This window comes from Symphalangus syndactylus, chromosome 3, assembly GCF_028878055.3.
Source record: "Symphalangus syndactylus isolate Jambi chromosome 3, NHGRI_mSymSyn1-v2.1_pri, whole genome shotgun sequence".
Lineage (NCBI taxonomy): Eukaryota > Metazoa > Chordata > Mammalia > Primates > Hylobatidae > Symphalangus > Symphalangus syndactylus.
Genome location: NC_072425.2, coordinates 95,956,294 through 97,109,726, shown reverse-complemented (window position 1 = coordinate 97,109,726; position 1,153,433 = coordinate 95,956,294). Strand labels below are relative to the sequence as shown.

The 1,153,433-nt window shown below is 36.0% G+C and overlaps 2 long non-coding RNA genes and 1 pseudogene across 3 annotated transcripts; 2 read left to right on the top strand and 1 right to left on the bottom strand.

The window, feature by feature from the left end:
- Positions 1-455,746: 455,746 nt before the first annotated feature.
- LOC129479444 (uncharacterized) lies at positions 455,747-1,113,897 on the top strand. 2 transcript variants are annotated; one of them, XR_010120265.1, is made up of 5 exons: positions 455,799-455,894; positions 502,088-502,211; positions 591,544-591,658; positions 646,751-646,771; positions 684,263-684,354. It is a non-coding gene; the product is annotated as an uncharacterized lncRNA (long non-coding RNA). The 2 variants fall into 2 exon arrangements; XR_010120264.1 differs by lacking the exons at positions 646,751-646,771; positions 684,263-684,354 and adding an exon at positions 1,113,724-1,113,897 and having other exon boundaries at positions 455,747-455,894.
- LOC134736315 (uncharacterized) lies at positions 979,134-1,050,407 on the bottom strand. The gene is made up of 4 exons (XR_010120266.1): positions 1,050,157-1,050,407; positions 1,008,072-1,008,196; positions 1,007,379-1,007,469; positions 979,134-979,209 (listed from the first exon to the last, which is right to left on the bottom strand). It is a non-coding gene; the product is annotated as an uncharacterized lncRNA (long non-coding RNA).
- Positions 1,113,898-1,147,073: 33,176 nt separating the features above from the next.
- Positions 1,147,074-1,147,735, top strand: LOC129478368 (large ribosomal subunit protein uL24-like; annotated as a pseudogene).
- Positions 1,147,736-1,153,433: the final 5,698 nt, after the last annotated feature.

Below are 1,153,433 nucleotides of genomic sequence, written 5' to 3'. Positions count from 1 at the left end.
AAATTATAGGTCAGTTGTTTTGGAAACTGTCCCTGAATTTGGGTTTATCTAATGTTTCCTCGTAATTATTTTCAGGTAATGCATTTTTTGACAAAATTTCACAGAAGTGATGCTTTGCTACTTTCCTTGCATCCTATCATGTGGCACATGGTGTCAATGTTTCCCATTACTAGTGATGTTATCTTTGATCATTTAAATAAGATGGCTTCTGTGAGGCTTCTCTATTGTAAAGGTACAATGTTTTTACACATTTTGGAATGAGTAATTACTTTGTGGGGAGAAATTTTGAGACTGTAAAATTCTGTTCCTCCACCTACTTTTACCCATTAGTTTTAGCATTCCTTGCTATGTCTTGCCCGATTATTGCTATATTGGTTGAAAAATGTTGATTTTCTAATGCTTTCACTCCTTCTACATTATTTAGTATTAAACTCCCCATTTATTTATCTATATCACTGAGGACTCATGAATTCCTATTTTATTCAATGTACTATAATTCAGTACTATCATCATTTCTTTTGATGCTCAAAAAAAATAAAAATAAAAATAAATAAATAAAAATAGATTTGACTAGTAGGAGTAAGCCCTTTTCCAGATTGGCTTGTGTGTACTTTTGACATGTTCTCATTATTCTTTCAGAACTTCATTACTTCCTGGCACAATCAGATGATTTACATTCATTTGTTCTTTCCTGGTCCCAGTCCTGAGATCAGCCATTCCTCCAAGAAGCCCTGTTTCTTTCAGTAGAGTGGCATTTAGAAATCAAGATCTGGGTACTTGATATGCTACAAGTATACTGCTCCTTCTAGGCCTCCCTCAGTGGAAAAATAATTTATATACATGCATATCGCTATTGCTCTATTTCCTTCTCTCTTTTCTCTCCCTCACATATTTGTATGTGTGCATGTGTGTGTATGTGTATCTACCTACCTATATATTTATATATACACACATATACTTATTTATGAGTACACACCAACACCTCCAATTCCTATTTGCTGTCACCACAGTTTATTATAGTTTTCTTCCTTGTCATATTCATATATTTCTTCTCTGACAGTAAGATGATAATGGCTTCCATTATCTTACTGTATTAATTGCTCAATCCCCCCATATGTAGTTAATCTACCAAGCTTGCTAGACTGACTTTCTACCTAATTGCTTTTTCAATAAATAGTAAGTAAAGGACAAAGTAAAGGGTGGAATGAAAGGAGGAAGAAAGAAAGAGAATAACACATTTTGAAATCTAAATTAAAATTTAAAGATAGATTTTTGCATGTTTTATGTGTATAGAAGTAAGGTTCTGGGAATCGAGTTTACTCTTAATTTTTTTAAGATCATGAAAATAGGCCAGGCATGGTGGCTCACGCCTATAACCCTAGCACTTTGGGAGGCCAAGGCGGGTGGATCACTTGAGGTCAGAAGCTCGAGACCAGCCTGGCCAACATGGTAAAACCCTGTCTCTACTAAAAATACAAAAATTAGCCAGGCATGTTGGCACACAACTGTAATCTCAGCTATTCAGGAGGGTGAGCCACGAGAATTGCTTGAACCCAGGAGGCAGAGGCTGCTGTGAGCCGAAATCGTGCCACTGCACTCCAGCCTTGGCAACACAGCAAGACTCTGTTAAAAAAAAAAAAAATCTTGAAAATACATCCTAATATTTTGTCTTTATATATTCACGCATAATACTTAATGGCATACAAGCATTAGGCATACAAAGATGAATGAGACAAAGTCTGCAGAGTTCAGATATGATAAAACAAGCAGACAGGTTAAAAATATTAATAATTCCTGTAATAGTAGAAGAGTTATCGTAGAGGAATACAAAGAGTTTCAGGAAGAAACTGAGCTACACTATAACACAGAAGAGACCAATAGATACTGCATAAGCAGCAGAATGATTTCTCTTCATTAAGAGTAATGATCCACATGCTAATGGTTAATTTCTAGTTGGTCTTCTGAATTCTGGCTTTTTCTTAACTCTTTTCTTCTGCTCCAGTCATCCTATAGAGGACCAGAGAAAATTAGACACAGTGAAATCTCTCTTCATGGTCAGGACAGTTACTGAGCAACAGGAAACACAACTATTCCTTATAGGCCTGGTGCCCTGTTTTTTCCAGCCCTCAGGTTGTGAGACTTTGGCATATTTTGCATATAACCTCTGACTTTGCAATGGAACGGAATTTTTTTATATTTAATACCATATAATTTTTTTTTAGTTTAGCATATTTCTATTTTTCTTTTTTTATTAATTTTTTTGCACACAAAACAATAAACATTTTCTAAAAATACATGCAAACAAAAAGATGCATATCAAACATATTAGGAAGGTTGCACATGGGAAGACCGGGAATAGAAATGGGGGGTGGGAATGAAACAAAATAAATGAGAGAGGGACTTTGTATGGATCAATGATAATAACTCAATCCTCTATGTCTTTGATGAAGAAGGAGGAGGAAGAGGAAGAAAAAGAAAGTGGGATAAAGGATCAGAAAGGGAGGAAAATAGAAAAAATTAGAGTATGACTCCAGGGTAGACCTGTTTTGTTGTTGCTGGGTTGGTTGGTTGGTTTGTTGTATTTTTCATGTTTCGCCATGTTGGCCAAGCCGGTCTCGAACTCCTAGCCTCAAGTGATCAACCCGCCTCGGCCTCCCAGAGTGCTGGGACTACAGGCGTGAGCCACCACGTCCAGCCCCCACACTGCGTCTGGCTTCCGTGGTAGATCTCCCAGACAGGGCGGCCGGGCAGAGGCACTCCCCACATCCCAGACGGGGCGGCCGAGCAGAGGCGCTCCTCGCTTCCCAGACGGGGTGGCGGCCGGGCAGAGGCGCTCCTCACTTCCCAGACGGGGCGGCCGGGCAGAGACGCTCCTCACTTCCCAGAAGGGGTGGCCGGGCAGAGGCGTGCCTCACTTCCCAGACGGGGCGGCCAGGCAGAGGCTCTCTCACTTCCTAGACAGGGTGGCGGCCAGACAGAGACGCTCCTCACATCCCAGACGATGGGCGGCCGGGCAGAGGCGCTCCTCAGATCCCAGACGGGGAGGCCGGGCAGAGGCGCTCCTCACTTCCCAGATGATGGGCGGCCGGGCAGAGGCGCTCCTCACATCCCAGATGGGGCGGCCGGGCAGAGGCGCCCCTCACTTCCCAGACGGGGTGGCCAGGCAGAGGCGCCCCTCACATCCCAGACAATGGGCGGCCAGGCAGAGACGCTCCCCACCTCCCAGACGGGGCAGCGGTCGGGCAGAGGCTGCAATCCTAGCACCCTGGGAGGCTAAGGCAGGTGGCTGGGACGCGGAGGCTGCAGCGAGCCGAGACCACGCCACCGCACTTCAGCCGGGGCAACACCAAGCACAGAGTGAGCGAGACTCCGTCTGCAGTCCCAGCACCTCGGGAGGCCGAGGCAGGCAGACCACTCGAGGCCAGGAGTTGGAGACCAGCCTGGCCAACATGGCGAAACCCCGCCTCCACCAAAAATACCAAAACCAGCCAGGCGTGGTGGCGCCCGCCCGCAATCCCAGCCACCCGGCAGGCCGAGGCAGGGGAATCCCATTTAATTTTTTTAGTACCGTATTTTTTGGTGGCTTTTAAAGCCACTATTAAAAATCTTTTTATATTACCCAATACTGCCAATATGCTAAAATTTTTGTGCAAATAAATTGTGTCATTATGTACAGTTAATGGACTTAGTAAGCAAATCAATTTTTATTTTTTTGGTTAAAGGGCTCTCCATTGTGTAAGTGCCTTTAAAACATGCTTATTAGTTAAGCATCTCAACAATGTGGAATGTGGGTTGGTTTTATCACTCTCCAATTAAAAGTTATTGCTCCATAACTTCCAAGAAAGGAAGTTAGGCACTTGGAGAAATTGGTCCAATATTACATTGTGCAAATAGAATAAATAAATCCAGATTACTGATTCTCAACCTGTTTTCTGCCCTAAATCATCAGAGAGATAAATAGATTCTCTGTTTTAATAACTGAGTCTCAGGTTGTAGCTCAGGAAGCCATTATGCCTTCTCAGCACTGGCCTTCTAAAACTTGATATGTTCAATTTTCAAAGAAAATCAATTTAGAAAGAAAAAATATGCTTTGAGATGATAAAAAAGGGAATAGTCATGTAATACAAAATCCACTAAAGCTACATTTCTCTATGCCTTATAGAAATGGACAATTATTTAAATATTAAAACATACCACTACCCCAATTATATATTTTATAATATAAAAATACTTCTTAAACTAAGTAGTGGTATTACTACTGAAATCATCTGTGTATATTTGATATGGGACATGAATAATGGGTCACATCTTGACAAGCATTTCAGGCCTATTGAAAGCTGGTTGTAACAGGATGGAGTCTGCATGAAGGGCTCATTATGATTATATCTTGGACTCAGCACAGTGACACTTTTCTTTCTTTCTTTCTTTTTTTGAGACGGAGTTTCGCTCTTGTCGCCCAGGCTGGAGTACCATGGTGTGATCTTGGCTCACTGCAACCTCTGCCTCCCGGGTTCAAGCAATTCTCCTGCCTCAGCCTTCCAAGTAGCTGGGATTACAGCCACCACGCCCAGCTAATTTTTGTATTTTTAGTAGAGATGGGTTTTTTGCCATGTTAGCCAGGCTGGTCTCGAACTCCTGACCTGAGGTGATCCACCTGCCTCGGCCTCCCAAAGTGCTGGGATTACAGATGTGAGCCACCGGGTCTGGCCGACCCTTTTCTTATGGCTTAGAAGTTCACAGAGTTCATAGGCAATTCACGTAAACTCAAAATGTTTGAGTAGTCACATGAACAAATAACAGCTTGGCAGTCCCTTTTCTCTAGGTTTCTGCTCATTTCTATGTATCTAGAAATTCTGCCTCAGTCATCATCTTGGACTCCTATCTTAGTGTAGGTAGAATTACTCATTATTACTTACTTTGAATCTAGATGGTTTCTTCACTGCTACTTTTAAAACCAGAGTCACCAAGTTAAGCACAATCACCTTGTTCATTCTTTTTTCTTTTTCTTTCGAGACAGAGTCTCGCTCTGTCACCCAGGCTGGAGTGCAGTGGCACTATCTCGGCTCACTGCAAGCTCCACCTCCCGGGTTCACGCCATTCTCCTGCTTCAGCCTCCCGAGTAGCTGGGACTACAGGCAACGGTCACCACGCCCGGCTAATTTTTTTTTTTTTTTTTTGGAGACAGAGTCTCACTCTGTGGCCCAGGCTGGAGTGCAGTGGTGCAAACTCGGCTCACTGCAAGCTCCGCCTCACGGGTTCACGCCATTCTCCCGCCTCAGCCTCCCGAGTAGCTGGGACTACAGGCACCCGCCACCACGCCCAGCTAATTTTTTTGTATATTTTTTAGTAGACACGGGGTTTCACCGTGTTAGCCAGGATGGTCTCGATCTCCTGACCTCGTGATCTGCCCGTCTCGGCCTCCCAAAGTGCTAGGATTACAGGCATGAGCCACCGCACCCGGCCTGTTCATTCTTTTAAGGCCTTCATTTTATTCCTGTTGGTTTCACTCATAACTGATAAAAAAGGTAAATGTCGTGTGAGTAGATAAAAATTTTTGAAAATTTGTTTTCAAAGTTGTTAAAGGAAAATACTCTTCTGAGTGTTTCCCTTCTGGATTGTTATTAGTAAGAAAAATATTTTCACAATGATACTATCAAGCATAAAATTCAGCAAATTATAATACTACCCTTATTACACAGAGTCTCAGGAAAAAAGGTAATAAGTATTTTGCGTTTAGTGATAGAAATATTAAGGCTCACAATAACAAGTGATTTTAAAATAATGATTAATTTTCCAGCTAAAGTAGTCATTTGACAAGCATTTACTGAAAGTACTTGAGAAAATGACAGCAGTAATTATAGCAGTAATAAAGCATAGCAGGCTAGACTTGCCTCTGTAATGCTCATGACTCTTGTGTAATGTAGATAATTAGCAAACTATCGAAACCACTGGAGGAACATCCTCTAACATGGTTAGGGAGACCTTTGTCCTCAGATTTATTAGCTAATGACATTGTATAATGATTTGGCAAGTAATTGAATTCTGTTGACTCTTAAATGTTTGGTAATGTATAGTTAAAACTATAAAGTCTGACAGAGGAGAACATGGAGTTGGTACCTTTTCTTTTAAATTTTTCACAGTAATCTTCCAGTATGTTCTTATCTTCCTTGGAAAACCTAGTGTGTCTGTCTCCCAGCAGTGAAATGAAATGACAATAGACTTTCATTTTGAAATTCAGCAATTTCATTAGCTTATTGAAATTATGTTTATCATTTGCTCAACTTTACTGGTATAAATATTACATGGCAGAAATAAAATTATAAGTTGTACATTAGTTTATTCATTTAAACTTTTGTAACACAAAGATCAAGAAACATAACATATTCTGTATTTCTGCCAACAAATATCTAAAATCATATTTTTAAGTTACAATATCTGCAATCATAATAAATGTCTTTTAAAAGCTAAAAATTTGAGGCATAAAAGTAGTATGTTCGAAGTCACAATGGCAGTAAATATGAATGCTAAACTGAAATATGAAAATCTAGTTGAGGATTTGCTTAGAGTAAGTTTGTAAAATTTGTTTTCAAGAAAGAAAAACAGATTGAAAGTATTTCTTTTTAATATGGTTTCAATTTAATTTAAAAACAATGCAACAAAGCCATTCCTATGTACACACATAGCCATTAAAGATGTTCCTAGCACAAAGATTCTCAAATGTTCCTAGTTCATTCCACCCTTAATATCTGGTAATTTTTTCATGGTGACTCTAGGAAAATAGGAATACCTCATTCGTTTATTAAGTAGTTAGGCCCAAATTTAGTAGTAGCAGTTTGTGTAGTGTCTGACTGATGTTTCTGTGTTCCCCTAAAAATTTAAAAACACTCTGTAACACTCCTGTGGGTTCACGGTATCATGATTGGGAACCACGGTCCTAGCAGCATTAAGAGTGTGTGTGTATTGTAGGGGAGAAAAAATAGTTTTACTCTACTTATTTTAGGTTCAGTGCCCGAGACCCCTGTATCAAACGAAAGACTAACAAGCAAAAAGCATACACATTTATTTAATATCAGTTTTATGTGACACGGGAACCTTCAGAAGGAAATGAAAACTCAATAAACAGCTTTAAAATTGAGTGTTTTTCCATAGTAGGTTTGATGAAGAGTGGAAAGTCATGGAGAAATATGATAGGACAAAGGGGATATGAACTACAGGTAATGAGCTGGGAGAAACTTGTCAAGGCTTATTTGTTCAGATTACTCTCTGTGACTCTGTGTCCTTGGAGATAAGGATATTCCTTTCCTCCAGGAATAGGGAAGCACCTCTCACATAAGGATCTTATGCACTGCTTCAAGGGGAGGTCAGAACATGCTTCCTAGGTTTTATGATCTGCTTCAGGGGAGAAGGGAGGGGGAACTTCACAGAGACCTTCCTGCTTATGCTATTTTCTCAAATTCTTTCAGCTTAAAATATTCAATATGCCAAGGTGCCATATTTTGGGGTAGTGTGTCCTGATGTGTCTCTCTCTCTCCTGAACTCTCTATCCATCCATCCATCCTTCCACATCCACACACACACATATAAATCAGTCTCCTGTATTTTTATTTGCTAAGTAAAATTACATTCTGTTGTAATTTTCTCCTTGCACTTACCATGACTTGATATTTTCTTGTTTACTTAGTTGTTTATGTGTTTAATGTTTGTCTTCCTCCACTGGGCTATGGAGTCCAAGAGAGCAGGAAAGTTTTCTGCCTTGTTCCCCACTGTATTCCTAGAACCTAAAACACTGCCTAGTGTATACTACATGTTCAGTACACACTGTTTGGGTGAATACACATCTTCCAAAGACAAATGTTCATTCTCAAGGACAGTACGTTGTAGATTGAAATATTCTCTAACTTCCATATATTTTATAAAAAACTTCACCTTTCTTGGAGTTCTAATATCACATAATTATAGACAGTGCAGTTTATCTTTTACTGCTCCCAATTGTGCCCTTCAGAACATTTAGGAGTCATGTAATCCAGTTACAGAAAGAAAAGCTTTGAAATAAATCGCTGTCCAACAAAAACCACACACACAAACACACATACACAAAACCCACTCTATTACATTTAGTAATCTTGGTGAAGGGAAGGGAAGTCATGTATTTTACCAATTATAGGTATTTTAACCTTTTGTTTTCAAAACTATAATAAAAATATTCAATAATATATTGAATTTTAATTTGCAGGAGACTATCAACATATTAGGTTGCTTTGGGGTTAATTTTTTTGGCAAAAATCTCACAATAAAGCTTCTGCTAACTGTCCATGAATATTTTGAACTTTTTTGGGAAAGTATTATATGTAATTTAATGAATTAAAAAATTTTAAAAATGTGTTCTTAAGTTACTAGACTTTTTAGTAGTTTCAGGAAAGGTAAATCAATATAGTGTTTCTGGTGTATCCTAATGAATGATTTTTTTTTTCTGAATATGTGTTTCCTTGGAATTTAAGTTCCACAGATCATTGATATGTAGTCTTTTTCACAAGAAGTTTACACATCTTTGGGTGATGGTGGCTAAGTGGTCTTTAGGCAAAATGATCTGATGAAATTAAAATTGAACAATTATGAGGGGAATCTATTCAATATGGACTGATTATGAAAAATTCAGACCCCTTTTTCTTAATTTTCAGGGATCAGAGGATTTTAAATTATGTAAGTTTCTAAACATGTATTCTGTTTATTGAGATGAAGCCTAAATTGGTGGTGGCAGTGGGGGCTGTGTATGAATAGAAACAAAAAAAGCCTACCATTGACATCTTTGATAGATTTTAAGTGTCCAATTAATTTGCGTGCATGAAATGTGTAACATACCAATATTTTGCTCCCAGCACACAGATCTCCAGTGGACATCGACAGTCAAAGCTTCTATGATTATTTCACAATATTCAGCAATCCACCCAATGCTAACTGGGGATGTTTGATTTTGCAGCCTCTTTCAGAGCAGTTGCTAAAAGTGGCTCCACATCATAAGAGGGCTTCCCTCCCTCAGTCCATGAGAGCAACTAGGTTTTGCATCAGTGAAAGGAAGAAAAAGCAGGAGTCTGGCAAGAGGCTGCAAAGAGACGGCACTGGGCTCCACTAGAGTTCCTTCCCACCGCGTTTCTCATCCTGTCTTCTGCCTAGTGGATGTGTCTGCGTGGGCGTGCACACACATTGGCTGATGAAACCCCCTTCCTGTTGCACAGGGTCAGAACTAAGCGGGGTGGGTGTAGCTTTGGAGGGTTCTGAAATCTAAGAACCAGCTTCCTTTCCCACCGCTTTCCGCTGAGTCAGTTCACTGCAGAGTGCTCTGCAGGATCTGGAGGCCTTTGTGTTCAGATTATTTTACTAGCTACGAAAGCCACACCCTTGTGCTACACAAACAGAACACTTTGTCCTTCCAGGAGGTCCGTAGTTTGACCACAGCTCTGGGATTTCAAAGCTGCTTCACAGAGGCTTGCCTATTGTAATGTAAAGTGTTGAGCTGAGTGACTGTCCCTGTGTTATAATGCAGCTTCACAACTGCTAGTTTAATGGCTCACCGTGCTAGTGGGGCTTTGAACAACAGACCCTGTCATTTAAAACAGGCTCAGAAATCCATTTATTACCAAAAAAATTTCAATGACAGCGAGAAAAAAATGGAATAATGCTTTTTGATTTAGAAAAAATCTATTCATTTATTTTTTATGTTTCATTTATTTATTTTAGACACAGGGCCTCACTATGTTGCCCAGGCTGTCTCAAACTCCGGGCTTCAAACCATCCCCTTGCCTCAGCCTCCCAAGTAGCTGGGACCACAGGGGCGCATACACCTACCTACTCTTTCTTTTTTTAAAAAACAAAACAAAACAAAACAAAAAAACCCCACACATCCATGTATAGCGCACACACACACACACACACACACATATATATACGGTCAGTAAATGACCATTGGTGCACAGGCAGCTGGAGGAAAGAAGTGGTGTAGTGGAAGGACAGCTGCATTTGGACACTGAGCTTCAGTTGGCAGCCTAAGTCCCCTGCCTTCCAGCCTGGGAGCAATCATCTTCATGAGATTTTAATTGCATTCCTGTTCTCCTCAAACCCTGTTACAGGCTCAAATGCATCTTACATAATATTACATTTTGAATTCAAATAACTGTAAATAACTACCTTTTACTGAATGGTGATTACATGCACTATATTAAATGCTATGCTCATTTTCTCATTTTATTCTCAGCATCACTTTATGAAGTCACTTCTGTAATCCTCTTTTCACTAATGAGGGAAGAGAGGCTTAGAAGTGTTAAATCTCTAGACATGGCTACACTGTTAATAATGGGGAGAACAGAGCTTCTAGCAAGATCTGGTAGTCTCCAGAGCTCAAGATTGCAGCTGCTAAGAAATGTGGCCCATTAATTACAGCAGCCTTAGCATAAAGTAGGGCTTGGAGTCCAGTCTGGTCAAACTAGGGGGCCAGAAGACTTGCTTTGAAGTGCTGACTTAGGAAGCACATTGTTTTTATTTAGATGGCGTAGGGGAAGTGCTGATAAATATTACTGGGCAAGTAAGCACCTCTCTCCACTGGCCCAACAAGCTCTCTCCCACAGCCCAACAAGCTCTCTCCCACATACGCTTGGCACAATCACCATTGCCTCTTTTATTGCTTTGCAACCTTATTTCATAAAATTATTTGGGGATCATTTTTGCTCCAGCTGTGCAGACCTCTTTTAAGTCTTCCTTTTTGCATTCAGACCCCCTCCCTGGAATGGACATTCATTATCATCCACCAAACAATATCATAACTCTTCTTCAAAGTGACTCTCACAAAACATTCATGATGACATTTCTTTTTAGAATCTCACACCTAGACTAATCTACACCTACCAATTTTAGTTATTACAAAAAACTGTTGTAAAACAACCTGCTCCTACCCTTTTGTTTGTTTTCTTCTTTTTCTTTTTGATACAGGGTCTCGCTTTGTCACCCAGGCTGGGGTGCCATGGTACAATCATAGCTCACTGAAAACTCAAACTCTGGGGCTCAAGCGATCCTCCTGCCTCAGCCTCCCAAGTAACTAGATCTATAAGCACACACCACCACACCTGGCTACCCAGCTAATATATGTGTGTGTAGAGATGGATGTGTCTTTTTTGTAAATATATTTTGTCTGTTTGTAGAGACAGCTGTGTAGACAGCTAATATATGTGTGTGTAGAGATGGATGTATCTTTTTTGTAAATATATTTTGTCTGTTTGTAGAGCCTGTTTGTAAAACAGGAAGGGGGTTTCATCAGCCAATGTGTGTGCATGCCCACGCAGGCACATCCACTAGGCAGAAGACAGGATGTTTGTATTGCCCAGGCTGGTCTCAAAGTCCTGGTCTCAAGCAATCCTCCTGCCTTGGCCTCCCAAAATGCTGGGATTACAGGAATGAACCATCTTGCCCAGCCGCTTTTTTCTTTCCCTCCCTCCCTTCCTTCCTTCCTTCCTCCCTCCCTCCGCCCCTCCTTTCCTTTTTTCTTCCTTCCTTCTTCTTTTTTTGAGACAGCATCTCTCTTTGTTGCCTAGGCTGCAGTGTGCAGTTGCACAATCTCGGTTCACTGCAACCTCCACCTCCCAGGCACAACCAATCTTCCTACCTCAGCCTCCCAAGTAGTTGGAACTACAGGTGCAAGTCACCACGTCCAGCTAATTTTTATATTTTTGTAGAAATGGGATTTGGCTATTTTGCCCAAGCTGGTCTCAAACTCTTGGGCTCAAGCGATCCACCTGTCTTGGTCTCTCAAAGTGCTGGGATTACAGGCATGAGCCACTGCACCTGGCTTGAACCAATTTTTTTCTTAACTAAAGCCAATTGGGTCTGTCTGAGGCATTTAAAAAGTTTTTGCTTATATTTTTATATTTTTATTTTAGATATGAAACCTTAATATCAGTCAAAATCAATATAAATAGCATTCATTTGATAAGAAAAACTAAATACAAATAGTTCCAAGAAGTGTTAATATTTTTATCTTAATTGTTTTTGTAAGATTGAGCTGATTTGATCACTCCTTCTAGAAACACTACTCTCTCGGCTTCTGTGATATCACACTCGCCTGATTTCCTTTCTACCTCTCTTGCTGTTCCTGCTTGTTCTCCTTTGCTAATTTTTACTTCTTTACTCAATTGCTAAATGCTACAGCATTTTGGATTTGCTTCGGTCTCTGTTCTCTATCCATTTTCTATTCATTGCTGACCTCATCCAACCCCATGAATTTAAAAACTATCTCTATGCTGATGAGTCTAAAATTTCTGTCTTCCATCCTGACATCTCCCCTGGTTTCAGATGTCAAGTCCACATCTCCCTTTGTATGTTTAATTAAAATGATTGTCACATGTATGGAAAAGGACCTTTAACTATCATAGCCTTGTCCATCTAATTAAACCACCATTTACCCTGTTGTTCAAGCCATTTCATAGTCTTTTGTTTCTGTACCTCTCCATATCTCTTCTCTTCTCTCTCTACAGACTAGCTCTTCTGCTGTGTATTACTTTCCTAGTGCTGGTGGCCAGGGCTGGATCCCAATTCCAGCCCCTGCCCTGGAAAAGTCACTGTGGATCAGGCCGTATCAGCTATAAATCCTGATCCTCCACAGGCAGAGTAGGATAATAATCATGTTCTATGATCAGGTCTCAGGCATGGCTATGGGTGGGGCAATTTTCAGAGAAGGCAGTTGGTGATGCATGGGTTGCGCAGTCTTCCCAGTAATGTTTACTACGTGGCCTTGCCAAATTTTCAGGAGTTTTTATATTCCTGACTCCCTTGACTTGCACATTCATGTAAAGAATCAGAAAGGAAAGATCATGCTTTTATCAGTCATGACTGTAGTCCAAAGACTTCTTTTTCTGCTCTATCATTTGTCTTTTTCTTACTGATTAAGAAATAACTTGGCCTATGTGATTTACCATCCCTCCTTGATATGAGACCTTTCTTTAAGATCAGTCCAGCAGGTTTTATTTTACTTTATTTTTTCCCTGAATGTGCTAGCCGAGTTTAGACAACGTGCACTTGCCAAGTAGGCCTTTTAGGGAGTAATCAAATATACTAGAAGCTATGATGACTAAGTAGCCTCAAATTCAACCCGAGTCTGTTAAAATTGTCTTAACTGTAACCTTTGTAATATGATCCTGAGTCACTGTGGGGGGTGGGGGTGGGGAGAGCACAATTATAGGAATTCCCCAAAATAGAAGAAATCTAGTGAGAGAGAAAAAAAGAGCAAATGCTCCTAATTTTGACAATTCAATGAAAGTTTGAAGGATGATAAAGATTCACCTTTCCTTTGTATCTTCATCCATACTAAGCGCATCACAGAAGGAGAGATGGTTTGTACAATCTATCTTTCTAAAAGAAAGTGGCATTCATGCTAAAAAATGAGGGGGAGAAGCCTCTAGCTGCATGAACTAGAATAATTTTTACTTATCTTATTTTTACTACTTTAGTTTCTCAAGAGTAATTTTCAAACGGAAATCTACTGAGGTTTTTTTTTTTGGCTGGGATAGGCCTTCCTGTCTAGCAATGAAGCCATTTCCACTTAATAATTACAGGGTTGTTATGGAAATTCCCTTTTAAAAGTATTACTTAAAAAAATTGTGCAATGTTACTGCCCCCCCTTCCGCAAGACCCTAAAAAAATACTTACATGACACCAAGAATAAATGATGTGATATTTTTTTCTGTAGGATTGCTGCCGTTAGAGAGAAATGAAAGCAATATTTTAGCAGCCTGTTGCTTCACAGAATAAACATTGCCCTTATCATTCTTTGTGGATTGATTTTTGCCTGTTTGATGACAGAATTCTTCACATGACAGCTAAATTGTTTTGGTTATTCAAAATATCACAATACAAAATATGGTACAATCATAATTTCTTCTCTTTTCTCTCTTTAATCCAAATTATACATCAAAACTGAGAACATGGCCGGGCGTGGTGGCTCACGCCTGTAATCCTAACACTTTGGGAGGCCGAGGTGGGTGGATTGCCTGAGCTCAGGAGTTCAAGACCAGCCTGGGCAACATGGTGGTCCTCAACACCCCTCAACACAGTGAAACCCCATCTCTACTAAACACGGTGAAACCCTATCTCTACTAAAATTAGTACAAAAAATTAGCCTGGGTGTGGCGGCATGCGCCTGTAGTCCCAGCTACTCAGGAGGCTAAGCAGGAGAATGGCTTGAACCCAGGAGGCGGAGGTCCCAGCGAACTGAGATCGCGCCATTGCACTCCAGCCTGGGCAACAGAGCTAGACTCTATCTCAAAAAAAGAAAAAAACAACCTGAGAAAAAACCAAGTCATTGGCAATGAGATTCACAAACATATGAAAAGTAGGGAATAAAAAAACAGGATGAATCATAAAATATTTTTTGTATTAACTGGATAAAATCTATCCTTCTGAATGATATTCCCACCTGTTTTCAAGCAAATGGATAAAAATCTCTGGGAAAATAATAGAGTATGGAGAAGATTCAGGTAGGAGCTCCTGCTCTGCCTTCTTCCTTATTTTTTCCAGTGACTATTGAAAAAAAATGGGGAAGAAAGGAGACACTGATAAAGCTTCCAAATTTTCCCAGTAGGAGAGAATTATAAACTTTTCCTACAACTTTTTCGTTTTAGACAAAGAGTTTAGTGGTCAGATGAGTTTGGGGATCAATGTTGCATACATACTCTGATTTCAGGCCTTAACTTCTTCTTAAGTTCCAGACTCATATACCCAGCCACGTTTACAATGTGTCCTCCTAGAAGTTCTGCAGGCAATTCAAACTCCAAAACTTAACTCTCAGTGTTTGTTTCCATATCTGCTTTCCTCCCATTCATTTCCTACCACCTATCCTGTTGCCCAAGTCAGAAAATTGGTATTCATGTCATATGGCTCTCTCTCTGTCACCACCCTCTCACCCTTGATCCAAGCCACCCAGTTCTTTTGACTTTGTGTCTTTCCCATCTCTCTGACATGCCTCCTTTTTCTCTTTCTCTTTTCTTTTCTTTTTTTTGAGATAGAGTCTTGCTCTGTCATCCAGGCTAGAGTACAGTGGTGTGATCTCTGCTCACTGCAACCTCCACCTACAGGGTACAAGGGATTCTTCTGCCTCAGCCTCTCAAGTAGCTGGAATTACAGGCGCTTACCACCACGCCTGGCTAATTTTTGTATTTTTAGTAGGGACAGGGTTTCGCCATGTTGGCCGGGTTGTTCTCAAACTCCTGACCTCAAGTGATACACCTGCCTTGGCCTCCCAAAGTGCTGGGATTACAGGTGTGAGCCACTGCGCCTGGTCTTTTTCTCTATTTTCAATCACTGACCAGGCTTTCACTTGGTCTGCCTGCAATTACTCTCCTCCTTTTCCTCAAATTCATCCTTCATATTGTTGCCATAAATTTTCTATACAAATCCACCCTAGACAGTCCCATGTTCGAAATACTTAGATGATTCCTCTTTAAGATAAGGTTCCTACCTTCACTCATTCCCCCTCAGATCTCCTACCTCCTTTACATGAAGCCCGTGCTTCAGAAGTTCCCTGAAGTTGATGCTGTCTCTTTCCAGCACTGCCTGCTCATACTGCTTTGCTGGAACCCCTTCCCACTCTTGTATGATTGGCCAATTTCTTCTCATTCAAGGCTCAGTTGATGTGCAACCTTCCCTGACACTTCTGTATCCACCTTTCTGAGTAATGTGTTCCTCCTTTATGTTTCCTCAACAGCTTGTACGTGCTCTGACACAACAGTAAAAGGCAATGTGATAATAGCTAAGAAGAGCATTGCCACTGGAATCAGACAAATCTGGGCTTGCATTATGAGTCTACCATTTACTAATATCAACCCAGAAATATAATCTCAGTAAACCTCATTTTTATCTATAAATAATACAGATAATAACTGCTATATTACAAGTGTAAGTAAACATAAGTCTATATAAGTTTTACGTAAAATAAAATGTTTAAAACATAAAAAAATAGTGCCTAGTATGATGTAGTTGGATCTCCCCCATAACTGTGGGTGTATCATGTTCTTTTTGGGATCCTCAGGGCCAGGAAGAGAGTTGGCTCAGAAATGCTGCTAAGATGTCAGCATTTGACACTATTGCCAACTTCCTCCTATAAATACACTCTCTTGGCTTAAATTTCTTGACACAATTCTCATCTCTGTTCTTCCTATCATTCTGGCTGCTCTTTTTTCTATATATTTTGCTGAGTATTTCTCATATATTTACCTTTTTAGAGTTCATCAGGCCCTGTCCTACCGCCTCTTTTTATCTCGTTCTCTCTTTACCTCATTTGTTCAAAGATTAATTAACCAACTGCATAAGAATTGCTTGCCTTCCTTTTCCTGGAAACATGCAGAGTAAGAATACTTAGTATTTGAGGGAGATGAGATCATGGATGTGCATTTTTAACAAGTTCTTTAAGTGAGTCTTCAACACACTACATTTGAAAATTGTGGCCTTAGAAGTTTCTTCCTCTCCTGTATCTTCAAACACTATGCATTTGCTGAAAATTTTTAAATTTATGTCTGTGTCCCAGACTGCACTGTTGTATTCCCAACCCATATAGCCAACAGCCTCGTTGGCATTTTCCTCTGGAAGTTTCTCAGGCAAAGTGTTCAAACGTAAAATTTGTATACTTCTCTACTAAGTATTTCTTAAATGAAGCAGCTTCTACCCAAATGCTCAAACCTAGGGACAGCCATCTCCTTCCTCTTCCCTCCCTCTGCTCTAGCACCAGAATGCATGTAATATCTCTTGAATCCTTTCACTTCTTTCCAACCCCACTACACACCCCCTAGTGTAAGCCACAGTTCTCTCAGCCAGAATTTCTGTAATAGGCTTCTAATTCATCTTCTCAATTGTAATTAAGTATGGGCTCTGAGTCTGACTTTTAGGTTTTAAAGTATCTGTTTGTCAAAACTTGTTTAGCCTTAGTTTCTTCTTCTATGAGGTTGGGATAAAACAGTATCTACCTCAAAGGATTTTAAGATGAGTTACGTAGGTAATTAATGTAAATCTCTTTGTAATGTATGGGACACACAAGAAGCTTACAATGAATTTTTATGAACCACTGCTACTCCCCTTCTGCCCATCAGCCACCCAATGATAGTGATCTTTAAATATGCAAATCAAATTGTCATATTTTTCTTAAAAACCCTACAATGGCTTTTTTTTTTTTTTTTTTTTTGAGATAGAGTTTTGCTCTTGTTGCCTAGGCTGGAGTGCGATGGCATGATCTCAGCTCACTGCAACCTCCATCTCCCAGGTTTGAGTGATTCTCCTGTCTCAGCCTCCCGAGTAACTGGGATTACAGGCATGCACCTCCATGCCCAGCTAATTTTGTATTTTTAGTAGAAACAGGGTTTCACTATGTTGGTCGGGCTGGTCTTGAACTCCTGACCTCGTGATCCACCTGCCTCGGCCTCCCAAAGTGCTGGAATTACAGCTATGCGCCACCGCGCCCGGCCTTTTTTTTTTTAAAGAGTCTTGATCCATCGCGCAGGCTGGAGTGCAGTGGCGCGATCTCGGCTCACTGCAACCTCTGCCTCCTGGGTTCAAGTCATTCTCCTGCCTCAGCTTCCCGAGTAGCTTAGATTACAGGCATGTGCCACTGCATGTAGCTAATTTTTGTATTTTTAGTAGAGATGGGATTTCGCCATATTGGTCACGTTGGTCTCGAACTCCTGACCTCAGGGAATCCACCTGGTTCGGCCACCCGAAGTGGTGGGATTACAGGCGCGAGCCACCATGCCTGGCCTTCAATGGCTTTTAATGTCTTTAAACTACAGTGGTTCCTTGGTATGCTTTGGGTAGTGGTTATAGTACCTCTCCCCTATTCCTGACACCCATGGATACCAAAATCTGCAGGTGCTTGAGTCCCTTATATAAAATGGTATAGTATTTGCATATAACCTATGCACATCCTCCTGTATAATTTCAATCATTTCTGGATTGCTAATACAAGGTAAATGCTATATAAATAGTCGTCATACTGTATTTTAAATTTTATTATTTTTATTGTATTTTTGTTTTTAAAATTTTCTATCCTCATTGGTGGAATTCATGGATACAGAACCTTCAGATAAAAAGAGCCCAGTGGATTGACCTTTATATGGCTTTTGCGATCCTGTATGATTGTTTAGCCACAGTTTAAAGTCCCACTACCATTTTTCACTACTCTTTCTTTTGATTTTTTTCCCTCCAGCAATTCTGGATTTCTTTTGTTACTTGAGTGCACCATTCTCTCCTTTGCATCTAGGCCTGCATAGTATTTCATAGGTTTTAGGGAAATAACACTTTGTTATGGTAGGCTACTTCCTTTGAATTCAGTTTCTCCTTCTTACCTTTTTATACCAATTATTACAATTGTAATTTTGTTCTTTCGCCATTATTCCTATATTCCACTTTGATGGTGAGGAACATACCTGTTTTCTTCATGGTTATTTTCCCCTGGTGCCTGGCACATAGAAGACATCTGATAATATTCATTGACTGAATGAATATGATGTTCAGTATATTAATCCTTTCCCATCCCATTTCTCCTTTGCATATTCTCTTTTTTTTTTTTTTTTTTTTTTGAGATGGAGTCTCGCTCCGTCGCCCAGGCTGGAGTGCAGTGGCGCGACCTCGGCTCACTGCAAGTTCCGCCTCCTGGGTTCACGCCATTCTCCTGCCTCAGCCTCCCGAGTAGCTGGGACTACAGGCGCCTGCCACTGTGCCCGGCTAATTTTTTGTATTTTTAGCAAAGACGGGGTTTCACAGTGTTAGCCAGGATGGTCTCGATCTTCTGACCTCGTGATCGGCCCGTCTCGGCCTCCCAAAGTGCTGGGATTACAGGCGTGAGCCACCGCGCCCGGCCTTCTCTCTTAAATAATGATTGTATTTTCTCTAGAATCTCACTTTGGATATTAGATGTGTATTAGGATTAAGTAAAAATAACTAAACAATGTCCTAAAAATTCTGAGATTTCTATTGGAGACATATTTACATCTGCAAAATTTTTCCTAGAAAATAAGTTCCCAGAAGTGATACATTTTTGATGTCCAATAAATAAATTATTCATTCAATAAAATTGAGTGTTCTTAATTATAAAAACATTTCTTAATCCTGTATGGTATGTTACTTCTACTTAATATGACAAAACTGTTTTCAGACATATTATTAAACTTGAAAAGAGATATTAGGTTTTATTTGGATAGAAGGACTAAATATTTTATGAAATGTATTTAATCATTGTCTGCCCTTTGTTACTTTTCAATATGATAGCCTATAAATAAGTAATTGATCAACTCTGTAAACTAATAGAAAATTTGAGGTCTATGATACCGATTTTGTCAAGACTCCTTAGATCATTTTAAGTTTTCTTTCTTTTTTTTTTTTTTTTTTTAAGAGATGGGGTCTCCCTTTGTTGTCCAGGCAGGAGTGCAGTGATGCAATCATTACTCTCTGTAGCCTTGAACTCCTGGGCTCAACAATTCTCCTGCGTCAGGCTCCTGAGTAGCTTGGACTACCGGCATATGTCACCACGCCCAGCAATTTCTTGTTTTTTAATTGCAAAGAGAATCTTTACCTTTTTCTTTCTGGCTTGAAGCAGGTCATCAGATTGTCAACAGCTGCACCTTTCCTCATTTTGGTGCTTATTCACCCTTTATTTACCCCAGAGCTACTCCCACACAGCTGAGATAAATGGGTAATTTATGAGAACCCAGCCTCTTAATTAGTTATACGTGTACCTTTAACATTGGCTTGAATGTTGGAGGCCCATCCCAGCACCCACATTGGTTACAAGATTTTCAGCCTAATGTAGTGGCTATAAATAGCTCATTTCTATCTACACTTAAGTTTCGAAAGAAAGAAAGCAGGAGAGAGAGAGAGACAGAGAGACAGAGAGACAGACAGACAGACAGACAGACAGACAGAAAAAAGAAAGAAAGAAAGAAAGAAAGAAAGAAAGAAAGAAAGAAAGAAAGAAAGAAAGAAAGAAAGAAAGAAAGGTTGCTGTAGTTAGAGTCAGAAGAAGAGTTTGTTGAAGAAGTAGAGTTTGTTGAAGTTGTTAATTCTGGTAATAACTGCTAACCAGCCGCTAGATAGAAAATATGGGCCGGGCGCGGTGGCTCACGCTTGTAATCCCAGCACTTTGGGAGGCCGAGGCAGGCGGATCACGAGGTCAGGAGATCGAGACCACGGTGAAACCCCGTTTCTACTAAAAAGTACAAAAAATTAGCCGGGTGTGGTGGCGGGGGCCTGTAGTCCCAGCTACTCGGAGAGGCTGAGGCAGGAGAATGGCGTGAACCCTGGAGGCAGAGCTTGCAGTGAGCCGAGACTGCGCCACTGCACTCCAGCCCGGGCGACAGAGCAAGACTCCGTCTCAAAAAAAAAGAAAATATGAAGAGAGAAAAATTGAGCCCTAGGTCACCATTACTTCACACTCTGTGCCTCTGACATTAGCTCTTCCCCCAGGATATACATAGTAAGTAATGATTTTATATATTGCAATTTATTGAGTGTCTAATATATGCAGCAAGCTATCTCAGATCTTCTAATTTTGTATTTTTGAAATGAAGAAACTGCTTATCAGATTAGGTTTGGTTAAATAATGTGTCCAGAGTCCCTCGTACAGTAAATTGTGGGGTCTGGTGTCTCTTCCTAACTGTAGGGACTGTTCTTTTTCCAGGGTGCCTCACTGCTTTTATCCTCAAGTGATTTACTTTAAATCATTTGAAGCAGATCAGCTTTGTATCTAAGTGGCTGATTTTAAAAATGACTCATCACTTACCGTATCTGCTGTAGCTCCCCTAACCCCTCCTCATGCCTAGGTAGCATCAGTGGACTCCTCTTTGGTCGGCTTTCTCCACTACTCCACACCTCCCTCCACCTATTGGGAAGGTGGCCCTCCTTGAAGGTATCATGTCATCAAAGTACTGCTTCCATTAAGTCATAAGTCTACTTAGAGTTGCCTTTGTTCAGAACAAAATAGTCAATTTTTGTACATAGTATAAAACGAGAGAAGGTCTCGACCAAAACTATCTCCATAGAAATGTCATCAATAGAAATTTGCTCCTTTGGCTTTACAAGCCACTTAAAGCTGTTTAATTTGCCTGAAAGGGTTAACACTTGTTGCCACTATTTAGCTTAAACTGAACATTTTTGTCAATAGTTTTCCTTCTACCAATAAGCTGAAATCAGCTTCTTCAGTAAATGTAAGTTTTAACGCAGGGTGGGGTAGGATGGAGTGAATGAGAAAGGGAAGATGGGTGGATGTGGGCTTTAAGGTATTAATGAAGTTCAGTTTTGGAGTAGAGCCCAAAGGCAGAGCAGTTCTAGAACTCATGCTAGTCTCTTGTAATAATTGGAACTGCCAGAGATAGGCAAAATCTGCAGGCTCCTCCAGAGGAGGTAACACAAAACGCAAGGAATGTGGCTATGGCTCAGTCTTGGAGATAAGATGCGTCCCAGTTTTGTTAAGGGGAACTAACTACTGAACTCTGGAAAAGTGATATTGCATCCTTGTCTTCAGCCACAAGTTTTTCCCTAGTGAAAACACTTTCAAGTATATTTTGTCTCATTCATTCTAAGTCCTATCTATGTTTTGGTGAGAAATTATTAGGTTGCATGCTACAAACTCCCACACAACCTGCTTTGGGAATTTTCTTGTAAGCACCCTGGGGACTCTCATGAAAGAAAAGTGCAGCACATACAGCTGGCCTCACGCGAACTGGACATTTGTCAGGAAGTCACTCTGTTTTTCTCCCTCCCTAGGGCTACATGATTTTTTTTGTTCCAGCTTCTCTACGTGTGTCTGCTATATTCTTCGGTCTCTGGAGACTGATTTCCTATAAACATTTCCATATAGGAAGCGTAAAAGAACAAAAATTTGTGGTAGTTGTAGTTGGAGTGTTATAGGACTTGTACAGAAGCTGCGAGCAGACTGTTTTAAATTAGACTGTGTATTAATTTGGGATGGATTGTAGGGGGTTTCATCTACCACTGACACACAATCACACGTCCCCATGAATTTGGCCTGTCTGTGAAAATCCTGGCAGATGATTCAATGTGGCCTTTCAGTGTCTCAATTCCAAATTCCCAGACCAGAGAATAGTTGCCCAGCTTCAATCTTTCATCAGTGCTCAACCCATTATTAATATTCCCCTCCTCTTCCAGCATAGTGTTTCAGCCCAAATCAAGAAAGATGCAAGTGAACAGCTTTCTATATGTAATAGAGAAACTTGGAGCCCTGTACTGTCCCAGATGTTATCTTATCACCTTGGTATTTCTTTTTCGTAATGGGAACAACAAAGCATGTATCCTGACTTAGCGTGGAAAGCAAAATAAAAGCACCCATTGGTAATAGCCTTCCTCAAATCCCCTGAACCAGACATCTCCCATTTCCTTTGCCTAAGCTCATTTCCTGACAGCCAGCCGTCTGCCTTTCAGGACTCTTTAATTGTAGTTTACTAAAAAACAAGCAGCCATGTACACTCCCTCTTCGCTTGCTGACATCATCTTTGGAAGGTAATTTCTTAGAGTTTTCATCTATGTGAATTCTTTGATGTGATTAAATTGTATACACACACACACAAACACCATGAATGTAGTTTAAAGAATAACTTCATAAAACTTTAAAAAGTCTAGAAATTGTAAGCAAAATTAAAACCCTTTTTATTTTCAGGTCTTACTTTTTATTATTTTATTTTGAGACAGTTTCGCTCTTGTCGCCCAGGCTGGAGTGCAATGGTGCAATCTTGGCTCACTGCAGCCTCCGCCTCCCAGGTTCAAGTGATTCTCCTGCCTCGGCCTCCAGATTAGCTGGAATTACAAGCACACGCCACCATGCCCGGCTAATTTTTGTATTTTTAGTAGAGATGGGGTTTCACCACGTTGGCCAGGCTGGTCTCGAGCTCCTGACCTCGTGATCTGCCCACCTCGGCCTCCCAAAGTGCTGGGATTACAGGCATGAGCCCCCGTACCCCGCCAAGGCTGACTTTTTTATTTTTGGTAATTTTAAAATTTGAGTCTACTCATAAGATTGTGTATTTATTGGTGATATTTCTGACAGTTTGTTACGATACAATTTGAGATGCTGAGCTTCTTCCATTTTTTCTTTCTTTGCCATGTTTTCGATTTCAATCATTTACCTAAACTTATTTCTTACAACATAAAAAACTATATCCAGAGCTCACTTTTTTGGATTTCCTCTTCTAAATAAAATAAGACTACACTCCTGCCCCTCCTCCCCACCACCGCCCCACTCCCGCCACACTATCTTCTGTTTGCAGTTTAGGCCAAAATGTGTGTGATCATTAAAAACAAAAACAAAACTAAACTGTGCAAGCAGGCTGCAGCTCTGGCTGGGTTCCAGGATTCCATTAGCCAGACAATAGGTGGCCCCAGCTGAGCCAACAGGCAGCCTGAGTGTTGTGGGAGGAAGCCTATCTTGCCCTCTTTGGGTGTCGGGCTGTCTGAGCAGGGTCTAAGGCAGGTTGAAGCTCGGAATGGGGTAAACAGATTGTTTTCCAAGTAGTTGGTAATAAACGTTTAGCATGGCCTGTACTACTTATATTTGCATTAAAAATCAATTAAATTTGGTAGTGTGCATTTAATATTCTATTTTATAAGTTTATTTTTTTCCTCTTAGAATAGTTTAAATAAAACTGCAACCAGTTTTGGAATAACTACAGGAGAGCAAGAAATAGCTTAGCAGAAAGCTAAAAATAGATATATTCTTTTAGTTTCTTTCTTATTTCCAAAAGACTTAGTATACTTGAGATTATAGTCTAAAGACTAAAACAAATAAAACAATAAAAAATGCAAGGATTAGCATTTCATTGCATTAAATATGCAACTGCTGCCTTCTATATTTGGATTTTGTATCTCTCAGCAATTTTGTTATTACTCTATATGAAATTACCGAAAGTGAAAAGGACTGACGTCCGATAAATGTGCAAGCCTGAAGTCATATTTTTGAGGGGACACTTTAATTTAAAAAACAACACATGTAAAACTCTTTAGTTTACTAAGCACTTTGATGTATGTTAATTCTGTTACTCCTCCAAATAACCAACATAGTCTCTAGAAGGTACAATCCACAAAGAGAGGGATCTTGGCTAACTAATCATGGCATTCATAGACCCCCCTGGAGAAAGCCTCTGAGTTCCACTGAACTGTAATGTGCCAAGGTTGTGCTGGTACTTCACGTATAGAATTTCATCTCATAACAGCACCTCCCAACTACTCTCTCTTCACCCTAAATTGGGAATTTTAAAAATCACATTTTATAGAAGAGTAAACTGAAGTTCCTATAAGACCTACCCATTCTTAGCAAACTTTTTTTTTCTTTTTTACTCAAAGCCACCATAGCACAAAAAAGTATATGCTTAAAGTTGTGCAGCTTCTAATTGACAGATCTAGGACATCCATCCATATGTTATGTCTCTAGCTACAGTCCTCTTTCCACCAAATGTCACCTGTTATTGTAATTTTTTTAATCCATCATTATGCAAACACTGAAGAACAGGGAGACATCATAAGCCTGGGCTGGAATAGACAGTTAGCTAAGTTGTGGAATGAACCTAAGTGTCCATCAACAAATAAATAGATAAAGAAAATGTAGTATGTATGCACAATGGAAAACAACTATTCACCTTAATAAGAGAGAAATTCTGTCATTTGCAACAACAGGGATGTACGTGAAGGACATTATGCCAAGTGAAGTAAGCCAGGCACAGGAAGAGAAATACATACGTTCTCACTCTATGTATAATCTAAAACGATGAAACTCATAGAACCAGAGAGTGGAGTGGTAGTTAACAGAAGCTGGGGGCTGGTGGGAATGGGGAAATATTGGTCAAAGAACACAGTGTTTCAGTTAGGAGGAATAAATGTTTGATATGATGGATATGTTAATTAGCTTGATTCAATCATTCCACATGGTATCATAGCATCACTTTGTAGCTCATAAATATACACAGTTATAGCTCATCAACATTCAATCAAATAAAATAAAGTAAAAAGAATTTAGGGTTTGCTTCAGGAGGTTGACAAGGATCTTGAAGGAAGACTCACAATCCCTCCCAGTCAGATTAAAGAGGGTAGAAAGTAGCATACAGCCCCCAAATTGTCATGGCTAGCAGCAAAGTGGAAAAACAGGTCCAGATTTTCAGGATCCCTGTGTTTTTTCTTCATGCCTGCCCCACAGTTCTTTCCCTCTTGCGGAAATACCTATTTTTTAAGGTCCACTCGTTTGTCACCCTCCTTATTCCTCGTCTCCTCACCCTTTAAAGGGTTACTTTTGATCTCAACCTTTAGAGAAAGGTAGAGCATGCTGGCTTCTTGAGCTTAGAACAAAAGGTTAGCATCTAGGCAGACTGATTCAGAGTTCACATGTACCAACAACATATGCTGACTTGGATATTTTGGGTTTCAGTTTAAGGAGATGTCCTGCAAACTTTACACAAACACCCATTCTATCAGATAGGTTTCTATCAAGTGAACTTGAGTCAGGCAGGGGAGGGCAGTGCTGATACACCAGGAGGAAAACAGCATGCATGGGGCAAGGCAGACTCTATTGGAAGTAAACAAGATATGGGTGACCTGGGAAAAATCCCCGAAACAGCATGTTTAGGCACATCTCTCACTAAGCTTTGAACTTACAAAGACAAAAGCTGGGTTGCCCTTTAAGAAGAAAAAAAAAGGAATACTCTTGTTTTCTTCTCCGTACTTGTTTCTAAGGGAAATATATTGATTGAAAAATCTCAAAATCCTTCCTGTGTGATAATTTTTCTTCTTTTTTCTATTTCATATTTTCTATTTGTTTATAGTTTAACATGTTGCATTCTGCATACAAATTTGATCTAAAATCCTGATTTTATATTTTTGATTTGAAAAACTATCTAATCTTAGTTGAATTCACAAAGATTTTTAAAATAAAACAAAGTAGTGAATGAAAAAGAAGAAGAATTTCTTTTGGCTTTCACTTAGAACATGTAGTTTCTTTATCAAAGGATGACAGGTTCTCCAGCCACACCCAGGAAGTCTCTTAAAAATATTGATAAAGCTGTCGCTGCAGACATATTCTTGGGTAAAAGAAAACAAACATATTACTAATGTTCAAAACTTATATTTTGTGGAAAAAAATGATTTCTCTAAGTATGCGGTGAAGCAAAATGTTAGAAAATGTGTATACATTAATGCATGGATATAAACTTTAAAAAATCACCATAACACTTTAGCTTCTGATTTTATTCAACTTCACTAAATGAACTTCTGTGAGATATTTGAATTCCCACAAGTAGATTAATTGGGTGGAGAAGTTTATAGACCCCAATTTAGTGAAATGAAAAAGTTATTAAAATATATATAATTATTCAAAAAAGTATTTTGAAGCATCTACTATGACTAGATTATAAAGCATGTACAGATTAAAAATAAATTCATCTCTAAATTCACCTACAGCTGAATTCAAATTCAAGGCTAATTTTGAAGAAAAGGTTTGAATTCAGTGGAAAAGCTGATTAGAAGCAGGTTATTAACTATTATTTTCTTATTTTAAGACAAAAAGAGTACATGAATCCAGCTCGCATAGTTCATATTTTCCAATTGATTCGTAGTTCTATTTATACTCTTCTTCTTCTTTTTATTTATTTATTTTTTTGAGACAGGGTCTTGCTCTATTGCCCAGGCCAGTGTGCAGTAGTGCAGTCATAGCTCACTGTAACCTTCCGGGCTCAAGAGATTCTCCGGCTTCAGCCTCTTGAGTAGCTGGGACTACAGGCGTGCACCACCATGCCCAGCTAATTTTTTAAAAAAATATTTAGTAGAGATGAGGTCTCACTATATTGGTCAGGCTGATCTCAAACTCCTGGACTCAAGTTATCCTTCTGACTCAGCCTCCCAAAGCGCTGGTATTACAGATGTGAGCCATCATGCCTTGCTGCCTACCTAGAATCTTAAATTTCTTCAATTAAATATTTTCCCTAACTTTTTTTTTTTTTTTTTTTGAGATGGAGTTTTGCTCTTGTTGCCCAGGCTGGAGTGCAATGGCACGATCTCGGCTCATGCAACCTCCGCCTCTCAGGTTCAAGCAATTCTCCTGCCTCAGCCTCCCGAGTAGCTGAGATTATAGGCCTGCACCACTACGCCCGGCTAATTTTGTATTTTTAGTAGAGACGGGGTTTCTCCATGTTGAGGCTGGTCTCGAACTCCTGACCTCAGGTGATCTGCCTGCCTCAGCCTCCCAAAGTGCTGGGATTACAGGCGTGAGCCACCACGCCCGGCCTATTTTCTCTAACTTTTTGACTCAGATGCTGTATTAGTCTGGGTCCTTCAGAGAAACAGAAACAATAGCACATGTGTGTATGTGTGTGTGTATTTATTCTAACTAACTAGAAATTTATTTATATTTAATTCGTATTTATTTATTTGGCTGATAAGACTGTAGAGGCTGATAAATCCAAAATTTGCAGGGCAGGCCAGCCATCTGGAAACTCAGGGAAGGGTTATTATAGTACAAGTCCAAAGACAGTGTTGAGGCAGTTGCTTCTTTCTTGTGGGAGTCCAGTTTGTTTTCCCTTAAAGCCTTCAACTTAGATGATACCCACTACATTATGGAGCGTAATCGGCTTTGCTCAAAATCTACTGGTTTAAATGTTCATCTCATTTAAAAAAAAAAAAAAAATTCACAGAAACATCTATACTGGTATTTGACCAAATATCTGAGTACTGTGGCCTAGCCAAGTTAACCATCAGAGTTGGCAATTATAAAACTACTCCTTTAGTCTCTGAAGTTAGATAATCAAGTTAGATTCTATGAAGAAATAATACATCAACACTATAAAGGGAATGGAGAAATTTTCCATGGGTTCTGCGGCAGATAACATTAGTTGCCTGCTTAACAGAGTTGCTAGATTTAGCAAATAAAAATACAAGATGCGCCGGGTGCGGTAGCTCATGCCTGTAGACCCAGCACTTTGGGAGGCCAAGGCGGGCCGATCACCTGAGGTTGGGAGTTCGCGACCAGCCTGACCAACATGGAGAAACCTCGTCTCTACTAAAAATACAAAATTAGCTGGGTGTGGTGGCGCATGCCTGTGATCCCAGCTACTCAGGAGGCTGAGGCAGGAGAATCACTTGAACCCGGGAAGTGGAGGTTGTGGTTAGCCGAGATCGTGCCATTGCACTCCAGCCTGGGCAACAAGAGCGAAACTCTGTCTCAAAAAAGCAAAAACAAAAACAAAAACAAACAAGATGCTTAGCTAAATTTGAATTTCAGATAAGCAATAAATGTTTTGGTATAACTATGTCTCACATATTGTATGGGGCTTACTTACATTAAAAATTTTACCTGTTTATGTGAAATTCAAATTTAGCTGCATGTCCTATATTATATCTGGCAAACTTACCCCTTTGTATTGAGTACCAAATTATTTTTGGAGATGAGTGCATCTTGCCCAATCTAAATTAGTGTCCCAGTGCCCAGTTAGGCTGGTGGTTGGACACATAGTTGTGGCCAATGAAATATAATTAGAAGTCAAATGATTGACTTCCATTTTCGCTTTTGGATCTTTGCACTTTCTTAGTTCTTTATGTCCAAAAGCAAATATGGTATGTGGAGGAGATAAAGTCATTTTGTGACCTGGAAGATGAGGGGCACATATTAAAAATGGCAGAATAAAAGAGACAGAGCCTGGCTTCATGATGAGATCTTGAATTGATTCACCAGTCCTGGATTGCCTGCTTTAGAATTTCCTGTTATGTGAAACATAAACCTTTATTTGCTTAGGCCACTGTAGTTATGTTTCTTTTACATGAAACTGCACAGAAAACTAAAAATTGTGTATTTCCATGAGTCTTTTGCAATCAAATTCAGAAAAAACCTTAGTTTACTTCTGGAAGATATAGCTTCTTTTCCAGTCTTCTAGTCTATGAAAATAACCTTTTCTACTTTCTCATTCCTGAGTGAACTGGGGTGTAGAATTGTCTCTATAGTCAGTCTGAGGAAATGATAGTTTTTCCCCTTCTGTCTTTTGTGTACTTCTGCACATAAATATGTGCTGCAGCAAGAGTTAATTTTGTCAACTACCAAAACAAGAGACTGGTTTGCATTTTATAATAACCTTGGAAGCAAAAAAGGGGTTCCCTTTGGATAGTCCCTAAACAATGTCTTTACATTCTGTTCCAAATTGTGTTGCTCTTTATCAGAACAAGTTAATAATTTAAGAAACAAGAAAATAATCAACTACTTTTCTAAGAGATATAGTGTAAAAGTAGACACGGTCTAATTCAGTGGGATTTAGCAGTCCATGAGGATGTACTTGGAATATAAGGGGAAAAAAGGCATTTTTAATTAGTTCTAGTAAATCAAGTAGTAGCTGCAAGTAAATTAAGTACTCGAGTAATACAAGTAAATGTGGAAAAAACAAATACAGGACTATTTGTATCTGAAAAAATAATGCAGCTCTCTCATGAGAGCCGATGCAGTTTAGATTTATCAGGCACAAAATAAATTTAGTATACTTTCAAAGGTACATTAAGAATCATAATATCTTTTGAAGTCTTTACTGTTCACACATCCCTGGCCCTTCTGTTCACTTCAAAGGAATTTGTGAATTGCAAGAGCTTTTGTGTAATAAAGGATTATATCTGGTCCATTGAGAACACTGTACAGGTAGAGGACATAGTGCTTGATTTTTATATTACTGAATAAAGAAAACTGGAAATTACTTATGTCTTCTGGTTATAACCAAGCCATTCAACCTTTCTGAACCCTAATTTATCAGCACAAAAAATAACAATGATTATAAACATCCATTCCTAAGGAGTGTTGAAATGAATAACATGAAAGAATTAATACTTTGAGAAAACAGATCTTCTATCATTTGTTTCATGATTGCTTTTCAGGATACAAAAACATTTCTTTAGTGAATAAACCCATATTTGACAATAGTAAGTATATGAGTTCCATCAGTGAAAGGAAATGTATGAAAAGAAGAATGTTTTAAAAGTAATTTTTTTAGATAGTGTATACTGTCCATTATTTTACTTATAAATTACCCCATTATTATGTACAGCTTATAAAATTTTAGAAAACCCAAACTCAAAGGATATGAAAAGAATTCACGTGCTGGTAAAATATTTTATACTTTAATATTAGGTTAATATTTTAGATTATCATCGTATTTATTAATATTAGGTTAATATTAGGCATGTATTAATATTAGGTTAACATTTTAGGTTATCATTGTATTTATGACACAATTTTAAACTATATGGAAGATAATTTTTTTTACTTTAACACAATATGTTAATACTATACATTACTGATGTCATTTTAAATAATACCTGATCATGTATAAATTGCTTTTATACAAAAAAGATATTCTTATTTTTAGAGTTTAATTGATCAATAGCTGAGATACAGCTGTACTATATGCATAACTAGAATATATACATATATGTGTATATATATACACATACATATATATGTATATATATATGTGTATATATATATATATTTTTTTTTTTTTTTTTTGAGATGGAGTCTTGCTCTGTCACCCAGGCTGGAGTGCAGTAGCGCGATCTCGGCTCACTGCAAGCTCCGCCTCCCGGGTTCACGCCATTCTCCTGCCTCAGCCTCTCCGAGTAGCTGGGACTACAGGCGCCCGCCACCACGCCCGGCTAATTTTTTTGTATTTTTAGTAGAGACGGGGTTTCACCGTGGTCTCGATCTCCTGACCTCGTGATCCGCCCGCCTCGGCCTCCCAAAGTGCTGGGATTACAAGCGTGAGCCACTGCGCCCGGCCGATATATATATATATATATATATTTTAATGGAGTCTCGCTCTGTTGCCCAGGCTGGAGTACAGTGGTGTAATCTCAGCTCACTGCAATCTCCACCTCCCAGGTAGGTTCAAGCAATTCTCCTGCCTCAGCCTCCCCAGTAGCTGAGACTACAGGCGTGTGCCACCACACTCGGCTAATTTTTTGCATTTTTAGTAGAGACTTGGTTTCACCATGTTAGCCAGGATGGTCTCAATCTCCTGCTCTCGTGATCTGCCCGCCTCGGCCTCCAAAAGTGCCATGATTACAGGCATGAGCCACCACTCCCAGACAACTAGAATATATTTTTATACTATTTATACTATAAATATATTTTAGTATATAGCAAAAAATGTATTTTTAGTATATTTACTAAATGTATATTTAGTATAAATGAAATAAATTTAGTACATTTAATTTATACTAAATTTAATTTATTACTAAATTTATTTCATTTATACTAAAAAATTTCATATAAATTAAATATATATTTATATATGTTATATATAAATATATAGATATTTTATATCTATATATTTATATATGTTATATATAAATATATAGATATTTTATATCTATAGTATAAAATTTTAGTGTAAATTAAATTTAGTATACTATTTATACTAAAAGTATTTTTATACTATTTTATAGTATGAAAATATAACAATATAAAGCAGAGCTTGATGTTCCTATACTCTTTTTTTTTTTTTTTTTTGAGACAGAGTCTCGTTCTGTCACCAGGCTGGAGGGCAGTGGCGGGATCTTGACTCACTGTAACCTCTGCCTCCCGGGTTCAAGCCATTCTCCTGCCTCAGCCTCCCGAGTAGCTGGGACTACAGGTGTGCAGAACCATGCCCAGCTAATTTTTGTATTTTTATTAGAGACAGGGTTTCCCCATGTTAGCCAGGATGGTCTCAATCTCTTGACCTCGTGATCTGTATGCCTCAGCCTCCCAAAGTGCTGGGATTACAGCCACGAGTCACTGCGCCTGGCCAGTGTTCCCTATATTCTTTTAAAATTGTATGTATATACTTATATACTCACTTACTTATGTATAAATAAAAATAGAGAAAAATAACAAAATAAGAAGCTCCTAATAAGAAACTTCTAAAAGGAGGAGTGGGGAGATGGAAAAACCTCCCTCGCACTTCATTTTGTCACGTCACATTTAGTCTAGTTTCTGATCCTCAGGAACATGCCTTAGGGTTACTGTGGTAATTGGCACCTGTGCCTTTACCAACCATCTGATCAGAGTAAGCACTTCCAACTAGTGCATGAAGCAGTTTGCCAGCTACCTCCTATCACCAAGGCAAAGGGTTCATGTTGGAATTTTCTTTCTTTTTATGAGCACCAGAATTTATTCCGATTTATGCTTGTTTGAACTGTGTACTCCTGTCTAAATGCTGTCTTAGACATTAATTTTAATCCAATTTTCCCTGTATCTAAATGTGAGGGCTGGCCAACAATGTAATTACTGCCTATAGTTATTCAAACTGAGAAATGATGTTTGGAAAAAGTATTAGTCCATTTTCACTTTTATACAATGAAGTACACTGAATACCAAAGCGTAGATGTATTTGAGAATAGTTTGAAAGTTGAAACCCTGATTGGCATCTACCCAGAAAATTCAGCTAATCAGAAAATTACAATTCCTAAGCATTCCACAAATTGGAATTTTTATGATAAAAAATCAATATAATTATACTCAGCATAATTTAATTTTATTTACAAATAGAGCATTATCTTTCCATGCTTTTAAGTAATCATGATAGACATGCAACTAAAAACCGATCTGGATTCCCTCAGTTACAATCAGAAGTTCATGCCACCCAGCGTCCATGTCACACCACCCTCAACATGATCTAGTCTCCCACCCCCCACCTCCCATAATCTTTCCACTGTGCTCACCACTGTGCCTTTCCACAAAAGGAAAATCTCCATTATGCTTATTTGTATTTTCTTTCCCTGCCTTATGGGACATCAGATTCCCACCATTTTCCTTCTAATCCACTGGTTGCCCCTTCATGATTTTTTTTACTGGCCCTCTTGCTTTTCCCAGCTTCTAAATACTGGAGTGTTTTTCACTTTGCTAACTATACTTTACTTTCTAGGTGAGCTCATCCAATCTCATGGCTTTAAATAATCTCCTTCTCTGACTTTCCCTTTGACTCCTACACTTCCACATATGTTTGTTTATTCCTTATTTCTATTTTGGCATCTAATTGGCATCTTGAAATTGATGTGTGAAATAGGACTATTGTTCACCTTCTTACCTCAAAATTTGCTCTTGCCTTCCTCTTCCTCACTTCAGTATACAGTATTTATATACATCCGTGCTCTTAGGCAAAAAGGCTAGATATTGTCTTTAACTTCTTTCTCTCAGAGTCCAATCCAATAGTCCTTTGGCCCTACCTTAAACTATGTTCTGAATTGAACTACTGTTTACATCTTCCACAATTACCAACTCATCCCAGCCACTGCTATTTCTGGCCTGGTCTACTGCAAAAGCTACCTAACTGGTCATCCTACTTCTGTATTTGCTCACCTACAATCTATTTTTTTTGTTTTGTTTTGTTTTGTTTTTGAGATGGAGTCTTGCTGTGTTACCCAGTCTAGAGTGCAGTGGCACGATCACGGATCACTGCAACCTCTGCCTCCCAGGTTCAAGCAATTCTGCCTCAGCCTCCCAAGTAGCTGGAATTTCAGGCATGAGCCACTACACCCAGCTAATTTTTGTATTTTTAGTAGAGATGGGGTTTCACCATGTTGGCCAGGGGTGGTCTTGAACTCCTGACCTCAGGTGATCCACCCACCTTGGCCTCCCAAAGTGCTGGGATTACAGACGAGAGCCACTGTACCTGGCCAATCTATTTTTTATATAGCAGATTTCAATCCTTTAAAAATGTAAATTTAGCTTTTTAATCTCCTTGTCAATGTTTTCCAAAGACTTTTCATCATATTCAGGGTAAAAGCCAAATAATTTTCAATTAGCTACAATACACTACATGGACAAGCCTTTGCCTAATGTCCTACTATTTACCCTGACCCAGTTGGCTTCAGCTCACAATGCATTTCTTGCCGCCTTAAGCAGGTCAAGATTTACCTGCATCCGAATCCGTACACTACTTTTCCCACTGCTTCGGCACTCTTTACCAAAGCCTCTTCTCATCTATCTCATTCACATCATTCAGATTACTTCTCAAATAGACAGATAAAGACCTTATTGAGAGGTCTTTTATTTACAGCTTTTTGTTCCCTTCCTACCTTGCTGAAATTATATGATTTTTAAAAATACATATCACTACTTGAAATTTTGTGATTTATTTATTAAATAAGAATGGGACCTAATTTATCTTCTTCACAGCTTGTATAGACACCCCCGGTCCATAATTAACAATTAGTATTTATTGAATGAATAAATGAATCTATTAACATTGTGGTTTTATTATTTTTAATGTATGAAATTGGTAAGAATCTCTTCTCAAAATATGTTATATCACAGACATTTTAAAATTGCTTATTCAATGTACATATTTTTAAATTTTTTTTTTTCTAAAATATAGTGAGAATTTTTTTCTTGAGTTTTGTTGTTAAAAAGAGAGACTTGGGCCTCATCTTGGCCTTCTTACTTTGATGATGTTTACTTTTCTAAAAATTTGTGATCTCAACGATCAGTTCAGAAGCAAAGATAATACCTCTTACTTTGTTTTGTTTTGTTTTTTTTTGAGACGGAGTCTCATACTGTCGCAGGGGCTGGTGTACAGTGGCACAATCTCGGCTCACTGCAACCTCTGCCTCCCGGGTTCAAGCGATTATCCTGCCTCAGCCTCCTGAGTAGCTAGGATTACAGGCACCAGCCACCACAACCGGCCCAGCTAATTTTTTTGTATTTTTAGGAGAGATGGGGTTTCACTATGTTGGCCAGGCTGGCCTTGAACTCCTGACCTTGTGATCCTCCCACCTCGGCCTCCCAAAGTGCTGGGATTACAGGCGTGAGCCACAGCGCCCAGCCCTTACTGTTGAAGTAAAATATATAGAGGGGATAAAGGTGCTTCTCACAGAAGCCGGCACATGTTAAGTCCTCTATGCATGTCAGTTATTCCTACCATTGCCCCATGCTATCAATAACCTTTACACACATTGCATTTTTAAAAAAACAAGGAATAGATCTGGGCATGTGATAAAATACAATGAATCAGGAGTCTGGAGAACTATCCAGTAGGCCAGGCTCTGCCACTTACTAGCTTTACTAAGAGGTTAAAACCATAGTAACCTCTCTGATCCTTAGAATCTTCATAGATAAAATAGGGAGAATGAGGTGGATAGGAAGGGTGGAAAATAACTGTATCATTTTAAAATTTCCTAGGTCCCACCATATTCTATAAGCTCTGTGATTCTATGTGTATGGAAAGCTGTTTTCCAGTTTCAAAGAAATTGGGGTTTTTTTTTGGCAGACTTCATGTATTTCAAAATGAACATTTCTCAAAGCAGTTTGTATTTCCTTATCATTTGTGAGGTGGCTGAGATAAGAGTGTGGGATTGGAGCCACTGGGGAAAGAAACTAATGTGTTTTTTTTTTTTTTTAGACAGAGTCTTGCTCTGTCACCCAGGCTGGAGTGCAGTGGCTCAATCTCGGCTCACTGCAACCTCTGCCTCCCAGGTTCAAGCAATTCTCCTGCCTCAGCCTACAGAGTAGCTGGGATTACAGGCGCCCGCCACCACGCCCGGCTAATTTTTGTATTTTTAGTAGAGACGCTGTTTCACCATATTGGCCAGGCTGGTCTTGAACTCCTGACCTCGTGATCTGCCTGTCTCGGCCTCTCAAAGTGCTGGGATTACAGGTGTGAGCCACCACGCTCGGCTGAAACTGATGTTTTGAGTGAATTAGCTGCATATATTTCAGGCTTCAATCCTAGTTTATCTAATAAATCAATTGTAAACAAGTATTGAAGGCAAGTGTGATTTATCGGCCTCATGGGGATTAATTTGGGAAAAGATGGCCAAATGTGATCCCAGTATATGAAACTAATCATTTTGATAATTGGTTATGTGTTAACATCAGTAAAATTCATGTTAGTCTTGTTTACATGATGTTAACTAGGTCTGTCAGGGTATTTTCCACAATTGAATTCACTCTGAGATTCTCTTAAAACTAATTGTGGTACACAGAATAGTGCTTCTTCCCCTCAAAAGGTGTTCATGTCCTAATTCAAGACATCTGTGAATATATTACCTTGCAAGACAAAAGGAACATTGCAGATGTTACTACAGTAAGGATTCTAAAATAGAAGGATTTTCTGGGTGGACCTGATGCAATCACAGTGTCCTTATAAAAGGGAGGTGGGAGGTGAGACAGGACAGAAAATGCTTTACATATGGAGGAAGGGGTCACAAGCAAAATAATGTAGGTGCCCTCTGGAAGGTGGAAACGACAACGAAACAGATTTCTCTCCAAGAGCCGCCAGAAGGAACACAGACCTATGGACCTATTTTATACTTCTGGCTTCTCAGAATGTAAAATGATAGATCTTTGTTTTTTTAAGCCACTAAGTTTGTGGTAATTCCTTATACCAGCTATAGGAAACTCATACATTTGCCTTGTAAAAATGACTATATGATAGAATTTTCATGAGAAAATATTTATATTAAGTTCATAATTGTTAGGTCCAGTTAATAATTTTAATTAAAAATTTTCGGCTGGGCACGGTGGCTCACGCCTGTAATCCCAACACTTTGGGAGGCCGAGGTGGGTGGATCATGAGGTCAGGAGATCGAGACCATCCTGGCTAACAGGGTGAAACCCCCTCTCTACTAAAAATACAAAAAAATTAGCTGGGCGTGGTGGCGGGCGCCTGTAGTCCCAGCTACTCGGGAGGCGGAGGCAGGAGAATGGCTTTAACCTGGGAGGCAGAGCTTGCAGTGAGCCGAGATCGCGCCACTGCACTCCAGCCTGGGCAACAGAGTGGGACTCCGTCTCAAAAAAAAAGTTTTCAAAAATGTTAATCATCTGAAGTTCTAACACATGGGACAAGTTACTTGTAGCTCTATTAACTATAGGAAAATCACCTAGAGTAACTTCTTATTGTGAATCATCCTATTAGGTAATGTTTTGTGTTGGGAGGAGCACATAACCTGAGATCTACTCTCTTAACATTTTTTTAAGTGCACAGTAGTACAGTATTGTTAACTGTGAGCACAATGTTGTACAAATGATCTGTAGAATTTATTCATCCTGCATAACTGAAACTTTATACCCATTGAATTAGCAACTTCCCATTTTACCGTCCTCCCAGCCTCTGGTAACCACCATTTTATCTTCTGTGTCTATGAGTCTGTTTACTTTCAATACCTCATTTAGATGGAATCCTGCAGTAGCTCTCCTTCTGTGATTGGCTTATTGCACTTAGTATAAAGGCATCAAGGTTTATCCATGTCGTCACATTTGGCAGGATTTCCTTCTTCTTTTATAGCGGTATAACTCATTTGCTCTTTTGAGAGGTGATTTTTATTGGATAGAGATTCCAGATATTGTGTATGAAATTACTGAAATAGCTGAGCTACACATAGGATTCCTCTCTGTATGGTTTTAACATATGACCACAAATTCAAAAGGCAGAACCTAATAGTTCTGCTGAGTATGGGTTGGACTAACTTGCTTCTCACGAAGAGAATAAGACAGAAATGATGGTATATGGTGTTCAGAGCTAGAGTCATAACATATTACCTACTCTTTTTATAATCTCACTCTGGGAGAAATTAGCTTCTATGTCTTGAGGACAATTAAGCAGCCCTATGGAAAGGTTCATATGGTGAGGAGCTGAGGTCTTCTGCCAATAGCCTTATGAGTGACCCATCTTGGAAATAGATCCTTCAGCCTCGTTGGCGCCTTGAGATGAAGCCTTGGGCCATTGCTTGGGTCATTGAGACCCTGAGCCAGAACCATTCAGAACTAGGCATGCCTCTCTTTTTTTTGTGTGAGATGGAGTTTCACTCTTGTTGCCCAGGCTGGAGTGCGATGGCAGGATCTTGGCTCACCGCAACCTCTGCCTCCCGGGTTCAAGTGATTCTCCTGCCTTAGCCTCCTGAGTAGCTGGGATTACAGGCATGCACCACCATGCCCAGCTACTTTTGTATTTTTAGTAGAGATGGGGTTTCTCCATGTTGGTCAGGCTCTTCTCAAACTCCCGATCTCAGGTGATCCACCCACCTTGGCCTCCCAAAGTGCTGGGATTACAGGCGTGAGCCACGGTGCCCAGCCAGGCATGCCTCATTTTATTGTGCTTTGCTTTGTTGGGCTTTGCAGATCTTGTGTTTTATGTAAGTTAAAAGGTTCGTGGCAATTCCGTTGCAAGCAAATTGATCAGTGTCATTTTTCCAATAGCATGTGCTTATTTCAGGTCTCTGTCACATTTTGGTAATGTTCCTAATATCTCAAACATTTTCATCATTATTATATATGTTATGGTGATCTGTTTTCAGTGATCTTTGATGTTACTATTGTAATTGTTTTGGGGTGCCACACACCATGGTCATATAAGATAGCAAACTTAATCAGTAGGTGTTGTGTGTGTTCTGATTGCTCCACCAACCAGCCATTCCCCCATGTTTTCCTCTCCTCTCTATCCCGGAGATACAATATTGAAATTAGGCGAATTAATAACACTACAATGGCCTCCCAGTGTTCAAGTGAAAGGAAGAGTTGCATGTCTTTCACCTTAAATCAGAAGCTAGAAATGATTAAGCTAATGATTGAGAAAGTATGTTGAAAGCCAAGATAGACCAAAAGCGACGTCTTTTACTCCAAACAGCCGAGTTGTGAATGCAAAGGAAAAGTTCTTGAAGGAAATTAAAAGTGCTACTCCAGTGAACACACAAACGATAAGAAAGTGAAATAGCCTTTTTGTACATTTGGAGAAAGTTTTAGTGGTCTACATAGAAGATTAAACCAGCATGGCATTCCCTTAAGCCAAAACCTATTCTGGAACAAGGCCTTAACTCTATTTAATTCTGTAAAGGCTAAGAGAGGTGAGGGAGCCACGGAAGAAAAATTAGAAGCTACCAGGTGTTGGTTCATGTGGTTTAAGGAAAGAAGTCATAACATAAAAGGGCAAGGTGAAACAGCAAGTGTTGATGTAAAAGTTGGAGCAAGATTTCCATATCTAAGATAATTGATGAAGGTGGCTACACTAAACAACAGGTATTCAATGTAGTCCAAACAGCCTTCTGTTGGAAAAAGATGTCATCTAGGCTTTCTGTAGCTAGAGAGAAGTCAACACCTGGCTTTAAAGCTTCACAGGACAGGCTGACTCTCTTGTTGGGGGCTAACATAGCTTGAAACTTTAAGTTGAAGCCAATGCTCATTTGCCATTCTGAAAATCCTAGGGCCCTTAGGATTTATGCTAAATCTACTCTGCTTGTGCTCTAGAAATTGAAGAACAGAGCCTGGACGACAGCACATCTGTTCACGCATGGTTTGAAGAATATTTTAAGCTCATTATTGATATCTACTGCTCAGAAAAAAAATTCCTTTCAAAATATTACTGCTTTTTGACAATAGACCTTGCCATTTAGGAGCTGTGATGGAGTTGTACAAAAAGATTAATGTTTTTATGCCTGCTAACACAACATCCATTCTGCAGCCCATGAATCAAGGAATAATTTCAATTTTCAGGTCTTATTTAAGAAATATATTTTGTAAGGCTATAGCTACATAGATAGTGATTCTTCTGATGGATCTGGGCGAAGTACATTGAAAACCTTCTGGAAAGAATTCACAATTCTGGATGCCATTAAGAACATTCTTGATTCAAGGGGGGAGATCCAAATAGCAATATTAACGAGAGTTTGGGAAGCTGATTCCAACCCTCAAGGATGATTTGGAGGGGCTCATGACCTCAGGGAGGAAGTCATAGCAAATGTGGTGGAAATAGCAAGAGAACTAGAATTAGAAGTGGAGTTTGAAGATGTGACTGAATTGCTGAAATCTCATGATAAAAAATGAACAGATAGCTGGGCACTGTGGCTCACACTTGTAATCCCAGCACTTCAGGAGGCCAAGGCAGGTGGATCACTTGAGGTCAGGAGTTTGAGACCAGCCTGGCCAACATAGTGAAACCCCATCTCTACTAAAAATACAAAAATTAGCCAGGCATGGTAGTGCATGCCTGTAATCCCAGCTACTCAGGAGGCTGAGGAAGGAGAATTGCTTGAACCCAGGAGGCAGAGGTTGCAGTGAGCCAAGATCGCGCCACTGCACTCCAGTCTGGGCAACAGAGCAAGACTTTGTCAGAAAGAAAGAAAAGAAAAGAAAGAAAGAAAGAAAGAAAGAAAGAAAGAAAGAAAGAAAGAAAGAAAGAAAGAAAAAAAGGACAGATAAGGAGTTGCTTCTTCTGCATAAGCAAATAAAACGGTTTTTCTTCAGATAGAATCTACTCCTGGTGACAGTGCTGTGAACATTGTTGAAATGACAATGACAACAAAGGATTTAGAATATTACCAAAACTGAGTTAACAAAGCACTTGCAGAGTTTGAGAGGATTGATTCCAATTTTGAAAGAAGTTCCATTGTGAATAAAATGCTATCCAAAAGTATCACGTGCTGTAGAGAAATCTTTCATGAAAGGAAGGGTCAATTGATGGGACAAACTTCATTGTTGCCTTATTTTCAGAATTGGCCACAGCCACCCCAGCCTTCAGCAACCACCACCCTGATCAGTCAGCAGCCACCAACATCAAAGCAGGATCCTCCACCAACAAAAAGATTATGACTTGCCTAAGGATTTAAATGACTGTTAGCATTTTTATGCAATAAAGTATTTATAAATTAAGGTAGTACATTTTTTAGACGTAATACTACTGCACACTTAGACTACAGTATAGTGTAAATGTAACATTTATATACACTGGGTAACAAAAAAATTGTGTGTCTTGCCTTATTGTGATATTTGCTTTATTGTGGTGGTCTGGAACTGAACCCTCAATATCTTGGAGGTATGTCTCTATGACACTTCTGAATTTCTGACCTGGAGAAAACGGGTGAAGTAATAGGAGTTTATTGTTTTAAGCTGTTAGGATTTGGCATAATTTGTTACGCACTAATAGAAAATGAAGACACCCTTTCATGATATCTTTCCTAAACTAAATAATGTTGTAACACTATGTAAATAAAGAAGCTGCCATAATGTTATTGAGAACGTCTACTTTTTTATTCTTTAGCAATAGGGAGAATCAAAATGATGTAGACTGGATTATGCTTACTATTTAAAGAAGTGGAAAAGTGAGAAATCCACATACTTTGAAAATTCCTTTTCAGAGACAAATTAAATTATTCACAGGAAAGTGACTAATAGGGGATGAAAGGCTTAATAACAAAGCCTTTTCTTCTGCCCTTTTATTCCCAGACTGTCCTACTAATTAATATCATTTAGCTTTCACAGTTCACAATCAGGTCATATAATTAGAGAAGGATTAAACTCTTCTGTCTTGGAGAGATGGTTAATTTAAACTGTTTAGAAATCATTTAAAGAAACCCACTGAAAGACTTTGAGGAATGGCATCTAGAAATCATGTAGAAAAACCGTAAATGGTACCAAAAGCTAGAATAATAACTCTACACAAGTACCAGTGCCAAAATGTCTCAAAATTAAAGTATGACAGAAAATACATATATTTTTTTTCTTTGACATGTAGTCTTGCTCTGTCGCCCAGGCTGGAGTGCAGTGGCGTAATCTCAGCTCACTGCAACCTCCGCCTCCCAAGTTCAAATGATTCTCCTGCCTCAGCCTCCTGAGTAGCTGGGATTACAGGCATGTGCCACCACGCCCGGCTAATTTTTGTATTTTTAGTAAAGACGGGGTTTCCTCATGTTGGTCTGGCTGGTCTTGAACTGACCTCATGATCCACCCACCTCGGCCTCCCAAAGTGCTGGGATTACGGGCGTGAGCCACCACACCCAATCAGAAAATATTTTTTTTCATGAGTTTATCTGAGTCTATAATGCTTCCTTTCATAGATGCCAATGTGTGAATGTCTTATCATTTATTGACATGACATCATTATTTCACATAGTGTAATTACAATTAACATGGCTGAATTATTTGATTTTAGCTTAGATTGTCACATTCTTTTTGTGTTAATTTTTGAGACTCTAGAGGTATACCATTTTAAATGAATCCTTCAACACTTCCCTCTTGGCAAGTTAGAGTGTCCTGAAACTTGTACTTTGAAAGAAACATTCCCAGCATAGAAAAAGCAGGAGAAACAAAGAAATCAATGGAGACACTTTGAATGCCAGGTCACACAGAATCCCTGTATCCCTTTATTAAGAAACCCTAGACTGCAGCTCTTTTCTCTAATTCATTCATATTGTAGCTAGGGCCTTGGGTCAAAGCTTATTAACCTGTTCGCCTTATTCAAACCCACCTGATGTTCCGTCTTCTCTCTCAGTGTATTCCAAGAATGGAAGAAAATAAACCTAATTTTGTAAACAGATTGGCTGCTACTTATCAATCTTTTTTTATATTTAACTTTGTTTAATGAAAGAAAAAAACAGCTACAGTAAATGTCCATTATTTTTCCTTGGAAATAAAATGGAAAGAAACACAAGCATACTAATCTTTGCTGGGATTTATACAATGATCATATTCAACTGAAGAGCTAAATGCATCTTCTCATTACCGGAAATGGGTCCTGATCCAGACCCCAAGGGAGGGTCCTTGGGTATTGCGCAAGAAAGAATTTGAGGCGAATCCATAAAGTGAAAGCAAGTTTATTAGGAAAGGAAAGAAATAAAGAATGGCTACTCCATAGGCAGAGCAGCCCCAAGGGTTGCTGGTTGGCTATTTTTATGGTTATTTCTTGTTAATATGCTAAACAAGGGGTGCATTATTCATGAGTTTTCCTGGAAAGGCGTGGGCAATTCCTAGAACTAAGAGTTCCTCCCCTTTTCAGACCATATAGGGTAACTTCCTGACGTTGCCGTGGGATTTGTAAACTGTCATGGCGCTGGTGGGAGTGTCTTTTAGCATGAAAATGCATTATATTTAGTGTATAATGGAGCAGTGAGGATGACCAGCGATCACTTTCATCCCCATCTTGGTTTTGGTGGGTTTTGGCTCCCTTCTTTACAGCATCCTTTCATCAGCAAGGTCTTTTTGACCTGTACCTTGTGCCAACCTCTTATTTCATCCTGTGACTAAGAATGACAAACCTCCTAGGGATGCAGTGCAGTAGGTCTCAGCCTTATTTTACGCAGCTCCTATTCAGGATGGAGTCACTCTGGTTCGAACTCCTTCAACATTCTCACCAAGTTTACGTGTACTTACTTGAGAACTTTACTACTTATTCTTTGACTTTCTATGTTTTTTGTTAAAAAAAAAGTTTCCCCTTACATTTGATCCACCTACCACCATTGCTTCCTATCTAGAGAACACATACCCAAAATACATTTGAGGAAAAAAATAAATGGGCAAGGTGAGGTGGGGTCTCAGAGTTTCAAGATGTTAGAAATATCTGATGGAGGCCGGGCATTGTGGCTCACGCCTGTAATCCCAGCACTTTGGGAGGCTGAGGTGGGTGGATCAACCGAGGCCGGAAGTTTGAGACCAGCCTGACCAACATGGAGAAAGCCCGTCTCCACTAAAACTACAAAATTAGCCAGGCATGGTGGCACATGCCTGTAATCCCAGCTACTCGGCAGGCTGAGGCAAGAGAATCGGTTGAACCTGGGAGGCAGAGGTTGCAGTAAGCCAAGATTGTGCCGTTGCACTCCAGCCTGGGCAACAAGAGCAAAATTCTGTCTCAAAAAAAAAAAAAAAAGAAGATAAAAAGAAATATCCTATGGAATAGCAGGATAAGAAACATTTTAATTAAAAGAAATAAAAGAACCAAAATCAATCAATGGATTCTTTTCTTTTTTTACTGATCTGACCAAATTAGTCAATCAGAATGATTGAATCAGGCTCTGTTGCCAATATTTATATTCTAGAAAAAAAGCCAATATTTCATTTTATATGCTATTAGAATTTGACATGATTGTTCCAGAAAACACAGCCTTAGTGTTAAACAGTTTGTATTAAACAAATAATTTGAATAATTTGAACAAGGTTCACTACTAATATCCTTTACCTACCCCCAAGCTCTCACCCCTCACCTCGTATGGATGGCATTAATGGTTTTTTCATTGTTTCTTTGAGGCTTTGAAGTAAGCATATTTGTAAGACAAAGGTTAGCAAGACTAGCCCAATAGCTGCTAGGGTGGGATGAATGCAAAAAGAGCTGACAGAAGAAATGAAGGACCATTCTGAGCTATTTTGGCAAACTTCACTGGAGATGGGACACCTATGCAAGTTAAAGGGAAAAATGATAACCAACTAACCGTTGTTAAGGAGAAAATATGCTCATTTTGATCAAACGTATCAATAGCCAATAGGATAAACAGAGTATTGTCCTAATATTAGCCTTTTAATTTGCAGTTCCATTGAAAATCGAGCACTGTATTTTATTTATTTATTTATTTTTGTTTTTCAACACACTGTTGCTAGCTTGAAGGGCACTTTATTTTAGGTAAAGATGTTTGCTTATTGTATAGTTGGCCTTTTCAGCTGACTTAGCCAATAAAACTTGTTACTCCTTCAACTACATAGCACAAGTGAGTTCTCTGGGAAGCAGATGTTTATTACGAAGTGTCTTGGGATCTAAATCTGTGAGAGAAGAGAACAGGACTGGGGTAGAGGGAGAACTGCTATGCAGACCTGAACAAATGCCTTGATTGACCCCAAAGGAGCTATGAAATGAGCAGAGTCTTTCAGTGTTGCTGTGGCTTGGAGTGAAATAGTCTAGTCTCTTTCCTCCCATGTCAGTGGTTAGTCTGGGACAGCATAGGAAAGGCAAGACCTTAAGCAAGGTGCATGGTGACTCTCTGCAACAGAGGCAATCCCCCCGCAAAGGGGCTGATAGTTAATGGTATCTGATGACAGCATTTTCAGCAACTGGACAACAAGCCTTTCCTTGAAGTAACACCTGAGTGGCCAATGTATATCACATATCTATGTGCCCACTATACCAGTTTAATAACTTTCAAAGATTTTTCACTATGGTTCATGTGTTAGTCTGTTTGTGCTGCTGTAACAAAATACCTGAAACTGAATAATTTATAAAGAACAGAATTTATTCCCATAGTTCTGGAGGCTGGAAAGTTCAAGATCAAGGTGGTGGTAGTTTTGGTGTCTTATGAGGGCCTGTTCCATTGATGGCAGCTTCTCTCATCTGCATCCTCACATGACAGAATTCAGAAGAGTGAAAAGGGGCAAGCGCTGTGTGAATCCTCCTTTATAATGCATTCATTCAATTCCCAAGGGTGGAGCCCTCATGACCTAATCGTCTCCTGCAGGCGCCACCTTCTAATACTGTTGCCTTGGTGATTATATTTTAATGTGGATTTTGGAAGGGATACAAACATTCAAATCATAATTGTCCACAATAAGAAATACCTCTTGTATCACCACATGGGAGTGTATGCTTGCTCTCTCTCTCACATACACACTCACACACATACATTCTTTCTCTCTCTCTTACATAAATAAAACAAAAGTTTAACTATATATATATGTATTTGTATATATATATGTATGTGTATATATATGTATGTGTATATATATATGTATGTGTATATATATATGTATGTATATATATATATATGTATGTGTATATATATATATATATATATATTTTTTTTTTTTTTTTTTTTGAGACAGAGTCTTGCTCTGTCGCCCAGGCTGGAGTGCAGTGGCGCAATCTTGGCTCACTGCAAGCTCCGCCTCCCGGGTTCAGGCCGTTCTCCTGCCTCAGCCTCCCGAGTAGCTGGCACTACAGGCGCGTGCCACCACACCCGGCTAATTTTTTGTATTTTTAGTAGAGATGGGGTTTCACCATATTAGCCAGGATGGTCTGGATCTCCTGACCTCAAGATCCACCCGCCTCGGCCTCCCAAAGTTCTGGGATTACAGGCGTGAGCCACCGAACCCGGCCAATAATATTTTTATATTTGTTCCTTTTGCATGTGATGTATTGTGATATTTTCAATTTCATTTAGTTTTATTCCATTTCATTCCATATCATTCTGTTTTTCTTTACTTTTAAAAATGCTGTTTATAACACACTAATCTGATTTCTAAGATACCACTATTAGACTGCAACTTGCAAATCTGAAAAATATGATACTAGATAGACTGTGGATAGACAAGTACTCCCATATGCATGGAATAGGCTACTGTTTCATTATATGGTTGGATTACTTTCATTTCCAGGAAACCAGAAAATAGCCACAGTAGGGTTTTACAGATCTGTGTAACAAATTTCTAATCTTGAATGTCTTGTTCCGGGTGGGATGTCATTTGTGATTACTTGTTCTGACAACATGAGCTCCAGGCATGATTTTCAAAGAAGAAAGATGTAAATAGTAACATCAGCGAGAATCATGATTTCCAATTACTTATAGAGTTTTAAGAGGAGGTCAGGTAAAGACATACTAGTTTTTTCAGACAGAGGATTCCTGTGATCTGTTGTTTATTGTAGCTTTCACATGAGAGGAATTACTGGAAGAAACATTTGGTGTCATGCTTCAGAATGTGAGTTTTGAAATGCCTGAAATAAAATATAGGGTTAAATGCCTGAATGGGATAATATAGTCATAAATTATTTAAGAAAAAAGAGTTAATTTTAAGGCAAAGATATGAAAAACATCATGAACATAGCAATATGGAATTTAAGAAGATGATAAATAAATAATGTCTTTCTACTGTGCCCAAAACAACACCACCACCACCACCAACAAACTAAAAATGCATTTTTATGCTTGAAACTAGAGAATTGAGTTCAGGATCCTTATTTGTACAAGATTTACACTCAAACAAAATAGCAGTTTAGTCACAGGTATATAAGCAGAATAAATATGGTAGTATGGGAGAAGTATAAACACACAGACATAATGAGAAAGAAAACAACATATATCTACTATTTTCCATGTTCTATGCTAGAAAATCTACCATTTTTTTCTCATATTTAATCCTTGCAGCAACCTTCCAGGTGGACTTGATAATTACCATTTTTATAGATAAAGAACTTGAGGCTAAGATGTAAGTAACTTAGCAAGATTAGTGGAATCAGGATCAGAATTCAGATCTCTGACTCTACCCCTTTACCCCTTTCCACTACTTTGAAGTCATATGTATGTTTAAATTTCTTTTTTTTTTTTTTTGAGACGGAGTCTCGCTCTGTCGCCCAGGCTGGAGTGCAGTGGCGCAATCTCGGCTCACTGCAAGCTCTGCCTCCCGGGTTCACGCCATTCTCCTGCCTCAGCCTCTTCGAGTAGCTGGGACTACAGGCGCCCGCCACCATGCCCGGCTAATTTTTTTGTATTTTTAGTAGAGACGGGGTTTCACCGTGGTCTCGATCTCCTGACCTCGTGATCCGCCCGCCTCGGCCTCCCAAAGTGCTGGGATTACAAGCGTGAGCCACCGCGCCCGGCCTGTATGTTTAAATTTCTATCTTTTGAAAATCTGCAGAATAAATACACATTAAAACTACACATGTATTTACTGATATGTCAAGATAGAAGTTGAAAGCCGGTTAATCAATTTACTACCACATTTCTATATTTTGTATTTTTGCTGTTTGTGAGATGGGAGTATTATATGTTTTTTAAAAACCATTTATTTCTGTTATAGGAATTTGATAATTTCTTCTCACGTTATTGTATCTATATTATATTTCAGTCAGTCGTTAAGAAATTCAGGGCTGCTCTGCCTATAGAATAGCCATTCTTTATTCCTTTACTTTCTTAATAAACTTGCTTTCACTTAAAAAAAAAAAAGAAATTTAGAAGTCAGATTTTATCAATTCAAACAAAGTAATAAGTATGCATATATACTGAAGAAAAGTTGAAATGAAAGTCAACCAAGATCTGGAGACTGGTGGAAATAGTCATTTATAGATATATTTCGTATCAATTATAAATAACTATTACAATGATTATAGTGTAATATCACTATTACAATGTGATTTTTAAGCATTATCATATATAAGAGGTGTAGTCTTATTTTTGAAGGGAATAGCAGACTCTCTTTGATTTGTCAGGATTTATCCACACATGAGCATATGTTCACTTCAGGTGTCACTGCTGTATTAACAACAATAGTTCTACAAAAAGGGGTAAGAAGCTTATAAAGGACAGACTTTAAAAAGTCATTATTAGCCCAGTTACCTCAAAATAGTACAAGAAATTAAGTGATTGACCTCATTAAATAGCTCACCTCACATCATTTTATTCTGCAGAAATTAGCTCTGAGAAGTGTTATAGGACACATTTGACTTTGACATTAGAGATTAAAAATGAACTAGAAAATGTTTCCAGAAGCTGATGAAGACATTAGGAAGAGTAAAATATAATCACGTTCTCTTTGTTGACAGTATTGGTACAAACGAAATGTCAGAGTTTAAATTTTTTGTGCTACGGCTTTTACTTCTCTCTGATCTTGCTTATGTAATGGTTTTTAGCACTCTCTGAACTTGGTCAAGTCATAAAATTTCTGGATCTCACTTTTCCTTACCTATAAAATAGGGCAGCATTTGAAATGTACATTCTATTGTATATTATTGTTTTTCTGAGATATTTTGATTATTCATCATAAGCGTAATTACAAGAGACTATAAGATAATTTTTAGAGATTTGTACTGAAGGAACAGGAGAAGGCAGTTTTATAGTTTAGGTTCTGATGGGGTTTTTCTATGTGATATTGAACAAGTCACTGAACCCCTTCGTGACCCAATATCTAAACAATACAATGGAGATTCTAATTTGTACTCCTGTTTTCTTACTGATGTCTATTGAGGATAAAGAGCCTGGAAGTACTTGAGGGATGGAACAAACCACAAAGTTAAGGTATTATTATCTTAAGAATCTGCTACTTCAACTGAAAAGGAGAGTAAGTTGTTCTAGCGGTGAGTCAATGAATTATTAACATCACATGTGAACACAATTTTAACTCCTGATTTACCTAAAACATTTGTTAAACGATACTTGGAGTATTTCTTTTACTGTCTTTTGAGACGAGTGTTCAATGATGCTTGATGGCGTGGAAATAAAATCATCTTACATCTTTTGGAGGAAATATATATTAGGTGTTTTGGGATATATGTATTCCAAAATAATTATGGAAAATAAAGACTACTTTTACTTTTGATATCAACTTAAAATGGCATTTATGATGATCATCTTCTATTTTCTAGGTACATATTATTATATAGAAGTTGTTGAAGTGTCTAACATGCTCTTTATGAAAACATACTCAGAATATTCACATGTGGTCTTCACACATTTGTAAGTTTCAGCAAAGATGAAATATGTCAAATTTTAAATTTGATTATATTTTCTATTGTAGTTGAAGTGTTGAGAGTAACTGAGCTGCCAGTGATAACGTACAGAGAAAGAAAAGCCCGGGGGGCATGAGCATAGATTTAAGCAACTATAGCTAAGAATAAAGTTCATAAAGGAAGTGGAAGAGAGTATTCAGAGAGGAAGGAGGAAATACAAAACAAGGCTGCACAGTTCTGGAAGCTAAGGGAAGGGAGACTTTCTACAACTAGGGCTTGGTTGACGTAGGACAGAGGAAATTTGAAATGGCTGAGACCCAGGATCTACACATAGAGAGTCACATGATGAATCACCGAAGTTCTGAAGGAAAATTAATGTCATTTAGCATGGAGGCCTGGTGACAGGGGCTGGCAGTAGGGATCAGAGACCCAGCTGTGAGCAGTGCTCCTCAAACACCTGGTTGCACATACCTGGAGGTCTTGGTGAAGATTAATAGGATTCAGTACAGGAGAACTGGATAGGAAGCCAAAGGACATACTGAGATGTTTTTGGGACAACACAGAAACCCAAAAACTTGGTGAAGAGCATGAGACTGACGTTCAGTGAAAGAAATACAACTGGTTTGTTTCTAGAAAGAGTGAATATTATCATAATAGTGGTGATAGCAAAAGAGATTTTAGGTACACCTGCGGAGCTCTGTGGAGATTTTTTATCTCACCTTTAGAGGCTTAACTGATCCCTGAGGCTTGGATGACATTTAAACTAACAAATAGGAGTTAAGTGCTTAGCACATAGTAGATGCTCAATAAATATTTGTTGAATGAATTATATGATCTTATTTCTGGAGAATGGAAGTCTTCTGCTGTTATCCAAATAATTCCAAAGGTATTAATTTACAACAGTGTTTTCTAAATGTTTCTATGAAAACTAATTTATCAAGGTATTAATAAGTTTTAACATCAAATAATATTTTGACCAAGTGAGTCAAGGAACTGCTGGGTTAAATAAAGTTAATTACATTTCTATACTGCAAGACTTCACAGCAACTTTATATTAAAATGTATATGGCTCTCTTAAAGATAGGTAGTATGTGCGCTTTTCCAAATATATTTGGTCACAGAACTCTCTTTTCAACTACCACCTTTCTTTCCTGAAGTGTCCTTTGAATTAGTGTTATAAAGAACATGCATTAGGACGTATTAGAATACAGAGTCGCATAATCACAAAATTAATAGAAGGACAAAATAAGAGATGGGCTTTGAAAGTATTGGGAAAAAAGGTGTCAAAGTACCTCTTGTGGAATTTCTAGGATTTCAAAAAGCAAAATTTAAAAGAACTGGAGAATCTTCACTGTATTCCTAATGTTCATCCCTAGGGATAAGAGGCCAAGAATCAAGGGTCCTTGTTCACTTCTGGTCCACAGTTGGATGTTGGGCTGGATAAATTTGAGGAATATGGGACATTTTCAGAAAATATGTATGGGATGAAGAAGATTATGAGTCAAAGGCAGTCAGTCATTGCAGTGTCTGTACATTATTAAAATTCTATGTAATTTATTCTACTTGAATTGCTTTGGGGAAAAAGAGCTCTTGTCTGTGCTTATGGGAAGTGGGTGGGCGGGAAGTATGGGAGGAGAGATCTCGTTCCTCTGAAACTATAAGATGTTATCCATTACTGTGTCTGGCTCCCTCCCACTTAAGGACAGAGTATGTGCCTCTATTCACTTTTATATAGACAGCATCTCTTACCACACGTGGCATATACTAGGTGCTTAGTAAATGTTTGAACTGAATTGAACTAAGAGGATCTGAAGAAAAGAGGCAGAGCTTGGGCCGGGCGCAGTGGCTCACGCCTGTAATCCCAGCACTTTGGGAGGCCGAGGCGGGCGGATTACCTGAGGTCAGGAGTTTGAGATCAGCCTGGGCAACACGGTGAAACCCCGTCTCTACTAAAAATACAAAATTAGCCGGGAGTGGTGACACATGCCTGTCATCCCAGCTACTAGGGAGACTGAGGCAGGAGAATCGCTTGAACCTGGGAGGCGGAGGATGCGGTGAGCCGAGATCGTGCCATTGCACTCCAGCCTGAACAACAAGAGTAAATCTCCGTCTCACCAAAAAAAAAAAGAGGCAGAGCTTGTATTCTTACAGTGCCCATTTTTCCTCAAATGGCAAGGTCATGGCACCCCTCCATTCCCATTGTTTGGGTAATCTGGTTATTGGGAGCACTCTTTCTTTAGGAAGATGTTTTGTGGACATTGCCACATGGTGTTTTCAAGGTATTTTGCACCATATTTCACTGGAGTGGATTCCAAAATATATTCTAAAGACAAAGCCCATAAGCTGTTCTTTATTGTTTACAGTGGCACATAACAGAGGCCCCTCTAAGGTTACAAAGCCTATAGTTCTGGGAAAGGAGAAGGAAACTGGCCAAACAACTAAGCTAGAAGTTACGACAGCCTTTATTTCCAAAGAACTAGGTGGGGTAGGGATAGTATCAGAGTGATTGATATTTCATCCCTTTCTCCATCTTTTCGTGAAGAAGGAAGTTTGACTCATTTTAAACCAGACCTCAGAATAATGTCATCTTAACAGTCACTAACAAACTTCTTAAAAAATGAGATTCCTGGGCTGGGCGTGGTGGCTCAATGCATGTAACCTTAGCATTTTAGGAGCCTGAGGTGGGAGGACTGCTCGACCCCAGGAGTTAAAGACCAGTCTGGGTGACATAGCAAGACCCATCTCTATTATTAAAGTAAATTTTAAAAATAAGACTCCTGGAAAAATATGTTCAACATTATTTGATAATACAAATCTTTTAATGGACTTCAAATCAAGTTAAAATAATATTTAATAAAATTATAATCAAATATTAGAAGGAGAGTTTTTTAGTTTAGCAATTAAACATCTACAGTAACAGAGAACTATGACTGTCACTATGGCACAAAAATAAATACCTTATATCTTCAAAGTTGTTTATAGTTGAGTTAGAGAGACAGACATGTACCGAGATAATAAAGTGAATGAGAGGAGGCAGCGGTAAGTTCGGTAGAAGATTTGAATTCAGGCTGGGTGTGCAGCACCCTTAGCCTCTAGATGTACACACTAGTTTAGTGACATCAATGTGCTGAGATCCCAGCCCAGACATTTGGTTGGCTTTGAGAGTCCTTACCAGGAATGTATCTATGTTTCAGACGGGCAAATTCACAAATATTTGAATGAGTCATTATGATAGAAAAGCCAATTCCAAAGGATTTCTTAAGAGAGAATCCCTCAGTGCTTATGAAAAAAATAATTCAGAGCAATCTAGACACCACAAAAACTCTAGTATCTCCTGACAAATATATTCCAGCTCTCTCAGATTCTTAAATTCAGAATTTAGAATAAAATTGAGATAGCTACTTCACAAATCATATTGCATAGGAAAGAGACCATAAACACTGACACTGGACCAACACTTAGGTCTAATATTTAGTTCCTGATTGACTTTGGGAGAAATGTCTTATTTCTTCTATGCCTCTGTCATCTGAAAACTAGGAGTACAGCATCTAATGCAAGGGCTCATGTGAGAACAAAAGATATAATGTATGTAAGGTTAGATTCCTTCCTTACATTCTCTCAAGGAATCATTTGCCTCTTTTTATAGCACATTTTACAGTTTGAAATTCAATAATTATAAAATTAACCCTTTACTGTTTGTCTCCTCTGCCCTCTGCAGGGAGATACGCTTCCTGAGAGAAAGGACCACGCTTCTCCTGTTTACCATGCTGTCTCGCGCTCTAGCACATCCTAAGCGATGCTGACCGGCGGAAACGAGAGCAGTACATGGTGTATGCTACGCTATCGTAAGCTATTATAAGCATTACTTCTTTTTCTTCTCCCATCCAGAAACCTGAAAGTTTTCTTTTCCTTACTCTGTTCCTCTGTGAGTTTTGAGAATTTCCGTACCTCTCTTATAATACACGATATTACTGACATAGTACACTTATAACACTTCCTAGATGCTACTTATATGTGGCATCAGCCTTCTTAATCAACACTGAACTCCTTCTAAACTAAAAAGCATAATCCCTATTACTTATATCTGTATTTAAAGTGGAGTTTTCCCTGAGTTGTTTTTTTTTTTTTTTGAAATGGAGTCTCGCTCTTTGCCCAGGCTGGAGTGCAGTGACGTGATTTCGGCTCACTGCAAGCCTAGCAGGTTCATGCCATTCTCCTGCCTCAGCCTCCCGAGTAGCTGGGACTACAGGCGTGTGCCACCATGCCTGGCTAATTTTTTTGTATCTTTAGTAGAGACCGGGTCTCACCATGTTAGCCAGGATGGTCTCGATCCCCTGACCTTGTGATCCACTCACCTTGGCCTCCCAAAGTGCTGGGATTACAGGCGTGAGCCACTGCGCCCGGCTCCTGAGTTGTTTCTTGTAGATGAAAAAGTAATTTCTTGGTCTGCTTATATTATTTTGCAAACTTTTCTTTTACTTTCACCTAAATTGTTAGGATAAAGTAAAAATTTAGACTGAGTATCGGGACCTTTGCATCTCACTACTATTGTACTGTTCACTATTTCACATATACAATAAGAAACCATATATCCCTATATTATATTTGCCTAAAGGCAGAAGGAAGATTAAAGATATCATCTAACTCAGTATTTGCTCATTATGCTCATTTTCATGTTGACAAACTTCTTTATGAATATAACAATTATTCCTTGATTTCTGCAACTCATGGCAGCACTAAAATAGATTACAGCTCCAGGTTTATGTTCTGCTTACATTCAGGACAAGGGCTCTGAAGAACTGCACATTTCCAGGAGAGGAGTTTCCATGGAAACTTGGACAAAGGCAAAGCAAAATAATTCTTCAAGGCCTATGAGAAAAAAATTTCACCTTGCTTTTTATTTGCAGTTCTGTGTCCCCTGAGCAGTTCGGCCAGCTTGCCACTGCCCTTGCTCTCTAGGAATCCCCGTTTGAAAATTATATATAGCATTATGCATCTCTGAAATCTGCAAAATAGGATTTGATGAGTGTAACTGAAGAGTTATTTCTCCGGAAGGCTCAAACCCAGAGGTTTATTACAATACAATTTTTTAAAGTTAAAGCATACATTTAAGTAGCCACTGAATTTATGAATATGGAGGTGCTTTTCAAATTATAAAATCCTTAAAATAGGCAAGAAGAGAGTTTTAGGATAAATAAATGGAATCAGTGATAAGAGACAATTTGGCATATCAAGGCAATTTGCTAGCTGAAAATAAAGACCAGGTCAAATGATTTTCGGTAAATGTATGGGTCATATATCTTGGGTAAAAGGAAGTCAGGGGGTTCATATAAAGTCCTTTGGAGAATGATGTCTCTCCTGCTGGTTTGCAAAATTCTATACAGCAGGCTGTCTTATTTACTCTTGTATCTTCTATGGCACTAAGCACAGTATTTTTAAGGCACTTTGGGGGCTGGATGGGTATAGTGAAGAGCATTCACCATCTCCCTCAAGAATCCAGCATCACAGTCAGAAACAGAGTGCTCTCTGCTTCCTAGGCAAAACTATTGATACTATTTAATAACTTCATCATATAGTTCATATTTTATTGAGGAATCTACCCTGATAGTCATGTAGGTTCTTTTCTATTTTCCCTAAGCATCGGCCAGTTTGAGAAATAAAGGGACAGAGTACAAAAGAGAGAAATTTTAAGGCTGGGCATCCGGGGGAGACATCACATGTTGGTAGGTTCCGTGATGCCCCACAAGCCTCAAAACTAGCAAGTTTTTATTAGGGACTTTCAAAAGGGGAGGGAGTGTACAAATAGGGTGTGAGTCACAAAGATCACGTACTTCACAAGGTAATAGAATATCGCAAGGCAAATGGAGGCAGGGCGAGATCACAGGACCACAGGACCGGGGTGAAATTAAAATTGCTAATGAAGTTTTGGGCACCATTGTCATTGATAACATCTTATCAGGAGACAGGGTTTTGAGAGCAACCGGTTTGACCAAAATTTATTAGGCAGGAATTTCCTCTTCCTAACAAGCCTGGGAGCACTATGGGAGACTGGGGTTTATTTCACCCCTACAGTCTTGACCATAGAAGATGGCCATACCCAAGGGGGCCATTTATAGACCCACCCTCAGAGGCATATTCTCTTTCTCAGGGATGTTCCTTGCTGAGAAAAAGAATTCAGCGATATTTCTCCCATTTGCCTTTGAAAGAAGAGAAATATGGCTCTGTTCCGCCCAGCTCACCAGTGGACAAAGTTTAAGGTTATCTCCCTTGTTCCCTGAACAATTGCTGTTATCCTGTTCTTTTTTCAAGGTGCCCAGATTTCATATTGTTCAAACACACATGCTCTACAATTTGTGCAGTTAACACAATTATCCAGGGTCCTGAGGTGACATACATCCTCCTCAGCTGACAGGATTAAGAGATTAAAGTAAAGACAGGCATAGGAAATCACAAGGGTATTGATTGGGGAAGCGATAAGTGTCCATGAAATCTTCACAATTTATGTTTAGAGACTGCAGTAAAGACAGGCATAAGAAATTATAAAAATATTAATCTGGGGAACTAATAAATGTCCATGAAATCTTCATAATCCACGTTCTTCTGCCATGGCTTCAGCCGGTCCCTCCTTTTGGGGTCCCCGACTTCCCGCAATAATATTTCACTTTCTTTTCGTTATTGAACTTAATTGTAATCATGTTCAGAAACATATCCACTCATCGATGCATTCTTTCAACAATAACTTCTGAATAATATACCAAGTACTATGCCAGGAACACACCCTCAAGGAGTCCATAAAGGGCTGCCGACTTTAAAAAAAGATGATACAAAACTAAAGAAAAACACAGACAACAAAATGTGAGTTACTGTACTCTGTAATATCTCATAATGCTGAGGACTGTCATGGGTTTTATGGGTGTCCAGAACAGGGGCATGTGACTCAGCTCAGTGGTGCCTGTCATATGGGGGTTAGATCAGGTAAGGCCTCCACAGAGAAATGTTTGTTCTCAGTGTTTTTTTTTGGTTGTTGTTGTTTGTTTGTTTTCGAGATGGAGTCTCGCTCTGTCGCCCAGGCTGGAGTACAGTGGCGTGATCTCGGTTCACTGTAACCTCTGCCTCCCAGGTTCAAGTGATTCTCCTGCCTCAGCCACCTGAGTAGCTGAGACTACAGGCACATGCCACCACACCCAGCTAATTTTTTGTATTTTTTTTAGAGACAGGGTTTCACCTTGTTAACCAGGATGGTCTCGACCTCCTGACCTCATGATTCACCTGGCTCGGCCTCCCAAAGTGCTAGGATTACAGGTGTGAGCCACCGCGCCTGGCCTGTTCTCAGTCTTGAAGGATGATTAGATGTGAATAAGGCAATCAAGCAGGGAAACACATTCAGAGAGAGGGAACATATGTAAAAACACAGGAACATGGAAGAATGCCAATGTTTCAGGGGCTGAACATTGGGCTTAACGTAAGGAGTAATAGGCATGAGCTTGAAGAAGGCAGAAGCCAGGTCCTCAAATGCCTTTACGCGAAGTTAACAAGTGGGAATTTTATCCTAAAGATAGGGAACCCACTCAGTTATCTCAGTGAAAGAAGGGTTAAATCTGTACCGTTGTCCTAATTTAAGTGTTAGGGGCAGACGAAGTCTGTAATAGAAGGGAGACCAGTTAGGGGGCAAAGAAGCAATATTGACTCACGATGGTGAGGGTCAAAACTAGGGTGGTATAGACAGCATGGAAGGGATAAGGAGATCTGGAAGATAGATGAGCTTGGTAACCAATTGTTTTGGCAGGGTATAAAAAAAAAAAAGAAGGACAGGAGTGGATTTCAAATTTCTAATGCAAGTGCTGGGAAAGTGATGATATTGTTAAGTGAAATTAGTACAAGAAGCAAAAACAAAAAGCAAACAAAAAACCCCATAAAGATTATAAAGATTTAGGGTATGGCTTTAGCCTGACTGCTCACCTGACCTCAGACAAGATTCTTAATCCCTTTGAGCCTCATTCCTTTGAGATGATCACGTGGGATTGTTTGGAGGATTAAATGAGATAATGTTTATAAAACGTTCACACATTTGCTCAATCTATATTTTGTGAGCATTTATTATGTACCAAGGTAAGGGGTTCAGAGTTCAGAAGTGTCTAAGACAAAGTTTCTGCTCTTATATCTATTATATGTATGGGAAGATAGACATAAATAAGTTAACAAATAAATGAGTAAACTTCAAAACCCCCTCTCTACTAAAAATACAAAAATTATCCTAGTGCAGTGGCGGACACCTGTAATCCCAGCTACTCCGGAGGCTGAGGCAAAAGAATCGCTTGAGCCCAGGAGGCGGAGGTTGCAGTGAGCCGAGATCATGCCACTGCACTCCAGCCTGGATGACAGAGCCAGACTCCTTCTAAAAATAAATAAATAAATAGGTAAACTAATTATAGATTTGGAAGAGTGCTTTGAAAGAAATAAAAATGTTGATGTGACAGTTACAGAGAGGGTTGAGAGTTCTACTTTTTGATATGTTGTTAAGAAAGGCTAAAACTTGCAAGGGAGTTATTCAGTCAGAGACAGCTAATCATAGTTGAGGAAGAGCATCCCAGGCTGAGAAAACCACAAAGACTCTGAATTGGGAAAGAATTTGGAAGGACAGTACACACCTAGCAAATCCCTAAATATAATAAACACAATAAATAATAGATATTATGTTTAGAAACAAGAAGACATGTATTGATTATATGCCATGGAAAACTAGCTTAACAAAATACCTAATTCATTTATTGCATACATTATATAGTCAGAACAATATTTAGAATTGACACATTTGCAAATGTATCTTTATATTTAAGAACGTGAATACAATTGTAAATGGAGTGAAGGGTTGGGAAGGAGTTCTCTAAAGTAATATTGAGGCTTATGGACCAGGAATTCTTATAGGGAATTGCGTGATTAATATGCTTCCCCATGGTATTGGAAATATATTTTTCTTTATTTTCCAATTAGTTTTTTATTTGTTTGAGTCGGACTCAACCTTAACATCAGTGGATCCTCCAAAGATGGGAGACTACCTTTCTGAAGTCTGCAATCCACACAACTCTATATAGAAAACTCTATGTTAACTTTCATGCTTTTAGTAGAAATCTCTATTATTAGTCACTTCTGCATTTTTTTCTGTGCAGTGATAGAAGATATATCATCTATTTTTTTTTTTTTGAGATGGAGTCTCGCTCTGTTGCCCAGGCTGGAGTGCAATGGTGCGATCTTGGCTCACTGCAACCTCTGCCTCCTGGGTTCAAGTGATTCTCCTGCCTCAGCCTCCTGAGTAGCTGAGATTACAGGCATGCACCACCACGCCCAGCTAATTTTTTTTGTATTTTTAGTAGAGACAGGGTTTCACCATGTTGTTCAAGCTGGTTTCGAACTCCTGACCTTGTGATCCTCCTGCCTCAGCCTCCCGAAGTGCAGGGATTACAAGCGTGAGCCACTGTGTCCGGCCAATATATCATCTAAATGATAAAAAATCACTCAATATAAATTGTGTTACATTTTTTAAAAATTGCAAATCTCATATGTTATACAGGGAAATTATTAAGTAACTATCCCATCCTAGTGTTCAAGTGTTATGTCTGAGAGTTTGCTGTTTTACATGCAAAGGAAAGATTATAAACAACTTCTGTACCACATCAACAAAGTCATTCAAATTTGATATTAATCCTAGTTAAGCAATTTGCCTGCCATTCATTTGATTTGTCTTCTTAAACTAGAATCATAGTAAAAATAGGTTGCAAATATTTGGTAGTTATAAATTTAGGATTGAAAATGTAGAAACATTAAACTTAGACTGATGTGTTAAAGCATGTTGATAATATCAATTAAAAATTTAAATGTCAAAGGAATTAACCAAAAAAGAAATAGCTTAGCAGACATTAAAACCACAAAACAGGAATAGGACTATTCTAGAATTCAATGAATGACAGCCTCCACGTCTGTTCAGAGTGAATTCTAACAAATAGCTAATGAATATAAACAGTCTATTTAAGTGCTGCTGGAAAATTCCCCTTCAACCAGCAGCTGACATGACTGTTGTCATTCAAAGGGCATAAGTAAATGTCAAATAATTGAATCATTGAGAAACTGAGATGACAATGACCTACATTCTCCTTAAGGCTTTTTGAAAATTCTTCCCTGGGCTATTCAATAGATGATGTTTAATAACGGTATTAAACTAAAGAAAAACCACGGGAAGTCAAAGTTTAAATAGTGCTCAACTCTTTAACTGGAGATTCCTCAGGGAAATTGGCTGTGGCTCTTGCATACCAGGTTGAGTGTGTTTCTGTAAAATTGCACTCATAGGATCCTGAATCACCACGTTTTATAGATAAGGGAAATACAAACTTCACATGAAACAATGTGGTGCTCCAATCAAGTACGAAGATTGTCATATCCTAGCACAGGCAGCGCCTTCCAATTCTTTTCCTGCCTTCCTATAACTGAATATGTGTGTCCTTAATATTTTTAAACAAACCATAGGTCAGCAAGGTGCTCTTTGCTAGAATTAAGGTCCATGTTCTCCTTGTACCCCCATTTCCTGTTTCTTCATTTGCCGCTGGCTTTTATCTGGTTTTCATTAACTCGGGGACTTACATATCCATTCATTAGTTGGCATCTTCTAGTCTGACACCGTGACTGATCTTGGATTTGCTTCTTGATTCTTCCTTTGTCTCTTGGATCCAATATAACTATGTGTTTTTGGAACTAACTACACACATTTTTCTGTTTTTAGTCTTGCTACATCCTGCTCTGAGGCAAGTGTGTTATAGGCATATCCAGCAATACCATTCTAGAAAAGACAATCTTTAATAATAGAGGTTCTAATGCCAAATCCCATGCATCTTTTAGTAATGAACAGAAATAATTTCTACATCCTTCAAGTTTAAAAATATTCATAGCAGATTCTCAGAATTTTAATGGTTACTCAGATTTGAGCTCTGTGGCATAAATGTCCAGCTAGTCTGTAGGAGCAAGGCAGATTATTGCATCTGGAACTATAGCAAGACAACAAAATCGATTATTCTAGATGTAATCCGAAGGCTTCTATAATGTTAATTAAAGATGTACATTAATTATGAATACAAAAGGTAACATTAATTTGCAGACATTGCAATAAGTTACATACAGTTGATGTGTTAATACAAACTACTAAAACAAGTTATTGAAAAATTCTCTGGGAATTCATGAAATGATCTTTGTTCTAGATCAAAATATACTTGCTTATCCTAGATGCATGAAATGTGGTGATGATGGGATAAATCTGATTCCAAAGCCCACACATTAAAACTAGCCTCTCTGTTTTAGTCATATATCAAATATGTCCAGTAGTGGATACTTTTGAGGCTCTCCCCAGAGGCTCTGGATCTCCTTTACTGGGTATAAACACCCGTTGCTCAGCTCCTTTACTCATAGTTTTGCCACTAACAGCTGTTACCAGCAGCCCTCTTCCAAGACTATCTTTGGGCTACAAATTGCTTTACCCAGCAGCTGGGAGGCAGGGTTGCTGGAAGTGCCTGGGAGGCTACCCTTCTCAGGTCCAAGGAGAGATTAATTCTGCAGATGAGTACCATAGACACAATATTAACATGAGTCTAAGAAGCACATCTCTCACATTTTTACATGTTTTAACTGGGATGCAACTTATAATTGATTTGTTCTACTTTAAGTGGTAGTTTTCTTTGTACACACAATAAGGATATGTCTGATGGTTGATGGTGAATTAGAGTCAGTGAAATTAGGGACTAGAAAAGAGTGAACAAAAACTGTTTGAAAATAATCATGAAGAGGTTTAGGAAAAAACTAACATTTAAACTGGTAATATGTGGAAGTGTCAGGCAACCCATCCTATTGTTTTGTAAGTATACTATCTGGAAGTTAAGGCCAATCGTAGTTTAGGTAGAAAGTTAAAGGAAGAGAGCAACATTTAATAGGGATCCTACTATGTGTCCAGCACTGAAGTAGGTTCTCTGCCTCCAGTAACTTTTTCATTTCATAATAACTTTTTGGGCCAGGAGGTGACATAATCACAAGGAAATTTTTTGAAGAAGATCCAGGCCCAAATCAGATGCTTGAGAATCACTGCACTGATTGGCATCAAGATGGTTTTACAACCATCTGCTTTTGATGACTTCTATTTTCCCGGCAGCCAAACCCCCATGCTAGGCAGGAAAACCATTAGCTATAGAGGAGGCAGATTTGGGTTCTCATCCTCATTCAGTCATTGGGAAACCAGTAGTCACCAAGAATTGGACTCTACAAATTTGGCTTCCTATATACATCCTTTCCAGGGCCAGGAATGGCCTGAAGTGGGAGAGAACCTGCAGTTTGGAAGTAGAGAGATGCAATAACAGGTAGTCAGGCAGTACATCTTTGGGGTCTTTAATCTGTTCATCACAATATAAAGTGCTCTCTTCATTAAATCTAGTATTTGAAAGATTTTTTCTATCAGATAATGTTTAATCATAACTTAGTCCATTTTCATTCATCTATAACTGTCAAATGGAGCTACTGGGCAGCAAAAAATAGCTAAGAGTAACACTTTGAGTTGACATAATTCATCCATCCTGTCTTACATCCATTCTTTCCTTAAATATCTTTTGTTCCCTTCCTGTGTACCAGTAGCACATGGGTAGAGGAAATACAGTGTGGATATTGCTGCTTCCCTGCCTTGATGTATTTACACTTTGGAGGCAGAAAACAACAGCAGAATGTTTTGATCTAAGAATGAGACCAGGGTATGACAGGACCTTGAAGGAGGAACTCCCTTAATCTCTTTTATAACATGAGCCCCTTCTGAGAAAAAATATTAAATACATGAAATAAAATGCGGCCGGGCGCGGTGGCTCACGCCTGTAATCCCAGCACTTTGGGAGGCTGAGGTGGGCGAATCAAGAGGTCAGGAGATTGAGACCATCCTAGTTAACACGGTGAAACCCCATCTCTACTAAAAATACAAAAAAATTAGCCGGGCGTGGTGGTGGGCGACTGTAGTCCCAGCAACTCGGGCGGCTGAGGCAGGAGAATGGCATGAACCCGGGAGGCGGAGCTTGCAGTGAGCCGAGATCGCGCCACTGTACTCCAGCCTGGGCGACAGAGCGAGACTCCGTCTCAAAAAAAAAAAGAAAAGAAAAGAAATAAAATGCATAGCAGTATAAAAAGAAAAAGGAACCAAAATTCTATCTGTAGATCCCAAGTTAAGAACCCCTGCGAAGAAGCTTGCTTTAAGTTGAGTGAAAAAGCCAGGAAAAAGTAGCCAGATGATGATGGTAAGAAGGTAGAAAAGAGTATTCCAGGAAAGAGAAACATTACGTGGAAAGAGTAAGAAGTAAGAGTAAGAGGCCAAGGCACAGTCAAAGAGTTTGCTTTTTCAGCTCAAAATTTAAGGCTACTGTAGGTCCAGCTAAAAACAAAGAGACTTGCTCTTTTTAATCATCTGTGCAGCTATAATAAGGGCACATGTATGATGCGCCCTTTAGTCTATTTAGTCTATTATACTTTTTTATATAAACAGAATATATAAAAATCTTTCTATAAATTGTTCTCTATGATTATGTACTAGTGAGAAAATAAACATGTTGTTTTAGTATATCAAGCTGCAAATATTACTATGCTAACTTTCAAAATGAATGATTTAAAATAGACTATACTGATCTGAATCACTTTTTATGTACAATATTAAATCAGGAATCAAATCACAGCTGGGGACCTAAATGTATATTTATAAGAGATATTCTTCTCTGCTCCTGGGATTTTCATTCTGAAATACCTTTAGTAGAAAAGCAAAGCACATAATAGTAGTTCCACTTTTCTGTAATGTGTTTCTGGAGATTAGGTCATTATGCAGGTTTTAAAAGACATGTTACAAGCATCAGATATTGTGTTTCCATTACATGGGGATTCAATAAGTACTTAAATGAAACCAAAAATACTTTTCATCGACTAATGAAAAGAAAAGCAATGTAATAAAAATATGCTAACTAAAGACAGTTTAGTTGTTTGTGAAATCATGGATTCACCCAGTCCTTAAAATCAGAAAAAAAAAACAACGAAATGTTTTAATTGTGAGCCTTCTGCTTAATAGCTTCTGTGGCTGAAAAAAATCCCTGAGACTCACGTTTCCTTATGGGTAAAACAGGGATAATAATACTTACACTTTGGTATTAACTAAAACAATGTATAGAGAGCACTAAAGACACAGCTCTTAGTACAGTATAGCAGTACACTGTAGTTTCCTCTTCTTTCACTTTGACTTTCCTGACCTTCCTCTGATCACCCCACTTACGTATACAGATAGCTCAGGAATTGACAGAAAGGAGTAGAAGTTGGGTAGTACAGAAGGTTTGAGCAGAAAACAGACTAGAGTTTCTATGTAACATTTTTAGGCTATTGATTTGAAAATCATACTTCCCCAGATACTTTCCAGATACTAGAGTTACATATGAATGAATTTTAATCATTTAGAGACCCCGTATGTGATAGCAGTTTTTATAAAACTATACTGAAGGAACAGTAAGGGTAGATAAATTCAAACAGGTTTCGATGGCACATGCCTGTAGTCCCAGCTACTCTAGAGGCTGAGGCAGGATGATCACTTGAGCCCATGAATTAGCGGCTGCAGTGACTGTAATGGAGCCACTGCACTCTAGCCTAGACAACAGAGTGAGACCCCTTCTCTAAAAAAAAAAAAAAAAAAAAAAATCAAAAGAAGAATATGTTCTGAGATATATTTTCTAAGTTGGAACAATGTAATTTAAAAGAGGTTATATATACATAGGAATTTTTCTTCTGATATATTTTAAACTCTTAACATTTGATTGAGTTTGACAAACTATATTGGGAACCTATTAGGTGTCAGGCTCCGCACACAGTACTTCAGATCCCAAGGCAGATAAGATGTGCTTGCTGGTCTCAAATAAGTCTCCGTGGAATTTAGAATTATTTGTGGGTAGGAGGTAGTGGGATGGGTGAAAGCCTAGGGGAGGGGCACCCACTATGCACCAAAATAGCTAAATATTCAATGACATTAATGCAATTATAATATAATTCCAGTATAGGGTCACAAGCCGATAGGTGAGCTATTTAATTCTAGCTGGGGCAGAAGAAGCCTCTAGAGAGGTGACAGGTTCTGGGATTCTAAAAAAAACGTATATATAGACCCAGGTAGGAAACATATAGTGATTGAGGACAAAACCCAATCTGAGGAAAGATGAAGAGATTTTCTGCAAAAAGCAAAACAGACTGCTGAATTATGACAGAAATCGAGAGACCACATTCTAGCATAATAGTTTTATTTTTTTCTCTCATCATATTTTTACACACATACTCACTCATACATATTCTTCAGGAGTTTGAAAATTGTTTCTCAGTCTTGCTTTTTACATTAGGAAAAAATGTAGAGTAACTGGATCCAAATGTTCTGTCATTCTGTTACACAGAAAGAAGGAATTCACTTTGCAAGAAAACAATTTGATGCTTTGTTTACCTTTATGTGAATATTCACCTTCAAGTGGGCCTCACACAGGCAGGGAGTTTCTGCAAGATAATTGCTAATAGGTGCCCTAATATTTATATTTAGTAGGTATTCTGTGGATGGTGCTCCTTCTCATCTATCTCCGAGGCATCTGCTTTCTAGAATTCTTTATGGTGTCCTTGTTAATCTATCCCGAATTCAAATGAACCAAGCAAAACACTACATTTAAAGTGAACAAATGTGTTTAATTGCTTCATTCTGAGAAACAAGGGAACCAAGAAAGGCCAAATCAATTGTGTTACACTAAACCAACAAAGACTTCTTTGCAAGAAACCCTTGTTGTTATACCAATATTTATTGCTTACTTTTCATTAGAAGCTACACGCAAAGTTGCAGCCCTCTCCAGAGTGAGAAATGTTGAGACACCTACAAAGCAAATTGCCTTGCTTTTGGCTTGTCTGTTGGTTGTTATTTTTTTAAACCATCTATCCATGCCCCTTCCCATCACCACGCCTAACGTAGCACTTCTTGTGAAGATCTCTTGGTGGGTTAACAATTCACAATTATTAAATATGACTTTCTAGAAGCTGCAGTCACCTGGATAAACTGGCTTTTGCTGCTGGAGGTTGGTAGGGTAAGGAGGGTGGTGAGTGTTTGAACAGAGTATTGTGGAATAAATAGTTGAGCCTGCTGTGGCATTCTGCCACAGGTGCTCCCAGATCCCGTCTTCTTTTGCTGGAATTCCCTGGCTCCCCTCCAGTTCACCCAACTTATCAAACAGATTGTTTGGCAAAGGATAGAAAGAGGTAGAAAATAAAGTGAAATTGAAGATTTGGGCAGACACACTCCTGTTTCTATGTAGAATCTCCTAGGCTGTTGATTTGAAGATCTTAGTACTCCAGATACTTTACAGATCTTTGGGTTAAATAGGTATACATTGTCATTTTAATTGCCAAAGTTACTTGAACTTCTACATAACACAGCCACATTTTAAGGGACTTTAAAAAAGAACATGTCAGTTTTGCTCCTAACGGATAAGTGCATACCACAAGTGCAACACCAACTGATGGCTTCTCTTTCTTTCTTTTTTTAAGTGAAGTAGGACTTAGCTAGATTGTAACTGATTCTAGTCCATGAGACATGCATCCCCATTAACCTGTAATCTATGATTGCAGTTTCTCTATTTAGTTTGACAAATGAATCTTCCAAATAATGACCAACTCTTTTAGGGAATGTGAAGCTAATGATGCTCCTTCTTTTACAGAACTAGTTTGACATTCCAATTGTGCTTTAAAAGAAACATATGTTTTTAAGCTTTTTACTGCATAGAATTAGCATTCTTTTTAACTTTTTGATTATTCATGGACATAATGAACAAGCTGTTCTATTTGTTGACTGTGGATATCCTGTAGCTTCTAGGCTGCACATTTCAATATGCAATAGAGTTGTAATAAAATATGAGCAAGGCAATAAAGCAGGAAATATTGTAATATATTTTTGCAATGAAGGCTTTGAATGCAGAAAGTTCCCAGATCTCTTCATTACAGTTCCAGTGGATAGTGTATTTCTCAGCTTTCATTAAAAGAAAAAAAAGTTGTGGATGTGTGATTCTGCTGAATAAAGCTGTATATAAATGAAGTATCTGCAACACAATCGTAGGAAACATATTTTTTGTTTTGCCAGTACTTGCTTATGTTACTCATATGAATAATATGATTGATTTTTACTTTATCTCCAACTGGCAGTGTAGTCATAAATCTGTGAGGTACCAAGTGCAGGATAAAATGTTATTTTTCCTCAGTGTGGTCTCATTTGATTACAATTGCAGCCTTGCCTGGCTGCATTCCATCCATAATTAATCGTCTCTTTGGTTTCCAGTTGCAGCGAGGCCAGGGCTGTAACCGTTCACATCTTTAGATGATGGTCTACTACGCCAGCTGGCAAGTGAATGGAGACCTTTCACACTGAGTCTAATGGATGCAGAAGGCTGAGCCTTTGTCAGGGCAGCTCTTTAAATGACATCGTGCCAGTACAGGTCCAACTTGCTGTGGCTGGCAGTCTCTTTGGCACCTCACCCTTCTGAGTAAACACCATATGCAGAGAGGTTTCATTTTGCCAATTTATTTTAGTGCCTTTCATTCCATGATAGAAAGTATTCTCAGTGGTGATAGGAAAATGAATTCCTTTAAGGCTTTACCTCAGGGATCGGATCACTCTCTCTTTCCTGTGTATTGTGTTGTAAAATCCCATTAGCATTAGTGACTGTCATTTTGTCATAATATAGATATTTGTTTCCTATCATATTATTTATTACTTGGGCATATGGTTGCACATTAGTCCCAGGGAAAGAATGTGAAATATAGCAGGCAAAAAAGTTAGATTAAGTATCCACCCACGTCTAACACTGAGATTTATTTTTGAGCAAGACGGCATGTTACTACTCAATTATTGATACAAAGACGTATTAGATGTAATTCTAAATAGGTGTATTTAGTACTTAATTTGCTCTCTGTAGTGCTACTTTAAAAAGAGCAAACTACACGGGTTCATATCATTTGGTATAAATTATGATAGAATCTTATAAAGTGCAGAACTCCAGTCCATTTGTGATTGTTCAAAAACTATTTAAGCCAGATTCTCAAACTCAAATGTCTTTGGGAGCCATGCAGGTTACTCTGAGGGAAGTGGGTCAAGTACAGTGATTTCGAGAGACCAAGGATAACATTAAGGAAGCAGCCACAAAAAGGGCAGTTCTAGCAGATTATTGGCATGTGGGGAAAATGAAGAAGCTAAGGAAAGTGGGTCTGTTACAGGAAAGGGGTCCCCAGTCTAGACCCCAGGAGAGGGTTCTTGGTCATGCACAAGAAAGAATTCAGGGCAAGTCCGTGGAGTAAAGTGAAAGCAAGTTTATTAAGAAAGTAGAGGAATAAAAGAATGGCTACTCCATCGACAGAACAGCCGTGAAAACCGCTGGTTGCCCATTTTTATGGTTATTTTTTGATTATTTGCTAAACAAGGGGTGGATTATTCATGCCTCCCCTTTTTAGACCATATAGGGTAACTTCCTGATGTTGCCACGGCATTGGTAAACTGTCATGGCGCTGGTGGCAGTGTAGCAGTGAGGGCGACCAGAGGTCACTCTTGTCACCATCTTGGTTTTAGTGGGTTTTAGCTAGCTTCTTTGCTGGAACCGGTTTTATCAGCAAGGTCTTTATGACCTGTATCTTGTGCTGACCTCATATCTCATCCTGTGACTTAGAATGCCTTAACTGTCTGCGAATGCAGCCCTGTTGGTCTCAGCCTCATTTTACCCAACTCCTGTTCAGGATGGAGTTGCTCTGGTTTACACACCTCTGACAGGTTTAGCAATGGCACCAGAAATGATCCTTCTTTTGTCAAAATAAGCCACATATCTAGATTTTTATCTGACACCCCTTGTTTTTAAATGTTAAAAGCTGCAAAGTGTTCAATTAAAACACATTTTTAAAAAGATGCTATTTTTAAAGAGGGCTGGACCTGCAAGCTGACTTTGCATTGTACCAAAAGTCTTAGAATAAGACATTAAAAATGAGCTTCTTATTCCCCTTGAGAACTATGACAAGACAAGGATGCCTGCTCTTGTCATTCTCATTCAACATAGTTCTGAAAGTGCTAGACAGAGCAATCAGGCAAGAGAAAGAAAGAAAAGGCATTCAAACAGGAAAATAAGCCAAAATATCTCTCTTCATTGACAATATAATTTTATATATGGAAAACCTTAAAGACTCTACCTAAAAGCTCTTTGAATTGATAAACAACTTCAGTCTAGTTTCAGGATACAAAATAAATCTAGAAAAATCAGTCGCATTTCTATATACCAATAACATTCAAGCTGAGAGCCAAATCAAGAATGTATTCTCATTTAGGATAGATACTCAAATACACACACAGACACACACACACACAAATACCTAAGAATACATCTAACCAAGGAGGTGAAAGATCTCTCCTCAAGGAGAAATACAAAACACTGCTGAAGAAATCAGAGATGACACAAACAAATGGAAAACATCCTATGTTTATGGATTGGAAGAATCAATATTGCTAAAATGGTCACATTGCCCAAAGGAATTTACAGATTCAATGATATTCCTATCAAACTACTAATGTCATTTTTTTTCACAGAATTAGAATAAAACCATTCTAAAACTCATATGGAACCAAAAAAGAACCCAAGTAGCATCCTAAACATAAAGAATAGAGCCAGAGGCATCACATTACCTGACTTCAAACTATACTATAAGGCTACAGTAACCCAAACAGCATGGTACTGATAGAAGAAAAGATACATAGACCAATGGAACAGAATAGAGAACCCAGAAATAAAGCTGCATACCTTCAGCCACCTGATCTTCGACAAAATCAACAAAAATAAGCAATGAGAAAAAGACTTCTTATTCAGTAAGTGGTGCTGGGATAGCTGGCTAGCCATATGCAGAAGAATGAAATTGGATTCCTTCCTTACACCATATACAAAAAGTAACACAAAATGGATTAAATATTTAAATGTAAGACCTCAAACTATAACAATCCTAGAAGAAAACCTAGGAAACACCATTCTGGACATTGGTTTTGGCAATAATTTATGACTAAGTCTTCTAAAGCAACTGCAACAAAAACAAAAATTGACAAGAAGGACCTAATTAAACTCAAGAGCTTCTGCTTAGCAAGAGAAACTATTATATCAACAGGGTAAACAGACAACCTAGAGAATAAGAGAAAGTACTCACAAACTATACATCTGACAAAAGTCTAATATCCAGAATCTTTAAGGAACTTAAGCAACTGAATGAGCAAAAAACAAACGACCCTATTAAAAAGTGTGCAAAAGACATGAACAGATATTTCTCAAAAGGACACACAAGCAGTCAAGAAACATATGAAAAATTGCTCCACATCATTACTCATCAGAGAAATGCAAATCAAAACCATGACGAGATACCATCTCACACTAGTCAGAATGACTATTATTAAAAAGTCAAGGCCGGGCGCGGTGGCTCATGCCTGTAATCCCAGCACTTTGGGAGGCCGAGGCGGGTGGATCATGAGGTCAGGAGATCGAGACCATCCTGGCTAACACAGTGAAACCCTGTCTCTACTACAAATACAAAAAATTAGCCAGGTGAGGTGGCGGGCGCCTGTAGTCCCTGCTACTCGGGAGGCTGAGGCAGGAGAATGGCGTGAACCCCGGGGGGCAGAGCCTGCAGTGAGCCAAGATCACGTCACTGCACTCCAGCCTGGGTGACAGCGAGACTCTGTCTCAAAAAAAAAGTCAAAAAATAACAGATGTTCATGAGGCTATTGAGAGAAGGGAACACTTATGCATATTTGGCGGCAATGTAAATTAATTCAACTACTATGGAAAGCGGTTTGGAGATTTCTCAAAGAATTTAAAGCAGAACTACCATTTGACGCAGTAATCTCATTAATGGGTATATATCCAAAAGAAAAAAAGTTATTCTACCAAAAAAAAAAAAAAAAACCACTTACAGTCATATGTTCATTGCAACACTACTCACAATAGCAAATACACGGGATCAACCTAGGTGCCTATCAGTATAGTGGATCAGATAAAGAAAATGTGACACATATACACCATGCAATATTTTGCAGCCATAAAAAAGAATGAAATCATGTCCTTTGCAGCAAGCGATATGGATGCAGCTGGAGGCCATTATCCTAAGTGAATTAAGGCAGGAATGGAAAACCAAATATTTCATATTCTCACTTATAAGTGAGAGATAACATTGGGTACTCATGGACATAAAAATGACAACTATAGACACTGGACACTAAAAGAGAGGAGGGTGGGACCAGGGTAAGTGTTGAAAAACTAACTGTTGTTTTCTATGCTCACAATCTGGGAGACGGGATCATTCGTATTCCAAACCTCGGCATCACACAATATACTCATTTAATGGACCTGCACATGTACCCCCTTAATCTAAAACAAAAGTTGAAATTACATTAAAAAAGAAAACACATACACAAAAAATAAAATGTACTTCTTCCTTTAATAAATTTATCATCAAGAGTATTTCACCTTGATGTAGAAATGTAAAAATAAAACTGATAAAAATAATACCAATCCAATTAAGCAAATCAATGTGTCTACGTCTATAAAATCCTCCCTACACAACTGTCATCAGAGAGTATATGTTTTATCAGTTACAGCGAAAGTATCATAGGTGAGTCTGGAGGGCAGATCAATTGCATTGCTTTGATAAGCTGTATTGTTTTCTTGAATGTCCTTCCCACCCAATTTGCAGCCACTGCCATCTACCGTAAAATAATCAAAAATGAAATTTTTTTGTTGTATTGTTTAAGTTTATGCTTCCATATACCCTGCTTTTTATTTTATGATACTAAAAATAGTTAGAATTTGAAGATCAGCAGAAAATACGACGTTATTAATTCAACAATGTATTTTGCAGTGTAATCACTGTAAAACTTAGATTTGGAATCTAACATATATACTGGTTTAACCCATGATTATGAGGAAAGTTCTAAGCAGATTTTGAGGGAGAGATAATGTAGAAAGATGGTGTATGAAAATTCAAGGAATATGAGACTTTAGAGCTTTTATTTATTTATTTTTAAAAAGAGATATAGCAAATGAAGACATAAGTTCAGAAGTTAATGTTCTGGACAGAAAAAAGAAGGAAATAAAGAAAATAAATATAGTAAATAACTTGACAATCTTGGGTGAACGCAAAATAAAATATGTCTTTATTTTTTTAAACCAAATTAAATTTGATGCTAAGCTCTTGTTCATCAGGGCTGCAGGGAAGTTACTGGGGCCACTGTTTTCTCTGGGCTTTAGCAAAGGTCCAGGGGTCTAACATACAGTGAGGAACTCATTGATGTTCCTCTGGTTTTCAGCACTACTGCTTTCTCTGAGATACTTTGATTCCAGCCCCTCATGAACCCTTGAAAACAGCCAACTCCATGGCATCCTGTTCATTCCTGTACACAAAAATGTTGCTCCAGGGCTGAGAGGCCTAGAGCTGTGGCCCAGCTTTCCCAGGTTACCATGCAGCCATTGCCTCTGAATTCCTCTCTCCCAGCACAATATCATCAATGAGCCAAGGTTTACTTTAAAAGAAGGAATACTGTCTTCATTCACTGAGATTATATTCTTGCCCAGTTATCTTCTTGGAAGAGGCACAGGAAAAAAATATCCAGAGTGAAATGCAAATCTTACAATAAAAATGAAGCAAAAATAAAAATAAATGTCCTAATAAAGCTTATTGGCTCATAGAATTTTGAAGTATCTCAGTAGAAACAAAACAGAACTATCTAGGAGGAGACAGAAAGGAAGCAATGGTGGGATGGGGAAGAAGCAACAAAGAAGAGAAAGTATATGTCATTATGGAAAATAATGGAGGGAAGGATATAGATAGGGAAAAGATAGATAGGGAAGTTTTAACTGAATTTTACAAAGAAATATAAAGTTTTATCTTATCTACCTTAATGTAATTTGTTTTCCCCAAAACAATTATAGTACAGAAAAATGATAATTCCAAAATATTTAAGTAATTATAAATTTCTAATCTTACAGAGCTCTTTTAAAATTACTTTCATTTGCACATCAAAATACAGTTTAGGGTAGATATATTAGCCAGAAAACAATTTCTCCATTCAAGAATTTGATGCATCTATAGTTTTTTTTATTATTAGAAGTATTACCTTACTATTGCAAATGTTGGTATCATTGTAGACAAGCAAACAAGTGTTCTTAATGCTGGTCTAAAACAGAAACTAAAATATATTTTTAAAAGGTATTAAAAATATCTAAAAGACATTATCATGGAGGTCACATGTATGTATTTAGAGGATGAATATGAGGCGTAATATTTTGGTTTATACTTTGGGTTTTAGTTTCCATTATATAGGGACTAAAGGTACTGTATTATGGAAGATTGGAAAGAAATGAAAAATAGATGCCCTTGAAAACTGTTAGATGACTCAGCAAGATGCCTCAGTGATGATGGAAGATGCACATAAATGATGTAGAAGAGAAACATGAAGAATTGAGCACAATTGCTTCATGAAATTTAAGAGTATGAAAAAGCAATATTTCAAACTCTTTTCTTTTAAAAACCATAGGTTTTCTTTTTTTTTTTTTTTTTTGAGACGGAGTCTTGCTCTGTCGCCCAGGCTGGAGTGCAGTGGCCCAGTCTCGGCTCACTGCAAGCTCCGCCTCCCGGGTTCACGCCATTCTCCTGCCTCAGCCTCCCGAGTAGCTGGGACTACAGGCGCCCGCCACCACGCCCGGCTAATTTTTTGTATTTTTTAGTAGAGACGGGGTTTCACCGTGGTCTCGATCTCCTGACCTCATGACCCGCCCGCCTCAGCCTCCCAAAGTGCTGGGATTACAAGCGTGAGCCAGGGTGCCTGGCCAAAACATAAGTTTTCATTTGTTTGTTTGTTTTGTTTGTTTGTTTGTTTTTGAGACAGAATCTTACTTTGCTGCCCAAGCTGGAGTGCAGTGGCCTGATCTCGGCTCATTGCAACCTCCACTTCCTGGCTTCAAGCAACTCTCCTGCCTCAGCCTTCTGAGTAGCTGGGACTACAGGCATCTACTACCATGCTCTGCTAATTTTTGTATTTTTAGTAGACACGGGGTTTCACCATGTTAGCTAGACTGGTCTAGAACTCCTGACCTCAAGTGATCTGCCTGCCTTGACCTCCCAAAGTGCTGGGATTACAGGTTGTGAGCCACTGTGCCCAGCCTAAAAATGTAATTTTAAATATATGTGTGCAATTAAATTGATATATTAAGTATTATAAGTAGGGTTTTGATTCTTCTAAAATTTTATTTACTTTTTAAGCTTATTTTGGAGCAAAATTAAATAAGATTTTTTGGGTATGGGATTTCTTGCATTCACACATCTAAACTAATTGGAATTAGAAGTTCATGTGCACCTGAAAACCTGAATACAGTGGAACCTCAGAGAATTCAAAATTTAAAGCAGGAGTTCTTAAACGAGAAAATATTAGGGAATCTGTTAATTCCCTGTAACATATGTGAAACAAGCCTCGAATGCCTATGCATATGTGCATGTTTTCTGGGGTGAAGAGACTACATAGCTCTTTCTGAAAAGTATCTCAACCCTTAAGTTAATCAAGAGCCAGTGCTCCAAACATTGTAAGTTGAGGGTTATGGTCGCCAGACTTCCTGCAGGGGGAAGAGAAAAGTGGGGATAGAATGTGCTTGAACGCTAGTGTGGCCACAGATTATATCTCCACCAAAAGCAAAGAGTCTAAAGAAATATTCAAAGAGCTAATCTAGAAAGATATTGAAATACATGTTGGAGAAAGTCACTGAGAACTAGTTACAAAAATTTCTAAGAAATGGTGGCTGTTGCAATGAGGTAAGTAGCAGCATTCCTGGTGTATTGTTCAGAACAGAGCGCTTGCTATAAGAACCATGAAGAACCCTCAAAATAAGAAACAGTAAGCTTTCCTAGGTTGTGTGTAAGGGTGTCAAGCAAGTGACTGGAAGTTCAACCAGGACTGCAGCCCCAAAAGAGGCCTTGCCTTCCACAAGAGATGGATGCCAATTAGGTAGACTAAGTGTAGGTGCCATGGACACATTCCAGGCTCAGATTGGTACATCCAGCTTGTCTGAATTGTAATGAACTCAAGAACTAGGCAAGATAAAGCTTGTAGCTAAACAAGACTGAAGAAAGGCATGGAACTGGTTAATGTATGGTTCTGTAGACCAAAGCCTTGAACTCCAATCAATTAGGTGATGACATGATGACTCTAGGTTATACTTGTTTATAAGAAGCAGAGGTTTTCTTATTGCCCTAATTATACTTCATTTTGCTTGTTGATATCTTGGCCTTGCTGTTTACTTGTGATGAATAGATAAAATAAATAAACCTGGGTATCATTGATATGTACTTTTTTATTACTTAAGAAGATAATTTCAGACCACTAGAATAAATGATGAATCCAAATGCCAGTGCATCTTTAGGCTATCATTATATTCTATATTGTGTAACTATCAACTTTCTTTTACAGGAAAAAGCAAATATTACAAATTAATACATATAACAAGCAACTAATTCCATCACCAAATCCTTATAATCATTGAATATTTGGGTTTGAAAGTAAAGATAAAAAGATAAGCTTTACTGAGATACAATGATGCAAAAGTATTACTATAGTTAATAGGAACAAAATATTGAATTATCTGACTATCCTACTGGAAATTTCCCTAGAGAAATGGCTTAATGGTCATTAAATTAATTCTGTTAGGCCATAAATATTTCATTTTCCTAATTAAAAATGCATGTATGAACTAGAGAGTATCACAATTTATAGCTATATCTGGCCACCAGTTTCTCAGAAATGTATTTAACATAGTCATTTTTCATGCCTCGATTTTTCCCCCTGTGCTTTTAGATTAAATCTCCAAAAATTCTCTGAGAGTCATGTTAATACTGGCTTTCATTTTTGAGTGAAGAAAAGGAGGAAGCCAACATTGTTTCTTATAAATTTGATTTAAATAGTTAAGCAGCCAGTTAAGAGATTCCAGATTCACTGGAATCTCATCTATGATGTGTATTTTATTTACAGGGTAGGAAATTTCATTTTCCTATGCTTAACGTCTGAAATACTATTATTACATGAAGGTATGCTATATTTCATAAATGGTTTCTGTTTTCTAATGCTGCATGACATTTTTATTTATTTTTCTTATCTCTTTTTGAGTTAAGGATACTGAACAAAAAATCTACACTGGGTTCTGTTTAAATTATTAGATCACTGAAATTCTCAGAAACATTAACCTGAAATATAGCAATTCAAATAAACATTAGATACTAAAAGAGAACCTTTCTTTAAAGCATAATGTGGCAAATGGCATCCACAAATGGTTTAGAGTGTAAGCATGCATACTTTTACTGGGATGTGTATGAATTCTGAGCTTGTCTCTAATTTATTAATAAGAAAACACTTTACATGGGTGTGCACAAAGGAAATGATGTAGAAGGAGGAATGACAAGACGTTGGTTCAGGATATCTGCAAGTAATATAATGTCAAGAATGGCTTGATGATAAAAATTAAAATGGCTTGATGAAAACAATCCTTGTTTTCCCTATATCATTAAAATAATGAATCATTGGAATCATTACGGCAAAGAAGCTATTGTAAGAATCTAGAAGGAAAATAGTTGCAGGAGTTTAAAAGAAAAGCAAAAGAAACAAGAGGAAAATAAGGCAATGGAAGGTTTCAGGAGGGAGAAGAGTAGTAAATTGCCGCTAGTTCTGGTTCCTGGAAGAGAAGCAGGACCCATAGTGGCAGGCACTTTTGAAGAGTAGCTCAGACTCTTTAAGAAGTAAATTTCACAATGAACAGTGAGAGGTAGGATAATGTTTTAGGCTGGGGGTATTTGAAGATTCATAATGGCCATTCGCATTGTGTAACATTTGATTAAGATATTTTTGTGATAATTAGGAAAATGTAATAATGGCTTAGAATGTTGTGGATAATGTATTTGGGTTGATGGTGATGTCTTAGGATTGGTGCTGGTGTTGTAGTTATATAGGAAAAAAATCTTCATTTTGGGAGGATTCTTTCTGAAGTATTTAGTGGTGAAATGTCAAGATACATATTGACCACTTTCAAATGCTTTGACAAAAGAGAAGTATGTGCTATGTATAGAGGAGATGGAGCAGTTGTGACAATTTTTACATCTTTGAATGCAGTTGAAAGGTATATTATTGTTATGCTCTTCCTTCTGCTTTTGCTGGTTTGAATATTTTAAAATAAACTAAAAATAAATAAATAACACCATATCCCACGAACAGCAAACAAAATGTGCTGGAGAAGATAGTATAGTGAGATCACATATTTATTGTTGCTTCCTTTTGTGACCGCATTGGAATAAAAATGAAATGAATGTAAGGAAGATGTCTGCATATTACTAACTTCTAGAATCAGAAAGTGCATGGAAAAGGGGTGCTTAATGATGTGTAGAGGAGGAAGTCACACCTACAGTGTGCAGGAAGGGGAGACCTAATGTGTCTGAAGATCCTCTGGACTAAAGTAGTTACCATGGAGGGTAGAAATAGGAGCTGAGACTTTAAATCTTTACACTTTTCATGTAAGAATTACCCCAAACTCAGCACTTACTCACAAGCAGAAATATTAGGGGACTACTCTGAAAAGAAATAAAAATAATAGGTATGATTAGTTAATGCTGGTACTTCAAAATGGAGCCCTAATTATTCTGGCATTTGAGATTCTCTAGCATAAGAGCTCTCTCCCTCCTATCCATAAAGCAAATGCACCAATTAAGTCTTGTTTACATATTCAGAACCCTCCATCAATAATCTAGTGTTGCAGTAACTACAAACAGAAAATCAAGAATCACTATATATTTGATGAGTGCTTGCAAAATGAAAAAGTGCAAAAATAAACAAATTTTAAAAATTACTTTGGAGGACAAAGAAAATTCATTAAACAAAAGAAGATTCAAAACAAATAAGCAAGGAAACAAATAGCAAATCCCAAATATTTAATATATTTTCTTAGAGAGATTCAAGGAGAATTATATTCTTTTTTTTTTTTTTTTTTTTTGAGACGGAGTCTCGCTCTCTCGCCCAGACTGGAGTGCAGTGGCGCAATCTCGGCTCACTGCAAGCTCCGCCTCCCGGGTTCACGCCATTCTCCTGCCTCAGCCTCTTCGAGTAGCTGGGACTACAGGTGCCTGCCATCACGCCCGGCTAATTTTTTGTATTTTTAGTAGAGACGGGGTTTCACCGTGGTCTCGATCTCCTGACCTCGTGATCCGCCCGCCTCGGCCTCCCAAAGTGCTGGGATTACAAGCATGAGCCACCGCGCCCGGCCGAGAATTATATTCTTAAAATAAGAACAAAATGAAATGAAAAGGAAGAGTCAGAAACACAAGAGCCCTTAAACATTAAAACATGAGTATTATATTAATATGTTAACATTAATGTTGAAAGATAAAGTCAATGGAATTATTGAGGAAGTCAACCTAAGAAGTCCAGCATGTTAATGACTGGTATTCTAGAAAGAGAAAACGATGAGAGAATATTATCAAAGAGATATTAATATTACTACTAATGGTAATAATATTACTGATAATACTCACATTACAACTGATAATACTCATATTACAACCAATAATGCAAATTGTGCATCCCAAATACAAAAAATCTGAAATCTGAAATGCTCCCAAATCCAAAACTTTTTGACCACTGACATCATGCTCAAAGAAAATGCTCATTGGCCATTTCAGATTTCGGATTTTTGAATTTGGGATGCTCAACCAGTATAATGCAAATATTCTCAAATTCAAAAAAGATCCCAAATTAAAAACAGTCTGGTCATCAGTATTTTGGATAAGGAATACTCAACCTGTAATAACAATAATAATATGTTGCCCTACTAGTTAATAAATATATTAACTAATTTAATTCTCTCATCAGAAAAGTTTTAAACAATTACCTGTGGCTTGAAGGCAGTACAGTGGTAGTATAATGCCAGAGTATATGCCCTTAACCATTACTGAAAAACATTAGTCATTAAGTTGATAGGACCATTAAGTGCTTAGGCCAGTAATTTTAAGAAGTCCAAGAGGACAAAAAAATGGTAAAATTTTATAGCATCAAGGAAAAATGACAAACCTGTAAGTTTCCAAAGAGGGAAAAGAAAAATCAACAACAGCTAGTCAGCTAAAATGGAAAAAGTAATCAGAAAGGTATTATATTTCTTAGTACTTAACCCTAATGTTGGAAGACAACATTCAAAGTTCTGAGAAAAAAAGTACTTCTGGACTTAGAATTTTATACTTAGTCAAAATTTTACATATGACTAAGAGAAAATAAACATATTTTTAGACATTCAAGGACTGTAGTATTTACCCTTTCTTAGGAAGTTAAATTAGAATGTATTCCAGCAATATAAAAAAAGATATATCTGACAAAGGACAGCAATATGAGGGAATGATATATCTTCAAATATTTGAAAGAATTCTGAAGAATTCTTACAACTCAATAATAAGACAACCCAATTAAAAATGAGCAAAAGAATTTTAAACAGGTATTTCACAAAAGGAGATCTACAAATGACCAATGAGCATATAAAAGCATATAAACATCATTCATTATTAGGGAAATGTAAAATAAAAATGGCTGTGACTTACCATTACATACCCAGTAATTCTATTGGCTGAAATTAAAATAGTGACAATATCAAGTTTTGGCAAGGTGGTAGAGCAATTAGAACTCTCATATTTGCTAGTTGGGTTGTAAAATGGTACAACTACTTTGGAAAACAGTTTGGCAGCTTTGTATTAGAAAAAAATGCAGTCCCACAAGTCTACTTTAGCTTTTTAGCCAAGATAAATGCAAACCTATGTCCTTACAAAGAATTGTACATGAATGTTCATTGAGCATTATTATAACAGTCCTAAAGTAGAAACATTAACAGGTGAAATTGATAAACAAATTGTGATATAGCCATATAACTGGACAAACTACTGATACAGGAACAATACAGTTAGATCTCAAAGATAGTATACTAAGTGGAAAAGGACAGACACACAAGAATATGCATGGTATAATTGCATTTATATGAAATTATAGAAAAGGAAGCTCTAATCTGTAGTAAAAGGAAGTAATTCTACCTTGAAGGAGGTGCAAGGGATGGCATACGAGTGTGCATAAGGGAATTTTTCTGTGTGATGTTGCGGGTGGTGGATATTTGCCAGCTTTATATATTTGCCAAAACTTGTTGAACTGTGCTAAAGCGGATACATTGTTGTATGTAAATTATATTTCAATATAGTTGATTTTAAAAAAGAGGAAAGCATGAGATTCAGGAAGGAATATATTCCTTCAAATATTAGTTAAGGGAAGTCCCAGAATGGCAATTGTATAGACTTGGAAAACAGTTAGTCAAAATTGGAGCAGAGAGATGGAGGGTTCTTCAGGAATTTGTCTAGAAAAAAGTGTAATAACTAGAAAAGAAATATGACTAAGTACTTGAAAAATTTTTTATTTATCTAATTTTTTTGTTTTAAGTTCTGGGGTACATGTGCAGGATGTTCAGGTTTGTGCAAAAATTTAATAATGTGCAGAATGCAATTAGTGGGCTGTAAAAAAAAAAGAGAAAAAACTCATCCAACTGAATTTAATAAGTGCGTTCTCCACCGAATGGCTCAACTATGTAAACATTGTATGATGATGTTAATACTGCATATTCAACTTTAGAGGATCAATTTTAAAAGTCTTGACAATGCCAAAACACATGCAAAGCTGACATAGGTTGAGAGGTAGAAACAGTTGAGCAGAAATGAAACCAAGAGGTACAGACTATTGTTGATAAACAAGAAATGAAGGTTCAAGTATGTTTTTTGAAGCTGTTGAGGTTACCAGTAGAAGGAATTAGAATAATGTTCACTATTTGGGGTGGAAAGAAAAGGGGTAGTGGGAGATATTTAAATAAAATAATCCCTAGCTATTATAACAATCAATAGAAAATGTCTACGTTTTTTAAATCAAGAAATAGCAGAGTAAGTGAACCGGGTTGAATAGTGTCCTCCAAAATTTATGTGTACCCAGAACCTTGGAGTGACCTTATTTGGGTCTTTATCTGCAGTCTTTGCCAATGTAAGTAAGTTAAAATGAGGGCCGGGCACGGTGGCTTACGCCTGTAATCCCAGCATTTTGGGAGGCCGAGGCGGGTGGATCACGAGGTCAGGAGATCGAGACCATCCTGGCTAACACGGTGAAACCCTGTCTCTACTAAAAATACAAAAAAAAAAAAGCTTAGCCGGGTGTGTTGGCGGGCACCTGTAGTCCCAGCTACTCGGGAGGCTGAGGCAGGAGAATGGCGTGAACCCGGGAGGCAGAGCTTGCAGTGAGCTGAGATCACGCCACTGCACTCCAGCCTGGACGACGGTGCGAGATTCCGTCTTAAAAAAAAAAAAAAAAAAAAAGTCATGTTGGACTAGGGTGGGCCCTACATCCAGTGATTGATTTCCCCATAAGAAGACCCTGTGAAAACACAGACACACAGAAGACACACAGAGAGGAAAGTCAGTCTGTAAAGATGGAGGCAGAAATTGGAGTGATGGAATTGGAGGGTAGGGAGAGGCAAACAAGGATATTTTTCCTTAGAGCCTTCAGTGGGGAGCATGACCTTGCCAAAACTTGATTTTTGGATTTACAGCTTCCAAAACTGTGAAAGAATGAATTTCTATTATTTTAAACCTCCTGGTTTATGTAATTTGTCATAGTAGCCCTAGACAACTAATATAGTAATCATAAACATATTTTTTAAATAGATATGAGAGTAACCACGAGAAGAAACAAAACCAGTTAAAAGTCACTGCTACTGGGAAGAGCATTTGTAAGGAGGGAGTGATAGGACAGATTTCTCTTATTTTTCTTCATCAAATTATCTGCACTTGAAATTGAATACTTACAAGTATTACTGAATTAGAAATTCTTTTAAAAGTAGCTAAATTAAAAAGTTTCCAGGTCAAACATAAGTGAGTGGATAATTAGGTAGGGAGTTTAGATGACCGAAAATAGGGCAAATTCAATCTGAACACAAAGATTTGAACTTCATATAGGACTACGTATCCCAAAGGGCACAGTTGTGTGAGGTGATAGGTCTAGTAAAAGACTCAATAACTAAGTTGAATTGCTCTAATTTAAAGACTCGTTTTGTAATAATAAAAAGAACTGACCTTGAATTATGTTACTAAGCGTATGATGTGGTAATGTCTCCTCTCTAAGAAACAAATGAAAGGCCAAAGTTCTGAGAAGATCTCCCTCCCTTATGATTCAGCTCTTTTATAGAGGAAATAAAAAGAATTGGAAGTAGGAGGAGAGTGCCTAGCATTTAAGCACATGGAGGAATTAGCCTAAGTAATGTTCTTTGTGCCTTTGCTGGCTCCAAAAGAGTCTGTAGAGATTGTAGATGTCTCCTCTCTAGGAGTTTCCTCACCTTGATTTTGCTCCACCTCAGAACGTTTCCAATGATCACAAACCCAAGTCAGTTTCAAATGGCTTTACTTGAATCAGAAAGTGAATGACTGATATATACATGTGAGGTAGATACATGTATAAAAATTAGTAGCTGATGGGTGACAGAATCACTGACTAAGCCTGATTACCACCAGAGATTCTGATTCAATAGGTATGAGATGGAGGCAGAGAAGCTGTATTTTTTTTTAATGTCATAAGCCTTATACAAGTAACCAAAGAACAGATTTTGTCTTTTTGTTTTGTTTTGGTTTCTTTGTTTGTTTTTGAGACAGAGTCTCTCTCTATTGCCCGGGCTGGACTACAATGGTGCAATCTCAGCTCACTGCAACCTCCGCCTCCTGCATTCAAGTGATTCTCCTGCCTCAGCCTCCCAAGTAGCTGGGATTACAGGCGCCTGCCACCTGTAATGTCCAGCTAATTTTTTGTATTTTTAGTAGAGACGGGATTTTGCCATGTTGGCCAGGCTGGTATTGAACTCCTGACCTCAGGTGATCTGCTTGCCTTGGCCTCCCAAAGTGCTGGGATTACAGGCATGAGCCACCACGCCCGGACTTTAATTCAGTCTTTATCAGTCCTGCAACTCCAGGCAAGAGCTCTGCTTCAGTTCTCTCACTTTTGGAAAATCAGCCAATCCCTAAACTGTTCGCTTCCCCCAAGTGTGACATATTAATAAATTGGCTTTTGGCTTTGCTCAGAGGGACTGTGTTCTCCAAGCACGGTTTTCCCTTAGCAAGTAAGAAATTCAACTTTGTAATAGATATTATGAGAGATGTAGTCATTTCCCCTGACAATCGTCAAATGATTCTGACCTCTGCCTTCATGTTTTTTGCAGAGTTGAAATGTAGTACAGAATCACCTAGACAAATAGCCTCCAAGCCAAGCCCATCTTCCTTTCCTGATTTTGATTCAATGGACTCACTTTACACTCCCGTGTGGTAGCTCCCCGGGGTTGGTCTCAGCACTTATCTCTTTACATGGCGAACCTTGTGTTGGTACATGGAGAAATGAGAGAAATAAGGACAATATTCATAAATCAGTTCAAGTTTATTGAAGTAAATAAAAATGATCCCCAGAGTGTGTAATATAAGGGATTATTTTCTGGAAAAATTCTATGAAACCATCACATTTACAAGGTATTGAAAGTTAAGCATTGAATACAAAATTCAAGGGATTTGTTGAAAGAAAATGTTTTTTCTTAAAGCATAACTTAAAACTGTGCATTGTTTTGTAAGTAGAAAATGTCCTTAAAAGCATTTAGAGAAATTGGACTTTATCAAAATTAAAAACTTTCATTCAGTGAAAGATCCTGTTAAAAGAATGAAAAGACAAGCAACAGACTGGGAGAAAAAATATATTTGACAAAAGTCTTGTATCTAGAATATGCAATTTTGAAATAACTTTCAAAATTCAACATTAATTCAAAAAAACTCATTTAGAAAATGGGCAAAAGATAGGAATAAATGTTTCACCAAAAAGGATATACAGATGGCAAATAAGCACATGAAAAGATGTTCATCACTAGCCATTAGAAAAATGCATGTTAAAACCATAATGAGGTATCACCACACACCTATTGGAATGGCTAAAATGAAACAGTGAGGCCGGGCGCAGTGGCTCACGCTTGTAATCTCAGCACTTTGGGGGGCCGAGGCGGGCGGATCATGAGGTCAGGCGATCCAGACCACGGTGAAACCCCGTCTCTACTAAAAATACAAAAAATTAGCCGGGCGCGGTGGCAGGCGCCTGTAGTCCCAGCTACTCGGAGAGGCTGAGGCAGGAGAATGGCGTGAACCCAGGAGGCGGAGCTTGCAGTGAGCCGAGATCGCCTCACTGCACTCCAGCCTGGGCGACAGAGCAAGACTCCGTCTCAAAAAAAAAAAAAAAGAAACAGTGGCCCACCAAACGCTGGTGAGATTGCAGAGTACCTGGATCATTCACACATCACTGGCAGGACAGTACCAATGACATAGGCATTCTGGAAAATAGTTTAGTAGTTTCTTTTAAAGCTGAAAGTGGATGTGCCATAGAGCCCAGCCATTGTACTCACGGGTATATATCCTAGAGAAATGAAAACTTATTTTCACACAGAAACTGGTACATGAATGTTCAGCTTTATTTGTAATAGCCTAATACTGGAAACTACCCGAATGTTCTTCAATAGGTTAATGGTTATAGAAACTGTGGTATGTCCGTATTATGGAATACTAATCAGCAATAAAAAGAAATGGTCTGTTGATACATATAATAATCTGTATGAACTTCTAGAAAATTATGCTGAATGAGAAAAGCCAATCTGAAAAAGTTACGTACTACATGGTTTACTCATATAATAATTGCTAAATGACATAATTACAGCTCTGTGCCCCAAAACAATGATTCGGCCAATGATGGACTGCATATATGATGGTGGTCCCATAAGATTATAATGGACTTGAAAAATTCCTGTCACCTACTAGCGTCATAGCCATGGTATTGTCATAGTGCAATGCCTTTACTCACCTGTTTTTTGGTGATGGGGGTGTAAACAAACCTACTGCTCTGCCAATCCTATGAAAGTCTAGCACATGCAATTATGTACAGTATATAATACTTGATAATAAAGAACTATGTTACTGCTTTCTGTATTTGCTACAGTATACTTTTGTGGTTATTTTAGAGTGTACTCCTTGTACCTATAAAAAAAAAGGTAACTGTAAAACTGCCTCAGGCAAGGCCTTCAGAAGTTATTCCGGAAGGTCTTGTTATCATAGGAGATGACAGCTCCATGCACGCTATCGTGTATTGTGTATTGAACAGTATGTTCTAGGCTTTCACATTCACTCACCACTCACTCATGACTTACCTAAGGCAACTTCCAGTCCTGCAGGTTCCATTTATGGTAATTGCCCTCTACAGGTGTACAATTTTTTATCTTTTATATCATATTTTTACTGTACCTTTTCTATGTTTAAATATATTTAGATGCACAAATACTTACCATTGTGTTACAACTGTCTACAGTATTTGGCACAGTAACATACTATACAGGTTTGTATCCTGGAAGTAATAGGCTGTACACATACAGCCTAGATGTGTAGAAAACTATAGCATCTAGGATTGTGTATGCACACTCTATGATGTTCACGCAATGACAAAATCTTCAAATGACACATTTCTCAGGACATATTCTCGTTTTAAGTGACATATGACTGTGTATAAAGAGAGAGAACAGATTAGTAGTTGCCAGGGTTTAAGGATGAGGGTGGTGGGTGTGGCTATAAAGGGTAACACAAGGGCATTTTGTGGTGAAGGAACTGCTTTCTATCTTGACTGTAGTGATGGATGCATGAATCTACACACATGCTAAAATTGCATAGAACTAAATACATACACACACAAGTGCATGTAAAACTGGCAAAATCTGAATAAGCTCTATGGTTTGTACCAATGCGAATTTATAATATTGTACTATAGTTATGTAACATGTTAACAGTGGGGTAAGGTTTATGCACCCAAAGGGCACACGTGATCTTTCTGTCCATTTCTTCACAACTTCCTGTGAATCGATAATTATTTTATTTTATTTTATTTTATTTTATTTAGACGGAGGAGTCTTGCTTTGTCGCCAGGCTGGCGTGCAGTGGCATGATCTGAACTCACTGCAACCTCTGCCTCCCGGGTTCAAGTGATTCTTCTGCCTCAGCCTCCCAAGTAGCTGGGATTACAGATGTGTGCTACCAGGCCCAGCTAAGTTTTTTTGTATTTTTAGTAGAGATGGGGTTTCACCATGTTGGCCAGACTGGTCTTGAACTCCTGACCTCAGGTGATCAGGTGCCCTTCCAAAGTGCTGAGATTACAGGCGTGAGCCACCCCGCCCGGTGTATAATCATTTTAAGATAAGAAGCTAAACATTAATGATGTAGCTTGTTTCAAAGTCTGAGAAGTCATTTATAATTATTGGAAATTAATTAATCCATGTTTAAAATGTGTTTGCTTTGGGCAGGTTATGATTCAGTAGCTTAAAAAAATAATTCATTACCTCTGTCAAAAAATACTACTCCGGCCGGGCGCGGTGGCTCACGCTTGTAATCCCGGCACTTTGGGAGGCCGAGGTGGGCAGATCACGAGGTCAGGAGATCGAGACCACGGTGAAACCCTGTCTCTACTAAAAATACAAAAAATTAGCCTGGCGTGGTGGCGGGCACCTGTAGTCCCAGCTACTCAGGAGGCTGAGGCAGGAGAATGGCGTGAACCCGGGAGGCGGAGCTTGCAGTGAGCTGAGATTGTGCCACTGCACTCCAGGCTGGGCGACAGAGCAAGACTCCGTCTCAAAAAAAAAAAAAAAAAAAATACTACTCCGAAAAACTGAAAGATAGACATCAGCTGGTAGAGATCTTATAACATAGATCAAATATATTAGAAAATCAATTTAAAAAAAATACACAGTTCAAGGTAATAGTATAAAATGAAATATTATTATTTTTGTCTATCCAAAACTTAAAAGAAAATATTTTGATTTAGACATCTTGGTTGCCAAATATCTTCTCAGAAACCACTATCTGTTATTGTAAGATTGTATCTTTGCAAATTCAAAATTTTACTTTAAGGCAGAGTCTCACTCTGTCACCCAGGCTGGTGTGCAGTGGCACAATCTCGGCTCACTGCAACTTCTGCCTCCCAGGTTCAAGCGATTCTCCTGCCTCAACCTCCCGAGTAGTTGGGACTACAGGCACGTGCCACCACGCATGGCTAATTTTTTGTATTTTTAGTAGATACAGAGTTTCACCATGTTAGCCAGGATGGTCTCTATCTCCTGACCTCGTGATCTGCCTGCCTTGGCCTCCCAAAGTGCTGGATTACAGGCGTGAGCCACCGCACCCAGCCCAAAAATTTTAAATATTTTATTTTTTGTTTGATTTTGATTCCAATTTAGTTTTTTAAAAACATAGTTTAAAAAATAGTTTTTATTAAAATTCAAAAATCAGGAAACCGCTGCTCTATCTAGTGTATGTAAAATATAATTTTTTTTTTTTTTTTTTTGAGACCGAGTCTTGTTCTGTCGTCCAGGCTGGAGTGCAGTGGCATGATCTCGGCTCACTGCAAGCTCTGCCTCCTGGGTTCATGCCATTCCCCTGCCTCGGCCTCCCACGTAGCTGGGACTACAGGCGCCTGCCACCATGCTTGGCTAATTTTTTTTTTATATATATTTTTAGTAAAGATGGGGTTTCACCACATTAGCCAGGATGGTCTCAATCTCCTGACCTCGTGATCTGCCCGGATCGGCCTCCCAAAGTGCTGGGATTACAGGCGTGAGCCACCACACCCAGCCAAAATGTAATTTTTTTTTTTTTGAGATGAAGTCTTGCTCTTGTTGCCCAGGCTGGAGTGCAATGGCGTGATCTTAGCTCACTGCAACCTCCGCCTCCTGGGTTCAAGCGATTCTCCTGCCTCAGTCTCCCGAGTAGCTGGGATTACAGATGCCTGCCACTGTGCCTGGCTAATTTTTGTATTTTTAGTAGAGATGGCGTTTCACCATGTTGACCAGGATGGTCTCGAACTCCTGACCTCAGGGCATCTGCTCACCTTGGTTTCCCAAAGTGCTGGGATTACAGGCGTGAGCCACTGTGCCCAGCCTATAATTTTTTATTAAAATACTTGATTAATAATGTGAGAAATACATTTGCTATAATGAACAGGGTACAGCTGGGTTTAAATTTTATTTTTATGTACATGGAATTCTGTTGAAAGGAGAAATAAAAATGTCGGTTCTTATCACACAGACAGCATGATGAAATGATACACATTTTTCTACTTCTCCTTGTGTTTTTGGTTAGAATTTCTAAACACTTGTCTTTTCTTGGGCCAAATCAGAATTGCCTGGAAAAATTCCGTGCTGACAGATTTTCCAGCAGTGGCTTGAGTTTCAGTGTGGCAAGTGGAATTGATTTCTGTTCCACAATTAAAATGTCACAGTTAAGAAAATTGATTAAAAAGGGAACACAAGGCCGGGCGCGGTGGCTCACGCCTGTAATCCCAGCACTTTGGGAGGCCAAGGGGGGTGGATCACGAGGTCAGGAGATCAAGACCATCCCGGCTAACATGGTGAAACCCCATCTCTACTAAAAATACAGAAAATTAATGGGGTATGGTGGCGGGTGCCTGGAGTCCCAGCTACCTGGGAGGCTGAGGCAGGAGAATCGCTTGAACCCAGGAGGCAGAGGTTGCAGTGAGCTGAGATCACGCCACTGAACTCCAGCCTCAGCGACAGAGCAAGACTCTGTCTCAATAACAACAACAAAAAATAGGAACACAAGCATGTCCTAAGGAATTCCTTGAGCCTAGTTGTTGTTTCTTATGTTTTGTTTTTTAAAATGAAACCACATTAATGTATAAATTTGAAATTAGTTTTCCTATCTATGATATATTTTGTAATTATGAAAATTTTAGGGTGCCATACATTTATTTTAAACTGTTTATTTTCCAGCAGAATTTTTGGGTCCTAGTGTTTTGTAGACTTTGTTTATTTAGGATGCTTATCGTCCTCACGTCTCCTACCTGAAAGCACCAGTAATCATCTTAGTGTCAGCTTCTAGTTAAAATTTCCCCATAATCCACTCACCAGAACTTGTTGCATGACTTGTAGTCCTTCTCGGAGAATGCTGAATACCAAAAGCCATAAAGCTCACTGGTAAAACCATGCCTTTTTCTGTTCCTCTTCTTTAAAGAACTTTCTCCTCTGGTTGTTCTGTGTGTGCAAAACTTGTGTATCACGTCTTATTGTCACTCAACCAGTATTTTTAAATATGCCTCAGTCATCTTGGACAGAGTAATATAATGTACTAAAATTACTAAATTTATCACTTAGGTTAATATTCCAGGCAACATGCAAATTGATATATTCACATGTACCTCAGGCCTGGAAAGCAAGTTCCAGCTTAAACCTTAAAAAGAAATCTCATACATTTTACTTGTACTTTCTATTAACATGTAATTAGCTTTCTTGATATTTCTGGAGCTGAAGGGGTATATGATTATGGATTTGCTATAGGGAGACTTGTGTGTTTTCACACAGATAAGCCATATGGCCAAGAAGCCTTCATGTACTGTTTACTGTATGTTAGAATCAGATGAATTTAATTGAAAAGCACAGTTATCTAGGAGCTTTGACAATTACTTGGAATTTATTTAGTGGCTTGACTCTGGCCTTCGTAGATGTTACATAGCCATGGTAAATGTTTGCAATAAACTCAGCAGCATATATTTCTGGGTGATGAGGACAGCCCATTAGTGGAAGACTCAGGATCATTTTCTATGACAACTCTAGAGACTTAATCAATTTCAGCCAATGCTTCCTTAATAATGTGCTTATACCCCCTTGGCGTGGGAGATGCCTTTAGATGTTGCATTCACAAATTCTTTAATAGTTATATATTTATGTTAATGTTTATTACAATTAACATAATTGTAAACCCACGATTTCACATATATTATTTCTTAAGGTAAATAAAGAAAAAACTGTAAATTTACTTAAATAAAATATTACATAAATAAAACTACATAATATGGGCTGGGCGTGGTGGCTCACCCTGTAATCCCAGCACTTTGGGAGGCCGAGATGGGCGGATCATGAGGTCAGGAGATCGAGACCATCCTGGCCAACACAGTGAAACCCCATCTCTACTAAAAAAACAAAAAAATTAGCCAGGCGTGGTGGCGGGTGCCTGTAGTCCCAGCTACATGGGAGGCTGAGGCAGGAGAATGGCGTGAACCCAGGAGGCGGAGCTTGCAGTGAGCCGAGATTGCGCCACTGCACTCGAGCCTGGGTGACTGAGCAAGACTCTGTCTCACAAAAAAAAAAAAACAAAAAAAAAACACTACATAGTACGTTAACATTATGTGAAAATGGCAAAAAATTTTGAAGAACTTTTTTGAGGGAATGATTTTGTGAAATGATGTTTAAGACGTGGAGAAGAGTGTTAACACTAGAAGGAGGCAGAAGGAAACAGGAAATATACTAACGCTTATTACTATACGTACCATTTTATTGATGATTATCTCATTTAAACAACTTCAAATATATGAGGTAGGTATTATTATCTTAATTTGCAGGTGATAAACTCTTAAGTAAGTAGTGGAGTCAGAATTCAAACACAGTTCTCTCTGCTTCCAAAGCCCATACATTTTCCTCCTCAAAGAAAGAGAAAATAGAGAATCAGGCCAAATAGACATTTAGGAAGCTGTGTTTGATTTCTGGGTCTGGCATTGACAGAATCGTTTATTAACAAATTGTTGCCTCCTATTTTTCATCTTTAATGGGCACAAGGACTGACTACTTGTAGTTTGCTTTGCAAATGCCAGAAGCCAATACCTGTAATATATACAGAGGTTTTCAAGTGAAAGATAAAGGCCAATTACTATATTATTATTTAGAATTTTTTAATTTAGCTCAGTAGTTCATCAGATCAAAGTATAGTTATAAAAATATACAGGTGTTTTGGTGAAACCCCGTCTCTACTAAAAATACAAAAAGAATTAGCCAGGTGTGGTGGTGGGCGCCTGTAGTCCCAGCTACTCGGGAGGCTGAGGCAGGAGAATGGCGTGAACCTAGGAGGCAGAGCTTGCAGTGAGCCGAGATCGCGCCACTGCATTCCAGCCTGGGCGACAGAGAGACTTCATCTCAAAAAAAAAAAAAAAAAAAAAAGGTGTTTTATAAAAATAAACAGGTGTTTATGGGCAGTGTCATTCTAACTTTATTTTGTTGGTTTGGTCAACAATACGGTTCTTTGAACTTAATTGTAAGATTTATGTTGGGGAAGACTCAATAGCAACTAATCGGAAAAACCTGGCAATAAATAGAAATGTGGATGAGGAGGAAAAGCAGTATCAATTTTAAAAATAACTCTTAAAAAAGTCTAGTTCAAAACTCCTCTTCATTACTTCTCTCAGAAAAGAGCCATACATTTCCAGTACAAATGAGTCTTGATTTTTCAAGATATTCATATTAGTCTGTTCTCAGTCTGTAATAAAGGCATATTTGAGACTGGGTAACTTAATTGACTCACAGCTCAGCCTGGCTGGGTAGGCCTCAGGAAACTTACAATCATGGCAGAAAGGGGAAGCAAATACGTCCTTCTTCACATGGCGGCAGGAAGGAGAAGCGCAGAGCGAAGAGGAGGAAAGACCCTTATAAAACCATCAGATCTGGTGAGAACTCAGTCACTATCATGAGAACAGCATGAGGATAACTGCCCCTATGATTCAATTACCTCCCACCAGGTCCCTTGCAGGACACATGGGGATTATGGAATTACAATTCAAGATGACATTTGTGTGGGGACACAGGCAAACCATATCACTCATTATAGACGTGCCAGTGAAATTGAGGTGTTCTTCCTCTTCTCCCTCAGGCCCCCAACAAGAACCATTCCACACATCCCGAAACACTTTCACATGCACCACACATACACATACCACAAATGCACAGAGAACATGTGCTCCTCACACACACCACACCTATACAACTCACACACACAAACCCCACACAAACAACTCACACATGCAGCAAACACACACACACACAACACTCTACTGACACCCACACACACCATTTGTGCCACACAAATGTACACACCACTCCGTACATACCACATCACACACCAAAAGCACTATACACATACACACACTACTCCACACACCACACCTTGAACAGGTACCACACATATACCACAGGCACCACACAAATGCACACACCACTCTCAATACACTCCCACACACCCACACCACCACCATCCATATGTACAACCCCACACAGTCACGCCTTAGAAACCAGGAAATGAGAAAAATAAGATTGCCTATTGACATTTAAAATTTTAAACCTATGTTTAATAAATCAAAGTTGAAGTACACTGAATTGCCTTAAAGCTCTGTTTTCAAAATGCAGGAGAGTTTTTTTTTTTTTTTTTTTTTTTTTTTTTTTTTTTTTTTTTTTTGAGACGGAGTCTCGCTCTGTCGCCCAGGCTGGAGTGCAGTGGCGCAATCTCGGCTCACTGCAAGCTCCGCCTCCCGGGTTCACGCCATTCTCCTGCCTCAGCCTCTCCAAGTAGCTGGGACTGCAGGCGCCCGCCACCACGCCCGGCTAATTTTTTTTTTTTTTTTTGTATTTTTAGTAGAGACGGGGTTTCACCGTGGTCTCGATCTCCTGACCTCGTGATCCGCCCATCTCGGCCTCCCAAAGTGCTGGGATTACAAGCGTGAGCCACCGCGCCCGGCCAATGCAGGAGAGTTTATGAGTAACCTGGGATGCTTACTGAAAATACAATAATGGCCCTGCCTCAAATTTGAAGCAGAATCCCCAGGGAAGAACTGTGTGTTTAATGCACCTCTTAGGTAACTCTTTTTGAGAAAGGATGATTCCCTAGTAAGACTTGTTTGTCACTTGAGTGGGGTAGGGATGGATTTTCCTGACACTGATGACACTTCAGGCCCCCCAAGTCCTAGGCCCCTGATATTCAAAACATCTATGAATAATATCTACATCATATGTTTGAAGAAGGAGTTCTCTCGGGTAGTAGGAGAGGACAGCAGCCTCTGTCTCAACCTTGGGTAAGGCATCCCTTCTAAACAGAGTGAGGTCAGTCCTGGGGCTGAGGACAGGGCTCCTGCTACCAGGGCTACCTCTACTTTCACCTCCATCAGCAGAAACCTGACCCTGGTCACGTGGAAATATGCTGGTGCTATTTGACCCCCAGGAAATGATCTGGACCAGAGACTGAAACACAGTTTGGAGGCTGCTAGGACCACTGCCTCCCTGCAGGACTGCTGTTCTTACTGGAGCAACTGCAGTAGCAGAGGGCCTTGCAGGTGACATCAAAGATACGGGCTTCTCCATGGGACCTTTGCCCTGCTATTTGTCCCCTAGTGCCTGAGAAAGAAACAAGGGAGGAAGAAACAGATGTGGCATTACAGAACAACTTGAGAAGCTAAACTTCTCTAAACCTCTATAAAAAAAAAAACAAGACTGAAATATCTTTCTATTCTCTCTAGAAAAAATTGTAATTGTATGAATAAGGGATCAAAAAATGTAGTAAAAATATTACACAGCATATTAAGCAGTTGGTTAATATTAATATTGATGCAAATATATGATTTCTCTAGATTTTGTGATGCTTTTGGTATTTATTAGTCTTCTACATTTGTAAATGTTAGTGATTTGTCATTCTAAATTAATGATCACTTTTATACCAAATTTTGTATTCATGTTTTTCAGAGAGATCCAAGTTATATAAACCTCAGTGCCAACCAAACCTGGATCTATCAATGGAATTATAGAAAATAAACAATCACACAAACATTGCCAAATTTTATTAATGAACTCTTTATCTCAGGGAGATGCTGCTTTGCCCAGCTATGCCAGTTTCCTGCTTACTTCTCAGAGATACCAATTATGTAGATTGAAACCTGTGTCTGTCAGTCAGAATCAGATTCCACTAAATATCTAAGCAGATTCCACGATCATCAGCCACTTCCTGATGACTTGGCTTTCCATATAGATTTTTAAGAAGAGAGGATGTGCTGATCAGTTCTAGTTTCATTGGCTGACGTGTGCCGCACATTAAGAACCTGGTTTATTTATCAGTCCCTTGTGATCTGTTAGTGTGAATCTATGCTTTGGAAAGTAAGTCACTCTGGGACAGAAAATCAAACTTTTAAACTAGAAAAACTACTGACAGGCAGATGCTGGACCTTGGTGTATGCACCAGGGCAAACATTTCCTATGGAGAAGTGTTCATTGTACCAACTGCTAAAGGCTTACATCTGAGTTCCTCTCAGGGCTTTGCTCTCTGCTGATGAAAGCTGCCTCACCCAAGTTTACAAATGCTCACTAGGGGTAGATAAAATCCAATGACTGCTGAATGCAGGAGATTAGCGGAGGTTTGGCCTTTCTTGTCTAATCCAAAATAACTCTGAAGACCCATTCTTGCTCCATAGCTCCCTGTGAGATCTCGTGAGGCTTGTTGCTACTGCATTGAAATTCTATCCAATCCTGCCTCTCTCACTCCCTTATAGCTGTTTGTCCTAAGAGCATTTCCCAATAAGATTACTGCAAGCAAATTTCTGTTTCTTAATCTTTTTCTTGAGAACCTTGACTAAAACTGTAATATACATTCATTATTTTTTACTTTGAAATGTGACTTGTCATTTAAATTAATGTTTGAGCTTCTGATTTCCATCTTGTCTTTATTAGTGATGCCAACAAAATAATATGTCCCATTCATGCAGCCATAAAACTGCTAATCTGAAATCTAGTTACACGATCCTTTAGGTTTAAAGTGTATGGTTAAAGGCACAAATGCATGAATGACTAGTAGAATCATCGATGACTAGTAGAATCATCAATGCCTGTTAACATACTACAAGTGACATATTACCAAGTTTCTTGACAGTCTGGTCTAAATAGTTTATCTTATGGTTTATTTAGAAATTCTAGTTTAGACATTGAGATATTACATAAAATTTAACTCAAGGAAGGCCATTATATGTATATGTATATAAATATATATATATATATTTATTTATTTTTATTTTTTATTTTTTTGAGACGTAGCCTCACTCTGTCACTCAGGCTGGAGTGCAGTAGTGTGATCTTGGCTCCCTGAAACCTCTGCTGCCCGGGTTCAAGCGATTCTCATGCCCCAGCCTCCCAGGTAGCTGGGACTACAGGTGCGCACCGTCATGCTTGGCAAACTTTTTTGTATTTTTAGTAGAGACGGGATTTCACCGTGTTGGCCAGGCTGATCTGGAACTCCTAACCTCAAATGATCCACCATCCTCAGCCTCCGAAAGTGCTAGGATTACGGGCATGAGCCACCGCACCTGGCCAGGCTGTTGTATTTCAGTGATCCTTTCAACCAAAAGCAGCGAGTACCTCTTGTGAAAACAAACATAGTGATGGCTTACAGTGGTGATGGCTTTTGGGGTTGTCAGATGTCCAATATCTTTGGGAGGAGTTACATGACTCAAAAAATCTAAAACTACTTCTACATTTGAATGAAGGAAATCATGAGAGAAATAACATTTCTGTGGTTTTGTAGATTAAAATCCAGGTTGCTTCTGCTTTATAGGCTAAGAAAACCTGTGCAAAGAAAACATTAAGTTATCTTCATCCAGGGCATAGATCACGCAGTTGCTAGCCAATTCCCTTACCTCTCTTATGTCAAAGTGATTTGTGGATTTTTTTCCAAAGACCCTGATGTTAATCAAAGTGAGAATAATGCCATTTCTCCTTAGGCAAATTGTGTGTATTGCCAAACCTACTACTGCTTATTATAATTTGTGGAAATCATAACTGACCCATTGTGTATGTGCCAGTTGAGAAATATGCTACATCTGACCTATTTATGGGACTGATTAGAGGCCAGAAAAAAGGCTCATGAAATTCCATTCTGAGGGCAAAATTTCTCTCAAAAAATTTTTTTGAAACTCATCTCTTCATTTAAATGTGAGGGCCAGTTAGACATTGGCTGGAACAAAATTTTTCTTATCTTGAAAGTATATTTTTAAGGAAGCAGTAGTAGATATTTTCAGTATGCTTTGTTTTGTGAAAAACTGGAATTATCAACTGTATAGAAGTAGAATTACTGTGGAATATTTAAATGGACAAGAAAAAGTTCAAACAATATAAAATATACCAATCTTATTAAAGACAGCATATCCTGATGGGAGATAGAATTATAATTTGACTAAGAGATTACAAGGTAGTTAAACAATTTCAGTTTTCTTTAATTGTGGGAGACATGAAAATATCTTCTGTTATTCAAAGAAATGCTATGACATAATTAAAATACATATTATTATATACATTAATACACCAAAGCATTAAAATGTCAAAGTAATTGTCACACACACATAAGATTGTATATGTCCCATTCTCCACGATGTGTGGTACACTTCAAGGATAGGTTCCAGTCCATCAAAAACAGTGTGGCAAATCTGAAAATTATGTCACCTGAGATAACCTTTCTTGAGGAAATACATTCTTCAATGTCCCTTGATTCTAACTTAATGCTGGCACCTCATGTTATTGTCCTCAGTTTACTCATGGCTCTGCTTCCAATTTGAGGATTAGGTCTCTGGATTCTTTTGGCAGTTCTTCTTGGACTGGTAGCATAACCATGCCTCCTTTGGGCTTCTCCTCAGGGATTTAGGCTTCTATTTCCTCCCTGCTCTATCTCTATACACCTGCACATACATATCTGTGTGCTGGCCTTCACGTTACCTTTAGCCGAGTAATGTCCAGACTTACCCCATTTTTGTTTTAAACTCAGAGGGATGAACCAGAAAAATCATACTCCTTTCTCAATCCTGGGTCTACTTACACTACTCATCTTCATTTCTCTTGTTTGGCTGTCTAAATGCATGTTTTTAAGGAGACATGGGGGAGGTGTGGAGAATATATTTGTGTATTTATGTGTTTTGGAGGACCAATTATATAATTCAGTCATTTCAAAGAGAGATGTTATTCTGCCAGTTACCACTTAGTTCCTACCCAACTTTGAAAACCCACTTAGGTCTCCTTAAACTGTTCAAATGTAAATAGTAGAGCATTAGGATAAGGAAAACTATAGAAATATATCCAAGCAGAGGAGTTTGCTCGTTTTCAGAAGAATAAAATATGATTATCATTATTGTATATGTATATCTTGTTGGACACACTTTTTTAAAATACCTATTTAATATATCAGAGGAAATGATATTTGCTTTGCAAAAAAACACACCCATATGTCAATGAAAATGAAAATTCAGAGTCACAAATTTGGTCAAAGAGATACAGTAGTCAGTGCTTTTAAAGATTTTAAAAGTGGTTTTCAAGCAAAATCTGACACAAAAACTAAAAATGTGGAGCTGCTTTGATGGTGATCATGGTTGTGGGGTGGCAGTGAGATTGAGAGAAGGCCTAATTGCCACCTCCAGTAACAGCAGCTAAGTCATCCCTTCAGAGAGCTGAATCCTCTTCAGATTGTCACTTGAAAACTGTATTAATCCAACCTTTTCATTTCACAGAAAAGGAATCTAAGGCATAGGGTTTAAGTGACGTCACCAGAAATTCCCAGGTAATTTGTGGCAGAGACTTCTTAAATCCTATGTTCCTCATTAACAGACTAGGAGTTCTTGCATCAAGACACATCAATATATGTATATATTGATCATAATATAAATATTGCATATTATTATGTACTATGATTATATATGAATTTTATGGAGAAACAGTGTTTTCAAACTGTCTCTCAGTTTCCAAACAATTTACAAACTCTTGATTTCTGAACCGTTTGAGTAATTTAAAGTAGCCTAGCCCATCCAGATATTTGATCAAAAATACTCCAGGATCTAGAGTCTCATTTACTGTAGTTCTGAATTAAATCATTCCATGGATGGTAAAGAAAATATAAATAGCTCCAAAGAGCTTCTACATTTCTTCAAAGCTTAAGTTGGCTGCTGCTTGGCAATTTTAAGCTGATAAAGAAAAAAGGTCACCCTATTTAAAGCTTTTTATCCAGTTAGCTGTTTGAAATGATTTCACAGTTCAGGAAGGGAGGCGAGCTGGGTAAACATATCGTTCACAAATAAGTTCTGTAGAATCCAGTGTGGAAATGGAAGAAGGTAGGAGAATGTTTGGCCTTATGACAACTGTGGAATTTGAGTCAAAAATAAAAGTATGCTGGTAATTCCCCATTGCTCAGGGAGTGCCTGCCCAACCCTGGACGTTAGTTATTTGTGTTCTGTTTTTAGAGGTTTCTAGCTCTGTTCTAAAAAAGAAAATATTGAATGCCATAGTAGGGCACTGAGTCCATCTTGAAAAAGAAGAAGAGCATAACTCTATAATCTTTCTTGCTAGTCACTTCCAGTTGCCCTTTTTTGCCTCTGGGAAAAAAATGACCGATGCATGGATTTTCTTGCTTGTGGAATGGTTTCTTGCTTGCAGACTCCTTAAAGCAGAGAGGACACATTCATATTTGGGTTCTATGTTGTTGGTTCTCTGTGCAAATTAATTCTCAAGTCTAATAGCATATTCCCTTTATGATTTCTATGAAATCGTTATCCTTGCCTTGATTCACTGATTCATTTTATGCTATCAAGATGTAAACTCTTTGAGAAGAACATCCTCCTGAGTATGCAGGTTTAATTTTACTGTCACAGCACACGTGTACAAAGTCAGATACAACTGGGAGAGTCATTGGCCCTCAAGGTGGTCATTAGTCCATTGCAGGTAAGAGTAGGACAAGATGGGAGGCAGTTGAAATTATTATTAGGGGTGAGATATTGCATCACTGCAGACATTATAAAATGCTTCCTATGTGGAAGGGTGTAAACCTAAGGTGCAAAGTCCATGGACACTGAAAAGTGGCTGGGCTGGTTTAACAAAATGGGGCAGTGGGAAGAATGCACAGATTGTATTTAATCTCTCCTTTTATTTCCATTTCTCCCTAGATATCAACTCTTTCCTAACTACCCCACTCCTTTCACCTTTAGGAATTTCCCTTTTATATTCTACCTGATAGACATTGGACTCCGGGTGACCAATCTTCCCCTTTTATATCTTTAGTTAACTCTTACCTGCCCTGTCCTCTGCCAGGAAAATATTAAACTATTTTGGGTTAAAGTGCTCAAGTGCAGCAGTGCTGAAGTATAAGCTGAATAGGCTTTAGAATCAAACAGGCCTGGGTTCTGTGATTTCCCTTGTATTTCCTATGTGGCTTTAGGCAAGTTATTTGAACGAGTTTCAAATTATCAGTAAAACATGGATAATAATGTATAGCTAATAGAGTCATTTTGAAGATTAAGTGAGATAAATATGTAAAGGAGCTAGTATTCAAAAACTTAGTTTCTTTTTTTTCTTTCCATTTTACTACCAATACTACCCAAAATTTATAGATTATCAGAAGTTTTAATATCTGAAGTATCTGATGGTGGAAATTTTGAACATGAAAGACATCAATGAAGTGATTTCCAAGGAAAATTCCTTTCTGAGAGCTTTTCAATAATGTATTTGAGTCTATTTGTGTGTTAAGGAGTATGTGTAGGCACAGAGAGTATGTTGACTATCTTCTGATTAAGCCTTCATTTTTCCATGCTTGCCTTTGTCCCAGGAAGATGACTCATTTATAATCTTTATCACCTGGCTCCTGCACCCTCTGGCTTTTTATTAGGCTGAGCCTTTAGAGAACCACTGCAAAAGATCTAGAGGTTTTTATTTCCCTTGATAGCTTATGGGAAGTTTGCCTAAGGTGGCACTGCTGCTTGAGGCAATCAAGGCTCCCATGTCCTCCTGCTTCCTGGTGTGCTGGAAAACAGGGGAAGGAAAGAGACTCTGCCAGATCCCCTAGGGCTGCTGTGCTCTCCTTGGAAGGTCGCTTACCCTTTCGAGGTGAACTTCTCCGCATGGCTCTCTCCCAGTTTCAATAACTTCTCCTTCCCTGTGTCCTTTCGGACTTAGGGGTGTTAACTCCTTACCAACTTAGCATTCTTACACTACCCATTGTGATTCTCCTACACCCACACCTCTGTAAATAGTCTTTTTGTAAATACATCCTACTCAAATTATCCTGATTTGAGTGTGCTATCTGTTCTGTATTGGACTCCTGATTATACACAACATAAAGAGAGTGGAATCAAAGAAGAGGACTCATTCCTGTAATGCAAGTTAACAAGGTTAGTAAGTCAGCCTTCCAAAATTTATTGTTATGTTTTCTAGGACATGTTTTGACTTGAGGTGTGTCTGAATAACAATCATCATTGTTTAAACCTCCTGTATGATCTTGCTGAATGCTTAATGAATGTTACTTGGAAGGCAGGATCCAAAATCATGAGAGAAAGATGAGAAAATAGCCACAGGAGGAAAACAGATGTATGGAGTGAACTTTCATGAAGATATTCAAATACGGTTGTTGAAATAAATTTGCATTTTTTTTAAACAATTATGCTCTTAATTATGATTAATTTCTCTTCAGTTTTTCTGACCTCAGTGCTTTATCTGGGTCATAGAGTTTCCTTAAACCCCTTAGTCTGCATACTGGAAAAGTCGCACTTCAAACTACTGGAAACTAAACAAATAGTAGGAAGACATCATCTGCTAATTCTGAGTCCTCTTCTTCCTGTTGCATCTGGCTCTTTTAGATTTGGTTTTGAAGAGATTTGATGAGGCAAGATTAGACAGAAGAAGAAATTTCGTGAACATTTAGGAGCCCAGAATAATGGTGGCACTGATGTAAGGCCATACCAGGTGTAGTCTCTTTTTGGCCCAATCTTAAAAACCCAGCCTTCAAGAGAACTTTTTTTTTTTTAATGTGAAAATAGAATCCAGACAAGAAACTTTTATTAGGCTAAAGAAGAATTCTTATTTTTTAACTCTCTTGGCATTTTTGTTTTCCTTTAACAAAAGACTAAAGAATGTGGCAAGGCAACATTGAAAATACCAATTTTTCCTCTTCCCAAGGCTTGAAAACTTTACTCTAATTTGAACTTTAAATACCTTTTCTACTTCATATTACTCATTTGACAACAATTGTTTTAAGAGACAGATTCCTCTTTCCTGGCCATCTTCTCTTTGGTTAACATAATAATATACTTAAACCATGCATGTTTCACAGGGAATTGGCAACATTTTAGATATTTGCCTTTTGATTGGTGCTGCATTAACCTAGAGTATAACAAGCCTAGTGATGGATGTACAAGTGTCTACACTCATTAAACTTTGTATTTGCAGAGCAAATAAGTGCAGTTATGACACATATGTGAACTCAGAAGGACAGAATTCGCTTTTTTACTGTGTGGCCAGTAATACAAAATAATTCAAAGAGAAAAGATTCATTTCTACATGGCTCCTCAGAAATGTTTGTTTTATAATATAACATAATATGTGTTAAAACAGGATGATCTCAGCCACTGTTTTTTTTTAACTGAATATTTATTTCCCAAAACTATTTGCTTACCTTCCCACAAAATAATTCTCAATCTTACATTTACTGGGGAAGAGCTAATTATTTCCTTTACTTGATTTAAGAAAAATCTTCTATGTAGACATACTATATCCTGATGTTTAAAAAATCCTTTAACAAGGTCTTTAACAAGAACCTATATATTTTGGACTTCAGGTGGACATTTTGTAGTACACAGAAATTTGACTTAAATATTTGGTGTTAATCTGGGTTGTACTAGGAACAAAGTGATCCATGGGAAGAGGTATATCAGTTTTTTTTTTGTTGTTGTTGTTGTTGTTTAAACTTAAGCTCGTACTTTATAACAAGAGGATTTTCTGTTTGTTTAGTTTTGTTTTTTAAGACAGGGTCACTCTGTTACCCGGGAGTGCAGTGGCATGATCATGGCTCATTGCAGTGCCCTAGAAGCGATCCTCCCACCTCAGCCTCCTGAGTAGCTGGGACAACAGGCATGCACCACCACACCTGGCTAATTTTTGTACTTTTTGTAGAGATTGGGTTTTGCCTTGTTGCCTAGGCTGTTCTCAAACTCCTGAGCTCAAGCGATCCTCCCACCTAGGCCTACCGAAGTGCTGATATTGCAGGTGTGAGCCACTGTGCCTGGCCAAGAGTATTTAAAAAATCTTAATAATGATAACAAAGGAGGTGATACATTTTCTTGATAGTAATTCTTTTATGGATAAATGTTAGCTGTAGAGTTCTTTATGGATCAATATTTGGATGACTCAGTTATCAATTTCTTTAACAAAATATGCAAGAGGAACCTATTGTGGGGGCAAGTGAGAGATAAGACAATAAATCAGATAGCATGTGCTGTGTGAGTAGGCACAAAAGAAGGTGGGCTATGAGCATTTCTAAGTTAAACCTGCTGAAGAGCACAATTCTTACAACTTAGTAATTTAGGAACGGAACCATCAGGAAGTGACGAGGCATGTAAAAGGAACAGAAGCACAGGCATCAGTACAGTACTGTTTGACAAAACATATCACAATTAATTGTCATGATGTTTGAAAAGCCTATTATTAATTCTGAAAATTAATAATGTACATATTAAACTATCTGAAGGTTGTAAAAAGGTATACCATGAAAATAAATTCTCTTGCTACCCCAATCCTGTATTCCCGTTTACTTTCTCAAAGATAACCATGGTTACAGTTTTTTTTTTCTTTCTTATGTTAAACATAATTTTTTTTATCAGGATACCTTCCTCTGAGATATTTTTTGGTTTTCTACTGAGCAGGGGGTCTAACTCTTAGGAGATCCCTCCTCATCAAAAGTTAGTGCTTGGTCACTCTAGAAACTCTAGGGAAGCAAGGTCAGATACCTTGTGTGAAAGTCTCTAGAAGATAATGCTTCTGATGGCTCCATTTCAAATCAAATGACCTTGGAAAAAGCTCTGAGGATCTTCTTCTTTCTGGAAAGGGACTAGGCTTTGAACTTGGATTTAGGACCAGTACTAACCTATAATCTTAATTTGGATCTGAAGGATTTATTATGGTTTACATGCATAGTTCTGAATGCAGTTTAACTCTCAAGGCACATATGGTTACAGGATAAGTACAGACAGAAGAGCATTATATCTCTGTCTGGCTTATTTCCCAGCTAAATTTGAATGACAACAGTCAGCACAAGTCTTGACTTGTTCTGCATTAGTTATTCTGTACAATGTATTCTCTTTGAGTAATAACTTTTTAAACAGTCAGAAATCTAGCATGATGTTTTTGATCAGTGTCCTTCAATTAGCTACTGTATGGCATGCTTAGTTGCATCATCCTTTCAGTCTGACCTTTGAGGTGACAGAAACTGGCAGTAAAAGATCAGATCTTTTTCCTGCTCACAAACACCTTTAAATCTCCTTAGGTAAAAGCTGATCAGTGATTAGAAATTATAACAGATAACAAATTGTGAGTTACTAGTAACTGGCTTTCAGTTACAATTCCTGTGATGTGGGGTGAGGAGGAGACTTCGTTTTCACTGTACACATTTCGACAATGAAATTGTGGAATTGCGGAATTGGACTCTGCAAATGTGTACAGTGAGTAGGAGTGAGTGACTTCCTTTTCATTGTACACATTTGCAAATTCCAATTCTGCAATTTCACAGTTTCATCGTGCAAACGTGTACAATGAAAAGGAAGTCTCCTAATCACTCTACACCACTAACCTTCCAGCTCCTCCCAGGCCCAGAAACAACCACTGCTAATGGTTTCTTATGCATTTTCCCAGAATTTTCTGTTTATGTAAAATATGTAGACGACATAATTCTACAAATATATAAGATAATTTCACATAAGCAGAAATGTATGTAACATGTATTATATACAGTGTCCTGTATATTGCCATTTTTACTTCACATTTTATTTTGGGGAATTTTTTTGTCCATGTCACACTTGGATCTATTTCATTCTTTTTAGCAGTGGTATAATACTAATGTATTTACTTAACCAGTTTTTTAGCTATGGACATCCGTATTTTATCTAATATTTGATTTACAGATTCTGAAGAATACCTGCACTTCCATTTTTGCTTACATATTTATTTTCTCTGTGAAATTGCTGAATGAGACATGCCCACTTAGAATTTTGACAGTCAATGTAGATATTGCCAAATTACCCTCCAAAGAAGCTGCACCATTTTAACTCAAACCAGCAGTTATGATAAGGCCTATTTTTCCAGATTTATGCCAATATCACGTATTATCAACATTTTTCATCATTGTCATAGTAAAAGATAAAAAGTATACTTCATTTCTGTTTTACAATCAAATATATACAGTCAATTTGTCTTTTTTCTGTTTGAGTTATTGTTGTTACTTGCCTATTTTTCTAGTGGGTTGATGGACTGTTGTATATTAAGAAAATTGAAACGTATTTAAATGTGTTTTAAATAAACTCTCACAGAGTTTTTTTTTTGCCCTTCTAATTAATTTTTTTGCCATGTAAAAATTTGTAATGTTTACAAAAGCAAGTCACTTAATGATTTCTTTTATAAATTTCTGGACTTTATCCCTTGTTTAGAAAGGTCTTTCCCATTCCAAGATCGTTTCCCCCAATTGCCCCATTGTTTTCATAGCATAGTTTTGGTTCATATTTTATTTTAAAATATTTCATATTTTGGAAATTTATTTTTATGGAAAGGATTCAGTTTTTTTTCACCCACACATGACTCACTATTTTCAGTCTCACTATTGATGTATCTCACCTTTTCCAGCTGATTTGGAAAGTGACATTTATCATAAGCTAAATTTTCATACACATTTCGCTCTATTTGGGGATTGTACCCCGATGATCTCTTTGTTCTTGAAGAACTGCCATATTTTAATGCATGTTTTAACAACCAAAAGAACTAGTTCTCCATCACTACTCTTCTTTCTTTTATGTCTATTCTAGCATGCTTAGTTTTTTTTTTTTTTTTTTTTTTAAGACGAGGTCTCACTATGTTGCCTAGGCTGGAGTGTAGTGGCGCCATCTCAGCTCACTTCAGCCTTGACCTTCCTGCCACCTCCACCTCCCACAGGCTTGCGCCACCTCACCTGGCTAATATTTTTGTATTTTTAGTAGAGATGGGGTTTCACTATGTTCCCCAGGCTAGTCTTGAACTCCTGAGCCCAAGTGATCCACCTGCCTTGCCCTTCCAAAGTGCTGGGATTACAGGTGTGAGCCATCACACCTAGCCAAATTTTTGTCTCTTTATTTTCTATTTTCCCCATATAATTCTAATGAGGTTCCAAAATACAAAATTTCACTTGTACTTTTGTTAGTAATCACATTGAATTTATGAAATAATTCATAAATAATTAATTCAGGGAGATCTATAATCATTACAATATAGTGTCTTTAAATCCAAGAACAAGAAATATTTCTTATTTATTTCTTATTAGGTAGGATTTTCAGGTTTTCTTTACCTAGGTTTTGTTTCAGAACATTTTGTTTATTTCTATTATTTTATACTTGTGTAGCTTTTGCAAAGGGTAACATTTCTTCGTTTGCGTTACATTTTTAAAAAATATGTGTAGGAAAGCTATTGATTTTTCTGAAATAATTTTTGAAGTAGCCCCATTCATAAGTTCTCTTATGGCTTCTAATAATGTTTCCGTTGATTATTTTGTGTTTTTCAGGTAAATAGATTTGTTTTAGTTAATATGCATGATGCAAAAACTTTTGGGAAGTGACTTTGTTCTACAATTAATTGTAGTCATGACCAAGATTCCCATGGTCCCAATCTCTATGTTGTTGTGTTGTTGTTGTTTTTGCGACAGGGTCTTGCTCTGTCACTGAGGCTGGAGTGCAGTGGCATGATCATGGCTCACTGAAGCTTTGAACTCCTGGGCTCAAGTCATCCCCCCACCTCAGCCTGCCTAATAGCTGGGACTATAGGTGTGTATCACCACACCTGGCTATTTTCTTTTTTTTTTGAAGCAGAGTTTTGCTCTTGTTGCCCAGGCTGGAGTGCAATGGCGTGATCTCAGCTCACCACAACCTCCACCTCCTAGGTTCAAGCAATTCTCTTGCCTCAGCCTCCTGAGTAGCTGGGATTACAGGCATGTACCACCACACCCAGCTAATTTTGTATTTTTAGTAGAGACGGCATTTCTTCATGTTGGTCAGGCTGGTCTTGAACTCCTGACCTCAAGTGATCCTCCCACCTCGGCCTCCCAAAGTGCTGGGATTACAGGGTTGAGCCACCGCACCTGGCCCACACCTGGCTATTATTTTTATAATTTTCTAGAAATGAGGTCTCATATGTTGCTCACGCTGGTCTTGAACTCCTGGGCCCAGGTGATCCTCTTGCCTCAACCTCCCAAGGTATTTGTTGCACTGCCTCTATCCAGGGAAAAATTTTTATCAGGCATCTGTATCCCAACCCATTGATGGTGATGGGAATGGAAAGGCTCTGCCTAGAGACAAAGTTAAAATTCTTGTGCTACAGGTACTGTACAATTGGCCTCCAATAGTCAAAACAACCCCATGTGTATGTGCATGCACATACATATAGATGGATACATGTGTCTGTATACCTATGCATATACACATGTATAAACTTATACATGTGTATACATAGCACTTTTAAATTTAAATTTTAATTTTGAACAGATAATATATCCATATGGTTCAAAAATTTAAAAGTACAAAAGATATACAAAATAAAAGTACAAAAGTCTCCTTCCATCCCTGTTCCCAGATCCCAAATTTCTCTCATGGGAGTCAACCTATTTTATCAGTTGTTATTTACCCTTAATTCTATGCATATACAGGCCAATACACACATTTTTTATTTTTCGCACAAATGATGGTTTTCTCTACACACTATTTGTATACTTTATTTAGGGATAGAGGTCCATGAATAGGAAAGATAAAGATATAACACCAGAAACGTTTGTGATTCTTTTCTTGATGAACAAATCTGTTTTCTTCAGGTTTTATTCACTGTTACCCTCTGACCAGAGATGTCAGACACAAATCCTAGGAGCCGGGACTGAAAGGCAAAGCAAAGAGATAGAGTAGCTTTGCTCCACCTGCCTGACTGACTTGGTTATCTGGCTAATCTGGTCTCTGTTGCCCTCTTCCCTTTGAATTTCTTCTATGGGGCTCCTCACTTCCCCATCGAGTCAAAACAATGATCCATCAGTCATGCACAGACATGTCTGGATCCAGCTGTGGGCTTTGCCATGTCTCTGTGCCAACTGGCATAAACAAGATGACCAGGACATGTTTATGAATGAATGTATGCATGCATTTTAAAAGAGCTCCCTGCTGATTCAGTCCCAAATCACTGCAGGATGCAACTACAGGAATTCAAAAAGACCACCCCACTATCTTAAACCAGAATACCTCTGTCATATGGAGCATTAGTTTTCTTTTAATTCCCTCCAACAATATTCTTGGTACATAATTTAGAAATAAACAGTCTTGTTTTACAGTTTTATTTTATCTTTCATTGACGCATAATAATTATACACATTTGTGGGGCACAGTGTGATGTTTCAATACATGCATACAATGTATGATGATCAAATTAGGGTAATCAGCATATCCATCACCTCAAGCATGTATCATTCCCTTATAGTAAAAACATTCAAACTCCTCTCTTCTAGCTATTTTGAAATATAAAATATATTATTGTTAACTATAGTCACCCTATTGTGTAATGGAACATTAGAATTTTTGTCTTTTTTTTTTAATCACATAGCAAAGGAGTTTAGTTCTACTTCATAGTTGAAAAACAGAATAATTTGTGTATGATGGAGTAACAACGTTTTAAGGACACATAAATAATTTAATTGAATTCCATGCGTGCAACATTATATGATTGAGAATACAGCATTAGAATGCAACCTTTAAAGGCAAGGCATGATGGTGTACTTTTTTCTGCGTTAAAAAAAGCATGCCTTTAAAAAAATAGCAGTTTATTAGGACATAATTTACATGCATATATTTTACAATTTAAAACATGCAATTCAGTGGTTTTTAGTATGCATATAGAATTGTGCAAACATCACCATAATCAAATCTTAGAACATTTTCATTGTCTTAAAAGAAAGTTTGTACATTTTAGTAGTCACTTCTTACCAGATCCCCTACCACCCTCTCTACCCTGCTGCCTAGCCCTAGACAACCACTAATTTACTTTCTGTCTTTGTAGGACTGTCAGTTCTGGACATTCATATACATGGAATCATGTGACAACATATGGTCATTTGTAACTTTTATTTAGCATCTTTTTGAGATTGGCATATATTGTAGCATATATTAATACTCTATTCTTTTTTGTTAAATAATATTTTATTGTCAAATATTGTTAAATAATATTTTTATTTATTTTTTATTAAATAATATTTTATTTTGTGGATATGGATATACAATGCCACATTTGGCCATTCACCAGTTTTTGGACACTTGGACTGTTTCAACTTTTGGCTATTAAGAATAATATTGCAGTAAACTCTGGTGTATAAGTCTTTGTGTAAACGTGTTTTCAAATTTTTTTTTTTTTTTTTTGAGACAGAGTCTTGCTCTGTTGCCCAGGCTGGGGTGCAGTGGCATAATCTTGGCTCACTGCAGCCTCAACCTCCAGGGTTAAACCAATCCTCCCACCTCAGCCTCCCAAGTAGCTGGGATTACAGATGTGCACCACCACACCTGGCTAATTTTTGTATTTTTAATAGAGACAGGGTTTCTCCATGTTGGCCAGGCTGGTCTCAAACTCCCCACCTCAAGCAATCTGCCCACCTTGGCCTCCCAAAGTGCTGGGATTACAGGCATGAGCCATCGTGCCCGCTCTTCAAAATTTTATTGAGCATGCTATCTAGGAGTTAAATTGTTGGGTCATGTAGTAACTCCATTTTTTTTTTTTTTTAACATTTTTAGGAACTGACATACCGTTTTCCAAAGTGACTATCATTTTACAATCCCACCAGCAGTGTATGGGAGTTCCAACTTCTCCACATCTTCATGAAAAATTTACTGACTGTTTTTAAAATTATGAGCATTCTATTGGTTGTGGAGTAGTATCTTGTTTTGACTCACATTTCCCTAGAGATAATTCATGTTGAACATCTTTTTGTGTCCTTAGCCTTTTGAATATGTTTTTAAGAAATGCCTACTAAAATTATTTGTGAATTTTAATTGGGATGTTTGTCTTTTTATTACTAAGTTGTAAAAGGTCTTTATTTTTCTGGATACTAGGCCCTTATCAGATACATGATTTACAAATGTTTTCTCCCTTCTTTCCCTTTCTTCAGATATCATATGTAGCAAAAACATTTTTAAATTTGATGATGTCCAGTTTATCTATTTTTTTCCTTCTGTCACTTGTGCTTTTGATGTTGTTTGTAGTTTTATCTCTATGATTCCTTTTGAATTATTTTTTTCTGAATGATGTGAAGTGTCCAATTTTTTTCTTTTGCATATATGTGTCTACACAATTTTAACACATGCAAATGAATATTCAACAAGTAAGTAATTGCCTTCTTTTTTTTCCCTATAGCTTATTGGGGTACAGGTGGTGTTTGATTCCATGAGTAAGTTCTTTAGTGGTGATTTGTGAGATTTTGGTGCACCCATCAACTGAGCAGTATACACTGCACCCTATTTGTAGTCTTTTATCCCTCGCCTCCCTCAACCTTCCCCCCAAGTCCCCAAAGTCCATTGTACCATTCTTATGCCTTTGTGTCCTCACAGCTTAGCTCCCACATATCAGTGAGAACATACGATGTTTGGTTTTCCATTCCTGAGTTACTTCACTTAGAATAATAGTCTCCAATTTCACCCAGGTCAATGAGAATGCCGTTAATTTATTCCTTTTTATGACTGAGTAGTATTCCATCATATATATACCACAGTTTCTTTATCCACCCATTGATTGATGGACATTTGGGTTGGTTCCATGATTTTGCAAGTAATTTTCTTATCTTGAGATCATTTGAGGCTTTTAATTATCTCTATAGGACTGTAGTTAGTTTGACATGGGATGATGGGTCAATAAAAGCTCTAAAGAAATTAATATTTAGGCTTTATTGCCATTTTACATAATGTATTAAATTCATTCATTTAAAAAATCATTCTGAGAACAAGTCATGGCATGTTTATTATGTAACGTTGTAAAAAATGTAATGTCACAAAGGGACTGAGAGTGCAGCAGACATAAAAGCCTTTTCTTTCTCAGTCATTTCTTTGCTTTAACACATAAAATAACTCATTTGGCTATTCCTATATAGAGCTCAGAATTCAAAAAAGTTTATCTGCCTAAATGGCAATAAGAAACTTTTACGATGAACACTAGTAAGAGAGAAAATAAGTGTTATTATAACTTCATTGAGAATATATGTTTGCTTAGTTCTCATTTTTGTTTTTCTTCTGGTGTTATGACTTAAAGTCTTAAATTCAGGTAAAAAGTAAGCCTTCTTAATATGGAGTTTGAAAATGGCTCAGTTTTGTGCTCGCAGAAAGGACAATGAACCTTCTTATGGGACATACATATGTATTAAATGAATTTTAATATTTTTTCTTTCCATATTGAACAAAATTGATAGTGGAAATGGATTAAACTTAAGGTCCCAAATTTTGGCAAAGGAAGATAGTGACATTTACATGGTGCAAAATTGACTATTGAATGAAACATTAAACACAGCTTAATATATACAAGTTAAAGGTGGTTAATACAAATCGTCAATGGCCAAACCATTGAAAATCACTTCAACAAACCATTTTTGGTAAAGCAATTCCATGTAAGTGACTTTACATTTCAATACATTACATTTTGCTCTCACAGTCAATAGAATTTCTTTGAGTATTATGTATTCAAGTCCAATTATCTGCATGGAGTCCAGATGGCTATCCAGAGAACACAAAAAACACTGGGCCAACTGCAATGATCCATCATGGATCAACTTAGGCTTCCCTTTTCTACCATCCAGTCTTAAATAGATATTCTCTCAGTTATTGATGGCAACTACCCCAAAAGGTTTTGGTCCAGTACTTCAATAAACGTGAACAAAACACATCTATCTACCTATCAAACTTCTAAACATGAAGTTTTCATCCTGCATTTACATCCATTATAACTATTGGGAGTGATTTTGCTATGATTTGCTTTCCTCAGCTGTCATGGAGGCAGGGCAAGGTGGAGTTGGCAATTATGCTCAAAATACTAAGGGATAGGATGAAATTATGGCAGTGAGTGTGGACTTCAGCATGCTTGCTCTACTTTCTTTCAACATGGGGATTACTTTTAGATATTAAGCACCCTTTTGCATGATGTTAACTTGTTCATTTAGGAGAAAAAGTATCAGGAAACTCCAGGGGTGGAATTAATCTTGATGAATCAGCACTACTTATGAGAAGTAGAGAAGCTAAAAACCAGCAAAAAAATAATTTAGCAAAATGACTTTTGAAATGATTAAAATTAATTATTATAGCCTCTGGCAAGAGTTTAGCTCGAAACCAAGGAGGCTTGCATGTTCCGTCCTTCAGTTCAATTCAGCTTACCAAGTATTTAAATGCAAATTCCCCATTCGATCCTACCTTTCCTTCTCTAGTCCTGTCCTATTTTTCCTAGGTTAGCTGTCTGATGCTACCTGGGGACCATTCTCTCCCTGTTCAGCACCCCACGATGTTCTCTAAAAGTTGAAGAACCATTTCAGTGCTACTCCATGTGCTAATTCGTCTTACTTTTGTTGATCTCCAGTTGCTTACACTGATTTTCTTGGTCATGAACTGAATCTCAGAAAAGGTCACTTAGAGCCAGGAAAGAGGGCAGGGTGGTGCCGTGACAAGCCCTTGGAAGAATTATTTTAGGACAGGTAAGCCAACCTCTTTGCCAATGAGTAATGCCTGCTATATTTAGAGTTAAGTAACACACATCCTTCCTCAGAAATGCTTTCTGAGAGCTCCAGTAAAGGGCTTTTAAATAAAATTCCTGAGAAACTTTTACTTTTATTTAAATAAGCCTTTATAAGAGCAGGAGTATTAAGGTTCATGTAAGAACAATACTGCTGCTTCTCGTTGAGAATCTATGACAGACAACGCCTATGCTACCCCTTATTTCCATGCTCTTTTCTAATTCTGGGCAACTTTGCAATAATTGCATTTTATCCTAAAACACACCTATATTTACCAATTATGTTAGGGATTAATGTCTTAGAGGATAGAGTTTTTGAGGGCAGGACAGACTTACCATTGTAGATGTTGGACCAAGATGTTCTAAGAGGTAATGGTATTTCTAGGTATATACTGGACTAGTTAATAATAGAGTCATCAAACTATAGAACTGGAAGGTAACTGATACATTTAGCTTCCTTATTTTCCAGATAAGAAAAATAAGCCCAAGATTTGACCAAGTAACAGAGTAAAGCAAAATGTCAAACTTAGGCTTGTTGACTTGCAGCCCAAGCAAAATGGAAATGTAATGGTAGGTTCTGGGTTTCCCTTTTTCCTCCACATTTTGTGCTGACTCACATACCCACATTTTCTTAGAGAACCCTGTTCCTCCCTCTAGGCTAAGGAGAAGGTGAATGGTGATTGGGAGGGCTCTAAAATTAAGCTCATGGTTTTTCCTTAAGAAGATTTGGGAGAATCTACAGTGGTTGCATGTGAGAAGAGGATTGTTCAGTATAGCAAAATCTAGTATTCATGGCTTAGATTCCTTTTTAAAAAATACAGTACTAGGGAAAACCTTAACCATAATTGATTTCACAAGAGGTTTTTTTTTTTTCCTGTTGCCTTTTTTGTTTTGTTTTAAAGCTAATACTGGTTTCATTTAGTATCTCCTATCACTCTAGTAACTAGCCTTTTGCTATAAGACTAATTCTGGAGTCTTTACAAATCCAATATTTCTCTTAAGAAATTAGGAAGTACTGTTATAGTAGAAACATTCTCTTAAATACTCAAGTAGAAAACAATATTTTATTAATTTGGAAAAATGTACACTACTCAGGTGACGGGTACACCAAAATCCTAGACTTCATCACTATGCAATTCATCCATGAAAACAAAAGCCATATGTACCCCTAAAGCTATTGAAATAATAGCATAAAAAAGAACGTATTTGTGCCTAATTACATATGGAATATATCAACATAGGATCATTTAATCATTGCAAATGAAGCTAAAATTCTCTGTGACCACATCCATAATCACTTCTCAGAAACGACAGCTATTATTAGTTTGGTGAGAATTCTTCCAGCACTTTTTGTAGGGTATATACATGCATATTTATATCTGTAAAATACATTAATTTTTTTTTGCTTATTTTTTACAATTAAGTTGTAGCACACCGTACATAGTTTTAGGCAGTTCGCTTTTTTCTTCCAACATATTTCTTAGAGTTTTTTTTTTTTTTTTTTTTTTGAGACGGAGTCTCGCTCTGTCACCCAGGCTGGAGTGCAGTGGCGCGATCTCGGCTCACTGCAAGCTCCGCCTCCCGGGTTCACGCCATTCTCCTGCCTCAGCCTCTCCGAGTAGCTGGGACTACAGGCGCCCGCCACCACGCCCGGCTAATTTTTTTGTATTTTTAGTAGAGACGGGGTTTCACCGTGGTCTTGATCTCCTGACCTCGTGATCCGCCCGCCTCGGCCTCCCAAAGTGCTGGGATTACAAGCGTGAGCCACCGCGCCCGGCCTAGAGTTATTTTTGTTGTTGTTGTTAGTAATATAGTAGATATACCATGGTTTATTTAGCAATTCCTCTATTTATGAACACTTAGGTTATTTCCAACTCTTAACCATTATTAATATTGTTGCAGTTTACATCCCTGTACAGGCCTCTTTGTTTTTATGTGCCAGTGTTACTCTGGGTGTATACAGGAAGTTGTCAAGTCATAAATTGAGCACACTTTCTTAATTTTACAGATACTAAAGATTTTTCCTCCCAGGTGGTTGTATCACAGAGTATGTGTGTAAGAATGTCAGTTTTCCCTCATTCTGGGCCATTCTTAGTTTTTAAAAAAAATTGTGTTAACAAGTTTGTATTGCTGCTGATATAAACAAAATATTTTTACTATCTTACCAGTATGCATAAAGTTTACTTCAGGTTTTAATACAATAGGATATTCCCTATCACTTTTGGTTTGCTGAGACCTTTTTTATTTGAATGAATAGACTTTGAAACTGACTGAATTGTTTTTTTCTGCATGAACTTTGATGATAAAAATAAATTCTCCTTTAAATTTTTAATGTAACACATTATGGCAATAAATTTCCGTATGTGAAATCATCTTTGCCTTTCTTGAACAAACTATAAAGAGTCATAATATATTAATTTGCTTATATATTGATATATTCAGTTTGCTAACATTTTATTCAAGATTTTTGAATCTGTGCTCATAACGTTCTTTATTTTATTTTACTTTAAGTTCTGGGGTACATGTGCTGAACGTGCAGGTTTGTTGCATAGGTATACATGTGCCACGGTGGTTTGCTGCACTCATCAACCCATCATCTAGGTTTTAAGCCCTGCCTGGATTAGGTATTTGTCCTAATGCTCTCCCTCTCCTTTCCCCCACCCCCTGACAGGCTTCAGTGTGTGATGTCCCCCTCCCTGTGTCCATGTGTTCTTACTGTTCAACTCCCACTTATGAGTGAGAACATACGGTGTTTGGTTTTCCATAACATTCTTTTCTTATGTACTGATTATTCCTTGTCTGATTTTTATTTCAGTGTTAGGAAAGACTTCTGCAATAAAATATTGGGTAGCCTTTTCTTTTTATTCTGTAATTTTTATTCTTTTTATTCTGTAAAACAATTCCATAATTAAGGATTAATTTGTTTCTTGTAAATTTGGTGAAATTTGAGTAAAACTATGTGGGCATGGTGCTTATAAATCAATATTGCCTACTGATTCAATTTCCGAAATAGCATAAGACCAATCCGTTTTTCTATTTTTTAAATCAATTTTGTTAATTTAATATTTTCTTAACTAAATTTTAATTTTATCTTATTTCATTGGCATGAGGTTGTTTATAGTATTCTCGTATGATTTTAAGGTGTTACTGCTTTCTCCGTACCTTCAAACGTTATATTTAATATATTTGTGTCCTGTCTACTAATCTTGTCAGATCTGCCTATTTTGTTCTTCTTTTGAAAATAACAAAATTTATTTCTGTTTATTCTTTTTACTGTTTTTGTTTCTTTTTATGTTTTAATCACTTTTCCAAAATCTATTAGTTGCGTTTTATTAGGCACACATTTTCCACTCTCTCAGTTTGTTGTCTCTCTCATAGTGCTGGCTTTCCCTGCATGATTAGAAATTATTGGTTGGGGAGTTATCTTCTTCCCTATGATTCACTGTTGGACTATCTAGTTGTCCCAGCACTATGTAGAGCATGTACAACTTCCAAGTAGAGGTTGGGATTGAAAACCTGATCTACAATACATAAATTATTACTATTTGTTTTGCAATGCCACCATGGTGACATTTACTTATATGAGTTAGGGAGGTGTGACTCCAATGTAACTTTGTTGCTGTGACATAGAAATTAAATTTACAGAACAGAGACCACTGGTGGTGGAGAGAGTGGGATGGGACAGGGGAAGAGGGAATGGTAGTCTGTAAGAGCCTATAAATTGTTTCTTATAGTCTATCTATATCCAAGGCTGATGTGGTCTGTTGCTTAAGGAATTACCAAATGTCGTTTAGGGGTGAGACTTGAGACTAAGGTGGCTAAATGATCAGGGCAGTAACAATTAAGGAGAAAAAATTTAATTTAGGGAATGATAATAATGTGTTAATTTATGGAGTAAACTCTCAGGCAGTCCTGTATGAATGTAAATTGATAAAATCTTTAGGGACAATTTGGTGATTATATATCAAATCCTTAAATATGTGAAAAGGTCAGGCAATTTATTTTAAGGAAATAACCAGATAAGTGCTCAAAGATGAATGTCTGAAAATGCTTATGAAAGCATTAGAACATTGATACAATTTTACTAAATGAAACATTCAATGGCTTATTTTGGTATATAAATATATCATTAAATGTTCCACCTTTGTAAATTCACAATTTTGAATTACCATATTACACACTCTGAAAAGCCTTGAAATTAAGACATTTTCACAATTATTTTAACTTTTTTTGGTGCAGATCACTTGCCTTCTTCCCTCCCCATAATTTGGAACTCCTTGAAAGAATTTTCAGGAGTTTGAAAACAGTGTCAAATAATTAGTTTTAGATTCATTCAATAAAACAATCAGTAATTAAGACATATTAACATAGAAAGTATTAGTAATATATTATTAACTACATATGTGTGTTATATATTATATATGTATACATATAATATAGTATAAAGCATATGTAGAATGATATAATTTTATAAAATATATCTCCATGTGACAAATTCATAAGAACAATCTGGAAGGATATATATTAAAAGGTTAATATGGTAAGGGAATTGCGGGTGATTTTATTTTCCTTATGTTTACATTTATAATCTTAATATGTCAGTTGTCCAATGTGCATGGGCAAACTAATGCAAAATATTAGTTTGTAGTCAGAAGATAATATTTTCACTGAAAGAACTAGAAATATTGGAAGTATTTTCTTCATGGGCCCCAAATTTCATTATAATGAGAATTTTAAAATATTTTGAATGACAGTAGCATTACTGAAATAAGTATATAACATATTAAAGTAGATATGCTATACTTAAGATAGACTATACTCATTTATGTGTAAAATGTTGATTTAAAAAAAAATCTAAACAAGCACTATATTAATGTTTCGCTCCAAGCATACTTGAATTACTAATTAATCCCACATTCAAAACTAATGGCGAAAAGAAATTTACAGTATTCAAAAATTTACATTACTTTACTTTGGCTATGGATGAAAAGAAAAAAAAAATTTTTCATGCTTAAATAGGTTAAATTGTTCCATTAAAGCAATTAAAATGCCATCATTAGCATTACTTGTTTCTTCGTGTAGTTGACAAACCTGGGTGAATTTGGTTTTGTTCAAATTGCACAGCTACTAGCTCTGAGTGCAATGGAGTATTTTGCAGGCTTCCTCACAATCTTATTCTTTGATTCTATCTTTCTGTTCCAAATTCCTCTCTTCCTTTTGTATTCCACAAAGATTATTCCACAAAGGAGTCCTCTGAAGTCAAAGGCAAAACAAGAATTTGGTAAACTTTATTTCTCCACATCTGAGTCTTGTTTTCAAGACTTTTTTTCTCTGTCTAGATGAGTTTTGCTAGCAACTGAATGTTTTCTCAAGGATCAGGTAGATATATACTCCAGCAAATGGCTATAGGAAAGTAAACTGAAGATGATTCCTAAGCGATTTTCTGTAATGGAAGAATAAGGGGAGGGACAGTCATACATATGGTATGTTCATACACATACGGTAGTTTTCAAATACGTTTTCTGTAAAATTAACAGAGGAAAGTTACTGAAATTATCATAAACATGTTTGCTGAAGAAAACTTATAGGCCAAGAGAAGGAAATATCCCTGAGGCTATTGACTTTTTGGTAAGATTTTCTTTTGTGCTAAAAATAGAAACTCCTCTTTTTCTTAGCAGATATGAGGCTTTAGTAAACTCTTTTACCTTTGTTGATCACTTATCATTTTGTCTTTCTTCCCAGGTAATTTCATTTTAGTCTATAGAAAGTCATCAAGTGCCTATTAAAAACTATTTTATTATTTGTGTATAATGTAAAAAATAGAAGGTTGAGAAATCCTTAATTTTAATATGAAAGACTGTCAGAAATTAATATACACGACAAGTAAAGATATATTGGTTATAATTAAGTGAATTGAAACCCCACTTATTTTGTTCTAAGGGTTCTTTTTTTTTCCATATTTTCCTTCTCTTCCCACATGAGGATAAAAAATGCTTTCTTTCAACATTACTTTGAACATTTTCGTTCATGTCCTTAAAGACATTCCTAATGTCTGATCTAGGTGTTTTGCTCTCCAGAACTCTTTGGCCTATTTGAACACTGTGTGTTGGAATAAAAATGCCATTTTGTGTGAGTTTTTTTTTTTTTAAACAATGATGCAGATGGTTTGAGTAGGCAAACACTCATCCATCAAATACCCGGGATTTTCACAAATTGTGTCAAAGCATCCAGCATTTATTTAATCCCCAAACAATTGTTCATTTGCCCCAAGCAGACTATAGAATAAAAGTATTTATGCAAAATATACAAAACTTGATATTTAAAATGTTTTTTATTTTGCCAAGTATAAGATGGAGAGATTCTCCAGGGGGTAAACAGTAACTTTCTGGAAACTTGTAAGGTTTCCCTTTGAGTAAGTTTAGGTGATTTGTCATAGTCACACCATTCCTACATAAGAATGCACAGATAGCTTATATACATAATACTCAAAAAATCAAAGGATCCTACATGAGTAAGTTATCAATTGGTACATTAATTACATCATATTAATGTGACATAAATGTTGTTATTGTTTCATATTTATAACTTTCCTGGTTATTTTCTAGAGAATAATTATAAGTACTTCACAATTAGCTGTTCTCTACTAGAGGCTACCTTCAAAGTTTATGTAAACTAAAATAAAATTCAAAGCCCCCCCACCGCAATTATCTGAATGGACCTTTCCTCTCAGCCAGAGTTAACTCCAAAGTTATCCTGAAAAACTGGTTCAGGCCGTAGTTGGGAGTGGGGGTCTGAACATGCCTCATTATGCCCTCTTCCCTTTTGGAATTCAGAAAAAGCCAGCCAGCATTTAACATCAACACAGACCTTAAATCTGATAAGAAACTTTCATAAGCTCTTCTCTCTGAAGCCTGCTACCTGGAGGTTTCATCTGCATGATAAAACTGTGGTCTCCACAGCTCCTTATTGTAATTCAGAAATTCCATTCTATTGATAATAACTCTTTCAACCAATTGCCAATCAGAAAAATTTAAATCCCTGGAAGTCCCAGTCACCGCCAACTTCCTGCCGCCCTGCCCCACTTCGAATTGTCCTGCTTTTCTAGACCAAACCAATATATATCTTAAATGCATTTGATTGTTGTCTCATGTCTCCCTAAAGTGTATAAAACTAGGCTGTGCCCTGACCACCTTGGGCACGTGTTCTTAGGGTCTCCTGATGAGGCCTGTCATGGGCCATTGGTCACTCATAGTTGGCTCAGAATAAATCTCTTCAAATATTTTACAGAGTTTGACTTTCTTCAATGACAGTTAACAAAGTCTTGGGTAGACCTAACTGCGGCTCTCTAATAAACAAATTCTTACATCCTAAGATTTTTTTTTCTTTGTACTTCATAACAGCTTTGTCCCAGATCCAAGGATGATTTTAATGTAAATGTAACAGACAGAATATTTCTAATGGTATTTGCATGTAGTGTTTAAATGACCCTATATTGATTAATTCAATGAATAAATAAGTAGACATAAAAGGCAATAGCTAGGGAAGTTTAAAAAAAAAAAACCTAGTTCAAAAAAAATCCCTCCAATATATAAGAAATAATTCCAAGGAAATTTGCCTTCAACCAGACTCTTTAAAATGCACATAAATTTTGCATTTTTATTACAAAGGTATTCCTAAAATTTAATCACTAAATTCAGAAAGCTGCATCCAAGTTCACATTCAATAAAACCTCCACAGCAGAAGATTAAAAGCACTAATAGAGGACACTTTCACTACAGGGCTAGTACAGTCACAAGATAGACTCCAGGACCCAAAGAGTCAGTGGCAGATGTCATGTTAATATTTGACCATCATCAAAGGCTGCATTGTTGTTCTCTCATCTTGGTATTCACATGGCTACATCAGTAGCGCGATGTGTTTTTGAGTACTTTTTTTTTTTTTCAGCAACATCTGTGGTGAAGGAAAATGCTATGTCTCCAAATTTGTCTTTGGGATATTGTTGCAGTATTAAATGCAGCAGGGTGTTGTTTTATAATATCAGGAAATGCACTAAGACCTTTTAAAAGAAAAATCAGCATGCCTCAATCAAGGGATGTGACTCCTTCTGTGAAAGTGTTTTATGTTATGTTTTTCTTTCAATGATGTTATATCTCAGAAGTATTTCCATATTTAAAATCTTATCATGTATCTTTTCTCACTTAAAATATACATGAGAAATAGGTCACATTTTAAAATATGGCAGAAATGCAAAGCCTGTATTTCACAGTTGAATGAAAGAGTAGAAAAAATATACATTTATTTTGGTGCCAATATTAAAAATACGGCTATTCATATGCATGAACATTAGCTTTCTTTACATGGTCTGTACATCAAGTAGTTTCCAAAAATACTAGGTGCAAAGAAGGCTAAAAATGGAAATTATGGGGCCGGGCGCGGTGGCTCACGCTTGTAATCCCAGCACTTTGGGAGGCCGAGGCGGGCGGATCACGAGGTCAGGAGATCGAGACCATGGTGAAACCCCGTCTCTACTAAAAATACAAAAAATTAGCCAGGCACGGTGGCGGGCGCCTGTAGTCCCAGCTACTCGGAGAGGCTGAGGCAGGAGAATGGCGTGAACCCGGGAGGCGGAGCTTGCAGTGAGCCGAGATCGCGCCACTGCACTCCAGTCTGGGCGACAGAGAGAGACTCTGTCTCAAAAAAAAAAAAAAAAAAAATGGAAATTATGAGTTATCTAAGTAGTGAAGGCAAAAGCCTTATAGTCATACTTAAAATGGCTCTGAATTAATATAAACAAAATTTCTTGATGAAGGTAATGTTACTAGTGACCCTGCAGAAATAAAAACAATAATCAGAAACTACTACGAAAACTTCTATGCACACAAATTAAAAAACCTAGAAGAGATGGATAAAATCTTAGACACATACACCATTCCAAGACTAAGCCAGGAACTAAGACTAAGCCTGAACAGACCAATAACAAGTTCCAAAACTGAATCAGTAATAAATAACCTAACAACCAAAAAAAGCTTGGGACCTGATGGATTCACAGCTGAATTCCACCAGATATACAAAGAGGCACTGGTACCATTCCTACAAAAACTAGCCAAAAAATTGAGGAAGGAGTCCTCCCCAACTAATTCTATGAGATCAGCATCATCAAAACCTGCCAGAAACAAAATTTTAAAAAAGGAAATTTCAGGCCAATATCCTTAATGAACATCGAAGCAAAAATCCTCAACAAAATATTGGAAAACCAAATCCAGCAGTACATCAAAAAGCTAATCCATCATGATCAAGTATGCTTCATCCCTGGGATGCAAGGTCAGTTCAACATACGAATGTCAATAAATGTGATTCATCACATAAACAGAACTAAAGACAAAAACCACATGACTATCTCAATGGATGCAGAAAAGGTTTTTGACAAAATTCAACATGCTTCATGTTAAAAATTCTCAGTAAACTAGGTATTGAAGGAACATACCTCAAAATAATGAGCCATCTATGACAAATCCACAGCCTATATTATACAGAATGGGCAAAAGCTGAAAGCATTCTTCTTGAAAACGTACACAAGACAAGGATGCTCCCTCTCACCAACTTCTATTCAACAAAGTATTGGAAGTCCTAGCCAGAGCAATCAGGTAAGATAAAAAATTAAAGGGCATTCAAATAGGAAGAGAGGAAGTCAAATTATCTCTGCCTGCAGATGACGTAATTCTATATCTGGAATACCCCATAGTGTCGGCCCAAAAGCTCCTCCAGCTGATAAATAACTTCAGCCAAGTTGCAGGATACACAATCAATTTACAAAAATTACTAGCATTCCTATACACTACCAACAGCCAAACCAAGAGCCATATCAGAAAGGCAATCTCATTCACGATTGCCACAAAAAGAATAAAATACCTAGGAATACAGCTAACTATGGAAGTGAAATATTTCTGCAATGAGAATTACAAAACATTGCTCAAAAAGAAATCAGAGAAGACACAAACAAATGGAAAAACATCTCATGCTCATGGATAGGAAGAATCAATATCATTAGAAGAGGTATACTGCCCAAAGCAACTTACAGAATCAATGCTATTCTTATCAAACTACCAATGACATTCTTCACAGAACTAGAAGAAAAAAAACTATACTAATATTTATATGGAACTAAGAAAGAGCCTGAATAGCCAAGGCCATCTTAAACAAAAAGAGCAAAAAGGCATCACATTACCTGACTTCAAACTACACTACAAGTCTATAGTAACTAAAACAGCATGGTACTGGTACAAAAACAGGCACATAGACTGATGGAACAGAATAGAGAGCCCAGAAATAAGGCTACATATCTACAACCATCTGATCTTTGACAAAACTGACAAAAACAATCAATAGGGAAAAGATTCTGTATTCAATAAATGGTGCTGGGATAACTGGCTAGCCATATGCAGCAGATTGAAGCTGGACCCCTACCTTACTCCTTACACAAAAGTTGACTCAAGATGGACTAAAGACTTAAATATAAAACCCCAAATTATAAAAATTCTGGAAGACTACCTAGGCAATACCATCCTGGACATAGGAATGGGCAAAGATTTCATGACAATGACACCAAGAGCAATTGCAACAAAAGCAAAAATTGACAAATGTTATCTAATTAAACTTAAGAGCTTCTGCACAGCAAAAGAAACTATCAACAGAGTAAACAAACAACCTACAGAATGGGAGTAAATGTTTGCAAACTATAAATCTGACATAGGTCTAATATCCAGCATCTAAATGGAACTTAAATTTACAAGAGTAAAACAAACAAACAGAAAAACAATTAAAAAGTGAACAAAGGACATGAACAGAAATTTCTCAAAAGAAGACATACATGTGGCAAACAAACAAGAAAAAAAGCTCATTTTTCTCAATGATCATTGATCATTAGAGAAATGCAAATCAAAACCACAATGAGATACTATCTCACACCAGTCAGAATGGATGGCTACTATTAAAAAGTCAAAAACTAGCAGATGCTGGTGAGGTTGCAGAGAAAATGGGACACTTATACACTGCTGTTGGCAGTGTGAATTAGTTCAACCATCATGGAAAGCAGTATGGTGATTCCTCAAAGAGCTAAAAGCAGAACTACCATTCAACCCAGCAATCCCATTACTGGGTATATACCCAGAGGAATATAAATTATTCTGCCATAAAGGCACATGCATGTGAATGTTCATTGCAGCACTATTCTCAATAGTAAAGACATGGAATCAACCTCAATGCCCATCAATGACAGATTAGATGAAGAAAATGTACATATACACCATGGAATACTATGCAGCCATAAAAAAGAACAGATGTATTTTGTGGGAACATGGATGGAGCTGGAGGCTATTATCCTTAGCAAACTAACACAGGAACAGAAAACCAAATGCCTAATGTTCTCACTTATAAGTGGGAGCTAAATGATAAGAACTTACGAACACAAAGAAGGAAACAGCAGACATTGAGTCTACTAGAGGAGGGAGGGTGGGGGGAGGGAGAGGAACAGAAAAGATAACTATTGGGTACTGGACTTAATACCTGTGTGATAAAATAATATGTACAACAAACCCCCATGACACGAGTTTACTTATGTAACAAATCTTCACATGTACTCCCAAATCTAAAATAAAAAAATAACTACAAAATTTCTTAATTGCAGAAAAAGTTCAACCGCAATCTCTGGAGTTATTCTCTTTCCTTCTCAAGGTAGCTACTATCTCAAACTTACTTTGTTTCCTTCTATACCTTTTTAGTCTCTGTGTGGAGCTTATTTATGAAATCTCAAAAGCTCTGCAAAAGAGGTCAGCTTGTGGTAATTTTTCATTAGGTTAGGTTACTTATATCTAAATTTTACCTGAAAAGTAGTCTTCTCTGAAACAATAAAGTAAATCTGTTTCATCATATTAGGCCTTTGACATAAAAAACTATTTTCTTCAGAAGAAAGAAAAGCCTAAAAATTGCAATCACAACAATTTTCTTCTTCCTTAAACAAAACAAAAAAATAGAATGACATTCTATAAATTGTATTGGTTGGTGCAAAAGTAATTGCAGCTTTTGCCATTAAAACTAATGTAAATTACTTAATTTACATTAAATTAAAGTAATAGACTCTATTTCTAGTGTAAAACTTCTATAAACTTACCATTTTAAAAACCTCTTCTCACAAAAGATTTGCAGTACAAAGAGGGAATTTGCCATCAAGTGGATCTTAAAAATGCATGTAAAATTTTAAATTCCTATTATCAAGTTATTCCCAAAGTTTGATCTCCAAATTCAGAAAACTCTCAGTTTTGGTTCCAAGTTCACATTTGATATGGTTTGGATTTGTGTCCCTGCCCAAATCTCATGTCAAATTGTAATCTAATGTTGAGGGTGGGGCCTGGTGGGAGATGATTGCATCATTGGGACAGATTTCCCCCTTTGGGCCTGTTCTGGTGATAGAGTTGTCATGAGATCTGGTTGTTTAAAAGTGTTTGGCACCTTCCCCCTCGTCCTCTTCCTCTTGTTCTGTCCATGTAAGATGTACCTGTTTCCCCTTTGCTTTCCACTATGATTGTCAGTTTCCTGAGGCCTCCCCAGCCATGCTTCCTGTACAGCCTGTGAAACTATAAGCCAATTAAATCTCTTTTCTTTATAAATTGTCCAGTCTCAGGCATTTCTTTATAGTGGTCCAAGAACGGACTAATACAACATTCAATAAAATCTCCATCACTGAAAATTAAAAGCATTAATGAAGGACACTTTCAGTACAGGGCCAGTGCAATCACTAGATGGGGTCCAGGACTCAAAGAGTCACTTTGTTATTTGCTTCTGTAATATTCAATAATTAAGTATAAAATTTTATAAAGTCATTCAGGAAAGAGGCTTTAAAATCACAACTTTTCCTAGAACACATACTAATGCATGAGCACACTTGATCCTCAGTGATAAATGTCTAGAAAAAAAATTGCTTAAACACTTTTGTAGTAAGTCATTTAGGAAGAATTTTGCACCAAAAAAATTCCTTTTTCCCTGTATCCCCTCTTTTCCAGTATCCCCACTTTTTTCACATCTTCCAGAGGGAGATATCATTAGGTAGTGTTGACAATAAGGTCCAGATACTAAGTCTGATGGAGAGATACAGCAGAGAAATCAATCATTCAAATGTGGTATTTTAGAAAGCAAAATAAAAATATATCAATGTTTTATAAGAATATAAAGTGTAGATCTAATATGAATATATAAAGATACAGACACAGTATTGTTCATGAAAATGCCATTGAATAGATACTAATGAAATATCCCTTATTCCACACAAAAAAATGTTTTGACACAATAGTTCAAGCTTGAACGGTGTAGCCAATTGGATAATGTGCATAGCCACTGAGAATAATAAAGTTTGGTTGCTTAGCCATAATGATAATATCTTCTGTTTAAGTAGTGATTTTGTGGTTTTTATGGTTCTTTCATTTATTTTCTCAATAACATTATAAAATAGTTTTTATTTTCCTTTTGTAAATAGGAAAACAGACTCAGGGAGGTTACATGTATTCTGTGAGGTTACTCACCAAATAAATGTCAAGGACGTGCATGAACCCCAGCTTTGTCTATATATGAAACCTTTGCTGTTTCCTCTAACTGATGCTACCTCAATCTTACAAGAAAACATTAACAGTCACAATTTATGTTTTGGTGATTAAATTATTGGCAGGGATTTGGATCCCTGGGAGGTGTATTTTCAGCCTTGTTGTCTTTCTTTTCTCAGCCACAGTCATGTTTAGTTTTGTCTGCTCTTGTAATACTCCATATGTGGCAGTGGTGAATTTTAGTTATGGCTTTACTGCATGCCAGAGTGGAAGGTGGACTAGGAAGTTCATTCAAGGTTTCAGTTCCTGGGTTTAGATAGAGAGGGAAAAATGATCCATGTGACATAGAACTTCAAATCTGTGCTACCATAGCTTATAGTGACTCAGAGTCCTAGCCCACTCCCAACCCTTATTCTATGGCTTGGAGGCATTCTATCAGCATTGTTTTTCAATAGTCACTGGGAAAGAATACCACTGGTTCTGCAAGTGGAAGGCTGAGGGTTGAAAGAGGAAGACCCTTTATGTGAGAGGCAGCCTAATGCAGCAGTTAGGAGCTAACTTTGACTCTGGGTATTAGTTCTGGCTCTGCTGCTTTCTAGCTCTGTGACCTTGAAGTTACTTAATGTCTTAGTTTCTCCATCTATAAAATGGGGACGATAATAATAATACCTCCTCAGGCCATTGTCATGAATAGCTGAGCTATTATCTGTAGAGTGCTTACAGTGGTGCCTAACACAGCAAGTGCTTTGTAAGTGTTGGTTATCATTTGACATGGAAGAACTTTTTCTGCAGTTAACAACAACGTCTGACTCATGCCTGTAATCCTAGAACTTTGGGGAGCCAAGGTGGGTAGATCACTTGAGGCCAGGAGTTCAAGAACAGCCTGGCAAACAGGGTGAAACTCTGTCTATTCTAAAAATACGAAAATTAGCCGGATGTGTTAATGTGCGCCTCTAATCCCAGCTACTTAGGAGGCTGAGGCGGGAGAATCTCAGAGGTTGCAGTGAGCTGAGATTGTGCCACTGCACTCCAGCCTGGGTGACAGAGCAAGCCTCCATCTCAGAAAATAAAAATTAAAATTAAAAAAACCACAGTGTCACAGCATATCTTTATGATGCCTAAAGACACAATGCTCAAAGGTATAGTGAGAGCACACTTATGTTAAATATACTTAGATTATTGCCCAGTGGAATAGGATTGTAATGTGTAAATCAGAGCTAATTATATGCATACAATCAGTGAGTATACCTAAGGAATATAATTTGCAGGGGCTGAAATAGCACAGAGGAAGAGTTAGATGAATAGTATACATAATAAGTAGGTTATTAAAAGAAAACTTTTCAAGTTCAATATATCAATCAGCAGGTATTCATTTGTTTTAAGATTTAAATGAAATAATCTATGTGAAGGGGCTGGATCTGTATATAATATAATTTAGCTCTTTTAAGTGAATTGCTTAATCTCGCATTTGGAGAGTAGGCTCACATAGATTCTCTTAAAAGTTTATATAGTCACAATGAGCTAAATTATATTTTTTAATTTGTCTTTTAAAAATAAAAAATAAAAAAATTATTATAAAAAATGTAGAAATTTGAAAAATAGAAAAGATCAAAAAGAAGTTATCAAAAGCTCTACCTTCTAGAGGCAATCACTGCTAATATTTTGATGCCTTTTCTACTTCCATCAAGAGGCTGAGGAGTCCCAAATCTTTGTCTTAGGCCAATACATCGATACAGAGTTCCTGTGTCATATTTCTTGCATCCTGGAGTTTTCCATCTGCGTATCTCACAAACACCTCAACCCCTGCTTGCCCAGGACTGAAATCCATGCCATTTGCCCCAAATTGTTCTTCCTTCTTCCATGCCTAATGCTATTTTTCTGCTGTTTCCAAGACAGAAACTTTAGCATCATCCTAGATTTCTTTTTCACTCTTAAGCTACCCCATCCCACATTCAATTGTTATAATATATTAGATCTTGCCAATATCTCTCTAATCTATCTCATAGCTAGTCTGTCATTTCTGCTTCCAATATTTCTTGGTGGGGTTTTCCAGTAATCTTTTACCTAATTTCCCTTCCAATTAATGTACACTGTAACTACTTTAACTGTCTCCATGGGGTTAAGGATTGCGTTTACTTTTTTATGTTTGTAACTGTAACACATCCCAGTGCCTAACCCATAGTATTATAGATACTAAATGTGCACACACACGCGCACACACACATACACTTTGTTTTTTAGTTAATAAAATAATGAAATTCCACTCACCATCACCAGCGTTACTCTTCAAAATGTGAAACTGATTACATTGATTCTTGGTTAAAATATTTTGCTGTCTTCCCATTTGCATTACTAAAGATTCTCCAGAAAAAACAGTGACGTATAATTAGCCACCTGTGTTAGGCTGTTCTCGTGTTGCTATAAAGGAATACCTGAAGCTTGGTAACTTACAAAGAAAAGAGGTTTAATTGGCTCATAGCTCTGCAGGCTTTGTAGGAAGCCTGCAGGCTGTGGTGGGACCTGCTTGGCTTCTGGGGAGGCCTCAGGAAACTAACCATGGCAGAAGGTGAAGGAGGAGCTGATGTATCACATGGCGTGAGTGGGATCAAGAGGGGAGAGGGAGGGTGCCACACTTTTAAGCCATCAGATCTCACAAGAAATCACTCACTATTACAAGGCCAACACCAATCCATGAGGGATTCATTCCCACGACCCAAACATCTCCCACCAGGCCCCACCTCCAACATTAGGGATTACATTTCAACATGAGATTTGAGTAGGGAGACATATCTAAACCATATCACCATCATGCCACTGCTCAGAGGATAATTTCAAACTCTTGGCATGCAGTCTAAGGCCCTTCATGATTTGGTCTCTGTCAACTGCATCCCCTGCCATTCTAAACTACTCACAGTTCCACTCGTGAGCCATGCATCAGTACCCCTCTGAGTCACAACACCTGATGTTTCCTCCACAAAACTCCTGTCGCCGTGACATATCTCTTAATCCTTTAAAACTTATTTCTGATATTTCTTAATGTCAATGTTTTAAAATTCTGCCTCCACTTGGAAGATTTTGGCCTCCACTAATTTGTTTCTTTACTTTTCCATGCTCATATACCTAATGGAGAACTCGCAACACTATTGCAATGACAGCTCCATGGCTTTCTCTGAGACTTTCTTGAGAGTAGGTCTGTATCTTAGTCATCTTTTTATTTGCATCTCTAGTAAGAAGATAAGTCTTTAACAGGTACCTAGTTAATATTGTTGAATTTATTTGGGGGGAAATAAATGGATTGGTGATTTTTTTTTTTTTTTTTGAAACGGAGTCTCACTGCTGCCTAGGCTGGAGTGCAGTGGCGTGATCTCGGCTCCCTGCAGGCTCCGCCCCCCGGGGTTCACGCAATTCTCCTGCCTCAGCCTCCCGGGTAGCTGGGACTAAGGCGCCCGCCACCTCGCCCCGGCAAATTTTTTGTATTTTTAGTAGAGACGGGGTTTCACCGTGTTAACCGGGATGGTCTCGAACTCCTGACCTCGTGAGCCACCCACCTCGGCCTCCCAAAGTGCTGGGATTACAGGCGTGAGCCACTGTGCCCGGCCGATTGGTGATTTTTAAAAGTAGCACAGAAAAAATTTCTTAATCTTATTATTCTGCTTTGCTAAATGTATTTTTTTGGGCGGGGGAGTGGGGCGGGGGAGTGGAACCCAGAACAAAATGTGAGTTTTTGACACTACAAAGAACTAACCATCTCTCTCTCTTTTTTTTTTTTTTTTTCCTTTTTTTGAGTCAGAGTCTTGCTCTGTCGCCCAGGCTGGAGTGCAGTGGCGCGAACTCGGCTCACTGCAAGCTCCGCCTCCCGGGTTCACACCATTCTCCTGCCTCAGGCTCCCGAGTAGCTGGGACTACAGGCGCCCACCACCACGCCCGGCTAATTATTTATATTTTTAGTAGAGACAGGGTTTCACTGTTTTAGCCAGGGTGGTCTCGATTTCCTGACCTCGTGATCCACCCACCTCGGCCTCCCAAAGTGCTGAGATTACAGGTGTGAGCCACCATGCCCGACCTAAGAACCAACCATCTATCCCAAACTTCACAGAGTTTGAATTCCCAGTTTTGGAGTCTATCCTTTCAATCTCCAGAAACCTCTATTATTTCACAGAAATCATCTCTAAGGGTTAACATATTAGCATAGGTTAGTCTATTACAAGAATAAAATCTCAAGGCAGTGAGGAGGACCTTAGGAAAAAAGAGTCATGAATAATAATAAAACTGTCAATTTCCCGAGTTGTTTTGGCCCATGCACTAGCAGTGTGATTTTTAAAAGTTTTCAATACACAGATAAAGTAAAGAAAGTATTACTGTATGAAAGAACCATAGACTCAACTACCCAAGATAATGATAAACAACATCTGAATGAGGTGAGGAATGCACAAGATAAATTCTCCAAATATCGAAAGTACACAAATATGCTAGTCAGCATTGATTTATCAAAACACGTATACTGGAAATTGAAGACATCAAGTCAAATGTATTTAAAATATAATGCAAATGGACTTAGTACATTGAATAAATTAATCATTTCACACTTTATTCTTATATTTTTTTGTGCTTTTTCAATTCTTATTGTTTTGTACTTTAGCTAATGTTTAATTGGTGCTAGCTTTCTAGTCTCTCTAAAAATGTATAACTATAAAAATAATATTTAAAGTTCCATCTTATTTAGACATTAAAAACTTATGTAAGTTATTCAGTTTATCCTTAGGTGGATGCTGAAAATATTTCTACGGATATTATGGCTTTCTAAATGAAGATTCTCTACATCCCTCATACTATAAAACAGGCTGCAAAGCCATGATAAGAAATAGGTTTCTTTTGGCAACTGAAGCCAGGAGCTGGAAAATAATTCTTGCATTATGTTCTGGGCTGCTATGTCACAAATTCAGACATCTCTCAGATGTCTACAATGCAAATTAATTAATTTTAAAAGGAGGAGATGACCCTGTTTCTTTTGCAAAGGATAAGCTTTAGGATGCATGAGAAAATTGAAGAGAATTTTTCTCTTTGAAATCACTGACTCCTTTGAAGTTGGTCTTTGGTGAATCATCTTAAGTCATATACTTTCATCCTAAGTCATGTACTTTCCTAAGAGAGTTTTTTGTCGTTATTGCTAAAGTATTCTCATTCCTCACACTTGGGGGGCAGCATAGGTTTGAAGGGGTAGCCAGTGTGATCATAGATAGAGGACCTGGAGTAAGACTACTGTGTTCAGATTCATGGCAAGTTATCTAACCTCTCTGAGATTTTGTTTCCACAACTTTAAAATCCCAGTATTTAATATTACCCGCCTAAATGCATTGTTGTGAAATTTGAATGGCATAATCCATTTAACCTGGCACTGAGAAGGCATTGAACAAATGCTGTCTATTGTTACGATGAATTTATGTCCTGCTTGGTTTTTCAATTTCTTTTGTTGTTATTAACAAGAATTTTGAGAAAAAAACACTACAGCCTGATTTTTAAAATTTGGTAATTTTGGCAGTACTTATGTGTTATGACTTTTATTACAAAGATTAAAATCTTGATAAAGTTTGTTGTATTAGTAACTTTTAGTTTAATTGTATTTTGGCATTTTCCTACTATCTTCCTCTTCTCTCCTTCCTTCATCTTCCATTCATTTTCTTTTTTTGAGAACTATTAATATAAGGAGAAGTTTGAGGATGGGGGTGATTCTCTTCAGTAACTCTCTCTTTAATTCCCAGTGTCTGTCTGTCTTTTCTATTGGTTATATTTTGTGCCAGGTTCACACATGTACAGTAAATTGACAATAAGGCTGTGCCATCTGATGTTGTGCTTTAGATAGTGTGTTGATCAGTAGATGGTCTGCCAGCCATAGCTGTATAAACACATGCTCATCAACAACCAGGGCTGCATGACATGAAACAGCCACTGACTTGTGCAGTGGCATCCACGAGCAGCCCTCTTGTGCCATGCAAGGTGGCAGTGTGAAGCCCAACCTAATTGCTTCTCTTTTTTTCTCCCCCTGGAAATGTTACATCCCATAGCCTTTGTCCTGGGGTGATTACTACTTTGATCAGTCATTTTTTACGTAGTGTGTTACTTTCTCAGAACCAGCTAATTCAGGGATATTTGTAATGCATTAATTAATTAACTATCCTAAAGTATTAAAGTAACAATTTTCAGCAAATTATGGATTTGTGAACAAATAAACCTGAGAGGATTGTATTAGTTCATTCTTATAATGCTATAAAGAATTACCTGACACTGGTAATTTATAAAGAAAAGAGGTTTAATGGGCTTATCGTTCCACAGGCTGTAAAGGAAGCATGGATGGGGAGGCCTCAGGAAACTTACATTATGGTAGAGGGCAAAAGGGAAGCAAGCATATTTTCACATGGTGGTAGGAAAAAGAGAGAGAGCAAAGGGGGAAGGGCTGTACATATTCAAACAATCAGATCTCATGAGAACTCACTATCATGAGAATAGCAAGGGAGACATTTGCCCCCATGATCCAATCACCTCCCACCAGGTCCCTTTCCCAACACTGGGAATTACAATTCAACATGAGATTTTGATGGGGACGCAGAGCCAAACCAAATCATTCTGCCCCTGGCACCTCCAAAACCTCATGTCCTTCTCATATTTTGAAACACAATCATGCCTACCTAACAGTCCCCCAAAGTCTTAACATATTCCAGCATTAACTCAAAGGCCCAAGTCCAAAGTCTCATCAGAGACAAGGCAAGTCCTTTCCACCTATGAACCTGTAAAATCAAGAACAATTTAGTTACTTCAAAGATACAATGTGAGCACAGGCATTGGGTAAATGCTCCTGTTCCAAAAGGGAGAAATTGGCCAAATCATAGGGGCCACAGGCCCCATGCAAGTCCGAAACTCATGGGGGCAGTCATTAAATATCAAAGCTCCAAAATAATCTCCTTTGACTCTGTGTCTCACATCCAGGTCACACTGATGCAATGGGTGGGCTTCCAAGGTCTTAGGCAGCTCTGCCCCTGTGGCTCTGTTGGGTATAGCTCCCATGAATGCTTTCATGGGCTGGCACTGAGTGCCTGTGGATTTTTCAGGCACATGGTGCTAGCTGTCAGTGTATCTAACATCTTGGCATCTGGAGGATGGTGGCCCTCTTCTCACAGCTCCACTAGGCAGTGCCCCAGTGGGGATTCTGTATGGGTGCTTCAAGCCCACATTTCCCCTATGCACTGCCCTAGTAGAGGTTCTCCATGAGGGCTCTGCCCCTGCAGCAGGCTTCTGCCTGGACATCCAAGCATTTCCGTATGTCTTCTGAAATCTAGACAGAGAAACCCGAGCTTAAACTCTTGTCTTCTGCATGCATACCCACAGACCCAACACCACATGGAAGCTGCCAAGGCTTGGGGCTTGCACTGTCTGAAGCAATGGCCTGAGCTTTACTTTGGCCCCTTTTAGCTATGGTTGAAGCTGGAGCAAATGCAGTGCAGGGCACCATGTCCCAAGGTTGCACAGAACAGTAGGGCCCTGGGCCTGATGCACAAAACCATTCCATCCTCCTAGGCTTCTAGGTCTGTGATGGAAGGAGCTGCCATGAAGTTCTCTGAAATGTCTTCAAGGCATTTTTCTCTATTGTCTTGGCTATTAACATTCAGTTCCTCTTGACTTATGCAAATTTCTGCAGCCATGTTGCATTTCTTCTCAGAATTTTTTTTCAACCACATGGGTGGGCTGCAAAGTTTTCAAACTTTTATATGCTTTTTCCCTTTTAAATAAAAGTTCCAATATCAGACTATCTCTTTATCAAACTCATATGAAGTTAGGTTGTTAGAAGTGGCCAGGCTACTTCTTGAATACTTTGCTGCTTAGAAATTTCGTCTGCCAGATACCTTAAATCATTACTTTCAGGTTCAAAGTTTCACCTATCTCTAGCGCAGAAGCAAAATGCCACCAGTCTCTTTGCTAAAGTATAGCAAGAGTGACCTTTACTCCAGTTCCCAATAAGTTCCTCATCTCCATCTGAGACCTCCTCATCCTGGACTTCATTATCCATATCACTATCAGCATTGTGGTTAAAACCATTCAACAAGTCTCTAGGAAGTTCCAAACTTTCCCTCATATTCCTATCTTCTTCTGATCCCAGCAAACTGTTCTAAACTTTGCCCATTAACCAGTTCCAAAGTTACTTCCACATTTCCAGGTATCTTTAAAGCAATACCCCACTCCTGGTACCAATTTTCTGTACTAATCTGTTCTCACACTGCTATAAAGAACTACCTGAGACTGGGTTATTTATTTTAAAAAAAGACATTTAGTTGAGTCACAGTTCTGCAGGCTGTACAGGAAGCATTGCTGGGGAGGTCTCAGGAAACTTACAATCATGGAAAAGGGCAAAAGAGAAGCAAGCATGTCTTCACATGGTGGCAGGAGATACAGCGCGAAGCAGGTAGTGGTACACTTTCAAACAACCAGGTCTCATGAGAACTCACTATCATGAGAACAGCAAGGGGGACATCTGCTCCCATGATCCAATCACCTCCCTTCAGGTCTCTTTCCCAACATTGGGGATTACGATTCAACATGAGATTTGGATGGGGACATGGAGCCAAACCATATGAAGGATTATTCAAAATTATTCACTTTCCAAAGTGTATAATATGGCATACTTAAAATATAATCCTGGTTTCGGTAACAACATACAACAATGATGATAAAGAAGTTAATTTATAAAAGAAATGATCTAGGTCAGAACAGCTGATCTTTTATTCACAGATATGTTTGTAGAGGCAGTAAGAATTTGAAGTCCCATTAAAATATGGGTTAAAAAAAAAGTTTGCTTCTTTGTTTATATATAAACTGGTAATATGAGGTTTGCTTCATATATTGGATTTAGAAATCTCTGAAATCTCTAAGATCAGACATATAAATTTCATTTGTAAGTTGTAGTGTGTTAAATTTTATTTCTAGTAACTAATATCTATTTACTTACTGTAGATATGTTTAATTTAGTCATAATCAAAGAATTAAACAATTTTTGAATTCTCAAATATTTGTTTATTTATTTGCAATTTGCAAATAAATTACCAGTCAAGATTACCTTGACTAATTTTTTTTCTGTGAGCTTTCATTGTGTCTAAGCTTATTTCTTCAGCCAATATTTGGTAAGAACTTCCACTGAGTTAAATTGAGGAACAAAAGTGGACACCAGTTTGTTTTTTCCTGACTACTGTATGACCTATTTTCTTTTAGAAAATGAAAAGTTTGGGAGGGGGGAGGGACAGCATTAGGAGATATACCTAATGCTAAATGACGAGTTAATGGGTGCAGCAAACCAACACGGCACATGGATACATATGTAACAAACCTGCACGTTGTGCACATGTACCCTAAAACCTAAAGTATAATAATAAGAAAAAAAGAAAATGAAAAGTTTGTTTTATATATTTATATATTCATTTAGTCCTCCTGTAACCCATTTTTCAAAGCAACTCTGTGATTCTATATAGAGTTCCCGTCTTAGCATCCTCCTTTTATGACACAGGGGAAGGCATGCAACCAAGCAAAATAATCAAATGACTTTAGTGACTTTTTAAAGTTACAGTTATGGGAGAAAGTCTCCTTTTATCTTGGGTCATGAACCTAAGAGGGGAGAACCTGGAACGTGCTAAGGCAATTATTCTAGCTATATGAAGAAGGTTTCCAGGTTTCCTTGAGAACATAAAAATGTAAGATGTTAATGTGACTTTGGTGTTTCAGATAGGCAATGCAATGTTTTTCTTGTGGTTATTGCTGCCATTTTAATCACCACCCGTGGAAAGGAAAAACTGTGATGTCTCTGAATTCTGCTGCTAAAGAATATCAATGAAGACAGCCATTCTCAAATTTTAAAGTGCCTTGTTCATTTATGAAATTGGAGAAATAGGAGAATTCAATATAGATTTATACTTCTGATGATTACCTGTGTACTTGTGATAGTGTGTATATACAGATAATGCTTATATAATACCTAGTGTGTAATACTTAAGCATATAATATGTAGTCTATATTGACCATATGTTTCATATAAATCTAATATTTAAAATACTTATATGGTGCTTATATGTGACAGTCACTGCTCTAAACACTGTGCACACTTTGCAACATAAACAATCACTCAAAGTGGGTCATACTACTAAGTAAAAACCTAATCTATAAAACTCCCAGATGAAAACAAATGGAAATAACAACTCTGTAAATTTCAGTTAGGCAAATATTTCTCAGATAAAATGCCAAAGTACTCTGCCACATGAAGTAGATTTTTAAAATTAAAAATTTCTGCTCTGTGAAAGACAATGTTGAGAGATTAAAAGCTAAAACCATAGAAATTGGAAAAAAAATTGTAAATCGCACATCTGATAAAGCATTTATTTACAAATAATAAATTAAAAACTCTTGACACTCATAGGAATACAACAAAAAAGTTAAAAGTCGGATGAAAGATTAGAACAAACACTTCAGCAAAGTAGACTTACAGATAACAAAGAAGCATATGGAAATATTCTCAATGTTATTTTGAGTGAAAGTCTTAATCTTGAGTTCAAATTTGATTGCACTGTGGTCTGAGAGACAGTTTGTTGTGATTTCTGTTCTTTTACATTTGCTAGGAGTGTTTTACTTCCAATTATGTGGTCACTTTTAGAATAAGTGCAATGTGATGCTGAGAAGAATGTATATTCTGTTGATTTGGGGTGGAGAATTCTGTAGATGTCTATTAGGTCCGATTGGTCCAGAGCTGAGTTCAAGTCCTGGATAACCTTGTTAATTTTCTATCTCGTTGATCTGTCTAATACTGACAGTGGGGTATTAAAGTCTCCCATTATTATCGTGTGGGAGTATAAGTCTCTTTGTAGGTCTCTAAGAACTTGCTTTATGAATCTGGGTGCTCCTGTATTGGGTGCATATACATTTAGGATACTTAGTTCTTCTTGATGAATTTATCCCTTTACCATTATGTAATGGCTTTCTTTGCCTCTTTTGATCTTTGTTGGTTTAAAGTCTGTTTTATCAGTGACCAGAATTACAAACCCTGCATTTCATTCATTTATTTATTTATTTATTTATTTTTGTTATTCCACATTAGACAAATTCAAACTACATAGATATATTACTATGTATCCATTAGAATGATTTTTAAATGAAGTAGCAACTCTAAGTAAGTACCGGTTAGGTGGCAGAATAACTAGAACTTTCATACATTGATGATAGAAATGCACAATGACACAGCAACTTTGGGGAACAGTTTGGCAGTTTCTTATAAAGATAAAAGAAACATTTACTTTTCCTGTGATCTAGAAATCCAACTTGGCATGACTTAAGTGAAATTAAAACCTGTGTTCACACAAAAACCTTGTAGACATGTTTATAGTAGCTTTATTTGCAATCACCAAGACTAAGAACAATGCTAATGTCCTTTCACTGATGAAGAGAGAAACAAATTATGGTGCCCCCATACAATGGAATACTGCTCAGCAAAAAAAGATGAAATACACATGCAACAAAATAGAAAACTCAAAATGCATTATACTATGTAAAAGAAGTCAGATTAAAAAGACTATATATGGTTTGATTCCATTTATATGATATTCTTGTGGTAGACTTACTACTGGAAAAGAGACCAGAGGTGTGAATGCCAGGGGCTGGAAGTGGGTTGACTTTAAAAGGGAAATAAGCTACTTTGTGTTGGGGAAGAGGTGAAATAACGTCTATACCTTGATCATGACAGTGGGTATGTAACTGTATACTTTTGTTCATACTTACAGAACTGGACACTGAAAGGATATAAATGTTATTGTAAGTAAATTAAAAATTAATTTTTTTAAAAAAAGGTTAGGATGTGGGCCTCACCAAAGATTCATATTCATAAAACAAAAATCTCATGTTGTTAAGCATCTTGACCTTTAAGGAATAAGAGGTGGGTAGCTTTTGGGAGCGCTACTAATATTATTTCTGTTTGCCATAGTACTGTTAGAGAGATCACTTAGTGCCTGTTTAGTGACTACATACTTATGAACTATTAACTTTTGTGTATGCATGCTTTATTTGATATTAACAGTGTATAAAAACAAAAAAATTAAATCCTGAAAGCAATAAAAATTCTAAGCCTCAAAATGTGAAGTATACATCCCAAATTTCATAAAATATAGACTACATTAACAGTCCAAGAGAAAACACATCTGTGATTAGATTTTGAGCAACACACAGAGTTCTGCAAAAATGGCAACAACAGAAGTATGAACTTACTATTACTCACCTGAAATAAACGACAAAATAAAGGAATGTGTTTGCATTTCTGAATTCCCAAGGACTTCACAATATGATAAGGGATAGGAAAAGGAGAAAAGGAGAAAACATGCCATAGTTATAAGAAAGTAATTTTTGTTGTGTGGGTGTGTTAGAGGGGCTTAAGGGGTTTTTCTGACAGGAGTATGTGGGCTCCTGGAGTATCTAAACAGTGCTACACAGTGGAAAACTGTCATAGTGGGGAGTTCTGCTCTTCTGCTTATCTCCTGTGATGAGAAAAGCAGATGTCTTGTTCATCACGTATTGTTGATTCCCTCAGCCTTCTGCTTCAGAAAGTGACTAGTGCTCCAAATAAGGCTGGAAGAGGTATAAATACCAGAAAGTACAGCCCCACCTCTCCTTCTTTTCTCTCTTCAGCTGCTAGTAAAGTTTGAGTAGGGTGTGTGGATGGTTTTGGTGTACGTGTGGTGGCAGGTGAAGGGATGGGAATTCCTATTCTCATTATCTTTCTTACCAAGGGGTTGTCTTTATTTCCCAAATCCTTTCTCTCCTCTAGGGCTTATGATTCCCCAAATAAAAGGCAAGAATATTCTGCACATTTTTGGTTTATCTTCCTGTCATATTACCTTCCTAAGGCATTATACTAAGTGCATAAATAAAGAAAATAGTAGGGAAGATACAGGATGAAGAAAATGAAGATTAATATCTCAAAATATTATATACTCATAATTGTAACCTACAAATAAATGTGCAGAAATGTAGCAAACCTACAAATAAATGTGCAGCACATGGATGGCAAAATTAACTAATATATGAATAAGAAAGTAAATAAATATAATAAATAATAAAATATTAAATAATAATAAGTATAAAAGTATGCTTTTTCTAAGCTATGAAGGCATGCGAAAAATGTCAAAACTTCTAAGTTAATTTAAAAATGTTGTGTTCTCGTAGTGAGGAAGACTTGACCAAATGCTGTCAGATTAACCTGAAAGACTAAATGTCCAAGAAAAATTAGAAAAGAGAAGTTTATATAGGAAGGGGGCACACTCTCTCTGTAATTGTTAAGAATTCTTATGATCACTGTAATAAAGTAGTAAAAATAGAGCTGAATATGTATCAGAACCTAATGACTGTTGAAAGTGACATTGCAAATAATTAGAAAACATGAATTAACTTAAAAATCCTACTAGGAAACTGGCAGGTGATGGAGAAAAAATAATGCAGTATATTAGTCTATTCTCACACTGCTATAAAGAAATACCTGAGGTTGCTTCCAAGATGGTCGAATTGACGCAGAAGACGAGTGATTTCTGCATTTCCAACTGAGGTACCTGGTTCATCTCATTGGGACTGGTTGGACTGTGGGTGTAGCCCACAGAGGGTGAGCCAAGGCAGGGTGGGGCATCGCCTCATAAGGGAAGCACAAGGGTTCAGGGAATTTCCCTTTCCTAGCCAAGGAAAATCATGAGTGACTGTACCTGGAGTAATGGTACACTCCTGCCCAAATACTGTGCTTTTCCCACGGTCTTCACAACTGGCAGACCAGGAGATCCCCTCCTGTGCCTGGCTTAGCAGGTCCTATGCCCACAGAGCCTTGCATGCTGCTAGCCCAGCAGTCTGAGATTGACCTGGGATGTGGGAGTTTGGCAGGGGAAGGGGCATCTGCCATTGCTGAGGCTTGAGTAGGCGGTTCTATGCTCACAGTGTAAACAAAACAGCAGGGAAACTCTAATGGGGCAGAGCCCACCGCAGCTAAGCAAGGCCTACTGCCTCTCTAGATTCCACCTCTGGCGGCAGGGCATATCTGAACAAAAGGCAGCAGACAGCTTCTCGAGACTTCAAAGTCCCTGCCTGACAGCTCTGAAGAGAGCAGTGGTTCTCCCAGCATGGCATTCAAGCTCCTATAATGGACAGACTGGCTCCTCAAGTGGGTCGCTGACCCCCGTGTAGAATGACTGGGAGACACCTCCCAGTAGGGTCCGACATCTGTCTTCATACAGGCAGGTGTCCCTCTGGGACGAAGCTTCCAGAGGAAGGATCAGGCAGCAATATTTGCTGCTCTGCAGCCTCTGCTGGTGATACCCAGGCAAGCAGGGTCTGGAGTGGATCTCCAGCAAACTCCAACAGACCTGCAGCTGAGGGGCCTGTCTGTTAGAAGGAAAACTAACAAAAAGAAAGGAATAGCATCAACATCAACAAAAACGACATCCACACCAAAACCCCATCCTTAGGTCACCAACATCCACACCAAAACCCCATCCTTAGGTCACCAACATCAAAGACCAAAAGTAGATAAAACCACAAAGATGGGGAGAAACCAGAGGAGAAAGGCTGAACATTCTCCTCCAAAGGAACACAACTGCTCGCCAGCAAGGGAACAAAACTGGATGGAGAATGAGTTTGATGAATTGACAGAAGTAGGATTCAGAAGGTTGGTAATAACAAACTTCTCCAAGCTAAAGGAACATGTTCTAACCCATCACAAGGAAGCTAAAAACCTTGCAAAAAGGTTAGGTGAATGGCTAACTAGAATGACCAGTGTAGAGAAGAGCTTAAATGACATGATGGAGCTGAAAAGCACAGTACGAGAACTTCCAGAAGCATACACAAGCTTCAGTAGCCAACTCGATCAAATGGAAGAAAGGATATCAGTGATTGAAGATCAAATTAATGAAATAAAGCAAGAACACAAGATTAAAGGAAAAAGAGTAAAAAGAAATGAACAAAACCTCCAATAAATATGGGACTATGTGAAAAGACCAAATCTACGTTTGATTGGTGTACCTGAAAGTGACAGGGAGAATGGAACCAACTTAGAAAACAGTCCTCAGGATATTATCCAGGAGAACTTCCCCAACCTAACAAGGCAGGGCAACATTCAAATTCAGGAAATGCAGAGAACACCGCAAAGATACTCCTTGAGAAGAGCAACCCCAAGACACATAATTGTCAGATTCACCAAGGTTGAAATAAAGGAAAAAATGTTAAGGACAGCCAGAGACAAAGCTCGGGTTACCCAGAAAGGGAAGCACATCAGACTAACAGTAGATCTCTCTGCAGAAACTCTATAAGCCAGAACAGAGTGGGGGCCCATATTCAACATTCATAAAGAAAAGTATTTTCAACCCAGAATTTCACATCCAGCCAAACTAATCTTCATAAGTGAAGGAGAAATAAAATCACTTACAGACAAGCAAATGCTGAGAGATTTGTCACCAACAAGCCTGCCTTACAAGAGCTCCTGAAGGAAGCACTAAACATGGACAGGAACAACCAGTACCAGCCACTGCAAAAACATGCCAAACTGTAAAGACCATTGACACTATAAAGAAACTGCATCAATTAACGGGTGAAATAACCAACTAGCATCACAATGACAGGGTCAAATTCACACATAACAATATTAGCCTTAAATGTAAATGGGCTAAATGCCCCAATTAAAAGACACAGACTGGCAAATTGGATAAACAGTCAAGACCCATCAGTGTGCTGTATTCAGGAGTCCCATCTCACGTGCAGAGACCCACATGGGCTCAAAATAAAGGGATGGAGGAAGATCTACCAAGCAAATGGAAAGCAAAAATAAATAAATAAATAAATAAATAAAATGCAGGGTTTGTAATTCTGGTCACTGATAAAACAGACTTTAAACCAACAAAGATCAAAAGAGGCAAAGAAAGCCATTACATAATGGTAAAGGGATAAATTCATCAAGAAGAACTAAGTATCCTAAATGTATATGCACCCAATACAGGAGCACCCAGATTCATAAAGCAAGTTCTTAGAGACCTACAAAGAGACTTATACTCCCACACGATAATAATGGGAGACTTTAATACCCCACTGTCAGTATTAGACAGATCAACGAGATAGAAAATTAACAAGGTTATCCAGGACTTGAACTCAGCTCTGGACCAATCGGACCTAATAGACATCTACAGAACTCTCCACCCCAAATCAACAGAATATACATTCTTCTCAGCATCACATTGCACTTATTCTAAAAGTGACCACATAATTGGAAGTAAAACACTCCTAGCAAATGTAAAAGAACAGAAATCACAACAAACTGTCTCTCAGACCACAGTGCAATCAAATTTGAACTCAGGAGTAAGACGTTCACTCAAAATCGCACAACTACATGGAACTGAACAACCTGCTCCTGAATGACTACTGGGTAAATAACAAAATGAAGGCAGAAATAAAGATGTTCTTTGAGACAAATGATAACAACGACACAACATACCAGAATCTCTGGGACACATTTAAAGCAGTGTGTAGAGGGAAATTTATAGCAATAAATGCCCACAAGAGAAAGCAGGAGAGATCTAAAATCGACACCCTAACATCACAATTAAAAGAACTATAGAAGCAAGAGTAAACACATTCAAAAGCTAGCAGAAGACAAGAAATAACTAAGATCAGAGCAGAACTGAAGGAGATAGAGACACAAAAAAACCCTTCAAAAAATCAATGAATCCAGAACCTGGTTTTCTGAAAAGATCAACAAAATAGATTGTCTGCTAGCAAGACTAATAAAGAAGAAAAGAGAGAAGAATCAAATAGATGCAATAAAAAATGATAAAGGGTATATTACCACTGATCCCACAGAAATACAAACTACCATCAGAGAATACTATAAACACCTCTATACAAATAAACTAGAAAATCTAGAAGAAATGGATAAATTCCTCGACACGTACATTCTCCCAAGAGTAAACCAGGAAGAAGTGGAATCTCTGAATAGACCAATAACAGGCTCTGAAATTGAGGCAATAATTAAGAGCCTACCAACCAAAAAAAGTCCAGGACCAGATGAATTCACAGCTGAATTCTACCAGAGGTACAAAGAGGAGCTGGTACCATTCCTTCTAAAACTATTCCAATCAATAGAAAAAGAGGGAATCCTCCCTAACACATTTTATGAGGCCAGAATTATCCTAATACCAATGTCTGGTAGAGACACAACAAAAAAAGAGAATTTTAGACCAATATCCCTGATGAACATTGACAGTGCAAGACTTCATCTCAAAAAAAAAAAAAAAAAAAAGTGGCCTTTGCTTTAGTTTCCAATAAGTTCCTCATTTCCATCTGAGACCTCCTCAACCTGGACTTCATTGTCCATGTTACTATCGGTATTTTGCTCACAGCAATTTAATAAGTGTCTAGGAAATTCCAACTTTTCCCTCATCTTCCTTTCTTTTTCTAAGCCCTCCATACTTTTCTACCGCTGGCTGTTACTCAATTCTAAAGCTGCTTCCACATTTTCAGGTATCTTTATAGCAGTGCCCTATTCCTAGTACCAATTTTCTGTATTAGCCCATTCTTGCACTGCTATAAAGAAATACCTGAGACTGGGCAATTTATAAAGAAAAGAGGTTTAATTGGCTCATGATTCTGCAGGCTGTAGAGTAAACATGGCAGCATCTGCTTCTGAGGAAGCCTCAGGAAGCTTTCATTCATGGTGGAAGTTGAAGTGGGAGCAGGCATCTTACTTGGCAGGAGAAGGACCGAGAGAGAGGGGAGAGGTGCCACACACTTCTAAACAACAAAATCTCATGAGAACTCCCTCATTATACAGTACCAAGGAGGCACAGAGCTAAACCATTCATGAGAACTCTGCCCTCATGATCGAATCACCGGCCACCAGGCCCCACCTCCAATTACAATTCAACATGAGATTTGGGTGGGGACACAGATCCAAACCATATCTTCAGGACTTCCAATTGTTTTCTCATGTAAAACAGAGTGGAACTGAACTTTTAAATAGATGAATTTGAAGCCATAAAAATACCAAAGAAGAGAAGAACATTTTAAAAATTCTTAAATAAAGGAGATGGTTTCCAAGTCAAAAACAAAACCCAGATACTGTACAAGGACTTTTTATTTTGGCTGTATAAAACTGAGAAACATTTAAAGTACTATTACACTGGTAAAAAAGAAAACAAAAAGAATCAAATGCTTGTTAAGTATCAACTCCCTAAAATTAATCTATGAATTTAGGGCTAAACTAATTGAAATACAAATAAGTTAGCAAGAAATGTGATTGTTGTTGATTTGGTTTTTTGTTTGTTTTAAACAAATCAATATTTATTGAAATAAATATTAGATAATTTGTACAGCTTTCTTATCACACCCCATAGCATAGAGAAATTTTTTTTAATGTTTCAAATGTCTCCACCTGATCACGTCAAACTTCAATTATGTTTTAAGTAGCAGCGAACCAATTAATTAAATTAAAATGCAATTCTTATACAATCCAATTCTAGAGGGTCCAATGAACTGGGAACAATATATTCTTAAGAATTATATTAAAGCCATCTATATTCTGGAAACACTATCTTAGAATGTAAAACTTCTATGAGAGTAAACGTAACATCAATTAAGTAACAAGCTAAATTAAAAAGGCATCACTCAGAATTTTAATCTAAAGGGAGAAAACACATCAGTCATCTTTCTCTGCCTGTGGGTGTTCTGAAGTTGGATGCTCTAAATCAGAATTAAACCTGCACGTCTTCATGCATCCTTGAGCCCTCATGGATCACTCCTCTGCTCCACTGGGGATCGGAGGGTGCCGGGGGTACTCTGACCCTCATAGGCTGACACTGTGGGCCCTATGCAGGATAGCAGGCCTCGGAAAAGGCTGGATCTCAAATTCTAATTCAACAAATCTTTGCTTGAACATTTTCTTTCCTTAGATTCTTAAACTTTCTGTTGATCGACAGGCCTGTCAACCAATTTTCTTTAGTTAGTTTCTCATGGGAGCTGACCTGTCTTTTGTTGAATAAAATGGTGCTTTCCATTTTCTTTCTCCTGATCTTTGTTATTTTCCTGTAACAGTCAAGCTTTTGATGTATAAGGCTGATGCATTCATATACAATAGGACATTTCTCTTTTTTCTAAGCAGTCAATTCTCTTCTCCCACTGATTTTTTGCAAAGTTGCATTTCACATTCTGTATGTAGTTTAGGCAGTGTCTGAAGTACCACCTGCAGGTTTTGATTCTAACTTCCGAGCTGCATTTTCACCACTGCTTGGTTAGAGACTTTTGATTTAAACTACAAGTCTTTTGTGCATTTTTTTTTTTGCAAAGCTTGTAAAATACTTTTTTTGTTGTTTTTTTCTCTTTTTATTTCTTTTAAATCAACATTTAAGTTAACATTATCAATGAAGTTTCATCAAGCTGATACCCGACTTATCCTCTTAGGCTCCATTTATCGCTTCATCCTCTTTCTCTAATTCCTTGTGGCTGTCAGCATGTAATCTATACACAAAGCAGATAAATGTATCATCTTCAGCACAGATTCAGTCAGAGATTTTAATTGACTGTCTTTCTCATTTACAACTGGTTTCCTTGTGTGTTGAAGTTTTCAAGCATTTCTTTCTGTTCTTTTAGCACTCATACTCTTTCCGTTTACCAAACGTCTTCTCAGGTGAGCAGTTTTCAGCTTTCTTGAAGGTAAACAATTTCTTCAAAACCATTAACTATTTCCCTATGATGTTGTAGTGTATTCTTCCAAGATGCTTTTGAAATGTTCTTGGCCCCGATCACATGGAACCAGAGAACTTCTGATGCCTATTTGAGTGATTGTGTCTATTCTTTAAGACTGTCCATCACCACCTGATAGAATAAAATTTGAGGGGACTTTTCTGGTTTGGGTCAAGAAGGTCTACTGTATCTCCTTGTGAAAATGTGGACTTACTCATATCTTTACAAAGTTTTCCCAAACACAGATTTTGTGACTTCAGAGGTCTGGCCTCCACTGCAGGTGACTCAAGAACTTGAAAGGCTTTGTAAGGAGTCTGTTCTTCTCACTAATTTTATGACACTTCAACTCAGACAGAAAATCTTTTGGCTAGCTCATTTCCATTATTTTATTGTACAGCCAATCAAAGCAGCATTTTCTTGCAAAGGGACACTGAAACAGACTTGAGCCTTGTGTCCATAATTCAGACAACACCGTTACAGCACTGCATAGCTGCCACAGGACTAGCTGGAAGGACATTTTTTGTGGCCACCAGCAAGCCCTCTGTCTTAGTCAGTTCAGGCCACTGTAACAGAATACCAAAGACTGAGTACCTTAAACAGCAAACATTTATTTCTCACAGTTCTGGAAGCTGGGAAGTCCAAGATCTAAGTGCTGGTCTCGAGGGCTCATTTCCTTGTTTGCAAATGGCTGCCTTCTCGGATGCTATAGAGCAAAGAGAAATAGCTCTCTGGTCTCTTTCTCCCCTTCTAAGGGCACTTATCTCATTCCTGAGGGCTCTACCCTCATGACCTAATTGAACTTCCAAATACCATCACATTGGGGAATTTAGGCTTTAATACACATATGGTTGGGTTTGGGGTGAGGAACAGAAACATTCAGATCATGGCACTCTTTCTGGCTTCAGTGGGCACTGCAGCTCTGCTTCTGGCCAGCTGCCTGTGGGCTACAACTGCCTACCCAGACCTTGTCCTTGACAACTAGGACAGACCCTCAGAGGGGTTTCAGCAGGGTCCACACTTAACAAACAAAAATAAAAAGTGCTCTCTAACTTTGCTCTAAATTTGCACATGCAGAAAGGGTTCTTATTTGCGTAGTACATTGGGGGAAAGGAAAAAAAGCCTATTATACCCAGAACGGACCAGACTGTGAGCTGTAAGCAATTTAGACCCACTCGTCTTCACAGGAAACCTCAGGGATTCAAGCAGTAACATGCCCTCATCAAACCTATAGAACAGAGTGGATAAACCTGGCTTTCTAGTTCTGCTTCTGCCTCTTCAACAGGTTCATGACATGGGTCAAAACAGCTTCAATAGCTTCAAAATAGGTTCAGTAGCTTCAAAAATATAATCAATATTTGAGGAAAGCAATGTACAACATGAATCAACTTCCTATAGAACATCGTATTTAAGCCTTACTATCTTATGAGGTTAACCCTCCTAGGAGGTTGTTAAATCTAACTGATAACCTTTAGGTTAAATGGCTTGTCTAAGGGCACAATTTATTAAGTTTGGAGATTGTATTCTGAATCAAAATCATCTGAGCCCAAGTACAGATTTTCTTGTAAATAATATATGCCTTAATGTGGATACCTCCCTGCTTTCTGCCTCCTGCTTTTAATTGTGATAAAAATATGTAACATTAAATTTACAGTCTTAACCATTTTTAAGTGTACAGTTTATCAATATTATGTTCACATTGTTGTGCAAAAGATGTCTAGAACTTTCTGATATTGCAAAACTAAAACTCTACACCATTATACACCAACTTCACCTCTCCATTCTCCCCCAGCCTTTGGCAATGACTTTTCTATTATGTTTCTATGATTTTGACAACTTTAGATGTTTCATATGAATGGAATCTCATGCACTCAATCATACAGTATTTGTCCCTTTGGGACTGGCATATATTTGCTTATCATAATCTCCTTAAGGTTCATATATGTTGTTATTCATATTACATAACATTTCACTGTATGTATACACCACATTTTCTTTAGCCATTCATCTTTCGGTAGACCTTTGGGTTGCTTCCTTCTCTTGGCTATTATGAATAACGCAGCAATAAAAATGGGTGTGCAAATATTTATTGGATTCTACTTTGAATTCTTTTGGATATACACCCAGTAGTGGGATTGCTGGGTCATATGGTAATTCTATTTTCAATTTTTTGAGGACCGTTCATATTGTTTTCCTCCACCCTTTAAAACAGGATGTAATAAACAATTTATAAGGACCATCCAATCAAAAAATTATCAGTCCCTTTATGATTCCTTTTTGCCTCTTTTTATTATAATGGCAAAGTGATCATTTTAATAACATGTATCATTTATTCTTTTACTTACCTAGGGTTAATGGAAGAACTTAAGTTTTAATGTTTATTATCCATTCCTTTACTGCTTTCAGCTCAACAGGAGTATGGAGAAACATTTATTAAATATTAACTGACAAACTGCTTTTCCTTCTTTTCAAAACTTAGTCCTCAGAATTATGCTGAAAAGATGTTTTGTAGAAGGAATTGGAATAATTTTAATAAATAATTAAATATCTTGAAACAGTTAATTTTTATTTTCCTTGGGTATAAATATTTATTTTGCTTGGTTATAAATAATATCATATTTTAAAGAAAAATATTTTTATTTCATATTTTTATTTCTCTTGTTTGCATTTCTAAATCTGATAGAAGTTATTAAGGCAGATAAATTATTACTGTTGAACATTTTGTTACTATGATTTCAGATCTACCATTTTTTATTAATTGATCCCCAATTTGAGGATAAGCCTATTTTTTTTTTTCAGTTGCAAGGTTTAATAGAGTGAAAACAGTTCCCATACAAGAGGAGGGGACCCAAAGGGGGTTGCCCCTCCCTGCTTGAATGTCTGGGGTTTATATCCCAATCATTGTCCCTCCCCCTGTGCTCTCAGATGATAGATGATTTGACTATTTCCTTACCTCCTGCTTTTAGCCTAATTGGTATTTTAGTGAGCCCTCTTTACTACCTGATTGGTCGGGTGTGAGCTGAGTTACAAGCCTCATGTTTAAAGGTGGGTGCAGTCACCTTCCCCAGCTAGGCTTAGGAATTCTTAGTCGGCCTAGGAAATCCAGCTAGTCCTGTCTCTCAGTACCCCCTCTCAACAGGAAAACCCAAATGCTGTTGGGGAGGTTGGCCGATGACCGCTGTAACTGCTTCCTGCTGAATTGGGGTGTAGTAGGGGTTGTGCGGTTGAGATTTCCTTGGGAGGGGTGCCTTCAATGTCATTAACATCGGAGCATGGGCTAGCAGGCTGGTCCAGGGGTCCGCAGTAGATCTTAGTCATGGACTGCATCTGGGGCTCCATTTGAAGAACCATTTGTAATTTTACAGCTTCGATTCTGGAAGAGACAAATTTAACAAGGAAGTTAAAGATACAGGGATTGAAATGTATGGCCTGAAGTGCAGGGGATTATTTCTTTGGCACACTTCACAGGCCTTGACTATCTGCTTGATAGTTTTGAAAAGGCCTGGTCCAGTAAATAATGATTTGGCAGGATGAGCATATTTTGCTTTAATAATTTGTCTCTATTTAAACTATCAGACATATAAAAAGTCACAGCATGTAAATACAGCCTACTACAGACACCAAAGTCATACATTTTAGCCAAATAATCCTTGATTTTTTTATTCTCTCTTTATTGATCTAAAAAGTGAAATGAGTGATAAACAAGCCCCAAATAACAAAATCGTATAGAAAGTCCTGAGTTTTCATTTGGGATTAGTATCCCCCAACACCTCTGTATTTCTTTTTCTTTTTTTTTTTTTTTTTTAAATCAAGGATGTTTGTTTAAAAAGATAAGAATAAGCACTAAGAAAATAGAAATCTGGCCAGGCGCAGCAGCTCACACCTGTAATCCCAGCACTTTGGGAGGCCAAGGCAGGCAGATCACCTGAGGTCAGGAGTTTGAAACTAGCCTAGCCAACATGGTGAAACCCCTTCTCTGCTAAAAATACCAAAATTAGCCGGGCGTGGTGGCACATGCCTGTAGTCCCAGCTACTCAGGAGGCTGAGGCAATGCAATCACTTGAACCTGGGAGGTGGAGGTTGCAGTGAGCCAAGATCATGCCATTGTACGCCAGCCTGGGTGACAGAGCGAGACTCCGTCTCAAAAAAAAAAAAAAAAAAAAAAGAAGGAAAATAGAAATCTATTGCTTCCACACTGTGAGGTGGGGTGGGTGGGGGGGGGGGGGCAGGGGGAATCTGTTAAGAAGCTAAAGAAGAAAAATATGTGGATTTCCCAGATATTTTCCATAACCCCCATTAAACACATGCAAAATTCTGCGCATGTGTAGGGGAGGGGGCAAATATGTGTATTTTAGGAAGAAGAGGCTCCATAGAATATGTGAAATTCTCAGAGGCTTTTTTACCCCTCAAAAATTTAAGAATCACCAAACTATAGATAGCTGTGCAAATTATTATTTGATTATCAAATGCTAAACAACATTTAATTAGATTAAATTATCCCCTTCAAAATGATTAATTAGGGAATAATGATTTAGTTTTGCTTCATGTTATTTATTATTAGTTTTTACTTGTGCTCAGTTGAGGCACCAAGAGATGCAAGGCAGTGGGAGGTGGGATGGGAAGTTAGAGGGGTATCCATCAGCTTCTCATAAGTCATGCCAAATAAATAAGTGAAATAAAATGTATTTGTTTGATATGAAAATTCAGCTTGAAGACAAGTCTGCTTATCTTTCCTTTCTACTAGAACACTCTCCTATGCCCATCTATCTAGGAATTTCTGGAGCTGCCAAAGTAGTAATTAGTGCTAGCAATATTTAAATATACTTAAATTGCTCCCTAAAACCATAATTGCTTGTTTTTGCCTGTATCTGTCTTTTCACGAACATTTTGAGTTTAGCTCTGTCTTACATTCCCATCCCTAAAGATCATCAGAACTTTTGTCTTCGTCATAATGCTGGGACCAGATTGGCCTTCATCATGTCAAAACACCCTTATTTCCTATGGAAAAGTGAAACTGAATTATTCCAGATATGATGACTTTAGGATATCCTTTTCCCTCTTGTACATCTTTCATTGTATTTGTGTTTTCCCTTTGGTCTCCAACGGCCCCACCACCCCCATTCCCTCCACGACTTTTAAGCCCTTGGAAGCCAACTTGATTAGTCAGTTTCTCTAGGGAAATAGAGCCAATAGGATATGTTTATTTATTGTGTATTATAAGGAATCGGCTCCTGTGATTATGGAGACTGGCAAGTTCAAAGTCTGCAGAGCTGATGTTTCAGTTTGAAGGTCCCCAGGCAGGAGAACTCTTTATTACTCTGGGGGTAGGCCAGCCTTTTGTTCTATTCAGGCCTTCACCTAATTGGTAAAGCAATGTATTCCTAAATGTAGATAACTTCTGGACCACTCACCTTATGGAGAGCAATTTGCTTTACTCTGTCTACCAATTTAAATGTTAATCTCATCAAATAACACCTTCACAGAAACACACAGAGAATGTTTGCACAAATATTTGGGCACCCCATGGCCCAGTCAGGTTGGCAAATAAAATAATTCATCACCCAACACATTCTTTTGGTTTTTTGAGACAGAGTCTTGCTCTGTCACCCAGGCTGGAGTGCAGTGATGTGCTCTTGGTTCACTGGAAACTCCAGCTCCTGGGTTCAAGCGATTCTTGTGCCTCAGCCTCCCAAGTAGCTGAAATCACAGTTGTGCACAACCACACTCAGCTGATTTTTTTGTATTTTTAGTAGGGACAGGGTTGTGCTATGTTGGCCAGGCTGGTCTTGAACTCCTCAAGTGATCTGCCCGCCTCAGCCTCCCAAAGTGTTGGGATTACAGGTGTGAGTCACTACACCTGGCCCACACGACACTTTCTAAAAATCTGTTTTATTTCCCTTTATAGGCTTTCTTGTCCCAGATCTATCATTAGAAGAATACTTATTACTGAATGTTTATTAAATAAACACAAAAGAGTTGGGCTAAACCCTGAAACTAGAGCATTTTCCCTGCATTTTAGAGTATATCTTCTACTTTTTCAGTATAAAAACCAAAAGAAGGAGGGAGTGGAGGGCAGGGGTTTCGGTGCAGGGGAGAGGTAGGCCATGAGCTTTACAGAGTCACACACTGAAAGTGAGCAGCACCTAGTACCAGTGGAGATTCTTTTTATTTTATTTTTATTTTATTTTATAGACAGTCTTGCTCTGTGGCCTAGGCTGGAGTGCAGTGGCCTGATTATATCTCCTTGCAGCCTTGACCTCTTGGGCTCAAGTGATCCTCCTGTCTCAGCCTCCTGAGCAGCTAGGACTATAGGCACATATCACCAAACCTAGTTATTATTATTTTTTTAAATTTTTTGCAGAGATGGGGTCTGCTATATTGCCTAGGCTGATCTCCAACTCCTGACCTCAAGCAATCCTCCCACCTTGACCTCTAAACGTGCTGGGATTACAGGTATAAGCCACTGTATTTGGCCCAGCAGAGTTTCTTAAAGCTTACTCTCTCATGGTGGTTGCACCTCCAAAAAAGACATGACCTAAGTTACCTACTCTCCCATGGAGCGGGGTTTCTGGCTCAGTAATGCTCTCTTTTCTCTTATAAGCTCCCCTCAGGTAATGTCATGTCAGAATAAAAAGTAGATTTTTACATTCAGTTTTGTATGAATCCCTTTTCCTTCCTTTGCCTGATTAATTTCTCTTTTCATTCAATTGAAAAAATTTCTCAAGACAGGATTAGAGTTTTTCTGTCTTTCTTTCCTTCTCCATTCTTTTTTCTTTCTTTCTTTAACCCCTTATTTTTTTTTTTTTAGAGATGGAGTCTCTCTCTTGCCACCCAGGCTGGAGTGCAGTGGTGCAATCTCAATGCAACCTCCATCTCCCGGGTTCGAGTGATTCTCTTCTTCAGCCTCCCGAGTAGCTGGGATTACAGGCGCCTGCCACCATGCCTGGCTAAGTTTTGTATTTTTAGTAGAGATGGGGTTTCACCATGTTGGCCAGGCTGGTCTCGAAATCCTGACCTCGGGTGATCCACCCACCTCGGCCTCCCAAAGTGCTGGGATTACAGGCATGAGCCACCATGCCTGGCCTCCCTTCTCCTTTCTTTAGAGAATTATTTTTACAGTACTAGATGTTCTAGTTAGTCGATCTTCTATGTTTCTTTAATTTTTATTTTATTAATAACAGAAGAGTAGGATTGCTTTTATTTTTAGTACTTCTTTCTAAGGGAGGTAGATGTTTAGAGTAGTCTGGAATAAGTGAAAGTATTGAGTATAGTTGTGGCGGGTGCTAGGGCCTACCCAGTTACAGGGCAGCTTTCAGAGAAGTATTCAGAGAAGAGAGATGGTAGACAGGATGAACATCCTCCCCCTCACGCCAAAGTATCTGCCTAAGGGAATTAGTAAAATTCCCAAGAACATGTCCTTTTTTGCAGTGACTTGAAAATTCAGATCCTTGAGATCATGAAACTCTGGCATACACATTACTATACTTTTCTAAATGACTGCTGTCTTTATAAAACTCCACTTTTCAGGAGAGTTATGGAGTACAAGTCATTTTAACTAGAATTTGCCATAGAATTCCATAATGGCAAGGCCACTCCTCAACTAAATCTATTTGTTGACTCAGGTCATACCTCATTCACCTTAGTAGTAAATAAAGTGAATGCTATTTATTTATTAGAGACATGGTTTTTTTCTGTCACCCAGGCTGGAATGCAGGAGCATGATCATGGCTCACTGTGGCCCTGACCTCCTGGGCTCAACTGATTCTCCCAACCTTGGCTTCTGGAGTAGCTGGGACTACAGGTGCATGCCACCGTGCCTGGCTAATTTTTAAATTTTTTTGAAGAGATGAAGTCTCCCTAATTTGTCCAGGCTGGTCTTGAACTCCTGGATCAAACAATCTTCCCCCACCTTGGCATCCCAAAGTACTGGGATTACATGCATGAGCCAATGCACCCGGCCCCAAATTTATTTATTTACTTATTTAGAGATGGAGTCTCACTCTGTTGCCCAGGCTGGGGTGCAGTGGCGTGATCTTGGCTTACCGCAACCTCTGCCTCCCGGGTTCAAGCAATTCTCCTGCCTCAGCCTCTCAAGTAGCTGGCACCACAGACGTGCTCTACATGCCCGGCTAATTTTTGTATTTTTAGTACAGATGGGGTTTCACTATGTTGGACAGGCTGTTCTCAAACTCCTGACCTCATGATCCACCTGCCTCGGCCTCCCGAAGTGCTGGGGTTACAGGAGTGAGCCACTACGCCTGGCCCCAGATTTATTTTTGAAGAATTCTTTCATCAGTGAGAAACACTGCAACTCATTTTTAAAAGTTATTATATTAAGTAAACAGAAGGACATTCACAAGAGCTAAATATACTGTCTTACTGCCCAAACACAGTTATAGAGTAGCTTCTTTTCTGCAAACACAATAATTAATTCAAACTGAGCTTTTGGCGAGTCTTTCCAACTTGACTCTATCACATGAAATGTTATTTTGGTTTATTCTAAAGAGGCTCAGATAAGAAAAGAAAGATGAATTATATTTTAGAATGTACTATTTTAAAGCTCTAAGCCCCTACTGTTAGTAGTTCTGTGCACAATTCTTAAATATATAAATCAATTAATTTTTATAAATGTAGACTCCCATGTAACCACCATACAGATCTGTATCTGTTGATCAATATCAATATGGAATATCTCCAGCACTTTCGGAGGCTGTATTAATCGTTAGTTACTCCTACTAGCCATATATAAAAGTTCCAGTGGCTCTATATGCTCACAATTGCTTTGTATTGTTATTTTTTATTAAACATTCCATTGTGTATTCATAACTAATTGTAGTTTTAATTTCCATTTCTCTGATGATTAATATGTCAAGCACTTATTATATGGTTATTGGCCATAATACCAGTTATCTTTTATAGGCATCAGTACTCAAACATTTCTTTTGGCCTTTAGTTTCTTACTATCTCTTAAGATTGTTGCCATTTATTTACTACTCTTAGGCTAAACCTAGATTTGCTAAATGTAGAGATCACTTCAAGATTCATCCTCTAATATCCCAGAGTGTAGGAGTTGAAGTTTCAGAATGGAAAATCTTGTCTTTATGCTTGTGGTCTTTTACTAGGTTTTTTCTTTTTTGAGTAGGAGGCTTAGATATAATTAAATTGCCTGTCTTTTGATGCTAATGACAAGCACACACAAAGAAACAATTTACGTTGTTTTGTTTTCTCAATATCAAATTGAGAATTTTGTCAATTAAAAAATTTGCATATATGTATCAATTTTATACATATATATGTCCATTTAAGCTTTATAAATTTGTCAATTTATAAAGCCTGGAATAGGACATAGTTTTCCTTGCAGTGGTCTTGGTTTTCGGTCACCACACCTTGGAGACTGGAATTTAAAATGTCAGAGAACAGGGGTTGGTATTAGAGATGGCACATTACTTTCGCTATCATGGTTAAATGCACATTATTAAGATTAGAATGTGTTGCTTTCTGACATAAAGAGTTCCCATAACTAAATGTATTGAAGCAGAAACTAATGGCCATTTGCCAGATAACAAGAATGAATTTTTGCATTTAGGTGTAAGAGAAGTTTTATTCTAAGTTTCCTTTTAAACTGTAAGGTAATTTAATCTCACTATATGAGAATTCCTCTTTATGACACAAGAATATCAATTACATGCCTCTTAAAGATACCTTCATGACCATTAGCTCACTTGATCTTAACAAGTCTGAAAAATAGGCTGTTAACATTTTTATTCCAATTTTATGGATGAAGAAAATAGAGCCCTAAAATTGTTCCATCTGGCTCGCCTATAAAGTGGCAGAGCCTGGAACGGGACATCGTTTCCCTGGCACTGGTCTTGGTTTTCAGTCACCACATCCTGGGGATGGAATTTAACACCCCAGAGAACAGGGATAGCTTGTTCACAGGTGCAAGAGCTTGCTCACATGCTCTTTGTCATATACGTATATGACACACACATATATATATGCATATATTCATTTGGAGCATTTATATGAGATAAAATATATGGTATGAGACGTGATCATGTGCAGAATATGAGGTAAGGTGGAAATTAAGAGGTGGTAGCTCCAATAAGGTTTGAGTTTACGTGAGTGTCTCGGGGTTTGAGAGATCCAGCTGATAAAGAAATACGTACTGTGGGGAGAGAACCAGTGCAAAAGTTGATATTGTTAGGTGAATGACAAATTGTGAGCATCCCATTTGTCATGTATTGTGGCGGAGAGTGAGACAGAAGGTGAAGTTTGACTATGTACTTGTAAAATTCTCGGTACACACATTCTACGTGCCATTTTCCTAAGTTTAGAGAGAATACAAACATTAGCAACAAGTCTTTAAAAGCGTAAGAAGAAATAAGGGAAAAGGGAAAAGAATGTAACAATTTATTATTTAGCCATAATATTGTATTTATATAGACTTTTGAATTAGTTATTTGGAATAAAAGATTCCCAAATTTTAAGTATCAGCTTGGTAATGTGGGGAAATGTATCGGGCATTATGTTCAATTGTAAATATCAATTTTCTTCAAAATTTGTGCTGTCTATCTGTATTGAAAACCAGATGGAAAATCCTGTCCGTATTTTATTATTTCCAGTGTGGCTGGTGTTTTATCAGTTGCCAAGTCATGGTCACCTGTGGCTCTCTGTCTTGGCAGCTATGTGTTTAACAGGCCAGACATTATGTTCACAGGAAGGGCCTCCTGAAGCATAACTAAAAAGCAAATAACTCACATGGCCCAGGTTCTGATAATAAGGATTTGCTGAATACATAATTTGACGTGTTTTGCTTTGAGCAGACACACTATCCAGTGCTTTTGTTGGCATCACTGCCAAAGACTTTTGCACACAAACAATTAGTTGCAAGTCGTTTGATTTTCCACACAGGAAACCCAGCACAGAACAGCCAGTCCTCTAAAGATATATCTTCTCTTTTCCTATTGTTTTCATTCTGTTAAACTCCAGCCATTAACACATTAATGGACCCATAACTGGGGCAGAGGACTCCTCAGGGTGTAACACTCATGGTCCCAAGGCTCTCTCTAAATTTAGTTGAAAGACTTTTCGTAATCATCAAAGAGTGGAAACAGTAAATAGATAAGGTGCATAATTGGCTTGCTCTTCTAGAAGATTCTAAATGATGGTCCATTTTCATATATTCTTGGTAGTCTGAAATATGTCTTTCTCCTTTACAACGGTTTCTTCCATATTTTGCATTCTTATCCTAAATGTGGACTGACTGCTAACGCAGATTCTAATTAGCCATTTAATTACGGGGGAGACTATTGAGCTGTTGGGCCTCAATCAGCCTCACTTATAAAATGAATGGGTTGGAGAATTGAAATCCTTTTCAGTAGTTCTTAATCTGGTCTTCACATAGATATTGACCTAGAGAACTTAAGAACATGCTGATGCCCATGCCCTACTTCTAGAGATTCTGATTTAACGTTCCAGTTTGGTGTAAAATCTGGGTAGTACACTACAATATAAGACTTCTCTGCACAGTAGAGTCACCCAGGGAGTTTTAAAAAACCAATGCCTAATCTGTAGTTTTCCTTAAAGGTTCTCAGGTGATGGATTACAAAGTGCTACCTAGCTTGAGAGCCACTGCTCCCAAATAACATAACCTGTCATTTTACAAAAAAATATAAAGGAGATATGTATTGGTACTACACAGTATCTGCACATCAGATAGCTCATACCATTTAGGCTGATTACATTTTGCAGCCCTGCATACTCTGAGCAAACATAGTCATTAATCCATTTCCTCAGAAAATATTTATTGACTACTCGCTATATGCTACATTCGTTGCTAAGTATTTGTTACTATTATTTGCAGAGATGGGGTCTTGCTATGTTGTCCAGGCTGGCCTTGAAGTCCTGGCTTCAAGTGATCCTCTTGCTTCCGCTTCTAAAAGTGCTGGGATTATAGGGGTGAACAACCACATCCAGCCTTTACCAAGGACTCATAATCATGTTTACAATGGTGCCATGTTCACTAAAGCTTTCTTGAAATGATAAAATAGAAAAATGGGTGTACTTCATATTATGGTATAAAACTAAAAGTCCATTTCCAGACTAAAAGTTAATGAGTATACCTTATTTAAAAACTAACATGGGGCTGGGTGTGGTGGCTCACACCTGTAATCCCAGCACTTTGGGAAGCCAAGGTGGGTGGATCACCTGAGGTCAGGAGTTCGAGACCAGCCTGGCCAACCTGGTGAAACCCTGTCTCTACTAAAAACACAAAAACTAGCTGGGTGTAGTGGTGGGTGCCTGTAATCCCAGCTACTCAGGTGGCTGAGGCAGGAGAATCACTTGAACCCGGGAGGTGGAGGTTGCAGTAAGCCAAGATTGTGCCACTGCACTCCAGCCTGGGCAACAGAGCAAGACTCTGTCTCAAAAAGAAAATAAATAAAAAAAAATAAAAATTAACATGTAGGATAGGGGCACAGCAAGATGGCTGTATAGAAGTCTCCACTAATTGTCCTGCAGCAGGAACACCAAATTTAGCAACCATCTACACACAAACAAAGCATCTTTATAAGAATCAAAAATCAGGTACCAGCTTGGCCATGGAGGGTAGAATACCAAGTGGGCTCTTGGTGTTACTAGATCCTTGGAATGTTGCTTTTCCAGCCAGAAACTTCTGTGACCAGTGGTTCCTTTGCTCGAATTCTGCCGGGCCCGCTGGGCCCACTCACTCTGGCAGGCTATGCTCAGCTTGCATGACTGGCCACAACTCCGAAGAGACTGGACTGGAGTGATGAGAGGTGTGTAAGCAAGTGAGGGTGAGGGTCCGACCACTGCACACAGTCAGGCATGCTGGCTGCTGTAGTGGGGTGGGCGGTTCCAGGTGCTGGTATAGGTGCTGGCTTACTATGAGGCTGCAGCTGGCACACCGCAAGCAACTTCCATGGCTAGCACCGGATAATGTGGTCGTGCCTGGAAGCTTGGAGACTCCAGGAACTGCAGGGCCCTAAAGGGGGACTCACAGCCTTGGCTTGAGAAGCTCCCAAGTCTGGGATCCCCAAAGGGCCTCAGCTCTATTCTCCTTCTCTCTTCTCTCTTCTCTCCTTCTCTCTTCTCTTCTTTTTGTTGCCCACAATGTGGCAAGCAAGGGGTGTGTTTAGCCTTGTATTATAGCTGTTTTAGCACTGCCATTCAGCAGATCCTGAGTTCTTGTCCTGAGTCCAGGAAGAATGAGGTATGCAGACAAGTGGAGAGTAAGCAAGACAAAGAGGAGCTTTATTGAGTGATAGAACAGTTCAGAGGAGACCTGCAGTGGGCACCTCCTCTCTGTAGGCAGGTCGTCCTGTCGAGTGTTCAGCTCTCAGCAGAGTGGGAGGTTCCTCTATGCAGCTGGTTGTTCCGTCTTCTCCTCAGCTCTCAGCACAGAGGAGACTCTGGGGTGGGCAGCTCCTCTCTGCAGCTGGTTGTCCCATCATCTCCCCATAGTCTCTGTGTCCTGTGCTTGAGTCTGGCGGAGGCTGGGGTTTTTATGGGCCTCAGAGAGGAAGTACATGCTGATTAGTCCATGGGTGGCATGGGCAGACCCAGGGAAAAGCACCACAAGTTTCCACTCCGGTTTGTGGGACTGGTGGCCTGACCCCCAGGCTTCAGGTTCTCCCTGGTTTGAAGGTTGGGCTTCACTGAGGACCAGCCCCCTTCTGCCTAGGAGCCTGTCTGCTTCCTGCTGCTTGTTCATGGCACCCAGACTGTTCATGCCAAGGCATGCCTGCAGGCCAGTGCCAGGCTGTCCTCAGTCCCTCCTCGGCCTCCCTCCCCTGCTTGTTGGCACCCAAAGTCTGTAGGGAGGCTGACATCAGGGAGAAGCCAGGCAGTGGAAACAGGCACTTTTAAGCCTGCAGTGGGGCAGGGGACCGTCCCAGGTCCCTGAGAGTGCAGAAATGCCTGAGTCCACAGCTGCAGCAGGGAGGCTGCAGATACACCTGGAAGCTCCCACCCCACCTGCAGGAGTGGGGCTCCCACTCATCCCTGGCTCCCATTGGCTCTGTACAGCATGCAGCCCTGGCTGAACCTCCTTGCAGCCCAGGGTGGGGGCTCCAGGTCCTAGCTGGGCCCCTCTCTGCCTGCTCCTTTATGCCCAACTGCACTGCTCTTCCTACATTGGGTGGCTTATTTTGGACCCATTGCAGTGGCCCCTAGAGGGTTGGGCTTCCGGGGGGGTTCCCAGGGGCAGCCCTGGGGATTGTCTGCCTCCTCCCTGTGCCCTCCCCTCAGTGGTGGAGGGTGAGAGTGGTGACACAGGTCCAGGGTCTGAAGTGGTGGAGGCTTCACGCTTGGGAGTGAATCCCCACCACGTGAGGGTGGGGGTGGTGCAGTTGGCTGCCTCAGGGATGCTGGGCACAAGGGGCCACAGGGCACAGGGGTCCCACTGCCACTACTGCCGCTCCCCAGCCACTTCTGCCACTGCTCCTGTTGCAATGGCAGCGGCCACTCTGGATAGCTCACTGCTGCCATTATTGGGGTCCTCAATTTCAGGCCTTGGCTCTTGGATGGCATTTCTGGACCTGTGCTGGGCCAGTGGGAAGCCACTGCTCTGAAGGGTGAGTTCCAAGCCTGGCAAGCATCACCACAAGTTGACTGAAGAGCCCTTTAGCCTTAAGTGAGCATCAGCAGTAGCCTGGCAGTACCTGCTGTGAGTCTGTGGTGGGAGATGCTTCTCTGCCTGTGGAAAGGGGAGGGAAGAGTGGGAAGGACTTTGTCTTGTGGTTTGAGTGCCACCTTAGCAGTAGAATACAACATCAGAGAGATTTCCAAGGTTTTTGCCTCCAGTCCCTGGCTCCCAGACAGCACTCTGGACCCACCTGGGGTTTGGAGGAATGCGCTGTCCTGACAGGAAGGACACAAGTCTGTCTGGCTTTGCCTCTTTCTGATTGTAAGAGCCCTAGGGCCTTGAGTTAACGTAGACAGTAGTCAAGTAGCAGTTACAGTGGGCCTTGGGTGAGAACCAGTGCTGTGCTGGCCTCAGGTCTGACACAGCACAGTCCCAGTGGTGGTAGCCACAGGAGTGCTCATAGCACCTTACCCCTAGCTCAGCTGGCTCAGCACAAAGAGAGTGAGACTCCATTTGTTTGGGAGAAAGTAAGAGAAGAGAACAAGAGTCTCTACAGAAGTTGTAGTTGTAATCCAGAAAATTCTTGTCCAAGACTACCAAGGCAGTACCTCCATGGGTTTGCAGGAACCACAGGATTACTGGGCTTAGGATGCCCACGAATGCAGACACAGCTTGTATTACAACATCCAAGTCCTTTCAAATACCTGGAAAGCCTTCCCAAGAAAGGCAGGTACAAAGAAGCCCAGGCTGCAAAGACTGCAATAAATGCCTAATTCTACAATGCCTAGACACCAGCGAATATCTACAAGCATCAAGACCATCCAGGAAAACATGACCTTACCCCTGAACTAAATACACCAGGGATCAATTCTGGAGAAACAAAGATATGTGACTTTTCAGAGAGATAATTAAAAATAGCTGTTTTGAAGAAACTCAAAGAAGTTTGAGTGGGTAAATAGTAACAGAATGAAGACAGAGGAATTTTGACAGGTGATCTTGAATAATAAGATTATCCTTAATAGGTTTCTTCATTAATCACAAGGGAAAAACTCTTAAAATTCATTAGAAACTTCTAAAGGGGGAGGAATTGAACATTGTTTTAGACAGCTTTAATTAGATTAGGTGTCTTTGGAATAGCCCTATTGAAAATAATTATGGATGACTTCCCATCAAAGCTAAGTCTTTAAGAACAAAAGATTTCTGGGAAGCAAAATAGTTTAAGGGATTAGTGATTTGGTTTATAAGAGCTACTTGGACTTAATGAGTTCATATTTTTTTGGTGGTGTTAGTCGGGTCAGTGGGTTTCATTCCTGAGAAAAATCTGCTGTGAGGCAATGGAGCGATGACAATGAGGGCTTAAATAACACATGAGCTTGTAAAGACTTTAAATGTCACCCAGTACAATGTGTTGAAATACGATAACTGGAAGATTCCAAAGGCTAAGACTTTACATAAAGCTTTTAATGTCAGGAAGTAATATATTATAAAATGTCATTATTTCATTTTACAAATGAGACAAATGCAGAGTAATTTTAATAAAATATTCTTCTCTTCAAAATAACATACATTTCAATATTGTTCATATCCATTAAAAGAGGTTCAATTCCACTTAATACCCCAATGGATCTTTAAAAATAATTCTCTCTCTTTATTTTTTTAGTCATTCTCCTAGCTAATAATATTAATAGGAAATAACTTACTCTATAGTAGGAAACTTGTGCCACATGTGAATAAAAGTTTCAGAACTTTAAAAAACTTTTAAAAAATAGAGAATATTCTGTGAATATATAATAATTGAAGGTATTGTAGGGGTAAAGGGATATTTCTGTAGCCAGTATGGGGGTGGAGGGGGGTGTAACATACACAGCTCATTAATAAAAGAATTTTTTCACCGTGTAATAACACATATAGAAAAACTTTTAAAAATTCATTATATTAACTTGTTAAAGTTTCATTTATACATTTGCGATATGAACATAATGCAAAGTAATGAAATATTCTATATAAACACTTCATAGAATTATTGTTTCCTATTGCATAGGTACTGTTCAGAGAGCGTAAGTGTACCATTTTAATCTTTACAGGGCTGTTTATACTATATTAATATACATAGAATTGCCTGGTGACAATAGTAGTGTAGTACTTTTTTTTTTTTGAGATGGAGTCTCGCTCTGTTGCCCAGGCTGGAGTGCAGTGGCGCAGTCTCGGCTCACTGCAAGCTCCGCCTCCCGGGTTCACGCCATTCTCCTGCCTCAGCCTCTCCGAGTAGCTGGGACTACAGGCGCCTGCCACCACGCCCGGCTAATTTTTTTGTATTTTTAGTAGAGATGGGGTTTCACCGTGGTCTCGATCTCCTGACCTCGTGATCCGCCCGCCTCGGCCTCCCAAAGTGCTGGGATTACAAGCGTGAGCCACCACACCTGGTGTATTGTAGTACTTATAGCTTCTTTCAGAAATAATGCTAGCTCCTCAATCCACAGAGCTCTCCTAGGGTTTACTGTTTTGAATTACTTCACAGAAATGTCTTCCAAATTGATAAATATTGTAATATTCACAGAGTCAATTGGTCTTCTGGGCTTTCACTGATACAGATCTCACAACTGGAATTACTCTGGCCCAAACTCACCTTAGTCTAGCTCCGCTGCAGAAACTTCTTATGGAAAACATGAATGAAGACTGTTAGGTAGAAAGTGTAGCAATTAAAATGTGTTTATTTATTTTAAAATGTCTTTTATTAATATCTTTAGAGAGGTAGTTGAGGCATGGGACAATCTCATCTGAAAAATGAAATAATAAGGTGATCTAGCAGGTCTTCCTGGCATGTTAGCCCCAAGTCTGCTGTCAGAGAGTCTCCAGTGCTATGATCTTCTCAACCTCTTTCCCTTCAGATTTGATAGTGACATCCTGGACAAGATATCTCTCCATACATTGCTTCAATTCAGTGGTGATAAAGGGCAGCCATTATCTGAAAGACAAGTGTCTGGAGATATGGACATTCAAATACCTATTACAAAACTTTGTTCCAATAGATGTGTGAGATGAATCAAAGTTCACAGAAGCCATTTTGAGGTGGTCTTATTATGATAAGAACGTTTTTTCCTTAGAGCATTGTACAAAATCAGTATGGGCTTTTGACCAAAATACTCTTGCCCAATGGATGTTATATTCCATTATTATGGCCTTAATAATAATGAGTCATTATATATAGATACTTTCTAATCTCTTTTTGTAAAGAATTGTTTACTATGCTGATTAAAAATGACCAAGAAAATGATACCAGTAACTTCTTATTATAAAAAAGACTTCATCCCTTTTGGATACAGTAACATTTTGTTAATAGACTGACTTCTTAGGTCAAACGTCTCATTGCCTACTCACTCTACAAACATATTAAGACTCTGTCCACATATATCCTACACTTTTACTTATAATACCATCAATTGAAATAAGTGCTTCAATAACCTGTTGAGACAATATTTCCATTGTAATGGCATAGTGAAATCTAGCATCCGCATGGGCAAATTATGACTGAAGCAAAACAACAATATTAACATTCCTAGAGGAGGATTGGAAGGGGGGCTGGAAAGATGAGCTGATTCAATGTCCTCTTTTATGCTCCACAGAAGGTATAAGACTGGGATGGTGATATAGGGTACGTAGTGGAGACCAATAGGAAATGATGCTTTGCCTCCTCACACAACAAAGAAGAAAAGTGAACCCAAATAATAAAAATTCAGAGTTTCAAAACTATGTGCCATTTATTGCTACTAATAGGGTTTTTAGACCATTTATCTTCTTACATTTTGATATTCTTTAGAGCAGACAGAAGTCTTGAAGTCCATAAACTGATATTTGATGAAACCAATTCACTGAACTCGAGAACTAGTAGAAAAACATACAGATAGAAAAATTACTTAAGGTAGCTCAAAAAGTATTATTTTTGAAGCTGATGGTGGAACAAAATAGAATTTCTCCCTAGACTGTTGATTCTGCTTATAGAATTTAACCAGAGAATAGTGTCTAATAGTTCTGGTGCTAACTTTCAGTAATTTGAGAGATTCCTAAGAGGCAACTTTGTAGAGCATCTTTGTACCTAGATTCAGGGTTTTAAACCTCAATTTGCAAGTGATTACTTATGAGATTCAATGCAAAATTCTAATCTCTCAGGAAGTTGTAGCAGTAAATATTATTATGATACATTTGGATTCCAAAAAAATATAAAGACATAATATGTAACTGGTCATGTTTTATCTACATAGAATTTTTTCCATGAAGATCATCTTCTGATATCCAGCTCTTTAACATGCATCCAGTTGTGGAATGGAGGCTATGTCACTTCTGGAGATGAAGCTGTACTCCTCTGTTGCTTACCAGCTCTAGTACTGCAAAAAATTATTTAACTAACATTATGTCCTTTAGTCCAAGTGCTGAACTTCTTTTTGGTGAATATTCCATTCTAGTTACTAGATAATATTGTGTTGATATCTGCAGAGTCCACAAAACACTGGCCAAGAATTTTCCAATGAAACAACAAAATGGGATCATTCCATCTGGGTATCAGGGCCTCTTGAAGGTTGCTAGAGATCTAGGTCTCTTTCACATTCTAAGACTATCAGCTATGACGAAACAAGGTTATAAAAATTGTGAGTTATTTTAAATATTATAAATTTGTCAAGATATAAATGGGTGCAGAAAAATAACTTTAACTTAATTTATATTTTGAGCTCTTGTTTATTTTCAATGGCAGAAAACATGGTCTTAGTCAATTTTTTTATGTTTCAATTATTTCATACGCTTGGATGTGCAAAATACAACTTTTACTTTCCTATAGCTCAAATGAAGTCCTATTGCAAGGCTCTATTCTACATTTTGGCAGAAAATTTAGTCACTTCCCATACATGTTATAGTGGTATCTCACTCCTTGCTTTGGGGAGAGGCATCTGTTCTTTGGTTCCCAGCCTCTGTCAATATGGGCAGAAGAGATATGTTCAGTTTTCTAACTTGTTCTTTGGTGTCAGCCCCCTTCAAGTTGGCATCTGCTCAGATGTACTTATTTTTACCTGGGCTTCAGACTACAATCAGTTCTATTTTTTTAAAACATTTTTTCTGAGTTATGATCATGAGATTTCTTGGAATCCATTGACCTTGTCTTCTCCATGGCAACACATGAAAGGTTCAGCTAATTACCCTTCTGTTTGAGGCCACAGAAGATTCTGGGCTGCCTTGGGCCATCCTTGACCATATTTCTTTTCACCAATTTCTACACTATCACTTTTACTCCATTGTGGTATTTGAAACGTTTCTTAAGGTATCACTTCCCAGGTTTCCAGAAATCAACCTAGATGCTCTGCAACAGTGGATTAAAGAAGATGTGGTACATATACACCATGGAATACTACAGTCATAAAAAGACTGAAGTCATGTTCTTTGCTGCAACATGGATACAATTAACAAAATATTTTCTTCTGATCGCCAATAACTGGACTTATTCTCCATGTTAATTTTATTAACAAACTACCATTAAAACATTAAAATTTTATACTTAATATATAATATATAAATATATAATAATTATATTATTGTAATTAATATTCATATGTTAATAATTAATATGTATCTTTCATATTAATAATATATATTATTTCAAAACTTGTTTCCTGAATTAATTATTTTAGAACAGCACTCCATTGGACAGTAAGCACCTTATGGACAGAGACTATGTTATTTATTTTTATTTCCCCTTCACTTCTTACAGCACCTAACGTGTAATAACAAACAGCACTTAAATGTTTGCTGGAAAAACGAGTAATAGAAATGTAAGGGAAACAGATAGGAAGGCATGTAGTGTATACCTCAAACGGTGTATACTACACTAAGGAAAATGGTTGATGATGTCATAAGCAGACTTGTCTGAAAGTGACCTGGGAGCTCATTCTGTGGTTTGTAAAACCATGTTCTAGTGTTTCATATATTTAGTTGTTTCTAATCTGCTATTATAAATAGTGTGTAAAAAAATCCTGATAATTAAATATTTGTGCATTCTTCTAATTAGTTCTTTGAGATAAATTTCTAGATTTGGAACTACTAGGTCAAAGTATGAGCAACTTTATGCTCTTTGCACATTATGTTGCTCCGGAAATTTTATACATATTTAAACTTCCACAGGTTACAGTTATGTTAACAGTTAAGGTTAAGTGACCCTGTATGTTGGCATTCTGCTTGAAAGAAGAAGAGCTGCTTTCCTTAGAATTCAGTGGAATAATTTGTAAGATAGTCATTCATACAGTATTGATGATTATGATTCTTACATTAACCTAGAACTGGAAGGGCCAGGGGCAGTGGCTCATACCTGTAATCCCAACACTTTGAGAGGCCGAGGTGGGCAGATTACTTGAGGTCATCTAGACCAGCCTGGCCAGCATGGTGAAATCCTGTCTCTACTGAAATACAAAAATTAGCGGGGCGTGGTGGCATATGCCTGTAATCCCAGCTACTTGGGAGGCTGAGGCAAAAGAGTTGCATGAACCTGAGAGGTGCAGGTTGCAGCAAGCTGACATCACACCACTGCACTCCATCCTGGGTGACAGAGTGAGACTCTGTCTCAAAAAATAAATAAGTAAATAAATAAATAACCTAGATCTGGCAAACTGTTTTGGGAAGGCCTATTTACTATGTAAGGAGAGAGAGAGATTTGTTTCTGTCTCTGTATTTCCTAAGAAAATACAAAATATTATTAATGCTATCTAGGTGAAACCTATATGACTCATATATACATATATAACTCACAAACTTATATAACTTCAATCCATACTTTCAGCTTCCTGACATTATCTAGAAACTTACATCTATAATTACAAAGAAGTTCTGACGATTGCAGGAATACTTCTCTTCTGTGCCTCTGCTCAGATCATTTATAACTCCTTGAATGCTCTTACCTGAGTTAATTCAAATCCTTTTCCATGGTAAAGCCTTCCAAGACACTCTCCTCCAACTCTTCAGACTCAGCTATTCCCTGCTCTCTTCTACTTCCCATAGTAACTGTCTTATACCTAATTGAATATTGATTTTCAAAGTGTCTCCACAGCTAGATTGTGATTTACCAAGGAAAATAGATGATAAATTATTAATCTTTATATTCATTAACACTGTCTAGCCCAGAGTTCTGCACATTGTAAATGTTCAATAAATGTTAACTGAATTGAAATGACATATAATGAGGAGATAATAGTATCTGTGAGGCCAAATCCATCCCTTTACGTTTCTATCTGTCATGCCACAGGACTTGGAAAATAATTTCATATTGTAACATGTATGGGCTAAGAAACAGGCTTTACAGGGGACAGGGAAATTTTACACAGAGGAAGGAAAGCGTGAGTTGGTGTGAATTTCCCTGATTTTCCCATCATGCTTTTGGAAGGCATGCAGAGGATGGGGCTGAGCTGTGGCCGCAGCTGTCTGGGTGTCTACACCGGTGGGCAGACCTCGCCCTCACTTCAGTTGCTCTCACTTTTTACAGTGCAGTCCTGAGAACCACCTCATCTCTGGGAGGTACATGGGTGGCTCAGCAGCAGGCAGTCTGGATTTTGGGTACCAGCTGCCAACAAGTTATCTGGGAATGCCAACTGCATAGCACCAGGAGACTTTAGGCCAGTAGGATGTTATGGTTCCCCATGCTGGAAGAAGAAAGACACTGGTCCTTTGGGAAAGTGAGTTTAGTTGCAGTCTTCCACCTGGGTTATGGAGAGAAGTACCTCTTTCCCTTTTCCACCATCCAAAAAGGTTCCTGGTACAGGTCACACAGAACGGGCTCCCAGGTCACTTTCAGACAAGTCTGTTTATTGCACCATCAACCTTTTTCCTTAGTGTGGTATATACCCTTTGAGGTATGCACTAAATTGCCTTCCTATCTGTTTCCCTTACATTTCCATGACTTGTTTCTCCAGCAAACATTTAAGTGCTATTTGCTATTACATGTTAGGTACTGTGAGAAGCGAAGGGGAAATAAAAATAACAGTTACTGTCCATAAAATGCTTACTGTCCAATGGAGCTCTGTTTTAAAATAATTAATTCAGGAAGCAAGTTTTGAAATTACATATATGTACATATATATGTATATATAAGGGACAAACTTTAATTTTAATGGTAGTTTAGTAATAAAATTAACATGGAGAATAAGTCCAGTTATTGGCAATAACATGGAAATACTCTAGGTGTTAATTGTGCAAAACATCAGTCTCTATGAATATAATCCATCTTTATTGGCGTTTTTCTTAAATTCATCTTCCATTTTCACATTGAACTCAGGCCCTCTACTTGGGGAGCATCTATATATAGAGAGAGAGCTTCTATATAGAGAATTATATGGATATATAGTCATTTCTGAAACAAACACTAAAATCTTAAAGCGTATGTTTACTCATAATCATGTAATAGTTTCCCTGGATTACAATAAATAAGATGCATAAAGACAAACTATTTATAGCAATAAAACTTGATACACTAAGATAAATTCCAATCGTGAGCTTTTGCCATAACATTGATGAAATGCATCCATAGTCCTGATGCTGCAGTTCTACTGAGCCCCTCTCTAGTGCCCATCTCAGCTGCTCAGCTCTTTTTCCAAAACTGTGGCAGAGTGAGGTAAAGGGCTCCACATCTTCAACCCTTGGAGCTAACCTTATTCAAGAGGTAAACTTACTCCTGATGTACTCTGGGTAGCACAAATTAACCCTTTCCTCTGGGATACAACAGATCCTTCCTAAGGTGGATTTGCTAAAGAACATGAAAAATTGCTAAGATACAGTTTGAGGACAAACAGCAATAATCAACACGTGAATTCTTATAGTTAGCACACAGAGGGTAGGTTTACAACCACACTCAGCAGATTTAGTACTTTATTATTTGTGTAAAACACTCAGCTTTTATGACCTCGTACTTTCCACCTTCTCTCCCAGGAGTAAAGGGATGTCCTATTTTGAGACCGACCCTAGTACTGCCACCCAACTTCCTTGTATTTTCAGATAACTTTGAAATATGTAGTCTACTGTTCTCATAAAGCTCCATAGTGTGTGTGAAAGAATCTGGCATAATAGGGGATAATACAGAGCTGGTATCTTTGATACATTCGAATTCCTTTTTACCCAGTAGTATTTCTGTAAATGTTAGAGGATGAAGAAAATATTGTTCCGATAGTAGGAAAGTTTGTAGTTGAAGTTTTTATCCAAAGATAGTAAACTTCTTTGTAATATACATCCTCATTAATCTTTATAGAGTTATAAACATTTTAAAGGAGAGATAAATATTAAATTATAAATCAAATTTACATATCTCTTCAGGCAGTTTTTTCAAGATTCACTGGTTTGTAGTTAGAGTAAATCAATATAATAAAAGATAAAGAAAAGTACACTGATTGGCCAGGTGCGGTGGCTCACGCCTGTAATCCCAGCACTTTGGGAGGCCGAGGCAGGCGGATCATGAGGTCAGGAGATCAAGACCAGCCTGGCTAACATGGTGAAACCCTATCTCTACTGAAAATACAAAAAATTAGCTGGCTGTGGTGGCTGGTGCCTATAGTCCCAGCTACTCAGGAGGCTGAGGCAGGAGGATGGCGTGAACCCGGGAGGCAGAGCTTGCAGTGAGCCGAGATTGCGCCACTGCACTCCAGCCTGGGGGACAGAGCAAAACTGCGTCTCAAAAAAAAAAAAAAAGAAAAGAAGAAAAAAAGAAAAGTACACTGATCAATCCAATTCAGTCTCTTTTCACAGACAAAGCATAATTTGGGTAGAGAAGGGACAGTTTGTTTACAGAAGGTTCATTCGTATCTAGCCCTGGCATCAGCTGGGCTCCATCTGCCAGGGGCATTAGGGATTTTGGACGGTAGTGAAAGTCATGCTATGTCACTGGTGGGCACCTGAGCCCACTATTTCTTAGCTACAGTGATCCTCCCAGCTTCTACAAATCTGGGGCTGTAAATGCAAATGTGTTTACTCAGAGCACAGTATTTGGAGCCAGACAAATGTGGGTTGTTAGTTACCTGAGTGACCTTAGACACGTTGTTTACCTATTTGGGCCTCAGTTATTTCAGGTATAAAAGGAGGGTAATGGTAATATCTACACAAGGGAGTCTTCGTTGGGCTAATTCCAATTTAGCACTTAACACAGTTCTTACTTACAGTGTTCAATAAATAGAAGCTTTTATACTATGTTATATTTAACAATTCTAGTAAAGGTATGTAAGGGTGTGAGATGCAAATGAGGGGAATGAAAAACTTCCTGGGAGTTTGGAAAAGATCACAAAGAGTAAGGGCAATTGAGATGATTCATAAATGTTGGTAAAACCCAGAACTCTGCTCTTAAAGAGCAATCCAGTAGACCGATATAAAAATATTAAAATAAAAAGTAGGATACAATGTCATTATCTGAATTCATAGAAGTAAATCACTAAGTTCAGTACAATGACTTCACATATTTCTTATTCGTCAACACATATTGGTTCCATTCTTATTTATTTTTTCTTTCTTCTCCAGCTAGGATGTTTGTGGGAGGTGGGGTTGGGGGCAGGTCAAAGAGAGCAGTCTTTGGAGCAACAGGATTTCAGTATGCAGAGATGGAAGAAGAGCAGTCCAAATGATGGAAAAATACTATTTAAAGGAATAGAGATTAGATACATGTTTCAGATATAAAGTGTTGCAGTTTGACTAGACTGAAAAGTACCCAAGATTTAAAAAATTAGAATGTAAGACAAAAATAGTAGGCTGTAGCCAGATAATGTAGACTTGTAATGCTAATTTAGATAGTGATTATAAAAAAAGAGTGAAAGGATACAGGAAGTCCTATATCACATAAAGAATGTGTCACACATTTATATTGGGCAGTGAAGATGTGGAAATTGATGAACTACGTATAATTTAGTAACCGGAATTATGGTAATATCATCAACTTCAAGAGAAAAATGTGTGCAATTTTAGATAGCATACCATCTATGATAGAATTGCCCCCTTACTAATCATTTTCCCCTTTTAATCACTTTTAGTAATTCTTCACTATTTGGTAGAATATAGGAAATATTGTCCTTTATATAAAATAATCATTTAGAGACAAAAAATGCTTTAAAGAAGCTATAAATTACATAATGCAGATGACTAACTTGAAAAATGAATTTATTACACAAAAATGTATTTAAATAAACATTAATGCTAAAAGGTTCTTTTTTTAAGAAAATTATGCAAGGTGACCCTCAGGGGACAGAAATTGAAATGAGTTTCATTCCACACATATAATTTTAAACAGTAACAACATCAGTAGTCATTTTCTAGTTTTATATTGAAGACAATTTTTTATATTATTAATATTTAATGTATTTTATCAACATTCAAATATACAGTAAAGCCCTTTAACAGACAGACATTGCAGAAACAGGTGTATTTTAATTATAGGGACTATATTTTTATTTAAGGACATGGATCTTTTCTATTTTTCAATATTTATACTTTAAGGTTTACTAATATGTATTTTAATGCCACAGTAACGTTTATGGTATTAATAACCTGAACCTCTTAAAGGGAGGCAAAAAAAAAAACCCTCAACATAATAGACTTGAATTTAGGGTAAACTCTCTATTAGTATGAGTAGTAGCTCTTTGGGCAGCACAGTGGAGTAGAAACACCCTTGGAATTCAATAAGGATTCTATATTCTTTGTTTGAGAATCCCACCTCTTTGTCCAAGTAAGTAGACATGGAGATTGACTAACACCACAATAATGAACAATCCAATGTAGTTTATGACTATACAAGCCTCCAGAATATAATAAGCTTAGGCCCCAGGTACCCAATTTTACACTTAAGAAGAAGTGATTTAGGATGTGAGAGCAATCTGGCTGCGACATCTGTCACCCCACTGATTACCAGGGTTGATTTGGCTGATCTGGCTGGCTAGGCGGGTGTCGTCTTCCTCCCTCAGCCCTCCATGTGTGTACCTCCTGAAGTGGACCGGTCTTCAGTCAAGGGTATACGAGTAGCTGTGCTCCCCTGCTAGAACCTCCAAACAATCTCTCAAGAAGGAGTGATTTAGACTCATCAATTTACAAAATACTTTGCTGTACAAGTTGGGCAAGCTGAGTGAGATCATCTATGAACTATTATTAATCATTGTTAACACCAGTTTTCAAGCTCTCTAGTCAAATTACATTTTGTTTTCATGCTAGGAGTAAATTATTTCACCATTTTTCTAATGTTAAACAATTATCTATTTACATGAGATTTAAAAAATAATCATTTGCATCCTTTTGGTAAATTATAAGCTAAATTAACTATGTCATACATGTAGAAAGAGACAGTATGGCAAGATTCATGAGCAAACAACGTAACTCCTTTGAGAAAATGGAGAATGGCATATTCAGAATCAGTGTTTACCCAGCAATACTGCTTGAATTGTTAAGGATAATCTATCGATATTGCATGACACTTACATGTTGTAATAATTATTAAAATGAGACAATTGTGTTAGGGAAAGTAATGAATGTAAAGTGGAATAACTGCACTCTACAGGAGTTAAATGTATTAAGATTGTGCAAGGAACACTTAAATGACAAATTGACATACAGATGAACAGTATAATTTGAGGATGATCTTTGGGATCTGAATATTGCTATAAAATATACATTTAAAATCCTCAAACTTCTGAAAAGTATAAATCTGAGCATTTTTTATACGAAAATAATGTCATAATGTGGACTGTAATTTTTGTTTGTTGTGAGTGCACAATTTCACCTTTAGCAACTGTCTTTAATATATTTGCTCTGAATTTGATTAAAAACACCTTTGTAAACAAAATCTGTAGATTATTACTAGCATATCAACTCCCCCTCTGGATTCTCTATGTTGGTCAGGCTGGTCTCGAACTCCCAACCTCAGGTGATCTGTCCACCTCAGCCTCCGAAAGCGCTGAGATTACAGGCGTGAGCCGCCGCACCCAGTCTGTCTGCTAATTTAATATCCATTTCATTTGTATTAGTTTCATTGTTTCATCTATCTCCATGTTCCTTCTTTGGAAATCTGGTCAATTTTTAAATTGAATGCCAGACATTATGAATTTTATATTTTGCATGCTCAATTTTTTTATTTCTAGAAATAATTTTGAGCTTTGTTCTGAGATACAAATTATTTAAAAATGAGTTGACGCTTTGGGGTCTAAGCTAAAGATATTTGTTTATTTTAATATCTTGCCACTCTATATTAGCTTATTTTTATATTACACATAAATTTTAAATAATCATAAGACATTTTGGTTTCAAAGTGGACTATTAAGATGTCTAACAGCTACTAAAATTCTTTAATTAGTGTTTAATTGAAGAAAATTGAATAGCTTCCTTATTTATTGTAAACTTATTGTTTGGTAAGAATACTTTTCCAATCTATCTTACAATGTTATGTATATTTTTTAAAATTTCAGATATCTTGGGCCAGGCATGGTGGCTCACGCCTGTAATCCCAGCACTTTGGGAGGCTGAGGCGGGTGGTTCGCCTGGAGTTCCAGAGCAGACTGACCAACATGGAAAAACCCCCTTCTCTACCAAAAATACAAAATTAGCCAGGCGTAGTGGCACATGCGTGTAATCCCAGTACTTGGGAGGCTGAGGCCGGAGAATCGTTTGAACCCGGGAGGCAGAGGTTGCAGTGAGCCGAGATAGTGCCATTACACTCCAGCCTGGGCGACAAGAGTGAAACTCCATCTCAAAAACAAAACATCAACAAAAAACAACAACAACAACAACAAAAAAAAAATTTCAGATATCTCATGGTTTTCCTTTAAGAGACATCCAAAAAGTTTCAAATGAATGAAAATTGTTTGTTTTGCATACCGAGTCCAAAAGTTTGTTTTTAAAATTTCTCATTTTTTAAAGTGAGAGTCAAAATCACTGTAACATTACTTATATAAAGCGAAATTATATATGTGATTAAAATTGCTAACAAGATAAAAAAGATAATACAGCTATATTACTATGAAAGATATTTATCTGATGAACTTATTTATGAGAAAGCAATCGGGATATCTTATTTCATTTGATATCATTGAACTGGCATTTTCCCCCAAATAACCAATGACTTTAGCCTGGTAATATAAATTTTGGAACTCATTATCATTATATACTATAAATAATATATAATTTATACATTTAAATAAGGGTCAATCTTTAAAGACTGTGACCTTTATTTAAATGAATAAATTATATGCTATTACCAACACTTTTGAAAGCATCCTCTAGTGCTTTTCTGTATAACAAAAATTTCCTTTAAACCACAGTAACAAATAAAACAGTAACCCATTTTTAGTTTCAATAAATGTTAATTCATTTTACTGAGGAAAATGTTAAAAATTTAAAAATAAAAAGTCATTTAAGAAATACCTCAGTCTAGGAAGTATGAGAACTATTTATAACCTTATCTCAGAAGAATAAGATATATGGTTATGATTTATGCTGATGGTTATTCCATGAGTTGAATATATGACCAGTTTTACCTGAGTCATGCTTGGCAGTTAATTAAACATTGTTAAAGTTCTGGTGTGTCTGATAAAAAAAATTTTTTTAAGATGAAAGCTTGGTCTTGAATTAAAAAGAAAAAATCTGTTGCAGATAGTCATTACAATACATGATATGTTTATAAGACTTTCATATATAGGTGGAGAAATGAAAAATTATTTACATTGTATTCCAAAATAAGTAGCTTGATAGTACAAATTAATGGATGAGGGCCACCGGTGTGGTAAAGTTTTCTGATATATATTAACTACAAATAACTTTTTTATTACAGTTCAAAAACAAATATAAATATAAATGTTTTTAAAAATAATTCAAATCAAATGTTAGTAGAAACTCTAAGGCACCCTAATGGAACCCTTGGAATCTGAAGAACACAATTTTAAATCTATGGAAATGAGAGATTTCTAAAGCCTGGCATGGGGCTACTTTTCCTAAATCTCTATGTTTTGTTGCAAGTGAGTGGAAGGGGAGGTGTTCTGCTTAGAATTTTAGGTGTTATTTTTCCTTAAGGTACAAAAGCAAACATGGAAAATGTATAGTAGTGTTTAACCATATTCTACATTAATCAGTTAAAGATTATAAATCAAATTTTATTGGACCTGATAATATTTTTTCTGTATCTATATTTTTTCAAGTATAATGTTAAGACTTTCCATGTAGGTCTTCATTATTGGGCCATTAACAGTTAAAGTTTTTAAAAGCCATTATTCTACTGAGAAAGCACCCATACTTTAGTCAAATTTAATTGTTATAACAACCTATGATATCATACCATTGACACATAAAAGCAGGTGTTTGCTGGCATCTGAAATCATGCTCAGGGCAAATTTATTTGAGGGTTAACTATATTTCTTTCTAATGTTGGTATCGAAATTTCCCATGTTTAATGGAAGATTCCATATAGTAAGGGGTTCTTAATTAAACTTGTATTAATAAATGGAGAGCCGTGGAAAGAAAATTAATATATTTATGTATGAACACTCATTTAATGGTATTATTATTATCATTATTATTATTTTTCTGAGACACGGTCTTGCCATCACCCAGGCTGGAGTGCAGTGGCACAATCACCGCTCACTGCAGCCTCATCCTCCTGGGCTGAAGCAATCCTCTCTCCGTAGCTTCCTGAGTAGCTGAGACTATAGGTGTGTGCCACCATGCCAAACTAACTTTTGTACTTTTGTGGAGATGAGGTTTTGCCATCTTGCCCAGGCTGATCTCACACTTCTAGCCTCAAGCAATCCACCTGCCTTGGCCTCCCAAAGTGCTAGCATTACAGGTGTGAACCACTGCACCTGGCCTGGTATTCTTTAAATAGAAAGTATGTGTACTATTTTCAAGAGTCCACCCCATCTATTATATTTGCAGAATGAGAGATTTTTTTTTTTTTAATGTGCTCTCTGGAGGCAGCCCATGTTGTAGTGTGTTTTTCTGCAGCTCCAGTCTCACCGGAGCCTTTATAGCCCACCACCAACCACCTGGGGTTTGGGGTGTGTACTTCATTCTTTCTATGATACCATTACTGAAAGCACCAGTTCTCTTTACTGTCCTATTATTTAATTTCCCATAAAAGAATTAACCCAACACCAAACCACATTGCAGAGTTTTTCTGAAGGCTTAGACTAATGCAAAGAGAGTTTATCATTTTATGGATCACAAACAACTGCTATAAATAGAAATTTGTAGCCATCAAAAACTAAAGGTATTTACACTTCAATCTTACAATTCCACTTTGGTGAGGTTATTCTACAGAAATACTTGCACATATGTAACTTGTACAAAGTTATTCATTACAGCATTACACAGAATTGCCAAAGACTCAGCACAAGCCACATTTTTATCCATTAAAAACTTGTTAAATAAGTCACGTTGCATCTATAAAGTGGAATAGTATGCAGCTATAAAGAGAGATAACTCATTATCTACCCATATGAAAAGTTCCACAAAGCATAGTTGAAGTGAAAAAAATTGATTCAATATAGTTTTATCAACATGCTACTTTTTGTACAAAAAGGGAAAATGACAATGTTTACACTTATTTAAAGTATCTCTAGAAGGAATCATAAAAACTTAGAATATGGGTTACACATAGGGAGGGTGTATTAATAGCTACCAACCAAACAGCTAAGATATTATATAGTTGTTTTAGATTGTTCTGGTTTTCAAATATATAAATGGATTACTTATTTAAAAATTAAAAACTCATGTTAAACATCACTATTAAAAATTCTCTGAGAATTTCTCTCTTCAGCCATGCTTTCCACCATTTCCCCTTCATCTCTCCTGTCCTAATTCTCCAGTTGCTACATCTCTTCACATCTCCTAACATCTTATTTTATAAGTACTTTACTCTTTCTTTTTCAGATTACTTTCATGAATTTAAAATTCCATTTTTGTTATTTTACAACAATATTATCTCCTTTTACCTCATCCTCATATATCTAGAATATTCTAATGGTTAAATCCTTTCTCTTTTCCAAGTTAAAGATCCATGGGAATGCTTGGCAGGTGAAAGAATTCTGTCGAAGTTCTGTCTTTTCTGCAGGTGAAAGAAATGACCTGGTCTTCAGAGGCAGGGAGTTCAAATATTGCTATACTGGCATTATTTTCCTTCTATTTACCATAGAAAGCGAAATTAATTCAAATAAATGCAAAAAAGTTACTTATCGTTTGACTGTGAGATCTAATTTCCATTGCTTTTATTAATCTTTTCAGTAAACATATATTATTCTCTAAGTATATACCAGGTGCCAGTAAAAGACTTTTGGTAAAAAAAATTCATTCCTCCATTGACTTCCTTTTTTAGTTGATTATTAATCATTTATCAACCTGTTGGCTTAGAGCTAACCTTATTATAAAATAGAGAATGTGATTTCCAGTTATTACAGAAAGAAGAGGGAGAAGCAAACATTGTTTGGGAAGGAGGTTGAGGAAGGCTTGCCTCATGCTTGAACATAGATTTAAAAAAAAACATATTAACTTCATGCTTGGTGACGGAAGTGTTGCTGAAACACTAGGGGTTTGGTCTAGATCCTGCTGCTTGCCCCACAGAAAGCCAATCACTGAGACAAGTATTGACAAGAAAGAAGGTTTTAATCAGATGCTGCAGCTGAGGAGATGAGAGCTCAGTCCCAAATCCATCTCCTTGACTGACTACAAGTACAGGTTTATATAGCAGGGAAAAAATGTAACAATATATAAGAAAACAAGAACTAGGGAGGGGCAGCGAAGTACCTGGTGCAGTGATGTAGTGAGTTTCAGTTCTCTGATACCTGTTTGAGAGGGCTGAAGATCCTTTCCTGGGGAAGGAAATCAGATAAAACAAACACAAGTTTCAAGTTTTAACAGCAGAAGGGTCAATATCTATGTTAATCCAAAAACAACTGTCTGTTGGGACTATTGGGCGGTTTCGGAAGGAGTATTAAGTGATTTATACATTGTCTCAATTACTCATATAGCAATTCTAAACCAATTATTATCATCCTTTCACTTTGAAGAAACTGAGGGTCAGAGAGGCTGTGCTTTTTAGCAAGGTCACACAGCTCAGTGGCAGAGGTGAGCTTCAGACCTATCCTCATACCTGAGCACACTCTTGTCCAGAGACACTGAGATGCAAGTGGTACTGCCATAGCTTCAAGAAGACAGAAATACATTTTCAAAAGTAATTTAAGTGAAGAACATGTATTCAAACAAAAAGGGAAAAAATAACATTATCCCTCCGAGAGTGAGACTGTTTCCTGTAACCTCTCTAAAACTGCAATCTTCATAGAACTCACCTACTCCCTCTCAGCATTTTTTTTCTTTCCTGGCTCATATTAAATATTTTCTCCTATCCTTTCTTTCACACAAGGGTGTAAAATAAAAATTATAAACTGCTACCCCTAAAGGGAATTTTGACATTGGTCAATAGGTGAGGAGGGACAATTTTGGACTCTTTGCAGTCCTGGAATATTTTCTGGACCTTTAAATAACTGTACTCTCAAAAGCAACATAAAAGCAAATACAGTTTTTTACATTCATGATTATTAAGCATAATTGATGAATTGGAACCAAGCTTGAATTTCTAAATATCATAACTCAATTCATTGGAAGGTTGTCACAAAACAGCTCGTTCTGTTTTCTTTCTTTTTCTTTCTTTCTTTTCTTTTTTTTTTTTTTTTTTTAATACTAAAGCATCAGTATGTTGCCCAGGCTGGCCTTGAACTGCCGGTCTCAAGTGATCCTCCCACCTCAGCTTTTCAAGTGCTAGGAGCCATGGGAAACTGTAGGAAGCATAGGCAAAATACATGGATGGATAATAGATGGAGAAAGGAGGAAAGAAGGTAGGAAGAAGGGGATGTGAACCTGGAGGAGGGCATTCTATCCAGCTAGCACTACTGAATAAAGGTTACTTTTTTCCCTCTTCTTGGTGAAACAGAGTCAGTGTTTCTGGTTTGGGTTTTTTTTTCCCCTGAGCCACTCTCTGACATTTCCTAAAGGATAATGAAGTGTTAAATATGTTGACTTCAAGTTCTTTTTTCCAGAGTAAAATAAGGCACAGAATCTACAGTCTTTGAAGAAAAAAATTTAGTCATGACCTTAAGTTTAGAAGCCATTAATTTATATGATAAATCTGGCAAGAAACAAGTAGCACCAAGGAAAATTGTTAGAAAAAAAATTGATTTTACCTATTATTTCAAGAAGCACAGGTTTGTATGCATGAATCAAGTGTTACTAAATAAAAAATGTTCTCTAGTACAAGAAGTGCTTTGGCATTAGATGTTTGTCTATTTTTAGTTATTGTATGGCTAATGTCTTACTTTTACATCATAGATACAGAGTCCAAGGAATGTAGTTATTAATATACATGAGTGGGCTAGGATCTTAGATCATGCCAGAATGTGTGCTGGACTAAACTTAAAATTTAGAGTAATGTAAAAGAAGCGAGATTACAATGAGTAGAATTTAAAAATTCCTTGGAAATTTGATATTCATGTGCCACTTCATCTCTTTCTACTCATGTCTGGCATTTTAATATGAGTAATGATTAACAAATCAGTTTTCTGTAAGTAGAACTTTTATGGTTATTTCAGATTAACTGTACTTATTCCATTGCAAAGGTTCAGTTATAGTCTATTCTCTAATACAGATTTTAAAATGTATTTACTGCTTCTTTGTTTCTTCCTCAGTAGCAAGGATGGTATAGTACACAGAAATTACTTAACAAACATTTGTTCAATTAGTTTGTCATTGACACCATAGAATAAGTGAATTGCTTCAGCATTTCTGTAGTGATATATCTTCATTTCCCTCTAATTATATTTTCCTTGTGTATTTTGATCCTGATTTTGGAAGTTAGGTGTCCTTAAGAAAAACAGAACATAGAATTTCTAAATAGGAGCAATTTTGAAGGTGTCTTGATCCTTTCATTTTGCACAATAATTGTATTGTGCACAAAAATGATTTTTAATTTTTTTTGTTTTCTAGTAATGCCCTCAAGTTTATTCTAATGTCTACCAATAATACAAGTATGTGATGATGGCTACATTTCTGCCAATATACATATGCAGAACAAAACGGTTTCTGTAAATTCTTTGACAAAGTTGTGGTCCTAGTATAAGTATGCTTTCCTGGGTGATGAGATCCAAAGCCAACTGACTGCCCCTTGGAGGGCAGCTAAAGATTCCATGCTATGCTTCAAATGAATTTTCTTGTTCCGAGTCATACTATTACTTTTTTCAATCATTTTCTTCCTGTTTCTACTAACTGTATAACTACTGTTATTCCTATCACCACACAACTAAGAATTCACACAAAGAGGATTCTTTTTCCTTTTCTGAGTTTAGTGTTAAGTTGACTCAGTCACTTCAATAATTACTGCTGTTAGAAAGTGATATTTATACTTGGATTTTCCACTTAGCAGTTAAGAGATGATAGCACCTTTATTGAGGAAGAGTAAACTATGGCTGAGAAACTGTGGGCATGGAGAAATCATGAAAGAATTACTTCAGCGTCACCAACTTTTGGCAAATTACCCTGCAGATACGGAGTTAAAATCAGTGGTCTTACTGTTTTGAGGGCAGGGTGGCCTCATAGCAATTGCTGATTAGGAAGCACCTAGGAAGAGTGATTCAGAGAATAGGTTTAGAAACCAATAAGTCTGCATTTGAAGCCAAGCCCCGCAACTTATTAGCTATAAGTAAAAAGGAGTTAACAAAATAAGTACACAAAAAGATGCTGGACATCATTAGTCATCAGGGAAAGGCAAGTCAAAACTACAATGACATACAATTTCATACCCACTAGGATGGCTGGAATAAAAAAGTCATATAACAATAAATGTTAACAAAGATTTGGAGAGATTGGAACACTTGTGTGCTGCTCATGGAAATATAAAATAGTACAATTATTTTGGAAAACAATCTGGAAGTTTCTCAAACGATTTTAAATGCAGAGTTACCACATGACCTAGCAATTCCTCTTCTAGATATATACTCTAGATAAATGACAACATAAGCACACAAAAACTTGTGTGTGAATGTTTATAGCCACATTCTTCATAATAGCCAAAAGGTGGAAACCACTCAAATGTCCATCAGTGGACAAATGCATAAACAAAATATGCTATTTTCATACAATAAAATATTATTTGTCCATAAAAAGGAATGAAGTGCCTGTATATGCCACAGTATGGATGAACCTTGGAAACATTATGCCAAGTGAAAGAAACCAGTCACAAAAGACCATGTTCTATATGATTCCATTCATATGAAAGCCTAGAACAGGGAAATCTATAGGGACTAAAAGTAGATTAGTGGGGAAGGGAGAAAAGAGGATGGGTATAATTGTTAAATGATGCAGGGTTTCCTTCTGAGGTGATGAAAATGTTTTAAAATTGACTGTGATGATGATTGCACATACATTGAATATACTAAAAGTCACTGAATTGTAAACTTTGAGTGAATTGTATATGAATTATCTCACCAAAGCTGCTAAAAAAATGAAATTAACATCTACCTTATACTATACTGCTGTTTGAGAGCTAAAGGAAATACTGCATGGAAATATTTAGCACTATGCCTCATAATGACACATAATAAAAGTTGTCATTGCTATTATGACCTTTTATTCTTCTATGTCTGGATTCTCTTTTCTTCTATCTCTTCTACTCCTATATTTTTCTTCACATTGTCTTATCCTGTGACACTTGTAGTCAGGATTTGCCCCATTGGAACTTGTCAGCAAAAGAAATGATTGTTCATGACCCTTATAATAATACTTTTACCCCAAGCACAAAATATATCTGTTTAAATTTAAATAAGATTAATAATTAGCCATATGTGGCTTCCATTGATTAAAAAGAGAAGGGAAGTTGTTTTCTAGTATATCTGTATTTTGAATGGAATGAAGACAATTTTCTGGATTTGCATTTTATTCCGTTGTAGTACATTTTTCAGTATAATTTTTACTAAGGAAAATCTTCCAAAATTGTATGTGCAATTTTCTAGTCTTTCCACTCTTCCTTTACATAGTATTTATATAGTTAATTTTAATAAAAGCTATGTTGCAATTTTATAATGGCATGGCCACGCATACTCTATCTGAAAATTTTTAAAGGGAAGTAAAAATAAAATCATGACAATAGGTTCAAACATATGTATGCACATGTAGATAGTTATTTGTTATTTAAATTAATTTATGGGTTTACATTATTCCACTGATATGAAGGTTTTAAATATCATTTAAAAAATAAGAATGATCCATAATTGCCAGTTAGTAAAAGTAAATTCCAGAATTAATTTTTTTTTTAATTGACCATCCCCAACTATTTAATCCTTATTAAATAGTTTGGGGAAAAACTCTGTAGTTCTGTATCAATCATTTTGTTTTTTTCATGCTTAAATATCAAATATGAATTATTTACATTTTTTATTTATATACATTTTCTATAGTACAAACTATAACATCAGCACTTTTTTATGTTGTTCAAATAGTAGATTGAAAGTTTGTAGAAGAGTACTTATTTTAGTGGTACTAACTTATTTTAGAAGAAATAACAATATGAAAATAAGGATTGTATATTTTTCAGTAAGTTTATTCAATGCAGGCAATCAATCTACAACATTTTAAAACAGCGTACGCAACATGGAGCCTGCGATTTCCTGCCTTGATAGACAAAATCGCTCAGCCTCCAGGGTACTCTTTATGTCTGAGACTAGTTGCAGCCCCAGGTAATCTTCAACATGGCCTTCTGGACAACCACTACCCATCAGGTAGGGTTGTCAAAGGAGGTGAAACTCATGTGTCATTCTGGATGTTAGATGAGAATGAGTCTTAGGATTTTCATTTTTTTCTTTTCCAACTTGAATGACAGGGATGATTTATCTTACATCAAAACAGGAATGAGGTAACTACTTTTTCATTTCTGATAAACTTGACCTAATAAAACCAAAGAATTCACCCATACTGCAGTGATCTCCAGGAATTTGTCAACTATATTATCAAAGTGGAAGTAATCTTCCAATACATACATTTGGACTGTAAGTTTCAGATGAAGAGAACTAAGTCATTACCCTTCTAGAACTTAAAGCTACTCTATAGTACCTAATTTTCAGACCATTTACTATAAAATAAAATAACATAGTCAATGAAATCTCTGTTCTTTGGAGCACTGTAGACAACCATGAATATAGGAGAGAATTCTCTATTTAGGCATCCTAATACAAGAATATTGACTCACTTTCCTGAGTGATCGGGTACTTTTATACTATTATATTAATGAGTACACAGCCATGCCTCTCCCTCCCCAGTTTGAGTGTCATATAGAACATTAAAAATTTTCAGAAGTTGTTACATTTTTCAGACATCGTGTTATTTTTATTTTTTACTTTTTTTTTTTTAGTCAGGGTCTCACTCGGTCACCCAGGCTGGAGTGCATTGGTGCAATCTCAGCTCACTGCAGCTTCAACCTCCTGGCCCCCAGAGATCCTACCACCTCAGTCTCCCTAGTAGCCAGGACCACAGATGGGCACCACCACGTCCAGCTACCTTTTTCTTTTCTTTCTTTTCTTTTCTTTTTTCCTTTTCTTTTCTCTTTTTTCTTTCTTTCTCTTTTCTTTCTTTCCTCCCTTCCTTTCTTTTTTTTTTTTTTTTTTTTTTTGCAGAGACGGGGTTCTATGCTTTTTTTTGCAGAGACGAGGTTCTATGTTGCTCAGGTGATCTCAAACTCTTGGGTTCAAGCAATCCTCCTGTCTTGGCCTCCAAAATTGCAGGGATTACAGGCGTCAGCCACCTCACCTGGCCAAAAGTTGTGGTTTTCTTTTTAAACCACAATTTAGCTTCTGTTTTTTTTCTGTTGCTGTGGTATTTTGTTTCCATTCCAGTGGAGTCATAATGTTTTGGAATGATGAAGAAAATTCTGTGTTGTCTTTGAATGGAGAGGGACCTTTCTATTTGAAGGGCATGTAGCCATGTACTTCTGAAATAGGAGAACTAGTCACAGCAGTACTTATGTAAAATTGTCAGTGAGGATATGATTTACTTAATACACATTACAGAGGGAATAGTTAATTTACTTTAGGACAGAGTATCTTACTCCTAAAAATTAGCTTACCCCCGGGAATCTTTTGATCAATTAAATTAGGAAACCCAACATAGATTTTAAAAGAAAAATGCTGTAATTTGTCAAAAGTTTGAATTTTATATATTTACTCAAATGGCCTTTGAACAGACTACTGTTCTATTCGTAGAATTTGTGAAGGAGATTACAAGGATTTCTAAATGATATTGTTTGTAGAAATGAAATGTCATGCAGAGCCATTTCCTAGTACATTAAATTGAACAAAAGCACAGTTGCAATTTTCCAAATGATATTACTTAGTGATTTACTAACTCTAGTCTTTGAATCCAATGTGAATGTCCTGTGGCAAATTGCTGGCTGCTAGTCTTTTTGGATAGGACATTTAATTACATGGTTCACAACTTTTAAGGTCTAATCTCCATAACCACCTCAATGAATATTTCCTCCAGTAAGTTTTGCATGTGAAAAATGTGAAGAAATTCTATTTTTATCTTTCATAGTGTTTAGATTCTTTTGACTTAAGAAATGACTATGTCCAAATGGAATTTGAGATATTACTACTTTATTAAAAAGGGGCGGGGTGGGGGGCTGGCACAGTGGCTCATTCCTGTAATCTCAGCACTATGAGAGGCCAAGGCGGGTGGATCACCTGAGGTTGGGAGTTCGAGACCAGCCTGACCAACATGGAGAAACCCAATCTCTATTAAAAATACAAAATTAGCCGGGTGTAGTGGTGCATGCCTATAATCTCTGAACCTGGGAGGCGGAGATTTTGGTGAACCCATATTGTGCCATTGCACTCCAGCCTGGGCATCAAGAGTGAAACTCCATCTCAAAAAAAAAGGATAATTTTTTTTTTAAGTTTTGACAAATTTATTTGGGCCTTTCACATTTGTACCGATTGGTATTTCACTACCCGGGGGCTACATGGATCAGAAGAAAGAATAAAGTGATGTGGAAGTTACTGAGGGTTTATGGAAGGCAAAAATTGCTTATTTATTTATTTGATTTCTACAGAGGGCCCAATGCTGTGAATATAGAAGATTCAGTGATAGTAACTTGAGACTTGCTTTTAACAAGTTGTTACTTTCCTGTCTCTACCACTTACATGTTGCTGATGGGTATTATAAAATATTGTTCTAGCTCCCAAGGCATTTCTAAAGCCCAGGATGACATGATATGTAAAAATCTTTTAGAATATAATAAGCTACTTTCTTATGCTAGACAAGCAAAAGTTAGGTGTCATTTTCATTGCGTGTCTTTTTAGGTAAGAGTCATAATCTGACTGAAAAAGTTTTAATTATTCATCTTATGTCATTATCTCTTTCAAAAGATTCAAAGAGAAATGTATTTTTAAGAACATGGAGACTTAATGAATCATTTTTGTTTGCTTTTCAAAAGTCATTAATGTTGAAGCTTTACTTGGATATTTTGTTAATTTGGTTGTCAATATATTGTTTTTTTTTAAAGCAACACTTTTGAATTGTATTATTTATAATTTTCTGATTTGACATATTCAAAACAAATCCTCAATTTGTGATGGTATGAATCATTAAACCCATTCTTCCTTTTTAAAAAAAAATCAAAAGAACAGTTGCCTCAATTGATATTTGTAAATAAAATCATATGTTGGCTTAAGTTATTAAAGTCATGTAGCATGGGGGCAAATTCCTAGTGAGTCAGTCCTCTTATAAAAATCTTGATAATTTCCTTATCTTAATCACAACCAGGATTGTAGAGTCTTTTCTATCCTTAAAACAGATCCACATTGAGATTCTATTTTCATTACCTAAACCTATTCATTTTGTTTTCCACTGGGCAGTGGAGAGGCAAGAGTTATAGAGACAGTAAAAACATTTCTGTCTTTCACCTCTTTGCTCCATTATTATCCTATTATTGTTATTATTATTCTCTCATGGACTCTGAGAGATTTCTGAAAATTAATAGCTTACCCTGGTATATTTTGAAGAGCAGGGGCGAGCATGAGAGAGTCACTTGGTAAGGAGGAGAGAATAATCTGCTTTGGATTTTCTAATGTTTAAGGTATTAGGACCATCGAAGGGGAACTCAGTGTATAGCCCTAGGTTCTAAATCAAACCGGGGAAGTTTTCATATCTTAAAATTTTAGGAAAGAGAAAAAGTTTAGAAAAATGGGTCAGTTAAGCAGGGAAAATACATAATTTTCATTTCATAGACACAGGAAACACTATAAAATAATGTCTAATATTCCATCTTATAATTCTGAATTAACTTTCTGTTAATTAACTGAACTAACATTCTGTAAGCATAATTGTTTAGCTTTTATTTGCTCATTTGCTTTTTTTAAAAAAACTACTGCTTCTATGGTCTGAATTTATATGTGCCACGAAAATTCATATGTTGAAATCCTAACCCCCAAGATTGATAGCAGGAGAAGGTGGAGTCTCTGGGAGGTAATTAGGTCATGAGGGCAGAGCCCTCATGAATGGGATTAGTGCCCTTATAATGTAGGCCCAAGGGAGAGTTTGTTTTCCCCTACTACCACATGAGAATATAGCTGGAAGGTGCCGTCTGTGAACCAGAGAGCGAGCCCTCATCAGACACCAGATCTCCTAACATCTTGATTGTGGACTTCTCAGTCTCTGGAACTGTGAAAAACAAGTTTCTGTTATTTTTAGGTTATCTAGCTTATCGTATTTTGTTATAGCAGCCCAGACAGACTGAGACAACTACCTAAATGTTATTTTTTTCAATTTGATTTTTAAAAGCTTATTGTATCAGTTGACATTTCTAGGGTATTTACATAACTAATGGCACAGATCATTTATTTTCATCAAGATTTATGAATGATTATAACTGTTTTGCATGGACTAGTAAAAGTATACTTCTGTGGCAAGAAAAAAGAGACTTACAATTCTCCTATGAAGGTTAACTGCAAAAGTGATGGCTTTCATATGCTTATTCCAACATAAGAACCACTTTTTAAAAGTCATTAAATCTAAAATGTATTATCTTTAAAGGTATATGGAGAAAGATGATATGATATAAGTGAAAATCATATTTATAAGTAAAGTTGTACAACTAAGCTTTTAAAGTCATAATGGACACAAATTATTTCTAGTGAAATTCAGTGTAAATGAAATTTATGTTTCCCCAGGATTTAAGCCAGGGAATGAATCTCCACAATCACTAATATCTTACCTGTTTCTGGTCTCTGAGCAGTCTTTTGATTACTGTTTCATATTCAGGTTCTCCCTCATGCAGAAGGAGAATGCGCTACTTCTTCATCAAGTGCACTGTCTGGAAGACCAAATGGTATTCAATGTTTTCTCTGTTGTCTGGGGCTGGGTTTAACTCCACATATATTTCATTAAATATTGTACCTATTACATGTCAGACTCAATGTTAGGTGCTGGGGATAGAATAGTGAATAAGACAGACATAATCACTGCTTTTGTGGTCCTTGCTGGGGTCCTAGTTGGCAGCTGAACTCATCTGTGAGATAACTGGGAGCTCCTGGCAGTTCCACATGGCCCTGTTGCCATTGTGCCTGCCCAAGTATACTCACATTTGCAGTGGGTACACAGCTTAGGTTTTTACTCTGGGCCTCTTATTACGTAATTTGCTGAGCTAGTAAATAATACATTTTCAATAAAGTGTACTTTGGAACTGGCTTCTGATTTAGCACAGTAATATCAAACTCAAGTTTTGCTAACGGGAAATGTAACCTTTATACCTTGCAGAGCAGACAGTAATCTATGTAGTAAACATAAGGTGTGTTTTGCAGTCATTCAGCACTACGTCCACCCTGTGAGTTTGCTGAAAGGCAGATTCTCAGACCCCACTTCAGACATGCTGGGTTAGAATCTCTGATGATAATAACAGAATCTTTTTTTTTTTTTTTTTTTGAGACAGATCTCACTCCATCGCCCAGGCTGGAGTGCAGTGGTGCAATCTAGGCTCACTGCAACCTCTGTCTCTCAGGTTCAAGTGATTCTCGTGCCTCAGCCTCCCAAGTAGCTGGGATTATGGGTACGTATCACCACACCTGCTAATTTTTGTATTTTTAATAGAGACAGGGTTTCACCATGTTGGCCAGGCTAGTCTCAAACTCCTGACCTCAGGTGATCCACCACCTCAGCCTCCAAAAGTGCTGGGATTACAGGCATGAGCCACCATGCCCGGCTCAGAATCTATGTTTTAAAAACAAACTACAAGTAAGCTTTATGCGCGTATGTAAGGTAAAAATATGTTTCACTTAAAGTCTATATTTCTTAAACTTTCAATTAATTTAACCCTCATGAATTTCATGTAATTTTAATATATGGGATACATTACCCTGGAATTTGGCATCAAGGCTGCCAAGACATATCTGAGACTAGCCCTGGGATTCAGCTAATGACTTCACAGGAATGAACTTTCTCAATTTCTCTCATCACCATCTGCTACTCCTCTCCTCATGCTAATGGAAACTATTGTTTCCTGATGACACACTATCCTTTCAGCTTGGTATTTTTATATTTTCTGTTTCTTCTGTTACTCCTCTTTTTGTGTGTGAAATATTTCACCACACTCTGCATAACATTTTTCAAGTGTAAAGTTTTTCTAATATCTGTGGAAAAAATTTTTGTATTATTGCACTTTCCCAATATTGCTATGAATTCATAATGACACTTGTCAAGTTGTACTATAATAATGATAACAGTTTGAATTTCTGTCTCTCCTTGTAAATAAGGAGTTTTCCCAGGACATGATTTGGATTCTGTTCCTCTTTGTATGCCCCATAGTGTCCAGTGCATTGCATGGAATGAATGACTGTCATTCTACATGTGCACCTCAATTCAGCATTGGGGACATTTTCCACAAGAGCACAATTTCAACTTCTCTTGCTTCATTCAGGAAAAAAGATCCCAGACATGTGATGTGTCATTGTGAAATGATTTCTTTACTCTCCCATTGATGGTTTAGTTAATGGTTTTCTTTGACTAATGGAGAATTTTCATTTTTTTTTTTTTTTAGACAGAGTTTTGCTCTGTCGTGCAGGCTGGAGCGCAGTGTCTCGGCTCACTGCAAGCTCCACCTCCCGGGTTCACGCCATTCTCCTGCCTCAGCCTCCCGAGTAGCTGGGACTACAGGCGCCCGCCACCGCGCCCAGCTAATTTTTTGTATTTTTAGTAGAGACGGGGTTTCACCGTGTTAGCCAGGATGGTCTCGATCTCCTGAACTTGTGATCCACCTGTCTCGGCCTCCCAAAGTGCTAGGATTACAGACGTGAGTCACCGTGCCCGGCCCGACTAATGGAGAATTCTTTTGCCCCATCAATAAGCTCTTCAAAGTCAATGTAGAGCACAGGAAGGGGAAGTCACTTCTTACACATTTCTGTGACTCATGCTTTTATTTCAGGCCTCTACTTGTAAGACTGACACTTGTGCCTGTAACATGCTGTCCTCACACTTTAAGGAAAGCTGGAGGAGCAAAACACGTTGGCCATCTTCCGAGACATTATAAAACATACCAAGAAATCCCCAAACTTCCAGTGAATGATACTTTATAGATGCTCAACTTAAAATAAAAGGTTAATGTTGCTGTTTGTGATCAATCAGTTAAATATGTGACAAAAACTAAAAAGAAAAAAATGCAGATGAAACATTGCAATTTATAGCTGGAAAACATGTCTGACCTTGTGAGACATAAAATGTCTCAATAGCATGTAACTTCTATTTTTTACCTGTATGTAGTGAATGATTTCAGAATCTCCCTAATGAGTGATCTCATGGAAAGCCTCTCCAAAGTTCTACCAATTTTATATTATTTCTATGTTAAGGCTATAGGACATTGAGATAAATTCTATGTAATATATTAGAAAGTACATGAGATTTTCAGTTGGATGCCCCTTGCTTATAACTTAAAAAAAATTTTTTTTGGCCAGTTTCATGCTATGTAACTTAAATTATCTTAAGCTCCATTTCCTTGGCTATAAACCTGGGACAAATTATAGAGCTCTTTTTATAAGAATATTGTGTGAATTAAATAATATGATATACATAAAAATGTCAGGGTTACTCAGCTACCTGACATTTGTGAGGAAATCTTAAGGTTGGTTGATCTTCGAGTTGCTGTAGGAAGAAACCATCTTTTGGACTCAGATCTAAGAAAGGGATGGAATCCAATGGCCTTGGGCATTATCTGAAGAGTTCCATTGCTGTGCTGAATTTTCTTACAAATTTGGTTATCATTTAGCATGCCTTTACTTCTCAAGTAGAACAAATTGTTCAAAGTTAAAATGTCAAACTTCTTGCAGTTGATCATTAGCTGCAAATGATTTGCAAGAAAGACTGCATGCTGAACAAATGGGCATTTTCCAGAAAACTGAAATTGGCAATTGGAAGAAGTCTTGCATCTGACTCTAATTAAGGCCTTCTTTGTTTCAAAACTGGCTCTCACAATCACAGGAATGTGAAATGTGTCCCTTAAAATAGTTTACGATTTTAAAAAGCTAGATTCAAATTCAGCTATGTCCTTTTAGTAACTGATAAATGGTTGCACTTCCCCATCAAGTTTATTATTCATTTTTATGGCTTAACTTAACTTAGATCTTGATTAAATACTTTTAGCTTAATATAATTTACAATCCACTTATTCAGAATACAGAATTAGATTAAAAGTGCTATTATGTTTCACTTAAAGCCTGTCTTTCTTAATCCTTCCGTTAATTTAATCTTCATGAATTTCATTTCGTTTGGATATTTGTCCCTACTCAAATCTCATGTTGAATTGTAATCCCCAGTGCTGGAGGTGGGGCCTGATGGGGGATGTTTGGATCATGGGGTGTATCTGTCATGGCTTGGTACTGTCTTTCGTGATAGTGAGTTCTCCTGAGATCTGGTCATTTAAAAGTGTGTGGCACCTCCCTCCCCCACTCTCTCTCTCTGATTCCCACTTTCACCATGTGATGTGCCTGCTCCTCCATTGCTTTTCACCATGATTGGAATCTCCCTAAGGCCTCCCCAGAACCAGATGCCGCGATGCCTCCTGTACAGCCTGCAGAACCATGAGCCAATTAAACCTCTTTTTTATTTTAATAAATTATGCAGTCTTAGGTTTTTTTAATAGCAATGCAAGAATGGCCTAATACATTCATGTATTAAAAAAGATAATAGCATTTCACAGAGGCCTTGTGTTTTCATGCCCCTGACAATCTTATAAATTCCAAAAAAGACAGATTCACCTATTGATAGATTTAAATGACCTTCTTTCCTTTATCAACACTCTCCCTCAAATGGTGGCAACTATATTATGTTTTCTTTCATCTTGTTAGGATCAGCATTTCCTCCTTTTCCATATTTGCATTTCTCTCCATTTTTGAATGATAAAATTAATTACATTTTAAATAGTTAAGCAGTTCTTATGTTAAAAAAGAAAGGCTACTTCCCTTTTTTTAAATCTTCCACAGCTGTCGACATTTCTTCTTTATGATGACTTGTTCAGAAAAGACAAGGGAAGAGGGAAAACCAGGCCCCTAGCAGGAGGAATTAGATACGGAAGAACAGCTCAGTAAGTCCGAGATCATAAATGGATTAGCACCTCTCTTAGGCATACCTAACACTGGGGCAAAAGATTTATTTCAGGGAAAAAATTTATTTCTGATTTATATCAGAAAGAAGTGATTGATTCATTTTATGTTAAAAGAGTTTGAGAAGACCTGAATAATCTACAGTGCATCATGGGTATTATAAATTTATGTACAGGTTATAAAACTATAAATAGGATGAGCAAAACTCTTAAGATGTTACTAAGATATGACTGAGGGTACCCAACTAATATTTGCGGCCTAAATTCAGGTTGGATGTCAGACTGCATTAAAGGTGGTCTACATGATGTTAGAGGTAATTCTCTGACAGTGACTGGTTACATAACATTACTGTTAGCTTTCTGGGCTGCATATCAAACGGCAAACATCTAGCATACCTACTCATAAGCTGTTTATTCTAATTTCTGTTTGACAAATTAAATAAATCACACTCCAAATTTATTGAAGTGTTTGTTGAAACATTTCCTTCTAGAATTGTTCTTGGGGATTTGTGATTGTTAAGAATTATGTCTACAATAGCTTCAAGTGACTAGATTAAAGACAATAGTGCAGTGTAACAGCTTTCTGAGTTAGATTAGATGTGGTAAGCATGTAATATTCTTATATCATTGGTGTGCAGTAAATTCTTTTTAGAAGAACTCATTTATGTAATAGCCATAAATTTTAAGATGCTCTGGAGGTGAATAAAAATGAATAAATTCCTATATTTGGGTAGTTAAAAGTTTTCAAAACACTGTTACAAAAATAGCTTTTCCACTTTAAAAAATTAGGTCTCTTTTAAATAGATCAGAAATGTTACTATGGCCTAATAAAAATGTTAAGCCTTTGACATAATTTTTTATGGATGTACATTGTGTCATGTTTAAGATGTTAAAAAAAATTCTGTAGGAATTACTCATGTGAAGATGCTATGATGTAATTTCTTTTATATTTGTATACTAGCTACTTTCAAAATAGACATGAGTTGATTTACAGTAAAAGACACATGTACAGTAAAAGACACATATACAAGAAAAGGAGACAGCAACTGTATTTTGAGGGTAGAATTAGTGTTTCTGATATTGAGGGGGGGGTTGGGGAATAGGTCTGAGCTTCATGGCAACCAAAGCAAAAAAGATACATGGTAGGTCTTATAATTAATTTCCAAATAACAAGAGAAATAATCTTTGAAATAATTTTTTCCTCATTCTATATCCTAAAATGTATATATCGCATAAGATCTTATACAGGAGACATGCAGCGTACTAGTTACATCTCTAAAAGAAATTCAGTAGCAAATGTACACTTTTTTATGTTATTATAATCAAACTCAGCAGAAATTTTTCTACAAAGGGTTAAACTAATGGCTTTTTAGTGCAACTTAATTCAAGGACAGGACTCAGAAAATGTAGACAAGCACATAGCGAGATGTCCTATCAGACAGTCTCTCCATAAATGTAACTTCTCTCAGCTGGTCTTGTGATGACAGCCAGAGAAGAAAGGGCAAGACCATGCTATTGAGGGGCTTAAGACAGCACCTAAACTGGTGCTGTCTCTGGTGCTGAGAGGAGATCCTCTCCCACACCCACCTCTTTAGGGATCACTGCAATGGCTCCTTAACTGGCCTCCTTATACTCTCACCTGCGTCAGTCCATTTTCCACATGACTATGAGTGCCTCAGATCCAAGTTGGATGGATTTTCATATCCTGCTTAACATTGCTTAATGATCTTCCCTAGACTCCATAGTCAAAGGAGCCCTTTATGTCTCTCCCTTTCTCTCCAGTAGCACATCTCACCACTCCTCCTTACCTATCCCTTGAAGTCAGGGCTCCAGCTACACAAAGTACTTTGTAGTTCCTAGAGAGGTGCATGCTATTCATTGCCTCCACACGTAAACTTCTTCTGCCTGGAAATACCTTATTTTATTGGTTTCCTTGGCAGAGCCCTCCTCTTCTTTATTCCTACAAAGATGCACATGCTTCTGGAAGATGTCTGAAAGCTCTTCCACTTCTTTTCTATACAAGCACATAACCCTCTGTATCTACTTATATCATAATTGTAGCACATTATGTCTAACTGTAGTCAGTTAGACATTATCACACAAATCGGACTACTTGAGTCATTGCTTTGCTAACCAAGCTAGAATATCAACTGTCTGGATATGGACTCTTTATCTTCCCTCTGCACAGCCAGGCCCAATCAACACCCGGCACAGTATGTGCTTAGTATATGTTTGAGAATTTAACTAATCTTTATTGCCTGAATTCCTCCGAGAGTGCTAAGACAGTTTCTGTCACGTAATACATGCTCAAAAACTAAAACACTAGTTGCAAGAATGGAGATTGTTGATTGAATGAGTGAAAGGATGCTACAGAAGTAAGTCTGATATTTTGATGTGAAAGTGGAAGATTCTAACCTAGTTTCATGATAGGAGAGCTAATTAGTGAGCAGGCAAGGCCCCCAGATTCCTTAAAAACCTGAGTGTTCAGTTGAAACGCCAGAGGGAATTACAATCTGCAGAGCAAAACAGTTATTAAGCACCTCACGCACAAAAGATCCCTGTCCTTACCCCTGCAGAACGACTTGTTTTTAGCAGTACTGATACATGTGATATTCATAAACAGATCTCTGAGCCCGATGTTTAAGAACAATAAAATTCAGCATATGTTTGGTTTTGACACAGCACTTCTAAAATCAGGTTTTGCTGTGTTTCTTGTCCATTTAGAAATGAATGACTGACATGTGTTTGACTGCAGAAAAAATGTAGTTTGTCAAGACTAGGACTTCTTACACAAAGGAAGCTGCTTTCTGAGATGTGTCCACAACACCGGAATATCATGTTTCTATTTGGCATTCTTGGGGGAAGCCAGAGCAATCTTGAACTTGTGCTGTACCATTATTTAAATGCCACTTATTAAATTTCACATTGACTCAACTTCCCAGGTCTTAAAAATCAAGTTTATAAAATTTGCAAACAATGAAATTAGATATTATATAAGAAATGACATTTTAAATCGAAAAACCATCTGCCCGGCCCAATGTTATATTAATAATAATGTTATTATTTAACTAATTTTGGAAATACCTAGGATATACATGTAGATGACTATGTGGGTGGGAAATTGAAAAAATTTACTTTTATTTTAATGTTTTTGTGCTTTATGAAAAATACAAAAATACAAGCTGATGTACATGTTACAAATATATGTAAGTATATTAATTGTAAGGTTAAATGTGGTCATTTCTACTCATAAAAATTGTCATCACTTATTAATATAAATTTATTGGAAAATAATATAGAACTAGAAGATAAATCAGTTTAATTGGGAAAATCAGGCATCAAATACTAAAACCAAGATTTACTGAAATACCTTTTTGTTTTAAAAAAAAAAAAAAAAAACTCCATAATTTGCATTCTTTACTTTTACAATTTGACCATATGGAAGAAATTCAGGATTAATTGCTTGTTACAACGATGACATAAAGGACATTTAATAATTTTCTGTGTGAGTGTGCCTTTTTCATAATAACAGTTTCTTTGTTGGAAGCATGACAGATGACTGGCTAATGGCTGGTGGGAGAGAAGAGAATGTTCAAAGTAATGCCACCTAGGGAAAGAAGCATGGCAGACAGAGTTCACCAGAAGAAAGACATGATGTAAGATTTAAATTCCAAAAGATTTTTATTGTTTTTGAATCATTTGTTACTTTCTTGGGTTGCCACACAAAATATCCATGGTTATGTGAAATAGTTTCACAAATGTCTCATTCATATTTAAAGATGAAAATTATTTATTTTTGGAGCCTAGACAGATTATATCCTTTTTCTGTTATTTTTACCATGATTTGTAGGATAATTTTATGAAATTTATTTCATTTTCTTTTTATTAGCCAATTGTAAGGTGGGAGGAAGCTCTTTTTTTTTTTTTTTTTTTTTTTTTTTTTTGATACAGAGTCTCCCTCTGTCGCCCAGGCTGGAGTGCAGTGGTGCGAACTCGGCTCACTGCAAGCTCCGCCTCCCGGGTTCACGCTATTCTCCTGCCTCAGCCTCCCTAGTAGCTGGGACTACAGGCGCCCGCCACTGGGCCCGGCTAATTTTTTGTATTTTTAGTAGAGATGGAGTTTCACCATGTTAGCCAGGATGGTCTCTATCTCCTGACCTCGTGATCCGCCCGCCTCGGCCTCCTAAAGTGCTGGGATTACAGGCCTGAGCCACTGCGCCCAGCCGGTGGGGGAAAGTTCTAATTGTGAGACACTACAGATGATGTATTTAAATGTAGGCATATATTAAAGTGATGTTACAGTGGTATGGCTTTTTTAATTTGGCAAGCTCAGATTTCACTTAAGTTACATTCTTGGTGACATGGTATAGGGCAGGCATCAGTTCAGAGCACACACCAAAGAGTGAAGCTGCCTTGGGTGTATGCCTAGCACTATCTGTTATAGTCTGTAAAATCTTGGACAATTAACTTAGTCTTTCTGGGTCTCAAATTCATTGATAACATTAGGATGATGTCAGTCATTTCTAAACTTACAGGGCTGTTATGAAACTAGATGTATTAATGTATTAAAAGCAGCTAGAATACTGTATGGCTCATAGTAAGTGCTATATTGCTAACTATTTTTATGATTAAATGTTAGAACTGACCTCACCTGTGCAAAGACCATTCTGGTACCTTCAGACAATTTCGGGGTGGGAAAACATCCACAACTCCTCATGCTCCTGCTAAACGATGATTACACAATTTCTAAGGACTGCCATGAAATAATAAGTCACCAGTGTAGATTTAGGTCTAGGGAATAAGAAGAGGTATACTTAACAGGAAAAGAGAGAGAAGGGAAAATGAATAAAGAAAATTCATGTGACTCTTGGAAAGAAATTAAAGGTTCATTCAAGCAACTTAAAAGAGTGACAGAGAATGAAAAAGTAGAAAATAAACTTAATCAGAGCTGAATTATTCATTTCTCCTTTAGTGAGAGGGACTTGTGGGTGAAGAAGGCAGCCATAGACATGGAATGTACCCCTTTTTTCTGTTAGTCAACGGATCTTTTCTAGGAAGGCAGCAGCACATGGAGAAAGACTCTATGGCATTGGGGGGAATGATGGTGAAACTTTGATTTCCTCTGCTGGAGGGTTTCTATAGATCATCAACAGGGTGGAGAGGTAGAGGAATGTCAAAGGACAGTTTCCCAGAATCTTGTATGTCTGTCCTAACTTGCCTTGTAGAAAGCCAAGCCCAAATGCTATAACTCCTTCTAAATAATTGCAGGTTGGCTTCATTTTAGAATAAAAATCTGACATTATAAAAGCAGGGAACCAGGTAAGCACCTAATTTTACAAGGTGAATGAATAATAAACTAGTTGTGCTGTTTTGTTGAAGCTTGGCTGAGCTAGATAATCTTTATTTCTATGGCTACCAGGGAGCATGAACAGATTTATCTCATTGATTTTCTTGTATTGTGTGCATAATTACAAACCATAAATGCAAACACTCTCTGAGTGGGCTCAGCCCCAAGAGCCCTTAACCATGGTGGAGAACAGTACCAAATTATTTCTCTGGGAACATATTAAGGACCTAGTCTTCAAAAATCAGGAACCACTATTGGTGGTTAAAGTCAGGCTCTGATGTGAAAAAACAGCTTAATTAGTAAATCCAAATAGAAGTCACCAGGTTTTTAAAAAGGAAATTTAATTCTATTCCAATTCACTTCAGATTTTTGAAGAAAGGCAGTTGATGAGTTTATCAACTAAACTACAGTGTCTCAGAGGTGGTACTGGTTCTAGAGTTACTTTTTATAAACACTGTAGACATTGACCTCCATTTGTCTACACTCATGTCTTTCTTTTCTCTGTCCCTCCAATTCGTCATGCTTTGTTGCAGAAACTAAGGTTTCCTTTAGGTAACTGCAAACTAACAGGAAGGCCAAGTGAAAAGCCATTTCCTCCCCAAAGTAAATACCCATGTCTCATGCCATTTCAGGCATTAATTCTATCCCTCAGTTTTGATGCAGTTATTTGATATTTGATAAATAATCCACACCAATAGAATAGTGCCTGACAATAGATTATGTTTCATCTTGTTGCCAATACAGGTCATCTGGAGATGCAAGGTCTTAACCCAAAGAAATAATTCTAAACAGTATATTTTTCATCCTATAGTAAGCTAGCAGAAAGAAAAGACTTAACGCAGGCATGCGCTTATGATTCATTGAGTTATTCTTCTAAGTAGTTATCAACTTATCTTGGGAAGAGTCTGTACTTTGCTGGACAGCTAGTACCAGCCAGTATATGAGGTAACCACATAATTATATAATTATATAAAATGGATGTTTTTGAGAGTAAAAGAAAGATATTAATAATTATGTTGGACTGCTGGGTGCGGTGGTTGACACCTGTAATTCCAGCACTTTGCGGGGCCAAGGCGGGTGGATCACAAGGTCAGGAGCTCCATACCACCCTGGCTAACACGGTGAAACCCCGTCTCTACTAAAAATACAACAAATTAGCCAGTCGTGGTGGCACGCGCCTGTAGTCCCAGCTACTCGGGAGGCTGAGGCAGGAGAACTGCTAGAACCCAGGCGGCAGAGGTTGCAGTGAGCCAAGATTGAGCCACTGCATTCCAGCCTGGGCAACAGAGAAAGACTCCGTCTCAACAAAATAAATAAAAATAAAAAATAAATAAAAAATAATAATCATGTTGGACAGCAGATGTAAACCAGGACTGTCCAAGGCAAACAAATGAAATATATGTTCACTTTCTGCCCAGATGGCAGCTAGGTATTCTTATTCTGTCACTATGAATTCCTTTTCTATATTATAATTTATGGCTTAAAGAATAAAAGGTTACTGCTATATTTATTTATTATGTCTCTGGGATAGAAGCTATATTCATAGAGCATATTGTGTCAAATAATTTATGATATTTTTAGAAGACCCTGTACTTCTAAACTGGGCTTACGTTTTTCTGATTCAACACTTTTATAATTTTATTTTACTACAAATATATGTATACACACACACTTGATTTTACGCAGTTCAGCAGCGAGAACTGGGCCTTTGGAGTCTGAAGAATCCTTGTTCAAATCTTTATTATCACTAGCTGGCTATGTAACTTTGGATATATGACAGTGCTGAATATTTTTTAGGCTCTCTTTCTTGTAAAGCAGTGGTAAAATACCTACTGTGTTATGAGGATTAGTTCAGAGCTGAAAACGTATGGTCTTCCATAGTAACTGTTACAGCCGATAGAGAGAGAGATGATAGATAGATAGTAGTTTTAATTAAGATAAAATTGTATTAGATTGAAAAATAAGTTCTATCGAAAAAGCAACCACTGCATGTTCTCACTTGTAAGTGGGAGCTGAATAATGAGAACACATGGACACAGGGAAGGGAACAATACACACTGGGGCCTACTGGGATGGGGGTGCAGGGAAGGAGAGCATCAGGAAAAATAGCTAACGGATGCTGGGCTTAATACCTAGGTGATGGGTTGATTTGTGCAGCAAATCACCATGGCACGTGTTTAACTATGTTAACATCCTGCACATGTACTCCGGAACTAAAATAAAATAAGTTCTAGGTTTCAATTATTTATAGCTTTAATAACTTCACTTTGATAGTGCCAATGTGGAAAGACATGGAGCAAGCTATATTCTTCAGATGTGTAAACCAGGAGAAGCTCCCCAACATGCTAAAAATGGTAGCAAATTTGAAACAGCAGTTTTTAAGTAAGTCACACTTGCTTGACAGTTGGCTTAGGCATTGGCCATGTTTAGGTTTAAACAATCCTATTTCAACCTGGCGGAATTGAAAATATAATAATAGAACTGGCTGAGAAAATACAACATCCTCATTACGTCGTGAAAAACAACCCCTTTAATTATAAAATAGATCCTTACTATTTCCTTTGAAAAAGGACAAAAAGAAGTAGAGTAGAGAACAACTAATTGGATTTTTGCACATGCCTTTGTTTATAATGTGAACAGTCGTCAAGTGGTTTCACAATTTTGCTCATGCAGAGCATTAAACGTGTTTCTTAAGTAAACTGGGGCAGCTGGGAAGGGAACTGCTACGTACATTTATACTTAAAGCTGGAAAACACATGATGTTCAAAATATAGTGAAGTGTAATTTTTCTGCCTAGCTTTGAAAAGTTTTGGGACTAACACATGAAAAATTATGTTGATTCTTTTTCTGCCTATGAATGTAGAGTAATAGTATTGCATTTGACCAATCAATATGATTTTAAAGAGGGAATTGATGATTTTATGTAATAGAGCATCCTATATACTGTGCTTACAAGATTCTCTTAGTGATTACAGATGTTTAGCATACTAGTGCAGTGGTCCTCAAACATTAGCATGCATCAGAATGATCTGTAAGGCAATGTATTGAAACAGTTTTTATTGAAATATATTGCTACAGCCAGTAGATAATCACATACAAAATAATGAAGTTGTAGCCTAACCTCAAATCATATACAAAAATTAACTCAAAATGGATTAGGGATTTAAGTATATGGGCTGAAACTAAAAAGGTATTACATTTAGAATAAACTAGTGACTGTGGTTTAGATAATCGTTTCATGGATATGACACCAAAAGCATAAGCAGCAAAAGGCAGAATAGTTAACTTAAACAACAACAAAATTTAAACATTTGTATTTCAAAGGACACTATAAAGTGAAAAAGACAGCCAACAGAATGAGAAAAGTTTTTGCAAATAATATATCTAAGGAACTTGTGCTAGAATAAATAACAATCATAATTCAATAATAAAAAGACATGTAACTCAATTAAAAATAGGAAAACGACTTGAATAGACATTTATCCAAAGAAGATACACAAATGGCCAGTAATCATATGAATATTTGACATTATTACACATCAGGGAAATGCTCTTCAAAACCACAATGAGATATCGTTTGAAACCCACAAGGATGTTGGGAATCAAAAAGTCAGATAACAACAAGAATTGGCAGAAATATGGAGAAATTAGAACTCCCATACACTGATGGTGGAAAGTTTCTATGGAAACCACAGTGGTGCAGTTTCTATGGAAAACAGTTTCGCATTTCCTCAAAAGGTGAAACACAGAATTACCATATGATTCAGCAATTTCATGTTTAGATATATACCCAGGAGAAATAAAATATATGTCCACACAAAACTTGTACATAAATGCACAGAGCAGCATTGCTCATGATAGCCAAAAAGTTGAAACAACGTAATCATCCCTCAATTGATGAATGGCTAAATAAAATGTGGTATATCCATATGATGGAATATTATTTGACAATTAAAAGAACTGAAGTACTGATTCATGCTGGAACATAGATGATCCTTGAAAATATTATGCTTAATGAAAAAAGTCAGTCACAAAAGACCACATATTGTATGGTTCTATTTATATTAACTGTCTAGAGTAGGCAAATCTGTAGAGTCAGAAAGTAGATTTGTGTTTGCTTAGGTATGGGTGGATCAAGAAATGAAGGCGTGATGGCTTAAGGCATGCAAAGTTCTTTTCAAGTAATAAAAACGTTCTAAAATTAACTGTAGTGGTGGTTGTACAATTTTGTGAATATACTAAAAGTCATTGAATTTTACACTTCAAGTGGAAAAATTGTATGGCATATTAAGTACATCTCAAGAAAGCTGTTAAAAAAATATGCTGAGTGCTTGAGTTCACCTCTGTTGTCTCTGCATTGGTATATGTGAGAGGGAAATTGAGAATTCACATGTCTGGCAAATTCCCAGGTTGTTACCACAGATGCTGATCCAGAAACCATACTTTGAGAACCACTGTAGTGGTGCTTTACAGCCTTGCCTGATTATTAGAATCACTGAGGAGCCTGGAAAAAATCTGGATTCCTAGGACTACGACAGTCTCTCTGGCCCACGTAACTTTCTAAAGCTCTCCAGGTGATTCAGACTAATGTTCAATAAAGTTTGGAACCTCTGACAAATAGGTTAATACTATAATAGCTGTGGGAGGGGACAAGAGCCCTACCTACAAGTAGGTGCTTTATACCTCTCAATATTCTAAGTAAGAGAATTAGCTTTAAGTGGAAGTTAAGAAAATAATTATCAATTCCAATACCATATTGAGAAAAAAGTTGATCTTCCAGTTCTCACGGCCAGCATCAAAATATCTCAAATGCATAAGAAGCAAGATTTCTCTGAAAAAAAAGAGAAAAATACCAAATTCAAATGAAATCCAACACATTCTTTTTTTTTTTTTTTTTTGACAGAGTTTCGCTCTGTCACCCAGCCTGGAGTGCAGTAGTGCGATCTCTGCTCACTACAAGCTCCACCTCCCGGGTTCACGCCATTCTCCTGCCTCAGCCTCCCGAGTAGCTGGGACTACAGGCGCCCGCCATCACGCCTGGCTAATTTTTTTGTATTTTTAGTAGAAATGGGGTTTCACCGTGTTAGCCAGGATGGTCTCGATCTCCTGACCTCGTGATCTGCCTGCCTCAGCCTCCCAAAGTGCTGGGATTACAGGCATAAGCCACCGCGCCTGGCTGAAATCCAACATGTTCTTAAAGGTTCTCCATATTATTTTCATTGTATCTCAGGTATTTTTTCATAAATATCTAAGATCCTACAGAGACTTTTTCCTCCCTATGTAAGTGCTCCTGCACCAGAACATTGTCTAATTCTGCTGATTTTTCCCCTCTTCTCATCATATAAACAAATATACACCTCCTTCATTCTTTAACAATGACAACAAGAAACAAGGCTGTTATTGAAAGTAAAGGGAAAAATCACAATTACTTTTGAACCAATCTAATACCATCATAGCCATTATCATAATTTCCCAGACGTTCAACCCAGGTAAGTAGCACAAACAAAGGTTAGTCACGGTGTACAGGCAGGGACTCACTTGGTCTGGAAGTGGTAAGCTGGAAAGCCAGCTCGAGCAGCAACAAAATTCAAGAACATGGGCATGAGGTAGGGTTTGGCACTCAAAGCTAGCATAAAGGAACGGTCATGAAATGACATTTTGACATGCAGACTTTGAGCAAAACTAGGGCATGAACACTGATCCATGGGAGATTCTGCCAGCCCTCTGCTCTGGTTTAAGAAGTATTTCTCTTGTGGGTTACCAGGAATAAGCAAGACTCAGCTCTGTAGTTGCAGATGAGTGCCGTAGGAGGTCAAGTGCTCTGGAGAGTCCCCTGGTTTCCCAAAGCCCCTCTTAGCCCCACCTGAACCTGAAGTTTGAGGAAAAATGAGCTGGATGATGAGTGAAGATTAGAAAGGAGGGCCAGGGTGAGAGTGTATATAGTGTGGTTTGGCAATAAAGGAAGAGGTATAGGCAGACATGAGTCAAGAGAAAACATAGTAGTTTATACCGGGGTTTCCAGTCTTTTGGCTTCCCTGGGCCACACTGGAAGAAGAATTGCCTTAGGCCACACATAAAATACACGAACACTAATGATAGCTGATGAGCTAAAAAATATATATATATATAAATAATCTCATAGTGTTTTAAGAAAGTTTACGAATTTGTGTTGGGTCGTATGTGGCCTGTGGGCAGTGGTTGGGACAAGCTTGTTTTATGGAGACAAACAGAAGTCCAGTTGTCTTTAAGTTTAGAATTCAGAGGGGCAATGGTCAGATACCCACACATGAACCTCCATTAGATAATGAAACTGAGAATTATCCTCAAGCAGTTTTCTTCTAGTCATTACATTTTATCCTAAGTGATCTATCCTTATGCCAAGTTTATAACACTTACTGTTTATATGCCGTGATTTAATTGCCAATTATACAGTGCTTTTTTCTGATTATTTCACATATTCTCCTTATCTCTTTAATTAATTTATAATCTAGCCAAGGATGGAAAAAATTTTTCATATTTCTGCACAGAACTAATCTCAAGCCTGGCGCGGTGGCTCATGCCTATAATCCCAGCACTTTGGGAGGCCGAGGCGGGCGGATCACGAGGTCAGGAGATCGAGACTATCCTGGCTATCACGGTGAAACCCCGTCTCTACTAAAAATACAAAAAATTAGCCAGGCGTGGCGGTGTGCTCCTGTAGTCCCAGCTACTCGGGAGGCCCAGGCAGAAGAATGATGTGATCCCAGGAGGCGGAGCTTGCAGTGAGCAGAGATTGTGCCACTCTGCATTCCAGTCTGGGCGACAGAGACAGAGCGAGACTCTGTCTCAAACAAACAAACAAACAAAAAAGAACTAATCTCAAAACTGAGCATATGAGAATTAATTAAAATATTTTTTGAGCCTTCTCCTTCAGCCTCATGCAGACTATCCTCTAGTACTTTGCACTGTGACCTCCCTATCCCTCCTCTGGCTATATTTATTAAATAAGAGATGAGCACTTAAGCAGCTTAAGTAGGTGCTCTGTCTGGGGAATTGGAACAAAAACCAAGAGACAGCCAAAATTATGAATATATGTCAGGAATTGTAGCATGTAAAGTTGGGAGTATGGTATAGGCATACCTAGTAGGAAAAGGGAGAAACGACTAAAGCCCATCTATAGAGAAAGAGAAGAGAAGGTGATGAACTTCTAGTTTAATTAGTTTTGTTTACAGATGTCCCGTAAGATTGAGTTAAATTATTGCCTTGGGTCCTTGAACTGCTTCTTTAGCCTTGAAATAGACCCTGCCTCCTCACCCTCTCATATCCCATCTTAAAATTTGTTATTAAAAGCTAAGTTGATTTGGAACTCTTTGGCACTTTTGCCATAGGAAATGAGAAAATGGGACTGGATTACCTGGATGCTGTTTGAGATCCCAGGAAGCCATAGCCCATAATCAGTTAATAGATAGCCAAAGGTGTGGATCTGAGTCACTTCTCAGACAACTCTATGAATATTTTGTCTCCATTCTACAATGAGGCTCATGAAATTTTCTCAAAGTGAATACATTCAAATTCCCTTTTATGGCATCAGTTGTAAGTGGAACATGGTGGGACTAATTGTTAAATCAACTCCCTTGGTGAAGTAAGAGCTGAGTCAGATCTTGGTCATGATTTGCGAACTTCACGTCCTTTGTCTTCCCTCCAACAATTAAAATTTTTCCTTCCATATTTTTTCAAAATTGAAAGTTAATATATTATCTGGAACTTTGTTATTGTATGTGATTTTGACATTTTAACCTTATATTCATTTATTAACTCTCCCAATTTGCCAGGAACTGAGGGGATTCCTGAATGTAGGCCCTCTCAGGGACCTAGGAAAGTCTCTGAGAATTCAGGACAGCTGGTAACCCCAGGACTGGAGTAGCTGTCATCCGGTCCAGCCTTTCCATTTTATAGATAGAGTAACTCATTGGTTCTAGCGCTTAAGCATCCATAGTAGAAAAGCCTGGGCTGATCTCAAGGCTCTCGATCTCTGGCTCACTGCTCCACGAATTCATTACGTTGTACTTCTTGAGGCTAGATATGGACACCTTTGCACCCACTCATCACAGCTCCTCCCTCTACCAAATGCTTCCATAATTATGCTCATTACATTGTTGTGGAATGGATGAAAGAAGAATCTTTAAGTAAATGCATTAAATGCTGTACTGTTAGTATGTATAAGCAGAATTTTCATTATAAAATACCAAATCTGCATATAAATGGTATATGTCCATTTGAAAGTTAAAAACAAAGAGATGTAACCAGTACCAGATCCATCTAGGTTTCTTGGGCCTGGACATCGTGTAGAAGAAATTTGAGGGAAATTCAGGGATTATATCACAAATTTAAATCTAGAATATTAGAAAAGTACAGTTTAGAGTTGTAAGAGTCCCATTAAAGGTGAAGTATATAATACCCCTTTCAAATGGTTATCCAGTTTGTTCTTCAGTATTTCATTGGAAAGCTTACCTCACCAACTTCCAATGTAAAAATTCGATTTTGGGGTAATACATTGGGACATTTATTTTATAAACTGAATTTGTTTCTCTCCCTAAAGTTTCCATCCACTGACCCTTGAAGCAAAAGGTAATACATCTTATTTCTTCTCAATATAAGACTTTAAATAGCTAAAACCACTAATTTTCATATTATTCTCAATGTTTAACTTCATTAGTCTTTAATCCTAATTCAAGGAATATTATTTTATTTTCCTTTCCAATTCTTATTTTCATTTTTGAAACATATTCTAATGTGTACACAATACTTTTGAAATGTGCCCCTCATACCTCATTTCAGATTTACTCTGATCTTTCCCGATACGTTTTTTTTTTTTTGTGAAATCTAACACTAGATAGCTTTGTTTTGTAATCACACACATTGTCGATCTGTTGAGCTTACTATGAGGTGAAAACATTAAGAGTTTATTGGAAGGACAAGAATATTTATATAGACATGTTCCCTGCCTTTCTTTTCCTCCAGTTCTCCAAAGAAGATGATCTTTTCTTCTTATTCTTTTATAAGGAACATCTTGCTTTGTTAGACAGGCTCTTCTCGTTTTGTGATGGTGAATCAGAGAGCAGGCAGTGAGTGCCAGGGCCAGGTGGGAAGTAAGAGGAGGTTACAAAACTTGGGGACAGAAGGTGGCATTTTACAGAATATAGAGGATGAGAAGAATAAGTAGGTATTAATAGTCTTAGCAGTGGGAGTAGAGAAGTGTGTTTCAGGGAGTCAACAGTGGGAGTAGAGGAGCATGCTTTAGGGAGTGAAGGTTTGGTACTGAAGCAATTGTGTGAGTGAGAACAAGTGAGTGGGGGAGAAAAATAAGTGGATCATAAGAAGTATTGCTGGGGAGAATTGTTTATGACATTTAAGAAATACTACTAAAGGACTTTGGTTATGTTGAAATTAATGGGGAATCTATTCTTGTGATTTGGATGTTACTCTAGTACTGACTCAGAACGGTGAAGGCTTAAAAGAATTGCCTATGTATTTGCTGGGCACAGTGGCTCACGCCTGTAATCCCAGCACTTTGGGAGGCCAAGGCAGGTGATCACCTGAGGTCAGGAGTTCAAGACCAGCCTGGCCAACATGGTGAAACCCCATTTCTACTAAAAATACAAAAATTAGCCAGGCGTGGTGGCACATGCCTGTAATCCCAGCTACTCAGGAGACTGAGGCAGGAGAATCGCTTGAACCTGAGAAGCAGAGGTTGCAGTGAGTCAAGATCATGCCACTGCGCTCCAGCCTGGGCAACAGAGCAAGACTCTGTCTCAAAAAAAAAAAAAAAAAAAAAGAATTGCTTCTTATGTATTTAAACAATACATGCTTTACAAAGCTATAAATACATATATTTGTATCTTACACAGAGAGGTTAGGTTACTTGCCCAAGCTTACACTGCCTCACTGTACTTTCAGAGCAACTCAGTGCATGAGAATATGAGACCCTGATAGTAGAGGAACTGTGCCCTGTGAATGATACTGGAGGGGTAAGTCTGGGCCCATTTCTGAGCACAGGAGCTGACCTAGGAGGAAGCTGGGAGACCTCTGATGGGGCCTTCTTCTCTTACATCTTGGCTAGCCTTCTAATATGGGCTTTGTGTTAAGACAAACACGTTCACACATTCACTTTCTCTATCCTGAAAGATTCCTTCCTTCCTTCCTTCCTTCTTCTTTTTTTTTTTTTTGACAGAGTCTCACTCTGTCGCCCAGGCTGGAGTGCAATGGCGTGATCTAGGCTCATTGCAAGCTCTGCCTCCCAGGTTCAAGTGATTCTCCTGCCTCAGCCTCCTGAGTAGCTGAGATTACAGGCACCCACCACCACATCCAGCTAATTTTTGTGTTTTTAATAAAGACGGGGTTTCACCATGTTGGCCAGGCTGGTCTCGAACTCCTGACCTCAGGTGATCCACCTGCCTCAGCCTCCCAAAGTGCTGGGATTACAGGCATGAGCCACCATGCCCAGACTCTCCTGTAGGATTTTGAGACTCTTAGTAAACATATGTTTTAAAAGATATGTAATGGAATAGAAAATATCCTGTCAAATATGATTATTTTAAGAAATTATTGATGTTTGGAATCTTTTATCTGTGAAGACCATCTCTTTTCCTTTCTTCCTTTCACTTTTCAAAGCCTCTTGAAGTTGATGAGAATTCAAAGCTATGGTTTATACATAGAATAAGCATGAAATATGTTATATGTGAACAAGGTATAAAGAATGTGAAATAGGTATAAACATATGTGAAATAGGTATAAAGATGATATATACTACATGACATGTAAATTAGTAAAATGATGAGTACAGTGGTTTTCATCAAGTGCTTGAAGGCATTTCTCTGAAAGGAAGGGGGAAAATTGGCAAGCTGATTTTGTCTTGAAAAAGCTTTCTAAGAAGAAGGTGTACTCACAGAGATGCGAAGAGATTACAGAAGCACGTGAACTATGTCTGACCGCACCTTCCATTACTGCCTAAGTTACTGACTCTTGGTTGACCAGTGGGTCATTATGGGAGAAGAAAAGCACTGACGAAAGGATCAGAGGTCATTCTTCTGTAATTTTGCTTGCATGTTAAATTAATATCCAAACTGACTTTGCACAGGAACACAGTAGGGTCCGCTGAACTCTATGTTTATAAGTTCTTAATTTAGAACCCATATTTTGCAAAAGTCTTGTGGAGTAATTTTTTTTTGCTGTTCCCTATATTTGCTACATTGGTTGTTTGTAAAGAAAAATTATTTTATCTAGTGAAAGTTTTTTTTAAGGCCGGGCGCAGTGGCTCACGCCTATAATCCCAGCACTTTGGGAGGCCGAGGTGGGTGGATCATGAGATCAGGATATCGAGACCATCTTGGTTAACATGGTGAAACTCCGTCTCTACTAAAAATACAAAACATTAGCCACGCGGTGGCAGGCGCCTGTAGTCCCAGCTACTCGGGAGGTTGAGGCAGAAGAATGGCGTGAACCCGGGAGGTGGAGCTTGCAGTGAGCCAAGATTGCACCACTGCAGTCCGGCCTGGGCGAAAGAGCGAGACTCTGTCTCAAAAAAAAAAAAAAAAGTTCTTTTTAAATGAGTATTAGAAGACCTGAAAAAAGTGAGGTGTGGATGTGTGCGGGAAGTTCACTTTTCAAATGAAGAAAACAGAGAAAACAAAAATACTATAATAGGGGCTATATTTATGGTTGGTATTTGTTGTTGCTGTTATTTTTCAGAAGCAGAGGCTCATTCTCAGATTGGGAGAGATGGAAGGATTTTCCTTTTCTGATTTTGAGGTTGAATAAATAACCATGCAAATAAATAATACTGATAATAGCCAGGGATTTTGAGGGAATGAGGCAATTAAGGCTTCAGTAGTAGAGTTTCAAAAGGACTCAAGAAATAGATAATTACAAAGTTTTTCTGACAAAGGAACATCAAATTAGAGATTACTTGTCTGGCAGTCATTCATTCACTCGTTCACTCACCTATTCAGCTCCTTTTAAAAGCCAGTCCTGGTCAAACCTTCCTTATTCTACACAGGAAGAAATCAAGTTACCAAGAAGTCAACTACAAGCATGATATATATATATATATATATACATTTAAAGTTTAAAAAACTGTGTCCATTTTTGACTCTTCTACAATTTTGAATTCAGTTATGTATTATTATCGCCTCAGATTTAAAGATGAAGAAACCAAAGTTCACAAGACTACTGAGTTGACTGAAATAATGCAGCTGCTAAGAAAAAAAGCTGAGATTAAACTAAGGATTGATGACACCATTCACTTCTTCATCATTTATTAACTTTTTATTGCGGGTTTACTACATGTCAAAGCACAGAACGTACAAAGATGAGTAAAATGCATTTCCCACCTTCAAGAAGCTAAAAGGAGTTAAGGACCTGTTAATAGAAAATATCACTTAGTGTGGTAAATTGTTCCACAGAGCTAGGCAGTGCTTTGGAGGACAAAGGATCAAGAGGCCAGGAAAGGATCCTCAGAAATGGAAGTGACAACTGCACCAAGAAGTGAAGGCTGAGCAAGAGATAACTAGTTTGCATGTGAGGGGAGGGATGTGGAGTATCTGTGAGTGGCTGTTGCACAGTGTTCAGGCAGAAGGGCTAGCACATGGAAAGGGCTGGAAGCAAGTGAGAACAAGGCCCAATTTGAGACAATTCAATATGGCTGGAGCATACAGTTGGAGGTGAGAGGAGTTAAAAGATATGGCTTAAGGTAATTAGAGTCCTTGAATTTTATTGAGACCCTTAACCCATGTTAGAAAGTTTTGACATTATTCTATATGCAGATGGTTAAAAATGGAAACATTTTAAACAGGGGGTGATATGATAAGAATATATTACTGAGATCTCTTGTGATGTGGCACTGAAAATTGATCATGTAACTAGTTATCGCAGAACCTAAGCTAGACCACAACATAGTTGTAGGAATCAGAAAATTGGAGAGATATAAAATAAAATTAGATTATCAAAATGGCATGACTGTAAGATTGATCTGATATGGAAAGCATAGGAGAATAATCAAGGATAACAGTTTTCTGACTGGGAGAGCCAAATACGTTCTGAATTTGGCTATCTCTTCATTCCTATGTGTCCTCCTGATCCAAGCTACCTCCACCTATCTCTGGACTCCTGTAGGAATAGCTTCCTGTTTGGTCTCCTTATACCACTTTTCCTTCTGTTTAATCTTTTCACTTTAGCCAGAGTGACCTTTTAAAAACATCTGATCATACCAGTACCTCTTCATAACTCTTCAATGGGTTCCTTTTGTCCTTAATGTAAAGACCAAACTCTTTAAAAGGCTTGCAAGGTTAAGCACAGTATCTCTCCAGATGAAATACCAATTATCTTCTTCTCTCTCTCTCTCACTTAATATGCTTTAGCCAGAAAGACCCTCCTTCAATTGCTAAAATAGGCCAAAGGTTGTCCAGCCTTAATCTAGTTCAACCTTAATCTAGTTCTGACAGTGCAGTTTGGAAGGAAAATATGTCAATAGTGCTTGGCCTTTGAGTCTTCAATTCTTTCTAGTCTTCATTGAAATCTCTACCAAACTGATGTTTTCTTGCTTCGGGCTTTTGTGTAACACTCTTAAATTTTAGATTTTTAAACACTGTTGGCTTCCTGGTAAGAAGTGAGATGGCAGGACCTCAGACAATCTCATGCACTTCAGCAGTAGAGAAACTATTAAATTATATTCATCTAATTTAAAGACAAAGATCTAGGGTCTTTAATTTGCTCATCATATTTGAGAAGTTTCAAGATTCTTCAAATTATAGGGAAACTTCTTGCCACCATTAGTATAATCAAGCCATGAAATTTGTGAAAAACAAAAATTCAGTTTTGGTTATCCTCAAAATAGTTTCTGAAGTAATAAAAACATATTCTTCTCCAATCAATCACCTTTTTTTTCCCTCTTTTTACACTTACAAATGCTTCTTGCTCAGAGGTCTAGTTTTTCTTTTTTTAAGACCGAATCTCACTCTGTCTCCCAGGCTGGAGTGCAATGGTGCAATCTCAGCTCACTGCAAGCTCTGCCTCCATGGTTCACGCCATTCTCCTGCCTCAGCCTCCCGAGTAGCTGGGACTGCAAGTGCCCACCACCTCGCCTGGCTAATTTTTTGTATTTTTAGTACAGATGGGGTTTCACAGTGTTAGCCAGTATGGTCTCGATCTCCTGACCTCGTGATCTGCCCACCTTGGCCTCCCAAAGTGCTGGGATTACAGGCGTGAGCCACCGCGCCCAGCCTCAGAGGTCTAGTTTTCCTATAAGAAGAATCAGTATGTACAACATTGGGTCCCACTAATCAGAAAAAGAATGAAAGTATAAATACATCAGGGTCCATATTTTGGCATTAGGTAAGGAGGTACAGTCATCCCTCTATATACTCGGGGGATTGGTTCCAGGATCGCTGCATGTACCCAAGTTCTCCCATACTCAAGTTGGCTTCCTTATATAATCCTATTTTGACTAAATGGACATATCTGGTCAATTTGCATCCATGGAGTAATAGCCTTAATATTTATGTAAACTTTCACTAAATCCGAAAATAATAAATTGACATGTGAAGAAAAAGTCAAACATCCTTTTGTACCAGCAAAAAAATGTGGCTTGAAGAAAATAAAAATATTTTAGATTTTATGCTGTGTTTAAGATGGCAAATAGAAAATAATATTTTTAGAATAAAAATCCTTAAAAGGGAAAAAATCATAGAAATAATCTTATTTGCCAATATTCCTTGGAAAACGTATTTGATAATCTGAGTTAGTAGTAAGTGTCCAGAAACATTTTATTTTTCATTAAATCTTGTTTTCCTTCATGTGCATTAATACTCCATGTACAGTATTAAATAGCATCTCCAGGCTCTGGTTATATATTTAGTCTGCTGATTTCAGAACCAAAAATTTAAAAAATATCTTCCCTTGGCATATTCTCCCTGAAGTTTATTATTTCTTCTCTCTTCCACTCTCTTCATTTATATGTTTTTCCTTGGCTTGGCTTCCTGGCAAATTCCTTTTCCTTGCTTTTTGCCTCATCTTGCCTTATTTGAGGTAAAATAATTGTCCTCATGGAGCAAATGGTAAAATTGTATTTAGATGTAGGATTTGGACAAAAACCTACAATGAAAAATGACCTACCACATAATAATAGCAAAGGGTCATACAACACATTTATTTTCCATGAGGAGTGCTTTGTTATTCTATTTTTATCAGTTCAGTAATCTGTGATGATAAATAGGGTAATTATATTAAAATTACCACTCATTGGAAGTACTCTCTGCTCAACCTCACCACCTCCCTCCCTCACCCATTGCTTTTTTTCCAAAAGACTTGTGATGGGGTTTAGATTACTTAGAAGCACATTATTTAGCTTCAAGGATATAGATAGAAAATGATCGAGAATCCCTACCCCTCTTGAGTTTTAAAATGTCACACCTTCACTATATGAAGTGATATTGTTTAGACTCCTGTGTTATATTAATGAGGAAAAAAAGAGAGAAACTTTCTGGGTAAACTACTGTGATGTGATAAGCATGAAGTTTCTACCAGTTCATCCTCCAAGGATCACAGGGTGAGGGTGGCATGGAGATATGTGAAGATGCTCATATAGGATTTATTCCCTCTGGACATACTCGTACCTTTGCCTTTGTGGCTATCACCCTTCCCCACACTCTCTTCCTGGGTTTTGGTTGGTAAATTAGTTCTTTTTTAAAAAGTAAATATTATTTAATTTTGAAATATTCTTTTTTTAAAATCTTTTATTTTTGGTTTGGGGTAATATGTGCAGGTTTGTTATATAGGTAAACTTGTGTCACAGGGGTTTGTTGTACAGATTATTTCACCACCCTGCTACTAGGCCTGGTACCCAATAGTTACTTTTTCTGCACTTCTCCCTCCTCCCACCATCCACCCTCAAGTAGGCCACAGTGTCCGTTGTTCTCTTCTTTGTGTTCATGTATTGTCATCATTTGGCTCCCACTTATGAGTGAGAACATGCAGTATTTGGTTTTCTGTTCCTGCATTAGTTTGCTAAGGGTAATGGCCTCCAGCTCCATTCATATTTCTGCAAAGGACATAATCTTTTTCTTTTTTATGGCTGCATAGTATTCCATGGTTTATATGTACCTCATTTTCTTCATCTAGTCTACCATTGATGGGCATTTAGGTTGATTCCATGTCTTTGCTGTTGTGAAGAGTGCTGCAATGAACATACAAGTGCATGTGTCTTTATGATATAACAACTTATATTCTTTTGGGTAGATAGTAAGGGATTGCTGGATCAAATGGTCGTTCTGTTTTCAGCTATTTGAGGAATTGCCACATTGCCTTCCAGAATGGCTGAACTAGGTAAATTCTTTCTTTATCTTCAAGAGTTCTACAGTTTGAATGTTCCCTCCAAAACTCATGTTGAAATTTAATTGCCATTGTAACAGTATTAGGTGATGGGACCTTTAAAAGGTGATTAAGTCATGGGGGAATCTGTCCCCATGAATAGATTAATGCTGTTATCTTGAGAGTGAGTTTGTCATAAAAATGAGCTCTCTCCCATGCGTTCTCTTTCCATGTGATGTCCTCTGCCAGGTCCTAATGCAGCAAGAAGACCCCCACATGATGCTGCCAACTTAATATTGAACTTCCCAAGCTCCAGAAATGTAAAAAATAAATTTATTTTATTCATAAATTACCCCATCTGCTATAGCAGTGGAAAGTGGACTAAGACAGACAACTATATCAAAGACTTCAGAGATGATTTCCCTGACAACTTCCTTTCAATCTAAGTAGGCACCCCTATGGGGTGTATTTTATCGTTACTGTCATACCATGTTGTGCATACTTTATTACTGCTCTTACTCATTGCTTTTCTTGCCTGACTTCCAAGTTATTTGAGGATAGGGAGAATGTATTTCAAGCATTATGTCTTCAGGTACCTCAGACCCAATTTGTGCTTAAAAATTATGTTGACTGAATGATGAAGTATGTACTTATGAGGGAAGGCATAAAGAAAAGAAGCTGCACTTAAAAGCTATTTCTGAATTAGCTGACGAAAGAGTATTATTTGACATAATGGTACTAACAGGTATGTTTTGCATATGTGTTTATTTTTTAAAAAACAGTTGAAAATTGAGATGTTATGTAGATTATATTGCCTTTTTTGGGAAGGAGGTGTTAAGACAATGTAAGTGAAAGGAACAATAACTTTAAATTTTATAAAAACAAAGTCTAGGGATTAGTAACATGCCTCAATGCAGTATTGCTACAGTGCCTTTGGCTTTTGAAACCATCTTTCCAGCCATTTGATTCTAAGATACTTTAAATTCACGATCTCATGTGTAGCAGCGTTCTTTTTCAGAATGCTTTATATACTTCTAATTGACCTCCACTGTCCTCAGTGCAGAAAAACTGAGGTCAGGGATACATAATGGTCCAATTCCAATGAGAGGGGTCATAATTTAGTCTGGAGAGCCTGATCCTGGTGTCTTTTCAGTGTTAGTGGTTGTGGGTATTACTGTGTTATGATAAAACACAGTAGTTGTGGGTGTAACTGTGTTATGATAAAAACAAGACTGTGGCACCACTGAATTAATTAGACAAGAGTATAACTAGAAAGGAAAGCTCTTCAGCTTTGTAACTGCTAATGGTAGAAAATGAAGTACAATAAATACACACCAAGCTTTGATGAGCTTTGCTTTTGATTAATTAGCAGATTTTAAAGTCTTCTATAATGTGACAGCTATTCTATTGATCCCCCTAATTAAGAATCATGAAAGTAAAAGGACTCTTCTTCACTTTGATGACTGATTCCACTTGAATCATCCAAACTGCTCCGATGGCTGTACTGAATAATATTGGCCATGTTACATGTGCTATTCAATATGTGTATATACATTCATGTGAGGTATGCCTATTCAAATTTTTATTTTACTTTTATTTGGATATTAGGTAGAGACAAATAGGGTGAAATTACTGGGAAGGGAAAATTACTTTAAACTTACTTTAAATGCCCCATCAAATTCCATGCAAAGAGTAGATTTTAATTATTTATTACCATTGACAACCCATTTGACTTATCACATTTATTCACTGAATGCTTATTTCAGCATGAGGCACTATGAAAAAGACAGACATGTTGTATTAAAATTTGCAATAGCTGGGTATGTGATATTTCTCAAGCAAATCTATGCTGTAATAAGAGTTCACATAATTGTGTGTACTCTTTTAGCCTCAATACAAGACATAGAGAAATAATAAAAGAAAATATGGGGAGTCACAAATCAACCATGTGTGACAGTCAGGGCCTGTCTTTTCACAAAGGTAGCAACATCAGATGCTAGAAAAAAGTGATGAGAAATTATCTAGCTGGGAGAGTTCTCAACCAAACATGGGATCTGTTCTACATGAAGATAACTCTGGGCCTCAGCCTGCCGTGTGGTGTTGATTATCCTTAGGCAGGGACACCAGAAGTTCTGTAATTACTTCCATTTTGGAAAGTTGGAACTCAAGGTAGAAAAGGGTGTTCAAAGTGATGGGCAGCTACGAATATCTGTGTCTTCCCATAAACCTCTGGATAACTTTCCTTCCTTCCTTCCTTCGTTCCTCCCTCCCTCCCTCCCTCCCTCCCCGCCTCCCTCCATGCCTCCATTGCTCCTTCACTCCCTTTACTCTATCTTTTGTTCTTTCTTTACTTCTCTCTTAATTATTTCTTTCCTTTCTCTGTCTTGTGCTCAGTCATATTAATTGGTGTCCTTGTGAAACCATATGAAAATGTTGCAATACAGAGAATGATAAAATGGCATAAGAGAGTATAATATTAAATTTAAGCATTTTAGAAATTGAGACATCTATGGATTGGTTTAAATTTTATAAAGGAAAAATTAAATGAAGTCTGATTACCCTTCTAGTGGTTAAATGTTTATTTTTCATAAAGTAAGTATTATCTTGGTGAAAGCAAATAAATTATTCATAGTGGTTGTTCTAATTCTTCTGAAAACGTCATGGACAATTCGTGTTTTGTATAACTGCAAATACCCCATTTGTTACTTTAAAGATCTAAGAAAATGTTGGCCTAGCAGTTCTGACAAGGCAGAGACTATTAACTCAATTTCTGTCTTATACCCACTTGAGAGTAAGTAATATTTTACTCTTTTCAGTGAATAATATTTTCTCATATATATATTTAAATGTATAAATGAAATGCCAGGCTGCTTTGAATCAGTGGCAAAGAAATTTTAGATATAGGATTTTTAAAAAGCTCTAACATCTGGTAAGTCGGTTGAAGGAAAACATAAATTCCCTCTTTTTAAATAAAATATCACCAGTTTCTGTTTTTCATGTTTTCATGACAATATGGAATGTAATATAGTTTTCAATATAGTAGATTCTTAAAATTTTAGACAGAGAAAACATGGTAAACTATAAAAATATAAGACTTTTCCTTTCTTCTTTTTTGTTGCTCAAAAGTAAAAATATATCATTATCAAATTGGGGACAGGGCCCTGTTACTTATTAATTTGTATCCTGCTATGGGTAAGCTGTACAATTTTATAAAACTACATATCAGGAATAAAATATTGTATGCTATTCAATATAGTAGTAGGATACACTACTTTCAGTGTACAAAGCTAGAAATTTCTCAAGACTGTATATAATAATGTTTGGTACTGTTTAAATTATGAATAATGAAGAAGGAGTCAAGTTTTGTTAACAAAAAAAGCAACCAAGTCTCCTTTGAGAAATATTTTTTATTTATAAAAATTCACTTTCCTCTCTTCCTTTAACAATTACATCCATGGAAAGACTTCTGAACATTTCAAATATGGTTCTTTTGAATATTTATTTGAAACTACAATCTAAGCGAAGACAATGTACCCTAAATTATTGCTAATGACTTATTTCCCCCAGTTGGAGGGACTTTATTCAGAGAAACAGTAAATGGGTTTTGAAAATCACAGTCTATTTCCAAGTCAAGCAACTAAGCAGAACAAAGCTCAGAGATGAAACCAGCAGTCACCGAAACCCCGGGCGCTGGCTCTGCCCAGGAGTGCCTGTTTCTTTATACTCTAGGATTTCCTCCTTCTGCGGCCACACCCTGAGACCATTTTCCAGGGAGCCAGGATACACGTGTGAGCTCCACCTTTGACCCTATCCTGACTCTTTTCCTCTTCTTTCTCTCTCCTGCAATTGCTAGAGGGATTGTGCTTATGCCCTGATTTTTTCCCTCTCCTCCTCCTCCTTCCTCTTTGCTGGGTCCTCTACTTTATCATGGCAAGCAGCCCAGGTCTTGGGGAGTAGGGAGTTTTGCCTCTCTTTGAGCTTCTGGACTTAGATTTCTGACAGCTGCCCCGCTACCACACCCCAGCACATATAAACTAGAGTTGTCCTTTCTCTTTTTAATCTTACCTCTGTGTGGTGAGGAGAAGGTAGCTGTTCTGCACTGCCTAAGTGTTAATTGACAGAGTAAATAGTTCTTGTTTCTGTTTTTTGTGTTTTCATGAAACACAAAAACTTTTGGAGGAGGGAACTTTATATGGATATGAATTTGGACAGCGTTTCTGAGCACCATCATCTTGTCCCAGAGCACAGTGTTTAATAATCCATAGCCTCTATGATTTTATGGGGCCCATAGTTAGATATGTGGTTGACTCGGATGATTCTTCCTCTGATCTTTAGTCTATTAAACTTGACAACAGCCAGAATCATGTTTCTGAACTTCAAAGCAATGATAAAAGAGAATAATTTGGGTTTACAACTCTTCTTGTTCCATAGGAGATTAATGTTAATATTTTTCCATATTGTGAGAATACGTAATAATATACCTGCTCAGTTAATTTCTAAGCAAGACCCTAAAGAAAGATTTACTGTCTATCCTTGCTAGTGGAGGGCCAAGACATCTGAGGCACCATATTAAGCTGGGCGGCTCCTACTAATTTAGCTCATTGATGAGCTTTACTTTAGTGAAGGGATTCGTCTCTGCCAGCTAGTGCTTTGCACATATGTAACAGGTCTTGGGAGTGGTTTGCGTGGTGTACATGCGGGTCAGTCTCCAAATACCTGAATTTTGTGTTGCAAATACAATTCATGTTGTTTTAGAACTCTGAATGTAGGAAAGATAAGAGTGAAATTTGTCTGAGGCTGATCTCCTGCAAGCTGATCTCTTAGAAAGAACTGCTTCTTGCAAAGTACCATGGAAAGCAGTTATGACTTTACGTTTCTGGTACTAACAAGCCACTGAACTTGGAACCCAGCTTCCCCATTATGCCAAGGCAGGGGCTAGTGCATTCCTGACCAGAATCTTGGTATGATGAATCCTACCATGACCTTCCCATGCCTTGTAGCTGTAATTTTAAGGCTTGGATGCCTGATTATATAAAGGCCTAGTATTCAGCCCCACAGAGCTGGACACAAGATTCTGCCATGTCACATAAGTCTTAAAAATCCCTCAGCACCACACATCTGGGGGGCATCTGGCTTCCAGAGGCAGTTGTCTGATCCTGTGAGATGGCTGTGCATTGCCCCAGAATGTGATGGGGCGACGGTGATAGGGTTACCTGCTACTGATCCTGAATCCATAAGCTTTCTTTGGTGAACACTGCTCCAGAAGTCATATATATGCCCTGTTTGGCTGATTCCCTTCTTTGCACAGTGATATTCAGGTTGCTTTACCTCTTTGTTGTGTAAGATGTTGCTGAGATAAATTCAAATGGTGAATAGTTTCTTGAAAATGAAGCAATTTGTTCAGTTGTTTCTCCAAGTGGTTAAGTGCCATTGAACTCAACCTATATGATACAGAATGTACTGGGTTTGTCTTATGGTAATAACAGATCTTGCTTTTAATCTTGAGGGGAAAATATGACCTATTCCTTAATAATGATAATGAAAGATATATGTAGTAAGGGAAAATCTAAAAGGTATTATGAGAGTCACAGAGGGAAAAGAAATTACTTTTATTAGCAGTTGCTAATGAGGCTTTTTGATGGCTTTAAGGATGAATACAATTTATGTTCTTAAAGACCAACTAAATGTCCTTCTACCTTGGAGTGGGAAAGCAGAGGGAAATAAAGTAGAAAATGAGCTAGGCTGGAGTGGATGCTTATGGGACACATAGTAGAAAATTGATTTTGTAAGACAAGTGGCATCAAGACCATAGATTGCCTTGGATGACCAGCTAAATAATTTAAATTTCATTAGAATTAGTCTCCAGGAAGATTAATCTGGCAGTGATATGTAAAAGATTTTGGCTTAGGAAGATATGTTCCAAGGCTGACGCAATCCAGGTGAAAGGTAGCAACTTGTCAAACCTCTTGGTTTGAACAGAGGAAAGCACTAACAGGGATCTAAAAGAAAAGTACATGGAGGTATATGAAAGGCATTGTTTGACGTAGTGAAGGAAATATATGAGTAGGTTTTAACAGGACAGCATAATAGTGGCCATTATCAGAGTTAATTCTGCAAGGAGTATGAATACACTGCATACTAACAGTGTGCCTTGGTGAGCTGTCCTGACTTTGTGCTTATACAACTTGAATTTATGGTATTGAAAATTTACATAAATAAATGGGTCAACAAACTTAGTTGGACCCTCCGTCCCAGCCCCAGTGCATAGGCACTCATTATAAAATGACATCTGGCTTTGCAATTTTACTTATTATTATGAGTCTAGTTGCTTCCAAAAAGAATTTGATATACTTAACGATTAAAGACAAACACATGATTAAAATCAAGGTAAAGGCTCAAACAAAGTCACTGTGATTCAGAACAAAGTTTCTCTCTGTGTTTTCAGGTATCCAAGACAAACATTGTTATGATAACTTACAGACTTGTTAAGAAATTGTTTGATAAATTTTTTTTCTGGTCCTTAGTGCTATGAGAAATATACTGCCCTTTAAAAAGGCATATTTGAACAAAAATGGACAGTACTGTCAATCTAAGTTTCTCTAGAATGTAAAATGGCTTTTCATGTAGTTACTTCACATAATAACCCTTAATGAAAATCAGGGAAGAAAAGTGAATTATAATTCTGCAAAGCCACTTCTGTGAGAAATTAGAGTAGATAGTTCATATATAAATTTTCTGGTGCTATGATTTGGTAAATGATTGAAGCTTAAGGATACTAGAAATGTTTGTCAAAATGTGATTCTCACTAGCATTGCTGATAATACATGATGAAAATAAGGACTTCAGTCCTATTGAATTTGAATCTCTGAAATCTCACATATACACATTTTCTTTTTCTTTCTTTCTTTTTTTTTTTTTTTTTGTTTTGAGACGGAGTCTTGCTCTGTTGCCCAGGCTGGAGGGCAACAGTGCGATCTTGTCTTACTGCAACCTCCACCTCCCAGATTCAAGTGATTCTCCTGCCTCAGCCTCCCGAGTAGCTGGGATTACAGGGGCCCACCACCATGCCCAGCTAATTTTTTGTATTTTTAGTAGAGACAGGGTTTCACCATCTTGTCCAGGCTGGTCTCAAATTCCTGACCTCGTGATCCACCTGCCTCGGACTCCGAAGGTGCTGGAATTACAGGTGTGAGCCACTGAGTGTGAGTGTGTGTGTGTATTTTGCATATTAACATTTAAGAGCTGCTGATCTTGAGAAATAATTGAACAGCTTGTCTCTTAATCTCTCTTGAATATGTATTCTCTTAACTGAGATTTTGACAGAAGCTATGAAATAGTGGGTCTATCAAAAGCTAACAAGTTTCTAAAATTCAGGTGCTTTCCACTGTTGACCAGAAGGAGATCTGTATACTTTCGGTGTCAGATATATAGCTGGCAAAGCTGGCCTGCTTTGTTTGCTTGCTCAAGTGCATGCCATCTTTCCACTACTGACCATTGACCTCTGGAGTTTCTTACTATAACATTTCAGACTTCTCAGCTAGAGATGCTATGGAAATAAAAGAAATATGTCTTACCTTTAATTACTGTATTATTAAAATTTGGGAGCACATGAGGTTTCAAAGTGAAGAAGAATGGAAACTTAACCTAAATTATTTCAAAGAAAAAGAGAGGCTTTACATTTGAAATGCTTATTTTCTTATGACAAATAATAGCAGTTGGTAACATGAGCAATGTCATGTACATATTACTGATAGATAATTCAGTCCTTTTCAAAAAATCTGTAGATAAGTTTGTTGATAATTATTAAATATTTAAAATATTTTAAGTGAAATTTGCAAAGAAGGCTTTTTTTTTTTTTTTTTCCTGTTAATTTTAGCCTCTTATTAAAGACTACTGCCCTACTTTCCTGCCCTGGGTAGCTCTAGCCAACCTGGCAGTATCTTTGCATGAAACCCAAAGAGAAAGCAGCCTGTGCCAGATTCCCTGCTGCCTGCATTCAAAAGTTATCAGCTTTCCAGAAGAAAGGGCATTGAAGTCCCCTCCTCTGAAAACCATGTTATGGCTGAGGTCAGCTTTAACTTGTTCCTGGCTGAGAGAGAACAAGAGGCTTTCATCACACCATCCTGGATTTTACAGACAGGAAATGTTTAGAACTATTAGAGACTTGTATTTTCTGTTACAATTAGGGACAATATTTAGCTTTGCTTATTTCCTTGCCACTTTGGTTCAACTTGGTTTCTCATATGTCTAGACATTGCTCAAAATCACTATTTATTGTTTGAACAGAAATATCCTAATATGTCTCATAAAATTTAGCTTTGATTTGATCTGTCTAGAGATTCTGAATATAAGGATGCCTTTCCGTTTCTTTGCAAAAATCATTATTTAAATGAGCACAGGGTTTAGGAAATCTGTACATAATTTCTGACTTGGTTAGAATCTCGCATGCGAGAAAACTGTGTTTTGTTTCCCTAGTAACACAAAGACAATATTTTAGTGGTCTAAAATAATTATTGATACTCCAATGAGCAATTAACTCTTTGGCATCAATAGTATCAGGCTCAATAAATGTTATAAAATAGTATTTTTCTTCCATGTATTACAATTCATCAGATACATCAACCTTATTTTTACACATGTTGGTAGCAGTAGCATGTAAGATATTTTTTCTTTTTGTTTTTTTTGGAAGGATATAGTATTTCTTTTTTCTGAGAATGATGGGAGCTGTCATTTATTTTCTTGGATATTCATTCTAAAGCTCTCCCTGGTGCTCACAGCTTTTCATGCTGAATACAGAGGTTTAAAGGCTGCACTGTCTCTGTTTTAAAGTTTAAATTTATGTTGTAGTCATATATAATTGATAATAAGTTTTTTGTAACGTATAAAGAAAATAAACCTTAGATTAAACAGACCAGAAATACATAAATGTTAGAATCATTAAACAATTTTAGAAGCCCAGTTCGACATAGAATATATTGAGTTTAATGCCGTGTAGCCTCCAGCAGGCATTAGGCACTTGGACCAGTGGGACAATACTTTTGCCTATGGCATTTTACAGCAGTCAGAATGATTTTCCTTAGATTATCTCATTTGACCCTCCTGAGATTAAAAACAAAAAGAAGTCCAATAAAATTGACCTTGAGGAACAAAGACTAAGATGGTTAAGGATCCTGGTGGACAAGCAAGCAAGTAAAAGTGCAAGGACAACAAGTTGGACCTGGGCCACAACTTATTAGTTTCATGACCTTGAGGAAAGTTATTTAACTAAACTGTTCTGCTGTTTCTTTGTATAATAAATTGAAGCATAAGATTGTGAGAAGTAAATGTTCCATGCATATTTGTAAATGAAGAAAAGAGTTAGATTGGATTCAAAGGGAGGAAAAGGATGGACTCAATGGCTCACATAAGCAACTGTAGGAAGGAGAGATTTGAGCTAGCTTTAGGGAGCCCTAGAAGTAAGGGCCACTTAAACATACAACCCTGCCAGATTCCTTCTCTATCTCTTTTTCCCTGCTTCTCTCTTTGTGTATGTGTCTCTATGAGATAAAGGTTACAGTCGTTTACATACCAAGCATCACATTTTTACAGTTTTGCTATTAGAGAGGAAAAAGTCTCCTTTCTTCTAGCCAGACTGAAAAACGTGCATGAGAGTGTTCTGAATTAACCTCCTTCCTTCCTTCCTTCCTCCTTCCTTCCCTCTTTTCTTTTTTCTTTCCTTTCCTTTTCTTCTTTCTCTCTTTCTCTCTCTCTCTCTCTCTTTCTTTCCCTTTCTTTATTTCTTTCTTTCTTTCTTTCTTTCTTTCTTTCTTTCTTTCTTTCTTTCTTTCATGGTGAGGGGCATACATTACCAAGGTTCACCTACTGTACAATTTAAATACCTTTCTGCAGGGTTCCAGAGATCCAAGACTGGCACACCCACAGCAAACATACAATTAGAGAAGCGTTTTTCAGAAGGAAGGCTATGAGACAGGGAGAGGTCGGTGTAACATTGTAAAAAAATTAACGAATAAAAACCAGTAGAGAGGGTGAAGAGGTAGTGCCTGGTCTATAGAAAGCCCTTCATAAATGATGGGCTCCTTTTGTTGCTTAGTTGTCATTACTGTCACTAGTAGCATTGTCTCCTGTGTCCTTTCTGAAATGTATTTAGTGTCCTTTCCACTACAGCCCTCTGACACAAGGAAAAGTGGCTGCCAACACCTAGCATAACGGCCAAGTAGATAAAGTTTGTCTTCTCCAATTTCTCTTTGTGATCTATCTGTCAAGGGTCACTCGCCTAGGCCTGCCTTCCTTCAACTATCCAACGGTGCAAAATTACTTCTCCCTCTGTGGTAGCTGATAAAACCAGTAACATTTAAATATGGTTGATCCTACAAGCCGTTGATAAGATTATTTTCTATTCAAAAGAGAAGGCTACAAATCTTGATGAATCTTTGCTGAGGTTATGAGTCTGAATTGGAAATGTCAATCTTGGGCTTGGTGATTCTCCAAGTCTTCGGGGCAACGCTGCCTCCTCCCCACAGCGCTGTCCATTCCTCTCCCCACATTTTGCCTTCCTCGCCCCAGTCCTCCTTCTCCCATACCCTCAAAGCGTCGGTAACTTACAAGTCACTTTCTGAAAGGTAAACATACATCACATACGAAATATATCTTTTCTGGAGCTCTGGAAAGACACTCAAAAGATAAACAAGTCCTATGGAAATAAATAATATATATATTAAGTCCAAACTACCTATGCATCAGGAAGTAATAGAGGCAAAATCTCATGTATCATACTGGGGAAATGAGACTAAGAGAACAAATCATTTCTCTCTCCATAGTTGGTTGTATATTCTGTGGAGCAATATTGTACTTTTGGAGTTACAAAGAATTCACATCTATGGAATCCATCCTCAAAGAGATTATAACTTTAGGAGGGGAGACAAAAATACTGTAGAGATGAAGCTAAGGAACAATTCTGTAGCCTTTCAAAAAGAGAGGAAAGAACACTGGGGGGAGAAAATTACAGCCAGGGAAGGCTTTAAGAAGTATGTCAGTTATGAACCACTGGAGAAAAATTAGGAATTTTGTCACAAAAGAGAAATCTGAAACAAGTTCCTTGCTCTTTTGTGTATTGATAATCCAACAAAGGAACATTAAGTTTCTATTCTCAATGGAATTCTTGCTTATAAAAGTTGGCAGGGAGTGTCTTCCATTATCCAACTTACTTATCAGTATTTCTTCACTGCTTTTTAAAATTTCCCTATACTTTACTAACAGCTCATTAACTTTCAGTGAGTTGAGTCACTGGTCCCCAGAGAGGAGACACCTACTAAAACCTCAGGAGGTTGGCTGAAGTGAGATATTCATTCAAATGCACTATCTCATCAAGTACTATCTCACAGACTTCTAGAGGCTTCTGATAATACTACATATAAATATGTCTGTATGAACAAGCAAAACCTGCTTGTAGGTCAAAAGTTATTTTAAGCTTTTTAAACTTTGAATTAAAGATTAGATTGTTGAAAGACCTGTAACCTATAGGCTCTAACAGCTGGCTTTGGATAGAAACAGGACCTTCAAGAAGATTAGTAAAAGAATTGACTATCTCTGACACCAACAAGAGCCTGTTTTTAAATGCTTTTTTTTTTTTTTTTTAAAGTGAAATCACCACAGTGTCAGGTCTAGAGATATCAGCCCTTATATGGGAAAGTTTGAGGACTCAGAGAACAAAAGCAGCCAAGTCCCATTTTCATGAATTTTTCCAGCTTGAATATCCTTGATCATGCCCTTCGGCTACAAAATTTGATACATCCATTCCCTTCTCACTTTCTTTCTTGTTTTTGAGTTGTAATGTTGTTGTTTTGTTTGACTTGTGTTAATTTTTAGGTCCGCCTAAGTAGATACCATCTAATATTCATTGAGGAATGTATCACAGAAATATCATTTCTTGTCTCAGGAGACTTCATCTTTTGGACAAAATTTAAATTAATTCATTTGTGCTTTTTTTGTGGTGATGGACATGATAGGGAGACTTGTGTGTTGAGGAGTAAAGACATAACTATTTTTCTTCCATATATTGATGATCACCAGGTTTATAAACCCTGATGTTTATATAGAAATCTACGGTTTCCAACCACTTTCATATATATCATATATATTCTTATTTGATCCCCATTCTGGTCTCTCTTTCTGTTTGATGTCTTACTCTTTTTTCTTTCTATGTTAGGAAAGGAGGGAAAAAACGTAGCAGAACATAGATTGAATAACATAAAAATGCTTTGTAGTTTCTTTGACAGAAATTCTCCCAGACATAAGGACAGTGGATTTACTTCACAAGACCCTGTTGCAATACAGCATCAAAGACTATAATAACACACACACACACACACACACACACAAAGAAAAAAAATAATGTGACTCAGCTGCTTGCTGGTTATCAGAGGAATATATCAAGAGTTGATGTGATGAATATACTTTACACTATCTTTCAAGAAGTCTTCAATAAAGTATGTTTATCTCTTATGTGCAAAATTTCCTGTGTATAAGCATGTCTGTAGATAACGTATCCTACTTAGGTCATATGCTTTAAGACAGCAAATGACCCTTAAACTTACACAGTTTAGATAGAAGGGCTTTAGAATTTAGCATATGGCTTTGTTTTTTCTTCATCCTGTTTTTAAAATAGAGTCATGATTATGGTGATGACTTTTGTAGATAATTCTGGTCCCTACAATGAAGAACTGAAATAGGGATCAATATATCACTTTTAGTGATCAGAAAATTAGTTGATGATTTGCTTGTGATTGTATATAGTTTAAGGTAAAAGAACAAAAACAAAGATTTCGAGGGCATACTGATTTGGTGAGCTTTTAATCTTCAGAATGAAGGTGGGGTTGGGAAGACGTGCTATATTTAAAGATCAAGAGCAGGGTATAATGAAACATGGATTCGGTGCACAGAGTGGAAAGGGAGCTCTGGTTGGGTTATTCAGATTAAGTCATTAAAACTTTCTACCTCTTGCTTTCCTTGTATATAAAATGAAGATAATTTTAAATCTAAAATGTCTTAACATTTCTTATTTGTCTTACTGCTAAGAGGCAGGTATACAGAAGACCAATCTAACACTCGAAAGAAAGGATGAGGGCAACTGAAGCCCTAAGCAAAAACCTTCACAAGAAGAGAGCTCAGCAGGTGTATGCTTTAGGTGCCAGATGCGGTTTGGCCGTGTCCCCATTCAAATCTCAGCTTGAATTGTATCTCCCAGAATTCCCACGTGTTGTGTGTGGGACCCAGGAGGAGGTAATTAAATCACAGGGCCGGTCTTTCCCGTGCTATTCTCGTGATAGTGAATAAGTCTCACGAGATCTGTTGGGTTTATCGGGGATTTCCGCATTTGCTTCCTCCCTCATTTTCTCCTGCTGCCGCGATGTACGAAGTGACTTTTGCCTGCCGCCATCATTTTGAGGCCTCCCCAGCCATGGGAAACTGTAAGTCCAATTAAACCCGTTTTTCTTCCCAGTCTCGGGTATGTCTTTATCAGCAGCACGAAAACGGACTAATACAGTAAGTTGGTACCAGTAGAGTGGCGTGTTCCTGAAAAGATACCTGAAAATGTGGAAGCGACTTTGGAACTGGGTAATAGGCAGAGATGGGAACAGTTTGGAGGGGTCAAAAGAAGACAGGAAAATGTGGGAAAGTTTGGAACTTCCTGGAGACTTGTTTAACGGCTTTGCTCAAAACGCTGATATGGACGATAAAGTCCAGGCTGAGGTTGTTTTGAAATGTGAAGACATGAGATCTGGAGGGGTCAGGGCAGTGCCCTTGGAAATAACTTGCTTTGTCGTGCCGTGTTGTATCTCTATAGAAAAATTAAATGAAAATAGATTTATGTCTGCATTATTGTAATTCCAGCACATTTTCTTATGCTATGTTAATATTATCATTAAGAAATGCAAGCTCTTACTTTGATATGGAAAGCTTTAAAAATATTATAGGAAAGTGTCTTAAAAAAGAAACTTCATACGTATACATGACTATATATAATGGTACGTATTACTCTATTGTATTATCACAATGAACCAGATAATTGTATTATCACAATGAGCCTGTTTTTCTACTTGTTATTTTGGATTTTATTTTGGAACAAAACCTCAGGTACTGAAAAAATTAGAACATAAAATATGAAAGTTCATGAAATTTGCACGACGTACTAATCTATAGCAATACTGTTTTTTTTTTTTTTTGCTTTTTTTTTTGAGACGGAGCCTCGCTCTGTCGCCCAGGCTGGAGTGCAGCGGCGCGATCTCGGCTCACTGCAAGCTCCGCCTCCTGGGTTCACGCCATTCTCCTGCCTCAGCCTCTCCGAGTAGCTGGGACTACAGGAGCCCGCCACCACGCCCTGCTAATTTTTTTGGTATTTTTAATAGAGACGGGGTTTCACCGTGGTCTCGATCTCCTGACCTCGTGATCCACCCGCCTCGGCCTCCCAAAGTGCTGGGATTACAAGCGTGAGCCACCGCGCCCGGCCAGCAATACTGTTTTAAAAATATGGAGTGACTTAAAATGTTTTATATTGTTGGCAATGTGAAATAATAAATGTTTTCATTTTTTTTTTCTCCTAAAACACTGTCTGTGGCCAGGGTTTCTACTACAAAGCAATCTGACACATAGATGTGGTTCAATCCTGAGGCTTTTATTCTTAAATTGAGAGATATTGTTACATATGCAGGATTATGGTACCGTGTTCTTCTTCTCTTGTAAAAAATAAATTTGAGGACTGTTTGTGCAATATAGCCAGTAGCCTATTTGCAGAGGTGAGTGGTTGGGCTGCAAACATAAAGATTATATATGCGTGTGTGAGGAATTATTTGGTCAGAACATTGGAAAGATACTTGAAAATGCAAGTGCACATAATAATTTTAAATCAAGATGCATTTAACACAAAGAAAAAATTTTATATATTATATGCAGTTATGCATGAATTTAGTTTTGGGGACAATCTAGGAATAATGGTAGAAATAGCTTGACTCATCAAGATGCTTTCTCAAGTTTAAGTTTTTAAACGTTTAAAAAATATCTCAATAAACAGTCTAGAAATTGTTGTCAAAAACATGAGCGTGTGTGTCTGTGTGTTTGTGTATGCTCACACACATTACTTTGAAGGATAATTTGAACAAGACCTTTTGATTTTAATAGTAAGAAGTTGGGCAGAAATATTTTCAGACATATGGGCCTTGGTTTAGTGGTTAGGTAAGTGGTGTAGTGGCCATGACTGGTGGTTTTACCTTGTTCTCCAAAGCATCTCTTCTCAGTGGTGAGTGTTAATAACTATTTTAATAATTTTTATGTGATTTCTGAGCAAAGTCCCTCCTAGTTTGTGTTATTTTAAATTTTGCATGGAAAAAGTTGATGCAGTTGTCTTCATCAATCTTAAACAATTGAAGAGGTTGTAAACCATTGAAAGAGTTCTAGTTTCTTAAAAGTAAGTATGTGCTCTCAGAATACTTGTCTATCCTATCAATCATAAATATTAAGTTTGTAACAGACTTACAAAGGAACCTCATCTGGCTGATAAAATATTTACAAGGAAGAATGCACATTGTACAATATTTAGTATATATGTAATATAGGAAGAGAGGAGTGCTGGAAAATATATAGACTATAGAAAATAAGATTATGGAAATATATATTATATATTCTTATATATATAAAATATTCAACGTATAATATTTTGTATATAAACATGTATAATATTCTTGTAAAGTAACTATCCAGTATCATGGGAAGGTTGGATGCCTGGGGAGATTTCTTAGTAAGAAAAAATGACCTCAGGAAATAAAAAAATGAGGCAGCCATGGGCTGAAGTTGTATCTGAAGGTGGTATGTATTGAGAGGTATCATTTGGTCTGTCAATATTGTTGTTTCAAAAGCCCTAAAGAACTGAGATTAACAGTGGCACTGTATCTGCACATGAACTAAAAAATATGGCTATTTTTCGAACTAAATAATCTACCTGCAAAAAAAGAGAAAATAGATTTAAATGTAGATCATCATACTTCCTTTTTTCTCCACCAAAGTTAATGTTCACGCAGCAAAAGAAGAGTACAACTTGCAAGAATAATCCAAATGATTCAAGCAAATAAACAAATGGACAAAACTCTTGTTTATTAGATATAGCAATGACAAATAAAGAAGATATTTCTGTGAGCATTGGTTCTAAGATTTGATGTCATATAGATTTCTCTTACTTTGGCTAATTTTGTCCAGGATTTAATCCATACAACATAGTGTGCATATAAATAACATCATTACATTTTAAGTTTCTAACAATTTCTAGTAGAATTCTGATCACAAAAATCTAATCGATAAAGTGGAATCAGTAGTCTCCAAGACTGAAAGTGGTCGCATAAAATGCATCAATTCTTGGTTTTTGTTAACAACTATACAAGCATCTAAATTTTCTGTTAAGCAAAATGGAATCATATTTAATATATGCACTTTTTCTCCTTTTATGCAACATATATTAATAAATTTGTGACCCTTGCATATTTTTGTATCAAAATTTTATCATTGAGAGATATTGCTTTACAGAAATTATCAGAAAAATGTACTTTAAAAGCATTATTTTTTATGAGTCAAATTCGTGAAAAAATTTTTAAGTCAGACAGTTTTTAGGGAGTATATGGAGCAAAGGGAATTCTCATGCACCTTATGTAGAGAGATAAATTGGTAACCTTTGGAGTAAAATTTGACTGTCTTAGGCAAAGCTGAAGACATATGCATCCCATGTCCCAACTTATTCCACTTGTGAGCTCTAAAGAGAAATATTTACACAATAAAGAAGGGTGTATATATGAGCTTTATTTCAATGGTAAATATTGGAAACATCAAGATATATGTATGGATATATACACACATGTGCACGCACACACGTACACAATGGAATACTATTCAGTAGTGAAGATAAGTAAGCTACAACTAAATGGATTAACATTGATGAAACTTGCAAGCATAATTTTGAATGAGAAGGAAAGAAGATAGCTGTAAATGAATATAGGTTTTTAATGCCATTAATATAAGTTAAAATATAAAAAAATACATTTTTAGTGATAACATTGTTAATCTATAAATGTAAATAAATGCACACGAATGAGAAACCATAATTTCATAAGAGCAATTACCTCTGGGATGGAGGAGTTGGGTGGGGAAATGGTATCCACAAACTTTCAAATATTTTGGTTGTGTTTCATGGCTTAAGCAAAGGGGTCAGGACACAAGGACTTGCTACTTTGTAAAAATATGTTTTTATACATTCTAAATATTAATACAATTATTTTAAAATTTCAAAAGAAGTATTGTGTAGAAGCCTGCAGTCAATGTGTGCAGATTCTTTATTATTCCTTGGAGGTTAGTGACTACATTAAATTCCTAGGTATTTAATAGTTCACAAAAACAGGGGAAAGGGGGAACAGTTAGAGGGATACCTGAAATGGTTGATAGTGGTTTTTTTCCAGGAAAGTCAGAGGTTTATAATAATGTAAAGTGATTTTCATGTTTTGTTCTATATAACTGAGTTATGTGATTCTTTTATGATAATACATTTGTGTATTACATAAATAAACAACAAAAAGATAAAAGAGAGGATAAAGTATTCTTACCATGTCTAGAACACATTTGTTTTTCTCAGATATATCAGATATCAGATGAAAACATTAATTATTCCAGGAAAAATTATTTTTTTTAATTTAAAGAGATGTGTGATATATACCTACATACGGTGTGTGTGTGTTGTCTGTGTGTGTGTAATATAATTGTTTTTAAATTAAAAGCTTCATATTGTGGTATGATGAATAAAGCATTTTGGAATAATGAATTAATTTTGAGCCTTTACTACATTTCAAAGAATCTATAGTCTTTGAGTTGTTTTACTCATGAAGGAGGCATTTCATTTGCCTCTGAAAAAGTGCTACTATATTTTCTTATAAAATAAAATGGAAATGATTATTGACATTCTACCTATTAATCTGGCATATTTAAGTCTGAATGGTACATATTGCTGCCAAACAGTGTAACTAGAATCAAGTATATAAATACCAAGAGTGTGTGTCATTTATTTTTGTTAAAATGTTAGGTGCATTTAAAAATATTCATTTTAACATAAGCCATCTTGTTTGTTTTATTTTTATTTTTAATTTTTGTGGGTACATAGTAGGTGTATATATTTATGGAGTACGTGAGATGTTTTGATACAGGCATGCAACATGAAATAAGTACACCATGGAGAAAGGGGTATCCATCCTCTCAAGCATTTATCTTTTGTGTTACAAACAATCTAATTACACTCATTTAGTTATTTTTAAATGTACAATTATTATTGACTATAGTCGCCCTGTTGTGCTATCAAATAGTAGGTCTTATTCATTTTTTTCTAACATTTTTGGTACCCATTAACCATCTCCACCTCTCCACGTACCCTCCACTACCCTTACTTAGTTAGCTTCTGGTAACCATCCTTCTACTGTCGATGTCCATGAGTTCACATTAGCCATCTTGTAAGTAAATAGTTTATGAAGCAAAACACTTAAAAATTTTTACAAGTTAGATTTTCAGATAATCACGTTTTGAGTTCAATAGATATTTTGAAGTAGGTAAAGTGACCAGATTTGAAGTGTTCTTACTATTCATATTTTTTGAAATAAAAATTATGAATCATACTGATACGTCAAAACTAGAGGGATATGACATTATAATATTTCTCACTCTTGGGTTGCAGATCCTCATATGCATATATGCCACTGTGGCTCTGTGAGCAGTATAAAAAATAAGACTGAAAGGTCAATATAATACTTGGAGGCCCGTGGATTGTACAGACATGTACAGACTTGGGAACCAAGCAGAGCAAGGAAAGATTAATCCACAGCTCCTTTCTTTCCATAGGCTGTAGTGGGGTGGAGTGGGGAGAATGGGGAAAGGTGACTAGTGCTGCGCAAGCCATACTCGAATACCCTGCAATCCAGATACAGATTGGAGAGGAGCACCTCACCCATCCATATGAGCTAAAGTGGCATCCATATGAAGCCTAGTTGGGCCCTATTTAGGGCCCTGGATATGCCTCTCTCTAAAGAGGGCTCCTGCTCTTTAGCAAATCAAATAATAGTATGTAAAGAATATCAACTTACTTAGCCAAAATCTGCTTCACTGTGTTAAAGGATAAAGCACAGCTCTTTTTTTTTTTTTTTCAGAAATGCAATGGAATTCAGTATTGGGCTTACCCATATTATTCCTGTTTTTAATAATTATAGCATAACACTGGGCAACTTCATTTGAATGTCTCAAAACACATTTCAAAAATAACATGCCCTCAATTGAATTAATCTTCCTCCTCCCCAAACCAGTTTATCACTTTTGTTTTCTCTTCTAGAATGACCCAGGCATTTGCCCAAGTCATTATCTTTTTTTTTTTTTTTAATTATACTTTAAGTTCTAGGGTACATGTGCACAACGTGCAGGTTTGTTACATATGTATACATGTGCCATGTTGGTGTGCTGCACCCATTAACTCGTCATTTACATTAAGTATTTCTCCTAATGCTATCCCTCTCCCCTCCCCCACCCCATGACAGGCCCCGGTGTGTGATGTTCCCCACCCTGTGTCCAAGTGTTCTCACTGTTCAATTCCCACCTATGAGTGAGAACACGTGGTGTTTGGTTTTCTGTCCTTGCGACAGTTTGCTCAGAATGATGGTTTCCAGCTTCATCCATGTCTCTACAAAGGACATGAACTCATTGTTTTTTATGGCTGCATACTATTCCATGGTGTATATATGCCACATTTTCTTTTCTCTCTTTTTTTTTTAATTATACTTTTAAGTTCTAGGGTACATGTGCACAATGTGCAGGTTTGTTACATATGTATACATGCCCCATGTTGGTGTGCTGCACCCATTAACTCCTCATTTGCATTAGGTATATCTCCTAATGCTATCCCTTCCCCCTTCCCCCACCCCATGACAGGCCCTGGTGTGTGATGTTCCCCTTCCTGTGTCCCAGTGTTCTCATTGTTCAATTCCCACCTATGAGTGAGAACATGTGGTGTTTGGTTTTTTGTCCTTGCGATAGTTTGCTGAGAATGGTGGTTTCCAGCGTCAGCCATGTCCCTACAAAGGATGTGAACTCATCCTTTTTTATGGCTGTATAGTATTCCATGGTGTATATGTGCCACATTTTCTTAATCCAGTCTATCATTGATGGACATTTGGGTTGGTTCCAAGTCTTTGCTATTGTGAATAGTGCCCCAATAAACATATGTATGCCTGTGTCTTTATAGCAGCATGATTTATAATCCTTTGGATATATACCCAGTAATAGGATGGCTGGGTCAAATGGTATTTCTAGTTCTAGATCCCTGAGGAATCGCCACACTGTCTTCCACAATGGTTGAACTAGTTTACAGTCCCACCAACAGTGTAAAAGTGTTCCTATTTCTCCATATCCTCTCCAGCACCTGTTGTTTCCTGAATTTTTAATGTTCACCATTCTAACTGGTGTGAGATGGTATCTCATTGTGGTTTTGATTTGCATTTCTCTGATGGCCAGTGATGATGAGCATTTTTTCATGTGTCTGTTGGCTGCATAAATGTCTTCTTTTGAGAAGTATCTGTTCATATCCTTTGCCCACTTTTTGATGGGGTTGTTTGTTTTTTTCTCGTAAATTTGTTTGAGTTCTTTGTAGATTCTGGATATTAGCCCTTTGTCAGATGAGTAGGTTGCAAAAATTTTCTCCCATTCTGTAGGTTGCCTGTTCACTCTGATGGTAGTTTCTTTTGCTGTGCAGAAGCTCTTGAGTTTAATTAGATCCCATTTGTCAATTTTGGCTTTTGTTGCCATTGCTTTTGGTGTTTTAGACATGAAGTCCTTGCCCATGCCTATGTCCTGAATGGTATTGCCTAGGTTTTCTTCTAGGGTTTTTATGGTTTTAGGTCTAACATTTAAGTCTTTAATCTATCTTGAATTAATTTTTGTATAAGGTGTAAGGAAGGGATCCAGTTTTAGCTTTCTACATATGGCTAGCCAGTTTTCCCAGCACCATTCATACAATAGGGAATCCTTTCCCCATTTCTTGTTTTTGTCAAAGATCAGATGGTTGTAGATGTGTGGTGGTATTTCTGAAGGCTCTGTTCTGTTCCATTGGTCTATATCTCTGTTTTGGTACCAGTACCATGCTGTTTTGGTTACTATAGCCTTCTAGTATAGTTTGAAGTCAGGTAACGTGATGCCTCCAGCTTTTGGCTTAGGATTGTCTTGGCAATGCGGGCCCTTTTCTGGTTCTATATGAACTTTAAAGTAGTTTTTTCCAATTCTGTGAAGAAAGTCATTGGTAGCTTGATGGGGATGGCATCGAATCTATAAATTACCTTGGGCAGTATGGCTATTTTCACGATATTGATTCTTCCTATCCATGAGCATGGAATGCTCTTCCATTTGTTTGTGTCCTCTTTTATTTCATTGAGCAGTGGTTTGTAGTTCTCCTTGAAGAAGTGCTTCACATCCCTTGTAAGCTGGATTCCTAGGTATTTTATTCTCTTTGAAGCAATTGTGAATGAGAGTTCACTCATGATTTGGCTCTCTGTTTGTCTGTTATTGGTGTATAAGAATGCTTGTGACTTTTGCACATTGATTTTGTATCCTGAGACTTTGCTGAAGTTTCTTATCAGCTTAAGGAGATTTTGGGCTGAGACGATGGGGTTTTCTAAATATACTATCACGTCATCTGCAAACAGGGACAATTTGACTTCCTCTTTTCCTAATTGAATACCCTTTATTTCTTTCTCCTGCCTGATTACCTTGGCTAGAACTTCTAACACTGTGTTGAATAGGAGTGGTGAGAGAGGGCATCCCTGTCTTGTGCCAGTTTTCAAAGGGAATGCTTCCAGTTTTTGCCCATTCAGTATGATATTGGCTGTGGGTTTGTCATAAATAGCTCTTATTATTTTGAGATACGTCCCATCAATACCTAATTTATTGAGAGTTTTTATGAAGGGCTGTTGAATTTTGTCAAAGGCCTTTTCTGCATCTATTGAGATAATCATGTGGTTTTTGTCTTTGATTCTGTTTATATGCTGGGTTATGTTTATTGATTTGCGTATGTTGAACCAGCCTTGCATCCCAGGAATGAAGCCCACTTGGTCATGGTGGATAAGTTTTTTGATGTGCTGCTGGATTCGGTTTGCCAGTATTTTATTGAGGATTTTTGCATCGATGTTCATCAGGGATATTGGTCTAAAATTCTCTTTTTTTGTTGTGTCTCTGTCACGCTTTGCTATCAGGATGATGCTGGCCTCATAAAATGAGTTAGGGAGGATTCCCTCTTTTTCCGTTGATTGGAATAGTTTCAGAAGGAATGGTACCAGCTCCTCTTTGTACCTCTGGTAGAATTCGGCTGTGAATCCGTTTGGTCCTGGACTTTTTTTGGTTGGTAGGCTCTTAATGATTGCCTCAATTTCAGAGCCTGTTATTGGTCAATTCAGGGATTCAATGTCTTCCTTATTTAGTCTTGGGAGGGTATGTGTGTCCAGGAATTTATCCATTTCTTTTAGATTTTCTAGTTTATTTGTATAGAGGTGTTTATAGTATTTTCTGATGGTAGTTTGTATTTCTGAGGGATCAGTGGTGATATCCCCTTTATCATTTTTTATTGCATCTATTTGAGTCTTCTCTCTTTTCTTCTTTATGAGTCTTGCTAGCGGTCTATCAATTTTGTTGATCTTTTCCAAAAACCAGCTCCTGGCTTCATTGATTTTTTGAAGTTTTTTTTGTGTCTCTATCTCCTTCAGTTCTGCTCTGATCGTAGTTATTTTTTGCCTTCTGCGAGCTTTTGAATGTGTTTGCTCTTGCTTCTTTAGTTCTTTTAATTGGATGTTAGAGTGTCAATTTTCGATCTTTCCTGCTTTCTCTTGTGGGCATGCATTTAGTGCTATAAATTTCCCTCTACACTCTGCTTTAAATGTGTCCCAGACATTCTGGTATGTTGTGTCTTTGTTCTCATTTGTTTCAAAGAACATCTTTCTTTCTGCCTTCATTTCGTTATGTACCCAGTAGTCATTCATGAGCAGGTTATTCAGTTTCTATGTAGTTGTGTGGTTTTGAGTGAGTTTCTTAATCTTGAATTCTAGTTTGATTGCACTGTGGTTTGACAGACAGTTTGTTATGATTTCTGTTCTTTTGCAATTGCTGAGGAGTGCTTTACCTCCAACTATGTGGTCAGTTTTGGAATAAGTGCGATGCAGTGCTGAGAAGAATGTATAATCTGTTGATTTGGGGTGGAGAGTTCTGTAGATGTCTATTAGGTCTGCTTGGTGCAGAGCTGAGTTCAAGTGCTGCATATCCTTGTTAATATTCTGTCCTGTTGATCTGTCTAGTGTTGACAGTGGGGTGTTAAAGTCTCCCGTTATTATTGTGTAGGAGTCTAAGTCTCCTTGTAGGTCTCTAAGAACTTGCTGTATGAATCTGGGTGCTCCTGTATTGGGTGCATATGTATGTAGGGTAGTTAGCTCTTCTTGTTGAATTGATCCCTTTACCATTATGTAATGGCCTTCTTTGTCTCTTTTGATCTTTGTTGGTTTAAAGTCTGTTTTATCAGAGACTAGGATTGCAACCCCTGCTTTTTTTTATTTTCCGTTTTCTTGGTAGATCTTCCTCCATCCCTTTATTTTGAGCCTATGTGTGTCTCTGCATGTGAGATGGGTCTCCTGAATACAGCACACTGATGGATCTTGATTCTTTATGCAATTTACCAGTCTGTGTCTTTTAATTGGGGCATTTAGCCCGTTTACATTTAAGGTTAATATTGTTATGTGTGAATTTGATCCTATCATTATGATGTTAGCTGGTTATTTTGCTCATTAGTTGATGCAGTTTCTTCCTAGCATTGATGGTCTTTACAATTTGGCATGTTTTTGCAGTGGCTGGTACCGGTTGTTCCTTTCCATATTTAGTGCTTCCTTCAGGAGCTCTTGTAAGGCAGGTCTGGTGATGACAAAATCTCTCAGCATTTGCTTGTCTGTAAAGGATTTTATTTCTTCTTCACTTATGAAGCTTAGTTTGGCTGGATATGAAATTCTGGGTGGAAAATTCTTTTTTTTAAGAATGTTGAATATTGCCCCCCCACTCTCTTCTGGCTTCTAGGGTTTCTGCCAAGAGATCTGCTGTTAGTCTGATGGGCTTCCCTTTGTAAGTAACTGACCTTTCTCTCTGGCTGCCCTTAACATTTTTTCCATCATTTCAACCTTGGTGAATATGACGATTTTGTGTCTTGGGGTTGCTCTTCTCGAGGAGTATCTTTGTGGCATTCTCTGTATTTCCTGAATTTGAATGTTGGCATGCCTTGCTAGGTTGGGGAAGTTCTCCTGGATAATACACTGAAGAGTGTTTTTCCAACTTGGTTCCATTCTCCCCGTCACTTTCAGTTACACCAATCAAACGTAGATTTGGTCTTTTCACATAGTCCCATATTTCTTGGAGGCTTTGTTCGTTTGTTTTTACTCTTTTTTCTCTAAACTTCTCTTCTTACTTCATTTCATTAATTTGATCTTCAGATACTGAAACCCCTTCTTCCACTTGATTGAATCGGCTATTGAAGCTTGTGCTTGCATCACATAGTTCTCGTGCCATGTTTTTCAGTGCTGTCCAGTCATTTAAGGTCTTCTGTATGCTGTTTACTCCAGTTAGCTATTCTTCTAATCTTCTTTCAAGGTTTTTAGCTTCCTTGCAATGGGTTTGAACATCCTCCTTTAGCTTGGAGAAGTTTGTTATTACTGGTCTTCTGAAGCCTACTTCTGTCAACTTGTGAAAGTCATTCTCCATCCAGCTTTGTTCCTTTGCTGGGGAGGAGCTGCGGTCCTCTGGAGGATAAGAGGGGTTCTGGTTTTTAGAATTTTCAGCTTTTCTATTCTGGTTTTTCCCCATCTTTGTGGTTTTATCTACCTTTGGTCTTTGATGATGGTGACCTACAGATGGGGTTTTGGTGTGGATGTCCTTTTTGTTGATGTTGATGCTATTCCTTTCTGTTTGTTAGTTTTCCTTCTAACAGTCAGGACCCTCAGCTGCATGTCTGTTGGAGTTTGCTGGAGGTCCACTCCAGACCCTGTTTGCCTGGGTATCACCAGTGGAGGCTGCAGAACAGCAAATACTGCAGAACAGCAAATGTTGCTGCCTGGTCCTTGCCCTGGAAGCTTTGTCTCAGAGGGGCACCTGGCTGTATGAGGTGTCAGTCAGCCGCTACTGGGAGGTGTTTCCCAGTTAAGCTACTCGTGGGTCAGGGACCCACTTGAGGAGGCAGTTTGTCCTTTCTCAGTTCTCAAATTCTGTGCTGGGAGAACCACTGGTCTCTTCAACACTGTCACACAGGGACATTTAAGTCTGCAAAAGTTTCTGCTGCCTTTTGTTCAGCTATGCCCTGCCCTCAGAGATGGAGTCTACAGAGGCAGGCAGGCCCCATTTAGCTGCGGTGGACTCCACCCAGTTTGACCTTCCCAGCCACTTTGTTTACCTACTCAAGCCTCAGCAATGGCAGACACCCCTCCCTCAGTCCCACTGCCGCCTCACAGTTAGATTTCAGACTGCTGTGCTACCAGTGAGCAAGGCTCCCTGGGCGTGGGACCTGCCGAGCCAGGCACGGGATATAATCTCCTGGTTTGCTGTTTGCTAAGACTGTTGGAAAAGCGCAGTATCAGGGCAGGAGTGTCCCAATTTTCCAGGTACTGTCTGTCACGGCTTCCCTTGGGTAGGAAAGGGCATTCCCCGACTCCCTGTGCATCCCGGGTGAGGCGATGCCCTGCCCTGCCTCAGCTCACACTCCGTGGGCTGCACCCACTGTCCAACCAGTCCAATGAACCCAGTACTTCAGTTGGAAATGCAGAAATCACCTGTCTTCTGTGTTGCTCACGCTGGGAGCTATAGACTGGAGCTGTTCCTATTTGGCCATCTGGGAACGAAAATAGCCATTATCTTCATTTAGGGTGAGTATTACTCATAATTTTTTTCTTTCTGTCTCTATTCTGTTAGTTACAAGTACTATTGAATCTTTATTCTAGGTATCTCTTAAATCTGTCCAACCCAATGCACAGCCCTAGCTGAGTGTCCGTTTTCTTCATCTGGACCAATGCAACCACTCTGTCACTCACAAGCCTGTAGTCTTGCTCCTCTGATCCAATCTCTTCATCACAAATCTTTCTCTAATGAGAATTTGAATATTTAATTTCTTTACTTAAAACCCTAAAACTCTCATGATTGAACCTAACTCTAATATGGTTTAGAAGCCTCTCAACATTTCTTTCTCCTTCTTTATTCCTTATTCCTCAATTATCTGGCTAAGTCTGGCCCGTCACTGAAGGTTTCGGTCATTTGCATTTTTCCGCAAGATCTGTGAGGATAGAAATTGTGCTTGTACTCTGTTCATCAATCTATCCCAGGTGCCTGGCACTAGGTAGATGCTCAGTAAATATTTGCTAAATGAATATAGGAGTGATCTGGCACAGCTACATTTCTAGTCATTTCTGTTGCCTGTATCCCCTCAACTTAAACTTTATGATCCAGTTATATTGAATTTATTTTCAGTTTTCTAAAGTCATGCCCTGTCTTGTCTCTAGTCCTTTACACATGCTTTTCCCCTGCCAGGAAAACCTTGAACTCTGCCTAGGTGCTTTTATAATATAGTTTTTTATTCCAGCACTTATCAAACTGTTTGGAAGGTTCTAATGCACAAGTCTTTATTTTCCCTAGGCATGTTCTCCATGAACATGAGAACTATATTTTTCCTTGTTTAATCTCCAACATCTAGCAGAGTAGTAATCTGTGTTATATGCCTAATATACATTTCTGAGTGCAATAAATGAAAGAGTGAGGAAACAAATTAATATATGGAAGAAATGCATATAAGATTAAAAAATATGTTAAGGTTATCTACAGTATGATGAAAATGATGATATATTTACATAGGAAAAAAGTCTGAAAAGGTTCTAAAATGTCAGCATGACCAGGTGAGTGATTAGACTGGGGTGATTTATTTTCCTACCTGTATTTCTAAGTTTCTTTAATGTACATTATTAATTTTATAATATTTCAAAATATCTGGAAAACTGAAGAAAAGCACAATATGACTGGTGAATGCACCAATATCATTAAATATGTTGATGCTCTTAATGAATAGACATATTTATAATTGCCTTTACAATTTCTGTTAAATGAGAGAACATCTGGGAGTTATCTGAAAAAAAAAAAAAAAAAAACAAGGTAGGAAATCAAAGTCTACATATGTAGATTTCAATTTTATTTTCTTTTTCTGCTAGGTATATGAGTTTGAGATTATATCTGTCCTTCACTTGTGCAAACAGGCAGAGTTAGACAACAAACAACCTCCTTGTCAAACAGAAAGGAATAAACACACTAGATTGCACAAGCAGAACCTGACTTCCCTTCAGGCTGATCCATGTACTTAATGAAGGACACGTGAAAACTCATCCAGGAACTCGACAAGTCTGTACAGTTCATCCTATGTGAACCTGACTTAAATATCTTTGTATGATTTGATGAGTTATTTGCCTGTGGGCTCTTCTAAGAATGATCTGAAAATACGAGTTATCTACTCATGTACAATCCACCAAAATCTTAACATCTTGAGATATCCCCTTTTATTCCTGTAGGGATATTCCAGAAGCCAGAATGACTTTATCTGCTTAAGAACATGGATAATATCAATGAGACAGAAAGAGCCAGATAAAGGTTTTCAGGCTGTTATACAGCATGCCTCCTTCTCAAGATACTTAATTTATTTTAGAAAATATGTTTATAAATATGTCAACTAGGATATGAGTTCTTATCCAATTTGATTCAAAACAGACAGATTTATATGAAATTTTCACTCTCTTGTTCTCTTAGGGTTTTATAATTCAGTGCCAATTATTGGCTGGGATCCAAATCTTTCTCTCTGCCTATGTCATGTACTAGACTAGTTGGTTAAGCATATGCAAACATAAAATACCCCTCTTTTTTAAAAGTGAGCATCCAGCCACACTTTTATAACCGTTACACACATTAATAACCATTTGTTAGTAAACACTAAGTGGTTTTTGACAAAAAAGCTATTTTTAACCACTTTAAATATTTTGAAATGAATTACTGCTCCAATGGAGGAATGTAGAAGTTTAAGTGAACTTAGAAAGGAATGTGGCATTTTAAACGGGTACATTCCTTCTTTCATGATTTAGGTGGCCTTTAGATAGAATGTAGGTCACAATAAGAAAAAACACTGCATTTTTACTTAAACAATAATTAAGTTCTAGCCTTCCTCGTAACTTGACCTTGGACAAGTCACTTAATACAGAGTCTGCTGTGTTCACCTTTAAAATGGGACAGTGACATCTATTTTTCTCACTTTACAGGATGAATGCAAGGATAAGTGAATTATTGTAGGCGAAAGTGCTTGGCAAGTAGTTAAGCCCTATAAAAATTTCAAGGCAGACATGATGTTAGGTATGTCAACAATAGCTTGTTTGGATTTCTTCAGCTGGATTTTTTGCTTTGCCAGCTTATTTTGGCTCAAGCAATAATTAACCTAGACCTTAACAAGAGAGTTGGACTTGGAATAAAGACCACAAAACAGATAAGCAGATACGTATTCCAAGTCTTTAATGGTCAGAAATAGCTGCCACCTGGCTAGTTCCAGGACATTTATTACTCCATCTTGGACATGGCTGGAAATAGGTTACCTTAGATTCCCATCCACCCACTGTCTTTGTGGGGGATAGCATGAAGAATTCTATATGTGCCTATATACTAGATACCAAGCAGCCTTATAAAAATGGCTTGGGGTTTTATATTTGACATATATGCCATATATATGTATGTCATATGTATCATATATATGATATATAGTTTGGCTCTGTGTTCCCACCTAAATATCATTTCAAATTGTAATCTCCACATGTCAAAAGAGGGACCTGTAATACCCACATGTGGAACTGGGGAAGTAATTGGATTATAGGAGTGGTTTTTCCCATGCTGTTCTCGTGATAGTGAGAGAATTCTCATGAGATCTGATGGTCTTATAAGTGACAGTTTTTCCTGCACCCTCACACTCTCTTATCTCTCACCTGCCACCATGTAAGATGTGCTTTTGCTTTTCCTCTCCTTCTACCATGATTGTAAGTTTCCTGAGGCCTCTCCAGCCATGCAGAGCTGTGAGTAAATTAAATCTTCTTCCTTTACAAATTATCTAGTCTTGGGTATTTCTTTATAGTAGTGTGAGAATGGACTAATACAGCATATCTATCTATCTGTCTCCTGAACCTTACATTCCTTTAGATATTGACATTCCACTAGATAAATATGATAGATGTTATACCCGTTTTATCGCTAAGGAAATCCAGACAGTAGAAAAGTGACTGCTCTAAGACACCAAGTCAGTTGTTTATTTTTGTTGTAGATGATCTTGGGTAAAATGGAGGGAGGATTAGACTTCAAACTCCTAAATTAAAATAAATTTTTTTATCTCACACTGTATTACAGCTTTGTGATTTTGCAATATTTTCACACATTTTTTACTGTGGCTGTCCCTTTTACCTGTCTTATCTAACTCCCTTCCTTACCAAATACCTCTTTTCCAGCAGCAGGAACATTACCTTCTCAGAGAAACATTCCTACCTGTGGTTAGGCCTCCTACCTGCACTCATCCTTCGAATGAAAGCCTTGATCATATACTATTGTTTGTTGGTTTGCTTCTGACTCACCCACTGCTCTGTGAAAGCGTTGATCATTCGTAGAACAAAATGCATAGTGCATAAATAAATGAAGTTTCCATGTTACAAGTAACAATGTAGATTTGGTTCTAAAGACCTAGCTATAGTTTCTGCTAAATTACCAACACTGGTTAGCTCTTCTTTTCCCAACATTTGTGGATATTCCCAAATTTTTACATACTCACTGTTGTCTTCAGTAATAATCTTAACATAAGCAGGAGGGGTTTTCAAGGAGTTTTAGCCTGATTATCTATATTTTACCTTCACCTTTGTCATTTAGACTGGCTCCCGAATTATGATTATGATTGGACAGGGTTTTTTTTTTTTTTTTTTTTTTTTTTTCTTGAGACGGAGTCTCGCTCTGTCGCCCAGGCTGGAATGCAGTGGCGCGATCTCGGCTCACTGCAAGCTCCGCCTCCCGGGTTCACGCCATTCTCCTGCCTCAGCCTCTCCGAGTAGCTGGGACTACAGGCGCCCGCCACCACGCCCGGCTAATTTTTTGTATTTTTAGTAGAGACGGGATTTCACCGTGGTCTCAATCTCCTGACCTCATGATCCGCCCGCCTTGGCCTCCCAAAGTGCTGGAATTACAAGCGTGAGCCACCACGCCCGGCCTGGACAGGGTTTTTTTCTGTCTGTTTTCTTGAGGTTCAATCCCCAACTTAAATATTGTACCCAAATTTTTACTTCTGTATGCCTGTGCCAGAATCCTGGTTGGCATGCCAGTTTCCTCTCACTGTATTCTCTCTGATAACTTTTTTTTTTTTTTTTTTTTGAGACGGAATCTCGTTCTGTCGCCCAGGCTGGAGGGCAGTGGCGTGATCTCGGCTCACTGCCAGCTCTGCCTCCTGGGTTCACGCCATTCTCTTGCCTCAGCCTCCTGAGTAGCTGGGACTACAGGCGCCCACCACCACGCCTGGCTAATTTTTTGTATTTTTAGTAGAGATAGGATTTCACCGTGTTAGCCAGGATGGTTTCAATCTCCTGACCTTGTGATCCACCTGCCTCGGCCTCCCAAAGTGCTGAGATTACAGATGTGAGCAACGGCGCCCAGCCAAACATTTTTTTAATATTCTAAAATTCTTCCAGGAATTTCCCCACTTTTGGATAATATTTTTTTCCTCTCACTCAAGCCTAGTGGTCATGGGCTTTGCTTTCTAAGAAAATATTTTCCTAATGCTGATTGTGTCTCTTCCTTTAGGCATTTTAAAATCTAATTTATGCATGGATTCTCTGTCATCAATTTTATATTGACTAATTTGTATTGAACTTCTTGAATGTCTTCCCTTCTATTCCATGCGTTAACTTTTTGCCTAGACTATCTTTGGTCAGTGAATGAAAATAACCACACTGATCTTTAGAGCCAAAACTCAAGATTCATCTTCCCAGGAATGTTTCACAATTCACACACTGACTTTTAACTGTATCCTTTGTCCTCAGGACTTTATTTCTTCCACCTAGATCCTTGGACTTGGCCTGGCAAGTTTAGCTTACTTCTAAATTCTCTTCACCCCAGCCATAACACATTCATATACAGCAGTACATCCACTTATGGAGCATGCATAGAACGAATAGCCTACTTATGACAACGGGAGAGAAATAATATAAAAATGTAGGAAAGTTTCAGAGAATCTCCTTCATTTTTAAGTATGTCTGAGATCAAATAATCCCATCAAATAGTCTCATCAGTGTGATTAGCAAAATTCATAAAAATAATACTTCATTGGACAATTTAGGTCAGTCATGTAAATTGATATCTTTCAATTATTCAAATAGTGTAAATGTACTATGAAATAATTATCAGAGGGCAGTTGAATAGTTTTACTAGATTCAGGAAAATAAATTGTCGATATGACATTAAAATACATATCTAAAATAATTATTTGGTATTAAGTGTATTCTGTACCTACATCAGTGAAGCAAATGAATTCACATAATCTTTTCAATTACAAAGGTACATTTTTACACATGTAAATACCCCTTTTGAGTCATCGTAGAGAAATAAAATGTATTTTTTGTGGTTAACTTAAATTTATATTTCTATTTTAGGAATTTGTTTAATTCTATAAGCTTCTATAATTTTTCTTATCTAAGGCTAAACTGTTTTCTGGGTAGTTCACAATTCTGATGTAAAAACTGGAGATTTAGTCTCAACAACTATCATAATTTATTTTCATTTCCAAGAGCAGAGTGGTAGTTTTCTCCTAGGATAACTATGAGATAATGAAGAAGAACACCACTTTTTTTTTTTATAATCCTGTTTAATGGTATAAGTGTGGAAAGACTTTTTTTTTTTTTTTTTTTTTTTTGAGACAGAGTCTCGCTGTTTCACCCAGGCTGGAGTGCAGTGGCGCAATCTCGGCTCACTGCAGGCTCTGCCCCCCGGGGTTCACGCCGTTCTCCTGCCTCAGCCTCCTGCATAGCTGGGACTACAGGCGCCCGCCACCTCGCCCGGCTAATTTTTTGTATTTTTAGTAGAGATGGGGTTTCACCGTGTTAGCCAGGATGGTCTCGATCTCCTGACCTCGTGATCCGCCCGCCTCGGCCTCCCAAAGTGCTGGGATTACAGGCATGAGCCACCGCGCCTGGCCGGAAAGACGTTTTATATATCATGTACTTCAAATGGTCTTCGTGGTCATCCTCTTTTACAAGAATATTTTCTATTGCCAAGAGAAATGTAATAAAAGTAAACATAATATTATTCAAAATAATGTGCCTGCTTTGCCACTGGATTCATGACAAGAAGTCAGTTAGTATTTACTTTATTTTTCTTCTTAATGGGTAGATAAAATCTGAAGCCACGTAAGATAATGCAAAAATTAACATGTTTATTTACTCCTAGTGTGCTTCTTTAGTTTGTTTTTAAAATTCCTTTGGAAGACCGGTACTTGGGAAAGTTAAAACTCAGGAGTGGTGAATTCTATAAAGAAGCAATTGTGTAGGTATCCCTAAACAATTTCATGTTTCTCACAAAAAAATTAGCCAGGTGTGGTGGGGGGCACCTGTAATCCCAGCTACTCAGGAGGCTGAGGCAGGAAAATCGCTTGAACCAGGGAGGTGGCTGTTGCAGTGAACTGAGATCGTGCCATTGCACTCCAGCCTGGGCAACAAGAATGAGACTCAGTCTCAAAATAGTGATAATAATAATAATAATTTCATGTTTCTGTAAGATTTTCCAATCATTTACCAATTAGAGCATTTAAGGATTATTTTAAATTTAAGAACTCAGCATATTTTAGCTTTATCTTAGTTGAATAGTTTTCATTGCCTTTGTATTTTCTTGCAGGGTACAGGATTTTTTTTTTTTTTTTTTTTTGAGACGGAGTCTTGCTCTGTTGCCCAGCCTGGAGTGCAGTGGCGCGGTCTCCACTCACTGCAACCTCCACCTCCCAGGTTCATGCCATTCTCCTGCCTCAGCTTCCTGAGTAGCTGGGACTACAGGTGCCTGCCACCATGCCTGGCTAATTTTCTTAAATTTTTTTAGTAGACACGGGGTTTCGCTGTGTTAGCCAGGATGGTCTCGATCTCCTGACCTTGTGGTCTGCCTCGGCCTCCCAAATTGCTGGGATTACAGGTGTGAGTCACTGTGCCCAGCCTCTTGCAGGGTACAGATATTTAAAATATTAACTTATTTTAATCTCTCAGTGATGTCTTTATACAGTTTTTTCTTTTGCTGACAAAATAATCATTTGTTTCCAGATATGATAAACAGCCTATAAATTCCTCTGACCTTCAAAATTTTTCTTGAACTTTTGACTCTAGCTGGGGTGTATTTGGTTTGGTTTTCAAGATATGTTTCCAAGTTTTCTTTCCAAATTGCTATTTAGTTATGTTACTCTGTTTCCATTAGTTATTATATTTAAAATAATCCTTTTAATTCTCTTGTTTTACAAACATAGGGATGTTACTAGAGTTTATATTTCTGGAAATTAAACATGACATACATACTCAATAATAAATAATGTACATGTAAGTATGTACCGTACTACTAATCCAAAATCCTGTTTGAGGAAACTTTGAAGTGACAGGTATATTCATCTTTAATCTCTCTACCCTGCCACTATCCTCCAGAAGTTAATTATCCTCTTATTTTTAAAATAATTTTATGTCAATATTTTTCAGTTTTGCAATTTTTTTTTGAAATTTACATAGAGTAGTAATATGTGTTATATTGTCATCCTTTTTTTACACATTATTTTTATAAGAGTCTTCTATGTGATAAGGAAAGTTGTAGTTCACCAATTTTCACTGTTCTTTAAAATTATATTGCATGAATGATACCAAAATATGCTTACTCATTTCCATGTCTATGGTCATTAGCTTTGTTTTCAGGATTTTGCATTCATATAATGCTGCTATGAAAGTTATCTCTCCAATAACGTTTTTAGACATGTGGAACTCTTTCTTGGCTTTTCGTTTGTTCAAATATCCATATTTTTATGTTATGCTTATATTGAATACCAAGAGGCGTTTTGAAGACAACTAGAATAGTTTAAGATACATTCTTATAACCTATGTGATCATTATATTAAATTACATTTGAAACCGTAGCATAAAAAGCATTGTATCTGGCATAAAAATACAAAGGGATTTTGTTTATTGAGAGAAAAGATAAACTATATACTAGAACTAAAAGCTTTATAAAATATTTAATGAAAAATTCTGTAGTAATTTTATGTAAGGTTTTTTAAACAATTTAATTTATCTTTTCTGGCTTTTTTTCTTTTTTCTTTTCCTCCTTCTTTTTAAAAATTCTTAAATTATTTTTTATTTTTATTACGGACAGGGTCTTGCTTTGTTACCTGGGGTAGTCTAGTCTCAAGCTCTTGGCTTCAAGCCATTCTCCTGCCTTGGCTTTCAATGTGTTGGGATTACAGGCATGAGCCACCATGCCAACCTGATTTATCTTTTCTGAATTGATAGCTGGGTGCCAATAATAAACTTTAGAGTACAAATCTCTGATGAAAATCAAGACCTGGTTACTAGTTTTTTATTCCTTGCTTTTTTTTCTTAGAGACTAATATTAGCTTGAGATATCCACCTCCCAAAGTCATCAGCAATGCAATAACGCTTTAAAATCATTTTCCTCTTTGCAATGTCATGTTATTTTCCTAGTACCTTTCATTAGTGAAGTTACATAGCTCACTCCAGAACAAAGGCAAGACTGAGGCAGAGTGATTGTTCCATGGCTAAATAGTAAATCTGCAGTATAGTTTGGAAAAATGTTTGTATTTTTGAAGCTAGATTTTAAGTAATAGATTATTGATATTGGAATGTGAAGGAAAAAGCAGATTGGCATATTTATTGCATACCATTTCCCAATGGAAATAAAGTATAGATTGATAATATGGCATAATCAGTAAATAAGTAGACAAATGTTAGAAGAGACAGTTTATACATAGGAAATGATTGTATGAATCTGTAGGTTAAGAGCATGGATTTTGGCCAGTTTTACCTCAGATGAGCCCTGACTCTTTGCTTACAGACTGTGTAAAGTTGGGCAAATTACAAAGTCACTCTAGACTAAGTTGCTTCAGCTATGAACTGGGAATAAAAATAGAACTCACTTCATATAGTTGCTCCAGGATTAAGTGAGATTATATCCCAAAATCGTCATTGTTATGTCTGAAATCTGTAAGTACTAAACACATGTTAACTTTTATTAAGAGGATTTCTAGGAAAAATGCCATCCCCTTGTGAAGTGTAGTGAAAATGGGACACTCCTATATCACTATATCAGTGAAAATTCATCTGTTCCTTTTGGAAAAATCATGATATTAACTTTCAAAAGACATAAAATTGTTAAGTGGCCTTTTTTTCCTCTAAAACAATACTTGTAGACAATAGCTCTACAGATAACATCAGCTGCATGCAAATTTTCCAGTTTTAAGGTCTGCCAATTTAAGGTTCTCTCCTTATCAGAGTGCTACGTAGAAACTGAAAGAGCCAATAATAAATCTATTTAACTGGATAAAATGATTCGTAACCATTAAACAATGACTATGAAGATGATGAGAAGACATAAAACTGTTTACAGCAGAAGTGAAAAAATCAGGTAAGACATTTGTGTGTGTGTGTGTGTGTGTGTGTGTGTGTGTACTATGTAAAAACATTGCACTAGAAGGGACCGTGGTGTCCTGTTTACACAGTGACTGTAAATAAGCATTGATGGGGTATTACAGTGGCAGCCCACTGACTTAATTCAAAGCATTCTTCGCATCTAACAAAAACAAGTGCAGTACCTCGCATTGCCTCCTGTGAGTTTCTTATTACTTTTAGAAGTAGCAAGTGAAAATTTCCCAAGGGCCTAATTTAGTTCACATTAACTCGGCTTTAACTCTTCTCATAGCTGTCCCAGTCAGCGCTCATTCTTTGTGTATTTATCTACATGTTTCATCAAGCATGTGGCGGTAACAAGTTAAATATAAAGTCCTCCAAAGAAAAAAATAAAGAGATGTCAATGTTTAAGTGTCCTTTCTGAGCAGCACAGCTTCATAATTGTGCATGGAGTACAAAGAGATTCTGTCTTGTCTTTAAATTGTTCAGCAGCCAGACAAACTTGTTTTTATATAACAGGATTAATGGTACGACTACAAGTACAAACCCAGTTTGTGGGTCCAAACAAGATATGAGTTCGCAAAGATGCAAGGACATGAGAATGAGCTTGCTGGTGATATTCAGAGTCCAGCAGTAAAATGACAGATGATATTACACGTAGTTAGAATCCCTACACCCCAAAACTCCAAACTTCTTTTTTCTCCATAGAAAATAAAACTTTATAAGGAATGTAATTTGCGAGAGATATGTATATATGTGTGTATATATACACATATGTACACAAACACATGTAGATACACATATGAGGACTACATATATATATGTATATATATACATGTATATATATAATACAAAGCCTGTATGGACTTGCTTCATTTCATCTTCTAATTCAGACTGTCTTAACTTTTCTCCACCAAAAAGTGTAAGTCACTAATGTGGACTATGTACTGAATGACTTTTCAGTTGGCAGTGTCTAAAGATTTATTATTCAATCACACAAAAAACCTTTACACTTTAATAGTGCTACATTCTGTGATTACACAAAGGTGTGTAGAAGATGGAATGGTACACAGGTAATACCTTCTAACGTAATGCAGAGCTCTACATATTATCAACTAAAGATGTTGATGTACACGTATTAAATGTAAAGATGTGATTGACAGCAAAAGTCAGTTTTTAGTTCACTTAAAAAATAAAATCAAATGTATATCATTGTAGTTAAATGTTTGTTATTTGTATATGATAGTTACTATAATATATAAAATGGTTCATGTTACCAAAGGAAAAAATATTGCACTTTAATTTATTCTTGTCGTTCTTCCTGTCTGCAAATACCGTCCCATTTACTTCACATGCTGTAGACTATGGAGGAATCTGAAATAGATACTAAAAAGAGTCAAATACTGCTAATGAAAAAGTATTGTCACCAAGTGTGTAAGGATGATGCCTGGCAGAGTATTGGACTATATTTATAAAGAAACCATTTGAAGAGTCTGTCAATTCTGCCACAACAGGTCCCCAAAGCAACAGGAAAATTAGTTATCTCCAGCTCCACTTTCCAGTGCTTGTTTTTAAGAAATTTATGGTAGCAGAAAATAATTGGAAATAACTGACCACATATTTTCAGTTCATTCACTTGGCATTTGTACCTATAAAGTAAAAATAATTTAAAATTGCTAAGTCATTATTTTATCTAAAAAGTTTATTAAAGGAAATCTGTTTCAATATACTGTCAAAATATATCAAAAGACTGTCGAATTTATTTGTCCAATATGTATTAAGACCTACCTTGTGCTTGGCACTGGTCTCAGACCTAGGGTTAAATAAAAATAAGAAATTATCTCTTCTTCAGAAACTTACAAGCTACTATGACTTTATGAAATATAATTCTATATTAAAGAATTTATCTGGCCGGAAGACCATCCTGGCTAACATGGTGAAACCTCATCTCTACTAAAAATACAAAAAATTAACCGGGAGTGGTGGTGGGTGCCTGTCATCCCAGCTACTTGGGAGGCAAGGCAGGAGATTCGCTTGAACCCGGGATTGCTCCATTGCACTCCAGCCTGGGTGACAGAGCAAGAATTTATCTTCTAATTAATGTACCAAACATTTTAAAATAATAGTATTTTAGCTTCTTTCTGTTTTTCTCTCCACAAACAACCACATTTCTCTTGGCACTTACTCACACCGCATGTTGAGAAGATGACTGGATAAGAAAGTGAGTCATTTAAACAAACAAAGCTTCAGTTGTAATTCACAGATGTCAAATCAAGAAGATAATTCTGAGAAAAGTTGAAGGCTAAAGAAGAACTAGCAGAAGAATTCAGTTTTCCTGATTTTCCGATTATTTGGGATATGGCCTAGGTCATGAAAACAAATCCAGGGTTGGCAAGGCAACAAATAAAAGCACATTTTTTTGGGTAACATTAGAGTCAAAAGTAAAATAAGAATTTGTAAATAGCAACTTAGATGATCTGAGTTACCCCAGCTGGTATGTGGGAATAACCATATACATGCACAAATGTGGCATTCTCTGAATATTATGAGGGCATGTATATTTTTGAAGACATACCTGTTATCCCTATTACTAAAATTTGCCTATTAGACTCCAAATTACAGTTGTCAGCTGCCGCTTCACCAATAGCTCAAATAGATGAGAGCTACACAAAACATACTACTTACTCAACCACAATTTACCTGTCTTGCCTTCTCTTATTGGTGTTGTCTTTTTAAATAAAAATAGAGCAATACTTACAGGTAACATGCCAACATTTTCACTCGATATAATTCTTCTCTTTTGTGGTGATGAAAATTTAATATAGGTATGATTATTTAAATGCTTCGTTCACGCATATGACGTGGAGTCAATTATTATATAGACGTTTACCTGTGGTTTAGAATAGTTCTATCAGATAAGACCAAATACAGAAGGAACAATTTGGGAATAAATGAGATCATTGTCATGGGACACATTCAATGTTGTGGCCATGTATTCTCTTTCCCCCACTTTTCGTCAGAAGTCTGGATTTATCATGAGGAATCCATATAGTTCTAGAAAAGCTGACTTTAATCCTGTTCTGAGAGTAGGAGCACATGATCAAGGCTACATCAATAGGTGATTCAGCCCCTGGGCCACATTAAGTGGTTCTTGAGTGAGCATGTGATTTAAGGTAGCATATCCTAGCAAAACTGGGCCTTTGCTTGGGTTGTCAGGACAGAGTTCTTCCTGTAGGTGAAGAAGGTGGCATGTGACTCTGGGGGCTGTTGGCTCTCTTCCAACCATGAGAGGGGTTGCCTTTAGGAGGATTTAACATCATGAAGGACCAAATAGAGACATGGATAGAAGGTAGACCATAATGGCCTTTTTTGCCATTCAATTAAGACTTCCTTGAAATTGATTCTACTTCTGAACTTCAGCATCGCGAACCAATAAGTTACTTTTATTATTTAAGTTAATTTTAAGTTGAGTTTCTCTTAGATGCACTTAAAAAGCTCTTTAATGGATACATTAAAACATATGCTGAGTAATATCGTTAAAGACATGATAGCAAAGGGATTCAGACTGTAGACTAGTAGTTGAACTGGATGATCTTTACGAATACTTTCAACTTTGCAATTTTAATATGAGATGAACCCAGGTTTCTGTACTCCATTACCTCCTCATGGGTCTAAAAATATTAAGATCTTCCAAAGCCATATATTTGCTATAAACAATGTGTATTTCAGTACACAAACTTTAGGACTATACAGTTCTCAGCTTAGTTTCATTATTGTGAAATGATTACATTTTATTGTTCCCATTAATCTAAGATGGTCCTTGCATAATTCTAATTAGAACACATTTTTCTGAGCATGATTTTTTTCTAAAACAGTCAGTATCTAGAGCAAAAGAGCAAGATTTGGCAGAGACCTAACATAAGATGTAGGCAACACAGGGTTTAGCCAAGTTTTTGCCTTTATATATTGCTCCTCCTTATTTGTTGAAAAAGAAGGCTGGATATATCATTTTTGATCTAAGTACTAAGTATCTCTGCTAAACAGGAACACATCTTTCTCTCTGGAATGAAATTTTGGATTGAAGTTTATTGTAATCCAACCATCTTCAAATAGTGTCCTACATTGAAATTGATATAAAATATGGGGAGTCTGAATGCACCTGGGAATCTTACAGAATAAAGTGATACATGAAGACTACCTCCAGGATTGACTAAAGTCACATCTCTGTGGTGTCACGAGCCAAATTGACTACTTTCTTTATGAAAAAAAGATTCAGCTAGATCTTGGAGATAACCAGAGTACAGAGCACAGTGGTGCCTTCTTAGTCTGTTGCCATCCAATAGGAGGTTGGATTATTCCTGGCATTTAAGAGAAAAAGTCTAATTCCAGGAGAGGGTCATCACCTGAGCTTGTCTGGATGATTTCCAGAGCAGGATACTTGTCTTAAAAAGAACGTCTGTTATCTTCTTCCTGGAAAAAGTGTTTTGGAGCTTCACATTCTTGGCTAATGCGCCTCCATTCCCTTTGAGCATATGTACTTTTCTTCTGTGGATGGTGGTGGCATTTTTCCCTCATTAATTGTATGTTTGTTTTCAGTCTTCCAGAGCAAAAGGAATTACCTAAAAACATATTCAGTATTTACATGTATTTCAGTAAGTGCTTTTTAAAAGATTTTAAACGTCTTTTAGAAATAGACTATTTTGTCTAGTTTTTGTGCTTGATCAGTATGAGTCAGGAGGAGTAAGGGCTGGATTTGGGGAGATGAGTTAATAAACTTCATAGTGCCACCGATGCGAGGCCTGGATTCTCAAAAGTAGAGTTTTATGTAGTTCTCAAGAGTGTAAGTTTTTCTATCCTGACAACCCCCAAAATCATTTTAAATAGTTTCTCAACACCTCTTTTATTTAGCACTTTATTCATTTTCTATAAATAGTTTAAAGACATTAGTAGCATTTACTGTTGTTATTTTATGTTGTTTTATATACACATTGAGAGAACAGAATGGGACCACATTTTAGGTTAAAATTCAGTCTGCAGGCAAAGGCTTCTACTTCTATATGAAATACACTGGAAAATTTAATCTGAGGAAATTTCTTAATGTCAGCAGCTGTCACAAAATGTGTGGCCTGCTTTGGAATCTGGAACAGCTGACGTACTGAAATACTATTTCTTTTTTTATGAGGAAATAAGACTATCAGTGGAATCTGTTTTCTTTGAAGTGCTTCAGCCATTTTATTTCTAATTTCAGATGTCAGCAGCCTGTTTGGGATGACTAAATGAGACAGAGAATATTCCAATGAGCCCTTAGTATCTGAGGTATTCCCCAGATACTTTTTAAGCATAGCTGGGTGGGGAACATCCAATCATTATGCCAGATGCCATAGTGTTCACAGGGAAAACATGCTCCAGGCTTCTGTGAAGGTTACATAGGTTTTCCACAAAATGATTTATTGATGGTTTCCTGGAAGGAACATGGACTCTTCACTCCATCACCTGACACTTTACACCATTTTCCCCAAGCTACACCCTATGCAAGACTAGCCCTTCTCAGTTTTCCCAATGTGTTATTTTCTCCCATTACTCAAATAGCTTAGGAATCTTCATTTCTGGAAGAAGGCTTTCCTGATTAAAAATTGTTAACTATTCAAGGGATGTTTTCCCACAAATGCAGAGGCCTAGACTTCCAAAGTGTACCTGTAGTTTTGTTTTTACATAATAGATCTGTTTTAATTTATATATCTCTTTAAATTATTGACCATGTATGTACACTTTGCGTAGTTGGTCATCTTGTGTGTCTTCTGAATTAAAAAATAACAGTGCAATGAGATGAACCTTGGGATGGAAATTAGAGGATAACCTAGCTTTTGATCCACTTTATGTCCTAAGCTCACAGCAGTGTGGCCAACAGTAGGCTGTGTTTTGGCAGATCTAGAAGAGTCCGATATTGTAACTGCTAAGAATACAGGTTTATTAATACCATATACAAGAATTTTAGTGACTTCAGGTATGTTTCTTACACATCACGCCACTTTACTGATCTGTAAACTGAGTACGGTATGGTGCCTTCAGAGGATTTTTGTGAGGTTAAATGGAAACAGTGCACATAAAGTACTTAGCATAATGTTGACTATTATTAATACAATTATCCAACCTCAAGTCAGTGAAAAAATCTCCTCAAACTACATCACAGTCATCAGTATAAGAAAGTAAATGTCACGAGGTTGCAGGAAAGATTAAAAAAAGCAATGACAGGCCGGGCGCAGTGGCTTATGCCTACAATCCAGCACTTTGGGAGGCCGAGGCAGGCAGATCACAAGGTCAAGAGATCAAGACCATCCTGGCCAACATGGTGAAACCCCCGTGTCTACTAAAAATACAAAAATTAGCTGGGCGTGGTGGCATGCGCCTGTAGTCCCAGCTACTTCGGAGGCTGAGGCAGGAGAATCGCTTGAACCTGGGAGGCAGAGGTTGCAGTGAGCAGAGATCACGCCACTGCACTCCAGCCTGGCGACAGAGTGAGACTCCATCTCAAAAAAAAAAAAAAAAGAACAAGAGTCACTTTTCTTCGAAAAAACTAAAAAAAAAAAAAAAAAAAAAGTTTGGAATAGCCCGGGCTATTGGTGGTTCATGCCTGTAATTCCAGCACTTTGAGAGGCTGAGGTAGGTAGATCCTTTGGGCCCAGGAGTTCAAGACCAGCCTGGCCAACATGGCAAAACTCCGTCTCTACAAAAAATACAAAAATTAGCTAGGAGTGTTGGCGGGTGCCTGTAGTCCCAGCTACTTGCAGGGGCTGAGGCATGAGAATCACTTGAACCTGGGAGGTTGAAGCTGCAGTGAGCCGAGATCATGCCACTGCACTTCATCCTGGGTGACAGAAGGAGATCATCTGAGAAAAAAAGAAAAAAAAAAGAAAAGAAAATGTGTGGAGTAGACACACATATGTGCACTCATATGATATCTATGATTACTGTGTGAAAAATCAGTATTTTTAAAGCATGATCCTTATGAAAATACTTTGTAAAATATAAAATGATATATAAATAATTATATAAATAATCAATGTTGTTTCTATTATTTTCACATTCACCATTACCATTCCCAACAAAAAGAACCCCATGACATGGGGTAAGAAGATCAGGTACAATAAAAGGCAGAATCCATAGAGGGAGGGTTTCAAAAAATAAAAGCAGTTATTTAATATTATCTGAGACATTAAGTAATCTGAGAACAAAAACATTGATGTCATTATGAAAATATTTGTTCATTTTTATGAGACTTTTGAATACTCTCTATAAGATAAAGTATTCTTAGATATTGTGAGTAAAATGAGACGTGAGAAATTGTTTCAAATGGTAAAATAGTATTGAAAAGTGAGATGGCAAGAAAAACAGAGGGAAAACATAAAAATCTGTGAAAATAATTCCTCTAAGCTTTATTATTTTTGAAAGAATAAAGGGATGTGTTTTTTTGTTCCCCACAAGTATTCCTGATCATGTGTCATCTATATTCTAAAACAGGGCAAGAAAGGTGAGATGGAAATGAGAATAATAAGTGATGTAAAAGAAAGGTACTGTCCTTAGGGTGCCTACACATAAAAATCTGAGAATTAAGAAAAACTTTTTTTTAAAAGGGAAAAAAAAAGTGGGTGTTGGGAAGAAGAAAAAAGGAGGAAAAAAGGTGAGTATGAGGGAGGAAGAAGGAAAGTTAGAAGGAAGAATGGAATCAAACCTTACAGGGTTGAGTAAAAAACAAATTTGATAAAACTAACATAGGAGTTTGAAAGGGAAAAGGATAGGCTCTTTCCTTTATAAAATGAAATAGGAAATGGATGAAGCAAATGTTCATATAAGCAATGTCGGCATTCCATTTGCCTTCTCAGACTCAAAATTCCTGTTGCAGTATAAAAATCTCTAAATATATTTTACTGTCTACATGCAAGAACATTGGTTAGTTTCACACTTTATCTGAGAAAGATGCATATCTTTCATGACATCAGTTAATTTGCAGTTGAACATTTTAACCTGATAATCATTTCTTACAGTTGCTCTGCACCAAGCACTGTTCAAGACAATCATACACTGACTGATAAGAAATAAAACAGAAGATTGACAGAATCTGCCTGGTCTTGTGCAGCCCAAGTGTCTAGAGGGAGGGCCGGGGTGTGGACTACTGATTTCATGATGGGAATGGTGTGATAAATGCCATCACAGCAGCACTAGCTGGAGTAATAAAAGCACAGTGTAGAATGAGAGTAATTCTGCCTGCCCATGAGTTTTTCAGCAAAGGCTCCTTGCAAAACTACACCAAACTCATTTTTCTTCCAGGACAGAATTTCAATCAACTGAAGCTGAGAGTTTAGCTTTGGTTCAGAATGCATTTCTCCCCACCTCTTTTTTTTTTTCCAAAATAGAGGTGCTCTAATGCTAAAGACTATTTTTCATACGGAAGTCCCATATCCCCAACCTTTAGCCTTGAATTAAGAAACACTTACAAAGATGATCAGTTTGAAGCAAAATGAAATCTAAGTATTCAATCACTCATTCTTCAGTTATTTCCACTTGCATTGATTGAACTGATTAAGATTGCCCCAGTCATTGCACATAAGTGAAGGTAGTGCAGAGGTTTCCCAGCATTTTCTTTTTTTCTTTTTAATTGTAATAAATATCACTTACTCTTATTACTGTAGTATTACCATTTTTCACAGTTTATCAACCTAGAGGTCACCCTGACTGTTTAAATCCAGAGTGTCATCAAATTAATGAATTCCATGGTAATTCACAAAATGATAGTGCATCTCACTCCCAAAGATGTCTTGTATTTGATAACATAGGTATTTTTAATCATGTATCCAGAGAAATGGGATCTGAAAAGCCAGGACCCCCCAACTAAAGAATTCTGTGGAAGAGAGGGCTGGGGCCAGAGAAGGGGTCCCTGCAGAGGCTTAGAGAAGTGCCACAGCAGTCTCAGGCCCCACAATGCTGGGAAAGACTCTATAATCTTGTTCTGTGCTGATCTAGCCTGGCCTGGGTTTGATGCTTGCTATGACCCTCAAAGCCTGAGTCACCCCAAAGCAGATGAGCCAGCATCCTTAATGAGATTTGTGGGGACCCCAGGGCACTTGAGGTGTGAGTCTCAGTCCACCTGTAGTGTGGACCTGGGCAGGTAGCTTGATCTCTGCCAGCCTCAGTGGGCTGACCCATAGCTTAGTTCTCATTTATAAGCAAGAATTTGCAGTATTCGATTTTCCATTCCTGAGTTGCTTCACTTAGAATAATGGCCTCCAGATCCATCCAAGTTGCTGAAAATACATTATTTCATTCTCTTTTTTGGCTGAGTAATATTCCATGGTGTATATATACTACATTTTCTTTATTCACTCACTCATTGATCAGTGGGCACTTAGGTAGTTTCTGTATCTTTGCCATTGTGAATTGTGCTGCCATAAACATACACGTGCAGGTGTCTTTTTGATATAATGACTTATTTTCCTTTGGGTAGATAACCAGAAGTGGGATTGCTAGATTGAATGGTAGATTTAGTTCTTTAAGAAATCTTCATACTGTTTTCCATAGAGGTTGTAATAATACACATTCCCACCTGCAGTGTATAAGCATTCCCTTTTCATGACATCCACTCCAACGTTTGTTGTTTTTGACTTTTAAATAATAGCTATTCTGGCTTGGGTAAGGTGGCATCTCACTGTGGTTTTAATTTGCATTTCTCTAATGATTAGTGATGCTGACCATATTTTTTGTATGTTTATTGGCTGTTCATATATCAAAGAAATGTCAATTCATGTCATTTGCCCAGTTTTTGATAAGATTATCTGTTTTTTTCTTGCTGATTTGTTTGAGTTCCTTCTAGATTCTGGATACTAGTTCTTTGTCAGATACATAGTTTGGAAATAATTTTTCCCATTCTGTGAATTGTCTATTTACTCTGCTGATTATTATTTTGCTGTGCAGAAGCTTTTTAGTTTAGTTAGGTCCTATTTATTTATTTATATTTTGGTTGCATTTGCTCTTGGGGTCTTAGTCCTTAATTCATTGCCTAAGCCAATGTCTGGCAGAGTTTTTCCTAAATTTTCTTCTAGAATTTTTATGGCTTCAAGTCATATATTTAAGTCTTAATCCACCTTAAGTTGATTTTTTATATGAGGTTAGAGATAAGGATCCAGTTTTATTCTTCTACACGTAGCTATCCAGTTTCCCCAGAATGATTTATTGAATAAGGTGTCCTTTTTCCAGTTTATATCGTTGTATGCTTTGTGAAAGACCAGTTTGTTTTAAGTATTTGGCTTTATTTCTGTACCATTGGTGTATGTATCTACTTTTGTACCAGTATTCCTTCTGTTTGGTGTATGTACTCAAAGAAAAGCATTTTTTGGTTCATTCAAAAATAGGGCACAATTTATATTTTTTGTATGATATTCTCTGCTTAGAATCCGCAGTGACCAGCAAATAGAGTGTATTTGCCTCAAGCAATATTGTAGACATAGCACTCTTACATATTTATTGTGCTTTGGGTGAATAGTCATTACACAGGGAGAATGTCAAAGAAATCATTATATAAAACATGGGGCTGGGTGCAGTGGCTCATACCTGTAATCTCAGTACTTTGGGAGGTCGAGGTGGGTGGATCACGAAGTCAGGAGTTCGAGACCAGTGTTGCCAGTATGGTAAAACCCTGTCTCTACTAAAAATACAAAAATTAGCTGGGTGTGGTGGTGCGCACCTGTAGTCCCAGCTACTTGGAAGGCTGAGGCAGGAGAATCGCTTGAACCCAGGAGGTGGAGGTGGCAGTGAGCTGAGATTGCGCCACTGCACTCCAGCCTGGGTGACAGAGCAAGACTCCGTCTCAAACAAAAAAACCAACCAACCAACCAGCCAAACAAACAGAAAAACAAGCAAACAAAAAAAATCATAGTGTAACTTTTCAAGGGCCATCATAATGAAAAGTTGAAAACCGACCAGTTATTGTGTGTATGTCTATTTATACATCTATACATGTACCCACATTTATATAAACTGTGGTGCAGAATGTAGAATACGAAATCCATGTTCACATGAAAGCTGTAAAATAACAAATTTCAAGCTTTATAATAGTTCGCTTCAGCATGGACCATTCAATGCCCTGTGGTGTATTTAATCTCCTTTACAGAACTTTAGAGTGCTCCACTGTGATAAAAATTTTTGAGAAAAATTGTACAGCCCAATGCTTGATCCTGCCGCTTTAGAGAGAGTTTTACCTCCACACTTCACATTTTCTCTAACTTTTCTGACATCTTCTGTATTTAGAGAAAGGAGATGACATGTGGAGAGTGAAAACAACAGAGAGAAGTTTAAAGTTGTTTGCTGGGATCCTATCTTATGTTTTGAGAATCTGACACCAAAGAAACCTGAGAACATAGTTAAAAGGAAAAAGAAACAAAATTAATTAGCAAATATTCAACAACCAAAACCTCTGCTATGTTATTATTGATTAAAAATGAGTCCTTTTCCAAGAAAAAAAATCCATTGTCATGGAATTGGCAAGAAATATTTTATATGTAAGAAAGATCGAAAAAGTGATTACTATTCCCTATATTAAGGAATTTCCTTAGGACCAACATCTTCTTCTAAGTGACTTATTAAAAGGGAAAGCTTTTCTAGTTGAAAAAAGTTTCTGGATTTCAAATTCCATGCACTATGCCTTGCAGAATAATAGGGAACCAGACAGGCACTGTAAGCAGAAAACAAACAAAAGAAAGAATCACAGCTAAGGGACAGGAAAGCCCACAGTTCTTGGAGTAAGCAGTTTATATATTTTTACTTCAGTGAAAAGGGCAAGGGAGCCTATTAATAAAATTCTGACATATTGGTAATGTTGTCGGTTACCAGGTAAAATAATGGTTTTATATAATTATGCGGTTTTAGTTATCTATTTTTAAAAAGAAAACTTGCATTCATAACATATATGGTAATGAAGAAATTATGGAGATAAAGCCATTTCCATGTTGCTTACTATATTTAAACCCAGAGAAGCACAGTGGGATAATCAGTTAATTTATCATTTTATTAAACATCTAAAAACTCTATTTGAATTGTTAAAAATTTATTTTGAAACAACACATTTCTCAAGACTTTCTCAAGGTATTTGTTTTGATATTAGCCTTCGTTTGGCTAAACTGAAAAAGCTAAATAAAACACTAAAGGCAAATTAATATGCATTATTGTCACACTGAAATATCATATGTACCAATTAGTTTATATTTTTTCACTACTAGGTAAAAAAGACGAGTGCAGTTAATCTAATAATGACACTATTTTAATTCTATAGGTATAGATAAACACTTCAGGATCTTCTGATCTAAAAGTGTTTTGAAATTATATCAGAGTATGCTTGTTACTTGAGGTTTCTGAAACAATTGAATTGAACGTGGATATTTTAGCTTTTAAAATCACAGATTTGCAAAGCATACTATTTATAGGATTCCTAAATAAATAGGGCAAGATGCAGAGCAAAATGCTTAACCATAGTTTTAGGTGCAGCTAATAAAGGAAAGGAAAAGTACTTAAAGGAGAGAGGAGAGAAAACCTTCCCATTATAGTTCATGGAAAGATTATTTGCTTATCATTGTCCCACATGCCTAGCTTTAGCCATGTGATCTGCCCAAGGCAGCTAATCACTTTCACTCTAGTAAGCTGGCGGCAGGCTGGCCTTAGAGGATTTTGTTCTAAGAGCTTCCCCCTCAGAGAAACCAGAGAGAGAGAAAAAAAGCACATCATTTAATAATTAAGAACCCAGTGAACATGCCAGCCTGAATTTCTAACACATCAGATTGCCTTTTTTCTTTATCTATTGATTCATTCATGCAACATATAATACTAATGGCTACTAATATTAATGTTAGATAATGTCCTTTATTTTTTGGAGGAGAGGAGGATCTGAGGCAGACAGATCATTTAGAAAGCTGTTTTTGTGCTATGTTTGGGTTTGCAGATCTAGGGGCAGTTGTTGAAATACTATTATAAGGCAGAAACTGTAAAAATGTGATGATGAAATTTCTGTTCTGGATTCAATGATGGTAGTCACTGGAATAGCATTCAGGTAGAAACATACCTGATAACAAAGCTCAGGGGAAAGAGTAGGCATGGAGAGAAAGTTTAAAATTGTCTATCTTCTTTAATATTCATATTTATATGAGTAATATTTAATATACTATTTGTATTTAATGTTTATGGAGCTTTTACTATGTTGTAAGCTTATGATAAGCACTTTACATGAATTCTCTCACTTAAACCTTGCAAGAGGTCTATGAGTTACTTACTATTATCATCCTTCTTTTATAAATGTGATCTTCCAGCTAGCGGAGAGATTCTAAACCAGGTCTGACTTTCCAATTTCAACATCTATGTTTGAATCTCAAATGCTATATGGTACCCTGCCTTTGCATTCTCAGTGTCCAACATCCATATCTACTTAGTGAATGACTGATTACATATTAACATTTGTGCAGCAGGACAGCCTGAAAGTGCAAACAGCATGTCTAAAGAAAGAAAAGCATAGGGAGCCAAAGGATTTTAATTGTTGAAAAAAAAATTCAATTAAAAACACTTCAATTAAAAACATTTTAATGGTTGAAAAAAACTCTGAAATTATAAAGATTAATTGAGAAGTTTTAAAAAATGACTAAGCATAGTAATAAAAGATTTAGAATGATTCAGTAATTTCTGGGGCTATAAGGGAGGGCGAGAGAGAGAGAGGCCATAAATTTTAGGAAAGTTTCTATTTCTGGCCTGAACTGTATACATTTTTACAGGTAGGATAATTCAGTAGGTTTGGAATTTATTTCATGTTTCCATGGGTAAATTGTTCTCATTTGAGGAACATCAGGGTATTTGTAGCTAATTTTTTTGTGTGTACAAACGGTAATTTCTACTCACAGTTAATGTTGTTGAACATCCACTCTGCAAGATTGTATAGCACATTCTGTGGAAGGTGTAAAGTACATATATAAGACAGTTCTCTACTCAAGAAACTTTATCTGGGAGTTGGGGAGGCAGGATGGAGACATCAGTACCTCCAAGACCTACCATGATCTTGCCCCACACTGTCCCAGTTCCCTCCCCACTTCCCTCACCTTGCCCCACCCACACTGACATCCATAAGACATTGCGCACACTTGCCTCTGAGGCTTTTTTTCTTGGCGGGGGAGGGGAGGTTGCATTTGCTCTTTCTCCTCTCTGGTTTCTCCTTTCAAGACATCACTCCTTCACTTCCCTCAGGGTTATGCTCAAATATCAAGAAATTAGTAGGGGCTCCTTTGACTCTATAATATAAAATATGCAGATACACCTCATTCCACTTACCCTATTTTTATTTTTCTCTATGGCACTTATCATCAGTTTATACATACTTATACAATTTATGCATCTGATGTACTTATTTATTGTTTACCAGCTGTCTCTGGCCACTAGTCTGTGAGTTGTTTGAGGGAAAGAACATTGTCCATTTTGTTTGTGTCTGTATCCTCAGCAGCTAGAACAATGCCAGACATGTGATAGAGACTTCATAAGTACTTACTAAGTGAACGAAGGAAGGAACTTATTAATGAAGATACATATAACTGCACAAGAGCCAAATTGTTGATAAAGGTAATAATCGCTAGAAAATTCATAGGAAATTCTTGGGTATACACATTTCCCCAAATTTTACAGGGTGAAAACTACTCAAGGAGAGATATTCTGTCCCTTAAATATTATATCTATAAGGAGTGCTATGCCTGGAGGACTACTTAATATATTGCAAGTTTTGATACATATTTTTGGAGAAGTTATATTTCCAAGAGGAGATGTATTTTTATCAGGAGTTTAAAATTAGAATTTATATGAATGGCAAGTAGAAGAGATGAGATCGACCTCCCCCATGCAGTTTTCATGACATGGTGTTGGAGGATGCTGGCAAGAGCTGCAACTTAAGGTAAAAAAGTAGACACTTGGGAATTCGCAAAACATAGTTTATGTGCTAATATTCCCAGAGTTTTGGGGATTTGTGGTTGTCATTAATTCATTTATATCTCAAATATTTATTGGGCACATATTCACATATTGTTTGCCCAGAATTCTTCTAGGGGCAGAGGACACAGCAGTGACTAAACAGAATAAACCTCTGCCCTTATGTAGCTGACATAGTTTGAGGAAGCAAAATATATGGCATATTCTATCTGTGGAAAATAATTGCTATGGAGGAAAGTAAAGCAAGGAAGTCAAGTAGGAATTGTAAATGGGGAAGGCAAGAGGATCATAATTTCAAATAGAGAAGGTGAGCAAAACCTCAAGGACATGTGGATGTCAGGAAAATGAATGCCCTGCTCCTGCTTCCCATGGAGGCCAGCGTGGCAGCAGGGAGGAAAGCGGAGCAGAGCAGGCAATGAAGGCCAGCAGTAAGTGAGGAGCGGAAGATCCTGTAGCACCTGCGGGTTGGGTTCTCTCTGAATAAGGGAAGACAGTGGTTAATTTGGAGTAGAGAAAGTACATGATGTGACTTGTATTTTAAATGGGTCCTCTGGTTGCTCTGTTGATTACAGAGCTGTGAATCCTCTGGAATGGCAATGGGTTTATTGCCTCTAGTTGGAGGCATTTTTGGTTAGACAAAATAACTTCACAATTTGATTTTAGAAAATACTATTTGAATTCCCCAAAAGGGTCTTTTTAGGTTTTAATTAAACATCTTTCATTTCCACATAAGCACATCTTTTAAAGTTTTCAGCATATCTCTCATCCTCACTGCTACCATGAGGAAACTTTCTGGGTTAGATAGAGTATAAGTGGCCAACGAATCATCTTGTTCATTGACTGTTCTCAAGTGCAATTACATTGATCTGCTTGGATTCTAACTCACTTTTCCTTCCTTGATATATGTTCTTTCTATTAAAGACTAAGGGGAAATGTATTTGCGAGAGAAATCTGTCATAGATTTCCTATATTTTCCTTTGCATTCCATTATATTTTGAATTATGTATCTAATTAGGTCTAACACCCATTACATTATGAAAACCTATGCCATATAGTATTGAAAATTGTGTTTTACTGCTGTGTCATTTAAACAACAAATTCTAGAAAACTTCAAGCAGGTCTTTAACCTACCCTGGTAGGTCTGAAACTTTTTGAGATACATTTTATATTTACATTAGTCTCATAAATATCTAGAATTCGGACCTAAATTTAGCTCTGCTATTGCAAGTAATTATGAATAGATAGCTACTTTACAATCCAAGTTGTGGGTTTCCTTGCTTAAAACCTATTTAAGCATGGGGACTTGAAATCGGTATGACATTTATAAACTGACATATCTGTTCATCACTTTTTAATAAGGTTAGTGTTTTTCAGAGCATGTTGCCATGATTGCCATGCCATTTAAGAGAGGCCACTCATTGGTTCAGTATTCATAGATTATTGTACAAAAATTACATAATGCCCCGCTGAAGATGAAGTGAATCCAGCACACCTGGGAATGAGTCACAGTTTTCTTTGATCTCTGATAAACACTTACTTTAAGAATCTGAAAGTTGTTTTCTTTTTAACGTTTGATTCAAGTAGTTTAGTCAACAAACTAAACTTAATAAATAAACCAGATAAAATAAAATTTGCAATGTGTTATGTCAGCTCCTTGGCTCAGGTTATGCCAAATTACCACATAATGGATGATTATTCAGTCATGTGTTGTATGATACAATCAACCAAGATTAATATAATTTAATTAACTAAATTGAAGTGAGGCAACCACTCTGAATATTCTTGAAATTATTAACCTTCAAGAAAATTAAGGGTTTAATTGAAATAATTCAGGGAATGCCTTTTACTATTGTCTTCTATTTCAAAAAAACTCTAAGATCCATTGGGTATTTGACCTGGTATATTGAGGTCTCCTACATAAATTTCTAAAACTATAATCATAATAAATCCCATTTTTGTGGAGTACTTTTCTAAGACCACAACCCTCCTTAAATAAACTAAAACAGACTATAACTTATTAAGGCTGTGAACTGGCTGGAATATATTCTTTTCACTGTTGCCATAATTAGATAATGAAAAATGAAAATGCTTGGATTCTCACAAAACAATGCACACATAAAAGACATACCAATTTGGTTCTGTTTATTCACAATATTACCACCCCCTATGCCCACCATTTAGGACCCCTTTGAATATGTAAAAATTCAAATCCAGTTATGCCCTGCTGCTCTGAGCCAGGGGTATGAGACTCACAACATTCCTGAAATGATAAACACAACTGTCTCAAAGAATATAGCTTAATATAAAAAATGGCTTAGAGAACTGCGGAAAATGCTGAAATTTTAGAGACAGATGTTTTTCTGATGGGATTTTCTATGAAGGCAATGAGGAAATGGTTCATCTTGCTTCCAAGGAAATAGGATGCCAGGTCTATTCTAACACTCTCCCATGATAATACTGCAGAGATAGGAAATAGATTGAAATTTTTTTCTGGTTTGACTGTATCTGTCATTTATAATTGCATAGTTACTCTGATTACCTAAGCCAACTGTCCCTAGTTATCTTTTTCAGTCTTGATGTAATACCTTCCATGTGCATGTCTAGGAAAATATTTGTATAGGTGTGCATGTGTGTTATGTATTGATTTTTAAAAAATCCTTTGTTTAGTAAATAAAAAAACTGGTAGAGAATGTCTTTTAGTCAAGAGGTCATGGATTTGAAAGGTTTGCTTCTGAAAGAATTTGTTGAAATTTTCTGACTGTTATGGGAAAATGGACATTTAGCCCTACACAGATCATTGGGAAAATGAACCAGATTCAAGACCTCAGCTATAAAAGTCACAGAGAGCATGAAATTTTGTCTGGGGTTTTATTGTAGTGTCTCACAGCTGCATAATAATCACCTTTGCAGAAAATAGAGGCATTCAGGTACTCAAAGAATGACTCATTTTGGAGATTCAAAAGGTTTTATTTTTTCATTAGAAAGAGGCACTTTTGTATACCATAGGGTATACAAATATTGCTTCATATCTATCATTCAATAAGCTTTCAATAAATATTTGTTACTTTGTGAATTGATAAAAGAAGTTGATAAATGAAAAAATACAAGTTTTTGATTTGCCTTTTTCGGCAACACAAGGTTATTTGGAAATTAAACATTATTTAACAAGTGAATTACTTGTTTATTTATTCATCAAATACTCCTTGCCTTCGACTTAACCAATGCCAGTTACTTAGGAGAAAACAGTGAATCAGTTGGACATCATCCCTGATCTCATGGTGTTTATAATCTAATGGGTTATGCTATTAGGATTAAACATGTAGGTTACAGATAGATAGTCTGAAGGTTTCTTAAACTAGCATCCGTACTAAATTTGTATTCAATGGATGTTTTCTAGTCAATTAGTGCCTTGCTGAGCATGCTGTCAGTTTTGAAGTTTAGTTATACATTAGTGTTATCCAGGGAATTTGTACATACAGATTTACAGACCCTAAACCAGACCTACTGAATCAGAATCTCTAGAGTTGAGACGTAGAAGTCTGAATATTTAAGGAACTCTGTGGGTTTGTCTGATAAAGCTAAGCTGGCATTCACAAATCAGTATTCAGGGAAAGATTGAAATCAGTATTCATATAAAGTTTTATGTTCATGCCAAAACCAAAGTAAATATCAATGGACTATTGTTCTGTGTCAAATCATTTCATGTGAAGAGGTGATCAAAGTAGGCTCAGTCATTGGCCCTACCTCATTACACCTAATACTACAATCTCTGTCCCTAGGGTTTGCCATTAATGTATGGATTTTACTCCCTTGAGCCTTCAGTTACTGAGTAGCATTCTCTAGACAGTGAATCTTCTCTTCATATTTCCTTGTCATCACTCTTTTTCCTATAGTGAAACCAACTCAGGACATAACTTTCCCAATAGAAACTTGGAGGGTTTTATTTTACTGGCTTCAATAACTTTCACTGTAACCAAAAGAATATTGCCTTCTCTTACCATATCTGTTCTTATTGTTTAATCCTAACCTGTATAACAATGTAATTACTCATGTGTATAGTAAAAAAGATTCAATTTTTGATTTTCCATGCATAAGGGATTTTGGACACAAAATCATATATTCAAAGTTCCTCATAATTCTCAATCATATGGTCTCATTGCTTTCGTTCTCTGATACTTAACTCTCAAAGGACCATCTCTGTGAAGCTTTCAACTTTTCTCCCTGTGGGTCTGTCCACTCCTGGACTAAGCTGGACTAAGTCATCACTTAATGTCATTAATAGCTTATTGAAAATGGCAACTTTAAGCAAAACGATGTATAGGAAAGTCATTTTTTTTCTTCTCATCAACATATAATGAAACAATATTGAACAAAACGACATTATTTGAGGTGTCAGTTTGCTTAAAATTGTGGTTTCCAAGACCCTATCAATGACATTAAATGAGGATTTGTTGTACTAGATTCTGCCAGCCAGCTGGCCAAAGGGTCAGAACTGAGAAATAACTCAACTAGACTTTATCAAATACTTGCATTGTTTTCCAGGAATTAGTTACTTCAGAATTCATGACCTTGGGAAAACTGCAAGCTATTCTAACCAGCAGCAAGTGGCCCTGGCTGTGGTTTCGAAGAGAGAGTAAGACATACTGAGCCAACATGGTTCCCTCTAGAATGGGGTAAGGAGTGCCTTGTATCATCCTTTCTGCAATCAGAGGTCTGCTTCACTGCCTTAGAACTGCAGAGTGCACTTTTGCTTGTGGCACTCAATGCAGAGAATTAAAGACTCTCAATAAAGAGATTAAAGCAGAGAGTCTGTCCAGACAAATAACTTCTCCTGAACAGAGGGAATCTGACTTTGCATACATTCTCCTTGTTGTATAGAGGTGAAGCATCTTTATGCATAAGCATCTTTATGCATCAAGAAAGAACCACTAGTTGTTTCTGTTTTTCAGGTTTTGTTTTTTAAAGGTAATAATCAATTATTAACTTAAAAAAACCTGTGTCTTATTTATTTATCCCCAACCACTGTCCTAATGCAAAAGCATCAGAGACCCCAAATCAGAACCACTGGATTGAACCCATAAACCCCTAAATCCATTATTATTATTATTTTATACCATAAGTTTATGTGATTTGGTATACATCAGAAGATAATCTCTCTCTTACTCTGCTTTGCAATTTTTTAATGATGTTATTGTTGAAGGAAACCAGGTTGCTTTTCCTTTAGCATCTCCTACCATCTAGATACTGAGAATTGTACCCCCCTCCCATATTGTTTAACATGTTCCTCTGTTGTATGGTTCATTTTTGAGAATAAGACACATATGTAGTTGACAATGACAAAAAATATCTAAAATTTGGAAGTGTGAACCCCAAATCATCAACTGTGGTTAATTGCTGCATGGTGAATAATTTAATTGAAGTATTTTTTGTTTGTTTGCTTGCCAGTTTTTGTATAGCTGTTTAGAAAAATTCATAATTAATAGTTACTGTTTTTGCCATTTATATTTAACAGTGAAAACATAATATAATAAGAGTAGTAAAATATTCCTGGAATATTTTAAGACATTTTTAGGCATTATTTTAAGAAAAGCTAAGCATTAAGAAATAGTGAAAGTTTATTAATTTTTCAGTCTTAAAAAGCCCTATTTAGTGAAAACTTATAAAGAATGATACGTATTTTGGTCTCCGTCCACCAAGGAAAAATATAAAACTCTTCTTCTTTCAGGTTAATCTTCACATTGACCTGAATCCAATGAATCTCTTGATATTTATCTCATTTTTAAAAACTGAGGTAATTATGCAGTTGCTTTTTAAAATGCTATGGGTTGTGAATTCTGTTTCTCTTTCACATTTTATAAGGCTTAGTCTGACCTGTATACAAAGAGATGTACTGTAAAAAAATCTAAGCAAGTAGCAAAGGGGCATGCAAGTTTAAATTAATGACTGTGGGAATTAATGAGGATGAGAGATGATTTTTCTTTTATTTGGCTTATTAGCATAATTTGAAATCAACCTAAACAACTGCTTCTGTTTTCAGCATTCTTGAATTTTGCAGTATTTTCAGCATCCTCCTGAAGGCTGACAACCACCAGGCAATTGGTTTTTGATCTTTTGCTTGAATTGCTGTTGTTTTCATAAATGCTTGAACTAAGCAAAAACAGCCTGTATGAGGTTCCTTCTCTAAAACTTTACTTCTTTTATACACATTTTAATTCACATTTATAGGAGAGACTATCAGCATGTCAAGATGGAAGTTTATTAAGACATTAGAATGCTCACATTGGACCAGCAGTGCAGAAAATTGCAGTAGTGTTTCTCAGCCAAACCTTTGGCTGACGCAAATGCTTGGCTTTTATTTAATTGAGGCGAATACAAAGCTGATTTAGAATGCCACCTATTTTTGTTATTTGAGTAGCCTACATTCTTAATAATCTAATTTCCATTGTGTGATGGCCCAGGGCAAAGTGCTTACTTGGAGAGGAGCAATTTGTGAACACAGATGGGCTTGAATTGAAACAGCCAGATCTCCTGTGACCTCCCTGAAGTTCCGCTGTCCACCTGAGACACCCCAGTTGCAGCTTAGCCTAGCTATGTCCTAACCTCTTCTCACTTCCCCTTCTCACAGTCCTAAATTCTTTTCTAAATAAGTCTGAAAGTCTGGTTAAGAGTAAGTGTTGTGTCTTTATTATCCCAAAGTGGGCATTTAAATTATAACTCCAGTATAAGTCATCCCTGAAAGAAAAGCTGGTCTCTAAGGCTTTTATAAAGTCTTTAATTTCAATATTATTACCTGTCTCAGGCTAATTCCCTCATTCCTTCTTCTTTTTTTTGCTTGTTCATTTGTTTATTATCGTTAGTAGCAGTATTGATTGTTGTTTTAAATATCTACCATGTGTCAAATAACATACTGGGTGCATTAAGTCTAATTTCCCACAACCCAACATTCTAGGCATTATTATCTCTGTTTTGCTGATGAGGGAACTCAAATTATGCCCTAAATCCCAAAGCTGGAAAATGGCAGAGTAGGCCAGGCATGGTGGCTCATGCCTGTAATCCCAGCACTTTGGGAGGCCAAGGCGGGTGGATCACCTGAGGTCAGGAGTTCGAGACCAGCCTGACCAACATGGAAAAACCCTGTCTCTACTAAAAATACAAAATTAGCCAGACATGGTGGTGCATGCCTGTAATCCCAGCTACTCAGGAGGTTGAGGCAGGAGAATCGCTTGAACCTGGGAGATGGAGGTTGCGGTGAGCCGAGATCATGCCTTTGCACTCCAGCCTGGGCAACAAGAACAAAACTCCATCTCAAAAAAAAAAAAAAGAAAGTGGCAGAGTCAGATTCAAATTTAATTCATCCTGGGTAGTTTTCACTCTTCTGTGTGGTTGTAGCCAAATTCCTCTTTTATTCCAAAGTAGGTCATAGTCTCAAGGAAAAACTATACTTTCACTGCTTATTAATAGTTGCCATGACTTTGAGCCTCCAGGCCAAATGAGCTATCCCTTCTGTACCACAATTGCATTTTGAACACTGAATAGTACTCCTAACTCATAAATATGTGTGGCTCTCCTATTAGGCTGTGAGCTCTTTAACACAAGAACTACATTAATCTTGGTATCTGTAGTGTCGAACAGACAGTAATTATTCAATTAATGAGATGCCCTTCCCTGAACTAGTAAGTTTACTTTTTGTTCCACCTGCCATCAGTTCCTCATCCTCCTCTATTGAATTTTAGATAAAAGTGGAGGTAATACATAGAAGACTTTATTTATTAGAAACAAGATATAACTAAAAAACTGGCTATTCAATAAAAAGTTGGAGTACATTTACTGTAATGTAACAATAAACAAATAATGTATTTCATATGCTATTCTACTGATCTCTGGTAACGCTTGGTTTCTAAACATTGTCCTAAGTTTATATTCCAAACTTCCAGCATAAAATTTCAAAAAGTACAAAGGTAGGATTTTCCCTGACAACATTATTGATGTATGATTGACTAGATATTGATAAGGAAGAAAACCTTATTTACACAATAAGATGAGATTTACAGGAATAAGTGTAGAAACTTACATTTTAATAATAAAAATCAATCATACATGTCAAGAAAAGAATAATGCAAGCTTGACAGAAGTTCATATGTAACACTTTGGGAGGCTGAGGCAGGCTGATCACTTGAGGTCAGGAGTTAAAGATAGCCTGGCCAACATGGTGAAACCCTGTCTCTACTAAAAATACAAAGATTAGCCGGATGTGGTGGTGTGTGCCTGTAATTCCAGCAATTTGGGTGGCTGAAGCATGAGAATTGCTTGAACCTGGGAGGCGGAGGTTGCATTGAGCCAAGATAGCACCACTGCCCTCCAGCCTAGGGGACAGAGTGAGACTCTGTCTCAAGAAAGAAAAAAGTTCATAGGCAAAATATTCGGAAATTTTAAATTATCTCCAAGACTATCATAATCCAAAGGTGCAGAAAAGTATCCATCAAAAAATGGAGTGTGCAGATCATGATTAATAAAAATATCAGGTTTTGCCACTTTCTATTTTTGTCACATTGGAACTTTGTTTTCCTTTCTGTTGTAAAATGAAAATGATACATATTAGTTGTCATTTTATAACAATATACTCATGAGTGTTTACTTCCTCCTAGATAACATTGCAAGGGTCTACAACATGCTTAGACAATTGGATAGCCACATTTTCCAAAGGATATTGTACATTCACAAAAATACAATGAGATTGTGAAAAGGTCTGAAAATCAGTCCATACAATGAATAACTGAACAACTTAGGATGCCTAGCTTGTGGAATAGAAGACTATTTTGAAATAGAGATGCATACCATGTGGAAAATGCTCAATTTATGCTGTACTTCTATAGAGAAAATTTATAAGAAGAAAGTGCTCAGTTCATTAAATGAAAGGAAGGGTTAGTAATTAGCTGACTTGGAATAAACAATTTGGGAAATATTAAATTTAATGTAACCAGTACTATTCAAATAATAATCTGTTGAGGATGCTATAGAACACTGCTTCTCAAATTTTATTACACATAAGAACCACTTGGGAATCTTTGTTAAACTGCAGATTCTGATTCAGTAGATCTGGGGACTGCGATACCGCATTTCTAACAAGCTCCCATGAAACTGTCCTCATAACTACTACCCAGGTTAAGAAACAGAACATTGCCAAGCTGTTCCAGCATCTCCTACATGTGCCTTATCTCATTTATAGCCCTCTACTTCCCTAAAGTGTCACCACTATCTTGAAGTTTATGGTAACCACTTTTTTTTTTTTTGCATTTCTTTGTGTATTTATTATCCAGATGTGAATTTCTAGAATCTATAGTGTAGTCTTGGCCAACTTTTGAGTTGATACATCTTTCAGTTTTATATATATATATTATATATTAAATTTTATATATTATTTCATATATAAAAATATATATTAATTTATTTCCACAGATTTTTGGGTAACAGGTGGTATTTGGTTACACAAGTAAGTTCTTTAGTGCTGATTTGTGAAATTTTGGTGCACCCATTACCCAAGCAGTATACACTGAACCCAATTTGTAGTTTTCTATCCCTCAACCTCCACCCACCCTTTCTCCCAAGTCCCCAAAGTCCATTGAATCCTTCTTATGCCTTTGCATCCTTATAGCTTAGCTCCTGCTTATGAGTGAGAACATATGATATTTGGCTTTGCATTACTGAGTTACTTCACCTAGAATAAAAGTCTGCAGTTCCATTCAGGTTGCTGTGAATGTCATTAATTCATTCCTTTTTTATGGCTGAGTAGTATTCCATCTATCTGTCTGTCTATCTAGCTAGCTAGCTAGCTATCTATATCACAATGTCTTTTTCCAGTGGTTGATTGATGGTCATTTGAGCTGGTTCCATATTTTTGCAATTGCAAATTGTGCTGCTGTAAACATGCATGTGCAAGTATCTTTCTCATATAATGACTTCTTTTCCTCTGAGTAGATAGCCAGTAGTGGGATTGCTGGATCAAATGGTAGTTCTACTTTTATTTCATATTCTACCACTATTCTTTTCTTTTCCTCACAATTTATCTATTGAAGAACCTGGGACATTTTACCTGTAGTTTCCTGCATCTGGATTTTGTTGTTGACTAATGGTGCAATTTGACAGGTTCTTCTGCCTTTTTTTTTTCTGGAAATTGGCAACCTTATTCAGAAATCTAATCAGACTCAGTTTTGATCCCTTTGCAAAGACTGTATATAGATGGTAGTGTGTTTTTTCATGAGAAAGTCCATAATGAGTGATTGTCCTTCCTTTTTGAGTTACCAGCCATTAATTCTCAATATCTGGTTCATTAATTAATTGGGGAAGACAAAATAGTGATATTCTTATGTTTTATCATTTCATTTACATTTATTAACTTAGATGATTTTTATAAGGATATGCTTCCTTTCATCTTCTATGATAGTGTCATTTTATATAGGAAAGGAAGAATATGTTTTTAATATTTTTATCTTATTTGTCCATTTTCAACATTATAAATTAAGTTCCTGTCATCACCTTGAGAAACTAGCTAGTTTTAAAAAAATTGTATGTCATTATGAACTGATGAACTGAATTTTTTTTTATATTCAATGCATTGTAATTCTTATTGTAACTCAAACTCAAATTGCCCCATTTTTTGGCTAGTGGGAATCTGATTAAGTAGGCTCCTGAGGTTTTTTTTTTAGCACAGTAGTCTATGGAAGCTTGCTAGGTGTCTGGTATGTCAAAATGTTCCAGGCTCATTCAGAGTATTTCCTGACCCAGGCCTGGATTCAGCCATGTATCCAAGAAGCTCTGGTTTCTTTTAATAGGAAATAGTATTTTATGACAACTCTCTGGAATAAGTTGCTACTAATTTGTTAGTGTTTCTAGAATGTCTTGAAGCTAGGATATGATGTATTTAGAGATAAAGGAATTAGAGATAAAGTAATTTATGCATAAGTTTGATATTGTCAATTCAAGTTGAAGATTAAGAAGCTTTTCCCTAAACTCTTCTATATAAATTTTTATTTTTTCTTCCACGCTGAGAATCCTGGTTCTTAAGAACACAGAGATGAAAGTATCCAACAATTGTTCATTTGTTAAAATTCCCACATTACACATATAACTTCATACCAATAATACTACTGTTTTCTAATTTTTTAAATGAAGAAGTGTATATGTTTGTGGTGTACAATATTATGTTTGATATATGTATACATTGCAGAATGGCTAAATCTAGCTTATTTAGCATATGGATTATCTCACTTATTTTTTGTGGTGAGAACACAAAACCTACTCTTAGAAATTTTCAACTATAAAATATATTGTTATTAACCATAGTTGCCATGATAGACAATAAATCTCTTGAACTTATTTCACCTTTCTAGCTGAAATATTGTATCCTTTGATGAATATCTCCCTAATCCCTCCATCCCCCAGCCTTGGCTACCACTAGTTTTGATTATTCCTTATGATGAGGTCCTGTCCTGCAAGAGAGTCCTGACAGAATAGTTTTGAGACACACAGAAATTAGATTACTCTAGACCCTTCAGAACATTTTACCGTGGGTCTCCCACAGTCAGCCTTATTATGAATGGACAATGGTCCTTCCATTTCCTAAAGTTATTTTCAAATTGGGCTGCCTCTTTACAGTGAGTACCTGTTGGCTAATAGCAATTTTTGATTCTAAAATTTGTCAGATTGTCTGTAGCTTCCCATGCTTTCTCCTGCACAGATGCTAAGTTATAGATCTTACTGCTGTTGGTGGCTTGTCTCTCTACCTGTTGTATTTTTAAAATCCACATTATCGAAAAATAATTTACATACAGTGAAATGTGTTAATTTCAAGGGTACAAATTCATGAGTTTTGACAGTCAACATAGAGAAAAATCTCAATTGTCCCCAAAACTTCCCTGTGCCCTTTGATTTTCATACCACATACCTCAGGCCCTAGACAAACTCCAATCTGCTTTCTGTTAATATAATTCGTTTTATTATTTAGAAGTCCATATGAGTGATATCACACCAAATGCATTCTTTCTTGGCTGACCTTTTTAGCATAAAGAAAATATTATGACTTTGAAATATTCCTTTTCATTACTGAGTGATTTTCCATTGTTTAGGTGTACCGTAATTTGTGTATCATTCACTTGTTGGTGCACATTTTAATGATGTCCAGTTTTTGGCTTGCATGGGTGGATTCTGGATGTGAAGTCTATGGTCATTCTTTGTTTCCCTGTACATGTATCTTTTCCTTCTGGCTGCTTTGATCATTTTCTTTTAATCATTTGCTTTACACTGTGTTAACTAAAATCTGTCATGTTGGAATCATGTTCTTACTTTACTTGGTTCACATATATTTCCATTAATGTGGTAGTATGAGAAGGGAGGATTGACTATAGTTTCAAAATATATTTATCAAATCAGTGAGGTGACTTGACTCAACTCTAGGCAAATGAATTTTTTAAAAACCTACAGTAAGTAAATAAATTTACAGAGAATTATAAATTGCTAAAACTTATACAAGAAAATATACACAAATTTAATAGACAATTAACATAGATGGCAAAAAATAAAATGATCGTGGTTACTTTCCTTAAAAATTTCCAGACTCAGATGACTTCTTAGGTGAATTTTATCAAACATTTTTAGGCAGATATCCTTGATGCTTTAAAAATGTTTCAAGCACACAGAATGAAAAATAAAAATGCTTCATTTTTTAAAAATAAGCAGCATAGTATTGATCTGACAAACTAATGCAACAGAGAAAAATTAGAGACTAGGCTTACTTACAAGTGTTATTGAAGAATCCTAAATAAAATGTCAGATAAATAATCACATTAAAGAAATAATGAATCATGACAAGTAAACTTTGTATCAAGAAAATAATGACAGTTCAATATTAATAAATCTATAATTTATCATTTAATAAGTCAATAGGGTAAATCCTATTTGTCTCCAGAGATGCTGAAAAGGCAGTTGATATGATTTATATCCATTTCTTTTTTTTTTTTTTTTTTTTTTTTTTTTTTGAGACGGAGTCTCGCTCTGTCGCCCAGGCTAGAGTGCAGTGGCGCGATCTCGGCTCACTGCAAGCTCCGCCTCCCGGGTTCACGCCATTCTCCTGCCTCAGCCTCTCCGAGTAGCTGGGACTACAGGCGCCCGCCACCGCGCCCGGCTAATTTTTTGTATTTTTAGTAGAGACGGGGTTTCACCGTGGTCTCGATCTCCTGACCTCGTGATCCGCCCGCCTCGGCCTCCCAAAGTGCTGGGATTACAAGCGTGAGCCACCGCGCCCGGCCTCCATTTCTTATTTTTAAAAAACACCCAATCAAAAAGAAAGAGATTAAACCAAAAACCAGGGTCATTCTCAATGATGAAGCAGTGGATTCATTTCTATTAAAGTCTAGCGGAAGAATTGCCATTCATTGTCATTTCTATTTAATATCATTCCACAAATTCTAATCAAAAAGATTAGAGGAAGGTAAAGTGTGAGTAGTGAGAAAGAAGTGACAAATTTATTACTATTTGCAGTTGATATAATATTTACTGGAAAATCCAAAATAATTTTAAATGATACATGATATGAAAGAAAAAATATTTTACTAAAATTTCTGGTTACAAATTTGATGTAAAAATCAACAGCTTAATAATAATATGTTATATACTTGCAAATTGCTAAAAGGGTAGATTGCTAAGTACTCTCGCCACAAAATAATAAGTATGCAAGGTAATGATATGTTAATTAGCTTGATTTAGTCATTCCACAATATATACCAAAAACTGTATACAACTTTTGTCAACTAAAAAATAAGTTTAAAAAATCAATAGCATTCATATACACAAACAAAAAAATGCATTAGAAAATATAAAAAGGTATCTTATTTCAAATAGTAAAAGATAAAATATATTGGAACAAATTTAAGAAGACATCTAAGGGATCTAAACAAAAAACATTTTGACTCTAGTTATGGACATTTATAAAGGAAGGCTCAACTAAGTAGAAATACATTGTTCTTGATTTAAAAAGCGTCCTGAAAATGTGTCAGAAATCTCTAAATTAATTCATAAATTAAAAGTGCTCCCAAACAACAGCCATAAAAAACTAGCATTAAAAAAAAAATTTGACAGTTTGGTTTCAGAGTTCATTTGGAGATGTTATAGTGCTTAAAATAATTTTCCATATCTCTTTCAAGGGTAGAAAAATAGAACAGAATAGTAGTATAAAATAGCTATAATTTCATATGAGAATTCAGCATAAAATTTGATTTCAAATATTTTTATATGTGGTATTGAGGCAAATGTTAGTTCTTTGGGGAAAAATACTGCATTTCTTCTGAACTCTTTTTAAATTTAAAAATAAAATTGAATTCATAATGAACCAGGGGATAATAAACATTGGTGAATAGATTTTACTGAACAGTATATCACAGAAACCTTTGAGATCTGGCACACAAACATCTGCATTACTTTAATAACACATATTTTTAAATTTAGGACCATATTATAACTTATGTAAATATAACCTATCGCTAGGCATTCAGTTACTTCCATATTAGAAGCAATGCTAAAATGAACATCCTTTCACAAATGAATAAGTGATATTTGTGGGAGAAATTAAAGTGCAAAAGAGTATGATGTACTCACATTTTTAGAAAATGATATAGTCACATTTATCTTCTGTAATATTAAATTTCGACTTCACATGTTAAGAAAAAATTTTAATTGTGTTTGTGCCTTGGACAGAAAGTGGATTTGTGAAATCAAAGTGACATACCATTTTATTGTACATTAACCAGTTCCTGTTATTTATTAATGAACTTGTTAGATAGTTAAAGGGAGGATGTCTACAATGGAAGTGAGGAGAGCAAACTGCAGAGTGTTGTGGATCTGTGGTCTTGTTTTTACAGAAAGATAATTTGAACTCAAAGGGATTGGAACAAAACGAGAAGAGTTATAAATAAAAAAGAAAAAGGGAATAAAATAACGCTCTTGGGAAGACATCAAAGATATCTGGATTTGTTTCTAATGATTTTTCTCAATTAGCTAAAATTAGATTCAGTTTCAGGAAATATGTGATTAATATTTCATGACAACCTTATTTAAACTAATAAAAATATATGTATCTTGTCAAAATTTTAATTTTTAAAACCACATTATTTCTTTCCTTCCTGTTAGAATCTCACAACGTTTTTAGTGTACAACATGGTGGCTCACAATCTCTAAAAAGTATCTGGTAAATATATGTGATGGAGAAAAATACAACAGGAAAGCCCAAACAAAATTAAACAAGGAACAAGTGTTTGATTTGTAGTGCATATTTCATATATTCTTTAAAACAAATTACTAAAAATGTTATGAGATTAGCAATTCTGTCATCGGCAAAGAAGAAGTCTGGGTTTTTATTTATATAAAATCCATCTCAGATAATATGGTTTTATTTAAAGTTTACATCAAAAACAATTGAGAATGCTATTTAGCTCGCAAGTTCAAGAATCATTTTCTACTGGACTTCAGTGGAGTAGAAAATGAAAAAAAAAGGATTTGAGTTATTCTGCATCTGAGTTTGTCTGTATAAAGTATTTCTAGCTAATCAAGATAAAAAGATATTTAATCAGCATTCTTTATTTTCATTTGCTGGTTGTATCAAGAAACAAAGTGAAGAATGTAAGAAATAAGAAATAAGTCAAAAAATGAGAATGTTTATGTAGGTAGACGTTATTCCTCAAAACACATTTGACATTGTGAGATGCAAATAGATTTTTGTCCATAAAGTGCAATGCCATCTAATTAAATGGATCTTCTTTGGAATGCTAAAAGACCCCTTCAGGTATCTACTCAAAGGGCATTTTCTCAATGGAACCTACCTGGACCACACCCCGTTTAAAAACTGTATTCGCCCACCTATTCCTTCATCTGGATTTTTTTTTTACTCTGTTCTGTGTGTTTCTTTTTCATAGCACTTACCACCTTCTAAAAGTTCTTAGACTTATTTATTATATTTATAATTGTGTTTATCTCCCCTGCCAGAACCTAACTTCCAAGAGGATAGAGATATGTGTGATTTGTTCTCTGATGTACACATGGCACCTGGAATAATGCTCACACATAATAAGCATTCAATAAATATGTGTGAATAAATGAAAGTATATGGAAGAAATTCCTAGCCATAAAACCAAACATCACAATACATTTTTAGGCAAGGCTAGAGATTTAACTCTTAAGGAAGGATTTAAAAGCATTCTTAATAGACTGAGTAGAGGAATAGATTAATTAAAAATTTAGAATCTATAAAATATGAAGCGCCTCTGTGGTAAAATACATTAACTCAAGGGTATGATTATATTAATAATTAAAATCACAATAAATCTTAGAATTGATATTTTAAGTAGTTTTTTTAAAACATCCAATTTGCTTTCCTAGAAACAATATATTTATCCTCTCTCCTTTGGTCATATGCATTCACATCCCAATAGCCTTCTGACCACAGGATCTTGGGTAGATATTGCATCCAATGCTTTTCTCATCTTCATTTCCAATATCCTTTCTCTTCTCTCCTTCAGCTAACCATTCCCAGGACCACCCCTTGAACCTTGCCAACACTTGCAAAGCTTTCACATTTGATATAATCAGTTTCCACCTGTAGTCTTCTGACCATGATTTCCTATTTTGCACCAAACTCAGTTGTTCAGCCAGTTATTCAAACTAAATCTAATCTTGAATCTAAGGGTTGAACATGTCCACTGAACGTTTTCCTTTGCCTCAAAGCATCAGCCACTTTCTGTAGTAACTTCCCATCTTTGCAAGGTTAGATTTCATGACCTATCACTTCATCCACTCTTCTTCCACACAGATAGTATTAATATTAATACTAATTCCATGTTAAAACTAGTATTAAATTTAATGCCAATACTAATATAGTTAACATTTTTGAGCACCTGCTACATGCCCAACATTATTCTAATCTCTGTGCATGTAGTGTCTAGTTTAATCTTCACCACTCCATAGGTAACTTTTGTGTTATCCTCATTATACATGTGAAAAAAACTAAAGGAAAATATGGTTAAAATTCTTGCTTAAGGTGGCACAACTGAGATTTGGAACTAGGCTACGAAGCCCAAAAATCAAGTTCCAGAGCTTATACTCCTAACCATGGTATCTGCCTTCACACTTTGTTGAAACTGCCTTTGCAAGTTTACATTGACCTGCCTATTGCTAAGTGTAATGAACACTTATTCTCCATGGCAGATGGGTGAAAGTATACATTTGTGATCTCCACTCTCAACTGAGCTCTCAAATTCTTTCCAAAGTCTTCTGGTTGGTTGATTCTCCAGTTCTCTGTAGTGACTCTATCAAATCATCTGTACTTGTTCACACTTTACCTCCCATCTCATTTATTATTAAAATATAAAAATAACCCCTTGTTAAAAAGGTAAACTGAGGCACAGTAAATTTTTTTTAACGAGCTTATTTGAACAAACAATGATTCATGAATCGGGAAGTTCCAGACAAGAAGTGGTTCAGGAGATCCACCAGGAAAATGCAAGAGGGAGGTTTTTATGAAATGAACACAGAAGTAAAGCAAAGAAGATATTTGATTGGTTATAGCTATACAGTTGCCTTATTTGGTATATCCTATTGGATAGTCCTGAATTATATAATTATAAGTTTGTTGGCTGCTTCCAATTGATTGAGCTTAATTTCTGTTTTTCTTTAATGTATGCATTCACAATAAATAGCTCAAGTTAAATTTCACTTATGTTTGCATATTGAGCAAGGTTAAAGTCGCTTAAGAGGCCTGACTAGATTTGATTGCTCAGGAATTTTTCAGTCCTGGTTTCCATTTTTATTTACTTCAATACTTGTTTAAGGGGGAAAGTTGAAAGTATCAGATAAATTTACCCGTAACTCTCTCATACCTCTTACTACCATGGACAATTATTTCTCCTCCTAGTTAGTGCTGTTCCTGTAGCCTTGTCCTAATTCATATCTCCTCCTGCTTCTCAGGGAGCAAGCAGAGCTTACCACTTTTGCTTTCACAGAACACTTTTACCTTTCCTGTCACTGCAGTCTTAACAACTTTGCACTTACTTTTGTGGCTGCTTATTTTTATTCTCTGTTGCCTTCTATTTCTCTGCCTTACTCTTAAGTTCTGGTGTTTATCAGGATTCAACTCTAGGCTTTATTCTTTTAGCATGCTACACATTACCACTAGCCTCTATCATCCATTTTCATTGTTTTAGTTATTACAGATAGCCTAAAATTTGTATCTTTCACTCAGATCTCTCCTGAGATTTAAACCAGTGTATGTAACCATACTCTGGATATTTCTGTTTGAATGCCTCATAAACACCTTAAATTCAGTGTCTAAAAGTGAACTCTCATTCTCCTCAATGAACCTCCTGTTTCACCCATATTTTATAGTGAATTGGGATCACTATCCACTCAGTTGTATAAGATGTAAACTTTAAAGTAGCATTGTTCAAAAATGTTGCCTTTCTCTCAACCCTGACATCCAATCAGTCTTCAAAACTTGCCCATTCTACCTTGTATATATATCTTGAATCTCTCCACTTCTCTCTAGGTCAACTGACATTTTCCTAATGTAGGTAATAATACATACTTTTTACTGGAGTATTGTAATAGTTCCTAATTGCCCTCTCTTCATCCAGTATACTCACCATAATCCACGTTCTTAACAACTGGAGAATATACTTCCACCTTCCCAAGATATCTCTGTGTCTCAGCCCATTCTGGGATTAGGCTCAGGCTTGAGGTCTAGAATCTTGATATTCAAATCAGTTCCAGGTAAGGATGAGAAAAATATGGTTTCTTTCAATTGGAAAATCTGTGAACTAAAGAGATAAGTTAGCTGCCTTCCATACACCCAATAAGAGTCGGGAGACAGGGACAGAATAACCGTAACAGATACTCCTATTCAGTAGGGTACTGGATGGCAGAGACGATGAGAGAGAACAGGAGAAACATAGTGGTCACTAGTCCCAAGCAAATTCTCAGATGTAGATAGGCAAGTATCTCTAGCTCTAGCTAGATTGCCATTTGACTTCCTGGGAGTGGCTTTCTGTGGCTCTTGGCTCCTTCATCTGGGCTTTTAGCTTCATGACTTGAGTCACTTTCTCTTTTTTATTAGAAATGGTCCATGCTTGCTGGAGAGTAGTTTCTCCTTCTGATTCCTTTCCAGGAAGGTTGTGAATACTGTTTGTCTCTGCAGTCAGGCTTTCTGTGTGAAAAGCCCTGGTATCTTCTGCTCGCAACTGGAATCATTCTTTATAGTGTGCCAGAAGTTGTTCCTGGTGTACTGGGACATTCTGGTGGGTGCTTGGAGGAGAGTATGGAGGGATTAGCAACAGACTTGGATGAAGCAATCTGGGTAGTGTCACATGATGTATGTACCTCTTCATCTGTGAATCCTTTCTCCTTTCCTTGGCATTGGCTTCCTGGAAAGGTCTTCCTGGTATTAGTGGAGGAGGTCATTGTTTTTCTCAGGCAGACTACTGAAAGTAATAACATTAAACCAATACAAGGCAAAATAGCAAAAAACTCTCTTTCCCATTCAGTCATTTTAAAAGTTAATTTACCAAAAGGAGTAAAGTTTAGTCAGAGTAATTTCCACCAAGGAAAAAAAAAAGATTGTATTTTTAGCCTACTTTTCACAGTTAATCTAACGAATCATTTCATTAATGTTGACTGTTCTTCCAGCCAAAGAGCAGAATTGAAAGAAGCTTTTTACTGGTTGAAGCCACATGTGAGCTTTTCTAAATCCCCTGACCATTTGAAAGTTTAAAAGGTCCACAACTTTCCAATTGTTAGCCTTAGGGTAAATGGAAACCTAAAATGGTCTGGGATTACCTTGATTATGAGAGTGAAAGTAGCCTTCAGATTATTTCCCTGAAATTGCATTTCTGCAAAAAAATTACTAATAGATAATTACTAACAAGCCTGGTCTTTACTAATGCACTTACCTGGTTCTGAGAAGTATGTGAATTATAGATCAGGTGTCTCTCTGGGTAAGGCTGAACCATTTCTCACATATAATCTTGTTTTTAAATCCTATATTAACATTTTTTTCCTAAATCTACTTCAGCATCTTTATACTACTCAGAAAATAGAAATAATTCATATTTGCCCATATGTGTAGCAATAAATAGGAAGGATTGTGCACCACAGACAATGTTTGCTTCCTTCAATGACAGTGTCCTGAACAAATGGAGTGTTAAATTATTTAGAAATACTTCTTCTCAGATTGGTAGTATTTGTCTTTTTGTCAGAATATTGCCAAAGATGGGCACAATATGACTGAAATTATATATTTACTGAGAAATGCATGATTTGCACTTGTTTTCAAGTGAGGGAATTATAAATTCAATACTTTGCTACCCTTCTATGTAGAATTTCTGTCAGAATTAAGCATTTAATCTATTCACATTATCATAGTTGAAACTGGAATTCTGGTTTTATTTTTCAAACACTGATTTAAAAAAAAATTCATTATCTCTTCTTTTTTGATTTTGAGCACAGTATCTGTGATGGTTTGTATTGTGTCAACTTGGTTACACTGGAATAATGTTTCTCCAAACCCTCACCCTTCTGTGGTCCTGGGTTGTGTGAGACTTGGAAGGTCGAAGTGAAGAAGTAGCTGTTAGTGTCTGAAGGCCAGTGTTGCGAGAGGCAGTCAAAAAACCCAGATGTGAGGGCAGGTTCAAGTGTGTCCTCACTCTCCCCAGGTCATCACTCCTGATTGCTGGCCCTGCTGCCCAGCCATGGCTTTCAGGCCCCATAACTGGACCTTGGGCTGCTGACTAACAGAAGCAGTAGCTATACAAAGGCAACAGCTTTCCATAGACAACTACCCCAGCAACACTACATGGCCCCGTGTCCGCAGCTATATGTGCCTTTCTCCCTAGATTCCTTTGCAGGCTCCAATTTGTCCACCTGCACCAGGTGTTTGGCAGTTGCCAGCTCTGATAACAAAGCTGCTTGTGGGTAGATTAAATCATTGAGAAATAGCATGCAGGGATTACCTGGGAATATTAGGAGTATCTGTTTTAATTAGTAAGATCTGGTAAGTGTTTATCTAAAACTGTAGCAACCACTAAACAGTGTGGCTTAAGAAAAAAATTTTTTAAATTTTATATAATTTTAATTTAAATTACAACACTGAAGTAGTATAAAATATTTTTCTATTAAACCAACTTTATTGTTTTGGTAGAACTTACATTTCACATTGCATAAGATGTTATTGCCTTATTGTTAACATGCAGATTGGCTGCATGCATCTAGTCATTGTCAATAGATTGATTCAGATTGAACGCATTTTACATTTTAAATGAAGGCTTACTACTGATGCAACATTGAGTGAAAATGCTACCACCCAGAATAGTAAACAGAAAACAAGAGATTAGTAGTCATGTTACAAATTTCATGAGGAATGGAATTGCATTTCAGTAGGGCACAGCAGAACAAAAAAGCGTGTTTATTGTTGTGTAAATTTCCTTATAGGTAAAAATAGTGGGCAGCGTTTTTGTTGTGGACAAAGTGTACAACATGAGACATTTTCAACAAATTTATAGTAAATTTGATAAGATATTTTTTCTAACAAAAAGTCATTGAGTTTAGTCACTTGAAATAATACTTTAAAAGAACAGACAAAATGAACTGATGAATGGTTAGAATTGGAATTAGAAAACTAACAAAAAATTTTTAATGATTTTTCAAAAGAACTAAGCTTGTAAATAAGCTAGGTTTTTTTTTAAATAAGAAACCATTTTTACATAGAGAAATGGCAAAAATGATTAATAATTTCACCTTTTAATTTTTACTTTTTAAAAATATGGCTACCAAACAATTAAAAATTATATATGTGACTTGTATTTTATGTCTCTTAGTGCTGATTCAAAGAGTATATGGAGACTTGAGGTAAAGTCTCATTCAAATGAATCTGAGAGGCCAGAAAAGCTTCCACTTCAGCTTTCCAGATCTTTCCATTTCCAGGGCACCTTTGCAAAGTATATTTTAGTTTTTACTACATAATTCATAAAAATTTGATATTTTACTGTTAAAATTACTGGCTACTTGTGCCTGTATGCCTTAGTAAATATCCGTGTATTTAAAAATGTTTCTTCAGAAACGTAGACAATAGAGAGGAAAAAACAACAAGGAAAACACAGCCAGTTAAAATTACTGGCTACTTGTGCCTGTATGAATTAGTAAATATGCATGTATTTAAAAATATTTCTTCAGAAACTTAGAAAATAGAGAGGAAAAAACAATAACATTTTAATATTAGTATTAAAATGCTAATACCATCATTGTTAGCATATCAATAGCTTTCTTTTACAACACAAAAATCTCATTTGAAATAAGTAAAAACATAAGTGAACACGTGAAAAAGACTATTGGAAACAAAACCTTTTTAAGAACAGCAAACATGACATTATGTAATTAAAAATACAGAAAAGTATACAGTTTTGCCAACGAATATTACATTCACAAGTTTTTAGTGGTAAATATTTGGTAGAATAAGGGATGGGACATATCAGCATACCCATATTATTTGGAGGTGGTTCTTGATAACCGTGCTGTTTATAGCTAATTATTTTTGTATAGTCAGAATAATATTTGGTATAATATTAGGTTACATTGCTGCATTTGAACTATCGATTTAGAGTTTAATTATCTTGCCCGTTGAATAACCAATCTTGGATTTTTCTTTTGCTGTGCAATTTCATTTGTGCCATTTCTAACAATATTGTATTGTTTTTAGAATGACTTTCTTCTTCAAATAACAAGTAGCCAAACTCCTTGCAAAATGTATAGTGCTCTATCAGTATAAAGGTTGGGTTACCAGGTTTGGTAGCCAACACAATTTAATGAGTAAACAAACACTCTGCAGAAACTTAGACCTGCTTAACCCCTTCAGGCAATTTTAAGTATTTTAATTCTGCCAGAAATGTAACCTACTGTTTTAATGAATAGTCAGAAAATATCCTTAATACTTGTGGATATTGATTCCAGCTGGAGATGCCTATCACCTGAGTTGACATTTAATATCTTTTCAAGGGATTCTCTTGAATTGGAAATAAAAGAAAAAAAAGAACTAAACTTGCTTTATCATTCTTGAAAGTATTTATCAAATTGAAAGAACCTCAGATTTTAAAAAGTAAACCACCTTAGGGAAAAAGCATAAATGTCATTGCTGCCTAACTAGGTTTTAGGAGTCCAGAAGTCAGAGGGGGCCTTTATAGACAAAGCCTGATTTTGAAATAGTTTTGATTCCTGTATCTGAGAATATATCAGTCCTATTTGTACAGTGTATGTGGTCATGGAAGTTATCAGCATATTAAAATGTATTCCACATGGATACTTTTTCTGCCATTCTTCTTATTTCCTACTCCTAACCTTGTAAAGTAGGAAAAGAAATTTAAAAGGGGGATATCATTCAGAATAATATATTTATGCTACTTGGCTAAATATCAAGCTTTGGAATGTGAAGGACACGGAAATTCCAGGATGGCAGCATAAGGTGCTTGATGAACCCTTCGCCCAGCAAAACAACAGTAATTTAAAGTCCCTGGAAATTGTCCTAAAGCCATAGAGTGAATGAAACAGTGAGAGGCCGTGGCGTTTGAGCCACGAGGTTGTGTCCATTTAACTTCCACCCCCAGCTCCATGTTAAGAGGTGCTACCCCAGGTATTCTTCTCTGGGCAGCTGCAACCAAGAAGAGAGGGGCTCCCTCTCCTCCAGCCTCCCAGTCTCGGGCCATGGTTTCCACATCTCACCGTCATTCTAGTCCACTGTTGCAGAAGTTCTCTTCCAAGCAGATGTGGCTTAGAGAAATAGATCTTCCCTTCCCTACTCAGTACCTACTCATAAAGATGAAGCTCAACCCCAAATGCAACACGCTGAAACTACTGGGACCGCTATCACCCTTGCCCCAACATACTTATAGGGTGAAAGTTCCATGTCACTGGGGCAAGCTAAGAAAATAGTGGCAGCCACCCTGCCCTTCTGCTCGTCACAACTCATAGAGCAGGATGTACTCTTGAAAAAGTATGTCCCTACCCCAGCTCTGGTAAAATAGTACAAGGGTTCCACCCAGGAGGAAAGGCAGGCCATAAAGACAAGGAGCTCTACATCTCTTCCTCAGGAAACTGCCTTTATTTGGAACAGAGCATAGAGAATTCTATGACTTAAGAGCATTTTTAAAAATTATGGAGATCTTGGCGGAAAGCAATTTGAAAAGGCTGGTAGCTCTATGAAATATGCAAAATGGCAGAGCAACCAAAGGTTTAATAGAGAGTGACAGAGAAAAAGATAACAAAAAAGAGCCCTCTTGGGATGATAGTCAATTCTTGGGGGCAGGAAGACTGTGCACATGTGCTTTCAGAAACAATCAAGCGATCCCAGCATTCTGGGAGGCCGAGGCGGGCTGATCACAAGGTCAGGAGATCAAGACCATCCTGGCTAACACAGTGAAACCCTGTCTTTACTAAAAAATACAAAAAATTAGCCGGGTGTAGTGGCGGGCGCCTGTAGTCCCAGCTACTCGGGAGGCTGAGGCAGGAGAATGGCTTGAACCCGGGAGGCGGAGCTCGCAGTGAGTCGAGATCGCGCCACTACACTCCAGCACTCTAGCCTGGGCTGTCGCCCACGTCTCAAAAAGAAACAATCAGAGCAGGATCTGGAAAGACCTGAAGCATCCCCACAAAGTGCACAGGCCCATCAATACAAGGCAGAGCCTGCACTGCCATAGGGGCTTAAGAACAGCCTCTGATCAAACACAAGTCAAACAATAACATGCTCTAATCTGGGAGCTGCTCCTAGGAGGATACATATAAAATAGAATCAAACTAATTCCAGACAGTCTGTGTGACTGTATATGCCCAAAGCTACTTCCTTCTTGAGAAAGTTTGGAAAGATAACTTTCAAGCTATTTGTCTGTGACAAAAACACAGGGCAACAAATATAAACTCCCTGAACTCTGATAGCAGCCTCCAGGCCACGAGCCCTTGATGAGTAAGTGGCTTATGCAAACCCAAGGATGATCCCTAGGGAATGAGGCCAAGAGCTAAAACAAGGGAAAGAAATCTGCAGGGACATCAGAGGCTGCACACTTGGAGGGAATTAGAATTTGCAAAATTAGTTTAAGTAATTAATCAAATAAGCAAAGGACCCAGCAAACAAGAAGAACAAACCCCTCCACAGTATTCAGTACCCAGATTTGCTAAAAATATACCTAAAATATCTAGCTTTCAATAAAAAATTATCAGATATGCAAAGAAACAGGAAAATGTAACCCAAACACAGGAAAAAGTAGCAGGCAATAAAAACTACCTTGGAAGATATCCTGATGGTAGGATGGCGAATTTAGCAGACAAAGACTTCAAAAAAGCTATTATAAAGATATTCAAAGACTCAGGAAAATTTGTATTTCCCATTTCTTTGGCTAGCTACAAACCAGATGTAATAATCTTATTACCTATTCCATAGCTCCCGTAAAATATATGTTTACTCCCTTTTCAGAGGTAGACTCTGCTAGTGTTCAACATTTATGCATCACTTTGCTTTTAAATGGCCTATCTTTAGGGGTCTCCCCTAACAGCCATTATCAGGATCAGTGTTTATGAAATGCCTACTACTGTTCACCTTGCTAGTGATCTTTGAGTCTATTAAGAGGGAGGAACAAATTAGTTTTACAGATATTTTTCTGGCATACCAAGGTCCCAAAGTAATACTGTGGGAGTCCTGGGATTAGCACTCACAGTTCTGTCATCTCAACTGCACCATAGTTTACTCACCTATATCGTTTCCCTGTAGGAAATGATAAGCAGAAATATCTCACTGCACCTCTGGTCTGTAATGTGTTTGTTGAGCTCTGCATATTTTAGCAAACTGTGAGGGTTACAGCTCTATAGGTAAAGTCATGCCACCCCTAGAAATACCATTTGACCCAGCCATCCCATTACTGGGTATATACCCAAAAGACTATAAATCATGCTGCTATAAAGACACATGCACACGTATGTTTATTGCGGCACTATTCACAATAGCAAAGACTTGGAACCAACCCAAATGTCCAACAACGATAGACTGGATTAAGAAAATGTGGCACATATACACCATGGAATACTATGCAGCCATAAAAAATGATGAGTTCGTGTCCTTTGTAGGGACATGGATGAAACTGGAAAACATCATTCTCAGTAAACTATCGCAAGGACAAAAAACCAAACACCGCATGTTCTCACTCATAGGTGGGAATTGAACAATGAGAACTCATGGACACAGGAAGGGGAACATCACACTCCGGGGACTGTTGTGGGGTGGGGGGAGGGGGGAGGGACAGCATTAGGAGATACACCTAATGCTAAATGACGAGTTAATGGGTGCAGGAAATCATCATGGCACATGGATACATATGTAACAAACCTGCACATTGTGCACATGTACCCTAAAACCCTAAAGTATAAAAAAAAAAAAAAAAAAAGTCATGCCACCCCTAGGCCTACATTTCAACTACTTTGCCATCTGGAGCACTCCATCTGGAGTTCCTTTTTACCAGTTTTTTTCATTCCATGCTGTTCTACTAATTCTTCCCTCTTTCGTGTCTTTGCTGTGTGGTGGGCTCTACTGCTTGTAACTTGAGGAAAACAAGCAAACATTATTTTTACTTTCTGCGAGGGTGATGGTGAGGTTAAGTATCAAAGTTTATGTTTTATTTTGCATACCTGAATTTTACAAAGTAATAATAAACCAGTTCCAACCCAGCTGTTGTTAGGACATTTGCCATATCTATAAATCATAAATGTTTCAAAACTGGTGTCATTCTTCTTGTTAGAGACTGAGGATAAGAGTAGGTATGAAATTTTGTGAGCACAGGTGATATTTTCCTCATCCTTATTTTCCACATGATTGGAAGAAAAGAGACTGAAAGAAAATCCTATGTACTAACCAAATTGTTTCCTCAATGTCTCTGAAAATGTACATGCACTTTCAAACATGTTGAAGAAATAAAAGATGACCACATCTCCATAGCAGCCCCTTTATAATATTAATATTCTTTCCTTGTTCCTCTTCCCAACATGTATGTACTGACAGCCTCATATAAGACTCAAAATTGCTTAGGTTTTAAAAAAATTTTTCACATGAAAAAAAATCCAACCTTGCTTTTTGTTAATAGCTGCATAGATGTTAGATTTTCAAAATGACAAGTGGAAAATTTTCCCATTCACTCACATTAGGCCAACCATATTTACTGTATCAACAGTATGAATTTCCAATGTGTCAACAGGTTATTTTAAAGAAGGTCTTTCATGAGATTTCTCTCTCTGCAGACTGTGAATCATGCAAATTAACCCATCACTAGAGATATCTGATTGTGTATGTGTACATATATTTTCTGTATAATAAATTGAGGCTATAAAACTGTTCTGTCCCCAAAAAGGAAACTATAGCATTCTGTGACTGTATGTGTTTGAGTATGTATTGCTTGGAGGAAAAAATAAACACATATCAGCAACCAGAAATAGAAAGCTATATGCTTACATCACGGATAAAATAACCCATAAACCATTCCTGATTCAGCACCCAATATCTTGATAGCTACACACTGTTAAAATGTCTCCATATACCTAAAGTTGTCTATCCTGGAAATATCAAACTTCTGTCTACCATAGATAAAATTATCAGGCAACATTTATTATTTTTTCAGATTTTTTATGACATTTGTTACAATCCAAAACCATTTGTCATCTCTCATTGCCTTCCCAAACCAGAATGTAAATTTCACAGGAAAAGGGACCATATCTGTTTTGCTCATCCCTATGTCCCTAACACCTTGTACCTGTCATACCGCAAGTGCTTAATAAATATGCAAATAAATATGCACTGTAAAAATATTGTATGCATTTGGAGAGAGAGATTGTAGGCTGATTAGTCCATTATATATTAAAAAATAATTATTAATGAAATCCCTTTCCCCCAATTTTTCCTCTCAGAATGTTTTTAATGTTAATTAATTTTAATTTGTAATTCACTAAGTTTTTAAGTTCTTCTCAGATTTAAGACTTTTTGAGACACACACAGACATACACCTTGCAAGTGTAATTTTGGTAAAAGAATCACTGATATTGAAGCAAAGGGTTTCAAACATGTATTTTCAAAACCTCCATCATCTTTCCAGTTTTAAAATTTCCTCCTAAGGTCTTATAATAGTTATTTTATTCAAACTGGCTTAAACTTCTTAATTGTAAAGATATCTACATGTGTTTCTACATAGGCTGTAATCTGATATAAAGTTTCTGATTCTCCCTCCCTATCCATCCCTCTCCAATTCTCTCTTTCTCCTTCTTTCTCCTCCCCATTATGGTTACATTAGAATTAGAATATTGCTCTCTTTTTTGCTTTTTTTAAACTTTTTTCTTCACTGCTTCATAAGAGCAGAGAAAGAAGATAGAATTACAGACCCATTTAATTTGCAGTTTATTAATTAATGGCTTCCCTTACAGATGTAGGTGACAGAAAATTTGGAGGAGTTTGAGAATAACATATATGGATAAAAATGCACTAGTTGACCATCATGCTCATAGATTCTTATGCTTATAGAGAATAGATATTTGGTTTAATTGTTTATACCACTGTCCACTCCAAGGGAGTTCTATTTGGGCAGTGGCTGGGAACTATTCACACCAGTGATTAGTTTACCACTTGTGTTCCTTCAGGTCAGAACCAAATTGCTGTCTACCAACTGTCAGGGGAAAATGTGCCAGAATAGGTAGGTTTTCCATTTCTCCACCTGGCTGGCTTACCAGTTGGATAAGTAAAGGATAAATAGTGAAGACATTCAGAGGGGATTAGAGGATAGAAGAGATGACACTTGTGAAAAGGCATTGCACCTCTTAGCACACAGATGGGGTATATGTATTTAGGTTTTGGCATTATTTGTCCCTATTCAAACCTGCTGTTGTATCTGAGAAGGATTATTTATCCAATGCTTTGTACTTTAAATTTCCACTAGTGTCTCTAAAATTTGTTAATGGTGGATCGCTTCCTTGACTGTGCATTACAATCATTGGGAAGCTTTTACAATATAATGCCTGAGTCCCAGTAAAGATAAATTGTATCTCTGGGGTAAGTATCTAGATATTGGAATATTCTTTGAAAGGCTTCCCGAAATGACTCTAATATAGAATCAATATTGAGTCCTGCAGTTATGATATGGGAATAAACTAAGTTTACTTTTCCTATATGAAGAAAATAATTATCTCTCTGATGATATCCAGTTACTATATGAAGACTAAGAATATACCAAAGGAGAATCAAGATGATTGCCAGTTACAGAGAACTCAAGCAAGTTGGATAGTTTGAAACTGCAATGGCATTAATCAGTTGATTTATCATGCTTGCATGCAAGTAGGCATTGATTCATTCAATACAGATTTATTAATGGTCACAGTTTACAGTACTTGATATGGGTGAATAAGAGAGGAATAGATACAATACACTTGACTTTAATATCACATTCAAGTAATGAACATAGATACGTAAACAATTACAGAATCTACTTAATGATATAATTATGTCTAAAATATATAAGCAGCACAGAAAAGGAGTGATTAATTCTGTCTTCAGGGAAAGGAAGAGGAGAAAAGCTTCTTTTAGGTGGTAGTGGTTATGCTGAGTTTTGAAAATGAATATTAATTTCTAGGCATTCCAGTGAATGTGGTAGGAAAGGTCATTTCAGGAAGAAATGATATCTCATTGTGGTTTTGATTTGCATTTCTCTAATGACCTGTGATGATGAGCTTTTTTTCATATGTTTGTTGGCTGCATAAATGTCTTCTGTTGAGAAATGTCTGTTCATATCCTTTGCCCACCATTTTATGGTTGTTTTTTTTTTTGTAAATTTGTTTAAGTTTCTTGTAGATTCTGGATATTAGCCCTTTGTCAAATGGATAGATTGCACAATTTTTCTCCTATTCTGTAGGTTGCCTGTTCACTCTGATGATAGTTTCTTTTGCTGTGCAGAAGCTCTTTGGTTTGATTAGATCTCATTTGTGAATTTTGGCTTTTGTTGCAAGTATTTTTGATGTTTTAGTCATGAAGTCTGTGCCCATGCCTATGTCCTGAATGGTATTGCCTAGGTTTTCTTCTAGGGTTTTCATAGTTTTAGGTCTTACATTTAAGTCCTTAATCCATCTTGAGTTAATTTTTTTTATAAGGTATAAGGAAGGGGTCCAGTTTCAGTTTAATGCGTATGGCTAGCCAGTTTTCCCAGCACCATTTATTAAATAGGGAATCATTTCCCCATTGCTTGTTTTTCTCAGGTTTGTCAAAGATCAGATGGTTGTAGAGTGTGGTGTTACTTCTGAGGCCTCTGTTCTGTTTCAGTACCAGTACCATGCTGTTTTGGTTACTGTAGCCTTGTAGTATAGTTTGAAGTCCGGTATCATGATGCCTCCAGCTTTGTTCTTTTTGCTTAGGATTGTCTTGGCTATACAGACTCTTTTTTGGTTCCATATGAAATTTTAGGTAGTTTTTTCTAATTATGTGGTGAAAGTCAATGGTTGCTTAATGAGAATAGCATTGGATCTATAAATTACTTTGGGCAGTATGGCCATTTTCATGATAGATTCTTCCTATCCATGAGCATGGAATGTTTTTCCATTTGTTTGTGTCCTCTCTTATTTCCTTGTGTAGTGGTTTGTAGTTTTCCTTTAAGAGGTCCTTCACATCCCATGTAAGTTGTATTCCTAGGTATTTTATTCTCTGCAGCAATTGTGAATGGGAGTTCACTCCTGATTTGGCTCTCTGTTTGTCTGTTATTGGTGTATAGGAATGCTTGTGATTTTTGCACACTGATTTTGTATCCTGAGACTTTGCTGAAGTTGTTTATCAGCTTAAGGAGATTTTGGGCTGAGACGATGGAGTTTTCGAAATGTACAATTATGTCTTCTGCAAACAGGGACAATTTGACTTCCTCTCTTCCTGTTTGAATATCCTTTATTTCCTTCTCTTGCCTGATTGCCCTGGCCAGAACTTGCAATACTATGTTGAATAGGAGTGGTGAGAGAAGGCATCCTTGTGTAGTGCTGGTTTTCAAAGGGAATGCTTCCAGCTTTTGCCCATTCAGTATGATATTGGCTGTGGGTTTGTCATAAACAACTCTTATTATTTTGAGATACATTCCATCAATACCTAGTTTATTGTAACATTTTTAGCATGAAGGGGTGTTGATTTTTATCAAAGGCCTTTTCTGCATCTGTTGAGATAATCATGTGGTTTTTGTCATTGGTTCTGTTTATGTGATGGATTATGTTTATTAATCTGAGTATGTTGAACCAGACTTTCATTCCAGGGATGAAGCCAACTTGATCATGGTGGATAAGCTTTTTGATGTGCTGCTGGATTTGCTTTGCCAGTATTTTATTGAGGATTTTTGCATCGATGTTCATCAGGGATATTGGCCTGAAATTTTCTTTTCTTGTGTCTCTGCCAGGTTTTGGTATGAGGATGATGCTGGTCTCATAAAATGAGTTAGGGAGGAGTTCCTCTTTTTCTACTGTTTGGATTAGTTTCAGAAGGAATGGTACCAGCTCCTCTTTGTACCTCTGGTAGAAGTCGGCTGTGAATCCTTCTGGTCTTGGGCTTTTTCTTGTTGGTAGACTATTAATTACTGCCTCAATTTCAGAACTTGTTATTGGTCTATTTAGAGATTTGACTTCTTCCTGGTTTAGTTTTGGGAGGGTGTATGTATCCAAGAATTTATCCATTTCTTCTAGATTTTCTAGTTTATTTGTGTAGAGGTGTTTATAGTATTCTCTGATAGTAGTTTGTATTTCCATGGGATGGGTGGTGATATCCCCTTTATCATTCTTTTATTGTGTCTATTTGATTCTTTTCTCTTTTCTTCTTTATTAGTATCTTCTTTATTGGTATCTATTTTGTTAATCTTTTCAAAAAACCAGCTCCTGGATTCATTCCTTATTTGAAGGGTTTTTCGTGTCTCTATCTCCTTCATTTCTGCTCTGATCTTAGTTATTTCTTGTCTTCCACTAGCTTTTGAATTTTTTTGTGCTTGCTTCTCTAGTTCTTGTAATTGTGATGTTAGGGTTGATTAGATCTTTCCCGCTTTCTCCTGTGGTCATTTAGTGCTATAAATTTCCCTCTATACACTACTTTAGCTGAGTCCTAGAGATTCTGGTACATTGTGTCTTTGTTCTCATTGGTTTCAAAGAACTTATTTATTTCTGTCTTAATTTTGTTATTTACCCAGTAGTCATTCAGGAGTAGGTTGTTCAGTTTCCATGTAATTGTGTGGTTTTGAGTGAGTTTCTTAATCCTGAGTTCTAATTTGATTGCACTGTGGTCTGAGAGTCTGTTTGTTATTATTTCCATTCTTTTGCATTTGTTGAGGAGTGTTTTACTTCCAATTATATGGTCAATTTTACATTAAAAGTGCTATGTGGTGCTGAGAAGAAAATATATTTTGTTGATTTTGGGCGTAGAGTTCTATAGATGTCTATTAGGTCCGCTTGGTCCAGAGTTTAGTTCAAGTCCTGAATGTCCTTGTTAATTTTCTGTCTCGTTGATGTAATATCGACAGTGGGGTGTTATATTCTCCCACTATTATTTGTGGGAGTGTAAGCCTCTTTGTAGGTCTCTAAGACCTACAAAGTTCTAAGATTTGTAGGTTCATAAAGCAAGTTATAAGACTTGCTTTATGAATCTGGGTGCTCCTATATTGGATGCATATATATTTAGGATAGTTAACTTTTATTGTTGCATTGATCCCTTTACCATTATGTAATGCCCTTCTTTGTCTTTTTTGATCTTTGTTGGTTTAAAGTCTGTTTTATCAGAGACTAGGATTTCAACCCCTGCTTTTTTTTTTTTGCTTTCCATTTGCTTGGTAAATATTCCTCCATCCCTTTATTTTGAGCCTATGTGTGTCTTTACACATAAGATGGGTCTCCTGAATACAGCACACTGATGGGTCTTTACTCTTTATCCAATTTACCAGTCTGTGTCTTTTAATTGGGCATTTAGCCCATTTACATTTAAGGTTAATATTGTTATGTGTGAATCTGATCCTGTCATTATGATGATAGCTGGTTATTTTGCCCGTTAGTTGATGCAGTTTCTTCATCGTGTTGATGGTCTTTACAATTTGGTATGTTTTTGCAGTGGCTGGTACCTGTTGTTCCTTTCCATGTTTAGTGCTTCCTTCAGGAGCTCTTGTAAGGCATACCTGGTGGCAACAAAATCTCTCAGCATTTGCTTGTCTGTAAAGGATTTTATTTCTCCTTTGCTTATGAAACGTAGTTTGGCTAGATATGAAGTTCTGGGTAGAAAATTATTTTCTTTAAGAATGTTGAATATTGGCCCCTATTCTCTTCTGGCTTGTAGGGTTTCTGCAGAGATATCTGCTGTTAGTCTGATAGGCTTCCCTTTGTGGGTAACATGACCTTTCTCTCTGTCTGCTCTTCACATTGTTCCTTCATTTCAGCCTTGGTGAATCTGACGATTATGTGTCTTGGGGATGCTTTTCTTGAGGAGTTTCTTTGTGGTGTTCTCTATTTCCTGAATTTGAATGTTGGCCTGTCTTGCTAGGTTGGGGAAGTTCTTCCTGAAGTGTTTTCCAACTTGGTTTTATTCTCCCCATCACTTTCAGGTACACCAATCAAACGTAGGTTTGGTCTTTTCACATAGTCCCATATTTCTTGGAGGCTTTGTTTGTTCTTTTTCATTGTTTTTTCCTCTAATCTTGTCTTCATGCTTTATTTCATTATGTTGATCTTAAATCTCTGATATCCTTTCTTCCGCTTGATCGATTAGTCTATTGATACTCGTGTATGCCTCACAAAGTTCTCGTGCTGTGTTTTTCAGCTCCATCAGGTCATTTGTGTTCTTCTCTAAACTGGTTATTCAAGTTAGCAGTTCCTGTAACCTTTTATCAAGGTTCTTAGCTTCCCTGCATTGGGTTAGAACATGCTTCTTTAGCTTGGAGAAGTTTGTCATTACCCACCTTCTGAAGCCTACTTCTGTTAGTTCGTCAAACTCATTCTCCATCCTGTTTTGTTCCCTTGCTGGCGAGGAATTGTGACTTTGGAGAAGAAGAGGCATTCTGATCTTTGGAATTTTCAGCATTTTTGCGCTGGTTTTTCCTCATTTTTGTGGATTTATCTACCTTTGGTCTTTGATGTTGGTGACCTTTGGTTGGGGTTTTTGCCTGGGCATCCTTTTTGTTGATGTTGATGTTGTTGCTTTCTGTTTGTTAGTTTTCCTTCTAATATTCAGGCCTCTCTTCTTTTTTTTTTGAGACAGAGTGTCGCTCTGTCGCCCAGATTGGAATGCAGTGGTGTGATCTTGGCTCACTGCAAGCTCTGCCTCCCAGGTTGAGGCCATTCTCCTGCCTCAGCCTCCCAAGTAGCTGGGACTACAGGCACCCACCACCATGCCTGGCTAATTTTTTGTATTTTTAGTAGAGATGAGGTTTCACTGAATTAGTCAGGATGGTCTCAATCTCCAGTCAGGCCTCTCTTCCGCAGGTCTGCTAGAGTTTGCTGGAGGTCCACTCCAGACCCTGTTTGCCCAGGTATCACCAGTGGAGGCTGCACAACAGCAAAGATTGTTGTCTGCTCCTTCCTTTGGAAGCTTCATCCCAGAGGGGCACCCACCAGATGCTGGCCAGAACTCTCCTGTATGAGGTGTCTGTTGACCCCTGCTGGGAGGCGTCTCCCAGTCAGGAGGCATGGGGATCAGGGACCCATTTGAGGAGGCAGTCTGTCCCTTAGGAGAGCTCGAGCGCTGTGCTAGGAGATCCATTGCTCTCTTCAGAGTCGGCCGACAGGAATGTTTAAATCTGCTGAAGCTGCACCCACAGCCACCCTTTCCCCCAGGTGCTCTGTCCCAGATAGATGGCAGTTTTATCAATAAGCCCCATACTGAGACTGCTGCCTTTCTTCCAGAGATGCCTTTGCCCAGAGAGGAGGAATCTAGAGAGGCAGTCTGGCTATAGTGGCTTTGCCGCACTGTAGTGGGTTCAGGCCAATTCGAACTTCCTGGTGGCTTTGTTTACAAGGTGAGGGGAAAACCAGCTACTCAAGCCTCAGTAATGGCGGACGCCCCTCCCTGCACCAAGCTCCAGCCTCCTAGTTTGACTTCAGACTGCTGTACTGGCAGTGAGAATTTCCAGCGGTGCATCTTAGCTTGCTGGGCTCCATGGATTGGGACCTGCTGAGCAAGACCCTTTGGCTCCCTGGCTTGAGCCCCCTTTCCAGGGGAGTGAATGGTTCCGTCTCAGTGGTGTTCCAGGTGGCACTGGGGTATGAAAAAAACTCCTGCAGCTAGATCTGTGTCTTCCCAAATGGTCGCCCAGTTTTGTGTTTGAAACCCAGGGCCATGGTGGTGTAGGCACCCGAGGGAGTCTCCTGGTGTGCATGTTGTGAAGACTGTAGGAAAAGCATAGTATCTGGGCCAGATAGCATCATACCTCATGGCACAGACCCTTACGGCTTCCCTTGGCTAAGGGAAGGTGTTCCCCAACCCATTGCACTTCCTGGGTGGGGCAACACCCCACCCTGCTTCTGCTCACCCTCTGTGGGCTGCACCCACTATCTAACCAGTCCCAGTGAGATAAGCTGGGTACCTCAGTTGGAAATGCAGAAATCACCCACCTTCTGCATTGGTCTTGCTGGGAGCTGCAGAATGGAGCTGTTTCTATTCAGCCATCTTGTCAGCCGCCCCAGAATTTCACTTTTTAAAGGCTGAATAATATTCCATTGCATGCATAAACCACATTTTCTTTATCTATTCATGCATTGATCAACATTTAAGTTGTTTCCATATCTTAGTTATTGTGAACAATGCAATGAACATGGGAGTGTAGCTATCTCTTTGAGATACTGATTTCAATTCTTTTGGATATACACATGGAACTGTGATTGCTGGATTATACAATAGTTCTACTTTTAATTATTTGAGGAACTTCCATACTATTTTTCAGAGTTGCCGAACCATGTTACATCTCCACCAATAGTGTAGAAGAATCTCAATTTCTTCACATCCTCAGCAACACTTGTTGTGTTTTGCTTTTCTAAGTAATAGCAATCCCAATATCCTAATGAGATGATAACTTATTGTGGCTTTGATTTGCATTTACCTGACAATTAGTGATGTCGAGAACCTATTTAGAAAAATGTCTATTTGTGTCATTTACACACTTTTTAATCAGGTTATTTGTTTTTATTTTATATTTGCTATTGAGTTGTAAGAATTTCTTATATTAGCCATTCATCAGATATGGTTTGCAAATACTTTCTCCATTTGGTAGGTTATCTTTTCACTCTGTTGACTGTTTCCTTTGCTGTGCAGAAGCATTTTAGTTTGATGCTGTCTTACTTGTTAATTTTTGCTTTTATATAAAGCTTGTGCTTTTGGTGTCATATCTAAGAAATTATTGCCAACTTCAATGTCAGGAGTTTTTTTCCCTAGGTTTTCTTCTAGGGATTTTACAGTTGCACATCTTACATTTAAATCATTAATTCATTTTGAGTTGATTTGGCGTATGGTGTAACAGAAGCCTTCAATTTCATTCTTTTACATGTGAATATCCAGTTTTCCAACATTTTTAATGGAGGAGACTCTCCTTTCCTCATTGTGTATTGTTAACACCATCATAGATTAGTTGACTATATATGACTGGGTTTGTTTCTGGGCCATTCTGTTCAATTGGTCTATGTGTCTGTTTTTATGTCAGTACCATCTAATTTTGATTAATGCAGACTTGTAGTATTCCAAAATGTGGAAGTGTGACACCTTCAGCTTTGTTCTTGCTCAAATTTACTTTGTTATTTGGGAGTTTTTGTGGTTCCATATTAATTTTAAGATTATTTTTTCTATTTCTGTGAAAACTGCTATTGAGATTTCTGATAGGGATTTCATCAAATCTGGAGACTGCTTTGGGTAATATGGATATTTTAATAATATAAATTCTTCCTATCCATGGATACAGGTTACCTTCTCATTTATTTGTGTCTTATGTTAATTTCTTTTTTCAATGTTTTATAGTTTTCAGTATGTATGTCTTATTACCACCTTGGTTAAGTTTATTGGTTAAGTATTTTATTCTTTAGATGCTGTTGTAAATGGGGCTGTTTTCCTAATTTTCTTTCCAGATAGTTCATTGTTAGTGTCTCGAAATACAACTTGTTTTTATATGTTGGTTTGCATCCTGCAACTCTGCAACTTTAGTGAACATTTTCTAGTCCTAACAGTTTTTTTTTTTTTTTTTTTTTTTTTTTTTTGGTGTGATCTTTAAGGTTTTCTACATATAAAATCATGACATCTGCATACAAAGGTTATTTTACCCCTTCCTTTTCTATTTCTTTCTTTCTTTTTTATTATTATTATTATTGCCTAATTATCCTGGCTAGGACTTTCAGTACTATGTTAACTGGATGTGGCAAGAGTGGACATCCTTTTATTTGTGATCTTAGAGAAAAAGCTTTCAATTTTTCACCATTGAGTAGTGGTGGCCTTTGATTATGTTGAGGTAAATTTTTTCTATACCTAGCTTGTTGAGAGTTTTCATGATGAAAGGATGTCAAATTTTATCAAATGATTTTCTGCATCTATTGAGATAATGATGTGGGTTTTTTGTTTGTTTGTTTTTGTTTTTTTAGATGGAGTTTTGCTCTTGTTGCCCAGGCTGGAGTGCAATGGAGTGGTCTTGGCTCACTGCAACCTCCACCTCCTGGGTTCAAGCGATTCTCCTGCCTCATCTTCCTATATACCTGGGATTACAGGCACCTGCCACCATGCCTGGCTAATTTTTTGTATTTTTAGTAGAGACAGGGGTTCTCCATGTTGGCCAGGCTAGTCTCGAACTCCTGACTTCAGGTGCTCCACCTGCCTCGGCCTCCCAAAGTGCTGGGATTACAGGTGTGAGCCACCATGCCCGGCCAATGATGTGATTTTTGTCCTTCATTCTGTTAATGTACTGCATCACATTAATTGCATTGCTTACGTTGAGCCATCCTTGCATCCCAGGGGTAAATCCCATTTGACCATGGTATATAATCTTTATAATGTGCTGTTGAATTTTATTTGCTTGCATTTTACTGAAGATTTTGCATCTGTGTTCATCATGAACTGTAGTTTCCTTTTCTTGTAGTGTCTTCATCTGGTTTTGGTATCAGTATAATGCTGGCCTCGTAAAATGAGCTCGGAATTGTTTCCTCCTCTTCAGTTTTTAGAAAGAGTTTAAGAAACATTGGTGTTAATTCTTCTTTAAGTGTTTAGTAGAATTCACCAGTACAGCCATCTAGTACTGGGCTTTTCTGTTTGGAGGTTTTGATTACTAATTCAATCTCATTATTTGTTATTGGTTTATTCAGATTTTCTATTTCTTCATGATTCAGTCTTGATAGGTTGCTTATTTCTAGGAATTCATCCATACCACGATATCTGATTTAGAGACATATCATTGTTCATATTAGATTTTATCATCCTGCTTATTTTTGTAGCATAAGTTATGATGTCCGCTCTTTCATTTCTGGTTTTATTTGAGTTTTCTTGTGGTTTTTTGTTTTTGTTTGTTTGTTTGTTTGTTTTTTGTTAGTCTAGCTAAGTATTTGTCAATTTTACCTTAAAAAATCAACTGTGTTTTATTGTTTTTCTATTTTTTAATTCTCTAATTGTGAATTATTGGTATCTGATTTTGGAGCACTGGATGTATATGATGTCAACACTAACCAAAATGCAGTAAGACAAGAAATTAAAAAAAGAAGTTTTTGTGATAGGGGATAAGATGATGAGTATAATTATTGCATATAATGAGTTTGGGATTCCCAGAGAACATCAAGGACAAGATCTTTTATTAAGTATAGTTGGAAGTTCAAGAGACATGTCTGGTGCACAAATATTGGTGTTTTTATCTTGAAGTTTTTCAATCTGCAGAGGTAATTATTGAGGACATTTTAATCAATTTTATTCACAGGATTCTTTGAAACAATTTCATCCTATCCTTAGGAATGTTCAGCCTATCTGTACAATGGGAGAAACACGTTAATGCACTTAGCATGATGATTTTTATCAAGAGGTTCTTCGTATGATTTTGCAAAGCACATATTAAACCTCACAATCTTATAGACCTATTCCAAATGTCTTGGGTGTTGTGGGTCTTAAAGATCCACTTTGAGACTACACCTTGTTTATGTAAAGGAAAAAAATGTTCATTATATCAATTTATAGCTTTCCTTCACTTTTCTTTCTTTCTTTTACTCTTTAAGTATTAAAAATTCCCTGGGGACACATTTTTCTAAATTTAATTTAAAGGATCCAGTTGAGTTTGTCGCTAAAAAGCAAATGGAGAATAAAAGAATTTTATCTTTTCTGCTCCTGTTTTCTTACAGGCTTCTGTGCAAGCCTGACATCCATAACACTAGGCAAGTGTTTCAACAGAGTAAAAGTCTTGATCAACATAAGCCCCTGCCCTCTCCACAAACATATTTTCTTACATATGGACTTATAACTTTAATCAGTTTTTTTTTCTTCTCTGAACATCACTTGGCTGCCCAGGAATTTGATTAGCATAATTCTAATAGCAAAACAATTAAACAATGGCGATTTCACTCAAATCTTAACCTCTACTTGCCATGATGGGATATGGATTATATTTCACTATTTAAGTGATTTTAAAACCACAGCCACTTTTTTGACCAATTATTCAGAAATATTGAGACCCAAATTCCTTCTGTGGTCTCTGCTACCTCTGCCTTCCACTTCATCAGACCATTGGCAGTAGGGTTTATAATCCCATTTGGCATGAGTGTACCACATTGGTGCCAAGAGCAGCCCATTCCTCAAGTCCTTTCACTATTTTCCAACTTTGCCTAGATTCTTTTTACCTTGCCTTCATAGTAGCATAGGTAGTTTTTTCTTTTGCTGCTAACTAACTGCCTGTGCCCCTCATTTGCATCCTGGTAAGATTGGGTTTGCCCATTTTGTGATGTTGATTGAGTAACCTGCCCCTTATCAGACTATAAAACAGGACTTAATCTTGTTTTTTGGAAAAAATTAAGGCTCTCCTAGGATTTCCCCCTGCAGTGTTGGGTATTATCTGTACTAGTTGTTAATACTATATGATATTTTATAGTATCACAAATTGTGATCTGCAAACCAGTAGCATTGGCATCACTCAGGAGATTTTTAGAAACACAGAATCTCAGACCCCACTGAAAAACCACTGAATCAGAATCTATATTTTAATAAGATCATTAGATTATTCATGTGCAAGTAAAATTTGAGAAGCACTGCCGTGGTATGTAAGCACAGCTTTGCTAGTAGCTTTTATTACTTTTCTGCTTTTTTATCCTCTCTTGATGCTCTAAGAAAGTTATTCCTTCTCCTACCCATCTTTCAGTAAATTGAATATGTCAGGCACGGTCTGTGGTTTTGCAGTCAGAGCTTGCATGATTCTATTCAAACTAAGAGGCTTGATCTGTATTTCCAAACACTTCGCTGGTCTGTTATGTGGTCTTTAGCCTTGAATTATGAGCAAACATCTCTTTTCCATCAATCTGCAGTGTGGTCAGGAGGCTTAACAATACAGCCCTCTGCTTCTGAACTTTCCCATATCCTTTCTGGAGCACTTGATGATCATCATCAAACATTATTTACCTTAAGATTATGAAAGGTCTAAATATTAGTTATGGAAGGCTTTCTCAATATTGGCTGTTTGCTTCTTGTTGAATTTATCACTCGTAAATTTCAGTGTAATGTGTACATATTACGTAATTTTTAATATGTAAGTAGTCTTGGCCTAACTGTCTCCTGGAGCCTCAGGTGAAATACTCCTCCTCCAGCAATCACTGTGGATAAGCGACTCCTTACTAGCGGAAGTGGTTTCGCCCATCTTAGATCAATGGTATCTTGAGTCTGTGATACTTCTCATTACTTCTGGATTCTAATAAAATATCACACAGCAAGCCATGGATTTGCCTTTCAAGTAGCTGCCAAAAAGCCCAGATGATTCAGCCTAAAACTGTGATGAAGTTAAATCCAGCTGAAGAAAACTTTGACCAATGAAAGACAGAAGAAGAAAGTAGGTAGATAAATCACCTTTCACTTTCTCCAGTGGATGGAACTTTCCTAGGCACAATTCCACCATTCTTCCTTTCTATAGATTGCTCATGTGGCTAGGCAGGTGTATCCGATGAGGTCTTATGAAGCAGAAGCCAGTGATTCACATGTTATATTTTTTCACTTCCTGTCCTTCTCTGCTTTGCTTTTTTGGGATTTCATCTTTAAATAAATGACTGTCCATTAATCCTTGCCTCAGGCTCTGTTTTCTAGGAAACCAGGATAGTTCTAGGAAGCAAACCCTTAGGAAGAGAATTGGAGATGGACTGCTCATTTCTTTAAAATAAATAAGAACCCTTATACTGGAGATAGTGGTGTGATACTAACTTCGGATATCAAAATTACCTCAAGCTATCACTATAGTTAATAAGGAATAAGTGAAGTTGGAGGGAAGGAATGTAGAAATCAAGTACCTGCAGCATTTGATCATTATAGGAACAATGATAATCTCAAGGATAATAAAGTGGAGTAACTCCTTTTAATGGCGCAGGATATTTTAAAAGGAAAATGATAGGTTTAGGCAGCTAATTACAAACTTAAAATTCACGTTCTACAGCCAGAGGACCTGTATGGCAGCTGTAAAGGAGATTTTTATTTTCTGCAGCCACAGGGCATACTTGCTGAACACCAGGCCTAGAATTTGGTTATATACTTAAAAGGAGAATAAATTCTCAGCCTAAACAGATCTTCCACCAAAGACAGAATCCTAATGAAGAAGGTGTGGAATTCTGAGACTTGGGATAGTGACATTTCAGTGGATGAGCTAAAAAATCTTGGACCCTTCCCAAATTTCCTAGAATCTCCTGGCTGGAAACAACAACGACAACAACAACAACACAAAACAAAACAACCCAGAAAACAAAACCTCCCCATTGCCAGAGGAGAATTCTGGAATGACTTTTCTGAAGCAGATGACTTTAAAGACAATGTCTGTTTTCCACAAGACTTACTGTCACCACCATTCATTGCTCCTAGATATGTAACAGAAATCAAGTCTTGACCAGTTGCGGTGGCTCATGTCTGTAATCCCAGCACTTTGGGAGGCCAAGGCGGGCAGATCACGAGGTCAGGAGATGGAGACCATCCTGGCTAACATGGTGAAGCCCTGCCTCTACTAAAAATACAAAAATTAGCCAGGCGTGGTGGCGGGCACCTGTAGTCCCAGCTACTCGGGAGACTCAGGCAGGAGAATGGCATGAACCTGGGAGGCAGAGCTTGCAGTGAGCTGAGATTGCACCACTGCACTCCAGCCTGGGTAACAGAGCAAGACTCTGTCTCAAAAAAAAAAAGTCTTAAAACAGCCTGAGCAGAGAGGTCTAAGAACGACCTTTGCCAGTAAGAAATAGCTTTTACTCCAAAAAACTTGAAGCACAGAAAGGATCCAGAGGAACATGTGAAAATGAATTTGAATGGAGTTATCTTGGGGAAAGGCTGAATATAAAGCTCAGTGGGGAAGAATTTATTGTCATAAGGATGTAGGAATTTCAATATTTTGGCAAGACCACATGGAGGTAGAAAATCTGAGCTAACATAATGTGCTAACAATGTTTGAAGACTGTGTGATAATGGCACATCCTGAGAACTATTTCAGCTTTTGATAGTAGTTGATGTAGTTTGGATGAGTGTCCCTGACCAAATCTCATATTGAAATGTAATCCTCAATGTTGGAGGTGGGGCCTGGTGGGAGGGGATTGGATCATGGGAGTGGATTTCTCATGAATGGTTTAGCACCGTCCCTTGTGGTACTGTCCTCATAACTGTGAGTGAGATCTGGTCATTTTAAAGTGTGTAGCAGCCATGCGCAGTGGCTCACACCTGTAATCCCAGCACTTTGGGAGGCAGTGGCGGGCAGGTCACTTGAGACCAGCAGATCGAGACCAGCCAGGGCAATATAGTGAAACCCAGGCTCTACAAAAAATACGAAAATTAGCCAGCGTGATGATGCCCACCTGTAGTCCCAGCTACTTGGGAGGCCGAGGTGGGAGAATTGCTTAAACCTGGGAGGCAGAGGTTGCAGTGAGCGGGGGTCATGCCACTACACTCCAACCTGGGCGACAGAGTGAGACTCTGTCTCAAAAAAAAAAAAAAAAAAAAAAAAGGCCGGGCACAGTGGCTTATGCCTGTAATCCCAGCATTTTGGGAGGCTGAGGTGGGCAGATCACGAGGTCAGGAGATTGAGACCATCCTGGCTAACTCGGTGAAACCCCGTCTCTACTAAAAATACAAAAAAATTAGCTGGGCATGGTGGTGGGTGCCTGTAGTCCCAGCTGCTTGGGAGGCTGAGGCAGGAGAATGGCATGAACCCAGGAGAAGGAGCTTGCAGTGAGCCGAGATCGCGCCACTGCACTCCAGCCTGGGTGACAGAGCAAGACTCTGTCTCAAAAAAAAAAAAAAAAATATATATATATATATATATAGCACCTTCCCACTCGCTCTCTCTTGCTCCTCTTTCATCATGTGATGTGCTTGCTTCCGCTTTGCCTTCTGCCATGACTAGAAGCTTCCTGAGGCCTCCCCAGAAGCAGATGCCACTATGCTTCCTGTACAGCCTGCAGACCCATGAGCCAATTAAACTTCTTTTCTTTGTAAATTACCCAGACTCAGGTACTTCTTTATAGCAATGTGAGACTGGCCTAATACAGTAATGGCATCAGTAAGGGGATGAATAATTTCTAGTTTTGAGAGTTAATCTATGTAAGTTGCTCTAGACAAAAATCTAGTCTCAAAGAGCTATCTAATACATTGATCTTGATATGCCACTTAAGAAATATGATTTTTAAATATTTCTTTTTGCAGAATACTTTTCATATGCTCAATAACTTTCAATGAAACTTCATTTGAATGGCTGTGAAAACATCACAGAGAATCACATAAGTAGTGCTTTAGTGATTAGGTTGTCTACAATCACTTCCTGATCACAATACCAATAAGTTGCTTTCCCAGCACCAGTAAGATTGGGCAAGTCAATTTCCATTTTCATGCTGCATCCTTACATGGTAATCTCAAATAACACACAAGAAAATGAGCAGATAGTACTGGCTGTAATCTAATATTACTAAAATCGTCTTTGGAAAAAATGGGTTGTGCCATAGAACAAAAGTTGTAATATCCCATGTGTACTTGCCTAATTTTCCTTAAATATTCCTTTTTAGTTGGGGTACCCAATAGGGTGATAAATTATAACACTAAAGAACTCATCTATCAAAATTAGCATGAAGTCCAGTGTTACCTCTGCTCACACCACCCCTGTCTTCCAGCCAACAAACCTCTCAAGGTAGTGGTTAATTGATTTTGTATTTGCTTTTGCTTAGTAGCTTGAGATGAACTGAGACATTTTTTTCAAATTCTGGATGATTCCATGACTGCTACTGACATTGGGTTCAGAAGTCATTTTTACTGTTATCATTCCCCAAATCTGGAAAGTCCAACCATTAACATTATTTAACATGTATGATTCTGTTACTCTAGTCTATCTAGAGAAATTCAAAACTTTTTCTCTTGAAAGGTGAATTGGGATTTTTTATCTCATTTATTATATCAAGTTCTTAGATTTCTTAAGCAAATTTAGTTTTTCTCCTCCAGCTTTCTTTAAACTCCATATATCAATAGATACCCTTGTATAAAATAACAAAATATCTACCTGATTAGCTCTACAATCTTTACTATGTTTACTTGCCTACTATGTGACAGTTAATGTGCTAGGATTTTTTTTACGCTAGCCTCATAACTGTTCTTCAACATATCCATTGCTTTTCTCAGTTTTACAAAAAGGAAACTGAGGTTCAGGGTGGTTAAAATTAACTTGTCAATATCACAAAGCTAGTAAGTGGCAAGGCTGAATCTGAAATATAGGCCTTCCTATCTTAACAGTCTGATCAATTTCTATCACACCACCCTCCACTTGTTGAAAAGATCAGCTTCATGATTCCAGGTGGGGTTGTGTGATGGAGGGAGTGCCATCCTGCACATGGATCACTTAATCGATTCACCTGATGAAATGTCCCCTAAATTGCTAAACTTGGTGGTGCCCAGCTAGTTAGAAATTTCATTCTATCTAGAACAGCAATGGACAGAAGGGTACAATTAAGAGAAATACTCCAGTCCAAATGAGAGAAATACTCATTGTTTTTAGTTATGCTTTAGCATGTAAGGAAAAGATTCCTTATCTAGACTTGTTTTATAAAATCAAGACCACATTTGAGACTTTCTTGGTAGTCGAAGTGTTAGCAACCATCAATCAGAAATGAAAAAGATGAATTCTACATCCAAGCTTGGGAGAACAAATTCAGTGTTTAGTATTTCTGATCCCAAGAGAGTTTGGCTGAGAAAAAGTTAGATCTATTGAACAATCTTAATTTATGTGTCCTAGGTTTTAATTCAAATGAGAATGTGTCAGATCAGGATAGGAGAAGAATGACTCAGAATTATGTAGGAGATCTGTAAAATGGCCTTTGATTTTTCTGACGCCTCTTGTGGGAACAGCTCTGATTTTAATATACCGGGTGGAATCATATTAAACATTACCAGGGCAACTTTATACTAGCTACACTGTACCATGCCTGGGGAGAGAACAGAGAACTCATTAAATAAATGAAGATGCAAGTTCACACCCAGACATTATCTATCATTACTTTTAGACCTGACAGATTCATTATCTTCAGTATTGCTTGGAGTATTATTTTTCTAAATAGTTTGCCACACTATCAGGAAAATCTGATTAGAGGAAAACTGATACAACTTAATGAAATAGCCAGCAAAGGGGGTATCTGTAGTTTGCCAAATGTCTATAAATTTATGTTGTCTTCTTTTTTCTCCAAATGAAACATTGCCTGTCAATCAATTAAAGGTATTTACTGAGCTCTTATTCTATGGCCACATTACTGTAGGTGAAAAATGCAGATACAAAGAAAATGGTAGGACTGGTACCTGAATTCAGAATTTATTTTAATTTTTAAGTTTTATAAAAGAAATATATCATAAAGCTCAAGTATGTTCTAAGGCAGAGATTTTCAAATACTTGTTAAAATTATTGAGGAATCTAAAGAACTTTTTCTTATCTACTTAATATCTGTCAATGTTTACCATGTTAGAAATCAAAATTGAGGCGTTCAAAAATATTTATTCATCGGTTTCAACAGCAAAAACAAATCTATTATATATTAACATAAATAGTAGGTTTTGTGAAAAGTGTGTTTCTACAACAAAAAAAATGAGAAAATTGGCCTTGTTCTACATTTTTGCAAAGCTCATTAATGTCTGGTTTAGAAAAGACAGCTGGTGTCTTAATCTGCTTCAGCACTTAATCTCTTGCAATATCATGTCATGTAGCCTCTGGAATATTTTACTGTACACTCATGAGAAAATCAGTATAAAATGGAAAATAATATCTTAGTATGAAATAGTTTTGACCTAATAGATCCCAAAAAGGGTTTCAGGGACCTCCTGCATAGATCACATTAAAAAAAAACCCTGTTTTAGGATAATATGATGAGTAGAAGTGATAACTCAATATTACCCTTTCAATATAAAATTGAAAAATGCAGGCATTCAGATGAGATAGTATTTATTGAGATCTGCTTTTTAAAAGTATTGATCCAGAGTTAGCAAAATGAATACAATTTGAAGGAGATTTAAGTAAATTTCACATTGCTATATACAAGAAGGTTCATGTAAACACATGTATGCTTTTTTATTGTCTATTTTGTTAAATTTTAAACTCTATCAGCAAAAGACAATTATTTGCATTCTAATTTTTATGTTTTCCTGCACAACACTGTTTCAACTTTAGAAGGTACCTACTAGCCATTCTTATTATATGGTTTATTTATTTACTCTACTTTTGTGTAGACATGTGTTTTTAAAGTTAGCTATCTGAAAAAGTCATCTTTTCAGTTAGGTAACACTAGCAATCAGAACCACCCACAATTTGGAGTGAAACACCACTTTAGAGGAGAATGAATCCAGTGGACAGAATGGCTTATATTACTGCAAGAATAGCTGACTAAATGTCAACTGAATAGTCCAAGTTATCCAAAAGAACAAAATATTAACAAAAAAATATTTTTGGCTCACCATATAAAAGGCCCATTATGCTTTACTACTACTATCAATAAATAAAGATTAAATTTGTTTATGCTATACCAGAGATCTGATACTATCAAGTAAATTTAATCATGATTAATTTTACGGCTTTTTGAAGAATCAAAAATCCTTATACAGGGGCATAATGGGTCACTTCATATTTTGCCACCTGAAATCTAGGAATAAACTGACAGATTCCATATCTTCTGCTCCCCAGTTTTCCTCATTTGTTGCGTACAGTATTCAGAATTTAAAACAATAAATGAAAAAAATATGCTTTGATGGAATTGAGAGAAACAAGGACTGTTGTTATTTAAGGAATGCAAAGGCTCAAAAGTGGATATTCTTCTTTTTCTCTATATTTTACTTCTTCCTTTACCAACCTGATAAAACCCTCACATCTTGAGAAGAATGTATTTAGTTCTAAAAACAGGCTTTGCAATGGCTAAAGGACTGCTTATTTTGTGGATGGTCCTTCTGTACAAAGAACTGTGTGTTACTACTAGTAACACAATAGTCCAGCAGGTAATAGAAAACTCATGAATAGAAGGAAAGAAAATGGCAGTAGAACTGGAAGATAATCTGCATTTTGTGTCAAGTACAAAGGCAGCCCTGTTCAGCTATGGTGTTTAGACCCCTGAATTGCATCTGGTGGTATGTCTATGGCTTCATATACAGATGGGTTGGACCTCCTTTTTTATCTTGTATTTGAAATATTTATATTAACAAAGAAAAGAAATGTGAAAAATAGCTTAATGCTGTCTAGAAAGATGTCTCCTTTCTTCCTTTCCTTTAAATTGCATTTCCTGGAATGCTTGAGAAATCCAGTTACTATGTGTCCACACCATGGAGCCAGGAATGAGCATTACAGAGAATGATGATGTGTTGAGTTTATTATAGCCCAACTCCAAGAAATCTAAACTTCATCCATTCTTTAGATTATAGATGACAGTTCAAACTCACAGCCACAGAACAGAAAGTGTGTTCACAACTGCACAGAATTGCTTGTTATGATGTTGGAATTCTTTACATCTTAAAAGAAGATAAAAGTTGCCTAATTCGTGTATGATACAATAAACTTATTTTCTGACATAGCAAGTCTTACATAATAACCATGCTAATGATAGGGGAGTGCTGGGAAGGGAAGAGCATGGTCCCTTTAAATTATATGGAAGGGGGAAGGGAAGTGCTGGGTAGAGAAAGGCAGGTCCCTGGCTGGGGCTCCACCCCGACAGACCTAGGTGAAGACAGCTACTCCTGCTTTCCTGCTCAAATGTTGCATTTTCTAAGACCACTCTGGCCCACCATGCCCCCATCTTGATAAAAACCCGAGACCCTAGTGGGCAGACACACAGAAGCAGCTAAATGTGGAGAGGAACACATCCGGGGAAGAAGACACAAGTGGCTGGTCATTGAGAGCACGCCAGCAGACGAGCACACTGATGGGCACCTGCAGGCCATCAGCCAGCAGAAGGACATGGAGTTTGGCTGGAGCAGTCAGAGAAGAGTCCAGCCACTTTGTCCAGGGGAAAACCATCTCCCATCTGGCTCCCACATGTGCTGAGAGGTACTTCTACTCAATAAAACCTTGCACTCATTCTCCAAGCCCACATGTGATCTGATTCTTCCAGTACACCAAAGCAAGAAATCCCAGGATACAGAAATCCCCCTGTCCTTGGGATAAGGAAGGGGTTCTAATTGAGCTGGTTGACACAAGCCACCTATAGATGGCCAACTAAAAGAGTACCCTGTAACACACGCCCACCGAGGCTTCAGCTGTAAACACTCACCCCAAGACACTGCCATGGGGTCGGAGCCCCACAGCCTGCCTGTCTGTATGCTCCCCTAGAGGTTTGAGCAGTGGGCAATGAAGAAGGAAGCCACTCCCTCTGTTGCACGCCCTGCATGGGGGACAAGGGAACCTTTCTTGTTTCACTAACATTCTTCACAAATAGATTTTGAAAAACATCCATTCAGCTAAAATGCATATATCCTTATTATGCTAAGAAGGTGGCAAGATATTTTGAAATAAAAATTAAAAAACAATGATTATATTTTAATCATTGTGTTACTTTAAAGCACCGATTAACAAAGCTTTGCCATATTGAATCACTCATCTTTGACTGAATTTCCATTTTCAAGCTGTTTCACACTGAACTTTGTAACTTCACATGACTCACAGACTTCAAAAGCTGCCCTCATAATTGCTTTTCTCTCCAATACATTATATATGTACATTACCTGTAAAATGTCAAGAAACAGATATTAAAGGACAAGATTTGAAGATCTGAAGTGAAGAAAATGGATCAGTTAGTGATATTGCACAGATTATCTAGTTTGATTTACATGGATTTTTTTCGGTGTGATTTTTGTGATTGCTTTCAGTGAGATCCATACCTGCCAGTTCTGGGTGACCTTTCTCTCTTTTTCTTTGTGTGGGAGCCTCAGCTTCTCTAGCACACAAAGGTTATGTGAGGCCCACAGAGTGTGGAATGCTTTGGATAATGGGAGAGCAGTCTAATCAATTCGCTACTGATAGGATGAAAAGGAGACTAGAGAGGCTGCTTTTGAAGTTGTCTCCTTTGTGGATCTGAGTCATCCACAGCTGTAGGATTCCAGTCTGTTTGTTTTAAGTCTTAAAGGAGGAGCAGGAACACCAAGTTTTACATACCATGTTTATTTTCTTCTGCCAATTTGAGTCCTATAGAGCAAAGACAAATCTCGGTGTGGCATTTTTAGCTCTAAGCCAAATGTTCAGACGCCCACATGCCTTAACTTAGTAGGCAGGAGAAGGAACACACCTTATATGTGAAATTGCACAAGATAACATTTATCATCCAAAATAATGCTGGTGTTGCCTTCCTGTTCCAGCTTACCCACCATTGGGAAAATAATGAATTTTCTGGAGATAAATAAGCTCCTTTGCTTGCTTGCTTGCTTTCTATTTCCCTCTGTCTCTTTCTTCCTCTTCTTTTTTTTTCTTCCTACCCAAGGTGAAAAAATGTGGCTCTAAATTTTCACAAGTAATATTCAGGGCAATGACTACCTTTATTTTCTCTTTTCCTCTTTGTGTAAATTGACCAGACTATAAAACCACAAAGGCCTTAAGGAAATAGAATCTGAACTCTTGAGTTTAGGATTTAGCCCTGCCTCCTTACTGTGTGAGAAGCTTACCCTGCAGCGGTTTACACGGGGTTTCGTTTCTTCTACCTTCCAAAAGTGAATTGTCTTCCTTTAAGGAGAGGTATTTACAAATATATTTTGCCTCCTTTTTAGGGATTTAAAAATTATTTCTTGATTTTAGTTTCTGTGTAATAAAAAGATACCTTCTAATATTAAAAAAATTATTTACAAATAACCAAATAGTATGTTTAAATTTATTTAAAAAAAAATTAATGTAGAATATTTTAAAGAAGTATTCAATATTCAGTATTCACGCAGAATATTAATATTTTTGGCAAATTAATTTAAAGATTACTTGCTTTGTTATGTTTGAATTAAAGATTGTATGTTAAAATTTACACTGAGTTGAAATATGTGTTAGGGTATGAAAAAATGATTCAGTGAGTTAGTATTTGTAATTCTTGCATTTTGCACTTAATAAATTCATTTTTAAGATAATTTCTTGATTTTTGTTTGTAAATGAAAAGATAAAAAATGCTCAGGCTACTTTCCAGTTCTTGCAAATCCAAATAACACATTCTGGGCAAGGGTAGAATAGTTTTTCAATAAACGAAAGACTAAAATGAATACAGTACTTTTTGTACTCTCCTTTTTTTTTGAAATACAAGAAATAACTAAGAAATAAGCTAAATAAGAAAATTGGTGAGATGAATGCAAATTATGAATCTGATAAATCAGGAGACACACTTGCAAAATTATTATTATTTGTTTCTGCCCCATTAATTTGCACTTCAATATCAATGTTTCTTATGTCTTCAAGCAATGGTCTACCTTGGGTGGAAATTTCACAATATATTACTTGGATTAAAACAATTCAAAACTCTGTATTGTTCAAAATCACCATGGAAGGCCATCTATTTCAGCTCAGCCACTGAGGGCCTGAGTCAGGAACAAACCACATGTGGCCTCTTCTAAGGTCTTATACATGTTCACTCCAGAGCCACTCAGGCGCTCAGTGCAGCTATTTCAAATGGGAACGGACATAAATGAATAATTGTAGTTGATTAAAAATATATATATATCAACATTCCGGTACAGTTTTAGTCTTGAAGTTCTGGATTATCTTTCTAAACTTCCTGTGAAGTCTTACTTAGGGCAGTGCTGAGGTAGGAATTATGATACATATGAATACATTTGTCACCTAAAGTTTTGTCTTGCTTTTTAAAAGCTGTAGTTTGGATGAAAACAACAGGATTTTCTTGCTCCCTAGACGTAGGTATGTATCATAGATATTTTGTTTTTTGGATTAAGTAGCTGCTTTCACTGTGAAAATTAAAAAAAAAAAATCCCTGAAACCACAAACAACCCCCACCACAAAAAAACACAATTTTCTTATTTTCTCGACACAGAGATAGTTTTAATTTTGATGTATATCTATTTATTCATTAATTATTAAATAATATTTTACAAAAAATCGGGTTATTAATATCAATATGGTTGGCAAGGTGGTTTATTTCACATAAGTGTTTCCATACCACATGATTAAAGTGATTATTAGTCTACACGATGTTTCCGTTTGCATTTTTTCAGTTGTACTATTTTCATGATATAGCTATACCATATTTTTATAAGCGTTTTAAGTTGGATATTTAGGTTGATCTTGTTTTTCTTTTGTTATAAATCTGTGATAAATATCCTTATAGATCTACGTATTCTCATATTTTTTTTTTTTGAAAATGGGATTATTTGATCAAAAGTAATTCACATTTAAAATTTTTTTCAGATGAAATGTCGTTGAGGGATTTGGGTTCAGAAGTGACACGATTGAACTTAGCATTCTGACTAATCTTAGGACTAATCTTAAATCTAATCCCAAAACTAGCATTATTTGGGATAAGAGCAGAAGCAGAGAGTCCATTTAGGAGACCATTGCAATACCATGGAAAGAAATGATGCCAGTACGACACAAGTAATAGCGCTGAAAATAATGAAATTTGGTCAAATCCTGAAGCTAAAGCTGATAGGATTTACTGAAAGATTGTAAGAGGGAGTGAGAGAAAGAAATAGTGAAAGATGACTCCAAGGGATTTTTTTGTATTTGAGTAGAGTGTGCAATTACCATTAACTAGATGAGAAAGACAATGAGGAGCATGTTTGAGGAAAGATGTCAGAACTTTGGTGTTGGACGTGATAAATAGAGAAAAGTCAGGCATAGAGAAATACTTTTGTGAGCCATTAACATTCCATTAGCTATTGCTGTGTAAGAAACAACCATAGAATCTTAGTGGAATATGACGATATGATTTTATTTCTCACATGTCTGCTAGTTGCCTTATGATTGGCTCTTCTAGACTGGCCTTAGCTAGGCAGCTGTGCTTAAGCTAAGGGTTGCACTGGACGTCGCTACTCTCTACGATCTGGGTTTTAGTCTTCTCCACCTGTATCCCTGCTGGGACTTAGCTTTCTTCTTATGGTCATAGACATAAGGGGTGGGTACCATTGCCCAAACACATTTCATGTCTAATATTGTCTCATTGACTAAACCAAGTCACAAGGCCAACCCCAAAGTCAGGAAATAGGGAGTTCCATTCCCCTTCTTCTGGGAGAAAATACAAAGTTACCTAGTAAAGCCTGTGGATACAGACAGAAGTGAAGCCATGAGAACACTAATTAATTCTGCCATGGGTATGTGTATCATACTTAAAGCCATGAGCCTAGATGAAATCCAAAATGATTCACCTATTGCTTTCCCATCAGCTGTAAGAGTTTCTGTTTCTTTTGCTCTGTGTTGTTATTTTAAAACTGATTTGACAATGTGAGGGACAAAAAATAACACTTAACTACAATAATTGTATTTCTAAACCAAGGTAAAGGCATAGAAATCCTTGGAGTCACTGTGTGATTTTGATTTTCCAGTAGGATTTTCTTTCAATGGTTTATTATGCCTTGGTCTAGTGACCAAAAAAAGAAATGTTTCCCAATAGATTTTATTCTTTTTTATATTTTTAACCATTTTTTTATATTTAATAATTAACCAGATATAAGAATAATTTCAAATAAGTGTGGGAAATAAGTGAGAGAAAGAAAATAGTCAAAGATGACTCCAAGGGATTTTTTTTTGTGTTTGAATATGCAATGGCCATTAACTAGATGAGAAAGACAGGGCGGAGCAGGTTTGAAGAAAGATGTCAGAACTTTAGTGTTGGACATGATAAGTCTGAAATTTTAGAAATGTGGAATAGGCAGCTGGAGTTAGAGAAAAGTCAGACATAGAGAAATACTTTTGTGAGCCCTTAACATTTTCCATCAGCTATGTCTGTTTAAGAAACAACCATAGAATCTTATATTATAACTTTAATCTAACTGATAGAGTTTACTCTCCTTTAGTCACTGCTTATTTATCAGAAGAGATTATGTTTTGGTGAGAACCAAAGAAAATAATGGTGTATATTACAACTCTAAGAAAACCAACTGAATCTCTACTCACACATGCAGTGTTGACAATATGATAAACCGTAAAGCTGCCCCAGAAAAACTTACCATGCTCTTTTGCAGATGGGGGGGCCTTCTCATTTTGAAGGCATTGTTGTGAGAATGTGACCTATGTGCCTCTCTGTGGTTAAAGGCTCACACATGCCTGTCCATTCACAGCAAAGAGCATTATGCACTGTTTACAATGCACACAATCTGTTCAAGGATTTTGAAATTCATTATGTGTGGGCTGCATATATTTTCATTGAGTTGAAAACACCCTTAAGGTTTCTGAGGTATTGTAAAAATACATACTTTTAGTGACTGAAATGTTTATCTTAAGAAAGGAATTATAATATTAGGATCACAAAGCATTTACATACAAATCGTACATGGGTTTAGCATTGATCTTAGAAACAAGCACATGGACGAGGAGCTATGGGTAAAGCTTCAAATAGGAAAGAATACTTTATTTTCAGCAGTTGCACTGGATGACTATGCTTTCCTCTTGCATGTGGTAAAGAGAACAGTACTGTATACTTTTAGTGTAAAAATAGAAAATCCATTAAGGAATAAAGGCACTGTTGATTCCATTGCTCAAGAAAATATTCTGCTATTCATTCACAGTAGGTTTGTTCTATCGGAACGAGACTTTTTACATTATCTTGAATTTGATCCTAATAAATATGTGTGCTGAGCTCTAAGAAACTAAACCACAATGATTGTTATGTTTGAATTTAGTAAGTAATTATTTCTTCATGTGCCCTGCTTTGACATCAAGCAGACTTGATCAGTACACACATGCAGTATATGATTAGTTCGTTGTCTTTTTAGATTCAGAGGCAAAGCTTTCCTTTTTTCTAGTAAATGCCAAATATGCGTAGTGCTAAAGGTGTGTTTGTAAAGATAATTATATGGATGCTGGGCCATTATTTGGCTTGGAGAGTTCAGGAGGAGGAAGTCAAACACAGCTGGATTCAAAGGGGTCTTGATATCTGTTGGGAGACAGTTCCTCCAACTGAGTCAGAGTGAAAAGACTTCATATGCATGCAAAGCAAAAACTTAAGTGTTGTAATTAATTTAAGCTTTGTTAACATAAAATAAAATAAATCCAAATAAAAGCTATTTGAAGGGCATGAAGTTTCTAACATCATTGTGTTTTGATCCCAAGTAGCTGGGATTGACTACATATGTCAATTACACAGTTTTTATTATATGGTTATCTAAAATGTTTATACAATCTAAAATGTGAAAGACATGTAAGGCAAATGATAGTCAACTGCAGTCTGGTGATAGGTTAAGTAGATGGTGAGGATGAATTTTATAAATGCATTTTTCTAGTGCCTGCCTCTTGTTGTTAGGGCTTATATTTGAGGCAGCCATATAAAAGTAATAAATGCATTGTTTTAAATTATATCCTAATTCCCAAGGATACTCAAAGATCAGTATTTCCATAGGCATTTTAAATATTTCCAAATGGCTTTCCTAAAGTTCTGTGACAATTTGATCCAAAGTCTTCAAATACACAATTTGTATTAGAGATATGCAGGGTAAATAGGTAAGAAATCTACATGTAATGACCTAAGTATAGTATAGACACAAGTTGTTTTTGTTTGTTTGTTTTTTTGAGACAGAGTCTTGCTCTGTTGCCCAGGCTGGAGTGCAGTGGCGTGATCTCGGCTCACTGCAAGCTCCGCCTCCTGGGTACACGCCATTCTCCTGCCTCAGCCTCCCAAGTAGCTGGGACTACAGGTGCCCGCCACCAAGCCCGGCTAATTTTTTGTATTTTTAGTAGAGACGGGGTTTCATCATGTTAGCCAGGATGATCTCAATCTCCTGACCTCGTGATTCGCCCGCCTTGGCCTCCCAAAGTGCTGGGATTATAGGCGTGAGACACCACACCTGGCCTAGACACAAGTTTTTAAAATGACCTAAAGTGTGTATGTGTATGCATATAAGGTAAGGGGAGGAAGAAAGAGTGGGAGCTGGAGAAAGAGAGAGAGAATGACTATTGATACATATATGCCAGCTGTTATATTAAACAGCAGAAATATGCTAGCCAAAGAAATTAAAATAAACAAATAAACAGACCCTACCCTTGACAGCACACACACACACACACACACACACATCCATAAATCTCTTTTTACCAAGATACTGTAAAATTAACAGATGTTTAGTTTTGATTTGTGTGAAGATTTTATTAAATTGATTTGTGTCTATTTGTAGTTAAAACATTCCTTTTTACATTAACCATAATGTAAAAATGTATGATTGCATGAATTTGGCTTGATGTATCTTAAAATTTTAAAGGCATCCCATTAGCAATATTTATATTGTCTATATGAAGGAGAGAATGGCATTTTGATATGGTCACTTGAGGCAGCTAATTCATTTTTACCAAGCTTCATTGACTCAGATTCTCACTTGGCTTGAATAAATTTTAGGATTAAGCTTTACTGTTAAAACTGCATCATGCCAGTGAATGGTATCTCAAAAAGGATTTCATTATCTAGTGTTAAATGAACTTTTTTTTCTCTATTTGTTTCTGTGAGGGGATGGGGTAAAAAGTTCTCACAGCTGCCAGACAAAGAATGACTCTATTTAAAGAGTGGTTGGAAGCACAAATGTTGATTATCTGAATGAAAGAATTTAATTAAGTTTCCTAAGGAACAGGATACTACTGACATCAGTGATTGGCAAAATGAAGCAGGGAAATACAGTATTCAACATTACAATATTTTTCACTTAATGATGCCAGTATTAGATCTTGGCTGGTATCCTGGAATATACACAATGGCTTGGCAACAAATTAATTATTTTGCAATTGCAGATGTGGAGCTTTGGGGTGTGAAAGTTTCTTTGCCAAGATGGTTTTGGGAAAAGAACCAAAGCAATCATTTTATTTCCTCATCTATGTGCATATCCTTGTTTATGAATATTGTTGAAATTCTTGACGTCAGATGGTCACAGGACCACAAGCTATATTTGATGAACCTCTGAAAGTGATTCTTTAACACAACAGACTGAAGCCAAAAACGTGTAACTAGCCTGCATCCTAGTCCATAAAAATAACTTAAAATTTGCACAAAGTATCTTCCCATTGTTCATATCTCTATAAAGTGGATCGTTTCTATTAGTTCTTGATAATTATTATTTTAATGATATTTAAGGTCACATTAACTTTCACTGCACCTGAAAATTGTTATGATGGCTGGTGTTAATGAGAGTTGTAGATCATACTGTTCTTATATAACCATAAAACCCCCCCCACAAATGGGTTAGGAACCTCAACATTATAGTCATAAATACAGGAAATATTGTTACCAGTATTGGGTCTTGGGTATAAAATGATACCTAACATAGTATTATTATAATAATATATACCCTGATAATCAGTCTAGCACTTATATATGGCTCTATTAGAGAAAAATATGAAGTTGACCATAGTATTGAGGGTCAAATTTCTTTTTTTATTATAGACCGTGAATACATCAATTGTAGTTAAGAACTGTACATTCATCTTTTTCTGTGTGATTTCCGTGTAAATAGAATTAAGTCATATGCTAGCCATATAAGTGATTGGGCAACAGATTCAAGGTGATATTAATTCTAAAACTAGCTCTGCCGCTTGCTTGTGGTGTGAAGTCCAAAAATATCTTCTCTGAGTCTAAATGTCTTAATCTGATAAAAACAGATAATATTAAGATCTACCTTAAAGGATTTTTTAAAGATTAAAGTATGATATAGGTGTAAAGCATTGAACACATTCCCAGAACAAAGTTTGTATTTTTATAGATGTTAGCTATATAATTTGACACATTTCTGTATTCACAAATGTATGTATATACATTACATATAATTACATATGCATACTTATATGCATATGTTGTCTAAATATATACAAATGTGAATGTATATCCAAATTATTTTAGATTTTCTTCTTCTTTTTTTTTTTTTTGAGGCGGACTCTCACTCTGTCACCCAGGCTGGAGTACAGTGTTGCGATCTCAACTCACCGCAACCTCTGCCTCCCGGCTTCAAGTGATTCTCCTTCCTCAGCCTCCCAAGTAGCTGGGATTACAGGCGTCCGCCACCTTGCCTGGCTTATTTTTGTATTTATAGTAGAGATGGGGTTTCACCACGTTGGCCAGGCTGGTGTTGAACTCCTGAACTCAGGTGATCCGCCCACCTTGGCCTCCCAAAGTGTTGGGATTACAGGCGTGAGCCACCACTACCGGCCTAGATTTTTGTCTTATTGCATAAAGTATACATCAAATATGCTTATTTAAACATGTACCTAGCATATAGATCTTTCTTCACCTGCACCCAACCGCCCATTTCTACATCTTTTCCACATCCAACACATGTAGTCATTTACCTAATATTATATATTATGCATACAATGAGAGCTTTGTTTGAAAATACGCTGAAAGTGTGTAATGTTGACTTCTGCTTCTCTGTCATTAAGTGAAACCAAAGATAGTAGAAAAGCATCTATTTCACAGTTGGTATATGTAAGGTCCAGGGTGCTACTTTTGTTTACATTGGGCTAAACAATATGGCTTCCTCTTAAAAATTGGCTCATAACATAAACTTGTTACAACACCAACAGAAAAGAAAATAAGAAATTTAGGATAATTCTAAAGAATAAGCATTGATAACAGGATAAACATTGAACATCCATAGAAATGTACAAACTGCATATCCCCAATACTGTAATGTTGACAGAAACAGATGCATAATTTCTTGCCAACTTCCCCAAAACTCTAACAAAGAATCTTTGTTTTATCTTACTTTCATCAGAGAGATCCAAGTATAACATATTGGCCTGTAATAATGCATGCATATTATATGAAGATGACTTGGTATTCACTTGCTACTTTATAAAATGTAACCATAAACTTAATTGCAGTCTTCCCCAAATCTAGTGCTATGGAGTATATGGTCAACATTTATTTTAAATATTACCCAATACCACAATTACTGAAACATATTTCTTTGTACTACTCGTAATAATTTTATCTTTTTTTCTGGTAAAACTATTGTCAAGGATTTATCTTTCTGTAAATATCCAGAATTATATATCCTCGCACTTATACCAGAAACACAAAATCCGTGTCCTCTATTTTCTTAATGGACTCTTCTCAGTAGACTCTATTGACATATTAATCTAGACATTAATGAATATTCACAAGGGGATCTAATAAATTGGAATGTGAAAGAACTAAAGTTTCCACTCAAAAGCATTTTGAGTAGCGTTCATACACAAAGTATTATTCTAAGTTAGATTTTATAAAATAAAATAGGATATTTTAAGTTTAGCTAACATATTAATTAAAAGATTGAACAAGAAAATCTACGTCATGTTAGCATTAACAGTCCTGTGGTTTACTTTCAAAATTGACCATTGTTCTGAATTTAACCTCAGGGGATATTGTGATAACAATGAACAAATAAAAATGACATAAAAAATTCCACCCCTTGAAGCTGAGCCGATGTAATTTATGATTAGGATGTTTTCTGTTCTTTAGTTGCTTATGCTTCCTAGAAATTGTTTGAGGTGTTTCTAAAACTTCTTCATATTTAGACTCTATTTTTAAGGGATAAACTCAGCTTCTCTTGCTTATTTTATGTCCTGAATCAAAAACATAACTAAACTAATGCCAAAATTAATTATAAAAAGATAAATGTTTTCGCTTATTAATGATAAACAACGAGAGGAATCCATTGTGACCCTGAGATATGTTGTGTTACTAAACAGTTAGCTTCTGACATCATTGCCTGTTCATTCCGTGATGTGATGGGACATCTGTGGTTCCACAGTATTTTATGTGAAGCATGGCACCCCGAAGGCTCTGTGAAACAGTGATAACCTGGGACATATTCTAAATCTGAATCTCTTGAGGCCAGTCTCAGCATTTCTTTGAACAATTCTTTCCTTGGTTTTTAAAATCTAGATCCACAGAATGACTCTACGAGTCTCTACGAGTACAATTTTATTAGAAGTTATCATGGGTTAAGGAACAGGAGATGGAGCAAAGGAGCTATTTACTATGGTTGTCAGGACGTCTTGGGGAGATGCTATTACATCTGGTTGTGTTTAATGTTTTTGTTATTGATACAAAAGGGCTGTTGAAAAGTGCATTAAATTAATCTCATGGGAGATACTGCAGACTACAAAGGCATATGAAAAACAGTACAAACAGGATAACAGGAAGGAAAATATATTTTCTTTGGACTATAAGCCCTAGCACAGTTTTTTTATTTTTTACTTTTAGTTGACAATCACTAAATATTTATGGGACACAAAGTGATATTTCAATACATGTATCCAATGTGTAGTGATCAAATCAGGGTAATTAGCATATTAATCACCTCAAGCACTTATTAGTTCTTTGTGTTGGGAACAGTAAAAATCCTCTCTTCTGCTTTTTTGAAAATATATAATAAATGATTGTTAACTATATTTACCCAGCACTGCTATAGAACACTAGAACTTGTTCCTCCTTTCAAGCTACAATTTCATATCCGTTAACCAACCTCTCCCTATCCTTCTGTCCCCTCTACCCTTTCCAGTTTCTAGTAACCACAATTCTACTGTTTCTATGAACTGAACATTTTCAGCTCCCACATATGAATGAGAAGATGCAGTATTTATCTTTCTGTGCCTGACTTATTTAACTTAAAAAAGTTTTCCTGCAGGCTGATGTACGTTGCTACAAATGACAGAATTTCCTTCTTTTTTATGCCTGAATAGTATTCCATTGTGTGTGTGTGTGTGTGTATATATACACATATATATACACCATATTTTCTTGTTCCATTCATCTGTTGATGGACATTTAGGCTAATTCCATATTTTGGCTGTTGGGAATAGTGCTACAATAAGCATGAGAGTGCACATATTGCTTTGATATACTAATTTCCTTTTGTTTGCATAAATACACTGTAGTGGGATTGTTGGATCATGTGATAGTTCTACTTTTAGTTTTTAGATGAATTTTATTCTGTTTTTCATAATGGATATATTAATTTACATTCCCACCAACATTGGTCTATGCAAAGATTTTGTGGGTAAGACTTCAAAAGCATGGGCAAAACAAAAATAGATAAATGGGACTATATTAAACTAAAAAGGTTCTGCACAGCAAAGGAAACAATCAACAGAATGAAGAGACAGCCTATGAATGGGAGAAAATATTTGTACACTACACATTCAACAAGGGACTAATATCCAGAATATACAAGGAGCTCAAACAATTCAACAGCAAAAAAAGCTAATAATCTGATTAAAAAATGAGCAATGGATCTGAGTAGGCATTTTTTATAACACAAACGGGCGACAAGTATATGAAAAATGTTAAACATTCCTAATCATCAGAGTAATGCAAATTGAAACCATAATGAGATATCTCCCTCTAGTTAGAATGGCTATTATCAAAAAGACAAAAAATAACAAATGCTGACCAGGACAAGCAGCCTAGTATTTTACTGGAAAAAGAAACAAAGACACTCCCTTTCCACCCACTATTAGCCACCCAGCATTAAAAATTATTAATTCAAATGAAGAAACATCATGGTGGCAACTTACACAAATCTAATTTACTTCTCTAGTAAAGAAAAAGTGATTTTAGGCTTAGATAAAAAGTGATGTTAGGCTTATATTAAGACTAGAAAGGTGAGGCAAGTAATTTGTCCAAGTACAGTAGCTGGTATCAGCATCTAAACTTGAACTCAGAACTGTCAGACATCAAATTCATATATGTTCCACTTACCTGGACTGCTTTGCTTCCCAAAATGTAGATTTAGAGCAAGGAAATCTAGTTAGGTTTTACTCACAAAAGACACCAAGTATTTTAGAAGTATAACCCACTTCTCTGTGCTTCAAAACGTTAATCAGAGCTCATCAGGTTTATTATATATTCCAAATAATTGTAAAAGCTAGAAAAATGTGATATATGAACTTGCCAAACTAATAAAACTTTAACTGGCATAAGACAGGCAAGTGAAATATATAGCAAATATTTAAAACAATATTAACATAAGACTTTTTTAAAACTAATGATTTACATAATCATTGGTTTATATTCAAAATCTTAAAAGAATAGAAGTGTCTATTTGTTAAGGTCAAAGTCAGTAAGGAGATTATAAGAAGAAAATAAGGGATATAGGAATAAATCTGTCTTCTCTGTATTCATACTAACATTGTATTATAAATTATCCATGAAATTTAAAAGGAAATATAGTATTATAATTAAGAGAATGCATTCTGGAGACTGACTGCCTATATTTAAATAGCTTACCAACTTTTGCCAAGTTATTTTTATTTCTCTGTTAAGTTATAAAACCTTGTTTTTTCCCCCATCTGTAACACAGGCACAATAATTACAAATAAATAATATGTTGTGGTACAAATGGTACAAATTAATGCACATAAATCACCTTAATCCCATATCCAGCAAAAATCAGCTGGGCTATAACACCGAATAAATGTTAATTATTATTATTAGCTATAAATTTATATTTCAAAATTAGTGGGATCATTACTATATTCCAAATTAGATTTGGTAAATGGCAAATATGTTTTTCTTGACTAAACTTTACCAAGTGCATTAGTGCTAACCTATAGTATCATCTGTATGTTTAAGCGGAATTGGGCTTAGTGCTAAAATAAAAATATACCCCACAAATCCTTGATGTTATGTTCAAAGTAAGATAGTAAAATAGAGTGAGCTGACTTCAAAGTAATCCCTAATTGAAAGATAGATATTTATTCACTAAAAGATGTTGCCTTATTATTATTTTTGAGATATTCTTCTGGAATTTGCCAGTGGCATTTACAAACATATCCACAATGTCAGTGCTTGATAATCTTCATCAATTGCCCAAGAATTCAATTTGAGAAAACAGGCATTTGGAGCCAAACCTGATGAATAAGGTGATTGATCAAGACTGGGTTAATTGAAATGATGAGACTAATTTTTGTGTGTGACTCATAAAAAGTTCAGAGAACAATTCCAATATTTGGGGTGATGGCAGCAATTCATATGTGCCAAGTTCTTTGCCACAGGTTTATGTGCTGACTCTCAAAAAATGTCCAGGGTGATTTCAGGTTAAAACACACTTTTTTTTTTTTTTTTTTTTTTTTTTTTTTTTTGCATTGATGATCCTTGAGTTATGGGTAGAAAATCAGTGTCCACTAACTTAAAGCCACATGTTTATCAACTTTGATCATCAGTTTTAAAAAGGTATCAGTAAAGGACAAGAGCTTAATGATGCTCTTCCTACAAACACAGATGGCTGCTGATGAAGATTCTCAGAGGCCTTTATTTATCCGCATGTTTGGAGCTGTCTCTACAAAGGGACAATATTGAGAGGGAATGGTAAAAAGGAAAGGCAAGCATCATTCCAGAGAGGCTGGGAAGAATTTTACATGATGAAAAGTAGTTTCAAAAGTCAATGGATAGAACAATTGTAAGGGATCTTTGCAGATCAAATTGCTGGAAGGCTTTTTAGATTTGGCCTCCCTTAGCTGTGTGATGCTCTCCTTAAGGACACATTGTCTCCTGGCCACCTTCATGCTTGACTTGAACTCTTTCAGACTGTAGACAATGAAGGCAGGGATGCTTTTTTGTGCAGTTTTCCCAAATGAGTGGGTTCCAATTTAGTTCTTAATCTTAGAACTAGAGTTGAAAAATAAAATGCAGGTTAAAAATAGCTGAAACTGTTGGTTAACACTCTTGGAAGCAATGTTTTATTTTATCGCCTTATTTTTGTTGTACTGTTTTGCCTTTTGTGAGTTTGTAATTACCCTTCCAGTGACCTTCTTCATTGTTGCTCTGATAATAGTCACTTTTTTCATGGGAATTTGGCAAAGGATGTCAGACCATGCTATAACCCTGTTCAATTGCAGATGGATGAGGTGACGTCTTTTTGCCACCTGCTGGGGAGCAGTTGAGAGGCCGCCTCCTCATTCACCCTGAGAGTCACTGCTGTCTGGAGGCTCTCAGGCAGCAATTGTAAATGAGACTGTTCTGTGGCCTCCTTCTTTAAAGCGTGAGCAAGTCTTTCTGTGATGCACTATAATTCTTTTTTCCTGGGCACCAGGATCAAAGTCCTTCTAAACTAGTTTCTCCACAGCCAGAATCAAGCTGGCTTTCTCTCCCGAAAAAATTGTTTATTTCCATATAAAAAGATGATCTCAGTTCCCCACAGATGATATAAAACCAATCAATCATTTACATATATATTACATCAGCTGGTTTTTGTCTTGACAAGAAACAACAATCTCAGCTTCAAACAGCTTTCTTAAATACAACCCATGATTGCATATAGGTTTCTTCCTGCATATAGAAAACCTAACGGAAGCAAAGAAAAAACTGTGTCTGTGTTTATTATTGTTTATTTCATAGGAGAGTTTTCTTTATTCCTCATTTTTCAATAGTGTGCTTTCTACACACTGCACTTAGAGATTTAGTACCCATTTGTGTACTTCCCCATTAGGGAAACTACCTAAAAACATGTCTGTGGTAGCAGGAATTTTATGTGAAAAGAAAATGTTATCTAAATAAAAAAGTAACTTTTGAAGAGCTTTTATTTCTTTAAAAAAAAACCAACAATAAAATTGGGCCACTACCTGGAGGTGTGCCTATCATTTTTATAGCAGCAAAGTCTGAGTTTGTTATTTGAGAAATATTCATAGTGAGACCTCTTGGATTGATCCCAGAGTGTCAGGGAGAATGAACTTTAGCTAAGCATACACTGGCTTACTAGGAGGGCTGGTGGAATTATAAAGAGAGCAAGGGCTTGAGAAACCATCCCATGGATTTTGAATGCTATTCTGCCACTTTACATTGGACAGTCTCAGGCAAATTGCATATTCCTTAAATTTCAGTTTTCTTGAAAGGAAACCCAGCTCCAAAATGAGCAAAAAATTTTCACATTTTCCCAAAAAAGATAAACAAATGGCCAAAAAACACATAAAAACATGTTCAACTTTGACTGGTCTTTAGGAAAATGGAAATAAAACCAAAATAATATATCATTTTATATCCATTATGATGGCTACTATTAAAAAAAGGAAAAATAACAAGTGTTGGTGAGGATGTGGAAAAATTACAATCCTTGTGCATTGGTGGTGGGAATATAAAATAGTGGCAGCTACTGTGGAAAACAGTTTGCCTCAAAAACAACATAGAGTGACCACATGATTCAACAATTTAACTTCTAGATATATACTCAAGATAACAAAGCAGGGATTCAAATAGACACTAGTACACAAATATTCACAGCAGCATTATTCACAATAGCCCAAAAGCGAAAACTATCCAAATGTCCATTTATAGGTGAATAAATAACATGTGATATACAATGGACTATTATTCAGTCATATGAAGAAATTAAATTCTGATACATGCTACAACATACATGAAACTTGAAAACATGGTAAGTGGAGTAAGTCAGACAAAAAATGAAAAGTATAGTATTATTCCATTTACTTAAGGTACCTAAACTAGGCAAACCAATGTCTGGGGAGACTGGGAAATCAGTAGTTACTGTTTAAGTGGTTCAGAGTTTCTGTTGGGAATGATGAAAAAGTTCTCCAAACAGATGGCAGTGATGGCTGTACAACACTGGGAATGTACTTAATGTCATTGACTTGTACACTTAAAATCGTTAAAGTGGTGAGTTTTATGTTATATATTTTACCACAATTTAAAAAAACCCTCAATTTTCTTCTCAATAAAATTAGAATTTTAATTTTATTAAAATAAAAATGTTTGATAACTACATTACATAAAGAGCATATATATATATATGTATTGCAAGACCTAGACATAGTGGCAAACATCTGTGATTTCACTGACTGGCATTACCATACTTTTGAGATCAGTATTCTGATTTCCATTTTGCTAAGCCCACCATCCCATCTGATTTGTTTCACTACATACAAGCTAATATAATTTGGATGTTTGTTGCCTCCAAATCTCATGTTGAAATGTGATTCCCAATGTTGGAGTTGGGCCTGGTGGGAGGTGTATGGGTCATGGGGGTGGATCCCTTGTGAATAGCTTGGTGCCATTCTCATGGTAATGAATGAGTTCTTACTTTGAGTTCACATGAGATCCCATTGTTGAAAAAGAGTGTGGCACCTCCCCTCTCTGTCTCTTACTCTGTCACCATCTGATACATCCAATCCTCCTTTGTGTTTTGACCCTCACCAGAAGCAGATGCTGCCACCACACTTCCTGTATGGCTTGCAGAACTATGAGCCAAAATAAGTCTCTTTAAAATAAATTATCCAGCCTCAGGTATTTCTTTACAGCAACACAAATGGACTGACACAGAAAATTTGTACTGAGAGTGGATGTTGCCGTAAAGGTACCTGAAAATTTAGAAGTGGCTTTGGAACTGGGTAACAGGCAGAAGTTGGAAGAGTTAGGAGGGCTAAGAAAAATATAGGAAGATAAGGGAAAGTTTGGAACGTCTTGAGACTTGTTAAATCGTTGTAACCAAAATGCTGATAGAAATATGAAGAGTGAAGTCCAGGCTGAGAACGTCTCAGATGGAAATGAGGAACTTATTGAGAACTGGAGCAAAGGTCACCCATGTTATGCCCTAGCAATGAACTTGGCTGCCTTTTGCCCATACCCTAGGAATCTGTGGAAGGCTGAACTTAAGAGTGATGACCTAGGAGAGGAGTCCCCAACCCATGGGCCATGGATAGGTACCTGTCTGTGGCCTGTTAGGAATCAGGCTGCAGAGCAGGAGGTGAGCAGCAGGTGAGCAAGCATTACCATCTGAGCTCTGCCTCCTGTCAAATCAGTGGTGGCATTAGATTCTCATAGTAATGTGAAACCCTATTGTGAACTCTGCATGCAAGGGATCTAGGTTGTGTACTTCTTATGAGAATCTAATGCCTGATCTGAGGTGGAACAGTTTTATCCAGAAACTATTCCCCCACCACCAGTTTGTGGAAAAATGTCTTCCACAAAACTGGTCCCTGGTGCTAAAAAGGCTGGGGACTGCTCTCTTAGGGTATCTGGCAGAAGAAATTTCTAAGCAGCAAAGCATTTCAGATGTGGCATGGCTGCTTCTAACAACCTATCTTTACATGTGAGAGCAAAAAAACAACTTAAAGTTGGAATTTTTAATTAAAAGGCACTAGCCGGGCGTGGTGGCTCATGCCTGTAATCCCAGCACTTTGGGAGGCTGAGGCGGGTGGATCACGAGGTCAGGAGTTTGAGACCAGACTGGCCAAGATAGTGAAACCCCATCTCTACTAAAAATACAAAAATTAGCCAGGTGCAGTGGCATGCACCTGTAATCCCAGCTACTCAGGGGGGTGAGGCAGGAGAATCTTGTGAATCAGGGAGGCAGAGATGGCAGTGAGCCAAGATTAATGTTTTCCCCATGTGCTGCCTCCTCTTCAAATACCTAGAATACTCTATCCTTATGAACCCAGGAGACAGATGTGATCACATAAAAAGTGAAAAAAAAGTAACTTCTTTTTAATGATTTTTGTATTTAAAAGCTAATGTCCTTTAGGGGAATAAAGCCAATTTTGGTTTAGAGTGGAATAAATCAGTGGCTCTCAAATGTAGTATGCTTTAGAATCACATGGATAGCTTGTTAAATCATGGATTATGCTATCTCTTCCCCCAATTTTAGAGTTTCTAATTAATAGGTGGGCGTATGGAATTTTTAACAAGTTCTGGGTGATCCCAATTTTGCTTGCACAGGAACTGTATTTTTTTAATTTAATGAATAAATATTTGAAAATCTTGTGTTTGAGGAGGGTCAAGGTTCTCTTCCTCACCTCTGCAATTTTATACTCCCCAGTACCTGATTGACAGAAAAAATTGCCCTAGCTGGGAGAGGGAAATGAGAGATAAAGTGATCAAAAGGAAGCAGCAAAACCCAATATTTGTGAGATCTGGGAGAAAAGTGCACTCTCTGCCTTCAGGGACATAGTGAGACCTAGACTGGCTGCATAATGAGTCCAGGCAGATGGTTTTAGGCACAGTCAGAGTGTAGGTCATGCCCTAGGGTAGCATGGAGAATGCAACGTGATTTCCATCACCCAGGGCTTACCATTGTGGGCTAAACTATTTGGATCGGAAAAGGCCAGGTCACCACCCACCAGGAAGATCTCCATGATGATATTCGAAAATTTTCTGTTATTCTGTAGATAACAGAAAAGACATTTGAGAACCAGGTAGTTCCTTCCTCTCCAATCCTTTAAAACTAGGTATGGATCCTGGAATTTAGAACTGACCTGGGAAAATGGGGAATCCAAGATTGACTGAGATTAGATTTTTACCACTCCAGTAGTGGATATGGGTTTAAGAACTAAAATAATTTTATAAAATTAAGTTTTATTTCTTACACAACTGAGAAGTAAATTGAGACCCACATCCACTACATCGTGATTATAATTTGAAGTAATGATGATGCACAATTGGTGTATTTCATGTCTCTGTTTTATTCTTTGACCAGTACTATTTTCTAAAATGATTACAGATTCATTAAAAGAAAAGAAATTAAATTTGAGATACTGAACTCTCCTCTTAAATGATGTTTAGATAAAAATGCTTCATTTCATATCTACCTTTGCTGATAATGTGTCCTTTCATTCACCTAATCTGTGAGCCTGTCTGCTACTCACATCTGAAATATTGTTTAGAATGAAAACAAAATAAGTCTAATGGAACAATACCACTCTTGCCTGCTATCTTAGCATTTGCCCAAGCTGCAGTGGTTTCATTTGTAGAAGGAAAATAAAGCAAACATCAGCTTGTCTGTGCCACATGAAATAATTTTAACCTGTGAGATTTTATGTAAGATTACTTTAACCTGTGATAATTTATGGAGAACATGTGTCTGTGTTTTGACTTCTACTTCTGGTTGTCTAGATTAAAGCCAAATTCACATCAACATATCTTTCATTTACTGCAAGATTTCAAGATAAGAGATGAAAAAAAGAATTTGGACTCTCTCTTTGATGACATGCAAATCAAAATGAGATATTCAGCAACTGACTCTAGAACCACAAAAATAGATAGAAAACAACAAAACAGCAAACCAATTCTAGGAGGAGACAAAGTATCAAACTAAAAGTTAATATAGAAATAATTAAGGCAGCCAGATGTGGTGGCTCACACCTGTAATCCCAGCAGTTTGGGAGGCTGAGGTGGGCGGATCACCTGAGGTTGGGAGTTCGAGACCAGCCTGACCAACATGGAGAAACCCCATCTCTACTAAAAGTACAAAATTAGCTGGGCGTGGTGGCACATGCCTGTAATCCCAGCTACTTGGGAGGCTGAGGCAGGAGAATCACTTGAACCTGGGAGGCAGAGGTTGTGGTGAGCTGAGGTAGCGCCATTGTACTCCAGCCTGGGCAACAAGAGCAAAACTCTGTTTCAAAAAAAAAAAAAAATTAAAAGAAAAGAAATAAGGCAAAACTGACATTTCTTTATTAATATAACACTGCACCATTAGTTTAAATTGATTTCATAGCAAGGGGTGTTACTAAGTTAGTCTTACAACAAACTAGAGAGAAAAATCAATTGTATCATCTAAGTTATTTTGAAATTTTAGAATTCAAAACAGAGGGCAAAGAAAACAAAACAAAAGCAAAATGAAATAAAAAACATTGCAACTCAGATTTTCACATTCTTTAAGTGTTAGCATCTGACACAGAAAAGCTTTTTTTACATGTATTGTGATGAAAAATTTAATTCACCTGTATGTTGGCTTATTTTAATTCATTTAATTGCAGTCAAGACACAGTTAGGTCCACATACTACGTAGTGATAAAACAAGGGAAGTTTGTTTGTGGCAAATCTCTTATTATGTAACTTTTATATATTACATGGCCAGAAATTCTCACCTTGATCCTCACTATTTTTTTGTTTCAGCAAAATATTAAAAAAAAAAAGTCATGAAAAACTTTATGTAATGTTTAATACGTTAAGACATATGATTTTAAAAAACTTTGTAATCAATATTGGTCACTATTGTCTGCCTCTGCCACATGCCACATCTCTCCTTAGCCTATTTATAGCCTTAGGATTTCTGTTTTTAGTTGGTGATGGTTGTGGTCATTGTCACTGTATGTGTGTGTGTGTGTGTCTGTGTGCATGTGTGTGTGTGCATGTGTGTGTAGTCTCATTTTGCTGTTATGTCCTCTGCCACTTTCTTTGCAAATGCAAAGAGGGTTAAAAATTAAGCTTAATGTGAAGCAAGTACTTGGCACCTGCTTTCAAAGAACTGTGAATCATAAATGGAAGACGGTTCATTCGGCTACCTCATATCTATATTTAAGACCAGCCTTAAAGAGCCACCTTACAGGGTGAGGTGGCTCATGCCTGTAATCCCAGCACTTTGTGAGGCCGAGGCGGGCGGATCACTAGGTCAGGAGTTCAAGATAAGCCTGGCCAGCATGGTGAAACCCCGTCTCTGCTAAAAATACAAAAAATTAGCCTGGCATGGTGACGTGTGCCTGTAGTCCCAGCTACTCAGGAGGCGGAGGTGGGAGAATTGCTTGAACCCGGCAGTGGGAGGTTGCAGTGAGCTGAGATCGCGCCGCTGCACTCCAGCCTGGGCGACAGAGCGAGACTCTGTCTCACAAAAAAACAAAAACAAAAAAACCCAGCCTGTGGATTATTTTAAATATTACACTTTTCTATCCTGGATTCTCTGTTTGCTTATTGTTTATATGTTCTGTTTGTCCATCGAATTTTCCTATTTCTTGAATCATTGTCAGCATATTATCCTTTAATTATTTTAACATAGTTTTTCTTAAGTTTTACAATGTATTTATAATGGCTACTTTGTAACTATTTTGTAGCAATCTTTGCTTAATCCAACATAGGATCCACTCAAAATCACTTTCTATTGACTAATTTATTCCATATGCTTTTCAAATATGCATTTCCACTCCTAAGTTTCTGGTCAAAGCGGGACAATTTTATGTGATATACTATAGTAAGACTGGATTTTGACTGCTTTTTCTAAAGGTTTTTGGATATTATTTTATTTTGTGATTTTGTTTGTGCCTGTACTTAAACTGTGGGATCTGTCTTGCCATGGTATTCAGCTATTTATATCTCTTTACAATATTTTTCTTCTTTTTTAATTCCTGATTTCCAGGGGTCATTTCCTTGTAGGCACTGCTGTGATGTGATTAACCAATGGTTTGGGCAGAACTTACAGTCAAATGCCTCAAACCTGTGAGGCTTCTATTTGACAATGTAATTGTGCATAGGTAAAAAAAAAAAAAAAAAAAAAAAAAAATTCAAGCAACTTTAAAGTCTATTTCAGCTTTTACTTTCTGCCAGGCCCTTGGATCTCTCCTGCAAATATGTGTAATTTCTGAGCCAGCCAGGAATGTGTGCTTACCTACTCTTTCTATGGCTTTCTTATTTACAGTGTGTCCCTGTTACATTTCTGGATCATGCATTGCTTGTCCCAACTGGGACAGTAACCTCATGGTTGCAAAGATATAGATTTTACTATTTGTTTCCTACTGGACTTGCTACTTTCACTGACAACACTACTAGACATTTGGTTTTACACTCTGCTCAAAGTTGGATTATACCTTCTGCCTGTGCTGTATGCTGCCCAGCAAGGATGGGACTGTAGATTCCCACTGTTATTAGCCAGAGATCTAGCAGCTTTGTATGTGTAAACACTTCTCAATGTGTGCTTTCCCATTGGTCAAACGCTAGAGCCCTGAAATTGATATTACATTTTTTCCCAGTTTTTCACTAGTTTTGGGGGAGAGGATTCCCTTACTTATGCTAATGTTACTAAAATTGTTGTTCCATTCTTTTATTTTTTTAAAGAACCTCTGTTTCAGAAATAATTTGAGATTTACAGGGCAGTTGCAAAGACAGCACAGACAGTTCTTGTGTATTTCTCACATTTCTTCCCCTGTGTAACATCTCATATAACCACAGAATTTAAAAATTAACATTTGTAGGATTTTTAGACTCTATTTGGATTTCAACAATTTTCCCACTGGTTTCCGTTTTCTGTTGCAGGATTGAATTCACAGTTCCATGTTGTATTTTGTTGTCATGTCTCCTTGGTTGGCAGTATATGAACGTATCTCAGTCATTTAAGACATTGACACTTTTGAAGAGTACAGGTCAGGTATTTTGCTGAATGTACCTTAACTGGGGTTTTCTTATGATTAGACTTGGGTTGTGGAATTTGGGGAAGAATATCACAGAGGCCAGGTGCCCTTCTCATCACATAGTACAGAGGTACATGATATCAACATGACTTATGACTGGTGATGTTCACCTTGATCTTTTGATTATAAGGCAGTGTCTGTCGGGTTTCTCTACTGTGAGCTTTACAATTTTCCCCCCTCCATACTTAGTTCATTAGAAGTAGGTTACTAAGTTCAGCCCACACTTAATGGAGAGAGAATTATGCTATACCACTTGGAGGGAGGAAGGAATATCAAAGTTTAAAGTTGTGTCAAAACCACATGGTAATGAATGAATGATTTGAGGGAGGTATTTGAGACTTTTCTGTAAATATCTGTTTCTCCTTAAAGTTTTATTCACTAATTTGTAGCATTAATCAGTGAATCTTCACTGCAATAATTATTACTGTGGTATTTAATGGTGATTTAAAACAAATTTACCAATTCTTTCTATATTTATTATTCGGATTTTTCTGTAGGCATTATTTTCCATTATTTTTGAAACCAATTTTTCTGCCTCATTTATTTCAAAACATAATTCCTCAGACTCACCATGAATTGTACAACACTGTGGCTTTAAACATACGTGCCATTGGAATAGTCTGGAATACCTTTCTCCTGTCTTGTTACCAAACACGTTTTACTGCAAGAATCAATGAAATGCTCTTACTAACGTCTAAAGTCTTGACTTACAATTTTTACCATCTTTAGGGAAATGATTATACTATGGATTTGTGTCTTCAAAAAAGATATATTGAAATGCCCAGTATTTCAGAATGATACCTTATTTGTAAATGAGGTCATTGCACATATAATTAGTTAAGATGAGGTCATACTCGGGTAGGGTGGTTCTGTTATCCAACAGTACTGGTATTTCTATGAGAAAAAGACACAGAGACACACAAGGGGAGAGCTCCATGTGACAACAGAGGCAGAGATTGGAGCTGCAAGCCAAGGAACATCAAGGATTGCCAAGAAACCATAAGGAACTAGGAAGAGACAAGGGAGATTTTTCTCCTGCAAGTTTCATAGGGAGTACGGTCCTGCTGATAGCTTGATTTTGGACTTCTAGTCTTCAGATCTGTGAGACAATAAATTTCTGTAATTTTAAATCACCTGGTTTGTGTTACTTTGTTACAGCAGCCCTGTGAATCTAATACAGTTTACAAAACAACACAGTTTAGACCAATATGTGAAATATTAAGTTAAACTTGTCACAGCCTCAGAATGGGTAACTCTAAAATTAAAATCGATTGAATGCCCTTTTTAAATTTTAGAAACTCAGAGAAACGCTGACTTGTTCTTTGTCATAGAATTTTATTTAAAAAATTAGTCCCCAAGTTCAGAAAATTTGTAGTATATTTATGTGATGTCAGTGAGAACACATATCATTTTAATAGATATGTAGATGTTGACATCATTGTAAAGAAATAATTTAACTGGAAAGTGAAAAAGTTAATCAGTATGCCTTTGAAAACAGAAAGATCATAGGAACTAGCTTGTTTTAATATTTACATATTTTTGAAACTAGGGAAAGACAAAAAAATTATAGAGTGCATGGTTTGAAAGATGGATTTGGAAATTATTCTATTACTAATTAAACTTACTAGTTATTAAGTAATTCTATTACTAAATTACACATTCTTTAATGTAACTAACATTCATTAATTATCCAATATGTACCAGGCACAGTGCAAGGTGCTGGAAATATAAATATCCACAAAATAAATTCATTTTCTTTATTTAATAATTAAAAAGCAACTCAAAGAGAGGGAAAGGCAGAATAACAACAAAGTCATTCATGTTTACCCTCATGTGATTGTTGAATTACTGTATACTCTTTATTTCAGCTGACATTAAAAAATTGCATTTTATGGAAACTCATGAACGTTTATGTGCATAAGGGAAGTTAAGAAAATAAGAATGATTTATGATTAAATAATGGTTTAGATTTATTTCAGATTAGATCATTCAGATGTCAATAACGGTATTTAAGTACATTATAAGCAATGGTGTGAAAATACATAAGGTAAAAAGTTTCCGACTAATGCAGAATTCATTCAGACTACATAGGAGGAAGCATGACAGGAAAGAGAATATACGCCGTGGAGAAAAATGATGCAGGGAGGGAAGAGAGAGGGTGACCAAGAGTGGACGAAATTAAAGTTTGTGAGGCAGGAGCATGTTTACTCTTTTAGAGGAATTGCAAGGAGGCCAGTGAAGCTAAAACAGAGTAATAAGCAAGAATGAAACATGTTGATTAAGTCAGTGAATGGCTGGATTATGCAGGACCTTATTGACCATTATAAGGATGTTTGCTTTATTCTGAGACACAGAAAAGTCACTGAAAAAATTTGAGGAGAAAAAATGATCTGATAATCACAGAAGTGATAATACATGTAAACACTAGAAAGAGACTGCTTTTCTGCAGGCATTAAGGCCAGGGAGAGAAACCCAAGAAGAAGTGAGCATTAGTTGTACCTCTGTGTAAGTGACTTTGTTTTCTTCCTTGGTATGTTTAAAACCTTTCATGAAATGCACTTTTTTCCCTGTTGCTAAATCACAGAGTTGGGCTCTGCTACCCTGAGACTATGTTTAAACTTGATTATAAGGCATTAGTAGATATGACGGCTGTAATAACATCCTATCACCATTAAACATAAAAGCTGATGATAATTACCAGCCCATCTTGACATATATCATTTTCTGAAAAACATGTTTTTGTTGCTTGCTGCTTCAGGAAAGTAAACATATTAGACTTTGGACGTCATCACCAGGGTATTATTTTTGGATAGTTTTAAATATTTTATGCTCTATGATTGATAAAGAAACTGTGCATTACATTCTATATGTAAATAAGTATAATCTAGAAAATACTTTTTAGAAACGGCTAAACTTGACTGTGTCAATTTCTGTCTTGTTTCTATCATGTGAAACATCTAAACCACCAGTAGTGATCTAACATATAAAATAAGACATTGAGCCTAATGATATTTTGTTACATTTTCAAATGTGTCATTTTCATTGCTATATCACATTGTACAGTGAACAATAGTGGTAGAATTTCAGATGTTTATGAATACATGTAAAAGATGGCTCATGGAAATCAGAATGAAAATAGGTTATGATGCAGGACTCTTGTAGGCTCAGAGACAAAACACCTCCAAACTCAAAAACATTCCACACATTTTTGACCACTTTAAGTAAATTTTCTTTGCCAAAACACATAGGGAATAATAAGTAAACAGAAGATGAGGAATTATTTCAAATAAGAAGCTCTTAGGTTCTTAGACATTGGATGCATGAAAAGCAATTAGAACTCTTAGATATACAGAACCCACGCTATAAATGTAAAATATTCCTCCTATCCTCATCCTTTACCCATGTCAGGTATCATTAAAATACCAACATTATTTTCTTCATAGTTGGAAATAGCCTCAAAACCTTTCTTACAGATTACAGTGACGTAGGATTGAAACTTCGTGTTATCCTTGAGCTAGAGCCCTATTTCTCAACACCGACACTACTGACAATGTGAACCAGATAATTCTTTGTTTTACAGGGCTGTGCTGTGCATTGTGGGGTATTTAACAGCATCCCTGGCCTCCACCCACTAGAGGCCAGTAGCAGCTACTCTGTTTATCCCTACCCCCAAGTCGTGACAAAGAAAATGTCCCCAGACAATATTGCCGTTGGTTGACAACCACTTCCCTAAAGATAGATATACCTAGTAAATAAAGGACTTTAAGATAAAGCATAGAAGAAAAATTCTTAAACTTAGCTTGCTATGGTATTAGAAATGCCATAATCACCTTCTCTGTGACTATTCTTCCGTCTAGCATGTTCCACATGGTAACTTCTGGCTCTCATCCTGGTTTTTAAAATTTCATGTCCAGGCATCATCTGTCTCACAGCTTTTGCCTAGGAGATCCTGATGAGGTACTGAAAAGATATTTGGATATTAAAAACAATTGTCACTTTAACATCAGTCTCAGGCTGATGTTATTTACTTATTTAATGAATGAGTTTCTGCGTTGGGTGATGGTATATAATTTTATATAGATCCTCATATATGTTTATTTGTTTATACATATACACATATAAAATCTATCTGTATGAATAGACCTATATAAATAGTTTTTTTTTGTTGACTGACTTGATTCTTAAACTCCCATATGTAGTTTTTAATTGTGATGTTTTGTAAAAGAAAAATTCAATGGATGGTAACAGTATTTGTTTTAGAATATGCTGAAAGCCAAATGAAGGGGAGAGAGTGAAGTCTCTGTAAGTAATATTGCATTTTGTTTTGCCGTTTCCCTCTGTTTAGGAGCATCTATTGCTTTTAGAAAGCTAATGTTTAGTAAAGGAACTCTAAGAACACGAATTAGGTAGAATGATTATTTATTCTCTTTTTAATAGCCACATGATTTTCCCACACATACAGCTTCTTACACCGTCAATGGGAGTTCTATGCCAAGGACAGAGTGACAACAATTGGAAGGAAAATTGAAATTTACTTTTGTTGTTTAGATTATTTTGGTAACCATGGTAATGGAAGACCAATCTAGCACTTTAACACTCAAAAACAAATTTGGGATAAGTTTTATTTATTGAGATAAATATTATGTTACATTGGGAATACTGGTATTTTGTGGCTGAACATTTTGGGCTTTAACAGATGGAAAATTTATTTTTTCACCTTTCTCTTTCCAAAACTATAGGCAGCAGCATCAAGAAAAGGTAAAAGACTTTTAGATAATGCATTTAGTAAAAAAATAAAATAAAAATAAAAATAAGTATTACAGAGAGATAGCAAAAATATATTGATAACACAAGTATATAGAATTCAATCAAATTTGTTTCTGAACTTCCTGGTAATTAGGGTATAAACACATAAAGTTATTTAATTGAAAATTGTGAGGATCATTATGGAGAATAATACTGTGAAAATAACTGACTTTCATGATTATCTGATTTTTTTAAAGTTATTTTTCTCTCATCAAAAGCCATGCTATAAGGATAAGTATAAGCTTATTGATAGCTTCTGTTGCCCTGGAATAGTATTAAAATTGGACATACAAAGATATTTTTTATTTTACTTAATTGTACATTAGTGTCACCAAAATATTTGATAAAAGTGTTTTGCCAATATATTTTTTAAACACTTAACATCAAGGGATTCTATGTTTTACTTACATGGAGCAGTCAATTCAGAGATTCTTTTCACAAGGAAATTTTGGCTCCAGATCTTCTATTCTTTCTTTGTTTCTTTCTTTCTTTCTTTTTTTTTTTTTTTTTTTGAGACACGGTCTTGCTTTGTCACCCACTGGAGTGCAGTGGCATAATCTTGGCTCACTGCAACCTCTGCCTCCCCGGTTCAAGCAGTCCTTGTGCCTCAGCTTTCCAAGTAGTTGGAATTACAGGCACATGCCACCAGGCCTGGCTAATTTTTGTATTTTTAGTAGAGACGGGGTTTCACCATGTTGACCAGGCTGGTCTTGAACTCCTGACTTTAAGTGATCCACCCACCTAGGTCTCCCAAAGTGATGGGATTATAGGTGTGAGCCACCCCGCCTAGCCAGAGTCTTCTATTCTTTAAATAAGGTTGCCTCCTGGTAACTTGTCTGGGCCTAAAAGCCAGGAGGTTACAGATTGTATAGTTATACTATACAATACCTGGCTTTCAAAATCTTTAGATTCAAGTCAATATACATTTTAAAAAAAAAAACCCTTAAATTGTTTTTAAATTACTTTTCTCAATGACTATTTCAGTTTACTCTCAGGAAAACCCTGTGAGACAACACAGATATTTTCTTCTTTCTTTAAAATAAAAAAATACTGAGGTATACAAAATGAAATATGATATAGTAGCATAAATGAAGCTAAATCTCAGGGGTTCTAGCTTTCAGTCCTTTTTCTGTATATGATTGAGCGTTTGCTCTCTCTCTACACACAAACATAGACACACATATGCTCATATATGATACACATACATATATGTTTTTATTTAGACAAAAATTTAGGGGCTATCCTTTTTAGTTCCTTTTCTATTTTGACTTTGGTTTAATGGGTGGATATTACATTGAAATTTTTTTAAAAACATGTTCAGAGCTGCCAGTTTCTTTTTGTAAAGAAATTATAGAACAATTTGATGTGTGATCTGTGTTCGATATTTAGGGCCCAAGGATCAGAAAGAAGAGTGTTATCCTAACATATATAGTTATGTTGACCCCATGTCCTAGTTTGCTTGGAATAGTATGAATTTATGCCTGTAGTCCTGAGATAATTATTAATAGCATTTCTTCAACTTTCAAAAGTGTCTCAGTTTGAGGATAATGTATGGTTATTTTACAACCCTTCTCAAAATCTCTGGAGAAAAAGGAGCATTGAAAATAAGTATAAATATAAATTTAATCGATTCAAAAGTGAAACAGATGACTAAACTGTTCTTTAGGGCCCAGAGGTCAACTAGAGAACATGGCCTGGAATGGAACTGCTGAAAAGCAACAGTTATTCCAATGTATTGTGCTATTGTAAATGAAAAATAAAAGCTGAAAACAATGTCAGTCTTTATGTGGAGGCAGAAATGCCATAATCACCTTCTCTGTGGCTATTCTTCCTTCTAGCATGTTCAGCATGGTAACTTCTGGCTGTCATCCTGGACAAAAACAAGTAATATAAACACTGTTTCACTTTTTAGTTTAGTTCAGTTCCTAGAACTAGTAATGCTTTAAAGGGGTGAGGTGCCACTTTTACTCTAGGAAATACAATGTTGCGAATATTAATTTTTAAAAAATAAATGAGGAAGAAAATAACATCACAAATGCTACTCAAAAATCTTTTATACCATGCAACAGTTCTGGTAGTCATAATGACATCATGTGATTGACATTATAATAACTTAAATTCAATCACATACAAAAACTCTACATAAGGCCTCCCAATTTTATGTTATTGTCACAATTTATATCTATTAATATTGTGTATCTTTTAACATCTTTTTAGTTACAACTACTTTGAATACATTTGTCCTTTTTCATGCTAGAGTTAAAAGTGATTACGGGCCAGCCAGTATTCCAGTTACAATACCTCAGTTTTCTCCAAATGTTAACATTGTACCTAGCTTCAATACAGTGATCCAAACCAGGAAAATAGTTTTCTGACTGTATTAGTCGCCTAGGGCTGCTTTAATAGGTCTTGCAAAAGTACACATATACTTGTCTTATGACTCAGCAATTCCACCCTTAGTATTTACCCCAAAATGATAAGCAATTCGGAAAATATGCTTCAGTTTACATATTTAGACAAAAACTAAGTAAAGTTATATGAACTCATGTCAGCTCACATAGATAAAGCAGCTTATTAAGTGTATTAGATTCCTGGCGGTAGAACACTTCAGATTTTAGAAACGATATATTGCACAGTATAATAATGTAAGAAAGTCAATATGGAGTCTCACTGATCTATTTGACCCTTCTTTTTTACCCTACCATATTCTTTATTTAATATTTTAAAATATAATTTTAATTTTTGTCACAAAATATTTCAAATATGTAAAAAAGTACAGAGAAGAATATGACACATTTCCATTTTATCTAGATTTGATGAGTAATATTATTTTGGCATACTTGCTTATTTTGCTATTACTTTTTAAAGACATTAAATGTTTTAGAGAGACCCAAGACACCAGGTCCTCTCCCATTCCCCTGTTTTCTGCCAGGTAACACACATCTAGAGATGGTAGCTATATTTTTTCCTGCATATTTTCTGGAAAACATAATTGCATTTTATTAAATATACTTCATTTTATTTAATATGTGTACCATGATAATATATCTTATTGTCTATGTCTTTAGTATTTGTGTTATTTGCATCTCTTTTAATCTGTTTTATTCATTCACTTTTTTCAAGAAGCATTTGTGTTGATATATGCAGATCTAGTCACTCATTGTTATTGTCATTTCTGAAATGGAATACTGCAGAGTATGATCTCATTATTTAAATACACTACTGTTTATTCATCTAATCTATTGATGGGCATTTATTTTTGTTTCATCTTTTTTGTTTTTGCTATTACAAACAAATCCTTGAAAAATATATTTGTACTTGTCTCCTTGAGTATTTCTGGTGTGTATAGGATTTATGCATGGAAGAGGAATTATTTTCATTACAGACTTTCCTCAATTTATGATGGGGTTACATCCCAATAAACCCAATGTAAATTGAAAATATCATAAATTGAAAATGCATTTAATACATTTGATCATCATAGCTTAGCTTAGTCTACCATAAACATGTTTGGAATACTTACATTAATGCACATTTGGGCAAAATTGTATCCAAAAAATGCTGGCAACATAGTGCACTGTAGAGTATAGGTTGTTATCCTAGTAGAGATCATGTGAACGACTGGGAGCTGTAGCTCACTGCTATTGCCTAGAACCTCATGAGTGTATCAGACTACATACCTCTAGCCTGAGAAAATATCATAATTTGAAATTTGAAGTATGGTTTATACTGAATGTGTATCACTTTTGTACTGTTGTCAAATAAAAAAATCATTAGTCACATCATCATAAGTCATAGACCGTCTGTGTTATTCTTGAAACTCTACTACTTCAAGCTACAGCTTAGATAAGAACACATCATTCTTTAAAGTCTAAGGGACGAAAGTCAGAGTCTCATTGAATCTTCTCCTTACCAACAAGGAGTACTATCAAAACTTCAAGTTTTGGTTGAGCACAGTGGCTCACGCCTGTAATCTCAGCTCTTTGGGAGGACGAGGTGGGAGGATCATGGGGTCAGGAGATGGAGATCATCCTGGGTAACATGGTTTCACCCTGTCTCCACTAAAAATACAAAAAAATTAGCCGGGCGTGGTGGTGGGTGCCTGTAGTCCCAGCTACTCGGGAGACGGAGGCAGGAGAATGGCGTGAACCTGGGAGGTGGAGCTTGCAGTGAGCCGAGATCGCGCCACTGCACTCCAGCCTGGGGGACAGAGCGAGACTCCGTCTCAAAAAAACAAATTTCAAGTTTCTTGCTAATTAGATATGAAGTGGTATCATATTTGCTTCAAATTGCATGTTCTTGAATACTAGTGAAGTGAATTATTTTATCATATGTTTCTTGGTCTTTTGGATTTTCTCCTTTGTAAATTGGCTGTTTTTAATATTCTGCCCATTTAAGAAATAGGTTTTTATCTTTTTCTTATTGGTTTGTAGGGGTTCTTTATAGTTGAGATGGTAATTCTTTGCAGAATATTTGCATTGTAGACATCACCCATTGGTTGCTTGTGTTTAATTTTGTGTATGGTGAATTTTGTCACGCTGAACATATAAATACTTACATAGCGAATTCAAAATCTTTTCAATTCTTTGATTTTGTGCACATTTTATTTTTAAATTTAATGTTTTTTCATGTTCTGAATTCTAATCCTTCTGAAACTTATTTCTTTAAGTAACACAGTATCTGATTTTTTTTCTATATTGATAGACAATCTTTAATCTCTCTTCAATTCACATTTGTCATTTCTCAATTTCATTTATATCTAGAATTTGATTTCAGTGCTTGCTGCTTTCTTCCAATGACCTGTATATTCCCTTGTTTCAATACTATATTTTATACAAAATTTCTATGAGATTGCAGGAAGAAGAGGGTAGTTATTAACTGCCATGTTTCTGAAGTTGAAATCCAGTCATTTGCATTTCTTAAACAAATGTTCTTATTATTTCTAATTGCAAAGCAAAGGAGATTTTAAAGGAAGGACCTAGAAATCAGCTGTGTTACGGGGAGAGGAGTATCTTGTTCTTGAAAATTATTTGCCCCTAGAATGTAATTTGATAATGTATTTTGAGTAGAAGAATCATATGCCACTGATGTTGGTATAACTTTTCTTGTCTTTAGGTAAATCCTTTTAGGTAAATTCTGTGTTTCTCCACTCAGCAGCCATATACAGTCATTAGGTTTACAGGGACACCCCTGTGTTTTTCACAGAAACCATTTCAATATAGTCTTGTGTTTTCTGTGTCTCATTTATGTGTGTCTATGCATGTATTCTTTTCCTGTTTCTCTTAAAACTATCTTGAATATGAATAAAAAGCCCCAAGATTTTTCACACCCTTGATTTTTTTCCTTAAAAAAATGACAAACTTATGGATGACAAACTCTAACTGCTCCTACAAAACTTAGATTGTTACCTGGTGAATGAAAAAATAAGTGCTGGCCATTTTCTAAGTGTTCTTTGTTTTTTTTTTGATTATTTTTTGAGACGGAGTCTTGCTCTGTTGCCCAGGCTGAAGTGCAGTGGTGCAGTCTTGGCTCACTGCAACTTCCACCTCCCGGGTTCAAATGATTCTCTGGCCTCAGTCCCTGAATAGCTGGGACTACAGGTGCGTGCCACCACACCTGGCTAATTTTTGTATTTTTAGTAGAGATAGGGTTTCTCCATGTCAGCCAGGCTGGTCTTGAACTCCTGACCTCAGGTGATCACCTGCCTCAGTCTCCCAAAGTGCTGGGATAACTGGCATGAGCCACTGTACCCAGCCACACTAAGTGTTCTTGAAGTTAAATCACCAACTAACTACCATGAAAACCTGGGGCTTGAAAAAAAATTTATTAGAATTTAACAAAATAATGTGCATATGAAAAATCTCCATCTTAGAGACATCTTTAATTTTGTCCTTTATGGTAACTTAGATCTCATTTACCTGTGTAACAGTTAGGTGCATTAGAGCCTGTAATAAAACTTTAAGCCAGTGTTTTTGTCTGTTATTCTTTATTTATTTCTTTATTTTTACTATTTGTTTCTAATGCGAAAATGTGTTAAAAAAGTTAAAATGCACCATCCTGGTATTCGCAAGTGATATTATCACTAAGTTATCTATGATTTGTGATCTGGGTGTTCCTTCTGTTGTAGTTGTTGTTTAAAGGTAAGAGAAGCTACAAAACTTATCTTGATTTTAAGAAAAATTTACCCACCTGCCGACTACACTATTCAAATCTTTCAATTTTAAATAATAGAAAACAAAAAAAGGAACAGGAGTAAAGCATTCCTGGTTCCGTTACCTCCTTCTTTCCCAAATGTTCACATTGTACATAGCTTCAGTACAGTTACCCAAACCAGGATAACTGACTGTAATAGTTGCCTAAAGCTGCCTTACTAGGTCTTGCAAAAATCCACATATAATTATCTTAGGACTCAGCAATTCTACCTTTAGTATTTACCCCAAAATAATAAAAACTTATAAGTACACAGATACTTAATAATGGATGTTCACAGAAGTCATATTCATAATAGCTGAAACCTGGAAACAACCCAAAAGTACCTCAATAGGTGACCTTGAAAAATTGTGGTATATTCATCAATGGAATTCTATTCAAAATAAATAGGAGTGAACTATTGATATTTACAACAGAGAGGAAGCATGCAGTATGATGTGTAAATGGAATTCATTTTTCAGTGTGATCCTCTGATAATGTCTTCCTTCTGTTGTCAAATATTCTCATGATAGGAAAACTGGTACACTTTAAAGGATACTGACATTATAGAGGTAGAACCGTATTTTTTCACGTTATTCTTCTCTAGTGTTTATATATAACTCCTACTTTCAGAGCAAGGCCAATATTAAATGTAGTGTTGCTCTACATTCATTACCATGACACAGTACCCTACATCTGTGTTTAACTGCCTTTTCTCCTTTTGAGAGTAGCAATTTGGATAGTTGCACTGCCAGCCAAATGCCTGTTACCTCCGCCTACTTTGAAAAAACAAACAAGCAGGAAAAACAGACTATAAATAGAAGTGTATATCAATGTTATAAAAAGTGCAATGGAACTGGCATTCTCTAGGGTTGTGAACAAATGCTTGATTTATATAAAAATACGATGCTCTAGATAGTTTCCAACTTATTATGCAAAACTCCGATTAGTTGTTCTTTTCCTTCTTCAGTGTTGCTTCAGATTTCTGCTTCCTATTCTTTCTCATTTATGCCTGCTGCTTCCTGAGGCTATTCCTTTTCCACCTTCCTGATCCATAATACTGATCTCAGGTATCATCATCGTCTGCTACACTCTTACCCCGAGTCAGCTATGAAAGAGCTGGATTACCATCGTGTAGTAAAATATATTAACAAATACTTGTGAATGTTAAGTCATATCTAGTTTTCTCTACCTATGGTAGGGGCTATTAAATTTCCATAGAGCCCTGTTCTGATCCCTAGAACCAAGCCTAATTTTAGGCGGGAGAGAACCAGTAGGCTGGAACTTACAAACTCACTGTATGCTAATCTGCTAGCAGTACTACTGTTGCTTTTAGTGTTGCTGCTGGAACCTTATTGATGCTACTAAATAAAATCTTAGCCTCCTGATGCAGCTGAATCAGCAAAAATTCTAAAGCCAACAGTCACCTGCAGTTGTTACTAGACCCACATTTGCCCACAGTAGTCCACAGTCATCTGTCATTGCTGTTGCTTGTGCTGCAAGGCTATGAAAAGCAGAACAAAAATATCCTTTCTGTCTGTCTTTCTACTTCCTGTCAGAGCGGCCGCTTGTAGAAACTAACCAAGAGTTACCCAGCAAATGGGAAATGTAGTGTGTACCTTTCTAGCCTTACAGGAAGCACAGGATAGAAATAAAGCTGAGAATCAAGGGGCAGCTAACTCATACAGTACATAACTGTGTCAATCCAACAATTTCCTATATTTAGGTTCATTTTGATAGGAATGTTTTTCGTTTTCATTTTTCCTTACACAACATAGATCCTGGATATTATTTAGAAGATAGGCTGTTTATTGAGATGCTGTTGAGTAGGCAAAATACTAAACTCCGCAGGTCTCATCAATACAATAATCTGATACTAAATGCAATAAATAATCCCAGATACCTAACCTTGAGTGAGAAGGCTGAAACTGGCTTTTGCAATATTTATGTAAAGTAATTTGGTCGTCCAAGGGATTTTCAGGTAGTCTGTATTTTCAGTTCTCTTTGTAAACTGGAATTATCTAGAATAATAATTTGAAACAAAACATTGAAAGCACCCATCAAATCTGCTGTGATGTCTAGGCTAATGTGTGAAGAATAATTGTGTGTGTGTGTGTGTGTGTGTGTGTGTGTGTGTGTGTGTGTATTAGAGAGAGACTAAAAAGAAAAGCAGAGGACCTATAATTGATAATATGTTCAAACTCTAATCGAGACAATAAAAGAAGTTTATATTACAGCTAAGATACAGTTTAGCTAGAATATCAGGTCATTGTTTCTTTCACGTTAATTGTGGGAAGCTGTCAGTGAAATGTAGTGATCAAACCCTGCTCAATAATCAGGTAATCCCAGTGCAACAGTAGCAGAGAATGTGGTCAAGCAGTTTTATCTTGTTTCTATAACCAAATCTCTGCTTTACTGGGATTGAGATTGTTAGAATCTGCTAGCAGGCTATTTTCAGTCTTTTCCAAATTATTCTTTCTTCTGAGGGAAAAAAAGTCTATTTTATAAAATCCTTAATGTCATTACCATTGTGATCATATAAGTATTGCTTCAACTATTGTATCAGTTTCCTCCTAAATGATACCCAAGATTTTAATGCATCCTTTATTATTCATAAAGACTTGAACCTGTTAGATTATTTGCTTGTCAGTTTAGTAAACATAAATATAATGTGGAAATTAGACATCAAAATTTGCACTGGCCTTAACAGTCGTGAAATCTTTCCCAGTTAAACCTGAACAGGGCTTGATTAAACGAAAGTGAGGTTCATTAGAACCAAGAAGGACAATTATCATTAGCTTCCAAGAAACTAACTTGGTTATTGTCTTCATTTCCAGGGAGTTTCCTGGTCTGGTTTTTGGAGAGGATTTGATCTTCCGCTTATAGATAAAAGCTTGTTAGTCACTGAAAAGGAAGAACTGACGAGCATGGAAAGATGGACAGGTTTATGAGATGTGAAAAGGGCAGGAGTTTGTGCAGAGGCAAACTGCTTCCAGTCCAAGAAAACAAAAAAAGTCATATTTTGTCTCACTTCCTTTTTCTTCATCCCCTTGCTTCTTGTAGTATGACATTATTGGTTAAAAATACAGAAATCCAAAGACCTAAATTTACATCTTCTATAATGGTTTGTAAACTTAGAAAATGAATTCTTCTCTCCATGCATGAGAACTTTATAAAATGCAGACATCATAGCACCTACCTCATAGATTTTTTTATGAAAGTTAAGGCAAAATGTAAGCATTCTATAAATATCAGCTCTTACTTCCTTTTTTGTCCTTTCTCTTTCACTTTGCTCAGCTGTTATTGTTTTCCTATCAATTTGTGCTCCCTGGTTTTACTCATTGCAGTTTTCTTCTATTTCTTTCTCTGTTGTTCCTCCTCCTTCTTTCTGCTTCTCCTCATGTGGGTCTTCCAGTCAACAGTTTCCACTTTTCTATTTCCCTTTCCTTCTGCTTCTCTTAATGTCTTTTTCTCTGACCTTCTTGCTTCTCTTTGATTCTCATCTTTCCTTCTCTCCCCCATGTGCTCTCTTTTCTCCACTCGCACAATAACTTGTCTCATTCGCCATGGCGGTACTTACTTTATCTTTAAAAGAACTTTAAAGTGTTATTTGTCTATCTTGTTTATTATCTCGTTAATTTGCCTTCGTAAAACAAATGATGTGGGCCGGCTGCGGTGGCTCACGCCTGTAATCCCAGCACTTTGGGAGGCCAAGGGGGGCAGATCATGAGGTAAGGAGTTTGAGACCAGCCTGGCCAATATGGTGAAACCCCGTCTCTACTAAAAATACAAAAATTAGCTGGGCGTGGTGGCGTGTGCCTGTAGTCTCAGCTACTTGGGAGGCTGAGGTGCAAGAATTGCTTGAACCCGGGAGGCAGAGGTTACAGTGAGCCAGGATTGCTCCACTGCACTCCAACCTGGGTGACAGAGCGAGACTCCACCTCAAAACAAACAAACAGAAAAAACAAGATGATTTGTTTCCTTACCTGGTGATAAGGAAAAACAGAAAAGTCAATATAGATATTGTAAGTGTGTATAATCATTAGACTTAAGGATATGTTTCTTCTGAGCCTAGAACAGCCTCACAGGGCATTGATCACTTACATCAGTGCCTGGGATCACCATTACCTACTTACCAAGAAAAAATTGGCTCCATCAAACCATAGTTTCTGCTTTTTCCACAGAATGACTTTCCTGTTTATCTACATAATGAGAAGACTGAGGCTGCAAACCTTAAACTACACCTCATTTAGTTCTGTTTATTTCTACTTTCATATCTTTCTTCCATTATCTTTTTCTTTCCTTTCATTTTAGAGAAAGTTTTCTTCACCCTTATTTCCAAGCTTTGTCTTGCCATATTTTTATATTCTTCTCATCCATTACTGTCTTGTCTTTCCTTTTCTTTTCATAATCCTCAAAAATCTCCCCTCTAGGATTCTTCCTTCAATTTTGAAATATACCAGCCTCTTAAAATGTCACTTGGTTTTATCGTCTTTATCAATCATCAAGTTATCCTTTCATGAATAGTTATTCATACATGAATGGCCTCTACATGCTACTTCCACCTCCTCTCAGCATATTCTAACACTGCTCTCTTATTTCTTCCATTTGTCCAGTGAATCACCAAGTCCATTGATGTTTTCTTAGGCCGGATCCTCTTGGACTTTCTATAATTTGATAATTTTTTTCTAGATTTCAGTTCTTAAAAGAATATATTCAAGAAGTAAGAGGCACACAAAATGGAAGCTAAAATTGTTCTGCATTATGTAATTGTTTTTAGTTTGTAATATGGAAATAGGTAAAAGTCCTTTTCCCTTCATCTTTCAAACTAACCTCCTAGAAATAATCTTCTAACAGTTTAATGTTAATTCCAATAACTATAGTAGTTTAGTTTCTTTAGTTTCTAGTAATTCAGTTTTTTAAAAAAGCTGGAATAAACATCTTTTAAAATCTTTGAGTCTTTATCATGTGTACAAATATAATATATATGCTATTTTAACTGTAATGTATAATTTATAATATATAATATACATATTATATTACATATAGTATATAATTTATAATATATAATTTATTTTTTAACTCTCCCCTTTTGCTGATTATATTTTCAGGCTTATCTTTTATTTCTTCAGATATATAAATCATACCTATAATCTATGTCTAACAATTTATGTCTAAATTGTGAGAGTCTGTATCATTGGCTTTTTGTTTTAGTAGTTTTTTTCTTATGGTGCTTGATTTCCTGTTGTGTTTGTAAATTTTCAAAACTCTGAGTTCTCATTTTCCTTGAGAACTTATGTGTAAAGATACTTTAGGACTTGATTTATAGATAGTTTCTCCAGAAAAGAAATTGTGTCAGAGACTGGGGAAAACTATCAAATAAAGGCCACGTTATTTCAATATTTTTGACATTGAAAAATGTTTATGGAAATATAAGTTACCTGTAGAAAAGTGTGTTAAGTCGGGCCGGGCGCGGTGGCTCATGCCTGTAATCCCAGCACTTTGGGAGGCCGAGGCAGGCGGATCACGAGGTCAGGAGATCGAGACCCTCCTGGCTAACACGGTGAAACCCCATCTCTACTAAAAATACAAAAAAATTAACTGGGCGAGGTGGCGGGCGCCTGTAGTCCCAGCTACTTGGGAGGCTGAGGCAGGAGAATGGCGTGAACCCCGGGGGGCAGAGCCTGCAGTGAGCCGAAATTGCGCCACTGCACTCCAGCCTGGGCAACAGCGAGACTCTGTCTCAAAAAAAAAAAAAAAAAAGAAAAATGTGTTAAGTCAAAAATTGACCTTATGATTATTAAAAGCTAAAGACACTAATCATTCAAGTAAAATAATGGGACTTTGTCAGGAACCTCCCGGTGCCCATTTCTTCACTTCTTCCCAAAAGTAACTATCAGCTTAATATCCAGTCTGCCTGTGTGTGAACTTTTCTCAACAACTTTTTTTTTTTTTAATGTTTCAACCTAGAGAAAAGTTAAAATAATAGTAACTTGAATACCCAGTGTTTGTTTCTTAGATCACTGATGTGTCAACATTTTGCAGGTCCAGGGCTTTATCTTCTGTAAGTTATCAAAATCCACTTGGCAGAGTCTAGCAGAAACTTTAAGGGTGAAAGAGTATTTGACACTAGGTTACATTTCAGCGTTCTGGGTTGTACTTCATTTTGAAGCTCTGTGTTTTTCATACTTTGATGTCAGTTCAGCATTGCATTTAAAATGACTTTTTAAATATATATTTTATACTGCATTATTGTTTCATTGGAGGGTTGTGCAGGATATCTAAACGACCATATTATTGAAGCAGAAGTTTGCTAGATTTTAGATGTAATTATATAGGCATTGGTTTAGAGAATTAGGAGAAAAACATATGAGTGGAAATCATAATGGATGTCAATACTTCTGAAATTAAAAAGGACGAGCCACTTTGAGTTCTTATTTATTATAAAGAGTGCTCACAGACCAGGCTGGGGAGAATAAATAACCTTATAGGTATGGTGAGCCTGTCTAATGTGTTGTCGAAGTGAGACCATTTTGAAAGTGAAGCGACACTGGTGATAATTACTCTGATGGGAAAAAAAGGCGTAACTTGTTCTCGTCTGGGGCAAATTGAAATATGCAGTTGCCATAATTATAGGTTACTATACTTTTTAAGAAATGACTTTGAAAGTAAAAATAAAAATGTGTGTGTGAGCCTCTTCTTAATGTCAAAGTCTTTATTGAAGGCATATGCTAAGTGTGCAGATGCCAGCATTCATAGAATTTCATGATAACACTAGTGTAAGTACAATGGGATTAAAAGTCTCGTTTTCGCCTGAAAACAATTTAGAAAAAAAACTGTATGTCTTATGAGAGAAGATTAAAAGATAGAAGTAGTTTCTCCATTAAAGGCATTCAAATATAGACTTGAACAACTAATCTAAGGATTGTTTTGGTGGAAATTGAAATATTAGTCATGTTCTTGAATTACCTGAAAGGTCACTTTCAACTTGGAGGTTTTGTAATTCTATTTACTCTCTATGCATTCTTATGTTTAGGCAAAAGAGCCATATCCATTTTCAGAATTGTGGAAGATTATGAAAGAGAAAGACATGGAAAATTATCAAGAAACACTTATTAATGATGTAGAAGCTTGTCATTCTTTCATTGTTTCAGAATGTCAGAAAATCATATTTATTCTGGCTTACACTGTTAATTGATATGAAAAGTAATCAACAATTTCTCTGTGGTTTACTTAGAGTCGTAGAAAAAATACCAAATATTGGTCTTTGCCGCCTTCCCTATGTGTCCTTGTACTTGGTATGGAATCCTTTAATTATTTAATAGAGAGATTGTCACAATTATAAGCACAGATGTATCTTTGATTTTACATTGCAGCTGTCCCAGCTACATTATGAGGGGCCCAGCTCAGCTCAAGGGGCTCCAGGTCCCATTATCTGGGCAATGGAAAAGTCTATTCTTATTCAGCCACGGTGTACTTAGGATCCTTAAGAGAAGCTGTGATGTGTTCAAGGTCAAAAAGCCTTGTTTCATCATCCTAATCAGCAGTTTTATCATAGTACAACCTTGAGAGGCTTATTTTGAAGGTCTTTCAGCACTTTATGAAAACCTCTTACAAAATCTCTTTGTTATATTTTAAGTGTTATTATCTTTTTATTTTTTGGCCACTCATGTTACCAAAGTTTAGAATGTAACTTTTTAAAGCTCCATTACTTTGGCTAAAAGAAGAGAGAAGTTTAATTAAGAAACTTGCTCATCTTCAATTATGGCATAATATATAATTTCTTGATTTAATTTTTAAAAGAAACAGCAATTTTTTTCTCTATTCCTGTATAGCATATCCTTAAAGAAAAATTTCTGTTGGCAAAATTGCCAATGTTTTGGGAAAATAAAATAAGGAAGGATGAAGTACCTGACTGCATATCGTTTTTATAAAGTTTTGGATTATGGAATTTTCCTGGTAAAAATCTCTTCTCCCTCACACCTGCCCACACATGTAATTGGATGACACTTAAACGTATCAGCTTCTAGAGATTGGTAATAGTGAAAGTTAACTAGCAAAAAATTAAACATATCCCTGTCCCTTCCTGCTTATGAAGAATCAACCACTCTGTCTTCTACTTTCAGTACTTTATTATTTCCTATTATAAAATGAATAAGCACAATGCAAATAATTCAATGAATAAATATATATTCATTGACTCAAAAAACATTGAATAGTTTTTGTTTTCTAAATCACTTCTTGAATCTACCAATTTTATGAATGCTCTGTCAGTGGTTATTATTTGACCGTTTTATTCCAAGCATCTAATAAACTATTCTTTGTATGTTGTGCCTTGCATTAGTGAGAATCTGTTGCTTATATAGAACAGAAACATTTTCAGGAATCTCCAGAGTTAATGATTTATTATAAGGGTGCAAATGCTAAAGCAGTAATAAAGATAAGTCAGGTCTTGAGATCCAAAGAATAAGGCATTGTGAGAAAGCAGGAACCAAGGTATCAAAATGGGAAACTGAAGTTAGGTAGAGATGTTGGCATCAAGAGGTTGTAAATCTTTACTCTAACACTCTGTTGTTAATGAGCTCCAGCTACTCTTCTCATCTCTTTTGCCCCAGACACTGTAGAGCACGTAGCTCATTTTTCCTAAGAAGTGGATGCCTTATCTTCTGTCCCAAATAGCTTGCCTTATAAATTATAGCTTATGTGTATTCATGACTTCAATTGCTTCAGAACTCATCAAACTCCAGTCCCAAGGCCTTGCTCTGTGTAACTGAATAACTTCAGCTGCCACTGCTTTTATCCTTCCACTTCAAAGTCAGTGCTGAAAGAGAGAATGCAATTGATCTGGCTTCTTATCACTGCACTTTACTGTAAGGTGGGCTAAACCATCTCAGAGGCTTCATACAGTCAGCCCTCATTGTGGAGGATGGGAAAATGATTGTAAATTACACGATAGAGTTGCTTTAAACTTCTTTCTTTACAAAGTTCTGATGTGCGCTGTTTCTCTTGGAAAGAGCTTGTTTCTGCAGTAACATGATGATGATTCCAGCCTCTTCTCAACTTAGTTCATTTGGGCAACCCCCCCACTGCCCCTGTACACTTTGTTGAAACTGCTCTTGCCAAGGTTATCAGTGATCTCAATTTTGCCAGATAAAATTATCATGTTTTGGCTGGGCGCGGTCGCTCACACCTGTAATCCCAGCACTTTGGGAGGCCGAGGAGGGTGGATCACGAGGTCAGGAGTTCGAGACCATCCTGGCCAACGTGGTGAAACCCCATCTCTACTAAAGATACAAAAAATTAACTGGGTGTGGTGGCACTGCCTGTAATCCCACCTACTCAGGAGGCTGAAGCAGGAGAATCGCTTCAATCTGGGAGGCGGAGGTTGCAGTGAGCTGAGATAGTTCCATTGCACTCCAGCCTGGGCGATGGGGCAAGACTCTGTCTCCAAAAAACAAAACAAAACAAAAATTACCATGTTTCATCATTCTTCATCTTATTTGTTCTTTCTGTAACAGATCAGTTGACCATTTTATTCTTACTGAATTTTTTTCTCCTTTTCAGAACTCTGCACTACCTTGGTTTTCCTCCTATCTACTAAGTAGTTTAGCTCAGTCTCCCCCGCTAGATTCTCCTCCTCTGCTGACCTTTGAATTCTAGGACCCTAGGCTTACTCTTAAATCTTCTACTCTTCTCGACCTATATTCTTTTTTGAAAAAAGTCTTTTCTAATTCTCTAAACATCACCTATATTTAAAGACTTACAGATGTATATCTCTAGTTCTAAATCTTTCCTCAGTGACAAACTCCTACTTGACATGGTCACTTGAATTCCAATAGGCTGGCTCACATTAAATATGAACAAAACTGTATTCTTGATACTGTGACCAAACCTGTTCCTACTTGCTTCTCTATTCCTCCCAGATGCTCAAGCTCAAAAGAAGCAAAGAAAAAAAAAACACTTAAAAAGGCAAAAAAATTATTCTCATCTCCTATATGAAATCGATCAACAAGTACTATCAGCTGTGTCTCCAAAATAATTCTTTCTTTCAACCTCCACTGTTGTCCCTTAGCCCAAACAACTATCGTTATCCACCTTACTTTCTTCAATGGATTTTTTAACTAATCACTCCTTTTCTTCCCCATAATCTATGCTCTGCAGCCAGAGTAATAAATTTAAAATGTGATTAAAACCATGTCACTCCCTGAATAAAAATCCTCCAATGGCTTCCACCTCCACTTAGTGAGAAAAGGAAAGTACACAAACTCCGGCATATTCTAAAAGGCCCTACATTATTTGTCTTCTGCCTCTATCTCTTGCACCTCATATCTATCCTACCATACTTTTCCTTCCTTCACTTTCCTTTTCTGCTTTTCAGTTGTAACAAGCTTATTCTTCCTCCAAAAACCCTTTAACTTTCAAATCTATTAGATCACCCATCATGTCTTCAAATGCTTGGCTCTTTTTTCCATCCAGGTTCAGCTCAGGTGTTAACTCCTATGAGAATTTCTCAGCACATCCAAATAAAATTACTTACCCTAGAACTATTACTTATTTTTGGTTTTATTGACTTCATATTATTTAATGTGTTCATGTTAATTTATTGGTTTACTTATTTATTGTCTGTCTCTCCTACTGGAATGTAAGCTTCACAGTAGAAAAAGACTAATCCTTCATTATCATTTTATTCTTCATTTTCATTGTCTAGAGCACCACTTAGTATATGATAACAATTTAATGAATAATAGTTGAGTGAATAATGAATCATTTGCTACATATTGAAAACACAATGAGCATTTGAGTATCAACTAATAGTTGATACACAACTATATTTGATTATCAATTATTTGAGTTTAAACTGTGCTTTAGGTGCTAAACATATGTTATCTCATTCATTATTAATTATTCATCTATTCAAGACATATTTATTAATTACCTAAATGAATGTCTACCAAGAGGAAAAACTATCATCTCTACTCATAGGTGACTTGTTCTCTAATGAAGACGCAAGTAGGCCAACAATCAAACATAATGATGCAATTGACATGATGGAATAAGTTAAAAACTGGCATAAACATAAATACATGATAGCATAGACTCGTACATTTGTCTGTCTGTGGTCGGTAGCAAAGATACCAAATAGACATTTTTACTTCACATTGACAGCCATAGAAATTAGTAGGCAACCCATCTTGGAAAGGACATTCCTTTTAGGTAGAGAAGGCAACTGAAAGTGCTTTGGATGTATGACTGTGTAGTGCGGTTAGTGAATTATCAGTATATTTTGGAATATTTAAACAGGAAACAGTGTAAGTAGATAATTCCGGAAGAGTAGCCAGAAACCAGCTTATAAAATGTTTGAGAATCTAACCTAAGGAGTTAAAATATTCCCAGATAGGCATTTCTGTAATTCAGTATTTCCCAAGCCTTTTTAAAAAACAATCCTGGCCGGGTGCGGTGTGGCTCACACCTGTAATCCCAGCACTTTGGGAGGCCGAGGCGGGCAGATCACGTGGTCAGGAGATCGCAACCATCCTGGCTAACACGGTGAAACCCCGTCTCTACTAAAAATACAAACAAAAAATTACCAGGGCATGGTGGCGGGCGCCTGTAGTCACAATTACTCAGGAGGCCGAGGCAGGAGAATGGTGTGAACCCGGGAGGCAGAGCTTACAGTGAGCTGAGATTGCACCACTGCACTCCAGCCTGGGAGACAGAGCGAGACTCTGTCTCAGAAAAAAAAAAAAAAAATCCTAACCATTTTTTTTTTTGAATCTGGAAAATTATCCTGAAATTATTTTTGTCATATAGCTTAAGAAAAAAAAAAGTGAGCAACAATTAGTTTATTTTGAAAAATTCCATGAAAGCTTTTGATATTTTGATGACCATATTGGTGAAATTAGCTCTTTAAATTTGTAAGAAACAGCTTTGAACCACAAACTATACAAGTTTCTACATGGTTAACATCCTAATTCTTTAATATTTAGTAATATCTGTGCTGAGGAAATGCTGAGGCAGTGCTGGGGATTCCTTAAACACTATAGAGTATGATTAGTAATCTGATTTTTTGGGACAGCCAATTAATGCATTTTGGAATAATAAGTATCATTGTTTTGTTTATATTATCTATTAAAACAATCAGATATTTACTGAGTTTATGTTATTTATATAAACAGATGTTTCAGTAAATAATATATTTCTTAGGAATAAATGAGGCAGTTTGGCAAATGTCTTAACATTATGTTTAGTAACTTTATTAAAACTAGAAAACAATAGAATGTGAAGAGAAAATGAAATATTTATTAGAGCAGTGAAGGTTTTTTCCCATTTCCCATTTTTAAGGGAGCATCCCCTTTTGGGAAATTAAAGCAAAAGTGAAATTTTGTAAAAAGCATTTTTTTTTTTTACACTTTTAGCAACGCTTTAGAAAATGCTACAATAAATACATAATAAATATCTATATAATAAATATACCATATATATCAAGTAAAATTCAATATTAGGAATACCTACATTCATTCTCACTTTCATTATCAATGGCCCACATGTTTCAGCTGTTAGGATCATGGCAGTAATTTTCTATTGAGGAAAATAATTTTTAAAAAATTGTGAAGGAAAAGGAAAAAAATACAATAGAGGATCAAGAGATGAATTTTAAAATATGACTTAGGAATAGTTCTTGTTCTTGTTTGATCATCCTGAGAAGGGCTTACTCTTATCAGTCTCCACAGGGCCACAAAAGTAAATGTTTCCTGTGCATTAAAAAACAAACTACCAAATTTGTTTATTCTTTGCTGAGCTCCAAAGTGACTGAGATAGGAGATGGCACTGAGCTGGCCTGAAGAGCTCAAGAGGGCGGCACTGTGAGTGGCTGAGCAGACAGGAGACAACAGATGCCTGAAGCAGTGGGCTGAAGCCACAGAACTGCTGTGAGGGCAAAGACAGTGCTGCTTTTCCTGCCTTTTCTTAATGGAGAAAAGGGGGCAGATCACTTTATTTAATACAAAAGCTCCCGGCACTTTGCGAAGCCGAAGCAGGCAGATAACCTGAGGTCAGGGATTTGAGACCAGCCTGGCCAACATGGTGAAACCCCGTCTCTATTAAAAATACAAAAATTAGCCAGGTGTGGTAGCGGGCGCCTGTAAGCCCAGCTACTCGGGAGGCTGAGGCAGGGAGAATTGCTTGAACCCAGGAGGCAGAGGTTGCAGTGAGCTGAAATTGCACCATTGCACTCCAGCCTGGGCAACAGAGCGAGACTCCATCTCAAAAAAACAAAACAAAACAAAAGCTGCCCTCCTCATCTATAAATCCAGAAATGGGAAAGACCTTTTTTCTCACACTATCTTACTGTCAAAACCCAGTTAAAAAACAAAACATAAATGTAACGAACTCTCATGCTCATACTCCTGAACTTACCTGCAGCTGAGTTTTTACTCTGTCATGCCGGGAGCAAAGATATTGAGTGGTAACGTAGGCTGCAGAGAAGCTACATTTTGGAGGTCAGTGGACACTAAAGATTACATGCCATCTGTCTATATATTTGGTGTATAAGTGCTGCTTAAAATTTCAGAGATTTAGTTTCTTCATATGAAAAATCTATATTTTCACGTATATTTGGGGTTTTGAAATAGTGAATTTAACTGTCTAGGAGAGTACATAGCACATAAAAACTCTCAGTAAGTGATAGCTGTCTTTATTTCAGAGTCTATGGACTAAACATTTCAGCTCATAGCCCAAATTACTCCAGCCCTATTTCTAAAAGCCAGGAAAATCTTTCTGAAGACTTCTATATCAATATGTCATAAATTTTCAAGGCTCAAATGTGATATTGAAGGTGAACATGTTTAATAAATGGGAGAATGTCGTATCAGCAAATCTCATATTGACTTCCATGTCATTCTGATGAAAGGTGTTAATAGATATTTCTCAAAGAAGGTTTTGTGATTAGATAAACCAAGACACACAGAATTTAGGATGTTTTAGACATTTTCATATACCACTGTAATTTCTAAATTTCCTAGTATAGGGTGGGTAGAACACATAACATTTCCCAAATTTTTTTGGTTGTGAAACTTGTTTTCATGAGGCTTCTCCATGATTACTCTCCACAGGAAAAGATTTTGAAGTGAAATATGTTTACAATTATTTTGTAAGTAAACTAAAAACACAGTTCTTTCCAAGTGAGTCTCAATCATGTTTCTCCTGCTAGAAGCACTTTAATCTATTAGATAGTGGAAATCAGACTTTAACATATTACTGGAAATACTTTAAGCAACATAATGCTGCAAATAGAGATTCTATTATTCATTTAAACATTAGTTTAAAAGTAATATGGAAATGCCATATATAATTATTAAGGTAGAATAAAATGAATGGTTTTAAATAGGCTTGCAAAGTTCTGATGGAATTAGATTGCATTGCATTGTTTCCTAGGTAAGAATGTGCTGTGCTGCAAACCACCATGGCACATGTTTACCTATGTAACAAACCTGCACATCCTGCACATGTACCCCTGAACTTAAAATAAAAGTTGGGGAAAAAAGAATGTGCCTACTGATTACAGGGAAAGACAAAAAGCAAAAGGTGATTGAAACATATTTCTAAATAACAAGAAGGGAAATTTTCTTAAACTGATCATCTGTCTTATTGTCGTGACAAAGGGTAACATTTTATTTTCAGTCCTTTAGTGCTTTTTAATAATTCACCATACATATTTTACTTATATCCCATTAACTGTGGGACTTATCACAGTTTACATTTTCAGTCATGTGAATATAATTATCTGTATTCCTTATTGGAGTGATGGGGGGAAATTGGATCATTATATAATTTAAAAGACACCTCCCCAGGCACCCATTGTGTTCTTAGGAAGTCAGGAACAGAATTTAAGATGATTAATTTCACACACCATGTTTTATCCATTAAATTAGTATATTGGATTTGACACTTTATAGATTGTATAGACACTTATATGTGACTCCAGAGAGCAACAGAAATGTCATTAAGAGTTCTTCAAATAATTTTGATAATCAAAATCATGTATAATGGTAGTGCCGGGCCTCTAGGGGTCATTCTGATATGTTAGGCATGAAAATCAGTGAAGGAAAACAGCCTCAAGATGTAAAGAGATAGGGACATTGGTCATTTCAGGATTAGAGCCTACTGAATTTATACCGATCAGCAGAATAGCCCAGACAGATCTATTTTTTTCACACAATCTCTCTCAATAAATAGCCTTTCCTATCCTGAGATTGATATTTTATTTTAATAATCCATTCTATCAGAATGGTTATGTTACTCTTTACAATAATCACTATATTGGCATGAAACAATAGCTTGGCAAAAGAGAAATTATGAAAACTGTAGTTAAGAGTATACATACTTGCATTAAATCCTAATTTTGTCAACGTCACATACAGCCCTGAATCAAAACCAAGCCTCTAAAAATCTTCCCCAGTTGGTTTCCTTTGATGTCTGACTTATCATATAGTCATACAGCTGTAACGCTCTTCTCTTGGTAACAAGGGTAGTTCATTACATATATTTAGAAAGTTATTATCGTTATTTTGAAGGTGTAGAACATAAAGTTGGGACTGGGACAAAATCAAAGGAGAACAGATGTTTCAGAAGACATTGTTTATTTTTCTTAAGATTTTAACCTTACTAAGTGAGCTAACAGAACAAAGCCAGGACACAAACAGGCTGTCTGTGGGATTTAGTTGCAATGGCGCTCTGTTTGTAGTTTCTGGCAACTGCCATAACAGGAGAGCACAGTAACAGGCTAGGCCAGTTGCCCTTTAGCATCCGAATCAATTCATCAAATTACAGCAGAGAAGCAAGAGTCAAAGCTGCCAGTTCAGGGAATAAATCTATGAATACCCTAAGACCAATGGCCATTTAATAAAGGTAGAGACACGGAAGCTGCTCTGTCTCTCTCTGTATATATATGTGTGTGTGTATATATATATAGATATATATATGTATATGTGTATATATATAGGTATATATGTGTATATATATGTGTATATATATAGGTATATATGTGTATATATATGTGTATATAAATAGGTATATATGTATATGTATATATGTATATGTGTATATATAGGTATATATGTATATATATGTATATGTATATATGTATATGTGTATATATACATATATACCCACTATATGAGTATATATATGTATATACTTGTATATGTATACATATATACAGGTATATACATATATATGTATGTATTTCTTTTTTTGAGACAGAGTGTCACTTTGTCGCCAGGCTGGAATGCTGTGGTGCGATCTTGGTTCATTGCAACCTCTGCCTCATGGGTTCAAGTGATTCTTCTGCCTCAGCCTCCTGAGTAAGCTGGGACTACAGGCGCTTTCCACCATGCCTGGCTAATTTTTTTATTTTTAGTAGAGACAGGGTTTTGCTATGTTGGCCAGGCTGGTCTTGAACTCCTGACCTCAGGTGATCCACCCTCACTGGCCTCCCAAAGTGCTGGGATTACAGACTTGAGCCACTGTGCGAGGCCAGAAGCTGTTATGTTAAATCATTTTCATATCAATATATGAAATCTAAGTTAAGCAGGAATCTTTGAAAGAAAATTAATGTGGTAGAATGATTTCCCATAGATACTGTGTTGAAAGAACTCTCTATTATCCTGAATATCTGATAAATGTTAATTCTTCTCTAGGTATCAAGGTAATAACTTGTGAAAGTTACTTGGATTTCTATAGTTCTGGTTTACAAACACTTAAAGAAAGTCTTTGAGGCCTAAATAAAACAAACAGAATAATTTATGGGAAAGAAACAAACCAATATATGACTTTATTAAGTTAGCTTTATTGTGTAAGCTTGAGCATACTTTGATAAATATATAAATCTTGGGTTTATACCAACTTATATCAATGCAGACGTTTTGCTAATAAATATTGACTTGTTATAAATAAATTTTACTTCTGGAACTTTAGACATTTGCATCAATCACACAGGACAAACCCATATCCTCTTGCTTGCCTGAGCCGTCTTTATAGCATTCTGGTATTATGGTATCCCATTTTGCTGATTTTATTCAGTGCTAAAACTTGGGGTGGTAATAGTGGAGTAGATCGCCTCAATATCCTATACTAAGAAAGAAGGCTACCTTATAGAACAAAATTGATAATCTTAAAACTTCGAACTTTGATAGAAATAGGCCTAGGGAATGCTTAGGAATAAGGGAAAATGAATGAATTAGAATTTGTATCACAGTTTTGCCACAGTTAACAGGGAAATGAATGAATTGGAATTTGTAACACAGTTTTGCCACAGTTAACTTCAGGCTGCCTCCAACAGGTGAACTTCCTTCTCCTTTAGCCCTTGGCCATGTGTGGACTAAAACTCCTACTCTTGGTTTTCCTTATTGCTGCTGAGAAAGGCTAGAAGTTCCCATAAAACATTGTTAAATTCCTAGGAAAACAAAGTAAAACTGAACTTGAAGAATCTGAAAAAACATGAGACATTTCATTTTACAGAGTAGAGATTTATGAGTTTACTAAGCCAGTTATTTTCAGATAACTGCATAAATTTGTTCATACCTTGACTGGGAACTGTACTCTTATTACTGTCTTCTCCTGGAAAGTCAGCATATTTTGACTCAAAATATGGGAATAACATCTCAGTCATCTAAACACTTTTGTTCAAAGCAGAGAGTGGCTTACTTGGCTGCCTATCAAAAAAATTATTCTCAGTTTCTATTCAAATTTCCCTCAGGCACATCTAATTGAGAACAATTATGTAATAGCATTGGAAATACATTGGTTAAACCACACACACACACACACACACACACACTCACACACACAAATTTACCAATTCAAGACAGTCTAATAAGAGGGGGTAAAAAGGAATTGGGCTTTCTTGCGTGTGTGTTATTGAAGGAGAAGCGCAATACAGTGGAAGGCAGCAGGGAGACCAGTAGATCTAATATAGGTCCACTCTCCTTCTAATATTGATAATTTGTGTTTTTGCTCTTTACTAGTCTGCCCAGGGGTTTATCAATTTTATTGATCTTTACAGAAACCCAAATTCTAGGCTTCATTGGTCTTCTCTATTGTTTTTCTCCATTTTATTTCACTAATTTTAGTTTTTTAAATTTTTTTTTAAACGTACGACAACATATTTGAATGTATTTCCATTCACCCCTGATATTTTTGGTATTTGGTCCTTTCTGCAGCAATTGAAGTGCTCAACCTGTATTTGCTTATCAATTACTAAAATTTTATTATTATTTTTTTTACTTCTACTTACTTTGAGTTTAATTTGCTATTCTTCATTTAATTCTTAAGGTGCCTGCTTAGTCACTTTATTTAAAACATTGTTTTTGGCCAGACGTGGTGGCTCACACCTGTAATCCTGGCACTTTGGGAGGCAGAGGTGGGTGGATCACCTGAGGTCAGGAGTTTGAGACCAGCCTGACCAACATGCAGAAACCCCATCTCTATTAAAAATACAAAATTAGCTGGACGTGGTGGCACATGCCTATAATCCCAGTTACTCGGGAGGCTGAGGCAGGAGAATCGTTTGAACCCAGGAGGCGGAGGTTGCGGTGAGCCGAGATCACACCATTGCACTCCAGCCTGGGCAACAAGAGCAAAACTCTGTCTCAAAAAAAAAAAAAAGAATTTAACATAGTATAATCATTTATTTTTTCTTACCTAACAGTATAATCATTTATCCTGCTGTAAACTTTTTTGGAAAGTGCCTCTCTAGTTGCATCCCACAAATAATGACATATTGGCTTATCATTATTTAGTTCAAAATATTTTCTAATTTCTTTTGTGATTCATTCCTTAACTCATGGGTTATTTAGAAGGGTGTTGCTTCATTCTGAAATACTTTGCCATTTTCTAGTTGTATTTGTTACATTGTTATTGCTTTCTAATTTATTTTTGCTTTTATTTTAAAAACGATGTTTTCACTTATTTTAGAATTCCAGGCTGCAGGTTTTTTGTGGATTTGTTGTTCTGGTGGTTTTTTGTTTTTTTAGTCTAAAGTTACTGTTTTCTTCTAGCCTCTGCTATTTTTCTTTAGAAATCGACAGTCATTATTGCTCTTCATCTGTGTATCTGTATTTAGGTGCTGGTTATCTCAGGATTTTTTCTGTAGTTTTGACTGTATGCGTATTTATTGTGATTTGTTAGTGTTTTATTATTCTGCTTAGATTTTTTTCGTTTTTATTCCTTTTTTGAAAATTAAATTTGGAAAATTTTTGTCTAATATTTCTTCATAGTTTTGCTGCTCCAATGTTTCTATTTTCTCTCTTCAGACTCCAATTACAATTATGTTAGAGAGTATGATATTGTCCAACATTATGTTTTTTTCTATTTTTTTCTTTGTACTTAAGTTTGGATTATTTATTTTGATCTGCAACCAAGTTCACTGACTACTGCTTTTGTTGTCTCAAATTTGCATTAGTAAAATTTATGTTTTAAAATATACTTTAGTTCTATAATTTCTATTTGAGTCTTTTTTAAGTTTTCATTTCTATACTAAGATTTCTCTGTATATCCTTTGTGATCATATTTATTCATGTTTTTGAACATTTAAAAAATAGCTGCTGTATACTCTGTTTGCTTATTAACATCTCATTTATATCATTATATGTTCCTATTGTGTTTTTAACTTTGAACATGGTTCACACTCTCCTCTTTCTTCACATCTTGTGTTTTTTATTGAATTATTGACATTGTGGATAATGTGTTCTAGATCCTCTGGATTCTGTCTCCTTCTGCAGAGTGTTTTGTTGTTTTCTAGTACCCAGTTATGTTACTGGCTGATCACTGTGAATCTGTGTTTTGTTTTTATACTTTCTTAAGGCAGATACATTTCAGTATTGCCATGAATGCAAAGAAAAACAAGTATCCCTGCTACATAGCCTTTACTTGAAAGGTAAGACCCTTTGGGAATTTTAGTGGAAAGCTTCAGGTACTTAAGACCCTCTAAGTTAGTGTGATTCAAAATCTTAATTCTGCCTTCTCTGCAGCAGTCAGCATCTGAGATAACTGCTCACTTTTTCAGTCTTCTTATAGACTACTTTCTCCTGGGTTCCTTGGAGTCTTCACTATACATGTGCATTTCAAGGATCAGATAATGGTAAGAGGGGTTAAGATTAAATACATATTTGAGAGGGGAGCAACCCCTGAATCTTCTTCCTTTATTTTATTTTATTTTAGACAGGGTCTCACTCTATCCCAGGCTGGAGTGCAGCAGCATTATCATAGCACTGCAGCCTCCATCTCCTGAGTAGCTGGCTATACGGTACATACCACCATGCCTGACTAATTTATTTTTACTTTTTTGTAGAGATGAGGTTTCACTATATTGCCCAGGCTGGGCTTCAACTCCTGGCCTCAAGTGATCCTCCCACCTCAGCCTCTCAAAGTGCTGGTTTTACAGGCATGAGCCACTGTCCCCAGCCCCTTTATTGTATTTTTAGTGTCAGTTGCCATTGTTCTGGCAGCTCACGTTTCTTCCATGATGTTCAAGCTAGTAAAATTTCATATTTTTGCTTTAATTCTCCATGTTCCATGTTAAAAGATGTTGGAAAAAGTTGAATGTCGAATTCCCTACAGTTTCTGACTATTTTGCTTCTTTTTATTATATTTTATTTATTTTATTTTTTTGAGACGGAGTCTCACTCTGTTGCTGGAGTGCAGTGGCGCGATCTTGGCTCACTGCAATCTCCGCCTCTCGGGATCAAGTGATTCTCCTGCCTAAGCCTTCTGAGTAGCTGAGACTCCAGGCGCGTGCCACCACGCCTGGCTAATTTTTGTGTTTTTAGTAGAGACAGGGTTTCACCATGTTGGTCAGGCTGGTCTTGAACTCCTGACCTCGTGATCTGCCCACCTTGGCCTCCCAAAGTGCTGAGATTACAGGCGTGAGCCACCCCGCCTGGCCTGTTTCTATTTAAAAGTGCTTTGGGGGCATAAAACATTCCCTTCCTTCCCCGAAGGTTTTAATAATTAGTATTATTAGTGGGAATCTTATTCTTATTGAAACTGTCTTGCAATTACTGGAGCCAAAAGACATTTGAGCAATACACTTTTGTATTTGAGGCTCTTCAATATGACAGTATATCCCAGTAGGCTATATTTTAATCAAAGGCTTAACTTTTTCTTCACATTTGTTTACATCCTCTTAGTCAATGGTAGGCCTTTTCCCTCTCCAGCCTGCTCCAGGACCAGGAACCTGATTCTAGGTATGGAAATTGTATACTGTCTGCTTGGTTATGAAGGGCTTATTTTGTTTAGTATGTAGCTCATTTAATCTTCCTTGCATTCACTACTTATGATAGCCCCAAAGAGAAGCTTGATTTACATTTCGTACATTTTTCCTCGTAATTAATACAGGAGTGAAGTTATTTTACATTGTTCTACATCCTAACTAGAAGGGGAGATGATCTGCTTTCATTTTGAAAAAATATTTTACTGGATATGGAAATAAAGGTTGGCAGTTATATTCATTTAGCATTTTAAAGATATCATTACATTGTTGTCAGGTTTCCATGAATTTAATGAAAAGTCAGTTGTTACACTCACTGTCATTTCGTGGCAGGAAATATATCATTTTATTATTTTCTTCTTCTTGATGTTTTTCAGACTGGTTTCTTCCTTTCTGGTTTTCAGAAGTTTTACCATAGTGCTTAGGTGTGATTTTTTCTATTTTTATTATATGTGGGATTTGTATCACCATTGGAATTCAGGGCTTAATATCTTCTATGGCTATGAAAATTCTTTACACTTATCTCATTATGTACTGCTCTGACACACTCTCAATTATAAAAATTACACATTTATTATATTTTTTCCCATGATGGTACTATATCTCGCACACGCTTGTCTATATTTCTCATCCCCTTTTTCTCTTTATGCTACAGTCTGGATATTTTTAATTGATATTTTATCCAGGTGAATAATCTTCTGGGTTTTTTTTTGTCCAATCTCTAATAATTTATTAAAGGAAGTTTAGAGGTTCAGAAACTATTTTCTTGGTCCTTAAATAATTTTTTATGATTATATGATTCCACAAAGTACATAAGCACAAACCATTTTTGTAATCTTTATTCCCTTCACCAAAGTCAATGCTTGATACACCTTTTCTCCTGGTATCTATCTGTATTGATCTTTATGATTTCCACTTCTATCACTTTATTAAATATCCTAATTTTAGTTACTTATTTTATTAAAATAGCCCATTTATTACTAATTATTCAGACCATTCATTCTACCCTTCCAATCCACTCTACAAAGCCTAACAGATTGATTTTCAAAATAGATGTTACTTACCTGCTCAAAAGATTTTAAATTTTCTCCAAGCAGTCAATCCATATTTTTAAAATATTTTTTCCTCTTGTGAATCTTGTTGTTAAAAAACCAGCTTTTGGATCAGGACAACATGTAAAACACATAAAATAAACTTGCTGCATTGAGGTTGAGATACCAGCAGTTCTTTTCTCCTTCAGGGATCTTTAGGGCACAAGTTGAACTCACCTGGCTTCAGTGGTAGAGGATGAATTTCTTGACATGATTTTTAGCACTGTCTACAGTCAGTTTACAAGCTATCTTGGCTATTTTATATCCCACTATTTTTCTGCATGAGCAGAGTTGATGTCATCTGGGAGCTCTTAGAAATATAAAATCTAAGGTTTCACCTTGTACCTACTGAATAATCTACATTTTAACATTAATGTGTAGGAAGCATTGCACAGGACCCCTATAGTGTAAGTAATAAGGTTTTCTCCTGTTTCTTAAGTATTTTTCATGTTTTTATTCTTTGCTTTTCATAATTTATTTATATATTTTTATCTGTCTTCATTCTATATACTTTATCCTGAATTCAAACTTATCATCTCCTCTAATTATATTCTGACACAGAGTGATCTAATCATTCCTTGGCCTGTCTATAGCCCTTAGTTTATTCAACTTGTATAATATTCATTAAAAGTTATATTTTGATTATGTATACTTACAGCTACTAGATTGTGATCTTCTTCAGTTAGGAATCATATCCTTTAAAAACTTCTCACCCACAGTGTCCGACACAAAACCTCCTAAAAAGGTCTGTTCAATAGTTGTTGAATGAATGAGACATTAGTCATGTTCAGAGTTTGGTATGGAATTTAAAGGAATCCAAATTATTTATAACACAGTTGTATATTAGGTCAACAGTCTTTCTACCCTGTATGAGTTTTAAAAGAAGAAGTGTTTGTCTTAATCTCAGCACTATTGAAGGAAACATAATCTATACTAGGAAGCTGGACTATAGCAAGCTAAATATGCCTGCCTAGCATTACCTATACTCATCTCATATCATTCAGTGTAGGATAAGTAGTAATACTGGAGTTCTTTTAGGAATGACTATTTTCTCACCTGCTAATTTCAACACGTGGTATACTGAAATGGTGGGTGATTGTGAGTATTAATACCATGGGAGGTTTTAACAATTTGAGAAAATGAACATGTTAGCAACAAATCAGTAAATGAAATAGATTGATTCTTTCAAAATTAATCCTAAGGTCTCAAGCCTAGTTAACTCTCTGGAAAAAATAAAATTAGTGTCAGACATGAGCAAATTTGTCGGGAAAAAGTTATTAAACAAAATATTACTTCCAATAAAATGCATCCAGTTATTGTTCTATTGCTAACGAGTTTCATAAAATTGCTCCCAGAGAAAAAGCAGCAGGAGCAGGCATAAAAAATGATGAGTGTGATAGATGGCTTATGGCTTTTCCTGAATGAATCGAGTACCTGGGAGATGGTAGGATGTTATATGAGTGTAAATATGTACTGGAAGAGTGTTTAAATTTTGAATTTCTACTGACACATTGTCAGGTTGTAAGTTAGCTAACCTCACTACTATCTGTAATTTTTAAATTTATTTTTCTTTCTAGTGCAGCTCTTCAAAAATGATCACTACTCTTCTGAAACATAAACTTTCAAAAATTTGTATTATTTTTATTTCAATAAGAAGATAAAGCTACTGAAACTCTCTCAGCTTTCCTCTGTCACAGTTCAAGGTTTCTCTGCATCTTCAGCGATGTTCCTTTCTTTTGGCTCCAAGTAATAACAAAAACCTTGACTTAATTGGCTTTAAAAGTTAAGATTTTGGCTGGGCGCGGTGGCTCAGGCTTGTAATCCCAACACTTTGGGAGGCCGAGACGGGCGGATCACCAGAGGTCAGGAGTTCGGACCAGACTGGCCAATGTGGTGGTGAAACCCCGTCTCTTTTAAAAATACAAAAATTATCCAGGTGAGGTGGCAGGTGCCTGTATCCCAGCTTTTCAGGAGGCTGAGGCGGGAGAATCGCTTGAACCTGGGCAGGCGGAGGTTGCAGTGAGTCGAGATTGCGCCATCACGCTCCAGCCTGGGCAACGGAGCGAAACTCCACTCAAAAAAAAAAAGAAAAGTTAAGATTTCATTATTTCACATAAAAATAGGTTTCATAACATTACCAAAGGCCCCAAAGTATTGTATTTTTATGTTCTCAAATCTCCTCTACATTGTACTTTGTCATTAGATTTTGACCCTCAAGAATGTAAGATGACTACAATAGCTACAAGCTGCAAACTTTCACAATGAGGAATCAAAAATGGAAGAGATGAGGATTGTATTTCCTCCTTTTGTCTCATTTTGAAAATACGCATTTTTTCTGAGAAGGCTCCCTCACCCTGCTCTTCACATTTCCTGCCCACTCACTTTTCACTGCAGTTTATCTTTCTTGCTTGCCTCATTTTTCTTTTTAGCACTTCTCACCATTTGACATGCTGTGTGTTTTACTTCTTTATTTATTGTCTTCAAATTCTTAATAGACCCAAATTCTCATGAGGACAGAGATTTTTTTTTCACTTTTTCCAAGAATGTGCTCTCTCATGTGTGCTTTAGACATCCCCTTACCTCACAAGTATCTTATCCTTGTCTGTGATACAGAAAGTTTTATGGTTTTTGTTGTTGTTGTTGTTGTTGAAATTTACTTCCTTGCTTGGCATGTAAGAGTGACAAAAAACTCACTTCAGTTTGTTCTTATGTCTGTGGTCACCTTCCAATTTCTCTGTTTATTCTCAGCCTCCTTCAATGAAAATAAAACCAGAGCTGGATTTTTTAAAATGGAGCTTTTACAGTCTGTTCTAATGTACTTAACTGGGCCAATTGAATTGAACACCAAAACATAGGCAATTGCAAATAAATATTTGTCTACATATTAGGTGTAGTAAATGAAGAAAGGAAAGAAAATATGGAAGGTACCTATGGCCTCACTTTTTCCTAAATCTGATTCCAAGATGGCATGTTCTCATAGTCTAATAGCAGATCTACTTTCATCTGTATCTGGTTATTGTTAGCTGTAAATTCTCAATCTTCATGACTTAATTGCATTTAGCCCTCAACTTTGGGTGCTGTGTATTAGTCAACATAGGATGGGTTATCCGTGCAAACAAATGGCCCAAAAACTCATAGCTTAAAACAATCATGCTACATCTTAACTGCAGAGAAGGCAGGCTTTGCTTATTATAGTCATCCAAGGACTAATGTAATAGTCATGAAACCAAACGTATCTAAAGGGTCTTTTGTAGGCAATTAAGTGTTCTGGCCAGAATTTGATACAAAGTCCCTCCTAACTACAGAGAAATTAGGAAGTATAATTCTATTGTAAGCCCAGGAATAAAACAGAAATAATGACTACAACATTGTTATCCACACAGTGAGTCAAAGAGTCATGTCAAATATTAAAATCATTACCTGAACAAGCAAGATAGGTCTAATTCCAGATGAGGACTCTTGATCGTCCACCTAGGGTTGAAAGATAAAACACAGGATGCTCAGTTAATTTTTTTTTTTTTTGAGATGGAGTCTTGCTCTGTCGCCCAGGCTCGAGTGTAGTGGCGCAATCTCGGCTCACTGCAAGCTCCACCTCCCGGGTTCACGCCATTCTCCTGCCTCAGCCTCCCGAGTAGCTGGGACTACAGGCACCTGCCACCACGCCAAGCTAATTTTTTTTTTTGTATTTTTAGTAGAGACGGGGTTTCACTATGTTAGCCAGGATGGTGTCGATCTCCTGACCTCGTGATCCGCCCACCTTGGCCTCCCAAAGTGCTGGGATTACAGGCATGAGCCACCACGCCCAGCCTTTCAGTTAAATTTTAAATGATAAATAATTTAAAATTATAATTATTTTACAGTGTTACATGGGGTCATACTTACATTAAAACATATTCATTGTTTATCTGAAATTAAAATTACTTATGCATCCTGGTTTCTTTATAAGTCTGTTAATAGGCCAGGAGCAGTGGCTCACGCCTGTAATCCCAGCGCTTTGGGAGGCTGAGGCGGGAGGATCACAAGGTCAGGAGATCGAGACCATCCTGGCTAAAATGGTGAAACCCCGTCTCTACTAAAAATACAAAAATCTAGCAGGGCATGGTGGCGGGCGCCTATAGTCCCAGCTACTAGGGAGGCTGAAACAGAAGAAGGGCTTGAACCCGGAAGGCAGAGGCAGCCTGGGTGACAGAGCGAGACTCCGTCTCAAAAAATAAATAAATAAAATAAAAAGTCTGTTAATAAGAACAATGAAATTATTGAAGTCATTGTTCAATAATTTCATTATTAAGTTACTGAATTCAAACAATTACAAGTTACAGTCTAACTTGTAATTGTTTCCTAGAAAATACTCTTTCAAATTCATTTTTTCTAATAAGAGGTTTAACAATAAAATAACACGTATCAACTGCTTCATGCCTGTACTTATTAGAAATTGTCTCAACGTTTCAAGGCAGTCACATTTGTCTTTTTTTGCATACTAAGTTCAAATGTATATTCTTCTTTCATTCATTGAGCCATTGATTACTTTATCTGCATGGATTTCACTGTATAATTGTGAATGTAATGTAATGTAATATACATTCCACATTGTACATTGTGGAAGATCTACATTATGTGTAGATCAGAATGTTAACATTATGATCTACATTGCCAAATTGAGTTCATCTGCTTAATAAATTCAGGGCAGAGAAACACTATAAAAGCCAGAAAAACTTTGAAACTATCTCTTATATCATGTTATAGGGACTAGAGTTGGTACACATTACTGAGAAAACATGCACTGAGGACAGGGTGCCAGGCCTAGTCTTCTGACGTTCATCGGGGTATTGCCCTGTTTGCTGTAGTTGAGTGATTACGACTCTATTTTAAGTTAATATACACATTTTTAATCGTCCTTAACAATGAGATATTCTCAGTAAGTGCAAATGTTTATTTATCCTGAAATTGTAGAAAAAAATTTATTATGTGGTTTTCATAAAACAGGCTAAGCTGGCAGTACAAATTAATATATTACTTTACCCAATATGTTAAAATTTTATAATAACATGCTTAAGTATATGTTTTAATGCAGATTTTTAACTTAACTAAACTATAGAATTTCTCTATGCATGTCTAATACCATTCCACGGTTTCAACTGCCATTTGGTGGAAATAATTTCTAAATCTACATGTAAAATTCACAGCCCCATAATTTCCAGATCCATTACTTTGAACTGTCTGCCCTGTTGGAATCTCTCCTGGTAAAGAAGAAGAGTTACCTCTTGCTTCTTTAACAATTCCCAACTTTTTCTGCCCCTACAGGCAAACAGTAAACCAGGAAAGTCTTTAAATGAAAACCATCAAAAGCTCATTTATATTAAAACTGTAGCGCCAGTTTTGAGAGTGGGTTTATTTATCTTGTTGTTTAAATTTCTCCATTAAAAAAATACCGTATAGTTATATAAGCCTGAGATTCTGTTTAATATTAAGAAGTGGTACCAAATTTTTACCCTGAAGTGCATTAAAGTTCCTTTTCCAAAAAGTTATCATTTGGGGGATGATTTGAAGTTGTTTAAATGGCAAGGAAAGATTCGGAATTTTGTGAGGGTAGGCACGTACCAATGTTAGAGTGTATGAATTTAGATATATACTCTTTGAACACGAGTTTCAGAGATGATTATCTAAGTTTGAAAATCCAAGGCAGACTGGACATATCTAATTCAAATAACCTCCAGGCCTCTATAATGGTATATGAACTCTAATTTGATAATTCTGTTTCTAAATCATCCAATTCCTTCACCAGATACTCAAGCTACAGTCTTAAGGTGATCTGAGTTCTTATTTTTCATCCACTTGATCATAACCATTTGATCATGAAGGCTTTTTAATTTTAAATATAAAATGTGTCATACATCTGTTTTCTCATTTTCATTTCTAATGGCAAGTCACTTTTTCAGACCTTCACATCTGGTTTGTGATTGCCAAATTCCCAATTTTTTTTCTTCTAATATGTTGAATATAGAACCTCAGGTTTTGTTTTTTAAAAACACAAAATTCAAGTGACTCTGTTCAGAAATGTGTGAAGTCTCTTTATTGTCTTTCGAAAACTCTCATAATATCTTCATTTCCCTTTATGTCTGACACATAATTACATGATTTCTCCCTAAACTCTTCACACCTACCTCGATCAAACACGCAGTGGACACAACCCATAGACTAACCAACCATACCAAAACTAAGATCCATTTTTATACTGCACTATTCACTTTCAAGTCTCTGGTCCTTAGTAATTTCTGTTTCCTCTACCAAAAACGTTCTTTCCTAAAAGTCTTCTCTATTAACGTCCTTCTCATTTGAAAACCTTCAGGATATAGTTCAAATGCTTCGTGAAACTGTTCAATTTCTCAAGTTGGAAGTAATTTCTCCTTCATATATATTATTTTAAAAAGCTTTATGACATTGCCAATTAGAATGCCAATTATCAACAATATCATGATATTTTATGGTTATTTTTGGACATGTATGTCTCATTTGCCCCATTCCACTCCCTCACCTTAAAACTTCTTAAGAGAAGTTATATTTTTCTCATTTTATTCATTTTAGGCACTGAATAAATATTTTCTGATGTATAAATGAATGAACAAATGGATAGACATAAATGATTAGAAATGCAGGATAAAAGAATTCCCACAAGTAAAAAACCCAAAGAATAGATGAACCAGCATGAATAGTTTTCTTGTTGAATTACCAAATAGAAATAACGTTAGAGCCAGAAGATATGGAATTGAAGGAATGGCTCAGAGGCCTTGCATGCTGTGTGCTCTCTCTACCTTTTCATTTGAGCTAGTCACCAGTACATCTGCTCTAATGCAAACTCTTCTACCTGCCAGGCAGAAAGTGAAGGGGTTTTGACAGTAACAACTACGGAAATCTTATGATGATAATTATTACTAAAGACTTTGAAGTCAATCACGAACATGTTGTCAACATTTATTTAGGCTAAAGATTATGGCTCTTGGCTGGGCACGGTGACTCACGCCTGTAATCCCAGCACTTTGGGAGACCAAGGCAGGCAAATCACCTGAGGTCAGGAGTTCGAGACCAGCCTGGCCAACATGATAAAACCCCGTCTCTACTAAAAATACAAAAATTAGCCGGGCATGATGGTGTGTGCCGTAATTCCAGCTACTCAGGAGGCTGAGACAGCAGAATCGCTTGAACCCGGAAGGCGGAGGTTGCAGGGAGCCAAGATGGTGCCATTGCACTCCAGCCTAGGCAACAGAGCGGGACTTCATCTCGTGGGGGTAGAAAAAAAAAAAGCTTATGGCTCTCAAAACAAACAAACAGTTGGACCTGGGAAGTAAAACATCTGTATGTAAATTATGTCAATGAAAAAGTATATTCCATTTACTATTCTCCCTACCAAGTTTATGTACTTCAAGAATAGGCTACAAATTATATACCTTTACTGATGTTTGAAGAACAATTACCTGATAGTTGGGATTTAATTGTGCCCAAGAAAGGAGAACTTATTTTGGTGATAATTTATGACAGTCTTAGCTGAGAGCTACTTGGAGTTTATAGGGCTTACCTCAAAAATAGTGGGTAGGTACATTGAATTGTCTCTCTAATTGGTGTCTTTGTGGAGATAAAAACTAACGTTATTAAGCGCCTGCCAGGTAAAGTAGATTGTAGGTGTTTTACATTTATTATAAAATGTTTATTCCTGTAATAACACCATGAGGCAAATGCATACTTTTCATATGAGAATACTGAAGACCTGAGAAGGTTTATCAGTATGTTGTAAGTTATTAAGCAAGCAATGGTTTACTACAGGCCAATCTGTTTGTTAATTGGCCTGTAGTAAACCATACTTCTAGTTAAATATAAAGCCATGTTAATACCAGTAAAGTGTTTCCTTAAATTACCGGAGGTAAAAGTCGTTTAATAAATTGTGGTGTCAGAGTAAAAATTAAAACCAATTCCACCTGGTGCCAAGGCCTGTCTTTATCTTTTGATATAATCATACTCTCTATGGTGAACTGGTTCATAAATATGGAGATGTTTACAAGTTTCCATGGTAAATGAGCTCTGTGCTTCCATTTGTCATCAATGTTCTTGAAATTCCATTTTATTCTTCTTTACCATGGAGCTTTATTTAGTTCACTATTACAACTTTGAGTTTATTTTTAAGAATATTATTTTATGTCTATAAATTTTCATAATCATACATTTATCCTGCTTCTCCAAGTTCCATTTCTGATTCTCACTAATATTTTTGCTATTGTAAGTGAATACTACTCTACTTTCTCTTCATTTTCTGCTTTCCCTCATACAAATGTAGATCACATGTGTATTTTTTAACAAGCAAGGATTAAAAATAAAATTAAATAAGGCTTCTTTCCTGGAAGAGGTCATAGTCAAGCTAGGAGAAATGCATATGAACAGATTGCTATTTGTGGGTCTCCAAGATCACCCTCTGATCAATAATTAGAATAAATAGCAAAGGCCACCATTCAGAGCTTGCTATAGCAAGCCAGCCAGCCAGCTTAAATTGAGTTTGGCTAATAATTAAGGGCAGGGAGGGTAATGAAAACAATTTCTAGTGGAATAAAGGGAAGGCTTCGGGTATATCCTGATTGGAGGCTGTTGGAATGGGAAGTAGAAGGCAGGCTAACTAGAAGCAGGCATCTTATGTGATTGGTTGGTGGAGCATATTTAGCTTCTCTGGTTCACTCTGATAAGAAAATAGAGGCAAAATTAGGGAATCTGATAGTTATTGATTAAGTCTTAAACATTTTGGGCTAGTTGCTACAGAGGTTATAGTTTGACTTCACCAGACTGGCATCTTCAGTCTGTGAATTAGAGTACTATTTTTCGTTATGGTTTGGCCATTGTCTATTTGCATATTCAGTCTCTGAGCTTTATCAAAAAGCTCATGGAATAACTAATCTATTAACCTTTTCAGCCCAAACAACAGTGTGTCAGAGCAACGAACATGTTTTGTGACAATGGCAATGTGACAGTGAGTCCATGTCCATAAGATCCACATCTTATTACTATGTCCCCATCTCCAGAGGCAGCCCTCTGAGTGGCTTGTCTCAATTAAGGTGCCAGGTTGGGGACAATCCCCAGTGAAATTATGTAAGAAACTGGCAGATAATACATAACATTCTGTCTGCAACAGCTAAAGTACTCAGATCTGGGAATCAAGGAGTAGACGTAGAAGTGGTTCTCACCATCATTCCAGTGACCCAAGAGCTAAATTTGTGTTTCTCAGCCCTGCAAAATTAGTCTCAGCTTGGTTAGAGGTTTAGTGTTTTTGACTCATGGAAAATTAGATGTGAATAAATTCTTCCTCTTTTTTCCTTTTGCATGAATTCTCTTGAAATGCAATTTATGTGGTTACTAGTGAGAGTTGTCTGGGAGATGGAGCAATTAATGCATTCTCATATTGGTTCTCCATCTCTTTCCCTTTCTTTAATTGCAGCTCCGTGTGATTGTCCTTGCTGATGAAGCAGTAACATATACAACATTGCTCTCGTCTCTGCATTCTGTGGAACGGAGGGTAAGATAACAAGGTCCCAAGAATAACTCTTAGCTTTTTAGTTTATGAAGTGCATTCACTGCTCTGAGATAGCTGAAAAAAGATTAGGTTTAGGGCTAAAAGATCATTCATTGAATTGGACTTAATAACTAATTTAGACATGCAGAAGAAAATACTAGGGAGGAATTTGGATATATGCATATGCAGCTCAGGAGATGTCAAGATTGGATGCATAATATGATGGGAGTAATCAGTGTGTGGATTGCAACTGAAGCTCTGAAAGGCATGGATTGTCTAGGGAGAGAGTGTGGAGTAGTAAGATAAGCAGAACTGTGAACAATCTTGGGAAATACTACATGTATTACTCGAGGTGAAGAAAATGAAATTATATAGAAGTAGAGAAGCAGCTGATATGGAACATAAAACAACAAAGCAGGAGATTATGGAAGCTAAGAAAGAATAGTAGCTCAGACTTCAGGTGATTCACAACAGCATAGAATGCTACTGCAGAGTCAAATAAAATAAAGAGCCAAAAGACACTTATTAAATGTGTGATCATGAAGATTATTGGTGATACTGGGAGAGGAAAGGTATTATTTCCTTAAAGAGTAAAGGGGGCAGAAGACACATTGAGCATTAGGAAATGGCACAAAGGTAAGAAAGAGAATGGAACATCCTGTAAACTTCCTTCAGTCTAATGGTGTTACAATATAGCAGTAAGACTGAGTGAGGGCTGCTACGTTGAGGGGAGTCTTTTCTAAAAAGACACTTTGTATTGCTATGAAAATTCTCATAATGTGAGGAAAGGCGAGTGTGTTTGTTTTTTCTCCTTGGAAAACACCTAATGCAGTAGATTTTGTAATAGTCTGTGGTCCCTAGATGAAATAAGGAAAGACTTCAGGGGATAAGTAAACACTCTAAATTTGTATGAAAATTTGTGTGTGTGTGTGTGTGTGTGTGTGTTTTACTAGGGAAAACAGGCATTTATCCAGTTTTCAAAGAGGTTCAAAAATTCCAAAAGATAGTCACTTATGTAGGGTATGTTCCAGAAGCTCTGTTTACAGAAGATTCGTTGCTTTAAAAGCAAGAAGGTTTTAACATCTGTAATCAAAGATATGCACATTTAAAAATGATAAAGCTTTTATTGTCTCTGAGATTATCAAAGATTTAAAAAATTATGCTAGTGAAGCTATGAGGAGGGAAGCACTCCTATACACCACTGGTGGGAATAGAAATTAGTGTAAATGCTTTGGAAAGTACTTTGAAAATATGTTTCAAGAGTTCCTAAAAGTTTTTATGCCGTAGTAATGACTCATAATTCTATTTCAAAAAATGTATACTAAGAAAATGTTGGCCAGGCGCTGTGTCTCACGCCTGTAATCCCAGCACTTTGGGAGGCCGAGGCAGGTGGATCACCTGAGGTCAGGAGTTCGAGACCAGCCTGGCCAACCTAGTGAAACTCCATCTCTGCCGAAAATACAAAAAGTAGCTGGGCGTGGTGACAGGTGCCTGTAATCCCAGCTACTTGGGAGGCTGAGGCGGGAGAATCACTTGAACCTGGAGGCGGAGGTTGCAGTGAATCGAGATCATGCCATTGCACTCCAGCCTGGGTGACAGAGCAAGACTCTGTCTAAAAAAAAAAAAAAAAAAAGAAAAGAAAAAGAAAATGTTAGTAAATGCAGCCAAAAAAATTATGTATAGTTTGTTCGACACAATACTCTTTTTTTTTTTTTTTTTTTTTTTTTTTAAACAGAGTTTCACTCTGTTGCCCAGGCCGGAGTGCAGTGGCGTGATCTCGGCTCACTGCAACCTCCGCCTCCTGGGTTCAAGAGATTCTTCTGCCTCAGCCTCCCCAACAGCTGGGACTACAGGCATGCACCACCATGCCCGGCTGATTTTTGTATTTTTGATAGAGACAGGGTTTCACCATGTTGGCCGGGCTGGTCTCGGACCCCTGACCTCAGGTGATCCACCTGGCTTGGCCTCTCAAAGTGCTGGGATTGCAGGTGTGAGCCACTGTGCCCGGCCTACAATACTCTTTTTAAAAATAATTTTATTTTTGAAGTATTTTAAACATGGAAAATATCACATTTTCTTTTCAGTTAACAGATGATAGCTGTCACAGTATTTTTTATCAGTGAGAAGTTAGTAACCATCATAATGTTCAGCAATAAGAAATTGATTAAATAAATATGGTACATCCATATGTGTCATAGAATATCCTGCAGCCATTAAAACTTGTTTATAAAGAATTTCTAGCAACAAGGGAGTGCTTGTACTATATTACTAAAATTCAGAAATTATCCTCTACTTTTAGAATAATTCAACTATGTAAAAATTTAACCTACATATATTTTCATAGAGACCAGGAATCTTTGGTGAATGGGATAAGATGGGTATTATGTTTTCTTTAAATTTTCTGGATTTCCAAAATATTCTGTATGTATCACTCTGGGAGCCAGTTTTTTAATTTAATAGAATTTATTTATTTTGTAAAAGAATATCAGCTAGTTGTATTTAGTCTCTTAACGTGTTATTCTTCTTAATTTTGTCATGCTTTTCTAAGACGCATCTGAAGAAAATAAGAAAAATGTAAATAATGGGAAAAGGTAATATAAACACAGTTCAAGTTAGCATGCCTCAGAATTGTTTGAATAAATGGCTTTTCATTATCATTTAAAAATTAAAAAAAAAATTGCTGAACAAAAATACAAGACTGTAATTATGATAACAAGTATGCTTGTGTGGACCTGAAGTGTGGGAAACCGTGCAGACTCTGATAGCAGCAAGATAATTACAGGCAGCATGCAGAATATAATTGCAGGTGTGAATGCCAAGAACTAAGAGAAGCATGAACATATAAGGAATATTAAAAAAAAGTTAAATCAAGGTGCTTGAAATAGCATGTAAGGTAATTTAGGTTTCCATGGGGCAATTTCTAGAACAGTGGTAAAACATCAATCTGCTGAATTATTAATTATATTTGAGAAGCAAAGATCTAAAATATTAATTAAAAAGCAGGCTGTTTCCGTGGGCTGGAGTGGTCTATATTTTCTTCAACCTATCCCCTGTGGTTAACATAAAAGTAACAGAAAAATGATAATTTGAGAATTATCATAATAAGAAATATAACATTATTACATTTTATATGTTAATGAATTTATAACATCCACTTTTAGTTCAAAACCCTTTTTACTGTGTAAGCTCAGGTTTGCAAATATTATGAAATAGAAAAAAACTGCCAAATACTAGACATACTTTTTCCTATTTTATGTACTTTTTAATAATACTTATTATTTCTCCAAATAGTAATTATCAGTGAACTATTACTACTAGGAAACTCACAGAGAGAAGGACTCCATATTTGATTCTTGATTCTTTTTTTTGTCATTATATTTCACATATTTAGCTCAATCAAGAGAGATTGGAGTTTCTAGAACAGAAGTTGGAATCAAATGCAAAATGCAGACTTAGCTCTAAATCTGTTGCTTTTCTCTGTTCAGATCTCTGTCAGTTCTATTCTACTGTTTCCCACTTGATCAAACCCTCTCCAGTGCATTCACTTTTGCATTATTTGTGTTTCTTTAAGTCTTTTGGTTCCTTTTCATTCCTTCCATTATCAGGCTTGGAGTTGCTCCTGTTAAACTTTCGGCTCTAATGTTCCTCTCCACTATGAGTGGAGACTTCCATGGTTCAGCTACCTTCTTGTACTTATGGCATACCTAAAATAACAACTCTAGTTATTTTATCTTATGGTCTTTTCAAGTTTCCTTTTTCAGTAACCGCCAAATAACCTTCATTGTTAGTTCCTTTTCTGCCTAAATTAATATGTTGGTACTGAACTCATAATTTCCTCCCACTTACTGCTTCCTGTTGTTTCTTGTTACAATTCACTTACTAGTTATAAAATATTGAAGTTATTTTTTGTTCTGTCTCCCATTCTATCATTTTCTTTAATATCTGTTATTGATACATTATTTATTTACCAAATATCTCTCAGAATTAAAATCTAGTTTCTTTAAGAATTAGAAGTGTCTCCAGCTTTCCTAGTCTCTCTCTTGTTTTCACTAAAAGCACTCTGCAAGTGTGTGGGGGGCTCAATCAATAAGGCATCCATCATTTACACAACTTCATTCTTAGATCTTATTTTCTAATGCTTTGATTTTGACTTCAAGAAGTACTTTTAGGTTTATAACTTTATAGAAACAGAAGAATAATGGTTTCTAAACTAAATTATATCTTTTGCTGATATGTTAAGCTGAATTTTTGATTGGGAATTCTTAGTCCGAAATTGCAGAAAGTGCAATAGCAATTTGAATGGATGTTTGCAAGAAATAAATGGGGGAGGAGACAACATGGATAACCCCGGAAGACATTATGTTAAGTGAAATAAGCCAGGCACAGAAAGACAAATACTGCATAATCTCACTTACATGTGGAATCTTAAAAAGTCCAAGTCATAGAAACAGAGAGTAGAATGGTAGTGACCGAGGGATGTGATAGGGAGGGGTTTCAGGAGATACTGGTTGGAGGATATAAAATTTCAATTAGAAGGAATAAGTTCAGTAGATCTATTGTACAATATAGTGAGCATAGTTAATAATGTATTGCATACTTAAGAATTGCTAAGAGAATAGATTTGAAGTGTTCTCACACATTAAGAACACATAAACACAGAGAGGCAAACGACACACACTGGGGCCTGTTGGGGGACGGAGGGTGAGGGGAGGGTACTTAGAGGATGGGTCAATAGGTGCAGCAAACCACCACGGCACACGTATACCTATGTAACAAACCTGCACATCTGCACATGTACCCCCCCCTTTTTTTTAGAAGAAATAAATAGAAATAAATTGTTTTTTTGTTTTTTTTTTTAAAGAATAGTTAAACTAAGCTCTCTTCCAGCCAATCCCTAACCCATCTGAAATGCCAGTGTGGTCAATAAAGATAGTTTCACTAGAAAAAAAAAAAATGTTCTCACTACAAAAAATAAGTATATAAGGTGATGAATGTGTTAATCACCTTGATGTAGTCATTCCACAATGTATACATATATTGAAACAGTATAATTTACACTACAGTTATATGGAATTTTTGGTAATTTTTTAAAAAGGTGGGGCCGGGCACAGTGGCCATTGCACTACAGCCTGGGTGAGAGAGCAAAACTCCGTCTCAAAAAAAAAAAAAAAAAAAAGTGGTATACCCTTTCTGTCTCTGTTTCTCTCTCACACACACACACATTTTCACTTTCTCCCTTGTTGTTCAGAAATGTCCATTCCAAAGCAATTAAATAAATAATGTACAGTCTAACTCATGCCTAATTCTGAGGGATCCTAAAACAAAAGCAGCAAGTGACCTGTGGATTGTTTTGCTCAACATTAAAAAAAGTAACTTAGAAAGTGTTTTTACCCTTTAGCTAAAATGTTTGTGTAAACAGAGCATTCAGTCCAAGAGTTGATGAATTACCTAAAGGTATTAAACACATTATCCAATCTGTCAATAATTGTTACGTGTTGTGTGATACATTATGGTGGCAATACATTATCCATCAGTGTGATATGTGTGATATTTTTTTAGCCAACTATGCCTTTTTTTTTTTTCTTTCCATTTTTCTGTAGGATGTCCCAAACACCAGACAGACAGATCCCGATAGAATGTCAGTCAGCAAGACTGGCAAGAATAACTGCAATAAAGCTAAGCTCAAGTAGGGACTTTTGCAATCTAAAGGCCATTCTCTCTCATTTACTTTTATGGAGCCCTGTGTTAATAGATAAGTCCCAAAACTTTCCTTAGGTCTATATTTGGTAGACTTGTCACTGAAAGTTTATGAGGTAGTGGGAATGGACATGGTCAGGCTGGTTGGCCATGGTCACAGCATGGTGCCAGTCTCTTACGTACTTATGCAGGTACTAAGGGCATCTTGGCTTAGAGGTTGCAATTTTTTGAGGGTCATTTGCCTGCTGTACTTTGAGCAGCAGCTAATGGGAAAAGGAAATGGACTTCCCTGTCACCAGCCAGGGCACAGCACTTTGGTTTGACCCCTAGTGAGAAAGGGTAGGCTGTGTGCATACATGAACTGGGTTGCAAGATGGGGCCCCAAGTGTGCCTGTGAGGATCAACACTCTCCCAGCAACAAATAGAAAACACCATGAAAGTTCGAGAGGCAGAAGAAGAAAGGAACATGTTTGATATTTCAGTACACTTAATGGCACTTTTTCTGGCTTTCTGAACAAGAAACCAAGCATTTCCATTTTTCATTGGGAGCCACCAATTATATAGCGGGCTGTGGGCATGGATGTCAAGTTTCAAGTAGGATTTTACATTGAATGTTTTTTCTTGTCTATTAGGTAGTTATTGTGTCAAGATTTACTCAAACTTTTAACACTTTCTCTCTACCTCACTCATCCAGAGTATAAAAAAGAAGTGCAGTTCATGGAACAAGAAAAGGCAATCAAACCGGAGAAAGAGCCTTTAGGTATCCACTATGGGAAGGGACATCTGTAACTGATCTACCATGAAGTTTATCTGTTTGGCTAATATTTGAGGGGCATTGATAAGTGAAAGTAAAAAGCTGATGACAAAGTCTCCAGACAGATTCACAATGGTATGCCATGATATACATGATGGTCCTGTGGCAGGTGGCCTTGCTCTGCAAAGGTATTCTTTGGATATTTGTCCACTATAGGAGAAAAGTGAGTGTGGGTCGTTATTAATGAAAATACCTGAAATCAAAAGTGTAGTTTGCATAAATATGGAGGTATTTGGGGAGGAATATATAATAATGTTAGTGAAAAGTCTGGGATTGGAAAAAGAAATAATTACTTCTTTTGGCTAGTGATATTTTGAATTTTGTTGGACCATCATTTGGAATGAAACTTCACATTTGGAATGAACCTTCTGCTGTGGTAAAGAATTATAGACTTAAGAAACAAATCAATGGTTGGGTTATGTTGATTTGGTTTGCACACTGGGACACTGAAATGTCTTCCCTAAAACCTTAATTTTGTTTTGTAATGCTGACTGTAATGAGTACCATGAAAGGGAAAGAATTGTGTTAGATTCATTATAGTGTTGCCCAATACAATTGCAAGCTTGGCTTGGAAATATAAGAGCTTGATGATCCCCAGGGCTGAGAGTTTTGTTTGTTTGTTTTAGAAGAGGACTTCTTGGCGTCCTCCCTGACCTGCTTGCACATTGAATATATCTTTCTCCGTCTTTGTGTCATAGGAGAGACTTGGGTAACCATATTTTTAAGCAACATTGAATAATTCTGTTTACAGTTTGAATACAATTCTGCCTTTTTTAATGCTTTATGTTTGTTTTTGAATGAGTTATAGTCTAGAATTTGCTTAGAATTTGGAGTATTTTAATTTTTTAAGATCCTACAGATAATAGGCCTTCAAAAATATTTGTTGAGTTTAAATACATATGCAGAAAATTCCATGCTTTTAATCCAAATAGCACAGGAGACATAAAATTAAATTTCTATTACTGAGAAAAAGAAGACAATAATTTTAAAACATATAAAGTCTCTGTACATAGCACATTGAATAGATATTAATAAAATAATTGTTTTAACTGATTTATTTTAGCTAAGATAAAATGTGATCAGTCTATATAGATGATATTGTAAAATTTAACCTGTGTTGAAAGTTATATAAAATATTTTTTGAATCAATATTTCTTTGGCAAAACCATTATTGTATGCTGCTGTTAGACTACATGGCCTAAAAATCTCTTGTTCCCTAAATGTTTATTCACCCTGTTTTTTGTTTGTTTGTTTTTCTTAGAGTTCTAGCTCTGTTGCCCAGGCTGAATTGCAGTGGCATGATTGTAGCTTACTGAAGCCTCAAACTCCTGGGCTCTAGCAATCCTACCACCTTAACCTCCCAAGTAGCTGGAACTACAGGCACGTGCCAGCACACTGAGCTTCACCTTGTTCTTTAGGCTTAAAACACTTAATAGTGGGAAAATGGAAACAACTTCCATTCCATGATTTTTTTTACCTTTGAACAATGTATACTGAGAAAAGTACATATTGGTTGAATTCATGGTCTGTATGTATAACTGACACATTTTGATCAAGAAAGAATAAGGAAACTGGGCAGAGGGAATTTTGACCCCAAAGGAAAGGAGAGAAAAAGGCTGTAAAAGTTACTGAAGACAAACTGCCTATTTCATAATTTCCCCGACTCTTAAATTCAGAAAGTCAGGTGACAAGACTTTAATGGAGTATTCATTCTCATTCTTATGTGATAAAATATTATAATCCACTAGGGGCCCTCTTAATCACTATGTGATATATTTTATGAAACAAATCCTCTAATCTCTCTCCAAAGGGCTAGAGGAAATAAAATAACCCACAAATTCCACTTTGAGATTAGTGGCCTTTTTTTATAATTAAAAATATCTTGTGGAGTGAGATTAAATGAACTGCTTCTCAATCAAAATGTACAAGTATTACTTTACTAGGTTATGAATGACTTTAATATCCCTCAAAGCATTGATGCATTCAGGTTATTGGCTGCATATGAACTTCTGACTTTCTGATTTAATAACAGGAGTCCCAGAACATGTCTTACAGTGATTGACTTCTCTGAGGGGCTATAAAAACAAAGTCAATTCAATGGAAGTCTTTGGGACCTATTGTTTGCTACATTCTGTAGATCTAGGGTTCTCACCCTGTGATCTATGAATATGTTTCAGCAAGTCAATAAACACTGTGAAAGAGTGTGCAGTATTTGGTGTGTATGTGCTGGTGCTGGGATGACAGCACAGGTTTCATCAGTCACTTGAGTGATTCATAACTAAAACAAGTAGATGCATGACAGCATGGTTTCTCAGTCTTAGCACTGTTGACATTTGGTGTCGGGTAATTTTTGTGGTGGGAGTTGTCCTGTGTGTTGTAAGATGGTAGGATGTTTACTAGCATCCGAGACCCTTAACAATTAGGTGTCAGTAGCCGCTCTTCCCTATGCTCACCAGTTTGGGCCAAAAACAGGCTCCACATGTGGCCCAACCTTTCCCAAGAGAAATCATCCCAGGTTGAGACCCACTACACTACAGTACAGATATTATAATACATAGAGGTATATGTTTTTTACTGGCATATAACATTTTATTTTATTCTTACCACGTCTTGTGACACATATAATTCCAGCAGGCAACTGTATTTATCCCTAAATAAGCATAGTAAAAATGCAACCATTTATTGTTCTTTGCCTTAGAGTAGAAGAGAAGGTAGACACAATCATATGGCTTACCACTAAGCCTTGAATTATAAAGTAGTCAGTTTTGAAGCAAAAGAGATTTCAGTCTTAGTTTCCCCATTTTTACACAAGTGCCTTTGAAAATGTCCTGGATGAGTCTTAGTATCTTCATCTATGAAAGGTTATTCATATTAATTAAGCCTATGTCATAGGGTGTTTCAGCATCAAATAAGATCCTGGATATAAAAATGTTCTGTAAACTATAAAGTGCTTTTGAAATATAAGGTGGCATAATTAAAAGACTGTGGAGAGTGGCAAGAAAAGCGAACTCTCTCTCAGTATGTTCCCTCTCAATAAATATACGTGGAGGGAACCCCAAAATGGAAGGTACCCACTTTTCAATGTGGTCAGAATGACCCATACGCTGTTGAGTTAATTCATTTTATCTCACTCTTAAATTTCCCCTTCCTGTATGTTTGTTTGTTTTTGATGGAGTCTCACTCTGTCACCGAGGCTGGAGTGCAGTGGCGTGATCTCGGCTCATTGCAACCTGTGCCTCCTGGATCCAAGTGATTCTCCTGCCTCAGCCTCCTAAGTAGTTGGGACTACAGGTGCACGTCACCACACCGAGTTAATTTTTGTATTTTTAGTAGAAACAGAGTTTCCTCATATTGGCTAGGCTGGTCTCGAACTCCTGACCTCAAGTGCTCCACCCACCTCGGCATCCCAAATTTCTGGGGTTACAGGCATTGGCCACCACGCCCTTCCTGTATGTTCTATAATACTAAATTGTGTGTATAGAGTATTATAACTATATTATTTATAAATAGGCCAAATCACATTTTTTTCAGTTTATATTCAAAGGTGTTTTAACAATAGAATCATGAGCAAAAATTTTAGAGACCTCCATCCTGGAAAACAGTGTTCTAGAGAACAGTGTGAGTCTTGTGGCTTGGGGGAGTACTTTTTTATTTACATGATTTCAAATTATTGCATTAGCTGCTAAAAAAATAAACTAGGGCTTCTCAAGTTGGATGAGCATCAAGATCACCTGCAGAAGTCTTTTAAAATTTGACAGTCTATGCACAGCCCTAGATATGCTAAATCAATTCCAGGATCTCCATGAAACCCAGCATCCATGCAAACATGATAAGAACTGACCTAAACCCTTAGCAGTTAATAAGCTAGCTACTAATTATTGTCTTTACAAATTTAACAACTATAGGTAGGAGTATTTAGGAAGATTTCCAGAACGGAGGAAAGAGATACAGATAGAAATGTAGAAAGAAAAGGTTGTATTTCTAGTAGCATTTTTCTAGAACAATCTCTGACCTTTGTATTTATCTTTATATATAACTTTAGACTCTGTACTGTAAAAAATTAACGCCTTATGTCTTTTTTGCCCCTGTGCTATGGATTTTCAAATATTGGAGAATTAGAAAATGCTATGAATTATCGTTTTTATTATTCCTTGTAGTCTTTTATCTTTAGTGAGAACTATTCTGTAGGTACTGCAGAGATTTTATAGCTTGTCACGGTTTCTACTATATTAAGAATCAAGTCTAACAAAATCAGAATAGATGCTAAGCCTGGAAACCCACAGGAAACATGTTATTCTTCAGTATTTGCAAAGCACTGATCAAAAACATCTCTCTTCTCTCAATGTCGCTTCCTTCTTTTCATTTACTAAATAGGCTTTTGAGCCTCACAAGACTTTGAGATTTTATGGATATGAAACCTGCTATCATTTAGCTTCCTGCCTCTGGGAATAGGTGAGTAGTGTTACCTTTGATAGAAGAGCTAGGTCATTCTGTAATGATGAATAAAGACTTTCTGGGTAATTGGAATTCAAGGGCAGGATTTTCATATATGTGGCTGTACCACAGAAAAGCTGTATGTCATTAAGTTCTTATCTGTTTGTGTTATTTTTTAGATGAAAACATTTGGCTCAATGGTGTTCATTTGCTGCATTATTTAAGAATATTTTATCTATTGAAAATAAGAGAAATTAATAAGGTAGGTGAAATGGTTTATAGAAGTATGTAGCTTGTGAGATATATTGACAGAAAGAAAGTAACCCATATAAATAAGAAGGAATGGAAGGTATTATGGGTTGAATTGTGTCCCCCAAATTCATATATTGGGGTCCTAACCCCCAGTATCACGGAATGTGACCTTGTTTAGAATTAGTGGTGTTGCAGATGTAAATGGTTAAGATGACATCATACTGGAGTAGGGTGAGCCCCTAATCCAATATGACTTGGTGTCCTTATAAAAAAAAGAAATTTGGACACAGACATGCACACAGGGAAAATGCATGTGAAGATGAAGACAGAAATTGGGGTGATGTAGCAGAAGCCAAGGAATGCAAAAGATTGCAAGCAGACCACCAGATGCTAGGATGGAGATGTGGGATAGATTCTCCTTGAAAGCTCTGAGCAGGAATCAATGCTGTGGACATACTGATTTCAGACTTCGTCTCCAAAACTTTGAAACAGTAAACTTCTGTTGTTGAAGCCACATAGTTCATGGTACCCAGTTATGGCAGCTCTAGCAAGCAAATCCAGAAGAACTTAGGCACAAAATGCTCATGAGGAATTCAGGACAAATGCACGTGGCTTAAGTAGGATTCAGTAAGTGCTTACACCCTGTGCAAAGTGTATTATTTTACCTATCTCTTTCCTGTTGATTTTTGTTGTGTGTTTAAGATTGACTCAATAAGCTGTGTGATGTAAGCATTTCAGTTTGGTTTGTGAAACTTCCTGTTTCATGACTTACAGATTAGCTTGCAAGATCGTATACTTAGAAGCTTTTTGTCACATTAATGCCACATCCCAAGTTGACAAGACCTTTAGAACCTCAAATCTAGTTGTTTTTGCACTCCTCAAAGTACTGTGTGGATCTTTATGAAAACTGCAATATTTCCTTTTATTTAAATTTTGTTATAATAGTAAACAGGTTTAAGGCTGAGTGCAATGGCTCATACATGTAATCCCAGCACTTTGGGAAGCCAAGGTGGGAGGATTGCTTGAGGCCACGTGTTTGATACCAGCCTGGGCAACATAGCAGCAAGACCCTGTCTTTACAAACAAAATTTAAAAAATAAATTAGCTGGGTGTGGTGGTATATGCCTCTAGTCCCAGCTACTCTGGAGGCCAAGGTGGGAGGATTGTTTGAGACCAGGAGTTCAGTCAAGGTTGCAGTGAGCCATAATGATGACACTGCATTCTTTTTCAAAAAAAAAAGAAAGAAAGATAAAGATGGAAGGAAGGAAGGAAGGAAGGAAAAGAAGGAAAAGAAAACAGGTTTAAGACCTTCTCATGACACTGCATCCTTTTTCAAAAAAAAAAAAGAAAGATAAGGAAGGAAGGAAAAGAAGGAAAAGAAAGCAGGTTTAAGACCTTCTGGAGAATGGACAAGTCTGGAGAAGTTTTATTTGGAAATGTGAGCGTCATCTGCTTTAGGAAAATTCGGATTTTACTGATGATATAATTAATATTTCCCCTAGTCACAATTCTGTTTCTCGTTTTTATTTCTGGGTTGTGATTTTATTTAAGAAATATTAAAAATGTTTCTGAAAACATTGACTTACGACAATGAAGTCTACTTTTTTCCCCAAATTTATCTTATGTGATGATATAAATCTGTTTAAAATGTTCACCTTCATTTCATTTTTATTCTAACTGAAACATTTCTAAAATCTTAAAGTCACAAAGAAGCCCCAAAGTCCTTAGAAATAAATTTTGTGAAGAATGTTCTATATTTGTTTATAGTAAGTAACCTCCTGATTGCATTGATTTTCAAGGCTTGCCTGACATTGCTCAACTTCTGCATTTGTAGATTAGTTGTTTGTCATATGTGCAAATTCCCTTCAGGAATTTTTAGGTTTATGTTTATTTCTGCTCTTTTATATTTAACTTCTCATAGAAACCAGGAGGGGTATCATTTGATAGTTTGCTTGTTGTTTGATAATTGAGATTCTCTTGAGGCAGGGGTCAAATTAACTCATGAATTGTGATCCTAGAATTTACTTTTCCTCTGCCTATTTCTTCCTATAAGTAGGGATTTACCATTCAAACAACCTATTTCAGTAAGGGATACTGAAAGTGAACAGCTTGATTGCTAATAAAACTGAGTAAAATTAAATAGTGCAGAGCTAAGTCTATCCTTCTCTAGTGGTGAAAAGACCTTTCATTATAAACATAAAGCAGTGATGAATTCATCCACTTAACCAAAACAGGTTTTGCTTTGGCTACTAGATATTTAGACTTATACATTTTACTCTAGTTATTTCCAAAAAGTAATTTTGTAAATCAGCTAGTAGCATGTTGCTTGGATGCTTAAGCCCAAGAGTCAGCCTCTGTGTGAAATTCTGGCTTTAGCCATAGTGCCTGTGTGACCTTGGGCCAGTTACTTAATCCCATAGGCCTCATGCTTTCCATCTGTGAAATGAGGGTCATAAGAGCAGCCACTTTCCAGGGATATTATAAAAATTAAACAAGATAATACTATAGAAAATTCTGAGCATAATGTCTGGCATGTTGGAAGGGCTTTATACCTGCTACCTCTTACTAATTTTTACTTTCTAATACTCAGTTTGGTTTAGCATTATATTTATTTTTCTTTCTGAGTGAGGCATTTGGATTAGAAAGCTGTCAGATACTGACCCTTCCATGGAGGCTCTCAGCAATCTCACTGGGGAGAACACACACATGAAATTATTTCACTGTATTAGGATAAAGACATGCAGTGGGTACACTGTCAGTACAGAAGAGGGTACTCACCCCAATGTGGAGAGTCAGCAAAGGTTTTCCACACAATCATGAAAGCTAAGTGAAATGTAGTCAGGGGGTTAGAAGGAGAAAGCTTGAGCAATAGCTAAGAGCTATGTAACACCCTGCTATATGCAGGTAACCAAAACTCGCTGAATTCCAAACAGTAAAATACAAAGTGGAAAAAATGGAAAATGAATTGAGATAAATATTCTCATGGTAATACCATACTAAGGAGCTTGGCCTTTGTTCTTTGAGTGATAGAAACCAAGTAAAGTACAGTCATGCACTGCCTAACAATGTTGTGGTCTGTGATAGACTGCATACACGGTGGTGGTCCCATGAGATTATCATGGAGCTGAAAAATTTGTCACCTAGTGGGCATAACATCATAGCACAATGCATTACTAATGTGTTTGTGGTGATGCTGCTGTAAACAAACTTACTGCATTGCCAATCGTATAAAAGTATATCACATACAATTAGGTACTTTACATAATACTTGTTAATGGTAATATGCAACTATATAACTAGTTTATTTTTTACAACACTACACTTTTTAATTATGATTTCAGAGCGTACTCTTTTTACTTATAAAAAGGAAGTTAACTGTAAAGCAGCCTCAGACAGGTCCTTCAGGAAATATTCCAGAAAAGGCATTATTATCATAGGAGATGACAGCTCCATGTGTGTCACTGCCCCTGGGGACCTTCCAGTGGGACAAGGTGTGGAGGTGGAAGACAGTGATATTGATCATCCTGACCCTGTGAAAGCCTAGACTAACATGTTTGTTTGTGTCTTAGATTTTAACAAAATTTTAATAAGTAAAAAATAAAAATTTAAAATAAAATAAGGATACATATTTTTGTACATCTATACAATGTGTTTGTAATTTAAGCTAAATGTTATTACAGAAGAGTCAAAAAGTTAAAACAAAATTTAAAAGTTTCTAAAATGTTAACATAGGATTATAAAAATGTTACAGTAAGCTGTTTATTTTTGAAGAAAAAAATTTTAAATATAGTGTAGCCTAAGTGTACAGTGTTTATAAAGTCTACAGTTGTGTACAGTAATGTCCTAGGCCTTCGTAATCACTCCTCACCACTCATTCACTTACCCAGAGCAATTTCCAGTTTTGCAAGTTTCATTTATGGTAAGTTCCCCAGATAGGATAAGCATTTTTATCTTTTATGTCATATTTTTACTGTACAGTTTCTATGTTTAGATACACAAATATCATTATGTTACAGTTGCCTACAGTGTTCAGTACAGTAACGTGCCGTTCGGATTTGTAGCCTAGGAGCAATAGGCTATCTCATACAGCGGAGGTGTGTAGTAAGCCATACCATCTAGATTTGTGTAAGTGCCCTCTGTGATGTCCACACAACAATGAAGTTGTCTAACAATGCATTTCTCAGAACATATCCCTGTTATTAAGCAACCCATGACCATATTTAAGCAGAGCTGTGCTATGGAGCTCTCTGGTTGATGTGTGGAAGATACACTTAGAGAAGCCAAGGCTTCTTTAACAGAAGAGAGAGAAAGGTAATAGAAGTGATCATGACCACTCATATTGAGGAAGCAACAGCAGAGTTAGAGAAGATAAGATGGGGATGAAAAATATGTGGATGGTAAAGCAGGCAGGACTTGACGATTGGCTGAAATGTAAGCGTCAGAACCAGAAAAAGTGGGATGAATCCAGGTTCCTGGATTGTGTAACGGTGTGGATGGGGCTGCTACTGAAACAGAGAAGACAGGAGTAGGATGAAGAGTAGGGGAGGGGCAGAGGGAGAGGAAAGACTGTAATGATGGGTTGACTTTGACACCTTCTCTCATGAGACATCCAGGAGAAAACAAGGATGCAAGGATGAGGGTAGTACTGAAGCCAATGAAGGAATAGTTTGTTACACCATATGTTACTTACTAGGTGCCAAGAAGAAATCACTCTTGAATCCACATAAATATTTAAAACTTAAAGCAGGGAAAAGTGTTGAGCTTTATAGTGAAAAGAAATATCATTTATGGATGATTATGTTTGTACTAAACCTCTCTGCTAATCCTGTTAGCTTTATATATCTACTGTTATTTTGAGACAGAGTGTCACTTCATTGCCCAGGCTGGATTGCAGTGGCATGATCTCAGCTTACTGCAACCTCTGCCTCCCAGGTTGAAGGGATTCTCATGCCTCAGCCTCCCAAATAGCTGGGACTACAGGCACATGGCACCACATCCAGCTAATGTTTTTTGAATTTTTAGTGCAGACCAGGTTGCACCATGTTGGACAGGCTGGTCTTGAACTCCTGACCTCAGGTGATCCACCCACCTTGGCCTCCCAAAGTGCTGGGATTATAGGCGTGAGCCACCATGCCAAGCCTATCTACTATTTTATCTATAAGATTTATCTACTGTATCTACTTGTTTTGTTTCAAGAATCTGTTTGTTATTCTTAGCTTTGTTTACAAATTTCTCATTTTTATTTTGTTAGGTTTAGAACTCATAGTTTCATCTAAATGCTCTTTTAAAAACAAATTACACATTCAGTTAAACCCAACATAATGTTTATGAGGTACTTACTCTCTACCAGAAGCTGAAAGAAATGCTATAAACAATATAAACTATTCTCTTCAAAGAAACTCATATATTTTTAATTATTACCTTCAGTTAATTTAAATCTAATTTTTTCAACTTTCTGGCTATCTTTTCAAAAAGTTCAATCCAGTTAATCTCAGAAATTTTAATAGCTTTGAGAGATGATGTCAGATCACACATGAAAGAAGTGGACTAATCTCTGGTTGAAGAGTGACTTGTACATATGTTCAAAACTTTATCATTGTTACAGGATTCTTGGAGTGTTGCTTTGCCAGCTGGAAACCTTTTTGGCTGGTGGCACCTTTGCCCGAGTTTTGCTTGGGCCCAGTGGGATCATTCTGCCCACTTGGCCTGGCAGGCTGCACTTGGCTTATGCTACCTGCGCAAATCCCACACCTACCAAGGGCAAGCCAGGTGTGGAGTGGCCAAGGGTGCGTGAGTGAGCAAGCGAGCACAGGGTCTGGCTGCAGTGCACAGTCATGCACGCTGGGTGCAATGGGGCAGGCAGCTCCAGGCACCAGCACAGCCCCCAGCTCCCTGCAAGGCTGTGGCTGGACTAGGCAACTGCTTCCACTGCTGGCACCAGGAAACGTGGTGGCACCCGCAAGCTTGAAGACACCAGGAACTGCAGATCCCCAAAGAGTGTGTCACAGCCCTGGTTTGGGAAGCTCCTAGGTCTGGGCTCCCCAAAGGGCTGCAGCTCTTCTCTCCTCTCTTCTCTCTTTCTTGTCACCCACAATGTGGCAAGCAAGGGGCATGCTTCAGCCCTGTTTATGTTATAGCTCTTTCAGTCCCACCATTCATGTTCTTGTCCTGAAACAGGAAGAATAAGGTACGGGGACAACTGGAGGGTGAGTAAGGCAAGGAGGTGCTTTTTGAGGCAACAGTACAGCTGTCAGATGACCTGAAGTGGGTAGCTCCTTTCCACAAGCAGGTCATCCTGATTAATGCAGCTCTTAGCAGAGAGGAGACGCACAGTAGGGAGCTCCTCTCTGCAGGCAAGTTTTCCTGACATCTGCCCTTCTGGCTGAGTCCAGGGTTTTTATGGTCTTCAGAGGGGAGGAAGTGCATGCTGATTGGTCCATAGGCAGCCATGGGTGGGCCCAGAAAAAAGCACCATAAGTTCTCACTCCAGTTCACGGAACTGGCAGCCTGACCCCCAGGCATGAAGGTTGTGCCTCACCAGGCATTCACCCCTTTCTACCCATTAGCTGCCTGCCTTCTGCTGCCATCAGCCTGTCACCTTTGATGCTCAGGCTATTCATGCCATGGGGTGCCTGCAGGCCTGCACTGAGCCACCCTCAGCTCCCCCCTCCAACCCCGACCTCCCTCCAGTGCTTCTCAGCATCCAAAGTCGGAAGGGGCCAAGGTGTCAGGAGGCTGATGTGTTAGCGCACCCTAAATGCATGCACACCTGGTCTAGTCGTGACAGTATCCGGGCTCAGCCTCAACTTGTAATTCAAAAGTAAAGAGAAATTTATTAATATTATCCCAACATTGTGTTAAAAAGAACCTGAAACTGGAAAATTACTATGTCTTTTAAAAAAATAAAAGAACATAGATGAAAATGTGACAGTCATTATCTATCAGTAGTAAGATTTGGGTTTTTTTTTTGTGATTTGCTTATTTTTCCTAAGATTTCTATAGTAAAATATATAACATTTTTAAACAAGCAGCAAATATTTGTATTACTGCAGTTATATTTTTATGACTGTTAAGTTTTTAGGAAATCAACTCAAAACAAGTAGTCTGTCCTACTCGAGCAAGAAAAAGACTGGAGAAAACTTTATTCTATTCTTATAGATACTCTGTGTATCTTAATACTGAAATTTACAATGAAAATGTTACTACCTCATAATGACACCTCATATTTGTATAGTGATTAAGAATTAAAAAAAACTCTCATAGCCATCATTTTATTTATTCTTTACATTATGTACTCTAGGTAAATCTAATAATCCTTGGTTTGTAAATCACCACAGAAAGCCTGGGTGATTAAATAACATGCTTTAGAGTTATAAAACCAGGTGTCAGAGGTGAGCCTTAAACATCCTCTTTTTTTTTTTTTTTTTTGTGGGAGACCAGAGTTTTATTATTACTCAAATCAGTCTCCTTGAGCATTCCAGGATCAGAGTGTGTGTTTTTTTGTTTGTTTTTTGATGGAGTTTCCCTCTGTCGCCCAGGCTGGAGTGCAGTGGTGCGATCTCGGCTCACTGCAAGCTCCGCCTCCCAGGTTCACGGCATTCTCCTGCCTCAGCCTCCCAAGTAGCTGGGACTACAGATGCCCGCCACCACACTTGGCTAATTTTTTGTATTTTTAATAGAGATGGGGTTTCACCATGTTAGCTAGGATGGTCTCGATCTCCTGACTTCGGGATCTGCCCACCTCAGCCTCCCAAAGTGCTGGGATTACAGGCATGAGCCACCGTGCCTGGCCCCAGGATCAGAGTTTTTAAGGACAAGTTGGTGGGTGGTGGTAAGCCAGTGAGCCAGGAGTTCTGATTCGTCAGGTCAGAGATGAAATCATAGGGAGTCAAAGCTGTCTTCTTGCATTGAGTCAGTTCCTGGATGGGGGCCACAAGATCACATGAGTCAGTTTATTGATCTGGGTAGTGCCAGCTAGGTTCATTATTTATGCTAAGAAACTCTGTTTTTCTGCCTTTGCCTTTTTGTTACAACATTTTTCTGCAACCTCATATCTTCCAAAAACAAATGTAATCTAAAACATCTTTTTTAACAGTATGAAGTTTTTGTCATTACATTCACTCATTCATTCAGTGAGACCAATATTCATTGAGCAATATTAGGTACAAGACATTGTTCTCCCCACTGGGTACTGATCTGTGAAAAAGAGTAGCCACATTTCATGGTTCATGCCTGTAATCCCAGCAACTGGGGAGGTGAAATGGGAAGATTGCTTGAGGCCAGGAGTTTGAGACCAGGCTGGGCAATATAGCAAGACTCCATCCCTGAAAAAAGAAAACAATTAGCTAGATGTTTGGCATATACCCAGCTATTCAGGAGGCTGAGGTGGGAGGATCACGAGGTCAGGAGATCAAGACCATCCTGGCTAACACAGTGAAACCCTGTCTCTACTAAAAATACAAAAATATTAGCCTGGAGCGGTGGCGGGCGCCTGTAGTCCCAGCTACTCAGGAGGCTGAGGCAGGAGAATGGCGTGAACCCGGCAGGTGGAGCTTGCAGTGGGCCGAGATGTTGCCATTACACTCCAGCCTGGGTGACAGAGTGAGACTCCTTCCAAAAAAAAAAAAAAAAAAAAAAAAATCTTTAATCCTGTATCATTATTAGGAAAACTTACTCTTGTTGGTACTATGCTACAAGTTCAATCAGTACCAGTCACAATACACATATCAATACTATAGCACCATCACCACACTTTCCCTTTGTTAATTTTTTTTCTGCCTTAAAATGTTGTGGGTTCTCAACAACTGAATTTAAAAACAAACCAACAAGATTTTGGGGAAATACTTAACTTTTTCACATTAACTGTAGTGTATTTGCTCCCTACGGCTTAGGAAGAGATTGGCTGGCAGTTATTGGAGACTGGCTGGGAAGCACCTGGCTCTTCTGTATCTCAGTGAAAGTAGAAGACCAGGCTGCACAATGTTAACTCTCTTTAACTTTTTTCAAGTTTGCAGGAAGGCTTTAAAAATCTTTCATTTGCTCTTGATTTTACCAAATGCAATTTTATCTTTTGTAAGACCAATTTTTCTGTACTTAGTGGATAGTAAATAAAATGTACAACCATATTTCAATTTATTAGGAGAAAAATAATTATCATGGATTCTAAATCACTCTTCCTAAGGTCACACAATCAAAGGCAAAAGCTTGTATGTTTATATTTATTTAGGGGAAACTTTATTCAAAGCAGGGGATAGGAGAGTCAACAGAACAGACACCTTTTTCCATTGGTCCGCAACAGTTCATGCAGTGGTTGCTCCTTCCAATTTGAAAGTCACTCTTTCATTGTTTGGGCTCCCAGACCACAATTTGCCTTAGTTGTCTTCCTAATTGTCCTCTCCTTCCATATTGCCTTCGCTGGTTCCTTATTTCCTCCCACCTTAAACATTAGATTATCTTCAATGGTCAGACTTTTTCTTTCTCTCCTGTCACTAATTCCCTCAGTTATCACTCTTTTCCAATGTCTGTATTTATTTATTTATTTATTTATTTATTTATTTATTTATTTATTATCTTTTCGAGACGGAGTCTCGCTTTGTCGCCAGGCTGGAGTGCTGTGGTGTGATCTCAGCTCACTGCAACCTCCGCCTCCTGGATTCAAGCAATTCTCTTGCCTCAGCCTCCCGATAAATTGGGGTTACAGGCACCCACCACCACGCCCAGCTAATTTTTTGTATTTTTAGTAGAGACGGGGTTTCACCACGTTGGACAGGCTGGTCTTGAACTCTTGACCTTAAGTGATCCACCTGCCTTGGCCTCCCAAAGTGCTGAGATTACAGGCGTGATCCAGCACACCCGGCCTCCAATGTCTTTAAATATCTTCAATGCACTGATAACACTGAGTCCTGATCTCTCTTCTGAACTCCAGGACTTACGTATCCAGCTCAGCATTTCCGTGTCTAATTGGCATCTCAATCTTAACAGGTTCAAATACCTTGTTTTACCCCCAAGACTTGCTCATGCCACAGCCCTTCCATCCCCATCTTAGCAAATCAAAACTCTATTCTTCCAGCTGCTCAGACCAAAAAAGGGAATCATCCTTGGCTTCACTCTTTACCTCATAACCCCACTTTCAGTCAGTCAGCAATTCCCATCAGCTCTAATGTCAGATATCATCTGGATTCTGATGACTTCTCTTGACTTTTATCTCTAATCAGCAGCCATCAGTATCTCTCCTAGGGGACCACTCAATAAAGCAGAGCTTGTATTTTAATTCAGATTTCCTGACTTCTAATCCAGGGCTCATTCTAAGCAATGGGACAAAATGAAACCTAGCTGACCTCCCAAGTCTGCCCTGCACTGGACTCTTCTAGAAAAGCCAGGGATACAGAGAGGGTTTTAAAACATCGCCACATATCCATGTTTATGTCTTTAAGCAAAGGCTTCTTAGAGATTCAAAAAGAGTTGCAACATAACAAGATAACACATGCAAACTGCCTTCTTTTTTTTCCCCACAGAGATAAAATCAGTATCTTTAATCCACTAATGCTGTACATAAGTAGTGTCAGAAATGAGTGCACAGACTGCATTGCATGGAACTTTGTGTTCCCGAGAATTCATTTGGAGTACCCTCTGCTGGGGAGCCAGACTTCAGAAAACAAAGACTAAAGTAGGAATGGAGGAAAGGCTTAGCTCTGCTACATACCCACGAGTAAGAAAAGAATCCAGGCAGCTGAAGCATTTGGGGAATTCAGCTGCCTGGGCTTATGGGCATTAAAACCCCCTACCCTCAATCACTTCCATCCCCACCCAAGCACAGAAAATTTTACCCGAAGATGTTTGTAGCAGCTGTGAAACTGTTCAACTATTAGAAGAAAGAGTGGAGAAATGGAAGTCTCTGCATATTTTATTTCCTAGTTAACAATAATTTACTTCTTTTATGGAAATTTAAAATAATATATTCTCAATATTCAGATTGCATAAATCCTGGAGATGTAAGACACTTTTGGATTAAAGGTTTTTATGTAGCAATGGTTATATTCTAGTGATAAATATTTCCTCATATGAAATTTAAAATTCTTTAGCTACTCCATCATTACCTTTCTCCCAGTTATGACTAAGTCATCAGTATGCTGGAGTGGAGGGGTGTCTGGGAGCTTCCATATGTCACATGGAATACAGAAATAGAAGGATGGTAAGACATAGGCCACAAGTAGATTACAGTGCAGTGGATATAGCTGGAGGAAAGAAGTACTATGTAGGTCAAATGTAATTCATTTTGATACTTGCAATACTACACATCCATTAGCATACTTTTTACTTTTTTTTTCCCTTGTTAACAAGTTACATAACTGTAGTCATTATGTAAAAGTGGCAACAGACAGAAAAACCTATATTCTACCTCTAAGTCTCTTGGTTTTGTAATTCTAATCTGAAATTGTGACCTTTAAATATATTAGAGTCTTACTGGGTTTCAAAGGGGATGATGGAAAGAAATGGCATTTGTGGAATTTCTACTATGTGTCATTCTCTGTATCTTACTATTTCTATAATCGTAACCTAATATAATCCTAATAGAACTGTGTGAGGTAAATCTTATAACCATCTTTTCATAGCTGAGGAAATTGAGGCTCTGAGAATCCACAGTATTATAGCTAGTGAGTGACAACAAATACCATGCTCTTCTGACACAATATCACCCAGGTAAGGAAGATGAGGGGTCCGGGGAAGCAGGGAAATCACAAGCCTCCATTTTCCATCTCTTTCTTCAGGGGAGATCTCAAATAATTTTTCTTTTGATAGTTTTCATAGGCAAAAGAGAAATCCAAATTTAGTGAGGATGAAAATTATTTTTCTTGTTATATTTATCCACATATTGCTTTTTCTTATATCTATATATAGATACAACACTTGCAAAATTATATAATATTTTTCTTTTTATATATTGTTTCAGTTATCTTCTCTTTTTGAATTTGAATTTGGAAAAAAAAAATGTATATGTATGTCCCACAAAACACATAACACATTTACTGGGTCAAGATTGTGGCAGCATGATGAATCATTGGATTTAGGTTCATCAACATTATAAGATGCTAAATTATTTTGTACTTTTCCTCTCTCTCTTTTTTTCTAGGCTCTTCCATTGCATAAGTGGTAGAATGGTGTAGAGTTTCTCCCCTGTACTGCAGTTTTTGATTTATCATTTCTTTTATCCATTTGAGATAAGCTGCCAATTCATTTGAAAGTTATTATGAACACAGACATAAAGTGCTATCTTCAGCACTCAGTTGTATGCAATCAACTATAATGTCTGTTAGAGTGTTCATTTGCTTAAAGTACCTAGGAAGTATGATTATAGGTGATGGGGGTGTGGTATCCTCTGGGCACATCAATAATATTGGTTAACAGCTCTATAGTTACAATGCTACCCTCTAATGGCACATCGAAGTATGCCCCAGGGTATGTGAGAAGAATTTCTCTGCAATCTTTTGGAGGAAATGTCTGAAAACAGAATTAGAAAGATTATTCCTCTGAAGTCTGACAGGTTATTCTATAAGAAAAACGTGCATCTGAATAATTCTCCAAAATTAAGATAATATTATATGAATTTGTCCTTAGTCTGCTGTATATTTTCCCAACAGTCACTTCAAACATTTTTGGTCAATATAGAGAAAAATTATTATGAAAAACAAAACAAAATAAAGAAAACTTGGCTTATTAGAATTTCAATTTCCTAATTCTTAGCTAGATATGTTTTCTGATTTTAAGAATTTATTCTTTGCAGTGCATTTATATTGAAGTGAATATGGAGATTTGAAAAATATGAACTTGAAACTGTTTTAAGTAACAACCCATGTTTGAAACATTTCCCAATGTGAGTGGCAAGCAATTAAATCTACTTTGCATAAACTTGAACTTGATGTGGAAACCAGCTGATTCTTTGAAGTCCTAGAAGAAAGAAAAATGAGCTGTTTAATCTTTTGCTGCATGCTGTGGTTCTCTGGAGCAGCAAAGACAATTGATGGGAAATGGGGAGAACATAAATGTTTATTTTTGCAACAATATTAATATTATATAAATGCTAATTCTTAAGGAAGAATATCAGAAAAAAGAAATAAATCATATGACTAATGATGTGGCTCACATATGTCATTATGGATCAGCAAATAGGTATTCAAAGAGGATTCAAACAAAATACTCTGAGTATTCGAATGAGTTTTTCTGGTGTGGTGTGCTGTCTGTAGGCATACTTTGTTTTGTCGTGCTTCACAGCTATTGTATTTTTTTACAAATTGAAGATTTGTGGCAACCATTCCTCAAGCAAGTCTACTGGTGTTATTTTGCCAACAGCATATGCTCACTTCATGTCTCTGTGAGCTTGATAATTCTTATATTTCAAACTTTGTCATTATTATATCAGTCATTATTACATATTTTTAATGTTACTATTGTAATTGTTTTGCAGTGCCATGAACCATGGCCATGTTAGACAGCAAACCTAATAATGTAATTTGTGTTCCGACTGCTCCACTGACCTGTCGTTCTCCCATCCCTCTCCTTCTCCTTGGGCCTCCCTATTTCCTGAGATACAACAATATTAAAATTAGGCCAATTAATTGCCCTACAGTTGTCTCTTAAGTGTTCAAGTGAAAGGAAGAATTGCATGTTTCTCACTTGAAATCAAAAGCTAGAAATGATTAAGCTTATCAAGGAAGGTAATTCAAAAGCTGAGATAGGCTGAAAGCTCAGTTCCTCATGCCAAATAGTTAGCCAAGCTGTGAAAGCAAAGAAAAAGTTCTCAAAAGAAATTGAAAGTTCTACTCCAGTGCACACACAAATGATAAGAAAGTAAAATAGCCTTATTGCTGATATGAGGTAAGTTTTAGTGCTCTAAGGCTAAGAGAGGCAAGGAAACTGCAGAAGAAAAGTTTGAAGCTAGCAGAGGTTGGTTTATGAAATTTAAGGAAAGAAGCCATTTCCATAACATAAGAGTGCAAGGTAAAGAGGCAAGTGCTCTTGGAGAAGCTGAAGAAAGGTATTTAGAAGATTTAACCAAGATAATTGATGGTGGTGGCTACATTTAACAACAGATTTTAAATGTAGACCAAACGGTCTTCTACTGAAAGAAGATGCCATCTAGGACTTCCACAGCTAGAGAGAAGTCAGTGTCTGGCTTCAAAGCTTTACAGTACAGGCTGACTCTGTTGTTAATGGCTAATGTAGATTGAGACTTTAAGTTGCAGCCAATACTCATTTACCATGCTGAAAATCCTAGGGCACCTACTCTGCCTGTGTTCTAGAAATTAAACAAAGACTGAATGACAGCACCTCTGTTTACAGCATAGTTTGTTGAATATTTTAAGTCCACTGCTGAGACCTACTGCCCTCTAGAAAAAAGTATTTCTTCCAAAAGGTTACTGCTCACTGACGATGTACCTCATTACCCAAGAGGTTTGATGGAGATGTGCAAGGAGATTAATGTTGTTTTCATGCCTGCTAACACAACATTCATTCTACAACCCATGGACCAAGGAATAATTTGGACTTTTCAAGTCTTGTTATTTAATAAATACATTTTATAAGGCTATAGTGGCGGTATGTAGTGATTCCTCTGATGGATCTGGGCAAAGTACATTGAAAAACTTCTGGAAAAGATTCACCATTCTAGATGCCATTAAGAACATTTGTCATTTATGGAGGGAGGTCAAAATATAAATATTAACAAGGGCTTGGAAAAAGTTTATTCCAACCCTCTCGGATGTCTTTGAGGGATTTAAGACTTAAGTAGAAGAAGTACCTGAGATGTGGGAGAAACAGCAAGGGAACTAGGATTAGAATTGGAGTCTGAAGATGCTACTAAGTTGCTACAATCTTATAATAAAACTTGAACGGATGAGGAATTGCTTCTTATGGATGAGCAAAGAGTAACTAAGTTTCTTATGATAGAAGCCACTCCTGGTGAAGATGCTGTGAACATGTTGAAAACAAAGAATTTAGTGTTACATAAACTTAGTTGATAAAGCAGCAGTAGGATTTGAGAGGATTGACTCTAATTTTGAAAGTATACTGTGGGTAAAATGGTATCAGACAGCATCACACACTACAGTAAAATCTGTGAAAGAAAGAGTCCATTGATGCAGCAAATTTTATTGGTGTTCTCTTTTATGAAATTGTCATGGGCACGCCAACCTTCAGCAACCACTACCCTCATCATTCAGCTTCCATCAACATCGATGCAAGACCCTCTAGCAGCAGAAAAGATAATAACTCGCTGAGGGCTCAAATGCTTATTAGCATTTTTAGCAATAAAGTATTTTTAAATTGAGATATGTACTTTTTTGTATTTTTAAATAAGGTATGTACTTTTTTAGACAAAATGTTACTGCACACTTTACAGTAGGGTGTAAATGTACTTTTCTATGCAAAAACAAAAAAAAATTGTGTGATTCACTTTGTTGTGATATTCACTTTATTGCAGTGGTCCAGAACTGAACTCACAATATCTCCAAGATATGCCTGTATTTATATAAATACTTATATAAATTCTACAAAATATAATATTATAGGGCCTTGTACTTTGTTTGTTACAGACTGACACAGAAAATCACAAATTGAAGCAACTTTTCCTTTTTATAGATACTAGAATCAAGTCTAAGAGGATCTATTTTATTGGTACCAGACATCTAAATCCCTTCCTTAGTAATGATGTCAGGATTTACCAAGAGTTCCCTCCAACTATTTGGTTTTTGGAATCTAATATTCCACTGTCAAGCTTTCACCTTTACATACATTACTCTTGTGAAGACATTTTATGCCAAACACATTACTTTTATAAGGGAAGAAAAGGTTGAGTGCCCAGGGTTGAAAAAGCTAATGGTATACCAAAATTTTTTAAAAAATATTTTAACTTCCAAAATCTTTTCAGTTTTTTTTATTTTTTTTTTTATTATGCTTTAAGTTCTAGGGTACATGTGCACAACATGCAGGTTTGTTACATAGGTATACATGTGCCATAGTGGTTTGCTGCACCCATCAACTTGTCATTTACATTAGGTATTTCTCCTAATGCTATCCCTTCCCCAGACCCCCACCCCTCAACAGGCCCTGATGTGTGATGTTCCCCTCCCGGTGTCCATGTGTTCTCATTGTTGAACTCCCACCTATGAGTGAGAACATGCGGTGTTTGGTTTTCTGTCCTTGTGATAGTTTGCTTAGAATGATGGCTTCCAGCTTCATTCCTGCAAAGGACATGAACTCGTCCTTTTTTATGGCTGCATAGTATTCTGTGGTGTATGTGTGCCACATTTTTTTTAATCCAATCTATCATTGATGGACATTTGGGTTGGTTCCAAGTTTTTGCTATTGTGAATAGTGCCTCAGTAAATATACGTGTCCATGTGTCTTTATAGTAGCATGACTTATAATCCTTTTGGTATATACCCAGTAATGGGATGGCTGGGTCAAATGGTATTTCTAGTTCTAGAACCTTGAGGAATCGCCACACTGTCTTCCACAATGGTTAAACTAATTTACACTCCTACCTACAGTATAAAAGCGTTCCTATTTCTCCACATCCTCTCCAGCATCTGATGTTTCCTGAACTTTTTAATGATCCCCATTCTAACTGGCATGAGATGGTATCTCATTGTAGTTTTGATTTGCATTTCTCTGATGACCAGTGATGATGAGCATTTTTTCATGTGTCTGTTGGCTGCATAAATGTCTTCTTTTGAGAAGTGTCTGCTCATATCTTTTGCCCACTTTTTGATGGGGTTGTTTCTTTTTTTCTTGTAAATTTGTTTTAAGTTCTTTTTAGATTCTACATATTATCCCTTTGTCAGATGGGTATATTGCAAAAATTTTCTCCTATTCTGTAGGTTGCCTATTCACTCTGATTATAGTTTCTTTTGCTGTGCAGAAGCTCTTTAGTTTAATTAGATCCCATTTGTCTATTTTGGTTTTTGTTGCCATTGCTTTTGGCGTTTTAGTAATGAAGTCTTTGCCCATGTCTGTGTCCTGAATGGTACTGCCTAGGTTTTCTTCTAGGGTTTTTATAGTTTTAGGTCTTACATTTAAGTCTTTAATCCATCTTGAGAGTTAATTTTTATATACAGTGTAAGGAAGGGATCCAGTTTCAGCTTTCTACATATGGCTAGCCAGTTTTCCCAGCCCCATTTATTAAATAGGGAATCCTTACCCCATTTCTTGTTTTTGTCAGGTTTGTCAAAGATCAGATGGTTGTAGATGTGTGGTGGTATTTCTGAGGCCTCCATTCTGTTCCATTGGTCTATATCTCTGTTTTGGTACCAGTACCATGCTGTTTTGGTTACTGTAGCCTTGTAGTATAGTTTGAAGTCAGTAGTGTGATGCCTCCAGATGTGTTCTTTTTGCTTAGGATTATCTTGGCTATGCGGGATGTTTTTTGGTTCCATATGAACTTTAAAGTAGTTTTTTCCAGTTCTGTGAAGAAAGTCTGTGGTAGCTGGATGGGAATAGCATTGAATCTATAAATTACCTTGGGCAGTATGGTCATTTTCATGATATTGATTCTTCCTATCCATGAGCATGGAATGTTCTTCCATTTGTTTGTGTCTTCTTTCATTTCATTGAGCAGTGATTTATCGTTCTCCTTGAAGAGATCCTTCACATCCCTTGTAAGTTGGATTCCTAGGAATTTTATTCTCTTTGAAGCAATTGTGAATGGGAGTTCACTGATGATTTGGCTCTGTTTGTCTGTTATTGGTGTATAAGTGGTGTGATTTTTGCACATTGATTTTTTATCCTGAGACTTTGCTGAAGTTGCTTATCAGCTTAAGGAGATTTTAGGCTGAGATGACAGGGTTTTCTAAATATACAATCACGTCATCTGCAAACAGGGAAAATTTGACTTCCTCTTTTCCTAATTGAATACCCTTTATTTCTTTCTCTTGCGTCGTTGCCCTGGTGAGAACTTCCAACACTATGTTGAATAGGAGTGGTGAGAGGGGGCATCCATGTCTTGTGCCAGTTTTCAAAGAGAATGCTTCCAGTTTTTGCCCATTCAGTATGATATTGGCTGTAGGTTTGTCCTAAATAGCTCTTATTATTTTGAGATACATTCCATCAATACCTAATTTATTGAGAGTTTTTAGCAGGCAGGGCTGTTGAATTTTGTCAAAGGCCTTTTCTGCATCTATTGAGATAATCATGTGATGTTTTGTCATTGGTTCTGTTTATGTGATGGATTACATTTATTGATTTGTGTATGTTAAACCAGCCTTGCATCCCAGAGTTGAAGCCGACTTGATCGTGGTGGATAAGCTTTTTGATATGCTGCTGGATTCAGTTTGCCAGTATTTTATTGAGGATTTTTGCATTGATGTTCATCAGGGATATTTGTCTAAAGTTCTTTTTTTGTTGTTGTTGTGTCTCTGTCAGACATTGGTATCAGGATGATGCTGGCCTCATAAAATGAGTTAGGGAGGATTCCCTCTTTTTCTATTGATTGGAATAGTTTCAGAAGGAATGGTGCCAACTCCTCTTTGTACTTCTGGTAGAATTCGGCTGTAAATCCCTTTGGTCCTGGACTTTTTTTGGTTAGTAGGCTATTAATTATTGCCTCAATTTCAGAAGCTGTTATTGGACTATTCAGAAATTCAACTTCTTCCTGGTTTAGTCTTGGGAGAGTGTATATGTGCAGGAATTTATCCATTTCTTCTAGATTTTCTAGTTTATTTGCGTAGAGGTGTTTATAGTATTCTCTAATGGTAGCTTGTATTTCTGTGGGATTGGTGGTGATATCCCCTTTATCATTTTTTATTGCATCTATTTGATTCTTCTCTCTTTTTTTCTTTATTAGTCTTTCTAGCAGTCTATCTATTTTGTTGATATTTTCATAAAACCAGCCCCTGGATTCATTGATTTTTTGAAGGGATTTTTATGTCTCTATCTCCTTCAGTTTTGCTCTGAGAGGTGTCTTAGTTATTTCTTGCCTTCTGCTAGCTTTTGAATGTGTTTGCTCTTGCTTCTCTAGTTCTTTTAATTGTGATGTGAGGGTATTGATTTTAGATCTTTCCTGCTTTCTCTTCTGGGCATTTAGTGCTATAAATTGCCCTCTACACACTGCTTTAAATGTGTCCCAGAGATGCTGGTGCATTGTGTCTTTGTTCTCATTGGTTTCAAAGAACGTCTTTATTTCTGCCATCATTTCATTATTTACCCAGTAGTCATTCAGGAGCAGGTTGTTCTGTTTTTATGTAGTTGGGCGGTTTTGAGTGAGTTTATTAATCCTGAGTTCTAATTTCATTACACTATGGTCTGAGAGACAGTTTGTTGTGATTTCTGTTTTTTTACATTTGCTGAGGAGTGTTTTCCTTCCAATTATGTGGTCAATTTTAGAATAAGTGGGATGTGATGCTGAGAAGAATGTATATTCTGTTGATTTGGGTTGGAGAGTTCTGTAGATGTCTATTAAGTCCACTTGGTCCAGAGCTGAATTCAAGTCCTGGATATCCTTGTTAACCTTCTGTCTCATTGATCTGTCTAATATTGACAGTGGGGTGTTGAAGTCTCCCATTATTATTGTGTGGGAGTCTAATTCTCTTTGTAAGTCTCTAAGGACTTGCTTTGTGAACCTGGGTGCTCCTGTATTGAGTGCATATATATTTAGGATAGTTAGCACTTCTTGTTGAATTGATCCATTTACAATTATCTAGGGGCCTTCTTTGTCTCTTGATCTTTGTTGGTTTAAAGTCTGTTTTATCAGAGACTAGGATTGCAACTCCTGCTTTTTTTTTTCTTTCCATTTGCTTGGTAGATCTTCTTCCATTCCTTTATTTTGAGCCTATGTGTGTCTTTGCACGTGAGATAGGTCTCCTGAATACAGCACACTGATGGGTCTTGACTCTTTATCCAATTTGCTAATCTGTGTCATTTAATTGGGGAATTTACCACGTTTACATTTAAGGTTAATATTGTTATGTTTGAATTTGATCCTGTCAGTATGATCTTAGCTGGTTATTTGGCCCTTAATTAATGCAGTTTTTTCATAGCATCAGTGGTTTTTACAATTTGGCATGTTTTTGCAGTGGCTGGTACTGGTTGTTCTTTCCATGTTTAGTGCTTCCTTCAGGAGCTCTTGTAAGGCAGGCCTGGTGGTGACAAGATCTCTCAGCATTTGCATGTCTGTAAAGGATTTCACTTCTCCTTCATATATTAAGCGTAGTTTGGCCAGATATGAGATTCTGGGTTGAAAATTCTTTTCTTTAAGAAGGTTGAATACTGGCCACCACTCTCTTCTGGCTTATAGGGTTTCTGCAGAGAGATCCACTGTTAGTCTGATGGGTTTCCCTTTGTGGGTATCCCAACCTTTCTCTCTGGCTGAACTTAACATTTGTTCCTTCATATCAACCTTGGTGAATCTGACAATTATGTGTCTTGGGGTTGCTCTTCTTGAGGCATATCTTTGTGGTGTTCTCTGTATTTCCCGAATTTGAATGTTGGCCAGCCTTGCTAGGTTGGGGAAGTTCTCCTGGATAACATCCTGAGGAGTGATTTCCAACTTGTTTCCATTCTCCCTGTCACTTTCTGATACACCAGTCAAACGTATATTTGGTCTTTTCACATAGTCCCATATTTCTTAGAGGCTTTGTTCATTTCTTTTCACTCTTTTTTCTCTAACCTTGTCTTCTTGTTTTATTTCATTAATTTGATCTTCAATCACTGATATCCTTTCTTCCACTTGATTGAATTGGCTATTGAAGTTTGTGCATGCATCACAAAGTTCTTGTGCTGTGGTTTTCAGCTCTATCAGGTCATTTAAGGTCTTCTCTACATTGTTTATTCTAGTTAGCCATTCATCTAATCTTTTTTCAAGGGTTTTAGCTTCCTTGTTGAGTTAGAACATGCTCCTTTAGCTTGGAGAAGTTTGTTATTACCAATCTTCTGAAGCCTACTTCTGTCAACTTGTCAAACTCATTATCTGTCCAGTTTTGTTCCCTTGCTGGTGAGGAGCTGTGATCCTTTGGAGATGAGGCACTCTGGTGTTTGGAATCTTCAGCTTTTCTGCTCTGGTTTCTCCCCATCTTTGTGGTTTTATCTAACTTTGGTGTTTGATTTTGGTGACACACAGATGGGGTTTTGGTGTCGATGTCCTTTTTGTTGATGCTGATGCTATTCTTTTCTGTTTGTTAGCTTTCCTTCTAACAGTCAGCCCCCTCAGCTGCAGGTCTGTTGGAGTTTGCTGGAGGTCCACTCCAGACCCTGTTTGCCTTGGTATCACCAGCAGAGGCTTCAGAGCAGCAAATATTGCTGTCTGATCCTTCCTCTGGAAGCTTCGTCCCAGAGGGGCACCCTCCTGTTTGAGGTGCTTGTCGGCCCCTACTGGGAGGTGTCTCCCAGTCAGGCTACATGGGGTTCAGGGACCTGCTTGAGGAGGCAGTCTGTCTGTTCTCAGAGCTTGAGTGCCATGCTGAGAGAACCACTGCTCTCTTCAGAGCTGTCAGACAGGGACGTTTAAGTCCACAGAAGCTGTCTGCTCCCTTTTGTTCAGTTATGCCCTGCTCCCAGAGGTGGAGTCTAGACAGGCTCTGCCCAGTGTGAGGTTCCCAGCCACTTTGTTTACACTGTGTGCAACTCAAGCCTCAGCAATGATGGATGCCCCTCCCCCCCGTCAAGCTGCAGTGTTGCAGGATGATCTCAGACTGCTGCACTAGCAGTGAGCAAGGCTCCGTGGATGTGAGACCCACCGAGCCAGGCACAGGAGGTTATTTCCTGGTCTGCCGGTTGCTAAGACTGTGGGAAAAGCACAGTGTTTGGTCAGAAGTATACTGTTTCTCCAGGTACAGTCTGTCACGGCTTCCCTCGGCTAGGAAAGGGGAAATCCCCCAACTCTTTGCACTTCCCAGGTGAGGCGATCCCCTGCCCTGCTTCAGCTCACCCTCCATGGGCTGCACCTACTGTCCAACCAGTCCCAATGAGATGAACCAGGTGCCTCAATTGGAAATGCAGAAATCACCCATCTTCTGTGTTGATTTTGCTGAGAGTTGCAGACTGGAGCTGTTCCTATTTGGCCGTCTTGGAAGCGACCTCTTTTCAGTTTTAAAATCTTTGTAATTCCTTGACTACAAGCAACTTGTAACATAAAATCAAATTATACACCTTTTTTTGGCAAAATGTCTTTATTTATTTATTTGGCTTACAAAAACAAACATTTTCCTCATTCACAGTCTGTGGGTTGGGTGGAAGGGCTGTGATTCAGGTGGTGGGTTGGGTACTGATCAGTTCCACATGTCTCTCCTGGAACCAGCACCTACCTGAGATGGGCCCTTCTCATTACAGATGGAAGCAGCCCAAAAAAAGGGTTAGCGGAAGCTTTTCATTACTCTTTTTTTTCTCATTGGTTTTGGGGGACAGGTGATGTTTAGTTACATGAGTAAGTTCTTTAGTGGTAATTTGTGAGATTTTGGTGCACCCATCACCCGAGCAGTGTACACTGTATCCAATTTGTAGTCTTTTATTTCTCACCCTCCTCCAACCGTTTTCCCCAAATCCCCAATATCTTTTAAAATGTTAAAATGTATTCATATAGTAATATACCAGGCATTTATCTAGAACCTGTAGACATTGTTTATATAGATAAACAGATGTAATCCTTTAAAGAGTTTGAAATATAGTTGGTGGTGGGAGTGGGCTAAACAAACAAAATAACTCTGATATAATCTGATGAATGCTATATTAGAGGTGAATATAAGCACTTATATTAGTTTCTAGGGCTACCCTAACAAATTGCCACAGATTGGGTAGTTTAAACAACCAACAATTTTTCTCTCAATCTTTCTCTCCCTCTTCAAGAGGTCAGAAATCCAAAATAAAGATGTCAGTACTTTTGATTTCCTCTGGGGGCTCAGAGAGAATTGTCCATGCAGAGATGCTGGTGGCTGCTGGCAATCCTTGGTGTTCGTTGGTTTACTGATGCATCAGTTGCTTCAATCTTTGCCTCCATCTTTACACCGCCTTCCTCTCTGTTATGTCTCTTTCCATATTGCTGTCTCATTTATTTCAGGAAGACATCATTGTGTTTAGGGCCCACCCTAAGTCCAGTATGATTGTATTTCAAGATCTCTAACTAATTACATCTATTAAGACCCTATTTCTAAATAAGATCACATGAGATCCTTGGTGGACATGAATTTTTTGGGGACACAATTCAACCTCTTAGAGGTGTTAGGGGTAGTTAAATACAAGCATCTAATGCAGCCTGGTCTGGGTGTGGATGGGAGGTTCAGGAAAACTTCTTGAAGCAACAGGTGCCTAAGTTTAGTTGGAAAATATGAGGTTAAAGGGGAAGAGAGTAACCAGATTGTGGAGCATCTATTTGCCACCCTGAAGAATGTGTATTTTATCCAGTAACTCAGTGATTCTCCTCTTTTGTGTTCTGTAACAAATTTGAAGAATATGAGACTCTCACATTAGAAACATCAGCTGTCTCTGGAAATGATACTCAAGTAAGCCTGTCACACATCAGAATCTTAGAAGTTGAAAAAGTCCAGTGGGTGATTCAGATTCATCTCTTGTCTTTCCAACAGATTGAATATTGATAAGCAAATAGTGAAAGGATTTAAGCAAAGAATGCATGTATATAATTATGTTACCTTTTGATATGTTAATAATGTCACATGTAAAATAATACCATCTATCTGTCGATCTATCTATTTATACATACTGCCGTGGTTCAGGATGAAGTGAATTAAAACAGGATGACTATAGGCAGAAAACCAGTTAGCTGACGAATGAAATAGTCCATATTAGTGTTTATGCAGGCCTGACTATGGAAATGTTCAGAAAATATAAAGGTGTCAATAAATTTAAGAGCTATATGGGAGGTAGAATTAGCAAGATTTTACAAAAAAAAATATAAATAAGACTGGTAGTAATGATTCTCGGGTTTCTTGCCTGTAATCATTATATCTGGAAATCAAAAGTCTTCTTGAATAAAAGTAGTTTTGGTAATATGGGGGCAGAAGTGATATTATTACATGGATTTGAGGAGTAAGGAGGAAATGAGAGGTGAAAAGCAGCATACATCTGTAAATGCGTGAGTGTATTTTATATGTTCGTGTGTGCATATCAGTTTCTATATCTGTATATAGACATAGATATACAGCATATTTGCTAGGACAGTCTTGAGCATATCTGGCACTTGAGTCAATTCAACTGTAATCTTAAAATAAGTAATTGTATTGTAAAGGCTTTCTGAGGAGTTTATAATCTCAATAATAATATAAACTATCAGATTTGAATTGACATGTCCTTTTCAAATCACAGTTGTTTCAATTTATAATTTATACTAAAATCTTATTATAGTATATATAAAGTACATTTTAGTGAATTTTTACATCAGTCACTATAAGCTGTTGAACAAGGACCTGTTGGCAGTATTTTCATTTGTCTGTTACAGAAAAGAAATATCAGAGTTTGCCCTGTGGAGTAAAAAGTAAAGAACAGATTTAGAATGATACTGATTTCTTTGAGAGTATAACTTTTATTGAAGAGCTATCACTCCCATGCTACTGCATTGTGTTTGTAAAAGGAATTGAAGTTGTTCAAGGTTCTCTATGCTTTTTATTACAATTTATCCCATCAATGAAACTGTAATTGATGTTCCACTCAAACAAGACTTTATGTAAAGAACCTTTTTAACATTAGGACTTCCAGTTTATAGTTTGTGGATTTTTTTGTTTTGTTTTGAGAGTATTTTCTTACCAATTATCGATGACTTGCCACATGTAGCCATTTCTAATCACTCTTTACAATTTGTCAGAAAGAATCCTTATAGAATTACAGAGCAGGGGCCGGGCGCGGTGGCTCACGCTTGTAATCCCAGCACTTTGAGAGGCTGAGGCAGGCGGATCACGAGGTCAGGAGATGGAGACCACGGTGAAACCCCGTCTCTACTAAAAAATACAAAAAATTAGCCGGGCGTGGTGGCGGGCACCTGTAGTCCCAGCTACTCGGAGAGGCTGAGGCAGGAGAATGGCGTGAACCTGGGAGGTGGAGCTTGCAGTGAGCCGAGATTGCGCCACTGCACTCCAGCCTGGGTGACAGAGCAAGACTCCGTCTCAAAAAAAAAAAAAAAAAAAAGACAGAGCAGGTGCAATGAGAGATTTAGAGGTTGTTTTATATTATCTTGTGCATTTTAACACATCTGTTCTCCAGGTACTGCTAATACTTCAGATTTTCAGTCATATTTGTAGCTAGTCTGTTTCCCTTATGATTGACTTTGAGGTCTTGGAGAAGAATGGTGCATGAATGAGATAATAGGGAGAACAGGTGGGAGAAAACGAGCTGTGCACATTAATTTTTGAGGGTCACCCTGAAAGAGACCAATGAATAGACAGGAGCTTTTATTGCTTAATATGTAAGTAATATGTATAAGCAGGGTTTGTAGGTGTGTAAGATTCTTTCCTTGATTTATTCATTGGAATAAATCCATCAGTATGTTTTAGAACACACTGTGGAGACAGACCACTTTCATAAAGCGACAAAAAATTATCCATGAGATTGATAATTTTATCATAACAAACACACTGACTTTTATACAGTTTTAAATGCATATGCATACTTGAAACGTATTTTCATCAGTGATTTTTATTTGTAATATATATCTAATGCAATTAGCACATCTCTTCTGTCCTCAGCTGATATCAGCATTAAGCATGAAGACTTGAGCATTTTCCATTCGGTTCAACATTTTTTAACTTCAATTAAATACAGGCTTTTGTACAACTTCATTCTGAAGTGCAAATCAGTGTCTTACTCTTTTCATTCACTTCAGCTATTTGTACATGGCTTGAGTACATGAATGAGACATGAAAAACATCAGGGTTAGTAAATATAGTTACTGTGCAAAAAAATGTTGCACAATGGTTATTGTGCAAAAAAAATCACTGAGTATCAAATGATAACTATGTAATGGAAATAGGAATGTGGACAACTAAAAATTAAGAAGTTGTGAAAACTTTATAAACTTTGGCATAACGCATTTACCAGTATGAGAGACATGATAACACAGTAATTAAAAAAGGAGTCTCCTGAGACTATCCTAATTATGAATCCTGAGCTCACCTCTTAAGAGCTTGTGATGGCTGGGTGTGGTGGCTCACACCTGTAATCCCAGCACTTTGGGAGGCAAGGCGGGTGGATCACTTGAGGTCAGGAGTTCAAAACCAACCTGATCAACATGGTGAAACCTTGTCTCTTCTAAAAAATACAAAAAGTAGCTGGATGTGGTGGCGTGCACCTGTAGTCCCAGGCTACCCAGGAGGTTGAGGTAGGAGAATTGTTTGAACCCGGGAGGCAGAGGTTGTCGTGAGCTCAGATTGCACCACTGTACTCCAGCCTGGGTGACCAAGCAAGACTGTGGAAAAAAAAAAAAAAAAAAGAAAGGGAGAGAGAGCGAGAGAGAGGAGAGACAGAGAGAGAGAGAAAGAAAGAGAAAGAAAGAGGGAAAGGGAGAGGGAGGAAGGAAAGAGAGAAAGAAAGAAGGAAGGAAAGAAAAAGAAAGGAAAGAAAGAAAAAAGAAAGAAAGAAAGAAAGAGAGAAAGAAAGAAAGAAAGAGAAAGAGAAAGAAAGAAAGGAAAGAAAGAAAGGCAAGCTTGTGGGTAGGAGCAAGTAGCAGCTAACCTCTCTTAACATATGGTATACTATCACTTCAGTAGACTGGTGCATGAAACCTTTTGATTAATCAAATATTCTGATGTTCAAAACATTTTTCACTGAAACATTTCTTGGATTATAAATTTGAATAGAATTAGCATATAATATGGGCACTTAAGACTAAACCAATATTAAAGATGCTTTAATTGGCAGAGATTCTCAAGATAATTTATATAATAGTTCACTTTTATTGAGCAATGACTAAATGCTTTTTAGAATACTAAAACTTTTATTATCTAATCCTTTAGTTTTATCCATAGTTCATTGAGTTTTGTGCGAATATTATTTCAATTTTCAAATGAGGACACTGAGATACAGAATGTTTAATTAATTGACTCAAAGTTATAAGAAATTGGCAATGCCAGAATTGCTGAGTGTAAAAAGCAAGCTCTAAAAGGTTACACGCTTTTTTTATATAACAAATTGAAATAACAAAATAGTTAAAATGAAAATCAGATTAGTGCTTGGATAAGGGTTTAGGGGAATCAGGGTTGAAAGTGGGGACAGGGCAAAGGGATGTGGGTGTGGCTATGTTAGTGCAATTGGAGAAATCTTTGCAGTGAGGAACTCCAAATTTTGACCGTGGTGATGGACAAACAAACCTTCATGTGGGAATTTAAAAAATACATAGACATAAAATATTTTCAGGGCTTGGGCTTCTCAGTGGAACTAATTAATACAAGGCAGAGATCCCCCCCGCCCTGACAAAAGTGAACCAACCTGGGTCTTTCTCAACTATTAGGGATCAGAAAAATAAAAGGAAGTAGGAAAGGAGGAATAGTGAGAGAAGAAGATAGAGAAAGAGAAAAACAAAGGAAGGATTAAAATAGGGCAGAGTTATTAACAGTGAAGATGCTGGACAAAATCAAAAGAGAACAACTTTGAAATAGAATGAATAGAACTTGGTTGGTTAATGGGTGAAGGAGGGAAACCAGAGAGTCTAGGATAATTCGTACATGTCTTGGCTTAGATGATATATCTATTTATGATGGTTCTTGGAAGAGTAGAAGGTTTTGTATGAAAATGATAAGCAGAGATAGAGGCTTATTTATTTTGGATGTCCCCTCCAAATCTCATGTTGAGATGTAATCCCCAGCATTGAAGGCAGGACCTGGTGGGAGGTGCTTGGGTCATAGGGGCAGATCCTTCATGGCTTCAAGCTGTCCTCACAGTAGTGAGTGAGTTCTCATGAGATCTGATTGTTAAAGTGTGTGGCACCTCCCCAAGTCTCTCTCTCTTGCTGTTGATTTCATCACATGACATGTAAGCTCCTGCTTTACCTTCCAGCATGAGTAAAAGCTAAGCTTACCTTGAATATTTATTGAGTTTCAGCCTATCCTCTGTATATTTTGAAATTTTAAAACCTAAGTAATTTTTATTTAAGTAACATGTAATTATAGGCAAGTAATTTAAGTTCTAATCAGGTAATGCATAATTTGCCTAGAAAGTCACAAAAACTATATTCAGTTTAAAACACATGATGACTTTTTTTTCCATACAGGGTGGAGTAACAGAGATAGGATTTGCTTTCCCCTATGAAGCATGAAGAAACCTAGCCAAAGCATATCATAAGAAAATTTGTCAAATCGGTTATAAAGAAAATAATTTTAGGTCAGCCAAAGCAAAGAGACATTGCTTAGACAAAGATAAGGAGAGCAACAGATTTCTTATTGAAAATAATGTAAGTTGAGAAAATAGTGGGAAAGCATATGAAAAATAATAAAAGCAAGACTTCAATTCCAGGATCTTATAACCAGAAAAAAAATACTCAAATGAAGATAAAACAAAATATTTTCCAAACTACAAAAGCTGGAAGTATTCATCACTAGCAGATTCAGAATACAATAAATGTTAAAGAAAATTCTTTAGTCAGAAGGAGTTACCAGAAGTTGTAAGTACATTGGTAAATAGATGTATTACTTCTTAAGAGATAATTTACTACTTAATGTAAATAATCAAAATGAGTTTTGAGATTATTATTGTGAGATATTATTACTATTTTTAAGCCATAGGCATCAAGACAGTGTAGACTGGAGTAAGGTTAGACAAATGTGTCAATAGAACGTAGTAGAGATCCCAGAAATTAATACACCCTAATATGGGCAACTAGGTTATTTTTGATAAAGGTAAAATAGCAGTTCAGTGACAAAAGGATAATCTTGTGAGTAGATAATGCTAAAACAATTGGATACCCATGTGCCAAAATGTTAACTTGGATCCATACCTCATATCATATGAGAAAATTAATTCAAAATGAATCATAAACCTAAATGTAAAACCTGAAACTCAAAAACTTTTAAAACAACATAGAAGAAAATCTTTATCATCTTTGGCTAAACAGAAATAATTAGATAGTAATAAGAATTCATTAGGAGAGCTAAAATAAAAAAAGTTATTTTTTCTTTAGTCTTCCAAACTGTCGACCATACAAGAGTTTGCAAGAATGCGGAGAAACTAGAACTTTCATATGCTCTTGGTAGAATGTGAAATCATCCATCCACTTTGGAAAACAGCTTGGTAGTCTCTTTAAGTTATTTATATACATGTGCAAAAGAAAGAAAATCATGTGTCTAGAAAAAATTGTTAATAAATATTCATAGCAACTTCACTTATGTTAGCCAAGAACTGGAAACAATTGAAAATCCATTACTGCATGAATAAACAAATTAGAATATTCAGACAATAGAATACTACTCAGCAATATAAAGAAATGAATTTGTTACATTTTACAACATGGATGAATCTCAAAATATTTAAATAAATTCAGGGCAAGGTTAAGTAAAATAATATTGTATTTATGTAGAATACATTTTATTGTATATATTATTTTTTTTTTTTGAGACAGAGTCTTGCTCTGTCGCCCAGGCTGGAGTGCAGTGGTGTGATCTTAGCTCACTGCAACCTCTGCCTCCCAGGTTCAAGTGATTCTTGTGCCTCAGCCTCCTGAGTAACTGGGATTACAGGCATGTACCACCCACACCCGGCTAATTTTTGTATTTTAAGTAGAGATGAGGTTTCACCATGTTGGCCAGGCTGGTCTTGAACTCCTGACCTTCAGTGATCTGCCAGCCTCTGCCTCCCAGTGCTGGGATTGTAGGCATGAGCCACCGTGCCAGGTCTAGGATATGTTTTATTATTAAAGGCATGTATGAATATATCTGAAGACATAACATATGCTGAGGATAATAAAATATATATCCCAATTCTTCAATTAAACTATTATTAAAATATCATAACAGGTGCTAGAAGAGATGCTAAATGATTTGAGAAATTAGAACGCAGTCCTCTGATTTTCTTTTCTTTTCTTTTTTTTTTTTTTTTGAGAGTTTCACTCTTGTTGCCCGGGCTGGAATGCAGTGGTGTGATTTGGGCTCACTGCAACCTTCGCCTCCTGGGTTCAAGCAATTCTCCTGCCTCAGCCTCCTGAGTAGCTGCGATTACAGGTATGCGCCACCATGCCTGGCTAATTTTTGTATTTTTAATAGAGACAGGGTTTCACCATGTTGGTCAGGCTGGTCTTGAACTCCTGATCTCAGATAATCTACCTACCTTGGCCTCCCAAAGTGCTGGGATTACAGACTTGAACCACCTCGCCCAGCCTGATTTTTTTTTAAAAAATCTTAGTATTAGCTAAAAGGATAAAATTAAAATAAAAAAGAAGAGGCTGGGCACAGTGGCTCACACCTGTAATCCCAACACTCTGGGAGGCCAAGGCAGGCGGATCATGAGGTCAGGATATCGAGACCATCCTGGATAACATGTTGAAACCCTGTCTCTACTAAAAATACAAAAAATTAGCCAGGTGTGGTGGTGAGCGCCTGTAGTCCCAGCTACTCGGGAGGCTGAGGCAGGAGAATGGTGTGAACCTGGGAGATGGAGATTGCAGTGAGCTGAGATCACGCCACTGCACTCCAGCGTGGGCGACAGAGCAAGACTTGGTCTAGAAAAAAAACAAAGATAACAGAATTTTATTATTAAAATTAAATATTCCCAGGTATTGCACTATAATCCTTAGAGATTATATGATACATTTTAACCTCATATTTTATATTTTTAATAATTTACAAAAATAAGTCATTTTGAGGATGATGAAAAGCGATATGGTATAAAGGAAAAGTCCTGGACTAGGTATATGTCAGTGTAAACTATGCAACTTTGAAGAATTTAGTTAATGTTTCAGAATTTCTTTTTCTCGTCTATAAAATTAGAGGTTTAAAAGTGTCTGGAGAAACCATGAAGTTTTATAAACAGATAAATTATAATTTGTGTTTTTAAATCATCAAAGCTCTAAGATGAATATAGGTTGTGTTTTAGTGTGTACACACATACTTACAGGTGCTTCTTTTAGTTTGACCATGATGGTCAGGACTAAAGTAGACTCTAAGGGCCAACTATCAGTCAGTGTAGAACTAAAATGAAATAAAGATTACAAGATACATTTTCTGCCTTTCTTAAGTGCTAAAATATTCATATTTTATAGACTGCATGCTCTATGGGAAAATGTATCTTTTACATTGTTTTGTAATAGATACCAAAGTGGAATAATCTTATATAATAAAAAAGTAACCCTTGTGTATCTAATGGTTCATAAACTTTAAGTACGTTGTAAGAATACTGAAGGAAACCAAAAATAGAATGTCAGATCATGTTGTGGGAAGTCAGGGACCCCAAACGGAGGGATCAGCTGCAGCCATGGCAGAAGAACATAAATTGTGAAGATTTCATGGACATTTATCACTTCCTCAGTCAATACTCTTGTGATTTCCTATGCCTGTCTTTACTTTAATCTCTTAATCCCGTCATCTTCATAAGCTGAGGAAGAATGTCAATTCAGGACCCTGTGATGTTTGCGTTAACTGCACAAATTGTTTAAACAATATGAAATCTGGGCACCTTGAAAAAAGAACAGGATAACAGCGATGTTCAGAGAACGAGGGAGATAACCATTAGGTCTGGCTGCCTGAGAGCCAGGAGGAACAGAGCCGTATTTCTCTTCTTTCAAAAGCAAATAGGAGAAATATCACTGAATTCTTTTTCACAGCAAGGAACAGCCCTGAGAAAGAGAATGCCTTCCTAGGGGTCGGCCTCTGAAATGGCTGCTCTGGGAATGTCTGTCTTTTATGGTTGTAGATAAGGGATGAAATAAACTCCCATCTCCCATAGCACTCCCAGGCCTATTAGGAAGAGGAAATTCCCGCCTAATAAATTTTGGTCAGACCAGTTGTCTGCTCTCAAACCCTGTCTCCTGATAAGATGTTATCAATGACAGTGCGTGCCCGAAACTTCATTAGCAATTTTAATTTGGCCCAGTCCTGTGATCTCACCCTGCCTCCATTTGCTATGTAATATTTTATTACCTTGTGAAGCATGTGACCTCTGTGACCCACACCCTATTCATACACTCCCTCCCCTTTTGAAAATCACTAATAAAAACTTGCTGGTTTTGCGGCTTGCGGGGCATCATGGAACCTGCCGACATGTGATGTCTCCCCCAGACACCCAGCTTTAAAATTTCTCTCTTTTGTACTCTTTCCCTTTATTTCTCAGACCGGCCGACACTTAGGGAAAATAGAAAAGGACTCACGTTGAAATATCAGGGGCTGAATTTCCCCCGATAAGATCATATTACTTTAATTTTTAAAATGATATTTCTTATAAATTTCCTTTCTGAAAAGACAATTATATTATTTCTTAAAGAGTAAACTACTATTCAGAACCTGAAGGATAGTCTGTAGGTTTGTTCTTATCTTTAAAGAGCTGTACTCATCAGAAAGCACTCAACTCACAGCATGGGCAGCATCAGCATGCTGTAACCTGAATCAAGAATAATAGCATTTGAATAACTCCCTCTGATGTGTTCATAATGATTTCTCAAAGAAAAAAGAATTTTGGAAATGACATGAAGCAATTTTCTTTCTGTTGAGCTTCAGTCTAAGGGGTATTGGCGCTGGGCTTAGAGGGAATGTAGATTATGCTCTTTTTTTTTTTCTATTTTACATTCTTAAATCTCTACTTTGGAGACTACTAAATTGATTTATTTTCCAAACAATTCCTAATTAATCACAATTATTTTGATATTTTAGAAATTCAAAATGACAAAAAAAAATTCCAAACAACTCACATGTTTCATTTTAAAAGGACTTTTTTATTTGTGGACTATGATTGGTAATCTCTTAAGTGGCACCCAGCCAAACACAAAACATTCAAGCTTCTAAATTTATTCATTAAAGAATTCTGACACTCTAAATTAGGCACTGTCTGTTCTTCATACTTACTATTATCAGCAAGTGTACCCTTTCCCATACATATACACCAGAAAATAAATATCAGTAGAGACTCAGATAAATACCTGAATTGAATAATATTGATAAACCTGATTCAACATTTATTTGCTCTTTGATCTTGTCTTGGGATATAAGATAAGTAAGTTCTCCAGCAAAACTCAGGCTTTTTGTCTTAATGAAACACATATATGATAGAAAATGTAGCTCACATAAAAATCGAATTGTGAATGTGTCTCAGTATCCTACAATAAATCAAATTTATGCTAATGAAGAAAAGAGCATTACAGATTTTTATTTTATTTTATTTTATTTTATTTCTATTTTCTATGTGTGCCCTTCCCCTCTCCATTTTTAGAGTTCTTTATGGGGGTAATAGTGAGGGGCAGACAGATGTATCTTCATGAAGTAGTGTGAGGAAAATACTTTGAGTCTCTTAATTTATGTAAAAACTTGTCCCTCCCTCTCTTTGCAAAAGCAAATTACATTGCTAATTAATGTAAGAAACATAAGAAAGGTATAAAATTACTCTAAGGAAGAGAAAAATATAACGCTGCCAGTTGCAGGTTTCCATAACATATACTTCAGAGGAGGCTGATGCTCATCTTTGCATATCTGACATTCAGGGACATCACCACCAAGAAGCTATTTGGAATTCTGCAGTCTGTTCTTCATAAAAATCCCATGATACTTCCCAGCAGAAGACACTAGTTTTGAGAAAAAGTTTCTCCCTAAAGGATACTGGCAACTCACAAAACTACATTTTGGGGTGCAGTTTTTATAACTCAATGAATTTCATACATATGTAACCAGCCTCTGGCGTAAGAAAAGCAACCTTTCCAGCATCCAGAATGACCTTTTGTTTTCCTTTCCATCACTGCCTTCCATCAACATCCTGACTTCTCACAGTGTGGATTAAATGTATCCACTCTTGCACTTCTTATAAATAGAATCAAATTGTGTCATGGTTCCCCAAGAGTACCTTCCAACTTGATGGTTTGCTAAGAAAGACTCACAAGAATCAGAAGCTATTTATACACACACAATTTACTGTAGCAAACAAAACAAATTAACATCAGCAAAGGAAAAGAGCAGATGGGACAAAGTCCAGGAGAAACCAGACACACACTTTCCTGTGTTTCCTTTAGTGGAGGTGCATGGGCTCACATGGAATCTCAACCTGAGCCTTGATATCCAGAGTTTCTACTGGGACCAATAATGACAGCATGACTGACCTTAGCTACTCAGAGAAAAAGCAGGCATTCACTATAAATCACATTGTTAGGATAAACTTATCTGGTCATGCTGGTACATCATGGCCCAAGCCTTCAGGCCTGCAGAAACACTCTTATCACACACGATATTTTAAGGGCTCAGAGTTTATTTCCCAGGAGTTGATCAAGCAACAGTCATGAAGACAAACCTTCTTTGGAATGTGCAGGGTTTGAGTAACCCAGGCCTACCGCATTAACCTTTTCCTGCTTGCTCTCATTGTTTTAGTATTCCACTCCCTGTGTATATCACAATTTGTTTATCCATTCTTCTGTTGATGGGTATTTAGTTAGGTTCTCTTTTTATTTGTTGTGAATCTTGCTGATATGAACATTCTAGTACAGGGGCATTTTTTGGTTAAAATGCATATATATTTCAATTGAGTGTATACCTAGCAGCAGAATTGCTATATTATAGAGTATGTATATATTAATCCTATGTAAATACTTCTAGGAGGTTTTCCAAAGTGGTTATTTTGTTTTATATTTGCACATGCAGTGGACAAGCCTTGGTTGTACCACATCCTCATCAATATTTGGAATTATCAGTCTTTCATTTTAGCTATTCTGTTAGATATATAATTGCCTTCACACATTTTCTGTTGCTATAACAGAATACCTGAGACTGAATAATTTATAAAGAAAAGAGATTTATTTTGCTCATGGTTCTGGAGGCAGGAAAGTGCAAGATTGGGTGGCTGCATGTGGTGAGGGCCTCACCGTTATGTCCTAACATGGTGGATTGCATCATATGGTGTAGGAGGGGAAGTGGGCTTGCAAAAAGGGCAAAACATGAGAGGTAGGTGGTTTGACAGCTTATTATATTAAGTTTTCAATTTTCTGCCATGAGTATCATAAAGTTTTTTATTTATTGAGGTCTTTATTTCCTCTCTGAAAATATCCTTTTATACGTTTTTTAAGGCTTATTACTAGATTTTTAAAACTTTATGTTTCTGTAAACACTCTTTTCTTTAAATAGTATTTTCTATTATTTTTTGAAGGTATATAAAAATTCAGTTTTTTTACATACCCATTGATGTTGCTAAATTTATTTATTCTAATTATACATAGATTCTTCAGAAGGTCTTTAAATACAACTATGTCATATACAACTTTGTTTTTCCTTTCCTATTCTTATTCCTTTATTTCTTTATTTGCCTTATTACACTGTCTAGGACTTCAGTGCAATATGGAATAGAAGTGGTGTTATTAGGCATTCTTGTTTTGTTCCTAATCTCAGAGGAGTTTCTTAAATTGATCATTTGCTGTGGGGTTTTGGTGGATATTTTTCATTAGAGATTAAGAAAGCTCTCTTCTATTTCTAATTTGTTAAAAGTTTTTTTTAGTCATAACTGTTAACTTCTTTCAAAAGCTATTTCTGTATCTTAGAGACACTTGTATAATCTACTTTTCTATAGTAAATGTAGTAAATTACATTGATTTATTTAGAAATTTTTAAATCATTCTTTCATATCTAAAGTCCACTTGATTGTGATGAGTTCTCCTTTTATATGTTATCATATTTGATTCACTAATATGTTATTAAATATATTTGCATCTATGTTTGTAAGAGAGAATTATCTGTAACTTTTTTTCCTTTTTGGGTCTTTGTAAGTATGAGAATCAGTGTTATACTGACCTCATAAAAACAGTTAGAGGGGGGCCGGGCAAGGTGGCTCATGCCTGTAATCCCACCACTTTGGGAGGCTGAGGAGGGCGGATCACCTGAGGTCAGGAGTTCAAGACCAGCCTGGCCAGCATGGTGAAACCCTGTCTCTACTAAATACAAAAAATTAGCTGGGCGTGGTGGCAGGTGCCTGTAATCCCAGATGATCAGGAGGCTGAAGCAGAATTGCTTGAACCTGGGAGGCAAAGGTTGCAGTGAGGTGAAATCATGCCATTGCACTCTAGCCTGGGCAATAAGAGCAAAACTCTGTCTCAAAAAAAAAAAAAGAATTAGAGGGTTTTTTGTTTGTTTTTGTGTTTTCTATTTTGTTGATTAGTTTGTGAAAGATTGTTATTTCTTCCTCAAATGTTTGAAAGAAGTTCATCTGTGAAGCCATTTGGGACTGGCTTTTTTTTTTTCTTTTTAAAAACAGATTCAACATCTCTAATTGATAACACACTATTAAAATTTTTGATTCCTTTTTCTGTCAGCTTTGGTAAATTTAATTCTTCAAGGTATTTGTCTACTTTATTCAACTAATTCATGCATCTGCAAGGAAAGAAAACCTGATTAATTATAAAAATAAGTATTAAAATATATCAAAGTGGAGAAATTGTGTCTTTTTAAACTTATGTGACAATTAAAAAATTACAACCTTTTTTTTTTCACTATGATCAAGTTTACAGGTGAATTTGTTCTCTAAATCTAACATTAATGGAGAACATAATCTGATTCCCGGGATGTCCCTGTCCTGAAGCCAGTTGCATCTCTTCACTTTTATATGCTCTTATTTCTTATTAGTTGGAAGGTTGAACATTCCAGTACAATTACAAAGGAATTGTCACTCTTTTGCACAGTAGCAGCCCAACATTAAACCCAGTTCAAGCCAATAATTAATTTAACTGGAATTTTGCACAGTATCAGAACAATAAATTAGACATTTTAAACAGGAGAATCAATTGTACATCAAAAAGTTTTAAGAAGGTGAGAAATTCATCAAGGATATTTTAAATTCAGACCATAACGTTTTAGAAATAAAATGCAGTTTACCGAAACATTTGTCTCTTTTGTTGTTTTAGTAGTGTGTTTTGAGGATGGAGAGGGAGTGATATTTATTACCTTTTCATGTTCTAATGGAAATATGAAGACATAATATCTTCTATACTATGTAAATTCAACAGTATTGGTAAAATATATTACACATAAAAGCAAACTATTACTATACAAATTAACTGATATTATATTTGTTAGAAATCAATAGCCTTGGATTAACAGAATTGAGACAAACAATCATTCATATTTAGGTGCTACAGACTGTTTGTGTCACCCCAAAATTCATAGGCTGAAACCTAATCCTCACTGTAATGATATTGGGAGATGGAGCCTTTGGGAGGTGATTAGGTCATGAAGGTGGAGCCCTGATGAGTGGGTTTAATGACCTTATTAAAGAAGCCTGAGAGAACTTCCTCCCTTCTTCCACCATATGAGGACACAGCAAGAAGACGGCCACCTATGAACTGGGAAGTGGGCCTTTCTCAGGCACTGCATCTGCCTGCACGTTGATAATGGACTTCCCAGCCTCCAAAACTGTGAGAAATAAACTTATATGCTTATAAGCCACTCAATCTATATTATTCTGTTATAGCAACCCAAACTGAGTAAAACATTAGATCACCTCTATCGTTAATGCTTTTCTGATAATATGCATCCTGGTGAAATGTGTTGGCTGTGAGTGATGTGGATTGGTAAGGCACGAGGAAAATGAGAAAAGAAAGAATGCAATGCCAAGATATCTCTATTAAAGCAGGTTTTATAGGTAAAACTCCTCTTCCAAGGAAACCAATAATTTTTTTCTTTATTGAACAGAACAAATTGGTAGAAAAATGCTTTACATATTGAAACTTCTACATCCCAGAATGTGGCTTTAATGACTATATTTTATCAAGAAGTGTTTGTGTATAAAAATCAAAAACACAAGTATCAAACTGCTGAAAATGTAACACAGTGTCAAAATTATTAATAGACAATGATAATATATTTCCAGAAATATAAAACCAAAAAATTTAAGAGCATGTTGGAAAACTTGGCAAGGAACACAAATGGCAATTTACTAAGCAATAAAAGAGGAGGCATACAAGTGATCAACAAACATAAAGAGGGCAAAAATGCAAACAATAATACATCAGGAAAGATTTAAAGAAACAAAGAATTAAACAGCAATATATTTTATCTATTTATCTTTAGTATACCTTGTGCTGTTGTTTATTTTTATGGTACTATCCTCAGTGTGAAGAAAATGGCATTCTTATATACTGGTAGTAGAAATATAAGTTGTCTTACAAACCTTCAGAATGTGCTTAGCCAGCAATTACTTGTATAAGGTTTTATCCAAAATGTAGAATTAGAGACTCATACACAGGTGTATCCACAAGAATAATATTTTACATTGTTATTTATGAAGTACAGAGGAAACAATGTAAAGTCCAATGGCAGAAGACCAGTTACATTAAGTTATGGCATGTCTACATATAGAGTATTATGTAGTCACTTAAATCATATAGAATTATGACTAAGAATTTGAGTAAAAGCTCTTATGGTAAGTGAAAAATATGTATATATTTGTGTGTATGCAAAAATATGTTAATACACACAAACCTGTATTGTGTATCACTGCACATTTACACATATACAATCTTTCTGGGGATTTCTGATTAGTTATTGAAGATAATTATCTAGAAATGTAATTTTTGCATCATTTTGAAAGATATTGATGTTTATTGAAAAATTAGTATCTAAAAGATTTTATCAATTGACACCCATATCAGTTTTATAGTCATAATTTTAAAAATACACTAAAATGTTGACTGATGTCAGTGGTCATCGCCGAATGGATTACACGTAATTTCAATATTCTCTTTATATTATTTCTGTACTCTTAAGTCTATTATTCCAAGGGCTTGGGAGGCAGACACATTCCTTTGGCTCAGGAGCCCTTAGGTTGACTGAGTGTGGACAGATTTTATCACAGGTTTGGACCCTGAAGACGGTCTGACCAAACTTGTTCCACGCCTCTTTGGCCACTGTTGCAGATACCTGGCCTTCTCAGTTTGGCTCTATAATAAGCAAAACAATGTGAAGCTCCCTTTCAGATTTAGATTTAGAATATAAATATCCCCAATTTGTTCCCAGTTCTGTCATTCTTCTAATTCTCAGCAATGATTTTAAAAAGAAATTTAAACAGACACTCCTTCCCGAAGCCTCTGTATATTTAGAAATTGTCCTTCATTGGAATTTACATATAATGCAATCGGTATAAGGAAGTGCTATTTCTGGTACATTCATTATTTGGAGTAACTGCTCTGTTAACCTAACAGCTTATTATAAAAATATGGTAAAAAGCAATATGATTTATTGTTTCTGAAGCACCTCTTTGGCTGAATGAAATAACAACCAGTGTGAAATATGAAGGGCAATACCAGCAGTTCTAGAGCTTATGTGTACATAAATATTGATAGAGATAAAATATTTTAAAAAACGTATATTGGATGTTGGGGTCTTGTGACATTATCAGTGGCACTAAATTACTTACTTCATTGCTCAATGTAGGACTCACCTGAAAAGTGTGCCTTCCTCTTCTTGCATTCTTTCTTTTTGTAGAAGCTAAATATTTTGCTGTAACATGTCATTAAACGAGAATGATAACACTAAAAATGGATGAGCTGATTCTGAGGTAATTTGGAGGGATTTTAAAACAGCAGAAGGCAGTGTCAATCATGATTAATAATGAATTTAAAAAATAAAGACTTTTGGGGAAAATTGTCTTCCTGAGTGGCATTAGAATAAAATTGTATCTGCTAAATAACCTCAAAGTGCTACAAGTATAGAGAAAAATTGGAGAACTTGGAAGTTTACAAATACATAGCAACCATAATAAAATGGGAGAGGACATAAGATTGTTATACTTTCATCGTAAGAACTTGTTTATTTTTCAAAATGCAACAGGAAAAAACACAGAGAAGACCAACAGTCTTCAACAGACCCTAATTTAAATTCTGAATGTGGGACTTGTACTGGGGCAAGACACATGTGAGGTCCATAGGGAAACCCTGGGTGTACAGGGAGTCGGAGCTGGGAGGGAATGGAGTATAACTGGGCAGATGGATAAACTTTTGTGGTTGACTTTCCCTCTACTTGAATTACGTTGCCAAGGTCAAAAAAGAGCTGAAGTCTTTGAGAAGCAGCAGCTGTACTTTGGCCAGAATTCAACAGCTAAATCAAAGCAAGGGCCTAAGACTTGTACTAAAATACAAGCATTTGGTTATTGTCATCCAAGGAAGAAGCATCTATATTAGAAAACTGTGGAACAAAGAGACATAAAATCTGGTCGAGAGTGTGAGTGTTACTACTTTAAAATCCTTGTGATCTTTGGCAAATCCTTAACCTTTCTGAAACTCAGTTTCTTCATTTCTTCTGTGTATATCAGGCAGCTGTTGTGAGTAAGGGATGAATTAATTCATGGAAAGCTGTTGTGAAGATGACAAAATAGCATACAATCTTTGGAGGTAGTTCTTTCTACAGAATGCCTATTTATTAATATTAGTCTTGGCTCTAGTGAGAGACTTACAGGAGGAGTTCAAAGCTTAGCTTTGTCACTTACTAGCTGTGGGAGATGTGCCTTATCCTCTCTGGGTTACAGTTTCCTTAAATTTAAAATGGACATGTTCGTGGTGTCTATCTTCTCAGTCTGTTACGGTGATTCAATGAAAGAGCCCATTTACTTCAGTGCCTAGTGCATAGTAAACAGTAAAAAAAGTTAGCTATTATAAAAATATGAAGCTTTTCTTAGTTGGCCTGTGCCATGTTCAGAAAATCCAATAATTGTAATTATGCATCTATAGGAAATCATAGTAATAATAATGACTCTAGGCATTCAATAAACTTAATTTTTTTTTCAGAAAATCCCCCCTGCCTTTTTTTTTTACCTGATTGCTTTAACTCTTGTATAAATCATCATAATGAAATAAAAGGGAACTACTGTTTGTTAATTATGTACATAAAATTCTAAAAATATAAAAGTGACAGTCCCATTTTAATTGTTATTACACTGTTAGTTCTATGTTGTTGCCATCCTAAGATGTATTTGTACTAACTGTGGTTAAGTGTCCAAATAATGAAAAGCATGTTCCCATTAGCCTCCATTGATCAACTGTTCCTAGAAAAGGTTTAAAGGAAATTCAAGGCAGTTTCTCCTTTCAAATTAACCAGAAAGCTCCCCTAAGCACTTGTTCTCCTAATATACATGTGCTGGGCAGAGCAGGGGTTCTGGAGTCAGGTTGCCTGGCTCTACCAGTTACTAGCCATGTCACTCTGGGCAAGTTGCTAAACCTCTCTGGACTTCCACTATCCTCAGTCATAGAAAATGTACAAGTGAAATGTCTAGCATGGTGGTTAGCATATTTTAAAATTGTCAGTAAGTAAAAACTTTTAGTCATTATTAGTTATAGTCATAAAAACTCTACTAGGGTCTACAAAGTTGACCATTCTAGAAGATACTAGATCGCATACTATCAACAGAGATGGCCCATCTGGATCTAAATTAATCAAAATTCATTCCTACTTGAATCTCTGTATGAAATCTTTGGTAACTATGAACACTTGTGGTTTTAAGTGGATTTGACACTAGATTATCTCAATGAGAATTCATTATCTATTTTATTCAGTAATGAGTTTGGAAGTGTTCTGCATTGCCTTAGAAAAATTCTATCATTGAAAAAAAATTCTAATATATATTTATAAACTCTCGATATTTCTCTTTCAGTTTATCTATTGCATATACAAAGGAAATGGTTTTCTTAATATCTAGAACATAAAAACTAGCAGATGAAACCAGGCTGCCAACAATTGCCCTGTCCTTTATTATTATATTTCTTTTTTTATTTAAGTAAAACCAAACCATTATTACTCTTCTAACCTTTTTTTTTTTTTTAATCTTTGATCTGATAAATAAAAACACATTTATTGGCTGGACGTGGTAGCTCACGCCTGTAATCCCAGCACTTTGGGAGGCCGAGGTGGGCGGATCATGAGGTCAGGAGATCAAGACCATCCTGGCTAACACGGTGAAACCTTGTCTCTATTAAAAATCCAAAAAAATTAGCCAGGCGCAGTGGCAGGCACCTGTAGTCCCAGCTACTTGGGAGGTTGAGGCAGGAGAATGGTGTGAGCCTGGGAGGCAGAGCTTGCAGTGAGCCGAGATTGCACCACTGCACTCCAGCCTGAGCGACAGCAAGACTCTGCCAGAAAAGAAAAAAAAGGCATTTATTTTATTACTATTTTAACAAACAGTCTATACATCAAAGCAGCAGGACTTACTTCAAGCACAACTATAGAATAGTATTTTCCAAATGAAATATAGTGGAAAATAATTGACTATCTATGATCTTTGCTTCAACTTTTAAGTGATAATAGTAGCTACCATTTATGGAGAACTACATGCTATGCATTACTGCACACCTTTTTTAATCCTCACAACAACCCCATGAAGTGGATTTTATTGTTATTCTCATTTTAAAATTAAGAAAACTGAGGTTCAGGGAAGTTAAGTAATTCACCCAATGTGGTTACTTAGTAAGTGGAAGGAATATAATGTGCACCGAGAGTGTGACTCTAGGGTGGAACTGGGCATTCTGCTACTCTCCCTTGATATAAATAATATGAAAGTCCTTTATAAAGCTTTTTTTATATAGATAAGTTCTATATCCCTGTTGATGTGCATAGTCTCGTACAAAGCCTCATTATATTCAGATATTACAGTGTCAACCACTTACTCGGGGAGAGTTTTTACTCAAGATTGTAATTTATGCCTCAACAATTACAAATTATTATACTTAAGAACTATTGGGCATTTACAACATATTCCCAAATGTGAGGATTACATCTGTAAATTTCAAGACTTTATCATGTAAATAACACTGACTATAGAGCTGGTTTAATCTTTTTTTAAAGAAAAAACTTTAAAATGTCAAATAATGAAATTCATCAATGCTTTTTTGGTTATTTTATTTTTTAGTGCACTATAGGTGAAGATAAATACTTGTATGCCCTCCTTTTTTTTTTTTTTCTCTAATCACACTTCTGAACCGTGATACAAGGCTCTAGGGTTGAATAGGGCTACTCAGCTCATAGATAAGCTTTTGGTGAAGAAAGACAAGTACATTTCTATTTCTCTTTCTGTTAATTTTTTTCCCTCAGGTCCCTCTGGACCAATAGGGTGAGATTTGAATGATTTTTTATCTTTGGATAATTTTTTTTTTTTTTGAGCTGGAGTCTCGCTCTGTCGCCAGGCTGGAGTGCAGTGGCATGATCTCGGCTCACTGCAACCTCCACCTCCCAGGTTTGAGTGATTCTCCTGCCTCAGCCTCCCAAGTAGCTGGGACTACAGGTGTGAGCCACCATGCCTGGCTAATTTTTGTATTTTTAGTAGAGATGAGGTTTCACCATGTTGGCCAGGATGGTCTCGATCTCTTGACTTCGTGATCTGCCCACGTTGGCCTCCCAAAGTGCTGAGATTACAGGCGTGAGCTACCGCTCCGGGCCATAGTGAATGTATTTTAACACATAATGTGGCACTTGCTACAGTGTGGTGTGGTCTTTTCTACTTCTGAGTTTTGTTATATAAACGTAATAACTTTTAGTGGGAAGGGCATAAAGAATAGTAAGCAAATGAGTAGATCAAATAATTGCAAATTACAATTTATTGGAAAAAGAGTGAGGTGTTTTAAGGGTTGGTGGTGATTATTTTAGATAAAGCAGTGAGGAATGCACTCACTGCTTTATCTAAAGCAGAGGATTTTAAGCAGAGGAAAGCATTTGTTAAATAAGTGGGAGGCAATTACCCGGAGGCTGCGTCTGTGCTTTGAGTTCCTACAAACAAACTGCAACCTGACAGTACTAAACAAACCAAAACCAATTTAGGAGTGTAACTACTGAGTTGTAATCAATCACAAGCAGCCAGGTTTCTTCTAATCACAGGCAGCCACTCATCACACCGTGCCCAAATAAGGCAGATGTCTAGCTGTGGTTGGGTAGGTGATTTCTCTACTTAGCTTCCATGCAAAAATCCATGGATTCGAAAAATCTCCCCCCAAAAATTAATGAATGCAAAGCTAATACACCCAAATATAAATTACTGATATATATCTTGGATTATATATCATCAAGTCTATAAAGCTGGACTCTCTGAACTGCTTCTACTTCTGAGTGCTGCCTAATTTATGAATCATCCTTTGCTCAAATAAACTCTATTACATTTAACTTTTCTACAGGTTTTCTTTTAACACAGTAGAGCGAAGACTGTGAGTCTGGTTTTTTGAAAGACAGAACTGGGGGCTTTGTGGATGGAAAACAAAGAGCAAGAGAGCTGAAATTGGAGAGACTGGTAAAATTGGCTAATGTAGGACATGGTAGACCATAGTGAGGGGTATTATTATTTTCCTAAACTTTATAGCAAGTCATTAAAATGTTTTAAGGAGAAGAGTAATGTGTTATGATTGTGTGTGTGTGTGTGTGTTCTTTATTTTAAACACCACACTGTTTTCTCTGAGGAGGATGGAAAACTAACTTCAAGAATGAGTTTTTTTTTTAATAAGAGAAAAACAGTGCATCAATGATTTGTTTTATGTTGCAGTTCCTAAACTCTTTTACATGCATTATTTTAAATAATCCCACAAACCTGATACGAATTGCACATAAGTTAGACATGGGCTACAGTCTATTCATAAAGAAGCTTATTGGAGGTGAGTAAATTGCCCATGATCACTTGTTAGAGTCAAAACTAGAACTTACAAGCTCTGAATATCTACCATAGCAAGATGTACTTACTTGTGCCTCAAAATGTCCCCATCAATATTTTTTGAAGAGGATATCATAAAAGATTATTGGTAAGTCATTGAATGCTACCTTAATACCGCTTTGAAATACTTCAAAGGGAATAAATATTTTACATCCTTGCTTGATTGAATATTAGCACAGTTCAGGTTTTCAAATTTTTGTAAATTAAATGAAAATCTACTAAAGTCTTTATCTTTTAATACTCTATTAAAATCAATTCTAATAGGACTCATACATGGAATGCAACTAAATATACAAAAATCATGCATTCATATAAATTATTGATATATAATATTCGATATAGCAGATTATTTAAACAAAATAAACTTAAGGATTAAGTTTTTTTATTATGAAAATATAAATGGATAAATCAGCAAGTAATGTCAACAAAAGGAAGAAATAATGGGGAAAATAAAGTATAGAATACATATTAAGAAAAATGAATATAAACTAAAAAAAGAAAAAGATGGAAAGAGGAATGGCATGATGAACATTTCTCTGAGAGAACCCTTGATGCTTTCTTAGTGGTGTGGCCATCTGCCCAAGTAGTTGCGCACCATTGATTTCTTACTATTGCTTTAAATCATGACCTCTAATTCAACTTTCAAGACGATAAACATACTAATGTCCATCAGCCCTATTGCTGCCTTGTTCTGTAGGCCAGTTTGTAGAATGAAAACCCCTGATCACACCATTTGCAATGCTCAAACATGGTCATGGATTTAGGGGTTGGGGGAGAAAGCAAACAGTTCACCACCTTCATGACCTTCTCACTGACTTGGCTTATCAACTCTGGCCAATGTTTTCACACACCTTTTCCCTCTCTCCTCTCTGTCCCCAGAAGCATAAAGTGACTAGAAATCATTTTGCAATGACATTTAACCCTTCTTTCCCAAAGCATGCTTGTGTTATAAGGCCAAAAGTTACACATAACTGACACAACATTTTGGTCATTGGGCAGCACTTATTACTCCCAACTCTCCTAATAAAGGAGAGAGTTCTTGACAGTGTTGACTACAGGAGAGTTACAAGGTAGAAAAACATAAACAATGTTCTAGCTTATTATGACATTTGCTTTTACACTTAAGCTATACCAAATATGGCTCCTGACTGGATATAGAATGGAACACATTTTTAAAAACACCTATTTGGAATATTTCAACAAAGTATCTGCCAAAAATCCTAACCCTGTAAGAATCTGTGGTTTCAGAGACATTGTGTACTTCCATGCAGTATAATCACTCACTAAATAGAGGCTTTCTTTTAGATAAAGCTTCCATTTTTAGAAAAAAGAAAATTGTGCCAATTTTTATTTGCCAATAGTTTTCAAATTCATTATTAAAGCAAATGAAAATGAACATTTTTGTTTTTACAATTTTCTGTTATACGCATTGTTGTTTTTCCAAAGAGCTTCTCTCCTTTAAATGGTTATAATAAACACTATTTTAGAAATTATAAATTGTTCTACTCTGAATTGCGATGGCTTATAGAATTTCTTTTTCATTCTTTTGGGCTTATAAATGTTTGCATTAAAATATAAATGTTTATTCTTTGACTCATGAAAAAATAATAAGGCATAGGTGTGAAGAATATATATTTGGTCTTCATAATGGCATATAAGATTTAATCAACTGGATAATAAACATTATAAAGCAATATTCATGTCAAGAAGACAGTACTTTCAATGAGGTATAAAGTCATGTACCTACTGTTCGGTCGGTATAATCCAGACATATGGGATGGGACAATTAACAATAAAACATCTTCATGGCATGCCCGAGCACTTGATAGGGACTTCACTGGAGCTATCTTCAATCTTTGCATATGCAGAGGCTTGTGCAGCAATTGACATATTGTGATTATTAATGTTGGTTGAATGAGCAAGTGAATATTCTGAACATTTAGAAGTAATAAAGTCATGAGCTTGGATATCTTTGCCTCATGTAGACCTAGTTGGGAATACATTAGGGATTTGAAAAATGAGGTCATATTATGACTCTGCTCCCCTGGGAAATACATAATACTAAAGTAGCAAATGACATTTTTAAGAAGGCATTAAAGTTATCTCTGCTGGGATTATGCCTTTATGCTTAAAATTAGGAAGAATAATAAATATAATTTAATGAGCATCTATTACATGCTAGGCATTTTACTAAGAATTCACATAAACTGTCTAACTGAATCTGTACAACATTCCATCTTAAATCTCATAAGCTTAAAATTTCAGAAGCTTAAATAACTGGCCAAAGGGTGACAACTAACAAAGTTCCGAATCAAGAATCTAAACCAAGTTTCATTTGATTTCAAAGCCTCTAACACTTCTATCCATTCTTTACTTCTGTCTAGTACTTCTGTTTTGTACCACTCTAAGTGCCAAATAAAACACCAATATCTACTTTACAAAGCCAGGTCATGTATCAATGCACAGCAAGGAGGTATTACATAGACTTAATTAACTAAATCTTTACAGAGAGCAGGACACTGTCTTTAGACTTACATACTTAGGTAATGCATTGTCCATGACAAAAGGAACAAAACTGGCCTTTGCTTTAAGACAGTGACAGCTTAAATAACTATGAGTCATCCTAGGTTTCGGGCTCCAGTTATCCTCTCTTCAACTCTGCTCAAAATTCGCAAAAGTTGCTATTGGGTAATTTAAATTGAAAAAGACCAAGTAGACAGGGGAGCACTTCATGGAATGAGAGACCGTGTCTTTTTCAATACTTCTACCCTATTCATAAATATTGTACCATTATTTTAGAAAAATTATTTGAAATACATAAAAAGCAAATGTCACACATACTCTTACTATCCATTGGTAACACATTTTAAAATACACAATTCGTTTTTATTATAATTTGTCATTCAATTCTACTCTGAAAAAAAGTCATGAATATTTATTCTTGAAACAGAACTTCTTGGCCTTTGAAATTCAAGTTCAGGAATAATCTTGAGTATATAAGCATATAAAATAGAACAGGGCCTAAACACAGACATTAGGCAAATATAACTAAAGTAAGTGGCTCTTGATGACATTTTATATTCCTAATTATTGATAAGATGACATGATCTGTAATTAACTATTGGCTAGTTTCATTATTAATTAAATTAATAATTTAAACATAGCATTACATTCATTTTTGCTATATAACCATGTACTAAATTAATAAATGATTTATTGTAATTTCAAAAAATTATGACCAGCTCTATGATTACTTTAAATTAATTGGTTAGTCATTATAAATTACTTCAACAGAATAACTTCGGAATCAGCAGAGGTCTAGCATTTATAACTTGCTTTTATTCCAAAGCTTTGTTTTTGCTAGAAATCTAGTGCTTCCTCTGCTGTCTTGATGATTAACATCCAAACCACTTAAAAGATCAGTCTTCAGGCATAAGGCACATTAAACCTTCTACTTTAGTTTTCTGAATCTATTTAAATGCCAGAGAATATAATCAAATATGAATTTGTTTGTTTATTTTGGACCATATTGTCACCAATATAAAAATTTTAATATATATTAAATTAGAAAAAGCATGGACCTGTTTGAGTCTTTAAAGACTGATTCAATTCAAAGTTAATATGAAAACTGTTATCTCCATGGAAAGATTTTATGAAGCTCAAGATCTGGTGATCAAGGATGGAGAGTATTTAGACACATCCATGAGTATTTGAGATTCATTCAACTGTAAGTCTTTCCTAGTGTCAAAAATCTTTGCCAAATTAAATTTAACAGAGTTTAATTGAACAAAGAAAACTCGTGAATTGGGCAGCCTCCCAAACCAGAGTAGGTTCAGAGGAACTCCTGTGCAGCCACATGGTGGAAGAAGAGTTATAGATGGAAAAAGGAAAGTGAGGTACAGAAAAGAGGTGAGACACAGAAACAACAGGATTGATTACAGCTTGGCATTTGCCTTATTTGAACATGGTTTAAACAGTTGGTCCACTTTGGCCATAACTCGGTGATTGACACAAGAGTAGTTTACAGTCCATTTACACTTTCATTTAGGTTATAGTTTACCTATGTAAACCTTCAGGCTGAACTTAAAATATGTAAGGAGGTAGTTTCAGGCTAAACTTGATTTAATACCGGGTAATAGAGCAACAGAATGTCCATCTTTCTTTTTCTTTTGGTCCAGTGAAATTCCAGTGTTCTTATATGCCCATTATAGATAACATAAACCATGACATACTGCCTTCTTAAAAGGCTGTTACCATTGTAAATTGTATGCTCTTTATCATATAACAGGAGTAAGGAGATTTACCAGATAGTATCTTAAAAGACTAGCTTTCACTTTAATGAATTAGATTTGAATACTGACAAGTGACTCAGGAGAAATTCTGCAACATTTAGATGAGAACTTCTTGGACTTAAATGGGCTTCAGAGTCAACTACAGGACTTGTTAAGCTCACATTTCTGGGCCTCTGCCAGACATTCTGATTCCCTAAGACTTACAGAAGCCCCAGAATATGCCTTTCTAACAAGTTCCCAGGAGACAGCTAGCAGACCACATTTTGAGCAGCAATTTTTCCAAATGATAGTTACTTTGCATTTCTTCTTGTATAAATTTAAAAATTTGAGCAACAACAAAATTAAAATGTCTAAGATAAATATTGACTGCTAATTTTTTCTAGACATCATCAAACCCATTTCAACTCCATTTCTACCTCTCACAAACTTTGGAGATGTTAAAAGATTTTCAATAAGTGAATGAAACCCTTAACGTGTTTGAAGCAAGGCTTATATTAGTATTTTAAGTTTTCTTCTCATTAGCAACCTTGCCAAGTCCAGAAATATTTTTACCCTATTTATAAAATAGAAAATTAAAATCCATTTTTATACCAGATGCAAAATCATCTTGCATGTTACCATGGTAAAGCTTTCTTCAATCCACTGAATAAATTTCCGGCCGGGTGCGGTGGCTCACACCTATAATCCTAGCACTTTGGGAGGCCAAGATGGGCAGATCACGAGGTCATTCTTCAAACCACTGTATAAATTCCTGGCCAGGTGTGGTGGCTCATGCATGTAATCCCAGCACTTTGGGAGGCCGAGATGGACAGATCACGAGGTCAGGAGATCGAGACCATCCTGGCTAACACAGTGAAACACCGTCTCTACTAAAAATACAAAAACAATTAGCTGGGCATGGTGTCACGCGCCTGTAGTCCTAGCTGCTCGGGAGGCTGAGGCAGGAGAATCTCTTGAACTCGGGAGGCGGAGGTTGCAGTGAGTCGAGATCACGCCACTGCACTCCAGCCCGGGCGACAGAGCAAGACTCCGTTTCAAAAAAGCAAAAACAAAAAAAAGTCTCTTCCTGTTTCTCAAGCATTAAACTCAATGGAGTCATATATGAGCTAATAAATTGAATTTTTTAAATATCAGAACTAAATATAATAAGCTAATTTTGTATTCATCTGCAGCTTTAAATAATTTATAGTCAACGAAGGTGATAGAACTTTGCCTTTTTTTTCTTTTACGGAAGTGTTCTAATGGAGTGATTGGATAAAGATAATTTCTGCCAGTCTAGAAATGTAATCTGAAATTTCCTGCTAAAGTAAACAAAGACAAATAGGTAAAATGCAGTGACATAATCTTTTTTTAAGTAAAAATTCATAAAAATTGTGCATTCAACTACATCTCTATAGTTTTTAATATGTATACAAATGTTTTAAACCATTTATCAGCTCGAACACATGAGTTTTTTTTTTTCCTAAACATCTTTCAGTTTCAGCGACATGGCAGGAATTTGCCATCAATGACTCTTAAGTGAATGGCAGTTCTCACGTATCAGACCTGAGAGAAGGCCTGCTGAGAAGTGGTACAGGAACAAGGCTTGCTCTTAGGGGGATTTCTTTCACCCGGGCTATCATCTTCCTTAGAAAAGTGATACGAAGATAGAAGGGCAAAACGAAGTTAAGATACATGATAATTCATTCCCCTTTGTTGATTAAAATTAGACATGCACTAGTCTTTTGTATCATTATCATTTTTCATCTTCTGATAACTGTCTTCACCTGAACTCATTTATGCCACTTAAAGTCTGTTCCACCCAATCATATGTTCACCGCTGTTTATGTTATATGCAGTGCCCCTTTGGGTGTGACAGATCACATTGGTGCTTTTTTTTTTTTTTTTGAGACAGAGTCTCGCTCTGTCACCCAGGCTGAAGTGCAATGGCCTGATCTCGGCTCACTGAAAACTCCGCCTCCCGGTTTGAAGCGATTCTCCTGTCTCAGCCTCCCTAGTAGCTGGGATTACAGGCATAATCCACTATGCCTGGCTAATTTTTGTATTTTTAGTAGAGAGAGGGTTTCACCATGTTGGCCAGGGTTTGTCTCGAACTCCTGACCTCAGGTGATCCACCTGCCTCAGCCTCCCAAAGTGCTGGGATTACAGGTGTGAGCTACCGCGCCTGGCTTCACACTGGTTCATTTTATGAGAGCTTTTTGCTATACCAAAATATATAAAATAAAGATTGGTAAATATTGACAGCTCAAATAACATGTTTAAATTTATAATTTAAGTCATACGGTCTTCTGCTAAAAATATAAAATGTTGTGCGTAAGAAAAACAATAACTTTTATTGCTTGCCAGGCTAATAATATTGGCTGGCTTTCTCCCTACTCACAGTCTATGGTATATGCCAATAACTACCATAATAGAATGATCCTAGGATTGTCTTTCTATGGCATAGGCAAAATGTTAGTAATTAAACCCTTTCCTACAAAATGAGTCATTCAGCTGGTGTGATGCAATTGAGAACATATGATTACAATTTTTGTATTGTCATTTTAGGATTGTCAGCATATGTACTCTACATTGTAAATTTTTCAAATTTGAGTACTAAACTCTCAAAATCGAATTCATTACACAACAAATTATCCAAATTTTAATATGTTAACAATAAATATCAGCATGTTATTTAAAAATTGTCAGAGCAATGCTGGCAGCTATAAATGTTAATTTTATCAACTATTTTATTCTGGATTTTAATTTTTAATTTAAATTTTAATGTTTCTAATATTTCATTACCACTTTAATCACAAAAGATAACTGCCACATGTTGAATGTCTGTTACAGACTAGGCAGTATAGAAGGGTTTACATGTCATGTATTTCGTTACGCATTTTTTTTTTTTTTTTTTGAAACAGGATTTAGCTATGCTGCTCAGAACTCCTGGGCTCAAGTGGTCTTGTCACCTTAGCTTTCTGAGTAGCTGAGACTACAGGTGTGCGCCACCATGCCAGGTTTACATATCATACATTTTAAGGCAAAATATATGTAGCTTCATATTTAATCCTCATTGAAAATTTTTAAGTTGTGTTATCCCATTTTATAAATGAGTTTAAGTAACTTTTCTCTGGTCACACAGGTAGTGGAATAGATATTCAAAATCAAGTTTGCGTAACTCCAGATCCATCTTTTGGCCTCTGTATCATGCCGGGTAAGAGGTCAGCTACTGTTTTTTAATCAAACAGTTCTTATAATAATTATATTTGTATTGATCTTCTCTGTCCTCTACTGTAAATTAACAAAGGACTACTGCTGTCTTAGGCTTCCTCATCGCTTCTTTGCACTAACTGTAGTGTTCTTTACTACATAGTAGATACATTGCTTGAATGAATGAATGATATTAATTCTCCAGAAAAACAACTCTGTAAGGTAACTAGTTTGTTTATATCATTTTAGTTTTATAGTTAACAAAGTTTGCTATTTTGGAAGCTGAGATATAGTCTCACTTTGCAAAATTTCAAAAGCTGAGAGAAGAATCTGGTTGCATTATAAGCTCTACACAAGAATTATGGTTTTTTGTTCTTCCTTTGCTCCCCTTTCCTTTTTTTCCCCATAATATATGGGCTCTATGCTAGTGTTGTTACAAGCATTTGCGTGAATTCTTTAGAGCGACGAAGACTTTTCCTCTAAACTACATAAAGGAAATGAAATCTATTAATTAATACATTAATTTAGATACAGAACTATAGTCATATTTTGTTTTTTGTATTCGGTGCTTTTGGCACATTTTCAAAATAAGGTTTTTACCAAAACACATAAAAATAAAACAATGATTCTAAATCATTGGACTTACTATCTAACATCTTGCATTAGTAACTCAGACTTTTCATTCTTATGAGACCATAGGGTGCTCAGGAAGGCATCTTTTGATGTGTGACTATCCTTAAATGAAATGAGGACAGTGTTTGTGCAGCTGCTGACAGCTTTAGCAGTTCTCTGCTCTGGGAATAAAACTTTTAACAGAAAACTAAAAAGCAGAGACTTCTCCTAGTTTAGCACAATTATATGGTACCCATATTTGATATTAATGTTTCCTTTTTCCAAGTTATGGATTTCATGTGAAATTACATTACTCTATTCAGTTAGCAGCAAAATCATTTTTTCCCCTGGAAGATATTAAGTGTAAAACCACTAATATTTGCTTGTATGATTTTCAAGCTATCTAAATATGAACATGTGCATGTAATTACACTCCCACACACATACATAAATAAAGGCTCTTTGCTATAATTATTCCTTGATATTGGCTATTACACATTGTAAATGAGATTCAAAGCAAACCATGTTTATTCATCTGCAGATCTCTCATCTGAGCTCACATCAGCTGTTTTCTTGTTTCATTTTCTTAATTATTGATGCTGGCACTAAAGCAGGAGTTGTACATCTGGTACAATGGTGAAAGGGGGATGGGGAAACAGTAGGGGAGAAGGAGTAAGATGAGGAGGAACAGGCAAAGAAATGTGAGGACAAGGGTGGTGGGGAAAAGGAAAGAAAGTAAAGGGGAAAAGGGAGATGAGAAAGGAGAGCTTTAAGAGAAAGGTGAGGAAGATGATAAAAGTCACCAAAGTGTTTCCCCATGTACTTAAAAAACATCACATGAGACCAAATTTGAAAAAAGAAAAAACAAAAGTACTGAAAACAGAAGATGAAACTGAAGTCCAACACATAGAAATGTACATGCGCCCAAACTCAGATCAAATTTAAAAAGTAGCTAAACAAGTAAACTTTCTGTAATGAACTGACAAATGGACTTGTTTTAAGTCTGTCAGTAATGTTGTTACAGTACATTTAATTGACAGCTGGCATTTGAGGAATGACTCATTTAGAGAGTGGGCTTTGCTCAAAAAATGATTTTACATTTCACGTTTAGTTTCTGATAGGAATATTTTCAAAGGTTAAAGTGATAAGCTGAACAAAGCCTAAATGACATCCATAGTCCATGGTTATAGACCATAGCCATAGTCACAGACAGGGGATGTATTACATCTTTCAGTATGGCCATAGTCATTTAACACATTAGCCTGAAGCTAATGTAAGTTTCCAGTTTTTCTCTCAACTTGAGTGAAGCTCACTTATCTAATTTAATAAGAAAAAGACTTTAGAACTTGATTCTGATGACTAACAAAAGAGGAAAACAAATGTCAGAACAAGCAAAAGTCTTGGTAAATTAGATAATACAGCTTTTTTCTTTCTTTTTTCTTTTTTTAGTCTTAATTTTTATTTCTAAGTTTGAAGGGAGAACATGTAATTCATCTCTTAAACATCTGTGTGTATAAATAGCTAAGCATATTTTTTAACTCTGAATATATGAACATTCCTTGAATGTTCCAATTCAGCTCTCATCTATACTGTCTTCTTTAGCAACATATTATAAAATTTAAAAGAAATCTTGAATGCTACCTTGAAAGGAGGAGATTTGGATTGTGTTAAACCTCATTTTAATTTTGACAACCTAATTGAACTTGATGAAAGTGAGAACAAAATGAGCAGCACTTTTGTGTGCTTTTCTTAGACTGGAGATTTTACAGAACTTCTTTTCACTTGTAAACCTTTCCACATCTGAACTGTTTTTCACCTGTAAACCTTCAAAGACCAAATTGGTCAGTGAATTCTGTTATTCAGATTCAGCTAATGTTCATCCTGAATATAATTGTTTTATTTTTTATTCTGATACCCTTACTAACAATCAATATACCTCTATATTTCCTATTTTAATTCTTATAAAATACTGTAAAATAGTACTAAATAAATTTAGAGTAGGTGTGTAGGCTTTGGTAGGTTGGATTTTTTTGATTTATACTAATACGAAAGTAATGATGATTTCATTAACATTTATTTGCATTGTAGATATGGTCTGGGATGTTGTGGTTTGAAAGTGGCGATATCAAAGGGTAAGATTTTTCAGTCTGGGATGTTGTGGTTTGAAAGTGGCGAGATCAAAGGGTAAGATTATTCAGTTTGATCTTGAGATCTGCAGTCCCAGAATCTTGATATTTTCTTTGTATTCAGAAGGTACCAGGAGCTGACTGACTAATGCTAACTCTTAAGAGATTGGTTTGCAATTGATTTACAGTGAGGAAGACAACTGATGAGGGAATTGGTCACTGAAGCCCATTCATCAGTCCTTTATCTCCCAGTCTGAATATCTTCTAGGCAGCAATCTGTTTGGAGTTGTCTAGATGGCTCTCCTATTCAAATCATGATGAGAAATATATGGGCATATTTGCTACAGGGTTAACTTTGGGTCTTCAGATCAGAGACTGTCCTTCTCTGTACAGAAGTAAAGACCTATTGCAAGTAAAGGCTCTTTGGTCCCTGTCTTTTCTATTTCTTTCCATTTGCATATTCAGCATGGATCAGCAGGGAAACTGCCTTCTAAGACATGTAAGGACCAGGCTGCTGAAAAATTCTTCTTCATAAAGGCTCCCAAAATAATTTCAGCAAGAATAAAGGATTGTCACTCTGGTAATTTAATGCCTTTTTCAAGAAGTCACATGCCACTTTCACTCATATTTTATTAATCAAATATAATGGCAGGTAATCTTACTTAAATTTAATAAGGGCAGCAAAGCCTTATAATAGATGTAGAAGATGGAGAATTAGAATATTTGGGAAAATTCTTTTTGTGGTTTCATTCTAAAAACATATTTTAATAAAGTTATTGACACAAACACATGATATCTCCAATTAAAATAAATATAGAAACTTTTAAATTTTTGCCTCATAAGTTATTAGGCTAAACTATTCACAAAAGAATAAAATATAGAAATAATCTTTATTCTTGCTGAAGACTACTTTTTGTAATCTTCACCTGAGCAAATTTTTCATAGTCCACAGGACTAGAGGGTCAGATTTTCTGCCACTGCCGGGTGCAAGGGTCACACTGGTTTATAATTCTTCCAGAAGAGATTTATTCAGGACCTGGGAAGAATTATTTCTAATTGATTTCATCAAGCGGAAAATGGGAGGGGAATTCCTAAGGATACCTACACACAACAGTTTGAGGAAGCCTCTGTCATGATCTGTTTTGTGCAGACCCAGGTTTGCTGAATCCAAGGTACAAGCTTTAGTTCAGACTCTGGAAAGGTCTAGAGGACCCTTCTCCCCACATGGAGGAAAGTTGAGGCTGCTCAAAATAGTGGCCTGATAGCAGTTCCTTATGATAACAATTTATAATCATTTAAAAACCCTAAAAATAGACTAAATTATTTACACTACACAGATTTAGATCTTACTTTTTTATTTTACTCCAAATAATATTTGTGAATATTCTCACTAGCACAAAAATCAAAGTGGACCATCAGAATGTTAGATGATCATTTGGATCTTTACCCTCACAAAACCAAAAGATTGATAGGCCTGATAAGGTAATTGTGCTACAGAGAATTCTGAACATCAACAGACCAGAGAGAATATCATTTTATCTATGTCAAGATTGCAAAAGTAAAGTAGATTAAAATCTAATATTAACTTATTTATACATTTTAATTTTATTTTTTGAATAGTCATACATTCACCTAGTTAAAATACAAAAATGAGATTTAAAAAACATACAGATTAAGTTTCATTTTTCTTTGTCTCTGTTCATGTATTCCTAACTTTGTCCCCATTCCTAACTTAGTTTCTTTTGTATCTTTTTAGCCTAGTTTCTTTTGTTATCTTTTTAGCCTGTCTTTCTGAAAATACAAGCAAATATCTTTTTATACTTTTATATTTTCATCTCTTCTTTTATACAGAATTTAACATACTATATCCACAGCCTTGCACCTTCTTCTTTCCACTTCATGACATATCCTGGAGATTTTTCCGTATTACTGAGGGAATCTTCATTCTCTCTTAGAGATGCAAGGCAGAGTGGTTATTCATAGAGGGCGCTGGATTGTTTTCACTTTTTGATTACCACAAATAATGTGCAAACCTGATTTCTTGTATGTGTGGAGTGTATCTGAGGGATAACTATCTTAAAGTGAGATTGCTGTGTAAAAGAGCAAATGAATTTTATGCTTAATAGATTTTTCAAAATTGCCCTCCATAAATGAGAAATTTGCCACAAGTCTTCCATCGAAGTGTATTGAAAAATTTTAAATTTTTGCCAACATGATACATAAGAATTGTCAGTCTCACCAGAAATCCATTGTTCAAAGAGCCATTGGCAAGGCAGAAGTTCAAGAAATATTCTTATACATATACATTAAATGACTGTTCTTAAAGCGAACTAAATAATGGCCTAAGAGGGACTCTGTACTTCTATATTTGAGTCCTTGTGGATGAACAGTAATCTAACTTCATAGGTAGACAAGATTGAAAACCTAACTTAGGAGTATGTGCCTGTAATAATAGCTGAGTCTTGATCAATCCCAGCAGCCATACTTCGACCACATACTTCAACCACTCATACACTACTGAGTGTTTAGACCATGTTCAAATAAGGCAAATGCCAACCTGTAACCAATCTAGTTGTTTCTGTACCTCACTTCCATTTTCTGTACATCACTTTTCTTTTGCTGTCCATAAATCTTCTTCCAACCACGCTGGTGCACTGGAGTCTCTCTGAATCCGCTGTGATTCTGGGGACTGCCCAATTTGTGAATCATTCGCTGCTCAATTAAACTCCTTTAAATTTAATTTGGCTGAAGTTTTTCTTCTAACATTGTGAAACTGGAAATTTTGGGGCAGTTTCTATCTACTCCAGCAACAATCTAATATTGAGTAATATTGAATTCTTTTTTTTTCATGATTCTGCCATTGCTCTGGCAACCTTTTTTTATTTGAATATGTTGGAATATTATTGTCTCATCTCATGATTCCATTAAAGAATGTACATTACTAATTTCCTTGAAGTTTTACAATAAATCTCAATGATCTCAGAGCAGCAGAGAACATGAGTTCCTGGTACCAGCTTAGTGTTAGTAGAGGGAATGTGAGAGGAGGAGGAATCCCTATACCCTTTTTTCCTCCCCCTACAAATACCACTGTTTCTTTCCTGCACTAGTTTTCCAAATAAAATCCCCCTACATTTCTCCCACCAAAGCCTCATGGGCTTTTGCAACATTCACAAATGTTGACCTCTCAGTAATACTTCTTTAGCCCCTACACCCATGTTTGTCTTCATTTGGAAGACTAAAAACGTGGAAACTCGTTTCCTGAAGTTCAACTCCTGCCACATTCTCCTCCAGAATAGAAAGGTTATGAAGTTTGGTGTGTGCTTTACTTTCTGACAATTTTTTTCTGGTATTCAGGTAACTGTTGGAAGTTAAGGGAAAAGTAGCAAAAGAAATCACATATATATCACATTTTAATTGGAAAATCATTAATACCTTGTCAGTTTAACCAAGTAGCAGGTAAAACCTACCCCTTTTCTTTACTGAGGTGAACCTCAAAGAAAAACAGATTTCTATGATCTAACACCTCCCTCAAATAATGAAGATTTCACTCTGAGGCAATATTGTCTTTTTCGTTTTTTCCGCTCCTTCAAGAAAACTGGTCCAGCACACTGGGTTTCTGAATTAGTGCATTTCTATAAATAGCTGATCTTATCTCTAATTAATCATTCACTGATTCAGTATTTTCTTTATTCATTCATTTATTCCTTTATTGAAACATGTTGAATCTATCCTTTAATCTGCAGAGTCTATCACAGTTTCTGGAATACAATAAACACCTAATAAATGTTTGTGGGCTAACTGACTGAATAAATGAATTAGTGAATTGTGAACCCATGGCTCTAGCAATGTTTATTAATAGAATGTGTGTGCTTGCTTTCCTGTGTGTTAATAACTACTCTTCTACTAGCAATGGAAAGACGGTCTAAGATTTCTTCCATGAAATCAGTGAAAGGCAGGAAGGAGAAAATAAAGGAGTGAGGATTTCTAATGACCCTTTTTTCCCCCCTGTGAATAAGGTAATCCTTTTATATGTCCTCAAGATTAACAGCAATAAAGAGATATGAGGAAGCAAGACAATTGTTCTCTTTAGAAGAAAATGAAGTAAGAAAAGCAGAAGATAAAAACACGTTTAAAATGTAGGTGATATAGCAATTGTGGAAAGTTGATTAATACATTAATACTATTAATGTAAAATATTCACATCACAACCACATTTCAGTAGAATATTTGTGTTTGGGCAGGTTCACTGAAAAACAGAAGTTAGCTTTCAGTCAGACATTAATGGTATATTAACTGCAAATCACAAAACTAGTTGCTACACTCTTAGACACAGTGTCATTTACTATAGTTTATTAAAACATGAATTCTTTGGAAGGGGGTTTTAAAAGTAATTTATACTATGTAACCTAGATACATGAAACTAATCATTAATTGATAAAATAGATTCACACGAAGGTCCTTATCTGATCAAGGGAAATGTTTTTGAAATGCTATCATACAATTAAACATTTTTGCAAAAGTTTTTGTGGATCCCACCAAGATGTGACTTACCGTACTACCAGACTGCTGAAGTCTGAATTATGGATAGTTACAGTTCTCGTAATATTAAAATCTTTACTTCTCCTTTATATGTTGGCATGAGTAAAGTACTGGTAACAGCCTCAAATGCAACCATCATTTTATTATCTCCATGCTCAGATTTCCTTTTGTCATTTCCACTGTTCCTTCCTCCTGGGAAATAGCAGGCTCTCAGCTGCAGCGCTGTCATGGATGAACAAGCTGAGGCACTGTCAGTGGTCCCTTGCCTCCAGCAGCCAAACTCATTCCACCACAATTTTCCTATCAACCCTTAATAGAGCAGAGACAACTGTTTCTTATTTTATTATTCAATGCTGGAGGCAAAAAAAGGCCCTTATTCTTCCTGTATCACTTTTTTTTTTTAAATAAAACAAACACATTAAAAAAGGTGTTGTTAAAGGAATTGCTGTCAAAAATGGAAGGACAAGTGGAATAAACATTGTCAATATTCATTCCTTGTACTTCATTAAGAACTCACTTCTTATCTCTCTTCTGTTACTAAAATTCATGTTCAAAAATGATTACTTTGGTCTTTCTTGAGCTTCTTTCAAAGCATATATTTGATTATTGGCTCTCAAAGAAAACTTTGAAAGTTAATCTTCTATCGCAAAATAAGCAAATCTTCAGACCTATCCACTAATGAAGAAAGTACTTGGACATTTTTAGTCTTATTTTCTGTGCCCAATCCTTTGAAATTCTTTTGGTAATGCAATGTCAGGTGAGTGGCTGATTTTTAAAAATAACCTCTCCCAAAAATACTAGTCTATACTATTTAAAATACTAAAGAAACGTCAGATTAACTTTAATTTTTTTCATTAAATAGTTGGCATTTTCTATGATATCATATCACAAAAGCTAAAAAGTATTATATAATTAAAGGAGGAACACTTATAGTTTAATTATAGTTTTATCTGGAGTTTCATAAATGCAAATTAAACATTGATTTATTTTTTCCAGCCTATTTTCAAAATGTAAATATCACTCCCAACTACCACGCCATCTTTCCTGCCTCTTCTTTCTCTAGCCTTCTCTGGCATCTTCTCTAATGAACTCCCCTGCTCCCTCCCACCACAGCCCCATCCTTTCCACTAGTAAAACAGTGAACAGAAGCATTCATCATCCTGGAGTGTAGGGTTTGGGTGGAGAGGAGGCACACAAATTGGTGTGTGAGGTGGATGAGAAAATATGCTTAAAGATAGGAAAGCTGAATTCAGAAACAGGCAGTATATAAAGATGATAACAGTGGTCTCTGATTTTTCTAATTAAGCAATTTGTCAGAAGTCTTGTGGGTATAATCTGTGGTAGTTTAGCATTTCCTTTTCATTTTGCTTTATGAATGTAGAGAAGTTAGTATTCTTCCACATAAAAGAAATTTCAATTTAGAATATTTACATTAAATATATTTGAATCATAAAGATGCACATTTTATTGAAATAGCTATGCTGGACAATATAAAGAAATATAGAAGGTAATAGTAAAAATCTCACTCTATTAAGAGAGCTGCAGTGAATTTTATTGTTTCTCCTTCACATCATCTATGTCTCTGTGTATGTGTGTATTCATTCATTTTCATGCTGCTGATGAAGACATACCCAAGAACAGAAAGAAAAAGAAGTGTAATGGACTTACAGTTCCATATGGCTGGAAGGGCTTCACAATCATGGTGGAAGGCGAGGAGGAACAAGTTACGTCTTACATGGATGGAGGCAGGCAAAGAGAGAGCTTGTGTGGGGAAACTCTCATTTTTAAAACAATCAGATCTCATGAGACTTATTCACTATCATGAGAACAGCATGGGAAAGACCGCCCCCATAATTCAATCACCTCCCACCAAGTTCCTCCTACAACGTGTGGGAATTGTGGGAGTTACAATTCAAGATGAGATTTGGGTGGAAACACAGCCAGATCATATCATTCTTCCCATGGCTGCTCTCAAATCTCATGTCCTCACATTTCAAAAACAATCATGCCTTCCCAACAGTCCCCCAAAGTCTTAACTAATTTAAGCATTAACTCAAAAGTCCACAGTCCAAAGTCTTATCTGAGAAAAGGCAAGTCCCATATGCCTATAAGCCTGTAAAATCAAAAGCAAGTTAGTGACTTCCTAGATACAATGGAGGTACAGGTATTGGGTAAGTTCATCTATTCCAAATAGGAGAAGTTGGCCAAAACAAAGGGGCTACAGACAGTCCGAAATCGGGCCCAGGCAAGTCAAATCCAGCAGGGCCGTCAAATCTTAAAGCTCCAAAATGATCCCCTTTGACCCCATGTGTCACATCTGGGTCACACTGATGCAAGAGATGGGATCCTATGGTCTTGGGCAGCTCCGCCTCTGTGGTTCTGCAGGGTACACGCTCCTTCCCAGCTGCTTTCATGACTGGCGCTGAGTGTTTGAGACTTTTCCAGGCAAATGGTGCAAGCTGTCATGGATCTACCATTCTGAGGTCTGGAGGACGATGGCCCTATTCACACAGCTCCACTAGGTGGTGCCCAATTAGGGACTCTGTGGGGTCTCCAAACCCACATTACTCTTCTGCATTGCCGCAGCAGAAGTTCTCCATGAAAGCCCTGCTCCTGCAGCAAACTTCTGCCTGGACATCCAGGCATTTCCATACATCCTCTGAAATGTAGGCAGAGGTTACCAAACCTCAATTCTTGACTTCTGTGTACTCGCAGACTCAACACCATGTGGAAGCTGCCAAGGTTTGGGGCTTGCACCCTCTGAAGCCATGGCCCGAGCTCTATCATGGCCCCTTTCACCCATGGCTGAGTGCCTGGGACACAGGGCACCAAGTCCCTAGGCTGTACACAGCATGGGGACCCTGGGCCAGGCCCATGAAACCACTTTTTCCTTCTAGGCTTCTGGGCCTGTTGTGGGAGGGGCTTCTGTGAAGACCTCTGACATGCCCTGGAGACATTTTCCCCATTGTCTTGATGTTGACATTCGGCTCCTCATTACTTATGCAAATTTCTGCAGCCAGCTTGAATTTCTACTCAGAAAATCGGATTTTTCTTTTCTATCACATTGTCAGGCTGCAAATTTTTGGAACTTTTATGCTCTTCTTTCCAATTAAAATGGAATGCTTTTAACAGCACCCAAGTAACCTCTTGAATGCTTTGCTGCTTAGAAATTTCTTCTGCCAGATACCCTAAATCATCTCCCTCAAGGTCAAAGTTCCACAGCTCTCTAGGGCAGGGGCAAAATGCTGCCAGTCTCTTTACTAAAGCATAGCAAGAGCCACCTTTGCTCCAGTTCCCAACAGGTTCTTCATGTCTGTTTGAGACCACTTCAGCCTGGATTTCTTTGTCCATATCACTATCAGCATTTTGGTAAAAGCTGTTCAACAAGTCTCTAGGAAGCTCCAAACTTCCCCACAGTTTCTTGTCTTTTTCTGAGCCCTTCAAACTGTTCCAACCTCTGCCTATTACTCAGTTCCTAAGCCACCTCCACATTTTTGGGTATCTTTTTAGCAGCGCCCCACTCTATTGGTACAAATTTACTGTATTAGTCTGTTTTCACACTGCTGATAAAGACATAATGGAGACTGGGAAGAAAAAGAGGTTGAATGGACTTACAGTTCCACATGGCTGGGGAGGGCTTACAATCATTGCGGAAGGCTAAGAGGAGTAAGTTAGGTCTTACATGGATGGTGGCAGGCAAAGAGAGAGCTTGTGCAGAAAAACTCTCGTTTTTAAAACTATCAGATCTTGTGAGACTCATTCACTATGACGAGGACAGCACAGAAAAGATCTGCCCCCATAATTCAATCACCTCCCACCAGGTTCCTCCCACCACGTGTGGGAATTGTCAGAGTTACGATTCAAGATGAGATTTGGTTGGGAACACAGCCAAACCGTATCAATGTGACACTTATTTAAAGTCTTATTTGTGAGAATATTCTCATGTCATGTTTTAAAAATCACTTTAATGTGTTTAAATATTATAGTGATGAATTACAGTTTAAATACTTAAGTATTTAAAGCCATAACTTTAACAATATTAAGTAACAATTTCATGAAAATAATCTACATTTCTGGCTATTAAGATGTTTTTATATGTGTGGATTATTTGATCAAAGGATATTATATTTTGAAAAATCTTCGTATACATTACCAAATCATTCACTTGGATGGGCTTACTAAGGTAGAATATTAGTTTCTGTTTAACGCACGCTTGAGATATACACCTGATATTCAAAATATCACCAACTGGTATGACAAAGACACTAGACCATGAGAACTGATACTAGGCATCTACAGCTTCAAGGGATGTATATCCTTTCTGTCTCTACCTCTCCAAATACACATCACAAAAACTTAATTTAATGTTTTTGTTATCTGATGATGTTAAACACCACTTCATGGGTATCATTCATGTTCATCCTCCATGAAAAAGTAACAAAATTTTTGTGGGATAAAGAAGACAGAAAGTGACCCTTTGAAATAGTTACTAAGGTTGGGAATTACGAAGTAACTATCAAAGCATCTTATTTTCCTCATTTGATTTATATTTTCTCACTTTGTTTCCCTATTCACTCTTACCAACTTACCTATTAATATCCTAAGAAACCAGGAGGGATATTGTAACCTTGTTACCTGGTTTGGTGCTTAGGGAACTTTTGTACTAGGTAATCAAAACAGCATTGAATTCTGGGTTGCTAAGAGATATACTAGAAGATAGAATGGAAGTTAGTAAAGATCCCATTTCTGACAATTATAATGTTCATTTTAAAAGAAAAAAGAGCATTTAAAAAAATGCTTTTTATTTCTGTTTAATCTCTATCACTATTATAGAAAATCACTACACAAAAGATTTGCAATCAGAATTGTGGTAAATTTGATATTTTTATTACCTCAATAAAGTATAAAATTACTTGGATTGTTATATGAAAGATTGCTGTCTAGATAATTCTTGATAAAAAGATTGCATTTATATGTATAAATGGCATACAGTATATATTAATGTATTCCAAGTCGTTTATTCTTGCTTATGGATAATTTTTTAAAGCAAAAAAACTATCTTTTAGAAAGGCAAGGGCATCTAGAGAAGGAGATAAATGATGGAATTTTAAATAGTCATGATATTAAAGAATGCAAAATTGTTTAAGACCATGCCATGGTTTATTGGGAAGTGTTAGCAGATTTCTATATGCTGATTACTCATGGAAAATGCACTAAATTGCATAAGCAGTTTGTTACTTCTTAAGTTTACCATTGTAATTGATTGTTGCTGAACAAGATTACAGGTTCGTTCATGAAAACTAGTATTTGCTACTGGCAAAAATAACTGGGAAGTAATGAAACTGACAAAATGGTTTCATATAACATTTTTGGGAGAGCAAAAAGAAGCACCCTACACTTATTCAATTCAATGTAAACTGTATTTATTATGTTTGGTGGAAAGAGATTTAGAATGAGAATTGGGTCTGTCCCTTATTAGCTGTGAGGTTGTTATTACATTCTGTAAATTATATTTAGCTTAATTTCCTGATTTTCAAAGTCAGGATGACACCTATCTCACAGGGTAGTTTTCGATTACAATGTATTACCTACCAATTTTAAATTGCATGTACTCTGAGCTTCACTAGTTAAGTGAAAGTTGTGCCTACAAAACATGTCTGGGTTCTTAAATCATCTTTAAGTTCCCTTCTAACTCTGCCATTATATGATTCTCTCATGCAGGTGCTTCTCCTTTCTTTGCTTCTCTGATAGGTACCCTTTTCCTAACACTTAAGTCTCATCCAAGTACATACTGATCATCTCTCTTCTATTTCTACTCAAATACTACTGTGTACACCAGATATTTTACCATTTCTCAAAGGGTTCTGTGCTCTATACCAGTACACCTCAAACTATCTGTGGAGAAGAACATGTTGGCTTTTGCCTCTGACACAGCATTGAACAATACTTGTATGAAATACAACAAAATTTAATTTCTAGAAAAGAAAAATTAAACTAAAACAAGAAGACATTCAAATTATATCCTTAAATTGTATATTGTTAGATATAGCAGACATGAAATAATTCTATCAAATTGTTATAAACATTTTGAAGTGCTTATGCTAAATTTATATAATTATCTCATACTCGCAGTTCACAAACTGGCACTGTTTTATGGGCCATAATTTAAATAATGCCGCTCTAGGGGCTAGACCAGCTGCCCTCGAACCAGTACCATTAGCATCACCTGGGAACTTGCTGGAAATGCAAATTTGTAGGCCCCGTCCCAGAACTATTGAGTTAGAAACTCAGGGCCTAATTCTCATCCCAGCTGCCTGTGTTTAACAAATCTTCCAGGTGTTTCTGTTGCAGGCTAATGATCGAGAAACATGGCTCTTTATTTTCTCTGCTATTTGCTATCTCTTCCATTACAAGCCTTGAGATGAACTTAACTCTTGATAATGTGGTAATAATTTACTGCACTGTTGTTGTGGATAGGGGCTATTATTGGATATTTGAGAAATAATCCCAATCCAAGAGTTGATTTTAATTTTGAGAAGTTTGGTATTGTGTTAGTAACAGAGACATAATAAATTTAGCATAGGCAGTTGCTTTTGTTCTCAGCAGTCATCCTTTTCTTAGGGATACTGTCTTATTCTTGTTTAAGATTAACTTGACTTTTTAATTCAGAAAATACTGACAAAAGTTTATCATTAGTGATTGTACTTCCCTGGTGATATGGTTTAGCTGTGTGGTTTGGCCCAATCTCATCTTGAATTGTAATCTCCATAATCTCCACCTGTAGAGGGAGGAGCAAGGTGGGAGGTGATTGGATCATGGTGGTGATTTCCCCGCTGCTGTTCTGTGATAGTGAGTGAGTTCTCGTGAGATCTGATGGTTTTATAATTATCTGGCGTTTCCTCTGCTTGCTTTTGTCTCTTTTACCTGCTGCCGTGTAGGACATACTTCTTCCCCTTCTGCCGTGATTATAAGTTTCCTGAGTCCTCCCCAGCCATGCAGAACTGTGAGTCAATGAAACTTCTTTTCTTTATAAATTACTCAGTCTTGGGTATTTCTTTATAGCAGTGTGAAAATGGGCTAATACACCTGGAAAGTTGAAATATTTATATATTGGAAAGGGAGAGGAACTGCAGTGAGGTACATCTTTCACCTATTTTCTATGTTTTGTTTGCATTTTTATTTACAGTGAGATGTGTATACTTTGCAACTAAAGTAAATTTGAAAAAATTTTAATTTTTCTCATTTCTCCTATGTTTAGTCATTTTTTTCCTGGAAAAATGAGAGGAGAAGGGTGCTTCATTTTTAATAGTTCTTAAAACAGCTGGATGGTATATATAATTAAAAAGGCTAGCAAAAGAAAAAAAAAGCCATGGATATTATCAAAAGCCAAAAACAAAACCAAAACAGAATGAATGAGAGAAATGAGTGGCAAGATCACTCAAAAGGCCAAATGTAGAATTATTCATAGAAAAATTAAAGAATATTTATTACATTGAATGATACATGTTTACAAAAATTTTTACCATGACATAAATTCTAAAACATTATAAAAATCTTATTCAATTAGGATGGAAAGCAAACTAAAAAAATATATATTTTAAATTGTATTTTATTTGCAATTGACAAGTAACAATTGTGTGTGCATATATATAGGGTATAGTGTGATGTTGTCATACACATATATTCAGTAAGATTATCAAACTAAGCTAACATCCATTACCTCATATTCTTATAATCTTTACAGTGAAAACTTTAAAATTAATCCATTTAGCAATTTTGAAATATATAAGACATTATTAAATATAGTTATTATGCTGTGCAATAAAGCACCCAGAACTTACTGAACTTTGTACCTTTTGACCAACCCTTCCCCTTTCCCTGTCCTCCTGCTGCCCCAGTCTTTCGGAGCCACCATTCTACTCTCTACTTTTATGACTTCAAAGTTTTTAGATTATGTAAGTAAGATCATGTGATATTTGTATTTCTGTGCCTGGCTTATTTCACTTATCTAAATGTTGTCACAAATGACAGAATTTTCTTCCTCTTGGGAGTTGAATAATATTCTACTGTGTATATGTATCTCATTTAAAAACTATTATTTTACATTTTAAGCATTTTTAAAAAGAATTTTATTTTAGCGTCATATATCCCATTTCCATTACAATTCTTTCTTTCTTTCCCTTTTCCCTTTCCTGTTTTCCTTTTCTTCTTTCTCCTGGATTCAGGAGGTACATGTGCAGGTTTATTACTTGGTATATTACATCTGGTGAGATTTGGCTTCCAGTGTACCTATTACCCAAATAGTGAATATTGTACCCAATAAGTAATTGTTTATCCCTCATCTTTCCCCACTCTCTCCCCCTTTGAAGTCCCTAATGTCTGTTATTTCCATCTTTATGTCCATGTGTACCCATTGCTTAGCTCCCACTGGTAAGAGAGAACATATAGTAGATGATTTTCTGTTTCTGAGTTATTTCACTTGGGGTGATGGCCTCTAGCATTTGTCCTTGGACACTTACATAAGTAACATTATGAATTACATCTTTTGTATTTTTTACCTACTACATATCTTTATCACCTCAATCAGGATATAAGCCAATTAAGGGCAGGGGCAATATTCTGTTATTATAGATGCTCTCCAAAAAGCCCAGCTTTGCAAATGACATATTTTTATAAATACTTGTTGAACACTCTGACGGTTTATATTAATTTTGTTACCCAAATTCATTTGGCTTACCTTTTCTTTTCCCAAGCTGATATTATTTGTGCTTAACATGAGTAAGGTTAGCTGCAGTGAGAATTCTACTCTGTGAGTCTAATTACAGACTCTCGGGTAAACTGATTTCCATGACTCAACTGTCATCAGATCTTGCAGTCATCAAGTATATTTCTCTTGATTGATAAACACACATCTTTGTGTGAAAGAAACAGAGATGGTTAGATGCAGTGGTGTTCTGGAGTCTGCCCTGCTGTTTTGTAACAGCTGATCGTGCTTATCTCTTTTCAAGTCCTTTCAAAAACTCATGGCTATGTGAAATTATACCATGGAAGTCAGTAAGCACTACAAATTTGGTATACCCCCACCCCTCCACGGATGCCAGTGGTTAAACATTTAAGAGCAAGCATATCATTTTGTAGATAGTACCCACAATTGCTAAAACCAACTCTTGTAGTGTCCTGGGTGATAAAGAGGCAACATAAGATGTTGCTTTTCCTTATACAAGTAACTTATACAAATAGCTGATGGCAACAATGATGATGAAACTGTTATGTTAATAGTTAACATGCTGTCTTCAGCTCTTTTCTAAGTGCTTTAGAGATACATCAGTTCATTTAATCCTCGTAACAACCTAATGAAGTAGGTATGTAGAGGAATCTTGTTAATCCCACTTAATAAGTGGCTCAATCAGTGCCTAGATGAGGAAACACAGTGATAAAGAACAGTGAAACAAGCATAGCTGCTGGAAAGTTACTAAGAAAAATGATCTATTTGAATGAATAAGCTACATATAGTCATTCTTTTGTTAAATATTAACAGGGATAATTAAGATAACAATTACCTCAAAATTCTTTGTTTTTAAAGTTTCTTATAGAAGAAATATTTCTGAATACATTTCATATTTACAAATAAATTTTTCTTTAGTAAGTAGCTGCATATTTTGTTATTGTGAAACATGCAGAACTTATCCTAACTTCTCTTTACCTTTTTGGGCTTCTAAATAGCATGCATCTGCAGCTGCTGCACTGTAGCAGTTTGAGAGAACTTTGTTCCTTTGTATGCTATGATTTATGTATAATAGAAAAAATCTCTTGAGTTTCATCGCATGATGTAAATTTGTGTCCTGTTCAGTTTTCCCTTTCTATTTGACAGCCCATCAGCAATATTTGTATGTTGTACACAATATGTGGTGCAAATATTTCATGAGAAATTTTGATCCATAAGTAATCTATTCACTTTAGTACTCCTAGATGCAATATTGTCCAAGAATGGTTCTTTAATAAAATAATAGTAAACACAAACTTGATGGAAAAGTACTCTAAATTGAATTATTAAAATATGAATGCCAATCTTTCTGCAGAAGTGATGGTGGATTGAAGAGAAGAGGGAGATTAAAATGAGCTTGCATTTTCTGAAACATTAAAAAAAAACTTCAGTCTAGCTTATCTTGAATGTGCATGAATATTGTTATCAACTGATAATCTGAAACCCAGATTCTGTGCCTCATTCCTGTTGGTAATGGGGTGGAGCTCTATTTGAACCTGAAGAAAGGAAAATGTAGAATAGCTTCCTAAACAAAAATCATCCACTGTTATGAAAAGAAAACTAATGCACTATATGGCTCCTCCATAAAATCTCTCTATAGTCCTGCAGGAAAAACATTTTATTTTTCATTCTAAAATTCCACAAATACTCTTCAATATGATAACTTAAAAATTCACGAGGTCAGGAGATCGAGACCACGGTGAAACCCTGTCTCTACTAAAAATACAAAAAAAATTAGCCGGGCGTGGTGACGGGCGCCTGTAGTCCCAGCTACTCGAAGAGGCTGAGGCAGGAGAATGGTGTGAACCCGGGAGGCGGAGCTTGCAGTGAGCCGAGATCGCGCCACTGCACTCCAGCCTGGGCGACACAGCAAGACTCCATCTCAAAAAAAAAAAAAAAAAAAAAAATTCAACCTATTAATAATTTATGTGACAATTATGGACTGTGTATAATTTTTAAGAAATGCTATTTTTTTTTACCCTGATAGTCACTGGGTTCTTATTTTTACTACACAGAAAATATAAATTGGTATCTTCTGGAGTCATTAGTGACATGACTAACATTTCAAAACTCAATATATATGAATTATCTCATATCTTTCAAGGAGCTGTATGTCCCAGTAGCATCCATGTAATGATGCTTTTTATAAAATTTCTAATAAAAATGTTAATGGATGCAATGCCACAATGGTCTACAGTTCAAACAACTGACTAGTTATTCTAATAGATCTAATTCTGTGTAAATAAAGCAGAAATTGATAAACTTTTGCTGTAAAGGCAAGGTAGTAAATTTTCTAGGCTTTGAAGGAAAGGCAAATGTTGAAGATTTCTAGATACTTATATCACCATTTAAAATGTAACTATATAAAAATGTACAAACTTTACTTAGTTTGCAAAAAAATGGTATCAGGCAAGATTTGACCCTTGGTTCATAGTGTGCAATGACAAGAGCACCCCCCAAAATTAGGCGAAAATAAGATTCCTCACTTAGTCCCTAGACGGCAATGCCAGAGACTCCACTGTTCAGGAACTTTGAAAGTCCAGTCTATTCCTCTCCAAGGAGCAAATTTTCTCTTTTAAGTGCCTAGGAAGCCCAAAAAGCTTAAATGTACCCTAACGAACAGCTGGAGACTCATTCAGTCCTTTGATATGCTCCAAATAATGGAAAGGCTGTTGGTACAAATTGAGCTCTGGGGTTGGTAGAATGTTATTTAAGAATAGTGGAGAGTGAAAATAAGCCCCTGGTCTCACCCATCGCAGGGACATCACCTTTCTCTGGTACATCTGAGGGTAAAGTGTCCAGTGTTTCTCTCAATGAAGAGTCTCATCTGCAGATTGCAGGGCCTTTGAGTTAATGCTCCTTTGACTCGGTTCCTCTTCTACTTTCCCACAGATATTTTAGTTTATACATACAATAATTTTCCCAGGTACAATGTGGCCAAAGGAAACTGTCTTGAATCATCTAATGTTTCTGCCACAAATAGGACCAAGAAATACTTTGTTTTTGTCTCTGTACTTGGGTAAGCTGTCTGCTTACCTGTTGCCCCTCACCATTTCAGTAGCCCCCACTAGCTTCATCTAACACTTGATTGGCCCTTTCTAACACAAAAAGAAATTTGAGTCTTTTCATTCTGGAAGAGGTAATCCTTCCCATTTTAGAAGGTCCAGGGATTCTTATCAAATGTTCTACTACTTGCTTGGATCATGATTTACACAGTGTATTAGTCAATTCTCATGCTGCTAATAAAGATATACGTGAGACTGAGTAATTTATAAAGAAAAGAGGTTTGACTCAGTTTCACATGGCTGGGAAGGTCTCAGGAAACTTACAGTAATGATGAAAAGAGAAGCAAACACGTCCTTCCTCATGTGGCGGCAGGAGAGAGAATGAGAACCAAGCAAAGGGGGAAGCCCCTTATAAAACCATCAGATCTCATGAGAACTTACTCAGTACCATGAGAATAGCATGGGGGAAACTGCCCCCATGATTCAGTTACTTCCCCCGCAGGTCCCTCCCAAGACACATGGGGATTATGGGAACTACAAATCAAGATGAGATTTGGGTGGAGACAGAGCCAAACCATATCACATAGCAAAGAAAAAGGTACTTTTGTTAAATCTCTGCAAAAGGAACAGTCTCTGTGCACACTACCTCTAGGACAATGGGCCCTGATCTCCCTATATTTGTAATGTCACTATAAAAGTGATTCTTTGTGACACATCTACTTATGCAAATTTTCTATCCATTGCCTATGGTGAAACTATTGATTGTTGACATCCTGTATTGCTAGATGGCTTAAACACGAATTTAATGTGTGAAAAATGTATATATCCACAACAAAGGGTCAATGCACAGGGAGTATTGAGGAAGTGTGATGAAAAATTTTTTCTATCAAATTTTGTTTAATGGCCCAGAACTTATATTTTTGGTGTTAGATTGATATGTTCTTATTATTTTCTTTGAATGTTCTCTAATTAAACACAATTTCAAGATTTTTCCCATGTCAGGTAGGTCATAAAATGTACTTTCAAAAAATGGTGCTAATGGAACATGCTAATATGGTCAAATAATTGTAGCTACTGGAAATCTGCAAGCCAGTTATTGAATAATCAGTCATTACAAAATTGGGTTCATGGTATATGGTGACTAATGCATTTTAACATTACTTCTTTGCACCTGTGTAATGTGTAAGTATAATTGGTGTCTGTCCTAGTTATCATTTTAGTATGTGGTTTTTAAAATGAGAATAAGAATCTTTCTTCAGAAAAGATTCAGGCAGGACTATTAATTAGAAAATTGTATGCTTGTCATCAGAATTTATATCTTTTACAATATTTTTTCTCTCCAAATTATTCCTGTTTGCTAAATGCAGTGTTTCAGGAAAAAATCAACCATATAAGAGACGGGAATAATGTTTTCTTTGCTTGATAAAATTACCATTGACCTTTTGCTAGTAATGACATTGTTATTAATCTAAATTTTATTTCTTTTCCTTCAAAGTAGTATGATATTGTTTTTTCAAGACTGATACTTCATAGTAATGCCTTAATTTATAACTGTATACTTATTTAATGATCACATTTCATTTATAAACATATTTTATATACACATATGTTAGGTCTTGACACTTTTTCCCCAAAATCATTTATAATAGGAAAACCCAATATAAAACCCAGTGTCTTTCACTAAATACTTGTTGGGATTTATGCCAATAATGACTTCTCATGGTGTATTTTTAGGTCAACTTCTTTTCCCTGCTGCATATTATTTGTCTGCTAAAGGCAGAAGAGCAGGTGCACATAACTCTCTATGCAGTCCTGTCAGCCCACTCACTAGAATGCATGTGGTCAGAGTATTGACTTAGGCCAGCATATTTCAACATTGCCACCCAGTATAAGATCTAGGTTGCTTTGAATATCTGCCTTTCAGTAAGATTCAGATAGGAGAGATATTAAGTCCCAGCAATCATTCCACCTGTTAAAGGGCTTTAGACCATGCTTGTGAGCATGGATTTATTCTTTGTCACATTATTAATCATTCCACATAGCCTGTTGACAGTTTCACCATCAGCTGCAATGATAACAGTTGACAGTTGCAATATCAGATGACACTTGCTTGAGACACTCATCAACTATGTTAAGGTGAGATGCTATGAAGATCTGGGCCAATAAACAGATTTAACTGTCTTGTCTAATTAACATTTAGAGATACATTGTTCTCTAGAGACTGACTGTAAGAAAGGTAAGCGCTTGATAAAGCTAATTTACTATTTGCTGAGTGTCCAGCATTGTGCTCAATTTATTACATTCATGATCTCATTTAATTCCATGAGGCAGGTCATGTGTTTATTTCCATTTTACATATGAGGAAACAGAACAGAGAGGTTAAATAACTAAAAAATGAGTAAGAAGTCTCTGTTGCTTGAGCCACATGTTTGCTAAGAGCCCATATGTTGCAGTAACCATCTCCCATTTAAACCAGGCTTCACCATTTCCCAGATGTGGGACAGTTACATTCTCTATGCCTCAGTTTCTGCATTCAAATGAAGCATAATAATAGTTCTAAGGGTTACTGTGACAATCGCATACAATGATACACAAAACAGCCTGAGAATAATGATGGTGGCTCTCATCCAGCTAGCAAGTGGCCAAGTTAGAATTTGCATCTATCAGATTTCATAGCATAGGTTTAACTACTGTGTCATCTTACTTTGTGTAGACTTTACCTTCTGTTGTACAGCCACCTCCATATGTATAATAACTCCCTTACAGAAGCAAAATAAATCATCACTATGCTCTTACCCCATAAAGATGCTCTCTTTTGAGCAGCATGTTCAAATTAATGGACATACCTCTAGAGCCCACATATCATCACTCCTGGACAGTGCCTGTTGTGTAAGTGAAAAGGAAAGGAATCCAAAGCGGCCTGGGTTGCAGTTCAACACTTTCCTAGAAAACCTCATTGCAAAATTAATTTGTGTGAGCAGCTGTGGAGTTTCTGAAGAGGAGAGTTCACTGGAAAGGCACACTGTGAAAAGGAATTTGGGTAACTAATTCTGCTGTGGATTCCATTTTCCGACTGTAGGCATGAGAGAGGAAGTTCAACTCATTCAGTTTTTTTTTTTAATCTGTACCCATAAATAACAGCTCTGTTCTGTTCTTTACCCTAGAAGCTCTTTCTTGTTCTCTGAGGAGATGGAGTTGTACATTTCCTTTTGTGAGTAATGGCTCTATTAGATTAAATAAATAACATTTCACACTAATGTAGTTCACAAGAGGATTTAGAAGCCATTAAGAATGTATTTAAAATCTCACAATAGACCCTCTAGCTTAGTTCTCTGGAACAAATTATAGTTTCTGACACATTCAAATTATACCTTCAGAGAGGACTCTGAACATTTTTCAAAAGTGGGGCATTCAGTATCTCCTTGAAGAAAAATAGACTATTTTTTCTATGAAAGTTGCAGAGGAAAGATCAAATACTTTAGATAGCAAAGTATTTGGCTACTTCACTAGCAAAATAACACAAGGTTAAAGTAAGTTTAGTTATTTCACTTTTTGAATGTGTAATAAAAATTACCTTATTTATTTCTTTGATAAGTTCTCTTTTAGGAATATCAGAATCTAGCTTACTAGTTTATAAAATAGAACAGATCAATAAACCAAATAAATATATTCAAAACATCTCCAACTTCAGATCTATTAGAAAATTATGAAATAATGCTATTCCTTCATGTATTTCTTTCAAATTTTTTTCTTCTCGGTGACTCCCTTTTGTGTCCCCATACCTATCCCAGGTCACCAGTGTGCTCCCAAGTTTCCTTGTCTATCACTGTCCTTAATTGCAATATCATCACAAGAAAGCATGAAGTCTCTTTAATTTCTTCCCTAATCTAAAATTAATTATTTTTATCATTCAGGATGTGGACTATGCTGAATACTAGTCAGGTGAATATGTTTACCCACATTTGCCTTTTCAGTAAAATCTGGATCTAGTAGAGAATGCCAGTGTGGTGAATAACAGGGATTTTTGTTTGTTTGTTTTTTAAAATGAGAGAACCAGGAGCCAGAGAGGGCTTCATGGATCCTTCAAATCTCAGTTGAGCAGCTGCCAGCTTAGCTTGTGCATTGTATCAGCCTGAATCTGCTGCTGAGTAGAAATGACTTTGCTCAGGCTGCTTTGATAGGGATTAATGAGCCATGGGTTTTGGAGAAACACAACCAATAATCACTACTAAGAATTTCCTCTCAAGAATGGCAGGCCAGTTATACTGCAGGATCGCAGAGAAGGAAAAATTTTGGCTTACTGAGAACAAATCTCGAGTTTGGGTTAGCTGAATAACTGTGGGTGGAAAGATCAGGAATGGAATATTTAATTTATGAAACTGATCCAATTAGAAAGCACCTTATTGCAAAATTGTAGAGACCAGTGTTCAAGGTACCAAGATTCAGGCTGACAATGGAAAGTACTTAGTAGATGGCAACTTACCTGTACTGATTATTACACATGATTGAATTCCTCCTAGATTTAACTAAGGTATTAAGTACTCTAAAAGATGAATGTGGGAAAATTTTTAAAAACTCCCAATATTATAATATAATGTAAATGATAAACTTACCTTCATAAGCAAAATCTACAAGAAATTTACTTAATTTTTAAATTTTAATTTCTGGGGTACATGTGCACAACATGCAGGTTTGATACATAACTATGCATGTGCCATGTTGGTTTGCTGCACGCATCAGCTTATCATTTACATTAGGTATTTCTCCTAATGCTATCCCTGCCCCAGCCCCCCCACCCCTTTTTTTTCATTTTTGCTGTCGTCTTATCCATATATAATTCTAAATGAATTCTTCCAATAGAATTTTGTAACTCTACAGAGCTAGCTATGCTATCCACATATGGTGACTGAGCACTTTACAGCTAGTTTGAACTGAAATGCACTGTTAGTACAAAGTGCACACTGGATTTTGAAGATTTGGTCCAAAAGAGGTAAACATCTCAATAATGGGTTTTTGGGGTTTTTTTGTTTGTTTGTTTTGAGACGGAGTCTTGCTATTGTCGCCCAGGCTGGAGTACAATGGCGCAATCGCGGCTCACTGCAACCTCTGCCTCCAGGATTCAAGTGATTCTCTGGCCTCAGCTTCCCAAGTAGCTGGGATTACAGGCGCCTGCCACCACGCCCAGCTTATTTTTTTTTTTTTTTTTTTTTTTTTTTTGGTATTTTTAGTACAGATGGGGTTTCCCCATGTTGGCCAGGCTGGTCTCGAATTCCTGACCTCAGGTGATCCACCTGCCTCAGCCTCCCAAAGTGCTGGGATTACAGGCGTGAGCCACCACGCCCAGCAATAATGTTTTATATTTATCATATGTTACTAATACAGGAATAAAATATTTCTTTAAAAAAATGAGAAAAATATGCTATCCACCTATAACAATAATTTTTAGATTTTTATGCTAATGTCATTCCACTAATAAAGCAAGATAGATATTAAGAATAAATTTTATCAGTAGACAGTTTATCATTGTTAACAATAGTCAAGTCATATTAAAATCTTTTTTGACTAAGCTTAGAAATAGCATAAGGAAAGACTCTTCATAATTACAGCAGGGGATAAAAATCTATTATCTTGCCCTCTAAAAGGAAAAAAAAACTGCACTATTCCTTGGATAATTATTTGTGGGCATATTCTCTGAATGCCAACAACATAACCTTGCTCCAAGAGTAAGCAATGTGTGCAGCCCTATAGGAAAACAACATAGGGATAGAGGTTGCCTTTCTTTGAGTCAGGCTGCCATTCTTTTTGCCCTCTTCATAGTCTCTGGGACAACATTTATACCCATGGGAAAATACTTCTTATAGATACTTATACATCTTAATTTCTAGGTCTAAATTGGGAGGATGTGTGAGAAAAGGTGGGTCACATTCAACCCACCCTCCCTTCTTTAGAAAGGAGAAATGCATTCCTTTGACGATTTGTAAAAGTCTAGTCCTTCTGTTTTCATTTAAACAGGGAATTGGGTTAAAGATTTTCTCAAATAATCAGCTTTTAAATAAGTGGCCTCTTAAGTATAAGCTGTCATTAGTGTGATAGAATGTGCTAGGGGTGTGTAGGCAATCAAACTTACAATAAACCAGATTCAAGAATCTCTCTAGTTAATATCTATATGAACCAAGAAAAGACACTCTAGTAATACATACCTATATCTTCCCAGTGTGTTATTCTGACATTTTCTTCAAAATTACTCTTGTTTCTATCAATCTGCCTGATTCTGAGAAATGAAAATGGAAAGTAGCTATAAAGAAGACATTAAAATATTTAGCTCTTCACCGAGGGCGTTTTCTCATCTCTGATAAACGTGCCCTGAGTAAACCCCTGACTTTGAATTTCTTCAGTATCTGAGTACATAGTCAGGACAAGATTATGGCGGATTATAAGCCCCAGCTAGGCTTTACCAGAAGTCTCTTCATTCTAGGGCTTTCAAACTAGTGGAAAAGGGAGATTCAAGTGCGCTAATAAACATGATGGACAAATATTATAGTGATACACAGTACAGCAAGTAAGAAAATATTTGGTGTATAATATCTACATGTTTAAATATTTGATTCACACAATGATGTCCTGAATATGAGAATTCTGATTCTAATAAGACTGCCTTAGAGACTAATTCACAGAAGCATAGACAGTTGTCCAATGGAATAAAATTGCTTTGAACTAACATACCATTTAGACTTTGACTTTTCACAGGGTATAAGATCAGCTTGATAAAATTTTCATTTAGTTTTATTCTCATGAAGTCATAGACTAGGTAAATATATGAATTTGAGTAAATTAGCATAAATGAGAAAAAAGGCATACAGAATGGCAAGCATATGGAATAAGTATAGATTAATAGGTAGTAGGAAAGAAATAGGGGCAACAAACAACTTGGTGAGAAGAAAAAGAACAGTCCAGAGACTAATCAGGAGAGGTACACTAACAAGTTAATTTGCACAAAAACTGTATTAACAGAATCATTACTAGAAGTGAAGCAAATGTAGAAATAAGTTGTATTTCTTTTATAATTTATAATTGGTATTACTACCTGTTTTGATTGTAAGTAGGTTTTAGTTTATAGAGGGGACTGATTGAAACCCAGTGAGATTAATGCCACTCAAGGGAATTTTGTTACTCATAGTCTCCAGGAAAAGGGGGCATGCCACACCATACAGGGCCACATGGGGAAGCCCCAGGGTCATTCAGGAGGCAGAGGAGTGAGGGAAATTACAGCCCAGAGCCTTTATTGTGGTTTCCATGAGAAGACATGAATGAGGCAGTGATATGGTTTGGCTCTGTGTCCCCACCCAAAAGGGATCTAATCTCAGATTGTAATCCCCATGTGTTGAGGGAGGGACCTGGTGGGACATGATGAGATCATGGGGGCAGTTTCCCTCATGCTGTTCTTGTGATAGTGAGTTCTCAAGAACTGATGGTTTAAAAGTATGTGGTGGGTCCCCTAATCCCCCTCTCTCTCTCCTGCTGCCATGTAAGACATGCCTTGCTTCCCTTTCACCTTCACCATGACTGTTGGTTTCCTGAGACCTCCTCAGTCATGTGGAACTGTGAGTCAATTAAACCTCTTTCTTTATAAATTACCCAGTCTCAGGTAGTTCTTTATAGCAGTGTGAAAACGAACTAATGCAGGGAAGGTAAATTTGAGTAAACATAGGATAGGATAGTTGGAATAACTTCAGTGGACTCTCCCCAACTATCCTATCCTATGTTTACTCAATTTACTATTGAGTACAATTTACAATTTACTACAGGGAGAGCTCCAGTTGTCCAGCACCTGGCCCTGGGGTGACTTAGGGCAGAGGAAATACTGGCTTGGTGTGAGAGAGTTAGACGAAGGAGATGGTTAGAATATGGACTTTGAATTTGTTGGTTTGTATATGAAAGACATGCTCACAGGGGAGTTGTTTGCTAACTTTGGGAATTAACTAGCCCTGGGAGGGGCAGGTTCTCATTGACCAACAAGGCCCCCGAGAGGTCAAAGGATCATAAAATACAGAAAACAAAGAACATGATTATTACCCTACCCTAGTTTACATAGTTTTATAAGGCCCTCTTCTTAAGTACTTCTTAAGTTACTTAATATATCATTAATGTTAAATATTACCAAAGACATTTTAAAACATGTTATTATTTTCATATAATTTTTAAATTTACAATTAGGGGCTAAAATGTTCATCTAAGCTTACAAAATTTAAAAATGTTTTCTATTAGCTTTCAAATGCTTCCATCTCATTCTTCATTACTACAACCCCTTGCACAACTCAGGCCATCATTATTAGAGCTCCATTTTATGTTAAAATACATAAATCTAATAGATTACCATCCAAAATACATGAAGAACTTATATAACTTAATAGCAAACAACGAAAGAAAACCAACCCAATCAAAAAATGAACAAAGGACCTGAATAGACACTTTTTCAAAGAAGACATGCAAATGGCCAATGGTTATATGAAAATGTGCTTAACATCACTTCTTATTAGAAAAATGCAAGTTAAAATCACAATGAGATGATCACCTCAAACCTGTTAGAATGGCTGTTTATCAAAAAGACTAAAGATAACAAGTGTTGGCAAGGATGTGAATCACTTGTGCACTGTTGGTGGGAATGTAAATTAGTACAGCCATTATGGAAAACAGCATGGGGAGCGCTCAAAGAATTCAGATTCTACTATATGACCCAGTAAACCCAAACGAAATTAAATTAGCACCTCATAGAGATAACTGCTTTCATGATCATTGTGGTTTACAATAGGCAAGGTATGGAAACAACCTAAGTGTCCATCAATGGATGAATCATTTTAAAATTGTGGTTTATATATAAATAAAATATTCTACTTTAAAAAAAGATGAGGCCGGGTGTGGTGGCTCATACCTGTAATCCCAGCACTTGGGGGCCTGAGACAGGCAAATAACTTGAGGCCAAGAGTTTGAGACTAGCCTGGGCAACATGGTGAAACCCCATCTCTACTAAAAATACAAAAACTAGCTGGGCGTGGTGGTGTGTGCTTGTAATCCCAGCTACTCAGGAGGCTGAGATGGGAGAATTGCTTGAACCCAAGGAGGCAGAGGGTGCAGTGATCTGAGATTGCACTGCTGTACTGCAGCCTGGGCAACAAAGCAAGATTCTGTCTAAAAGAAAAGAAAAAGATACTGTCATTTGGGACAACGTAGATGAACCTGGAGGACATTATGCTAAGTGAAATAAACCACACACAAAAATGCTGCATGATCTCTCACTTATATGTGGAATCTAAAAAATGTCAAATATATAGAAATAGAGAGTAGTATAATGGTTACCAGATGTAAAGAAGAAAATGGTGAGATGCTATAGCAAAGACATGGAATCAACCTAAATGGCCGTCAGTAGTAGACTGGATAAAGAAAATGTGGTACAAACATGCTATGGAATACTCCACAGCCATAAAAAAGAACGAGATTGCCCTTTGCAGGAACATGGATGGAGCTAGAAGCCATTTACTGCATGTTCTTATAAGTGGGAGCTAAACATCAAGTATATATGGACACAAAGAAGGGAAAAACAGACACCATGGCCTACTTGAACGTGGAGGGTGGGAGGAGGGAGAGGATCAAGAAACTACCTATTGGGTACTATGCTTATTACCTGGATGGCAAAATAATCTGTACACCAAACGCCTGTAACATGCAATATACCTATATAACATACCTACACATGTACCCCTGAACCTAAAATAAAGGTTAAAAAGAAAACGGTGAAATGTAAGACAAAAGCTACAAACTTGAAGTTATGTAGGATAAAAAGTAGTGATCTAATATATAGTGTGAGGACTCTAGTTAATAGTATTGCATACAGAATATCTGCGAAGAGTAGATGTTAGCTACTCTTACCAAAAAACAAAGGTAACTATGTAAAGTGATATGTTGATTTGCTTGACTGTGGTAATCATTTCATTGTGTATATCAAAACATGGTATACACCTTAATAAAAATAAGGGAAAATAATAACATACAGGGTTTGAAAATAATGACAAGTATTATGAAGGGGAGACAGTAATTTAGGTGGAATGTTAAATATTAAGCTGTATTTGTGGGAATATCAGTCTTGTTAATTGACTATACACTGATTTATTTTAAAAATGTATAAATCAAATCAGTATAAAGGAGAATTAATACCATAGGCAGTTTTGGTTCCATTTTTTCTCTTAACCCTAGAGAATATTAGATAAAGACAAATATAAGTCACTTTCACAAACCAACTTGCATATGCACACATACACACAAACAACATGAACATACATGTCACATGATGTCAGCTATATCTATTTTGAATTCAATGTTCTTAAGTAGAAATTCTGCAGAATGTTTTCCAAGATTAGGGTTACTGTTGTATAGGATCAAGTAAAAACATTTTTGAAAACTGTCATGGGTTTGAATTTTAGACAAAATATCACATAAGACATTTATTTCATTTTCATAATACATTAATATTTACTAATTATATTTTAATATACATTTTTATGTTCAGTTATAATTTTATAATATAGCCTACCATAGAGTTGTTAATGTTTTGCTGAAGAAATTAATATATTTATGATAAATACAAAATTTCATTTGGATCCATAGTATGCTGGGATGCAATTAACAAGACTGATATTCCCACAAATACAGCTTAATATTTAACATTCTACCTAAATTATCAGTGAACCCAGGAGGCGGAGGTTGCAGTGAACTGAAATCGCGCCACTCTAGCCTGGGTGACAGAGTGTGAGGCTCCATCTCACCAAAAAAAAAAAAAAAAAAAGTAGTTTTATATCAGAAGATTTGTTAGAAATCTCCGTTCGATGAACTACCTCAAGAAATATGTATCCATTAACCATAAGTCATGAATCCTTTTACATGTTACTAAAAACATATATGTTTAATGGTTTAATTTGAAGCACTGCTTTAGTGCTATAGTACATTAGGGTGGCTGGTTTGTTACACCCAATGCATGAAAAAAATGTGAGAACTCATTCAGACCTATTAGGAAAATGTATCATTTCTAGTGCTTTGAAAGCTGAATAACTTAAGTCTAGTGTTAACGGTGCTTACATGCAAGGCTATAAATCAAACTCTTTTGGGGAGATGAAAAAGGGTGGTAGCTGTTCCTGTTAGCAGATCTTAGTATTAATAATGATTTTGTCTCAAAATTTTCTGTAGAGTAACTGTGGAGTTTAACCACCATGCTTTCAAATTTGAGAATTATGTCTACAAATAACTGAGCTAAATTAAATTACTGTCATCTGTTATTTTGCTTAAACTACTTCATGACTGTCTCAGATATCAAATGCAGGAATTTAAATCACAGTTGGAAAAATGAATTTTTTAATGTTTTTGCTATCTTATTTGGGAAAAATGTGAAGGAAATGGTAAAGAATAAAATAAGTCATGGACACCCTAACCAATAAATCATCAGTTGTCTATTTGTTAATATTAAAAATATTTGGAGACTATTGTTAACCATATCCTGGCCCAAACCAGTTCACCAGGAATGTTTCTTATGGGGGTTGTTGTCCAGGTACCAACTATAGTGAAGAAGTATTTGTTTATTCTGTGTTTATAACTTCCTGTGGTGGCCACAAAGGGGATAGATGTAATGGGACAGGCTTTAGCTATTGTGCCAATTATTATCTTCATCCATTTAGTATCTGGGTGTCACTCAAAATCCTGGGCAGTTCTCTCTCTCTCCAGCTTGAAGGCAGGGCTGGTGTCTGCCACTGATTGGCACATCGAATGTGAATGCAGATGGGTATGTTTTGGGAGTGAAATCTTGTGTGAAAAAAATGCCTGGTTTATTTTAAGAGTTCCTTTGCCAATTAAAGGTTTGTTGGCTAATATTCCATGAGGAATAAACATAAGGGACTCTCAAAAGTTAGGGGCAGCCACAATTTAGTGATCAAAATCTCACAGGAAATTACTTTGCCTTCACAACTTTCTCTGGCTGGTGTGGATCTAGTTCAGAAAATTGTTTAGCAGAAAGCATGAAAAACTCCAGTGTGAAGGTTACTTGTTTTTCATTTGTTTATTTGTTGATGGTAAGATACTTTTAGATATTATGGAACTGGCTACAAAAGATTACATGACTGTGGTGGTCTTTATCTTCATCTAACTACTTTTTGCAATTCCATTCGGCATTGAGATAAATGGTTGGTAGGACACACAAATTCCTAAATTTGGCTCTTATCTTCAATTTTGCTAAGATCTTCAACCACATGCTTGTCTGATACTGATGTAGGTTTGTTCTTTATATAAGCAGTGATATCTGAACTCTTATGCAAGAGCACATGTGTGTGTTTCCATGTGTATGTTGCTCATAATTTTGCATATGTGTATAAAGTCAGAGTAAAGCAAAATGACTAAGGTATTTCAGTGACGCTCTATAAGAAAGAATATTTAATAGTAGTATTTTTATCTCCCTAGTTATGAAAATGCTAGGACCACAGATGTATCTGTCCCTGTGAACAAGGATGAACTTTGGATAAGTGGTCTAATTTAACTGACACATGGCAAGGCTGAATTCAGGAGGATTTTTCCTTTATCTTATTTTTTTTTTTCTCTTCATTTCTAAGAAAAGAAAAAAAAGCACTGTCTCTGTTATAATCAGTAACAGAGAACTACGTTTTGCTGTAGACTAGAATCTAAACTGTATATAAAATTATGAGACAGACCGATAAAATATTAGTGCACAGTGTATTTATAGTTTCTCTCATTTCATATCATTTTAACAAAAAAGATGCTAACGTGGTGTTATTCTTTAAGAAAATGCTTCTTAAGATAGACCTAGAGGCAGCCCAGATTTATGCTAACTAAAAGTAGTTTGAGGACACACTATTTTAGCTTGGAATTTTCTGTAATGGTTGAATTGGACTGTAGAGAGTCATGCTGCAGTCATCACAATTGATTCTGGGATGTGCTTGTGTTTTCTATAATTCACGGTGTTGGACTGTGATTTTCTTGTGTTCTCTTTTGTCTGTATGGAACTTTGGAAAATTGAAACACATTAGGCTTACAGTTTGTATAATGTAACTTTGGATATGCTTAAAAGGTTAGATCAGTTCCAAATGAGCAAAGTCCTGGTTTCAAATAGTAATGAAGAAACTCATACTCCAACTGGGCATCTTAATAAGATCCCTCTGGTTTTATTTGAATAGAATAAAAAGTTCTTCAAGGTTTGTTTCCCTATATTTTGCAAAAATTTAATTTCTCTCTAGGATCAAGAGATTTATTGAGAGGGGTTAATATGGTTCAATTTTATGTGGAGTGAAAAAATGCAGAACATGTTAGCCTGTGGTAATTGGACTTTACTCTTTACATTCTTTGTTTCTCTTTGTATATCAGTCACAATAGGCTAGGTTATGCAGAGTAACAATTCTAAAATCTCAGTAGGTTTAAATAGTACATGTTTATTTAATGATATTCATCAATGTGGAAGCCAGGGAATTCTGCTCATTGTGGTCTCCATTATACATGAACATATTCTAACATGCAACATAGATTAAAGAAGATTTCTCAGCTGAGTGGAGAGTCCATATAAAGAACTGAGAAAAATGTAAGAAAAATATTTTCCTGATTTATTTCTTGATGTCTTAGAGGAAACATCAAAACACATTAATTGAAACCTCTAAGGAAGAAACATTCTCATGTCATTTATTTCCACACAATTCATAGAAACATTTGCAAATTTTATGAGCAGAAATTTTATATTCTTCCCTTGGTTGATGATTTAGACCTAGTTGTTATTCTGAACCACTTAACAAAATAATTACTGTCAAAACAGACTTTTTTCACTATGAAATGCTCAAATCTCTTTTCTCTACTCTGAAGTAAGAGATGCGTTACTAGAGATGGGTTCAATCCAAGATCCAACATGTTAGACAATGAGATTGTTAGTGTAACAAACAGAAGACATTCAGCATTCTTTGGCAGTGGGCCATTGGAATTTTTTTTTTTTAACCTCTTTTTGAACTTCACTGTTTCTTTCAAATACAGTAATTCTCTCTTGGAATTCTGTGCAACTAGCTTAGCAAGTTGAACTGGGACCACCTTCTTTTTAAATATGAGATTCCACTGATTTTCATTTCAGTCTAGTTGTGTTTGCTTGGAAATTATATTGGTTCTCAGGACCAACATCTCAGTTAATGATAAAAATATATATACATTTGTCTCAACTTGTTCCTTGCACATATATCTTTTTGGAAGACTTCATGAATGTGAGAAAGTGGGACAGAGGACCTCTAGTTACAACAAAAAACTCAACAAAGCCTCAGGATACTTAGATTCAACATCCTGACAGTCACTTTCTTAGCGTCTTTCTCTTGTTCTCCACTATGGAGACAAAACTTTTTGTTTAAAGGTGAAAAGGCATTTTTAAATTCCCAATATTTAATAGAGATCGTGTTTTGTTTTAGTCTACTCTTACATTGGTAGAATTAACTTACTGATTATATGACTGATTTCAAGAAAGGATTTACTCATGGAAACTAGTAATTGCTAGCTAATATGCTTCTTAGAGCAAAGAAAAAATAGATTCAGAGTGTCTATCTTACTATTTCAGAAATATTTTACGATATCAGTGACATATTTGCAAACTTGGAAGTGGACTCATTTTGATATGATAAAGTTAGAATGTGGAAAAATCAATGTCTTTATATTTAGTTGTTTCCAAGGAAATTCAATAAGGGTATTATATTTAGGTTTAATTTTCTGTTGAAGAAACAGTTTGTTGCATTTTCAAAATTTTACAAGGCTCACATAATAAAAAATAATTTGCTTTTACTGCTAGTGTTGGAGAAGTATTGGTTAAATTTATAACCATGTGGGAGGTAAAATCCTGACCACCTGTTATAAGCACAGTTGGAGTAAAAACTTTTTGGGTTAGTTTGTATTGGCAAGGTAATAGAAAAAGAAAAATATTACTTAAAATGTAATTCACATAGAAAGGTATTATTTAAAATGTAAATTGATTTTCAAATAGTAATTGGGTTTTTAAAAGTTCTATTAGTTCTTCATGTTTCAAAATGCCTTATATCTTGGCTTCATGAATCCACCTGTGCAGCCTAAGCTACGTGAATTGAGGAGAATCAATCATATTTCTATGTACTAACTTATAATCACGCTTCATCCTCAGGGTAACATATGTGGTTTTATTATTATTCCTGCCACACAGAAGGACAAAACAACGTTCACAAAGTTAGATTTATACCTAAAGTCAAACAGCAAGTAAATAAAACACCAGTATTTGAATAAATACGTTTCAAGTATTAATACACATGATCCATATTACCTCAGAGATACCCCAACTTAACCAATTGAGATAAATTTGTCAGTTAGGTGAACCATTTTGTCCTAATAATTAACCAGCCTGCTACAAAAGGCCAACAGGAGAATTCTTTTGACAACTTACTAGTAATGTCTTGTTTTTGTTAAGTAGTTAATATTTGTTGAATTTATTACAAGTTTTTCAAATGATGATAAATTTCTAAATATCAACAGATTCTCTAAGGGTTTTCTAATCATCACCTTCTTACACTGACCTTGGCATTAATGCATCATTTGGACCAAGTGGTTGAAATTTTTAATTGAATACTTCATTTTTTCTTGGACAGAGTCTCGCTCTGTCGCCTAGGCTGGAGTGCAGTGGCACAATCTCAGCTCACTGCAACCTCTGCCCCCCGGCTTCAAGTGATTCTCCTGCCTCAGCCTCCCGAGTAGCTGGGACTACAGGCACACGCCACCATACCCGGCTAATTATTTGGATTTTTAGTAGAGATGGGGTTTCACTGTGTTGGCCAAGATGGTCTCAATCTCCTGACCTCGTGATCTGCCCACCTCGGCCTCCCAAAGTGCTGAGATTATAGGCATGAGCCACCGCACCCAGCCGAATAGTTCATTTTTAGTAAGCATAACATGCTCTAAAACTTAGATGCATTTGTCACAAGACTTATTAAAGCCTTTTTAATCCCTCCATATGCATGCATTAAAATATAATACATCTGGCTAAAATATCATCCCTAGAATGTTATTAGAATTGAATATATAAGAATATATAAGAAGTAGCAAAATAAATGAAAGTCTAAATACACTAATTCAGTTGAGTGTCAAAGCACATCAAAGTCGTACATTTTTATAGCAGGGTACAGTATGCCAATTTGATGCTACCCATCAAGGAGTCTTGGCAAAGTCCCAGGATAACCAGTCTGGTTAATGCTGCTCTCTGAACAAAAGGGTAAATTCCATCTTTGCTCTTCACTTTTTCTTTAGGCACTGGCATCACCACCTGCCTTTGTAGGAAACATTCCTTCTTTTTAAGAACACCCTTTTACTTATCTGGGTAAATCTGGTGGAGTTGTCAAACAAAAGACCCCCACTTAATCTAACATCGCCTAGACAATTAGAGGCGTCCATCTCCTCTCTGTCCCAGGCACAGCTACTAATCCAGAGGTGGAAAGGTGACACAAGCAGCACCAAGTGAGGGCATATCCCTTTCTTGAATAGAGCTTTAAGTCCCTGGAGTAAACCTGTCAAGGATATAAAGGGAAAACACTGGAAGTAGAGACAAGTGGAAGGAGGGGGAGATTCAGAGAAAGAGAGAAAGATAGAGATTGATGAATGAATTTGTTTTGATTTGGATCTTGTCATCTTTGAACTCAATAATGATCCTTTTGACCATCAAAGTTAGATTTTTGTCATTTTGAACTAAAAAATATTATGGTTTTCTTCTGTCATAATTATCTTATATGGAATTCATCTTTATGGCATACAAAACACTTGCTACTTTGGAATGGCAATTAGATTTAATTTTAGATTAATATAATTGTGATTGTTATTATCATAGCTAATATTTATACAGCATTTTGCAGCTTTACGTGTATGATGTCACTCAATCCTTGTGACAGTCCTATCATTTGGAAGCTGTTATAATCTCCATTTTTAGTTGAGGAAGATGAGGCTCAGGGAAGTCAATAAATTCTCCCAGGATTATCAACTGGGAAGAGTCAAAACTGGGATACAAACACAGACAGTTTGGATTTTCAAATATATTCTCTAAAGCAATGACTAATGTCTCTTTTTAGGACAGTCATTGTTGTGAGAGAGAGACACACACACACAGAAAATCTCTTTATTGATATTTCACATGTATGTAATTATTACAAACTTTCTTTAGAGTACTGCTTATTCAACTAATTTCATGGTTTTGTAGACTGTGGATTTGTGCTTGGGATGGAAAAAAGGCAAGAAATTATGCATATTCTCTTTTTCATTATAAATACAAGTGTTTCTGGCAGACTTCAGTCCCAGTAAAACAATTTAAAAAATATATTTAGCAAGAAATACAAACTTTTAAGGGCTTTTGCTAAATAGTATGTAGTGATACTTCTCTCTGGAATAGATACTTAGCAGATTTTTTAAACTTCATTTAGTAATGCGTTTCTTTTTTTACATGATGAGCAACAAAACATCTGTGTGTGGGCCTAGATATTTAACTAAAAAAATTTATATCTGTACCTGAATGGGGAAACGAAGGAGGAAAAGTAGTTGTAATCAGCACAGTATAGGAAGTTTTTCTCTGCCTGCTAGTTTTCTGTAGAATGTTGCTGGCTGAAATGCTTCATCGTTATATAATAGGTCTCAGTAAATAATTACTGAATTAGTGAATGAGTGAATAACCACTCGCTCTAATGGAGAAAGTTTCAAATATGTAAAAGTTAACATTCCCACATAATAAGTTAGACCCTTTAGTGAATATGGAGAAGAGTTGCTAAACTGAGGAGCAGTGCAGTGTAGCAGTTAGGGGCAGTGACTTTGTAGTTAAACTCCTGGGGCTAAGCAGGAGATCCACTATATTTTTGATTGGTGTATAAAGGCTTCTAACGTCTCTATCTTTCCCTGCTTACTTTGAATAGGCTGATTTTTTTTCACTTGATTATTTGAACGCCCCAAAGGAAAAAATGAAAAAACTTGATAAGTATTTATAAAAGTTTGACTCTCAGATTCATTTAGTGTATTTTTTTTTTTTTTTTTTTTTTTTTTGAGACGAAGTCTCACTGTTTCGCCCAGGCCGGACTGCTGTGGCGCTATCTTGGCTCACTGCAAGCTCTGCCTCCCGGGTTCACACCATTCTCCTGCCTCAGCCTCCCGAGTAACTGGGACTACAGGCACCCGCCACCGTGCCTGGCTAATTTTTTTTGTATTTTTAGTAGAGATGGGGTTTCACCGTGTTAGCCAGGATGGTCTCGATCTCCTGACCTCGTGATCCCACCCGCCTCAGCCTCTCAAAGTGCTGGGATTACAGGCGTGAGCTACCGCGCCCGGCCTAGTGTGTTTTTTTTTTAACCACCCTTATGCCTAGGCCAAAGTCTAGAGTTTAGGGCAATGATAAAAGGTATTTATTCTGAAAGTGTTTTCCTACTTGCATTGATTGCTCAAACAACCAGACCTACCCATGAAAGAATGGCAAATCTGTTACTGATTTCAAGGCTCCTAGAAAGTTTTGTTTTTTCTTATGCATTCCAGCCAAGGGGTTGCAGGGAAAGCTTCAAATAAATGGCCTTGTGATTATAGCAGCTCCTGCCAGCCAACAACCTAGAATGACTGTTGGGCCTTCCCTAGGGTCCTACTTTAATAAGCAACTCCTAAAATAGCAGTTTCCAGAAAACTGTTGCCATTTGTGCAAACAAACAGGACCTTAAAAAGCAGGCTGCCCACCTTTTGATGGTAATCTCTGTGTTAACCACCAGCATTGTTCAGGGCTTGGAGGGATGTTCCAGGAAGCTTCTACTGGTTATTTTTTGCCCTTTTCATTAAAGGACCCCACCCTTAACTCAGATATCTAATTAAGAAACAAGCTAGGTTAAAAAGACCACTTACCAAAAAAAAAAAAAAAAAATCTGTCTCCAAATACATATTTCTGACATTTGGCTGGTTATTTTGAGAATCTTAGTGAAAAAGAATTACATCTTTAAAGTCTTCATTTACAAGGGTATCTACCTCTCTACATCAGTAAAAGAGGAAAGACTAAGTCACTAGAAACTCTTAAGATGAAAAAGGCATTGATTTAAAATGGACATAGTAAGCCTTACCTTGTTTAAGATGGCTTTTCCTAGCTATCTTATCTTAACTGGGCTTTTATATCCTCTTTTTTGTCTCAACTAATAATGATGTTTAGATCTAAGTTTTATTCTTTTGAGATGTAAATTTTATCTCATTTCACCTAAAGAGTTCAATACTGCTGGAAATATTTTTGTTTGTTCCAGCTGAACCTGATAAGATATTTTAAAAGAATTTAAAGATATTTTAATGATGTTGCCAGAATTTATAAAGGGCTCTATTTAATTGACTTTAAGAAACCTACCACAAGTGTTTAAATCAAGTATTTTATCAGAAAAATATAAACTAACTAAAATGTCCTTTAGTTCATGTGGTCTGAGATACTCTTTGGCAAATCTAGTGTGAAAATTTGTAAACTAAGAATGCCTTCAGAATTGTTAGCATTAAATGTAGTGCAGGCACCTTTGCTGGGTTTGATGGTTAGACAGGTTTGTGTTGTCTTTATGAAATGTTTAAAGCAATAAAAACTATGTTTAACCTTGAACTTTTTCTTTGCTTCTGTCCTGGGCTTTAGGTTTTTTTGCTCTTTTAAAAGAAAAATATTGAAATTTGTTTGATTTATTAAACTGCAGTTACAGGACTAGATCCTAAATTATTCTAGTTTCCCACAATATCTGGCTGCAACTCTCCCACCATGAAATAAGAATTGCTTTGTTCCTAAAACAGTATAAGCTGAAGCTGCATGACTTCATGCAAATTTCAAAGGAAAACATTGTGCCTCATGTGTGGGCTACATAAAAATTCACCAAGCCACCTGATGCCATAACCATAGCCATTCAAACTGCAAACCAGGACAAGAGGTTGACAGCTTCAGGCTATAGACAGCTTTTCCCAAGACGTTAGTACAAGACTTCTATCATGAAACTCTTACCCCTCTTATTTTTGCCTTGCTTATGCCTACTTTTTCTTCTTTCTTTCTCTGTTTCTATCTCTGTTTCTCTCTCTCTTTCTTCCTTTCTCTCTCTCTCTCTCTCTTTCTCTCTCTCTTTCTTTCTCTCTTTCTTTCTTTCTTTCTTTCTTTCTTCCTTTCTTCCTTTCTTCCTTTCCTTTCCTTTCCTTTCCTTTCCTTTCCTTTCCTTTCCTTTCCTTTCCTTCTTCATACCAAAAATAATGTTATAATTAGAATTTCACAAACAGATTCTGCACGTAACTTGACAAAATGCCTAACCCAAATCTTTCTGTTAAAGAGAGCCTTTAGTCTACCTAATAAGTAACTTAAACATATCCCTCACACAACTTTTTGTTCAAATTGTACTAATGATCCCTTTTCACAGAGTTAGCAATATCTGCTTTAATTTAGTTATAGGGTACTAACTAATGTAATTGCTGCCTACTAGCTGAACAAAGATGTATCTGTACCACCGCTAATACCATATGCTGTAGCTAGATAAATTCCTCTGAGGAAATTGAGACCCAACTGCATAAAATAAGAAAACAGACTTGGTGACTATGATAGATCTCACTCAGTCCCCAGTGGTCTTTTAATTTGTTGGTTGTTTGGGCTCTTGACTCAGAATCATTGTGGATTTGTTATATTCCTTTTGGTTTTGCTTTGTATTATTTTCTTTAAATTGTGTACCTTTTGTCTGTCAAATTTCTGAAGAAATACAACACCTAGCAGAATAATGCTAGCCCAACATGTCAAAATAATAATCAACAACTATGAAACTGACAAAATTGAATTTAACAATGAACTCCACGCAAATTTAACAAGAGCCACTACTTGCAAACCTTCTTGCTCAAAGGTTCTTGACACTGACTCATAATTGCTGGCTATTTCCCCAGCATATGACCAGACCAATAAGGAAGGTCTATCCTGGCATTGAGAGACAGTAAAAACCTAACTGCAGGTTAATTGATCAGTGATACCTTCAGAGAAAGATCTTAATATAAAGTGGGAAATGTAAAAGTCACTGATGCCAAGATGCAATGGCTTACACTAGACCCAACCAAAGTAAGCCAGGAATCATGAAGGAGGGGATCTCATACTCATATGTCTGATATAAAAAGTATCACAAGAACCATCTGAAAACTCATAAGAAATTACCATGTTCTGCATGTTTTACACATCCTGCTCATTCTGAAGGTCCTACACATATGTCTGTAACAGGGCTTATAACAAGAAATCTCTCAAAATTATAGTGTTCCAGATAAGCCACTCCTACAAATACACTTGCCTAGCAATGGCTGTCTCCACCAATGAGTTAGCAATGGCTCCTTCAACAAGCCTATGTGACCAGTGATTTTTGTTTCAGAATAGCTTATATGAACCTCTCCTCTTTGTCTTTAAAATTTCCCCTTATCCTAATAGCTCCAGATATGCCTATGATTCATCATAGCATACATATCCTGGATTCCAATCTCGTGCATATTCCTGAATAAACTTTTTGGGGAGAGCCTTTCTCTCTTGTTATTTTAGGTTATCTCCAAATTAATATATAAAATCGTATTTTCAGTAATAATTCCAACAGGTTTAGTTTTTTTAAATAGAATTTGACAAGCTTATTCTGAAATTTCTATAGAAATTCAGAGAACCTAGAATTCTTAAAAAAGAAAAAAACTAGAAGACTCCCATTAGCTGATTTCAGGAATTACTATTAAGCCAGAATAATCAATACAACACAGTACTGGGACAAAGAATGACAAATAGATCAGTGGAACAGCAGAGCTTAAAAAGAGCTCCACTCACACAGTCATTTAATTTTCAACAAAGGAGCTGAATAATTCCAATGGAGAAATAAAACTTGTCAACAGAGTGATGAAATGTTGACAAGAATTAAAATGAATCTCAACCTCTACTTCACGTCATACAATCCTAGTGTTAGAAAAATGGAGCTTTACAGATAAGATAATTGTTTCAATAAAGGCCAATTCCTTTTTTTCCTCTGAATAGTTATAAAGAGGAATGAGAGATAAGAATCTATTTCAGATGGTAAATTTTGGAATAGAGGTGCCTAAGAGAAGGAGATTCTGCTCTACTTGTTAAGAGAAGGTGCAATTATGTAAGAGATTGAGCTGTGCTCAGATTTTCTACTATTCACAAGTTATTGACACAGTCATGAGTCAACCCTATTATCTTTACCAGGGTATTAAAGAAATGGGCTCTGTTGATCACATTTACTCCTTTTATGTTTTTTTTTTTTTTTTTTTTTGCCATCAGATCTAACAATTCTTTGCTTAGTCCTAAGTTAAGATGCCTGTGCACTCGCCAGGCTGAATTGAAATCTGAGGGTGGGGCTCAGAAACTGACCTGGTAAATAAGAATCTGAGGTGACTTTTAGACACACCAGAGTTTGAGGGCATAGCTAAGTGGCACAGAGAAAAATGGGGAGATGCTGACATAAACAAGGCAAGCTCAGTCCTAGGACAATCTAGAAAAGTGTCCTTAAGTCTGGGGCTAGGCTTCAGTCAGCTAACTTCTGGCTTTCTTTTTCTTGGCTGCTCCCTGAATTCTTTTATTGTTTAGGAGAAAAAGTTGGGCTGAAACAGAGAGGCCTCAAGCCCCAAATTGTTCAAAGGTTTGCCAAATGAAATGCTATCTCACAAGGAGAAAAGTTACCAAAGGAGAGTGCCAGGAAACATTAAAACCCTTTCTACATTCCCATGGCCCCAAAGGGCTCTTTTCAAGCATGTAGCTCTCTCAAGCTAGAACCAAGAAGACAGGGACACCTCCAGCCTCCCTTTCTCTAGCAGAGCATGAGTATATACACCTTCCGCCCTGAAAAGGTGCGGGAGAAACAACGTGGGACTTACAGAGACTAATAAGGTAGGAAAAAATGTGGAATTTTGGTTATTCCAGTTGAGATCAAGTCTGAAAAGAAACAAGTGGATTCAGCTAGGATAACTAGATCTCGAGGGTCAGACTGTTGAGTGAAGTTGTTTAAATATCATCCAAGGGTGAGATTGGTCTGTTGCTGAGGGTTGTTGTAACCCACAGAAAATCAAGTCTTCTAAAACTGAGTCAGAATCAGAAACTTCTAGCTGGAGTTTGAGTGCACGAATGGAAAAAAGAGCTCAATGAGAAAATCTCCCAAAACTATTACGAGAAAATGTTATTTTTTAGAAAACAAATGAGTACGTTCTTAGAAAAACCCAGTATTGGCAATACTGTCAGTTACCTTTGATTCTTACAACATTCAATCATTTAAATACTCTTCTTTTTCAGTAAGTCCTATGATTCATTTACCCATGCTATTAAATGAAAAAATTGCAAGACCGAGCTTCAAATACAAAACAGTAAATCATATGATCATGAAAAAAGAGTATTTGCTATGTGATGGGCATGGCTGGCTTTTAGTTCTATGCTTTGATTCCAGTTCAGGGTTGTGGCAATCATAATCACAGCAGTATAATTATGGCTACCTAGCCATTTAGCCTACTTAGCAGTCAGGGAAAGGGTAATCACCCAAGGCATCAATTACTACTGAGATCATTAGCTATACTTGGCTCACATGAACTGTACCACAAACTTCTTTGGAAGAGGATGCAATAAGAAAAATATCGGCAGTCATAATGGTTAGTAATGATCATCACAATTCACAAAAGTATTTAAATGCCACATTATGAAAAAATGAATCCTCTCCAGCATCCTATGTTAGGTCTCTAGCTAGAGAAACGCTATGGTTTACAGTAACTATAAAGTAATTATAACAAAGTAATTATATGTTATTTATTAGTTATTTAAAGTTAAACTAACTTTAAACTATGGTTTAAAGTAACTATAAAGTAACTATCAAAGAAGTTGTGTGGGTTTCGATTATAACCCATAATTGTTTGTCAGCTTCTTCTGACAGAATCTTTATTTCAGAATGCCTGTTCCCTAGAAAAAAACACATAGGAGGAGGTGAAATTCTAATTGATTTTCACTTATAGCTCAAGTCTGATTTGATTACAATAGGCACTGTAAGACAGACTTTCTAGTTGTCATGGAATTTTATTTAATCAGGAGTTGTTTGAAACAAGTGGGCTGAAAGTATGAGATCTGTGTGTGTGTGTGTGTGTATAAATATGTACAAGTATTTTCATTACAACTACTATATTCCAAATGAGACTTACTCTCTTTTTATCATTTTTATTTGCCATTTTGTTTGCTAACAATGTTTGCTGGTATCTACAGTAATTAGCTAATTTGTTTCAGAAAAAATAATTCAAAACACATAAAAACTCTATTGATATTCCAAGTTAAAATGCCTTCTGAATTGAGGCTAAACTTATATTGTTTCTAGTACATGAAAGTGGTGAAAACAAAACAAATCTAAAAACAGTAATTTAAATATCCCTGAAATTCTGATATCAAAATATTTATAAGCATATTTTTGTTAAATTATATTTGTTGGTAGCTTTTACATAATTTATTAAAATATTAGTACAATTATATTACTGACAATAGTATTGAACTAAATATTGCAATGTATGTTATAACAATATGAAGCTTTGAGTATGTAGGCTGGGGCTGAATACCAGCTCAGTCTAAAGCAGAGAAAGAAAGACACTTCAGTGAATCCACCTGTAATGGGTGAATCCAAAAAGAATAACCAGTTTTTAAAAGACAGGAAATACAGATGGAACACAGACATGTTCAGTCTAAATAGTGGGAATAGCATCTAGCAATAGTCCTCAACTTGAGATTGACATAGATCTGATTTAAGAGCTTTTGTTTTTTTTTTTTAATACTATGGAAACTATGCAGCCATAAAAAGAATAAGATCATGTCCTTTGCAGGGACATAGATGGAGCTAGGGGCTATTATCCTTAGAAAACTAAGAAGAAGAACAGAAAACCAAATACTACATGTTCTTACTGACAAGTGGGAGCTAAATGATAAGAACATGTGGACACTCAGAGGGGAGAGTAGAAAGAGGAAGAGGATCAGAAAAAAAAAATCTGATGGGTACTAGGCTTACTACGTGGATGGGGAAATAATCTGTATAACAAACCCCCATGACACAGGTTTACCTATGTAACAAGCCTGTACTTGTACCCCTGAACTTAGAAGTTATAAAGAAATTATAAGAATATACAGATTCCTTGGGCTCCACCACAGACAAAATAAATTAGAGTCTCTGTCATGAAGCTTTGGATTGTTATTGCTTTTTAAGTTTATTTTGAGGTAATGGTAGATTAACATGCAGTTGTCAAATATAATACATAGAAATTTCAAATACACTTCACCCAGTTTCTGTCATTTGTAACATCTTGCATAACTAGAGTATAACCAGGAAATTGTCATTCATAAAATTTATGTATTATATCCTTATTCACACCACTCCAATTTTACATGCACTCGTGTGTTTGTGTGCATTTACATGTGTAGATTTGTGTGACATCCACCATGGTCAAGATACAGAACAGTTCATCACAAAGATCCCTTACGTTAGCCTTTTATAGTCATAGCCACCTCCTTTCTTCCCCTGGAGACCCTTGGCAGCTACCAGTCTGTTCCCGAGCTCTCTAATCTTGCCATTTCAAGAATGCGATATAAATGGTATCATAATATATGTAAACTTTTGAGATCGGATTTTTTCACTCAGCGTAGTTTACTGGAGATTTATCCGAGTTGTGTCTATCAATAGTTTGTTCCTTTTTATTGGTGAGTAGTATTCCGTGGTACAAATGCACCACAGTATGTTTAATTATTCCCCCATCAAAGAACATCTGGGATTTTTTGTTTTGGACTATCACAAGCAAAGCTGCTATGATCATTTGTGCACAGACTTTTGTGTGAATATGTTTTCATTTCTAATGAAATAAATTGCACAAGTGTGTAATTGCTGGTAGTTGCATGTTTAGGAGTTTATGAGAAACTACCAAATTGTTTTTCAGTTTGGCTGTACCATATTACATTCCCACCAGCAATGTACAGTTGATCAAGTTTCTCTGCATTCTTTCCAGCATTTAGTGTTGTCACTATTATTTTAGCCATTTTGATAGGTGTGTAGTGATATCTCATTGTGTTTCAATTTGCATTTTCCTAATGGCTAAAGATACTGGTTTTTTTTTTTTGTTGTTGTTGTTGTTTTTTGTTTTTTTGTTGTTGTTGTTGTTTTTGTTTTTTTTTTGTGACAGGGTCTCACTCTGTCGCCCAAGGCTGGAGTGCAGTGGCAGGATCTTGGTTCACTGAACCTCCACATCCCAGGTTCAAACATTCTCTTACTTCAGCCTCCTGAGTAGCTGGGATTACAAGTGTGTGCTACCACACCTGGCTAATTTTTTTGTATTTGTAGTAGATATGGGGAGACAGGGTTTTGCCATGTTTGCTAGGCTGATCTCGAACTCCTGGCTTCAAGTGCTGCCTTGGCCTCTCAAAATGCTAGGATTATAGGTGTGACCCACCACTCCTGGCCAAGATATTGTATCTGTTTTCATGTGCTTATTTGCCATCCCTTCAGAGAAATGTCTGTTCACATTTTCTAATTGTATTCTCTTCTTTTTACTGTTGAGTTCTCAGAGTTCTTTATTTATTCTAGATACAATTCCCTATTGTATTTGTAGTTTGCAAATATTTCCTCCCAGCTGATATCTTGTCTTTTCAACCTCTTGAAAGGGTCATCTATAGAATGAAATTTTTTAATTTTGATGAAGTTCAGTTTATTAGATTTTCCTTTTAAAGATCATGTTTTTGTATCAGTTCTAATAACTCTTTGCTTATTCCTAGGTCCTAGAGTTATTCCTCTTTTTCTTCCAACTGTTTTATGATTTTTATGATTCACTTTGACATAATGTGAGTATGCAGTGTGAAGTTGAGGTCAGGGGTCATTTTTGTGGCTTGTGGATATCCAGTTGCTTCAGTATCATTTGTTGAAAAGGCTGTCTTTCCTCCATTGACTTGCTTTTGCACCTTTGCCAAAAATATGCTCTAAAACATGTTGGACATATTTGTGTGGCTCTCTTTCTGGCCTATGCTGGTCTCACAAAATGAATTTGGAAGTGTTTCCTCCTCTTCTATTTTTTTGAAGAGTTTAAGAAGTATTGGTATTAATTATTCTTAGAATGTTTAGTAGAATTTGTCCATGAAGCTGTCTTGTCCTGGGCTTTTCTTTTTTGGGAAGTTTTTGGTTACTGATTTAATGTCCTTATTTGTTATTGTTGTATGAAGGCTTTCTATTTATTATTGACTTCATTTTTGTAGGTGTTGGTAGACACATAAGAATGGTTCGTATTTATGGGGCACAGTGAAATGTTACATCTATACATTCTGTGATGATCAAATCAAGGTAATTGGAATATCCATCACTTCAACGAGTTGTCATTTCTTTGTAGTGAAAGACCCAAACTTCTCTTTTCTAGCTATTTTGAAATATACATTACTGTTAACTGTAGTCACCCTACTGTGCAACAGAGTATGAGAACTTCTTTTTCTTTCTTCCTAACTGTAATGTTTTACCTATTGACCAACCTGTCCGCATTGCCTCCTTCTTTTTCCCATCAACAGCCTCTGGTAACCACTATTCTCTCTCTACTGCTATGTTACCAACTTTTTTTAGATTCCACATATGAGTGAAATCATCCTTCTGTGCTTGGCTTGGGTTTACTTAACATACAGTGCTCTAGGTTCATCCATGTTGTCGCAAATGACAGGATTTTATTATTTCATGTGGCTGGATGTATATATATTCATTCCATATATAGGTGCTGTATATGCAAGGTAGTGCATTGTATATATGTATCACACTTTTGTATTCATTCATCTATTAATGGGCATTTAGATTGATTTTATATCTTGGCTAATAGTGAAGAGTTCTGCAGTAAACATGAGAGTGCAGATATATCTTTGACATACTGATCTTATTTCTTTAGATGTATCCCCAGTAGTGGAATTGTTGGATCATGTGGTAGTTCTATTTTTAATTTTTGAGGAAACTCCATACTATTGTCCATAATGGATGTAATCATTTACATGGTGGTCAGCAGTGTATAAAAGTTCCGCTTTGTCCACATCCTCACCAGCAATTGTTATTTTTTGTCTTATTGATAATAGCCATTCTAACTGGGGTGACATATCTCACTGTGGTTGTGATTTGCATATTTCTGATTAGTGATGTTAAGCATTTTCAAATATACCTGTTGGCTATTCGTATATTTTTGATAAATGTCTATTCAGATTGTCTGCCCATTCTTTAATTGGATTATTTGTTCTTTTGCTATTGAGTTGTTTGTTTCTGATATATTCTGGCTAGTAGCCATCTGTCAGATGCATAGTTTGTGAATATTTTCTCCCTTTCTATAGGTTGTTTCTTTATTTAGTTATTTTTATTGTCCAGAAACTATTTGGTTTGATGTAAATACCATTTGACTATTTTTACTTTTGTTGCCTATAATTTTGAGGTCTTATTAAAAAGAAAAAAAAAAACCCTTGCTCACACCAATGTCATGAAGCATTTCCCCTGTTTTCTTCTAGTCTGTTTCCTTCATAGATTCAGGTCTACAGGTAATCTTTATCTTGAGTCAATTTTTGTAAGTAGAGAGAGATAAGTGTCTAGTTTCATTCTTAGCATGTGTGTGTTCAGTTTTCCCATCACCATTTATGAAAGAGACTGCCCTTTCCCCATTGTATGTTCTTGGTGCCTTTGTTGAAAGTTAGTTGGTTATAAATGAGTGAATTTATTTCCAGTTTCCCTTCTCTGTTCCATTGGTCTATGTGTCTGTCTTTATGACAATACCTTGCTGCTTGGTTTACTACTGCTTTGTAGTATACTTTTAAGTCAAGTAGTGAATGTAATGCCTCTAGCTTTGTTCTTTTTTGATCAAGACTTTTGACTATCTGGGTCTTTATTGGTTCCATAAAAATTTGTGGATTGTTTATTTCTGTGAAGAATGTCATTGGTATTTTGATAGAGATTGCATTGAATCGTAGACTACTTTGGGTAGTATGGACATGTTATGAATATTAATTATTCCAATAGATAAAGGATATCTTTTCACTTATTAGTATTCTCAATTTCTTTTATTGATGTTTCACAGTTTTTAGTGTGGAGATCACTTACCTCCTTGGTTAAATTTACTCCTAGGCATTTTTTTGTAGGCATTATAAATGGAATTTCTTGCTTGATTTCATTTTCAGAGTTTGCTGTTGGCATATAGAAAGGCCATAAATGTTCGTATGTTGATTTCTTATGCTGCAACTTGACTTATTAGTTCTAACATTTTTTGGTGGATCTGTAGGGTATTCTAGATATAATATCACATTATCTGCAAACATAAAATTTGACTTTCCTCTTTCCTATTTGGATGTCCTTTTATTTCTTTCTTTGGTGTAACTGCTCTAGCTAGGACTTCCAGTACTATAGTGAATAGAAGTGGTCAAAGTGGGCATCTTGTCTAGTTCCAGATTTTAGAAAAAAAGCTTTCAACTTTTCCCCATTCAATATAATGTTAGATATGGGTTTGTCATGTATGGCCTTTATTGTGTAGAGGTATGTTCCTTCTACAACTAATTTGTTTAGAGTTTTTATCACAAAGGTACATAGAAGTTTATGGAATGTTTTTACTGTGTCTATTGATATAACCATCTGGCTTTATGGAATGTTTTTACTGTGTCTATTGATATAATCATCTGGCTTTGTCCTTCATTCTGTTAATGCACTATATCATATTTATGAATTTTGTTTATTGAACCATTCTTGAACCTCATTGTGAATAATCTTTCTGATATGCTGTTGGATTCAAGTTGCTAGTATTTTATTGAGGATTTTTGCATCTATGTTCATTAGGGATACTGGCCTATAGTTTTCATTTTTTGTTGTGTCCTTGTCTGGTTTTGGTATTGGAGTAGTGCTGGCCTCATAGAATGAGTTTGGAAGAATTAACTTACTCACTTCAATTCATTTTCTTTTCTTTTTTTTTTGGAATAGCTTGAGAAGAATTGGCATTAGTTCTTTAAATGTTTTTAGAATTTTGCAATTCTAAAATTATGGGCTTTTCTTTGATGGTAGACTTTTTATTACTTATTCTTTTTACTTATTATTGGTCTGTTTGGGTGGGTGTTCTATTTTTTCCTCATCTAATCATGGTAGGTTGTATGTGTTCAGGAATTTACCAATTTCTTTTAAGTTTCCTAATTTTTTGGCATACAAGTGTTCATATTAGTCTCTAGTGATCCTTTGTGTTTTGGTAGTTACAGTTGTAATGTGTTCTTTTTCATCTGAATTTGAGTCATCTTTTTATTTCTTAAAAGTTTGTCAATTTTGTTTATATTTTTAAAAACCTAAGTCTTCATTTTATTGCTCTTTTGTATCATTACAGTCTCTATTTTCTTTATTTCTGCTATAATCTATTATTACTAATTTTCTTCTGCTAATTTTGGGCATTTGTCTCATGTCTTGAGATGTAACATTAGATAGTTTATTTGAGATATTTCTTATTTGTTGATGCTATAAACTTTCCCATTAGCACTGCTTTTGCTATATCTCTTTTTTTTTTTTTTTTTTTGAGACGGAGTCTCGCTCTGTCGCCCAGGCTGGAGTGCAGTGGCGCAATCTCGGCTCACTGCAAGCTCCGCCTCCCGGGTTCACGCCATTCTCCTGCCTCAGCCTCTCCGAGTAGCTGGGACTACAGGCGCCCGCCACCACGCCCGGCTAATTTTTTGTATTTTTAGTAGAGACGGGGTTTCACCGTGGTCTCGATCTCCTGACCTCGCGATCCGCCCGCCTCGGCCTCCCAAAGTGCTGGGATTACAAGCGTGAGCCACCGTGCCCGGCACGCTTTTGCTATATCTCATAGGTTTGAGTATGCTGTGTTTCTATTTTCATTTGTCTCAATACATTTTTATATTTTCTTTTAAATGCCATCATTGATCCTTTGCATTTTCTGGAGTATATAATTTAATTCCATATATTTTAGTTTCCAAAGTACCACCTCTAGTTTAATTCCATTATGTTCAGAAAACATATTTGATATCTTTATCTTTTTTAATTTTCTAAGACTTGATTTGTGGCCTAATGTACAATCTATTCTGCAGAATGTTCCATGGGTAGTTAAGAAGAATGTGTATTCTGAAGCTGTTGGATAGAAGGTCTTGTGAATAAATTTTAGGTCCCTTTATTCTAGAGTGAAGTTTTACCCGATGTTTCATTCATGATTTTTTTGTCTAGATGATCTGTTCATTGCTGAAGTTGTGGTGTTGAAGTCCTCATCTGTTATTGTATTGTAGTCTATCTCTTCCTTTAATACTATTAATATTTGCTTTATAGATTTAGGTGCTCTGATGTTGGGTACACATATATTCATAATTGTTATATCCTTTTGCTCTATTGATCCTTTTATTATGTAATGGCCTTCATTATCCCTTTTGACAGTTTTTGCTTAAAGTGTATCTTATCTGATATGAGTACAGCTACTCCTGCTCTTTTTTTTTTGGTTTGCATTTGCGTGGAATAATTTTTCCATCCCTTCACTTTTAGTATACATATCTTTTCATATGAAATGAGTTTCTTGTGGTTAGCATATAGTTGGGACATTTCTAAATTCATTTTGCTACTCTATGTCTTTTAATTAGATAATTCAATCCTTTTACATTCAAGGTTATTGTTGATAGGTGAGGTTTTACTGATGCGATTTTGTTACTTGTCTTCTAGTCACTTTGTAGATCCTTTTATCCTCTCATATAGTCTTCCTTTTTGATTAAGTGATTTCCTCTAGTAGTATGTTTTGATTCTTTGCTTTTTATGTTTAATGTGTTACAGATTTTTGTCTTGTGGATACCACAAGGCTCACAAAAACATTCTATAATTATAGTAAGTTATTTTAGATTGGAAAAACTTGTGTGATTGCAAAGAAAGAAAGACAACTGAGAAAACTACACTTTAACTCCACTCTCTGCTACATTTTGATTATTCAGTGTCACAATTTACACTTGTTATATTGCTTATCTCCAACAAATTATAGTAATTGTATTTAATAGTTTTGTTTTCCATTCTTCATACCAGAGAGAACCATTTACCTGGAGTGCAAAGCTCCCAGAAAGGCACTTTTGTCTTTGGATGATTACCAAATCATTGGTTCTATAGGGGGATGAGGATTAGAGACCTCGTATCTAATAGCTTGCTGACATTACAACCAGCATTGGTATTTTTTTAAAAGCTCCCTAATTGTCATAATGTGTAGCCATGGCTGACCTAGAGATTCATTTTTGTGAGTGACAGAACACATATCATCAGTAGAGTTTCTCCAAGATTATATTAGTTATGTCATTTATAGAAAGACATAAACATGAGGTAGGAGTAGAAGAGCAAGGTCTAGTTTCCTGAAAGATTGAAATTCGTAGATGAAAAATGTGGTTAGGGGACCAGTCAAACCAGTCAGTGCTCAGAACTTCCTAGGTCCTAAAAGAGAATGAAACATATATACACATATAAAAAATAATGCATATTGTTTTACAGGGTATTCTTTTCAATCAACAATATAACATGGGACCCTTCCCATTTTGGTAAAAGAAGTCTACCTCATTCTATTTAGAATGTAGAAAATATTACATGGCATAGATAATAAAAATATAATTATTAGCTCTGTTGTTTCTGGATGTTTATAATACCTTTATATTTATAATAAGAATATATTACTATGTGTATGTTGGTATTTGTATTTATGTGAAACAAATTTAAGTGGCTTATGCAAGTTCCAGTGCCCACCAGAGGTCTTTTTTATTATAAATTGACAATTTATAATTGCATAAGTTTATGAGGTGCAAAGTCATGTTATGCTTCATGAAAACAAAGTGGAATAATTAAATCAAGCTAGTTAACATAGTAATCATGTCGAATACCTAAAATTTTTTGTGATAATGAAAACATTTGGGCTGGATGTGGTGGCTTATGTCTGTAATCCCAGCACTTTGGGAGGCTGAGGCGGGCAGATCATGAGGGCAGGAGATCGAGACCATCCTGGCTAACACAGTGAAACCCCATCTCTACTGAAAATACAAAAAATTAGCCAGGCATGGTGGCGGGCGCCTGTAGTCCCAGCTACTCAGGAGGCTGAGGCAGGAGAATGGCATGAACCCGGGAGGCGGAGCTTGCAGTGAGCTGAGATTACACCACTGCACTCCAGCCTGGGAAACAGAGTGAGACTCCATCTAAAAAATAATAATTGAAATTTACCCTCTTAGCAATTTTGAAATGTACAATATTCTATTAACTATATTTTTACCATGTTGTGTAATAGAACTAAAAACAGTTTTTCTTCTGTCTGATTGAAATTTTGTACTTTTTGACAGTCATCTCCTCATTCCCTCATCCTATAACCACAATTCTACTCCCTGCTTCTATGAGTTTGATTGTTTTACATTCCTCCTATATGTGAAAACACAAGTATTTGTCTTTCTGTACCTGGCTTATTTCACTTAGCATAGTATTTTCTAATTGTAGCTATGTTGCCACAAGTTGTGGAATTTTCTTCTTTTTAAGGCTGCATAGTATTCCATCATATATATATATATATATATATATATACCTTTTCTTTATACATTCACCTGTTGATGAACACTTAGGTTGATTCCTTGGCTATTGGTTGGTTCACCTGGCTATTGTAAATAGTGTTGTGATGAACATGTGAGTGCAGACATTTCTTTTGACAATCTGATTTCAAATGTATTGTGTAAAAAACCAGAAGTGGGATTGCTAAATAATACAGTCATTCTATTTTTAGTTTTTTTTCTTTTTTTGGAAAATTCATACAGTTTTCCATAAAGGCTGTACTAATTTACATTCCTATGAACAGTGTACAAGGGACTCCTTTCCTCCACCTTCTCACCAACATTTGTTATCTTTTGTCTTTTTGAGAATACTTACTCTTAAAGGTGTCAGATGATACGTCATTGTGGTTTTACCTTGCATTCTCATAATGACTGGTGATGTTGAACATTTTTTAATCTATCTGCTGGTCATTTGTATGTCTTCTTTTGAGAAATGTCTGTTCAGGTCTCTTGCCCTTTTTTTAATTATTCTTTAAGTTTTAGGGTACATGTGCACAATGTACAGGTTTGTTACATATGTATCCATGTGCCATGTTGGTGTGCTGCATCCATTAACTCGTCATTTAGCATTAGGTATACCTCCTAATGCTGTACCTCCCCCCTCCCCCCACCCCACAACAGTCCCCAGAGTGTGATGTTCCCCTTCTTGTGTCCATGTGTTCTCATTGTTCAATTCCCACCTATGAGTGAGAACATGTGGTATTTGGTTTTTTGTCCTTGCGATAGTTTACTGAGAATGATGTTTTCCAGTTTTATCCATGTCCCTACAAAGGACATGAACTCATCATTTTTTATGGCTGCATAGTATTCCATGGTGTATATGTGCCACATTTTCTTAATCCAGTCTATTGTTGTTGGACATTTGGGTTGGTTCCAAGTCTTTGCTATTGTGAATAGTGCCGCAATAAACATATGTGTGCATGTGTCTTTATAGCAGCATGATTTATAATCCTTTGGGTATATACCCAGTAATGGGATGGCTGGGTCTTGCCCATTTTTTATTTGGGTTTTTTGTTTTCTTGCTATTGAGTTGTTTGAGCTCTGACATATTTTGCATATTATCTTTTCATCAGATATATGGCTTGCAAAATATTTTCTCCACACTCCATGTATTTTCTCTTCACACTGTTATTTTCCTGAGCAGAAGCTTTAGATTAATTGTTTCATATGAATAGGCGTCTCTAAATGTTCAGACTTATAAGATTACTATGGGGCATACTTGGTGTTTTAGTCTGTTTTTCACACTGATATAAAGAACTGCCACAGACTGGGTAATTTATAACGAAAAGAGGGTTAATTGACTCACAATTCAGCATGGCTGGGGAGGCCTCAGAAAACTTACAATCATGGCAGAAGGTAAAAAAGAAACAAGGCATCTTCTTCAGAAAGCAGCACAAAGAAGAGAATGCAGGAGGAACTAGCACACACTTATAAAACCATCAGATCTCGGCCGGGTGCGGTGGCTCATGCCTGTAATCCCAGCACTTTGGAAGGCCGAGGCAGGCAGATCAGGAGTTCAAGACCGCCTGGCCAACATGGTGAAACCCCATCTCTACTAAAAATACAAAAATTAGCTGGGCACGGTGATGTGAGCCTGTAGTCCCGCTACTCAGGAGGCTGAGGCAGGAGAATCACTTGAACCTGGGAGGCGGATGTTGCAGTGAGCCGAGATCGGTGCCACTGCACTCCAGCCTGGGCAAGAGAGTGAGACTTCATCTCAAAAAAAGAAACAAAACAAACAAAAAAATCAGATCTTGTGAGAACTCACCATCATGAGAACAACATGATTGAATTACCTCCACCTGGTCTGTCCTTGACATGTGGGGATTATGGGGATTACAATTCAAGATGAGATTTTGGGTGGGGACACAGCCTAACCATATCACTTAGTATCATATTCCTTACAAGGATCTAAGATAGGAAACCCAGTTTGCCAGGATCAGAGTCAGATGTTTTCCTTCAAGGAGAGTTACAATATGCAGATGGCTTCTTACGATCTATCATTCTACCAATCTAGAGGCATTTCATCAATGAGAGCTATTTTTTACAATGAGCAGATTGGCTTGAAAACACTGCTGATGTTTTACCTTTATCGTGTTTCCAATGAAAGAGAGCTATAGATTTAACTGGACTCAAGTTGCACTCCTCCTGCAGAAGTGAATGGGTTTTGTTAAACTTTTACTCACAATGCTAAATTTTGGTAAATCCTGTCAAATTGTTCTCCGAAAAGTTTAAATCAGTTTACACTCAAAAGTAAATGAGAGTGTTACTTTCCTCGCAACTTTTCTGACACTGTATATTTTAAATATTTTTTAAGTTTGACAAGACAATGCATTGTTGTTTTTACTTGCATTACCTTTATCATGGGTAATTTTGAAAATACCTATGTTAATTTAATATTTGTCAGTGAGTTAACTTGCTCATATAACATTTTTCTGTTGGATTGTCTTTTTCTCACTGATTTAGAGCAGTTTTTATATATTAGGAAGATCATATTTTTGTCTGTTACGTGTAATATATATATTTCCTCATGCTTTCACTTGTCTTGCCTTTTTTATAATACATGTGTTCAAGATGAAGGTAAAGATAGTTGTATTAGTCCATTTTCATGCTGCTGATAAAGACATACCCAAGACTGGGTAAATTATAAAGAAAAAGAGGTTTAATAGATTCACAGTTCCATGTGGCTGGGGAGGCCTCACAATCATGGCAGAAGGCAAAAGGCATGACTTACGTGACAGCAGGCAAGAGAGAGAATGAGAACCAAGCTAAAGGGGTTTCTCCTTATAAAACCATCAGATCTTGTGAAACTTAACTACTACAAGAACAGTATGATGGAAGCCGCCCCCATAGTTCATTGATCTCCCACCAGGTCCCTCCCACAACACATGGGAATTATGGGAGCTACAATTCAAGATGAGATTTGGGTGGGGACACAGCCAAACCATATCAATAATTATTTGGTCAAATATGCCACTTTTTCCTCATGACTTCTGGAATTTGTATTAAGATTGTAATGTGTTTTCCCATCCAAGTTTCTAAATATATTTACCACATTTTCTATCAGAATGTTTATGTGTTATGTAGAGACTGTTCATTCTGTCTCAGTGATCCCTTTGAGGGGTCTCAATGTATACTTTGTCATTGAAAGTTGACGAGGGCACTGCCCTACTTCTCTTCCTGCCACCAAGCTCACCTTGGGAGTCCCCTAAGGCAGGTTCTCCACTTAATTTAGAGCTTGCTAGCTTGTGCCTGAGAGCTGTATCCCAACACAGCAGTTCCATAGCACTTTAATTAATTACTTTGTCAGTTGCCCCAGGGACTGCTCTGCCTCCCAAGCCAGATTTTTTCTGATCCTGGGGAGTTTTCTGGTGTTCTATTTGGAAAACTCTTTTTTCAGAAGTCCCTATTGAGTTGTCAGTTGCTTACCTCTGTGGGATTTCTTTTCTGATTAAATCCCATCTGCTTAATATCTTTAAAAAATTCTTTAATAATCCTTGCTCTCTGAAGGCATCTTTCCTGTCTTTCTATGATTGCTTTCTCTGTCATTTCAATGGGCATTAGGGAGAAAGTAAATTAAAGCTTAGGTAGTCAGTCAACAAACCTAAAAATGCATCATAGATTTTTTTTAAGTCATATTACATGTGTTATAAAGCCTAAAATGAGGGAATAATTCCTAATTAGGTGGCATTTAAAAAGGCATTTAATACATAAGATTTTGATTAGATAAACAAAAATCTTTTGTCACACATTCAAAATGTACTTTTACATTTTAAAATAAACAATTGGCTAGACATGGTGGCTCATACCTGTAATCCTAGTAATTTGGGAAACCAAAACAGGTGGATGCCTTGAGCTTCTGGGCAGGGTGGCACATGCCTGTAGTCCCAGCTACTGGAAAGGCAGAGACGGAAGAATCTCTTGGCCTGGGAGATCCAGGCTGCAGTGAGCCAAGATCATGTCACTGCACTCCAGCCTGAGTGACAGAGTGAGACCCTCTCTCTCTCAAAAAAAAAAAAAAGCTATTAATTGGATCAAATATATAATTCAGTTAATATTAGTTTTGAGGGAAGAGGCTCAAACCTTAACATAATTATCTCATCTAGGTAAAAAGAAGCTTACATTATTTATGATAATCTTTAAAAAATGCTAGTATGTGATATTATTAAATAAAATTATTAAAATACTATGCAGACTGTGAATGAAAGCATAATTTTTTTAATTTTTAATTTTAATTTTTATTTTTTTGAGAGGGAGTCTTGCTCTGTCATCCAGGCTGGAGTGCAATGGCGCAATCTCGGCTCACTGCAAGTTGAACCTCCCGGGTTCACGCCATTCTCCTGCCTCAGCCTCCCGAGTAGCTGGGACTACAGGCACCCACCACCATGCCAGGCTAATTTTTTGTATTTTTTAGTAGAGACAGGGTTTCACCGTGTTAGTCAGGATGGTCTCAATCTCCTGACCTTGTGATCCGCCTGCCTCGGCCTCCCAAAGTGCTGGGATTACAGGCGTGAGCCACCATGCCTGTCCTGAAAGCATAATTTAATAGGGTTTGAAATAATAATTTGAAACCTACCTTGAGATAAAATTCAATTCTGAATTATAAACATAAGACTTATGACTGCAGTGATGCTAGGTGACATGGTGGCACAGATAACTGGCAGGAAGCAAAAGAAGCACATTTTATAGAAGGTACAGTAGGGTCACAGTGCCCTGGATAACTTTATTGGGTGCCAATAACATAGCAGCTATGAGATGTTCATGAGTCGTTTGGGGAGAAGTGGAAGATATTACACTTCTTCACAACATTAGTAGGTGCATCAACAGTGGCAGTAGTCAAAGGGTCAGAACAAGTGACAGAAAATATCAAAAGCCTCTAGTCAGACAATTTCGTCATGACTACATGAGCCATCTTCTGACCCTGATGAAAGAGTTGGTAAGATCTGAATTTAAGATCTGAATTTTTGGGCAACAGTTTAAATGCTCATTTGACTTCCTTGAGGCTATGTCACTTAGTGTATGTATTAGTCTGGAATTCTAGCCCTATCAAAACTTGGAATATTCATTGACAGATGATATTTAAGTCATAGGATAGAATGAGCTCACCCAAAGTAAGCATGAAGTTGGACAAAAAAAAAACCTAGAAATACCATATTTAAAGTAATGCTGGTTAAATATGAAATTAAAACTGCAGATCACAAGTCTTATATTAATAAGTTATCTATAAAAATTTACAGAAATGATTATATCATAAAGTTATAATTTATTAGAACAAAATATGGTTTGGACTTTGAGTACTCAATTTTAAAAAATATTTTGCAGCACAGCTCAAATTGTATGAAATCAGATATTCCCACATCAACTCTTGAGCTCTTCTGTTCCTGGGGGAAGGATGTTTACAGAGACTTGCACCAATATTGAATGGAATTAATTTAATAAATATCACGTTCTCAGGAGGAATAAGATGTGCTTGTTTTTTATTTTTTTATTTTTTTGAAGAATATGACATTAGAAACACCCTACATTGAAAGATTTATAGCCTAAATGGAGAGAATAGTACATACAGGACTAACCATAAAAACAAAAGAAATGCAGCAAGTGCAAGTAAAAAGTATAAAAAGAAAAATTGAACGTTACTCTCAGAACTTTTAAAAGCTTTACCAATGAGCTGGCATTTTAGCTACTTCCTTAAAGAGGAATAAGCATTCAGCAAATGGTTGGAGATAATAAATAAGGGAAAATGAATGAAGACCAAGAGTCCAAGAGACATCCTCATGAGAGGGCATACCTGGAAGTATTGGAGAATGGGTGTTAGTTAAGTGTATTTGGGAGTCAGTTGTGGGTAAGGGGCTGGATATAAGTGACATTAGAGAGTGGGTGTGTTTTAGCCTCACCTTGATTGTACTTTAAGGAATTAAAACGATTTCAGGTAGAGGAAATGCATGACAAAGTATTTGTTATATAGATTAGTGGTCCCCAATCCCCAAGCCATGATCCAGCACTGGTTTTGTTGCCTGTAAGGAACAGGGCCACATAGCAAGAGGTGAGCAGCAGGCAAGCAAGCGAAGTTTCAACTGTACTGACAGCCACTTTACTGCCTGAGCTCCATCTCCTGTCAGATCACTGGAGGCATTAGTTTCTTTTAGGAGCGTGATTCCTATTGGGAACTGTGCATGCAAGGGATCTAGTTTGCATGCTCCCTATGAGAATCTAATGCCTGATGATCTGTCACTGTCTTCCATCACCACCAGAAGGGACCATCTAGTTACAGGAAAACAAGCTCAGGGCTCCCACTGATTCTATACTGAGTTGTATAATTATTTCATTATATATTACAATGTAGTAATAATAGAAATGAAGTGTACAATAAATGTAATGTGCTTGAATCATCCCCAAACCATCCCCCAACCCACCCCTGGTCCATGGAAAAATTGTCTTCCACAAAACCAGTCCCTGTTGCCAAAAAGGTTTGGGGACCACTGATACAGATAGCAAGCCTCTTATTGCAAGTGGAGGTAAAATGGATTATTTAAATATCCAAATTATAAACAATGTTGTACTCTGTAATGTTGTTGCATTTAACTTGAATTAATATTTTAAAGGTGGTCTCAGGGAGGTATTACTAGTGATAACATTGTTTCCCTCTTTCTACTTTTAAGTGTTTCTCAAAGTTTCTTTAAGTATATATATAAATTACTATTTTTTTTTTTTTTTTTTTTTTTTTTTTTTTTTTGAGATAGAGACTCACTCTATCACCCAGGCTGGAGTGCAGTGGTGCAATCTTGGCTCACTGCAAGCTCTGTCTCCCGGATTCACATCATTCTCCTGCCTCAGCCTCCTGAGTAGCTGGGACTACAGGCACCCGCCACCACGCCTGGCTAATTTTTTGTATTTTTAGTAGAGATGTGGTTTCACCATGTTAGCCAGGATGGTCTCGATCTCCTGACCTCGTGATCCGCCTGCCTCGGCCTTCCAAAGTGCTGGGATTACAGGCGTGAGCCACTGCGCCCAGCCTACAAGTTGCTTTTTATAAAAAAGTATTTTCTCATTATGAAACACAATAAGTATCTTAACGCATTCAGTGTTTCTTCATTTAAATCATTGTTCATGACATCTCTTTGCAGTTAGATAGATGAATCACAAATTACACGTATGTTTATGACTCTCCAAATATATTATTATATTTTTTCTAAGGACAGAGTACCAAGTTTCATTTCACTAGCAATTTTTCACTGTTTTTCTGCCAACATTTTCAACACTGGTTATTTTAAGTGTATACATGCTTTGTTTGCATGTGTGTAAAATATTTGCAAATATGGCAGGGATACAATAGTATCCGACCATTTAAAGCTTTTAAACGATAAATTCAAGGATCCAGTTTATTGGGTATACTGAGGAATCTCTATACGAGTGCTTAGTTGCTCTGTATAGAGTTGCTCTATACCGTAGCTGCTCAATAATATGTCAAATGAGTGAATGAATACAGTAATGATTCCTGTTTATTGTAAAACATTTAGAATATACAAATTATTTCTTAAAACTAAAATCGCTCATAATTTTGTTACCTATAGTGCCCTTCCAGTTATAGTCCTTACATACTTATAAAATGATTGTTTGTCATTTGTTTTTAAGCCTAGAAATCTGATGTATATATTTTACGAGGTCATTAAATGCTATTCCACAACATGACTTTCTATGGTGTAATATTCTAATGTAAAAATAATTTTAAGTGTATTGATTTTATGATGGTAAATGTTATTTACTGATATATTTTTTAGACATGGATTCTCACTATGACACCTAGGCTGGAGTGCAGTGGCACGATCATAGCTGACTACAGCCTCGAATTCCTGGGCTAAAGCAAGCCTTTCATCTCAACCTCCCCAGAAGCTGGGATTACAGGTATGAGCCACTGTGTCTGGCTTGATTTTGTATTTTAAAAATTATTTTTCAATAGAAATATGTCCTAAGAAGTGTAGATCATGGCTGTTTATTTTCCAGTGAAGAGCTTCAGTTAAGAACATACAAATATGTGAATGTTCATTAATGCTTTTATTCATTCATACATCTATTTATAAATATTATCTAAATCTACTATGTGCCAGGCATTATGCTACCTGCCAAGGATTCCACAACGAATGCTTCAACTGGAAAGCAGGAGTCAGAGATGACATTGATATGTTTGGAATGAGGGCTTTTCCTTTTGTTTTGTTCTTTTTTTCCCAATAGGCACAAATCAGGGCCAAGGCATGAGGGGCAAATAAAGTTCAAATATTTTCTTTGGAATTTATTATTTGCAAAGGAAACCATTTGTACTCACCAAGGGACTTGATGTGGAATACTTTATTTTTCACATCCTAGTGTGACAGCAAAACTTTAATAACAGACCCATAAAATACTTCCAAAAGAGAAATATTTTTGTTCTGGCTTTATGATGGTCTTATTGCCTCCACAGTATAAAAAGAAAAGTGGGAAACTTTTATAAGATACTCATTAAATTACCTTAGTAACAAAACAGAGTTCTCAAAGTGGACCATCCATAAAATGTTTGTTTAAAAAAAAAAACAGGGTTGCTTCAATTAGGATAGAAAAAATATAATTAATCTGGAACACATTGTGTTCTCAATGATTTGGGTAGCTTAAAACTATAATTTGAAAGGCTGTAAAGGGTAGCTGTACCATTTAGAAGTTAAGAAGCAAAATAGAATCAAAACAGAATCAAATTTAACCATTGGACTCTATTTAGAGTCCAAGATTTCTAATAAACAGTGATTTAATCTGAAAATATACTTTTTTACTCCTTCGGTTAAAACAGAAACTAAAAGTACCACTTTTGCATCTGAAGCCAGCCTTCATGTATTAGCTGTGTTCTACTGCATTTCTTAGGAGGCCTTGTGAGTTAATAACTATAAAGTTCTTAGAACTTTGTCTTCAGAAATTACTCTTTGTCCTATGAAAAGGTAGATGAGTCTGTAATGCAATGGTAAGTCACATGCATTACCTAACTTATTCCTCACACATTTCATATGAAGTATGTGCAGAAGGAACAGTGGAAGCAGAGAGGTGACTTACTCAAAGTTACAAGACTGGTAAGTAGCAGGAGCTGGGATGAGATCCCAGGCTCGTCTGATTTTAAAGCCTGGAATTATTCCTCCATCCACAGCAGTTGTCTCTCAGTAAACCACGATTGTCACCCTAAGTAGTAACATTGAAGCTAGACTTTGACTGCTAGGTAATTTTAGCTGTGAAGAGGGGTCGGCCTTATAGACAGAATAACACAGTAAAGAGAGTCACAGAGGTGCGGTGTCTATGATGGCTTGGGAGGTAATTTGTACCGTTTAACAAAGCAGCTGTCTCAGATTACCAGTGGCCTGAAAATTTCCAAATTCCTCCCAGTTTTTTACATGGCTACTGCCTTCTAGTTCTCTCAACTTTTTGACATTTTTGTCTTTTCCTGATAGAAACTGTAGAGTTATCCTTGATTTGTTCCCCTTATTACCTCTTATCTAGTCAATTATAAAGCCTTATTTAATAGTATTTCAAAAAATCTTTTCATTCTCTACACTCTTCATCATTACTGTTGTCACTTAGAGCCTGAACCATCATCAGGTCTCATACTGACTCTATTAAGTCTCCAAACTTCTCTGAGCTTATCCCCCACCTTGCTGTCCATTATCTTTCTAAATCACAGCTCTGGTTACACCAGTCACTTTAAAAGCCAGTATCTGGAAATAAAGACCAAGTCTAAAGTGGCAGATGACACCCTTCAGGTATAGACAATGCATAATTCTTGTGTCTTATATAGTGACTCTTGATAATTCTCACAGCTATTTAATTCATGTTTTTGTTATTCTTTAATTTTTCTGGACTCTTTTTTTCTTTGAGTTGCTTGAACTTGACTGAAGTGTAAATGTTTTCCAGGGGCACAAAACTGGGAGGAGGCAAAGTTGGGGAGAGCAATGTTTATACATTGCTCAAGTTCAAGCACAAATACCTGTATATCTTCACCTGGCCCTGTCAGCTGCCAATAGCCAATTAAGATAATAGCTTTCAAATTTGTTTTTAAATTATTCATTTATTTTTAAAACTGACATATACAATTGTATGTGTCTATCATATGCGCCATATATAGCAAGAGGTTTTGAACTACATAGATTTTGTGGAATGATTACATCTATATAATTTGCTCTAACATATTGTTGAATGGCCATCACTCTTACAGCATCTTCCACAGGTCACATCATTTTGTTCTTACTTGACTAAGACTTTCTTGTAAGCAGTGACTAAATCTAAATAATTTTATTAGCTTATCATTTCAGTTCATAATATAATGCCTTACACATCATAGACAATAAATAGTTATTCTTCAAATGAACAACAAGAGGTGAGTTATTTTTATTTTCTTTAAGGCAAAACATAAACTTATCCCAGGAAAATTAGCAGTAATTATTCCAATGCTTGGCCTTTACTATTATAAAATAAATCCAGCTAGACTTATTTTGTATTACTCTCAGTGTGATGCATTTTGCTTTTCAAAAATAACTTCCTTTAAAGAAATCTGAATGAAAGGTTCTAAGTTGGCCGGGTGTGGTGGCTCACGCCTGTAATCCCAGCACTTTGGGAGGCCGAGGTGGGCAGATAACGAGGTCAGGAGATCGAGACCATCCTGGCTAACACGGTGAAACCCCTTCTCTACTAAATACATAAAAAAATTAGCTGGGCTTGGTGGCAGGCACCTGTAGTCCCAGCTACTCAGGAGGCTGAGGCAGGAGAATGATGTGAACCTGGGAGGTGGAGCTTGCAGTGAGCTGAGATTGTGCCACTGCGCTCCAGCCTGGGCAACAGAGCAAGACCCCATCTCAAAAAAAAAAAAAAAAAAAAAAAAGGTTCTAAGTTCCAAAGTCCATTTCTGTCTTAACTATTCTCTAGCACCTCATTCCTGTCACATCTGTGAGCCCAGAGTTGGCCTCACATGCTTTGCTTACTGAAGTCTGAATGTATTTAGAATTTTTAAACATCTGTGAATATAGCATCTCATGCATTCTCATTTTTTCTATATTTTCAGCAAAACTAGGGAAATATTATTTAAAGTTAATGTGAGTAAATTCAATGATCTAATGAATGAAACAATAATCCAAGATAGATAATGTAGTTTTATTATACAAACTGTTGTCCTAACAGAATACTACTTTATATAGAGAGGAGGAAGATGATGACAACTGAAATTTTACAAGAAGTAAAGTCTATACCACAAAGAATGACAATAGCAACAGAAACAAAAACCACCAGTGTTGAGGCTGGTCTCAACACAACACACAGTCTTTGGTTTTTTTTTTTTTTTTTGTGGGGGGGATGGATGTCTCGCTCTGTCACCCAGGCTGGATTGCAGTGGCGTGATCTCGGCTCACTGCAAGCTCCGCCTCTGGGTTCACGCCATTCTCCTGCCTAAGCCTCTCCGAGTGGCTGGGACTACAGGCACCCGCCACCATGCCTGGCTAATTTTTTGTGTTTTTAGTAGGGATGGAGTTTCACCAAGGTCTCGATCTCCTGACCTCGTGATCTGCCTGCCTCGGCCTCCCAAGGTGCTGGGATTACAAGTGTGAGCCACTGCGCCTGGCCCACACTCTTAAAACATATTTGGGGCTGGGCGTGGTGGCTCACGCCTGTAATCCCAGCACTTTGGGAGGCCGAGGCGGGCGGATCACGAGGTCAGGAGATCGAGACCATCCTGTCTAACATGGTGAAACCCCTTCTCTACTAAAAATACAAAAAATTAGCCAGGCATGGTGGCGGGCACCTGTAGTCCCAGCTACTCGGGAGGCTGAGGCAGGAGAATGGTGTGAACCCGGGAGGTGGAGCTTGCAGTGAGCCGAGATCATGCCACTGCACTCCAGCCTGGGTGACAGAGTGAGGCTCTGTCTCAAAAAAAACAACAACATATTTGGTATTGAGTTCCAAGGCTCTCTGGTAAGATAGTAACAATACACCTCTAAAATTATAAATATAACTTGCCTATATACTATTTCTCACATGTTTCTTTTTTTTTAACTTTTATTATTATTTTTATTTATTTATTTATTTATTTTCGAGACGGAGCCTTGCTCTGTCACCTAGGCTGGAATGCAGTGGCACAATCTCTGCTTGCTGCAACCTCCACCTCCCTGGTTTAAGCGATTCTCCTGCCTCAGCCTCCAGAGTAGCTGGGATTACAGGCATGCACCACCAAAATCAGCTAATTTTTGTATTTTTAGTAGAGACAGAGTTTCACCATGTTGGTCAGGCTGGTGTCAAACTCCCGACCTCATGATCTACCCACCTCGGCCTCCCAAAGTGCTGGGATTACAGGTGTGAGCCACCGTGCCCGGCCTTTTCTCATCGTTTTCTACAAATGGTGATAAATTGTTGCAACTTATCTTCCTTTAAATCACGGTTACACTTTAGAATTTAATTAATTTCAGAAGAAACAGGAAGAGTTTTAAATCCTTCTTAACTTTTCAGTCAGATCATTAACAAATGAAATACGTATTAAAACCTTTATTGAATTGAGCATGTATTACGTTCTAGGCACTGTACGAGGCACTAGGCACAAAGTATAGTGGACAGCATAGCTTCTACCCATTGGGGAGAAATTAAAATAGACAACCACAGTGTTGCAAAATAAAAGATACAATAGGATACATACAAAACCAGTGAGTCAGTATTATCAAATCATATGACTTCTGAAGGCAACAGAAACCATAAAAGAATTTTATCCAGTGAGTGATATGACTATATTGTTTGAGCATATACCGCTGGTTCATCTTCAGTTTACCTCTTTCACTTAGAACTTAAAACGTTTTGAAAGCATTTCTTTCCAAATTCTGTACTTTTCAGATATATATAAAATCATTTACCTCACAAAATCTTTATAGTATGGCTGCATTAATGATGTATGTGGAAGACAGGTGTGTTAGAATATTGAACAAAACAATTAAGTATATTATAAGCAGCATTAAGTTATCTTCTAGGATATGAATTCCCTTCAGATCCAACTTAAGAGACCCAGAACCTCTCAGCCTCTGGGGTAAGATGAGTTCAAATGTCACTCTTGCAAAAGCGTTTTGGAGCAGGCTCATACCCGCTTAGAAGACTTAATTCTGTGCATCACTTTTCGCTACCCCATATTCAATGACATAACATTGATAGCTCAGAAATGACCTTACATGGCGATACTTACAAATCAGCAAATCCTTCAAGTAATGTTTCTTTTTTTTTTTTTCCTTACCTCCAGAGATCCAGTTTCCCTGCCTAGCACTGCTTGGGTGTGATGCCTGCCTAGAAATGTAGTAGTTGGATATCTTAGCCCTCTGAATTTTTCTACTGTTCTCTGATTAAATAGATCCACGCTCCACTCAATTTCATTGTCTTCTCCCCATTACGATTATGATGCCCAATTCCTTGCACACAAAGATTGATTTCATTAAATTTAGTTTCATCCTTGAAATATGTACAAGTTTAAATTCATCATCCCTATCCTATTTATCACTATTCTATCTATCCCCACACCTGAAATGGGACACTATTTGGGTTAATCAAATATTGAATACCTTAATAAAATTTCAGCAGTTATATCACAAGGAAAGCTACCAATATAGCTGTTGTCATGTTATGTTATTTTTACTTTTATTTCCTTTTTAAAAAATCAAATTGGATTGTTCTATGAATACTGGGTTAGTTTCAATAATCATTCTCCCAATTAGTATTGAATTAAATACAGCTAATGATTGCTAAGCATATCTTAATAACTCATGTGAAATATAGAATAACTTGGTTTCTATTTGTGAATTCAGACATGTCAAGCAACTTAACCAAATATAAATGCTGGACAGCTACACTGGACACTATTTCACATCCATTCACCAAACGATGAATGTCAAAGTGTCTGTATAATTTCCTCATAGCTTAGAACTCATAAATAACACTGTTCCAGCAAAAAAATTAAGCTTGCTATGGACACTTAGAATATTATTGGCAAAGATTTACTAAGAAGATGATTAGAGGCTTTTTGAGAATTGCATGCTGGTCTGCATTTCATTTTAATGCAAATTCAAAAACAGTTATGCAAATATTCTTTTGAGTAACTACTGTGCTGTTGTCTAGGAACCATATTTCTAATTTCTGGTTGGTGAAATGATATCTTGCCAAAAGCAAAAGTCATTTGTGAAGTAGGATTCTGTTCCGTACTCTGTGGACTCCCAAAACGTCAGCTCTGTCATGCTGAGAAAGTTTTAGGTGGTAAAGTGGCAGCAGCAGGGGTGTGTGCATGGTGGTGGTGGGCAGGTTATATTTGCAGCTGCCAACCACCACAGTAACAAATTTCTAAAGTATCTGCCAGGCCCTGGGAATCCCAGTTAAATATTCCTAGATTGATACTTAAACAATGATATAAATTCTTTGAGGAACTTTCTCTAGCCTACTGAAAATCTGAGAATAATATAAAACTACACCTTACCCTAAGTTTAAGAAGTCTCGTGTTACTTTTAGGCCATATGTTCTAAAGTGAAGAGTAATTACAATAGTTCTTCTCATGTCTGTGACAGAAATAATCACAAGTGCTTGAAATGTTTTATTTTTCTGAATCTTTTTTTTTTTTTTTTTTTTTTTGAGATCGAGTTTCACTCTTGTTGTCCAGGCTGGAGTGCAGTGGCACAACCTCGACTCACTGCAACTTCTGCCTTCCAGGTTAAAGCAATTCTCCTGCCTCAGCCTCCCAAGTAGCTGGGATTACAGGCGCCTGCCACCATGCCCGACTAATTTTTTATATTTTTAGTAGAGACTGGGTTTCACCATCTTGGCCAGCTGCTGGCCAGGCTGGTCTCCAACTCCTGATCTTAGATGATCCACCCGCCTCAGCCTCCCAAAGTGCTGGGATATTTTTCTGAATCTTATACTGATTCAAGGTGAAATTTTCAAAGTATATTTTGTTCAGGCCATCTCATTTTAAGAAATTTTCCAACATTATCATTTACCTCCCATACATTCATTTGTAAAGTAAACTGCAACATTATATAGGACAATTATTCTCAAACACTTGCAGATTATCAAAAACATATTGGGAACCTTTCAAAAAATTGCAGACTGCCAAATCCCTCAGCTTTAGAAAAATAGCAGAATACAGTTTCCCACCCCACACCCTTTTTTTTTTTCTTTCCAGCTTGGATGGCTGCTGGCATCCTATAAAATGAGAAAGATCAAAATCTTAAATAATAAAAATAGCATACTTAGCTTTTCTAGGGGTCCTTTAAGGAAGACACAAAGAGGGAAGAAGGGGGAAGCCTCTGGAACTGTATGTTATATAATATCCAGTGATTTATTCTTTGCAGAGAATTGTAGTTGAGGAATGCTTTTTCTTTACTTTTTTGGACTATAAAAAAAACACACATTTAAGGAAAAGGAGGATATTTGCATAGCTTCAAATTTTCTCCCTGCAAATGCACATTTATTTATCACTGAAGTGGTTTTAACAAATGTCCACAAATTTTTGATACTCCTCCCTCAGGAAGTGGAGCTTAGTTCACCTCCCCCTTAAGTGTGGGCTGGACTTAGTGTTTCTCTTCCAATAAATAGAAGATGAAAACAGAAAAATAGTAACTTTACAAAGGAAGAATCTGGTATGCACTACTTATCCAAGTGGTCCAGGTTAATATCGCCAGCAATAGGTCATGTTATCATTGTAACCACTTTTGTGATACAGTGAGGACATTTCACCTCTGTGGTGAAATGTTATGTATTTTCACCCCAAAAATACATAAGCCCAGACTAACCATGAGGAAACATCTGAGAGACACAAGTCGGGGAACATTCAACAGAATATTTGACCTTTACTCTTCAAAAAATGCCAAGGCCATTAAATACGGGAAAAGAGACCAGGTATGGTGGCTCACACCTGTAATCTCAGCACTTTGGGAGACTGAAGTGAGCAGATCACTTGAGCCCAGGAGTTCAAGACCTGCCTGGGAAACATGGCAAAAGCCATCTCTACTAAAAATACAAAAATTAGCTGGGCAAGGCGCACATGCCTGTAGTCCCAGCTACTCAAGAGGTTGAGGTGGGAGGATCAATTGAGACTGGGAAGTCGAGGCTGCAGTGAGCCATGATCATGCCACTGCACTCCAGCCTGGGTGACAGAGGAAGATCCTGCCTCAAAAAATAAAAAAAAATAAAAAATAAAAAGGAAAGAATGATAAACTCTCTCCTAGCTTGAAGGAGACTAATGAAATATGACAACTAAATGCAACCTTGGATCTTAGAAAATAAGACAGTACTGGAGAAAATATTTAAATCCAAATAAAACATGTTGTTTAAATAAATAAATACTGTGCCAACACCAGTAAAAAAGGAAGACATATCACTTTGACAATATAGGAAAATATATTAAAAATATATATAAATAGTCCTTAGTATATCATATATAACTACTTTTAATAGGTATTTTTTCTCACAAAAATGTATATTTCACATCATTGAGATAATAAAATAATGTAATATTTAATAAATCCTGTTTCACAATTCATATAAATCATAAATATTTTTTCCCTTCTCCAAAATTATCAATAATATAATTTTAACCAACATTAGGATTTTACTGTTATCTTTATGTGTTTATAATATGGTTTGTCTGTGTCTCCACCCAACTCTCATCTTGAATTCCCACATGTTGTGGAAGGGATCCTGTGGGAGGTAACTGAGTCATGGTAGCAGGACTTTCCCACACTGTTCTTGTGATAGTAAGTTTCATGAGATCCAATGGTTATCATAAGGGAGAGTTTTCCTGCACAAGCTCTTTGCTTGCTGCCATCCATGTAAGATGTGACTTGCTCTACCTTGCCTTTCACCAAGATTGTGAGGCTTCCCTAGCCACGTGGAACTGTAAGTCCAACTAAACCTCTTTAGTTGTAAATTACCCAATCTTGGCTATGTCTTTATCAGCACCGTGAAAATGGACTACTACAGTCCATATATATTTCTATTCCTGATTCATTACAGCCAGCATGTTTTGTATTGTTTTGCTAGAGGTTTTTACATACCCCATATTAAGAATTATTTAAAAGTTACTTTCTCATATACTTCAAAGATATCTAATGGAAACCATTGTAATTTTTTTATTACTCATCTTTGAACATAAGTATATATGACAACAGGTGAAGTGGGTGGATTACTCTGGGTCTCTGTCCTTGTTCACTTGCATACTATTAAAATTATCTTTCCAGAATATACATTAGAAGAGAAATTGATGTAGAGGTTAACCAAAGTTCTACCATTTAGTTGACCTGTACCAAATCAGATATGTTGAACTGCAAAAGCTCTTTTGTTCCCTTTATTTTTCTGACTAAAGTTAAAATGTGCTTTTCTATACTCTGAATCCACCTCTAATTTTGTATGACACATACTAAAAAAGCTAAACCAAAATTTGAGTGAGCTATAAGAGGCACTCGTCTGTAGGGGCAAAGAAAAGTAGATATCTCAAATTTACTGCAGTACTCTCCCTTTTTAGATTTCCTTCAAATACTGTCTTAAAAAGATTAATTTGCCTCTCAGTCACATGCTCCCTCTAATTTTAGTGTATTTAGCTTTTTAAACAATTGTCATGTAATTGGGACATTGCTAGGAACTATGGAATCTAGGAAGATGTTTTCTGGATAATCAGGGAAACAGTAGCACTGAACATCAAACGTATACAAGGACCTTGATCCACAGGGAATTTTCCTGAGACAAGGGGCAGGTAGATAACACAAGATGTCAAGAATCCAGAAGAAAATAGATCGTGGATGAGACATCTGATGATAAACAGCTGTGAGTGGTTGGAGGCAGTAGGTAGGGAGGGGTTGATGGCACATTTGCGAGTGACCTTGGTCTCTACTGTAATATCTCTGATGTTTCAAGTGAAATGTCAGCATTTTCACACAAGGACAGGTTTAGTATTGAGGTAATGTAGGGCTCTGTATGGTAAAGTGTGATGGTGGATCTAAATGAATTTTTACCCAAGATGGCTACCTAATTGTTCCAATAACAATTGTTACATAATCATTATTTTTCCCACTGATTTGATATATAAAGTTTACCAATTATCTAATTCTAATAGTATTTAGCTCTGTCTCTGGTTGCTGGACTGTCTTTGCACACTGCAGTAACTACTATACAATTTTGTGTTTCAAATACCTTTCTTTTTCCAAAAGCTTTATGAATGTTTTTGCATTTTAATACTTTTTCTCATGGAATTTAAAATCAGCTTAGTTTCTCCCTAGATTAGATAGATAGATAGATAGATAGATAGATACATAGATAGATAGATAGATAGATATAGATAGATGTGATTATATAAATTTGTACAATAATTCTAAGACAATTTATGTTTTATATCTAGAAACCTGGTTGGTGTTAGGTCTCTTTTATGACATCTCATCGCATTTTAATGTTTTCATTGTATAGATATTGTACATTGTTTAGTAAGTGTACTTGAGATTATTTGATTCTTTTAGTTGCTACTATAAAATATTTTCTTTAATTTCATCTTCTAAGTAGTTATTATGGGTATAGAAATGACAGGTGGTCAGATTGGGAAAAATTTAAAATGTAGCCAAATACTGTCTAGAAAATACATATAAAAACACAAAGAGCTTGAAATTAAATATTAATAATTAGAAAATTCTAAAATTATAATATTAAAATATACTTTAAAACAAAAACTCATTATTTAACACTGAGGGCTACATTTTATTTGTACATGTTCATGGAGATATAACCTGCCTGTCCAGATTTCACTGATGCATAATTAAAGTCATAATATCTATACTCAGATTTTGAGGCACATACGTGAACTGCTAAATTTTCAGGAAGTTCAGGTGTATATACTAGGATAATTTTTCCTAAGCATGCTGTTGCATGGTAACTTATGCTGGGACACATTGCAAAGGCCTGGGTAGACAGCTCTGGAATCACCTGCATTCCCATCCTCTTGTTCTGCAGTTCTTACCCCAACTCAACACTGCATTCCTTCATTCTCCTGCTACATCCATCCTCCAAAGCCTTCCACAATCTGCTTTGTGCTCTGAAAACTAGTTTGCTTCCTAAAATTGTTGTCCACCTCTCATTTGTCTCTTTACCACCTTTCCCAGCATGAGCTAATCAGGCCTGGGATTACCTAAGTGTTAAGGTCCCGTGGTTGTGACAACATTCATGAGTATGGGTTTTGTCATCCTTTACTAGGAGAAGAGCTCTGGCAGTGAAAGTTCTTAGGGATACTTTTCAGTCCTCTTCATGTGTTGGCTCTCTGCGTGTATCCCTAATTTGTTTGTTATCAGCAGGACTAGCCTTGGTGCCTTGGTCGTGATCATCCAGGGGTACCTCAGAGTTATGTTGCTACCACTACTAATTCATAGGGGTCAGCTACTCAGTTCTTCTTAATGTAGCCATTTCCTTAAGGCCAGGATGCCCATCAGGAGGGATTCTGTAATAGGCATAGCTCCACACAAAATTAGACTCCTCTTTGAAGGGCTAGATCCTGGTGCTAAGACTGAGCTTCCAGCTCAGACATTCCCTTCATCATTTAAGGGGCTTCTCATCTCATTCCAAGTGTTCTTCGCTATAATTTGTTTTTGATTATAGTCACCTCTGTTCATCAGAAATGTGTTTATAGCTTTGAATGTCGAAAGGTCAATTTCTTAGACTCCCCCAAGCAAATCATTACACCATTATGTGAATTTGAAAGTGCAAATAGATACCTCAGTCATCTCAATCCCCCTACAGAATCTTTCACTTGCACCTTGACAATCTGTTTATTTTCTTTGACATTCTACCATAGAAGAGAAGGTGAGTTCCTTTTTTACATTTGGAAAATTAAAAGGATTCATTTAATTAATTGTACCTAGACAAAGTGTAATCTACCTTACCTTATATTTTTTATCCTAAAAAAGTGCTTATAACTTTGAATAATGGCAGTTTTTCTAGCCTCAAAATTTTATCATGTAGATTTTATTAGTGACCTAGGATTACCCACTGATGAAAAATATTTTAGCATAAAAATAAAAGATTTCATGTAAATAAAACTAAAAATGATTTGTTTATAATTCACAGTTTTCTTCAAAAGTTATGTGTGCTGTAAGAATGGCATTAGAGTATTTAAGGCTGATTCACTTTTAACATCAAATCTAGTTTCTCAGAAATGATTTCATGATTTGTTATGTTTCTTCAATGTGATGGATAAAAGTTATCTGCCCATTTGGACTATGTAGTTAGGCCTTCCACTTAATTGGATTGTGTCCTTTTATGGCATCACTTTATATATAGTTTCCTTCCTCTTTCCTTTTTTCCTCCCTCTCTCTTCTTCCATTCTTGCCTTCTTTTTCACTCATCTCACTAACCCTCCTTCTCTCTTCCTGTTTTATCTGATGCTCCTCTATTCCTTTTGTATTCTGCCTCTCTCCCTCCTCCCTATCTGGCTCATTTTTTCTTTTCTTCAGTTGATTTCCTCTTTATTTACATTCTTCCTACTGCCTCTCTTCCTTGCTATTCTCTGTCTCTTCTCTTTTTATTTCTTATTCTTTCCTCTTTATTCAACCCTTCCTCATGTATTCTCCACCTGTCTCTGATAGCTGTCTTCTTCCTTATCTTCCTTTGCTTTCTAAATACTAGAAATTATCTTTTGTAGTAGTCTATTTTTCAAAGATAGAAGTAAATCAGTACTTCTTAGTTAAACTCAGTAAAAATTAACATAATTTTAACATTATACACTATGTTAAGTGAGCATGAATATTAAAAGTATATTTTAAGCATATATTTATTTTTAAAATTATCTGCCTATCCTTAGAAGTACACAGACCCATATCCATTAATTATAGAATTTATTTTCCACTTAGAGGGAAGATTTTCTCTTTTTAAGATGCTGCTTAAAACACCATGGAAATACACAGTATAAAACAAAACAAAATAATAACCATGGTCCCTTAATAAAGCAATTTATCATCTAGTGAGGATGGAGTTGTATAAATGTGTCAAGATGCTCATACATAGTATTATATCCAGACTATTAATGTGTTTTAATATGTATTTACATATTCTACACTTTGTTCCAGAAGAAAATTAGGGAAATATGGTTTATGTACAGCATCATCATCAATCTATTCTAATCATTTTATACTGTGCAGAAAGGAAAGATGATTTGTTGCTGATCTGTGCAGCTCCTGTAGTCTTAGCCTGCTGCCTACATATACTAAATGATTTCTTACCAGTGAATACTAACTTGGTATATAATCCATCAAGCTTGCATAAGATTTGCATTGTATAATTATAGCACAATATCTTTCAATGATGTCTTTTCACCTTATACAGATAAAGAACAAAATTTAGGGCTACCTCTGACTAAAGGGTTGATACTTTGTTACTTTGTAATCAACAAAGGAATATATTATATTCATACACACTCACAAGTGAGTGTATATGTGTGAGACAAATATTTCTGTGAGCTCATTATTAGCACTTTTCATTTTTTTCCCTTTGATTCCCAGAATTTAAATATCTGAACAAAGACAGTCCCCTTTAAATTGCTCTCTAAGGCACAGTTGTCAGGTCTGCTAGTAAGCAGCTCCATTCTTCCTGCAGATGGAAGCACTTTCAGTGTCAAACAGGTCACCCTCCTTGGAGACCAGCAGAAGCTGCAGCAGAGTCTGCAAATGGTCTTGCATCAAAGAGCTCAGCATTTAATTTGAGTGGTCTTCAAAACAGTATCACCCTGATTTTCCAGTGTCTACACTGGTCATCAACTTACAATTTAAAATATTTTATACATTTTAGACAAGGAATGTTAGTTAATTTATATAAAAGTCCATTATATTTCTAAATTTCTTTTTAAAAATCAATAACTGAATGCATGAAATAAGTAAAAAGGAATATTTAGCTGAGAAAAATTTACCTTGCATTCTCTTTTTGGTTCTTTGACATAATTAAAGGTCATAACTGAGCATTTATCACCCAGAGGTTATTATCAACTGCTCATTAGTATGGGTGGTCATTGTTGAACTAAATGGGAGACAAGGAAAAGTCCACTCATGAGGCATTAATTCTTTTCATTTGTACTTAAGTGGCTATCCATTCTCTAAGGAATCTGAGTATGGATATTACATTTCTGAAGAGTGAGGCATATTTATTCCTGTGTGAAAAAATGCCGTCAAAATCGGTAAATACAGAGTTGGCTGTTTCTTTTTTTCTATTCATGAAATACTAGCACGCCTGTGATCAAGGTAATTATGCTCGGTTGACCTTAGGAGAAAGTAGTGATTAAATTATCGTGTTTCTTCTGTTTAAATTCATTATTTTGTTCTGCTGTCATGTTTGTATTTATGCTTCCAGACTTTCATTTACCATACCAGTTCAAACAATATTTAATAATATTCATTATCTCTGTTTCTGTATTAACACTTTCTACCACTGACACTCCCAGTTTTCCCCAAACCAAAATTTTTATTTCATTATGTACAAAATTCAGCTGCCTTTATTCCCCACTGGTAGGATTTTTTATGTGATCTGGGAAGTGAACCATACTGAAGACATATCTAAGGATGGTGAATGAGAGGGAAAAAGCCACCTGGCTCATCTTAATTATCCAAATTTCCTTTAGAAACTGGGGAGACAGAGTGGAAAAACCCTAGAAAATAAAATTGTTAAGTCCTCATTAAATCAATTGGGAAACATTATTTAACTTATTTGCATCATTTTTCTGGCATGTAAAATGACTAAACTAACGCTTAATTTGCAGTTATTGAGATTAGGTGATATGCCACATGTAAAGTACCAATCAGAGTATTCAAACATTCCTAAGTCATCTAAGTTGTATTTCTTGCCTTCACTAGCTTTGGAGGCCTTATCCTAGTTCAAATGATACCTCATTAAAAACTGAAATAGGAATCTTGTCATATGTTTTGTACAAGGTTCCTCTAGATATGAAAGCATCTTGAGGGTAGAAACAGTACATCATTTTGTATACAGTACAATATGTTGTGTGTGGTAGGTGTAAAATGTTTGTTTAGCTGAGTTAGTTGTGTTGTTTATACATTCAAGAACATAAAAAGTGTACAGTATATATGTAGTAGAAACCAGTAAGCCTTTCTTAATACTTAAACAGAAACTATTCATTCTTTTGCACTTAATGTGTACTAAAGAATTATCCAGCTAGGACAATTGTTTGGTTTAACCGTGTCAACCAATTACCTTGTATAAAGGAACTGAGCAATGTAATTGTTCTTTATATATGTATTATATGTATAATCAATGAATGTGTAGTTATTTACCGACTGTCCCTTTTGTTTGTTTTGTTACATACCCCTATAGTGCTGTACTTCCTCTAACATACCCTGCACTCTGGACTCTCAACTTCATGAGGCAGAGGCTTTGCCTACACATTTTTTTAAATTGAATTACCAGTGTACTAACTATCCCTTGAACTTTGATTAATATGCCAATTAGAATAATCTACAAAAGCTTAAATCATTTTTTACCAAGCCTTGACTTTAAGTTACCATGTAATACTGGAATGTACAATCCTTTAATACTGCTAAATTAAATATTTATATAAAAATTTTCTTAAAAATAAATATGGACATTTTCTTATATTTTCAATAGTCCTTAAGTCAGCAATTTCCCAATTGGGCTGATGAAAAATATTTTATTAAAAAATTATAGATTATAAATTTAAAAGGAAAAATAAAGCTCTTTTATTTTTTATTTATTTATTTATTTTTTTTTTTGAGACGGAGTCTTGCTCCGTTGCCAGGCTGGAGTGCAGTGGCACAATCTCGGCTCACTGCAACCTCCACCTGCCGGGTTCAAGCAATTCCCCTGCCTCAGCCTCCCAAGTAGCTGGGACTACAGGTATGCAACATCATGCCCCGCTAATTTTTTGTATTTTAGTAGAGATGGGGTTTCACCATGTTGGCCAGGATGATCTCAATCTCCTGAACTTGTGATCCACCCGCCTCAGCCTCCCAAAGTGCTGGGATTACAGGCGTGAGCCCCCAAGCCCGGCCAAGCTCTTTTTTATATTTAAGAAAATATTTTCTTTACTTGGACCAATGAAGATTAGTGTTTTTTACTTTTCTATGTTAATGTTTAATTGGCTTTGAGTATAGAAAAGTCATGTTCTTATTGCTGACATAATTTTAAAGAAAGAAAAATATGAATATTTTAAAAAATCTTCCAACATCCAGCTACAGAGGAGACAGGCACTGTTAACATTTTGGTGAATTCTGTTCCTTGATAGACCTTTGCCATCTGACTCCATTGCCCATTTATCTTGCTGAGGGACATGAAAGATGGTAACAGCGATTCTGCTATCCAAGCCACCATCAAACAGCTGCTCACCACTTTGTAGACACCCCTGCATTTTCAGAATCATTTTCTTGGATCCCCATTTCACCCTTTAACTTGGGTACCCATAGACGCAATTTCTCAACGTAATACTACTGCACTTCTTATAAGTTGGGGTTCTCTGACTTCTGCCCTCATTCTTCTCCTTTTCTTCCTGACCATCTTCCTCTGGGAATGGAGAGGAGGTTAAGTCGTGGCTAGTGGTTGTGAGGTCAGTTTTGAGTAGTTTCCTTCCAATTATTGACAGTTCAGTTTGGGCTGTTGGGTTATAAGTATCTCATTGCCTTATATTTTGAGACATAGTAAAAATGATAAGGCACCAAAGAAAAGCCTTCTCAACGTCTTATGAAAATGGGATTACAAAATTTCTAGATGAAAGTGTGATGTATTTATTTATTCATTTTTCTTTCCACAGTGAAATGTGATTAGCTAGGGCTTTTTCTCCTATGCCTCTTATTCATTTTAGAGGTCCAATTTGTTATTATCCAAGAATTATTTCTTTATTAAGTTTAATTTTTTAAAATAAATATAATAAATATAAACCTTTTCACATTTTAATTATATTCATATCGATATTTGGACTTAATTTTTTCAGCCTTTTTTCCACAAACATTCCTATTATATTTTATTTATGAAAGTCTCTCATGGGTATTCTCTCTTTATGTCTTGCTTGTTTTATTTCTTTTCAATATTTTAAGTATTTGTTAGATACCTGAGAGTTATTTTCTCTAACAAGTACTTGTTATATGAAGAAGATTGCCTTCTAATTTTTTACTATTGCTTTCCTTCAAAAAAAGTGATAGTATAGTTGTTACTGCATCCCCCTTGTCCATAGAAATTGACTGAAGACCTATTTCAAGATGTGGTACATAGGAAAAAGAAGGTCCCTAAAAATCCTCATGGTTTATGTATAACTTAATTAACTCATTCATTCTTTTCAATTCATTCAAAACATACTTCCTGAGTGTCCGCCGTTTACCAAATAGATGAAAGTTCCTTTTGATGACAGGGAACATGTATGTAGTAGAAATAAAATAAATCAAAATTCAAAATCATTGCTATAATTTAGATTCCAGAACTCAATCTTACTGAATGATATACTATCCAGTTACATAATTAAGCAGCCGTAAGATGTTATAGTATAATCCTCCTTTAACAGAATAATGTAATCATTTGTATATTTTCATTGCTCTTCAAAAAAAAATTTAGGCAGAGAGAAAAACTAAAATGTGTTTTTTTAAGTTATTTCATTTATTTTTTACATAATTTTTCTTTATTTGTATAAATACTTCTTAAATAACAGATCTGTTATAAGAAAATTTAAAAATAAATTGTGCAAAGAGGAAAAAAAAATCCACACAGGTGCTAGGCTGGCTTGAACTCAATTTTAATACCATCTGGGAAAATGAGATCAGGGACCAAGGGGAAAAAAAAAAAAGAAAGCTTTTTCTTTTTCCTTTTTAAACAGCATGTGAGAGGATTTAGGTCAATATGTAAATGTTTGTGTACGTGAATAGGAAGCACTATGAGCTGGTTCAGAACATCAAGCTGCATCAGAGATTGAAGAAATTATAATTATATAGTATAAGACTGTTGCATGGAAAAGGGAAAATGTGATATCAGATGTTATTTGTTTTTTTACACAATTTGGTAGCATCCTAGCAGTTATGTTATCAAGAACGTATCTTTTTCCATCCAGATATTTGTTTCAAGATTTTTTCCCTTATATCCAGTCACCTAATGTTAAATAGGACCACAAATTGATTCTGTCTCCAAATATTTTTTTATCTGCTAGTATATTTAGTGATTGATTAGATGTGATTAATTCTATGCAGCAAAAATTTAAAGTATTTTCCTAGTATTAAAAAGAGAAATAAGTGCCTGTTGCTTGTAATTTTTATCCTTAGCATACTGAAAAGTAATTTGTGTAGCAGAAGATAATGTTTGTACTGTTTGGCACACAGTGCTAAAAAATAAGTGCTTCTCCCCTTGGGTTATCTCCTGGGTACTGGTCTGAGGTATTTTTAGAGTGAATGTACGCATATATGTGGAAATTCTTGCTTACCCCTGACACAGTCTTGAAGCAGACTCTTACATAAATAGAACAAAATTAATGACTACATGCAAAGCCCGTTAGAAGAATGGTGCTTAGTGCTCAATACTCAGTGAAGGGAACTGGAAGGACTCATCAATCTTTCTTGGTAGATAAAGTAATTGTACTGGTGTTCCAACAGTTTCCAGAAGCTGCTGCTGTGCTTATGACTTCTGTTCTCAGTCGGGCATAAGCATACACTAGAAGTGTATTTTAGGTGGTTCCTAAAATAAAGACTAACTCAAAAGTCTCTAGTCTCCATTACTCCTTGATTCCTCTAGGCTTATGTAAGTTATTCTTTCTTCTCTGTTATTTTGTCCCTACATTAAAATCTGCTCTCATAGTATACAAATTTCCACATTTTTCTCCCCTCCAAACTAAAATCTACTTGATTAAAGAAAAAGCAGTATATATCAATGTTTATAACATCAGGTCTAGAACATAGAAGGCACTCAGTAGATGTATAATAAATGAAAGAATAAATGCTACCTTGATACCTACCTCCAAATGAAATTTATTGTTTTCTTGGAAAGCGGGTATCTATTGCTCAGTGAATGGAGTCTGTACAGAGCAAAGCTAAAGAGCCTTTGACCAGTGGCTGAACTAATGTTGAAAATTAAGCCACTACAGTCTTATTGGTTAGGATATATCTGTTACAAATATTATTTTACATCATGAATCTAGCATGGCAGTTAACATTTTTGAATTAAAATTGTAAATATATATGTATATAATACAGAAAACAACTTGGTTTATATAATATAATACATTCACGACTATTAGTGTCTTCTATTTTTCTTTGACCCTTTAAAAACCATAGAGCTAAGAGCTACTTGAGACTATACTTATAAAAATGTCCTTTAATGATTTGTTAAATAAACTCTTCAAAATGTACCCTATTCTGACCCTTAATTATATCTACATTTTTCTTTTATTTTTGCAGTATCAATTTTTTAAATGACTGATTACCACATTACATTAACTCCTTGGGCTTTATTTGGGCACTTTAGACAAAAACACAATTTTTTCATAATATCAGAGAAATGTACCAGGAGATTAACCATATTGTTTCCATGTTGAAGTCACCTCATTGTATTGTCACTGGCGAAAAGATAGTGCTCCGCTTTTATTCTAATGGACATTTGCTTGTTATTTTCCATAAATGCTGCCTAAACAAGGTATTTATATTTACTAGCAACTTTTTTCCCATAAATCACATGAGATTCATAATTCCAGTTTGCATTTATATCCTCAACTGAACATATTATTTGAGATACTACATCCTTTTAACTATGTTATTTTCTGGATATGGAAAGTTTGATATCCAAGAGGTAAATTATTTAAGTCAAATTCTACAATAAGTCAGTTGCAGTGATGGAGTGAGGCCTAAGAAAGTTATTCATTTGAGACCCGTAATTATAACATTGACAATTTTTCATAAATTTTTAAAAAGATTATTAGCAGAATAAAAATTGCTCACTTTTTTTGCTTACCATATTCCAAGAATGTGTCTAAATGCTATATTCTTAATAATTTAATCAACTCCCCTTACATTCTTATGAAGTTTATATTACTAATCATATTTTTAAAAGAAAAAAGCAGCAAAGAATTAATTTCCTAATCCAAGTTCATAAAATCAAAATGTATCATAGCTAGAATTTAGACCCACTGGCTCTTCTCCTCTAGAGCCAGAGGTCTGAAGGCCACACTGGCACAATTCTTGCAAGTTGAGCAATATACAACCTGCAAAGCTGTATATGAAAGTCCTGAGTGCTTTTAACCACTCCACCATAATGCCTCTCGGGTGAAATTGGCTCACATATATTTTTCCAGAAGAAAATAAAGACATATCTGTGTATTTGTAACTATACAAATATATCAGTTAAGTTATATTAATTTGTATGCAGCATTTAAAAACATCTTCACACAACTCAAAATCAATTAGCTGAATAATACTTTTTGAAACTGAATACAGCTGGAAATGATGACTAAAATAGATTCGTCTTTTTAAAATAGTTATCTCTAATCACTTTAAAATAGAAAATACACACAGACCCATACCTTCTGGATAATGATTTTCAGAATTTTGTGACCAGGTGCATGGCCAGGTGTTGGTGTGGTCCTGGCTACAAGCAGGACACATTATTAGCCAACATTAATGTGCTGAGTGATGCATTGCAGCCCTCAGATCAACGTGGACTGCTCCTGATATTCAATATATCTTGTAAAATGACTTCAAGGAAACAAAAAATATCCATGTAAGTGGTAAAATACTCTTTTCAAGCCATATGCTTTAGTGTAATTTGAGCTAATGATCTATTATTAGAAAGAGAAAAATTGTTTCTAATAAAACAATGTTATAAAATCTTGTTCCTTCTTACTAAACCTGTAATACTTTTCACTTTGCACCTATATGAAATTGTGTGGAAGAGAACATTGTCATTCCTAGATTAATTCTGCTGAACCAAGAAAATCAGAAATTAATTTTATATTTTAAAAGGTCTTTTATTTATTTTTATTTTTTTATTATTATTATACTTTAAGTTTTAGGGTACATGTGCACAATGTGCAGGTTTGTTACATATGTATCCATGTACCATGTTGGTGTGCTGCACCCATTACCTCATCATTTAGCATTAGGTATATCTCCTAATGATGTCCCTCCCCCCTCCCCCCACCCCACAACAGTCCCGGAGTGTGATGTTCCCCTTCCGGTGTCCATGTGTTCTCATTGTTCAATTCCCACCTATGAGTGAGAACATGCGGTGTTTGGTTTTTTGTCCTTGTGATAGTTTACTGAGAATGACGGTTTCCAGTTTCATCCATGTCCCTACAAAGGACAGAAACTCATCATTTTTTATGGCTGCATTTTCTTAACCCAGTCTATCGTTGTTGGACATTTGGATTGGTTCCAAGTCTTTGCTATTGTAAATAGTGCCGCAATAAACATACGTGTGCGTGGGTCTTTATAGCAGCATGATTTATAATCCTTTGGGTATATACCCAGTAATGGGATGACTGGGTCAAATGGTATTTCTAGTTCTAGATCCCTGAGGAATCGCCACACTGACTTCCACAATGGTTGAACTAGTTTACAGTCCCACCAACAGTGTAAAAGTGTTCCTATTTCTCCACATCCTCTCCAGCACCTGTTTCCTGACTTTTTAATGATGGCCATTCTAAATGGTGTGAGATAGTATCTCATTGTGGTTTTGATTTGCATTTCTCTGATGGCCAGTGATGATGAGCATTTTTTCATGTGTTTTTTGGCTGCATAAATGTCTTCTTTTGAGAAGTGTCTGTTCATGTCCTTCGCCCACTCTTTGATGGGGTTGTTTTATTCTTGTAAATTTGTTTGAGTTCATTGTAGATTCTGGATATTAGCCCTTTGTCAGATGAGTAGGTTGCGAACATTTTCTCCCATTTTGTAGGTTGCCTGTTCACTCTGATGGTAGTTTCTTTTGCTGTGCAGAAGATCCCATTTGTCAATTCTGGTTTTTGTTGCCATTGCTTTTGGTGTTTTAGACATGAAGTCCTTGCCCATGCCTATGTCCTAAATGGTATTGCCTAGGTTTTCTTCTAGGGTTTTTATGGTTTTAGGTCTAACATGTAAGTCTTTAATCCATCTTGAATTAATTTTTGTATAAGGTATAAGGAAGGGATCCAGTTTCAGCTTTCTACATATAGCTAGCCAGTTTTCCCAGCACCATTTATTAAATAGGGAATCCTTTTCCCATTTCTTGTTTTTGTCAGGTTTGTCAAAGATCAGATAGTTGTAGATATGCAGCATTATTTCTGAGGGCTCTGTTCTGTTCCATTGATCTGTGTCTCTGTTTTGGTACCAGTACCATGCTGTTTTGGTTACTGTAGGCTTGTAGTATAGTTTGAAGTCAGGTAGCGTGATGCCTCCAGCTTTGTTCTTTTGGCTTAGGATTGACTTGGCAATGCAGGCTCTTTTTTGGTTCCATATGAACTTTAAAGTAGTTTTTTCCAATTCTGTGAAGAAAGTCATTGGTAGCTTGATGGGGGTGGCATTGAATCTAAAATTTATGACAGCTTTTTAGTGTTCAACATCCTTAATAGGAAGTCTTAATTTTTGTTATCTAGACATTTGTTTTGTAGAAAGAAGCATGTTTATGTAGTTCACTGTTATATCCTTAGCAATTAGAATAGCTCGAGTGAGACATTGTAGGTTTTCAATAGAAATCTGTTGAATAAGTTGATATCTTTAAAAAAGAATAAAAATAAAAAAGAAAACTTAGTACTGGCCAGGCACTGTGGCTCATGCCTGTAATCCCAGCAGTTTGGGAGGCCGAGGAGGGCAGATCACTTGAGGTCAGGAGTTCGAGACTAGCCTGGCTAACATGGTGAAACCCTGTCTCTACTAAAAATACAAAAATTAGTCAGGCATGGTGGTGCATGCCTATAATCCCAGCTACTCAGGAGGCTGAGGCAGGAGAATTGCTTGCATGGGAGGCAGAGGTTGCAGTGAGCCAATGTCTTGCCACTACACTCCATCCTGGGTGACAGAGTAAAACTCTGTCTCAAAAAAAAAAAAAACACACACACACACACACAAAAACAAAACAAAAAAAAATACTATATCATAAATTTTCCAAAATCCTTAAAAATCCTTAGAAATTATAGTTTTTTTTTTTTTTTTTTTTTTTTTTTTTTGAGACGGAGTCTCGCTCTGTCACCCAGGCTGGAGTGCAGTGGCGCGATCTCGGCTCACTGCAAGCTCCACCTCCCGGGTTCACGCCATTCTCCTGCCTCAGCCTCTCCGAGTAGCTGGGACTACAGGCGCCCGCCACCACGCCTGGCTAATATTTTTGTATTTTTAGTAGAGACGGGGTTTCACCGTCGTCTCGATCTCCTGACCTCGTGATCCGCCCGCCTCGGCCTCCCAAAGTGCTGGGATTACAAGCGTGAGCCACCGCGCCCGGCCTTAGAAATTATAGTTTTTAATATCTTAATATGCATCTCTAGTCAGATACATCATAATTTTTTACAATGTTCCACATTTTTGGACATTTAGTTTGTATTTTCTCTTAGCAGAAATTATACAACATAGAACATTCTTGTCCAATTACATGTGTTTCATTGATTTTTTTTAAAATAAATTTGACAGGTGACATTGCTGGTTCAAAGTGCATAGCAGTTTTAATATAATGCCTATTGCATCTGAAATATTTTATCAGTTTAAACACTTCTAAGGGACATAAAACTGTCTAATTTCCCAACATTCCCTATAACACTTAGTATTAAGATTAAATGTTTTTTAATATGATAAATAAAAGCACATTTCATTGACATTCGAGCAAGTACCTCAATATTATTGCTTAATTTTAAAATGCCATTGGGGATTGTTGATGAGAGCAGACTAGGTCCCCGGGTCACATTCTTACCTCACTCGGAGTTTCCAAATTTTTATTTATGGCTATTCTAACAGGCCTGATTATACTAAACATAAGGCATATATTATATAAATTTGGCCTTCAGTTCGCCCCCTCCCAAATCTCTAGCTGGTAAAGAATATCTTGTCTGTTGACAGGTGGCATTTAAAGACACAAATAACTTTCATTTCTGTTATTATATTTTCTATTTCCAAAGAGAAGACTATAAGATATAATATTTTAGATCGTTAGGTTGATAAACAAGTACTTTATATGGCCAGAAATGTTACTAATTTTTTAAAAGAAAAGAACAACAAAAAATGAGGACTTGGATGCCAAGATATTTTTAGTCAACAATCATTGCTCTATAACTAAATATTTTGAAAAATATTTCACCTAGTAAGATTTTTATGATTTAAAAGAAGTAAAACATTATAATGTTGTAAATTGTATTTTTGTAAACATTGTAATTTGGCTGATGACCTTGCCTTGCATTTCTTTGCCTTTTTGACTGACCTTCCCTATGTTGGAGCAATCCCTCTCTCTATGAGTCTTGCCAAGGGACAGGGCTCAGTTTCCATTATGGAAGCCCAAGCATCCATATGCTTTATTTTTTCTAACCTACTTCTGTGAGAGCGGGAAACAGGCATATGCTAGGAATTCAATCTTGACCTTCCTACCCAGGACCAGAATCTCTCACAGGTGGGTAATGAGTCATAGTAAAGAATTTCCCTTGGTTGCAATGATGGTGTCAGCAGGAGACTTCACTCCCAGTGTTGGCAGTGGCAATGACCTCAGACCTCATCATACTGTTACTGAGGCATAATTATGGCTTGGTTCTGATTGCCTAGCTCTGTAAGTCACAAGTCAGAAAACCAAGACTGTTTCTCCTGAAAATTTCTGGGCTGCTCTGTGAGATACCTCATAGTCTTCGAGTAATTTCCTTTTAAACTTTAAATAGCCTGAATCGTTTTTTGTTGCAGCTGCTAATAACCCTGACTGAAACAGAATTTCTATTCTAAAATTAAAATAATTAATCACTGCAGATATAATAGATGATGGAAGGTGTGTGTCTCTGATGAGCACTTTCATCTAATACAAGGTTAATTGTCCAAAAAGAACTCTGGTAAGTAGGGTAGTGAAAATAGGGTATCATGCTAAAAAGATTAATTACCATGATAGTTGGAGGTCATAACTAAAATGACTAAGGATTGGTAGTATGGATAATAAAAATCATTTTGAAGCTTTGACAGCCATTATACTCACATTTATGTGTTTGTAGCAGGCTGGAGATGGAAATTATTACATCACCTTATTTCTACAAAGTATATTTTTACTTTTATATTTCACTAAGTTTTCTGCTAGATTAATTGTCAGAATCTCTTATACTGATATTTGTACTGATAATACATTGCTATATGGTATATCAAAACTCTATTCTGGACTGTTTAATATTTCTTCCTTTATCTAAAATATGAACTGTGGCATTTTATCTGTTTGATTTTTGCCTGCATCTTGCATAGGTATGTTTTGCTGCAGTTTGAGCACCAAACTTGCACCACCCCACTATTGCAGAGAAGTTATTACTTTTAGTATCAGTTATTTTGATGAGATGACATGGATTTCCAAATATTCCTCCTCTCTGGTGAATAAACTGACAGGTAATAACTGAAAGAGATCCCTATATCAGTAATTCTCTGACAGAATTCTACAAAAGCAAAGATTTTCTTAGAGATTATTTTGCATTCTGTAAGAAAACTTGTGTTGCAAGTGATACGTTATTTATAGCAGCCTTTCAGAAGGTAAGAAAGATAAGTTTCCTCAGGTTTTTTTTTTTTTTTTTTTTTTTTTTTGAGACGGAGTCTCGCTCTGTCGCCCAGGCTGGAGTGCAGTGGCGCATCTCGGCTCACTGCAAGCTCCGCCTCCCAGGTTCACGCCATTCTCCTGCCTCAGCCTCTCCGAGTAGCTGGGACTACAGGCGCCCGCCACCACGCCCAGCTAATTTTTTTGTATTTTTAGTAGAGACGGGGTTTCATCGTGGTCTCGATCTCCGGACCTCGTGATCCGCCCGCCTCGGCCTCCCAAAGTGCTGGGATTACAAGCGTGAGCCACTGCGCCCGGCCTCCTCAGGTTTTTTGACTGATAGAGTCTTCAGTTTGTCAAAGTATTCATTCGTCCCTGCAGGAGAGGAATTCTTACTGATAAGCAGTAAGTTCTCATTATAACCGATCTTTATTTCTGTAATGAACTATATTTATGTGGTTACTATTTTTGAATCGAAGTTTCTTATAGATTATGTCCTACTAAATATATTTTTTATTTAAAATGTAACAATAAATATTTTTTACTTGTATGTGCTCTATCAGGAGTGATACCAAGTATTTAATATATTAAATTATTAATTATAAAAATCTGTGATACAAAATATTAAGGTCATAGAGATAGAAGAAAGTTGAAATTCAGGAAATTGTACAAGGTTTAAAATCAGTGCCCTAACATTATATTATGTGGCTTTCCTCAAAGTAATCTGAAAATTTTAGGAGGTTATGGAGAAAGTTATGGTTGTACATTGTCAAAGGTCAGACATTGCAATAGACATATATGAACATGAGACACATGTCTTAGGAACAAACCGCCAGCATTTATGGCTACAATCAACAACCATCCTGGACACCACTACCAAATGCTTAAGTATCACTTTAATTACATTTTTCTCATGTTCAGAAGTGTCCATTATCTGCTACATGAAGTTGTCTCCTAAGCCTTACATCTAAAGCTATTCATGTTTGATTTCAACCTACTTTTCATTACCCGTCTACCATTATCTCAATATGTACCCTATATTCCAGCCAAAATACTTTGTCCTGTCTTAAAATGGCCTGTGTAACTTAGATTGGGTGATATTGCCATCCTTCATTTTCCCGTTAATGATGATCTATTCTAAAATGTACAATAAAACCTTTTTGTTATCTTTCCAAATGGATTGGACGTCTTCTTCCCTGAAACTTCATACGATAGTTTTTGGGGGTGCCTTTCTCATGGCCAGTACTAAGCTTATTTATGTAGTTCATCATGCTGAGTTTTAAACTAATCTTTAATGTCTTGCATTTTCTCTGGGCCATAGCTTGAATAGCTTATGCAGCTATTTTCAAACGGATAACCAATAATTCAAGTCAGTATTTGGACAGCGACAACAAAATGCAACTCCATTAAAGCCAAGGCCACAAGAACTTTCACAGCACTCTTATTAAAATATATATAATATATATAATCATGTAATATTTACTGTGTCAAATATTAATTTTCAAGAATTTTTACATGTTTTTCTCATATATCAGGAAAGGAAGCTATAATCAACCAAAATATATCTTAGGAAAAAACCACAATGATTTTTCTTTGCTTTGTTACTCTCCACAACACGCATAGTCTTTCCCCTTCTAAACTTCTAGAATCTCTTGCTCAAGCTCTAGATCATATACTTCTTACTTTCTTCCCCTCCCCCTGTTTTCCTAATGTACAGAAACCATCTTGCAATAGCACAAGCCTCATCAAAAATTGGAGAGGGAAAGAAATAGACAATACCAGCTTAAAAGCTTCTCTAGAAGATGAAGAGGCTAGCCTAGGAAGCTTCTTATATCAATAAATATGGTTCTGTCTAGTAAATACCAAGACACTCTTAGAACATTCAGGTGCCTTTTAAATACCTAACTATGAAGAAAAAAGCTTTAGGAACAAAAGGGTGATTAAAGATAGATTTCAAAATATATGTAAAACATATTAGCACTATGGTAACATAACAGCTCCTATTAGAACTTTATGATCTTTTGAAATGAATTTACAAGCTTTGAACATAAAAGCAGTGTTAATATATTTAAAAATTGCTAATTAGGATCATCAGAAGATGTTAAGGTCTGAATGTTTGTATCCATCCAAAATTCATGTACTGAAACCTATCACCAATGTGATAGTATTGTGAGGTGGGGACTTTGGAGAGTGATTAGATCATGAAAGTGGAACGCCCATGAATGGAATTAGTGCTTTTATAAAAGAGGCTCTGAGGAAGCTTGTTTGTTCCTTTCACCCGGTAAGGACATAGCCAAAGGTGCCATTTATGAATCAGGAAATGGGCCCTTGCAGGATACCAAACCTGCTGGCACCTTGATCTTGGTCTTCTCTAGACTCAAGAATTGTGAGAAGTAAATTTCTGTTGTTGAGGAGCTTCCCAGTCTATGATATTCCGTTATAGCAGCCTGAACAAACTAAGATGGTGATATTTGTCACTGCTGAATTAGAGTTTTCACTCTATTGTTTTGGATATGTAGTCTTCTCTAGAAACTAAAATAAGATATATTTGTGAGCACTCACATTTGAAAAGCCCAAGCAAGTATAAATCGAAGTCCCTAGACTAAGGCCTACTCTCCCTTCCCTGAGGCATACAGACAGCCTATTGTGCATGCATTTGGACAACCCAACCCACATGTCTAAATTTCATCCATACACCTCACAATCAGTTGCAAATCTCTTGGCTATCCAGTGGATCTAAAGATGACACACTGGCAGCAATTGATCTTCTCGAGGACAGACCAGAAAAAGGAATTTGCACAAAACTTGAAAGTAAGCTAAAGTGCATTTGGGAAAGGAACTCAAGGGTCTGTGGTACCTGGAGCATGATCTGGAAGAGAAGGGGCTTCTGGCTGGCTATGGTCTCTTGGACCAACAATTTTCTCAACCTGTGGAAGAGAGTGCCGCTTTTCAGTAATGAGTAATCCAATATGTGACCAGTTAGTATTTTAGAGTGAAAAACTGACTTTTACATCCTTATTTCTCCAGTTAAAATTGTATTTAAAATAGACCTTTTATTTCCATAGTGCATCTATATGAATAATTCTGTAAATTAGTTTATCTAAAATTTATTTTACAGTGTTTCTTGACTCCCCCTTTTTTACAATTACACAGCAATAAAATACAGCTCCGCATATTCTAGCTATGTCATTCAAACTGAAAAACAACTGTCATCAGCCTTTGTGACCTTTGCCAATTTGCTTAACATATCTGTGCCTCAGTTACCTCATCTAAATATTAGAGCATTTCCTTTTAACTATAAATATTATCATTAGAAAATGGGTAGAGTAGTACAAAAACTCTATAAAATATATTCAACACTAAGTAGAAGTTCATTTGATTAGAAGACTTTAAAGTAAATCTCAAGGTAGAAAAAAGTATTGAGTTGATTTTATTCTTAGAAATATTCTCATTCATGCTTATGAAACTGCTCTTGTTAAACTGCAGTCCATATTTTCTTTGTGGTAAGAGCTTCTCTGAATAAGACACTGGTAGTTAGCATGTAAGTAACTAAAGATACTTAATAGAATTATTATTTTGGGTACATGTATTTCCTACATCTTTCTCTGGGCTTAATTCATTGCTAAATATAATACTTTACCTGTCAATAGCCAGAATTAATTTATAAAGTTGAAACCCATTTATCTTCTGTTAACAACAAATATTTATCTAACACAGTCTCTAAGTTTGACCCAGGAGAAGTCATTTACCTTCTTTTTGCTTCAGCTGTCTATTTGTAAAACAAGAAAAATGATGGTCATTCTGCACCCAATTTTAAAACTGTCATTAAGATAAATGATAAGTCCATGACAAGCTTGATGATTTTTGAGTAGAAGGATGAATTTATCTATTTATTTATTGTTTTCTACTTCCATGTTTTTCTCTCTATTCCTCTTGCCCTTTAACAAGGTATCAAAATTTGAATTTTATTTTATTTTTTCTGTTCACTTTTTAGTTTTTATTGTTTGCATTATTTTACGTTGGTTTTCCTATTATTTGTAATATGCATAACTAACATAAGGACAGTCCTCTTAGAGTTAATAATGCACTACTTCAAGTAAAATACAGAAAACTTGCAACATTGATTGACGTATATCTCCCATCCCTATCCTGTAGGTTGTAGTTGTTATATATAATACATCTCTGAACATCATAAAACCCACAATATAATATTTTTAAACTACTGTATGATTTATAAAGACATTTAAAAATGTAAAATTTATTATTGTCTATGGATCAGAGTTTCTATTAACATTGACTTCCCTTCAGCTAAAGGAAGAACTTTCTTTAGCATTTTTTTATAGGACAGGTCTTCTGGCAATAATGTTACTTAGTTTTGTTTTATCTGAAATTTGGTTATGTTATCTTCATTCTTGATTTTTTTTCAAATATAGAATTTTAATTTGTCAGGTTTTCTACATTCAGCAATTTAAGATGTTTTTCTACTCTATTGTAACTCCTACAGTCTCAGGAGGTTGTCTACTTCTGATAATCTAATTACAGGTGTATTTGACTACTTGATATCATCTAACATGTGCTTGAGGCCCTGTTCATATTTTAAAAATTTATTTTCCTCTGTGTTTCTCACTTTGAATTATTTCTATTGAACAAGATATCTTCAAGGTAACTTATTTCCTCTGTTATGGTAATTTGGCTAAGCAATTCAGTTAACTTTTCTGAAGTTATATTTTTCAGTTCTAGAAATAGGTTTCTCCAGAGAAACAGACAGATATATAGAGATACATGTGTGCATGCACGCACACACACACACGACTCTTAACCATAAGGGGGTTAAGGAAGCTGATCCCCACACAAGCCAAAAAATCCCCTTATAAATTAACCCCCTGAAAATTTAACTACTAATAGCCTACTATTGACTTGAAGCCTTACTGATGCAGAGCCAATTAACGTGTATTTTTTATGTTACATGTATTGTATACTGTCTTCTTATAGTAAGTAAGCTAGGGAAAAGAAAGCATTATTAAGAAAGTCATGAGGAAGAGAAAATACATTTACCTTACTGTACTGTATTTATTAATACCTAAATTTACATCTTCTGTTTATAAGATGAATCATTTGTCTAAAATGGTGGGAAACTACAGTGGCAGACCACAGTCTAGGATACATATCAAGTAATTCAACTTCCTTAATATCGTGGCTTTTCGTTGTTTCTTGGGAACACTTCCAGCATCACTAGTAACATTTTATATGAGTCTCATGGTGTTATTTAAGGTTTATGGTGTTACATTAAACGTGACGAAAAATAGGCAAAAACTGTCAGAGATGACGTTTTACCATGATATGCAATTTACTGGAGAGACAAACTTCTCAGCAGAGATGTTTAGCCTTACAGGGCATTTTAAGCAGATACTCCGGATACTTGAGCTCAGGGCAATAGCAACAGGAGGTGGCTATAAAATTATTGCAGTAATATAGTATGTAGTACAGCTAATTTAATGTGGTTATGATTTAATACTGCATCTTTACTTTTGTTTACATTGCTCTTGACTGCAAATGGTACCACAGATGATCTTTAAGTGTTTGTGTGGGTAATTTTTAAATAAGGAATTTATATATATTTTATGGTAGTAGATGATAAGACAAAACTAGTATCTACATATATTTTATGCCTTAATGACGTAACTTTTTCTTAATTTTTTGATATTCAAAGCTATGAAGTTTGTGAGTTTTTTTCAAAAATTGTCACAAATTTCCAGGCCGGGCGCGGTGGCTCATGCTTGTAATCCCAGCACTTTGGGAGGCCGAGGTGGGAGGATCACGAGGTCAGGAGATCGAGACCACGGTGAAACCCCGTCTCTACTAAAAAATACAAAAAATTAGCCGGGCATGGTGGCGGGCGCCTGTAGTCCCAGCTACTCGGAGAGGCTGAGGCAGGAGAATGGCGTGAACCTGGGAGGCGGAGCTTGCAGTAAACTGAGATTGCGCCACTGCACTCCGGCCTGGGCGATAGAGCAGGACTCCGTCTCAAAAAAAAAAAAAAAAAAAATTGTCACAAATTTCCAAAAAAAATCTGATATATTCATTGAACAAAAAAATTACGTATGTATAGACCCATGCAATTCAAACCTGTATCATTCAGTGGTCAGCTGTACAAATATTCTGGTAATAAATGAAAAAAGGAAAGTATTTTTGTTCACCAAGTACAAGATTAAGTAGAAAATCTGGTAGAATATGCAAAAACACAACTAGAACTAGAGTTTAGTAATGTTGCAGGATATAAGATCAAGCATCAAAAATCAATTGTATCTTTCTATATTAGGAGAGGACAACTGAAAATTAAAATTAACAAAACAATAATTTACTGAAGTATCAAAAATTAAATACTTAGAAATAAATATATGTAACAAAATTTATGCAGAACTATACACTGAAAACTACAAAATATTATTGAAAGAAATTAAAGATCTTTGTGAGAGATAGACCATGATATTGGGTTGGAGGACTCAATCATGTTAAGATGTCAGTTCTTGGCCGGGTGTGGTGGCTCATGCCTGTAATCTCAGCACTTTGGGAGACCAAGGCAGGAGGATCACTAGGTCAAGAGATCAAGACTATCCTGGCCAACATGGTCTCTACTAAACCCCGTCTCTACTAAAAATACAAAAATTAGCTGGGCATGGTGGCATGTGCCTGTAGTCTCAGCTACTCGGGAGGCTGAGGCAGGAGAATCGCTTGAACCCAGGAGGCAGAGATTGCAGTGAGCTGAGATCGTGCCACTGCACTCCAGACTGGCAACAGAGCGAGACTCCATCTCAAAAGAAAAAAAAAAAAAAAAAAGAGATCAAGACCATCCTGGTTATCATGGTGAAACCCCGTCTCTACTAAAAATACAAAAATTAGCTGGGCATGGTGGTGTGCACTTGTAGTCTCAGCTACTTGGGAGGCTGAGGCAGGAGAATCGCTTGAACCTAGGAGGCAGAGGTTGCAGTGAGCCGAGGTTGTGCCACTGCACTCCAGCCTGGCGACAGAGCAAGACTCTGTCTCGAAAAAAGAAAAAAAAAAGTCACTTCTCTCTAAATTGATATATACCTTCAAGACAATCGCAATCAAAATCTTAGTCAACTGTTTTTGTAGAAATTTACGTGTTTCTGAAATTCTTATGGAAATTTAAATAACCTAGAATTGCCAAATCTTTGTTTTTTGTTTTCAGATGTGAATAGATGAACTTTCTTTTTATTTACTTATTTTCCAGCTTTATTGAGGTATAACTAACAAATAAAATTGTATAAATTTAAGGTGTATGATGTGATGATATATGTGTAAATTTTGTAAAATAATTACCACAATGAAGTTGTTTAACACATTCATCACTTCACCTATTTACTATTCTGTGTGTGCATGTATATTCAGAACATTTAAGATCTATTATCTTAGCATTTTACAATTGTACAATTCAATATTTTTAACTGTAGTCAACAGGCTTTACGTTAGATCTCAAGAACTTATTTATCTTATAAATGAAATTTTGTTCCCTTTGACCAATGTGTTCTCATTTCCCTCACCTTCCAGCCATTGGCAACCACCATTTTAATCTCAGCTTCTATACATTTAACATTTTAGATTTCACATATAAGAGAGATGGTGCAGTATTTGTCTCTCTCTGTCTTATTTTTTATGGTTGAATAATATTCCATTGTGTGCATGCTGTGTGTATATATATGAAATATATCCTATTTTAAAAATTCATTCTTCTCTTGACAGACACTTAGATTGTTTTTATGTCCTGGCTATTGTGAATAATGAACAAAGGAATGAAGATTACTTTTCAAGATGCTGATACTGATTTCATTTCCTTTAGATATATACCCAGAAGAGGAAGAGCTAGAGTAGTTCTATTTTTAAATTTTTTGAGGAACCTCCATACTGTTTTTCACAGTATCAATTTTCATTCCCACAAACAGCATAGCAGGGTGTTCTCTTTTTACAATATTTTTGCCAATACTTATTTGTGTCTTTTTGATAATAGCCATTATAACAGGCATGAGGGTGATATCTTATTGTGGTTTTTAGTTGGATTTTCCTGATAATTAGTAATGTTGAAAATCTTTTCATGTACTGTTTAGCCATTTGTATATCCTCTTTGAAAAATTTCCTGTATAGGTCCTTTGCCCATTTTTTAATCAGTATATTTGCTTTGGTATTATCTGTTTGTTTGGTTTGTTTTTGTTTTGCTATTGAGTTGTGTGAGTTCCTTACATATTTTGGATATTGACCTTTTATCAGATACATAGTTTGCAAACTTTTTTTCTCCATTCTATCAATTGCCTTTTCATTTTGCATATTGTTTCTTTTTCTGTGCAGAATCTTCTTAGTTTGATACAGCCCCATTTGATATTGTTGCTTTTGTTATGTGGACTGTTGTCACATTCAACAAACCATTGTCAAGACCAATGACAAGGAACTTGTCGAGGAACTTTTCCCTTATGTTTTCTTTTAAGAGTTTTATGACTTCAGGTCTTACATTTAAATATTTAATCAATTTTGGGTTAATTTTTGTGAGTAGTACAACATAGGAGTCCAAATTCATTATTTTGCTTGTGAATATTCAGTTGTTCCAACATTTATGTACCCTATATTTACCCACAAAAATTAAAACTTAAATTTAAAAACATTTACTGAAGAGAATATCCTTACTTCATTGTATATTCTTCTCAAATATTACTTGACCATATATACATGGGTTTCTTTCAGGTCACTTAATTCTGTTCCACTGGTATACGTATCAGTTGTTATGTCAGTACCATATTATTTTGATTACTGTAGTTTTGTAATATAGTTTTAATCAGGAAGTGTGATGCTGTTGGCTTTATTCTTTCTCAAGATTGCTTTGGCTATTTGAAGTCTTTCGTGCTTCTATACAAATTCTAGAATTGTTTTTTTATATTTCCATAAAAAAATGCCATTGGAATATTTTTAGGGATTGCATTTAATAGATTGCTTTGGGAGGCATGGATATTTAATAATATTAATTCTTCCAATCCATTAACATAGAATAGGCTTCTGTTTATTTGTGTTTTCAACTTTTTTTATCAGTGTCTTGTAATTTTTAGTATATCAGCATTATAAAGTCTATAACCTCCGTGGTTAGATTGATTTCTCAGTATTTTATTGTTTTCTAACCTATTGTAACTGGAATTGTTTTCTTGATTTCATATTCAGGTAACTCGTTAGTGTATAAAAATGCTACTGATTTTTGTATTTTTTTTTAATTCCTCCAACTTTACTAGATTCATGTATTCTCACAGTTTTTTGGTGAAGTTTTTAGAGTTATCTATAAATAACACAGTGTCATTGGTAAACAGACAATTTTGCTTCTTCACTTCTGATTTGCATATTTCTTTTTTCTTGCCTAATTGCTCTTGCTAGGGCTTGTAGAACAATCATGAATAGAAACTGTGAGAGTGGGCATCTTTGTCTTGTTCTTTACTTAGAGAAAATGCTTTCCTCATTTTACTAGTGAGCATGATATTAACTAGAGATTACATATATATAGCCTTTATTATGTTGAAGTGAATTTCTTCATACCTAGTTTGTTGAGAGTTGTTAGGAAAGAATATTGCATTTTGTCAGCTGCTTTTTCTTCATATATTGAGATGATCAGATTATCCTTCATTGTGTTAATGTAGTATGGCACATTTATTGATTTGCATATATCGAATTATCCTTGCATCCCAGGGATAAATCCCACTTGATTATGGTGTATTATCTAATGGTCATCATTAAATTTGGTTTGATATCATTTTTTGAGAAGTTTTACACCTAAGTTTGTCAGGAATATTGACTTTTAATCTTATTTCTTTTAGTATACTAATCTGATTTTGGAGTCAGGGTAACATTGGCCTTATAAAATAAGCTTGGAAGCATTCCCTTCTCTTGAATTTTTTTGAAAGAGTTTGAGAGTTGACATTAAATCTTCTTTAAATGTGTAATAGAACACACAAGTGAAGCCATCTGGTCCTAGGCATTTTTTTTTTTTTTTTTTTTTTTGAGACAGAGTCTTGCTCTGTTGCCCAGGCTGGAGTGCAGTGGCCCAATCTCGGCTCACTGCAAGCTCCGCCTCCCGGGTTCACGCCATTCTCCTACCTCAGCCTCTCCGAGTAGCTGGGACTACACGTGCCCGCCACCACGCCCGGCTAATTTTTTGTATTTCTGGTAGAGACGGGGTTTCACCATGGTCTCGATCTCCTGACCTCGTGATCCGCCCACCTCGGCCTCCCAAAGTGCTGGGATTACAAGCGTGAGCCACCACGCCCGACCTAAAGTGAGTTTCTTGTAGGCAGAATATCATTTGTTTTTTCTTTTATTCATTTAGCTACTCCATGTCTTTAGAGAACTTAATACATTTATATTTAAAGTAATTATTAATAGGCAAAGACTTACTAATGCCATTTTGTTAATTGTTTTCTAACTATTTAATACATCATTTTTCCTTTCTCTCTTGCTATCTTCTGTAATTTGGTGAATTTTTCATGGTGGTTCCAAATCAACTTTGCAAGGGAAGAACAAAGTTAAAGAAATAATACTACATGCTGTGATGTCAAGCATTATTATACAGTTTTGATAATTAAAAGAATGTGGTATTAGCATAAAGATAGAAAAAGAAATGAAACAAAATAGAGTCCATAAATATTCTCACTAATATTTGGACAACTGATTTTTTACAAAATTGGATAACAAATGGAAAATGAATAGCCTTTTTAGTGAACCGTCTGGAATAATTGATGTCCATATGTTAAAATGTGAAAAGAACTGCATTACCTATGTGCCACCATATACAAAAAGTAATTCAAAATAGCTTGTATACCTACATATAAAACACAAATCTCTAAAACTTCTAGAATAAAACATACAATAAACTATCTTTGATCTTAGTTTAGGCAAAGATCTTTAACTATAACAGTCAAAGTATGATTCTTAAAGAAAAATTTAATATATTAAACTGTATCAAAATAAAATATTTCTCTTCTTCGAAAGACACTGTTAATAAATTTAAAAGCCAAGCTACTTTCTGGGAGAAAATATTTCCAAATTCTGTATCTCTTGAAGGACTTTTATACAGAATATATAAAGAACTCTCCACATTAAATAAGTAAGCAATCATACACTGCTTTTAGTAATATAAAATGGTATAATCAATCATTTTGAAAAACAAATTGGCAGTTTTATTAAAAATTTTTACATAATTATATAATCCAGGCATTAAATTTCTAGGTTTTTACTCAAGAAAAATGAAAGCACGTGTCCATAAAAACACTTGTACATGAATACTTATTGAAGCTTTATGTGTAATGATTAAAATGTAGGAATATCCTAAATATTCATCAACAGGCAAATAGATAATCCAACTGTAGCATATCCATACAATGGAATACTATTTAGTAGTAAAAATGAGCAAACTACAGTGACAGAGATGAATCTCAAAATAATTATGCTGGGGCTTTGAAGAAAGAAATATAATTATGCTGAATGAAAAGAGTTCAAAAAAAGTTGCAGGGTGATTAATATGTTTATTATCTTTATCATTTCAGTGATTTCATGGGTGTACACATCTACTTAAAATAGTACACCTTAAGGAACTCAACAAATTGTAATATTTGCCCATTATAGCTCAATAAAACTGTTTCAAAAATCATGGTTCGGGATTTGATAGGACTAAGACCCTGCCAGGTGACCTCACCTGGCCATAGTACCTATAGTAACTACTTGTAGACATTAAAGAGTAGAACAATAAAATATAAATCTGGCAGGAACTTCACCCCATAATCTTTCTATCCCGTGAAACAGAAACATGAAACAGGGAAAAATTATGAATGCTAAGAAAGAGAAAAGAAGATGCTAAAAAAGGAGAAATCTAGGATGGAAAAAAACCCAGGGAGAGTATCTCTAAAATCTTTCTATCTCCTTCTCTGACTGATTGCTGAAGGGGGCATGGATGGAACAAACTCAAAGCCACTCAGCCAAAACTAAAATATTTAAGCTTAGACTGAAGATGCCACACTAATAATCCTGGAGAGTGAACAGCAACAGATAGCCCATGTTAAAATGCACATTCATTTGAAGGAGGGTAGACAGAGAATGTGACTCCTATTTCCTTAGCATTCAGCCTTGGGCTAAGCACTGCTCCATGCGCTGGGTATGTTGGACACATTGGAGGAAAAGGAGAGAGTACCTATGGGAAAACTGTGGTCCTTGTGTTTGAAGAACTAGAAAAGAGAAGCCAGGGGATCATAAACACTGAAGAAAGTATGGGGATCGCTAAAGGGATTGATTGAGTCCAAAAGGAATCTCTAAACCGTGTATCCATATCTCTGCACATGCACAAAACAGAATCGAAGGAGCCTAAATTAAGACAAAAGGTTAGACCAGGGAATGGTGCTGCTGCACAACAAACAGGGCTTGCTGTTCAACCTACTCCAGAAAACTACCTGAGATCACGGAAAAGCAGCAGTTATCACAGAAAAATAACAGAGCCCAGAATCTCCACAATTGATCCAAATTACCTGACATAGAAAACATCAAAAAAATAAAAATAAAAAAAGGAAAACATTTTCAAGTAAAGATATCAGCTAAGTCTGACCTTGATATGAAACCAGTATTGAAACTAGCAGACTGTGATGGCTAATTGTATGTATTAATTCAGCTAGGCCACATCTGGGATGCCCAAGTATCTTTTTAGACCCTTTTTTTTTTTTTTTTTTTTTTACCTGGGAGGGTCTGTGAGGATATATCTGGAAAGGATCAGCGTTTGAATTGAACTGAGTAAAGCAAATGGCCCTCTCCAGTGTGGGTGGGCATCAGCTAATCTGTTGAGGGCCTGAATAGGATACAAAGGTAGAGGAAGATTGAATTCACTCTGCCTGACTGCAGAGCGTAGACACTGATATTCTCCTGATAGTCTCCTGTCCTCACTGCTTCTGGTTTGCAGGCTCAGTTTCAGACCAGATTCTATACTATCAGTTCCCCAGCCATCAGGCCTTTCAACTGTTCCATTTGCTTTTCTGGGTTTCTAGCCTGAAGATGGCTGATTGTGGGACTTCTCATTCTCCATAGTCAAGTGAGTCAATAACATATGATAAATCTCCTTGTATATATATATTTGACCCTTCAACAATATGGATTTGAAATGAATGAATATACATGCACAGATTTCTTTTTCAATAAATATATTGAAAAAATTTTGGAGATTTGTAACAATTTGAAAAAACAGATGAGCTGTGGAGTCTAGAAATCTCAAGAGAATTAAGAAACAGTTAAGTATGTCATGAATGCATAAAATATATGTAGATATTTGTCTGTTTTATCATTTACTACCATAAAATATACATAAATCCATTATTTAAAAATTACCCCCACAAACACAGACCATACACAGTGACATTCACAGTCAAGAGTAATGTAAACAAATGTAAAGATGCAGTATTAAATCATAACTGCATAAATTAGCTGTAGTAAATACTATATTACTGTAATAATTTCACAGCCACCACCTGTTGCTATTGCCCTGAGCTCAAGTGTCGGGAAACTACTTAAAACGCCCTGTGATGCTAAGCACTTCTGCGGAGCAGTTTGTCTGTTCAGTAAATTGCATGTCACAGTAAAAAGTTATCTCTCATGGCTATTGCCTGTTTTTCATCGTATTTAGTGTAATACCATAAACCTTAAATAACACCATGGGACTCATATGAAGTGCCACTAGTGTTGCTGGAAGTGCTCCCAAGAAGCAGAGAAAATGACATTAAAAAACAAGTTGAATTACTTGATATGTAACCTAGATAGGTCTGCAGCTGCAGTTTCCCACCATTTTAGGCAATCCATCTTGTAAACAAATTATGTAAACTTAGATATCAATAAATACAGTACAGCATTGTAAGTGTATTTTCTCTTCCTTATGACTTTCTTAATATTGTTTTCTCAGCTTAATGTAAGAAGACAGTATAGAATACATATAACATATAAAATATGTTTTCTTCAACCATGTTATCAGTAAGGCTTCTGGATAATACTAGGCTATTAGTAGTTACATTTTTGGGGAGTCAAGTTATACAAAGATTTTTGCCTATTTGGGGGGTAAGCTCTGGGGTTAAGGGGTAAGGTGGGTTGGTGCCCCAACCCCAACTTTTTCAGGAGTCAGCTCAACAAAGTTTACAGAATTAGAAGTGCTAAAATTATATTATTAGTCCTATTTTCATTATTATATTTTATTTTGTCATCAATAACACTAGCATTCATTCAAACCCTAAAAGGTTTCTAAATAATTGTTTATCTAGAGCCACAACTGAGAATAATGCCTTAGCATTTTACTTCTTTATATCCCCCTTCTCATAATTGTGTTTTTTCTTCCTTTTACTTCTGTACTAGTATTTCTTATACTCACTCACCGTTCATATTTTAAAAGATACTTTTATAACTGTAATTAATATCTATGACTTCTTGGTGTATAAGTAGTAAGAAAATTAAATGTTGTTTGCTTTAATCATTCACAGTCCAATTGCTTAAAACTAATAAGAAAATCATGGAAAAACTGGGATGACCATCTAAATTAAGCCTCCAAGTCTCCTGAAGGAGTCATGAAGAAACATGTACATACATTTAGAAACTAATTTTTGACGTTTAAGAAATGAAAGTTCTGGTCAGGCGTGGTGGCTCACGCCTGTAATCCCAGCACTTTGGGAGGCCAAGGTGGGTGGATCACGAATTCAGGAGTTTGAGACCAGCCTGGCCAGCATAGTGAAACCCCATCTCTACTAAAAATACAAAAATTAGCCCGGTGTGATGGCATGCGCCTGTAGTCCCAGCTATTCGGGAGGCTGAGGCAGGAGAATTGCTTGAACCCAGGAGGCCAAGGTTGCAGTGAGCCAAGCGCATGCCATTGCATACCAGCCTGGGTGACAGTGAGACTCCATCTCAAAAAAAAAAAAAAAGAAAGGAAGAAGAAATGAAAGTTCTGGATAGTTTATTAATATATTTAAGGAAAACTAATGCTGGAGTTTTATTTTGCCTTGTAGGTCCAGTAATAAAAAGATAATAATAAAGGTTTCATAAGATAATCTAATATTTTTCTATAGCACTCCCTTTGATTGGGCAACAGATTTTGATTTGACTTGTACACACACACACACACACACACTTGTAAACATGTGCTGTTTATGGGTGGTTAGCTATATATTTAACTTTATACTTATATGTACCTAATTGTACATTTTAAAAAATTTACTGAAGAAAGCATTATGTGCTAGATTATAGATAATTTTTTAAAGTGTTGTATTTATATTTTTTTCTCAGTGTGTATATATTTTACTTTTTAAATATCAGTAATATGGTAAAATCTGTAAGGCTTATGTCTCCATTTTCCCTAGGACTTCATAACTGTATATCCTTAAAGATAAGTATTCATTAGCACAAAGAAAGTCCTGGGTACATATTAATGTATAGTATTATATATGGATACTGTTGATATTCTATGTATCAATTCATATATTAATGCATTGTATAGATTTTTTCTTTGGAATGTTGCATTTCTTTATAGCTAACTTTCTCAAATAATGGACCCAGTGCTCGTTTTCTGTATGTGAACCAAATAAATTCATATTTATTGTTTTGTATGTTAACTTTCTTTATGGCTGCACTTTCACAAATATTTTCATAGCCATCTCTGCTTCTGGGAGACTTTCAAGAACATAATCAGGAACCAAAATCAATCATAATGGGATTATCATTTTCTATTATAATTAAACGTTAAATAGAGATATCTAATTGTATCCTCTTAGTTAATTGCATTTATTATTATTTTTTAAATTTATCATAAGCTTCTCTATACTTAATAGTCACCTTGTGTCCTAGAAAAATTAATGTTTATTTTACTTCTCAAGGAAACAATTAAGGTACTAGAAGAAAATAATCCCCAAATATTCTTCGGAGGCTTAAAAGATCTTTACAATGTTCTCTCCTGAATACAAAACAGCATCCATATCCCTTCAAGTACATTCCACAGTCTCTTCTCCAATTAGTTTTTCTGCAATCCGGCTGTGTGGTTGTGTGGAATGTTAGTAAAATACCCTATTTCTAAGCGTGTGTGACTCAGTGCACCTGAAGTGGTGAATGTAGTCCTATGAGAAACACGTGGCTTCTTCTCTGGCACTCTCCTGACTAACCCCTTATATATCCATGTCTCCCCACTTCATAAAATAACAGCATTACCTTACATTCGTACAGTTACCTTACCAAGCATTATTATATCCCTGTCTCATTAAAGCCAAAAACAATTTTAGAGAAAGGTATTATTACTTTTGTTGTTACATGACTAAATTGAAATGTAAGGAGGTATTTAACTTCCCTGAGGTAAAGTAGGCAACTAGTGAATAGCCACACAGGTGCTGGAGGCCTGTGTCCTCATTTGATTTTCCATAGGACCAAGTAACTTGGCTTTGGTATGGGGATATTTTGGGTGGGGCTGTGCCTTTCTTCCTACACCCACATTTATTTGACATTTTCCTTTTTTGCAAAGGCAATTAAGTAAATGCAAAAGAAATCAAAGTCAACTCCATATTCAAATTATACTTGTGTATTTTAATCAGTTTAAGAAAACATTCAGCCAATTTGTAAATAAGGAATATCAATCAGATCTTTATAGAGTCACGCTAGTAGAAAATGTACAATTTGTATAAACCATTTGAAGATGTGAGAAGGCATCTCATCACAAACTCACAGCTGACACTATGTCATTTAACTCATTTTCTCCATGTTAGCTTGTCAAATTGTCAGAAATATATCGATGCCTGTAACTTCAATAAGCATAAGAAATTGCGTAATAATTTGTTAGCAGGGGACAGGAAAGAAAGCAAGCAAGCAAAATGGTATGTGAAAGTTGCCACTTTAATATATGTTTCCAAAATTATCTAGGTTTCAATTGTATATTAAACAAAGTGTTGCTTAACAATAAGATGGATACATCTTAAAAATCCCATATACACAAACGTAAAATATTACTTAATATAAACAAATATATAAATGGTAAAAGTATTAGGCACCCTCAACCAAGACTCTAAAATTACCCACAGAGAATCTTTACCTTCTTCTCTCCTGTGGTATCAAGATTTTCTGAACCATTTGTATTGATCTCCTCCATAAGTGACTGTCCATGTGCAATATTAAGGCACTCATTGACAAATCTTGAAATAAGTCTTGAGAAGCACAGCCCCTAAAGACATACCTCAGTGTACTTTTCCAATTAAAAAATGTGTTGAGTATTTCAGCCCCATGCAGAAACATAAATGTATATCATTGTGTTCTGTACCATATTCATATAATACTATGCTTTTTTTTTTTTTTAAGACAGAATCTTGCTGTTTTGCCCAGGCTGGAGTGAAGTGGCGTGATCTTGGCTCACTGCAACCTCCGCCTCCCGGGTTCAAGTGATTCTCCTGCCTCAGCCTCCCAAATAGCTGGGATTACTGGCACCTGCCACCATGCCTGGCTGATTTTTGTATTTTTAGTAGAGATGGGGTTTTGCCATATGGCCATGCTGGTCTCAAACTCCTGACCTCAGGTGATCCACCTCCCTCGGCCTCCCAAAGAGCTAGGATTACAAGCGTGAGCCACCGCACCCGGCCAATACTATGCCATTTCAACTGAAAAAGTGGTAGATACGGTTGAAAAGAAACAAGTGAAAGACAAAAGTGGAAGAGTTAGGAAGCAGATGGTATCATCAGCCTTACCAGTGGTGTTAAAGTTGATATTTCCTTTATTAAACAGTGTAGATGGTTTCCTGTCCCTTCTTTCAAGGAGCCTACTGCATCAGCTAGTTAGTGTTGGCTGTCATGATTGGGTATATCTATTATAATTAAATGTTAAATAGAGACATCTAATTGTATCCTCCTAGTTAATTGCATTTATTATTATTTTTAAAATTTATCATAAGCTTCTCTATACTTAATAGTCGCCTTGTGCCCTGAAAAAATAATGTTTATTTTGCTTCTCAAAGAAGCAAATTATATTATTATTATCTGTGTTGTAATATTAACTGTTATTTTTACCTGCTTATAATTTAGTAAATTATGAGCAACTAAATTATACACAGGTAAAATAAGTTAATATTGTAATGCAAATAAAATCCAAGTAGCACAAAGATGATACTAGAAAGCAGACAATGGAAATTAGAATGAAGAGAAGTAGAGCTGTCATTCACTCATGACTAAATTCATCCATGTTATCTGGTAACGTCTGTGTAGTGTGATGGCCAGTAGATGCTGTGTGTGCCCAGCCCAGTTTCCTTTACCAGGCTAATGAAGTGTTGGGAGTACTCTAGCTGCTGTGAGCCTTGTCTGCTCATGGTTCACAGCTTCACTTTTGTAGGTGAATTCACTCAGCTGACTAGAGGCTCAGAGACTCCTGTGGAGTTCTGCAGATCCCTTGGGGATAGAACACAGCCAATGATCTAACTGAGGGAACAAATTTATGGGTACTTTCCCTTCAAAATTCCCTGTGAGATCAGGTTGAAATAGATTTTATTTAGTTGCTTCCCCTACCCTATTCTTCTTCATTTGCTTCCTTACAGGTTTCTCCTAAGAGCACTCCCTCAGTCAAACATTCCTTGCACAAGAATCTGTCTCAGGCTCTGCTTCTAGGGAACTTGTCTTATGACAGTGGCCTATGACAGCCCTTGTTGCATACAATAAGGCCAAACAATTCTTTATAATGGCAGATATATGTTAACTAAAAGTCTAAATAGAGAGTTTACAAAATTTCCGATTCCAGATAAGTTCTGGAGATCTGTTGTACAATATCATGACTGTACTTAATAGTAATGTTATAGACTTGAAAATTGGTAAGAGAGGAGATCTTAAATGTTCTCATAATAGAATAAGTGTATGAAGTGATGGATATGATGATTAGCTTCATTTAATCATTCCACAATATGTAAAATATCATGTTGTATACCATAAGTACATACAGTTTCTATTTGTTAGTTTAAGAAAATGAAGAGAAAAAAAGAGCTTGTGTAAGTTCCAAGTTAGCTTGGGCCAAATGTGCCTAGAACCTAGAAATGCATTGTTTAGTAAAGGTGCTTGCCTGGCGCTCATATTGCCATATTCATTTCTAAGTTACACTTCCCATTTCACTGGTAATTTCTATATAAGTGCAGTATAAATGCCTGCTGTTCACTAAGGAGAAACACTTTCTAAATAAAACCACGTGTGTGGAGTGCCAACAATTATAATCTTTCTCATGCCTGTCATTTGAGCAGAACTGCTCGGAGTGATATGGCTCTAATTTGTTTTCAGAATATTAGATTTTAAAATTTCAGATTCTGGTATAATGTTGAGAAGTATGATATGTACAATATGATATTTGTACCTTTTACTCTGGCTCTAATTTGTTTTATGTTAGGAGAATAATTTTTAACAGATGCAGTTTATACTTAGCTATCAATGGTGAAAGTTCTGATTTTCAAAATATATCCGAACTTACCCAATCTAGTTCTTTTCTGACAATGGTGGGAGATCCTCTAGTTGCTAAAGCATTGTTCTGTTGTGTACTGTCTGTCTGTCTGTCTGTCTATCTAGACAGAGTTTTGCCCTTGTTGCCCAGGCTGGACTGCAGTGGCGGGATCTCAGCTCACTGCAACCTCTGCCTCCTGGGTTCAAGCGAGTCTCCTCCCTCAGCCTCCTGTATCCCAGTCTGTAGCTGGGATTACAGGTGCATGGCACCACACCCAGCTAATTTTGTATTTTTAGTAGAGATGGGGTTTCACCATGTTGGCCAGGCTGGTCTGAAACTGCTGACCTCAGGTGATCCTCCTGCCTTGGCCTCCCAAAATGCTCGGATTACAGGCGTGAGCCACCGCACTCAGCGTTTTTTTTTTGAGATGGAGTTTCGCTCCTGTTGCCCAGGCTGGAGTGCGATGGTGCTATCTTGGCTCACAGCATTCTCTGCCTCACGAGTTCAAGCGATTCTCCTGCCTCAGCCTCCCAAGTAGCTGGGATTACAGTAGCCTGCCACTATGCCCAGCTAATTTTGTATTTTTAGTAGAAATGGGGTTTCACCATGTTGGTCAGGCTGGTCTTGAACTCTGGACTCTATAAGTATTAGTTCATTTATTACTTAGAACAAATGTTTAGGTTGGTTTTATTATTACCACAATTTTATAGGTTGAAGTAATAATACAAGGGGAATCCAAAGTTAAAAAGAGTAAGCAATTTGTTCAAAGTCATGTCATTTGTAAGTGATGGAGCTGGAATCCAGTACCAGTCAGTCTGATTAGAGAGAAGGTACTTGTGACTCAAATGTCAGCTTTCTGCTCCTGGTAAAGCCTTTTCAGAAGAGTCCCAAGCACGATGTTTTTTTTTTTTTTTTTTTTTTTTTTTGAGACCGAGTCTTGCTCTGTCGCCCAGGTGGAGTGCAGTGGCGCAATCTCGGCTCACTGCAAGCTCCGCTTCCCGGGTTCACGCCATTGTCCTGCCTCAGCCTCTCCGAGTAGCTGGGACTACAGGCGCCCGCCACCACGCCCGGCTAATTTTTTTGTATTTTTAGTAGAGACGGAGTTTCACCGTGGTCTCGATCTGCTGACCTCGTGATCCGCCCGCCTCGGCCTCCCAAAGTGCTGGGATTACAAGCGTGAGCCACTGCGCCCGGCCACTTCCTAACACAATGTAGTCCACAGCAAAAAATCAAAGAGGACCCCATTCAAGGAGAGGGGTCTGTGACTGAAATCACACTGCTGGTTGACTTTATCTTCTGAGAATGCCTGCCCAGCAATTTCCCTCAAGCAAAATTGATCTGAAAACTTTAGGCACTGAAGATAACATTCTAATGAGAAAATCTTGATTTAGATTTCATTAGGCATGGAGATATTCTAGGCCCTGCAGCATTCGAAAGGACTGAGAAGTGACATTCACTGAGTTAACTCCCTTAAATGTGGGGCTACACAAAAATAGCCCTAAGAAAGGGACAAAACATATTTCAACCTTTCACAGATGAGGTTTAGAGAAATTAAATGTTTGCCCTGGATCCTGGAGCTAGTGAATGACAAAGGAGTTCTTTTCACAATCCTGGTCATGTCTCATTTGCAACCGTTGTTTTACTGGAATAATGTAGTATGTTCTGGTGACAGTATGTTCTGCCTTGCTTCCTTGGGCATAATGAGATGTAGCCGGGAGAAATGAGGATATTGATTCCATGGCCTTTTCAATAAGTCAAGATTTTGAGATACTTAATAGTAGTCCATACTAAATTAACATTCCTATGCTCTACTGACATTTTCTCTCAAGGAATCATCAGCACAGAGCTGTTACTAGTTCTTGCTCAATAAAACCTATTTCTCTTCACCAAGGCTCCACAGTTTTTAGAAAGATTCCTTGGACACTGTGTACTTATTAATGACAGTTCCTAAACATGTGAGAATAGCTGGAGGAGAGAACAACTGTACAGGAAAAATATATATATATTATTTATTTATTCATTCATTCAGTCATTTTTGGTTTCTAGTAACAAGTGTCCTGACAGATTTCAGACCATTACCATCTGTAGTGTTGTCCTGACACCTAGTGGGAGAATGAAAAACAAAAAGGTTATTTTTAAAGAAGCATGTCTGCTATTATAATTTAGAAATTAAGTATACTTTATGCATTGAAACAAAGCAGTGTTTTGACATAAATAAAAAGTAGATAAGCACAAACTTGCGAGTACATAATGCACTCACTTCCTTATATTATCTGTCCTTGTATGTTACAGTGATCAATTGCTGGCTAAATCCTTTTCTTCTGATCTATAAAATGTGTCCCACCCTAGATATGGTACTGTGAATATTAGAGACAACATATGTAAAATATATTATTTCAGCCAAAAACTACCTCCACTTTCTACTTACAAACTAAAAAGCAGTCAATTCTTTCTCTATTCCTTTTACTCATATTACAGACCCATTAGAGGATAATCTCCACGCTTTGTCCTTGGTCCATTCTTCTCTCTGTCCTGTATCAATAACCTATTCTAATTTCTGGCTTCTCCCTATCAGGATTTAAATATGCACAACTCTCCACCATCATAAAACATTGAAAAAATTAAAAACAACCACTATCAAAACAACAGTAGCAGAAAAGCAACCACCAATCAGCCAAAACCTTTAACTACCAGGTCCAACTTCTTCTCTTTTCCCCTGCTTTTCACTTTATCGTCAAGCATCTTAAAAGAAGACCTACACTTACCTCCTCCACGTTCTCTATTCAGATGGATTTAATTACCCACCTCCGTCCATATTCAGATACGAATCCACAGAAACTGCTTTGCCCCCCAACTTTCACCATTGGCTTCTTTGTTAGATAATCAGTGAACACATTTTAATACTTATCTTGCATAACCACTGGGCAATATTTGAAATTCTTAGTCATTCTCTTTTTCTCCAGACATTCTTTAGTTTTCTAGAATCCATACTTTTCAGATTTTATTCCTGCTTACCTTGGTACTCATTCTCAGCCTCCCTCTCTTGGTCGTATTCCATTACCCAACCTTTAAATGTTTTTGTTCCTTAGGAGTCTCATTGTGTCCATTTTCCTGTGCTGAGATAATTGTATTTGATAACTCCAATTTGTATCAATATACGCTGATGACTTCAAATTCCCAATTTCTGTCTAGATTTACATTTTTATATCCCAAGATCTACTCTTTCAGTAATCCAATTATTTAATGATAATGTCACTTGTTTTATGGAAGCCATTTCCCTGAACTCACACTAGATTAGGGACCCCCTTGTTTGCTCTCCAGTAGCACCATTTAAAAACCATTATCATAGTGACTCCTGTAACCATATTTTATGTTTTTAATATAATTTATTTTCCCTTTTAAACCTTACCTTTTATACATTATCACAGTCTCTTGTATAGTAAGTCCTTCCTTAATGTTGTCAATAGATTCTTGGAAACTATGACTTTAAGCAAAACAACTTACAGCAAGTTCTTAAAGAACTTCATTTCCTTCAAGTCATTTTGTCATAATGTTGATGAGAAAAAAGTTGGTTTTGTTATACATAATTTCTCTTAAAGCCAGTTTCCGAAAACTAATTGACAATGTTAAGTGAAGACTTTCTGTATGTATATGATTCAAACATTGTAGAGGCAGATAGAGTAAAATGTGAATTTTCTTTTGCTATCTCCCTACTTTCAGACACACACCTATATACACACAAGCACATACACACAGATACACACAAGGACAGGCTGTCTCTTCCTTCTCAGAGATAAGAAGTTTGCAGTACACTTTGTTTCCTTGTATTTGTTTTCTGTACATTTCCATAATACATGTCATTACCTGTTAACATAGTTTGTTTCAACTATCGCATTTGTTGCTGCCTCTTGAGAAATTTTTACTTTTTTTTTTTAAAACATGTATTACATACACCTTGCCAACGTCAGTAAATACTTCACCCCAAAAATTGCACCAGCTGCCAGGCATATCCCAAGTTTAGTGAAACCTTTCAGGCCTACAGAACTATAAATAATCAGCAAGGAGCACATTAAATTAACAGCTACTGTTTCCAATGATGCCTAGCTTACCGGCAGAGATTACACAGGTAATATGGAAGTATAATCAATATGCCAATGCTTTATATTGAAAGAGTAAGTGTTTTACCATTGCATTTTCATACATATTATTTGATTTTAATAAAAATCCAGGGAAATATATAAGATGTCAGTCATGTGTAATTGTTCAAGAAACAACTGAGGTCAAATCATATTTATTTCATTTTTCTTTTGGAGAGAACATCATCTTTGATGATAAAAGTAAATCATCTCCTAATATCAATACTGCTTTAAATTTATTGAGTCAATATGCTATATAGTTGTTAATTTCAGAAGTTTTTAAAATATCTGGCACTTTGCCAGAGTATATTATAGACGTCATTTTCATAGGTATATGGAATATTTAGACCACATAACAGGTACTAAATACATCCAAGTTTCTAACTTTTTCCTTCCCTTACTATTCCTCAAAAAAACATGACTTTAAGTGAAAAAAAATCACAAGTAAAGAATTTTTAGGTTAATAGAACTATGTGTATTAACTGGCCACATACAATAGGAAATGCAACATTACACTTAGCTTATTTTTGTAAATTTTATAAAACGTGATATATATGTGCCATATAGTGTAAATCAAGATATTATAAAATACTGTATTTAGATTTTAAATCCCTGTTCTACCTTGGGCAAATTACATAACTTCTTTAAGTCTCAGTGTGGCAGATGGAATTCTAAGATGGCTCCCTATGTTTCCTGGCCCCTACTTCTCCCGCTTACAGACTAATCTGAGTTTGCTGCAAAAGGATTTTTCAGATGTACTTAAGATTCTGAGTCAGATCAGCTTAAATTAGGCATATTATCTGAGTGGGCCTGCCATAACCACATGACCCTTTAATGGCAGAGAGCTCACTCTGGCTGGTAACAAGGGGAAATCAGAGATTCTAATAAAAGGAGAATTTGAGATGCCACTGCTAGCTTGAAAGAGGAAGGGGGCTACATGGCAAGGAATGCAGATGGTCTGTAGGAGTTGATAGAGCCCTGAGCTGTCAGGCAGCAAGGAGAAGAAAACTTCTGTCATTCAACCACAGGAACTGAATTCCTCCAACCAAAAAATGACCTTGGAAGCAGATTTTTCACTAAAGCCTTTGGATAAGAACTCAGTCAACTGATACCCTGAACAGAGAAACCAATCATTATACCATCAGACCTCTAACATACAAAACAAATAACATACAAAACAAATAACATACAAATTAATAAATGTGTTTTAAACTGCAAAATAACCTATACATCTGTGCATCTGTGACTCTCTATGATCATTTGAAAACAATGTCTTAGATAACTATCCAGAGAGAGAGAGAGACGGGTAGAGAGAGAGATAGAAAGGGATCCACCTGTTTCTATGAATACATATTTAGATTATTTCCTTTTCTTTCTGCAGTGAGCATCCTGGTACATAAAGCTCTGTGTATGTTGGAATCATGATAGCTTTATAGAAATAATGCTAAGAATACATGAAGTTTGAATTTTGATTGATGCTGTCAATTTACCTTTCCTGAAGTTTATGTTGCCATTATTAATATTTTAAAAATATTCAAAGTAATAAATATTATAGACCTAATTTGTATTCTCCAGTTACTAATAAAGCTGAGAATATTTTCATATGTTTAAATATTATTTGCATTTAATTGTGATTACTTTCCAACTTTCTTACTAAGATATTTGTCTTTTTGCAAAATGAAAGGTGATCTTTATATATTAATTATTATCAACATACTTTGCAATTCATTTACAGATTATAAGCTTACTACTTACCAGACACTGTTGTTTGTACTTGAGATTTGGTGGTGAATGCTACAAATGAGTTCATTTCTTTCATTCATGCTTTTTAAATTTATTCTAGAGAGATGGGAAACACCATAATTTGATAAGTCTGATAGTGGTAACTGCTATGAAGAAAACAAAACAATATGATACAAGAGATACTGAGTGGTTAGAAAGGCTTTTTTGAAGAAGAGATATTTTAGCTCAGAATGAAATCATAAGCAGGCAACAGGCAGGTGCCTGGTGAAACGGGGGGAACCACTTTGCAGGCAGACAGAACAGTGTGGAAGGAAAAGGGAGCTCAGGTCTAAGATCTGAACACTTAGAGGTGGACCCCACGAGGAAATCCAGAAAAGGGACTAAAAAGGAAGAGCCAGGCAAACTAGAGAACCAGGAATATGACAGAGAATCCACTGTGAAGAAAAATGACCTTCATTATTTTACAGAACTAAAAAAAGTGTGTTGGGGGTGGAAGGTGAGAAAATGGCTCATACCTGTAATCTCAGCATTCTGGGAGGCCAAGGTGGGAGGATTACTCGATGCCAGGGATTTGAGACCAGCTTGGGCAACATAGCCAGACCCCTGTCTCTATAAAAAAAAAAAAAAAAAAAAAAAAAAAAAAAAGTTAAAAATAGCCAGACATTGCGGTAATCCCAACTACTTGGGCAGCTGAGGCAGGAGAATCCCTGTGCCAGAAATTCAAGGATGCAGTGAGCTATTGATCATGTCACTGCACTCTAGCCTGGGTGACAGAGCTGAAAAAAAATACAAGAACCAAATAACAACAACAACAACAAAAGACCATTTTTGTGGTTGGCAAGAATGAAGGTTCATTGCATTGGGAAGTAGAGTAAATTGTGATGGTAAGAAAGGACACAGTGACTATAGACAACACATGCCATGAAGGGAAACAAGAAGTAAGGTGGTAGCTATGGTTCACTGAGCGGTATTGCAACATATTTAAGTGGAAACATCCGCTGTAAAGGGATATAATGAAGTTGTAGAAGAAAAAAGGAATAATGACAAGAACCATATTCTTGGGATAACAAGAGCAATATAGAGATATAGGGCATAAGAAAAATGCTTGTAGCCTTTGAGAGAATGGGAATGTTTAAGAGGAGCCTGACGCATGTAGAAAAGATCATTGAATGAATTATAGGAGAATATGGAAATTTCATTTTACTGCCTCTAGTTTCTCAGTGAAATCCAGGAAGCAAGCCACAGCATAAAGGCAGTGAATGTGGGGGCAGCGTGGGAAAGAGTCATAATATATGAGAAGAAAAAAAGATGTGCAAAACTACCATTTTCCAAGAAAAAGGATTAAAAAACACCTGGAAAATATTCCAGGCAGTGCATAGGACCAATTTAAGATTTACCATTATTACAAAATGCCCTTTTCCCCTCACACTTAAATTTTCCTTTGGTTGAGTACAGACTTAAGTTAAAATTGTTTTATCTCACAGCTTTAAATATAATTATTTTCTCACTCTTCTTGTGAGAAATCTCGTGTAAATCTGATTTCCATTCTTTTGGAGATAACCTTTCCTCTCATTTCTTAATTTTAATTCTCTGCAGCTTTTAACGTTTTCTTTATGCTTTCAAAATAATATGTCCAGATGTAAATTTATTGCTAAAATTCATCTTGTAAGTCACTTAGTTTGATAGAAGATATATATGTGTCTTCAGCTTTAGATAATTTTCTTGCAGTATTTCTAACTTTCTATTTTCTTTCTTTACTCCATAGACCTTGGAAGTTCCGAATCCATCTTCTAAGTAGCCTAATACTTTTCTGCTTCCTTTCCCCTTTTGCGTAGTATTTTGGGAGCATTCCTTGACTCATACCTTCAGCACACTACTGAATTTAGCCCAACTGCCTTTTGTGTGCTAACCTTCCCATTGCAGGCTTGCTTCAATGGTTCTGGGAAGCACCATCATCCTCTCCAGCCCAGGGCACATTCTCAGTGCTTTAACCTTTGGGCAAACACCATGTCAGCCATTCCTCTGCACAGATGGGGTCAGGAGAAAGGGTTTCATGGCTCAACTGATGCAGCTGCAGTTCTCTACTTGATTTCCTGACACTCAAAGTTCTTATGCAGCTCCTTACATCTGCTGACTCTGTGCTCAGGGATTTTACAGGGCCATAACCACATTTGCAGCTGTTTTCTTCCATGCATTTTGGATTGTGGTTTCTTTTGTCATTCTTTCTTACGTTCTTTTCTGTTGTTAGGAATTCCTCAAAATTTTTGGTTTGCTGCTGGCACTTTTTCTACTCTTCCATAATGTCATCTGTTTATTATTTCAGGGATATATGGGACAGTGCAAAGTACCACATAGCAAATGGAAAAAGACGCCTAGAGTGCACCCTTGATCTCTATCATTCAGCATCAGAATTGCCAATTGTCTTGTCATTGCCAAACAGCTCCATAATAGCAATGGATGTATCTAGTTTATTACTGTAAATGCTCTATCCTTTTTGCTAGCATAATGCCTGGGTTAGATATAGTAAGTACTATAATAATCAAAATATTAGCAGTTTTTAATAAAAATATATTAATGTAAATCATCAATATGCTATCAATATTATAAATCTTAAGCTTTCAAAAATGCTTGTGAAATTTAATTGCATTCAAATTCCAGATAAGTTTATGGCACATAGTAGTCACTCACCTTGTCTAGCTATGTTTTTATTACTATTATTAACAATATAAGGGTATACTTGGTATGGCCTTTGGGATTTTATTTGGTTTTCATCTCTTGATTCCTTGACACATAGAATTGTATTATTTGGGAAGGGCATCCACCAGAGCAGTCCAGAAATTTTGGAAACTTATCCTTGAACAATGGCAGCATGTGACTCTCTAAACTGCATATTATGGCAGTGCCCAAGATAGATTCTAATTAGCTGAGATTGTCACTGCATTTTATCCTATTAAGTGTGCTTTGGAGGAAACTCTTCTATCTAGTAAAAACAGTGTCAACATATTCAAACAGTATAATGGCTATCTAGGGCGTTGAGTTCCCCAAAGTGTGATTTTGGTGAAATTATTTCTTTATCCTACCCTTTGTTTAGGAAGAATTTATGATGTCTTATAATATATAAATAGATGAGGAAAACATATTCTAAACAGTTAAAAAGAGAAGAATACAAACAAGAACCATAAATGTGGTGCAGAAAACAAAAGCAGAAATTAATTAAGCTAATACAAAAAATGGGACAGTAGTATCATACTTCCTAGAGGTGGATCATCCCTAGTAAATATTTACTTCTAGTAAATATTTCAAATAGGCAAGATATCTCATTCTGTCATGAAATTTAAAATATCTATACATTTATAATAAACCAAAATTATTCGTAACAATTATATAGAGTTTAAATACCAAAATATAACTTATCTCACCAGAGTCAGCAAATAACGCCCCCCCAACACCCATTTCATATACGATCAAAATGGCATGTTTATAGTATACTCTGGTAAAATGCTAGATATTTTAAAACTTCTGAAATTAACAACTATATACATATCAACTCAATAATGTCTTAAGCAGTATTGAGGTTAGCAGATGATTTACTTTTATCACCAAAGATGATGTTCTCTCCCAAAGGAAAAAAAAATGACTTGACCTCAGTTGTTTCTTGAACAATTACACGTGACTGATGTCTCATATATTTCCCCAGAATTTTTTAAAAATTAAATAATATATATGAAAATGTATTTGTAAAACAATTACTCTTTTAATATAAAGCATTGGCATATTATTACTTATTGGCATATTGATTATTACCTATACAATTTGGCATATTTATTATTATAATGGCATATTATTATTATTATACATTGGCATATTGATTATTACCAATTATTATAATAATGGCATATTATTATTATTATACATTGGCATATTGGTTATTACCTATACAATTTCTGTAGGTTAGCTAGGCATCTTTGGAAATAGTAGCTGTTAATGTGTTCTTTGGTGACATTTATGGTTCTATAGGCCTGACAGGTTTCAATAAACTTTATGGATATGCCTAGCAACTGGTGGGGATAGGTCATTCATGTGTATATCAACCTGATAGCCTCTATCTAAATTTTCTTCAAAATTTTCCCAGGTGGTCTATGAGGATTCTCAAGATGTTGTTTATAAATGTATGTACAAGTAAATATGTTAGATTGTTTGAATTGTCCCAAAATAGGAATTAACTCTTATGTTCTTTTAACCCTTTAAATCTTATTTCTAGTCTGCAGCCACCAGGTGGCAGAATCACTTTTCTTAAAAATTAAATATTTTGTTTTGAGATATATAATAAATAAATTTTGAGATATATAAATTTATTTTGAGATATATAATACATAAATATTATAAATATTTATTTTGCTGATTCACACGCAATTGGAAGAAATAACACAGAAAGATCTTGTGCATTTTTTATACTGCTTCCCCAGTGTTCACATGGTATCTTGCTGTCCTTGGCGTCTTGCAAAATTATAGTGCAATATCACAGCCAGGAGGCTGACGTTGGTATAATCCACTATTCTTACTCAGGCTTTCCCAGTTTTACTTGTACATGAGTGTGTGTGTGTGGGAGTGGAGGTTATACAAGTGGTCTTCAGAAAGTTCATGGAAAATGTGTATTATGAATAAAACTATGAATGGATTTGCATCAAAATAAACTTGTAGTAACTTATTATCACATTTCTGAGCAGGATCTAGTTTAAGGCATTAAGTAGGATAACATGTCAGTTTGAAAAGAGTCCCTGTCATAGCAACATGGATTTATTAATACTGGAGCAAAAACAAACATTAAATTTATGGTGAATCTTGGGTAGAAGAATGGTGAAATCATTGATACTTTACAAAAAGTTTATGGGAACAATGCCTCAAAGCAGTAGTTTACAAATTATTCATTTTTTTAAATGACAATATAATGTTGAAGATAAAGTTCATAGAGGCAGATCATCCACATCAATTTGTGAGGAAAAAATTCGTCTTGTTTGTACTCTAATGGAAGAAGCCTGACAACAGCACGAATAATAGCCACCACCATAGACATCTCAACTGGTTCACCTTACACAATTATGACTGAAAAATTACAGTTAAGCAAACTTTCCACTTGATGAGTGCAAAAGCTGTTATGTCCAGATGAGCTGCAGACAAGGAGAGTTTTCAATTGAAATTTTAATCAAGTAGAATCAAGATTCTAAAACATTTCTTTGTAGAGTTGTAACAGGAGATAAAATATGGCCTTACCAATACTGTTCTGAAGACAAAGCACAAGATTTGACTCAGAGGTCAAAGCAAAAGCAGACCAGTCAAGAGCAAAAGTCATGGAAATGGCCTTTTGGGATGCTCCAGGCATTTTGCTTGTTGACTTTCTGGATGGCCAATGAAGGATAACATCTCCTTGTTAGTGTTCTGAGAACATTAACCAAAGCTTTAGCAGAAAAACACCCAGGAAAGCTTCACCAGAGAGTCTTTCTCCACCATAGCAATGCTCCTGCTCAGTCCTATGATCAAACAAGGGAAATTTTGTGAGAGTTTTCATAGAAAAGCATTAGATATTCATCTCAGAGTCCTGATTTGGCTCTGTCTGACTTGTGTTTGTTTTTAATCTTAAAAAATATTTAAAGGTCACCCATTTATCTTCAGTTAATAATGCAAAAAAGAGGGCATTGACATGGTTAAATTCCCAGGACCCTCAGTTCTTTATAGGGATTGACTAAATGGCTGGTATCATCACTTACAAAAGTATCTTGAACTTGAAAAACTTACATTGAGAAATAAAGTTTATATTTTATGTTTTTGTTTTTTAATTTATTCAATGAGCTTTTTGGAGTTCGCTCGTATTACATTTCATGCAGTTTTATCACATGTGTAGGTTTGTGCATTCACCACAGTCAAGATACAGAACAGTTCATCACCATGAGGATCCCTTAGGTTGCCCTTTCATAAGCACACCCATGTTCTTTCCCCAACACCCCCACCACCCGTAAGTCCTGACCACCACTAATCTGTCAGTTATCCTAGTCTGTAAATTTGGCTTCCCAAAATACTATTTAAATAGAGGCCTACGGCATATAATCTTTCAGATCAGCTTCTTTTCACTGAGTGCAATTCTCTGAGGATGTATCCGAGTTGTTACATGTGTAAAAAGTTCATTTTTTCATTTCTTTGTGTTTCATGGTATGGATGTATCATAGTTTGTATAACCATTCCTCTGTTGAGATGTTTCCAGTTTGGAGATATCATGAATAAATTTATATACATATTTTTACATGAACATGCGTTTATATTATTATTATTATTTTTTTGGGGGACGGAGTCTCGCTCTATTGCCCAGGCTGGAGTGTAGTGGCACAATCTTGGCTCACTGCAAGCTCCGCCTTCCGGGTTCACGCCATTCTCCTGCCTCAGCCCCAAGTAGCTGGGACTACAGGCGCCCACCACTACGCCCGGCTAATTTTTTTGTATTTTTTTAGTAGAGACGGGGTTTCACTGTGGTCTCCATCTCCTGACCTCGTGATCCGCCCGCCTCGGCCTCCCAAAGTGCTGAGATTACAAGCGTGAGCCACCGCGCCCGGCCTGCGTTTATATTATTGTGGAATAAATATCCAAGAGTGCAAATGCTGAGTTTTATGTTTACATATTTAGATTTATAAGCAATTGCCAAACTGTTTTCCAAAATGGCTGTACCATTTTACAGTCCCACCAGCAATGTATGATTGATCTAGTTCCTCTATATCCTCACTAGTATTTGTGTTGTCACTACTTTTTAAATTTTAACCATCCTAATAAAAGCATATGCTATCTTATTATGGTTTTAATCTGTATTTCCTTAATGGATAATAATATTGAATATCTTTCTGTGTACTTATTTGCCATTTCCATATTCTCATCAATGAAGTGGCTGTTCATATCTTTTGCTCATTTTCTATTAAATTATTTGTTTTTTTACTTGAGTTTTTATATTTTTAAATGCTACTTCTTTCTCCAATATGTGTTTTGAAACTATTTTCTCTTAGTCTGTAGGTAGCTTTTTTTCATCTTCTTAACAAAATGAAACATCCTCTATCTGTCACAGAGCAAAGGTTTTTAATTATAAGGTTTAACATGTCAATTTTTCCTTTTATGGATCAAGCTTTTTGTATTTTCTAAGAATTTTTGCTTATCCCTAAATCTCTAAAAATATGTCCCGTTTTTTTCTACAACTTTTAGCGTTTGTGTTTTAATCTGTTTTTTTCAGGGGCTTTTTTTTTGTTGTTTAATTTGTGAGGTATAGGCTAATATTCTTTTTGTTTGCCAATGGAATCTAATCTATCCAACATCATTTGTTGATAAGATTATCTTTTCTCTACTGAATTGTTTTTGTACCTTTTAAAAAACTGCACAAGTAAATATGTTTGGCTAATTTGAAATGTCTTAAAACAGAAACGGTTACTTTCAATCTTTTAATTCATATTTCTCATCTATAGCCACTAGATGGCGAGATTGGCCTTCATAAATTTATAAATTATTAGCAACAGGTCCCTGAAATTTTTGATATGGCCTTAGTGAAATTTTATACTCAGAGCTTTAATGTATTATAGTTGTTAAAAAAGTAATTTTACAAAAAGAGCTCTAAATATTTAAGGAGAAGTACAATATCAGTTTATTTTAGAATGTTAGAACCCTCATTCAGTTTTAATAGTGAACTTAGAAAATGAGACAGAAATTAGACAAATGTTAAACACTAAGGTAGTGTACATGTGAGTCCTCATGCGTCACTTTTCAAGAACTGTATATATTTCTAATTCACAGAAAAAATATAAAATTACTTGATAAATCTTCTAATAAGTTGTCTTTTTACATTTTTTTCATGTGTATATCCATACTTACATATTATAGGCCTTGATTTCCAAAAAAAAAAAAAAAAAAAAAAAAACCCTTTCAATTAGAAAGATGTTTATTGACTTTGAAGACAAAGATACGATGAACAAAAGTTTGTCAAAGTGAAAAGAAATCTGTTGGGAAACATTTGTATTTTGCGATAGCTCTGTGAGATGTCTATAATTTTTTACTGAAATATTAGAATTCATTTCATTAGTGTTAATTATTATTAGATACACTTATGTTAGTAAAATGAATACATGCATTGGATTGTGCTTCCAGTTTGTCATTTACCTAAAAGAAGTGTGAGAGTGCTAATTACCTGATAACATTGAGTAGTATAGCGAGCAAAACCTGGTTAAAATAGAAAAAAAAATCCATGTGTTTCTTTAATAGTCCTTCTCACTGTTCTATATATCTGCTAATTATTAAATATCATTTTTACATTTTTTCTTGAAGAAACTACTTATTTAACATGGGAACTTATCTAATGAGGTATTGAGAGAAAGGAGAGGGAGAGGTGTTCTGATGCATTTTTCACATACTCTAGAAATACATAAGCTATACTACATATCTGCAGAAGTATAATTATAGTTTTGTAGTTATAAATATAATAATTATTTTTTTAAATTGCCAGATTTTAGGCTATATGGAAAAGAAAAAGTATTTAATTGCTGAAGCTATATTTCATTTTCTCATCATTTAACTTTTAGAGACATCAGTTTATTAAGTCAGCAATTGCTATAAAGCACTTTCTTCACTCAGCTTCATGAATACCATTTTATCATTAAGTCTTTAAAAGATCAATGTATAGCCATGTGGCATGATGGAAAATGTGGGCTTAAGACAGGTTCAAGACCTAGGTCTTTCATTTTAACTTACTATGTAATTAACCTTATGTTTTAAAAAATTCTGTTATGTACCAGGCACTATTATAAACTCTTGAGATAGATAGATAGATAGATAGATAGATTGCCAGCTACATATCTCAAGTTTTTATAATAGCTATCAATTTATCTATCATCTATTAATCATCTGTCTCTCTGTCTGTGTCTCCCTTCATCTTTTTTTTTTTTTTTTTTTTGAGACGGAGGCTCGCTCTGTCACCCAGGTTGGAGTGCAGTGGCGCAATCTCGGCTCACTGCAAGCTCTGCCTCCCGGGTTCACGCCATTCTCCTGCCTCAGCCTCTCTGAGTAGCTGGGACTACAGGCGCCCGCCACCACGCCCGGCTAATTTTTTTTGTATTTTTAGTAGAGACGGGGTTTCACCGTGGTGTCCATCTCCTGACCTCGTGATCCGCCCACCTCGGCCTCCCAAAGTGCTGGGATTACAAGCGTGAGCCACCGCGCCCGGCCAGTCTTGCTTCATTTTAATAATGACCCTACACTACAGGTAATAGTACTCACATTTTATGGAACAGAAACCATGGCTCTGCAGGTTTAAGTCACTGTCCTGGGATAACAAAGCTGGCCAGTGGCAGATGGAGTATTTGAACACATCTTATTCCAAAGCCTACTTTACCTCAGCTTCATCCTTTTACTACTCTGGGCTAGCTCCATCTACCTCATCTGTAAAATGGGCACACACTTCTGATTCTAAAATATTCCTCTCTGGTGTTGTGAGGGAAGATTTTCAGCCCTTTCGGAGTTGACTTAGTTCCCCAAGGCATTCGTTTTACCAAAGCAACACTCACCAAGGTCAAGGAAAACCTTCGAAATTTCCAGTTAAAAAAATAGACATGCATATATGTATAAAATAGCAATATCCTCTTATGATCTTTGATAGTATTTAATATTTTTACTGATTAAAGTTTTTCTTTTTCTGGGATAAGAACTACTCCAAGGACATGACAATTAGCAGAAAATGAGAGCTGAAGTAGTGTGATGAAATGGAAAGGAACATTTCATTAGTAACTGTAGAGAAAGGAAAAATGAGCTGTTCTTGCTCATAATGTGGATCCAGTAGAAAGTACCAGGCCCAATAAACACAAATAATTGATTAGAAGTATAGCCAAGAACATAGATGCCAAGAGATACCTTTTATAATCCAGGATTCTGTTACCTGATTTTGTTCCATAATAAAAAACAAGCACTTACTAACAATTATACATGACATTTATGTTATTTTATACTTTGCGGAAATCTACTTACTGTATTTCTCATTCTTATTTCAAGCAATTAAAGAATTTTTGTCTTGTCAAGTTGAAGGTCTCAGTTAATGTAAAGTTAATAAAACCGAATCCTTGTCCTGTCCCCTATAATAGTGTAGAAGGCAAGAATAAAAGCTCAATTGTCATATATATGTGATTTGTTTATTCTTAAAAAGATATATAAATATAGAGTGAATTAGTAATAATGAGATAAGCTTGTCCTCTGAGCTTTCCAGCCACTAGATGGAGAACATGCTTTGTGAAATAGTATATGAGAATGAGGAAATCAAGCCAACTTAACTTTGCTGTCTGGGCAAAATTTGTTAATTTGGGTCATATATTAGACTTTTCTGTTTTAGTGGTCAATGTGGTTCAATTTTAAGTTAGGGCATAATTTGCACAATAACTAAAGTTGAAATTAATACTCAGAAACAAACCATACTCTATTTAGAACTAAAATCCATTAAGTTGTCTGCATTACAGGAAGAAGCTGACCAATGAAGATAAAGCCAATTTGTTACATTGGAACAGCTGAACTAGTGAAAAAATTAATATAGCATCCAGCAATCAAAGGATAGGATTAAACTCCAATGAAGTCACTTTGTTTTGTTTTTAACTCTTAAGAGCGTTAGCCAAACTGTTTCAAATGGCACCTGAGTTAACACTATCATGAAAATTTTTTTTGATTTAGCAAACTTGAAATAATGGCTTCACATTTCTTGATTTCCAGCTTTTAAGCAAATTATTCTGGACTTTGACATCAGTGATCTATATGGATAGTAACATAGCTATTTTAAATATGCTTGCTCATCCTTCGACTAGTCAAAATTAGGCAGGTAAATGTTATGCTACGGCAGGCAGCCTTATGATGACAGAAGTTATAGAAATTACATAAAATTATGTCAACAAGTGGCAATAACTTGATACATCAAAATACAGATAACTCTTTTAAGATATAATTCTGGCCCTCTTAGTCAAGCGTTCATCTTGAGGGGCCGTCTTGAGGGGCCATATTAGCAACTAATTCATACAGGACAAAAGTAAAAGAAGAATCTCTATGAATAGATGGGCAGTGATTGAGTTTTGGTGCCAAGGACAATGCTGAATTTTGGGGCAGTTTTTCCAGTGTTATTGTCCAAGAATGGGAAAGTAACTTTTGCCAAGAAAATTCAGTATTCTACAAGCATAACGCCATATGTTTATGGCATAGTCGAGTTGATTGCCATGATTATCTCTCTAGTAAATACCATCAATAGCCTCTACATTAAAAATAAAATTGGAATGTTCAAGAACACAAGTACAAAAATAAAGCCTTATTAAACTAAATTACATTAAAATGATGTTTTATTATTTTATGTTGATTTTATATTATTGCTCAGGAAAATGGACACTCTGCATTTGCCAAGTGGAATAACACATACAAAAGCCCAAGTGCATGAGGATAAATGTTTTCCAAATGTCAAAGTTCTGTAAGAGGATAACGTTTAGTGTTTTCTTCTGTTGTTAGACTAGAGAACGATTTCACAATTAGCAGTTTGTCAGAATCATCTGGAATTTTGTTTACATTTTTATTTTCTTTTAATACAGATGACTTGGGTAGAACTGTAAATATTATAATTTAATAAATGTTATGGGTTTCTCAGGATATTCAGGCCTGGAAACCTTACATTAGGCCACATACCTTCTTCCCAGTAGGGTTTAGACCTTGTCTGCCATTGTAGCATCTGTGCCCAATACAAAGCATAGTCCAAAGTAGAATCTTAGTAACAGTTCAGTAGATAGATGATTAGGGATACTCTCAGCAGTAACAGCAAGTGATACTGTTTTAATTGCATGAGTAATTATTGTTCTTATTCTTCATTTTCTCATTGCTGTATCCCCAGTGCCTTTTACATGACCTATAATAGAGAAAAAGCTAATGGGTACTTGTTTAATGAACAAGTAAACATTCAGAATGCCCTAAAAATGCAAATGTTTCTACCTGAGAATCAATACATAGACCTTGTCAAATCCACAATCAAGCTTTATTTATTCCAGGTGCCATGTTTGTCACTTACAGGGATGGCTTCCAGCCGCCTGAGCCTTCCCCCTCCTAATAGATTTATCCTTATCAAGATTCCTTGAAATGCTGAATGGTCATTGACTGCTAGAATTTTGACAGAAGTTGGAATGTAGTAACCCATACTAAAAGTACTGTTAATAATTCAAGAAACACAACTATAAAATTGGATTTCTACCTTTTAGTTTTATTCTTGTGTACACTTCATGTTAGGAAGTGCTAAAATAAAACAATATAATACCTATAACATTTGCTTGCAGCAGAAAAATAGGTGACATGTTAGATTTTTTTCCCCTCACCTATACAGTTCTGTCTGTAATTTAGTGAGATGACTAATGGCTCAAATATAGAAAAGCCAAGTTTAAATGGATTATTTTGTGACTGTCTGAGTCAAACACTTCATGACTGCAAACATTTTTATTCCACTAATTCGTTTTATTTAGTTATTCAAAATTAAACTCAGAAGAAAAGAATCTTACTCTCCAGTCAACAATGAATCTTACTCCCATTTGAAGTGGTATTAAGAATGTACAAGAAAGTTCATTTCTTTGTTTATATAGCACTGTCTAAATGTTGTTTCATTTGAAATAAATTAAGCAGCTCCACAGCCCCACTTTGGAAACATACACCAAGTTGATAAAGACTGGATATGAAAGTTTCAGAAATATAGGAAACTTAAAAATTAGGAGTGTCCCATTCATGTCTGTAATAAGACTTTTCAGGGAAGGGATAGTCAGGAAGAATGTCCATATGATGTTGAAAGTCTTAATAAAACGTCTGAGAACCAGAACAGCTCCTTTTCGTTCTTTGGTGACTATATTGAAGACTTTGTTAAATCATCACTTTAAATTTGTGAAGAGGTAGGATTCTAATTCAGATTTTCCCATTCCCATTGCTCTCTTTCGTGAAAGTCCCTGTCATTTTTTTCAAGCCTCATATTCTTCCATGTTATGCCTCAGATATTACGGTCTAGGATGACTTATATAAGTACCTAAAAGCACATAATGTTATACATCATCTGTAGCTTGTACAGTTTTTATTCCAAAGGTCCTTTGCTCAAACCTTTAATTGACCAACTCAATCTACAAAGCTCTGTGCGGATACCACCTCTTCTGGGGTTTCTAACTCACTCTAGTTGACTTGCAATACTTTTTCCATGTGTTCCTTTAGCTTCCTATGCATACATTTACAACAATGGTTCTCAACTTTGCTGAATCATGAAAGGATAATCTGGCCCCCATACAGAATAATTTTCTATTAATTGTACTAGTTTACTGCCTTAGCATTGGGATCTTAAAAGCTTCCAAAGTGATGCTAATACACAGCCAAGGTTGAGAACCATTGTTTCATGGTTTTATCTTATTGTATTGAAATTTTCTGTTTGTGTGTCTGAACCTTCCATGTGGTCAAGAATTATGCCATGCTGGCCTGGCACAGTAGCTTACTCCTGTAATCCCAGCACTTTGGGAGGCCAAGTCGGGCAGATTACCAAGGTCAGGAGTTTGAGACCAGCCTGGCCAACATGGTGAAAACCCCTCTTTACTAAAAATACAAAAATTAGCCCGGCACGGTGGCGGGTGCCTATAATCCCAGCTACTCGGGAGGCTGAGACAGGAGAATCACTTGAACCTGGGAGGCGGAGGTTGCAGTGAGCCAAGATGGCGCCACTGCACTCCAGCCTGAGCAACAAAGAGCAAAACTCTGTCTTAAAAAAAAAAATTATATCATGGTTATTTGATTTTCCTTAGGTTCCAATACAGAATTACTGCCAAATAGCATATGCATACCCAAAAACAGTTGATGACATAAATTGAATTAATGAGAGAGAGCCTAGAAAGAATGAGATTTGAGGAAGTCACGAGGATTCCTTTAAGCAGTTGAATGTGAATAAAGAGAGAGAAATAGTGGGTGAGGACTATGTAGTAGATAGGCTGTTCCTTAAATTATAACATGGTTATATTTATATGCAGAAAGCAAGTGAGGGAGAAATCAATGAAAATTGAAAGCCCCTGTGAAGAGTATAGTTATTTAAGTAGATAGGAGGAAGAGAAAAATACAGATTCATATGCATTTAAACTCAAAGGAAGAAAAAACATGGCCCAGTTAAAATTTCTTTGCCGTTCCTTTATGGTAAGAATATACAAAATGCACCAAAAAATTAAAAATGAGAAAAACAACATCCTTAAATTTGAAAGACAAGGTTACCAGTCACTCCACTAACCCAAAACAATGCAGCATTTCTGAGAAGAGGCAGTATCTCTATCATTGACTTTTCCTAGTACAAGCCAGTCCCACAAAGTATAAGAATTTACAACAATGCTTATAAAATTAAAATGCAAATGAGTGTGAACCAAAAACTTAAGGAATGAACCCCCCGAAAAGCAGTATGTGTGATGTCTTTATTTTGTAAAGATTGTGTTTTCTATTACCTCATTATGGTTTTCTGCTCTCTGTATACCCTGCTTCTGCTTTTTATTTTTTCTTTATTTCTTTTATAAAAAGTCCTCTGAGACATTTAATTTGCAGAGCACTAGAGAAAAATTTCACCAAAAATGAGGAAGTAAACTGAAATTTAAACAATGACCTTCCCTTTCCTCAGACATACACACATGTAACAGATTTATACGCCTTACTGTAAACATTCTGCTACAGCTTTCCTCCACCTGCTACAAGGAGTTAGAGAATCTGCTTTTAACAAGGAAGATAAATGCACCAAATGTCACTGAGCCTCGGGGGGATCAGAGATGGTAAAACAAGTGGTTTAATGTTCTGATTTTCTTTTTCTAATGCATGCACTGAGTTGTATTTTCAACCAATCTCTGAAACCACACAGCTGAGTCTGGCCTCTACGTGGGCTAAGAAACATTCACACCAATGAATCAAGCAGATAAATAATCATTCTCTTAGGTAGGTATGTGAATGGTTTGAAAGGAATGATGTCAATAGATGAGGATGACATTTCATTGTATTGGGTAAGGACTATTTATGTGCAACACAGCAATGATATTATATAGAACTTTTATTTCTAAGCTGGTTTCTTTTAAGCACTAGTTATCTTTGTTGTTACTCTTTCTCATGGCTGACCTTCAACATAATAGAACAGGCTATTACTGAGCATTAATGAGCTTTAAGACGATCTAGTTAGTGTGCCTCCACAGATCTCACAACTTACTGTCATAGATGGATATGAAATTTACTTAAAAAGGAAGTTGATTATAACAGCCATGAACGACACTGAGTTTAACGAAAGGAAAAAAGAAAGCAGGAGAGTTTGAAAGTAAGATTTAAAGTCAGAAAGCCAGAAAGAAAGCAAGAAAGAAGAAAGGAAGGAATTTTTAGGGATACTTAATGGTAGAACATATTTATGGGCTATACATGATATTTTGATAAAAGCATACAATGTGTAGTGATCAAATCTGGATAAGTAGAATATCAAGCACCCAAATATTTATCATTTCCTTGTATCAGAAACATTCCAAATCTACCCTTCTAGTTTCTTTGAAATATACAATAAATTATTGTTAATTATAATCACCCTATTGTGTAATAAAACACTAGATCTTATTCTTTCTATATTTTTGTACCCATTAACCAATCCAGCAATGCTAGCTCAGGGTATCCATAAAAAAGAAAGTGTATCAATACATTAAAGAGATATCTGCACTCCCACGTTTATTGTAGCACTATTTAAAATAGCCAGGACATGGAATTAACCTAAATGTTCATCAGTGAATGAATGAAGAAAATGTATGTGTGTGTGTGTGTGTGTGTGTGTGTGTGTGTATACATATATATATCTCACAACTCACTGTCATAGATGGATATGAAATTTACTTAAAAAGGAAGTTGTGTGTGTATATATATATATACACTCCAAAATATTCTGCCATAAAAAACAAAACACTGTCATTTGCAACATGTATGGAACTGGGGGACATTACGTTGTGTGAAATAAGCCAGACACAGACAAATGTTGTTTGTGTGTTCCCACTCATATGGGGAAGCTAAAAAAAATGATCACATGGAGGTAGTGAATAGAATGGTTGTTACTGGGAAAGATAGTGGGGAGGATAATAAGAAGGAGTTGGTTAATGGGTACAAAAGTACTATCTATGCATACATATATATGTGTGTGCTCATAGTTCACTAATAAGTGAAATGTTTAAAGAGCTAGATATAGGAAAAAAACAGGCAGGCATATTTAATAGTAATTTCATAGCAAGTTACCTTCAATAGTGCTTTAACATATTTAAGTGTTTATCTTTCCATAATTAAACCATTTCAACATATCCTGATTGCTACTGTCTGAATCATTTGCTTAAATGATGATGTCAGCACTTTATTTAACCACCTTCAATGCCTCCTCACTTATTTTCCAATAAATCCATATTGCATAACTCAAACATTTAGGTTCTTCTTAAGTTTATATTAACCTATATGACCAGCCTTACAATTTCCCAATATAAACCTTCTGGGAAACTCAAGGTAGCATATCCACATGTGCAGAACATGACATGCTTTCTTGCTTACTCTGTGCTTATGTTCATATAGATTTTTCTGCCAGGAGTTCTTTTGCCATCCTCATCTTGGCATTTGGAATTTTACCCATTTGGCCACCCACAAATGAAGTGACTACTTGCAAAATAACTACTTAATTACCCCCAGATGATCCTTCACAATTCTGCTGTTCTCGTCAGAAAATCCCAAATGAAGGAGTCTCCAAGCCTACTCTGGCTTAGGAGGCTGCTCTCCCCCGACAAAATAACTCCTCAAACGATACCTTAATTTTCTTAATTTATGTAACTCAGTTTATATGTGGTACCAAAGAGCTTTTTAGAGAACGATACCTAAAAGTTTGAAAAAGAAAAAAATTGCCTGTCCCAAAGCCATAGTGTTTTATTATTTGTGAATACATTTTAGGAGTTTCTTTTATGAATGGCATTAAGCCTAGAACTACATAGTATGTGTGTGTGCATGTATGTGCACACACACACATTTGTGTGTGCTTTGTTACATATGTTGGACAAGTATCTCCTAATATTAAATTTTGGAACAAAAATCTATGTAAAACATCATTAGCAGAAAATAAATATCTTGAGATTGTCTACCCTAACATTTAAAAGATATGCTCAATGATTATTACCGCTGTCCTTACTATCCATAATCAACTGGATCCCTACATACCCTGCTTCAGCCATCAGGATTTTCATATCCTACAAAATCTAAGTGTTCTTCCTGGCTGTTGAATCCATGCTCTACTCGTTTAGTGGGGAAGCTCTGGCCATATTGAATATTAAAGTAGCTGAAGGCAGTGAACTCTCCATCACTAAAATTCAAAAACAGTCTTTGGCTGGACATGGTGGCTCATGCCTGTAATCCCAGCACTTTGGGAGGCCAAAGTGGGTGGATCACAAGGTGAGGAGATCGAGACCATTCTGGCTAACACTGTGAAACCCCGTCTCTACTAAAAATACCAAAACAAAAAATTAGCCGGGCGTGGTGGCAGGCACCTGTAGTCCCAGCTACTTGGGAGGCTGAGACGGGAGAATGGCGTGAACTCAGGAGGCAGAGCTTTCAGTGAGCTGAGATTGCGCCAGTGCACTCCAGCCTGGATGACAGAGTGAGACTCCATCTCAAAAAACAAACAAACAAACAAAACAAAAATGAAAAACCAACAACAAAACAGTCTTTTGCTTCCCAGTAGTTCTATGAAATTAGCTTTTCTTATAACAGTGGCTAAAATGTAGAATTATGAGGAAAATACTGCAAAACTGAGAGATTCCTGGCCACCTGACAATCAGCTTAATTTTGGTGATAAACAAGAGCAATGGGTCTGGGGGAAATCACTAAAAAAAGACTGTTCCATTGAATCAGTGGCATTCTCATTTCCCCCATGTATAAGAAGCCTCCAATAATCAAGTAACTAGAGATTTTGGTCTATATCAGCACCATCTTTTTCCTAATAAGAGTTATAATTCTTATTTCATAATACAAATATTAATTGAGGATCTGTTTGAACTAATTGCTAGACATTAAAGATATTAACATAAAATATTATTTGTTTAGTCCTTGATTTTTAGTCACTCACATTTCAGGGTTATGTATGTAATTTATATCATTTTTTATGATGCCTTAATAATTGGATACATGGAGACAAGAATTTTCTCTCTCTCTCTCTCTTTTTTTTTTTTTTTTTTTGGCTCCCAACACGTTTACTGGTGCCTGACACATGGAAAGCCTTTGATGTGTGTTTATTGAATTGAATTGAGTGGATTCAATATCTGTTTAACAGGGGGATTAAAATGTTTAAAGAAACAAAGTGCTATCTATTGAAATATGTTTCTACAACTCTCTGTCAGTTTTCCATATCTTTGTTAGTGCATCCATAGAGATAGTACTAAAAAGTAGCAGAATTTAATTTTAATTATCATCTTCATATTATAACTAAACCTCTGTCTGTGTGAATATTTTCCTTTGAGGCTAAATTGTGTGTTTATTCTTTTTAAATATATCAGCTCCTAATATTTGGCCAACTCTTTAATCTGGTTTATTGAAGCTTAATTTATTCTGTATGTGCATTTTCATAAAGACAAAGTAATCACCACTAAGGCACATTTCCTGGTTGACTACTTCAGAGATGCTTGGGGCAGCATGTACACTAAAGTAAAGTGTTTCTCAGAATATGAACATTATATTTCAAATCAGTTTCCAGCTGTTTTATTGTTTTCTTGTTCATAGCCACATAAGGGAAAGTGAATAATACTGAACCAATTATGAAATCATGTGTCACTCCACTAGTGATGAAAAATGGGCTAGACACAGAATGTCATCAACTTCCCTAAGTACAGACATTCCATCAACCTTAGAAACTGAGTAAGTATTTCTAAGCAGCCAGACTTGCTTAATGGCTGTCAGGTGTCCACTGAAAATTTGGTACTCCCTTAGGGGATTGGTAATAATCCATCAAGGTTTAAGCTGGTGTACCTTTCAACATGCATAGATCATTTGGCAACATCTTCAGCCTGGTACACTGTCAGTTGTGTATTCAGTGGATTACAATGATTAAGCAAGGCTTTACTTCTGGAGAAGAGGCCATACAGGAATTTATGGGTTTTTTTTTTTTTTTGCACTCATCAATTTTTTTCATAGTGGAACAATTAAAAGAATAAGCAAATGGTTACAATAGGAAAAAAATTATATCATACTCATATGGATAAAAGCCTATAGATAATTAAAATAAATACACCATCAAAAAGCTTCTATCCCCAGCATAAAAGACAAAAAGATGTCTTTGGAAATGTCTGTGGTATCTAAACTTTAAATTACATTTTGATGCTCATATACCTCTCTGGCAATCAGAATGCCTTCTTTTTTCCATTTATATCTGGGGGAAAAGAAATGGAGGATTTCAGTTATCAAGGTGAGTAGTAGCAATAGGGAAAGAATTTCAGATCTGGTAACATGTGTAATTGTATTTTTAAAATGAAGATAGTGAAATAAACAATGTTTGCAGAAAAGCTTATTCTCATGTGCACATATACAATAAATATTTGTTGAAAAGTTTATGACAAAATTTGAATTCTGCCTTGATTGTATCTAATCGGTCTGTTTTGTAATTCTTTGTTGCATATAATCTAAAAATGTAAACCTAAATAGAAACAATTGTCACAATGACAAACCTATGTAAACATGTAATTTATTACCAAATCAGTAGTATACATAATAGCAATTCCTTGAATACATATTATTATGTTTCATGCTCTATAATTACTGTCATTATATTTTATATTATTAATTCTCACAATATCTTATGAAATGGATACTGTTTTTATCCCTGTATTTTATGGAAGGAAACTGAGGTTCAGAGGATATAAGTAATTTGCCTAAGTTGTAAAGCCAACTGAGTAAAGATGGATTTTGAACCCCAGTCATGTAAGTTCAGAGGCTCTGCTACATTCTTAAAACATATTCATCTTATTAAATGAAAACATAATTCTACTTTTCCATTTATGTGGAGACACAAAAATTGATGACTGTAAACCAAGTATACATAATCAATTTCTTTTCTTTGAAATAGGGTTAGCATCTACACTAAATTTATGAAATTTTGCAACTATGATTAAAAAGTATGTTATTGTTTTTATTTCATTCATTCACTTAATAAGTAGTTATTCAATGGAAGGCAATGTAACAAGTGTTAGAGAAACACTGCTGAAATAAGCATAGCCCAACAGTCATGAAATATGTGGGAAGGCAGGCAAAAATACAAATTTATATAAGTGTTTTACAGAAAAAGATCTTTGAGATAGTGTGGCACTTGAACAAATTTAAATTAAAGGTTCTGCAAGGAAGTCCTCTCTTTAAAATTTAAATAATTCTGTCAATTTATATCATGAAGGTAAAATTTTTCTAATATTATAAAGGTTGAATTGTCCTCATAAAGTGCAGTCCAATAAACTGCAGGCAAAATTGGGTACACTGACTATTTTTGTTTTTACAATTTTAAATAGTTATGTTTTAAATATATATTTATCTATGTAATATCCTCGATGTTCTCTCTTGTCTCCAGAAGCCTAAAATATTTGCTGTATCATCCTTTAAGAAAGAGTTTTATGACTTTGTCTTATTAGTTAATACGAAATTGAGAATTAGAATTCAGCAAACTTCTAGAAGGCTGGTTACAATGACTGCTAAAGTCCCTTTTATCTTTCAGTTTATGATTTTTTAATTCACCTTAAATTATATTGAAAGTCTTGTAAATCAAAGTATGAAAGGAACAAGGAAATAGTAATTGTTCTCTAAAGCAGTGGTTCTGAAACTTTCTGCATCATAGATCTTTTTGGAAATCTGGAATTTCTCTGCAGATAAATGCATGTATGTGAGCAAACCTACTGAATTTTCATATATTTCCACCAGAATCTGGCCTCCTGGCTTCCTATCTATGGATGATATAGAGATTCAAGAACCACAGATTCAGAACTTCTTTTTCTTTTGCCAAAAGTTTGGTTGTTTATTTAGATTAGCAATGACTCTAAAATCCATAGAGACATAATTTTTCTATTTGCATTATCTGTCTGCATTCCTTTTAGATAGAGGAAATGAGCTGTCCTTGAATAATAAATTGGCTGATAGACATTACTGATGCCCCTCACCACTACCCCCCAACCCCCTGCTGTTTGACTCTAAAGTTGATTTTGGTTGTTCTTCTTTCTTCAATAGCTACTTTTAAAAAAGTAAATTGTAAATACAGGGTATATAGGAAGCTACATTATGCTATTCCAATTGGATTGCTATCCCTCAGCTTTCATTTGGATATTAGGAAAGCAAAATATTCGTGTCAAAGCAAAACTCTTGATAAAGCTTTTAGTACTTTACTAATGCATTCCAACCTCATAGGTTTGGCTCCTTTCTCTGAAGCTGAAAATAACTAACAAATGACTTTCCAGTACTGCCTGAGTTGTATTGTATTTCTGTTCTGCTTGTTGGCATACATGATATAGGGAGATGACATCATATATATGAAATCTTTCCCTCATTAAGAAACTTAGTTCAGATTTTTCTTAGTCAGAGATACCTTTGTTTCATTGTATCCACAATTGGGATATTGCAGGATTAAAATACAAATTAAAATCCCTTCAAAAGTGAAAATAGTAAAAAGGCAAAATATTCTGAATAAATGTTTAAAGTCTAATACAGATACATATAGCTGAAGCACAGGAATATGTTGAGATGTATGTGGACATGCCCTGGTGGATATATATGTATGTCTCCCAGTATCAATATCAATTTTAACATCTACCTTAGGGAATGGTGGGAATTCCAGAGGAATCTTCCAAAACAAAATTTACATTGAATCTTCTCTGTCCTGTGGAAGAACTCAGAAAGATGAATTTTTACATGGAATTATGTTCTAGATATGAGAAAAAAAATCTTCATTTTGCTCTACTTTGGACTGGCAGAAATTTGTGGAAACAGGATTTCTGTGAGCCACAAGATGGTTAGTAAACATCAGGCCTGGGTGGAAAGCAGCACAGGAGGCCTGGGGAAGGCACAAGACTGTAGGAGTGACCACTCACTCCCTGTACATTTCAAAATAGCTAGAAGGGGATAATTTGAATATTTCTAGCATAAAGAAAAGATAAATATTTAAGATTATAGATATCCCAATTACCCTGATTTGATTATATGAATGTATTAAATTATTACATTTACCCAAACTAGGTACATCTAATATGTATCAACAAAAAATAGGATGAAACAAAAGAAAGCTATTAAATTTTTGTCTCTAAACTTTGGTGCCTTTAATATAAACAGTGAGTGGTTATTGTCCTAGCATGTATCTTATTGTCAAGGTAAAGAACTGCTTATACATATAATTGAAACATTCATGTTGAAAAACAAAGTGCTTTTTGAGCATCAGTGAACATTGAGTGAAGACACATTCCAAACTTGAGGACACCTGTCCTCAAAAAGCATTTTAAAACTTTTGACTTTTGCTAAGTTTACAGCTTTAGTTGTACCTGAAAAATTTTTAAACTTTTGACTTTTGCTAAGTTTACGCTTTAGTTGTACCTGAAAAATTGACTTCAGGCTAAAATAAGCTCAACGTCTTCTCATTATTTAAATACAGTTGTCTTTTTTTTTTGAGATGGAGTCTCGCTCTGTCACCCAGGCTGGAGTGCAGTGGTGCAATCTCGGCTCACTGCAAGCTGTGCCTCCGGGGTTCACGCCATTCTCCAGTCTCAGCCTCCCAAGTAGCTGGGACTACAGCTGCCTGCCACCATGCCCAGCTAATTTTTTTTTTTTTTTTTTTTTTTTTTTTTTTGTATTTTTAGTAGAGATAGAGTTTCACCATGTTAGCCAGAATGGTTTCGATCTCCTAACCTTGGGATCCACCCACCTCGACCTCCCAAAGTGCTGGGATTACAGGCATGAGCCACCAGGCATGAGCCACCATGCCTGAGCCACCACGCCTGACCCAGTTATCATTTTTATAATTGATAAATGTAATTAATAAGTATGTAAAATATAGTATCTTATAGTAATTAAATAATGTATATCAAATAAATACATATGCAGATAAACACATCACCCATTGTTCTTCAGGCTGGCTACAATATTTAGGTGCCAAAAAAATGTGATGAAGATATAAACAAAATCTGTGTATCATTTTTAAAAAGTATTTTTGCAATCATATCTCTTCAAGCAGAGCCTTTTTCATTGGCTTCTGCATTTATACTGTGATAAGCATGAGTGTACAAAGACACACAAGCTCTCGGTAGGCATGTATGTGCCTCTTAAAATGTGACACTACTTGAATATATTCTATGTGTATATATATGTTTTTGATGGAAGAATGTTTGAAAAATCTCAATGGTAAATAGCGGTTTTATATAAAAACCAACATATGTTTAAAAACTACTCTACCCTTCTCAAGTATTTTTCCCTGCAATCCTATCACCCCCATCTTCTCACTTTTAGATCATCTTAACTAGAAAACAATTTGACAGTTTCTTATAAGCATATATGTACCATATAACCTAGTAATCCCATGCCTGGATATTTACCATAAAGGAATGAAAACTTACATTCACACAAAATTTTTCATTGTTCATTGTAATTTTATATGTAATAGCCAAAAAAAGCAGCTCATATGTTCTTCAATGGTCTAATGAATACACAAACTGTCCTTTATCCATATAGTGGAATACTGTTGAGCAACAAAAAAGAACAAACAATTGTTAAATGTGACAACTGGGATGGATCTCAAGGGCATTGTGCTGAGTGGAAAAACAATCTCAAAAGGTTTTCTGTTGCGTAAGTCTATTTATAGAACAGTGTTAATAAGACAAAATTGTAGTAATGAAGAAAAGATGGGTGATTGCCAGGAACTAGGATGAAGGCGGAGGGTGAGAAAGTTTCTTTGAGGTGATGGCTCAGTTCTGTGTCCTGGTTTATGGTGGTAGTGTTCATATGAATCTACACATATGATAAAATTTGAGTAAACTAGACAACAATTGGTAAAATCTGAATATAGCCCATATTTTAGTTAATAATATTGTGCCAATGCCAGTTTTCAGATTTTAATCATTGTACTTTGGTTATATAAGACATTATCAGTAATGTAGATGGAACAGGAGGTCATTATATTAAGTGAAATAAGCCAAGCACAAAAAGACAAATATCACATATTCTCACTCATATGTGGGAAGAAAAAAAAACAGAATCCCATGAAGATGGAAGATTTGTAGTACAAATATAAGGCTTGATGGAAGAAATAAGACCTAGTGTTAGATTAATCAGTACTATAACTACAGTTTATAATAACCTATTATGTATTTTAAAATATAAGGGAATCATTTAAATGGTTCAGCATAAAGAAAATACATATTTAAGATGATGGATATTGTAAATACATTGATTTGATATTTACAGATTATATGAATGTATTAACTTATTACATACACCCTGAAACTGTGTACACCTATCATGCATCAATAAAAAAGAAAAGAATATAAAGCACAGTAAAAAGATTTTTTGGTAACTACTGTGTGATTGTACCATTATTTCAAAATAAAAATATAAAAAATAGAGGTCTTCACATAACACTGTCAAAAGGCTCACTGGAAAGGAAAGGATACCACAAGCCTCCTGACACCTTCACCCATACTAATTTCCTTCTATCCTGCTACATACAGGAGCACTTCTCCTCCTAAGACCAAACTCGTCAATTAGATTTTCTAGCCTATCTCTTTACAACTTATCAGCAATCCTATCTATTATTGTAGATATCTCCTCTATCTCTCAGCTGTGTTCTATGAGTTTGTAAACTTTCTTAGAATATACGCCATTTTTTTAAAGCAGTAATTCCTTTATTTGATCTAATATTCCCTTCTGCCTACATGCTGTCATTTTTCTTCCCATTCTTAAATCAAAACCTTTCAAAAAATATGTACAGAAATCACCTCTTCACCTACTACCTTCACTTCAGCCTACACTAATGCTTGTGGAGAGTTTCAATGATCATCGGGGGAGGAATTTGTGAAGGGTGATCATCAATAACATTAACCCCACTAAATCCAATGGACTCCTTCACAGTTCTTATCACAGGTCTTTACACTTATTTGTGTGAATATTGATTAATATCTATCTCCTCACTAGACTGAGACCAGAGAATAACTTTAAAATTATTGCTGTACCCGTGAACAGAGTGGACGTTCAACTGTGTAAGCCTAAAATTAACAACTGTACATAATCATTTAAAAATACAATTCTCTAGCTAAGAGAACGTGTTATTCCAGTGACGTATGTACCATTATTTATTTGAAATAGCCACTTGGTAATCTCAGCTGCATCTCAAGATTATCATGTTCAAAACTGAACTCAAGATCTTTTTCCTACAACTTATTTACACCCAGTATTCTCCATTTTAAGAAATGGCACGTCTATGCATTCAGTTATACAAGCCTGAAATGTAGAAGTAATTCTTAACTTTTATGAACTTTCATATCCAAAACATTCTCCATTTTGCAGATTTTATCTCCCAACTATTACTTGAATGAAACTTTCTTTTCTTTTCTTGAAATGCTAAATACTATCCCACTCTAGCCTATTCGAGATTCCAAAAATGTCCATGTATGGCTCCTGCCTTCAAGTCTTTCAGTCCTAAACTGTGCTTCAGGTTGTCTGAGTGACCTTGTAGGGAATCGGTAACAGTTTACTTGCCATTTTCCTTTATCCTGATTATCCTGAAAGTCTTTGTTATGAGCAAAATTTTGTGATGTCTCCCTGCAAGACTCCTCAAATTCATATGTTGAAATCCTAGCCACCAGTATTTTAGAATGTGACTGCACGTGGAAATAGGATCTTTAGAGAGGTAGTTAAGTTAAAATGAGGTCATGAGGATGGACCCTAATCCAATATGACAGGTATTCTTATAATACATAGGGATAAGACCCTAATCCTTATGACAGGTATCCTTATAGGACATAGACAGGTAGACACAGAGGGAAGATCATATGAGGACACAATGAAAGGTGGTCATCTACGAGTTGAGGACAGAGGCCTTACCAACCTTACTAGCACCTCGATCTTGGAATTCTATCCCCAGATCTGTGAAGAAATAAGTTTCTGTTGGTTAAATCACCTAGTCTGTGCTACTTTGTTATGGCAGTCCTGGCAAACAGATACTTTCTCCCTTCTCTATTGGTACATACTTTTGAAATCTCGGCATACTTTCCAACAAAGCTGACAAGACATTTTAATAACAATAACTAAAACTTGTATAGGGCTTCAAACTTTAAATAACTGAGTACCTGATGCCTTATTTAATCTTTATACCAACCTGAGAGTATCAGTGTTATTTCTCTTTCTAGTTTTTTTTTTTTTTGTGCAATTTACTTCCTCTTAAACTCTCCCTGTAAGTGATAGAGCCTGGATTAAAACCCAGTGTTTTGATTTTCAAGCTTACGGGTGTTTAAACAATTGTCTGAATATTCTACAAACTGTATAATGAGCAATGCAGAATTAAGTGTAATTGACTTTCTTCATAAAAAGTGGTTAACACAATAGGATTCTTTTATCTCTTCTCATCAAGGAGTTTAGATGTGCATGTGTGGAGCTGTGTGTGAGTCTGTAGCCTCTGGTGACTAGCTGAAACATTTACAGTCATTCGGAGTCAAACACCTCACAACAGTATTCTCCAAATGATGTTCATTAAGTGAAGCTTTTCTTCTCTCACAACCTAAAATAATCTTGTTTTGCAGAAATAAACAATAACAGTGGCCTGGGGATATTCAGGGAAGATTCCACCACAGAAAACAGAATGTGGAAGTTGTTAGTCTTTTTTGCCTCTATGAGCTGTTATGAAACCTTGTGTTTCAAATCACAGCATGGCAAACTCAGTTTATCAATATCTGGATACTGAATTCAAGATCTTGGTACCTTACTGAGCTGCTATGAAAAGCTATACAGGAATAATTTGAAATTTTTAAATGTTCTATTTGTTATTAATGCATTTTTATCTAGTCAAAGCAGGACTTCTGCTTGGGAATCTACTTAAGTAAAAACTACATTTCTAAGGTATTTTTATATAAGTGGTTTCTTGCTAAGTAGTAGAAGATATTCTTTCCAAAGAGAGGCCTTCTTTACTCTTCATCTCTGCATGTTAAGCTGTTTATGAAAAATACTTAATATTTCAAAGATTTCTCAAAGTCTCAGAAATAAAGATCATCATGAAAATCAACAAAAGTAATTATGGTCCTTATCAAACACATCAAATGTCCGTGCTTGCTTTTTTGTCCATGTTCTGGAATATTAAAAATGTTAATTGGCCGGGCATGGTGGCTCACACCTGTAATCCCAGCACTTTGGGAGGCCGAGGCAAGTGGATCACCTGAGGTCAGGAGTTCGAGACCAGCCCGGCCAACATGGTGAAACCCTGTCTCTAGTAAAAATACAAAAATTAGCTGGGCAGGGTGGCGGACACCTGTAATCACAGCTACTTGAGAGGCTGAGGCAGGAGAATCTCATGAACCCAGGAGGTGGAGGTGGCAGTGAGCCAAGATCGTGCCATTGCACTCCAGCCTGGGTGACGAGCGAAACTCCATCTCAAAAAATAAAAAATAAAAAGTGTTAGTCAACAATGTCATTATCTATAATAATAGATCTATATTTGTTAACAAGTTATGGAGGCATTATCGTATATATTAGGTTTGTTGTGTAGTGGAAAAATGAAGCAGTTCAGCAAGTCCTCAAAGGGCTTATAGTCATTTGAAAAAGTAGAACAGGTATGAGTGTAAATGGTTTGAAATTATTAAATATACCTCCTCTGAGGTAAGACAAATAGAGATACTTCTACCTATTGTTTTTTAAATTTATGTCTTTAACTTCATTTATTGTCAAATTTTAATGACTAGTAAATGCAAGATAAGACCAATTGGTAGTAGAGACAATACCATATTGCATTGTTTCTTATTTTACTGGAAATGCCTTTGTTTCTACATTAAATAGAATGTTTACTTACTGCAGGGCTGAGGTATATTTATTATTCTCTTAAGACTTAGCAATCCATTCGTATTTAATTCAGGGTTTTTTGACACAAGTGGATGCTGGATTTTGTCAAGCAAAAGGTCTGCTGCTGTAAGAATTATCAGATGGTTTTTTTTTCTTGGTTCTATTAATGTGAAAGATCTTATTAAAATACTTTATAATAGAGGGTTAATTCTGTTAATGTGCTCTTGATTCTTCTTTTTTTAATATTTGCATAAACATAAGTGAGGTTGGGCTGTAAATATTACTTTTGTTTTTTGTTGTTGTTTTGTTTTGTTTTGAGATGGATTCTTGCTCTGTCGCCCAGGTGGATCACAAGGTCAGGACTTTGAGACCAGCTTGGCCAATATGGCGAAACCCCGTCTCTACTAAAAATACAAGAAAATTATCTGGGTGTGGTGGCCCAGGGGGGAGTGCACTGGCATGACCTCTGCTCACTGCAACCTCTGCCTCCTGGGTTTAAGCAATACTCTGCCTCAGCCTCCCTAGTAGCTGGGATTACAGGCACCTGCCACCACGCCCAGATAATTTTTGTATTTTTAGCAGAAACAGGGTATCACCATCTTTGCCAGGCTGGTCTTGAACTCCACCTCATGCAGTGTTGACCAGGCTGGTCTCCAACTCCTGCGTTCAAAGGATGCTCCCACCTCAGCCTCCCAAGTAGCTGGGATTATAGACATGTGCCACTATGCCTGGCTTCCTCTGTTTTAATGTCTGTGTTGTTGTTACTTCTAAATTTGTATGTTTGTGGTTTTACTTTTTTCCCTTACTTAACCTATGATGTCAGTTTTGTTGATTTTATTGAAGATGGATATGTGAGATTTATTTGTTGGTTGCATAGTTTTCTGTTGGTTTATTTTTTGCCTCAATTTTTATTTCTTATCTCTCTACATGTATTTAATTGTACATTTTTGGTTTTAATAATTGTTCTAATTTTTTTTACTTTTATAGTTTTTATTGAGAAAGGTATTTGATGTTATCAATCTTATTCTATAACTGCCTTTCTTGTAAGCCAAGATTCTAAAATATCCTGTTTTCAGTAAGATAAAATAAAATGTCCTGTTTTTATTATTATTCTATTTAAGCAATTTCATAATTTTGTTTTGTATTTCCCTTTTGACCTGAGATTTATTTAGCACACTTTCAGTTTCTATATTAAAATCTCTTTTGAAAATAATTTTATGATGTCTAGCAGAAAATATTTATTCGCATATTTTGTGGGTTAACATATGGCCATATTTTGTACATGCTTCATATTTACTTGAACATAATTTATCCTCTTTTATTGAGGTTCCTACTTGGATATATATCACTGATCAACTTATTGAAAAGTAAAAGGAATGGCAAAAACTGCAATTACTTTTGCACCGACCTAATATTAATTATTTGTTAGTTCTTTTACATACTTTCTAACTCTTTATCCACTTAATCAGTCTTGGATTGTAAGAGTTGGGTTAAATTCTACTGTTATTAATATATTACTGCTTATTTCTTTTGTAACTATAGTTTTAGCCTCCTAAAACTTGTTGCTGTACAAATATCAATAACTGTCATCATTATAATCTATAACTTTTAGCATCACGAGATGTCATTTTTGTTTCTTTTATGCTTTCACAACAGTATTTTACCTCATCAAATATCAGCATCAAAATTCTGGCTTTCTTTCTATTTGTGTGTATGTGTGTGTTTTTGGTTTACTTTTTAAGTATAATGGTGCTGAATCTCTTTGTATTATGATGTTTCATGTATAATGTTAAAATTTGATTTTTTAGCCAATCTGAAAAGCTGTGTTTTTAGTAGGTTAAGTTCTCTGATATTTGCTGATATTAACAATATGTTTAGTCTTAGTTTTGTAATATTATTTCATATTGTATTTATATATACTCAAATACTTCATAATCATCTTTTGTTAGCAAATAATCTGAATTTCAAACATATAGGAACTATTTCAACTTGGCATATGCATCCCTACAAAATCTCTACACTTCCTTAATAGAAAATAAGAAATTTCAAGGATATATATATATATATATATATGTGTGTGTGTATATACAGTAAAACTATTGATATTTGAGGTTAAAAAATTGTGATTCAATGTAATATCATTGATATTCCCATTTGTCATCAATTACCATATAAGTAACTTTGGGAGTCTTTGCAGAGTTTTATAAGTGAAACACTTGCTGCTTTGCGCCTGATTATTTTTTAATCTGATTATTCACAGCTTGCTAATTTGTAATTGGGTTTTTACAACTAGAAAACCTCCAGATTTCAGAAAAACTAATTTATTTTTTTCTTTGCTTAATTGTAGTGTTCACACTCAAAACAGTGGAGTGAGATGACTTCTAGTGGGTTTTGTGCAGTGTTCTGGAACCAATAAAATATATTATTGATTGCCTAATGAAAAGCACCATGTTCATACAAATTTACTGAGTCTGGGCAGGGATACAACTGCTACTTTTATTCTGTTGAGAGAATCACCTGCCATTTTACCAGGGTCTATTGCTACATATCAAGTGTGCTTTAAATTAGGTTGGGGTTACCTACAGGGAACTTTGTTAGGTGCTCTTATCCTTTTCCTTTCCTGCAGAGCTACCCATTGCTTCTCATTTAGCCAAAAATCATCAAAATTAATTATGATTGAGTGGTATAAAAGTTGAAACAAAGTACAAGTTAAGTCCCTTTGACTCTCTCAAAATTACAGAGTAGAATTTTACATTGTGTTTACCACATTACTATGTAAGGTTTAGGCAAACTGACAGGCTGGGCAGATTAAATTTGCTGATTTAAAAATAAGATTTTTAAGAAAACACCTAGAAAAGAGATAGTGCAAAGAGAGCCATGCTTACCAGGATCAAGTGAAAAATTATGAAAATATTTTCATTTCATTAGTGCTTTTGACTAATGTTCTCAAAATATGGTCAATGTAGAGATGTCACAATTGGAAGAATAAAAACAAAGTGAGAAATTTTGTCATTGACTCATGAATATATAATCTAGTATGTCTTATATGACATTAGATACTATCAAGTAATACTGCAAAATAGCATTTGTGTTCTTCAGAAAAGTTTATGATAGCAAATATCACCTGAATCTCTGTTCTATCAAACAACAAATGTTTATTGCTCACCTACGCTACACCTTTAATGCATGTTGGCAAGAAGTTCTATTCAGATAAAAAGGAGCTCTAGACAGTATTATATGGGCAATTAAATATTCCAGTCTAGAAGTGACACATATCTCTTCTGCTCACAACTCATTGAAATGGCCATACCCATAAAGGGCCAGTAATTTCAATCTTTCTATATGCCAGAAGTTGGGAGAACAATTAATAGTTATCAAAGAACCCTAATGACCACCACAGTACCTAAGAATTTAATTGAGTGGGGCACATAACTGCTATTTGCAAAAAGACATAATAGAAACATTAAAATCTCTAGTCACTTTTCAGCAAACAAACTGATCTGCATCTAAGTTGTCCCAGATACTGCCTTCAAATACCTTAAATGAATAGAAAGAAGATAAAAATAGACATCTATCTATCTATCTATCTATGCAGTTGCAAACAATGTGTCACTTATATTATGGAAACTAAAACACCACAGTATGTTGCGCTATTCATGCCTACACTAGCTCACAAGTATTATTGAAAGTAAAATGATCTTGAATTATAAAACCATAGTGATGCTTTCATGGACAGTGCCATTCACTATTCTAGTCTGTGCTGCCAATAACATATCTCCCCATGCACTAGATTTGGGAAGAAGCAAACAAGAGTTTTGCATAGTTTGATGTCTATCATAAGAGGCTTCTATCATGGATGTGATGAATATGAGAGGGATAAAAATTTTAAAATGAAGTTTCCAGAGAAGAGTTAATTTTTAAAATCTTTTTCTAGCATTACATTGAAAAGTAACATCTGTCATAGAACTCTAACTGGTGAAAACACAGTTGGTATTTTTTAGAGATCAGCTTGAGAATACATTACACACTATTACAATTGCTTGACACATAGTAGTCACTTAGATGTAGTGGTATATATGTTTGTGTATTTGATTGCTTTTAAATAAATAAATGCTATTTTCATCCTCGGGCACAATTCCTTTCAACTGCCACTATCTGGTATTGCAATCAGTGTTGCTCTTTCTCTGTGATCAATACAGAAGATTTATGGATCTTTGAGCAGTTTTTCAAATTAGCTCATGTTAAGGAGTAGGATAAGGTCTCCAGAGTTGTTGAGTCATGAAAAAAGATGAATTTGTGGAAAGTAAAGAAGTCAATGATATGGTTTGGCTTTGTCCCCACCCAAAGCTCATCTTGAATTGTAACTCCCACAATTCCCACATGTCATGTAAGGAATCCAGTGGGAGGTGACTTAATTATGGGGGCAGGTCTTTCCTGAGCTGTTCTCATGATAGTGAGTGAGTCTCATGAGATCTGATGGTTTTAAAAACAGAAGTTTTGACGTTTTTTTTTTCCTTGTAAATTTGTTTAAGTTCCTTGTAGATTCTGAATATTAGACCTTTGTTAGATGGATAGATTGCAAAAATTTTCTCCCATTCTGTAGGTTGCCTGTTCACTCTGATGATAGTTTCATTGGATGAGCTGAAGCTCTTTAGTTTAATTAGATCGCATTTGTCAATTTTGTCTTTTGTTGTAATTGCTTTTGGTGTTTTAGTCATGAAGTCTTTGCCCATGCCTATGTCCTGACCTGAATGGTATTGGCTAGGTTTTCTTCTAGGGATTTTATAGTTTTAGGTTTTCTGTTTAAATCTTAAATCCATCTTGAGTTAATTTTTGTATAAGGTGTAAAGAAGGGGTCCAGTTTGAGTTTTCTACGTATGGCTAGCCAGTTTTCCCAGCACCATTTATTAAGCAGGGAATCCTTTCCCCATTGCTTATTTTTGTCAGGATTGTTGAAGATCATATGGTTGCAGATGTGTGGCATTATTTCTGAGGCCTCTGTTCTGTTCCATTGGTCTATATTTCTGTTTTGGTACCAGTACCATGCTGTTTTGGTTACTGTAGCATTGTAGTATAGATTGAAGTCAGGTAGCATTATTCCTCCAGCTTTGTCCTTTTTGCTTAGGATTGTCTTGGCTATATGGGCTCTTTTTGGGTTTCATATGACATTTAAAGTAGTTTTTTCTAGTTCAGAAAGTGGGCAAAGGATATGAACAGACAGTTCTCAAAAGAAGACATTTAGGTGCCAACAAACATATGAAAAAAGCTTATTATCACTGGAGAAATGCAAGTCAAAACCACAATGTGATATCATCTCACACCAGTTAGAATGGCAATCATTAAAGAGTCTGGAAACAACAGATGCTGGTGAGGATGCGGAGAAAAATGGAATGCTTTTACATTGTTAGTGGGAGTGTAAATTAGTGCAACCATTATGGAAGATAGTGTGGCGATTCCTCAAGGATCTAGAACCAGAAATACCATTTGACTCAGCAATCCCATTACTGGGTGTATACCCAAAGGATTATAAATCATTCTACCATAGAGACACATGGGCCAGATGCAGTGGCTCACGCCTGTAATCCCAGAACTTTGGGAGGCTGAGGTGGACAGATCACGAGGTCAGGAGATCGAGACCATCCTGGCTAACATGGTGAAACCCCATCTCTACTGAAAACAAAAAAAATAGCTGGGCGTGGTGGTGGGCGCCTATAGTCACAACTACTTGGGAGGCTGAGGCAGGAGAATGGCTTGAACCCAGGAGGTGGAGCTTGCAGTGAGCCAAGATCATGCCACTGCACTCCAGCCTGGGTGACAGAGCGAGACTCCATCTCAAAAAAAAAAAAAAAAAAAATACATGCACCTGTATGTTTACTGCAGCACTGTTTACAATAGCAAAGACTTGGAACCAACCCAAATGCCCACGAATGATAGACTGGATAAAGAAAATGTGGCACATATACACTATGGAATATTATGCAGCCATAAAAAAGAATGAGTTCATGTCCTTTGCAGGGACGTGGATGAAGCTGGAAACCATCATCCTCAGCAAACTAACACAGAAACAGAAAATGAGACACCGCGTGTTCTCACTCGTAGGTGGGAACTTATGAGTGAGAACAATGGGAACACATGGACATAGGGAAGGGAACATCACACAGTGGGGCCCATTGAGGGATGGGGAGAAGGTGGAGGGAGAGCATTAGAACAAATACCTAACACACGTAGGTCTTAAATCCTAGATGAGGGGCTGATGGGTGCAGCTAACCACCATGACACATGTATACCTATGTAACAAACCTGCACGTTCAGACATGTATTCCAGAACTTGAAGTAAAATTAAAAAAAAATAAAGTAAAAAAAGGAAGCTTTTTCTGTGCCAGGTCTCTCTTCGCCTGCCGTCATTCATGTAAGATATGACTTGCTCCTCCTTGCCTTCTGCCATGATTGTGAGGGCTCCCCAGCTGTGTGGATTTGTAAGTCCATAAACCTCTTTCTTTTGTAAATTGCCAAGTCTCGGGTATGTCTTTATCAGCAGCCAGAAAGCAGACTATTACAGTAAAGATTTAAAATGGACTGTGATGAGCCAACAATTAAGTTGTGCTACTAAAACCAGTTGCTCCTCTTCCTTCTCTGTTGTCCTTTACCTATGATGCTTAGTACATCTACATAACACCCTAGATCAAGTAAGATTAAAAAGAAGTCTATAATGTGTGAGCGTTCCAGTGGCTTCTAAAATAAAGGAAAAAAGGAAGTCTTCCTTTGTAGTATTGTGGAAGGAAGAGGAGATTTCTATAGGTAGCTGGTGAGGGTGTCCTCTCAAATTTCAGGTCCACCTGGAACTTCAGAATGTGATCTTATTTGGAAATAAAGTCTTTGCAGATGTAATTAGTTAGAATTAAGTCATAAGAAATTAGAATATGCCTTAAATCCAGTATGATTGTTGTTTTTATACTAAGAGAAGCTCCAAATATGTAGAGACACACAGGGAAGAATCTTACATGACAAGAGAGGCAAGGATTGGAGTTATATTGCCACAAGCCTGACATCACCTGAAGCTAGGAAGAGGCAGGGGAGGATTTTTTTCTAGACCATTCAGATGGAGCATGGCTCTGCTAACACCTTGATTTTGGACTTCTGGCCTCTACCACTGTAAGAAATTAAATTCCTACATTTTAGGTAACTTGGTTTGATGGTACCTTGTTATAGCAGTCCTAGGAAACTAATACAAATAAGTATTTTCTGGTTATATGGTGTGTGCAAATCCATGGCGAATTCTATTTTATAATAATCTCTTTGATTATCTTAACTTTTAAGTTCTAATGCTAATTAGATCCACTTATTGACTTATTGATATAGTAAATGGACTACTACTGTATGTTTGTATTGCCTGTGCATGTGTAAAAAACAAGGTATAAATTTGCATAGTACATCTAATAAGTGGCTTTATGTATTACTAGGAAACAATCCATGAATGGTACAAGTGAAGATTACAAAAATTAAGATTTAAATCCTTTTGTTTTTTTTTTTGAGGCGGAGTCTCGCTCTGTCACCCAGGCTGGAGTGCAGTGGCACAATCTCGGCTCACTGCAAGCTCCGCCTCCCGGGTTCACGCCATTCTCCTGCCTCAGCCTCTCCGAGTAGCTGGGACTACAGGCACCCGCCACCACGCCCAGCTAATTTTTTGTGTTTTTAGTAGAGACAGGGTTTCACTGTGTTCTCGATCTCCTGACCTCGTGATCCGCCCGCCTCGGCCTCCCAAAGTGCTGGGATTACAAGCGTGAGCCACTGCGCCCAGCCAAGATTTAAATTCTTAATAATAAAAGCAGGATGGCATAACAGAACACGTGTAAAGATAAAAATCAAAACACTTGAGTTCCAGTGTTGCCACTACAATTTATATGTGCATGACTCTATGCAAGCCATTACATTTTTCCACATCTGTAATCAGAAAATAAAAATGTCAGACTTCCCATTTCACAGGATTGTTTGAGAAATGAACATACTTGAACTACTTTGTTGAAGTGTATTGTAATATGAAGTTTATTATATTTATTAGATAATTAAGAAGGTACTTGAATGAAATATATATAACTCACATTTGCAATCCATATGTTCTGGTATGATGGCAAATCACTGTTCAATCAATGTGCTTATCTTAATGGCTTAGAGAGAAGCTTATCAGAGACAAAATTATTTTCATAATTCAGGTTGTCATTTTTGGAAGGTTATCTAGAGCCATTTTGCAGACCTGAGAACAAGTGGATGAGTGGCATCTGCAATTTGTAACTTTGGCTTTTCAGTGCACAAACACAGGACCAATAATTCACAAAATCTACAAGTATTTTTTTCACACTTCACAGAAATATTTCTGAAAAGTTTTATGCCAACAGTTGGACCTCATCTTTCTAATCTGCTTTTTAGCAAAAAGTGAAAACAGTGGTGCTGTTATCCAGGGATTTCCTAGAAGAACTGATGAAATGTCAGGCTAGTCATTTGCTTGCTTTGTTGATTGCAGAGAGGGCATTTTTTCTTGTTCAGTTTTTGACTTTTATCAATTAACACAGACAACATGATAAAGGGGAAGAAAGCCAATGATATCTTCATGCATGCAGAATTAAGAAAAATTTATGAACATTGGTACTTTTCAAAAGATAATTTGTCTTCATTTCCATCATTTTGTGTGTACTACTGGCATTTTGACACCTGCAGATTTTGGCTTGGCCTGTATTGAACAGATGCACACTCCATCACACATGGGTATGGTTTTTAGGCAATGCATTTTTCCTTCACAAGCATGTCACCCACCCACCGGAAAGAGCTGAATATCACCATTGATTCTGTATATTTCTTTCAAATCATACTTTGTATTTTATTTCTGCTCATTAATATGATAGTTAAAAATCTTATCTTCTGTACCCTACCTTTTAAAAATCTAGGTTTCAATATTATTTACTTCCTTTTTTTTCTCTCATTTACTTCTTTTTATATTCATTGGTAAGAAATTGTAAATTGTAACAGAATGAGTGGAAAATCAATGAATACCCCGTTGGTTAAAATCTCCATTATGGCTTTTTAATATATTTAATAACATGGGGATAATTAAGTGCCACTTAATGTCAACTGATTTTATTTAAAAAGCATTTTTTTATATTTTTCATAATTTGGTTTCAACTTTGTAGACACCATTTGCTTTATGTTTTATGAATTTTGAGGACATACTTAAAACTAACAATAACATTATTAAAATATGAAAATATTGATACCATTAGCTAAAGCTTATCCACTAGGAGGAGCTGAGTGCTTTATCAAGTATATGTGAAATTTATGTCTAAAAACATTTAGTAAAATATTATCAGTATGTTGAGATTAATACTGATAAAAGTAACATTAAGTTGAGATAAATTGAATGCCATTATGATTATATAATAACTCGGAAGCAAAAAGTACGGAGTAAATTTTATTGTATGCTTCCAGCTAATTAGATTACCAAGTGGTTTGAAGTAACTAAAATAAAATTCTACATATGTGATTTTTTTTTTTTTTTTTGAGACGGAGTCTCGCTCTGTCACCCAGGCTGGAGTGCAGTGGCGCAATCTCGGCTCACTGCAAGCTCCGCCTCCCGGGTTCACGCCATTCTCCTGCCTCAGCCTCTCCGACTAGCTGGGACTACAGGCGCCTGCCACCACGCCCGGCTAATTTTTTTTTTTTTTGTACTTTTTAGTAGAGACGGAGTTTCACCGTGGTCTTGATCTCCTGATCTCGTGATCCGCCCGCCTCGGCCTCCCAAAGTGCTGGGATTACAAGCGTGAGCCACCGTGCCCGGCCCATATGTGATTTTTTTAACATCAAAGATCCTTGTAAATTTTTTGTACATTTACAAAATTAAACTGCGTTATAACCAATTTAGTAGAAAATAGATCTAAAAGGATATCGAAAAATGCAGGGCAGGGAGTCTGTCTGAATATGCTGTGATTCTGGGGGCTGCCCAATTCGTGAATCATTCATTGCTCAGTTAAACTCCTTTACATGTAATTTGATTGAAGTTTTTCTTTTAACAGATGGTGTCAGAAGCGGGGTTCAAAGTAGAGCTTTAATGACCCCCAGAAGTGCTGAGTGAACAAGCAGGGTACCTGCAAGAACCCACTTGTGTCCTTTGATCTCTCAGAGCAGTGGGTAAGTTCTCTCTCAGATTTTGGAGTGCTACAGATTTGTGTTTTGAGCTTTCTGATTTTCTTTGAGCAAATTTCTGTTCTAAACTGGGTTTGGAAGTAACAACAGAAACTGGACTGAGTCCAGGATCAGATTTGATCTGGTAATTAACTGGCTTGGATCTAGTTAGAGGCCTCTTACATCTGACTGGGTCAGAAAGAAACTGGTAGTAAATGGTAATATTGTGTCCAGAATTGGTGGGTTCTTGGTCTCACTGACTTCAAGAAGGAAGCTGCGGACCCTCGCGGTGAGTGTTACAGCTCTTAAGGTGGCACATCTGGAGTTTGTTCCTTCTGATGTTCCGATGTGTTCGGAGTTTCTTCCTTCTGGTGTGTTCACAGTCTCGCTGGCTCAGGAGTGAAGCTGCAGACCTTCGCAGCGAGTGTTACAGCTCTTAAGGTGGCGCGTCTGGAGTTGTTCGTTTCTCCCGGTGGGCTCGTGGTCTCGCTGGCTTCAGGAGTGAAGCCGCAGACCTTTGCGGTGATTGTTACAGCTCATAAAAGCAGTGTGGACCCAAAGAGTGAGCAGTAGCACGATTTATTGCAAAGAGCAAAAGAACAAAGCTTCCACAGTGTGGAAGGGGACCTGAGTGGGTTGCAACTGCTGGCCCGGCAGCCTGCTTTTATTCTCTTAATTGGCCCGACCCACATCCTGCTGATTGGTAGAGCCGAGTGGTCTGTTTTGACAGGGCGCTGATTGGTGCGTTTACAATCCCTGAGCTAGACGCAAAGGTTCTCCATGTCCCCACTAGATTAACTAGATACAGAGTGTCGACACAAAGGTTCTCCAAGGCCCCACCAGAGTAGCTAGATACAGAGTGTCCATTGGTGCATTCACAAACCCTGAGCTAGACACAGGGAGCTGATTGGTGTGTTTACAAACCTTGAGCTAGATACAGAGTGCTGATTGGTGTATTTACAGTCCCTGAGCTAGACAGAAAGGTTCCGCACGTCCCTACCAGACTCAGGAGCCCAGCTGGCTTCACCCAGTGGGTTCCGCACCGGGGCTGCAGGTGGAGCTGCCTGCCAGTCCTGTGCCGTGCACCTGCACTCCTCAGCCCTTGGGTGTTTGATGGGACTGGGCGCCGTGGAGCAGGGGCGGCGCTCATCGGGGAGGCTCGGGCTGCACAGGAGCCCACGGAGCAGGTGGGAGGCTCAGGCATGGCGGGCTGCAGGTCCTGAGCCCTGCCGCACGGGAAGGCAGCTAAGGCCTGGTGAGAAATCGAGCACAGCGCTGGTGGGCTGGCACTGCTGGGGGACCCAGTACACCCTCCGCAGCCGCTGGCCCGGGTGCTAAGCCCCTCATTGCCCAGGGCCGGCAGGGCCAGCTGGCTGCTCCAAGTGCAGGGCCCGCCAAACTCACACCCATCCAGAACTCCAGCTGGTCCACAAGCGCCACACGCAGCCCCAGTTCCCGCTCGCGCCTCTCCCTCCACACCTCCCTGCAAGCTGAGGGAGCAGACTCCGGCCTTGGCCAGCCCAGAAAGGGGCTCCTACAGTGCAGCAGTGGGCTGAAGGGCTCCTCAAGTGCCGCCAAAGTGGGAGCCTAAGCAGAGGAGGTGCCGAGAGCGAGTGAGGGCTGTGAGGACTGCCAGCATGCTGTCACCTCTTAATATTGTTGGGGTTGTTAAGTTTGGCTTTCGAAAATTTGCAGGGATTTTTGTGTTCTACCCCTTTGTTTCATTTTTCTTGCATTCTTAGGTAGAAAAATCTTTGGCTAAGGCAATCAAGGGAACCTGAGAGTAAAGCCAATATTTTAGGTAAAAATGGGGTCCTTAATTTCTGAAAAACTGATTTCCTTTCAACTTAAACATTAGGCTCAGGAAGCAACAAAGTCTTACAGAAATGGTGAAATCTTACTAAAGATAACTTACAGTGGAACATTCTGAATGAATAACAATGTATTGAAGTGAATTTAAAAACGAGGGCTCCCCAAAATTAAATCTACTGACTTTTTAGCTTAGTTACTATTCTGATCCAAAGGAAATAGACTGCAACATCCATTGGCTGACTTTGGATAAGTACCGCTGTACATTTCACCTGAGTAAAGGATGGGATTGGATTAGAGGTCCTCTCCTCAGTAAAGTCCCTCTAGGTTAAAATGGATTAAAGGTGACAGGGCCCAACCAGGGGCAAATTTTAACTTTTCCAATTCAATGTTGGGTGCTAAGCAGAGTGGCTAATGTCTATGTTTTGTCACACATATTTTGCTCTGGCCAGAATGGAAAATGTTAATTTGGTTACTACATAAAGCTCCTTGGGCAGCATCTTGCAAAATGAGGAGGATTTTGCCTGTGGTTCCATGATTTTCCATTGTGATGCAGCTTGGTCCCCGGAGGTATGGTGTGGCAAACAGGGTTGCTAGGGCTGCTCATGGAAGATGAATCCAGAAACCTGATATACTGGCAAAAGGGTAAGAATTTCCTGCCAGTCAGGCTTCTGGTCTCTCTTTCTCTGTGCAAACCAGTTGAATGAATGATAAAAATCACTGTTTATCTCCTCTGTAAAGTTTTGATTAATGTGAAAAAGGATTCTGAGGCTAGTCTTAAACTGTGGTGAATCTGATGTATTTTGTGCTATGAATTTGTCTCTGTGTCATTCTGTCATTAATAGGGGTATCTTAGGATACCTTAGGATATATGGGCTTAGGACCCCATAAGCTCACTATTCAAGGTGGCCTCGCAAGCTGGTCAGTTACAAACTTTGCTGCAGGTCTCTGAAAAAACAAAAGAAAAACTGGATGAGGTCTGCATCTTGTTTTTGTCCTTGGGAGCTTAACCTTGTTACCATATGTCAGTACTTTCTTTTGGTTTCTGCCATTTTACAGTGGTGGCCCAGGTTCAATCTTGGCTTAGGAAATGAGTACTTTCTGATTGGTATCTGTGTGACATTTACTATTTGATAGTTCTCTTCCCCTCCATGAACAACTTCTGTCTTCCCTTCTTGAATTTTTCTGTCTTCAAGCTACCTTTGAAGATTCTAGATATTGTTAAAAACTACCTGTGTTCCCATCCCTGTTTCTTGAAGGATGCACCCTAAAGCAAGTAATCCAATTAAGAAACTTCAAAACTGGCAAGTGAAAAATCTTACAACTACCAGATCTTCTTCTGTCTGTCTGTGTAGTTATGTATGTGTTATGTGTGTGATGTTTATATAAAAGAACTCTAATTAACTGGCTTAAAGAAAATAAGTGCTTAAATCAAATATTTTGAAAGAAAAATAAAAACTAATTCTTTTTAGTTCACATAACTTTAGTAATCTTTGGGAAATAAAAAGTTTTAAAGATTATTGGTAAAATAAGGACATTTAGTCTAAATTAGGCAGGTCAGATATTAGGTATTCCAAAGACTTTAAGGTCATAAACTGCTGTGACTTTTGAGAATTGTTCAATTTACCTACCATGAACACATTAGATTCTAGATAAGGCCTTGGGACATGTTGAATTAGCCATGCCCCCTAGCTATGCCAAGAAGGTTATACAGAAAAGAGTTTATATAAGAGAAGATCCCATATGGTAAATTCATGTCCTAAATTAAAATAACTGGTTGTTTAAAAAGAGGAATGTTTAGGACAAGCCAGAAAATCCAAGCATGTCGTGGATGCTCTGTGTAAGTCATGAAATGATTGATGAAAGGAAATTTATGCACCAAAAGTAAAAGTTCCTAAGAGTTACCATTATAACATGAAATTAAGACTATTAAAAAATAGTTTTAATAACACATGCAAGGTGTATGAGGAGCGTGAAATGTGTTTTTGGTTAAAGATTATAAGAAGGCAGCCAGGTGCTATGTCTCAAGCCTTAATCCCAGCACTTTGGGAAGCTGAGGTGGGAGGATCATTTGAGGTCAGGAGTTCAAGACTAGCCTGGCTAACAAGGTGAAACCCCCATATCTACAAAAAGTACAAAAATTAGCCCAGCGTGATGGCACACACCTCTAATTCCATCTACTCGGGAGGCTGAGGCAGGAGAATCTCTTGAACTCCGGAGGTGGAGGTTGCAGTGAGCCAAGATTGCACCACTGAACTCCTGCCTGAGTGACAGTGAGACTCTGTCTCAAAAAAAAAAAAGATTATAAGAAGTCATGGGGATGTAAATCTTTGCTAGAGGGTTAAAAGATTGTTTTAACTTAGATAAATCTAAAAATGTGAACAAGTTGTGGAAGGGTTGTAAAAATTAATCTTGTAAAAGAAACTAGTAAGATGAGATGTGCACATTATTTTTATTATCATTACATTGGAATATATAATAAAATAATTATACAACTCACTGTAATGTAGAATCAGTGGGAGCCGTGAGCTTGTTTTCCTGCAACTAGATGGTCCCATGTGGGGGTGATGGGAGACAGTGACAGATCATCAGGCATTAGGTTCTCATAAGTAGCATGCAACCTCAATTCCTCACATGTGCAGTTCACAATAAGATTCATGCTCCTGTGAAAATCTAATGCCACCACTGATCTGACAGGAGGCAGCACTCAGGTGGTAATGAGAACAATGGGGAGCTGCCCTAAATACAGATGAAGCTTTGCTTGCTTGCCCTCTGCTTACCTCCTGCTGTGTGGCCTGGTTCCTACGAGGCCATGGACTGATACCAGTATATGGCTGGGGGGTTAGGGACCCCTGCTCTAAATAAAAGTATCCATTTATGTATTTGTACATTAATTTTTTTAACTTAAAAGAGCTTCTAAGTTTCACAACATACTGTCACCTTAGTTCCTAAGAGTAGAATTAAAATGTTTCCAGGATCTACTAAAAATGCGGAAGAAATAATTTTTGCACAGCTTAGAGATAATGAATCAATAAGATAACCAGATTCTTAATTTCAATTCAATATATCAGAACATCCTTCTTGATTTTTATTTAGTCTGAAATGTAATTTCACTCTTGGTTATTTGAGAAATTAATGTTTCTCATCTTACGGAAACCATATAATAAGCCTTCCCATTCTCTCTCAGTCTTAATGCCACACTGACCTATGTAATTTCAGGTAACAGACAAGCTGTCAAAAGGAGTATATTGGCTAAAAATCACAGATTCACTTTTTAAATGTAGCAAATGCCAAAGATAGTTTCCAACTTTAAGTCAAGTTTTATGAAATTATTATACCCCATTTAACATTTTCTTATGCTTTTAAAAAATGAAATGATAATTCCTTGACCATGATTACACCAAATTTGACTTATGAACATGAATCAACATGGTGTCATAAAGTACCGAGGACTCAAAAGTAGAATGACATAGTATAGGTGTAACAGCACTACCTGTTTCAGCTTTCAATATATTATTCCTCTTAACATTTTCCTTTAAGATGAACACGTTGATTTCAAAAATTAAATGAAAATTCTTATCGACATTGATAATTATTATATAGTCCACTGTAGATTTTCAGAATAATGAAACTGGATTCACCCTTGATGGAATGAATCCACCAAACTTATTGTGATTAATTTCTGTCTCAAGAAAATAGAGTGCTGATCATAAATCAAGTTACATCTTAATGAAGTAAACAGAGGAAGGGAGGCAGTTAGATTCAGGTGTTTGATTTGAGCAAAATGGCATTCTAGTTTACTAAACAGAAATTAAGGATGATTTCAAATCTTCCAGAGAAAGATTGCTTACATAAAGATTCAAAATCTACACAACAATATTTGGTTCTGAGGCAAGTGGATGCTTTGAACACTAATACACATAAGTTCCCCTGGGCAGGTTAATTTGTTTAGATGTCTATAGATGTCAAAAGTATGTTTGTGATACCAGGTCTTTCATAATAAATCTTCAACAGAAGGTCATAAAAGGCGTTTAGAAGATATTGTCAGATACAGAAAACCAATTTTACATAAACATCTAATTCTAATAATGTCCTCCAAAAGAGGCTCCAGAAAACTGCTTTTAAAATTCTAGTACTTTGGAAATGTTCTACATTCAATGGTATTGCAAACTACACGGAGGAGAAATCATATCTTTAATTAAACTGATAGACCAGTCATGAAAATTTGGCTTTACAATGAGGGGACAAGATGTATAAGAATTGGATGAAACAAAATTCATTACGTCAGCAACACATAAAACATCTAATCTTTTACAAACCAAATCATATTAATATTTATGAAGTTTCTCTTAAAAATATACTAGGTACAGTGATGGGAACACACTGTCACTGCTGCTAAATAATTTTTGATGGCAAACATTCACACATTAATTTCCATATCTCCAAATTATTATATACTCTAACATATAGTAGGATTAGTAAATATTTATATTAATAGAATGAATTAGTAAACCTATTTACTAAAAAAGTATTTTTATCACTCATAGATTAAAAATCTTTCAATAATAAGACAAAGCTATTACTAGAGATTCATACAAATTTTTATAGAATTCATTTATTCACTAATTCAGAGAAAAGTTATTTAACATCTACCATGTGCTAAATTTTGCAGAATTTGTGTGGAAATAAATTATATTTTCCTCTTAAAGGCCTTGGGTTAGCCTATTTAGGCTCATAGTTTACGTCAAACCTGGATTATTTTTATATTTCCTGAGGACAAAATTATTTGTGAGATCTGTTTTTAGATTTTCTTCTGATTCCAGTTAATTATTCTGCTAAAGTCATCCTATATTCTGTGTACTAATGATGAGTGATTATGAAAGGTTCAGTTACATCAAATAAATGATAATATCTTAAAGGGATAGAAGCCATGAATGTGCTACATATAGCTATAGGGGAAGTGCTTTAAAATAACAGCAGACTCATAATAAATTTGCCAGGGTTTAGATCACATAATTCCATAGAATAGTCCTTAACTACAGATTAATATTTAATTCAACACAATTAAATAAAGAAATATTTTTGTATCTCATATCTCTCCTTTGTATAAAACCCTCTTCTATATACTATGGTGGATATATGTCACATCTTGCAAAGTCCTTAATGCTGAGCAGTTAAGAAAAACTAACATTATTTGAAAACAAAACTATTATCAAGAACTGTTCTAGATATTTTACCCTTATTATCTCTGAAACCCCACCATAGTCATGAAAGATGAATGCTTTCATCCCTGATTTACAGATGACAATTACTGTTCACTCATTGAGACTCAAATCTAGACTGACACCGATATCCACCTTCCCAAACCTCATGGAAGCACAAGAATCCTATATAGAACAAACATAATATTTAAAAATCAAGTAATAGCAAGAGAAACAAAACATGAGGCAGCATTTTAACAAATAATAAAATAAGTAGTAATTACTGCTATGGAAGAAGTCAGTAAAAATTGGTGTGGTCAAGAGACTTCAAGGAAAAATTAATGGAGAAGTGTTTAGATTACAAGTCAGGGGTTGGAAATCAGTAAAGTCTAAGCAGACACGATAATAAGCATGGATTGTTTGGGATATTGCAAGAGGCTAACTTTTGAGAGTTCAAAAAATGTTGTCAATATATTTTGTGGACAACTTGAATGACAGAGTATGGAATTCAGAGTTATTCTTACAGCTAAAGGAAGTTGATAAGGGTTGTTAAACCAACAACTAAGAGAGTGCTGGCAACTAATGAGACACTGCTATTTAAAATCATGAAAACTGAGACAGGCAGACCAGTTAGAAGACAACTGCAGCACTTCAGGCATGGGTTTGTGAGGACAGGTTGAGCACACAAAAAAAATTTTAAAAAGAGAAAAATATCTGTGAAAGAATCAATGGTACTTGGGACTGGGAGTTGGGTGGGAGGAGTATGATATGGTTCAAGATCTATTCATCTAATGTAGTTATGAGTCCAAAATCTTCCAAAAGGATATTAAATGCTCTTTTTTCACTAATTGGCTATGACATCCTGCCAGGTGTTCCCTAGCTATACAGTAAATCTGCCAAAATTCCTGTCTACTGAAGAAGCATCCATAAATTTGTCCCAGGTGTTTGTGGAGTATGATGGGGAGGGTGTAGAAGTGCAGAAAATGTTACCTAGAAATGATCTTTGTGGTTTTTAATTTGATAGGAAGCCTTCCTTTGACTGGAAATGGAGTATAATAGATAGAGGTGAACTTTAGCTAAATGCTAGCCAAATGAATGTCCATCAGGGATGCTAAAATATTGTCTAGAATCTACGCTCATATACAGATTCTGTTGCTTGAAAGGATGGGAGCAGAGACAAATGTCATTAAATTTCCCCCTTCTTTACTATGATGATTATTCAGATATTCAGTGTGATTGATGCTGAAGTTAGGAAGACATGCTACTGGGAACTTGATGCACCACTTGTTTGGGTCATCCCTAGGGACGCAGTTACGTTTTCCCTTTTTTCTAATGATGCCATAATGTTCTTATGTGCTTCTGCCTCTAATTTTAAGTTCTTGCTCTTTCTCCCCATGCATACACACACACACACACACACACACACACACACACACACACACACAAACATACACCATGGAAGACATTAACATTATCATATCTAAGAAGGAGATGGTGGAGGTCTTATGTAGCCCATCATTCAGCCTCCACACATTATACTAGAACCAGGTGGTTGATGACAATCATTACTCATCAAAAGGGCTGGACTAGGGTTCTTTGAGTCCTGACTGCAAGTTAATCAACCTCCTTGCATGTTGAGGTTGGAAATATTTAAGTAGTTCTGAAAATTGGTGTTATTCAGTGGAGAATGGCTCCACCTCAAGTCATCTACACTCTTGCCTCTCAAAGTGTGATCCGTGGACAAGCTGCTTGACATTCTCACATCAAAACTTGTAGAAATCAGAGCCTCAGGCCCCACCCCAGAACTACTACATCAAAATCTACATTTGACATGATCTGTGGTGATTCGTGTGCATATTAAAAACAGAGACATATCCTTGCAGCTACTTTGATCATCACTTTTCATCTTACATATTCAACCAGTCCTGTGTGATATGATTCTAATCCCTAATATAGCTTGCTTCTCACTCACTCAGGACACTTCTTGAGGCAATGTAGACTCTTGTATGACAGATGTTATAGCACCATTGCTTGTGGTAAATCCATACTCTCAAGTAAAATTTATTAGCTGCCTTTCTTCACCCCTTAAAAGGTAACCCAAATCACCATGACAAGAAGGAGAACTAGGCACACATGGTAAAGATGTTCAAAAGATTTTATTTGCAAACCCAGATCTCAACATAGCACATTATCATGGCTATATGGGCAGAAATTTGTCATAACTGCTATTTTTAGTGAAGTCCACCTATGACATTGCTTCAGAAATGTGTCTCAAAGGTGAGACACTTGATCTAAAAATATGTATAAAATGTATGTTCTTATGGGGCTAGGTGGATATTGATTCTGACTAAATTAAGCCTCTCAACTACTGTGGGAAAAATACTTAAACATTGCTTGTGACATCACATTAACCTGACTAAATTAAGCCTCTCAACTACTGTGGGAAAAATACTTAAACATTGCTTGTGACATCACATTAACAATGAATAATTCAGCTGAATTCAGTGTAAGAAAGATGTTTAATTTGAAGCTTTTGCCACATGAAATAAAAATGTGTTAAGAAACTTACTTTTGAGTAGCAAACATCAAGCATTATCTTTATCCTTTAATCAAAAACTAGTGGAATTAGAAGAAAATGCATAAGATATTGAACTATATCAAATATTTCATTATACATATCTATTACACATATTTTCCCTGTATATTCTGTTAAAATGCTTGAGTTTTACATCAAATTGCATGATGAATCAGTGTATAAAGAAATATGTAGGTCACAGAATGACCAACTGTAGAACAAGATTCCAAATTGTAATACCTCACATTTCAAAACCGGCTGCTGATAATTTGACTAGTTTATATTTCTTTGGCATCAGCAGCAGTTCTGCTAAGGCAAAGTAAATGTCATAAAATGTTTTGTTTTCCAGCAGCCATAGGCAAATAATTGGCATCTGTTTTCTGTTGTCTAGCTGCAGTTGCGATTTCTGAAACAGAAGCTTCCATTCCTCATCTAATAACTTGTTGATTTGGGACCCTCAAGGGACCAAAAAACAAACCAAAAAAAAAAAAAAAAGGAAAAAGGAAAACTTGTTTGAGGGAAGAAAAAAATCAAACCCTGAAAACATTTGGGCTTCATAGTGCATTCCATCATAGAATGGACTCATCTGTGTCTCCAAAAATAAACAAGAACAGGAAATAAGTAACTCTTCTTGTTAAACCTGAAACAATGAAGTTTCTATATTGCAAAGTTTAAAAGAGACAAAAGGTCCTCTTAAAATAATTTTGTTCTAATTCACCTTCAAATACTTTTTGACAAGAGCAAAATGTGTTACTTTTATAAGAAAAAGAAGAGAGCTAAAGCCTCCAGAGTGGAGAAATTGGGTTTGCCTTGAATTTCAACATTTTTAAAAGCTCAGTTAAGTGGGGGATGTGATTATTTGTAGAGCAGGAAAGGCACTTACAAATGCAACTGTAGGAGGCTCTCTCTTTTTAATGTTTAAGAGCAGATAAAACGCCACTTTCACTGACTTCAGGCGTTCTTCTGGCTCAGGACTAGGCCATTAATAGTCATTAACACTCTTTCAAATGTATTGCCAGAGTGGTAATGAAATCAACACCTTCTCATTTTTATACTGAAGCTCTGCCAAAGAGCATTTGGTCTTGTCACTACATAGCTATGTGCTGTGCGATGTGCTTGCTACTTAAGATATCAACGTAAACACTGAATAAAAACATAAATCTTTTATGATGTTGGGGCATGTTGCCATTATATTGTAAATCAATGTAGATCAATTATTCAAACCTAGCCCATTGTTTAACGGATGGAGGGCAGACAAGCCAGTTGCAGTGTAAACTGGGTCTATTTTCCTATTCAGAGTTGAACATCAATTTAGGTTTTTCAAACAAATCATTAGCTGAAAAGCTATCCTTAGAAATTTGATTCCATGCCATGTTCCCACCATTTGTCATTTAGGGAAATGTCTCAAAGAATCGGTTAATATGATGAGTACCTTTTTTTTTTTCCCATAAAAGAAGACATAATCTAATCTTAAGTGTTGATGGTCTGCAAGTTTTAGTTTAAATTAGATGCACAGATTTAGCAGTTGCTGCTCTACCTCACCTTCCTTTATAATTATGCAATATGAATAATTTATGCTGAATTTGGTAATATAGGATACTATTTCTGGGAAGGGAAGGACAGACTGACAGATGATAGAAAGGAAAGAAAGGAGGGAAGGGAAGAAAGAAAGAAGCCTTCCTTTTAACCTACTTTATTTAGAATTTCATTCTCTTTCCTTTTCTTCCTGATTTTCCTTCATTATTGAAACATATTTGTAGGTTGGAAAAATACCTTCCCTTCCTAAGTCCCCCAAAGCTATAACGTGGAAAAAAGAAAAAAGTTAGCAAGGGGAACGAAGACATCTGTGTTCACCCCTTTCCAGCACAGACCACAACTGCTTACTCCATAACCAAGTTGTGGTAAACCTGCCCTACTTAATGTTATTCCTTTCTGGCCTCTTCTTCCTTTGAGCCCTATCATGGGAGAACCATCCACTTCCTTTCAGCCACAAATATCTAGGAGGTTCCAGGTATTTGTGTTGTCCTCAGAAGTTTTTTTTATATCTAAACTATGTTTTCAAAACCTAATTATTATAATTTACAAGGGCATCATGCTTTCTCACAGAGGGTCTAAGTAGATAATAGAAGAGATTGAGGGGCATGAAATAAACTTTTCTAACCTAATCTATAATTTATTTTAGCTATTACCAGTGTCTTCAAGAGAATTGTTCACTCATTTTGTGGGCCAGTAAGATTGAGAAACTCTGTGTACTCATTCTGTTTTGCTTTAGCACAAGAACATAACATACGTATTCTGTTGTTCCTGAGTCCCAAGCAGTACAATAGATACTAGATCAACAGGGAAGAGGCCTTGTCCTGTGGAATTCATGGTTCTAGAGGAACAGAGAAAATGTTTACATAAGCAATAGATTATAATATATTTTGAAATTAAGTGATGTGACATGTGGTATGAATAAAGTACTATAGGAGCAGTAAGAGTTTTGTAAAAGGCCTCATTTGGCCACATGGCATCTACCTATTTTTCTACTGCAGCTATCCAAATACATGCTTATATTGGCAGAGAGAATGCAGATGGAGAGCAGTCAGCTTTAGAGTGGGAAGAAAACTAGTGAATTGGAGACTTAGAGCCAGCATTTTGAGGAATGTCATTGAGAAAAGCATAGCCTTCCATGCAGAGAATCTGAGGGAGATCCTGAATCACGTGCTGTACTTTGAAAATGTACACAAAGACTCTGCTCCATGAAGCCAGCAACCAAGCCAAGGGGATGTTAAAACCATGAATTCAAAGAAAGATGATTTTAAGAGTTACCACCAACTATTCACTCCAGAGAGACTGGAGATGGAGGTCAAAAAGCACCCCCTATCTTTACCTCATGGAAAGCCTGCAGTCACTACATTGTGTTGTGTATCTTTAGGATTTATCAACTTTGAAACCATGAGTGATTAAATATTAAATATGGTATTTCAGGATCTATGCTAAAATGAACTAATTTCCAGATGGATTGCATAAATGACCGTAAAATTAATCGGTTAATTAATTTTACTTAAAATTAATCGGTTAATTAATTTTACTTAAAATTAATCATATAAAATTAATTATATAAGCTCTTAAAATATTATTGACAATATTTGAAGATCTTATATAAAGGCCTGTCCATTTAAACGTTTTCAAAGTCTGTGTCCTCTGGCCATAGATAATATTTGTAAAATCTCTTATACAATTGCAATTTTCATATGAAGAGCTCACATTTTCAGAAACGCTTAGCTTCTCATACTAAAGTGTCTTTCATATTTACCCTGAAAGAAAAATCCCCCCCCCCAATTTATCCTTGTTCTGTATAGAAGTGACACACAATGTTTTCCTTTGATTATTAGAGAAGAAAACGGTAATATTTAAAAATAACCTAATTACCGTTAAAGCCTTGCTCGGACACAAAAATTATAAGGGATATGCAGGCAGAAATAATATAATTTACTATATTATGAAATTTTTGGTTTCCCTGTTAAATAAAATGTATTTGACCTAATGAGCCCTCTTACAGACATTTCTCCTGACTCCTCTTACCTTTGATTTCAAGTATGCACACTCTACCTTAGAGTTCTTCCTTTTCTTGAGCTGCCTAAGTGAACAAATTTCAAAGAAGAGAAGAGTCCTCCAGGGTAATCTTAGAGGATATCTACTTAAGTATGAAAAAGAGAATACGGAAACTCTAAGATGTTTCCTGTAATTATTAATAAATAACTGAAAACTCAAGGATTGGCATAAAGACGCTCCTTCTCAAGTCACAATATTCTTGCATGAATATTGGGTATATTGTATAATGAAATGTATATTAAACAGTGTCTGTGGCGAGAAAGCATGTGTATATAACCACTCTGAGTTTTGTATATGTCTGTTTTTCTAAAACATTGCCTTCTGGGTACATATTAAAATTTGTCATCAAAAACTGTATTTTAATTTCACAAGCATATTTACCTTACAGCTTGTGGTCATATTAAAGTGGGTCGTTACAGTGAAAACATTCATTTTTTTAGAATACACTTAGGTACATTTAGAAAAGATATTTGGGATTTTAATAATTCCCTGTGAAAGATATTAAATATTAAGACCTACCAAAACACAGCAATCACATATCAGAAACTGATAGTATATTTAAATATAATCAAAATACAAAATAGCTATTTTTCTACAAAATGTGACTACCAAATTATCCTAGCACAAGTTTCTGGGAGGCTCTCTACCCTCATTTTATAATTAGGAGAATTAAGTGCCAAGAATGGCCACATAGCCAGTTAATGGGGAGCAGCAGTAAAACATGGTTTAATGGTATTGTTTCTATAGCTACCCATCTCTAAATAAATGCTGAGGCTGCCAGAAACTACTCATTTCAACATTTATCTTGTATATTGACATACTTAGGCATTTTACAATTTTCATGCAAAATTATTTTTAATAGTATTATAAGCAAAAAAAACCCATGAAAACTAGTCTGAGGATATTATATAATTTATTAAGAAAATGTATACATCATGTAAACTAATTAAATATATTAGAATTTTTATACAATATCTGTTGAGTTTTAGGAGTCAATCTAACTTTGAAAATTTCAAATCTTCTATATGAACTTCTTGGAGCTGATTTTAGTTTTGGTGTCATTAAGTTATTTCTCATAAAATCCAAGCAGATATGTGATCCTGATAAGTCTGAATAAATTTGAAAGTATAATGGTAATTATGCATGCCATAGAAAAATTAGGGATCTATATCAAATTTTGGTTCCAGAAATAAAAGAATATTTTATGACTAATGCCAGTATTTCTAAGACAGGGTCTGAGAACCACATTTAAAACAGGGTCAGAGACTTTATCAAAATTGGAAATAAAAGAAAGCTGCTTTTCAATAGTCCTATTTAAGAAAATGAAAAAGTAACACAGCAACTGGAAAAAAAAATTTGTAATACATATATCTGGCAAGACTTACCTAGGATATATAAAGAACTACTACAATAACAACAACAATAAACAGCTCAATAAAAAATAATCAGAGGACTTGAAGAAAAGGTATAGGAATGGCCAATAAACATATCAGAAATGCTCAGTAATATTAGTCAATATACCAGGGAAATACAAATTAAAACACAATGCCAAAAAATGCAAATAAAAACCACTAAGCTTATTTGCTCAAAAAGCTAAAACACACACAAAAAAAGACACTATGAAGTGTTGGTGAGGATGTAGAGAAACTGGAACTCTCATAAGTTTCTGCTGGGAACATAATATAGTACAATCACTTTGAAACAAAGGTTTGAGATTTTCTTATATAGTGAAACATAAACCTACCATATGACTCACAAGTTTCACTCTTTGGTTTTTACTTAAGATAAATGTTAACTGGGTCAAATGGTATTTCTAGTTCGAGATCCCTGAGGAATCGCCACACTGACTTCCACAATGGTTGAACTAGTTTACAGTCCCACCAACAGTGTAAAAGTGTTCCTATTTCTCCACATCCTCTCCAGCACCTGTTGTTTCCTGATTTTTTAATGATGGCTGCTATAAAGACACATGCACACGTATGTTTATTGCGGCACTATTCACAATAGCAAAGAGTTGGAACCAACCCAAATGTCCAACAACGATAGACTGGATTAAGAAAATGTGGCACATATACACCATGGAATACTATGCAGCCATAAAAAATGATGAGTTCATGTCCTTTGTAGGGACATGGATGAAACTGGAAAACATAATTCTCAGTAAACTATCGCAAGGACAAAAAACCAAACACTGCATGTTCTCACTCATAGGTGGGAATTGAACAATGAGAACTCATGGACACAGGAAGGGGAACATCACGCTCCGGGGACTGTGGTGGGGTGGGGGGAGGGGGGAGGGACAGCATTAGGAGATACACCTAATGCTAAATGACGAGTTAATGGGTGCAGGAAATCAACATGGCACATGGATACATATGTAACAAACCTGCACATTGTGCACATGTACCCTAAAACCCTAAAGTATAATAAAAAAAAAAAAAAGATAAATGTTAACATATGTTCACACCAAATACACAGAAATTCACAGTAACTTTATTTGTAATAGTTCCAACTGGGAACAACCTATATGTCCCTCAATGTGTGAATGGATAAATAATGGAATGCTAAATAATAATAAAAAGAAAAACTACTCTTATGAAGAACATCATAGATGAATCTCAAAAATATTATGTTACATGAAAGAGTACATGCACAGAGTATATGCTAAGAATAGTACAAAAACATACATACTCTATGATTTAATTTAGATAACTTCCTAGAACAAATTAAACTGTATGCTAGAAACTAGAACTGTGATTACCTGGAGCTGAAAATAGGAGTGGGGCCACTAGAAAGAGGCACAAGAAAACTTCTTGGGTTGGTAGAAACATTCCATACCTTAATAAGGGTAAATCCATTTGTCAAAACTCATTAATCTGTGCACTTATAATCCCAGTATGGAAATTAAACCTCAGTGTACTTCCCCCAAAAAAGGAACAGAAATACAATGTAAGAAAAAAAGTTAAAGTCAAAGGAAAATTTTGAATATTTTTTTCTGTATGTGTTGATTAGGTTTTAGTAATGGCAAATGCACACTTTTGAAATTGTGACTTCTGTAACTTGTTTATTGATATTGATATGTAAAATCAAATAGCATTTCTGACACCTAAAGGAGTAATTACAACTTTAATACAGATTGTAAGGTTGTGCTATGATTTATATGGATGTTAGATTCTTTATCTCCTACATTCTACTTTTGTTTTTTATGTCTTCTCATTCTGCAGGAATTATATGAAATAAAAATGCTGAGAAAAACTAAATGACAATTTTTTTCTTCCCACTTAATGCCCTCATCTCTTCATATGATGTTAAGTACAAAGTATTTAATCATATTCCAGAATAAGATACATGCATTCCTTTCAACAGGGTACACATTTATTAGGGCAAATAAGCTAATAGCAAATTATAACCTCATAAGTGATGTGATCACATTAAATAAAAGATGCTTTGTTGACGGAATGATTTAAAGATCATGTCAGAAATTGTAGGGTCACCTACAAAGCCATGTTGACTAGTAATGGCTTTATTCTGAGATCGTTGGCAGACTGTTGATGGGTTGTAATTAGAATTTAAGATGATTTAGTGTGTATTTAGAAATATCTCTGCTGTCAACTTCTTAAGAATGAATTGATTGAATCACTACTGCAAGCCAACAATGTGATGTCCTGGGCAGTTCTCCAGGCATAGATAACAATGGCATGTAGCTATGGTAGTGATAGATAGACTAGGGAAAAAGAAAAAAAAAATGATAAATAGTTTGGATGTGACTTATGTATATCTTAAATACTTCATTCGAAAAACAAGGATTCTGATACTATGATAAAGGTTCTTGGGATTGGGCTAACCAAGTATTAGGCTATAGACTTAGTTTCTGAGAAAGTACATACTACCCTTATTGATCTCATCATCTTAAAAAAGAAATTAGTGTTAATAGAAATTTACACACCAAATTTCAGGAATTCGAACTTTTTTATAGGAGCAATACAGTCCCCAAAGGTTAGTGTTTTAGCTTAAGATTTTTATAGTCAATGATCTAATTTCACATTTTTATTTAATGCTAAACTCAAAGCCTTGGTGGTTGCTTCTCCTAAGTTTTAGGGGAAAAAAGCATGAATCTTTGGAAATATTGCCTCCAAAAAAAGTAAAGTTCTGTTGCTTTGCTGTACAAGAAAGACTTTTTAATGCAGTTTTCTCAATATTTCTGGAAAACATCTCTTTAAATGCAGTTGTAATTTTACCTAAATGTTATGTTCTAGAAGTCCCACTATATTTTACAGTTTTGAGTATTTCTTTTAAATGTGGTATTTCAGCTTTTTATTTTACTTCAATATTGTATTTTAATTTTTCCACATATTTTCAAGATTTGTGAATCTGAGGATTTATAATTTGTTCTTGAATAATAACTTAGCAGGTTGCATACTTCTTATAACTCTAGAAATATTGTAAACTAAATAGAAATGGATGGATATGATGCTTAGGATTTTTTTTCTTTTGGTAGGAAATTCAATGTTTTGTTTTAATTATTTCTTTACTAGATTCAAAACTGATTTATAAATAATATGTTTGACTCTCAAAGGGTCCCCTAATTATCTTTTTTCTCAGTATTTTAACCTAAATGACTCCTCTGTACCAGTACTTTATAACTCAGATCAAATACTTACTGTTTTATAGAATATTTTTCAAATTCGTGTACCAATTTTTTTATTATGTATAATTCATTTGTGTCTCATAAAATAAACTTATTTATTTACCTATTATTTTATTTGTTAATTCAACACACTGCTGGAGCGTCTACTATTTGTGAGGCACTGCAATAGGCACTAGCTACATACTGCTGAGTAAAGTAGTGCTTTGGCTTCCAGGCAGCTTATGCTCTTATCTGTCACATTTTACTAGAATTCTTTCCTTCTGTTAACAAATATTTATTGAGCGACTTCTATGCACTAGGCTGTTTTGGCACTTTGAATACATTATCAGAAAAAACATGAAGATTTTGCCATCACAGGGCTCACATTCTAGCAGAAGGAGACAGTCAATAAACAATAAACAGAATAACACTATAAATTATACTGTGCTACATGGTGATAAGTTCTATGGAATAAAGAAAATGTAGAACAGGTTAGCAGGACTTGAGTGTACCTGGTGATTGGGCAGGAAGAGAGGGCAGGATACTGTATTAAAGTGTAATCAGTGTGCTGGGATAACATTTGAACAGATACTTGAAAGATGTAAGAGAATTGGGAAGTAAATATCTGAGGAAGATCATCCCAGGCAGGGGGAATTACCAGTGCAAAAGTCCTAATAAAGGAACATGTGGCATGTTAAGAGTTACAGCAAGGAAATCATATGCCTGGAAAACAGTAAGCAAGAAAAAGAGCCTGCCAGCAATGTAAGAAACTTATAGGTAAATATGTAACTGCTTCTCCTCTAGAATATTCTAGAAAATTCTAGAATATATCAGGATGACTTGATATCTGTTATCTCTATGCCTTATGTTCAGCTTAAGTTCTGTCTTACATTGTGTTCTGTGTTCTGTTTTCTCCTGTGTCCTAAATAGATGTGCATAACTAACCTCTTTAAAAATAATATATTTGAATGAATTTCCAAACTTTTCTCTGGTCCATAATAAAATGAGGATATAGAGTCAGCATTCCAATAGTGTATACCTCCTGGGTAAATCAGAGAAAATCAGTAAGAAGGAAATTAAATCCATATGATTAACTTTTAGTGTTGCTCTAAGGGCAAAATAGACATTGAGCCTTAGGCTGATCCTGCTATTTTTGGTGTTTGTTTGTTTGTTTGTTTGTTTGATTTTTTCCCAGTTCCATGGATCTGTAGAGAGGCTTGCAAAGGACCAGCAGCTTTCAACTAGTTATAAAACAAGGCAGATAATTGCTTTTTAAGACTAATGACTTTAGATCCCTGCTTTTAGTCTAAGCCAACAGAAAACAGATACAAAAGATATGATCTGGGAACCTAAGTAACTTACTTCTTTTGTTGTGCTTGGAAGAAAATTTAAACTATTTGTGAGAACAAAATAATAATCGTAGACTTGATATTTCTAAAAAACAAAAGCAAAGAAAACCAAAACAACAACAACAACAAATAACAGGGTCTTGCTCTGTTCCCTGGGCTGTAATGCCATGGTGAGATCTTGGCTCACTACAACCTCTGTATCTGGGACACACTTATAACTCATACACATATAGATACACACACACACACACACACGCACACTTATATATATATATCTATATCTATAGATATATATATATACACTTATCTCTCACTCACTCTCATATATATATGTGTATATATATATATAGAGAGAGAGAGAGAGATGAGTGAGATATATATATAGAGAGAGAGAGTGAGAGAGAGAGAGAGAGAGAGAGAGAGAGATAAGAGAGAGATGAGGTCTAGCTATGTTCCTCAGGCTTGTCTTTAATTCTTGGCCTCAAGCAATCATCCTACCTTGGTCTCCCAATGTGCTGGGGTTACAGGTGTGAGCCACTTTGCCCAGACAATATATTTATTATATTTTAATATAGTATCATTTTCTCTGTAGCTATCAGGAGACCTACTAGGAACAATGCTCATGAATCGAAGCTTTAAGTATATAACCTATTCCCTCTTATATTTAGTAAAGTAGAATAATACACTGGAGAAAATAAAACTGGTTTTCATTCCAAACTCTAAATCTGGCTCTGATCGCCATCAGTTTATGTTTAAGGATTGACCATGCCTGCTTTTAGTTGTAACTTCCTCATGAGCTCTTCAACCTGACTCCTTCTTTTGTGGCATACTGCTATTGTTTTCTGAGTCCCTGACATTTCCAGTGAGGGTCACTGTATTTATTCAGTGCCAATAACCGAGGAATAAATTCTTATGTGTGGGGTAGAGTCGCTACTATTGTTTTGCACATTAACTGACTGAAACAAAATAGTGATAATGTGTTATTATGGTTAAGGTTAAGAAGCTGCTGATTACCTCTAGAGGATACAACTGCAGATACATTATTTAAAAGGCCTATTTTGTTGAACTGACTGATAAATGAGCAAAACATTTATGTGCACCATGTATTAACACAAGCATGGAATTTTGAGTCAGGTAGAGCTCGTTTAATTTCTGTCTGATTCTTCTGTCTCTCCCCAGAATTAGCTTCACCCTAAGGTTGAGTCTCTGTATTGTTATAGACTATCTGTCACTTATAATCCACAAGATATACAGCAAGTTACTTTACTTCTGTGAGGCTCAGTCAACTTATTGACACAGTTTGATAGTGTCCATTTGCCATTGCTTATAGGAGAGATTACTATTTAAAAGGCTTTTTCCCTGAGATCAAGTGTGATCATTTTCCTGCTATCCTGCGCCATTTGCAAATGATAATCTTTATTCCTTTTCACTATAAGCAAGTAATTATAAAAGATGATCATTAAGTCCTCTTGGTTTAGTCTTAACCAAAATAGTATTGTTGCAAGAAGAATACTATCTGTTAAATGTAGTCAAGGTATTACTTGGAAGCTGTCGTGGCCTTCCTTGGATTTTCTATTTTATTGTATTATACATCCATTCACTGATCTATTCCTTGGGAATGCAACACTATGATGGGCTAGATATCTGGTCTCTACCAGGTGAGAAATGTATGCTTCAATTCTCCTCAAAATAGTGACTTTGTGTACTTCATAAATCCTATTTTATACCTATTGAAAAACTGGCTGGACATTGACACATTCAGAATTGCCAGCAACTCTCATTAACAGGCTGTTTTGAATCCCTGATGCCATTGCTGATCCAATAACTAATGAGCAAATGATTTAAAATCCATGAATGTAAGTGTTAAAAGTGCATATATCTGGCATTGACTAGCAACAGGCTTTAGCAGACCAAGATATAGAAAAGGATTCTAGTGATTTAGAAGTATGTGTAAATGTCAATTTGGCTTCCCCATTGTGTAGGAATATTCAGTAGCCTAAGAAGACGCTGGAAGAAAATGTTTTATTTCTGGAAGTAGGCATGATGCCTTAAAGCAAGCAGCAGGTTCCATTCCCTTGGACATAGTCATTTTATCAAGGACCTACGTGGTCCAATGAGGGTGATTCTAGGACTTTGTCCTTGATATTCTGAGGCTTGTTATTCTTTCTATGAGAACCAAAGAAAAGAATATATAGCTCCAGTCACTATTGGAAGAGAGTCTTAACCAACACAAAAAACCAACATGAGGCAGAAACAAATACTGAGGAAAGCATAAAAAAGATTGCAATGGAAATTGAGTTCCTGATACTTTCTTGAGCCTCTGGATCAGACCAGCTTGAAACATACTAGACTTCTGGAATTCCAGCTGGAAAATGTTTTTAAATTGCTTTGCAATATCTGGATGCATTTACCGAGGCAAGAAATGTACACTTCTATGTGTATATGTGCTTGTTCATGTGTGTGCATGTGCATGTGTTGAGGGGGTGAAACTACGAAGGTGGAAGGGGTGTGCAGTTTAGATGCTTAAACAGACTTCTGACAAATCTATACTATCCATGGTTTAGGGGGAATCAATTTGGAAAAACTATAGTGATTCATAGAAATCCCAAATGCTTCTCCTGGAAGTTTCCACATGAAGAGGTACAATGAATCCTAAGAATATTTTACATAATTTTCCAAATCACTGGAGTGATGCTATTCACTCAATAGTCATTTAATTCTGATTAACATATATGGCATCAATGATTATGGTCTTCATTGAAATTCTTATAAAAATAAGTGATTGCTTTGTGGCCCTTTGATTAGAGTCTGTTTTATCAACAAATTTCTTATCCCAAAATTTATAGACCATTGTTTAAAAATATTCACTGTTAGCTTCCTAAATCTTAGCACAATGTATGGCATTTACTAAACTCAACGTATGTTGAGTGTATTGGGATTGGAAAGGCATATATTGAAGTAAGAGACAGTCAAATGATAAAAAAAATGCCAAAAAGCAAGACTCAAGTAATAGCCACATATCTTGAAACCTGAGTGATTTTTGTTTAATGATTGTTACAAAAGCCAACATTGTAAGGGAATACATTTTAATTCATAATTAGGTACAATTTGGAGGTGGTAAATAAATCTAGTTAATCTATTTAAAATTTTTTAAGCACACTTTTCATGAAGATTCTGGTTTTTTTTTTATTTCATGTGTAAATCACTTCAAATATTGGAACCAGATGGTGCAGCCTCAAAGGTTTCATATTTACACACAGTCCAATATTCTTTTCCAAATCAAATGTGAAAGCAGCATTTCCTACAACTAGTCCTGAAACTGTGAGCAAAAATGTGACAGTCCTCTAACACGGAGACTGCCAAGGCCTTTCTTGTTTCTTAGAAAATACACACGGCCTCTAATTCTATGAATATTTTATCCACCTTGTGAAGGTTCTCTCTTTGTCTCTCCTTCCCTTACCCTCCCACCAGAAAGAGATAAAACTAGATAATGAGATAAAAGGGAAAAGTTTTCTCATACTAATTCATCATTCACTGCCCCCTTGCCCCACCTACACATACACACACACACACACACACACACACACAGAAATGTGAAAGGAGTTTTGAAATGTGATAAACAATAATCAAAAAAATATTTTCTTGTTTTACTCATGGTGATTACTATCTGTGTGCATGAAGCAGTGCTCAAAAAACCAGATAATGTCCAATATTCTTAAAAGCACTATACAGAAGAGACTTGCTGTTTGATTTGAAGCAGAAGCTTTTGTTTTGCAGAAGCTATCTTGTGTGCAGTTCTGCTTCTTATACATTTTGGAAGCCCACAGACTTTACTCAAAAAAAGTTATAGCTAATTCCTTACATCCTCATGCCAGATTCTCTTGCTACTATCTTTCTCTTTATATAGTCTGTAGCTGCATTACAGGAAGCTGAATTCTAAAACATCCTTTTAGGTCCAAATTTCACCTAGTCTACTAACTGTCGTTACTATTATGTGAGAATGCTCAGCTCCAAATTTTGTATTTTTTTAAAAATAAAATGCTACTTTTACATTTGATTCAAGTGCCTAACCCATTTATATTTATTGTCATATTTTATATGTTTTCTGTTAACTCTGTTAAGACTTTTATTTCTGTCTAATGTTTCTGTATTGTTTCTTATCCTATGTGTTTTTAATTTAAGTTGGAATAAACAGAGACTTTATTTCTTCAAATAATGAAGGAAATTCATTAATTCAGGATAAAACAATCTGATGCACTGCAAGATAAGAACAAAAATACAGAGGGACCTTGCAGATGGTTATTCAGGGTTCAAGGCAATTCTCAAATATCAGAACTTTGTGACTTCACTTTAGGGTTCCAACATCTATATAATTAATTGAAAAGAAATTTTCACCCTTATCTGTCATGTCTAATTAATGATCTTACCTGCCAGTTTTCTTTTCTGCTTCTCTTCTCACTACCTATAGACCTATGCTTTCTTTACTCCTGAAATAAGTGTTCTGATGGATTCAGCAAATTATTATCATCATGACTTTTTATGTCAGGCCTTTTTATGAGCAGCTGATTAGTATGTGGATTGACTTCTTTTGTGCCTCATCCTCACCCATAATCCAAAGTGCTATAAGCATTTCAGGCTCATGTGCCTTCTTTTGGCTGATGTTTCAGAGAAGATTGTAAACAGGACTTTTTTGCTTGGAATGAACTTTTGCGTGATTGACATATGTAGCACAACTGTCTTTGACATCTAGTGTTTAAACCCTTTTATCTATGTATACAATTGCCATGATAATCAAAATAATCCAATTAATAAAAATCAGAAGTGTTAACATTTGTAAAGTTTGTAAATTGTTCTCAGCACAGAGCAAATACTATATACATGTTTGCTAAATAAATAAAACAAATAATGACTAAATCCAAATGCAGAGTATTTGAAAATATTAATGAGATATATAAATACTTATTGATGTTTGTTTTTTTAAAAAGGAGAGAGGAAAACACAAATTTTGGAATATAAAAGTAAACACCTCTAATATAGAGAACCTTAAATGAATTATTCATGAATATTACCTGCAAACCTATGGCAATTTGAATGCCACAAGGAATTAGCAATTTCTGTTCAAGTGTAAATTATCAATATTGACCTAATAAGTTGAAAATCTGAATGGATCAATTACCACAGTACAAACTGGTGAAGGGCACCAAGATTAGATGGATTTTCAGTTAAGTTCTACTTAAATTTAAAAGACAGGTAATTTTAAATTATTGCAATTATTTCAGGCCAAAACTAGAAAGTCTTAAATGTATTTTATGAAGGCAATATAACTTCAAAGTAGAACCTGATTTAAATAGAATAAAATAGAAAATGAACCCAATCTCATTATTGATGCAAATATTCAAAATAAAATAAATAGAACTCAACCAGAACATTAACGTCAATGGGTTTTCTACCAAGAATGGCAAGAGTGGCTCAAAATCAAGACACTGGAGTTACATAAATATTAAGTAACATGCCTAACATTACTCATCTAGTGAGAAATGAAATAATTTGCACCCTTGTCAACTCATCATAATAATAATAATGAAAATGGCACTATTAAAACAGCTTTTATGAAACTGTTCTGTGTTATGTTTCATTCCTTAGAAGTTAAAAGATATACCTTATGCTTTTGCCATTAAATATTATAATGTGAGATGAAACAGGAATTATCATGTCACAAATTGAGCTATTTTTGAGGTTAAATGTAAAAATTAAACATTTGCTATTGATGTAGAAGAGTAAGTGAGAAACAAAACAAAGAGGCACAGACGTTTTAGATTTTGCCTTGACTAAGTCTAGATAGGATACTCACGATCCACTCTCTGCAAAAGTTATAGAGGAAGAAAATATACAGAAAAAGGTTTCCTAAAAAGTCAAGGGCTGGGCTAAAGAGAAGCAGAAGTGGCAGTATTATCACTGTGGAAGACGAATGTAGTGGCACTTCTGATTTATTTAGTATTCAGGATTTCAACCTTAATTAGGATTCCTTTGTCACATCATTCATCAAATATACTTGAAGAAATGGAAATTAACCTCAAAGTTTCTGTCGCCTCAGGCATGCTTTTAATACTTATACTCATTTCAGTGCATTGTGAGGTACAGTGAGTTGACTTGGAAATATTTTAGTTGAAAAAAGTAACATCCAAATGGAGAAGTCCCACGTTATAAGCAATTCTGGCAGGGATATAAAAAAGCAACCATTTAAATGGTTACTAACTGTAACCATTTGTTGTTGGTGTTTCTTTTTTTTCTTTTTTTTTTGAGACAAAGTCTTGCTCTGTCGCCCAGGCAGGAGTGCAGAGGTTGCTCACTGTAACCTCTGCCTCCACCTCCTGGCTTCAAGCTATTCCCCTGCCTCAGCCTCCCAAGTAGCTGGGACTCAAAATCAAGACATTGGACACACCACCACGTGCCACTATGCCCAGCCAATTTTTGTATTTTTAGTGGAGACAGGGTTTCACCATGTTGGCCAGGATGGTCTCAATCTCCTGACCTCGTGATCCGCCCACCTCGGCCTCCAAAAGTGTTGGGATTATAGGCATGAGCCACCGTGCCCAGCCTGTTGTTGGTGTTTCTTTCAGCCAGTGCTGAGAACATTATGGGTTTTTTTTCCCAAAATGTTCTGCAAAATCCACCCTGATGATTCGGTTTGCAAAGATCCTTTTGAAAAAATTACTTTAAAAAAGATTTTTGCTTATGATATTTCATATTTGTTAATAATGTTACTGTACTCCTGAGGAAATCTGTATATTTATGATTATAATTTATCGAGTTGAATGTAGAAAATATAGAATTATTAATTCAGTAAGTATGTTTAGCATGTGCAGAACTACTCCAGGCACCAAGATATACCTTTTTCAACTTCATCCTTTCTAACAAATTTGCAGCTGTGACTCAAAATCTAAAATCTATGCCATACCTTCTTTGATAACTCTGACGCAGGTACCATGGATTATTTTCTCTACTTTGTGCCTGTAGCCCTTGGCACACACACATCATATGAATTATCTATATGCATAAATGTTAATACATACATGCAATGTACATCACTGTATAGAATATAAACATTTAAAAGACAGCGACAGTGTTTTATATGTATATATACTTGCGTTTGCAAAATTTGGAACTCAGGCAATTAAAATATTAGTCTTCTTTTAATTTTGTAAAAAAATACATGAATAAATGAGTAAACTTTAAGTCACAGTTTAATCATTATCAGTTATAGTAACACCATAATTGTTTTATTTGGTAATTGCAAGATCAGATTCTTTGTAAATTTCTCTAAAGTGATATAGAATGTGACATTTTATTGTTGGTCTTACCATAGATGTTCTTGAATTTGTATCCTACTAGTGTAATTAATATAATTGCTATATTTGGATTAAGCACCAGGCTTAGAAACTACTTTGAGCCCCTGCTTTACAACTTACCAGCTGCAGGGGGATCTTGGCTAAGGTTTTAAACTTCTCTACACTTGGTTACCTCATCTGAAAAATGTGAATAATAATGTGGTGTATTTTACAGAGCTATTTGATAAATTAAATGAGGTATATTAGTAACATGCTTAAAAATGTCATAAAGTCCTCAACAACTGTTAGTTGTTACTATGATTCATATTGTTTGACATATTTATGAAGACTTAGCTAATTCCACTAGGCAGATCCTTCTTTTTCCACCTATATTTTAAAATTTTTAAAATAAGAGACTAGATTCCTAATGCCTGAATTTAACACATTTTTCATGCTATTTTAGGAATACAGACCCTCTTTCCTTAGTGAATTCCTGTATTTTACCCAAAATATTAATGTAATAATATGGACAAAGAATTTCATTAACTTTCTTGAAGGAGTTCTATGAGAACATATAGTACTCTTGAAAATGGAATAAAACCTTCCTATACATGAATATCTGGTAAGAAAATCTTTGTGCGTTTCTTGAACCACATTTGAGCGTTGGCTTAAGAAAATCTGAGAATATTCTCACTCCTCTGAGAATTTTCTCTGTGTCTTATACTTCAGAGCTGTCAGTCAGTATTTTTGATCATTAGCCATCTGTGATTATTTTAATTTTTGCCAGCAGGAGAAGGAACTCTTTTCCACCCAGGAGCTCTGTTATTACAATATAATTTATATGTAAAGAGCTCATTTCATCAGTGAGAGAAACTTTTACCCATTTTTTTTAAGGTTTGTAAGAAATTCATGGCATCTTCTTTTTCTTCTTTCTCCAACTCTATATCCCTGTTTCTCTGTTACATTTATCCTAGTTTCTTTCTATATAAAAATTCTGCAGCAACCAGCTGACGCTTTTAATAACAGGATTGAAATTAAGCTGATATCCATATATTTTAAATACAAAATCTCAAATGTATTGTAGCTGCTATTTTAAAATTTAAAACTCAGACAAAATATAATTTTACATTGCAGTGATGTTTAGTGGCTCTACTTGAGGTTTCCATATTAACAGTTTATTAAAATGGCATAATGACATTTTAGCTATAATTATGTAATAAGGGCAAATTTTAAAAGAGGAAAAAAAAGAATTTGAAAATTAAAAAGGCCTTTCTACGTGACACTGTGATTTAGGACTTAGAGTCATGGAATCACTTTCATACCTCCTCCTACTTCTGCTTCTCATTTCAGTTTGACCTTCAGCAAGTCAAAGGCTCCCCTCAATCGCTTACCCTATAATCTAGGATAATAATGTTAACTGAATATAGTTATTGCAAAGATTAATAAATATTGGTCATAAAATGTAATCCATGTATTAAAAGTCTCTGCAGGAAGACAAGACTGAATACCTGAATCATTATTGTAGAGTGGTTTGATGAAATGACTTATTGATTAACTACACAAAATTTGAGGTCTTGAACTTTATGAAGCAAGTTTCAAATCTCAGGATAGATGCTCCTAGAAATCAGTGCTTTTCAAGCTCCCATGTCATTTCTTGAAGAATCAGAAAATATATTGTTGTTTTCTTTCCTGGAGAACAGGTATATTATATTTTCAGCAGAGTTGACTTCGGAGGAAATTTCTGTTGATGCAAGGACATTCTCATATTTTTTATTTTTCATTTACTTTCTCCTCTCCCATTTTCTAACCATAATTCTTTCTCTGTCTGTGCTTTCTTTGAGAAAGAAACCTGGAGTTCTTATTCACATAGCTGAAACAGAAGAAGCAAACAATCTCAGTGTGGTAGGAGGAAAACTGAGCAACAGCAGAAACAGCAAACGATAGCACAATACTTTCTCTCTCTGGGTACTTAGCTAGTTTAAAAAATAATTCGAAAGTGACGTCCTGTGTTTATTTAGACAATTTTCATAGAGACATTTAAAGACAATGCCAAGAATAAATGTAAAGATTTCTTTGTTGTTTATTTGCTGTTATCGTGGAGTAGGGATTGGGAAGGAGGGTGTGTAAATACACACACACACACATACACACACACACAGTGGAGATATGGGGAAAGTTACTTCCTGAAATAATGATCAGGTTGGTGAAGGAGCAGCAGCCTATTCTGAGAAATAGCAGGGAAAGTAGCCAAGTGCCCACATAACTCTGAGTCAACATATCTGATCCCATTGAAAACTAACCCAATATGTGTCCAATTTAACATTTCAACTTTTATTTTGGCTCTAATCAACCCAGAGTATCTTCTGCATAGAAGCCTAGAGATGAGTTACGATATCCAAAAATGTCTACAAAAGTGACAAATAATTGTCACATATACCATCATACAACTTACCTCTTAGAGGTGGTTTCTTAATTAAAAACAAGCATGCGTCTGTACTCCCAGTTACTTGGGAGGCTAAGCGGGGGAGGATTGCTTGAACCCAGGAGATCAAGGCTGCAGTGAGCCAAGATTACACCATTGCACTCCAGCCTGGATGATAGAGTGAGACCGTTTAAAAAACAAACAAACAAACAAACAAACAACAACAACAAAAACCGAAACCAAAAAAATCCAACTCCAAAGCATAGAGCTTTATGATGTAGACACAATGTGTATCTGTATGGAAATCATTTTTTTTTAATTTTTTTTTATTTCGAGTGCTTTTGGGGTACAAGTGGTTTTTGCTTACATGGATGAGTTACAGAGTGGTGAATTCTCAGATTTTAATGCACAGGTCACCTGAGTAGTATACACTGTACCCAATATACAGTTTTTTTAGTCGTACACCTTCCTGACCATCTTCCCGTTCTGAGTTTCCAAAGTTCATTATGTCACTCTGTATGCCTTTGGGCACTCAAGGCTTAGTCCCCACATAAAAGTGAGAACATGTGGTGTTTGGTTTTTGAGTTAATTCATTTAGAATAATAGCCTCCAGCTTCATCCAAACCGCTGCAAAAGACATTATTTCACACCTTTTTATGGCTGAGTTATGTTTCATGGTTATATTTTTATGGCTGAGTTATATTCCATGGTGTATTTATACCACATTATCTTTGTCCTCTCATTGGTCGATGGGCACTTAAGTTAGTTCCCTATCTTTGCAATTAGGAATTTGGCTGCAATAAACGTTAGGTGTGCATGTGTCCTTTTCACATAATTACTGTTTTTTTTTTTTTTTTTCCTTTAGGTAGATACTCAGTAGTGAGATTGCTGGATCAAATGGTAGATCTACTTTTAGTTCCTTAAGGAATTTCCATGCTGTTTTCTATAGAGTTTTTACTAATTTATATTCCCATCAGCAGTGTATAAGCATTCCTCTTTCACCACATCCTCACCAACATGTGTTGTTTTTTTGACTTTTTCATACCGGCCATTCTTGCAGGAGTAAGGTGGTATCTCACTGTGGTTTTAATTTGCATTTCTCTGTATATCTTCTTTTGAGAAATATCTTTTCATGTCATTTGCACACTTTTTGGTGGGATTATTTGTTGTTTTCTTGCTGATACTGTTTGAGTTCCTTGTAGATTCTGGATACTAGTCCTTTGTCAGATGCAGAGTTTGGAAATGTTTTCTCCCATTCTGTCGGTTGTCTGTTTACTCTGATGATTCTTTCTTTTTCCGTGCAGAAGCTTTTTAATTTAATCAGGTCCCATTTATATATTTTTGTTTTTCTTGCATTTGCTTTTGGGTTTTATCCATGAATTCTTTGCCTAGGCCAATATCCAGAAGAGTTTTTCCAAAATTATCTTCTAGAATTTTTATGGTTTTGGGTCTTAGATTTAAGTCTTTGATCTGTCTTGAGTGGATTTTTGTGTAAGGTGAGAGATAGGGATCCAGTTTTATGCTTCTACATGCAGCTAGCAGTTATACCAACACTATTTAGTAAATTGGATGTCCTTTCCCCGGTTTATGTTTTTGTATACTTTGTTAGAGATCAGTTAGTTGTAAGTATTTGTCTTTATTTCTGGGTTCTCTATACTTTTACACTGGTCTGCATGCCAACTTTTATACCAGCACCGTGGCGTTTTGGTAACTATAGTCTTGTAGTGTAACTTGAAATCTGGAAGTGTGATGCCCCCATATTTGTTTTTTTGCTTAGGAATTATTTGGCTATTCGGATTATTTGTTGGTTGCATACAAATTTTCGGAGTCTTTTTTTTCTAATTCTGTGAAAAATAATATTGCTATTTTCACGGAAATTGCATTGAATCTGTAGATTGCTTTGGACAATATGATCATTTTTATAACACAGTATGGTCAATTTTACAATAAGCAGTTATTCTGTTTAAGGAGGCTAAAGGTAGGACTCTGATCCCTTCTGGATTTTAAGGTTTCTGCTGAGACATCTGCTGTTAGTCTGATAGATTTTCCTTTATAGGTGAATTGATGCTTTTTTTCTCACTGCTCTTAGAATAATTTCCTTCATGTTGAATTTAGATCGTCTGATGACTATATGCCTTGGCGATGACCTTTTTGCAATGAATTTTTCAGGAGATTTTTTATCTTCTTGTATTTGGATATCTAAGTCTCTAGGAAGGCTAAGGCCTCCAAACCATGAGCATGGTATGTGTTTCCGTTTGTCTGTATCATCTATGATTTCTTTCAGCAGTGTTTTGTAGTTCTCCTTGTAGAGATCTTTCACCTCTTTGGTTAAGTATGTTTCTAAGTATTTTATTTTTTATTATTTGCAGCTGTTGTAAAAGGGGTTTGAGTTCTTGATTTAATTCTCAGCTTGGTTGTTGTTGGTGTATAACAGTGCTACTGATTTGTGTACATTGATTTTGTAAGCTGAGACTTTTTGGAATTTTTTATCAAATATAGGACTCTTTTGGAGGTGCCTGTGATTTTCTAGAAATACAATCATATCATCAGCAAAGAGTGGTAGTTTGACTTCCTCTTTTTTTAAATCTGGATGCCCTTTCTTTCTCTTGCCTGATTGTCCTGGCTAGGAATTCCAGTATAGTGTTGAATAGAAGTGGTGAAAGTAGGCATCCTTGTCTTATTTTAGTTCTCAGGGAGAATGCTTTCAACTTTTTCCCATTCAATATGATGTTGGTGGTGGTTTTGTCATAGATGGCCCTTATTAATTTGAGGTTTGGCCCCTGTATGCCTATTTTTGTTGAAAGGTTTATCATAAAGTGATGCTGGATTTTATTGAATGCTTTTTTGCATCTATTGAGATTATCATATAGTTTTTGTTTTTAATTGTGTTTATGTGATGTACCACATTTATTGACTTCTGTATGCTAAATCATCCCTGCATCCATGGGATGAAACCCATTTGATCATGGTGTATTATCTTTTTTGATGTGCTAGTGGATTCCGTTAGCTAATATTTTCTTGAGGATTTTTGCATCTATGTTCCTTAGGGATATTGGTCTATAGTTTTCTTTATTTGTTACGTTCTTTCATGGTTTTGGTAACACGGTGATACTATCCTCATAGAATGATTCAGGGAGGATTCCCTCTTTCTCCATCTTTTGGAATAGTTTCTGTAGGATTGGGACAATTTCATCTTTGAATATCTTGTAGAATTCAACTGTGAATCCATCTGGTCCTGGACTGTTTTTTAATTGGCCTTTTTTTTTAAATTACTGATTCAATCTTGCTGCTTATTATTGGTCTGTCAGGGTTCCTATTTCTTCCTGGTTTAATCTAAGAGGGCTGTATGTTTCCAGGAATTTATCTGTTCCCTCTAGATTTTCTGGTTTGTGTGCATAGAGGTGTTCATAGTAGTCTCAAGTGATCTTTTGTATTTTTGTGGTATCAGTTGTAAATATCTCCAGTTTCATTACTAATTGAGCTTATTTGAAGCTTCTCTCTTCTTGGTTAATCTAGCTAATGGTCTATCAATTTTGTTTATCTTTTCAAAGAATCAGCTTTTTGTTTCATTGATGTTTTGTATTTTTTGTTTCAATTTCAATTAATTCTACTCTGATTCTTGCTATTTCTTTTCTTCTGCTAGCTTTGGGTTAAGTTTGTTCTTATTTCTCTAGTTTCTTGAGTTATAACATTAAGTTGTCAATTTGTGATCTTTCAAACTTTTTGATGTAGGCATTTGTGCTATAATCTTTCCCCTTAGAACTGCTTTTGCTTTATCCCAAAGATGTTGACAACTTGTGTCACTATTATCATTCATTTCAAAGAATTTTTAAAATTTTTCATCTTAATTTCATTGGTAACCCAAAAATCATTTAGGAGCACATTGCTTAATTTCACTTATTTGTATAGTTTTGGTGGTACCTTTTGGAGTTGATTTCTAGATTTATTCCACTCTGCTCTGAGAAGCTACTTGATATAATTTCAGTTTTTTAGAATTAATTGAGACTTGTTTTGTAGCCCGTAATATGGTCTATCTTGGAGAATATTCCATGTGCTGATGAGAATAATGTATATTCTTCAGTTCTTGGGTAGAATGTTCAGTAAATGTCTGTTAGTTTAATTGCTCAAGAGTGTAGTTTAAGTCCATTGTTTCTTTCTTTCTTTTTTTTTTTTTTTTTTTTTTGCTTTTTTTCTTTCTTTTTTTGAGATGGAATTTAACTCTTGTTGCCCAGGCTGGAGTGCAATGGCAGGCACATTGCTCTCAGCTTACTGCAACCTCCACCTCCGAGGTTCAAGCAATTCTCCTGCCTCAGCCTCCCGAGTACCTAGGATTACAGGCGCCTGCCACCATGCCTAGCTAATTTTTTTTGTTTTGTTTTGAGACAGAGTCTCCCTCTATTGCCCAGGCTGGAGTGCAGTAGTGCAATCTCATCTCACTACAACCCCTGCTTTCTGGGTTCAAGTGATTCTCCTGCCTCAGCCTCCTGAGTAGCTGGGACCACAGGTGCACGCCACCAAGCCTGGCTAGTTTTTTTGTTTGTTTGTTTGTTTTTGTATTTTTAGTAGAAACGGGGTTTTACCATATTGGCTAGGCTGGTCTAGAACTCCTGACCTTGTGATCTGCCCACCTTGGCCTCCCAAAGTGCTGGGATTACAGGCATGAGCCACCACGCCTGGCCCAAGTCCATTGTTTCTTTATTGATTTTCTGTCTTGATGATCTGTCTAGTGCTATCAGTGAAGTATTGAACTCTCTAACCATTTTTGTGTTGTTATCTCATTTCTTAGGTCAAGTAGTAACTGCTTTATGAATCTGGTCGCTCCAGTGTTAGGTGCAGATAAATTTTGGATTGTAATATCTTCTTGTTGGCTTGATTTTTTTTATAATTATGTAATGAGGTTCTTTGTCATTTTTTTTTACTGTTGTTGCTTTAAAGTCTATTTTATCTGATACAAGAATAGCTACTCCTGCTTGTTTTCATTTCCATTTTTGTGGAATACCTTTTCCCACCTTTTTACTTTGATTTTAGATAAAATATTATGTGTTAGGAGGGTCTCTTGAAGACAGCAGATATTTGACTTTTTATTCATTTTGCCAATCTTTATCGTTAAATGGAGCATTTAGCCCACTTGGGTTCAATGTTAGTATTGAGATGTGACATACAGTTCCATTCATCATGTTAATTGTTCCCTATAGATTTTGTTTTCTGCTGTTGTGTTATTGTTTTATAGGCCCTCTGAGTTTTATATTTTCTAGAAGTTCTATTTTGGTGCTTATCCAACCTTGGTTTCAGGATTTAGAACTCCTTTTAGCATTTCTTGTAAGGTTAGTCTGGTAGTAACCAATTTCCTCAGCATTTGTTTGTCTGAAAATGACTATTTCTTCTTCATTTATGAAACAGTTTTTCTTTATACAACATTCATCGCTGGCAGTTATTCTGTTTAACGAGGCTAGAGATAGGACCCTAATCCCTTCTGGCTTGTAAGGTTTCTGCTGAGAAGCCTGCTGTTAGTCTGATAGATTTTCCTTTAGAGGTGAATTGATGCGTGTTTCCTCACTGCTCTTAAATATTTTCTTCATGTTGAATTTAGATAATCTGATGACTATAAGCCTTGGTGATGGCCTTTTTGCAATGAATCTTTATTTATTTATTTATTTATTTATCTGTGAGATGAGGTCTTGCTCTGTTGCCAGGCTGGAGTGTAGTGGCGCAATCTCAGCTCATTGCAACCTCCGCCTCCTGGGTTCAAGTGATTCCCCTGCCTCAGCCTTCTGAGTAGCTGAGACTACAGGCACGCGCCATCACGCCTGGCTAATCTTTTATATTTTTTAGTAGAAATGTGGTTTCACCATGTTGGACAGGATGGTATCAATTTCTAGACCTTGTGATCCTCCCCACTTGGCCTCCCAAAGTGCTGGGATTACAGGCGTGAGCCACTGCACCTGGCCTTTGCAATCAGTCTTTTAGGAGATGTTTTATCTTCTTGTATTTGGATATCTAAATCTCTAGCAAGGCCAGGGAAGGTTTCCTCAATTATTCCCTCAAATAAATTTTCCAAGCTTTTTTCTGCCCTCTCTTCTCCCTCAGGAACAGCAATTATTCTTAGTTTGGCCCTTTTACATAATCCCATATTTCTTGGAGACTGCTCATTTCTTTAGATTCTTTTTTCTTATTTTTGTCTCGTTGGGTAAATGCAAAAGCCTTGTCTTCAAGTTCTGACATTCTTTCTTCTACTTATTCTAGTCTATTGTTGAAAAATTTCACTGTAGTTTAGAATTTCCTAAGTGTGTCTTTTATTACCAAAAGTTCTGACTGATTTTTCTTTAAGATACCTCTTCCTTTAGAAAATTTTGTTTATTGGGTTTTTTTGTTTTTGCTTTTTACATTTCTTTATGTTGGTTTTACCTTTCTGTGGTATCTCTTTGAGTACCTTAATAATCAGCCTTTTGAATTCTTCTTCTGGTATGTCAACAATTTTATGTTGGTTTGGATCCATTGCTGGAGAGCTAGTGTGATCTTTTGGGGGTATTTTAGAATCCCATATTATTATATTACCAGAATTATTTTTCTGGTTCCTTCTAATTTGATAAGACTAATTATTGTTGAAATTATTTTTGACTGCTTTGTTTCTTTTCCCCCCCTTAAGGATGTGATTTTAGTGTTTATAGTTTATTGTAGGCTAATTCAGCTCTTGGTATTTTCAGGAGTGAAGACTGTATAAGTTCCTTGACTATAGAGAAGCCGATTCTGGGGAATGTCTGCAAGGAATGCACAGATGTGACCTGTCCACAAGTCTCCCAGCAGTGGGTACTGACACCAGCTATGCTGGGAATGACAGGGGAGTCACATAGACTCTTGGAGATTTCTTGGATATAGGTGGTCTTAGTGTATTGGCATTCTCAAATACCAGTTGTGATAGTAATGAACAGTCACATGGACAGACTCAGGACCTCCTGGTTAGCCAGAGTGGTATAGGCGATGGTGATAGCTGAGGTCATGCACAAGTTTTCTCCTTCCTGGGTGCAGTGTTATTCTACCTGAATGCTGTAATGGACTGTGTCAGTTGGCCTCCATCCAGGAGGTGTTGGTTGCAAAACAGCACTAGCTGTGGTAGTAGAAGCAGGATTTGTGCTAGTTTTTTTGCCGTACACACTCTGGTTTCTCAGGAGATGGATGGGGCCATAAAGCTCCCCAAAGTTTTCATCCCTTGTGTTAAGCTACATTTCCCACTCACCCCCTGATTCTGGCCAAGAGAGTTCTTCCCAACTTGAGGTTACACTGCAAAATTCAGTTGGGAGCTTCTTTTAACCTGCCACTGCTGCCTTAGTTGGCAGACTTCCACAAGGGTCCCAGTGAGGCAAAATAAGGAATGACTTCCTTCAGTCCACGCTGTAGACTGAGAATGCATGCCAGGCTCCTCCCGCTGCCATTCCTAGTTCCTACTTTTCTATTTCTCACTGCTCCCTAAACCAGTTCCAATGCTGGGTAGGGCTAAGGCCTTCCCCATGGGCTGGATTGCCAGGTTCTCCAGTGGGGATGTATGTCCTAGAGGCAGTGTCTTCCCCTCTCATACTCTCAGTACTTAAGAGTTTTTTGCCTGGCTCATGGTATAGCCTGCAGCCTGCTGCTTCTTTCAAAGAATCTGTGGATTTCAGTTTTCCTTTAAGTTTCTGCATTGTTTCTTGAAAATGATGTTCGCAGTATGAATCTACACACTATTTTGCCTTTCCAAGTGGGAGAGGCATGCTAAAACTGCCTCCAATCCACCATCTTGGAGCCAATCATCTTTTTAAAGAATGGTGGGGCTGGGTGTGGTGGCTCACGCCTGTAAATCTCAGCATCTTGGGAGGCTGAGGCAGGCGGATCACAAGGTCAGGCGATCGAGACCATTCTGGCCAACATGGTGAAACCCCATCTTTACTAAAAATACAAAAAGTAGCTGGCCGTGGTGGCATGTGCCTGTAGTCCCAGCTACTTGGGAGGCTGAGGCAGGAGAATCACTTGGGTCTGGGAGGCGGAGGTTGCAGTGAGCTGAGATCACGCCACTACACTCCAGCCTGGCGACAGAGTGAGAGTCCATCTCAAAAAAAAATAAATAAATAAAAATAAAAATAAAAAAATAAAAATAAAAGAATGGTGGAGTGTGGTTAATATTCCTTGTAGACACTATATTGTCCCAATACCTAAAGAGTTATTATTTATATTTAAAAAAAAAACTGCCACTTACACATTGTAGCTGCTAAAAGATAGAGATAGAGATACTTTTACTAACTCTAACGTGAGTTTTTATGTCCCTGTCCAGGGCTGCTGAAATCATATGGTGCTCATAAATATCTAGTTATATAGCCAAGAAACAAAAGTTGCTGTCTCTTATAACTTGGGTCTGGAAAGCTATTCCACCTACAGATTGTCAGAATTCTCAGACAACTCTATTAAACCCGTCCTCCTACCCAGAGGTAAGAGAAATTAGGTAAAATAACAAAAAAAACCATAATTAAACTCTGGAAGATTTAAAAAACAAATGATTAATAATTTTATTTTTATGCAAATAACAAATCTTTGGGACAGATCAAATGCATTTTTTACTTCCATATTGCCAAACTTTGATTTGATTGATTCTATATTTATCCCCATGTGGCAGCTGGAGCACTCACTTTAGAGAGAGACTTTCTTAATTCTAGCCTATCAGGGAAAATCTGCAAGTTAAAAACTCACTTTTATCAGCAGGCATTCCAAGAATGGCAGGTGGCAAATAAACCTCTTGGTGGATTATTCTAATTGTGTTTTCTTTTGCCTTCATAACTTAAAAAGTGGTAAAAGAAGGAAGAGGGCGACTTACAATGGTTTTGACAGTTGTGTTTACATCTTTCTCTAATGAACACTATATTTGAAGTTTTCACTGACTGTAAGTATGAAGCTAGTGTGAGGGGGTCTATAACTTACATAATGGATATATGGAAAGAAGAACTAGGAATAAGTATATCAAAGTATTAACTAATGTTATTACTAATTATTTTTATGCCTTTCTCTACTTTTATTAATTTTCACAGTTTTTTATGAATTTATGTTGAGAACAAGAATAAATTACAAAATACTAAAACATAAAATTTAAATAAAAGAATGTAAAAATAAGATAAGGCAAAAATACAAGGTCCAATCTAAATGAAACTATAATGATATTAATCTGCATCTTTTTTGTTTGTTTGTTTTCGTTTTTTTTTAAAAGAGACAGTCTTGCTCTGTCACCCAGGTTGGAGTGCAGTGGCATGATCTTGGCTCACTGCAACCTCCATCTCCTGGATTCTAGCAATTCTCCTGCCTCAGACTCCTGAGTATCTGGGATTATAGGTGCACGCCACCACACCAGGCTAATTTTTTGTATTTTAGTAGAGATAGGGTTTCACCGTGTTGCCCAGGCTGGTCTCGAACTCCTGAGCTCAGGCAATCCACCCACCTCGGCCTCCCAAAGTGCTAGGATTACAGGTGTGAGCCACCACACCCGGCCTGCATCTTCTTTTTATAACAATATCTATTTTAATTATTAACCTAAACCATCAAATATCAGTTTAAACTGTTACTGTATATTTTACAAAATATATCTAAAAGGAATTTTATCACAAATGTTAATTGGTTGAGTATCTGGATATTTCTGATAACCTTGTTTCAATATAACTCAATGATAGTATTTTCCTAACAATTTCATTTTTTAAATAATCGAAGCAAAGAATCAAGTTTATTTTAAGTGACAAACTTCATAGTAACTGCCTACTCAGTAAATGTTTTTCTAATTTGGATTTTTTGAAAGGAAATATGCATGTATTGTGTCTTCAGAAATATGCAGACACTTATTTTTCTCACTAGCTGGAAGAACCCATAAAAGAAATGAGTTCATATGAGAGGTCAAAGTAAGAAGTGGAATCCCAGCAAGAACATATACTTCTCACTTGATCTTTCCAACGACCTCACATTGAATTATGTCTTTATATAGTTACACTGTCTTCTCAATAGGACACCTTACATTTACTCAGAGTTTCAGCATTCATTTTTCAGCAAAAACCTACCGCCTATAGTTGCAGGTTTTAAAATTTTTTTCTTACAATCCTCATGGAAATTTTTCCAAAACAGTATTACTTTTCTTGAAAAGTTACACAGCAAGACTGCTGCAATGGTGATTGTATTAGTCTGTTCTCACATTGCTATAAATAAATACCTGAGACTGGATAATTTCTAAAGAAAAGAGGGCTTAGTTGGCTCACGGTTCTGCAGGCTGTACAGGAAGCATGATACTGGCATATGCTCAGCTTCTGGGGAGGCCTCAGGAAACTTATAATTATGGTGGAAGGTGAAGGGGGGGCACACACATCACATGGGCAGAGTAGGAGCAGGAGAGAAATGGGGGAGGTGTGACACACTTTTAAACAACCAGATGTCATGAGAACTCACTGTTGCAATGACAGCACCAAAGGGGATGGTGTTAAACCATGAGAAGCTGCCCCTGTGATCCAGTCACCTCCCACCAGGCCCCACTTCTAACACTGGGGATTACAATTCAACATGAGATTTGGTCAGGGACACAGATGCAGACTGTATCATTGATAAATACAGAATGTGATGGACATATAAAAAAGAGCTCCCACATCTGTCTGAATGAAGAACAGCTTCCAAAGAGGTTGCATTTTTGCTGAGACTTGATAGTAAATTTAAATGTTGACAGAAAGGCTCATGTGAAAAATCTATAGAAAGATGGTGAGTATGATATGTTCTGGGAACTATGATTAGTTCTTTATTATTGGATGTACTTTATTTTCTTTTTATTTATTATTTTTGAGATGGAGTTTCGCTCTTGTTGCCCAGGCTGGAGTGCAATGGCAGGATCTTGGCTCACCACCACCTCTGCTTCCTGGGTTCAAGTGATTCTCCTGCCTCAGCCTCCTGAGGAGTTGGGATTACAGGCATGTGCCGCCACCCCTGGCTGATTTTGTATTTTTAGTAGAGACGGGGTTTCTCCACGTTGGTCCGGCTGGTCTCAAACTCCTGACCTCAGGTGATCCGCCCGCCTTGGCCTCCCAAAGCGCTGGGATTACAAGCATGAGCCATCGTGCCCGGCCTTGGATGTACTTTAAAATATTCTCTTTGTCTTCACTAAGTCTCTTGAAATCTTGCAAAAATGTGTAAGGAAGTTAGTGGCCAGCAGTGAGCTTAAACAGCTAGATAGGAGCTATGTGAAAATGGCCTTGTGTAATTGGTAAAAGGATCTAAATTTGTCTATTTTTGTTTCAGTTCTTTCACTGTATCACTCTATTCTTGTTTCAATTATTTAAATTTTTCCTCATATTTAAAAATTAACAAAGTTTCCCTATCAGTCAAGTCTCATTCAAGTGACTCAAAGTCTCTCTTTTCAACAATTACCTTGTTAAATAAATATGCAATTTTTATTTGCTTCTTTTCTAGACAAATGGCACAATAATTATAATCCTTTAATGTAACTATCAAAACAGTATTTTTAAATTTATAAACTGCTTTTTTAGATTGCATGTGGGCCAGGTGCAGTGACACACTTGTAATCCCAGCACTTGGGGAGGCTGGGGTGGGAGGATCATTTGAGGCCATGAGTTTGAGACCAGACTCATGAGGCCATGAGGAAGGATCGTTTGAGCACAGAAATTTGAAGGCTGCAGTGGACTATGATCATGCCACTGCACTCAGGCTTGGGCAGCAGAGCAAGATCCCAACTCTCAAAAAAAAAAAAATACAAAGAATGCACATGTGCAGATGGTATCATCCAGTTCAAGTCACTAAAACATTTTTCTCCAGCTTTAGCTAAGTTTCACCATCATGGGAGATGCCTTTTTATAATCCCAGAGATATCAATTTAGACTTTTCAGACCTATCTCTACAGTATCATGCCTTTTTGGAAGTAATTAATATAAATTTTCAGTAAAATAGATGCTATTAGGATTGATACATAAAGACCACCTTTCAATACTACTCATTTTTTTTATTTTATTTTATTTTATTTTATTATTTTATTTTATTTTATTTTTTGAGATGGACTCTTTCCCTGTTGCCCAGGCTGGAGTGCAGTGGCATGATCTCAGCTCACTGCAACCTCTGTCTCCCGGGTTCAAGCAATTCTCTGCCTCAGCCTCCCGAGTAGCTGGGATTACAGGCTCCCACCAACACGCCCGGCTAATTTGTTTTGTATTTTTAGTAGAGATGGGGTTTCACCATCTTGGCCAGGCTGGTCTTGAACTCCTGACCTCGTGATCCACCCACCTTGGCCTCCCAAAGTGCTGGGATTACAGGCGTGAGGCACTGCTCCCGGCCCCATTATTTTCTTCTTAAGTGTACTAAAAAAGCCCCCATACATTATTTGCTATAAGAAGAGGACAGAAATAACAGAAATTACATGAAATTATCTTGACAGACATCTATCCTCCAAGTGTGCTCGACAGTTTGTGCTATTTGTGTCTGTCTTGTGTGAATATATTGTTATTAGGACATGTAAAATGCTTAAAGAGAGGCAAGCACCAGCTGGTATTAGTGAAAGATAAGGCAGCACACTGCAGTGTCTGGAGCTGGGTGTATGTGTATGGAAATAGGGAAACTCACAAAGAGAAAACGACATCCTTCCAGCAGGAAAATATGTCGCAGTCCAGGGGATACCTTAAATAGATAACAAAGGAATTGACTAATGTGTGAATATTGCTAGATTCTAAACATAGACCATGAAAGGTGCTAAACTGATTTGATGGGAAAATGAACGCAAAGGAGCATATCCCTTCTTCCACCAGTTTTTGAGGCTCTTTCTAGTGCCCTCTATTGACAGAGCCAAAGGGGAGTCTGGTGCCAAAGGAGAAACACGGTTTTTAGAGTTCCAGCCTTAGCATCACAAAGCAAAGTATATAGCTGGGTGGATTGGAAACTGGCATCAAAAGCTTAATAATTGGCACATCTAACAAATATATAACTGTCTGGTTTTTAAATAAATGACTATGAGTCTAATCATTGTGTGTGTGTGTGTGCATATATATATGTGTGCATATATATATGCACACACACATATATACATATATATACACACACATATACACATAGCATGTGTGTATATATATATATATACACAGACACATACATAGTGTATATATGTATGTGTGTGTGTGTGTGTGTGTATATCTGTATATACACACATACATAGTGTGTGTGTGTAATCTCAACACTTTAGGAGGCCGAGGAGGATGGATTGCTTGAGCTTAGTTCAAGACCAGCTCGAGAAACATGATGAAATCCCATCTCTACCAAAAATACAAAATTTTGCCGGGCATAGTGGTGTGTGCCTGTGGTCGCAGCTACTAGGGAGGCTGATGTGGGAGGATTGCTGGAGCCTGGGCAGTAGAGGTTGTAGTAAGTGAGCCCAGATTGTGCCACCGTACTCCAGCCTGGTGAAAAAGTGAAATCCTGTCTCAAAAAAAAAAAAAAAAAAAATGAGATGCAGCATGAATTGGAAGGCTCAATATTATAAAACTATCAATTTTCTGTAAATTGATCTAAAAATTTACTGTTGTTGCAACCAAATAATTTCAAAATAATTTACAAAAAACTTTTTTTTTAAAGTTCAAAAAATTTATAGGACAAAGAAAAACTTTGATAAATTTTTAAGGAAGAAAACAAGATGGGAAAACTTGCTTTATCAAATATCAAGATACATTTTAAGGCAGAGTTATTAAGATATGATATCAACATATAAGTAGACAGACAAATAGAGCATAAATTTCAAAATCAGATCCATGCATATTTCAAAAATTGATATATGTCAGAGGGATGATTAAAAATGAGAAGGGAATGGATTTTTTATGAAATAAATGCTATTAGGGCAACTGATTGTTCACATGAGGAAAAACTGAACTTGAATTACTATTTCAGCATATATACAATGACTAGTTTTAGATGGATTAAGAACTAAGTTTGAAATGTACAGTTTTAACACCTTCAATAAAATATTGAATAATATTTTCATGATATCAAATCAAGGGAAAACAAAATTATGTAAAATATTGATGTATTGGATTATATTAGGAGAGAAATTTATTAACACAAATTAACATTAAAGGTTAAAAGTCAAAGAATTTTATAATATATTTGAAAAAATGTAATGATATTAATTAAAGAAATACCTTGAATATCAAGTAACAAAAAAAGAGTAATCCTATAGATATATAGGCAAAATATATTAACCATAAATACACAGAGGACATAACACATATGGCCACTATATACGTGGAAAGATATTCAATAATTCCATGTCCATGAAACACAATTTTTAAGAAATAAAGCATATATTGCTGACCATGTGCAGTAGTGAAAACTCACATAGCCTCATGGTGAAATGGTAAATTATTACATCCATCTTTGAAAATAATATTCCAATATCAAATACTATTCAGCATATTTATTTATACACTGCAATCCAGACTTTCCATTTTTATGCACATACCCTAGACAAACATTGCACATGTGCACAAGGAAACATGCACAGAAACACTGCTTACCACATTTGTTTTTACTGAAAAAATTGTAAACAACCTAAATAAGTATTTGTCAATAGGAGAATGAATAAATAAATTGTGGTACAGCAGTACAAAAAAAGCAGTAGGTCTACATATATAAGCATAATTAAATCTCATTTGTTGACCAAAATAAATGAACATTGCAGAATAACGATGGTGTAATATGACATTGAATCTTAAAGTATCCAAAACAGTATTTTTTATAAATATATATTTTTTATAAACTTTCTTAAACATTTATTAGAATTGATTAAAAAACAGATTCAGAAAGTAACCATATCTCAGGGAATGGGATTCATAAGGGAAAAATAGTGGTCTCATGCATAATCTGTAAAATATACATCTTTAGTAAATAAAGTCACTGAAACAAATATTACATGTGGTTAAGAGATGCTAAACCTGGATTGTGAGAATAGGAATTCAGTTATTTGTTATACGTGTTTATTCCTTTTTCTCTGTAATTTTGAAAAATTTAACTACCTACTCGATTGAATATTTGTACTGATAAAAATGCAACCCAATCCATTACCTCACCCTTTACACAAAAATTAACTTAAAATGTAAGTTTTACAATGTAAAACCTAAAAGTATGAAACTTATAGAAAAAGATAGAAGAAAATTATGACTTTAGGTCAAATGTTTCTTACATATGAGACAAAAAATATGTTTTATTAAAGAAAAATGATAAATCAAACTACATAAAATTTATTAATGAAAAGTGATTATTAACAGAATACATATGAGCCACAGGTTAGGAAAGAAGATTTGCAAATCACATATCACAAAAAATCTTATATCCAGAATATAGAAAGAATTATCAAAACTCAACAGCTAAGAAACAACCCAATAAAATATAGGCAATATTTTAGACAATAGACATGAATAGATTCTTTACCAAACAAGAGTTACAGATGATCAATAAATACGTGAAAAGATAGTCAATATCATTAGTCATTAGGTAAATGGAAGTACAACTGCAATGAGATACCACTTTGCAACTATTATAATGAAAAATAAGAAAACTGACAATGCCAAGTGTTGACATGGATAGGGAACAACTGGAGCTTTCATATATTGCTGGTTGGAATGTAAAATGATACAGCAAAACTTTCATTTTTTGTAAAGTTAGGCACATGATTATGATATAATACAATATTCCCTCTCCTAGGTATTTACCTAGGAGACTAAGAGACGTGAAAATATTTGTTCACACAAAAACTAGTACAAGCATATTTATAGCAGCTCTATTTAATCATCAAAAACTAGAAAAAACTTAGATGTCCCTCAACAAATAAAATGATAAATAGTGGAACATACATACAATGGAATATTATTCAGTGATTTAAAAAAAGCAATTAACTAGGCTTCATCTACGTAATATGAACCTTGGTCTCCACAACCCCTTATCTTAACCCAGACACTCCCTTCTATTGGTTTGAGGTCTTCAGCTACCTATCCCCCTTGAAGCCCCGGCTTCAAGCTGTCCTTCCTTTCCAGACCAAATCAATGTACATCTTACATGTATTGATTGATGTCTTATGTCTTCCTAAAATGTAAGCTGTAGTCTGACCACCTTGGGCACATGTTCTCAGGATCTCCTGGGGCTGTTTCATGAGCCATGGTCACTCATATTTGGCTCAATAAATTTCTTCAAATACTAAAAAAATAATTAACTGTTGATACGTGCAATAACATAAATGAATATCAAGTATACTGTGCTAGGTAAAAGAAGGCTGACTCAAAGGCTACACACTTTACTATTCCCTTTACATGACATTGTGGGAAAGGCAAAATTATGGAAACAGAAAACAGATTAGTGGTTGCCAGGAGCTGAGCAAGAAAGGGACTTATTTAAAAGGGGCAGCAACACAACAGTTTTTTAAGTGGTGATAGACCTCTTCTGAATTGTAATTTTTGTCATGTGTGCCTTTGTCTAAACTCAGAACTGAACACCAAAGAGGTAAATGTTATTATTGTGTGTAAAATAAAAATTGACTAAGCAATAATATAAATATATAGGTATATATGCACATATATGTACAAATATATTTTACAAATAATGTAAAACTTGATTTAATAATTTTCAGTACCTGTATTCTGAGTTTCCATATTACAAAGACTACTTGTCTGCCAATTCAGGGAGAAAAATTATGTTGGGAATAATTGAAATCTGTTAAAATTACTGAGATTTTCAGACAATTTTCAGAATAGAAAAGAAAGAAACTTATAAAATTTTCCATATGATTCTCTTGTCTTTATTCTATACTATTTCTAAAGTACAGGTTTTTATGGGGCTTTAGGTTCAATGTTTTCAAGCAACCATCACAAAACCCTGTACAATTTTAGAGGTAGCAGTGAAAGCGAAGGAAAGTGGTTGTTAACCAAATGGCAGAAGCTAAGCAAGCCATGGAATGGATGAATACTAAATGTTAATGAATAGCTGTTCTATGCTTCCAGACTCTTCTGTTTGTATTAATTAATAAAGTTAATTAAAAGTAGATATAATATGATGATGAATTTTTAAAAAAAGAATACCGCATATTTTTCTTTGTAACATTCCCCATCGTCTACTTTCTTGGAAACATTACTTTTTATTTGTTGTTTTTTAAGAAACAAACACTGTTTTTGATAGACATTCAAACATCTTTCATAAAGGACAGAGACTACTTCTTCAAATGCAAACCAAAAGGGAATTTGGAATAATTTTCTTGCCCTGTAGGAAGATTTTCCTTAGGGAAAGCTTATTTAATAGAGAAAATGTGTTGATTTCAGTAATCACAGATGTTTATTCCAGTCTATTTATATTTGGCTCTATATTTTTTATGACATATAAATAAATTTCTTAAGTTTGGTGCTAATAAGAGTTTGTGATGCTGATAATCCTGACTACAGTTAGGAAAAGTGCATATGGCTATGCTATTCTCCAGGCTTGTTCACACAGATCTACCCACACACATCTTCATAGCAAATCTGTAATGCCACTGCTACTTAATTACTTGGCATCTATTGTGCAAAGACTGACAACCTTACTACATAGTTGGGAAGAAAGACACGTTTCTGTTAAGGAATAGACTGAGGTCACTGTGCTTATAACCTATTACAGATTTGTTTACTTTCTTTAAAAAGGTAAAACGTATCAGTGGCAAGTCATGATTATATTTCTAATGTTGATTTACATCAGATTCCATTATGTGGAATCTGAAAAATTTTAGCTAGAATTGCATAAATCCATTTTAAACCTTGAAATTTCTTAAGCAGCTAAGGCATACATTTTGTAGAAATTTTGAAATGGGAACTCTGATGTGTATGAGTGTGTGTATGTATAGTCGTATATAATCATATACATTGTAAACTCCTCCCATCACACACACAAACATTCCCCTAAAGGAGTACTGGCATGGAAGACAGAGGAAAGCTAGTATTTATTAAGCACCCATTTAGTAAGACTCTCAGCTATTATTAATTACTATTATTTTTTCTTTCTTTCTTTCTTCCCCCTTTTTTTTTTTTTTTTTTCCTTTTTGAGACTGGGACTTACTTCTGTGGCCTGGGCTGGAGTGTAGTGGCCTGATCTTGGCTCACTGCAACATCACCCTCCTAGGTTCAAGTGATTCTCCTGCCTTAGCCTCCTGAGTAGCTGGGACTACAAGCATGTGGCACCATGCCTGACTAATTTTTGTATTTTTAGTAGAGATGAGGTTTCACCATGTTGGTCAGACTGGCCTCCAACTCCTGACCTCGTGATCCATGTGATCCACCTGCCTCGGCCTCCCAAAGTGCTGGGATTACAGGCGTGAGCCACTGCATCCAGCCAGCTATGATTATTTTTCTAAGCTTTAATCATAAGAAATTTCTAAGATACATGTTTAAACAGAAAATTGTGAGCCTTCCTCAAGGCCTACCAAATCAGACCCTAAGAGTAGAGGTCTAGGAATGTGTAATTAGCAATTGCCAGAGGCGAGTCTTTTGACCAAGTTTGAGAAAAACTAAGAAGAGTTCATTTAAACTTCAAGTTATGCTGTAGACATTGCATCATTTTATAAAGAAACTAAAACATATATATCAATAAACTTGGCCAATGTTGATTTATGATAAATGACATCTAGAAAGTGAAATAAATCTTTGAATTCAGAAGTCTACATTTTCCTACCCTTGTGGTACTTGCTTTTTCTTTTAACAGCTTTACTGATATGTAACTTACATATCATAAAATTTACCCAGGAATTCGAGGCTGCAATGAGCCGTGATCACACTAATGCACTCCAGCCTGGGCAACAAAGTGAGACCATATCTATCTATCTATCTATCTATCTATCTATCTATCTATCAATAAAGCCATCAATTTTTACTATATTCACAAAGCTGTGCAACCATCACTATTAGCACATTCTAGAACACTTTCATTACCCCTAAAATAAACCCAGACACATTAGCAGTTATTTCCCATTTCTTCCTTTCCTCACGCCTGGCAATTACTACTTTACTTTTTTTTCTCTGTGGATTTGCCTATTATGAATATTTCTTTTAAATGAAATCACACAGCATGTTGCCTTTTGTGTTTGGCTTCTTAATGTTATAATATTTTCAAGGCTCATCCACATTGTAGCTTGTATCAATTCTTCTATACTTTGTGTGAAAGTTTTTCTATGAATATATATTTTCAATTATGTTGAATATGAGTGGAATTGTCAAATGATAAGATAACTCTATGTTTAACATTTTGTGGAATTCCCAAACTGTTTTTGAAAGTTTTTGTACAATTTTACAATTCCACCACCAACTTTCCTCTATATCTATCAACACTTCTTATTTTTGATCTTGTCATTTTGCCATCTTAATGGGTGCAAAATGTTCTCATTGTAGGGTTTTTTGTTGTTGTTGTTGTTGTTTTGTTTTGAGATGGAGTCTTGCACTGTCACGCAGGCTGGAGTGCAGTGGCGCGATCTCTGCTCACTGCAAGCTCCACCTCCCCAGTTCACGTCATTCTCCTGCCTCAGCCTCCTGAGTAGCTGGGACTACAGGTGCCTGCCAAGAAGCCTGGCTAATTTTTTGTGTGTGTATTTTTAATAGAGATGGGGTTTCATCGTGTTAGCTGGGATGGTCTCGATCTGCTGACCTCCTGATCTGCCCACCTCGGCCTTGCAAAGTGCTGGGTTTACAGGCTGGGATTATGGCCACCACACCCGGCCTAGGTTTTTTTTTTTTTTTTTCTTTTGAGACAGTCTTGCTCTGTCGCCCAGGCTGGAGTGCAATGGTGCGATCTCCTGGTCTCAAGTGATCCTCTTGGCTCAGCCTCCTGAGTAGCTGGGACTCCAGGCACTCACCATCACACTTAGCTAATTGTGTGTGTGTGTGTGTGTGTGTGTGCACGTGTGGATGTGTTTTGTAGATATGGGTTTTGCCATGTTGCTCAGGCTGGTCTGAAACTCCTGAGGTCAAGCAGTCTGCCCACCTCAGCCTCCCAAACTGCTGGGATTACAGGTATGAGCCACTGCGCCCGGCCTCATTGTAGTTTTGATCTGCTATTTCTTAATGACTTACGATGATTCCTATCATTTCTTATGCTTATTGGGTATTTATAGATCTGATCTGGAGTTATGTCTGTTTAAATTCTCTGCCCATTTTAAAAATCAGTTTGTATTTTTATTAAGTTATAAATATCCTATTTATTTATTTATTTATTTAGAGATGGAGTCTTGCTCTGTTGCCAGGCCGGAATGCGGTGACACAATCTCGGCTCACTGCAACCTCTGCCTCCAGGGTTCAAGCAATTCTCCTGCCTCAGCCTCCCAAGTAGCTGGGACTACAGGCACACACCACCATGCCCACTAATTTTTTGTATTTTTAGTAGAGACGGGGCTTCACCATGTTGGCTGGGATGGTCTCGATCTCTTGACCTCATGATCTGCCCACCTTAGCCTCCCAAAGTGCTGGGGTTACAGGCATGAGCCACTGCCCCTGGCCTATGTCCTTTATAAATTCTGGCCATAATGCCCTATCAGATATATAATTTGCAAATATTTTCTCTCAATGGATTGCTTTTTCACTTTCTCAATCATATGCTTTGAAGCATAAAAGTTTTTAATTTTGATAAAGTCAATTATTTTCTTTAGTCACTGTGCTTTTATTGTCATATCTAAGAAACCATTCCTTAATCTAAAGTCTTGATGATTTACTCTTATATATTTTCTTCTTAGAGTTTTGCAGTTTAAATTCTTATTTAAATTAAATCCCTCTGATTCACTTTGAGTTAATTGGTATAAATGGTGTGAGGTAGGGTCCAGCTTCATAATTGTGTATATCCAGTTGTTCAAATACCATTTGTTCAAAAGACTGTTTTACCCCATCAAATTATTTTAACACTTTTATTAAAAGTCATTAGACCATAAATTTATATGTTTATTTCTGGAGTTTCAGTTGTATTCCATTGATCTACATGTCTATCCTATGCCAGTACCACTCTGTCTAATCAATTCTGTGCTGATCACTATTGCTGTGTACAGTACTTACAGAAAATGTGAGTCCTCCAAGTTTGTTTTTCATATTAAAGATTGTTTTGACTATTTCAGATCCCTTGCTTTTCTATATAAATGTCATAATCAGTTTGTTAATTTCTATAAAATAGGCATTGTGAAAGGAAAATATCTTGGGCACCCAAAATCACTAAGCTAAAAGGAAAATTCAAACTGGGAACTGCTGAGGGCAAACCTGCCTCCCATTCTATTCAAAATCATCTGTCTGCTCACTGAAATAAATACATATCTGATTGCCTCCTATGGAAAGGCTAATCAGAAACTCAAAAGAATGCAACCATTTGTCTCTCACCTGTGACCTGGAAGCCCCCTCTTGCTTCGAGTTGTCTCCCTTTTGCTTTGAGTTGTCCCACTTTTCCAGACCAAACCAATGTTCATTTTACATATGTTGATTGAATGTCTCACGTCTTCCTAAAATGTATAAAACCAAACTGCTCTGAACACCTTGAGCACATGTCATCAGGACCTCCTGAGGCTGTGTCACAAGTGCACATCCTCAACCTTGGAAAAATAAACTTTCTAAATTAACTGAGACCTGTCTCAAATTTTGGGGGTCCACCACATCTAAAATTTTCATGGGGATCTCATTGAATCTATAGATCACCTTGGGAACTGTTGACACCCTAACATTATTAAGTGGCCAATCAATGAACCTGACTAGTCCTTGCACCCCATTCATCTTGTTTTACCTCTCTGGGCTGTTACACAGGATTTCTGTCTTTTCATTTTATCCAAAAATACTTGGTTTTAAATTGTGTAATATTCAGCTTATAACACAAGTAGTACAGGTTCACTGTAAAGGATATAAAACAGTTTTAGACATATAAGATATTGTAACTTTATAATGAAGAACAGGAATATGACACAGTAAAAATCTGAATGTAAGTCAGGAGTAAAAGCTTTGTATAATTTAAAATTCATGATAAGAGTGTTAACATTTATAAAAAATATATTTTGTTGTCTAAAATTCCTAGGTTATTAAAAATCAAGAAATCTACATTTAAAATGAAAATCACTATAACTTATAATAATAAAGACATTTTTAAAAGATCTACCATTCTTATATACTGTATTTGTCCTTTTCAAATATTTATCTTTTTTTTTTTTTTGAGATGGAGTCTCGCTCTGTCGCCCAGGCTGGAGTGCAGTGGCGCAATCTCGGCTCACTGCAAGCTCCGCCTGCCGGGGTTCACGCCATTCTCCTGCCTCAGCCTCTCCGAGTAGCTGGGACTACAGGCGCCCGCCACCACACCCAGCTAATTTTTTTTGTATTTTTAGTAGAGACGGGGTTTCACCGTGGTCTCGATCTCCTGACCTCCTGATCCGCCCGCCTCGGCCTCCCAAAGTGCTGGGATTACAAGCGTGAGCCACCGCGCCCAGCCTCAAATATTTATCTTTAATCACAAGCCCCAATTTAAAGGGAAAATTAGTCTGGGAAAGATTAAATAATACATACGAGGTTCTATGATTATAAAATGTAGATCTGAAATTTCAATGTAATTCTGATTCAAAGATCCCACTCATTTTACTATAACAAGCAATAGTAAAATGAGCATAAAATTAAGAAACAGATGTATGTTTTCATACTATCTCTCAAACACTAACTGGTAAATCATTTCATATCCTTGATCTCAATTTTTACTTTTGTGAAATGAGATAAATAATACTTCACAACCGAATATATATTTCAGAAATGTAAGGTTGGTTAAACTTTCAAAATTAATAAAAACAATTATTCGCATTAACTGAATAAAGGAGAAAGTCATATACAACATCTTAATAGATGTAGAAAAAAATTTTTATAAAGCCAATATCTTTCATGCAAAGCCTCTTACTAAACTAGGAATAGAAGGGAACTATAGATAAAAAGGATTTTTAGAGGCCATATCATCAACATAAATAATTCCAAATTATTGAAATCTTTCCTTTGAGATTAAGCAAAGGGCAATAATGTCTGCTATTATCACTTCCATGTAACATTGTACTGGCGATGCTACCCAATGTAATATGGCAAGAAAAAAGAAAGAAATAGTAATAAAATGGAAAAGGAATAAGCAGGATTGATATCATTTGAATAAAATGCTATCATTCACATAAAATGCTAAAAGTATCAACAGAGAAATTACTGAAATTAATGAGCATATTTATTATAATTGAAGGTTATGAATACATTATAAAAATATCAATTGAATTTCTATCTACTTGTAACAGAAAATTGCATTAAAAAAATGCATGTTCTCACTCATAGGTGTCAATTGAACAATGAGAACACTTGGACACAGGAAGGGGAACATCACACATTGGGGCCTGTCATGGGATGGGGGGAGTGGGGAGGGATAGCATTAGGAGATATACCTAATGTAACTGACGAGTTAATGGATGCAGCACATCAACATGGCACATGTATACATATGTAACAAACCTGCATGTTGTGCACATGTACTTAAAGTATAAAAAAAAAACTAATACTTAAAATAGCATGCCAATATATGCTATACGTGAAAATTGAATAAAATGTAAGATATATGAATAAGTATATAAAATATTGAGTAATAAAGACCCATGTAAGTGATAGAACATGCCATGTTTATAGATTTAAAGAAGCAATATTGTCTTCAAACATTTTTGAACTTAAGAAGTGAATTTAATATAGAGAGATAAATTAAAATCACCAAGAACACCAAGTTGCTTTTGAACAAAACAAGGTGAGAGATTTTGACCTACCAAATAACAAAACTTTTTTATTTTTATTTATTTTTTTTGAGACGGCGTCTCGCTCTGTCACCAGGCTGGAGTGCAGTGGCGCAATCTCAGCTCACTTCAACCTCCGCCTCCCAGGTTCAAGTGATTGTCCTGCCTCAGCCTCCCAAGTAGCTGGGACTACAGGCACGCACCACCACGCCCAGCTAATTTTTGTATTTTTAGTAGAGACAGGGTTTCACCATGTTGGCCAGGATGGTCTCAATCTCTTGACCTCGTGATCCGCCCGCCTCAGCCTCCCAAAGTGCTGGGATTACAGGTGTGAGCCACCACACCTGGCTAAGACTTTTTATAACTACTGTGGTAGGAGTTATTAAGAAATTATTTTAGGCAGATAAAGAGGAAAAGTTTTTGTTTCTTTTAAAGCAGCTTCAAAAACGTTTCTTGTCTAGAAGCAAAGTCCTGGCTCTTAAAGCCATGGAGGCAACCTTTAATAGGCAAATGCTGGCCATTAGAAACTGGGTCCACCCAAAAATGGCAATTCCCATGGCCTTCTTGCCCTTGCCCCACGTGTGCCTGGCAACATGGCTGTCCCCACATATCCCTACTTATGTAAAACATCATAGTGCCTTGTATTTGCATATTAAAAGGCTAGGGTGGGAGGGCCAGTTTTTTAGAAGCTATGTGAAAAACAGGCCTGGTCAAACCAATCCCCTGAGTCCTATACAAATCCAACACCGCCTCCTCCAGCCTCTTCTTATACCTGGCTGGTATCTGTCATGGAGTCTGCTCTTTCAGCTTTGGAGCCCCCCTCCCTGTCTCTGTATGGGGGAGCCTCTTCCTTTTGCCTTCTCTTTTCTTTCTTGCTTATTAAACTCCGCTCCTTAAAACCACTCCACATGTGTCCATGTTGTTTTATCTAAATTGCGGGAGACAAGAACCTGGTTTTCCTCCATTCATTAGAGCTGTATCACTACAACAATAAGGATAATAAAAGATTAGAAAGATAGGTCATGGAAATAGAAGAAAGAGTTTGAAAACAGATCCCAGATATAATCACTTTTTACTTATGACAAAGGTAGTATTGCAGATTAGTGGGGAATTACGATATTTTCAATATATGTTACTGAAGAATTTGGATATTCATATGAAAAATATGAAGCATAATCTCTTCTATATATCCGAGAAAATTTAATTATAGTGAGATTGTTAATTACAGTGTGAAAGAAAAAACTAGGTGTCTGGAAGAAAATATAAAATAAAAATCTTTACGAGCTTAATATAGAGAAAGACTTCCAAAATGTAACATAAAAACATTTATCTAAGGAAAAGACTGATTAATTATATTTCAATAAAGCCAAGAATTTCTTTTCACAATATACACCATTAAAATAATCAAAAGACATACAGCAGACATGCTGAAGATATTGCCAAAATGTATACCTAGCAGACTATTTTTGTTGAGAATATATAGAAATCACCTACAAATTAATAAGAAAAAGAGGTTAGTCAATGGAAAAATGGCAAAGATCTTGATCAGACACTTCACAAAGGATGATATCAATATGGACAATAAACATGAGAAGGTTTAACAGCATTAGTTATTAGGAAAATAATAAAAAACTACAGGGAAATACTGCAACAGAGTTATTTGAATGGCTAAATTAATATGCCAAAGCATCAGATATTAGAAAACATCTGGCACAAACATAACTGCTCTATCTTTTGGTGGAAATACAGATTGGCACAATCACTCTTTAAAATTCTTTTGGTCTTATATATTGAGTATAACATATGCATTCCTTATGCCTAGAAGTTCATTTTTATAAACAACAGAAATGTTTATTTGTACCCAAAGACAAGGAGTTTCAAAACTTTATCATTCATAAAAATCAAATATTAGAAACAATTTTAAAGTCTGCAAATGGTATAATGGATACTTTATTATACAATATATTCATATAAGAAATTAAGTGAAGTAATTTAAAAAAAATTACATCTCCATTAAGTAACATGGCTGTTCTTAAAATATTGGATGAATGAAACCAATACAAAATAATACATATTGTGAGGTGTCAGGTATATAAAATGTGAACAGTGGCAAAATTGAGCAGGAGAATACTGTTTAATTTCCATGTGTTCGTATAGTTTCCATAGTGTTTAGAAATGTATATTTTCATGTAAACTTATAATTTATAGAAAGTTATACAGTATATGATTTATTGGTCTTGGTGGTGGCTCAAAGGTATTCTTGTGAAAATTTATTGAACCATATATTTTACTTTGTTTCCTTTCATGTATGAGTGAAATATTTCATAATAAAAATGTTTTATGAGAAGAAAATTACAGAGTACTAAAATCTTTTTTTTCCCTCTCTATTTTTATTTTAGGTTCAGAGGGTGCATGTGCAGGTTTGTTACATGGGTAAATTGCATGTTGCTGAAGTTTGATGTAGGAATGATCCCTTCACCTAGGCAGTGGGTGAAGTACCCTATAGGAAGTTTCTCAACCTACATCCCTCTCCAACCCTCCCCCATCAAGTAGTCCCCAGTGTCTGTGTTCCCATCTTTGTGTCCATATGTATTGTGTTTACTTCCTACTTATAAGTGAGAATTTGCAGTATTTGGTTTTCTGTTTCTGCAGTAGTTCACTTAGGATAACGGCCTCCAGCTGTATCCATGTTGCTGCAAAAGACAAGATTTTGTTCCCTTTTATGGTTGCATAGTATTCCATGGTATATATGTAAAATATTAATTTCTAAAATAATAAAATTCAGATATTAAGACAAAAATTATTTTTAATTTTATATAGTTTTTATTGCATCGTAATACAGTATAAAGTGTTTACTTTTTACTTTAGTTTTTTAATTTTTAATTTTTATGAGTACAGATTTGGAGTTTGGGTTGTTATCTTTCTAATTTTTCAAGATGCATTATGAGCTTATTTGAAGATATTCTACTTTTTTCATGGAGACAGTGCTATAAAATTTCATCTTAGTACTGCTTTCTCTATATCCCATAGGTTTTGGTATGTTGTGTTTCCATTTTCTTTGTTTTAAAAATAATTTTATTTTATTTTTAATTGCTTATTTGACCTGCTGGTCATTCAGGAGCATATTGTTTAATTTCCATGTGTTTGTATGGTTTCCAAAGTTCCTCTTGTTATTGATTTCTAGTTTTATTCCATGTGATCAGAGATGATACTTGATATAATTTCATCTTTTAAAAATTTTTAAGACTTGTTTTGTGGCCTAATGTATGGTCTATCTCTGAGAATAATCTATGGGCTGAGGAAAAGAATATGTATACCGTAGCCATTGGATGAAATGTTCTGTAAATATCTACTAGGTTCATCTGGTCTGCACCACAGATTAAGTCTTATGTGTCTTTGTGGATTTTCTGAAAGGATGATCTGTCCAGTGCTAAAAGTGGAGTGTTGAAGTCTCCAGCCCTTATTGTATTGAGGTCTATTTCTCTTTTTAGCTCTAATAATATTTGCTTTGTATATCTGGGTGCTCCATTGTTGGGTGCATACATATTTACAGTTATAATATCCTCTTGCTTAATTGACCCCTTTATCATTATATAATGCCATTTTTGTCTCTTTTTACACTTTTTACCTTGAAATCTATTTTGTGTGATATAAGTATAGTTCCTTCTATTCTTTTTTGGCTTACATTTGCGTGGAATATCTTTTCCATTCCTTTATTTTCGGTATTTGTGTCCTTATATATGAAGCATGTTTCTTGTAGACAACAGATCATTGGCCTTGTTTTTAAAAATCCATTCAGCCACTCTGTGTTTTGATTGGAGAGGTTAGTGCATTTACTTTCAATGTTATTGTTGATAAAGGCTTACTACTGCCATTTTGTTATTTGTTTTCTGGTTGCTTTGGCTTCCTCCCTCCCTCCCTTCCTCCCTCCCTTCCTTCCTCCCTCCCTTCCTCCTTCTCCCCTCCCTCTTTCTCCACTTCTCCTTCCTTCCTTCCTTCCTTCCTTCCTTCCTTCCTTCCTTCCTTCCTTGTCATCCTTTCTGTGAATCTTATTTTTTTATGGTGGTATGTTTTAATTTCTTGCTTTTTATTTTTTTGTATATCTGCTGTAGATTTCTTGATTTGAGGTTACCACGAGGCCTGCAAATCACATCTTATAAGCCATTATTTTAAACTGATGTTGACTTAACACTGATTGCAAAAACAAGCAAAGAGAAAACTAATAAACATGCTACACTTTAATTTCATTCCCCCTCTTTTTGACTTTTTATTGTTCATATTGATATATTATTGTCCATGCATCGAAATGTTGCTGTAGTTATTCTTTTTGATAGATTGATCTTTTAGTCATTCTACTCAAGGTATGAGTAGTTTACACAGCACAATTACAGTGTTGCAATACTCTGTCAGTATACTTACTATTACCAATGACTTTTGTACCTTCGGATAATTTCTTATTGCTTGTTAACATCCTTTTCTTTCAGATTGAAGAACTCCATTTAGCATTTCTTGCAAGATAGGTCTGGTATTGATGAAATCCCTGAGCTTTTGCTTTTCTTTGTCTGAAAAAGTCGTTATTTCTTCTTCATGTTTGAATGATATTTTCATTGGATATGCTATTCTAGGAAAAAACTTTTTTGTCCTTCAACACTTTAAATATGTCATGCCACTCCCTCCTGGCCTGTAAAGTTTCCACTGAGAAGTCTGCTACCAGATGTACTGGATCTCTTTGGATGTAATTTGTTTCTTTTTTTCATGCTGCTTTTAGACTCCTTTCTTTATTCTCTACCTTTGGGAGTTTGTTTATTAAATGTTTTGAAGTTGTCTTACATGGTTTAAATCCTCTGGGTGTTGTATAACCTTCTTGTACTTGAATATTGACATCTTTCTCTAGATACAGAGAGTTCTCTGTTATTATCCCTTTGAATAAACTTTCTACCCTGAACTCTCACTCTACCTCCTCTTTAAGGCAGATAACTTAAATTTTCTTGATCTTGTAGGCTTGCTTTGTTCTTTTTCTTTTGACGGGTATATTTTCAAATAGCCCGTCTTTAACCTCACTAATTCTTTTCTCTTCTTGATAAATCCTGCTGTTTACTCTGATGCATTCTTCTCTATGTCAATTGTTATGTTTCAGCTCCAGAATTTCGGTTCAATTTTTTAAAAATCATTCATATCTTTATGTTAAATTTATCTGATGGAATTCTGAATTCTTTCTCTATATTGTTTTAAATTTTGTTGAGCTTTCTTAAGCCAGCTATTTTGAATTTTTTGTCTGAAAAGTCACATATCTCCATCATTCTGGGATTGGCCACTGGTGCCTTATTTAGTTTTAGTGAAGTCTTGTTCCTGGATAGTCTTGATACTTGTGGATGTTTTTCAATGCCTGGACATTGAAGAGTTAGGTATTTATTGTAGTCTTTGCAGTCTGACTTGTTTGTACCCATCCTTTTTTAAGAAGGCTTTCCAGGTATTCCAAGGGAATTAAGTGTTGTGATCTAAGTCTTTGATCACTGCAGCTGTATCTGCATCAGGGGGCCCTTCAAACCCAGTAACATTGTTTCTCTTACCCATTCATAGAGGTACCACCATGGTGGTCTTTGGTAAGATCTGGAAGAATTCACTGGATTACCAAACAGAATGTCTGGTCATTTCCCTTACTATTCCCAGAATAAATGGAGTCTCTCTTTCTGTGCTGAGCTGCCTGGAGCTTGGGGAAGGGTGACACAAGCACCCTGTAGCCACCACCACTGAGACTTTGCTGGGTCAGACCTTCCTATCCGTATTTTAAAAAGATACTCTTTTCCAATTTTTTTCTGAATATTTTTCCCAGCTTACACTGTGTGTTTTCTATTTACTTATATAAATGTAATTTGATGAGCCCCAAAGAGAAAGATAAATGAAAATTATTTTAGAAAGAATAGAAAAAAGAAAATATGCCTTAAAAGGCCATACTTAAAGATTCATCTTCAATTTATTTGTCATCATATGCAATAGCAGAAAATGTTTACAACATAAACTATGTATTCTTAAAAAGTTTACTTTATCATGTGTTGTCAGTAAGACAATAGGTCAACAGTGGGTGTATTTTTTTCTGCTTTGATTGTATTTTATTTAATTATTTATTTTTGGCTTAATAGAGTCTTCCCTTGGCAGGCTGGACAAATGTCATGGCCCCTAGCCCTTTCCAACTCATAATGAAAATAGACCTATTTCCAGCTGCACCTTGCTGATTGCTTCTACCTGCTGCTCAGGATAATTTGTTCAGTGTAAAAGAAGACTTCAGTAGTTATTGAGGGAAAAAGGTACAAAAGAGACTACTGTGCAGCATCTCCATAAAGCGGCTTATATAAAACAGTCCTGATTAAATGAAAGTGTCTTAAGATTATATGAGATCTTCAGTGTTTTACAATTACAATTAAAGCAGCCATCATAAATAATTACTGTAAACTAGAAAATCAACCGTATCTGGCAAATTAGAATTCATTTAGTTTGCCTTACTTAATGTGTCTTTCACTTTCTTCTCTAACTTTATTTATGAAGAAACTTAATGCTATTCATTTTTAGGAAAACGTGATTTCAATGTACTTTTATTTTGAAAAATTCTAAAACTGACCAAAAACTTAAAATCAGAAGGGTTTTCATTGAGTTAATAAATTCTTGATAATATCAGAAAAATAATATCAGAATCAGAAAAAGTTATTACAGCAGTAAACGGCATTTTAGGCAAATTCCGTTAAATGTACATCATATGAGCATCATTAAATATTCACAAATTCATTAAAAGTATCATCATCAGTATCAGTATGGAAAAGATATTCTCATTCCTTTTTAAAATTTTATATATAATATATACAATATATTCATATATTATATATATTTTATAATTATATATAATTTTATATATTATATAGTATATGTTATATATTATATATTATATGTATATAATTTTACATATTTATATATTATATTACTATATGATATATACTATGTAAATATGTAAAATTATATATTAAATATATAAATTATATATTATATATAATATATTATATATAAATATATAAAAATATATAATATTACATATTATATAATTATATATAATACATATTATATTTATAATTAAATGTATTATATAATATAATTGTATTATATTATATAATTATATATAATTATATATATTATAATTGTATTATATTATATAATTATATTATACAATTATATAATATAATTGTATTATATATAATATCTAATATAATTGTATTATATATAATATAATATATTATAGATATTATATAATATATTATAATAAATATTAGATTATATATTATATATAAATATTATATAATATATTATACATTTTATATAAATATGTTATATATTTATATATTATATATATTTATATATAATATATATATATATAAAACAGTCCTGATTAAATGAAAGTATATATATATATAATATATTATATATTATATATTATATATATAATATATAATATGATATAATATATAAAAATATTTTTATATTATAGATAATATTTTATATATATTTATATATAATATATAATATATTATATATAAATATATATAAATATAATATATATAATTTATATTATATATTATATATAAATATATATAAAATATTATCTATAATATAAAAATATTTTTATATATTATATCATATTATATATTATATATATTATAATATATAATATATAATATATTATATATATTATAATATATAATATATAATATATTATATATATTATATAATTTTTTCTTCAACTTTTAAGTTCTGGGGTACATGTGCCAGATGTGCAGGTTTGTTACATATGTAAACATGTGCCATGGTGATTTGCTGCACAGATCATCCCATCATCTAGGTATTAAGCCCAGCATCCCTTAGCTATTCTTCCTGATACTCCCCCTTCCCCATCCCCAACAGGGCCCATTCTGTCTCTCTCTCTCCTCTCTGTGTCTTCCCTCTATTCTCTCTATCTCTATCCTCAGGAAGTAAATAACTGATGATGTGATGAAAATATACATAAAGACATGATTCCAGCATAGAAAATGTTTGTACAGCCCATAAAACATCACTTAAACGATATTATTTTAAAAGGACAGTTGTGATGTCAATTTGGCTTTCATTTTAGTAATCAATAATATTTAGTGTATGAAAAATTAAAACAAATATAATTTTGAAAAATCATTTAAAATAAAATCAATGTAATCAGAAAGCCATAAAACATATACTGTCTGGTTTGAGTAAATAGTTTAAATTGAGACCTTGTAGGTCCTATATGGAGCTATGCCATAATATTTGAGAATCAATAGAAAGACTAAACTATTCTTTTTTTTTTTAATTATACTTCAAGTTTTAGGGTACATGTGCACAACTGGAAGGCATGTCACATATGTATATATGTGCCATGTTGGTGTGCTGCACCCATCAACTCATCATTTAGCATTAGGTATATCTCATAATGCTATCTCACCCCCACCCCCCACCCCACAACAGTCCCTGGAGTGTGATGTTCCCCCTCCTGTGTCCATGTGTTCTCATTGTTCAGTTCCCACTTGTGAGTGAGAACATGCGGTGTTTGGTTTTTTGTCCTTGTGATAGTTTGCTGAGAATGATGGTTTCCAGCTTCATCCCTACAAAGGACATGAACTCACCTTTTTTTATGGCTGCATAGTATTCCATGGTGTATATGTGCCACATTTTCTTAATCCAGTCTATCATTTTTGGACATTTGAGTTGGTTCCAGTCTTTGCTATTGTGAATAGTGCCGCAATAAACATATGTGTGCGTGTGTCTTTATAGCAGCATGATTTACAATCCTTTGGGTATATACCCAGTAATGGGATGGCTGGGTCAAATGGTATTTCTAGTTCTAGATCCCTTAGGAATTGCCACACTGACTTCCACGATGGTTGAACTAGTTTACAGTCCCACCAACAGTGTAAAAGTGCTTCTATTTCTCCACAGCCTCTCCAGCACCTGTTGTTTCTTGACTTTTTGATGTTTGCCATTCTAACTGGTGTGAGATGGTATCTCATTGTGGTTTTGATTTGCATTTCTCCAATGGCCAGTGATGATGAGCATTTTTTCATGTGTTTTTTGGCTGCATTAATGCCTTCTTTTCAGAAGTGTCTGTTCATATCCTTCGCCCACTTTTTGATGGGGTTGTTTTTTTCTTGTAAATTTGTTTGAGTTCATTGTAGATTCTGGATATTAGCCCTTTGTCAGATGAGTAGGTTGTGAAAATTTTCTTCCATTTTGTAGGTTGCCTGTTCACTCTGATGGTAGTTTCTTTTGCTGTGCAGAAGCTCTTTAGTTTAATTAGATCCCATTTGTCAATTTTGGCTTTTGTTGCCATTGCTTTTGGTATTTTAGACATGAAGTCCTTGCCCACGCCTATGTCCTGAATGGTATTGCCTCGGTTTTCTTCTAGGGTTTTTATGGTTTTAGGTCTAACATGTAAGTCTTTAATCCATCTTGAATTAATTTTTGTATAAGGTGTAAGGAAGGGATCCAGTTTCAGCTTTCTACATGTGGCTAGCCAGTTTTCCCAGCACCATTTATTAAATAGGGGATCCTTTCCCCATTGCTTGTTTTTGTAAGGTTTGTCAAAGATCAGATAATTGTAGATATGCGGCATTATTTCTGAGGGCTCTGTTGTTTTCCATTGGTCTATATGTCTGTTTTTGTACCAGTACCATGCTGTTTTGGTTACTGTAGCCTTGTAGTATAGTTTGAAGTCCGGTAGCGTGATGCCTCCAGCTTTGTTCTTTTGGCTTAGGGTTGACTTGATGATGCGGGCTCTTTTTTGGTTCCATATGAACTTTAAAGTAGTTTTTTCCAATTCTGTGAAGAAAGTCATTGGTAGCTTGATGGGGATGGCATTGAATCTATAAATTACCTTGGGCAGTATGGCCACTTTCGTGATATTGATTCTTCCTACCCATGAGCATGGAATGATCTTCCATTTGTTTGTATCCTCTTTTATTTCATTGAGCAGTGGTTTGTAGTTCTTGAAGAGGTCCTTCACATCCCTTGTAAGTTAGGTTCCTAGGTATTTTATTCTCTTTGAAGCGATTGTGAATGGGAGTTCACTCATGATTTGGCTCTCTGTTTGTCTGTTATTGGTATATAAGAATGCTTGTGAATGCTTGTGATTTTTGTAGATTGATTTTGTATCCTGAGACTTTGCTGAGGTTGTTTATCAGCTTAAGAAGATTTTGGGATGAGGCAATGGGGTTTTCTAGATATACAATCATGTCATCTGCAAACAGGGACAATTTGACTTCCTCTTTTCCTAATTGAATACCCTTTATTTCCTTCTCCTGCCTGATTGCCCTGGCCAGAACTTCCAACACTGTGTTGAATAGGAGTGGTGAGAGAGAGCATCCCTGTCTTGTGCCAGTTTTCAAAGGGAATGCTTCTAGTTTTTGCCCATTCAGTATGATATTGGCTGTGGGTTTGTCATATATAGCTCTTATTATTTTGAGATATGTCCCATCAATACCTAATTTATTGAGAGTTTTTAGCATGAAGGGTTGTTGAATTTTGTCAAAGGCCTTTTCTGCGTCTATTGAGTTAATCATGTGGTTTTTGTCTTTGGTTCTGTTCATATGCTGGATTACATTTATTGATTTGCATATGTTGAACCAGCCTTGCATCCCAGGGATGAAGTCCACTTGATCATGGTGGATAAGCTTTTTGATGTGCTGCTGGATTCAGTTTGCCAGTATTTTATTGAGGATTTTTGCATCAATGTTCATCAAGCATATTGGTCTGAAATTCTCTTTTTTTGGTTGTGTCTCTGCCAGGCTTTGGTATCAGGATGATGCTGGCCTCATAAAATGTGTTAGGGAGGATTCCCTCTTTTTCTGTTGATTGGAATAGTTTCCGAAGGAATGGTACCAGTTCCTCCTTGTAACTCTGGTAGAATTTGGCTGTGAATCCATCTGGTCCTGGACTTTTTTTGGTTGGTAAGCTATTGATTATTGCCACAATTTCAGAGCCTGTTATTGGTCTATTCAGAGATTCAACTTCTTCCTGGTTTAGTCTTGGGAGGGTGTATGTGTCGAGGAATTTATCCATTTCTTCTAGATTTTCTAGTTTATTTGCATAGAGGAGTTTGTAGTATTCTGTGATGGTAGTTTGTATTTCTGTGAGATCAGTGGTGATATCCCCTTTATCATTTTTTATTGCATCTATTTGATTCTTCTCTCTTTTCTTCTTTATTAGTCTTGCTAGCAGTCTATCAGTTTTGTTGATCTTTACAAAAAACCATCTCCTGGACTCATTAATTTTTGAATGGTTTTTTGTGTCTCTATTTCCTTCAGTTCTCCTCCGATTTTAGTTATTTCTTGCCTTCTGCTAGCTTTTGAATGTGTTTGTTCTTGCTTTTCTAGTTCTTTTAATTGTGATGTTAGGGTGTCAATTTTGGATGCTTCCTGCTTTCTCTTGTGGGCATTTAGTGCTATAAATTTCCCTCTACACACTGCTTTGAATGTGTCCCACAGATTCTGGTATGTTGTGTCTTTGTTCTCGCTGGTTTCAAACAACATCTTTATTTCTGCCTTCATTTCGTTATGTACCCATTAGTCACTCAGGAGCAGGTTGCTCAGTTTCCATGTATTTGTGTGGTTTTGAGTGAGTTTCTTAATCCTGAGTTCTAGTTTGATTGCACTGTGGTCTGAGAGACAGTTTGTTATAATTTCTGTTCTCTTACATTTGCTGAGGAGTGCTTTACTTCCAACTATGTGGTCAATTTTGGAATAGGTGTGGTGTGGTGCTGAAAAAAATGTATATTCTGTTGATTCGGGGTGGAGAGTTCTGTAGCTGTCTATTAGGTCCGCTTGGTGCGGAGCTGAGTTCAATTCCTGGGTATCCTTGTTAACTTTCTGTCTTGTTGATCTGTCTAATGTTGACAGTGGGGTGTTAAAATCTCCCATTATTATTGTGTGGGAGTCTAAGTGTCTTTGTAGGTCACTAAGGACTTGCTTTATGAATCTGGGTGCTCTTGTATTGGGTGCATATATATTTAGGATAGTTAGTTCTTGTTGAATTGATCCCTTTACGATTATGTAATGGCCTTCTTTGTCTCTTTTGATCTTTGTTGGTTTAAAGTCTGTTTTATCAGTGACTAGGATTGCGACTCCTGCCTTTTTTTGTTTTCCGTTTGCTTGATAGATCTTCCTCCATCCCTTTATTTTGAGCCCATGTGGGTCTCTGCATGTGAGATGGGTTTCCTGTATATGGCACACCGATGGGTCTTGACTCTTTATCCAATTTGCCAGTCTGTGTCTTTTAATTGGAGCATTTAGCCCATTTACATTTAAAGTTAATATTGTTATGTGTGAATTTGATTCTGTCATTATGATGTTAGCTGGTTATTTTGCTCGTTAGTTGATGCAGTTTCTTCCTAGCCTTGATGGTCTTTACATTTTGGCATGTTTTTGCAGTGGCTGATACTGGTTGTTCCTTTCCATGTTTAGTGCTTCCTTCAGGAGCTCTTTTAGGGCAGGCCTGGTGGTGACAAAATCTCTCAGCATTTGCTTGTCTGTAAAGGATTTTATTTCTCCTTCACTTATGAAGCTTAGTTTAGCTGGGTATGAAATTCTGGGTTGAAAATTCTTTTCTTTAAGAATGTTGAATATTGGCCCACACTCTCTTCTGGCTTGTAGAGTTTCTGCCAAGAGATCCGCTGTTAGTCTGATGGGCTTCCCCTTGTGGGTAACCAACCTTTCTCTCTGGCTGCCCTTAACATTTTTTCCTTCATTTCAATTTTGGTGAATCTGACAATTATGTGTCTTGGAGTTGCTCTTCTCGAAGAGTACCTTTGTGGCATTCTCTGTATTTCCTGAATCTGAATGTTGGCCTACCTTGCTAGATTGGGGAAGTTCTCCTGGATAATATCCTGCAGAGTGTTTTCCAACTTGGTTCCATTCTCCCCGTCACTTTCAGGTACACCAGTCAGACATAGATTTGGTCTTTTCACATAGTCCCATATTTCTTGGAGGCTTTGTCCATTTCTTTTTATTCTTTTTTCTCTAAACTTCCCTTCTCGCTTCATTTCATTCATTTCATCTTTCATCACTGCTAGCCTTTTTTCCAGTTGATCACGTCGGCTCCTGAGGCTTCTGCATTCTTCACGTAGTTCTTGAGCCTTGACTTTCAGCTCCATCAGCTCCTTTAAGGACTTCTCTGCATTGGTTATTTTAGTTATCCATTCATCTAATTTTTTTTCAAAGTTTTTAACTTCTTTGCCATTGGTTTGAATTTCCTTCTGTAGCTCGGAGTAGTTTGATCATCTGAAGCCTTCTTCTCTCAACTCATCAAAGTCATTCTCCATCCAGCTTTGTTCTGTTGCTGGTGAGGAACTGTGTTCCTTTGGAGGAGGAGAGGCGCTCTGGTTTTTAGAGTTCTAGTTTTTCTGCTCAGTTTTTTCCCCATCTTTGTGGTTTTATCTACTTTTGGTCTTTGATGATGGTGACATATAGATGGGTTTTTGGTGTGGATGTCCTTTCTGTTTGTTAGTTTTCCTTCTAACAGACAGGACCCTCAGCTGCAGGTCTGTTGGAGTTTGCTAGAGGTCCACTCCAGACCCTGTTTGCCTGGGTATCAGCAGCAGTGGCTGCAGACCAGTGGTGGCTGTAGAACAGCGGATATTTGTGACCCACAAATGCTGCTGCCTGATCGTTCCTCTGGAAGTTTTGTCTCAGAGGAGTACCTGGCCGTATGAGATGTCGGTCTGCCCCTCCTGGGGTGTGCCTCCCAGTTAGGCTGCTCGGGGGTCAGGGACCCAGTTGAGGAGGCAGTCTGCCCGTTCTCAGGTCTCCACCTGCGTGCTGGGAGAACCACTACTCTCTTCAAAGCTGTCAGACAGGGACATTTAAGTCTGCAGAGGTTACTGCTGTCTTTGTTTGTCTGTGCCCTGCCCCCAGAGGTGGAGCCTACAGAGGCAGGCAGACCTCCTTGAGCTGTGGTGGGCTCCACCCAGTTCGAGCTTCCCGGCTGCTTTGTTTACCTAATCAAGCCTGGGCATTGGGCAGGCGGCCCTCCCGCAGCCTCGCTGCTGCCTTGTAGTTTGATCTCAGACTGCTGTGCTAGCAATCAGTGAGACTCCGTGGGCACAGGACCCTCCAAGCCAGGTGTGGGATATTATCTCCTGGTTTGCCGTTTTTTAAGCTCATTGGAAAAGCACAGTATTAGGGTGGGAGTGACCCTATTTTCCAGGTGCCATCTGTCACCCCTTTCTTTGACTAGGAAAGGGAACTACCTGACTCCTTGCACTTCCAAGTGAGGCAGTGCCTCACCCTGCTTCAGCTCGCACACGATGCGCGGCACCCACTGTCCTGCACCCACTGTCCTGCACCCGCTGTCTGGCACTCCCCAGTGAGATGAACCCAGTACATCAGATGGAAATGCAGAAATCACCCGTCTTCTGCATCGCTCACGCTGGGAGCTGTAGACCGGAGTTGTTCCTATTCGGCCATCTTGGCTCCACCCCTGACTAAACTATTCTTAACCTAAATCCACTGACACTCATTGTGAACTTGAAAATGGGAAGGGTTCTCCTTCACATGTACATAATAAATTTTCTACTTAACTCTCAACATATTTGAGTTTATGTGAGTGAAGCTGAGGACTATGTAGATTTTTCTTATGCTAATGAATGTCTTTTCTGATAAAATTAAACTTTTGTCTATGCAGTGCCTTAGCAAGAGAACAACTATGTTATTTTGTACTGGTCTTTATTTGACTATATGATGAATCAAACATTAAATAGCTAACTTCCTCCCAGTCTGCTGGTTCAGTATCTTTCCTATATTATTTAAAAGACATGACTCAAGCACAATGAACTTAATTATTTTTAAGAAAAAAATAATATAGCCATTAATGGGATTTATTTTCTAGTGTTATTTGGAATAGTATAGTTATAATGTTTTATAGAAAAATATAATTAACCCACTGTTAAAACTCAAAAATAGGATATAGTCTTTATCTACTTCTAGGATAGCAAACTTAATGCCTATTGACAGAATGTTTTTAAAAAACATTTTTTGACTGTACGTTATTTTTCCATTTATTCTTGGTTCCTTTTCTGATATACCATCTCCTCCCATAGTTATCTTGTGTGTGTGTGTGTGTATGTATGTGTGTGTGTGTGTGTGTACGGTGAGGTCACAAGATCTACACTTTTGGTAAATTTCAAGTACATTGTATATTAACTATGGTTACTATGCTGTACATAGATCTCTAGAACTATTCATCCTACGTAATTGAAACTCTGTTCCCCCTTGAGTAACATTTCATCATTTTTCCCACTCCCACTACTGCATCACATCTGGTAACTACCATTCTAATTCCTTCTCTTATGATACTGATTTTTTTGAGATTCTTATGTTATTGACATCAAGCAGTACTTATTTTTTATATGTCTGGCTTATTTCTCTTAGCATAATAAATAATGTCATTTGTTGTTACGAATGAAATGATTTCCTTATTTTTTTAAGGATAAGTAACATTCCATTGCATAAGTATACCATAATTTCTTCATTCATTTGTTGATAGTCACTTAGGTTGTGTCTATGTTTTTACTATTGTGAATAATACTGCAATGAACATGAGAGTGCTGACATCTCTTTGATGTACTGATTTCATGTTTTTTTGGATATATGGCCACTAACGGGATTGCCGAATCATAATGTAGTTTTATTTGAATTTTTTTAGGAATGCCTATACTGTTTTCTGTAAAGAATGTACCAATTTACATCCCCACCAACATTGTACCAGAGTTCCCTTTTTGTTACATCCTTGCTAGTAGGTCCTGGGCTTTTTTTGTTGGGAGGTTTTGGATTATTGTTTCAATTTCATTTATAGTTATTCATCTTGTCAGGCTTCATATTTCTTCTTGATTGAGTCTTGGTAGGTTGTATGTTTCTAGGAATTGATCCAGTTCTTCTAGATTTTGCAATTTGTTCACATATATTTGCTTGTAATAATCATTTATGATCTTCTTTCCCCTGAGGCACCTATCATTATCTCTCCTATTTCATTTCTGATTTTGAGTCATCTCTCTTTTTTTCTTAGTCAATTTAGATGTTTTCAATTTTGTATACTTTTCAAAATACAACTTCTAATTTGGGAATAGTTTGCTCTTCTTTTTCTAGTTTTCTGAAGTGAGAAGTTAGACTCTTTACTGATATATTTCTTCTGTTTAATGCAGGCATTTAACACTGTCATTTTCCCCTAAGTACTGTTTTTGCTTTTGCCCACACGTATTGGTATGTTGTGTTTTTGTTTTTATCTTGTTATTTTTAAAATTCTTTTTTCATTTACTATTTGACCTAATGAGTGTTCAAGAGTATATTGTTTAGTTTCCATATCGTTTTGAATTTTCTCATTTTCTTGCTGTTAATGATTTCTAGTTTCATTCCATTGTGGTTAGAACAGGTACTTGATTTTGATCTTAAATTTGCTAAGACTTGATTTGTGGCTTACTATCTTAGAGAATATTCTATGTGGACTTGAGAAGAATGTATATTCTTCTGCTATTGGGTGGAATGTGCTGTATATGTCTGTTAGATATATTTGGACTCTAGTGTTGTCCAAGTTCTTTATTTATTGATTTTCTGCCTGGATGCATTATTGAAAGTGGGGTATTGAAATCTCTTACTATTGTTGTATGACTGTCAAGTTCTCCTTTCAGAGCTAACAATGTTAGCTTTATATAATTTGAAGTGCTAATATTGGGTACATACACACATATGTTTACAATTGTTATGTCTTCTGATTGAATTGACACTTTTATCATTATATAATGAATCTTTTGTCATTAGAAAGAGTTTTTGGCTTAAAGTCTATACTCTCTGATATAAGTGTAGCCAATCCTGTTCTCTTTGGTTTACCATTTACCTCTATATCTTTTTCTATCTTTTCGCTTTTAGCCTACGTGTGTCCTTGAATCTAAGTGAGATTCTTGTAAATATCATATAATTAGATATTACTTTTTTATCCATTCAGTCACTCTATCCATTTTTTGATGGAGGAGTTTAATACACTTTCATTAAAAGTGGTTTATTATAGGTAAGGATTTACTATTGGTATTTTGTTAACTGTCTTCTGTTTGGTTTGTTTTGCCTCTCATTTATTCTCTTGATAACTTTCTTTGTGTTTTGTTTTTGACTGTATTTATTAACTTTGGTTCATTTATTTTTTTTCTTGTGTGTAACTTCTATGGGTGTTTTCTTTATGGTTACCATGGGGCTTGCATAAAATTTCTTATAATTAAAATTGTCTATTTAAGCTGATAATTTAATTTCACTTGCATACAAAAACTCTATAATCATATATCTCCTTCCTTCACATGATATGCTATGACGTCACAATTTACATCTATTTATGTTGTGTACCCTTTAACATAATTTAGTCTTAGTTATTCAAATATTTTTTATGTTTTAATTTTTACACTAAAATTAACAGCAATTTACCCACCACCATTATAGTAATACAGTATTCTGGTTTTATCTATCTATTTACCTTTACAAAGAGTTTCATACTTCTTATGCTATTATATTGCTGTTCAACATTTTTTTGTTCCAACTTGAAGACTTGCTTTAGCATTTTTGATAAAGCAGGTCTAGTGGTGATGAAATCATTTAGTTTTTGTTTGGAAAAGCCTTTATGTTTCCTTCATTTTTGAGAATAGATTTGTTGTGTATAGTATTCTTGGTTGACAGCTTTCTGTCGCACTTTGAATATACCATCTCAGTCACTTTTAGCCTGCAAGATTTCTGGGGAAAAATCTGCTGATAGTCTTATAGTCATTTTATTATATGTAAAAAGTCTCTTTCTTTTTTGACAATTTGATTATAATGTATCTCAGTGTGGATTTCCTTAGATTTTTCTTACTTGGCATCATTTGGGCTTATTAGATCTGCCTATGTATATTCTTCTGCATATTTAGGAAATATTCATATGTAATTTATTTGAGTAAACTTTTTGTCTGTTTTCCTCTTTTTCTTCTGGCATGGTCATTATTCCTATTTCAGTCTTCTTGATGGTATCCTATAAAAACTGGGGGATTTTTTAGTGATATATCTTCAAGTTTGATGACTCTCTCTGCTACTTAATCTAGTCTGCGGATTAACCACTTCATTGGTTTGTGTACTTAAGTTATTGTATTCTTTAGCTCTATGACTTCTGCTTGGTACTTCGGTTATGTTTTCTATCTTTTTGTTGAAATCTCACTTTGTTCTAAAATTGTTCTCCTGACATCTGTGATCATCTCTATGACTGTCATTTTAACTTATTTTTCTAGTAACTTATCTCTTCTGGAGATTTAGTTTGTTTTTTATTTGTACTATATTTCCCTTTTTCTTTATTTTCCTTGGCTCTCTGTATTGGTGTCTGCACATTAAATAAAGCAACCACTTTTCCTGGTCTTCACAGTCTGGTCTTGTGTAGGAGATAAGACTTAACAATGATCCCAGCCAGAGATTCTAGGTGTCTCTCAAACGTTTGTGCTCATTCAGACTGCTGTCTTTGTTCTTAATGGCTCCCAGAAGACTAGAATGTGCCAAATCCCATCAGTGCTCCAAGACTGGAGAGCTTGAAGCCTGTCCCATGGGCATCACCTGAAAAAGTTGGAGCACTGGATGTGAGCCCAATTCCTTCTCTCATCAGGGAGAAACTGGGAGCCACGGTTTTCACCTACTTGTTCTGCACTGATCCAGGGAGAGAAGTTGTGACAAAAGCCTGCACACTCATTCAAACTGCACATCATTTCAGACTATTGCTTTGCTCTCCATTACCCATAGATATCTAGAGAATGCTGGGCTTCATCAGCTATCAGAGAGAGGGGTATTAATGGTCAGTCCCTTGAATAGCAGCTAGAAAAGTCGGTGCTAGATGTCTAGTCCACCTCCTTCTGAGGGAAATTTGAAGGATTGGTTTTATCACTGGAGAAAGCTGGAGCAGGAGACACAAGAAAGGCTAACACTCAGAAAATCAAATCAGTTCCTAGAGACAGGGAAGTTAGAAGCTAGACCCTTGGGCTGCGGCCACAAAAATTGGGAGATTAGATGTGCAATCTAACTCCTTCTGGGGAGAATCTGAGAAGTGTGCTTCATGGCCTGTATTCATTGTTTACTGATCTGGGGGGAAGAGCCATAATGTGCTTGTGTGTCAATTTAAAAACACTTACTTGTTCCCTGTTGTTCCAGGGTACTAGCAAATGCTGGGCCCTATCAGCTCCCAGGGATAGGCAATTTAGGAGCCAGTCCTTCAGGCTGCAGCTATTAAACTTAGGGATCTCCTACCAGGAAGAAGCTGAAGGCTTGGTTTACTGAATCAAACCAGGAAGGAGAAGCCAAGGGAAATGCCCACATACCTGGTCAAGTTCCTAGAAGACTTATGATTGCCTGCTCTTTTAGCTCTGAGTTGCAAGCTAGTTACAAGCCAGACCCTTGGACGGCAGCTTGGACATGTTAGGTTAGATGTGTAATCTAACCTGTTCCAGGGAGAAGCTGGGAGCTTGCTTTAATTGTTTTAACTCTGCCCTGAGACAGCAGAAGAGGTGTTGGAAATGCTCAGGTACCTATTTAAAAATACGTCTTTGTTTTTTTTGTGGTCCTGGGGGACTGGCAAATGCAGTGCCCCTTCCACTCCCAGAGACAGGCAAGTTAGGGGCCAATCTTTTCCATAGAAACCATAATAGTTGGGGTGCCAGACATATAATCCAAACCATTGAATCTTCAGAGAAAAGCTGTGAGTTAGGGGTTCTCTCCCAATTTCATAGTACTGTGAGGTGTATGAGGTTTATTGCAAGAGTATGTCAGTTTTTTCTACCTGTTTAAATGTGTGCATTTAATTAGTTTCCTTATGCAGAAATCTCTCAGCTAGTTTCTGGATTTCTCTCGGAAGAAATTGATCTGTGTGTAGCTGGTTATTTGGTGTGCTTGTAGGTGGAGGAAAAGGTTGGGGCCTCCTTATCTACCATCTTGATGATGTCATTTCTGTATGCTTGCTTATTGTTTCATTGTGATTTTGAGGGCCTGCAGATAGGCCATATATTTCCAAATATCATATTTCACAGTCCTCTATTACTACACATCTTTTAATTTTTAACCATTGATCTAATCCAAATTCTTCACTGTGAAATTAAAGAAACTAAAGGCAGGGAGATTAAATAATCTATCCAGTGCTACAAAGGGAGTGGTGATGGTAGAAAAACATCAGTGTCTTACTTCCCCACCAATGTATGTGGCACATAATGAAGAAATAAAGAGAGCAGAAGCAGGCTGGAGGCCCACACACAGTTGGGGAGGCAGGCAGGGAGGAAGGAATGGACGGACCCTCTTCAGATATTGCTTTATCACCACATTTTTCTCATTGACCTTGGCATATTTGCTTTAATAAGTCTCTGCATCCATCTGTTCTTACTCTCCTTCAAAAGACAAAACTAGCTAAGTCTAAATTTATATTAGGATAATATTTATTAAGAATTTCTAATTTGGAGAAAAGAGGTGACTCAAATTTGAAACAATACTTAGAACAAGTGACTATAATAATAATGTTTTTTAGGATTTATGTCACTTTGAATAACCTACTTTAGGAGAAAACAATGAAAAAGTTAGGGTCAGAAATTAATTTGTATGAAAAGAAAAAAAAGTGGTAAAATATTTGATATGGTTACGCTGTGTCCCCACCCAAATCTCATGTTGAATTGTAATCCCTATAATCCCCACACGTCAAGGGTGGGGCCAGCTGGAGGTAATTGAATCATGGGAGTGGTTCCCCCATACTGTTCTGGTGATGGTGAGTGAGTTCTCATGAGATCTGATAGTTTTATAAGGATCTGGCGTTTCCCCTACTGGCACTCATTGTCTCTCCTGCCGCCCTGTGAAGAGGTGCCTTCCTTCCACCATGACTGTAAGTTTCCTGAGACCTCCCCAGCTATGCAGAACTGTGAGTCAATACACCTTTTTTTTTTTTATAAATTACTCAGTCTCAGGTGTTTCTTTATAGCAGCATGAAAATGAACTAATACAATATCAACTTTTTTGATTCAACGAAAAGGAGTCCATTATAAAGTCTTACTGAGCAGTTCAATATGCTGGCCAGTTGCCACATGGGACATTTTAAATTTTAAGTAATTAAAATTTAATATCTCACACTAATTATAATGGCAATCATTAAAAAGTCAGAGAACAGGTGCTGGAGAGGATGTGGAGAAATAGAAACACTTTTACACTGTTGGTCGGACTGTAAACTAATTCTACCATTGTGGAAGTCAGTGTGGCGATTCCTCAGGGATCTAGAACTAGAAATACCATTTGACGCAGCCATCCCATTACTGGATATATACCCAAAGGATTACAAATCATGCTGCTATAAAGACACAGGCACACATATGTTTATTGTGACACTATTCACAATAGCAAAGACTTGGAACCAACCCAAATGTCCAACAATGATAGACTGGATTAAGAAAATGTGGCACATATACACCATGGAATACTATGCAGCCATAAAAAATGATGAGTTCATGTCCTTTGTAGGGACATGGATGAAGCTGGAAACCATCATTCTCAGCAAACTATCGCAAGGACAAAAAAACATCGCATGTTCTTACTTATAGGTGGGAATTGAACAATGAGAATGCATGGACACAGGAAGGGGAACATCACACACCGGGGCCTGTTGTGGGGTGGGGGGAGCGGGGAGGGACAGCATTAGGAGATATACCTAATGTAAATGACGAGTTAATGGGTGCAGCCCACCAACATGGCACATGTATACGTATGTAACAAACCTGCACATTGTGCACACGTACCCTAAAACTTGAAGTATAATTAAAAAAACAAACCATGAAGAAAAAAATATGGCCTTAATGAAATGATGAAATAACAGAAAAAAGAAAAAAATTTTATAATATTTAAAATGTTATTTTTCCAACACACTGGCCACATTTTAAATGCTCAATAGCTACATATAAGCAGATGCTATCATATCAGACAGAGCTGAAATGAAGGAACAATCTATTGCAGTGAGCAAACCTAGGGAAGAAAAAATTTAATTGCTTTTTCTTAGCATTGTTAATTCAGGTGTCTAAGGACTTTCTTATTCTTTTAGCTGCTTATATACTATGAGAGATAGCAAATAACCAACTGTTTTAAAAGTTTTATTCTATTAACCCTGCTGTTCTTTTGGGTTTTGAAACACATATGGTTTCCCGTATGTATTTTAACAGCCCATGTTCATTTTTGATAAGTAACATATAAACCCACTTTTCTTTTTTATTTTTATCTTCTTAACTAGTGTGCTGAGAATTTGTATGTATTTTTAAAACATTGACACTCATTTTGCTGAAATGTGCCTTTGCTTTAGGTTATTTTTATTTCTTGCTATTCTTTTCAGCATAGGCTTGGCCTGCATAAATTTAATTACAAAATTTTTTTCTGTATGTTCATTTTGCAATCTTCAAAATATCTAAAATACAAGCTTTATTTTGCAATGCTTCCTGAAGTCATTCCAAATTAAGAAAATTCAACTTCTTTCTAATTTTTCATAGTCTTCTGTCATTCAGTTGATGACATTGTCTTGTCTTGTTAAAGGTGTGAGAATAATCCATTCCATCAAGGAAAGACATTTAATCTTATTTCTTCACACAATAATGTACAGTGATTGGCAGACTTAGTATAAATTATTAGAATCTCTTCTGTTTTAATGAATACCTTTTCTTGTTTGTCCTTCTGGGATTAAGGATTTGCTAAAGTAAGCATTGTCAAGCTTCCTGCAAATAATGTTTTGAAAAATATTTTTATTAACGAATTCATGTGAAATTTATAATTTAATAAATTATATGTTCCAAAAATACAAAATATTTGATCTTCACCCTCAAATTTAAGAACAATTCTTGTTACCTGATGTGCAGCAAATCTGGAAGTTTGTGAAGAATTCTGGAATGACACTGACATCATAAACCTGCATTTTCATTTACAGTGAGTCAATTGGATTTATAGTCTCAACCTAGAAACAATATTTAAAAGTTCAATGTTACTAATTGTTTTAACTGGCTGACTTATAGAAAAATGTGAAAATCCAAATTCCTTACTGGCAAAATTATATACATTATTAAACCAAAATATCTGCTAAATCTTAATTAAATATTTAACATCTTTTTCTGAGAAAAAATATGAATCAAATTTTATATTTCCAGAGTTAAGTTTTTGATCTTCCAAGTGGACCTTAATGAGTCAGTTTCCATCACAATGACTCCTTTTCTGTTTATCAAAAATATGTGTAAGTACTCACACAATCTATACCTCGAAATGTGAAAGGACTTTAAAAGCTAACAATATAATAATCTGTTAAATACTCTGTATACTAAAATAAATGACCATTGATGACACACTTTTGGCCTGAAACAATTACTGAATTTTTAAAAATGTTGTGGTCACATAGTAGGTGTATATATTTAGAGGTACATGAGATGTTTTGATATAGTCATACGATGTATAATAATCACATCATGAAGAATGGGGCACCCATCCCCTTAAGCCATTTACCCTTTTAGTTACTAACAATCCAGTTATATTCTTTAAGTTATTTTAAAATGTACAATTATGATATTAATGGCTATAGTCACTATATTGTACTATGAAGTAGTAGGTCTTACTCATTCTTTCTAATTTTTTCTTTTTTTGGTAGCCATTAACCATTCCCACCTCCATCAACCCCTCCCCACCACTACCCTTCCCAGCTTCTGGTAATCATCTTTCTACTTTCTATGTCCATGAGTTCAATTGTTTCGATTTTTATATCACACAATTAAATGAGACCATGCAATGTTTGTCTTTTGTGCTTGGCTTATTTCACTTAAAATAATAATCTCCAGTTCCATCCATGTTGTTGGAAATGACTGAATCTCATTCTTTTTATGGCTGAAGAGTATTTTGCTGTGTATATGTACCACATTTTCTTTATTGATTCATCTGTTGATGGACAGTTAGGTTGCTTTGAAATCTAAACTATTGTAAACAATGCTGCAACAAATATAGGAGTGCAGATATCTCTTCAATATACTGATTTCCTCTCTTTGGGGTATATATCCAGCAGTGGGATTGCTGAATCATATTGTAGTTCAATATTTAGTTTTTTGAGAAACCTGGAAACTTCTCCATAGTAGTCGTACTAATTTACATTTCCACCAACAGTGTAGAAGTGTTCCCTTTTCTGCATGTCCTCGCCAGCGTTTGTCATTGCCTGTGTTTTGGATATAGCCATTTTAACTGAGGTGAGATGATACCTTGTTGTAGTTTTGATTTGCATTTCTCTGATGATCATGATGTTGAGCACCTTTTCATATACCTGTTTACCATTTGTATGCCTTCTTTTGAGAAATATCTATTCAAATCCTTTGCCAATTTCTTGATCATATTATTAGAATTTTTTTTTTACTATAGAGTTGTTTGAGCTCCTTATATATTCTGGTTAGTAATCCCTTGTCAGCTGGGTAATTATGGAATTTTATTTAACAAATAGCATAAGTGTTTGCAAACTATTCTAAATAAAAGGTACACTTTAGATTTTAAAGTGAGGCAATATTTTACAAAAACTCTTAATTCATGAGTCATTCTTCTATAAAATCGTTCTTCAACTTTGTACCTAATTAATCAAATGATAGACACTAAACCATTTATTCACTTGAGTGTTTCCTTGCTATCAGATCTGGTCATCCAACAGAGACATAAAGGAGAAAATTTTAGTCTAGTAATTTGGAAACAAAACTTCCTGGGACTAATGATAATAAATGGAGTGTGAGAAGCTACCCTACCCTTTAAGGAGCATCAAGGTTAGGAGTGTGAGAATGGAGGTGGGGAAAGAGATAAGAACCACATTCCGAGATCCTAACTGATGATACTATCAAGCAAACAAGCAGGGCAAAACACATTTTGAAAGCTTAAAGAACTATTTTGCCATCAACTCCAGCTCATTTAAAGCTAGACTTAAACACTGGCTGCAAGTGTAACTAACATAACTAGGCTAATGTCTCCTAATATTTCCAAAGATTCCTTGAATTGCTATGAAGAATGAAAATTGGGAAACATGATTTTTCAAGATAGCATTTTAAAATATCTACACACTGGTCATAAGAGAGATCCCTCTGAGCTTTGATGATTTTCAGAAGATCTGTAAAGTTGGAGGGTACAGAGCTTGAATTTGTTAGCGAAATTCCAATTAGCTTTCAAAGTTAGGGTTGGCTACCTGTTCTGCACACCAAGGTCCATTTTTCTCTACAGTTTCTCATGTTTATAAGATGAAGTTACAATTTTTTATATCAAATGTAGTCAATAGTTTTCCTATGAAATGCACATATATATTATGAAAATCCTAAATCTAAAATAATGAGATTGTTTTTATTTATTTTAAAGCAGGGTTTGCTAAACTTTGTAAAGAGGCAGATGATAAATATTTTAGACTTTTTGGGCCATATTTTATCTTTATCCATGTTTCTTCTCCTCTTTCTTTTTCCTGTTTTCCTCCTCCTCCTCTTTTTTTTCTTTAACTTTAAAAATCTAGAAACCATTCTCTGCCAATCTCTATTTTAAAGGTTCAGTAAAGGCCTCAGTCTGACTGGCTGATTGTCTTCTGTCTACAAATATTCTCAATTCTTATCTCTTAAGAGTTTTAAAGGATTCTGTATCCAATTAGTAAAATGTATGCATTTGTATAGCCACTAGGTAGACTCTGATTTATGGCATTTCATGTATATTTAAGCGCAATATGTATATATGTATATATATATATGTGTGTGTGTGTGTATGTGTGTGTGTGTGTGTGTGTGTGTGAATCAAGGATAAATGTCAGTCCCATAAATTCAGCTATACCAGAAATACAACACTGAAGTAATGTCATTCATAGTACGTTTTATCTGGGACATGAAATTATTTAGAAGAACTTGTACAATGTCACAGGACATGGGCAAGGCTTTAGCTCTATTAGAGAAAAAGAAAACTCATAAGGTGAAGTTCAGAAAAACAGAGTTCCATCAAAACTCCAGCCTGTTGTTTTTCATAGGGAGCCAGTCAGACCTAGATCAAGCATGGATTTTGTTCCAAGAATTAGAGCTCTTCACTTCTGCTCTTTTCTCTTTCCTCTTTCACAATGCAAGCATAATAACAGCCTTGTTAGTGCAAGAATGATCAGATTGCCACTGCCAGGGTTTTTGTTACCAGGTATTTATAATAGTTGTCTGGAAAAGCTAGTTGCTCCGTTTTTGATAAATTTGGGGGAAATTAGAGGTTATTGGATGAAGTGGCACCTCTTCCAGTAGGTGAATGTCATAGGTTCCATGGGAAGCTGAGCTGAAGTGCCTACACCTTCATATGGGAAAAAGGAAAGCATCACTCCCAGGTCCCTCCTCAATCATTTTGCAGAAAACATGAACTGAGTGCCTAGGGTCATTGCCAGAAAATTTTACTTCTTGCATAACAAGCTTTTTCTTTAAATCTAGTGAAATAGGATTTTGAGCAGCCTCAGATGCTGACAAGTTATTCTCAGTTTTCTCTGAAGCTTCCCTTGGTATTATGCCAAAGTGTCGGGATATTAGGCAGCACTGAAAGTCAAGCAGGCTGTTTGTTGGGCAGTTATCAGTAGTTGATGATAAAGTGTCTATTATCACAGTCCAAAGTTTTGGGGGCAGTGTACCCTACCTGGTTTTTGAGACTATGGTTTAACTCAGGGTTCATCCCCCTTGCTTTATTCTGCCATCTTCTCTGAGTTCTTTCTAATTGCCCAAAGCGCTATGATAGAGTGGAATGTGGTCTTCTCCAATCATGAACACTGGCCCCTGAAAACATTATTTTCCTTCTTCAAGGCATATTTTCTCATTACACGTCATTTGCATTCCCATACACACCAGGTGTGATCTTTTTCATGAGTTGAGGCTTTTATGAAATTAAAATGCATCTTTTTGTAAAATAAACCCTGCAAAATCATCCGTAAGGCAAATAAATGCAGAAGACAGAGCTATCCAGGAAAAACACTTTCGCTTATCTCAATAAGATATCTTACCATTCATGGAAGCAAGTACCAAGAAGGTCTGAATTGAGAGCTCCATCCTGTACAGAAGCAACTGACCTTTCTTTTCCAAAGAAAATACAACAATACATAACTGTGTTACGTAATAAAGATGTAAAGGTAGAGATAAGAACAGTGTAATAAAAATGGTTATGGATAGCTAAAATCAGTTCTGTTCCCAGGTGTGGTTACCTTAAATTAGTTTTACAGCTTGTCCTGGGAATTCAGACCTGAGAAAAATGCAGTTTTGAGTTTCACATAGCCATCTAGCAGATGACTGGAATCCAATCTGTTTATAACATCAGGGCATCCAGTCAACATATGGGTAGGTAAACAAAAGCACAAAAAAAATCTTTTATTTACTTTTCCTGCATGTGAAGCTGTTTCTGTTAAGAAATGTATCGTTCAAATGCCATAATTCCTGTGGAGAATGATATCACATGAAGTACTTAGGTATAGAAAAGTATGTTCAGAGCAAGGAAATGAGGGAAGGAGAAAAACAAAACAGAAGGAGGAAGAATATAACTAAAAATCAAATAACTACACCTAATTAAGTGATTACATCCAAACAGACTTAAATTGTTTCTGTAAATATAGGGGACTTTTATATAGAATCTTTTTTAAAAAAATTAAAAATATAAAAGGAGGGTGGTAAATTTATGAAAACACTTTGTTTCCAAAAGAATAATCAGGGAAGCAAAACTTAAAAGAACTATTTTATTTATTTATCACTCAATTTAAAATAGGTAATATACTATAATAAAATAGGTATAGTATATGACTTAAGGATAGTGAGACATTTGAGTAGAAACACTACTAAAAGAAAAAAATAATCGTAAGTTAAAATAGTAATCATTTGCATGTTTTCTGTAGTCACAGTTTTTTTTTTCTTTTCAATGTTTATGCTATTGATAAAACAATAAAAATTGACACACAAATATAAAGGTCTAAACCTTCTTAGCTATTCCATTTTCATGAGCTAAATTCTGTTCTTGGATGAGTTTTTAATGTTCCTTTTCAAGTCAGTAGGGGTGATGAATGCCCAGCCAAAGACTTGGCCCTTTGATTCTACGGTAAAGCAGATGTCCATGTTAGACATCAAGAAAAATAACATTGGTTGGGAATATTGTAACATTTATGTAAATTATATGGGTTAAACATACTGGAAAAAATGAAACATATAATTTACGTACAGTTTGTTTATTGTAAAAGCAGACTATGCATATTTATAGACAGTTATAAATAATAGCAGAAAAGAAAAAAATTGAAGAGTCATAGGTTAGTGGCATATGTGTAAAGGCCTTATTGGAAGCCAAGACAATGAAATTAGTTGATTTTAAAATAGTAACAGAAAATATTTTTGTACCAGTAAAATTTAGCTGCAGTTGATAATTATTGATTAATTTATAAAATGATGTTTCTAAACATTTATTATTCTGTGCTAGAGCTCCTATTAGAATAAAAATGCTACTGGTAGAAGAAGGATAAAAGAGTTTTAAAGATAATTAAAGGTCATATCACAGCCTCTTATATAAATTAATCTCTATCCGAATCTAATTACCATATAGCAAAATATATTCTATTTGTTCCTTTATCTTATTCTGCTATTGTCAGAAAGAGCAGCCGATTAGTATGGACTGATTAATACTAATCAAGTAAAAATACTTGAATTTAAGCACTTAAATGTTTTTGTACCTTGTTTTTACATGCTGAGATATATTTTAATAATATAATGATTAATGTATAATGTGAGCCATTTGGTATAATTAACTTTGAAAATTTCCAAATAAACAGATTTGCAAAGCAAAAATAGAGGATTTATCTAGTAGGATGGTAAATTAAAAAATTAACTGAAATTGACAAAAGAAATAAATAGAATAATCATAGAAAAGAAAATGCAACTAGGGAAAATATTTGGGTTTTATTCTTACTACAAATCAAAGGAATGTAAATTTAAAAGTTACTCTTTAGGCCTATTGGATGTGTCATATCCCTTCCTGTTTTGTCAGTCTCAGCTGGCTTGTGTCTATTGAAATAAACACTTTCATAATTTACTGATAGGAAGGCTATACACCAATAAGACTCTTTTGCAATGTAATATCATTTTTCCAGAGACCTAAAAATGTTCATCGCTGTTAATTCTATAATTCTGTCTCCAGTAGCTAATTAAAAAAAATTTTATCTGTAAGAGAAGAAGATGATGAAGAAACAGCAGCAGCATTTTGTGAAACTATCTGGGGTCCCTCTACTGAAGTCTAATATCTAGCCAGCTTCTGTGTGTGTTGCTCTATAATGCAATAAGTCATAGAGGATCTATACTTGGTATTGTTCCTGTTGCCATGAGTTTTTCCCAGGAAATGCTATTTTACAGGGCTTGGTGAACATGTTCTTGGGTCACCTGAACCTCGGAGACAGTTGATACAGCAAGCAGAGTTTCTCTTTTACCACCAAGAGGGTCTTATAAACATTTACCTACATAACAAATCTGCACATGTACCCCTGAACTTAAAATAAAAGTTAATAAAAATCAAACAATTTGTTAAGAATTGAAAAAAAAAAGGCTTTGAGTTGATGGATGTGTTAATCAGATTGATTTAATTATCTTACATTGTACTTATAAATCATAACACCATACATATATGCAACTATAATTAAAACATAAAAAACATACAACTATAATTTGTCAATTTACAATTTAAAAATAACCAAAGACAGAACTTCTCGAATGATGGCTTAAGTAGCTCAGTAAATCCTCTTCAAAAAAGCAACAATTAAAAAAAAAATTGTCACAAGCAACCATTTCAGGACTCTGGATATTGATCAAAAGCATAGACATAACTGAAAAGCATTTATTTAAGAATATCTACTAAACTTCATGTACTAACTATGAGGTTTTGTGGGATTTTAGCATAGTGCTATTCCCATTTGCCTCCGCATTCACCCTACCTCTGTCAAGTGCAACAAAATGTACCCTACAGGGTAGGGCAAGCCCTTAATATTAGAACATCACCACAGAGGAAGTGGATATGATTTTAGGCAAAGCATAGAAAAACCTAGGTGTTGTCAGAGCCAGTAGCAATTTCAGCAGCAAATGAACAGAGAAAGCCAATATTACAGGCACTCTGACACTGAAAACCACAAATTGGTAGACCATCTAAACATTTAACCAGGTTATCTGGAAAAGGAGGCCAACAAAGTGGGATTTGATACTTCCCAAATATCTCTAGTGGTCTGAAAAACTATATGGCACACCTAGTAGAGAATGGAGAGGGCCCTAGCTATCCATACATCCCTGGATAAATGTGATACACTCTGCATTTGCATATGAAATAGGAAAGAATTCAGTGCAATGTGAAAAGTTGGGAAGACTTGCAAATTGCTTGAACTCTAATTGTGCTCCTCAACTTGCATACAGATTCATCAGCAAAGAGTGCATGTCTGAATATATCAGGATATGTATTTAATACTACTAATAATCCAGGTATTGAACACTGAGCTATGCTGACAGAGGAATAACTCCTGAGAATGTAGGCTTAAAACTAAAACTAAGAATAAAAAAAAAATCGAACAGAGACTTCAGATGCTACACAACATCACAGAGAATTAGTCTAGGCAATTTAGCATAAAACAAACTGAAATAGAAAACAGCACAACACTCTCCCCTGAGCAATCAGAATCTAGAGTTGCTGCAATATTTTCTATAAAAGTTTCACTTTTCAAAAAATATCATAAGACCTATTATAAAGAAGTATATCCTATACCAAGGGAAAAGAGCAAACATAGAAACTGTCTCTGAGTGAACCCAATTGTTAGATTTAGCAAACAAAGATTTCAAAGAAGCTTCTATAAATATGTTCAAGAACTAAAGAAAGTCATTTTTAAGTAATTAAATGGAAGTATGAAAATGAGACATCAAATAGAAAGTCTCAATAAAGGAGTATAAATTATAAAACAAAGTCAAATGCAAACTCAGGAGTACTTTGAATCCAGGAGCTTGAGACAAGCCTGGACAACAAAGAGAGACTCTGTGTTATAACATCGCAAGAAGGCCCTCACCAGATGTCAGTACCATGCTCTTGGATTTCCCAGCCTCCAGAACTGTAAGAAATAAACCTCTTTTCCTTATTAATTACCCAGTCTCAAGTACTCAGTTACAGCAACAGAAAACAGACTAAGACAACCACCCTGATCATGGTGCCCCGACCTTCTGACGTACTCTATTGAGCAACTCTATCAAACATCCACTAATGAAACTAACTGATATTAATGGACTCTAGGATCTGTAACTGAATAAGCCATGGAGAACTCTTCTTCCTTTTTTTCCATGTTCCCTGTACCTGCAGGCTCTGTAGTCATTGAAAGAGGTATTGGAGCAATACTGCATGTCTTGATTAGCACTTTCTTGATCATTGCATTATAGTCATACTATCAGCCACAGTCAACTCCACACAAAGTTTATACTCACCAGAAGGGAGAATAGCCAATAACATTTTTTTTTTTTTTTTTTTTGTCCTGGGAAGGATAAAACACCCCTCCCAGGCTGCTTTTCTTTCAGCCTAATGTTTAAGCCAGTCAGTTCCAATAGAATGCTGAAGTGACAGATCAATCTGCAGGTCTGCCATGGCAAATAAATTAAAACAGGGCTTTGGCCCAGTCCTCTGGTATTCCCACAACCAAGAAGGCTAAAGTTGCAGAAAAGACTGGGGGCCAATTTTGTTTTAAAGCTTTACATTGCTATATCTATACAGATTGGACCTCCGTACCCTGATGAAGGCAGGGGTGAGGATAACACAAAAACACATGCTGAGGTAGCAGAACATGGCAGGAGTTGGGATTCATTGTGACACAAAGGACTGGTATCTACTACCCCTCTTCCTTCCCCTCCAGTGAGACATGAACAAGAAGCCTTGGGCTGTGTCAGTTCATAAGTTGTTGTCCCTGTAAATCTCATCATGATAAGTAAGAAAACAAATACAATATTGAACATATAATATTTGTTTTGACTGTCCATGTCTCCTTTGCTGTTTTGTTCTCTAGGTTCTGATATAAAACAAAGTAATATAAGTGAAAACTGAGATCATTGTCCAATAGAATCTCCAGGTGGTTTATTTGCCACATGTAATTCCCCATACCATGGAAATCTGACAGAACTCTAGACCAAGATCTCCTCGGAAATAGAAGGTTTGACATAGGTTATATAGATTCCAATCTTGAGATAATTTACCAAGTGTACTCCCAGCAGTTCTACGTTAATATTTTAGCCACCTTCACACAAATGACAAAGAAGAGAAGGGTCTGAGCACTCACACATGATCAGGAGCAGGCAATAGCAATCTTCATCTTTTGTCCTAGCAGTTCGCAGATCCCATCTAGCCCCTCTGAACTCTTGGTATCTTAGGATTTTCCAAATGTGTACTTTAATCTCAAGTATCTTAGAAGTTTAAATTGTAGATTTTTTATACTATTGAGTAGAAAACAGAATTTTTCAACTTTCCCACCATAAGACTTCTTTTTGTAGAGACTTCATCGTATTCTAGTTCTGAAAGGATACTAATCTGAAATGTTTTTATTCAACTAGAAAATGTAAAAGAAAAGATACATAGACCAATGGAACAGAACAGAGGCCTCAGAAATAATGCCACATCTACAACCATCTGATCTTTGACAAACCTGACAAAAAGAAGCAATGGGGAAAGGATTCCCTGTTTAATAAATGGTGTTGGGAAAACTGGCTAGCCATATGCAGAAAACTGAAACTGGACCCCTTCCTTACACCTTATACAAAAAATAACTCAAGATGGATTAAGGACTTAAACATAAGACCCCAAACTATAAAAACCCTAGAAGAAAACCTAGGCAATACCATTCAGGACATAGGCATGGGCAACGACTTCATGACTAAAACACCAAAAGCAATGGTAAGAAAAGCCAAAATTGGCAAATGAGATCTAATTAAACTAAAGAGCTTCTGCAGAGCAAAATAAACTATCATCTGAGTGAACAGGCAACCCACAGAATCGGAGAAAATTTTTGCAATCTACCCATCTGACAAAGGTCTAATATCCGGAATCTATAAGGAACTTAAATTTTCAAGAAAAAAAGCAACCCCATTTAAAAGTGGGCAAAGGATATGAAAAGACAGTTCTCAAGAGGACATTTATGTGGACAACAAACATAATGAAAAAAAAGCTTATCATCACTAGTCATTAGAGAAATGCAAATCAAAAGCCTAAGGAGATACCACCTCACACCAGTTAGAACAGTGAACATTAAAAAATCAGGAAACAACAGATGTGGAGAGGACGTAGAGAAATAGGAATGCATTTACACTGTTGGTGGGAGTGTAAATTAGTTCAACCATTGTGGAAAACAGTGTTGTGATTCCTCAAGGATCTAGAACCAGAAATACCATTTGACCTAGCAATCCCATTATTGGGTATATACCCAAAGGATTATAAATCATTCTATAAAGACACATGCACACGTATGTTTATTGCAGCACTGTTCACAATAGCAAAGACTTGGAACCAACCCAAATGCCCATCAATGATAGACTGGATAAAGAAAATGTGACACATATATACCATGAAATATTATGCAGCCATAAAAAAGGATGAGTTCATGTCCTTTTCAGGGACATGGGTCAAGCTGGAAACCATCATTCTCAGCAAACTAACACGGAAACAGAAAACCAAACAGCTCATGTTCTCACTCTTAAGTGGGAATTGAACAATGAGAGCACACGGACACAGGGAGGGGAACATCACACACCAGGGCCTGTCAGGGAGTGGGGTACTAGGGGAGGGATAGCATTAGGAGAAATACCTAATGTAGATGATGGATTGATGGGTGCAGCAAACCACCATGGCATGTGTATACCTATGTAACAAAACTGCACATTCTGCACATGTACTCCAAAGCTTAAAGTATAATAAAAAAAGAAAGGAAAATATAAGACTTACAAGATTCAAAAGAAAAAAAAAAATCTGTGCAGTAGCGGTGAAAACTCTGAAGGAGAACCTTGGGGACAATACATTCACTCTTACTCTACCTATTAGATTAGAATGATTAGATTAGAATAAGTGATCTTTGTAAGTCACTTGATTCTATAGACACACCTGAAGAAAGGGGGTATTCTTATTTCTCTCAAGGGTTTTGTGTGAAGAATAAATAAGTCAAAATGAAAAAAAAAAAAGAAAATGTAAAACCATTATTCAAATGTACTCTGGTACTCAATGAGGGAGGAAAGTTTAACATTTTCTGCAGCCTGGAATATCTCTGGTAAGTGTAGTTAATATTTAAGCTCTCTATAATTAAGCATAATATGACTCAAACATATAGTGAAACTTTGGGTGGGCAGAAAGTAACTATGTAAAAATATCAAGACAAATATGCATAGAAAATAATTAATGGATTAGATATAACAAAAGTGTTAACAGTAATTGCTTTTGTGTGGTCAGAATATAGGCATTTTTTACATTATATTTCTTTGAATTTTCTAAGTAAGTAATTTTCTACAGTAAGCACACCATATTATTAATAAATATATTTTGGACCTGATAAACCATATTTTACAAAATTTTTATTTTCCACATAGATCATTCTGTGCAATAAGAAGCATTCCAGAAAGTTTGACAAGTAATGAAAGCTCTAAGAGTCACTTCACAAATCTTAACCTATGTGATCTTATTTCTATCTTGATTATTGTAGTTAGAAAATACATTACACAGTAATACTTCAACTTTCAACTTTGTAAACATTGTATGAAGTTTCCCTAGTTGTTTTGTGTTTTGTTTTTACTGCTTGTTTTTGGCAGAAATCTCACCTCATGTTATTTTTGGAGTACAGATTCATTTAACAACCTGTACTTATCCTGTGTTTAATTTTTTCATGTGTAGGGCTTCTCTGGAAGGCCTAATTCTACTGTGGAGGAAAAAATAACCTATTTTGAGGAACAGCGAGAGAAAAAAGAACATGAAAATGTGCTCACTTGGTAGGAGTATGCAGGGGGGAACACCTGCAGCTCGTTTGTAGCATATGTGTGTTCTGATTGCTTGGGAATTCCCTGAGTCCATTAGAAGCAATTTCACAACACTGGGGCTGTCTGCTCACTTCTAGGTCACTAGTATGATCGTTTTATCTTTATTGTTCTATATAGTTACAATACACTTCTTCACCAAGAACAAGATTTAGTCTGTGCTTTGGATTTATCAGGTGCAGTGAGCCTAGTAGAGTGTCTGACATAGCAGGAGCTCACTGGTTATTAGAATGATGGAATTTTAAATAGTTCAGCATTAAGGCACTACATTTTGATGATAGAACTGAAAATCTTGCAATGTAAAAAATGGAGCCCAAATTCTAATTGAGGAGCTAGGTAAGCACAACACTTACGGTAAACACTGTGAAGACATAGGTCAGCTATGTTGTGATAGGAGAATACATGTCATACTACAGGCACGCATACAAACGAATTTACTATAGTCTGTCTCCCGAGAGCATGCTTCCCAGGTGAGGTGATGCCTCAGCCAAACTGAAGGGTAAATCAGAGTTGGCCTAGGAAGGAAAGGGAGAAAGCATGAAGGCAAAGGGAATAACATGCATAAAGGATTCCCACTTTAATGCCCCATGACTCCAAACTTGTAACCTTCTCCTAACAACAACTTCCATTTATACCAAATTCCGTTTCTTCAAGGCACTGATTCAGCTACAAAATGACCATTAAGTTAGACGTAAAAATAATGACCTGTATCTCCCCACCAGCCCCTCAACCAAATCCTAAGGTAAAAATGTTTAATTCAATTTCACAGGTGATGAAACTGAAATTAGAAAAATGTCAGCACTCGTATTATACAAGTCCCCTTTTGGAATTGTTCTGAGAACCTTAGAAGTTTACTTCTAAAATATTTGTAGTAGTTAACTAATATTCATTACTAATATTCATTTTTCAAAATTGAATTTTCTTGAACTATTTAAGATCATTCGCAAATAATATTTTCTTTCTTTCTTTTTTTTTTTTTTTTTAATATGGAGTCTCGCTCTGTCACCCAGGCTGGAGTGCAGTGGCGCAGTCTCGGCTCACTGCAAGCTCCGTCTCCTGGGTTCATGCCATTTTCCTGCCTCAGCCTCCCAAGTAGCTGGGACTACAGGCGCCCACCACCATGCCCGGCTAAATTTTTTTGTATTTTTAGTAGAGATGGACTGTCACCCTGTTAGCCAGGATGGTCTTGATCTCCTGACCTCGTGATCTGCCTGCCTCAGCCTCCCAAAGTGCTGGGATTACAGGCGTGAGCCACTGCGCCCGGCCACAAAGAATACTCTTTATACTCAATTTGATACCTTTAGTATCTCAAAAACAAAATTAATTTAGTTTGAAGAATTATTAAATTCTTCAATTAAATTTTAAAATACAACAAAAGACAACATACAGAGATGAGGAAGAAATAAAAGCATTTTGAAGTAAACTTATTTTATATATTATATGTATAATTTAGAAAAATAAATTATCAACACATTGTATGTGGTACTGCTGCATAAAAATTATGTTTAAAGCAGCTGTGCTGAGACACACAAATTAGCATCATGTATATATATTTAATAGTGTCCCTGTGAGTCTGAAATTATATGTAAATAAAGTATCAAAATGTATATATATATAGAAAAATGGAAAATTATAATTTTTGTGTTTTAATTCTGCTCCAAGAAAAGAAGTCGTAGCTTTTGTTTTCTCAACTTTTCATTAATTAAACATCAATATATCAAAATTTACTTTTGTAAAAATTTTCTTATTGCCTTATGATATCTGAAAGGAACTTTCATTATTTAATTAATTCCGTTTTAACCAAGTAGTGAAGATGTTAATTCAAATGACCAGTTGTCCGTTTATAATTATGCAGACTACATTAATGAGTTACTTAATCAGGGATGATATAGAACAGTGTAGGAGTCACCCTGATTCTCCCAGAAGTTTCTAAATGTGTACAATTCTCATTGAGAAACTCCTAAAGAGTAAAAGAGCAACCCCAAAGTCTTGGAAAATTAAATTAAAATACTCCCATGGAAATTGCTGAATGTTTTTGAGATTGTATGCTATATTAAGCCTGATGTAATTTTGGCATTTTCTGCTACATGCTTTGGCAACTGACACACTATGAAATCAGGCTCTTCTATTCTCACATATATTGCCCCAGGAAACACCTTTAAAATTGATATATCAATTAACTCAAACTTTAATTCTTCCTCTTCAAACTTCCCTGTTAGCTATTATGAAAATTGGGTCCAGTTTTCTTAGGACACTTCTGTTGGCCCTGCACCCCTTTCACTCTCCCATCTGCCACAGAGTGAATAGTCTCCCTGCTTATAAGCCGCTGAGGAAGAGGAAGCAACATAAAGGCTCTAGAAATGCAGTGACGAGAGGTCTCCTACTTCATTGTTACCATAGTCTTCTAGATACCAGTTTCTGACTGGTCACTCTAAAGGAAAAAGTCGAGATGCCAAAATCTTCCTAATCTCATCAGTGGAAGTCACAGGAAACTCCCAGAGGCTTGGGCATGTCCAATTTCTCCTTTCCTAGGGATGACTAAAGTCAGAGTTGCACTAAATTTTTAAAGAGAGGGGGAGTGAAAACAGGACAAGGCTGCACAGAACCTGAGTAATTATTTTATGGTAAAACACCACAGGGCTGCCTCAGTCATGAAGAGAACTTTATTACTTATTCATATTATGCATACCTGATGTCCTGTTTGGTGATGATATTTCAGTAATCCACTTGTGGGCATCATATCTTTGCTAATTTTTATTTTTAATAGTATTTTAAACAGATTACCAATAAAATTACCCAGTTTTCCATAAATTTTATTTTCCTCATTCTCCCAAGATGCATCCCACATTTACACCATGGATCTGTATGTGTTTCTGCAAAATACTGCATATCCCTTGGGATACGTGTATCCCAGGTTTATAAGCATGAATCAAGTTAACCCAATTTTGAAGGAGATGTTTCAAATATTTACACGTTGATATCTATGACCCCTGTGCTGTTTTCATCCTGCTCTCAGCTTAGCTCCGGTTTTCTTTCTCAGTTAAAATGTGTATTTTTGTTTGTTTGTTTTTCTGGGAGGGAAAAAACTTCTTTCCAGAAGCAGTAGGACTAATTTAGTAGAAGCCAAAACATAACATGAAACTTTCCATCCATTCCCATCATAGGACATGGAAATAGCTGGGAAATGAAAGTAAACAGATATACAACTGGTCACCTTGTGTTTTCTTATCAGTTGAACCAGTTTGTGAAAGATCTATTCCCTTTGCACTGTCAAATTGAAGGACATTTCCTATATGGTTTGAGCTCTGCCTCATTATCTGCATGTAAAAGTTGAAGGCCTTAAAGCAAGCTGATTGCTGTTGCTTTTTTTCAAAGTACCTGTGCATATTTGGGTGGGTGAACATTTGACCATTGTTTAAGAAATGAGCAAAACCAATAGACAGTTTTCAGGTAGCAGTGCCAGTCAATTCTCTGAAAACACACAAAAAATTGTATAAAAGAGCCAGTTTTGTGCTATTTTTGGCACAATGTCGCTAGATTAGGTGATAGTAGGAAAGAGTAATAAGAGTAAGAGAAGCTGCTTTAGTGAATAAGTATGGACAGAATTAGCACAAAAGAATGAAGTAGTGCATGAAGCCTTAAATAATAAATGAATCACCTTTGAAACCAAAATTGCCCTTCTTAAACTAAAGCTAGAACATGGAATGGTTTTGGTGAGCATAGCGCAAAAGAAGGGAGTTGTGAGCAGATTTAGTTGTGGATCTTTTGTTTTGAGTTATGTTGTTTTGATTTTTGTAAACTGATCTTCCCAGAAATCTGTGTTATATATATACTTTAAGTTATGGGATATATGTACAGAACATGCAGGTTTGTTACATAGGTATACATGCGCCAGGGTGGTTTGCTGCACCCATCAACCCGTCATCTACGTTAGGTATTTCTCCTAATGAAATCCCTCCCCTAGCCCCCTAGCCCCCAACAGGCCCCAGTGTGTGATGTTCCCCTCCCTGTGTCCATGTGCTCTCATTGTTCAACTCCCACCTATCCGTGAGAACATGTGGTGTTTGGTTTTCTGTTCCTGTGTTAGTTTGCTGAGAATGATGTTTTCCAGTTTCATGTGCCTGCAGAGGACATGAACTCATCCTTTTTTATGGCTGCATAGTATTCCATGGTGTATATGTGCCACAATTTCTTTACCTAGTCTATCATAGATGGGCATTTGGGTTAGTTCAAGTCTTTGCTATTGTGAATAGTGCTGCAATCAATATATGTGTGCATGTTTCTTTATAGTGGAATAATTTATAATCTTTTGGGTATATACCCAGTAATGGGAGTGCTGAGTCAAATGGTATTTCTCGTTTTAGATCTTTGAGGAATCGCCACACTGTCTTCCACAATGGTTGAACTAATTTACAGTCCCACCAACAGTGTAAAAGCATTTCTATTTCTCCACATCCTCTCCAGCATCTGTTGTTTCCTGATTTTTTTAATGTTCTCCATTCTAACTGGCATGAGGTGGTATCCTATTGTGGTTTTGAATTGCATTTCTCTAATGACCAGTGATGATGAGCTTTTCTTCATATGTTTTTTGGCCACATAAATGTCTTCTTTTCAGAAGTATCTGTTCATATTGATGGGGTTGTTTTTTTCTTGTAAATTTGTTTCTTTGTAGGTTCTGGATATTAGCCCTTTGTCTAATGGATAGATTGCAAAAATTTTCTCCCATTCTGTAGGTTGCCTGTTCACTCTGATGATATTTTCTTTTGCTGTGCAGAACCTCTTTACCTAGGAATACAACTTACAGGGGATATGACAGACCTCTTCAAGGAGAACTACAAACCACTGCTCAAGGAAATAAGAGAGGACACAAACAAATGGAAAAAGATTCCATGCTCATGTATAGGAAGAATCAATATTGTGAAAATGGCCATACTGCCCAAAGTAATGTATAGATTCAATGCTATCCCCATCAAGCTACCATTGACTTTTTTCACAGAATTAGAGAAAACTACTTTAAATTTCATATGGAACCAAAAAAGAGCCCATATACCCAAGGCAATCCTAAGCAAAAAGAACAAAGCTGTGGGCATCACACTACCTGACTTCAAAGTATACTACAAGGCTAGAGTAACCAAAACAGCATGGTACTGGTACCAAAACAGATGTATAGACCAATGGAACACAACAGAGTCCTCAGAAATAACGCCACACATCTACAACCATCTGATCTTTAACAAACCTGACACACACAAGCAATGGGGAAAGGATTCCCTGTTTAATAAATGGTGTTGGGAAAACTGGCTAGCCATATGCGGAAAACTGGCTAGCCATATGCAGAAAACTGAAACTGGACCCCTTCCTTACAGATTTATACAAAATTAAGTCAAGGTGGATTAAATACTTAAACGTAAGTCTGCGTTTGTTTTAGGGAACATGGTTCCTCATTGTAGTTATACCTGGAATAACTTCTCATAGTCTCCATGCCGTAGACATTAACAAGATGAAAAGACTTTATGCCAAATTCCTCATTTAAAAAAAGTGAGCATGATGAAAAAATAAGATATCATTTTTGTAAATAAAAAATGTATTAAAATCTTAGAATCCATGCAATATATATATTTAAGGGGACATACTAAGCTACATACAGGAAGCCTCAAAGGAACATTAAATAAAGATATTTACTTTAGATGAAGGCATACTCTGAACATTTTTAATACAAACATTTTTGAACATTTTTTTATGAAGGATAAAAGAGGAAATATAAATACACATTTGCTTTAGTATCTGATTATTTCTCAGTGTATTTACTTGAGCCATAAGTACACTACTATACTTGTAAATAATATTGTTATACTTCTGCATTACATTTCCTAATTGACTCCAGCATGTATATATTACAAAAATGCTCTGTTTAAAAATAGGCAGGAGAAAAGGTATGTTACTAAACCAATGCAGAATTTTGATCTCGTATGCTTGATAAGATATTGTTTTATTGGAAAATAAATAATTTTCTAATTCATTTTAAAATTGCAAGCAATTATTTTTATTATGAGGAACAAAAAATAGGCTATCATAAATTTCAGATAAAAGGAAAAAAAGCCATTTAAGTGAAGAGATTTGAATTCTCTCTGGATTCTGTGATTCCCAAATAACGTATTTGAAGAATAAGAAAAATCTTCAATTCTTTGAGGACACAGGGAAGAATCTAAAGCAGTACCCAAAGTGACTTAAATCTCACCAAGATCAGGCCAAAATTCTTTCAAAGCAAAAAGATCTTTATCTTTCTTTTTCTACCCATGAGTAATTTTTGAACAAGTGTTATTTGCAAGCTAGTGTAGTTAGTGCTTTGGATAAAAATAAACAAGAATAAAAAAGAGTACTTGTCTTCTAGAGAGAAAGAGGATGTAAAAACAGTTTTTAAAATTGAAAATACTTAAAACAGAAAAAAGTGATTTGGGGTGTAGGTAAAGAAACAAGATAATATAACATATTTTGAGAGGAGAAATTTTCAGTGAAAATAGGAAAGTAGCCATATCAAGCTTCAGATAGATTTTGGAGGGTAATGGCTAGAGATTCATTTCCTTTGGTATTTAAGACCTTGAAACTTATTAGGACTATAAGCAGCATAAATTTAATAGTTGGTTAGAATACGTGAAACTAAAAGCATTAAAGAATGAATAGATAGTGACTAAATAAACATAGTGAATGTAGACATCTTTTAAGGAAAATTTATAAATTAAAAAAGAGCTACCCTGGACATAATGATATCTAGTTAACAGGTTTGCAAATCAAATGCATCAGTTCTACATATTTTTTCATTTTAATCTCACAATTCTGAACAGTTCTAATAGATTTCTTATTACCAGCAGCAATTACATTGACTTCAACATAAGATACGAAAAAATAAGCCTCAGGTTTCCCTATTCACATTACTGACATTATTTTAAGATCTGATTTTAAAAGGATATTTATTTTAACACATGTATATTAACTCATACTAGTTTGCATTAATTTACATTATATTTGCAATTGGCAATTAATTTCTCTTATTTTATAAATATTTTTAAACTGAAAATATTATTATTGTTATTATTATTTTTTTCTTTTTCTGAGACAGAGTCTTGCTCTGTCACCCAGGCTGGAGTACAGTGGTGCAATCTCGGCTCACTGCAACCTCCGCCTCCCGGGTTTAAGCGATTTTCCTGCCTCACCCTCCCGAGTAGCTGTGATTATAGGCACCCACCACTGTGCCTGGCTAATTTTTGTAGTTTTAGTAGAGATGGGATTTCACCATGTTGGCCAGGCTTCTCTCAAATTCCTAATCGTGATCCGTCCGCCTCGGCCTCCCAAAGTGCTGGGATTACAGGCGTGAGGCACCATGCCTGGCAGAAAATATTAATTTTTAGAAAATGCTGTGAAGTATTGAATTGTGATAAAATATTATATACTTCTATCTGAAATAAGACATGTAAAGTATTGTGAATTTAACCCTGCATAATGCACTATTTTTTCTCCCATGCGGCACCAGAAACAACACATCATAAGTCATGCCTAGCACTCATTTAAATGCAACCTCAGAGTCACACTGCATGTTACAAATATCTGGGAGCTGTGTGATTAGTTAACATCTTGTGCATAACCCTTAAAATTATAGCAAGTTCTCAGGAGATAATTAGCTTACTCTGTTTCTATAATAAAATGAACTATGTTTTAGCAATGACTCTTAGGAATAGTAGCAGGAAAATACGTTTAAATCAGATAAATTCAAGAATCTCAGAAGAAAAAATGGAAACAAATAAACATATTGTAATCAAAAATGTTCTTTTCCTAATCCAAATGGACTCTAAGGTAGCAGAGAAGCAGACTGCTGAATATGGAACTTGCCCCTCACTGCCACCAATCCATCCGTGATTCCACTACAGTATCTTATGCTCCAAGATGAGAAAGCTAAGAAATACGTAAGAGCTTAAATATCTCTTCTCTCTGTGGAACTCAACAAATGTTAGGTTTCTGCATGGGACAGGAACCTCAAAGCTGAATGATGCTTTAAGTTCACACAAGTTCATTCAAATCAGAATGAAGTAGGATTTCCAGAGAAAACATGCTTCAGGTTTCACTCCATTGCTACATCCTGAGAGCAATCCAGAGACAGTCTTGTTGTAAGAATTGAAACAATACTTGAAAGTGCGAAGAAAACAGGTGACTATTCACCTGCCATTCTTACCAACATCTTATGTTGTTAGTTTGGGACTTCAAAACTTCATGATCCAGAAGTCACACACGGCAACAATAACATAAACACACAAAGGAAAAACCAGACAAGTTTTTAATGTGATATATTATGCAAGTATGTATTAAAAGCATGTAAGGCTAAGAGGAGATATTTGTGCATATCTGCTTGGTCTTTGTGACTCAAGAAGAATTTGTGCCTCTTCCTTTTTTCCCAGGTTAAATCCCCTAAAAAAAGAGAGTGTTTGGCATAAAATGCATGTGTTGAAGGCTGTGTACAATGATTCCTAGTTTCTCATTTTTAAATAAGAAGCAAGAATTCACAATAGTATCTTTTAGCATGGGAAGGGTGAATAAAATTTTTACTTAATGGCATAACACACTTAATAGTGTGATATTTATCCACAACAAACAAGCAAGTAGGCAACCCTAACCTAATGGCTCAAGTTACATGAGAAAGCAAGCTACTACTTAGTCTAATTGCAGAAGTCTTATTCAGGGGACAAAATTCTCTAGATACAGGGCACTTAATTTCTAATGAAAAGCATGCTATTTGTTGACCTTCATACTTCCAAAAAGAACTGGGGCTACCTTACCATTAAATATATACGTAATATATGAAAACAAAACAAAACAAACAACTGCTAGTAAGTAGTAAAGGAAAAAGAAAATATAACTGTGTCCCCAAACTCAGACTAGAGAAATTTGTCAACTTGCAGTAAAAATTCACTTTAAGCTTCTTAAAAATAAAGGCAAAAACTGACTTTTTTCATCTAAGAAATTGAGAGAAACACTATGACAGAATTTTAACCATATTGGCGCCATAGTAGGCAATGCACTTGAGAGTAATTTAATAATAATGCACAAGATCCTGTATTATGCAATAAAAAGACTAATTAAATATTAGTTAAGATGATTCTACAGCTGGCCAGAGTAGTACGTTCATATGCTTAGCTTTCTGGTAATGAGGTTTAATAGAAAGAGAACTATTTAAGAATTTTGACCAATGACTATCATGTCCCTTGGTCTAATGCTTTCCCTAATCATTTAAACAGTGTGTCTTCATGATCATCTTTTTAATCATCTGCATCATCTGAAACAAAAATGACAGTTTAGTATTTTCTCAAAGTTGTAATCTATTTAAGAGGATATTTTACTTTGAGACTATGACCTAAATAATTCACTGGATTACGGTGGTAAGAAACCACAATTTTGTTTTTCGTTCACTTTGTTTTTAAATGTGCTTTCTTGAAAAAACATTGAAGAACACCCTACTTTTATAAGAAGAATAGCATGTGACTTAATTTTACTCAAAAATTGCTTTGGTTGTGTTCAAGTATTATATTAATTCTCTATTTAAATTCCAAAATTTAGTTTTCTATGATAGGAAAACAGTATCTTGATGATTATAAGGTCTTTAAAAGAGTGAAAATTGTTGTTAACATTAGTGATATAAAATTCAATATTGGACATAACTAAAAAGTAAATAATAATAACAACAACACTTACAATAACAACTTCTCCTTATCTTAGTGACAAATTTAAGTCTTATATAACCAAATGTAAGAACGTATTGGGTGTGTATGTTTAGTATATTTCATGTGAACACTAGGATCTATTTTTCTAAAAGTAATGCTTTTGGCTTTAATAAAAGTAATGTCTAACTCTCTTTTATAATGTCCCATTGTGTTTAGTTGCTTCCTAAGGCTCATTCTAGAATACAGTTTGGAACACATGAAAACATACTTGCTTCTGGGCTGCTACGGACAAGACTAAAAATAACTGCATAATGTTGGACAAGTGTTGTTTAAACAGTATAGTAAGAATACTAGGATACTAGCACTATCAGATTATTCCTAAACACCATGATCCTTAGGACAATAATGTAATAACATTATTCCAAAAGAATGTTTAAAGATTCAGATCAATATTGAGATTCCACAACTTGGCTTATGTATGAAGACAAAATCTGTTGAGTAAAAATGGCAGATTTTCAAGTTCTTGAACACTAATTTATTATGTAATACAGACAACAAAAATGGAGAATAATAGTTGAAACTAAAATCTTATTCGTCAAGTAGGATACGTGGTTAAAATTCTATGAAATTTAATAAAGATTTAGTTGATACTGAGTTTTAAAGAGTCAGATAAAAGATTGCTGTTTCTACAACTTAAGGTTATGAAGGACTACTATTTTGGCTGATGGATAAAGCCTTGCTTCCATGTCAGACCTCCAAGGGGCATGCAAGTGATAAAAGGATTTTGAAAATAATATATTTAAGCTGAGGCTATTGCTACCCATAATTCCTGATATCAAAATTCCTTTTGCATTGAAATATTCTCCTTTTCCTCAATGATTGGCCTTATCTGTAAACAGTAGAAAAATTGTTTCTTAGAAATCAGGAGGAATGGAAAGTGGTAAATACTCCAGAAGCATCATCAGCAACAATTAGTGTATTCTGTCTAACAGAAACTTTCAAACTACTAAATCCACTCATGACCTGTGTTGAAAAATGTAAGGCAGATATAATCTATGATAACTAGGGAACTGAATAATTTATAGTCCAAAACAAACATGTTTTTCAGAGTAAAAGGAGACACTATAAATAATTACACAGGGCAGCAGGCAAAAGCCAGGAGTTTCCTAGGCCAACCATCAGTCTAGGTCACTCTATTTGTACTTATTGTTTGATTAGTGAGACAGTGATAATCACAAAATATGCAACTCCTAAACAACAAATTATCCACCAATAATTATTTGGAAAAAAATCATTGTCAGTAAATCAACATTAATTAAGTGAAATGGATGATTTTCAGTGAATATGCTCCTTTGTATTGTGATTATTCTAAAGGGTATGTTTTCTTAATAAGTCTTGTCTCAAAGAAAAATCTACATAAACAGTGTTTTAACAAGATTATGCCAAATACTAGTATTTATGATAGCTAAACTACAAAGATTAATCAAAAGGCATGCAGAATAATTTTTAATAGCCTGCATATTTAGGCAACCAATAACAGCAGCTCCTTTTTGTGTGTAGCCTCAAATGGTCAATAAAATGTGAATGTCCAGTTTGCCCAAATTTTCTTCTTCAGTGTGCAATGAGTAAATATGAATTTAGTAGGATGGTATTTTGAAACATTAACTTTTTTGCCCTTTACATTTGCTTAGTACTTTTCCCACTTAGGAAGCTAGATCATGAGATACTCACTTTCAGTGAAACTTTTTAGATATTAGAATATCAAAAGTGCTTCTTGTTATCAACAGCCTAGATCCCAGATGATACTCAAAATAAAGAGAATGCATGGTAACTTAGGCACCAGCCTAGATAAAGACTAAGCAAAATGGGTAGAGAAATACAGCCATATAGAATGAAGAGTGAATCCATGAAAAAATTGGGATTGGATTTCATCCATACTGTAGTAGGGAGATAAGACATAAAAACTCAAACAGGAATGGATTTTAACCTGAAGATGATTTGCACTCGTTTTCTGAGAAAAGCCCAGAAAACTGCCACGACAAAAGAAAAATAAAGGTTGCCTGTTGTGTACAGGCAGATAGCCTGAAACAATATCACATGATTTGTTCATACCCCAGACATGGCATGAGAACAGTGAAATACTTTTCATGTGCTGAAGAATAGCATGGGGGCTTTCATGATGCCCTTAGGATCAAGGATGTGAAAGTCTTTGGCTCAGAAAATAGAACATGAGTGGAAAATGAGAGACTTATAACTGAAGGCGTGCAAAGGTTGATGTAACTGGGACCTGTGTATGAGGTAACTGTAATAGACTGGTGTAAGGACTGTGCTCATGGCCAACAGTCATTGACTGAGGCTAAATATTCCATCTTCATCCCAGTAAGCTGGCACCAAGTAACTTTTACCTACCTCATAATAATCCTTTGGAAAGATGTTGAGGACCGTTAAGTTGATTGAAATTGAATTTCAGCCATGTGGGAAATGAAGATTTTTAATGAAAATTAGCATCAGTAATAGAAAAAATATTTTTATGGTATAAGGTTTATCTGTACCACCTAGGAAATGTAAAATAAAAGAGTGCATATAGAGACCATGATGGTGGCATGATGACCAGCTAACAGTCATACGTTGTAGTCAACTCAGATAGAATAAAATAACCTAATGGTACAGAAAACCAAAGCCTCCATAATGTATCAGTTACGGGAAGCATCAATTCCAGCTATCAACTAAATGTATAGACAACAGACATTTGATATTTTTATTTTTAACTATAAAATTTTACTTGAAATCAACTCTTCAAATTCTCAAATTTACAAGTGCAGAAAGTGAGGCTCACAAATGAGGAAAATGACTTACCCTAAAATTAACTTTCAAAGTGTTCAAAATGGGATACTCATTTTCTAGGCTGCTTTTTAGTTTCTAACAATATCAATCACTTACTAGGCTAACCAGCAACATTTACACCTCTTGTTTGAAATGAAAAGATAGTTTCTAATGAGTACCTAATGAGTAAGAAATACCATTATTTATACCCATACAACTTGACAGAAGACTTGGACTTAATCCTGTTTCTGACATCTATTAGCTTTGTGCAAATCTGAGTCTTAACTCATGTTGTTAAAATGAGGGAGCTCAAGAATAGTTTGCCCATTTCTCATTACTTTCATTCTGAGGACACATAACTAAATATATTTCGTTACATATGGACATTAAATGAACTAAATAAGGAAGTTTATAATAATGTCTTAAAACTTACTTGATGTTCAATAGTTTTTGTTGATCAATTAAGTTGATTAATCATTACCTTTCCCCAAACATGGTTCATTGCTTGATGTATCTGGCCGATGAACTGCCATTCTATGTTCACAAATATATATTGAAAGTATGTTTGGAAGGTTCTAAAAGCAGAAACTTTTAACACATTGAAGAAAAAAATTGAATTAATCATAAAAGTTGGCCTCTTCCATAGCATTTCAAGTTTTAAAGTCTGGCATATTGCCCTATTAAAATTCTTGGCTCTTGTGGTTTAGAGTACATTGCTATATTGTTGCCTCATAAGTGATTTAATGTAAATAAAATATTCAATGCATCAATATACATAGTTTTACAAAACTAAATTTTTTGGCAATACTATTTATGTGCTTGACCTATGTCTTTGTTAAAAAAAATCCATGCTCACTGATTTACTTCTTCTTATGGCTAATTATATATTTAAAAACCAGATACAAAAGTTTGACGTTTGAAGGCTCATTCTTCCTTCAGAATTCATACTTTAGAGTACAGTCTTAATCTATTATTTTGAACCATAATTATAAAAGAATATCCATGACCAATATTTTACTTTATTTTCTCAAATATCATTTTGTGGCAAACTCTATGTTAAATACTAGTTTACTTTAAATATAAATAAATGTTATTAGAAAACAATAAAAAATTATAGACTTTGCTATGAAAAAGAGACCAAACATGTACAAAATGTAATCTTTCTGTTTTTTTGTGTTTCCATCCTCATTCCTTCAAAGAAATTTGAGTTGACAACTAATTGGGATAAAAGAGCTATCAATTATTTATTTAAAGGGAAGGCCCAATTTTTACACAGTTGAGTAGAATTGAGAGGTCTTACTTCCCCAATCCCTTGGTAAAATGAATAGGAATTTTAATCCTTCAGTCTATTGCACTGCAACGGTTAACAATGGATCAGTGCAACTGGGTGATTTATCATCTTTTTATTTAGACTTAGGAAATAATTTTGGCAAAAGATTACCTCTCAACAAAATATTTCTGTTTTGTTTGTGTTTGGGGGAGTTTTTCTTTTTTTTTAAATAGGTGAAACATAATTTTAAAATACTGTACAGAAATATATAGGATCGTTTCCATGATTATTCTACCCTTGAAATTCCAATTCTCCCACCCTCAAACAGAAAAGCTTTTGATTATGATATGTCACAGAGTCCATGATCAAAGAGGCTGGGGTTTCGCTAACCTCTGGAAGAGAAATCACATCTGGAAAGAGGCTAATAGTTAAAAGGACAAGACCACTGGGAGAGGGAGAGTGATGGGAAAATGGCAGCACTTTTCCCAGGTAGAAGTTTGATGAGGAAGCCCGCATTCCTTGTAAGAGTAAGATCAGTTTCAATGACTAGCAAAGAATATTCCCATACATGGCACTCCACTTTTCTCTTATTCACTTTAAGTAAATTGGATTTCATTATTGGGAATGCCATATAAAGTTCTCATTAGAGTTGTTTACATAAATTCTATCCATATGCAAGGAAAACCGTCCCCCTCCCAAGATTTCTACTTGTTCAAAGTGTGCTGAGCTAGTTTTGTTTCATTTTGTGGTAAACGTATCACTCACAAGTGTAGTGAATCACATAGAAAAGAACCATAAAGAAGATTGCTTTTTTTTTGAAAGGATAATCAGAGATCCTCCCTGAGGTCCAAGGAATAGGTGTCAAGAATCCAGGTAACATAGGTAAATTATTCACTTTCTCCCCTTAAACATCCAACATTCCCAATCATCAATATTTCCCTTAGTAAGTTATCAAAATTCAAGACAGCCTCCAATTGCTAAGCTTGCTATTACACATTATTTAGAAGCATTTCCATATGCTTTGCATCATTAAATCATTTAACAAACCCCAGGATAAATGCATCATGTTTCCATCTTTAAGTGGCCATAAGAGGAAAAATAGATTGACAAGAGTCTGCAACAACCGGGAATAGTATCAGACAGAGGTAGAACAAGAGGCACTGGTCATTGTTAAAAAACTAAATCAAATTCATTAAGAAAAAATAATATGAGAAAAGTCCATACTCATCAATAATACATTCATATGTAAACATTATGCAAATGATTTACTGGTAAACAATGTCTAGTTCTATCACTGATCATTTTGTATTTCTTTGCTGTGATTCTTGTCTCGGAAATGAATTTCAAGACGTTCTGGTCTTTGAATGTATTCCACCCTGTAATCAACTTCAATGAAGAAAGAAGAAGAATTTGCCCTTTTGTCAGTTTTTTTCTGAACCATGTGACATTTCTTTACTAAGAGGCTTTTGTTTGAAAGAGGAATGGTTGACCCAAGTAATCAGAATTCCTTAGTATGTGCTTAAAGCAAAGCAGAGCTGAGATATTCCTAGTGAGGGGTACAAATGCATCTGCTTGTTTTAAAATGCATCCTGATAGATTTGTGGCCAAGCCCATTTGGGGAAATATCACTGATCTTTATTTTCTAGATCTGCAAAATCAGTCTAATGGCTTTTCAACATTCACTTTTTAGCCTGTGTTGAGGAAGTTGCTTAACTCTTGTCTTCTGTTTTGTTTGCTTTGTTTTTTAAATGTGTTAAACAGTCACCCCTTACCTCCATTTTTACTTTTAACATTTTAAAATAATGTTTTTGCCTTCCTGACCAAATAAACTTTTTAATTTATAAGGAAAATAGACCATTGGAGGGACTGGGAATCCTGCCCAAAGCTATCTATAAGAGCCATACACATTCAGATAAATATTATGGTCATATTTTGTGGTTGAGTATATACAGCTAAAATATCTGGGTAGTTGATTTTTTGACAAATAAAAATTATAAATATTATGTACAGCTGGTTGTTCTGAAGTATATATGCATCATGGAATGATTAAATTGAGCTAACATATGTAGTACCTTACATACTTATCATTTTTTTGTGGTGACAAAACTTAAAATCCACTCAGCAATTTTCACAAATACGATATATTGTTATTAACTATAGTCACCATGTGATAGAATAGATATCTGGAATTGATTCCTCTTAAATAACCAGAATTTTGTATTTTTTACCATCTGGGTAACTGATATTTAGATTTTCATTGAAGAATGGGTTATACAGTTATTTAGATTAATATTAAAAATTACATATGTTAATCTTTTACCTTCCCCAACATTCACATGATTGACTAAACATATGCAAATGGTTTACTGTCCTCAAATCTTTGAATTTTTTAGTAAAAGAGCCCCAGAGATTTTATTCAGCATGTAATAATAACAATTACAATAATAATAAGCACTTGGCATTTACTGAACATTTCCTATATTCCAACCTACTAAGGTCCTTTCTTGAACTATCTCTTTCATTTTATTTCAGCAATGGCTAAATGAATTAGGTTCTATTACTCATTTCCCTAAAATAAAAAGTTTACATCTATTAAATAATTTGTTCGAGGTCACATTGTTATGATGACAGTAGCAATAAAAGATTTTTCAAAATGGGTTGGAACAAAATTTCTGATTACTATATTTTGTGGAATAGTATGGAAATAATTTAATACATATTAGATCTAAAATATTACAGAGAAAGAAATCAAATATTATACATACACATACACAGAGAAAAACACAATATTAAAGGCATGCATGTTTGTTACAAATACTTTAGAAAACAATGCAGCATTACTTTGTCAAGTTGAATATTCACCTACACTGTGATTCAGGTAATTCATTTGTAGGTATGTACTTTAGTGAAAGTGTTGCACGTTTGAACTAAGATATGCATAAAATGTTCATACCAGCACTGGTTATGATTTTTGAAAATCATTAGAAATCTCGAATTTCTACCATAAGCAAGAGAAAAATAAACCGTGGCACATTCAGACAAGGAAATGTTATGTAGCAGTAAAAATGAATAAACTCTATCTCTATGTAATCACGTGAATGAGTCAGATACATAATGTTGATGGAAAAAAGTTCAAGAAGACTAATAAAGGATGGTAACTTTTAAAATCTCTATAAAGAATTATATATTCTTTATGAGTATTTATTCACTAAATAAAATAATAAATACAAGCGTCAAAATAGTGGTTACCTTGGAGGTGAAAGCAGAATGATGGGATATAGGATATAGAAAACCTATAGGATAGGTAGATGTAACCCTATCTATAACTGGCCAGCTCTGAAGGTGAATCTTAAATTTAGGGTGATTATTCTATTTGTCTGATTCATTAACTTTTCATCTATTCTTTTTGTGAATCAAATATAATATTGCAAAGTGGGATAGGTGTGCACCAGGACACAAAAATTCTACAATTTATAGGGAGAAATGTCAAGAAATTTGGGGTAAAAAAGAGACCATGCAAAGAATAAGGGACTTGTTCTGCTGTGTATTAAATATATCATAAATCTTCAGAAATACAAGTTTAAAATATTGGCAGAAAAATAACAAATAGGTGAGAAAAACAAGATAGAGAACTCAGAAACAGATAAATGCATGCATGCATATGGAATATATGATGATATTTGCATATAAATCTAGTGAGAAATGCATATAATAAGGTGTTGAAAAATTTGTTTACACATTAAAGTATCAAAATATCATTATGTACCCCATGAACACGTACAACTATTAGTTTTTAAAAAGTCTGAAAAAATTGCTATTTAAAAGAATATAAAACTAGATCCCTACTTCTCTATTTTTTAATCCAAATGGACTAAGCCTATAAATATTAAAATGGAAACCATAAAGCATTGAAGAAAATGAAAGTAATAGTTTCATAACCTCCACGTGGGGGAAGAACTAAGAAATCTAGAAATTTAGCAGCTATTAAAGACAATAAAAGAATTAATTACATGAAATTTTTAAAAAAGTTCTACTGACAAATAAAAGAGATGTAGTATAGAGGAGTTTAAGCAAATATTTTTGTTTTAGAAATGAAAACAAATGGCAGAAAATAGCAACTCTAATGAAATGTCTCAAAATAATGGCTAATTCAAACTTAGAAGTTTTTTTCTATTAATACATGCATAAGTAAGTTTATTGATCTAATTAATTAATGGGAATTTTAAGCCACAATCAATCATTTTTGGTATTTAGTGGGAACATTTTAGGGTGTGAGAATTTGTCATTTCTACTGATTAGAATGTATAGTTATCTACAGTTTTATAGATCTAGTCAACTTAGCTTTTAGGGTAGTTTTAAAAATTATGTAATGTACAACATATCCCAAACTGGGTACCAACTGGATCTTTTAAATGAGCTGCTGTTGTAGAGCTGCTGCACATTCACTGAAGAATGGATCTGTCATAAAAGAGACCATTTACCAGCAAATAATTATCTGCAATGTTGAGGAAAAGTGTAAGAAAATGAGGATAGATGTCTCATATTAGAATTAGAATAATGAAAGTTTTCAACTAAAAATTACCACTTGATTTTGGGGGGCAGCATAAGAACAAAGTAACAACATAGACAATGCCACCATCAGTTCAAGCTGTGCTCTGAAAAGGAATACTCAAATTTCTAACACCTTCTTTTTCACATGTCAGCTGTTTAAGAATGAGGATTGAAGTCTTTTACTTACAATGATTTTGCTGTTGTAAATTAATGACCAAAGTGATTTATTATTCAGTTGTTCAACTGCTGCTTTATTTCTGTTGATCTTTGTTTTTCTGCTTAATTTCTATAAATTACTGTACAGTTTCCCATAAGGTATAATTAAGCAGAATTGCTGAAGTTTTAATTATTGTGTATTATAGATGTTGAAAGCAACATTAGCACTTGGCTTTTAAAAATGTGATCGTATATTTATAAGAGAGCATTTATAAACACATTTACATATAGTTAAGATGAAAAAGGTATTTGAATTGTAGTCATTAGCATTTCTTCAAACATATGGCAGAGCAGCGGAGGCCATGGGCCATGCCTTCATTAACTGAACACTGTTTCATCAGTGTTTCAGCTTCCTGCTGTGCCACCCTGTGGCGTCCCCTTCTGTCCCTGAGGTTTCAGTAACAAGGGACAATATGTCCCCAAGGTGAAAATCTGGAAAATATAGCAGATTAGCCCTTAGAGAAGTTCTTATGATTATTTAATCATACTTAGAGAAGAAACACACAGCACCGTTAAACCAGTTTTAATGTTTTCTTGTCAATTTCCATTTCTCAGCTGCTGTAGCTGGGTTTGTCTGAAATGCACAGTGAACATAAGCGAGGTGAAATAGGACACCTTTATGCTGCCATTATAAGGCCGATTTGTTACACATTTGCTGGCATAATGGTCAAAGCCGACATAGGTACTTATAAATATCATAGGTTAATTACAATTTGCAGATTATAATGTTATCAGATAATAGATCAACATGAAACTTTCTTTAATGATGTCACATATGATAATTTTACCGTATTCCCTTTTTTTTAAAAAAAAAGAAAAATGAATAAGAATATTGTCTTATAAGTAGCATGGCCATGTTTTAATTGTATCCTTCTCTGGGTACATGAAGATTATTAAATCTTGGTGACAAAGGCATATGTTTCAAGATGTTAGTCACCTTTATGTTACATCTGCTAAATACCTCACATTAACATATAAATAGTACCTATAGTATCTCTGATAATTGTATATATATAAACATTTTTATTAGCTTTTTAGTCTGAGATTAAAATTGTTAATAATAAACTCCTGTGATACCTGAAAAAGATGTATTTAAACATGAATATTTTTGGTCAAATTTTATATAATTAAGTAATTGTCATTAGTTTCTAATAATTGGGATGTGAAATCTTAGAAAACTCTTCAAAGCAGATAAACTAACCAAATATATGCTATCGAATTCCTCTTTGCTGAATGACTATGGATATTACACTTGGGAGATTCTTGGAAAAATTAAAATAATATCGGTAAATGGAATAATTCAGAGATATTCCAATGGTTATAGCCATTAAGACAAGAAAAAGAGGAAAAGTATTGATTATTTGACTATGTAGGTTTTTTAAAACAAGAATTACTACTATATCTAATATTAAATTCAGGAAACTTTTCAGTTCCTTTTAATTAATAGTCCCATCAATTGTATATATGGTATATGCAGAACCTCAATGAAATAATAATGTCTTATAGGGAATTATCACATTCTTAAAGGAATTATTAAGTGCTGTTGTTTTGGCCTTTTGCTTTTTCTTATACACACTAGTAAATTTGCAATTTTTTTTTTCTGAATTGTCCTTCAATTTGTAAAATCACTTCCTTACTGTTATGGTCACTGCTCGTATTTATTTTTTAAGGTAACCACATTAAGCATTCTGTGAAAAAAAACAAAAGAGACAAAAAGTAAAATATAATCCTTTTCTTCAACAAGGTATGTTTTTCTATAAACCAAATATGTATTTGTTGATAGAAGTCAAGCTCTAAAATTACTATTCTGCCTTTCCTTTCACAGATGACTTTTTTGCTTTCTTGTCTCTAGCGTAAGAGTTAGAACACGGACTCTAGAGCCAAACCATCTCAGCTTGTAACCCAACTCCACCACAAAGCAGCTCAGAGACCTTGAGAAAGTTTTAAGTTCTTTGTGCCTCAGTTTTCTCACAGAAACAACATAAGCTCCTACCTCAGTGGTTTGTTCAGATGATTAAATGAGTTAACTTATATAAAGTGCCCAGAAGAGTTCTTGAAAATAGTAAACATTTCATTATTAAAGACCCTTCTCCCATTAAAAAAATTTAAAAATTTCATATCCTTTCCTCCTCACGTTCCCACTATGCATCCTAGTTTTGACCCCATATTCTTCCTCCTTTTCAAAAGCAAAAGTTTTTTGTTTTTTTTTTAATTTTATTATTATTATACTTTAAGTTTTAGGGTACATGTAAAAAAAAGATTAGTATAATTACATTAACTTTTCATAACATGAAAAATAAAATTATCTTGAAAAAGAAAAAGTTTTGACACGTGCCACTTAGTGGCTACAGGCAGCGTAAAGGAAAGGGAATGTAGAGTGAAAAGTATAGTAATGGACCATTTTCAGCAATAACAAAATTTGTAACATAGGACCAAGTAATAAGGATGACTTTAGACTCATCAGATGAGAACTTCATAAAAGTCAACTTTTTTTTCACAGCACACTCCCAATCTTTTCATTGCTATAAACTGATCATTGTTGGTATAATTGAGGGTACAGTTAGTAGTATTAAGAGACTGCTCTGTCTGCATATACTAGACAAATATAGGGACAACGAAAATATAAACAACCTTATGATATTGTAAACTACCAGAATTCAAAAAATCAGATCAAGGGCATTGTTAATATTTACCAGAATATGTTTCAACAAAACATTAATTAAATGGGATATATATCTTTGTATGATGGATTAGTAAATTGTGGTGTCAAATCATATATTTGCTTTGGGGAATTCCCTTTTGGACCCTTTTATTTTTTATCATCTCATAGCATATCACAAGTCCCCAGAAATATGCCGTGCTAATATTGCCAACTGAGTTTTTCCAAGCAAAGATGACATCAGCCATCTGTCACACAGTACTAATGCTGAGAAGCAAAGCCAACTATAGAGAAAATAAATACCTTTCATATTGATTAGCCAAATATTTATGTTGAGAATGAAATGATTAAAATCTCACTATTCAAGCTAATTACCCTAAGTGAATATTTGCCTCCAAGTGAATGACATACCAACAGCGTATTTTCTTTATTGCTTTCCTAAAACCAAATTTCATTGTGAACATGTGTGCTGCATGAGGGGCTTGTGCTAGACTTTGCAAGGTGTTGCAATACACTGCAATAGCGATCTTTCAGCCTGCAGGTGTATCTCCTGCTGCCTTGGTAGATTTGATATACACTGTGCTGCACTGGTTTCCAGATGGCTGCACTCTTGTTCTATTTTAAGTTACTCTGTCTCTTAAAGTCTGATACACTGGAGCCGGTCATTGCAGGGTCAAACAATCAGTGTTTGCTAACTTTAACTTGATGCTGAGACATCTATTTTTTCTGGAAGTGTTTAAAGATTGGCCAAATAGCTACCTGACTTGATCACAGTAGATGATTACATTATTTCCTAAATCAGGTAGCCCTATTCAGAGACATGAGAAGTTTTTCCAAATTCAGTCATGGCTATTGTGGTTACACTGAGTCATTCCATGTCAATAGGAGAGATGTTGGCTGAACTTGCTATGTCAGCTGTTTTAGAATACAGATCTATATATAATCAGGGGACTGAATTTTTTCTATATTATAGCTAGGTCTATAGAACAATGAGTTATTTTATAATAGTGTTGTATATTTTCTTTCTGGGAAAGAAGTGAAATTTAGAGGTTTATAATTTGATTAAGCAGTAAAAGGTGCTTTGAGCCCTCTTCCAGGTGACTTAAAGGTCATAGTATAGAATGCTTCTGTAAACTCAAGCATTTCCATTTAGTTTGGCTTGGTGCAGCATACTTTTCTAAAATAAATGAAACATGATGATACAAAAATATTTTGGGAAAGTCTGCAGCTTTATATAGTAACCAAAGTCAAAGGGTTATGTGAGCAATCTAAAAGATCAATTACACTTAAATCACTCTAGATGGCTATTCTGTGGGGTTTCCAAGGGAGCCCAAAATACAATTGAAATGAATAAACACATTTTATCTATTGTTTCTTTCTAAATATCAAATTCTCCAGATGTAAAAAAAAAAAAGTGTGAGCAAATAGATTACACTTCTAGACATTTGACCTGGTCATTGAAAATTTCAGAGAAAAATTAAGGCCAGGCGCAGTGGCTCATGCCTGTAATCCCAGCAATTTAGGAGGCTGAGGCGGGCGGATCACCTGAGGTTGGGAGTTCGAGACCACCCTGACCAACATGGAGAAACCCCGTCTCTACTAAAAATACAAAATTAGCCGGGCGTGGTGGTGCATGCCTGTAATCCCAGATACTCAGGAGGCTGAGGCAGGAGAATCGCTTGAACCCAGGAGGCAGAGGTTGCCATGAGCCAAGATCGTGCCACTGCACTCCAGCCTGAGAGACAAGAGCAAAACTCTGTCTCAAAAGAAATTTTTTTAAGACCTATATAGATATATTTGAAAAATCAGTTTAACAAAATATCATACCACTTTGCCTAGCAGGATACTAATTCTTTTCCTAGCTATGACATTAATCTATCCTAGAACACATCTTCAAACTATGCAATTTTCAGTTACATTATTCTACAATGTTTGTTATAACAAAATAATACATATTTCTGAACCAATTGAGAAAGAAAGTGATATCACAATGGGGAACCATTATTATCATTGGAGAATGTGGCTTTTCTATATTGAGCCACTGCACTAAGCAAACCCACCCATGCAGTCATGTGAGTATGACCATAGCAGATTTCCCCACATCCAGCGCTGTTATTCAGAGAAGAGAATCAGCCCTTGCTGTGCAATAGGTAAAGCGGCTGCTGCTGTGAGTCAACAAACTTCAAAGATGGAAAATGGAAGTGGTCTGGCAAGCCAACCCATTTATTCTCCAGAAAACTTTTATTACATCCCCTAATGTGGAATGAGTAAATAGAAGGCAAAAGAGGGTCCCACAATTTGAGCACTTTTACATAGAAGCAAGGAGCAAAACTGGCCAATAAGCATTTGCTCCTGACATAAAGCTTTTTTTAAAAAAATAATTTATTCTTCCTTTAATTAACTAGCATAAAATTTGATGTGTTTATTTTCTTCTCCTTCTCCAGGCAAATATAAATTTATATTGTAGCAGCTATCTTTTGCTGCATAACAAACTACACCAAAACTTTGTGGCTTAAATAAATAGCCATTTCTATGTTCATAATTCTATGGATTAGCAATTTGGGTAGGAATTGTCTGGGTTAACTCCTCTGTGTATCACATGATGCTGGATGGCCTCAGTCATGCATTTTTTGATTAGCTGTAACAGCACCTTGAGACTGATTGTCCTGGATAGCTTCCTGCACATTCCTGGTAAAGATCTGGGGGCTGTTGGTCAGGTGACCTCGGTTCCCCACCACCTGATTTCTCATAGGCCAAAAGTTGTAATAGGCATCTTTCCATGATGATGGAAGCACTCTAAGAAGGTGAAAACAGAAGATGCAAGGTCTGTAGGGCCCAATCTTAGAAGTCACATTCTATTATTATGCATTTTATTAGTTATAGCAAGTCACAAAAATCAAGGAATTCAGTGGGAGCCATTATAAAAATTTACTGTCCAAATAAATATAAGTAATATAAATATAAATACACAGACACACACATACATACAAATACACACACACAGAAAGATTGGTATATCAGTTAAGATTTGAGGTTGCAGGCTCTGAAGACACCCTGACAAAGCTTGTGTTTTAGCTCTAATGGACAAGTTATTTAACTTCTCTGTTTTTCAATATTATTATCAGTAAAGTGATAATAAGAATAGCTATACTATAGGTTTGTTTTAAGCATAAATTAATTAAGGCATGTAAGATTTAGAACAGTACCTAGCATACTGAAATTCATAATAATATCTTTTGAATACTTTCAGATATATAAAAAAGGGAATCTTACTTAATACATTTCTCTAAAACTAGCATTTTTGTCTTAGCGATATATAAAGATCAACCCTTACAGTAAAAATATGTTAATCTAACTGTTTTAATAGGCACCTGGTAATCCAGACAAGAAATCTAAACATGGAAGAGGTACCCAACAATTTTTCTTACTCCCTTTATTTTGAATCCAGGTTTGTGGCTTGCTTCTCTATGTAGAATGTGGTTAATTTCAACTTTAAGTCAGAGATGAATTTTCATTTTATAGCCCAGAATTACAATTTTCTAAAGGTACTGCTTCTGAAAGAAAGAAAATGAGCTTTGGAAGCCATCAGTCTCTCTTATAAAAAGACAGCCAGTAATGAGAGAAGGGAATCAGGTAGATAATATAAGAGCTATAGATGAACCAAGGTAAGCTATGATAATAAAAAGCATAAGCCCCTGGTAAAGAAACTCATAAGTCTACCCTGAGCATTCTTCTACCTAGGTACCAGGAGCCTCACCATTAATAGATAATCTGGACCAATTCAACTTTCAAATATGAAAAGCAAGTTTCAAATATAAAACTGTAGCATCCGTGTAACAGTTATTAAAGGAAGAGACAATAATAATAAAATAAATTGGCAGTTACAATCATACCATGAAGGAAAAGGGAGCAAAAAAATTCAACATGAGTTAAAATAAATTGATAAGAATTACAAATATGAAAGAAATTTATTAAATAAAAATGTAAATGAAAAGCAAAGACCAGATAGACAAGTAAACAGAAAATGAGAAACAAGAAACTATAAAACTCTGGAAAGAAACGACTGCATAATAAATTGTAGAATATAGAATTTTCTGAGCAAAGGTTAAGTAAGTTATAGTAAGGAACATAGAGAAGCAAATTGAAACAAGCCAAAATAAAAAGAGAAGTGTAAAGAGAAAATATAAATAAAATGACCCACTAAATGTAACATTTACTTTTTTCCTGAGTTAGAAAATTTATCTTCATAAATAAGAAAATTAAAACAGTAAAACAGAAGTAACAGTTAACATTAAAAACAAAAAACAGACCAAAAAAACCTGAAAAAGCAAACAAACTTAAAAAGTCACTAAGCTCTCTGCTGATTGAACTGATCAGTTCTACATAGATGTATGGTATAAGTTATACTTGAAAAATTGACCTGGTCAACTTGAAAAATAGTTCAGTAAAATTAGACTTTGAAGAAAAAGAAAAATCTCCCATGCTTTTAAACATAAAGAGTAAGTCACTTATAAAGAAAGAAAATAATATTTGACATCAAGCATTTCTGTAGCAACATTGAGTTTCAGCAAAGAGTGAAGCACTGTTTTTTTTTTAAGATATTCAAGGAAAAAAAAAGTATAGTACCAGGATTTTATACCCAGCCAAACTGTCACACCAGTGGTCAGGTGTACACATACACATGACTGTTGAACATGTAACTTTCAAGGAAAATTTTATGCATGAGTATTCTTGAAAAATTTACAAATGACTTCCCAATAAAAAGATGATTGGAAAATTTTAGAAAAGACTGATGGTCTTTTAATTATTAATTACATTTAAAAATAAATGTATTAGTGAACAATGTTGGCATAAGGATGAGAAGCTATTATTTTTATGCTGTTGACTCCTTAATGTTAAATTATTGAGATAAACCTCTAAAAGAATGTCTGTATATCTTTCAGATGTATGAAAATGAAGAGGATTTTTCAATATATATGAATTAACAAAGCATATATGCACATTTAGAATATGTATTACATATTTTAAAATATTTTACAAGTAATTATAAAAATTGTCAAAAATAAATCTTTTAAAATAGAAATATAATATTTGGTTTTTATGCCAAATAGGCTAAAAGATTTATAAGTTGCTAAAAATCAACGTTGTCAGAGATCTATAGCAGTTAAATTCTAAAAGCCTGTGGTGAAATCCTCTTCTCTATACAATTTCAAAGAAAGAAAACCTATTAAAATGAGAGAGAAAAGTGGGAGAGAGAATTTATAATTCTCATAAAAGCCATATAGTAGAGCAATATAGAATAGACTAATAACATAATTATTAATTTACCTACTTAAAAATTTCACATATTTTATTTAAATGAATTATCTTTTCAGTTAATCTAGTTAAATTCCAATGTCTCACACAGAATAGAGTTCTGATATGTTTTTGATTTTTTTTTTTTTTTTTTTTTTTTTTTTTTTTGAGATGGAGTCTCGCTCTCAGGAGGCGGAGGTTGCAGTGAGCCAAGATCACACCACTGCACTCCAGCCTGGGCGACAAGAGCAAAACTCTGTCTCAAAAAAAAAAAAAAAAAATAACATAGTATAAACCTCCGTCTCCTGGGTTCACGCCATTCTCCTTCTTCAGCCTCCCGAGTAGCTGGGACTACAGGCACACGCCACCATGCCAGCTAATTTTTTGTATTTTTAGTAGAGACAGGGCTCCACCATGTTAGCCAGGATGGTCTCGATCTTCTAACCTTGTGATCTGCCCGCCTTGGCCTCCCGAAGTGCTGGGATTGCAGGCGTGAGCTACCATGCCCGGCCTGTTTTTTGATTTTTAAAATATGACTCTGAATAGCTAATAACAATATGTGAACACTTCTATATGCCTTTCAAATCCAATATTACTAGGCCATGGTACTTATGTATTCTTAAAGTGAGTATTTAGGACTTTTTCTTTTGCCTTTTCTTTGACTTTGGCTTTTCTTCCTTGATATTCTCAATCTGACTTCAAAAACTGAAAGCCAAGGTAGTAGGCAATATATTGTCTTACCTAACTTTTACTATCTCCTAAAAGAAAGCAAACATTTTTGCCTGCAAATAAAAACTTTTTCTGTAATTAATCTCAAGTAATAATTACAAAGTCCTTACACAAGGAATTATTATGCACAGCACATTCCTTTAAAACAAGTGAATGCATAAAATAGAAAAATCGTGTCTTATGAATTTTGCATTGATCTGTAAAGACAGAGCAATTTATGCTAAACTAAGCCTTGGGACACTGGTACCGAGATAACAGAGTCCCAGGCATTTAGTTTTATAAGAAGACAAAGAAAAAGCTTGGGAAAGCCAGATATTTTTTACGTAGCATATCTTTGTCAACATTGTTTTAAGCCAGTTACTGGATTATGATCTGTTTGTCAATTACTTATATTACAGGTAACTGTAAAATAAACAGTTTATCTTTCTTGGTTAAAATGATTTCTACATATTTTAAATATTGTAAGTGGCCAGGCTTTGAATCCAGGTTCTCAATGACGACCTAAAGATAATTACACTACATACCCTCACGGTGATTCTGCTTTCACATCCAAAAAATAGCAATAATTTATTCATTTATTCAATACATTTTTATAGATTATTACATCTGCCAAGATAGGTTGGGTTATGCCATGGTAAGATAAACTCCCTTTCAGTGGCTGCACACCAGAAATTTACTTTCCTGTTGTAAAAATCCACTTTAGGTCTGGGCAGCTCTCCATAACAGTTGTCCTCCAAATGTACACTCAGCATTCCAGGCTGCTTCAAGTGTTTGGCACCGCCATATGAACACGAGATTCCAAGATTTTCACACAAGGGGGAAATGATGGCTGAAAATTTGAGTCAACAATTAGATTCAAGTATCTATAAGTAACATGCAGCATTTTCACTCCCATTTCTTGAAAAAGTATGTCATATGTCCACATCTAACTTTAGAATGTTAGGAAAGAACATTCTGTCCAAATAAATTGGCTCTCATTGAGCAGTAGAAGTGCTTACCCAGTCACCATCAAAGTGTCAAGCATTATTCCTAATTCAGCAATTAAAGCAGTAGGCAGGAAATTCCAACTTTCTGGACTTCGTGGATCCTAAATTGCAGTGATGGTGATAAGGTGGGTATAGAGACAACAAAAAGGCAGGAAATATATAATACATCATAGAGTGGTAGGTGTTGTTAGGAAAACGGGAAGTAGGCTAACTGGAATAGTACATAAAATGATGAAGGTGGCAATAGTTGCTTATGAGTTTTTTTAAAATATATTTGGAAAGCATAGAATATTGTACTGATAAGATGATATTTGAATAGAAACCTAAAGGAAGTGAGGCAGAAAACTACAGATATTTGGAAGAGGAAACAGCAAATGTGAAGGTCATGAGTCAGGTAAGGGTGTAGCTTAACATATCAAGAGGCAAGTAGATGAGTGACATCAGCAAGATGGCAGAATAAGAAGTCCTGGTCCTTGATATTTGACAAAAACACAGATTTAACAATTTTGTATGTATCAAAATGCCTTTATGAGAGGTCCAGAATCCAGTTAAGAAGGTGTAGTTCTCCAGATGGGCACAAAAGTGAGAACAGCCACAATGAAACTGGTAAAAGCAGTTTTGCTTTCCCTGTGTCAGCCTCTCTTCCAAGCTGGCATAGTTCAGCACCTAGAGAAATTGTCTTAGCCGTTATTTATTTCTGCTTCAAGGAGAAAAACAGAGTGGTGCATGCCTCTAAGTTCCTGGCCTTTTAGTTCGTTGCCCAAGGGGACAGTTTCTGCCTCACTTCACATGGGATGCTAATGGGACTGGTATTGCTCAAATGGCTGGGGGCATTTACAAAAAAAAGGAAAAGGGGCAGACAGCTTGCTGCAGCCAGCACAGCTCCGTCAGATTGACAGAAAGTACAGAACCAAAGTCTACTCCCTTAGGTGGGATGGAGAGAAGCAGATCATGCTTCCAGTGTCCTGCCATTTCAATGGACCATTCAACAGGTTGGCTGCCATTTTTTTCTCACCTAGCGTGCTGACAAAACTGGTATAGTTTGGAGGGACAGCTAAGAATGAAGGAAAAAGAACTTGCAGCTTTCTACACCCAGCATGGCTCTGTAAAATTTGGAGAAAGTGTAGAGGTCATATATTCTCCACACAGAAGGAAGGAAAGGAGTGGAGTGTGCTGCCAATGTCTTGACCTACAGTTCACAGTCTCATAAAAGAAGAAGCAAGAGCTTATAGGCCCTTGAAAAAGCAAAGGGCAGTAAATTCCTATAATTAAGAACCTACACACACAAGTTCAGAGAATACACATCCATAGGAAAGGTTAGAGAACTTCCTAGAATTTCGTTCTAGGTTAATTGGTTAAAGTTTTTCCCCATCAAAGCCAATCTATACACAGACTGAACAAATCGACTTTTATTAACATGTGCAGAAACCAACACAAGCTACAAGGAACCTGAAGACTCAGGAAACATGACACAATAAAAGGATCAAAATAAATCCCAGTACCCAGCAACAAAAAAAAAATGGAGATCTATGAATTTCATGATCAAGAATTCAAAATAATTATTTTAAAGAAACTCAGTAAATTACAAGAGAACACAGACAGCTGACTGAAATCAGGAAAGTAATATGTGAACCAAAGGAGAATATCAACAAATAAAAATTCTACCAAAAAAAAAAATTCTGGAGCTGAAAAAATGCAATAACTTAAGTTAAAAATTCATCAGAGGGCTTCGATGTCAGCTCTGAGGAAGACAATCAGAAAAATCAAAAGCAGGTCGTTTGAAATTATTCAGTCAGGGAAGCAAAAAGAAAAAAGAATAAATATCATGGAAGAAAGTCTAAGTGAATTCTAAAACACTATCAAGAGAAAAATATGTATTATGAAAGTCCCAAAAGTGAGAGAAAGGAAAAGAAATCTTATTTTACAAAAGAATGGCTGAGAAGTTCCCAATCTAAGGAATATAGATATCTAGATACATGAAACTGAAAGGCACCTAGTAAGATGAACCCCAAAAAATATATACTGAGACACATTGTAATCAAATTGTTAAATGTCAAAGATAAAGAATTTTGAAAGCAGCAAAATAAAAGTGACTTGTGTACAAGTGAGATCCAATTAGACTATTCATGGATATCTTAGCAGAAATTTTGTAGGCCAGAAGACAGTGAGATGATATACTTATATTGCTACAAGAAAAAAAAAATCTGTCAAACAAGAATACAATGCCTGGGAAAACTGACCTTCAAAATGAAAGAGAAGTAAAGGCTTTCCAAGACATGCAAAAGTTGAGGGAATTTGTCACCACTGTACCTGCCTTTGTTCTTCAAATTTAACAAAAGGACACTAAGCAGCAACACAAGCATATGAAAGTATAATACTGGTAAGGGTAAATATATAAGCAAATAGTGTATATTGTAGTACTGTAGTGACAGTGTGTAAATCATTTTTAATTGTTATATAAAAGTTAAAAGACAAAAGTATTAGGAATAACTATAGCTACAATAATTTGTTAATAGATACAAAATATCAAAACATGTAAATTGCAACTTCAATAACATAAAAGTGTATGGTGAGTAAAAGTGTAGAGTTCTTTGTTTTGAAAATTGGAGTTGTTACCAGCTTAGAGTGTTACAACTATGTTTTATGTAAGCCTCGTGATAATAACGAAGAAAATACATATAGAATATACACACACGCACAAAAAGAGAAAGGAATAAAAGCATTTCAGTACAAAAAATCCACAAATAAAAAAACAGATAGTAAGAGAGGAAATGAAGACAATAGTTAACAGAGTCTGCAAAACAGACAGAAGACAATCAAATGGCAATTGTAAGTTCTTACCTATCAAATTACTTTCAACATGAATAGATTAAACACAGCAACCAAAAGACAAAGAGAGTTTGGATTAAAAAAAAAAACAAGATAAACAAGATCCAACTACAAACTGTGTACAAGAGACTTACTTTACATTTTAAAGAACAGACATAGACTGAAAGTGAAAGAATAGAAAAAGGTAGAGATACAAATCATAACCAAAAAAGAACAGCAGCGGCTACACTTATTATCAAACAAAATAGACATTAAGTCAAAAACTGTCAGAAGAGACACAAAAGGATATTATATAATAAAAAATGTCAGTTTACCAGGAGGATATGACAGTTATAAGTACATATACACCAACTTCAGAGCACCTAAATATTTAAAGCAAATATTGATAATACTGAAAGGAGAAATAGATTGCAATATAGTTATAGCAGAAGACTTTAATATGCCAATTTCAATAATGGCTAGAACATTCTGACAGAAAATCAATAAAGAAACAATGAACTTGAACAATACTGTAGACCAAATAGACCTAAGAGACACATACGGAACATTCTACCCAATAGCAGCAGATTACACATTCTTCTCCAGCATACACAAAAATGTCTGCACGATAAATAAATGACACACTAGGTTACAAAACAAATCTTAACAAGAAGTCTTAACATTTCAGTCTTTAAGAAGACTGGAATCACTTCAAATATATTTCCCAATAACAATGGAATGAAACTAGAAATTAATTACTGAAGAAAAGCTGGGAAAGCACAAATATGTCGAAATTTTAAAAAATATTCTTGAGTAACCAATGGGTCATAAAAGAAATGCAAAGGGAAATTTAAAATTGTTTGAAAACAAAAACACAACATAATAAAAATTACAAGTTGCAACAAAAGCAGTACAAAAATAAAAGTTTACAGCAATAAACATCTACATTAAAAAAGGAAGATCTTAAACAACCTAGCTCTACATATCAAGAAACTAGAAAAAGAGCAACAAAAGCCCAAAATTAGCATGGTGGAGGAAATAATAAAAGATTATAGCAGTAATAAATAAAATAGAGGCTAAAAAGACAATATAAATGAATGAGACCTAGATGTTTTCTTCAAAAGATAAACAAAATTGACAACTCCTTGGCTAGAATAGCTATGAAAAAAATGGAAAATGTTTAAAAATCAGAAAGAGAAGGCATTACCACAGGTTACACAGGAATAAAAAAGAGTGCTATGAAAAATTATACACCAATAATTGGATAATCTAAAGTAAATGGATAAATGCCTAAAAACATACAACTTACCGAGAATAATTCATAAGTAAATAGAAAATCTGAATAGAATAATAATGAATAGGAGATTGATTCATAAATCAAAACCTTCCAATAAAACAACAACTACAACAACCCGGGGTTAGATGTCTTCACTGATGAATTTTACCAAACATTACAAAAATAATTAGCACTAATCCTTCTTCGTCTCTTTCAACATATACAAAAAGAAGGAATACTTTCAAACTTATTTTATGAGGCCAGCATTACCCTACTACCAAGTCAGACAATGACACTACAAGAAAAGAGAACTACAAGCCAATATCTCAATGAAAATACTTTTAAACATACTCAACAAAATATTAATACTAGCAGCCCAAATTCTGAATTGCACAGCACATTAAAAATATCACACACCATGACAAAGTGGGATTTATCTCTGGGATGAAAGGATGGCTCAACATATGCAAGTCAATTAATGTATACACCACATTAACAGAATGAGAAGGAAAAAATCACATAATCTCAATCGATGCAGGAAAAGCATTTGATAAAATTTGACGCCATTTCACAATAGAAAACAAAAACCCTCAACAAACTAAACATAGAAGGAACTCGATTCAACATAAGAGGGGCCACCTATGAAAAGCCCACAGCTAATGTTATAGGCTAAGATTAGAAACAAGAGAAGGGTACCTACTCTGTCAATTTCTATCCAACATAGTATTGCAGTTTTAGCCAGGGTAATTAGGCAAGAAAAAAGAAAGACATCCAAATTCAAAGGAAGAAGCAAAATTATCTGTTTGTAGATTACATGATTAAATATGTAGAAACCCTAAAGACTCCACCAAAAACCTGTTAGAACTAATAAATTCAGCAAAGGTACAGAAAAAATATCAACATATAAAAATTGATTATGTTCCTCTACACTCACAATGAACTATCTGTAAATGAAATAATCTCATTTAAAATAATCTCAAGAAGAATAAAATACTTGAAAATAAATGTAACCAAGAAGATAAAATCCTTATACACTGAAAACTTTAAAACATTGATGAAAGAAGTTAAAGAATACACAAATAAGTGAAAATACATTCTGTTCATATATTGGAAGATTTAAAATTGTTAGAATGTCAATACTACCTAAACAATCTATACTTTCAATGCAATTCCTATCAAAATTCTAACAGCATTTTTTTACAGAGATAAAAAATAAACAATCCTAAAATTCATATGGGACCACCAACAACCCCAAATAGCCAAAGCAATTCTGAGAAAGAACAAAGATAATCACATTTTCTGATTTCAAAATATATTACCAAGCCATACTAATTAATATGGTATGATTCTCACATAAAAACAAACATATAGTCCAATGAAACAGAAAACAGAGTCCAGAAATAAACCGACACATATAGAGTCAACAGATGTTTAACATAGGTGCCAAGAATCCACACTCAGAAAAAGTCTGTCCAGCAAATTTACATGAGAAAAACAATTAAAAAGTGGGCAAAGGACATGAACAGACATTTCTCAAAAGAAGACATACATATGGCCAACCAGCATATGGATAAAAGCTCAATATTACTGATCATCAGAGAAATGCAAATTGAAACCACAATGAGATACCATCTCACACCAGTCAGAATGCCAATTATTACACAGTCAAAAAATAACAGATGCTGGTGAGGTTGTGGAGAAAAAGGAATGCTTATACACTGTTGGTCGGGGTGTGAAGACAGTGTGGCAATTTCTCAAAGACCAAAACACAGAAATACCACTCGACTCAGAAATCTCATTACTGGGCATATACGTATATATGCAAAAGAGTATAAATTGTAACACTATGAAGACACATGTACATGTATGTTCATTGCAGCATTATTCACAATAGCAAAGACATGGAATCAACCTAAACGCCCATCAATAATAGACTGGATAAAGAAAATGTGCCACATATACAACATGGAATACTATGCAGCTGTAAAAAATAATATGTCCTTTGCAGGAACATGGATGGACCTGGAGGCCATTATTTTTAGCTAAATGATGAGAACATATGGAGACATAGAAGGAAACAACACACACTGGGGCCTATTGGAGAGTGATGTGGGAAGGAGGGAGGGAATCAGGAAAAATATTTAATGGGTATTAGGCTTAATACCTGGGTGATAATCTGCACAACAAACCTCCATGACAAAGTTTACCTGTGTAACAAAGCTGCACATGCACCTTTGAACTTAAGATATTAATACAAGTTAAAAAATAAAATCTGTGATGCACCAAAACAAAGGATGCTCTTTGGTCTCTCAAAACAAGTATTGTCTCATTATAAACTAATTATCCCCAGATATTTGGTTTGGGATCCTTGGAGAAGACAGACTTTATTAAAAGTGGTTTTTGAACACTGAGTTTCAGTCCTCTTGGGCCACTGTTGCAAAAGTTTAGATGTGCATTCCAGAAAGTCAAGGATCTTTTAAGTGTCAGCACATAACTTCTCTTTCCCCACCAACCACTCCCTTGAGAATGTTCTATTTTACAAAGCATTTTTTAAAAGCAAACGTACACTTCTGGACCAATTCATCTGCAATTTACTATATTTCATAGGGCTCAAAGCCTCTACGGGCCTAAACTACTAGGAAAGATTTCTGGACACATCAATAAAAGTATCTTAATGGACAACAGCTGCAAAGAACATGGCTTTAAATAAATTAATTATAAATTAAACAAAAAATGTTAGGTGGATAGATCTCATGTTAAGTGTTCTTACCACAATTTATAAAACAATATATGCATTTTGTATTCAAGTTTTATATTTAACATTATCATACTTTTACATACTATTACTTATTTTTATTTTAAATAACTGCAAAATAATTTACATATTTTGTAAAATAATTTTCTATGTTGGCCATTTAATTGGTATTAATGTGGCCAATATAAATTATGTCTATAATAATTTCTGTGCACATTGAATTACTAGAAAAGTTCACTAAACATTCACTGAGTTAAGTAAAATACAATCAGAAACAATCATTTCAAATAATTTTAAATGTACTTTTTTCCATACATTTTGTTTAAGCAATATTTGGTATTATTGGGCAGTGGAAATTGCTAGCTTTAACTTTAAAGAAGATAGATTTTATTCAGGGAGCAGATTATGGCAATAAAAAAGAACTTTGGCACATAGCTGGTGAATTTTTTTTCTAGGTTGGACAAAAAAATTAGAGTCAAAAGGCATCAGTAATTAATGGGGTCTGAAAGTTGCTAGATTTTATAAATAATTTGAATGTGTATTACATTTTATGGCTATATATTAACACATTGAAAACTGGAGAGTCTAGGAAATAAATACTGGGAACTGAGGAGAAGGAGAAGTAAAAGTGGGAAGAGCAGGAGGAAGAGGTTCAGGAGCAGGAGGAGACAACGGATGATGTGGCTAAAAGCGAGTGAGTAAGAGAATAAAAGATAGAGGTTAGAGTGTCAGGGAGGAGTTGAGATTTGTATATCCTTCCAGTCCTTGGCAAGTAACATTGCTTTCACTTTAAATATAATGGAGAATTTTGAGTAAAGAAAAGGTGTTATTTCACTTAAATTTTAAAAGAATCAGTCTGGCTGTTCTGTGGAGTATGTATTTTGGGGGCAAAAGTAGAAGCTGGAAGGTCAATTAAGAAATTGTAATAACTCAGAGAAGTGATAGAGGGTTATTGTAAGATATGCCGTGAAAATAGGTGATGGGCAGTGGACTGATTCAGAATTTATTTGGAGGCAGTTGACCACAAAATTTCCAGATGCACTGGTGTATTCAAGTAAGCCAATAATGAAAGATGATTCTAAGTCCTGTGATCAAAGAAACTGGGAAAATGAAGTTGCCTTTTATTGAAATGGACAAGACTATAGAAGGAGTAGATTAAGAGGGTTGGAAATAAAAAATATTTGTTTTAGGACGTGTAGTTTGAGATGTCTGTTAGATATCAAAATGTAGAATTTGAGTAGGTTGTTGCATTTACAAATCTGAAATTAAAAAGGAAGGTATATACAGGAAGTCAATAGCATTTTAGATATATTTAAAGCCATGAAACTGAACAAGATCACCTAGGAAATGATTGAAAGTAGAAAAAATATTTAGAAGCAAGTTCTTGTACGTTTCAATGCATAGGAATAAATATAAGAAAGAATAGCAGAGAGAGAGAGAATATGTTTCTATAAGGAAGGGATGGAATCAACAGATAGTGGCATCTGGAAATCGAATGAAAAGAGCAGTGCTTCAAGAAGGAGATTGTAATCAACGGTGCTAAAATGCTGCTGGATAATTAATATAAAGGCAAACAGAGGTAATCAGTGAAAACAATGGCCAGTTTATAAATACTCTTGTGGAATAAGTGACATGACGTATGCAAACTACTAAGCCTAGTATTTCATTAGAATTCAATAAATGTTTATAAATATTAATATTTTGAGGCTGACATTATTCTATTGTGATAGTTAATTCATTAGCTGTGAGTGATCTTAATGACATTCAATTAAATAAGATCCATGGAACTCAACAACTAGTGGAAGAGACAGAAGGAGCAAATCCAGAGGGTGTGCCTGTCTCAGCCTGTCATCCAAGTGTTGCAGGTACTTTGAAGGAAAAGAGAAGTTATCCAGTGGTCTTAGATAGAGAACAGATAATGAATAAAGGCATCAAAGATAAGACAAGACATATATTAAGATCTAAATGGGTTGTTACAATTAAAAGAAAGAAAGGTATATAGTGATGACAGGAGAGGAAGCTAGAATGTTAGGCACGGGCTTTTTTATATGACATCACAAAATATTCCTAAATTTGTCCTTAATCCAAGGGAAAACAACTGAAGGATTCTGTGTAAGGGAGAAACATAACCTCTCCCAATTAGTTATTAAAAATTTGCTGTATTAAAAACATAAAATATGGCTGTGAAACAGAAAAAAATGGAATCTAAAAGTTAACTAGAATTTATTCTAATAATCAAGGTTAAAATATTTAGTATTTTAGGTGAATGACAACAAAATTGAAAAAGATAAGAGGAATCCGAAAAATGTTTAAAGGTTAATCAATATGATTTGATAAATTGGATATAGGTTGAATATGAAAATGATGAGTCTCAGATAACTTCCACATTTCTAAATGTGACCTGTTCTACTCACTAATACAAAAATACCAGGAGAAATTAGATTTAAAAAGAAGTAGATGAATTTTCTTTCTGGTTTATTGACTTGAAAGAGCCTGGGGCATTGACAGGACACCATTGAAGGCATAGGTTTCAAGTCCAGGAAAACATACAGCTTTTATTATGTAATTAGGAGAACACTTACAGAAAAGTAGTAATTGAAGCCAGTTTTTTTGGTAGAACTTTCCTAGTACACATAGGATGAGAATGGAATAATGCCAGGGATAGACTCCATTGTTAAAGTCTTGGTAAGACAGGCATGATATGTCAATTTGCATATTACTTATTGACTGACTCAACATCATTCTGAGAAAACAATTTAAATTCTTTTAAAGCTTCTAATAATTCTTAAACAATAATGGAATATTTTACTTAATGAAAGATGGTCAGAAGAAAGGTATTAACATATAAATGCTTTATTTAATAAAAAAGCTGTGTGTAGCATGAAATTTAGATGAACAATAAACCACCCTACAAATAAATGAGGATGGGGGGGTCTTATTCAAGATGGTATGTTTTAAAATTTGGGAATGTCTTCAAATATAACAATATTCAATTTGTATACAATTATATGAAATTTATCTCTGTAGGAATTAGGAAGCTTATTCATATATTTTTCAACACTTGTCTTTGGTATTGATATGCTCATTTTAGATGTATAAAATTGGATGTGTGTTTTCTTGTTGGCTAAGGTAGGAAGAGATGTATTCAATCCGCTGCACAATCATACTAGATACACAGAGTATCACCAATGTAGGAATAGCTATTTGGGCTTAAAGAATAAGGCAGTAACAAATGAAATAACTGTGTTTTTAGCTGTTGTAGTGACTTTTAAAAAGTTATATTGAACAGTCACTTTTGGAAATGCAAATATGTAGAAGAGTTTAAAAGAATGTTGAACAGTCAAAGAAGTGCAGTGTATTGGACAATTCTGTCTCTCTCTCTCTCGCTCTGTCTCTCTCTCTCTCTCTTCAAAGCAATAAAAATATTAGTTCATCCAAGAGAACAAAATATGCCATGAGTTAAACCCATGGCACACATTTCTCCAGAATTTTGACTATGATGTAAACATAAAAGAAGCAGTTGCCTTTCAGGTGCAGACCAGTCATTACATATGCAGGTTTCTCATTAAACTGTTGGTTCTATAAGATCATTGTTGTGGTTTAAGCAGACTAAGCTTCCGGATATATATTGTGCCTTGACCTTTTTTTAAGTAAATTGGCAATTTATAATTGTATATATTTATAGGGTACAAAGTGATGTTATAATTTATGCATACAATGTGGAATAATTAAATGAAGCTAATTAGCATATCCATCATCTCAATAGTTAACATTTTTTGTGGTGAGAATATTTGAAATTTACTCTCAGCAATTTGAAATACTCTATTAAGTATATTGACCATTTATTTTTTATTTTTTATTTATTTATTTATTTTATTTGTTTTTATTTTTATTTTTATTTTTTTGTATATTGACCATTTCTTAACTTGGGGTCTAATTAATTTGTGAGCCACCTGAAATCCCCTTAATAAGTTTCCTTTGCTTAAGTTAGTTGGTGTATTTTCTCTTCTATGGAATTAAGACTTAAAGCTGGAATATTACATTACTATACATTTAAGTTATTTGACCTTATTATAAATTAAAATGTTACATAATCTAGTATTAAAAATCATGTTTAAAATTAAATGCATTCTGAAAAATCACATTTCTTAATATTCCTTTCACTAAATGTCCTTCAATTTAAATATCAGTATTCTGATATTGTTATTTTGTTAATCTCTAAGAAATTTGGCTAAATTTGCTTCAATGTGGAAAAAACAAAAAGGAAAGGACCCCTTACATTTTGTTATCTAAATAGAGCTCGCTTATTTTTACTGTTACAGAAAATAAATATGGAGTAAAATAAATGGGCTTGCCTTTGCTATTTAATTGTGAAGAAGCTATGGTTTCAAAACCAGTATACTGATATTAATTGTAATTCTGCAATTCTCTAGGAAGTTCTGCTTCATTGGAATGATTTGCATAGCTGAGGTTGTGATTGCTTTGGAGCATCAGAGGTTCCTTGGCTATTTACAAAAGTCTCAGAGTGTTTACCTTGGAAAGCTAGGCAAATTCAGTAAAAAGAATGTATCCAAATCCAAATGATTTTCTACAGACTTTTCAGAACTTTCCCTTTCTACAAGGATTGTTTTCACCATTTTTTATAGCTAAAATGACTACAAAGTAATTAAATGGTATTTCATTAGCTGTCACTCCTAGCAGTTGGTTTTAAATTCTGAGTATTTCTTGTAGAGACAATTAATTGTTTGGTTTCCTCATAGGTCTCAGATTTAAAAGCTCCAACAATGTACTTCATGTTTCTACAGAGAAACTTTTTGCTTAGGTGCCAAGGGAATTTTCTTTCATGTCTTTAAGCTTAAAACTTTTACTTTCTGGGGTGGATTTTGCTCTTTTCACCTGGAAGCAACATTTTTTCACAATGAAGTAAAATGATTACCTTTTTTATCTTCAAGTACAACTACTAATGCTACACCTTTTGGAAACATTTTGTTTTTAAATAGCAAGAATTATTCCACACAGCTTTGGTACTCACATCAGAAAATTGCTAATAGCATCTTATGTGCAATTGAAGATAAGCTTCTTCATTTACTGATTATTCAAAGAATAAAGCTCATCATAGAGTACACTTAGATCTACATTTGGTTGGAGAAGACAATTCATGTTAAGTCGGAAAGAACTAGTATATACACAGTTCCTTTCTGCTGTGATAATCTGCACTCAGTTTGGGCATTCTAGAGAACTTTAGCAGGTATCTGAGCACGGAGGCGCTGTATGTGGAGGTCACTTTTGAATGAAACCGTCTTTATCGATAATTGAGAATAAATTTTAAAAATATTTCACCCTTCGTTATATTTTTAACTCATATATTACTTGTGTTTTAATAAAAGTGTGATTTAACATACAATTAACTACAATCTCTGAATGATACTAAAATTAGTCTTTAGATGGTTTATACAATTTGTTAGCTTCTCAAAAATATAAATTTTACCATCCTGAGTTGATTTTTTGTATGTAGTGTAAGAAAGGGGTCCAGTTTCAACCTCCTGCATATGGCAAACTTGCACATGTACCCCGAACCTAAAATAAAAGTCAGTGTGAGTGTGTGTGTGTGTGTGTATAAACATGTATAAACATATATAATAGATAATAGATAATAGATAAATATATATTATATTTTACATATAAATTATATTTTATTTTATTAAATAAAAAATATTTTATATGTATAAATATATAATATACAAATTATATATTATATCTATAATTAGAAACTTAATTACATATAACCATATAATAATTATATATTTTAAATTTATATAAATTTTAATTTATATATTCATATATAGATTATATTTATTTTTAATTCATATATTTTAAAACATTAATCTGTATATTAATCAATTTAATATATATTAAATCTATTAATAATTATGTAAATTTTATTTATTTTTATATTTTAATTTATATATTAATCAATATATATTTACACATATAAAAGTTAATATATGTATATAAATTTTTTAACAGCCAAGCCACTGTTTAAATCAGGGTATCTACCTGCCACAATAATCAAATTCTGAAATCTCAGAGGCTCAGCTTCTCATTTGAGGTGACATCTAATGTGGTCAACTGGTCCTCCTTCAGCCTGTAGCCATGGCATTTGAAACCCATGTTCTCTAGAGCCACTACAGCAGCAGAAGGACAAAGGAAGCACAGTAACTCTTTGTTGACTCTGTCCAATAGTGACACCTATCCCTTCTGCTCACTCCTCATTGACCAGAAGTACTCATAGGGTTCCAACATGACACTGAGATTGCTGGAAAATATAAGGTCGCAAATACAATTTTTGGTGAGGACACCAGCATTAAGCCAATCTTTCTCTCCACCAAAGCTGTACCATTGACTGAAAAATTTTTATCAAAAAGTATTTGGTACCTAAGTCTATAAATGCAACTAAGACATTGTCAATTACTTGGGTGAATATCAGAAATGAAAATATTGAATTCAAAATTTTGAACATATTGCAATGAATAGTTTGTGTGCATCAGAGTGGAAGAGCAATCTTTCAGTCCTTGAAGCCAATACATGACTGCTTATCTAAATATCAGTTTATATAACAAAGCTCAGCTCTTTTAGAATTTGACATGCTACCCAATCAGTTACAGAAACTATGAAATAAGATAGTAATATTGGGAAACTTAAAAAAATACTTTGGAAAACTTGGCAAAACTTTTGCTTTTTCTTAATATATTTGGCTTCCCTTAGGAAGAAATTATTACCTCCATGCTACTGAAATGTATTGCAACTCAGGCTGAAAATAGTGATTTTCCCAAAGCAGGAATTTCATGATTTGGGCAATTTTGATTAATTTGTAAGTTGTTGTGTAGACGTGGTTCTCTCTAATTACCTCCAGCTTCTCCAAATACTTCTAATACAGGAGAGTTAATGAAAATAAATATGTAAAAGTCACAGTTTTCTCAAACGGAGAGAAAAACAAACATTTACTGGAGTCTTACTATATGTTAAGCACAAAACAGAAATGTTCTCACATAAACGTCACAGTAACTGGTACTGTTTCCATCATTTTTTTAAAATTAATTTTTATTTTTTATTTATTTATTTATTTTTTTTTTTGAGACAGAGTCTCGCTCTGTCACCCAGGCTAGAGTGCAGTGGCACAATCTCAGCTCACTGCAACCTCTGTCTCCCAGGTTCAAACGATTCTTCTGCTTCAGCCTCCTGAGTAGCTGGGATTACAGGCACATGCCACTACACCTGGCTAATTTTTATATTTTTAGTAGAGACGGGGTTTCGCCATGTTGGCCAGGCTGGTCTCAAACTCCTGACCTCAGGTGATCCACCCACCTCGGCCTCCCAAAGTGCTGGGATTACAGGCGTGAGCCACCACTCCTGGCCCATCTTTTTTTTTTTTTTTTTGTAAATGAGGAAACAGACTTATAGAAGTTAAGTAATCTGTCTTGCATCATTTAGTTAATCAGTGAAAGGGCCTGGATTTTAACACAAATTATATTCCAAATTTGGCTCTAAAGTATATTCTCTTTCCACCATAACTTTAAACCAGAAGTCTCTAAAGTTTTCACAGCATATCTATAATGGTAAAAAATAATTTTAGTCTAGAATCCTCAATATGTATGTACTTTCAAATATATATGTATTATAATACATTACATACATTATAAAACAACATAAAAATAGAAACTTTGAAAGGATGAAAAATGCCAGATTTTAAAATTTATTTTTTATTGATACATAATGGTTGTGCACATTTATGTGTTTTTTGGAACATGTGTACAGTATGCAGTGATCAAATAAAGATGACTGGAATATCCATCACCTCAAACATTTATTATTTCTTTTTGTTGGAATCATTCTAAATCTTCTCTTCTAGCTATTTTGAAATACATTATAAGTTATTATTAACTATAGTCATGCTATTGTACTATTGAACACTGAAACTTATTCCTTCTCTCCAATTGTATTTTTGTGCCCATTCACCAATCTCTCTTCATTCTTCCCCCCACCCCCACTTTCTAGCCTCTGGTAACCATCATTCTACTCTCTACCTCCATGAGCTCAATTTCTTTTAGTTCCCACATATGAATAAGAAAATGTGATATTTATCTTTCTGTGCCTGGCTTATTTTACTTAACATAGTGTCCTCCAGTTTCACATACGTTGCTGCAAATGACAAGATTTTATTCTCTTTATTGCTGAGTAATATTTCCTTGTGTACAAATACCACATTTTCCTCATCCATTCATCCACTGATGGTCACTTTGTCTGATTCTATATCTTGGCTATTGTGAATAGTGCTGCAATAAATATGGGAGTGCAGATGTCCCTCTAATATACTGATTTCCTTTCTTTTAGATATATACTCAGAAATGGGATTGCAGACTTATATGTTCTAGGTTTAGTTTTTTGAGGAACCTCCGTGGTGTTTTTCATAGTAGATATACTAATTTATACACTCCATCAACAGTGTGCAACTGTTCTCCTTTCTCTGCATCCTAGCTAGCATCTGTTATTTTCTGTCTTTTCAATAATAACCATTTTAGCTGGTGTGAGATATTTCATTGTAGTTTTGATTTGCATTTCCCTGATGATTAGTGATGTTGAACATTTTTTCATATACCTGCTGGACATTTGCTTGTTGTCTTTGGAGAAATGCCTATTTAGATCTTTTGCCCATTTTAAAATCAGATTTTTTTTTTGGTGATTGAGTTGTTTGAGTTTTTCACGTATTCTGGTTATTAATCCCTTGTCATCAGATGAATAGTTTGAAAATTTTTTCTTCCATTCTGTAAATTGTCTCTTTACTTTGTTGATGGTTTTCTTTTCTGTGCAGAAGCTTTCTAATTTGATGTAATCCCATTTGCCAATATTTGTTTTTGTTGCATGTGCTTTTGATACAGGGTAGGCAAGCCCTTAAATTGGGGCTTAGCCTGGGAGGGTTCTTGGCTGTGCCCAGGGAAGAATTCAAAGATTAGCTAGTGATGTCAGACAGCAACTATTATTGAAGTGGCAGTTTACAGCAGCAGCAGAGGTACTGCTCCTTGCAGAACAGGGCTACCTCATAGGCAGTGCGTCCCGAGCAGGAGCTCAGATGCAGTTCTGTCATAATATTTATGCCCAATTTTAATTACATACAAATCAAGGGGCAGGTTATTCAGAATTTTCTAGGAAAAGGGTGGTACTTCTGGGTCATTGCTGTGGGAAGAGGCAGTAACTTTTCAGATGTTGCTATGGCAATGCTGAACTGACATGGCACTGGTGGCTGTGTCTTATAGAAAGGTGCTTTTACCCCTTCCCTGCTTCAGCTAGTCTTCAATCTGGTCCAGAGTTTATGTCCCACCACTGGAGACAAGTCCCACCTTCTACCTTAGAATCTTTAGATTTTTTCCAAATATAAGATCATGTTGTCTGCAAATGAGGACAATTTTACTTCTTTCATTACAATTTCAATGCCCTTTATTTCCTTTTCTTGCCTGATTGACCTGGCTAGGACTTCTAGTACTATGCAGAACAAAAGTGGTGAAAGTGGGCATCCTTTTTTTGTTCCAGTTCTTACAGAAAATGCTTTCAGCTTTTCCCTGTTCAGTATGATGTAGGCTGTGGGTTGGTAATTTATGGCTACAACATATCAAAACCTATAGGATATAGCAAAAACAGTACTAAGGAGAAAGTTTGTAACAATAAACACCTACATCAGAAAAGTAGAAAAACTTCAAATAAACCACATAACCATGCACCTTAAAAAACTAGAAAAGCAAGAACAAACCAAACTCAAAATTATTAGAAAAAATAATAAAGCTTAGAGCAGAAATAAATGAAAATAAGATGTAAAAATAAGAAAACAAAAAGTTGGTGTTTTAAAAACATAAAAAATTGGCTTATCTTTAGCTAGACTAAATAAATAAAATCAGAGATGGCAAAGGAGACATTGCAACTGTTACCACAGAAATACAAAGGATCATTAGAAAATATTATGAACAACTATACAACAACAAATTGGAAACCCTGGAAGAAATAAATAAGTTCCTGGACATCTACCAAGATTGTACCATAAATAAACAGAAAACCTGAACAAACCAGCAATGAGTAATGAGATAGAAGCAATAATAAAAAGTCTCCCATCGGAGAAAAGCCCAAGACCTGACGGCTTTACTCCTCTATTTTACCAAACATTTAAAGACCTAATACCAGTGCTACTCAAACTATTCCAAAAAATTGAAGAGGAACGAATACTTCCAAACTCATTCTATGAAGCTAGCATTGCCCTGATACCAAAAGCAAAGACACAACAAAAAGAAAACTACAGGCCAATAAAACATAGATGAAATGATCCTCAACAAAATACTAGCAAGCCAAAGTCACCAGCACATTAAAAAGATCATTCACCATGATCAGTGGGATTCATTCTAGGGATGCAAGGATGGCTCTACATATGCAAATCAATAATCCAGATACATCACATTAACATAATGAAGAACAACCATACGATCATTTCAATAGGTGCTAAAAAAACCTGATAAAATTCAATATCCCTTCATGATAAAAATTCTCAACAAAATGAGTATATAAGGAACATACCTCAAAATAACAGAAATAGAGATTTTAATTTTTTATATCTTAATGAAACATCTTGTGCACTTCCCATAGAGACACTGTAGGAAACATCCATTCTTATTTAGACATTTTTATGTTTAAATATTTATAAACTTACAAGATATAAAAATAGCTGAGAGAGGTTCAACATACTCTTCATCCGACTTCTCCTAATTTTGTGGTCATATATATCAAAACTAGGAAATGACACTGACACACTAGATTAACTAGACTAGATACTTTACTCAGATTTCCCAAGAAAAATATAGACTTTTGGGAACAAAATGATCTTATCACTTGGAGAAATAACAAAATAATCTATGATACATTTGGAAGGTGCTTTTTAATTCACTAAGACCTTTGTGATTCACAAAGTCCCTAAAATGTATAAGCAACCATCAAGTGAAAGTTAACAGCTCAGCTAAGGAGTCAGTAGTTCATAGCGTTTAAGAGCACCTGTTATGACTTGATTTGAAACCCTGTGTCAACATTTAATCTATGCCTCTTATAATGGGCCTAATAACAGTATCTACTTTATGGGATATTAGCTATCCTAAGTTGCATTGTTTTCCTAGTTACAGAAAAATAAATATACTTAGTTCAACCTTGACTTACCTGAAGTCAACTTACTAATTTAGCACAAAGTTGGACTTAAATTCAGTTCTTTCTACCCGGATACTTTTCCTCCCATGTTATGTGTCTCCTATCCAGGGAAGGAGGAAGGAGAGAACAGGGAATACTACAACATGCCGCTCATTGCACGCTACTCTGAATGCTTTTAGACCTTTTATTCATAGTTTACTGCTTATTTTTGTTAATTATCCCTATGCCTTGAAAACAACAAGATTTCTTCAATCATTTAAAGATCAATTTAACCTTAGCCAATTATTAATAAAAATGCATTATTGTTAATATCCTCCTGCTGGCCAAAAATCACAGATATTACAGAAATGGTCAGATATCGAAAGTGTTTTAGTTTCTGGGACTAATGGTATCACAAGGCATTTGGTTTTTCCATTTAGGTAAAAGATATCAAACTGTAACTGTAATTTGTATTATCATTTAATTTTTTATTCTAATCTTATAAAGACTTCCTGCTAGACTTTAACAGCAATGAAAAATTACACATACAAAAACAAAACATACAAACAAAACACCCTCATTATTATTTATCTAAGGTGTTGCTTAAGGCTGCCAGGGTTATAGTAGATGATAGTTCTCTGCTAAAGACAAATTTGTTGCTACAGATTAACATGTAAACAAGAATATTTAGCACAATTTTACTTGTACAAACTTACCTAATCCCAGGTTTTAGAAAAACATCCAGATTTAACATAGACTTGTTCTGTTTAAAGCTACAGTGTGAAAGTGCAGCCAATTTCAGCACAACATCACATGTTGGATATTCTTTTCCTGTCATATGGGAAATTTTTATTTAATTTTCTAACCTTTTAAAGTAATCTTCACATGTCCTTCAATAAATGTAAACATTAACTGTTGCTATTATCCTAGTTCTGTTTTAGAAGAATTATATTTACTATACCTATTAATAGTTCACATGAAGCAAGAAACCTAATATTTATATTTTACAATAAATATTATGAATATCTCTCTCAGGGAAAGAAACTTTAGATAATCTGCTTTTCACATACAAAAATCTTGTTTCTAAATCTTAGAGACTACAGTTTTTGTCTTAACTTTTTTCATGTTAGAGACAGTTTTTACTGTAAAAGTAAAATAGTGCCTTGTAGCTATAGTTAGCAACCCTTTTTTTGTTTTGTTTTTGCAAAAAGGGAAAATTATGGAAGCTATAAATAAGTAATGATTGCCAAAGATCAGAGGAATTTTACATAAGACCAAAGCAATTTAATCTGGTGCTTTGATACAAGTATTTAATAATTCAGCACAATGATAATAATGGCATCTTGAGAATTTCCAACAACTGATTTCCCCTCCAAGGTATTGAAAGATGATTAGAAATTGAATGGTTCTAAGTCATGAATTAATTTTTGAACCTTTTCTAGATGTGGGGTGAAGTGTATTCTTTTAAACAGTTGCTATCCAATCTGTTTAGTGAAAATACAAAAAAAATGTTAATACATTGGTCCTCTGTGTAGTAGAATCCACTAAGCCAGAGGCAGAATAGCATTTTTATTTCCCTAGGTCAAGCATTCAAAATCAGTAGATTGAAAAAATATATTTCACACGTATCATCTTCATGTAATTTTTCCTCATATCCTTATAAATATGCCAACAGATGTGATCCAAAATGGCCTGCTTCTCAGACTAGAGTAAGCCAGTTCTTGCTCAGTGGGTCACTTTTGCCTCCTTCTAACCAGTTGCATCTTAGGCAGTTTCTTTCTAAGAGTTGAAATTTTCTCATGGGTAAGATAAAGTAATTGGACTCTGTAATCTCAATAATCTCCTCTAGTTCTGAAGTGTTCTGAGCATATTACTCTGTAAATAATTCCTAAAAGGAGAAGGCCCGTCATGATTCAGCCTCATCCCATTTGTCCAGCGAGCCATAGTTACTGACAGTTTTGTAAATCCCAGGTTACTTCATGAGCCCATGTTGATTCTTGTATAAATGGAAAGTCGTTTCTGCCTTACATTACAAGGAAACACCTATATATTCTACAACACCATGTTCAATTATCTTTACTCTAAAATTTTCTTTATTTCAGTCTTACAGAGTTCATTATGTTCTCCTTAAGCCATCACTTTTATTGTCATATTTTTCTCTATTTTCACACGAATCATTCTAAATGATAATATTCTTTTAAACATCCATGTCACTAAATAAACTATGATTTCTTTGAAGAATCATGTTTTGTGTGTGTGCTTCCACAAGAAATGCATTTTACATTCTGAATACTCAATAAATGAGTGATAAATAAGAGTCAATTAAATAGTTAATAATTCAAGAGTATATTAATGAAAAGAATATTGGGGACATGAGCTTGACATTATGGTATCAATTCTGTTAATTATTAATTTCTCATTCTTGTGTAAATCATTTCAATTTACTGAGCCTCTGGTCAAGTATCAATAATAATGCAAACATTGTCTATCTTATTGGACAGGTTTTATGATCACATGTTATGATAATTCATAGCAAGTTACATGAATATATATGTTATTAAAATTATATGTAAAGCGTCTCGTCACACAGCATAAATATATGCAATTTTATCTATTAAAATAATTTAAAAATATATGTAAAACTACTTTAAACTGCAAAGAGATCTAATTGTAAAGGATTATTGTGTGTTGTTAACTACCACAATCCAATATAATAATGAAAATTCCATGTTCTTGATCTATCAGTTATAGGTTTTTTCTTTAATCCTCAAAAATGCCTTTTAAACATCTAGATGGCAATGGCAGATTCAAAGTTCCAGCTAACAGATGAGTCAGAAGTACCTGAAAAACCGTAATAATTTTCCAAACATCAAAATGTCTTCTACATTGTACTTTCCAGCTGTGTCAATTAACATAGTTTAGTTTTTACTTAAAAAAATCTACACAACACAAAATTGAGCTCTAGAAATACCTGAGTTTACATTACTAATGAGTTTTTTGCCATTAACTCTTTAGTTTGTTCCTTTTATTTTTATATTTAACTCCAAAAATGTATTTATATGAGAAAGTGATGCTTTCCTCTGTTACAAAAAGTTGAAGAATATAAAATTTGAACATGGTTTCTACAGTTGTCTCACATGAAATAATGAAGCATATACAACTCCACAGTAGACTTTCTTGTTAATAGTAAGCAGTAGAAATGGTCAGAATGCCAATTGCCCAGGAGGTCCAGCCAGAAGACATCTGTGCCTTAGGGTGCAAGACTCACTATGTTGACTAATCATGCAATGTGTTTGCAATTAAAATAACACCTCTTAAACTCTGCCAGTGTGTTACACATGTGACCTGACAAGTATTTTTTAAAAAAATTAATGGTGCTTCATATTGAGGTAAATTGCAAAGATATGTTTAGGACCAAATTAAAATTGTTTATATATATATATATATATATATATATATATATATATATATATATATAATGACTTGAACCAGGTGATTTTAATACTGTTGTCAGTAAAAATCTTCAAGAAAATATTAACAGCCTAAACTATAGAACTAGAGAGTTACATAAATCCATGTGTTCTGCTGAAAAAGGGAAATATATGCCATTTGGAGGTAATAATTTTCCTCATTCAGATGCAGAATATTATGCAAATTTAAAAATGCTTCGTGGACGTAGTAACTTTGTAGCTGATAAAATTCTCATAATGCTATCTAAGATGAATGTACAAAAACGTTTAACATTCAATTAGGAAATATAGCAGATATGTGCACAAGTATAGATATATAGATAAATTGCTATGGATGTAGACATAGACATAGTTGTGGAAATGAATATGGGCATAGATATGCAACCAAGTATGCATTACTGAATCAACACATAACTTTAGAAATTGTAATAAGTGCCAAGCTCCTTCTCTTCTAACACTCTACAGACTCTCAAAAACCTTGCGATTTTCCAGCAGTGCCTTCCTACTCAACGTGGGCCTCTGTTTCCATTTCAATTGCACTCGTCTAGTCCCTCATAGACAACACTCTTTCTTATACATTCTAGGTCTTCATTTTCTCTAGTATTGTTAGACTAATGGTGGATTATAGCCCAAGAACAGTGTCATTTATCTTGACTCTGTCTGAAAGCTATTCAACCTTTATTTTCCTCTTCTTGAAAACTTTTATACGCTGTGTAGATTTTCTGAATGCCCAGACTTAAGTTCTAAAATTACTACGTGCCCATCTTACTCACTACATAAGAAATGCTGTATGTGAAGGAAAATCACTTTTTTATTTATATTTCACTGAAATTTACAAGATCTACATTACAATGATAAACTGTTTCAAGGTATTTTTCATCACATCCTGATATTTCTGTTGATGGTCTGAGAGAACTCCAGGTTTTTAAAAATTTACCTGAGGAGGACATATCCATGCTTATTCTCATTTAATAATAAAATATTTTAACCAACAACAGTGTCTATTCTAAATTGTTAAAAAGAATAAAAGCCAGATACAGAACAACAAATGAAAAGACAGTAAATGAATGAAATTGTTTTTAACTTTGTACTCAGTGTATTGTTTCAGCAAATTTTGTCTCCATAATTAGGAACTGCTTGGGTTAAAATTAAGCCCAATTTCTCTCTTTGAGAGGAAACTGACATAGTAGGGGACAACTAATGAAATATACTCATATACTTTTAAAGACCTTATTTGTCATAGAGTGTATGTGTATGCACATATAGGATAATAATATTAGGACCATGAGCAGCTAAGCATATAAATCATACATTCATTCCAATCACATAAAGTTCACAAATAAGAATACATTAGTGTGTGTTTGCGGGTTGGGTGAGGACAGAGAACACTTTTTCTCTTTTGATAGTTCCATCGATGTTGTATAAGTTCTCCTTGCTTAATCTTCCAGGTTGTCCTCAAGTCTCCTTACTTCCATCTCTCCAGGGAAGGATCAGTGACTTAAAGTGATCGGCTAGTTTGGAAGCAGAAACAAGGATATCAACCTACCCTTTTCTTTCTCTCCTTTTTTGCAGAGAGGGCACATATTCTACTCTGCTTTTCTATGTCATCATGCTGGAGAGTCCATGTTAGGCCAGGGTAGATAAGTCTTTCCAGTTCTGTGTTACAGTATTGGGAAATTCTATTGCCTCCAGATATAAACCACATCTCCCAAGGCCTCACCTTTCCTCTTATCTGCGTTATGTGTTTTCCTCATTTTTCCCAGGTAGCTCAGACTCAGCTGTGGAGATGAAGGGTATTATAAAAATTGTCTCCAAGGTCATTGTTATAACTAAAAGAGCCTTCATTTCTTTTCTACAAGGACTATTATTCATTCTGCCACTGATATTAATGTGCCTAACCGACATATCTTACTCTAAAATTGAGATGATTGTGTGGTCTCCCTCTCTCAAACTTATTATATAAAATAAGTATATAAATTCTGTCCCTACACTTTGAAAGCCATACAGAATTAAAGACTTAGAGAATAAAAATAAACATAATAACAGTTTTCAGTGGTATTTGAAAATAAGAAATTAACAGAGCAGAGAAAGAGCACTGGGTGGAGATTGAAACATCTTGTTTCCAATTCTGATGTTGGTAAAACAATGAGACCTCGAATGAATCACTTTACCTCTGTAGACCTCTGTGAGTTCTATCACTATTTTATAATTCAATTTTGGAGAACTGTAAATGAAGGATTTTAAATACGTACATTTTGAACAGATACATTGAGCAAAAAATATGTGTGTGTACATATTTGATACAATATTTACTCACATTTAAAAAATATATTGAGCATAACATTATATATGCATGTAGATACGTATATATACACACATACACATATTATGTACCTAGGCAGAAAGGCTGTTTGTGTTTATTTAAAATGAAATAAAAATTTTGATTTTGAAGATTTAAAAAAAATAATTTTTCTTATTAAATTTTTGTATTATAGAAAAAAATCAGAAAGTAAAAATCACCCATTTTATATACACAGACGCACACTCATATATAAAATCACCCATAGTCTTAAAATTTTGGTGCATATCCTGTCATCTCTCTATCCCTTCACTCTCTTCCTCTTTTACTCTTTACCTGTATCTCTATAATTATATAACACAGAATTAATGTTTTATATATTTCCAAAAAGTGTTGTTACTGGATATTTTATATAGTTTATTTTAAAAACTGTCTTATTGTCTACCTTGAAAGTATCTGAAAAAACATTTGTTGATGTGCTCTGTACACCAAAGGCAGCAAATTGGTGTTATTCTTTTTAGTAACCTTAAAGCAATATAATTCAGTTAATGAAGTATATGAAGTACCCTTGACAAATTTTGCTAAAAATTATTGTATATTCAAGGATAAAAAATAGTTTGATAAGAAGAAAGATCTTCCCTTCTCATATGTTTTTCTAAACAGCAGTATTCACAGTAACTTATAGAATATTGGACGTAAGTATTCCTTCCTTGAAATTATAGCCACATTCAAGGTAGACCAAAAAGAATCCAAGCCAAAACAAATAACTACAAGCTCTGCAAGACTACTCTGCACTACAAGGTTTTTATTCTCAATTTAATCAGAATTTTACAGATTGCACTCTGAAACTCACAATCTTATTTTCCAATCAGAGCTGCTGGTTACAAATATTTGCAAATTCTTTGATTAGAAATAATTCTCTGTTCATGGAGAAGCTTATAATTTAATCACTACCCAATTTATAAAAGACCAGTGAATTCGAGTTACAAGCAAGGATCCTTTCACTGAGATGCTGCAGGTTAATTTGTTATATTCTCTAATTTTATATTTTCATTTGCATACAGAATTAAGAAATATTTAAAGCTAAAACTTTTAATATTAATCTTGATAAAGTGTCATACAATTTTTTTTCTTTGCAAATTTATAAAGAACATGTGTTTATGTAAATATTTTCTCTGGAAATGCATTTCAACATAATCCTACATGAGTGACAGGAGATTTAGATTGTCATGTGAACCTGTAGTGCAATCATAGATTTCGGAGATAAACATGATTTCTTAGGTGGTTCTTTTCACTATGACATATTTTATATACATAGTGGAAAAATTCAAGTCACTTCCAGGAATCTATAAAGAATTATCCTGTGATATGTTTTAAAGTTTTAAACTATGTTCATGATGTGTTTAATATTTGGAATGGAGGATACGGGAGATTAATTATAGCACCAAAATCCAAATTCTTGAATGGATATCTTTAAGAACTCAGTGCTAACGCTTGTTATGATTTACTAATCCTTTAATAAACCTGTTTTTCATTTTTCAACAGAAAGAGCAATCAGCTTCCAATTACTAAAAAATACATTTTGTGTATATTGAGGGTGTACTAGATAGTTTGATTTTGTTTTTTCACTGCTTAACACATCCTCTAAGGAAAATAAAAGCAGCTGAACTTCAATCAAACAAATTTTATATGAACATTATCTGTCTGAAGTATTTACTGCCCAACTGGTAACCCTGTTATTTTGTCTGATTTGCCTGCTTTGCCCAATATGGTACATGATATTTTTCAAAAGCTATCAGGTCAGCCAAACATGATGATGTTTAGAACATAAAAATATAAATTTTTGACCGAAGCAAAAATTAGTTATTCTTCTGTACTGGAAAAAATTATATACATACAGTCTAATCTTTTAATACATTCAGGACTCTTCAGTGTAACAGAGGTAGTCATGAAATCATGGGACTGCCCAAAAGAAGATATCCTAAAAGTATGCCATTAACACAGTGCTTACTTCAAGTTGACCTCTTTGACCAGGTCAAACTTCAAAGAGTTCTCTTGAAACAACTACTATATCACACCCCCATGACTCCTAAATACACATTTTTGTGTTCAATACCCAAATTAATTGAGAACAAAATAAAAGCCTCCCACTTTGGGGGATATAGTAAGAAGAGCAAGGCAGACAAGGGAGAAAAACAGACATCAAGGAAAGAGAAAAACAGCTGCCAGGAGTTTGGAGTTTTCTGGTTATTCTTCCTACCTTCCATCTCTGCCTCCTACTCTGTCCCCCATCCACTTTATATACCTGGAGTTGAGGTCAGACAGAAACTGGGAAGTGTTTAGAACCATCCAGGTACATGAAAGCCAAGAAGATCTTGCTCTGTCATGTTTGATCATCTTTTAGGCAATCAGCCTGAGGCATCACTTCTTAGAAAACCTAGCAAGTAGTAGGGGTGGCAGAAGGAGACGTTTTTTGTAGTTTTCTGGGACATCCTTAGTTCTGGGGGGCTTGCACAGACCCCAGATGAAGCCAAATCTGGCTGAAGAGATAGCCAAGAGAGTGTTGTATAAGATTTAAGGATTGTTTTGATGGTAGGACATAACATACTGACTTTCAGATAAATGAAAGTCAGAAGTCTTCATTACTTACAACGTTGAGCTAGAGAATGCTGCCACATGGAGGGTTGTACCCAGGGACACAGTAACAGCAAACTGGAATTGTGGAAGGCAGCTAACTTATGGCAAATAAGTAGTAACCCTAGATTTCCCAGGATTCCTGTGGCTTGGCTAATTTGAATAATTTTGTGGCTCTGAGACATAAGAGGTGTCCCTTTTGCCTGGGATCTGGTCCCAGGGCCACTAGGGCAGGTGCATAGTGGCCTGGAATGCAAGAGCCTCATAACGGAGGTGTTTGGGGTGTGTATTTAATCAGCTGCTCAAGATAGGAAACCAATAAGCTTGTAGCCAGACCTTAAAACTGGGTTATGATGGCACTTCAAAAACAAAATGAAACAAAATATATTATAATAAACTCCTTGATGGCTTGCTATCAGTTTTGAGCTTGATTATTTGGGGTATTTGAGTGGCCCAAGTAGTAGAGGAAATTTTTAGAGTGTAGGACTTAAGTTACCCTAAATAGCATAGAAAGAATTTTGTTATGAGAGTAGAAAGGAATGAAAAGTGTAAGGACTCCCTGTAGGCTGGCCCCATATCTAAGGTCCCATTTATATGGCATTAGTCAAGAAAACAAATTTAAAATGCTTAGAGTCTCTAACAATATTTTGGTGAGGTTGTAAAGTGTGTTACAGCATTAGTTATGTTATTTATGACAATAATATTTTGGTGTACTTATCGGGTCAATTGAAGGTGGCAGGTCCAGCAATTATATTACTGGATTATATGGACTTACAATTCTGTAAGGTATTTAAAAGTGAGTAGTATTTGTTTCTGACCAAGTGGTAGTCATGGTTAGAGACACAGAGTGCAAGCTTGTGATGGCACATCAGGGGGGAGTAGGAAAAAGCTCTGGGGATGGGAAGTCCAGTTAAATGGTACACCAGTATGAGGCAGTTACCTACTGAAGCAAGCAATAATCTCCATTAATTTTTAGAATGGCAATTATAGTAGTAACCTCCACAAGATTCTCCTTTAGAGACCGCGTGTACACTGTTGGTGGGCATGTTAGATAGGATAGCCATTTATGGAAAATGGATCAAGGTTCTTCAAAAAACTAAAAATATAACAACCATGTGATCCAGCAATTCCACTTCTGGGTATATATCCAAAGGAACTGAAGTCAGTGTATAGAAGAGGTATATGTTCTTTCACATTAATTGCAGCATTATTCACAATAGCCAAGATGTGGAAGCAACCTTAATGTCCAGTGATGCATGAACGGATAAAGAAAATATGGTATATATACTCAATGGAATACTATTCATTCTTTAAAAAAAAACAATAAAATTCTGTTATTTGAAACAACATGGATGAACCTGGGGAACACTAAGTGAAATAAACCCGGCACCGAAAGATAAATACTGCATGATCTCACTTATATGTGGAATTTTTAAAAGTCAAATTCACAGAAGTTGAGAGTAGAATGGTGATTACCAGAGGCTCTGGGTTGGAGCTGGGGATGGGAGGGGAGAATGGCGAGACGCTCTTCCAATGGCACTAAGTTTTAGTTAGACGGGAGGAATAAGTTTTTGAGATCTTTTATACAATATAATGACCATAGTTAATATAAATTTGTATTTCAAAATTGCCAAGAGAGTAGATTTCAAATGTCTTACCACAAAAAAAAAAAAAAAAAAAAAAACACATTAAGTGCTGGGTATGTTAATCAGCTTGCGTTAACTATTCCACATTGTATGCACATATTAAATGATCCCATTATATCTCATAAATATATACAATTATTGTTTCCTAATTAGAAATTACAATAATAATAATAAAAGGTTTTCCTTTAGTAATGAGAGTGTAGTGATATAAGTCTTACAGAAAGTAAGAAGTATAATGGCATCATGGGCCAAGCAAATAGCAAGCTCAGGAAATGTAATAAAATCCCTGATATCAAAGGAACAAAAGCAACAAATATCCATGTCTAATTTGCTAGTGCCCTAGGAGGGGCAGCCGATGGACATTGCTGGGGCAGTATTCTCAGTGTCTGGAGTTAAGCCATTTCCAATGCAGCAATGAAAGCATCTCCAACAGCAAAGTCTTGGGCTGAGGTGATGTCATCTGTAAAGTGGATACCCACTTGAGTTGATGTAGGTTATTTTTAGGTGGCTCTATGGTATTTTATGAGGCTGAGCTAGTCATGGAATTTGAAGGTAACACTGGGCATGAGAGATTAACTTGCAAATATTTTTATTTTTATGTATTTATTTTTAATTTTTATTTTTTATTATTTTTTTGAGACGGAGTCTCGCTCGTCGCCCAGGCTGGAGTGCAGTGGCACTATCTCTGCTCACTGCAAGCTCCGCCTCCCGGGTACACGCCATTCTCCTGCCTCAGCCTCCCGAGTAGCTGGGACTACAGGCTCCCGCCACCACGCCTGGCTAATTTTTTGTATTTTTAGTAGAGACGGGGTTTCACCACATTAGCCAGGATGGTCTCAATCTCCTGACCTCGTGATCCGCCCACCTCAGCCTCCCAAAGTGCTGGGATTACAGGCGTGAGCCACCGCGCCCAGCCTATTTTTATTTTTATTTATTTATTTTTTTGAGATGGAGTCTTGCTGTGTCGCCATGGCTGGAGTGCAGTGGCACGATCTTGGCTCACTGCAACCTCCACCTCCCGGGTTCAAGCGATTCTCCTGTCTCAGCTTCCCGAGTAGCTGGGACTATGGGTGCGCGCCACAACGCCTGGCTAATTTTTTGTATTTTTAGTAGAGACGGGGTTTCACCGTATTAGCCAGGATGGTCTCAATTTCCTGACCTCGTGGTGATCCACCCGCCTCGGCCTCCCAAAGTGCTGGGATTACAGGCATGAGCCACTGAGCCCTGCCCAACTTGCAAATATTTTTATAGTCGAAGGATTTGGTGGACACAAAGCAAATAAAGATGATGCCAGCATCAATGATACTGCTGTAATTGGACTAAAGCTTCAGAATACTACTGGGACAATGAAAGCTCTAATTAAGGGTTGCCAAATCTAAAAGCTCCTAATAGTCCAAAGTTTTGCCCATATTGATAATGAGAGGAGTTTTGCTGCAGATAGGTTTTAAATCATATGGCCTGATATGTTGTCAACAGGGTACCAGTTTGTTTACCAATTAAAATATCTGTAGCTGAGAGTAGAGTTCCAGCATTAATCTGTAGGCAAGCCCTCCAATTTCACCAATTACTAGGAGCTGTTTGCCTCAGCTGTTGGTTCAGTTGATGACAGACAAGCTGTATTAGTCCATTTTCACACTGCTGTAAAAAACTACCCAAGACTGGGTAATTTGTGAAAGAAAGAAGTTCAATTGACTTACAGTTCCACATGGCTGAGGAGGCTTCAGGAAACTGACAATCATGGCAGAAGGCGAAGGGAAGGCAAGGCACATCTTCTCATGGTGGCAGGAAACAGAAAATGAGCGAAGGGGAAGTGCCACTTTTAAAGCATCAGATCTTGTGAGAACTCACTCACTATCATGAGAACAGCATCGGGGAAATTGGCCCCGTGATTCAGTCACATCCCACCAGGTCCCTCCCTTGACAGGTAGGAGTTACAATTAGACATGAGATTTGGGTGGGGACACAGAGCCAAACCATATCACCAACCATTGAGGTATTTGGGGTCCCCAGCCTGCATTAACCCAACTCAGTGAATGCAGGCCTCAGGATTTGCCACATTTGACTGAAAAATGGCCTACTTGGAGGGTTTGGGTCCCCTGGGTTGCAAACCAGTGAACGCACCCAGACCAACAGTAACAAGACCAAGAGTCAACAGAATATTATGTAGCTGCATTTAGCAGGTCTTTCTTGTGTGATGTTGATTTTCCTCCACCTTTTATTATTGCCAAATGAGGGTTTTCTGGTGTCATCATTATGAGATATAGTGTTAATTTTGTTATCTCCAAATGTAATTTTTAATTTACTAAGTGGAGTTTTATATCTCCCTTTTTGGTAGTCCACACTAAGTAGGAATGGCCCTGGACAACTAATGTAGTTTCCTAGAGGAGATTGGAGGGAGAGTGGATTAGTTATCCACCCTCTTATAATGCAAATTTTGAGAAAGGTTTTCTTGGATGGTAGGAATTCAGGCTCAAATGGGTCCTACACTAGATGAAAAAGTGCCTGGCCCATGGGGCAATCTATGGTGAATGGGTACCAGGGAAGTAAATGCCCAATTTGGCTTACCTTTATGGGATGGGGGGAAGTTAAAAATATCCATGAAGATATCAAAAAATATCCATTTGATATGCTTTGGCTCTGTGTCCCCACCCAAACCTCATCTCAAATAGTAATCCCCACGTGTCAGGGGAGGGACTTGGTGGGATGGGATTAGATCATGGGGGCAGCTTCCCCTCTGCTGTTCTTGTGATAGTGAGGGAGTTCTCATGAAATCTGAAGATTTTAAGAATGGCAGTTTCCCTTGTGTGTGCGCTCTCTCTCCTGCCGCCTTGAAAAGGTACTTGCTTTTCCTTTGCCTTCTGCCATGATTGTAAATTTTCTAAGGCCTATTCAGCCATGCAGAACTATGAGTCAATTAAACCTTTTTCGTTTATAAATTACCCAGCCTCTGGTAGTAGCTTCATAGTATTGTGAAAACAGATAAATAAAACATTTTTAAATGGCCTCATGTATTATGAGTCCTTATATACATGGAGGCAAGACATGTACATAGGAAAGGACGATGGGAAATTTTTTCAAATTTAGTATGAGGTATAAGTCAGCCAAGTGACCTTGAATTAAGAGAGTGTAAGAACTAGGGCAAAATAAAGATGCATTTAGGGATACCTTGGTCATTTTGTAAAATAAATAGGGGCTCATGGAAGGGCTTCTTAGGTTCTAAATTACACCAGCTGTCTGGAACCTATTGGAGAGGTAAAAGTTCCATTGAATGAGCCCAACACTGGATTCTAAGAGGTGAAGTGTGTTCGTTAATCATGATAAGTAGTGTGTAGAACTCGAAAAGGGATAAGGAGTGTCTGGGAGGCCTTTTATTATGGCCTTAATATATGTAGAAATGTGTATGACCTTGATTTATAGTTTGGGTATCCATGAGGCAAACTATTTCCAGAATTCTTTATCCTGAAGGGGACAACATTTTGGCAACGGCCCAAGAGTTTGTAAAAATGTGCAGATGGAGCCATTTGTTGTTCAGGGCATCCAGTGTTAAGAAGACTGCCTGAAGTTTGGCAATCGTGCTGAACATTTGGGTCCTACCCTTTATCAGGAGCATCCCAGTTAGGGGATAGAAACCAGCCACATTCCACTGAGTTCCATCACTTATGATGGTGACAGTGTCAGCCATACAGTCTATGAACTCCCATTGTTACTTTCAGCTCCAAACCGGGGAAGGCCACCACACAAGGCTTGCACCTGAGGGCACGGTAACAGCAAACTGGAGCTGTAGGTGACAGTTTATGTGTAGCAAATGGGGTGAGGTTAGCTAGGTTTCCAGGCTCCTTGTGGATTGGCTAATTGGAATTATTTTATGGACTCTGGAGCATTAGGGCTCTCCCTAGTTGTCTGGTATCATTAGCTCAGGTACTTAATGGCCCACAGTGTGACAGCCCAACAAGAGAAGTAGTTGGGATGTATACTTAACTGCTCAAGAAAGGGAACCAATTGGCCTACAGTCAGGGCCCCAAGACTAGGTTAAGACAGTGTTCCAAAACAAAAATAAACAAAAAATATAGATATATTAAAGGGGGCTACAAAAGAGGAGCTGGAATGGCCTTAGCTGCAGGAGTAGATATCCTAAGCCAGACAAATGGAAATCATGGTCAGACCCCAGGCAGGTATTCAGCACTAGGGTGACTAGTTCACTGTTGATGCTTTCTGGCCAAGTTCATCCTCAAATGCCAACAGAGCAGACAGCACCTGGACTAAAATTGTCCCCAGTCATGTAGGTGAGAAGAGTCAGACAACACTGCAGAGATGAGAACTGCTACCCAATGTGCCAGAAGATCATATACATTCTACCTTCCTCCTCTCCAGCCCCCAACTGAGACCCAGATTGAGAGGGATATAAGAGAAGGATGAAGAACTCTCGAAAAATATAATTTTATATTAAAAATCCAAGGAAAGACAAAATTACATAAGAGAACTTTTAAATTATTGGATTGAATTGAATTTACTGGTTAGGACTAAATGATGTGTTTTTTTTTTCTACACTCTGTATTGGTGAATTTTGGCCAACCCAAACAAAGTAGATAGGCTGATTTTAGTCTGCAGACATCTGGGTCACATTCAATCTCTGGCTCAATTTATATTCCTGATGTTTATTGTTTTCCAATTGCTTTTAGTCAGTCTCCAGTACTTTCTAGACCCAAAAGATACATGTACACCCACCTGATGCTTTTTCATGGTTGCTAAGTATACATAGTTCCTTTAACCTAAATTTTCTGGGACTCACATAGTATGGATGGAGAACTTGTAAATATTGCCCACAACACTTTGCTAACTACTGTACCTGTTTTGCCTTATCAGCCTTTCCTTCTTCAGTGGATGATATATCTCATGCTATTGGAAATAACATCCCTTGATGCCATAACTCTCTAGAGTTACAACTATGTTCCTTTGCTCATTCTTAGAGCTGAATTCCCTTGAGATTATGTCAATATTTATATCTATGTCTTCAGTTTCTATTATAAATTTATTTTTAAATATATCATCTTATAAATATATGTGCAGAAAAGTATGTATAAAGTATATATACAGCTTGCAGAATAAAATAGGACAAATGCTAATATACTCACTGTCTAGCCTAAAAACTCAAATATTACTAGTTGAAGCCTCCTCATACAGTTCTCTCAAATTCATTCTTTTTCTTATCTCAATTATATTTTAAAACATTCTCTTTTTAATGTTTTCACTTTAGTGCATACGCATCTACACATTCACTATATTGTTTAGTTGCTTTGTTTTTATTTTCTATAAATTAAATTACGCATATGCTTCTATGACTTGGTTTTGTTATCCAACATTATCCTTTTTGGAAATTCACCCATGCCAGTATGTTTAGTTCATGCCAGTATCTTTAGTTGTTGTTGTTGTTGTTTTTTTTAAATTTGTTCTTACTAGAATAAGACTGCTATAGTAATTAGGATTAAGTTATGCTGAAAGTGACAGAAAACTGTCTGACAGAAAAGTGACAGAAAATAAATATGCCTAAACAAAATAGAAATTTATGTCTCCTCCATATAAAAACCAAATAGGCAGTTCAGGGCCTATATTGTGCTCCATGTTATCAAGAACCCAGGCTTCCTTTATCATATTGTTTCTTCATGTCAGGCCTCCAATCCCAGTTTCAGCTTCATATTCACAATTGCACATGCAGTTTCAACCATCATGTTGGCAGCCCAGCCATCTGGAAGAAAAAAAGGAAAGAGACAGCACACGTCATCCTTTAAAGAACACTAACCAGAAGTTACACACACTACTTCTGCTCAAATCCCACTGCATAAAACTAAGTCTCTCACCATGCCTACCTGTAGTCTTTATTCTGGTTGACCGTGGGCACAGCCAATAATCTGAGGTTTTAGTATTTTAAAAAAGAGATGAGAACAGATCATGGGAAACAGCTAAAAATCCCTGCTAACCCTGCTGTGGATATTCTTATACAGGAATTATGGTGAGTACATGCAAGGATTTCTCTGAGATAGGAATGGCTAGGTCAAAGCATATGCACATATTTAAGACTATGGGTGGGCCCAGTGCAGTGGCTCACGCCTGTAATCCCAGCAGTTTGGGAGGCCGAGGCAGGCTTGACCAACATGGTGAAACTCCATCTCTATACTAAATACAAAAAATTAGCTGGGCGTGGTGGGGTGCACACCTGTAATCCCAGCTACTTAGGAGGATGAGGCAGGAGAATCGCTTGAACCTGCGAGATGGAGGTTGCAGTGAGCCAAGATTGCACCACTGCACACCAGCCTGGGCAACAAAAGTGAAACTCTGTCTCAAAAAAACCAAAACAAAACAAAAGATGATGGGTAAAGCAAATATTCTTTACAGTGATTACTCAGTTTATACTTACACTTGAAATGCTCTTTATCTTCCCTGGTATGTGGTAATTTGTTTTCTTTCTTCTTTTTTTGGCAACCTGTTGTGAAATGTTACCAAATTGTAGTTTTAATGGCATCTCCTAATGATTAATGAAGTTGATTATCTTTTTTGTGATTTATGGGTAATTAATGTTTCCTCTTCTAGGTAAATATTTGCTTACATCTTTTGCCCATTTTTCTATTTGTTTGTCTTGTTAAAATTCTTATATAGGAATTATTTATATATTCTGTGTACTAATCCTTTATTGGTTACCTGTGTTACAAATATCTTCTTTTACTTAAGGGCTTTGCTTCTCACCCTTGTCTTGTAATTAAATGTTTGTAATGTCAAATTTTCTAGCTAAAATATCCTTTTTATCAACAAAGTCATAAGCTTATATTTTTAATAGTTTAAAATTCTGTGAGGTAGGTGGATCACGAGGTCAGGAGTTCAAGACCAGCCTGGCCAGCATGGTGAAACCCCTTCTCTACTAAAAAAAAAATAATAAAATTATCTGGGCATGGTGGCAGACACCCGTAATCCCAGCTACTTGGGAGGCTGAGGTAGGAGAATCACTTGTCCCCAGGAGATGGAAGTTGCAGTGAGCCGAGATTGCGCCACTGCATTCCAGCCTGGGTGACAGAGTACAGAAAAGAAAAACAAAGCAACGACAACAAAATTCTGGACTTCATGTTTAAGTCTCTTATGCATCTGAAATTACTTTTATGGCACAATAAAAATTAAGAATACTTTCTCAACATTTTTTTCTTTATGGAAAGCCACTGTCCCACACCATATATTGTACATATCCCTACAGATCAACAATTAGAGCTTTGTTGTATTTGTGGGTGTGGGTGTAGGTATGTGTGGTGTGTGTGTTTGTGTGTGTATGTATGTGTGTGTGTGAGAATGAAAGCGAGAGTTTGCTCTAGGTTCCTTGTTTGGTTTCAATGCTCTATTTATCTATCTGTGTCAATACCACATTATCTGAAGACTTCTGTTTGATCCTGATATGGCATAAAGCAAATTAGCTCTATATGGTTCTTTTTCAGGAGTGTCGCTTTTTAACTTTTGGTCCTTTGCTCTTGAATATAAATTTTATAATCAGCATAACAAATTCCACAAAAAATTTTATTGAAATTGCATTGAGCCCAATTATCTATTGCTTCGTAGAAAATTATTCTAAAACTTAGATGTTTAAAATAAGCACTAATTGTATTTTAAGCTCACAATTATGTGGGCCAGGCATTCAAGCAGGACTGAATTAGATGATACATCTGCTCCATGTGGCTTTGACATGCCACCTGTGGTATTCTGCTGCGGATGGACTGTCAGAGCATCCAAGATGGCTTCACTCATGCCAGACGTCTTGGTGGAGATGTCTGAAAGGCTGAATTTAGCCATTACTAAAGCACCTGTATGGGGCTTCTTCAGCATATATGTCCCAAGATAGTTGAATTTCTTACATGGCACATTTGGGTGTATGTCAGACTAGGATACTCACAGGGAATATTTCAAGAGAGTAGCAGTGGAAGCTCTAAGTTTCTTAAGATCTGATCCCAGAAGGATCAGTGTCGCTTCCACCATACCTGATCAGACAAGGCAGCCATAAAGCTGACCCAGATTTAAAGTGAGGGGACATAGTCTTCACCTATCTGTGGAAGGAAAGTCAGAGAATGCATGGCTATCTTTAATCTGCCACAAATCTAAAGATTGAGAATAGACATCCTTGTAACGTTGAGTCATCCTATTTAAGAACATATTTCTGCATTTACTAGGTCTTATATAATGTCATTTAAAATAAAGTTAAAAATCATTAATAAGGACCTTTGGCTTTTTCATTTGCTTTATAGATTTGATATCTTATTAGCTCCTCTACAAATAAATGCTCATTTTCTCATCAAAATTAGGGAAACCAGACCAAACCATGAATTTATTCAAATAAGAAACACATTTCCTGATTTCCAAAAAATACTAACTAAAGTTTAATAATTTTTCAAGTTTTATTCCAAATGTTCACTACTAATGAAACCATTTTTAATATACTAAAAATAATGACACTGGTTCATAATAAGAAGCATATATGTGTTTCCTTGATGTATGTGAAGACTAGAACTAGTGATGATAATAGCCACTGCACATGTATTTGAGAGACTGGCATGTGACGTATAATCTTTTCCACACAGTGTGCATTTGTTTGCAGCTGCAGCTGTTATTTGCAGAGCCTGGCACTATTTATGCCTCTACTTCGTGTTCTCTTCAGAGCCCTTGTTCTCAGTCACCCGCCACTGATTGCCAAATACCAGGTTGAGCTGTCTGCCGCTGCTGTTTTTCCCAGCCACTCACATCTTTGCCTTGTCTTTGAACGCATACTTCAGTGTGCCTTGGAAAAAGTTTTATCCCTAACCTCTTTTCTGTAGTGAGTCTTCAACTCATCATGCAGTGTTTGCCAGGTCTTCTTGCTATCATCTGTTCCCTCTATTTGTCCAGCCCACTCCAATGAAGTAACAGCATTTTATTTAATATTATATATGGAATAACTGTGTCATCCCTTCAGATAGTACTTTATACTGTACAAAGTGTTTTCAAATATATTATTATTTTAGTTGGATTCTTACAAATTTGTAATGTTATTGGGGAGTGGTAAGTTTATTTGTTGTTAACTTTTATTACATCATAGCCAGATGCTGTGACAGGTAATTTCTATGTAATATAATACTATATTACATTTAATTTTCCCCATACATTATCCCCCACTTAACTGATGAAAAGCAAAGGTGATAATTAGACTTATCTAAGTTCACACAAGAAGCTGAGACCTAGACATTCTGCCTCCTATTTCAGGGCTTTCCTACTACTCCATACCATCTTCTATGTCCTGTAGGTGATTTGCTTAAATAAGTAAGCTATAAAACTTCTGGCCAGGCATGGTGGCTAACGCCTGTAATCCTAGCACTTTGGGAGGCTGAGGCAGATGGATCATGAGGTCAGGAGTTCGAGACCAGCCTGACCAATATGGTGAAACTTCGCCTTTACTAAAAATACAAAAATTAGCCAGGTGTGGTGGGGCACACCTGTGATCCCAGCTACTCGGGAGGCTGAGCCAGGAGAATCGCTTGAACCCAGGAGGCAGAGGTTGCAGTGAGCTGAGATCATGCACTCCAGCCTGGGTGACAGAGCGAGACTGTCAAAAAACAAACAAAAAAAACTTATGTCACTGAGTTGTATAGCAATTTGCATGCCTTTTCTGCAGTACTTATGACACCACCTAATTGTTATTTTGGGGTAAACCCAGACCCTTATTTGAGTTTAGGAGTATATCATAGTTAATATCTTTTATCTGCAGCACTTAGAATGTGCACAATAAATATTTGATGAGTAAATCAAAGGATGAATATGACACTTAGAACAACACAACAACAATGTGTATACTTATTTAGAAATGGCATTTAAAGCCACATTGACATTCTAATTTTAAAAAATACGTTGTTCTCTGTATTAGTGTAAGTCAAATCAGGAGAGAGAAACCACACAGGAATTTCCATAAGAAAAGTTTAATAAAAATAATTATTGACTAGTGCAGAGGATCGAAATATTGAGAGATTGCCTAGTAAGAAGTAAGGAGAACTCTAAGGAACGTAATGAGTGCAGATATAAGAAGACATTTTCCTTAGGAAGAGGCATCTCCCACTCTGCTCCAGGGCTGAAATTAAGACCTTGCTGTGGAGGGCACAGCTGTAGCTCACTGGTGGACAAACCAGTTGTTACAGTGTCCTGCCCACAGAACTTGCTGGAAATCAGCCCTCTCGGATACTGGGAAGTGTTCACAGGAAGGTATTTCACCAGAGGCATTGGGCAATGAAGCCTTCTGAAGATGACCAGGGAAACTTCTGGATGCTGGCGTTGCTGGCTGCTATGCACTGCAGGAGCTGGGCTCTGGGGAAGCTGTGGGAGCCAAGGCTGGAGAATCTGCCTACCCTAAAAGAGCTTGGTTTTGGAGAAGCCAAGCTCTGTGGGGCCTTGCTACTGAAGACACCAGAGCCAAAAAAAAACCTCTTTTTTCCCATTAATGATAAAGCTTAATTAATATTGTGCCAGCTGGTAATGGAAAAATATTTAAAGGGCCCAAATTTATTTTCACAGAGTAGGCAAAAAGGATACATTTAGAGCTGAGAGGCAATAAATTGATCATTTATTCCTGATATCATTTTCAATTCTCATCACATATTGTTGCTTTAATGGAAGAATGGATGGTTTTCTGTTCTTATAGAAAAAAGAAGAATGATGAGAAAGACTTCCACTCTATTATCCTAGTCCTAATATAGCTTATTTTATAAAGTGGCAAAAAGAAAAGCTTATGTGATTCAAACTCAAGGAAGCACATTTCTTCTCGACTTAACTATCTACAATATTTTTGACTTTGTATCAGTTAACCTCACTGAATCATAAATTATTTACGTAATGGCTAAAAATGTCCTCATAGTGTGTTGGGAGATTTAAATGAAATAATCTTTATAATGCTCATGGCTAATTCCTGGCACATGTAATACTCTCTTTTCTAAGTGGTTTATACAAGTTAAATATCTTTTATCAGAAATACTTGAGACCAGAATTATTTCAGATACTTGATTTTTTTGGAACATATTTACATTATATTTACTGGTTCAACATTTGTAATCCAAAAATCCGAAATCCAAAATGCTTCAATGAATGTTTACTTTGGACATCATGTCAGTGCTGTTTCAAATACTGGAGCATTTGGGTTTCGGAATTTTGGATTACAAATGCTCTTATATCATGTTTAAAGTATAAGATGGCCAGGCGCAGTCACTCACGCCTGTAATCCCAGCACTTTGGGAGGCAGAGGCGGGCAGATCACCTGAGGTCGGGAGTTCAAGACTAGCCTAACCAACATGGATAAACCCCATCTCTACTAAAAATAGAAAATTAGCCTGGCATGGTGGCACATGCCTGTAATCCCAGCTACTTGGGAGGCTGAGGAAGAAGAATCGCTTGAACCTGGGAGGTGTAAGTTTCGGTGAGCCAAGATTACGCCATTGTACTCCAGCCTGGGCAATAAGAGAGAAACTCCATCTCAAAAAGAAAAAAAAAAAAAAAAAGTACAAGATAAGAGAACTCGTCTTCTGGTTAGTTTTTCAATGACTTATAAAATCTGCTTGTGCTATTTACTATGAGGAGTACTCAAAATGCATTTATTACCAAATTGTTATATTCTGCACCAAAATGGATCAACCTAAATTGGATAAACCTAGTTTCTTTCATTCTCTTAGTCATAAGACATAATCAAAGAATTTTGGGATCATGGCTACATCAGGTCAGCCAAATCTGTTAGGTAACTGGCAGTGTTCAGCATATTAATAGGCCTATGTGCTCAGTGATTGTACCTCTGAGGTTATGTTGTTCTTTACACCTTTGTTGTAATTGACGTAAAACATGTCTATGATATCACTTTGTTCCCTAAAGTCATATCACAACCACATCAACAGTGGGTGATTTATGCTGCTTAGAAACTCTTCCAGAAGGGAACAAATTAAAATATTTGCAACTAGTAAAAAAAGGATACACTACTATTTGCGTATGGGTTGGGTCAGATAAGTCTGACTTTGAGAAATGTATTTGGAATTGAACATGTGACTTTAGAATATTTGCTTGCACTCTCTATGTCTGAGCTTTCTCATTTGTAAAATAAGGATAACAATACTACCTCATGGTATCATTATGATTATATATGAAATAACTTGTGTGAGGCATTTGTGGATTGGCTGTCAGGTGATGGCAGTTCAATAAATGGAATTTATATGTGATCTTTCTCTTCTTAGTTTTTAAAATGCTTGAAATTCTCTGTGTGCATCTGTCTGTCTCTGTCTCTTCCTCATTCTGTCTCCCTCTACATATATATGTATACATCATCTGTATAAGTATATATTATATAATCATATAAATTTCATATAAACTGATCACTGCCTATCTCATGTCATTCAACACTCCAAATCACTAATTTTCTCCAACAATGATATTGACTTCCTGTTGCTTCACAGACCAAATTTATTCTCCCCTCCAAGTCTGTGCTCTTATTGTTCCCTCTGAATCCAGTCATCCCCAGATAATCCACAGCTACCTTCTTTTTCAACTATTCAGATATAAATTCAAACTTTGCCTCTTCAAAAACACCTCCCCTGACCAAGTGAACTTACCTACTTTTTCCTCATTCCCCAACCACCCTAGATTTAGTCACTTTATTTCCTTCATGGAAGTTACCACTATCTGAAATTAATCTCATGTTCTTTCATTTTTTAAAATGTCTGCCAAACCCACTAAAATGCGAAGTCTCATTCACTACGCCTAGGTCATGTGACATAAAATCACTGATTGTGTAAAATATCTCAAATGAGTGAAGGATTGGGACATCCTGAAATCTTGTAAAATTTCCTCACAGGCCTTCTAAAAGAGGGCATCTATTTGGACATTTGTGGAGGGTTAGGAATTTATGGGAAGAGATGAGACACATGTGTCCACTGAAAGTTCTGAGCCTCCATATGCTTTCTTTTCTTTTCAGTCTCAGTGTAGTCCCTATACTACAATGTCTGATCTTGCTGTCCTGTATAGATCATATTCTCATTCTACGTGAATAGTTTTGCACATTTAGTTTATGCCGCCTGAACTGGACTTTTTTTCCCCCTGTTAATCCTTATAAGGATAAAAACAATCACTAGCCTTTATTGAGTGTTAACCACTGGCCAGCCACTACGCTAACAGCCTTAATGCCTCAGCAACTTTAATCCTTGAAACAACTTCATGAGGTAGGTATTTTATTTTTTCTGTTTTATTGATCAGGAAATTGAGACAAGAGATATTTGATAACTAGTCCAAGGTTAGCCAGCATGCATGTAGCACAGCTAGTGTAAGCTTAGGCAGGACTGTCTCAAAGCCCTTTGTTCTTCCCCACTGTGCTCCCAACTTTCAAAGATCAACCCGAAGCCCACCTTCCCTTTGAAATTTAGTCCACACTAGTATGGCTTCTTTTTTTTATCTTCTTTCCTAGTGCCAAAAGGCTCTGTAAATCTCATAGCCTAAAAATAATCACCCACTTCCTGGGTTATTAATACAATTCTACCAGAGTTGAATCTTGATTCCCACCGCATTTTGTGGGCAAAATTACGAGTCTTGAAGAATCGCCTCAAATTTGTGCAAATGTTAACAAGAAAAGTGACAAAGATATATAGATAGACAAAAAAAAATACTTATAGTGTTTGAACATAATGTACTTATTGACTCTCAGTCTTTCTAGTAAAAATTTATAATTCCACGAAGGTAATATAAGAGTAGGAAGAGGCTTCTTTTCACTGGATCCTAATTTAAATGATTTGCCCATAGAGTCTCCATTGTTACTGTGACACAGCGTTGTAACATTCAGCATTGTGCTCCCCTGTCAATCCTCTGCAGTGAACTAGAACATTAAAATGTTGTGTAAATTCTATCTTTCATTTTCTTCCCTCTCTATCACTTGGTTGACTGACCTTGAGATTTATTAAATCTGTTTTCATGTGCTTTTCCCATACAGGACTCCTTGGGTTGGCCTCTTATTTGCTTTTGGATGCTTTTCTGGGACTCTTCCCCAGCTTCCACCCCTTTCTGCATGTTCCTTTTATTGCTAGATTCTCACTTGGAACACAACTCTGACATTTCCTCAAGCAGTGCTTAGGAACTTAGCTGGAGCAGCAAGATCAGTTCATGTGGGAATCATGAACACATTTTAAGCAAATTTAGGCAGGTGTTAGTTGTCTTTGTATCGTCGTTATTCTTTTACATATCTGTCTCCTAAACTATACTGCAAACCCCTCAAGAATAGGAAAAAGAAATCACTTATTTCCCTTTACTTTCTGTACCTGCCACATAATAGGTATTTAATAAATGCATAATGGCGTGAAAAAACATAGCATAAACTAAAAAATTATTTGGCTTTGTCAGTGCAGTAACAATTATTCCATTGGATTAATAGATTATTTTGAAAAAGAAAACCACTACTTTTTCTAAGCCTTCGGTGGAATTGGATTCCTTGTTCAGGCAATCTTTTGAGTTTCCTCTGAGAAGGTCTATTTTCTGCATTAAATAAATAAATATTTTATGGTTAGCCTACAGGTATTGCCGAAAGTTAAAGAATATTACCAAATATACCAATAAAATAATTTTGAAATACTCATTTATGTCTATACAAAGAAAATAAAAACAGGGTTTAGCTCAAGAATGATTCTCATATGTCTAAACACTACCCAACATAAGCATTAAAGCATATTAAAGAGTATCGGTTTCTGGAGTCAGAAGTTGGTTTAAATCCTGGCTCCTTCCTTTACTAACTTTATAAATCTGCCTAAGTTATAGGACCTTCTTGTGTCTCTATTTCTGCATAAGAAATGAGTACTAGGCTTAATACCTGGGTGATGAAATAATCTGTACAATAAGCCCCCATGACATAAGTTTACCTATGTAACAAACCTGCATATGTACCCGTGAACTGAAAATAAGTTAAAAAAAAAAAGAAATTTAGAGATAATACATCTATCTGAAAGGCTGTTATAAAGATCAAATCAGATCTTTACATAAATAAATAAAGCATTTAGCACAATCCTTGGCAAATAATAAGGATTGGTATTGATATTAATGGATATTATTCAAATTAATACTATGTTCCCTCAGATAATTTGAAATAAACTTGCCTTTTATAATTCCAGGCACTAAGAGGTTGACTTCTAACCCTGACACCTTTTATTTCTATTCTTTTCCTTTCCAGTCCTGTTGTATATAAGAAGTATCCTATGTCCACTAGCTGGCTCTGTTATTGATAGTGAGGGCCTGTTCAGCATGGTTTTCCTAAAAGCAAACTATCCAGCTTTCATTTGCATTTATATGACATGGTAGGTCTAATGTTTCTTTCAAATCAAAATGGCTGTTTTTTTTCTGTGTAGGGTGTGTGTTTTGTTTGTTTCTTTGCTACTTTCAACTGGATACACATTCTTTTCCGAAAAATCTTATGCAACAGTAGATCTGATTTTATCTTAAGTAACTTTGAGACTAGTTTATGATTTTTGTGTTTGCTCCCTTTCCTTTCCCTCTCCATGACCATCATCGTGTACAAACCTGACCTTTGAAGAAAACAGACACCTTTATGTAGCCACACTGTTGGCCCCTCCACCACCAAGTTTTTTTGCTAATATCGTGCAGGTAGTCATCACATGTCTGCAACTGTAATATTATGGAAGTCATTTTAGAAACAATTGAAGAAATGGAAAAATGTAAATATCATTCTTGGTTTTATGGAGGTCACAATCTACTTGAGGTGACAAAATTGACAGAGACAATTAATCTTACTGCATATCTGTAGTAATTCTGTGTGGTAGAGTAATTGTGTTCACTAATGCTCTTCTTTGTCATCTTTATGGGAGACAAGTCTCTGCACCCCCAGATGAGGACTGAGTATAAATTATTCTCTGATGTCACATGTGCATTAACTTTATATAAATTTATCCATGTATTTATTTAGCAAGTATTTATTGAGCCTTTCTAGGGTTGTTTCAGGAAGACCTTTCTGTCACATCACTTTACGTTTCTTTGATAAGAAGGTTTTTCTATAACAGCTTTTTTCAGTTTCTCACACATTCTGAAGAAAAGTGAAGCCTTCTACAGGATCTAACAAATGTTTATCACCCACCTTTGATGTTATCTTCTCTAGGAACTTTTCCCTAATAGTCACCTCTACCTTTTTTCAAAGTCTGGATTCGGTTTTTCCACCTGTAAATTCTCTCAGCCCCTTGCTTGCCTCATGGCACTCTACAGTGAATGTTGCTGGTTTATCTTTCTCCTCCACCAGACTTTTACTTTCCTAATGGCAATTTCTGTGTCTATTATCATTGTTTTCCCAGTACTTAGCACAGAGTCCAGAATGTAGTAGGAAACTTTCATAAAGGCTTGATAAATTATACTTGGTGATACCTTTATCTTTCTGAAAGTAGATTCTGGGTCGGGCACTACGTTTTCTTCCAACTAATAGATAACAGTTAAAGCCAGCATTCATCTCAACTACATCTGAGGCAACCAAAGAAATTCCAAATGATGGAATCTGGCTGCATAAACTATATTTATGTATTTAAATTCTACATCTACTTTACCACTTTAAAGCTAATTCCTTGATTTTGGGTTGCATTTTATTTTCTCAGGTTATACTCCAGAATATATGTGCTCTTGTAGTTTTTGATAATTTGAAGTGACAGTGACACAAAAGTCTCGCATCTATGTGTTTGAAAGAAATGGTACATTTCTGTCTTTTCTAAACCATAGTTGAGCTTGCTAAAGCTTTTGGTTTCGTTGATGATTCAAGATAAAAAGCCGACCTATTTTTTGTACAGTTGTGTCTGACGAACTCCTGTATAACCCTCATGTTTAGTTAACAAATCAATCAATACTTTAAGTTTTTAGCCTTATATCAATTTTTATGATATTCCTTTTACATATATCTTAAGTGATAAAGAGATAAAAAATGAGCAGTTTTTGAATAATCCCAATATGCTTTAAAGTTTGCAAATGCTGATCTCCTTGAGGCAGGAAAAAAATCACTTCACACAGACATTTTTTCATTCTTTTTAAAACTTCATCCTCCCCTCTTTTTATTAATCTCGGAGATACTAAAGAGACAAACCTTTTAGGACAAAAAAAAAAAAAAAAAAAAAAACACCTCACGGTTTTTCTCTTGAGTTTTGGCTGTGACTTTAGCCATTGCTTTGTTTTATTGTAATCAGATACATTGGCATGAAACTACTTGTAATAGATTCCAAAAGTATATGCTGGGCTTTTTATTGGCATATCAAACAGGGAAGCATTCAGACCATACATTAGCAAGCAGCCAAGTAATTAATAATAACACACGTGAAAGAAAATGAATATTTTGGTTGAGAATCAGAATGAGAAGTAAGACAAAGGCCTGGGATTCGTGTCCTTGCCCTCAGCAGCAGCAAAAATAATGTTATGAATAGTATTTAACTTGAATTTGCAGCAAACTGCTGCTTTTATCATAAACAATTGCCAGATGGTATACATTATCTTTCTTTTTTCTCCTTTCACAAAAGCAGCATTAATTGCAGAGCAGCCCAGGGCTCCACTCAGCTCATCAGTGTGATAACACTTCATGACCCTGATTAGCCATCAGTCTACTCAATTAAAAAGATCATTTAGACATTCACCCAATCATTTGCCTATCGAGCCACCTGGGCCTCAACCAGGGGCTCCATTTTTAACATTCTCCTGCCCTCTCTCATCTTGCCTAGCTTTTTTACATATCTCCAAAAGACGTAATTGAATTAAATAAAGCGTCTCAGGGGCAGCTGCAACATCTGCTGTTTGTGGTATGTCAAGCCTTCAGCATTAAAAACAGTTACATATGCTCTAAATTAGCAGGTCGCAGAGATGAAACAGTCGATGATAGTGTTTTTGTGCCAGCGTGAGAAGCAGCTCACAGCTGTGTGCAATTTACAATTAAAGGCTTTATCAGAGCTCAATTGTACTAGTGAATCAAGTGGTGAGAGGTCAGTTAGTGAATTAGACCAATTAGAGCTTGTACAGTTAAATTATCTGTCTTATTACCTACTGATAAACAGCCTTGTCATATCTTTGCTGGAATGATGAAGCTGAATGAGTTTTATGAAGTGATAATACAAGTTCACTGTAGTGGAACTTAGTGATTTGTGAATTCAAAATCTATAGCAACAAAATGGTTTTATATAACCTTTTAAAATAGCTATATAACAGGGAACTTTGAATTGGTTAAAACACTTCAGATTAAGTTCATTGTATCTACTTGTGAATGCATCTTCAAGTACAAGACATAAAAAAATACTTTGCAGCAGAAAGATGTATGGATCTCCTAACTTTATTTAATATCAATTTTTAAGTTTAAGAATTTCAGTTAGAATAAAGGATAGAGCAAAACTATGTCTGGAAAATTTAAGGGCCACGCATTTCAAAATAATCTAAGAAAAGCATATAGTTTCATGGATATAGTGTTTTACTTTTTTGGAAAACACAAAATCATCAGTCATTCTCATAATAAAAAAAATATGCACAGTTCAGAAGTTGCATATTGAACAAGCCACACCCATTTTCATGCTTCTATACATATGTGGATGGGAATTGATGAAAAGACTGTGTTTAAACATTCAATAATAAAGTCATTGGTGAATTATTTGTATTACAACTTTCCACTGAATGAATGCTCATTTTTTATCTAAACAGTCTCATGATTAGCAAATAACAAGAGGTATTCATTAGTACAGGTCTCATTGACTAGGCTGATCACCAATACCAGTTGAACTAAAAAAGCTACACTCGGAATCATTCCTCAATCACTGATCAGAAAGTAGTATGGAGAATATCACCTTAAATAAAGCATATTTAGGTCTCCTAACATATTTTTTCTTAGAGCAAAAATCCAAATTTTTAATATTAGAAAAAACTCACGACAGAGATTTTAAATAATATTTGTTCATTGATTTACTCTTTATTTAACAATAACGTTTAAGTCCTTGGATTTATTTTATTAACCAAACTTTAGTTTTCTTAGACAGAACAGTTATATTTCTCAAAAAACTGGGACAATCTTTTGCTTTCTAACAGGTTTCTGTTTGGAAACAAAATTTACTAAATCCAATATTAAGGATTATAGTGAATCATACTCAATAATATACATGGGTCAAAAATGTACCTCTCTTTATATAAAAGTATTCCAAAGTTATTTAGTAACTAAGACCCAATATTCTAGTTGTAAAATATGTTTAGAGAAGCATAGTCAATATTCTCCTTTGAGAAGATACAACATTATCACAATATCAGTTTATCTCAAGTAAATGTATAAATATAGTACTGGTTAAGATCATCAAAAAATACATTCATGAAATGTATTAGAATAACTTTCAAATGTACCTAGAAGGGGGAAAACCTGCAAAAGCATCAAATAAATTTTGAAGAAGGTAATTGCGAAGGAGCATATCCTGGAAGCTATAAGAATTAAAATAGTATATATATGGCATAGGCATAGATAAAGCAAAAGACTACACTAAAAAGTATATAATTAGATGTAAATTAATTTAAATATTTTATAAAACAATGTGGTCTTCCAAATGGATGGGATAATATGATTTTTATATGGTATTAGAATTAAGGACATTTTTAAAATTAGAATCATAGTCATACCATAGAATTAAGGACATTTTTAAAGTTAAAATCAAATTCATACCAAAAAATGTTTAAGTAGATGAGTATTTAAATATTTGTAAAGATATAACTTACTAGAAAATATGTAGAGAACTTAAATATCTTGGATAGATTAGATGGTGCCTTTCAAGTATGACAATAAAGGCACTGTTACACTTACTGTTATAAGAAAATAGTAGCAGATTTGGCCACATAAAGTATACTCATGCTTTTACACTTAAAATTTTTTAAGTAACAAGAATAATGAAAAACTACACTGAAAAACAATTTTCAATATTATTACATACACAGATGAATTTTAAATCATATAAATTTACCACTGGAAAATAAGCTAATAGAAAGAAAAAAATAATTTGAAAGTAAATACGTATACAAACACATAAAAATAAATATGTAAAACATCCTCAATATTCACAGAAATGCAAATTAAGACAAAGATTAGATGTTGTATTTGACATACTAATTTGTCAAAGATTTTAAAAATAATAGTAATACATGACAAAGGCAGAAAAACAGGAAATTATCTTACCTTCCTTGAATAAATGCAGAATCTCTTCTGTAAAATAATTTAGTAAAGTTTAACAAAAGGTTTTGATTTTTTGATAACTTATGGTTCAGCATCCCACTTTTGGTCATTTTTCTTGAGTAAATTTTATTAATCATGAGGCAATAATACATCACATTGTCATAGAGTAGAACTTTGGAAATATCTTGGTCTCCCACAAATTAGAGATCAAGTTTAGCAGTTAAGTGTGTGAGTATTTTTATAGCATAAAATTATATCCATACATTGTTATATTTTAAACAAATATGTTAAAATATGGAAAATATTATTGGTAGATATTATCTTTTAAAAGAAAATAGGGTAAGAAAAAATGTTAAAATATTTAGGCTATAAACAAAATATTCTGGTAGGATATATACCTATCAGACTTATGTTAGGTCTCATACCTACATTTTAATAGTATTTGAATGGTGGCAGAATATATGGTTAAATTTTCCTCTCTTATATTATAATTTTCTAAATTTTTTAGGTAAGCACTTATTTCTTTTTTAATAAGAAAAATAGTTGTGTGAAAATGACTTAAGCAGTTTGGGTTTCCAAGAGGTAGTAAACCTAGTAATGAGAATTTAGGTCTTACATGATAGAAAACAAAAAGTTATATTTTAATAGAAACAATACATTTAATATAAATCTTTTAAATTGTTAATTGTCTTACAAAATGTTATATTACTTTCCACTGAAAATATTAAACATTATTTATTATATCCATCTGAAATTTTGAGCAATATACAAATGACTGAAATTCCTTACTCTGTTTGGATTTCTTTTTCTTTTTATTTTAAATACTTATTTTTAAGTGAGATTCAGTTCTAGGACTGTTTTTGACTTGATGTGACTATGTTTGGCTTACCAGATGCCATTTTTCATATTTCCAATATGAAATTACTTATTATCAAAAAATTTTTATTAAAAGGGACATATAGTTTGCAGAAAGGAAATTTAAGACTTTAACATTAAACCAATGTTAATTTTCAAACTAACTGGGACACATATATTTAAATTTACAAGTAAATAACATACAGTGACCATTTTAGTTAGCCCAGATGAAAAGTTTAATTGTTTTAGGGAAATCAGTAACTTGAGAATGAACAGAAATACTATATATTTTCGGATACTTTGAGCTCTTCAAGAGACCACAAACGAATGCATTATCACTTTAATTATGAGAAGATATGGCTTTAATTTGGTAAAATACTTTATAAGTTGGGAAATGCTGTAATCTAAGCTGAAAGACTGTGGATGAACTTTCAACATAAATGCCATATTCAATAAGGCACTACAAGACGAATTTTCAGTCAGTGCAGTTGAACAGTGAGTGAGAGAAAAGCAGTGAATTAAGAAGGGATCTATAGGTTTAAAATGGGGTGTTAAAGTTCCTTACTATTGCTTTACATATTTAGGTGCTGCAGTACAATAATTGTACATATACATGTGTGTATGTATATTCCCAACATTTTACGTATGTGTGTGTATATATAATTGTACATATATATGTGCAATTATATAAGATATATAATTGTACATATATATGTGCAATTATATAAGATATATAATTGCACATATATATGTGAAATATATATGATATATATAATTGTACATATATGTGCAATTATATAAGATATATATAATTGTACATATATGTGCTATATATATTGTACATATATGTACAATTATTAAAACATAACAAATTGAACCTTTTATCATCATAAAGTGATTGTCTTTGCCTCTTGTAACAGATTTTCAGTGCAAATCTGTTTTGTTTGCTTATAAGTATAGCTACCTTCACTCTCTTTTGGTTACTATTTGCATGGAATAACTTTTTTCATCACTTTATTTTCAGCCTGTATACAACTTTAAGGCTAAAGTGGGCTCTTGTAGGCAGCATATTGTTGGATCTTGTGATTTTTTTTTTTTTTTTTTATCCACATAACCACTGTATGTCTTTTGATTGAATAATTCATTTACATATAAATTATTGATATGTAAAGATTTACTATTGTTATTTTTCTAATTGTTTACTGACCGCTTTATAGTTCTGTTGTTTCTTTCTTCTAATCTCTCTGTATTCCTTTGTGATTTATTTAATTCTGATAGATTTTAATTATTCTCTCTTTATCTGCTTTTTACAAATGTAATGATCAAATCAGAGTAAGTGGGAAATACACACTAAATTATTGTTAAATATAGTCACTCTATGTTCTACTGAACACTAGATCTTATTCCGTCTCTCTAACTTAATTTTGAAGTCAAAACCAGAGAAGCACAGTAAGAGAAAAACTGCTGGCTATCTATCTCACTAGTAACTATACATGAATAATCTGAAATAAAATAATGACAAATGCAAACTGTCAGTTTAAAGCAGGGTTCCTCAAGCTACATGGTACTCAAGCCAAATGTCACTAGTGGAGTCTGTTTTTGTATGACCTACAGGCTAAGAATGGTTATATTTTTTGAGAATTTTTTTTTAAAAAAGAAGATGCCACAGATACCAAATGATACCTACAAGGCCTAAAATATTTATGCTCTAGGTTTACAGAAAAAATTATCAATCCCTGATTTAAATAAAAATTATAAAAATTATATTCTTGTACATAATTCAGTATTCTTGAAATTCTTATAAAAAGAGAAATATTTGATGTAGAGACAGGAACACAGGTAGAACACCTTGTGAAAAGGAAATCAGAAATTGAGTGATGCTTTTGCAAGTCTAGAAACACCAAAGAAAGACTGCCAATAAACCACCAGAAACTAAGGGGGAAACATGGAACAGGTTCTTCCTCACCTCCCTCAGAAAGAACCAATCCTACCATCTGATCTCAGTCTTCTAACCTCTGGATCTAAGACAATAAAATTTTCCTCTTAACAAACAAACTTCACACCAAAGAAAAGACATGAACCTGATGGCCATACTGCTGAATTTTTCCAAACATTTAAACTAAATTTTTAATTGATAACCTAATGTCAATCTTTCTCAAACTCTTCCAAAAATTGGAGAAGTGTCTTAGGTCAATTGGTGTTACCGTAAAAGAATACTTATAGCTGGGTAATAAAGAAAAGATGAGGCTGGGCGTGGTGGCTCTCTCCTGTAATCCTAGCACTTTGAGAGGCTGAGATGGATGGATCACCTGAGGTCAGGAATTTGAGACTAGCCTGGCCAACATGGCAAAACCCCGTCTCTACTAAAAATCCAAACAAAAAAAAGAAAAATTAGCCGGGCATGGTGGCAGGAGCCTGTAATCCCAGCTTCTTGGGGGGCTGAGGCAGTAGAATTGCTTGAACCTGGGAGGCAGAGGTTGCCGTGAGCCAAGATTGTGCCATTGCACTCTAGCCTGGGTGACAGAGTGAGATTCTGTATCAAAAGAAAAAAAAAAAAAAAGATCTTTATTTGACTCACAGTTCTGCAGCCTGTACAAGAAGCATAGTGCTGGCATCTGCTTCTGGCAAAAGTCTCAGACTACTTCTATTCATGGAGGAAGGCAAAGGAAAGCATTTATGTATAGAGATTACAAAGCAAGAGAGAAACCAAGATAAAGGTGGGGAGATGTGAGACGCCTTTTAAAAATTTACTCTTTTGAGAACTAATCCATTTCCTCCAAAAAACCAATCCAGTCTCGTGAGAGTAAGAATTTACTACCTCAAGAATGGCAACAAATCATATATGAGGAATCCATCCTCATGATCCAAACACTTCCAACCAAGCTCTGCCTCCTAACACTGCCATACTGGGGATTACAATTCAACATAAGGTTTGAAGGGTCTAACATTCAAACTATAGCAAAAACAGAGCACTTCCAAACTAATTTTTATGAGGCCAGCATTACCCTCAAAGCACAGCCAGGTAATGAAACTATACAGGAAAATTACAGGACAGTATCCCATATGAGCATAGATTTAAAAAATGCTCAATAAAATACTAACAAACAAAATTCAACAGCATATTCAAAGTATCATACACCATGATTAAGTGGGACTTATTCCTGGGAATCAAGGTTGGTTCAATATATGCAAATCAATAAATATGATAGAACATATTAACAGAATGAAGTATAAAAATTATATGATCATCTCAATAGACTCAGAAAAAGCATTTGACATAATTCAGCATCCTTTCATAATAAAAATGTTTAACAAATTATGGATAGAAGAATTTACCTCAACATAATAAAGGCTACATGTAATAAGCCCACATCTATCATCACCCTCAGTGGTGAAAGCTGAAAATTTTTCCAGCATCAGAAATAAGACAAGGGTGCCCACTCTCATCACTTTCACTCAACATAGTACTGAAAGTCCCAGCCAGAACAATTATGCAAGAGAAATAAAAGGTATCCAAATTGAAAAGGGAGTTAAATTGCTTGTTTGCAGATGACATAATCTTATATAGAAAATACCCTAAAGAGTCCATCAAAAAACTGTTAGAACTAATAAAATCAGGAAGTTTCAGGTAAAAAAAATCAATATGGCTGGGCACGGTGGCTCACGCCTGTAATCCCAGCACTTTGGGAGGCCAAGGCGGGCAGATCACAAGGTCAAGAGATCGAGACCATCCTGGCCAACATGGTGAAAACCCGTCTCTACTAAAAATACAAAAATTAGCTGGACATAGTGGTTTGCACCTGTAGTCCCAGCTACTCGGGAGGCTGAGGCAGGAGAATCACTTGAAGCCGGGAGGTGGAGGTTGCACTGAGCTGAGATCACGCCACTGTACTCCTGCCTGAGGACAGAGCGAGACTCCATCTCAAAATAAATAAATAAATAAATAAAAATCAATATACAAAAATCACTTTTGTTTCCATACACTAACAATGAACTCTCTGAAAAAGTAATAAAGATTAAAAATTCCATTTATAATGACATCAAAAAGAATGAAATCCTTAGAAGTAAATTTAATTGGAGGAGAAAGCTCTGTACACTAACTATGAGACATTGATTAAAAAGAAATTGGGGAAGACTCAAATAAATGGAAAAATATGCCATAAACATGGGCTAGAAGAAATCATATTGTTAAAATTTCCATAATACCTAAAGGGGTCTTCAGATCAATACAATCCATATTAAAATTCCAGTGACACTTTTAACAGATTAGAAAGAATACTATAATTATTTTGAAACCATGAAAAACACCAAATAGCCAAATACATTTTGAGGAAAAAAAACAAAGCTTGGGCTATCTCCTCAAACATGGTAGGATGGCTATTATCAAGAAAACAAGAGATAATAAGTGCTGGTGGGGGTGTGGATAAAAAGAAATTCTTATACACTGTTTATGGGAGTGTACATTGGTACCGCCATTATGGAAATAGTATAGAGATTTCTCAAAAATTAAAAATAGAACTACCGTACAATTCAGCAATCCCACTACTCGGTATATATACAAAGGAAATGAAATCAGTATCTTGAAGAGATATCTGCAACACCTTTTTCATTGCAGCATTATTCACAATAGCCAAGATATGGAAACAAGTAGCCACCAATGTATGAATGGGTAAAGAAATTGTAGTACATATACAGGCATACTTTGGCAATATCGTGGGTTTAGTTCCAGACCACCATAATAAAGTGAGTTACACAAAGTTTTTGGTCTCTAGTTCATATAAAAGTTATGCTTACACTATACTGCAGTCTATTAAGTGTGCAGTAGCATTATGTCTAAGAATAATGTACATACTTTAATTATAAAATACATTATTACTAAAAATGCTAATGATCACTAAGCCTTTAGTGAGTCAAAATATTTTTGCTGGTGAAGTGTCTTGCTTCTATGTTGATTGCTGCTGACTGATCAGGATGGTGGTTGCTGAAGGTTGAGGTGGCTGTGGGAATTTCTTAAAATAAGACAACAATGAAGTTTGCCACATCAATTGACTCTTCCTTTCACAAAATATTTCTCCCTGGCATGTGATGCTGTTTGATGGCATTTTACCAACAGTCAATCTTCTTTTAAAATTAGAGTTAATCCTCTCAAACCTGGCTGCTGTTTCATCAACTAAGTTTATGTAATATTCTAAATCCTTTGTTCTAAATTTCAACAATATTCACAGTATCTTCACCGGGAGTACATTTTATCTCAAGAAACCACTTTCTTTGCTCATCCATCAAACGAAATTCCTTATCCATTCAAGTTTTGTTATGAGATTGCAGGAATTCAGTCATACTTTCACAGCTCACTCCTAATCCTGGTTTTCTTGCCATTTCCACCACATCTGCAGTGACTTCCTTCACTAACCTTGAGCCCCTCAGAGTCATCCATGTGAGTTGGAATCAACTTCTTCCAAATTTTGTTAATGATATTTTTACCTTCTCCCTTGAATCACGAATGTTCTTAAATGATATTTAAAATATATTTTAGATATCATGAATCCTCTCTGGAAGGCTTTCAATTTGTTTTGCCAGTTTCATCAGACAAATCAGTATCTATGGCAGCTGTAGCCCTATAAAATTGGTTTTTTTGTTTTGTTTTGTTTTGTTTTTTTTGACTTGAGAGTCAAAATCACTCCTCACTCTGCAGACTCCAGAATGAATATTGTGTTTGCAGGCATGAAAACGACACTGATCTCCTTGTACATTTTCATCACAGTTCTTGGGTCTCTCATTGCATTTTCAATGAGCATACTATTTTGAAAGGAATCTTTTTTGTTGTTGTTAGTGCAGTAGGTCTTAACAGTGAGTTTAAAATATTTAGTAAACCATGATATAAGCAGATGCACTGTCATCCAGGCTTTGTTATTCCATTTACAGAGCACTAGCAGAGTAGATTTAGCATAATTCTTAAGGGCCCTAGAATTTTTGGAATGGTAAATGGGCATTGGCTTCAACTTAAAGTCACCAGTTGCATTAATCCCTAATGAAATAGCCTGTTTTTTGAAGCTTTGAAGCCAGGTATTGACTTCTCCTCTCTAACTATAAATGTCCTAGATGGCATCTTCTTCCAATATAAGGTTGTTTTATCTACAACAAAAAAATCTTATTTAGTGGTTACCTTCATCTATTATACTAGCAAGATCTTCTTAATAACTTGCTGCAGCTTCTACATCTACCCTTGGAACTTCACATTGCACTCTCATGTTATGAAAATGACTTATTTTCCTAAATGCCATGAACCAACCTCTGCTACCTTCAAACATTTTTTATGAAGCTTCCTCACGTCTCGTAGCCTTCACAGAATTAAAGGAAGTTAAGGCTTTGTATTGGGCCTTGGCTTAAGGGAATGTTGTAGCTGGTTTGATCTTTTATCTACACCACTAAAACTTTCTCCACGACAGCAATAAAGCTGTTTCACTTTCTTATTATTCATCCACTCACTGGAGTAGCACTTTTAATTTCCTTCACAAACTGTGCATTTTCACTCACAGTTTGGCTAAAGTTTTGTCACAGAAGGCTTTGCCTTTGGCCTGTCTTGGCTTTTGACATGCCTTTCTCATTAAGCTTAATCATTTCTAGCTTTAGACTGAAAGTGAGAGATGTACAGCTCTTTCTTTCACTTGAACACTTAGAGGCCATTGTAGGGTTATTAATTGGCCTAATTTCAATATTGTTGTGTCTCAGAGTATAGGGAGGCCCGGGGAGGGAAGAGAGACAGGGAAATGGCCACTTGGTGGAGCAATCAGAACACACACATATATTGATTAAGCTTGCCATCTTTCGTGGAAGTGGTTTCTGGCATCCCAAAGCAATTATTATAGTAACATCAAGAGCACTGATTATAGATCATCATAATAGATATAATAATAATGAAAAGTTTGAAATATTTCAAGAATTACCAAAATATAACACAGAGACACAAAGTGAATACATGCTCTTGGAATTATGTTTATTAATGCTTTTCATGATTTGCCTCCACATTTCATAGAAAACTGATAGGATTTTCCGTGTTCCCATTAATACTATCTCTTGTCTACAGCAGAGGTCAAGTCATAGCACATTCCCTATCATGCTTCAAATCCTCTCTCAATGTAATATAGCCTGTCAAATTCAACAGGAGCTGAAAGAATTTTAGCCCAATAATCTGAAACTCAGCTACCACTTGTTAAACAGTCTTTAAATTTGTGCCTTAGTCCTCATAATAAAATGTTATCTGTTCACAAGATACTTTTACCCCAATTCTGATAACTAGATTCCCATTGCATTCACTGTGCCTGAATCACTGGATGATCTATGGATATAGAGAAACTATATAAACAACAGTTAAAACAAAAAACTCTAAACAAGTGGAATAGAAGCCAGTGAGCCTTTACTCTAATATTTTTTACAATATCATGTATCGACCCAGTTTGTAAGTGAAGTGTAAGTATTCCTTTCTAAATAAATATCCAGATTTTAAACTTCCAAAAGCGTTATGGAATACAAATAATATAATATGAAATAAAAGTTATTAACTATTTAAATAACACTGCAAAAGGAAAGTCTCCTCACCATTATATAATCCTCATTGCTAGATGATTGTGGGATCAATCACGGCATTCTCACATTTCTCCTGTGCACTGTCTGGATGCTTACCTGTACATCTATTTTGTCTTTTTTCCCTCTATTATCATCTGAGTTTAGGAAAATCACAATCAGAAAATGGTTATTCTGTCCATCACAGCTCTTCATCTACTCCTGTCTTGGTTTTTTCTTCTGGAAAAGGAGACAAGCAGTCTGCATTTTCAGGCAGTTAAAGGAAGTCCCTGCAGAGGGAACATTAACATAAGCAATGTCCATCATGCTGAATGGGAACTCTAGTAGAGAAAAGAGGGAAGCATAACTTGAACTTAAAATCGTTAAGAGTCCAAAAGCAGAAATCAGAAGCTAGGATACAGAATCAGCAATATGAGAGAAGAGAGTCAGTGGGTGCGTGTCTACCTAAAGCAATTTCATAGACAGTCCATGCTGTCCACCACACATGACTGTTGAAGATGCCATCCTATGGTGTTGTCTATAGACAACTCTTCTGAGTCTAGGGAGACAGAGCTAGCACACTTGTTCTGCCTAGTAGTTCAATGGGGGACTCAGGGCACAGAAGACATTCATGACCTTCTCTATGTGACCCTTATTTTTGAATGCTCTTGGAAATTCAGGCATATATCCTGCTTCTGAATATTTATTCTGCTGTTAAGGAGCAAAAGACATGATGCATTAGGCCTAGCATATAAAACTTGAAAATGTATAGTACTATGACCATACATAAAGGTGGTAGGGGGAGAATTAGAGACAGGCACTTATTTCATTAGAAAATATGAGAATGTGCTCAGGACAATCTAAATGCATTTGAGTGGATGGTATGGAATGTATTGTTTCAATATTCTGTAAGCCAGTTGGACATACTACTACTGTCTGGTTTTATGAAAATTTATGTTTGGAATTGTCATATAAAACTTATCACCATGGGCAAAGAAAAAGGAAAATGGCAAAAGCATTTTTAATTTCTGTTTGAAAACTGGACAAGGTGCATGGCATGTATTATTTCACCCTCTCAACAATCCTATAAAACTATATACTAGTAATTAGTATCCACACTTTACAAATGAGGAAACTGAGACTCTAAAATGTTAAATGATAGCTTGTTTCAAATATACACAAATCTGCACACTCAAGTGATATGGAAAGATTTTAATCAATAATAACTATTGCAATAGAAAAAATTGTCCAGTGTAGACTGAACTCAACTTTAATTTGTATAGAAGAAAAAGTGTCCAGTGTAGACTGAACTCAGCTTCAATTTGTGTAGAGATTACTGAGTGTTTAAATTAAGAATGAGGGAATAGGGAGAGGAGAGAGTTAGGGATCAGTTGAATCAGGGAAGTGAAAAATTACAAAGGGTCACCCAGAGTAAATGGTATTAAGCTAGCTGTGTCTGCCAGCAAGCAATGATCAAAGTTAGTATTCTATCCTCACACAGAGACTGGAAGACAGAGGCCCTATCCTCAGGTGTTGGCTGAAACCAACTGTAAAATTTTGGGGGCAGACTTGAGTCTTCTCAGGCAGGCACGTTAACGGGGGCTTGAATTATATTAGGGATGTGGCCTTGAGCTGTTAGAACCTATGTTAATGTTTTTTCAAGTCTTTATAGCAAAGGTGGAGGCCTAGTCAAGAAAAGGGCTCAGAAGAGCCTGGCTTACGTTTGGTCAAGGAGAGAAATTTCTCATTTAAGAGTACATATCATAACTAGCCAGTGACAGATCTACTCTCGAATTAAGTATTAAGGCACTCACCAAAATATATGCATTTAAAGAGTGCAAAGTGTTCAAGACAAGTGATTTCTACATGAACCACAACTCAAAAATTTATTTCTTAGAAAAATCATTGCATGACTCTTCTGGATAACATAACTTTTCCAAAAAGAGTATTAGGGTTTTATATATATAGTAGGTCAAACAAAAATGATGAAAACTCAATGCTCTTTGGTTTTCAGCTGTTTGCATCCAAATGAAGACACATTTGGCAACATTAATTGAATCCTTATAAAGGGCCTAGATCATACCACTCATTCTTCAAAGCACTGGGAACATAAAAGCACAGCCAACAGAAAGCCTTACCTTTCATGGATCCTGTGGTTCTTGCTGCCATGTAGGAAACATTCTAAAGTTTGCGCTTGGAAGAAGCAGTGCGCTGTCTCTAAAAATTACTTACCTATACATATGTATGTAGATGAGGATCGTGTTTCCCGTGTGTGTGCATGTGTGTGTGTGTATTTTTCATTTTTTTTTGAAAATAGAAATAATTCTCAGTTCAATAAAGAAAATGTAAACTATGTTTCAAGAACCCTCCCATAGTGGTGATTTCGGGGATATCACATATATTCCTGTGCTTTCTTATGGCTAAAGAATGGAGACAAGGGTTTGCAAGATACTATAATGCTAAGCATTAATTTTTATCAAAATAAGACTTTAAAATACCAAGCAACTGTCTAGCTGTAAATATTTGAACTTCCTTCCAACATCTTAATTGCCTCCTTTAAGAACTTTGGGAAATGGACCCTACATTGTAAAGACAGGATTCAACAAAGCAGAATGTTGCTCAAAAGCTGCTCAAAAAGCAAACCAGTGTTAAGGTGATGATTCCTTTGTGCTTATTGTTCTATTCACTATACACTTGTAAGTGTCATTATTGTTCTGAACCATTTCAGTAAGTCGATTTCACTAAGAAATTGTTTGAAATTAGATTCCATATTTTTATCATTTTTGCCTCTAATCTCTTGGCTGGTTTGGAAAATTTCATTTGCTTCTAGTGAAGTACAAGACTGAAGATTCATATTGCACATAAAAAGTTAATTCTTGGTCCATTATTATTTTCAACCTGTGTTAATAATGTATTAGATGAGTTTATTGCATAGATGTGAATGTATAGATGGGCAGTTTGGGTTAGACTGGTCAGATGTGATTCTGAGATCACTCTTATTCCAAACCAAATTTAATGCTATTGGCTTAATGTTTTAAGAAATATGACTCTCAGTTCATAAGAGGGGTTTATTCAAAGTGTACATTGTTTTAGTAAAAGCTATATTTCTGATATTGATTAAGCCATCTTCCACTGGTGTACGAATGATTAATTCACTATTAAATCTTACGACATGAGCAAGCCACAGGACCAACTTTTTAAAAACTACCAAAGTACAAGTACAACTGCATAAAAAGGACATAAAAGCCCAATATACATCTTTCCTAATATTATGTCTATTTTAACAGTATATAAAATAAATACTTTTTTAAGATTTAAAAAATTGCACTTAAATAATTATATTCAAGGAAACATTTATCACTCCTACTGTATCTACTGTATACAACAGTACTCCAATTTTTTTCAAGGAAATATAAATCTTTTATTCCAAGAAATAAAGTCATGGGCTACAAATAAATAAAGTAAAAGCATAAGATAATCTTTTTTAGAAGTTCTTAAGTTCTTTAATAATAAACTTCTCATTCCTAAACCTCTATTTAAAATAAATTGTGTTAAAGCAAACTAAATATGGCCTGAGAAGGACTCTGTACCTTTATATTTGAGTCCTTGTGGATGAACTGTAACCTAGCTTAATAGGCAGACAAGATTGAAAACCTAACTTAGAAGTATGTGCCTGTAACAATAGCTGAGTCTTGGCCAATCGCAGCAGCCATACTTCAACCAGTCATACACTGCTAAGTGTTCAAATAAGGCAAATGCCAACCTCTAACCAATCCAGCTGTTTCTATACCTCACTTCCAATTTCTGTATGTCTCTTCCCTTCTTTCGTCTATAAATCTTCTTCCACCACATGGCTGCATGGGAGTCTGGCTGAATCTGCTGTAATTCTAGGGGCTACCCAATTCGTGAATGGTTAATTGATCAATTAAACTTCTTTTTTTTTTTTTGAGACAGAGTCTCGCTGTGTCGCCCAGGCTGGAGTGCAGTGGCGCAATCTCGGGTCACTGCAAGCTCCGCCTCCCGGGTTCACGCCATTCTCCTGCCTCAGCCTCTCCGAGTAGCTGGGACTACAGGCGCCTGCCACCACGCCCGGCTAATTTTTTGTATTTTGTTTAGTAGAGACGGGGTTTCACCATGGTCTCGATCTCCTAACCTCGTGATCCGCCTGCCTCGGCCTCCCAAAGTGCTGGGATTACAAGCGTGAGCCACCGCGCCCGGCCCAATTAAACTTCTTTAAATGTAATTCGCCAGAAGTTTTTCTTTTAACAATTGTTTACAAAGGAGTATTTTACTTTTCCACTGAATTATTTTATAATTTTACCAATCTGAAATACATACTATTAATATATTTTCAAATTTAAACACCTCTGGTAATCACTTCTTAGAATTTGCAAATGGAAACAGTATTAGAACAAATTTGAATCATTTGAATATAACTCTCTTTTCCATATCTAGACTACTGAGTATTGTGAGGAAAAGTCATACATCTATGAAGATTGGTACATTTTCATACTCATTATTTCCACAAGCCCTCCATACGAGCACAGTGGCACCAAGTGTTCTGTTTTATACTGAACCTCTCTTTTTTCTTCTGTAGGGTTTATTGCAAACATATTTTCCTCTCCTGAAATGTCCAAGACCACTAGAACTGTACTAATCTCACAATTCCTTCTGTATTTACTGTCCCTCACCTCCAGAAATTTACCAATAGTTTATTTTTTTGACAGAGGGCTCAAAATCTCCTATTTGTCTTTCAATTTCAACTTAATTTCATTTATAAGGTCTTTGATTTATTCATTCATTCAACAATTATTTTCTGAGCACTTATAATATGCTGGGTATTGATTTAGGTACTAGTTATAAGATGGTGGTCAAAGTATCCACAGTCTCTACCCTCAGTGAGTTTTATCATCTAGTAAAAAATATAGCAGAGTTCCTATTTGCCAGTCTTAGAGTTTTCTGGGACTACTATCTCATAAAGCCTGATTTGACTGTCTGTGGACTTCATTTGCAGGGAATTCAACTTGCTAGTAATCAACAGGATAGTGGTAGGCAGGTGTGCCCTTTGAATCATTGTTCTGCCAAGTTATCTCCTTTTTTTTTTTCTTTTTTGAGATGGAGTCTGCTTCTCTCACCTAGGCTGGAGTACAGTGGCATGATCTCGGCTCACTGCAACCTCCATCTCCCGGGTTCAAGTGATTCTCCTGCCTCAGCCTCCTGAGTAGCTGGGATTACAGGCGCCACCACCATGCCTGGCTAATTTTTGTATTTTTAGTAGAGGTGGTGTTTCACCATGTTGGCCAGACTAGTCTCGAACTCCTGACCACAGGCTATCCACCCACCTCAGTCTCCCAAAGTGCTGGGATTATAGGCGTAAGCCACTGCTGCCAGCCAGCTATCTCCTTTTTTTATCAGCCATGACCAAGTGTTCTCTTTCCTTAGCTATAAGATTAAGAACCTCCACTTCAGTGCAACTAAGTTTATAACAACAAATGGCTAGGATATGGTGTTATAGGTGGATGACAACCAGATTTCCAAACTGGAAGTTTTTCAATAATTTTGATTCTCCCACTAATCACAACTAATGTGTAATGGCCTTTTAGACCTACCCAAGATTATCAGTCAAGTCTTATGTTCCACTAAACTCTGCTCAGAACTTTACCTTCCAACAGTATGGAAGCTTTTTATTTCACTGCATCACATGGAAATTGTGCACCATCTTTCACTGGTGTACAAATGATTAATTCACTATTAAATCTGACGACACATTAGGCATCTAAACACGTTATTACCACTTCCTAGAATACCCTTTTCTTCTTTGTTGATTTATGTTTCAAGGCTAGTGTTTTGTTCTGTAATATTATCTCAAACTGTGTACATTTTCTGTTGTGTTCACTATTCCAGGATATCTTTCGTGACCCCTCCAAATATGTTGATTGTTATTCAAGACAACCAAACTCTTGTTTTGGTACTTGCTGCATGGTAGTTAAATAATCCCTTTTGAAACAGCTTCCCAGAAAAAGGACGTGACATTATTTACCTCCTTATCCTCAATGCTTGGAACAGTGGATGCTCAGTAAATATGTGGTGAACTAAAATTAGCATATATAACCAAAGACAGACTCACTGAGTTTTGGCCATATAATTGGATCAGCTTCTGTAGTATATATATTGTGTATTTTCAGTACTATAATATGGAGAGTTGGTCCTTTCCAAAGTGTGATTGGTGTGCCAGAATTTAAAAGTATTCCTTTGATTAGAAAATGTGTTTAGTTTCTGTAACCAAAACTTAGGAACCCACTTCTCAGCATGACTATAGGTTTTTCAAATGTGAATAAATCATTATCCTGTATCTAGAATATTGAATTTCTTTATCTTCCCCTCCTGAGGCAACAGTTGATGTAATTATTCACAATGGAAAAATGCATCCTCCTCAACAGATTTGCAGAAACTCTTACTTTGGTCACACCTGTCTGGGAAGAGTGATATCCTGCTGAATCAGTCAATTTCACTGTTATTCTCAGCTTTGAGTGGCTTAATTGTCAAGGTATTCTAGGGCACCTTTACGGCAGGGTTGACAACTTTTTGTCTGATTTTCAAGGACAGGTTGAAAGGAAACAGTGAGCCCCTGTTTGTCTCAATATCATTGTTTTGCACAGGGATATGCAGCTTTAATTTCACATATTTGGCAAATCTAGGTGACATTTTAGAAATACGGGATTATAATTACCAATGAGTTTCTCTCTTGCCTTAGGCAGACAATAAATACATTGAAAACTTTGTGACATTTTATAGCCAGTAAAAAGCTATTTCTTCTTATGTCATTGATGAACCAGGGTAACTTAACTGTATTTTTTTAAATGAAGCACAGATTATATGAAAATTAATTTACATTGTTTTGTATAGTTATAGTCTATAAGATTTCCAAAGTTATGTTAAAAGTCCCATTTGATCCAGTATTTAAATTCAGAAATGCCTACTTATATTTGGTTATTCATGAAAAGAACACCTTTTTATTATTATTATTATTAAGCTAGGGATGGCTCTGGACTCTGAGGATATATCAGTGAATAAGTTTCAGCATTCACAGAACTTGCACTTTATGTGGAAGGGAGATTAACACAAGTTTTTTTTTAAAGGCTAGAGATGATGACAAGTGCTATAAAGATAATATTCTGTTTAAATGAATAAAGGGTAACTAGGATAGAGGATGGTCAAAAATCCCTTTAAGCAGATGACATTTGAGCAGAGACATGAAAGAATAATGAATAGCTTCCAACCATTTAAATAGCTGAGAAAAACAAATCCAAGCAGAGAAAAATAGCAAATGGAAATTCCATACGAATAAATGGGTTTGGTCTGTCAGAGGAACAACAAGAATGCCAGAGTTGCTAGAGAATAGATGCGAAGCAGCAGAATTAGAAATGAAATCAGGGAACACATGGGAAGTTGTAAACCATGGAAAGAAGTCTGAAATTTATTTAAGTAAAGCAAGAAAATAGTTGAAGAATTTTAAGGGAGGGAGTGTTGTGATATGGTTTGTGCTGTAAAAGGTATCTTTTCATAGCATTCCTTGATGTATATATACCACATTTTCTTTATCCAAACTATCATTGATGGGCATCTAGGTTGACTTCATGTTTTTGCTATTGTAAATAGTGCAGTGATGAATATACAAGTGCATGTGTCTTTTCTTTTGGGTATATATCCGGTAGTGAGATTGCTGAGTCAAAAGGTAGCTCTGTTTTAAGTTCTTTGAGAAATCTCCAAGCTGCTTTCCATAGTGACTAGAAATTTTTAAGCGTTCCCTTTCCTCTGCCGCCTTCCCCTTCCTCTGTAGCCTGGCTATTACCAGAAAGTCAAAAAACAGCATTTGAATTTTTAATAGTCTCCATAATAACGGGAGACTTCAATATTCCAATGACAGTATTAGAAAGATCATCGAGGCAGAAAATTAACAAAAATATTCAGAGCCTGAACTCAAGATAAGACCAAATGGATCTGATAGACTTCTACAAACTCTCCACCCCAAAACAACAGAATATACATTATTCTCATTGCCACACATGGCACATACTCTAAAATCAACCACATAAGGCCAGGTGTGGTAGCTTATGCCTGTAATCCCATCACATTGGGAGGGCAAGATGGGCAGATTGCTTGAGCTCAGGAGTTCGAGACCAGACTGGGCAACATGGGGAGACCCTGTCTCTACTAAAAATACAAAAAAAAACCTGGGTGTGATGGTGTGTGCCTATGATCTCAGCTACTTCAAGAGGCTGAGGTGAGAGCATCACATGAGCCTGGGGAACAAAGATTACAGTGAGCCAAGACTGCACCAGTGAACTCCAGCCTGGGTGACAGAATGAGACCTTGTCTCAAAATAAATAAATAAATACATAAATGCAATAACAAATAAATACATAAATAAAATTGACCACATAAATGAACATAAAACAATCCTCAGCAAATACAAAACAACCAAAATCATACCAAACACGCTGTTGAACCACAGCCCAATAATAATAGAAGTCAAGGGTATGAAAATCACTCAAAACCATGCAATTACATGGAGATCAAACAACATGCTCCTAAATAACTTTTCCACAAATAATGAAATTAAGGCAGAAATCAAGAGGTTCTTTGAAAATAATGATAACAAAGGTACGTACAACATACTAGAATCCCTGGGACACAGCTAAGGCAGTGTTAAGTGGGAAATTCATAGCACCAGATACCCATATCAAAAAGCTAGAAAGTTCTCAAATTAACAACTTAACATCACAACTGAAAGAATTAGTGAAACAATAAGAAGTCAACCCCAAAGCTAGCAGAATACAAGAAATAACAAAAAATCAGAGATGAACTGAAGAAAATCGAGACATAAAAAAACCATTCAAAAGATCAACAAATCCAAGGGTTCCTGTCTTGAAAACAATAAGGTAGATAGGCTACTATCTAGACTAAGAAAGAAGAAAAGAGAGAAGAATCAAATAAATATAATTAGAAATAACAAAGGGAATGTTACCACTGACCCAAAAGAAATAAAAACAGCCATCAGAAACTAGTACGAACACCTCTATGAACACAAACTAGAAAACGAAGAGATGGATAAATTCCTGGACACGTGCACCTTCCCAAGACAGAACCAAAAAGAAATATATTCCCTGAACAGACAATAATGAACTCCAAGCTTGAATCAGTTATACATAGTTTAGCAACCAAAGAAAGACCAGGAAATGATGAGTTCACAGCCAAATCCTACTGGATGTACAAAGAAGAGTGGGTAGCATTCCAACTGAAATAATTCCAAAAAATTGAAGAGGAGGAACTCCTCCCCAACTCATTCTATGAGGCCTGCATCATCCTGATACCAAAACATGACAGTGACACAACAAAAAAAGAAAACTTCAGGCCAATATTCTTGATGAACATCAATGCAAAAATCCTCAACAAAATTCTTGCAAACCAAAATCAGCAGCACATGAAACAGCTGATCCACCATGATCAAGTAGACTTCATCTGTGGATGCAAGGTTGCTTCAACATATGCAAATCAATCTATGCAATTCATCACATAAATAGAACAAAAAAAGAAAAGCCACATGGTTATCTCAATAGATGCAGAAAAGGCTTTTTATAAAATTCATCACGACTTCATGTTAAAAACTCGACAAACTAGGTATTGAAGGAATATAACTCAAAATAACAAGAGATATCTATGACAAATGCACAGCCAACATCATACTGAATGGCTAGAAGTTTTTATTTGCCTTGAAAACTGGCACAAGACAAGGAGACCCTCTCTCACCACTTTTATTCAACATAGTATTGGATGTCCTAGCTAGAGCAATCAGGCAAGAGAAAGAAATAAAGTGCATCCAAATAGGAAGAGAGGAATTCAAACTACCTCTGTTTACAGAAGACATGATTCTATATCTAGAAAACCCCATTGTCTCAGCCCAAAAGCTCCTTCAGCTGATAAACAACTTTGGCAAAGTTGCAGGATACAAAATCAGTGTATAAAAATCACTAGCATTCCTATACCCCAACAACAGTCAAGCTGAGAGCCAAATCAGGAAAACAATCTCATTCATGATTGCCACAAAAAGAATAAAATACCTACGAATACAGCTAACCATGGAGGTGAAAGATCTCTGCAATGAGGATTACAATACACTGCTCAAAGAAATCACAGAAGACACAAACAAATGGAAAAACATTCCATGCTTATTAATAGAAAGAATCAGTATCATTAAGATAGAGGTACTATGAGAGCAATTTTACAGATTCAATGCTATCTCTAACAAACTAATAAGGAAATTATTTACAGAACTAGAAAAAAAACCTATTTTTAAATTCATATCGAACCAAAGAGCCCAAATAGCCAAAGCAATCCTAAGCAAAAAGAACAAAGCTGGAAGCATCACATTATCCAACTTCAAACTATACTACAGAGCTACCATAACCAAAATATCATGGTACTGGTACAAAAATAGGCACATAGATCAATGGAACAGAACAGAGAGCCCAGAAATAAGACTGCATACCTATGATCATCTGATCTTCAACAAAACTGACAAAAACAAGCAATGGGGAAAAAACTCCCTATTCAATAAATAATGTTGGGATAACTGGCTAGCCATATGGAGAAGATTGAAGCTGGGCCCCTTCCTTACACCATATACAAAAATCAACTCAAGATGAATTAAAGCCTTAAATGTAAAACCCCAAACTATAAAAACCCTGGAAGACAACCTAGACAATACCATCCTGGACATAGGAACGGGCAAATGTTTCACGACAAAGACACCAAAAGCAATCACAACAAAACTGAAAATTGACAAGTAGGATTTAATTAAACATATGAGCTTCTGCACTGCAAAATAAACTATCAATAGAGTAAACAGACAACCTACAGAATTGGAGAAACTTTTTGCAAACTATGCGTCTGACAATAGTCTAATATTGAACATTTATAAGGAACTTAAACAAATTTACAAGGAAAGAATGAACAACCCCGTTAAAGAGTGAGCAAAGGGGAGCTCCAGACAGAGCAGCATGCAGAGGCTCGCATCATGAAGTTTAGCTCCAGATCAACTGCAAGAACAAACCAGCAATTCCGAGAGGACCCACAGACCCCCTGAAGGAAGCAGACTGCTCCTGCAGGACCCAGGAGACACCCTAAATACTGTGAGTGCCCCAACTGCAGAAGTGGGAAAGGGAGACCCTCCTCTCCCAAACACACACCCCACTGGAGAAACTAAATGTCTGTTTGCAGGAAAATTTTCTGACATTATCTGGGGCTGAATCAATTTAGAGAGTCGAGTGAAATACAGGGGTAGAGGAAGCAGCAGAAAGGCCCTTGGAGCTTGCTGAGTCCTCAAGGCAGGCCATTCCTGTCTGGCAGCACAGGGATCCATCAGGAGGGTGGCCAGAGGTAAAACTCCACAGGGAGAAGGAAATCTCCAGATGAACTTCATAACAATTTGAAGGGGGGAGGAAGACACCTGGCCAGAACTCAAGGGAGGGTGGAAATCTGGTGTCCAGACTCCACAGGCCGGGGAAGAACCAAGCCCTTTTCTTTCACAGCTGGGAGGTGGGTAGCCTGGGGCAAGTTTTCAAGCCTGTCTTGCCCACTGCCTAGAAACAGACTCAGGGCTGTTGGTGGGGAGCATGGAGGGAGTGAGACCAGCCCTTCAGTTTCTGTGGGAGCTGGGTGGAACCTGTGACTGCCAACTTTCTCTGACAATCTGCACGACTCAGCAGAGACAGCCAAAATCCTCCTAGGTACAGAACTCCAGGACCTCACCGCCATCCCCCACAGCAGCTGCAGCAAGACCCGCCCAAAGAGAGTCTGAGCTCAGACATGCCTAGCTCCGCCCCCACCTGATGGTCCTTCCCTACCCACCCTAGTAGCAGAAGACAAAGGGCATATGATCTTGGGAGTTCTAGGGCCCTGCCCACCACAGTTCCTCTCCATACTACTATAGCTGATGCTCTCTGGAAATCACCACCTCCCAGCAGGAAGCCAACCACCACAAAAATAGAGCATTAAACCACCAAAGCAAAGAACCCTCATGGAGTCCATTGCATGCACCCCCACCACCTCCACCAGAACAGGTGCTGGTATCCATGGCTGAGAAACCCATAGATGGTTCACATCACAGGACTCTGTACAGACAATCCCCAGTACCAGCATACCAGCCCAGAGCTGGGTAGACTTGCTGGGTGGCTAGATCCAGAAGAGAGACAACAGTCACTGCAGTTCGGCTCTCAGGAAGCCACATCCATAGGAAAATGGGAGAGTACTACATCAAGGGAACACCCCGTAGGACAAAAGAATCTGAACAACAGCCTTCAGCCCTAGACCTTCCCTCTGACAGAGCCTACCCAAATGTGAAGGAACCAGAAAACCAACCCTGGTAATATGACAAAACAAGGCTCTTCACTCCCAAAAAATCACACTAGTTCACCAGCAATGGATCCAAACAAAGAAGAAATCCCTTATTTACCTGAAAAATAATTCAGCGGGTTAGTTTTTAAGCTAATCTGGGAGACACCAGAGAAAGGTGAAGCCCAATGCAAGGAAATCCAAAAAATGATACAAGAAGTGAAGGGAGAAATATTCAAGGAAATAGAGAGCTTAAGGAAAAAACAATAAAAAATTCAGGAAAATTTGGACACACTTTTATAAATGTGAAGTGCTCTGGAAAGTGTAATCAATAGAATTGAACAAGTAGAAGAAAGAAATTAGAGCTCAAAGACAAGGTAGTTGAATTAACCCAATCCAACAAAGACAAAGATGAAACAATAAGAAAATATGATCAGAGCCTCTGAGAAGTCTGGGATTATGTTAAATGACCAAACCTAAGAATAATTGGTGTTCCTGAGGAAAAAGATAATTCTAAAAGCTTGGAAAACATATTTGGGGGAATAGTCAAGGAAAACTTCCCCGGCCTTGCTAGAGACCTAGACATCCAAATACAAGAAGTGCAAAGAACACCTGGGAAATTCATCACAAAAAGAGCATCACTTAGGCACATTGTCATCAGGCCATCCAAAGTTAAGACACAGGAAAGAATCTTAAGAGCTGTGAGACAGCAGCACCAGGTAACCTATAAAGGAAAACCTATCAGATTAACAGCAGATTTCTCAGCAGAAGCCATCCAAGCAGGAAGAGACTGGGGCCATATATTCAGCCTCCTCAAACAAAACAATTATCAGCCAAGAATTTTGTATCCAGCGAAACTAAGCATCATATATGAAGGAAAGATATAGTCTTCTTCAAACAAACAAATGCCGAGAGAATTTGTCATTACCAAGCCACCACTACAAGAACTGCTAATAGGAGCTCTAAATCTTGAAACAATTCCTGGAAACACATCAAACAGAACCTCTTTAAAGCATAAATCACACAGGACCTATAAAACAAAAATACAGGTTAAAAAGCAAAAACAAAAAACAAAAGAACCAAAGTACACAGGCAACAAAGAGCACAATGAATGCACGGTGCCTCACATTTCAATACTATCCTTGAATGTAAATGACCTAAGTGCTCCACTTAAAAGATACAGAACCACAGAATGGATAAGAACTCACCAACCAAGTATCTGCTGCCAGCAGGAGAATCACCCAACACATAGAGACTCACATAAACTTAAGTAAAGAAGTGGAAAAAGGCATTTCATGCAAATGGACACCAAAAGAAAGCAGGTGTCCATTCTTATATCAGACAAAACAAACTTTAAAGCAACTGCAGTTAAAAGAGTCCAAGAAGGACATTATATAATGGTAAAAGGCTGTGTCCAACAGGAAAATATCACAATCCTAAACATATATTCCCCTAACACTAGAGCTCCCAAATTTATAAAACAGTTACTAATAGACCTAAGAAATAAGATAGACAGCAACACAGTAATAGTAGGGGACTTCAATACTTCATTGACAGGACTAGACAGGTCATCAAGACAGAAAGTCAACAAGGGAACAATGGATTTAAACTATACGTTGGAACAAACGGACTTAACAGATATATGTAGAACATTTCATCTAACAGCTGCAGAAGACACATTCTATTCAATAGCCCCTGAAACTTTCTTCAAGATAGACTGTATGATAGGTCATAAAACAAGCCTCAATAAATTTAAGAAAAGTGAAATTATATCAAGCACTCTGTCAGACCACAGTGGAATAAAACTGGAAATCAACTCCACAAGGAACCTTCAAAATCATGCAAATACATAGAAATTAAGTAACCTGCTCCTGAGTAAGCATTGGGCCAAAAATGAAATCAAGATGGAAATTAAAAAATTCTTCGAACTGAATGACAATAATGACACAACCTACCAAAACCTCTGGGATACAGCCAAGGCGATGCTAAAAGGAAAGTTCATAGCCCTAAACGCCTACATCAAAAAGACTGAAAGAGCACAAACTGACACTCTAAGGTCATGCCTCAAGAAACTAGAGAAAGAAGAACAAACCAAACCCAAACCCAGCAGAAGAAAGGAAATAGCCAAGATCAGAGCAGAGCTAAATGAAATTGAAACAACAACAACAAAGAAATCAGTACAAATGATAAATGAAAGAAAAAGCTGGTTCTTTGAAAAGATAAATAAAAGTGATAGACCATTAGCAAGATTAACTAAGAAAACAAGAAAGAAAATTCAGATAACTTCACTAAGAAACAAAACAAGAGATATTACAACTGACACCACTGAAATACAAAAGATCATTCAAGGCTACTATGAACACCTTTACACACACAAACTGGAAAACCCAGAAGAGACGGATCAATTCCTGAAACAAATACAACCCTCCTAGCTTACATCAGGAAGAATTAGATACCCTAAACAGACCAATAACAAGCAGTGTGATTGAAATGTTAATTTTAAAATTACCAACAAAAAAAAAAGTCCAGGACCAGACGGATTTACAGCAGAATTCTACCAGACATTCAAAGAAGAATTGGTACCAATCCTTTTGACACTATTCCACAAGATAGAAAAAGAAGGAACCATCCCTAATCTACACTATGAAGCTAGCATCACCCTAATACCAAAGCCAGGAAAGGACACAACCAAAAAAGAAAACTACAGACCGATACCCTTGATGAACATAGATGCTAAAATTTTTAACAAAATACCAGCTAACTGAATCCAACAGTATATCAAAAAGATAATTTACCATGATCAAGAGGGTTTTATACCAGGGATGCAGGGATGATTTAACATATGCAAGTTAATAAATGTGATATACCACATAAACAGAATTAAAAAACAAAAATTACATGATCATCTCAAGATGCAGAAAAAGCATTTGACAAAATCCAGCATCCCTTTATGATTAAAACTCTCAGCAAAATCAGCATACAAGGGACATATGTCAATGTAGTAAAAGCCATCTATGACAAACCCACAGCCAACATAGTACTGAATGGGGAAAAGTTGAAAGCACTCCATCTGAGAACTGGAGCAAGACAAGGATGCTCATTTTTACCACTCCTCTTCAACGTAATACTGGAAGTCCTGGCCAGAGCAATCAGACAAGAGAAAGAAATAAAAGGCAGCCAAATCAGTAGAGAGGAAGTCAAACTGTCGCTGTCTGCTAATAATATGATTATTTACCTTGAAAACTCTGAAGACTCCTCCAGAAAGCTCCTAGAACTGATAAAATAATTTAGCAAAGTTTCCAGATACAAGATTAATGTACACAAGTCAGTGGCTCCTCTATTCACCAACAGACACCAAGCAGAGAATCAAATCAAGAACGCAACCCCTTTTACAATAGTTGTACAATAGTTGCAGTAAAATAAAATTAAATACTTAGGAATACACCTAACCAAGGAGTCAAAAGACCTCTACAAGGAAAACTACAAAACACTGCTGAAAGAAATCATAGACAACACAAACAGTGGAAACACATCCCATGCTCATGAATGGGTAGAAGCAATATTGTAAAAACGACCATAGTGCCAAAAGCCATCTACAAAATCAGTGCAATCCCCATCAAAATACCACCATCACTCTTCACAGAATTAGAAAAAACAATTCTAACATTTATATGGAATGAAAAAAGAGCCCATACAGCCAAAGCAAGACTAAGCAAAAAGAACAAATCTGGAGGCATCACACTACCTGATTTTAAACTATGCTATAAGGCCATAGTCACCAAAACAGTGTGGTACTGGTATAAAAACAGGCAAATAGACTAATGGAGCAGAATAGAAAACCCAGAAATAAACCCAAATACAGCTAACTGATCTCCAGCAAAGCAAACAAAAACATAAAGTGGGGGAAAGGACACCCTTTTCAACAAATAGTCTGGGATAATTGGCTAGCCACATGTAGGAGAATGAAACTGGATCCTCATCTCTCACCTTATACAAAAATCAACTCAAGATGGATTAAGGATTTAAACCTAAGACCTGAAACTATAAAATTCTAGAAGATAACGTTGGAACAAAACCTTCTAGACATTGGCTTTGGCAAGGATTTCATGACTAAGAACCCCAAAGCGAATGCAATAAAAACAAAGATAAATACCTGAGACCTAATTAAACTGAAGAGCTTTTTCACAGCAAAAAGAACAGTCAGCAGAGTAAATAGACGACCCACAGAGTAGGAGAAAATCTTCACAATCTATACATCTGACAAAGAACTAATACCCAGAATCTACAACAAACTCAAACAAATCAGTAAGAAAAAGACAAGCCCATCAAAAAGTGGGCTAAGGACATGAATAGAAAATCCTCAAAATAAGATATACAGATGGCCACAAACATATGAAAAAATGCTCAACATCACTAATGATCAGGGAAATTCAAATCAAAACCACGATGCAATACCACCTTACTCCAGCAACAATGGCCATGATTTTAAAAAAATTAAAAAAAAAAATAGATGTTGTTGGGATGTTGTGATCAGGGAACACTTCTACACTGCTGGTGGGAATGTAAACTAGTATAGCCACTATGGAAAACAGTGTGGAGATTTCTTAAAGGACTTAAGGTAGAACTACCATTTGATCCAGCAATACTGTTTACCTGGTATCCACCCAGAGGAAAAGAAGTCATTATTCGAAAAAGATGCTTGTATAGGCATGTTTATAGCAGCACAATTCACAATTGCAAAATTGTGGAACCAACCCAAATGCCCATCAATCAACAAGTGGATAAAGAAACTGTGGCATATATATATACAATGGAATACTACTCAGCCATAAAAATAAATGAATTAACAGCATTTGCAATGACCTGGATGAGATTGGAGACTCCTAGTCTAAGTAAATCAGGAATGGAAAACCAAACATCGTATGTTCTCAGTGATATGTGGGAGCTAAGTTATGAGGATGCAAAGGCATTAGAATGATACCATGGACTTTGGGGACGGGGGGGGAAGAATGGGAGGAGTCAAGGGATAAAAGACTACAGATAAAGGTACAGTGTACACTACTCGAGGGATGGGTGCACCAAAATCTCAAAAATAACCACTAAAGAACTTACTCATGCATCCAAATACCATCTGTACCCCAATAACTTATGAAAAAATAAAATAATGTATGGGTTATCCTGGTAAACAATTATTTCAAAAATTTATTTTAGTAATAGGAATCTGGCTATTGTGCTGGTAATAAAACTACTAAATGAGACCAAAAAAAAAAAAAGTGGGCAAAAAACATGAACAGACTCTTTTCAAAAGAAGACATTCATGTGGCCAATATGCATATGAAAAAAAGCTCAATATCACCTATCATTAGAAAAATGCAAATCAAAACCACAATGAGATACTATCTCACAACAGTCAGAGTGGCCATTATCAAAATGTCAAAAAATAATAGATGCTGGTGAGGTTGTGGAGAAAATGGAACACATATACACTGTTGGTGGGAGTGTAAATTATTTCAGCCCTTGTAGAAGGAATTAATAGCAATTCCTCAAAGAGCTAAATGCAGAACTATCATTTTACCCAGCAATCACACTACTGGCTATATAGCTGGAGAAATATAAATAATTCTACCATAAAGATGCATGCACATGAATATTTTTTGCAGCACTATTCACAATAGCAAAGGCATAGAATCAACCTAAATTTCCATCATTGACAGATTGGATAAAGAAAATGTGTTACATATATGCTATGGAATACTATGCTGCCATAAAAAGAATGAGATCATGTCTTTTGTGGGAACACAGATGGAGCTGGACGCTATTATCTTTAGCAAACTAACATAGGAACAGAAAATCAAATACTGCATATTCTCACTTATAAGTGGGAGCTAATTGATGAGAACTTATAAACACAAAGAAGGAAACAAGAGATACTGGGGTCTACTTGAGGGTGGAGGGTGGGAGGAGGAGAGGAGCAGAAAAGATAACTATTGGGTACTGGGCTTAATATCTCGATGTTGAAATAATCTGTACAACAAACCCTGTGACACAAGTTTACCTTTGTAACAAACCTCCACATGTATTTCAAAACCTAAAATAAAAGTTAAAAAAAAGCAAATGGATCTTTTTAAGTAAAACAAAACAAAAAAACTTCCTTTTTTCCACAGCCACCTTCAGCAAGCAATTTCATCTTCAAAACTCCAAAAGTTCCTTTTCATTTATTATTTCGATAAAAGTGAAAGAAGGTTCTTATGATTTTGCTTGTCATTCTCGGGTTCAAAAATAAATCCTATGATTACTTCAGTACTTCAGACATGCACACACACACACACACACACACACACACACACTCTCACTCTCTCTCTCTCTGTCTCTCTCTCTCTCTCTCTCAGCATAATAACCCAGACTGTAAATGTCCATCAAACTTATAACTTCTTGTTCCCCCAAATCTGCCCGGCAGTGGGAGAACAAATGGATAGTTGCCATCTGCCTTTCCATCACTCACTTCTCTCTACCGTGGACTAGTTGTGGCTTCTGACATATTCAAGACAATAACAAAGCCATTTTAGCACCTATCACCTCTCGTAAATATAATCTTCTGGATGGCCAACCAACAGCCAACAAACCTGCTGACCTCTTTCACTTCTTCTCTTAAGTCCTCTATGGGACTGAAGTATTAAGGGGGCCCAAAACTAGTTCCTGCATATTTGTTTTGTCATTACCGCATGGTTAGCTAGCACCTTATTTTGCAATGAGGGGGGTAGTGGTGCCAAAAATAGGTTTTCTTGAGAGTTCACAAAAGTGAAATGGAAACATTCCTATTTTAACATCCTACTACATCCAGTGGGCTCTCAAGTTTAATAAATGAGCAGCAGCAGAAGAAAGGTAAAGTTGAGTTTCCTCGTATCTTGACTATTCTGCACTTTGGCCCTGATGATAGTCCCTTTCCAATGCCTATTGGCTTTGCTTCACCAAGCCTTACAATATAAGCATCTGGAAAACATTACATTAAGTGTCAAGAGGTATGGATGCTACTTTGGTTTTACTGCTTCCTAGCACTGTAACCATGGAAGGATTGTTTGGTATTTCTTATCTGGTTTCCTTTTTGGTACTCCAGGGTAATAAGCCCTTCCTTCCTCAGAATGTTGCTCAGATCAAGATTAAGTCTGTGAAAGCACTAAATATGAAGTGTTACTCACATACAAGCATACTAGATTTCTTTGGTTCCCTTCACTCAGAGAATAATCTTTCTATAGAAAGCAGGTATGCTTTTCTGTTTACCTGTTAAGTATAATTGTGTTTCATATTTTTGCCAACTTATGGCTGGCAATTAGTTCTTTCAAATCATGACCTTCACTGTTGCTTTCTTATAGTAAGATCAATTTAATGCCACAATAGTCATTAAAACATTTTAAATAAGATATTTCAGCCAAAAAATGATCATTTTTCATGTTTCCATATTGAATTGTTGGTTTGCCACAAACAAGGAAGGTACTTTTTTCTCCCCAAAAGGAAGTACAATGAATGCGCAGTTGGTTGTTGCTATCTGAAAATATTAAAATTCCATGATTTAATTACCTGATGATGTTCGATGTAATAGACAACATAGAGAATGGATAGCTGCAAACTAAAACATATAATTATACATATCTTAAGAGGTCTAGTTATATAGAGTTTCCTACTAGAAATTTTAATGATTGTGTTTTCCTTAGGTTAATATGCTTAGTTTTATCCAAAGACCCAGGGATGTCTGTGAACCATGGTGTAAAACCACTGGACTAAAGGGGTTTAAATTGAGCCTCTTTCTCCATTTATAAAATTTGGTTTGTTTACATTTGGCCTTATTTCTTCACTTCGTTTTTACTAATCTTCCTAAAACCATCTAGAGGTAGTTTGATACTCACTTGACTGTCATATCAAATAGAGCAATATTTCCATACAACGGAGGAAGCTTACACGGTAGTTCTAGTCTGTTTCAATGCAAGGTTTGAAGATATAAACCACTGAATTTTTACTTGACTTGCAAGATCACAGAATAATTATTTTTATTTATTATGCATTAGTATTCATAGAATAATAACTTTGACCTGATTTTAAAGTTTATAGAATAGGAAATATACAAAAAAGTATTAGTTTATGTTTTTACAAGCAATGATTTAAATGTATATGTTTTTGTTGTTTTGTTTGTATAACAAATATCAATGAATACATTCTTTTTTAATAAAGCTGTAAAGAATAAAAATGTATATGAAGCATAACCCTATTTTTCCTTTGACTATCCATGTCCCCATGCAAAAGAAAGCCGCAGTCAGTACTTTGTAGTTCATTCTTCCAGTATCCTTTTATAAATATAGAATTTTTTAAAGAAATGAAGAAAAAAGAAGCAGTCTCACAGGGCTTTACAGATTATTTCTAGCACCATTTCAAGGAATTAAAAAAAAAATCTCTAAGTATAAATATCTATAGCATAGAAATAATGACTATTTATCCTCTTAGTATAACCCCCATTTAGAAAGAAACTGCAAACACATTAGTTTCTATCTAATCTAAATATAATGACGAAATTGTAAATAAAGTACTACCAAATGAAAATCGGTGGTGCACAAAAATAGTAGTATAGTTTGCTACTACCATAGCCATGCTCGTTTCACTACTTACATACATCGAATGATAAATTACATCTGTTTTCTAGTCTGTTACATTTTCCCTCCCTCATGAGGCTAGAGACCACATCTGCATAACTTGAGCTCCAGCCTCTTGCAAGACTCTAAGTCTAAAATTCCCAGAGGCTTCAAAGGTAACATTTCAAACTTGCCATTTAGGCTTTCCTTATTCCTCGATTCTTTAATCCAAGTATTCCTTATTTTTGTAAACTTTTATAGACATACTATATTTTCTATATTCTCTATAATATTAAAAGGGGATTGAGGAGATGCCTCTATCAGTTAGCTCAGTCCACTGGAATTGCCAAAAATTCATGATTTATTTTTTAAAAAGTGCATCCAGTAACATCCCCAGAAATGTACAATAATATATGTGAACTACTATAAAATGATCATCATCTTAAAGATTCTTAACTACTTTCTGAAAAGATCAAATTTTAATTAGGAGAGATATTGTCTTATATTTTACTGTGATTTAATTCTCAAAATTTTGATTTCTATATGTGAAATATAAAGTAACTTGTATTTTATAAAAAATCATTGCAAATTCCCCCTTCATTCAATCTGGGAAACAGAAATGTATAATTTGTATTTCTATCATCCATTTAGCCACAATTTAATCTATTACAAGACTCAACTTTACACAAGTAAAAAATGATAGATATTACAAATAGAACAAAGTTATATTCTCTTTCCATAAGATTTGAAACACATATAAAAGCCATATGAAATATTATATACTAGGATATACTAGGATATGAGTCTCTTTTTAGAAATAAAAAATGTCAAGATCCCATTTTCAAAGTTTGGAAACGAGTTACTTACAGCTGTGAGATAGTGAAAGCTTACTTTTTATAATTATGCTAACAAATTTTAGGATATATCTCTGGCTCTGGTACCTCATCATTAGCTGAGTCTAAGGGAAATAACAGAATGTCAGCAGGAGAAATGACTCCTCTGCTTGAGATTTTACTAGATAAAGCATGTTACTTTGATTAGTATGATTTATGAGTAAAACTGAGAAAAGTTAGATGATGTTTAAAGGGCACAAATAAGCACATTCAACTTAACTCTAAGTTCTACTCACTAGAAATATTCCAGAATATTGATCTCTTCTATTTCTCATGCCTATATGTAAAACTGAAGCTAGTTTTGCATGATATCCAAGATTTTAATGGAAATCCCTCTCTCCACAAATTTTTTCTGCTCCTCTATATCAAATTAATTTCTCTTATGCACTCACTGAGCAACTTATTAATGATTGTGATTGCATATTCCATAGATTTATGTATGTCTTCCTTTCCATCTAGAAGTCCTTGCAAACAGTGACTCCTCTTTGCTCATCTTTCCCTCTTTTGTAGCAGTTTCCAATTGCATAAACACAGTAAGAGCTCTTTTTTAAATTAAAATGTGATTTAACATGGTTGCATAATGTAACCCCTGATTACAGATTTCTTTTATTTTTATAATTTGCTAAGCTGCTAGAAGATCATTACTAAATAAAATTAGGGAAAGGAATAATTACTTTATTGTTGCCTATAATATAAACATTAAGGGCAGGCTTAGTATACTAAATTGCTGTAATTCTGAAGATAAATCTACGAGTTATACTCTTGGCATCAAGATAAATATGCTTGCAAGTATTAACTCTTGAATTCAAATGCTATGTTGAACTCATAAGAACAGTGAATGGCACCACAAGTTAGATTGAAAAGTTAAATCAAATTTTTATAAATGTAGAATATTGATAAAAGAAAGAGTAACAAATTGCAAGAGAATTTGTGTGCTTCCTCTCTATGTGAGTCACCTGGAAATATCTTCATATTCTTTGAGTGATGGCAAAAAACCACATCAACCTTTTATTTAAGCTGTTATACTGTGCCGAGTGTTGAAACAGAAGTCAGTGAATAATACTTGTTTTTAACTGCCTTAGAAATTAAGAAAGTATCTAATTTAGATAAGAAAAACTCTATGTATTTCAAAATAAGAGAAAACATAAAGCTTTTGACAAAAATATATATAGGAATCTATGTGTCTATAGACAAAATACACTATATCTTTATTGGAATCATTACGTAAGAAATCTATACTTTCTAATAACCAAGGAAAACCCTAAAATACTAAAGTGGACTTTTCTTCATAGGTAAAATGCTATTAATTAGACAAATACATTTACTCAGGCACACCCAAACTTATACATACATAGCTTCTACATGAAATTTAAATATTTAGCACTTCATGAAATTGAAATGTTTAGCACCTCTAAAGTGTAGAATGACCCTTGGAATCAGGATGAAGAAAAGGGCATTCTACAAATAACATTTTTCCTGTAGGAAAACATGCTGATGCATCACAATATTTCCATTCATTGGAAAATAAAACATATTAAAGCATGTGAAAGAATTAGAAATGATAATTCCCACTATCAATATTCCAACACTTACTTTGATCCTTATTGGATGAAAAAATTAATTACCAAAATCCAGATATAAATCATTTATTTAGTCATATAAAACCAAAAATTCTTAGTAATTTTATAAGTTCCTTAAGGTTAGTGGAGTCTTGAGTCCAGATATAAATCATTAATTTTATAAGTTCCTTAAGATTAATGGAGTCGAGTCTTATTAAGATTCTATATAATTTAGAGATTCAAATTTAGGTTCAAATGAGCAATGCTCACTTATCTTGGGCTGATATTATAATCTAATTGTGAAATAAAGGAAGTTTTACAAATGTAGCTTCAGAACAAAATGATTTTAAGTTTAGAAGTGTTTCTTTCAAAGTTATAATACATTATATGAAACCATTTCATAAACTGACCCTGATTTTGAAGCTCATCTCCTAGGAGGTAACCTGAAAAATCAATTTTAATATAGAATAATTATTAAACCTTTATTCTAAGATCTCAGGTATATCTAATCATGGTCTATTTGAACAGTAGTGTCAGATCCAAAAGTATTCTCAAATAACAAATAAGATAATTCTCTCACAGAAACTTCAAATTGAACAGAACAATAAGACATATTCTTTGTACTGAGAATTCTGTATTCAATAAGTCAAGCTTATAATTTTGCTTATCTTATCCATATCTTTACTAATTTTGCTCTTATTAATCTATCAGTGACTGTAAGAAATATGTTGGAATCTCCTTCCTTGATAGAGAATTTGTCCATTTCATTTTGTAATTCTTTCCAATTTTTCTTTGTATACTTTGAGGTTATTTTTATTAGGGACTTATAAGTTTATAATTGTTATTATAATATTACCAAATCAAGCCCTTTACATGATGGGACTCTGTATATAATAATGCTTTTAAGTTAAAGTCTATTTTGTCTTACTTAAGATAGTTAACTCAGCTTTCTTTAGATTATTATTTACCTAGTGTATCTTGTTAATCCTTTACTTCAAACCTTTCCATGCCATATGTTTTAGAAGTGTCTTTTATAAATACCGTATAGATAGATTCGTATGAACCCAATCTGAAAATTCAATCTTTAAAAAAATCACTTACTTTTCTGGGATACTTCAAAGAAAATAGCAAACAGCATACTCCACTACAAAATTCCTTAAATCTCAAAAAACATTCTTTATATGCAAAAAAAAATTATTACTTGTTATGGACTGAATGTGTGCCTCCCAAATTCATATGTTAATTTCTTAACCCTCAATGCAATGGTATTAGGAGGTAGAATCTCTGGCAAGTAATTAGGTCATGAGGATGGGGTGCTTATGCATGGGACTAGTGCTCCTATAAAAGGGTCCTCGGAGGCCTCTCTCACACTGTTTCTTCCATGTTAGGATACAATGGGAAGCTGGCAGTCTGTAACCTAGAGGAGGGCCTACACCAGAATTCAACCATGCTGGCACCTTGATCTCAGACTTTCAGCATCCAGAATTATGGCAAATATATTTCTGTTGTTCATAAGACACCCAGTTTATGGTATTTTGGTATAGTAGTGTTGACGAGGGCAACACCTGTGATGCTTAATTTTTTGTGTCAATTTGGGTAAACTGCAGTGCACAGTTTGTTTTGTCAACACTAGTTTAGATGTTACTGTGAAGGTATTTTTTTAGATGTGATCAAGATTTACAATCAATTGACTTTATGTAAGAGCAGATCACCTCTCATAATGTGTATAGGCCGCATTCAGTCAGTGAAGGTCTTAACAAAGACAGCTTTCCTGAATAAGAAAGAATTCTGCCTCAAGACTGCAATATAGAAATCTTGCAGCAGGGCACAGTGGCTCACGCCTGTAATTCCAACACTTTGGGAGGCGGAGGTGGGTGGATCACCTGAGGTTACGAGTTTGAGACCAGCCTGGCCAATGTGGCTAAACTCCATCTCTATTAAAAACACAAAAAATTAGCTGGGCATGGTGGCAGGCGCCTGTCATCCCAGCTACTTGGGAGGCAGGAGAATTGCTTGAACCCGGGAGGCAGAGGTTGCAGTGAGTGAAATCACTCCATTGCACTCCAACCTGGGCGACAGAGCGAGACTCTGTCTCAAAAAAAAAAAAAAAAAAAAAAAAAAAAAAAGAAAAGGAAAAAAAGAAAGAAAGAGAAAAAGAAATCTTGCTTGAGTTTCAGCCTGCTGGCCTACCATTCAGATTTCAGACTCAAGACTGTAACATCAACTCTTTCCAGAATTTTCAGCCTGCCAGCCTGCCCTACAGAATTCAGACTTGTCAGCCTCCACAATCAGGTAAGACAATTCCTTAAAAAAAAACACCTCAATCTCTCTCTGTTTTCCTTCTTCTCACTCTGTTTTTTCTACCTCAATATAGATATAGATATAGATGACATAGATATATATACAGATATAGATAATATAGATATAGCTGTATCTTTAATTAGTTCTATTTCTGTGGTGAAGCCTGACTAAAGGAACATGTAATACATTTAATAAAATACGGCCGGGTGCGGTGGCTCATGCATGTAACCCCAGGCATGGGTGGTCGAGCTGAGTGGATCACTTGAGGCCAGGAGTTCGAGACCAGCCTGGCCAACATGGTGAAACCCCATCTCTACTAAAATACAAAAACTAGCCAGGCATGATGGTGCGCGCCTGTAATTCCAGCTACTCGGGAGGCTGAGGCAGGAGGATGGCTTGAACCTGGGAGGCGGAGGTTGCAGTGAGCCCGAGGTGGTGCCACCGTACTCCAGCCTGGGTGACAGAGTGAAACTCTGTCTAAAAAAAAAAAAAAAAAAAATTTATATATTACCTCACATCCAGTTCTTTGCCGAATTTCCCTGATTCCTTTAAATGTTTAAGTCAGTGTCCACTTCAGGAGTATACATTGCACCAGGCTGTTATGTCCCTCAACCCTCTTTAACCTAGAGTAATCTTTTCTATGATACCAATTTGCTGAATAAATATTAACAGTTGTCCTGTACAATGTCCCACATTCTAGAATCAATAGATTACTTTCTGGTGATCTTCCTATATGCCTGTTATGTCCTGGATGTTAGAGATAAAGTCTTCATTCAATTGAAGATCAACAGTTTTGGCAAGAAGTTATCAGAGCTAATGTTTAAAATTTTGTATGGCATCATATCAGGAGACACATAATGTTTGAGTCCTACCGTTAGGTACTTGCTGGTTAGGATAGCAACAGACTAATCTTTTTTATGCAAAGTTGCATTTTTCCTCTTGTAATCAGAAAATAATCTATGTAGTGTCATGATGCCACTTTGGCACTGTAGGAATGTCCCATTCTCTTTCATTCTTTTATCACTGTTAGCATATTTATTAGCTTGACATTCTTCTGTAAACTAGAACATTTGCTCATTAGCTGCAGCTATTTATTTACTGTGAAATGTAATTATTATAGCAAATTTACATTCATTATAATTCATTATATTAATTCAACTAATCTGTTATATTTTATTTCTATTGACTGATTTTTATGACTTTTTCTTGCCTCTTTTATGTTGATTTTTACTTTTTAATCTTAATCCTGCCATATATTTTTTAATGTATATATTCTATTATTTCAGTAATTGGTTAGCCTTTAATTTTGCCAACCGTCTTTAACTCAAGAAAGTCTAAAGTTATTACAGCCCTCTCCCCAAAAGTTCAAGTACCTCAGACCACTTTAATAGCATCACCTTGTCTCTCAGTTTACCTGCTATGATCATCTGATGTTTTTATCTGCCTTCTGCTGTTGTAAAATCCTACAGATTAGTAATCATTGTCATTATTATTTTATGCAGCAATGGTATGTTTAGATTACAGACTTACATATTTCTTTACTCAACATTTCAATTTCAATCTCTGATCTTTTTCTGAAATCATTTTATTTCTGCCTCAGGAATAACATTCAAAAATTTCTTAAATCTGTTATTACTGGTAAGCTCTTAATTTTAATTTTGTGTTTGCCTTAAACTTTCTTTTTTCAAAATAAGTTTTTCAGGATACACTTTTTTTTTTTTTTTTTTTTTTTTTTTGAGAAAGAGTTTCACTCTTGTTGCCCAAGCCAGAGTGCAATGGCATGGTCTCCACTCACTGCAACTTTTGCCTCCCAGGTTCAAGTGATTCTCCTGTCTCAGCCTCCCAAGAAGCTGGGATTACAGGTGCCTACCACCATGCCTAGCTAATTTTTGTATTTTTAGTAGAGATGGGGTTTCACTATGTTGGCTAGGCTGGCCTGTAACTCCTGACCTCAGGTGGTCTGCCCACCTTGGCCTCCCACAGTGCTGGGAATACAGGTGTGAGCCACCGTGCCTGGCCTGGATACACAATTCTAAGTAGACAGTTGTTTTCTTAGAATGAAACTGTTATTCCAGTGACTTCTAGCTACTCTTGAAAAGTCAACTGTTAATTTATTGTAGTTTGTTTGAAAATCATCTGTATTTCCTCTCTGGAACTAGCTAAAATGTTCTCTTTGCATCGATATTCTGTACTTTCACAAAATTGTATCTAATATCGATTTTATTTATTTGACTTTTGCTTCAATATCTATGGATTCTTTTGGACAAATCCCAGAGAATGATCTTTTTTTTTTTTTTTTTTTTCCTAAAGAGACAGGATCTCACCCCGTCACTCACATTGGAGGCAGTGGCAAGATCATGGCTTACTCCAGACTTAAACTCCTGGTCTGAAGCGGTCCTTGCACCTCAGTCTTCCAAAGTGCTGGAATTATAGTTGTGAGCCACCATGCCCAGTTTGTATGTTGTTTTCTGTTCAAATTTACCTCTCCTAATTTTCTCTATTCTCTTCTTTTGGTGCCATGATTAGATAATACAATATAACTTCATATCTCTTTAAACCTTTTATTTTTCCATCTAGTGATTCTTTGTATTACTTTCTGGATCACTCTGTTCTATCATCCGGATAACTCATTCTCTCCTAAGTTGCATCTCATTTGCTCTTTAATCCATTCATTGCTGCCCCACTCAATCTTCATTTTGGGGGAGTGGAGGTTTAATATTATTTGATTTTAATATTATTTGCTTAGTCTAAATAATGTTGATTTTCCCTTGGGTACTTGATGACTTTGTTTAATCAGTAAGAATCCTGGGAGCCTATCTTAAAGATGTTCCACACCAAAATTTATTTACATTTTTTTCCGCCAGGGACCAGGAAGTATCTATCAGTAAAATGGGCTTTCTTTGGCCCCTCTCAGGATCCACAGCTAAATATTGAAATTTTTATTTTAGGATCCAGCTGCAGATTGGCACCACATAGGCCCTTAGGAGAAACTGAACTTCACCGGAATTCATAGCTTGTATTTAGTCTATTATTTTCTCTGTCTTATTTTATAGGGAAAATGAAGAGGCTCTTTTATATTACCCTTACCATTTATAAGCAGATCGGCAACAGAATGCAAACTGTTACATTAATTTTATGTAAATACTAGTTGTTTGTGTATGAAATAATTTGTTATAATATCTAATTTGCTTTACTGCCAGTGGCCAAAACTAAATTAACATTTTGATTTAAAAATTATTCAAATATTGCAATCTCAAAATAAAGTACTTTGATACTAATTATTTCTACCAATATCTAAAATTACTATAAATTATCTTATCCTGTTATGATTTATATGTTTCCTGGAATTTTATTTAGTTTTTGAAAACACTGTCTTTTCCCCTATGGAATTAAAAATGGGAATATCCTTGGGCAATTTAACAGTTATAAAATTTTTTTTTTACTATACATAGTAAAGGCAAATAATCTTTAAACAGCTAAATCTATATTGACGCCTCAAAAGTTTGCATTTAATTACTTCTTTTACACTAGCAGTTTTATCTATGCCAGTAAGTACTGCTTTAAAAAAAAGTGGCAATGAGCTCTTACTATGGAAGATCTTGAGGACATAAACTGTTTCTGTCTCTCTCATTATTTTGTTTTTTAATTGAGATATAGTCAAGAATTATTTTGAGGTTACAGAAGGCAATTGAGATATTTTTTGGATCTTTAGTTATTTTTAGTTCCACCAAGTGAGTAAAGCATCAGTCTTTTGGCATTAAAAGAACTAGAGTTCTGTGGAAAGAGAATGTGTCCTTACCATCAGTAGAATTAATTACAAGGAATAAAAAAGAGACTCAGTGTCAGAATTTGGGCTCTGTCTATTAATAGTCTTGAAATACACTTTAAACAACTGATTTTCCTCTTTCTTAATTTTTGTACAATGACATTTTTTTGAGGCCAAAATCCGCTGGCTTTCACATTTATTTCATTGCTACTTGACTGAACTAGCTGAAATTTTAAGTGTGTTTCTTGTTAAAGGGAAACTTAAGTCAGGCACATTTGAGCAGATTTATTTTAAAAAGGATATTTTCACCTCTTCCTAAAGCAATATTCCAAGCTCAGTAACTGACATTCAACAGATGACTAATGAAGGTCTTATAGTAGAAATTAGCCTCTTCCCTACCTCCTGGATTCAGTTACCCTACTGAGACTCTCTCAATCTGCCCTTTCCCCTCAACTGGCTCCCTGGAGAAAGCTGGAAACAGGTGCTAGGAATCTTGTCATTAATTCAGATCAACAATGTCAGTTAATTAAGTGGAAGTTCTTTTACCCAGACTCTAAAGGCAAAGATGGCTAAGAGTCCAAAATGATTAAAATAAAAAATAGTTTCTTTCCACCTCTCAAGTCAATGTCCTTCTTCCTAACCATATTCATTACATTTTCTTAGGTTTAACTCTTTAAACAAATAAGTATGGCCAAATATATTTGATGAGATACTTTAAATCTATACATAGATTATATATATATAATCTATATTCTTATATGTAGAATTTCATGAAAACAGTGCTTTCCAACACAAATTCCACACATCATTTGTTCCACAGGATGCAACTAGGTGGATCTTTGGAGGAAAAAGATATTGTAAAGCAAAATAATGTCAGAAATACTGGGTTTATTAAGGATTTCATTGTTGCAGACCTTTACAAAGCCTATAATATGCCACATAATGTGTATTACAGTATATCATAGGAGATGGATACATTGCATGGTGTTTCATCTATATGTGATATACATATAACAATAGTATTATTTAAACATAGACTCTTTTTTAAATTTTTGAGCATTTTTCAGCAACAGTCTTTATAAGACAAGAAAATTCTGAAGTGTCCTTTTTCAGAAGGTTTTTATGCAACATTTTTGCCCAATACATATTGTTAACTCTATTTCTTTCTTTTTAATTTTTTCTCTTGATTATTCTTCTGTGAATGCCACATTAAAAGGCTGGAGAGGTTTCAATTTCCACATTTCCCTTGGTGCTAAGACAAGCTCTTTTCTGATATGTGTGCTTGTCAAGGCTGAACTGTCCACTTTATTTTCCAATCTATTTTCAAGTTTTTATCAATTTGACATCAAAGCAAAAATAATAAAAGGAAAAAATTTCCCGTAGCATTTAATTGAGTACTATGAAATTCCTTTGAAGAGTAACCTGGGGCTTATGTGCAAAATAAAAATAAGCATCCCTTCCTCCAAACACTACTTCCATCTGTTGAAATGCAGTGATGTGCTGAAACATGAAACCTCACTGCTGTCTTCTGGAAAAGTATCCTATGAATTGAATCGTGCAAAGTGAATGGTGTCCCTAGGGTTGTGCAGTGCACAACCTGCACATGCTGTGGAACAAAATTAAAAGCAGTGTAAAGTGTCCACAGTATCCTAACAAAGGTTTTACTTAAGCCCGCAGTCTCCTTTGTCGTGAGAGAGTACAGCACACACACACAAATCAAAAGTCTGATTGTCCAAATTTGTCATTTTTAGCTTTTATTATATATTTACTCTTAACCAGTCCTTTCGCTTTGAGCCCCATATTATCATCCATACCATTTAGAATACAAACCTTTTATTTGTTGGTTAGTGCTGTCTGATTTTATTCTACAAACTCATTCTACAAACTCTACAAACTCATTCCCTGGAGTCCAGTAAAAGGGAGCTTATTGTTTTCCTTGATGACCCCTTTCAGTTTAGGGCCTGAGGCTCATGATAATCACATGCCAATGGCCAATTTACCTATGAAAAATTACACTTTATAACACTTTTAAAAAAAGATATGTCTATTTGATTTTGAGCCTGTCACAGTATTAAAAACATAGTTTGCAATGCACTCAATGTCATCAGTCAGAATTCATCTGATCAAATTAACACAGGCTTAGGAAGTTCTTACTATCACACCTTTAGACCACGTGCTGCTGACCTAGTCTAAATTACAGGTACAGACTGTTTTCAGAGTTACATGGTATAGCTATCTTTTGAGGGGTGGATGGAAAGAATTCCCATGGTAATTTCCGTTGTGTGTTTTAACTTGAGCTGTGTACTCCTAAAATGTTACCATTTGTTTCTCTGAGTTAATTCATCTCTGTGCCCCGCTTTCCATTATAGTATTGGTAAGATTCTAATATGATTGTTTGTTTTCATCTCTTTCTTTCTCCACTCTCCATAATCTGAACTTTTAAAAGTAAGGCCTTTTATTTTTCTTTGTACCTTCACAGTGCCTCACATAAATGCACGTTAGATGGATCACTGAGGGCACAGCAGTTCAAAGGTGAGCTCTCATCTTTGAGAGTAGAGTTCTAAATACTTTTAAAGAATCCAGAGAAAACATCCCTACTGTCAGCTGACCTATCTTTTTCTGTACTTTTAAGTCCTTTTTAAAGCGTTTTAAGTTTGTTACCTATAAAATATTTATGTTATCTTCATGAGACCTCTGAAGAGAAATTAATTTAAAAGTTATTAATATAACTAATATATCTGAAAAACAGAAACACTATACAATAATGCATTTTGTTTCATCAAATTTGCTTCATACAAACCACTGATGGAATTCTTTGGGAAATTTATGTTTTCTATCTGCTGAATAATTTAAAATACTTTCTGATTGTGTTAAGCCAAAGGATTTTGTTCAGTTCAAAATAATTCAGCAGTTAAATAATCAATAGCATTTACCTAGATGTACTACTGTCAACCTATCTCTTCTCAAAGTATTGAAAATCAAGTTTTCAGGTTGTAATATAAGTAACTGTTTACTTAAAGCCAATGATTAAAAATAACCAAATCCTTCACCTTCTCCTTATCATTTATATAAAATCTCCTTGATGATTTACATTTAAGACAGATATTGATTCTTGTCCTCCTCCTTTGCCCTATAAATGACACTCTCCCTTCAGTCAAGTGTGATGGGCAGTAGGTCAGCCCAAGGATGGGATAAATAAACCAAAATAACTTACTTTTTAAGGAAGCAAAGCAGAGCATCTTCAAAGCACCGTAGTTTTCTATAATCTATCTTTTGACAGCCAATTAATGAAACTACAAAATCCAGACTCATATCAAGCTTAGTTGTTTTTATATTTCTAAGCAAGTCTACATCATTTAAAATTTTATGCTTTCTTAAGGTCCAATTAAATTTTTTGTTTGTTTTTGTGTCATTTTGGGGGGAAGTATTTCTAGGACCAATTAAAATAATCATAATTTCTAACGTTCCAGCAAAAAATAATACAGGATGTGGAGACTAAGGGAAATTAGTCCCTAAAATTTCTTTTAACACATGGCACATTATTCATGCTAAGATTTGATTTGCTGATTTTGTAGATGCCAAAGCCAAGTATTCTGCCCTGAGGTGTCATGATCAAGCAACTCAGTTACAGCTAACACACTGGTAGCCATTTTGCTACTGAAAAGTATATGCTCTGCTTGAAGGAAAAAAGTGACTGAAATAATTACATATACATTTGAGAAGTGCATACAGGAAGGTCATAGCACTGACTTACGAAGAACGAAAATGTTAGCTCGGTAACACTAAGTGGATTGACTAGGAAAATGATGTAATATAAGAAACAGACCTCAGTCCTTCACAGCAAACTCATATACCCCTCTGCTCCCATTCTAAAACTATTTTAACTTTAATTTTAAGTTTGGGGTACACATGAAGGCTTTTTATATAGGTAAACATATGTCATGAGAGTTTGTGTTGCTAATTATTTCATCACCCAGGTATTAAGCACAGTACCAAATGTTACCTTTTGTGCTCCTCTCCTTCCTTGCACCCTCCTCCCTCAAGTAGATCCCAATGTCTGTTATTCATTCTTCATGTTCATAAGTTCTTATCATTTAGCTCCCACTTATAGGAACATGCAGTATTGGGTTTTCTGTTCCTGTATTAGTTTGCTAAGGATAATAGACTCCAGCTCCATCCATATTCCTGCAAAAGACACTATCTCATTCTTTTTTATGGCTGCATAGTATTCCATAGTGTATATGTACCACATCTTCTTAATCCAGTCTGTCATTGATGGACATTTAGGTTGATTCCATGCCTTTGCTATTGTTAATACTGCTGTAATGAACATTTGCATGCATGTGTCTTTATGGTAGAATGATTTATATTACTCTGGGGATATACTCAGTAATGGGATTGTGAGTCAAATGGTAGTTCTGCTTTTAGCTCTTTGAGGAATTGCCATACTGTGTTCCACAATGGTTGATTTAATTTACACTCTGACCAAGAGTGTATAAGTGTTCTGTTTTCTCTACCACCTGACAGGCATCTGTTATTTTTTGACTTTTTAATAATAGCCCTTCTCACTGGAGTGAAATGATATCTTGTGGCTTGGTTTTCATTTCTCAGTGACCAGTGATGTTGAGCTTTTTTTCATATGGTTCTTGGCTGCATGTATGTCTTCTTTTGAGAAGTGTCTGTTCAAAAAAGCACAGAGTGGCAAGCTGCATAAAAAAGCAAGACCCAGTGTATGCTGTCTTCAAGAGACCAGCTCACATGTAATGATACTTATAAGCTCAAAATAAAGGGATGGAGGAAAAGCTACCAAGAAAATGGTGAACAAAAAAAGCAGGGGTTCCAATTCTAATTTTAGACAAAACAGGTTTTAAAACAACCAAGACTGGCTGGGTGTGGTGGCTCATGCCTGTAATCCTAGCATTTTGGGAGGCCAAGGTGGGTGGATCACCTAAGGTCAGGAGTTCAAGACCAGCCTGACCAATATGGTGAAACCGTATCTCTACTAAAAATACAAAAATTATCCAGTCTTGATGGTGTGTGCTTGTAGTCCCAGGTACTCAGGAAGCTGAGACAGGAGAATTGCTTGAACCCAGAAGGTGGAGGTTGCAGTGAGCCAAGATCACACCACTGCACTGCAGCCTGGGCAACAGAGTGAGACTCCATCTCAAAAAATAAAAATAAATAAATAAATAAATAAATAAATAAATAAATAACAAAGATCAACAAAGACAAAGAAGAGCATTATATAATGGTAAAGGATTCAATTTCATGAGAAGACTTAACTATCCTAAATATATATGCACCCAACACATGAGCACCCAGATTCATAAAGCAAGTTCTTAGAGAGCTACAAAGAGATGTAGACTCTCACACAATAATAGTGGGAGACTTTAACACTCCACTGAGTATTAGTCAGATCATCAAGGCAGAAAATTAACAAACATATTCATGACCTAAACTCAACATTGGCCCAAATGGATCTTATAGACCTTTACAGAACTCTCCACCAAAAAACAACAAAATATACATTCTTCTAATCACCGCATGGCACATACTTTAAAGTCAACCACATAAATGGACATAAAACAATCCCCAACAAATGTAAAAGAACAAAAACCATACCAAGCACACTCTTGGACTACAGTACAATAAAAATAGAAGTCAAGACTATGAAAATCACTCAAAACCATGCAATTACATGGAAATTAAACAACATGCTCCTGAATTACTTTTGGATAAATAATGAAATTAAGGCAGAAATCAAGAAGTTATTGAAAGACAATGAAAACAAAGATACAACATACCAGAATCTCTGGGACACATCTAAGGCAGTGTTCAGAGGGAAATTCAAAGCACTAAATGCCCACATGAAAAAGTTAGGAAGATCTCAAATTAACAACCTAACTTCACAACTGAAAGAATTAGAGAGGCAAAAACAAATCAACCCCAAAGCTAACAGAAAATGATAAATAACACTAATCAGAGCTGAGCTGAAGGAAACTGAGACACGAAAAACCATTTGAAAGATTAACAAATCTAGGATTTTCTTTTTTGAAAAAAATAATAATGTGGGCCACTAGCTAGACTAATAAAGAAGAAAAGAAGGTTCTTTTGGAACTTGTGACTATGTTAACATACATCCAAAGAAGAATTAAAGTTACTGATGGAATTAGGTTGTTAATCAACTGACCTCAAGGTGGGGAGATTATCCTGGACCATGCAAATAATGGGCTTATTGTAATCTTAAAGAGTCTTTATAAATGCAAGAGGACAGAAGAAAGAAAACCAGAGAGATAGCAGCATGCAAATGATGTAGCCTGATCTCGCTAGTTTTGAAGGTAGAGAAATAGGGGTCATGAGCCAAGGAAAGCAAGCAGCTTCTAAAAAGAGGAAAAGGCAAGAAAACTGATTTTCCCCTATAACCCCCAACAAGGGATGCAAAGCAGCTCCCCCAACACCTTGATTTTAGCCCATCAAAACCCATTTTGGATGTCTCACCTCTAGAAATAAAAGATAATAATTTTGTGTTGTTTTAAGACACTAAGTTTGCAGTAATTTGTGACTGTACCATTCGGAAGCTAATACAGAGTCTAAGAGCAAAAGTGATGTCAGAACAAACCTAAAAAAATCAGTCAAGTATCAGTGAAATTTCAATTATTCTGAATGAAATGTACTATTATTCAATGAATCCATTTTTTCTTCATTTCATTTGTTGGCGCCTAAAGACTTGCCTACATGATCTAAAAATCTAAATCATGCAAACAACTAAGAAGTTAACTTAATTTTTCTTTCTCTCCTGGATTAAAAGTCTCTAGAGTCAATACTTCCTTTCATATATACCATCACATTTTTAGTATCATTGCTTGGTGATTAATAGGTGGGCTAAGAAAGGTTCAAACAATTACTCGCTATTATGGATGAGTATGATGCTACTATGAAGAGAAAATCACGTTTTATAGATGAATGGCTCATGAACATTATTCATATAACTGTTGTAAAATTAATGTAAAATTTTTCAACGTTTAGATGTAACATAAATCTCATGTCTTCAGAACTGAATATCTGAGGGACTTGTGTATATGTGTAAAATTAGAAACCTACCAGGAGTTAAAGTCATGGCTTTTCCCTGAACTCCACTGAAGTTTCCTAAACTTAAAAAAAAAAAAAAAAAATCCTCTTCTCTCAGTGGTTTGAGGAATTATCTACTGACTGCATTGGGACAGTAAAGAGCAGCAGCAGAGACAAAAAGCAAAAGCAAAAAAGCAAGAGACAAACTCCCACCTTAGGGCCTTTGCACTTTGTGTTGTGTTTGTCCAGAAAGAAATTTCTCAGCCACTTACATGGCTTGCTTTCTCATTGTTTTTAGGTCTTTCTTGTTAGTGAGGCTTTTGCTGTTTACCCTCTAAAAGTTTAATGCCCCACTGTGACTTCTCATATTCTGTTTCCCTGCTGTGTTTGTCCTCTTTAGCCCTTGATACTATATAATATGCTACTTTTTTCTTATCTTGCTTATTGTTTTTTTTTGTGCCTACTGACCTGTTCACTATGCACTCTGTTCAACCAGGAGGAATAATATTGCATTCAAAATCACAAGACACAGCAGGCTTTACCCAACACCATGCTCACTTAGATTCTGGAAAAATAGAGGATTGGAAAATTACCATGTACAATAATAAGATAGAAACGGTCTCTTGTCGCTCAGGCTGTTTCCAAATAACTTGTCATTTCACATGAAATGTGAAAGGTCATGAGAGATGATACTGAATGATGTGGACTAACTCAGTTCAGGAAAGCCATGGTTCAGAGCCCTTTTCAGTTTTTATACCTTGCTAATCACAGTCCCATAGGGGTACATGATTAATTCCTACTCTCTAGAGAACCTACATCTGTCAATTAGATTATTAAATAAACCCAATATGTACATTAAGTTACAAATTTGGTGTTGCTACTTAGAATTTAAGTTAGATCCTGTATACTTCTAAAAATTCCATCAGTTACTGTTGCAAGGGACATTAGACTAAAGGTCATATTCTGAGGCTAAAGGAAAGACCACAGAGCTAGTTTCAAACATGTTCAATGACTAAGAAGCTAATAACCTCAAACTCTTTGGTATTGGGGCATTGGTAGTTTATAGTTAGCAGAAATATATCAAGAATGTTGAGACCAAGAACTAATATTAAAGAATATTTTAATGAAAGTATATGCAGAAAGACCTATAAGTGAACCATTGGGCCTTTTTAAGGAATCTATCTCAATTAATCTAACACAGAATAATTTCCAAGTATATTTACGTTAGTTCTATGTTGTAAGGTTTTTAATGACATGCTTTTTACCTTAGTCAATTTTTTTTCTGCATGAATAATTTGGTAAATCTTTTGTCTATAAAAGTTAAATAATCTTCAAGATTACACAACTTTCCAAATTTCACATATTTATTTGACAAAGTTTCCAACTATTATGTTATAATGGGTTTTCCTTACTTTTATACATATTATTTTCAACGTATGTATCATTTTTACAACAAATTCTAAGTGTTCTTAACTCTCTTTTGTTTTACCGGACACACAATAAGACTACATTTCTTAGCTTTCCTAGTAGACATTTTGGTATTGTGTAACTGAGTTTCAAGAAGATAAGGGGAAATGATACGTAATATCAAATCTAAAACAATCAAGAGCAGTGTGGTTTTACCATGTGGTTTTTCCTGTCCATTTGATTGAAAATGAAGGATTCTAAGATGGCAGGATTGCAAGATGGGGTGGAGGAGGGTCACCCAGGGTTCCTGAATGTGGATTGGAGGAAAGCTGTGCAAGAAGAATCGTATTGGCTGTTAAAAGTCACTGGCATTATGACATTTGCATGATTTGGCAGTTTGTATTAATCACCCTGATTAACAGAGGAAATAATAGCAAAGGAACAGCTGACGTAGAGGTTTCAGAGAGAGAATAAATTTGTCATTAAATATCCAAAGAGAATATTTAATGATAAATCTGTTACCTATTGAGAAAAGATTTTTGAAGGATTTCAACATTATTAATCATACTACACATAATCATGGTATCAAAACACTGAATAAAAGTTTTATAAAAGTCAGGGTTTTTAAGGTTCATGCTTATCATTTGACTATATATAATTGATATCATATTTATTTACCTATTATATAATATGCACTATGCAACTAACAAAATACATATAAAAAGCAATACATTAATTCATTCATGTAATCTTTAAAATAATACCATTTCATAGAAGAGAAAACTAAAGTTAAATGATGATTAATAACTTGGCCAAGATTACAAATAATTAGAGTAATAGACTTATGATTCTAGCTTTGGTCTCTACAATTACGAAAATCCTCATTGTCTCTAATGAGCCATAATATTTCCCAACCACAAATATGCTTACATGCACACATATACAAACATGCACGCACTTCTAGAGGGGACATTTATTATTATTCTTTTTAAAAAAAAAATTGAGTCAGGATTTTGGTCTGTTGCCCAGGCTGGAGTGCAGTGGCACAATTATAGCTTACTGCAGCCTCAGACTCCTGATTCAAGCATTCCTCCCATCTGAGCCTCCTGAGTAGCTGGGACTACAAGCACATGCCACCATGCCCAGCTAGTTTATTTTTTATTGTTAATTTTTTTTTTTGTAGAGATGAGATCTTGCTACATTGCCCAGGCTGGTCTAAAACTCCTGAGTTCAAGTGATCCTCCAGCTTTGGCCTCCCAAAATGCTAAAATTACAAGCATGAGCCACCATGCTCTGCTAATTATTTTTTCTTGATTATGAATTCAATGTATCAAGGACAAATATATTTCACACCAGGAATATTGTGTTTACATATAAAATGTCTTTCTTTGGGGATATTAATAGCACCACAATATGTGAATGACAGGAGATTTTTATGTTGACTGTTGCTACCCTTCGATCATGGTATGTCTGTACAATTGTGAAAAAAAAAAGTAGATACCCGTCAATTCTATGTAATAGTAAACATTTTCTAATCCTGCATTTGAGATAGATTTCACCAGGTCTTTGAAATGGTATTCATATCAGTGATGGCGTATTGTTTCATACTGCAGTAAAATGGTAATGTTGAAAAGATAAATTGGATACCAATGACAATGCCTTAATAAGAATCTACGTCATTTGAATTTTTATTGATTAAATTAGGGTTTAATCATGGCCAATGGATTGTCTCCATTTTTTAATTAAATTTTTATTGGAACACAGACACCCCATTCATTTATGTATTGTCTAAGCTGCTGTTGAGTTATAGCATTAAAGGTGAGTAATAGTCACAGTGACATATGGCCCATCAGCCTAAAACCTTTACGATCTAGCCCTGTGAGAAGAAGTTTGTTGACTCTGGTGTAAAGGAAGAAAATTTTCTGAAATGTTTGTAGCAGAGTGATGGCAAAATAAGAGCAGTGCTTCCAAAAACAAACTTCGACAATCATGTGAGATGTGGAAGGAGACAGGGAAAAACAACTTTAGAGTACTAGCATAATAGTTATCTGAGGAAAGGTAAAAAAATAAAGCCTGAACTTTGTGTTGAAAAAATAAATAAAAAGAAAACAAATTAGTAAAGAAGTACAGGGCTGCAATATAGTAGGTCCTTCAGCTTCTTCCTTGGCACATATTCCTGAGTGGCAGCTCACTAATTTGAGGCACTCTGCAAGAGAGCTCTAACTCTCTTTTACCACCACTCTTCAGATTCCTCATTTTGGTTTCCTCATTCTTTGTGTATCCATATCACATACTCCTTCCCATGCACCAGTCCTCATATATTGAAGTTATCTGTTAGGCTTCCTTTTCTCCAGTTGGTTTTTCTTCAATAACACACCCTTCTTCCCACAAATGTCTTATGACAGAATTTCCCAGCACCTCATCATTTCACCATTTAAATGCTCTCTCTGTTTCTCTCTCTACTTCTCCACCCCCATGTGTCTTTTTCGCTCCCTCTCCTTCTCTCCCTCTCTCCCTCTCTCTCTGTCTCTCTCCTCCTCTGTCTCTGTCTCTCAATATCTATCTAGTATCCTCCAGGATCGGAAATAATACTGACGTAAACTATATTTAGTTTTTTTAAAACATGCATGCTATTTTCCTCAATATTACACATTTGACATATAAATTATTTTAGAATAAATAATCCTACCATTAAAATTGCCTTCATCTCCTTCAAGTCATCAGTGTTTTTCTCTTTACTGGTACATCCTCATTAACATGCAAACAGTGCAATTTAATGCAACTATCCAATCTTAAAACAGACATACAGACAAAATCTTTGGTCTCATTTCTCTCTCTGCTATTCCATTTCTCTCTTTTGTTTTACAAAAAAAAAAATCCTCAAAATACTCGACTATGAATTCTGTTTGACTTATTTTTTCTTCCATTCTCTCTTGAATCCAACCTAATCAGTTTTAGCATATGCAGAAGGAGCGCTTACAAAACCACCAATGAACTTCACATTGCCCAATTGTGATGTCCAGCCCAGCCCTTATTTTACTCAGCCCATCATCAACAGTTGGAAGAGGTTCTCTTTCTCCTTCCTTTTTGAATCATATTTTTCTCTTATTTTCTGAAACTGCTCTCAGATTTTCCACTTGTCCATTCAGTTACCATTCTGAGTCTCTTTACCAACTCCTTCACAGCTCCATGACTGCTAAACACTGCATCATAAAGGGCTCTATTATTTTCGTCATTGTCAACTCGCTGTAAATGATCTCAACCAGTCTTATAGCTTAGAAGACTATCTCTATGCTAAAGACTGCTACATTTATATGTTCAGGCAGACAATTTTGCTACAGTTCACATTCATAAACTCACCTGCCTACTTGACATCACTGCCTACATGTGGTTTTGTATTATACTATATCAATTCAGCTAAACTGGGGCTAAACCTCCCAGAATTCCCCTACCTGTATGTTTCTGAGTTTGGGTTGGACTCGAGAAATTTTTGTGAGATTTGTGAGGTCTGTGTGTGGTGCCAACACACTCCTTACAAGTATAAAGGCTGTCACCCCTTTTTCATATAGCCCTGCCTCATCTTGTTTGTCTGCAGAAGAAACCAGGGCCACTGAAGCTAGCTCCCCGACTTCTACCCTGTTGCTATGGCTTTTAGATATTCTTTGTGTCCTGGGCCAGACCGGAGTACAGTTCCATGGGGAAGAGTGTGACCTTCTCCAGCTGGTGATCTCCTGCTGGTGATCAAGGCTGAAGGTACTGAGAGACAAACTCTGATTCTAGTATGTTCTTTTGAGTTCCAGTGTGTCCTTGCTTCCTCCTGCTTAAAATCCACATTTTCTTCCCAACTGCTAGCACTGAAGACCAACAGAAACTTCAGGCCCACCACGAGATGCAAAGGCAACAGCCTTGAACAGATTCTTTATCAGCTTCTGCGATTCCATTAGGCCAATTATCGTGTTAAGTTCCTATTATAAGCTCCTAGATTCTGTATCATTCATAGTGGTTCTGCTTTCTTGCTTGAGTCCTAACAGATATCCTCTGCTTTGTTTTTTCCTTAAAAGAGCTAGAACCACTTGACATGGTAAGGATTTAATGCTTAAATATTTATTTTCTGACCACCTCCAGTAGAAAGTAATTTCTCTGTGGACAGGAAGTTTTCTCTGTTTTGTTCAGGGGCATATCCACTCACAGTAAGTACTCAATACATATTTATTTTATGAATAAATAATAATTATATATTTGCAACAGTCGTTTTTGGTTAATCGTAATATCAATATATAAAGAGGAACAATGATCAGGGATAAACAAAAATCCTTGAAATATGGCTTAGAAATATTAGCATTAAGAAAATAAGCCAGTGAGGTAGCTGAAAGCAGGAGGAAAGGGATGTTTTTTTCTCTCTACTAACAGGTTAAATAATAAAGAGTCCAATTCTATGTATTACCAGGTACTTGTCAGGATATTTTCTGAATGTGCACATAGTTTTGTCAACTGTTAAAGACTAATCAACAGTGGTTCACAGTCAGTGACTGAAATTGCTAGAAAAAAAAAAAGCCTGTCAATTATGCAGCTATGTTCCACTTCAAAAATGCTGTGTAGTTGCAAACAGACATTTGGCAAAAGAGTTGAACAAAAAACAAGACATGACATTCTAGGCATACAATTTTTCTTTTTCTTTTCTGTAGCACGATGGGTTCTGCCTGAAATTTGTTTTGTGAGATAAATCCTCTTCTCAAAAAAGCCAATGGTGTTATTAATTACACAAAGGAAGAGGCAACTGAGGTGGGATCATGCTAAGCTGAAGTTGTTAAATGAATATGAGCTCTCATACAGAAAACTTCCCCAGTGGTTAACTAAGCTGTCACCATTTTAGTGCATCTGAGGAAATGTGCTCCAAGATTTATGTTAGTGTTGGCAAAGAAATGAACTAATTTTAATTCTCTCAACTCCTAAATTTGACATCAGTCCAGAACCTTTGCAACTAGACTTATGTAAGTTTGCTGCACAGCCAATAATTACATTAGGCATGTCACATGGGAAGACAGCAGTCTACCTGGTATAAGTGCAAAAAAGTGAAATTTAGAAAAAAAAACTTATTTTTACTTTTAAAAATGTTCAAGTCTTTCAAAAGTTCTCATTCCTAGAAGGTCATGAAAGGACTCACAGAAGATTTGTTTTTTCTGGTTGCCCAACTGGTTACAAAACTAGATTACTTCCTTCTACTTCTGCCAAAATAAATGTTATTAAAATACTATATTCCCCATCTGCCAGTCAGAATCAAAGATCTATGAAAGATGATGTTTATTTGTACATGTGCACCTTTCCCACCATAGAACACACATTAAATGCAACACTCAAGATAGTTTCAGCTGCTTTGTGAAGCTGGTTTTCTCACATCTTCTTTCTCAATCATAATATGGAAAATATTATTGCCTGTCCTAAAATGAAAATTCTTTTTCTCAGCAGTTTATTTGGAGTGAATTTTTCTTCCGCAGATGACCAAATATTTATTTGTCACGGTGATAATAAAGGTATGATTAATTGCTGATTTTGGAAATAGTAAGAGACTTAAAAATGTCAATTTTCAGCAGGGTGCGATGGCTTACCCCTGTAACCCCAGCACTTTGGAAGGCTGAGGTGGGCGGATCACAAGGTCAGGAGTTTGAGACCAGCCTGGCCAATATGGTGAAACCCCATCTCTACTAAAAATACTAAAATTAGCTGGGCGTGGTGGCATGCACCTGTAGTCCCAGCTACTCAGGAGGCTGAGGCAAGAGAATCGCTTGAACCCGGGAGGCGGAGGTTGCAGTGAGCTGAGATCGCGCCACTGCACTCCAGCCTGAGTGACAGAGTGAGACTCCATCTCAGAAAAAAAAAAAATCTCAATTTTCTTGGAGAGTATTGCTTCAAAGAGGAGGATTCATGCTGGGAACAAGGAAAAGATCCAACTGATTCTCTACTGAAAAGATGGATATGATCAAGTAGGTTTCCAGTGAGGAAGAAAAGATTAGTGCTCTGCAGTTTGGTGCTGGAAAAAAAGCCCCAATTCGCATAACACTAATTTAAGTAATTTTAAGTAGCTAGGTTTTAAAAGTATGTTTTAAATTGTAATTGTAAAAAAAAAAGTTTTTGGAATATTTGATGATGTTAACTGGTGACCCAATATACTACTATTGTTTGAAAACGAAACAAAGCAAAAGCACACGAGCAAAGTCTATCTCTGTTTTTATTGCTGCTATGTTTTGGATTATGCCAAAAATTGATTTTGCCAATAGAGGGCAATAGTCAAACTAGGATAGGCTGCATATATCATTTTTGCAACCTCTAATGAGATAAAAGGACACATAGAATCCTCATCTGCTTTTATGGATATTGCTGTGTAATTGCAGTGTAATTATGGCACACAACAGCTTCAGAAAATTATCCTTCAAGAAAACAGCTGGTTCTCTTTAACAAACCGAGATGAAAGCTAGTCAATTAAAAAAAAAGTCCAAAGAAAATATTCCCACAATATATGCTGATATAATAAACAAATGACAAAAAAAGAAATATCATAAAAATTTTAAATGGATAAATCACAGCTACTGATATGAAAAATAACACAAGGTACAAACATAAGAAAATTAGAAAGGTAGGAGATACTTCTGATACATTGTTTTATATTACAATCTAAATGGACTTCTTGGAAAGATTTTCAAATATGTTTTTTCATTTTTTGTTTTCATTTATTTGTATAATTATGTAAATGCATGGATATATACTTCATATATGAAATACGTGCACAAACATGCAAGGAGATTTAAAGTATAAGATTTTTTAGGCCAGTGCTCAGGAAAAATTTTAAAAATGACTAAATTTGGGTACTTACTCTAAATTTATAATTGTATTAAGCTTTTTGATATGTCAATAAGCCAATACATGAGTGTCTCATTCTATAAAAACTCTATATACAAAAATTTGAAGGTTCTAAAGTCATTAACAGAACAATCAATTATAGATACTCAATTTTGACAGATGGTTTATTTCAATGCTACTTTAAAAGTCAGGCCTTTTAGAATGGCATAGAGGTGATTGGTTTAATGAAAAAATGAAATTCCCAAGGTCAGAAACATAAATACTAGCATTTAAATTTTCTCATCTTCCACCTGATTGATATTTTCAGGCAGTCAGTTATATTTAAACTCTCGGTATGAAGAATAAGAATTGGTGTTTTCTTGACTCACTGAATGGCATGTCATGGCAGTTCCATGTCATTGAAGGCAAGTATCTCTTATGACCCTTACATTCAGAAATTATTTTAATTAACAACAAACATTAACTGAAGGTATATTTTTTAACCTCAGGGGAATTGGTCCCTGAGTGGTTAAAATTGAAACAAATAAGTACAATATATAAAATTATAAACACAAATATGTATACTTATGTATATAGTATATCCGTATGTATATATGGCATGTACCTGTATTAAAATAGATATATAGAGAGGAAATCAAATAATAATTGTATTCTAAGTTTATTTTTTTGTTTGTTTTTAATTGCACAAAGTAAGTTGAGAACCTACCAGTAATACTCAGTGGTTCTCAAGTGTGGATCCTGGACCATTAACATCATTTATTTACTCCTGGGAACTTGTTAGTTCCCAGTCTGTCTCCATCCCCCCCAACCGCCTGAATCAAAATTTCTGACCATGGTCTCCAGCAATCTGTGTTTAAACCAGCCTCCATGTGATTCTGATGCACGTTAAAGTCTAACAACCACTTCTCTTAGTAAATATAAGTTATTTTCATAAGTATTATAATTTGTACAGTATGAATTGCTGATTTCATCCTGGCTCCAGTCTTGTTTTGGGGCAAGTTCTGAATTTGGATATAGTTAAAATGTTTTTATCAGATAGGTTGGTTCTTTAGTACTATTGACCTGATCTTTCCAAAACTGGGTTTGTAATCAAATCTTTACAGAAACGTTCTTACATTAGCTATGGAATCTAGGCCTCATTAGTTCTTAATAATAATCTAGCATTCAGAAAATTAGAAGACTTGAGACCAAAAAGGTTAAAAAAATTACCAAACATTAAAAGAGAGTTTGATGATAAACTTGAGTTTAAAATCCAAATCTTCTAACTTCTATTTGGAATTTTAATCTTAGTAGATTGGAAGCTGTGGATTTTAACTAATTTTCTGTATCAGTGATAAGATAGCTGTCAAATAACTCATAACAGACATTTTTATACTACACACATTTTCAAACTTGCTGAGTATTTTACAGAATATATTTTTCAGGCTGAGTACTTCCGCGTTTCTCTGTCATTGTCTGCATGTGAGAATAGTTTCTCCCAAAGTCAAAATTATGTCTCTTTTTCACATTTGAGATACCCAATAGCTGTAGCAGAGGCACACCCTTATACATATTTTCCGACATTAGGAAGCAAAGGATGCTTAATCATCAAGTGCGGATCTTCTTTCTTGCCTGTCTGCTTGCTTATTTCTTCTAAGAGCTATTGTTCACCAAGAGGTGTTGCTGTCCTCAGCTGCTAGCCAGGAGAACGTGAAATTTAAGACCACTTGTTAACTTTTCTCAGTTACTAGCATATCCTTTGGAGACAATTATAATTGTGTGATTTCCCTCTGCCTAATTAACTGCATCCCTACTATAAACTTGTTGAATTCAAGTTTAGTCTTTTCTGTTTAATTTATTTTTTATTTACTTATTTATTTTTGTCCTCAGAGCCTGGCACATGATAGGTGCCTAACATTAGTGTCAAATAAATAAAATAATTGAATGAGAAAAAAAAAGATATTCAGTTTTGCAGAATTAACTCTATAATGAAAAGATGTTTTTCACATAAAATGTACACATGCTTTGTGATAATATAATAAAACAAAGATATATCTGTGCATATTATAATGTGTTTATAACAAAATTATCTCAATGCTTGTGACTGCATCCACAGTGCTAAATGTTTATTTGCTATTATCAGTGAAACCTGTGTTGCTATGGGCCACATAAGCTTTATAGGAAATAAAGGGCCATGATAAGATTAAGTTAGTGTTGTTTACCTCCTAAATTTCAGTCCCTCAGTTGCCAACCGCTGACTGCTAGTTGTTTTTTGTATGTATGAACTATTTCTTCAGCATAGCATATGATGTAAATTTTTCTTCTCTTTTGTCTGACTTCCGGTATACGAGATCCTGTATGTTCATAATATGGCTGCAAAAGCCACGGATTTAGATCACTGAAATCACAAAGGAATACTGCCTACTTTCCCTACAGATTCCGCTGAAAGCAGCTTCATCTCAATCTGTTCATTGTCTTAATGAATTTGCATCAAACCTCATTCAGCAACGTACCTTTTGTTTTCTATCAGCAGCATTGTTGGCTGTTTGATATTCTTAATCTTGACCACGGCTCCTCAAACTTTTCTACTAACACGTTCCTGCAACCAGAGGCAAGTACCAACTACGATTTCTGTGGACTTTGCTTTATCTTAAAATCTATGCAAAGTTTATTCTATTCCATGAAAGAGTAATGCTTTCATATGAAAATAATGTTTTTTTTTCTTTTTTTATTATTGTACTTTAAGTTCTAGGGTACATGTGCACAACATGCAGGTTTGCTACATATGTATACATGTGCCATGTTGGTGCGCTGCACCCATTAACTCGTCAGTTACATTAGGCGTATCTCCTAATGCTATCCCTCCCCGCTCCCCCTATCCCACGACAGACCCTGGTGTGTGATGTTCCTCTTCCAGTGACCAAGTGTTCTCATTGTTCAGTTCCCACCTATGAGTGAGAACATGCGGTGTTTGGTTTTCTGTCCTTGCGATAGTTTGCTGAGAATGATGGTTTCCAGCTTTAAGTCAGGTGGAAATTGTTTCCTCCAAAAAGGTATGCTACATATTTCCTGTACTATTTTAATAACTAGGAGACACACAATAGCATAATGTTGTGCGTAGTCATGCCCAGTTTCAAGAGCTTAGCCTTGCTTAAATTTTAGTCAAAGAGTTCATTAATTTTTTTCTCATGGTTTATTGGAGATTTCTACATTAGAAGTCAGCTATCAATGGAAGCTTAAGGGTGGGACAATCTGAATAGTAAACATCTTGCAGTATTGAATATTGTCCCCCACTCCCACCAATTCTGAGTCTTTATCCTTGAAAATAGCAATTTACCATTAATTAAGAGGCTTATTATCTTGTGAGAAACTTTCAGAATACCTATGCTGCCAATTCTCAATATATATTCAGATTTGTTTGAATTTCAAAGTAAATTTGACTTAGATTCTTAAACAAGGATTCATCAAATACCAAGAACACATATTGAGGCTGCAACTTTCCAACCAAAGATGCATCTAAACTTTTGCTATAAGTGTAATACTCCATGCATTTGAACAGTCATTGTACTTGTTGAATTTAACTCTGCTATCTAATCATGAGACAATAAATATCACAACAATCTTGATAGTTTTGTCTTAAATTTTTAATAAAATATAATAATTACTATTTATATCAGCAGAACTGTCTTTTCAATGCACGCACGATTAATTCCATCTTAAAGGGTAAATGTACATTTAATTACATGAAATCTGTTAATATTTGAGTAATTTGACTAACAAAAAATGAGAATATATTCAAACAGATGACTATAATAAATTATATAAAACATAATATATTATTAAACTACAAAGTTATAAAATTATAAGAAAATTATTGTGAAGAAGTATTCAATTGTCAAGACTTTATCAACATTACATAGGCAAAAGAACATGGTTATGTATTACGACTTGTTGCATAATACTGGAAAGAGTTTATGAGAGATTTCTGAGAAACAGGTAGACATTGCTATAACCTTACATATCCTTTCTGAGAATGCAAGTTAACTGAAATATCAAGTGGATAAATATTTAATTCTTGTCTAGAAGACAAGACAAATTAACTAGAATAATAGCTGTATGAAAATGCACTTCGAATGATGCACAGCAGTGGTTAATACCACATGAGGGAATATAGGAAAATGGTTTAATTGAACCAAAAAAATAAAATTGCATCAAAGTTCACAGTTCTAGAATGTCTAAACCAAAGTCAACTTTTATTGATATTTAAAGCAGTGAAACCACTTTCATCGATCAATTTTGTGCGGTAGATGATGCACTATGAGAGACACATCCATAATGTGCTGTACAAAGCATTCTAAGTAGTGTTAGCAATATATTAAAAATAATGTTGATGTTCAAAACAAGTTTTGGCTGATGGTTAAATTTTGAAACAGATGACTTTAAATAGTTTCTGAACTTATTACACGGTGGATTTGACATTAAAAGCAGAACTTGCATTCCTAAAAATTGATTTAATTTTTAGATTAAAAGTTCCTTTTGATGTAGATTATTGAAAGTAAAATTTGCTAATACTATGTGGACCAACATGTGAGTTCCTTCTGTGTATAGAAGACTGAATTATTTGAGAATTTAGACAAGAAATATTCAATGTAGCCTTATTGAATTAAATTTAAAAGAAAAGTTTTAAAAAGTATATACGTATACATGTACACAACATACACATTATGCATAAACACATACATGTAGATAAACACTAAAAATGTTGCTAATTGTTCTTCATGTTTCTAAAAATTAATAGTAGCACTAAATTATAATACTAGTTTTTGATGGGAAAATATGAGTCGTAACCAGATTATTTTTGTTTTATCCAAACTTTTATATTGTTACAGATAACTATAATTTCGGTTAAATATAGAATCATAACATAAATTTTCTTTCTCACCATCAAACAATCACACCTTCAAAAACATTAAGCTATATTCATACTAAATAAGAAATTTAGGAACCTCAACCAAATGAACAATGCAAACACACTGAAAAGCTAGAAAACTCTTTACACTGTGGTTAGTATTATTATTATTATTAATTTGAAGGTAATCATATTGGGTATGGGAATATAGAACAAAGATGAAAATTAATATAGTTATTTGTGCTTCTTTTCTTCTTCCTTCTCTTGCCTCCTCCCCCTATTTTTAACAAGAATTTTTGTTAGTTTGATTTCTTACACTGACTAACACCATATGGGGTGACATAAGTAGCACTAAGGGTACTGGATTATAAGAAGAATTTTCCGGAAAATGACAGGAGAAATAAGGATGAGGGAAAAAGAAGTCTGGGGAAGGAGAGACTTATTAAAGGATTTTGATGGTTAAGTAGTGTGTGCTTAGCTGCATGCCACACAGTATAGGACTTTAGGAAAACGGGGAAATCATTGTTTTAGAAAGTTTTGCTGAGTTTGGCTCTACATACACATTTTCTGACTTGTTCACTTGTCAGCCTGTCCTCTAGCCTCTACCACCTCTCCTTCCTTCTTTTGTCTACTAATATTTCCCCTCTTATACTTTCTTTTCTCCTACTTGTATTTCATACAATCGCATGTAAATTAAGGTTCCATTGCTGTTTGAGAATAACTTTTGTGGAGGAAAAAGAAAGTGTAGCTTAAGGGAAAGAAAAATGTGAAAATGGGAAGATGGAGCATGTCAGAGCACAAAGGGCCATTGGGCTTTATAAAGGCAGTGGGTTTACAGAATGCCTTTATGCACAGGTGCTTTTTCTTATTGAAGTTTCCTTTACAAGCCCCTTTCTCTATTGTTTCCTCCATCTTCAATTCTGCAGGTATCTTCATTGGTGAAGCCTGTCATCTTGGTAATGTTAACGTTAATATAGGGCTATGGCAATTTCTTAGAGTTCTGAAGCCCAGGTAGCACATTTGAGTTCTGAACTTTGTTTCCCTGAAATCAATGAATTAATCTGGTGGTTGGTGTTTAAGTCACTGAAGTGGGCCTATTGGGGCAAATTGGACTTTTCTATTGCTTTTGATCAGATTTTTATGCAATTTCCTCTCTTTCTAATCACGTCTATTCACATTCACTGGGGCTGTTGTATGTACTGTCTTCCAAGCACCGCACTGGTGTTTTACGTAATAATCACATTTAAACCTTAGCATGTAAAATTGCATACAATACCAACCTGCTGTATCTTCCACTTTGGGTCTTCATCTGACAGGGGATTACATGTACCACCCATTTCTACCTACATTTGCTTTCTCATTTTTTTCACCCTGCAAGTATCTCAGGTTTGATCAGTGCTTTATAAAGTCAGTGATTTGTCTTCTCATTCAAAATGGCATAGTCATGTGATCTACTAAAAGCTCTTCTGTGGTAATTGATTTATCACTCTTATCATTTAATTCAATGCATAGAGCTGAAATTTTGGTTTAATAGCTAAGTGCACTCAAGAGGATTTCCCACATTAATGCAGGGCTATGGCAATTTCTTACAGTTCTGAACTTATAAAATTGACAGAATAAAATGTAGTCATTACATGGTATGAGTTTTCCGATGGAAATATGTTAATGAAGGTTAATATATGGTGTTTGGTTTATTATACTTTGTAAATGTATACAAATGAAATAAAAGCAGAAATGAAACAAAAGAGAAACTACCTAGTTCTGAAGGCAATGAAGACATTTTTTGGCCTTAGGCCAAAAAAGTGCTATGTGAGGAAGATCAAGTGTCAAAAAAATGCTATGAAGTGTCAACACTCATTTGGGGGTAGGGTAGACAAAGTACGATATTCTTCTGTAAGTATTTAAGAAAATGGACAATTTCTTTCATCTCTCTATTCCTTGAACTGGATATAGCCATAATACTTGGCAAATACAATTCATCCAATATAATAAATATTTAAGACAAACTGTTTTGTGAATTTTGTGGAATTGTTTTCTTTTTCTTCTCTCTCTCCATTTTTTTTTTTGATATGGGTTGGGATTTGCTATTATGAAACATGCAAAAAGCTTATATTTTCAAAAATTTAATATATTTCGCCATTTATAAGGAGTCAGGAAAGGTAGTTTGATAGAACCACTATTTAGGTTGCATGTTAAATGTAATAATTCATAAAAGACATTCTAACTTGATCAATTATTTTAAAAGTAGTTATAAACTTGGAAGAAACAGTTTTCTGTGCTATATTTTTGACAACATAATCTAAATAGACTTTGGGGGGAACCGTATTATAGTATGAAGACTTCTCTTACTGGCTCAGAAAAGCAAGGTAAAAATAGAGACATTAATTATTTTACTCTCCTGATTCTGTTTTAGTATTGGTCAGTTATGAAACTGCTCTCTTCATTATAAATATCAGAGTCACAGGAGGAAATATGTGCCTTGGGTGACCTAATAGATAAAGATGAAAAAACATAGCTTTGAAGTTTTCCTCATAATATTTTACATATACTTGTTGGAGATCAAACTAGTTAGCTTTTTGAATAGTTATAGAAATCCTTCCTCAAAGAGGAATGTTCACTGATGTGGTTCAGGACATGCTGCCCCAAAATATGATACCTTAGCATACTGAGTATTTTAAGCCAAAGGAAGTCGAGAAAACTGCAGGAGCAGGAAAGTCTTTCTGACATTTTTTCCATCCTTTTCTCCTTTTTATTTTTTTTCTTAGAGACAGGGTCTCACTCTGTCACCCAGGCTGCAGTGTCATAGCACAATTATGCCTCACTAGGCTCAAGCAATCCTCCCACCTCAGCCTCTGAAGTAGCTGAGGTATAGACACATGCCATCACACCCACCTAGTTTTTTGGGTAGAGCTGGGTTCTTGCTACATTGCTCAGGCTAGTCTCAACTCCTGACCTCAAGCGATCCTCCCACCTCAGCCTCCTTAAGTGCTGGGATTATAGGCATGAGCCACCACTCTCAATCAACCACTTTTCTTTCCTGAAGCAGGCAATAAAAACTGACTGACCTTTTTCTGAAATAGTTCATCCCAGAGGGGCTCTCTCTATACCCAGAGGAAAAGAATACTCTTATCTCTGAAGACACTGGGACATGGAGAAGAGAATCGCAACAAACAAGATTTCTTAAGTGCCCCTGCATTTTATTACCATTAGATCATACACCATTGTCCTGCAATCATGGTGCACAAATATCTATAAAAATACAGTTTTCCCTCTTTCTTTGGTGTTTTCATTTTTAAAGCCTCAGTGTAATGTAAAACTTATGCTAAATAAATTCATGTGCTTTTCTCTTGTTAATATGTCTTCTGTTATAGGCATCTCAGCCATGAAATTTGTGATGGGTGAGAAGATATTTCTTGTCAACTCCTTTATCACAAAGAAAAATAATTCTCTCAGTAAGTGTTTCTTATTTTACACAATTTCTTTATAGTTTAACCCTACTTACTGCAACATACACTGTTTCTAAATTTATAAAATCAAAATATTTCTCCAGATATGCTAGCCAAGCAAAATAAACAGTTATTTTAAAAAATATTCCTAAATACATGATGATGCTATAATAATGACCTTAGTATGCTTGAAATTTAAATACAAAGAATAAAATTATAATTGCATTGCTGTGTCACTAAAATAAGAGTTGAATGGTTAAGACACATTAAAGAAAGAGGAATAATACATTTTCTTTGTTTTTTAAAATATCATTGATTAGGAGATGTGACAATTTAGTAACAGCTGTTTATAGAAGAAATTACGGTAAGTGAATTTATAACATTGGTATATTAGAATTTCATAACTATTAAAATGTAGACATATGTATACATTATATTCACATATGTATATATGAATACATGTATGCAAGCACACATACATACATATAGAATTATTTCAAAGAATCCCTTGCATGTTATGGATTCTTGGCATCATGAAGAAGGAGAAAAATAGCTTAGTGTGAGAGTTCTCCAGGTGTAGTTTTTGCACTTTCAGATGTAAAATACAAAGGCAACCATATCGGCATAGAACTGTTCTGCACATTTGCTATTTCAAAGAAACACTGTAATTAACACTATGGTTAACATGACTTATGCATGTTTAAATCAAAAGAAAAATAATATATTTAAAGTAAGGGGAAAAGTAAAAATATTCTGCCCTAATTGGCAGCTTTTTTTCTTATTAGTGTGGCCTTCTGTGAAGGTTCCCACAACTCATAGAAGACTGTCAGCTTCTGCACGAACTCAATAGAGTTCTTGTCTTTTTATTTGATGTGCTTTTGATGTTCAAGGCTGTTCTGTAGCTATTAATGTCTTCCCTGGCCTAGCTACTTTTTTTCTCTTTTCCAGAAATTTGTAGTCCTAACATGTCTTAACTCTGTTTCTGATGCCTGAAGCATTTGCATCAGGCAAATGCTTCCTGTTAGTGGAAGGAACTATACAAAATCAGCAAGCCTGTTGTTGAATGGCTCCACAAAAGTCAAAGTAATATTCTCAGATAAGTGAAGCTAACAATTCTAGCAAGATGTTCTTTCCATCCAGAAGCAGTTTTCTTGCTTGCCATGGATGTTATCATATCTTTTGTGACTAATCAATTCAAAAAATTCGCAGTAGTCTGGGAGGCCGAGGCAGGCAGATCACTTGAGGTCAGGAGCTCGAGACCAGTCTGGCCAGCATGGTGAGACCCTGTCTCTACTAAAAATACAAAAATTATCTAGGCATGGTGGGGTGCACCTGTAATCCCAGCTATTCAGGAGGCTGAGGTAGGAGAATTGATTGAACCTGGGAGGCAGAGGTTGCAGTGAACCAAGGTCATGCCACTACACTCCAGCCTGGGCAACAGAGCAAGACCCTGTCTCAAAAAAAAAAAAAAAAAAAAAAAACCTCCTGTGTGATTCACAGGCTACTCATACTTTATATTATTTTTCTTTGAGGCCTGAAGATTTGTTTTCAGGGTATACTCTCTGAACAGAGGTTTTGATAGTTCAGTTTTTTCAAAAAAGTTTGTACAAGTTGAACCTAGACAAATCAATAAAGACAACCCTACCTGCAAAATAACCACAGTCAAACCTACATAAGAAAAAGCCACCACTAATTTAACAATGATTATAGTTTCTTCCAAAAGTTAGAAATGACATGTCAATGAAATAGCATTCTTATTCTATGAATAGTATAACAGGGTTTTTGTGAAATAATTATAATCCAGCTTCTCAATCATTAAACTTCCTTGAAAATATCTATAAACTGAATAAGAAACAAAAAAATTAGAAATCTGTCTCTCTGCAGAAATAATTGACAATGTGCCCATATCTACTTAGGCTAATGACCTATATTATGTATACCATTTTCCAGTTTCCATGGTGTACATACTTGTACCATGGGTAATTTCAAGTTACCAAATCCTCATAATTGGAAGGAGATATGTACACCTGGGTCTTAGGAGGTAGTACTAGCTAGTGCCAGCACATCACAGATCTAAGTGATTGTTGTTGAATTTCCCATAATGTGTAAAATAATATGAAAGTGTCAGTGCAAAAAAGTTGAACTTAGGACTAAGAACTTTTAGTAATATAAGTTAAAGGTTTCCCAGTGTTCTCAATTAAAATCTTAATACATGATACCCTTTTATTTTCATAGCACTTTTTAATGTCTGAAATTATCAATTTTATTTATTGATGTTTGTCTGCCTCTTCATAACTAATGGTGGAACTCCATAAAATTGGGATTACATATGTTTTGTAGAATGTTTATCTAGTAACAACAAATATACATAGCATGTAATGGGCCCTACATTAACATGTTAAATAAATAAGTCAACCTTTAAGTTAAAATGTTAGACATTTGGTTCTAGGTTACATTAATGTTTCATTTTTTAAGTAATAATTTTATTTAAAAATTGTGGTAATATGGATTTGGGTGGATACTGTTAATCTTTACTCCCGCTTTTTATGCAGGTATCTCTTTTGTAAAAAAAAGCTTTATATTGAATTTTAAAAACTCCTTTTATAGGCTACAAATGCCAATTTGTAAGTATACTCTGATGCCTATCTAAATAATAATGTTTTGACAGTTATTAAAGTCCTGCAGAAAATAAGCTGGACCATGTAGCTTTGCAACACAGATATAGGAGGGGAAAAAAAGAATTGAAAATCATTTATATTGCTACTTTAACATAAAGTGAATTGGGGCTTATTTAAAAATTCCTTAACATTTCAATTGTAATTCCAAACTGTGGTATTTATTTCATTTATTTTAAATATTAATTTAGCATTTACTGTGTGCTAACATTTAATGTGTAGGTACCACAGTGAAAAACACAGAATACTAATCTTAGAGGAAAAATATTTTAAGAAAGATATGGAATAGAAACAAGAAAATGAACAACTAAATAACAATAATATGGACCCTGTGGAAAATATATAAAAGATAGGAACAATTCTATATGATTTATATTGGCCAATCAGGGAAGTTTTCTTTGTAGAGTGACATTTCAGAAGAGACATGAAAAATATAAAGAAGTAGAAAGGCAGGTGGATCAGCAGGTATGAGCACCTTTGGTTGGAATTAGTTTGGATTTTTTAGGGAACAATATGAATTCCACGGTACCTCGAGAACTATGAGAATAGAAAAGAGTGATGGGAGTTGATCCAAAGAGTAGGCTGGGTGATTTCATTTTGGCTCCTGTGGGTTTTGTTAAGGAGCTTGGATTTTATTGTAAATGTAATGGAGAAGTACTGGAGACTTACAAAGCGAGGAGTGATGAGATCTGAAGTAGAATTTTTGGAGATTTGTCTGGCTACTATATGGAGATATGAAGAGTAAGTTCTAGGGATACATGTAGAACCTGGAAGCTCTTACAGATGAGAGATGATGGACATGTCAGAAATCATTTGAAAGTAGTAGCCAGGACTTGGTAATATATTATTATGGGTGATGAAGGAAAGGGCAGTTAAGAATCACTTCTAAATCTGGCCTGAGCAACTAGAAGAATAGTGCTGTTTACCGAATTAGGAAGACTGGTGTTAGAGTAAATTATGCCCACTAGGTATTTACGGTATGAGTCTACAGCTCAAGGTGGAAAATTGGGGCTAAAGATGTGTTCTTTGGAGTCAATGATGATGACATTCGATGGTGTTTATAGCCTCAAAGCTAGATGAGATCACTAGTAAGTATATGCAGTTAGAGAAGAGAAAAAACCCAAGAACTGAGCACAGGAGCACTCTAACCTTTAGTGACCCAAACTAGTAAGAAGGTCTAGCAAAAGATAAGAAGTTTCAGCCAGGAAGAAAACCAGAGTATGATATAAAAGCCAAGCAAAAACACAATACAACGTAACAACAATCACAACAACCAAAATGTGTTTCAAGAAGTAGTGAAATGAACTGCATCTGTTAAGTCATATAAGAAGAAACACAGATTGAATTTTCAATTATACTGGAGGAATTTTATTAGAGTAGTGGAGAAGAAAATCTAATTCACCAAACTTAAGAGAAAGTGAAGGAAAATAAGTAAACAGGCAGTGTATAAAATTCGCTTCAGGAGTTTTGCTAAAAAGAAGATTAGAAAAATGGGCAAGAGCTGGAGAGAATTTACACAACAGGAAAGTTTTGTGGGTTTTGTTTTTTAGTAATAAGATATATTGAAGCATATTTGTATTTTGATGAAATAATCTAGTAGGACAGGAAGAAGTGAAAAAAATGACAAGGAAAATCTTTGATGAGACAAGAAGAAATTTAATTTAGTACAGAAGTGGCTAGAGATAGAAGCAGAAAGAATTTATTCATTAGAACAAGAGGAATGGAAAGTTGAACTGGAGTTGGAAAAGATAAGATGTGTCTCTTCTGGTTACTGCTATTTTATCACTGAAATAAAAAGTGAAGTTATCAGCTGACAATGGGAAAATTGAAAGGGTTGATGCAGAAGGTTAAAGAAACAACTACAAAACAGTCAACTCAAGCGTTTAAGAATAAATGATGGCAGAATTATTAAGCACAGTTAGAGACAGCATGGGATTTGCTGTCATGTGTGTGTGTGTTTTGCAACTTTAAATACTCAAATGAAGTCAAGGATAATATTTAAATTCTATAGGGAGGAATCCTTTGTAAATAGTCATGTCATATGAAATAGTTGTGAAATATTTTTACTAATATTCCTGGATACAGGCATACTATAGGTAAAGAGCTTGTTAAATGTGGGTTTGGATTTCCTAGGAATGTATGCCTGAGGGAGATATTCACAAAGCATTTGAACATGGATCAAAGAGTATACTTTTAGTCACAAATCTATAATCTAAGCACAAGAAAAGAAGTGAGGAGATGAAGAAATAATAAATAATGAAAAATAAGCTGATGTCAATCACTTCTTAGAATGAGATTGTGGTAGTTTATTTGCAAATATGGCCATATAAATTATTTCCAGCTATGAATGCACACTCATTTTCAATATGATTTTTTACCACACCCATGAAAAGCAGAATCTATTATGTCACCCCTTAAATCTGGATTATGCTTGTGACTAGCCTTGGCCAACTGAATGCAGAGGAAGTGACGCTGTGTAACTTCTGAGCCTAGGCCTCAAGATATCTCACGGCTTCTTCATTTGCCTTCTTGAAATGCTGCTACCACCATGTAGAAAACTAGGGCATGAGAGATCATGTATATATGAGAGAGAGAGAGAGAGACAGACCTAGCTGACACCTAGCAGTAACCACCAGAAATTGCCAAAACACAAACTCATGAGCTAATAAATTGTTATTTGAAGCTATTACATCTTAATGGTTTGTCATGTAGCAATAAACAATTGATACAGGGACATTAGAGTATATGAGCTAGAAAAATAAATTATAATGAGCTGTGTTAATTACTGCCCCATTTCAGTCCTGGTCCCATCTAAATATCCTATCATATAAAAAACAAATTGCAATGCTTTCAATTTAACTTGAATGAAATAATAAAGAGAAGAATGAAAAGAATTTAGTTAATATATACAATGCAGATACACAGATTAAACACTGAAGCTTTTTATTTTATATTTGTAAATACTCTAGAGAGCTCAGACAAAACCATTACACACAATGATCTTCACATTCATCAGTACAGACTAACCCATTCAGGGATAGGAGCCACTCACTCCCCAGAAACTCCTGCATCAGTTGGCATTTCAGTACAATCCACTACAAGAAGTGGTTTGTTTAATACTACCGTGGATAAATAACAGCCAATTTCCCCTTGGAAAGGAGCTCAACCCACTTTCAAGCCCAATCACATGAACAACCATATCCTACAACTTCATATTTGAGTCTCTTCGTTGGGACAACTCCTAATACCAATTTCTATATTAGGTCCATTCAGCAAACAGAAACCATACCAGTTATTTGAAAAGAGAAAACATAATATAAATAAACATTAACTGGTTATCTGAAAGCCTAAAATGAGATCTCTAAAGTATCATAATTGTAGCAATTACAAAGAATAGTTAACAAATATGGAATTGAAAGGATAGATAAATTATATTTAAGTTATTAAAGTTTATAGGAAAGGACCCTAAGAAGCCAAGACTAAAACCTCTGATGAAGAGGTCCTGCACAGCTAATGTTGGTGTCTCCAATCTTGGAATCTTATAAGCCTGGAATCCTGATTCTAAAAATAGGGCACCAAGTTAGTTAGTGTTGGTCTCTCTAGGAGTGAGATAAAATGAAACTGATTATGCAAGGGTTGGAAAAACGGCAAACCAGATGTAGCTGCTGGTGTAAGAAGAAATTTTTCCTGCTTGGGTAAAGAAACATTGCTGCAGTGACTCAAGTTACAAGCAGATAAGGAGCTCACAGGATGCCACAAAAACAGGAAGAAGCAAGTCCCTCTTCTTCCTCCAGGCTTGTAGTCTTTCTCTAGAGCACCTTTTGGGAAGAGCCAATTATTGAGCCAGGTAGCAGGGCAGAAATGTGTTTTGCAGATATCTAATTTCAATATCATGAAACAGAGTCTAGAAGAGGGAGTATAGAGATCAAGACAATACCTTAATAAGCTGAATACAACCCAGAGAATAAGAAAGAATCAGATTAGAGTAGGTAAGACAAATCTGAGAGTTTAGGTCCAATGTTAGAGAGGGTTTAGTGGTGCAACCCTTTTGGTTTAGGGTGAAACCCTCTACTGCAACAACATCAATGAAAAAAGATCATTTCTAGCAGGCACTGCAGCCCAGTTTAGAATCATCTTGTTCTATAGAATGGCATTAAATTGTTTTCAGATTGCAACAGCCCAGAGTATTAATAGAGAACAAATAGAAATTGTGTCTGTAATAAGATAATATCATCATTGGCATTAAATTATTTCTACAACAATTTTTGAAGAAAATACTTTTCAAAACATAAATATTAATCAGGGTAGGACTGAGGACTGGAAAGAAGAATATAAAATATATGACTCAACAATAAAGACAAACCACACAATTTTTTTAAATGGCATATATACTATAAATAAAAACATGTAAGAGTGATTAACATCATTAATTATCAAGCAAATGCAAATTAAAACTGCAGTTGAATACCACAATATATCCACAGGGATGAATAAAAATAAAGATTGTAGACACCAACTGTTGGTGATGATATGAAGCAACTAGGATTTTCATATAACATTTGTGGGAATGCAAAATGGTACAAACTCTCCTGAAAAAGGCTTGGTAAGTTCTTATAAACCAAAGTACATGATTCCAAGTCTAGGAATTTATCCAAGAAAAATGAAAACATGTACACAGAAAAACATGAGACAAATGTTCACACCAATTTTTTTCCTAATTTCCAAAACCTTAATTATATCAAGGTATCTGTCAATAGGAGAGCAGATTAACTAATATACACCTATGCAGTGGAATACTACTCAGTAATAAAAAGGAATACACTACTGATACATGTAAAAACATGTATGAAACTCAAAAACTTTAAATTGAGTAATATAAGCCTTCTAACACAAAATAAACATATTATATGGCTCTATTTTTATACAGTTCCAAAAAAGCTACAACAAATGTATTATGAATAAAAATAAAATATGATTTTAGATTTAAAATGTGGTCAGAGAATGATTAGGAAGGGTCATGAAGGCACTCTGGGGAGATGATAGTGTTATGTATCTTGATATGGGCTTAAGTAACGTGGGACACTTTTTAAAAACTCAAAATCTATTTTATTATGTTAGTGTCTTATCAAAAAGACTATAAAATCTATAAATATCAAACTATAGTTAATTTTATGTATATCAAAAATATAATGGAGTAGAATATTGATATTTTCAACTTTATAATTGATAGTAAATAAGCTATGGACATAAGAGGAATGTATAAAATAATAGATATGTGATAGTAATCAAGTAAACATATTAAAATGTTAATAGTGAAATACAGGTAGTGTGTATATGTGTATTTACTGTAACAATCTTTTAACATGCCCTGTGCTGAAAACTTTATTTTTATTTTTTTATTTATTTACTTTTTGAGACGGGGTCTCACTCTGTTGCCCAGGCTGGAGTACAGTGGCGTGATCTTGGCTCACTGCAACCTCCGCCTCCCAGGTTTAAGCGATTCTCCCACTTCAGCCTCCCAAGTAGCTGGGACTACAGGCATTTGCCACCATGACCAGCTAATTTTTTTTTTATTTTTTTGGTAGAGACAGGGTTTCACCATTTTGGTCAGGCTGGTCTCCAACACCTGACCTCAAGTAATCTGTCCGCCTCAGCCTCCCAAAGTGCTGGCATTACAGGCATGAGCCACCACACCAAGCCCTGAAAACTTTACATAACAAGAACTGTAGAAAAAAAGAATACTAAACACAGCAGGAGACCAGTCACCATGAACACTAACTAGAAGAACAAACAAATAATAAACACAGGCCAACAAGATTTTAAGATTGGAGTTAGTCAAAAGCTGGAAAATTTATTCTTAAAATATTTAAAGAGATAAGCAAGACTGATAATTTTATTAGAGAACTGGAAATTATTTTTTGAGAAGACCTTAGCATGTTTGAAAGAAAACCAAACATACATTCAAGAAATAAAATTGAAATAAGAACTCAGAAAATGGATTCAATTGCAGATTTAAATTCACTGAAGGGAAAGTTGGTGTACTGCACAATATATCAGAAGAAAACTCTGAATTGAGCATAGCAATAAAATGAATAGGAAATACAGAAAACAATCAGAGAAAAAAGTAAGCTTTTATGTGTATAATCGGTGTCTCAAACTAAGAGGAGACATCTGAGCAAAAACAATTCTTAAAAAAACACATGGCTGGAAAATTTCCAAAATTGATGAAAGACATCAAACCACACCTGCAAGGAAATCTTCAAGCCCCAAGCAGAGTAAATGCAAAGAAAACCACACTTAAGCACATCTTACCACAACTACTGAAAATACAATGACAAAGGACATGTAAAAAGTAATGAAAGGAAAACAAGGAAAATTGCCTTCATAAAAGATTTGACTTCTCAACAATATAACCTGAAAATTATACTTAATTAAGTTTTAAAAAGCCAATAGAAAATAGATACCCAGGGCTATTTCTAAAAGTAGAAAAAATTACCCCCAAAACGTAACTAAATGTTATATTTTGAATATTGCTTGAGAAAAGAATGCGGTGTAATGAGAATGTTAATTGTAATCATAAATACGAATAAATATTGGCGTTATCCGCAATAATAGTAATACAATCAAAATTAGTAGCCCCAACATAAGTAATAAGTCAAAGGAAATAAATGGATTATAATGTTCTAAGATCTCTTACTGTCAGAAAAGAGGCAAATGTACCAATTAACACAATTAACAAGAGACATTTATATGTCAGTGACACATATCGTAATTCCAGGGTAAACATACAAAAAACATCAAAAGTTCTTAAGTAGCAAACAGAGAATATTGAGAATAATAAAATCATCAAATAAAAGGAGGCTAGAAAAAATGGAAAAGAAATAAAAACAAAGCAGAAACTCCAGAAATAGTGTACTAAGATATATATTTAAACCAAATTTATCAGTATTTGTATTACATGAGTGAGTTAAAATATCCAATTAAAATGAAGCCTTATCCGGAGCTTGCAGTGAGCGGAGATTGCGCCACTGCACTCCAGCCCGGGCGACAGAGCGAGACTCTGTCTCAAAAAAAAAAAAAAAAAAAAAAAAAAAAAAAAAGAAGCCTTATCACCCTGAAAAAATATATACATTGTTTAGAAAGGAAATAAAATATTCAAACACATAAAAGTAGGAAACTGTCTGGAAAACAAAAATGCACCATGTAAAAAAGTAAACAAAATAGGGCTTGTGGCTATACTAATATTCAACAAAGTGAACCTTAAGCTAAAAAGATTTCCAAAGATAAAAATTAATATTTTACAATAACAAATATCAATTCAGGATGTTAAATTAATTACTCTTAAAATATATAAAACAAGTAAAAAGATACATGCTTGTTGGGCAGAGGCTAGAAAATTTCAATTTGATAGAAGGAATAAGTTCAAGAGATGTGCTGTGCGACATGTTGACTATAGTAAATAACAATGTATTGTATTCTTGAAAATCTTTAAGAGAGAAAAAATACATATCAAAGAGATACATAAATGTGTAATTATACCAGGAGATTTTTCCCACATTTCTGTCAGTATAACTGACTGACACAGGAAACAGTAAGGCTGTAAAAAATTTGAACATCATTGAATACATGGATCATAAAGCTATATAGAATACTCAGCTAACATCTAGAGAAAACACATGCTTCCTAATGGACATGGAACATTACCAAATGCTGGCCCATAAAGAAAATCTCAACAAATTTTATATGATTTAAATTGTGTTCTTTGGCGTCAGAGGAATTAAGTTAGAAATCAGTAACAAAAAGAAAACTAGAAATTAAAAATTAAGCAACATACTTCTAAGTAATCTAAATCTAAAAAATATGTCCAGTATTATTAATCATTGGAAAAATGAAAATTATATTTGTAATGAGATACCACCACACTCCATCAGGATTGCTGAAGTTAAAGATTGACAATATTTAATTTGAAGGGGACGTGCAGTAACTGGAATTCTTATACATACTGTTAGGAGTGTAAATGAGTATAATATTGGTCCTCTGTTTGGCAGTAAGCACTAAAGTTCAAAATACGTGGCTTTTCACACAACAATTCTAATTCTGGGTATAGAAGACTGCATAAGTGCACCAAAAAAGACAAGAATGTACACTATAGCGTTGTTCATAATAGCAAAATTTAAAACACAATTATATATTCCTATGACTACATAGTGTACGTATAGAAAGGAAACTGAGCAAATGATAACTATACACAAAATGTGGATGAATCTTACAAACATAAAGTTGAGCAAGATATTTCAGACACAAGAGAGTATACAATATCGGATCTCATTTATATTAATATAAAGTTCAAACACAGTGAAAACTTGACTATTGTTGTAGAAGTCACGATAGGAATTACATTGTGAGTGAAGCGGAGGGATTAAGGTGGAATGTAGGGACTGGGAGACAGTATGGAGAGAGAGACTTCTGGAGTACTAGATATGTTCTATTTTCTGATTTGAGTGATTGTTACATGGTCTTGTTCACCGTATGAAACTTATCTATGTGACAGTCTTTATGTACCTATGTTTACTTATGTTATACTTAATTTAAATAGTTTTCTTTTTTAAAAAAGTCAAGTTGAGGAGAAAATAGTGGAACATGAGAACTACAGTGGATATATACACCCTGCCAAAAAATTAAATTAAACCATGCGGTAAAGTTCTCTGCCCTCCAGCCAGCCCTTTACCTGTAATATGTAGGCCATCTAAATGTAGCTGCACAACATTGGCATACTCAAAAATACTGAAATGAACAGTATATCCAGAAAGCCAGGGAATTGGGATAAAGAAGTGGCATAGTCTGGGACATAATGTCTTTGTGACTAATGGTGACAGCAGTGGATATCAGAAAGAGATGGTAGCATTGTTCTCCAAATTAACAGCTTGGACTTGTTTAGGACTTATTCTATCAGCAGAGCATAGGTTGGACTTAGACCATAGTTTAGGGCAATAAAGACCAAAAAAACAAACAAACAAGGCAGCAGTTGTTACCTTATGTGTTTGTATTCTTCCTTATGTCATCATTATGTCCCTAACACATAAAATTTTGATGAAAATAATCTTTCAACAAATGTTTGCTCATTTGAGTTGTTTATAATTAACAGAAATGACAGTTCTTACTAGAATTTGGGGGCCCTTGGTAGTTGATGTATTCCATCTTAGAAGAGGAAAATCAAGATGTCCAAACAAAAGACTCCACTGATTGACACCCCTCTGCCTTGGAGGATCACTAAATTTAACAACAATCTACACAAAACAAAAGCACCTTCATAAAAACCAAAAATCAGGTGAGCACTCACGGTACTTGGTTTTAACTTTATATCACTGAAAAAGGCACTGAAGAGGATAGGAAAGATAGTCCTGAATTGCCTACAGTACCGTTCTCCCATGCCCAGGCAGTGGCCACATGGTGCTGACAGAGAATGGTGCTGTGGCCACATGGTGCTGTGCCTGAGAGAGGGAGAGTGCAATAATTGTGAGATTCTGCACTGAACTCAGTGCTGTCCTATCACAAGCAAAACCAAGCTGAATTCAGCTGATGCCTACCCACAGAGGGAGCATTTAGTCCAGACCTATCTAATATGTCTGGCGTCAGACTTTTCAGTGGAAACTTTATAAGTCAGCACAGAGTGGCATCACATATTTATTGTGCTGAAGGAAAAACCTTTTACCAATGAATAGCATATCTGATGAAAGTAATCCTTCACACATGAAGGAGAAATAAAGACTTTCACAGACAAACAAGAGCTGAGGGATTTCATCAACACCAACCTGTCCTACAAGAAATGCTAAAGAGAATACATCAATCAGAAAGAAAAAAAAAGGTTAATGAGCAATAAGAAATAATCTGTAAGTTCAAAACTCCCTGGTAATAGTAAGTACACAGAAAAACACAGAATATTATAACACTGTAACTGTGGTGAGTAAACTACTCTTATCTTAGATAGAAAGGCTAAAAGACGAACCAATACAAAATAAATAACTACAACAACTTTTCAAGACGTAGAAAGTAAAATGAGATATAAATAGAAACTATAAAAAGTTAAAACGCAGGAGGAAGAAGTTCAGTTGCAAAGTTTCTATTAGCTTTCTTTTTGCTTGTTTCTTATGCAAACAGTGTTAAGTTGTTATCACCTGAAATAATGAGTTATAACATAGTATTTGAAAGCCTCATGATAATCTCAAATCAAAAACTATACGACAAATATACAAAGAACAAAAAACAAGAAATTAAATCATACCGCCAGAGAAAATCACCTTCAATAAAAAGGAAGACAAGAAGAAAGAGAACAACTCAAAACAACCAGGAAACAAATAACAAAATGGCAGAAATCCTCAATTATCAATAATAACAGTGAATGTAAATGAACTAAACTCTCCAATCAAATGACATTTAGTGGTTGAATGATTTCAAAAAATAAGACCTAATGATCCATTTCCAACAAGAAAAACACTTCACTTATAAAGACACATGTAGACTGAAAATACAGAGATGAAGAAAGATATTCCATGCCAAAGGAAACCAAGACAAAGCAGAAGTAGCTGTACTTATATCAGAAAACATAAATTTCAAGATAAAAACCATAAGAAGAGACAAAAAAGGTCATTATGCAATGATAAAGGGGTCAATTTAGCAAGAGGATATAACAATTGTAAATGTATGTGCACCCAACACTACAGCACCAAATATATGAAGCAAATATTATTAGAGCTAAAGATAAAGATAGATCCCTATACAATAATAGCTGGAGACTTCAACACACCACTTTCAGAATTGAAATGGTCTTCCAGACAGAATATCAAAAAAGAAACATCAGTCTTAATCTGCACTATAGACGAAATGGACCTAATAGATATTTACAGAACATTTTATCCAATGACTACAGAATACGTTCTTTTCCTCAGCACATGGATTATTCCCAATAACAGATCATATGTTAAGTCACAAAACAAATCTTACAACATTCAATAAAATTGAAATAATATCAAGCATCTTCTCTGACAACGATGGAATAAAACTAAAAGTCAATAACAAGAAGAATTTTGGAAACTATACACATACATGGAAATTAAACAATATGCTCCTGACTGACCAGTCAATGAAGAAATTAAGAAGGAAATTGAAATTTTCTTGAAACAAATGATAAATGGAAACACAACATACCAAAACCTATGGGATACAGCAAAAGCAGTACTAAGAGGGAAGTTTACAGTTATAAGCACCTACATCAAAAAAGAAAAAAACTTCAAATAAACAAACAATGCATTATAAAGAACTAGAAAAACAAGAGCAAACCAAATCCAAAAACAGTAGAAGAAAAGAAATAATAAGGATTAGAACAGAAACAAATAAAATTGAAATGAAGAAAACAAAAGATTAATGAAACAAAAGATTGGTTTTTTGAAATTATAAGCAAAATTAAAACTTTAATCAGTCTAAGAGTGAAGATCCAAATAAAATCAGAGATGAAAAAGAAGACATTATAATTGATATTACAGAAATTCAAAGGATTATTAGAGGCTACTGTGAGAAACTAAATGCCAATAAATTGGAAAACCTAGAAGTGGATAAATTCCTAGACACATATAACCTACCAAGATTGAACCATGAAGAAATCCAAAACCTGAACAACAAGTAACAAGGAACAAGATTGAAGGCATAATAAAAAGTCTCCTAGCAAAGAAAAGCCTGGGCCTCAATGGCTTCACTGCTAAATTCTACCAAACATTTAAAGAACTAATACCAACTATACTCAAACTGTTCTGAAAATTAGAGGAGGGAATAGTTCCAACCTTACTCTATGAAGCCAGTGTTATCCTGATACCAAATCCAGACAAAGATACATCACAAAAGGAAAACTACAGGCCAATAAATGTCACTGTTGAATATTGATGCAGAATCCTCAACAAAATACTAGCAAACCAAAATCAACAACACATTAAAAAATTATTCATCCTGAACAAGTGGGATTTATCCCAGGCATGCAAGAATAGTTCAACATACACAAATCAATGTGATAGAGCATATCAACAGAATGAAGAACAAAATCCATATGATGATTTCAACTGATGCAGAAAATTCAGTATTCCTTCATGACAATAAAAAGAAGAAAAACTAAAAACACTTGGGATAGCAAGAACATACTTCAGCATAATAAAAGCCACATACAACAGACCCATAGCTAGTATCATACTGAATGAGAAAAATCTGAAGCCTGTCCTCTAAGATCTGGAACATGACAAGTATGCCCACTTTTATCACTGTATTGCAACATAGTAGTGGAAGTCTTAGCTAGAGCAGTCAGACATGAGAAAGAAAGAAGGGACATTCGAGCTGGAAAGGACGAAATCAAATTATCCTTGTTTGCGGATGATATGATCTTGTATTTGGAAAAATCCTGTGACACCACCTAACAATTGTTGAAACTGATAAACAAATTCAGTAAAATTGCAGGATGTAAAATCAACATAAATCAGTAACATTTCTAAATGCCAATAGCAAACAATCTGAAAAATAAATCAATAAAATAATCCCACTTACAATAGCTATGAATAAAATAAAATACCTAGGGATTAACTGAACCAAAGACATGAAAGATCTCCACAATAAAAACTATAAAACATTGATGCAAAAAATTGAAGAGGACACAAAAAAGGAAAGATATTCCATGTTCATGGATTGGAATAATTAATATTATTTAAGTGTCCATATGACCCAAAGCAATCTACAGATTCAATACAATTCCTACAAAATACTAATTACATTCTTCACGGAAATAAAAAAAATTCTAAAATTTATATGGAGACCCAGAATAGCCAAGACTATCCTAAGCAAAAAGAATAAAACTGGAGGAATCACCTACATGACTTCAGATTATTCTGCAGAGCTACAATATCAAAAAAGCCCTGATAATGCCATAAAAATAGGCACATAGATGAGGGGAAAAGAATAGAGAACCCAGAAATAAATTCATACATCTAAGGTGAACTCATTTTTGACAAAAGTGCCAAGAACATACATTGGGGAAAGGACAGTTTCTTCAACAAATGGGAAAACTGGATATCCATATGCCAAAGAATGAAACTAGACCCCTATCTCTCACCATATGTAAAAATCAAATGATAATGGATTAGAGACTTAAATCTAAGGCTGAAAACTATGAAACTACTGAAAGAAAACATTGGGGAAACTCTCCAGGACATTGGACTGGCCTTGTAGAGTATTCTTGAGTAATACTCTACAAGCACAGGCAACCAAAACCAAAATGGAAAAAATGGGAGCACATGAAGTTTAAAAAAACTTCCGTATGGCAAAGGAAACAATCAACAAAGTGAAGAGACAACCCACAGAATGGGAGGAAATATTTGCAAACTACCTATGTGACAAAGGATTAACAGCCAGAATATACAAGGAATTTAAACAACTGTATAGGAAAAAAATCTAATAATCCAATTCTAATTAATAAATGGGTAACATATCTGAATAGACATTTCTCAAAAGAAGACATACAATTGGCAAACAAGTATATGGCAAGGTATTCAACATCATTGGTCATCAGAGAGATGCAAATTACAACTACAGTGAAATATCATATTATCCCATTTAAAATGTCTTTTATCCAAAAGACAGGGAGTAACAAATGTTGACAAGGATGTAGAGAAAAGAGAACACTTGTACACTGTTGGTGGGAATGTAAATTAGTATAACTATGGAGAGCAATGTAGAGGTTCCTCAAAAAACTAAGAATAGAACTACCATATGATCCAGCAATCCCATTGCTGAATATATACCCAAAAGAAAGGAAATCAGTATATTAAAGAGGTATCTGCACTCTCATATATATTGCAGCACTATTCAAAATAGCCAAGATTTGAAGTCAACCTGCGTGTTCATCAACAGAAGAATGGATAAAGAAAATGTGGCACTTATACACAATGGAGTACTACTCAGCCATAGAAAGAATAAGATCATGTCATTTGCAAGAACATGGATGGAACTGGAGGTCATCATGTTAATTCAGGCACGGAAAGACAAACTTTGCATGTTCTTGCTTATTTGTGGGAGCTAAACATTAAACTCATGGAGACAGAGAGTAGAAGGATGTTTGCCAGAGGCTGTGAGGTGGGTAGGGAAGAAGGTGGGGACCGTTAACAAGTAAAAAAAAAATAGAAAGAATGGATATGACCTAGTATTTGCTAGTACAACAGGGTGACTATAGTCAAAAATAATTTAATTGTACATTTAAAAATAACTAAAAGAGTATAACTAGATTGTTGGTAACACAAAGGATAAATGTTTGAGGTGATGAATATCCCCATTTACCCTAATGTGATTATTAAACATGCCTGTATCAAAATATCTCATGTAACCCATAAATATATACACCTACTATGTACCCAGAAAAATTAAAAATTAAAAAAAAGTTTAGATAGACAGTTACCCTTCTTGGTAGCAGAGAGTCTAACAAAGCATTTAATTGATTTGATGATGTGGTCCATTTTGCACTGCATATATACACACCTATGAAGAGACTGTAAGCATTCTTTTACCTGTAGAAAAACTAACAGTATTATTCTCTATACATTTAGAGACAACTGGTTTTCATTTAAAACCATTGATTAAATCTTTTACAATTACCTAGCTTTATTCTAGAGGTTTCTTAGGCTGACATTTAAAAACTTTTCTGCCATTATTGTCCTATCAGCAACAAAGCTGCTTTGAACCTATACTTTCTATGATAGTCACAATGGTCTATCGTCTGTTTCCTGTCAATGCTGTTGTTTCCCTGGCAGTATCTGCTACTGCAAAAGCCGTCCCATCTATTTCCTTCTTATCTACCAACACCCACATGTGCTTCCAGAATTTGTCTCCATCCTTGCAGTCCTAGGTCACATTTTGCCTGCTCTAAGAAGTTTCCTCATTCCTCCAGCCTCTACTCCTCCCCACCTAACACAATCATAATTGATCCCTTACTTCCAGACTTTCCTCTAGGAACTTAAGTGGCACATTATTGGTAAACATTTTTCATAGCTCTTGTATCGTTTACCTATGTTTGTGGTTATCTGCCTTTCTCAACTGTGAGACCCTAAGTCCTTGTCTTAGTTAATTTTGAATTTCCCTCTGCATCAGAGCACGTTTTATGTGTGCCATAAAATTTGGTCTAATGTCTTTGGCTTAGCTTGTTTGAACTTCTTATAGTTCCAAACACATATTTTGGTTTACTCAGGGAAGTATAATGCCTTATATCTATATCTGCCATAAACATCTCCATTCAATTTTCCCCCATTTCTTCACTGGACAATGTTCACAGTTGGCCAGGAGCCCACTACTGAGAGATCTTCTTTACCAACATATGGCTGAACTGAATGATTGCGCTGGACTTGAGTGTGCTCATTTAAGTCTAATGAGGTCCATAGAGGTGACTGTATGACTCATAACATGAAGTCATTTTTCCAATTAGCATTCTGACAAATGCATTAGAAAGAGAGCCCTTTCAATAGATTTCCACAGCTGCTGAAGGGATCAGGTGTCAGAAGATTTTCAGCTTTGTTCGGCTGTTCTGGTCAAATAACTTATTTTTACCCAGACTTTGCCACTTGATGCAGCTGGCAGTGATCATATGTCATCTGAGCCTGAGCCCAGTTTAAAAATGGTCCTGTTACAGTGACAGAACTTAAGAAATTTCAGGAGGGATCAGCTGTAACTTTTGATTGAGTCATTAGTCTTTTTTAAAAATGAGGTTATTTCCAGATAGTATAATACAAAAAAAATTTTTTAAGAACAACCCCATTCATGAGGATTAGCACTTGGTATACAACATGTATTTGCAAGCATAATAAAAAGGACTACAGACCCTGATATTACCCTAAAATAACACCTAATTCAACTTTGGCCTTCCACCACCTTTGTATTCAAAGTCAACACATAACATCTTATTTGCATAGAAAGAAGGAAGGATTTTAAAATCAACAGCCCTTCTCCAAGCCAATCAACTGCACTAATTTATAGGGATTCTCTTTTGAGTGAGTCACTGAGGTACTGGCCTCCATTCAACAGTATTTGATATTCAAGAATGTATATTAGTATCTTAGAGAAACTTGAATTATGTACATTTAAAAATAAAGATAATCCTTAGGTGGAAGTTTTCTAAACAATTAGGACATTCTAGATTATCTGCAGAAGTTTGGATGTCATCTCTCGAGAAATTGGATGTTGCTCTATTTGTTACAGGACTATTAAAATGTATTTATTTTATCTTAAATGACAAGAATAATTACAAAATTAAAATGGAGTCTTTTTAATAATAGGGATTTTTAACTATGATATTATAGTTGGAAAATTAAACTTCACTCAGTATCAGAGATAATTTTGTAAAGCATTTAGTAGAGTGCCTGACAGTTAACACATACAATAAAAAGAAACTACTGTTATTATGTTATGATTTGTTACTATTAAAATAACAGTTTTCTAAGTAATTCAAATATAAATTACAAAACAAGTCAACATTGTTTTCTTCCTCTCTTTTATTTCATCAAAGCCAAGTTCTTATAACATGTTTTCTAGAATATTTTTAGCAAGCTTGCTATTTACTGTGTTTTTCTCATTCATGTCAGGAACTTCATATTTATGTTATTTTTAGGTTTATTTTGAAGTATTTTGATATTTTAGTTAATTTTTTAAACTTAATTCTACTTAAATTGACAAACAAAACTGCATTTATTTATCACATACAACATGATGTTTTGAAATATATACACATTATGAAATGGCTACATCAAGCTGATTACTATATGCATTACCTTATTAGTTAGCATTTTTGTCAGGAGAACACTTAAAATCTACTCTCTTAGCATTTGTAAAGAATGCAGTATATTGTTATTAACTATAGTCACCATGGTTGTACAATAGATCTCTTGAACTTATTCCTCCTATCCGACTGAAATTTTTTATCTTTTGACCAGCATTTTCCCAAGCCCAACTCTGCAACCCCTGCCCCTCAGCCGCTGATAACCACCATTCTACTCTCTACATCTATGAATTCAATTTTTTTAGATTCCACATATAAGTAAGATGGTGCAGTATTTGTCTTGTTATGCCTGGCTTATTTCACTTAGCAGTATGTGCCAGGTTCATCCATGTTGAGGCAAATGACAAGACTGCATTTTGTTTTAGCCTGAATAACATTGTATTGTGTATACATACCACATTTTCTTTACTCATTCATCCATCAGTGGACACTTAGGTTGATTCCATATCTTAGCTATTGTTAATAATGCTATAGTTAACATAAGAGTGCAGATATCTTTTAAAAATATTTAATTCATTTCCTTCAGGTATATATCCAGTAGTAGGATTGCTAGATCATATGGTTGTTCTACTTTTCAGTTTTTTGGAGAACTCCCATATTCAGTTGATTTTAAGTAGCCTTCAGTATTTTCATGAACCTGCATGGGTTGCTTTACAAGAACATTCTCCCAAAAGAAAAAGACAATTTTTAATCTTTTTAAATTTTTAAACTTTTAAAAATTCAAGCTAACTAAATTTTATTTATTATTTCACTCACAAAAATACATGGCTCGTTCATAAAACTTTAGAGAGAATTATGACTGCATTTTATATTCTAAAAGAAGTAAATTCAAAAATTATGGTAATTTTATTGGCATGACAGATAAGAATAAATACAAAAGATGGGTAAATAACTTTTTAAAAGATGTGATACTCAAAAACCAGAAAACTTATTTCCTTGAGTATAATTCAACAAGAAAATGGCTTCCAGTACTCTTTTTCACGATAAAAATCTCCATATTAAATTTAACCCCATCACCGGTAATATCGTTTAGACATTTGTTTTCAGGCATTTCTGTTCCTTAGTTTGATTTTGTTTTGTCACTAAAATCACATTTCTAAATATTTAATGCATTTTACCTGCCTGAATCATGTTCCCTTTTCTCAGGATTTGCAGCAGAGTGCTATAGATATTTATTAATTTTTCAAAGAATACCTATGTGTGGGAAAGGACAATCAAATTAATCAGTATATTTCTCATAAAATGATATGTGTTCTCCAGGATTAAATACGGGATTGAAACTTAAGACTACTGTTCCTCTGAATATCAAAATACTCCAATCTGCTACCATTTTGCCTCCCCCAGAATAAAACATTTTAATCAATTATAATGTTTAAAAATCTGTTTATGAATAATTTTAGGATGATTATTTATCTGGCCCTATTATGCATAAGAAAATGAGTAAGTCTACTGGGAACAGAAAAGAGGAAATGGAATAAATATGAAGCAAAAATAATTTGTTTTAAAGAAAGGATAAGGCAAAATTTGATCTCTATGTTTCAAAAGATCATTCAGCACAGACTTCATTTAATTTTAAAAATACAAAAATGTGGTTGTCACATTGCAATTCACATTTAAGACAAATGGTTATTCACATCAAAATACATAATGATGAGCTGAAAGTGAATTTTCTTTTGCCTTTTATGGAATCTAAACTGTTTCAGGTACAACAGAATACTTATGAAGCTATACTGAGAATGTTGAAACATTTTTCTGATGTCAATATCAGCTACATTGAGGCCCACTTCAATGTACTATGGCCCTCCTACCACCTCCAGCCCGTGTCTGCTTGTTTAAATAAAGCTTTATTGGGAAACAGCCACATCCACTCCATTATGTATTATATATGGCTGTTTTCTTGCTACAAAGGAAAGGTTAAATAGTTGCAACAGAAACCATATAGCCCACAGAGTTGAAAATATTTACTATCTGGCTCTTTACAGAAAAAGTTTGTTGACCTCCTGAAATATGTCTTCAATTTGCCTAATTGCCTTGTTTTACAACTGTTACAATCTTTTAAAGTTAATTAGACATAATACTTAAAGGACTATGGTTACAAGTATAAAAACTTTGTCTACTTTTGTAGGCACACATGTGAATAGCTAATTCATTTATATACCATCTAAGACAAGTTGGAAAATTTTGTTACAAGAAAAGTTAAAAATGGGAAGACATTGTCTACTATGATTGTTACTTTATGAGAAAACTTCCTAGTACCTTCCTGTACTAAAGATAATAATGGAATATAACTTTGGAAATATTTGAAATATTATCTAGTTTCCTTCTAGTTATTCTATACCAGATATGTAGATATGTATTTTATTCTTTTAATTGGTATTTACTCTTCAAGAACGCTAGGTTTTAAACAAATTTGTACACAATTAAGTTAAACATTTTTGAAGTGTGAATGCTCTGGATGGTGAGGTAAATACTTGGATAAAGACAGTGCCTAGAGGAAAACAAACTGAAGTAATAAGCTTCCGGGTCTCTCTGTGACCCAAAATAGACATATAGAAATTCGCCCTTGCCTAGGTCTTAAAAGAAAAATGTACATAGCTCGCTTTTTACTAAAGACATATAAAGCGCAAAATATAACTTCAGGCCTGCAAGCATTAATTATCTGGAAGATTTTTTAGAGTGAAGCTAATAGTTACTTCAGATATTATTTGAAATGAGAACAGCAAGGCCTCTGGGAAACTATTACATTGAGGATTTTAATCTTTATGAGAAAGGGGGAAAAAAGGTAATTTTTTCCCCAAAAGTGGTGAGTTTAGAGAGTTAGTGAAAAAAAAAAAAAAATAGACTAGTGAAGTACCAGAAAAGATAACTCAATATGGCCTGTTTAAAAACAAAACAAAAGAAAACACAACCATACTTTTAATTCTGCCTAGAACCCAGATCTCATTACTTGGGGGAAAATGAATCTAATTCAGCTGATGTGTTATCACTGGACCCCCATGGTCCATAAAGTCAGCATCCCCAGGCAGTGCTCAGAGTCTCTTCAATCCAGCAGCCACTTTGAACTTCCAGGAAAACACTGAAGCTATAAAAATTTTTGTACCTACATCCCTGAGCCACATTTAGTAAGCTTCCTTCCACTACTGAGGAAAAAGCTTGCTCACCCTCTTTTCCTCAATGCCTTCATCCCAGTCTCCTATGTCCTTAGCCAAACACACGACCCTCACTCACTGAAGAAGTACGGTAATTTTGTTTTTGTCTAAGGCAGAGGGAGTAGGGAATGGGAGGGCATTTATCTTTGCTCTGGGCCCGTTTTTACTGGTCACAACATATTGTTTCTTATTTTCCTAATGAATGTAAGTTGATTGATATTCATATTGGCTTGCATAGCAAACTATAATTGTATAAAGAAACTGAATAATAACTATTTTACCTATAACCAAAAAGAATAACAAACTGTCTAGTTTTGTGTTCCAAGAGTACTATCCTAATTTGTGGTCTTCCTCAAACAGAATTGGCAAGATATCAGGAATAAAAGTTCACAAATGCCTCCCTACCTATTTAACCCTTCTTTAAGTCATTAGCCCTGACTGAAAAACTTAATTTTAGATCAAGGTCCTGAGCCTATCAGGACCACATTTACTAGGAATAAAAAAGTAATGTACAAACTCACTTTCAATGAGCAATAAATGCCCCAGAAATACCTTATTAATGCTTCCTAAGTACAAGCCACATTAAATCAGACATGAGATAAATGGGCCAGGTGCAGTGGCTCACACCTATAGTGCCAACACTTTGGGAGGCTGAGGTGGGCGGATCACCTGAGGTCAGGAGTTCAAGACCAGCCTGACCAACATGGTGAAACCCCATCTCTACTAAAAAAAAAAAAAAAGAAAGAAAGAAATACAAAACTTAGCTGGGCATGGTGGCACACGCCTGTAGTCCCAGCTACTCGGGAGGCTGAGACAGGAGAATTGCATGCACCTGGGAGGTGGAGGTTGCAGTGAGCCGAGATCATATCACTGCACTCCAGCATGGGTGACAGAGCCAGATTCTGTCTCAAAAAAAAAAAATAAATAAAGAAGAGAGATAAATGGTTTAGGTAGAACCTATAAAAAAGAGGGGTTTTAGAAAGTTCATAGTAACCCATCTGAATGATAGGACTGCAGAAAATCACATTATAATGCAACAATGCTCTTAATTATAATGAGGTAGCTAGAAAATGAAGCTGATATTATACTTGATATCATAATGCACATTTAAAATATCCCATGTACATATTTCTGATAACACATTGAGAAACTAATATGACAAAATAGAGCAAGTGTAGTGAACAATGATGTGGCAGGTATAGTGGATAATGAAGAAAATATTAAAAATAATTCTGTATCAGGAAAGTTTGAAAAAACGGGGAATATTTAGCCTGATCAATAAAACATTTATAGGGGATGCAAAAGTTGTTTTTAAACTCCTGAAAGTATGGTGTTTGAAAAAGGGATTAGATTTATTTTTTGAGACTCCAAGTGAAAGAACAAGATTCATTGTATTAAAGTTTCAGATTATTTTGCAGCATAAGAAAATACATTTACTTATAATTAGGGATGTTCAAAGTAGGGGCTGGGTGTCCCCGTAGAGTTTGAGAAGTAGTTTGACGAGTTAGATGGATTTCAAGATTATCTAGACTTGCCCGTTTATCTCACAAGTTATTCTTCAATCTGATAGAATAGACAAACATGTTCAAAATGAGCAATGCAAAATATCAAAATATAAATCTCAAGACTCCTAGTGTGAATGTTGTGTTTGTTAATTCTATGCAAAACAGGGATTAACAAAAGATGAGTAAATTTCTTTATATGAATCAGTTCAACTGAAAAATATGAACTGAACATTGCAATGTTGTAAATTAGACTGGATAATAAGAATGTATTTATTTTCACTAGCAGTACATATGCATTTAAAAATAATAACTTTCTGTCAAAACAGTAACTTTTACATAGCTTTATGATAGATAGCACTTTGACACTAAAAACAAAAACAAAAAAACAAAAAAAAACCTATCTCTAGGAACCTAAAACAACAAATGTGCTTTAATTAGCCACAAAGCATTTAACTCCTTTATATTTCACGTAGAAAAAATGATACCTCCATCAGATATAAAAACAGAAACTAAGAAGAAAATAATTTTAATAGAACAGTTGATTAGAGGAACAAATATCTACTCTGCTCAGGAAGTTACTAAATGAAAGCCAGGGAAGCTTAGGTCCTTTCATTTTGCTCAACATGTGGTGTAGACACTTCCTCCCCATCACCTCAATCCCATCTACAGCATTACATTAGACCAGGCAGCAAGACTAGAATTATTGAGTGGTTTTGTGTTTGAGATTCTGGTTCTTTCACTAAATGCCTTTTTAATGAATACCTTAATGCACTTCTTAATCTATAGTTTCTCCATTTTTCTTTATTTTTCTCCCTAGAGATTAATATTTAGGTAAAAAGTAATACAATTCTTTTTAACTGCCAGGTTTCATTTTTAGTTCTTTTATTTATCTATTATTCTTTAAAATAACTATTCTTGGATTGTTAAAGCAAGATTCTTAGAGTCAACATTCCTGTACAATGATGACTTATTAGAGGAAGCAATTGCATACAAATATACTACTACATTAAAGGAGGTATGAATTTTGAAATGGGTTTTACTTATGTCAGGAATACAATGCAAATGCAAATATTCCCCTGTGTAAAATAATAGCAAATGAAAGGAAATGAACATAAACTACTGATTCAACTGATTGCAATCAATGCTAGTAAGGATGTAGAAATAGATGGTTTTGAAATTTTCAAGAAGGTTTCAGATACTAATCCACTTCTTGAGTTATTTAATATGTCTTCAATAGAATCACATGCTGATGGATCTTTATTTATATCCAATAATTAATGTCTTGCTTACATATTTTATTCATTCACTAATTGTGAAAAAAGTTAGAACACTAGCAAAATAATTTTTAAACCTCTCATTTTTATTTAATTGCTGTCTTCTGCTTTATTTCTACAGGCCTCCTCTCACTTATTAAAAATTGAAGTTGACATCTGAAAATTAGTGGAATAACATACTTTTGACAAATTTAATTAATAGATTATTGTGTTCTTTAAAAAATCCATCTATACTACATTTTTCACAATCACAGTATTAATAAGAAAAGATAATTTATTTGGGGTGGTATAATTATTATTGATTTACTTTCACTTTTAAATATACTTTCAATGTAACACAGTGCTCTAGTGCTACTACTTTATCAGGTTTACAGTCATTTTTGCAAAATGATTTTGATCTTAGTACTGTTCAAATAAAGTGGATTGATAATCAATGAAATAAAATTCTATACAAATTGTTTTGATCTATATACATTGGTTTAAGTATTTTTCCTAATGGCACATGCTCAAGGAGAATATTCTAAAGCCCATGTTTCATTTTTCAAAACTGTACATTATGAAAGTAAAAGAGATTGTGATATATTTATATGGTGCATAACTTCATACTCAGTTGTAAATATTGCTTGCATCTGGCTTCAGAATTCCTTACTTAATTATATTAGATACATTCTTAATGATGTATACCCAGTTATGAATGCCACAAGCACTAAAAGATAACAAAAAAGTTTTCCTTATCTAGTAAGTATTGGCAGATGTGTTTTTGCAAATGTGACCAAATTAAACCAGAATAATATTTAAACAATTGAAGATGATGAGAGAGGATAGGAAAATTATATTATTTCTACCACTTAAAAATTTGACTGCATTTGTTTAACATATTTGAGTAGTTGACAATTTAAGATTTGTATACATTTTCCTATTTCTGGGAGCATTCATTAAAATATGGCTTCATTTTTCAGTGGGACATAGTTTACTTTCCTTACAACATGTTCCAAATCACAATTGTATATTACTACCTGGGCTCCAATAACACCAAATTTACCTTACTTTCACCAAATATAGGTAGTGGGATAAATTTCTAAAATATTACTAGAAATGCTTTCCCTTTTGCATTTTATTTATCTCTAAAAATGCAGTTTATGTCAGTGTTATAGGGCCCTGTACAAAGGAAATGAAGAAATCTGAGTGGGCTGGAATCTGGTCCCTACCCTACTCACCAAGCCACTCACCAATCCTCTGCTGTGGCCGCAATGACTGGGAGGAAGGGAATTTTTCCTTGCTAAAAGCTAAGGAATACCACTAATATTTATTCATATATATGGCTACATGAACTTTTAAATTAATTCTAAGTAACAATTAGCTATTAAAAAATAAGCAGCAAATGCACAGACCTTATTTTCTCAGAATAATAAAAGTTTTCACTTTTGGTATTGTATTTATTCATCTAAATGATAGATACTATGATGTTTAAAAAATGAAATAAATATAATAGTGGCCTTCCATTTCCTGACATATGTAACAAAAACTATTAAGAAATTAAAACCTTCAGTGTTTTATTAAAAAAAAAAAAAAGCTTGTATCCCATTGCCAACCATTGTACATAGATAGAAGGCCAATCTACCCAGATGATGTGTGGTTTCTATTGCGTCCACCCAGAGGTGATGTCTTTTTCTGAGTCACACAAGTTTGAAGTATAGATCATGGTTATCACAGACTCCTCCAGTGATTCAGCATAGTGCATAGACAAAGGAAAAGAAGGAAGGCACACAGAAATCCAGAGAGAAGTAAGAAGTCAAATTATTTGATTTTGGATTCAAAAACAATCTTTGAAAGTCAAGAAAGATACTAAAGCTTTGAGAGGAAATGCTTTGATTTACAAGAACCTAGTTCTTTTGAGTTTCAAAAGGCTAAGACCTGAAAGATAAAAAGAGATAGAAAACAGTAGATGGAAAGCTGAACTTACCCAGAAAAGAGGTAAATGTTCTCATGTTGGGAGAGAAAGGACTATTTGAAGGGAAGAATAAAACTTAGACAATGGCAGGGCCTTGATAAGAGACCTCTAATTTTCTCTTCCCTCCAGGCTCAAGTTTTCAGAGAGGATAGAAAATGGAATCCTCAAATATTTGGGATCCTAAAAAGAATGAAACTTGTTTTTTGACTCCCAGAACAAGTCTGGGGTTCATGATAAGCCTTACAGAGTTCCCAGGACTCAAATGGAGTACAACAGCTATAGAGTTGACATGGGGATAATGTACCTAATCAGAGGTGGATTGAAATAGAACATGCTGCTTTCCTGTAGCTCCCAAACAGCTCTGCAGACTACGAAAAAAAATATTTTTGTGGCTCTGAGAAAGAAATCAAAAGGGAACAAAGAGATCTGGTGACATGAAGAGGTTGGGTAGACTAAGGAAAAGGTAGTAACCTACAAGGACCTAATAAATGGATCCCAGGCCAACTGATGCAAATAGCTCCAGCAATTCTAGCTAAGGTAACTCAGCAGGTGCTTCTCTGAACTACTACCTGGGCTGTCTTTCAGGTAAGAAAAATGGGGATGGGCACAGGCAAACCTGTTTGGTGGAAAAAACTCTACATTGATAAAAACATTTCCTCTACTTGGGCTTGTATGATCTTAATTTGGTTATGGATTTCAATAAAAACAGTTGCATTTTCTATATGGCCATGTTTATAGAAATGAAAATTCATAGTCTACATCGCATTATGTTTAAATAGCCATTAAAGTATGATTGCATTTTCAAAGTTCCATTTGTTTACAATTTTGGGGGGACTTGGCTGTCATCACAGTTTATTCATTCATGATTACAATTTGAAGGACTTTATGAATTATCCAGAGATATCTTTGCATCTAAGGTGAGAAAAATGATTTGAGACAGATGAAGTAACTTGCTCCATTTGTGACTGAGCAGGGCCACAATTTAAACCTCTAGACTTTTCCCCAGTAATGCTCTTTCTAGGTTTGTTTTTCCACTCTCCCATGTACAGTAGTAGAGACCCATCTTAAGTTTCTGTCAAATATTCCTACCTTAAAGTAACTATCAGGTAAACACATTGATAAAAATAAATCATTTGCCTGAAAACTAGAGTCATTGTTTTGTTTATTAATATCAAATAAACACAAAGGAATTAACAACCCATATTAATTTATATGTGGATATAATTACATGAATATTTACCTGTATACTATGGATGTGTGAGTAGGAAATAGGTTTTGCAGGTTCAGAAATATTTATACCTGTTGATGAACTTTAGAAATATTTAAGGCTAGATATTGGTTAAAAAGCAAATGATTCTAATCTTCGACAAATTGCACTGTCACAGCAAATAGACCCAGATAAAGGAACTAAATTTAGTTATCACAGTGTCCCAATGTGTGAAATGAAACATGGCCTTAGGTATCATCACTGCATATTTTAGAAAATGTAATCTTTTTTCTTGAATGTATTTGCGTAGTAAAATCATTTAATTATAATGTGTGAATGTGTATATAAAGACTTCAGTGAGAACACAAAGTCTCTCAGAAATTTCACTTAGAATAAGATTGTAGATAAAATACAAGGCATTTTTATGCTGGGTGTGAAAAAGCTGACTAAAATATTTACGTATTAATATCTCATTGCAAAGATCACTGTTAGCTCATTGGCCTTAAATTATTCACTAAGTTCAATGGTTATTATTTTTGGCTGCTGCAGTCAGACCTTATAAATACATTTCTAAGGTCACACACTCTACTTTTCATCTACATCTTTCTCCACCTTTCCTCTTTTAAAAGTGAACATTAAATGAAATTACCTGACATTCAACCTTAGTGAGTCAAACACTTTTTTCAACCACAAATGAAATGACAAGGATATTCTTTTTTATATTATTTAAGAGTGATGCAGAAGCCAGGAAATACGGGATTTTAGTATCAACTTTAATAAATGTTATTTTTTTTAAAATGGCAAGCACAACAGTACATCTCTTAAGAACAAAAATTATCATATCAAAATAATTTCCAACTTTATTTTTGTTAATAGATTACCACAGTTATCTTAAATAGATCATTTATCTTTCTTGTTAGCATCTTTGCACAATAGATATTTTTAAGAATTTTGCCTATGTGTTTTATATCACATACTGACTTAGTTATGGCATGTAGTAGTCTGAAAAGTAGGAATCTGAAATCATTGTGGGGCTGGAAGGACTTTTTTATTTTTTACCACTCAAATTTCACTTTGCTTTGAATTCAAACACAGTAAAGGATACATTTTCTCGTAGTGGGGGTGCAATGACCTGCTGAGAACAGCCTGATTCAGATCAAAGAGTTAATGTAGAATTTAGACACAAGTGTCCCTTTTGTCTAAGAACAAGTTTGGGAACCCAGAAGATGAAACTACACTCTTGACCTGTGGTTGATCTTGTGAAGTCAGTTCCCATTATGTGTCGGTCAGGTTGCCTGTGATGTCAAGTAACCACACATTACCAACCACAAGTACCAGTGAACTATATTTCATTCTATATAATGTACAACATACTTTTCAACTCTTGGTATTTTGGGCATTCTCTCTGAGTCAAATGCTGTGTCATTTTCCTCTGCTTCCCCATGCCTCTAAATGTTTCTGCCTGATTGTGATGCACTTTCTTTCATGTCTAACTTTCCAATTCATATCAAAACATGAATTTATAAGACAAATATTTGTGAAGGTCAACTAGGGAGTAAGCGTTGTATTAACAAGGCTTCTAAAGTCTCTCTGACCTAGAACTTGGCCCCCAAGCTTCCAGAAATGTCTGTTTGTCTGGTTCAACACCATTTCTCTTCTGAATGCATAGCTCTGCTCTACTGCTTCCAGCCAGACCTCACATTGACCTCTTCCCCTGTGTTCTCAACTCCCTGTGGCCATTCTGTCAAACTTTTTTCTTGGCCCATGAATGTCCTTTCCATTTCCTCTTCAGTTCTCTAAGGAACACTATGACTCTGGCTGCCAAATGGATAGGATGCTTTTTAAGGCACAGCTTTGAAAAAATGGCCACTTGGTGAATGACAATAACCAAATCTTAAAAGAAAATTCATTAGCATGTTCTTGCGAAGCTTGGAGGACAGCTACGTCTACGTCTATGCAAGGTAATAGTAGCAGAGCACCTGGAAGCAAAACAGGATTTTGATTGTTATTTAAAAAGATTAAAGCTGATCATCAAGATATGGTTCCCACTAGGAAAAAAATGTATTATGAAAGAAAGAGCAATAGATGAAGAGATGGAGAGACAAGTCTCCATTAAATCCGAAACTCTAACTATAGGATGACAAAAGAGGAAGAGCATGGGTGTTTGTTCATAGTTATGGAGTACCTACCATATGCTAGGCTCTATGTTGTGTCCTAGAGATACAGAATGAACAGTCAGAAAACGTAACCTTGAGTATAAGCAAATGTTTCTTTGAGTACTTGACCTTGAAGCTAAAATTCTGTCAATACACAGAGTATTTTATTTTACTGATTTATAATTAAATTTTGCTGTAATATAGGAATGTCAGCTTTGAAATTTGCTGAGACTTGCTCTATGGACTACTCTGCAGTCAATGTTGGTAAAGTACTCTGTGTTTTAAGAAATATATTCTCCATTTAAGTGCAAGGTTTATATGGGACTTTTCGATTAGGATTAATATTTCCAATATTAAAATCTTTCTTCTTTTGAGTTTAATATATTGAGTAGGAAGAGAGTTGCATTAAATTATATGCTCTGATAGTGAATTTTTCAAATTCTTTTTTTATATTTGTCACTGTTTTATATGATTTGAACCTATGTTATTGGGCACATACCAGTTTAGAATTGTTATATCTTCTCAATGAATTCAAGCTTCCATTAATATATACTAATACCCTTTTGTCATGCTGTTTTAGCTATAAAATATTTTGGTCTAATTGCTACACCAGTAATTTTATTAATATTAGCCTGGCCTTTATTTTTCACACACTTCTTTCAGCCTGCCTATTTTGTAAATTTGTGTATTATAAACAAAATATAATCATACATAATAAATTTATGTATTATATAATAAATTTATGTATTATAAACAAAGTATAATCAAATATTTGAGACCAAATCTTTAAAGTCAATATTTTATTTTAAAAAGTCATTGTCATTACTTTCTATTTTTTTCCCCATTTAAATTTTGGTTTTAGTCATTCACATTTATTTTCCTTACTGGACTTTCCCCTCTGTATTAGGTAGAAAGTTCGGCAATCTATTTCTATGTTCTTACAAATTTCCCTAGAAATTGTAAGGTGGTCGTTTTAATCAAATAAACCTTTACCCTCCTCTAAGGACTTTAATGTAATCTAATGGAATTTTCTGCTTTAGATCGTACTATTTCAAGATTTTTAGATCTTATTTTTAACTGAATAAGATAAACATCTAGTTATTATGTTACAACCAATATTTAAATTTCACAGCTTGTTTAACATTTATTTGCTTAGTATTCCCTCTTCCATCTGATACTTTCTGCACCCATATTTTTCTTGAAATACATCATTGAGAAATTTCTATAACTAAGAGTAAGTTGATAATTATTTAGTTTATGTTTGTATTTTCGAATTTTTCTTAAACATGGTTTTATTTTATATATAGTTTTATATTGATACTTTTCTCTAAGGTCTGTGGAGAGATTGTTCCACTGCCAAATGGTTTCCATTGCTGCTATTGAGAAGTATTCTGTAAATTTACTTGTAACTTCTTTCTCGTCATCTCTTTATTCTTTCTTGACACTTCTAAGATTTTTCTCTTTTTTTGTCTTAAAGATTTCTGTAGTTTTACTACAAGGTATCCATGAATGAATTCCTTTTTCTTAATCATCTTGAATATTTTGCATACTGTATCTGTGACATCTTTTGTTAACATCTGGAAAGTATTAATGGTTATTTCTTCAAATAGTCTACTGTCTTTCCTCCTCCATTGACTATCTCCTCCAGAATGATGACGATGAATATGTTAGTCCTTCTCGTTCTTAATTTCCCTTTGGTTATGTCCCAACACATTGTAACTCTTGATTTTCTTTTCATCTGATCTGCAGCTGATCTCATTTTAAGACTTTTTTCAGTTATTAAATAACTGCTATGAAAATTGCATTTTCTATTCTAAAAGTTTGAAACCATTCCACTTCAAATCTACCTGGTCATTTTATATATTGCCATTTTTTGTTGTTCATTTTTGTGGCTCCATCTTATATTTTTAAATATTTATTTATTTATTTTAGAAATGGGATCTTGCTTTGTTGCCCAGGTTGGTCTCAAAATACTGGGCTCAAGGGATCCTCCTGCCTCAGCCTCCTGAGCAGTGGGGACTTCAGGCATGTGCCACTAAGCTCAGCTTCTACTTAGACATTATTTTTTTCTATTATGTGTTAATTTCAGCATATGAAATCTTTAAGGGTATAACTACTATATCCTTACTGTGTGTTTGCTAATTTTATAAATAAGCTTTATTTTTTAGAGCAGTTTTAGGTTCATAGCAAAATTGAGCAGAAGTACTGAGAATTTCCATACTCCCTCTGCCCCATACAAATGCATAGCCTCCCTCATTACCAACATCCCCCACCTGAGTGGTACCTTTGTTACAACTGATGAACCTACACTGACACACGATTATCATCAAAAGTTCATAGTTTACATTAGGGTTCAAGCTCAGCATTGTAAATTCTACAGGTTTACAGGTTTAGACAAATGTTTAATTACGTTATAAATAGCATCATACAGAGTATTTTGACTGCCCCCAAATCCTCTGTTTTGCCTATTTAATCCTCTCTCCTTGCTAATCCCTGGCTGTTTTCGGATGTTTTAATGTGAGCTTTTAATTATTTATGTATGTTTGTATGTTTGTTTAAACCCTCAGAAATTCTCAAGGCAAATTAGGAATGCTTTCTTGAAGAAAGGACTTGCATTTACTTCTGTCAGGAACCAAAAGAATATTGCTAATTTGAGAACATTCTGGCCCTCTTCCAGGGTAATGGCTTGCTGTGGGTGTCTCACTTTAGCTCTTCCTTTTTTAAAAAAAAAATCTCTTATTTTTATTTCAATAGGTTTTTGGAGAACAGGTGGTATTTGGTTACATGAATAAGTTCTTTAATGGTGATGTCTGAGATTTTGGTGTACCCATCACCCAAGCAGTGTACACTGTACCCAATGTGTAGTCTTTTATCCCTTGCCACCCTGCACCCTTTCCCCCGTCCCCAAAGTCCAATATATCATTCTTATGCATTTGCATCCTCATAGCTTAGCTCCCACATGAGTGAGAACACGCAATGTTTGGTTTTCCAGTCCTGAGTTACTTCACTTAGAATAATAGTCTCCAATTTCATCCAAGTTGCTGCAAATGATGTTACTTCATTCCTTTTTATGGCTGAGTAGTATTCCATCGTACATATATACCACAGTTTCTTTATTCACTTGTTTGATGGGCATTTGGGCTGGTTCCATATTTTGCAATTGCAAATTGCGCTGCTATAAATGTGTATGTGCAAGTATATTTTTCAGACAGTAACTTCTTTTCTATGGGTAGTAACTAGTAGTGGGATAGCTGGATCACATGGTAGATCTACTTTTAGTACTTTAAGGACCCTCCACACTGTTTTCCATAGTGGCTGTACTAGTTTACATTCCTACAAACAATATAAAAGTTTTCCTTTATCATCACATCCACATCAACATCTTTTTTTTATTTTTTTTGATTATGGCCATTCTTGCAGGAATGATGTGGTATCGCACTGTGGTTTTGATTTTTATTTCCCTAGTAATTAGTGATGTTGAGCATTTTTCCGTATACTTGTTGGCCATTTGTATATCTTCTTTTGAAAATTGTCTATTAATGTCCTTGGCCCATGTTTTCAGGGGATTATTTGTTTTTTTCTTGCTGATTTGTTTGAGGTCTTTCTAGACTCTGGATATTAGTGTTTATATATATATATATAAATATATAGTAAAGATTTCCTCCCACTCTGTGGGTTTTCTGTTAACTCTGCTGATTATTTCTTTTGCTGTGCAGAAGCTTTTTAACTTCATTAAGTCTCATCTATCTTTGTGTTGCATTTGCTTTTGGGTTCTTAGTAATGAAGTATTTGCCTAAGCCAATGTCTTGGAAGGGGTTTTCTGGCGTTATATTCTAGAGTCTTCATGGTTTCAGGTCTTAGATTTAAGTATTTGATTCATTTTGAGTTGATTTTTATATAAGGTGAGAGATGAGGATCCAGTTTCATTCTTCTATATGTGGCTTGCCAATTATCCCAGTACCATTTGATGAGTAGGGTGTCTTTTTCCCACTTTATGTTTTGTTTGCTTTGTGGAAGATCAGTTGGCTGTTTAAGCATCTGGCTTTATTTCTGGGTTCTCTATTCTGTTCCATTGGTCTATGTGGGTATTTTTATACCAATATCAAGCTGTTTTGATGACTATGGCCTTATAGTTTGATGTGGGGTAATGTGATGTTTCCAGATTTGTTCTTTTTGCTTAGTCCTTCTTTGGCTATGTGGGCTCTTTTATGGTTCCATATAAAGTTTAGGATTTTTTAAATAGTTCTGTGAAGAATGATGGTGGTATTTTGATGGGAATTGCACTTAATTTATAGATTGCTTTTGGCAGCATGGTCATTTTCACAATATTGATTCTACCCTTCCATGATCATGAACTGTGTTTCCATTTGTTTGTGTTGTCTATGACTTCCTTCAGCAGTGTTTTGTAGTTTTCCTTGTAGAGGTCTTTCACGGCCATGGTTAGGCATACTCCTAAGTATTTTATTTTATTTTATTTTATTTTATTTTATTTTATTTTATTTTATTTATTTTATTTTATTTTATTTTTTGCAGCTATTGTGAAAGGGGTTAAGTTTTAATTTGATTCTCAGCTTGGTCACTGTGTTGTGTAGCAGAGCTACTGATTTGTGTACATTATGTTTGTATCCTGAAACTTTGCTGAATTTATTTACCAGTTCTAGCAGCTTTATTGGAGGATTCTTTAGGGCTTTCTAGGTATATGATTATATCAGCAAACAACAACTGTTTGACTTCCTCTTTACTAATTTGGATGTCCTTTATTTCTTTCTCTTTTCTGATTGATCTGGTTAGGACCTCCAGCACTATGCTGAATAGAAATGGTAAAAGTGGCATCTTTGTCCTTCTCCAGTTCTCAGGGGAAATGCTTTCAACTATTCCCCATTCAGTATAATGTTGGCTCTGGGTTTGTCGTAGATGGATTTTATAACCTTAAGGTATGTCCCTTCTATACCGATTTTGCTGAGGGTTTTAACTTAAAGGGATGTTGGATTTTGTCAAATGCTTTTTCTGCATCTATTGAGATGACCATGTGATTTTTGTTTTTAATTCTGTTTGTGTGGTGTACCACATTTATTGACTTGTGTATATTAAAACATCCCTGCTTTCCCTGGTATGAAACCCACTTGATCATGGTGGGATTATCTTTTGGATATGCTGTTGGATTCAGTTCACTAGTATTTTGTTGAGGATTTTTGCATCTATGTTCCTCAGGGATGTCGATCTGTAGTTTTCTTTTTTTGTTATGTCCTTCCCTGTTTTTGGTATTAGGGTGATACTTGCTTCATAGAATGATTTAGGAAGGATTCCCTCTTTCTCTGTCTTTTGGAATAGTGTCAATATAATTGGTACAATTCTTCCTTGAAGGACTGATGGAATTCAGCTGTGAATCCATCTGGTCCTGGACATTTTTTGTTGGCAATTGTTTCACTACCATTTCAATCTCACTGCCTGTTATTGGTCTATTCAGAGATTCTATGTCTTCCTGGTTTAATCTAGGATGGTTATATATTTCCACAAATTTATCCATCTCCTCTAGGTTTTCTAGTTTATGTGTATAAAGGTGTTTATAGTAGCCTTCAATAATATTTTGTATTTCTGTGATATCAATAGTAATATCTACTATTCCGTTTATTATTGAGCTTATTTGAATCTTCTCTCTTCTTGGTTAATCTCACTAATGGTCTATCAATTTCATTTATTTTATCAAAGAAAAATCATCTTTTTGTTTCATTTATCTTTTGTTTCATTTTTTGTTTGGTGTTTGTTTCCATTTCATTTAGTTCTGCTCTGATCTTCATTATTTCTTTACTCCTGCTGCATTTGGGCTTGGATTGTTCTTGTTTTTCCAGTTCTGTGAGGTATGACCTTAGATTGTCTGTGTTTTTCCAATTTTTTGATGTAGGAGTTTAATACTATAAACTTTCCTTTTAGCACCACTTTTGCTGTATCCCAGTGGTTTTGGTAGGTTGTGTCACTAATATTGTTCAATTCAAATAATTTTTAAATTTCCATCTTGATTTCATTATTGACCCAATCATTCAGGAGCAGGTTATTTAATTTCCATGTATTTGCCTGGTTTTAGGGTTCCTTTTGGAGTTGATTTCCAGTTTAATTCCACTGTGGGCTCAGAGAGTACTTGATATAATTTCAGTTTTCTTAAATGTACTGACACTTGTTTTGTGGCCTATCATATGGTCTATCTTGGAGAATGTTCCATGTGCTGATGAAAAGAATGTGTGTTCTGCAGTTGGGTGAAATGTTCTGTAAATATCTGTTAAGTCCACTTGTTGTAGGGTATAGTTTAAGTCCATTGTTTCTTTGTTGACTTTCTGTCTTGATGACCTGTCTAGTGCTGTCAGTGGCATATTGAAGTCCCCTACTATTATTCTGTTGCTATCTATCTCATTTCTTAGTTATAGCAGTAATTGTTTTATAAATTTGGGAGCTCCAGTGTTAGGTGCGTATATATTTAGAACTGTGATGTTTTCATGTTGGACTAGTCCTTTTATCATTATATGATGTCCCTCTTTGTCTTTTTTAACTGTTGTTGCTTTGAAGTTTGTTTTATCTGATAAAATAATAGCTACTCCTGCTCGCTTTTGGTGTCCATTCTCATAGAATATCTTTTTCCACTCCTTTACCTTAAGTTTATATGACTTCTTATGTATTAGGCAAGTCTCCTGAAGACTGCAGAAACGTGGTGGGTTAATTCTTATCCATTCTGTCATTCTGTATCTTTTAAGTATAGCATTTAGGCCACTGACATTCAATGTTAGTATTGCGATGTTAGGTACTGTTCTATTCATCATGCTATTTGTTGCCTGAATACCTTGTTTGTTTGTTTTTTAATTGTGTTGTTGTTATATAGGTGCTATGACATTTATCCTCTAAGGAGGTTCTATTTTGGTGTATTTCGAGGATTTGTTTCAAGATTTAGGGTCCTTTTAGCAGTTCTTGTAGTGCTGGCTTGGTAGTGGCAAATTCCTTCAGCATTTGTTTGTCTGGAAAAGGGTGTGTCTTCCTTTTTACAGCTGAATCAAGGCTGACTCTCCATGATGGAGATGTTTGCATGGGCCCTTCTCTCCAGCAGCCTTGCTTTCACATCTACTCATAGCTCTACATCTATGTTCTAGTGTCAGCTCAGGATTTTGTGTAGTTGAGATATTTTGGGAGATTTTCTTACTTATTTCAAGCCCAGAAATGCATTAAATGTGTGTGTGCTTTTTTAAATCAAGGCTACTGTAATTTTTGTTTAAGGTCCTATTCAGAGAATTTATTCAAAGTCCACTAAATCTTTTTTCAGTAATGTCTAATCTGCTGTTTAACTCATCTTTTGCATTTCAATGATTATATTTTTTTCATTTGCGGTTTTATAAATGGATCTTTTAAAAAAATCTGCTGGTATATTTTTGATAATCACTTGTCTTTCATAACACTACCAATGCCTCCTTTTATTTCTTTACTTATACATAAAAATATATTTATGCTATTTTCTGTATTTGATAATTCAAACTGTCCACATGATTTGTATGTTTGGATGTACAGCTTGAAGAAGTTTGCTAACTCTCACTTATGTGGCTTGGGGCCTTATGCTTTGCCAAATTGTAATCCCCAGTGTTGGTGGTGAGGCCTGGTGGAATGTGAATGGATCATGGGGGTGGAGTTCTTATAGATGGTTTAGCACCATCCCCCCCTTGTTACTGAATAGGGCGTTCTCTAGAGATCTGGTTGTTTAAAAGTGTGTGGCACCTCCCCTCTCTTCCTCCTGCTCCTGCCATGTAAAACATGGCCTGCTTCCCCTGTCTTCCTCTATGATTGTTTCCTGAGGGCTCCCCAGAAGATGATGCCACCATGCTTCCTGTACAGCCTGCAGAACTGTGAGCCAATTCAGCCTCTTTTCTTTATAAATTACCTAGTCTCAGGAATTTTTTTATAGCAAGGTGAGAATGGACTAATACGCTTAGCTTCCTACCATGTCAAACATATATTTTAAAATACTTTTCCTTGGTGTCATATCCCTGGTTTTCATTTGCCATAAATAAGATTTTTTTTCTGCAACTTCTTTAGGGAAGACTTCCCTAAGACCAAGATTAGGCAAGACTTTTTTATTCTTCTGCGATTTACTTAGTTGTGTATGGCACAATTTAAATTACTTTCACATATAGATTTTAGCCAATATAAGTTTAGGAACTCTGTCTGTCTGTGTAGTTTCATTTATGTGAATTATAAAATGATATTTATTCTCTAACATTCATTTCACATGTTATTTCCATGAATTCTTTTCTGAAACTCTCTAAACTCCTTTAAACCCTCGGTATAAGAAATTTTAATAATTTTCTCCACCTGGACCCAGTTCTTAGTAATACTGCCATAGCAGAGCCCCCAAAGAGATAGCCCACGAGATTATGTGATCTATCCCTTCATCACATTTGAGTGGATCACTCAATTATGGACACATAGCATGAGCCTAGCAATCACATTCTATTTCTGAAAAAATAGAAATTTGGATGCAGAGAAATTCTGAAAAGTGCAAAGAAGGGAACTGTAATTATTCAGGAATAAACTGTCACATTTTTAAATTAAATTAACGTCTATTCTATTTGTTCACCATCATTTTCAAAAAAAGAAAAAGATTAAGAAAGTCTACTGATTAATCAATGTTAAAAGAAAATCCTTAGTGAAATTAAATTTAACATAGTTTAATTGAACAAAGAATGAGTCACATTCTTTGTTCAGCCTCCCCAGCCAGAGTAGGCTCAGAGAGACTCCACGGCAGCCACGTAGTTGAAAAAGATTTATAGACAGAAAAAGGAAAGTGGCGTACAGAAAGCAGAAGTGAGGTATAGAAATAGCCGGATGGCTTACAGCTCAGCATTTGCCTTATTTGAACATGGTTTGGGTAGTTGGCCCCCTTTGATTGGCCAAAACTCAGTGATTGGCACAAGGGTAGGTTACAGTCTGTTTACACTTCCATTTAGGTTATAGTTCACTATTTTCAGAGAAACTTAAAATATGTAAGGAGGCAACTTTAGACTAAACTTGATTTAACATCATGTAGGTCACAACAAGGACTTGCATCTAATCCCAGCTGCACCATACACTGAACTTTAGACAAGTAATTTAACCCCTTTCCTTTGGTTTACTCATAGGCATAAAGGGATAATAAATAACATTCTAACCACTGAATTGTGAGAACTAATTGCTTAAAACATGAAATGCTTGAAACAGGAACCAACATAGAGTAAGCATTCAATAAATATTAGGTATTTTGTTATTATTGGTGTATGTATCAAGTGTCTAGCAGAAGACCTGGTCCATAATTCACGGCCCCAAATTGTAAGTAACTTTCTCTTCCCCTCTCAGAGCTAATTACCATTGTTGGTAAATGTTTATGAATCTATATATATATATGATTTTTTATATCAATCTTTGATTTCCTATATCTCCATTTACTTACTGTTTTTATTTAAAACTTTCCTATGAAAACCAGATGTAGCAGATTAACCAGACTAAAGAGAACATCTAACCATATGAATTTCATGTGGATTCTACATATTCAACATTCTGTTCATGTAATTTCTAACATTTGTCTACATTAATAATGTAAACAATAATAATGTTTAAAATATTATAGCTGTATAACAGGTCTTCGTGAGTTAAATGACTATACTTCCTCTTAGATTATAAGCTTGAATATTTCTTTGAGAATTTTATGTGGCTTTTTTCACATTGGCAAAGTGATTGGAACTTTTCTTCTTAAAATACACCAGAGAACCATGGAACAGATATGGACAAAGTGGAAATAATGCATTTAGTAGTAATTTAAACGAATTAAGCATATATTTTCTAACTGGGGTATAGTTTTCTGCAATTAGGTTATGCTAAAGCTCATATTAACAACTTTGTAGATCTACATATCTAGGATTCAAAATTTTATATGTCCATGAAGATAAAGGCTAAGATGGAAACACATCAATCCTAGATGATTTTCCTGTTGATAGGTTTTACTATACCTTCTAGCTATATGTTTACATTTTATTTCACTGCTCTTACATATATATTTTAATACATATGTATTTTCAACACCATAAAATTACTTAACATTCTTTTTTTTTAATAAACTCCAGCTGAATTACAGCAAAGCAGAGAAAGATTGAGTATTGTATCTTTCTTTAAGAAGAATGCTAGAGTATACTAGAGTATATACCTCAGCCACATTTTCCATCACTGGCTGCAACTACTCTGTCTTGAGGCAGCATGGCCAGTCTCTCCATTAATCATGCCAGATCTGAATTCAAAATGTCACAGCAACAGCTATAAAAGGAAAATTAAGATCACCACAGAAGTAATATCATACAAATTTATGCAACTGCTAGTATGTTTTAATTCTTCAAAAAGTACAATAAGTAAACAAAAACATGAAAAGAGTTTTCTGTGTTTTGTTTTTGAGAAATGTAAAAGAATAATATCTAGCCTATGTTAAATACCTACTGTAAAACTTTAGTGGATCTTTATTCACTTACAGATAATAGGCCATCAAACCCTTTGAATCTAACTTACTGTTGAATTGTTGGTTGATACAAGAAACAAGAAAATAGAAGCTGAAACTTACATTTATATTGTTCAGGTAATTTGAATAAGATTTCTTTCTCCTGGAATAAAGACAGGATTTCTACTAATCAAAATATATTATCTACTCAGATTTGAAAGGTATGATTTTAGAATATGAATTCAAAAGCATAATTTGGAGAATTCTATGACTCAGCTCTAAGACACTTTGTTACACAGAAGCCATGGAGTGTCATTTTAAATGTGGAAGTGATATGATAAAACTCTCACTCTTCTAAGAATAAAGCTATCGCTGGACCCTGTTATCTCACAACCCCAAGGTACAATATGATAATGATATCACTTAACATCAGTGCTGAAGTAGGAATAACGAAAGGGAAAAGCTGCAAGCATTTTAACTAGAAAGAACTCAAATTAAAATATTAATTTACTGATTAATATAACATTAGCTGACCTATTTTCTCCAGCTTGTTAAACAACAAAGACTTGTGAAGCTAAATAACTGCTTAAAAGATAAATGTTTTCAGAATTCCCAGGGAGATGTTTAGCTCCCTTTTAAACATCATTAAAGATATGCTTTGCATATATCAGGCAATTTTATGCTTTCTGTGCTGAAACATCCTGTTTACATTTATTAATGCATTCTAAAGAATTGGGATTTGCTTAGGGGATCCCCCTTTTTCCAAAACTATGACCAATACATGTCAGGGTTTTTTATGCTTAGTGACTCATTGTAGAATTTATGAAAATTCAAACTCTTTCAAGAGAGTGAAACAGGTCACACTTGGAAATTTACTTTCTTAAACCTTTCATAATTTGAGATAATATTGATTTTAAAAATAAAAACCAGCAAGCTGCTGTCCACACACTTACAGTCCTACGACCTCAGAGGTTCAAGCTGGCCTTCAAAGAATTGTATTGAAAGCCGAGAGGGCTGGCTGGCTTTTGTGTTAAGAAAGCCAAGTTTCTACTACAACTTTGTTACTAATACCATGGAACGCCACACCATATTTTTCTTTAAAAAGTGAAAGTTTTTGAACAACATTTCTGTCTTTCTTGAGTTGCAAACTGCTAGCAATGTGGTCAGCCAAGACATAAAATAAAACTCACTTTGATTTGGTGCATTCTGATACATGGTCTAAAGAAGGAGGAATGGTTTTCTTGGGAGAATACAGAATTCAGTGAAGTAATGTAAATCGTTAAATGGGGTGTAGTTAGTAAAACAGAGATCCTAAAGGTTTTGGTAAGGAGTTGAAGTAGGGTTACACCAGGGATAGACAGACAGATAGCTTGTTGAGAGTAGTGAAAAGAAAAACTTTAAATAATCTTCTTAGCTCTTCAGAATAGTTTGTTGATGAATGACTCATTCTTAATGTAATTTAGAAGATAATGCTGACTTTTTACTTAACATGGGTATTGAACCCTTATCTTTTAACATAAGAATAATGTGATTTGTTAAAATCAAGTTTCTACTATTAGGGATTCTTCCAAAAATGTCTTCAAGGGTTAATGGAGCCTCGGAGTCTACCTGTGAGTGTTAGTGACAGCATTAAACCATACAACCTACAGAGTTGCCGGTTTTCTTAATTGCTTTCTTTTTAATTTGGTCTTTCTAAAATATATGTTTTGAAAATAACATTTTTGTTTTTCTCAGCTTCCAAAGCAGTTCGTTGCTTTCTAAGAAACTATTCCATTCAAAGTCTTTGTTCTTTTGGTTCAGCCTACAGAATAATCCTTGAGACCCTCGGAGATGCAGTTTTGTGTCAGTTGTTACGCTGTTTGACTGGAACTTCCCCTCCTTTATTCTTTCTCTGGCTCTCTCACACACACACACTCACAGAGATTTTTTTTTTTTTTTTTTTTTTTTTTTTTTTTTGAGACGGAGTCTCGCTCTGTCACCCAGGCTGGAGTGTAGTGGCGCAATCTCGGCTCACTGCAAGCTCCGCCTCCCGGGTTCACGCCATTCTCCTGCCTCAGCCTCTCCGAGTAGCTGGGACTACAGGCTCCCGCCACCACGCCAGGCTAACTTTTTGTATTTTTAGTGGAGACGGGGTTTCACCGTGGTCTCGATCTCCTGACCTCGTGATCCGCCCGCCTCGGCCTCCCAAAGTGCTGGGATTACAAGCGTGAGCCACCGCGCCCGGCCCACTCACAGAGATTTTTTGAAAATTGGTTAGAATTAGTACCTATTATTAAATACATCATCCCCAAACTACTGTCTTAAAAAAACAATAACATATAGTGGTACAGTGGTATGCTGGTAAATGTTTAACAACCAGTTCTCTGGGAATAATAAGAAAGCTTTGATATTTAATGTTAATGGTTTCCCTGGTGTAAGTACTCTCACCATGGCTCATCTCAAGCCACTGAGATAATCTCACTGAATGTGGATTTGGGACAAATTTGCACATTTGGCTCTTGTGAACTGATAGAAGTAGAATGACTACTTTTTAACTCAGGCCTCTTCTGAAGAGGTCCATGTAGTTGGTAACCTTAAAATATATGTGAACATCTCCTTCCACAATCCCTCCCCACCAACAAAGATCAGCTTTCTTATTTCGTAATAAAAGTGATTGATGTCCCAAGCTTAGTGTTCCATGAGTTATAACAGAAATCCACTGTGCGTATAGTATTCATCTGGGTCACATCATGTTACCCATGTGGAACTTGAGGCAAGAAGAACCAATGCAAATATGTTGACGATCATGCTGACTTCAGTGCCATGAATAATAAAATATTTATCTCATAGCCTGAAGTTTCATGTCTCTATCAGCATACATGAAACAGCTACAGGCTAACTTACTAGTCTATAAGTAAGAGAAAATCAAATTTCATACCCAACAAATATCCTGTATTGAAATTGATAGAAACACACATGTTCACATATATGCAAAAGTAGTCTTTATATGTTGGCAATATATAGGAACTTATTTTCATTGATCAGAAATATTGGAATAGCATGAAATAGTTTAGATAAAAAAATCATTATTAGGAAATTTCAACTTCTAATACTATACAGTGAATTTTTCACTATGAAGCATTCATTGACTATTTATATATCAAATTATTCCACTGGATTTTTTTTTACCTGCTGTTTTGCATTGTCATAATTTTGTTTTATAAAATGTAACATCTGCCGATACTGATGCAGAGAATATTAGAATATTCAATTTTATGTCACAGTCTTAAGTCAAAATGAAAGTTTTAACAAAGTTTGAAGTACTCACTCTGTTATTATATGCAGACATATTTCTACCAGGTTTTGTGTTCCTATATGTAATTTCCAGAATCATATTCTCAATACTGATAATCAGTTATTATAGATATTTTCTAGTTATAATAAATTCTGGATTTTCTTGATTCAAATATACACTTAAATGCAATAGAAGAAAGGAAGATTAAATTAAAATCAGTATCAGAAATGTAAACTTGCTTCTACTATACCCCTAGGCTTCATCTGAATGCAGACTCCTAGGGACCACCAAAAAAAAAAAAAAGGAAAAAAGCCCAAAAAAACATTTCTTCCTCTTTCCTTTTCCTCCACTTCTCTTTTTTCAGATTTCCTTTCTCAACAAATTATTATGTAACATATATATATTGTATACCATGAGTATATGCAATTTTAATTTATCAACTAAAATAATAAAACTGTAAAGGGTCAAAAATTAAAATGAAATTACTTTGTAACAGATTTAAGGTTTGAGGTTTGGTTATTGTTTATCACATCATACTCTAGAGTGAATTAATAAATATTTGTTAAGTTTTCAATCAATATTACAATTCTGAAGATGTCTCTAAAGACATTAATATAATGTAGTGTACAATACTAGGTTATATTTTAATACAGTTTTAAACATCAAGATCTTGATGAAACAGTTCCAAGCAGACATTTAATATGCAATAAAATTTTGCACATATTAAATTCTAAATGCTACTTGATTAAGACTAACAAAAATTATTGTTAATAAAGTAATGTCAGTTGATGACTGTGAAAACTCTTCATTTATCTCACATTACCAGAAGTAAATATAACTAATTATATTAAAATAATACAATTTAAAACTTATTAGCTATAACATATTAGAATTTTATCTAGTTTTCTTAATATTGTGTATTATCCTGATCAAAAGTAGTAATGTCATTTTAAATGGCATTATCCCAAACAAGGAACATGAAAGGAACCCCCAAAATTTAAGAATTTTAAAGATCAATGTTGATCTATTTTTAACTCCTTGATGAATGCACAGAAAATAAATTCTTCATTTCGTTTCATGGCTGACAACATCCTCCTCACTCACGCTCAAATCCTACTTAAACTCCATCCCAGTGCTATGAAAACATCTTATGGTATTCTAATAGGGCCATGCCCTGTACCCATTAGAGATAGAGAATGGAGAAATAGTGCCAAAAATGTGCCAAATAAAACTCTAATATTTATTTCAGTTACTTTTACTGCATATGAAAAATGCTAGCTTTTAGTGTCCTCTTTATCAGGGTCTTTGTCCTAATACTCACTCTAAGGCTAATTCACTCTCTTTCTTTTACTCTTTCCAGCTCTATTAGAATCACACTCCTACATATTTTAATAGCAGTTAGCCTGATGGTTATCATATGCTGTCATAATCCACATGCAGGCTGGGATCTCCCATGGAAGGAATTTTTGTGCCAAGACTTTAGGAATAAGCTATAGTAAGGATATGCCAGAAGCCAATTTTGAGGAATTATTCAAAAAGTAATGTAATTCAGAAATTTAAGACTTTCCATCATTTGACCATTTACATACTTAGGCATTGTCATTGTAACTGTTTTACTCTGTAGAAAAACCTGCAAGTTTGATACTGTTAATCTCATTTTAGAGATGAAAGACTCTGGGATCAAGTTCATGCAGTTAAAAGTCATAAAGTAAGAATTTACAAATACTATAGGCTTTTTCTGTATGTATATATTTCATTATAATTTAACAAGGTTAAAAAGAGGAGTTATTAAATTTCCTAATTGTGCTTGTTCCTTTTTAGAAACAGATAAGTACCGCTACAGGAGATTCATACTTAATTTTAACGAAACCACATATTGGATACTGAACATAAATATTTGGTGGAATAGCACAATGTTGAATGATACCACACCTTACTGTCCAAAAAGGTCATTATAATTTAGAAATATAGAATTAAAATATTGTATATAAAAGTTTCTAGTATACCAGTACCATACTTTAAACCTGTTAATTTTTGAAATACTGCATAGACATGGTGAATCATACTACATAGGAGAACAACATTTGAAGTAAGCTACAAACTGAGATAAATTTACCATTAAGCAAGAACATCTGTATGTTACATTTTTTACTTTTTAAATTTTCTGGATAATAACATTTATCTATTTTTACTTCATCTAGTTGTGATTTTATCCATGTATTCTTGGTTAAAATTCAAATATATGCTTTTATTTCGTGTGTATTTTGGAATATAATGAGGAGAAGTCCTGTGTTTCATTAATATTCTATTTAAAGATTTAATCTGTATAGGTAGCTTTGTGTTGCTTTTCTGGAAGAAGATATGAAACATGTAAATCCAAGCTCATTATAGCTGCTAAAAAAGTTATGTTCTCTTTTTTTGTTCTTTATTTTTAATACATCCTTTCAGTTTCAAAAGTAGAAAGACTTACAACATCTAGTTTTAGCAAACAGAAGTCTTAAGGGCACTCTATTTGAGACTATATGCTTTTATATCAAATTTTTCAAATATTACAGAACTGAAGATTTGAATCTACCTATTGCATATGGGTTTGTGAAGTTCATATTTTCCCACCAAACTTTTGATCTAAAATTAAAATAGAATCCATATAGCTCAGTGGATTTTTCACCTTTACAATAAATCCTAAAACTGGAGGAATAGCAACAGATGTGACGAGTTTTCATGGCAACTTCATTATAAAACCAAAGCAGGACAAAGTTCAGGGACATCAAGACACATCACATAATAACTCAGGTGAAGAGTCTTAAGAGAACCAGCGTATATTTAGATATATCTTCCTGGCTTATCAATGAAACAATTTTTCATCAAGTTTTGTATAAAAATCAAGTGGAGTTAATATACTTGGCTTATCAACGGAAAAGAAAGAGCTTGTGAAAAGGATAGTGAGCAAAAATCAAGATTTTCAGAAATTCTTTCCGTTATACAAGCTGGGATGCTCTCTTGAACATTGCTGCCTTTCATTGTTACTTCTCCTCCTTCTCCTACTCCATTTTCTTCTTACTTTCCCCCTTTTTAATGCCTATAGGTTTTTGCCAAAAAAGTTAGCTTTACAATAATAAAGTACTGCTTTGTTAAGTTCTACTCATCACTTACCTACATTGCCCCTACCAACGTAACAATTTCATATCATTTTCCTATTAGGTAGGTTAAAAGATAGACTAAGATCCTAAATGTATTTTGAGATACATTTTAAAATCAACTTAAAAATGAATTTTGTGACATGTGAGAAGGAGCATTTGTGCATGTATTTTAAATATTACATTCTGGATATTTTAACATGGTGTTAGCACAAAGATTTTTCCCTTCAAAATCAACTTAGTTAAAAAGACAAACTGTTGTGCTCCTAGAATAATAATCCTTTTTTTGTTACTATTCCCACATCCCCTTCTTTTCTTTCCTTCTCTCTCCTATGCCTCCTTCCATCTTCAGAAGTTCTAAGCATTTATTAAGTGACTATTACTATTATTATTATTATTTGAGATGAGGTCTCACTCTGTCATCTAGGCTGGAGTGCAGAGGCACTATCTTGGCTCACTGCAACCTCCACCTCTTAGGTTCAACAGATTCTCATACCTCAGCCTGCCAAGTAGCTGGGATTACAGGCGTGTGCCACCATGCCTGGTTAATTTTTGTATTTTTGGTGGAGATGGGGTTTCACCATGTTGGCCAGGCTGTTCTCGAACTCCTGACTTCAGTGATCCACCAGCCTTGGCCTCCCAAAGTGCTGGGATTACAGGCATGAGCCACTGCGCCCAGCCTAAGTGACTATTATTTGCCAGTTATTTTACTGGGTAATTTATCTGTGACTATATATAGTCCATGCAATAATCCTCTGAAATTGATGTTGTAATCTTCATTTTAAAGTTGAGTCATATAAAGCTATAAGAAGTTGAGCCACTAAGAAATGGAGCTAGAATGTACCAAATGAAGAACAGATAAAATGGAGATAGGCAAAGGAGGTAAAACTGTCAAAATGTTATCATATCAAAGGCTTTCATAGACTTAAAGATAAGGACAACCAGATTTCTCTTGTGCTCAGCCCTAATGTAGCGTGTTTTAGTGTTGAATGTGCGCATGGTTGAGCCCTGAGACATGTAGGGAAAGGTCAGTAGGACAATAGTCTTGACATCCCAGAGAGCTATCTGAAACCTAATAAATGCAATAAAATGAACAGGGATAAAGATGAAAAGCATTTCTCCATAGCCTTAGGATCAACATCCATTACTTAACTAACACAGCAATAAATTCATCACCAAAAGAATCTCAAAGCAGTGGAACAATATCAATCAGATAACACTTCATACTTTTCAGCTAGAAAGGAGCTTACTTTTGTCTCATTTTATTTCTACTTTCATTGGGTAAGAAAACTGAAGAATATGTAAATGAAATGAGCTGCCTGTTGTATAAGTAACAGTGTTGAAACTGATCCCTAATGTAGTATTCTGGACATTTTAACCCATCGTTACCACCGCCTTCAAGGCCACCCTTGAAGTATGGCCCACTCTTCAAGGAACTAAAATGCAAATAACAGATTAAAGCGGGATAGGAAACCCAATATGCTCAGACATTTCCAATGACAAGAAGGTAAGTTTTTAAAATCTAGAATTGTTTTCTGAACTGTAGCTCAGATTAAAAAATAGAGTCAAAGTAATTTTTGTCTTAAAATCCAAATAAAAAATTATTTTTCTAAAAATAGCTAAATTGAGTCTGAACCTTGGAATCTAACCAACCAGGATCTAATGAAAATTTGACATGATTCATTGTTAACAATGAAAAAGGTAGCTAATCAGTGATAAATAATACTTCAGAATAACATCTAAATTCTCAGAGGAATGCATGAGATATTCAACTGTATGAGTTGACCAGTGATGCTCCAGAACATATCCCTCAGAAGACAGCATTATCATGATAGTCTAACTGTCTATATTATTTATATAGTTATTGGAATTTTGCTCAAGACACTGGTTTTTAAAAAACAAACTGATTATTTAAAATAGTTTACTGCACATTATTCCACATTAATTTTTTTCACAAACTCAATGTTATATCAAAAAGGTGTTGTGTAAGTCAGTCAGTTTGATTCATGAAGGTTACATAAACTTCACGTAACCTTGAGCATGTATTTTTCAAAATAATGAGTTATGCTTACTGAAAAATGTGTCAGTTTTTAAAAAACAGATCTTTTTTATCTTTTAAACTTCTAGAGGTTAGTAGAATGGGAAAAAAAGACAGGAGAAGGCAAAAAAAGGTGTTATGTAGTTGTTTACATAAAAATAATGAACGTCAATGATAAAACTGTTATTTAGACATCGTAGTGATCATGAAAAACCAAGGCCCATAATCTTTACTATATGATAGATTTTCAGTTTGCAAGAAGATGCTTGGCTTGTAAGTCAGACAAGTTATTCCCAGGTGGAAAGCAATAATTCTGTGAAGAATGTCAATGGTAATTTAATGGGAATAGCGTTGAAACTATAAATTATTTTGGGCAGTATGGCCATCTTCACAATATTGATTCTTCCTATCCATGAGCATGGAATGTTTTTCCATTTGTTTGTGTCCTCTCTGAATTCCTTGGGCAGTGCTTTGTAGTTCTACTTGAAGAAGTCCTTCACTTCTTTTGTTAGCTGTACTCCTAGGTATTTTATTTTCTTTGTAGAAATTGTGAGTGGGAGTTCATTCATGACTTTTTAATAACTGCTGTTCTGACTGGCATGAGATGGTATCTCATTGTGGTTTTGATTTGCATTTCTCTAATAACCAGTAATATTGAGCTTTTTTTCATGTTTGTTGGCCACATGTATATCTTCTTTTAGAAGTGCCTGTTCATGTCCTTTGTCCGCTTTTCAATGGGGTTGTTTTGTTTCTTTCTTGTAAATTTGCTTAAGTTCCTCGTAGATTCTAGAGAATAGACCTATGTCAGATGGATAGATTGTAAAAATTTTCTGATTCTGTAGGTTGTGTTTGCTCTGATGATAGTTTCTTTTGCTGTGCAGAAGCTCTTTAGTTTGATTAGATCCCATTTGTCCATTTTTGCTTTTGTTGCAAATTGCTTTTGGTGATTCATCATAAAATCTTTGCCCATGCCTATGTCCAGAATGGTACTGCCTAGATTTTCTTCTAGGTTTTTTATAGTTTTGGGTTTTACATTTAAGTCTTTAATCCATCTTGAGTTAATTTTTATAAGGTGTAAAGAAAGGGTCCACTTTCAATTTCTACATATGGATAGCCAGTTCTCCCAGCACCATTTATTGAATAGGGAATCCTTTCCCAGTTGCTTGTTTTTGTCAGGTTTGTCGAAGATCAGATGAATGTAGATGTGTGGTTTTATTTCTGAGATCTCTATTCTGTTCCATTGGTCTATGTGGCTGTTTTTGTACAAGTACCATGCTGTTTTGGTTATTGTAGCCTTGCAGTATAGTTTGAAGTCAGGTAGCATGATGCCTTTCCTCCAGCTTTGTTCTTTTTGCTTAGGATTATCCTGGCTATACAAGCTCTTTCTTTTGGTTCCATATGAATTTTAAAATAGTTTTTTCTAATTCTGTGAAGAATATCAATGGTAGTTTTATGAGAATAGCATTGAGTCTATAAATTTCTTTGGGCAGTATGGCCATTTTCATGATATTTATTCCTCCTATCTATGAGCATGGAATGTTTTTCCATCTGTTTGTGTCCTCTCTGATTTCCTTAAGCACTGGTTTGTATTTCTCCTTGAAGAGGTCCTTCACTTCCCTTGTTAGCTATATTCCTAGGTATTTTATTCTCTTTATAGCAATTGTGAATGAGCTTTCATTCATGATTTGGCTCCCTGCTTCTCTGTTGTTGGTGTATAGAAATGCTTGTGATTTCTGTACACCAAAATTTGTATCCTGAGACTTTGCTGAAGTTGCTTATCAGCTTAAGAGGCTTTTGGGCTGAGACGATGGTGTTTTCTAGATATAGGATTATGTCATCTACAAACAGAGACAATTTGACTTTCTCTTTTCCCATTTGAATAACCTTTATTTCTTTCTCTTGCCTGATTGGTAGGCTATTTAACACTGCCTCCATTTCAGAAGTGGTTATTAGTCTATTCAGGGATTCAACTTTTTCCTGTTTCAGTCTTGGGAGGATGTATGTGTCCAGGAACTTATCCATTTCTTCCAGATTTTCTAGTTTATTTGCATAGAGATTTTATAGTATTCTCTGATGGTTGTTTGTATTTCTGTGGGGTCAGCGATGGTCCCCCTTATCATTTCTGATTGTGTTTATTTGAATCTTCTCTCTTTTCTTCTTTATTAGACTAGCTAGTGGTCTATGTATTTTATTGATTTTTTTCAAAAAAAAAACAGCTCCTGGATTTGTTGATTTTTTTCAAGGGTTTTTTTCTGTGTGTCTCTATCTCCTTAAGTTCTGCTCTAAGCTTGGTTATTTCTTGTCTTCTGCTGGCTTTAGGGTTTGATTTAGTACTATAAATTTTCCTCTTAACACTGCTTCAGCTGCATTCCAGAGATTCTAGTACATTGTCTCTTTGTTCTCATTAGTTTCAAATAACTTCTTGGTTTATGACTTAATTTCGTTATTTACCCAGGAGCCATTCAGGAGCAGGTTGCTCAATTTCTATATAGTTGTGTGGTTTTGAGTGAGTTTCTTTTTCTTTCTTTCTTTCTTTCTTTTTTTTTTATTTTTTTTTTATTTTTTAGAGATGGAGTCTCGCTCTGTCACCCAGGGTAGAGTACAGTGGTGCAGTCTTGGCTCACTGCAACCTCCACCTCCCGGGTTCAAGCAATTCTCCTGCCTCAGCCTCCTGAGTAGTTAGGACTACAGGCACATGCCGCCACATCCGGCTAATTTCTTTTTGTATTTTATTAGAGACGGGGTTTCACCATGTTGCCCAGGCTGGTCTCAAACTCCTGAGCTCAGGCAATCAGCCTGCTTTGGCCTCCCAAAGTGCTAGGATTACAGGCGTGAGCCACCACACCCGACTTTGAGTGGGTTTCTTAATCTTGAGTTCTAATTTGATTGCACTGTGGTCTGAGGGACTGTTATGATTTTAGTACTTTTGCATTTGATGAGTGTTTTACTTCCAATTATGTGATCAATTTCAGACTAGGTGCCATGTTATGATGAGAAGAATATATATTCTGTTATTAGGGGATGGGCAGTACTGTAAATGTCTATCAGATACACTTGATCCAGAGCTGATTTCAAGTCCTGAATGTCTCTGTTAATTTTCTGTCTCGATGATCTGTCTAATATTGACAGTGGGCTATAAAAGTGACCCACTATTATTGTGTGGGGGTCTACATCTCTTTGTAGGTCTTTACAAACTTGTTTTATGAATCTGGTGCTCCTGTATTGGGTGCATAAATATTTTAAATAGCTCTTCTTGTTGAATTGAACTCTTTACCATTATGCCATGCCCCTCTTTGTGTTTTTTGACCGTTGCTGGTTTAAAGTTCATTTTGTTAGAAACTAGAATTGGAACCCCTACTTTTTTCTGCTTTCCATTTGCTTGGAAAATTTTCCTTCATCCCTTTATTTGAGCCTATGTGTGTCTTTGCACATGAGATGGGTCTCTTGAATACAGCACACCAATGAACATTGTCTTTCTACCTAGCTTACCATTCTGTCTTTTAATTGGGGCATTTAACCCATTACATTTAAGGTTAATATTATTACGTGTGGATTTGATCTTGTCATTGTGATCCTGGCTGGTTAATTTTGCAGACTTGTTATTGTAGTTGCTTCATAGTGTCATTGGTCTGTGTAATTCAGTGTGTTTTGTAGTAGGTGATAACAGTTTTTCCTTTCTGTGTTTAGGCTTCCTCCAGGAGCTCTTTCAAGGCAGGCCTGGTGGTGACGAAATCCCTCAGCATTGGCTTGTCTGAAAGGAATTTTATTTTTCCTTCACTTATGAAGCTTAGTTCATCTGGATATGAAATTCTGGGCTGGAATTTCTTTTCTTTAAGAATGTTGAATATTGGCCCTCAGTCTCTTCTGGCTTGTATGGCTTCCACTGAGAGATCCACTGTGACCTGACCTTTCTGTCTGGCTGCCCTTAATGTTTTTACCTTCATTTCAACCTTGGAGAATATGACAATTGTGTGTTTTGGGGTTGATCTTCTCATGAAGTATCTCTGGATTTCTTGAATTTGAATTTTGTCCTGTCTTGCTTGGTTGAGGAAGTTCTCCTGGATGATACACTGAAGTATGTTTTCCAACTTGCTTCCATTCTCTCCATCTCTTTCATGTACCCCGATCAGTTGTAGTTTTGGTCTTTTTACATAATCCCATATTTCCAGAGATTTTGTTCATACATTTTCATTCTCTTTTCTCTATTCTTATGTGTCTGTCTTATTTTAGAAAGATAGTCTTCAAGCTCGGATATTCTTTCTTCTACTTGGTCTATTCTGCTATCAATACTTGTGATTGCATTGTGAAGTTCTTCTGTTGTGTTTTTCAGCTCTATAAGGTCATTTATGTTCCTCTCTAAACTGGCTATTCTGGTTATCAGCTTCTGTTATGTTTTATCATGGTTCTTTGCTTCTTTGCATTGGGTCAGAACATGGTTCTTTAGCTCAGCAAAGTTCATTATTACCCACATTCTGAAGCCCACTTCTGTTAATTCAGCCATCTCACCATCATCCCAGTTCTGTGGCCTTGCTGGAGAGGTGTTGTGATTGTTCGGAGAAGAGGCACTCTGGCTTTTTTAGTTTTCAACTATATATATGTATATATATATTTTTTGAAACAGTGTCTCACTCTGTCACCCAGGCTAGAGTGCAGTGGCACAAACTCAGCTCACTGCAGCCTCCACCTCCCAGGTTGAAGGGATTCTCCTGTCTCAGCCTCCTGAGTAGCTGGGATTACAAGTGTGTGCCACCATGCCTGGGTAATTTTTTTGTATTTTTATGTTTTATTTATTTATTTATTTTGAGACAGAGTCTCTGTCCGTCACCAGGCTGGGGTGCAGCGGCACAATCTCAGCTCACTGCAACCTCTGCCTCCCAGGTTCAAGAGATTCTCCTGCCTCAGCCTCCCGAGTAGATGGAACTACAGGTGTGTGCCACCACACCCAGTTAATTTTTGTATTTTCAGTAGAGACGGAGGTTGTTGGCCAGGATGGTCTCGATCTCTTTACTTCATTATCCGCCCACCTCAGCCTCCCAAATTGCTGGGATTACAGGTGTGAGCCACCACTCCCAGCCAGTTTTCAGCATTTTTGCATTGATTGTTTCTCATCTTTGTGGGCTTATCTACCTTCAGTCTATGAGGTTGCTTACTTTTGAATGGGGTTTTGGTGGGGCCTTTTTTGTTGATGTTGCTGTTGTTGCTTTCTGTATGTTTGTTTTTCTTTTATCAGTTAGGCACCTCTTCCGTAGAGCTGTTGTGGATTGCTGCAGGTCCACTCCAGACCCTAATCACCTGGTACCCCTCCTGCACCTGGAGGTATCACCAGTGAGGGCTGCAAAACAGCAATGATAACAACCTGCTCCTTCCTCTGGGAGCTCCATGCCAGTGGGGCACCAACCTGATGCTGGCCCAAACACTCCTTTAGGAAATGTCTGGAGACCCCCGTTGGAAGATCTTACCCAGTCAGTAGGAATGGGTTCAGGGACCCACTTGAAGAAGCAGTCTGGCTGCCCCTTTCTGGAGCAGGTGCATTGCGCTGGGGGGAACCCCCCTTGTCGACCCCCTGGACTCTCCAGAGCCAGCAGGCAGGAAAGGCTAAGTCAGCTGCACCTCAGGGACCAAGGCCGCCACACCCCCCAGGGACTCTGTCCCAGGGAGATCAGAGTTCTGTTCCTAAAACCCTGGCTAGAGTTGCTGAAATTCCCATGGGGAGGCCTTGCCCAGTGAGGAGGGATGGATCAGGGTCCCACTTAAAGAAGCAGTCTGGCCATGATCTGCCATAGCAGCTGTGCTGCACTGTGGGGAATTCCTCCTGGTCCTGAACACCCAGACTCCTTGGTGCTGACAAGGTAGAAGGGCTGACTTGAGCTGCCGAGATGGTGGCCACCCCTCCCACCTGGGAAGTCAGTCATCTCAGGCAGTCTCCAGCCTGCTACCACTGGCCGGCTGGAATTCCAGGCCAGGGAGTCTTAACTTGTGAGATGCCATGGCAGAGGGACCTACTGAACCTCGCCACTTGGCTCCCCGTCGTGGGACCCTCTTCTAGGGAAATAGATAGATCTCCTGCCTTACAGGAATTCCCAGGGCCTGAGTATGTAAAAACTCCTGGGTTTCCCTGCATGTCCACGTGGCTGCTGAGAGTCCGTAGAGCTCTGTGCTTTGGACCTAAGGCCCTGATGGTGTGGGCTCCTGACGGTAGCTCCTGATCTGCGGGTTGCAAAGATCCATAGGAAAATCCTGCTTTCCTGGGCAGGATCGCACAATCGCTTGCTGCCTCCCTTGGCTAGGGGTAGGGGCTCCCCTGACTCCATGCTGCTCCTGGATGGGCCATCACCCCATCCTGCTTTTCCTCACTCTCCCTGGGTCCCGCCAACCACCTAGTCAGTTTCAATGTGAGAACCTGGATTTTTCATTTGAAGGTGTAGAATTCACTCACCATTTTTGTTCTTCTTGGTGAGCATCATGGATCACCCTTGCTTCTAATCAGCCATCTTGGCTTGCTAAAGCCTCTTTCTTCTTATACTATCTCGATTTTTAACATTATTATATGATTTTGCTCATTTTTAAAATGTATGTAAAAGGAAACCATATGTTATATGCCATTTGTGCTGGCTTATTTCCCTCAAAATTATGTTTGTAAATTTCATCCATTTTTGTTGTGAGTGGCTATACAGTATTTTATTACCACACTGAATTTATTGCATAAATATACTACTATTTACCCATGCTGTATAATGGACGCATTGATTACAGTTTGGTGCTACTATGATAATGCTTGTACATTTCTTTTAGTGCCATGTCCACATATTGATGTTGAGTGAAATTGCTTTGACACTGTATCAATCCTGTCAGAAAAGCATAATTTCCCATAAAGTTTTTTTTGTTTTGTTTTGTTTGAGATGGAGTCTCGGTCAGTCGCCCAGCCTGTAGTGCAGTGGCACAATCTCGGCTCACTGCAAGCTCCGCCTGCTGGGTTCACGCCATTCTCCTTCCTCAGCCTCATGAATAGCTGGGACTACAGGCGCCTGCCACCACGCCCGGCTAATTTTTTTGTATTTTTAGTAGAGACGGGGTTTCACCATGCTAGCCAGGATGGTCTCGATCTCCTGACCTCATGATCCACCCGCCTCGGCCTCCCAAAGTGCTGAGTGTCTCCCAAAGGCATGAGCCACCACGCCCGGCCCTCCCATAAAGTTTTTAAATAAATATTTACTAGTCAGTTGGTGCTTCTTGAATTTCTGTAAGTAATTTTTGTGTGCAACAGTTGAGTCAAACGAAGCATGAAAAATTGTTTTGAAGCTTGACTCTCACAGCTATTTAAATAAGTTGAGAAAATAAAATTTATTCACCTCTCAGAATCAGGTAAGACAATTGGAAATTGGTGGGCAAGAGGGGTGAGTGCTAAAGACTGACTCCCTTCAGCCAAACGGGGCTAACACTGAGGTCCATGCCATGATTTTGGAGATTCTGATACTGCATGTCAGACAGACGTTGCGATTCTATAGTTGTCTCTTTAAAAAAAACAAAAAACAAAAAACAGAACAGCTTTATTGAAATACAGTGAATATGTAAAGAACAGCATATATGATAAGATTTATGTGCATGCACCTATGAAACAATCACCAAAACCAAGATAATGAACATATTCGTCACTTCCAAAAGTTTCCCTGTGCCCATTTGCAATCTATTCCTCCAAGCTCTTTCCAAATCCCCCATGCCCCCTCTCCCAACTTTTCCCCATGAAACCACTAATATACATTCTGCCACTATCCGTAAGTTTGCATTTTCCAAACGTTTGCTAAATAAAATCACGTAGGATATGTTCTCTTTTAGGAAGTTTTCTTTAATTCAGCATGTTTATTTTAATATTCATGTATGAATTAAGTGTTTATTTCTTTTTATTTGGGAGCAGTATTTCATTGTATGGATATGGATATAACAGGATGTGTAGGCATTTACATTTTTTAGGTGAACTTTTTAAATCATTTGTTAATATTGTAAAACACATTGATTTTTGAATGTTAAACCCAATCCACATTCCTGACAGAAAACTCACCTAGCCACCATGTATTTCTCCTCTCATCTAATGTTGGATTTCAGTTGTTTAAAATTTGTGTACAATTAGTGCATCTATGTTCAGAGGGTTATTGGTCTGTGGTTGTCTTTTCTTGTAAAGTCTTCTACAGATTTTATATCAGGATAGTACTGCTTCATAGAATAAGTTAGGAAATAATTTTTTCACAGTTTTCTGAAAGATTTTACAAATATTCAGTATTATTTATTTTTAAAATATTTGCTACAATTTGTCAGTTAAGCCACCTGGGCCTAGAGTTGCCATTGTAGAATTTCTAACCATAAACTTAATCTCTTTAGTAGTTGTAAGGCTACTCAGGTTATCCATTTTATCTTCAGTAGGCCTTAGTAGTATGTGCATTTCAAGGAATTTGTGTATTTCAGCTAAACTGGAGATTTTCTTGATATAAAATTATTTGTAATTTTTTAATTCTAATATCTATGGAATCTGTAGTGACATCATAATCTCTCTCATATCTGATATTGGTATGTTGTATCTTCTTTCCATTTTCTTCTCAGCAGTCTGGCCAGAGGTGTACAAATTCTATTAATTTCATTAGGAATCAATATTTGATTTATTTTTTCTACTGTCTTTCTGCTTTCTATTTTATTAATGTTGCTCTGATATTATGTTCTTTGTCTGCTTTATTTTGAGTTCTTTTGTTCTTTCTCTAGTTTTTTAAGGTGAAAGCTGGAGCTCTTCATTTGAGACCTTCCTTCTTTTCTATTTCTGGCATTAAGTGTTTTAAATTTTTTTTGTAAGTACTGCTTTTATTGCATTCCACAAATTTTTATGTGTTGTAATTTCATTTTCATTTACTTACGAAAACCTTTTTAATTTTCCTCTTTAACTTATAGATTTATGTGTATTTGGAACTTTTTAGATATTCTATTTTTTATTTCTAGTTTAATTTCATTATAACTACAGAGCATTCTTTATATAACTTGATTGTTCTGAAATATGAGACTAGTTTTATGTCTTGCAGTACAGCTTATCTTAGTAAATTGTCCATGTACTCTTTCCAAAAATGAGTGTTCTGCTCTTGTTGAGTAAACTCTTCTAAAAATGTCCATTAGGTCAAATTGATTGACAGTGATGTTCAGTTTCTTCATATCCTTACTGATTTTTTGTCTACTTTTATCATTTATGAGAGAGGGATATTGATTAGCTATAATTGTGATTTTGTCTATTCTTCTTGCAAGTTCTATCAGTGTTTGCTTCCTGTATCTTGAAGACTTTTCTTTGATACATACATAAATGCTTAAAATTTGTATACTCCTTTGATTAATTGACCCCTTTATCATCATAAAATGACCCTTTTGTTCCTAGTAATAATCTTTGCTCTAAAGTCTACTTTGTGTGATGTTAGAATTTTTCTACTTTTCTTCTATTGGTGTTAGCTTGGTATTTATTTTTCCTTCCTTTTACTCTTAACCTCTTTGTGTCTTTATATTTCATTTTTTTTTCTTTTTAAGCATCCTATTGTTGGGTGTTGCTTCTTTATTCTGTCTGACAATCTCTATATTTTAATTTTGAGAATTTAGGCCATTTACATTTCATGTGATTACTGATATGGTTAGGGTTAAATCTGTCAACTTGCTATTTGTTTTCTGTTTTTTGGCCTGTTCCTCCTTTTTTCCTCTCTTTCTGCTTAGTTAGAATTTATTGGGTTTATTTATTGTTAATTTTCTCCCTATGTTTGCTTGTTAGCTAAAGCTTCTTACTTTGTTATCTTAGCGATTATTTTAGAATTTGTAGCACACATCTTTACCTTATTACAGTCTACTTTCAAGCAATATTATATTATGTATGATATAAGCCCCTTAAAATGACATTTTTTCTCCTTTCCTAGTTTTTGCATTGTCATGCATTTTACTTCTACATGTTATAAACCCCATACCACGTTGTCTTTATTTTCTTTACAAGCAGCCAGTTATCTACTAAGAAATGTATATATTTTTTAAGTATCATTTTTCCCATGTGATTACCATTTTTATGTTCTTCATTCCTTTTATTGATCTATGCGTCAATTTTCTTTCTGCTTGAAGGACTTCCATTTATATTTTATATAATGCATTTCCGCTATTTATGAATTCTTTCAGTTTTTGTGTGTCTGATAAATACTTTGTATTTAAAGATATTATTGATGGGTAACAAATTGTATGTTCACAACCCCCTTTTTTTTTTCTTTTTTAGTACTTTAAAAATGTTGCTCCACCGTCTTCTCACTTGCATTACTTTGATGAGAAATTTGTTCCTCTCTATATAACGCGTCTTATTACACACATCACTCTGGCTGCTTTTATGATTTCTCTCTTTAATGCTTGTTTTATACAATTTGATAATGACTTCTTTTCCGGTACTTTTCTTCATGTTTCTTATGATTGAGGTTCATTGAGCTTTTCAATCCGTGTGTTTGTATGTTTTATCAAAATTGGAAAATTTTCAGCAACTATCATTTAAAATACTTTTCTGTTGTCTTTTGATCTTCTGTCTTCCAAGGACTCCAAATACCATATCAGGCCACATAAAACTTTCCTGCAGCTTACTGATGCTCTCTTGATGTGTTTCATTTTGGACAGTTTCTATCATAATGTCTTTTCATTGTGGGTCATATTTTCTTACTTCTTTGAATGCCCCTTGATGTTATATTGTAACAACCATGGCAAATTTTACCTTGTTATTAATAGCTGCTGGATAGTTTTGAACTTCTAAAAAAAACATTGATCCATTTTGTAAGACATAGTTAAGTTACTTGGAAATAATTTGATCCTTTAGTGCCTTGTTTTTAAGATTTCTTAGAAGATGAATCAGAGCATTAATCCATGGCTACTTTATTTCCCACTACTGAGGGACTCTTTTGGTTCTTTATCCAATGCTTCACGAATTATGCTTTTTCGTGTGGCTAATGAGAAAAGCTGTTGTTTTCAGCCCTGCATAAACTCCTAGTGTTGTTCTGTCTAATCCTTTGAGTGATTCTTTACCCAGCCTTTCATACATATATGCCCTGATCAAGGGGCCTTTTCCAAATCCCTGGAATTCTTTCTATATGCATTTTTCTCCTCTCTGGTACTCTGTCCTGTGAACGTTAGCTATCTTTGCTGAACTTTTAGCGTCATCAATTCAACTCAGAGAGTCCACCAGACTCTGCCTAGGTCCCCCTCTTTGTCAGAAAACTCTCTGAGGATATTAAGCTGGGACACCCCCATTTGTATCCTTTATTTCAGGGATCATTTTTCTTAATCATCTGATGTTCAATTCCTTAAAAACTATTTTTAAAATGTATTTTATCCTATATTACAGATGTTTCAGAAAGGAGAATTAATCCAGGTCCTGTTATTCTATCTTTGCCATAAGTATATAGCCCCAAATGTTTACAGTTTATATTTTCCATGAGTGTCTTATTGGATAGCCAGGGTTGAGCCACTGTTTCAGATGTCCAACAGTGAGATTTCATGGCCTGGGATAATTTATATAGTTAATTAAATGAACCTGGGCTTTATGAGATTAAATAAAAGAGGCTATATAAAGTTCCTGATGCACACTTAAAACTCAATAGCTAGTATTAACCTTTTGTCTTCTTCAGCATATCCTTGAATTAAAAAAGACATTGCTTTATAATGGAAACAGACATAAACAGGACTTGAATAACCTGAATTCTGGTTACTGGTCTCCAACCTATCAGTATTGCTGAGCCATTTAAACTCCTGAAGTCTTGTTCTTCTAATCCACTCAATGATGGCAGAAACATTTTCCCTTTATATCTTATGGAATTGTTGGCAAGATTAAGATATCAAAGGTGAAAGTTCTTTTGTAAATTGAAAAGTATTACATATATGTGATAATACTGTCAAATTTTGCCTGGTGATTTTTTGTTTGGTTCAGTTTTAAATTACACTTCACTATGTGTTCTATTTTTCCCAAATGGACCATTTGTACATAGAAAGCCTTTGAAGAAAGGCCCTTAAAGATAAATCTTTTGACAGATTTTTAAAACTTTACTTAACACAGAAAATTTTCCAGGCATCTTTCTAAGGTTAATAAAGAAGTGTATTTTTAAAAATAACCTAGAAAGTACAAAAACACAGAAAAAATTTTAAAATAATGCCCTTATGTTAATTTATAAAAATAAATTCATATTGTCACCCTATTACTATAAAAATAAAAAATAGGTTTCTATATTATGCATATGGATTCAAGATATGTTGGGATATTTAAATTCATTATTCCAATGGGACTCAATAATGTTTATGTAAGATAGAAGTACTCTGTGTTTTGTGGTGATCAAGACAGTTATGGTTCAAGAGACTTAATTCTGGTTCTAGAATTATAATCACCCAACCACAAGAGCAAATGCTTATTTAAGGTATAGTCCCACTTGTATTCAAAATGCTTCACAGATAACTATAGCTAGGCTAAATTGCTGTGTAAATACCAGATGCAGATCTGCAGGTACAGCACTCCTTAAGACCGTCTATCAGAAATGTTAAATGTCATAGTGCATAATTTATCAATGCTAATAGCCCTCAGCACAGATCTGAGGGAATTAACCTATACAGTCAAACTATTTATCACATCACAATATATAAAATGTACTTTTAATTAATAAATGGACAATCTATTGCCTTCATGGATGCAGCTGATCAATCCTTTTTTATCTTCTGTCTACAGTTTGGGTCTTTTTAATGGGTTTTAATGGGTTTTTCTGTACACTTGCACAGCTGAGTTTATGCACTTACTTCCTGGAACGGTTTCTGTACTTTGTGGTATAATCTCACAACCTCTTTGGTATTTTTCCATGGCAGTATCAGTATGAAATAATCATGCTTCTTGGTATTTTAAAATGGCATTCATTACTCTTGAGCTGACCTCTCTGGCACTAGCCTATCTGAAAGTCATAAAATTAGTATAATGCAGTTCCCATCAATACACTAAGTCTTTAAGGACCTGAGTTAATAGTTTACATGAGCAAAGATTGTTAAAAGTACAGTGATTCACTGCACTCATGAAAAGTGAAGCAAATAGCTACAATTGGAAAACAGTTTTATACAGATGTTAACAAAGCATCTAAGTTATTACTTAATCTATTAAGGCAACTACTGAATTTAATTGTCTAGTTACATTTGGCATCAAATCAACTTTTAAAAATTTGATGGTACAGAAAGCTTCTTCCAGATTTACAAACAGGATGTATTTTATGGGAATTTGATTGAAAAAATTAAAGATTATAAAATAAACTATTTTGAAGTTATTGATGGTTTCAGCACTTTATACTTAGTCAATCAAAAATATTTCTACCTCAAATTTTAAAAAGAATTAAGATTAATGAAAGCAATGAGTTAAAATGCATGAGGACACTATGAGTGTTCTATTTTTATTGTTCTATATTCCTAATATTTTCTAAAACATGTTGTTTTGATTCAGGATTTTACACTTCTGGAAGAATTATTTTAAACTTTTCCTCATGTATAACATGGGTTTTAGTAAAAGACTGAATAATTAAAAGGCAAAAATATTTTATTCATAAATAATCATATTATTATAATCACTTGGTTTCATAAGGAGATTATTCCTTCTTATGGTGCCCTATCATGTACTTAAACCTTAATATTCCAGTTTTCAAATCCAAATACCAAGAAGACAGAACATCTTAAAATGAGCTCCATTTTCCAGATTAATGCACCTGAGAAACATTTTTCCTTATTTAATATCCCTTACTCATTTCCTCTCCTGTTATAGGGATAACACAGCTGTTTATCTGGCAATTATCTTTGAATCTATTAGTGAAAATGCCTAAATTAATCATAAAAAGACAAGTACATCACAGAGTGTGCTGTGAATACAGGACCTCCTTGTATTCTTTCTGTCATTTTCACTTGTTCCATATGGCAGCATTTGTTTCTTGATACTGTAAACTGTAAGTTTGTTTCAGATAGAGAACTTACATAGATGTATTAAACTGTACTACTTAGTTCTAGTAAGAATACCGGTTACCCCCAGCAGTTCAAATGTTCTTAGTTATAACTACAGAATAGTTCTGTGCAGTCAACAAAAAGATATCTGGGAATTGTGGGGGATGTGCATATTTGACTTAAATAACTCATCCAGAAGTTTGACAGATTCAATATTTGGATCAATGATCAGAAAATAGCTTTCATTTAATTTAATGAACATTTGCTTGTTGTTTTTTAAATATATATGCTATGGAAAATCTAAAGATAGGATGGTGACATGTCAACTGTCATTTAGAGAACTGAAATAAAAAGTGGTATATGGACTGTCACAGAATATAGGTAGACACACCAGGTTGTGCCCCTAATTCATTCATGTAATCAAAGAATATTAGAATTTACAAAATGAAATTTGTGTTTTTCAACTTGTACAAATATGGGCAAGACATGTTTTTTGATTTTTTTTTTTTTGCCTTCAGGAAGTTCAGTGTCTACTAGAGGCAACAGACATATAAAGATATAAATTATAGTAAAAGATTAAATGGTATCATTGTGACAAGAAAAAAGTCTCATTTTGTAAGGGCACAAAATGAAAAACTCTTATCAATGCCAGAACTAACTTCATAGATAAATAACAGTAAATTTTCTAGTATAACTGATAAGGTCACACATAGATCAATGTAAAGGGAAAAACAAACAAAAAACAGAACATAAGAATTATTCTCCTCAAAGGAAAAGCCTAATGCTTTTCCCAGCAATCAGAGAAAGGGAATAAAATAAGGTCTTCAGACATGGGGGTGTGTGTAGTCACAACTCAGTAACAAAAATTGGTTAAGACAAAATGTCCTTCATGGTTGAGAATTCTTCTCTAGGTTCAGCCCTTAACTGATGTGAGCTGAGAAATGGTTATTACGTGTCTTGTATATTCAGGGATCCCTAATGTTACAAAGAAAGTGGAAGAAGTCCAGCCACTCCGGTTTTTGCACACATTATTTTGATTAACTATCTTTGTTTCTCACATTTACTTTATAATTGTGTTTTTTCTATGCAGATCTGATTGATAAATTCAGTTGTGCCTGTATTGTTAGAGGTTAAGAGTGATGGAGAATAACATACAGATGGCAAAAAGGTTTTACTCACAATACAAGGGGTATTGCCTACCTAGAGCCCTGTGTTGAAAAGGACTCTGAGGACATGTGGCATAACCAATCTGCAATGAGTGAAAGAGGAGAGTAGCAGTGCAAGGGCCTCACATTTACTTTCTCTAGAAAAGAAACTGTGAGTGAGGATTTAAAAGCCAGGCAGAGTCGGATTCCAACCTGGACTCTGTCACTTATTAGTTGTTCTTTTTTTAATAAATTGCTTAATCTCACAAAACCACTGTTTCCTTTCCTGTGAAACAGAAAGAAAAAATCATTGCACCTACTTCATATATGCTTATAGTAATAATTAAATGAGATAATACAGAGAAAGTATTTACAACAGTACCTAGCACATATAATCACTCTATCAATATTAACTATATTAAATGAGATATTGTTCCTAATGTGTTAGCCTATTATAAAGAAAAATTATTAATAGTCTTAGTATTAGGTACAGAAATTAAAAAACAAACATCCTTCTTCTCCCAAGGAAAAACTTTTAGGTATAGATGTAGTGGTATGAGAGTAATTCACTCATTTATCCATTCATGCTATAAATATTTATTAAATACCTACCATATTATCTTTCTAAATACTGTGGGTGAAATTGTGGCCAAAGTTTTGCCCTTGTGGTGCTTCTATGCTCATAGAACCTTAGTCCCACAATTTTAACCAATTTACATATAATCATTTCCAGTGCAAAAAAACATAAGTAGCTGTTGTATATATTATTCTGATATTATGGGCCTATCAGTCTGGTTGCACCAAAGGTATTTTAAAAGCAGTAATAAATGTCTTCAACATTTTGAAATTCACCTCCACAGTAATCAGTTCTATGCCAGAATGCCTGGACAAAGAGTTCTAATGTCTTCTAAGCTTTCTAATTCCCTAGAAGGACCTGACAAACCACACTGAACTGTTTCTGCAATTTAAGTAGCAATCAGAGAGATTTGCTGAAGGAGGTCTTGAGGAGGTTCAAAACTGAATCCAAACAAGGTCCTACATGTGTACATGGCTCTTTTTTTGGGAGGTAATTCTGAAGGCTGCTAGAGTTATAATTTCTAATGGCTTCAAAGTGTATTAATTCATCTAAACAGGAAGATTAAAGTTTTATTTTTTCTCACCCCTACATGCAGCTGATTTAGATAACCACCAGATGCATGAGTTTCTAAGAAACAGACTAATGATACAGAATGTAATTTTAAATTTAGCTTTATATCTAGTTTCTGAAGACAATACAATGGATCGCTTTGTGAATCACTGTAAATCCACATTATTAAAAATTATTTTCATTTAATAGAAGATAGAATAGTTTAAACCACACAGATCTGCTCCTAGCAACATAGCTGTTTTGATTTTCTCTAATTTGAAAAGGACTATTTCAGAAATAATTTGTACAGATATTGGTTCCCCACAACTGATGATATCCAGGTATTGATATTAACTTTGTAAATTCTATTTATTAAGGAGTACTATTTGAATTCTATCAAGAGAAAATATAGATTTCAAAATTTGTTATGCACTGTTTATAAAAGAATAAATTCAATTATTACAGAAGAAAATCAGGTACAAAGCAGAAAAGATTCATTTGAGTATGTTTCTAATAAAATTATAAATGCTTATATTATTAACTTGAAAGTGTGGATTAAGACTACTATAGATGAACCCTCCCTTGTAAATCAATATCAATTAAAAGTAATCACCATCAGACAACTAAACCAAAGTCTGCATTGCTGTAAAAAAAGGTTTGCCCTAGTGACAGATCATTGCTACAACCTCTCACGCTATTGGGTGATGTTTACCATATGTCCCGTGATTGATAGTCGGATTTAATGAGTTCTTACAAGCAATTAAATAATCAAGAGTTCCTGCTGTTACATGGCATAGCTTGATAGAACAGTGACAAATGAGAGAATATCTACAACCTAATCAAAGGGACATATTTCCTTGGGAACAAAATAATATTATCCACCAGTGCAATCAAAGGACAAAAGAACATAGAAAGGACACCAACAGAATGAGATAAATTATGTCCTCTTTTCATTATTCTGACTGCACAGTTTCCATTTATTGTGTCTTATTAAATCAGAAAGAAAATTAGGCTTGTTAAATATGTTTAACTTATCATATGTTGTTGGATGGTTCATATATATGTATACTTAATCCTTCAAGAGAAGACTATTGTTGAAAATCACTAACAGTACAATGTATTACTCTTCGCCCCCCTAAGAAAAACATATCAAGAATAAAGACTAACATACATGCCAAAAAGTGCAAGGCAGCCTTAGGTGGTTTTCCTCAGGCCTTCCATGTTAAATGTTATTTTACTGCCCTCCCTTGGTGTTCAACCCAGGTAAATGTAACACAATTTTGTTTTTGTCAGTTCATCTGTAAGTGTAGAGTTACAATGAAAAGATCCACTGTCTTTGAAGATTCTCCACTTTAATATTATTTTTCCACCGTAATTTCCTATAAATTTCAAATAAAATGTCTCTAATGCATATAATATTTCATGATACAATTGTATTCATTTCCCACATTGTTAGGAAAGTAGAAGATTATTGTTCTGTTAAATCCTGATGAAATATGAATTTTTATGTCTATTCATGATATCCCAGGTGGTCTACATTTTATGCTTCTCATGTTTGCTTTCTGATACTTAAGTAAATAAGTAAAATAATAAGAATAATGACAAATGTTTTTCAAAAACTACATGTTGGAAGGATACGTTTGCATATTTTATCTAAAAAAAATCACATCACATGCACTGGATTGCCATCCATTTTAGCAGATTGAGACACAGCTTTTAAGAGAAGTCAAATAAAGCCTTATTTTGGCAAGAGGAAGAGTTGGAATTTGAATTCTTACACTTTTAATATAGCTCCATAGTAAAGACAAATATTCTGGAAGTAGATATGCCTGATGCTGAGTCTGGCTCTGTCACCTACTAGCTGTTTGGCTTTGGGCAAATTATTTATACTTTCTGAGCCTCAGTTTCTTCAGCCAAAAAAGGAGATAGTATGCAATAACTCATCCAATATATGCGGCAAATTACTTGGTCAGTGAATGTGACTATTAGTTATTAGCTTATTCGAATACGTATTGGCCACTTATGGGCCTGAATATTCATACAAGGCTGCTCCAGCCATCGAGGAATTTATAATTTAAATGAGAATGATGCATAATAAACAGCAGATTAGAATACATAGTACCTAGCTGTCTTCTTTGATTATTGTAGGCACAGTGCAATGTAGGCAAACAAATTAAAACAACACAAAAATGCAAGAAGAATGAATGAACAAATCTGAGTCGGACACAGGACAGTTAAGGTGGGACCTGTTAAAAAAAATAGATCTTAAAGAATCAATAACCACGAGTGTGGTAAAGAGGGAAGTTCATGTTGGTTCATGCAAAAGGAATCACAAAGACTTGAAGGTGAGTCAGAGTGTGGTAGATTCAGGGAACTGAATGTCATTTAATTAGATTGTGGCTCAGAACAACTCTCTGGGAATAGTGGATGAATGAGATAAATCACTAAGCAAAAAGCAAGTCATGTAAAAACAGGCCGAAAGATTTGCAGGTTTGCTCTTCTTCCTTAAGGCCATGGGGAACAATTGAAGAATGTTTAGAATTGGAGTAAGAAGGGATCCTAGGCCAGGTGAAGTGGCTCATACCCGTAATCCCAGCACTTTGGGAGGCCAAGGGAGGGGGATAGGTTGAGGCCATGAGTTCCAGGCAATCCTAGGCAACATACCATGACCCCATCTCTACAAAATAAATTAATACACACACACACACACACACACACACACACACACACACACACACAAACGAAATAATTAGCTGGGCATGGTAGCTCCCACCTATAGTCCCAGCTACTCAGGAGTCTGAGGCAAGAGGATTGCTTGAACCCAGCAGTTCAATATCATAGTGAGCTATGATCATGTCACTGCATTCCAGCCTGGGCAAGAGAGCGAGTCCCTCAAAAATGGAAAAGAAAGAAGGATCCTAAAAGAAAGTCATTCAATTAGAAGTCTCCGGCAGTAATCCCAGCTGGACATGATGGTGACTCACATAGGCTGTGGTAATGAGGGTGGAAGGAACTAAACAGATTCTAGAAATTTTAAAAAATTATCATTCCGACTACATGAAGACTGGATGGGGCTGGTGTAGACTGATGATGTGTTAAGAAATACAAGAGAAACAGATAGATCTTCAGGGAAGCGAGACAGTATGTTAAACCTAAAAAATGCTGAATTCCTAGTAAACATCCATGCAACGATAGGCAGTGGGCAATTAGATATATAGGTCTGCAACTCCATGAAGAGATCTGAACAGGAGATACAAGTTGCAGGCATGAGCATACCGATGTCAACTGACAATATGAGTAGATGAGATAATCAGAAAGTAAATGTGAGAAGAAAAGATGGCTAAAGGTAGTAGCCCAAGCAATATTTAAGTGATATATAAAGAAAAAGTGGTATGAAGAATACAAGCAGTCACAGAGAGAAGGGCAGAGACAATAAAGATTGTTTTCCTAAAAGTCAGGGCAATAATGAATTTCAAAAACAACATGTTCAACACCCTCATAAAGGAGCAGAAGTGACAGGAAAGGTAATAGTCTACAATGAACAGTATTATAGCCCCTGTTATTAAGCACTTCAGATTCTTTTGTCCTAAACTGTCTGCTGGGCATTTGGCCATTTGTATTCTTATCAGCCATTAGGAATAGCCTATTTCTCCATGAGATTTCTGTGGCACAAAGAACAGTAGTCCTGGGGCCTGGGGTTTCCTTACTGACAATAGCACAGGGTCACTGAAACCTTTAGTAGTCTCATGTGCACAATTAGGGAGTGTAGAGGAACTTAATTCCCCTTGGGCTCACTTTGACCAGTGGCAGAAAGGAGCTGATGATTATTTTTCCTTCCTCTGCTTTTTTCTTGACTTCCCTAAAATTTAGTCATGTATGAGACCTCTCAGAAGATAGTGTCAGGAGACTGAGAATTTGTGCTTGATACCCACGTGATAGTCAGGGTGAAAACATATTCTCTTACTTGCTCTCACGTTTTGGGCAACATTTACTTTTTCCCCCCTTTTCTGCTCCTCGGGCAGCATTCTGGCATTCCATAATGAAGGAGTAATACTTTCTCTTGCTTCAGGCTCTGCTTTCTGAGGAAACCAGGCTAAGACAAGTATATATACAGTTGTAATGAAAAAGTGTAGGTCTTTCCTTTGATTTGATACCAAAAAAAATAATATTTTCTTCTTAGCTTAACATCTAGGAACCTATAGTTAAGAACATAGGTTGAAATGATAGAAGTAATACAAACTGTCATTAGAAAAAAATTACAAAAATATGTGAGTAAATTGAAAAACAAAACCAAAAGAGAACTAATGTCACAATTCAAGAGAATTCAAAGTAAAGACTCAGTTTTCTGGATATGACGGGGAAGAAAAATAGAAATGAATTAGGAGACCACTTGAGAATATTAAGCCTAAATTTTCCTCAAGAATTAAAATTAGATAATATAGTCTAAAATATATAAAAGATAGACTTCATTGTCTATCTTTATGCTAATGGTCCTCAAAGTGTGGCAGCCAGATGTTCAGTATCAGCATCATTTGGAAAACTGATAAAAAAGTAAATTCTTAGATTTCTATTCCAAACCTACTGAATAACGAGTTCTAGGAGTATAGCCCAGTAATCTGTGTTTTAAAAAGCCCTCTAGGGGATTCTTATGCATAAAGATTAGAACCACTACTTTTTATATCATGATCTGTTTCATTTAGGCTAAGACAAACTAAATTAAACATTAATGGGCTACCTCCTCCATGAAGCATTCTCTGGTTTCCCAAAATTGAAATAACCTTTCCTGCCTCTGAATTCCTAGAGCTCTTGTGTATTCATCTTTTTTGCATCATTAAAATAAAACAAATTTTGGAACAATTTGATACACTATACATGATACATTTGAGTAGTCATTGTGAATTCTAACCTATCAGTTTCCCAGAAGAATCTAGGTGACTAAAGACATCTGATGTGGTTTGGCTGTGTCTCCACCCAAATCTCATCTTGGATTGTATCTCCCATAATCCCCATGTGTTGTGGAAGGGACCCAGTCAGAAATAATTGAATCATGGGGTACAGGTTTTTCCTGTGCTGTTCTCGTGATAGAAAGTCTCATGAGATCTGATGGTTTTATAAAGGACAGTTCCCCTGCACATGCTCTCTTGTCTGCCACCATGTAAGATATGCCTTTCCTCCTCCTTTGCCTTGTGCCATGATTGTAAGGCCTTCCTAGCCATGTGCAACTGTGAGTATATTAAACCTCTTTCTCCTTATAAATTACCCACTCTCAGGTATGTCTTTATTAGCAGTGTGAGAACAGATGAATACAATAAATTGGTGCTGGTAGACTGGGATGCTGCTGTAAAGATACCTGAAAATGTGGAAGCAACTTTGGAACTGGGTAACAGGCAGAGGTTGGAACAGGTTGTAGGGCTCAGAAGAATACAGGAAAATGTGGGACAGTTTGGAACTTCCTAGAAACTTGGAGGGCTCAGAACACAGGAAGATGTGGGAAAGTTTGGAACTTCCTAGAGACTTATTGAATGGCTTTGACCAAAATGCTGATAGTGATATGGACAATAAAGTCCAGGCTGAGGTGGTCTCAGATGGAGATGAGGAACTTATTGAGAACTGGAGAAAAGGAGATTCTTGCTATATTTAGCAAAGAGACCGGCAGCATTTTGCCCCACACTAGGAATCTGTGGAACTTTGAACTTGAGAGAGGTGATTTATGGTATCTGGCAGAAGAAATTTCTAAGCAACAAAGCATGACTTGGGTTCTCTTAAATACATTCAGTTTTATTCATTCACAAATATATGGTTTGGGATTGAAACTTATGTTTAAAAGGCAAGCAGAGCATAAAAGTGAGGAAAATTTGGAGCCTGACAATGTGATAGAAAAGAAAAACCCATTTGCTGAGAAGAAAGTAAAGCCAGCTGTAGAAATTTGCATAAGTAACGAGGAGCCAAATGTTAATTGCCAAGATAATCAGGGCATGTCAGAGGTCTTCATGGCAGCCATGAAGGCTCAGAGGCCTAGGAGGAAAAAATGATTTCGTTGGCCAGGCCCATGGTCTTGATATTTTGTGCAGTCTCAGGATTTGGTGCCCTGCATCCCAGCTGTGGCTAAAAGGGGCCAAGTTACAGCTCGGGCCTTGGCTTCTGAGGGTGCAAGCCCGAAGTCTTGGCAGCTTCCACGTGGTGTTGAGCATGCAGGTGCAGAGAAGTCAGGAATTTTGGTTTGGCATCCTCTGCCTAGCTTTCAGACGGTGTATGGAAACACCTGGATGTCCAAGCAGAAGTTTGCTGCAGGGGTGAAGCCCTCATGAAGAACTTTGCTTGGGCAGTGCTGAAGGGGAATGTGGGATGCAAGCCCCCACACAGAGTCCTCACTGGGGCACTGCCTAGTGAAGCTGTGCGAAGAGGGCCACTGTCTTCCAGACCCCAAAATGGTAGATCCACCTACAGCTTGCACAGTGCACCTGGAAAAGCCTCAGACAATCAATTCCAGCCTGTGAAGGAAGCTGGGAGGGGGTCTGTACCCTGCACAGCCACAGGGGCAGAGCTTCCCAAGGCTGTGGGAGCCCACCTCTTGCATTAGCATGACTTGGATGCGAGACATGTAGTCAAAGGAGATCATTTTGGAGCTTTAATATTTGACTGCCCTGCTGGAGTTCGGACTTGCATGGGGCCTGTATCTCCTTTGTTTTGGCCAATTTCTCCCATTTAGAATGGCTGTATTTACCCAATACTTGTACCCCCTCTGTATCTAGAAAGTAACTAACTTGCTTTTAATTTTATAGGCTCATAGGCAGAAGGAACTTGCCTTGTCTCAAATGAGACTTGGGACTATGGACTTTTGAGTTAATTCTGAAATGAGTTAAGATGTTGGGGGAATGTTGAGAAGGCATGATTGGTTATGAGATGTGAGGACTTGAGATTTGATAGGGGCCAGAGGTGAAACAATATGGTTTGCCTGTGTCCTCACCCAAATCTCATCTTAAATTGTAGCTCCATAATCCCCATGTGCTGTGGGAGGAACCTGATGGGAACCAATTGAATCATAGGGGTGGGTTTTTCCTGTGCTGTTCTTGGGAATTAGTGAATAAATCTCATGAGATATGATGGTTTTATAAAGGGCAGTTTCCCTGCACATGCTCTCTTGCCTGCCACCTTGTAAGATATACCTTTGGTGCTTTACTTTCTGCCATGATTGTGAGGCCTCCCCAGCCATGTGGATCTATGAGTCCATTAAACAATGATGAGTAAGAGTACATAATGCTTGTTAAATATATATATATATATATATATATATATAATCTAATTTCTTTAAGAAAAAATATACTTGAATATTGAAAAATTGTACAATTGGACACATGGAGAATGGAAAGTAGCTGCAATTTTCTCTGACTTTTGAAATGCCTTAGACAAGATCCTAGACTAACAGTTATTGATCATATTGAGTCAATATGAAACAGAGGTCAATGTTTGGTTATAAGTAGGAAACAAGCATAAAAACCATCAACTCTCCATTAGACACATGTGGGTTTTTCAGTTTGCTGGCCATCTGTATCTAAGTATGCATTCTGGACTACTTACTCTAGCTTTAATTTATGAATCCTCAAGGAATCAAAATAGGTATCAATATTTGCAAATCCAAAGGTTTTCAAACCTTTTAAGCAAGAAAACAGCCTTTGCTCTACCTTGTTTTTTCCTTACAATAAAAATTTACCTGGAATCCATCTATGTAAAAGTTAAATAAATAAAATCAAGATTATTCTGGTTTCTGCCTTTATTTCAGCAGTCTCTTCTCATTAGAGACTTCTAAGGTTAGCATAATAAGTGGGTGCTGTGCAGCCACTAAGTTTAATTTTGGACAGCCTGTGAATGAGAATTTCTGTAGCCTTTCCTCAAATTTAAGTATATATATTAATGGGTGTTATAGATATGGAAATATCATAGATATTATCTTCCTACATTCAAATATCTGTTATAAAACAAAGCAAATGCTACCAAAATAATATAGTTTGCACCGGATAAATTACCATTAAATACCATGCTGTGGCTTATTACAATTTACAATATGCAGTGCTCTATAACTGTTTTGAGATTACATGAGGTATTTATTTTTAATATAATTTATTCACATATTCCACTATATCAGACCTCTTAGATTACCAAAAATAATAGAGTGTAATGGCTTGTTCTATTTAGTTGGGTGCATCTTAAATGGCTCAGAAACACTCTTAACATTCCAGAGCACAAAAATACTGTCAAGAGGCAAGATATGTGGTTCTTGCACAGCAAAAATAAGACATAATGATCTAAACGCAAATCTATGAGTACTCAATGATGTAACTCAAAAGAAAAAATTAATTGGAACTATGATATATCTGAAGATAGAAGTATGGAGAAGAGTTTTAATAGGGAGAGGAGCAAACTCCATTGTCTAATCTTCCAAAGATATTTTCCATGTACATTAGAGAAAAGTACTTCATGCATAATAAGAGCAGTACAAAGGGATCAACAGCTGGCACTAAAAGGTAATTCTCTTTATCTAAGATAAATGAAAGGTGAAAATACCAAAGTTCAGTAGCATTAAAATTTTTGAATCCCTCAGAATCAATAAGTTCACAAAAATTACACACCTCATTAAATTCTACACAGATTGCAAAGCTAGCTATAATGTAAAAACAGGCAGACAGTCTGTCTCAATATTATTACAGGAAGGGTTGGTTAAATTAATAGCTTCTCATTGATTAAAAAATCTTGCATTTTACATGTTCTTAAGTTGGTTCCCACCATTACCTTTCAATAATAGAATGAGTCTTTGGAGAAATGTGGTTATATTGAACTATTAAAATACAAAGGTAGGCAAAAGATGTTTACAATATGCTATCATTGTTTCCTGTCATAAAATGCTAACTACGTGAAAAGAAAATATGTTTGCTTCCTATATTCTTAGTGATTTTTTATGCTTAAAATCTCCTACTGTTAAAAGTATAATTAGTCTATAATGTTAAGTAAGCATAAAACAGTATTACTACATCATAATTTTCCTAGGCAAGACATCATTTTGTTCAGGTAATACAGTATCTGACATTGCATGTGACAATGCCACTGAAACCTTGTCCATTTGTACTCACTGTGAATTAGGAAATGCTCTCTTATTGGACTACCAGTCATCTGCATTTTGCATATATTCATTTATCTCATTTCCACTTTTGCTCATTTAATAAAACATGGTAATCACATGACTCACCTAGAAAGATTTTATTATAAGTGTAGATTCTTATTCAACTTACATTTTTATTTCTGTTTGGTAAAAGTCTACATTTTTTTTTTCTGAGACAGAGTCTTGCTCTGTCACCCAGGCTGGGGTGCAGTGGCATGATCTCAGCTCACTGCAACCTCTGCCTCCCGGGTTCAAGCAATTCTCCTGCCTCAGCCTCGTGAGTAGCTGGGATTGCAGGCACCCACCACAACAACCAGCTAATTTTTATATTTTTAGTAGAGACAGGTTTCACCATGTTGGCCAGGCTGGTCTCAAACTCCTGACCTTATGATCTGCCCGCCTCAGCCTCCCAAAGTGCTGGGATTACAGGCATGAGCCACCGTGCCCAGCCAAGTCTACATTTTTTAATACATATAATCCTTTATTAATTCAGTCTCCTTCTTCTCTTAAAGGTTAACAGTAGGTAATTTACCTTTGTTATTGTCAAGGTTACTGAAACACATATATTTATGATGATGTATTACTAAGTTCATTTAAATTTCAGAAGATTTATTCAATCAAAATTTAGTTGGTGATATTATTATTGATAGTATTGGTCTTGATAGTTATTCCCTTTCACTAATATCTTCAGTTAAATATGTTGCCATGTCAAAATTAATTTACTGACACTGAAGCAACATTAAATTGCACTTTTTTTTTTTTGAGACGGAGTTTCACTCTTGTTGCCCAGGCTGGAGTGCAGTGGTACAATCTCGGCTCACCTCAAACTCCACCTCCTGGGTTCAAGCGATTCTCCTGCCTCAGCCTCCCTAGTAGCTGGGATTACAGGCATGTGCCACCATGCCCAGCTAATTTTGTATTTTTAGTAAAGATGGGGTTTCTCCATGGTGGTCATGCTGGTCTCAAACTCCTGACCTCAGGTGATTTGCCCGCCTCAGCCTCTCAAAGTACTGGGATTACAGGTGTGAGGCACCACACCTGGCCTGAATTGCACTTTTATTTGATCATACTGTATATACATATTAAATACCTTTTAAATATATATTATAAATTAATATATTGTACAACTGATATGTTAATGTAACATTATATGAATATAACATTATTTTTTATTTTTTTATTTTTTGAGATAGAGTCTCGCTCTGTCACCGAGGCTGGAGTGCAGTGGCGTGATCTTGGCTCACTGCAAGCTCTGCCTCCCGGGTTCATGCCATTCTCCTGCCTCAGCCTCCCGAGTAGCTGGGACTACAGGTGCCTGCCACCAAGCCTGGCTAATTTTTTGTATTTTTAGTAGAGACGGGGTTTCACTGTGTTAGCCAGAATGGTCTCAATCTTCTGACCTTGTGATCCGCCCACCTCAGCCTCCCAAAAGTGCCGGGATTACAGGTGTGAGCCACCGCGCCCCGCAGTATAACATTATTTATGTGTTACATCATTATATATTATATATATTTTTATATGTGTATATACATATATTAAAACACTTATTTAGGGTAATTGAAAACACAATCTCTTAAGTTGAGATACATTTCAGCTAAAAACAATCTATTCCTTAGTTGTTAAATAATAAAATTCAGTTCTGAAAGATATATATATATTAAATATATTTGTGCAAAGTTATGAAATGATACACTATATTTCAGTATAATTAGAGACATTTACATAAGCAAAGTCATTAAATAGAGAAGATTTAATGTGGACGTATTTATCCACAACCAGACATTAAGATATTAAGTTTTCACATTTCTTGAATTTGGAAAAAATCTATATCATCCCCTTTTTTAAGCTAAAGGAAAAAATAATGTGTTGTATGTAAAGATGTTCTATGATCTTTGACACCACTGCTTTAGTGAGGTCGTTTCTCGGGTAATGTGGTGTTACTGAGTTTCATGTTTTGAATTGAATGGCGTCCACTCAAATTTGTATAATATTTGAGTATTATATAAGAAAACTCATTATTGCAACCCAATAATATTTGGGTTTAGTGATAATTATTACAGCTAATGTGATTGGAACAGATGTCAAATTCTTAATAACAGCTAAAGGCCACCAAATTCATGGTGACATTGAGAACACATGGACACAGAGAAGGGAACAACACACACAACAGTCTATTGGGAGTGGAGGGTGAGGGAAGGGAACTTAGAGGACGGGTCAAAAGGTGCAGCAAACCACCATGGCACACATATACCTCTGTAACAAACCTGCATGTTCTGCAAAAAATAAAAATAAAAAATTTTAAAAATTAAAAGTAATGACCTTCAAAAAAAATTCAGGTGTCTGACCTAAGTGTCTATCAATGGTTGATTGTATAAAGATAATGTGGTATATATACACAATGATATACTATTCAGCCATAAAAAAATATCGAAATTGACCAGGCATGGTGGCTCACGCTGTAATCCCAGCACTCTGAGAAGCCGAGGTAGGAGGATTGCTTGAACCCAGGAGTTCAAGACCAGCCTGGGCAACATAGTGAGACCTCATCTCTACAAAAAAATAAACAAAATTAGCTGGGTGTGGTGGTATGCACATGTAGTCCCAGCTACTCTAGAGGCTGAGGTGGGAGGATTGCTTGAGCCCAGGAGGTTGAGGCTGCAGTGAGCTGAGGTTGCAACACTGCCCTTCAGCCTGGGTGATAGACCAAGACTTTGTCTCAAAAAACAAAAAGAAAGAAAGAAATTATGTCTTTTGCAGCAGCATAGATGAAACTGGGTATCATTATCTTAAGTAAAACAAGCCAGACCCAGAAAGTCATATATCACGTGTTCTGAGTCATAAGTGGGTGCTAAAGAAAAAAAAAAAAAAAAAGTTTACACATGGAGATACAGATTGGAATGATAGAAAATGGAGACTTGGAAGGGTGAAGACGTGAGAGAAGGGATGATGAGAAATTACTTAATGAGTATTGTTCAGGTGATGGATACCCTAACAATTCTGAGTTGACCACTATGCAACCTATGCCTGTAACAAAATTCCATGGTACCATCATAAATTTATACAAATAAAAAAAAATTTAAAACAAATTCATGGTGGCTATGTCTTTTCAAATTACAAGTAGCTGTATGCATACTTGACATTGCCATTACAGCAAATAAAAATAAAAACCTGAGAAGTCCACAAGGAGGTGAGCTTGATTAGTCCATCACGAAATTTGAGCCTATTTTATTTTTGCTTACTTTTATATCTCCAAATCTAATTTCTAAGACTGTTATTATAGCTGTGGAAATTATGGCATGACCTTCATTACGTCATGGTGGAAACTTAGACTACTGAAATTTCAAAATATCTGAATCACAAAAGAGATGAATCTGCAAACAACATTTATAAACTTAGTTCACCTCAATGGGAAGTTTTTATGCTTGTTGTTTTAAACAGACTAGAGAGCAGGAAGTGAACCACAGGCATAAAAAGCATAATTTAGGAATTATTTAATTTTTCAGATTCTACTCAGGTAACCACTATAATAACTAAAAATATATACAAAAAATTAAAGATTTAATAGGCTAAAGAGAGAAAAAAACTATACCAAGTACCTATATCTGTATGTGTTTTTTTCTCATAATATTGAATGTAGGTTATGTAAAAAAGCTTTACTAAATAAAAAAGGCAAACGGATTAGCAAAAAATGAGATAATTATCTGTCATTATTTGAAGCTAATTTCAATTTCTTTGTAGTGAATAATCCTTTTTTGTGCTCTAGTGTTTAAGACAACTTATATATCTATATTTCTGTACAAGAAATAATTTTCTAATTTGCAGTGAAAGTTAATGAGTAACAAAATAATGAAGAGGAACAGTGCCTGTCAAAGATTGTGCTATGTATGTATTACTGAAGCACTGGAAATATTACCGTGGCATATTTCTGTTGGAGTATTAATAAAATAACTGTCACACACTGTGTTCAGTATAAGTCAGACACTGGATAAACACTTCTATATTATCAGTATTAACCCCAAACAAAGCATTTAACATGACATTATGACACCCAGAATACATATGGAGGAATTGAGAAACACAGGTGAAACAACTTTCCTCCACACCACACAGCTAGTAAGTATAGGAACTGGAATTTGAACATATTCTCATTCCAAGTAAATGCACTTAACCCCTTATCATATATATGGTTTGCAAATATTTTCTCCCAATCTATAGGTTGTTCTACAGGGTAGAAAGGGGATTCTAAAAGGATGAAATGATCAAACAAAAAATCTTCCACACAGCAAAGGGAACAATTAACAGTGTAAAGAAACAACCTATAGATTGGGAGAAAATATTTGCAAACCATATATATGATAAGGGGTTAATAACCAAAATACATAAGGAACTCAAACAACAGCAAGAAAACACATAACCCAATTGAAAAATGAAGGGGCTTAAATAGATATTCCTCAAAAGAAGACATACGAATGGCCAAAAGAGAGACGAAAAATGTCACTACTCATTAGGAAAATGCAAATTAAAATCTCAATAGGATATCATCTCACACCTCTCAGAATGGTTATTATCAAAAGAGAAAACATTGAGGTTGGCATGAATGTAGAGAAAAGGAAACCCTTATACACTCTATGCAAGTTCCTCAAAAAACTGAAAAATAGAGTTATCTGATCCAGCAGTCCCACTACTCAATATTTACCAAGAGATTTTAAACTGATTTTGTTGAAGAGATATTTAGATTCCTGTATTCACTGCAGCACCATTTATAATAGCCAAGTTATGGAATCAACTCAAGTGTCCAATCAACCTAAGTGTCCATCCAGATAAATGATTAAAGAAAACAATATATAATATATATACACAAAGAAACATTATAAAGTATTAAAAAAGAAGGAAATATTGTCAGTTGCAACAACATGAATGGAATTGAAAAGCCTTGTTCTAAAAGAAAACCAGTCATGGAAAGACAAATATTCCCAGTTATTTGTAGAATCTAAAACAACCTCATAGAAGTGGAGAGTAGAATGATAGTAGCAGAAGTTGAGGGTTGGGAAAATTGGGACATGATGGTCAAAGGTAACAAAATCTCAGTTACCGGAAGAAAGGGTTTTTTTTGGTTTTTTTTTAGTTCTATTGCACAGAGTGGTGAATACAGTTAATAATATTGTATTAAAAATTTCCAAATTGCTGAGACAGCAAATTTCAGGTATTTTCACCACACAAAAAATAAGCATTTGAGGTGATGAATGTATTGACTGGCTTCATTTATTTGTTCCACATTGCATTCATAAATGTAATATCACTTTGTACTCAATAGATATATACAAATATTTTTACTGTAAGATAAAATTTAAAAAGAAAACAGTATGGTATAAGGTCAGGTTGCAGCCTCCTAATGTCCTGCAAACTTTTGTTTAACAGAACTTTATTTTCTTGAAGCTTAATGACACAAAATGCCATAGCTTTTTACTCTTCAGTTACTCAAAAAGCCTATCTACTACTAACATGCTAAAATAAGTTAATAGTGTGGGTTACTAGTATTAAATATTCATAAATGGAGATTTGTGCTCTACTAGATTTAACTGAGAAGCCTGTTTCTACCTGAGTGAGGTTATTACAGAAGGGTTGCCAGATGTATTTTTTTATTTCTGTTTCTGTTATTTTGGCTAGCATCCCTACACAGTGCTAACATATCCTCCTCTGCATGTAAATGAAATCCCTCAATTTTTGAGAGAAATGCATTATTTTTGTTCTATCAATTATGTTCTGAATTGTCGTTTCCAATTGATGTTTTAGTTGCCTTAAAAGAATTTTGTTGAGGTATAATTGAAAACATGATTGCATATATTTGAAGTGTACAATCTGATATGTTTCTCCATTCCCACTGGTAATTTCTCTCCACTGTCTCCATCCCCTATTCTGATGTACACAGAAAATGACTGATCCACTTTCTGTCACTATAGATTAGTTTACACTTTCTAAAATTAATGGACCCAAGCCATACATACCCTTTTGTCTGGCTCTTTTCATGAGTTTTGCTTTGTGTACAAATAGTTGATTCATTTTTATTGCTACATTGTATTCCATATTTACCTATTCATGGAAATTCAGATTATTAGCCAGTTTTTTACTATTATAAATAAACTGCTATAAATATTCTTATAAAACTCTTTGTGCCTATGGATGCATGCTTTCGTTTATCTCGGTAAATATGTAGGAGTGAAATACCTGGGTCATATGGCAGATTTATGTTTCACTCTGTAAAACATGATCAAACAATGTCTGTTGTCCCACGTCAATGTACTACTTTGCATCCTATCAGCAATTTTTGAGGGCTGAATTACTCAGCATTCTCACCAACACTTGGTTTTATCACTGTTTTTATTTTAGACATGCTAATAGGTATGAAGAAATGTCCGAGGTGGTTTTACTTTGCATTTTCCTAATGACTAGTGAGGTTGAGCATCTTTTCTTGAGCTTATGTTATATCTATGTATCTTCCCTGGTGAAAGATCTGTTTAAATCTTTCATTCATTTTATTATGCAGTGTTTGTTTTCTGATTATGAAGTTTTTATCACCCTTTATATATTCTGAATAAAGTTTTTATCAAATATGTGATTTGCAACTATCTTCTCCTAGTCTCACTTGTCCTTTCACTCTATTAGCTGCTTCTAATTGATATTGTTTGGCTGTGTCCCATCCAAATCTCATCTTGAATTCCCACATGTTGTGGGAGGGACCCAGTGGGAGGTAATCGAGTCACGGGGGCAAGTCTTTCCCATGTTGTTCTCATGATAGTGAATAAGTCTCATGAGATCTGATGGTTTTATAAAGAGGAGTTCTTGTACACAAGCTCTCTGTCTTTGCCAGCTGCCATCCATTTAAGACATAACTTGCTCCTCCTTGCCTTCCACCATGATTGTGAGGCCTTCCCAGCCATGTGGAACTGTAAGTCCATTAAAACTCTTTCCTTGTAAATTGCCCGGTCTCAGGTATGTCTTTATCAGCAGCATGAAAATGGACTCATACACTAATGAAAAGAAAAATTTTTTAATTTTGTTGTAGTCCAATTCATCAAATTTTGTTTTATAGATTGTGGTTTTGGATTGACTGATAACCAAATAGATTTTCTGCTTGCTTCTATGATTTTTTTTGGCTTTAGATTTTACACTTAGGTCTGTGAGTAATTTAACGAATTTTTGTACATTCTATAGGGTATAAACCAAACTTTCTTTTTAGACTTACAAAAATATAACTATTTCACAATACATTTTACTGAGAAAAATCATTCCTTTTTCCACCAAATTAGCTTTGAATATTTGTTGAAAATCAATAGACCATATACGTGTGTGTTTATTTCTCAACATTGTATTCTGAGCTATTGATCAACTTATCTATCTCCATGCTGACACTACAATGTTTTGAATATTGTAACTTTGATATGTCTTCAAATTAAATATTTCAAGTTTTCCAAACCTACTTTGTTTTTCAAGATTGTTTTTGGCTATTTTAGGTCCATTTTATTTCCCTATTGATTTTACAATGAGTTCGTCAATATCCACCAAAAAAAACCGTCCTGAGACTTGAATAAAAATCAGTTGAATTCATGTATCAATTTGGGGAGAAATGACATAAACAATATTGAGTCTTTCTACATACACACACAGTATTTCTCTTCATTTATTTTTCTTTATATTCTCAGCAATATTTTCAATTTCAGTGTACAGCTTGCACCTTTACTCATATTTTCCTGAGGTGTTTTAGGTTTTCATGGTATTGTTTCCTAAATTTATTTCCAGTTCCTATTGCTAGTATATAAAAATGCAATTAATTTTTTATACATTAATCTTATATCCTTCAACTTTGCTGAAAGTTGAAATGTATATGCTTAAGTTGCTTTTTTTATAGCTTCAAGCAGATTTTTTACAGAAATGATAATATTGCTGTAAAAATAAGACAGTTTTACTTTTCCTATCCAATTCAGATACTTTCTTTTTTTTTTTACTTGCCTTATTGCACAGGCTAGAAACTCCAGTGAAATATTGAACAGAGTGAGGAGAACAGATAACCTTGTCTTAGTCCTCATGTTATGGGGCAAGCAATGAGTCTTTTGCCATTAAATATAATGTTACCTGTAGGATTTTTGTTGATATACTTTATCATGTTGAGGAAGCTTCCTGTATTCTTAGTTTGCTGAGAGTTTTCTTGGAATTAATGTTGGATTTTACCAGATGCTTTTTCTGCACCTACTGAAGTTATCTTTTAAAAAATTTATTCTGTTAATATGGAGGCTTACATTGATTTTTGAATGTTGATCCAGTATTGTATTTATAAATTAAGCCCCATGGTATATTAATCGTGTGTGTGTGTGTGTGTGTGTGTGTGTGTGAATTTAATTTGCTAAAATATTTTTAGGAAATTCTGTATCACTGTTTTAGATACACAATAGTCTGAAGTTTTCTGTTCACATCTTTAATCTTGGTATCAGAATATGGTCAGACTTATATACTAACTATAAACTAATCTCTTCCTAAACTTTCTGGAAAATTTTGTATACATTTGGTATCATTTATTCCCATTAACATAGTGGTTTAAATGTTTTGCATTTTTAATTCTTCTTTATGCTTTTGCTTTATTCTGGATTATTTCTATTGCTGTATTTTTCCAGATCATATTTTTTCTTTTGCAAAGTCTAATCTGCCTTTAATTCTATCCAGTGTATATTTAATCAGAGATATTGTTGTTGTTTCGTCTTTATAAATTTTTTTGAAACTTGTTTATATCTGTCACTCATATCATTTTTTATATCTGTCACCCATTTGTGTCATGTTGAATTTTATCTTGTGGGATGCTTGCTAATTTTGTATTTCTATAAATATACTTGAACTTTTTTATGCAATGGGGTTGTTACTCAGAAATATTTTGTTCTTTCCCAATCTTTTTTTTAAAGGAAGAACCAGAATAGCTTTTGGTTTAAGTTTGGTTTTTCCCTACTCTTCAGATAAGATATTTCTGAGTACTGCATTCAACACCCCGAAAATTTTCTTTTTTGATTGTCAGTTTCTAATACACATTCAATTATGAATACTGAAATTTGAATTTTATATAATTTTTATGTCATAAAATGCCATTCTTACTTCCATTTTTACTAATATTTTAAAATGTAAAAACTATTTCTTAACTTACGGGTTATAGACATTGGGGACTCCCAGTTCTAGGCAAAATACGTTTAACACATTCTTCCCTGTTTCTCCTTTAGCTAAGAAAAGCTAAAAATCTTGGACATTATACGTAAAACAAGTATAATAAGACTCTGAAAGTTAGAGAGAAGGCAGAATACTAGCTAAAGAACTCAGACCCAAGAAATGACATGGTGGTTTCACAGGGTTTTTGTTTGTTTGTTTGTTTGTTTTTTGACTATATATATATATATATATATATATATATACCCTGAACTGGGTATTCAAGAGACTGGCAAGTCAAAAACACCAGTAAGGGTTGGGCACAGTGGCTCATGCCTGTAATCCCAGCACTTTGGGAGGCCAAGGTGGGCAGATTACCTGAGGCGGGAGTTTGAGACCAGCCTGGTAAGCATGGTGAAACCCCGTCTCTACTAAAAATGCAAAAACTAGCTGGGTGTGGTGGCAGACACCTGTAATCCCAGCTACTCAGGAAGCTGAGGCAGGAGAATCGGTTTAACCTGGGAGGCAGAGGTTTCAGTGGGCTGAGGTTGTGCCATTGCACTCCAGCCTGGGCAACAGAGCAAGACTCCATCTCAAGACAAAAAAAAAAAAAAGCAGTAAGAGAAAAACAAATAAGAAGTCCCAAGAAATCATGGTCTTTTGAGTCAATGCATAAGGAAAGAGGCAGTCTAGCAATAAATAATAAATGCTCTACTCTAGGCAACACCGTGGAAAATACTGCAGCCCTCAAACTCATCTCTGCTAGTAAAGGACAAATGGAGAGCCTAGTCTTCCAACCTCCCCCAGTTGTAATGAGACACACTTTCTGCTTCCAAAAGAGGTGTCAGAGAAGGCTAGTGGAGAGACAGTTCTTCTGTCCCTGCCTGGAAGTAATGAGCCCTCCTTAGTAGTGGAGGCCACATAAAAACTAGCGATGAGTTACATTCTCCTCTACAGAGTGCCAATGGAGAGTAACTGGGGAAACTGGATTTTTACTCCCGTTGAGCATTAATGAAGCAATGGCAGTCTTCTTTAACTGGAGTGATGTCAGAAACATCCTGCATAAACAGAGGATCCAGAGTCTCATAACAAAATGCCCAAAATATCCCCAAGATACAATAAAAAATTATTCATTACACCAAAAATTAGAAAAATCACAACTTCTGTAAGAAACAACAATAAAATACAGCACCAGTAAGATGGCATACATTTTGGAATTATCTGACAAAGATTTTAGAGCAGCCATCATAAAAATTCTTCAATGACCAATCAAATATTACTAAAAAAAGGATAGGAAGTCTCAGAAAAAAAAATGCGAGATATAAAGAAGAACCAACTAGAACTTTTAGAATTGAAAAACACAATAACCAAAATTAAAAACTCAATGGAAGAACTAAATAGCAGAATGAAGAGAACAAAAGAAGGAATTGGTGAATTTGAAGAGACAACAATAGAAATTACTCAACCTAAACAATAAAGATAACATACAGTGGAGTAACACTCACTTTTCTCGACTTCCTCTCTCAAATAGTTCTTCAGCAAACTTAGTTTTTGAAAATAAATACGAAGAGTAGTTCCCTGAAAGCAAATCTTTTTGTAGGTTGTTGGAAAAACACTCTCCTGCCATCCACATATATCTACTTACATATACACACACAAACAAACATATACACACACCCAGCCCCATCCCACCGTAACAACCTCAAAGAAACAAAAGATATTAATACGGGAGGTGATTAAGAAAAAATAATACTAAGACCTAAACATGTGGAGGAAAGGGAACCCTTGCACACTTTTGGCGGTATTATAAATTAGTATATCCATTTGGGAAAACAGTGTGAAGTTTCTTTGAAAATCTAAAAATAGAACAACTGTATGAACCAGCAATTTCACTTCTGGGTGTATATCCAAAGAAATTGAAATCAATATGCCAAAAAGATATCTGCACTGCTTTGTTCATTGCGGCACTATTCACAATAGCCAAGATATGAAAATTACCAAAGTGCCCATGAATGGATGAATAGATTTTTTTAAATGTGGTGTATATATACACAACAGAATATTATTCAGCTTTTAAAAAGCAGGATATTCTGTCAGTTGCAACAACATGGGTCAACCTAGAGGACAACCTAATGAAATAAGCCAGGCACAAACAGACAAGTACTGCATCATCTTTCTTATATGTGGAATCTAAAAAAGTCAAACTCATAGAAGTAGAGAGTAGAATAGTGGTTACCAGGGGCTGGGGGAGAGGGTTGGCAGGGAAAGGGGAAATATTGGTCAAAGAGGACAAAGTTTCACTTAGATAAGAGGAATGAAAGTCTAGGTGATCTGTTGCACAGCATGGTTGCCATAGTTAATAATAATAATGTATATCTCAAAATAGCTAAATGAATTGATTTTAAATATTCTCATCACAAAGAAATGATTGGTATTTGAGGTGATAGATGTGCTAATTAGCCTGATTTGATCATTTCACACTGTATGCATGTATGGAAACATCACATTCTACCCCATAAATATATGCAATTATTATTTGTCAATTAAAAAATTTAAAAAGCAAGAACAATTATGTCATGGCATGGGATATGTGTTTGGAGAAGAAAGAAAGCATTATAAAGGGAACAAAGTGCTAAGAAGTAAAAAAGGAGGTAAAGAAAAAGGAGACCATAAATAGGAGAGGACTTAAGCGAAGTGTGAAACTGACCCTCCTTGCTATTATTATTCTAAGATGTATTAGTCCTAGCTCTTTGTGTTCCTATTTGGTTTCTAGTGTCCCCACAACAGGAAAATAATTAATAACAATAAACATGTTCTTTTTCTCAAGACCCAAGAAACATAAATTAAAAACTTAAAAGAATATTAGGCCAGAGATGATACTGACCTGGATTTATGACATCTGTTTCCTAGTCATACAATATCAGGCACTAACTAGTTATGTCACTTAACCAAGTACCTTTTTCTTGTATGGTTGACATCCCTCAAGTGGGATTTAGAAGTTTCTTATAAATAGAAATGTTGACAAATCTATATATCTATTGTGGTCTTTCAGAAATCAATTTTATGATTGAAAGATAACAATAATGTTGAATGAGATTTCCAATGATTATTTTGTATGAGAGTTACTGGTTCAGTTGAAATTACACCATTATTGTGACTAGTCCATTTTCCAAAAAAGGCTGAGCATAGATTTCGGTGTTGTCAATAAATATGGAACCATCAGCATCATGATATGAAGAAAAAAATACAAAGGGCAAAAATATATCTCCAATTACTCACAGTGATGGGGGTTAATCAAAGCCTACTCAGTGTTAGTTGAAGACTTGGAATTTATTTTTCAATGAAAAAAGTTATTATTAATATGTGAATTCGAATAACAATAGCTATCATTTGTCAAGCATTTATTATGAAGTGTTTTGCTAACTGTTTCACATGAATTCTCTCATTTAATTCTCAAATAACGCCATGGGACATCTCCAATAATTTGTCCCATTTTTGGGTGAGGAAAGTGCAGGTTAGGAAAGTTAAATAGCATGCCAAAAAATATGCATCTGGAAAAGAACAAAGCCATAGCAGAAATTTAGGTCAGCTGATTTTAGAATCTATGGTCTTAACAATAGCATATATTCTTCCTAAGAAAGTGTTCTCACTAGAATTTTGGCATTGTCACTTTGAATAGAAAAGGTACTGGGGAACAAAAGGAAGATATCATCTCAGGCTTTTTAGGAAAAACTGTCACTGAACTGCTTGGAATCAAGCCAAACCCTGCTCCAGAAATGATGTATTTATTACGGTATTCAGAAGCCTCACATTTGGTTCACCTTTTCAAACACTGATTCCACTTTTACCACAACTTCTATGGCCTGGAACAAAGCCACTCATGGTATCACTAGAGGCAATCATTGTTTTCAATGCAAGGGCCCCCATTATATATAATGCATTGAACTAAATTTACTTTAAAAAATAAATAGAAGAACTCTTTTCCAGAAAGCAGATTATGATGAACAATGAGGAGCAAGGAGTAAACACAGAGAGAGGGCGGTACCCACAGTTGGGGAAGTAAAATAAGAAAAGGGGAAGGCAGTGTTCTCATTGTTCAATTCCCACCTGTGAGTGAGAACATGCGGTGTTTGGTTTTCTGTCCTTGCGATATAGTTTGCTTAGAATGATGATTTCCAGCTTCATGCATGTCCCTACAAAGTACATGAACTCATCCTTTTTTATGGCTGCATAGTATTCCATGGTGTATATGTGCCACATTTTCTTAATCCAGTCTATCATTGATGGACATTTGGTTTGGTTCCAAGTCTTTGCTATTGTGAATAGTGCCGCAATAAACATATGTGTGCATGTGTCTTTATAGTAGCATGATTTATAATCCTTTGGGTATATACCCAGTAATGGGATGGCTGGGTCAAATGGTATTTCTAGTTCTAGATCCTTGAGGAATCACCACACTGTCTTCCACAACGGTTGAACTAGTTTACAGTCCCACCAACAGTGTAAAAGTGTACCTATTTCTCCACATCCTCTCCAGCACCTATTGTTTCCTGACTTTTTAATGATGGCCATTCTAACTGGTGTGAGATGGTATATCACACTGAGGCCTGTCGTGGGATTGGGGGCAGGGGGAGGGATAGCATTAGGAGAAATACCTAATGTAAATGATGAGTTAATGGGTGCAGCACACCAACATGGCACATGTATACATATGTAACAAACCCGCACGTTGTGCACATGTACCCTAGAACTTAAAGTATAATAAAAAAAAAAGAAAGAAAGAAAAGGAGAAGGCAGGTGTACCCAAGATAAACTAAATGTGCATTGCAATTGAGCTCAGGGCCAATCCTGTAAGGAACAAATCCATTATGAGAATCAAATACAAAGGCAAATTCAGTAAAAACTGCCTGTGCGTTTTTGGAACTATGATTTAAAAGAGTTTGAGAATTGATGTGTTGGATGGTTATTCAGATATAAGCAACAAAAGAACATTATATGTGCTTTAGCTATGCAGCCACTTCTGATTTATTTCAAAAAAGCTTGCTGGGGAATATTGTGATGTTCTCTGACTGGCTTTGCAGTTATACCAGTCAGCAGGCCAAGAATAAAGACCACTTAAGTATTATTTAGAAATGAAATCACTACTAAAAAGGATATAGTTGTATGTTAAAGAGACACCAAACCATTATGAGTCAACTAACTTAGCTCTAGGGTCAAGAATAAATGAATACAAATGTGAGACAGTGTTCTGATAGATACAGTACTTTCACAGAGTCTTGTGTCTGAGAGTATGGAAAGGCCAATGAGGAGACAGTGAGCTATCAAACATCTGTCATAAATATATATCTAAGTAACTTTTAAGTTGCCTGATACTTGAATACATCAAGGGAAAGATAACATTTTAGAGTCAATTAAACAAAAGCATATGTACTGTAATAGTTCGACACAAAGGAGAATGGATGGAGAAAGAAAAACAGTCAGTGGTAAGCTTTATCAAAATAGAGTTTTTGACCTTGTAGAGATAAAGAAAGAGAGTTTAGAAATATGAATTGGCTTATCCATGCAAGTTAAAAAAATAAAATTGAGAGGCAGAAAGAGTGGAAGAGGAAAAATGAATACAGACATCTATAACTTTTGTACATGAAAAGTAACATGTACATGAAAAAAACAGAAGGCAATAAAAGCAGAATTGATTCCCCAAATTTTCTTTACAAGAAGAACAATAAAATTTTAAGGATATTTTACTAAACATACTCTAAACTTAATTTCCAATTCTTGAGGTCATATGTTTAAAGTTTAAGGAATCTTCCTGCATTAGTAATACTTCTCCAGAGAGAAACAACCAATAGCAGATAATAGATAAATGAATGGATACACATTCAGACAGACAGACAGACAGACAGAAAGATAGAAGATAGATAAATAGATAGATAGAGATTTATGAAGAAAGTTGGCTCGCATGATATATGGAGGCTGAGAAGTCCCATGACAGGCTGGAGAACCAGGAAAGGTGTTAGCACGGCTCAGTCCAAGTCTAAAAGCCTCAGAACAAGGGAAACTGATGGTTTATCCTTCCGTCTGAGACTGAAGGCTTGAGAAACTGGGGGGCCACCAGTAAACCCAGAGGCCAAAGGCCAAAGAATCTGGATTCTGATGTCCAAGGGCAAATGAAGAAGGATGTCCCAGCTAGAGGACAGAAGGAGAAATAGAAAGAGAGAAATTTGTCACTTCTTTGCCTTTTTGTTCTATCCAGGCCCTTGCTGATTAGATGTGTCCTTCCCCATCAGATGAAGATAGATCTTCCTTATTCAGTCCACTGATTCAAACCCCAGTCTCTTCTGAATACACCCTCACAGACATACCCAGCTATCTGTGTATCCCTTAAGCCAGGCAACAACTTGACACTGATAATTAACTACCACAAATCTCCTTGTCAACTTGGCTCCCATATGCATCTCCTTAAATCGTACTGAATCACCAAATAAAGACAATAACAAGGTCATAGTCCTGCCTAGCATAACACCACTATCCTGCACACAACCCCAAATACTCTAAATCCCTTCCCCAGAACAGTAGGTGAAGTCCATGAGTCATGTTTACTCTTAACCTGATATCCTGTAACAAATATGAAGACATAAAATCAACAGCAATTAAATAGTGACATAAACTCAATATATCTTATTGATATATTGAGTGACATAAACTCAATATATCTTATTGATATATTGAGTGACATAAACTCAATAAATCTTATTGATATATTGAGTGACATAAACTCAATATAAATTATAAGTTACATGATTAAAAAATAAGAGAGAAAAGGAAACAAAGATATATGCTTAATACATGTATAGACACACGGAAATATATTCTTAACAAAATAAGAAAATACTAATGACAAAAACAGTCTTTATTTCTGTAACTGGTCACATGGTCTTAGCTAGAATTTATCTTCCTCTATCCATTCTACATTCCCTTTGCCTTCAGAAAGCACCTCAGCTGGTCATGATTCTTTACCTGGAAAAGTGACCCAAACCTTCATTCGTGGAAAACTCTGGACTATTCACAGTCCTTTCTGGATTGAGTTGTAGTTTCCCACTGACGTTAATCACAGGGCAGGGTAATGCTAACAGATGACCTAAGGGATCACCTGTATTCCAGACATACTATTTTCTTTCTTCCGTTGTGAGGTAGTAATTCAGTTTCCCCTTGGTAGCCCAGATCATCCCAGCCAACATGGTAACTCCTTTCCTGGCCTTTTGACTCAGAGGCATGAGGAGGCCAAGATTGCCAGGTGGAAGTCTCAAATTCCATTTAATGGGATAATTATTGTGTTTCCTGGTAGAATCATTCCTCCCTCTGGGACTAAAATATCTAGGCTAGAAGAGCATAAAGTCACAAAACAAGAAGCAAAAGGTTTGCTAGAGGGTTACTATGGGTAATGGTGAGTGATACCACTCTTTGTTTCTGGACTTGTGAATTCTGGCAATAGGAGAAATAGTACCATCTATTGGATGCTGATTCAGAGCATATACAGCCTTCTGGAGAACTGTCCCAGCCCTGCATGGTATTGTCACCTAGCTGGTATGGTATTTGCACCTTCAAAAAGCCATTTTACCATTCTATGGAGCCCACTACTTCAGAATAGTGAGGAAATGTGGAAATACCAGTACATTTTATGAGCATGATTCATTGTTTTACTTCTTTGACTATGAAGTGAGTTTCTTAATCAAAAGCAATGCTGTGTGGAATACCATGATGATAGATAAATCATCTGTAACTTCACAGATGGTGGTGTAGATAGAAGCATTGAATGCAGAGAAGGGAAATCCATATCCAGATAAAGTGTCTATTCCCATAAGAATAAAATGTGACTCCTTCTAGGATGAAAGTTGTCCAATGTAATCTACCTGCCCCCAGGAAGTTCCTGCATTACTCAGCATTCTGCCTCTGAGACCACAGAGCCACCAGCATGCAACATCAGGCTGACAGAGCCCCAAGCATAAAACTGCCATCAGAGAGAGTTGCTGTATGGGCTGTGTCCAGCAAAACCATTGGAGTGGAGCCACCTGAGGTCTTGGAAAGCAGGACATAGAGTCAAAGATTGTTCTCAAGTCCCAAGATTTAAAGTTTGCTTTCTTGGGTTTTGGAATTACTTGGGACCTGTTAGCCACTTTCTTCTTTCCTATTGCTCTCTTCCAGAATAGGAATGTCTATCTTGTGCCTATTACAGCATTTTATTTTGGAAGCACATAAGTCGTTTGATTTCATAGCCTCACAGCTGGAGGGAATTGGTCTCAGGATGTCACAACTTTGAGTCTCACTCATATCTGATTTAGATGATATTTAAATGAGATATTGGGCTTTTTAGACTTTTGAGTTGATGCTGGAATGAGCTAAGACTGTTCAGGCTATTAAGATGAAATAAATGTATTTTGCTGTGAAAAGGACATAAATTTTCAGGGGCCAGGGACTGCATTCTGTGGTTTCAATGTTTGCGTCCCCTCTGAAATTCATGGCCTAGAAGTGAAGTCCTATTTTGACTTTTAAAAAATTACTTCCTCAAAAGAATAGATCAGTTAGACTGTCTTTTGTCTACTTTCCTACTTAATCATTATTTAAACATTCTAATTATTCTTATCTGAGTGGAAGTTTCACAATGGGGACTTTGACCAAGTAAATTTGGGAACCCCTGGGTTAAACCAGATTTAAAAGTTTCCTTAATGACACCCCAAAGTGAAGTTACAGAATGCATTATATTCACACCTATTTAGCAAGGCAGCATTATCTATATAATGGGACATATCACAGTATTAGTATTTAGTAGACATAATATGGATGACACTTGTCACTGAGCCCCATTGCATTAAAGTCAAAGATGAGGTGTGCTGCTATTTAAGAGCCACAGATTGAGTAATTAATAAATAATACAAAATTATTTCTCTCAGTTCTAGAGGCTAAGTGCAAGATTGAGAGATCATAGCAGGCTTAGTGCCTGATGAGAGGATTCTTGCTTTGTCCTCTCACGTGGAGGAAGAACAGAAGGGCAGAAAAGGCCTAGCTAGTTCCCTCAAGCCCTTTTGTAAGGTCAGTAATCCCCTTAATGCGGGCTCTAGCCTCACTATTTAACATCTCCTAAAGGTCCCACCTCTTAATACTATACATTGGAGTTTAAGTTCCAATGTCAATTTTCCTAAATAAACATATAGAAAACTAGAAAATTTTTCACCCTGGCTTTCTGCCTAGAGACAATTTCTGAACTCTTTCATAGAAACTAGAGTCCGAACAGAACATAGCACTTTTATGTATTTCAGGAGACATATGCTACAGTTTGGACAGGATAAATTGGCTGTAATTTTTAGGGTACTTTTATCTGCATTAAAAACCTGTTCAGGCAGATACTCTTTCTCCTCAATGATTTTCTTAATGGCATCTGGGAACTTGTCTGTCGCCTCTTGGTTGGCAGAAGCTGCCTCTCCTGTTATCTTGATATTTTTTAAACAAAACTTTTTTCTTTTTATTATTATTATTATTATTATTATTATTATTATACTTTAAGTTTTAGGGTACATGTGCACAATGTGCAGGTTTGTTACATAGGTATCCATGTGCCATGTTGGTGTCATCAAACCATCCTTTGCTGGTGTTAAATTTTTCAGCTTTAGATCTTTACCTTCCTTTTGTTTTGTCATGTAATGACTTTGTTGTTTCTTGAATCATATTTGGGTCTATAGGTATGCCTTCCTTACAGCAATCCTGCACTCATATAAAAGCTGCATTTTCAATATGATCAAAAAGTGTTTATCAAAAAGTGCAAGTTTCTCATGCCTGCTGGTGTAGCTGCATTAATTTTCTTTTCCTTTTTTTTACAATTGTCCTTTTTTTTTTAAACAACTGTTGTCTTGAAATAGCGGGCAACCACAGCTGCAGACCTCGATCTACAGTACATATCAAGAAATTCATTTTTTATTGTATTACAACTTTCATCTGCTTCTTGGAAGTACTTTCAGAATCACTACTGGCACTTAGTATGTATCTCTTGGTGTTATTCAAAGTTTATGGTCTTGCACTAAGTATGATAAAAATATATGAGAACCATGAGAGATTACTTTTTACTGCTGTATTTCATTTACTACAGACATGAATTGCTCACATGGAGGTAATTAGTAACATATGGTTTTAGCAGATACAACACTGAAGCTCACTACAGTAGCAATAGGAAGTGGCAATCAAGTTATAACAGTAGTACAGTATGTACTACTGTTAATGCAGTTATGATTTAATATTACACCTTTACATTTTCTTATACTACAAATGATGCCATATTTGGTCCGTAATTCTATGTGTGTAAGTCTTGATAAATTTTAACTTTTTATAATAAATTTGTATACATTTTATAATAGTAAATGACAAAAAACTACATATAGTTTATTCATTCATGACATATCTTTTTCATACCTACCTTTTTCTTAATTTTATTGTTATTTCTAGGCTATATGGTTTATCTACAAATTTTTTCAAATTGTCACAAATCTCAAAAAAAATTCCAATGTATTTATTTAAACAAATCCATGTATAAGCGGACCCATGAAGTTCAAACTTCTGTTGTTCAAGGGCCAATTGTATATCTACATCTCCTTTCATTTCTCTTTCTCTGGAAAACCCTGACTAATACAAATACTTAAATAGAAATGTTGATGAATTGCTGGAAAGTAAGGGTGCACTAGAGCAAGTGTGAGAAACTCCTGGGGGCTGAAGTTCTCAGAAGAATTTATATACAGTAACTTCATCAGGTTCTCACACTGAAGAGCCAAGAAAGATCCCTTCATGACTCTGGCAGGAGAGAGGAAGGGTAATCATTGTGAAATATGCACAGAGACTTCTCCATCAGAAAATGCCTACTCTTCAGTAGGAAAGGCTACACCAGAGCCTTGTCCCAAAGCCATGAGGGAAGTTTATTTTCTGACTCCGGCCACCTCTACCCTTCTTGTTTCGCCTAAAGAGTGGAGAAAGCTGTACAAGAAGAAATACTAGTACAGGTCACAAGCCAGAAACACAGATCCATTAAAAGACTGAGATTTTATCATAAGATTATACACTCTCCTCCCACTTCATATTTGCTACTAAAAAGTTGGTGGTGGGGGATCAGTCCTTGATGGTTTCACACGCAAATTTTACCAAAACATTTAAGAGAGAAATGATATCAGTTCTCCACAATCTCTTTCAGAAAATAGAAGCAAAGATGGCCCTTCCTATCTCATTCTATGAAGCCAGCAATACCCTAATATCCAAACCAAATAAAAACATTACATAAAGAAAAACTCTGTAGACAATTCTCTCTCTTGAAAATAGATGTAAAAATTCTTAACAAATTTTAGCAAATTGATTCCAACTTGTGTAAAAACATACGTATACACATAATCAAGTAGAATTTATTCTATGTCTTCAGGGCTTCTTCAATATTTGAAAATAGATCAATGCACTCACCACATCAATACCAAACAAAAGAAACATCATATGATCATGTGTTTTGATGCAGAAAAACATTTGATAAAGTTTAACAGTCATTTAAGATAACTCTTAATCTCAAGGAACAGAGAGGAAACATTTTCAAATGGATAAAGAATGACAACAAAAACTTACAGCTAATTATGAAAAACTGGATGATTTTCCCCTAAAATCAGAATAAGGCAAAGATGTCCCCTCTCACCACTCCTATTCAACATTGTACTAAAAGTTCTAGCCGGTACAATAAGAAACAAAGGAATTTAAAAAAAGAAAGGAAGAAAAAAATAAGCCATGAAAAGACATAGATGAAAAGGCTATATATAATTCTAATTAATAACCTTCTGTAAATGGAAAGTCTACAGAGATGTAAAAAACCAGTGGTTGCTAGAGCTCAAGGGAAGGAAAGGAGGTTTTAGCAGGTGGAACATAGAGGATTATTTTAGGACAATGAAATTTTTCTGTATGATACTGTAATAGCATATACCTGATACCACCCATTTGTCAAAATCCATAGAGCATCACAGAACAAAGATTAAATCTTGATGAATGCAATTTTTTCCTGAGAATTATTAAAGAGGTCCAGAGATCTCAGACAGAATGCAGAATTTGACAAAAGAATCTAAATATATTACAACTATATGAAACATCCTCAAAAAAAGATTAGGGTATTAGGGTACAGAGTTAAGTTACCTTGGAAATAAGTATAGCTTGCAACACTGTAGACAAAAGCATTTTTACATAAACACTGTACTTTAATTGATAACATTGTTTCCCTTTCAGATAAGGTTTAATAATTGTAGGACCACTATGCATGTATACCAGAATCAAGCAATTAAGTAAATGGTTGTCAGAGGGCATGAGTCAGGTTTCTCACTGTTGGAGTGGGAATTTATAGATAAGCAAGAAGAGGAGACCAGGAAGAACCACGTGGTAATGGATTAGAGTTGGAGACATAAGTATGGACTTATGTGTAGTTCAGTCTAGACACGAAGACAGATGGTTACATCTAGAAATATTTATTGATATGTGCATATCTGTGGGTTAGCATATATACATATATTTAATATAGACATCCGAAACGTCAGCTGAAAGGACCCAGAAGTAATGATACCCAGTAGAAATAAGCATACCTAGTGTTCAGATCTTGCTTTCTATTACTCTTAACCAACAAAAGAAACCAGGATGCATTGTAGAAATAGCTGACAGTAAAGCTAGAGCACAAAATTATAGTAGATGAGCCTGGAGAACGTTGTAGTGCCAGAAAGGGCACACATGCACAAAAAGCGCCACAAATGGGTAAAGAATGACAACAAAAACCAGGGGATATGTCAAAGGAATACAGGAGTCAACTGAAAGAGCTATCAGTATATTTCAACAAAATAAGTAGAAATCAGCAAAGGCATGATATGTGGAATATCTTCAGACCAATCAATATCATTCATGATATTAACAGAATAAAAGGAAAACCTTACGATTACCACATGTGACTAAATTCATTATCAATTTATGAAAATAATTTTCAGCAATATGGGAATAAAAGAACATATTCAACCTGATTAGGACATCTATAAATTACCTACATATCACATTATGCTTAACAGTAAAAGTCTTAACATTGAAAATAGGACAAGGATGCCCATTCTTGCCACTTCTATTCAATATCACATTGAAGATCCTTATCATTGCAATAAGGCAAAAAATAAAAATAAATAAAAGGGAAGAAAATAACTTCAATGGTACTCAACAACATACAAATTAATTAAATTTAAATAGGCCATAGACATAAATGTACATGCTGAACCATGAAACTTCTAGAAGAAAAAAACCTTATAATCTAAAACTGTCTTTTTTCCACAATGAGACCATACATAAAAAATGTTAGGGAATCTACAATAACATTACTAGAATTAGTAAATGAGTTAAGCAGACTGAAGTATAAAAAGGCAATATGTAAAAATAAATTGTATTCCTATATGGTAGCAATTAATTATTGAAAATTGAACTAAATTTACAATAATTATGTAATTTACAAAAAGAAACAAAAAGCATGAAATATTTAGGAATACACTTAGGAACATTCGTACGGTATCTACAGAGACACCTATAAATCATTGCTGGTCAAAAGTGAAGTCCTAAATTAATGGAAATACATACTATGTTCATTGACTGAACACTCATCTTTTTAATATGTTAATTTTCCCAAGTTAATCTATAGATTCAATCTTCTCAGTCAAAATCTTGGAAGGCAATTTTGTGGAAACTGACAAACTATTTCTGCAAGTTATATGAGAGGAAATTGATCTATAATAGTCAAAAGACATTTTTAAACAATAAAGTTGAAAAACTTACACTACCTTATGCCATAATTTTATATAAAGCTATAACAATTAATATAGTGTGCTGTCTACATATAAATATATAGATTAGTGCAACAAAATAAAGAAATCACGTAAAGACCCACACATACATCATCAATTCATTTTTAACAGAGGTTCCATGACAATTAAATGGGGGAATAACATTGTTTTCACGAAATGGTGCTGGAACAAGTGAATATCTACTTGAAAATGAATTGTGAAATGATACCACAACCTACACCTAAGTTAACTTGAGATAGGCCATAGATTTAACCTTGAAAGCTAAAAATATAAAACTTGTAAAAAAATAAGAGTAAATCTTGCAATCTTGGTATAGGCAAAGATTTATTAAAAAGATTCAAAAACCTTTAAAGATAAAAATATGTTTATAAATTAGACTTCATGAAAATTAAAAACTGCCTTTTTTAGAGAATCCATTAAGTGATTGAAACAGCAAGACACACACTGAGGGAAAATATTTGAAATGTATAAACCTGAGAAAGGACTTGAGTTTAGAATACTTCAAACATTCTTACAGCTCAGTAGTAAAAAAGCAAACCACTCAATCAAAAATTGGACAAAAAAATACAGAGATATCACAAAAGGAAATATATGAATGGCAAAGAACCACATGAGATGGTGTTCACTATTTTTTATCATCAGGGAAATGTAAATTAAAATCACAATAAGTTAACACTACACAATGATTAGAAATGGCTAAAAGTAAAAAGACTGATAATATCAAGATTTGGTGAGACTGAAGCAAATGAAATTGTCATACACTGCTGATGGTAATGTAATGATAAAACTACTGTGGAAAGCAGTTTGGCAATTTCTTAAAAAGTTTAACATATACTTACCATATAAACAAATAATTCCACTTCTAGGTTTGTACATGAACGTTTATAGATTTATTCATAAGAGCCTCAAACTGGAGACAATCCACATGTTCATCAGTAGCTGAGTACCTGATATGGTTTGGCTCTGCCTCCCCATCCAAATCTGATTTTGAATTGTAATCCCCAGTGTTGGGGGTGGGATGGGTGGGAGGTGATTAGATTTTCTTCTTGCTATTCTCATGGTAGTGAGTGAGTTCTCACAAGATCTGGTTGTTTGAAAGTGTGTTCTCCCTTTGCTCTCTCTGTTTCCTGCTGCCATGTGAAGATGTGCTTGCTTCCCCTTTGCCTTCTGCCATGATCGTAAGTTTCCTGAGGCCTCCTATGTCATGCCTCCTGTATAGCCTGGAGAACTGTGAGTCAATTAAACCTCTTTTCTTTACAAACTATCTGGTCTTAGACGGTTCTTTATATCAATGCAGAACTGACTAATATAGTGCCTAAGTAAACTCTGATACATTAATACATTTGGATACTGCTAAGTATTAAAAGGGAACAAATGATATATATGTACGTGTATTCTTGTCAAAAATACTATACCAGGTAAAAGAAACAAGACATGAAACAATACTATAAGATTTCATTCTTACGAAATTATAGAAAAACCAAGTCTAATCTGCAGTACCAGAAAGCAGATCCATGCATGTTTTAAACTAGGGTTTGGAAGGAGCATAAAGGGAACATTTTGGAGTAATGGAAATGTGGTATGTATTGTGATTTGGCAATGATCACTTGTGTAAATATGTCAAAACTTATCAAACAGTACAATTAAAATGGGTTCATTTTATTGTATGTAAATATAAAATGCCACTCATCTTTAATAAAATTGATTTAAAGAAGTCAAGGATAGCAAGCTTTCAATAAGGCACTTATTCCTTGATGACAATGTTGTGGGTTTTTAAAATATAATTGACAGCTCACATCCCATCAACTACTGCTATTAAACTGTATAATACAGCTCAGCTATCCATAAGAAACAAATAAAAACAAAAAAACCTATCAACGAATTATAAGGCTGCCTGGAAAACATGAGAAAATGCACTCATCAATCCTACTTCACACTCCCCATCCAGTCCCACACATAAACAAACAACTGCTTTGCAATCTAGTTAAAGTCTCTTAGGGGCCTAACAATGTGTCAAATGTCACATGCTTTTACCTGGGACATCAAAGCATTTATAACAGTGATCAACAAATTATAGTCCATGGGCCAATACAGACTATTGACTGTTTTTGTAGATAAAGTTTTATTGGAACACAACTACATCAATTTCTTTACATATTATCCATCTTTATTTTTGCAATGAAAGAGACTGCAAGGTCCTCAAAGCTGAAAATATTTTCTATCTGGAAATTAACAAAAAGAGCTTGCCCACCTCTATTATATAAAGAACTTGAAGGCATTATTAGGGTACATAGATAATAGTTCTCAAACAATGTAGGCAGGACATTAATGTGTATAAAGTGCCAATTATGTGATAGGCATTGCGTTTGGCATTTTCACAAAATCATAACATTTAAATGAAGTATTTTAAATACCATTTGACACAAAGTGGTACAGAGTGTGTATTTCTAGTAAATACTTATGTTGTGATTTGAAATAACTTCCTTCAACAAATAATGAACAGTTTGCCAAAAGCAGAGTCTAAGCAACGGCAAAGAAAGAGGAGGCTTTGGAGACGAGAATGATGCTATTCTGAGTAACTTTCTAGGGCAGCTCCATGAAGTCGAAAGAACACTATCTTCCAGGGATAGAAAAATCTTTATGTCTCAGTGGAGTCTCAACTGTGTGGTCTTCAGGGTTCTAATGTTACATTTGATTTGTCAACAGCAGATAATGAATTAGCATTGGAGCAGTTCAACAAGGGACCACAGGTCATCAGATAGGTGGGGAAAAATGAGGTGGTAACAAAACATGTTTGTTTTTCTTATAATAACACGATATAACTCATCCAAAATATTGGGAACAAAGGAGGTAATCAGATTGGGTCATTGAAGACAGCAGGCCAAGGAAACCGTTAACCTCTCTCTTTTCTCCACCCTTACCAAAAATATCTCAGATTCCCACCTGATTCTGCTTTGTTCTTTAATTGCCACATCAAATCACTTACTAGATACTGACTTTTCTACTGCTAAATTTCTTCTCCCTATTACTCTTGCCTTTTCCTGTCTTTATAATTTCCTACTTGTATGGGTGCATTTTTAAATTTATTCATTCAATATTTATTAACCACCTACCTCTTGCTAGAACCCATGCTCATCATGGGAGAAACACCCTGGTAAAAAAAGGGAGAACATCTCTTCCCCATGTTTATGTGTTGTGGTTAATAATGTCAGGTGTTTAAGCAACGGTGAGTACAATGGCAAGGAAGAGCCAAGGTTTAGAAGGCCCCAAAAGAGAAATTTATTCTTAACTTAGGATAATGGACTTCCTGAAAGAAGAGTTTTAAACTAAAATCAGTATAGTAGGAACGAGTTAGCAAGAGAGAATGAAAATACTTGGATGTAAAAACATAAAAAAGACCAACGAATGGAAAATTCTTTTATAATATATATATCAGAATGAAACACTTAAAAACGAAGCACTTATAAGAAAAAAATGATAATCTTTTTACTAAGAATGTATATGTGTGATTTTATTTATATGACATATATGTATACGTATATATACACATATATGATTATAGTCATTTACTTCTTTAGAAATACATTTATTTAGAACATATAGTTCTAAATATGCAGAAACATATTTATAAACTATAGATACAAAATATGTAATACATATGTATTTCTCAAGAATCAGACAACCATCTGCTCTTTAATATAGCTGAGATGTTTCCTTATATCTAGAAAGAATGCAAATTATCCCCTTTCAGGGACAATTCAGAACCTTATGAAAAATAAACAATGTAACTATGACAAAGTCCTTCCTGTGTTTGCTGATGAGTAAGAGAGCAGCACCATATGCTTTCGTGTACATTACCCCAGGAGGGCAGTGCCATATGTTGACACGTATGTCACCCGTCTTGGCCTTTTGTATAAGGCAGTGTCCCAAGGGGTATGCGAAATAGGAAAAGAGAAGGCAGCCATGTGAGTATGAGGATGTGGCATGTTTTCCTTGTTGACAGATTTTGCTAGACCATCACTTCAGTTGGCAAGCACCCAGAACAGCTGCTTTACCCTGGAGCAAAGCTCTTTGTGATCCCACAAACTCTCCCCAGTGAGTGAGACAGTGGAGGGAAGGTGTTGTGCCCTTTGGGAGTGGACTTCCCTACTGTGAGATGCGAAAAAGGGAGTAATTACCACGAAAGACTTTTCACGGATTTTGTACTCTCACCTTTGCCACTAGGTTCCGATAAAATGGGTGAGCATCTATTTACACATAATTGAAATCCTTCATATTAAAAACAGAGAGACCAATATAATAATGTAAAAGACTTTGTTGATCAAAATTTGTTTCATTATGATTTAGTGATTTCATTCACATGTTATTTAAAGATCAGTGTTGATTTCTGACCTCTTAAGTATCTTTCAAGGCTGTGCATACATGATACTTCGGGCCATAATTCCATTCTGTCATCTCAGAAGTGGCAAAATGAGAAAAAAGTTTTCACAAACTCATTCACAAAGTAATTCAAATATATTTAAAGAACTAATAAAATACTATCTATGTTTATATTTATGAATCCATGTACATGTTGAAAATAAATCCAGTTTGCACCATTGTGGTTAAACATTATTTAACGCCATTTTTCACTGCTTTCCTTTGCGTTCCTGCTTCTATTAAAGATACATAAGATAAACGAGTAAAACAGTTAGTAGCTGTGTTCAACAATTGAATTTCAGTTTTGTCTCACAAGAGAGAGGTTTGAGTCTCAAGATTTTTCTCTTTGCTATTTTTAGACAAAAATAATTTGAGATAAAAGTTTGGAATAATTATTGAAAAATTCTGAGGTAATTTATCAGGGTTTTTACCAGAAAAATAGGCAACATTACTCCCTATTTTACAGATATAAGATAAAATTTTCAGGAAGGTTTTACAGTGATCCCACATAGCTAGTAAGTAGGCAGTACCAAGATACAAAAACAGTTCCATTTGACTCCAAAACTGAGATATACTTTCCCCACACACTGTGTTGTGTGCTAGGTTAATGAATCAACGTTTATCCATTTGATTTTCTAGAGAGATAAATGGACAGTTCAGAGATGTGTTTCAGAAGGGTCCTCAGAAGGTCCTAAGGTATTGAGTCCTAGCCATTCATAACCATGGCCACCTTAATCAGTGGTTGTATTGGTTTTTTTCCATCTTCCCCTTTCACAGCCAATGTCCTTCACTCCTGTTACCTGTGATCACTTGTCCAATAAAATACCTGCAAGCAAGTCTTAGTCTCTCACTTTGCTGCCTTAAATGCCTCTCTTCTCCCCTTTCTCCCACCCCATTTTCCTTCCAGTGCCTCCCAAATTACTGCCTATCAAATCAACTGCATGCACTTCAATTGTTATCTCAGAGTCTGTTTCTGGGGAAACCCTAAATAAAATACTTATTCTTTTTTTTTTTTTTAAAGAAGCAGCCTTTCTTCCATTTCTTTCCTCCTCCTCCAATCTTCCTGGCCCACTTATCCCACTCCTATTTTTCTTGACACCCTTTCACTTCTTAATAGACACTCTGGGTTCTCACGGTCTCTCTACATTCCCTTTCTGTCAGAACCTTCACTCATAAAGGACAGAATAATGTGATTTACTCTAGAGAGTAAATTACTAATAACAATTTGGATTTTGTGCTTTTCTGGGGTATTTGCATTTTAACACAGGGCCTAGACTGTACACAATGTCATAAAATTTCCATCATAAAATTTTAGCTATTTTTAATACTGGATATAGAAGTGTTTAAATTTTGGTAATGAAACTAAGAGCTTGTCTAAAATCTTGGCTAGTAAATGGTTATCTAGTCTGCCTTCTTGAAAAATTTATGAGGTAATAGAAAATATTAATTTATATCCAAACAGTTTCATCAACGCACATATACATATACTATTATTTTGAGCACTCGAAAAATTCAGGAACTAAAAATTTTATAAACTACATTTTTTTCTTAAGGTTCTAGTACCATAGTTTCACAGCTAATGTGGAAAATTTTGTTCTGAGTAGTTGTAATTTCTGTTAGGTAAAGTGAGTTCCTTTGTGTCACATGCCCAAACCACGTACCATAATATCATTTAAAAAATGATATTAACGACAATGACAAGTGCTGAGTGCAACTCACTCAGGTGGACAAAAAAACAGATTTTTTAATATACTCAATATGATTAAATAGCCATAAAAAGATTATTGCAATTCACATGAGAAAACTCAGATGGCCAATGTGATGCCACAGTTTGTACACTGTGTCACAGCTCAAATGCTGAGCAGTAAACGTGGCATCAGCTTCACTGTTGGCAAGAGTATGAGAACAGGGAAGAAGCTGTTAGATCACACAGCCTGCGATGTTTCCCCACCAAAGTCTGAATTGCTCAGATATCACTGTGCCAGAGTAAACAGGAAATCACTCCAGACACGTATCATCAGAGCATTCGGTTCCTAAAATGCCTAGTGAAGTTTAGTAAATAAAAACAATGCTTGATAGGTTACAACCATTGAAAGTCAAAAGCTTATAACAATCACTCTCTCATTTTTATCTAGTCTTTCAATAAATTAAATGGAAATCAATTTTCAAAGTTAGAATTTGCTCTGAGAGTTCAAAGAGATATATGATACAGATGTTTAGAAACCAAGTGCAAAAGAGAAAAAGGGAATTTAAAGTAACTTGAAGATCAATAGGTTCAAATCCTTAATGTAATTTACTGTGGCAAAGCAAGTTTTTATGAAATTAAACACACACATGGCAAAGTTGAGAACATCTTCTATATCCTCACTTTGACTCTGACAAAGAACAGAAATGCTGGAGGGTCAAAATTTCTTCTGAATTTTTGTTCCAGCCCTCCTGTCTCTCTCTCTTTGTTTCTCCTTTCTTTGTTTGTTTTTTTCTCTTTCTTTCCTTCCTTCTTTCTTTTTTTCTGTCTCTCTTTCTTCTTTTCTTTCTTTTTACAAATTCTCAGTTGTTTCCCTCTGACTCTAAAGATAAAAACCAACTAACAAATGCTGAAGTAGGAGGATCATTTGAGTCTAAGAGTTTAAGACTACATCTCCAATAATAATAATAATAATAACTAACCAATACACAAGGAAATGATAAAAGTAAACACTTCAAATTCCACCAACTTGGAATCCCACTGCCCAGAGTTTATTAACATAATATGTGAGTGGTCAAACATCTAGAACACTTACTATATATACATAAATGGTTCTATATATATTTCTACAGGTATTATAGAATATCTAATATTCTGTAACTTTTTGCATTCAGCAATAACATACCCTGGACATTTTTCTATGATATAGGATCAATTTCCATTCTACTTTAGTTTAATTGGTCTACTTATTCAGTTTCTATTTTCATACTGTTTTATTTACTTTAGCTTTATGCATTATTTTTAATATATCCAGAAAAACAAGCTGCTTCTCATTGTTTACTTCTGTTTTGAACAATTTTAATAAGCGTCACTCTTTTGACATAATTAAAAACAATGTGATCACTAGCTTAAAATAATTTCAATGGCTAATATAACTATCTGCAGCTTATGGATCCTTATACAGTAAGTACTTCTTAAAAATAAATTCTTGATAAAAGGGGGATGATAAAATTGATATAATTTATATTATTTTATACTATCATTTAGATTTACTGAAGTTTCTGATTTTAAACAAGTAACCCATTGGTTGATTATCACTTCTTTGAGAGATGAATAAAGAAGTTATTTTTGCCCAAATTATTGACAATAATATGATTCTGTCATGTAAATGCATTTTTTAGAATTCCTTTTCCAACGTTTTCTCTAAAAATGATAGCACATTGGAAATTAATCAATGGGGCATATCTACATTTCTTCAAACTGTATTATAATGTGAAACTAGATTAAGCTATCTCTAGAAAGAGTATAGGGACTTTAGTGCAACTCAACTAATGGGGAGTGGAGTGGGGTAATGCGTAGTTTGCCCAACAAAATCTAATGTGAGAGAGATCCCTCTTGCAGAATATTTCATATGCTTCTTGAGATAACTTTAAAGATGGAAATTTCAAAATTAATGTCAATGATCTGTTCAAAAAAAGAAAGCTAAAGTCTTCATTCCTACAAAAAAAAAAATAGTTTCAGAGTGATGACTCCATTTACGCAACCCAAGAGACAAATATGAGTCCAAATTCTTGTGAGTAAATTAGACAAAGAAGCAAAACAACAATGTTTGGTGTTAAAAATTAGGTCAGAAAAGGCCGGGCACAGTGTCTCATGCCTGTAATCCCAGCACTTTCAGAGGCCGAGGCGGGTGGATTGCCTGAGTTCAGGAGTTCGAGACCAGCCTAGGCAACACGGGGAACCCCCATCTCTGCTAAAATACAAAAGAAATTAGGTGGGCTTGGTGGCATGCACCTGTAGTCCCAGCTACTTGGGAGGCTGAGGCAGGAGAATTGCTTGATCCCTGGAGGTGGAGGTTGCAGTGAGCTGAGATCATGCCATTGCACTCCAGCCTGGGTGACAGAGTGAGTCTCCATCTCTTTAAAAAAAAAAAAAAAAAAAAAAAAAAAAAAAAAGGCTAAAAAAAAAGTAAATTGCTTTTCTTCTGAAGTAAACTTAATTTTAAGAAAAAAAGCCAGAAAGGTATTTTCATAAATGTTTGGAGCAATTACTATACCATCAGAATAAATATCTTGCCTCCTAGGGAGACTTCCTACATTGAGCATGTCTATTCTAATAACTAAATCGCAGATTTATTTTATTTTTAAAAAGTAGTCTCTTTTTTACATTCATTTTTTACAATAAATCCTCACAGCTTTCTATAATATTACAATTACTAAAACATTGCCATATGTTGGTTAACTAGTCAGAAACATCTGTATTTCCACTTAGGGAAAGTGAAAACAAAAAAAGTCACTCGTAAATATTTACGAAATGGTGTATAGGAATAGTGGTTTTGGTGATATCAAAATCCCAGTTGAGGAGCTAAAGAGGGAATTCATTAATTGAGAAACATAATATATCCCGAAACTCAAGTTCAGGAATGCAACTTATCCTCAAGAGATGTTTGGAACCAGAAGCTCAGGAACTCCAGGATGCTTGATCTCGCAGCCCTGCTCCTTTCTGTGTGTGTCCTTTAACTCTCTGCAGGTGAATTTCCTCTACTATCCCACCACACGGTGAGAAAACGTGGCCACCATGAATGCCTGGATTCACTTGCAACCATTTCTTCTCTCTGTAGAGAACTTCATCTTTCATCTGTCTCGGCCATCATCTTAAAGAAAAATGCTGATTAGTCCAGTCTGGGTTATATGTCCTCCCACTCCCTGGGACCGACTCATCCATTGTAGCCAGGGGAAATTGTGCCAAGGAAGAAAAAAGGAAGCCAAGAATTGACCACTGTAAAAAAGGCAGGTTGTTGTTAGAGAAAAAGTGATAGGCAATTAGATTACTGTCCAGGACAGTCACTTACTTTATTCTTGGCCTTAAACGTGTTACAGGAGGAAATAAAGAGTAGTGGCCGCGCGCAGCGGCTCACGCCTGTAATCTCAGCACTTTGAGAGGCCGAGGTGGGTGGATCACAAGGTCAGGAGATCGAGACCATCCTGGCCAACATGGTGAAACCCCGTCTCTACTAAAAACACAAAAATTAGCTGGATGTGATGGCACACGCCTGTAATCCCAGCTACTCGGGAGGCTGAGGCAGGAGAATCGCTTGAACCCGGGAGGCGGAGCTTGCAGTAAGCCAAGATCGGGCCACTGCACTCCAGCCTGGCCACAGAGTGTGACTCTGTCTCAAAAAAAAAAAAAAAAGAAAGAGTGGCATACATTCTTTTTAATGAAGCTTGTAATCTGATGGGGAAAGAATAACATTTGTTTAGTGTGATCAGAATTCACATTTAAATAATTAGATTTTTATAAAGGGCTCTAAAAATAAACTTTTATGCAATAATTACCTGGTATTTTATTATATGTAACAACCTCATTAGAATATTGAAATGGCAGATCTTACAATTTCCTTTATCGATAGTATTCAAGGAAATATGTACAGATTTTCTAAGCATAACTTTCTAATTTTAATGGAAACTGCATAAAGAAGTAATTAACTGTCTAATAAAATTAAATGGTTCAGATATTTGTAGCTATAAAGTTGTAGATATGTGAAAGGATGTTTCTTTGATGGCCCTCATATTAAATGTGCTAAAGACTGAAGCAGTATGACCACTTACTAATCAATTTCTTAGCCAGTGACATAAAAATTTAATGTTATACAGCCTTTAATATTTTCTTTGGTTTTGAGTAACTCTTATACAAGCTTACTTTGTATATAACCTCAACTCCAATACAGAGCACGATAACCATCCTGAGAAAAAAAAAAAGGCAGCTGAAAAGAAATTTAAAAATTTCTGTCCTGAAGCTGGACCATCATCTTATGGAATTGAAGTGTCTGAAGTAGTTTGGACTAAACTCATATATGTTCTCCATATACAGAACTAGTCTCTTACCACAATGAGTTGTACACATATAAAGAAAGCTAGCACCATTTTATCATAGTACACGGGAAATAGTTTGACAGTTGGATCTTTTTCTTCTCTCAATCTCAGTATCTGGAATACATGTTGCTCATTATTTGTTCCATAAATGATTTTTGAATTTCTAATAAATTTGCAAGCATACACTCAACGTCAATAATCTCTATTGATGATTTTGTGGAATATCACCTTTGTTACCAATTGATTCCATATTTGCTTTTCTTCTTTTTTAGTGTAAAAGTATCAAGAAGGTGTTATCGGCTATTAGGCAAAAAGATAAAGATTAACCTAGATTTTCTGAGTACATGCATAGCCCTGCAAATCAGAAATTTATACTAGGGAACGGAAACATTATAAAGACACTTTAAAAGCATTGATTGTGGATAGTCCAAAATTTTTAGAAGCAGGGAAAAACTAGTAGGTTTACATGGCTGGCAAATTGGATGGTAAAGTAACACTCAAACTATGATTCGTGTATAGTTTATTAAAAATCTCCAGAAAAAGTTTTAGTACATTTATCTACCAAATAAATGAACTAGATTAATTTTTGTTGATACACTCAAATTTGGTGAGGTACTTTAGAATGAATGGCTGTTTCATCGGTCACCTATGGTAACATAATATTTTGTATTTTCTAAATTTTCTTCCATAAATGTTGAAACTTTATTTTTAAGAATCAGAATTTCCCAGTTATAGTAAATAGGAATCATAAACCAATCTCCAGCTTGCCAACACTGAATTGTTCAATTTCAAACTGATTTACAGTCAGTTTTCCACTCTCAGTGAACTGATATTGAATTAACCAATGGATTGATTACTTATGCCAATTAAATATAAAAATTTGATTATGATCTTAATTGTTATAAACCAGTATTCTGTGAAGCATAGCAGAAGACATAACCTAACCCCATTTAAATGACGCTATGCTGTAACTTTACTGAAGCATCAAGAAATTAATCATTTTATTAAATCAAACCTTTCTGCGTCCCATAGAGGTAACAATCATTTACAATTAATAAAGTTGAGAAAGTAGGTAAATCCATTTTTCAGAACCTGGTATTCTAGTAATAAGGCAGTGATAATCTAATGAGGTTCTAGTGATTAAATATGTTGAAGATGTTGGGGGACTTTACAGGTGCAATTCCCAGCTGGCAACATAAGAAGAGCAAAGGAAACAATCCTCTCTTGTAACTGCATCTGTTGCTAAATCTTCTTTGTTTCACTTTTAGAAAAACCAAAAAATCCCTTCCTCAATATTTTTGTTCATATTCTAATCAAGGCCATTATAATCTTTTAGTTTAAATATTAAGAGCCTATCAGCAAAGTGAACCTTTGTTGTCAACCCGTCAAAGCAATTTTCAGTGTTATTGTAGAAAAACCTCAAATAATATATGATAAGAGTATATGTCACATTAGACACTCTGTAAAGGCAAAGTTCAGATTCATGGAATTTCCTGTTCTTCAGCATTTACTGACACTGGTAACACTGGTGATAAAATTCAATACCCTTAGCATAGCACAGAGAGTGAGAGCCAGACTGTGACATTAGGCTTCCTGGGTGAAAATTATGGCACCTTCACTTATTAGCTGGTAAACTTGGGGAATCAGTTACCCTCTCAGTTACTTAGTTTCTTAATAGGAATTATATTATACACTTAATATAGTTTTATTAGATTAAATAAATTAATCCATGGAAGGCACTTAGAAGAGTGCCAGCCATATGGTAGGTACTAAGTAATGAAATAGTCAATAAAATAATAGGTTATTTTCCTCTAAATTCTTAATATTTGTTCTACTTTAATTTCTATAAAATAGTTGTTAAATTCTTGGCTCATATGACCATTAATAATCAGTTGTAAGTATTTTAATTTGGAGTTAACATAGCCAGTGTTTTATCTGTATTTTTAGACATTTTTGAATTTTAACAAAATGAAATTATAATAATGGCTCTGACTCCCCTACAGAAGCATACTTTCTTGAACTTTTATGTAAATCCAGTTGTCACCTAAATTTGAATATCAGTATTCCTTACAATTTTGGGGGGTCATTCTTATTATTTCATTTATTTGTTGCCAAGTTATAAACCTCAAAATTTGGTGGCTCAAAACAACAATTTATTATTTCTTGTGTTTTCATTTGGTTTGGCAATCTCTCCTGCTAGTCTTTTCTGGAACATTTATGAAGCTGCAATCATCTGACAGCTCAACTGTGGTGGGAGGATCCCAGATGGCCTCACTCACGTCTAGTGCTGCAGCTATAATTGCTGAAGTTGCCCGAGACTAGCAGGTTTTCTCTTTCCCTGCTCTCTCTCTTTTTTCTTTTATCATCCAAGTTCTTTTTTTGATGTGGATTCTCATCTTCTTAAGGCAGTTTCAGTCACTTCTGCACATTTATTCATTAAAACAAGTCACAAGGCCAGGCCAAATTCAAGAGAAGGGGAAATAGGTCCTACCTCTTAATAAGAATGGTAAAATCCTATTAGAAAGGAGCATGGGATGGTTATTACTGCCATTTTCAAAACAATCTATCACAGTCTGCCTGTTGTGCAAAGCAATTTGCATCCAATCCATTTGCAAAATACACTCTGTTCCTTTAGTATACAGTCTCCGGTCCCTTTTTATCTAATTATGGCATTAACCTCCATGGTTAGATTTTTGTGTTCTGAATCAGGTCTGAATGTGGATGAACATCCTCAGGTACCATTCCTCCCTGTGGCTCCTCTTGATCTGGAGACTTGTGAATTTAAAAGACAAGTTATCTGCCTCTCACACACCAAACATACAATGAGAAACAAAAAGAATATAAGCTTAATAACACTGAATTCAAAAGAAGATGTAATAAAAAGCATAGAGTAACCACTAGTTCGTAGCAATCCCGACATCCAGACAGGCCATGTTTTCAGGTTTCTCTATTCCCAAAGCAACAGTTTATTTCCTCCAATCTAGGAAGGCTTTTTCAGCCACCAGGGCTCTACACTTGCAGGTCCCTCTGCCTAAAGAATTCCTCTCGAAGGTCTTCATGTGAATGGTCCTTATCATTCTAGTCTTAGGTCAAATGTCACCTTTGCTTAGAGGCTGACACTGAACTCTAACTAGAATTGATCTCCCCTTCTCATATTTCCTTCATGGAACTTACCACATTCTATAATAGTTATCTTCTATGTTGATTTATTCACTTATATATGAATGCTTCTTTCCAATATAATGCAGACTCACAAGGGCATAGACTGTTTCTTTCTTATTCATATGTTATTCCCCAGGCTTAACACAGAGCCTAGCACTTGACAGATGATCAATAAATATTTGCTAAATAAATGAATGAATGAGCTCTTATAGCCACCCTGTAAAACAGATGCTTCCGTTTTAAATGTAAAGAAATGGAATGAAGCCCAAACAGGTAAGTAACTTGCCAAAGGTCACACATATCTAGTCAAGAGCAGAAACCAGATTCATCCCAGCAATAATGTTACTCTCACAATTTCTCTTTCTTTATAAATGGAAAAAAAATGTACATGTCCTTCAGAAGGTTGACGTTGTTTCAGAATCTTCTCTTCTTGCATCACTTCACCATTTCATGTAACTTCAGGTCATATTATATCACACAACTCAAGAAGAATGCCAGTGACTTTCACCTTGTCTTCCTTTCTGTTTATAACTTTTGCAGACACCGTGTATTCTTTAATAAGTAAGCAAATGAAAACTGGCAGATGAACCCACCCCATGATGAGGAAAAAGAGTGAACACATGTTCTCTGCCTAACTTCCAATGGATCAGAGTCAGTTCATGTTGCCCTCTTGGAAAGAATATCTTTCTTTATTATTTCTGTTTGTCCTTAGAGAATGTTTATTCATTTATGTAACATCTCTATTTTGATTTCCCAGCAAATTGGCCACAAGGTATAAAGAATAAGAACAATTTTAAATGTAAAAACAAAATTTTATATTAGTTTCTCCTTACAGGGGCATTACTGTTTAAACTCAATACTGAAATATTATATATTAGTACAATTCAAGATTTTTTTTTTTTTTGAGACTGAGTCTCGCTGTGTCACCCAGGCTGGAGCACAGTGGCACTATCTTGGCTCACTGCAACCTCTGCCTCCCAGGTTTAAGTGATTCTCCTGCTTCAGCCTCCCAAGTAGCTTGGACTACAGGCACCTGCCACCATGTCCAGCTAATTTTTCTTGTATTTTTAGTAGAGATGGGGTTTCACTGTGTTGGCCAGGCTGGTCCTGAGCTCCTGACTTTGTGATCTACCCACCTCAGCCTCCCAAAGTGCTGGGATTACAGGCGTGACCCACTGTGCCCAGCCAAAAAATATTTTAAAAACTAAAATTCTATCTTTCCAGGATTATCTGTTCAAGTGAGGCAAATAACCTCACTTAAACACACACGCACACACACACACATACAGAGGCATACACACACACACACAGAGGCATGCACACACTCCTGTGGATGCAAAAAGGAGAATCCAAATATATTCAAATCTATTCTAATCATTAATAAGTATGAATGATTACCTACTATTATACCAGCACCGATCTTGGTGATTCTTATTGTTTACTTAACCTTGAAACAAATCCCCAGATAGATATTTGCAGTCCTGTTTCACAAATGAGGACTCTGTGTCTCAAGAGCTGATAAATAGTAGCTATTCCAACCCAGTTTTATATTTTTCTGTTGTATGCATATACCAGCTCCAGTACAGGAGATCAAATCTTTGTTCTTTGCAACGTGTTTGGTTTTTTCTCCTCCTCTTCCTCCTTCTCCTCCTTCCTTCCTCTTCATTGTCCTCCACCTCTTTCTTTTTTTTTTTTTTGTCTCCCTTAAGAAAGTAGTGACAAAGTCCACTCTCCTTAAACTATGCTAAACATGCTTACCCTAAAAGTAATTATTAATTAGGTAATAAAGTCATTTGACAAATGCTTGCTATAACTATCAATAGCTAAACTTCTATTAGATCACTGAAACACTAAACATATAATTTAACAGAAATAACAAATCTTATTGTTCTATTTCATCTAAATACTGGAAGAATTTTCACCATTAATAAAAACTGCATAGTACCAGATAGGATGGTTTTAGCACAAATTCACAGAATAACCAACTTAAATTGCTCTTTTAAATGAAAGGAAATATCCTATTACATACCAGAATGTCCAGAGAATGGTTTGTAATGGAGCTACAGGTATTATACAATCAGCTGTCAAAGATGTTACTAAGAAACTTTGGAAAATTATTTTGCTTTGACTTTAATTGAATGTTATAATTTTGTTTGAGTAATTTCTATGTGGTATAAGTGACTGCACATTTAGGAAGTATAAACATTCTTAGCTATATCGCTGAGTATTTTCATGACATTGGGAAATTTGCATAAACTTTCTGTCTATTACTTTCCTCAACTGTAAAAACTAACAGTACCTACTATATTAGTCCATTCTCACACTGCTATGAAGAAATATCTGAGACTGGGTAATTTATAAAGAAAGAGGTTTCATTGACTCATAGTTCCACAAGGCTGGGGAGGCCTCAGGAAACTTACAATCATGGTGGAAGGGGAAGCAAACACATCCTTCTTCCCATGGTGGCAGGAGAGAGATGAGCACCAGCAGGGGAAATGGCAGATGCTTATAAAACCATCAGATCTTGTGAGACTCACTCTTTATCACGAGAACAGCATGGAAGTAACGGACCGCATGACTCACTGACTTTTCCCCGGGTCCCTCCCACAACATATGGGTATTACAGGAACTACATTTCAAGATGAGATTTGGGTGGGGACACAGCCAAACCATATCACCTACCTTAGAGATTATTATAAGTAATTTATAAGATGATTTATAAAGAGTATTATCACAGTTTCTGGGAAATTATCAACAGACAATAGATGAGAATTATTGTCATAGTGACTACCAATTCAGTTTGTAAGAACAACTTTGTTGCTGTATATTTTACACATATAAAATTTACCTATCTCAAATGATTCCATGATTTTAATAACAACATTGAGTGAGTGCAACAATCATCATAATTTATTCAGTTTTAATATTTTTATCTGAAAGTTTTTATTCACTTAAAAAATCTATAAAATAAAAAGATGATTGCCAATATTAAATAGAATTTAATGTGTATGTATGTTTATATATAATTAAATCAATAGATAGAAAACACACATAAATATTACCCAGTACATAGAAATAATTAGGTAAAGTTTAGTCTTACTCTGTTATATTTAAATTGAATTTGTGAAACAATCACTAATTTCTTCAATAATTTATGAATTTCTTTATTTCATAAAATTATAAATGTAATTTTCACAAATATATTGAAAATTGTGTGTGTGTGCATTTGTATGTATTTGCAGCAACAGCAACTAACATTTCTTTTCAAAGTGAATTAATATATTTCACATAGAAGATGCCAGGCTTTGACTCTTTTCATGGCAGAGACGCCTCAAAATTATTATTTTCCCTTGCTTACCTGTATGTCCTTATCTATTGATAGTCAAAAACATAAATAATTCTTAGAAGGAGGAATAGAAATAGAGAAGAAGTTTACATTTTAAGTTAAATACACACATGCATTATTCATTATATAATATGTCATATATGCAGTATTATATGTACGTGTGTGTGTGTGTGTGTGTGTGTGTGTGTGTATAAAGCCATTATTTGGAAAATTAAGAAAAAAACTGGAAAAGTATTCATTCAGAACCCCAAATTTACAAAATCCTCTTTAAAGTACAGCTGTTTACTCTGTTTTTCAAGGTTAATAATTCTTACTATTTTATGAGACATGATTGATCTTTGATACCATTATTATTGGTACAAAAACATTGAAGAAAGTACATTCAGTGTCTTGTTTCCAGTAAATAATACAACATTAAGTCCTGAAAAATATTAAATGTAATAGTAAAACAAGTGGAAATTTAACACACACCACTATTTTCTCCACCAGACACCATTAGAATACAATTTTACTTTCTATTTAAAGTTTTCTTTGAGTTTTCTTTCACTTTGTTTAAAATCTCTTCTGGTGCTATGGTCAGAGTCACTGGTCATATTTCAGATCATCTTGCTCCAGCAAAGATTCTAATTATAACTTCCAGTATCAATATGTAAAGTAAATACTAATTACATGCTAAGGGCCAAGTTCTGCCCTTGAATTTAAACAAAGAATTTACAGTTACTTCAATTAAATCTGAACATCTAACAGATTTATTACCAAAAAAATTTAATGTAGAGGACCATACACACACAAAATGATATAATTGTTGAGGGAAATAAAACATTTAGCTAAGTACAATTTGAACTAGGCAATAGATGTCACCAAAAACTATTCCATGAGCATCTTTCTATTTTACATTGAGCCTCTCAAAGGCAAATGGAATTTATTATAGAGGTCAAAAATATCGTAAATATCAACACTTTTTGTTTTGGAAATATTTTCCTTTTTTTTGTTTCCTGTCTTGAGATTCCTTCAGAATTCCTTTAGAGTAAGAGATGAATCCCATGAAGAGAAAGGACAGAAAGATTTTACCAAGGGAAACTGGTCTTTTCATTGGAAATTTTAGCCAACTATATTTTGGGGGAGATGTAACAACAAATATCTTGCAATTCTAGCAAATAAAGTTTAAGTAACTGCCTGTTGATGGTAGTCTCCTGGAAAGAAATTTATGAAAGAAAACAGGTTTTTGTTTTGTGTCATTCTTGTATACAAAAGTTTCACATAGAATGAAAGATTCTGTCTTTTTCCCACAAAATTTATGAGTTTGAAAGAGAATGAGATTCAAGAGAAGTAAAAACATATGCATACACAAAAACATGTATACTAATGCTCATAGCAGCATTAATCACAATAGCCAAAATGTAGAAACAACCCAAATGTTTATCAACTGATGAATGAGTGAACAAATGTGGCTTATCCATACAATGGAATATTATTTGGCCATGGAAAGGAATGAAGTACTAATACATGCTATCTTGACATCATTACTCTAAGTAAAAGACCAGTTTCAAAAATCCACATATAGGATTGCATTAATATGAATGTTAAGAATAGAGAATCTATAGAGACAGAAAGTAGAAAGCAGGTTAGTTGTTGCTTAGGGTTGGTGGATGAGGATGGGCAATAGGGGATGGGGTTTCTTTTTAAGGTAACAAAAATAAATTTGACTGTGGTGATGATCACACATATCTGTGAATATACTAAAAACCATTAATTTTAAACAGATGAATTGCATGTTATATGAATAATATCTCAATAGAGCTGTTAAAAAATGTTTAAAAGAATAAGAAAATAAAGGTTACATAACAGCAGTATAATCCAAGTCTGATTTATAGGAATGTCTCAGAGGATTGAATGAATGTTGCACTAGAGATTGTATGTGTGTGTGTCTGTGTGTGCGTGTGTGTGTGCACACACACATGTGTTTAATTTAGCTGTTGTTTTCCAGAAGTCTAATACTTTGAATTATTGTTATTAATATAGAGTTTCATTTTATAGCCCTTTATTTTTAGACTAGAATCCTTTGAAAAATGACTTTGATGTTGAATTACATTAAAATGGCCTAAAATTGCTTTTTATATATAAATATTATTTGTCAACATGTTCTGCATTCCACGTAATAAATTATCAGAATCTCATGCTCTGATCAGTTAGACTACACCATGCTATTTAAAGCTTGAAGCACAATTTTTTTAATTTAGTATAATTTTGAACATTACAAAAATAGTTCTCTTGCAGCTCCCCTGCTGTGTCTTAGATTGTTGCCAAAGTTTTTTGTAATATGTTATCACTAGAGTAACATCCTTCTATAAATATTGCATCCTGGATTCTAATGTCACCCAAAATAGCGATGTGGTATAAAGAATACAGAAAAAAGAAATGTAAAGAGAGAACTGTGATTTAATTTTATTTTTCTTTATTTTATAGTCATTACAGTTTCCATATCATCATGTTTTCTCACTTATCTGCATATTTTCCAAATATGAAAGTCTCCCTTGGGTCTCAGGATATTTTTTTTCAAGCCCAGAAAAATTTTCTATGTAACATTCAGCTCAATTGAATGACTGATATATGAAAAGAAAGGCATTGAACTTTGTGGAGTACTTTGTAAAAAACCCACTAAGTCTCAACTGCTTGCAGAGTTCTCGTTTCAATGACCCATCATATGAAGCAATTTCTCCATTGTGTAAGTTTTAAAGACAGGAATCAAAAATGTTGTGGGTATAGTCTGATTCTTGACATGAATTCTAAAAATAATGGAGTTGACATAGTTTGCTTTACTTTTTGTTTACTCTGAAATGTTGATCTTTTATGTATTATGAGGAAAATTTCTTCCATATGTGACTAATTGTCAATTGTATTTCATTCATCAAACTATATTTGAAAGAATCTGGAGGTTCTAATTCAAATAGCTTTTGAAATAGACTTTGTAAGTTCTTTTTCAATAAGCTACTAAAATATTGTTTTTGAAAAAGAGGAAGTCATTATTCTAAGCCCATAGTAAGAAGAGACCCAGAGGACTCAAGTTATACTTTAAATATTAAACCCCAAATGCTCAGTAATTTCTACATCTAATAAAACAAATTTGAGCATCTCATTCTTAACAGTCTGCCTGTATATGGAACAGATCTAAGCACATGTGGCTATGGTAGCTGTCAACTTTGTATGACAAGAAGAGTTCCACGGTGACAACAGGCTGACTTCTAATTCCAAGATAATAACCCACTCTTTGTGTCAGCTTGATTATGGCGGATACATAGGCCAAAAATATTGGGAGATTTTTGTAGCCCCCAACAACTCGTCAGTAAAATTAACTGAAATCATACATCCAGAAATTAATTCTCAAATACCACCATTATTCATTTGTTACCTGGTGTATTGCCTATGTAACATATCTGAATTTCTAGCCCACCCTAACTCTGCTTTTCTTTAAAAACAGGATGCCTCCTATAAATGTTCCCTTTGTAAAATCAGACCAGCTGAGATTGGTTAGAACGAAGATAGCCAACGAAAGGACTGCAAAAATACTTCAGGCTTCATTATAATCTCATTTCCATGCTAAATGACACTCTTGCCAGTGCTGCCTTGACAATCACTATGATAATGACTGAAAGAAGTCATAAAAAGACAAAAAGAAAGGTGGGACTACTGGCTTTGGAAAGTTCACTGCCTGTCCCAGGAAACATGTAAATATTCCTCCCCTCACTTCTAAGGTACAACCCCTTCATTAGAGAAACCGTATTTTTAAACCCCTCACCCCTTGGTTTGTCAGCCATGTTACTGCTTCTCAGTTCCATGGCCATCGAATAAAGCCTGTACTACTTGATGCTCATTTTTGGTTTTGCATTTTGGCTTCATGTCATGGAAAAGGAAAATACCCTATTTTGCTGGATCGGCTTTGTCAGTAACAAATTTATAACATTCGATTGAATCCTATGATCAATTGTATGCTGTTTGAAGCTCGATACCACCACACTTCTAAACCTTATGAAGCAAAACAACAAAAGAATGGCAATACTTAAAATGTAGGAATTGAAGGCATGGGGAGAGGGGAGAATTAAGGGAGAGAAAGGGTAGTGTTGAAAACAAGTTTGTGATTTCAAATAAACTCAACTGTAGGCATAGAAATAATCTAGAATCACAAAGTTATAGATATATTACCCACTGGAGAATATCTGATAATTAATAGCTTACCATAAAAAGTAAAGAAGAATGTTTCTTGGTTATGGATATAATTCATCTCTGAAGGATCGAATCTAATCTTGCACATAAAAGCAGCAAATCCAGTTTCCTATATTTGCTCATACCACATTCTACTTTCTTGCTCAAATGATTATCCCCATACATCTTAAGGGTCTTAAATCTCATGACATTAAAGTAGGGTTTTTTTTCTTTTCTTTTCTTTTTCTTTTTGTCTTTTTTTTCTTCTTTCTTTTTTTTTTCTTTTTTTTTTTGGTTGGTTGGTTTGTTCTTTCTTTTGGGACCGTGCTATTTTACATCTTCTACCATCTACTAACTTTAGCTACCTGGAACTCTCATCTCTAAATATCCCTTAGTTCCAGTAACAGATATTTCCTCTGCATTTCTGCATTCCATAGAACCTACACTGGAGAGGCACCCTGGCACCCCCTTGTGAGCATGGAATTGAACATGATTTCTAAAATCTACCATGACTTTCCCGTGTTAGTATCAATATCTCAAGGCCTAACTTAATTCCAATAGCTACCTCCAACATTTGCTTCCAGAATATTTAAGTAAATAAGTATGGGGAAAATACTAATGCTATTTGTATTAGTCCATTTTCATGCTGCTGATAACGACTTACCCAAGACTAGATAATTTACAAAAGAGGTTTAATGGAGAACTCACAGTTCCACGTGGCTGGAGAAGCCTCACAATCGTGGTGGAAGGCAAGGAGGGGCAAGTCACATCTTATGTGGATAGTGGCAGGCAAAGAGAGGGAGCTTGTGCAGAGAAACTCTTGTTTTTAAAACCATCAGATCTTGTGAGACTTATTCACTATCGCAAGAACAGCACAGAAAAGACCTGCCTCATGATTCAATTATGTCCTACCAGGTTTCTCCCATAACATGTGGGAATTGTGGAAAGTACAGTTCAAGATGAGATTTGGGTGGGGACACAGCCAAGCCATATCACTATTGAAATTACGTTTAAGTTTTCTTGCATGTTTTTGAAGAGTGACACTTCACAAAATTAGTTTGTATTTAGGAAAACTGTATCTTCCAGAGTTACTGTTTAGAGATGTGAAAATGTTGAAATTGCAAAACATGAATTATGGAAATTTAAGATACATTTTTTGGATATAACTGGTCTTTTTCTCCACATTGTATGGAGTAATTGTATCTTAGCCCAGTTTCCCCAAATCCTGAGGCAAAAATCAAATACTTTTATGGACAATTTGTAGCCTCAGAGAAACAAAGATGGAAGAAAAGGGAAATGAAGACAAACAAATACAAAATGAAACATCAAGAAGCTGACCACAGCTTCCACAGAAAGCACAGTTGGCTGCTCCATTACACTGATGTCTACAGTAAGGTGGTATGGAAAAGCTGCTGATTCTCATAATTCTCTCTTAGGCAAGAAAGAGGGAACATATATTTAACTCACCTTTCTATTGCTTGTCTTTCACTGATGAAAGTTGTCACTGGGGTGTTAACTCACCCACACCCTCCATTATGTTACCTGGTTTCTTTGAGCTGTGGTGGCAACATCCATTGAGAACCACAGTACCATCTTCTTTGATGGGAGTCTTACTTCTGCAGGATGTCCCAGCAATTGGCCATGAACCAGAAACCCTACTAGCCTAACTGAAGATCGAAATTTTGAAGTAATGACAAAGTACTGTGGCTAAAGGCAAGACAGTATGAGGTCATGATTTCAGAGACCTAGAGCAGCTGCTGAAGCATGCCCAATAGACTGAGCAGGCAAGATATGGTCTCCTCCATGAAGATAATCATGCTTTTCAATGAGCTTCTCTAACAAAGATCAACAAATACCAGTACCTCTTCTCTATGGACTATAAGAAAATGGTTTATCCCAAGTGAACTTCCTAGAAGGCCATCAGTAGAACTTTGCAGAAAAACATTGCCAAAAATATGAGATTCATAGAGATCTTTTAGGAAAAAAATAGAAGCAAAATATAAGGAATAAAAATATTTACATAAATCATATTCTTTAAATGAAAAGAAGAAAAAGCTCAAATCATCAACTTAAGTTTAGAATGTAAGAAAGTAGAAAAAGAAGAAAAACTAAACATAAAGCTAGCAGAAGGAAGAAAAAAATAAGAATAAAGAATAAAAAACAAAAAAAAATAAAGAATAGAGCAGAGATTCTTAATAATAGAGAGTAGAAAAACAATAGAGAAAATCAATGAACCCAAAAGTTGGCTCTTTAAAAAGGTTAACAAAACTGATGAACCTTTAACTTGATGAACCGCAGAAAAAGATAGAGATACGAATTGGTAAAATAAGAAATTAAACTGTGTGTGGAGGGAGCATTGCTATTGACTGTACAGAGCACTGTGAAAAATTGTACAATTTATATAGTACAAATTATATCCAAACTGGATAACTTGGATGAAATAAATTTCTAGGAAAACAAAATCTGTGAAGATTAAATTATGAAGTAATAGAAAATCTATTTAGAATTATGACTAGCAAAGAGATTAAGTCAGTAATCAAAAGTCTCTCAACAAAGAAAAGCCTTGATGTGACAGTTTCACAGGCAAATTATATCAAACATTTAAAAAACTAACACAAATTCTTCTCAAACTTTTCCAAAAAAAATTAGGAGAAGGAAATACTTAAGTAATTCTATGAGGCTAGCACTACTCTGATACCAAAGCCAGAAAAAGATATTATAAGCAAAGGAAACTACAGACCAGTATCTATTAAGCACACTGATGCAAAAAAAAATCCTCATTAAAATAATTCAGCAGATATATAGATATATATATGAGGATTTTTATTGAGGATTTTTTATATACATATATATGTACATACACGTGTGTGTGTGTATATAGAGAGAGAGAAAGAGAGAGATTAGATAGATAGATAAATAGATAGATAGATAGATAATCATGGATATATTTCTATCCATGACCAAATGAGATTTATTCCTGGAATGTAAGGATGGTTCAATATATAAATGTTGATCAATATAATACATAATGTTTACAAGAGGAAGAAAAAAGTCATGAGTATATTAATTGTGGTAAAAGAAGAATTTGAAAAATCCAACAATCTTCCATGATAAAAAACACTCAGCAAACTAGGAATAGAAAAAAACTATCTCATAATAAAAGGCATGTACAAAAAATATACAGTGAATAACATAATGGTGAAAGACTGAAAGCTTTTCCTCAAAGAAAAAACAAATGCAAGAATGCCCACTTTCACCACTTCTATTCAACATAGTATTGGAAATTCTAGCCAGAGCAGTTAGGTAAGAAAAAGAAATAAAACTATCCCAAATTTAATAGACAGTAGTGAAAGTATCTCTGTTCACAGATGACATGATCCTATGTGTTGAAAACCCTACAGATTCCACAATAAAAACTGTTAGAACTAATAAGTGAATTCAGCAAAGTGGCAGGACACCAAATGAACTCATAAAATAAGTTGCATTTCTATACTCTAACAACAATCTGAAAGAGAAAATATGAAAACAATTCAATTTACTATAGCATCAAAAAATAATACCTAGGAACTAACTTAATCAAGAAGTGAAATATTTTACAATGAAAACTACAAAACATTGCAGAAAGAAATTAAATATATAAATACATGGCAACATATCTCATGTTCAAGGATTGGAAGACTTAATATTATTAAGATATTCATACTATCTAAAGTAATCTACAAAATAATGTAATCCCTATCAAAATCCCAATGAATTTTTTTGCAGAAATAGAAAAACCTAACCTAAAATTCACATGGAATCCCACTAGACTCCAAATAGCTGAAACATTGTTTAAAAAGAACAAAACTGGAGGACTCATACTTCCTGATTTTAAAATTTAACTGCAAAGTTAACCAAACTGTGGTACTGGCATAAACACAAACATATATACCAGTGAAATAGAACAAAACTGTGGTACTAGCATAAACACAGAAATATATACCAATTAAATAGAATAGAAAGCATACAAATAAATGCTGACATATGTGGTCAAACGATTTTTGACAAGAGTGACAAGATCATTCAATGGAGGAAGGAGAGATATTTCAACATATGGTGGTTAGAAAACTGGACTGCCACATGTAAAATAATTTAGACTCTTAACACCACATACAAAAAATAACTCAAAATGAATCAAAGATCTACCTTTAAGGCCGCAAACTATGCAACTCTTAGAAGAAGACATAGGACAAAAACTTTAGAACATTGGATTTTGCAATGATTTATTAGAAATGACACCAAAGTCACAGGCAACTGAAGACAAAATAGACAAATTGAACTCCATGAAAACTTTAAAAATGTGTACACTAAAAGATAATGTCAACAGAGTAAAAAAAAAGGCAACCCATGGAATAAGAAGAAATATTTGAAAAGTATATATCTGATAAGAGATTAATATCCAGAATATATAGAGAACAGCTAAAACTCAAAAAAAAAAGAACAACCTGATTCAAAAATGGATGAAAAGCTTGAATAGACCTTTCTCCAAAAAAGATATACAAATAACAAATAAGCACATGAAAAGATGCTCAACATCACTAATCATTAGGGCAATGCATATCAAAGCTGCAAAGAGATATCACCTCACACCCTTGATGACTACCATCAAAACAAACAAACAAACAACAAAAAGTAAAAAACAGAAAATAACAAGAGTTACCAAAATGTGGAGAAATTGGAACCCTTGAGAACTGTTAGAGGGAATGTAAAGCCACTGTGGAAAACAATAAGGTCATTCCTCAAAATATTAAAAATAAAATTACTATATGATCCATAATTCCACTTCTCAGTATATACACCAAAGAATTGAAAGCAGGGACTTGAGATATATGTAGACCCATATATTACAGTAGCTAAAATGTGAAAGTCACCCCCAGGTGTTTATTAAAAAATGAGTGGGCCAGGCGTGGTGGCTCACACCTGTAATCCCAGCACTTTGGGAGGCCAAGGCAGGTGGATCACGAGGTCAGGAGATTGAGACCATCCTGGCTACCATGGTGAAACCCTGTCTCTACTAAAACTACAAAAAATTAGCCAGGCATTTTGGCAGGCGCCTGTAGTCCCAGCTACTCAGGAGGCTGAAGCAGGAGAGAATGGCATGAAACCAGGAGGTGGAGCTTGCAGTGAGCCAAGATCATGCCATTGCACTCCAGCCTGGGTGACAGTGAGACTCCGTCTCAAAAAAAAAAAAAAAAGAGAGCGGATATACAAAATATGATATATACATACAATGGAATATAATTCTAAAATTTAAAAAAGGAAGAACATTTTGATATGCGATTACATGGATAAAACTTGAGGACATTGTGCTAAGTGAAATAAGCTAGTCACAAAAAGACACATACTGTATCATTTTATTTACATGATGTACTTAGAGTCATTAAAATTATAAAGACAGAAAGTAGAATGATGATTGCCAGGGGCTGAGAGGAGAGGAAAATGAGTTATTATGGGCATAGAGTTTCAGTTTTACCAGATGAAAAGGGTTATGGAGATGAATGGTGGTGCTGGTTGCACAACATTATGAATGTATTTAATACCACTGAACTGTACACTTAACAATAGTTAAGATGTTAAATTTTATGTTATGTGTATTTTACTACAATAAAAAAATGAAAAACAGCATAAGCTAGAGGTTCTCAGGGCAGAGAGTGGAGCAGAAGTGGACTACAAAAAGGCACAGTGATCAATGAGTTCTAGATCTTGGATTTGATGGCACTTACAAAACTATGTGTGTTTCTCAAATTGTGCATTAAAAAGAGTGAATTTACAATTTTTTTTTCTGAGAAATCCACTGCAAAAAGATCATCACCAAGGCACATAGTCATCAGGTTAACTAAAATCAAGACAAAAGAAAAAAACTTAAGAGCTATAAGGCAAAAGCATCAGGTAACCTACAAAGGAAAATCTATCAGATTAACTGCAGATTTCAGGGCAGAAACCCTACAAGCCAGAGGGATTGGGGTCCTATCTTTAACCTTTTCAAACAAAATAATTGCCAGTCAAAAATTTTGTATCCAGTGAAACTAAGCTTCACAAATGAAGGAGAGATAAAGTCTTTTTCAGACAAATGCTGAGAATCTGCAACTACCAAGCCAGCACTACAAGAAGTGCTAAAAGGAGTTCTAAATATTAAAATGAAACCTCAAAATATGCTAAAATAGAATCTCCTGAATGCATAGATCTCACAGGGCCTATAAAACAATAACACAATTTAAAAACAAACAAACAAACAAAAAGTATTCAGACAACTAACATGATGAACGGAACAGTACCTCACATCTCAATACTACAATTGAATGTAAATGGCCTAAATGCTTCACTTAGAAGATACAGAATAGCAGAATGAATAAAAATCCACCAACCAAGTATCTGCTGTCCTCGAAAGACTTACCTAAAACATAAGGACTCCCATAAATGTAAGGTAAAGGGGTAGAAAAAGACATTCCATGCAAATGGAAACCAAAAGCAAGCAGGAGTAGCTATTCTTATATCAGACAAAATAGACTTTAAAGCAACAACAGTTTAAAAAGACAAAGTGGGACATTATATAATGATAAAAGGATTAGTCCAAGTCCAACAGGGAAATAATACAATCCTAAACATGTATGCACTTAATACTGGAGCTCTCAAATTTATAAAACAATTTCTACTAGATGTAAGGAATAAGATAACAATACAATCTTTAAATCATATATCAATAACTCTGACTTTAGATTTTTTCAAAAAAACCTTCAAATGAAGAAAAATAATTACTTTCACCACTCTATAAAATTACAACCTGATAACTTGCTGCCCTCCACTGTCATACAGCATTCTCAATCCACCTTCCTCAGCTTATTTTACCATGACAGGTATTATTCTCCATTTTATTAAATTATTTACTTATGTATCATTTTTATTGTTCATTGCCTACCTTGCCCCATGTACTAAAAATCCACAAGGGAATAAATTTTTGTCTATTTTTGTTGACTGACTAATCCAAGAAACCATAATGGTGCCTTTAGCATAGTAAATATTCCAATAAATATTCATTCATTAATAAATTAATATGCAGAAGAAAAATATGTTGCATAAAATCAGACTTATTTCCACCTGAAAGAAAAAAAAACAAATCCTATCTAGACTATTTTTAAAGATGGAGAATCATTTGTTCATACAACAAAAAAATCCACAACAAGCTCAGCTCCGTGTACAGATTAAGGAGAACTTTGAAAGCTGTCACCAGGCTCTGTTTCTTCCATCAATGTCTTCATCCCCTCTCTTCTTCATTTCATAAGATGGCTGCAATAACACCTCACAACTTTCCAGATCGCTCCATTGTGAAAGAAAAAACACTGCTTTCCAGATGCTCAAAAGTCCTGGGATCAGCTGTGATTTGGGCTTACTCCAGTCCCTTGGGGCCTGGATGGCAGAATATGTTGATAGACAGAGGCCTTGGCCACACAGCCTGCATGACAGGTCAGCAGCATCCAAAATGTAGGAGTTAAGGGTGGTGCTTTAAAGTCTTGTACATTTCAAATGTTTTAAATAAAGTCATAGTTAAGAACACAATGATATAAAAATCACCTCCTTAGTTAAAACAAAGCAGATTATTTCAGAGATTGAGCAGAAATAACTTTGGAGAATGGTATGTAAATAGGGTGTCTTCAGCCAGCCACAATCTACCATACCTGGTGGTTTCACTTTTGATCCATAATGTCATCATGTATATGTGAATTCAAAGCATTATACATGCATTACCAAAATGCAAAGGAAATTGTAGAACATAAGATTAACAATTGTGAAACAAATTTAAAAAATCTATCCAGCCCAGAAACCTGCTTGAGTACATAAATGAGAATTTTAATAGACTTTTGTTTGCATTCCAAAGTATAAATATATGTTCCCAAACTGGTTTATATTTATTTCCATCAAGTGCTAAGACTTTCTTATAGTTGTCAATCTAGTGTTTATTAAAATAATTCTTAATCATTTAAATATATCCTAAATACTTGGTAAAAATACGTATGTATAAATAAAACATGTTAACCTTTCCCCAATTCACATTTAGTTCATTCACTATGTTCATCTTTCCTAATAAAGACCTCAAACCATTTTTGAAATAAAGCAAGAGTGAACAAATAGCATGGACAATACTAAATTTCCTGTATGATTCCCCATTCCTTTTGTCCTTTCTGAATGTTTACAAGTAAGTATGTATGCACAGGTGGAATTTCACCTAATAGTATTCTATTTTAAGTTTATGTAACCTGAAACAGATTGCATCTAAATATATAGAACAGCTCTATTTTCTTTACTTCATCTTTAAAACTATCAATCAAATTAGTCTTATACGTCAGTTTATTTATCTTAAAGTAATATCATATGTCAGCTAAAGTTTTTTCCTATATAATTATCACATTATAATCAGTTAAATGAGTATTAATTATTTTGGCATTATCTCCCACAGAGTGAACACTTAAATAGAAGCCTCTGTTAAAACTTACTGCTCTTGTCAAAGTTCTCTGTATATATCAGTCATAGCACATTAGCCTTGGAAGAGACCCACAGTCAAAGTTCTCTGTGTATATCAATCATAGCACATTAGCCTTGGAAGGGACTCACACATCATTTAATTAGAAATTATTCATTTGACAGATAAGGTATACTCACCTCTGACAGAACTACCACCGGAGATAAATGCTCGTAAAGCAATACTATTTTCCAATTACCCATATTTTCTTCTATTCTTATGCTCTACCACTTTATAAATAAGTGTAAAACCTATACAGTATGCTGAAGTTCCCTGTTAAATTTGGTTAGTAATGTAAAAACAAAAGTTTCAACTTGATTGATATATAATTTAATACAACTGAGGGTTTTTCTCAGCCTAAATCAAGTATTTTAATGAGACATTCCTCCAGGTACATAACATTGGACATCCACTTGCCTTAAAATCTCACCCAGTTATTACTGGGAGTCCCTAGGGTGTCACATAAAGGTTGTTAAGAGTTTATATACAAGATGTGAATATCCCACTGTGAAGACCGCTGTGCTAAATTACCCCAAAACACACACACACACACACACACACTCACACACAATACTTCCCCACTTTGCCATACTATCAGGACATTTAAAATTTTTGGTTAAATAAATATTGAAAATTCCTTTTGTTATGCCTGTGTAAATATTACACACCCAAGGCAAGTAGCATATTATGATGATACTTTCTTTTAGGTACTAATTTACTTGAGACATGATTTTTTAAAAATACTTTTTAATTGAAGAATAGACATACAGAAAGAAATGCAAATTGCGTTTATCTCAGTAATTTTTTTTACTAGGTGAATGCACCTGAAAACACAGAATTTAAGTGAAGAATTATAATATTACTAGTATGCAAGAAAACCCCTCAGGCTTGCTCCCAGTCATTACTACCTTGGAAGTGGTAATTGTCATCCTGAATTCTAACACCATTAATTAATTGGACATTTTTTAACTTTACACAAATAGATTTATATAAGTATTATTTTGTCTCTGGTTTTTTTCACTCAACATTAGCTATGTGAAATTCATATGCTGTATAACATTTCATCATATGCATATACCACAGTTCACTCTATTGTTGATGAATATGTGAATTGTTTCCAGCTTTTGGCTATAAGCAAATAATGCTCTTCAATTACACACCCAGGATGAAAATTGCTGGAGTAACAGAGTTGGTTGTATGCTTGGTTTTATAAACACTATCAAATAGATTTCTAAGTGGCTGCAACAGTTTATCTATTTATCTATTTATTTATTTAATTAATAATTGCAAATATTTTATGGGATAAAATGTGATGTTATGATGCATGTATACATTGTAGAATGATTAAATCAGGATAATTAACATATCCATCACCTCACCTACTTATACTTTCTTTCTAGTGAGAACATTTTAAATCAACTCTCTTAGCAACTTAGAAATATGCACTACATTATTATTAACTATAGTCATCATGCTGTGCAGATAAATCACTAGAACTTATTCCCCCAGTCCAGATGAAACTTCCTGCCCTTTGACTAACATCTCCCCTTTAATGTCCTTCTCCCCACAGTTTTCTTCCCCCACAACCCATACTCTAGTCCCTGATCACCACCATTCTACTCTCTACTTCTAAGAGTTCCAATCTTTCTGATTTCACATGTAAGTGAAATCAAGCAGTAATTGTCTTTCTGGGCCTGGCTTATTTCATTTAGCATAATGTTGTCGAGATTCATACATGTTGTTATAAATGACAAAATTTTCTTCCTTTTAAATGCTAAGTAGTATTCCATTGTGTATATGTGCCACATTTTCTTTATCCATTCATGCACTGATGGGCACTTGTGTTGTTTCCATATCTTGGCTGCAGCAGTGTAGATTTCCTTTAGCAACATATGATAGTTTTAATTTTCTCCATATGCTGACCAGCGATTACTCGTATTTTTCCGTCTTTTTTATTTTATTCATTCTGGTACATTTATAGATGTATCTAATTGTGGTGGTGGTGGTGTTCTGTTTTGTTTTATGGAGTACTATGTTTGATTCATTCAAAACAATAGAATACAGTAAATCAAAGCTAACAGTTGCATGCCCCACAAAATTAAGAATCTAAATTACAAATTAAAACTGGAAAGAAATGTTACAGCTACTGCAACTACGTAACTTGTCATTCAAAAGTAGACAATAGGCAATAAGCCACAATTAACCCAGACATTTATCACCCACAGCTCCTAATTAGACCTTTTCTTACAACACCTCACTATGTAGTGCTTTGAATCTGGAAAAGTATAATATGTAAACCAACACTGAAGTTTTATAAAATTTCCTTAGAATGCATTGCAGTTAATTCTAGAAGCCACAGTTCTGAGTATTGGATCAATAGCAATAGGGAAGTTATAAAAAACTGAAAAAACATTTTCAGATAAATGTACAATACTTGTGGTTTTAATGTACATTTCCCTGATGACAAATTATTTTGAGCATATTTTCTTGTTTATTGGTTATTTAGAAAACCTCTTTACGGAATGCCAACTCTAGTGTTTTGGATTTGAACAAGCAAAATCCAAAATTGAATGCATATTTTATCCTCTTTTTTTTAATGGCTGATCACAACAAACACTTCTCTTTCTTTTCTTTTTAATTTTAATAGCTTTTGGGGTACAAGAGGTTTTTGGTTACGTGGATGAATTATGTGGTGGTGAATTCTGATATTTTAGTGAACTCGTCACCTGGTAGTGTACATTATACCCAATATGTATTTTTTTTAATAGTTTAAGTTCTGGGATACATGTACAGAATGTGCAGATTTGTTATATAGCTATATACATGCTATGATGGTTTGCTGCACCCATCAACCCATCATCTACATTAGGTATTTCTCCTAATGCTATCCCCTCTCTAGCCCCCCACCACCCAACAGGCCCTGGTGTGTGATGTTCCCCTCCATGTGTCCATGTGTTCTCATTGTTCGACTCCCATTTATGAGTGAGAACAGGTGGTGTTTGGTTTTCTATTCCTGTGTTAGTTTGCTGAGAATGATGGTTTCCAGGTTCATCCATGTCCCTGAAAAGGACATGAGCTCATCCTTTATTATGGCTGCATAGTATTCCATGGTGTATATGTGCTACATTTTCTTTATCCAGTCTATCATTGATGGATATTTGGGTTGGTTCCAAGCCTTTGCTATTGTGAACAGTGCTGCAATAACATACATTTGCATGTGTCTTTATAGTAGAATGATTTATCATCCTTTGTGTATATATCCAGTAATGGGATTGCTGGGTTAAATGGTATTTCAGGTTATAGATCCTTAAGGAATTGCCCACTGTCTTCCACAATGGTTGAACTAATTTACACTCCCACCAACAGTGTAAAGGCATTCCTATTTCTTTAAATCCTCTCCAGCATCTGTTGTTTCCTGACTTTTTAATGATTGCCATTCTAACTGGTATGAGGTGGTATCTCATTGTGGTTTTGATTTGCATTTCTCTGTATATCTTCTTTTGTGAAATGTCTATTCATGCCCTTTGCCCACTTTTTGAAGAGTTATTTGTTTTTTTCTGGCTGTGTTTATTGAGTTCCTTGTAGATTCTGGATACTAGTCCTTTGTTGAATGCATAGTTTGCAAATATATTTTACCAAGGAGGTAAAAGATCTCTACTAGGATAACTACAAAATGCTACCAAAAGATATTATAGATGACACAAACAAATGGAAATACATCCCATGCTCATGGATTAGAAGAATCAATGTTGTGAAAATGAGCATACATCCAGGAATACATGAAAAAGGAAATATCCCAAACCAATCTACAGATTCAAAACAATTCCAATCAAAATACAAACATTGTTTTTTACAGAATTAGAAAAAACAATTTTAAAATTCATATGGAACCAAAAAGGAGCCCAAAGAGACAAACCAATCCTAAGCACAAAAAACAAATATGGAGGCATCACATTACCAGAATTCAAATTATAACACAAGGCTATAGTTACCAAAACAGCATGGTACTGGTATAAAAGTAGGCACATAGACCAACAGAAGAGAATAGAGAACTCAGAAATAAAGTCAAATACAGCCAACTGATCTTTGACAAAGTGTACAAAAACATAAACTGGGAAAGGGCACTCTATTTAATAAATGATGCTGGGAAAACCAGCAAGCCACATGTAGAACAATGAAACTGAATCCCTATATCTCACCTTCTACAGAAATCAACTCAAGATGGATCAAAGACTGAAATCTAAGATCTGAAACCACAAAAATTCTAGAAGATAACCTTAGAAATTCTTCTCAATATTTGCATAAGCAAAGATTTCATGACTAAGACTGCAAAGCAAATGCAACAAAAGCAAAAATAAATAAATGGAAACTAATTAAACTAAAAAGCTTCTGCACAGCAAAAGAAATAATCAGAGTATAACAGACAACCTACAGAATGGAAATTTTTTTTATCTTTTTGTTATTGATTTACAGGAATTCTTTATATTTTATGAGTTATCAACTATATGTATTTCCAATATTTTCTTCCACAATGTGGTATGTTGTTTCACTCTTTAAAAGTATCTTGATAACAAAAGTTTGTATCTTAATACAGTCCAATTTGTCCATTTTTTCTTTATGATTAATGCCGTTTGTTTCTGATTTTAAAAAATCTTTCCACATTCAAAGGTCAGGTATCTTTTTTTTTATTCTAAAATCTCTATTGTTTTACCTTTCAGGTTTAGATTGTAATCCGTCCAAAACTGATTTTGTTTATGGGATGACAGAGGAATCAAGATTTTGTTTTTGTCGTATGTGTATCCAATTGACATTGCACCATTTATTAAACAGACCATCTGTCCCCTCACTGCATTATGGTGCCAGCTTTATTCTAAATAAGAGAGAGTGTAAATACAGATTTACTTCTATTTTATTGATTTATTAGTATAGTCAGTGCTGTGTCACACTTTCTTCATCATTGTAGTTTTATAAGTTTAAAAAATGGCCATGCATGTCCTCCCCCTTTCTTTATCTTCTTGATGACTTCACTTGTGCTTTTCGTTTCCACATAAATTTTAGAATCGTCTTGTTAACTTCAAAAAGAAAGCTTTCTAATATTTTTGTAAGGATTTTGCTGAACCTAAGAACCAATTTAAACAGTACTGACATCTTTTCAAAACTGAGTTGCTCTTCTCGAGGAGTATCTTTGTGGCATTCTCTGTATTTCCTGAATTTGAATGTTGGCCTGCCTTGCTAGATTGGGAAAGTTCTCCTGTATAATATCCTGCAGATATTCCAAGTTTGTTCTGTATAATATCCTGCAGATATGCAAGTTTTCCAACTTGGTTCCATTCTCCCCATCACTTTCAGGTACACCAATCAGATGTAGATTTGGTCTTTTCACATAGTCCCATATTTCTTGGAGGCTTTGCTCATTTCTTTTTATTCTTTTTTCTCTAAACTTCTCTTCTTGCTTCATTTCATTCATTTGATCTTCTGTCACTGATACCCTTTCTTCCAGTTGATCGCATCGGCTACTGAGGCTTGTGCATTCATCACATAGTTCTCGTGCCTTGGTTTTCAGCTCCATCAGGTCCTTTAAGGACTTCTCTGCATTGGTTATTCTAGTTAGCCATTTGTCTAATTGTTTTTCAAGGTTTTTAACTTCTTTGCCATGGGTTCAAACTTCCTCCTTTAGTTCGTAGTAGTTTGATCATCTGAAGCCGTCTTCTCTCAACTCGTCAAAGTCATTCTCTGTCCAGCTTTGTTCCGTTGTTGGTGAGGAGCTGCGTTCCTTTGGAGGAGGAGAGGCACTCATTTTTAGAGTTTCCAGTTTTTCTGCTCTGTTTTTTCCCTGTCTTTGTGGTTTTATCTACCTTTGGTCTTTGATAATGGTGACATACAGGTGGGGTTTTGGTGTGGATGTCCTTTCTGTTTGTTAGTTTTCCTTCTAACAGACAGGACCCTGAGCTGCAGGTCTGTTGGAGTTTGCTGGAGGTCCACTCCAGACCTGTTTGTCTGGTATCAGCAGCGGAGGCTGCAGAACAGCGGATATTGGTGAACAGCAAATGTTGTTGCCTGATCATTCCTCTGGAAGTTTTGTCTCAGAGGAGTACCCGGCCGTGTGAGGTGTCAGTCTGCCCCTACTGGAGGGTGCCTCCCAGTTAGGCTACTCGGGGGTCAGGGACTCACTTGAGGAGACACTCTGTCCGTTCACAGATCTCCAGCTGCATGCTGGGAGAACCATTACTCTCTTCAAAGCTGTCAGACAGGGACATTTAAGTCTGCAGAGGATTCTGCTGCCTTTTGTTTCGCTATGCCCTGACCCCAGAGGTGGAGTCTACAGAGCCAGGCAGGCCTCCTTGAGCTGACATGGGCTCCACCCAGTTCGAGCTTCCCACCACTTAGTTTACCTACTCAAGCCTCGGCAATGGCGGGCGCCCCTCCCCCAGCCTCGCTGCCACCTTGCAGTTTGATCTCAGACTGCTGTGCTAGCAATGAGCAAGGCTCCATGGGCGTAGGACCCTCCGAGCCAGGTGCAGGATATAATCTCCTGGTGTGCCGTTTGCTAAGACCGTTGGAAAAGTGCAGTATTAGGGTGGGAGTGACCCAATTTTCCAGGTGCCATCTGTCACCCCTTTCTTTGACTAGAAAAGGGAATTCCCTGACCCCTTGTGCTTCCCAGGTGAGGCGATGCCTCACCCTGCTTCGGCTCATGCTCGGTGCACTGCACCCACTGTCCTGCACCCACTTTCTGACACTACCCAGTGAGATGAACCCGGTACCTCAGTTGGAAATGTGGAAATCACCTGTCTTCTGCATCACTTATGCTGGGAGCTGTAGACTGGAGCTGTTCCTATTCGGCCATCTTGGCTCCACCCCCTCATCCGCTTCTTAAAAAAAAAAAACTCCTCTTCCAAGCACTGTAATAGTTATTTTAATTCTTGGACAAACGTCTACTTTCATCTGTATTACAGAACATTAAAATATTGAGGAATTCTATTCTTCTTAATAATGCCTGCCCCCAGAAGAACCTATTTTACCAGAGCCTAACCTCCTGGGGTTTTATCAGAGCATGGCACACCTGAGGGAAGGGAAATACACACTTCAGTCCAATCTAGCCATCCTGTCTCACCTCAGGGTGAAGGGAAGTGGTGAGAAGCACTTGTGAAGTTCACAGTTCAGAGGCATAGACTCACTAAAGACTGAGCCCTAGTTATAGGTCTATAGAATACTTCACCTCAGGCTACAACCTACTATCACATTACTAAAGACCCATTAACATTATGTCTTGCTACCAAAAAAAAAAATTTGCAAGGCACACTAAATGGCAAAAACAAAAACAAAAACAAAAACAAAACCTACAGTATGAAGTGGCAGAATAAGTAGCAAAACCAGACATGGCAGAGATGCTGAAATTATCAGACCAGGAATTTAAAACAACTATGCCAAGGGATCTAAATGATAAAGCAGATAGCATGCAAATAACAGTTGGGCAATGCAGGCAGAAAGAGGATAATCCTAAGGAAGAACCCCCACCAAAAAAACCGTGCTAGAAGTAAAAAACACTGTAGCAAAAATGAAGAATGCTTATCAGTAGACCAAATATGGCTGAGGATCTCTGAGCTTGAGGATGTATCAATAGAAACCTCCCAAACTGGAAAACAAAGAAAACAAAGACTGAAAAAAAAAGAAAGAAAGAAAAAGAAAACAGAATAACCAAGAACTGTGCCTGGAACAACTACAAAAGGTGTAACATATGCATAATAGGGATGAATAAAGAAGAAAAGACAAAGACACAGAAGAAATAATTTGAAACAACCATGACTGAGAATTTTCCCAAATTAATGTCAGACACCAAACCACAGATCTAGGAAGCATAAAGAAGACCAAACAGAATAAATGACAGAAACCCAAAAATGTTACACCTAGGAATATCATATTCCAACTACAGAAAATTAAAAATAAAGAAAAAATCCTGAAACAGCCTGGAGGTTGGGATGGGGGGAGAAACTTACTTAGAGAGGAGCAAAGATAAGAATTATGTACAACTTTTCTTCAGAAACCATGCTAGCAAGGAGAGAGTGGAGTAAAATTTTTAAAGTGTTCAGAGAAATAAAAAGTGACGGGAATTCTGTACCCTATGAAATTATCTTCCAGAAGTAAAGGGAAAATAAAGACTTCCTCAAACAAACAAAAATAGAGGAAATTTGTTGCCAGAAGACCCACCTTGTGAAAAATGTTAAAAGAATTTATTTAGAGGAGAAGAAAATACTATAGGTAAAGAACTCGGATCTATATAAACAAAAAAGAGCATTAAAGAAAAAATGAATGAAGGTAAAAAAAATTTTCTTGTTCTTAATTGATCTAACAGATAACAGTTTGTTCAAAATAATAGCGACGACATATTCTACTGTGTATGCTTAAGTATATATTATATGTATGTGGGTATCCTTCTGTATGCTTATGAAATGAATGACAGCAATAATACAAAGAGCCAGAGGGAGGAATTAGGATTGTTTTGTTATTACAAGGACCTGACACTACCTGTGAAGCAGTTTAGTGATATTTGAAAATAGACTTGGATTAGTTGTAAATGTATATTACAAACTCTAGGGCAACCACTAAAGTAAGTAAAACATATATATATGGTTTATATATATATATAAAGTTTATATATATAAAGTAAATATATATATGTTTTACATATATATGTTTACTTATATATATGTTTTACTTATATGTTATATATGTTTTACTTATATATAAGTACTTATATATAAGTAAAACATGTATAAGTACTTATATATATAAGTAAAACATATGAACTATATATATATATATATATATATAACTGATAACGCTAAGAAAAGAGAGAAAACAGAACAATATAAAATGATCAGTTAAAACCACAAAGGAAAAAAAAGATTGAAAAACAAAAATAGGTAAAAACAAGGGCATCAAATAGAACACAGTAACAAATACGGTAGATATTAATCCAACTACATCAGTATGCACTTTGAACTTCGATGGTCTAAAAACACCAACTAAAAAGCAGAGATTAATAGAGTTCATCAAAAAACAAGACTCTGCAACATGTTTTCTAGAAGAAACCAACCTTAAATATAAAGCTAGTGGGAATGCAAAAATCTGATAGCCACTTAGGAAAATAGTTTGGCAGTTTCTAATAAAATTAACATACTCTTACTGTACAATGCAGCAATCATGCCCTTTGGTAGAAACCCACACGGTTGAATATTTATATTCACACAAAAACCTATACATGGATATTTATAGCAGCTTTATTCATAATTACCAAGATGTTTTTCAGTACATGAAGAGATAAACAGTAGTATATCCAGACAATGAAATAATATTCAGCACTAAAAACAATTAGCTATCAAGTTATTGTATAAAAAGACATCGGGGAACCTTTAATGCATATTATTAAGTGAAAGAACCTGATATGGTTTGGCTCTGTCCCCACCCAAATCTCATCTTGAATTGTAGCTCCCATAATTACCACGTGTCATGGAAGGGACCTGGTGGGAGGTAATTTAATAATGGATGCAGTTACCGCCATACTGCTGTTCTTGTGAAAGTGAGTGAGTTCTCAGAAGATGTGTTGATTTTATAAGGGGCATTTCCCTCTTTGCTCAGCACTTCCCCTTCCTGCCATCCTGTGAAGAGGACAGGTTTGCTTCCCCTTGTGCCATGATTCTAAGTTTCCTGAGGCCTCCTCAGCCATGTGGAAAAGCACTTTAATGGATCAATTAAACTTCTTTCCTTTATAAATTACCCAGTCTTGGGCAGTGCATTATAGCAGTGTGAGAATGGACTAATACAGAAACCAATCTGAAAAGGCTACCTACTGGATGATTTCTACTATTTGACATTCTGGAAAAAGGCAAAATTACAAAGAGAATAAAAATAACAATGCTTGTCAAGACTTAAGGAGAAGTTTCTAAATAGGTGGAGCATGGAGGATTTTTAGAAAAGTGAAACTATTCTGTAAGATACTAGAGTGGTAGATGCATGTCATTATATGTTTGTCCAAACCCATAGAATGTTCAGCACCAAGGGTGAATCTTAATGTAAACTATGGACTGGGTGATAACAAAGTGTCAATGTAAGTTTATCAGTTGAAAGAAATGGACCACTCCGATGGGGGATGCTGATAATGAGGGAGGCTATGCATCTGTGGGGGCAGGAGGTATATGAAAAATCTCTGTACCTTCCTTTCAATTAAGCTATGGACCAGAAACTGCTCTAAAAAGTTATCCTTAATTTTTTAAAATGTATTATGGAAACATGCTTATATCAAGAAATTTTTAACATATAAAAAATGTAAGCATAATATAAGGTACAATTTTTGTAAGTATTTTGTTATAAATTCAGTATAAATTTTTGTTAAATAACTAGGAATTAAAAGAGCTCCAAAAGCAAAAATTGTATAGGAAAGACTGACATTTTTTTTCACTACAAGTTGTTTAAAATGTTCTTATAGTTAAAATTTTTTAAAAAAGAATAAATGTCAAAGGCAAATGACACACTGACAGAAAATATTACCAACATATGTTTCAGTGAAAAAGTAAATATTACTTCTAAATAGTTTTTATTCATTTAATGTGAATAAAAAAACAGATAAAATGAATCAGTAAGACACAAAATAAGAAATATAAATAATTAATAGATGTATGTAATATACTTTTAGTCATCAAACAAATATAAGCCAAGAAAATGAAATATCATTTTTCAGCTGAGCAAAAAAATTGTAATTTGTGCTATTGACAAGTAGAAAAGAAAAATGAGCATGTTTAAATTCTTCTGATATAGATATTAATGTAAGTACATTTTTTAAGCAATTGTGGCAATTTGAATAGACAACCTTAAAATTTTTATGGATACATCTCTACTCAAGTAATTTCATTTATAGAAATTGCTCATAAAAAGAAATTTCATTGTGACTTACAAAAGATGATATGAAACTTTTAACAATAATGTAGCAGAGGTATAAAGTGGAAAACTAGAAATGCTATATTATTGCATTAAAAACAATATGCTATATTATTGCATTAAAAACAATATACTATATTAGTTTTCTATTACTATGTAACAACTATCACAAATTTAACAGCTTAAAACAATGCCCATTTACTGGCTCAGGATTTTGTAGGTCAGAAATCTGGCAAAGTGTCACTGGATTAGCCTGATATCAGAGTGTTGGCTGGAGGCTCTAAGGAACTACTTAGTGTATTTCCAAACTCATTCTTGTTAGTAGCAGAACTCATTTTTGTGACTGCAGCACTGAGTCCCCTGTTTTGCTGGGGACACTCTCAGCTCCTGGAAGGAGTCCTTCAATCTTCCAGCCATGTTTTGAATCTCTGACTTCTCCCATCTCTGACTTCTAGATTCAGATTTAAAGGGATATGATTAGGACAAATTCCCTACCTTAAGATCAACTGATTTGGGACCTTATTTACATCTATAAAACCCCTTCACAGCAGTAACTAAATGAATATTTTACTGAATATCTGAGAGGTGTATGTACCAGTGGCAAAAATCTTGAGGGTTATCCTAGAATTGTAACTACCACAAAGCCAAAACAGAATGTATTATGGCCTACAATTATATAGAGATGAAGGAATACATATAAATTTACACATATACACATGGTTTCTGTAAAGATAGATACAACACAGCAGTACAAAGATGACAGGTAGATAGAGATAGTTATATGTCATATATTCTATATACATATGTATATGTATGTATGTATGTGGGTGGGGAATAATTTTATATGTGATTTAATGTTCACCTAGTTATCAGCTTTAGAATTTTTATACAATGTATTTTTTCTGTTTGTTTTTTGTTTTTGTTTTTGTTTTTGTTTTTGTTTTTGTTTTTGAGATGGCGTCTCGCCCTGTCATTCAGTCTGGAGTGCAATGGCACAGTTTCGGCTCACTGCAACCTCCGCCTCCTGGGTTCAAGCAATTCTCCTGCCTCAGCCTCCCGAGTAGCTGGGACTACAGGCGCATGCCACCACACTTGGCTAATTTTTGTATTTTTAGTAAAGATGGGCTTTCACTATGTTGGCCAGGCTGGTCTTGAACTCCTGAGCTCATGATCCACCTACCTTGGCCTCCCAAAGTGCTGGGATTACAGGTGTGAACCACTGCGCCCAGCCCAATGTATGTTTTTATAATTTTTAAAGAAATAAACATATTTTGGAGCCTGTCAAAAAGATCATATTTTCAGAAAAAAAGAGAACCTCTGATTTTAACATATTTACCTATCTAACGGTGTTACCAATGTTAGGCTTCTAAGCCAGAGACCAGAGACCACAGTGACAGTACCAGAGGGAGCTTATACAGAGGCGTGAAAATACACTTAGAAATTTTGCAGTTACTTTGAGCAGTTAAAATACCCTTTTGATGCATGCTCAATTGAGAATTAAAAGTTCAAATATTGATTTGCATAGGAAATTAGTAATTAAGTACCCATAAAATTAACTTGCACCTGCCAATTGATGTACCAATTAACTTTGCAGATACCTTAAAAGAAACTTCTTGAAAATAAAGTTTCTGATATTATTTGACAATAATCTGTTGTAGATGTTTAAAAATACACAATTCTGCAGAAAGGTACATATGGTGGCCATGAGAATATATGCTGCAGATAGCCAATTACAGAGAACATAATTTACCAAGAGTCCAGCTGCCATGCTCTGAAATTCATCACCAGGTTAGCACAGAGGCCAGACTTCCCACAGGCTGCTCACTGGCCAATGATTGAATGCAATAGGGACACTCATGGACATCTGTGCTTGGGAGAACCAGGATCTCAGCTGCTGGATTTGGCTCAAGAATTACTCAGGGATTACCTTGCCACTCCTCTTTGTTTGGATTGCATCCCCCCAAAAGATATGTTGAGTTTCTATCCCTGGATACCTGTTAATGTGACCTTATTTGGAAATAGATTCTATGCTGATGCATCAAGTTAAGATGAGGTCATGCTCATTACAGTGTACCGTAACTGCAATTAGTGATGTCCTCATAAAGAGAGAGACAACAGATTTTTGGACACACTGACACACATAAGGGAAAGACAATCATGTGATGATGAAGACTGAAATTAGAATGGTGCAGCTACAAACCAAGGACTGTCAAAGATTGCCAGCAACCACCCGAAGCTAGGAAGAGCTCTCCCTACAGCCTTCAGAGAGAGCATGGCCCTGCTGATACCTTTGTTCTGGACTTCAAGCCCCCAGAACTGAGAGAGAATATATTTTTGCTGTTTCAAGACACTCAGTTTGTGATCATTTGTCATGACAGTCCTAGGAAACTAGTATACCACCTAACCTTGTTTTCTTCCCCATGTGATTCAGAGTCAGACATACATAGTGGTTTGACAACGCTCCCAGCCTTACTCAGAGACTGCCCATTTTTTCCACACACAAGTATTTTCCCTAATATAACCTTATGTGTTTAATCTTATTATGACCCTTGCTTCTCAGAGATCCTAGACTAACAGTACACTATACAGAAAATGAAGCAAGCCATATTTAAGTGTGCATTTTAAAACATGTATTAATAACGTGGATGTGGGATAACTGAACTGAATTTGAAATATATTATTTGCAATTTCCTGCTTGTTACTGAGTTTGAGTTTATTTACCTATGTTGATGGGCCATCAGTGTATCTGGTAGCAATACAGTAGTCCCCCATTTCCTGCTGTTTCCCTTTCTGTGGTTTCAGTTACCTGCAGTCAACCATGGTCCAAAAAGATTAAGTGGAAAACTCCAGAAATAAACAATTGGTAAGTTTCAAATTGTGCAGTGTTCTGAGTAGCATGAGGATATCTCACACCACCCAAAACCTGAATACTCCCCTTGTCCAGTGTATCCACACTGTAGAGGCTCCCTGCCCGTTAGTCACTTAGTAGCCGGGTAGGTTATCAGATTAAAAAAAAAAAAACATGGTGTTTATAGGGTTCAGTACTATCCATGGTTTCAGGCATCCTCCGGGGGTCTCAGAATGCATCCCCAATGCATTATGAGGGACTACTGTATACAGAAACTAGGGCTATCTATTAGCAGCTTCAATCAGGATGTAAGCTACCTGTCAGGAGAAGTGGAGATACACCTTTTAATGGAAAACACTAAAGAAGGAGGAATATCTGAAGCCTTCATCTCTTCTCATCAGCAATCTTCTACCAATGCCCTGGATTAGCCAACATACCTATATATTATCCTGATATAAGGCAGCAGGGGAAGCACAGTTTGCAGCAGAAAGACAAGGAATAAATCTGGTACAAACAAGAAGTAGCCAGACCCTTTGCCTATTTTTATATGGAATCAATAGTCTTTTTGCTCTAATATTTTGCATAAAATATTTATACGCTCCACAAGTTTTACATTATAAAATTCAGATGTCCAGGTCTGTCTTTTCATAAATATTTTCCTGAAATCCAATTTTTTTTTACCTGAAAGTCTTCAGAGTCCATATTTTACTTAAGAATGTTGTCCTGACATCAAAATTCTGAAAATATTCTCCTTTGTTTATATACATAGTCATGTGCCACATAATGATGGTTCTAGTCAATGAGGGACTGCACATCAGATAGTGGTTCCCTAAGATTTAGATACAGCTAAAAAATTCCTATCACCCAATATTTAGTATACTCTAACTGTAATCATTATTTTAGAGTATGTAGCGTCTACTTATTTTAAAAAATGTATTAACTGTAAAACAGCCTCAGGCAGGTCCATAAGTACACTCTACGATGTTCACAGAATGATGGAATTGCCTAATGATGCATTTCTCAGATTGAATCCCCATTGTTAAGAGACACCTTACTGTAGTTACTTTAATAATTGATCATTTTTAGTTCACCAGGATTTTAGAACACACACACATGCCTGTATGCATGCACATGCAAGCATGATGATATTTCTTTGAAGAAAGAAAATCAATTTGATAAATTTAGCTTAGCCTAAGTGTACAGTGTTTATAAAGTCTACAGTAGGGTACAGTAATGTCCTAGGCCTTCACGTTCACTCACCACTCACTCACTGACTCACCCAGAGCAACTTCCAATCCTGCAAGCTCTATTGATTGTAAGTACCCTATATAGGTATACCATTTTTATCTTATTTTAACTGTACCTTTCCCATGTTTAGATATACAAATGCTTACCGTAGTGTTACAGTTACCTACAGTATATTATACAGTATAGTAACACACTGTATAGGTTTGTAGCCAAGAAGCAATTGGCCCTACCATATAGACTGGGTGTGTGGTAAACACCATCTTGGTTTCTGTAAGTACACTCTATGATGTTCACACAATGATGGAATTGCCTAATGGCTCATTTCTCAGATTGTATCCCCGTTGTTAAGTGACATCTGACTGTAATTACTTTAATAATTGATAATTTTTACTTCAGGATTTTAGAACACACACACATGCACGTATGCATGCACATGTGCACACAGACAAAGCTTTAACTTACTGTTTAAAAAGGATTGCTATGGCAAAGACAGTGGGGCTTAAATATCTTCTGTCCTGTGCTGTACTTCCCAGTCTCTATGCATTCAGTTTTGGCCAATAGACAATGAGAAGAAATGGCATGTTATTTAGTCCTGTCACTTAGGACTAGTAAGTGGAGGTCCTCTATGCACTCTTGTTTGTTTGTCTCTCTCCAATACAGGGACTTATAAGTCATGTTATGACTCATGTTAGTTAAGATAGTGTTGTCACAAATTGGTGGAAGCCTGAATTCCGGAGGCACCAAATAGAAATGAGCCTCTGTCAAATCACATTTGGCATTTTATAAGTGAGAAATAACCTCTCGCTATATTAGGCCATTTTAGGTCGGCTTCCTGAGAATCAGAGCCTTTAGTGAGGATGCTTGTAGAAGGAATTCTTGAGTGAGTGCCTTGGAGTGAAAACTCTTAAGAGAGGGAAGGAAGGATAGCATAGAGAAGTCACCTGAGCAAAGATGCAGTTAGTTGACATATACCCTCAGCTTGATGTGCCTAATGGAAACATCCAAGGTGCCTCTTATCTGCTGAGAGTGTGCAGTTGAGAACCGTTAAGCAACCAACATTCACAGTATTGGGGGAAGAGCACATTATTGGAAAGAATATCTAGGCTGGACCCCAACAGAGTTGATTACAGTACCTAAGATATTAGGGATAATTTTCTACCACAGTGTATCCTGGCCTATCCTATCTTGGCCAACAAAATTGCAAGATGCCCTCAATGCAGTAATTGAATAGCCCTTTCTATCCACCATGACTTGAAAAGCCACCATTAGTATACACTAAATTTCACGTATAAGGGACTGTTTCTGGGCTATTTTTGGTTATTAATAGATCCCCTTTTTCTTCTTTTGCCAAAAACATATTGCCTTAATTGCTGTGTGTTTAAAGTAAGTTTTTCTTATCTAGTGAGGAATTGTATGGTAATCTATCTTTTTAACAAAATATTGGCTATTAGTATGCATTTTAACTTATATAAACTTTAAACTCAAACTGTCAAGTTATACCCAAAAAACCCATATATGTTGTATTGAATTTATAAATTAATATGTGCAAAACGAACATTCTTAAAACACTTAGTAACCCTACCCAAAAATATATTCTGTTTAGTAAATTAATCTGTGCAAAAGTAACATTCTTACAACACTTAGTAATCCTACCCAAAAGTATATTCTATTTTGTGACTTCGTGTTGTGGTGTTTTATTGTTACTTTATTTGTTTTTATATGGTTGTTTCAATTTCCATTAACTTTCTAGTCCTCATTACTACCTCATATGCAACATTTTGCCCCTCTATATTTTTAATTTGTAATTGCCAGGTGATGGCAATTCTGACACTTGTACATATACTTTCTCCAGCACTTTCTAAAATCTCGTAAGAAATGGAATAATTTTACCATTGATATTTTTTAGTTCTAGGTCATATGGTAACATTTACAATAAATTGTATTGTTCACAAAAATAAAATTAGTAAGTTCATCATTTACTATATACCTTTGGGAAAATGAACAGAGGGCTAGACAGAGTTAAAGGACTGCCTAGGATACATAAAGAATAGAAAAGCTGTTCAAGTGAGATACCACTAAGTAATGGGTGAGTAAAATACTTAGAAGGAAAACAGTGATAAGAAAAAACTTCAATGTTGCCACTGCAAACATGTATATGTTTACATATCTGCTTGGTGTCAGTGTTCAGAGGAGGGAGGAAATATAATATCTTTTACAAATATTAACAATATTTACTAATTTTGAGAAGTTATCTGTGTGTAGTTAATCCAATGAAATACTGTTGAATTAAATAAATGACTGAACAATTTTCTCATCGATTTAAGCATGATTTTGGGGTCCTCCTTGATACTCTACACTCAGTACAGAGTCGACAAGGTCAGTGTTGGGCAGCCCCTAATGCTTGTTTAGAATTTGACAATTTGCAAAGCTCCAGTGCAATCGGCTTCACATTGCTCTCCATCCCACCTCCATCCTCTTTCCAGGAGATTTTTAAAAAGGCAAACCTGACACTATCACTTTTTGAAAACCTGTTCATTCTTCATTGCGCTCAAGATAAAATGTAATCTTTTTATGATGGCATAAAAGAGCCTTCAAAACTTAGTCCCAAATGATCTTTACAGCTTCATTTCCCACTATAAACTTCCCTTCCTTATACATTATATTCCAAGTTTTCTGAAGGAACTATGCATTTTAACACCTCTGGCTTTTTAATTTGACTGCTCTGTATGCCTAAAATTCTCTTCCCATCCCTCATCAAAAACTTATGCCCATCTTTAGAGACCCAAGTGGGCTGTTATCTCCTCAAAGTAACTCTCTAATACCTAGAAAAGTATATTAACATAGCCTTTTGTAAATGTCTACACCAAGAGATGATTTGCAATGCATTATTATCTCTTTGTGTGTCTATCTGTTCCATTGGGCTATGATTTTCCTAAGGTGAGTACTATGTTTTTATATCTTTTGTATCACCATTCAAACACAAAAGGATGGATGATGCTTACTCTTATGATTTGGTCTTTGAAGCATGGGAGGGAAGTATGACTTGGTTTCTCATTCCATTTTAACACCATGAAGTGAAAAAAACAGAGAGTCCCTGAGTATGTGCCCATCCTCTGCCTAGAAGAAGCTTTATGTAACACTGATGACTGGCATTTTGCTGACTTGGAAAGTAATGATAGAAGGAAGGATAATGACTGGCATCAGAACGTGACCCCCTAAACATCCAGACATCCTTTGGTTTGAAGGGAAGTAAATATTCCTAAGAAGTAGAAATTCCTAGTAAATTATTGGATATGGTCATGGTTACCAATTCTATTTGAATAAGAAATTACTTAAAAGAATATAAATCTTCAAGTATGCTAATAATCCCCTTATTCTTGGAGCAGGGGATTGTAAAAGTCCCTATGCCTTTCCATTTGCCTTTGAAATTGAGGCACAACTCCAATAAAAAGCTTTTCTTGACCACCCTGGGCTGTCAAGGAAAGTAATCTCTTCGTGTCGCTCTGCCATCACGATATTCATTCACATTGCTATCACTATCCTTATTACTTTGTATTCTAATTGTTGTTTATAGGTTGTGGGTTTCTCAAAAGAGGCTGGGTCTTTGTCCTCATTTGTCTCTACTTCCTAATAGAACTCCAGAAAAATTACCAGCATTCATCAATGTATGTTGGATGAAAGAATCAATCCATCAGTATTATAAAATGTAAGCTTATAGACCAGGGATTTTAAAGTCTACCTAGCTAAACTTTCATAAGTTTTCTATACCCTTTACCCATATCTAAGATTTTAAAAACATTTAGAAAATTAGAATTCCTAAATGTAAGAGATAAAATTTTTATCTTCAGGCTCTGCACAAGCATGTTAGTTATATTCTCAGGCATTGACTAGAGTGCTTGAGCGGGTCAAGACACTGTCATTAGGAACAGAAATATTAAAAATAATAACATATGAAGAAAATGTGTAATAGGGAAAAACCCACAATGTATAAGCCACACTCCTTTTTTAAAATCTGAAACAAAGTCACAGACCCGGAAATATTTTTACAGTTTGCTACATTATTATTTTGGACTGGGTGCACAGTTTAGTTTCTATTTTTATTTCTAAGTTTAAAAAAAAACTGGGTTCTATAACAACTAGAATAACCTTTTGGAGCTGTTCATCTACCACACTTGGACTTTACAGAGAAATTTGGCTAACTTACTTTTGGAGAACAAGGGTCTTAAAACAGAAGTCGTTTCTACGAACGCAGCTAGAAGTATGTATATTTTTTAATACTGAATATTCTTGAGAAATGAAAATGACATGGATTTGACACCTTTGGGGCTTTAGAGCCAACAGAATAATGCAGAGAGTTTGTGCTTATATAATCCTCTTGGAAGATTCCAAAAAAGTAATGACCTAGAATTGAAAGACATGTGTGAAGCACCATAGGACTACCATGAGTGCATGAAAACAAGATACCACTGTTCTAAAGTTCTTGGTGGCTTATGAGTGGGGTATACAAAATAAGGAGCTGCTTTCTTTCCAACTAAGAGGAACAAGACCTCTTCCAGGATAGTTTTGAGCTAACTAGTGGATCTGTAGATATTCCAGCTTTCTCTGACCCTTTCCCTCTTAAGCTCTATCTAGCAAAGAAAACCAGCTTATTTTCTCTTTGAAGGTTAGTGCTGTGTGATGTATTTCAGATCTTGCTCCAGATACAGTTACTCCCATGCTTTGAATACAGCAAATGCTTATCTTTGGTATCTTTAAAACAAAAAGGGTATAGATTCGGGTTTAAAAGGACCTGGATTTGAGCCCTGGCTCTATCATCAATGAGCAATTATGTTTAGATGGTTGGAATAAGAACAAATTTTATTATAATGTTATTAAGTTTAACTAAAATTGTGGCAATGTCTATTTTATAGGTTTGTATAGACTAAATGGAGAATACATATAAAGAGTCACACACCTAAGGAATGGTAGATTCTTGTTTTTATTGATATTCTAGGGAAGGCTTTTGTTGATCACTTTGAACGTAGAGCAGAAATACAATCTGTGATGGTTAATATTGAGTGTCAACTGGATTGGATTGAAGGATACACAGTATCGTTCCTGGGTATGTCTATGAGGATGTTGCCAAAGGAGATTAACATTTGAGTCAGTGGACTAGGAGAGGCAGACCCACCCTCAATCTTGATGGGCACCATCTAATCAGCTGCCAGTGTGGCTAGAATAAAGCAAGCAAACATGGAAGGAGTAGACTCGCTGAGTCTTCCAGCATCCATCTTTCTCTCGTGTTAGACGCTTCCTGCCATCGAACATTGGACTCCAAGTATTTCAGCTTTTGGACTCTTGGACTACACCAGTGGTTTGCCAGGGGCTCTTAGGCCTTTGGCCACAGACTGAAGGCTGTACTGTCAGTTTCCCTACTTTTGAGGTTTTGGGAATCGAACTGGCTTCCTTGCTCCTCAGCTTGCAGAGGGCCTATTGTGGGACTTCCCCTTGTGATCACGTGAGTCAATTGTCCTTAATAAACTCCCTTTCATATATGCATCTATCCTATTAGTTCTGTTTCTCTAGAGAACCCTAATACACAATCCCCGAAGGAGAGTTCTGTAGAAATGGAGATGAGAAGGGCAAGGCTAAAGTCTTTCCTTGCATACATGAGAGATACTTGGGTAGCATTTCTGTAGAGCCCAGTAATCACTTGTGATGCTTGGTTTACTCTGACATGAATTTGGAAGCTTGCACTCTCAGTTTTAAAGTGGATGTGAAGTAGAGAGATGAATGGTTCTTTTTGAACTGAATGGCTTTAAAGATATCTTTGCACAGGATAAATTCATCAAGAGTGGCAAGTGATAAATGAGGTTATAAAAATTTAGGAATCTTTTACTTATCCTAATTGATGGCTCTCACAAGAGGATTCATAACTTTTTTGTTAGTTGCTCTTTACTTTCTCCAATGTCTGAAGTCTTAAAACGGCAGAGTTTGAGGGGTTTTCGTAAAGTTAATTAATGTTAATTGTGTCATGAATTACTTTAAGAAGTCTGTTGAGCGATGGACCCAGAGAAGAGGGTCGATACCATTTAATGTTCAATAGGGGATAATGCTGGTCTTTGGCACCATTTTACGATCATTAAGGCCGTGCTAAAGCTTGTCAGGAACAGCTCTAAAGATCAGTTGCTCATGGCAATTAAAACAATTGAAAATGACCTGGTATTACATTATACATGATGCAACACTGCTCCCAGTATGAACAAACTTTCATTCCATTAGTGATTTTCAATTTCATACCAAGCACTGCAATTTATTTTTCTTAGTTACCTAACTATGGCTGTCTCTGTACTTCTAGCAGGATATTATTAATATTTATCCTATTATCTCATACAACATTTCATGCTTAAAGCACTTTGCAATCTTAACTAATTAATCTTTATATCCTGCCTAAAAGGATGGTAAATACCCTTTTAGAGTTAGGGAAACTGGATTGAGAGTGGTTAAGAATTGGCCATCAAGAAAATGATCTGATGGGTTCCACGGGCTACGTTTGGGCCTTTTTTCTCTCCCCTTGCAACAAAAATTAATGAACCTTTGTCTTGAAAGATCATACCCTGAAGTATAAATGGCCTCCTACCCCCTAAGAGAGGTAAGTGGAATTATTTTTAATAGAATCTATTCTCTAAGCAAAAAAGATTTTTAAAAAATCATCACAAATAAATACAGAGAATAGAAAAATTTAGTGATTTTTTTCATGTTAAAACTGTTACCTATTGAGAGGAACTAGTGAACTAAATTTTATTCAAAGTACATAAAGTATATACAGATTTTTCAAAAACAATATGTTTTAGAGATATAATCATAGAAAGAATACCTAACAAATATTAGACAGATATCAGAGATGATAAGAACATGACTAAGCTGTAACAATAAACTGATAAATTTGATGTTTACTCTAATTTGCTGATCAGGCAACTGAAACTTGGAGAGTTTGACTTACTTATGAATACATATTTAATAAAAAACAATGCTTAAACTAAAACCCAAGTCGGTCTGAATCAGAAGTCCTTAGTTTTTAGGTTACAAAAATGCCACTTCCTTGGTGGTGAACAGAAACTAACTAATTTCCAATTTACAAATCCCGTACTTGACACAACAGTGATCTGTTTTCTTCTAATCCGTTGTCATATTAGGCTCATTACTAAAGACCAATCTGCATGCCCCAAATGTGCTGCCTTTCCTTCACCACTCCCACCCCTCAGCAGAGTTTGTGCCCCCAACCCAACCAAAACTTCTACCTTCTACCTCCCTGCATCCCTTCCTCTCCTTAAGAGTCATGAAAGAACTGATGTCACAGCCCCTGCTCCTACAAGTCTGATTCTTTCACTATCAAACAAGGCCTTACCCTAATCTGAATAAATTTGATACCTTCTGCCCATACTTTTACTCTTACTTTTATGGAGAAAGGTATCCACATTTTAAACAATGGATTTAAATACCATTTTGAAACTAACCTTGTTATGAACCGAAGACACACACATATAACTGTCTTTTTCTTTTGACTTCTTTTTCTTCTTTCTCTCCTTCTCCACATGCCCTCATCTCCTCCTCCCAATCCTGTTCCTCATTTTCTTTCTCTTCATCTTCCTTATCACATAGTTCTAAGCTTTTAATCCATGTTAGAATAATAATAATAAATGTATTTTATATAGTCAGAGATATTAGTTTAAATCAATTTTGTCTGGGTGACTGAAATGTATTCTAAAATGATTTCATTTTATATCCATTTTGGAAATGTTAAATTGTGTGCGGTGGACATGGAAAGGAATGTATTGATAGTGTGGGGATTTGTCACGGGAAACCACTGTGCTGACAACAAATATGTTTACAAGATACATATTTAACCCAGGTGAAAGGGAGATAACAAAGAAAAACTAATAAACCAATAGAAACTGCGTCTACAGAGGATGATTTCTGTTACCTAAAGATCTCTATTCCATCTGGATTCAGTTATTTAGAAATTAGGACCAAACCAAACGATTCTGCAAGATAAAGCATTGAAAATTTTGAGGTAATGGGGAAAATCCAAATGGATAGGGGAAAATTCAAAGGGATAGGGGAAAACCAGCAAGGCTGGGTGGTATATAGAAACAGTAAACACTACATAAGTACATAAATGATCCTTATGGCTACTAACCAAGGAGGAATTGCAAAGAACAAAAGTCTAGGTTAGAGTGTCTATATGAAATGCTGTGCATTGTAAGATATTAAAATCTTCTATAAAGACTACAAAAATAAATAAAATTTTTGTTCTGATTTTTTTTCCTATTCATCAAAGTTCATTTTGGCTACATCTTTGAAAGGTCAAAAATAAAAAGTAAGAGGTAAAAAATGTAACCAATAATACAAATGTTTTTAAACATATGCTTTATTTACATGCATTAAATCGTACTTTTTCAGTCTTCTCTGTTCTTTTCTGATAATGCAGTTGTGTTTGTCTTACTTCTACTGTACTCAATTTTTTTTCACCTGTGGAATACTGTTTGCACGTTTATTTTCGTGATATTTTAGCAAGAAAGAAGGGAAAGCTGATGAGTCATTTTCAACTTTTTTATTCTAAAAAATTTGGAGAAATTAACCTCTTATTGAGGCCTACAATGTGCATAACCTGTGTGACAAGCTCAAAGAAGGGTTTCAATGAAGTAAGGCTATGGTTAAGCTTGTTAACCAGCTTCATGCTTATTATCTAATCAAGACAGTGACACATGAAAACATAAACTGTAAAGAATAATTTTGGTAAATAAGTGTCCCAAATGAATAAATATTATAGTCAGGGACTACTGTAGAAATCCTGAAGAGGCAACATTACTTTCAACAGCCATGCCACACATACATTTATACTTTTAAGTTGAATTTAAGAACAATTAATAATTTAAATGTGATTTTAGTTTGGTGCCATTGGGGTAGTGATCCAGCTTTTAGAATCACAGTTTATATACTTTCTGGGAGCAAATATAAACATATTATCATATCCATGTCCATTTAAATAATAAGGAAAGTCGTGGGTCTGATGTGAATGGGAGATATGCAACTTTGGGATTCACATTTACTCTCTCCAGCTCCTAGGCTTGTGCAGCAAGTATACACTGCAGCGTTCTAAAACCTGTGATAGCTACTCCATAGTATAACTTGGGTGAGCCTTGTGTAAAACCAGTGCATTATGGCTGTCTTCGTATTAGAGTAACTATGTCAAAGTGATTTTTCCTATGTTGTGGATATCTAATGATAGTGATAGGAAGTAATTGTGAAGAGAGAGAGCTCAGACTGGTTTGTGGTTTAAGTTACTTTTTGGATATTAGTGGACAATATTTGGCATAAGACACTATATTATTGAGCCTGAATTATTAAATCTAATATGCAGTACAATATGACTCTGGTTTTTAGTGGAGCTGAGGTTGGATGTTGCTTTCCTGGGGACACTGTTGACATATAAAAAGACATGTACACATCCCATAGATAATGCTCTTTCAGCGCATCATACAAAGAAGACATTGTTTGAGACTTTTAACACCACCAAAAATCATGCCAGCTAAAGAAAAAGGAAATAAATCCCAAAGCCCTTCTCTTTATTTTTTCAAAATCTTCTAGTTTACATTTTACACCAAATTATTCCTATATTCCATGAGTATTCTTCCATTCAAATACATTTTATAATGTATATTAAAATATTAAGCTAATGTTCTCTATAAACGGATTTATATTTGACATCCTACAATGTACTGAAATACTAGCTTTCTGCTATTAAATATGTTACTTCTTATAAAGCTCTGCTTTTTTGTGGAAAGAACCAAATAATTTTAAAAATTATGTCACAGAATAGCATGTAAATGACTGAGAACAAACTAGTACAACTCATCTTCTGAGTGAATTTGGAACTGCCTATTTTTTCCTTCAGCAATACCCAGTAATGCACAAACAGTTCTGTATTAGATTATTTGTCAATGTTATTTTATGAAGAAATTTAATAAAATTTACTACTCTGCAATCCATTGAGCACTTCCTAACTTAATTGTCATATTCTGCATTTCCTGAGATTTACAATTAAAATTGTGATGAGCCAGACATACAAACTATTCCTTTTGTGACAAGACAGGTTATTTGTGTTTTACCAAAATTACCTGAGATTTTTATTTATAAAATAAAAATCTATTAAAATCAATTTCACCTATCTATAAGTATCTATATGTAATATATTTTGTCTGAATATTTTTTCAACCTGTTTCTCTCAATTCCCACCACAAAAAGATAGTTCAATTTACTATTTATGTCCATGCCAGATCCAGTTAATAAAAAATAATGGCCCTGACATTTTATATTTTCCGAGGATGATCAAATAAGAAATGGTCTCCAGACCAGAGTAAACATTTATTGTGATTAAGAAATGTTTAGTCTTCCTTGTATCATTGTCACTAGTCACCAGTATTACCTTCTAAATCCTTAAGAAAACATAAATATATTAATTTATATTATTATTGTGTCTTTTTTAAAAACTTAAGTTTAATTGGTAGAAAGACCAATACAAATATGAGAAACCACATTACTAATATTGCTGTTTGTGTGATAATTAACGTGCTTGTAAATAGAAAACAGCATAGGATCAAAAATTAAGATTTTATTTTTATTACATTTTCTAGAAGATAAATTTAAGTACTTGTAACAATTTGCCACTGGATTTAAAAATATATAGGATATTCCTTACTAAACAGGGATACAAAAGCCCATGTTTCTTTATGCCAGTTCCCTCGTTTGTTCTAGTATCTTGTCTGGCGGCAGTGGGAATGAAGTATCATATTGATTAATGACTTTGTATGTGATTTTATATAGGCATTAAATGAGAGAATCAACTTTAAGAAAACCATTTATTTATTCATTTCACCACACTCTCAGCAACTACTGATTAATTTCCAGATATTGGACTTGATGACAGGCCGATTAGGAAAATAATAGCCCTGTTAATTGAGGAATTTGAGAAAAGGAGACCATTGGCAGGTAACATTGATAACACTCCAAATTCCATTTTAGAAGTGTCTTGACCAGTTTTGGACTTGCTTGGAGAAGTTCTGAACAAGTTTAAATAGCTCTGTGGTTGATATCCGAGTATTTCTTGCTTCCATACCTAATTTTATGGCTTGAAAAATTAACCTCTTTGAGGGTCAGCATCCTACAAATAAAATGGAATTAATACCACCAACTTTATAGTATTGGGTGGAAAAACTGCATAGTGTATATATGAAGATACTTTGTCAACTACAGAAAGTTATACAATGAATTATATTGCTGGAAAGATATTTAACTAAAAAAACTAGAGGGCATTTGTGTAACTTGAGTGTACAGGACAGTAGATTTATATATTGCAGTTTAAAAAAAGAATTTTAATAAAAATCTTAGAAGCAAATGACCTTTCTTAGCACATCAAAAAGATAATTTGCCATGATCAAGTGGGCTTTATTCCAGGGATTCAAGGATGGTTTGACATATGCAGATCAATAAATGTAATCCACTGCATAAAGAGAACTAAGAACAAAAACCATATTATCATCTCAATAGATGCAGAAAAAGTATTTGATAAAATCCAACATCACTTCATGATAAAAACCCTCAACAAGCTAGGCATAGAGAGAATATATCTCAGAATAATGAGAGCCCATCTCTGACAAACCCACAACTAACATCACACTGAATGGGGAAAAATGGAAAGCATTTCCTCTAAGAACAGGAACAAGGCAGAATGGGAGTAAAGATTTACAAATTATGCCTCTGACAAAGGATTAATTTTGACAATCTATAAGGAACTGAAAAAACTCAACAAGAAAAGCAAACAACCTTATTAAAACCTGGGCAAAGGACATGAACAAGTATTTCTAAAAAGAAGAAATACAAGCAGCCAAAAAAAACACAAGAAAAAATTCTCGACATCACTAATTATCAGAGAAATGCAAATTAAAACCACAATGAGATACCATCTTACAACATTCAGGATGGCTTTTACTAAAAAGTCAAAAAACAACATGTTGGCATGAATGCAGAGAAGGTGAATGCTCGTACACTGTTGGTGGGAATGTAAATTAGCTCAACCTCTATGAGATAAAAGTATGGAGATATCTCAAAGAACTAAAAATAGAACTACCATTTGACCTAGTAATCCCCATACTGGGTGTATATACCCAGAGGAAAAGAAATCATTATATCAGAAGACACCAGAATTTGTATGCTTAGTGCAGTACTATTTACAATTGCAAAGTCATAGAACCAACCTAAGTGTCCACCAATAGCTGATTGGGTAAAGAAAATTTTGTATATATACTTTATGGAATAGTATGCAGCCATAAAAAGGATGAAATTTTGTCCTTTGCAGCAACATAAATGGAGCTGGAGGTCATTGTCCTAAGTGAACTAACACAGAAGCAGAAAATCAAATATTGCATGTTCTCACTTACAAGTGGAAGCTAAACAAAGGGTACATATAGACATAAACTTGGGGAAAACAGAATATGGGGACTCCAAATCAGGGAGGGAGGGAGGGGTGTGATGGTTGAAAAATTACCTACTGGGCACAATATTCAATATTTGGGGGATAGGTAGATTAGAAGTCCATCCCCCACCATTTCTCATGGAATATCCATGTAACAAAAAATGACGCATACCCTCTGAATCTAAAATTAAAAATAAAATAAAATACGCAGAACAGCTAACACAGAGTAGTGAGCCAATAAAGCTTAATCATTTGACTAGGGAGCAAAGACAAAAGACCAGTATACTCAAGAGGACATCATACACAATCACAGGATATTACCTATGTCTTTTATTAAACAAAAATTTATAAGATTTGTATCTATTTTCTCTGTTAATGACCAATTCTACTTTGTTTACAAAGTTAGCTATCATCCATTGAAATGAAACCAATATTAAGTATTAGTAAGGCAATAAAAATATTTAAGCTAAAATAAAAGGAATCAGATTTAAAAAAAGGTGGTGGTGGGGGGAGGCAATGCCCAAGATTTGAAAGAGAAATAAGACAGTGCAGTCACAGAAGCCAGAGACATCAAGACTAATTGATGCTAGGTCCGTGACAGAAAAACCACACACCTCACTGACAGATACACAGGTGCTTCGTTATATTCAAGAGGATGTTTTCAGCAAATAACTATGAAGATTAAGAACTACAGATGAAATAAGAGGTGTTGTCTTTACCAAGTCTCTCTCCTTTATCTCTAAAGCCAATCACATGCCAAATCCAATTCTTTCTGTCTGCACAAATATCTCTTTAAATTCCTCCTCACTTTCATCACCCCTACTATGAGAAGTTGAGTGAAATGATATTCTAATAGAAGCTTCCTAATTTCTCAGACCTCAAATTTAGAAAGCCAAATCCCTAAGAGAGAATAAAGAGGACATATGGAACTTGATGAGAGGATTTTACTCCAGACCTCTTAGTTGGCTCTGACTATCATAATGAAATACCACAGGCTGGGTGGCTTAAACAGCAGAAATTAATTTTCTCACACTTCCGGAGGCTGGAAGTCCAAGATCAAGGTGCCATCAGGTTTGGTTTCTGATGATGCCTCTCTTCCTGGCTTGTAGATGACCACCTTCTTGCTGTATCCTCACATGGCCTTTCCTTTGACCATATATGAGAAAAAGATCTGTGCTGGTCTCTTCCTCTTCTTATAAGGACATTGGTCCTCTCAGATTGGGGCCTCCTTTTGTTACCTCACTTTGCCTTAATTTCTTCCCTAAAGCATCTTCAAATATAGTCACATTGAGGGTCAGGGCTTAATTTCCCATGCTTTTATTTTTAGGACATTATGCTTCTGCTAACACTGTTTCCTCAGCTTGCAATGTCTTGTCTCTCAAGGCTCACTTCTAATTTCCAGGGCTTCTGTGACAGGGGAAGAAATCATTCCCAAAACTCCTTGAGCATAAGTTAGTTGCTGACTTGTCTGCCTTTATCAAATATTCTGAGCTTGTTAAGGCAGAGAATGTTGTTCATATTTTAACTAACATAGCCAAAACAACAGAGAAGAAGCCCTTTCACATAGTAAGTGCTCAGTAATTGCTCTATCAATAAATGAATATATTGTGAGAAAATGAGAGAGGTTATGTAGAAGAGTTCTTAGAAATGTGTGTTAGGCAAAGAAAGGTGAAAAATAAAATATGTCCTAAAGAAGAATAAAAGCTATTATTTTTCTCAAATGGGAGAAACTATCTTCATTTTATAAAAAGAAGCTAAGAACATGCTTCCTCTGACCACCTAGATGAAACGGCCACATAAATGACAGACAACGCAAATCTAATTTGCTAGGCATTACAAAACACAGCTTGATTGAAAAGGATGCATATGTCATTTTCCTGGTGTAGCAACAAGAAAAACGACCAAAGAGGTGGATATGAGCAGAAACAATTAAAATATGCCCTTTATAACACATAAAGTAAAAGAAAAAAAATCCCTGTACCTTACTTCATAAACTAAGGAAGAGTAGAAAAGTGTCCGTGGAAAAATGGTCTATTGTAATAAAAAAAAAAAAAAAGTCTTGTTCAGAGTTCACACTGAGTATCTTTTCATAAGAAATTATGTAGCAGTGCAATTAAAATGAAATACTAATTGTAACAAGAAAAGATGGTGACTGCAAAACATAACTCAGTCTTAATAGATTTTCTAATGCCTTTCTTTATACCAAAGGGGAGTACCCCTTTAGCCAATAAAGTAAATTTTCTGATCTCCAAATGGATACTTTATCCTCATTCAGGCTGATATTGCAGCGACATCATGAATTTCTCAGACAGCTTTGTGAATCAGCAGAGTATTTCAGAGGGGAACACTGACTGCTAAAAGCAAAGTCATTTTTTAAACAGCCTTTAAATAAGTAGATGAAACATTTCATTTTGGGTCAAGGATGCGTTTACTCCAGCAACCTGGAAGAGCAGAGAGGGCCAAATCAGTTGGGAAGAAATAGAATAATGTTACTGTATCAGCCAAACCTCAAATTATATAGTTTTGCAGGTCAAACATTTTTGATTTTCCTTTTTCGCATCCATGTCTATAAGTCTTATTTTCAAAAAGCTTAAGTATTTATATTTGATGAAATATCACCCTATGTTTCTAAAGTATCTTTGAAAAGCCATTAACTAATTTGCTCATAATAAACCTCGAGGTCTAGAAGAAACTGGTTTTCTTTCTAGTTAAAAGAAAAAAGAAAACAAAAAGAAGGCAAGAAAAATGGAAACATCCTAATGCAACCACTTAGCAAATGTTCTGAGTGCCACCATGTGCCAATACTGTCTTAGGTGCTAGGAATACTGAAGCAGGAAGACGAAGTCCTTTTCCTCACTTCTAGTTATACTAAAGAACAGTGACTCCTACCATAGATAGTGATCAAAGGTCAAGTTAACTGGACCCGAGATGGGGATTTTTCTCTCCTTTGCTCTGGAGAATTTATGAGTGTTTATGAATGATAAAATTGAGATTTAAGCTTAACTCAGTCTTAAATTGCTTAATATAGACTTAGGTTTTAATAAAAACTTGCATATATTTTACTTCCCATTCTTTATTGATATAAATATATCTTAGCTTGGAAATTCTGAGTAGATCAGGCAATACCTTTAAAATGTTATATTGCCTACAGAATCGGGTTGAGAGTATAGCATAGGATATTTATAAAAATATATAATGCTGAAACTATGTGTGTTCAGAAAAAAACATTTTCTTACACAAAATAATATATATTACTGACGAATTTCTTTCTTTTTTCCTCCCCTCCCTCCCTTCCTTCTTTCCCTCCCTCCTTCCCCCCTTCCTTCCTTTCTTCTTTTTTTCTATATCTATGTGTATTCTTCAGTATTTACACACAGATGCTCCATGATGGGTCACATCCAAACTTACCATAAAGTCAAAAAATTGTAAGTCAGACTATCACAAGTCAGAAACCATCTGTGTGTATATTCTTGTGTCTAGTCACTTGTGTGAGAATGGAGGAGAGAGGAGGGAAGAAGGAGGAGAGGTGTATCTGGTGTGGATAGTTTAAATTCCAGATTTCCCCTCAAGAGGAAATTTTGGTCTTCAAATTATAATTCTGTGGTTTTCCTGTTGCCTGCTGTTGCCTGCTGACAAGTTTTTTTTGTTTTGTTTTGTTTTGTTTTGTTTTGAGACGGAGTCTTGCTCTGTCACCCAGGCACAAGTTTTTAACTAATGTAAAATCAAGGGATTTTACGCTACAGAAAGTTTATTCCTAAGATGAATGTCTCGATCTAATCTTATTTCATAGTTGTTATATCTGTGTATGAAATGTATCATTATTTATGTATGTTTTCAACTCATATTTATCCTTAAATATATTTAGCCTTATCCCAAACAATAATAAATTGAAGTCACAGTTTGGTATTACATATGTATGTGTGAGATACACACACACACACACACACACACAGATTCCATTAAACAATAAAATTAATATATAGTCATAAATATGTGTTACTTAAGCCAGGGATCAACAAACTTTTCCTGTAAAGTGCCCGGCAACAAATGATTTAGGGTTTTTTTTAGACCCAGAGTAGTTTATGTCACAGCTACTCAACTCTGCTGTTCTAGTACAACAGCCATAGACAAATAAATGGATGGGCATGGTTGTGTTCCAATAAAACTTTATTTATAAAAACAGGCTAGATGTGGCCCATGGGCTATATATTTTAGATCCATGATCTAGATATATCCCACATCACCAATGATAGGCGTACCATTCTTTGCAAAGTAATGCTTTAATATAATTTTCTGAGTTATGATGCTAATGTATATCCAGCCCTTTTGTACTTCTTAGCATTCCTGGCCCCAAAAGTATGGTGGGTTTCTGTCAAGATCTGCACAACAGTGGAGAGATTGAAAGAACCTATGCTGGTATTCCTGCTTAGAAAAGAATAAAACACACTTTGCCTATTAGTATTTTAAGTCTTCTAAGTGTTCTTGGTGGTAGGTTGAAAAAAAGTGATATGAGTTAGCAGGCTTAAAAATCTTGAAGTACAAAAATTTTTATAACACACTCACATTTATTACTTCAGTAATAAGATGTGTATGTCAACTACATGTCATATCTTTACCATTAAAATGTAAATTCATTGAGGGAGAGGACCTTGAATATTTATTCTTGTTTCCCATACATTTCTGCATACAATAATATCCTAATAATTATTTATTGAATGAAGAGTGATAGATGAATAATGAATAAATAAGAAAATAGAGCAAGTATAAAATTAGAGGAAAAGAAATAGTTAAGTAAATAGCATGTTAATTTATTTGCGGATGTAGGATTTCTTGTTAAGAATATAAAAATCAGCTATGGCATTACAGATGGACTGTAAGTACATAAAAAGCAATAGATTAACTGTTGAATTAGATAGCAAAATATAGATAGTAGATAATATGCATTCTCATAAAAATAAACAACATCAAACAGGAGACTCCTCATAAATAATTTGATACAATTTGAACAAACCTTAATTTTCAATAGAATAAGAATATTTGAAAAATGAAGAATGTTGAAGTTTTACTGTTCTTTTAATTCATTTTTTAACATGGCATGTAATGTTCTTATTAAATTAACTAACATCTTATTCTTTTCTCTGTAGCAAGAATTAAATTTGAAAGACCATTTGAAGAAGCACAGTATCCAACCAACATTAAAATGTCACTCTGGGAGATTATTTCAAATTACTTTTATAGTTTTGAATGATTTTTAATATTATCATTGATAAACCATTTAAGTTATAAGTAAAATATTTCAAGTTTAGAAAAAAGACTGTTGGGCTGGGCATAGTGGCTCACGCCTGTAATCCCAGCACTTTGGAAGGCCGAGGCGGGCAGATCACCTGAGGTCAGGAGATCAAGACCACCCTGGCCAGCATAGTGAAACCCCATGTCTACAAAGATACAAAACTTAGCCGGGCATATTGGCGAGTGCCTGTAATCCCAGGTACTCAGGAGGCTGAGGCGGGAGATTGGCTTGAACCCAGGAGGCAGAGGTTGTAGTGAATCGAGATCACGCCACTGCACTTCAGCCCGGGCGACAGAGCGAGACTCCATGTCAAAAAAGAAAATAAAAACTGTTGAAGATTTTATGTCATTTTTCACAATACACTCAAGGTTCTTACTAATCTAAAAGTGCTTTTACAGTTTGTTAGGCAACTAACATACCATTTAAAATAGATTGAACTCTCTATTTACTCAGTATACCATATCAGTTTCGAATGGTTATGAGTAGTGGTTTAAAAAAGTACCATACTTTAAATGTAGCTTTGATAAATATTTACAAGAATGGCCCTAATGCATCTGACAGATACTTCCATTAAAGGATATATATTTGTGTGGGGTGGTTTTATCTGAGGAAAAAAGCTTACACTAAAAATAAGATAGAGAATATATTGACAAACACATTAGAACAGATTGCCTTCTACAGTTTAATATCATATTTGATGTTTGAAGAGTTGACCCTCATTTAGTTCAAAGTTACGAAATATCACTTGGACTAAGTGGCTAGAAAATGGAGCATCAGAAATAGTAATCATCTTCATTATCTAGAAAATACAGAAATGCCAAAAACTTATATACAATAATCACAAAATATTGTGTCTAAGATTTAAAATAGCAATAGCAATAATTTAAAAAGATATTTTTAATGAGGAAAATATATTACTATTCTTATTAGTGAAATAGTTCTAATTTATCTACCATGATGAAACCATATATGGGAGATAAATTATAAGTATATGCATATACATAATCACTCTAATTTCAAGACTTTTGAGCAGCAGTATCTTTTTTAAGTAAGCTATATATTCCTATTAATTCACTGGGCAATGCAATTACAGGGAATTTTCTTCATTTTTGTTTATCTTTTCTAAATATTCTGCACAGAAAATGCATTACTATATAATAAAATTATTTATATTTAAATACACACAATGTAAAAAAGTTCCACTGGCCACTTTTTAAAAACGTTGTTTTTTAAACATTATTAACTATATCTAGTTATATTTTTATATTATAGTTACTAAATATATGACTGAAGTATTAGTAATAAGATTTATACATTCTTTTTTGCCAGTAACACTTTAAAATGTCCTCAAATCTATAACGTATGCTTATTAGAATTAAACATCTAAATATTATATAATTATTGATATACAATTTTCCTTAAAAAATCCATTGATCTAAGTTAAATAACAGGCAACCAGAATCCAAAAGTATTACTAGGCAGGTGGTGAATACTAATAAAGTTTTTTAAAAGATCTTTACTAAAAAGCTCAAATGGGTGATACTTGAAGAGTAAGCTGATTGCACTTGAACCGAGGATCTGCATGTGCAAAATCCACTTACAGAAGTTCAGAGTTCAGCTGTGCAGCTGAATGTTCAAGTGAAAGATAAACTCATCTCCACATTGTTGCATTGCTATTTGTTTTAAGTTTGCATTTGCAAAAACTCTTAAGTAGACAGTTTAAATATCTTTGTTAGCTATACCTTTTGTTAGAAGACACCTGGACTATAAAAATAAAGATTTAATTAGAAAAATGTGTGAGGTAGTTGGGAAAGAAAATGGAAAACTAACAAAAAAAACAGGCCTTAGCTTCTGGGTAGCCCCAGGCCCTTGCAGCATCCTGCCATTAGCTGTGCTTCCTTGGGTAGGTCACTTTATCACCCTGGGTCTCCGTTTCCTCATCTGTAAAGTGTGACATTTGGATTTCACACTAAAATTGTTTCCAGTTAGAAAATTCAATAATTTGATAAATTGTAACAGTTTGTCACTGAAAAATGTTCCTCTACCAGTAACATAAAAACATTGAAGTTACTCTGAAAACCTTGCCTCAGAAACCTTTTTCTACTTTTTGGAAACTAGAATGCACACTGTAGATGGTCCTTTTCAGATTACATGTTAACTTGAATGAGAAGAAAAATATTATCCTTGAATATTTATGCAATTATTTTATCAAACGTTCTATCTTCACTCTTGATAAAGGCAAATCCAACTACAGTAAGTCATCTGCCCGATTCGTGAGCCATCGGTGAACACATGATTATGCCTTCTCATTCATCTTATGCCATTGCTTTCTCCAATACTGCAGACTGGATTAGAAAGGGTGAATTTAACAAGAACTTGTGAAATAGAATAGTAAATCTTTATAACAAGAAAAAGTTGGTGTTAAGTATGTGACAAACAATATTTATAACTTTAGCCAAGGCCAAACCTGCATAAGTATAATATATCAAGTAGCTTTTGTCATAGAGTTTCTATGATTTAGAGGATTTTTAAATTCACATCTTAAGAATTTTACAAAAAATGTTTTGTTTATTTTCAAGCAGTTATTAATTACTAGAATTTTTGTTTATGTATTCAAATCAAGTCCTCCTCTGTAAAATTCTACCAAAGAAAGTTGGAATACATACATCAGAAAACTATCTTTTTCTTGAAGATTTCTACTTTTTCATTATATAATACATGTTCATTGTCAAGAGTAGAAAGTAAAGAAGTGTTTAAGAAGAAAAAATTCGATTAATTATTCTACTACCATTTTTAAAATATTGTCCCATCCTTTAGAAACGTATTTGAATAGTATACCTTCTGAAATAAAGCATATGTACACATTATTAAATGAAAACATTTGCATCATACTGTACTTATCATTTTATAGCTTACATTTATATTTATAACATTTTTCATAATATTTAATAGCCTAATTATATATTTAAATATTAAAAATAAGCTATGTAACACCCCTTGTTCATTAAATGCTTATGATATGCACTTAATTAACCATGTTAAAGACTTATATATATATACACATATTTTGTTCTTTCTCATCTAAACAATCTCTTATACTTCAGGGATCTAAAGCTTTGAATTGACTTGCTGAAGGTCAAAGTCATGAGATCATGAAGTTGGAGTTCAAACCTATGCTTATCTTCAGAGTCTACATTCTAAAGCCATCTTTACATTACCTCCATTTTTAAAACATGACTCTATAATTCTTCACCATATAAATTTTGAAACTTTACTAATTTCCATTTTTGGGTGTTTAGCTTATCTCATTACTTCTTTTACTTGTCTCATAATGTTTTTAAAAACATGCATAAATTATTATGTCAATCACTGATATTTTCTAAGAATGCATTTCTATGCCATGCATACATTTGCAGTTATTTATATATAATTGTCTACCAATTTGCACTTCCACAAATGATTTTATGTTTCAGAATTCTGAATGACGCTTTCCCCTTACCTGAAAACTTGTGACTATATAGGTCAGTAGTTTTAAAATTACTATTAGTTTTAAAATTAGACAAAACTATACAATAAGTAACTTTGAAATATTTTAGTGTCAAAGTCTTAGGTTTATACTCATAAATCAAAAGGAAAGACTTAATTACCACAGAGGAGTATGCCAGTTTCTATGGAAAATTTAATTCTGGGTCTTTGGCATGGATGCATTAACACATTCTTCAATTAAGCATGAATATAGAACTTTTAACATTACAAGCAATGAATTATAGAAGGCTGCTCCTACAGGAAAAACTTTTAACCATACCATACACACCAATACAAACACAAACGCATACCACACGTGAGGAAATGAATGCCAAAAAGCATCCAAACACACCACACGTAGCTCCAAGGATCCACGTAGTCATAGAACTAACTAAATAAATACTGCTATCAATAAACAAAATTTACTACGCTTAAGAAAATTTCAAAGCTTTTTTTCCTGAACAAAGCATACATAGTTTCAGAACTATATAGTTTTCATAGATCATCTATGTTAGACCTTTATTTCTATTATATAGCCAACTTTGTTGTTGGAAATGACATCCCTATTGCTACTATATTTAAGGTTATCGGTCAGCCTTAAATCTTAATTCTGCAATATGAAACAGTTAACAAACTTATAATTTCTCTTTAGAAACTTTAAAACTTGGCATTGTTTGCATGCACAAGGAAAGAAATGTACAGGTGCCTAAGAAAATTTTTGACAAAATATTTTTAAAGTCTAGAGAATTTTTCTCTCCATTGCTTGAGTAGTGGCCTTGTTTTGTTTGGTTTTCTCCAGCCATCATTGAGTGAGAAGGTTCTACCAATATCTTGCTATAAATTTCATTTGAATTTACTTTGAAAGATTCTAAGCATAACAAAGATATTATATTTTACTTTCAATGATAGAGTATGCATCTATTGTACCTGCTAGTCAGTTCTAATGATGGCAAATGTATTATACTTGGATCTCTGGGGTGGCAGAGAAGCCTTATTTATAGCTTTTGCTTATATCCATGGTGTAAATATTCCCATGATGACCTTTATACTGCATACAACGTGGGGCAGAGATGTTCATGATTATATCCAACAGGAGACAGCTTCAGCGTATCACTATTGCTAACCAAATTACTGACCAGTTAGAAAACCAGCTGGAGGTGTTTAGAGTTTTTAAAGAAAAACCTAAAATTAACTGTTACATATAGAAAGAACATTAGAGATCAGATAAATTATATGCTACTTTTCATATAGTTCAAGTCTTACCATAAATTAAAATATTTGAGATTACTCTAGTAGGTAATTTTTTATTCCCTAAAATTAGATATGGCAGCAGCTTGTTTTCCCTCTTACTTTGCCTCTTTTCCTTTCTCATAGGTCCACTTATTTGTATCTTCAAAAGTTCTTTACATTAAAGCATTCTAATTTGCATTCAATCTGTTACTTTCACATTGATGTTGCTTAGTTGATTAAAAGCATTTGGAATCTCAGTGCTATGGAATGTGATTAGGAATGTCATATTTCTAAAGGTTATTTTGTTAACATTTTGCACATTGAATTTTGATCAAATAGTAGATAAATATATCTAGTTTATCCATCTTATTCTATGGTAATTGTCATAAAAATATAGCTGTAGTTTAAATTAATAATTGGTCTAGCAGTTGGGAAAATAGAAAAGCATCTTATTTAATTAGATCTCTTCATGAAAACTGATGTGAAGAAATCTTAAAATATGCTTCATATTTCAGGAAATGATAAGATACTTTAAGCTTTGCCTGTTGATTTGCTACTGGAGGATGGTAGACTGGGGAAGGGCAACTTTAATGAGAAACTTCCATATAAAATGTGTTAATGTATTCTCTGAGATCCCACCCATAGAAAATAGACTATTTTAATCCTATGCCCCTTTCTATTTTCTTCTAAACAGGGGATCTGGTATCACTAGGTTACTGCAGTTTAAGACAGATTGCCTTTGTCCAACCTTTCCGTGTTTGCCAAGTAAATAGTAAATAACTGGACAGTATGTTTGTGATTAAAATGATCTTCCAAAATAGTTTCCTCCACAAGATACTCCAATATGTTTCTGCATATTTAAGTAAGCTAGACTGTGTCTCTAGGATAATTTATCTTAGACACCTGAAGGGTTCATAAAGTTCTACGGAGTGAAATTATTATTTGAGTTGTATCATGTATCAAATTCCACATGAAACTGCTTTTCTTCTAAGATTGAACCAGGAAGAAATTGAATCCCTGAACAGACCAATAATGAGCTCCAAAACTGAATCAGTAGTAAGTAGCCTACCCACACACACACACAAAAAAAAGCCCTGAAACAGATTCACAGCTGAATTTCACCAGATGTACAAAGAAAAGCAGTTACCATTTCTACTGAAACTATGGGTTAAAAATTGAGGCAGAGGGATTCCTCCATAACTCATTATATGAGGCCAGCATCATCCAGTTACCATACCTGCAGAGACACTCACACACAAAAGTAAACTTCAGGCCAATGTCCTTGATGAACATTGATGCAAAAATCCTCAACAAAATACTGGCAAACCAAATCCAGCAGAACAGAAAAACTTATCTACCACAATCAAGTAGGCTTTATCCCTGGGATGCAGGGTTGGTTCAACATACATAAATCAATAAACATGATTCATCACATAAACAGAACTAAAGACAAGAAGCACATGATTATCTCAACAGATGTTGAAAAGGCTTTTATTAAAATTCAACATCCTTCATGTTAAAAACTCTCAACAAACTAGATATCGAAGAAACATACCTCAAAATAATAAGAGCTATCTATGACACACCCACAGCCAACATTATGCTGAATAGACAAAAGCTGGAAAACTGGCACAAGACAAGCATGCCCTCTCTAACCCTCCTTTTCAACATAGTATTAGAAGGCCTGGACAGGGCAGTCAGGCAAGAGAAAGAAATTAAGGGCATCCAAACAGGAAGAGAGGACGTCAAACTATCCCTGTTTGCAGACAATATGATTCCATATCTACAAAACCCCATAGTCTTAGCCCAGAAGATTATTTAACTGATAAGCAACTTCAACAAAGTTTTAAGATACAAAATTAATCTACAAAAATCACTAGCATTCCTATACAGAAACAACAGCCAAGCCAAGAGCCAAATCAGGAATGCAAACTCATTCACAGTTGCCATTAAAAGAATAAAATACTACAGAATACAGCTAACCAGGAAAGTAAAAATCTCTACAGTGAGAATTACAAAACACTGCTCAAAGAAATCAGAGGTGAAACAAACAAATGAAAAATCATCCCATGTTCATGGATAGAAAGAATCAATATTGTTAAAATTGCCATACTGCCCAAAGCAATTTACAGACTCAGTGTTATCCCTATCAAAGTACAAGTGACATTCTTCACAGAACTAGAAAAAACTATTTTAAAATTCATGTGGAGGCCGGGCGCGGTGGCTCACGCTTGTAATCCCAGCACTTTGGGAGGCCGAGGCGGGCGGATCACGAGGTCAGGAGATCGAGACCATGGTGAAACCCCGTCTCTACTAAAAAAGACAAAAAATTAGCCGGGCGTGGTGGCGGGCGCCTGTAGTCCCAGCTACTCGGAGAGGCTGAGGCAGGAGAATGGCGTGAACCCGGGAGGCGGAGCTTGCAGTGAGCCGAGATTGCGCCACTGCACTCCAGCCTGGGCGACAGAGCGAGACTCCGTCTCAAAAAAAAAAAAAAAAAAAAAAAAAAAAAAAAAAAAAATTCATGTGGAATAAAAAAATAGCACAAATAGCCAACACAATCCTAAGCAAAAAGAACAAAGCAGAAAGCATCACACTATCCAACTTCAAACTATACTACAGGGCTACAATAACCAAAACATGGTACTAGTACAAAAACCGACACATAGACCAATGGAATAGAATAGAGAGCTCACAAATAAGGCTGCATATCTACAATCATCTGATCTTTAACAAAACTGATAAAAACAAGCAATAGGGAAAGGACTCCCTGTTCAATAAATGGTGCTGGGATAACTGGCTAGCCATATGCAGAAGATTGAAATTGGACCCCTTCCTTCTACCATCTACAAAAATCAACTCAAGATGGATTAAGCACTTAAATGTAAAACCCAAAACTATAAAAACCCTGAAAGACAACCTAGGCAATACCATTCTGGACACAGGAACTGGCAAAGATTACATGACAAAGACCCCAAAAGCAGTTGCAACAAAAGCAAAAATTGGCAAATGGATCTAATTAAACTAAAGAGCTTCTACACAGTAAAAGAAACTACCATCAGAGTAAACAGACAACCTGCAAAATGGGAGAAAATGTTTGCAAACTATGCATCTGACAGAGGTCTAATAACCAGAATCTATAACGAACTGAAACAAATTTAGAAGAAGAAAAACAAACAACCCCGTTAAAAAGTGGGCAAAAGAAATAAACAGACACGTTTCAAAAGAAGACATGCATATTGCCAACAAGCATGTGATAAAAAGGTCCATATTACTGATCATTAGAGAAATGCAAATCAAAACCACAATACCATTTAACACCAGTCAGAATGACTATTATTAAAAAGTCAAAACACAGCAGATATTGGCAAAGTTGTGGAGAAACAGGGAACATTTATACACTGTTGGTGGGAGTGTAAATTAATTCAACCATTGTGGAAGGCGGTGCGGTGATTCCACAAGACCTGAAAACAGAACTACCATTACTGGGCATATACCCAAAGGAATATAAATTGTGCTATCATAAAGACACATGCACACTTATGTTCATTACAGCACAGTTCACAATAGCAGAGACATGGAATCAACCTAAATGCCCAACAACGTTAGACTGGATAAAGGAAATATGATACATATACACCATGGAATACTATGTAGCCCTAAAAAGGAATGAGGTTATGTCCATTACAGGAACATGCATGGAGCTGAAGGCCATTATCCTTAGCAAACTAACACAGAAATAGAAAAGTGAATGCCACACGTTCTCACTTATAAGTGGGAGCTCAATGATGAGACTACATGGACACAAAGAGGAGAACAACAGACACTGGGCCTACCTGAGGGTGGAGGAAGGGAGGAGGGAGAGCGACAGAGAAAATAACTATTGGGTACTAGGCTTAGTACCTGGGTAATGAAATAATCTGTACAACAAACACCTATGACAGGAGTTTACCGATATAACACACCTGCATATGCACCCCAAACTTAAAAGTTAAAAAAATAATAAACTGCTTTTCTTTGACAAATAAAGAAACCACAGTATGCAGTCCATGTTTATTTATATTATGCTAGTTGCCTATTCCTTGCATATCTACATAAATTCACATAATTTTAGAAGTTTGCATTTCTAAATTTAAATCAAATTTAGAAATTTGAAGCTATGGAATTAAGTTTGAATATGGAAAGTATTGGGATGTTTATCTCCTTACAATCAGATGTAAACACTAGTTATGAATATACTTTTTTCAGTCATACACCAATCATAATAAAATATTCTTTTTAAACTTATTTTTTCGAGGATCATGCTGAAGTATTTCACTGATATCTTACATATGGCCACAAGGGAGAGAAAGAAAGCTAAAATGGGAAGCATCAAATATTTTAAAAGTATGGACCATCTTTAGTGAATTCCAAAAAGCAACACAGCATTAGGAACTCTGTCCTCTGGAAAATCTTGGAGACATGAAGATGTCCCAATGTGAACAGTCTTATTCTCTTTTAAGTGTCCTACCATACAGAACTTTAACTTAGGTAATAAATTTTACTTCATTAAATTAGTCAAACAATCAGATGTTTCCACATGAGCCTTACCAGAGCCCTATTTATCATCAGGAAAACTTCTAAAGAATGGGACAGAACAAAACTCATGTTACCTACAGAAGAAGGTAGCATGTGTCCAAAGGAAGAAAGGAAGAAAGTAAAAGAGAGAGAAAGAGAGGTAGAAATAGAGAGAGACAGAAAGAAGGTTGAGACGGAGGGAGGGAAGGGGGAAGGGAAGGAAAGGGGAAGGGAGGGAAGGAGGAAGCAAAGCTGACCACGACTCAAGTATATTTAACATCAGGAAAACAAAACTGAGGATAGAAAAATGCACAAAGTGAAGGAGATTTTTTCAAGATTATGTGGTTTATGATAAACTAAAGAATGAAAGTTGAAGAATTAAAAGACATGAACCGAACTTTATTTTTTATTCTAATGGTAATGATGGAATTTCTGATCAAAAACAATCTTAAAGAGAGTCAAATGACATATGGGCTTATAAAGCTTTAGCATACCATAACCTATCACCCTTTTCAGGCACAATGAAAAAAGAAGTTGGAAAAGCATCCACCTATTGCCTGCATGTAACAGAGCTCTGAGAAATCAGCCTTTTAATAAAAAGTACAGTCCTCAAAGTCTAAATGCCTATCTAGCCCTTTCATATTATGTTATGTTCTGTTAGAAATCAGTTTTCTTTCTTGCCTTTCATGCATTATTACCTCATATTAGTTCAATTTTCCTTTGTCTTGCTTCTAGGTTTTTCAGTCACCCAACCTTTGCTTTTATGAAGGCCTCTATTGTTTTATATAATTATCACTGTAATAATACAAATGAGTTTATCAAACTTGTTTCTCAGTCTCCTTTTCTCCATGAGCTTGGTAATTAATTTGTTAACATGTTGGCATCATGTTTTCCATGAATCTAACTCCATCCATGAACCACTGAATATCCTCCTGTATTTATGATGCTTGCCTCAAATCACTGTTTCCTGACTTAGTATTTGCTGGCATCAAGACATGAAAGAAAAATTAAGGTATCAGCCGGGCACGGTGGCTCACGCCTGTAATCCCAGCACTTTGGGAGGCTGAGGCAGGCAGATCATGACGTCAGGAGATCGAGACCATCCTGGCTAACATGGTGAAACCCCATCTCTACTAAAAATACAAAAAATTAACCGGGCATGGTGTTGGGCACCTGTAGTCCCAGCTACTTGGGAGGCTGAGGTGGGAGAATGGCGTGAACCTGCGAGGTGGAGCTTGCAGTGAGCTGAGATCGTGCCACTGCACTCCAGCCTGGACGACAGAGCGAGACTCGGTCTCAAAAAAAAAAAAAAAATTAATAGTATCATAACTATATCCCACATCTTTATGAAATAAGCTGGCTTCCCTCAGAGTCACCAGTGCTGCTGTGTCATAAAATCTGATAGATACTGCCCTTATCATTATTTCTGAAAAAACCACAAACTTATTTCAATTATAGTCTATGTGACTTCTGTTTTTATCCCAAGGGTAATCTCCCTTACTTAAAATCTGACACATTTTTAATTCGTTTATTTGTTTCTACATTCATTCAAAACATACCAAGATTTTTATATTGCCAGGTTCTTTATAAATGTTGGAAATATGACATGAATAGAGTAAAGAGGTCCTTTGCCTCATGAGATGATAAATCTATACTCTAGAAATAAAGACAAATTTTAAACAAGTAATTCTATGTGTGATAAATGCAATAACAAAGAGTGCTGTAAGTGCTTTGCAAGCAAAAGTTAAGAAGTCAAATTTGGTCTTGAATTTTATATTGAGGAGATTTATTCCTATTTAATTAGATAAGGAACACTGGAGAAGGAAGAGGTTGCCTTAAAGATAGCAGTCAGGATTGACTACCTAGGAGGGCCAGTAGAAAATAGAAATCAGAGCTCCTTATACAAAAATTATTATAAATTTTAAGACTGCAATAGCAGATCATTAAACCAAGTGTGTGATCCCCAAAACATGAGGTCCTGTGCAACTGCACATGTCTCATGCCATGAAGTCAGCCCTCACACCTATGAAGCATCCAGGTATATATGTCAAGCAGGCGGTAGAGTATACCAGTCTGGAGCTCAAGAGAAATATCTTGTTACAGACATTTTCAAGTTGTGACAGATTGAAGGTGGCCATAAATTGTCACTCTAAAAAAATCAAGAAATGGAGTTTATTTATCTTCCTCTTTGAATGTGAGCTGGCCCTATGATGGTTTAATCAATACAATGATGTGAAAGTGATGTTGTGGTAGTTCTAGGCCCAACCTTTAAAAGCACTGCTTCTTCTCTCTTGAAATGCTCACACTTGGGACACTTTCCTCCAGAACCCAGAGGCTACATGGATGTTCACTTTTAGATGACAGCCCCAGCTGTCCTAGCCAGTAGGCAGCATCAAGTATCAGCATATGAATGAGCCATTTAGATGTTCCAGTGCAATTGAGCAGAAGAACCACCCAGCTGAACCTAGTCAATCCACAGAACCATGAGAGATAATGAAATGGTTGTTGTTTTAGGCCATGAATTTTGCAGTAATACACAGCAATAATAACCAAAACAGAAATTAGTGAGGTGCTGAAACAACAAAAAGCTAAAACATTTGGCATTGGCTTTGGACCTAGAAAGCAGGTAGAAGGTAGTCTAAAGCAGACTGCTAATGAAAAATGGAATGATAGGGAGAAAAATGTTACTTGATGCTGGAAAGGAGGAAGAGGGCTTATGTTTTTTGTGAACACACAAAAAATAGAAAATAAAGCAAGTGAAAAAATTTTTTATTTTATTGAGTAGCTTAGCAGCAGAATACTGAAAGTGCCAACTGTTTTTCCTGAATAAAATAAGGTATACGTAGAGAGAGGAACTTAAAAAAAAAAAATAGCTTTCGAACAGGATCTAGAGGGAGTATTTCTTAACCAAGACTTGTTGGGAATTTTTCTTATTCCCAGTCTCCCTCAACAAAAGTCTCTCAAAGTAAGAAATTACTTTAGGACAAAGATCAAATCCAAGGCACTGTCAGTAAATGTGCAGTTTCAAAGTCAAGATCTCAGATATGTGGCTATAAGAACTTTTTGTTAAAAACTCAGAAGGATTTGACATTTGTAAAAAACTCAGGTGTGCCTCTTTGAAACTTTCTTCTAGACAATGAGGCTTCTAAAACTGTCTGTTCAAAGTAGGGAAAGGCCTTTTACAAAGAAACTTTGGTGTCACTTTTGTCTAGGAAAATGGCTTACATTTTTATACTCAGGAAAACCACAAAGTATCTATAGGAAGTGTACCAATTTTTACTAAACAAACAAAGAAAAACAGTGTCAGTTCATAATTAAGAGATCTTTGAGACACTCAATTTTCAACAAAAAGAACACAGCCTGAGAAAGTCACTCAGCTACACATGTGGGCTGTTTCTTAGGGAAAAGGGAGACCCATACGGAAGAGCCAGGAGCCCAGAGGAAAAAGCTAAGAGGCAGAGAGAATCAACCCAAGAAAGCTGGAAGAAACCCTAACCAAGGAACCCAATCTGCTAACCTAAATTTCAGGATGTTTATGAACCAGTGACTGCTATTTGCCACTGTATTTTTGGAAAGCATGTGTCTATCAAATTCTATTGTCCTTGTCTCACTACTACATACTGAGTTTGTGGGGGCCAGATAACTTGTTTTCTAGTTCATAGCTCTTCATGTCAAGAGGAGTCCGAGGTGCCTTATTCACACCTGGACCTGATTTAGATAATGGAATGCTGAACATTTAACCTAATTCAGTCACAAATTGAGACTTTGAGGGTCATGGGGAATGGTCAGGGTATTTTGCATGTAGAATGAATTTAAATAATTTATGACTGAGGGATCACTGTTATGGGCTAAAAAATGACCAAACACGTTTTATTACTCTTTCCATCAACATGTGGCATTTATTTTCATTCCCTCTTGAATCTGGGTTGGCCCTGTGACAGCTTAACAAATAGAATGTGGTGGAAGTGATGATACACCAGTTACAGACATACTTTTTAAGAGGATTGCAGCATCCAGGTCCCCCTCTAGGGTTTCTCACTCTTGGAACAATTCTTGGAACTCAGCCATCATACTGTGAGAAACCCAAGCCACGTGTATAGGACACATGTTGATGATCCAATTGACAGTCTCAAGCGAACTCTTTGCCAATAACCAGCAACAAATGCTGCCAGGTAAATGGGAAATCTTGGCTGTCCCAGCACAATTGAGCCCATAGATGATGCAGCCAAATCCAATTTTATATGAAAAAAAGCAACCCCATTTAGTCCAGTCAACACTAAAAATAGTGTGAAATAATAAAATAGTTAAGCCAGTAACTTTTAGAGTGGTTTGTTATAAAATAATAGATAATTAAAATAGGAGTCAGCTGTGTATAGAGGTTAATGAAGCCATGAGATGGTTAAGACAATAAATACGTGACATGAAAGAAAAAAGGCTATCTTAGTCTGTTTTCTGTTACCTGAATCCCATAAACTGAGTAATTTATAAAGAAAATAAGTGTATTTATTTCTTACAGTTCTAGAGGCTGATAAGTCTAAGCATATGGTGCCAGCATCTGGTGGGGCCTTCTTGCTGTGTAATCTCATGGCAGAAGAGTGGAAGGACAAGTGAGCACATGCAAAAGGGAATGTACAAGGTGCTGAGCTGGCTTTATTACAACTTGCTTTTGAGATAACTACCAACTCTGATGATAGGACCTTAATCCATTCATAAGGGTGGTGCCTATGATTTCATTACCTCTTGAAGGCCCCACATCTTAATACTTTTACAGTGGCAATTAAATGTCAACATGAGTTTCAGTGGAGACAAACATTCAAACCATAGCAGAGGCTTAGAATAGAATCCTAGGAATTCCAAAATTGCCAGACAGAGAAAAAGATGACAGCTACAGAATCTGTGAAATATGTTCATCAAAGTAAAAAGAAATCCAGACAGTCAGTGACCTGTGAGCCAATGGAAGAGAGAGACCACAGAGGTGAGTGCCAATGGGAGATCAAATGAGATATAGGTGATAGTTACTCGTTCTATTAAATGACATAGAAGATAAAGGTGGCCTTAGCAAAAATAGAATTTCAAACTGTTAGGGAGGAAGCCAGACTGGAATTAGAAAGGTAGCTGAAGAATGACAGGGGATGAGTAGAGAGGAACAGAGAGTATAGGTGCTTTTGAAGAGCCAGGAAAGTTGGCATGAAGCAGCTCAATATCTCTTTCTCTCTGTCTCTCATTCTCACTGTGTGTGTGTGTGTGTGTGTGTGTGTGTGTGTGTGTGTGTGTGTGTGTGTGTGTGTTGGGGAGAAGGAATAAGAGACAGAAATCTTGAAACATTAGAATTATCATTAAATGATGGTGAGAAGAAAGAAATATAAAAGTTAAGGTAAGAGAAAAATATGAGTAATATTTAACTCTTTCCAGAAAGGATCCTCAAACCAAAGAACATCCATGTAGGCACTATGGGTAGTGTCCAAACACATAATAACCTCAAAATAACACTTGCTCTCAAGCAAAATTTGTAATAACTGAGCTGAATAATCATGGATTCAAAGAAATTTATTTTCTGACATATCAAAATGGCCTTGTTTAAATCATGTAATCCAGTCTATAATAAAAATTTAATCTTAAGGTTTTATAGCTCAAAAAAATCTATATTTTAAATTTTTAGGCAGTTTCTTTCTTCTAAGGTGAACAATGGTATTTACCTTTTGGGTAGAACATGACTTATTTTTGGAAGTACTGCTTGAGTAATATTAAGAATTAGGAAATATCTACTTGCTGATATGAGAGTATACAAAAATGTTTGCTTGACAAGCTTCTGAGAGCTCTGTAAGATTGTGGGTGATATCAGATAATGCCCTTCCCAAATGTGTCTGCTCATCAATGAATTTACACACATGCATAACAGCTTCCTGGGAGCAGAATGGCTTGTACTGGTTCTGTCTCTGAGTGTTTCAAAGATATGGAAGCATGTCTGATGAAAGATCATGGAATAGCAAAGAAAAACAGCACCAAAAAGGCAAACAAGGCAGGGAAAGATTCTATACTAGTGATCTGGGATCAACACAGGACAGGATGATTAGAGAGAATAGCTTCCTGTGCACACTATGTGGTTTGATGCAAGAAACCATCCTGATCCAGATACCCTGCTACTGTGGGGAGGGACCTTGGAAAAATTACCCAGAGGGTGTGAAGTGAAAGTTTTGTTACACCAAAGACTAGTTAGTCACTCTTCAGAGTGAAGGCAGTTTTCCTACAGAAACCTTCAAAAAAGGAGATGCATCCTTCCTTGTTCCTGCCAATCTTGCATTTGAGGAAATCAGTATGCTCCAGCTTGGGTGAGTCAGCCCACTGGCCATTTTTTTTTTTTTTTTCTATATCCTTCCTCTACTCTGAGTTCCTAATTTCCACTTGTTCTGAATTTTTTTTGGTGACGCATTGTCTCCATTATTGAACTTAGTGCTTTCAAAAATTAGCAAAGCTGGGAATTTTCATCCTATTCTTTTCCTACTTTCAGAACTTTGAACTTTGAATTCTCAGGAAGCCATGAAGAATGGAATAAGTAAGATTCTAGGACCAGTTAACAAGAACACGTAAAATAATTTGTTTCTAAAATAATCTTATGAGGCTAAAGCACAAGCCAGAGCAGATTTTTTTTTTCAAAATGCATAAGCAACACTTGTTCAGTTCCACCTGCTGCAGTTAAAGGAAAGTAAGCAAAAGGGAACACTGACAAAGTAATTATTTCTAGCTATCAAATGTCCATTCATTGATTTCTAGCCAAAGCAGAGTGAATCAGGAAGTTTCTGAGCGCAATGAGTTTCCACAATACAGAACGTCTGTGTTGGCTCCACTCCTACCAATTACCAAACTCCCTAATCATCCTCAATACTTTTACAATAATTGCAAATGCTTTCAAAGTTTAAATAGATGCGTCAAAAAATATGTGCCAGATAGCAATATTTGAACACTTTTCACTAAGTGCTAAAAGATTTTAGTTTTGTATACTAATTGTTAACATGGATTAAAACCAACAAATAAAAACACAGTTGCAATACTAGTTGTGCTATCTGGCCAACTTAGCACCAAATCACTAATAACAATAAAATTTTTCAAAAAGTTAATCAAAATTTCCCCAAATTAAAAGAAAGCCAATCAATCTACAAATTGTAAAGATCGTAAAATTAGATCAGTTAAACTCAACTGGGAGAGATTTTGTTTTCCAAGGCACATTTGGCAATATCTAAAGACATTTTTGTTTGTCACAAGTGAAGGAGGGGGTGCTACTGGTGTCTAGTGGGTAGAGATCAGGGATGCTGCTAAATATCCTCTTATACCTAGGCCAGCCCCCTACAACAAAGAATTGTTGGCACAAAATGTGAATGGTGCCAGATTTTAGAAATCCTGAGTTGGAGTTATCATAAAGTCCAATTTCTTTTCCTTTATTTAGGGAGCACCCTCTGGTTTATAATGATAACATCATAGCATCAGTCTGTAGGAAGAAATGTATTTTCTAATCCATTATGGTTTTCAGGGATGAAGAGAATTACTGTTGCTGTATCTGAAAATAATACCACACCATTAAGAATGTAAGTGAAAAGGAAGTGTCTAAGGCACTGGAATCTTTGTACAACTTAATCTTTTAGATAAATTTGAAATTTAAAACTGCTTTAAAATAGGGATAAACTCTCCAAGATTCTGAGTTTACAAAAAAAAATTTCCAGTGCTTTAAGCAATTATTTTTCTTATGTAAATACCAAATAAGACATAGAGGTACTTATGAACAAACTGACTCCAGATTTCTATCAATGAGCCTAATAATTTTTTTTTTTTTTTTTTTTAGGGTTTTAAGGTACACGTGCACAATGTGCAGGTTTGTTACATATGTATCCATGTGCCATGTTGATTTCCTGCACCCATTAACTCGTCATTTAGCATTAGGTGTATCTCCTAATGCTGCCCCTCCCCCCTCCCCCCACCCCACAACAGTCCCCGGAGTGTGATGTTCCCCTTCCTGTGTCCATGAGTTCTCATTGTTCAATTCCCACCTATGAGTGAGAACATGCGGTGTTTGGTTTTTTGTCCTTGCGATAGTTTACTGAGAATGATGTTTTCCAGTTTCATCCATGTCCCTACAAAGGACACGAACTCATCATTTTTTATGGCTGCATAGTATTCCATGGTGTATATGTGCCACATGCCACATTTTCTTAATCCAGTCTATCGTTGTTGGACATTTGGGTTGGTTCCAACTCTTTGCTATTGTGAATAGTGCCGCAATAAACATACGTGTGCATGTGTCTTTATAGCAGCATGATTTATAGTCCTTTGGGTATATACCCAGTAATGGGATGGCTGGGTCAAATGGTATTTCTAGTTCAAGATCCCTGAGGATTCGCCACACTGACTTCCACAATGGTTGAACTAGTTTACAGTCCCACCAACAGTGTAAAAGTGTTCCTATTTCTCCACATCCTCTCCAGCACCTGTTGTTTCCTGATTTTTTAATGATGGCCATTCTAACTGGTGTGAGATGGTATCTCACTGTGGTTTTGATTTGCATTTCTCTGATGGCCAGTGATGATGAGCATTTCTTCATGTGTTTTTTGGCTGCATAAATGTCTTCTTATGAGAAGTGTCTGTTCATGTCCTCTGCCCACTTTTTGATGGGGTTGTTTGTTTTTTTCTTGTAAATTTGTTTGAGTTCATTGTAGATTCTGGATATTAGCCCTTTGTCAGATGAGTAGGTTGCAAAAATTTTCTCCCATTCTGTAGGTTGTCTGTTCACTCTGATGATAGTTTCTTTTGTTGTGCAGAAGCTCTTTAGTTTAATGAGATCCCATTTGTCGATTTTGGCTTTTGTTGCCATTGCTTTTGGTGTTTTAGACATGAAGTCCTTGCCCACGCCTATGTCCTGAATGGTATTGCCTAGGTTTTCTTGTAGGATTTTAATGGTTTTAGGTCTAACATATAAGTCTTTAATCCATCTTGAATTAATTTTTGTATAAGGTGTAAGGAAGGGATCCAGTTGCAGCTTTCTACATATGGCTAGCCAGTTTTCCCAGCACCATTTATTAAATAGGGAATCCTTTCCCCATTTCTTGTTTTTGTCAGGTTTGTCAAAGATCAGATAGTTGCAGCTATGCGGCATCATTTCTGAGGGCTCTGTTCTGTTCCATTGATCTATGTCTCTGTTGTGGTACCAGTACCATGCTGTTTTGGCTACTGTAGCCTTGTAGTATAGTTTAAAGTCAGGTAGCGTGATGCCTCCAGCTTTGTTCTTTTGGCTTAGGATTGACTTGGCGATGCGGGCTCTTTTTTGGTTCCATATGAACTTTAAAGTAGTTTTTTCCAATTCTGTGAAGAAAGTCACTGGTAGCTTGATGGGGATGGCATTGAATCTATAAATTACCTTGGGCAGTATGGCCATTTTCACGATATTGATTCTTCCAACCCATGAGCATGGAATGTTCTTCCATTTGTTTGTATCCTCTTTTATTTCATTGAGCAGTGGTTTGTAGTTCTCCTTGAAGAGGTCCTTCACATCCCTTGTAAGTTGGATTCCTAGGTATTTTATTCTCTTTGAAGCAATTGTGAATGGGAGTTCACTCATGATTTGGCTCTCTGTTTGTCTGTTATTGGTGTACAAGAATGCTTGTGATTTTTGTACATTAATTTTGTATCCTGAGACTTTGCTGAAGTTGCTAATCAGCTTAAGGAGATTTTGGGCTGAGACAATGGGGTTTTCTAGATATACAATCATATCATCTGCAAACAGGGACAATTTGACTTCCTCTTTTCCTAATTGAATACCCTTTATTTCCTTCTCCTGCCTGATTGCTCTGGCCAGAACTTCCAGCACTATGTTGAATAGGAGCGGTGAGAGAGGGCATCCCTGCCTTGTGCCAGTTTTCAGAGGGAATGCTTCCAGTTTTTGCCCATTCAGTATGATATTGGCTGTGGGTTTGTTGTAGATAGCTCTTATTATTTTGAGATACGTCCCATCAATACCTAATTTATTGAGAGTTTTTAGCATGAAGGGTTGTTGAATTTTGTCAAAGGCCTTTTCTGCATCTATTGAGATAATCATGTGGTTTTTGTCTTTGGTTCTGTTTATATGCTGGATTACATTTATTGATTTGCGTATGTTGAACCAGCCTTGCATCCCAGGGATGAAGCCCACTTGATCATGGTGGATAAGCTTTTTGATGTGCTGCTGGATTCAGTTTGCCAGTATTTTATTGAGGATTTTTGCATCAATGTTCATCAAGGATATTGGTCTGAAATTCTCTTTTTTGGGTATGTCTCTGCCAGGTTTTGGTATCAGGACGATGCTGGCTTCGTAAAATGTGTTAGGGAGGATTCCCTCTTTTTCTATCGATTGGAATAGTTTCAGAAGGAATGGTACCAGTTCCTCCTTGTACCTCTGGTAGAATTCAGCTGTGAATCCATCAGGTCCTGGACTCTTTTTGGTTGGTAAGCTATTGATTATTGCCACAATTTCAGAACCTGTTATTGGTCTATTCAGAGATTCAACTTCTTCCTGGTTTAGTCTAGGGAGGGTGTATTTGTCGAGGAATTTATCCATTTCTTCTAGATTTTCTTGTTTATTTGCATAGAGGTGTTTGTAGTATTCTCTGATGGTAGATTGTATTTCTGTGGGATCGGTGGTGATATCCCCTTTTTCATTTTTTATTGCATCTATTTGATTCTTCTCTCTTTTCTTCTTTATTAGTCTTGCTAGAGGTCCATCAATTTTGTTGATCTTTTCAAAAAACCAGCTCCTGGATTCATTAATTTTTTGAAGGGTTTTTTGTGTCTCTATTTCCTTCAGTTCTGCTCTGATTTTAGTTATTTCTAGCCTTCTGCTAGCTTCTGAATGTGTTTGCTCTCGCTTTTCTAGTTCTTTTAATTGTGATGTTAGGGTGTCATTTTTGGATCTTTCCTGCTTTCTCTTGTGGGCATTTAGTGCTATAAATTTCCCTCTACACACTGCTTTGAACGTGTCCCAGAGATTCTGGTATGTTGTGTCTTTGTTCTCATTGGTTTCAAAGAACATCTTTATTTCTGCCTTCATTTCATTATGTACCCAATAGTCATTCAGGAGCAGGTTGTTCAGTTTCCATGTAGTTGAGCGGTTTTGAGTGAGTTTCTTAATCCTGAGTTCTAGTTTGATTGCACTGTGGTCTGAGAGACAGTTTGTTATAATTTCTGTTCTTTTACATTTGCTGAGGAGAGCTTTACTTCCAACTATGTGGTCAATTTTGGAATAGGTGTGGTGTGGTGCTGAAAAAAATGTATATTCTGTTGACTTGGGGTGGAGAGTTCTGTAGATGTCTATTAGGTCCACTTTATGTAGAGCTGAGTTCAATTCCTGGATATCCTTGTTAACTTTCTGTCTCGTTGATCTGTCTAATGCTGACAGTGGGGTGTTAAAATCTCCCATTATTATTGTATGGGAGTTTAAGTCCCTTTGTAGGTCACTGAGGACTTGCTTTATAAATCTGGGTGCTCCTGTGTTGGGTGCATATATATTTAGGATAGTTAGCTCTTCTTGTTGAATTGATCCCTTTACCATTATGTAATGGCCTTCTTTGTCTCTTTTGATCTTTGTTGGTTTAAAGTCTATTTTATCAGAGACTAGGATTGCAACCCCTGCCTTTTTTTGTTTTCCAATTGCTTGATAGATCTTCCTCCATCCCTTTATTTTGAGTCTATGTGTGTCTCTGCACGTGAGATGGGTTTCCTGAATACAGCACACTGATGGGTCCTGACTTCTTATCCAGTTTGCCAGTCTGTGTCTTTTGATTGGAGCATTTAGCCCATTTACATTTAACGTTAATATTGTTATGTGTGAATCTGATCCTGTCATTATGATGTTAGTTGGTTATTTTGCTCATTAGATGCTATAGTTTCTTCCTAGCTTTGATGGTCTTTACAGTTTGGCATGTTTTTGCAGTGGCTGGTACCGGTTGTTCCTTTCCATGTTTAGTGCTTCCTTCAGGAGCTCTTTTAGGGCAGGCCTGGTGGTGACAAAATCACTCAGCGTTTGCTTGTCTGTAAAGTATTTTATTTCTCCTTCACTTGTGAAGCTTAGTTTGGCGGGATAGGAAATTCTGGGTTGAAAATTCTTTTCTTTAAGAATGTTGAATATCGGCCCCCACTCTCTTCTGGCTTGTAGAGTTTCTGCTGAGAGATCAGCTGTTAGTCTGATGGGCTTCCCTTTGTGGGTAACCCGACCTTTCTCTCTGGCTGCCCTTAACATTTTTTCCTTCATTTCAACTTTGGTGAATCACAATTATGTGTCTTGGAGTTGCCCTTCTCGAGGAGTATCTTTGTGGCGTTCTCTGTATTTCCTGAATCTGAATGCTGGCCTGCCTTGCTAGATTGGGGAAGTTCTCCTGGATAATATCTTGCAGAGTGTTTTCCAACTTGGTTCCATTCTCCCCATCATTTTCAGGTACACCAATCAGACGTAGGTTTGGTCTTTTCACATAGTCCCAAATTTCTTGGAGGCTTTGTTCATTTCTTTTTATTCTTTTTTCTCTAAACTTTCCTTCTCTCTTCATTTCATTCATTTCATCTTCCATCAGCGATACCCTTTCTTCCAGTTGATCGCATCTGCTACTGAGGCTTCTGCAATCTTCGCATAGTTCTCGAAACTTGGCTTTCAGCTCCATCAGCTCCTTGAAGCCCTTCTCTCCATTGGTTATTCTAGTTATCCATTCTTCTAATTTTTTTTCAAAGTTTTTAACTTCTTTGCTATTGTTTTGAATTTCCTCTCATAGCTCAGAGTAGTTTGATCGTCTGAAGCCTTCTTCTCTCAACTCATCAAAGTCATCCTCCATCCAGCTTTGTTCCGTTGCTGGTGAGGAACTGCGTTCCTTTGGAGGAGGAGAGGTGCTCTGTTTTTTAGAGTTTCCAGTTTTTTTGGTCTGTTTTTTCCCCATCTTTGTGGTTTTATCTACTTTTTGTCTTTGATGATGGTGATGTACAGATGGATTTTTGGTGTGGATGTCCTTTCTGTTTGTTAGTTTTCCTTCTACCAGACAGGACCCTCAGCTGCAGGTCTGTTGGAGTTTACTAGAGGTCCACTCCAGAACCTGTTTGGCTGGGTGTCAGCAGCGGTGGCTGCAGAGCAGCGGATTTTCGTGAGACCACAAATTCAGCTGTCTGATAGTTCCTCTGAAAGTTTTGTCTCAGAGGAGTACCCGGTTGAATGAGGTGTCAGTCTGTCCCTACTGGGGGGGTGCCTCCCAGTTAGGCTGCTCAGGGGTGAGGGACCCACTTTAGGAGGCAGTCTGTCCGTTCTCAGATCTCCAGCTGCGTGCTGGGAGAACCACTACTCTCTTCAAAGCTGTCAGTCAGACAGGGACATTTAAGTCTGTGGAGGTTCTTGCTGGGTTTTTGTTTGTCTGTGTCCTGCCCCCAGAGGTGGAGCCTACAGAGGCAGGCAGGCCTCCTTGAGCTGTGGTGGGCTCCACCCAGTTCGAGCTTCCTGGCTGCTTTGTTTACCTAAGCAAGCCTGGGCAATGGCGGGTGCCCCTCCCCCAGCCTCGCTGCCGCCTTGCTGCCGCCTTGCAGCCTGATCTCAGACTGCTGTGCTAGCAATCAGCGAGACTCCGTGGGCTTAGGACCCTCCGAGCCAGGTGCGGGACACAATCTCCTAATGTGCCATTTTCCAGGCCCGTTGGAAAAGCGCAGTATTAGGATGGGACTGACCCGATATTCCAGGTGCCGTCTGTTTCCCCTTTCTTTGACTAGGAAAGGGAACTCCCTGACCCCTTGCGCTTCCCGAGTGAGGCAATGCCTCGCCCTGCTTCGGCTCGCGCACAGTGCGCTTCACCGACTGTCCTGCACCCACTGTTAGGCACTCCCTAGTGAGATGAAACCGGTACCTCAAGCAGAAATGCAGAAATCACCCATCTTCTGTGTCGCTGGGGCTGGGAGCTGGAGACCGGAGCTGTTCCTATTCCGCCATCTTGGCTCCACCCCCCGAGCCTAATAATATTACAATGATAGTTTAAATACTAGGCTAAAGGACATTAATAATGGAGATTAAAGTAAAAGATGTATATTTAAATTAATTCAGTTAAATTTTATTAATTGATACTCATTTCCATTAATTCTGTTTTTGCAACCATTCAGACTTATCTTTTAGTTTCCAGAGGCAGAAAAAAGGCAGAAAAGGTTGTTGAAATTCTTCACATTGATTTCAGGGCAATGATCTCAAATGGCGCAGTGGGAACCAGCAAATTTAAGAGGTAAGGGAAGCAAATGGACTCACTGAGAACTTTATCAGGTAAGAGGCAGCCAGGCTTAAAGAATAGCCCTTCTCCTGAAGAGAAGGAAAACCTTCCCTGGCAACATCTTTCATTTTCCATCCTTTTCAATAAGAGAAAACAAAGGGCAAGCACGGTGGCTCACGCCTGTAATCCCAGCACTTTGGGAGGCCGAGGCGGGCGGATCGCGAGGTCAGGAGATCGAGACCATCCTGGCTAACACGGTGAAACCCCGTCTCTATTAAAAAAAATAATAATACAAAAATTAGCCGGGCGTGGTGGCGGCCGCCTGTAGTCCCAGCTACTCGGGAGGCTGAGGCAGGAGAATGGCGTGAACCCGGGAGGCAGAGCTTGCGGTGAGCCAAGATCGCACCACTGCACTCCAGTCTGGGCGACAGAGCAAGACTCTGTCTCAAAAAAAAAAAAAAGATAAAAGAGAAAACACCATGCCTGGAATCTTGGGAACAACATGGATGACCTACATGTTTTCTCATAGTCAGACACCTACTTTAGGAATCCAAATGTTAATGCACACGGGGCTTTAGCAAGGAAGCAATCAGAGTACAGAACTTTAATTCAAGTTGTATTTTTGAATTGTAACACTTTTACAATAAAATAATTTTTTTGAAATTTATTAAAATCTCCATTATTGGAGATTAATTTCTTCTGGACAAAGCCTTGTTACTTTAATGTTATATTAAAGTAAAAATATTCCAAAATGTTTAGCACACTGTTCTACTAACAGCTATTAAAATCTTAACCTGAATTAATTTCTTTAATCAGCTCTAGTATCAGATTTCTCATTTAGAGAGACAGGGCAATGATTTTTAAACTAGTATGATGAATTGACACAAAATTTTCTTTCCTAAAGTAGATTCCATGGAACACGATTTTCTGAAGGAGCCACATGGGAGAAAAATGGTTCAAAGTTTTAAGAAGTGCAGGACGTATTGCCTATATTGATCCTTCTTAGAGGTTCACCATGCATATTAGAAAAGTCTTTGAGAAACTGATTTAACTAGTTATAGAAAGTCACAAATTTGCTCATTTGCCCAGTGTGATCTGTAACATTAATTGACATACTGTGATATTAATACCCCGAGTAAAACTTGGGAACTAGATGTCTAGGACATGAATAGTATCATTGGGTATATTATCTGTTGCCATGCAGTAAATTTTATTGTATCAGTTTTCCAGGGTCAGGAGTCCAGGCGATGGCTTAGCTTATCTGGGTTTACTGCTCATGGTAAAAGGCTGAAATCATGAAATCAGTGAGGACTGCAGCTTGGAAGATTCTCTTCCAACCTCAACTGGTTGTTGGCACAATTCATTTCCTTGTTGCTGTAGGACTCACAGGGCTTGCTTCTGCAAGCCCAGAGAGAGAATCTCTGTGACTTTAAGTTTCTGACCGGTAGATCCCGTTTTAAAGGGCTCACCTGATTAGAATAGGCCTATCTAGAATAATCTTTATTTTAATTAACTCAAGTCAACTGATTAGGAAACTTATTTGCATCTGCAAAATCCCATCACCTTTGTCTTATAATCTAACCACTGGACTAACACTTGTTATAGTCACAAATCCCACCTCCACCCAAGGGCATGGGATTATACAAAGGTTTGGATACCAGGGGAAAGGAATCACAAGGACATCTGGGGACTCAATAAACCATATTGGGGAACTTTAAAGAAAGGAATATACACAGTAGAGAGCTGAAAGGAGAAGAGAAAATATTAATATCATAAAAGAACTTTAAACCCACAATTATCCTAGCTCCCAAAGGCCAACCCAAGGCCACTATCTCAATAAAAATAATTACCATGTCACTGACTGAATTCTTCACACTGTTTTAACTAAAAGACAAATTAATCAATTTTACTAAGACCGATGCAAAATGTATCATATTTTCATTTAGGTACCTATTGCTGAAACTTTTAATCCAGGCTTAAAGTAAACATACAAGAACATAAGCATTATTTTCTGGCACTTGTTCCCCTTTCTTAACATAATGCCATTCTAGTATTTTCTTCCAGTAGACATTTAGGCCCATTATCACAGCACAACAGAGTAAAACTACATTGCCACAAGCCTGAAAAAATAACACGCTAAGAAATGGAAAAAGATAGATAAATAATCATCCATAAGTAAAAAGTTCAATAAAATTTAAATTAAAATTCTAATAACTAGAATCTAGATTTCCAAGGTTATATTTTATCAACATTATCTTCACTAAAACATTGCAAAATTTTTCTGATTAAATATAATCACCGTTTAAAATTTTTCCCTATTTGGCATTTATTAAATTTTCCTTTTAAAACAATTTTTTTAATCTTTACATTACATTTAAACTTAAGAAAAAGAAAGAATACAATGAAAAAAAGTAAGGAGAGGATAAAATATTTTTATCATAATTAATTTTCTGAAATAAATTAATATTTTTAATTTAGAAATACACACATAGAAAATAACATACACTAAAATCTTTTGCTGTCTTTACTGTTGTATTAAATTGTATCTAATATACTTTTTAAGTGAAAGTAGAGTCTCATTCCTCTATTTACAATGATGGTTTTTTGTCTATCGATTAAAAAAAAAATTTTGCTTCTCTTTTCAACAGGAAGCATGAGATCACAGATAAAGCTTAAGCTCATATGTCTTGGTAGAGCACTATTCTTTGTACCAGTTATACACTGTACACATTGCATATTTTAAATTATTTATATTTCAGAGGAAAGGGTTAGCTAGGTGATTTACGTACTACTGGTAAAATCCCAGTCCATGAAACTAGCTGTACAGAAGACAATTGAAGCTTACTCCTGAATATTTATAAATCATTCCAGAGTTAGGATAATAATGTAATTCTCAAAAATGACAGTGAAAAGCAAGAAAACTTCCTTTTGGAGAAATAAAACAATAGATCCAAGTTTCAAATCCCACTGGGCTAGGCCATAAATCAGGTAAAAAGATATAATTTCATACCAAGCCAATTCTCTATTAGAAAGGGAAGGTGGGTTCTGGAAGGCATGCACTTAATCTGACTTATGCACACCACAGTGTTGTCCATAGAATGTACAAATAACCCTGTAAGAAAGGTTAATCAAATGTGCACTGTGACTTAGGATAAAATGCCTGGGACGGCTGACCAATTCGATTCATATCTCCTAGTGGAGATCCATAATGTCTCAATTCTTAATTATCTAGTCTTTTGTGCATTAAAAATATGGCCAATAAAATGTCAGCCAAGAAACACACTGTTCATTCCTTTCAGGTTTATTTTAAACCTCTTGCACTTAGGCTAGAGCTAAATCAATTTTTCATGAATATCTACCCCGGTAGATTGCACCTCTAGCCAATTCAGATCCCCAGAGAATTTTAAAAAAGAGATTTATCAAGTAACAAGTAACACCTCAGGAAAAAGAAACAGGGTTTTTAATTGCTTTGTGTGCTCCATAATTGAAGGCAGGCACCTTCTTGAGGCGCTCGCTGCCAGGAGGAGTGAGACTCCACTTGGCCCTGCCTAATTAATCCTGTGATACAAACCTTCTGGCTTCAATTTTCACATTTCTGTCTCTTTTTAGAGGTGATAATAAAACTAAAAATTTATGTTGGTTACTGTATGACTATAACTGTGCCAGCAGAACGCAAATAAAACCATATGGGCTAAGGAGACCTTGTCTCCACATTTCTGGTTTCCCTGTGGCACGAGGCACCGGGGCAAGCTTTGTGCTAACAAGAAAAGGTAGGGAAAACTCAGTAGCGGGGTGGAAGTGCAGGTCAACCCCTTCTTATGAGTTTGCTCTGTTAAGATGACTCATTGAAACATATGCCTTTTTTATTGACAAAATTTTTTCTCAAAATAGAATTGTACACTCTGAAAGCTCAATGGCTCAGTGACTGCATATCACAAAACAGCGCTAGAGCTTTTAATGAACGACAAATTGGGCAGCTTAGCCTTTAAAAAAGCTGTCAGAGTGACAAGTGCAGGGTCTATTATCTTAATAGCTTACATATTAAGATGAGTAAAACACATCCTTTAGAACTTTGTCCATGACACCAGCAACATCGTAGTTGAGCTGTGATGCATAATGCATCCCACATCGTGAATTGGCTCCATTGTTGACACAGGTCAAAATTATTTTGCTTTTATGGAGAACCTTGATTTGTAATGTGACATTATTGTTATATGTCTGGTGGAATGATACTTACCTAAAGAGGAGGTGAACAAATGGGGAGAATAATAGCACCTATGGGGTAGTAGTTTACGCAGAAAAATAGCATTTTCGAAGATTGGCATAAATTCGAAGGGTATATTGTGCCGTGCTGTTCACAAATAATTCATGTGTCTCTTTAAGAGAAAAGTTTCTAAAAATTATGTTCCTTAAGTTATTTTTATATGTGGTTAAAAGTTTCACAGGTTATATCATTTTCTTTACCTTTGTTTCTTTGGAATCTGTATATTTGGAACAGTTTCCACTCTTCCTGCTGAATTTTTAAAAATATGGGAGCCATCTGGTGGTCAACAATTATAATTTTTCTTAAAAATAAAATAATGTTTTATTATAAAATAAAGTGCTGTCTAATTTTAAAATTTGGTAAGGTCTTTTTTTTTCCCCCAGTAGAATTATTTTTTACAAAGGCACTAATTCTGTACTCTCATAGGCTTAGTCAAATAAATTCTGGGCATGAAACTTTTAAAATATATTGTTTTCACTGTACATTCCACTCATTTTTTACAAATATCAAATGGACTCTTCTTTCCATATTGTTCATGTATTTACCAAGAAGTAATTTAAATCATGCAAGGAGTTGAGAAAAATACAAATATATCCTTGAAAGTTTGATAATATGTGAGTTTTTATACTTTTTAAAATAAAGCAAGTGATTTTTATAGAATATTCTTCATAAAGGGGAAGCTTTGGGAACAAGGTCCAGGATTCCGTAAATGTACACGGATATAGAAGATAATTTTAAAAGGAAAGACTTAAATGCAAAACCTTAACTATAAAAGTTCAAGTTCTGCCCAGTGATACGTGAAACATCAAAATAGAACTGACATTAATAGCAATTGTTGAAGTTCTACATACCTTGTTCACATGACTTAAAATAAGCTGCTCACCTTCTAAACTAGTATATTGAATGTGTGTGTATATGTGTGTATCTATAATACACACATATAAAATGTGGTCTGTTGTGAGTATATTAAAATTTACCATTTCACTCTAATCTCTACCTCATGATTAAACTGTAGAATTCTTTTTGTTGTTGTTGTTAGGTTCTGTTAACTGTTTTTATTGCTATTTAACACATATCGAATATTTACTCTATGGCAGGTTTTTGATTAAAAGCTTTCATAAATAATCTCTTTAGGCTGGGGATAGTGGTAAGCACCTGTAGTCTCAGCAAATCCAGAGGCCGAAGTGGGTGGAACACTTGAGTCCAGGAGTTTGAGGTCAACCCGTGCAACATAACGAAACCCCTTCTGTAATGAAATAAAATAAAATGATTTCGTTGAGTCTATGTAAAATACTACCTAATGGGCCCCGTTATTCTCCCATTTATTTTCTGAAGCATATGCGGCTCAGAGAAGTTATGAAACATCAATGCAAGTGCGTGGCCTTGGCTTTACCCCAATTCTAACTCCAATTTCTATACTTTTCTCTACCATTCAAAACTAAAATGGCCACTAGATGCTCTAATCACTTGTAGTTTGTCTGTTCAACAACATAATTATGTCCTCAATCAGCTTTGAATTGGAAGAGAAAGCACCAGCCTTATAAGCCAAATCTGTTATGTATCTATCAGGTTCCATGGGAGGTAAGGTAATAAGGAGAAATCAAATATCAATGTAATTGTCACTGATTGTTTAGTTCATTAGGCACTCTTTCTCCTTCTCTTCTGGAGCAGGGTCGGCTTTCCCTTCCATTCAGGGTTGGCTTTCTTCTGCTTCAACTCTGGAGGGAATGCCACTCCCGAAACTCTGGGGATTGGGCATGTAGTGCAGGCCTGACCACTGTGACATATCCAGGAGACAGCAGGGGACCTAAGCCAGAACAAGCAAAGGCATTCCCTGGTATTCTTTACCCTTCTGGGAAGAAGGGTGGTGAGAGCTCTTTCCTTCAGGTCTCCAAGTTGAAATGATATAGGCATGAAGCTTCACTCAACCCCTGGGCCTCTTGCCAGAACCCTCCACATGCACTCCTCAGTACCTGGGGAACAGAAGGGAATGAGATGAATGCACATGGCTACAAGAAATGAGAACTAACGGAAAATAAAAAGCCTCGAGACTTTCATTTGATCTAGCTAAGAGCTCTAAAGCAGTGTCATTTCTTCAGAACTTCCTTCAGTGTTTGAGCTACCCAGGAATTCTTCCAGTAAACTTGTTGTTTGTTGGGTTTTGTTTTTGCTACGGTTGTTTTGCCTTGAGCTAGTTTGAGTTGGATTTTTGTCACTTGAACACAGGAAGCCATTAGACTGTACAATTACAAAATATTAAGTTCTCCTATGGTAGAAAACAGAGATAACCAATGTTACCCAATAGTATCTTTCGGGTGGGTTTTAAAATAAACAGTTTCCCTAGGAAAAGAGCCAGCATGCCTGCATATGGCAGGGAAGTGTGACACAAAGCACCAGACTGGTTTTGGCAAACACAGGGAGGAGCCAATTTCCAAAAGCTCTACAGTTTTAATCCCCACTGGCATGCAATGTTTGTTTGTATCTCACCCTTCTGTGTGTAAAACTGGACTCAAAATTTGCACACTTAAGGAATCTCTGTCTCTCTCTCTCTCTCTTTCTCTCTCTCTCTCTCACACACACACCCCTCTTCCTGATTTTCTTGATTTTGATATGATCTCATTTGGGCCAGAAGTAATGCCTCCTAGAACTCTATCTTCCTAGTCTACTGAGAAAATAAAGTGGTACACATACTGTAAGGAAAGTATAAATGTGGATGAAAGCAGAACAAATTTAGCTATTGTGACTGGAGACACAGGATTCATTAAGCCAAAAATCATATGCTTTTGAGGTGAAGCCCTCTAGCTTGGTATCCCAGCTTTGCCACTTATATGCTGTGTAAGTCAGTTGCTCTGGATGTCCATTTTCTTTTCAATACAAGGGGTGAATATCAAGGTCAATGATATGGCTTGACTGTGTCCCCACCCAAATCTCATCTTGAATTTTCACGTGTTGTGGGAGGGACCCGGTGGGAGGTAATTAAGTAATGGGGGCAGGTCTTTCCCATGCTGTTCTCATGATAGTGAATAAGTCTCATGAGATCTGATGGTTTTATAAGGGATAGTTTCCCTGCACAAGCCCTTTTTTTGCCTGCTGCCATCCATGTAAGATGTGACTTGCTCCTCCTTGTCTTCTACCATGATTGTGAGGCCTCCCCAGTCATGTGGAACTGTAAGTTCATTAAACCTCTTTTTCTTCCTGGTCTCTGGTATGCCTTTATCAGTAGCATGAAAATGGACTAATACAGTCAATTTCAAGATGGGCAATAATTTATAAAAAGAACCTAAAATAGATGCTCAATAAATGGCCAATATATTGGTGATTATCACTATTATTATTAATATTTGTATTTTTATTAATATTTGTGTGATTGTATTAACTCAGCATATACTTTTGTTAACCAAAACACTGGAATGAAGCATATAGCAAAGAGAAAAAAATAGTGTGATTCCTTGTTTACCAATTTTGCTTTTTCTGGATATTCTCAATAAGCTTCTTTTGAAAATACTCACAATCAAAACTAATAGTTGGAAAACATTAGTGCTGAAGTCTAACAGAGTATTGTCATTATTGAAAACACATTAAGTATTCTATTGTTAACTCTGTATTTTTTCCAGTAAACCTTATCATTTAAACAAAGATATGTTTCTGCAAATAGTCTGTTTTTGTCTTCTTTTCTCTAACGTATAGTGAGAGAAATTTAAGTCTCAGAACCTAGACCTATTACATTTATGCATAAGATACACAGTGTATTATATAATACACTTTGTATTATATAATAATCTCTACTCAATCATTGTTATGTATATATTTGGACAAAACTATTACATAAAAATATTTAATCTAAGAAGGACTTATTTTAAACAGATTAAAGCCAAGTTTGAAAGTGATGCCCATTAGATATGATAAAATAGTTCATTGGGTTCCTAACTTGCCTGCTTGTTGCAATCATGGGGGAACTTTGACAAATACTGACACCTTTGACTCACTACCCACCCACCGGCTAGATAATCATTCCATTGTCTGCATTACGGTCTTGACTGAAATTTTTTAAAGACTTCCTGGTGAGTCTAGTGTGCAGCAAGTTTAGGAAGCACTGGATTTTCTTCCTCACTATGTTTCTTTTCTTAGTGCTCAAGCAGTTTCTACCTGTTCTGTTTATTTTCTCTAAGAACAAGTACATTCATTACAGAAACTTTTATTTTATAATAGAAAATGAAAACACACCAAAGAAAACACCTTTTTTCAATCATTTAATTAAATTAACGTGTTCCACTTCTCCAGCGTTCAGCGTATTCTGATAGGGACTGATGAAGAAAATTTTTTAAAAAGATACAGGGCACAGATTCTGCTTTAAAAATATTAAAAGAGGCCGGGCATGGTGGCTCCTCATGCCTGTAATCCCAGCACTTTGGGAGGTCGAGGCCTGCGGATTACTTGAGGTCAGGAGTTTGAGGCCAGCTTGGCCACCATCGTGAAAACCAGGCTCTACTGAAAATACAGAAAGTAGGCCGGGCATGGTGGCGCACACCTGTAATCCCAACACTTTGGGAGGCCAAGGGGGGGTGGATCACAAGGTCAGGAGTTCAAGACCAGCCGGGCCAATATAGTGAAACCCTGTCTCACTAAAAACACAAAAATTTGCTTGGTGTGGTGGCACACGCCTGTAATCCCAGCTACTCAGGAGGCTGAGGCAGGAGAATTGCTTGAACCCAAGAGGCAGAGGTTGCAGTAAGCCAGGATTGCACAACTGCACTCCAGCCTGGGTGACAGAGCAAGACTCCATCTCAAAAAAAAAGTAGCTGCCATGATGGCATGTGCCTGTAGTCCCAGCTACTCGGGAGGCTGGGGCATGAGAATTGCTTGAACTCAGGATGCAGAGGTTGCAGTGAACCGAGATTGTGCCACTACACTCAAGCCTGGGTGTTAGAGCAAGACTCTGTCTCAAAAAAAAAAAAAAAAGTTAAAAGATTGTTCACCTGACAGAACAATGATTAAAATTCTAAATGTCTCTCTTCAGCAATAATAATCTTGAGAGAACTTAACCACTTGAAAACCGTGAAAATATTTTTTAAATGCAAGTGAACCACAATAACTGCAGTGACCAGAGAAGAATCCCCTCATACTTTTTCTTATACACACCAACATTTTCTTCTGCAAATGTCACTGAAGCGAGTCTATTTCTTCATCTGATGTCTAGAAACTACTTGACTGATTTTCATCAACATTGGAGGTGACAGGACAGCTTCTTATATGCAGCCATTCTCTGCTTCGTATGAATACTTTGTTCATTCCTTGAATCTACCATCTACTCCCATCAGTGTGAATACCATGGAATACCTATGCTGAGACTTTCATAGTTGAGAGGCCTTAATATGTCCATAGGATTCATATTCTTTATATCATATGAACAGTGGAGGAAAGGTCTACATTTATACAGATTTCTTTACTCACTTCTAAAAATCCCAACTGATACCACAGCTTGGCATTAATAAAAGATTTCCAAGTTTTATGTCCAAAAATGCAATCTTTATCTCAGGCCTATAATGAGGATTAAAGGTGATAATGAAAAAAAGAGTCCTTAGCACTGTTCCTGAGACATAGAAGCCACTCAATAAATGTTAGTTCTCAAAACAAAGATGATGTCCAATTTCACTCTCTTGAAATGATTGTGTTAGAGTGCTTATAAAAAATTCCTTGAAGTCATTTAAAAGAGAAGCACTACCTCACTTTATTGACATTATTGTCACCTACTCCCAAACTTACTGATTTTTTTAAAACTTGGAATAGGCTTCCCTTAATTGGAGTTATTAGTATTTTAAAAATAAGTAGTTGTAGATTCCTAAATGGTGGCCTAAAGCAGGTTGAGAAAGGGATGCATAGTTAGAAGTAGAATAATAGTTTACTGATGACCTTCATTAAGTCTTTACTCTTTTCTCAGCAAAGCTAGAGGAAACTAAAGTCATAGAACATCTGAACTCTGTCCAAACATCGGTTGTATTTCAAAATTTCAGGTTAGAATGCATAATATATTAATGCTATACAACTTTATTGTGTTCACTTTAAGATTTGTATTAAGTAGATTGCTACATTATGGTAATGTACTAAATTACCTAAAGCAAAGTAATACAATGATTAACTGACTATAAACATTGGTTTATGGTCAGTTTATAAAGTATTACAATGATTAATATTATGCATTTTCATAACAGTAGAAAATTGCAGGATGAAATATCTGTGGATTGACTCAGTGCCATTAGGGATAATAAAACAGTGGTATAACTCAGTCTCAAGTTACATCTTGAGAGTAAACTTTGTTTTAAATCTTCTCCCTAAGTGGTTGGAAAATTCATTAATTTAAAATGCCCAATGCTTGCCAAACACAACATTGAGAACACAAGTGTTCATACAAATATATTAGGCAAACTAGGGCTTAACTAAAGTTTTTTAAGCATTTTTCTTCAATGTTTTGTGGAAGAACAATGAGAAAACATCAGTTTTATTTGTTATGTTCTCTTAATGATTACAAAAGTAAGTAAAATGGGTATATTCAAGATTTAGGTTTTGCCTTCTTTCAAAAATAGGTTTGAATGAGTTGCAACTTTCAAAAATAATCTCTCAGATCTAGAGAAGCATAGCTCATCTGTTCTACAACATTATGTACTAGCCTGAGTCTTTGTGGAGAAACCAGACAACACCAAGAAAAAAGAAAGAGTTTTAAGTTTATATTGTTCTATTGTGGCAAAGTGTTGGAATGTAGGTAGGCACCAATACAAAGGATTTGGGCCTCAGGGAGGAGGAAGTCTATGGAATTACGCTGGAGAATGCTGCAGCAGAATTGTCTAGGTTTGACTTCTCACCTTGCCAGAGAACTGCTGTATAATCTTAGGCCTATTACCTTACTTTCCTCGTCTCTAAAATGTATATAGTATCTCTGTTTCGAATGGATTAAATAAAAATTGTCAAGTGACTGGCCCATAATAGACAATCAATAAATCACAGTTATTTTATGAACATTATCATTATATTTATTACTAGTTGATTATAACTAGTTGGTTATTAATGAATTCTAATGTCCCAGTAGGAAAAAAAGTAAAGTGAAAATTGGTATGGGCCCAGTCTAAGAATGCTGGCTGGCAAAAATGGTGTGACCTTGAGAAATTGTGTGAGAGCCCTAAAATACATCTGCTGATCATTTTATATTGCAGAGCCTCAGACTTCCCATGATAATATCTGCCTAGTCTTTAGAAGAGCGTATGGAAGTGTTCAAGAACCTTTCCTGAAACAACTTCTATTACAGACACTGCTTCTTCATGGTTATTCCATCATATTGCAATCACTTAAATGTTTTTTTCCACTCCTCCTTATATTATGAGCATTTTTCACATAGGGGTTCATATCTTTAATAATCATAGCTCCCAGCACAATTGTAGGCTTATAGTAGATGCTTGATGAAGATGAGTTGAGTTAACATGTAAAGTAATGAATGACTACGGAAAAATAGAATAGTTTCGAATTAATGCATGTCACTGCTACTGTAAATTTAATGTTTTCATTTCTATTACTATTTATATATAAATTTGATTAATTTTTGACTTTCTTTGCCATCCATATATCTATTTATCTGCTCATTTGAAAACCTCTTTCCTGCTTCCTATTATTCAAAATATTAAAAGCAAATATTACTTAAATATTTAAATCACTCTTTTTCCATGTTAAATTTCTCAGGATGCAGAATGTTGCTGTAAACTGAGAAATATTAGACTACAAAATGGCTACTATAATGTTCTAGAAAATGATAAAAGTCAAACCCATTGGTTTCTGCTGCCAACACAGATTTGTCAATGTAATTAATGCCCCTTAGCCTGGGAGGGTTGTATGACAGGAAAAAAATGGCATCAAAGCCATTTTTATTTAAAAAAATAAATTTAATATTCCTTGATAATAAGGGAGCTATATAGGCAAAAATCTTAGAATTTTCTTTTTCTTTTTTTTCCTTAGTTTCAGATCTTTCTACATAGTATCCAAATCCCAGTTGTTGATACTAATTTTCTTGCTTTCTTACCCTTAACAAATTTGGAGACAAAGTTAATATCATTAGTGGTATGTAAACTAATTCCTAAAGCAAAAGTCTCTGAAAGTGTGATCCATGTCCCATTTTTTATTCGTCTGCAATGAGGTAAGCACAGAAATTTTAATCACCTCCACACATACCTTCAATGAGCAACATGTACAGTTTTTTAGACTCTTCTCTCTTTTCCTGTTTTGTTTTCTGATTGCATTTATGAAAATGCAATTTTGTGTTTGTTGAATCTGATGATAAAAAATGAAGTTCCTATTTTGTATATCTGTTCTTTTAAAGTTCATTTTCTAAGTAATTCATCTTCATTGTATTTCATAAAAGTGTTAGTCTGTGACAGATTGGAAACAACAGAGAGAAGAAAAAGCTAGTCCTCCACCACAGATAGTTTGAGAACCACCATCCTAGAGCATGGTGGCCTTTTCCCCACATTATATATTTTCTTTAAAATATATTTTTAACTTATTAAATAATAGGCAATGCTCTTTTTTTTCTAACTTCTCCAAGTGCTGCATTCCATTTGTTATTTTTGTGGTCTTTACAGATGTTTCTTTAACAAATCGTAAAGGATCAAGACTGAATTTAACAGCAACAACAACAACCAAAAAAATGACAATATTATGTCCTGCTTAAAATGCATGAGTAGCATCTCCTTACACATATCTTTAATGCTTTTAAAGGCTTAAAGGTCCCTCCAATAACTGCTTCTGGTTTTTTTTTTTTTTTTTTTTTTTTTTTTTTGAGATAGAGTCTCACTCTGTCGCCCAGGCTGGAGTGCAATGGCGCGATCTCGGCTCACCACAACCTCTGCCCCTGGGTTCAAGCGATTCTCCTACCTCAGCCTCTTGAGTAGCTGGGATTACAGGCATGCGCCACCACACCCGGCTAATTTTTTCTATTTTTAGTAGAGATGGGGTTTCTCCATGTTGGTTAGGCTGGTCTTGAACTCCTGACCTCAGGTGATCTGCCCACCTGGGCCTCCGAAATTGCTGAGATTACAAGCGTGATCCACCACGCCCGGCCTGTTTCTGATTGCTTTTTAACCTGATCTCCAGCTCTTCACTCCAAACCATAGACATATGCTCTCATCTCCAGGTCTCTGAACATATACTTTACTCTCTCATGGAACTCTCGTCTGTCTCTCTCTTTCTTTCTTTCTTTTTTTTGAGACGGAGTCTCGCTCTGTCCCCCAGGCTGGAGTGCAGTGGCGCAATCTCGGCTCACTGCAAGCTCCATCTCCTGGGTTCACGCCATTCTCCTGCCTCAGCCTCTCCGAGTAGCTGGGACTACAGGTGCCCGCCACCACGCCCGGCTAATTTTTTTTTTGTATTTTTTTAGTAGAGACGGGGTTTCACCGTGGTCTCGATCTCCTGACCTCGTGATCCACCCGCCTCGGCCTCCCAAAGTGCTGGGATTACAAGCGTGAGCCACCGCGCCCGGCCCTGTCTCTCTCTTTCTAAACACACACACACGTGCATATATATATATGTATATATATACACACACATGATTCACACTTGCTGATACCCACCCTCTCTTGAGGTCTTTAGGTGTCAGATTACAGGGAACTTTATCCCAAGTCTTTGATCTCTTACTTTGTACTATTAGTACTGTTCTCTTTTCATAAGACTTACTATATTTGTAAAATATTTTAATAGCTCTTTTTCCCTGAATTATAGTTTTGGTAGGTCAACAAACCAGTTTTTGCCTTTGCTTTCATATTCCCAGAACCGAGAACACTGTGTGACACATAGTGCGTTCTCTATATTTAGAAAAGCAAAAAGTATATAAAAGAATGTGTGAAGTGGTAATTTATAATGACAGATCCTCATAAGTGCTTTTGTTGCTTCATATCCCTCTGCAATACCCCACATAAAAAGCCATTATAATAATATTGGTAACTTACAGAAAGAATACCATAACCAAAGGGTCTTATTTTGTCTTACCATTATTAATACTTAAATATTCTCTCTATAGTACTTGCTGTACAAATAAGTTTATTAAAAAATTCAGTTTGTCATTTCTGACATTTTATTTTTCCAACTTAATAAGTGTATTGAAAATTTAAATTCTGTTCCTCAATATGGTACAAAAACTTACTTATTAAGGCCAACATCAATGGAAAGGTTTAATAAAACCTCTGGAATTCAGGGTAGTTTGATCTTAATTTAAAATTGAACTCCATTATTTCAGGTTCACTTACACTAAATTCAACTGCAGTTTAATCCTCAGTGCATTGCTTTTTTTTGCATTGGTCTTTTAAAATAATGCCTATTATCTTTAATTTAGTTGTTAATTTAATAATTAACTAAAAAATATGTTTTTATTGCCCATCTACCAGGAGCAAGATACTTTAATAAGGATTTTCACATAAACTTCATACTCATGGTTCTCCTCTAAGGCTGTGTCTATTATTTCTGAGAACTAAATCCTAGAATGATTAAGTAATTTGTATGAAAACAAGTAGGTAAACTCTGGGAGAGTCACAATTCAAACACAAGTTGTCTGACTTCATACCTAATACTGTTTCAAGTGCTCTTCTTATAATCATCACTGATATTTTCTAAAAATGCATATGACTTTTTCAGAAGTTCTTTTGAGATTACAAGAATCCGAAGTAATCACCCTCACACTATAATCTAAAAATCACTCAGCACATTCAGTAAACCAATTGGAAATCAATTGAAAGCAAAACATAAAATGATTTGCACATAGGTATTTTTTTGGTAAAAAATTAATAATGGCTGACTGAGTCACCTGTTAGCATGGCTGGCTTGATGGAAAGGAGCAATGGTTTAACTTACAAGCCAAGTGAGTTGGCTTAATGACAGTGGAGAACAGCATACCTGTACAATTTAAATTCAAACTTATGTTAATAGTTCTCAAAGCAGGACATCTAGAAACCTCTATATTCCTTCCAAGTGTAGTAGTATACCAAATGTGCGACAGAGATGGATTAACTTGGTTTACTTTCCTATCCTATGTGACATTAATACTAGTCTTTGTGACAGACCCATCAACTCTATTCCCTCTTCTACTTGAGTATAAAGGAAAAGAAAGGCACCTTTAGGGAATGTGCTTTCCTGTAACGCAGAGGCCACTTACAAAGAAAGATTTCCAAAGAAAGTGTTGTCCCTGTCCACAGAAATTCACACAACTCAAGTTCTATAATCTAAGAATGTTTGTTCAGTTGCTTAGAACTTACTGCAAAGGTGACCAAATTAAGTATCTAATCATTCATCCACCCATCAAGTTTTCTCTTGCACAGCTTATTAGGTGGCCAGCTGTGTCACCAATGTGTGTTACTGACCACTAGTAGGGTTAGATAGGAGAGTCTAGTTGGTCACAAATAATAGTTTAAATATGTAGCCTTCAGTTATTTGCCATTACACAGGAAAGAAACTCTGATAACACATCTGTAGAAACCCTAATCATTTAAGCCAGCAATTACGGATAGTCTCTTAAACAAAAATCTATTAATTTCATTACATTTGCTCATATAGATTAATCACCACTCACCTTTATATCAAATAAAAATGATGGTGTTAAAATCAGTAAATGAAATACCCCTCAAACTATCAAGTAGATGCTTAATTTAGAATATATTTTTCCTCTCGTTACATGTCTTTGCATCCATAAGAATAAAAATCCTCTTATAAGAAAACCTCACAATATATAAACAGATAACCAGAAATTTCAAGTAAGTTATGTTGTAATAAGGCAGAATGGCTGTTGCAAAAGGTACAAATGTTCTCCAGAATAACATTTACACGAAGTAGATTTTGATTGTTGCTTTGATCACAGGGTTAGAAGTGGATGAAGGAGGAAATCTTATCCACTACGCAGACTGAGTGTGGAAACCTGAATTAAGCAATCTGATAAGCCTAAGTACGGAACATTAAGTCTCTAGAAATACCTTGCACATATACCTGAAATAGCAGAAAAACAGAAATATTCAGCCTTGCATAAATATATTTCCACTTTCAATTTATAAGAGCAATTACTACTATAGGAAAAGATATTTCATAAGGATTAATGACAAGCTAAAGGTAATGATTCCTGCCCCCATGTTAGGCTATCAACTCCCTTCAGAGATGAAACCTAATCAATCGTCATTATTGAACTGATGTTACATACATAATTTTTAAAAAAGCTACCTTATTTTGACGCCAATAAACTCTTGAAGATACAAGAATACAATCCTCTTCGGCAGGACCACTCTGATTGACTTTGCCCCAAAAATTTGCAGAGAGAAATTTAATAGGCTGACTATAAAGCTAAAATACTTGTCTGTAGCCACATTCACATTAAAACACTGATTGTCTGAATTGTAAAAGCCACAACTTCTCTGTGACTGGGGTTGTTTGTAACATGGGGTAACAACTGCCTTCATCCACTCAATAAACATTATTTTGGGAGACAATTAAGCACAAGTCACCATCTAAATGCTGAAAATACAACTTTGACTAAGGCACAGTCACTATCTTCAGAGAATTCTAATCCACTGGGGAAGATATCCAAGTAAGGAAGAAATTACAAAAAGGTCTCAAAACTCTCCCACAATGGGCAGGGTAGGTGACAGGGAGCATATAACCTTGCCTTTAGAGTAGGTGTGAGAGGTGACCAGAAAAGCTTATCCATAGGAAATGACCTCAGAATAGAAAATAATCAGGCTAATATGCTGGCCTCCCAGGCAGAAGTGATAACACATGCAAATGTTTGGAGGTAATTAAAGAAAAAAGCAACACACTCATGCCACTGCAAGTTGTCCTGTGTGGCCCATTAATTCAGGGCCTGCATGAAGAGAGATGAGGCTAGAGACATAAGGAGAGACTACAGCATAAAAGTCTCTTGTAAACAGTATGAATAGGTCTTCTTCCAAAAGCAATGGAAAATCATTTGTGGGTTTCAAAAGGAACTGACCTGATCAGATTTTAGGAAGTTAATTTTGGCAGGAGGGAAAGATGGACCCAGCCTCAGCTAACCCTGCTGGAAAACCAGTACTACAGCACAGGCAAAATAGAATAGTGGCAAGGGAGATGGAGAGACATTGATAATATCAAAGGATAACAAGGCATAAGACTTAAAATGTAATGGACGTGGAAGAATGGGGAAGAAGGTGCCACTCCCTAAGAGAAGGTGAACAGGAAAAACACAGATTTATAAAGGTAGGTAAGATTTTCACTATGGAACTTGTGAAGTTTTAGGGCAGGACATCCAAATACAGATGTCTCTTAAATACATAGACAGGGCTCCTCCTGAGGAGAGAATGCTGGGATGGAAATAAATACTTGATACATATATATTCTGATTGAGGCATTCAAAGTGGATCAAGTTGCCTAAGGGATATAGTCAGATAAGCAGAGACAAAAAGAGAGGGAATGCACTGAAAACATAGCTATGTATTTAAAACCATTGAAGTCATGGGAAGAGATAGGAAGTGCATGAGCGTATGTAGATGAGATAGGAAGACATTAAGGAGAGCGTGTTGTCATTAAAGTTCTAGTGTAATTTGTTAGTTTTTATTCCCGGCAGTCATTTCTTCTTCTTATGGTGTTACTATATGAACTTTAATATGAGTAAACTCTTCATCCATTCTCAATCATGCTTTTCAGACTTCACCCCTAGGATCTGGGAGTTGAATACATGAAATAGGCAAAACCTATTGAAGTTGAATACATGAAATATGAAGTTGGAAACATGAAAACCTATTGGATTTGAATACATGAAATAGGTAAAAACAGCTCATTCTCTTCTGTCTACAAGACATGTCTACAAAACATGTCTACAAGCTCATTCCCTCCTGGCTCAAGAGTGGGCACAGGATTCAAATCAAGTCAATCGGTGTCAACACAATTCAATTACAGAATTCTGAGTTACTGCGGAAAGAGATTCTTCTGAACTGGTGTTGCAGTTCTGTGAGTCTGAAGCATATAACTTTCCTCCATCGAGTCTGAGAAGAAAGTCAAGACAAAACATAACCAAGGGGGATAGATCCTACTGACATCACTTGAACCCTTTATCAGCAGGAGGTTACAATTTGAAGATGTTTCTTCTCCCAAGTTCCTACCAAGAGTCACTATCCCAAATAGCTTCACGTTTCCTTACTTTTCTAACCCACATCTACCTAGAAAACTGCTGCCATATTGACTTGCTTATTTTCATTATTTTAAACACTTTCTTCTGACTATAAGATAGATATAAAATTAGGGGGAAATTGAATACTGAAGAAATAACAATGAAAAGCATAAAAATTAGTACAAACCCCACTACTCAAGGATGCTGTTGAAAGTCCAATATAAAAATAGTATTTTAAATTGTATATAATAGTATGATATAACAGATACACACTTCTGCCAAAAGCAGAAATAGACCATAAGGAAATGTGTTAAAATGTCAATTTAGGCTGTTTTGAATGATAAGAATGTAGATGAATTTTCTTTTTGCTATAAGAGTTAATATGTCTTCTCTGCATATTACATTAAGAATGAATTTCAGGGTTTTCTTCCTTCTCAATATGCTGTGGTTCAGTTCAGCTCTTTCTCTCAGAAACTGGGGAGATCAAAAAATGAGTGTCAGCATCTATAATTCTCCCTCTGTCTAAAAAAGGCATAAATTTTATGGTTGAAGTTATAAGTACTTCAAGACGAAGTTGGTGTTATAAAAATAAAATAAGTGCATAGATATGTATTTACATATGAGATATATATATATATATATATATGTATCTCATACAACAGAACAGTCTCATGCCATTATTAGGTAGGTGTGTGGGATTTAGAAATCTCCAACCACAAGAGGTAGGTTATGACAACAGACCATGCGTTTCAAAATGTTGTTTTAAACAAGCGAGTCTGTATAAAATTATTGAGGGTTGGATGGTGACATACAGAATTATCTATGTGATTGAAAAATGAATACTCGGTCAGAGGTTGCAGCTCTAGAAATTGTGAGACTAACATCAAGCAGCTTAGGCAAGTAATTTTTGTCTATTTTTGTAAAGTAAGGAGGTTTTTTTGCCTGTTACTAAAATTAGGAGGAAATAATGTTTTGCAGAGCTTAAAATTAGTTCTCTGTTTGAAGCTTTCAATATTTTTCAATGAGAGGAAATTTTTAAATAAATTACATTCTGTAAAATTAAAAATAAACTTCATAGAAAAGTACACTAAAACAAGCCCCAACATCGTTTTTAAATAAGAAGTTGAACTGTTAATGCAATGACATCTTAATTTACACATAATTCTCCATTTAGCTGTTTGAAACCTAATAATAACATAACATTTGAGCAATAAATTATGTATCAAATGTTTTCTCTTCTGATAGCCTACCAAAATATAGATTCAATGTGTACTACCGCTGAAAGTCCAAGTAAGACTTAAGATGACTCCCAGATATTTTAATTCCATGATATAAATTAATGGCTTCAGCATATATTCTAACATTACACTTCTCTTTACAAGAGTTCTTGCAACAGTTGATGACTTCTAACCAGGGCTGATATTAAATTCATGCTCTGGAGAAACATAATTTTAACCTGTCAAATGCTTCAGATTCTTTCCAAGATAGAACAAGGATTAATTTCATTTAAAGCAATGAAATGTACTGCATAAACCAAAACTTTGTAGAAATTCTGAGATTCACGGACTGACTCTTGAATCAGAGATGCCCTTAGCATGAAGGGTGTATGCTACCCTTCTTTTCAGTCTACTTCAGTCCCTCCCACAATCCAGAGACCAGCTTTCCACCAGGTGTCTCAGGATGTTCTCCCCTTTGTATATGGGCTTGTCTCAAAAACCAAAGGAAAGTGAGAGTTTTGTTTTCCCTTTTAATGAACACATGATTAAACTATTAGTTATTATTCAGTATGTATATTGTGATTTCAAGACTCCCCCAATAAATAATTCACAATATTTCTTATGCTGCTGAGGAGTAGCTCATTTACAAAAGAGGTGTCTGTAGTGCTTTAGACAGCATTGGCTGAAGTACAGCATTGTGCAATTTTAGGGGCTCCTAGGAAGGTGGCTAAGATTACTTTTTTTCAGGCTCTCCTTTCTCTTTAAAGCCTCTGGGTATATTGATCATGTTCAGGCCTCAAATATCAATGGGGTGTGGAAGGAGGTGAGAGGGAGGTTGTTCTACCTTGTAACATAGTTATCCCAAACCTCCTTCTGGAATTTGACTCCTGTTTGAACTTAGGGAGCAATTAAAATACAGTCATGCCAACTCAGCCCCAGCCAAATGCCTTACACTTTTCTACTACAGGAATGCTCATCTCTTAAGCCAAGATTCCAATCCTTGTTTGTCCCTAGGCTGGAAAGCCACATCACTGACACAGCTGTTGAGATGAAGCGGAGATAGTGGAGTGGAGTCTTGACCTTTTACTCACCCTCTAGCACAACCCATAAAGAGCCTGCATGAAACTTTGAAACTTTCTGAAGCACTGGGTGAAAACCACTAATCTAAAATGTTCTTCCAAAGTCCTTCCAGGTCCTAGATATCTGGAATCTTTATAACACCATACTACTGGATTTTTTGAGCAACGTGTTCTTCCTTATTTAGTATGGCCCCTCACATTCAAATATATGGGAGCTGATTAGGAACCAAATTTCCAATATATTCACTCTGGTTTGGGGACACAATTGTACAGCAGATTGTGGCGCCAGATCTTTGATCCATCAAAATGTCAAAAATTTGGTTACCTCTTATGGGATGAAGTAGATTATGGTAACAGGTAAATATAAGTAACTCTCAGAAAGCAAAGTTTGAAGGTATTTTATCTATTGAATATGCTAGCACATTTTCGCTTTCTTTTAAATGAAGATTAGGAAGGCCCCCACCAATATGCTACAGTGCCCTGATGCCTAGGTTTACTGCCGAGTAAATACTCAGCTTTGCTCGTGTAACTGGACCAGCATATTTGTCTGGAGCAGATGCTGCCCTCTGGCTGCCAATGTGAATTAAATCGTTACAGAAATAACTAAGCTTCATCAAAAACAAGCAAGTTCAGTTTTGGAACTGAATCTTTGATAAGGTTCTCTGAGAAGCCCTCATTCTGGATCATGAAGTCAATACTCTCTTCATATTCTCTTAACAGTATAGCACTTCTAAAGGGCAACATCTCAGCTCTCTCTGTTTCTAGCACTCAATATTGCCAATGAAAGGAAATTTTTTTTTTAAATCATGCTCTGTAAGAATAAAAATAAACAAACTTCATAGAAAATCACAATGAGACAAATTCTTTTACCAGTGTCTCTGGCTTTCACATGTTTTTGCATAATGAAAGGGCTAATATAACATAACAAATCCTAAACTGTTTTCACAAGGAGTGGAAAAAAGATGTGTAAAAGTATGCTCTGTCTTGCTTCCTTCTGTTCACAATGTATCTAAATAAAACAAATGGTGTTCTTGCTCTTTCTGTCTGTTTCCCAATCTGTTTGGATAGTAGCCACCATCCCGCAGCCAACGATAATATCTGACACTTCCTGACATCATGAAAGCCACCATCTGTCTATCACCAAAACCCTGTACTTTTTAAAGACTACTTGGCTTGATCCTTAATGAAGCTTCAAGTTGAATGCACAGATCGCTTTAGAAGGAATACAGGGAATAATTGACACAAGGTATCTGTATAAAATCACGTTCTCATTAGATTCCATTTGAAAACATAAAATGAAATATTAAGGCCCCTTTCAGGCAGAAAAAGCATGGTTTACTTTCAATTGTGTTTCATTTCCGATTTGCCTGTGAAAGTTTAGACAGTGTTGAACACCAGGAATAAACCTAAACTAAAGCCTAAGCTTTAAATTCAATATTTTCAGTCTTGTAAAATTAAACAGTTAGACATGACTTTGCAGTTTGTATACTTGAGCTATGAAAAAAGAAGAAGAAAATCCATCAATTATTTTCCCAAGGCTTGAGAAAATCATGCCATTTAAAACTGAATCAACTTCTTCTTTAACACCTGAACGATTATCCAGGAAACAAAAGAAGGTTCTGTATGTCTTCACTTGTAAATGTCACAGGTGAATACAAACAACCCTGTGCTGGCAATGTCAAGTCACTCTTTGTTTTATTAAACTGTTGTAACTCTATGTGTGCAACAAGGGAATTAGTTAACAGGGGAGACTGCGGAAAAATATAATAATTCCTAGGTGATATTAAGTTCTCTCAGAAAAAGTAAAGCTTTCCAGGGAGAAGACAGAATAACAAATTTCATACATAACTTTCTTGACTGCACTCCAATGTTGTGATTTGTGACATTGATTTCACACCAATGTCTTTCTTTTCTCTCCTTACTCCAATGTTGTCCTGTGGTTCCTTTTAACGATCTCATAAAACCAAATTTTGTCAAGTCATAGATATTTATCTGATAGTCAAAAACGTGTGTATGTATGTATAATACACACTATATTCACTTATATATGTATATGTGTGTATGTGTGCATGTATGTATACAGGAAAGAGAATGAGAGCGCTATAGAGGCAGACACAGAGAAACGACGTGGGTGTGTCTGTGTGTGTATGTTTAGATCAGCCATAAGTTTATATCTTAAACTGGGGGGAAGATATTTATAAAGTTCTGTAACAAAGTCCTTATGAGGGTTGAAGTTGCATTTCTCCAGAAAAAAATAGCTCGGTAAAATAAGATTTATTATGTGCTTATGCTATGCTAGGTACCTGGTCATGCACTTCATAATTGTCATTTCATTTGATTATATTTGTTGGGCACTGTTACTATCCCACTCTTTTGAAGAGGTAATTGAGGCTTATAGATGGTAACTTAACTTGCTGAAGATCCCACAGCTAGTAAGTGATAGATCCTGGATTCAAATCAAAATGGTGTGATTCAATGCCTGTGCTCTCTCCCACCACCACTGTACAGTACCCCTTGCTTAGACTGTGTACCCTGATACAGTCTCTAGCTATGACATTATAAAACTTGGCACAGTAGGGACAAGGGGGAAGTGGACATCAAAATATCTTCATCCACATGAGTGACAGCCTTCCAAATCATCATCATGAAAGTCTAAGCACTTATTTTTCCAATTTAGTTGATGTTTTGGAAGGGCAAGTGACTCTAAGCCATTTTATCAGCTTTAAAAGAAAAGATCATATTGCATTTTGCCCCCATATTGGATATATAGAACAAGCCCCACCTTAACTGAAAAGCAGCCTCATTGCTATTCTTTGCCTGTCCACTCTACATCACTATGTTTTCAGATGGACAGTGAAGAATGAATTATCCACTTGAAATAACAGTGAGGGAGGCAGAATGATTCACTTGAGTAGATAGTCTATCATAACACTAGATGCACCGTGATCCTTAAAACCAACAGATGCTTGGGGAGCTGTATTCAACATGTTATCCAAGGTTCTTGCTAAGAACCTTGTCATGGAAATAGCTGTCATTTTTTTCTCCCAAACTAATTCAGAATAAAGGGTATATCTTCATATCACTGAGTCTTCTACTTTCTGCTTGTCACCTAACCTATTGAAAAAAGTAACATAAAAATATACACCCTTGAGCTGAAACATTAGCAAAACCTGCAGCTAGTCCTTTTGCTGTGTGTGTGTCTTGAATTGTACTGGGACTCTCCATAGACATTTGATTTTATTCATTAGTTTAATAACATTTAATTGCTTCTCATTTGTTACATGCAAGCACATTCATTTCATGTCACACTTCCCTCTACTAGAGAATTCAGGCTCATGTTTCTCAACCTGGAGATGGGGCATTGTAGTTTTGAGAATAGAAATAACACATGAGAAAAAAATGAGAACAGGTTGTTTAAATAAAAAGTGAATAAATTATTCAGACCAGCTGTTTGGATTTGGAAAGAACTTTTCTGTGTTGATTAAAACCTCTTAATTTGTTTTGTGCTGCTGTGAAAGAGCAGGGTGTAAATAAGTTGGGACCAGAATGCCCTTCTCTGTCAAAACTACTTGGTCCAGCCCAAATAAATATGGCCACCTCAGAATGTCTTAATCTTTAGAATAATGTAGGAAAGTAGGGTTTTAAAAAGATTCATAATGTTAATGAAAAATATATTTGACATTTTTAAAAAATGAAAAAATTTCCAGAGATTACAACATATATATCCTACAGTTAAAAAGAAATGAAATGAAGCTAAACTAATAAATAAATAAATAAATAAATAAGTAAATAATACCATAAGGAAATAAATAAAAAGTGACTGCTAATATTTGCCCATCATCATCCTTTATATCCTCACCCTTTAAATCTTAATGCTTCTTTCTACATAGATTCATTATGTTTAGGTTTTTATTAATCCTAGTCTACAAAATGTCTTTAAATAAATGTATTATACTAGTCCCTAAGTATTTATTATAAGAAGTATCTTAAGAGATTCTCATTTCTATATCTAATATCATAAACTTGAACTTTCTAGCATTCTTTTAAAAAATAATACATAATGGATAATATTTAAATAAAGTTTTTGTGAGTATAAACTGAAAGCAATAACCTTTCTTTATACTAAATTAGTATAGAATTATCATTCACAGAGCATGACTTTAATTTACTTGTTTAAAAATTTTTTTAAACATAAAAAGCAGAATGACTTTTTAGCCTATTGATGAAAATGGTTTTAAACTTTCTACCATAGTAATTATTGTCAATTTTTGCTTCTATAACATTTTTCAATGGTATGCTCACAAGATAAAATACAAAAATTGGTTTTCCACAGAGATCTCCTAGAAAAAGCCCTATACCTAATATTCTTGTTTGGAGGAAGAAACTAGGAAAAACATCTGTCGTCTCCTCACCAGGTTGTTTTTATTTTTTTTTCTACTAAGCTGTTGCACAGAAGCCATTTATTGAGTATGCAGACTATTTTAACAGTGCCTTGCAGTATAAGGGTGGGCTAGAGAAAAGAAGAAAGAGAGAAAAAGCATTCATTATTCATAAATATTATTCAACATAATCAACCTCAAAGATATTTGTAGAAATACCTAGGGTATAGGGAGCTGTGTTGTGGGCTATATAACTTTCATTAGTTATGCAAATTTATCCAGGCAAGTTAAATGAAAAAAAAAAAAGAGTGCATTAAGAATGTTTATCACATTTGAAAATATGACCTAGCTTTAATATAGTACAGTACTCTTCTGGACGTCTATACTTAGACTTCTTAATCACAGGTAGCAAGTAGAAAAGTAAGTGCTTTATAGAAAAATACAAATGCTGGTTTCACTGCTTTCAAGGAACCTAGATAAATGTAACAATGTTAAAGGTAAAAAGAGAAAAAAGGTACACTGTTGTACAATATATACATGTTTATTGCTGGGCATTTAAGAAAATATAGATGACCAAAAGGATACCAGAAAAAGGCTCATAAAACATAAAATATAGGTTTTAGTGTATATTCTTCTAGTGTTTTTCTTTTCTGTAAATTCTCTGAAAAAAGATATATGACCTTAATGGAACATAAATTCACAAGTATATATATATATCTGTCTGTATATATCTGCTTGACCTAATGTGTCCAAAGAAATCTGTTAATTTTGTCTCTGGATGGGCAACTTATCTTTACCATGTTCAATAATTTTATCCTTTAATGAAATTAATGCATGTTTCAGTGATTCTAAAGAAAATGTCAATAGTAGAGCATTGATTCAATAGTTCTTTATCATTTTCTAATTGAAAATTTCTTATTTTTCTTATTGGAATATCTGTCTTCATTTCTCTACTCAAAAATCACAGCATTCTGTCAAAACTCAATTTAAGTTACATATCCTCTATAAAACCTTTCTTTAAGCATTGTCCTAGTTTCCTGTGACATCTTGATGTGTGTGTGTGTGTGTGTGTGTATTTTTGTTGTTTTGTTTTTGTCTTTTGGCTTCCTAGCATGTGGGAAGGACTCTGACAATGTTACTGTTAATGCCACGATGACAATTTCAGGGTTTTTTTTCCAGGTTCCCAATTTATTTTACCCTTTCTCAGCTTCACAGTCTTAGGTTTATTTGTCCACAGAATGACTAATTTCTACTTGTAGGGTTTTTTTATTTTCAAAACTTTTTTAAAAAAATCTCTTTTTTACAACCAAATCGATTACAAAGTTTAAGTTATGTGGTAACATATAGTTTAAATCTATCATGCAAAACTTTATTGGCTTTCTTAGCCTAACAGGTTTCTGTCACCATTGTTTTAATACACTTTATCCAGTGCTATACATAATAAACAGTAGTAAAAAAAATCAAAGACATTATGTATTTAGTCTGTCCCCAAATAAGGAAAATCTGAAAGATAGAAGAGCATAATGACTATTTTGATATTTCCTCGTTAACCTTATAAAAATATAAGCTTTATACACTTTTGAATTGACTTCACAACTTATCAATGATTTTCTAAATATAGCCATGTATGTTTTCCATGGAACTGTATTAAAAACCCCTTGCTATTTTAATCTAAATAATTCAATAACCTTTTAACACTACAAAATAAACAGATAACTTATTATAATGAGATGATGATGATGACTTTTATAGGTTGCGGCATGATCATTATAGAAATTATTACACTTTATACCTTACACCTTAGTGCTAAGAAATTTAAAACAGAAACTGGCATACAAAGTAAAATGTGATAATTTAACTTAAATGTACTCAAAGATGAAATAAATAAATAATGTACGTATGTCTATAAAATCTTTGGCATTGATTTTTTTGAAAAAATCTTCTTTTCAACAAGTAGATTGAATATCAGAGGTTTTTAATCATGTGTATGCAACAGGTGTTTGTCCTATTATTCTTAAAGAGATAAATGAAACTCTGATTTCAGTGCTGCAGTCAAAATACTGCATCTTGCAAAGTGCATATCACAATTTTAAGTTTCTACAATGTTTTATATTACTTGATTTAATCTATTTAAGCAGTGAAGTACATGGGGGAAGTTCCTTTCCAAATTTTACCTCTCCTAGTATTTTTCTTCCTCAAATATTGCTCCATTTTACAAATCAAAACAATTGCAATGTGGACATCTGAATGCAGACACTCTCATTTGCAAGAAACTACATTTACAAAAACAAAACGCCAGGAAATGTGAGAGGGAAAAGAGCTGCCACCCAGAATCCTGTAGCTAAGCAACGGGATGTCTTCTCTTCAGTAACCAAATTACCCAGTCACCCCCTGTGGGCCCCAGAGCTGTATAGGATTTCCATCGTTTGACTTTAACTTAAGCCATTTCTGGGCTCTTTAACCTCAGGCAATCAACCGTATCTTGTCAAGTTTATGGGGTATGAATTTCCATCTCAAAATTGGTCACAGCAGTCCTTCTGGAGGTTCTAGTCTCTAACGAACCATCTTATGGAATACTTAGTAGAACTGATCAAAATAACATGAATGAAACAATATAGGTATTCATGAATAAGAGCAGCTACAATGAATGAGGATTGTTTATAAGTAAGATGAGTTATTACTCAAAGTCCCAATGAATTTCTTTCCACATGGAGATTTTCCAGTGTTAAACATAAGAAAGGGTGCTTATTCCTAAATGTCTGTATTCGTGACATAATTGCTTGTAATAGCCCACCAATGAAATTATTCTCTAAGAGAAAGCACCCTAACTAAGCTCTTATGGTTTGTTTTTTGGTTTTTTGTTTGTGGTGTTGTTGTTGTTGTTGTTGTTAGTTCTGGAAAATACCTTTAGAAATGTATACATATGCCAGACACCTAGGACTTCTGGAACCTGGCAAACCACCTTTTTTTTAGGAACAATGCCATCGTAACAGATGGGTGTTAGTGTAGGCATGCCAGGGAATCAAAATGTACATCACGTTCCACTACAAGGGGGCAGAATCTCATCCAGAAATATCCGTCTGTGCCACTGGCTAAAGGAATATTCCATTGCAACTCTACCTTAGAGCCAGCACTTAAAACGATAATTTCTAAAGCCACAAAACAGATTCCCCTCCCCCACACTTTTTTGGCTTTTGAGTGTAAGGATTCACATTCCACTGGGAAAAGTAGAATGGGAGCCATTGAAATGAAAGTTTAAGCAGTAAAAATGCTATTATGGCCCATTTCATTTTTCAGCTGAAAGGCTTACCTAAATAGAAAATCCATTTTGTGGAAGCAGGCATATAATTTCTGTTAAACAGAACCTGGGAGGTCCTTTCTGACTTAACAATTATTTCAAAGTATTTTTTTCCACTTTTTGGAACCTGTAGAAATCCATTTTAAATTGAGAATAGTTTCACTAGAACTGCCCTACTGCACAGAGTTATACTGAAAGCCATAACTAAATTCATTGCACAGAACCCATCCTTTGGTGCAAGGATGTTCACCAACTGCAGTCTTAAATAAGCTATTTGCAGAGGTTCTGGCTTTAACTGGAGTAAAACAGAAACATTTCCTGAAATAATAGAAATCTTGAGCATTTATATTGTTGGTTTCTTGTCTGCCTTGAATATATGAATTCATAACAAATACCAAAGCAATCTTTCTTTTTTTTTTTTTTTTTTTTTTGAGAAGGAGTCTCGCTCTGTTGCCCAGGCTACAGTGCAGTGGCGCGATCTTGGCTCACTGCAAGCTCCGCCTCCCAGGTTCACGCCATTCTCCTGCCTCAGCCTCCCAAGTAGCTGGGACTACAGGCACCTGACACCACGCCTGGCTGATTTTTTGTGTCTTTAGTAGAGATGGAGTTTCACCGTGTTAGCCAGGATGGTCTCGATTTCCTGACCTTGTGATCTGCCCGCCTTGGCCTCTCAAAATACTGGGATTACAGGCGTGAGCCACCGTGCCCAGCCTCAATCTTTCATTTTTATAATAAATCATTCATGTGTAATTGGTTTTATTCTGATCATGATGCTGAAGCTAAATGTTTTGGTCTTGGGTGATAATGGAAGCTTAAAGGTAATATCAACTACAAAGATAGTTTTTAAATGTTTGGCCTGAATATTATCAGCTTAAAATTTGCACTATTCTATACCTGTTTCCCTTACAAATCAATTACTAGTATATTACATTTCATTGGGTATGAATAATAAATATTTTAATTAAATTAAGAGATCATCAATTAATATACATTTCCTAAGAATTATTAACATATTAAACACTTTTTAAGATATATTTTAATGCAAACTAAAGATCTTTAGATACATTCTGAGTCACAGAATAATATCAAGAAGCATTATAATTTTATGTCAATCCCCACAAATCATATAGCCTTAAAGATGACTTTTTAAATTTGTGATTTTTTTTCTTTTAGTTCTGCAGGATTATTTTTTATTCTTGTTGTTAATAAGGAATAACATCTCTTTTCATAATTATAGCAACAAAGTTTAGTTAAACAAATTCATCAGATTTTAGTAAATGATAGCATTCTAACTCTCAAAACAGTTATACCTAAATATATTTGGTACATATTGTAATACTATATTTATTGTCTCAAGAGAAAATGAAATCTGATTATTAAGATATATCAAGACTCTCCACTTTTTAAATTAAGAATAAATCAATTATTGCTGGTGGAATTTCCAAAACTAATACTTCACCCATCAACCTAATTAGTAATTAAATATATCAATAGCATTGAAAAGAAGAGTGGCATATTAGTTAAGATGCATGAACTATATAAAGGTACAATTCTCTTTTTAAATGCACATATCCCAACAAAATTTCTTTCACAATATGGCTATAAAATCATATGGTGATTAACAACTGTAAAACTAGACAAAATTTTTTCATTGTTTTCAGAATATATTACTCCTTTTGGTAAACTGCTGCAGATAAAAAAAGTGCAGCTGTCACATACACAGAGTTATCTCCCATTGGCTATAAGAATTATCTAAATGTTACTAGCTTTCATTTGCTCTTGTCATTTGCAAATGTGCCAAGTCGACTAGCCTTTCTATTAAAATAAAGACTACCTTAGCCAAACAAGAAATTGGACAGATTCTCAGCTTTGTCTGCAAACATGTAGAGGAAAAATACACTAATGGAAGCAGCATGATTCTTCATTATGGACCCCTCCAGGTCTTGAAAATCATCCAAGGAGCTATGTCATCAAATGTTGAAAATCTTCCAAGGATCCCTTCACACACACCCTTTTTAAGTGATGAGCTCCAATCAGTTTTCTCCATTGAACATGGAGAGAGGGGTTTCTGAAATTAGGCCAGTTTTCTAAATCTTGCCCAAGTTCTATCCAAGCATTGACAAAAGATCCAATATAATATTGTTGTCACTTTTTAAGGATGGAAGAACACCTCCAAGGAAGAAGCAACTTATTGTCATGATTTTCAAGGACACATCTTGCCTATTATTTGATGGTGAATTCTGTCTTTGTTTATGTGTATGTGTGTGTACACACATATATACACATCTATATATATTTATATATTTCCTTCGGCCTTGAGGAATGGGAATATTCCAAGGTCTCTTTCTGTCAAGCATCCCTTCACACTTACACAGACATCATAGATGTCCCCCTTTTTACTACAAATATATTTCCAAAAAGGAGGCTTAAGGATATGAAACAATTTTGTCAACAGACATAACTCCCAATTTTATTGCTTTTATTTTGAAGTTGCATTTATGTTTCAAGTACTCTAATGCATTTTAAGTACCAGATAAATAATATAGTATTTGTCCGTATACAGCAGAATATTATGAACTATCCATTATGTTTATGTATATACATTCAAATAGTTTCTACTTATTCCTTACTTTTCTAAATGAAATTAATCAAATAATAAAAATTGGAATAGGAAAGGAAAATTATGAAATTATATGCCATAAGTTAAAAATTGAACTTGAAATAGAGTCGCTGGACACAAAAGAGTGGTTTGCAAGTGTCTTGAGATCATAGCAAGAGAACCTAGGCTCTGGATAGACCCAAAAGTGCTAATGTCAATAATGTCAGAATACATATTCTCAAGGAAAGAGTAAAGCCGTCAGTATTGTCTCAAAGTCACTTCCAGAGCCACGGTGTGCCTCCCATTTGGTTGCCTTTGTTTTTTGGTAGCAATTTGCTCTTCAGAATCTTAAACCACGGTGGTACTTTGAATTTGCATCAGTTGCTTTTCTGCTGCTGTGTAAGAATGTCCAGGTAACAAGTTTTGACAGAGGTTTTAGAGCATCCAGCTGAGCACAGGTAAATTAATCAATTTTGCATGAGGTGACATTTGGAAGATGAAAGTATTCAAGATTGACAAGAATGAAGCAAATATAGCATCCAAGACAAAAGACTAAGCCATTGGTGGAATAAGGTTATCTTTAAGATACCTGCTAAAATTGGTGATTAAAAACTTTTTCATTAAAATTTGGGAAGTCATGGTAAGATATCTTTTTTTCTCTAACATGGCTTAATTCATATCCTTAGTAGTATAATTAATCATTTGGAGCTTCTATTTCACCTTTGAGGATTATTCAGAGTAAAAGCTATAGAAATTTAGAAAATTGTGACAAAAAAAAAAAAATGAGTCAGAATCCCACTGCCACAGCACGACTACTTTGATATACTTGCTTTCATTCTCATGTTTTATATGGTTGTAATCATATTATGTTGCTGTCTGAATCTTTTTTTCTACTTGCTATCAAAATCGTTTAACATTTTGCTCATTTTTCGCATTGATGCTTTTTAATGACTGCATAATATTCTATTAAGTGAATATGCCACTGGAAATTAAATGATCGCTTTTTCATATTGTTTAACATTTAGCTTTTATAAATAACAGGCTTGTCAGTAATTGAATTTCCTTCCTCATTTTTTAAAAATAAAATTTTTGTTTGGGAATAATTTTAAATTTATAGAGAAATGGCAAAGAGAGTAGCAAAAGCTCCCTATCCACTCCTCACCTGAACTTCAGTTACTCCTAATATTATCATATTACATTTTCAGGGTCCATTTGTCGAAACTAAAAAAAAACAACATTGGGACATTAATATTAGCATTAAACTCCATACATTATTAGAATTTCACCAGTTTCTCCAAATAATTTATTTTTAATGGTGCTGTACATTGATAAGGAAGAAAAAGTAACTAGACCGTGTCTATGTAAAGCTACCAGAAGACAAAAATGGCCTTTCAGGTTATTTTGATCAGTTTTTATGTTGCTTATCAAAAGATCAATAATCGCCATTACTTTTTAAGGCCAGATATTTTTATTCTAAAAATCTAATAATTAGTAAAAAGAAATAGTAATATTAAATAAACTTTAAAAGTACAAACAGATATGTTCCTATTCAAATTCAAATTGCTAAAATGTTATCTAGGAAAAAATATTCAGCGATATGTGAATGCATTTTGGTGTATGTTTGTGCAGATGGGCAATCTTTATTAAACCCCAATTACTTGCTCAACCCTCTTCCAGGCACTGCAAAAGGAAAATAAAATATATCTAAAATACTTGACTCTTCTCTCAGAAGCTTAAAAATCTGAAAGCCATCAAACAATACTATGCTCAAAGATATAATATATACTAAAAAAGATGTAGACAAAGTATCTTACAGAAAAAGGAAAATTTTTACCAGAATTTCTGAACTTTCTTTAGAGTTATGTTAACCATTTCTAATAATTGTCAAGTTATCGAATGCTTACTGTGGGACATAAACTGCTGGGCAATTTATTTACTCTCCCAACAACTGACAACATACAGCTCTATGAAGACAGCTAATTCAGTCCCCCCAGTTCAATGAATTGCAGGTCTTGGTGCAAATTTCTGGATCAGAATGAAAACTGGTGGGCCCCAGGAAGATGCGTCTGACAAAAAAATAATAATGACTATTATTTATTGAGCACTTATTCTGTCCCAGGCATGTTTTTATGTACTTTACATGTATTCACTAATATAATCCTCTTGACGATCCTATGATGCAAGATCTACTATTAGCTTCATTTAAAGTTGCAGAAACTGAATCACAGAAAGTTACGTAATTGTCCAAGGATGCTAGGGTAGTAAGTAGAGGAGCCGGAATTCAAACCCAGCCTGTCTGATTCTAGAGACTGGGCCCATGACTATCCCTCATGCTGGAGAGGAGAAACTGGGAGGTGGGGGAACTTAGAGGGAAGAAGCCATCAGACAAAAGGGAAATGAAATTAACTGACTAAGTTCAAGAGATCTATTATACAACATGGTGACTACAGTTAATAACAATGTGAGAAATTCATTGGCTGAAATGAAGTAGATGCCTTGGTAGTAAGCTTTGAAAAAGTAGGTAAAAATGATTAGATTTGAGACAAATGTATACCAAATTGTATCTAATTTTCACAATAATATCAGAGTCAATAGAAAATTAGAACGCTACTTTGATCATGTAAAGCCTTGGGTTTAAAATTACATGGATTTTCCTTCTGTTTCATATGTCTCCTCTTGATTTAGCCCGTTTTTTGTTTCTCTTAAAGAGATGGGGGTCCTGCTGTCTTGCGCAGACTGAACTTCTGGCCTCAAAGAGATCCTTCCACCTCCGCCTCCAGAATAGCTGGGACTATAGGAATGTACCACTGCACCTGGCCTGTCCTGTTTTTATAGTATTAACAAACAAAAGATATACACTGTACCATTTTCACTTGTAGCCAAATAATGTAACAGCAATTACAGACATTAACTAACCTTAGATCTAGTTTCACAGATTCATATTTCCTTTTGTTTTTAATGTGTTTTCCAGGCCATTTTGAAAATACTCACTATATCTATGTTTTAAATTCTGTCCATTTGGTCAGAATCTAAATAGTTGTTTTTGGAGCCACCTTCCTCTGGGAACATTCTTCACCATTTAATCTTTCAGTGCCTATGCAGTGCTAGCCATTTCTGTGGATCCACAAGGCAAGTAGTTAAAGGTATGATCCTATCACTTGCCCAAGTTTACCCAGAGCAGTTTGCCACTTGACAATTCTCATGATATAAAAAACAAAGGAAGCTTTAAAGCACCAGGCTCCACTATCAAGGCACTCTGTTTTCTTTTTGTTTTTAATTTAAATTTCGATTTTCTGATCTGGCTGTTGAGGTTTGCAATAGTAATCAGGTATTTGTCAAAGTTTTTCTTAGTATTATGCTAATTTCAAATAATTTTTAGTTATGTTCAATGTTTTTCCTACTATTTTTATTAAGAAGCCGAAAAGGGATGTTTTTAATAGTATCTAATGTTTAAATAGCCCAAATCTTATTTCTTGTCTCTGCAATGTTCAGAAAAGTAGAACACATCATTATGCATGCAATGTAATCATCATCAGTATCACTGAAGCTCACATTTACTGAGCAGATAAAATATGTTTTACAGATACTAATTTAATCCTCACAATAACCCTTTCAGGTAACTACTATTTTCATCCCATTTTTCAGATTAAGCTATAAACTGAGGTACTGAGGTAAAGTGCCAAAAATTACACATCTATTACCTTATAGAGCCAGACTTTAACGCAGACATTTTGATTCCACAACCCAATAGTTAAATGTATCATAATCATTTTACTCAATGTGTAATAGAAGGAAATTCCTTGACTAATATATTGATTATTGAAATAATTTACAAAAGTATCCAAACAGTAAACATTATGCACATATTTAGAGAGAGAGTGGGAGAGTTCAAACTTTTCCAAAACTCACCGATGTTGAAACTCGACTTGATTCATAGCCAACGTTGTATTTTTTCTATTGCCCAGTTGTTTGTCTAACCTAGCATCCCTGTAAAGCCACTATCACAGGAACCACTGTGAAAGGTGTTATCCAAACGCATCAATGGATTTATAATGCTCTCAGTGTTTACTTAAAAATGATAAACAAATTTGATTCCATAATTACGATCTTGTCTGTTAATATTTCACTTTTAGTGGTCTTTATAGGGGCACATTTATTACTTGAGTATTTGTGAAGTTAGTTCGAAAAAAATATATTGCATGTAAGTTAAAGTGTCGTCTAGTGTGCATATTGCTTCAAAGACATCAAATGCTGCTTGTGTGTATGTGAAACACATCTGGGATTTATTGATAGTTTATTTTTTTTTCAGGTAACTGTCATCCTATATGCCGTTCTACTTATTTTTATTGATAGATTCTGAGGTTAAAATAAAATAAAATCTGTTTACTATTTAGAACATGGTTCAACAAATGAATATATTATTCTGTTGTATTTTCTCTTAATGTAACCAGCCAAAAATTACAAATCAAAAAGTGTTTGCTTGTGGGGTATTGTTTTGCTTCTAAATTTCCCAGTAATCTAGATACAAGCAATAGGCAACTGTAATAAAAATTAATAGTAAAAGATAGTTTTCAGAGTTGAACTAACTAGAACACTGTATTTTGGTTGACTTTCATACCAGGTCCCTGGAGGCAGGACTTCCACAGAATAGATGATCTACAATAAAAGTCTTTATTCTTGCTAGTGATGGTACAAGGAGATGTTTTAAAAAACCCTTGAAATCAAACTTTTTGGCTTCGACACTAAGCAGTTGTAAAAAATTGGGCAAATCATTGAGTATTTTGAAATCTTCATGATTCTTTTAAATCTTAGTTTCTTATTTATATAATGGTAATAAAACTGAAAGGCAAGTGTAAAGATGTAATGAAATCATACATGTGAAATGCCTAGCCAAATGTTATTTCCTGGAAATTAGGAAATATTCCACATCCTGGAAATTCCCAAATGTTCAATATCCTGCAACTTAGGAGTTGGGGTATTAAAATAAAGATCACAATATTAGCTGCCATTGCTTGAGCTTAAATTATTGCTCTGTTCTTTCTTAGCTGTGTGACCTGAGGATTTTATAGCCCTCAGAAGAGTGTTCAATAAGATCAACACCCAACAATGTCACTACTTCTCCGCATTTTACTCATTACCAACAAACCCATCCCAACATCTCCTGTCCTTCACCCTGTCCTCTCGCCAGTTTTTTCTTCTTCTCCCTTTCCAGAGCAGCAACAAAAAGATATAAACTAAAACATAGAAAATTGCCCTATTTCCCCAATCACAGTCCAACCCTGGCAGTTGTGCCTCATCAGCAAAAGTTGTGCAATTGTAATCTCTTGTAATTCGTTCTCTTCTAGCCAGATGTTTTATTTGGTGTCACCACTGGACAGGTCAAGTAAAAACAATACTTACAATCCAGGCTGATGGCCTAGGAAACAAACATCACATGACTTACAATTAGAGAGTTTAACAATTGGAAAACTGATGCCAACTTGTAAAGAAACGCATAACTACTGAATACTACTTGACAACGCATTCTTTAAAACAAATCTTTCCAAATCTGTCCACTCCAGCTTCAGCTTTTATTTTTCAAAGCACAATATTCTTACACATAACCTTGAAAAAGAAAAGATGGGCCACAGTATCTGTTTACTTAAGAGAAGTTAAATGGTGCATGTAACATCTCTGTTACACAGTATATAACAGTGACTGACTTTAGCCTTTAAATTACATTTGTCATTTGTTTTGACTGCAAAGTGATCTATACTTATTTATGGTGGTTTACAGCAGATTATGCCCTTCAGTTTTTAACTAACACCAAAAAATAAAGACATTGCAGTAAAACAAAGAAAGCCTCCATTAGCCAAATACCAAAGTGAGTTAGCCTACAACTTCTAGCATTACAAACATTTACAGAGAACATAACGCTAAAAGGTGACTGCTGGATTTTTCCATTACTTGCTCTCTTTCTTTCTTCATACTTATTGGAGAAAGTGTAAGCTTTGATTCAGCTTGTATAAGTACAAATCCCAGCTCCGTTGCTTAATAATTTTGTGGCCGTTGGCTAAATAACCTGTCTATGCCTCAGATTCCTTATCTATAAAATGGAAATAGCAATTATAGTAACTTTCTGAGAAAACTGTGTAGAGGATTAAAGGAGATAATACATGTAAAGTTTTTAAACAATAATTGAGATATAGTAAGTGCTCAATAGATGTTAGTTATTAACACCTTAAATAATAGTTCTTTTAAAAAATATGTGCTGTCTATTCAACACGGAAACTTACCTACCTTGCAAGCACAAAAGAAGAGCAATGAATTAAACCACCAGGAAACGTCAACAATGTAATTCTTGGTACTCTTAACCAAAAGTTCAATCTAGTTCTCTATTCTAAAGTCATAACAGAGTGGCCGGAGTCAAATGAATAACTCAGAAAGGTCCTTCTGGTGGCATTTGAACAACAATATGAAATAAATCTCATAAATAAATATAAAATTATGTCAACAATAAAAAAGAAAGATGATGAGGATCTAAATGCAGACAGCAGCCTTAATCATGGAAAGAATGGGAGAAATATGAGAAGAATAAAAGGGACAGACTACACAAGTATATCACCAATATAACATGGGTGGTACCAAATAAATTCAATTATATTGTTATTTTTAAAGCTTTCCAGAGCAGGAACCCATCTTATTTGCTCTAGTGCATAATTCATACAATAATCATTATTAGTCCAAAATGTATCTCAGTTCACACTTTTTAAAGACCTATCATATGTTGCATTACAGAGGGTGCAAAGGATGCTTATAGCTGGTAAAATATGATTAGCTTTATTAGTATATCAGGCTAAACTACCCATATGTTAATCAATATATTTATGCTAATTGCTAATTTTCATGTCTCACAACAAAGGTGCAAATTGTGGCATCATCTGACCTTCAAGGCACACATAATACCAGTGATGCTTTTTTTTCTTACTAAGTTGTGCAACTGCTAACATTAATTGTACCCCAGGGCTATTATATTATGCATGAATTGTCACCCAAATGAATGACAATGTTTGAGAGGGAGTGGAAGAATAGGGATTTAGATGTGTTCACAGTGAATGCTGCCAGCTACATGACAACTGACATAATACCCAATTACAAGATCACTAATTAAAGCTATCAAACCAAGCCTGTGCAGTTTTTGCCCATCACTAGGATTTTCAACTTTAGCTTCAGGATTTTCCTTCAACAATTAGAAAAAAATACTTTTCTAAGTAGTTTTTCCCAATATTCTGAAACTAGGATTTATCATTTGATGAGTCAGAAAATATTGTAATTTTGCTGTGCCCAATTCTAACATGTAATGACATAGCAACAATATGCTTTGATTTTATTTTTCCTGTTTCAAAATTCAAAAAGAGCTAAGAAAGTCAGATACATGTTTCCTCTTTTAAGACTGAAGCAATGAAAATGAAATCTCTAAAGTCTGATTTCATGAGGAATGCAAGGACATATTATGGAGGAAAGGGCCTTACCAGTATACTATTTATTATCTTCTTTATTGGAAAAAAATTAGTTAAAAGTATAGCTTTATATCTATTTTTTCAGAAATAAGATGAACATGATGGCTCAAGTTTTTCCGTATGCAAAGTAGAGTCAACTTTTATTCCACAAGATAATATTCAGTGAATATCTTAATCATTTGGATGAAAATTTTTGAAATGTGTATAAAAATATATATACATATACAGCATCATACATATTTACTTTAGTACATATATATAGATATACATATTATTTATTGTGTGTATATGTATATATTTGTGTGTGTGTGCGTGTAAGGTTTTCACCAAAGAGACCTACAAATTTGTTGAATATTATCTTTGGTTAAAAAAAATTAGACAAATTAAATTTAACAGAGATTCGTTGAGCAAAAAACAATTTGAAAATGGGGCAGCCCACGGAACCAGAATAGGCTCAAAGTGACTCCAGGGTTGCCACATGATTGGATGACATTTACAGACGGAAAAAGGAAAGTAACATACACAAAGTGGAAGCAATGTACAGAAACATCTGGATTGGCTACATCTGGGTGTTTGCCTTAGTTGAGCCTGGTTTATACAGTTGGCTGCCTGTAGTTGACTGAAGTTCAGCTGCTGTGATTGGCTGAGGCTCAGCTACTTGTGACAAGAGTAGGTTGCAATCTGTTTACACATCAAGTTGGATTACAGTTTATTGTGTATGGGAAAACCTTTTGGCCAAGCGTAATTTAACAACTTCCCCTTTTGTCAACTTCTTAATTGATAAAGGTTAAAGAAAATCTTAGGCATTGATGTCACTCTGTCACCATTGTAAATGGACTTATTTGGTCTCAAATCCCTTTGGAGAACGGCAGAACAATGGGTTTTGTAGGTGGGAACAAGGAAACCGAACAGCAGGATAAAACGCTGGGGAGCATCAGGTCTCTTCAGATTTTTTTGTAAGAGAGCAGAGGAGGCTTCCTTATTATTCTAAAATCTCCTGTTTGAGAGAGGAAAACAAAAATGGGCCTGTTTTAAGATTTCCTTAAAGTTTTAGTTTTATTATGTGGCACTTAACATGAGTGACTTCATTTTTATTTGGTCTAGTCTGTTGGGGCCTAGTGCAGGAGCTCAGTCCAAAACAATGACCTCCAATAATTTTGTTTAAAAATTTCTCCCTTTTGATCAGGATCTCATCTAGGTAAGAGTGTGACCAAAACTTAGGGCATTAGCACTATTCTCAGTTACCATCATTTTAGCTTGCCAGTCTCACTATGTCATTCATAGGTTATGGTGTCCTCATGAATGCACATTTCTTTAACTTTTTTGTCTTCCAGTCAGAGAATGTCTATTTAACATTCTACAGATGGCTGCATGCAAACATTTAAAACTTTTGAGAGAATACAGTGCACCAGAGAGACTATTATTATAACTATCAGAAGGACAATACCAAATATGCTGCTTAGCCAGGCTCCCCATAAACCAAACCAACTAAAATTAAATAGATGAAAGAATGTGCCAGATGAAAAGTCTACCCATTTTAACCAAGCAGCCTGTTTGTTAATCCCTTGCAACCAAGTCTCTAGTACCTGATGTATTCCTCCATGTGTAACAAGAAGTCTGAGCAATTGCAGATTCTTTCCTGTTCAGCTAACAGGTAATTTAGAGCAATTCTATTATTTAGTACAACTTTAACAAGATAATGTAGAGAAGTCTGCTCTGCAGTTATAGCCTTTGCAGTAGAATCTGCTATAGAGCCTATTATGAAGGAGACATCTCTAATTATTGCCTCATTTATTATATATTTACTCCAAGCCATGGAAAAGGGGGACTAACAAATGATGCCTATCCAGAAGGGTGAAGACCTCCTGACAATGTTCTCTTTAATGTATGATGTAAGATAAGAGGAATGGACCAGTACTCTGTTCCTACTGATCTGAAGCAGCAGAGATGAATTTGAAACCCACATTGACCCTTCATCTTCAATCCAACAAGACATAATGTTGCCCATGGATTAGATGGGCTGTGAAATCCTCCATAAATAAAAGTATAACCCTTGGGTGGACACAAAGACCTATTGCTCACATACACATTATAACAGCTTCTGGCCAACAGTCTAAGACAGAATTATTACAGGTTAAAATAACATTGTGGTACCATGGCATATAGCTAATTTGCAAAAAAAAAAAAAACTCCATTTAAGTAAGTCTGTTTTGTGATATACTCATTGGTCCTGGCTCTGCATACCATTAAAACAGAGAATGCCAACAAGTTGGTTGAGAAATCTTACCACTGGTACAATTCGAACAATGGTTACATTAAGGATGTTACTAAAGTAACCCACAAAGTAAATTACAGGATCCCTTAAGTCATATAAAGACCTGGGTTTGATGTGACAGATTCAACACTCTGTCAAGTTACTCACAGATATTACTGATTGTGAAATTTTAATTACAGCATTCTTCTGCTGCTTTGGTTTTTGATGTTTGTCTCCCTTCAAATCTCATATTGAAATTTAATCCCCAACTTTAGAGGTGTGCCTAATGGGAGGTGTTTGGGTCATAGGAGTAGATCCCTCATGAATAGATTAGTGTCCTCTTGGAGGATGTGAGAGGGAGAAATGTGATTTTGTTCTTGCTGTATTTTTTCTCATGAGTTCTGGTTGTTAAAAACAAAAAGAAAACTAAAGAAAAAAAAAATCCTGGCATCTCCCCTCTACCTCTCTCCAGCATCCTCTCTTGCCATGTGATCCCTGCAGATGCTCTACTTCACTTTCTACCATGAATGGAAGCAGCTTGAGGCCTTCACCAGAAACAGATGCTGCTGTCATGCTTTCTCTCCAGCCTACAGAACTGTGAGCCAAATAAACCCTTCCTGGGTATTTTTTATAGCAACACAAAATGGACTGAGACAGAAAATTGATACCTGTAGCGGGGTATTTAAATAAAGACCCGAAAATGCGGAAGCAGCTTGAGAACTGGGTAATGGGCAGAGGTTGGAAGAGCTCGGAGGGGTCAGAAGAAAAGAGAAAGTTTGGCACTTCTTAGAGATTGGGTAAGTGGTCATGACCAAAGTGCGGATAGAAATATAGATGGTAAAGAGAATGCTGAGAAGATCTCAGAAAGAAATGAGAAAATGGGGACTGGAGCAAATGTCACTCTCTTATGCCATCACAAAGCACTTGACTGCATTGTGTCCATGCTCTAGACCTTTGTGGAAGGCTGGAACTTAAGAGTGATGACCTAGGGTGTCTGGCGGATGACATTTGTAAGCAGCAAAGTGTTCAAGAAGTAGTGTGGCTGCTTTTAACAGCTTCCAATTAGATATGGTAGCAAAGAAATGTGTTAAAGGTGAAATTTACAATTAAAAGAAAGCAGAGCAAAAACAAATTTGGAAAATTTGCAGCCTGGCCATGTGGTAAAGAAGAAAAGGTCATCTTCAAAGGAAGAATTCAAGGGTGCTGTAGAGCAACCATTTTCTAAAGAGGTTACTGTGGATAAAAGGGAGCCAGGTGCTAATAAACAAGATGGGGAAAAAGGCCACAAAGGCATTTCAGAAATCTTCTAAATTCTGAAGGCCATCCCTTCTGTCACAGGCCCAAAGGCCTAGGAGTACAGAAGATATTCCTGGGACAGGTCTGGGACACTACTGCCCTGTGTCACCTCAGATGCTGCTCCTGCATCCCAACAACTCTGGCTCCAGCCACAACTTGGACAGCCCCAGCTACTGCTCTGGCTGCCACTCTGGAGAATGCAACCAGTAGCCTTGGCAGCAACCATGTGGTGCAAAGTCTTCAGGTGCCCAGAATGCAAGAGCCATTCTTGCATTGGCTTGGTGGCTTAAGGGATATATTGAAAAGCCTGGATACACTGGAAGAAGCCTGCTGCCATGTCAGAGCAACCAAAGAGAGTCCCTACTAGGGCAGTGCCTAGTAGGGTAATAGGAGCAGTACTGTCGCCCTTCAGATCCCAGAATTATAGAACCACTGCCAGCATAAAATCCTAGCCTAGGAAAGCTGTAGGCACCAGGCTCCAAACCATTAGAACAGCCACATAGACTACGCCCAGCAAAGGTAGGGGCAGGGCTGCCAGAAGCCTTAAAAACCTACCCCTCACACCAATGTGCCCAAGATGCAGGACATGAAGTCATTGAAGATTATTTTGGAGCTTTACAGTTTAATGTCTGCCCTGCTAATTTTTGGACTTGTGTGGGGCCTGTTATACCTTTCTTTTAGCTGATTTCTCTGATATCTTAGTAGTAAATAGCTTGTTTTCTATTTTCCAGGCTCGTAGCAGGAAGAAACTTGCATTGAGTCTCAGATAAGACTTAGGACTTAGAGTTGCTTATGGAACAAGTTAAGACTTTTGGGGACTATTGGGAAAGGCTGATCGCATTTTGCAATGTGAGAAAGGCATGAGATTCAGTGGTCAAGGAGCAGAATGCTACAGTTTAGATGTTTGTCCCCTTCAAATCTCATGTTGAAATTTGGTCCTCAGTGTTGGAGATGGGGTCTAATAGGAAGTGTTTGGGTCATGGGGGTGGATAACTCATGAATAGATTAAGGTCCTCTTTGGAGGGGAGGGGGTGAGTAAGTTCTCACTCTGTTCTTTCCTGTGAGAGCTGGTTGTTAGAAAGAGCCTGGCACTTCCCCTCTTCCTCTCTTTTGCTTACTCTCTCACCATGCAATCTCTGCACATGATTCCTCTTCACCTTCTGCCATGAGTGGAAGCAGCCTGAGGCCCTCACCAGGAGCAGATGCTGGTGCCATGCTTCCTGTACAGCCTATAGAACCATGAGCCAAATAAAACTTCTTTCTTTACATATTACCAAGTATCAGGTATGTCTCTATAGCAACACTAAATGAACTAAGATACCTGCCAAGCAAAAGAGGTAGGCATAAGTAAAAAATTAAAAATTAAGAGAAGTAAGAGTTTCATGATAGCAGAGAAGTCTTGATCCATGATCTTGGGACAGTTCCTCATGCCTAAGCTGCCTCTGCTTCTGGAAACTTCCCTGACTAGCTTTATCTTAAGGTCTCCAGTGATTGTACAGTTCCAAGAGTCTGGAGAGGGCCTGTTGACTTGTGAGATGTGCACTGAAGATTTGAGGCCTTGACATTTTGCTGCAGTGTGGATGGCGAGAGCAGTCTTTCTCTGAATATGTTTTTAGATGACCTAATCTCTGGGTTCTAGATCATGAAGGGTTTGATTTTCCTCAGTTGGTGGATCAGGAAAAGCATTCCTTACCTTGTGAAAGCGCACATTGGTATAATGAATTAAAGCCTGTAGCATTTCGTGATTTTAGAGTTTAAGAGAGCAGGAAATACATGAGGTTCTATTATTAGAAACATGGGCCTTTCAGTGACTATGTCATGAGGGATCAACTTACATGTTCTACTGAAAGTGGATCTTATTGTCATCAATCTGAAGTACCTTTGACCAAGACAATCTAGTTGATTCAGTTAGTGTTACCTAATGCTATTGTATCTGTAATACCTTATTTAATTCTTTTCCAACTTGTCCAGTAAAATAAGTACCTCTGTTGCTGGAAATTTCTCCAAGAATATCCCATGAGAGAAGCACATTTTCTAATAACCGTTTTAACTATTGTTATACCATCAGCCTTCTTTCATGGAAAAGCTTCTATCTAACCAGAAAACATGGATTGAAAATCACAATTGAAAAACATTCCTCTATAAATGTTTAAATAGACCATTATGCAGCAGAAATGTACCTGAACTTGTGAATGTCTTCACAAAATTAAGGGTTTGACTAACGAAACGTTAGTCATAAGTAACTTTGCCAATTTTAGAACAGTCACCACACCATATTTTTTAATATAATTTGGATCATTTTGTCTCTTTATGATGAGTCATGAAGTACATAGTTTTTAATAATGGAAGCTTTAAGTACTCAGAAGGGACCAGGTGGCTGTCCAGGCTCTCTATGAGTCCATGCTTAACACTGGATTTATATTCTCTAAAATATCAACATTGTTTCTGTAATTCAGGTTCATAGCACTGTTTATTAAATGGGTTAACACAGGTAATTTGACTTGATCATGAAGTTCATTCAAATTGCATGTCTTAGCGATTTTAGTACTGGCTGACTTAGCATGAAAATCTGCCAAAGTATTTCCTTGGTATTTAATTAGTTCTTATACTGCTTGAGCTAGCAGTTTTATGAGCCAGTCAGTCTCCTCATTAGAGTTCTGGGAATTCTTACTGAGCCCAATGGTATGAACTTAAGGTTATCAGCAACCTGTGCTTGTCAGAGTCATTTCCAGTCTCTCCATGAACCTCCTTGAAGACATAACACTTTAAGATCATAATTGTTTATAGAGAGCTTTCAGAAAAAACATCAGAATTAACAATTAACTACAGACAACAAGACTTGAAATGGTTATGGTTAAAAAGGCAATTGGCAAGGAAATTTGGTTATTTCTATGGCCCACAGTAATTTAATGTAATAACAATAATTATTACTGATAACATATCCTGAGCTTATACAATTTTGGAACATGTATTAATAACATATCTATACAACTATAACTCAAACTAAAAAGGTTAAGTATCATTTCTTATTTGATAATACTTTCCATTTAAGTTAACATAGCATATAAATGGTTTTCATATATCTCTTTTGGATGCTCCAGGGGCCCTCTGGAACATCTCAAAGTTAGTTTGAGATCAAAAAGACTTAATTTTGATTTTAAAATTTGATTTTTGGAAGTCTACCAAATATATTAAGGGCTTAAAATACCTAACCAAAATAGGATCACATGTCACTGTAAAATAATAGTCATTTAACCAAAGTGATAATTAAAACATCTTAAAAATTAAAAACTTTTACTCTTTGATAAAGAGGAGACTCGGTTTTCCAAATAATCAAAAGACCTAATAAAGTCAGAATAAGGCACAGAATATTTGTTTCTCTTTCTCTTTTATTCTCTCTCTCTCTGTTTTTGCAGTTTACTCAAAAGATGAATAAAAATCTTTTATCTCTTATTAATACAACACAAAAATCTTGCTTAAAACAGAAAGCTAAATTTTATTTTCACATTAATTTTATTTTGATATTAAGGCTCAATTTTTAAGACTCTTACAATGAATTTATTTATCCTTAGTTTAACCACACAAGATTTTAACTCTTTTTTTGTTTTTTAAACTTTCTATGTACATTCAGTTTTATCTATATCATTTTTTATTTGTTTATTTTGAAGCAATGTTTAAATAATGTCTGAGATAAAATTACTTTAAAAGAAAATACACTTTTATATCTCCTTTATAACCTTTCTCACCAAAGACATATTTTTCCTTTTTTATTATATATTTTACATACAGAATTGTTACCCTTATTTTTAGTAGTTTTAATTGTATACATTAACTACAATTTTTACTCTTAGTAGCTTTAATTTCCAGTGAAGAACCTAGAAAAATAAGCAATTTGAACTGTTTTGTAACAGTATTTGTAGATGAAAGCCATTACATAATTTTGAGAAATATATGTTTCATCAGTGTTTTACATTGATTAATAAACCCAAATATATTTAGCTTCTCTATATCATATAAAAACATGTTAAAATATATAAACTTATTCTTAATAATTAATGTTTCAGTATTTTAACTTACTTAGAAATGACTCAGATATTTAATGAGTATTACTTAATTTAACATGACTTTAAGATTTTAAATTACTGAAAAATATTTTTGAAACTATGACAAGTTCATTTATAAACTTTTATGCCATTTACGTTCAGATAATTTACTCATTCCTAAGAATCATGCATGGATTGCTCATTAAACTAAGCTAGTCATTGAAGAAGCTCTGGAAATACCACCCTAAAATATGTCATTTTATCATACTATTGCTATGAATAGGTAAGCAAAGCAAGGCTTTTTTAATTCCCTGTACCTATCTAAAGACAGATTTTCCAAAGAAACTCAATTGTCATTAATTCTCTTTCCAGGGAGATCCAGCAATGAGGGAAGGTTAACTTTTATCACTGGAAAGGAGACTTTGTCATACCCAGACAGATATTGTCACAAACCATCACCCATTTTTCTAAGGGCCCATTCATCCTTTCCAAACACCACTTTCTACCTAAAGCCTAAATACCATCATTTGCCAAAGCCAAGGAAGGAGGGCATAGGTAAAGACCTAGTTAAAACAAGATGCCACGAAAAGCAACTTAAACAAGGATAAGGCTTGTTATGCAAATTTAAACCAATGCCTTTTCCACTGTAAGAGTTTCTAGTTACTCAATCATTCCTCTCTTCCTAATGCACAGAGATATAAACTCCTACAAATAGAGATTTTCTTTATAGATGTAATTATTTTTTTTACAAAAGGGTTTCAAAGTAGCCAGCTAAATGCCAGAAAGCTGTATAATTGTACAGAAGGACAGTGTACATAAGGACAGTGTACAATGCCATATAAGGACATTTTGGTCAACGATGGATTGCATGTATGATGGTGGTTCCATAATATTATAATACTATATTTTAACTGTACCTTTTCTATACATAGATGCACAAATACTCAGCATTGTATTACATCAGAACAATAGCATGCTATACAGGTTTGTAGCCAAAAAGCAATAGGCTACACTATACAGCGTAGGTGTGTAGTAAGCTATACCATCCAGGTTTGTGTAAGTACACTCTATGATGTTCACACAGTGACAGAATTGTCTAATGACACATTTTTCAAAATGTATCCCTATCATTAAGCAGTGCATGACTGTATTTTGATGACTGATTTAGTTTGGTAGGAGAGCTTTTTGACTCAGCTTTTATTTCTTAACTAAAATTGCATAGTTCAGGGTGGAGGCCATTAACAAATAGGACCAAAAACTGTCTTCTATGCCTGGACTCAGCATGGATACCTCTGAAAAAGAAGAAAGCCTACTTTACCTGAGAGCCACCTTTTATAAATACTTTATGCAGTTTTCTTTTCACCTTTGGGATGGCATAGTAGCTAAGTCAAACGTTAGCAGATTCTATTTTTTTTTTTAACAATTAGTCATTTAAGCTTTTTATTTGCCTTTTGAAACCGTTTCTAAAAGGAAGCAATAAAAACACTGAAATTTTTGTAAAAGTTTCTGCACGTCAGTAGCGGTCTCTGGGTGAGCCTAATTTGGGAGCCCTCATTTTTAAATTCACTTTTAAAGTACAGTGCTGTTCATTCTGAATGTTCCACTGTAATTTTAAATTATTTTCTTCAGTAAGATTATGCCATTTTTGTAAGTATTCTCTGCTTCTGAGGCCTAATAACTATACACGTAAAGGTAGGCTTAGCTGGAAGGTGGAGCACTCAGTTCTTCAGAAATTACGGATCCCATTTTTATGCTGAACCTTGGCATTGGTTCTGAGATCCCCTTGATCAACATTGTCAGGGATTTTTCTCTACCTAGAATTGCAAGTGAAAAAAAACAAAGAGACTAGAAAACAAAATTCCTGCAAATTTGCAAAAGCAGAGTTCGTACCCTCTGCAGTGATTGCCATTTACTGCCTGTTTCTGCCTGGTCTGGTCAGGCATCTGAGGCCTCTAACTGGATCCAGTCTAGTTAGTTATTGTATCTGATCCAATCCTGGACCCATTCCAGTTTTTGTGCCAACTTATAAACTCAATTTAGATCCAAAATTTGCCTAAACAAACTCAGCTCAAGACACAAATCCATGAAACTTCAGAATCTGAGAAATAACTTACCCATGATCCTCAGTTGCTGCAAGTGACCAATGGACATGACGACCCTGGAAGGTGTCTCACCTGGTCAGTCAGTGCTCCTGAGGGTCCCAGGAAGCTCTACTTTGAATCCCACTTCTGATGCCATCTGTTAAATGAAAAACTGTAGACAAATTAAATTTGATAGGGCTTAATTGATCAAAAAACAATTCCAGAATGGGGCAGACCTCAGAACCAGAATAGGTTCAGAGCAACTCCAAGGCTGCCACATGGTTGGATAATATTTACGGATGGGAAAAGGAAAGTGTTGTATAGAAAATGGAAGTACGGTACAGAAACAGCTCTATTAGTTACAGCTGGGCATTTGTCTTATTTGATCCTGCTTTGAACAGCTGGCTTCTTGTGCGTGGTTGACTGAAGTTTGGCTGTTGTGATTGGCTGAGGCTCGGCCACTCATTACAAGAGAGGGTTACAGTCTACTTTACACAACAAGTTAGGTTACAGTTCATTATGTATGAAGAAACCTTTAGGTGGAATACCTACATTACAGGAGAGTATTGATTACCAGTTGGAAGCTATGCTGCTCTTAATGGTAACTCTGGACTTGTCCTTCTTATACGTGACTCTGATTTTGACCTTGACACGCAGCTTGCTGCAGAAATCAGCCATGCCACTGCAGACCAGATTAACTGCCCAGCAGACCTGCTGAATCATGAAAAATAACAAATTTCTCTGGTAAGTCACTGAACTTGGAGTGGCTGAGTAATCAGCAATAGAGAACTGATCCATTGCATTAATCCACTGAGATTATTAAGCGATCTAGCAACTGGATTTTCTTTTGCCGATAAACACAACTAGTAATACAACTGATTCAGCAAAAATCACAATTCCATGGGTAAGAATTGCTGGCCTAGGTACTGGTGATAACTCTAGAGATGAAAGTACTATTAGAAGCTTTTCATTTCAGTAGTGTTAAAACTGTTTTGTGGATGCCCTGGTTTTCAGGAAGAGCTCCAAAGTCTGACTGAAAAGAAAGGCCAGCATTCTGCTCTACTTCTGCTGGACCACATGTGTTCAATACAGGGCTTTTCAGAAAAAAAAAAAAAAAAAAAAATTCCATTTTCTAAAAAGGGTCAACCTGAAAAAACATTGTTATAAAGATTTGAACATCACTAATCTTGTCCAACCATATTAAGAATTATTACAACAGACCCAGAGAAGTAAGGTGGTTAGTTCAAGTTCATGTAACTGAAAGTGACAAAGCAGAAATATAACTCCCTTCTCTATCCACCTAACTTGGGCTTTTGACTCCTACAACATCCTGAGACTTTCAATATGGAGGGTAAGCGTGGCGTCTGCAACCACAAATGGCTGGATAGCACCCCGTAAATCAAGAAATGCCTTAGCATCTGTGGTTATTCAGTTCATCAACAAATATTTATTAAACAACTGTCACCATCAAGTAGGTCCTACCTAGGCGTGTTCCTCCCTGAAGGAGCAGGACTCCTAAAGTTATAAAGATACATAGCAGAACAGATGTAGCCTTTTTACAAAGTTCTAAACCTCATTCTCCACTGAGTGTTTATTAAGACAAATAAAAATCCATTTTCCTTCCCCACCTCCTTTATCTGAAAAGAAAATTCAGTCCTTTCTTTAAGTCTGATACTTTACATACATATTCAGTGTTTTAATATTTAAATTTTTCAAGTTTATTTTTAATACTTAGTGTTTATCTTTACGTTATTGAATAGAAAGAATAGGCACTTGAGCCCCAATACCAAGTCATCATTGTATTGGATTGCCCACAAACTAAAGTCCAGTTTGAGTACCGTAAATCAGCTCCATTAGTTCTGCCAACCAAGAACAAGTCAACAGTTTTTGCTTCCAAGTTCAGTACTAATGAGTGCACTGTATTTTTCTCTGTCTTCCACTCTGTAGCAAATGGTGAAGTCTTAGACTATTTTCAGGGAAATAACTTGTACATTGTAAAATCGTGATAAAAATAAAAGCATTTTGTTATTAGATAAGGACATTCCTGTTTCATTGTGAATTCTATATTTGTATTTACCCAAAGTGCATTATTAACAAGTAGTCTTTATTCAATATTACCTTGTCCATTTCCCTATGCAGGATAAATGAATATGCATATAAATAAAAAGTATTTACAAACAAGTAAATAGCCCCTTGATTACATCAGAATTGTTAATAAAGAGCTTACTATATTTTAGATACAGTTTGAAAAATGTGGTCTCCTCCCTGGTACCAATGAGGATGTCACACGTTTTGTACTCAAATAAAAGTGATACAAAATTAAGAACACTTATTTCACAGTTGAGAATAATCATATTCCTGCCTTGGAGGAAGAAGGTATAGAAAGAGAGTGATAGCCATTAGATTCCGCTTCAGCTACCATTCGGGGACCATATGCCAGATACTTTCACTACAGTCATTTAAACCTCCAAGCAGTCTGTATGAGGCAAACATGATTATCACCTCTTTTCCACAGATAAGGAAACTGAGAATCAAAAATATATATGAGAAAAATAGTACTTTACTGTAGAAAAACCTTGCAGACACTACCTGTGGTTGGCAGACTAATTCTCCCCTAAGATGTTCATGTCCTAATCCCTAGACCTGTGATTATATTATGTTACTTGGCAAAGAAGAATTAAGGTTGCTAATCAGATAACCTTAAAATAGGGAGATGATGTTGGATTAGCCAGGTGGGCCCAATATAATCATAAAGGTTCTTAAAGGGGAAGAGGGAAGTGGATGAAGAGATCAATCAGGGAGAAATTTGAAGAGGCTTTGAATCTGGTTTTGAAGATGGAGGTAAATGAGCTAATGAAATGCAGACAGCCTCTAGAAACTAGGAAAGGCAAAGAAATAGAGCCCACAAAAAGGAACACAGCTGGGCTGACACCTTGATTTTAGCCATGTGATACCCATGTTGTACTTCCAACCTATAGAATTATCAGATAATAAATGTGTGTCATTTTAAACCATTAAACTTGTGGTAATTTGTTACAGCAGAAATAGGGAACAACTACATCGCCTTTATCAAGTGACAAATTTCACATCACCAGGGATATCATATTGATGTCATGTGCCACCTGATATGATGCAATGAGGGGGACATCTCTTCTCTGTGGTTTTCTTCCCAAAAACCCGTTTCAACCCCAATGGAGGGACATTCTCGAAAATAACTGAAAAGTATTCTTCAAAACTTTAAACCTCATGAAAAACCAGGAGAGACTAAGAAGCTATCACAAATCTAAAGAGTAAGAAGACAAGACAATTGACTAAGATCAATATTGTATTCTTAATTGGATCTTGGAACTAAAAAGGACAAGAGTGGAATAACTGGTGAAATATGAATAATGTCTCTAGTGGATAGTATTGTGGCAAACTTAATTTTTTACTTTTGACAAATGTACTGTGGTTGTGAACACTACAATAAAACAGAGTGAAGGGAACTTGGGCACTCTGTACTTTGTGACTTTTCTGTAAACCAAAAATTAATCCAAAGTAAAAAGTTTATTTAAAAATAAGTAAAACAGAAGTTTCTAAACCAAAGTTTTTCATGAAAGACAAGTGTCTGAGAGAGTCAACTTTAGATCCAAGTTTTGTAGTCCTAAGTTCTTGCCCCCTATTTCCTCCCAGTATACTATTCTGTCCCAGGACTTAGAATCCATTCAAGCTGGCAAGGCGCGGTGGCTCACGCCAGTAATCCCGTCACTTCAGGAGGCCAAGGCTGGCGGATCAGGAGTTCAAGACCAGTCTGGCCAACATGGTGAAACCCTGCCTGTACTAAAAATACAAAAAAAAAAAAAAATTAGCCAGGTGTGGTGGTGTGCACCTGTAATTCCAGCTACTCGGGAGGCTGAGGCAGGGGAATTGTCTGAACCAGAGAGGTGGAGGTTGCAGAGAGCTGAGATCACACCACTGCACTCCAACCTGGGTGACAGAGTGAGACTCCATCTCAAAAAAAAAATACTCAAGCTGACCTTTCCTGAGCCACCATACTGTTAATTTTGTTAAAGTCAAAATTATCTGGAAAAAAGAACAAGATAAATTACCTGCTTAAAATTAGCAAGTAATAGTACAAAAATAAACAAAAACCAAAAATCATAACAGTTTGTGGAATAAGGACGGTCTTTATAACTACCTTTTTTCCCTCAAATTCTCACTTTTTTCTTGCTTAATTACTCCTGTCTTTGTGGCATTTCGTTTTGGATCAGAAATAACCTATCTGCTGGGCATGGTGGCTTGAACCTATAATCCTAGCACTTTGGGAGGCCGAGGTGGGCGGATCACGAGGTCAGGAGATCGAGACCATCCTGGCTGACACGGTGAAACCCCGTCTCTACTAAAAATACAAAAAAAATAGCTGGGTGTGGTGGCAGGCACCTGTAGTCCCAGCTGCTTGGGAGACTGAGGTAGGAGAATTGCGTGAACCTGGGAGGCAGCGCTTGCAGTGAGCCAAGATCGCGCCACTGCAGTCCAGCCTGGGTGACAGAGAGCAAGACTCCATAAAAAAAAAAAAAAAAAGAAAGAAAAAAAGAAATAATCTGTCTAGGGTAGTTTCTGGAGTTGATGTCTCAAATTCTAGGTGTCCTGAAGTGAGTGCTATGGCAGAGACATCTTGTTACATTATTGGGGCTAAGTAGAGAATAATGATTATAGGAGTTATAATAATAGTTAGCATTCATTGAATTTCCTGTGATCCAGGCACTATTCTAAGCCCTTTACATGTAGTTATCTCATTGAACCCACAAAATAACTTTGTAATGTGGAATTATCTTTATTCATTTCCAAATGAAGAAACTGAGACACAGGAAAGTGAAGCAAATTATGACATGGCCAGTAAGTGACAGAATCAAATTTCAACCCTCACCAATCTGATACTAAGATTGAGCATCTGACTGTAACTATAAAAGCATTTGGGCTGAAAGTACAGCTCAATACATCCTTATTAATAATGATGATATTAGCAGGTAACATTTATTAAGGTTTTCCCTTATTTAAACCTCACAGCTATCCCTATGAGGTAAGTACTGCTACAGATCAGGTTCCCTAGGAAGTAAACTTCGAGACAAATATTAGAATGCAGGAAGTTTATTGGGAAGAGCTCTCTGGATTAACATCTGTAATGGAAGAGGGGGTTGGCAAGATAGGAAAAGGTTGTACTGTGGTATGATGGTAAGTCTCAGCCCTTTCTAGGTTGAATGGAGCACTGGAGCTGGGAGAGCACTGCAGAGTTGTGCAAATTGTGGCAAAGTGACTGGGGCCGTATACACCCTCAGTGGTAGTTAGTGGATGTGGGTGGCACCAAGGGAGAGTTGAGGCCTTGTGTGAGGGCAGGGGCAGTCTCCAGAAGGGGACTCATCTGTGAGTCAGCAGCAGCCACCCTGCCAGGCAACTTCGGGATAAGCACTTCAGTTCTGGAGTGTGGGCAGAGTGCTAGGCAGATTTTGAGTGGTATACCACATATTTATGATTCAAAAAACTGAAGACTAAAGAAAAAGCTACATGCCACAAATAAAATAAATAGTCATTGTTTTTGTCAATGTTCTGCAGAGAAACAAAGCCATTAGGATGTATGGATGAATTAGTAAATGATTGATTGATAGGTAGCTAGATAAACTATTGATTTATTATAAGGAATTGGCTTATGCAATTATGGAGGCTAAGAATTTTAGTCCTAGGAGAGCCAATATAATTCCAGTATGAGTGTGAAGGTCTAAAATGCAACAGAGCCAGTGGTGTAAGTTCTGGTCAGAGTCCTAGTCTGAAGGTAAGTGAAGACAGATATCCCAGCTCCCATATAGGCAGACAGAGAGAATTCTTTCTTACTCAGCCTTTCTTGATCTATTCAGGCCTTCAACTGGTTGAATGAGGCCCATATACACTGAGGCGGACAATCTTCTTTACTCCTTCTATAGATTCAGGTGTTATTCTCATCCAGAAACATCCTCAAAGATATACTACAATAAGGTTCAACCAAATGTCTGGATGCCCCATGATCTGTGAGGTTGACATATAAAGTCCACTGTTACAGTAAGTGACATAAATGAAGCATGACTTCAAGTCTGTTGCAGTCCATTGTGAATCCTAACCAGTGTGCTATGCTGTCTCAAAATATGCAGGAGCCACTGGGGACCAAAGGAGAGTTTAGGGAGAGTGTGATGGGAACAAATACACTGATACAATTGCAAGGGCAGCTTCCTAGTTCACTCCAGGAAGTCAAATGCTCCCTGAGAAGTGACATGATAAGGCAATTATAAATTGAATCATATTTTGATGTAGTTACAGTGACTCTTAACCACCTATTTAAAATGATAATACAAAATATCTTTATTAAGTGAATAAGGCATTAAATTACTTCTAAAAATTTTACAGGCAAAAAATATGAAAGATTAAAAAGGGATGTTCAGATGCATTAGTAGTATAAGAATAGAACTCCCAAACCAGCAATCTCTGACGTTCTGGTACATTGGGCTTTCTTCAACTAGAACTCACATATGTGTAATTAACTCTGCTCATAGTGGCAAGGAAATATAATTCTGTGTGCAAACATATTTGTGAAAATTGATATGCTGATATATTTTTATATATTTACTCTAGCTCAAATAATTGAATGCTTAATTTAACTATTGTGAATAACACTCCAAAAAATGTTTCACTTTTTTGGCTAATTTAACAGCAATTAAATGAACTGTTAAACTCTTTTTTTCAAAATTACAGAACTTGTCTTATAATGCATTTGAAAGCCTCTAATTTCCTGTGTATCAAAGAGTGAAGTTTACTCTTTCCATTTTAGATTTAACAAAAGGAGTTAACTGGGAAGATCTAAAGAGGAGTAATTCCAAACAGGATTTCCATTTTACATGGAAATGTGACAAGAAGAATTAAAAGGAGCAGAATGAGGTAACGAAGGGAGAGGTGAAGAAGGACAAGAAGGAAGTGGGAGAGATGGAGGAGCTTGTTTAAGGTTTAATGATAAGAATAGTAAATAACCATGAGGTCATTAGAAATAAAAGCAATTTTAGATACTTTGTAATCCACTGCTATTCCAGATTCATACACCCCTGCAAAACTGCTAACAAGATCTGCTCTTCCCATAGTTCTACTTTCATCTCGTCTTTAACTATAAAGATGAGAAACTGTCAAATGCTTTTCCAAAATCAAGGTATAATATATCTAGAGTAGAGCGTTCCCCAGATTTTGTAGTCAAATCAACACTGCCTAAAAAGGAACTGAGTCTGATCTGGTAGTAGTTTCTAGTAAATTTATTCTATAATCACTAAATTCTTTTCTTAGATTCATAAAGTGTCTGTTTATTAATCCATTTAAGAACTTGACCCAGAGTTTGTCATACTCACACGTCAATTCTATGGCTTGGAGTTTTTCTGCTCTTTGATATTTGCAAGATTTCAACTTTGACACCATGTTAATAATGGTTTGCAAAATATAATTCCCAGTGGTAAACAATCATAAAAGCTATTTTTATATAACTTTTTCACTGTACTGTAATATGAAGATTATTCTCTTTGATGAAAATGACATTAGCCAATAGCAGAACTCCCATCCACAGAATTGTTCAAGCAAACACTAGCTGATTCCATGTGATGAAGTACTGCCACTTTCTTTCCTTTTACCACTTAGGATTTTACATTCTTTTCAAGGTAGTGTACATCCACCACACAAATGTAATATATTCATTTATTCAACAAATGGTTATTAAGGAAAGTTTTTGTTTGATTACTATGAGCTAAATGCTGAATTGAACACTGAGAAGACAAAGAAAAATACAACAAAATCTGAGGCTTTAGAGCTGGCACTCTTCTTACCATCACCAAACTCCTCTGAATTAAGTAGAAGACCCATTATCCTAGTGCATTTTGTGCTGCTGTAAGTGAATACCTGAAACTGGGTAATTTGTAAAGAACAGAAATTTAGTTCTCACAGCTCTAGAGGCTGGGCAGTTCAAGATCAAGATACCAGCAGGTTCAGTGTCTGGTGAGGGCTGCTCTCTGCTTCCATGATGGCCTTTGAATGCTACATTCTCTGGAGGGGCAGTGCACTGTGTTCTCACATGGCAGTAGGTTGAGGGGCAAAAAGCCCTTTTATCATGGCATTAATCCATCATGAGGGAAGAGTCTTGTGACCTAAACATCTCCCAAAAGGCCCCACGTGCCCACACTGTTGCATTGGAGATTATGTTTTCAACATAAGAATTTAGGGGGACACATTGAGACCATAACACTAATTAAACACAAATGTTTCCTAAAAATGTATTTTTAAGTTAAATTAATCAGAATGAAATTATGGTGACCAAGGATCAGATATTTTACAACAGTGTTTCTCAGAGCCTTTTAATATGCTGATCAGCATTGTGAATATGTCAGAGCAGGAAAGAATAGGTAATGCTTGCCAAACTTACATGGCCTTAGGATCCCCCTTTCCTCCTTGAGACTTATTAAAAGGGTAGGATTTTGCAGAAAGAATTGTTTCCAATATGGCTGGGAAATGATGGAAATAAGGAGAAATGTGTTTTTAACACTACCCTATCTCTTATTCTGTCATCATCACAGAGAAACTCAAAGGTAATTCCAAGGCAAACAGTGAATAAGTGAATGAGTGAACAATATAGACCATATGCAAGAGGGAACCGACTTTACATAAAGATCTTATAGAAGAAATAGAAATATGTTTTTTATACTTATATGAGTAGCTTAGAATGTACCCTATACATATGTACAATGATTCTCAGACTCAGGAGTGCCTGTATACAAACTGGATGGAGAAATTTTGCATCTATATGACCTAATTTTTCCATTGCTCAGAGGGCTCTTTTTCTTTTATAAAATACTTTTGAACTCTTCAAACAAAGCTCAATGCCATTCCTTAAAGCAGTGATTCTCAAACTTTAATCTACAGATCATCTATATCAAAACTCTTGGGATGCTCATTAAAAATTGTGAATTTCTTAACCCTACAAAAATGTACCCTAAAATATGCATTTTTAAAAAAGGATGGTTTTAGGGATTCATATGCACAGTACAACTGGAGAAGCATGGAATTAGAATCCAATCCCTCCTACTCTTTTTCCCTTATTTTAAGAAACATCTTCCTATAGCTCATCACTTTGAATCTCCAGGGCAATAGGATAGAGTGTCACTATAGGTAACAGGAATCCACAGGTGACCCAGAAACACTATTGTGTCAAAAATGGTAGTCTCATTAAAATTCAAACCTTTTAATGGGGTACAATAATAAGAAAAAACAAAGATGGCTAGTTTGGGATTAATTTCCATCTCATTATTGCACATTGGGAAAGCTCAGAAGTCAGACGAAAGCAGATAATGAGCCTGAAGATAATGAGATAATATATTTCTAGGCACCTTTAATACGTATTTATTTCATAAAAAGTTGAAATCAGGATATGGAGTAGAGGGTTCTGGGAAAATGGCCACTTGAGCTCACATCCCCAGCCCCATCCTCCTCAGCTCCTTGTTAAAGAGGTTTAACAAGTAAATTAATCTTGCTGGTAAATACTCCAGAGAAAAGCACAGTTAGGTATTTCATTTTGGTAATGCCTGGGAGACAATCAATAGACCAACAGACTTGGGGTTAAGGCTACTGAGAGTTTTGGTGGCAGACACTGATGGAATCTCTGTTGTGGAGTGGAAACCTGGTTTTCGCACTTTGCTTTTCTCTGGGAGTACCCTATTTAATAAGCAAAATCTTGAAGAAGCTGTACTCATAAACTGACTTATTTGTGACCCAATGGTCAAGAAGAGCCATTTCTCTTCTGCTTGGTACTAAAGAGGGCTAACCCGAGAGGAGTTTTTCCTTATTGCCCAGTAGAATATTCTGTTTTTCCTACCTGACCAACCTATAGAAAGCTCTCCAGGACCCCACAGCCTGAAAGGTTCCAAAACCTACCTGTGCTATGCTGAGATTAATTATACCTACGGGCAGGCAAAGAAAAATCACAAACCATTGATGTAAACACCAAAAACACATTAACTAGAAGAAAAAACATTCCATGTAAACAATGAAGGACTAATATCTAAAAATATAAAGAACATTTACAAAACAAGAAGAAAAAGTTAAACCCAAAGAAAAAATTCATACAAAATGTGGGCAAAGATTATAGAAAAGCAATACAGAAACACTCACGTAAGAAAAACCCATGCACATATCTATAAAGAGACATGTACAGGAATATGTATTTCAGAATTACAGAAAAAATTTAAACAGCCTATTTTTAAATTGCTATTTATTCATGTAGCTCAATACTGAATTAAAATGAATGAAATACTGACACATGAATCAACATGGATAAATCTCAAAAACCTAATATTATATGAAAAAAGCAAGTATATGGATTATAAATATACAGTAATACTATGCACACAAATTTTTTAAACCATAAAATACTACGTTTTTATTATGTATACATAACATACATAATATACAGACAGATTAAACCCACATAGGAATAACAAACAACAAATTGGCTGGGCGCAGTGGCTCACGCTTGTAATCCCAGCACTTTGGGAGGCCGAGGCGGGTGGATCACGAGGTCAGGAGACCGAGACCACGGTGAAACCCCGTCTCTATTAAAAATACAAAAAAATTAGCCGGGTGTGGTGGCGGGCACCTGTAGTCCCAGCTACTCGGAGAGGCTGAGGCAGGACAAAGGCGTGAACCCGGGAGGCGGAGCTTGCAGTGAGCCGAGATTGCGCCACTGCACTCCATCCTGGGCGACAGAGCGAGACTCCGTCTCAAAAAAAAAACCAAAAAAAAACCCAACAAATTGAGGATAACAATTACTTCTCTCAAAAGGGGAAGAAAATAACTTAGTGTCGCTACTGAATCTCTAATGTTTTACTTCTAAACAAGCCAAAACAGGAGGAAGAAAATAAAGCAAAATTATATGTTCAAAATTTTACTAGTTTTTTCTGTATTTCTATATGCTTTAAATATTGTATTTGATGTAAGAAGACTACAGTAAGACCTCAGCATAGCTGAGTGTCAACTCGAGTTTTCAATTTGGAAAAAAATTACCAAATCCAAATTATAATAAATAAAAAAGATACATCTAGACACAACTTATGAAATAACTGAACTCTAAAGATAAAGCTGATTTTACAGGCTTTCAGACACAAAGAACTAAAAACAAACTCTTAGCAAAGATATAACTCTTACATAAAAGCAAAATAAAGAGATGTTAAAACTACAAATTAGCATACATTACTGTGTATATACAATATTCATACAGAAAGCACTCTCCCTACGGACACCTGATAATGCAATTAAAATTTTAAAATAAGGTTAATTATAATAATGTTTCATAAGTCTTTCCTGCTCCTTAGTCATGATCAATTTCTTTTTCTACATATTAAATAACTATATTCTAGCAATACACTTTAGAAGTTTTTGTTTAGAAGAAATTTCAGATGTATTTGTCTATAGTTTCTATATTATAGATGTATGTGTTTTGGCATGGCTCCAAGACTTCACGTTAAGTTGGTAATTATTGAAGTGATTCTGTTATCACATGTTCTAGTTTTTCCAGTACACAAAGTTAAACAGTGTCTAGGCCTGAAACAAGAACACAGTGAGAGCTGCTAAATGGCTTCATAATTACTCCTCGGCAAACTTGAGTCTCAATTTAACCTTAAGCAAGTAAATATCAAATTATAACTTTCTTTTTTTTTTTTTTTTTTGAGACAGAGTCTCCCTTTGTTTCCCAGGCTGGAGTGAAGTGATGCAATCTCTGATCACTGCAACCTCCACCTCCCCAGTTCAAGCGAGTCTCCTGCCTCAGCCTCTCCAGTAGCTGGGATTACAGGCGCCTGCCACTGCGACTGGCTAATTTTTGTATTTGCAGTATAGATGGGGTTTCACTATGTTGGCCAGGCTAGTCTCAAACTCCTGACCTCAAGTGATCCGCCCACCTCGGCCTCTGAAAGTGCTGGGATTACAGGTGTGAGCCACGGCGCCTGGCAAATTATATCATTTGAAGACCCTTTTCCATGAAGAAAAAGATGACAGGAAAAAAAATTCAAATGGGTCTGCCTTTTCTGCTGTGGTTAACTTTATGCCATCATCTCCAAACAGAGATGTTACTCTTATTTTTCTTATTACTATAAAGATAGAGGCTTTACAATTCTTATTATCATAAGGATAACTATTTCTAACGTTTCAGAATTTTTTTAAAACCTCAGCTCATTTCCCATCCTTGCTTCCCAGATCTCATTTTTATCAGTAGTACAACTTTTACCTATTCACCCTAAGATTTATACTTCTGTTCATATTTTTTCAATATGCTATAAAATCTAAAGACAAAGGAGGAAAAGGTTGTGTTTTATTTTCTCAATAATCACTGTATTTTTTATAAAAAGTCAAATAACGGGCCAGGCGCGGTGGCTCACACCTGTAATCACAGCACTTTGGGAGGCCAAGGCGGGCGGATCATGAGGTCAGGAGATCGAGACCATCCTGGCTAACACGGTGAAGCCCTGTCTCTACTAAAAATACAAAAAATTAGCCGGGCGTGGTGTTGGGCGCCTGTAGTCCCAGCTACTCTGGAGGCTGAGGCAGGAGAATGGTGTGAACCCGGGAGGCGGAGCTTGCAGTGAGCCGAGATGGCACCACTGCACTCCAGCCTGGGCAACAGAGAGAGGCTCTGTCCCAAAAAAAAAAAAAAAAGTCATCAAATAAAGCTGTTTCTTAGGTCAAAAAAGAAAAAAAGACATTCTGACATGCAGGAAATAATGTACATACCTTCTGTAATTATTCATAACTCTTGAGGAAAATACTAGACATGCTCCTACCAAATGACAAATTAATAAGAGCAAAGTTTCAGAATAAGACAAAAAAAATTAAATGAAAAAGTGGACAGCAATGTGTATATACATATATGTGTGTATATAGCAATGTGTAATGTGTATATGTATATACACACACATATATATACACACATATATGTGTATGTATACAATATATATTTAAATTTGAGTATATATATATATAAACCTGTGTGACTGTGAATTATAACAAAAGTATTAAATAAAGATTCTCAAAGACTTTTCATAGTTCAAAAATAAAAATTCCTTAAACGTAGAAATTGTGGTAGCATTAAATAAATGCATCCCAAACATCTTCCTCAGTAGAGATTTTGGTCATGTAAAATGTCCTGTGCAGGCTAGTAATTATTTAATGTTGCTCAGATGGTGGATGTAACTAGTAATAGAATGTGCAATACAATAGTATTTCTAAGTTAAAATAGGGAGAAAAGAAGGAACAAAAAGAAACTTAGTCAAGTCAGCATAGGAAAAAAAAGTTGGAAATGAAGGGAATAAAACAAAATTCACTCAATAATCAGCTTAAAATATAATAAAAACATTTTAAGTATTATTTATCACAGTAAATATGAAGAGTTGAATTTATTTAGGCAATGGCAAATACTATAAGATTGAATAAAATAAGGAACTGTAGCAACATTCATTTAGAATTCTCACATGTAAAACAATATATCAAAGACCAGTTGAAAACAAGAAAATGAACAAATTATAGAAGTACAAACAAAAGGAAAATGGAGTGCAATGTTAACATCAGGTAGAGAGCAATTCAAGGTCAAAGACAGGAAAAGAGACTCATCATATCTAATGGTTATTTCATACTTACTACTTAGGTTGAACCATATAAAATTGTCACTTTTAGGTCAAAAGTAGTCAAATATTGGCAACTTCAAGAATGTCAAAATAAAGTTATTAAAGTCTTTAAAAATTAAATCAAACCCATCACTGAATTATAATTCTAGTAAAGCAAGCATTATTCAACATTGGGTGATGTTTAACATTATTAGAAAAAAGAAAAGATTTTTAAAAACCATAAGATTATATTAATAGATGCCAAAATACATTTGCTAAAATTTATTATTAACCATTTCTAACAAAACCTCTAAGAAAAATAAGACCAAGAAAAAAAACTAAGATGAAAAACTATAAAAATTAATATTAAATATTTTTATACTATGAAATGATAAAGACAATCCAAAGAAAATCAGAAATAACATGAATATGATTATTACCACTGTATTCATTCATCTTGCTTTTAATAAAATAAGGGCAGGATTTCTTTTTAAATAAGCATAAATATATGAAATTGAGAAAAAAGCAGTATTTTTATTTCCCAATTATATGATTAGCTTTGGAAAAAAAATCCAGCAGATTCTTCTGAAAAATTTTAGACTTAATAGATTAGCACTATAGGTGAATAACTCAATAGCTTTTAAAAATATTCTTATTAGGCAGTTAAAAATGGAAATAGGGAAGAAAACCACAATAACTGTTGACTGTCAACTGGCCAACCAGTCTGTTAAAATAATTTTCATCAAGTAAAGCCAAGTTAATTGTTTACTGCATTAAGGGAGACCACAACCTCCATAGACTCTTAGTAGAATCATCATATACTAGTTTAGGATTGATGGAAAAAGCAAAATGACTGTTTTGAAGCAAATCGTAAAGAGTAAAACCCAACTAAGTAAACTAATTTTTCTGAAAAGAAGGCTGTTTATCCTAATGAGACCAAGTTGCATAGAATTTGAACAAATGAAATTTCTGGAAATCTCTGAAACAAATAACATAATTATTCTCAATGTTATTATCTTGAGCAAAAATTTCCTGGAATAATAATGTTCTGTTAGTGCAGATGATCAAATAGTAAAGTCACCTTAATAGACAGTCTTAGTCTTAATCCTATTAATCTATGGCTATTACTAGGTGGTCCTGTATCTGATGCAGAATCTGTTGTTCTGTATCTCATGACCAAAATTATAAAATCCATAAGACTAAATGTAAGAAGATAGATATAATATATATAAAAACTTGTAAAAATATAATATAAAACAGATTTGAATGGGAAACAGAATAACTGAAATGTGCTCTTTTCTAACTATTACATAAATTTAATGCAATTTTAATCAAAATCCTTAGAGAAATTCCAGGGAAAAGAGTTTCTAAAAACTGATTTTACATTTGTTATAAGCAAGTATATTTGAAAAATTACTTTAAAATTTTGAAAAAAATGAGGTATAATTAACTCTACAATATGGTAACATTTATTATAAATCTTTATTCAAAGCTATATGGAATTAATTCAAGAATAAATAGCTAAATTAGTGAACATACTAGAGATTATAGAAACATATTTTAGAGAAATAGACTTATCTGGGAAGTTAATATATTATATATTTGGCATTTTAATGAGTACTAAAAAGATCTTTAATTTGTTGTATAGTTTTATGTAATTGCCATCCACCCAAAAATAAAATATATGAGTCGCTTCTTCACAACATAAACAAACATAAATTCTAAATGAAATAAAGTTCTAAATGATAAAAAAAAAGTTAATTGTAAAATTTTTAAAAAAGGAAAAGATTTGCCTAACATTAAGATGAACATCAACTTTTGCCAGGCAGAAAAACAAAAACTGAAAGACATGAAAATTATACATTTGACTGTTTTAAAACATCATGTAAAAAACACAAGTATCAAAGTCAAAGGCAAGAAATAGACTAAAAGAAAATTGTTTTAACAATATGAAAATAAAAACATTAATATTTATGATAAGATGAGGACAAGACAAATCATCCAACAGAAAAACAGACACAGAATATAAGCAGGTCTTTTGAAAAGCAGAAATGGCAAATAGACAATAAACGTAAAAGAATGCTTATCATAGCTAATTGTCAAAGAAATGCAGTGACGTGCCATTTTGCACACATCAAATTTGCATAGGCGGAAAGAAAACACCTAATAGGCTACATATGGAAATAAGTACTCACATTCTCTGGGTAAGATTATATATTGCCACAGCTTTCTAAGTCTACTAAAATTAAAAAGACACACATTTTGAGCCAGCAAATCTTGTTTTGAGGATTCATCACACAGATATAAATGTACCAGGTTACAAATAATTCGTAGCTGTATTTATAGTAATAAGCATAATATATATTTATATAAAATAAATTAGATATAATTTAATCATCTTTATTTACATCTTATTTTTATTTACTGTGGTTTCCTTACCAGTATAAAAAATAGGGACACAAACAGAACAGTCACCAAATGGTGAAGAGTTGTCATGATTTTAACTCTTTCTATAATCATTTAAAATTTATCATTTTTCAAGATAGAAATTTAAAAACAATTATACTAAGCTAAATTTCAAGACAATTATACAACACTATTCCTTCATATTCAATTTATCCTAGAATTTATCTACAACTACTTTTCACTTGTGAGGTATCATTCTTTTCTTAAATTGTACAATTGCTAAATTATGTAAGTATTGTAACAAGTTAGCAGACATTAGAAAAAACAGCATAAATATTCCTTTTTCAACATAAAATTCCATATATTCAAAGTGTAGCATTAACTTCTCACCAAATTGCCTCTTTTTCCAAATATTTATATGAATCTTCTTAACCAAACTTGAAAAAAAAATCATCTTCAATTCTTCACTCTATTTGTATGCACTCTTTCTAGGCCCTACTGCTTATCAGTTGAACAATGTTTTGTATTTATCTCTTCCATTTCATTCTAACAGTCGTTATTGTTGTCAAAATATTTATCATCTTACACCTAAATAAATGACATAATTTCAAACCAATCTCCTTACAGCTATTCTCTGTCTTGGCATCCCCTCTGCCCAAGTTCTTTTTCTTTTTTTTTTTGAGACGGAGTCTCGCTCTGTCGCCCAGGCTGGAGTGCAGTGGCGCAATCTCGGCTCACTGCAAGCTCCGCCTCCCGGATTCACGCCATTCTCCTGCCTCAGCCTCTCCGAGTAGCTGGGACTACAGGCGGCCGCCACCATGCCCGGCCAATTTTTTTTCTTGTATTTTTAGTAGAGACGGGGTTTCACCGTGATCTCCTGACCTCGTGATCCGCCCGCCTCGGCCTCCCAAAGTGCTGGGATTACAAGCATGAGCCACCGCGCCCGGCCGCCGAGTTCTTTTTCAAACTACTGCTCTGCTCTCCTTCCAAGTGCCTATCATCATTGCTTAATATGACAAATACCAACAACTCATTTTGCCCAGCTTTTACATTCTTCTGTGTCATACATTCCCTCTCCCTTAATAGTCTCGGTCTTTACAATAGTGGCCTTCTACATTCATCCAGAATAGCATCAAGATCAAAGCATGCACAATGACAAACTGTGGTTGCCCCAATCATGCTAGAAATTTAATAACCTCATAAAATAGTAGACTGTGACTTTTATCCAGAGCAGAAACCAGGTGCACTTTAAGAGAAGAGTGGAAAAACACTCTTTTCTATTGTCCCAAGCAACTTAGCTCCATCTCAAACTTACAATCCCACTCCCACAAACAAGCCCTGACACCTACCAAATCTATCCTCTGAAGAACTAAGTTTAAGGATCATTCACAGCAACTCCAGTTCTTATTAAAGTACTCTTCTAGGAACATAGAGTATTCATTCTCTCCGAAAGAAAGTCGAAAAAAACAGTTTTCTCCATCTTTTTGTAGTTCAGCGGTGATTTTCCTCCTGAGTGTTGTTTCAACTCCGCTTAGGCAAAGGTCCCCAGGATGACTGCCTGTTTGTCCTACTGCTTAAACTGTCCTTGCACACAGTTCTTTATCACTACATACTTCTGCTCTCCCAGACATAGAAGGTTTCCCTCTTTCCCGTCTGCCTACAGAAATAAAATTTACTCAGAAGTACTGACTTGAATTTCACTCTGGCTTAAAGCCTTTTCAAACTAAATCAGAATGTATATTTCCCCTTTGGCAAATTATTGTTCTGTTATTGTCTTATCTATGCTAGTTTTGTCTCCTGGCAGGAATTTGAAGTTACCAGTGGTCAGGCACCCCATGTTTTCTTTATTTCTTTTGTATCTCTCTAATCACATAGCACATGCACAATGACCAGTACGTACCTGTTTATCAATTGAATACTGAAAGCCCTAACAATTGATTTAACAGATCAATGTAAAATCATAACCAAGAGTAAGTTGAATTGCTAACTGATTATTTTTTGTTATTTTCAATCATCTCTTGCAATATCACAGAAAGTCCTCACCAAACAATATATAAATCAAGAATAATCTGTTCACCATTTACCCAATACATTTGACAGTATCACAGGGTTTCGGAATTTTTATTTTTTGGAATTTTCTGCCCCAAAGATTGTACCTGCAAACACCAAAAACCAATCACTGTGTTTCAATTACAATAAAATGATACACCATGGGGAAATGCAGGAGTCCAGGAAATACTCAGAAAGAAGAGAAACAAGACAAAGTTTCTGTGGACCAAAATTAAGGCTGTTGAGGCAGAAAAAAATTGATAAAAGTTTAGCCAAATGTGAAGATTGAACCAGGAAGACACACCAACAAAATTAGGCATGTTCCAAAGTCTGTTGCAAGTTGAAATGTTTTTATAAGAAAGTTTAGGAAAAGGAAGGGAGACTCCTCATACCAATAAAAAAGTTGTCCTTTTTTATCGGAGGGCACAATACAGAGGTGACAGTCATTGCCTACAGATGACAACACACAGGCTAAAATGTTTCACATGCAAGATAATCAGCAAAACTTTATAATTCAGAAAAAAACCAGTGTCTTATTCAGTGTCAATAGGTGACGTATTCGTCAGTGTAACAGTAACAGTTTGAGGGACTCATAATAAGATTTTTTACTCAGGAACAGGATGTCAGCTATTAATCACAAGACAATCCCCGTGTGGTTAATTTGGAAACCTGCCAAATGTGATCTGTAGGTTATCATGTCTATTAAGATGCTCTCTGGTAAGTGTTTTCCATGTTTTCCAGTGTGAATCGTAATCACAAAAGACACAAACCTGAATGCCATAATCCCGAGTCTTGAAATTCTAAAAAATCAAAATCCCTAAAGTCTAAAATTTCTAAAGAAGTCTAAAATCCTGAAAATCACAATCACAGTATAGTGGCATCATATTAGGTGGAACTATTGCCTTGTTATGGTCTGTATTAGGAAGTTAAGCATGGTTTGAGGAGATGGGTATGGGTGCTAAATTGAAAAGGGGTGGCTTTGTGGACTTAATTTTAGGTGTCAATTGGACTGGGTTAAAGGATACCTCAAAATCTGAGAAAGCATTATTTTGGGTGTGTCTGTGAGATTGTTTCCAGAGATTAGTAAGTGAGTCTGAGTGGAATGTGTGAGGAAGATCTGTCCTCGATGTTAGAGGGACAGTATCATCCAGTCCACCGGGTCCTGGAAAGAACAAACACAGAAGGTGAGTTTGACCCTCTCTGAGAGCCAGGACAGACTTTTTTTCTGCTGCCTTGGACATCAGAACTCCAAGCTCATGAGGCTTCAGCCTCCAAAACTTACACCAGTAGCTGCCCCGGATTCCAAGACTTTAGGCCTGAGCCACACTCCTGGTATCCCCAGAGTCTCCAGCTTGAAGATGGCTTGTCATGGGCTTAACATTTTGTAGCTACCATAATTGTGTGAACCAATTCCCCTAATAAGTCTTATCCCATATATTTATGTGTGCATGTCCTATTGGTTCTGTCTCTCTGGGGAACCCTATCTAATACAGATTTGGTATTGGGGAAGCTGAATATCATTCCCGATTGTATTTCTTACAACACAATGGAGAGATTTGTGAAAATTGTTCCCTTCCAAAAAGGCTATAAGCGTACAAGGCTATTTAACAGTGAAAGACAAAAGTTTAAAAGATAATTATTATTGGTGCTGGGAAGGCAGAAAATTGCTTACTTGTGACAGCCAAGCAATAACCAGACTTTCATAGGGTGTGTTAGTCAGGGTTCTCTAGAGGGACAAAACTATATATATAAAGGGGAGTTTATTAAGTATTAACTTACATGATCACAAGGTCCCACAGTAGGCTGTCTGCAGGCTGAGGAGCAAGGAGAGCCAGTCTGACTCCCAAAACTGAAGAACTTGGAGCCCGATGTTCAAAGGCAGGGAGCATTCAGCACAGGAGAAAGATGTATGCTGGGAGGCTAGGCCAGTCTCTCCTTTTTCTGCCTGCTTCATATTCGCTGGCAGTTGATTAGATTGTGCCCACCAGATTAAAGGTGGATCTGCCTTCCCCAGCCCACTGACTCAAATGTGAATCTCTTTTGGCAATGCCCTCACAGACACACCCAGGATCAATACTTTGTATCCTTCAACCCAATGAAGTTGACACTCGTTATTAACCATCACATAGGGGCAGCATATACTTACAAAATTGGTAAGCCAGAACCACCCTCCAAATACAAGTGCAGCTAGTTTTTTGAAGGTCACAGAAGTTAAAAGTGAGGAGAAATATACAAGAAATCTTCCCCTGACAAATTATTCAATCATGTTCAATTTCTGCCCCAACACGCATAGTGTCATGCTTGCCCTCAAAAATGCCCTTCTTTGGAGAAGAAAAACAATTTGACAAACTCAGCAATTTTCTGAACCAAAGACAGTTGCTGATATTGAGCTTTCTCCAGTGTTATAAAACACATTAAATAGTGAAGTATTCTTGATTGGAGATTTGACTATCAAAGAAAATATACTTCTTATATTTACCACTAAGTCTAACGCAGAAAAACTAGCAAATGTTTCACTTTGGCTAGTGGATGACACTTTCAAAATTGTCCCTACTGTTTTCATCAACTATATACAATTCATACCCCTGTTGGTTTCAAAAATTCTAGAACTTATCTCCTTTATGTATTAATGACTGAAAAAAGTGAAGCACTATATAAACACTTATAAAGATTTGGTGGACTTTACAGAAGAAAATGGATTTCAACTGAATCCCCAAACTGTAATGACAGATTTGGAATTAAGTGCAATCAAGGCTTTTAAAAATGAATTTCAAAGTATTACCAATAAAGTTTGTTTTTTTCCTTTCAATGCAATCCATTTGGTGAAAAATTTGATAAGTAGATTGGCCATGTAATACAGCAACAACAAAAACTTTAGTTTTAAAATGCATCATTTGCCTAAATTGGCATTCCTTCCAGCTAATAACATTCTGGGAGCTTTTAATGAATTAAATCTTCATTTGCCTGAAGAAGCCAGTGCAGTTACTGACTGGTTTGAAAATTACATGCATGGTAGCATCAGAAGTCACACAGCAGTGCTGCTGTTTGATCACTAATATCGTTTCCATCAATTTTGTGGTCAGTATACTAGTGTGTTTGGAATTGACTTCCATATACCCAAAAGAGCATAGAAGCATGACACAGAAGGTGGGAAAATTTAATAGCGAATGCTTATGTCAGTACATATAGAATCATAGAAGAATTTCAAAAAGAACAGTGCCACATAGAAAATGAATGTGGACTGGGCGCGGTGACTCAGGCCTGTAATCCCAGCACTTTGGGAAGCCGATGTGCATGGATCACGAGGTCAAGAGACCGAGACCATCCTGGCCAACATGGTGAAACCCTGTCTCTACTAAAAATACAAAAATTATCTGGGCATGGTGGCACACACCTGTAGTTCCAGCTACTTAGGAGACTGAGGCAGGAGAATCTCTTGAACCCGGGAGGGGGAGGTTACAGTGAGCCGAGATCGCACCACTGCACTCCAGCCTTGCAACAGAGCAAGACTTCATCTCAAAAAAAAAAAGAAAAAGAAAATGAATGTGAATGCATCCTCCAAGTAGAGTAGTGTCCTAAAAGAAAAAAAGCAGCTCTTCACTGTGATGCAAGAATTCAATATATAGTTCATGGCTGTAACAGCCGGCCAGCTCTTACAGACTAACTCTGTGTAATTGCCCATAATCTATCTCTGTAATTCACATTTTCATAGGTAGAATTTTCTTTTTAGATTTTGTTTTTGTTTTTCTTCTTTAAGCTTTTGTCCCACTCTGTTAAATTGTCAGCATTATTTTTTTACAATTCACTATGCTATGAATTTTATATTTGAATCATTTTCAAAAGTAGAAGTATAAATTGTACAGAAACTTTTAGAGTTCTAATTGAGTTTATGCATCTTTTGCAAATTTGACTCCATAAAAATGCAGTATTACAACATTGACTTTGTTTGTAATCATTGTGTATGTACATTAAAATGTCCTCAATCAATGCAGAATGTCCTTTTGTACATATTCATTTATGAAAGATAAATTATATCGAGATCAAGAGGCTCACTAGGTGACTACATAAGCAGTGTTGACTGATTGCCATTTCTGATCAATCTCAAAAGGCTTAGGTTGTTAGTTATGGTATTTCAGATGACCACAGTTTTAAGCCGGATTGTGCACAATTACCAACCATAGTAATATGCATTTGTACATTTCCCTTTTTGATCTATTTCTTTATGAATACAGTTCATCTGCTCATAACTGTTATACCCATATGACTGCTGTTAGTATACCTGAGTGCCTATGCACAAAAGTACGTTATTATCGCCTATTTTATTGTGTAAAGTGGCCTATGAAGTGTTCTGTCATGTTTTTCTATGTTTCTCTAATAAACCTCCTTGTTAAAACATAAATAAATATTCTTTAAAATTTTTTTAACATTATTTTTCCAAGAACAAGCAGTCTTTTTGGGATTTTGATCTTTTGGAATTTCAATATTCTGGATTGTGGTGTTCGAGATGTGTCTTTCAAGATTACGATGGGCTTTATATTTTCAATACTGCTAGAGGTGCTAGAAGAGAGGAATTAGCTATCAGTGACGTTTTATGAACATGGTGACCTGGGGAATTCATATCATAGCACATAGACATGCATGTTAGTTAACAGTTCTAAAAATCCTTCCAGATGTATTCACGTATTTGAGAGCACATATTTCTTCTCCATGATTTCCTTTTCTTTTAGCCCTTAAAAGCTGACTTTGAAATTTAGGATCAGCTTATAGATTGCCTACAATGTTAACTCACTTTCTTTCATAGTCTATTTGAAGGAAAAATAAATAATCTGTGTATTTTAAGATACTGAATGGCTTGTTTTTGGAATATAGAACTGGCGATTAGGCATGGAAAGGAAGATTGTTAATATGTTTGGAGACAGTCTATTGTGCTTTGAACTCTTAAAGGAAAAATAAGAGAGTTAATTAGCAAACATTATTTGTAAAAAAATGCTAATATAAAACTAATTCTACCTTTTTTTCAAAAACTATTTTCAATCTTTTTCATCTATTTCCTAAACTTTTCTAATTTTACTATGCTTGAATTATTTTTATAATCATATCTCAGGGTTGTGACTTGAAACTTCAGGTTTAATGGTTCAATAGTTTTAAATGTAATATGAAATCATTTAGAAAAAAATAATGAAATAAAAAATAATGAAATCTAAATACTTTATAACAGACACTAAAAGTAATGCAAATGAAATTTTACCAAAGTAGAAAAAACTCCACAACAAATGACAAAACATAGGTAAGACAAGTCCACACTTTTATTCACTCATAGTGAACAGAAAAGTGTATATATTTACCAACATAACTCAACATTTCATTAAAGAAAAGGCTTTCCTGGCCAGGCGTGATGGCTCACACCTTTAATCCCAGCACTTTGGGAGGCCAAGGCAGACGGAACACCTGAGGTCAGGAGTTCGAGATCAGCCTGGCCAACATGGCGAAAACCCCATCTCTACTAAAAATAAATAAATAAATAAATATTAACTGGGTGTGGTGGCAAGCGCCTGTAATCCCAGCTACTCGGGAGGCTGAGGCAGGAGAATCACTTGAACCCAGGAGGTGGAGATTGCAGTGAGCCGAGATGGTGCCATTGCACTCCAGCCTGGATAAGAGCGAAACTCTGTCTCAAAGAAAGAGAAAGAAAGAAAAAAGAGAAAGAAAGAGAAAGAAAGGAAGGAAGGAAGGAAGGAAGGAAGGAAGGAAGAAAGAAAGAAAGGAAGGAAGGGAAGGAAGGGGAAGAAAGAGAAGAAAAAAGAAAAGAAAAGGCTTTCCTAAAGTCCAAGATGTAAAAATGCAAGCAGCAAGATCTGTATTAAACATATTTTGTTCATTTTCCACAATAGAACTCCCCTTTCCTTCCCCACGATCTGTTAATGAAAACTTGTTTGAAACTTTCTGTAGGTCATTTTTAGATATAAATGTTAGAATTAAATATTTACCATATTTTTCTGCCAAAATTGAAATCAGTTGTCTTATTTCTGATTTTGTATGAGACAAATACCTGTTAAAGCCATCAACCAATTACTGAGGATACTTTTATGATTTTAGTTAACTTAATGAGCACTCCATCACATTTTAGGTAAGAATTGTTTGAAGTTGAAGCTAAAACAAATGGAGCTTTTATGTTGGTATTTACTATATTTTAAGTATAAATATACTTATAAAATTATAAATATATTTAAAATTATATTTTAAATATATTTTAAAAGTAAATTTTAATATATTTAAAAAAATTTTTTGAAAATTATATTTTAAATGTAAAGTACTTTATTAAAATATTATTTTTTTTCTTTAAGACCTCTATTCTACTTTTTCTTTCTAATGATATATATTTAATTTTGCAAAAGTATTTCCAAATGATGCCAGGGAGGTGGAAATTTTTGCCAGTCCTAACTACCTTTTAGTAATTAGAATCTAAGAATTATTAAAACCATTTTTTCTGAAATTAATCAGCAGCTCTACCATTGCCTGCTAATTGATCATAACGTGAAAAAGGGCAGAAGTAAAGATGAATTACCATGCAGGGGTATTCATAACATAAGGATAACTGCAACGAGGAACCTCTAAAAAACAGATCAGTCAGTTTGTTCTCTTCTCTTTTCAATGACCAACCATGAAATTTTCCTTCCAAAATCATGCAACAATTGCTTCTAAAAGTGACTTCAGTGAAATGAAGCATTGGCTAAGTTTAATGCATGTGCTTCACAATCTAAAACTTGCTTCACTTGATTGCTGAATTCTGTGGTTCTATGGAAACTTTGGTTCTCTTTTCAATGGCATAATGAAACTCATAACCAACCTTCGAGACATACTTAAGAGAAGATATTTCTCATATAATTTTTACAAACATTTTCTCATAAAAATTTTTCTCACCACCTGCCAGATTGTGACTCCTGATAACTATTCACTCAATCAATGCCCAATAATTCACTCTAGTGAATTAGGTTAAAAGGAGCTTTACTAGGAGGACTATAAATGGTGGCACGGGAACTCTAATTTACTAAAATTTACTAAAAAGAAAAAAATACATAACACCCCCTCGCAGTTGTTTATTTATTACTTCAGAAAACGTCTTTACTGAAAGCAATTTGCTCATATTAACTAAGGTCTAACTTTAGCAATCTGCCCTTTACATACAGAGAAACACATAGAAAATTAAATATAATTATATTTGAGGAAAGTAATTTAAGTAGAACCCCAATTTTTAATGCTAAATATAAAATCTGAGAAAATATTATAATCAGAAATATGGAGAGAATAATCTTGGATTAAAATTATTTAGTATTTTAATAAAATAATGAAAGATATGCTTATAGGTACTTTGAAAGAGTAGCACTAACAAAAATGGAAAATTTAGGATTCAAAAAATTACAGAAATGATCTAGGCCAGCTAAATTTTCTGTAGAAATAAACATATTTCTGTTGACCTATTATCTCTATTTTCTAAATCGTAGAACTTTAAAAATTTCCATATACTTCCAGACATGGAGAATATGTCACAATTTGATCAATGAACTGGTTTGGATGATGGATTGACAATAAGAATGGGCAAAGGTCTTGAGTTTAGCTAATATCGAGGGATTGGACATGTATATTGATATAGCTAGGCAAGAATTAGTCAGCCAAAATAAGATAAAATCATGATTTGGTATGTCCATGTTAAACTCATGGTAGACAGGATTCAAAGGTCAAAAAGACCAAAGAATAAACACATGACCTCTCATTTTACTTTATTCCTGGAGTGGGCATCCCTGTGCCTACAAGTACTCATCATGGCCAGAAATTGGTCAGAAACCTACAGTTCAACCCTGTCCCTCCCTGGAGCAGGATAATGATACTTAGATTCGTTGAACATTATATATTGAACACCATGTGCATGGCACTCTGTGAGGTACTTTATATATAAGAAGGGCAAAACACACATAATTCCTTCCCTTATGAACTTATAATATAGAGGCAAACACAAAAATCAAAGACACAAATATACATATAAAGGCCTGAAGAGTATAATAAGGAAAAATGTAGCATGCTGCCTTACGTTGAGGTCTCTAGAAACAGAACCTGAAATCAGGATTCTTGTGTGGGTAAGTAATTGAGGAAGTGTTCTCAGGAAATCAGGATAAGCAGGGAAGAAAGCTAAGTAAGAATGTGGTCTCAGTTGGAAACTGACTTGAACTTGACCCCATGGGGAGCTCAGGAGAACATGAATTATACCACTGAATTATGCCACACTGAGGCCAGGTTATGTCCTTTTTGTAATCCTGGTCATTTAGTCACTGGGTGAGGGTCACCAGATAGAGTGGGGGTGACAGGAGGAAGCAATTTTTTTGTAATGCTATCCCAGTTAAGATCTGAAGGTTTTGTAGCATTTACCTTGGAAAAGAAAAGGAGTAAGAACATTCAAGGTAGCAAAGAGGTCTCTGGTCACCAAAGATCATGAGAAGATGATGCCAGCCAGTGCAGTATAGACAGCCTGAGAAGTGGTAGATTGTGCCGAATCATAGAGGCCAAGTCAAAAATTTTGGTTTTAATCCTAAGAGGATTGGGCAGCTTTCAAGGGTTAACAGTAGGGGAGGCACTTAAACATACATGAATTTTTAAAAGAGTGTTAGAGAAAAAGAATCAGAGTGGGTTAAGAGTAGGTCTTGGAATATCATCTGCTGACAATTATAGGAATAGAAAAAGAAATAATGGTGGTTTTAACTAGAATAGTGATTGCACACATGAATATAAATGGATGCAAGAGATAATTACCATGTTAAACTGATGGAATATGGTAGTGAATGGATATCATGGAAGGTATAAGGAGGTATAACCATACCATATCAGTCTATTATCTTGTATTATTTTCTTTAGCTATGCTGTGCTACCCAGGAACTGGCACAGATAAAGAGGTCAGTTGATTATTTGCCTGAATATAATGAAAAGGCAAGAGAGTTTATGTCACTGGAGAAGAGTTACTCAAAGCGTGGACCATAGAATTCAAACTGGACCAAAAAGAAAGGAAGAAAAGATGAGGTTACTAGTAAGAAGAGATAGAGGCACCAACAGGCAGGCTGGAGCTACTGACTGAGGAGCACAGAGGTTTGCTCTAACTGCTGTGTAGAGCTAGTCCAATCATTCCAACTGTGAAATTGTCCAAATTAAATTTATTTGTAATAAGTTTAGGGAAGTATGCATAAAGGAATTATAGATGATTTTTACAAAGGAAGAAAAATTCTGGCTATACACTACCAAATCTAGCATGATTCAACAATGTAAAGCAATTGTACTCAAAGCAAATCCATTGCTAAGACGATAGACTAGGAAGCAGTGTGTACTTGTCAGGTACCAGTTAGGCAAATATACGCATTGTGGTACTTACTAGGACTGGACAGTGAATTCTTCATCTCAACACTAAAACAGATGCAAAGAAATTCAAAAAACCAGTCGAGACCCACAAGAAGTCAAAAATCATCTTAGGATGTACTGAGGCACGAATCCTGAGGTCACAGTTATTTTGCTGTTTGACTTGCTTGAAAATTGCTTCAGTTCTTCATTTTTGAATCTTTATGCACAACATTTGTGAGTTTTGTGTACATTTTGGAGTCCTTGAATTCCACTAATGTCAAGCAAATGGAAACATGAGTGGAATCAGGAAGGAAAATCTGCAATGTGTTCTCCTGGAATGGGTTGGAAGTGCCTGACAAACTGCTCCAGTTGGCAGTGTGGATCTTGGATCCATGAAAAACACAGCTGTGTAGACCAGGGTGTAGATCAAAGGTTGGAAAACCTATTTTTATTTTAATGTTGTGAAAAACCCTCTGATCCACGAACCACATATATTTTTGACATAAAGACTGCATAGAGAGAAGTCAAAGCCTTCAGTTCAGAAGTCCCTCGGAAGGACCACATATTAGTGAAAAGATGGAAATGAAAGTGCTTAGATTTTTTTTAATCACATAAAATTTCAACATGAATTTTGGAAGTCTAAAAATACCTTCAACACAGGCAGAATGGATTTTAACATGCTCCACACTAAACTTTCTGTTCCGAAAATAAATAGCATGCTGTTTATAGCAACACTGGGTTGTTGTTCTGTATTTCTTAAAGGTGAGTATAAACTTGTCAAGATTACATTTGGGGTTCCAGAAGTAGAGCTATTCCCATTATCAGAAATGTTTTTTGCTGAGCTTGGACTGCATCTGTATTAATTCTAGTTATGAAAAGGCAAAGTAGAAAAACATGGTAAGGCTATGATCAATCATACTAAAATAATATTTTTTTTAAGTGGCAGTGCTCCATTAACTCATCCTTCCCCTTTTTCTCTAACATGACATCACATTTTCTCTACCTCTTGCTGCCCCAAATAGTCCAATTTTTGTCTCAAAATATCTCTTCCTGAAGCCAAGAAAATCTACAAAACTATCTCTGATGACTAGACACCTATTCATCTACATCCTCAACAGTGTCTACCCTCTCATAATCTCCTGAAATTGAATAAACCACCATTGCTTGATACTCTTTCAAATATGAACTGAAATTGTTAAGTTTTGCCTTCAAGTATGATACCAGATGTGCCAGGGTTGATACTGAAAGGAGGCCCCTTCAGCAATTGAATAAAACAGAACTTTCCACTCCCTGGTGATTCCACAGACTTCGGAAGGGGACAGCCAGCAGTTTATAGAGTTAACCTAAGTAGCTTTCTGTGTCATTTATTTTTATAGGTTCCTCAGTTTTTTACAATTTCTTGGCAGTGTTTTAGATTCCTACTGAATGCCAGTTCTTAAAAATATCTGGTAAGAACTAAAGCAGTGCAGGATGATCAATGAATTATTTTAAATAGTTTCTAAAAGTATGCTATTTTTTTTCTATAATCAACATAATATATTTAGGGAAGTAATTATGGCATATTGAGGACCTGTGTGACCCTAATGAGGTGGGCCTTTAATGCTTTAATTCATGACAGACATATGTTTTAATAATGTTAGTATATACCGTGCCTTTAAACTGATGAGTGTATTATGAAAGTGATTTGCTTTTAACTTGAATAAAGTACTACCAGGGCAATGTATAGTTAAAAGAGTTTTATCTATAGTTAATTATTTAGCTCGGGGATTTAAAACTATGTGGTAATGGGCTTCTCATGTTCTTAACAGAAGGTTAGTTCAACCTTTTAAATGCTATCACAGGTTGGCAGCCAGACTCTGGATGGCCTTCATTCTTTCAATTTGTTATAGGCTACCTGCTATCAGCTTCAATACCTAGGTTTGCCAGCTGCTCTCATGTATTCTGGGTAGCCTCATGCAATGCAGCTCTTATGTACAATTACACAACAATTCCTAACCACTTAAATCTAACATCACCCCGGAACAACAAAGGCAATTAGGTTCAAACCTATCCCATCCTATGAGTGTACTAATGTAAAAAATAATTTTTGTAAAGGTTTTATGTCAAATGCATTCAATGAGTGTGAGGAAGATAAACTTCTACCCTGCCTAAAATCAGAATTGTCTCCCTCTCTCTTACTATGTAAATACGAATATTCTGCTAAAAACTGGGGTAGCTGTTTCTTTCTGTTGCTCTGTGTTACTCATGTTTTCCAGGCCTGGGAACAGATGGTGCACCACCTGACTCAGAAGAGTCTAATGTAAGATTCATTGTGCTTCACAGGAAATCAAAGATCAAGCAACAATACAGAAGGTGACGCAGCACCTCCTCAACCAGTAACACAGTATGATACAGTCAAGCGGCAAAGGGAGGGGGTGGGTAGACAGAAATTTAAAAAAAGAAAAAAGAAAAAATACAAAGAAAGAGCAAAATAAGTCCACCTGCTTGGAAAACAAAACCTTTAGCCCTTGAAGGTTATTATTTGAAAATACCATCCCAAACCTTTGTCTAAGACAATAATAACTAACTTTCTCTCCAAAGGACTTTACCTGAATTTGTCAGCACTAAAAGATTTTTCTGATGTCCTTCAAGAAATGTTTTAAATTCAAATCACTTGTAATGCACAGAAGTGGAGGTTGATAGTGATAAGTGTATGAAATTTGTAATTTTAACAAAGCTGTGTAGAAGGGGCCTAGGACAGAATAACTTAGATTATATAGGGTAAGATATCTTCACAGCTATTTTAAAAAGAGTAGCAAGTGCATTGTGTAAGCATTTCAAACACCCTTCTTCACTTAACCTAGAACAAGAGTTGGCAAACTATGGCCTATGGACCAAATGTGGCCAACTGCCTGTTTTTATAAATAAAGTTTTATTGGAACACAGTCATGTTCTTCAACTTGTGCATTGTATATGGCTGCTTTTGAACTACATTAGCAGAGACGAGTCATTATAAGAGATCATATGGCCAAGAAAGTTGAAATGTTTATGATCTTCTACAGAGAAAGCATACTGAACTCTGGGCTGGAACATAAACCCCTCTAACAATTGACAAATGGACACGAACTTTCACTCAATCTGAGAAGTCAGTGAGAACCCCTATAATAACAGTATCTAACGTACTTGACTCACATTCTTTACCTTTTGGAAAGAAACAGTTTCTGGCTTCCCCACCCACTATTACCCAGCATCACCAAGTTCACAACAGTATTAGCAGAAAAGATATTAAAATGGTTTCTTAATGTTCAGATGCCATCTTCTGACTTTCTTATTAAAAAAATAAGACCCTACATATATAATGCCTGTGGGCAACTATATGCTAATTTGTAGCCTCCCTACCCTTCTGCTGCTAAATCTTTTCAAATCATTTGTTCCTGCCAGGCTGTCACAACAAAAAAAGTTTCAGGCCCTAGACAAATAGCACGTGAGGATGTATTCCTAACCTTGTTATCTCTATAACTGGTTGTAACAGAGACTCACCCCCAGAGACAGAGTGGCATTAAAGTACAGTCAAGACGTTTACAAATAAATTACTGCCTGAAAAAGTCATAATAAGTGAAACAGCATTTCATCCACAAAGAGCACACTTGAAAATCCGTTATCAAAGTCAATTTGCTATTTCCACCCTACATTAGCCTAATGTGATGCACATGAGGCACAGCCGGTGGTGTTCCAGCACAGACTCTCTACAAAATAAGGATTTAAGGATTTCAAACTATCTGAGAAACTGCATTACTGGTCAAGATAATGGCATTTTTATAACAAATGAAAAATAGCAGCTGAAATGCACAAGGGCATGAGATTGGGCATGAACAATCTGGTTTAAACAGAATCCCACCATCTGCCACTTCAGGCATCATTCTGAAGCAGGTCAGTGCTGCACCTACTTTAGGTTTTAAATCAGTATCAGCTACAGTGACAGCCATGAGACAGAGGGATAACTTTTCTAACTGTCCTTTTCCATTATTGCATTGACAATAAAAACACCACCTTCCTTGCCAAAAACTAACTTTGCCCCAACCCAAAAGACACTTTACTCCCAAAAGAACATGATCACAGTAGACAAATGGATGACTAGTTGGAAACATTGAGGATACCTTCAGTCTACATTAAACCCTCTATACAGCTGTGGCTGGCAAGATGGCCGAATAGAAAGAGCTCTTGTCTGCAGCTCCCAGAGAGATCAATGCAGAAGGCAGGTAATTTCTGCATTTCCAACTGAGGTATCTGTCTCATCTCACTGGGACTGGTTAGGCAGTGGATGCAGCCCATGGAGAGTGAGCAGAAGCAGGGTGGGGCATTGCCTTACCTGGGAAGTACAAGGGGTGGGGGAACTCCCTCCCCTAGCCAAGGAAAGCCCTGAGGGACTGTGTCGTGAGGAACGGGGCATTCCAGGCCAGATACTACGTTTTCCCGTGGTCTTTGCAACCCACAGATGCCTACACCACCAGGGCCCTGGGTTTCAAGAACAAAACTGGGCGGCTGTTTGGGCAGACACAGACCTAGCTGCAGGAGTTTTTTTTCGTACCCCAGTGGCACCTGAAATGCCAGCGAGACACAACTGTTCACTCCCCTGGAAAGGGGGCTGAGGCCAAGGAACCAAGTGGTCTAACTTGGCAGATCCCATCCCCACAGAGCCCAGCAAGCTAGGATCCACTGGCTTGAAATTCTCGTGCCAGCACAGCAATCTGAAGTCAACCTAGAATGCTTGAGACTGATGGCGGGAGGGGCGTCTGCCATTACCGAGGCTCGAGTAGGCCGTTTTCCCCTCACAGTGTAAAAAAAAAAAAGCCTCCTGGAAGTTCGAGTTGGGTGGAGCCCACCACAGCTCAGCAAAGCTGCTGTAGCCAGACTGCCTCTCTAGATTTTTCCTCTCTGGGCAGGGCATCTCTGAAAGAAAGGTAGCAGCCCCATTCAGGAGCTTATAGATAAAACTCCCATCTCCCTGGGACAGAGGACCTGGGGGAAGGGGCTGCTGCGGGTGCAGCTTCAGCAGACTCAAATATTTCTGCCTGCCCACTCTGAAGAGAACAGCAGAGATCCCAGAACAGCACTCCAGCTCTGCTAAGGGACAGACTGCCTCCTCAAGTGGGTCTCTGACCCCCGTGCCTCCTGACTGGGACACCCCTCCCAGCAGAGGTCGACAGACACCTCATACGGGAGAGCTCTGGCTGGCATCTGGTGAGTGCCCCTTTGGGAAGAAACTTCCAGAGGAATGAGCAGCAGCAATCATTGCTGTTTTGCAGGCTCCGCTGGTGATACCCAGGCAAACGGGGTCTGCAGTGGACCTCCAGCAAACTCCAGCAGACCTGCGGCAGAGGGTCCTGACTGTTAGAAGGAAAACTAACAAATGGAAAGGAATAGCATCAACATCAACAAAAAGGACATCCACACAAAAACCCCATCCGAAGGTCACCAACATCAAAGACCAAAGGTAGATAAATCCACAAATATGAGGAAAAACCAGTGCAAAAAGGCTGAAAATTCCAAAAACCAGAACACCTCTTCTCCTCCAAAGGATCACAACTCTTCGCCAGCAAGGGAACAAAACTGGACGGAGAATGAGTTTGACGAATTGACAGAAGTAGGCTTCAGATGGTGGGTAATAACAAACTCCTCCAAGGAAAAGGAGCATGTTCTAACTGAATGCAAGCAAGCTAAGAACCTTGAAAAAAAAATTAGAGGAATGGCTAACTAGAATGACCAGTTTAGAGAAGAATATAAATGACCTGACGGAGCTGAAAAACAGAGCATGAGAACTTTGTGAATCATATACGGGTATCAATAACTGAATCGATCAAGCGGAAGAAAGGATATCAGAGATTGAAGATCAACTTAATAAAATAAAGCATGACGACAAGATTAGAGAAAAAAGAATGAAAAGGAACAAAGTCTCTAAGAAATATGGGACTATGTGAAAAGACCAAACCTACATTTGATTGGTGTACCTGAAAGTGACAGGGAGGATGAAACCAAGTTGGAAAACATTCTTCAGGATATTATCCAGGAGAGGGTCCCCAAACTAGCAAGGCAGGCTAACATTCAAATTCAGGAAATACAGAGACCACCACAAAGATACTCCTCGAGAAGAGCAACTCCAAGACACATAATTGTCAGATTCACCAAGGTTGAAATGATGGAAAAAATGTTAAGGGCAGCCAGAGAGAAACGTCTGGTTACCCACAAAGGGAAGCCCACCAGACTAGCAGCAGATCTCTCAGGAGAAACCCTACAAGCCAGAAGAGAGTCAGGGCCAATATTCAACATTCTTAAAGAAAAGAATTTTCAACCCAGAATTTCATATCCAGCCAAACTAAGTTTCATAAGCGAAGGAGAAATAAAATCCTTTACAGATAAGCAAATGCTGAGGGATTTTGTCACCATCAGGCCTGCCTTACAAGAGCTCCTGAAGGAAGCACTAAATATGGAAAAGAAAACACCAGTACCGGCCACTGCAAAAATGTACCAAATTGTAAAGACCATCGACACCATGAATTAACTGCAACAACTAACAGGCAATATAACCAGCTAGCATCATAATGACAGGATCAAATTCACACATAGAAATATTAACCTTAACTTTAAATGGGCTAAATGCCCCAATTAAAAGACACAGACTGGGAAATTGCATAAAGAGTCAAGACCCATCGCTGTGCTGTATTGAGGAGACCCATTTCACGTGCAAAGGCACACATAGGCTCAAAATAAAGGGATGAAGGAATATTTCCCAAGCAAATGGAAAGCCAAAAAAAAAAGCAGGGTTTGCAATCATAGTCTCTCATACAACAGACTAAACCAACAAAGATCAAAAAAGACAAAAAAGGGCATTACATAATGTTAAAGGAATCAATGCAACAAGAAGAGCTAATTATCCTAAATATAGATGCACCCAACACAGGAGCACCCAGATTCATAAAGTAAGTTCTTAGAGACCTACAAAGCGACTTAGACTCCCATGCAATAATAGTGGGAGATTTTAACACCCCACTGTCAATATTAGACAGATCAACGAGACAGAAAATTAACAAGGATATTCAGGACTTGAACTCAGCTCTGCACCAAGCAGACCTAATAGACATCTACAGAACTCTCCACCCCTAATCAACAGAATATACATTCTTCTCACCACCACATCACGCTTATTCTAAAATTGACCACATAATTGGAAGTAAAACACTCCTCAGCAAATGCAAAAGAACAGAACTCATAACAAACAGTCTCTCAGGCCACAGTGAAATCAAATTAGAACTCGGGATTAAGAAACTCATTCAGAGCCATACAACTACATGGAAACTGAACAACCTGCTCCTGAATGACTACTGGGTAAATAACAGAATTAAGGCAGAAATAAGTAAGTTCTTTGAAACCAACAAGAACAAAGATACAATGTACTAGAATCTCTGGGACACAGCTAAAGCAGTGGTTAGAGGGAAATTTATAGCACTAAAAGCCCACAGGAGAAAGCAGGAAAGATCCAGAGAAGCAAGAGCAAACAAATTCAAAAGCTAGATCCTTGAGAAATCGCCACACATGGGAAAGTGGGAAAGATCTAAAATAACACCCTAACATCACAATTGAAAGAACTAGAGAAGCAGGAGCAAACATATTCAAAAGCTAGCAGATGACAAGAAATAACTAAGATGAGAGCAGAACTGAAGGAGATAGAGAAACGAAAAACCTCTCAAAAAAAATCAATGAATCCAGGAGCTGTTTTTTTTTTAAAGATTAACAAAATAGATAGACCACTAGCCAGACTAATAAAGAAGAAAAGAGAGAAGAATCAAATAGACACAATAAAGAAAGAATGATAAAGGGGATATCACCACTGATCCCACAGAAATACAAACTAGTATCAGAGAATACTATAAACACCTCTACACAAATAAACTAGAAAATCTAGAAGAAATGGATAAATTCCTGGACACATACACCCTCCCAAGACTAAACCAGGAAGAAGTCAAATCCGTGAATAGACAAATAGCAAGTTCTGAAATTGAGGCAGTAATTAATAGCCTACCAACCAAAAAAAGCCTAGGACCAGATTGATTCACAGCCAAATTCTACCAGAGGTACTAAGAGGAGCTGGTACCATTCTTTCTGAAATGATTCCAAACAATAGAAAAAGAGGGAATCCTCCGTAACTCGTTTTATGAGGCCAGCATCATGCTGATACCAAAACCTGGCAGAGACAGCAAAAAAAAAAAAAAAAAAAAGAAAAAAAAGACAATTTCAGGCCAATATGCCTGCTGAACATCGATGCGAAAGTCCTCAATAAAATACTGGCAAACTGAATCCAGCAGCCCATCAAAAAGCTTATTCACCATGATCATGTCAGCTTCATCCCTGGGAAGCAAGGCTGGTTCAACTTACGCAAATCAATAAATGTAATCCATCACATAAACAGAACCAATGACAAAAACCACATGATTACCTCAACAGATGCAGAAAAGGCCTTCAATAAAATTCGACACTGCTTCATGCTAAAAACTCTCAATAAACTAGGTATTGATGGAATGTATCTCAAAATAATAAGAGCTATTTATGACAAACCCACAGCCAATATTATACAGAATGGGCAAAAGCTGGAAGTGTTCTCTTTGAAAACTGGCACAGGACAAGGATGTCCTCTCTCATCACTCCTATTCAACATAGTATTGGAAGTTCTGGCCAGGACAATCAGGCAAGAGAAGGAAATAAATGGTATTCATATAGGAAGAGAGGAAGTCAAATTGTCTCCGCTTGCAGATGACAGGATTGTATATTTAGGAAACCCCATCGTCTTAGCCCCAAATCTCCTTAATCTGATAAGCAACTTCAGCAAAGTCTCAGGATACAAAATCAGTGTGCAAAAATCATAACCATTTCTATACACTAATAATAGACAAACAGAGAGCCAAATCATGAGTGAACCCTCATTCACAATTGCTACAAAGAGAATAAAGTACCTAGGAATACAACTTACAAGGGATGTGAAGGACCTCTTTAAGGAGAACTATAAAGCACCGCCAAGGAAATAAGAGAAGATACAAACAAACGGAAAAACATTCCATGCTCATGGATAGGAAGAATCAATATTGTAAAAATGGCCACTCTGTCCAAAGTAATTTGTAGATTCAGTGCTATCCCCATCAAGCTACCAATGACTTTCTTCACAGAATTAGAAAAAACTACTTTAAATTTCATATGGAACCCAAGAAGAGCCCATATAGCCAAGACAATCCTATGCAAAAAGAACAAAACTGGAGACATCACACTACCTGACTTCGAACTATACTACAACCAAAACAGCATGGTACTGGTACCAAAACAGATATATCAGCCAATGGAACAGAACAGAGGCCTCAGAAATAACGCCACACATCTACAACCATCTGGTCTTTGACAAACCTGACAAAAACAAGAAATGGGGAAAGGATTCCCTATTTAATAAATGGTGTGGGTAGCCATATGGAGAAAACTGAAACTGGACCACTTCCTTACACCTTATACAAAAATTAACTCAAGATGGATTAAAGACATAAACGTAAGACCTAAAACCATAAAAACTATAGAAGAAAACCTAGGCAATACCATTCAGGACATAGTCATGGGCAAAGACTTCATAACTAAAACACAACAAGCAATTGTAACAAAAGCCAAAATTGACAAATGGGATCTTATTAAACTAAAGAGCTTCTGCACAGCAAAAGAAACTATCATCAGAGTGAACAGGCAACCTACAGAATGGGAGAACATTTTGCAATCTATCCATCTGACAAAGGGATAATATCCACAATCTACAAGGAACTTAAACAAATTTACAAGAAAAAAACAACCCATCAGAAAGTGGGTGAAGGATATGAACAGACACTTCTCAAAAGAAGACATTTATGTGGCCAACAAACATATGAAAAAAAGCTCAAAACCACAATGAGATACCATCTCACGCCAGTCAGAATGGCGATCATTAAAAAGTCAGGAAACAACAGATGCCAGAGAGGATGTGGAGAAATAGGAATACTTTTACCCTGTTGGTGGGAGTGTAAATTAGTTCAACCATTGTGCAAGACAGTGTGGTGATTCCTCAAGGATCTAGAACCAAAAATATCATTTGACCCAGCAATCCCATTACTGGGTATACACCCAAAGGATTATAAATCATTCTCCTACAAAGACACATGCACATGTATGTTTATTGTGGCCCTGTTCACAATAGCAAAGACTTGGAGCCAACCCAAATCCACATCACTGATAGACTGGATAAGGAAAATGTGATACATATACACCACGGAATACCATGCAGCCATGAAAAAAGGATGAGTTTATGTCCTTTGCAGGGACATGGATGAAGCTGGAAACCATTCTCAGCAAACAAACACTGGAACAGAACACCAAACACTGCATGTTCTCACTCATAATTGGGAGCTGAACAACGAGAACACATGGACACAGAGAGGGGAACATCACACATCAGGGCCTGTCATTAGGGCTAAGGGAGGGATAGCATTAGGAGAAATGCCTAATGTAGGTGACGGTTGATGGGTGCAGCAAACCACCATGGCACGTGTACACCTATGTAACAAACCTGCATGTTCCGCACATGTACCCAAGAACTTAAAGTATAATGATTTTAAAAAACCCTTTAGGCCAGGCGCAGTGGCTCATGCCTGTAATCCCAGCACTTTGGGAGGCTGAGGCGGGCAGATCATGAGGTCAGGAGATCGAGACCATCCTGGCTAACACGGTGAAACCCCGTCTCTACTAAAAATACAAAAAATTAGCCAGGCATGGTGGCGGGCACCTGTAGTCCCAGCTACTCAGGAGGCTGAGGCAGGAGAATGGCATGAACTCGGGAGGTGGAGTTTGCAGTGAGCCGAGATTGCGCCACTGCAGTCTGGCCTGGGCGAAAGAGTGAGACTCTGTCTCAAAAAAAGAAAAAAAAAAGGAAAAAAAAAAAACCCTTTATACAGCAGGACAAAGAAAAAGTAAGAACTTAATTGAATGATTTGCACACATATTTCTCTCTGCCAGTTTAGTATTACTCATACTAGATAAAAAGACAAATGTCAGTGAAAAAAATGGCTACTCTCTAAGTTTCTCCCATTAACACTTTTTTACAGTTTCAATATTAATCGAAGTGGCTCACTGTACCGCTTCTGTGGAATTAGGATTGGTATTAAGAGGGTGTTCTTTTTTATGAACTTCTATGGTTATTTTACCTTTATGTTTATTTTTTTTTTAGAGAGAGACATTGAGATTTATTTTAAGAAACTGGTTCACACGATTGTTGGGACTGCGGGTCTGAAACCTGTAGGACAGACCAGGAGGCTGAAATCTCAGGCAGGTGTTGATTCTGCAGTCTTGAGACAGAATTTCCTCTCCTGGAGACTTCAATTCTGCTCTTATGGCCTTCAACTAACTGGATGAGGCCCACCCACATGATCATGTGCAATCTTCTTAATTTAAAGTGGACTGATTATAGATGTTAATCACATCTATAAAATGCATTAATGGCAACCCCTAAATAAGTGTTTGATTAGATAACCAGGTACTATAGCTTGGGCAACTTGATGCATAAAGCCAGCCATCACAAGTATCCTTTGGGGATTTTTATGTTGTTGTTGTATTTTGATTGTTATTATTATTTTAATTTATTATTATTATTTTCAACTTTTATTTTAGATTACATGGGTAGATGTACCGGTTTGTTACCTGGGTATATTGTTTGTTGCTGAGGTTTGTATGAATGATCCTGTCACCCAAGTTCTGAGCATAGTGCCCAAGAGTTAGTTTTTAACCACTGCCCCCTTCTCTCCTTCCTCTGATATTAGTCTTGCATCAGTGTGACCTGGATATGAGACATGAAGTCAAAGGAGATTATTTTGGAGCTTTAAGATTTGACTGCCCTGCTGGATTTTGGACTTGCATGGAGCCTGTAGCCCCTTTGTTTCAGCTTATCTCTTCCATTTAGAATAGCTGTATTTACCCAATGCCTATACTCCCATTGTATCTAGGAGGTAACTAACTTGCTTTTGACTTTAAAGGCTTGGATTTACCTTGTCTCAGATAAGACTTTGGACTGTGGACTTTTGAGTTAATGCTGAAATGAGTTAAGTCTTTGGGGGACTGTTAGGAAAGCATGAATGGTTTTGAAATATGAGGACATGAGATTTGGATGGGGCCAGAGGTGGAATTAAATGTTTTGGCTGTGTCCCCACCCAAATTTCATTTTTAATTCTGACATGTTGTGGGAGGGACCTGGTGGGAGGTAATTAAATCATGGGGGCCGGTCTTTCCTATGCTGTTCTCATGGTAGTGAATACGTCTCATGATATCTGATGGCTTTATAAGGCAGAGTTTTCCTGCACAACCTGTCTCTTTGCCTGCTGCCATCCATGTAAAATGTGACTTGCTCCTCCTTGCCTTCTGCCATGATTGTGAGGCTTCCCCAGCAAGGTGGAACTGTAAGCCTATTAAACCTCTTTCTTTGGTAAATTGCCCAGTCTTGGGTATGTCTTCATCAGCAGCATGAAAACAGACTAATAGGCCATCTTTATGTTCATGAGTACCCAACATTTAGTTTCCATTAAGAGGATTTTCCTACCAATAAGAATCACTCTGTCAGTGATTATCACTTTAGTAATATGCTCCATGACCTACATGTATACATTGCATGTATTCTTTTGTGTATCTAATATTCCATTCCATTAGAAATAGTGAAAAGACATAATTGTTTTTAAAAATCCTTTGAGAAGTGATGATTCTCAAATCATCACATCACAGGAAAGACCTGCCCCTGACTCTGTTAACTCACTGATCTAATTGAAATGGCAGGAATAAATCTCAGGGAATTACTTCAGCATCACTATCCTCGCTAAAGTGGCCACAGTCTTTGCTTTTGTTCTTAGGAGAATCTCAATCTACGAACCTTTCAGGTAGGTCTCCTTAGATCTAAGAACTTCAAGGATACATTCCAATAGGTAAACTAAATAAGGTTAATTATAATTCAAGTGTCCCACCGGTATTGTCTTCTATGGTAATAAAATATACCGTTATCAATATAATTAGGAATTAGTGGAAAAAGCTATTAGTATCTCTATCACTACCTCCGTGACGCATTATAGTTTCGTTTTAACACTGAGCCTGCTGGAAATGCTATTAACGTGCCTGTCAAAACTGAGGAATAAACATTTAGATTATAGCTTATAGACAGAGTTTAATATTTGATTCCCCAATCCTAAACAAAGACATATAATTTGTATATTTTGTAGAAATTTTATACAAATATTTTCTGCTTACTCAAATAATAGCACATGATGCTATAAAGAGAAACTATGATGCTATAAAGAGAAAATAATTATACAAAGGTTAAGAGAACAATTTTTCCAAAAGTAGAGAAGAGCTCAGTCTCACTTTAGTAGCTCCACATGGAATAAGTCAATGCAGGGGATACACATTTTACATTGACCTGAAAATTAGTATTAGTAGTTCTAATATTATGTTGATATGCTTTTAGGTTGTTCACCACTTAGATCAACAAAATAAAGTGGAGTAATTCCTTCAATAAGTATTTACTGAATACTTGCTATACCCTGTGGAGAACAGAGGATGGTTTGCAATTAAAGGTGTCTGGAAAAAAGTGACACCTGAGTGAGTTCTTAAAAGTTAGCTAGGTCACGGGGGGAAAGGGAAGTCTTCCAAATAGCAAAAGCAAAGACGCAGTGCAGAGGAGCTAATGGTGTCTGACAAAAATGCAAGCAGTTTGGCATTGCTGAGGCATAAAGTGCAAGGGAGCAGCTAGCTGGAGGTGCCGCTGGAGATACAGGCAAGGATCAGAGAAGAGAGCTTTTGCTCTGAGTTAAGCAGTTTGAGATATATCTCCTAAATTACAAGAAGACATTGAAAGACTTTAAGCACAGGGTTCCATGTGTTTAAATCTGCATTTCTGAAGAATCATTCTAGCAGCTGGGTTGAAGATGGATTTGACTGGGACAAGAAAGGGAAAATAAGCCCAATTAATAAACTAATGAAGAAGCAGCAGATGGATAAGGGATAATGAGAATATAAACTAAGCTGATGACTGCAGGGATGGATTAGAAAGGATGGATTAGGATTTTAAAATTATCTATATTCTGTGATTAATTATATATGATTGGTATATCCGAGGGAGGGGTAAATTTATTACAAATTTCTACCCACATTTCCTGGCCGTGATTCTATCAACTGAGATAAAAAATATAGGATGAGGAAAGAAATTTGGTAGGGGAAGATAATTTTGCTTTTCAACATATTGTTTGTACATTTTCTATGGGATAATCATTTGTTGATGTCCAGCAGACTGTAGGATATGTATCTGGGGAGGGGTTTGGACCATGCATTTAAGCTTAGAAGATGAAACTGTGTGAGTAGATTAGATAACCCAGTGACCATGAGAAACTGAGGTGGATGAAAAGAATATAAAGACAAAGAAAAAAACAGTAAGAAAGATGTAAGACCCAGGAGAATGCCGTATCACAACAGCCAAGTGAAGGAGAAACAGAATAACCCACATGGCAAATACGAAAGAGAGGACTAGGAAAAAAAAAGACTAGGAAAGGCCTCAGTTAGCTATTAGGAAAAATTAGAGGCCACATTATAGTGGAAAAATAAATAAATAGGTGAATGTGTTACTATGATCAGGCAAAATAATTGGGCAGGTTCTCAAATATCAATAATAAGAAAATAAAACCCGATACTAATTTTTGTTATTTCATCAGGGACCTAGTACTATATGACAATTTTTCTAAATGTCTGACTCTATTTAATGTGCGTTAGATTATAATAGAACAATTTTTTTTTTTTTTTTTTTGAGACGGAGTCCCACTCTGTTGCTCAGGCTGGAGTGCAGTGGCACGATCTGGGCTCACTGCAACCTCCTCCTCCTGGGTTCAAGCGATTCTCCTGCCTCAGCCTCCTGAGTAGCTGGGATTACAGGCGCACGCCACCACGCCTGGCTAATTTTTGTATTTTTAGTAGAGACGGGGTTTCACTAAATTGGTCAGGCTGGCCTCGATCTCCTGACCTCGTGATCCTCCCGCCTCACCCTCCCAAAGTGCTGGGATTACAGGCGTGAGCCACCGCACCCAGCCAATAAAACAAATTTTAAAAGATGGAGTAATGCCAACATTAAAAGGCAGACAACATTGCTGCATGATACAAACAGTACCTAAGAATAATAGGAGTGGAAAGGAAAAATAAACAAGGTAGATTTGGGGTGTGAAGAGTAGTTAATGGCACATTATAATTCTTAAGTCCCTTGAAAGCAATTCTCCATGAGGACATTCTCACAAAGGGCCAAGGGCCAATTTCTTTCTTTCTTTCTTTTTTTTTTTTTTGACACGGCATCTTGCTCTGTTGCCCCAGCTGGAGTGCAGTGGCGCAATGGTGGCGCACTGCAAGCTCTGCCTCCCATGTGTACACCATTCTCCTGCCTCAACCTCCCGAGTAGCTGGGACTACAGGCGCCCGCCACTGTGCCCGGCTAATTTTTTTGTATTTTTAGTAGAGACGGGGTTTCACCGTGTTAGCCAGGATGGTCTCGATCTCCTGACCTCATGATCCGCCCACCTCAGCCTCCCAAGGTGCTGGGATTAGAGGCGTGAGCCACTGTGCCCTGCCCTACAAAGGGCCAATTTCTATCCATCTTCATGTTAGTAGAAAGTGCCTCATGTTTATATACCAAATTAAGGACAGCACATGGCTTGTTTTGGGGACATGTAATATTATCAAGCCACATTATATGCTGAGCAAATGTGTTCTCTAAAACATGACCATAAATTGTGAGTCACCATATTTTCTGCCTATTTCTGTTTTTTATTGAAGAGTACTAGAAGAGAATAGTAGTTTAAAATCTGATTCATAGGCAAAAACTGCTTCCCTAGAAAAGAACCAATTTTACAAAACCACTGATGAAATTCAGATGGTTCAATCATCAACCTCAAGTTTTAAGTCAGACTCATACTTTTCCCCTCACTTTGACCAGAATATATTGCTGCTGCAAAGCAATTTGCACTTTAAAACTTTAAAGAGAGCAGAAAGGACTAGACTTGCCAGAAGGCAGTGGGCAATTGTCACAGGCAGATTGTTTATTCCACCCAGAGGTTTATTATTATTTTCATAGTATTCTGCAAAGATCAAGAGAAAGTGCTAACAGGCTATGGTTTTTATAAAGGTGGAGTTTAAAGTATTATAAAAAAATAAACCATCAAATTGCTTGACAGTTTATACAGGTAGGTTTTTCATATAACTATATGAGCAAGGAACACACTTTATTTTTATTAGTTCCAGAACTGTGTTTATTAGTTCCAGGCCCACAATCAGTTCAATCAGAACAGATTGAACAACCTGAACAATCAGAAGAGATTTTCTTAATTTTTGTCTGATTTTTTACCAAAATTCTGCAAATGATTCATTGTTTGACTGCAGTAAACCAGTAATGTTTGAAACAAGAATCAATGTTGGCACCAGAAATCATAAGGCTGTCCTTTTTCAACTTCAAATACAATTAATTAATAAGAACTGCAAAAATTCAAGATGAAAGCAAAAATCTCAGGACTTATGAAGGAAGCAAGAAAAAAAAAAAAAGGATCTCCCTTTTTAATGACACATAAAGAGAAGAAATCAAGGTCCTATTATGTTTCTTACTCTGAAATAAAATTGCCCAAGCTGGGAATCTGACAGTCATGTGTATTATTTCCCTATGGGTGCCATAACAAACTATCACCAACTGGATTTTTTAAGCCACCCAGAAATTTGTCTCACAGTTCTAGAGGCTAGAAGTTCACAATCAAAGTGTTGGCAGGGTTGGTTCCTGCTGAGAGTTGTGAAGTAGAATCTGTTCCATGTCTCTCCCCTGGCTTCTGGTGGTTTGCTGCCAGTCTTTGGCATTCCTTGACTTGTAGACCTGTCACCCCAGTCTCTGTCTTCATGTTCACATGGCGTGCATGTATCCAATTGTGATGGTTAATATTAAGTGTCAAATTGACTGGATTGAAGGATGCAAAATATTGTTCTTGGGTGTGTCTGGGAGAGTGTTGCCAAAGGAGATTAACATTTGAGTCAGTTAGGCCGGGCGCAGGGGCTCACGCCTGTAATCCCAGCACTTTGGGAGGCCGAGGCGGGCGGATCAGGAGGTCAGGAGATCGAGACCATCCTGGCTAACACGGTGAAACCCCATCTCTACTAAAAATACAAAAAATTAGCCGGGCGAGGTGGCGGGCGCCTGTAGTCCCAGCTACTCGGGAGGCTGAGGCAAGAGAATGGCGTGAACCCCGGGGGGCAGAGCCTGCAGTGAGCCGAGATGGCGCCACTGCACTCCAGCCTGGGCGACAGCGAGACTCTGTCTCAAAAAAAAAAAAAAAAAAAAAATTGAGTCGGTGGACTGGGAGAGGCAGATCCACCCTCAATCCGAGTGGGCACCATCTAATCATCTGCCAGTGTAGCTAGCATAAAAGCAGGCAGAAGAACGTGGAAAGACTAGACTGGCCAAGTCCTTTGGCCTCCATCTTTCTCCTGTGCTGGATGCTTACTGCCCTCGAACTCCAGATTCTTCAGCTTTTGGACTCTTGGACCTATACCAGTGATGTGACAGGGACTTGCAGGCTTTTGGCCACAGACTGAAGGCTGCACTGTCGGCCTCCCTACTTTTGAGATTTTGGGTCTCGGACTGGCTTCCTAGTTTCTCAGCTTACAGATGGCCTATTGTGGGACTTCACCTTGTGTGAGTCATGTCTCCTAATAAACTCCCCTTCATATCTACATCTATCCTCTTAGTTTTGTCCCTCTGGAGAACCCTGACTGATACACAAATTTTCTTTTCTTTTTTTTTTATAAGAACACCAGTCATATCGGAATAGAGACCCACCCTACTCCAGTATGGCTTTATCTTAATTGCATCTACAACTACCCTTTTCGAAATAGAAACACATTCTGAAGTAGTAGGAGTTAGGACTTCAATTTATTAATTTTTTTATGGGGAACACAACTCAACCCATAAAACATCTTAGATGTATCCATCTTTCCATGTACTATTGTCTCAAAGTTCAGTTTCATCCACCTTCACACTTCTCTAATGTTCAACTCTTTCTCCAGCTCCACTGCAATTGCCTTTACAGTATCTTACTTCATCACTGAACCTTGATTCCACAAGGGTAGAGTCTGTGACCATTTTTGTTCCTCTATGTAGGCCTGCTGACTGACCTCATACTGGCTGTCTTTTTTTTTTTTTTTTTTTGAGACAGAGTCTCGTTCTGTCACCCAGGCTGGAGTGCAGTGGCACGATCTCCTTTCACTGCAACCTCTGCCTCCTGGGTTTAAGCAATTCTCTGCCTCGGCCTCCCAAGTAGCTGGGATTACAGGTGCGTGCCACCATGTGCAGCTAATTTTTGTAGTTTTAGTAGAGATGGGGTTTCACCATCTTGGCCGGGCTGGTCTTGAACTCCTGACCACGTGATCCATCCACCTCGGCCTCCCAAAGTGCTGGGATTACAGGCGACAGCCACCATGCCCAGCCCTGGCTATCTCTTAATGTAATATCTGTTTAGTGAGTTTTAAGTAAAAGACTCTTCATTGATTAGTAAAATGTATTTCTAACTAGATTTCTTGTTTGTAAACTTAATCTTCACTTCAGCCCATTCTCCCCCACTGTTAACAGGTAGATCTTTGAAATATTTGCTCCAATTTGAAATATTCTGCTTCCCCTCAGAGGGTTTTTGCTAATGTCACTACTCGCCTCACTAGTAAGAAGCCTATTGTATTCCTTAATAAACTCAACCTCAACACCAGAACTTGGCCCTAAAGGGAAAAATCTCCATATGAGCCATGATCAGGTTATAAAGGATGGTTGCTACTTCACATACACACACATACAAATATTGTGGGACTTCACCTTGTGTGAGTCATGTCTCCTAATAAACTCCCCTTCATATCTACATCTATCCTCTTAGTTCTGTCCCCCTGGAGAACCCTGACTGATACACAAATTTTCTTTTCTTTTTTTTTTATAAGAACACCAGTCATATCGGAATAGAGACCCATGCTCCAAAATGTTCAATGGCTTTTCATGACTTACAAGATAAACATTCAAAGACTTTAGGCTGGCACACAAGGAACTTTGTCTTGGCCTCAGTTTACCCCTTCAGTCTCATCTCCATTACTTCCTCCCAACCCCTGATCCCATAAAAGCAGTAATTTTAGCTCCTTGATAACCTCATGCTCTCCTGTGCTTGCATGCCTTTGCAAATCTTCTCTTTGCCTAGAATACGTTTCTCACCCCATCAGCCCAAAGACAACCTTCTGGGTGAGTTATTTATCAACCTTCTTTTCCTTGTGCATTTTATGTATACTGTTATCAGAATAGCCTGTATATTGTCTACTTAAATGAATGTTTTTGTGTCTTACTTTCGGTGAGACTAAAACAACCTGTGCTTCTTGAGGACCAAACACAAGGGTTTTTTTCATCTTTGTATTCTCAGCTTATTATATAGGGCAAGGGCAGGCACCGAATAAACATTTGCAGAATAAACAAATGCATGGAAGAAAAACTATGTGGTCCAATGTTCATTTACAGAGCTTAGTTAGGACACATTTGTTGGAAATGTGATTTAAAGTGATTATAGCTCTTCCTCTAAATCTGTATTCAGAGTCAACAGAACAGATACTTCAATAATGGCCTCAATGTCGGCCTTCTATATACCTGTCAAAGCCAGGCACGCCAGTGAGGAAAGGGTACACCAAGGTACACCTTCGAACCCTGCTTTGTTCCTAATGCTTTACAAATATTTTCTGAGACTGATGGAGGGAGGAAAACTCAATATACTTTGGTTTATAATCTAATGATGCCTAGTAAAGGCCATAACTCTAACAAACATAAGGCAGGTGTGAGATAATATTTGTCCTTTGTTAAGCCATGTTAATTTAGCAGGCAGTTAACTAACTCTTGGCTCAGATAATAAAATCAAACCAAATATACTAAAATTAGCCATGAGGAAGACGTTTTTATTTGTATGTGTGTGTATGTGAAGTAGCAACCATCCTTTATAACCTGATCATGGCTCATATAGAGATTTTTCCCTTTAGGGCCAAGTTCTGGTGTTGAGGTTGAGTTTATTAAGGAATACAATAGGCTTCTTACTCGTGAGGGGAGTAGTGACATTAGCAAAAACTCTCTGAGGGGAAGCAGAATCTGAAGGTATGTAGCTATGAGGCATAGGCGTTATTACCACGGACATTTACTCATCTATTTCTAGCTTTTCTCATTTGGGCATCATTTAATTGTAGGAGCTGGTGGGTTAACGTTCCACAGCTCTGTTCATACATGGTGCATGGTATACACAAGATGATTTCCCTGGCATTGAAAATGAAAGGGTGGCTTCTTTACTCAGGAAGATCAAAACGTATCGAGGAAGGGACATCTTGAAGTGAGTAATGGATGTCACATGAAATGTGATAAAATATTTTGTGTAAAATGTGTTGTGATTGCAGAACAAGAAGTAGCTAACATTGTCTCCATAGTCCATTAATAAAATAAATAAATAAATCAGGGTGTTATATGAACCTTCCTCATGTCTGCATTGTATCACAAGAATACTTCCCAATGCAGAAGACAAGAAACAGGGAGAGGAAATCAATGGTGCTTCTGTTTGAGCATGGGTCAAGTTGGGCACTAGTGGGAAATTGGAGGGCACAGGAAGATAGAAGCCAAGGTATCTCTGTCCTTCTCTCATTTCCTTGGATAGCATCTTCAGTAGTGGGTAAGTCTCCTCATTAACTCTGGCACAGGCCAAGCCTCCTGGCAGGTTTCTAGATTCCACATCACCTCCATACCAGGAGGCCCTCCATACTACAGAATGGCAGCAGCTTCCTGCTGATACTAATCTCTGGGTTACCTAAACAACCTCTGTTTGGTTCCTTAGATCTTTCATCAAGTGCACAACCCATTCTAGCCATTTAATTCCCTCTGTTTAAAATAATTTGTGATTTTTCCTTTCCTATTTGACTTTGATACACTATTACGTGTATCAGACAAATAAAATTAAGAATGGAAAATGTAAACCTTGTCTAAATCTGGGATCTTCTTTGTGCAAAGAATTGAGTAGTTAGAAATTACTAATAATTATCTCATTTCTTCTTTCATGTTTGTTTTATACTTTAAGATCAGCTTTGAGTCCAAATTACTAACGTATTTTTGAAAAATCAATGTCAGAAATTCTGAGATTTTTTTAAAAATATAGGCTGTAACACAACAGTCAAATAATTAGGATTTAAAAGCTATGCACAACACCTAGCACAATACCAAAGAAGAAAATAAACACTATCAAATCTTTATAAACAGAAAATGCCAGTAATCCCACTTTTCTTGACCTTTTGTATCTGTAATAATGGCATAATTCTTCTAAGAAGAGAAACAATTTTATTTTTTATTCCAATGTAATAACAATAAAAGATATGCTATGAAACAAAAATGTAATACCAAGATGAATAAAAATAATGATTTTAAAACCATAAATACCAGTAATAACAACATCAAACCAATATTGATAAATTGCCATTTTGTGTTAAACATCACACTACCATTAAACACTTGGTGAAAGCATCAACTCTCTGGGCCTCAAGTTCCTTCTGGGGAAACCGAAGAGCTTAGATCACAATAGTATTTCCCAACCATTGATGCTCAGGTCTAGCAGTTTGTATAACTAAAGATAATACTGGCCAGGCGCGGTGGCTTACGCCTGTAATCCCAGAACTTTGGGAGGCCGAGGCGGGCGGATCATGAGGTCAGGAGATTGAAACCCTCCTGGCTAACATGGTGAAACCCCATCTCTGCTAAAAATTCAAAAAATTAGCCGGGCGTGGTGGCGGGCACCTGTAGTCCCAGCTACTCGGGAGGCTGAGGCAGGAGAATGGCGTGAACCCGGGAGGTGGAGCTTGCAGTGAGCCGAGATCACACCACTGCACTCCAGCCTGGGCAGCAGAGCAAGACTCCGTCTCAAGAAAAAAAAAAAAAAAGATAACATTAATTTACCTATTGCAACATCCATTACTTAAATTAAAAATCAAATAATTATGTAGGAGGTGTTTGCTTTAGAACAGACTAGTTTATGGTCCTCTGAGAAGTCAGATGAGCTGGCTCATGACTCAGTTACTGTTTCTGACTCAGTTGGTAACTCCTAGCTAGTACATTAGTTTTAAACAGCACATTGCTTTTTTAAATTCTAGGTCAAATGTTGTTTAATTTATATTCATAATTGACCATTTGTTAAAGACAGGAAGCACAGGGAACACTGATGTTGAAATGCAATAAGGAAACTAGGGACATAATAATATAATTCTGCAAATTTTATTCATTTTCTCTTCATCAGATCAAAATTCTTGTGTGTATTTAGTACTTCAAAAATCCATTTGAAAAGCATAAACTAATGTAATGATTATTAAACATGGCTTTGAATCATGAAAAATAACAAAATTAACCAGCATACAATGTGTTATTTGCAGACATTTCAAATAACAATTTGAATCTCTTAACTATGCAGTCAGAAACAAAGCATGATAATTGTAAAACAGTCCATTTACTTTTAAGTATGGAGCAAGAATTCTACACATCTGGTCATAATTTAGCAGCTTTTTTCATATTATAACATGCATTTTAAATGTATATTTCAATTGCTATTTATTCACAAAACCAAATATGCCATACTATTAGACTGTTTCTTTTTCAACAAATTTTGGCCTTTAAAATAAAATTAAAATTTTCTTAGAAACTGATTTTTAATGGAAAAGGTGGAAATTTATATTTTTATGTATTATTTCTGTTCTTAAGGTTGCACTTAAATCTTTTATATTTTTAAATAATTCATTTACCCAAAACTATAGATATATATTTACTTACTTAAAATATATTTATTACATGTCACCCAAAAATTACTTTAAAAATTAAAAATCTACAGACTGTGTAGAGCTATACATCGGACCGAAAGTTTTTTTCAAGTCAAAGGTGTTTGGGACATGCTTCCCTTAGCTAATCTCCAAGACTTCATTAATCCAGTGGTTTTGATGATCCAAATTAGACTATTCTGAAAGGAATTCTAATGTCATTGTTTGGATCCTTAAATGACTAACTCAAAGAGAAAACGGAAAAAAAAATTGTCTGCAAAAGAACCATTCATTAAAAATCTTATCTCTGTCTTCTACTTCCCCCTCCCTCTCCTCTCTCATCATGCCCTCTTTGTGGCTGTATGATCCAGTTTTGTACAGTCAGAAATAAAATCAGCCCTCATAAAAACATTCATGTCATCTAAAAATGTTTTTATAGAAACTTATTTTTTCCACACTGGGAGATAAGAAGGGTTTCTGTTTGTGGCATTTGAAAGTCTGGAGTCTGGTATTCAGGATATGTATTTACTCTTTTCCCCCTTTATTTCTTTTTATTTATTTATTTATTTATTTTTGAGATGAAGTTTCGCTCTTGTTGCCCAGGCTAGAGTGCAATGGCGCGATCTCTGCTCATTGCAACCTCTGCCTCCCGTGTTCAAGCAATTCTTCTGCCTCAGCCTCCCGAGTAGCTGAGATTACAGGCACCCGTCACCACGCCCAGCTAATTTTTGTATTTTTAGTGGAGACAGGGTTTCATCATGGTCAGGTTGGTCTCAAGCTCCTGATCTCAGGTAATCCACCCGCCTTGGCCTCCCAAAGCGCTGGGATTACAGACGTGAGCCACCGCGCCCGGCCTTCCCCTTTTATTTCTAACTTTACAAAACAAAAAGCCTGAGTCCTTAATCATAATGGGACTGAATTTTATGGAGGATGTTCTATATACAGATGCGAGTTCTTGATTTGAATGTTTACATGGAATTCATAGGTTGCATAGAAAAAAAAAACAATGACTCTCAAAAGCAGTATGTTCACTTTTTAGTTTCTGGTCATTGCGTGTAAATTACAGAAAGAAGAATTCTAGTGAATGTCTACTTAACGAATTTTCTAGTTTGCAATATCAAACACCAGTTCCTGAAAATTTTTTCAATGAAAATATCTAATTCTGTGTTTCTACCCTGAAAGTCCCTGTAGCTTTGGATCACAGTTTAAATTACTATTCTCAACGTAAATTTGTGACTTTTGGAGCCGAGTGGAGACTTACTCTGTCTCCTTCTTGGAGAATAATGAAGAAAGCAGCTTTATATCATAAATGTTGCCCAGGTAGCTGGGACTGTAGTTTGAGTTTAACAGCAGGTGTCTTGTGTTTGGTAATTATTACCAGCACCTAATCTGCTACCTGTCTTTTTTAGTGACTGGAAATTAGGGCAATGGTGTTTCAAGAGACTGCTGAGAATAAAGTTAAAGCTGCACAGCGATGAATTATTCTTCTAAAACGGGCCTCTGCACAGAGTATGTTAACACTTCCTAATGAATCTCACTGGTGAAATGTTGAAATGCATAAAAATACCAACACGATACAAGGGGATAGGGTGTTCTTGTTATACAATACCAATTTTACAACGACATGTATTCTACTGATGGTGATTTCAAAGCATCTGGATGGAATAAAACACACTCAACACTAAAGCTATGTTGAACAACTTTTATAACTTGCAAGCCCTAGAGTCATCATGAGCATGTATAATGCATCTCTACTGATGTACAAAATTCATTGTATTTGTCATGCCTTTTATATGTCATGAGGAGAATATTTTTTTACTGATTAGTTCAATACTGAGTCATTGAAACATAGCCATAATTGAAAATAATAAAGCAGTGAATACTACAATATAGGCACTATTTTATAGAGATATAATCCATTGTATATTTCAAATCCCTACATTCTTTCTATTTTTTATACTATAGCTTCAGCTAACATTTATGTTTATGTATTTTAAGCTAGACAAAGCCATGGATTGATGTCTACATAAACATTATTTCATTTAATCTTCATAACAATCTTACAGAATAGAAATAATATTTTATGCGTATTATTACAAAATCAGAAATCTTAACCTTTAGAATAAAAATCGAAAAGGCCACCAATAGTTCAAGCCTCACATTGTCCTTATTGGTGGTAATTTCATAGAAATGAGCATGTTTTTCCAAGAGTTCCCTCCAATTACCCAGAGATAACTCTAGTCACTCTCTTTAGGTGTTGACATCCATCCTTGAACCAAGTACTATGTCAGGAGGATGGCACACTTTCCCTTGCCAAGCCTAGGTCTTTTGCCCATGCTTGAAACTAGAGGATAAGGGTGGGGTTTGCCGTTCTATCAAAATCACATGGACTAAGAATAGGGAAAGAGTTTTCCCCACAGAGATTCTGGGCAGCAGTCCAAAATAAAAATACATTTTTATTATGTTCTCCTCCTTGGTTGCTAACATCCACTCACACTAGTCTCCCGAAATAAACATGCAAAACCGCCTGGCCTTGTATGATGCAACGATCCCATATACAACCAAGAAAGTCTCCATCCCATCAAGAGACAATTCAAAATTTTGTTCAGTTGTTACATCCTAATATGCAATAAACCATGAAAAATAATGAAACTTCCTCAACACAATCAATATACCGTGGTAGAGGGTAAACAGGATAACTTTGAAAATATCCATCTGAAAAAGGGGACAAAGGGCAACAAGAATTATGAATCTGTCTTAGTCTGCTTGGGTGGCTATACTAAAATCCCCTGAATGGGGTGGCTTATAAACAAAAGAAACAGAGAAAGTTATTTCTCACAGTCCTGAGTCAAAGATCAAGGTGCCAGATTTGGTGTCTGGTGAGGGCCCATTTCCTGATTCCTAGATAGTATGTTTTTGTGGTGTTTTCACATGGTGGAAGGGGCGAGGGGCCTCTTTTAGAAGGACACTAATCCTGTTTATGAGAGCGCTACCCTCATGACCTAATCACCTCTCAAAATTCCTGCCTTGCAATACTATCACATTGGCACGAATCTTCAGACTATAGCAAGGCTCAAAGCACAGCAATATCCAGGGCTGGGAGGAGCATTGACTCTCTGCCCTGACGATGAGAAAGTTGCTCAGTCAATTAATTGAGTTGCTCAAAATTCTGTTCTCTAGTAAATCTTCCTTGAATAAATTCTTCTTGACCAAATATGAGTTGTGCATTGGAGGAAGATTTTCTTTCTGAGGGTTTGAGTCCTTCAGCAGCCCAGATTCTGTTGGGATAAGTCATGAGTTTTGCTTTAAATGCAGAGTAACAGCATAATTTGATTGTCAGTCTTGGGATTTCTCTAGCAATATACAGTTGGCCCTACCTTTCTGCAGGTTCTGCATCTTTGAATTCAATCAACCCTAGATCAAAAATGTTTAAAAAAAAATGAATGTTTGCATGTGTACTAAACATGTATAGACATTTTTTCTTTGACATTATTCTCTAAATAGTACATTTGACAATTGTTTCCATAGTATTAGGTATTACAATTAATCTAGAAATGACTTAAAGTATACAAGAAGATGTGCATACGTTATATGTAAATACTACATTTTCTATAAAGGACTTAAGCATCCAAAGATTTTGGTATCTGCTGGAATGCCTGTAATCAACTGCCCACAGACAGCGAGGGACAACTGTAATTCCTTTAACTTTTTAACTCTTTAACTGCTTGTTTCCAAATTCTTTATGTGTTACATATTAAGTTTATTGATGACAGTTTTTCATTTGCTTATATTATTCTTTGCAACTAAGGGTAACAGGGATATAAAAATTATGAGTTAAAATCACCAAGTCTCGGCGGGGCGCGGTGGCTCATGCCTATAATCCCAGGAATTTGGGAGGCCGAGGTGGGCGGATCACGAGGTCAGGAGTTCAAGACCAGCCTGACCAACATGGTGAAACGCCATCTCTACTAAAAATACAAAAATTAGCTGGGCATGGTGGCACGTGCCTGTAATCCCAGCTACTAGGGAGGCTGAGGCAGGAGAATCACTTGAACCCGGGAGGCGGAGTTTGCAGTGAGCTGAGATAGCACCATTGCACTCCAGCCTGGGTGACAGAGTGAGACTCCATCTCAAAAAAAAAAAAATAAATAATTCACCAAGTCTCAAATCCCAGCATGTAAAAAGTAATTACAGAATAAAGGTTGAAAGAGATAATATAATAAAAGTGCCTATGTGCTGTTGTTATTATTTATTTTAAGTCCTTAATTATAAGTCACTTAAACAAGCAAACAAACCCTATGTGGCAATTAGTTGTAGTGTTTTCAAACACTACATGCATCAAGTTATGTTTCTCATCTATCAATAGGAGATAAGAGACCGTGTAGTGATAAGAATTGCAGAGAAAAATCAGGGAATGTGTAAATAGTCTTTGCTGAGTTACCTAACCTCTTTATCAGTAATCTGAGGATAATTAAGATTGTGGTGGATTGTGGTGATCATTAGGACTTTTCCAAATATATTATTACTTTTTTTCCTCTTAACACACAGTAAGGTTGTAATTCCCTGCCTCCTTTAAAGTTACGTGTGGCCATGTGATTTGGCCAATGACATGTGTCAATACTGGATGGACAACTGAGGGGCAGTGGACAATTCTCTCTATTCTCTGTCTCTGTTGTGACTGTTGCAGCTCATATGAAGATGAGGACCTCCATCAGTCTAGGTCTCTGAACATATGCAGAGTCTTCCCCACTACCCCATTGGGTAGGTAATGCAAATAAGAAATATCTTCTATTGGATTAAGCCACTGGGTTTCAGAGGTTGTTGTTCTAAGTATCAAATCAGATAACTTAAGGTTGCATAATTCATGACACATTAACAGAAGCACATAAATATGTCGACTTTATTCTAGACAGAACTATTTAGGCTTGTTCAAATAGTTTTCCCATCAGTAATATTGAGATAATAATAACCATATTACCTAATTTAAAGTTATACTGTGAAATTCTATTCAGCGTCTAAATAATACATCTATATTAAAGTTATAAAACGAAAAACATTACTTTTTCTGACCCCCACTTTGTATTAGCAGTTGATTATTTCCATAAATTCAATTGTCTTAATTTCTATATTTTTTCTTCTCCAGTCTAGATCTTTCAAGGCCAGAGAATATCACTGATAAATTATTTTCTTCAGCATATTTTAGAAACAAGAATATATTATTTCATCATGTCCTTTTTTTAGTTATTAGAAATTACTTATTACCTTTTTTTTTTTTTTTTGAGATAGAGTCTCGCTCTGTCACCCAGGCTGGAGTGCAGTGGCGCCACCTAGGCTCACTGCAAGCTCCAGCTCCCAGGTTCAAGCGACTCTCCTGCCTCAGCCTCCTGAATAGCTGGGACTACAAGCGCCCGCCACCGCACCTGGCTAAGTTTTTTTGTGTTTTTAGTAGAGATGGGGTTTCATCGTGTTAGCCAGGATGGTCTCGATCTCCTGACCTTGTGATCTGCCCACCTCGGCCTCCCAAAGTGCTGGGATTACAGGTGTGAGCCACCGCACCAGGCCAGAAATTACTTATTACTTTTTTTTTTTGAGACGGAGTCTCGCTCTGTCGCCCAGGCTGGAGTGCAGTGGCGCAATCTCGGCTCACTGCAAGCTCCGCCTCCTGGGTTCACGCCATTCTCCTGCCTCAGCCTCTCCGAGTAGCTGGGACTACAGGCACCCACCACCATGCCCTGCTAATTTTTTGTATTTTTAGTAGAGACGGGGTTTCACCGTGGTCTCAATCTCCTGACCTCGTGATCTGCCTGCCTCGGCCTCCCAAAGTGCTGGGATTACAAGCGTGAGCCACCGCGCCCGGCCTGCTTATTACTTTTAAAGAAATAAATCACTAAATTTAAATTGATATCTTCTCAGCTACTGTAAGGTAGCTCCAAGTCCCTGGAGCTACCTTACAGTACCTTTTCATTATTGAAATCGACTTTTTTTTTTTTTTTTTTTTTTTTGTCTTTTGAGATGGAGTCTCACACTGTCATCCAGGCTGGAGTGCAGTGGTGTGATCTCAGCTCACTGCAACCTCCACCTTCCAGGTTTAAGCGATTCTCCTGCCTCAGCCTCCCAAGTAGCTGGGATTATAGGCGCCTGTCATCACACCTGGCAAACTTTTTGTATTTTCAGTACAGATGGGGTTTCACTATGTTGGCCAGGCTGGTCTCAAACTCCTGACCTTGTGATCCACCCTCCTCAGCCTCCCAGCTGGGATTACAGGCCTTAGCCACTGTGCCCGGCCTGAAATCAATATCTAAATATGAGCCTATTGAAAACAACAGAGAGAAAAGGATATGAAACAGCTAAGAACAAGAATTCATCCAGAGAGAGGAGATTAGTTAAAATGAGGATGAATGAAAAGAAGTCAAAGTGTAATATGCAAATAAAGTTGAATCCTTGGAAGGATAATTTACACTTCTTTTCTATTTAAAGATAGGCTAGATTTGTGAAGTGGTTAGCTTATAATTCTAAACCTTATTATTTCTTTCTCTGGCCTTTGTTTTTCCTCATTGTTTCAGTGTATATCCTGGACTTGTAAACATTCTACAATGAGCTGTTAAAATTCCATTTTTGGCAGGTAAATACAGTGTGTGAAATATTTCAGAGTTTTCTTCTATACACGAAACTGTTGCCTTGAGATAGTGGTGTGAAGGAGAAGGGAACATGGGAAAAAATAGAACAATCACCTATAAGTTGGCCAGAGACTATGGTTCCCAAGGAGCCCTGCCTGACTGTATATAGTCAGATAGAAGATGCTACTAAGGTTTTCCCAACAGTAGAATGTAATTTGTCGAATGTTTGCATGTTCTGTTCCTCTTATATAAGAATTTTCATACCTTAGTCAATGAAATGTCAGTTGTATGATCTGATTGCCTCTCTTAAGCTTTTATTTCACCTTAGTTGTTCTGGCTTTTCTCGCTGAAATTCCCTGTTTACAGGGACACAGAGAGCTGTTTTAAATCGGAAGCCAACATTTGGGTGCCGGACAGCATGCTGGTGCCACATAGCATTCATTCCATAGTGAAACTGCAAACCAATACCCCTCTGTGCTAAATGGCACCGTATCTCCTATCCTACTTCATTAGAATAGATTTCCTTCATGATGCCAGCTGCTTTTCTGGCACCAGACACGAAGACTCGGACTAAATTATCCCCACTAAAACCATTGCTGGTGTCATAGTGCCAGACACACCACTCTGACCTCTCTTCCACCAGACTAAGTTAGAAGGCATATCTCCTCCAGGCCTGTTTTAGATTTTCTTGTTTTCCCTGCATTTTGTACTTTTGCATCATTCTTGTGGGCACTGTGTTAGATGAACGAGTTGATTGCTGTTACTCACGAATGGATTTCACAGTTCTTCATGCAGAGGCTTGCTGCCTTTTTTTCATGACATTTCCCATAATGAGACTGATATAGTTCAAAGAATCACAAAGAAATAGGAATTAATAGTTTATACTCAAGGTGAGACAAAAGTCGTTGTGTTGTAGGGAATCTACTTACAAATATCTATCTCTATGAATGATTTTCAACCAGTCTTCAGTGTAAATTATTGGTATACTGAAGTTACTCGTATTCTTTTGAGCATATTTTATAACCCTTTTATCACAAATGGAAGGATTTCATGATATTCACTTTTTTAACTTTAAAAACCTAATCACCTTCACTGTCTTATAACATTAAGATAAAGACAGAGAGCAAGTATTACCATTCTTCACCAAAGTTAAACAACAGGAAAGAGCATTTGGGCACAGGTTCAATGTATGCAAAGCAGTGGACACTCATCTGAATATAAAATGGGAGAAAAAGACCACATTAATATCTGGAGACTAGTTTTCATTTTACTAACTGTTTTTTTCTTTAAGAAACAGAGAATGAAAATCAAACTAGCTTAAGGAAAAAGAAATTGGCTTATATATATGGATGATGCAAAGATAGATTGGGCTTCAGATATTGGGTTGACTCAACAGCTCAAGGGTGTCATTTAAGATACTTATTGTCTCCATTAATACGTTGATTTGCATGGTATTACCTTCATTCTAAGACTACATAAATGGCTCCACAGTTTCAAAATCCATACCTACATACCATCCCATTCAGAAAGACAGAAATAGCTGGCTGTAGCCAGCGGTCTTAGAGGAGTGGGGAACTCTCTCCATTCACTCAGCAACATCTAGCCAAGTTTCTTTGTCTGAGGTTGCCAATTCCTAAATCAATTCCATTGGTAGAAGAACATTCCGGGAAGCAAGGCTCAGTGGTAAACTCTGTGAAACAATCATTGCAGTAGGAAGAAGGAGATTATCCTGATGAGGTCACTCAGGCTACAATTGTAGGTGGCATGGGCTCAGGGTCTCCTCTTTCCTACCCCCACTTCATTCTTACTTTGCAAGGGGGATTGATGGGAGGGAAATGTGAGAAAAATCCCAAGATCTACACTCTCAACAACTACTAAAGCATATTTTACTCCTTAGAGGGTCTGCCCAAGGCTTGCTTTTGGTGAAGTTGCCTGGCTTTAAGATTATGCAAACCTCGGCCGGGCGCGGTGGCTCACGCTTGTAATCCCAGCACTTTGGGAGGCCGAGGCGGGCAGATCACGAGGTCAGGAGATCGAGACCATGGTGAAACCCTGTCTCTACTAAAAATACAAAAAATTAGCCAGGCGTGGTGGCGGGCGCCTGTAGTCCCAGCTACTCAGAGAGGCTGAGGCAGGAGAATGGCGTGAACCCGGGAGGTGGAGCTTGCAGTGAGCCGAGATTGCGTCACTGCACTCCAGCCTGGGCGACAGAGCCAGACTCCGTCTCAAAAAAAGAAGATTATGCAAACCCCTCACCTTTATCAATGAGCTCTCTCAGAACTGAAGAACTGAAAAGCTTCTGTTCAGTATTCAGAGAACACTTGAAATAGAATCACAAATTAACCTAAAATATTTTATTACCTTCAAAGTACAAGATCTCCTGAAAAGTTTACAAGCTCAAAAATTCCCTGTTGAAGAAACTATCTTGAGGAACTGATTTGATAAAAATCCAGATATAAAATAAAAATTAGTATCATCTTTAGAATAAGAGAGTAAACTATATTCCTGGTTTTTTAAAAAAGTTGTTACCCAAGGAACATATAAATAGGAACACACACACACACATATTCATATATACATATATATGCATACATACATACACATATACTTTAATCATCACATAACATTTTTCTCCATTTATACAGAAGCAGGAGGGAAATCCTAAAGTCTTCTTTAACTAATGTGATTCTCAATAAATTCTTGTTTTAGTTTAAAAGTATCCACCAGAGATTATACACTGAGTTTGGCCCACAGATATGTCCTGTTTGATGGCTATCTAGGCAGAGCTTCCTATCTCATTTGACCAAAAGCCACAAATCCCCTTCCCCACCCAAAATTTACTCTTAATCCAACCTTTTAAAATATTAGAGAACACTTATTAGAGATGTGATCTAGTTGTGGTCATAGCCTGTCTTAACCAGGATACAAAGGTAAGCAAATTCAGGCAACTCCTTGGTAAGCAAGAAAAAAATAAACAGGATGGACTATTCAGGCCAAAATGAGGACATTCAAAACTAGCCTTGCTTCACAACTGGAGATTTTTCTGTCACTCTTTGTTTTTCTGGGTTCTCTTGTAATAACATACTTTTTTTTTTACAGAAAGGGTCAAACAAAATTGAGTATATGATAGCTTTAGCCATGCTATGGCAGCCACCCAACACCCTAGTCATGGAAATGTATTATTAGATGTTTCTAGACTCTTCAGCCATGGATTATTACTTTAGTTCAGTTATTTCTATAGATGGCTGATCTCAGCAGTTTCATGACAATTGTTCTAATTTCATTCTCGGAGGGAAACCTTAATTCCAAGAGCCAAGGATTCCTAGCTGTTACCACCTAGGTACTAATTACAATTTTCACTGTGGGTGTTAAAGTCAAGATTTAAAAATATTGGTTCAGTATCACAACATGATATTAAATTGATATTGAGTTCCTCTCACTCTTTCAAACATTTCCCTACAGACAGAGTTTGCTCTCTTTGTAGGGTCATGTTTTTTTCTTTACATAAGGTATGATAACACATTTTTAAAGAAAGGAATTTTCATACATCATATTTTCTCTGACAGTCTTGACATGAAAACAACCAGTGTTCGTCACATGCAGTAATCGGGTATGGCAGGTCATGCCTCACTTGCTATGCTAAGTAAAGGGGTTTGATAAATTTCAAAAACTCATACACCTTTGCAAGTTAAGTGGTAGTAAAAAAGGTCTGTAGACCAAAGGAGTTTGAGCTACATTTCTTCAGGACCTTTCCTTGTTCAGCATTTTATTCTCAGAACCTAATACAATGCCTGGCTCACATGGGAGGTTTGATAAATATTTTTAAATAAGCTAATTAATGATAAAAGTTGGAAAAAAAGCTCAGAACAAACACATTTTCTTGCTAAGGTACTTAAAACACAAGGAGAAAAATCCCAGAGAGTCATATTCAGGATGAAAATATAGATACTAACAAAACAATGAAAAAAAAACTGATTTCTTTATTCAAACAACCATACTTCCAAATTACTATTTAATAACCAACACTACTCCTCAAAATTCACAGGTAGAGCACTTGTTTTCTATGATTTCTCTGAAAACAAAGTCACAAATGTTTGTTTAAAGAATCTAAAATATTACAAAAAATATTTTATGAACTTAACTAATGAGAAAGTATAGTCTCTTCTGAACAGAAGAGGATTAGGGATGAAAATAAAACATATTTCCAAAAGTAGATATGGATGCTTAAGTATCACAGGATTATTTGTGCAGTAAAAGACTTTTAATTTATTTAACCATGGTATACATTCTAGGATAGTACATTTTATTTCACATATTATGATTATGTTTTTAATACATAGAGAAAATTAAGAATACTCTTTTGGCTGTTACATATCAGATTCTCCAGGAGTCTGGACTATAGATATTTCAATTCAAAGTGTTTATTAAAGTGTAAGTGTAGTAAATCTTTTGGGGTGGAGAAAGTTAGTCGAACACTTGTTATACTATTCCAACATGAAAAACAGATGGCAGGCCATCACCAATACCACCTGTAACTTTCTTTGGTTTAAGCAATTTAGAATACAACTTTCTTTTACTTATAATTCCAGTTTGAATCAAGGCATCTACTACCCCAAGCATCAATGCTCTTCAATATCTAATTTCACAGTTTTCTTAACACGTATCTCATGTTATTTATTATAGTCAGAGGCATCCCAACACCTTTGTCTATCTTTGCTACCTTTTAAATGGTTTATCTGGCAAACCATCAATCACAAATCATGAAACATATTTTAGCTCAAGTAAGATCAGTTAAGAAAGAAAACAAGGCTTGTGTGGCCTAATTGGAAACATTACTCACATCAATAAGTGATAAATGCTTGTTCTGGGAAAGAATATTTATCCCCGAGATCTGTCTGTAATGTATAATATGGACAAGATTAAAATCTCCAATCACCTTCTAACTTCAGGCCATAAAGATATTGATAAAAGCAACTGAAAGCTTTTGTGAAAATAAAAGTTGTCAAAAAAAACCTCAATTTCAGGTTCAAAAGATTGCTTATATTACCAAAAACATAAACATACGTATTCTATTTATAGTTTATTCTCTGGTTAAAACTACAGCTTATGAACAACTTGAAAGAAAATGCCCAATAAATTTCCGTAAATGTTTTAGTATGTTTCAAAAGCCTTAATGAATTAGCTTATTTGGCTTTATCCTGAGTGACATGTGCTAGAAGTTTTCAGTAATCTCTTATTTGATATTTGTACTATTAAATAGGTTTTGCTAATTATATGATAACATTTCTAATTCAAAATTATTGATAATACATATACTACTTTCTATGTCTTGGAGGAGACATTAAACATATCCAAGTAAATATATTTCCAAAATAGAAAAAGACATGATGTTTCTTTTATAAAATTTTAATTTAAAGAACATAGATGCACTCACTACTCCATGAGGTCAATTGCACTACCATGACCACATTAACCAAGTGATGTTCACTTACTTTACAGGTAATTTATTATAACTGCAGCACTGTCTCAGGAATGATTCACACAAATAATTTAACTTAGGTAAACACCATTTTCCAGTAATGATAGGACAAAACAAACTTTGGGAGCATTTATGAACAGTAATGTCTCACTCTCAGTACACATTTGCCAACCGATCTCTGTTGTTTGCAAATGAATTAACTATGGCTTGAAAAATCATTAGAGCCATCTGCTTTGATGGTAAGAAAGAACTGCTATGATCTTTTTTTATAAGAGCAGAGACTAGGGACTATTTTAACATATTTTTAGCATCATTTACCCTAAATCTGACATGCTATCTAAAAAATTAACAGTAGTATTGATTCGTGTTGAGGCTCCCTGTAAATCTGTTTACTGAGAAACTGCTTTTCACAAGTAACCCTCTGTTCAGTTTTGTTAGTGATATTGAACGTGGAAAGTGTCCATTTTTCCTACATCCAAATTAGTCATTAGGTACCAAAATACTTGATTTTCCAATGTTTTAATCCTTTAAGAACTGATGAATGAAATAAAAATTCAGTTAACAAATTAGTTCCTTTCATTGTTTTGAAAGAGTCAGTGGAATGAAAATGAACTTTTGTTTATTTCCTTATTCAAACAATTTAGATGAGTGTTATTTTCAATGCTACGAAAATCTGAATAGCACATTTTTTCACTTGCTAGGAAAGTATCTATCTTTACTTTCTTATGAATATTTGATTCAGGAACATGTTTGTAATGTGATGATTAGTAACTCCTTGCATTTGGCAGGTCTTAAAAAAGCAAGTGTGTACAAATACACACACACCCATAAACACCCAGTGTAAACTCATTATTGCAAGTCTATTTCTCAAGGATGCATACATTTTTCAAAAGAAAGGAAAGAGAAAAGAAAGGAGGAAGGGACAAGGGAAGAAAATAGAGCTCACTGATGTTTATTTTCTGTGGAAATTTGCCAATAACCATGGAGTTTAAATACTATTGAATTTATAATGTTAAGATATATTATTTACCCTTTGTTAAAAATCTCTTTTTTCTTCTATCTTTTAGGATGGTGGTGTTAGAGAGATGACTGCAAAGGAGGACCTGTCCATTTACAAGTGCACTTGGATTCAGTTGACATACAATAACTACATATATGTTGAGCAAATAGATAGATGGATGGATGGATGACTGGATAGAAGATATATTAAACTTTATTCTGTCTAAATCTTAATTAAAAGATAGAGGAAAAATCTCCTTAGATGGTAAATAGCAGTCCTCTTCAAATCATAAGAGTATCTTCTTATCTGGCTGTGCAAAATAGAAGAAGACAAATATATAGTTATAATCCATCAGATTAGTTGACTCAAATCTCTGAATCTATGGGATGAAAAGCATGCTAAAAATATCTTCACCATAACTGCATACAGAGTTGTATGTATCAATAGTATATAAAAAGAGATAAGCAGGTAGGTTTCATAAAATTTCTCATAATCTTAAATGTAAATAGCAAAACAGCAAATATACTTCCTTTTTTTTTGTTTTGTTTTTTTGTTTTTTTTGAGACGGAGTCTCGCTCTGTCGCCCAGGCTGGAGTACAGTGGCGCGATCTCGGCTCACTGCAAGCTCCGCCTCCCGGGTTCACGCCATTCTCCTGCCTCAGCCTCTCCAAGTAGCTGGGACTACAGGCCCCCGCCACCACGCCCGGCTAATTTTTTGTATTTTTTAGTAGAGACGGGGTTTCACCGTGGTCTCAATCTCCTGACCTCATGATCCGCCCGCCTCAGCCTCCCAAAGTGCTGGGATTACAAGCGTGAGCCGCCGCGCCCGGCCAATATACTTCCTTAAGACAGTGAATATAAAGGAATTTGTTCTTAAAAACTTACATTTGTGTAGTCAAAAAGAAATCTCACAATCTAATAACTGGGTTTCTTTCCTTCTGTTTTTGTTTTTGTTTGTTTGTTTGTTTGTTTGTTATGTTATAGAGAAAAACAGCATTACATAATAGTAGAGGTTTAAGTCAGTGAGGCCAAGAACTAGCCACAGCACAGGCTGGTAGTAAATGCCTGACATCATCTTCTAGTTGGGCAAACAATCTGAAAGGCAGCAAGAGAGAGAGCCCGAGACGGAAATGACTGTGTTTTATAATCTAACCCTAGAAGTAGCACCCCAGCATGTCTGTGATGTTCGATAGAAAGAAGTCATTAGGTTCTTCCCATACTCAAGGGAAGGGAACTAAACAAGGCAATAAATATCGTGAGATTAAGATCATTTGGGACCATCCTAAAGGCTGCTTACCCTAGCTCCTTAAACTGTAGTTAAACCTTTCTCCATTGATTCATTCCAAGGCATCCCTCTTCTCTGAATTTTAACAATTTATTTTCAGTTTAAACCTGAAATCAATCAACCTATCTATAAATAAGCCATTCTTTCCTCCTTCCCATGAATCTTAGAGAAACGTCTCTTCTCCCTACCCTCTACCTTACAGGGTTATTGAAATATTAACTGTGAAAGTGAGTATCTAACATTTGCTAGAAAACCTCTAATGTGTTGTAGCCCTCACTGTACCAACATCGTTTGTTTTTCAGTGTTAATCCCCACACCTGAACTTTGAAACCTGTTTCCACAAGTTCTTGCATCATCAAACACTTTCCTGTCTACTTCAACATCAGTTACAGATAATATTAAGTCTCAACCATTTAATTTATCCATTTATTCACTTTAGTTTCAAATATTCCTTCTCATATTCTTCTTCTTTTGCAACTACTGTCCTATATTAATAGATGAATTTCTTAAAAAATAAACTGCCAGGTTCACTTTCTCACTTCTCAATAACCTCCCTGAACTCTAGTTCCACATCCCTACTGTGCTTCTCTGTAAATATTGGCAGGGATTTTCTGACTAAACCAATGGTTCTCCAAATGTGGTCCTTGACAGCATCAGAACCACCTGGGAATTTGTTAGAAATGCACATTTTGGGTCCCTGTCATAGGTCTACTGAAAATCTAGGGCTGAGGCTCAATCATCTTTTTTAACTAGCCCTGTTAGCTCATTCTGATGCCGGCTAAAATTTGAGAACTATTGGCTTAGACTGTCATAAAAGAGCTACTGTCCCAAACTAATGAACCGCCTCTGGTCTTTATTTAACTTTGTGCAGCATTTAAAACTGATTCCTTGAAAGTTTCCTCACATACTCTCCCAAACATCCTCTTTTCTTTCTACCTCTCTGATAATTCATTCTTAGTATTCTTCTTAAACTTTTCTTGTCCTACCTGTTCTAAGAATGATAGACTCATTCTCCATTTTCTTCTTTTATCTATATGCATGTTCATCCTGGGAATTTTACCTGTTCCATTAATTTGTATCTGAAGCTACTAATACCTACCAAATTCATATCCCCTGCCCAGTCCACTTCTCTGGGTAGATAATCATATTTTCAACATCTAAATCAAGATCACTAAATGGGTATCTTCTGTAAGTACAAAATCAACATGTCCAAACCAGAAATCATAACCCTCACAACAGCACCCAAATATATTCCTCCTATTTCTTATCACCATAAAATGGAAGGTCATTTTTAAAGTCATCACATTCAGAAAACTGCCATTCACATCACAGTCTATGCCCTTCCCATATCTTCATATAGTCAATCAGGAATTGCTCCAGATTTTGTCTCCTACTTTATCAGAGCCCTACTCAGAATCTCTATTGTTATTTCTGGAATGGTAGTTTTCTCATTTTATCCTTAAAAGTAGTTATTAATCTTATGGCCATCTTTAGAGTAGGAAACTGAGACTAAATGTGGTTCAACAACTTCCCCAAAACATACACAGCAACTAAGCATCTCAGCGAAGCTCTAAATCTAACTAAATAGTTCTTTACTATATTGCTTTAGGATACTTTTATACTCTTAAAAGTCATTAAGGACCTATAAAAGCTTTGGCTTATTTTGGGTCATACTTGAGAATACCTGGATATTCTAAAATTACATGTGTTGACTTAAATTTTATCATTAAACAGAACAGTAGCCTCATATTTTGCTAATTACACATATTTTTTATGAAATATAACTAAATTTTCTAAAACAGAAATATTTAATGAGTACAGTGCTATTGTTTTAAATGTTTGTGAATCTCTTTATTGTCTGGCGTAATACAATCATATTCTCATATCTGCTTCTGCATTTAATCTGATATAATATGTTGTACTGGTTGAAATGAATCAAGAAAACCTAGCCTCATACTGTTATGTAATTACACATGGAAGAGTATCTTAATAACCTTTTCAGATAATTTTCAATATTCTTCTCTGATAGCACAGCAAAACTCAACACGCAGTAGCCTCTTAAAAATTTGCTACAAGGTGGCCAGGAGCCATGGCCCACGCCTGTAATCCCAGCACTTTGGGAGGCCAAGGTGGGTGGATCACAAGGTCAGGAGTTCAAGACCAGCCTGGCCAAGATGGTGAAACCCCGTCTCTACTAAAAATACAAAAAATTAGCCAGGTATGGTGGCATGCGCCTGTAATCCCAGCTATTCCGGAGGCTGAAGCAGAGAATTGCTTAAATCTAGAGGGGCGGAGGTTGCAGTGAGCCGAGATCGTACCACTGCACTCCAGCCTGGGCGACAGAGCGAGACTCCGTCTCAAAAAAAAAAATATTTGTTACAATGTTGTATCTGAAATCATATCAATAAACTTTTGGGAATGTATTACGTTAACATTCATTTGTTTATCATGCTTTATAAATATATCTATTATCCACTCAAGCCTTTGTAACATGATTTATTGGCCAGTTGGATCATACTAATTTATTGAATTAAGCAGATCTTTCAAATACTGACACAGTTCATTATACATTTTAGAAATCACATTTACTAATATCACTTCCAATCGTATCAGAAAAGACTTTAAGTACCAAAAAGTGGTGGATACAAGTTTTACAAAATATTATTATCTCCTGAACACTTAAACTTTATTATTGACAACAAACACCTGCCCATTATTTTCCCTGAAGTTACAAACTCACTTCTTCCATTTTCAAGAAAATTTGTCTACTGCCTAAGTGTGAATAGTCATAGTTTTTGTCTTTTAGCCATTCTTTCAAGTAAAACCAGTTTCCGAAAATAATAATAATCATGTGGCAAGTTCAGCTTGCAACTGAAACAATCGTACTAGTGCATTTCCTTGAAATAACTATCCTATCTTGATATTTAGTAGATGTTCTTTATGAGTACTTCTTGTTTCTTCACAAACACTATTAAATAGGCATGAACTCAAAGACTGAGATTTAATAAAAAATTTGTATATCTTTTCCCCCTCTGTGAATGAATTGTGGTAAATAATAATGACTGCCAGTAAATTTGGTGCCATTGCCTTTATTTGTGTTAAGGCACCAGGAATGTTATCATTATTGCTTTTGCAACATGAATGCAAATTTTAACACAGGGAGAATAAGCAGATACCTTTCTAGTACTAAAACAGATAACTTTCTGGTAGTATTAATAAAATATTTTCAACTTTGCAAACTTCCTAGAAGGATCTTCAGGACCACTTGGTCACCCTTAGGACTCCATTCTTTCTTTTTTTTGTTGTTTGTAGACGGAGTCTCACTCTGTCACCCAGGCTGGAGTGCAGAGGCACGAAGTTGACTCACTGCAACCTCCGCCTCCCAGGTTCAAGTAATTCTCTTCTGCCTCAGCCTCCCAAGTGTCTGAGATTACAGGTGCACGCCACCATGGCCGGCTAATTTTTGTATTTTAGCAGAGACGGGGTTTCACCAAGTTGGCCAGGCTGGTCTCAAACTCCTGACCTCAGGTGATCCGCCCACCTCAGCCTCGCAAAGTGCTGGGATTACAGGCATGAGCCACTGCGCCAGGCCAGGACTCCATTCTTAAAGCTATTCCATGCTTTTAAAATAGCACTTTCCCTCCAGAACTTATGCTCCCAACTTTATAATTTATACTATATTATTCTACCACTATTTGGAAAGTTATTATTGTGATAACCTGATAATAAAGTTATTATCAGGTTCATGGTATCTGATGTTAAAATGCCAAGGTTTGAATATGACTGAGCTACCTATTGGCTATGCAACTCTAGGCAATAAATCTTAACAATATTTATTATTCCAGATAAAGAAAATACAGGTAAGTTAATTAATTTGAATTTAAATCCAAGTTTGTCTCCTGGTGCCTATATTTAAAATCTTAAGTTCTTTATCTGACACTGAGAAGATACACTTCCTCCTCATAAGTTAATTGTCTCTCTGCCTTCCTCTGATCTCACTCTACTCTCACATAGCCACTCCCTAGAAGCACCAGTAGTAAATTGCGTGTAGTGTTGACATTTACAAACTTATCAGACAATGTATTTTACATCTACTTGACCTATGCGTACCCTTTTGGTGGTCTCTCTGTCCCCAATACTAATCTCAGTACTAGAGCCCTATTTATTTTTATGAGAGTATTAGTGCATTTTATTCCACTTAAATGTCTATATAACCGGTTTCCCTGTCTCAGGCGCAGCCATGTTTTACAGTGGAATGAGTGAGATAATAATTATTTTTATAACTTTCAAAAATTTCAACACACAATGTAGGTTTAATTTAAAAGAGATTAAATAAGGAGATTTATAGCAAAGTGCTCCCCTAAGTATGTTGGCTTTCAAAGGAAATTATGAGAAATTTTCTTACAAAAGACTGGAAATTTTCACTTATTTAGATATCAATAAGTAGTCTTAAGTGAAATCTGGCTACATTAATGTATTTAACTCTGGCAAAGATTAAACTAAATTGCCACATACAAAGAAAATGTGTGCAGCTATAGAAGGGATAATGAGATAGAAGGAGATCTTAATTGAAGGACTAAACCTGTCTAGAAATGATAACAATACTATAACTAATAATGGAAGTACATCATGTCAAAAATATTTTCTTTGGATGAGGGAAAGTATAGTCATGATGTTTTCATCGTTTTTCTTTTCCCTGGAATTTTCTACATTGAAAATGTCACAAATATATGATTTGAAAAAAAAATGTTATTTTGAAAAATAAATAAGAAAAACAACACAGTTGCCCAGTTAATTGCAACTTTAGAAGCTTTTTGAAGTCATTGGTTTTAAGAAATACCATATAAATTATCTTAAGCACCAGAACAGAACATTGATTTTAGATAATGAGGAAACTGTTATTATTGATGGGGTTCCCGACACGATACCGCAAACACGATACCTCAGCATTTGAGAAAACAGCAGAAGCAGAAAGGTCACTCTCACCTTCTCCCACACTTGTCCCCTGATGCAAGCCATAAAAGAATTATCTGGCCGAGCACGGTGGCCTGTAATCCCAGCACTTTGGGAAGCCGAGGTGGGCTGATCACCTGAGGTCAGGATTCAAGACCAGCCTGGCCAACATGGTGAAAAACCATCTCTACTAAAAATACAAAATTAGTCTGGTGTGGTGGTGCACACCTGTAATCCCAGTCACTTGGGAGGCTGAGGCAGGAGAATCATTTGAACCCGGGAGGTGGAGGTTGGAGTGAGCCAAGATCGTGCCATTGCACTCCAGCCTGGGCAAAAAGAGTGGAACTCCGTCTCAAAAAAATAATTACTATTATTATCTAAACTTCCTCTGAGTGGATCATAAGATCCTCATTCCAGCTATGCCCTCCTTATTCCCAGAGGAAAGTAATGTCTTTATCTCTGAGGACACAGGGAGATGAAGAATCTGAAGTAAAAGATCTTGTGAAGTTCCCCTACTTTACTACCATTAGATCATACTTTGTTCATTTATACTTCTAAGCAACTATTCGCGCTTCCTCAAACCCAGCATAAACATATATAGGTATCCCTGTTTCCTTGGGTCTTCGTTTACAAAGGCTCCCATGTCATGTAAAACTTACATTAAATAAATTCACATGCTTTTTTCACATGAACCTAGCAATGGGTGAAAAAGAAAGTACTTTTTTATCCCTTGCAGTTTCTGGTACCCAATAAATCTCTTCTTAATACCATCCTTATTCTGCAATAGATAAAGGTGAAGGTTAGTAAAGAGATAATAGAGATCCAGAGAGGTTACCTGTTTAATTGTAGGACTGAAAATAGAAACCATTTTATGAAAAACCAAAGGCAGGAAAGAATGTTCATTGACATTTAATATTGACTCTTGCCACGCTTAAACACACATGTATACACACACAAACACATGCACTTTCAAGCACCTCTAATATTCATCAAGATACTCAACCAGGGCCCTGAGTGTCACTACCATACCTTGTCTTTATAATAATTGCACCTGGTCTCTATAACATCTACTGCAGACAGTTCTTGTGTGCAAGATGATCTATGGAGTGTGGGTAGAAAAATTTAATATGTGTTTACACCTGCATTTTTCTCATTAATAAAAAAAGGATTAATAGTAGTATCTATTCCATATGGTTGTTTCAAAGTGTATATAAGTTAATTCACAAAAAGCATTTAAAATAGTTTGGAAGAAAGTTCCTTGATCAATAAATGGTAGCAATTACTGTTATTACTATTATTATTGCTGTTGTTCATTTTTTAATTAGACACAGGTTGAGTTTTGCCTGTATTTACAACAGTAACAGCAGAACTACAGAAATACACATATTTTCGGTATGCATATTCAAAAATGTTTAGATGCATTTCATAATTGACATGCAGAAAAAAATAGCCAAATTAAACCATATCTCAACCTACTGTGTGCTTAAGTTTAGCCAAGGTGAAATGCTCTTTCTATATCTTTGTGGAGTGTCTCCAGCCTGAATTCTCTTCTACCTTCTCTTTTCAGCTGAGTACTTTCTTCAATCCTCAATATAACCATCTGTGGATCTCCCTGATCCCACCATCTCCCTCTCTTCCATTTCATCTCTGTTCTCACAGGAATTATAAATATTTGTTTTATAGTACTTTTCCCATTGTATTTTAATTGATTATAAATTTGTTTATAGTATTTGATTATAAAATACTTGAGGATAGAAACTGTGTCTTAGTGAACTTCATTTCTCTGGTGACTAACACAAAGCTAACAATTGTTTACAGGAGAAATATTGAATGATCTCCCTTTTTATCTTGACATAGAAATTGATTAATTTCTTTCCCTGTAGGATGGTACAGGAAAAACAAAATTTTATGTATACAATTTATAAACATAGATTTCTTTTTCTTGCGTTATTAAAATCTGGCCAGAGATTCATTCCACAATGACATCTCCCTGGAGGCAACGACTTTAGTTTTCCTTCACTTCTATCTGACTTTGATGTTTGACCAAGATGTTCAAACTCTTAACCCAGAGAAGATGCCTAAGGAAGCCACATGGTGTGGGAAAAGGTGACATATTTTAGTTTCATATAAAACTCCACTTTTTATGTTGGCTGTGCCGTTTAGGAACAGAGATTTTGAGAAATATAAATAATTCTTTCTCTTCTTCTTTGACTTTATCAGTAAACTTAAAATTATAAAGTTTAACTCACAGTTTGCTCTTTTATTTCTTTTGAGAACAAAATCACAGACATCTTATTTGATTAATTTCCTTATACAGGGTAGATATCACTACTGACAACCTCTATCAACTCCTTCTAAAATGAGACTTGTGACTTGTGTTTTTAATTTTTTTAACTGTTAGATAATTATATCATTTCTTTAAAATATAGTAAGCTCCTTGATGACACACTCAATCTCTCCCTTCTCCCAGAGTGCTTAATCAATATTTGTTTCTTGAATTGAATAGAACTGAGTGGTAAAATTTCCCTCCAATTTTGGTTATTTTCTAATATGAGAGTCTGGATGATCTACCCCCTCACGTACACAGTGCATGTGCCCTGGCGTGACTCGGCAGGCTCTGATCACCAGCCAATTTTCGGCAGCAAGCGCATATTTTTTTTTTTATTCTGAGAAATTATAAAAATAACATTCCTGCCATCACTTCATCAATTCATAAAGTGACTTTAGTCTCTTGCTTTCTAATTCCTTTCATTTCTCCTTTATAAGCCTGCCAATAGGCTGGGCCTTTGCTGGCCTTACATGTTTAATCAGAGTAACCAATGCTGAGGATTTTTACAGAGAATTAAGTTTGATTTGTTTTGAAACATTTATTTATTCCATATGGCATTTAAGTGACTGAATTATTTTTGGTGTTGGAATGAGGGTGCATAAACTAGATTCAAATTTAAAACAGACACACACACACACACACACACACAACAAACACACACACAGCTAAAGCCCAGGAGTAGTTCTGTAGGAAATATCCACTGTAAAAGGAAAATGGACGTACAACTGAGGAATCAGATTAGGAGATTTGGCAAAATCACAAAGATAATTTTGCTAACATTGGAGTCACCAACATAAAGCTCCACAATTTAGACCAATACTGGGTTGCACACTATAGTTACATTGTGGATTTCCTCCCTGAAATCACCAGGTAACTGCCATGCTGTCGTGTCCTGGATTTAGCTGGCTTTGGCAGGACAAGCCTTCTCTTATCTCTGGGGGGTGATGGGAGAGGGTTAAGTGGCCTCATCCAGTAAACTGCCTTTGCTTTCACAGGTTCAGTATGGTCAGGGGTGCAGGCCTAAGCCCTACATTGTCCGCAGTGATTAGTGGTTGGTTCAGAGGCAGGGATATGAATGACCTAATTTTGTCTAATCAGTAAAGCCTAATACTTTTACTCAGTAGTTGAATAAAGATAAAAAGCTCCATTATTCCAGATCTTGTGGTTAGAGATAGGCACTCTGACACCACTGCAGCCATTTTCTCACTATGACAAAACAAGCAAACAACAACAGCAAAAGAAAAGAAAAAGAAAGAAAGGAAGAAAGGAAAAGAAAGGAAAGAAAGAAAGGAAAGTAGGGGCCGGGCGCGGTGGCTCACGCCTGTAATCCCAGCACTTTGGGAGGGAGGCGGGCGGATCACAAGGTCAGGAGATCGAGACCATCCTGGCTAACACAGTGAAACCCCATCTCTACTAAAAATACAAAAAATTAGCCGGGCGAGATGGCGGGCGCCTATAGTCCCAGCTACTCGGGAGGCTGAGGCAGGAGAATGGCGTGAACCCCGGGGGGCAGAGCCTGCAGTGAGCCGAGATCGCGCCACTGCACTCCGGCCTCGGCGACAGCGAGATTCTGTCTCAAAAAAAAAAAAAAAGGAAGGAAGGAAGGAAAGAAGGAAGGAAGGAGAAAAATGCCTGAGAAAATTAGAGAATACAGAGCACAAGCCTGATCTTAAAATATTGTCTAAAGTCCACTAACCAAATATTAGCTGTATTGTTTAAGCCAATGTGAGGTGTATTTTTGTGCTGGTTGTGGTGGTAGTTGTTGTTTGGTTGTGGAGTTTTCTTGCATTTCAACTGGAAAAAGATCCTGATACATAAGCAGAGATGCAGAAAAATAAATCTTAATTATAAAATCCGTATGGTGGGGTTCTTCTGCTGGGCCCATTAGAACACAGTATATTATTTCACACACTCTCTTATTGAAGTAAAATTACCCTTCAGCCCCTAACCATGCTCAGCAGGAGAGACTGTGCTAGGAAGACCACTGTTTCTAATATATGTTACAAAGTTGATGCTAACAAGCATTTTAAACAAGTTAAGTGCATCACTGCTGTTTCCCCTTCTCGTGGTTAGAGGTGTGAGTCATGCTTCCTGTTAAGCCCAGAGACAGTGCCTCTGTTTGAGGTTTGATTATTTGGTAACAAAATGGAAAGCACACTGCTGCTGTGTCAGTGAGCTGGAAGCAATCAACATTTACTAGGCTTACACACATGAGAAATGCAAATAGGTTTCATTTGCTGGGATATGGATTGGTGGCTTGACTCAAACATTTCATACCCCCAGGAAAAAGGAAGTTAAACCACAGGATTAATCCTTGACTAAATCTTGAGGCATTTTGAACCACAAATTAGAAAATTAAAACCAAAATGTACTCTGCCATTCCAAAACCAAAGAGCTAAGCTCTTACTTCAGAGGTTGGCAAACTCCACCATGTTGGCCCATTTCACTTGACTGTTACCTACCTACTGGTTTACTTTTACTGGCTTACTGCCATCCTCTCCAAGGCAGAGCCACGAAACCATGACTCTCAGCTGTGGAATCAGAGACTGGGTGGCAATTAGGCTTCAGAGGGCACCAGGAGCTTCCAGTGATATGTAATTGCTGAATTTCTGGGGATAATTACAGGGGGTCTTTGGGCTGTCTGGGGGGAAAAAATCAATCTGAAAACTCACAACGTAGGCGGTTACTGTAAGAATCATTACTTACAAAGTTAAAGATAGTTGTATTCCAACAGGCATGATAATGCAGAAATGGTAAAGAAGAGGTAGCATCTATGCTATTCAAGATATAAAGTTCTCAGCCAATAGTAGTTGATAGCAATGATGCTTTTACTTTAAGAAAGCAAGAGAAGTAACAGTTCCTTGAACTCATAAACGCCTGATTTTATTCCACAGAGATCTTACGAGGACAGTCAGAATCTTTTAAGGAAACTGCAGCTATTTGTGAGCATTGTTAAGTTGAAATTCTTAATATGAAAAAAAAAATCCAGACACGAGAGATTGCTTATAGTTTGTTTTAAAAAAATGAATGATTTGGAAATAAGGGATAGAGAAGTAGGTGATTAATATTGAGAACCTATAACTTACAAGTTACTTCACAAAGTAACTTTCATTCTCACATTTAAAAAAATCGAAATTGCTAAATCAGAATTTCAGAGATAAAGGATGTTAATCTATATTTCCACAGAGATTTTGCGGTATTCTAATGAATGTTTCGAGGTGTTGAAAGTAAGATGTATTCATACCTTTCATTAATTTATTCAGTAAATATTTAATAAGTGCTGATACAGTTGCAAAATATATAAAGCTATTGGGCTACAAAAGTGAATAAAATAAAATCGAAATTTCTGTCTTCATGAAGCTCATCACCTAACAGAAAAAGAAAGCCTGGAACTGGGTGCCCCTCTTTAGTATGTGAGATGCAAATTGTGTGCCCCGGTTGTCAGGTCTGGAATTTGATTTTATCCTGCTTAAAACTAATAAGTTTGCCTGTTTCTGCTTCATAGATACTGGCAGGAGACAGGAGACTCCTGGTTTTGAGACAAAGAACTTCATTAATCATGCATGGCAGAGCAAGCAGCATGAGCATCAACATGTTTGTGTCAATTTCTCTTGCTGCCCCCTCCCAAGTCCATGGGAGTGGCGCAGAATGCCCGGATAGATGCACAGTGGATTGTGTTACAGGGGAGGAATACTGCACCTAGGAGATCTACAATTTTCATAGTAAGCAGTAAGCAAGACTGCTGCTTGTCATGAAGGCATTACCTAATCCCCTGAGGATGCTCTCTGTAAACACAGCCCTGGGAAATGGTTCCCTTAAAGAGCAGTCAGTGCCTTGCATTCATGGCATACTGGCAAGACATGCAGGAGTCCAAGAGATCTGTGAAGGACATTCTCATAACATCGGTCAGGATCCAGAGCGCGATGCTAGAAATATCATGTTTTGACTGAAGCAAGAAGTCCAGTATTTCTCCTTTCGATATTTTTCCCATCTGCTTTCAAGCCATCCAGGTATCTTCAGGTTCTTATATGGGGATTCCCTTCTGGGGCAAGGGAAAAATCCATTTTGCGATTGACACATTTCAGGGTGCTAGCTGTGAAGTGGGGTGCTGATTGCTGAGTAGAAAATATGGAAGACACAGACAGTCTATCCATAGCCCAAATCACAGTAGTGGAGTCTCATTTCTGTACTTTTAAGGCCAACACATGTTAACCACTATGTTGAGAGATTCCAGCCAAAGTGTCAAATGTTCTCAAGGTTAAATTGACTTTGATTGCCTTACCCAGCAGCAAATGTGGTAACAATCTGCTTAGTTACAGACAGGAGGTACAACGAGAGGTGTGGGTTGGCAAGAGGCTGGAATAGAACAAGCTGTACGTTCAACAGAAATAGTTACTCCAATAGGACTTCCTAATTCTAAATTATGAAAGATTCATGTAGCCATCAGAGTTCAGTTAATAAAAACAAAAGTTACACCCTGCATTCTAAGTTTGAAGGATTTCAATACACGAAACTAAAGATGTAAACAATCATAGGGAGGGGTGGGGAGCTAAATTCAGGAAAATTGCTACGTTCAATCTCAAACGAAAGTACCAAAGGGATGGTTCTCAAAAACTCTCCCAAAAGGTGATGTAATTCTCAAGACTCTCTGGAATGTTCTCACTCATCATCTCAGCTGCTATGGATGCGGTGTGTGCCCTCAAAATTCACATGTTGAAGACCTAACACCGCGATATGATGGTTTTTAACGTGGGGCCTTTGGGAGATAACTAGGTTTAAATGAGATCGTGAGAGTGTGGCCCACATGATGGGATTAGTGTCCTAAGACAACAGAGCTTTCTGCCTCTTCTGCAAGTGAGGACACAGTAAGAAGGCAGCTGGCTGGACGCAGTGGCTCATGCCTGTAATCCCAGCAATTTGGGAGGCCAAGGTGGGCAGATCACAAGGTCAGGAGATCGAGACCATCCTGGCTAACACGGTGAAGCCCCGTCTCTACTAAAAATACAAAAACTTAGCTAGCGTGGTGGCGGGTGCCTGTAGTCCCAGCTACTCAGGAGGCTGAAGCAGGAGAATGGCGTGAAGCTGGGAGGCGGAGCTTGCAGTGAGCCAAGATCGCACCACTGCACTCCAGCCTGGGAGACAGAGCGAGACTCCATCTCAAAAAAAAAGAAGGCAGCCATCTGTAAGCCAGGAAGAGGACCCTCTCCAGAGCTTGATCATGAAGGTAGCTTGATCTTGGACACCCTAGCTTCCAGAACTATGTGAAATAAATGCCTGTTGTTTAAGCCACCCAGTCTATGACATTTTGTTCTGGCAGCCCCAGCAAATAAGACAGTCATCCGAGCTTCAGGGCGAGTCACATCTGTCCATATGTCTGGCTGCTTCTTCCTGAGAAGAATAACAGCCGCTGCTCTTCACATTCTAAATTTCAGTCAAGTGTTTCATGTTGATGAACTCTAACCTGGCGCCTTACAAAAAAGGCAATTTTGAGAAATGTAGTTCCAACCTTCTTTCTGTGATAAAGAAAGCAATTATGATGCCGTGTTAATAGCAGATAATCCAACCAAGCCAGATGATTAAACTAGCAAACAGATAATAATAATAATAAGTGCCACATGAGCGTTACAGACCAAGTGATATGAGACTGATAATGAGATAAATGTACTTCTGATTCACCCAGGATTTGGGGTAAACTGTGACATCCTAGAGCAGAGAACATAGTTCAAACTGTGACTGATACCACTCTCTAGGCCTTTTGCACCAGGAGGACAGCTCCTTTGGCAAAGCTAAAGACTTTGATGGAACCACAAAGATGGGAGAATCTTCCAGGTCACTCTCAGAAATATCAAGGGGACAGAAGAAAAGGAAAGTTTCCAGGAAACTTGGGTCCTTCACTGGCAAGTAGTGGCAAGCCTTGTCAAAACATTCATTCAAAAGTAAAATAATCCAGTTAGATTTAGTGATCCATTTAATGAATTACTCCACTCAAAAAAAATGAAATAAAATAACTTTATTGGAAATGATGCTAGAAAGATGGTTTGTGAGACGAGTAAATTTGGAGGAGCAATGAAGGGCTAGGTTAAGGAAAATAAACCTTAGTCTGTAGGAAAATGGGGAACAATTTAAGATTTCTGAACCAAGAAATGGCCCAAGCCAGGCAGTGTGCAATGTGAACTGAGATAAGAACAGACTTGAGGCAGAGAAATGAGATAACAATTTGGCTATTATTTTATTAAAGTGCATGATAATCAATGTTTGACTGCAATGATAACAAGAAAAGGGGGGAAGGGATTCTTGGTCAACATTGTGAAGGAAGAATCAACATAACTTAGTGATTTGAGAAGTGACTTTTTCTGAACTTTAGAATGTCCATCTTTCTAGTCTTAGAAACTTGTATTCACTGAAAGCAGTCACTCCCGATCTTAGATTTCAAATCCTCTTAACCATGATAGTGGCTTCATTTTTAACAGGATTGTCCTTTAAACACAAGATATAAGCAGACCAGGTATTTAGCGTTTCCACACAGATGTTATCTCTGCTTGAGTAGGCTGAGCTTATCCTTGATCATCTCTAGATCTGAATAAGGCTAATAAATTATTTTGCCATTTCCCTAGTATTTTTCTCTAATTACATATATTCACGCTTTTTTTTTTTTTTTTTGATGGAGTCTTGCTCCATTGCCCAGGCTGGAGTACAGTGGTGCCATCACTGCTCACTGCAACCTCTGCCTCCTGGGTTCAAGTGATTCTCTTGTCTTAGCCTCCTGAGTAGCTGGGACTACGGGCGCATGCCTCCACACCAGGCTAATTTTTGTACTTTTAGTAGAGACGGGGTTTCACTTTGATGGTCAGGCTGGTCTCTAACTCCTGACCTCAGGCGATCCACCCGCCTAGGCCTCTCAAACTGCTGGGATTATAGGCGTGAGCCACAGTGCCCCACAAAGAAATTTTTTAAATTTCTTTTTTAAATGTATAGTAGTAAGAACTAAACATTAATTCTACTCTCTTAACAGATGTTTAAGTGTACAAAACAGTTTTGTTGTCTATAGGAACAATATCATACAGCAGATCTCTAGCACTTATTCATCTTGAATAACACAATTTTACACCCATGTATTAGCAACTCCCCATTTTCTCTTTTACTCAGTCATCTGCAACCACTATTCCACTCTTTGATTCTGTGAGTTTGACTATTTTATATAACTTATACAGGCGGAATCACGCAGTTTTTGTCCTTTTGTGACTGGCTTATTTCACTCAACATAATGTTCTTAAGGTTCATCCATGTTGTTGCATATAGCAAATTTCCTTCTTTTTTTTTTTTTTTTTTTTTTCCGAGACGGAATGTCGCTCTGTCACCCAGGTTGGAGTGCAGTGGCGCAATCTCGGCTCACTGCAAGCTCCGCCTCCCGGGTTCATGCCATTCTCCTGCCTCAGCCTCTCGGAGTAGCTGGGACTACAAGCGCCCACCACCATGCCCAGCTAATTTTTTGTATTTTTAGTAGAGACGGGGTTTCACCGTGGTCTCGATCTCCTGACCTCGTGATCCGCCTGCCTCGGCCTCCCAAAGTGCTGGGATTACAAGCATGAGCCACCGCGCCCGGCCAAATTTCCTTCTTTTTGAAGGAAAAGTTAATATTCTCTTGTATGTATATAGCATCGTTTGCTTCTTTTCATTCACCTGTCAATGTACATTTTGGTTGTTTCCACATCTTGGTTATTGTGAGTAGTGCTGTAATGAACATGATAAGAGTGCTCATATCTCTTTGAGATCCTGATTTCATTTCTTTTGGATACATAGTTAGAAGTGAGTTTGCTGAATCCTATGGTAGCTCAATTTTTAATTTTTTGAGGAACCTGCATGCTATTTTCCATAGCACCTGCACCATTTTGCATTCCCATCAACAGTGTACAAGTGCACTAATTTCTTCACATCCTTGCCAACACTTGTTAACTTTTGACTTTCGGATAGTAGCCATACTAACAGGTCTGAGGTGATATCTTGTAGTTTTTATTTGCATTTCCCTAGTGATTAATTGACATTGAGCATCTTTTCATGTACCTGTATGGTCATTTTTATCTCATTTAAAAAAATGTCTATTCAAGTGTTTAGCCCATTTTGAAATCAGTTTACAGTTTTTTTCTATGAAGTTGTAGAAGTTTCTTATATATTTTGGAAATCAGCCTTTTATCAAATATGTAGTTTGCAAAAATTTTCTCATAGTATAGGTTAAGTTTTCACTATGTTAACTGTTCCCTTTGCTATGCAGAAGTCTTTTAGTTTGATGTAGTCCCACCCATTTATTTTTGTTTTAGTTGTCTGGGCTGTAGGTGTCCATGGAACTCATTAATCAATAAGTGGCTACTGTAGCCACTTAGCCAGACACTGTGCCAGGTGTTAGGTATGAAAACATAGAAGAGACCTGGCCCTGGCTTTGAGGGGGCCCACATTCTACAGCCAAGCACAAAAATATAATTATTATAAATAATATAAAAGAAGTGCACTGTTAGCACAAAGATGAAAATTAGCAGTGAGGGCTATGGGATGATAGCCTGGGAAGGCTTGACAGAGGACGTGATTCTTCAGCTATACCTCAAAGGAAGAATAGGATTTGTCAAGTAGATAAGGTCTGAACGAAAGAAAGCCAAGCAGCCACAGAGGCAAGAAGAAATAAAAGAGTATGGACTTAGATGCAGGGCATTTGCACACCTGATAATTCACACACTTCTTGCATACACAACTCCAATTTCCATAGATAGATAGTCCATTTTTGGATTAACTAGGGTTTAAAAAAACAGGTTTTTTAAATACATTAACATTTGTATGAATATCTGAAAGCATCTGCATATTAGAAGTGTCTATTATTCAGAACCATATGAAAACCAATAGTAATTAGTTGGAGCCCACTGCAGAATTGGAACACCCTAATGCTCTATTCCAATATTTAGAAATAGGGAGACCAGCTGAGATGAGAAAGGTAACAATCATAACTATTTCAATAGAGAACAATTTTAGCTATTTTTCCATCAGACAATTTATAGTTATAGATCTAAATTATTGCTGTAGTTTTACTTTTATTCTTTTGGATGCCATTTCTATGATGCCACATGGGAATATTATTTTAAATTTGAGGTTTACATTAAATCCAAGCTTTATTTTGTTTTGGTCTTTGTCTGTAATTTCCTCTCCCCAGTCACCACCACCAAACCCCTAAATATTAACCTTGTTCATAATGAGTTATAAGTATTTATTTACTTTGGTTTTATAACCCTGCTTTCATTTTTTATGAATATCCTATTAAAATCAGATGTCACCAGAAATCTAGCGAACTCATTTTACAACCAGATTGCTTTGTTTGTTTACTTTTTTCTTTCTTTTCTTTGTTTTTGGGTCTCCTCTTCTTTTTCTTACTCAGTGTATTAGCATTCTCTAGAGGGACAGAAGAAGTGGAATAGATATATACATAAAGGAGAGTTTATTAAATATTAACTCATGCAATCACAAGGTCCCACAATAGGCCTTCTGCAGGCTGAGGAGCAAGGAGAGCCAGTCTGAGTTCAAAAACTGAAGAAATTGGAATCCGATGTTGGAGGGCAGGAAACATCCAGCACCAAAGAAAGATGTAGGCTGGGAGGCAAGGCCAGTCTCTCTTTTCACATTTTTTTTGTCTGCTTATATCCTAGCCTTGTTGGCAGTTGATTAGATTGCACCCACTCAGATTAAGGGTGGGTCTGCCTTCCTCAGCCCACTGACTCAAATGTTAATCTCCTTTGGCAACACCCACACAGACATACCCAGGATCAATACTTTGTATCCTTCAATCCAATCAAATTGACACTCAGTATTAACCATCACACACACAAAGTTGTTTTATGTTTGGAGTCTCTCATTCCTCTCAGGCTATATTACATTTTAGATTCTCTGTTTATAGCATATCATCTTTTTTCTTAGAGTTTCTCTATTTATATGGTTGTACTGTTTTTCTAGGGCTGATGCAGAAAAATGCCAGAAACTAGGTGGATTAAAACAACAGAAATTTATTTTCGCACAATTCTGGAGACTAGAAGTCCAAAATCAAGGTGTTGGCAGGACTATGCTCCTTCTGAAGGGAAGTCCTTCCTTGCCTCTTTTTACCTTCTGGTGGTTTGCTAGCAATCTTTGTTATCCCTTGGCCTTTAGCTACGTAAATCCAATCTATGCCTGGTTTGTCAAATAGCATTCTCCCTTTGTGCCTCTCTGTCTTCACATGGCTGTCTACTTATAAGGACACTAGTCATATTGGATTAAAGATCCACCCTACTCTACTATTACCTCATCTTAACTAATTACATCTGCAAAGAACCTATTTCCAAATAAGGTCACATTCTGAGGTGCTGGGGACTAGGACTTCAACATGTCATGTTTTGTGAGACACAATTCAACCCGTAACAATTACTGATATTGAGAAACAGTACAGGCTGTGCTCGAGGGCATGGGCTTTGGAATGAAAAAGCCCCGGTTCAAGGCCTCGTTCCATCACGAACTGTGACCTCAGGCCATTTCTGTAATTTTCCTATTTATAAAGTAGAAATAATGGCAATACCTCAGAATTTTTAGAGAATTAAATAAGATAATACATCAGTGTGATTAGCACAGTACCTGGCATATAGCAAATGTCCAGTAAATATTAGCAATTGGCATTATCTTAAGGATATAGGGGACTATTTCTAAATATATTCAGGAATCCCTATTTTGAACAGTATAAGAACTAAAACAGTAGGAAGTGGCAAAAGTGTTACCACCTTTAGCCTATGCTGTGTCATCTTTTGAAATTCTGATATTTTTGGTACTGTCTGCCAAAATGATAAAGAGTAACTAGGAAGACTCTTTGCATGGAGAACTGAGAATGTGCCACATGAAAACTCATTCCAAGAGAAGAGGGAGCAATCAATGACCAACTTGATTCCATACTACATTTTATTTTCAGAAGGAAAGAGTGATTCTTAGGATAGCCTCCTGTCAGACTGTCCCTGGCCCCACACTGTGAATTTCTACCGAGGTCTTAATGGCCATAGATGACTCTGAGTTAATACCCAAAGAGCAATGTCACTGGAAAGGGGTACAATATACATCCTTTGGGTGATGAGTACCATAAAAGCCCTGACTTCACCACTATACAATTTATACATGTAACGAAATTACACTTGTATCCTTTAAATGTATGCAAATTAAAAATAAATAAATAGAAATGAAAACTCAGAGCACAACTTGTAGTGTTTTGGTACACATCTAACAAATTCTAAAACAATATGATGGTATGAGGCATTCTATTCTAAACTAGTACAAATATCTGGGGAACTTTGGAACTTTGAGGATCCTTGTAATGCCTGGTGGTCACAAAAGTATCTCTGAAGTGTCAGGCCGGGCGCGGTGGCTCACGCTTGTAATCCCAGCACTTTGGGAGGCCGAGGCAGGTGGATCACGAGGTCAGGAGATCGAGACCACGGTGAAACCCCGTCTCCACTAAAAATACAAAAAATTAGCCAGGCGTGGTGGCGGGCGCCTGTAGTCCCAGCTACTCGGAGAGGCTGAGGCAGGAGAATGGCGTGAACCCGGGAGGCGGAGCTTGCAGTGAGCCGAGATCGTGCCACTGTACTCCAGCCTGGGCGACACAGCGAGACTCTGTCTCAAAAAAAAAAAAAAAAGTATCTCTGAAGTGTCAACTTGGTTGATGGAAACTGCAGTAGTCCCTGGGAGAAAAAACATGGAAACAAATCAGTAGCGTAAATAGATGTGAACGTGAGCACAGTGGTGCTTAGAGTGCTTAGACTCTTTCATTGGTCCTAGCAAGAATTCTATTCGTGAAAGTCTTTTATTATATCTGTTTTACACATGAGGAAAACTAAAAGTTGAAGAGTGGTAAATGTCAAGTCCAAGACCACAGAGCTAATAGGTAGAAGAAAACAGTATTTTAACCCAAGCAGTTAAATTCCAGGAGCTGAGAATTTTCTAAAAGGAATTTTAGAAACCCTCTAGAGCGTTGGTCAGAAATGTTTTCCTGTAAAAGGCCAAATAGTAAATATTTCCAGCTTTTGGAGCTGTATGGCTTCTTTTGCAACTACTTAACCATTTTTGCCATGGTAGTACAAAAGCAGCCGTAGACATAGGTACAGAAATGGGCACGGCTGTGTTCCAATAAAAGTTTATTTCCAAAAACATAAGTCAGCCAGATTTGGCCCACAGGCCCTAGTTTGCTAATCCCTGACTCCTTTTAACTGCTGTGGCAAATGATTTGTTCAGTCTTATTAAAGCATCACTTACGAAAATAGCATTTAAGGCTGCAGCACCACTTTCTCTTCTATTACTGTTAACTTCTCTTAAATTGGTAAGGTGTTAGTAATCTGCACTGATGTATTTCACTTAGTGCATCTAGTCTCCTCGGGTAACAGAGACAGAAACAGACCCTTGATGTGACTTTTCCATAATAGATCACTCATTTTTGCACCTCTTACTGCACCTGTTCATCACCTGCATGCTGCTTGCTTACATTGACCTTCATCATTTCCTACACCTGTACCTTTTTCTTCTTAGCTACCCTCTATCTATTTTTTTCTGAAAGGTTACCTGGTTTCTGAATTTTTTAGTTTAAAAAAAATTATGTGACTTATACTTCATTTGCTGTCTTTCCCTTCTTCTGCTCTAATTTTCACACATTTATGTACGCTTATAGCATCTGGGACTATGGCCACACATAAATTCTATGAGCACTTCAAATGGTTAGGAAATTCAGATTTAGTGAGAAAACTCTTATGAATTCAATTTTATTCAAAAGTTTAGTTGCACTAGGGGCCGGGAGCAGTGGCTCACGCCTGTAATCCCAGCACTTTGGGAGGCCGAGATGGGCGGATCACGAGGTCAGGAGATCGAGACCATCCTGGCTAACATGGTGAAACCCCGTCTCCACTAAAAATACAAAAAATTAGCTGGGCGCGGTGGCAGGCGCCTGTAGTTTCAGCTACTCGGGAGGCTGAGGCAGGAGAATGGCGTGAACCCGGGGGGCGGAGCTTGCAGTGAGCCGAGATTGCGCCACTGCACTCCAGCCTGGGCGACAGAGCGAGACTCCGTCTAAAAAAAAAAAAAACAAACTTTAGTTGCACTAATACAGCATAGAAACACTGAGAAAGAGAAACAAGATGAAACACTGCACATCTAAAGTGGAAGTAAGCTTACTGCATTCCTTAAGACTGTTTATTAGAACTGGAAGGAATGTAACTACCAATACAGCCACCATTTTCTTTTATTTTTTAAAAAAAGAACACACACTGGATCCTATTGGAAGGTGAAGAGTGGGAGGAGGGAGAGTATCAGTAAAAATAACTAATGGGTGGAAGGCCGAATAATAACTGGGAGATGAAATAATCTATACAACAAATCCCCATGACACAAGTATACCTATGCAACAAACCTGCACATGTACTCCTAAACTTAAAAGTTTAAAAAGAAAAAGGAAAACTGAAATCAGGAATTTCAGAGTCATTTATTTAACTGGTTATAGAGTTCTTTGGAGAGCTGATTCTAAAATCCAGATCTGCTGGTTCACCATGTAAGGGCTCTTTCTAACTTCATGAGACCTGAACATAGTGGAACAAGACAGAACCATTTTCAAAGCGTTTTTTTCTTCTGTTGATCTAACATATTGCATCATTATTCTTGGTTCTGATCCCTCAGGTAAAATGACTGGAATCTGTTTTCTCATCTATTTTCCCGCCCCCTTCCAGTGGTTTACAAACATAAAGGTCAGAGTTGATTCGTTCTTTAAAGAAAGTTCAGTTTTAAAAATAATCTCCTCAAATCAAGGATCCTTCCCTTCTTTTTCACTAACTTGCAGAACAGTCTCAAGGTGAGCTAAGTCTGCCTTTGCCGGTCTTCCTACCTGTGATGTGAGAGTAACTTGACTAAAGAACAGTTCTGAAAATGCCACTCTGCTGCTTACTCATAAACATTCAGAGGCTCCTTACTGCCTCCTCAGACTACAAACATTTCCTTGTCTTCAAGTTTTCCTTGTTCTTTGCTTCACATAAAAACAAAACAAAACAAAACAAAGCTCTGTATCTCTCTATCTACCATTATTCTTATCAAAACCCTTTCATTGGTTCGCTAGAGATGCGGTAAGAGAGGACCACAAACTAGATGGCTTCAAAACCAGAAATTTATTGCTTCACAGTTCTAGCGATCAGAAGTCTGAAGTCAAGGTGAGTAAATTTCCAGAAGTCTATTTGAAAGAGTTGGTTCCTTCTGAGGGTTGCGAAGGAGAATCTGTTCATACCTTTGCCTTAGATCCTGGTGGTTTGCTGGTGACGTTTGGCATTCACTGGCTTGTGGCAACATATATCCAAGCTTCACATGGTCTTCTCCCTGTGTCTCTCTGTCCAAATTTTCCCTTCTTATGAGGACACTAGTCAGATTAGATTAGAGCCCACCTTAATGACTTCTTAATTTGACTACATCTGCAAAGGCCTTTTCTCCAAATAAAATCACTTTCTGAGGCAAGAGGAGTTATCCTTTCAACATATGACACACATGTGACTTTGCTATGAATTCGTAGAGAGACACAATTCAGCCCATAAGAGCCCTCTTTGTATTTCTAGGCCTTATACAGAAGCAATATCTTCCATGAAACATTTCCTACCTCTAGGTTGAGATGTTTTCCCCTGCTGAGCCTCTTAGTAACCATTCCTTCTTTCTACTTCATGACCAATTTCTTGTAATCAGGGATTGTGTATTTCTCAATTTGTTACTTTACCCCAAAGTCTATCATGTTGCCTGGTATTCAACAGACATCAAAAAAGTTGGGCACTGTGCCTCATACCTGTAATCCCAGCCTTTTGGGAAGCCAAGAAAGGCGGATCACTGCGCTCAGAAGTCTGAAACCAGCCTAGCCAACATGGCAAAACTCCGTCTCTACAGTAAAAGAAAAAAACAAATACAAAAAGTTATCTGGGCTTAGCAGCGCAAGCCTGTAGTCTCAGCTATTTGGGAGGCAGAGGTGACTGGATGATCTGAGCCTGGGAGGTCGAGGCTGCAATGAGCTGAGATAGCGCCACTGCACTCCAGCCTGGGCAACACAGACCCTGTCTCACCCAAAAAAAAAAAAAAAAAAAAAAAAAGGCCGGGAGAGGTGGCTCACCCCTTAATCCCAGCACTTTGGGAGGCCGAGGAGGGCAGATCACAAGATCAGGAGATTGAGACCATTCTGGCTAACACGGTGAAACCCGTCTCTACTAAAGATACAAAAAAATTAGCCGGGCATGGTGGCGGGCACCTGTAGTCCTAGCTACTCAGGAGGCTGAGGCAGGAGAATAGCGTGAACCCAGGAGCTGGAGCTTGCGGTGAGCCGAGATGGTGCCACTGCACTCCAGCCTGGGAGACAGTGAGACCCCATCTCAAAAAAAAAAAAAAAAAAATGTCTGCTGGGTTGAAGAGAAGGTTTTGTCTTCTATACTCCAGATCTATACTCGAGTTCACAGGGATTTTCATACAGGTTAAGATCCAAGCAAGGCCTCTACCCTTCTAGGCCATATTTTCACCATAGTGATGATAAATAGTACACTATTGATTAAGAGAATTGACTTGAGTCCTAATTCTGATTTTGTCACATATGTCCGTATTTATATAACCTGATAACATTAGCCTCTCACAAATTTCCCTCAAATTTTCTCATTTATAAAGCATGACATGTAATCCCTACCCTAAAGGATTTGACTGAAAGTTGATTAAGATAATATATGCAATGTCCTAACCAGTGATAGCTAATAATACTGTTGTCTAGGACACCTAGATAACCTATTGCTATTTATAGTGCTGACAAGCTTTTTAAAGGCTTTCAAGAAGTTTTTAAAGACTTTAACATGTTTATAGATCACAGAGAAGCCTCCATACACACAGAGAAACTATTTGAGCTTGATTCATGAAGAGGAAAAAAAAATAAGAGACACTTTATATAACCTTAAGGAAACAGTGGTCACTACTGGTCAAGGAGAACAGATAGCAATTGTGCAGAATTAAACTACAGATCCTACCTTTGACTATTTAGTCACGCCTCACAATTAGCCAGAAGAGCCATTTTCAAATATCAAGGGCAATACAAATAGAGTTGTTATCATCATTCACTCTTCAAAGCAATGACCTTTACTTTGGGCTAGTTTCTTTGGCAAGGAAGTTTGGCATGAAGCTGCTAAAGTAACATTAAACGGCAAAAATCTGTTCTTGTGACTATGCTATCTTAATGGCAATTTAACAAAACACCTAATTTCAGGCTCAGAGGTAAAAATGCTTAAGCAACCCACCTGAGACTCCCAAGCGGCTTATTTATCAAAACAAGTTAAAGTCACCTTCTGAATAATTGTTGTGGAGGGGTTTTCACACAGCAGAGAGGCACATTTTCTGTGGATTGAATGATTGATCACTAAGTTCTAGTAACAGGTGCATCTTGCTTCTGGGGCCTTGAAACATGACAGGCTGTAGACAGACTATTAAAATCGCTTTGCTAACAAAGAAAAATCAATTGTTCTCCACAAGGAGGTGCCCTCTGGCGCAATCAATATACAATAGTACAATGCTGGGCTGTAAAGCCTGTGAACAGATTTAAGCTTTTGATTAGGTAAAAGGTGGAGAGGGGAGCTGTTTTCATCTCTGATGGACTCAGAAAGATAAAGATATATTTTGCTATAAGTTGCATTTGGTTTTTCTTCAGTAGATCAACTTGTTAAAAGCACAGCTGGGTTTTTTTGAGTATAGTGCTTTGTAAAGTAGCATCTTACCTGTTTTCAGGTCAAGGTATGTGGTAGAGAGCTGGAGTTGGAAAGGGGCATACTTATGAGACTAGTCCAAGAATCAAAATGGAAGGACACATGGGAACAAGAACACTCTCTGTTCCATTGTTACGAGTTGAAAAGTATATAATGTCTGTTATTTTTCTGCTACATATAAGAAATATATGAGTTTATATGGCAGTCAGGTATTGGAACTTTTTGTGCATTTTTCTACCAACAAATCAGTAATCATCTGTCATTTACAGACATATGTTTCAAGAATAGAAAAATGGCATTTACAACCTCTGTATTTTCATAAAGCTTTGCCTATGTGCCAACAATATTTGAAGCAGATACAAAACTCAAAATAAAACTCAATTCAGGCTATTCAGACAGGGGAAAAGCACACTCTCAGTAACAAAGAACTTTATGCTGAGAACATGAAGTGCTTTTTCACTCAAAGGAATGTTATAACTGAATAGTGTAGACAAAACCCATTGAACAATTGTCAGTAACATTTTGTAGTTAGAATGTGTATACATGAACATATTTGAAATTCCATCTTTAAAAGTGTTAAATGGTCTAGATTTTATAAAATGAGCAACATAATTCAGTATTTTCACAGAAAATTAATTATATGCATTAATGGAGCATACAACAGAAGTAAAGATGTTTTATAATTTGCATGGTGTTGGGGAATTCAAGAAGGTAATTTTTGTTCAATATGAATCATCTCATAAGTATCATTCACTAAAACTTCCAATTTCTTGAGTTAAACCAGATTAATCTTGTCCCTCTGAGTTTGTTTCAGCCATAGAGAAGTCAAGTAAATTGCCAGACATAAAGCCATGCAATTTTCAATCCAGGCATCCAAAATAAAGATCTGGGAGTCTGACAGGGAGTATTAGGGACTGAGGCCAACCTTCAAAGGTAGCAGTCTAGTAGAAAGTCAAGAGCCAGAAGAGATTCGAAAGCGGGTTTGGCTGTGTACTGTGCCCACTCTTCAACTGGAACAGCTTAGACATAGCTATCAATGATCCCTCATCTGCATCTCCGGAAGAGGGCTGTATTCTGACCAGACACCCTCAGAGTCCATACATTTTCCTAGTGAAATACTAAAGAAAGTTCTTAGGCAGATGAAACTGATGAAAGAGGGAAGCGTAGAAATGAAGAAAGAATATGTAGAAGAGCAGCAGGAAGGATAAAGCTGTAGGGAAACCTACATGAAAGAAATCCAATGTTTAGGTGTGTGTGTGTGTGTGTGTGTGTCTTTGTGTGCACACACGCACATGCATGTGTGCAGTTTGGAAGTCATTGCATTGTCCGAAAATAGTAAAAGTCTTAATTTACATCAGACTTTCATTAGCGAGTATCATAATCTCTAGATGGATATTAATATGTTAAGGAATGTTATAATAGTAAAAATAGTAAAATAATGTGTCACTAATAAGCAAATGAGTATAGAATGTAATAATTAATCAAAAAATGCATAGAACAGATGACAAATAGAAAGCAAATTGGAAGATGCTAGCTTTAAGCACAGGTCATATAAACACTTTCAATGTAAATAAACTAAAATTACAATCAAAAATGAAGATTAAAATAATCTAAAGAAACTAAATTCAATGCTGCTTTTAAGAGACATTTTCAATTTTAATATTCAAAAACATTAAAAAAATGATAAAAATTACTGAGCAACACTAAAAGAAGCTTGAAGCTACACTAATATCTGACACTGCAGACTCAAGCCAAGGCACATTATTAAAGATCGAAGAGCTATTTCAAGGCACTAGGAAAATATAATTCTAAATGTGTATACACCTAATAACATAGCCTCAAAAGATGTAATGCAGAATTTTACTGAACTACAAGAAGACATAGTCGGTTTCACAAATACATTGAGAGATTTTAAGACACCCCTCTCAGCAACTGATAGGACAAGCAGATACATCAGTAAGGTTATAGAAGAGTTGAACAACTTGATTATCTAAGTTGACGTAATTGACAAATATAGTGCACCCAACCCAACAATTGCCGAACACAGGCTCAAAGTAAAGGGAGTTGATTTGGCTTAGCTATCAAGGAAGTCTGGACTTACATCTTCAGGTTTCAGATATCCTTGGACCAAGGGGTTTAAAAATATAATATGAAATTTAAAATTTTTTTTCTGTCTCATTTCTCCTTAATTTTGCATATTGAATCTCATTATCTCCTATACAAACCAGCTGTCTTTTTAAGACCTGAGAGTATGGTGTCAAGCAACTGTAAGTTGCTCCTCATTTTTGTAGGTTGATTTAGGAACCTGCAGCTTTACTGAATTTGTATTAGTTCTAACAGTTTAACAATGCTGGACATTTAGGTTGCTCTTTTCTTTTTATATTCATTTTGATCCTATACTTTCTGTGTCTCTCTGTATACCCTACTATTGTTCTTGTTGCCTTCTGCTGTTTCCTGTTCTCATTCTTTCTCTGTGTTGCTGCCATCAAATCTAAACATGTAACAGGTGTTTCCACTTTCTCCTGCTACGGCTACACCACTATGTTTATCCCCTTCTCATGCCCATAGTTATGCCTAGATCTGCATGTACAGTGGGATTCTATGATTGTCTGGATATGAGATGTTATATTCACTCTAAGAAAAATTATTTTTCCTCCAGGATTAGAAAGAAGGCAATGTTCCCAGGCCTTTTCCAGTGTTTCTCCTAAGCTGAGAGTATATTTACATCTCCCTGTAGCTAGAAATAAGTCAATGACTCTAATATTCAATAAACCACCCTGAACTCCCATAGTCACTTACTTTAACTAAAAAGATTTCATTGATTTGTTTTTGCATGGTTACCTTTTATTCAGAGATATGGCTTTGTTATTTTTCTCTAAAATGACCTTGACATGATTTGCCTCCTGGTTGATTGAACATCAGCAAAAGTTAAATAATGGCACAGCAGCTTATTCTGTGACCCAGAATATTCCCTTCTAAAAATTTAGCCAAAAAAGTATCAGATAAAAATACAAACATAAATATATATTTTATAATGGTGCAAAATAAATAAAAGCAACCCAGAAAAAACTAAATACCAAATATCAGAAAACTGGTTAAATAAATTGCAGGACATCTGCTAGGTGCTGAGGCTCAAGCCTGTAATCCCAGCACTTTGGGAGGCCAAGGTGGTTGGATCACAAGGTCGGGAGATTGAGACCATCTTAGCCAACGTGGTGAAAGCCCGTGTCTACTAAAATACAAAAAAGAATCTACCTGGGCATGGTGGCACACACCTGTAGTCTCAGCTACTCAGGAGGCTGAGGTGAGGCAGGGGAATTGCTTGAACCCAGGAGGCAGAGGTTGCAGTGAGCTGAGATCACGCCACTGCACTCCAGCCTGGCAACAGAGTGAGACTCCGTCTCTTAAAAAAAAAAAAAAAAAAAAAAAAAAAAATTGTAGGGTATCTATACAATTAACTTTGATATAATCTTTAAAAATTATACTGGCCAGACATAGTGGCTCATGCCTATAATCCCAATACTTTGGGAGGCCAAGGCAGGAGGATTGCTCTGGCCCCAGCCTAGGCAACATAGCCAGACCCCATCTCTACAGAAAAATAACAAATTAGCTGGGCATGGTGGTGCAAACCTGTAGTCCCAGCTACTTGGGAGGCTGAGGTGGGAGTATCACTTGAACCTGAAGGTGGAGGCTGCAGTGAGCCATGATTGTGCCACTTCACTCCAGCCTGGGCAACAGAGTGAGACCCTCGCCTAAAAAATAAATAAATCAATAAATAAAATTTATACTGTACAACATTTAAGAACATAGAAAATTGTTCAAGCCAATAAGAGGTTGTCAGTTAGTTATTCCAGAATTACTTCTAGGTTAGATAGCAAAAGCTGGGACTAGATAGAATTTCTTCCTCCAAAGGCAAAACGAAGGCAGAAACAAAAGCAAAAACTAGAAATATTCTTGAGGGAAACTGCAGACAACATACATGGATTTGAAAATACTTTTCTGTTTTTTACCTTTTCAGGGCCCAAATCAGTTTGACACAGTGCCTTGTGTATTAATAACTTTCCAATAATAATATACCTTTATAAGAAGAGCCTCCCCATGGCCACTTCCCGGGTTCAGAGCTTCACCATATTCAGCCTCCTTGCTTATCACACTAAGGATTCGACCAAGGACCTTACCAAGCTCAGGGAGGAGCATCAGACTCTTTCAGCAGTGTGTACAGTTTATATTCCTCTTCCGTAACCTATCACCGTTGGTCAACTTTCTTAACTCATCTAGCTATCCATTCCAAGCAAAGTGATGAACCTCACACAAATCCTCCTTTTACTTCCTCCAGCCCATGGACAAAGTTGGGATATATCTTATGCCAGAGACAAAATGACTGAGTTCTCTGGAAGCTGCATGAAGAGGCTGTATTACAGCCTATGCATAAGAGCCTTAATATACCTGTGAAAGGTAAATAAATGCAAGTCAGATCTGAAACACCCAGTCAACACAGCCCAGGATAATTTTGCAATTGGTTTTCATGTCTTTGATCTTCTGCATCTAGATGACAAAGATAGGAGACACTAACAGACCCTGTATTAGTCAGTGTTCTCTAAAGGGACAGAACTAGTAGATTAGATGTATATATAAAGGGGAGTTCACTAAGGAATATTGACTCACACAATCACAAGGTGAAATTCCGCTATAGATGGTCTGCAAGCTGAGGAGCAGGGAAGCCAGTCCGAGTCCCAAAATCTCAAAAGTAGGGAAGCCGACAGTGCAGCCTTCAGTCTGTGGCAGAAGGCCAGAGACCCCCTGGAAAACCACTGGTGTAAGTCCAAAGTTCCAAAGCTAAAGAACCTGGAGTCGGTGTTCGAGGGCAGGAAGCATCCAGCACAGGAGATAGGTGAAGGCCAGGATACTCAGCAAGTCAAGTCCTTCCATGTTCTTCTGCCTGCTTTTATCCTAGCTGCACTGGCAGTGGATTAGGTGGTGTCCACCCAGACTGAGGGTGGGTCTGCTTCTTCCCATACACTGACTCAAATGTTAATCTCCTTTGGCAGCACCCTCATAGACACACTCAGGTAGAATATTTTGCATCCTTTGATCCAATCAAGTTGACACTCTTTTTTTTTTAAATGGAGTCTTGCTTTGTCGCCCAGGCTGGAGTGCAGTTGTGCGATCTCGGCTCACTGCAACCTCCACCTCCCGAGTTCAAGTGATTCTCCTGCCTCAGCCTCCTGAGTAGCAGGGATTACAGGCACATGTGAACATGGCCAGCTAATTTTTGTACTTTTAGTAGAGACGGGTTTTCACTATGTTGGGCAGACTGGTCTTGAACTCCTTACCTCGTGATCTGCCCTCCTCCGCATTCCAAAGGGCTGGGATTACAGGTGTGAGCCACCACCTGGCTGACACTCATTATTAACCATCACAGACCCATTAGTGCCTTTCCTGGGCCACATGCAAACAAAAAGATTTTCTCTAAACTGCCAATTGATTTACACCTTCTCCTCTTCACGTCTATACACACAGGAAATTTAGAATTCCATTGTTCCACTGTCCTCTTGTGTGTTTATCAAACTCATACTGGAACATGATTCCTCAATTTGCTTGATATTTATTTATTTATTTATATTTTATTTTATTTTTTTGAGATGGAGTCTTGTTGTGTCACCCAGGCTGGAGTGCAGTGGTGCGATCTCAGCTCGCTACAAGCTCTGCCTCCCAGGTTGAAGCCATTCTCCTGCCTCAGCCTCCCGAGTAGCTGGGACCACAGGTGCCCGCCACCACGATCGGCTAATTTTTTTTGTATTTTTAGTAGAGTTGGGGTTTCACCATGTTAGCCCAGATGGTCTCGATCTCTCTACCTCATGATCTGCCCATCTCGGCCTCCCAAAGTGCTGAGATTACAGGTGTGATATATTTATTTTATTAAATTATATCTTGTAACCAGTCAAATTTAAACAACTTATTATTTCAATCAGTTATAAGACACCAATGCGGAATACAGATAAAAGAGGGAGATACAGTTGAGCGTGAATTTTAGAAGACTTTCCAGAGCTGTGTTACATGTTCATTTCTGCCACTGAAGATGCCTCCGGATATTTGAAAGATCTGTATCAGATGACACTGGGTACTAATGCTAACCTGCCTAAGGTGAAGGTGGCAAACAAGTTCAAGAAAAAAGTCACTGTAGGCTTACCTGTATTAACTCTTATGTTCATTTTACTTATATTCTTCAGTTGTGTTTTCAAAGGAGCTAATTTCTGTAAATCTCTTTACTTTCATTCTCAATTTAAATTCCTGGTTGAAAAACACTCCTGGAGTGCATGTTTTATATAATTCTGTGCAATTAAAATTTTATTCTCTAACAAGAGGTTTTTAGTAGCTGAACACAAAATGGTAACAGACAAATTATAATCAACAAATTCACCTTTTACCTCCACTTCTTTGTATCTAGTCATTATAAAGATTATTTAAAAATTTACCTTATATTGTCCATCTTTCTGTATCCTATGATTGGGACTCCCGTGAAGCTTTATACAACTAAATAACACAGGCATCTATGATTTTCTCCAACTGGACAGATCAGTTTTAAGATCCATGGGCTTGCGGGTAAAGTAGGTTTGCTGCTCCCTGGTTACCAACTTCTCTGAGTCCAGTGAATACCCCTCCAACACACATAACAGATTATATGAAGAGAGTTTATTTCTTACAGATAGGCAACAAAAAACAACAGAAGCCTAGAATTCCTCATATTTCAGTCCCCCAATGCTCAGAAAAGCTGTCCAAAATGGATGGAGTCTCATCTGTCCTTACCCTGCCTGAACTGCAGCTGAGGAACCCCAGAAAGCAGCCCACCTTAGGTTTTATACCTCAGGATGATGGGATGTGCTGGGCTGAAGTGTTGAAGACATCCTGTTCTCCTAGGGGACTGAAACAGAGCCCAAGCTGTTCCAGCTACCTCAGGATGTTGCATTCCCAGCACATTCTATGATTAATTTTGAGAACCATAAGCAAGAAAGTGGGGAGAGCTGGATCAGTCCAAGATCACTTAGAGAACTATCTTGCAATCACCACTTACAACTGAAGTTGTTGATTTAATTTACTTCTTTGTAAAAGTAGAACCACTTTTTTCATCTTGTTAATTTTACTCCTGATGGTATTTATAAATCATATTACAGACTCCCATGATTCTGAATAACATTAACATTAGTAGCCTATCTGGCAAATTCTATTAGTCATTAAAATTGTGGACTTTCCTGACACTATTCCTATAGACACCACCAATACCTGAATTTTCATGATATTCCTTAGAATTATTGGTCTTATTTTCCTCCTTTTAAAATTTTACATCTAAGTGAGCCAACTTTGCCTAGTCAACCTCATTTACTTTCCTGAATTCTAGAACTTAGCAAATGAGTTCTTTTTTTTTTTTTTTTTTTTTTTTTTTGAGACGGAGTCTCGCTCTGTCGCCCAGGCTGGAGTGCAGTGGCGCAATCTCGGCTCACTGCAAGCTCCACCTCCCAGGTTCACGCCATTCTCCTGCCTCAGCCTCGCCGAGTAGCTGGGACTACAGGCGCCCGCCACCACGCCCGGCTAATTTTTTGTATTTTTAGTAGAGACGGAGTTTCACGGTGGTCTCGATCTCCTGACCTAGTGATCTGCCCGCCTCGGCCTCCCAAAGTGCTGGGATTACAAGCGTGAGCCACCGCACCCAGCCAATGAGTTCATTTTTATTTGCTTCACATGTCCATGTTTTTGATCATGCTCTGTTTAACCACCAGTGAGTTTTTGTTCATAACTCAGTCACTAGCTCATGTATTATCTTCCTCACTAACTGTCAAGGAAGAATTATTCACTCCATTTATAGTCTTGTACAGTTTTTTTATATGATAAGTTGATTGACATGCTTCACCTGTTACATTATAAACTTTGAGAGCAAGGACCTCATCTTATTCAGCTCTGTATTTTGAGCATCTACTACACTGTATGACACAGAGGTGAAGATACATAACTGCTAGAAATGAATAGATGTGTCTTTTGCAGCCATCATCGAAGCGGGAGCAGCCAAAATGAAGTTCAATCCCTTTATGACTTCCGACCGAAGCAAGAACCGCAAAAGGCATTTCAAAGCACCTTCCCACATTCGCAGGAAGATTATGTCTTCCCCACTTTCCAAAGAGCTGAGACAGAAGTACAACGTGCAATCCACAGCATCCGAAAGAATGATGAAGTGCGGGTTGTACGAGGACACTACAAAGGTCAGCAAATTGGCAAAGCAGTCCTGGTTTACAGGAAGAAATGTGTCATCTACATTGAATGGGTGCAGCGGGAAAAGGCTAATGGCTCAGCTGTCCATGTAGGCATTCACCCCAGCAAGGTGGTTATCACTAGGCTAAAACTGGACAAAGACCGCAAAAAGATTCTTTTAAAAAAAAATCGTTATACTTTAAGTTCTGAGATACATGAGCAGAACGTGCAGGTTTGTTACATAGGTATACACGTGCCATGGTGGTTTGCTGCACCCATCAACCCATCATCTACATTAGGTATTTCTCCTAATGCTATCCCTCCTCTAGCCTCCCACCCACCCACCCACCGACAGGCCCCTGTGTGTGATATTCCCCTCCCTGTGTCCCGCAAAAAGATTCTTGAATGGAAAGCCAAATCTCACCAAGTAGGAAAGGAAATGAGCAAATACAAGGAAGAAACAATTAAGAAGATTCAGGAATAAAGTAATCTTATATACAAACTTTGATTAAAACTTGAAATGAAAAAAAAAAGAAAGAAATGAATAGATGCGCTACCCTAAAGCCAGTTAAGAACGAGATAATTACTGATCTGGAAGAACGCCTGATTTGGAGACTTATTTATGTTGCCACCCTACTGAGAGGTAGTGTGAAGGATCAGGACTAAGTTTCCCAGGATTTATTCTGAACTTGATGCATATGCATTTCAGCTTATCCTGATCTACTCTGTTAGACTCCTGTCCTAGTCCTACATTACAGTGTTTCCTTTTCCCCATGGGAATCAAGGATATGGAGTTGTGAAAGAGAATGTACCAATCAAATACAGAGACTCTAAATTCTGGCCAGGATCTGACACAGAGTGTATTCTGAATAAATATTTGACAATTTAATTATATTCCCATAAGGTTATCAAGCTGTCTAATAGTCCTTGATATATGACAAACAGAAGAGCAAAATAACACAGAGAGACATTTGAATGCTATCTGAGCCATACTTTCTTCCAAACTGCTACTAAATAATCAATTTTTAAAATACCAGTTTTATAAAAGAAGAACAAGAAAATACTTTTCTTCTGTGACTAAATAATATAAATAGCATTTGTGATTTTCAGTTCCAAACTGAGCTCAGATTCTACTGGCCACTAGTAAAACACTACTAGCAGGTAATAAATTCATTGGCTAAACTTGTAAAACAAGTTAAAGCTAAACAATTAGTTGATTACCTTCTACTCATGTTTTACTAGTGGCCAATAGAGTCTGAATTCCATTTTGAATTTAAAAATCACAACTATTTATCCTAAAAGTGTTGCAACTCAAAACCAATACATGTGCCCAGTGCACCAGTCACCTGAAACAGAAGACATTTTAAAACACATTTATAGTAAAAAAAAAAAAAAAAGAAAGAAAAAACAAAACAAACATGAGGAGAAGAAGAATCCAGAAGAGATATTGCAAAGAACAAAACTTTTTTGTTGTCATTTTGTTTTCTTTTGAAATGTTGCTTTCTTTTAAATTTTATTTTATTTTAAGTTCCAGGACACATGTTCAGGACATTCAGGTTTTTTACACAGGTAAACATGTGCCATGGTGGTTTGCTGCATCTAACAACCCATCACCTAGGTATTAAGTCCTGCATGCATTTGCTGTTTATCCTGATGCTCTCTCTGCCCCTGCCCCCCACCCACAACATGCCCAAGTGTGTGTTGTTCTCCTTTCTGTGTCCATGTGTTCTCATTGCTCAGCTCCCACTTATAAGTGAGAGCATACGGTATTTGGTTTTCTTTTCCTGCATTAGTTTGTTGAGGATAATGGCTTCCAGCTCCATCCATGTCTTTGCACAGGACATGATCTCATTCCTTTTTATGACTACATAGTATTCCATTATTTATATATACCACATTTTCTTTATCCAGTCTATCATTGATGGGCATTTGGGTTGATTCTGTGTTTTTGCTATTGTGAATAGTGCCGCAATGAACATACATGCATGTGTCTTTATAGTAGAATGATTTATATTCCTTTGGGTATATACCCAATAATGGGATTGCTGGGTCAGATGGTATTTTTGGGTCTAGGTGCAAAGAACAAAACTTTTAATGGGAGAAAAGATAGAAAGATGAAATTAGTATCTGGAGTTGATCTATTATTGTATATTGTATTAACCTACTAATGCATAAGCTTGTTTTTGGTAAACCTGTTATATGTGACTTTTACTAATCCTTCCCCTGAAGCAACAAAACATGCTCTTTCTTTACCAGGTCCAATAAGCAGCTCTCTAAGTTCAGCAGCTGACCTCATTTTAGCATTCACTTAAAATTTATATTCTTCTTTATTTTGTTCTCCTTAAATTTTATAGACTTCACTTTTATGAGCCAGCAGAGATTTCATTCAGATTTCTTTGTGTGTCAGTGCAGAACGTGGAAGGAACTTGACACACTATCCAGGAGGTGTGTTGTCCCCCTGGACTGAGTAAAGAAGATATGACATGAACTCAGCAAGCCCATGATTGTGAGACACTTCTACTGCTTCAGGAGAGAGCTTGGAATTCAATTAGAGATGCCAGAAATAGCTTTCTATTACAACTAAAGTACTGAGTGGGAAACTACATGTCTTGGCACACGAGTGATGGTTTTGCTATTCCTTTGTGTCATGGATAGAACAGAAAAAAAGAGAATATGAAGCAACGAAAAGATAAATGTGCAAAAATTTCCTCAAGGAACAATATTTAGTTTTCTATACTTGAAAATGAATGTCAAGATATATAGAAAGCAAAATTAAAAAGACATATAAGGTATTTTCTTAAGAAGAGTTAAGAAGAAAGAGGTTAACTAAACCAAGGAAGGCATTGAGTGAGGAAAAAAGTCAAACAGATTTGCTGCTGTCACTGCTACCATATACCACAGACTCTCCAAAAGGAAAAAAAAGATATTGTTCAGTCTTTCATAATACAAACCACAATCCTGGCAAAAAAGCAAGATATAGCAGTGCTGGGAAAACTTCAGTAATTTGCACAGCTAAATCAACAGCTATGACCACGTCTGCCAAATTCAGAGTACATAAAACTGTCTTATTTTTTTTGATTCTGAGAAAAGCATGTCTCCAGTAGATAGAGACAGCAACAAAATAACAACTCTCTGAATTTGATTAAAACAGTAGTAATAATAACATCAGCAGCTATCATGTGTTCACTTCTGGCTACCTGGGAGGTGCTATGCCAATCCCTTTGTGTATATTTTCTTATTAATCCTTAAATTACACATCAGACACTTAAATATATTTTACAGATGGAGAAACCAAGCCTCAAACAAATTGAGTAATTTAGGTAAATTTATACAGAGTGTTAGAAGCAGGCTATAATCCCAGGTCTGCCTGACTTCAAGTCTGTGCTCTTTACCATTATGCTGTACTGCACAGGGAGACAAAGTGTTTAATGATGTAAAAACAGAAGAAACATTTGAAAGAAAGTGGCAATACTATTCTAGAATTTCTTCTGGCCAAGGAACACAATTATGGGTATGCCCTACTGTATTAGTCTGTTTTGACACTACTGAGTAAAGACATACCTGAGACTGGGCGATTTACAACAGAAAGAGAGGTTTAATCGACTTACAGTTCCACGTGGCTGGAGAGGCCTCACAATCATGGTAGAAGGCAAGGAGGAACAAGTCACGTCTTATATGGATGGCAACAGGCAAAGAGAGAGAGCTTGTGCAGGGAAAGTCTCCCTTATAAATCAATCAGATCTCATGAGACTTATTCACTATCATGAGAACAGCATGGGAAAAACCTACCCCAATGATTCAATTACCTCCCACCAGGTCCCACCCACAACATGTGGGAATTCAAGATAAGATTTGGGTGGGTACACAGCCAAACCATATCATTGACAATGTAGAAAGGCAAACTTTCTCTTCTTTGGAAGAGGTAGCTGGATGAAGATAGGCAAAACCACCCAATAACCGTGGTTTTAACTTAAAACAGGTATTATCCTATATTCATGTCCTAACTTAAAGGTACAATGCACTCTCTACAGTAGAAATAAACATAGGTTCTAACAGCACAGGCCCATCTCAAGTAAACAGTTATGTATCCACAATCTCAAATTTCATATAACATAGTAGATATATATTGTGGGTACCTATGCAACATGCATAAGGCTTACCCTCATTTTTTCCCAAGGCTTTATTGACAAACAATTTGGTTAGAATTAACCATCCCCAGTTCCAAATATTGGCTATAACCGGAATAAATAAATCAGATAAATTCCATTATCATTGCCTCGGTGATTCACCTATGGCAGAGCATGTGACCCAAGTTGGTCCAATCAAGATGTACTAGTCTATTCTCACGCTACTATAATGAAATACCTGAGACTGGGTAATTTGTAAAGAAAGGAGGTTTAACTGGCTTACAGTTTTGCAGGCTGTACAGGTAGCATGTCTGTGGAGGCCTCAGGAAACTTTCAATCATGGTGGAAGGCAAAGGGGAAGCAGGCATGTCTTATGTTTCAGGAGCAGGAGGAAGAGAGAGAAGGGGGAGATGCTACACACTTTTAAACAGCAAGGTCTAGTGGGAATTCACTCATGGTCATGAGAACAGCAAAGGGGAAATCTGCCCTCACGATCCAGTCATCTCTCACCAGGTCCCTCCTCCAACACTGAGGATTACAAATCCACATGAGGTTTGGGTGGGGACACAAATTCAAACTATATCACAAGGTAAAGCCAAGGATTTGTGTTTGGAGATTTGAAGGAAGAGAAGAGTTCTTTCACCTTGACAGTCCAGTGAAGGGCAGTGAAATCTTGAACACTAACAGACATTTTGCTACCATGAGGGTTAATATTGTCAACTTGATTGGATTACAAAGTATTGTTCCTGGGTGTGGCTGTGAGGGTGTTGCCAAAGGAGGTCAACAGTTGAGTCAGTGGACTCAGAAATGCAGAGCCACCCTCAATCTGGGTGGGCACCGTCTAATCAGCTGCCAACATGGCTAGAATAAAACAGCCAGGAGAAGTTAGAAGATTCAGACTTGCTGAGTCTTCCGGCCTTCGTCTTTTTCCCCTGCTGGGTGCTTCCTGCCTTCGAACATCGGATTCCAAGTTGCTCAGCTTTTGGACTCTTGGACTTACACCAGTGGTTTGCCAGGGGATCTGGGACCTCCAGCCACAGACAGAAGGCTGCACTGTTGGCCTTCCTTCTTTTGAGTTTTGGGACCCAGACTGGCTTCCTTGCTACTCAGCTTGCAGACGGCCTACTGTGGGACTTCACCTTGTAATCGTGGGATTCAATACTCCTTAATAAACTCCCTTTCATATAACATCTATCCTGTTACTCCTGTCCCTCTAGAGAACCCTGACTAATACACAACCCAAGGACGAAGCTGACACAAAAAGTAGGACAGGACTGGAAGAACTGCAGAACTAGTCATCTTGATCAAATCATGCCTGAATCATGCATTTCTTTTTAACTCTTTTAATTCTCTATACCAACAAACTGCCTTTGTTTAAACTAGTTAAAATATTGTATTGTTTTTGTTAGTCCAGTCCAATGTAACAATATAAAGTGTTAAGAACTCAAGCTTAATACCATTTTACATATTGAGAACTCAAGTTTATATTCCATGATGCTAACTCCTCTTCCTTAGTATTGATATTCCCACTTTAACTGTTTCATAGGAAATAATAATCAAACACTTCCCACCACACAAAATGGTGGTTGTATCTACCTATAAATATCGAATATTCTAGCCAAGAATGAATTTTACCTCCAGTGGATATCTGGTAGATATCTCAAACTTAACATGTCTGAAACTGAGTGCCTGATCCCTTCTCAACATTTCAGTTGTTGGCAATTACATCTTTCCCGCTGCTCATTTTCTGCTACCTTCCCCAACCCTCATTCTACTTCAGGCATACAGGCCTCCTTGCTCTTCTTCTTATAGGGCAGATATTCACCATCTTAGCCTCTTTCAACTGGCTGCTTTCTTTCCCTGATATTTACCTGATTAAGTCATTTTCTTGCTTCAAATATTTTCTGAGATGTCACCTTCTCCATGAGGCTTACTCTGTCCACACTAACTACAATTGAATCTGCCTCTCACACACACACCCTTCTCTGTTCTTTTCTCATATGACCTAACAATGTCTAATATACTGTTTAATTAGTCTATTCATTTCATTGCATA